The 1153433-nt window shown below is 39.5% G+C and overlaps 7 protein-coding genes and 3 non-coding genes across 16 annotated transcripts; 6 read left to right on the top strand and 4 right to left on the bottom strand.

Annotated features, from left to right (window-relative positions):
- The first annotated feature begins 559 nt into the window (after positions 1-559).
- On the top strand, positions 560-36204 carry LOC132542059 (elongin-B-like). Its single transcript, XM_060204347.1, has 2 exons — positions 560-806; positions 35708-36204. Exons 1-2 carry the CDS (start codon positions 803-805, stop codon positions 36043-36045), a joined length of 342 nt encoding a protein of 113 aa, XP_060060330.1. The 5' UTR covers positions 560-802; the 3' UTR covers positions 36046-36204.
- An 18914-nt stretch (positions 36205-55118) lies between these two features.
- Positions 55119-87324, bottom strand: RDH10 (retinol dehydrogenase 10). The gene is made up of 6 exons (XM_007538864.2): positions 87035-87324; positions 85034-85269; positions 62431-62529; positions 61047-61192; positions 56726-56857; positions 55119-56636 (listed from the first exon to the last, which is right to left on the bottom strand). The coding sequence occupies exons 1-6, from the start codon at positions 87321-87323 to the stop codon at positions 56513-56515; spliced, it is 1026 nt and encodes a 341-aa protein (XP_007538926.1). The 5' UTR covers position 87324; the 3' UTR covers positions 55119-56512.
- LOC132542695 (U6 spliceosomal RNA) lies at positions 64296-64402 on the top strand. The gene has a single exon (XR_009553662.1). It is a non-coding gene; the product is annotated as a U6 spliceosomal RNA (small nuclear RNA).
- A 1549-nt stretch (positions 87325-88873) lies between the features above and the next one.
- On the top strand, positions 88874-92025 carry RPL7 (ribosomal protein L7). The gene is made up of 7 exons (XM_016195125.2): positions 88874-89012; positions 89644-89797; positions 89944-90110; positions 90549-90686; positions 90792-90901; positions 91400-91609; positions 91964-92025. The coding sequence occupies exons 1-6, from the start codon at positions 88999-89001 to the stop codon at positions 91606-91608; spliced, it is 792 nt and encodes a 263-aa protein (XP_016050611.2). The 5' UTR covers positions 88874-88998; the 3' UTR covers position 91609; positions 91964-92025.
- Positions 92026-96449: 4424 nt separating this feature from the next.
- Positions 96450-123464, top strand: C1H8orf89 (chromosome 1 C8orf89 homolog). The gene is made up of 5 exons (XM_060204352.1): positions 96450-96713; positions 105392-105561; positions 108682-108835; positions 113535-113590; positions 123077-123464. Exons 2-5 carry the CDS (start codon positions 105435-105437, stop codon positions 123223-123225), a joined length of 486 nt encoding a protein of 161 aa, XP_060060335.1. The 5' UTR covers positions 96450-96713; positions 105392-105434; the 3' UTR covers positions 123226-123464.
- A 183768-nt stretch (positions 123465-307232) lies between these two features.
- SBSPON (somatomedin B and thrombospondin type 1 domain containing) lies at positions 307233-346212 on the top strand. The gene is made up of 6 exons (XM_007527299.3): positions 307233-307688; positions 322049-322243; positions 334777-334867; positions 339806-339982; positions 343906-344064; positions 344944-346212. The coding sequence occupies exons 1-5, from the start codon at positions 307475-307477 to the stop codon at positions 344021-344023; spliced, it is 795 nt and encodes a 264-aa protein (XP_007527361.1). The 5' UTR covers positions 307233-307474; the 3' UTR covers positions 344024-344064; positions 344944-346212.
- Positions 346213-350964: 4752 nt separating this feature from the next.
- TERF1 (telomeric repeat binding factor 1) lies at positions 350965-382152 on the bottom strand. 6 transcript variants are annotated; one of them, XM_060200216.1, is made up of 11 exons: positions 381812-382151; positions 378345-378440; positions 375328-375449; positions 370570-370656; positions 369071-369220; positions 368052-368164; positions 358958-359011; positions 357861-357914; positions 356897-356985; positions 354484-354590; positions 350965-352089 (listed from the first exon to the last, which is right to left on the bottom strand). In XM_060200216.1, the coding sequence occupies exons 1-11, from the start codon at positions 382116-382118 to the stop codon at positions 351913-351915; spliced, it is 1356 nt and encodes a 451-aa protein (XP_060056199.1). In that variant the 5' UTR covers positions 382119-382151; the 3' UTR covers positions 350965-351912. The 6 variants fall into 6 exon arrangements, with proteins under 6 accessions (XP_060056199.1, XP_060056212.1, XP_060056205.1 ...); XM_060200229.1 differs by lacking the exon at positions 378345-378440 and having other exon boundaries at positions 381812-382152; XM_060200222.1 differs by lacking the exon at positions 357861-357914 and having other exon boundaries at positions 381812-382150.
- Positions 382153-433167: 51015 nt separating this feature from the next.
- On the bottom strand, positions 433168-948500 carry KCNB2 (potassium voltage-gated channel subfamily B member 2). Of its 2 annotated transcripts, none has more exons than XM_007527275.3 (3): positions 947914-948500; positions 910717-911399; positions 433168-435588 (listed from the first exon to the last, which is right to left on the bottom strand). In XM_007527275.3, exons 2-3 carry the CDS (start codon positions 911293-911295, stop codon positions 433432-433434), a joined length of 2736 nt encoding a protein of 911 aa, XP_007527337.1. In that variant the 5' UTR covers positions 911296-911399; positions 947914-948500; the 3' UTR covers positions 433168-433431. The 2 variants fall into 2 exon arrangements, with proteins under 2 accessions (XP_007527337.1, XP_060056255.1); XM_060200272.1 differs by lacking the exon at positions 947914-948500 and adding an exon at positions 920374-920493.
- An 8879-nt stretch (positions 948501-957379) lies between these two features.
- Positions 957380-957491, bottom strand: LOC132542779 (U6 spliceosomal RNA). Its single transcript, XR_009553757.1, has one exon. It is a non-coding gene; the product is annotated as a U6 spliceosomal RNA (small nuclear RNA).
- A 113326-nt stretch (positions 957492-1070817) lies between these two features.
- LOC132542926 (small nucleolar RNA SNORA33) lies at positions 1070818-1070947 on the top strand. Its single transcript, XR_009553896.1, has one exon. It is a non-coding gene; the product is annotated as a small nucleolar RNA SNORA33 (small nucleolar RNA).
- Positions 1070948-1153433: the final 82486 nt, after the last annotated feature.

Raw genomic sequence — 1153433 nt, forward strand, 5'->3', positions numbered from 1 at the left:
ACAACAATAAAACAACAAGGGCAACAAAAGGGAATAAATAAATAAAATAAATATTTTAAAAAAAGGACTTTTATTTTTTATTACATCTGAGAGAGGGAGAATATCACATGAGATACAGAGAAGGAGAGAGAAAAGACAAGCTGAAGCACTATTCTGGCACATGTGACAGCAGGGCTCAAACCAGTACCCTCCCACCTGCAAGTTCAGTTCTCTACCAGGTGAGCCATGTCCCCAGCCACACATGCCCTCTGCTAAATAAGTACATAAGCTGTGACTCATGGCAAGGACCAATGAGAAAGGGGAGTAGCAAAGAATGTGGACTGGGAAACCAGAATCTGGGTGTCCTGGCCCTGATTCTACCTCTGTGTGACCTTGGGCTAAATGACTCAGTGTCTCTGAAGCTCCCTTTCTTGTCTGTAACTGAGTTAAGAATAGCAACTGCCTCACAGGGTTGTTGTGAAGACAAGTTAACATATGAAAGCCAGCACTCAGGAAGCATCTGCTGTTATTGCCCTTGGCATTCTGTATTTCAGATTCAGCTAGACCTGGGCTGTCCACTTCGTGTTGGTTCTGCTCTGCTTGCCACCTCCTTTGAGTTCTGTATGGACTGTCATTCATTTTGACTACAGAAGAATTCTCTTATCTCCTAGTTGTATCACTCTTCGATGAAAGAATTTGATGAAACTTTAAAAAAAAAAATGTGCACCTCTGATCAACCAGACATGAGGCCAGGAAGATAAAACGGAAGCAGTGGGATTTGAAAGGTTGCTTTAGTTCCTCAGATCACAGCTGCCTGAATACTATGGGTAGGAAGGAAAAGCGGCCTCTCTTTCCTCTTATAAAAAATATTTTATATTTAGGTGATAGAGTGTTATGCAGAAAACTGAGAAATGTTACACATGTACCAACAACTGTATTTTACTGTTGACTGCAAACCATTAATCCCCCCCCAATAAGGGGGGAAATAAACTGTTAAGGGGGGGGGGGAACTGACTTAGGGACATGCAAGAAATCACTTTGACTTCTGCTCTAATCAGCTTGTCATCTTTTTTCTAACTCCAATAAGCAAACATTGTTTTAAATGGTGGAAAATGGTACTGAATATAAAGTGAGGTGGAAGGCAACCTTCTACCTCCCAATCACAGACATTTTGCCAGTTTGGGTCTCATGGGCACATCAGGAGTGCTTCATTGAAGCCACTCAAGTCATGCCAGGATAGTTAACCACTGAGGAACAATCCTTTCATCCAACTGCAAGAATTCTGAGCAAGGCCTGAGAACAAGGGCCTTGCCCAAGTCTTGGCTCTGTTGTCTTTTCCTCTCAGAAACTCCCCCCCCCACCCCTTCTTTTTAATAGAAGATGGAAGACAGAGTGGTCTGGGAGGTGGCACAGTGGATAAAGCACTGGACTCTCAACCATGAGGTGCTGAGTTTAGTTCCCAGAAGCACATGTACCAGAGTCATGTCTGGTTCTTTCTTTCTCCTCCTCCTATCTTTCTCATTAATAAATAAGTAAAATCTTTAAAAGAAAAATAATAGAAGATAGAAACAGAGAGGTACGTGTAGCACTGCTACAGACAGACTATGACCCACATAGTCAACGACTGCCACCTCTCCAGATTCAAAGGAGGTCTCGAAACTTTACATCAGGCTCAACCTGACGCTGTTAACTGGCTACGGAAGAAGGGCAAACGCTAGAAGAAGAACTGCTCATGAAGTTTTCTGCCTACAAGTGAGGACTGGGCCCTTGAACCCAGGCTGTCCTGCATGTTAATGTGTGTACTCAACCAGGGGAGCCACCTCCCAGCTTCTACTTGTTTATTTAGACTAATGGATTGTTGTGTCTGTTAATCACTGCTGTCTTCTTACTGTCTATTAAGAAATACCAGTAAGAGGTTACAGGCTGAGTTGGAGCACATAAACACCACTGCCCAAGGTAGATTCATGGAGGCCTAAAAGTCTCAGAGAGGGACAGAGAGATAAGAGCTCAGCTCCCATACATTCCAGAGACTTCAAAGCTCAGACCTTTCAACCCTCAGATCTGTGCCCACCTCCTGTCCCTTTGCAGACGCAGTGTTTCCTTTCTTCTTTGACCATTATGTGGGAGAATCATACACTTTCATTGGGCACAGTCCACCTCTGTGAAAAATGCTGTTTGGGTTTGTTGGAAAAAGGAATACACAAACAAATGCATTGCTGGTGTTTTTTAAGTGAGAACTTAAACTAAGATGGAATTAATAATAGACAATATTTTTTGTTTGTTTGTTTTGTTTTGTTATCTCTGGGACTTCACCATGTGGGTAACTTTTCAGATAGAGACAGAGATACAGAGAGAGAGAACAGTATAGAACCTTTCTTCAATGCTGTCAGGTATGAGCTCAAGCCCAGGTCAAGCAAATAAATGACAAAGCAGCACACTATCCATCCAAGTGAGCTATTTGGGATGTGAGGGCGATCTGGCTGCGACACCTGTCACCCCATTCATCGCCAGGGTTGATTTGGCTGATCTGGCTGGCTAGGCGAGTGTCCCCTTCCTCCCTCACCACTCCATGTGTGTCCTTCCCGAAGCTGCCTTCCCCAAATAGAGACAGACCAGTCTTCGGTTGAGGGTATTCCAGTAGCTATGCTCCCCTGCTAGAACCTCCAAACAAGCTCTCAAGGTCCAAATGAGCTATTTTGTGGCACAACAAAGTAGCTTGTTTTGTGTTTGTTGTGTTTTAGGCACTTTACAACATGAAGTGTCATTTACTGAGTTATAGTAGGATAACTTGATATTACAAGTTTTCTGACAGAATTCAATATTCAGTAGATTGCACCATCCATAAAGTGGTCTTACGGGACTGCCCCACTCTCCAAAGGGAGGCTGGATCACCCTACTCTGCCACTCAAGGAAGACTGGTCCTGTAATGAGAGCAGCCTAGAAGACTCCCAGCTGTGACCATAAACTGTGACCTCAGACTGACAAGGACTCAGAGGTTTTACAGGTTCCTGTGCTAAATATGAATATGCTTGGGTCCTGAGTCAGAGCAATGTGTTTAACAGTGACTTGTGTCTATATATTTTTCAAGTTTTGAAGCTACTCTCTGAACAGATCTAGCTTTCAAGTTCTATTCTCAACTCTGACACCATTGTTCCAGACAATATTTCTAATCCACCTTCGTGTTTCTCCCTTCTTCTCAATCTCCCTCTCTCTCTTCTACCACAGTACTGCTCAGCTTTGGTTTATAGTGGTGCAGGGGATTAAACCTGGGACTTTGGAGCCTCAAGCCTGACACTCTCTTTGCATAACCATTATGCTACTACCCTCACGCATACACCTCCATTTTAGCTATCAAGCTCAAGCAAAGATTATTAAAGTCATGGGCCCCTAGGAACATACCTGAAATAATCATCCTAGCTTTTTCCCCACCCCATGGGTTTCTATTTTCACCTACTCTATTCCTACTTTTTGATTCCCATTTACTACACATTTTGTTGTGCTTAATATCTTACCATTTTTCAACCATTGTTGTTTTCGACGGGTTATGTTGTTTTCGCTGGGCTGGCTTCACGGGCAGGTAACAGACGACCAGGGACTCATGGCTGGGTTGTACGCAGTATCTCTTTATTCATGCAGGACGCAGCACAATCTAAGACGAGCTAAGCTAAACTCAAGTACCCTAAAACTCACAATGCTGTCTTTATATATACTTGCCAAGTAGGGTGGAAACAGGATGTGACATAGAGAGGGTGGAGAGAAAAGTGACTGGTGAAAATCAGAGTGTGACAAGGAGGGGGCAGAGCAGGCGAGAATCCTATCACTGAACCACCAATGCCTTGGAGTACTTTATGTAAATGTAAAAGTGATTTATGTAAATAGACCAAAGCTTTGAATGGGGTTAAATCTATCCCTATATAGGCATATGGTTAAGCAGAAACCAGGGGGTGCTGGCATACTATCCAACAAACCATCAAGTTACAGATGCTACTACAATGCCAGTCTCACCCTCCTAGCCAGATGACCTCAGCAACATGTCCTAGGACCTCATCTCTCCAGACCCTTATCCCCTAGGGAAAGATAGAAACAGAATGGGGGTATGGATCGAACTGTCAATGTCCATGTCCAGCAGAGAAGTACTTACAGAAGCCAGAACTCCTTCCTTCTACATTCCAAAAAGAAATTTTGTCTATGCCCCCAGAGGGGGGAAATAATAGGGGAAGATTACCAGAGGTCTCTTCTTCTTCTAGCGTTTGCCCTTCTTCCGTAGCCAGTCAACAGCGTCAGGTTGAGCCTGATGTAAAGTTTTGAGACCTCCTTTGAATCTGGAGAGGTGGCAGTCATTGACTATGTGGGTCATAGTCTGTCTGTAGCCGCAGGGGCAGTTCGGGTCGTCTCTGGCTCCCCAGCGATGGAACATAGCGGCGCACTGGCCATGGCCTGTTGGATAGCGATTGAGGAGGGCCCAATCATAACGTGCTAGGTCAAAGCCGGGTTGACACTTGCAGGGGTCTGTGATGAGGTGTTTGTTCTTTACCTCAGCTGACTGCCAACTCTGTTTCCAAGAGTCTGGAACAGAGAAGTTCAGTGTAGGCGTAGGGGACCAGATTGGGTGACGAGACGTCAAGCGTTGGACAGGGTGGGCGAAGATATCCGCATAAATTGGCAGGTCCGGTCGAGTGTAGACATGGGAAATGAACTTAGATGATGCCGCATCCCGACGAATATCTGGCGGGGCGATGTTGCTAAGAACTGGCAGCCATGGAACCGGGGTGGAACGGATGGTTCCAGAAATTATCCTCATGGAGGAATATAATTTGGAATTGACCAAGTGGACATGGGGGCTACGGAACCATACTGGGGCACAGTATTCTGCAGTGGAATAGCATAATGCCAGAGATGATGATCGTAGTGTGGAAGCGCTCGCGCCCCATGAGGAGCTGGCCAGTCTTGCAATGATGTTATTCCTCGCGCCCACCTTTGCTGCAGTTTTTATGAGATGTTTGTGAAATGACAGAGTGCAATGGAGAGTAACGCCAAGATAGACTGGCTGGACTTCATGCCGGATTCTCGCATCGTCAAGCTGCACATTAAGCTCACGTGAGGCCGAGGCATAGTGTAGATGGAAAACAGATGATACCGTTTTTGCAGTGCTAGGGATTAGTCGCCATTTTTTACAGTAATCAGATATCAGAGACATGTCTTTCGTGAGTGTTTCCTCGAGGATGTCAAACTTGGATGCCTGAGTTGCACAGTAGATGTCATCAGCGTAGATGAACTTCCTTGAAGAAGTTTCTGGAAGGTCATTGATGTAAATATTAAATAGCATAGGAGCCAGAACAGAGCCCAGAGGTCTCTGAACCTCAATTCCACTGGGACCAGAAACTTCTGTCACTAAGAATCTTTGTTTTTATACTATCACTTCTTCTTCTAGCATTTGCTCTTCTTCCGTAGCCAGTCAACAGCGTCAGGTTGAGCCTGATGTAAAGTTTCGAGACTTCCTTTGAATCTGGAGAGGTGGCAGTCATTGACTATGTGGGTCATAGTCTGTCTGTAGCCGCAGGGGCAGTTCGGGTCGTCTCTGGCTTCCCAGCGATGGAACATAGCGGCGCACTGGCCATGGCCTGTTCGATAGCGATTGAGGAGGGCCCAATCATAATGTGCTAGGTCAAAGCCGGGTTGACGCTTGCAGGGGTCTGTGATGAGGTGTTTGTTCTTTACCTCAGCTGACTGCCAGCTCTGTTTCCAAGAGTCTGGAACAGAGAAGTTCAGTGTAGGTGTAGGGGACCAGATTGGATGAAAAGGAGCCATTCAAGAAAACACCACAAGAAGTCACAAACTTTTCCACTTATCTTACAGAGAAGAGGAAAAAGGAAGGACATTCAGAAGTTGTAATAGGTATAGGTATGACTTAGAAAGGAAGTGAAGGCGGGACCTGTGACTTTGGGAGAACTATTGCAGTTTCCACTGGAGGGGGATATGGAGTTAGAACTCTGGTGGTGGAAACTGGAATTATACCCCTATTATAATTTTGTAAATCACCATTAAATCACTAATATAAAAAAAAATTTAAAGAAACAGGTTAAAAAAAAAGTGATCTTAGCAACAACAACAAAAATTTAACCTGAACCTAAATAACTTGTTTGCTAACCTCTAGTTTGTGAGAAAACTAGAAGTGTAGAAATAGGTTAAATTAAAGGGCGGGGATAGATAGCATAATATTTATGCAAAGAGACTCTCATGCCTGAGGCTCTAAAATCCCAGGTTCAGTCTCCTGCATCACCATAAACCAGAGCTGATCTGGTTAAAAAAAAAAAAAGAAAAAAAAATCCAATGAAGATAAAATAGACAAACTCTAAACTTGGGATGTTCTTTGATGTTCTTTGAGACAAAGGTCTAGCTGTTGCAAACATATCAGCTTAGTGAAAGTAACACAGTGATATACTGCAGGACATTCCTGTCAACCATGGACCATGCATATAATGGTGATCCTTATATAAGCTTATATAAGTAGGCTAAGCCATCTTAGCTTATATAGTTATCTTCTATGATGTCACCTGACAATATATTTCTCAGAATGTATTCCCATCATAAGCAGTGCATGACTAATAAAGGTGAAGGTCTATTTTAAGCTAAAATGATACACAGAGATCATGATTCCTTCTTGGAGTATAGGTGCTTTTGTTTTATTTTGCTTGGTTTTTGCTTGGTTTTTGCTTGGATATAGATTATTTATTTTAAAGATGTAAGTATCTCTTTATTTAGTTGTGAGTGAAAGAGAGAACTAAAACTGCACCCTGGAACATGTAGGGTTATAACTCAAGACCTGGGAGGCCTAGTGGTTGCACAGGAGGTTAGGTGCACATGGCACAAAGCTAACGGACTGGCATAGGATCTTGGTTCAATCCTGGCTCCTCACCTGCAGGGGGGTTGCTTCAGTGAAGCCATGAAGCAGGTCTGCAGGTTTCTATCTTTTTCTTCCTGTCTCTGTCTTCCCCTCCTCTTGATTTCTCTCTGTCCTATCCAACAGCAGTAACAACCACACTAATAATAACAAAGGCAACAACAAAAAGAACTGAAGACCTGATCCTTGAGAGTCCAACACCTTACCCACTGTGCCACTTCCCAGGCCATTGGAAATGTAGTTTTTTAAAAAAAAGTAATCTGGACACTGTCATGGAAAAACTGTGCCCATGTGTCAATAACTATCCAATGAGCCATTATTTGGGTGAAAAGCATCATTTGAATAGCCCAGAAGGTGGTAAAGTAGTGGTAAAGTTTTAAATTTGCAAGCATGAGGTCATGAGTTTGGTCCCCAGCACTACATATGTTAGAGTGTTGCTCTGGTCTCTCTCTCCTCCCTCCAGCTTTTTTTCTCTCTGTAGCTGTTGGAGTAAATAATATGTATTTATTGGATTGGAGCCATAGCATAATTGTTATTCAGAAAGACTTCAGTGCTTGAGGCTATGATGTTGCAGAATCAACCCCCAGCACCATCATAGGTCAGAGCTGAGCAGTCCTCCATTAAAAAAAAAAACAAAATAACTGATATATATATATATATATATATATATATATATATATATATATACACACAATTTGATGCAACACTAAGAGGTAGCACAATGAATAAAATATTAGACTCTCAAGACTGGTTCCCAACTTGATCCCTTTGATCTCATGTGCCAGAGTAATAGTCTTATTCTTGCTCATTAATAAAAATAATAAAATAAATTTTTAATTTTTTTCATTTGACTAGCTAAAAACTAATACCAACCACAATGCATATATAAAGTCAAGATGGGATCTTGAGATCTTGACTAGGAGACCAAGGTGCCAGACAGTGTCATAGGCTGCTGTGAGATCAACAAAGACAGCACCCGTCTTTAAATTCTTCTGGAATCCATTTTCAATCTCCACTTCACTTATCATTAGAGAAGTGAAATTAAAACTACACTGAAGAGATCGCTTTCTCTCCTCTCCTCTCCTCTCCTCTCCCGGATCAACTAGGAATACCAAAGGAGACCACTAGGACCGAAACAAGACAGGACTAGAATTACCACAGAAACCCAGTAAATCACCCGTGAGTACAAACACGCGTGGCTGGTGACAGAGAGGAGAGAGGGGCCTAAGGAGAGACTAAGTGACTGCTAACAGTTCAACAGTTTGTCAGTGGAGACACCACCTCCAGTCTGCTCCACCAACAAGGGGACAGCTGAAGGGAGGAAAGGATTCCCCAGAGACTCACCAAGTGCAACTCTGAGTCTCTATTGCTACTACCCTCAGAATCTGGAGCAGCAACAGGGAGGGACACCAGAGTACAGAGATCTAACAGGGAAACTCAGCAGAAGACCTATACCTTGGTGGCATAGCTGAGGGGCTGTGAAAGTCTCTTTGCATAACCACTGGATTATCTCTGCCACACCCTGCTTTATCTCTTGGTCAGGAGTCAGTGATTAAGCTAAGAAGCCTATTGATAGTTTAAAAGCCCTCAGGCTCCCATAGCCTACAGGGGGAAAAAAAAAGGCTTTTACACCACTGAACTCCAACTCAGGGATTGAAAAAACTGTTAACTTATATAAAATGGTTAAAACAACAAGAAAAAATATTGGAGACTCGAACCAGGACAAGAGTCCAGCTAAAAGTCCTCCAGAGGGTGAAGCACAAAACGAGTTCAACATCCAAACATTAGCTAAGGAAATAATAACAGGAGTGAGTAAAGAATTTGAAAAAATTGTAATCAGAAATGCAGGAACAACAAATGAGAATATGGAAGAAAATACTAATTATCTCATGGTTATTAGAGAGCTGAAAGCTGAAATCGCTGAGCTAAGAAGGCAACTAGCTGAACAAGCTAAAACAGTATCAGAGCAGGGCAACAAAATAGATGAACTCCAGAAAGCAGTAGAGGGCAGAGAAAATAGAATCAATGAGGCTGAAGACAGAATTAGCAAGATTGAGGATGAATTAGAGACAACTCAAAAAGAAGTAAGAGATCTCAAAAAGAGATTAAGAGATGCTGAAAACAACAACAGAGTCCTATGGGATGACTTCAAAAGAAACAATATACGCATTATTGGCTTACCAGAGGAAGAAAGAGAAGGGGAGGAAGAAAGCGTTCTCCAGGCCATAATAGCTGAAAATTTCTCTAGTCTAGACAACACCAAAGACATAAAGATTCAAGAAGCCCAGAGGGTCCCAAACAGAATTAACCCAGACCTAAAGACACCAAGACATGTCATACTTAGATTGGAAAGGAATAAGGATAAAGAAAGGATCCTCAAGGCTGCAAGAGAAAAACAAAGAGTCACCTACAAAGGAAAACCCATAAGATTAGCAGCAGACTTCTCTATACAAACACTACAGGCCAGAAGAGAATGGCAAGATATCTATCGAGTGCTCAATGAGAAAGGCTTTCAGCCAAGAATACTATATCCTGCTAGATTGTCATTCAGACTAGATGGAAGCATCAAAACCTTCTCAGACAAGCAACAGTTGAAGGAAGCAACCGTCACCAAGCCTGTCCTGAAAGAAGTTCTGAAAGGTCTCCTATAAACAACCAGACCACCACAAATAGGACATATATCAAAACACTCTAAAACTCTACAAGAATGGCGTTAAAATATCTTCAATCTTTGATATCAATAAATGTCAATGGCCTGAATTCACCTATTAAAAGACACAGAGAAGGAAGATGGATCAGAAAACACAACCCAACAATATGTTGTCTACAGGAAACTCACCTAATGCAACAAGACAAACACAGACTTAAAGTGAAAGGATGGAAAACTATCATTCAAGCCAATGGCCCACAAAAAAGGGCAGGAACAGCTATTCTCATATCTGACATGATAGACTTGAAAATAGATAAGATTGGAGGCGAAGCTACGAGCAGCAGATCGCTTTCTCTCCTCTCCTCTCCTCTCCTGGATCAACTAGGAATACCAAAGGAGACCACCCGGACCGAAACAAGACAGGACTAGAATGACCACAGAAACCCAGTAAATCACCCGTGAGTACAAACACGCGTGGCTGGTGACAGAGAGGAGAGAGGGGCCTAAGGAGAGATTAAGTGACTGCTAACAGTTCGACAGTTTGTCAGTGGAGACACCACCTCCAGTCTGCTCCACCAACAAGGGGACAGCTGAAGGGAGGAAAGGACTCCCCAGAGACTCACCAAGTACAACTCTGAGTCTCCATTGCTACTACCCTCAGAATCTGGAGCAGCAACAGGGAGGGACACCAGGGCACAGAGATCTAACCGGGAAACTCAGGAGAAGACCTATACCTCGGTGGCATAGCTGAAGGGCTGTGAAAGTCTCTTTGCATAACCACTGGATTATCTCTGCCACACCCTGCTTTATCTCTTGGTCAGGAGTCATTGATTAAGCCAAGAAGCCTATTGATAGTTTAAAAGCCCTCAGGCTACCATAGCCTACAGGGGAAAAAAAAAAAGGCTTTTACACCACTGAACTCCAACTCAGGGATTGAAAAAACTGTTAACTTATATAAAATGGTTAAAACAACAAGAAAAAATAATGGAGACTTGAACCAGGACAAGAGTCCAGCTAAAAGTCCTCCAGAGGGCGAAGCACAAAACAACGAGTTCAACATCCAAACATTAGCTAAGGAAATAATAACAGGAGTGAGTAAAGAATTTGAAAAAATTGTAATCAGAACTGCAGGAACAACAAATGAGAATATGGAAGAAAATTCTAATAATCTCATGGTTATTAGAGAGCTGAAAGTTGAAATCGCTGAGCTAAGAAGGCAACTAGCTGAACAAGCTAAAACAGTATCAGAGCAGGGCAACAAAATAGATGAACTCCAGAAAGCAGTAGAGGGCAGAGAGAATAGAATCAATGAGGCTGAAGACAGAATTAGCAAGATTGAGGATGAATTAGAGACAACTCAAAAAGAAGTAAGAGATCTCAAAAAGAGATTAAGAGATGCTGAAAACAACAACAGAGTCCTATGGGATGACTTCAAAAGAAACAATATACGCATTATTGGCTTACCAGAGGAAGAAAGAGAAGGGGAGGAAGAAAGCGTTCTCCAGGCCATAATAGCTGAAAATTTCTCTAGTCTAGACAACACCAAAGACATAAAGATTCAAGAAGCCCAGAGGGTCCCAAACAGAATTAACCCAGACCTAAAGACACCAAGACATGTCATACTTAGATTGGAAAGAAATAAGGATAAAGAAAGGATCCTGAAGGCTGCAAGAGAAAAACAAAGAGTCACCTACAAAGGAAAAACCATAAGATTAGCAGCAGACTTCTCCATACAAACACTACAGGCCAGAAGAGAATGGCAAGATATCTATCGAGTGCTCAATGAGAAAGGCTTTCAGCCAAGAATACTATATCCTGCTAGATTGTCATTCAGACTAGATGGAAGCATCAAAACCTTCTCAGACAAGCAACAGTTGAAGGAAGCAACCATCACCAAGCCTGCCTTGAAAGAAGTTCTGAAAGGTTTCCTATAAACAACCAGACCACCACAAATAGAACATATATCAAAACACTCTAAAACTCTACAAGAATGGCGTTAAAATATCTTCAATCTTTGATATCAATAAATGTCAATGGCCTGAATTCACCTATTAAAAGACACAGAGTAGGAAGATGGATCAGAAAACACAACCCAACAATATGTTGTCTACAGGAAACTCACCTAACTCAACAAGACAAACACAGACTTAAAGTGAAAGGATGGAAAACTATCATTCAAGCCAATGGCCCACAAAAAAGGGCAGGAACAGCTATTCTCATATCTGACATGATAGACTTTAAAATAGATAAGATTTAAAAAGATAGGAATGGACACTACTTAATGCTCAGAGGATCAGTCAATCAAGAGGACTTAACAATTATTAATATCTATGCACCCAATGAGAAGCCATCTAAATACATCAAACTTCTACTGAAAGAGCTACAGCAATATATTAACAGTAACACAATCATAGTAGGGGACTTCAACACCCCACTCTCTCAACTTGACAGATCATCCAGGAAGAAAATCAGTAAAGACATAAGGGAGCTAAATGAAGAGATAGATAAACTAGAACTATTGGACATTTTCAGAGTCATTCATCCCAGGAAACTGGAATACACATTTTACTCAAATCCACATGGATCATTCTCAAGGATAGACCATATGTTAGGCCACAAAGACAGCATCAGCCTATTCAAGAGCACTGAAATCATCCCAAGCATCTTCTCAGACCACAGTGGAATTAAAATAGCACTTAACAATCAACAAAAGAATAGTAACTACCAAAATGTGGAAGCTCAACAGTACACTTCTTAACAACTTCTGGGTCAAAGAGGAAATCAAGGAAGAAATCAAAATGTTTCGAGAGTTCAATGAAAATGAAGACACAAGCTATCAAAATATTTGGGACACAGTTAAAGCAGTCCTAAGAGGGAAGTTCATAGCTATACAAGCACACATCAGGAAACAAGAAAAGGCACAAATAAACAGCCTGATTGCACATCTTAAAGACCTAGAAGAAGAACAACAAAGGAACCCTAAAGCAACCAGAAGGACAGAAATTACTAAAGTTAGGGCAGAAATAAATAACATTGAGAATAGGAAAACCATACAAAAGATCAATGAAAGTAAATGTTGGTTCTTCGAAAGAGTAAACAAAATCGACAAACCTTTAGCCAGACTCACAAAACAAAAAAGGGAGAAGACCCAAATAAATCGGATAGTAAATGAAAGAGGAGATATCACAACAGACACTGCAGAAATTCAACATATCATGCGAGGCTTCTATGAACAACTATATGCCACCAAGTTAGAGAACCTGGAAGAAATGAATGATTTCCTAGATACCTACCAACTTCCAAAACTAAGTAAAGAGGAAGTGGAAAACATGAACAGGCCCATCACAGCTAATGAAATTGAAACAGTTATCAAAAATCTTCCCAAAAATAAAAGTCCTGGACCAGATGGTTTTACAAATGAATTCTACAAAACTTTCAAAGAAGAACTAATACCTCTACTTTTAAAAGTCTTCCAGAAGATTGAAGACACTGGAATACTCCCTGCCAGCTTCTATGAAGCCAACATCACCCTGATACCAAAAGCAGACAGGGACACAACCAAAAAAGAAAACTACAGACCAATATCTCTGATGAACATAGATGCGAAAATATTGAACAAAATTCTAGCCAACCGGATACAGCAGTATATCAAAAAAATTGTTCATCATGACCAAGTGGGGTTTATCCCAGGCATGCAAGGTTGGTTTAATATACGTAAATCAATCAATGTGATCCACCACATCAACAAAAGCAAGACCAAAAACCACATGGTCATATCAATAGATGCAGAGAAAGCCTTTGACAAAATACAACATCCCTTTATGATCAAAACACTACAAAAAATAGGAATAGATGGAAAATTCCTGAAGATAGTGGAGTCTATATATAGCAAACCTACAGCCAACATCATACTCAATGGTGAAAAACTGGAAGCATTTCCCCTCAGATCAGGTACTAGACAGGGCTGCCCACTATCACCATTACTATTCAACATAGTGTTGGAAGTTCTTGCCATAGCAATCAGGCAGGAGCAAGGAATTAAAGGCATACAGATTGGAAGAGAAGAAGTCAAACTCTCCTTATTTGCAGATGACATGATAGTATACATGGAAAAACCTAAGGAATCTAGCAAGAAGCTTTTGGAAATCATCAGGCAATACAGTAATGTGTCAGGCTATAAAATTAACATTCAAAAGTCAGTGGCATTCCTCTATGCAAACACTAAGTTAGAAGAAATTGAAATCCAGAAATCAGTTCCTTTTTCTATAGCAACAAAAACTATAAAATATCTAGGAATAAACCTAACCAAAGAAGTGAAAGACTTGTATACTGAAAATTATGAGTCACTACTCAAAGAAATTGAAAAAGACACAAAGAAGTGGAAAGATATTCCATGCTCATGGGTTGGAAGAACTAACATCATCAAAATGAATATATTACCCAGAGCCATCTACAAATTTAATGCTATCCCCATCAAGATCCCAAGCACATTTTTTAGGAGAATAGAAGAAATGCTACAAATGTTTATCTGGAACCAGAAAAGACCTAGAATTTCCAAAACAATCTTGAGAAAAAAGAACAGAACCGGAGGCATCACACTGCCAGATCTCAAACTATATTATAGGGCCATTGTCATCAAAACTGCTTGGTACTGGAACATGAACAGACACACTGACCAGTGGAATAGAATTGAGAGCCCAGAAATGAGGCCCCACACCTATGGACATCTAATCTTTGACAAAGGGGCCCAGACTATTATATGGGGGAAACAGAGTCTCTTCAACAAATGGTGTTGGAAACAATGGGTTGAAACATGCAGAAGAATGAAGCTGAATCACTGTATTTCGCCAAATACAAAAATAAATTCCAAGTGGATCAAGGACTTGGATGTTAGACCAGAAACTATCAGATACTTAGAGGAAAATATTGGAAGAACTTTTTTCCGCATAAATTTTAAAGACATTTTCAATGAAACGAATCCAATTACAAGGAAGACTAAGGCAAGTATAAACCTATGGGCCTACATCAAATTAAAAAGCTTCTTCACAGCAAAAGAAACCACTACCCAAATCAAGAGACCCCTCACAGAATGGGAGAATATCTTTACATGCCATACATCAGATAAGAGTTTAATAACCAACATATATAAAGAGCTTACCAGACTCAACAACAAGACAACAAATAACCCCATCCAAAAATGGGGGGAGGAATTGGACAGAATATTCATCACAGAAGAGATCCAAAAGGCTGAGAAACACATGAAAAAATGCTCCAAGTCTCTGATTGTCAGAGAAATGCAAATCAAGACAACAATGAGATATCACTTCACTCCTGTGAGAATGTCACACATCAGAAAAGGTAACAGCAGCAAATGCTGGAGAGGGTGTGGGGTCAAAGGAACCCTCCTGCACTGCTGGTGGGATTGTCAATTGGTCCAACCTCTGTGGAGAACAGTCTGGAGAACTCTCAGAAGGCTAGAAATGGACCTACCCTATGACCCTGCAATTTCCCTCCTGGGGATATATCCTAAGGAACCCAACACATGCATCCAAAAAGATCTGTGTACACATATGTTCTTGGCAGCACAATTTGTAATAGCCAAAACATGGAAGCAACCCAGGTGTCCAACAACAGATGAGTGGCTGAGCAAGTTGTGGTATATATACACAATGGAATACTACTCAGCTGTAAAAAATGGTGACTTCACCGTTTTCAGCCGATCTTGGATGGACCTTGAAAAAATCATGTTGAGTGAAATAAGTCAGAAACAGAAGGATGAATATGGGATGATCTCACTCTCAGGCCGAAGTTGAAAAACAAGATTAGAAAAGAAAACACAAGTCGAACCTGAAATGGAATTGGAGTATTACACCAAAGTAAAAGACTCTGGGGTGGGTGGGTGGGTGGGGAGAATACAGGTCCATGAAAAATGATGAATGAAATAGTGGGGGTTGTATTGCTAAATGGGAATCTGGGGAATGTTATGCATGTAAAAAAAAAAAAAAAAAGAAGTAGAAACGCAAAGCAGAAATTGACTGAGTTTGGAGTATGGCACCAAAGTAAGAGTTTGCAGTGAGTACCTCCCTAATACTTCCTCTCCACTTTTCCAAGCTTTGGGTCCATGATTGCTCAACAATTTGTTTGGCTTTGTATGTTAACTCTCTTTTCAGTCACCAGGTTCCAGGTGTCATCAGGATGCCGGCCAGACTTCCCTGGATTGAAGACACCACCAATGTGTCCTGGAGCTCAGCTTCCCTAGAGACCCATCCTACTAGGGAAAGAGAGAGGCAGACTGGGAGTATAGACCGACCAGTCAACGCCCATGTTCAGCGAGGAAGCAATTACAGAAGCCAGACCTTCTACCTTCTGCAACCCTCAATGACCCTGGGTCCATGCTCCCAGAGAGATAGAGAATGGGAAAGCTATCAGGGGAGGGGGTGGGTTATGGAGATTGGGTGGTGGGAATTGTGTGGAGTTGTACCCCTCCTACCCTATGGTTTTGTTAATTAATCCTTTCTTTAATAAAAAAAAAAAAAGAGAAAAAAAAAAAAAGAAAATAGATAAGATTAAAAAAGATAGGAATGGACACTACTTAATGCTCAGAGGATCAGTCAATCAAGAGGACTTAACAATTATTAATATCTATGCACCCAATGAGAAGCCATCTAAATACATCAAACTTCTACTGAAAGAGCTACAGCAATATATTAACAGTAACACAATCATAGTAGGGGACTTCAACACCCCACTATCTCAACTTGACAGATCATCCAGGAAGAAAATCAGTAAAGACATAAGGGAGCTAAATGAAGAGATAGATAAACTAGAACTATTGGACATTTTCAGAGTCATTCATCCCAGGAAACTGGAATACACATTTTACTCAAATCCACATGGATCATTCTCAAGGATAGACCATATGTTAGGCCACAAAGACAGCATCAGCCTATTCAAGAGCACTGAAGTCATCCCAAGCATCTTCTCAGACGACAGTGGAATTAAACTAACACTTAACAATCAACAAAAGATTAGTAACAGTGCCAAAATGTGGAAGCTCAACAGTACACTTCTTAACAACTTCTGGGTCAAAGAGGAAATCAAGGAAGAAATCAAAATGTTTCGAGAGTTCAATGAAAATGAAGACACAAGCTATCAAAATATTTGGGACACAGCTAAAGCAGTCCTAAGAGGGAAGTTCATAGCTATACAAGCACACATTAGGAAACAAGAAAAGGCACAAATAAACAGCTCGATTGCACATCTCAAAGACCTAGAAGAAGAACAACAAAGGAATCCTAAAGCAACCAGAAGGACAGAAATTACTAAAGTTAGGGCAGAAATAAATAACATTGAGAATAGGAAAACCATACAAAAGATCAATGAAAGTAAATGTTGGTTCTTCGAAAGAGTAAACAAAGTCGACAAGCCTTTAGCCAGACTCACAAAACAAAAAAGGGAGAAGACCCAAATAAATCGGATAGTAAATGAAAGAGGAGATATCACAACAGACACGGCAGAAATTCAACATATCATGCGAGGCTTCTATGAACAACTATATGCCACCAAGCTAGAGAACCTGGAAGAAATGAATGATTTCCTAGATACCTACCAACTTCCAAAACTAAGTAAAGAGGAAGTGGATAACATGAGCAGGCCCATCACAGCTAATGAAATTGAAACAGTTATCAAAAATCTTCCCAAAAATAAAAGTCCTGGACCAGATGGTTTTACAAATGAATTCTACAAAACTTTCAAAGAAGAACTAATACCTCTACTTTTAAAAGTCTTCCAGGAGATTGAAGACACTGGAATACTCCCTGCCAGTTTCTATGAAGCTAACATCACCCTGATACCAAAAGCAGACAGGGACACAACCAAAAAAGAACACTACAGACCAATATCTCTGATGAACATAGATGCGAAAATATTGAACAAAATTCTAGCCAACCGGATACAGCAGTATATCAAAAAAATTGTTCATCATGACCAAGTGGGGTTTATCCCAGGCATGCAAGGTTGGTTTAATATACGTAAATCAATCAATGTGATCCACCACATCAACAAAAGCAAGACCAAAAACCACATGGTCATATCAATAGATGCAGAGAAAGCCTTTGACAAAATACAACATCCCTTTATGATCAAAACACTACAAAAAATGGGAATAGATGGAAAATTCCTGAAGATAGTGGAGTCTATATATAGCAAACCTACAGCCAACATCATACTCAATGGTGAAAAACTGGAAGCATTTCCCCTCAGATCAGGTACTAGACAGGGCTGCCCACTATCACCATTACTATTCAACATAGTGTTGGAAGTTCTTGCCATAGCAATCAGGCAGGAGCAAGGAATTAAAGGCATACAGATTGGAAGAGAAGAAGTCAAACTCTCCTTATTTGCAGATGACATGATAGTATACATGGAAAAACCTAAGGAATCTAGCAAGAAGCTTTTGGAAATCATCAGGCAATACAGTAATGTGTCAGGCTATAAAATTAACATTCAAAAGTCAGTGGCATTCCTCTATGCAAACACTAAGTTAGAAGAAATTGAAATCCAGAAATCAGTTCCTTTTTCTATAGCAACAAAAACAATAAAATATCTAGGAGTAAACCTAGCCAAAGAAGTGAAAGACTTGTATACTGAAAATTATGAGTCACTACTCAAAGAAATTGAAAAAGACACAAAGAAGTGGAAAGATATTCCATGTTCATGGGTTGGAAGAATTAACATCATCAAAATGAATATATTACCCAGAGCCATCTACAAATTTAATGCTATCCCCATCAAGATCCCAAGCACATTTTTTAGGAGAATAGAACAAATGCTACAAATGTTTATCTGGAACCAGAAAAGACCTAGAATTGCCAAAACAATCTTGAGAAAAAAGAACAGAACTGGAGGCATCACACTGCCAGATCTCAAACTGTATTATAGGGCCATTGTCATCAAAACTGCTTGGTACTGGAACATGAACAGACACACTGACCAGTGGAATAGAATTGAGAGCCCAGAAATGAGGCCCCACACATATGGACATCTAATCTTTGACAAAGGGGCCCAGACTATTACATGGGGAAAGCAGAGTCTCTTCAACAAATGGTGTTGGAAACAATGGGTTGAAACATGCAGAAGAATGAAACTGAATCACTGTATTTCACCAAATACAAAAGTAAATTCCAAGTGGATCAAGGACTTGGATGTTAAACCAGAAACTATCAGACACTTAGAGGAAAATATTGGCAGAACTTTTTTCCGCATAAATTTTAAAGACATTTTCAATGAAACGAATCCAATTACAAGGAAGACTAAGGCAAGTATAAACCTATGGGACTACATCAAATTAAAAAGCTTCTTCACAGCAAAAGAAACCACTACCCAAATCAAGAGACCCCTCACAGAATGGGAGAAGATCTTTACATGCCATACATCAGATAAGAGTTTAATAACCAACATATATAAAGAGCTTGCCAGACTCAACAACAAGACAACAAATAACCCCATCCAAAAATGGGGGGAGGACTTGGACAGAATATTCACCACAGAAGAGATCCAAAAGGCCGAGAAACACATGAAAAAATGCTCCAAGTCTCTAATTGTCAGAGAAATGCAAATCAAGACAATGAGATATCACTTCACTCCTGTGAGAATGTCACACATCAGAAAAGGTAACAGCAACAAATGCTGGAGAGGGTGTGGGGTCAAAGGAACCCTCCTGCACTGCTGGTGGGAATGTCAATTGGTCCAACCTCTGTGGAGAACAGTCTGGAGAACTCTCAGAAGGCTAGAAATGGACCTACCCTATGACCCTGCAATTCCCCTCCTGGGGATATATCCTAAGGAACCCAACACATCCATCCAAAAAGATCTGTGTACACATATGTTCTTGGCAGCACAATTTGTAATAGCCAAAACATGGAAGCAACCCAGGTGTCCAACAACAGATGAGTGGCTGAACAAGTTGTGGTATATCTACACAATGGAATACTACTCAGCTGTAAAAAATGGTGACTTCACCGTTTTCAGCCGATCTTGGATGGACCTTGAAAAAATCATGTTGAGTGAAATAAGTCAGAGACAGAAGGATGAATATGGGATGATCTCACTCTCAGGCCGAAGTTGAAAAACAAGTTTAGAAAAGAAAACACAAGTCGAACCTGAAATGGAATTGGAGTATTACACCAAAGTAAAAGACTCTGGGGTGGGTGGGTGGGTGGGGAGAATACAGGTCCATGAAAAATGATGAATGAAATAGTGGGGGTTGTATTGTTAAATGGGAATCTGGGGAATGTTATGCATGTAAAAAAAAAAAAGAAGAAGAAGTAGAAACGCAAAGCAGAAATTGACTGAGTTTGGAGTATGGCACCAAAGTAAGAAAGCAGAAGTACACTAGAGTTTGCAGTGAGTACCCTCCCTAATACTTCCTCTCCACTATTCCAAGCTTTGGGTCCATGATTGCTCAACAATTTGTTTGGCTTTGTATGTTAACTGTCTTTTCAGTCACCAGGTTCCAGATGCCATCAGGATGCTAGCCAGGCTTCCCTGGATTGAAGACCCCACCAATGTGTCCTGGAGCTCAGCTTTCCCAGAGACCCACCCTACTAGGGAAAGAGAGAGGCAGACTGGGAGTATGGACCGACCAGTCAACGCCCATGTTCAGCGAGGAAGCAATTACAGAAGCCAGACCTTCCAACTTCTGCAACCCTCAATGACCCTGGGTCCATGATCCCAGAGGGATAGAGAATGGGAAAGCTATCAGGGGAGGGGGTGGGATATGGAGATTGGGCGGTGGGAATTGTGTGGAGTTGTACCCCAACTACCCTATGGTTTTGTTAATTAATCCTTTCTTAAATAAAAAAAAATAAAAATAAATGTTTTCTGAGGTCACAGGTTCAATCCTCCACACTACCACAAGTGAAATTCCAGGGAGCATCTGTATTTATGCAATAGCAGGTAGGATCAGGAAGGGGAACATCTGGCTCTTGCCAATAGCAGAGGCTGGTGCCCCCACAGGTTCTCCTCATCCTGTGAGGCTTTGGCCAGCTCTTCTGCCACTTCTGTGAGATGTTGTAACTAACACATGTGAGATGAGTGAATTTTACCTGATTTGCCTCACCTCCAAGAGTGTTAAGGGAAGGGGTGGGGGTAGATAGCATAGTGACTATGCAAAGAGACTCTCATGCCTGAGGCTCCAAAGTCCCAGGTTCAATCCCCTGTACCACCATACAACCATAAACCAGAGATGAGCTATACTCTGGGGGGTGGGGGGGAGTTAAGGAAAGGCTTGGATACCTTCACAATCTCACCACACCTAGCAGACTTTTTCCTTCTTCAATTTCCATACAGATTTTGAGAGACAGAGGGAAAGAGAAACCACAGCACCGTTCCATCACATGTGGGTACTTCCTCCTTTGTGTGATGCTTCCATGTGGTGGCCAGAGGCTTGAACCTCGGTCCTCATGCATAATAAAGTGTGTGTTCTGGATTAGCTCTTTCCTGCCTCCTATTCAAGCTGGTTTTTTTTTTTAATGGCCTTGAAAGAAGCTTTGTGTGTTGAACAGATACAATTTGCAATTACTTTTTAAAAACATACTTAATCTAAGTAAAACATTAAATAAAAACCCTGATTTTCTTTAACTGACATTCTCATTATTTTATCTACAAATCTAGTACATTCCAGCAATCACTCTTAAGATTTTTTACATTTTGCTAATTAAGTCTCCTTAAATGCCTTAAAGTGAAATTGTAAAAAAAAATTCAATTTAATATATTTGGTTTTACTTATAAGCTCTTCAATACCTAACAACTGGAACATTCCTGAATGCTAAAACAATTCTAATAAGTGTAATAAATTAAACTTAAAAACATAGTGTATCTCCAGTTCCCATAAACATCCTAAATTTGTTTACAAATCTAATAAAATCACAAATCTAAACAGTTACTCAACTACACACTTAAAATTGGATCATGAGGTTAATGTATTAGATTCTTTAATGCCAGCTCCTCTTAAATATTACAAACACTCAACATGCCCAATATACACAAATTGTTGCAAAATTTAATAGAAAAATTGTAACACTTAATTTGAACTCTTCCTGAGATCTAGAGACGTACTCATGAAGAAAACAGTAAAGCTAAACTAAGCAAGTTGTAGTTTTATCTTAGCAGAGTGGGGTAATATAGCTTTCATTGTGGGGGTTCAGCGAGAAATCCCCCTACCTTCACTGGGTTCTCAGGGAAACCACAATGACTATGTCACTCTTGATATCAGTGGGGGAGAGAAAAAAAATAAATTCAGAACTAAGGGATGGGGAGAAGGACCTACACTGAAGAGAAGGAAAAGAAACTTCCTTTGGTGAGAGATGGCTTCATCTTTACTCTGGAAATAAGATGGGTTTCTAGGCTGACAAAATAGCTCACTTATAACGGACTGCTTTCTCATGTGTGCAAGAGTTTGGGGTCTGGCCCTCACTTCACTGAGGGAAACTTCAGTGCTATGGTCTCTTTCACCCTCTCTGCATCTTTGTTTCTGTCTCTCTCTGAGCAGGAAGGACATAAGGAAGGATGGGAGGAAGGGAATGAGGAAGGGAGGGAAAGGAAAAAGGGTTTTTTGGACAGAGAGAACAGATAACCTACACCATCCAAAATTATTTCTTCTAAAGCAGAGTGATAATGTTTGCTTCCAGTAGTGACTAAAGAAAGGGCAAGACCTTTTCATTTGCCTCCAGGGCCTTTTTGTTCAGCTCCAATTCTGCTTGCCATAGTAGGCTTCTTGAAGAGACCAACTCGAGAGAATCTTGTGGTGGTCTGATCTGAGCACCTTCTCTGAAGAGAAATTTTGCTGTCAACACAGGGTCCCATTTTTTTTCTTGAAATTCACAGACAACTTGAACTCTCTTGATAGGAAACTTTTGCCTATACAGAGGGTTAGAATTTCCAGGTTTTTTTCCCCAGGTAGAAAAAGGAAAAATAAAAAATAAAAATAAAAAGGAAAGAAAGAAAAGAAAAAGGAGAAAGAGACAGAGACAAATAAAAAAGGAAAAGATCTGGCAGGGGTTGATAGCATAATGTTTATGCAAAGAGACTCTCAAGTCTAAGACTCCAAAATTCCAGGTTCAATCCCCCACACCACCATAAATCAGAGCTGAGCAGTGCGCCGGTAAAACAAAAAAACAAAAGAAAAAGGAAAGGATCACAGCACAGATGCTTCCCCGAGTGTAGTGGGGGCCAGGTTCGAACCTGACTCGATTAACATGGCAAAGCAGCACGTTAACCACATAAGTTTTGTGTTGGTGCCTTCCCCACTTTCTCTTCTCTTTTATCCAGAGCACTGCATGCCTCTGGCTTTTGGTGGTGCCATTAATTATACATACAATCTCTTGAGTTCCAAGCATGGAAATGTCATGCATAGCCACTGTGCTATCTCCATAGGACCACTACTCTTGCAACTATTTAATTATACCCAGTCAGATTCTTTGTTTTTCGGGGAGTGGGGGGGGGGAAGGGGGGAGGCTTTGTCTGGCTCCACAAATCACAGAAGTCATTCTAGAGACTGACCAGGACCCTTAGAGCACTAATGGCCTCGGTGCCAGGCTCAGATAGTAGAGAGCCAATCATCTCCCTGGGATAGAAACTGGAGGCTCACAGGCTTCTTCACCATTTGAAGCCCCCAAATTGTCTTAGATGTTGCCATTTTCCCAAGACTAATGGAGAGGAATAGGGGATCTGATGCAGAGCCACAGAATCCACATTCTCCCTCATGGTTTCTTTTCCATTTCGGGCAGTTCCTCCAAACATGGAAACATTTGCATTATGTAAAGATGAGCAGAGTCACTGCACTGTCTTTATACCCCCAGTTAAAAAGAAAAAGGTGAAAGTGGATGAGGCGATAGCATAATGGTTAGACAAAAGCCTTCACGTCTGAGGCTCTGAGGTCCCAGGTTCAGTCTCCTGCACCATCAAAAGCTAAAGTTGAGTAGTGCTTTGGGGTAGGGGGAGAAGAAAAAATGCTGTGGGGGGAGGTTGAGCATGAGTTACCTTGCGCAAGGACCTGGGTTCAAGGCCCCAGTTCTCCACCCACAGTGGTGAAGCAGGTCTGCTGGTGTCTCTCCTCCTATCTCTCCCTTCCCTCTCAATCTCTCTATCCATTAAAATTTTTTTAAATATTAAAAATAAATTCTAAATAAATAAATAAGTAAAAGGAAAAAGCATCAGATCCCAAATTAAGTTGTTCACTTGGGATCAGCAATATTTAATATCTAATCTACTTGCAGGTTTTTTTTTTTTAGCTTTTTTTAAATCTTTATTTATTGGATAGAGACAGCCAGAAATTAAGAGGGAATGGGTTGATAGAGAGGGAGAGAGACACCTGCAGCCCTGTTTCACCACTCACAAAGCTTTCTCCCTGCAGGTAGGGACCCAGGGCTCGAACCCGGGTCCTTGCGCATTGTAATACATGCGCTCAACCAGGTGTGACACCACCCGGCCCCTTCTACTTTCAGTTTTAATCTCTTCTAGAAATTGATTTTTATTTTATTTTATTGTCACCAGGTTATTGTTGGGATTTCATGAGAAGGGAGATTTTTTTAAAAATTTATTTCTTTATTGGGGAATTAATGTTTTACATTCAACAGTAAATACAATAGTTCGTACATGCATAACATTCCCCAGTTTCCCATTTAACAATACAACCCCCACTATGTCATTTATCATCCTTCATGGACCTGTATTCTCCCCACCCACCCAGAGAAGGGAGATTTTTAAGTCAGTTTATCTGGAGTGCTTTTGTTTTGTTTGTTTTTTAGTATGGGGCCTCATTCATATGTTAAGTCCACTGCTTTTTCCTTCTTTTCATTTCAGAGAGGAAGAGACACCGTAGAACTACCCTGTCATTGTTTGGGGGTTGTTGGAGTTCAAACCTCAGGCCTTGTACTTGGTAAATCACATACTCTACCAGGTTTGTGTTTCTGGGCCCAGCAGTTTACTCTAAAATAATCTGCTAGAGACCCTCCCTTCCTGCCCTGAAGGTAGGCAGTTTTCCTTGGTTAACACCTTTATCCTGTCCACACCCTCTTTTAGACTATAAAAGTGTTTCATGTAACACACCTTTCAGTGTCTTTCTACTAGTCTAGTTGGAGGTGAGTTCTTTGGTAAAGCCAACTAGACTTCTATGTGTAATGAGATGACTTGCCTTTGAACCCTTTGTGGCAGCAACCAGATCTGCAGGGAACTTTTCTGAGTTCTTTTCCTCAACGTTTCCAAGGACTAAAGGATGACAGGTAGGTTCCTCTGGGAGAGAGCTCCGCAGTTTTATTTAACCCAGGTTATTTCTAGTAAGGTATAAAGCCCTAACTTTTGGTAGAGTCCTGGTTTCCATATGGAGAACTGGTGGTGGCAGATGATAAATTTTGTTTGCAAGCAGTCTTCATTCTTTTTAAAAAAAAACATTTATTTATTTATCCCCTTTTGTTGCCTTTGTTTTATTGTTATTGATGTCATTGTTGTTGGATAAGACAGAGAGAAATGGAGAGAGGAGGGGAAGACAGAGGGGGGAGAAAGATAGACACCTGCAGACCGGCTTCACCGCCTGTGAAGCGGCTCCCCGCCCGCCGGGGGATGGAACCAAAATCCTTACTCTGGTCTTTGCGCTTTGCACCATGTGCGCTTAACCCGCTGTGCTACTGCCTGACTGTTGTCCTCTTCATTCTTTGAGGCATTGGTACTGCTGCTGTCAGCTCTTCACATTCTTGCTGGTTTCTGTAAATGTCCACACACGGGATCAAAAGTGAAAGCATTTATGTATTAGTTTAGCTTAACGGTTTAGCTCAAAGAAATGGAATTCTTTGTATCTAAGGAGTTGAACATACCTTGTTACGTTAAAACTTTATTTATTTATTTATTTAAACCAGAATGCTTCTCAACTCTGGTTTATAATGGCGCTGGGGATTAAATCTGGGACTTTAGAGCCTCAGGCATGAGAGTCCGAGGCTCTAAAGTAAATGTTTATGTTAAATGTTTATGTTAAATGTTAAATGTTTACATTACCATTATGCTATCTACTCCCGCCCTTAAAACTATATTTAAAACTTTAATTAATTTTCCTTTTTTGTTGCCCTTGTTGATTTTATCACTGTTGTGGTTATTATTGTTGTTGTTATTGATGTTGTTGTTGCCAGATAGGACAGAGAGAATTGGAGAAAGGAGGGGAAGACAGAGATGGGGAGAGAAAGTTAGACACCTGCAGACCTGCTTCACCACCTGTGAAGCGACCCCCCTGCAGGTGGGGAGCCGGGGGGGGGGGGGGGGGGGGGGCTCGAACTGGGATCCTTACCGCCGGTCCTCCAGTTTCGCGCCATGTACGCTTAACCCACTGCGCTACAGCCCGACCTCCCTATTTAAAACTTTAAAACTAGTTCCAAAGCTGCTGAAGTAGTTCACTTGGACAGTATACTGCTTTGCCATCTGTGCAACCCAGGTTCAAGCCTGATCCCTACAGTGAAGGAAGCTCTGTTGTTGTCTGTCTCTTTCTACCTCTCCGTCTCTACTTAAAAAAAAGGAAACTGGGGAATGTTATACATGTACAAACTATTGTACTTACTGTTGAATGTAAAACATTAATTCCCCAATAAAAAAAAAAATCAGGAAAAAAAAGGTAATAACAACTATAGTTTCAGGATCTATGAGCTAGTTTGAGCACCCTGTATACCACATGGGAACAGTATTGCTTATTGGGGTGGGGGAGATAACAAGATGGTTTTGCAACTGGATTTCTTGCCTGAGGCTCTGAGCTCCCAGTTTCAGTAGCACTATAACCATAAACCAAAAGCAGAGCTGAGCAGTGCCCTGGTATCTCTAATGATGATGATGATGATGATGATGATGATGCTTACGTAAGAAGTGGACTTGAAAGACTTTTTTTGGCAAAAGTATTGAAATTTTAGAGGTATAAGAATCACCTAAGGGTTCTGGGTGGTGGCACACCTGGCTGAGCGCACATGTTACAGTGCACACGGATCTAGGTTCGACCCCCTGGTCCCCACCTGCAGAGGGAAAGCTTCACAAGTGGTGAAGCAGGGCTGCAGGTGTCTCTCTGTCTCTCCCTCTCTATCACCCCCTTCCCTCTCAATTTCTACCTGTTTCTATCCAACAAATAAATAAAGAAAATTTTAAAAAGTGGTCCGGGAGATGGCACAGTGATAGAGCTTTGGACTCTCAAGCATGAGGTCCCGAGTTCGATCCCTGGCAGCACATGTGCCAGAGTGATGTCTGGTTCTTTCTCTCTCCTCCTATCTTTCTCATAAATAAATAAAATCTTTAAAAAAAATTTTTTTTTAAAGAATCACCTAATTAGGATGTAATTCCAACTGCTTCCCCTCTTATCCTCTGGTTCTTGGGTACTCACATTTTACAAGTTCCGAGCTGTGTTTCCAGTCTGGAAGCATCATGTGGCAGAAAACTAGAGCCCACCAAGTTAGTCCTTATGTGCATGGGTCTTCCCAGGTTTGGTGGGACTCTAAGGGATTTTTCTTGTTAATTTCTGCCAGCAATTTGCTCAGACAGCCAAGGGGCCACTAAAATTTAAGAAAAAAAAAATAGAAAAAATTTGGCAAATCCTAGTGGATGTCGTGCTACACTTTGAATTGTCTTTGCCCATGAGGCCTCACACAGGATCAGTGCCCCAGCTTCTGGCAGAGTTCTCTCAGATCTCTGCCTTTAATACGTAGAGAAAGATGAAACTTGACTCTGTTCCTTTCCAAATCCACACCAGTTACTTTCCCAAGAACTGCTTTTGTCTTTTTTCGTTTCTCTAATGTCTTAAACTTGGTTTAGTTAAGCATCAACCAAGTTGAGAGACCCAAATATGGCCAGATTAAAAACAAACAAACAAAACAACTGCACTTTTTTCTTTTTTTTTTTTTTACAGTGCTTTTTCCCTTCATCCTTTTGTCTTAAATTCCACCTATGAGTGAGGTCATCCATTTGTGTTCATCTTTCTTATTTTGGCTCATCTTATTTAACAGGATTCCTTCCAACTTTAGGAAGGGGGCGTGGAGGCACTTTTTGAGGGGATAAGGAGCCATGCATAGTGATGGAAAAGGACCTAAACTTGGGATGAGAGTATTTTGCAGACACCTATCATGGGGAGACTGAGAATTCATACCCATGTGCCAAAGAAAGGAAAAGTATCCAACATGGGTAGAATGACATTTGCCAGTTAGAGCTCATTACCCATTTAAAGTAATTAAGTTTTCTCTTTTGACTGCCTCGAATAGCTCTGACTCTCAGGTAAAAAAAAAAAAAAAAAAAAAAAAGGAGTGGAGGGCCTCTTTTTGGGAATGTCCTCTGAGTCCGAATACTGTTAGAAATATTGTTTTGTTTTTGCCAGAGCAATGATCAGCTCTGGCTTGTGGTGTCAGAGATTGAAACTGGGACTTCAGGGCCTCACGCATGGGTCTTTTTTTTTTAAATAATTTATTTCTTTATTGGGGAACTAATGTTTTACATTCAACAGTAAACACAATAGTTTGTACATGCATAACATTCCCCAGTTTCCCATTTAACAATACAACCCCCACTAGGTCCTCTGAATCCTTCTTGGACCTGTATTCTCCCCACCCACCCACCCCAGAGTCTTTTACTTGGGTGTAATACTCCAATTCCATTTGAGGTTCTACTTGTGTTTTCTTTTCTAATCTTGTTTTTCAACTTCAACCTGAGAGTGAGATCATACCATATTCATCCTTCTGTTTCTTTTTTTTTTCTTTCTTTTTTCTTTTTTTAACTTTTTTTATTTAAGAAAGGATTAATTAACAAAACCATAGGGTAGGAGGGGTACAACTCCACACAATTCCCACCGCCCAATCTCTATATCCCACCCCTCCCCCGATAGCTTTCCCATTCTCTATCCCTCTGGGAGCATGGATCCAGGGTCATTGTGGGTTGCAGAAGGTAGAAGGTCTGGCTTCTGTCATTGCTTCCCGCTGAACATGGGCGTTGACTAGTCGGTCCATACTCCCAGTCTGCCTCTCTCTTTCCCTAGTAGGGTGGGTCTCTGGGGAAGCTGAGCTCCAGGACATATTGGTAGGGTCTTCAATCCAGGGAAGTCTGGCCGGCATCCTGATGACACCTGGAACCTGGTGACTGAAAAGAGAGTTAACATACAAAGCCAAACAAATTGTTGAGCAATCATGGACCCAAAGCTTGGAAAGGTGGAGAGGAAGTATTAGGGAGGTACTCACTGCAAACTCTAGTGTACTTCTGCTTTCTTACTTTGGTGCCATACTCCAAACTCAGTCAATTTCTGCTTTGCATTTCTACTTCTTCTTTTTTTTTTTTTACATGCATAACATTCCCCAGATTCCCATTTAACAATACAACCCCCTCTATTTCATTCATCATTTTTCATGGACCTATATTCTCCCCACCCACCCACCCACCCCAGAGTCTTTTACTTTGGTGTAATACTCCAATTCCATTTCAGGTTCGACTTGTGTTTTCTTTTCTAATCTTGTTTTTCAACTTCGGCCTGAGAGTGAGATCATCCCGTATTCATCCTTCTGTTTCTGACTTAGTTCACTCAACATGATTTTTTCAAGGTCCATCCAAGATCGGCTGAAAACGGTGAAGTCACCATTTTTTACAGCTGAGTAGTATTCCATTGTGTATATAGACCACAACTTGCTCAGCCACTCATCTGTTGTTGGACACCTGGGTTGCTTCCACGTTTTGGCTATTACAAATTGTGCTGCCAAGAACATATGTGTACACAGATCTTTTTGGATGGATGTGTTGGGTTCCTTAGGATATATCCCCAGGAGAGAAATTGCAGGGTCATAGGGAAGGTCCATGTCTAGCCTTCGGAGAGTTCTCCAGACTGTTCTCCACAGAGGTTGGACCAATTGACATTCCCACCAGCAGTGCAGGAGGGTTCCTTTGACCCCACACCCTCTCTAGCATTTGCTGCTGTTACCTTTTCTGATGTATGACATTCTCACAGGAGTGAAGTGATATCTCATTGTTGTCTTGATTTGCATTTCTCTGACAGTCAGAGACTTGGAGCATTTTTTCATGTGTTTCTTGGCCTTTTGGATCTCTTCTGTGGTGAATATTCTGTCCAAGTCCTCCCCCCATTCTTGGATGGGGTTATTTGTTGTCTTGTTGTTGAGTCTGGCAAGCTCTTTATATATGTTGGTTATTAAACTCTTATCTGATGTATGGCATGTAAAGATCTTCTCCCATTCTGTGAGGGGTCTCTTGGTTTGGGTAGTGGTTTCTTTTGCTGTGAAGAAGCTTTTTAATTTGATGTAGTCCCATAGGTTTATACTTGCCTTAGTCTTCTTTGTAATTGGATTCGTTTCATTGAAAATGTCTTTAATATTTATGCAAAAATAAGTTCTGCCAATATTTTCCTCTAAGTATTTGATAGTTTGTGGTCTAACATCCAAGTCCTTGATCCACTTGGAATTTACTTTTGTATTTGGTGAAATACAGTGATTCAGTTTCATTCTTCTGCATGTTTCAACCCATTGTTTCCAACACCATTTGTTGAAGAGACTCTGCTTTCCCCATGTAATAGTCTGGGCCCCTTTGTCAAAGATTAGATGTCCATAGGTGTGGGGCCTCATTTCTGGGCTCTCAATTCTATTCCACTGGTCAGTGTGTCTGTTCATGTTCCAGTACCAAGCAGTTTTGATGACAATGGCTCTATAATACAGTTTGAGATCTGGGAGTGTGATGCCTCCGGTTCTGTTCTTTTTTCTCAAGATTGTTTTGGCAATTCTAGGTCTTTTCTGGTTCCAGATAAACATTTGTAGCATTTGTTCTATTCTCCTAAAAAATGTGCTTGGGATCTTGATGGGGATAGCATTAAATTTGTAGATGGCTCTGGGTAATATATTCATTTTGATGATATTAATTCTTCCAACCCATGAACATGGAATATCTTTCCACTTCTTTGTGTCTTTTTCAATTTCTTTGAGTAGTGACTCATAATTTTCAGTATACAAGTCTTTCACTTCTTTGGCTAGGTTTACTCCTAGATATTTTATTGTTTTTGTTGCTATAGAAAAAGGAACTGATTTCTGGATTTCAATTTCTTCTAACTTAGTGTTTGCATAGAGGAATGCCACTGACTTTTGAATGTTAATTTTATAGCCTGACACATTACTGTATTGCCTGATGATTTCCAAAAGCTTCTTGCTGGATTCCTGAGGTTTTTCCATGTATACTATCATGTCATCTGCAAATAAGGAGAGTTTGACTTCTTCTCTTCCAATCTGTATGCCTTTAATTCCTTGCTCCTGCCTGATTGCTATGGCAAGAACTTCCAACACTATGTTGAATAGTAATGGTGATAGTGGGCAGCCCTGTCTAGTACCTGATCTGAGGGGAAATGCTTCCAGTTTTTCACCATTGAGTATGATGTTGGCTGTGGGTTTGCTATATATAGACTCCACTATCTTCAGGAATTTTCCATCTATTCCCATTTTTTGTAGTGTTTTGATCATAAAGGGATGTTGTATTTTGTCAAAGGCTTTCTCTGCATCTATTGATATGACCATGTGGTTTTTGGTCTTGCTTTTGTTGATGTGGTGGATCACATTGATTGATTTACGTATATTAAACCAACCTTGCATGCCTGGGATAAACCCCACTTGGTCATGATGAACAATCATTTTGATATACTGCTGTATCCGGTTGGCTAGAATTTTGTTCAATATTTTCACATCTATGTTCATCAGAGATATTGGTCTGTAGTTTTCTTTTTTGGTTGTGTCCCTGTCTGCTTTTGGTATCGGGGTGATGTTGGCTTCATAGAAGCTGGCAGGGAGTATTCCAGTGTCTTCAATCTTCTGGAAGACTTTTAAAAGTAGAGGTATTAGTTCTTCTTTGAAGGTTTTATAGAATTCATTTGTAAAACCATCTGGTCCAGGACTTTTATTTTTGGGGAGATTTTTGATAACTGTTTCAATTTCATTAGCTGTGATGGACCTGTTCATGTCATCCACTTCCTCTTTACTTAGATTTGGAAATTGGTAGGTATCTAGGAAATCATCCATTTCTTCCAGGTTCTCAGGCTTGGTGGCATATAGTTATTCATAGAAACCTCGCATGATATGTTGAATTTCTGCAGTGTCTGTTGTGATATCTCCTCTTTCATTTACTATCCGATTTATTTGGGTCTTCTCCCTTTTTTGTTTTGTGAGTCTGGCTAAAGGCTTGTCGACTTTGTTTACTCTTTCGAAGAACCAACATTTACTTTCATTGATCTTTTGTATGGTTTTGCTATTCTCAATGTTATTTATTTCTGCCCTAACTTTAGTGATTTCTGTCCTTCTGGTTGCTTTAGGATTCCTTTGTTGTTCTTCCTCTAGGTCTTTAAAATGTGCAATCAGGCTGTTTATTTGTGCTTTTTCTTGTTTCCTAATGTGTGCTTGTATAGCTATGAACTTCCCTCTTAGGACTGCTTTAGCTGTGTCCCAAATATTTTGATAGCTTGTGTCTTCATTTTCATTGAACTCTTGAAACATTTTGATTTCTTCCTTGATTTCCTCTTTGACCCAGAAGTTGTTAGGAAGTGTACTGTTGAGCTTCCACATTCTGAGACTGTTACTAATCTTTTGTTGATTGTTAAGTGTTAGTTTAATTCCACTGTGGTCTGAGAAGATGCTTGGGATGATTTCAGTGTTCTTGAATAGGCTGATGCTGTCTTTGTGGCCTAATATATGGTCTATCCTTGAGAATGATCCATGTGGATTTGAGTAAAATGTGTATTCCAGTTTCTTGGGATGAATGACTCTGAAAATGTCCAATAGTTCTAGTTTATCTATCTCTTCATTTAGCTCCCTTATGTCTTTACTGATTTTCTTCCTGGATGATCTGTCAAGTTGAGAGAGTGGGGTGTTGAAGTCCCCTACTATGACTGTGTTACTATTATTATATTGCTGTAGCTCTTTCAGTAGAAGTTTGATGTATTTAGATGGCTTCTCATTGGGTGCATAGATATTAATAATTGTTAAGTCCTCTTGATTGACTGATCCTCTGAGCATTAAGTAGTGTCCATTCCTATCTTTTTTAATCTTATCTATTTTAAAGTCTATCATGGCATATATGAGAATAGCTGTTCCTGCCCTTTTTTGTGGGCCATTGGCTTGTATGATAGTTTTCCATCCTTTCCCTTTTAAGACTGTGTTTGTCTTGTTGAGTTAGGTGAGTTTCCTGTAGACAACATATTGTTGGTTTGTGTTTTCTGATCCATCTTCCTACTCTGTGTCTTTTAATAGATGAATTCAGGCCATTGACATTTATTGATATCAAAGATTGAAGATATTTTAACGCCATTCTTGTAGAGTTTTAGAGTGTTTTGATATATGTTATTTGTGGTGGTCTGGTCGTTTATAGGAGACCTTTCAGAATTTCTTTCAGGACAGGCTTGGTGATGGTTGCTTCCTTCAACTGTTGCTTGTCTGAGAAGGTTTTGATGCTTCCATCTAGTCTGAATGACAGTCTAGCAGGATATAGTATTCTTGGCTGAAAGCCTTTCTCATTGAGCACTCAATAGATATCTTGCCATTCTCTTCTGGCCTGTAGTGTTTGTATGGAGAAGTTTGCTGCTAATCTTATGGGTTTTCCTTTGTAGGTGACTCTTTGTTTTTCTCTTGCAGCCTTGAGGATCCTTTCTTTATCCTTATTCCTTTCCAATCTAAGTATGACATGTCTTGGTGTCTTTAGGTCTGGGTTAATTCTGTTTGGGACCCTCTGGGCTTCTTGAATCTTTATGTCTTTGGTGTTGTCTAGACCAGAGAAGTTTTCAACTATTATGGCCTGGAGAATGCTTTCTTCCTCCCCTTCTCTTTCTTCCTCTGGTAAGCCAATAATGCGTATATTGTTTCTTTTGAAGTCATCCCATAAGACTCTGTTGTTGTTTTCAGCATCTCTTAATCTCTTTTTGAGATCTCTTACTTCTTTTTGAGTTGTCTCTAATTCATCCTCAATCTTGCTAATTTTGTTTTCAGCCTCATAGATTCTATTCTCTCTGCCCTCTACTGCTTTCTGGAGTTCATTTATTTTGTTGCCCTGCTCTGATACTGTTTTAGCTTGTTCAGCTAGTTGCCTTCTTAGCTCAGTGATTTCAACTTTCAGCTCTCTAATAACCATGAGATAATTAGAATTTTCTTCCATTTTCTCATTTGTTGTTCCTGCATTTCTGATTACAATTTTTTCAAATTCTTTACTCACTCCTGTTATTATTTCCTTAGCTAATGTTTGGATGTTGAACTCGTTGTTTTGTGCTTCACCCTCTGGAGGACTTTTAGCTGGACTCTTGTCCTGGTTCAAGTCTCCAATATTTTTTCTTGTTGTTTTAACCATTTTATATATTATGAGTTCCCTTTATCAGTACTTTTTAAATTATTGATCACTATTGCCTGGATTGACTTGTGTCTAAGTAAGTTAATTAAAGGGTTTACAGTGGTGGAAGTTATTTCAATCCCTGAGTTGGAGCTCAGTGGTTTAAAAGCCTCTTTTTTTTTTTTCTTCCCTGTAGGCTATGGGAGCCTGAGGGCTTTTAAACTATCAATAGGCTTCTTATCTTAGTCACTTACTCCTGACCAAGGGATAAAGCAGAGTGTGGCAGAGATAATCCAGTGGTTATGCAAAGAGACTTTCACAGCCCCTCAGCTATGCCACCGAGGTATAGGTCTTCTCCTGAGTTTCCTGGTTAGATCTCTGTCCCCTGGTGTCCCTCCCTGCCGCTGCTCCAGATTCTGAGGGTAGTAGCAATGGAGACTCAGAGTTGCACTCAATGGATGCATGCCCTAGAGTGGTATTGCTGGATCATAAATTAATTCCATTTTTATTTAAGGACTGTCCATACATTTTTTTTTGTTTCATTTTGTTTTTGGTGCTTTAATAATGATCCACAAGATTATAGGATAAGAGAGGTATAATTCCCACCACCAGAGTATCCCATCTCCTCCATTGGAAGTTTCCCTATTCTTTATCCGGCTGGGAGTATGGACCAAAGATCTTTATGGGGTGCAGAAGGTGGGAGGTCTGCTTCTGTAATTGCTTCTCCCAACTGTCCTTACAGTCTTAGAGTTATACCAGTTTGCATTCTCACCAGCAATGGAGCAGAGTTCAGCAGACAAGATTTTTAAAGATGCATATATTTTTCCAAAATACATTGTAAAATAAAGCCATCCCAACACAGGTGAATGTCTATACCTTGATGAGATTTAAGCAGGATCCTTACTCTTTGGTGGAATTAAAACAGCTCTGGGAGTAAGCAAGACAGGGCAGGGGCCTCTCATCATTACACTATCTCCAGCCCAATTCACAAAAGACCCTGGAGGAGCTCAAATACTTTCCTCATGCATCTGTTTGTTTTTATTGGTGCACTGCTCAACTCTGGTTTACATTGGTGCTATCACCCCAGCACTAGCCCTATTTTTTTTTTCCAAATTAATGTAGTTTAGGATAAGTACTGATAAATGCAAGCTAGTGTAAGTCTATCGATTTAATAAGTAGTCATGCCTTTCAGAGTTGTGCAATACTAGTTAAAGAATTCTAAATTCATGTTAGTTCTATTACAACATTTATGAGCAAGAAAACTCCTCTAAAGCTATAATAGCAACTGGGAAAATGAATGGCTCAACTGATAAAGCACCAGACTTTCATGCCTGAGCTTCCTGGTTTGATCCCCAGCACCACATGTACTGGAGCAGTGCTCTGATTTGTCTCTCCTTCTTTCTCCCTCACATGAAGTCTTATATGTAATAAATTAAATATGTATTTATAAAATATATTTATACTTAACATTTAGGGGGTGGAAAGACAAATCAGCTAGGGCACCTGCACTGCCATACAACCCAGCTTTGATGCCTCCTCCATGGTGGGGCCATAGCAATGGAAGACACTTAGGTGTATGGTGTGCTAGCTTCTCTATCTGAAGTAACTCTTTTTTTTTTTTTTTTTACAAGATGGGAGTGGGAAATGGAAAATTGCTCTAGTAGGTGGGATGCTGAGAGTTGAGGTTAGGACCTCGTGCTTTGAAGTCCATTGGGCCACAAAAAAAAAAAAAAGGTAACTAGTATTTAAATAGAATAAATGGGCCAAGTTATCTTGGTAAACTCATAAAACATTTATATTTTTATGGTCTTAAAAATGGTTTCCAGGTGGAGTCACTACGGAGAAGAGACAACTCTCAAGTTCAACAGTGAGCCTCCCTGGCACAGACCATCAAATGGATGTTTTCCTCATGATCCAGCGCAGGAAGACCACCATCTTCACAGATGCCAAGGAAAACAGCACCGTGTTTGAGCTGAAGTGCATCATTGAGAGCATCCTTAAGCAGCCACCCAGAGAACAGAAACTATTTAAGAATGACCAGCTCCTTAAGGACAGTATGACACTGTTAGAGTGTGGCTTCACCGGTGAAAATACCCCAGCAGAAGCCCCAGCCCTACTAAGACTGGCCTTTCTGGCAGATGAAATATCAGCCCATAGAAGCTGATCAGAAAGCCATACCAATAAATAAGCTGAGTAGTGCAGTGCGAGGGCCAGCATGCTGCCCTCATGCTCCAGCAGTACAAGATTCGTGTGTGTGTGTGTGGGGGGGGGAGTTACCTGGACGTGGCTCAGTGGGTGGATGCTCTGGTTCATTATCCCATGTGTTAATTGGTAAATAAAAATTGCAGTCTGGGAGCAGGCACAGTCAGTGGCTACAGTATCATACTTAACCCAAGAGGTCATGAGTCTTACTGCAGGCAGTACATGTACCAGAGTAATACTGTGGTATTTTCTCCCTCTCCTCTCTGTTTGCTAATAAACAGATTTTTTTTTTTTTTAAATCAACACTGCTCAGTTCTGGTTTATGTTGGTGCCAGGGATTGAAGCTGGGATTTTGGCGACTAAGACATGAGAGTCTCTTATTGTCATAATCAGAACAAAGGAGTAGACAATAAGAGGCAGTTCTGAATAGATATTTATTTATTTATTTATTTATTATTTTTATAAACTTTCCACTGTCACTTTAAACCAGATGAAAATTGGCCTCCATGTTCATATTTATTTATTTATTATTGGATAGAGACAGACAAAAACTGAGAGGTGAGAGGAGGCAGAGAGACAGAGAGACACCTGCAGCCCTGCTTTACCAATCCTGAAACTTACCTCCTTGTAGAGAAATTGTTAGGATGTGGTACATCCTGGCAGGGTTTGACCTGAAGAGTGCGTCTATCCTGTCAGTCTCTCTCTCTCTACCAAGAGGTTGAGCAAGGAGGGACAGGAGTAACCCCAAAGGTTTACCCCATCTTATCAGACCCCCTGTCTCACAAAGCACCCCACATTCCTGATACTATGGCCATTAGATAGAAAGAAAAGGGGAGATGTGGGGAAATTGTGAGGAGCTCACAAAGCACCCTGCATTTTTCTGCCTCCAGGAGCCTGGCATTCCTTAAAATATTAAGCCAGTTCCCCCTTCTCCACCCTGCATTCCTGATACTATGGCCTATCTACATAATCATTGTTTTGCCTGAAAGACCCCCACCCATTCCATTCCTCTGATCTATCTTCAGGACCCTCCCTGCCTGCAGGGTATCATTAATCCTACCAGTTAAAACCCTCGCAACAGTTGCTAAGGAAGTTCCTATCTTTCCAGACCCTTTTGCCTTTCTCTGCCCCTTTCCTAGCCATTTCCGTTTCTGACTTGCTACTTCGGGGTCTGCCCTCTAAAAGCCTTTGCTCTCTGATCAATCAATCAATCAATAAATTGCCTCACCGTGCCATAAGCTTGGTTCATGAGTCGCTGTAAGAGTCACCCCCACGCTAGCCCAGCACCTCCTGCAGGTGGGAGACCAGGGGTTTGAAACCAGGTCTTTGTGCACTGTAGTGTGTGGCTTAACTAGGTGCACCACTGACTGGCCCTTGTTCATCTTTTTTTACATGAGTAACTTGCCTTTCTGTCATTCCCTCCCTCACCCCCAAGAATTAAATGAAGGGCTTCATACCTTGGAAGCATATACTCCTCCACTGAGAGTCTCTTTGCAGAACCATTATGCTATCTACCCCTGCCCTCAAACAGATCTTTTTAATAAATAATAAATAATAAATGAATGAAAATATGTGCGTGTGTCTGCCTAGAGAGTTTCTAAAAGTTTGTGTGGAACCATGCAGTGCCACATCTGGTTGAGCACATATGTTACCATATTCAAGGGCTTGGGTTCAAAATCCCAAATCCCACCTGCAGTGGGAGAAGCTTTGAGCTTCACAAGTGATAAAGTAGTACTGCAAGTGTTTTCTTTCTTTTTTTTCCCCCCAGGTTTATCTCTGGGGTTCTATGCCAGCACTACAAATCTACTGCTACTGCAGGCCATTTTTCCCCATTTTTTAATAAGGTAGGACAGAAATTGAGAGAGGAGAAAAGACCTGCTTCACTGCTTGTGAAGTGATTCACGCCACCCTCCCCACAGATGGGGAGCTGAGGGCTTGAACTGGAATTCTTTCACGGGGCTACGTGCTATGTATGCTTAACCCTGTCCCCCCCCCCCCGCAAGTGTGTTTCTCCCTATCTTCTCCTTTCCTATAAATTTCTCTCTGGATCTATCCAATAAATAAATTATATTAAAAAAGTAAGTTTGTGTGGATGTTATTTGTACTCTGTCTTGTTAAATGAAAATGCATCGGGAGTCCAGCAGTAGCACAGCAGGTTAAGTGCACATGGTGTAAACCGTAAGGATCCCGGTTGGAACTCCCAGCTTCCCACCTACAAGGAAGTCACTTCACAAGCAGTGAAGCAGGTCTGTAGGTGTCTATCTTTCTCTCCCTCTCTCTGTCTTCCTCTCCTCTCTCTATTTCTCTCTGTCCTGTCCAACAATGACGACATCAATAACAACAATAACTACAACAAGAAAACAAAAAGGGCAACAAAAGGGAACAAATAAATAAATAAAACAATTTTTTAAAAATTGAAGATGCAGCAAACTTTCAGATTATTTCCAAGTAAAAGCTTTAATTACTGAGCACAAGTTAACCTGTCTTGGCTTCTGAATATAGTATAACCACAGATATGTTGGGGTTTTTGCTGATGGAATGAAGGCTGGTGTGGGTTAGTGACAGAGCATATGTTCTACATGTACATGTATAAGTCCCTGGTTTTGATCCCTAGCTACAGGAAAGTGCTGCTGTAACAGACAGTTCATAATTGTTCACTTTATTTTCACCAGATGAGAAATAACACAGGAGTGGGGCCAGGTGGTGGCGCACCTGGTTGAGCACACATGTTACAATACGCAAGGACCTGGGTTGAAGTCCCCAACTCCACCTGCAGGAGGAAAGCTTGGCAAGTGGTGAAGCAGTGTTACTTGTGTCTCTCTGTCTCTCTCCTTCTCTATCACCTCCTCTCCTCTCAATTTCTGACTCTCTCTATTCAATAAATAAAGATAATACAAAAAATTTTTAAAAGAAATGATACAGGAAACGTCTGTATTCAGAGAGTTAGATGTGTTTTTAGTAAGAGAAAAAATACAAAAGGAACATTTGAATATCATATGCCTACCTTTTTGTAAATTTTTTTAAAAAATTATTTATTGCAACCAATAGCACAGCTATATACAAGATACAGCAAACCCTAACAAAAGGATTTTTCAAAGTTAACCCAATTACCAAATAATGTGATGATAACATTAACTATCCATTGTCTTTTTGAACCCTAAGACAGCAGGAACCTCACATCTCCACTATAGAGCCTCTACTTCCCCCAGTCCTGGAACCCTTGGATAGGGCCCACTTTCTTGTATGCCTCTCCCAATCCATATCAAATAATATTGCATCTGCCGATCACAACCTAATCAACGCAACGATGGCCACCTCAACATGCTTCACTTCAGACTGTGTCCAGAGACTTCACGTGTGGAATGACAACCCTTCAGCTTCATTACTCGGGTGAGACCTTTCCTTTCATGGTATATTCTAATTCCATCTCAGGTGGTTCACTTTCTAACAAAGTCCCATAACCTAGATATACACCAGTTTCTGTGAGAGAGAGCATATGTTCACACGTATCCATAAACTACTGCAAGATATATACCTGAAAGCAGAAGTACACTAGAGTTTACAGTGAGTACCCCCCTAACACTTCCTCTCCACTATTCTAAGCTTTGGGTCCATGATTGCTCAACAATTTGTTTGGCTTTGTATGTTAACTCTCTTTTCAGTCACCAGGTTCCAGATGCCATCAGGATGCTGGCCAGGCTTCCCTGGACTGAAGACCCCACCAATGTGTCCTGGAGCTCAGCTTCCCCAGAGACCCACCCTACTAGGGAAAGAGAGAGGCAGACTGGGAGTATGGACCGACCAGTCAACGCCCATGTTCAGCAGGGAAGCAATTACAGAAGCCAGACCTTCCACCTTCTGCAACCCACAATGACCCTGGGTCCATGCTCCCAGAGGGATAGAGAATGGGAAAGCTATCAGGGGAGGGGGTGGGATATGGAGATTGGGTGGTGGGAATTGTGTGGAGTTGTACCCCTCTCACCCTATGGTTTTGTTAATTTATCCTTTCTTAAATAAAAAAATTTAAAAAAATTTATTTATTTATTGGATAGAGACAGCCAGAAGTTCAGAGGGAAGGGGCAGATAGAGGGAGAAAGGGAGACACCTGTCCCACTGCTTTGCCACTCACAAAGCTTTCCCCCCTGCAGGTGGGGACCAGGGGCTTGAAAGTGGGTTCTTGTGCACATTGTAAAGTGTGCTTAGCCAGGTGTGCCACCACCCTACCTACCTTTTTATAGAGGAAAAATGAGGTAATTTTGTCCCTAAGTAAGGTTGGTTATCAAAAGGCTACAAAATGTGAATACAGGCGTAGATAGCATAATGGTGATGCAAACAGACTCTCATGCCTGAGGCTCCAAAGTTCCAGGTTCAATCCCCTGCACTACCATAAGCCAGAGTTGAGCAGTGCTCTGGTAAAAAGAAGAAGAAGAAGAAGAAGAAGAAGAAGAAGAAGAAGAAGAAGAAGAAGAAGAAGAAGAAGAAGAAGAAGAAGAAGAAGGAGAAAAAAGAATATTTGGAGAGTTTTTTCTGGGACAATATAATGCCAGCCATGCCACTGCTGACAGTTTGAGAAGCAGAAAGACGACATAGTATGGGCCACTGTGTAGTGGTCCAAGGGGCATATCCGATTTCAAAAGAATGTGAACCTCTGGGTCAGCAAGATAGTTCGCTTGGATAGTGTGCCCGCATCATTGTGCACACTTGACCTGGGTTTGAACCAGGCCTCCACCACCACACTGAAGAAAACTTCTGTGTTATGGTGTCTTTATCTGGAAAAGTCATTCCAGAGTGATGAAACCCTGTGATGAAGGGGAAAAAAGAAAGAGTGACAAGTGCCTGAGACTTCAATGACAACCTGGCAGGAACTGATCCTAGATGAAGCAACAGGGGTCATTGAACCAAACTGTGGTCTGGCTGCTATTACTCACGTGTATGAGTGTGGCTGAGAAAAGGTAGCAGAAGGCCCAGGATTTTCTTGTTCCTGTGAGAATACGTGCATTAACACTGGGCAGATTGCTAACTGTGTGCGGGGCCCGTGACTACTGGCAGTGTGCTCTTGGTCCCCAGGTCTCCGCTAAGCTTGTCTGAGTCACATACTCTGCAAACTCTGTGCTGTTGGTTCCCTAGCAGGGTCTCAACCTGCTGGCTGTTTAGCAAACTACAGATCATCTAAGACTCTTGGGAAAGTCATTCTGACTTTCATTACTTTCAGAGAGCGGATGCCAACTGGGTAAACCCCTTGCTTAGCTTTGGCGGGGAGAGCAGTGTGCTATGCAATGCCTGCTGTGCCCTTGAGTGCCAGTGGGATTCCTAGCACCCCAGGTGGAGGAGGGGAGCCAAAATTCAATCTTGCATCAGAATTGTACTTGGTCCAATTGGGCTCAGACTCTGGGAGTCACAAATAGCTGCTGTATTCCCAGGGTCACTCAGCACTGAGGGGTATTTGTGGTTTTTCTGGGAACTTCTGGCCAAGAAACACCTTTGTAGTAGCATCTCATGAGTGCTCCAGTGGGAAGGGCCACCATCTTTCCTTGCCTCCTTGATGGACATCATGAGTAAGGTGTGGGCTGGGAGCTCGGAAAGCTGAGGTGAGCTAGAGCAAGCACTGCTAGGCCTTGACATCGTCCATGTGGAAGTATTCTTTGTCCTGTTCACAGAAAAATGATCCCACCCTTTTCTCCCTGACTAAAAAAGAACATGGGTCCTTACAGTTGGTAATGTACACTCAACTGTGTGTGCCACTGCATGACCACTAATTCTATTTTATTTTATTATTATTATTTGCATTAATGAGAGAGGAAGAAAACCAGATTATCACTCTGGTGGTACATGCAATGCTGAGGATTTAACTTTGGGACCTCATGCTTGACAGTTCAATGTCCTATCCACTGAGCCACTTCCCAGGCCACAGTACTTATCCCTTCATGGTTGTTTTACTTAGCCTAGTGACCTCAGAGTTTATCCACATGGCAACATGCCTCAGAATTTTCCTCTTTTTAAAGCTTGAACATTTCCTTTTATGCTTGTATCAGATTTTATTTATCCATTGTTCCATCTAAATATAGGCTAATTTCATCTTTTGAATATTATGACTACTACTGCTATGAAGGTTGGTGTATGGATATTTCTTCAGACACTTTTGAATGCATGACCCAAAGTGGACTTGCTGGATCCTGTGGTGATTCTATTTTTAACTTTCTGAGGGACCTCTGTTTTTTCATAATGACTGCAGCATTTTGCATTCCCATTAGGACTCTAGTCGTTTAAATAACTGTTGTTTAAGGGACTGGGTGGTAACATACCTGGTAAAGTAAACATGTTAAATAGCTGTTGTTTAAAACTGAGTGTGTTGTCTAAACAGATTTGAGTTAGGGTGGGGGAGACAGCCTGGTAGTTATGCAAACAGGATACATGCCTGAGGCTCTGAGGTCCCAGGTTCAATACCCTGAACCACTGTAATCCAGAAGAGTGCTCTGGTAAGAAAAAGAAGGAAAAAAATATATGGCTTGAAGTTGAAAATAAAGAACCATTTTCTTCTTTCTGTTTTTTTTAAATAATTTATTTCTTTATTGGGGAATTAATGTTTTACATTCAACAGTAAATACAATAGTTTGTACATGTATAACATTCCCCAGATTCCCATTTAACAATACAACCCCCACTATGTCATTCTTTCGGTTTTTATCTTCCTGCCTCCCCAGTTTTCCAGTTCGATTGAAATAAATCTGATTTTGGGGGGCTGATACAGAAAGAGAATAATAGAAACCTCAAGACTGATTAAGACTTTAGGGCTGAGGAGATAACATGATTATGCAAAAAACCTTTCTTGCCTGAGGCACCAAAAGTGCCAGGTTCAGTCTGGAGAACATGAACTGAACAGTGCTCTGGTAAAATAAATAAATAAATAAAATGAAATAAATATAGACTGTTTACTCCTGCATTTTTCTCCAGCCCATCATAACCTCATTCTTTCCTCTATAACCAAAGGTTAGCTCATTTTCGAAGTTAACTAGATATCTCTTTCCCCCATTACCACCCCCCACATCTCCATGCATAAAATACTTTATTTCCTTCTAAAATGAATCATTGAAAACTGACATATCTTCATTAAAAACTTACTTTATAGCTCACTGTGTTGTTTTTTTTTTAAAAGCAGAAATAAAATGTGTTCCCAAAAGCTCAGTCACAGAGTGAAATCTGACCAATCCTTCTCCCCGTTGCCTCTGTAGCAGGTAAGGAGCAATGGTTCCAGGGCTTTCCGCTGGCTGCGGGAATGTCTACAGGGACAGACTCCAGGCGATGGTGGAGCAGGAAGTCAGAGCAGCTGGAGGAACTGTGGTTAGGGAAGCTCCCCTGGGGCTGCAGCCTTTGCTCCATCTAGTTCCTTCCATGACAGCCTTGTTCACTTCTTCACTCGCTGGCCAGGGTCTGCATTTTTCAGCTCTCAATCCATGAGGGCTTCCTTCTGCTTCAGGAATGCTAAGGGCAGAGAACTGGGCTCCAGAGATTGTCGTGAGAAAAGCATCTCAGGTCCACTTCCAGGGCTATTGCAAAGACCTCCTAGCATCCTGCACCTCCCACCCCCACCTCCCATGACAATGTTATTGTCATAGAATAGAGGAGTAGACAGTAAGAGGCAGTTCTGGATAGAAATTTATGTATTTATTTTTTATAAACTTTTCACTGTCACTTTAAACCAGATGAAAATTGGTCTCCATGTTCTTATTTATTTATTTATTTATTACTGGATAGAGACAGACAGACACTGAGAGGTGAGGGGAGATAGAAAGGTAGAGAGAAAAAAAAATAAAAAATAAAAATAAATAAATAAAAAGAAAGGTAGAGAGACAGAACGACACCTGCAGCCCTGTTTTACCACTCCTAAAACTTACCCCCTACAGGTGGGGGACCAGGGATTTGAACCCAGGCCCTTGTGCACTGTAGTGTGAGGCTTAAATAGGTGTGCCACCACCTGGCCCTTGTTCATCTTTTTTTACATGACCAACTTGCCTTTCTGTCATTCCCTCCCTCACTCCCAGGAATTAAATAAAGGGCTTTATACCTTAGAAGCATATACTCTTCTACTGAGCTATATTCCCACTCTCCCTTGCCCCTGTTCCCCCCTCTGTTTCTCTGGTGACTTTGCAAAACTGGCCAGATATTCTGAAGGCTGGGAGGACCAACATCTGGCAAGCAAAATCTGTCGAGATCTAGAGTTTAGAAACGTTTCTGGCCTTCAGTAACTATTGCATACAGGTGAAGTTGATTGAGAGAATAGTCCCACATGAAAAGAAAATCTCTTTGTCCTCATAGTTTTATGCCTGAGGCTCTGAGGTTTCATGGTCAATCTCCAGCATTACCATAAACCAGAGCTGAGAAGCTAATTTGGGTGGAGGGGTTGGGGTGGGATAGTGCACCAAGACTCCCATGCCCGAGGCTCTGAAATCTCAGGTTCAGTCCCCTCCCATCACCATAAAATAAACCAGAATTGAACAGTGTTCTAGTAACAGACAAATAAACCAGAAGTAACAAGGCAAGAAAAAAACTTGAGTGCACAGAAGAATTGGGGAAATTCTCTACTTCTAACTTCTAGGTGACATTTAAAGATTGCAATGGTCTATCGTTAGTTGATCATCTGTTGTGTGCTTGGCTCTATATGAGATGCTGGGATTAGGACTATTAAAATGAAGCAAACAGGACTCTTGTCCTCAGATGTACAAATCAAGAGCTGAAATACAGAGGTATTTGTGGGGTAACAAAGCAAAATACGTATGGTATTTTATTTTAATTATCTTTATTTATTTCTTGGATAGAGATAACCAGAAATCGAGAAGGACAGAGACACCTTAGCACTGCTTCACCATTTGCAACAGGTGGGGATCGGGAGCTCAAATGGGTCCTTGCACATTGAATCATGTGTGCTCAATCCAGTGCACCACCTCCAGGCCCCCATGTGATCTTTTAAAATGTTTACTTATTTTTTAAAAAATATTTTTATTTCATAAATTTAAGTGTAAAGACAGAAAACCAGAGACAGAGACTAGAGTACTGCTCAAGTCTTCCTTATGCTAGTGCTGGAGATTAAATTTGGCATGTCAGAGCCTTAAGCATGAAAGTCTTTTGCATAAGCATTATGCTGTCTCCTCAGCATTTTTAAAATTTAAATATATAGTTATATTGCATTTGTTTTCTGGTTTTTTATATGTTTTCTAGCTTTATTTGTCTATTATTGGATAGAGACAGAAAAATTGAGAAGGGGAGGGGAAATAGAGAGGGAAAGAGACAGAGAGACACCTGCCGCCCTGCCTCACCATTTATGAAGCTTTCCCCCTGCCGGTGGGGACCAGGGACTTGAACCTGTGTCCTTGCACACTATAATGCATGTCCTTAACTAGGTGCATCACTGTCTGCCCACCCCCCATTTTTATGAGAGAGGTAAAGTGTGAGAGACACCAGAGCACTGCTTATCTTTGACTTATGGTGGTAGGGATAGAATCTGGGGTCTGTGGGACCTTAGCATGTAAATCCTGTGCTCTGACATGTGAGTGAGGTACTGGTCAAGCCCGAGGCACCACCCAAATACAATCCTACGCACCACCATAAACCAGAGCTCAGTGCTCAGGTTAAAATCAGCATCATTACCACCTGACATTCTATAATAAAGACATTCCACTGTCTTCTTCTGGCTTAAATGACAATGGAAATTTTATCCAAAAAAAAGTCAGTCCCTGGTGCCACCTTAGCCAGAGTTGAGCAGTGCTCTGGTGTCTCTTTCTCTCTTTCACTTTCTCTGTCTCACTAATAAATCTCTAAAAAGAAAAAAAAAAAGTACAAATCTCTTTATCCAAACTGCTGTTCATTTTCTGTTCCTTGGCTCTGACTGTGGTAATGATATTGCCAAGTCTTCTGGGGATTGCTACATTCTAAATTGTTCCAGTGAATTATCAACTCTGAGGAGGGTTTTGGGAATTCCCAAGTATGTAGTCAGTCATTCGCACTATCTGCAGAGTCCATTTGCAAATGGAGTCTTAAATAGGGATTAAGCCCTTAACCTGGAGGGTTTTTGTTGTGTTGGAACTGAATTGTAGGGCATCTAATGAGGTGTTGAAGAACTAGCATGCTGTTGAGAAAGCCTAACAGTATTATAAATACAGACTGATAGTGACACTGTTATCACCACGTCCATCTGAACTATTAGACTGAATCACATAAAAACTGCCCTCTTTTACATTCATTCATTGCTGGAGCTATAGCTTAGTGGTTATGCAAAAGACTTTCCATACCTGGGGCTTTGAGGTCAATCCCCCCCACTCCCCATGCTCTGGATCAAAAACAAGCAAATTGGGTGGAGAGTAGATAGCATAATGGTTATGCAGACAGATTCTCATGCCTGAGGCTCCAAAATCCTAGGTTCAATCCCCTGCACCACCATAAACCAGAGCTGAACAGTGTTCTGGTTAAAAAAAAAAACAAAAACAAGCAAATGGGTGGGGGGGTGGGGAGCATAATGGTTATGCAAATAGACTCTCCTGTCTGAGGCTCTGAGGTCCTGGGTTCAATCCCCAATCACCCAGAGGCAGAACTGAGCAGTGCTTTGGTGGTGGTGGGGGGACATAAAAAAAAAGTCAAAAAACAAAACAAGTAAACAACAAAACTCCCCCAACAATTGCCTCTTTTTTATTATTATTATTATTTGTTTTATAGGATAAAAATAGTTGAGAAACAGCAGGTTCAAACATGTAGGTCCCAGATTCAATCCTTGGCACTGCCAGTCTTCTCCCTCTCTCTCTCTTTTTTTTTTTTGAGCAGAGTACTGCTTAGCTCTAGTTTATGGTGGATCCAGGGGTTGAACCTGGGACATTAGAGCCTCAGGCCGGAAACTCTGTTTGCAGACTTTCTATGCTATCTACCTCCATCTCTGCCAGTCTTCTTTATGTGCAGCCTCTCATAGGCTGCTTGCTGTATTCTTGGGCTGCATGCTACCATTGTGTCCAATTTTCACATGAGAAGACTGCGCTCTATGGAGGCTAAGAAAAAGTCCCAGACCACAGGGTCATTGTGGGTCAGAGCTGGGTTTGAGCTCAGGCTGTCTGAAATGAGAACTATAGGAACAAAGTATCACAAACAGAGTGGCTATAATAGCAGAATTGTATTCTGTCATTGTTCCAGAGTCTGGAAGTCTGAAATTAGTGTTGACCAGACTGATTCTTGTTGGAGGATAAGGGGGAAAATATGAAGGCGTCAGGCCATGACACACCTGGTTAAGCACACACACTGCAGAGCTCAAGGTTGCATGTTCAAGTCCCTGGTCCCCACCTACAGGGGGAAAGCTTCGTAAGCGGTGGAGCAGGGCTGCAGATATCTCTGTCCCTCTCCCTTTCTGTCTCCCCTCTCAGTCTCTAGCCAATAATAAATAAAAACATAAAAAAAAAAAAGAAAGAAAGAAAGAAAGAAAGAAAGAAAGAAAGAAAGAAAGAAAAGAAATATGGCCCTAACTGCTGTCCTTGCAGTTTGTGGTATTCCTTGGTTTGTACCTCACATCTATTTTTTATTGTCCTTACTAAATATTTTTCTCTTTTTAAAGGTTATTCTCCCTTTCTTTTTTGCTTTTCCTCCTTCTTCCCTCCCTCTTTCCTTCTTTTCTTCCTCGATTTCTCGTTTTTTTTCCCCTCCTCACACACTACTCAGTTCTGGTTTATGGTGGTGCTGAGACTTGAACTTGGAAACTCAAAATCTTAGATATGAAGTTTTTTGTTTGTTTTGTTTTTGCTTCCAGGGTTATTGCTGGGGCTCGGTGCCTGCACTAGGAATCCACTGCTCCTGGAGGGCATTTTTTTCTCATTCTGTTGCCCTTGTTGTTACCCTTGTTGTTGTCATTATTGTTGTCGTTGTTGTTGGATAGGACAGAGAGAAATGGAGAGAGGAGGGGAAGACAGAGAGGGGGAGAGAAAGACAGACACTTGCAGACCTGCTTCACCCCCTGGAGGTGAGGAGCTGGGGGGACTGGAACTGCGGTCCTCACACCGGTCCTTGTGCTTTGTGCCACGTGCACTTAACCCGCTGCATTACTGCCTGACCCCCCTGAGAGTAGAGTCATTTTGTATAATCTCTCTGGCTCTCTTTCAAATACATATATATATATGAGGAGAGATGCCACGATACTACTCTACCATCCATACAGCTTCCTCTGGTGATTTGGTGTTCCATGTGGTTCTAAAGTTTGAACCCAGGCTTTATGCATAGTAAGGTATATGTCTTACCAGGTTATTTATCTTCTAGTCCCTTTGCTTTTCTTTTAAGAATGTCAGTGAGGGTTGGTGAAATATTTCACATGGATAATGTGTTGCTTTGGTATGTGTGTGATCCGGGTTTGAGCCTGGCCCCTACTGTACTGAAGGAAACGTCAATGCCATCTGTCATCTTTTATCCCCCCTCCCCCCCTTTATTTAAAAGCGGAAAAAAAATACCAGTGAGTGGTCTGGGAAGTAGTGCAGTGGGTAAAGCCATCAATCATGAGGTCCTAAGTTCTATCCCCAGCACTGCATGTGCCAGCATGATGCTCTGGTGTCTTCTCTAATTTTTTAAAAAATATTTTATGTATTAATGGGAAAGGAGGAGGGAGAGAGAGAGAAAACCAGACATCACTCTGGTACATGTGCTGCCAAGGACTGAACTCAGGACCTCATGCTTGGGAGTCCAATGCTTTATCTACTGTGTCACCTCCCAGACCACTCTCTCTCTCTCTCTCTAATTAATAGTAAGAATTTCAGTGATTTGACTTCTTGTCCACCTAATCCAATACGACCTTATCCTGATTATGTGTGCAAAGAGCTGGATGGCAAGATCATCTTTATTTGTTTACTTTTGTGGCAAGCAGCAGACACAGTTCTATCTACAATGTTGGGTTCTACAGTTGCAGGATGCTGTGTGCTGTAGACATATTATGTGTACCTTCAGCAGGATTAGAGAGTCCCCGATCGACCTCCCATCCCAACCTTTGCATGCTGGCCTCTTGGGTCACAAAGACTTTCCAGAAAAGCAATCTGACCCAGGAGATGACAGAGGACAAAAGTGGAGAGTTGTATTCAGGCTCCTCTCATTCAGGGAGAGGCACCCAAGTGGACCACCCAGGAAGTGTGGGCATGGCGGGGGAGCGCTTTTTCATGGTTGCAGTGAACACATGCTCCTCCCTGCAGCATGGCTTAAATCACCTTGACAGGAAAACCTCAGACTGAGAATCTGGGCTGCCGAGGCTTTGTTTTTCTTGCTAATCAATGCTCTTGCATTTGACTAGTGGTAGGAAAAAAAAAAAAAAAAAAGGTTTGGAAAGTCACAGCTAAAAAGCTTCTTAGAAAGTCTTGAAAGATATAATGAAAGTTGTGTTTTTAGTTTTCCAGAAAAGGAGCATGTGAAATGAGAAATAACTGCTTGGGGAGTAGGCCTCAGGATGGTGTGACCAAACTTTCCCACTGAATTCTTGAAGAGACAGACGTTAAAGCCTTTTGTAGCTATTGTAATGTAGGGACTGTAAGCCCCAGGAAGAATAATAAAAAATAATGCTTTAGTTAGACTCTGCTTTGCCTAGATGTTATCTGGGAGAGTACAATGGGTATCCATCCCTGGGGAACCTTTCCAGAGCTGATTTCTCTCTCTCTCTTTTTAAACAGAGAACTTGAGAGGGAAGGGGGAGATAGAGAGGGAAATAAAGTAAGACACCTGCAGCACTGTTTCATCACGCATGAAGTGCACAAGTGTACACACACACGTGGGGACCAGAAGTTTGAACAAGGTAACAGGTATACTTTATCTGATGTATCACTGCCCCTCCCCTTCCAACCTTGACCCTCTGGGTTTAGTACTTGAGAGACACAGACAGGAAGGAGTTTGTCTCCCTGTGCAAATCGATAGAAGCTGGTTAGGTTCCATCTTTTTAAAACACAAAATGGTTCATTTGCACTAGTATGTATCCCATTTGGTGATACTTGAAATGCATTTTGTTTTCCCCTTGGGGCCTCATGAAACATTGCCTGCACATTTAAGCAGGTCATGCTTCTAAGGCCAACCAAACAAAATAGCCAAAAAAGAACAGTTTCCAGATTTCACTTAGGAAGAACATTTCTTTTGGTTGTTTTAACAATGGATTCAGTTACTAGAAACCAAGTGCACAGTTAAAGACCTCATGTGCTATCTGTTAACACTGCCCTTCACCTTTTGGGTTTCTGCCCCAGGGCTGGCCACACAGACTCTTTTTCTTGGGCCAGACTGAGGTTTCTTTAAGTGTGACTCAGACTGGAGATTAGGTTCAGGCAGAGGAGATAATTGTTTCTAGTCTGGTTTCTTCTTGGGAGGAGGAAGTTCCCCTCTAACTATATTCCAATGTCCAAAGTTCCTCTGGCCAGCCCCCACCCCCACCTCCTACCCCTACCTTTTTTGCTGCTGTTGTTGTCTCAGGGTTTCACTGCTCCAGGCTGAATTTTTCACACACACATACACACACACACAGATTGAGAGAGAGAGAGAGAGAGAGGCAAAGGAGGAGAGAACACAGTACTGGAGCCTCTTCCAATTCGATGGGCACCAGGCTCAGAACCTGGTTTGCACACATGACCAAGCAACACACTAAGTGAGCTCTTTTGCTGGCCCTTCAATGCAATGTCAATTTTTATTTAGTTATTCCTTTTTGCTGCCCTTTTTTTTATTGTTGTAGTTATTATTGTTGTTATTGATATCATCGTTGTTTGATAGGACAGAGAGAAATAGAGAGAAGAGGGGAAGACAGAGAGGGGGAGAGAAAGACACCTGCAGACCTGCTTCACCGCTTGTGAAGCGACCCAGTGTCACTTTTTATGACTCTTCCTCTGACTGCTCCCTCAGGCTCTTCAAAATTTTCATTCTGTGCTATTTTTTTTCTCCCAGATTTATTCACTTAACAACTTCCCCTACTTCCTTTTATTATTTCATTCTTTTAACAAAGAGACGGAAAGACAGAAGCAGAGACTGACTACATCACTGCTCAGCTTTCCTTTATGATGGTGCTGGGGATTGAACCTGGGACCTTGGAGTCTAAGGCATGAAAGATTATTTGCATAACCATTATGCTTTCTTCCCAGCCCCATTTAACAACTTCTATGTGTATGACTACAGAATCCTATCCCCTAACTTCTTTTCTAGGGACCAAATGGAGAGGACCCCTGCCTGTCATAGTTCCCAGGCTTCTCAAATGTAACTTTTTTTTTAAAAAAATTATTTTATTCCCTTTTGTTGCCCTTGTTGTTTTATAGTAGTTATTGATGTCATTGTTGGGTAGGACAGAGAGAAATGGAGAGAGGAGGGGAAGACAGAGAGGGTGAGAGAAAGGTAGACACCTGCAGACCTGCTTCACCACCTGTGAAGCGACCCCCCTACAGGTGGGGAACCAGACGCTTGAACTGGGATCCTGATGCCAGTCCTTGCGCTTTATGCTACCTGTGCTTAACCCGCTGCGCTACCGCCCAAAACTCATCTAAAGTCAGATTCATTGATGGCTCTACTGCTCCCACTGAAAAAGAACCTGGCTCTTGATGAGCCATTCTTCAGTCACTCAAATTTAAAGGCTAAAAGTCTTGCTGGATCAGGCAAGCCTTACAATGCTCTCTCCACAAACTCTCAGTCACTTTATCCATTCTTTTAAAAAGTTATTTAATCAGAGCACAGCTCAGCTCTGGCTGGTGGTGCTGGGGATTGAATCTGGAAACTCAGAGCCTCAGGCATGAGAATCTGTTTGCATAACCATTATGCTGCCTCCCCTGCCCTAACCCTTCGCTTTTCATTGCTGTTGCTCTTTTGCAGATCCTATCTCTTAGCTGGACTACCTCAAATTTCTCTCTTAACTGCCTTCCTGGATTCTTGAGTCTCCAAATTATTCTTTCCCTCTCTCCCTTCCTTCTTTCTCTTTCCTTCTTTCCTTTCTTTCTTTCTTTCTTTCTTTCTTTCTTTCTTTCTTTCTTTCTTTCTTTCTTTCTTTCTTTCTTTCTTTCTTTCTTTCCTTTTGCCTGTAGGGTTTTCTCTGGAGCTCCCTGCCAGCACTGCTCTTGGTACCCACTTAGAGAAAGTGAGAGGAGGAGATAGAGAGGGAGAGAAACAGAGAAACACCTGCAGACCTGCTTTACCGCTTGTGAAGCAACCTTCCCCTGCAGATGGGGAGCCGGGGGCTGAACAGTGATTCTTGAGTGGGTACTTGGGCTTCGTACTATGTTGGTTTAACAAGGTGCACCACCACCCGGCCCCTAGTCTCTAAATTCTTTATAGTAGCTTCATTGATATAAATAAATAAATAACTTCACAACTCTGCTTAAGTATTTTCCTGTTTAAAGTTCTAGAGTGGGTGGAGGGATAGTATAACGGTTATGCAAACAGACTCTTATTGCCTAGGACCCTAGGGTCCCAGGTTCAATCCCTCACAACCGTCAAAAACTAGAGCTGAGCAATGTTCTAGAAAAATAATAAATGGATGATTGAATGAATGGATAAAGTTCTAGGGCTTTTCACTTCTCTACCAAGTGAGGTAATCATACATCATTTAAGTTATTCTCTAATTGGGGCCTTCCTGGGGAATGCATGCTACTCTTTTACTGCTCTTTTAATAGGCACAATGAATACCATTTTCTCCTTTTTTTTTCAGCTTCCAGGTCTTTCCTGATTATCTAGGAGACTTTCATTTTAATTTTCATCTGTTATGTTATCAACCTTCAAGGTTTAACTCAGCCTGTCCTCACTTTACTGAGACCTTATCACACTCTAAGGCATCATCTGTGGCATATGCAAATAAAGGCACGACTGAGAAGTGATTTTGTGAGTTAGCAGCAAGGTATTTGAGTTTCTGGGCTAGGTGGTTTCTTGGATCTATGGAGAGTAGCTGTCTGGAGTATTTGAGCTGACTGCGTAGATGCTTTGTGCTCCCTGGCCATGGCCCAGGTGCTTCTGGCTCATGATAGCCTTACTTTTTTTTTGTTGTTGTTGGAGATAAAAGCAAATTTTCAAGATTCAGGTCAACATCAACTTAAGAATTATTTCCTCCAGTTGGAAAACTTTGAAAAAGAAACTTGAATTTTTTTAACCTGGGAAAAATTTAAAAGCTATAGCCTTTCAAGGAAACAAGATACTTACACACACACACATACACACACACACACACACGCCTGGCTTTATTGTAGTTCAATCCTTTCAAGCTAATCTAATCTTTCGTGACAGAGCATCAGATCTGGTAAATCAAAAGGGAAAACAATAGTTGGAATTTATCTTTGCTGGCTTTGGAACTTCTGATTCCTGGGTTCCACTCAATATGATTATCATTAAACTGGTTGAAAGGTTAAAAAAGAACAAGCTAGCTGTAGTTGGGAGATAGGAGTGGGGGCTCCCAAAGGGATCAGCTTTGAGTCCTGTGGTTGGCTAAATGGATCAGATGACTGAAAACATTCAGTGTTGGTATTAATGGCAAGATGGGATGGGAAAGGATCAGTAAGGAAAGTAAACTTGAGAACTGACAAAATAGCTCACTTGGATAGTGCTGCTTTGTCATGTATGTGACCTTTGGCTTGGGCCCAGCCCCCACCACTCTGAAGAGAGCTTTGAAACTGTGGGTTTTTTTTTTTTTTTTTTTTTTTTTAGAGCACTGTTTAGCTGGTGCGGGGGATTGAACCTGGGACTTTAGAGCCTTAGAACCCAGACCTTCTTTGCATAACCATTATGCTATCTACCCTCTGCCCACTGTGGTCTTTTTCATTCTCTGCATCTCCCTCTCTCAAAAAAAAAAAAAAAAAAGAAGTAGGGAGTCAGGCAGTAGCACAGCGGGTTAAGTGCAGGTGGTGCAAAACACAAGGACAGGCATAAGGATCCTGGTTTGAGCCCCCGGCTCCCCGCCTGCAGGGGAGTCACTTCACGAGTGGTGAAGCAGGTCTGCAGGTGTCTGTCTTTCTCTCCCCCTCCTCTCTCCATTTCTCTCTGTCCTATCGAACAACTGACGACATCAATAACAAGGGCAACAAAAGGGAATAAATAAATAATAATAACTTTAAATTAAAAAAAGTAACACTCTGATTCTCTCTCATACATGTAAAAAAAAAAAAGTTAAATGAAGAAGTTTTACCGACTCGGGTACAAACCCACTGAACCCACTGGCATAATAAAGTATACTCCTTGCCCTCAAAAAATTTTTTTATTGAAATTAGAGCTAGGCAACCTTGTAAGGGCAGTAACAACAACAACAAAAAAGGCTTAATTGATAACACATAAGAACAAAGTTTACAGTGATTTCATACAATTAAGCAACACTGCTTTAGCACATGTATGAATTTATTTGTAAAATGTTTGTCAGCTAAGATATAATTTATAGGACCAGGGAGATGCATAATGGTTATGCATAAGACCTTCATGCTTGAAGTTCTGAAAGAGACAAAAGTACCTAAGCTTCCTTCAACGTAGTGAGGACCAGGTTCAGATCTGGGCCAAGCACATGGCAAAGAAGCACACTATCCACGAATGGTAGTTACAGTAGAATAGATTTCTCTAGGATGCTTTCAGTGTGCTCAGAGATTACTGGGAGACAGGCCTGGATAAGCCCTGGAAACAGTATTTCCTTCCGTTCAAAACTGAAAATTAAAATAATGGACTCAGGGTTGATTATCATTTAAAATAAATTCAAACACAGAATGAAACTATTCCATAACACTGGTCTTGGGGCTACAAGCAGGGAGTTAGGGCTCTCTTGTATGGAGCTACTGTGCAGATTTGATCTGAGGTACAGCCAAACTAGTACACAGGTAGTGGGACTCTATTTTCCCATTTTTCAGTAGTAATAAGTTCCTGATAAAGTACAGAATTTAAGCAGATGGTAACACTGGAAATGTGAGCACACATGGCACACTAAGTTATTAATTTTGTTCTTGACTACTATTCCATTTTCAACTTTCTTCTTTTAAACTAAGGCAGAATATAATACAGAAAAGTGTTTTTCTCTACAACATTGTTGATAACTAATAATCACACAGTCAAGGTGTATGTAAGTTAATTCTTTAAATTTAATCAGTCCTTTATAAAACTTTCCAATTAATTAGTAAAAGATGGCTTATTTTAATAGCCCAAGACATTCAAAAAAAAAAGGCAATCACATAATAGTTTATAGTAATTTACAAGTAGATGGTATACATTTAGACACAGAGGTAGAAGTTCACTTTTACAACATTTCACTAATACACATTTACCAAATTCAAGGCACAAAATAGTTTGCTTTACAAAAAATACTGTAAAAATGTCATTTGCTGTTCTACAATGTGAACGAAATTTCTAAAAGAATCTTCACACCCTTCCATAAGTACTCCACTGAATAAGATTTTTTTCTCTCACTAATCAGTTGGCACAAAAAAAAAAAAAGGAGACTTTTTGTTTTTAAATGCAGAAGTTCTTATTTTAAAAAACGGTTTCTTTGCATAGCTGCTATGTATTCAAAACAAGGCTCATCCAAAGAAACAAAACACAGCAGCTTCCTGAGGAAAGGGCACTTTCTGTATGCAGCAAAATTCATAGGTAGAAAATGTACAATTTTTGGGGGGGATAAATAGGTCTCTCGCATAATAGATAAAAATATTTCAGGGCTGGGAGCTAGCATAGTGGTTATGCAAAAAGACTTTCATGCCTGAGGCATCAAAGGTCCCAGGTTCAATCCCCAGCACCACCATAAACCAGAACTCAGCATTGCTCTGATTAAAAAAAAAAAAAAATTTCAGAGATAAAGTTGAAAGTTCAGCCAACAATAGTTGGTATGACTTTAAAAGAAAGAGACCTGCTCACCTTTACTGTAACAATAAAAAAATCACTTACTTCAAATTAAAGGAGATCTCAAAACTTTTTTTTGTTTGTTTAAAGAACAGTACATATAAACACCATGAAAAAGCCACAGAGGCTTTGCAAAGCTAACTTAGAAAATATGAGAAAATACACCACTATCAGTCCTTGAAGTTGCAAGGGTGTCAGTTGGCTAGTTTAATTTCAAGAATAAACTCTATGAGAATTAAGAAAAACCACATGTGTGAAACATGCTGTTGTTCTAATCTCTAGATTTCCTGCTCACTAAAAAAAAAATAATGGGAGCCTGGAGATATCACACAGTGCTCGTCTAAAACGTTGATTTTAGGGTTCTGCCTAAGAGAACTCCATTGGCAACAACCTAAACTCACTTTTGCTTATTACATTTTCCAAGTATTCTACTCAGTTCATTAACACTTCATTTGTTTTATTATTATTATTATCATTTTTTTTTTTTACAAAGTCGATTTTAGAAACACGTCAACGTGAATTTAGAATCCAGAGAACTGTGAGTGATGCTACAGTGGATTTGGACTGAAACATCGTGATCATCTTCTGATAGAAATGGTATTCCATACCAAAAAAGATTCTTAGATTCCATTTTTTGCTTCATTGTTATTTGTGGCTTGTTTCCTTTGAGCAATAAAGGGGTACATACACTTGTCTGCTCCTAGGAACCGGTACATGCACACCACTGCTTCAAAGGGAAGGATGCTGAAAAAGGAAAGCCACGAAGGTTAGTAAACGTGGAAGATGTTGTGTGGGTCAGTGCACAGCATGGGCCCGGGTCACTCTTCAGTTACCTTTTCATGAAAGTCACGATGTACATGAGGCGGGGGGTGCAGATCATGGGCTGGTCAGTGAGGATGGCCTTCATGGCCTGCTTCACGCAGTAATCAGGCTTCAGAGGGGGCAGAAAAGGCTCAATTTCTTTCCTGAAAGTTACAGATTCAAAGAAGTACAATTAAGAATGAGCACAAAATAGGAAAGAAATGCTAAGGATACCTATCAAAACTCGTAGTGAGATTATCTAACAGGCAAGCATTTTGGGCTTGTTCTGTTTTGTTCATGATGCATTTCTGTAGTTTCCTAATACAAGGACATCTTTTATTTGCACGATCTGGAAAACAATTTTCGTAAGCTGTTTTGTCAGAGAAATAGATTTACAATATAGTCGTGACCTAAGTCCAAGTCCTCATCCCCCTATCTCCACACCACTCCCATCAGCAACTGAAGTCCTCCAGACCTCCAGACCTCTGAGCCCAAACCTCCGAGCCCCTCTAGACTCCCGCCCACCCTCCAGTGTCCTTGGTTTTGCTTCAACAAACCACACCTTGGAAAACAGGGTTGATTTTTGGGGGTGGAGGGGTGTTTTGTTTTGTTAAGTCAAATCTGCGATTGGGGAGATGATTCAACTGGTAGCATGTCAAACTATTACGCCCTAGGCCCCTTGCAGTCCCCAGTGCTGCATTTGCTGGAGTGGTGCTCCGGCTTTTCTTCCTCACCTCATGTGAAACTGATATGTAACAATAATAAATAATAAATAAAGGGTGTGTAGAACTTATCTGTAAAGTATGAAAATGAAGCTTAATTTAAAAATGCTTCAGGGGTCAGGCAGTGGCGCACCTGGTTAAGCGCACACATTACAGCGCACAAGGACCTGGGTTCAAGCTCCTGGTCCCCACCTGCAGGGGGAAAGCTCCATGAGTGGTGAAGCAGGGCTGCAAGTGTCTCTGTTTCTTTCCCTATCTCTCCTCCCCTCTCAATTTCTAGATATTCAATAACAAATACATGAAGACTAAAAGAACACTTCAAAATGGGTTTCAGATTTTTTTTTCAACCAGAAAATGGAGCGGGTGTCAGGCAGAACAAGTCAAAACCCAAATAAGATGCCAATCTTTTGCTGTTAGATATATTCAAATGATGGTGTGTAAAAACTGGCACAAGTTTTCTAAGTGAACAACAGTAGATACTCCCAGATGCCTGAATAGGGGTTTTTGGAATTAAGAATATATAGACATATTTCTCAGCTAAATTCATTAAGTTATACATTGAAGTAATATAATTCACTCCTTTTACTTTTTTCAGTCCTATCATAGCTTTGGGTATCTACTGTGATGATAAGTAAGAAGTGGGGCTCTTCAGACCATTAACAATAGTTTCTAAGTATTTAAGAGGAAAGAGCCAAATTAAAGAGTAACTCCCCCTCCCCCTACATACACACACACAAAGAGACAGAACTCAGCTTCATTTCTAACTCAGACTGGGGAGTCAGTTTGACCTGAGATAGAGTGACCAGTCACCCTTCACCTACTTCACATCTTGCTCAGGATCAGGATGTGCTAAGAATGCCCACAGCCAACAGAGAACTGGTTGAGCTATTTTCCTTTGCCTTTCAAATTTATTCAAGCAAAAGTCTCAAAGTAAGCAGCTCTTTACACACAGAGCCTCTTAGCCATTTATGATTTTGTTCCTTTTACTCAGTTCAAATCAGATATGACTTTCCTATTATCATCTAACTCCTCTCAAAGCATATGGGTGTTTAACTGCATTTAAATTTTTTTAATTGTCTTTATTTACTGGATACAGACAGTCAGAAATTGAGAGGGAAGGAGGAGATAGAGAGGGAGAGAGACAGAGAAACACCTGTAGCCCTTCTTCACCACTCATGAAGCTTCCCCCTGCAGGTGGGGACTGGGGGCTCAAACCCAGGTCCTTACGCATTATAACTTGTTCTCAATCAGGTGCCCTACCACCTAGCCCCATTTAACTGCATTTTTAGTAAATCTAAACAGTTCGCCTAATTTTGTAGGAGTGAATCTAGCTACATACCTTGCAAACAAAACAAAACAAACAAACTCCTAAGCCTGAGGAGTAACATTCAAAGGTCTTGCTATTAGAAGAAAGTGTTAGAGCCAGGTGGTGGCACACCTGGTTAAGTGCACATGTTACAGTGCTTAAGGATCTGGGTTCAGGCCCCTAGTCCCCACCTGCATGGGGAAAGCTTTGCGAGTGGTAAAGGAGTACTGCAGGTGTCTCTGTCTCTATCCAATAAATAAATAAAAATAATAATTTTTTGGTTCTTTATGACCGTGATCGTAGACCTTGGGATATGCATGGGGATTTCCACTGGGACTTTCTGGACTTCTTCTCGAATGTTTCCCATGGAGAAGGACTACTCTAGTTTGAGGAGTATTCTCCAGTACCCTGGCAGTTCCCAAGTATGGAGACACGTGGTTAGTTCTACTCTCCTGATTGGATTCTTTCTTCGATGGGAAGACGCTTTTAAAAGTAGATGCCTGAAGCAATCCAGCAGGAACAGTCAGAAGCACCCTAAATGGAATTTCGAGGAGCTTTTTGGACTAGGACGCCCTCCAGGGACTCTTAATGGTACATGGTGAGATCTGTTTCATAAGAGAGTGATTTGAATGACTGAATTTTTGTTTGACATTGACTTAAAAAAAAAAATGCTAGATGCAGCCATGATTTCTAGAGACATCCAGAAACAATTTAAAAAATTGTTTTTTTCCTCCTTTGATTTCTCTTTTACGTCTTGACATGAATCTGAAACGTTTAATCCTGAAAACTGTATGAGTTATGGGTGGGGCAGATAGTGCAATGAATATGTTAATTATTCTCATGCCTGAGGCTTTTAACTGTGGTTCTTCTGTTTACCTTTCCACATTTTATTGAGTTTAAACTGTTTAAACAACCTTAAAATCATACTAGAAAGGACTTCCAATTATAATGGAGTTATCAATTATAGTAAACTTCTAATCTGCTACAAGTTTTGTTTGACAAGTAAGTGAATTTCAGCTGTCAAGTCTTCACATGAAAAAGCATCTACTCAAATGAAAATTTCTGGAAATCCATTTGGACCCCTGTTCTCTGACATCGCCCACAAGATGGAATGATTACAACACACCCCCGGAAACCAATGATGTGACCTGGCACAACCTGAAGAAACAGATTCACAGACTCCAAAGCTCACTCTCTACAGAAAAGCAGAATTCTGGTGGCCGACATTCCCCATCGAGACAGACGTGCAGCATTTCATCCTCTGGCATTTTCTTCTGTGGTCAGCTACTTTGGACTGACACCTCCATCGGACTTACTGGTACACGCTGCTGTGTTTCTCAAAGACTAACTTCAGCCAATTGCCTTGAGACTTTATAGACCATGTCCCCTCGCCTGCAGGCTCTGTCCCAGAGGCAGAAAACTCCCCCTCCTTATTAGGTTATGTCCACAGAGGCAGGAAACGCCCTTTGAGGCAAGAGATGCCCCCAGAGGCATGAAGCACTCCCAGAGGCAAGAAATGCCCTTTCGCCTGCTAGGCCTTGCCCTTTGAGGCAAGAAAAGCTCCCCTTGGCATCACACTGGTTATTGCTGCTCGCCTATTTTGTTTTCCATGTATTATGCCAGTTCTTTTGAAAACGCCTGTACGATATAGGTTTCTGTTCACCCCACAATGGCCATTAGTTAAAAAGAAAGGGGGAATTGTTGGTATGCATGAGACCCCTTCTGTTTCACTTGGTTTAAATCCCCCCTGCTTAACACTATTCTATTTTCATAACCACTGTTAACAAGTACCACCCTCCCTCCAGGGCATTGGTGGTTCAGTGATAGGATTCTCCCTGCTCTGCCCCCTCCTTGTCACACTCTGATTTTCACCAGTCACTTTTCTCTCCACCCTCTCTATGTCACATCCTGTTTCCACCCTACTTGGTAAGTATATATAAAGACAGCATTGTGAGTTTTAGGGTACCTTGAGTTTAGCTTAGCTCGTCTTAGATTGTGCTGCGTCCTGCATGAATAAAGAGATACTGCCTACAGCTCAAAAAAAATAATAATTTTTTTTAAGTTACTCAATGAAAGTGACACGTTTTAGTATCAAAACCAAAGTCAACATTATTTACCAACATTATTATTAAATTAGTATTGTGCATCACTTGACAATCTTTACTCCAAAAATTCTGTAAACCTTGTCCTGTGAAATTAACTATCAAATAATAAAATACAAAGCTATGAAGATCCAACTTCACATATTGTCCCACCACAAGGAGATCATATTTTTTAAAGTTTTTTTTTTTTTTTAAATCCTTAATAAGATATGCTTTCACTTACCTGATTCGGCAGCCTCTGAACATGCCTGTGTCTACAAGGTAAGGGCAAACCAATGTTGTTTTAATCCCATCCTTTTCAGCAGCCTTTAACTCATGACTTAGGGATTCATGAAAACCCACAACTCCAAATTTACTGGCACAGTAATCCTGAGTGAGAAGGGTGAGAGAGTAGAAATTTTAGGTGTGTGTACGAACCCTGACCAAACCTGAGATTCATTCCCTTGCTCAGTTACTTTGGTTGTTATGTTTGACACAAAACATTACAGGTGACTAAGCAAAGAAAAGGAAAGCACTTTAGAAGATGGGGATCTGATGTGGTTCAGTTCAGAGATAATGTATTTTCAAAGTGACAGCAGAAACAGATCAACACTTTTTTGCCACATCAACCAAGTATCATATTACTTTGGGGAAGTCACCACACAAAGGAGTCTATGAAAGCTAACAAGCTGAAGTGAAAAATGGGAAAAGGCTCACTTTGAAGTGTCTGGAAAATTTACAAATGGTCTCTTGTTCAATAAAGGAGACTAAAAAGCCAGTCTGTTTAAATTAATGCTAGAAGAACAAAGGCAAGTCTAGTTCAGGTTGTATGTATGCTATTCTATGACCCTTTTTTCCTTTACGGCTAAGCAAAACTGAAATGGTAACTGTACCTTGTAAACGTAAATGAGAATTTAACCCAGGGACAGATGGTATAAAAAGAAAGTTCTTTCCCATTACCCAGCTTTTAAATTCAGGAATGTAAATGCAGAAGCTACCTTTTCTGCATTCTTTTGCATATTTGCACAGAGTGACATTTTCTTTTTCATGCTATGGGTACCCATGGGACAAACAGCACAGAATAATATACATACACAATTTAGAATTTTATTAAGCATTCTTAAATTCTAGTTTTGAATACTGTGGAGTGGGGGGGGGTTAAGTTTAGCTCTACAAATTTACAATGCAGGACACCTCACATCTGCCTGAATTATCTCATCTGACAAGTTAATACAAGATAGTTCACTTTTGACAAGTTGACCAAAACAGAATGTCAACCTTTGGCCTCATTTATCTGCTCCCTGTGGCACTGCCACTGCTCTCTTATCATTTCATTCTTGACCTTGTGCCTCTCCACCATCATCAGGCAGAACTGCTGGTGAAAAGGTGGCATTCTGAGGACTGGCCCACCTACTTTTGCTGTTGTTGCTTTGTCAAAGTAGTATAAATGATTTTATGGTAGAAGGTGTGGATTCACATATCAGCAATTGGCCCCGAGTTACTTGTGAACATGCCACAAGCAACACACAGGTAGAATGTTTTCATGAAGTGCAGTAGGCGCTCTTCAGATTTTAGTGTGATTTTCTACAAGATTGGGTAAAGAAGGAAATGCTTTGAATCTGACAAACCTCAACTCCAGCAGTACTGAATAATCCCAAGGAACTTGCAACTGTCACAATATGACCATGATTAATCTCCAACATTGTAGGAAGAAATGCCTTAGTGGTCTGAAAGAAAAGTAAGATTCAAGTTTTAGAACTGACATGAGTTTCATCTAAAACCCAATCGAAGATCACAAAACAAACTTTTACCTACATAATACTACATTTTTTATGTCATTCAAAAGTAGTTTACATTTATCAAACAGAGTTGTTTCTTTAAGTGTCTGGCTAAGCTGCTACTGTGTCAATGCATGCTAGACTATTATAAGCCATGAGCAACAGGACTGTAACACAAGAGCTTTCGGAGACAGTACCCAGAGATGAAAATAAAACTACTCTAAACTGCTACCTGCTAGAGACTTTCTTTTTAATGTACAACTATCCTTATCCACAAGTAGCTGCCTTGTATTATAAAGCTTGTCTTATAGCTGTGTCTAAATACTGACAGGTCCATGAATGAAGAGATATTCCAGCATCCTCCTCTAGGATACAAAGCTTTATCACCAAAGTATACTAAATGAAGGTAAATATTTTAGGGTACAAAAACAAAACCCCACTAAAAAAAACACACCAGGGTAATAGTACAGAACCATTCTAGTAAAACTTGTGGCATAATCTTAAGTCTGTCTTGACAATGGAGCATTCTGAACAGATAGACTCCACTACAGGGCTGACTGGGGAGTGAAGGCAGACGACTCGCCACTCTAGGAGAACGCAGAGCAGCCATTCCAGAGCAATGGGACCACCTATTCCTTATTTACTTTTCTCTCTGGTTCTCTTCAAGATATAAAGCCATATTTACAAAACAATCGCTTCAAATTACTCAGATGATCTATTCACTACATTTCACTGTAAAATAAACTCTGTGTTAATGGTGTTTTGGTTTTGCTTTATATTTATTTATTTGTCTGGTAGCTTATAGACTGAGCTTTAAGATAAAGATGTTTCTTTTACATATTAAAGGGAGAACTACTGCACTGTTATAAAGTAAATAATTCTCCTGAACTCACAGGCCTGGCAAACTACTAAATGAAAGACATGTCTCAGCTTGTTTTCATTTCAAGTTTTTTATAGTAAGTGAGAATGGTTAAGGTAGTAATTATGTTATTATTTTGTCTATCTGACAACTAAAAACAACTTGGTAATTCAGGTTCACTACTAGGTTCTAGTTGATAGTCACTGTATCACAGAATTACAATAAAGTAATACCACAAAGAAACTTATCTAGTCCAACCTGAAAACACATCCTTAAGTAATCAAGACTATCAAGCCCTTTTTAAAGTATCTGTTATGATGAGCTATTCCTAGAGTGGCTAAAATGTTAAAAACTGATTCCTGAGGAGGGGGGTGGAGTGGGTGGCACAGAGGAGGTCCTAAGCTTGATCTCTAGCACTGCATGTGCCAGAGTGATGCTCTATTCTTTCTCTCTCATAAATATATTTATTAAAACATAAAATTTATCCTTAAAAAAATTTTTTTTTTTTTTGCCTCCAGGGTTATTGCTGGGGCTCAGTGCCTGCACCATGAATCCACTGCTCCTGGAGGCCATTTTTCCCCCTTTTGTTGCCCTTGTTGTTGTAGCCTTGCTGTAGTTATTATTGTTGTTGATGTTGTTGTTGGACAGGACAGAGAGAAATGGAGAGAGGAGGGGAAGACAGAGAGGGGGAAAGATAAGACACCTGCAGACCTGCTTCACCACCTGTGGAGTGACTCCCCTGCAGGTGAGGAGCCTGGGCTCGAACCGGGATCCTTACGCAGGTCCTTGCGCTTGTCACCACATGTGCTTAACCTGCTGCGCCACTGCCCGACCCCCATAAAATTTATTCTTGACTGTGCTCGCTTCAGCAGTGCATATACTAAAATTGGAATGATACAGAGAAGATTAGCATGGCCCCCGCACAAGGATGACATGCATATTCGTGAAGCGTTCCATATTTTTAAACTACAAACTGGAAAAAAAATTCATTCTTGAAGTTACCTAGAGGTCACTTCTGAATAACTATTAAGAATTTGCTTAGGGGCCAGGTGGTGACGCACCTCGTTGAGCACATGTTACAATGTGCAAGGAGCTGGGTTTGAGCCCCTGGTCCCCACCTGCATGGGGAAAGCTTTGCAAGTGGTGAAGCAGGGCTGCAGGTGTCTCTCTCCCTCTCTATCACCCACTTCTCTCTTGCTTTCTGGCTGGCTCTATCCAATAAATAAATGAATATGATTTTAAAAATTAAAAAAAAGTGTATTAAAACAAGTTTGCCTAGTCTTGGAAGACAAGAACAGATTTAGTATGAAGGGTCTGGAGATTTAAGTTCTTAAATTCTTAAGTGTAAGAACACATGTAGTACATGCTAAGAAACTGTACACAGTATGAGACAGCAGTAAGGATTCACTATATGGTTATGTGTCTGTGAGCTTTCACAAAAGCAGTGTTCACTGCCTTTAAGCTAGCAGCTGGCTCTGACTAGCAACACAACCACTGAGTGGGGACTCTAATGACTTCACATGCTACATTGTTGCCTGTAGGTATTAAATGACTAATTCAGAGCACCAGAACCATATAAAGGTAGATGACCAAAGTTTAACAAGTCTCTAGCTGTTTAAATTGCTGCAAGGTTCTAAAACTGATTATTGCCCTTTCCCCATAAAACTATTGTGAAGACTTTAATATAATTCATTTAACAAGTATTCCTTGACCATCTATGACATGCAAACTGTCTTATGATTTGTCCAAACAATGACAGGTCAATGCGGGCTGGTCTCATTTCAGTCCCACTGCAATAATTTGATAAATTTGTAGACAGAATATGAAACAGATCTAACACACCCTTCACAAAGTCACAAAAGCAGGATACTCTAGCTATATATTACAAAAATATGAGCTGGAGGGTCTACTTATCTGTCTCCTTTAGCAGTTTTAAAGGGACATTTAAGTAACTGGTTTTATATTTGAAAACAATAATATGAAGAAATAGAGAAAAATAAAGGATCAAAATATGGTAACTAAAATTTCCTCAAGTTGTGGCTTGTAATATTTTTTTTTTCAGAGAAATATGATACATTTAAGTAATTAGTAAAGCGATCTGGGAGGCTACACAGTGGCTAGTATGAGAGTTGAAATATGGAGTTCAACCCTCAGCACTGTATGTGTCAGGGTTATGCTCTGATTCTCTCTTTCATGTTAATAAATATATTTTTAAGTAAATGGAAAAATATGGCACACAGTCATTTAATACGAAACTTTCCTTATTTAAGAGGCAAGGGTCAGTTCATTTTTTTTTCCAAAGCTACATGTTGGTCATTCTTTTAAAAAATATATACAGATATTATGAGGAAATGTGTGAGACTAGAACATTGCGCAGACCTGGCATATGGCAACGACAGGAAGGAACCTGGGGCCTTTGGGGGCCCCAACATGTTAAGTACTATGATTTAAAGCTGAGCTATCTCCCCAGTCATCTTTGTTAGCAAGTCAGTCTGTGGTTTTGAATGTTGTTTCTTTGCCTAATACAGGGGCACACTTGGCTTTCTGAATAAATGAAAATTTATGTGCCACTTCATTACTGACATTTCAGAATTAAATGTTTTCTTTAGAAAGGTTTATCATAGAAAGGTTTATTATAGACCTAATACTACAACAACTACAATGATGAGAACAGAAAAGTTGTAGAGGAAACTGGGAGTGATCTGAGGTTACAAATGTCCACAGACTCCAGATGGTGCCTTCCCAAATTTGTACCACATACACCCCTACTATGTTATCAGGCCAAGACAAACCTGGGATAAAAGCATTCCTACCAGAATAACTCAAGTTTCTCTCTAAACCCAAGTTTCCAGGGTTCAAGCTGGAGTCTGATCCACGTGACTGAGCACTAAGGCTGTTAATCATTTCCTTTGCTGCCTGAATGGAGGCGAGTAATTACTGCTCATGTGTTATTTCCACAACCATACTCCTGCCTTATGTCTGGGGTGCATTACCAAATAAACTTTGATCAACACTAATTCTGTTCCATACTTTATAAGAAAAATGCTCTAACTGGGTGACTAGAAAGCATCACATTTTTTCAGGAATTTCCCCAAGTAACCTGACTAGTTTTCTTTTCTAATTACTTTTGCCCTCAACAGTCTAGCAGATGACATCTGAGATAACACAGCATATTCTGTCCTTGACACAGTTTGACAGCACAAAGAAATCTGGCACTTTGTAATGAATTATTAATGGGCACAAATATTGTAGTATGTATGAGATGGGGACCAGCAAAAGGTGAAATGCTAGTTGCCATGACACCAGTCAGTTCAAGCTAAGGTTTGTGATCTTTAACTTTGTCTCAAAAAGCTTTTGGAAGAACATAAAGGGCAAACTTGAAGCGTATACACTACCAGCTCAAGTATAAATTCATATATGCACGGATCCTGGTGAATCTGAGAGCAGTAACAAAGGTAACTCAGAGAACCCCAGGACTGTTGTATTGTTTCCACAATAAAGAGAGATGATCTAGATCAAAAGTTACTAACTGGCAAAGGGATTCCTACAGAAGTTCAGAGCTGGTACAAATGGTGGTTGGTAAAGTTGACTAGATGCTCAACCTAACTCAGAGAAATGCACCCCAGTCCATTGCTGCATCTTCCTGTTGAGGCATCTAGGAAAAAGAGCAAGACATCTAGATCATCAGGGAAATATGGGGGACTCTTGATTTAAGGGGTCTCAAAGGTAGTAACTAATAATACTATGTGTGCTTAACCAAGTGTGTCACCACCTGGCCCCCAGAAACCTTTAATTTATCAACTGGTATATTTAGTGAAAGCACACAAGAGTTGGAAGGACTCTAGGAAAATCTTCTTTTTTTTTTAAATGCTAAAGACTCATGCCTGAAGCTTTGAGGCCCAAGGTTTAGTCCCCAGCACAACCATAAGCCAAACCTAAGCAGTGCTCTAGTTGGTCTCTCTAAAATATAACAAAATACATTGAAAAAAACAAAAACAGCAAAATAAAAGTAATAATGAACTCTGACTAAAACTATAGAGGTAGACCTTCAGCTATCATGATTAATTTTACATCAAGACTCCAATTTCATATTCTACCACAGTTGACAGGGTTAGCATGTGACTGAAAACTAGGGGAAAAGAGAGAAAGAAAAAAAATTTAAATGGATACTAACATTTTGATGGTGCTTAAAAAGTCTAATATCACCATAAGTCCTCAGGGTTCCTCTTCAAAGGACTGGGCACTTTAAAAGATAACTGTAAAGGTCGTATTTATAATATAAACAAGAACTTCTTAAACAGAAGTGTGAGTGGACAGAGACGTGACATGTCATATCTCGAGCAACCTTTGGAAGTTAGGTTTACGCCAAATTAACTGCCAACAGCTCTAACCCTCCGGATCATTCCTGGTGCTCCTAATGACAGACTGTAATGCAAAGCCTGCAGCTGCACTGTCAGGACAAATTAGTCTAAAGTTAAACAAAAGAGAATGTGAAAAAATGTGGTATCCAGTAAAGTCTGACTTGAAATTTTGAGATTGATAACATTTTAAAGGTACAGGTAAAAACACCCAGAACATTTTTTTTCATACTTGTTAGTAATTCCAGGTTATAGACAATGAAAGGAAATGTAACATTAATTTTTCATAGAAGGGGTGGGGGAGGGAGTCGGGCTGTAGCGCAGCGGGTTAAGCGCAGGTGGCGCAAAGCACCAGGACCGGTTCGAACCCGGGCTCCCCACCTGCAGGGGAGTCGCTTCACAGGTGGTGAAGCAGGTCTGCAGGTGTCTATCTTTCTCTCCTCCTCTCTGTCTTCCCCTCCTCTCTCCATTTCTCTCTGTCCTATCCAACAACGACAACAACAATAATAACTACAACAATAAAACAACAAGGGCAACAAAAGGGAATAAATAAATAAAATAAATATTTTTTTTTAAAAAAAAGAAGGGGTGGGGGAGATAGCATAACAGAAATACAAAAAAAGGCTCTCAAGTTTGAGGCTCTGAGGTCCCAGGTTCAATCCCTCATACCATAGTAAGCCAAAGCTGAGCAGTACTCAGGTAAAATAAATGAATCATAGAAAATAATAAAATAAAACTCTCAGAGAGGGAAAGTGTCCAATACTGAATGTCTATGCATTCACAGAACGGTTTCTTGGTCAACTAAATTTGGTACTCTCCAAACCATCCCAAAACTCTCTTTGCTGTTTTAAAAGTTTCTTCTGCCTGTGCTGCTACCAGAGTAACTTATCTTTATCTGAATTACAAAGTAACATACTGTCTATTTACGAGGCTAAAATGACATCTGGTGGCACTCTTGTCTGGGAATTCAGTCACCACTCCTGGGAAATGATGATTTAACTATTGACAGTGCTGAAAGTGTAGTGAACTGAATTAAAATGGCTAATAGGATAAGGCATTAATGTGTTCAAAGGTTTAAAATGGTGATACCTCTAAGCTAAGCTGCTAAAGACACACATGACTAAAAAGTTCTCTTAGTTCTGTAGATTTAGAGGCATAGGCTTAATAAATATACCAACCACTAAACTTTAGAAATTTCACTTTGACCACAGAAATTTGTACTTGAAAATGGGCACTATCCAATTATATTTCATTAGGAAGTAAAGCCTAATCTGTATTTGCTCATAATATGCTGTGTCTAAATATTTTAGTTGCAGTTGACAGCATAAATTCTGAAATTTATACAACTAAATGATAGCTTTCTTTCCCTTTTCTATTTGGGTGTGTCTGCAGAGACAAAAAGGTCTTCTGATGAATTATGCAAGAGTCCCACGATACTGAAGCCTAGAACTACTTTCTCAGAGTTAACAAAACGTTCAGCAGAATATCAGACTGAGACAAGATGTTCCAACTATAGATGAGGTGAAAGAATATGTGACATAGTTAAATTAGTATCACTACTATATCCACAACCCCTTTAATTATTGTTTCAAGGCTACCAGGATTAGTTCAACATTTGAAGGCATCAGCAGTTAATACTTAACACACATGCACAATATACTCCTACAGTTGCCCTGCAACCGAGAAGCTAATAAAAGAGCTAGGCTTTTCAAATGAACACCTAGATGATGACACCATGTTATTCAGCAAAAATAGATGCTTCATTACCTTAACTTCCTACTGTTAAAGCTTTGGCTAAATCTACCCTGAGGCATCAACTCAGGTATCAATATTCCTTTACATTTCAGGTCTTGCTATGCAGAAACATCAGAAATGAAGCGCCTTTAAAATCTATCTGGAAGGGGCCAAGTGGTGGTGCACCTGGTTAAGCACACACACTACAGTGAGCAAGGAACCAGGTTCAAGCTCCTGGTCCCCACTTGCAGGGGGAAAGCTTCACGAGTGGTGAAGCAGGGCTGCAGGTATCTCTCTGTCTCTCTCCATCTCTATCTCCCCTTCCCCTCAATTTTTGTCTTTATAAAAAATCTATCTGGGGAAGTCGGGCAGTAGCACAGCGGGTTAAGCGCACGTGGTACAAAGTGCGAGGACAGGAGTGAGTATCCCGGTTCAAGTCCCCAGCTCTCCATCTGCAGATGAGTCACTTCACAGGTGGTGAAGCAGGTCTGCAGGTGTCTGTCTTTCTCTCTCCCTGTCTTCCTCTCCTCTCTCCATTTCTCTCTGTTCTATTTAACAATGATGACATGAACAACAATAAGTACAACAACAATAAAAACAACAAGGGCAACAAAAAGAAAATAAATATTTAAAAAAAAATCTATCTGGAAAAAACATTGGTCTCTGGAGTCTAAAAACCAATCACTTACCCTTCTGTGTTACCTGACCTTTTTTTTCAATACTTAAACTGACTCCCGAGGCAAAAAAATTTCCTATGTTTTTTAATATAAAAATGTTACATCTTATGTGCAGTAATTCTTTGATTTCTACCGCATGTTGTAACTCTTGCATGAGACTCTAGTAAATGACTCAACAAGGTATCAACTAGTACTAGCTCCATTAGTGTAGTTGCCAGCATCTGGTAAGCAGTAAAAATATCTATTCATTAAACATTTATAAGCTGTTGTGGTTATGCCTTTTAAAATAATGTAACTGGAATTCATGCCTCTCATATATTACAAAATTATCACTCATTTGACAAAACAATTCTTGTTTTTCAGGTTTTACTAAGTTCATATAAAAGCTCAGTGTGTGAAAAACAACTATCCATGATGAACACTATTTCAGAAATGCCATTTCCTCTGGTCCTCCCCATGGCTGAGTCCTATATGATCAAAGGAGTAGTCCATGATCTCTTTCAAGTTCAGGCCCCTTCCCCTACTTAATAACTCTTTATGGAATAATGAAAATAACCTGCAAAATTATAGCCAAATAGCCTGATGAACAATAGGCTGTCATTAATCCCTTTGCTTAACCCCCAACTCAAATCACACCAGAGAAACGGTTGTAAAGACTGGTCTTCCAAAGAGCAGAGGCTGAGGTACTGTGTTGGCTGGCTAGAAACTACTGCCATGAAGCCACATGCCTGGCTCAGCTTCTCTCTCGCAGGCCATCTTTAGTGGCAGGGTTCCTCTGCCCCTTGCTCTGGTAACACTCTTCATCATTCTTTGTATTTCGTATGTGGATAGTTCACATTCTTCCTTGATTTTTAGTTTACTGTAGTATTTAAAAATTAAAATTTCAGGGGAGGAGGCAGGAGCTATAGTTCACCTAGTTGAGTATATACACTTCACTAAGAGCCATGATATGGGTTTGAGCCTTCATTGATATGACTGATATCCTTATAACAGAGGCCTCAGGAGACATTCCTTCACCCCTCGAATAATTGAGGTTACAGCAGACAACTACCTGCGAACCTGGAAGTGAGTGTTCATCAGACACAGAGTCTGCCATTATTTTGATTTGGGCCTTGCCAGTCTTCAGAGCTATAAGCAACTGATTTCTGTTGCTTATAAGTCACCCAGACTATAATATTCTGCTATAGTAGCTCAAGTGGACTAACTCCCACCCTCATCAGAAAAAAAGTCTCAAAAAAGGGATCTATAGGGTTTCAAAATTAGTTTCCTTTATCCACAGAGTGTCGGAAGGCTTGGAGTTCATTACAGGGAATATTTTTAGATTCAGGATTTACCATTTTCATTTTTTCCCCCTTTAGGTTTATCACTGGGGCTCGGTGCCTGCACTATGAATCCATTGCTCCTGGTGGCTATTTTTCCCATTTTTGTTTTTATTGTTGTTGGATAGGACAGAGAGAAATGGAGAGAGGAGGGGAAGACAGAGAGGGGAAGAGAAAAATAGACACCTGCAGACCTGCTTCACCGCCTGTGAAATGATCCCCCCTGCAGGTGGGGAGCCGGGTGCTTGAACTGGGATCCTTATTCTGGTCCTTGCACTTCGCACCATGCGCTCTTAACCTGCTGTGCTACCTCCTGCCTCCCCCCCATTTTTATTTTTCACCTCTTTTTTTGTAAGTTTTCATGTCTTGATAAGCTTCTAAGAAGAGTCTACCAATATAAAAATACTTTAAAAATTATAGGTGTGGGCACCAAAAACTAGAAATACACAAATCTGAAGATTCATGACTAGCATTCCCAAAGGCAAAGCTTACAGTTATCTAGAATTATAATCCCATTACATATAATTATGTAACAGGATAAAGATTTTACATTTTCTAGAAGCTTAAAAAAAAACTGCACTGATACTGACATTTTGAAACTATGCATTTATAGAGCTTTGTATTCACTTATTTTTCCATGTCCTGTCTTGGAGGGGAGAGAAGCTGAGTGACTATGCTACTCTTAGGAAAGTGACTACCTCAGATATGGACTATAGAAAATTACAAAGAAGGTGCGCACGCGCGCGCGCGCGCACACACACACACACACACACACACACTGACTGGGCAGTGGCAATAAATTATAATGTGGTATTGGTTCTGTAGCCTACTTTATGGAGAAAATTTTCTGGGGGTATTTGGCAAAGGTTGCTAAACTAACCATGCTAATAAAATGTATCAACACTCAAAGGTGAGTTCTTGCATTATATCTCAGAGCAAAGTGTAAGTAACTCATAAGAAAATCTACTAGGAGTTCTGAATACAGGTTCTAAACTAAAGTTTTTCCTTCCCCAGTGGTGACCTTAGGCAAATTCCATATTTTCTCAGATTTGCTTCCATCCATAAAAATGAAAATGGGGATAATCATTCTATTTAATTCAGAGTTGCTGCGAGGCTCAAATAAGAAGACTGTTTATGAAAGGTCTTTGTAAAATTTAGTGATGTACTGAAGTACAGTAAATGCACACAAGGCTTATTAAATATATATTTATAGGTTATTTTGGTTATAAGTGCTATCTATTTTTAGTTATGTTGTTTCTTCTGGTTCTTGCCATTCCGAGCTCTTACTATGTATGGCTCCCTAGACCTCCCTACCCTTTATACAGCGCCAAGTTACACTTCCTGCAGAAAGTAATAGATGACCACTAGAAGCAGCCTCAGAAACATACTGCTAGGTCAAAAGACAGCTCACCTAGGCAGTGGGTATGCTTTGTCATACGCATGACTCAGGTTCAAGCCAGGTCCCCATTGCTCTAGAAGACACCCTGGTGCTAAGGTGTCTTTCCCTGATTCTATTTGAAAAAGCTTGGATGTGAAGCTCCCGTGGGTTGAAAGGAAAAAAAAAAGTGCTACTAAGCAGTCTTCCCAACAGCCTAATTTCTCTCAGAAGTGTCTATGATGCTAGGAAACATCAGATTCACTTTTTTCATTTTTTTAATTATCTGTATTGATAGAGACAGCCAGAAATCGAGAGGAAAGGGGGCTACAGAGAGGGAGAGATAAAGGCACACCTGCAGCCCTGTTTTACCACATGCAAAGCTTTCCCCCTGCAGGTGGGGGTTGGGGGCTGGGGCTTGAACCTGGGTCCTTGAGCACTGTGACATGTGTCCTCAAGTACGTGCGCCACCACCCAGCTTCTCAAACTCATTTTTCAATAATGCCTTTTATAACCATTATTTTACCAGAAGCAGAAAACAACTGTTTAAAAAATAATAAACTATAAAAAAATTAAAAATAAACTATAATGCTTGAGGAAAATAATACAACAAATAAAATACTAAAAATTAGTGCAGTTTATTTTTTTTTTATACCTTATGTTTCTCTTTCCCATGTGATTGTAGAACTACCCTGTTAAAAGTAATCTTGAGAGATCAGTAGGGGGCAGTATGTTAATTACAATTTGCAGGTGGGAAAATTCAGGCTTTGAATTTTAAATTTCACTTGTCCTCAAAATACCCATGTGCTTTCATAAGTTACACCACAAATATTTTCCCAGTTACCCTGATTTGGTAAGTGTTGAGTCCCATTGTTTAGAATAACACCAAGAAACTGAGTCATGTTAATATGAAAAAAAAAAAAATCCAGCTCCAAACTATTTGAAAGGAAAGGCAAAAAAACAGACAAAAAAAAAAAAAAAAAACCTTTTATGCAAGCAGTAACTGAGAAATGCTGTGGTCTCACTGAACCCAGAAAGCCTGAGCAGACACGCAGTGTTAATACCACTGATGCCTTTCACAGATCACTGTGTGATCTTTCAAAGTTTCACAGACCAAGAAATGTTGTTTCCAAATGTGAATTCATTGTAAGTGGCTTGTCAGTTGGGCTAATTTGACAGCACTCAAGGTTGTAGCAGTAATTGCCCTTACTTGTTAAATATTCTAGAAGCATTTGCTGCAGTGTTGAAAGTTTCATGATCACTATGAGAGGATATTCCCCCTCCCAACCTTCTCACCCCCTGTAGCTCACTTAAATTTTAATTTCAGAGCATTTAGGAAAATGGTCCCTGACAGGTGTGAATTTGAATTTTAAGAGAATTGACAAATAAAGTAAAAAAGAAAAGGAAAGTCAAGAATGGGCCATGCTAGTTAAGAACATCAAGTAAAAGAGGTTAGTAAGCTTGTGTAAGTTAGTAAGCCCAGTGTGATCCAGGTGACTGCAACTGGCTGACCAAGTCTGGCAGGGTAAACCTGATCAAATCCCAAAACCATGCTCTGACAACTTGACTCTGAACAACGGTGTCTTAATAGTATTTGGTTACTGGGAAGCTCCCTGAGACTGTCCTATTCTGAGGACCAGCCATAGGCCTCACCTATCTAGTATACATTTTCAAAGAAAAGACAAGACTCCATTCCAGGTCTGTGTTTAAAAAAAATCTAAATCCAGAAGTAGTTTTTAGGTCAGTTAATAGAAACTATATGATTATATGCCTCAGTTATTCCTAAGGTAGGAAATTACTAACTGAATCAAGGGAAATTAAGATATTTTACTCTCATCTGTAGAGTCACAGGCTCAAAACATTGAATTAAAACCATTCATCTGAGACAGGGCTAAGCTCCCTATTTCTTAAGGACCAACAGAGGTTTGTCATACTCCAAAGATTATCTACAAAAGGCCCTTTATCTTAGGAAATACTGGTTGGAGGAAATAAGATACAAAAATCCACCCTGCCAGTACACCCCCTAGTGGAATTTCAGCAAAGTACAATTTGGGGGCTCAAAAATACCCTGAGTATTTAGAACTTAAAACAGGCTTCAATGAATTCTTCTGGAGAGCAGGGGCTTTAAATACACTTTAATTATAAGGCATCTACTTATCATTCCTTGAGCATGTTACGATAAGCAAACAACAACACTTAAAGCCTATACATTTTCCCATAAAGGCAGATATCTAGATTAGAGAGGAAAATTGGCCACTTACCATAATTGAAATAGGTTTAATTTTAGTGTCTGAAAAAGCTAGAGAAGAAATTTTAGATGAATGTGCTATTAATACTCCTTAACTCAAGAAAAAATGTCCTTAAATAAAAGGGTTTTCCCCTACTTAAAATTTTTTATTCTAACTCTCAAGTGAGGTTATTAAATTGCTTAAAAGGAACTCTTTGATTGCCATATCTTAGATATACTCAAGTGACTATAGTAAAATTCATTAGAATTTGCCAAATATCTTGAAAAAAAAAAAAAGCTTACAAACTTAAAGGAAGAAAATAGAGTGTGAATGCCAAGCATTTAGCCACAGGGCTTTTTGGCTCTCCTCTAAGCCCAAGTGACCTGAACCTGCAGCAAATGGACAAGGAGGACTTTGCCTTTCAGCCATTCTGAAAAAGCTCTTCAGTCAGTGTAGGTAATAGTACAGGTTAGACAATGTCTCTACTTTAACATGTTCTCTGGATTCATTTCTACTCGGGCAGATAATGGATGAAACTTTAGATGTAGGAAAAATGAACAAGAAGGGGGGGGGGACTATCTTCCAGGAATAGAAAGAAGTAGCTTATTATCAAGCAAGAGTCATTTCCTGGTCGAGGAATTTAACATTACTCTACAAACGTTGCCACCTTAATGCACAAAGATACTGTTAAGTCTACATGAAGATACTCTGAATGTGTTTGTTTTTCTTTCTTAGTAGTGGTGTTGTCTCACATTAAGACGGGATTCAAGTGATCTGTGAGGGGCGGTGTATTCAACAGATGGAAAGTGTTGGGACTCTCAAGCATGGGATCCTGCATGTGCTTTTCTCTCCCTCATTAATAAGTGAAACCATCTTTTAAAAAATCATAAAAAAGGGAAATGGTAGAACACTGGAGTAAGTAGGGTTCCTTCCAAGCATGATGACTTGGCTTGCTGGAGTTTAGGATATACTAGAGGATGCAATAGGGATAAGCTTGGAATTCCAGGCAGGTGGAAATCAGCTTTGGAGGCCTTCGATTCCATGCTAATGAGTCTGGACTTCACACTGTGAACAATATATGCTCATGCAAGGGTTCAGGGCAGGGTCCAGTCACAGTTAACTGTAGGCAAGCATGTAACAAACAAATCTGTTTAAACAACTGAATTTGGGGAATAAAGACTGGAAAGTCCAGAGCCTCCTCCTTGTCCAGGCAAATGATAGAAGCACACAAAAGGTAGCCGGAATAGAAAGAAAGGCAGGAACCAAAGTACACAGTGGTAACAGAGCAGTCAGGATTCAGTAACATAGGAAGTGTGAGCGCAAAGAACACAAAGTTACTGTGGATGCTTCTAAACCTGTTAATGACCATACCATGGAATTCAAGAAGAAACAAAAAGTAGTTCAGGTTTTTTGTTCTGTTTTTGTCATCTCTGGGGTTTCACTGCTTCAGGATGAGTTTTTAAGATAGAAACAGAGGGAGAGGGAAAGGGACAGATATGTGGGGAATATTCCACAGCACTGAAGTTTCCTCCAGTGTGATGGAAGGCCAGGCTTAAGTCTGTGTTGTGAACATGGCAAAGCTGACAGACGTACTTTCCAAGTGAGCTATTTTGCTGGCCTGTTAGTTCAGTTTTGAGGGGATTCATAGAACAGCCAACATAGGTGCATTAATTTGAGAAGTGAAGTTGAAACAAATATACTCCCCAGTCAAAGACAGGTTGAAAATGGGCTTGAGAACCTAATACCAATGAGTCAGGAAGCTCAGAGGATTGGGAAGGCAGAAAGAAGTAGGTTTATCACAGAAGCTAAAGCAATGAAGTTTCAAAGAGATGGGGAAATAGAGGATTTGACAATTAAGTGAATACTATGCTTTATATGACATTGGTTATCAGCAATATTTTCTAAACAACTGGGATAGCCTGACACATGGTAGATGTATCAAAGATACTGGGAAATTAGATTGATTCGCTCACATCAGTAATATAATGTTAACATTTTATCATGCCATAGGTCAATATCTATGTAACATGTAATTCATCAAATGCAGAAATTCAAAGCTCAATGAACATGTGTTAGGAAAGAAAACTATGGTGCTGGGTGGGGACTGAACTTAGGACTTCTGTGCCTCAGGCATAAGGGTCTTTAGCAGAACCACTGTGCTTTCTCCCCAGCACTCTTTCACTCTCTCTCTTTCACATACACACTCTTATGTATCCAAGAAACATATGTGCAATGCTAAGAGCTGAACTCAGGATCTCACATATGTAAGACACACTTTCTACAACTGAGCCATCTCCCTAGTCTCACAATTGCTATTAAAGAAATGTTTTAGGTTTTATCTTTTACCACAAAAATTAATAAAATAAACTAATCCAGTCCCATTATCAGCTTACAATTTACTTTAAAACATAAAAGCCTTATTAAAACTCAAAGATTTATTATACATTACATATCTGATAACAGATGCCAGCTCTAGTACTAAGGTAGAGAAGTAGTACTCTATGTGAAATAGTCTTGGCTAAACAGTTTCATGTACCTTAGAAAAAATTTTTCTAGAAAAACCTCAAAATCTAAGCAGCCTTAGACAAGTCAAAGAAACCTTGAGTAGGTTCCCCTAGTCAGAGAACAGAGGCGCACAGTATTTGAGATTAAAAACCAGTAAATCACATAAGGACTTCAACATTAATGATTACGGACCATTCATGAGATATTAGGTACAACCGTAGCACTAATGCCTTTAAGTGCTGCATTACTCAGATTTAGCTTGTGGGCTTTTACTTCTCCTGGATGGATTTTAACTAAATAGACTTTAGACATCTGGATATAGATAAATGCCTAAGTCAGTAATTAGTATTTTAAAACTGTGAAACCTTTTAAGTTAAGTGGTCTATTAATTAACTACCAACTATCTTGTCTGACTACCATACCAATAGAAGTAAATTATCAACTAGCTATTTGACAGATTTAGTCCTTTACCATGTAAAATTTCTTTAGAACATAAAAGACCTGAAGTTAAATGCTTTTGTTCCCCTTTTTGGCTAATTTGGGATAAATTTTGCTGTTCATGTATGGAGATCAATCACAACAACTTGGTCAAAGAGAATCTATAGATAACCTTTGTCTTTTAGAAATGGCAAGCCCTGTCAAGGAAACAGCTCACCAGGTGGGGTGTGTGCAATGTTGGCACTACATGGGGGCACCAGGACACAGGGGAAGCGCTCCAGGACTGTGATGTCTCTCCCTCTCTACAAAATGAAAGTCAGGCCAAGAGTGGTGAACGAATCGTGTGTGCGAGGCTCCAATTATGCAAAATAATAATAGAAATAAGTAAATGGCAAGCTAAGATGATTAAAACATAATGATTGAAGTAATATTAATATTTTGTGGAAGGCTTGTGTCTGCAGTACCTGTAGAGGTCAACTTCCCGTATTTCAAAGGAGAACTGGAGAAATATTTTCAAGCTGTGCATGTCGCCGATAGTGATACTAAGCAAATGATTTCTAAGATGATCCTTATGTGAAAAATGCGCTGTATCACACACATTCACTACAGTCCTGTTCTAACACTGACTATCACCCAACAGTCTACGCTGACTAGAACCCTGCCCAAATCTGTCAGTTTCTCACAGGTGACCAAGAGAAAGTTCTTGGGTAGCAGTTGCTAAGACTACTAGAAAATGAACTACCAAAAGAGATCACAGGACTGCACAGAATACTGCCAAGTTCTGTAAAGACTTTCAAAGTATATGGAGATAGTAAGTGGTTAAGAAGGAAGAAATTGTGGTGAATCCTCCCCTGAAGCCCAGTCGTAGGGAAGTATGAAAGATTTGAGTTTGATTCAAAGTTGCTAGCCTCATACCAATGAGCAGCGTTAATGTATGACAGAAAAAAACAAGCATACACATGGGGGAGGGAGAATGGAAAAAGTTGTCAGAAAACAAGACAAATAATAAATGTAAGGCAGCTTCATTTTGAAATATCATTCCTACTTAGTTTGAAGTAGGCTGACATAATGTTTACCTTTTGGAACCTTGAAGGCAGAAAGGCATGAAGACAAAAATCCATGAATCAATATAAACCTCTGAATAGATTATCTTCTAAATATTTAAACATAAGTCTAGCCTTTATTTTCAAACATTATGGAGTGAACTTGTAATTAAAACCCTATCCCAGGCAGGGGAAAACAAACAGACATACATAACAAGGTGTCTTCAGACAGCTTGCCATCTACTTTGGAATTTCAGGGCATAATATATGAAAAGTTACAACAAAGAGCACATGCTATACACCAAAAGATGGGAATGAGTCAACAAACAACGCAAAGAGATTACAGGAAACAAAAGCAGCCCTAAACAAATCGTTTAACTGCAGCTTCATCAGAAAACAGTGGGCTAGGCAAACAAGGAATTCTGCAGCTCTAACATGCAAACATGCCAAGAGGTGAAGTGAAGAGGGCAGGTTATGTTAAGAAGCCGAAGTGAGGGGCCAGGTGGTAGTGCACCTGCTTGAATACAAATATTACCAGGAGAGAGTCGGGCGGTAGCGCAGTGGGCTAAGTGCACATGGCTCGAAGCACAAGGACTGGTAAGGATCCCGGTTCGAGTCCCCGGCTCCCCACCTGCAGGAAGCAGGTGAAGCACCACAAGCGGTGAAGCAGGTCTGCAGGTGTCTATCTTTCTCTCCCCTTCTGTCTTCCTCTCCTCTCTCCATTTCTGTCTGTCCTACCCAACAGTGATGACATCAATAACTACAACAATAAAACAAGGGCAGCAAAAGGAAATAAATAAAAATAATTTTAAAAATTTAAAAAACAAAAAACAAATATTACCAGGAGAAAGGACCCAGATTCGAGCCACTCCCTACCTATAGAACGGACAGTTCCTGCGCAAGCAGTGAAGTAGCTCTGAAGGTGTCTCTTTTTCTCTCCCTATGGATCTCCATCACCCCCCTTGATTTCTGTCCTATCAAATAAAAGATAGGGAAAAAGGGGGGGAAAATGGTGGCCAGGAACGGTGGATTCACAGTGCTGGCGCAGAGTCCCCAACAATACCCCTGGTGGCAAGAAAATAAATAATCCGAGGTAAGCCATGCAAGCTTATGAAGGGGCTGGCAAAACAGCTCACCTAGACACTGCATTGCTTGGCCATGCACACAGGCTTGAGCCCAGCTCCCACTGCACTGGAGAAAGTTTCAGTGCCATGGTGTCTTTGTCTCATTCGGAAAAAGTTGGCTCAGCGCAATAACAAGAAAAAAAAGGTCAAAGTATTCAGGAATGTAGTATGTGTGCTTAGGGCCACCACCGGGCCCCTAAGTAGTCAGGAGTGCAAGAGGACTAGCATAAGGAATGGCTTAGTAGTAGGAAGACCTGAAACTTCTCAGGCTCTATTTCATTGTATATGGCTTTAATTCTGATATGCTTATGTTATCAGAGCACTGCTGGCAAACGCTAGAAGAAGAAGAGCACTGCTCAATTCTGGCTTATGGCGGTACATGATTTGATTGAATTTAGTTGCTGGTGGTTCAGGCATGGAATTGTTATGTAAAACACTCTGCTACCTCCCCTTGGCCCCTATTTACCATTTTATGAAAACACATGTTTTGGCCTGGGAAGTGACATAGTGGGTAGAGTGCTGGATTTACAAGCATGAGTTTCTGAGTTGATCCCTGGCATTGCATGTGCCAGAGTGATGTTCTGGGTCACTTTCTCATTAATAAATGAATAAATCTTAAAAAGAAAAGGAAGGGAGTTGGGCTGGGCAGTAGCACAGTGGGTCGGTTAAGTGCACCTGGTGCAAAGCGCAAGGACCGACATGAGGATCCCGGTTTGAGACCCCAACTCCCCACCTGCAGGGGAATCGGCTTCACAAGGGGTGAAGCAGGTCTGCAGGTGTCAATCTTTCTCTCTCCCTGTCTTCCCCTCCTTTCTCCATTTCTCTCTGTCCTATCCAACAATGATGACATCAACAGCAATAACAACTACAACAACAATAAAAACAAGGGCAACAAAAAGGAAATAAATATTAAAAAAAAAAAAAGGAAAATGTGTCAACTGGTTCAGACATTCTGTTCAAAGACTGAGGTTTTTTTTCCCTGCCTTCAAGGGTTATTGCTAGGGCTCAGTGCTAGCACTATGAATCCACTGAGCGTAGTGGTCACTTTTCTCTCATTTAATTGGATAGCAGAGAGAGAAATTGAAGGAGGGGGAGATGGAGACACTTGCAGACCTGCTTCACCACTTGTGAAGCGACCCCCTTTAGGTGGGGAGCTGGGGGCTTGAAACAGGGTCCTTGTGCTTCAAACTATGGGTGCTTAACCCGGTGCACCACCGTCAGGCCCCTCTAAATGTTTTACTATGTTAATTTAATAGAGGCAGGCAGAAACTGAGAGGAAGGGGGTATAGAGATGCAGAGAGACACTTACAGCCCTGCTTCAGCACTCCTGAAGCTTTCCTCCTGTAGGGACTGGGGACGTGAACATGGGTCCTTGCACACTGTAATACGTGTGCTCAACCAGCTTCGCCACCACCCAGCCCTTGAAAAAAAATCTTTACTCCATTGATTTAGATATTTAAATGTATGGAACAACTTCCTTTCCCCACCCAGACGTAGTAATAAGATGTTGGTTGTTTCTTTTTCTGATTATTTTAGAATGATTATTTTACTGATTTTATTTATAAAATTTCAAAAGTAACCAAATTTTTGAAGAAATTCCATATGGTCTGAAGTTAAATACTTTTAGTAGGAAAGCAGTTTCAGGCAGTAGTTAGCACAATGGTTATGCAAATAGACTCTCATGCCTGCGGCTCTAAAGTTCCAGGTTCAGTCCCTTGCACCATCATAAGCCAGAGCTGAACAGTGCTCTGGTTAAAATAATAATAATAATAAGTAAATAAAAGTAGTTTCAGTTACTGGGCTTTCTATAAAAAGAGTGTTAGAGTATAATAGACTATGCCTCTAACATTAGGGTCTTTCCTAGAGAAATCAAATCCTCCGGGAGTCACAATGGGTTAAGCGCACATGGCACAAAGCACAAGCATCCTGGTTCGAGCCCCCGGCTCCCCACCTGCAGGGGAGTCGATTCACAGGCGGTGAAGCAGGTCTGCAAGTGTCTGTCTTTCTCTCCCCCGTCTCTGTCTTCCCCTCCTCTCTCCATTTCTCTGTCCTATCCAACAACGACATCAATAACAACAGTAAAAAACAAGGCAACAAAAGGGAATAAATAAAAAGAAATAAAAGAAATCCCCAGTAGAAAAATTCTTGTGGGGTTAGATCTATATGTCATAGAGGAACATACCACCTTTCTAGAGTCCTTACTTTGCTTTGAGATGTTGCTTAACTACACAATTTAGGGAGTTCTTGGAAGCCTTGGTAGTAATGACGCCACTTATTAAAATATGGGAGGCTCCTGAATTCTCCAGCTGTTTTTCTCTTAAGCATCTAAACTTAAGAATTTATTTTCAGTATTGAGTCAGAAAATGCATTTTAGAGTTGGAATCTCTTGACTTCTTGCTGAGATTTACAAACCTTTTGGTAAGCTGAGATCAAGAAAGTAAAATTTAAAGATTTACAATGATTTTTACAGATTTTTTTTCTTTTTCAGATAGTGGGGGATGTGTGTTAAATGGTGTCAGGGCTGCCAAAATTAATCTTTCTTTCCAACTAGTTCCTTTAGGTGAAAAAGTTTGTGGTAACTGTTCAAAGATATATTGGTACCGGCTGTGGTGTTTTCCAGAAAAACATTGTGTAGGTAAAAGTTTAAGTTTCAAGTCTATACAACATCTCAAAAGTTGCTGGGATGGTGTACTGCACCCAAGTAAAAGACTCTGTTGTGGGTAGGGGGGAAGAGTACAGGTCCAAAAAGGATGACAGAGGACCTAGTGGGGGATTATATTGTTATGTGGAAAACTAAGAAATATTATACATGCACAAACATTGTATTTACTGTTGAGCGTAAAACATTAATTCTCCAATAAAGAAATAAAAGTTTCTGGTAAAGAATAAATAAACAAGCAAGCCCAGTATATGGCTGTTTAACTGTTTAAGATGGCTAGTTCACTGAAAACAGCTGGAGTTTCTACAGCAACTTCATCTTTTACCATTCGTCAAGTGCAAATTGTCTCAGTTTCTTAATTTCAAATGATCACTGTTTATTTTATTCAGAATTATAAACAGGAGATTCTTGATAAACTGTATTTCAAATTTATTCAGCTGCATTCCCATTCACTCACCTGATCCACACTTTTGTTACTTGCTACCTTTTTTCAGCAGTAAGAACTTTAATTTTTTAAATTATTTATTTATTATTGGATATAGAGAGAAATTGAGGGGAAGAAAGAGACAGAGAAACACCTGCAGCCCTGCTTTACCACTCGTAAAGCTTTCCCCCTGCAGGTGGGGACCAGGGTGGGCTTGAGCCCGGGGCCTTGTGTACTGTAATGTGTGTTCTTTCCCCTGTTTTGTTGCTCTTGTTTATTATTGTTGTTACTTTCACCAAATGTATTTGCTAATCTTCTTGTTTAAAACATAGATATGAGAATAAAGGGCATGTTTAAATAAGCTTCTTTCATGACCAGAGAAAAGGTTTGATGTTTGAAGAACAGTATTTGAATAAGTACTTCTAAAGCCAGATTAAGTTTTTAATCAGTTGCTAAGAATTTAATGAGGTTTAACGTGACCTATTTAGGAGAAACAGTTCTTTGTTGTAGTGTCATAGAAGAGTGATTCACCTATGAGGGTGGGGGGACCCCAAACCTTCTTTACTCTTTCTTCACCGGATCCGACCTGTTCACAAATACAATGGGAAATGCTATGGAGGAAGAGAAGCATAAAGTGGGTCAGCAGTATGGTTATGGGGAAAGCATTACACCTACCATTACTGAAGACAGGTCAGCCAAAAAGCTGCCTGCTGGTTAGTTTTGTTCCTCCTTCTGAGAGAAACAGGAGGCCCACTCCTCTCAATCTTAGATTAGTAGCTGATGATTAGAAGTTGATATAAATACCTGACTCACCAGGTCACGAAATGTCCCTGCCCCTGTATGGTGACTCTGTAGAGTGATTTGTGTTCTCACAGGAAAGGCATCTTCTAAGTTGAGAAAGTTTAGAGGCATATTCCAACAGGACAATTTCACAGACCTTGTGAATTGTCAATGGATGTTAAGTGGCTGCCAGGGTGGGCTGACCACTCCCTATGGACCACAAATGCTGATCTCAGAATTTCTGGCACTTTTTAAAATGTGGCTGAGCAATAATTTGGAAGTCTAAACTTTGACTTTAGGAATTCGTAAGAACAACCAATGTTTTACAAACTCAACAGAAAGTAAAACAAACAAACCTAGGGTTTAATGCTCCCTCTTGTTATTTTTATGGCAATCTTTCAAACTTGTTCAGAAATGTTCAGTCCTTTACCCTCTCAAGAAATACTGAATGGGGGGGGGGGTTTGCTGGGAATAACTATTTAATAATAAATGGCTTATGCTGTGATTCACCATGGGGGAGCTGAGTTAGAAGAATGTTCTGTGGTGAAAGAGCACAGGTGGCTGTCCCTCCTTCCTAACCTTTTTTTTTTTAAAATTTATTTATTTTCCCTTTTGTTACCCTTGTTGTTTTTTATTGTTGTTGTAGTTATTATTATTGTTATTGATGTCATGGTTGCTAGATAGGACAGAGAGAAATGGAGAGAGGAGAAGACAGAGAGGGGGGAGAAAAAGATAGACACCTGCAGACCAGCTTCACCGCCTGTGAAGGGACTCCCCTGCAGGTGGAGAGCCGGGACTCGAACCGGGATCCTTGCTGGTCCTTGCGCTTTGCACCACCTGGGCTTAACCCACTGCGCTACCGCCCGACTCCCCTTCCTAACCTTCTTACGAGGAGCACCCAGTCATAAAAACAAGGATGTTTATATTTACCCAGAAGTGTGCATGGCAATTGACCATCATGGTTCTCTCAATGAGTTCATCAGGACATTCCAGAAGGTGATGCCCAGAGACCACACCGGCATTATTGACCAGGACCGAGACCTCGCCAACCTCCTTCCGAACCCTTTCAGCTGTCAGGTAGACATTCTCCCTCTTTCCCACATCACAGGTGTAGGTAAAAACCTGCAAGTTACAGTGGGGCAGAATTTCTTCCTCACCGTTCCCAGCTGTCCTCAGAAGTCCAGATGAGGGGGGAAATGAAACAGAGAAGGGGGGGGGGGTGCAAAATATGAGTCACATGGCAATCAGTAGGACAAAGATCACACAAAACAAAAATACTACAGTGAGCTTCACATTTCTAACACTACAAGGCTTGCCAATGACTGAACTTACAGCTGCCGTCCTTTCCCCAAAGTCTTTGGGAATTGCATCAACTTACTGGATAACTTTGCTTAGGGGAAAAATCATGCAATTGTGACAAGTCCAATACAAGACTCACAGGATCTGCTTGCTGGAGCTACAGACACCTGGAAAGAATCGATCTCTGGCCAGAGTGGAACACCCCTCTCCTCCCAAACACACATTACACACTCCTCTTATTTGGGGGGAACAATAGCCAGAAGCAGTCCTTACTCTTTAGTATGAGCACTTTCAAAATGGAAATTCAACTAAGGGCTCACACATCAGAGCTTTAAGAATTTGAATTCATCTAAAGTCAAGCAGTGAATCTAGAATTTCTCATGAAAAGTGGAGAGTATTTGGCTTGCTCTAATTGGATTAGTTGAACTCTCCCTCTTACAAATAAATCAAATTTACAGTTGTGCAATTTACCTTAAAATAATTCTATTAAACAAACAATCTGTATTGACTACCTCTCCATATCATCCATGAAAGTGTATCATTCTGGACCTGTGGTTTTCTGACCAAAAAGGTAGGTGTCAGTAATTCTGATGACAGGTGATCAATGGTAAGGGGGGGGGTGTGTGTGTGTGCCCAAGTTAACTAGGCAGAGTTCAACCTTTTCCCTAAAAAATGAAAGTTTTTGTCAAAAACGTTAAGAATCACTTGTCAAATTTTCCAGGCCACTATTTATTAAGGTTGGTTATCATCTCCCACCTCCTCTCAGGCTTTTCTGAAAAAATAAAAACTTAGATTTAAGTGAGCTCATAAATAACAAAAAATTCTTGGGGTTACTAAAAACATGGGACAAAATTGACCAAAGGTTTAAAACCTTCAAGTGCTTTCCCCTTCAGGGACAGGGCATCTTTCAAACAGGCTGAGTCCGGTAACTAAAGTACTTACTTATCTCGGCTGAGACACATGTAATTATTTTCCCATGGCTAAAGTTAAAAAGAGAGAAAGGAGAGGAGAGGAGAGGAGAGGAGAGGAGAGGAGAGGAGAGGAGAGGAGAGGAGAGGAGAGGAGAGGAACTAAAGAATAAAAGAAAGGAAAGAAATCCTCAATGCTGCCCCAGTCTAAGCGGTGCAGAGCTCAGTAACTAACGCAGAGTTAGTTACTGCACCACCACCAGTCGCGTCCCAGGACAAACTTCCCCAGGCACCGCGCACATGCGACTCAAGCATGTCTGGGGGGGGGGGGAGTTCTGTGATAATAACTAGTTCCCCTCCTTCTTACTTTTTTTTTTTCCTTCCCCTTTCCCTTCTTTCTTTCTCGGAGGGGTGCTGAAACCCTCCAAGTCCTGCAAGAGACAGGACACCTCCGTACAGACAAGGGAGGGAGGGTCTGGCGCACTTCCCACCTTCTAATACCCAGGCGATCGTGTTCCTCGATCGTGTTCCTCTACCCGGGGGCAGAGTCTGCTCGCCAAGAGTGTGGAAGGGGCTGGCGGGAGGGGCCCCTCTTCCCCGACCGCAGGGCTGCGGGTGACAGCGGGGGTTTCGGGTGGAGGGCGGGGGCGGGCGTGACCCTGCGGGGTGAGCGGGGAGAGTCTTGACCCAACAATGCTCCATCCAGGGCTCGGGTCGCGGTTACCTTGCAGCGCCGCGGCGTCGGCCGCCTCCAGGTCGCGGTAGATGTGGCGCACCATGCCGGCCGTCTCCTCGTTGCTCTGGGTGTTGATGTCCCAGAGCACCAGCAGCGCCCGGCGCCGGGCGAACTCCAGGGCGAAGAGGCGGCCCAGGCCGCTGCCCGCGCCGGTGATGAGACACACCTGGCCGGCCACGCTCTTCTCCTTGGGCCGCACCAGCCAGCGCGCCGCGGCCAGCACGAACGCCCAGAGCACTTTGAAAGTGACCACGAAGAACTCCACCACGATGTTCATCGCGCCGCCCGGGGCCCCGCACGAGCCCGGCGCCCCGCGTCCCGCGTCCCGTCCGCGCCCACCCCGCGCCCGGCGGCTCAGCTGCGGGCCCTCGGGCGCTCGGCTTGTCAAGAGCCGCCGGGACCGGGAGGTTGCGCCCCGCGCCCGCCCCGGAGGTGCCCGCCGGGCTGGAGTGCGCGGTGCCGCTCCCCTGCTTGCGTGGAGCCACTCCCGCCCCGAGCTCCGCGCGGTGGCCCCCGGGCTGCGCCCCGCGAGGCGCCTCCTGCCGGCGACCGCTCGCCCGTCCCGGAGCGCCCGGCCGGCCGGTCCCGCCGCGGCGGCGCTGACAGCCGCGACTCAGGCGGCGCGCGCCGCCCTCATGGCCGAGCCGCCGCACCCGCGCGTCCCCGCAGCCGGTGCCCCGCTCCCTCGCGTCCCGGGAGGGGGACGGGGGGACGCGCCGCCCAGAGGGCACGGGGCGCCGCGGGACTTGTCAACTTGACCCAAGTTACGGGAGGGCGCGAGAGCCGGGTGCGGGGCAGAGGCGGCGCCGGCCAGGGGCGACTCGCGGGGCGCGGGCGAGCGCTGCCAGGCGGCTCGCAACTGTCCCCGCGCGCTCGGGGCCCCCTGCCCCGCGGACCCCGCGGCTGTCACTCGGGCACCCGGCTCCGCTGCGCCGCTTGCAAGTCGCAGCGCTCCCGGCCGCCTGGAAGCGGGCTCCACGCTCAGCGCTATATAACCCGCGACCGGGAAGAGCCGGTGGCGGCATCGGCCCTCCCTCCGCTCGGCCTTCCCCGCCCCCGGGCGCACTCCGCCCCCGGCCCAGCCCCCCGCCCGCCGTCCGCCCAGCCGCGGCGGGGCAGCCCCTCTCACATGGCCGTGGCCGCAGCCTCCAGCCCGCCGCGCGCCTCTCTTTGCGGCTCACGCCCCCTGCCGTGGGGTGTCCCGGCCTCCGCCTGCCCGACCCAGCGGCCGGAGGGGCCCCGGCCATTCCTTCTCCGGCCGCCCGGCCCTCGCAGTTGCAGTATCGTCACTTTGGTGAATCAGGGAACTCTCGACTGGCCGCTCCGTAGTCAGGCGCTGCGGAGGGCAGCCCTTCAGACAGAAGGAGCGAAGAGGAGGACCTCGGCTGCGCGGCGACCGGGCCGCCTGAGTGTGTCTAGGGTTGGCTCAGAGAGACTGGACGGCCAAAAGCCGACGTTTCTGGACCTACTTAGCTCTTGACAGTATGGACCAGAAAGGGTGCTTCCTGGCTAGAGCCAGTACCCTGGGGACTGCCTATCGCCCAGTAAAAGGTTACCCACCCGCCGGGCAAGCTTGAGTGGTGCATGCTGGGATTTGTAGTTCGCGCCCGTGGGCGTGTCACTGGCTGCGTGGAATTCCAAGTCGTACCCTGTCAACGCAGTCTAGGGAATAGGACCCCGCGCAGTCAAGGTGTCAGCGCTCTTCACTCTAGTTATACTGATTCAAGACTTTAGACAATGCTTGCATTTTCACCCATACAGCCTACACTCGAAAGTTGTTTGTAATAAAGACAGAATCGGGTAGTTGTTAACTTTTTGTCTGTAAAGCGAGTTCTCGCTTCTGGGTTCCTTTCCGGCTTATCCGGAGACACCTATGATTCTTGGGGCTTCGCCCTCGCCGTCTTTAAGTGCACAGCGCGCATGCGCTAGCTTCCTCTTTTCCGGCCGGAACCATGGAGGGCGTAGAGTAAGTTGCTCGTTCTTTCGCGAATCCTTCTCCATCCCCCAAACCAGAGACCCTTCGTCTCGCTTCCCCCTGCTCCTACCTTGGGCAATACTTTTGCCCACCTAACTGTGTGTTTATGACGCTGTCTGACACTAGTGGTGGTCCCGTTATGGTGGGATGCAGGTTCTTTCGGGGCGGGGGGGGGGTGTCTCGGCTTTGAAGGTAACCGGGATTATTGAGACGTGAGGGCTGAGTGTGTGGAGTTCGCGGGCCGGACAGAGGCTCGGACCTCGGTTTTTGGAGGCTCAGAGTCTGAGAGTTGGGTTCATTTGTGGCCGGCAGCAGGCCCAGGCGCCCTTAACGTTCAGGCCCTTCAGCATGTGGAGTCTGACTGGAGCCGGGGTTGGCACAGTGGAGAAAGCGCTGGGCTCTCGAGCTTGAAGGCCCGAGTTTAGTCCCCGGCAGCACATGTACCAGAGTCATGGCTCCGATTCTGATTCCCTGTCTGCTTCTATAGCAAAATACTTTATAAAGAAAGAGTTTTGACCGAGACTGGATTGGCTGAGGGAGTCGGTGTGTTGCAATGATCCCTTCACAGTTTCATTAGAAACACTGTAATGTGAAGATCACTCCCGTTCTTTGCTCATGTCAGAGAGAAGAAGGTTCCTGCCAAGAAGGCAGAAGTCCGAGAGAAGAAGAAGAAGAAGAAGATGGTTCCTGGTGTGCCAGAAACCCTGAAGAAAAAGCGAAGGAGTTTCGCCGAGTTGAAAATCAAGCGTATGAGAAAGAAGTTTGCCCAGAAGATGGTAACTGGAAAAAAAAAAAAAAAAAAGAATTTTCCTGAGGGATTGTCGAAAGCTCCCACTTTCGGGGCCGGGCTAGGACGTGGCCATGTCTGAATCCGCGGGGAGCTTGATGGCTCTGCTAATGTGTTTGGGGGCTTTGTTTTCAGCTTCGCAAGGCAAGGAGGAAGCTTATCTACGAAAAAGCCAAGTACTACCACAAGGAATACAGTCAGATGTACAGGACCGAGATTCGCATGGCTCGGATGGCAAGGAAAGCCGGCAACTTCTACGTCCCCGCAGAGCCCAAGCTGGCCTTCGTTATCAGGATCAGAGGGTGAGTGGAGTTGCCCTGCATCCTTGGGGTGCGGGGGAAGGTGCGGCGTCCACCTTGCTTGTGGGAGTCGGGGGGACTTGTGTGTATCTCTGTGGACATTTTCTGCAGAGCTTAAAAGCCATCGATGTGGTTAAAGCTGCCAGCGTTGTATTTCCAAAGCCTCTGAGATCCTTTACACCTGATGAGTTGAGTCTACTGGGGCGTAGCTTTCAAAAGTGGCTTGCCAAGGGTTGTACGAGGATGTAAATGGCAACTAAGTTTTTAAGGGTCGAAGGTGTTTGCTTGGGAAGAAGGGCAAGTTTGGGAGTTGAATGGAATGGTCGCGCTCACTAAAGGGGAAAAAAGGTTGCCTTACCTACAGGCTAGAGGGGCTTACCTGGTGTCTGAAGTGTCCAGTTTACCATCCTTACTAACAACTGGTTTTTCCCCCCACTGTAGTATCAATGGTGTGAGCCCAAAGGTCCGGAAGGTGTTGCAGCTTCTTCGCCTTCGACAGATCTTTAATGGCACCTTTGTTAAGCTCAATAAGGCTTCAATTAACATGTTGAGAATTGTGGAGCCCTATATTGCTTGGGGGTAAGTCTTCTATGGTTTTATTTGATAAAGTGACTTTGCAGAGTGAATTCTTGGTTTTGACAGTAATAAATTCTTTGGCTACTGATTTGTCTGTTACCATTTTAGGTACCCAAATCTGAAGTCAGTAAACGAACTGATCTACAAGCGAGGTTATGGCAAAATCCACAAGAAACGGATTGCTCTGACAGATAACTCCTTGATTGCTCGATCCCTTGGTAAATTAAGAGGAAAAAAAGCATACAAAAGCTGATGTTTTCTGGCATCTTGTAACTGATTACTATTCTGACCCTTTCCATATTCTTAGTACTAGACTTTTTTTTTTTTAACCAGAGCACTGCTCAACTCTGGCTGGTGGTACTGGGGGTTGATTGAGCCTGGGACTTTGGAGCCTCAGGCGTGAGAGTCTCTTTGTATAACCATTATGCTATCTACCCCTGCCCAATACTTGAATACGTCAACACCTCTGCTTTGAGTGTGCTTTTTTTTTTTTTTCTTCATAGCACTGCTTAGCTGTGGCTTCTGGTACTGCAAGAGATTGAACCTGGGCCTCAGTCTCTTTGTATAACCATTAAATGCTATCTCCTCGACCCCATATTTGTTGATTTGCTCTTAACTTTTATACCAGAATCTAATCTGGATTGATGACTTTCTGAATGCTCTAGTAATCTTGAAAAGCCATTTACAATTTTGATAAATTCTTTAAATCTTTATAGGTAAATATGGCATCATCTGCATGGAGGATCTGATCCATGAGATCTACACTGTTGGAAAACGCTTTAAAGAGGCAAACAACTTCCTCTGGCCATTCAAATTATCCTCTCCACGGGGTGGTATGAAGAAAAAGACCACACACTTCGTAGAAGGTGGAGATGCTGGTAACAGGGAAGACCAGATCAACAGGCTTATTAGAAGAATGAACTAAGGTGAGCAGTTGTATTATCTTTATTGGGTAGAGACAGCCAGGAGTGATGGGAGTTAGAGACACCTGTAGCTCTGCTTCACCCATGCTTCACATGCAAAGTTTTCCCCCATGCAGTTGGGGAGTGGGGACTTGAACCTGTGTCCTTGTACATTGTGATGTGCACTCAACCAGGTGTGCCACCACCTGGCCCCGGGTCTGGTTGAGTTTTAATCTATGTTCTTGGTAAAGTAATCAATTACTGCAAAGTACTAGTTGATTATTTCCTTTTGAGGACATGGAGAAAGATCTGAGGGGCTGGAGAGGTAGCATAATGGTTATGCGAAAAGACTCATCTGTTTTTCTTTTTCCCTTTCAGGTGTCTGCTGTGATTATTTTATTAATCTGGTCAGTTAATAAACCATGCCTACTTTCAAACTGTATGTTGTGATTTTTTTGTTGTTGTTGCCAATCTTTTGGTTATATAATCTTTCCAATAAAACAGCCAAAACAATAGCTTAGCCCTTTGCAAGTAGATGTCATTTAAATTGGACTGTTATCCCAAAATAGGTCCATCTTAAGGGTGGGGGAAAGCCCAGTTAGGTAAGTTGATAAAAGTTGGGCTTATAAAAATTATTTTTTTAACCAGAGCATCACTCTGGGACCTTGAAACTCTGGGTGTGAAAGTCGTACTGTAGGTTAGTTACTTTTAAAATGCTAAAAGCCTTCATTATAGAAACTGCAGCAAAGACTTGACATTGGAAGTTTCGATACATTATCTTAGGCCAAGAAGTGAAAGTTAAAAAAGCTTTTTTAGGGGAGTCGGGCTGTAGCTCAGCGGGTTAAGTGCAGGTGGCACAAAGCACAAGGACTGGCATAAGGATCCCGGTTTGAACCCCGGCTCCCCACCTGCAGGGGAGTCGCTTCACAGGCGGTGAAGCAGGTCTGCAGGTGTCTTTCTCACCCCCTCTGTCTTACCCTCCTCTCCATTTCTCTGTCCTATCCAACAACGACGACATCAATAACTACAATAAAATAACAAGGGCAACAAAAGGGAATACATATAAAATAAAATTAAAAATAAAAAAAAAGCTTTTTAGTCCTTATTGATTGTGCCCAGGGCTGTGTATGGTGTAGTATAAAACTTTGTAAATACTGATGCACTGGAACCATTACATTTTATTTGAATCATTGAACTAAACTTGGGTTGCTGATTTTTGGATTGAAATTAAGATTCTTCAGTTTATAAATTAGTTACATGTCCAAATGTGTCAGTTTACTCCTACAATCAAGTGCCCCTCTCATCTTTCAGACCAGTTTTGATTCATAGAATTGAATGCAGTGTTGTGTATTTAATGATCCCCAAACTATACTCATCCACACTCGACAGCAAGTGTGGTAAACTTGCTAGTAATGAACCTGCGATACTCAAAGTAGAAAACCTTTTTAAAAGGAAAAGCGGGGATTTCTGAGAATGAGAAGATGCAGACACTTAGCAAAATGGGAAGATATACATAGTTTCATGGGTTAGATGTGTCAGTGAAATGTTTAGTAGTGCCTGGAGGCTACCTTTCTTGCCTTTTCCATATTCTAGAAACATTTTGACTTGTGCACTTTTACTCAAATTTAATGTTTACTGAAGGCCATCTTACGGGAGCTGCGGTGAGAACTGTACAGGAGCAGGCAGCCCAGGGCCCGGTCGAGGTCCCGCCAGCAGGGCTGCGGGCACTCGCAGCTCCAGCAGTAGTGTCCAGTAGTAGATTCTGAGCCCTTTCGACTGTTGCTGAGACCGGACACCTCCATGGGAGTTTGGTGTTTGGCTTGGTTTTCTTTGTTAATAAAATATTTCTTTAAAAAAAAATTTCATGTTTACATGGGGCTACCCAGAGGGTTACTTTCCCCATCTCAAAGTTCTTAATTTTTTCCTTGCCATAAGGGTTATTGCTGGTGCCTGCACTGCTCCTGGAGGCTATTTTCCCCCCTTTTGTTGCCCTTGCTGTTGTAGTTATTGTTAATGATGTTGGATAGGACAGAGGAGAGAAAGACCTCTGCAGACCTGCTTCACTGCTTGTGAAGCGACCCCCCTGCAGCAGGGGACCCAGGGGCTCGAATCTGGATTTTCACCTGATCCTTGTTGGCTTTGCACCATGTTTGTTTAACCTGCTGCGCTACCGCCTGACCCCCAAAGTCCTTAATTTTTAAGCACATACACAAAGTTAACACAGATTTCCTTAAAGTAGACTCTTGGGAACATCCCTCAAAGTCAAAGGTCTATTGCAGATAGCTTTATCCCCTCCTTGACAGGCAGAATGAAAGACCTCAGCACTGAAGCTTCTGTTAATGCAGTACATGGCCAGGCTTGAACCTGGGTCCTGCACATGGGAAAGCAGCACACTATACAAGTGAGCTATTTTCCTGGTCCCCATATTCTCTACCTGGAATATTTTTACTTGGTTTCTTAGCCACAAAAGTTCGAATTTCAGCCTTTATTCCAGTATGCTTAGAGTTGTGTTGCACTGCAGACCCTCTTACTGCAAGAAGCAAGGGTAGCTGCCACACATACTGCAATCTGGCTGCTGACAATTGTCCTGGATTATCTGGTGATAAGGGAATGGTGGGAGGAGTGAGTAGGGGCTGAAGTGTGGATTTATGGATATATTTTACTCCAGATGACTCAGGTACATGGTTTATGGGTAGCTAGTCTGCCTTCTACATCGGAGGACTTGTTTTTTATTGTGTGAAGAAATAAAACAATATAGTTCATATAAGGGTAAGTTTCATAAAGGTAGAATTTGTACACCCAGTGGTAAGGGCATGAGCATAGAGTTGAGAAAGTTTCAGTGGGAGGTGTTGAGTCATGAGGATGTGACAGCAAAACATTTTGGGAGAAGCAAATACTCAAGCAGGCATTATTTTAACCGCTCTGGGCCTGACCCTAGGTGGGTGGAGCGTGCAGAGCAGGCGCCCTAACATAACCTTAGATCACACATTGACTGCTAGTCTAAACACAAGGTGGATGGATTCTCTCATTGCAGTTTCAAGTCTGGTGGATTCATAGTTGGTTTAGGAGTGGGCCCTAGACTTTTCTCTTTTTAAATCTCTTCAATGTTTTGTTTTTTCTTAATATGCTGTCTATTTTAGATATAACCTTGCCTCTAATTTTAGATGATCATTTTTCCCTTTAGGATCACATAAGTGAGTGCTGGGGTGCATACTTGGTCCCATGTTTGAGTTGGTTTTAATCAAAGGAGCTAGAGAAGGTATCCAGCTTACTAAAAAGTGGGTGTTTAAACAGTCTTACAAGTTTTGTGGGATCTGACTCATCACCAGGTCTAAATTTGTGGTGGGCCAGGGGTGGCACATGTTCACAGTGTGCAAGGACTCTGGTTCAAGCCCTTGGTCTGTCTCCACCTTCTGGGAGGGAAGCTTCACAAATGAAACAGGCCTGCGGGTGTCTCTTTCCCTCTGTATCTCCCTCTTCGTTTCAGTTTCTCTCCATCTGTATCCAATAAACCAGTAATTTTTAAAATTTGTGGGATTAAGTGATAATTTTGGTTAGAGTATAGATGCTAAGGACCTAATGTACTACTCAGGGTGTTTGCATTAGAGAAGAAGGCACTGAGATAGGGAATCAAGGCGGAATAGAGTTTAGGGTAGAGGAGAGGGGCATGGTGCCTCCAGCAGAGAGCACTCTAGCATGCACGGGTCTGCGTGGGTCTGTGTATTTCATATCAGCAGTGCCGTAGTGTCTTGGTCACTGCCTCACCAAGCCCACAGGCCCAGAGAAGAGGCCCAAGGCACCAGAGCTCTGAACAGCCCAGTTTGATTTCTTTTTGGTTACTATTTAGCTCTGGCTGGTGGTGGTGGGGGAGTTTGAACCTGGAACTTTGGAGCCTTAGGTATGAGAGCTGTTTGCATAACCATTGTGCTATCTACCCTCCAGCTTTTTTTTTTTTCTTTACCAGAGCAGGTATGGGTGCAGGGGATTAATTTTGGGACTTTGAGGCCTCAGGCATGAGAATCTCTTTGTATAACCATTATGCTATCAATCCCCCACCCTGGATTACGTATTTACTTATAGAGAAAGGCCCCAGCACTGCTCAGCTCTGGTTTAGGGTGGTGCTGGGGACCTCTGGGGCCTCAGGCGTGAATATCATAACCATTATGGTGCCCCCAGCCCCGGTGTGAATTTCTTAATGGTAACCCAGAGAACTGAACATCCACCTCGACGGACTGAGTGCCCCAGGCCTTCAGTATAGAGCCACCTTGGCGTCCCAGTCCATCTAGCACGCTTCAGCACCCTCCCACGCTGCCGTACCTGTAGCAACGACCTCCCGGAGCCCAGCAGCCTCCAGCCTCCTCGCCGCGCCGGGGGCACCTTCCGGGCCGCAGCGCTGCGCGGGCTCCGGGCGCCTAGCAACGGGTGGGCGTCGGCCGGGCCAGGCAGCTGCGGGAGCCGCCTAGGGGCCAAGGGGCCGGGCCACCAGCGCTCCGGGCTCCCGAGCGTCGCCGGGCTGCCGGCAACCGAGCATGCTCGCCCGCACAGCGGCGCCAGTGCGAGCGCACCGTCGCCCGCCCCGCCCCGCTGCGGCAGGCAACCCCGCGAAGCTGCAGAGCTGGGCCGGGGCTTCGCTGTGGCGCGGGACGGCCTCTGGCTTCACCGCAGTGTGCTCCCTCCGCTGCCGCAGGAGACTCAGACCTGGCCGCCGCCACCACGGACCAGGCGCTCAAAGAAGCCCCTCCGTTCTTCCGTGGAACTGCGGGGACAGTGAGTGCAGGCGTCGGGCTGGTCTCCAAGGAGCACCTGCGGGGGGTGGGGTGGGGGGTCGGGGGTGCAGCAGGTCCAGCACAGAGCTGCAGGGGAGGTCAGCAGACCTGTCCTTAATTAAGAAGAGGAAACTTCTCTCATAGGATTCTCTTGCATGTCCAGTGGAGCTGACAGGAAGGTCAAGTGGAAGCTGACCATAAAAATAAATCTGCTTGGTAGGATCTGAAGGAACAAGAGCAAGAAGTCCTGCCGGCCAGATCTGTCTTATCTCCTCTGGTACTAGCAAGCTCACAGGTCCATCCTTCCAGCGATCACACCTTTACGGGCTTCTCTCTAGCCATCCTAGAGGACTGAAGAGGGGGTAATGTGCTCACTTTTTCTTTGCCTCTTGACTGCCACAATATCTCTCACTCACACACCAATCATGTGGCCCTGGATGCTAATGCTCCTGTTCATTAGATAGATAGCTCTAGCCCCCTTTTATTTTTCTCTTAAAAAACCTTCACTCATTCATTCATTCATTCATTCATCTATTTTTAGGTAGAGACAGGCAAAGAGAAAGAGATCGCAGCCCCAAATCTTTAAAAAAAATTTTTTTGTTATCTTTATTTATTTATTGGCTAGAGACAGTCAGAAATCGAGAGGGAAGGGAGGGCTAGAGAGGGTGAGAGACAGGGTGACACCTGCAGCCCTGCTTCACCACTTGAGAAGCTTTCCTCCTGCAAGTGGGGACCGAGGCCTCGAACCTGGGTCCTTGCACATTGTAACGAGTGTGCTCTCAACCAGCTGCGCCACCACCCAGCCCCAGCACCAAGTCTTAATGCAGTGAGGGCCAGACTCAAACCTGGGTCACGCACATGGCAAAACAGTGCACTGTCAAAGTGAGCTATTGCACTAGCCATCTGACCCCCTTTTTATAGTTAACTTTATTTTGTGCCGTTTCTAATTTACCTACAATTTGTATGTTTATTACTTTTATTTATTTATTTATTTATTTTTTACCAGAGCACTGTCCAGCTCTGGCTTACATTGGTATGGGGGATTGAACCTGGGACCTTGGACCCTCAGGCAGGAGAGCCTCTTTGGATAACCATTATGCCATTACCCCTGCCCTTTATTACTTTCTTTACAAGAGGTTAAACTACTAGAAAAGATTTGTGTAATGCAGTTCTGTTGTACATTTCCCCCCACACACACACACATGCACGTACACACATGCACATGGGGTCATATACATGAAAAGTGTGGAACTGCTCTCCAGGGTGAGACACACCAGCCAATTTCAAGGTATTGTATTCTGTAGCATGAGAACCCCTGCTCTTCATTGATTTCATCTGCAAGACTAAATGACTTAATCTGCCATTACAATGGTGTTTCTTGAGAAATACGTTTTCCTTTTCAAGGTTTTACATTTCTGAAATTACATCCAATTGGGACTTCTCACTTAAATAGTTCAGAAGTGTATCTTTTATGTCAGTTTACATAACTCTGCACTGAGCATTTCATGGATGTAGCCTATAGATGCATGATCTCAAGTGTTATATATAGATCCATCATAACCTATGTAACCATTCCTCCTTGAAACTAGTTCCAGTTTTTCCTAATTAGACACAATGAAACAATGAACATTTAGGGAGCCGGGCGGTGGCGCAGTGGGTTAAGCAAACAATGAACATTCTTACACATGGAAACAGTTCTATAAAATGAATGTCTCAAAGCTGGGTTCACTAGACTCTCGCCTTCCAAAAATGCAATTGATTTACACTTTTATGACCAGGGTATGATGAGAAAAACCTGTGTATAATATTTAAAACGGTGGGCCGACGGATGGCTCATTCTGTTAGAGCACAGAAATTTTATGCCAGGGTGATGGTGCACCTGGTTGAGTGCACATGTTACAATGTATAAGGACCTGAGTTCCAGTTCCCCAGCCTCCACCTGTAGAGGGAAAGCTTTGGGAATGGTGAAGCCTGTCTCTGAACTTAATTCATGGTTCCATAATTCTCTTTGACATAATTCTCTTTTGATCCTAATTCATAGTATCAGGTGTCTCTCTGTCTCTCTTCCTCTCCATCCCTTCCCTCTTGATTTCTGACTTTCTCTAGCCAATAAATAAATAAAAGTAATAATAAAAAAAAATTTAAAAGTAAGTTTTATGTCCAAGACTGCAGGTTCAGTCCCCAGCATGAGCTTATGCCAGAGCTGAGCATCTTTAGGATCTTCCATAATTAATTAATGAAAAGAAAATGAAAACAGCAGTGGGGGAAATGACTCAGGGTAGAATGCTGGACTTAGATGTGTGAGGCCCTGGGTTGGATCCCCTGACACCACATAGGCTGGAATGATGTCCTGATATATTTTTTAATAAATTTAAACATACATGCACACACACAATTAAAATGGCAGCCTGGAAGGTAGTACAATGACTGAAATGTCAGTCTTGGATGTATAAGGTGCCAAGTTCAATCCTCACTGTCACATATACCAGAGTGATGCTCTGGGTCTCTCTCTCCCCCTCCCTCCCTCTAATTTTAAGTCTTTTTTTTTTTTTTTTTTTTTAGCTTCCATTTATTGAGTGCTTACTACATGTCCGGCACAGTGCTGAAAACTTCACATGCCTTTTAAAGTTTAATCTTCAATAACCCTAAGCTGGGTTATATTATTTCCTTTGACCCTGTGGTTATGCAGAGCAGAATCAAGATTAGAAAAAAGATTCATTTTACTCCAATGCTATGTTCTTCCTAGGGTGTGAGTCACTGGACAGTTGTGTTTTATGGGATTGTTTGAAAAGAAAGTGGGATTGTTTTTGGTGGTGGCATTAACAACAAACAGACATTTACTTTAATGGGAGAGATACAGGGAGAAAGACAGAGAGGTCAGAACTCTGATATATGGGGTAGTTGGGACCTCAGTCTTAGGCATGAAAGTCATTTTGTATAAAAGTGCTATCTCTCCAACCAAATAAATAAATCTTTAATGAAAAAAATACTTCTGCCTCACATAGATTTTCAGGAAATCCCTGACTTTCTTTTTTTTCCTGTCACATCATCTTTGGCAACTATAATCTAGTCCCTGACCTTAAATCTCACCACTTAAATAGGTAACTCTTCACATTTTTTAGAATCCTAACCAATCTCAATTCTTACAGCTGAGATCCAGGTTATGTATCTCTACCTGGTTGTTCTATTTGCATGCTATCAAACACGTTATGCTCCTCCTTAAGCCAAGCAGCCTGTCTTTGAACTTAATTCATGGTTCCATAATTCTCTTTGATAGTCATCCGAATTCATTGCCTCAGTCATAATTTGACTCATTTTCTTTGCTTGACTTCTGAAATTCAATAAATAATTCATTAGTTTTGCATCCTCACTGTTACTATTTTTGTTTCTTTTTTTTCAACTTTTTAAAAATTTTTTTCCCATTTTTTTTCTTTTTTTAATTGGGGAATTAATGTTTTACATTTGACAGTAAGTACAATAGTTTGTACATGCATAACATTCCCCAGTTTCCCATATAACAATACAACCCCCACTAGGTCCTCTGAATCCTTCTTGGACCTGTATTCTCCTCATCCACCCACCCCAGTGTTTTACTTTGGTGCGATACGCCAATTCCATTTCAGGTTCTACTTGTGTTTTCTGATCTTGTTTTTCAACTTGAGAGTGAGATCATCCCATATTCATCTTTCTGTTTCTGACTTATTTCACTCAACATGATTTTTTCAAGGTCCATCCAAGATCGGCTGAAAACGGTAAAGTACTATTTTTGTTTCTGTTATTATTCTAATTTACTTATTTATTTTGCCTCCAGGGTTACCGCCTGGGCTCGGTGGCTGCATTAGGAATCCACTGCTCCTGCAGCCTTTTTTTTTTTTTTTTTTTATGGAACAGAGAAATTGAGAGAGGGGAAGATAGGAAGAGAGAAAGACATCTGCAGACCTGCTTAACAGTTTGTGAAGTGACACCACCCCAGCCCCCCACCTCCCCCACCTCAAGTGGGGAGCTGGCTCAAACCGGATTCTTGTGCTGGGTAGGGATGGGGGGGTTCCTTGCGCTTGATACCTTGAGTCACCGCCCTCTACAATACTCTTAATTTAAGCACTTTGTACCGTGATAGTAGTCTCTTAATTTAGCTCTAGTCTCCGAGTGATTAGTCTCCCTAAATCGTAGCTGTGAAAATGCCACACCTCTGTTTAAAAATCATCAGTGATTTCCCAATGCTCAGAGAAGAAAGTACAAATCAGTTTGGTTAGCATTTGAATTTGTCTGTGGTCATGACCCACCTAACTTTTCATTATTTCTCACAGTGCCCCCTGAACTCCTGTCTCCAAACAAATCGGAAAAGCCGTATTCCATTCCTCATGACATCTTTTACATCTGTGCTTTCCCCTTGAATGCCTTTATCCACATTTCTGTCAATGTGAAATTGATCTCTCCATGTAACTCTTCTCATATGATGTGCATATGAATACATAACAGTGTGATATACACGCATCTGTTCATATATGTGTATATATTACTGGCTTTCTTTTTGGTGTGGAAAGTCAGTGAATGTCTAGTTAGCTCAGCTTCGTATTTGTCATACATGTGGCACATTGACCTTCACTTGGTACATTCTTAGTGAGCTAATATAGTCACATCTGGAGACACAGAACTGCATGCATGAATTAGAGTCTTGCTAGACCTAATGGCTAGCATTAATATCTTAATGATTTAACTTACAGAAGCTTATTTCTTGTGGCTGGGTGGTGGTGCTTCCTGTAGGGCGCACACTACCATGTGTGAGGACCTGGGTTCAAGCTCCCAGTCCCCACCTGGGGGGGGGGGGGGAGAGCTTTACAAGGGATGAAGCTGTGCTGCAGGTGTCTCCCTCTCCCTTCCTGTCTCCTCCTTCCCTCTTAAGTTCTGTTGTCTCTCAAAAAAAAAGTAATAATTTGTGATCTGGGAGGTGGAGCAGTGGATAAAACATTATAAAACATTAGACGTTCAAGCATGAGGTCCTGAGTTCAATCTCTGGTAGCACATGTACCAGAGTGATATCTGGTTCGTGTTCTCTCTCTCTCTCCTCCTATCTTTCTCATCAATAAACAAATAAAATATTTAAAAATAATTTTGAAAATATTCATTCATTATATAGTAATATAATGAATAAAATGAATTTATTTCAATATTTAAAAATAATTTAAAAAAATTATTTATTCATTCATGAGAAAGATAGGAGGAGAGAGAGAAAGAACCAGACATCACTCTGGCATATGTGCTGCTGGGGATTGAATTCAGGATCTCATGTTTGAAAGTCCAGTGCTTTATCCACTGTACCACCTCCTGGACCTAAAAATAACTTTAAAAGCTCATTCTGTTTGTGAGTGGTGAAGCAGGTCTGCAAGTGCCTCTCTGTCTCTCTTCCTCCCCTCTCAATATCTGGCTCTCTCTCTCTCTTTTTAATGTTTTATTTATTTTATTTTTGAGAGAGATGCAGAGGGAGAGAGAGAGACAGAGAGAGAGAGAAAAACACCAGAACTCTGCTCAGCTCTGGCTTATGGTAGTGCGGGGGATTGAACCTGAGACTTTGGAGCCTCAGGCATGAGAGTCTATTTGCATAACCATTATGCTATCCCCTGCCCAATATCTAGCTCTCTCTATCAAATTTTTTTTTTAAGTGTATTATCTCACACTAGCAGTTGCAAGGAGGTGTTTCTGGTAAGCAGGTAGCATTGTTCCACTTGTTAGTAAAATCCAGATTTTGCCACTCATTAGCAACTCACTGTTATTTAACTACAGCCAGTAGAAGAGGAAGAAGAAAGTTTTAGGCAAAGAAAACAAGCTTATTCTAAACTTTTTTTTGCAGAAAGTTATACATAATATTCCTTCGGATCCCTATCATTAGTAAGTAGCCACTTCCTACAAACAACTTTGTACTCAGGAGGAGCAAGAATTAGTGCATATCCAGCCTTCTCTTCTACAGTTAATTCCTATTTAGCCAAACCTATGACATGTACCTTGAAACTTCTTGTTCACAAACTATAGTTACACCCCCTCCCCAGTTTAGTTATGTTAACAAAACCCTTGTTACACAGCAGCATTTAACATAACTTTAGCATTAATATTTTCACCATGTGCTGTAATTATTTCCTCCAGTAGACTATGCCTTTTTTTGTTTAAGCTTGATTATTTTTGTATTTTAACTCCTACAATAGTCACTGCCATTGTGGAAAAATAAGTACCTTCCCCAGTTAATCTATAACTTACCTTTCTTTGTATTAACATGCTCATTTGGTTTAAACAAAGCTAACAATAAAGATAATCATACCATCTGTTACCTGATGTGAGTTATTTTCTGTCATTTTTCTTCTCTATTATAGAAATATAGGATTTGACATCCTTAAAGATAAATATTGGTATGTATCAATGATTATTCCTTTTGGGACCGATTCTGGAAATGGGCTTATTGGGTCAAAGTATAAGATATATATTTATATATATATATTTCTAAATTGTTCTCTGGAAATATATTGACATACACTGAAATCTTATTGAACATGCTTAATTCCAGGGGCCAGACAGTAACACACCTGGTTAAGTGCTCACATTACAGTGCACAAGGACCCAGGTTCAAGCCCCTGATCCTCACCTGCAGGGGGAAAAGCTCACAAATAGTGAACCAGTGCTGCAGGTGTCTCTCTGTCTCTCTCTCTGTGTTTCCCTCCTCCCCTCTCAATTTCTCTCTGTCTCTATCTAATAATATGTTAGAGATATTTAAAAATAAAAAATACTTAAGTCCTATTTCCTTGAAACCTACCTTAGACTATGTAATATTAAAGAACTTAAAATTACTGCCATTTTGATTGGTGAAAGTTGTGCTTCATCACCTAATTTTGCTTTTATTTGAGTACTGGTGAGGATGAACTTTTTCAGTTTTTTTTCCAGAGCACTGTTCAGCTCTGCCTTTTGGTGGTACAGGGGATTGAACCTACAGCTTCAGAGCCTCAGGCATGAAAGTCTCTTTGCAAAATCATTATGCTATCTAGCCCCACCCTAATTCAGTCTTTATAGGGTCTGTTTTGTTTTAAATATCTATGTGTAAAATAAATTAACTTACTCAGTTCTTTCCAAATATTTGTTATTGCTCCTGGAATGTTTCATATGAGACAGAGGAGAGAGGTAAGTCCAGGCACTACTCCAGGACATATGGTGCTGGGAACTGAACTGGGACCCTCAGGCACAAGAGTCTGCTGCTCTACCAGTTGAACTATTTTCCCAGCCACTACTCCTTTAGTTCTTTATAACATTGTTTTGAGTAGTAGTGAGCGTGATCTGAAATAGAAGCAACTCCATTCTGCTTCAGTGAATCTCAAATGCTGGATAAAATATTATTAAAGTAGTTGATGGATATGTAACTGAACTAGGAACCAAGAGAAGAAAATCCCCAGGCACCAGACATTAAGGAACGTTCACAAAGGAAGTTATTGTCAATCATCAATTAACAACTAAGAATCACAAAAGGGATGCTCTTTCAGTAACTGCAAGAAAAATATTCTCCAGAAGGAAATTGTACCAAACAAGTCATGGTTGTGAATCCTATGGGTCAGGAATACATATACTGTACAACAGGGACAGTTTGGCTCTGTTTCACATATATCTGGGGCCTGAGAAGAAAGATTTGAAGAGGATGGAATCACTTGTAAACTCATTCAACGCCATGTCTGGTGGTTAATGCTGGCTGTGGATAGAGATCTTAGCTCAGATGTGAGCTAAAACCTTAATGTGGTGACCTTTCCCTGTCACCTGGGTTCCTCACCCAAAATAGTAGCCTGCTTTAAAAGGTGAGTGTCCTTGGAGAGTCAGTGGTAGTCATATCACCTTTTACAACCTACCCTTGGAAATTATTCAATCATTTCTGCACTTTATTGACTGGGGAGCTTAGTTTCAGAGAAGGAAGCACAGACCTTTCCTCTAGGTGGAATGTGAACATCATATGGGAGGAAGATTAGAACATCCTTCTTTGAAAAATTCAACCTGTCACTAGTGCCTTGATACAGAGAAGAGAAGTAGAAAACTACCCTCTGAGAAGGCTGTCAGGAAGCTTGCCATCTACTTGGACCATGGGAAGAAAAGATCCAACTATTAGGCATTAGATCTTCATGAGCTGGGGTCAGAATTCATATTACTAATTGGTGCAGAGATGACAATCCAAGCAATTAATGTGTGAATTGGTTTCATACCTCTGACATCCAGAACCAGAGGCCAGTGCAAAGTATATATAAAGATGAATGTAAAAGTTTCCAGAAGCTCCAACAGACTTATTAGAAGAACCAGATTATTAGTTCCAAGTCAGAACTCTACAAGCTGATTTTGATGATGACTTTCTCGTGATGACATTTACTATGTTCCTTTGTCCTCTGTATTTTCTTTTTAAAAATTTATTTATTTAGTGGACAGACACAGAGAAATCTATAGGGGAGGGGAAGCAGGGAGAAAGACACCTGTAGTACTGCTTCATTGCTTGTAAAGCTTCCCCCCCCTGCAGGTAGGGAGGGGCACTGGTATCATTCTCTCTTAATTGCTCATAAAAATGGGGCCAGGTGGTGGCACACCTGGTTGAGCGTACATGTTGTAATGTGCAAGGACTGTGTTCTAGCCTCGGGTCCCCACCAACAAAGGCAAGCCTTGCAAGTGGTGGAGCAGTTCAGCAGGTGTCTTTCTTTCTCTCTCTCTGTCTCCCCCTACCTTCTCAGTTTCTGGTTATCTTTATGTAATAAATAAAGCGAATAAGAATTCAGAAGAATAACATCTTGATGCATAGTTTAGTTATGGTCTTACAGACCTTTTGCTTTACTTCTATTTATTTATTAAATTTATTTCTAAGAAGAGGTACTTAACATGTTATAAGCAAACTTTTAGTTTTAATCTAGATTAGCACTTAACCTAAAAATGATCTAGATTAGCACCTAACCCTAAAACCTGATGGGAGACAAAAGTGAGAACATTTATTTATTCCTTTTACACTTTGTTTTTCATTTGTTGTGTTTGGAATCTGTAGCAGAATCTCACTTCCAGCAGCACTGTTGAAAAAAGAAGAAAAAATGTCAGTGCTGTCACCTGAAATCGAATTTGAGACTCGTGCTGTCGCCAGGAGTTCCCTTGGCAGTTGTTTTTTTTTTGAGAGTAGCTGGAGGAAGGCAGCTTTAAAAACACAGAAAATGAAGAAAGGTATGTTCATTTCTGGTTTTCTGAAGAAAATATAGAAATAGTCCATTACATGAGACATCTGTGGTTTATTAAGGATAATATCTGTACATTGTGGGAAGGAAAAGTGGAAACACATTAAAATTAATTAAGATGATCCTGTAGTTGGTGATGGAAACTAATTATAAAGACTTATTATCAGTGTCATCCATCTCTGATGGATCAAAGTACTTTTAACAAATGATTTATGTTTTTAAAACCTCAAGTTGATTTTCATATTGAGTTTTATTTATTTGTTGAGAGAGAGAGAGAGAGACAGAAGTGGAGAGAGAAACCTGAGGAAACCTCTGGTATGCTTGGGGTTGAACTAGAGATCTTATGCTTGAAAGTCCCAAGTTATCCAAACATTTAATAATAGGATTTATTTATTTATTTATTGCCTCCAGGGTTATCGATGGGGCTCTGTGCTGGCACTATGAGTCTACTATTCCTGGCAGCCATTTTTTTTCCATTTAATTGAATAGGAGAAAGAGAATTTGAAAGAGGAGTGTAAGGTAGAGAGAGAGAGAGAGAGAAAGATATCTGCAGACCTGCTTCACCACTTGTGAAATGTTCCCTCCCTGCAGGTGGGGAACTGGGGCTTGAACCCGGATCCTTGTAGCAGGTCCTTGTGCTTTGTATTATGTACACTTAATGCAGTGCACCACTGCCTGCCCCCCTAACAGCAGCTTTCTGTATTAATAATTATAATCAGATTTTTTAAGTGATATATATGGAAAGAATCTTTCATAATTGGCTGCTCAGTAAAGACTAAGAACTTTTAACATGTATGTGAGTGTATTAATCACTTTCCCATACAATTTCAGATTATAATTATATTTCTTGTTTATTAGTGAGGCTACACTTCTAGAAATTAACAAAATCTAACCTGTTCAACAGTTTCATCACATCTGGTTTTAAGTGTTTTAATTAGTTTTTCAACTTTTTCAGTAGATTCTCATTAAAGTTATCAGAAGACACTGTTTTACTCTCAGATCTAACTGCAAGAACAGACACTCTGTTTTTTTGACCAAGAGAAGCCATTTTCCAAAGACAGAAACCCCCCCAAAAAAACCCAAAGTGACAAAATAATATTTTGAGCATTTAATATAACTCTGGCCACATTAAATAATATTTTTATTTGTTGTGCTAGTCTTATGTAGTAGAGAAAGTTAAAATTTCTCTATTTTAATTTAAAGATCATACAATTCTTTTTTTTAAAAAAATTTATTTATTAATGAGAAAGATAGGAGAGAAAGAACCACAGACATCACTCAGTTACATGTGCTGCGGGGGGTTGAACTCAGGACCTCATGGTTGAGAATTCAATGCTTTATCCATTGCTCCACCTCCATTTATCCATTTATTGCTCCACCTCCTTTATCCATTTATCCACCTCCCAGACCACATGGTCATCCAATTATTTTTAACCTGTTCTTTCTTTTCACTGCCTTTATTTTTGAAGTTTTTTTTTCTTTTAATTTTACTGTCTCTTTATTCAATAATACATGAGGTTACTAGCAGAAGCAATCTCAAAGTGTTACTGTTTGAAAGGTGAAAATATTATTGTTTTAGAAAATTATTATTGGATAGAGACAGAAATTGAGAGGGGAAGGGAGATAGAGAGGGAGAGAGACAGAGAGACACCTGCAGCCCTGCTTCACCACTCATGAAGCTTTCCCCTTGCCGGTGGGGGCCAGGGGCTGGTGCACTATAATGTGAGTGCTTAATCAGGTGCACCACTGCCTGGCCCCAAAGGTAAAGATATTTATAAAGTAGCAGATAATATGAAAATTTTCAAAGTGTCATTTAATCAATTTTCTTGTGGAAATGTCTAATACTCTAGAATTCCTGTTAAAGTAAAATAAAGATGACATAGGATAATGTTGGAGATGTGTGAAGCTGCCCCATTTTATTTTATTTTATTTTATTTTATTTTATTTTCACAAGGATCTCACTTCTCCTGGCTGACTTTTTCAGATAGAGACAGCAGAGGCTGGGGATGGGAAAGGGAGGCGGTATGGGAAGATACCACAGCACTAAAGGTTTATTCAGTTCTGTGGAGCCCTGGCTCCAATTTGGGTCACACACCTGGCAAAATAGCGCTCCAGCCAGGCAAGCTATTTTGCTAGTCTCCTTTACCCTAATTCTTTATCAGTCCCTAGATCAACTTCTCACTAAAGAGTTGATACTAGAAACCGAAAGGGATTTTCTTGACAAAATGCTAGATAAATTAGAGTAGCTTATTTCTTTACTTTTTTAAAAAATTTTTTATTTATAAAAAAGAAACATTGACAAAACCATAGGATAAGAGGGGTACAGCTTCCCACAGTTCCCACCACCAGAACTCTGTATCCCATCCCCTCCCCTGATAGCTTTCCTATTCTTTAACACTCTGGGAGTATGGACCCAAGATCATTGTGGGATGCAGAAGGTGGAAGGTCTGGCTTCTGTAATTGCTTCCCCGCTGAACATGGGCGTTGACAGATCGATCCATACTCCCAGCCTGTCTCTCTCTTTCCCTAGTGGGGAAGGGCTCTGGGGAAGTGGAGCTCCAGGACGTATTGGTGGGGTTGTCTATCCAGGGAAGTCTGGTTGGCATCCTGCTAGCATCTGGAACCTGGTGGTTGACAAGAGAGTTAACATACAAAGCCAAACAAATTGTTGACCAATCATGGACCTAAAGGCTGGAATAGTGCAGATGAAGAGTTGGGGGAGTCCTCCATTTTGTAGCTACCTAGTAGGCCTATTTTAGTTAAATTCCAAAGAGCCTGTGGCTATACTAGTTTTTTTTTTTTTTCCTTTTTCTTTTTTCCCTTGAGCCTGAAATCTGATATGCTGGTGAATACAAGTTATTGTCTGGGGAGATGATATCATGGCTGGAAAAAGGACCAGAAAACTGGATCTGGGAAGAGAGTAGCTCCCAAATATGGGAAAGGGGTATAAATATTATTGACTGCAAACCCCATCGATCCAGATCACATATTTACTGTTTTTTTTATGACTAAGCATATTGCATTTAGACATTGTAGTATATAATAAAAGAAGTCATCTACATTTATTCAAGAAATAATGTAGACTATTATGACAATACTCTTTAACTAGAATACACCACAACATTTGGCTTAGAAGAGTTCAAAGAATCTGTCAAAATACCACATTTACCAAAATTGCAAAGTTGCAAAAAAAGTGTAAATTCAACTTCACTAGAGGGTCAGAAAAGGCTGCAGCATGCTGACTCGGTGATGTCTTCTATCAGGTAGTGCATTTTGATTTCATTCTCTCTTTGAAAAAACAAGTCTTTTTTGTGCTAACCATTTATTTGTAGACATGGTATTGAATGTGGAGGCTTTTTCTGACCGGTGAATCTAGTCCTCGACTATTAAACTTTTCCAGAAATGATTACATTATCTAAAATCTAAGTGGGGGATTTTATTCTGTTTGCCAAGTAGGCACTTTTCTGTTTTTTTTTTTAATTTTATTGTATTTTTATTAGTGATTTACAAAATTATAATAGGGGTATAATTCCACACCATTTTTACCCCCATATACATATATATATATGCATATACATATTTATTTATTTATTTATTTCGGGGAGAGGAGCTGTTCTTTAGTCACTTCTATAACCCTGCCTCCTTCACTTCTTTTCTCTCTCTTTTTTTTTTCACTTGCCATTCTTTTCTTTTCTTTCTTTCTTTTTTTTATAAAAAGGAAACACTGACAAAAACCATAGGATGAGAAGGGTACAATTCCACACAATCCCCACTACCAGAACTCTGTATCCTGTCCCCTCCCCTTCCCTCATAGCTTTCCTATTCTTTTTTTTTTTTTTTAATTTTTTATTTAAGAAAGGATTAGTGAACAAAAGCATAAGGTAGGAGGGGTACAACTCCACACAATTCCCAACACCCAATCCCCATAACCCACCCCCTCCCATGGTAGCTTTCCTATTCTCTATCCCTCTGGGAGCATGGACCCAGGGTCGTTGAGGGTTGCAGAAGGTAGAAGGTCTGGCTTCTGTAATTGCTTCCCCGCTGAACAAGGGCGTTGACTGGTCGGTCCATACCCCCAGTCTGCCTCTCTCTTTCCCTAGTAGGGTGTGACTCTGGGGAAGCTGAGCTCCAGGACATATTGGTGGGGTCTTCAATCCAGGGAAGCCTAGCCAGCATCCTGGTGGCATCTGGAACCTGGTGATTGAAAAGAGAGTTAACATATGAAGCCAAACAATTTGTTGAGCAATCATGGATCCCAAGCTTGGAATAGTGGAGAGGAAGTGTTAGGGAGGTACTCACTGCAAACTCTAGTGTAGTCCTGCTTTCAGGTATATATTTTATATATATATAAATGGATACGTGTGCACATAAGCTCTCTCTCACAGAAACTGGTGTATATCTAGGTTATGGGACTTTGTTAGAAAGTGAACTACCTGAGATGAAATTAGAGTGTACTATTAAAGGAAAGGTCTCACCCGAGTAATGAAGCTGAAGGGTTGTCATTCCACACGTGAAGTCTCTGGATACATTCTGAGGTAAAGCATGTTGAGGTAGCAATCGTTGCTTTGGTTAGGTTGTAATCGGCAGATGCAATGTTATTTGGTTTGGATTGGGAGATGCATACGGGAAAGTGGGCCCTATCCAAGGGTTCCAGGACTGGGGGAAGTAGGGGCTCTATAGTGAAGATGTGAGGTTCCTGCTGTCTTAGGGTTCAAAAAGACAATCAATAGTTAATATTATCATCACATTATTTGTTAATTGGGTTAACTTTGAAAAGTCCCTTTGTTATGGTTTGCTGGACAGTACCCAGTATCTTGTATATAGCTGTGCTATTGGAAGCTTCTAATCTACTTGGTCTAGGCTTTTGAGAGAGTCCGCATATCAAATACATAGCCTATATATTAAAAAGATTCAGTTTGTCTTTTGAGAAACTTTGAGACATACAATTGATTTCCCCCTCTCATATTAATTAGCTACTGATTTATATGTCTACGTCATATGTTTATGTACACTCCTAGCAAAATGTAGCTTTCCTATTCTTTTCCTTTCTAAGCCTCACCTACACCCATTACTACTTCTGGCGTCCTTCCTTTTTAGATAAGAGAATCAGGCATTTTTCTGTTTTCACATGAGATTGCCAAAAAAATCTTTGTTGCCCTCCTATAGATAATGTGTGAGAATACTAGAACTTTCAGCAGTAGATAGAAGGGAATTCTTTGAAATCCTAATAGATTTCTATACCCCGAATACAGAACATTATGCTTCATTTTTTTCCCTTTGACTAAAGTAGTGTGGAGGCAAATTATGAATGAGATGCTAACCTAATGAATATTCAGAATTGAGTTTATCTGTCAGAATAGGTCCACTCTTGTTTTCTGAGGTGAGATTGTAATGAAACAAGGCAGACTCAGAGCTGGTAGGAGACAATAATTAAGTCGCAGGTGTTAAAGAGAAGGTATAGTCACAAAACAGAAAGAGGAGAGAAACTTGGCTATGAAACAAGCTACTGAGGATGGTGAATTTTTATTTTTACCAAGACCTGTTTCTCTTACACTAATACGATCTGTGCTATTTTCATAAAGATTCACAGTGTTCTGTGGAGACTAAGGGAATAAGAGTCTGTAGAACTGTCTCCGGCAGTGGATTTTACATAAGTCTAAGCCAGTTTGTTTCCCTCTTAAGGAACCTGGAAGCACAGGTAGCACATTCTGCCCCTTGAATTTGTTCTCATTTTGCTTCCTAGTGTTTGACCCTCTTTTAGTTTACGTTTTATTTATTTTTTTAATTTGCATTTTGGTTGCTTGGAGATGATCCTACATCTTACATTTTCTTGTTTGTGTGACTTGAGTGTGAGTTTTCCTTAAGCTAATGAAGGAGAATTGAATTACATTATATTCATGTTATGACGAATGTTCTTCATATACAAAGTGGAGGAGCTTGGCAAACAGAAATGTTACTTCTTTTCTCTGTCCCTGAAACAAGTGTCTCTATTTCAGCCACTCTGGTGAGAACACGTCAAGTTGCCTTCAAGTGTTTTACTCTCCTCTACACACTGCACAGCGCCCTTTGAAAGAACAGTCTTGGCAAAGCAGGGAAGTACTCCTTTTGTTCATCTGTGTACACTCATTACCCTCTTCCCTCCCTCCACAGATGAAATTTTATTTTAAATTTCTGATAAAAAAATGTGCTCTTCAGGTTTGTTTAATGATAACAACCAATTTTCAGTGACTCTTAAGGCACCCATTGGTGATATAATTGAAGATGGCAATCCTAGAGGTGGAGAATATTAAGAAGTTTTAACTGACTTGTGAAGTTTAATAGAATTATGAGAGATTTGGTGTTCTTGCAGATGATTTCATCAACTGGAGATTCGGTCATGATATATTTTCTCTAATAACCTACTTATCATCTAGGCCTAGGGTAAATCTGTTTTGTTTTGGGACCGAAGTTAATTATGACAAAATTCAGATTGTGCTGACTAACAGGTAAAAAGTACAAAGTGCCTGAGGCTCCAAAGCACCACGTTCAATCCCTTGTACCACCATAAGCCAGAGCTGAGCAGTGCTCTGGTAAAAATAATTTTAAAAAATTATAAAAAAGTACACATTGATAGAAGTCACCTTGCACACACTATTTAGCATATCTGGAGTCCCCCTCCCTTAGCCTCAATCATAATTAGTGAGAATTAAGTTGAAAATAAAATGAAGATGAGGTGGTCTGGGAGGTGGCGCAGTGATAAAGCTTTGGACTCTCAAGCATGAGATCCTGAGTTCGATCCCCAGCAGCATGTGTGCCAGAGTGATGTCTGGTTCATTCTCTCTATCTTTCTCATTAATAAATAAATAAACAAATAAATAAAATCTTTTAAAAAATGAAGATGAGAATGGCTAGACACAGCATTCATCTAATGGTGATATATATTAGTAAAGAACAAGATATTGATTTGTCTCTTATCCACTTCTGATTGGTAGAAGAAACTTCATAATTTGCAAATGATTTCCTTCAAGAAAATATCACTGACAGTATACTTCTTTGTCTCCTTGCATTCTTAGAAGAAAATCGATGTGTCCTACATTTATATAAAAGCACTTTATGATAGATACATTTTTTTACAGGTACTCCTAAATATTTTTTCTTTCACATTTTAGTATGTTTAAATGTAAATGTACAGTGCATATTCATTTTGCTGAAGATGCACTACATTACAGAGTCAAAAGTAGCATGAAAGTTAGGGGTAGGTCAGTGGTGCACCTGGTTAAGCATGCATGTTACCATACATAAAGACTGGCTACGGAAGAAGGGCAAACGCTAGAAGAAGAATAAGGACTGAAGTTTGAGCCTCCACCCTCCATCTGCAAGGGGGAAGCTTCATAAGCAGTGAATGAAGCAAGTACTGCAGGTGTCTCTCTGACTCCCTCTCTTATCTCCCTCTTCCTTCTTAATTTCTCACTGTCCTGTCAAATAAAGGGGAAAAAAATTGGCTGCCAGATTCATCATACAAGCACTGAACCCCAGCAATAAAAATGGTGGCAAAAAGTATGATAATTATAAACATTACAGTTACGTTTGTAGGGAGTCAGGTGGTTGTGCACCTGGCTAAGTGCACATGTTACAATGTGCAAGGACCTTGGTTTGAGTCCCTGGTTCCCACCACCTGGTCCCTGCCGGGGAAAAGCTTTGTGAGTGGTGAAGCAGTGTTTTATCTCTCTTTCTCTCTCTCTATTTCCCCCTTCCCTCTCAATTTCTGGATGTCCTTCTCTATCCTATAAATAATAATAATAATAATAAAAAGAGTCAGATTTATGTTTCTTTACAAAATCAAAGATGGCTAGGCAACTCAACTGCAAAAACAAAATAATTTGAGCCAATTTAAAAAAATATTGCCTTAAGTAGGTATAACTTTCTCTTTAATTGTATTAGTATGTGATTATCTTTAAAATTTATTTATTTATTTATTTTTAGGATAAAGATAAATAAGGAGCCATGCACTGTGGTACCTCTTCAGGAGAAATCAAAAGGTAAATTGTTTCATAGTGGATGTATATGCAATATATACAAACCTTTATTACTTTAGGATCATCAGTATCATCTCTTAGTAGTCTGGAATGACCTTTCTTCTCAATATGTATTTCTTCAATTTTCTTTTTAAAAGATTTTTAAAATATTTATTTCCTTTTTGTTGTATTTGTTGTTTTATTGTTGTAGTTGTTTTTGTTGATGATGTCGTGGTTGGATGGGACAGAGAGAAATGGAAAGAGCAGGAGAAGACAGAGGGGGAAGAGAAAGATAGACACCTGCAGACCTGCTTCACCGCCTGTGAAGCGACCCCCCCTGCAGGTGGGGAGCTGGGAGCTGGAATCCGGATCCTTCCACTGGTCCTTGCACTTTGCACCACGTGTGCTTAACCCGCTGCACTACTGCCGGACTCCGTATTTCTTCAATCTTATGAGAGAAAGAACTTCTCAGCTCTGGCATATGCTGTGACAGGAATCAAGTCTGGGCCCATATACAATCAAGTCCTCCTGTGCTGTAGTACTGAGCTATCTCCCTGGCCCCAAACTGTTTTTCTTGAAAGTCTGACATTCTTAGTGCTTCAACATTGTAAGAAGACCCTAAAACTTTAGATTCTAATCCATCACTATTTTTCTTCAAAAAAAAAAAAATGATTCCTGGATTGGGGAGACTGCATAATGATTATACAAACAGACTTCAGTGCCTGAAGCTCCAAGTTTCCAGGTAATCCCCCACACACCATGTGTCAGAGCTGAACAGTGCTCTGGTAAAACAACCTCTTAAAAAAGATTCCTTATGACCTATAGGTTCAAGTATTATATAACAACTTGGTACTGAAACTTTTATTAGGTTCCCCTTACTTTGCTTTCTAGACTTACCTTTTTGACTTTGTTATTTTTCCTCCAGCACTATGAATCCACTGCTCCTGGTGGTCATTTTTTTTTTTCCATTTTCTGGATAGGACAGAGAGAAATTAAGAGACGAGGGGCAGATAGAGAGGAAGAGAGAAATATACCTGCAGACCTGCTTCAGCACTTGTGAAGCAAATCCCCTGCATGTGGGGAGCCAGAGATGGAACTAGGATCCTTGCTCGGGTCCTTGCACTTGGTACTATGTGCACTTTATCCTGTGCACCACAACCCGGCCCCCACCTCTTTTTTCTTTCATATTAATATGTACTATTGAAATTAATCAATTAGTTAAATCAAGTGATTCACATCCTTATAAAGAAAAAACCAATTACAAAATAAATGACTATTATTTGTAATTTAAATAATATTAAACTTATGACTATCATAATTATTAGTTTTTTCTTTCTATATTATTTCTGTATTTTATTTGACAAGACAGAGAAACTGAGAGGGAAGGGTAGACAGAAAGAGAGGAAGAGGGAGTCAGGCGGTAGCGCAGTGGTTAAGTGCACATGGTACAAAGCACAAGGACTGGAGTAAGGATCCTGGTTCGAGCCCCCGGCTCCCCACCTTCAGGGGAGTCACATCACAGGTGGTGAAGCAGGTCTGCAGGTGTCTATTTTTCTCTTCCCCTCTTCTCTCCATTTCTCTCTGTCCTATCCAACAACGACCTCATCAACAACAATAAAAACAACAAGGGCGACAAAAGGGAAAATAAATATAATAAAAAAATTTAAAAAAAAAAGGGAGAAAGACACCTGCAGACCTGCTTCACCACTCATGAAGCTTCCTCCCTGCAGGTGAGAGCTGGGACTGGAACCCAGAACCTTACAGTGATATGTGTGCTGAATAGAGTGTGCCACTGTCTGTCCCCATTTAACAAATTTAGCTGGAGTGTTGCTCAGCTCTGGCTTTGAGTGGTGCTGTATTGAAATTAGGACCCTGGAGCTTCAGGCATGAAAGTATTTTGTGTAATCATTGTGCTATTTCCTCTAATGAAAGTTTACAGTTATTTATAATTGCACAGAGCAATCTCAGTTATTTATGAATAAATACAATGGGTATTGTGTTTGGGTCTTTAAACAGAAATTGTTAAAACAAAGAGAAATGAAATGAGACCTAAATAAATAGAATTTGTTCATGAATAGGAAACATCCTTCTCCTCTAAATTATCTCTCTATTCTTACAATTCCTGTTAAAACAAAGGTGTGTGTGTGTGTGTGTGTGTGTGTGTAAACTGACATGAAAGTCCCAAAGTGTATGTGTGTATGTATTGTCACTTTCAGATGACTTTTTTTTTCAGAGAAAGAGAGGCAGAGACAGAGACAAATGGGCAGAGAGAGTGAAAGAGACCACAGCAAGAATCAAAACGGTACAAAGATGCTTGCAATACATAAGTTCAACATGTGAGCAAAAAAGTGAATAAAGAAAACTTTAGCATCCCCACCTGCAAGGGAAAGGCTTCACGAGTAGTAAAGCTACAGGTGTCTTTATTCCTTTTCACCTCCCCCTTGCCTATAAATTTGTGTCTCTATCTAACAAATACATAAATATTTTTAAAAACTTGGTCAGTTTACAAAAGATGATGTTCACATGAACAACATGCATATTGACATATGTTCAACACATGTAATAGGCAGGGAGGGGCTCAGGTGGTAGAGTATAAGAGGTCCTGGGTTTGATTTCTGACACCACCTATGTCAAGAATGGAGTGGTGCTCGGGTGTTTCTCTCTTTTATGAAAAACAGACCTTTAAAAATAGTGTTCGAGTCGCTTCACAGGCGGTGAAGCAGGTCTACAGGTGTTTATCTTTCCTCCTCTCTGTCTTCTCCTCCTCTCTCGATTTCTCTCTGTCCTGTCCAACAACAACAGCAGTAACAACAACAATGACGATAAACAACAAGGACAACAAAAGGGAAAATAAATAAATAAGGTTTAAAAAAAATTAGTGTTTGGGCCCAGGAGGTGGCACAATGACTCAGTGCTGGTCCCCAGTTCTGAATGTGTGGAGTGGGGGCTGGGGGACGATGCTCTTGGTCTATCATAAATAAATATTAAAAAAATAGTAGTGAACCCAGTTTACTGTCAAGAATCTTAAATCTCAGTGCCGTATCATTTATACATATACCAGGCAAAACAAAACAAAATGAAACTGACAAATAGCACCAAGCACAAGGAAAGATAGGGAGCAACTGGAATGCTCGCCAACTGGTGATATAAGTGTAAATTGATAGGATTTTTAAAAACTCTGGCAGTCTACACTATAATGCAAGCAGTAGGACTCAGCAATGCTGCTCCTACTTATAAAAAAAGAAGCAGCAGCACAGGAGTGTGTGTATGTGTGGAGTTTAATTGCTCCAGGATGATTTTTTTTTTTTTAAGATAGAGAGATGAATAGGCAGAAAGATAATGAAAGAGACCACGGAACTGAAGCTTCCTTCAATATAATGGGGGTCAGGCTCAAACCTGTGTGGAGCACATGGCAAAATAGCACACTGTCTAAGTGTACTAATTTTGCCAAACTACACAGCTATGTTAATAGCAGCAAGAGGCTGCTAAATGGAAAGACTAATGAACTGTAGTAACTTAGATAATTCCTCAAAGTGAGTAGTTCAGGCTTGTGGGATGATTCGTTGGGGTCACTTGGTTTCCGTGGAGGAGTATTTTAATATTGATCAGTCATTTTCATTTTAGGACTCTTGAGGCATTCTGTGTCTTCAGTCAATTTTGGTAAGTTATATTTTCTGGGAATTTTTGCATTTTGTCTAAATTTTAAAATTTCAGGGCATATTTTTTTTCTTTTTCTTTTTGATATGTATTTATTCCCTTTTGTTGCCCTTGTTTTATTATTGTAATTATTGTTGTTGTTGTAATTGGTGTTGTTGTTGTTGGATAGGACAGAAAGAAATGGAGAGAGGAGGAGAAGATGGGGGAGAGAAAGATAGACACCTGCAGACCTGCTTCGATGCTTGTGAAGTGACTCCCCTGCAGGTGGGGAGCCAGTTGCTCCAACCGGGATGCTTCTGTCGGTCCTTGCGCTTTGCACGATGTGCACTTAACCCACTGCGCTACCGCCCAACTCCCGGACATAAAATTGAGTCCTTTCTTTATCCATACACTAATTCCCCATTCATTCATTTATTTTATTTATTTATTCATTTACTTTTCTTTTTGGTTGTGGAACTTTACTGATCTAGGGTGACTTTTTCAGGTAGAAAGAGAGAGACATACACAGAGACAGGGAGGAGAGACCCCACAGCACTGAAGCTTCCTCCAATGCGGTGGGGCCGGGCTCGACCCTGGGTCATGCACATGGCAAAGCAGACGCACTATCCAGGTGAGCTATCTTTTCGCTCTTTTTTTTGTCCCCATTTTTTCTGATTTTATCTTTGCCTTTTGTATTTCTTTTTGGTTAGTCTCACCAGATACTTGCTTTTACTATTATTCTTTTCGTCAAAGAACTTTTGTCTTTAAAGGCGTTTGCAGTGTAAGTTTTCTACTTCATCTCTTTTCTTTCCTTTGTTATATTTTTAGTTCTGTATTCTTTGGGTTTATTCTTCTCCTAATGTATATGATGTCTATTATTAACAAGCCTTGTTTTCTAAATAGGAATTTTAAGACATAAACATCTTTATGTACAGCACTTTCTGCATTGTATAGCTTTTGTAATATTTTATTTCTTTATCACCTAGTGATAAGAATTTTTACGTTTATTATGATTTCCTTTTAGATTGATGACTAATTTAAAATCCGGGCCCTTGGTTTGATTTTGCTTATTACATGATTTGTTTCTTTATGAGTGAATTTGCCTGGTATTTTGATTTTTTTCTTTTTCATTTATTTTGCTTGGCATCATCCCCTCTTGTTCATCTATGTTCTTGACTTTGATTTGCTAAGATTTTGTATCAGTGCTAATTAGGAAAATTGGTCTGTAGTTTTCTATTTATGTATTTATTGGATAAGACAGAAAGAAATTGAGAAGGGAGGGGGAGATAGAGAGGGAGAGAGCTAGAGAGACACCTGTAGCCCTATTTCACCACTCCTGAACTTTTCCCCCAGCAGGTGGGGACCAGGAGCTAGAATGCAGGTCCTTGAGCACGGTAATGTGTGTGCGTAACCAGGTGCACCACTGCCTAGCCCCTGTAGTTTTCTTTTTTTGTTATGTCTATATGCTTTTGATGTCACAGAAAATTTGCCTCTTCATTTTTTTTTCTTTATGAGTTTCAGTAGAATAAATGCTTGGTCATTTCTAACATTTTTGAAAAACTATTTATTTACTTACTAATGGAGGGAAGAAAGAATAAGATTCAGAGCATCACTCTGGCACATGTGATGCCAGGGGTTAAACTTGGAGAGTCATGTTTGAGAGTACAAAGTATTATCCATTACACCACCACGCAGGTCACAATATTAGGTCATAGTTGAAGGTTGGCAAAGCTCACTAGTAAGATTATCTGGTTCTCAGCTTATTTATTTATTTATTTTTGAGACTTAAAATTGTTTATTTATAGAAGCGATAGCACTGCTTCCCTCTGGTATATGTGGTCCCAGGGATCAAACTGGAGGCCTCATGCATACAAATTCTGGATTTTTTTTTTTTTTTTTTTTTTTACCAGAGCTGATCAGCTCTGGCTTATGGTGGTATGGGTGATTGAACTTCGGACTTCAAAGCCTCAGGCATGAAAGTCTTTTTGCATAACCATTATGCTGTCTTCTACCCCCACCCATATATACAAGTCCTGTCCTCCGCTGTTGGTTGTATCACCTCCTAGGCTTCTAGAAGACTCAAAAATTTTTTTTAATTTATTATTAATAGTATGTTACAAGATTGTAAGGTCACAATGTATAATTCCACAACACACCCACCACCAAATTTCTGTATCCCCACCCTCTCTGGGAGACTTTTGATTAATCTTTCACCTTCCTTGCTTGTTATTGGTCTGTTCATGTTTTCTGTTTCCTTCTGATGAATTCTTGGAGGATTGTATCATTTTAAGGATTTCTCCATTTCTTCTAGATTATCCAATTTATTGGTGTAAACATGTTCCTAATACTTCTCTCTTACTTCTGATACTGTTTGTTAGAGTTTTCTAGGAACCAGGAGGTAGCCTGCCTGTTGGAGCATATGATTTATTATATGGATTCCCAAATCACATAGGAGCACCTACATTGTTGGAAGCTCTAGTATTTCTTAAATTTTTTATTTATTACTTATAAAATGGAATATTGGCAAGACCATAGGACAAGAGGGGTACATTTCCATACAGTTCCCACCACCAGAACTCTGTATCCCATCCCCTCCCTTCATAGCTTTCCTATTCTTTTTTTTTTTAAGTGAATTTAAAAATATATATTTATTCCCTTTTGTTGCCCTTGTTGTTTTTATTGTTGTAATTGATGTCATCGTTGTTGGATAGGACAGAGAGAAATGGAGAGAGGAGAGGAAGACACAGAGGGGGAAAGAAAGACATCTGCAAACCTGCTTCACCTGCTTGTGAAATGACTCCCCTGCATCTGGGGAACCGGGGGCTCAAACCAGTATCTTTATGCTGGTCCCTGCTCTTAACCCATTGTGCTACCACCCAACTCCCAGCTTTCCTATTCTTTTTTTTTTTTTTTAAATATTTTTATTTATTTATTGTTAGATAGAGAGAAATTGAGAGGGATGAGGAGATAGAGAGGGAAAGAGACAGAGAGAGACACCTGCAGCCCTGCTTCACCACTCATGAAGCTTTCCCCTTGCAGGTGGGGACCAGGGGTTTGATCCTGGGTCCTTGTATACTGTAATGTGTGCACTTAACCAGGTACGCCACCACCTGGTCCCAGCTTTCCTATTCTTTATCCCTCTGGGAGTATGGACCCAGGATCATTATGGGGTGCAGAAGGGGGGTGGTCTGACTTCTGTAATTGGGAATCTCCAGTTTTATGATGTCTATCTCTGTCTCAAGATGAAAATAATGAAAAAGATGTCCCAGGACTAGAGGAATAGCAAATGCATGAGGCCTCAGCATGGCAAAAAAAAAAAAAAAAAAAAAAGTTTTCTCTTTCTTTCTTACTTCCTTTTTTCCCCCCCCTAATGTGAGGCTATATGTTAATGAGGTATTATAGCAAAATATTTGTCAATTTTATCTTTTTAAAGAAATCACACCTTGGTTTCATTGATTTTTTATATTGTATTCTTTACATTTATTTATTTATACTATAATTTTTTATTATTTTCTGCCTTTGAATTTTTCCAGCTTTGCTGAATTCCTAGAATCTTGTTAATTTGTAGTCAGAGGTCTAAGGGTCAGGTTCATTGTTCTCATGAGAACAGGAAACCTATTCATATTCTTTCTCTTTATTCTCTCTACAAAATTCCTACTCATATTACACACTCAAATGAAGCAACATAAAGGATAGTAACCACATTGAAGAAAGCTTTAAAAAAAAAATCACTGGAAACTCTTTGACAATAAGTAAGAATATTTTAAAGCCACTGTAACATTATGTTATTTTTAAAATGTTATATGTTTCTAAGTAGAATAGTTATATATTTGGAGCAATATGTAGTGTTACGGGAATTTGATACTTGTGAGTTCAAATCTGGCTTTAATAAGTAATAGGTATCTGCCCTTGGACAGTTTTTTAGGCTTGACAAACTCTTTTAACAACTATAATCCAAACTAGTACTAACTACCTACTTTATAGTGTTCTGGGGGTGAAATAAATATAAAATAGTTGACATAGATTATTCAAAAGCATTACCAACTATTAATTATCAACACTCTATAACAGAAGCTTTCTTAATGCAGTTTCAGTTAATTACTAGCTTTACAGTTTACTTCTAAAATATTTTATTTTATTTAACTTACTGCATGGAGACAGAGACATTGAGAGGGAAGGGGAAGATGGAGAAGGAGAAGGAAAATACCTGCATAACAGTTTTACTGTTTGTGATGAAGCCCCCACCCGCAGGTGGGGACCATGGGCTTGAATCTGGGTCTTTGCACATGGTAATACTTGTGCTCAAATGGTTGCATCATCACCCACCCCCTATAGTTCACGTCTTTTAAAAATTTATTTTATTTTTTTTATTTATAAAAAGGAAACATTAACAAAACCATAGGATAAGAGAGGTACAACTCCACACAATTCCCACTGCCAGATCTCCGTATCCCATCCCCTCCCTTGATAGCTTTCCTATTCTTTAACCCTCTGGGAGTCCATACGTCATTATGGGATGCAGAAGGTGGAAGGTCTGGCTTCTGTAATTGCTTCCCCATTGAACATGGGCATTGACAGGTCGATCCATACTCCCAGCCTGCCTCTCTCTTTCCCTAGAGGGGCGAGGTTCTGGGGAATCGGAGCTACAGGACACACTGTTGTCTGTCCAGGGAAGTCTGGTCAGCATCATGCTAGCATCTGGAACCTGGGATAGTTTACTTCTTAACATTAGTGAGAAATTGTATTTGGAGAGTATAGTTTGTTTAACCCTGTAAGGTATAGGACAAGTTATTTATGGAGTTGTCCTGTTCACTTTGGAATAAATTCCACAGCCATCCCATATTTTAAGCATGTTGCAAGCATATATTTATTTTTATATTATTTATTACAGACATGATAGGTTTCTTTAAGTAGAAAAAAAATCCAAGATAATTTCTTAGTACAGCCAGTTTATATACTAAGTAGTGGCATTTCTACTTCAAGAATGTGTTTAGGAAAACAAGCAATGTTTTATTCCTCTTGAGGAATAGATATCCTTGCACTGTATTTTAAAAGCTTCCATTTGTATCGATTAACATAATTTTTATTCTCTTAAAATATTTATTTATGAAAGCAGGAGGAAGCAGAATGAACTAGAGCACCCCACCAAACATATTCAGTGCCAGGGACTGAACTCAGAACCAGTTTTTTTTTTTTTTAATTATCTTTATTTATTTGGATAGAGACAGCCAGAAATCAAGAGGGAAGGGGGTGATAGAGAGGGAGAGAGACAGAGAGACACCTGCAGCACTGCTTCACCACTTGTGAAGCTTTCCCCCTTCAAGTGGGGGCCGGGGGCTCAAACCCAGGTCCTTGTGCACTGTAACATGTGCACTCAACCAGGTGCACCACCACCTGGTCCTTTCATAACAATTAAAAAAATTTTTTTTTTAATTTAAGAAAGGAGACATTAACAAAACCATAGGATAAGAGGGGTACAGTTCTTTATCACCTCACAACCTCCTGTGCCACTACTTAATTTAACTCTTTGTGGAGCTAGGAGCTTGAACATGCAGTTTTTTTTTTTCTTTTTTTAAAAAAATTATTTCTTTATTGGGGAATTAATGTTTTACATTCAACAGTAAATACAATAGTTTGTACAAGCATAACATTCCCCAGTTTCCCAGAACATGCAGTTTTATTCATCTTAGGTGACCTTTTCATTCAGATAGAAACAGAGAGAGGGAGAGACACCACACCAGCAGCACTTCCTGTGTTAAGTGGTTCTTCCATGTGGCCTGGGGCTGTACCTGGCAAGGTATGCTCCTGCCCAGTGAACTATCTCTCCAGCTGCCTTAACTTAAGTTTAATAGCAGACTTTATTTTTCTTCAAAGGTTCTGGTTTCAGCAATCCTCTCTTTGGAGCACCATCTCAGTACTTAGAGAGACTTTCTGAAATGGCCATATTGGAACATGATACAATCCGGCAAGAAATAAACAGGAAATCAAAAAAGGGCAAGAAACAAGGGCTACAAGACTGCTGATCTGTCTGTCAGTGTGATGCTCTTTTTAAACTGAGTTTTAAGGTTTATATATATTTTTTCTTTTCCCTTTTTTTGGGGGGGTATAATGTGCAATGATTTACATAAATGTGGAAATGTAAATAGAAAATATATATTTTATGTTATAAGTGAAATACTTTATTGCTTACATCTACAAAAGACATGTAAATCATGGTTTATGAGGACATAGACATGAGAAAAATTAAACTTCATTAATTTTACTGATTATGTCTTTTGACTGAATCTGATAGTTTTTTTTTTTTTTTGTTATATAATTGGTTTATATCGCCGCATATGTTTTAGGAGCACAGGTTCGTATTTCCTGAATTTTTTGTTATCATGCTACACATAACACCAAAGAACCAATAGCCATTTTAAAAAGTGTTTTTGGGTGGGGGGCATAGCATAATGGTTATGCAAAGAGACTTTCATGCTTGAGGCTCTCAAGTCCCAGGTTCAGTCCCCCACACCGCCATAAGCCAGAGCTGTGCAGTGCTCTGGTTAAAAAAAAAGTTTTTATTTTTTGCTATACAATAATTTTTGCTAGAAGTTGCAGAACATTCATGAAAGCATGCTTATTATTGAGATTACAAAACACTCAATAAGAATCCCTTCATTTCCCTATCTGAATTTGAAGACAGCTGATAAATAAGCTAATAAAAATGAAAACATTACCTTTGTTTACTAACAAAACTTGGAAGGGAGATCCTGGCTTAGCTGTGCAGCATAAATGGACTCTTAACCATGAACTTCAGGACTGTGCAAATGCTCATACCTAGACAGTTCTGACAACCCTGGGCCTTCATTGCCAAGGTGAACAAGGCCTCTCTACTGAGTAGGCAGATCTCTGTGGAGAAAGGATGGGAGAAACTCATTCAATCTCCACAACTTCTTTAGCCCAGTGATCTGTTGATGGATATATAGGTTACTTCCTCTCTTTGGCTTTTGTGCATAAAGCAGCTATGAACATAAGGGTGCATATGTCCCTTTGAATTGGTGCTTGAGTGTCCAGTGGATAAATGCCCCAAAGTGGTATTGCTGGATCATAAAGTACTGCATTTCTGTTTGTCTAAGGACTCTCCATACAGTCTTCAAAGGAGCTGTACCAGTTTGCATTCCTACCAGCAGTACCAACCCCTTTTTTCCCACAACCTCTCCAACACCTGTCATTTCCTGGTTTGTTGATGTAAGGCATTCTCTCAGGTGTGAGATGGTATTTTAGTGTAGTTTTAATTTGCATTTCTCTAATGATAAGTGTAGTGGATCATTTCTTCCTGTATTTGTGGGCAGCATGTATCCTTTAGAAAACTGTTTAGTTCTTTGGTCCATTTTTTCACTGGGTTATTTTTGCTTCTTTTGTATATCTGTACTAATTCTGAATAGATGTTTGATATCAGTTGTTTGTCTGATGTGTGATGTGTAAAATATCTCTCCCATTTACTCGTTGCTTGGTTATCCTTGTGTAGTTTGCTTTTGAGCTGTAGGAGCTTTTTAGTTTCATGTAGTCCCATTTACTCTTGTTTTCCTTTCCCATGCCCAGAGGGTTGAGTTTCCAAATACATCTTTAGTAAAGTTCCTACAAAGTCTCACATTTTCTTCTATAAATTTTAGAATTTCTGGTCTAATATCTAGATCTTTAATCCATTTTGGTTTGACTTTGGTGTATGGTGTTAGGTGGTGGCCTAGTTTCACTTTTCCACATGTGGCATTGTCCTACATGTCTGATTTTCCCAGCACCATCTGCTGAAGAGATCTTCTTTACCCCACTGAATGGTTTTGGCCCTTATGTCGTAGATTAGGTGGTGGTACATGTGTGGGCTCTTTTCTGGGCTTTTGATTCTGTTCCATTGATTCAAGTGTCCATTCTTATTCCAGTACCATGCTGACTTGATTACTATTGTTTTGTGTAGTATAAGCTGAAGTTGGGGAGCGTGATATGTCCATATTTTTCCTTTTTTCTCAGAAGTGCTTTGACAACTGGTCACCTTTTGTGGTTCCACACAATTTTTGTATAAGTTGTTCAGTTTGCTTGAGAAATGCCATTGGAATTTTGATAGGGATTGCACCGAAATTATAGATTGTTTTTGGTAAAATGGCCATTTAAATAATGTTTATTCTTCCTATCCAAGAACAAGGAATGCTCTTCCCTTTGTGTGTGTCCTCTACTTCTTTTAGCAATGTCCTGTAGTTTTCCTTGTAAAGATCTTTCACTTCCTTCATGATACTCACCCCAGATAATACCCAGGTATTTTATCTTTTTAGGTTCAGTTATAAATGGGATTGAGTCTTTTATTTACCTTTCCTCTGACTCCTGGTTTGTATACAGAAATACCACAGATTTATGTGTATTGATTTTGTATTCTGCTACCTTATTTAATTTACTAGTTATTCCTAGTAGTTTTTTGGTGGTCTTTGGGGTTCTCTAAAGTATAATACCATGCCATCAGAAAATAGTGAGAGTTTGGTTTCTTCTTTTCCAATATGTATACCTTTGATATCTCTTTCTTGTCTGATTGAAGTGGCAAAGAGAACTATCTTGAGTAGCAGTGGAGATAGTGGACATCCTTGTCTGCTCCCTGGTTTTAGAGAATGATGTTAGCTGTTGGTTTGTTATAAATGGTCTTTATTACATTGAGGAATGGTCCTTCTATTCAATTTTTTTTTAGAAACACTTGTTTCTTTTAACTCAAACCTGGAAGTGCTGTACCTCAACTGCCAAATTTCCAGTCTAGTGCCAGCCGCCCTCCAGTACAATCTTTCAGTTCCAGGAGCCCCTCCCTTACCCCTGGCCTGCCCCTGAGCCACACATGTCTGTATTCACCTGTGGCTTGGTAAGTTTCTAAAGGAATCCTGGTCATATTCTTTTTTAGTTTTCAGGTGTTTTTTATTGCTTTTCCTAATTGATCTGAGAAAGTGAAGCGACTCTGCTGTTAATGCATAGCCACATCTCTGGGATTTTAGAGCCTCAGGCATGAGAGTCCCTTTAACCAATATGCTATCTCCTTCACACAGATAAGTTTTTCTATTTTAGAAGGAACCTACTGTCTAACTTCAATCCTTGTGTCATATGAGCATAGACCCAGAGATTACAGGTGCATATTTTACCTGGGTTTTTATGTGAAATTGTCCATTGTGTAAATGATAGCAATTGATCAGAAACAGTCAGCTAATTAAAACTTTATAGAATCACAGTATAGGCTAAAGGAAATTACATGTGCAAATAGATTTGTTCTTGTGGGCCATTTACTTGTGCAACCTCAGTGTCAAAGGAAAAGAGATGAAGGGTGTCCTAGCTTGCTGATATCTGACAGAAAACTTCAGATGCCAAGTGTGGGTTTATGTATCTTGTTTCACAATGGGAAACTTTGAGGAAGTACATTATTGCTAATGTGGACATAGGTAGATTCATTCAGGTATAACTTGTAAACTAGAGGCAATGGGATTAGAAGTAGGGAAACCAGCTGGGTTATTTATTTTTTTAAAGAAAAGACTAGGTAGCTAGGGCTCAAAATAAAGTTCTGATTATAGGGAGGGTGTCAGTAAGTTTTAAACTCACTTTATTTCTAATTTATTTCCTTCCTTCCTTCTCTCCCTCCCTCTATTTTTCTCCCTTCCATCAAAGTCTCACTCCCCCACTTTTTTTTTTTTTAATTCAGATAGAGACATAGAAGAGAGAGAGGAGAATCACCATAGCAACAGTCTACCATTTGTAAAATGCCTCATGGTTCTGTGCATGACACTCCCTTGTGATGCAATGGCCTTGAGTCCTGGTCCTTGTACAGAATGATTTCTACTGGGTACTCACTTTTAGTTTCCTTACTCCAAATCTTATGAACAAGTTTTTTGAGGAGTTGGGTGGTAGTGCAGTGGGTTGAGCGCATATGGCACAGAGCACAGGGACTGGAGGAAGGATCCTGGTTGGAGCTTCCGGCTCCCCACTTGCGGGAGAGTCGCTTCACAGGCAGTGAAGTAGGTCTGTGGGTTTCTATCTTTCTCTCCCCTTCTCTGTCTTCCCCCTCCTCTCTCCATTTCTCTCTGTCCTATCCAACAATGAGGACAACAATAATAACTACAACAATAAAATAGGGCAACAAATAAATAAATATTTGTAAATAAATAAAAATTTACCAAAATATTAAAAAAAAAAGTTTTGGGAGGAGATGCTAATTTTGTGCAGTGGGAGGGTGAGTGAGACCTTGGGTATATTCACTTTCAGATGTCATCAGAATGTCCACAGTGAGATGCTAAGCAGACATTTGAAAACTGATAGGTGTCTGTACACCACTTCTACCCTCAACTAAAGTCCTCTTCCACCATGTACACTGGGTCCTCAGTGCCCTCTCCCTCCTTCCCCCACCCTGCACACTTTGGTGCAACAGACCACACCCAGTGCAAGTTTCACCCCTTAGTCCCTTTCCTTCCTTGTTCCTTAAGTTCCATCATGAGTGAAGTCATCCAGTATTCATCCTTCTCCTTCTGGCTTCTATCACTTCACATGATTCCTTCAAGTTCCATCCAAGATGTGGCCAAGGAGATTTAGTCTTATAGCTGAGTACTATTCTGATTTATAAACCATTATGCAAATATCCTACAACTCTCTTTACCAATCATCTGCCACCCCAACCTTTTTTTTTTTAATGTGGTGCCAGAATATAAATCATGCACGCTATCACCACCCTAAGTAATTTTTCATTCTTTATTTTAGAGTAAGAGGAGAGAGGAGGAGACAGAGACAATCAGAGAAGAGAGACAGCACTGCTTTACTATCCACTGAGCTCCTCCGTGCTGTCCAAAGTATTCCTTTGTGGTGCCTGGGCTCAGATCTGGGGCTGGACACATGGTAAGGCCTACACTTTACTGGGCGAGCTATCTTATGCCCCCCTGATTAAAAAAATAAAAGCCTTTTATTGATGGGTCATTTATTTACAAGAATATAAATGATCTTAGATCCAGCATGCTCTCTCTCTCCCTTCCTCTTTCTCTGTAAGCCTAGCGGCAGACACCTAATGCCATGTCACTTGAAATGACCTCCTTTACCCATTCCTCTCAGCTTCCACCTTGCCCTTCTCCTTTTGCTCGCTGCCATATTTTTCAGAGTCTAAAAACAATTTTTGTCTTCCATTAGTACTTTGGCTTTGACTCCTTTTGCTTTGTTCCACATATGGGTACAACCACCCAGTGACTATTTTTCTCTTCCTGACTTACTTCTCTTAGCATAATTACCTCAAATTCTATCAGTCCCAACTTCTGTTTACCCCTCCACTCCACTTTCCCTAGGCTTCCCATTGACAAGCCCCAGTAGCAAGGTGATATGGATTCTAGGTGATGTTCTGTAAGAATCAGCTTCTTGGGAGTCGGTCAGTAGTGCAGTGGGTTAAGTGCAGGTGGCGCAATGCACAAGGACCAGCGTAAGGATCTCGGTTTGAGCCCCCGGCCCACCACCTGCAAGAGAGTCGCTTCACAGGTGGTGAAGCAGGTCTGCAGGTATCTATCTTTCTCTCCCCCTCTCTGTCTTCCTTTTTTCTCTTCATTTCTCTCTGTCCTATCCAACAACAATGGCATCAATAACAACAACAATAAAACAAGGGCAACAAAAGGGAATAAATAAATAAATAAATATTAAAAAAAAAAAAGAATCTGCTTCCTGGGGACAGTGAGGAGGGTGAACAGAAAGTGAGGATGTAGGGTAACTATATAGAGAATTACCAGCCAGGATAATAAAAAATAATCTAAGGATTAGAACTATGGGCAATAGATGATATATTGTTCTGTTTTGCTTCCCACCATTCTTACTGACCAAGATGGAGACTGAACTAGTCTAGGGATGGGATGGACTTTGAATGGGCTGCCTGTGGTGAAGATTGGCCCTGATGTATGAGGACAAAGGTGAATAGAAGGGATCAAATGGGAGGACTGGGAAAACTCTGAGGAAGGGAGCCAAAGAGGACAAAACAAAGTCCAAGAAAGAAAGAAATCCATAACTGCCGAATAATTCAGAGGCCACCTGACCTTGTCAACTCTATCAATCCTATCTGGTCCTATCACGTCACACTGTTTTATTTATTTTTTATTATTTTCCAAAGATATATATATATATATATATGCATATGTATAGTATATATAAACTATATATATATAGTTTCTTAAAAAATTAGTGATTTACTACTGATTTACAAAATTATAAGACAACAGGGCATAATTCTACACCTTTCTCACCACCGGTGTCCTGTGTCCCCATTCCCTCTATTGGAAAATGCAGTAGTTCTCTAAAGATCACAGATATGGGTTGACTATTATTTCTGTAACAGTCTGTCTATCCTTTTTTCTATGGTCCTACCTTCTCTTCCTTTCTAAGTCACACCTATACCTATTATTACTTCTGAGTGTCCTTCCTTTTTCCTTCTTCTCATTATATTTTTAGAGATTTTTTTATCTTTCAATATTTTATTTATTTTAATGACCTATATCTATATACATAGGGAGAGAGAGAATAGAACACTACTCATCTGGGAGTCAGGCGGTAGCGCAGTGGGTTAAGCACATGTGGACCAGCTAAAGATCCTGGTTCAAGCCCCGGCTCCCCACTTGCAGGGGAGTCGTTTCACAAGCGGTGAAGCAGGTCTGCAGGTGTCTTATCTTTCTCTCCCCCTCTCTGTCTTTCCCTCCTCTCTCCATTTCTCTCTGTCCTATTCAACAATGACAACATCAATAACAACAACAATAAAAAAGCAACAAAAGAAAATAAATATAAAATAATAATAATAATAATAATAAAGAACACTACTCATCTCTGGTTTATGGTAATGTTGGGAATTAACCCTGGGACCCTGAAGACTCAAGCATGAAAGTTGTTTGCATAACCATTAAGCTATCTCCCCAGCCTGTCTGTTTACAGCCTATTTACATTTGGTCCCATCTGAGGTCTCCAATACAGAGTTCCTGCAAAGGACCAGATCTTCAGTGGCATTTGATCAAATAAGTGGTGCAGAGTTTGAATACACCATAGCCCCAAACATCTGTGTGAGAGGACTTGGAGAGAGCAGAAAGACTTAAAATGAGGGAGTTACTGCATCTCAGAGGTGGTGCAGTGGCTAAAATATTGAACTCACAAACATGATTCTTCAGGTCAGTCCCCAGTATCTAACTTAGCAGAGTGATGCTCCGTTTCTTTCTCCCCTTTCTTTCATTAATAAGTAAATATATCTTTTAAGAAGTAGTGAGGAAGCTGAGTTGGATGGGAATGGTGCAGAGTTGTGTGGTCTTCATTAATCATACACACACACACACACACACCACTTAGCAGATTGTAATGAACACACACAGAGTCCAAGTGCTGGAAGAAAATGTTTATTCTCGCTCTACAGTTGGCTTAAATCGGGCCTCCTGGAATCTCTGTCTCCTCTCTCTTTGTTTTGAATTCTTCTATCCTATCCCTGACTTATTTTCCTCTTGGAACTAAGGGATCAAGGTTCTGGAGATGATTTTTCTTGAGAGGATGAGAAGCCGATAGCTTGTAAACAGTCCTGCTCTTTTGAGGTGGGCTTGGTCCTTCAATTTTTCACAGTGGAGCATTTGTAAGACAAATACACATCCCTCTTGGCCAACGTAGCCACTCCCATGGCACTGCTTTGATGTGCTTTTCAAGTAAATCTCCCTGCCCACCCGGAGTGAGCCAAGAAGAGAAGAACAAAGAGGCAAGGGAGATGAAAAAAATGTCCTCTTCCCACACAAAGAGCAGTAATAATAACTATTATTGTAGTGGCTCATTACTGAGCTGTAAGTAGCTCAGATACTGAGAGGGTGCCCTGTGCCAGACAAGTATTAATTGCCGTGGAAGGCTGAGTGGTGACCATCTCTCTCTGCAAAGGTGTGATCCTGTCCTAATCCCTGTAACTTGTGAGTGTAATCTTATTTGGGAAAAGGATCAGTGTAGCTGTATTAAGTGAAGGTTCTCAAAAGAGGATTATCCTAGATGAACCAGGTAAACCTTAATCCCAATGACAAGTGTATTTATAAAAAGACACACAGAGAGACACAGGAGAGAAGAGGATCTTGTGAATATGGGAGCAGAGATTAGAGTTATGTGATCCAAAGCCAAGGATGGCTTGGAGCCACTTGAGGCTAGAAGAAGCAAGAAAGGAAAGGTACCCCCTACCCACCCCCACCCCACACCCACAGTGCCTTTGGGGGAAGGCACCTGGATTCATTCTTCTGGCCTTTGGAACTGTGATTAAATTCCTGCTGTTTAAAGCCACCCATTTTGTGGTATCTTGTGGGTACCTTGGGATTTTAAACAAATGTATTGCTTGCATTATTTCTGATCCTCATTATGACTGGCAAGGTAAGGATTACATCTCCATTTCATAGACAAAGAACATGAGACTTAATATTTATTCATTTCCCATGGGCAGTAAGCCTCAGAGCCTGAGTCTGATCCTGGGTTTGTCTGAATCTAGTGCCTGCTGTCTCCACCACAGGGCATTCCTCTTTCAATATTTCATCTCCAATGCACAGTCCCTGAGCTCCTGAATTGAGGCAGTCCCTCTCCAACTCAGCCACCTGTGACATTTAATTGCTAATCGATTTTTGTTGACCAGTAGGTTCAGGCTGTGGATACAGAGTGGATAGTCACTAATTCCTCATTCCTGATATGTAGCATATGGGAGCTGAAGGGATGAAGAGGCTAGTTTCCCCATCTTAGAAAATTAATAGGATTATTGTAAAAATATATAGTTAAGTTTTTTTTTTTTTTCCTTTTGGAGCCAGGACTTTGTGCATGCATTTCCTTACTCTCTGGTTGACTTTTCCAAAAATCTTTATTTATTAATTTATTTATTGCATAGAGACAGCTAGAAATTGATAGGGGAGGGGGGAAATAGGGAGAGAGACAGAGAGACACCTGCAGCACTGCTTCACCACTCACAGACCTTTTCCCGTGCAGGTGGGGATGGGGGCTTGAAGCTGGATCCTTGCACATTGTAACATGTGTGCTCAACTAGGTGCACTGCCACCCAGCTTCTCAAACTTTTAATTTTATGTAGAGACAGTGACAGTGAGAAAGGGTGAAACACCACTGAGCCAGAGCTTCCCCTTGTATAGTGGTACTCCCACATGGTACTGGGACTCACACATGGGCTGCATATGCAGCCTGACAAGCTATCATCTGGTCTTTATGTATTTATTTTTTAAAATTCATTTTACTTATTACTTATAAAGTAATACAAAGAGAAAGAAGTCAGGGCATCACTGGCATATGCAGTCCCTGGAACCAAACCAGGAGCCTCAGGCATGTAAACCATGTGCTTAGCCCATGGAGCTGGTTTTCAGGAGATACAGAAGAGAGGATAGATATAAATACCAGAGCACAGTTTAGTTCGGATTTATAGTAGTGCTGGGGATTGTACCTTGGACTTCAGCATCTCAGCATGAAAGTCTTTTGCAGGGCAGGGAAGATACCATAATGGTTATGCAAAAAGACTTTCATGCCTTAGGCTCCAAAGCCCCAGGTCCATTTACCCCACCCTACACCGCCCCCCCCATAAGCTTGATAGTGTGTCCTCTCTCTCACTTTCTTTCTGCATCTCATGAAAATAAAACAAATAATATAAAGTCTTTTGCATAACCAGTATGCTATCTTCCAGCCTTAACATTTTAAAGTATTTTATTTATTTATTTATTGGATAGAAACAGAAATCAAGAAAGATGGGGGGGTGTTAGAAAGAGACACTCATAGCATTGCTTCACTGCTTGTGAAGCTTTCCTCTTGTGGGTGTGGATTGGGGGCTTGAACCTGGGTCCTTGCACATGACAACATGTGTGCTTAACAGGGCGTGACACCATCTGGCCCCCCAGCCATAATTTTTAATAATTGCCAAGATCCACATAATGATTTGTAGGTCCCAAAGACCTGCCAGTCACACAATTTCATTTATGCCTTGGAAGATGAAGTTGCATGGATACATCATACGTGGGTGATTTTGTGGATGAGGATGATGGAGTCTCTCAAGTCCAGTGACTTCCTCAGTGTCTTGTGGTTACTGACAGGCAGCTCCTCGCTACATCCCATCTTCAGGAAGCACTTCAGTTTTTCCACACTGGAGTCCTGTGCATGACTGGAGTCAATTACAATTGCACTACTCCTGGGTTAACTTTTTCATCTTTTTTATTGGGTGAGGGGTGGGGGAAGAGTTAGAGAGGGAGAGACTCCAAAGAGCTACCCCCATGCCACCATGCTCCAGTTGTGATCCTGGGGCCTGAACCTCGGCTGTCTATGTAACAGGCCAGGCATCCTACTGGGTGAGCTATCTTCTAGCCCTTCAGGAGCCCTATATAAACCTTTAGTTCCACCACACACTCAGCTACTCAGTCACACAATTTCAAGAGCTTAACTTGTGTTTGGTTTTTCTCTCCTGTTTTCTTCTTTGAAAATAAAGGAGGACTTCCAGCTGCATTATGAAGAGCTGGCTTCTATCTGAACAGGTTTGAGGAGTGGTGTGGGGGGTGGAATCAGTGACTGATGTCAGCACACAGACCAAGTCAGAAGAGAGCCGGACCAAGGTCTACTTTAGAATAAATATTTGTGATTCCTTGAGCAGTTCTTGCCTTTTAATGTAAGGCGATTACTTATTATTATTATTATTTTCAAAATGTTTATGATATGGATCCTGACAGATGCATGTATTTAAAGACATAGACATTGCCACCAGAACTTGGTCCCCTCTCTCCCCCCATCCCCAGAGTGTTTAGCTAAATACAGGAGATGTAGGAGCCCACAATAACAGTAACGATTTGCTTTCCTTGGGTTACAAAGCTGCTCAAAAGGGACATGTGTGGAAGGGACTGTTTCCAATTCACTAAAAATGAGTTCCTGGTGCCATAAAAATAAAACAAAATAAACAAACAAGCAAAAACCCCTGAAGTAAAAACAGTGTCAGATTGTAAGTTTCTACAACTCTATAAACTTAAATGTAACCTGAAATAATGGGTACCTGGAGAAATATTGGAAACCTACCTTCAAAAAACAAAACTACTTCTGGTGAAATAACAACAGGAATCTTACTTTAAAACTGACAGTTTCTCAGGAAATGGGCACACATGAAGTCTATATTTACTGACTGTTGCTTTGACAATGACAACAAAAGTTAAGAGAAATAAATAGTCTCACTCAAGACAAATTCATTTAACTGAATGCAAATAAATTTAATTTACTTGAACAGATTAAATATATTCAATTTATTTACACATTAGAAGATTGGACATGTGTCCTTGAGACAATTTCTTCAATCATCCCTGGTACTGGTCTTGATTATATATTTTCTTGTGTGTGGTAAAATACAAAGTAAAATTTACCATGTTCTGGGAGGTGGCACAGTGGATCAGGTATTGGACTCTTAAACTCAAGGTTCAGCATTCAATCTCTAGCATTGTATGTGCTAAAGTAATACTCTCTCTCTCCTCTCTCTCTCTCTCTTTTTCTCTCTCTAACCAGAGCACTGCTCAGCTCTGGTTTATGGTGGTGCAGGGGACTGGCTACAGAAGAAAGGCAAACGCTAGAAGAAGAAGAAGGGAACTGACCCTGGGATTTTGGAGCCTCAGGCATGAGAGTCTCTTTGCATAACCATTATGCTATCTACCCCGCCCCTTTGTTTCTCTAATACACTCTCTCATAAATAAATAAATCTTTAAAATGTTTTTAAAACTCTGAGTTTTAAAAACATAAAATTTACCACTTTAACCATTTTGGGGTATACAGTTCAGAGGCACTAGATAAGGTCTCGCTGGCAATCTCTGAGTCCTCTGCATATTTGTTTAGGACTGACATTTGAATTTATTTTCTATTTGACTTCTATTCCCTGGTTTCATTCTCACCATCTCAACACATGGGCAAAAATTCTGGAACTGTAAAAATGTTAACAGTATATTTACCATACAGTCGTGTAATTCCTCTCCTAAATATATATCTGAAGAATGAAAAAACACTTATCCAAAGAGACAGAGTCACAACCCTTTTCACTGCAGTGCTCCATGTAATTGCCAAGGTTTGGAAAAAAAAACACAATGTTATATGAGTGGTGAAGGAAGTCGAGGTGCAAATACATAATGGAATACTGCTAAGCGGTGAGACAAGATGAGACCTTGCCCTTTGCTACAGCAAGCCTTGACCTGGAGAAGATGATGCTAAGTGAAATAAGCCAGAAGGAGAAAGATAAATTCTGGATGAACTCATTCGTGTGGGATTTAAGAAACAAAGTGAGAGAAAAGACAGACTAAAATGTGAGTGGGCCCTTTCAGTAGTTTTGAGGTTGTTAAAGGAGGAAGGTGGGAGGCAATTGGAAGGGGGTTGAGGTAAGGTGTCCTACCCTGGGCAGACAGAGTTGAGCTGAGGTGGTATATATTTTGTACCTGGAGATGACACCAGTATTATAAAACACCATATCTTTACTATTTCACAACATTTTTTTTTGAAGTGCATAAGTGGAATTTAAGAAACAAGGATGGAAAGGGAAAACACAAAGTGAAACTTGGACTGAGTGTACTGCACCTAAGCAAGGGACTCTGGGAAAGGAGAGGAAGAGAGGGGACTGGGAGCTTTGGGGGTCCTGCTGCATGATGGTGGGAAAAGGACCTGAGCTGGGTGTGAGAGTGTTTTGCAAACATAGGGAGATGAGAGATTGTATCTATATGCCAACAACTAACTGTACTGTAAGCAGTAACCCCCCAATAAAGAAAGAGAGAGAGAGAGAAATAGAAAGACCTGAAACATTGTACAAAAGGGGAAAAAGCATGATCCACTTGGACCCTGTGGCAGAGTCTCTCACAGAAAGCTTGGACAAGGGAGCTGGGTGGTGGTGCACTTGGTTGAGTACACATGTTACCATGAGCAAGGACCTGGTTCAAGTCCCCACTCTCTACTTGCAAAGGGAAGCTTCACAAATAGTGAAGTAGTGCTACAGGTGACTCTCTGTCTCTCTCCCTCTCTATTCCCTTTCCTCTCTCAATTTTGATATGTCCCAACTATATATATATGTGTGTGTGTGTTTGTGAAAAAGGAAGAAAGAGAGAGAGAGAGAGAGAAAGGAAGAAAGAAAGAGAATAAAAAAGAAAAAATACAAGAAGAAAGCTTGGATGCTACAGTGAACTTGTGTTTTGTTCATGGTTGCAGTAAGAGGTTCTCTCTGGATTGGGGGAGAGTAAAGAGTGAAGGTTGGGATAAATATTGAGGTCTTAGAAAGTAGTGGAAGGGCTTGTTTTGTTTTTATTTGTTTGTTTCCAAGGTCAGGTCTTCCTTAACCTTATGAGGGCTCAACAGAACTTTTTTTGTATTTTTTTAAAATTTCTTTATTGGGGAATTAATGTTTTACATTCAACAGTGAATATAATAGTTTGTACATGTATAACATTCCCCAGTTTCCCATATAACAATACAACCCCCACTAGCTCCTCTGTCATCCTTCATGGACCTGTATTCTCCCCACCCACCCACCCCAGAGTCTTTTACTTTGGTGCGATACACCAATTCCATTTCAAGTTCTGTTTTTTTTTTTTTTTTTTTTCTGATCTTGTTTTTCAAATTCTGCCTGAGAGTGAGATCATCCCATATTCATCCTTCTGTTTCTGACTCATTTCACTTAACATGAATTTTTCAAGGTCCATCCAAGATCTGCTGAAAACGGTGAAGTCATCAAATTTTACAGTTGAGTAGTATTCCATTGTGTATATATACCACAACTTGCTCAGCCACTCATCTGTTGTTGGACACCTGGGTTGCTTCCAGGTTTTGGCTATTACAAATTGTGTTGCCAAGAACAAATGTGTACACAGATCTTTTTGGATGGATGTGTTGGGTTCCTTAGGATATATCCCCAGGAGAGGAATTGCAGGATCATAGGGTAGGTCCATTTCTAGCCTTCTGAGAGTTCTCCAGACTGTTCTCCATAGAGGTTGGACCAATTTACATTCCCACCAGCAGTGTAGAAGGGTTCCTTTGTAGGGCACCAAAGTAAAAACCCTGTGGTGAGGGGTAGACATGCAGCTTCCTGGGCCAGTGGGGGGTGGGAGTGGGTAGGAGGGATGGGTCACAGTCTTTTGGTGGTGGGAATGGTGTTTATGTACACTCCTAGTAAAATGTAGTCATATAAATCACTAGATAATTAATATGAGAGGGGGAAAATTAATTGTATGTCTCAAAGTTTTTAAAAAAGACTGAGTCTTTTTAATATATAGGCTGTGTATTTGATATGCGGACTCTCTCAAAAACCTAGACCAAGTAGATCAGAGGCAACCAGTGGCACAGCTATATACAAGATACTGGGTACTATACAGCAAACCTTAGCAAAAGGACTTTTCAAAGTTAACCCAATTACCAAATAATATGATGAGAATATTAACTATCCATTGTCTTTTTGAACCCTAAGACAGCAGGAACCTCACATCTCCACTATAGAGCCTCTACTTCCCCCAGTCCTGGAACCTTTGGATAGGGCCCACTTTCCCGTTTGCCTCTCTCAATCCATATCAAATAATATTGCATCAGCCAATCACAACCTAATCAACACAACGATTGCCACCTTAACATGCTTTAGCTCAGACTGTGTCCAGAGACTTCACGTGTGGAATGACAACCCTTCAGCTTCATCACTCGGGTGAGACCTTTCCTTTCATAGTATTCTCTAATACTATGGTTCACTTTCTAACAAAGTCCCAAAACCTAGATATACACCAGTTTCTGTGAGAGAGAGCATATGTTCACACGTATCCATAAACTACTGCAAGATATATACCTGAAAGCAGAAGTACACTAGAGTTTGCAGTGAGTACCCCCCTAACACTTCCTCTCCACTATTCCAACCTTTGGGTCCATGATTGCTCAACAATTTGTTTGGCTTTGTATGTTAACTCTCTTTTCAGTCACCAGGTTCCAGATGTCATCAGGATGCCGGCCAGGCTTCCCTGGACTGAAGACCCCACCAATGTGTCCTGGAGCTCCGCTTCCCCAGTGACCCACCCTACTAGGGAAAGAGAGAGGCAGACTGGGAGTATGGACCGACCAGTCAATGCCCATGTGTTGGTATGCTTCTAAAAACCCCTTCTGTTTCATTAGTTTAATACCCCCTGCTTAACACTATTCTATTTACATAACCACTTCATTCTATTTACATAACCTCTGTTAACAAGCACCACCTTCCCTCCAGGGCATTGGTGGTTTAGTGGTAGAATTCTCACCTGCTCCGCCCCCTCTCCTTGTCACACTCTGATTTTCACTAGTCACTTTTCTCTCCACCCTCTCTATGTCACATCCTGTTCATGCCCTACTTGGGAAGTGTATATAAAGACAACATTGTTCGTTTTAGTTTGAGTTTAGCTTAGCTTGGTATAGATTGCGCTGCGTCCTGCATGTCCTGTATGAATAAAGAGATACTGCGTACAACCCAGCCATGAGTCCCGGGTTGTCTGTTACCCGCCCGTGAAGCCAGCCAGGCGGAAACAACATAATGGCGCCTACAACGTGGGACCGGACCTGCGCAACTCCCAGATAAGTGAAGACTTTGCCTACCTATGCACTATGGTCTTCTCTTCTACTTATGAAGACGTTTGCCAAAGCCTCTACTGTTTCATCATGACACAGTTACTCTCTCTGGAACATTTTGCTCTGGGCCACACTTTGGTTCCCTGACCAGGAACTTTGGTTTCTTGTGACACTAATCATAGAGCTTGGGAGATGCACTGAGATTTCTCCTTGGACTTTCTGGATTCCCCCTCCCGTGTTTCCTGAGGAAAAGGACTACATTTTGCTCCGGGCCACAATTTGGTTCTTTATGACCATGATCATAGACCTTGGGATATGCAAGGGGATTTCCACTGGGACTTTCTGGACTTCTTCTCGCATGTTTTCCATGGAGAAGGACTACTCTAATTTGAGGAGCGTTCTCCAGTACCCTGGAAGTCCCCAAGAATGGAGACACGTGGTTAGTTCTACTCTCCTGATTGGATTCTTTCTTCGATGCGAAGACACTTTTAAAAGTAGATGCCTGAAGCAATACAGCAGGAACAGTCAGAAGCACCCTAAATGGAATTTTGAAGAGCTTTTTGGACTAGGACGCCCTCCAGGGACTCTTGATGCTACATGGTGAGATCTGTTTCATAAGAGAGTGATTTGAATGACTGAATGTTTGTTTGACATTGACTTAAAAAAAAAAAGCTAGACGCAGCCATGATTTCTAGAGACATCAAGAAACAATCCAAAAATTGTTTTTTCCTCCTTTGATTTCTTTTTTTATGTCCTGGCATAAATCTGAAACGTTTAATCCTGAAAAGGTATGAGTTATGGGAGGGGCAGATAGTGCAATGATTATGTTCATTATTCTCATGCCTGAGGCTTCTGCCGTGGTTCTTCTGTTTACCTTTCCACATTTTATTGAGTTTAAACTGTTTAAACAACCTTAAAATCATACTAGAAAGGACTTCCAATTATAATGGAGTTACCAATTATAGTAAACTTCTACAAGTTTTGTTTGACAAGTAAGTGAATTTCAGCTGTCAAGTCTTCACATGAAAAAGCATCTACTCAAATGGAATTCCCGGAAATCCATTTGGATCCTGTTCTCTGACATCGCCCACAAGGTGGAATGACTACAACACACCCCCGGAAACCAATGATGTGACCTGGCACGACCTGAAGAAACAGATTCACAGACTCCAAAGATCACTCTCTACAGAAAAGCAGAATTCTGGTGGCCGACATTCCCCATCGAGACAGACATGCAGTGTTTCATCCCTTGGCATTTTCTTCTGTGGTCAGCTACTTTGGACTGACACTTCCATCGGACTTACTGGTACATGCTACTGTGTTTCTCAAAGACTAACTTCAGCCAATTGCCTTGAGACTTTATAGACCATGTTCCCTCGCCTGCAGGCTCTTCCCCAGAGGCAGAAAACTCCCCCTCCTTATTAGATTATGCCCACAGAGGCAGGAAATGCCCTTTGAGGCAAGAGATGCCCCCAGAGGCATGAAGCGCTCCCAGAGGCAAGAAATGCCCTTTTGCCTGCTAGGCCTTTCCCTTTGAGGCAAGAAACGTTCCCCTTGGCATCACACTGGTAATTGCTGCTTGCCTATTTTGTTTTCCATGTCTTATGCCAGTTCTTTTGAAAACGCCTGTATGATATAGGTTTCTGTTCACCCCACAATCCTGATACTATGGCCATTAGTTAAAAAGAAAGGGGGAATTGTTGGTATGCTTCTAAAAACCCCTTCTGTTTCATTAGTTTAATACCCCCTGCTTAACACTATTCTATTTACATAACCACTTCATTCTATTTACATAACTTCTGTTAACAAGCATCACCTTCCCTCCAGGGCATTGGTGGTTTAGTGGTAGAAGTCTCACCTGCTCCGCCCCCTCTCCTTGTCACACTCTGATTTTCACTACTCACTTTTCTCTCCACCTTCTCTATGTCATATCCTGTTCACGCCCTACTTGGGAAGTGTATATAAAGACAACATTGTTCGTTTTAGTTTGAGTTTAGCTTAGCTTGGTATAGATTGCGCTGCGTCCTGCATGTCCTGCATGAATAAAAAGATACTGCGTACAGCTCAACCGTGAGTCCCTGGTCGTCTGTCTCCCATCAATGAAGCTCAGCACGACACTCATGTTCAGTGGGGAAGCAATTACAGAAGCCAGACCTCCCACCTTCTGCAGATAGAAGAGTGGGAAAGCTATCAGGGGAGGGGTGGGATATGGAGATTGGGTGGTGGAAATGTGTGGAGTTGTACCCCTCCTACCCTATAGTTTTGTTAATTTATCCTTTCTTAAATAAAAAAAAAAGAAAAAAAGAAGGGTTCCTTTGACCCCACAACCTCTCCAGCATTTGCTGCTATTACCTTTTCTTTCTTTTTTTAAATTTCTTTATTGAGGAATTAATGTTTTACATTCAACAGTAAATACAATAATTTGTACATGCATAACATTCCCCAGTTTCCCATATAACAATACAACCCCCACTAGGTCCTCTGTCATCCTTCATGGACCTGTGTTCTTCCCACGAACCCACCCCAGAGTCTTTTACTTTGGTGCGATACACCAATTCCATTTCAGGTTCTACTTCTGTTTTTTTTTGTTGTTGTTAATTTCTTTATTGGGGAATTAATGCTTTACATTCAACAGTAAATACAATAGTTTGTACATGCATAACATTCCCCAGATTCCCAATTAACAATACAACCCCCACTATGTCATTCATCATCTTTCATGGACCTGTATTCTCCCCACCCACCCACCCCAGAGTCTTTTACTTTGGTGCAATACGCCAATTCCATTTCAGGTTCTACTTGTGTTTTCTTTTCTGGTCTTGTTTTTCAACTTCGGCCTGAGAGTGAGATCATCCCATATTCATCCTTCTGTTTCTGACTTATTTCACTCAACATGATTTTTTCAAGGTCCATCCAAGATCGGCTGAAAACGGTGAAGTGACCATTTTTTACAGCTGAGTAGTATTCCATTGTGTAGATATACCACAACTTGCTCAGCCACTCATCTGTTGTTGGACACCTGGGTTGCTTCCACGTTTTGGCTATTACAAATTGTGCTGCCAAGAACATATGTGTACACAGATCTTTTTTGGATGGATGTGTTGGGTTCCTTAGGATATATCCCCAGGAGGGGAATTGCAGGGTTATAGGGTAGGTCCATTTCTAGCCTTCTGAGAGTTCTCCAGACTGTTCTCCACAGAGGTTGAACCAACTGACAGTCCCACCAGCAGTGCAGGAGGGTTCCTTTGACCCCACACCCTCTCCAGCATTTGCTGCTGTTACCTTTTCTGATGTATGACATTCTCACAGGAGTGAAGTGATATCTCATTGTTGTCTTGATTTGCATTTCTCTGACAATCAGAGACTTGGAGCATTTTTCCATGTGTTTCTCAGCTTTTTGGATCTCTTCTGTGGTGAATATTCTGTCCAAGTCCTCCCCCCATTCTTGGATGGGGTTATTTGTTGTCTTGTTGTTGAGTCTGGCAAGCTCTTTATATATGTTGGTTATTAAACTCTTATCTGATGTATGGCATGTAAAAATCTTCTCCCATTCTGTGAGGGGTCTCTTGGTTTGGGTAGTGGTCTCTTTAGCTGTGAAGAAACTTTTTAATTTGATGTAGTCCTATAGGTTTATACTTGCCTTAGTCTTCTTTGTAATTGGATTCATTTCATTGAAAATGTCTTTAAAATTTATGTGGAAAAAAGTTCTGCCAATATTTTCCTCTAAGTATTTGATAGTTTGTGGTCTAACATCCAAGTCCTTGATCCACTTGGAATTTACTTTTGTATTTGGTGAAATACAGTAGTTCAGTTTCATTCTTCTGCATGTTTCAACCCATTATTTCCAACACCATTTGTTGGAGAGACTCTGCTTTCCCCATGTAATAGTCTGGGCCCCTTTGTCAAAGAGTAGATGTCCATACGTGTGGGGCCTCATTTCTGGGCTCTCAATTCTATTCCACTGGTCAGTGTGTCTATTCATGTTCCAGTACCAAGCAGTTTTGATGACAATGGCCCTATAATACAGTTTGAGATCTGGGAGTGTGATGCCTCCAGTTCTGTTCTTTTTTCTCAAGATTGTTTTGGCAATTCTAGGTCTTTTCTGGTTCCAGATAAACATTTGTAGCATTTGTTCTATTCTCCTAAAAAATGTGCTTGGGATCTTGATGGGGATAGCATTAAATTTGTAGATGGCTCTGGGTAATATATTCATTTTGATGATGTTAATTCTTCCAACCCATGAACATGGAATATCTTTCCACTTCTTTGTGTCTTTTTCAATTTCTTTGAGTAGTGACTCATAATTTTCAGTATACAAGTCTTTCACTTCTTTGGCTAGGTTTACTCCTAGATATTTTATTGTTTTTGTTGCTATAGTAAAAGGAACTGATTTCTGGATTTCAATTTCTTCTAACTTAGTGTTTGCATAGATGCATGCCATTGACTTTTGAATGTTAATTTTATAGCCTGACACATTACTGTATTGCCTGATGATTTCCAAAAGCTTCTTGCTGGATTCCTGAGGTTTTTCCATGTATACTATCATGTCATCTGCAAATAAGGAGAGTTTGACTTCTTCTCTTCCAATCTGTATGCCTTTAATTCCTTGCTCCTGCCTGACTGCTATGGCAAGAACTTCCAACACTATGTTGAATAGTAATGGTGATAGTGGGCAGCCCTGTCTAGTACCTGATCTGAGGGGAAATGCTTCCAGTTTTTCACCATTGAGTATGATGTTGGCTGTAGGTTTGCTATATATAGACTCCACTATCTTCAGGAATTTTCCATCTATTCCCATTTTTTGTAGTGTTTTGATCATAAAGGGATGTTGTATTTTGTCAAAGGCTTTCTCTGCATCTATTGATATGACCATGTGGTCTTTGGTCTTGCTTTTGTTGATGTGATGGATCACATTGATTGATTTACGTATATTAAACCAACCTTGCATGCCTGGGATAAACCCCACTTGGTCGTGATGAACAATCTTTTGATATACTGCTGTATCCGGTTGGCTAGAATTTGTTCAATATTTTTGCATCTGTGTTCATCAGAGATATTGGTCTGTAGTTTTCTTTTTTGGTTGTGTCCCTGTCTGCTTTTGGTATCAGGGTGATGTTGGCTTCATAGAAGCTGGCAGGGAGTATTCCAGTGTCTTCAATCTTCTGGAAGACTTTTAAAAGTAGAGGTATTAGTTTTTCTTTGAAGGTTTTGTAGAATTCATTTGTAAAACCATCTAGTCCAGGACTTTTATTTTTGGGGAGATTTTTGAGAACTGTTTCAATTTCATTAGCTGTGATGGGCCTGTTCATGTTATCCACTTCCTCTTTACTTAGTTTTGGAAGTTGGTAGGTATCTAGGGAATCATCCATTTCTTCCAGGTTCTCTAGCTTGGTGGCATATAGTTGTTCATAGAAGCCTTGCATGATATGTTGAATTTCTGCAGTGTCTGTTGTGATATCTCCTCTTTCTTTTACTATCTGATTTATTTGGGTCTTCTCCCTTTTTTGTTTTGTGAGTCTGGCTAAATGTTTGTCGATTTTTTTACTCTTTCAAAGAACCAACATTTACTTTCGTTGATCTTTTGTATGGTTTTCCTATTCTCAATGTTATTTATTTCTGCCCTATCTTTAGTGATTTCTGTCCTTCTGGTTGCTTTAGGATTCCTTTGTTGTTCTTCTTCTAGGTCTTTGAGATGTGCAATCAAGCTGTTTATTTGTGCCTTTTCTTGTTTCCTAATGTGTGCTTGTATAGCTATGAACTTCCCTCTTAGGACTGCTTTAGCTGTGTCCCAAATATTTTGATATCTTGTATCTTCATTTTCATTGAACTCTCGAAACATTGTGATTTCTTCCTTGATTTCCTCTTTGACCCAGAAGTTGTTAAGAAGTGTACTGTTGAGCTTCCACATTTTGGGACTGTTACTAATCTTTTGTTGATTGTTAAGTGTTAGTTTAATTCCACTGTGGTCTGAGAAGATGCTTGGGATGATTTCAGTGCTCTTGAATTGGCTGATGCTGTCTTTGTGGCCTAACATATGGTCTATCCTTGAGAATGATCCATGTGGATTTGAGTAAAATGTGTATTCCAGTTTCTTGGGATGAATGACTCTGAAAATGTCCAATAGTTCTAGTTTATCTATCTCTTCATTTACCTCCCTTATGTCTTTACTGATTTTCTGCCTGGATGATCGGTCAAGTTGAGAGAGTGGGGTGTTGAAGTCCCCTACTATGATTGTGTTACTGTTAATATATTGCTGTAGCTCTTTCAGTAGAAGTTTGATGTATTTAGATGGCTTCTCATTGGGTGCATAGATATTAATAACTGTTAAGTCCTCTTGATTGACTGATCCTCTGAGCATTAAGTAGTGTCCATTCCTATCTTTTTTAATCTTATGTATTTTAAAGTCTATCATGTCAGATATGAGAATAGCTGTTCCTGCCCTTTTTTGTGGACCATTGGCTTGTATGATAGTTTTCCATCCTTTCACTTTAAGTCTGTGTTTGTCTTGTTGAGTTAGGTGAGTTTCCTGTAGACAACATATTGTTGGGTTGTGTTTTCTGATCCATCTTCCTACTCTGTGTCTTTTAATAGGTGAATTCAGGCCATTGACATTTATTGATATCAAAGATTGAAGATATTTTAACGCCATTCTTGTAGAGTTTTAGAGTGTTTTGATATATGTCCTATTTGTGGTGGTCTGGTTGTTTATAGGAGACCTTTCAGAACTTCTTTCAGGGCAGGCTTGGTGATGGTTGCTTCCTTCAACTGTTGCTTGTCTGAGAAGGTTTTGATGCTTCCATCTAGTCTGAATGACAGTCTAGCAGGATATAGTATTCTTGGCTGAAAGCCTTTCTCATTGAGCACTCGATAGATATCTTGCCATTCTCTTCTGGCCTGTAGTGTTTGCATGGAGAAGTCTGCTCCTAATCTTATGGGTTTTCCTTTGTAGGTGACTCTTTGTTTTTCTCTTGCAGCCTTGAGGATCCTTTCTTTATCCTCATTCCTTTCCATTCTAAGTATGACATGTCTTGGTGTCTTTAGGTCTGGGTTAAATCTGTTTGGGACCCTCTGGGCTTCTTGAATCTTTATGCCTTTGCTGTCTAGACTAGAGAAATTTTCAGCTATTATGGCCTGGAGAATGCTTTCTTCCTCTCCTTCTCTTTCTCCCTCTGGAAAGCCAATAATGCGTATATTGTTTCTTTTGAAGTCATCCCATAGGACTCTGTGGTTGTTTTCAGCATCTCTTAATCTCTTTTTGAGATCTCTTACTTCTTTTTTAGTTGTCTCTAATTCATCCTCAGTCTTGCTAATTCTGTCTTCAGCCTCATAGATTCTATTCTCTCTGCCCTCTACTGCTTTCTGGAGTTCATCTGTTTTGTTGCCCTGCTCTGATACTGTTTTAGCTTGTTCATCTAGTTGCCTTCTTAGCTCAGTGATTTCAGCTTTCAGCTCTCTAATAACCATGAGATAATTAGAATTTTCTTCCATATTCTCATTTGTTGTTCCTGCATTTCTGATTACAATTTTTTCAAATTCTTTACTCACTCCTGTTATTATTTCCTTAGATAATGTTTGGATGTTGAACTCGTTGTTTTGTGCTTCACCCTCTGGAGGACTTTTAGCTGGACTCTTGTCCTGGTTCGAGTCTCCAATATTTTTTCTTGTTGTTTTAACCATTTTATATGTTATGAGTTCCCTTTATCAGTACTTTTCAAATTATTGATCACTATTGCCTGGATTGACTTCTGTCTAAGTAAGTTAATTAAAGGGTTTACAGTGGTGGAAGTTAACAGTTATTTCAATCCCTGAGTTGGAGCTCAGTGGTTTAAAAGTCTTTTTTTTTTCTTCCCTGTAGGCTATGGGAGCCTGAGGGCTTTTAAACTATCAATAGGCGTCTTAGCTTAATCACTGACTCCTGACCAAGGGATAAAGCAGGGTTTGACAGAGATAATCCAGTGGTTATGCAAAGAGACTTTCACAGCCCCTCAGCTATGCCACCGAGGTATAGGTCTTCTCCTGAGTTTCCTGGTTAGATCTCTGTCCCCTGGTGTCCCTCCCTGTTGCTGCTCCAGATTATGAGGGTAGTAGCAATGGAGACTCAGAGTTGCACTTGGTGAGTCTCTGGGGGTCCTCTCCTCCCTTAATCTGTCCCCTTGTTGGTGGAGCAGACTAGAGGTGGTGTCTCAACTGATAAACTGCTGAACTGTTAGCAGTCACTTAATCTCTCCTTAGGCTCCTCTCTCCTCTCTGTCACCAGCCACACGTGTTTGTACTTACGGGTGATTTACTGGGTTCCTGTGATCATTCTAGTCCTGTCTTGTTTTGTCCTGGGTGGTCTCCTTTGGTATTCCTAGTTGATCCGGGAGAGGAGAGGAGAGGAGTGAAAGCGATCTGCTGCTCGTAGCTCCGCCTCCAGAAGTTGAATATGTTTTTTTTTTTTCTTAATTTATTTTTTATTTAAGAAAGGATAAATTAACAAAACCATAGGGGTACAACTCCACTCAATTCCCACCACCCAATCTCCATATCCCATCCCCCCCCCCCATAGCTTTCCCATTCTCTATCCCTCTGGGAGCATGGACCCAGGGTCGTGTATTGCAGAAGGTGGAAGGTCTGTCTTCTGTAATTGCTTCCCTGCTGAACATGGACGTTGACTGGTTGGTCCATACTCCCAGTCTGCCTCTCTCTTTCCCTATTAGTGTGGGTCTCTGGGGAAGCGGAGCTCCAGGACACATTTGTGGGGTCTTCAGTCTATGGAAGCCTGGCAGGCATCCTGATGGCATCTGGAACCTGGTGGCTGAAAAGAGAGTTAACATACAAAGCCAAACAAATTGTTGAGCAATCATGGACCCAAAGGTTAGAATAGTGGAGAGGAAGTGTTGGGGGGGTGTACTCACTGCAAACTCTAGTGTACTTCTGCTTTCAGGTATATATTTTGCACGTGTTTATGGATATGTGTGAACATATGCTCTCTCTCACAGAACCTGGTGTATATCTAGGTTTTGGGACTTTGTTAGAAAGTAATCCACCTGGGATGGAATTAGAGAATGCTATGAAAGGAAAGGTCTCACCCGAGTAATGAAGCTGAAGGGTTGTCATTCCACAACTGAAGTCTCTGAACACAGTCTGAGCTCAAGCACATTCAGGTGGCAATTGTTGCGTTGATTAGGTTGCGATCGGCTGATGCAATATTATTTGATATGGATTGGGAGAGGCCTGTGGGTAATTGGCCCTATCCTAAGGTTCCAGGACTGGGAGAAATATAGGCTCTATAGTGGAGATGTGAGGTTCCTGCTGTCTTAGGGTTCAAAAAGACAATGGATAGTTAATGTTATCATCACATTATTTGGTAATTGGGTTAACTTTGAAAAGTCCTTTTGCTAGGGTTTGCTGTGTAGTACCCAGTATCTTGTATATAGCTGTGCCACTGGTTGCCTCTGATCTACTTGGTCTAGGCTTTTGAGAAGTCCACATATTAAATACACAGCCTATATATTAAAAATCCTCAGTCTGTGTTTTAAAAACTTTGAGACTTACAATTAGTGTTCCCTCTCTCATATTAATTAACTAGTGATTTATATGACTACACTTTACTAGGAGTGTACATAAACACCATTCCCACCACCAAAAGACTGTGTCCCATCCACCCACCCACCCCCACCTCCCACCGGCCCAGGAAGCCGCATATCTACCCCTCTCCACAGGGTTTTTACGTTGGTGCCCTACTTCAATTTTAGTCAGGTCCTGCTTTTAGTTTCCCTTTCACATCTTCTTCCTCAACTTCTGGTGATGAATGGGATCATTCCATACTCATCTTTATCTTTCTGACTTAGCTCACTTAACATAATTCCTTCTAGCTCTGTCCAAGATGGGTCAGAGAAGGTGGTTTCATTGTTCTTGATAGCTGCATAGTATTCCATTGTGTGTATATACCACAGCTTTCTCAGCCACTCATCTGGTGTTGGGCACCTGGGTTGTTTCCAGGTTTTAGCTATTATGAATTGTGCTGCTATGACCATAGGAGTACACAACTCTTTTTGGTTGGGTGTTATGGAGTCCTTAGGGTATAAGCCCAGGAGAATTACTGGATAATATGGAAGGTCCATGTCTATCCTTCTGAGAGTTTTCCAGACTGCTTTCCACAGAGGCTGGACCAATTTACATTCCCACCAGCAATGCAAAAGGGTTCCTCTGTCCCCACAGCCTCTCCAGCATTTGTTGCTGCTGTCCTTTTTGATGTATGCCATTCTTACAGGAGTGAGGTGGTATCTCAATGTTGTCTTAATTTGCATTTCTCTGACAATCAGTGACCTAGAGCAGTTTTTCATATGTTTGTTAGCCTTTTGGATCTCCTCTGAGGTGAATGTTTTGTTCATATCCTCTGTCCATTTTTGGATGGGGTCATTTACTTTTTTGGTGCTAAGTTTGCTGAGCTCTTTATATATTTTGGTGATTAATTTCTTGTCTGATGTATGGCATGTGAAGATCTTCTCCCATTCTGAGAGAGGTCTCTTTGTTTGTTTAATAGTTTCTTTGGATGTGCAGAAGCTTTTCAATTTGATGTAGTCCCATTGGCTTGTTTTTGTTTTAGTCTTTTTGCAATAGGGTTTATTTCATCAAAGATGTCCTTGAGGTTTAGGTGGGAAAGTGTTTTACCAATGTTTTCCTCTAAGTATTTGATTGTTTCTGGTCTGATATTCAGGTCTTTGATCCATTTGGAGTTGATTTTTGTTTCTGGCAAGATAAAGTGGTTCAATTTCATTCTTCTTCATGTTACAACCCAGTTTTTCCAGCACCATTTATTGAAGAGAGCCTCCTTCCACTTAATGCTTTGGGCCCCCTTATCAAAGATTAGATGTCCATAGGTGTGGGGATTGTTTTCTTTTCTGATCTTGTTTTTCAACTTCTGCCTGAGAGTGAGATCATCCCATATTCATCCTTCTGTTTCTGACTTATTTCACTTAACATGAATTTTTCAAAGTCCATCCAAGATCGGCTGAAAATGGTGAAGTCCCTGTTTTTTACAGCTGAGTAGTATTCCATTGTGTATATATACCACAGCTTGCTCAGTCACTCATCTGTTGTTGGACACCTGGGTTGCTTCCACGTTTTGGCTATTACAAATTGTGCTGCCAAGAATATATGTGTACACAGATCTTTTTGGATGGATGTGTCGGGTTCCTTAGGATATATCCCCAGGAGAGGAATTGCAGGGTCATAGGGTAGGTCCATTTCTAGCCTTCTGAGAGTTCTCCAGACTGTTCTCCACAGAGGTTGGACCAATTGACATTCCCACCAGCAGTGCAGGAGGGTTCCTTTGACCCCACACCCTCTCCAGCATTTGCTGCTGTTACCTTTTCTGATATATGACATTCTCACAGGAGTGAAGTGGTATCTCGTTGTTGTCTTGATTTGCATTTCTCTGACAATCAGAGACTTGGAGCATTTTTTCATGTGTTTCTCAGCATTTTGGATCTCTTCTGTGGTGAATATTCTGTCCAAGTCCTCCCCCCATTTTTGGATGGGGTTATTTGTTGTCTTGTTGTTGAGTTTGACAAGCTCTTTATATATTGTGGTTATTAAACTCTTATCTGATGTATGGCATGTAAAGATCTTCTCCCATTCTGTAGGGGGTCTCTTGGTTTGGGTATTGGTTTCTTTTGCTGTGAAGAAGCTTTTTAATTTGATGTAGTCTCATAGGTTTATACTTGCCTTAGTCTTCTTTGTAATTGAATTCGTTTCATTGAAGATGTCTTTAAAATTTATGAGGAAAAGAGTTCTGCCAATATTTTCCTCTAAGTATCTGATAGTTTGTGGTCTAACATCCAAGTCCTTGATCCACTTGGAATTTACTTTTGTATTTGGTGAAATACAGTGGTTCAGTTTCATTCTTCTGCATGTTTCAATCCATTGTTTCCAACACCATTTGTTGAAGAGACTCTGCTTTCCCCATTTAATAGTCCGGCCCCCCTTATCAAAGATTAGATGTCCATAGGTGTGGGAGACAACAGAACTTTAAAAGCATTGGGACTCTTCTATCAGCAGACTGATGATGGTTCTTTGGTAGGAGAGCGGGAAGGTGTGTGTTTATCTGAGTCCTGTGTATGCATAATTTTACTGCTTTGAGCCACTCTTTCTTTCTCTTCCTTCCTTCCTTCCTTCCTTCCTTCCTTCCTTTCTCTCTCTCTCTCTCTCTCTCTCTCTCTTTCTTTGTTCTTTTTTAGGAGGTTAATGGTTTATACTATAGTTGTTAACACATAGATAAAATTTCTTACCTCATCATGATAGCTGTCTACAAAACAGTCTCATTTCCACCATCCAACAGATGCCAAAGCCCACCCTCAGCCTGCCCTCCTTACCTGGAGTCCTTTGCATTAGTGCAATACATTAAACCCAGTCCAATATTTACTTTGTGCTTCCTCTCTCTGTTTTTATTTCTTAAGTTTTGTCCATGTGTGCGTCTCTTCCTGGCTTGTCTCATATAACATGATTCCTTCAAGGTCTATCAAAGATGAGGTAAAGAAGGTGCTATCATTCTTTATGGCTAAATAGTACTCCACTGTGCGCATATACCATAGTTTTCTTAGCTACTCAGGTGTTGTTGGATGCCCGGATTGTTTCCAAATTTGGGATATTACAAATTGTGCTGCTATAAACATCTTTTTGGATGTTTATTTCCTTAGGATATATTCCTGGGAGAGGAATTGCTGGGTCATAGACTAGGTCCATTTCTAGCATTCTGAGAGTTGTTCAGACTTCTCTTCATAGGGGTTGGATCAATTTACCTCCCCACCAGCACTGCAGAAGGGTTTCTTTACTCTCTTCACCTCTCCAACATTTGGTGTTAACTGTCCTCTCTAATGTAGTACATTCTCACAGGAGTGAAGTGTTATCTCATTGTTTTCTTCATTTGATTTATCTGATAATCAATGACTATACATTTTTGTATGTTTATTTTATTTTAATTAGAAAGATATGGAGAAAGACAGAAAGATCAGTGCACTGCTCAGCTCTGGTTTATGGTGTTGCTGGGGATTGAACCTGTGATCTCAGAGTCTCAGGCATGAAAGTTTTTTGCATAACCATTATGGTGTCTTTTCAGCCCTTTGTGCATTTTATTTAATGTTATTTATTTATTTATTATTTATGTATAAAAAGGAAACACTGTGGTCCAGGAGGTGGCACAGTGGATAAAGCATTGAATTCTCAAGCATGAGGTCCTGAGTTCGATTCCTGGCAGCACATGTACCAGAGTGATGTCTTGTTCTTTCTCTCTCCTCCTATCTTTCTCATAAATAAAATCTTAAACAATAAAAAAGGAAACACTGAAAAAAACCATAGGAAAGGGGTACAGCTCCACAAAATTCCCACCACCAGAACTCCGTATCCTATCTTCTCCCTTGATAGCTTTCCTATTCTTTAACCCTCTCGGAGTATGGACCCAATGTCATTGTGGTATGCAGAAGCTGGAAGGTCTGGCTTCTGTAACTGCTTCCCCACTGAACATGGGCATTGACAGGTCAATCCATACTCCCAGCCTGCCTCTTTCCCTAGAGGGGCGAGGTTCTGGGGAATCAGAGCTCCAGGACACATTGTCCCAAAGGCAGCTGGCTGCAGTCAGTGTTTGAGACCAGTGAATCCAATAGGAGTGCCAGTCGAAAGCAGATGTCCATGGAAGAATGCTAGGGGGTGGAGCGTTGTATGAGGAAGGTCCGCTGCCAGAATTCTGCTTTTCTGTAGAGAACTTGACAGCTGCAATTTACTTACTATGAAACAAACTTGTAGCACTCCTATTGGACTTACTGGTCTCAAACACTGACTGCAGCCAGCTGCCTTTGGGACTCTAGGCCGTTCCCCGCCCTCATGCTAGAAAATGCATGTCAGGCAAGTACGCCCCCCAGAGACAGGAAATGTTTTTTTTAAGCTGATAAAGTTTTGCCCACAGAGACAAAAAATGGCCCCCTCAGGCCTTCCCTTGGCAGCACACTGGTTCTTGTTACTCGCTTACATGTTTCTCCATGTTTGTGCCAGTTTCTTTTTTGAAAATGCCTGTACGATATAGGTTTCTGTTCACCCCACACCCCTGATACTGTAGTCATTTAGTTAAAAAGAAAAGGGGGAATTGTTGTATGCTTTACATTGGTTTGGTCTAGCTCTCCCCCTGCCAGGAAAATTGGTTTAGTCCTGCTAGTTTTGCGGATCCGCTTGTCCCCGCCCCAAAAGAACCCTGACAGAGTTTGAGACTTCTTGGCACCGCCATGTAAGAAGGATGCAGGAGAGTTCTGTTTGGTATTAGTTTGGGTTAGTTTATGAATCATTGTTCGTGAATAAAGAAATACAGCTTCCCGGCCCAGCTGCGTGTCTCTGGTCGTCTCTGTTACCCGCCCGTGAAGCCAGCCTGGATAAAACAACATAAAGTCAAACAAGTTGTTGACTAATCATGGACCTAAAGGCTGGAGTAATACAGATGAAGAGCTGGGGGGGGGGGTGTCTCTGTTCTGTAGATAGCTAGTAGGCATATTTTAGTTATATTCCAAAGGGCCTGTGGCTGTACTAGTTTTTTTTTCCCCCCTGAGCCAGAAATCTGAAATGTAGGTGGATCCTAGTTATTGTCTGGGGAGATGATGTCATGGTTGGAAAAAGGACCAGAAAACTGGATCTGAGAAGAGAGTAGCTCCTAAATATAGGAAAGGTATATAAATATTGTTGACTGTAAACCCCGTTGATTTGATCTGATCTGTGGCCCATATTCAGCTTAGGAGGCTATGTGACCTCTGCATCCCTATAGATCTGACCTCACATTTTATGGTTATCAGTAGGAGCATTCAAGCTGCCCCAATATCAGAACCCATCTTTCTCAGGTGTAAGAGTATGTTGTCCAGCCTCTCTTCAGAGGATGGACATTCTTTACCGTTGTTGATCCAAGTTGAGGGCAAGGTTATGGGGGCCCACAAAGGGGTCTGTTTTGTTGTTCCTGATATAGATGACTGGTAACAATGGAGAGAGGGATTTAATCGAGGTCTAGGCCCATCATGTCTGTTTGGGAATCTCGGGACTCCCCAACTAGGGCCCCACTGGATGGGGTGACCTGATAGTGACTAAAGAGTCATCGTTAAAGTATGCCAGTCTCATGCCCTTATTCAGCTTTTGCAGTCCTTTCTTTGATGAGGTTAGTTTTGGAGTGAGTGAGAGAACTGTAATAGGAAATAGGTGAGGAGGGTATCTAAGTCTAAGTAGACACTATTTCATTATGAACTTCATACTGACTCACTGTAGACTATTGTGTAATTTTGCTTTCAGGTATATATTTTGCCCTAATTTATGGATACATGTGAACATATGCCCTATCTCATGGGACCCGGTCTATATCTAGGTTTTGAGACTTTGTTAGGAAGTGAACTACCTGGAATGGAATTAGAGAATCCTATGAGAAAGGAAAGGTCTCACTCGAATAATGCAGGTGAAGGGTTGACATTCCATGCCTGACGTCTCTGGACGCGGTCTGAAGTGAAGCATACTGAGGTTGTACTCGCTGTGTTGATTAGGTTGGGATCAGCAGATGTGATATCATTTGGTATGAATGGAGAGAAGCATGCAGGAAACTGAGGTTCCAGGACTGGGAAACATAGGCTTTATAGAGGAAGTGGGAGATTTCTGCTGTCTTAGAGTTAAAGAAGGCAATAGGTAGTTATTGCTATAATCATATTATTTGGCAATTGGGTTAACTTTGAAAAATCCCTTTGATAGTATTTGCTGTATCATATACAACATCACCATAATTTATGTCCTTTGATATTATTTGTATATAGCTGTGCCACCGGTTGCTTCTGTTCTCCCTGGTCTAAGCATTTAACAGAGTCAACATATCATATCAGCCTGTGGTCTGTGCATTAAAAAGTCTGAGACATTCAATCAATTTTTCCTCTCTCATATTAATTAAATAATGATTTATGGGAGTCGGGTGGTAGCACAGTGGGTTAAACACAGGTGGCACAAAGTGCAAGGACCCGTAGGGATCCCGGTTTGAGACCCTGGCTCCCCACATGCAGGGAGGTCGCTTCACAAGTGGTGAAGCAGGTCTGCAGGTATCTATCTTTCTCTCCCCTTCTCTGCCTTCCCCTCCTCTCTCCATTTCTCTCTGTCCTATCCAACAATGACAACATCAAGAACAACAATAATAACTACAACAATAAAACAAGGGCAACAAAAGGGAATAAATAAATAATTTAAAAATAGTGATTTATATGACTACAGATTAATAGGAGTGTACATAAACACCATTCCCACCACTAAAAGACTGTGTCCCATCTCCCCCACCCACCCCTCCTGCCGAACATACATCCTCACCCTTAACCCAGGGTTTTTTCTTTGGTGTCCTACTCCAAATTTAGTCAAATCCTACTTTGAGTTTCCCTCTCTGTTTTCTTTCTCAACTTCTGTTTATGAGTGGAATCATCCCATACTCATCTTTATCTTTCTGACTTAATTCACTTAACATAATTCATTCTAGCTCCATTCAAGATGGGTCAGAGAAAGTGGGTTCATTGTTTTTAATAGCTGCATGGTATTCCATTGTGTATATATACCACAACTTTCTCAGCCACTCATCTGTTGTTGAGCACCTGGGTTGCTTCCAAGTTTTAGCTATTACAAATTGTGCTGCTATGAACATAGGCGTACACAGATCTTTTTGGTTGGGTGTTATGTTGTCCTGAGAGTATATCCCTAGGAGAGGAATTACTGGGCCATATGGAAGGTCCATGTCTAGCCTTGTGAGAGTTCTCCAGACTGCTCTCCACAGAGGTTGGGCCAATTTACATTCCCACCAGCAGTGCAGAAGCGTTCCTCTGTCCCCACAGCCTCTCTGGCATTTGTTGCTGCTGTCCTTTTTTTTTTTTTTTTTTTTTTTATTTAAGAAAGGATTAATTAACAAAACCATAGGGTAGGAGGGGTACATATGCCCTTCTTACAGGAGTGATATGGTATCTCATTGTTGTCTTTATTTGCATTTCTTTGACAATCAGCGACCTGGAGCAATTTTTCATGTGTTTGTTAGCCTTTTGGATCTCTTCTGTAGTGAATGTTCTGTTCATATCCTCTGCCCATTTTTGGATGAGGTCAAAGTTTGCTAAGCTCTTTGTATATTTTGGTGATTAGTTTCTTGTCTGATGTATGGCATATGAAGATCTTCTCCTATTCTGTGAGGGGTCTCTTTGTGTGGTAGTTTCTTTGGCTGAGCAGAAGCTTTTAAAAATTACTAAAAATTATTAAAAATTATTTTTATTTTAAAATAAAGCTTTTAAAAATCATTTTTATTTAAAAATTATTTTTACTTTAAAAATAATTTGATGTAGTCCCATTGGTTTGTTTCTGTTTTAGTCTTCCTTGCAGTTAGGTTTATTTCATCAAACATGTCCTTGTGGTTTAGGTGGGAAAGTGTTCCACCAATGTTTTCCTCTAAATATTTGATAGCTTCTGGTCTAAAATCCATTGGTAGTTTCTGGTCTAACAACCTTGATCCATTTGGCGTTATTTTTTGTTTCTGGTGAGATAAAATGGCTCAGTCTCATTCTTCTGTGTTTCAACCGAGTTTTCCCAACACCATTTACTGAAGAGAGGTTCCTTCCTCCATTTAATATTTTGGGCTCCTTTATCAAAGTTTAGGGGTCCATAGGTGTGGAGGTTTAGTTCTGGGCTTTCAATTCTGTTCCATTGGTCTGTGTGCCTAGTTTTTGTTCCAGTACCAGGCTGTTTTGATGATGATGGCCTTTATAAATATAGTTTGAGATCTGGGAGTGTGATGCCTCCATTTCTGTTTCTTTTCCTCAAGATTGTTTTGGCGATTCTAGGTGTTTTCTGGTTCCAGATAAATGATTGTAGTTTTTGTTCTAGTTTCGTAAAGAAGCTTGGTAGAACTTTGATGGGTCCTTTGTGCATTTTTTATATCTCTGTTGGCTCTTTGGGTCTACTCTTTGATTAATATTCTGTCCATATACTCTCCCTACTTTTGGATATTTTGTTTCTTTTCTGTTGCTGAATTTGGTGAGCTCTTTCTATATTTTAACTATTAGCCTTTTGTCTGATGTATGGCATGGAAAGATCTCCCATTCTGTAAGGAGTCTCTCTGTCTGGGTTGTGGTTTCTTTTCTTGTGCAGAAGCTTTTCAGCTTGATGTAGTCCTATCGGCTTATTTTTGTTTTGTTTTCCTTGTGATTGGACATTGAGTCATTGAAGATACCTCTAAAACATACATTGAAAAGAGTTTTCCTCTAAATATTTGATAGTTTCTGGTCTAACATCCAAATCCTTGGTCCGTTTGGAGATTACTTTTGTTGGTGGTAAAATGTAGTGGTTCCACTTCATTCTTCTTTTTCAATTCAGTTTTCTCACTACTTGTTGAAGAGACTCTCTTTTCTCCATTTAATAGTTTTTACCCCCTTGACAATAATTATATAACCATAGATGTGGGCGGCTTCCTTCTAGTCAAGCCACTTTTTCATTCACACAGATAGAGAGTGAACATCAGAATGTTCTCCACTGCCATAGTATCTCTTATGTGGTGCTAGACTCCAACCTGGGCCATGTTTATGGTAGTGTAAATACCCTTCCTGGTAACCTATCTCTCCAGTACAGGTTTTTTTTTTTTTTTTTTAATGTTGGAGACATTTTTAATGATTTTAATTTTAAAAAATGTTAAAATGTTTTAAAAACATTAATTTTTGTTTAAATGTTGGAGAACTAAAGTTTAAATCAGTGGGAAAAGAAAAAGGGCTTTTGTGTTCTGAGGATCAGATATTTGATCCAACAGTACTGAGGGTCAATATAGGTGGATGCTTGTGTTGTTATCTAGAAGAATAGCTACATTAAAATATCCCCCAGTGGTTTGGGAGGTGGTGCACTGATAAAGCTTTGGACTCTCAAGTGTGAGGTCCTGAGTTCGATCCCTGGCAGCACACATGCCAGGGTGATGTCTGTTTCTTTCTCTTTGTCCTGTCTTTCTCATAAATAAATAAAATTAAAAGTAAATCCTCTTATCTCACTCTAGAGCCTGAGGAAGATTAGAGTTATAAGACTTCACCACTAACAGAAATAGTCTTAGATTACAAGTCTAAGTTTGGCCTTGGTTTGCAATTGCATACTCTCAAGGAAATACAGAGACCCTAGAATTGCTTGCAGAGACTAGATATGGCTAAAGGCAAATAGAGTTTTAGTCCTAGACATACATGAAACTTTACCAAAGAAATAGCTAAACTTTGTTTTGGGAATGTTACTTGTTTCTTTCTTTGTCAAAGTTCAGCAGACATATTTCTGGGTAGACCAACAGAGTGTGACAGTGGCCTGAAGTGATTTATGGTTCCTCCTAAAACACGGCCCAAGATCAGGACACCCACTAAGTAGCATCTCTTACTTTTTTTTTTTTTTGACTCCAGGGTTATTGTTGGAGCTTGGTGTTGGCATTACGGCAATGTTCTTGGCAGCCATTTTTCTATTTCATTGGATAGGACAGAGAGACACTAAGAGAGGAGGGGGAGGAAGAGAGGGAGAGAGAAAGATAGACACTTGCAGACTGGCTTCACCACTTGTGAAATCAAGAGAGGAGGGGGAGACAGAGAGGGGGAGAGAAAGACGGACACCTGCAGACCTGCTTCATTGCTTGTGGAGCGACTCCCCCTGCAGGTGAGGAGCTGGGGACTCGAACCGGGATCCTTACTCTGGTCCTTGCACTTTGCGCCATGTGCACTTCACCTGCTGCGTTACTGCCAACCCCCACAACTTTCTATTTTTAAAATGCATTTTCATTTTTAAAAATTGTCTTTTTTTTTAATAACAAAAGTGAATTTTATTTGATAAATAATGATTATTTAGAACAGGTCCTGGAAAAGGATGACAGAGAACCTAGTGGTAGTTGTATTGTGTCCATACAACTCCCACCACCAGAGTACGATATCCCATCACCTCCATTGGAAGTTTGCCTATTCTTTATCCCTCTGGAAGTATGGACCAAAGATCTTTATGGGGAGCAGAAGGTGGAAGGTCTGGCTTCTATAATTGCTTCTCTGCTGGGCATAGGCATTGACAGGTTGATCCATACACCCAGCCTATTTCTTTTTTTCTTTTTTTTTTTTTTTAATAATTTATTTCTTTATTGGGGAATTAATGTTTTACATTCAACAGTAAATACAATAGTTTGTACATGCATAACATTCCCCAGATTCCCATTTAACAATACAACCCCCACTATGTCATTCATCATCTTTCATGGACCTGTATTCTCCCCACCCACCCACACACCCCAGAGTCTTTTACTTTGGTGTAATACTCCAATTCCATTTCAGGTTCGACTTGTGTTTTCTTTTCTAATCTTGTTTTTCAACTTTGGCCTGAGAGTGAGATCATCCCATATTCATCCTTCTGTTTCTGACTTATTTCACTCAACATGATTTTTTCAAGGTCCATCCAAGATCGGCTGAAAAACGGTGAAGTCACCATTTTTTACAGCTGAGTAGTATTCCATTGTGTAGATATACCACAACTTGCTCACCCACTCATCTGTTGTTGGACACCTGGGTTGCTTCCAGGTTTTGGCTATTACAAATTGTGCTGCCAAGAACATATGTGTACACAGATCTTTTTGGATGGATGTGTTGGGTTCCTTAGGATATATCCCCAGGAGGGGAATTGCAGGGTCATAGGGTAGGTCCATTTCTAGTCTTCTGAGAGTTCTCCAGACTGTTCTCCATAGAGGCTGGACCAATTTACATTCCCACCAGCAGTGCAGGAGGGTTCCTTTGACCCCACACCCTCTCCAGCATTTGCTGCTGTTACCTTTTCTGATGTATGATTTATTAATTGAATAGAGACAGCCAGAAATTGAGAGGACAGTGGGTGATAGAGAGGTAGAGAGAGAGGTACTTGTAAGACTGCTTCACCCTTTGTGAAGTTTTCCTCCTGCGGGTGAGGACTGGGTGCTCAAACACAGGTCCTTGCGCACTGTAATGTGTGAACTCAGCCAGGCACGCCACCATCCAGTCCCCACAATAACTGTCTTATAAATCATTTCTCTTAACAAAGTCATTAAAGAAGTTAAATTAGGACTAGAGAGATGACTCGCAGTGTGCCCACCTTACCATGAGAGCACTCTGGGTTTAAACCCTGCCACCACACTACTGTGTTGTCTTTCTCTTTTCCTCTTTTTTTTTTCTTCTGTCTATCTGAATAGGAAAGTCTGCCCTGGAGCAGTGAAATCTTGCATGCATAAGATTCTGACTCATGGGGGGAAAAAATAGTAAGATAGAAAAAAAAATTAAAAGGAAATGAAAGAAACATGCAAGCTGCTTAATTCTGGCCAGGTTTTTTTTTGCCTTACGGAATGTCATCTGGAAATTAGAGGCATAAGAATACTAAAATAATAGCACCTACTTCTTGGGTGTGTCAAGAGAGTTAAGTAAAATAATGTAGGTAAAGCTCTTAACAGTGCCTGCCACATGGTGGTTAATTAGGTAGCTTTAATCCTTCAGAATGGTTCCCACCTCCCAGGGCTGAGCACAGTCCAGAGTGTTGGGGGTGGTGTGGGAAGAAGAGCCACAGGAATAGTTCTGAAACCTGAGAAGGGCTGAGCAGCCACCTTCCCCCAGTTTGGACAGGGGATGAGTGGGATACAATTACCAATTCCTGGTTTTCTCTTCACTCTTAGTCGAAAGGGTATAATTTTGATAAGATGAAAGGAGACTTGCGGCTTCGTGATAACAAAGAAAATCACAGGCCACCGTTGTGTGTCTGCATTTCTCTGGATCATCTTCAGGAATCCGGATTAACAGAATGTACAAGAAGGGTAGGGAGGCTGTGGTACACGCCACCCAGACTTGGCCGCCCATCTGGGGGCCACAAGGTGGGAGAGAAACTCCACTCAAGTCTCCTTTGATAAGTGCTGACATTACATGGGGTTCGGAGGGTGGGTGCAAGTGTGATTAGAAAGACTTTCCTGAGCATTGCTGATTTCTGGTGGCTCTGATTTCTGATATTACTTAGTGACAAGGTGAGTTAGGAAAATCAGTTATGCTCCTAGCTCCTTTCTGGAAAAAATCATCAATGCTCATTCAGAGTTTAAATGCTGATATATATTCTTGGACATAGACCTTTACATTGGCCTCTTTCTTTCCCCTTCAAGTCCAGTTACAGTAAAACCAAAGTGGAAATGTCTTCCAAAATTATTTGTGTGTGTTAAACAAAACATATCAACAACACTGGGCAGTGTGGTCTGAGTGGAAAGAGTCTCTTACAGGGGGCTGGGTGGAAGTAAGGCGGGTTAAGTGCACATGGCTGAAGTGCAAGAACCTGTGTAAGGATCCAGTTCGAGCCCTAGGCTCCCCACCTACAGGGGGGTTGTTTCACAAGTGATGAAGTAGGTCTGCAGGTGTCTATCTTTCTCTTCCCCCTCTTTTTTCCCCTCCTTTCTATATTTCTCTCTGTCCTATCCAACAACAATGACAGCAATAACAACAATAATAATAACAACAATGAGAGGCATCAAAAGGGAAAAAATTGCCTCCAGCCATGGACACCTAATCTTTGATAAAGGTGCCCAGACTATTAAATGAGGGAAGGGGAGTCTCTTCGCAGATGGTGTTGGAAATAAATGGGTGAAACATGCAGAAGAATGAAACTGAACCACTATATTTCATCAAACACAAAAGTAAAGTCCAAGTGGATCAAGGACTTGGATGTTAGACCAGAAACTATCAAATACTTAGAGAAAAATATTGGTAAACTCTTTTCTACATAAATTTTAAGGATAACTTCAATGAAACAAATCCAATTACAAAGGAAACTAAGTCAAGAATAAACCAATGAGACTACATCAAATTAAAAAGCTTCTGCACAGCAAAAACCCAAACAAACAAATAAAAAACCACTATCCAAACAAAGAGACCCCTCACAGCATGGGAGAAGATCTTTACATGCCATACATCAGACAAGAGGTTATTAACCAAAATAAATAAAGAGCTTGTCAGACTCAACAACAAGAAAAAATGGCCCCATCCAAAGATAGGAAAAGGACATGGACAGAATATTCACCACAGAAAAGATCTGGAAGGTGAAGAAACATATAAAAAAATGCTCCAAGTTATTGATTGCCAGAGAAATGCAAATAAAGACAACAATGAGAAACCACTTCACTCCTGTGAGAATTTCATACATCAGAAAAGATAGCAGCAACAAATGCTGGAGAGGTTGTGGGGCAAAGAAACCCTCCTGCACTGCTGGTGGGAATGTAACCTGGCCCAACCTCTGTGGAGAACAGTCTGGAGAACTCTCAGAAAGCTAGAAATGGACCTACCCTACCATCCTGCAATTCCTGTCCTGGGGATATATCCTAAGGAACCCAACACACTCATCCAAAAAGATCTGTGTACACATATGTTCTTAGCAGCACAATTTATAATAGTCAAAACCTGGAAGCAACCCAGGTGTCCAACAACGGATGAGTGACTGAGCAAGTTGTGGTACATCTACACAGTGGAATACTACTCAGCTATTAAAAATGGTGATTTCACTGTTTTCAGCCAATCTTGGATGGAGCTTGAAGAAATCATGTTAAGTGAGATAAGTCAGAAACAGAAGGATGAATATGGGATGATTTCACTCATAGGCAGAAGTTGCAAAACAAAATCAGAAAGGAAAACACTAAGCAGAATCTGGATTGGAGTTGGTGTATTGCACCAAAGTAAAAGACTCTGGGGTGGGTGGGTAGAGGGGAGAGTACAGATCCTGTAAAAGGATGACAGAGGACCTAGTGGGGGTTTTATTGTTATGTGGAAAACTGAGAAATGTTTTGTATGTACAAACTAATGTATTTACTGTCTACTGTAAAACATTAATCTACCAATAAAGGGGAAAAATAGAAAGATAGAAAAAATGACTGTGAGAAGCAGTGGATTCATAGTGCATGCACTGAACCCCAGCAATAACCCTGGAGGAAAAAAAAAAGAGTTCTTTACATATTGTATTGAGGTGGCCTTGGAGGGCGGAGCCAAGATGGTGACTTGGAAACAGCAGCTTTCATTAGTTATAAACAGAAGCAGCTTACAACCTGGGATTCTCTGGATAAGGTAGGATACTGGGATTTCTGTAAGAGGGTGAACACGGGCTGGTCAGAGTGACACCAAAATAGAGTTCCATAACTCACTCTTGGGCTGACAGAGGCCAAAAGGACAAGCAAAGGAAAATCTTTTTGGCCTGATTATTTCTGAACTCACCCCTCCCCCCACCCCAGAAACAGCCCCCAGGGGCTGGGCAACTGCTTGTAGCAGGCTTCCCACTGAGCTATTTTCTTTACCAAGATTCCTGGCTCACCAGGAGTGTTATTCCAAGCCTTTATTTTCCTCCTCTTTATTTTTTAGGTGCCTGGAGCTCTATTTGAGTGACAAAATACCTGACCAATCAGAGCCTCAGCCCTGTCTGGGAAAGTCTATCTGGAGGTGTTTTGTTTTGTTTTTAATATTTCTTATAATTGGCTGTCTTTTCTCTGGCTACCTGCAGCCAATCTGGAGCAGTCCAAGCAGCAGACTGACTATTAAGGTCTTTTACTCTATTTTATTTTATTATTATTACTATTATTATATATGCATGTCCCTTTTCCTGCCTCCTTCCTCAGGTTGGCCAAAATTAATTGTTGCTATTTTTCAATTGATAGGTAACTGGGTGTCCTATCCATTGTGAGAGGAACTTATTTCTCTCCCTCTTCCCTCCACTTTCCTTTTTCTATCCTCCTAGCTAATTCAAAATAAATAAATAATTTTTTCCTTTCACTGCTCCTTTTTTTTTCTTTTTCTTTTCTTTTTCTTTTCTTTTCCTTCTTTTGCATGCTGAATTCACTGATACTCATTTGGGAATTATTTTATGGAAGAAATCTGACTCAGAGTGGACTCTCTCTGTGTGTGCATGTCTCTCTTTTCTACTTCCCTTTTTCCTCTTGCTATCCCTAGAATTTACAGTGGACAGGAGATTTGCATAGTTGTCTATTCTTGATCTCCCTTTTTTCCTTTGTCTTTTCCCTTCTTTTTCTTTTGGTTTTGGTTGTTATTTTTTTCTTGGACTGGTGGTACTGTTTTGCTATTGTTGTAATTTCTGAGGTTTCTGACTGCATTAGTGAAAGGGCTTTAGTATAGCATGGCTTGTACTCAAAACACAACAACTAAAGAACTACAGAACAGAAAAATAAAAGCCACATCAATAAAAAAAATGGTTAAATCAAGAACAAATAAAACTGCTACCACAATGAATCAAGACAGGAGCCCAGAAGAAACTCCAAATCAGTCAGAAGTAACCATAGATAAGAAAAGTATGCAAGCAATAATAAACCTAATAATCACAGAAATGAAGACAACTATGGAGGAAAGGGTTATCAGAATTAGGGAAACAACAAGTGAGACCCTCAAGGAAAATACTAGCTACTTTGAGGTAATTAGAGCACTGAAAGCTGAAATAGCTGAGCTAAAAGGCCAGTTAGCAGAACAAGCTAATACTATAACTGAACTGAAAAAAGAAGCTGAGGGAAGGGAAAGCAGAATAACAGAAGCAGAAAATAGAATTAGCCAGACAGAGGATGAGCTAGAGAAAACAAAGAAAGAGGTAAAAGAGCTCAAAAAGAGATTGAGAGATACTGAAAACAACAACGGAGACGTATGGGATGATCTCAAAAGAAGTAACATTCATATAATTGGCCTACCAGAGGAAGAAAGAGAGGAAGGGGAAGTAAACATTCTAGAGAAAATAATAGAAGAAAACTTCTCAGACCTAAACAACAGAAAGGACATTAAGATTCAAGAGGCCCAGAGAGTCCCAAACAGAATCAACCCAGACCTGAAGACACCAAGACACATCATAGTTACAATGAAAAGAAGTAAGGATAAAGAAAGGATCCTAAAGGCTGCAAGAGAAAAACAAAAAGTCACATACAGGGGAAAACCCATAAGACCATCAGCATACTTCTCTACTCAAACTATAAAAGCCAGAAGAGAATGGCAAGATATCTATTGAGCCCTCAATGAAAAAGGGTTCTAACCAAGGGTAATATATCCTGCTAGACTTTCATTCAAACTAGTTGGAGGGATCAAAAGCTTCTCAGACAGGCAACAGTTAAAGGAGGCAACCATCACCAAACCTGCCCTGAAAGAGGTTCTAAAAGACCTCTTACAAACAAGAACATCACCATACTACTTGCCATATATCAGAGAAAATAAAAAAATTATCAAATAATGGCACTACTGTTGTTAAAATTCGGCGGCTCCAGCTGGCCGGGCTAGCTTCACAGGCGGGTAACAGAGACGACCAGAGACATACGGCTGGGCAGGGAAGCTGTATTTCTTTATTCAGGAACAATGATTCATAAACTAAACCAAACTAATCACCAAACAGAACTCTGCTGCCTCTTTGCCCCGCGACGGCGCCAAGCACTCTCAAACTCTGCAACTCTCCAACTCTCGAACTCTGGAACTCTGGAACCCTCTCGGGGTTCCTTGGGGCGGGGCCAAGCGGGCCCGCAAAATTAGCAGGACTGATCCAATTTTCTTGGCGGGGGAGAGCTAGAACAACCCAATGTAAAGCATACAACACACTACAATACATTAAATCCATAATATCAATAAATGTCAATGGCTTAAATTCACCCATTAAAAGGCACAGAGTGGGAGGACGGATTAGAAAACACAACCCAACCATATGCTGCTTGCAAGAATCCCACCTGACCCAACAAGACAAACACAGACTTAAGGTGAAAGGATGGAAAACTATCATACAGGCTAATGTACCACAGAAAAAGGCAGGAACAGCCATTCTTATCTCTGACACCATAGACTTTAAATTAAATAAAGTAATAAAAGATAGGAAAGACCATTACATAATGATTAGAGGATCAATCAACCAATAAGATTTAACAATTATTAACATCTGTGCACCCAATGAGGGACCTTCTAAATACATCAAACACCTAGTGAAAGAACTACAAAAATACATCAATAGTAATACAATAATAGTGAGGTGGCCTTAAACCTAGCTTTCTCTCAATAGTGAAGGGGTGGTTGGGTGGTAGAGCACTTGGCACAAAGCGCAAGGACCAACCCTGGCTCCCCACCTGCAGGGGAGTGTCTTCACAGGCAGTGAAGCAGGTCTGCAGGTGTCTCCCTTTTTCTCCCTCCTCTGTCTTCCCCTCCTCTCTCCATTTCTCTTTGTCCTATTCAACAACGGTGACATAAACAACTACAACAATTATAACTACAACAATAAAACAATAAGGGCAACAAAAGGGAAAATAAACCATAAAAATTAAAAACAGTGAATTAATTAAGGGAATTACTTCTTTCTAAGCTTTCTCTCACCTGTCAGAGAACATTTGGAGAAGAAAGTAGCACTTGCAAGCAGACCCAGGGCATAGTTCAGTGGTAGACCATTGGGCTGTCAGTAGAGAAAATAGAGAGTAGAGAGTATTTTTGTTTGTTTGTTTTTTACCAGAGCATTGCTCAGCTATGGCTGATGGTGGTATGGAGGATTGAACCTGAGACCTGAGAACCTCAGGCATGAGAGTCTGTTTGCATAACCATTATGATATCATTCCTACCCAGTAGTTGATTAGAGCAGAATTTGTATGATTTTGAGTTTTAAATAAATATTGGGATTTCTTATTACTCAGAATATGGCCTATTTTGACAAATGTTTCAAAAGCACATCAATCAAATGTGTACCCAGCTGTTGCTTAAATTGTTCTCTCTCTCTTTTTCTTAATATATTTTTATTATCTTTATTTATTTGGTAGGGACAGCCAGTGTTAGTATTATGTATGTCCACTAATAGCTGTTTTGTGTATTTATATTGCTTAGAAATGTTTACCATTGCTTTCAATTTGGAAGTATGATATACTGTATTCATATTTTCCTTCTCCTATTTTAGGAGATTTTGTACATTGCGTATAGATTATATTCTTAGCAGAAATAAATTTGAAACCATGATAAAAAAAAAGAAAGAAAACTACTGATGAGGCTAGCAAGGTAGTTTAAGTGAGAGGACAGTCGTGAGGACTAACATGATGTTAGAAGAGAGGGAGGATATTTCATTTTATTACTATTCTTCTTTTATTTGATAGGACAGAAAGAAGTTGAAAGGGAAGGGGGAGACAGAGAGGGAGAAAGACAAACACCTGAAGCACTGCTTCGTCACTCATAGCAGACATTTCTCCCTGCTGGTGAGAACTGAGGCCTTGAGTCCCGGTCCTGGTGCATAGTAATGTCTGTGCTCAACCAGGTGCACGACCACCTGTCCCCCAGGTCCATGTTTTAGAAGTAAAATGAGGGAACCTGCAGGTGGACTAAATGAGGAGGAAGAAGACTCCAGGGTAACTAACTCCTAGGCTTATTTTGAGTGATGAATGTTGGTGCCAATTAATAATAGGAAACCAGCTGGGTGGTGGTGGAAGGTAGGTGTAAGGCAGAGAGTCAGAAGTTCTTTTCTTTTTTTTTCCTTTTAAGCAGACCACTGCTCAGCTCTGGCTTATGGTGATGTGGGGGACTGAATGTAGGATTTTGCATCCTCAAGCATGAGAGTCTTTTTGCATAACCATTATGCTATCTATCCCCTAAGAGTCAAAAGTTCTCTATCAGCTGTTTGAAATCAAGTGATCAAGTGTTTTGGTGGGTTGATTTTTTTTGGAGGTCTCTAGTCCACAGGTGGCTGATCAGTTCCAGACCTCAGAGTAGAGTTTGATATGACAACCTCCCTGTGAGAGTTAACAGTGTGGAGAGGATATGTGAAGCCTTCATACTGGGTGCGATTATGTAGGAAGATAATGCAGCTGGGGGGAGGAGGGCAGGAAATGGAGCACCTAGTTGAAAGCATGCACTGCCATGTTGAAGCCTCCAGTCCCCACCTGTTGGGGAAGCTTTATGAGTGGTGAAGCTGTGCTGCAGGTGTCTCTCTACCTCCCTTCCACCTCACAATTTTCCCCTTTCCTATCAAATAAAAATATTAGAAATATAATACAGTTAGGAAAGTTTGCCCATTTTACATAGGATATAGGAGGATGGAACATAAAGGAAGCAGATAAGCCGTGACCAAGGACACAGAGGAAAGACTTTAGCAATCTCTGAAAGGAAGGTTTTAATCTAGTCTCAGTAGGAAGGGATTTATGGAAGTCACAAAAACACTGTCTTTCAGTCAAGTGATATCTGCAGTAATAAAAGTCTACTAACTCTTTTGGCTAGTAGGTGAGTAAGATTGCCAGTTTCTGGAATTGTGTGTTCAAAATCTACTTTTGATATCAGGTAGAGATTGGTCATTGCAGGAGTACAGGCATGAACCTTTCTCCTTTCAAGAATAACTACAGAAAAAAGTCTAAGAGATCTTCAAAAGGAACTCTGTTCCAAATCCTATAAAGTTGGAGCCGAGTAACAAGTTTTTGCATGCAGGGGCATTTTACTAGGTCTTATTGAGCTTTGCAGGTATTTGCACACGCTCCTATTTAAATATTTGTCTCTCCTCCCTCGGAAGCAGATGATCCTGTTCTGATGGGTCTTGGCCACCTCACACAGATTCTTTCTTTGGTCTGTGCATGTTATTGTGAAATTGACGTGTTCCTTGGAGGAGACATGCTCTGTTGAGTAAGAGAAATGTGGCTAAAGAAACATTCTAATGAGGCTGATTAGATGCTTTTATTGGCTGTGACCTTCCTACTTAACTCTGAGAATGACTTCCTTCGGTTTTAAAAGTAAATCATAAATCTAGCATTGTTTTCATTTGGTCTCTGAATTAAATACACACTTACAATGTCACAAGGGTTAGACAGAAAAAAAAAATACCATGAATTTGATTTTTCTCCCCCAGGAAACTAAGAGCAATAAGTTCCTTTAAAATTTCCAGAGGGGGACCCAGGCGATGGTGCACATGGTTAAGTGCATACACTACAGTGTGCAAGGACCTGGGTTCAAGCCCCTGGTCCCTATTTGCAGGGAGAAAGCTTCATGAGTGGTGAAATAGAGCTGCAGATGTTTCTCTGTCTCCCTCTCTATCGCTCTTCCACTCTCAATTTCTGTCTGTCTCTAGTAAAAAATAAATAAATAAAATTAGGGAGTTGGGCAGTAGCACAGCAGGTTAAGTGCACATGGCGCGAAGCGCAAGGATCAGTGTAAGGATCCTGGTTTGAAACCCAGCTCCCTACCTGCAGGGGAGTCGCTTCACAAGTGGTGAAGCAGGTCTGCAGGTGTCTATCTTTCTCTTCCCTCTCTGTCTTCCCTTCCTCTTTCCATTTCTCTCTGTCCTATCCAACAACAATGACAATAATAGCTACAACAAGGGCAACAAAAGGGAATAAATATTTTTAAAAACTTTAAATAAAAAAACTTAATAAATAAATAAAATTAAAAAATATATTAAAAAATTTCCTGATGAAAAGACTGGTGAGAGGAGCTGCATGGAGGAGGGTGAGTCTTTGTTGGAGAGCACTAAACACCAAATCAATTTAACTTTGGTTCTTAGCAACTCTAAAACACCATAATCGTTTGTATATGCCCTAGGAGACCATAATATAATCAAAGCACCTGTCAAGAAATGCTTTGGAAAGGGATTCTTTTGGGCTACAAGGTACTGATTAGTTATCAGATGATCTTTCTTATTTTTTCCTTCCATAAAAATCATAAACTTGAAATCCATCTTCATCTTTATCCTTCCTCTTGATACCTGAAGTATCTTTGCAGTTGTTAGTTTAGACACCTCCGCCATATTGTGCCACCTTAACAGTAACTAAAGGAAAAGAGCTTTTCTTTTGTGATTTTTATTTATCATTATTACCATTTTTTTTAAAAAAATGTATTTATAAATGGAAATATTAACAAGACCATAGGATAAGAGGGGTACAATTCCACACAGTTCCCAACATCAGAACTCCCTATCCCATCCCCTCCCCTGATAGCTTTCCTATTCTTTATCCTTCTGTGAGTACGGACCCATTTTCCATTAAGGGATACAGAAGGTGGAAGGTCTGGCTTCTGTAATTGCTTCCCCGATGAACATGGGCATTGGCAGATTGATCCATACCCCCATTCTTTCTCTCTCTTTGTCTAGTGGGGCAGGGGTCTGAGGAGGTGGGGCTCTAGGACACATTGGTGCGGTTGTCTGCCCAGGGAAGTCCGGTTGGCATCATGTTTGCATCTGGAACCTGGTAGATGAAAAAGAGTTAAGATATAAAGTAGAACAAATTGTTGACTAATCATGAACCTAAAGACAAGAACATTGCGGATGCACCTTTTTTTTTTTTTTTTTTGAGAAAGCTAGTAGGTCTATTTTAGACATATTCCAGGGGGCCCATGAGTTTACTAGTTTTTGCTTGAGTCTGACAGCTAACATGCAGGTGGACCCAAGGTATTGCCTGGGGAGATAGTGTAAAAGTTGGGAAAAGGCCTAGAAAGCTGGATCAGGAAAGAGAGTAGCTGCCAAACATGGGAAAAGTATATAAATATTGTTAACTATAAACTCCTTGATTTGATCTGGGACCCATATTTAGCACAGGAGCCTGTGTAATCTCTGTATCCCTGTAGGTCTAAGCTGGCATTCTGTGTTAATGGCTAGGAACATTCCAGAATGCACTAATTTCAGGACCCATCTTCCTCAAATGGTAGAGGATTTTGGTCCAACCTCCCTTCAGAGAATGGAACATTCCCTACCATTGTTGATCTTCATTTAGGGCAAGGTCCTATAGGGGCCTACAAAGGGGTCCATTATGTTGTTCCTGATGGAGATGACCAGTGACAGTGGAGAGAGAGAGAGACCTGTTAGAGGTCTAGGCCCATCATGTCTATGTGGGCATCCCAGGATTCCCTGACTAGGGCCCCAGGTGATGGGGTGGCCTGGTAGTGACTAAAGAGTCATCATTAAAGTATGCCGGGGCCAGGTGGTGGTGCACCTAGTTGAGCACACATGTTACAGTGTAAGGACCCAGGTTCAAGTCCCTGGTTCCACCTGCAAGGGGAAAGCTTCATGAGTGGTGAAGCAGGGCTGCAGGTGTCTCTCTGTCTCTCTTCCTCTCTATCCAACCCTTCCCTCTCGATTTCTGGCTGTCTCTATCCAATAAATAATAAAGATAATAATAATAAAAAAGTTTGCCTGTCTCTTGCCCTTATCCAGCTTTTGTAGTCCTTACTTTGTCTGACAAGGTTAGCTTTGGAGTGATTGAGGGAAGTGAAATAGGAAGTAGGTGAGGAAGGTATCTAGGTTTAAGTAGAAACTATTTGATTAGGTACTTTATACTATCTTTTTTTTAGGTCTTTCTATTTGCTTACTGTACTTATTGACTCACTGCACACTATTACACACTTTTGCTTTAAGGTATATATTTCCCCCTAACTTAAGGATACATGTGTACATATGCCCTATCTCATGGACCTTGGCCGATATCTAGGTTTTGAGGCTTTGTTAGGAAGGGTACCACCTGAAATATAATTAAGGAGTCCTATGAGCTACGAGAGGTCTCACCAGAGTAATGAAGCTGGAGGGTTAACATTCTGTGCCTGACATCTCTGGATACAAAAAAAGTGAAACATGTCGGTGTGTTGCATTGATTAGGTTGGATTCAGCAGATGCAGTATCAATTGATATGAATTGAGAGAAGCATGCAGGAAAGTGATCCCCACCCCAGGGGTTCCAGGACTGGGAAAAATATGGGTTTTGTAGAGAATGGGGGAGGTTCCTGCTGTCTTAGGGTTTAAGAAAGCAATAGATAGTTATTGCTATAACCAAATCATTTGGCAAGTGGGTTCATTTTGAAAATCCCATTATTAGGATTTGTTGTATCATACAACATAATTTATATAATTTAATGCTATTTATATATAGCTGTATCTTAGAAAGTGATGCCACCAGTTGCTTCTGTTCTCCCTGGTCTAAGCTTATAGGTGATTTAATATTTCAAAGAACAAGTAATTATTATAGATGTATTAACAATTTGAGCCCACTGTTAAAATTCAATCTGATTACCAATTTGAAGTCTTAAGTACTTAGAGTGAAGGAACATATACTCAGAGCTATGGTCTATGCATCAAAAAGTTTGAGACATTCAACCCATTTCCCCCTCTCATATTAATGAAATAGTGATTTGTGAAACTATGAGTTAATAGGAGTGTATATTAACACCATTCCCACCACTGTTTATTTTTAAACAGCTAACATTTAAAAATATACTTTATGGGGCCTGGGTGGTAGCACAGCGGGTTAAGCACATACAGTGTGAAGCACAAGGACCAGCATAATGATCTGGGTTCCAGCCCCATCTCCCCTCCTGCAGGGGGATCACCTCGCAGGTGGTGAAGCAGGTCTGCAGGTGTCTATCTTTCTCTCCCACTCTCTGTCTTCCCTTCCTCTCTCCATTTCTCTCTCTGTCCTATCCAAGAGTGACAAGAATAATAATAACCACAGCAACGATAAAAAAACAACAAGGGTAACAAAAGGGAAAAAATAGCCTGCAGGAGCAGTGGATTTTTGGTGCAGGCACCAAGCCCCAGCAATAACCTTGGAGGAAAAAAAAATATAGATATACTTTATGAGACAGAGAGAGAGAGAGGGAGAGACAGGGAGAGAGAGAGAGAGAGAAGGGAGAGAGATTGAGAGAGAGAGAGGAGCACTATTCAGCTCTGGCTTCTGGTGATTCAGGGGATTGAACCTGGGACTTTGAAGCCTCAGGCATGAAAATCTTGCATAACCAGTAGGCTTTCTCCCCTGCCCCATGACGGTTAACAGTTTTTATTTATTTATTTATTTATTTATTTATTTATTTTTTTATTATTTTTTTTATTTAAGAAAGGATTACTTAACAAAACCATAGGGTAGGAGGGGTACAACTCCACACAATTCCCACCGCCCAATCTCCATATCCCACCCCCTCCCCCGATAGCTTTCCCATTCTCTATCCCTCTGGGAGCATGGACCCAGGGTCATTGAGGGTTGCAGAAGGTAGAAGGTCTGGCTTCTGTAATTGCTTCCCTGCTGAACATGGGCGTTGACTGGTCGGTCCATACTCCCAGTCTGCCTCTCTCTTTCCCTAGTAGGATGGGTCTCTGGGGAAGCTGAGCTCCAGGACACATTGGTGGTGTCTTCAATCCAGGGAAGTCTGGCCGGCATCCTGATGACACCTGGAACCTGGTGACTGAAAGGAGAGTTAACATACAAAGCCAAACAAATTGTTGAGCAATCATGGACCCAAAGCTTGGAAAAGTGGAGAGGAAGTATTAGGGAGGTACTCACTGCAAACTCGAGTATACTTCTGCTTTCTTACTTTGGTGCCATACTCCAAACTCAGTCAATTTCTGCTTTGCGTTTCTACTTCTTCTTTCTTTTTTTACATGCATAACATTCCCCAGATTCCCATTTAGCAATAAAACCCCCACTATTTCATTCATCATTTTTCATGGACCTGTATTCTCCCCACCCACCCACCCACCCCAGAGTCTTTTACTTTGGTGTAATACTCCAATTCCATTTCAGGTTCGACTTGTGTTTTCTTTTCTAATCTTGTTTTTCAACTTTGGCCTGAGAGTGAGATCATCCCATATTCATCCTTCTGTTTCTGACTTATTTCACTCAACATGATTTTTTCAAGGTCCATCCAAGATCGGCTGAAAACAGTGAAGTCACCATTTTTTACAGCTGAGTAGTATTCCATTGTGTATATATACCACAACTTGCTCTGAATGACTCTGAAAATGTCCAATAGTTCTAGGTTATCTATCTCTTCATTTAGCTCCCTTATATCTTTACTGATTTTCTTCCTGGATGATCTGTCAAGTTGAGATAGTGGGGTGTTGAAGTCCCCTACTATGATTGTGTTACTGTTAATATATTGCTGTAGCTCTTTCAGTAGAAGTTTGATGTATTTAGATGGCTTCTCATTGGGTGCATAGATATTAATAATTGTTAAGTCCTCTTGATTGATTGATCCTCTGAGCATTAAGTAGTGTCCATTCCTATCTTTTTTAATCTTATCTATTTTCAAATCTATCATGTCAGATATGAGAATAGCTGTTCCTGCCCTTTTTTGTGGGCCATTGGCTTGAATGATAGTTTTCCATCCTTTCACTTTAAGTCTGTGTTTGTCTTGTTGCGTTAGGTGAGTTTCCTGTAGACAACATATTGTTGGGTTGTGTTTTCTGATCCATCTTCCTACTCTGTGTCTTTTAATAGGTGAATTCAGGCCATTCACATTTATTGATATCAAAGATTGAAGATATTTTAACGCCATTCTTGTAGAGTTTTAGAGTGTTTTGATATACGTTCTATTTGTGGTGGTCTGGTTGTTTATAGGAAACCTTTCAGAACTTCTTTCAAGGCAGGCTTGGTGATGGTTGCTTCCTTCAACTGTTGCTTGTCTGAGAAGGTTTTGATGCTTCCATCTAGTCTGAATGACAGTCTAACAGGATATAGTATTCTTGGCTGAAAGCCTTTCTCATTGAGCACTCGATAGATATCTTGCCATTCTCTTCTGGCCTGTAGTGTTTGTATGGAGAAGTCTGCTGCTAATCTTATGGGTTTTCCTTTGTAGGTGACTCTTTGTTTTTCTCTTGCAGCCTTGAGGATCCTTTCTTTATCCTTATTCCTTTCCAATCTAAGTATGACATGTCTTGGTGTCTTTAGGTCTGGGTTAATTCTGTTTGGGACCCTCTGGGCTTCTTGAATCTTTATGTCTTTGGTGTTGTCTAGACTAGAGAAATTTTCAGCTATTATGGCCTGGAGAACGCTTTCTTCCTCCCCTTCTCTTTCTTCCTCTGGTAAGCCAATAATGCGTATATTGTTTCTTTTGAAGTCATCCCATAGGACTCTGTTGTTGTTTTCAGCATCTCTTAATCTCTTTTTGAGATCTCTTACTTCTTCTTTAGTTGTCTCTAATTCATCCTCAATCTTGCTAATTCTGTCTTCAGCCTCATTGATTCTATTCTCTCTGCCCTCTACTGCTTTCTGGAGTTCATCTATTTTGTTGCCCTGCTCTGATACTGTTTTAGCTTGTTCATCTAGTTGCCTTCTTAGCTCAGCAATTTCAGCTTTCAGCTCTCTAATAACCATGAGATTATTAGAATTTTCTTCCATATTCTCATTTGTTGTTCCTGCAGTTCTGATTATAATTTTTTCAAATTCTTTACTCACTCCTGTTATTATTTCCTTAGCTAATGTTTGGATGTTGAACTCGTTGTTTTGTGCTTTGCCCTCTGGAGGACTTTTAGCTGGACTCTTGTCCTGGTTCGAGTCTCCATTATTTTTTCTTGTTGTTTTAACCATTTTATATAAGTTAAGAGGTTTTTCAATCCCTGACTTGGAGTTCAGTGGTGTAAAAGCCTTTTTTTTTTTTCCCTGTAGGCTATGGTAGCCTGAGGGCTTTTAAACTATCAATAGGCTTCTTGGCTTAATCAATGACTCCTGACCAAGAGATAAAGCAGGGTGTGGCAGAGATAATCCAGTGGTTATGCAAAGAGACTTTCACAGCCCTTCAGCTATGCCACCGAGGTATAGGTCTTCTCCTGAGTTTCCCGGTTAGATCTCTGTGCCCTGGTGTCCCTCCCTGTTGCTGCTCCAGATTCTGAGGGTAGTAGCAATGGAGACTCAGAGTTGTACTTGGTGAGTCTCTGGGGAGTCCTTTCCTCCCTTCAGCTGTCCCCTTGTTGGTGGAGCAGACTGGAGGTGGTGTCTCCACTGACAAACTGTCGAACTGTTAGCAGTCACTTAATCTCTCCTTAGGCCCCTCTCTCCTCTTTGTCACCAGCCACGCGTGTTTGTACTCACGGGTGATTTACTGGGTTTCTGTGGTCATTCTAGTCCTGTCTTGTTTCGGTCCGGGTGGTCTCCTTTGGTATTCCTCGTTGATCCGGGAGAGGAGAGGAGAGGAGAGAAAGCGATCTGCTGCTCGTAGCTCCGCCTCCGGAAGTCTCTCCGTTAACAGTTTTTTAAAGTGCTTGTTATGTGCTTGGAATGAGTTAAACAGAGTTCATGCTGTATTTCTCTTTTTTAAAATTATTTATTTATTTATTTATTATTTTGGGTAGAGATAGAAATTAACACAGAAGGGGGAGATAGAGAGAGAAAGAGAAAGACATCTGTAGCACTGTTTCACAGCTTCTCCCCTACAGGTGAGATCCAGCTGCTTGAACCTGAGTCCTTGTGTACTGTAATGGGTGTCCTATCAGGTGTACCATGATGCAGGGCCTTATTTATAAATCACTTAACCTTTTTTAGGTACTCTTAACCAGTTTCATCACAGGATGTCTGGCCTTTCCCAAGGCCATGCAGTGTTTCATCCTGAAGAGAGGTTTTTCACCAAGGAGACTGGATTCCAAACTACCGACTCTTAGTCAACGCCCCAGGCTCTTTCTGATCATGCTCTTCCTGATATAGCAAACCTATCAGTTCTGTGAAATCTTGGGAATCCAGTTATATTACCACTTAGCCATATGGTAGTGATTTAAAATAGAATTGAGAGGTCCAGCAAAATAGCTCACCTGGAGATCTGCTTAGCTGTGCACTTGACTCTGGTTCAAGCCTGACTCTATTGTACTAGAGAAAGCTTTGGTACTTTCTGGTCTTTTTCTTCTTCTCCTTCTCCTTCTCCTCCTTTCTCTCTCTCTCTCTCTCTCTCTCTCTCTCTCTCTCTCTCTCTCTGTTTTTCTACCTATAAAACCCAGCCCAGAACAGTGAAGTTCTGGTGATGACAAAACAACAACAACAAAGAAACTAATAGAAAAGAGAACTTCTTTTCTCAAGCTCATCTGGAAAATCAATTTTTAGTGTGTAGGGAGGTGTAGTAGGCATTTAAAAAATTTTTTTATTTATAAAAAGGAAACATTGAATAAACCCTAGGATAAGAGAGTGACAACTCCACACAATTCCCATCACCAGAACTCTGTATCCCATCCCTTTCCCTGATAGCTTTCCTATTCTTTAACTCTCTGGGAGTATAGACTCAAGGTCATTGTGGGTTGCAGAAGGTTGAAGGTCTGGCTTCTATAATTGCTTTCCCGCTGAACATGGGCATTGACAGATCAATCCATACTCCCAGCCTGTCTCTCTCTTTCCCTAGTGGGGAAAGGCTCTGGGGAAGTGGAGCTCCAGGACATATTGGTGGGGTTGTCTGTCCAGGGAAGTCTGGTCGGCAGCATGCTAGCATCTGGAACATGGTGGTTGAAAAGAGTTAACATACAACACCGGACAAGTTGTTGACCAATCATGGACCTAAGGGCTATAATAGTGCAGATGAAGAGTTGGGGGTCCTCCATTTTGTAGATAGCTAGTAGGCATATTTTAGTTAAATTCCAAAGGGCCTGTGGCTATACTAGTTTTTCTTTCTTTCTTTCTTTCTTTTTTTCTTTTTTCCCCTGAGCCTGAAATATGATATGCTGGTGGATCCAAGTTATTATCTGGGGAGATGATGTCATAGCTGGGAAAAGGACCAGAAAGCTGGATCAGGGAAGAGAATAGCTCCCTAATATGGGAAAGGTATATAAATATTGTTGACTCTAAACCCCATTGCTTTGATCTGATCTGGGGTCCATAATCAGCTTAGGAGCCTATGTGACCTCTGCATCCCTGTAGATCTGAGCTCACATTCTGTGGTCATGAGTAGGAACATTCCAGGCTGCCCCAATATCAGAACCCATCTTTCTCAGGTGTAGCATAGAGTATGTTGTCCAGCGTCCCTTCACAGGATGGAACATTCTCTACTAGTGTTGATCCAAGTTAAGGGCAAGGTCCTATGGGGGCCCACAAAATGATCTATTGTATTGTTCCTGATAGAAATGACCAGTAACAATGGAGAGAGGGATTTATTCGAGGTCTACGCCCATCATGTCTGTTCGGGAATCTCAGAACTCCCTGAATAGGGCCCCAGATGATGGGGTGGCCTGATAGTGACTAAAATGTCATCGTTAAAGTATGCCAGTCTCTTGCCCTTATTCAGCTTTTGCAGTCCTTGCTTTGATGAGGTTAGCTTTGGAGTGAGTAATAACTGTAATAAGAAATAGGAAATAGGTGAGGAGGATATCTAAGTCTAAGTAGACACTATTTCATTATGAACTTTTTACAGACTCACTACAAACTATTGTGTAATTTTGCCCTAATTTATGGATACATGTAAACATATGCTCTATCTTACAGAACATGGTCTATATCTAGGTTTTGGGACTTTTTTAGGAAGTGAACCTCCTGGAATGGAATTAGAGAATACCATGAAAGGAAAGGTCTCACCCAAGTAATGAGGGTGAAGGGTTGACGTTCCATGCCTGACGTCTCAGGACACAGTTTGAAGTGAAGCATACTGAGGTGGTACTCACTGTGTTGATTAAATTGGGATTGGTGGATGCAATATCATTTGGTATGAATTGAGTGAAGCAAGCAAGAAAGTGAGCCCCACCCTAGAAGTTCCAGGATTGGGGGAAACATAGGCTCTATAGAGGAAGCGGGAGGTTCTTGCTGTCTTAGGGTTTAAGAAGACAATTGTTATTGCTATAATCACATTATTTGGCAATTGGGTTAACTTTGAAAAATCCCTTTGTTAGGATTTGCTGTAGGAAAGGAAGAGAGAAACTGTGAACTGGTGACAACAGTCTTGACAATCAATATTTTCTCCAAAAGTGATCTTAAAAAAGAAGAGTAAGGGTAAGTAGGGCACCAAAGTAAAAACCCTGTGGTGAGGGGTAGACATGCAGCTTCCTGGGCCAGTGGGGGGTGGGAGTGGGTGGGAGGGATGGGTCACAGTCTTTTGGTGGTGGGAATGGTGTTTATGTGCACTCCTAGCAAAATGTAGACATATAAATCAGTAGTTAATTAATATGAGAGGGGGAAAATCAATTGTATGTCTCAAAGTTTTTCAAAACACAAACTGAATCTTTTTAATATATAGGCTGTGTATTTGATATGCGGACTCTCTCAAAAGCCTAGACCAAGTAGATCAGAAGCATCCAATAGCACAGCTATATACAATATACTGGGTACTGTACAGCAAATCCTAACAAAAGGACTTTTCAAAGTTAACCCAATGACCAAACAATGTGATGATAACATTAACTATCGATTGTCTTTTTGAACCCTAAGACAGCAGGAACCTCACATCTCCACTATAGAGCCCCTACTTCCCCCAGTCCTGGAACCCTTGGATAGGGCCCACTTTCCCGTATGCCTCTCCCAATCCATACCAAATAATATTGCATCTGCCGATCACAACCTAACCAACACAACGATTGCCACCTCAACATGCTTCACTTCAGACCGTGTCCAGAGACTTCACATGTGGAATGACAACCCTTCAACTTCATTACTCGGGTGAGACCTTTCCTTTCATAGTATACTCTAATTTCATCTCAGGTGGTTCACTTTCTAACAAAGTCCCAAAACCTAGATATACACCAGTTCTGTGAGAGAGAGCATATGTTCACACGTATCTGTAAACTACTGCAAAATATATGCCTGAAAGCAGAAGTGCACTAGAGTTTGCAGTGAGTATCCCCCTAACATTTCCTCTCCACTATTCCAAGCTTTGGGTCCATGATTGCTCAACAATTTGTTTGGCTTTGTATGTTAACTCTCTTTTCAGTCACCAGGTTCCAGATGTCATCAGGATGCCGGCCAGGCTTCCCTAGACTGAAGACCCCATCAATATGTCCTGGAGCTCAGCTTCCCCAGAGACCCACCCTACTAGGGAAAGAGAGAGGCAGACTGGGAGTATGGACCGACCAGTCAACGCCCATGTTCAGCAGGGAAGCAACTACAGAAGCCAGACCTTCTACCTTCTGCAACCCGCGATGATCCTGGGTCCATGCTCCCAGAGGGATATCAGGGGAGGGGGTGGGAAATGGAGATTGGGTGGTGGGAATTGTATGGAATTGTACCCCTCCTACCATATGGTTTTGTTAATTAATCCTTTCTTAAATAAAAAATAAACAATAAAAAAAAAGAAGAGTAAGGAAGAGGAGGAGAGGGAGGCTATTAATATGATCCCACAGCATTATGTTTATTATTATTATTATTTTACTGCCACCAGGCTTATCACTAGGGCTTGGTACTGGCAGTACAAATCTACCACTCCTGGAGGCCATCCCCCCACCCCCATTGTTTTTCCTTTCTATTTTATTTTGATAGGACACAGAGATAACTGAAAGGGAAGGGGAGGAGAGAAAAATAGACACTTGTTAATCTGCTTCATCACTGGTGAAGCAGCCACCCTGTAATAGGGAGCAGGGGCTCAGACTGAGTCCTTGAGCACTGTAACATGAGCACTTAACTGGGTGCACCACCACCTGCCCCCAAGATGCTGGTTTTTCAATCATCCTTTACTCACTACTCTGGTGACAGAACATAACCACTGAGATGCAGACTTGGACTCTTGGGACTGAGAAATGCAGCAAGACAAGCAGTAGCAAGATATCAACTCCTACCCAGGAGTGTAGGCAGCCAAAAGAAACTCAGAAGACTGATACTCCAGGAGTCGGGTGGTAACACAGTGGGTTAAGTGCATGTGGCGCAAAGCACAAGGACATCTGCTGATCTCAGCCTAATCAATGCAATGAATACCATCTCAGCGTGCTTCACTTCGGACTGTATCCAGAGACGTCAAGCGTGGAATGTCAACCCTTCAACCTCATTACTTGGCTACCAGGTTCCAGATGCTACCATGATACCAGCCGTACTTCTCTGGGCAGACGACCCCACTAATATGTCCTGGAGCCCTGCTTCCCCAGAAACCCACCCCACTAGGGAAAAAGAGAGGCAGGCTGGAAGTATGGATCGACCTGCCAGTGCCCGTGTTCAGTGGGGAAGCAATTACAGAAGCCAAACCTTCCACCTTCTGCACCTCATAATGACCCTGGGTGCATGCTCCCAGAGGGTTAAAGGATAGGAAATCTATCAGGGGAGGGGATGGGATGGGATAGGGAGTCCTGGTACTGAATATTATGTGGAATTGTACCCCTCTTATCCTATGGTTTTGGCAGTGTTTTCTTTTTATAAATAAAAATTAAAAAAAAAGAAAGGCCAGCAAAATGAAGGGAGTACTATTGAGGGGAGGCATTGGGCAAAATAAAGGGACAGAGGACACCTTTATCAATTTTACAACTTTCTCTGCTTTTATAATTATTGCAAAATAAGATCAAAGGGAGGGGACATTTCACCTCACCGAGATTGCCACCATTAATATTGCAGCATGCTTTTTTTCATCATGTGTATACGTGTCTACAATTTGTTGTAATTAGCAAGGCATAATAAATTGAATGAGAGCTAATTGGAGTTAGTCATTCTCATGAAATGGTTTCCATCTTTATGAAAGTTCCACAATTCATTATCTTTATATCTATAGACTTGGAAAGAAAAATAAGATGGGACCATAGGAAAAAAAAAAAGGGGGCAAATATATACAAATATAGACAGATAGTTGTAGAAATAATACTTAACCCATATCTGCAACCTTAAGAGAACTGCTGTAGTTTGCAATGAGTGGACTGGGGGTTCAGAACTCTGGTGGTGGGAGCAGTGAAAATTATTATCAATAATAATTATTAAATCCTATTATCTTGTAATTTTGTAAATAAATATTAAATCACTAATCAAATTTTTTCAAAGTGCTTCTTAATTTTATTTATTTATTTTGGATAGAGAGACAGAGAGAAAGTGAAAAGGAAGGGGGAGACAGACACACAGAGAGAAAGAATGGTCCAGGAGGTGGCTCAGTGGATAAAGCACTGAATTTTCAAGCATGAGGTCCCAAGTTCAATCCCTGGCAGCACATGTACCAGAGTGATGTCTGGTTCTTTATCTCTCTGCCAATCTTTCCCATGAATAAATAAATAAATTTCTAAAAGAGAGAGAGAGCTGCATCACTGCTTCATTGCTTCTGAAGTTTACCCCCTGAGAGTGAGGACGGGTGGCTTAAACACAGGTGTCCTTGTGCATGGTAGCGTGCAGTAATGGGTGTGCCACCAGCCAGCCCCAAAGTCCTTATTTCCAGTTCTTCCAGAAAGTCTCTCTGCACTGAGGGTTTCAGAAGCTTGCCATTTTGGTAGGAAACAGTCCTTACATAAAATTGACTAAGAAGGCTGATAAATGGAATGAGAAAAATCATGGGGTATAGAAGAATAGCTATGAGTAATCCATATGCTGGACACAGATGAAAAGGAAGGAGGTGTGGTGAAGTGTATGGGATACAGGCCTACACTTAAGCTCAATATTCCGTGCCGCCTTCACAGCTGAAACCAAAGTGCCTAGAACAAATCCACCACAAATGCCCCTCCCCCCTTTGCTTTGGTGGATGACATGCCTTTGCCAAACAATCCTCCTCATCACAAAGACCAGGCAGAGTGATTGCTTATTCCTGAACACCAATTTTCAATTCCCTGCCAGTCCAAGAATTCATTCAAACAAGCCAGTGGCATACTTTTTTTTTTTTTTTTTGCTTCCAGGGTTATTGCTGGGGCTTGGTGCCTGCACTATGAATCCATTGCTCCTGGTGGCCATTTCCCTCCCTTTTATTGGCAAGGACAGAGAGAAATTGAGAGGGGTGGGGGAGACAGAGAGAAGGAGAGAAAGATAGACACCGGCAGATCAGCTTCGCTGCTTATGAAGTGACCCCCCCCCCAGCAGGTGGGGAACCGGGGGCTTGAACCAGGATCCTATGAGCTGGTCCTTGTACTTTATATCATGTGCACTTAACCCAGTGCCATGTCCTGGCCCTTGGCATACTCTTTGGGGAACCAAAAGGCACCCTGCCCTAGTGATGCTACAAAACTGATCCCCGCAATTCCTGGTTTACTCTGCTCTGAAGGGCGGCTCCTGTGTGGCTGTGGCCGCAGTGTTCTCCTCCTGGTTGTGAGGATATGATTAAAAAGAGCTGCCCACGACCTCACCAATGCGTCCCAAAGTCTCACCTCTCCCGAGCTCCACCCTATGAGGGAAAGATAGAAACAGGCTGAGAGTATGGATTGACCTGCCAACATCCATTCTAGTGAAGAAGCACTGACAGAAGCCAGACCTTCTACCTTCTGCACCCCATAAAGAATTTTGGTCTGTAGTCCCAGAGGGACAAAGAATAAGAAAGTTTTGAGTGAAGAGGATGGGAGATGAAACTCTGGTGATGGGAATTGTATGGAATTGTACCCCTGTTATCTTACAATCTTGCTAACCATTATTAAAATTACTAATAACAAATAAAAAGAGAGAGAGAGAGAGAGAGGTCCACTTCATCTATCTGGTGCCCCTAGTGAATATTTGGCCAACCCTGGGGTGGGACTCCTTTCTTCACCCATGGGAGTCAGTGGAGGGGAGGGCAGATGGTAATTAATTCAGTGAAATACTGGTCCAGTGTAGTCAAGGGGCCCTATAGCCTGGGGCAAGGGCTATGTTTCCTTGTCTTCATGCATAAGATAGAAGTTGCTGGAACTGGGTGCGTCACTGCTATTTGCTTTACTGACTTGCATCCCCTCCCTCTGTGGAGTGAGTGTCAATAAATCCTGGGTTTGCTTCTCAGGGCTGGCACCACCAGTGTGGGAAGAATAGCCTGACCATGACATGCCACAGGTTGGAGGGTGTCCATTTCCAAAGGGTTGCACAAGAATTGGGGTTCAGAGCCAGGAGTATGGAGTATGTAACCGACTGGCTACATAGAGGCCACAAGAGGAAGGAAGATCATTATCTTGGAGCGTTCCTATTTTCTTGTTAGTGAGGTTTTTCCACATTAAATGTGCAAAAGGCCATAATCACCAGCATGCATTCGCGTTCTAGGCATATTTGAGTAATTCGGAACAGACGCTTTATATCCAAAGGGGCAAATAAAAGGAAAGGCTAGGAAAACAAGCTACTGAGATTATCTTTCCTTCAAGAGCCAAAGGAATGAGAGTAAATAACTTCATTAAAGAAGAAAGTATCCACAGCTCTGTTCGGGGATCATTATTCGTATGTGTCCTTTCAAAGACCCCCCTTTTTTTCTTTGTAATTATAACACTTCCTATTTGGGGAGGAGAGGATTGAACCCCATAAAGTATAGCTCCAGCTTAATATTTATTGAAGATGAGAGGAGGCAACGTGGACATTATTGTTTCCAAATACTTGCTAAGTTAGTGGGCATTTCTTGCCAGAAATGGGATGTGACATCAAGTTCCTTGTTATGCCTTTGTTACAAGGTAACACCCCTTTCTGCCCCTGGGACCGATGTGGATAATGCAGGTGATGGTCACCTCACACAGCTGGTGGAGGTGGCAATAGGAGAAAACACTGCTTTTCCTCAGCAGGATCTCACAGACTGGTGGTTTCTTAGAAAGGGCCACCTTAGGGGCCTGGAAGTGGCGCACTGGTTGAATGTACTCTACCATGCATAAGGATCCAGGTTCAAGCCTCCAGTCCCCACCTGCAGGGGGCAAGCTTTAGAAGCAGTGCTGCAGGTATCTCTCTTCATCTGCCTCTCGATTTCCCCTTTCTCTCTCAATTTCTCTGCCCTAATAAATAAGTAAAATAAACAAATCTTTTTTTAAAGGACCACACTGTCTGAGAAATAAATCATATATGTAATTCCAGAAAGCAAGGGTCAGACAAGAAGTAACTCTTGCTCAGTGAAGTTCAAGAAGGTTGCCATGTGAACCAGACCTCCAACATCTGGGTCCATCACTGACAGATGCTGTGAAGTGTGTGCTGATGCCCCTCCATTTTAAATTTGATTTATTTATTAATAAAAGAGATAGGAGGAGAGAGAGAAGAGAACTAGAGCATCATATTGGCACATGTCACCGGGGATTGAATTTGGGACCTCCTGCTTGAAAGTCAATTACACTGTGTCATCTTCTGGACCACACCACCTTTCTTTTTTTTAATATTTTTATTTCTTTATTATTGGACAGAGAAAAGGAGAAACTGAGAGGGGAAGGGGTAATAGAGATGGGGGAAGAGACAGAGAAATACCTGCAGCCCCGCTTCATCACTCATGAAGCTTTCCCTCTGCAGGTGAGGACCAGGGTCTTAAACCTGGGCCCTTGTGCTCTGTAATGTGTGGGCTTAACCAGGTGTGCCACTGCTTGGTCCCCATACTCTCTTTAAGGGAAAGATGTTACAGCACCAAAGCACCAAAGCTCTCCTCAGTGCTGTAGTACTGTATGGGGGCTTGAACCTGGGCCTTGCTCAGGCAAAGCAGGCAGCATGCCAGGTGAGCTATCTTTCCAGCCCCTGTGGTTACCTTCTTTTTCTGAGTAGCTATAATTACTTGAAGTTTGTTTTTATGCCACATGCATCAGATGCTTCTCAGCCGCCTCTAGTTGGGAATACTTTCGCTTTACTGACTGTAAACAAAAGGAAGCGGTGCCATTTGTATGCAATGTCATCGGCATATGACAGACTATAGAATAGCATGTAAACATGCCAGAAATTGTGGGAACTGGAGCTTATTTAAAGGAAAGTCTGGAAGAAATAGTTCCTTTTGCTTTTTTTCCTGTTCTCCTACTTGCTGCCTTTGGTGCCTGATCTCTTGCACCTGATGCTCCTGGGACCCAAGTGTCATGGAAACTGAATGCTGGTGAACAAAGTCTAAGGACTCGCAACTCATGCTGCATGGATGGCTAGTCTTTTCTCTCTTGCTGTTTTCCTTAGCATGGTTTTTAAGAGCCTAATAAATCTGCTGATTTTATAAACCCTGCAAAAAGAGCCCTTTAACATATATATATTACAAAAGCCTCTGTTTTTCCAACTTTCCCAGCTGGTTAACCATAGGTATTTTGAGTTTATTTTTCCCTGTCCTGCTCTTGATGGGCAAATATATTTTTAAATTTTTGTTTTATTATTATATTTTATTATTATTATTTTTTGAGAGTACTGCTCAGCTCTGGCTTATGCTGGTGATGGGGACTGAACCTGGGACGTCAGCCTCAGGCATGAAAGTCTGTGGCAGAACATCTATGTTTTCTCCTAGGCCCTAGATTTCTGTTTTATAGACTCACCTTCACTATAACTTTCTCACTCAATAGTGGCTGGAAGTACTTATTAGCCCAGTTTCCCTGGATCCCGCTTTGTGCAGTGAGGGCTGGGCAAGTCAGTAACGCCACTCCAGTGTGTCCAGCACACAGGAAGCCTAAACTGGTGTCATTGGCCTTCTTTCTAGAGGACATTTTAAGATGGTGAAGTTTGACTTTGAAATTTTCTCATCTCTCACCTATAAGTGATGTTTTATTCTCTTCTATAGAAGCTTCAAATGCCCTGAATTCCGTTTACTCAAATCATTTTATTGAGGAAATAATGTTTTACAGGATAGTTGACACATGAGTATGGCTTCTCTTTCCCTCTCTTTCTTTCCTTCCTCCCTCCCTTTCTTCTTTTCTTTCTTTCTTTCTCTCTTTCTTTCTTTCCTTTTCTCTTTTCCTTTTCATCCAGGGTTATCACTGGGGCTTGGTGCCTGCATTAGAACCTACTGCTTCTGTGACCATGTTTTCAATAAGACAGAGAGAAATGGAGAGAGGAGGGGAAGATAGAGAGTGAGAGAGAAAGAGAGACACCTGCAGACCTGCTTCATCACTTGTGAAGCAACCCTCCTGCAGGTGGGGAGCCAGGGACTCTTACCAGGATCCTTGAGTTGGTCCTTATGCTTCGTACTATGTGAGCTTAACCTGGTACACCACTGCCTGCCCCCCTCACATGGGTACAGTTTCTTACCACCCTGTGCTAGGTATCTGTAAACCACTCCCACCACCAATGAGAATCCCTCTGCACTGTGGTATTCTGGGTACCTCACACCTCCTCCTACCCCACTCCCACTCCCACTCCAGGGTCCTTTGATTTGCCACAATACACCCCACCCAAGCTTCACTCTATGCTTCCTTTTTCTTTTTCTTCCTTTAAAAAAATTTTTTTTTTGGATAGAGACAGAAATTGAGAGGGAATGGGGAGTTAGGGAGAAAGAGAGACACTTGGAGCTCTGGTTCTCTGCTTGTTAAGCTTTCCCCCTGCAGATGGGGACTGGAAGCTCGAACCTGGGTCCTTGTGCATTGTTTCCCTTCTCTTGCCTTGTTTATGAATGATTCCCTTTTGTCAGTGATTTGGGGGCAGAGTCTCTCAAGAAAGGAGAGGAAGGACGATTTTGGCTTATAGAGAATATGCAAGCCCTAGAAATCTCTGCCAGAGGAGTGTGAACATCTCCTTATTCAATAGTGAGAACTTTAGCAGGACCTTGGCAGCTATGGGGCCAAACCTCACCATTGGAGGTTAAGAAATTCTTGCTTCCACCAAGCAGAGTAATATTTAGTAAAGTCAAGTAACTGAAACAAATGTGTGAACAACTGTAGAGAGTAATGTGTTTTGGTTTTCATAAAGGTGCGGGCAAGCTAGTTTGGGTCAGTTCAACTGGAGAATTCGTCTCTGAGCCTTGAGCTGGCTGGGGCTAATCAGCCATCCCATGACCATCAGCCAAGTTGGGAGAAAAACTCTCCTGTGTGATGCAGGTCTGGATTTGACAGCAATGTCTTACTTCCCTTGCTTTTCTTCAGGATAAGAGCAAGCGCAGAGAGAAAGAGGGAGGTCTGGTAGGGATGGATGTCTTTGAAATCTGAATTCTACAGAAGCTCCTCTTTTGATACTATGAACCACATCCCATCTCAGCTTCTGAAATCCCACTTTTAGTTGGGTTCTGTCACTCGCAATCAAGAACATTCTAGTTAAGGCAGTAATGGTGCCATCCACCAAGTTTTGCACTGTATGGAGCATTTGGCTGAACCTTGCATTTGATCATAACACTGAACTTTACCTCTTGTTTCCCAATGATTTTACTCACAAAAAAATATATTTTTATACAACTGAAAAGACAAAGGAATTCTGTTCCTAGTCACTACTTCTTCTGCTTTTAAAAATATTTATTATTTGTTTATTTTGAGTAGAGATTGAGAGGGGAGAGAGAGGGAGAAGGAGACGGGGGCGGGGAGAGAGAGAGAGATCGAGAAGTCATAGCACTGAAGCTACTTCCAGTGGGGGTGAGGCCACACACACACACACACACACACACACACACGGAGGTGCAGAGAGGCAGAGAAACAGACAAAAAGAGAGAACTTCTCAGCTTTAACATAAGTTAATGCCATGAAAAACAAGATTAGAAAAGAAAACACAAGTAGAACCTGAAATGGAATTGGCATATTGCACCAAAGTAAAAGACTCTGGGGTGGGTGGGTGGGGAGAATACAGGTCCATGAAGGATGATGAATGACATAGTGGGGGTTGTATCGTTAAATGGGAATCTGGGGAATGTTATGCATGTACAAACTATTGTATTTACTGTTGAATGTAAAACATTAATTCCCCAATAAAGAAATAAACTATAAAAAATAAAAAAAAAATAAGTTGATGCCAGATTGAAGTGTGGCCTGTGGGGCCTCAGGCATGAATGTTTTGTGCTTTACCAGGCTGTGCTGTTGTCCTGGATGAGGGAGGTCCTATGATGCCTTCCACAGACTTATCATCCCAGGACAGTGATATGTGTGTGTGTATATATATATTGTCTTCTTCTCCAAGACAGGACTAGGAACTGCAAGGTGGGAGGTTAAATAGCTGTTAGTTAAAAAAAATAATCTGACTTTGCATCAACAAATCTCAACCACCATCTGGCTCCCTAGAGACCAGTGTGTGTGTTCTTTGCTCCTCTCTGTTACCAGAAGCAGAAGCTCATGCAGTTGACTTAACAGAGCATTGTTGTTTGGAAACCATGGGAATAAGGACAAAGGCATCTTCCCCATAGGGCATAGCTGTATAAGCACCCACAGAGATCTGGGTTTATGTGCAGTGTATCTGGTTGAGGCATAAAAAGATCTAGTAGCTAGATTATTCTGGTGTCCCCTCAGCAGCACAAACACCCTATTGCCATGTCCAGATAGGGTCTGTCTGTTTTTGTATTTATTTATTTATTGCTTATTTATTTATTATTGGATAGAGACAGAAACTGAGAGGGGCTGGGGAGATAGAGAAGGAGAGAGAAAGAGAGAGACCTGTAGCTTTATTTCACCATTTGTGAAGCTATTCCCCCTGTGGGTGGGGATGAGGGGCTTTAACTGGGGTCCTTGTGCATTGTAGTGTGTGCACATAACCAGATGCACCACTGCCTGGCCCCTGTTTTTCCAAACAGCTTCTTCACCTTCTGCTCCTTCTCCCTTTATAATACCTTCATTCCTCACCACACTCCACAGAGCAGGATCTGACTAATTTACAAAGTCATTGTCAGTCCAGATGGGCAGCTATGCCCCCAAACCACACCCAGGTGACAAGATGATACCCTAAGTCAGGGGCAGGGAAAGTATTTTCCGCTGAGGACTATTTGGATATTTTATTTCTATTTATATTTTTAAGTATTAATTTTTTTATTGTCTCTATTTATTGATTGGATAGAGACAGCCAGAAGTCAAGAGGGAAGGGGGGTGATAAAAAGACAGAGACACCTGCAACACTGTTTCATCACTCACAAAGCTTCCTCTCTGCAGGTGGAGACCAGGGGCTTGAACCCAGGTCCTTGAACATTGTAACTTGTGCACTCAATCAGGTGCACCACCACATGGCCCCATATTTGGATATTTTAAAAATTTTATCTATTTATTATTTATCGGATAGAGACAGAGAAATTGAAAGAGAAAGAAAGAGAGAGAGAGAGAGAGAGAGAGGGAGAGAGAGGAGGGAGGAGAGAGCGTTAGCTGCAGCATTGCTTCACACTAGTGAAGCTTCCCTTCTTCAGGTGGGGATCAGGGGCTTGAACCCGGGTCCTTGTACATGTGTGCTCAATCAGATGCACCACCACTTAGCCTTTATAACATCATTCACAGGCCATACAGAAGTATCAGCCTAAACATTAGCTCTTAATGTTGCTATGAAAAAAAATTGTCTAGATTTATTGAATTTCTAGTCCTACCTGTGGCTGCTTTGGTAGGGCCCTACCAAATAATTTCACAGGTAGGTTGGCTCTTATGCTGGACTTTCCCTACCTCTGCTTCTGGATAGGTTGCCTCAGATCAGTTCGTCACCCTGGCCAGACAAGAGATGACCAGGGTATAGGGGTCATGGGGGCTGTGGTTGGTTCCTAGGAGAAAGTTCCTGGGAGCCTCTGTATGTGTGTAGGTCGCAGAAGGAGGGTTTGCTGACTCAATACACCATGGTTCTACTAATAATAGTCAACACATACAAAAACAAGTTTAGTTGGGGATATAAGCTGTCTCTTTCCTGAAAGTATCTTAAGTTTCACTCCTTCTGCCAATTCAAACTCCATACGACTGTTCGTGTAATACCTATTAAATCACATCAAGGTAACATTGCTCAGTGGTTTTTCTATTCCTGTCAGGCTGACATCTTAACTCTTTAGTACGGTAGCCAAGACTCTGAAGATCTATTTGCTGCCTTTCTCACTGATCTCCTTCACTTCCAAGGCACATTTATCTTTCTCTCACACATGCGCACACTTCCACACTGAGCACACAGATCGCACACACCGAGAATGGACACACAGAGTGCACATACAGAAAGAGCACAGACATGGCACAGGCACATGCAGACAGTACAGACACAGACTACATAGACATATCACATACTAACGAGTAAACGAACACACATAGCAGTCGATGCACACACACGGGGCACGGACAGCACATGTGCTACAGGAATATAGACACAGACACTCCAGACACATCAGTTTTGCAGAACTCTGAATTGGTCAGAGTCTCCTATGTTTGGGTATCTTTCCTTTTTCTATTAATAATTTAATAATGATTAACAAGACTGTAAGGTTAACAGAGATACAATTCCATAGAGTTCCTTGGAGATCTTTCTAGAATGCCTTTCTCTTTTCTCTTTTTTTTTTTTAAATTTCTTTATTGGGGAATTAATGTTATACATTCAACAGTAAATACAATAGTTTGTACATGCATAACATTTCCCAGTTTTCCATTATCAGTACAACCCCCACTAGGTCCACTGTCATCCTTCTTGGACCTGTATTCTCCCCACCCACCCACCCCAGAATCTTTTACTTTTGTGCAATGTGCCAATTCCAGTTGCCTTTCTCTTTTTCTTTCCCAATGAGTTTCTATCTATTATTTAGGATTCAGTGTTAAGTCTCTCAACAAAATCTTCCACTCTTCACCAGAACTGGCCTTTTGCCATGCACCTACAGCTACAGCATGTGGCTCCAGCCGGAGCCCCTCTCCACTGTTGTTAAAATTTCGGAAGGCTCTGGTCGGGCTGGCTTGCTTCACGGCGGGTAACAGAGAAGCATACGACACTCCACACTGCCGGGGAAGTGAAGATGTGCTGGTTTACTTTGTCTACTGGATAGCAAACTCAGGAGAGTAGGGTCTCTCTCTTTTTTTAAAATTATCTTTATTTATTTATTTGGATAGAGACAGTCAGAAATCAAGAGGGAAGAGGGTGATAGAGAGGGTGAGAGACAGAGAGACACCTGTAGCACTGCTTCACCACTTGTGAAGCTTTCCCCCTGCAGGTCGGGGCTGGGGGCACAAACCCAGGTCTTTGCGCACTGTAACATGTGCGCTCAACCAGGTGCGCCACCACTTGGCCCCATAGAGTAGGGTCTCTTATTGTTGGTGGAATCTTCATATTTTTGTGGAAGTGTAAACATTTTCAACTAAGCAGAAAATAAACGTCATTCTTCCATTACGTGTTCCTGTTGCAGAAGCAATGAAATGAAGTTAAGCGCATGGCCTTTAGCATCTTGAATCCTAGTTCTGTCACTCACTGAGTATCACTGATTTCTCTGGCGCTGACATTGTTTATTGGGTGAGGCAAGGGGTTGGGTATTACCAGAAGTCACTCCCCACTCCATGCATTGTGAAGGACTTGTGTCCACACAAGGCCATCAGAGAACTCAGACTGAGCTTCCTACTTAGTCACTAAAGAGTTAGGGGGCCGGGCAGTAGCGCAGCGGGTTAACATAGTGCAAAGCCCAAGGACCGACATCAGGATCTCGGTTCGAGCTCCCCACTTTCGGGGGGGGGGGTGTCATTTCACAAGTGTTGTCTATCTTTCTCTTCCCCTCTCTGTCTTCCCCTCCTCTCTCCATTTCTCTCTGTCCTATCCAACAACAATGACAGCAATAATAATAACAACAACAACAAACAACAAGGACTACAAAAGGGAAAAATGGCTTCCAGGAGCAGTGGATTCCTAGTGCAAGCACCAAGACCCAGCAATAACCCTGGAGACACAAACCAAACCAAACCAATCAAACCGAAAGAGTTGGGGCCAGGTTCTCCTTTGGTTTCCAGATCTCTGTGGTTTAGACTGAACAGTTTAGTAGCACGTTCTCCTTTAGTGTCTTTACTTCATTTATAGTTTTTCTTTTACTTTATTTATTGCCATCAGGGTTATCACTGGGGTGATCACAGTGCCTAAATAATAAATCCATTTTTCCTGGTGACATTTTTTTCCTTTTATTTTTATTTTTATTTATTTATTTATTTTTATTAAAGAAAGGATTAATTAACAAAACCATAGGGTAGGAGGGGTACAACTCCACACAATTCCCACCGCCCAATCTCCATATCCCACCCCCTCCGCCGATAGCTTTCCCATTCTCTATCCCTCTGGGAGCATGGACCCAGGGTCATTGAGGGTTGCAGAAGGTAGAAGGTCTGGCTTCTGTAATTGCTTCCTCGCTGAACATGGGCGTTGACTGGTCGGTCCATACTCCCAGTCTGCCTCTCTCTTTCCCTAGTAGGATGGGTCTCTGGGGAAGCTGAGCTCCAGGACACATTGGTGGTGTCTCTCTCTTTTTTTTTTTTGATAGAGAAAAATTGAGAGAGAAGGAGGAGGGTAGAGAGGCATAGAGAGGCACACCTGTAGCACTGCTCCACTGCCTATGAAGCTTCCCTTCTGCAGGTGAGGACCCAGCTTTTAAGCCTGGGTCTTCGTGCATTGTACACCATCACACTCTGCTGGGCGTGTTACTTTCCAGCCCCCTCTTACATTCTTTAGTTGGCCTCTAAAAAGCACAGTCTTGAGCCCCATGGTTTGAAGACCAGTAAAAAGGGAAAGAAATAAGGACTTGCTCAGATGTCTAGACTTTCTCCTTGTACTTTAACTTATTCTTTTTTTTTTTAACTTTATATTGAAGTATTTTTAGAGCTTTCCTACTTGAACCTTCTTCTTGTTTGGGAATTTACCTTTCCATCAAATTTTAAGTGCTCCAGGGCAAATACTATCTCAGTGAATTTATTCATTCTAATTCTAGTATGACATTTTTGATAATAAACAGATTAGAGAATTTGTATTCTGTAGTCAAGTGCTCAAGCACTGAGCACTATCCCCACAGAATCTGTGTCCTGAGCAAAACTCAGTGAAAACTAACCTACCGTCTTATTGGCTAATACATCTGTTGCCAGAATGAGCTGAACTCATGGCCAAGCAACTGATTTCAGTTAGTTGATTTCAAATCAGTTGTCTTTCAAGTTTAATAAGGGTCCGCCTATTAGCTGTGGCCAAAAAACTTGAATAGAAAATAAAGATGAAGTGGATTTTTGGCCTCCAAGTGCCCCTTCAAGGCAGACCTTTCCTTTGATTGGATTTTTTTTTATGTGGATACCCTCTCACTGTTATGGTGCTCAGTACCTCTTGCCCTGCATGCCAGAGCTGAATTGCTAGTGGGGAAAATTTTACTTGCCTTTTGGGGATAAGCTTTTAATCACTTACAAAGAGAAGTTGGCTTCCTCTACGAACACCTCAATAAAGTGGGGTTCAGCTCTGATTTGGCTTATCCCTCATCAACCTTGGGCTTCCTTGTGCCAACAGGCACTGGATGCAGAAACACAGGTCAAACTGTTACTCGGTATTGGCAGGTCTCGCTGCCCCATTTGTTTGGTGTGTCTTTATTAAAAGATAGGTGTTTGGCTAGCTTCTTTGTAGCATTAACAGATACCAGCTTGCCAATTTTCACTTGTTCTCTGCCTACTTGTGCAAGTGGACAGGCTGAATTCATCAGTGGAGTTATCAGTTTAGAGGAGGATATTTCTGGTGTCCCAGATTCATGCTTACAATGAACATTAAAAACATGACATGCAAACCCTAGATATACACCAGGGTCTGTGAGAGAGAGCATATGTTCACACATATCCATAAACTACTGCAAAATATATACCTGCAGAAGTACACTAGAGTTTGCAGTGAGTACCCCCCAACACTTCCTCTCCACTACTCCAAGCTTTGGGTCCATGATTGCTCAACAGTTTGTTTGGCTTTGTATGTTAACTCTCTTTTCAGCCCCCAGGTTCCAGATGCCATCAGGATGCCGGCCAGGCTTCCCTGGACTGAAGACCCCACCAATATGTCCTGGAGCTCCACTTCCCCAGACACCCACCCTACTAGGGAAAGAGAGAGGCAGACTGGGAGTATGGACTGACCAGTCAATGCCCATGTTCAGCGGGGAAGCAATTACAGAAGCCAGACCTTCCACCTTCTGCAACCCACAATGACCCTGGGTCCATGCTCCCAGAGGGATAGAGAATGGGAAAGCTATCAGGGGAGGGGGTGGGATATGGAGATTGGGTGGTGGGAATTGTGTGGAGTTGTACCCCTTCTGCCCTATGGTTTTGTTAATTTATCCTTTCTTAAATAAATAAAAAAAAAGGTGACATGCACTGGTCACCTCCATCAGGAACAACATAATGGACTCCTTTGAGGGCCCCTATAGGACCTTGCCTTCACTGTGGATCAACAATGGTAGGGAATGTTCCATTCTCTGAAGGAAGGCTGGGCAACATACTCTACCACTCGAGGAAGATGAGTCCTGAAATTAGTGCATCCTGGAATGTCCCTAGCTGTGACCACAGAATGCCAGCTCAGACCCACAGGGATTCAGAGGTTACACAGGCTCCTATGCTGAATATGGGCCCCAGATCAAATCGATGGGGTTTACAGTTAACAATATTTATATACTTTTCCCATATTTGGGAGCTACTCTCTGATCCAGCTTTCTAGCCCCTTTTCCAACTGTGACACCATCTCCCCAGGCAATACTTTGGGTCCACCTGCATATTAACTGTTAGACTCAGGCAAAAACTAGTAGAGACATGGGCCCCTTGGAATATACCTAAAATAGACCTACTAGCTTTTTCCAAAATGGAGACCCCAAATCTTCATCTGCAATATTCTTGTCTTTAGGTTCATGATTAGCCAACAATTTGTTCTGCTTTATATTTTGACTCTTTTTCATCTACCAGGTTCCAGATGCTACCATAATGCCAACCAGATTTCCCTGGGCGGACAACCCCACCAATGTGTCCTAGAGCCTGCCTCCCCAGACATAAGGTTCAGGAAAAAAAAAAAAAAACTAGTATAGCCACAGGCCCCTTGGAATATAACTAAAATATGCCTACTTGTTATCTACAAAATAGAGACCTCGCCCAACTTTTCTTCTCCACTATCCCAGCCTTTAGGTTCATGATTGCTCAACAATTTGTTTGGCTTTGTATGTTAACTCTCTTTTCAACCACCAGGTTCCAAATGCTAGCATGCTGCCGACCAGACTTCCCTGGACAGACAACCCCATCAATGTGTTGGAGCTCTGATTCCCCAGAACCCTGCCCCACTAGGGAAAGAGAGAGGCAGGCTGGGAGTATGGATCAAACTGTCAATGCCCATGTTCAGCGGGGAAGCAGTTACAGAAGCCAGACCTTCAACCTTCTGCATCCTACAATGACCTTGAATCCATACTCCCACAGGGTTAAAGAATAGGAAAACTATCAAGGGAGGGGATGGGATATGGGGTTATGGTGGTGGGAACTGTGTGGAGTTGTACCCCTCTTATCCTATGGTTTTGTCAGTGTTTCCTTTTTATAAATAAAATAAAAAAATAATAGGAAAGCTTTCAAGGGAGATGATTGGGACACAGAGTTCTGGTGGTGGGAATTGTACCCCTCTTATCCTATGATCTTGTCAATATTTCCATTTTATTTAAAAAAAAAAAAGGTGACTCTTGGGAGCTGACAAGTCTGGCGAGAACAATGAATGATTAAACCTTTCTCTGGAATTCGGCGCCTCAGAGATGACTTTAGATAGTGATTGAGCTCTATGTCCACTAGATGGCGCAGTGACACTGGGCAGTGACATCGCAAGCGTCCAGGACTCTTGCACTCTGCCTGAACAACATAGAGTTTAGTCGGGGAGCTTGGAAAAACTCCACGACGCCCTGTTTCTTGCATTTTTTTCTCTCTAAACTTTCATATTCATATTGTGAAAAATATGAGAATTTTATAAAGTTCTGGACAATCACTAATGAAGAAGAAACAAGTAAAAGAATATCTGAGATCAGAACATAGCTCCCGTGGTAGAACGCCTAGCTGACTACGCACTCATACTGAATTCTAACTCAGGCACCACTGGGGGAAACTCTTATCTCTGAAATAAAATTAATGGCAAAAAAAAGTTGTTCTAGCCTGGTTTGGTGAAATTGAACACGGGGCACTGTGCTCCCCACCCACCCTGTCCTTCCATACACCAAAGTTTTATTGCACCCATCAAGAATTTTGGTCCATATTCCCAGAGAGGGAGAAATGTTAGGTGAAGGTGACCAGAGGACTTTGAACTCCAATTCCTTCAGGACCCAGAGAGAGAAGAGGAAAAAAAGAAGCATATTTGGATGTAGTAATAGGTATAGGTGTGACTTAGAAAGGAAGTGAGGGTGTGACCATAGGAAAAAATGGGCACATATATAAAAATATAGATAGATAGTTGTAGAAATAATAGTCAACCGTTGTCTGCGATCTTGGGAGAGCCACTGCAATTTCCAGTGGAGGGAATGGGGACACTGAACTCGGGTGGTGGGAATGCTGTCTCATAATTTTGTAAATCAATATTAAATCACTAATAGAAACAAAATTTTATTATATAAGAGAAGTTCCATGTAAAGTGAATCAGGAGTCAGGTGGTGGCACACTTGTTTAAGTGCACATAGTACAAAGGTGAGGGTCCTGGTTCCAGCCCTCAGCTCCTTCACCTGCAGGAAGATCACTTCACAAGCCAGATAGAAGGTCTGCAGGTGTGTATCTTTCTCTTCCCTTCTCTTCCCCTCCTTTCTCAATTACTCTCTGTCCTATGCAACAATAACAAAATGGAAAAAATGGCCAACAGGAGCAGTGGATGGTAGTGCAGGCACTAAGCCCCAGTGATAACCCTGGAGGCTAAATGAATAGATAAATAAAAAATAAAGTAAATCTCTTTCAGCTATGTTACTTAGAAAATACATCCCCAGGGTCGGGCTGTGGTGCAGCGGGTTAAGTGCACGTGACGCAAAGCGCCAAGATCGACTCAAGGATCCCCGTTTGAGCCCCTGGCTCCCCACCTGCAGGGGAGTCGCTTCACAGGCAGTGAAGCAGGTCTGCAGGTGTCTGGCTTTCTCTCCTCCCTCTGTCTTCCCCTCCTCTCTCCATTTCTCTCTGTCCTATCCAACAATGAATGACATCAACAATAACAATAATGGCCACAACAAGGCTATAACAACAAGGGCAACAAAAGGGGGAAAAATGGCCTCCAGGAGCAATAGATTCATGGTGCAGGCATGAATAATGTCTTTCTTTTTTTTTTTTTTTTCCTCTTCTCTCTCTGGGTCCTGATGGAATTGGGTTTCAGAGCCCTCTAATCATCTTCCCCCTATTATGTCTCCCCCTCTGGGAATATGGATGAAAATTCTTTATGGGGTACAGAAGGTGGGAATTCTGGCTTCTGTTAACTGCTACTCCACAGGACATGGGTGTTACCAATAAACAAATTGAAAAAGGATGTGAGCTGTTTAGTTGCTTTCACATGTCAGGCTATTTAGTAGCTAATAGATCTGTCTGCATGTTTTTTGCCTTCCATCGGAAGTGTCACTGTCTCTAAACAGACTCAGGAGTGACAGCAGAACTGAATGCAGTGTTTCCAGGATTTTCTCTGAACCCCCCCATTTTCTTGTGCACACCCCCCAATTTCTTCAGAGTTCTCCCCAAAGTCCATCAAATTCACGTGCAGAGAGAGAAGACATTGAGCTTTCACACAGGCCATTTGCAGCATTTAGATAACTCCCAACCTTCAGTGACTGCCTAAAACCCCGGTGTTTTGAAACACTTTGAAGGACATGCTTCCTTGGCAGGTGAAGAAAGAGAGGGAGCTGCTAGAGCTGGCTTTAGGTGGGTATTTATTTTAAGGCTGTGTAAATGTTTAGAATATGACATATAAACTTGCTTTCAGGACATTTCTCACTGGAAGCAGCCTTGACACTTAATGACTAGGCTCTGTGTGTTATTTTGGGGATGACAGCAGCAAGGCAACTGGCTACATGGTACAGGGACAGAGAGAAGTTGAAAGGGCAAGGCAAGATCAAGAAAGAGAGTACTTGCTTTATCACTCATGAAGTGTCCACTCTGCAGGTGAGGAACAGGGTCTTCGTACATGCTGTGCACTCAGTCCAGTGGACCACTGCCCTCCCTCCTTCTCAGCTGCCCTGCCAACTTTCATTCAGATAGTTACAGAGAGACAGAAGCACCCCACTAGAAGACTTCCCCCCTTAGGTCATGTTACTCGTGTGTAATGCTGGGGCTAGAGCCTATGCTGCAAATGGCAAGGCTTGTGCCCTTCCAGGTGAGCTTGCTTTCAGCTCCACCATGCATTCTTGTGATGCAAAGTAGAAACACAAGGGGTTTGGCCTTGCTGTGCTATCTCACTTCAACCTGTTGCACAGAAAAGGCTTGTGCCATGCCCACAGGCATTCCACGGGCCAGACAATTGCATGGCCAAGCCCAAAGGTGTTGGGAACAGCTCACAGTGTGAATAATGCACTTTGGGACGTAATTAGCATGCAGCTGATGAATGTAATTAGCATACAGCTGACTTTAGCCTGCAAGCATACTACAGACTTGTGCAAACTCACAAGGGATTATGGGTGTGTTGGAAGCTTTGTAAGTGCGTGTCTGTCAGAAATGACTCTGTTCCAGTTCCTGCATGTGTGGTTCCTGCACCACTCTCCTTCTCCCTCAGCCCTCGATGCTGCCTCCCCCTGGAACCTGAACATATCTAGCCAAGATCTGGTAAACTTAGCTTAAAAGACTCTTGGCTCAGGGGCTGGCAGTGGTGCACCAGGTTAAGGGCACATAGCACAAGTGCAAGGACTCATGGGAGGATCCCAGTTTGAGCCCCTGGCTCCTCACCTGCAGAAGGTCACCCCACAAGCGGTGAAGCAGATCTGCAAGTGTCTTTCTCTCTCCCTCTCTATATCCCCCTCCTCTCTCAATTTCTTGTCTTGTCGGTTGTGGCCAGGTGTCGGGCTGCGCTGCGGAGAAGAGAGAGAGGAGGTCCAGAGCAAGTGGGGTGCACAAATCTTTATTATTGGATGGGGGGGTGGCTCAGGCCACTTGGAGTCAGCCAATAATGGCTGTCCCCACTACCTCACCACCGGGCAAGACAGAGAGGGCGCTGAGAGAGAGAGAGAGCCGAGAAAGAGAGCGCAGGGTGGGAGGGGGGAGTGAGAGAGCTTTTATTGGGCAACAACCAGGGGTGACATGAGGGGGCAGGATTGGTTGAAGGGGGCACTGCTAGGATTTCGCGGGGCGTGGTAAAACCTGGGGGCAGAGACTGCATCAGAATAATTCCTCGGCATCATTGTCTTAGCCAATAAAATGGAAAAAAATAACCTCCAGGAGCAGTGTATTCATAGTGCAGGCACTGAGCCCCAACGGTAACCCTGGAGGCAAAAATGAAATGAAACGAAACAAACAAACACCCCTCATGGCTCTTCGCCCATCATGACTAGCTGATCTTTGCCCCCTGGCCTATTTTGCTGTTCCTAAATAACTGCGATGTAATAAACTCCCCATTTGTTTAAACTCAGACTGTTGGTATGCTTCTAGTTCTGCTTCTGAGATCCCTTCTGTTACATTGCTTGACGTTGTGGTCTATTTACATGGTCATTCTGGTACATTGGTTTGGTCTCACTCCCCCTGCCTCCGGGAGATTTTGGTTTAGTCCTTGCTAATTTTGCGCTTCTTCCTTCTCCTTGCCCCTTATCCTACGTACTTCCTTGGTTCCTGACTCTGCAGCCGGAGGAGAGAGATGGAGGAGCACATTGTGTGGTGACTAGGTTGTTGGACTGCTTGCCCGCTTGTGAATAAAGATTAAACTGCGTTCTCAGCTCAGCCATGTGTCCCTGGTCGTCTGTTACCCACCCGTGAAGCCAGCCCAGTGAAAACAACATCAGACCAAGTGAAAACCAAGTGAAGTTTTATTTTTAAAATTACTATACAAAGGGATCTGTCACAGGGAAGGATGAAGAAAGTACATGTATAGGGAGTATCACACTACTTTTTTTTTTTGCCACAGTCACTCTTTAATTCAATACATACTTACTGGGAGCTAACAGTATTGTGCTGGAACTAGAACTAGTTCTCCTTCCTACTCTCATGGAGTTTACAGTGTGGGACATGAGTGACAAAACCAGCAATTACAATGAAGATGGAGTCCAGGGCTGGGAAAATAGCTCACCTGGGGATCAGGAGGTGGCACACCTGGTTAAGTGCTCACATTACAGTGCACAAGGACCCAGGTTCAAGCCCCTGGTCCCCACCTGCAGAGGGAAAGCTTCATGAGTGGTGAAGCAGGGTTGCAGGTGTCTTTCTGTCTCTCTCCCTCTCTATCTCCCATCCCCTCTCAATTTCTCTCTGTCTCTATCCAATAATAAATAAATATATTTTAAAAAAAGAAAAATAGCTTACCTGGATAGTGTACCTGCTTTGTCAGGAGACTCAGGTTCCAGTGCAGTCCCTACCTCACGGAGGAGCTTTGGTGCTGCAGCCTCCATCTCTCTCTCTTTCTCTCTCTCCCTCTCTCTCTCTCTCTTTGTGTGTGTGTGTATGTGTTTGTGTGTATGTGTATATGTCTTTCTATCTGAAAAAAATCAGCCAGGAACAGTGAAATCTCAATGACAGTAGCAATAATAAAAACCAAGGATAAGACCAAATAAAAAGACCATATCTAGCCCAGATTTCGGAGCCCTCATAATAAGATGATCACAATTATCTTGTTTCATATTGAAGGGATTAATGTTTTACAGTCAACAGTAAATATGGTTGTTGGTACACATGTAAAATTTCTGGGTTTTTTTTTTGGCAAAACCCTTTAAGCCTCCACCTAGCTCCTCCTTCACCACTGTGCACCAGGACCTGAACCCCCCACCCCCCAGGGTCCTTTTCTTTGGTGCAATGCACCAAAACCGAGTGCAAGTTCTGCTTTGTGTTTCTCCTTCTGCTCTTTTCTCAACTTGTTTTTATGAGTGAGATCATACCTACTCCTTCTCTTTCTAGCTTACCTCATATAACATGATTCATTCAAACTCCATCTAAGATGAGGTGAAGAAGGTGAATTCATCTTGAACTTTTAGGGATAAGTGTATTCCAGAATATTTCCAAACCAAGGTCAGAACAATTTTTTTCCCATTGATGGCATGGGAGCTGGTGGAGAGGGATTCTGTTTTCTCTTTTAAGTCAAAAGCTCTAAACCACCACACCATCTTCTTGCCTAGATTCTGTTCTTGAAAATACTATTCATGTGAGCAACCCACTGGAAATCTCTACAACCTTCTTTTCTTGACATAGTGTGTGATTTAGCAAAATTTTTTTTTTTTTTTTGCCTTAACTGGCTTGTCCCACCTGCCACCGACTTCTCAATCTGTCCATGTTCTAATCACTAAGAACTAAACAGATGCAGCTCTGTTTTGAGGAGCTGAGGGTTTAATCCCTCTGATCCCAACTGATCCCCTTTTGAAAACTGGGTTCTTGTTAAAGTTTCAAACTTTCTCTATATCCGTATAAAGTCTTCCATACTTTCAGGCTCATATTGCTCTCCCCAACCTCCCAAGGTGTCGCCACCCCCCCCCCCCCAGTGATTCCCTTTATATATGTTGGACTCCCACATCTAGGATTATCCTCTTCAAGTAATCCTCAATGTCCTCACAGAAGGCTCCTTTTCAGAAGACTTTCTTATGGGTGTCATTTTTCTAGCATTCTTTTACTAAGAACCAAGTAAGGAAATAGTTTCCTTCTCACTGAGGCTTCCTACACCCTGATGGGACTTCCTGTTCCTCCTTTGAAAGGAAACATTCTAGCTTATACTTGTGGGGGTAAGTGACGAGTTCAGGGAAGGCCCTGGCAGAGGATGAATAGAGCTCTTCTCCACACTCACTGCTTGGTGTGGCCAAAATAAATGGAAGTAAGCATGGAGGTGACACCCAGGGAGGGGATTATTTTGAGCTATGGCAGACAGACCAAGACTCTTTCAGATTGACCTTTTCTTGGCAATCAAGAATAGTGACTCTTGGCCATTGGTGTCCAAGCTCACAGGTACATATAAATACACCCAGAGGTTTGCACAGGATTGGGTAAGGTTAAAAGTAAGCTAGCCAAGTGGGGAAATAGTTCAAGTGCCCTGTCTGCAAAGCTTTACTAAGATTTATTTGGAAAGTTATGGTCTCTCCTAAAATGAATGCATAGCTTGCCCTGCTCTGATTACAAGAAAAAAGCTGAAGTCTTTATTAACAGACATCACTGGGTTCCTTCTCTCTTTAAGGAGATTAATTAGGTAAACTTCTTTACAGTAACACCAACTTTCTTGGAAAGAAACCATCCGACTTGAGAATGACTTTCAGTTTATATCTGGAAACTCAGCCATGTTAATGTTTACAGTTGAGAATGTGAAACGGGGGATTTTAAAAGATGTTGATGTCATTCTTGGCATCCTGCGATGATATAAACTACTCTGAGAAGAGGTTAACACATTGTTAAATGTAACCAAAATGCAAAGAAAGGAGATGAAATGTACACATACACTGTTCAACTCTGCCTCCCACTTACCCCCCTGCATCTGCCAACTGAGCTGAGCCAGAAAATGATAGTTGGCATGCCCCCATCTATCACAAATGTCTAGAGAGAGAAAGAGAGAGATGAAAGAGTTTCTCCCGTTTTATTTCATAGTTTGGTATTCTTATATTTCTCAAGAGAGTCAAGCCAACCAAGGAAAATGACATCAATTTCAGTCTTGGTTCTGCCACTACTTGTCATCTGACTTTGGACACTTTCCCCATTTGCAAAGTAAGACATGTACACTCACAGTCTTGCACAGATCAGCATGAAACTCAGGTTAGAGAAAAATCTTACCACATTTGGGTAGGTTGTTCAATAGGTAGCCATTTGATAACTCTCCCTTCAACTCCTGAGGGCATCTGGGAAATTTGGGGTTACCTCCTTAAGGCTACTTGGTCCTTAACTGGCTGAATGGTTGTCTGAGGTGATAACATTTCTGAGACCACCCCAGACATATTGCTGTGTAAAAAGTCACTCTATCCCCACCTCCCTCTTGCCTCTCAGTTTTTACAGTTCTCAAAGAGTATAAGATGGGTAGGGAAAGTTTCTGACATAGAATTACCAAAATAATAATAATAACAAAAATCTCAGTACATTAAAGTGAAATCTTAGACATAGTGCAGAAATTCTCTTGTAATAAACAAGATGAGGGGCATTGCTCTGTGATGTTTAGTGTTTTCTAAAACCACTGCATGTGGTGACCTTGGATAGGTAGGTCAGCTACTTCAGTAGGAGTTTGACAAGTTTAAAATGACTCAGATGCCTCAGTTTCCCTACTAGTTAATTTGGTTATGGGGGAGGGACATTTTAAAATTTGATCATGCCTTTAGTAGTTATTTAGATTATTAAGTAAGCTAGTGCAAAATTGAACTTCTAAGTCACAGAGTTATAGGGTGCATCTCTTAGGGTCCCTCCAAGGCTACCTCCTGCCTAAAATGGTGTGTGGATAGAAACTGAACAGCTGAAGACATGTTTAGGACCTCAAGCATCCCAGAAAAGATTTTCTCAGGTTTGGAGGGTCTAGAGTATTAGGGACCAGTTAGGGTAGGAAAAAGTTACTGGTAAAAGGGTTTCCTGAACAAGATGTCCACATTGGGATCAGGACAAAAATAACAGTGATGGGATGGCATATGGGATATGCAAATGAGACATCTTGGAATGACCAACTGCCACTAGCCAACTGTGGGAAACCATAAAAGAAGGAGTTGTCCTGCTCCCGTTTAGGTCAACAATAGCTTATTAAAATACTAAGCCCCAGAAAGCATGGGGTCACTGTCTGTGGTGTCCTATGCATCTCAGCACTTCTCCTGCTACTTTTCTTTAGAATGAAGTTCATTTTGCCTGACTCACAGGTTTCTAGTGATTTTTCATGAAAATAACTATGATGGACCCTATGCTGAGAAGCCCATGGAGCTTCTTTAAGAGCTGTAACACTCCACTGTTCCTGAGAACCTACTTTCCCCCATAACAAGAGGGTTTTCTGACATAACCTTGGGAGATTTGCATCTTTTGAGGCAGTGGGAATGCTGGGTGTTTCTGCAGTGCCTACATGTGTCCTCAAAGTACTACACCCTGATTTGACTTTCACTTTAGAGTGATTGGAAGAAGCAATGTGAAAACACCAGCCTTGAAGATAAGGAATAGATCGGAAAATGTTACCTTAAGCATGAACACAGGAGAGCTGGGGTGAATTCATTTGAAGGGAGAAATTGTCAAGGCGGATACTGGCGGTCATCTTCAAATCCATATTTTTTGAAGACCAGAGCCATTTGTTCTGCCTGCAGGAGGCAACAGGGAGACACGCTACTCTATTCAAGGTGGATTTGGTCAGTGAGAGGGAGCTTTTTCTTGGGTCAGTGGTAGCATCTGGAATGAGTCGAAGGAAGTAGGAAACTGCTGTTTCCCAGCTCCCTGTCAGCAGAAGGACTTCTCTTGTTACTAAGGTCACATTCCCTTGGCAGTGGAGGAAGGACTAGACTGGACACACTGTGTTAGCACTGACTCTGACAGTTTACTCACTGAGAGTTAAGTCTACTACAAACTCATGGTAAACAGCATTGGGTGAGAGCAAAAATGTCAGATGACAAGGAAAATACTTCAGAGCTGGCAAGATAGTTCACCTAAGAGGTTGCGTAGTTTATCATGGATACAACCCAAATTTAGCTGGCCCCCACTGTACTGGGGGAAGCTTTGCTTCTGTGGTGTTTTTTTTAAAAAATATTTATTTATTACCTTTTTGTTGCCCTTGTTGTTTTAATGCTATAGTTATTATTGTTGTTGTTATTGATGTCATTGTTGTTCGATAAGACAGAGAGAAGTGGAGAGAGGAGGGGAAGACCGAGAGGGGGAGAGAATGATAGACACCTGCAGACTGTGAAGCGACTCCCTGCAGGTGGGGAGCTGGGGGCTCGAACCAGGATCCTTATGTGGGTCCTTGAACTTGTGCCACCTGCACTTAACCTGCTGCACTACTGCCCAACTCCCGCTTCTGTAGTATTTTTTACCTCTCTGCTTCTGTCTTTCTCATTTTTAGTTGCCACCATTGTTATCACTAGAGCTCAGTGCCAGCACTATAAATCTACCACTCCCTGTGGCCATTCCCCCTGCTCCTTTTTTTTTCTTTCTATTTTTTATTAGATAGCACAGAGAGAAATTAAGAGAGGAGGGAGAGATATAGAGGGAGATAGATACCTGCAGATGTGCTTACTGCGTGTGAAGCAGACTCCCTGCAGGTGGGGAGTGAGATCTCCAACCTGGGTCCTTGCACTTGGTAATATGTGTCTTTGACTCTCTTTCTTTGAAAAAGTTGATCAAGGGTAGTGATGTTCTAGAGAGGATAAAGAAAGATGAAAAATATTTTAATAGTAACACTAGGAATCCTAAGACTGAGAGCTAGCATACAGAGCCAGAACACATGAATACCCAGCTTCACTTCCCTCAACTATTTCTGCAACTATTTATAAGACTGAACTAGCTTTATTCTTGTTTTAATTACCACTAGGATTATCACTGAGGCATGATGCCTGCACAATAAATCCACAACTCTTGGCAATAGTCTTTTTTCTTTCTTTTATTTCATAGACCAGAGAGAAATTGAGAGGGAAGGGAAATATAGGAAAGGAAAGAGGAGCAGAGACACCTGTAGTGCTACTTCACAACTCATGAAGTCTCCTCACTGCAGGGGGGGGGACTTGGTGCTTAAACTGGGTCCCTGTGCATGGTAATGTGTATGCTCTACCAGGTGTGCCACTGCTCAGCCCCTACTAGTTGTTTCTTCAAGCTTTCAGGATTCTAGAATTTTATTTGTGCTGTAAAAAAAAAAAGGAATGTTTTGAATTTGTCTATAGACTATACCGAATCAACTTACTCTGTTCCACTGACAGCCTGGGAATTAAAAGAAGAAGAAACAAGACTATTGAAATGTCAAGTGTCTACGCTATTATCATTGAGGGGTGCTTCTGCAAAGTGGATGAATAGTTGGCATATGTGTGCATGTGCCTGAATGTATGTATTTGTGTGCACGCACATTTGTGTAATTTATAGACAATGCTTATATGAACTGTATTTGCTTGTAACAGGGTCAACTCTTTGTCCATCTGTCTCCTGAGTCAGATGGCAAAAGGCTTTAGGGGCAGTGCCAGGAAAGCTCGCTCCTTCTGCTGCATTCCTGTGAGTCGTCATCAATGGGAACCCTTGACCCTAGGCAAGCTACTCAGCTTTCACAGTTCCACTTCCCTTTCCAGTGAAATGAGACCATTAGAATAGACCAGTGTTTCCTAAATGTCAGGCAATTTGATTAAAGGTCAAAATTCAACTCACATTTATATATTAATATATATTTTAATGATTTATTTATTTATTAGAAATATAGGAGGAAAGAGAGAAAGAACCAGACATCACTTTGGCACATGTGCTGCCAGGGATTGAATTCGAGACCTCATGCCTGAGAATCCAATACTTTATCCACTGTGCCACCTCCTGGACCACAATATATTAATATTTTAATCTACCTTGATTCATATAAATGTATTTAAAAGACAATTCTATGCCTTCCCATACAAGAAACCCTACTCCACTTGCCAAAAATAAAAATTAAGTTTTTTTTAAAGTATTCCAGTTACAATTCTAGTGTGTGTGTGTGTGTGTGTGTGTGTATATGTGTGTGTGTGTGGCAGAAGAGAGGGGAGGGTTAGCAGGTATCTTCACACCAGCAATCCTACAACACTAGCTGAGTGTCTTACAGTTTAGCTCACTTCTGCCACTGTCGACTCAGACCCCATAAGTGAAGGGTGTAGCAAGACTGACCCTTTCCCACTTCACAACCCAGTTACTAGTCTCAGGCTGTCACCTGGGCTTCTGACTAATAGGTGGATTATAGATCAGATGTTCCAGTGATCCCTTTCTTGAGTTTGTTTAATTTTCTAGAAAAGTTGGCAGAACTCAGAGAAATACTTTTCTTACTATATAAATCATTGGTTGATTGTAAAAGAGTTATAACTCAAGAACAGTCAGATACATAAGGCAAGGAAGCATGGATGGGGGAATGGGGCAAAGTTTCCATGCCTTCTCCGGGTCACCACTGTCCCAAACTTCTATATGGTCCCAATCCAGAAATTGTCTAACCTCTGTGTGTGTGTGTGTGTGTGTGTGTGTGTGTGTGTATCAGCATAAGTGATGAAACCGTTGGCCCTTGGCAATTTTTAAAAAAATTAAACATTTTGTTTTATTTTAATGAGAAAGAGATACAAGAAGGAAGATACAGAGAAACTAGATCACTGCTTATGATGGCATAGGGCATTCAACCTGGGACTTTGGAGCCTTAGGCATGAAGGTCTTTTTTTTGCATAACCATTATACTGTCTCCCCCACCTGGCCCTTGACAATTGACTCAACCTCCAGCAACTAATCCCCAGTCTTAGGTGAGATCCAAAAGTCACCTCCTTAACATACCAAAAGGCATCCTACCCCAGTCACTTCAGAAATTCTTAGGGTTTTAGGAGTTCTGTGCCAGGACTAGGACAAAGGTGGACACTCTCCAACTTCTGTTTACTTTTTTTAAATTTATTTTTAAACTTTATTTATTTATTTATTTATTTTAGAGAAAGATAGGAAGAGAGAGAGAAAGCACCAGACATCACTCTGGTATATGTGCTGCTGGGGATTGAACTCTGGACTTCATGGTTGAGATTCCAGCGCTTTATCCACTGTGCTACTTCACGGACCACAACTTATTTTTTCTTAATTGAACAGAGACAGATAGAAATCAAAAGGGAAGGGGGAGGGGAGATAAAGAGTAAGACAGGCATCTGCAATACTGCTTCACCATTCGAAAAGCTTCCCTCTGCAGGTGGAGACTGGGTGGGGGTTGGAACCTGGGTCCTTGCACATTGTAATATGTGTGATCAACCAGGTGTATCATTGTCTACCCCCCCAACTTTATATTACAAAGCAATCGTAATTAAAACAGCATGGAATAAAAGTGAGCACTTGCATCAATGGAACAGAGTTGCGAGCACATACATAAGCCCACTTAAAAAAAAAAAATTTATAAAAAGGAAACACTGACAAAACCATAGGATAAGTGGGGTACAATTCTACACAGTTCCCACCACCAGAACTCCTTATCCCACCCCCTCCCCTGTTAGCTTTCCTATTCTTCAACCCTCTGGGAATATGGACCCAGGGTCGTTATGGGGTACAGAAGGTGGAAAGTCAGGCTTCTATAATTGCTTCCCCACTGAACATGGGCGTTGACAGGTCGATACATACTCCTAGCCTGCCTCTCTCTTTCTCTAGTAGGGTGGGGCTCTGAGGAAGTGGAGCTCTAGGACACATTGGTGGGGTTGTCTGTCCAGGGAAGTCTGGTCGGCATCATGCTAGCATCTGGAACCTGGTGGCTGAAAAGAGAGTTAACATATAAAGCCAAACAAATTGTTGATTAATCATGAACCTAGAAGCTGGAGTAGTGCAGATGGGTCTCAGTTTTATAGATAGCTAGTAGGCATATTTTAGTTACATTCCAAAGAGTCTGTGGCTATACTAGTTTTTTTCTTTTTTCTTTCCCTGAGTCTGAAATTTGATATGCAGGTGGATCCTAGTTATTGTCTGGGGAGATGAAGTCATGGCTGGAAAAAAAGACCAGAAAGCTGAATCAGGGAAGAGAGTTGCTCCCAAATATGGGAAAGGTGTATACATATTGTTGACTGTAAACTCCATCAATTTGATCTGATCTGGGGCCCATAATTAACTTAGGAGCCTATGTGACCTCTGAATCCCTGTAGATCCTACCTCAGTAGTATCCCTGTGGTCATCAGTAGGAACATTCCAAGCTGCCCCAATATTGACCCATCTTCCTCAGGTGTAGCATAGAGTATGTTGTCCAGCCTCACTTCAGAGGATGGAACATTCTTTACCATTGTTGATCCAAGTTGAGGGCAAGGTTATGGGGGCTCACTAAGAGGTTTGTTTTGTTGTTCCTTATATAGATGACTGGTAACAATGGAGAGAGGGATTTATTCGAGGTCTAGGCCTATCGTGTCTGTTTGGGAATCTCAGGACTCCCCAACTAGGGCCCCAGCAGATGGGGTGGCCTGATAGTGACTAAAGAGTCATTGTTAAAGTATGCCAGTCTCTTGCCCTTATTCAGCTATCCTTATCAAAGCAGTCCTTGCTTTGATAAGGATAGCTTGGGAGTGAGTGAGGGAAATATAATAGGAAATAGGTGAGGAGGATATCTAAGTCTAAGTAAACACTATTTCATTATGAACTTCATAATGTAATTTTGCTTTCAGGTATATATTTTGCAAAATATATACCTGAAAGCAAAATTACACAATAGTCTACAGTGAGTCAGTATGAAGTTCATAATGAAATAGTGTCTACTTAGACTTAGATACCCTCCTCACCTATTTATGGATACATGTGAACATATGCTCTATCTCATGGGACCTGGTCTATATCTAGGTTTTGAGACTTTGTTGGGAAGTGAACTACCTGGAATGGAATTAGAGAATCCTATGAGAAAGGAAAGGTCTCAGTCAGGTAATGAGGCTGAAGGGTTGACATTCCATGCCTGACGTATCTGGACACAATTTGAAGTGAAGCATTCCGAGGTGGTACTTGTTGCAATTATTGGGTTGGGATCAGCACATGCGATATCATTTGGTATGAATTGAGAGAAGCATACAGGAAAGTAAGCCCCACCATTGGGGTTCCAGGACTGGGGAAATATAGGCTCTATAGAGGCAGAGGGAGGTTCCTGCTGTCTCAGGGTTTAAGAAGGCAATAGGTAGTTATTGCTATAATCATATTACTTGGCAATTGGGTTAACTTTGAAAAATCTTTTTGTTATGATTTGCTGTATCATACACAACTTCACCATAATTTATGTCCTTTGACATTATTTGAATATATCTGTGCCACCAGTTACTTCTGTTCTCCCTGGTCTAAGCTTTTAGGAGAGTCAACATATCAAAGACTCAGCCTATGGTCTGTGCATTAAAAAGTTTGAGACATTCAATCAATTTTTCCCCTCTCATATTAATTAAATAGTGATTGATATGACTACAGATTAATATGAGTGTACATAAACACCATTCCCACCACCAAAAGATTATGTCACATCCCCCCCTCCCCAGTGAATGCTCCTGAATTTGTTGATACTCTCTTTGTGTCCTAATATGTGGTCTATCCTTGAGGATATGTTGTGTGGATTTGAAAAGAATGTGTATTCCTGTTTTTTGGGGTGAAGAACTCTCAAAATGTCCAGGAGGTCTAGTCTGTCCATCTCATCATTTACTTCTGTGGTTTCTTTGTTGATTCTCTGCTTTGCTGATCTGTTTAAGTGTGAGAGTGGGGTGTTAAAATATTCCACTATTATTGTATTACTATTGATGTATTTTTTTGTTCTTTCACTAGGTGTTTGATGTATTTAGAAGGTCCCTCATTGGGTGCACAGATGTTAATAATTGTTAAATCTTATTGGTTGATTGATCCTCTAATCATTATGTAATGGCCTTGCCTATCTTTTATTACTTTATTTAATTTAAAGTCTATGGTGTCAGAGATGAGAATGGCTGTTCCTGCCTTTTTTTGTGGTCCATTAGCTTGTATGATAGTTTACCATCCTTTTACTGTAAGTCTGTGTTTGTTTTGTTGGGTCAAGTGGGATTCTTGCAAGCAGCATATGGTTGGGTTGTGTTTTCTGATCCATCCTCCCACTCTGTGCCTTTTAATGGGTGAATTTAAGCCACTGACATTTATTGATATTATGGATTTAATGTATTGTAGTGCCATTATTCAATAATTTCTTATTTTCTCTGATATATGGCAAGTAGTATGGTGATGTTCTTGTTTGTAAGAGGTCTTTTAGAACCTCTTTCAGGGCAGGTTTGGTGATGGTTGCCTCCTTTAATTGTTTCCTGTCTGAGAAGGTTTTGATTTCTCCATCTAGTTTAAATGAAAGTCTAGCAGGATATATTATCCTTGGTTGGATCCCTTTTTCATTGAGGGCTCAATAGATATCTTGCCATTCTCTTCTGGCTCTTATAGTTTGAGTGGAGAAGTCTGCTGATGGTCTTATGGGTTTTCCCCTGTATGTGACTTTTTGTTTTTCTCTTGCAGCCTTTAGGATCCTTTCTTTATCCTTACTTCTTTTCATTGTAACTATGATGTGTCTTGGTGTCTTCAGGTCTGGGTTGATTCTGTTTGGGACTCTCTGGGCCTCTTGAATCTTAATGTCCTTTCTGTTGTTTAGGTCTGAGAAGTTTTCTTCTATTATTTTCTCTAGAATGTTTACTTCCCCTTCCTCTCTTTCTTCCTCTGGTAGGCCAATTATATGAATGTTACTTCTTTTGAGATCATCCCATATGTCTCTGTTGTTGTTTTCAGTGTCTCTCAATCTCTTTTTGAGCTCTTTTACCTCTTTCTTTGTTTTTCTCTAGCTCATCCTCTGTCTGGCTAATTCTATTTTCTGCTTCTGTTATTCTGCTTTCCCTTCCCTCAGCTTCTTTTTTCAGTTCAGTTATAGTATTAGCTTGTTCTGCTAACTGGCCTTTTAGCTCAGCTATTTCAGCTTTCAGTTCTCTAATTACCTCAAAGTAGCTAGTATTTTCCTTGAGGGTCTCACTTGTTGTTTCCCTAATTCTGATAGCCCTTTCCTCCATAGTCGTCTTCATTTCTGTGATTATTAGGTTTATTATTGCTTGCATACTTTTCTTATCTATGGTTACTTCTGACTGATTTGGAGTTTCTTCTGGGCTCCTGTCTTGATTCATTGTGGTAGCAATTTTATTTGCTCTTGATTTAATCATTTTTTATGTGTTTATTGATGTGGTTTTTATTTGTCTGTTCTGTTGTTCTTCAGTTGTTGTGTTTTGAGTATAAGCCATACTATACAAAAGCCCTTTCACAAATGCAGTCAGAAACCTCAGAAATTACAACAATAGCAAAACAGCACCACCAGTCCAAGAAAAAAATAGCAACTAAAACAAAAAGAAAAATAAAGACAAAGGAAAAAAGGGAGAGCAAGAATAGACAATTATGCAAATCTACCATCCACTGTAAATTCTAGGGATAGCAAGAGGAGAAAGGAAAGTAGAAAAGAAAGACATGCACCCACACAGAGAGTCCACTCTGAGTCAGATTTCTTCCACAAAATAATTCCCAAATGAGTATCAGTGAATTCAGAATGCAAAAGGAAGAAGAATAGGAAAATTAAAAAAAGGAGGAGAGACACAAAAGAGTTATTTATTTATTTTGAATTAGCTAGGAGGATCAAAACAGGAAAGTGGAGGGAAGAGGGAGAGAAATAAGTTCCCCTCACAATGGATAGGGTACCCAGTCATCTATCAATTGAAAAAAACAACAAAAACAATGAATTTTGGTCAACCTGAGGATGGAGGGAAAAGGGACACATGTATATAATAATATTAATAATAATAAAATAAAATAGAGTAAAAAGCCTTAATAGTCAGTCTGCTGCTTAGACTGCTCCAGATTGGCTACAGGTAGCTTGAGCAAAGACAGCCAATTATAAGAAATATCCAAAAAAATGCTCCAGGTAGACATTCCCAGACAGGGCTGAGGCTCTGATTGGTCAGGTATTTTGTCACTCAAATAGAGCTCCAGCCACCTAAAAAAAAAAAAAAAGAGGTGGAACACAAAGAGAAAAATGCTTGGAATGACATCCCTGGTGAGCCAGGAATCTTGGTAAAGAAAATAGCTCAGAGGGAAGCCTGCTATAAGTTGCTGCCCAGCCCCTGGGGCTGTTTCTGGTGTGGGCAGGAAGGGTGAGTTCAGAAATAATCAAGACAAAAAATTTTTCCTTTGTTTGTCCTTTTGGCCTCCATTTGTCAGCTCAAGAGTGAGTCATGGGACTCTATTTTGGTGTCACCCTGACCAGCCCATGCTCACCCTCCTACAGACAGCCTAGTATCCTACCCTATGCAGAGAATCCCAGGTTGTAAGCTGCTTCTGTTTAGAGTTCATGGAAGCTGCTGCTTCCAAGTCACCATCTTGGCTCCGCCCCCTATTTTATTACTTTCTTTTTTCAGGAATTAGTGTTTTACATTCGACAGTAGACACAATAGTTTGTACATACTTAACATTTTCCAGTTTTCCACATAACAATAAAACTCCCTCTAGGTCCTCTGTCGTGCTTTTTGTATTCTTCCCCCCACCCATCCCAGAGTCTTTTACTTTGGTGCAATACGTCAATTCCAGTTCAGGTTCTACTTGTGTTTTCTCTTCTGATCTTATTTTCAACTTCTGCCTGAGAGTGAGATCATCCCATATTCATCCTTCTGTTTCTGACTTATTTCACTTAACATGATTTCTTCAAGCTCCATCCAAGATTGGCTGACAATGGTGAACTCAGCAGAGGAGTATTCCATTGTGTATATATAACACAACTTGCTCAGCCACTCATCTGTTGCTGGACACCTGGGTTGCTTCTAGGTTTTGGCTTTTACAAACTGTGCTGCTAGGAACATATGTGTACACATATCTTTTTGGATGGGTATGTTGGGTTCCTTAGGATCTATCCCCAGGACAGGAATTGTAGGATCATTGGGTAGGTCTATTTCTAACCTGAGAGTTCTCCAGACTGTTCTCCCAGAGGTTGGACCAATTTACATTCCCACCAGCAGTGAAAGAGGGTTCTTTTCACCCCACAATCTCTCTAGAATTTGTTGCTGGTACCTTTTCTGATGTATGACATTCTCACAGGAGTGAAGTGATATCTCATTGTTGTCTTTCTTTGCATTTCACTGACAATCAAAGACTTGCAGCATTTTTTCATGTGTTTCTCGGCCTTTTGGATCTCTTCTGTGATGAATATTCTGTCCATGTTTTCTTGTTGTTGAGTTTATATATATATAAAAATATATATATATATATATTTGTTGTTAAACTCTTGTCTGATGTATGGCATGTAAGGATCTTCTCCCATTCTATGAGGGGTCTCTTTGGGTAGTGGTTTATTTTGGTGTGCAGAAGCTTTTTAACTTGATATAGTCCCATCGATTTATACTTGCCTTAGTCTTCTTTGTAATTGGATTCGTTTCATTGAAGATGTCTTTAAAATTTATGTGGAAAAGATCGAACAGAGATTCTTATCCCCATCTTGTGCTTCGTGCCATGTGCGCTTAACCTGCTATGCTACTGCCTGCCCCCCCAACTTTGTTTTCTATCTATAACCATTAAAAGCAAAACAAGGGAGTCTGGTGGCAGCGCAGTGGGTTAAGCACATGCGGCACAAAGCGCAAGGACCAGTGTGAGGATCCTGGATGGAGCCCCCGGCTCCCCACCTGCAGGGGAGTTGCTGCACAGGTGGTGAAGCAGTTCTGCAGGTTCTCTCTCTGTCTCCCCTTCTTCTCTTCATTTCTCTCTGTCTTATACAACAAAGATGACATCAACAATAATAACTACAACAACAATAAAAAAGAAGGGGAACAAAAAGGAAAATAAATATTATAAAAAAAAAGCAAAGCAAAACAAAACCTTACAAGGATACTTCATATTGTAAATGGGACAATTATTTGAATTACACTTAGTGGCCACCCTTTGCCTCCAGCCTCTGTAGCTGTTTGTGAAGACTTCTACTCTGATCCAAATAGATCCTCAGCAGGTATTTTATCTTTTCTGTTCACACTGACAGTCATACTCTACATCAATTAATGCTCAAGTATTCATATTTTGTATCATTCATATATCCTTTATTTTCTCTCCTTGGCCATGATGGAGTCTCATGTGAAAAGACTTCAACTTTTGTCAGAGACCAAGAGTGTTCCTTGAGTGGGGGAGATATCATAAAGGTTATGCAAAGAGACCCTGATGCTTGAGGCTTCAAAATCCTAAGTTCAGAAGCCAGAGTTGAGCAGTGCTCTGATAAAAATAATAAATACTTTTAAAAAATGTCTCTTTTATCCCCACACCCATGGACATCTGATCTTTGATAAGGGGGCCCAAAGTATTAAATGGAAAAAGGAGGCTCTCTTTAATAAATGGTGCTAGGAAAACTGGGTTGTAACATGCAGAAGAATGAAACTGAACCACTTTATCTCACAAGAAACAAACAAAAAAAAACTCCAAATGGATCAAAGACCTAGATTTCAGACCAGAAACAATCAAATACTTAGAGGAAAACATTGGTAAAACACTTTCCCACCTACACCTCAAGGACATCTTTGATGAATCAAACCCAATTGCAAGGAAGACTAAAGCAGAAACAAACCAATGGGACTACATCAAATTGAAAAGCTTCTGCACATCCAAAGAAACTATTAAACAAACAAAGAGACCCCTCTCAGAATGGGAGAAGATCTTCACATGCCATACATCAGACAAGAAACTAATCACCAAAATATATAAAGAGCTCAGCAAACTTAATATCAAAAAAGCAAATGACCCCATCCAAAAATGGGCAGAGGATATGAACAAAACATTCACCTCAGAGGAGATCCAAAAGGCTAACAAACATATGAAAAACTGCTCTAGGTCACTGATTGTCAGAGAAATGCAAATTAAGACAACATTGAGATACCACCTCACTCCTGTAAGAATGGCATACATCAAAAAGGACAGCAGCAACAAATGCTGGAGAGGCTGTGGGGACAGAGGAACCCTTTTGCATTGCTGGTGGGAATGTAAATTGGTCCAGCCTCTGTGGAAAGCAGTCTGGAAAACTCTCAGAAGGCTAGACATGGACCTTCCATATTATCCAGTAATTCCTCTCCTGGGGTTATACCCCAAGGACTCCATAACACCCAACCAAAAAGAGTTGTGTACTCCTATGTTCATAGCAGCACAGTTCATAATAGCTAAAACCTGGAAGCAACCCAGGTGCCCAACAACAGATGAGTGGCTGAGAAAGCTGTGGTATATATACACAATGGAATACTATGCAGCTATCAAGAGCAATGAACCCACCTTCGCTGACCCATCTTGGACAGAGCTAGAAGGAATTATGTTAAGTGAGCTAAGTCAGAAAGATAAAGATGAGTATGGGATGATCCCACTCATCAACAGAAGTTGAGTAAGAAGATCTGAAACGGAAACTAAAAGCAGGACCTGACCAAATTGTAAGTAGGGCACCAAAGTAAAAACCCTGTGGTGAGGGGTAGATATGCAGCTTCCTGGGACAGTGTGGGGTGGGAGTGGGTGGGAGGGATGGGTCACAGTCTTTTGGTGGTGGGAATGGTGTTTATGTACACTCCTAGTAAAATGTAGTCATATAAATCACTAGTTAATTAATATGAGAGGGGGAAAATTAATTGTATGTCTCAAAGTTTTTCAAAACACTATCTGTAGGCTGTATAATTGATATGCAGACTCTCTCAAAAGCCTAGACCAAGTAGATCAGAAGCAACCAATAGCACAGCTATATACAAGATACTGGGTACTGTACAACAAACCCTAATAAAAGGACTTTTCAAAGTTAACCCAATGACCAAACAATGTGATGATAACATTAACTATCGATTGTCTTTTTGAACCCTAAGACAGCAGGAACCTCACATCTCCACTATAGAGCCTCTCCTTCCCCCAGTCCTGGAACCCTTGGATAGGGCCCACTTTCCCGTATGCCTCTCCCAATCCATATCAAATAATATTGCACCTGCCGATCACAACCTAACCAACACAACGATTGCCACCTCAACATGCTTCACTTCAGACTGTGTCCAGAGACTTCACGTGTGGAATGACAACCCTTCAACTTCATTACTCGGGTGAGACCTTTCCTTTCATAGTATACTCTAATTTCATCTCAGGTGGTTCACTTTCTAACAAAGTCCCATAACCTAGATATACACCAGTTTCTGTGAGAGAGAGCATATGTTCACACATATCCATAAACACGTGCAAAATATATGCCTGAAAGCAGAAGTACACTAGAGTTTGCAGTGAGTACCCCCCTAACATTTCCTCTCCACTATTCCAAGCTTTGGGTCCATGATTGCTCAACAATTTGTTTGGCTTTGTATGTTAACTCTCTTTTCAGTCACCAGGTTCCAGATGTCATCAGGATGCCGGCCAGGCTTCCCTAGACTGAAGACCCCACCAATATGTCCTAGAGCTCCGCTTCCCCAGAGACCCACCCTACTAGGGAAAGAGAGAGGCAGACTGGGAGTATGGACCGACCAGTCAACGCCCATGTTCAGCGGGGAAGCAATTACAGAAGCCAGACCTTCTACCTTCTGCAACCCACAAGGACCCTGGGTCCATGCTCCCAGAGGGATAGATAATGGGAAAGCTATCAGGGGAGGGGGTGGGATATGGAGATTGGGTGGTGGGAATTGTATGGAATTGTACCCCTCCTACCCTATGGTTTTGTTAATTAATCCTTTCTTAAATAAAAAAAAGAAAAAAAATGTCTCTTTTAATCTGGATACCATACAACATTTGGTAGTTCCAGAAATAACATGAAAGATTATGTGATAGTGTAATTCTTATTGAAACATATGCAAAATGATTTTAGGTTTGGGGTTGTCTGTCACAGCCCTCAAATTAGGGAGTACTTGAATTTCCTACTCCCTCCTGCATCTCCTCCTTGTATCTCAGTTTCTCTGTCTTATCCAAAAATTTCTTGGAAACCCTCTAGTGTCAAATGGACAAGAATTGATGCAGCATGTGGTTTGGGAGGTGGCTCAGTAGATAAAGCATCAGACTCTCAAGCATGAGGTCCTGAGTTCAATCCCCGGCAGCACATGTACCAGAGTGATGTCTGGCTCTTTCTCTCTCCTCCTATGTTTCTCATAAATAAATAAATAAATAAATAAATAAATAAAATCTAAAAAAAACTTATATAGAAGGGGGCAATATTTAAAAAAGAAAAAGAACTGATGCAGCAAAGTAGTAAAGAACCCAGGTCTTGGATCTGAATACCTATTTTCATAGTTTATTCATGAGTCTTATGTCTATAGGAAAATTTCAACCCAAGTTTTTTCATCTGTAAAATGGAGAAAATATTTGCTGTACATATTATCAGGGCAACTTGGAAATAAGAAGCCACTTGACTTAAAGAGATTAATGAAGAGATAAAATAGTTGATGGTTCAAGATACTAGAGGATATAAAGAAATGAAAAATGGACTGGGCAGACAGCATAATGGTTATGCAAAAACCTTTTATGCCTGAGGCTTCAAGGCTCCAGGTTCAATCCACAGCACCACCATAAATCAGAACTAAACAATTCTACCTCCTTGACTCACTACATAGTATCTTATGGGCAAATGAACCCAGGCCATTTCTTTTCTTTTTAAAAGTTATTTATTTATTGGATAGAGACAGAGAAATTTAGAGGCTAGTGGGAGATAGAGAAGGAAAGAGACAGACACTGCAGCCCTGCTTTACCACTCATGAAGCTTTCATTTGGGGAGGGGGGAGAGGGGCTTGAACCTGGCAGGTCTTTGCACATTATAATGGCACTTAACCAGGTGCACCACTGCCTGGTCCCACTATGTTATTTCTTTAGTCTTCAGATTTCTTTTTTTTCTTTTTTATTTAAGAAAGGATTAATTAACAAAACCATAGGGTAGGAGGGGTACAACTCCACACAATTCCCACCGCCCAATCTCCATATCCCACCCCCTCCCCCGATAGCTTTCCCATTCTCTATCCCTCTGGGAGCATGGACCCAGGGTCCTTGTGGGTTGCAGAAGGTAGAAGGTCTGGCTTCTGTAATTGCTTCCCCGCTGAACATGGGCGTTGACTGGTCGGTCCATACTCCCAGTCTGCCTCTCTCTTTCCCTAGTAGGGTGGGTCTCTGGGGAAGCTGAGCTCCAGGACACATTGGTGGGGTCTTCAATCCAGGGAAGTCTGGCCGGCATCTAGTCTTCAGATTTCTTACTTGTCAGAGGCAGGGAGAATTTTAGCAATAACTTCATAGGGATTTTACAAAGATTAAATAAACTTATTTCCTCAGTGCACTTGGAGTGATGTCTGGATATTTGTGAGTACTCCTTAAGTGTGTACTATTACTGCACCAGGTAGTGAATATATGTTTATATGAACATATACTATTGTTTCTGGTTTTTACAAGAATCCCAATGCAGGAAATCATCTAGTTCATTACCCTCTTGATGAATTTTTCATTTTATTAAACATCTTTTTTTCTGGTAGTACAATGTGAACTTTGGAGAATATGGAAATATATCTACTTAAAGTGGCCACTAGAATCATCTTACTGAGAGCCCTTCTCTTTTTCCTCTCAAATATTGGGTGTATACACAAAGAAACTGGGAACATGCCTCTTTGTCTTTTTAATATATCATTAATTATAAGCATTTTAAAAATGTCATTAAAATATATGGAAAGATGTTTGGGGCCTGCCTAGTAGTCTGCTTTTGTTGGAAATTTAGGTTGTTTCCTATTTTTCAGTTGTTATAAATAGCCCTGCAAGGAAAGTTTTTGCACATAAATCTATGTCTGCCTCACTGATTATTTCCTTAGGGAAGATTCCTGGAAGGGGAATTACTAAGAGCTTGGGCCTCATAAACAAGAGAATTATGAAAAATGGAAGGGGAAAATGCAATAAATTAAGTGACCAGGTTTGTTTGACTCATTTTAGCTGAGAAAATAAGAAACACCTGATCTCCTCCGGGGTAGAACTGATCATTGACATTACTTGTGGGGCCAGGAGGTAGGGGAGAAAGAGAACTAGGATAGGAGTAAGAACTTGGATTTGGAGCCCACTCCATTTCTCTCTACAGTCAGGAACTCCTAGGCAAGTCTCTGACAGTTTTTTAGCTTACAGTTTTTCATGTGAAGTGGAGATATAAAAGCTGCCTTGCTTGCTTTGCAAGAAGTAGTGAGAAATCTTGATGGAATGTGTGTGAATGTGTGTGAATACCTCCCTCATGCACCTAGTTTCTCCTTCCTGAAGAGCTAGGCAGAACATTGCTTTTCCTACTAAGACTGTTCTGACTTCCCAGGGGTAAATTCTTCACACTTTTTCCAGGCTCTTTCCTAGCATACATAGTGTTGAGTTATAACGATTTACTTACACTTCTCTCTCTCCAGCTGGACTGTGAATTCATATCTTATTCATCTTTTCTCCCCACTAGCACTTGGTATAGTTCAAGGCATGCAAGTGATATCCAATTAATGCAGACGAAAATAAAATGTGAAGTACTCAATGAACTCTGTATCATCCACCAGCATCTATTAAGCTTTTGTGAACGTGTCTCTGAACTCAAGGCACTCACCTTTCAGTGAAACAAGCTTTTAAAAAGACTGAAGGCGGGAGTCAGGTGGTAGTGGAGTAGGTTAAGCGTAGGACCGGCATAAGGATCCCAGTTTGAGCCCCCGGCTCTCCACCTGCAGGGGAGTTGCTTCACAAGTGGTTAAGCAGGTGTCTATCTTTCTCTCCCCCCTCTCTGTCTTCTCCTCCTCTCTCCATTTCTCTCTGTCCTATCCATCAAAGTCATCAATAACAACAACAATAACTACAACAATAAAACCAGGGCAACAAAAAGGAATAAATAAATATAAAAAAAAAAAAAGACTGAAGGTTGTCTGAGCTAAGCGCTCAGCTAATTGACTATGAAAATGCAAAAGGCTGCAGGAGCTCAGAGCAATGCAGAGAACCACCATGGTAAAGGGCTGAAGTGGTGAGGGAAGACACTCTGAAGCTGAACTAGGTCTTTAAGAAACTTTGACCTTAAGATGAAGGAGAGCAAAGAGCTGCTACTCAGAAAGGGCAACTTTGTGAGCAAGTGTGTGTGGTTCAGTGTCATAATATGCAGTCTGGTGTGCAGTAGTGAACTCAATGAATGCTTGCTGGGTGGAAGGATAAAGAAGACAGTGCAACACCACATATTCAGAAAATAAGATCGCTGGGTCATGTCTTCCCAAAGGGACTATTTAGTCAGTGCAATAATAGCATGTGGTCCAATACATATTAACGGAGTGCCTAATCACCTCTTCAGTTTCCAAATATAAGTACAAATTCTGTCTAGCAACATTTTCCCAGGACTGTGCATAAAATTCCAGACCCACGTATTCACCTGAGCTTGTTCCCCTCCCTCCACATGCTGATCCTGGGTCTTCAACAGATCAGTCACCTGACATTTGGATGCTGCTATGCCAGATAATGCCCATAAGCAAGTGACAGGAAATGCCAAACTCACTGGTCTAGCAAACTTTTAAAAAATCTATTATTTCCGTTTTGTTGTCACTGGCATGTTGTAACATTTCACTGGTGAAAAAGTCATTGGTAAAAAAAAGAAAAATTCATTGCTTACCATTAATCCCCCAATAAGGAAATTAAGAAAAAGTAGAAAAGAGAAAGTCATTGCTTGCCAAAGACCAAGAATCAGGAGCTGTAAGAACTCATCACAAAATCATCAATAAATTGCCAAATAAACATGACAGACAGTATATTCTGCTTCTCATCATCTGTGGGGGAAAAAAAAAATTGGTGAAACTGATGAGCCATAAAATGCCATTTTCCTGGAAGTTGGGCTGTAGTGCAGCAGGTTAAGCACAGGTGGCGCAAAGCACAAGGACCAGCATAAGGATCCCAGTTTGAGCCCCCGGCTCCCCACCTGCAGGGGAGTCGCTTCATAGGTGTTGAAGCAGGTCTGCAGGTGTCTATCTTTCTCTCCCCCTATCTGTCTTCCCCTCCTCTCTCCATTTCTTTCTGTTCTATCCAGCATTGATGACATAAGTAACAATAATAATAACCACAATAATAAAACAATAAGGGCAACAAAAGGGAATAAATAAATTTTTTTTAATGCCATTTTTCCGAAATGTAAGTTAAAGAAAATAGTAGCTTTGATTAAGGGCAAGAGACTGGCATACTTTAATGATGGCTCTTTAATCACTATCAGGCCACACCATCATCTGAGGCCCTAGCTGGGGAGTCCTGGGATTCCCACACAGACATGATGGGCCTAGATCTCTCTCCATTACCACCGGTCATGTCTATCAGGAATAACATAATAGACCCCTTTGTGGACCCCCATACGACCTTGCCCTTAATGTGGATCAACAACGGTAGAGAATGTTCTATCCTCTGAAGGGAGGATGAACAACATACTCTATGTTCCACCTGAGGAAGATGGGTCCTGAAACTGGGGCAGCTTGGAACGTTCCTGCTTGTGACCACAGAATGCGAGCTCAGATCTACAGGGATTCAGAGGTCACATAGGCTCCTAAGCTGAACATGGGCCCCAGATCAGATTGATGGGATTTATAGTCAACAATATTTATTTCTCATATTTGGGAGCTACTCTCTTCCTTGATCCAGCTTTCTGGTCCTTTTTTCCAGCCATGACATCATCTCCCCAGATAATAACTTGGGTCCACTTACTTGCATATCAGATGTCAGGCTCAGAAAACAAAACAAAACAAAACAAAATAAAACAAAAACTAGTATAGTCATGGGCCCTTTGCAATATAATGAAAATAGGCCTACTAACTATCTACAAAATGAATACCCCAACTCTTCATCTGCACTATTCCAGCCTTTAGGTTCATGATTAGTCAACAATGTATGGCTTTATATGTTAACTCTTCTTTCAGATGCTACTATGATGCCAGCTGAACTTCCCTGGGCAGATGACCCCACCAATGTGTCCTGGAACTCTACTTCCCCAGAGCCCTGCCCCATTAGGGAAAGAGAGAGACAGGCTGGGAGTATGGATCGACCTGTCAACTCCCATGTTCAGCGGGGAAGCAATTATAGAAGCCAGACCTTCCACCTTCTGCGTCCCACAATGGCCCCGGGTCTATACTCCCAGGGGGTTAAAAAATAGGAAAGCTATCAAGGGAGGGATGGGATATGGAGTTTGGTGGTGAGAATTGTATCTCTCTTATCCTATGGTTTTATCAGGGTTTCCTTTTTATAAATAAAAATTTAAAAAGTAGCTTATTTATTTATTCATTTATTTTTGGCTTTTGCTGGGGCTTTATCACTCTGGTATAATTTTTTCAGATAAGACAGAAGAGACAGAAGGAGAGAGATAGAAAGATACCATAGCACAGAAGCTTTCTTCATTATGGTGAGGGATAGCAAAACAGTAAATATATATGTAAGTCATTTTTTCTGGACCACAAATAGTACTTTTAATTCCTTTTCACTTATAAGTTATCTAAAGTAAGATAATCTAGGGTTTTTTTTTTTGTCAGCTATGTTTCACTAGAGATACAAATCCCTTCTTGACTGATTTTCCTTCCTTTCTAGGTGTGGCCTGTTTCTTCATATCCAAGATTCTTATTGCGAATTCAGTCACCTAAGCCACTTTTCAAACAATAGGATGAAAGATGGCAATAGGAAGAAAGAGGGGTAGCCTCTGCCCTTTACAGAACTTTCTAGAAATCCCACACAATAATCCTACTATAACTTACTGAACAGATTTTTTTTTCCTATGCTATCTCCTTGGTCCTTGTCATTCATTTCTAAAGAATGACAGGGGAGTGGGGAGTGGTCTAGGAGGTGACACAGTCGATAAAAGTATTGTACTCTCAAGCATGAGTCTCGAGCTCAGTTCCTGGTAGCACAATTCCTGGTACTGACCAGAATTTTTTTTTTTAATTTATTTCATATTGGGGAATTAATGTTTTACATTCAACGGTAAATACAATAGTTTGTACATGCATAACATTCCCCAGTTTCCCATTTAACAATACAACCCCCACTATGTCATTTATCATCCTTCATGGATCTGTATTCTCCCCACCCACCTACCCCAGAGTCTTTTACTTTGGTGCAATATGCCAATTCCATTTCAGGTTCTACTTGTGTTTTCTTTTCTGATCTTGTTTTTCAACTTCTTCTTGAGAATGAGATCATCCCATATTCATCCTTCTGTTTCTGACTTATTTCACTCAACATGATTTTTTCAAGGTCCATCCAAGATCAGCTGAAAACGGTGAAGTCACCATTTTTTACAGCTGAGTAGTATTCCATTGTGTATATATACCACAACTTGCTCAGCCACTCATCTGTTGTTGGACACCTGGGTTGCTTCCAGGCTTTGGCTATTACAAAGTGTGCTGCCAAGAACATACGTGTACACAGATCTTTTTGGATGGATGTGTTGGGTTCCTTAGGATATATCCCCAGGAGAGGAATTGCAGGGTCCTAGGGTAGGTCCATGTCTAGCCTTCAGAGAATTCTCCAGACTGTTCTCCACAGAGGTTGGACTAATTGACATTCCCACCAGCAGTGTAGGACGGTTCCTTTGACCCCACACCCTCTCCAGCATTTGCTGCTGTTACCTTTTCTGATATGACATTCTCACAGGAGTGAAGTGATATCTCATTGTTGTCTTGATTTGCATTTCTCTGACAATCAGAGACTTGGAGCATTTTTTCATGTGTTTTTCGGCCTTTTGGATCTCTTCTGTGGTGAATATTCTATCCAAGTCCTTCCCCCATTTTTGGATGGGGTTATTTGTTTTCTTATTGTTGAGTCTGGCAAGCTCTTTATATATGTTGGTTATTAAACTCTTATCTGATGTATGGCATGTAAAGATCTTCTCCCATTCTGTGAGGGGTCTCTTGGTTTGGGTAGTGGTTTCTTTTGCTGTGAAGAAGCTTTTTAATTTGATGTAGTCCCATAGATTTATACTTGCCTTAGTCTTCTTTGTAATTGGATTCGTTTCATTGAAAATGTCTTTAAAATTTATGCGGAAAAGAGTTCTGCCAATATTTTCCTCTAGGTATTTGATAGTTTGTGGTCTAACATCCAAGTCCTTGATCCACTTGGAATTTACTTTTGTATTTGGTGAAATACAGTGATTCAGTTTCATTCTTCTGCATGTTTCAACCCATTGTTTCCAACACCATTTGTTGAAGAGACTCTGCTTTCCCCATATAATAGTCTGGGCCCCTTTGTCAAAGGTTAGCTCTCTATAGGTGTGGGGCCTCATTTCTGGGCTCTCAATTTTATTCCACTGGTCAGTGTGTCTGTTCATGTTCCAGTACCAAGCAGTTTTGATGACAATGGCCCTATAATACAGTTTGAGATCTGGGAGTGTGATGCCTCCGGTTCTGTTCTTTTTTCTCAAGATTGTTTTGGCAATTCTAGGTCTTTTCTGGTTCCAGATAAACATTTGTAGCATTTTTTCTATTCTCCTAAAAAATGTGCTTGGGATCTTGATGGGGATAGCATTAAATTTGTAGATGGCTCTGGGTAATATATTCATTTTGATGATATTAATTCTTCCAACCCATGAACATGGAATATCTTTCCACTTCTTTGTGTCTTTTTCAGTTTCTTTGAGTAGTGACTCATAATTTTCAGTATACAAGTCTTTCACTTCTTTGGTTAGATTTACTCCTAGATATTTTATTGTTTTTGTTGCTATAGTAAAAGGAATTGATTTCTGGATTTCAATTTCTTCTAGCTTAGTGTTTGCATAGAGGAATGCCACTGACTTTTGAGTGTTAATATTATAGCCTGACACCTTACTGTATTGCCTGATGATTTCCAAAAGCTTCTTGCTGGATTCCTGAGGTTTTTCCATGTATACTATCATGTCATCTGCAAATAAGGAGAGTTTGATTTCTTCTCTTCCAATCTGTATCCCTTTAATTCCTTGCTCCTGCCTGATTGCTATGGCAAGAACTTCCAACACTATGCTGAATAGTAATGGTGATAGTGGGCAGCCCTGTCTAGTACCTGATCTGAGGGGAAATGCTTCCAGTTTTTCACCATTGAGTATGATGTTGGCTGTAGGTTTGCTATATATAGACTCCACTATCTTCAGGAATTTTCCATCTATTCCCATTTTTTGTAGTGTTTTGATCATAAAGGGATGTTGTATTTTGTCAAAGGCTTTCTCTGCATCTATTGATATGACCATGTGGTTTTTGGTCTTGCTTTTGTTGATGTGGTGGATCACATTGATTGATTTACTTATATTAAACCAACCTTGCAAGCCTGGGATAAACTCCACTTGGTCATGATGAACAATCTTTTTGATATACTGCTGTATCCGGTTGGCTAGAATTTTGTTCAATATTTTGGCATCTATGTTCATCAGAGATATTGGTCTGTAGTTTTCTTTTTTGGTTGTGTCCCTGTCTGCTTTTGGTATCAGGGTGATGTTGGCTTCATAGAAGCTGGCAGGGAGTATTCCAGTGTCTTCAATATTCTGGAAGACTTTTAAAAGTAGAGGTATTAGTTTTTCTTTGAAGGTTTTGTAGAATTCATTTGTAAAACCATCTGGTCCAGGACTTTTATTTTTGGGGAGATTTTTGATAACTGATTCAATTTCATTAGCTGTGATGGGCCTGTTCATGTTATACACTTCCTCTTTACTTAGTTTTGGAAGTTGGTAGGTATCTAGGAAATCGTCCATTTCTTCCAGGTTCTCTAGCTTGGTGGCATATAGTTGTTCATAGAAGCCTCGCATGATATGTTGAATTTCTGTGGTGTCTGTTGTGATATCTCCTCTTTCATTTACTATCCAATTTATTTGGGTCTTCTCCCTTTTTTTTTTGTGAGTCTGGCTAAAGGTTTGTCGATTTTGTTTACTCTTTTGAAAAACCAACATTTACTTTCGTTGATCTTTTGTATGGTTTTCCTATTCTCAATTTTATTTATTTCTGCCCTAAATTTAGTGATTTCTGACCTTCTTGTTGCTTTAGGGTTTCTTTGTTGTTCTTCTTCCAGGTTTTTAAGATGTGCAATCAGGCTGTTTATTTGTGCTTTTTCTTGTTTCCTAATGTGTGCTTGTATAGCTATGAACTTCCCTCTTAGGACTGCTTTAGCTGTGTCCCAAATATTTTGATACCTTGTGTCTTCATTTTCATTGAACTCTCGAAACATTTTGATTTCTTCCTTGATTTCCCCTTTGACCCAGAAGTTGTTAAGAAGTGTACTGTTGAGCTTCCACATTTTGGGACTGTTACTAATCTTTTATTGATTGTTAAGTGTTAGTTTCATTCCACTGTGGTCTGAGAAGATGCTTGGGATGACTTTTATGCTCTTGAATTGGCTGATGCTGTCTTTGTGGCCTAACATATGGTCTATCCTTGAGAATGACCCATGTGGATTTGAGTAAAATGTGTATTCCAGTTTCTTGATATGAATGACTCTGAAAATGTCCAATAGTTCTAGTTTATCTATCTCTTCATTTAGCTCCCTTATGTCTTTATTGACTTTCTGCCTGGATGATCTGTCAAGTTGAGAGAGTGGGGTGTTGAAGTCCCCTACTATGATTGTGTTACTGTTAATATATTGCTGTAGCTCTTTCAGTAGAAGTTTGATGTATTTAGATGGCTTCTCATTGGGTGCATAGATGTTAATAATTGTTAAGTCCTCTTGATTGACTGATCCTCTGAGCATTAAGTAGTGTCCATTCCTATCTTTTTAAATTTTATCTATTTTAAAGTCTATCATGACTGACCATAATTTAAATAAAATATTTGGTCAAGTCTAACTGTAAGGGGAAAAGGCAAAAAATTTGGGACAAAAAATTCCTGTGGTTTAATATTGGTGACCAATTACAAATCAGGGAAGAAGGGGAAGATATCTGGCTTGTGGCTGATGGGCAATTTATAATCTGCTTTGAATTTCATTGCTTCTATTGTTTTAAAACATTCTTAATTATCTTTATTTATTTATTGGATACAGATAGTGAGAAAGTGAGAGGGAAGAGGGAGATAGGGAATCTCATGAAACGTGGCGGAGACAAAAGTGATGAGTGTACGTTCCTGGAAAACTGTTGGTAAATGAAATGGATAGAAACAAGCAGTAATCACTGCAGATGCTTAGACATAAGCTATCCTCAGAGCTGTGAAGTCAATGCAGTGTAAGCTGACATTTGCAACAGACAATGTGTTGTGGGAGGGACGTGCAAAGCCACTCTCAAAAGATTTCAGATCATACTAGAGATGAAATTAAGGGGGTAAGGAAAAGGACACATATTTGGCAGGGCTTTCTTCTTGTCACTATTTTTGGTTCTCTGAGGAAAGTTTTGAAGATTTCCTTCTAAGGACAAAAGAAGAAAAAAAAAAAAACCTTCACTGTGATTCTTCATGACGTTAGTGAAAGCAGCCAGTAGTGACTGACTATTCCTCTTCTCCAGCAGCTGGAAAGAATTGGGAGCTGACTGTGAAATCTCCCCACTGACCCTCAGATGAAATCAACAACTGCAAAGAGTAATCCTTGAGACTCACTGCCCACTGTACCTCAGATATGAATTGTCCTTGCAGGGTGTGGATGAAGGGCATACTCAAGAAAGGAGGCAGACTTTGCTTCCTTAAGCAGACACTGAATTCCAGCCTAGTCAAAGATGATTGGTAAAGTGCATTTGATTCTGAGAAGCTCTTTCACTTTTGGAATTTAATCTAACTGGTAGAAAGAAGCGAAGTAATTCTAAAGTGAACATCTCACTCTCAGGTACTTGGAGATTAGTCAGTGATTTGGTGAACCAGCTGTTGAGCAAATAAAATAAAATAAAATAAAATAAAAATAAAGACCAGTTCTCTCACAAGGAGATGCTGAGCAAATCCCATTCACTTATCAAAGTCAAATAATATTGATGAGTATCAGGAATCTTACAAATACAACCTGGTTTAATACTCCAAATAACCTTCTTATAAGCAGTTTTTACTAGCGGGAACACCAAGGCACAACAAAGTAGATGCTCTTACAAATACTTTGACCTTGGGCCAGTTAATTAAACTTTTAAAATAAAGATTTTCTTCCTTTTTCTGTTTTCTTCCTTCTTTCCTCCTTCCTTCCTTTCTCCCTTCCTCCCTCCCTTCCTTCCTTCCATCATTCCTTCCTTCTATATGAGAGCATGAAAGGGAGAGAAATCAGAACCTCGCTCTGACATATGCTATGCTAGAGACTAAACTGAACTCAGGACCTCATGGCTGCAAGTCCAGATCTCTACCCACTGCACTACCTCCTGCACTGATTTTTGCTTTTTAATAGTAGTGTCATTACCTGAGCATGATTGATTAAACACTTGACTCTTAATAGTTAGTTTAAATTTCCTCTTTCCTTCCTGGGGGTGGGGGTATGGGGATACCGAAATTTCTAACCTTCTAATCTCACAGCTGAGTCTACTGAAACTATCACCCGTCTTTTAAAAAATATTTATTTATTTATTTATTTATTGGATAGAGACAGAGAGAAATTGAGAGGGGGAGACAGAAAGGGAAAGAATCAGAAAGACACTTGCAGCCCTGCTTCACCACTTGTGAAGATTTCCACCTGCAGGTGGGGGACCAGGGGCTTGAACCCTGGTCCTTGTGTACTATAATGTATGCATTCAACCAGGTGTTCCGCCACCTGGTCCCAAGCCATCCCCATCTTCAGGGACTCTTTTAAAGTCTTACTAGCATATGTCTGAAAGCAAATTGTGATGAATAGCAAAAGACATTCCTTTCGTCTTCATCTTTCCAGATCATTTCAGGAACTGGAGACAAAACACAAATCTTGACTATAAACCCTATCAATTTGATCTGATCTGTGGCACATAAGCTCCTAAGCTGAATGTGGGCCCCAAATCAGATCAAATCGATGGGGTTTACAATCAACGATATTTATACACCTTTCCCATATTTGGGAGCTACTCTTCTCCCTGATCCAGCTTTCTGGTTCTTTTTCCAGCCATGACATCATCTCCCCAGACAATAACAATAACTTGGGTCCACTTGCATATCAGATGTCAGGCTCAGAAAACAAAAAACAAAACAAAACAAAATAAAACAAAAACTAGTATAGTCATGGGCCCTTTGGAATATAACGAAAATAGGCCTACTAACTATCTACAAGATGGAGACCCCCAACTCTTCATCTGCACTATTCCAGCCTTTAGGTTCATGATCAGTCAACAATTTGTGTGGTTTATATGTTAACTCTTATTTCAGCCACCAGGTTCCAGATGCTACCATGATGCCAACCAGACTTCCTTGGGCAGATGACCCCACCAATGTGTCCTGGAGCTCCACTTCCCCAGAGCCCTGCCCCACTAGGGAAAGAGAAAACAGGCTGGGAGTATGGATCAACCTGTCAACGCTCACATTCAGCGAGGAAGCAATTAACGAAGCCAGATCTTCCACCTTCTGCACCCCATAGTGACCCTGGGTCCATACTCCCAGAAGGTTAAAGAATAGGAAAGCTATCAGTTACTTATCCTTGGTCCATAACAATAAAACAAAATTTCCCTGGACAGATGATCCCACCAATGTGTCCTGGAGTTCCGATTCCCCAGAACCCTGTTCCACTAGGGAAAGAGAGAGGCAGGCTGGGAGTATGGATTGACCTGTCAATGCCCATGTTCAGCGGGGAAGCAATTACAGAAGCCAGACCTTCCACCCAGACCACCTGGGCTGGTTGGCACCAAACTGGGGGAGTGACAGCTGAGGTACACTGCTTCTGAGTGTGAGGCACTGAAACAACTGTTTTAAAAAAAGGAAAGACAAAAGAAAACCATCTAAGTCATAGGCAAGTACAGACATGTGTGGCTTGTGGATAGAAAGAGGGCAAGGAAGTGATTCCCAGAACTAAAAACTGGTGCTCAGGGTGGCTGGTGCCAAACTGGGAGATTGGCAGCTGAGCCACACCAGTTCTGGGTCCGAGTTTAAGCAACAAAAATGTTAAAAAGGAAAATATCTCCTAAAAACTCACTAGTTTACAACTGTGACCTCTCAAGTTTCTAAAACTGTTGCCCTACAGAGGCTGAAACAGGAGCAGGGAGACCCTATACAGACATCAAGGATATTTATCTGGACTAGTGATTCAGGGTAAAATCTCCCCTCCTGTGATTGGGGAGGTGGTGCAGTGGATAAAGCACTGGACTCTCAAGTTTGAGCCCCAGCAGTACATGTACCAGAGTGATGTTGGCTCTTTCTTTCTCTCTCCTCCTATCCTTCTCATTAATAAATAAAATATTTAAGGGAGTCGGGCGGTAGCGCAGCGGATTAAGCGCAGGTGGCGCTAAGCACAAGGACCAGAGGAAGGATCCCAGTTCGAGCCCCCAGCTCCCCACCTGCAGGGGACTCACTTCACAGGCGGTGAAGCAGGTCTGCAGGTGTCTGTCTTTCTCTCCCCCTCTCTGTCTTCCCCTCCTCTCTCCATTTCTCTCTGTCCTATCCAACAACAATGACATCAATAATAACTACAACAATAAAACAACAAGGGCAACAAAAAGAATAAATTAAAAAAAATTTTAAAAAAGAAACAAAATTTAAAAAAATAAATAAATAAAATAAAATATTTGAACAGGAAAATGAAACACTTTAGCCACAGCGTCTCCTGCTGAAACACTAACAAAAGCCACACTAAATTTGGAAACTGAGAGATACATGGGCAGTGAGGAAATAAAACCCAATCAGACAGACAGACACATCTAGGAAAAAAAAAATGACAGTGTTCAGAAAACTCATTATGAAATCACTTGGAGAAACTAAAGATTCAAGAATTCAGTGATCATTTTACAAAAGAATTACAAAGTATAGGAAAAATAAAACAACACCTCCAAACATGAATCTTATAATAAAAGATGTTTCTTTGGGGCTGGGAAATAACTTATCTGGTAGAAGTAGAATGCACTCTTTACCATGCATGAAGATATGGTTTCAAGTCCATCCACCATCACATGGGAGCATCAGTCAAACAAGAGGCTTCCTGAGCAGAGAGCACTGCTGTGGTGGTCAGTGTTCTTTCTGTTTGACTCACTCTCTAACTGGAAAAAAAAAGGGGGGGGATCATTGGGAATGGTGGAATCATGCAGGCCTGAAACTTAAACCAAGCTCTGGTGGACACACACACACACACACACACACACACACGACAGAGACACCTTTTACCCTTATTGTTATATCATCTTGTCAATGATTTTCTGCAAAAAAGGAAGTAAATAAATGAGAGAACATGAAAAGGAGAAAAAGTTATCTAAAGAGGGTAGGAGGTTTGTTTGAAAATTTTCTCAAAAGTGTGGTTCTGCTGAGGTTCAACTTGTATCTTAACCTATATTCTCATATTTTTCATGGGGATTCCCACAGCTAAATTTACTTAATTATACTTTATTTGATCACAAGTATATATGAAATATCAAATCAGTTCATGTCAAAGTCCATAAAAGTAAACTGATACAGACATGAAGTATTTTTGCAATTATTGTGCACGCCAACTCACTTCTTTTGTTTTTGTTTTTAATCTTTTTCTCTCTCCCTTTCTTCCATTTGTTTATTTATTTATTTATTTATTTTGTTGCCACCAGGGTTATTTCTGGGACTTAGGGCAGGGCTGACACTATGAATTCACTGCTCCTGGAGGCCATTTTTCCCTTTTATTTACTTTATTGGATAGGACAGAGAGAAACTGAGAGAGGAGAGGGAGAAAGAGAGGGAGAAAGAGAGAGACACACCTGCAGACCTGTTTCACTCCTGCAGACCTGTTTCACTCCTTGTGACGCATGCCCTCTGCAGATAGAGAGTGGGGACTCGAACCCAGATGATAATATAAGTGCTGAACCAGGTATACCACTGTCAAGGCCTTCCTTCCTTCCTTCTTTTTATTTTACTTTATTTTATTGCCACCGGAGCCCAGCACTACAAATCCACTGCTCCTGGTAGGTATCCCCCTCTTTTCCCGCTTAACTTTATTTATTTTATTTGCTAGAACAGAAATTGAGAGATTGAGAAAGAGGGAGAGAAGGAAAGGGAAATAGAGAGACACCAGCAGCACTGTTTCATCATTCTTGAGGCTTTCCTCCTGCATGTGGGGAGCAGGGGCTTGAACTTGGGTCCTTGCACATGGTTATATGTGCACCTGCACATCTGCTTCACTACTTGTGAAGCTTCCCCCTTGCAGGTGGGGTGAAAGAGTCTCAAAACTGTCGTCCTTGAGCATGGTAATGTGGGCGCTCATCACTGCCTGTTCCCATTTTCAATTTTTCTTTGCCCTTCATCTGACTTTGGGGTGGAAAAAAAAAAGACTCAAGAAACTGAAACTCTCATACCCTACAGAAGTCATTCAAACAAACTACTAATCTTTTCTCTTTGACTGAACATGACACCACTTCCCCAGTGCAAACACTCATTATTATAATGACACCTTTATAAAGGAAATACTTTCTGAATGGCATTCATCCAAAATCTTTAAGTATACTAATCTTCAAGGCTTGAAAATATTTTATTGGTTTGAAAACATTTGGACCTTTTGTTTATCATGAAAATAGGGATGATCCACTGTAGATTACCTGTTATCTAGAGTAGCAGAGTTTTATTCGGATGACACTTTATTTTCTAGGGCCCCTTTAATAGTAGTCAGTTCTCACTTAATCACAGTGCAAGGGCTCACTACCTTTGAGATACCTACTTTTTCCTTTTTGGGGAAAAGTTTCAACTGCAGACATCAAGAAAATATCAGAGAACGATTTAAGCTGGTGGAAGGCTGGTGTCATGGAAATATACAAGTTCTCTATGGAGTCTGTGTTTAAAGTCAAATATAATTTTTTAGCTGATCTCTCATTTATTTTACCCACATTTCTTCCCCCCTCACTTTGGATCACTAAGATTTAATCAAAATTTAAATTTCTCCTAAGTCATCCATTCATTCTTCAAACTATTCTGACCAGAATACTGCACCAACTGCTTCAGTGAAATTGTTCCTCAGTTGTACAAGCCAATGGATATAGTTCAGATGCTGGAAACAGAGAGATAAACATGGCTGCAACAGTACTCTACTCCTGATTTATAAGCCATGAATCACCTCATTAAAGAAAAAAAAAAAGTGGGCCAAAGAACTAAACAGGTGGCTTTCTGGAAAAAAAACAAAAACAAACATGGACTTGAAGTTCTTGTTAATCCATGGCTAAGAGTTAAGGGCAATCAAATAACATGGGACATTGTAAAAACTTTGGCAGGGGTCTAGCAAAGTGAGGGCATCAACTAATCCACTGGAAATGTTTGAGATGGGTGGGAAAGTTCTTCTGACATTTCCTCTTCTTTTGGGTTTTAGATTAAGCTCTGATTTCCGGTGGTGTATGGGATTGAACTTGGAATTTTGGAATCTCAGTCATGAGTCTTTTTGCATAACCACTATGCTAACTCCCCCATCTATTTTTTTTTCTTCTGTCTCTCATTCTCTCTCTCTGGTTATTCCCTGTTTAATCTCTTTTCAGAGATCCACTTCTTCTGTTCATCCACTACATACTGGTATTACTCAAGAGCCCAAACAAGGGTTTTGTTCTTATTCTTGTACGGTAGAGAATAGTTCTATCATCATTTTTTCCTTTTACATTAAAATGTTAAAAGTTAAGTTTATAAAATTTTGAAAGAAATATCTATCCAGAAACCTAATTTGAACCTCCAGTAGTGCTTTATTATTATTATTATTATTATTATCTTTAGAAACCAGGATCCATGGTAATAGTCTGTGTTAGTTAGAAGAAAGGGTAGTATATTTTCAAAGATACTAGACTTTTTATTGTGTTTGAGTTGGCTACAAGGCAATTGTATTTTTTATTATGTAGTACAAAATTGTCATAGAGACAAAATAAACCAAAGACCTGAATACTTTTCTCTGAAGAACAAATAATTCCACACAATTTATATAACAGTGAACCAGATCAACTGTTCATTTACTGTTTAGGTGAGTAATGCCAGTTGCTAAGACAAATGCATTCTACAAATTAAATAAATAATTCGCTGCTTTACATGTGTTTAGATTGAAGCTTACATTCTAGAAAATTTGTATTTAATTTTCCAGGAAGAGGAATCCATGAAGAGTATGTGAATATCTGAGGAAACTTCTTGTTTCTCATTAGGTAACATACCAATGGTCATGATTCATATAAGTAAAATATAAATCATTTCTCCCCCCTCCTAAGCCTAGTTTCTTTGTTCTCTGTACTACTGAGCTTCCTGGAATAAAAATGTTTTCCAGTTTACTTCTCTATTATTAACTAGTACTTGATATAATAGGATTTTGCCTCCAAGATAAACTTATTCTGACATATTATTTCTTTTAATTTAACTTGAGACAGAATTAAAACGTTTATAGCTCTATTTTCCTGTCACCTTATTTAAACAAACCTATACTAGAAAGTTACTTTTTTCTACTACAGAAATTGTTCTTCCTCCCTGTTCTTTCCTTTTTTCTGTCTGTCCCTTTGACCCTCTTTTCCTCAGTTTCTTCCTTTCCTTATATATATGTAAGTATCACTTGAGCACCTACCATGTCATATAATGGATCAGATACTGCAAATTAAAGGAATTCACAGTTGCTCATGGAAGAGTCAAGTGTAGTAGGGAAAATAGATAGGTGAACAGAAAGTCACAGAACATTGTAAATGCTGTGAGGGTGACCCAGGGAACTCAGGTAGAAGGTACAAATCTAGAATAAATGGATACTGAAAATCAAATAGGGATGACTTCCTAGCAAAGTAAAGCCCTACCCCAACAGGCTATGGCAGGTGTGTGGAGGAGGGAAAGGTGCTCAAGGCTTGCCTGTCAGCCTGGAAAAGTGAAAACAAGAAGTCTGAATAGCAGCCTAAGGTTGGGAAATAGCAGCAGGGCAATAGGCCTTGAGTCTAAAGTGTAAACCAGGGAAGAGCAAATCTGTTAGGGAATGTGTCAGGTGTCAGATCATATTATGGCGAACTCTCCACAGCATACTAAAGAGCTTGCATTTATATTCAGAAGAAAAGAGCAAGAGTCATTTCGGCGGAGGTAAAACAAACAAACAAAAAAGCCCAAACAAACAAAAAACCCTCAAGCAAGGGTGGTAAGGATTGAAGGCTAGAAATGTTTGGATGGTAAAATTAGCAAGTATAAATGATTGCTTGGACATAAAGGGTAGATGGGTAGTGAGAAGAATCTAAGATACCTGCCAGGTTCCCAGTGTGTGTGGTTAAATAAAAGAAGTGCTGTTAACTGAGAGAGTAAAAATAGGCAGATTGAGTTGGCATAGAAAGAAGTATGGTGAATCGAATTTTGGAACACACAATGTTTTTTCAACTACTGGAAACTCTTGACATCAGGGAAGGAAGCTTCGTGTCCCCAGCAAAGGAAGAAATCTAGGAGGAGGACCTTAAGGCTATTTGTATCTGCATGTTGTAATCCTTCAATATGAAATATATACAAGCGATACACATTTTCATGTTCATTTTTTAAAATGAACATTAACATTAACATGAAAAAAAGATTTCAGTATTTATTTATTTTTACTTCTAGAGAGAGAAAACCAAACTCTGGCACTTGCAAATCATGGACCTTCCTACATGCAAGTCCTGTGCCTACTGCTGAGGTGCCCAGTTCATTCACTTAATCAAATGTTACCAGAACCCAGCTCAGCTCTGGCTTATGGTGGTCCTTGGGATTGAATTTGGGACTTTGGAGCTTCAGGCAAGAGGCTTTCTTTGCATAACCACTATGTTGTCTCTCCCTTCCTACCCTCAGTTTCTAGAAGCTGTTCATTTCCCTTCTCTGAGGATTCCTTCTCCCCTCCACATTCTGCCACTTTAAGATGAGGAATCAGAGTCATTATGATGATAAGTCATGAACAATGTCAGAAAAAGAATACTAAATTTCTGTCTCATTCTGTGATACTAGATAGTAATATTACCTGTGATTTGGCAATTTCATTCACCCTTATCTCTACCCACTACCTTCATTGGTGGATGTACAGAATTCTGTTAACAAGAAGTTCACATTAGTTATTTGTTAAGTGAAGAGAGCAGTCTTGCTTACACACTGGATAATAGATTAAATTCATTTTTTAAAATACACACTGGATAATAGATTAAATTCATTTTTTAAAAAGATTTATCTTTCTTTTTTTTAATACTTATTTTATTTATTCCCTTTTGTTGCCCTTGTTGTTTTATTGCTGTAGTTATTGACATCGTTGTTGTTGGATAGGACAGAGAGAAATGGAGAGAGGAGGGGAAGAGAAAGACAGATACCTGCAGACCTGCTTCACCACCTGTGAAACAACTCCCCTGCAGGAGGGGAGCCGGGGGCTCGAACCTGGATCCTTATGCCAGTTCTTGTGCTTTGCGCTGCCTGTGCTTAACCCGCTGCACTACCGCCCAACTCCCTCTTTCTTTCTTTCTTTCTTTCTTTCTTTCTTTCTTTCTTTCTTTCTTTCTTTCTTTCTTTTTTTTCCTCCAGGGTTATTGCTGGGCTCGGTGCTTGCACTACGAATCCACGGCTCCTGGAGGCTATTTTTTCCCCTTTGTTGTTTTTCATTGTTGTTATTATCATTGTTGTTACTGCTGTCATTGTTGTTAGACAGGAAAGAGAGAAATGGAGAGAGGATGGGAAGACAAAGAGGGGGAGAGAAAGATAGACACCTGCAGACCTGCTTCACTGATTGTGAAGCAACCCACCTGCAGGAGGTGGGGAGCCGGGGGCTTGAATTGCGATCCTTAAGCTGGTCCTTTGCGTTATGTGTGCTTAACCCGCTGTCCTACTGCCTGGCCCCGATTAAATTCATTTAAATATTTATTTATTGAGTGTGTTGTCTCATATTGGACTAAGCTCTTAATAAATGAATTTTTGTGACTATATCAAATCTATGTATACATTTCTGTGGTTTTTCAGAAGTAGAGCAAAAGTAAGATGCACATACAAACAAGGAACAGAGTCCTACAGATTTTTTAATTTATTTGAATTTTGTATATATCATCGGCCAGAGGATACCATCTTCTGGAATAGACTGACAACTATTTAGAGAATAAGTAGGGATAAGCATTAGATCATACCTTCACCTTAGTTCCTACATGACTGAACCCACTATTAATATGAACACATTTACTTTACTATTATATAATTGTATTCCCTTATCTACCACTTATAAAGCATGTTCATATTTATTTAAAGTCTATTCTTCTTTGAAAAGTCTATGCTTATACATGTCCATTTTATGCAACCAACATGAATTAAACAAATATTTCTTGAAATAAGGAAGATAAAAGAGTGAAAACTCAATGAAGAACAAGTTCTCTACTCTCATAGGACTTGAATTTTTGCAGGAGTTGACTGTAAACAGAACTAAGCAGAAGGTATGGTAAAGGTTATTAAGGTGGTAATTTGTCAGAGAGGGGATAGATGAGAATAAAGCTTCTCTGAGTTGACATTTGAACCTTTATGAAGAGTAGAAGTTAGTTTTGGGGGAGGTACCAGGGAATAGCATTTCAGATTGAGGGAGAAGCAAATTCAAGGACTCTGAGGTGCGATCTATTGGGTATGTCCAAGGGACACAAATAAGAGTAGTGTGCCCAGAACTCAGTGAAGATGGATGACATTAAGTTGAAAGAGCAGATAAGGAGCAGCTGAAGCAGGGCCTCCATGGGCATGACAAGGCCCTACCTGTCATTTTAATTACTTAGGGAAACCAGCCAGGACTTTAAACAAGCAAGTGACTTCAGGAAGACATTTACCTGTGGACACTTCCTATTTCTACTTGATTCACATCATTTTAAACAAGTATTTTTTGAAGTAACAGTGGTTTAGATAACATTATAAAGGTATTAGATGTAAAGCGTTATAGTTTGACATCTATACATACTATCTTATTATCACCACCAAAAGACTGGTTTCTATCCCCCACTGTACAAATTGACCTCTTAAAATTTTTTTTTTTGCTAGTTATTTGATGCTGATTTACAAATTATAAGATAACAGGTGTTTGGGAGATACTCTCTTCCCTGATCCACCTTTTTAGTCCTATTTCCAACTCTGACACCATTTCCTTTAGCCCACATGCATGTTAGCTGTTGGGATCTGGCAAAAATTAGTAAAGTCATGAGCCCCTTGGAATATATCAACAATAGACCTACTAGCCTTTTCCAAAATGGAGACCCCCAAATCTCATCTGCTATAGTTTTACCTTTAGATTCCTGATTATTGAACAATTGGTCTGCTTTATATCTTAATACTTTCTCAGCCACCAAGTTGCAGATGCTACCATAATGCCAACCTGACTTCACTGGACAGACGACCTCATCATTGTACCCTGGAACTCCACCTCTCCAGAGCTCTGTCCGATTAGGGAAAGATAGAAACAGGCTGGGAGTATTGTTACCAGTCATTCCTATCAGGAACAACATGATAGACCCCTTGTGGGCCCCCATAGGACCTTGCCCATTCAACAATGGTAGAATGTTCCATCCTCCGAAGGGAGGTTGGACAATATACTCTATGCTACACCTGAGGAAGATGGGTCCTGATATTGGGCAGCTTGGAATGTGCCTACTCATGACCACAGAATGTGAGCTCAGATCTACAGGGATGCAGAGGTCACATAGGTTCCTAAGCTGAATATGGGCCCCAGAACACATCAGATTGATGGGGTTTACAGTCAACAATATTTATACACCTTTCCCATATTTGGGAGCTAGATACTCTCTTCCCTGATCCAGCTTTCTGGTCCTTTTTTCCAGCCATGACATCATCTCCCCCAGATAATAACTTGGATCCACCTGCATATCAGATTTCTGGCTCAGGAAAAAAAGAAAAAGAAAAAAAACTAGTATAGCCACAGGCCCTTTGGAATATAACTAAAATAAGACTACTAGCTATCGACAAAACTGAGACCCCCCCCCAACTCTTTATCTGCACTATTCCAGCCTTTAGGTGCATGATTGGTCAACAATTTGTTTGGCTTTGTATGTTAACTCGCTTTTCAACAACCAGGTTCCAAATGCTAGCATGATGCTGACCAGATTTCCCTGGACAGACAACCCCACCAATATATCCTAGAGTTCTGCTTCCCCAGAGCCCTTCCCCACTGAGGAAAGAGAGAGATAGGCTGGGAGTATGGATCTACCTGTCAATGCCCATGTTTATCGAGGAAGCAATTACATAAGCCAGACCTTCAACCTTCTGCATCCCACAATGACCTTGGATCCATACTCCCAGAGGGATAAAGAATAGGAAAGCTATCAGGGGAGGGGATGGGATACAGAGTTCTGGTGGTGGGAATTATGTGTAGTTGTACCCCGCTTATCCTATGGTTTGGCCAAAGTTTCCTTTTTATAAATAAAAAATTTAAAAAAGAAAGAAAGAAAAGAAACAGGCTTTGAGTGTGGATAGACCTGCTCATGCTCATATCCAGGACTGAAGCAATTATAGAAGCCAGACCTTCCACCTTCTGCACCCCATGATGATCCTGAATCCATTCTCCCAGAGGGATAAAGAATAGGAAAGCTTTCAATGGAGGGGATGAGATGTGGAACTCTGGTGGTGAGACTTGTGAGGAATTGTATCCCTCTTGTCCTATGGTCTTGTTGATCATTATTAAATCAAGAAAAAAAAATTCCACACCTTTCCCACCACTAGAGTTCTGTGTCCATTTCCCTCCACTGGAAATTGCATTAGTTCTCCCAAGATCACAGATATGAGTTGACTATTATTTCTCTATCTATCTCTCTATATAGTTGCCATTTTTTCCTTTTTAAAAAAATTTTACTAGTGACATAATATTGATTTACAAAATTATGAGATAACAGGAATATAACTCCAAACCATCTCCACCACAGTGTTCTGTGTCTTCCATTGGAAGCTACAGTAGTTCTCCCAAGGTTTCAGATATGGAGTGAATATTATTCTGTAACTATCTGTCTATATTTATATGCATATGCCCCCTTTTTTCCTATGGATCTGCTTTCTCTTCCTTTTTAAGTTACCTACACCTACTGCTACTTCCAAATGTCCTTCCTTTCTCCTCTTCTCTTTCTGGATCCTGATGGAGTTGGAGTTCAGAGCCTTCTTGTCATCATCCCCTTTTCACTTCTCCCCTGCTGGGAGTAGGGACAAAAAACGTTTTTGGGGGTGCAAAAGGTGGGAGTTCTGGTTCCTGTAATTGCTTCTCCACTGGACATGGGTATTGGCAGGTTCATCCACACACCCAGCCTACTTCTTAATTAATTAATTAATTAATTAATTAATTAATTAAATGGAAACACCGACAAGACCATAGGATAAGAGGGGTACAATTCCTACCACCAGAACTCCGTATCCCATCTCCTCTCCTGATAGCTTTCTTATTCTTTTTTTTTTTTTTTGAATTTGTGAATGAACTTTATTTTCCTTGTGTTTGATGGATTATGGCACATGGTTAAATGCACACGTTATAGTGCAGAAGGAGGCAGGTTCAAGCCCCTGGTCCTCACCTGCAATGGGAAAGCTTCAGGAATAGTGAGGCAGTGTTGCAGGTGTCCCTGTCTTTCTCTCTCTCTCAATATCCTCACCTCACAATTTCTCTCTGTTTCTATCCACTAATAAATAAATGAATAAAAATATTAAAAACAGTATTTCTATTCATTCTATGATGCTGATTAATGAAATCATATTTTTCAAAATTGCAGATATCAGCATTTTATTATTATCCAAAAATGTTCATGGTGGTAATGAATAAAATAGGCTAAACATCAAAGAAATTTTATTCCAACTCCAGGTGAAGTCTTCCCAATCCCACCCACCCCCAATTTTTGTTCTTGAAAGGAGTTCACCTCCCTCTAAGATTTTACCGTTAGGCAGAAATGAATACTGAGGTATATCACTGATGGTGATTTTCAAGTTCTGTTTAGATTCTAAGCTAAATGAGTGCCTTAATTCTATGATGCTGTAAATACGTAAATAAAACAATCTACCGATAATTTATTTGATAGTCCACCTAGACATGCGAGAGAGTTTTCAACAGCTTTCTATTCAGAAACAACAGATTTTATTGTTATGGACAAAAGATAAGTAATTGATAGCTTTCCTATTCTTTAACCCCCTGGGAGTATGGACCCAGGGTCATTATGGGTTGCAGAAGGTGAAAGGTCTGGCTTCTTTAATTGCTTCCCCACTGAATGTGGGCGTTGACTGGTCGATCCATACTTCCAGCCTGTCTTTTTCTCTTTCCCTAGTGGGGCAGGGCTCTAGGGAAGCAGAGCTCCAGAACACATTGGTGGAGTCATCTGCCCAAGGAAGTCTGGTTGGAATCATGGTAGCATCTGGAACCTGGTGGCTGAAAATAAGTTAACATATAAAGCCATATAAATTATCGACTAATCATGAACCTAAACTCAGCCTATTTCTATCTTTTTAGTGGGACAGGGCTCTGGAGAGGCAAGGTTCTAGGACACATTAGTGAGGTCATCTGCCCAGGGAAGTCAGAATGGAATCATAATAGCATCTGAAAGCTGGTGGCTGAAAGACAGTAAGATATAAAACAAGGTTAAATGGTTAACCAAAAAGTAGGAATAGAGCAGATGAGAAAAATTATCTAAGTCCCCCAGTCCTGGAACCTTAGGGCAGGACCCACTTTCCTGCATGCCTCTCTCAATTCATATAAAATAATATTGCAGCACAGATTGCAACCTAATCAATGCAACGAGTGCCACCCCAGCATGCTTCACTTCAGACTGTGTCCAGAAACTTCAGGTGTGGAAGGACAACACTTCAGCTTCATTACTCGGGTGAGAACTTTCCTTTCATAGACTTCTCTAATTCCATTCCATGTGGTCCACTTCCTAATAAAGTCCCCAAACCTAGGTCCCCTGAGATAGAGCATATGTTCACACGTGTCCATAAACCAGGGCAAAATATATATCTGAAAGCAGAAGTACAAAAGAGTCTGCAGTGAGTACCCTCTCCCCCAACACTTCATCTGCACTATTCCAGCCTTTAGGTCCATTATTGTTCAACAATTTGTTTGGCTTTGTATGTTAACTCTCTTTTCAGCCACCAGGTTCCGGATGCCAGCAAGATGCTGACCAGACTTCCCTGGACAGACAACCCCACCAGTGTGTCCTGGAGCTCCACTTCCCCAGAGACACACCCTACCAGGGAAAGAGAGAGGCAGACTGGGAGTATGGATTGACCATACTCAACACCCATGTTCATTGGAGATGCAATTACAGAAGCCAGACCTTCCATCTTCTGCAACCCACAAGGATCCTGGGTCCATACTCCCAGAGGGATAGAGAATGGGAAAGCAGTCAGGGGAGGGGATGGGATATGGAGATCAGGTGGTGGGAATTGTGTAGAGTTGTACCCCTCCTATCCTAGGGTTTTTTTAGTGTCTCCTTTCTTAAATAAATAAAAAAAAAAAAAAGACCACCAAAAAAAAAAAAAAAAAGAAGAAGAAAAGAAAAATTATCTAATGGTGGAAAGAATTGAGGAAGTCTGTTTTAGGTAAGTTCCTAGGGACTTATGACTTTTTTTTTTCTTTCCTCCAGAGTTATTGCTGGGCTCGGTGCCTGCACCATGAATCCACCGCTCCTGGAGGCCATTTTCCCCCCTTTTTTGTTGCCCTAGTTGTTGCAGCCTCCTTGCAGTTATTATTGCCATTGTTGACGTTGCTTTGTTGTTGGATAGGACAGAGAGAAATGGAGAGAGGAGGGGAAGACAGAGAGAGAGGGGGAGAGAAAGATAGACACCTGCAGACCCGCTTCACCGCCTGTGAAGCGACTTCCCTGCAGGTGGGGAGCCGGGGGCTTGAACTGGTCCTTACGCCGGTCCCTGCGCTTTGCGCCACGTGCGCTTAACCCACTACGCCACCACCCGACCTATGACTTTTTTTGCTTGAGTTTGCTAGTTACATGGAATTGGACAAAAATACAGTCTGGGAAGAAAGATAGTGTCAGAGTTGAGAAAAGTATTAGCCCATTTTTTTCTATAGTTCTGCCATCTCTTCATTTCTAAATCACACCTACTACTTCTGAGTGTCTCCCCTACCGGGCATCTCCCACCCCCTACCCTCACACTTTCTCCCCCCCCACTTCTATCTCTGGGCCCTGATGGAATTGGAGTTCAGATACCTCTGGGCAATTGACCTCTTTTACTGGCTTTACTGGACCCCACATTCCCTTTCTTTTGTAATAGGGACCATTTTATTCCTATAGCCTAAGAGTTTATTTTTGTTGTGTTTGAACAAAGGCACTTATAGTCAGTGTTTTTATAAGGTAATATTCTAGGGTGGTAAAGCTCAATGGTGTTTGTCTCTGGAGACATCCCAAGAAAATAAAGATAAAAGTCTTTTCTTCCTGCCCACCAAGCCTGGCTTTCATTCCAAGGTAATGGAATAAGATGTTTTAGAGGGGAGGATGAATAGTTGCCAACAGCCCTATATAAAAATCACATTTTCCTAATTCCAGAGTTCCTCTCCTCTGCTACACCCTACCGCATATGCAGGTCACATCTGGCCCTCATCACACCGGGGGAGGTTTCTCTGGCTGCTGCCTTTTCTGTGAGTAATAAATGGACTTTGTCTCTGGTCCAGAGGTCTTGTCTTCTATCAGTATAAGTAGATAAATCTGTGCAGGCTCACTTGTTAGCTTGTAAGTAGAGTAAAATCTCAGACCCTCCACAGTTTCTGACTTATCGACGACCTAGTCCAATTCTGAAAAGTATTTCATAATAAGAAGACTGGGAGCTGGAGAATCAAGATATTTGCCTGCACTGTGATGGGGCAAGGCTTTCTTTTGCCCTTCTAACTCTAGAGGGCTTTCAGGTGCTTTTTTTAAATTTTATTTTTTATTTAAGAAAGGATAAATTAACAAAACCATAGGGTATGAGGGGTACAACTCCACACAATTCCCACCACCCAATCTCCATATCCCATTCCCTCCCCTGATAGCTTTCCCATTCTCTATCCCTCTGGGAGCATGGACCCAGGGTCCTTGTGGGTTGCAGAAGGTAGAAGGTCTGGTTTCTGTAATTGCTTCCCCGCTGAACATGGGCGTTGACTGGTCAGTCCATATTCCCAGTCTGCCTCTCTCTTTCCCTAGTAGGATGGATCTCTGGGGAAGCTGAGCTCCAGGACACATTGGTGGGCTATTCAGTCCAAGGAAGCCTGGCCGGCATCCTGATGGCATCTGGAACCTGGGGGCTGAAAAGAGAGTTAACATACAAAGCCAAACAAATTGTTAAGCAATCATGGACCCAAAGCTTGCAATAGTGGAGAGGAAGTGTTAGGGGGGGTACTCACTGCAAACTCTAGTGTACTTCTGCTTTCAGGTATATATTTTGCACTAGTTTATGGATACGTGTGAACATAGGCTCACTCTCACAGAACCTGGTGTATATCTAGGTTTTGGGACTTTGTTAGAAAGTGAACCACCTGGGATGGAATTAGAGAATACTATGAAAGGAAAGGTCTCACCCGAGTAATGAAGCTGAAGGGTTGTCATTCCACGCCAGAAGTCTCTGGACACAGTCTGAACTGAAGCATGTTGAGGTGGCAATCATTGCATTGATTAGGTTGCGATCAGCAGATGCAATATAATTTGATATGGATTGGGAGAGGCATGTGGGAAAGTGGGCCCTATCCTAAGGTTCCAGGACTGGGGGAAATATAGGCTCTATAGTGGAAATGTGAGGTTCCTGCTGTCTTAGGGTTCAAAAAGACAATGGATAGTTAATGTTATCATCACATTATTTGGCAATTGGGTTAACTTTGAAAAGTCCTTTTGCTAGGGTTTGCTGTATAGTACCCAGTATCTTGTATATAGCTGTGCTATTGGATGCTTCTAATCTACTTTGTCTAGGCTTTTGAGAGAGTCCGCATATCAAATACACAGCCTATATATTAAAAAGACTCAGTCTGTGTTTTAAAAACTTTGAGACATACAATTAGTTTTCCCCCTCTCATATTAATTAACTAGTGACTTATATGACTACACTTTACTAGGACTGTACATAAACACCATTCCCACCACCAAAAGACTGTGTCCCATCCCTCCCACCCACCCCCACCCCCCACTGTCCCAGGAAGCTGCATGTCTACCCCTCACCACAGGGTTTTTAGGTGCTTTTTTCTTTTTAGCATTTCTCAGAACAAACAATCCAGCCAGTCCTTGTTTCTCTGTGTTTTTACAACAAAATTCTTGTTAATGGTTATTAACTCACACCTGCTTTCTGAAGGTGGGTTATACACTTAAAAGGCAAAAAGAGTAATAAATAGTCCAGGGGACCGGAGCCACATCTCACTGGGTAGGGCATGAGCCTTGCCAAGCACAAAACCCTGATTCTAGGCCTAGCACCACAAAGGAGTATCACAACACTGGAGGGAAGACCCAATACTGTGATGTTTCTTCCTTTCTCTGTGTCTCTCTGAGTGAAAAAAGTCAGGAAGTGGTAAAATCACATGTGTTTGAAGTCCTGGTTCCACAAAAAAGAAAGAAAGATTAAGTCCAGGGCTGGAGAAATAGCTTATTTGGACAGTGTGTTAATTTGCCATGTGTACAACCAAAGTTCAAGCCTGGCTTCCACCACATTACAGGAAGTGGCAGTGCTGTGTTCTATTTCACTCTTTCGATGCCCTTCTCATTCTAAAAACAAATAAGTAAACAAATCCTTGGGGAAAAAAAAATCAGTTCAGTGAAGAAACACACAGAAAAATAGCAACTTTCATCAACTCTTTTGTAGAAAATAAGGTAAATAGACAGATGTCTATCTCCTCCTCCTTTTCTACCTCCTCCTCCTCCTCCTTTTCCTTCTCCTTTTCCTTCTCCTGCTCCTTTTCTTCCTCCTCCTTCTTTTTCTAATTATCACCAGGGTGGTGGCTGGGGCTCAATGCCTGATCCAGGAATCCACCACTCCCCACTCCTAGGGGATCATTTTCTTTCTTTCTTTTTTTCTTTTCTTCCTTTCTTTCCACAGAGAGAAATTGAGGGGAAGGGAGAAATAGAGAGGGAAAGAGAGAGATAGCTGCAGCAGCACTGCTTCACCACTTGTGAAGCTTTCCCCTTTCAGGTGGGCATTGGGGATTTGAACTTGGTTCACTGCACACAGTAATGTGCGTACTCTATCAGGTGCACCACCACTGTCCCCCTAAATAAGTTTCGTATATAACTCTATTTAAAGAGCAGTTTGGTCTGGCTGAGGGTATAGATCAACCTACTAATGTCCATGTCCAGCCGAGAAACAATTACAGGAGCCAGAACTCCTTCCTTCTGCACCCCACAAAGAAGTTTGCTCCATACCCCGGGGGCAGGGGGAGATAAGGAAAGATGACTGGAGGGCTCTGGACCCCAATTCCACCAGGATCTGAAATATTATTTGCCACCATGAATCTTTGTTTTTAATACCATTACTGAAAAGGAAGTGAATCTGGAAACACCAGAGGAAGTTAGGCACTGCTTTGCTTGGCTGACAAAGAAGAGGAAAAAGGAAGGACATAAAGAAGCAAGACTAGGTATAGGTGTGACTTAGAAAGGAAGTAAACACAGGGCCGTATGAAAAATGGGCGAACATACACAAAGGTGTATATAACTATGTGTATATATAGATATAATCAGATAGATATAAAGTCATCCTATATCTGTGACTTTGGGAGAACTAGTGCAGTTTCTGTCGGAAGATGGGGACACGGAACTCTGGTGGTGGGAACTGTGTGGAATTATATCCCTATTATTTTGTAGTTTTGTACATCACTAATTAAAAAAATTTAAAAAACAAAACCAAAAAAGTTTGGGGACTGATCCAGATAACTCGACTAGGAGGGTGCCTACTTTGCCGTGTCTACAACCCAGGCTCGAACCTCTGGTACAGCACATGGTAGCCACGCAGCACATAGCTCCAGTGCTACGGTAACTCTGTCTGAAAAGGTCAGTCCAGAGCAGTGAAGCCCATGAGACAACAAACAACAATGACAATGATGAAAGCAAACACCCGACTGAAGCTTGACAGATACCCACCTGTACTGAGTTTATTGATCAAGGAATTGCATCTAAGGAGGACCTCTCATTTTGTGTAGCAATATCTATGGCTGCAATCCAACACACCCACCACCCTTCTCTCTGGGATCGTGTCTGGTGGATGGAGGCTGGGAGCTTCCTGCCCACGCAGTACAGAACTGCCTGTAACCACTTCCCAGGAGCTGCAGCTCTCAGTCTGTGGGAGGCTGTCATGTCTAATCACTAAGGGATGGCTCTGGAAGGCCTTTGTATTTGTTTGTTTTGACTATGTGTGTTGAACAAAAAGCAAGTGACGCCCTTGGTTGAACTAATGATTCCCAGGTCCTCCCAAACATCTGCTTTCCAGTAAAGCAGACTCTTTGACCCCTCAATCAAATCAAAACAATACAAAAAGCCACATTAAAGGGGAGGGGGATGATCCTATTCTTGGCTTCTGCAGTGTCCTGTGTCCACCCTGTTGATCTCTCTTTCTCCTCCTCCTCCTCTTCTCCTCCTGCTTCTTCTCCCCTCCTCTTCCTCCTCTCCCTCCTCCTTTCTTCCTTTCTTTTCTTTTGTTTCTTTCTTCTTTTTTTTTTTTTTTTAACCAGAGCACTGCTTAGTTCTGGTTTATGGTGGAATGGGGGATTAAACCTAGGACTCTGGAGCCTCAGGCTTGAGAGTCTTTTTGCATAACCATTATGCTATCTACCTCTGCCCCCAGGGGAAGACAAGGAAATGCTCACCTCAAAATTTATTTCTGCATTAAGCTACCACTTACACCTCAAAATTTATTTCTGCATTAAGCTACCACTTACACGCTACTTCAGAAATGGTAACATTCGCATGAACTGATCATTTGGATCAATTACAATATTCTTTCAGTGGTCATTAAGGCTGAGTTTGTCAGCATAAATGGTACTTATAATCTAGTCAACTGCTTGATACAAAAGAAATAAACAAACAAATCTTTGTTGCTATCATTATAAAAACAAAAATACCGTTTTCAAAAGAGCATTCCCACACTGACATGCACGCTGTCAGTAACTTAGAACTTAACAAGAAACTATTATTTCTTGCTTCCCTAAGATGCTGGCCTTATCTTCACAAATCCTCACAGTAGGGGGGCACAGCCTTCAGGCATTATCAAGTGTGCACTCTACAGGGGGTGCCAAAAAAGAAAAAAAAAGGAAGAAAGAAAGAAATTACTGTTACTGTCCTACCTTATAAAACATTTACTACTGTTTGTTCCCAGACTTGGAGTAATTGCAACTTGGGACTCAGTGTTTGGTAATTGTTGCTTTAAAGGAGTGAGAGCAAATCTGAACAAGTTGGTGAAAATACTAATCTTCATTATGATGTGTTTCTCACTTAGTATTATCCTACTCGTAAATGTGTGCAGGCTACTAAGTGCTATGACCTTATAAGTGTGGCATTTTTTTTTTTAATTTGTCTCTATCACACTGTACTGGTTTAAGATGTGGAGCACGCTTATTTGATGTGTCTGTACTGTATTAGGATAACCACAACTAGTTTGATTACCATCTAACATCATATGGTTACATTTTTAAAATATATTTTTAAATTACAGAATTACATGTTGACAGGGGTTTGAATCCACACCATTCCCACCACTAGTTACATTTTTATCTTGCAGTAAGAATCTTTAAGATCTACCCTCTTCGTTACTTTCATTGATTCAATATAGTACTGTTAGCTATCGTCATCACACGTTCTTAAGAGAATTTAAAACTAGTTTCTCTTCTATCCCATCCAAATAGTTCTAGATTCACCTTTGGCTTATTAGGAATATTTCCATGCATACTGAGTCCTTATTTTCACTCCCTCCTGCTCACTGAGGCTCAATGCCAGCACTATGAATCCTCTATTCCTGGGAGGCATTCCTCCCCTCCCCCATTTTTATTTGATAGAACAGAGAGAAAGAGAGAAAATGGAGGTTGGAGAAATGGAGATGGTCCCTGCTTCAATGCTCATGAAGGTTTCCCCCCTACAGGTGGGGAGCTGGGCCTTAAACCAAGGTCCTTGAGCATGTTAACATGTGTGCTCAAGCCAGCATGCTACATTATGGCCCCTTCTCACTTTTTTTTTTTTTTTTTTTTGTCTCCAAGGTTATTGCTGGAGCTCAGTGCCTGCACCATGAATCCACTGCTCCTGGAGGCCATTTTTTCACCCTTTTGTTGCCCTTGTTGTTGTAACCTTGTTGTGGTTATTAATGTTGCTGTTGATGTTGTTGGATCGTTGGATAGGACAGAGAGAGAGAAATGGAGAGAGGAGAGGAAGACAAAGAGGGGGAGAGAAAGATAGACACCCACAGACCTGCTTCACCGCCTGTGAAACGACTCCCCTACAGGTGGGGAGCCCAGGGCTTGAACCGGGATCCTTACTCCAGTCCTTGTGCTCTGCGCTAAGTGCGCTTAACTCACTGCGCTACTGCCGGACCCCCATCCTTGTCACTCTTTTTTTCCTACTCCAAATAGAATGCTTTGGCCTGCCTGTCAAGGGTGCCCCATTCTTTCCACACTTTAAATCCCACTTCACACCCTTCTCCTCCCTCACCTCAAAGACTCTCCTAAAGTCCAGCTCCTATTACTCTCCCCTAGACCCTGCTTGTTTTCTGGCCTTGCCTAGCACACATTTTTCGCCAAAGTGCAATGCTTAATTTCATCTGATGTCATTCTACATTCTACATGTTATGGATGTTTCCCAGACTGATTTTGTCTCTCATTGAGAATGGAGAATCTTTGCTTCTGCTTCTTTGTCTCACACAGAATGCTCACATGTTCTGAATACACAATTAATGTTCAAGAAATATTTGGTTGTATGGTATAGCCCTTTATGAATTTTTATTAGTGCATATACTATTGAAATTTTTTTCTAGTGATTTAATATTGATTCACAAAATTATAAGATAGCAGGGTATAATTCCACACCTTTCCCATTCCGTCCATCAGAAACTGCATTAGTTCTCCCAAGAGCACAGATATGGCTTGACTGTTATTTCTATAATTATCTATCTACATTTATATATATTCGGTCACTTTTTGTATGGTCCTGCCTTTTCTTCTAAGCTGCACCTACTACTTCTGAGAGTCTCCCCTCCCCCCCTACACTAGCTTTTTGCCCCCCTCTTCTCTCTCTGGTTCCTAATGGATTTGGAGTTCAGATCCCTTTCAATACCTGGATTTCATCAAAAATATATTTTTTTTAGAGAAAGAATCATAAAAATAATGTTACCTGTGGTATTTCATGTTGAGATTGTCCCTCATATGTATCCTCTTTTAAAATGTTTGTAGATGTAATTGACATATAATATTATATTAGATTCAAAATAGCAATTCTATGATATTAGCTTTAATATAATGATTTAGCATCTGTATATATTACAGAGGGAGCATTGCAATATGTTTAGCTAATATCCATTGGCACACATATTACATAGTTTTTTTCTTGTGATGTGAACTTTTATGGATTAAATCTATAAAATATTTTCTTAAATATAGCTACATTTATTTCCTCTTTAAATTTTTATTATTTTATTTTAAAAGTAGACATAATATTCTTGAGTTATGTTTATCCCAGAAATTCAGATATTTTTTCATTATCTTTTACTGTTGGGTGTTGTCTAAAGAAACTTGTAATTTATCTACAGTTTTCCTTATAAGTTGTTTATTTTTTTCTTGATATTTAGCATTTGAGATGTATAGCACTTTATTGTTGGTTATAAAATTTACTTGCTACATAGTTTATCCAGGTTATATTGAAAGAGAGAGAGAGAAAGGGAGAGAGAGAGACAGAGAGAGAGAGAGAGCCTATAAAATGAAATAAATGCTGTCTGGGAGGTGGTATATTGGCAGAGTTCTGAACTTAGATGCACACGGTCCTAAGTTCAATGTCCAGAATCGCATGAGCAGGGTGCTGCCTTGACCTATCTCTCTACTCCCTTTCTATGTACCTTATGAAAAAAAATAGTTAAAAATAATTTTTAAATGTATTTATTGGATAGAAACAGAAATTGCAAGTGAAGAGGGAGAGAGAAAAGAAGAGAGAGAGCCATCTGCTTGTAAACACTGGGACACACTCTAACACATATACTCTACCAGGTGTACCTTTGCCTGGCCCCAGTGAAATCAGATTAAGATGAGTAAGATTAGGCCATTGGGGGCTGGGTGCTGGCACACTGGATTGAGTGCACACATCACAAGGACCTGGGTCCAAACCCCCACTCCTCACCAGCAGGGGAGATACTTCATGTGTGGTGAAGCAGGTCTGCATGTGTCTATTTTTCTCTCTCCCTCTCTATCACTCTTCCCTCTCTCTGTTTCTCTTTGTCCTATCAAATACAGGAGAAAAAAAAGGAAAGAAAAAGGAAAAAATAGTTGCTGGGAATGGTGATTTCATATTGCTGGCACTGAGCTCCTGGAGTAACCCTGGTGGCAATACAATAAGTAAATAAATAAACACAGTCACAGGAAAGAAGGAAATGAAGGAATGTGATCAGTCTCCCTAAATGTAGGGAACAGGCTAACAAACTTCTCAGCTGCAAACACATGTTCCCCTTATAAGAAAAAGGAAAAATGGCCCCCAAACTGCATTAATTCTCCCAAGATCACAGTTATGGGCTTACTATAATATGTATGTATGTGTGTTTACTATTATATGTATGTGTGTGTATTTTGCTCATTTCTTTCTATGATCCTGCCTTCTTTTCCTTTCTAAGTAACACCTACTACTTCGGAGTGTCTCCCCCTCTTTTTGTTGCCCTTGTTTATCATTGTTGTTATTGCTGTAGTTGCTGTGGACTGTGGATAGGACAGAGAGAACTCGAGAGAAGAGGGGAAGACAGAGAGGAAGAGAGAAAAATAGACACCTGCAGACCTACTTCACCACCTGTGAGGCGACTCTCCTGCAGGTGGGGAGCCAGGGGCTCAAGTCAGAATCCTTAAGTCCTTGGGCTTTGCACCATGTGTGCTTAACCCACTGCACTACCAACGCCCCCCCCCCTTTTTTTTTTTTTTACCAGAGCACTGCTTAGCTCTGGCTTATGGTGATGGGGCAGGAGGGGTTGAACCTGGCAAAGTCTTTTGCATAACCATTATGCTATCTCCCTCACTCAGCCATTGTTTTTTGGTATTACCTTTATTTATTTATTGGACAGAGATAGCCAGAAATTGAGAGGGAAAGGGTTGACAGAGACAGAGAGAGACAGAGAGACACCTGCAACACTGCTTCACCACTCGCAAAGCTTTCCCTCTGCAGGTGGGAGCTGGGGGCTTGAACCTGGGTCCTTGCGCACTGTAGCATGTGCACTCAATCAGACGTGCCACCATATGGCCCTGCCATTTATATTTTAATGACACTATCTTTATCTGTTCTCCTATGATCCTCTCCACTGTATTCTAGGAGAAAATATACTCTTTCCTTATACATTCACTGGTTTCCAGATGAAAGGGAATTATGTCCTATGATGGATCATACCCAGAGGCTCAGCAATTTATTTAGCTGATTTAGTTCAGGAAATTTGGGACTGCACTGATGATGTGATATAGATGAGAGTTCTAATGTATTTGACTTTGGGGAATCTATGGCATAGATGCTTGGAGGCCACAGGGTAGACTGGAGGGACTGTCCCTACCTGCTAGTTTGAAATAGAGAAGACTTTTGTTCATCACCTCCCAAGGCTTCTGGGTCTTGGAGGGAGCCTGAAAATGTACATTTCTAACAAGTTCCTGGGACAGGCTGGGAACCACACTTTGTGACCCTCTGCCCCTGTCCTGCATTGAAATTCTAATCTGCAACAAGTCACTTGACTTCTAAAATACCCCGTTCTCATCTCTTTGTATCCTTGAGTTTGAGACATCTAATAATGAAGTGAGGGCTGGAGTGTACAGATATGATGAAGCAATTTCCACCCCCGAGCACACACACAATGGTTTGTAATATGTGCTTTTAACCGGGTGCACCACCACACAGCAGTTTGTCAAAGTCACTTTCATCCTCTGCCACATGTGTTTAGGGACAGACCCCTATCAGAGAGCTCAGCAGTGGCTCATTCAGGAATGTAATTAGAGATAACAGCATCTGTCTGTGTTAGGCTTTTCATGGTACAGAGCTGGATCCAATGGCTTCATCACTCAGCCTGGCAGTAATCCTTGGCAGGGAGCTAAACGGAACAGTGACTTCAGAATGACAACATTGATCTTGATTCTAGACTGAGCTCAGGAATGACGTGTTCTCAGGTTTCACTGTATGTCTGGTGTTGCACAAATTCTTCAGGTTTTCTTGTTCTAAGTGCACTTTTTTTTTTTTAAATTTAAGAATGGCTTAATATGCTGATGGAACTTCTGACCCAATGCCAGGCACAACAGGATGTCTTCTTGTGTCTGGGCAGACTCAACCTCCCTTTGAGAGCAGTAACATGGGAAGAATAGACAATTGTGCTTCGAATTATTTTTCAAAGTATATTCACATCATTCATCTCAGCTTGTCTGTCACAGATGTTAATGGCAAGCCAGGGAGAGAATCCAGGTTTCCTGAATCTTCCCCCAGTATTCTGTCCTCTTCATGATGCTATGACACTTTCACTTTAGTGTCTGGACTAGTGCCCAGAATGCCCTTCTGTGTACAGGGGAAATATAGCTAGAGAAAAAAAGTGGCGACAAAGAGACTGATACACTGAGCTAGAGAGAGGGAGAGAGAGAGAGAGGGAGAGAAGTAAGAGGGATAGTCACAGGGAGAAACAAACAGAGAGAATGAGAAAGAGGAGGGAAGCAGAAAACAGTGAAGGATAAGGAAAGTAAGAGAAAGGAAATAGATCCTGGAACTTTCAAAGAATGATTGGGAACCACTATCTTCCCTACCAGTGACCAGGAATAATAACCAAATTCCTTTCAGACAAGAACATCATGATTTTGATGTTTTGATTATGATAAGTAGTTAAGAAAGTTGTGACATATATGCACAAAGGAATACTTTTCAACTGTAAGAAATAATGAGATCTTCAGGAGCCGGGTGGTGGCGCACCTGGTTGGGCATATATGTTACAATGCACAAGGACCCAGGCTTGAACACACGGTCCCACTTGCAGGGGGAAAGTTTTGCAAGTGGTGAAGCAATGCTTCAGGTATCTCTTTCCTTCTCTCTCCCTCTCTCTCCCTCTCTATCTCACCGCCCTCACAATTTATGGCTGTCTCTATCCAATAAATAAATAAAAATAGTAAAAAAAAAAAAAGAAAAGAAAGAAAGAAAGAAAGAAAGAAAGAAAGAAAGAAAGAAAGAAAGAAAGAAAGAAAGAAACCGGGAGTCGGGCTGTAGCGCAGCAGGTTAAGCGCAGGTGGCGCAAAGCACAAGGACCGGCATAAGGATCCCGGTTCGAACCCCGGCTCCCCACCTGCAGGGGAGTCGCTTCACAGGCGGCGAAGCAGGTCTGCAGGTGTCTATCTTTCTCTCCCCCTCTCTGTCTTCCCCTCCTCTCTCCATTTCTCTCTGTCCTATCCAACAACGACAGCAACAATAATAACTACAACAATAAAACAACAAGGGCAACAAAAGGGAATAAATAAATAAAATAAATATTAAAAAAGAAAGAAAGAAAGAAAGAAAGAAAGAATCCACATCTTGGATAGAACTTGAAGAAATTGTGTTAAGCGAGATAATAGCCATGACAAATACCTTAAGATCCCACTTTTAGGTAGTATTTGAAAAGCAAGGCAAGAAAACTGAAACATGGAATGAAACTTAGACTGAGTGAGATTTACTTCAGCAAGGCAGAAGACTCCAACTTACAGGGAGATGTAACTTGCAGGGTGGGGTGGGAGGACATCAGATACCCAGGACGTGATGGTGAAGAGAGACTTGGGTTGGTGATGGGAGTGGTGTGCAGACACTTATCACAGGGACATTAAAGAGGCTGCACTCATGTACTGACAAATGCCCTATAGACCATTATTCCTCCACTTCTTCAATAAAATGATTTAGAATAACAAGAAGATCAACACACCACCCTGTCTGAGAGAAGTCTGGGTGTACAGGAATGATTGTCTTTATGGATAGCAGTCTTCAACTCCCTGGAGTCATGGTATTGTGCTGAGCGTCTCTGGCAAACAGGACCCAGGATAGTCACACTTCCATGTTACTTTGTGCTATTCATAGGAAGAAAGTGCCTAGAACATGCCACAGGCATGTAGACTAGCACTTGGCTCTCAGAAGTCCCATAAAGTTCCCAGAATTATTCTCAGTAAGACCAGATTGGGGCATAAGAGATCAGAAAGTGGGCAGACAGTCCTTCCCAATTCCTTTTTAGTGTTACCATGACTTTTGTGGGTTCAAATCATTAGATTTTTCCATAGGGAATATAGGCTAAGAGAATACTATTTGAGTGATGAACTTGTGATTAAAAAAAAAAACAACTCAGAACACAGAATCAACCTATCACGTAACATGCTGTAACTATCAACCTGGTCAGGTCTGAGGGAGGAGAGGGCAATTTGGAAATTCCTGCTGTGTTTTATATGAGGTGCACTGGCTGGTGTTGACTCTCAGTGTCCAGAACCAGCCCATTTTACACAAGGGTCTCCTCCTACTCTTCATGTTTGTTTCGCCTTCATTTTATTGAGGGATTAATTGTTTACAGTACAGCTGTACAGAAAGAAGTACAGCTCCTCATCTCCCTGTGACAAGTGTCTGTTAAATACTCTCATAGTCTTTCTATGTTGTCCTGCTACTCTCTATACCCACAAAGGTGACTTTTAAAGCCATCATGGTTGACACAGTAGTTGCTGCATTGAAGATGCTTAATAAATGAGTAATGGAATATCTGAGACAGGGAGGTCCTGATACTGAAAAGAGGCAGATTAGAAGTTGTTTTGATTCTCTTCTTCTTCTTCTTCTTCTTCTTCTTCTTCTTCTTCTTCTTCTTCTTCTTCTTCTTCTTCTTCTTCTCCTCCTCCTCCTCCTCCTCCTCCTCCTCCTCCTCCTCCTCCTCCTCCTCCTCCTCCTCCTCCTCCTCCTTCTTCTTCTTCTTCTTCTTTTGCCTCCAGAGTTATTGTTAAGGCTCAGTGCCTATACTATGAATCCACCTCTTCTGTCCCCCCCATCTTATGTTGGCTAAGTCAGACAGAAATTGAGAGAGGAGGGGGATAGAAAGATAGACACATGCAGACCTGTTTCACCACTTGTGAAGCACCCTTCCCCTCCCACCCCTCTACCCTCGGAAGGTGGGGAGCCAGGGGCTTAAACCGGGATTTTTTAACAGCTCAGCAATTTATTACCCTTTGATTTTTTTTTGTCAATTTACAAAACGGGAATATCAATAGGACTATAGCATAAGAGGGGTACAATTCCACACAATTCCCAACACCAGAGCTTGTATTCCACCCCCTCCCTTGAAAGCTTTCCTATTCCTTATCCCTCTGGGAGCATGGACCCAGGATCATCATGGGGTGCAGAAAGTGGAGGATCTGGCTTCTGTAATTGCTTCTGCGCTGAACATGGGCATTGGCAGGTCGATCCATACTCCCAGCCTTTTTCTCTTTCCCTAGTGAGACAGGGCTCCCGAGAAGTGGAGTTCTAGGGTACATTGGTGAGGTCATCTGTCCAGTGAAGTCAGGTTGGCATTATGGTAGCGTCCGCAACTTGGTGGCTGAAAAAGCATTAACATATAAAGCAGAACAAATTGTTAAATAATCAGGAACCTAAAGGCAAAAATATACCAGATGAGATTTGGAGTCTCCATTTTGGACAAAGCTAGGAAGTTTATTTTAGATATATTCCAAGGAGCTCATGACTTTACTAATTTTTGTCTGAGCCCAACAGTTAGCTTGCAGAAAGACCAAAGGTATTGTCGGCAGGTCTTTTCACTTCCTACTATGTGCACTTAACCCAGTGTACCAGGGCCCGGCCCCTGTTTGATTCTTTATTTGGTAAGATATGAGAACCATGGCTAAGCTACATGGATAGGCTTCATGATCTTAAGGTACTGCAAAAACTTTGACATTTTATCATTCCTATGTATCTAGGAACCTTCTTAAAGTTGCTGATGTCTGCATTTGCAAGGGTGTTTATTGGGAATTTTTGGTAAACTTGTCAACGGTTCATAAGTATCACTGCTATTTGTCTTTACCTCAGTCCCAATTTTCTAATATTCTTCTTCCCATAAATTTTACTTCTGTGACACCATTGGAAATCATATCTTTTAAGTACTTATACTATTGTCAGTTTTCACTTTTATAACATTGAAAGGGCATGATTTTTAGAATTAACAAAAAACAAACAAAAACAGTAAGCTATTTCAAAATGGAGGAAGCACCAGCAAAACAGAAGTAACTTACGATCAAAGTATCAGTAAACAAGAGGAGATGTGGGACTTTCAGATCTTTCCCCAACACCATCAGTCAATCTGTAAGCTCTAAGGAAGCATGTAAAATGTAACAGGTGTTGGTGATAGTTGTTTGTAAGTAAAGGGATAAAGTAGTTTTAAATTCCTCAGGTGAGTAAAAGAACAAGAAATTAAATGGAGCAATATTATAACTATGAAGTAAAAGAAAACTTGAAAAATATTCAACTTCTAGCAACTGCTATGATTTAGCAATAATAAAAGAAAACCAAACATCCAGTGTCACCAACTTTGTAATATTTTCTAGGTTCAGTGTTTGTGATGAATAGAACTGGAGGTTTGATAAGAAGCATTTCTAGTATACTGCAGAAACTTAATTCACAGTAAAGCAAAACTAATTCTAGCTTGTGAAAGAATTTCCATATTTGTCACATTTCTTGAGGGATGAAGGCTGGGATCTTAAGAAATGTGTTGCATGTGTTTGGGAAAGAAAATTAAACAAAATAGCATTTACACATAAGTAATTATACACAGTGGGGTTTCCATCAGTCACTGTAAAGATAATCTTCTTTGATACTTGATAAAATTTGGAATTAGCCCATGAGTGATTTATTGGTAATGCACAAGGAATTGTATCTTTAATAAGAAAGGAAAAGGTTGTTATCCCTGAACTGACTGGTCAATTATTATCTCACTGAAAGTGAGAGAATAGAACATTATGTTTTCCTTGTCAGGCATTAGGAATATGTTATATAATTATCAAGTATGCTTACCAAAAAGCTTTAATTTGGTTTTTAGCCTGAATGCAATCAAATCTTTAGATCAGATTTCCAGCTGATAAGAAATATAAGGGACAGAAGGACTGATTAAATAAAATCATGAAGAAGCCAGAGGAATGTGACTCCTTCTCCAGAGTAGCTGGCTAGGGCTGGTAAAGTAGCTCACTCGGATAGTGTACTGCTTGGTCATGTGCATGGCCCAAGTTTGAACCTATTTCCTACCACACTGAAGGAAGCTTTATTGATGAGGTCTCTCTGTGTGTGTGTGTGTGTCTGTCTGTCTGTCTGTCTGTCTCTCTCTCTCTCTTTCTCCCTCCCTCCCTCTCCTTTCCCCCTCTGTCTCATTGTCTTTATACAAAATCAAACCAAAGAAAGAGCACCCAACTCATTTTTTGTTTATTAGAGAGAGACAGAGAGAAGGAGAGACACCATAGTACCAGAACTTCCTTCAGTGCCATGAGATTCATGTAGTGCTGAGGTTCAAACCAGAGCTGCCTTCTGACAAGGCACTTGTTCTGGTAGGTGATCGATCTTCTGCCTCCTTCGACCATCTTAAGTCAATGACATGGGGGGAATGTGTGGTGATGGTGGTGGTGGTGGTGGTGTAAAAATACAGAACAAACAAGTGGAATGTGAGTACATCATTTGGATCTGAACTGAAACAAACTTAACAGTAAACAAGCATTGGAAAATGGTTGGGGGATATTAGAGTAATATATGATTCATTAATTAGATGTTACTTTTTCTTATATGTAATACTTGCATAGTTACTTTGTAGGAAACTGACATTAATTTCTAGAAAGATGCTGAACTATGTAAGGATAAAATTGCTTTTCATGTATTTCAAGTTATAGGGTAAAACTGGAAGTGGCAAATCAAGAATGGAGATGCCTGGGAAAGGGAGTGGAGAAAAGAAAGAGCAGGAAGGTAGAAAGCTGCCATAGCAATGGATACTAGGGTTTTAACTGGTGAGATTAATGTACCCTACAGGCAGGGCGGGTCTTGAGGTAGAATGTAGATCAAAGGAATGGGTGGGGAATCTTTCAGGCAAAACAATGATTATGTAAATAGGCCATGGTGTCAGCAATGGAGCAGGGGGGGAACAGGGGGCTGGATTAATGTCCAACACTTCCTATTCTGAATTTGAATTTCAGACTTTGAACTCAGTTACATTTCCTCAACTGTATACTTGAATGGTGATGGTATTGAATAACGATTGAGGAGAGATTATTGGAAGAATTTGGGGAATGATGTTCCTCAGAAGGCAAGAAGACCTGTGGTCTAGCAGTGGATTAGCCACTTAGAGTGACGCAGTAATCTAAGTCTCGTTACTAACCCTTGTTACTAGGGCTTGTTACTAGCCCTTAACAATGACAGAAGTTGAGAGTACACATGTTGAAACATTTATAACAAATTGTAAGGGTAATTTTATACCTTTGAAGCCTAATAATGAGAATAGGGCTTGTAAAAAAAAAGAGATTCAGTATTTCTTCTAACAGAAAGTTTAATATATGGCATGTTTTTATGAAGATTTGTTTATTGTTAATAAAATAACTAGAACTCTACTCTGGCATATCAGATGCCAGGGATCAAACTAGAACAGCAAACTTCCCAAACCCCACGATTCTTACTATTTACCATCAATGTTTCCAGGGCTTCTGAACCTGGGTCCTTAAACATACCCCATAAGGTCTGTGCATATCTTTTAATTCTTTTTTTTAAAAAAAATTTTCATATATTTCAATTCTTTGCTGGATGGAATTGCTTACAAATGCACACTCATAAGCAAAAATATTCACTTGCCATGTGTTGCAATATGTCTGCTGCTTTTATCAGACTCTTATTGAAGTTTGCCATGCAGGTAAATGTTGACTAACACTTGCCTCAGAGTTGTCTTGCATTAATCACCCTCCTCTGCTTATAGGTGCCTATTTGTGCATTTACTCTCTCAAGATTTCTATTTCTCAAGTGTTTATTCCTAACTCTACATGTTTCTGTGGCTCCAGCACCTATCATCACTGGAGTACAAGTATCTTTGGGTGTCTGTTCTCTTAATGACTCTTGCCAAAAGGGAGCTCTTAAAACAAAACATGGGAGTCAGGCAGTAGTGCAGTGGGTTAAGCGCAGTTGACGCAAAGCGCGAGGACATAAGGATCCCGGTTCGATCCCCCGGCTCCCCACCTGTAGGGGAGTTGCTTCACAGGTGGTGAAGCAGGTCTGCAGGTGTTTATCTTTCTCTCCCCCTCTCTGTCTTCTCCTCCTCTCTCTATTTCTCTCTGTCCTATCCAACAATGAAGACATCAACAATAATAATAACTACAACAATAAAAAAAACAAGGGCAACAAAAGGGAATAAATAAATAAATATTTAAAAAAAAACGCTAGCAGGAAACTATGCTTCTCCCATGATACACATGCTCCCTCACACCCAAGCTGGGTAAGAAGCAGGACTGTAGCTGCTTTCTAAAACCTTAGGCACTGGGCACACTCAGTTTGTGGCCAGTTCACTTCTACCAGGTTGGCAGACTCCATCTGCATGATCCCTTTTGACTTATCTTCTCACCACACGATTAACTGTTTAAACAAATTCCAGAAAGCACATCAATTATTACTAATGAATTCCAAATCAAATCATCCAGAACTACAAAGGACTGCCAGATGTTTGAGGCAAGGAGAAAAGAGGAGGTGGGTAGCGTGGGGAGAGGGAAGGATTCTTTCCCACTGCTTTATTAGCTTGCATCTGAAAGCTATAATTTATCAGGCACCTGACCTAAAGAGGCATCACATACATTTCCAAATCCTTTGTGGGGATTGTTTTCACATTGATTCCATGAGGCTAGAGATTGTTTTTTTAACATGAATTTCACTGTGGACTTTTACTTCATATTGAACTCATACATAACAAAAAGCTTTTTAGACTTACAGTATATAATCAAGAAAGCAAAAGTTGTGGTTTATACCATGTTTCCAGATGATTAAGTTAAGGCAAAATGAATCACGCAGAATTTTCTTTTATAATGCTAAGACTTTCATTAGGACTTTCTTTTGAATATTAGAAACATGATGTTCTGAGATTGTTGACACTGCCATATTCAAACAACCAGAAACTTAATATACATAAAAAAACCTTTCAGAGGAATATTGTTATAAGTGCCCCCCCCAAAAAAGAAGCTGACCGATGTGTTTTAAGCTATGTATTTGATAACTAGTTCAAGAAACCAAATCCACAGTGTGAGCCTGATGTTCGTAGTGAGAAAATGGGATGGCCATGCCCAGCTGAAGGTCTCTGGTGGCTGCATTCCCAGCCAGGAGTGGGGTGGGTGGAGGGGAACAAAACTCAGATTCTTTAGGCATTGGGATGCCATCAGCAGAGACATGGGAAAGTATCTAATGTCAATTCATCAACAGGAACATGTAGCACAGCTGGTCCTTAAGCTCAGTTTTCCCCATAAGCTGGTTCTTCCATTCAACAGATTTAAAGTTCCCACTGAAATCACGTCTAAAACGAAATCCCTTCAAATGACTATGGGACCAGCTTTGTGAAAATGTGGATGGTTTCTGAGATGGTGAAAAGGTGTTGTAGTGAGAAACAGGGAATTGTGGCATGCAAGACCAGAAAAAGACCTCCATGCAAAGTGGTTCAACTAGTTCATCTCTTAGATATGTGCCAGGAGTTAGATTTCTGAGATGAGATAGTCCCTGACTTCCAGGAGGCCCCAGTCCCAGAGAGAACTGGTCACTGGGATGAAGCATCTGTCAGGAGGACATGATTTCTATTAGATATGGAGGCTATTGTAACTAATAAATTTCCTCCTGCTTATTTTCGTTTTTAGAATAGTTTAACTTTTTTATATTTATTTTTTACAAGATTTTATTTATTTATTAATGAGAAAAATAGGAGGAGAGAGCGAAAGAACCAGACATCACTCTGGTACATGTGCTGCTGGGGACTGAATCTAGGACCTCATGCTTGAGAGTCCGATGTTTCACCCACTACACCACCTCCAGGACCTTTATTTATTTATTTATTTATTTATTTATTTATTTAATTGATAGAGACAGCAAGAAATGGAGAGGAAAAGGGAGATAGAGAGTGTGACAGAGAGACACCTGCAGCTCTAATTCACCACACATGAAGCTTCTTGCCTGCAAATAGGGACCAGAGGTTTGAACCCAGGACCTTGTGCACTATCATGTGTGCACTTAGCCAGGGGCACCACTGCCTGGTCCCTAAATTTTTTAAAAAAATATTTATATACTTATTTATCTTCCCTTTTGTTAACCTTGTTGTTTTATTGTTTTTCCTGATGTCATCGTTGTTGGATAGGACAGAGAGAAATGGAGAGAGGAGGGGAAGACAGAGAGGGGGAGAGAAAGACAGACACCTGCAGACCTGCTTCACCGCTTGTGAAACGACGCCCCTGCAGGTGGGGAGCTGAAGGCTCGAACATGGATCTTTACTCCGGTCCTTGTGCTTTGTGCCACGTGCACTTACCCATTGCACCACCACCCGACTCCCGACCCCTAAAATTTTTACATAACTAAGTATTTAAAGCTTTTGTCTCAGATGTTGGAGTGATTAGTTATTTATTTTTTTAACCGGAGTACTGATCAGCTTTGTCTTATGGTGGTATAGGGGACTGGATGTGGGACTTTGGAGCCCAAGGCATGGGAGTCTCTTTGCAGAACCTTTACACTATCTACCCCCAACCATTTTTTAGTTTTTTATTTTTACTCAAGTAACAAACTTGTCTTTAAAGGTAAAACTTTCCCTTCCTTCTTTCCTTTCTTTCTTTTTTTCTTAAGCAAAAATTCATATTAAATATCTCAGAAAGAGGCCAAAGTTAAAGCCTCATGAAAAGGAAAGTCTTAGTGGCTACACTTTTGTTTCTGCTGTGTAAGGACAGCTGACTAAAGTGGAATTTTTGTTTGTGTGAGCATTTCATGCCACATTCCATCTCTACAATGCATTTGATTTATCAACTCTAAAAATAAGACACTTTAGAGGAAGGAGTGGGCCTGCTCAGAGTGAAAGTAATGGAACAAACAATTTCATGCCGTTGCTAACATTCCAAACTCATTTTCCAGGGTGGTTATCAAGCCAAGAGATACAAAAGCCATTTTCTTTAATTTGCACTGTATGGATCAAAAAATAAAATAAAATAAAAAATACTCCCCTCCCAAAAAAAAAACCCAGAAGCAAACAAATTGTCTCTAAGACTTTGTGAGAACAGTGCTGGGTAAGGGTAAGAACTGTGAGAGGGTAAGGGCATAGAAGTTTGATGACAGGAGCAGTGTAGAACTATACCCTGTAATCTTTTTTTAAAAGATTACTGGAGAGGGTGTGGGGTGTGGGGTCAAAGGAACCCTCCTGCACTGCTGGTGGGAATGTCAATTGGTCCAACCTCTGTGGAGAACAGTCTGGAGAACTCTCAGAAGGCTAGAAATGGACCTACCCTATGACCCTACAATTCCCCTCCTGGGGATATATCCTAAGGAACCCAATACATCCATCCAAAAAGATCTGTGTACACATATGTTCTTGGCAGCACAATTTGTAATAGCCAAAACCTGGAAGCAACCCAGGTGTCCAACAACAGATGAGTGGCTGAGCAAGCTGTGGTATATATACACAATGGAATACTACTCAGCTGTAAAAAATGATGACTTCACCGTTTTCAGCCGATCTTGGATGGACCTTGAAAAAATCATGTTGAGTGAAATAAGTCAGAAACAGAAGGATGAATATGGGATGATCTCACTCTCAAGCCAAAGTTAAAAAACAAGATTAGAAAAGAAAACACAAGTCGAACCTGAAATGGAATTAGAGTATTACTCCAAAGTAAAAGACTCTGGGGTGGGTGGGTGGGTGGGGAGAATACAGGTCCATGAAAAATGATGAATGAAATAGTGGGGGTTGTATTGTTAAATGGGAATCTGGGGAATGTTATGCATGTTAAAAAAAAAAAAGAAGTAGAAACGCAAAGCAGAAATTGACTGAGTTTGGAGTATGGCACCAAAGTAAGAAAGCAGAAGTACACTAGAGTTTGCAGTGAGTACCTCCCTAATACTTCCTCTTCACTTTTCCAAGCTTTGGGTCCATGATTGCTCAACAATTTGTTTGGCTTTGTATGTTAACTCTCTTTTCAGTCACCAGGTTCCAGGTGTCATCAGGATGCCGGCCAGACTTCCCTGGATTGAAGACCCCACCAATATGTCCTGGAGCTCAGCTTCCCCAGAGACCCACCCTACTAGGGAAAGAGAGAGGCAGACTGGGAGTATGGACCGACCAGTCAACGCCCATGTTCAGCGGGGAAGCAATTACAGAAGCCAGACCTTTTACCTTCTGCAACCCACAATGACCCTGGGTCCATGCTCCCAGAGGGATAGAGAATGGGAAAGCTATCGGGGGAGGGGGTGGGATATGGAGATTGGGCGGTGGGAATTGTGTGGAGTTGTACCCCTCCTACCCTATAAAAAAAAAAATTTTTTTTTAAATCCATCAATAAAAAAAAATAAATAAAAAATAAAAAAAACCACAAATTATTTATTTTATTTTACTTACTCCCTTTTGTTGCCCTTGTTATTGTTATTAATGTCATTGTTGTTGGATAGGACAGAGAGAAATGGAGAGAAGAGGGGAAGACAGAGAGGAGGAGAGACGGATAGACACCTGCAGACCTGCTTCACTGCCTGTGACGCGACTCCCCTGCAAGTGGGAAATCAGGGCTCAAAACGGGATCCTTATGCAGGTCCTTGTGCTTTGCGCCACCTGCACTTAACCCGCTGCGCTACAGCCCGACTCCCCTATACCCTGTAATCTTACAATCTTGTAAATCATTGTCGAACAAAAGTTAAAAAAAAAAAAAGGCTAAAAAAAACCCTACTGATTCAAGGGCTTTATTTTTTTCATCTAGGGTTATTGTTGGGACTGGGTGCCTGCACTTCGAATCCACTGCTCCTGGAGGCCATTTCCCCCATTTTTGTTGCCCTTGCTGTTGTTGTTATTTTTATTGTTGCCATTGTTGTTGTTGTTGCTGGATAGGACAGAGGGAAATGGAGAGAGGAGGGGAAGACAGAGGAGTAGAGAAAGATACTCACCTGCTTCACTGCTTGTGAAGCGACTCCCCTGTAGGTGGGGAGCTGGGGGCTCGAACCGGGATTCTTAAGCTGGTCCTTGTGCTTTGAGCCACATGCATTTAACCTGCTGTGCTACTGCCTGCCTCTACTTTTTATAAACTCCAGAATCAACTCACTGAGAAGGTACCACTTTCAGAAATAATAGGATGATAGTTTGGTTAAAATAGCACCTTGCTTCTTTCTTTTTTCCTCTTATTTATTAAATTTTGAATTAACTTCTCTTTTAATATTATAAATATGTAAACATGTACACCAAAATGTACACCCAAATGTTCCATTTTTAACATTTAGGTTGTTGTTTTAAATTTTAAGAATTAAAAAATATATAAGTATACAAAGATGCAGAGGAAAGAAAAGTGTTTTTCCGCCAAGCTTTGTTTCAACAGACACCACTACTCTCTTCATCTCTCTAGCATGCTTTTTCTGTAGAGTTATGGCTTTGAAGGATTATGCTAACAGTTGCTTTATGAAAATCTTGAGAGCACTATTCCAGCCTTTAGGTTCATGACTGCTCAACAATTTCTTTGGCTTTGTATGTGAACTCTCTTTTCAGCCACAGCTTCCAGATGCTAGCAGGATGCCGACCAGACTTCCATGAACAGACAACGCCACCAATGTGTCCTGGAGCTCCAATTCTCCAGAACCCTGCCCCACTAGGGAAAGAGAGAGGCAGGCTGGGAGTATGGATCGACCTGTCAATACCCATGTTCAGCAGGGAAGTAATTACAGAAGCCAGACCTTCCACCTTCTGCATCCCACAATGACCTTGGGTCCATACTCCCAGATGGTTAAAGAATAGGAAATCTATCAGGGAATGGGATGGGATATGGAGTTCTGGTGGTGGGAGTTGTGTGAAGTTGTACCCCTCTTATCCTATGGTTTTGTCAGTGTTTCCTTTTTATAAATAAAATAAAAAAAATACAAAAGAAAGAAAATCTTGTGAGAACAAATGTTACAACAAAACATCTCAATGAATTTCATCAGCTGGGATTTGTGGTAAAGAAAGAAATATAACTATCTGAAGGTTAGTAATAGTGCATGGCAGGAGGGAAGGGAGGGAAGGACTTAAGTGGAAGCTGCACTACTGGTGTGCATCATATTTAGAATCGTCTTAAGTTCATGCAGCAGACTTAAAGAGTCCGTGTGAACCACTCAAGAATGAAGTGACTTAAAAAAGGAGATCAGTAACTGTAAACCCCATAAACTGGATCTGGGGCTCATTTCTATTCATATTCAGTATAGGAGCCTGTGTAACCTCTGCATCCCTATAGGTCTGAGCTCACATTCATGGTCATAGCTAGGAAAATTCTAGACTGCACTTATTTCAGGAGCCATCTTCCTTGAGTGGCAGAGCATGCTGACCCAACCTTCCTTCAGAGAATGATGTAGTTTCTACCATTGTTGTTCCATATTGAGGGCAAGGTCCTGTAGAGACCTTTATGATGTTGTGACTGATGGAGATGGCCAGTGATGGTGGAGAGAGGGATCTGTTAGAGGTCTAGGACCATCATATCTATGTAGGAATCCCAGGATTCCCTGACTAGGGCTCTGGTCAATGACCATATCCACAATAACAGAAGTAATCACAGAAGCCAGATCTCCCACTTTCTGCACCCCATAATGATTCTGGGTCCATACTACCAGAGGGATAAAGAATAGGAAATCAGATGTCAGGCTCAGGCAAAAACTAACAAAGTCATGGGCTCTTTGGAATATACTCAAAATAGACCTACTAGCTATTTCCGAAACAGAGACCTCAAATCTTCATCTGCAATATTCCAGCCTTTACTTTCATGATTAATCAACAATTCGTTTGGCTTTATATGTTAACTCTTTTTCAGCCACCACACCAGGTTCCAGATGCTATCATGACGCCAACCAGACTTCCCTGGACAGATAACCCCACCAATGTGTCCTGGAGCTCTGTTTCCTCAAAGCCCTGCCCCACTAGGGAAAGAGAGAGACAGGCTGGGAGTATGGATCAACCTGTCAATACCCATGTTCATTGGGGAAACAATTACAGAAGCCAGACCTTCTATCTTCTGAACTCCATAATTACCCTGGGTCCATACTCCCAGAGGGTTAAAGAATAGGAAAGCTATCAGGGGAGGGGATGAGATATGGAGCTCTGGCAGTGGGAATTATACCCCTCTTATCCTATGGTCTTGTCAGTGTTTCTATTTTATAAAATAAAAAAAAAAGAATAGGAAATATCCCAATTAAGGAATTGGATATGGAACTCTGGTGGTAGGAATTATACCCCTCTTATCCTACAAGCTTGTCAATCATTATTAAATCAATACAAATAACTAAATAAAACAATTTTAAAAAGAGAGAAAAGAAAAGAAGATAGGAACTGCTGTTTAAAGATCTAAGAGCAACAGGCTCTTGAGTCAACTCCAGGGGGCTATCTGTGGGAACCAGGACCTGTCCACTGAATGTACCCTTGCAGCGACAAGGTATCCTATTGAACTCCAAGTTGTCCCAACTCCCATAGTAACCCTCGTGAATGGGTAGATTTTCCCTATAGATGAGAAAAGTGACTTTGAGCTCACAGTAGAGTTTCCACTTTCAGGAATTGGTCTGGGAAGAGAAGGTCTGAGGTTTGGTATCTCCCTGCTACTCCTCCCCTCCCCACTAGAGTTCTGTTTAAGGGACATCAGGACATCAGACATCATAATGAAATTACAGCATTTATTCAAAACTCCTCCCCCTACCAGTGCAATTCACATACAAAGCAGAACACAGTGCCACCTTCTGACCAGCAACAGAAACAAAAGCAAATGGGTAAAGCTAGGAAGGTGCTGAATTTGGATTGTCAAGATCAGGGTCAGACACTTGATGACACAGATTCACTGAAACTGTCAGAGAAAGATTTTAGGAACTACATTGTCTGTAAATTTGAAGAAATACAAGGCTCTCAACTTTATATGAAGAGTCTGGGTGATGGTGCACCTAGTTGAATGCTCAAGGATCCAAGTTCACGGTCTGGAATCCACCTGCAAGGAGGGAAACTTCATCAGTGGTGAAGTAGTGTTGCAGGTTTTTTTTTTCCTCTCTATCTCCTCCTTCCCTCTTGATTTCTCTTTATCTCTATCCAAAAAATATATAATAAATTGAATATGGAGAAATTGGTTAAGAAAGAAATCTATGACTTCCAAGAGTCATTTGATAAGAAAATGGAGAACTTGAAACAGAGTTCCAGAGTGTGTATTCCATTCTCAAATATCAAGTTAAGAAACATAGACCTACCCATGCAGAAGAAAGGACATCAGAAATAGAAGACAAAATGACCACACTCTCTGACTTCAAAATAGGAAAACATAGTTTTAGAAAAAAATGAGGCAAGTCTTCAAGAGATCAAAGACTCTATCAGATTTATAGGGGTATCAGAAAGAGAGAAAAGCAGAAGTAATATTCAAAGAAATAACAGAGGAAAAAATTCCAAATCCAAAATCCAAAATCCAAATCGACCATCTGATCAGTCTGCAGATGTTCAGGAAGCAGAGAGAACTCCCAAACTCCTAAGTTCTAGTAGGCCAACACCAAGACATATCAATGTGAAATTATTAACAGTCAAGGACAAAGAAAAAATTTACAAGGTTCCAGGGAAAAGAAGAATGTGACATATAGAGACAGTATAGTCAGACTTTTCTGCAAGAACCATAGAATCAAGGAGAGTGTGAAGTGTTATATTCAAGATTTTAAAAGACAGCAACTAGTGACCATACATACTTTATGCCACAAGACTATCATTCAGATATGGAGAAGCAACCAAAATAGTATCAGACATAAAAAGACTAAGGGAGTTTTTCATTGCCCAACCTACCTTGCAGGAGTTGCTGAAAGGAATACCACAGAGCAAGAAACAAGGAACATTGAACTCTCAGCAAGGTTATACACTGTAAAACAGACCCAGAAACACAAGCCATAGAAATACAAGGGAACTTTAAAGCATGAAAGGGGAGGAAGAAATGAATAGAGGATGTTCAGGCAAAGAACAGTGAGACAAGAACAGTTTTAAAAAGACTTTCTTAGATGTATTTGTATATAATACACTTATATGTGAGTTATCTGTATACTTTTATGTTTAACACATTTAAATGCATACAGTCCTCTGTGCCTTGTTAAATAATGTAATTTTCTCTCTTGTACTTTTAAAATCTTCCCTAAATCGTTTTTTATTTTCTTGTCCTTCTTATCATATAAAACCTTGAGGCTCTTTAATTTGATATCTGTGTTCATTGACTCTTGTTACAGTTTATACCAGTTACCAATGACCTGCATATCTCTGAAGGATAACTACTGTGGGGTTTAACTCATACATGCAATATAAATAACTTAAACATATAGACTTGTTAAAAAGGAAAAAAAAGAAGTAAAACTTTTGCTAAGACAATGTGAAAACTATGGTGGTTATACTGGGAGTGAGGGGAGGAAGTGGAGAGCCAGGGTTTGGAAAAGGGAATGCATAGAACTGTGGTGATGGGTGTGGTGTGAGACTTTTCCCGTGTAACACTGTGATATTGTAAGCCCTAATTAAATCACTAATAAAAATAATTTTTAGAAAATAAGGTCTTGTTATTTGAATGGTTCTGGGCTAGTAATGTCCATGGTACTGAGAGAATATGGAAAAGAGGCCAAGAGATTTAAGAAAGTAGAAGACTTACTGTGTAACTTATTATTACAAAGCAAAAATAGACTGTCCATCATCCCACAGCAAAAGAAAGAAAAAGTAATGTATGGTGGTAGAATATTGTGTGAGGTAAAAGTGAAAAGGCCAAAGTTTACCTAAATTAATATTGCTTTAATGTAGTTAATACTTAAGTGCAGATATTTTTGAGTCTCATCCAGTTTCACCTTCACTCAGACTGGTAAAAAAAAATAAACCTGAACCAGACCAAAATGTCTTTTAAAAAAATTAAATTATTATTATTACTTTTTCCCACCAGGGTTATCACTGGGTCTTGGTTCCTGCATAACAATTCCACCTATCTCATATGCTTTTTTCCCCCCTTTTTACTTGATAAAGGGTGAGATACAGACAGAGATAGAGAGGGAGGAAGAGGGAGGGAGACAGAGGGAGAGAAACTTGTAGTACTTCACCACTTGTGAAGCATTCCTCTTGCAGGTGGGGACCTGGGGTATGAACACAGGGCTTGAACAGCCTGACAGCATGTGCATCCAACCAGGAATCCCAGCACCTGGACCCTCAAAATATCTTTAGTTAAATAAAACAGCTGAGACTTTAATGGCTTTTTTCCCTTCACTGCAAAATGTTAGAAATCAACATATTTCTGTCATCACAGTAGCTGTTGAAACCATCTCATCAGGAAAACATGGATGTAGAGGCTACTGAACTGAGCTCTGCATCCTAGCTAAGCCTCTTCATGGCTGGCTATGTACCCTGGATACATTTTCTAATTCTCAATCTCTTCTTCTGTGAAAGCCTTCTGATAATATATAACTTGCAGTACTGCTGTAGGTATTAAATAAGAACTTAATATAGTACCCAGCACACAGTACTCACAGTAAGTAGCTATTAGTATTGTTCTGTCTTTTTCTCCCTTCCTTCTTTCCTCCCTTCCTTCCCTTTTTCTCCTCCTTTTTTTTTTTTTTTTTTTTTTTTTTGCGCCAAAGGAGTATTCAGGTTTGTATACTGGTGATTCTAAGGACTGAATTTAGAATTTATTGTAAATCCTATGAACTACTACTATCCCCTTAGTCCAACATTTTTGCTGTTTGGTTCATGTTTAGACTCCAGAGCACCACCCAATCAATGGCTTGATGACTGGAGCCCAGACTTGGATTCATGGTGTATGTATGTGTCCATGTGTGTGTGTGTGTGTGTGTGTGTGTGTGACACAGGCATGAAGCACAAGGTAAGGGAGATAATATTTCAGTCTACATTGGGTTGTTTCAATATATGGTATTCTTAGCCTTTTGGACTGGATAATTCTCTGTGGGTGGGAGCAGAGGTGGTCAGTAGCATTCCTATCCTCTCATACTAGATTTCAGTAGTATCCTCTTCTCCTGTTTTTACAATCTAAAGCATCTCCAGACATTGTCAGGTGTCTCCTGAGGAATAACATAATTCCACACCCCACCTTGTTGAAAATCACTGCTCTACACATCGGTCTTTTACTATTACCAAGCAAATACCTTGAGGGCGAGAGTGATATATTACTGAGCCTGTATAGATCAATGCTGTCTTAAGTGTTCCAACATATACTGAGTCAAAACAAAACTATGCTTCAAAGGACAGATCTGGCCAACATTAGGTGCAGGCTTTGATCCACTTTTTTCAAAGTACAGAATGCTTGCTTACTGAGGCCAAAATGCTGCTTCCTGGACAATTTCCAAGCTTTCTGACCCAATCACAATTTTCTCTCTCACAAATCATTTTCCTTTTCTGCACTTAGATACAACGATATAACATTGCCATCCACTCACCTCACTGGGCTCCTCTTCTCTTTCTCTACAAGCAAACACACAGTTTTGACCTCTATCCTATTCTTCAGGGTATGTCTGTTCTCCACCCCCTACTCTAGTTGAAAGGGCCTCCTACATCTTTCCTGCTACATCACCCCCTTCTCTTCCTCACAGAACCTGTTCCAAACCATATTCCATAGGGACATCTATCCTTTTCATCTAGCAATCTCTCTTCCCTCCATCAACATTCCCAGTGCCTGTATCTATCCACCCCTGAATGGAATATATTGTGAAAAGCACATGACTTGCTAGCATGGCCAGTGAAGTAATAAGCAATTCCTCAGATACACAGAAACAGTCTGCTCTCTGCTTCTTTCACTAAGCTGTGCTGGCATAGTACTTCTGCTGAATTTCATAGGCATCTCTGGTATTCGTCTTGATCAGAAACCCCCCTGTCTACATCTATAGATCTTTAAAAAACGAATGTGTATACATTAGATGATTATTTGCAAAATCCCTTATTATCAGACCAGAACCACAGAATCAAAACCATGGCCAGGGTAGTGGTTGCTCTCCCACCCTATCATCTGTCTGTCTGTCTGTCTGTCTGTCTATCTATCTATCTATCTATCTATCCAGTTTGGCTCTTTCCTTTTTGCAAATTAATTTCTTTTCAGATCCCTCAATTTCCCTACCATTCATCTCTCCATTTTATCATAATTGTTTATTGATCTCAATTCTTGCCTTAAAGGTATAAGAATTATATATATTATGTTATAAGCATTTTATAGTGAGGGGGGAAGATCTAAAAGAAAGATGAAATAAAGGGAACAAAAGTGGGTATGAAATGGGTGTCTCATCCTCTTGACTGACTTATTTTAAAACGCATTCATGTTTTTAGGTTTGTTAATGCATTTCATTGAACCAATAACATTTTCAGAAACCACTTAAAATACTTTTAGGAAGAAGTTTGGGCATAGCCCCTGCTTAATAAAGGCACTTGCAATAAAATGTTACATTATGTAACTAAACTGATCATTCATCTGTGTTAAACTATAGGGCAAACCTCAGAATTTTGATTTTTTTTCCTCCCTGGTAAGCAAACTTTGGCATTTTGAATTCATTAAGTCTACACATAATGATGTGTCTTTGAGCAATTCAGTATGTCCGCCATATCCTTTATGAAATGGAGACTATTTAGAAGTTCATCCTTTATTGAACTGTTGGTCTTGGCACTTGTAAAATTTGTCCCCTACCATTAATTTCATTCCTTAGTGGAAATTCATACAGTTTTATACAGAAATGTTTTCATTTTATCCCCTAGGCATGCTTATTTTTGTCCATACTTTTTCTATTTGCAGAGGTAAAATTTTTAACAGGGTGAGTATACTTGCTACTCTCTTGAGGGTGTTTTAAGTTTTGAACATAGTGGGCCATCTTCCTGTGCTTCTAGCTTATAGGACTCTGGAGTATAAACTGACCTGAAAACCAGCTTCAAGAGACAATTAGCAGGGCAAACATTCGTGGTGAGGATTAACTTAATTTAGTCTTCTTTTGCTTCTGCCGATTCCTATCTGAACTAGGTTCAAGTCTTAACTTCACTAAGTTCTGGGTGTGTGATATGGAATAGGTTCTTTAGTGCCTTTGTATATTTTCCCCCCTCCATAAATTATTTTCAAGAGGATTAGATGAGTTAACACATGTAAAGCACTTAAAAGAATGTCTAGCACATAATACTCAATAAATGTTAGCTCAGTTATTATCTGAGCTTGTGATCAGAGAAGAGCATCTTCTGGCATGAAGTCATGATAAAAGGTGTGACAAAAATGATTCAGGCTTCTGACACTCATTAAACACCCTGCCTCCCAACAAGAAAATGTCAACAATGAATGGGTCTGTGAAGCTGTGAATAACACTTTTTCATGTAAATTATTCATGAACAGCCCAATTAAACCATGGATAAAGGATTTGAACAGACATTTCTCCAGACCAGATAAGAGAAGTTGAGATATGGTGAGAATGTAAAATGGTACATGCTCTGTGGAAAATAGTTTGGCAATACCTCAAAAAGTTAAGCATAGAACTACCATATGACCCCATAATTTCACAACCCAAAGAATTGAAAGCAGGTACTCAAAAACAAAAGCATGTGCATCTGTGCTAATAACCATGCTATTAACAATAGCCAGATGACAAAAACAACCAAAATGTTTATTAACAGATGAATGGATAAACACAAAGTGACATATACAAACAGTGGACTATTAGTCAGACATTAAAAAGGAATTAACTACTGGTACATAAAACCCCCTGGATGAAGCTTGAACAGTAGGATAATTGAAGGACAACAGACACAAGAAGTCACATACTGTAGGATTCCATTTATGTGAAATAACCAGAGTTATTCACAATATGGAAGAGTGAGTGATTCCAGGAGCTATCAAGGGAGAGAGAATTAAGCTTAACTGCTGGATACGTACAAACTTGCCATCTGGAGGTGGCAAAAAAATGTTTCAGAACTGAATAGATAAGATGGTTTCACAATATTGTAAATGTGCTGAATATCACGGCTGTCTAGCTTTTGTTATCCCCTCTTTTAAATTATTATTATCTACCCAGTTCACCAAAATTAATTGCGACAAGTCTAGTTTTTATTTATTTATTTTTTTGACAAGTCTTGTTTTGACAACACTTGGCTGAATTGTCGATATGAAAATGGTTGATTTTATATTGTATGGATTCCTAATTAAGAAAAAAACCTGAGATACTCACTTGCCAGTGAGAGTGCTTTGTCAGGGAATTTAATACTTCACTAACAATGAAAGATTTATTTTCTTTTCTACTATAGTTCAATAAATCTAAGAAAAATCTGAGGAAATATTTTCTTTAATAAACTCTGGACCTTGTTACTTATATTTATTTATTTGATAGGACAGAAGGAAATTGAGAGGGGAAAGGGTGGTAGAGAGGGAGAGAGATAAAGAGACACCTCCATGTTCCCAGAGAGATAGAGAATAGGAAAGCTTTCGAGGGAAAAGATGGGATATGGAACTCTGGTGGTGGGAACTGTGTGGAATCATGCCCTTCTCATCCTATGGCCTTGCTATATTTTTAATTTTATAAGTTTTTTTTTTTTTTTTTAAGTGAGACACCTGTGGTGCTGTGAGTCTTCCCAACTGTAGGTGGGGATGGAGGGATTGACTGGCTCCTTGTGCATGGCAATGCATTTACTCTACCAGGTGCGCCACCACCCAGCCCCTTAAGCTCTGAACTTTAAATTGTGTTTCAAAGGGGCCAGTTGGTGTCATACCTGATTGAGTACGCACACTACCGTAACTAGGTTTAATGTATACCCACCTACCTGGTCTGGGATTTTAGATCAGCCTGTTAGTGCTACATCAACTCTAAGAACAAGTTCTACTTTATGTTTCCCCTTTCTGTTCTTGTTTCTCAGCTTCTGCCCATGAGTGAGATCATCCCATACTCAGCCTTCTCTTTTGAGTTTATTTCACTTAACAAGATTCCTTCTAGCTCCATTCAAGATGAGGTGAAGAAGGTGACTTCATTCCCAGGATAGCAACCTCTCGTGCTTGGTGATTGCTAGGCAGAGTATGAAGCTCCGCAGGTGGGCAATAAGAAAGAGGCAGCTATGGTAAGTGTAGGTCCTTTCACCCATTTCCCACTAATTTTATCATGGTCAAGCCTACAGCTAGTTTCAATGCATGAAATCTGATTTCAGAACAACTGATTAGCTAGCCCCAGTGCCCTCTTTGCATTGCCACTCGAGAGCTGTGGTTCCAACCATGGAAAGCCCTTGGAGGACCTGTGTCCGTGGGCCACCTAACACTTTCATTGTGTCCCATCTCTAGCCACATGCCACCTTAGTTTAGCTGTCCCTATTCATGGTGCTATGCTGTGCTGCTGTCGATTTCCTGTCTCCTCTTTTTGGTTGTTGTCCAATTTTCACTGCTCCACTAGAGCCCAAATACTCAGATAGAGATGAAGTGTTTTTTCCTTCATTATTCATCCAGCTTGATGAAACCAAATCACATTAAGTTTGGCTTTGATGACACCTGGCGGGCTCCTTTCCAGGTGTTAATTATCGAGGAACTTATCTTACTATTTGACACTAATTACACTGTGGGACTGATGAAAAAAAAAAAAAAAGTCCAGAAATAGAATGTGATCCTAGAAGCAAACCCAAATTCTGAGTATCTTGCTCATCAGATCAGGTGTTTTTTGTTTGTTTGTTTGTTTTTTGGTTTTTGGTTTTTTTTTTTTTTTTTTAATTTTTTATTAAAGAAAGGATTAATTAACAAAACCATAGGGTAGGAGGGGTACAACTCCACACAATTCCCACCGCCCAATCTCCATATCCCACCCCCTCCCCCGATAGCTTTCCCATTCTCTATCCTTCTGGGAGCATGGACCCAGGGTCATTGAGGATTGCAGAAGGTAGAAGGTCTGGCTTCTGTAATTGCTTCCTCGCTGAACATGGGTGTTGACTGGTCGGTCCATACTCCCAGTCTGCCTCTCTCTTTCCCTAGTAGGATGGGTCTCTGGGGAAGCTGAGCTCCAGGACACATTGGTGGTGTCTTCAATCCAGGGAAGTCTGGCCGGCATCCTGATGACACCTGGAACCTGGTGACTGAAAAGAGAGTTAACATACAAAGCCAAACAAATTGTTGAGCAATCCTGGTCCCAAAGCTTGGAAAAGTGGAGAGGAAGTATTAGGGAGGTACTCACTGCAAACTCTAGTGTACTTCTGCTTTCTTACTTTGGTGCCATACTCCAAACTCAGTCAATTTCTGCTTTGCGTTTCTACTTCTTTTTTTTTTTTTTTTTTTTACATGCATAACATTCCCCAGATTCCCATTCAACAATACAACCCCCACTATTTCATTCATCATTTTTCATGGACCTATATTCTCCCCACCCACCCACCCACCCACCCCAGAGTCTTTTACTTTGGTGTAATACTCCAATTCCATTTCAGGTTCGACTTGTGTTTTCTTTTCTAATCTTGTTTTTCAACTTTGGCCTGAGAGTGAGATCATCCCATATTCATCCTTCTGTTTCTGACTTATTTCACTCAACATGATTTTTTCAAGGTCCATCCAAGATTGGCTGAAAACGGTGAAGTCACCATTTTTTACAGCTGAGTAGTATTCCATTGTGTATATATACCACAACTTGCTCAGCCACTCATCTGTTGTTGGACACCTGGGTTGCTTCCAGGTTTTGACTATTACAAATTGTGCTGCCAAGAACATATGTGTACACAGATTTTTTTTTTGGATAGATATGTTGTGTTCCTTAGGATATATCCCCAGGAGAGGAATTGCAGGATCATAGGGTAGTCTATCATGTCAGATATGAGAATAGCTGTTCCTGCCCTTTTTTGTGGGCCATTGGCTTGAATGATAGTTTTCCATCCTTTCACTTTAAGTCTGTGTTTGTCTTGTTGCGTTAGGTGAGTTTTCTGTAGACAACATATTGTTGGGTTGTGTTTTCTGATCCATCTTCCTACTCTGTGTCTTTTAATAGGTGAATTCAGGCCATTGACATTTATTGATATCAAAGATTGAAGATATTTTAACGCCATTCTTGTAGAGTTTTAGAGTGTTTTGATATGTGTTCTATTTGTGGTGGTCTGGTTGTTTATAGGAAACCTTTCAGAACTTCTTTCAAGGCAGGCTTGGTGATGGTTGCTTCCTTCAACTGTTGCTTGTCTGAGAAGGTTTTGATGCTTCCATCTAGTCTGAATGACAATCTAGCAGGATATAGTATTCTTGGCTGAAAGCCTTTCTCATTGAGCACTCGATAGATATCTTGCCATTCTCTTCTGGCCTGTAGTGTTTGTATGGAGAAGTCTGCTGCTAATCTTATGGGTTTTCCTTTGTAGGTGACTCTTTGTTTTTCTCTTGCAGCCTTGAGGATCCTTTCTTTATCCTTATTCCTTTCCAATCTAAGTATGACATGTCTTGGTGTCTTTAGGTCTGGGTTAATTCTGTTTGGGACCCTCTGGGCTTCTTGAATCTTTATGTCTTTGGTGTTGTCTAGACTAGAGAAATTTTCAGCTATTATGGCCTGGAGAACGCTTTCTTCCTCCCCTTCTCTTTCTTCCTCTGGTAAGCCAATAATGCGTATATTGTTTCTTTTGAAGTCATCCCATAGGACTCTGTTGTTGTTTTCAGCATCTCTTAATCTCTTTTTGAGATCTCTTACTTCTTCTTTAGTTGTCTCTAATTCATCCTCAATCTTGCTAATTCTGTCTTCAGCCTCATTGATTCTATTCTCTCTGCCCTCTACTGCTTTCTGGAGTTCATCTATTTTGTTGCCCTGCTCTGATACTGTTTTAGCTTGTTCAGCTAGTTGCCTTCTTAGCTCAGCAATTTCAGCTTTCAGCTCTCTAATAACCATGAGATTATTAGAATTTTCTTCCATATTCTCATTTGTTGTTCCTGCAGTTCTGATTACAATTTTTTCAAATTCTTTACTCACTCCTGTTATTATTTCCTTAGCTAATGTTTGGATGTTGAACTCGTTGTTTTGTGCTTCGCCCTCTGGAGGAGTTTTAGCTGGACTCTTGTCCTGGTTCGAGTCTCCATTATTTTTTCTTGTTGTTTTAACCATTTTATATAAGTTAACAGTTTTTTCAATCCCTGAGTTGGAGTTCAGTGGTGTAAAAGCCTTTTTTTTTTTTCCCCTGTAGGCTATGGTAGCCTGAGGGCTTTTAAACTATCAATAGGCTTCTTGGCTTAATCAATGACTCCTGACCAAGAGATAAAGCAGGGTGTGGCAGAGATAATCCAGTGGTTATGCAAAGAGACTTTCACAGCCCTTCAGCTATGCCACCGAGGTATAGGTCTTCTCCTGAGTTTCCCGGTTAGATCTCTGTGCCCTGGTGTCCCTCCCTGTTGCTGCTCCAGATTCTGAGGGTAGTAGCAATGGAGACTCAGAGTTGTACTTGGTGAGTCTCTGGGGAGTCCTTTCCTCCCTTCAGCTGTCCCCTTGTTGGTGGAGCAGACTGGAGGTGGTGTCTCCACTGACAGACTGTCGAACTGTTAGCAGTCACTTAATCTCTCCTTAGGCCCCTCTCTTCTCTCTGTCACCAGCCACGCGTGTTTGTACTCACGGGTGATTTACTGGGTTTCTGTGGTCATTCTAGTCCTGTCGTGTTTCGGTCCGGGTGGTCTCCTTTGGTATTCCTAGTTGATCCGGGAGAGGAGAGGAGAGGAGAGAAAGCGATCTGCTGCTCGTAGCTCCGCCTCCGGAAGTCGAATCTCGGTTTTTGGTTTTTTTTCTGGGAGGAATGCTACAGTACCTTGAGAAAACTTAAGACATCATTATATTCAAGGACGATGCAAAGGAGAAAATAAAGATCGAGGAGGATAGATAGGTATGAAGGACAGGGGCAAATAAAGGCAACAGAAGAATTGTGACTGGAGCATTATCATCGGTCACCCAGAACATTAATATGCACTGTAGATGGCTATTCCTAACGTATTTACTGCTAGAGACCAGGAACTCCAGGATCTCAAAGTGTGGGTGCTTATTCAGGCTTTATCGGTTACCGCTTGTATAGGCAGGTTATCTAACCTTCCAGAACCTCCACCCTCCAGCCCCAACTCATTTCTTCATTTGTAAATTGAGGATAATCTTGATCACAGAATATAGATTTTTTAATATCCTTATTTATTTGTTATTGGATAGAGACAGGGGAATTGAGAGGCTAGAGGGCGATAAAGAGGGAGAGGGAGAGGGAGAGGGAGAGGGAGAGGGAGGGACAAGGGGGAGAGAGAGAGGGAGGGAGAGGGAGGAGAGGGAGAAGGAGAGGGTTAGGGAGAGGGAGAGGCAGAAGGAGAGAGAGAGGGAGAGGGAGAGGGTGAGGGAGAGGGAGAGGGAGAGGGAGAGGGAGAGGGAGAGGGAGAGGGAGAGACAGAGAGACAGAGAGAGAATTACTTTAGCACCACGTGGCCCCATCACAGAATATCTTTATCATGAGGAAAGTCACATTAATATATGGATGTCTTTAGACATACAATAGGCATTTAATAACTGATTTTTTGTTACCAAAACTATTAAAGTAACTTTCATATGTATTTACCTTTTACCTCTTCTCCCCATTCTAGCTAACTTGATAGAAAAGGATCCTTGCTGTAGTTCTTGAGGTGACCTGGTACCTAGGACTTGTTACTTAGTGTGGAGCCAGTAATGCTGAGTTACTAAAATACTCTTAACACAAATGTCTACATTTTGTTTGTCTTGTACTATATTTGAGTGGAGTTTTAACATGCTTGTCTAGAAGATAGGAATGGGATGGGACAAACTTTCAGAAAAATCACTGTGGAGCCAAAAAAAAAAAAAATCACATACAGCTTTATCAGTGCCAGGAAAAGTGACATGGAACTAAACAGGAGCTCAGAGGACCAGGAAGTAGGAGTGATATAGAGACCTCCCTTCTCCTTTATCCTAAAATTAAAAAAAAAAAAAGAAAAGAAAAGAAAAGAAAAGACAAGTGGGCTGGGGGGATGGGCTCAGCAGTAGCGTGCATTGGATAAGGCCTTGGGTGCAGTCTTGGGTGTGAGTATGGGTGTGGGTGCTCGCACACGTGTTATTTTAAAACCACTGTCCCCAAATTGTCTAGGTGAATGGAATCTAATCTTACAGGTTCTATGGATTTAGGAAAATAACTCCCTTCCCCCCACTTCACCTTCTAGTTCCTGGGCTCTTGGGCCACCTTCATTTACAGGCAACCTCACTTGGGCTCTCCTTAGCCCATTCCTGCCACTCATTTGAATCATCAAAATTAAATTATACTCTATCAACCATCCATCCCACAACTCTTTGAACTCTCTGGTTACTTCGGGCTTTAAAAATTCAGATTGGTTCTAGGTGGTAGCACAGGTGGTTGAGTGGATATGTTACCATGTGGAGGGACCTGGTTCAAACCCCTGGTCCTATCTGAAGGGGAGACGATTTGGGAGTGGTAAAGCAGTGCTGAATGCCTCTCTCTCTCTCTCTCTCTCATTCCAACTCCCCTTCTCTCAATTTCTTTCTGACTTATCACATTAAAAACTATAAATAGATATTTTTAATCAAGATTTAGTTAAGTATAAAAAGTGAAACCTTATGTCCAAATAGATGATTTACTTCTATTATTTCATTGAGAGTTATTTTTCTCATTAAATATATGGTTCATTAAGACAAATACAAGGCCAGAGAAATATGACTCCCAGGTCCATGACAATTGGCTCCTAGTTCTGAAAATAATGAGTTAACAACATAGATGGAAAAATAATAAAGTGGTATTTTTTGACTTCATGTATACAAAACACAGAGTATTGGGTCCTGGCAGTGGCACACTTGATTAAGTGCACCTATAACCAAGTGCCAGGACCTGGGTTTGAGCTCCCCTCTCTACACAGGCAACAGGATACTTCATGAGTGAAGTAGGACTTGGGTCTCTTTCTCTCTCTCTCTTCCCTTCTAAATTTCTTTCTGTCCTATCTAATTTAAATAAAAGTAGAAAAAAAGGAAAAATTGGTTGCCAGGAGCAGTATATTTGTTTTATTTATTTATTTATTTATTTATTTTATCTTTTTTTTTATTTAAGAAAGTATTAATTAACAAAACCATAGGGTAGGAGGGGTACAGTTCCACACAATTCCCACCACCTATTCTCCAAATCCCACCCCCTCCCCTGATAGCTTTCCCACTCTCTATCCCTCTGGGAGCATGGACCCAGGGTCATTGTGGGTTGCAGAAGGTGGAAGGTCTGGCTTCTGTAATTGCTTCCCCGCTGAACATGGGCGTTGACTGGTCGGTCCATACTCCCAGTCTGCCTCTCTCTTTCCCTAGTAGGGTGGGGCTCTGGGGAAGCGGAGAGGAGCAGTATATTTGTAGTGACAGAACCCAGCCCCAGGAATAACCCTGATGGCAATAAAAAACAAAACAAAAACATCCCCAAGTCTTGAAAAGTTATTAACTGGGCAGCAGACAGTGCCAAACCTAGTAGAGCATACATGTTATAATGCACAAGGACCCAGGTTCAAGCCTCTCCCCTCACCCCCAGTCCCCACCTGGAGGGGGTGAAGCTTCACGAGTAGTGAAGGAGTACTGTAGGTATATCCCTCCATCTCTATTTCTCCCTTCTTTGTCAATTTCTTTCTGTCTCTATCCAACAAATAAATATTTTTAAAGAAAAGTTACTAACTGTAACTGTGCTGTAGAATTCCTTAGGTAGTAGTTATAATATTTCAGATGTATACAATCTCATTATAGAACTCAAGCTTGGATAAGTTCTCTCAAAGCAATGTAAGAATGATGGGCTCCAGTTCTCATTTTGACTCTTAAATAGACTCTTGTACAAATCTAAGCTAGTTTGTGTTTTCATTAACAGTACTTAAAATAGCACAATGATATTATTGTTTTAAATATATTCACTGAACTGCAAATCCCATGCTTATTTTAGAATAACTCATCCCTTTATAAGACATGGAAAAAAAATTCTTCGCAGATGGGAAATTTTTGCAATGTTCTTTTGCTTTCTTGAACTTGTATTTCTGGCCCACTTCTTTCATGGAATTGTATCATAGTATTTTGTTTGCCTGAAAAATTTGCTAACCACTCTGTTATAATGTTTGTTAATAAATGGATATGTGTAAATCATACATTTTATTTATTTTGCTTCCAGGGTTATCGCTGGGACTCTATGAATCCACTGCTCTAGGAGGCTGTTTTTTCCTTTTGTTGCCATTGTTGTTTATCATTATTGTTGTTATTATTGCTGTCATCATTGTTGGATAGGACAGAAAGAAATTGAGAGAGGAGGGGAAGACAGAGAGGGAGAGAAAGATAGATACCGCCTGTGAAGTACTCCTCCCACACAGGTGGGGAGCCAGGTGCTCAAACCAGGATCCTTAAGCTGGTCCCTGCGCTTCACGCCATGTGTGCTCAACCTACTGCGTTACCACCCAGACCCTCCTCATTTTAGATTTTCTTTGTGTTAAATACTGTATTCTGGAGGGAGTTATCAAACATTATTAACATTCATCTTATCAAACCAGCGTGTAGACTTTTATTTGTTCTTGTCTCCAAGGCTTCACAGCTCTAAGGTGACTTTTTCAGATGGGGGTGGGGGTAAAAGAGAAATCATAGCACCAACACTTCCTCAAGTGCAACATGGGCTGGACTTGAACTGTGTCAAGTGTATGACAAAGCAGGTGCACTCAGCAAAAGAAACCACTACCCAAACCAAAATATTCCTCACAGAATGGGAGAAGATCTTTACATGCCATACGTCAGACAAGAGGTTAATAACCAAAATATATAAAGAGCTTGCCAAACTCAAGAATAAGAAAACAAATAAACACATCCAAAAATGGGGAGAGGACATGGACAGAATATTCACCACAGAAGAGATCCAAAAGGCCGAGAAACACATGAAAAAGTGCTCCAAGTCTTTGATTGTCAGAGAAATGCAAATAAAGACAACAATGAGATACCACTTCACTCCTGTGAGAATGTCAGACATCAGAAAAGGTAACAACAAAAAATGCTGGCGAGGGTGTGGGGTCAAAGGAACCCTCCTGCACTGCTGGAGGGAATGCCAATTGGTCCAGCCTCTGTGGAGAGTTGTCTGGAGAACTCTCAGAAGGCTAGAAATGGACCTACCCTATGATCCTGCAATTCCTCTCCTGGGGATATATCCTAAGGAACCCAACACACCCATTCAAAAAGATTTGTGTATACTTATGTTCTTAGCAGCACAATTTGTAATAGCCAAAACCTTGAAGCAACCCAGGTGTCCAACAACAGATGAGTGGCTGAGCAAGTTGTGGTATATATATATACACAATGGAATACTACTCAGCTATAAAAAATGGTGACGTCACCATTTTCAGCCTATCTTGGATGGAGCTTGAAGAAATCATATTAAGTGAAATAAGTCAGAAACAGAAGGATGAATATGGGATGATCTCACTCTCAGGCGGAAGTTGAAAAACAAGACCAGAAGAGACAACACTGAGCAGAACCTGGACTGGAGTTGGTGTACTGCACCAAAGTAAAAGACTCTGGAGTGGATGGGGGGGTGCAGAGAACAGGTCCAAAAAGGATGACAGAGGACTTAGAGGGGGTTGTATTGTTATGTGGAAAACTGAGAAATGCTATGTACAAACTATTGTATTTACTGTCGAATGTAAAACATTAATCCCCCAATAAAGAAATTTTTTAAAAAGCAGGTTCACTATCCAGATGAGTTATATTGGTAGCCCAACATATAGATACTTCAAATAATTATAAGGCAAAAGAAATAAGATTTTATTGGAAATATATTCAAAGAACCTCCAACTTCTTCCCCAGTACCATCTTACTAAAATGCCTGCAGGTGATAAGGTAAATTTCAGGAAAGAGCATTTTTTCTCTTCAGGAACGGGACTGGCTGTTGCCAATATAGAATGAAGCCCTGGAGTTGGACCAAGAAACCTGTCACAGCTGCTACCTGCTTGTAAATGTCACTTGATTTCCTTTCATCTCTATTTCCCATCTTTGTGCACTGAAGATAATACAATACATGCCCCATTTCCTGTGCAGTGTTGTAGAAAGGCTCGCTTAAGATCTTGTAAAAGTACTTTGTAGGTATTATAAACAAAATGCAACTGCTAATTACTGTTATCAGTAAAGGGGGGAAATGCCCTGCCTGAAATTCTGGCCTCTGAGGCCAGGAGTTTAAACCACAGTTTGATAATTACATGCTTGCTTAATCTGACTTACCTGGAATCACTTGAGGTGTATCAGCATCTATAATGACAAAGTTATGATAATTTTCCAAAGAAAGATAGGAAAGGGGTTAGGTAGCATAATGATTATACAAACAAATTCTTGTGCCTGAGCCTCCAAAGTTCTAGAGTCAATTCCCTGCACCACCATAAGCCAGAGCTGAGCAGTGCTCTGGTAAAAAGAAAGAAAGAAAGAAAGAAAGAAAGAAAGAAAGAAAGAAAGGAAGGAAGGAAGGAAGAAAGAAAGAAAGAAAATAAAAAGGAAAGGAAGAAAGAAAGATAGGAGAATCAGTGATCATTGTGGAGGGAGGAGTTTGTATCTTACAATAAAATAGATTTCCCATTGGGCTAAATGATTCCAATTCACTGTTATTTAGCTTGCACTGAACCCTGAGGCCTAAGGAAAGAAGCCAGGAATGAATGTGTGAGGCATATAATCAAAGCTTCTAAAGAACCTTTCTTTCTTTTTTGTAATATTTTATTTTATTTTGGATACAGACAAAAATTGAGAAGGAAGGCAGAGACAGAGAGGGAGAGCGACACCTACAGCACTACTCCACAGCTTGTAAAACTTCCCCCTCACAGGTAGGGACTGGGGGCTTGAACTCTGGCCCTTGATCACTATAACATATGCACTCTACTGGGTGTGCCACTGCATGCCCCCCCAAAGGACCTTTCACCCCAGATTATTACATTAAAAACAACAAAAAGGGGAGAGATATAAAGATGAAACAGACACAGGAAAATAAGCCAATGAAGAAGGGAAAAGTGCAACGTATTTGGAATCTCCCCATCTTTATCCCATCATCTTGATTCCATCAGTTGGTCCCCTGGAGAACACTCAAGCGTGCGAGCGAGGATGTCTGTCCTTCTGGGCAGGAGGCTGCGTGGAAGCGGAGGTGGAGGTGACACGGGGCTCGCTCTCTGTCTCTCCCTCCGCTCAGCTTTGAAGTTGACCTGGGCAATGCTTCCATCGAGTTTTCAATATCGCGGTGGCTATAATTTAAACTTGAAACAGCAACAAAGTGTTTCTACAGTTGAATAAATTCTCTGTTAGAAGCAGATTTTCTTCATGCAGATGTTCTGTCTTTTGTTATTGGTGGTGCTTTTAGGCTCCAGCTTTATACAGAGCTTGGAGGCAGATGGGCATTCCCTGTAGTGTCGTTAACAGCATTTCATACATACTAGGACGGGCCATGGCGTCTAAACAACAATAGCACCATTCCTCAAGTCTGTCTTCCTTCCTTCCTTCCTTGTTTCCTTCCTTCCTTCCTTCCTTCCTTCCTTCCTTCCTTCCTTCCTTCCTTCTTTCCTTCACCTTTTCTTCCCTTCATTCCTTTTGTTATCCTTTAGTTCTCCTCCCCTTCTTCCCTTCCTCGTGTTCTCTTCCCCTTTCCCCTCCCTTTGGTTCTCCCCCCTTCCCTCTCTTTTCCTCATTTCTGTTTACTTTTCTCTGAAAATGAGTTTTATGGGGCCAGGAACTGGCATACTGGGTTGAGTGCACATGATACAATGTTCAAGGACCCAGATTCAAGCCCCTGACACCCACCTGCAGAAAGCAAACTTCACAAGTGGCAGAATAGTGTTGCAGGTGTGTGTCTCTCTCTCCCTCTTTATCTCCCCCTGCCCTCTCAATCTCTCTGTTTCTTTTTATCTATCTATCTATCTATCTATCTATCTATCTATCTATATCTATTTATTTTCCCTCCAGGGTTATTGCTGGGCTTGGTGCCTGCACCATGAATCCACCGCTCCTGGAGGCCATTTTTCCCCCTTTTTGTTGCCCTAGTTGTTGCAGCCTCGTTGCGGTTATTATTGCCATTGTTGACGTTGCTTTGTTGTTGGATAGGACAGAGAGAAATGGAGAGAGGAGGGGAAGACAGAGAGAGGGGGGGGGAGAAAGATAGACACCTGCAGACCTGCTTCACCGCCCGTGAAGCGACTCCACTGCAGGTGGGGAGCCGGGGGCTCGAACCGGGATCCTTACGCCGGTCCCTGCGCTTTGCGCCACGTGCGCTTAACCCACTGCGCCACCGCCCGACCCCCCCCTCTCTGTTTCTAATAAATAAAATGAACAAATTACAAAACACCAAAATATTTGTTAAATGAGTTTTATTCTTTTGTTCTCTTTATTATTATTATATATATTTTAATATTTATTTTTTCACTTTTGTTGCCCTTTTTTATTGTTGTAGTTATTATTGTTGTTGTTATTGATGTCGTCCTTGTTAGATGGGACAGAGAGAAATGGAGAGAGGAGGGGAAGACAGAGAGGGTGAGAGAAAGATAGACACCTGCAGACAGACCTGCTTCACAGCCTGTGAAGCTACTCCCCTGCAAGTGGGGAGACTGGGGCTCCAACCAGGATCCTTAAGCTGGTCCTTGTGCTTTGCGTGGCCACGTGTGCTTAACCTGCTGTGCTACCGCCCGACTCCCATTTACTTATATTTTTACACAGATAGAAATGGAGAGGGAAGGGAGATAGAGAGTCAGAAAGACAGAGAGACACTGCAGCTCTGCATCACTGCTCATGAAGCTTCCTTTCTGCAGGTGGGGACCAGGGACTTGAAGCTTATCCCCTGCAGATCTAGATCAGGGACTTCAATTTATTTTTTTATTTTATCTTATTTATGTATTTATTTATTTATTTATTTATTTACCAGAGCACCGCTCAGCTCTGGTTTATGGTGGTTCGGGGGATTGAACCTGGGACTTCAGAGCCTCAGGCATGAGAGTCTCTTTGCATAACCATTATGCTATCTACCCCTACCTTCAATTCTCATTCTTATATATGGTAACATGTGTACTCTACCAGATGTGCTAACTCCCAGTCTCTATTCTTTTATTTTCTTATACACCTAATTAAAATTTTTATTATTATTTTTTTATTGCCACCAGGATTATCACTGAGACTCAAGGTAAGCACTACAAATCCATTGCTCCCAGTGGCCATTTTCCTCTTTTTTTTTTTTCTTTCTTTCTGATTTTTATTAGCTAGAACAGATAGAAATTGAGAGAGATGGGAAGATAGAAATAGAGAGAGAAATATAGACACCTGCAGACTTGCTTCACTGCTCCTGAAGCAGACCCCTGCAGGTGGGGAGTGGGGGCTCAAACCTGGGTCCTTACACATGGTACATGTGACTTCACTGGGTGCTCCACCACCTGGCCCCCTTGAAAAATGTTTTTTAAAACACAGATAAACAGTCATAATCGTTAAAACAAAAACACATGAATCATTTTGTCCAAAAATAATCTTAACATACTGTCGTATGCGTTACATTGGTTTGTTCTAGCCCTCCCCAAACCAAGAGAATTGGATCAGTCCAATTAATTTCGCGGGCCTAGGAACCCTGAGGGAGGGTTCCTGAGTTCATGAGTCCGAGAGTTCCTGAGTTCCAGAGTTCGAGAGTTTGAGGGTTACAGAGTAAGAGAGAGTTCCAGTGTGCCAGAGTTTCAGAGGGTTCCCGAGTACGAGAGTTCATGAGTTCGAGAGTAAGGGAGAGGGTTCCTGAGTTCGAGAGTGCCAGAGTTCCTGAGTTCCTGAGTTCGAGAGTTTCAGGGTTACAGAGTAAGAGAGAGTGCCAGAGAGACAGAGTTCCTGAGTTCCGGAGTTCGAGAGTGCGAGAGTGCGAGAGTTTCTGAGTTCGAGAGTAAGGGAGAGGGTTCCTGAGTTCCAGAGTAAAAGAGAGAGTGCTTGCGCCGCCGCAAAGAGACAGCAGAGTTCTGTTTGGTGATTAGTTTGTCTTAGTTTGTGAATCGTTGTTCCTGAATAAAGAAATACAGCTGCCCTGCCCAGCCGTTGTCTCCGCGTCTCTGTTCACCACCGTGAAGCTAGCCGGCCCGGCAAGAGCCTCAGAAATTTTAACAACAACATACTGGGAATCGGGCTGTAGCGCAGCGGGTTAAGCGCAGGTGGCGCCAGCCAAAGCGTAAGAATCCTAGTGCAGCCCTGGCCCCCCACCTGCAGGGAGTCACTTGACAAGTGGTGAAACAGGTCTGCAGGTCTTTCTCTCCCTCTCTCTGTCTTCCCCCTCCTCTCTCAATTTCTCTGTGTCCTATCTAACAACAACGACAACAATAATAACTACAACAAGAACAACAAAAGGGAATAAATAAATATTTTAAAAATAATCTTAACATATTAATGGAAATTCTATTTAACTAGTATTTATCTATCAGCTTCTCCGCTTTTCTTTCTTCCTATCTATCATTTATATATCACCCCTATTTCTCATTTTGTCTTTCAACCTCTAGCAAAAAAAAAAAAAAGCACATGGTTAGATAAGATAACCTCTAACTCTTCTAGGTATAACATTCTGAGGTTATGTGGGTTTGCACTGGGGAGACAGGAAGCTATTTTCAGGATTTGGTTGAAGCATCGTGGGTCCTGAATAGATCCCCCTCCTATTAACTAACTGATCAGCAGTGAAATGGGAAAACAGTGCTAACAGAGGAATCTGTGTGCCAGGTTCTGCCCAAATCCTAGTATCATGGACAATTTTTAAAAAGTATTTTTTAAAAATATTTTTTTAAAAATATTTTCTAGTCTGTGAGAACACAATCAAATGAGACTGTCCTTTCAAAAGAATAAAGCTAAAGTCTGATTATGACTCTGTTCCCAAATTTGAACTCAGTAATTATATGATAAGTGCTGAAATGATTCAATCCCAAGCAAATTATGAGAACTGTTACAAGTGGAAATGAGGTGAAACTAACTACCAAGAGAAAATTAAAAGTTGTTATGGGTGACTGGTCACATTACAGCTCATAAGTCATAGGGAGAGTAGATGAAATAGTGTGTCAACAATTCTTTGGTTGGATGATTATAATGACCCTAGTAAGCTGATGAAGAGGTTGGGACTGCATTTATTAAAGCAGGCTCAGAAATACTTCTTTCATTTCCACGGGGCAATGTGCATGCCCTGAGGTCAAACATGGCATCCGTTACTTTTGCACTGGACCTTTCACTATTCAAACTCAGCCATAGAAGTAGACCACTGAGGCTCATGGGTGGGTGAAAGATGGCTCAGACTCTTTCATCTACTATTGCACTCACGCCAGTCATCTAACTCTAGCTCACCCCCGGTGGGCTGGAATGTCCCTCTTTTCTCAGGCCAGCTTTCCTCTCTCATCATTCAACTTGCTCTGAAAATTTACCTTTGCCAAGAAGGCTGTCCTTTAGCGGATAGTTAGGAGCTGATGACTTACAATTAATCACTCTATCGTCCGTGCTGCCATACCATCTTATAACTAGCACAATTAGGGAGATGGGTGGTGGTGCACCTGGTTGAGCACACGTGTTAAAATGTGCAAGGAACTGGGTTCAAACCCCCAGTCCCCACCTGCAGGGGGAAAGCTTTATGAGTGGGGAGGTAAGTCTGCAGGAACATAAACTGGCTTAAAGAATGGAAGAAAGTGAGGGTGTTTTGAGGAGAGCTCCTGAGTGGTGATTCACATCTCTGCCCAGCTCAGGTTACATTGCAAAGCACATGACCTTTCCTTCTCCCAGACATGCCCATCCTAATGTGTCCTCATCACACATAGGATAACTTACAGACTGACAAAGGAGGTAGGAGGGAGAGTTGGAAAAGAGAATACAAGATAGCTTTGAGTTATGCATATGCAAATTATTGTATTTACTGTCAACTGCACAACATTAATCCCCTAGTAAAGGAAAAAAAAAAAAGATGGTTTTGAGTTGAACAACTAAACAAGTTGGAAGAAATAGAACAGGGAGGGAGGTATAGGTCGAGTTGTGACCTTCCCCTAATTCTTGTGTTCGAATCATAACCCCCAAACTTCAGGATGTGACTTTATTTGTATATAGTCCAACTGTCATTGCTGAGGCTAGGATCAACAGAGCCAGGCTCTACTAATCCAACAAGACTAGTGAGTGTCCTTATAAAAGGGGAAAATAGAGGGGCTGGGCACACATACCCTCAGTAGAGCACACATGTTGTAATGTGCAAGGACTCAGGCTCAAGCCCCTGGTCCCCCCCTGTAGAAGGGAAGCTTCATGAGCAGCGGATCAGTGCTGCAGGTGTCTCTCTTCCTCCCTTTCTATCTCTCCCTTACCTCTTGGTTTCTCTCTGTCTCTATCCAGTAAATACAACATTTAAAAAAGAAAGAGAGAGCCAGCAGGATACCAACCAGACTTCCCTGGACAGATGACCCCACCAATGTGCCCTGGAGCTCTGCTTCCTCAGTGCCCCACCCTACTAGGGGAAGAGAGAGGCAGGCTGGGAGTATGGACCGACCTGTCAATGCCCATGTGCAGCGAGGAAGCAATTACAGAAGCCAGACCTTCTACCTCTGTAACCCACAATGACCTTGGGTCCATAGTCCCAGAGGGTTAAAGAATAGGAAAGCTGGGGCAGGGGTAGATAGCATAATGGTTATGCAAGCAGACTCTCATGCCTGAGGCTCCAAAGTCCCAAGTTCAGTCCCCTGCACCACTATAAGCCAGAGCTGAGCAGTACTCTGGTTAAAAAAATAATAATAAAAAAAAAGAATAGGAAAGCTATCAGGGGAGGGGATGGGATATGGAGTTCTGGTGGTGGGAATTGTGTGGAGTTGTACCCCTCTTATCCTACAGTTTTGTTAATGTCTCCTTTTTTAAAATAAATAAATAAATAAAAGAGAGAGCATAAAATACAGAAACACTTTCAGGAAGGATATCAGCTGAACATAATGACAGTTTTCTCCAAGCCAAGGAAAGAACCTTGCCTCACAGCCCTCAGAAGGAAGTGAACTGTTGGCACCTTGATTTCAGACTTTCAGCTTCCAGTGACATAGAGACATGATTCCAGACTGACTTATTTTTTATTTATTTATTTTTTTTTTTACAAAAAACAAAAAGTAGAGAAAGAGAAAGCAAAGGAAAGGAACAAAAAAAGAGAATTGCTTTACAACCAGTGGAGTTTCCTCTGGGGGCTCCCTTGGTGCTGTGATGCTCCATGTGGAGTAAGGGTTCAAGCCTGACTTTCTGGTATATACTCTACTAGTGAGCTATCTTTGGACCCGAGGTATCTGTCGCTTCAGCCACACACTTTTGTAGTGTTTTATCATGACAGTCTTAGAAAATTAATCTGGAGAAGAAAGCTGGTGATTTCCTGTGCTGGCACAAAATCTGAATTATGATGTATAGAGAGAGGTGTTACAAGGACAAGCAGCTGGCTGTGAGAAGGGGAGCGCATTGACTCAATTCCAGAATCCAACCAGCAGGTGGCGATATTGATCGGCTCAGATCTCCAGTGGGAAGGGAAACGCTGTGACTTGTTTTGTCAGATCCCTTACAAAGGAGCAGCCAGGATGTGGGAGTTGCTGGAAATAAAGACTGAAAGGGAAGGCCCTGTGCCTATCAGTGTAGACATGTGAATGATCCCTGCAGTCACTCAGGAAGTCTCTTCAGAAGGTCCTGACCTCCTCACCTTTCTCCATTTAAATCTGGATCTAAGCTGTGTCCAGCAACTTCTGTGTGTCTCCTAAAGCTGTGAGCAGTCTTACAGGAACTATTTCTGGTAGTTGTAATACAGATGGGTGTGCACTGTAGTAGGTAGACATGGAATTGAAACTCCCTTCCTTTGCATATATACTAGTGATTTACAAAATTACAAAATAACAGGGGTACAATTCCACATCTTCCCCACCACAAGAGTTCTGTGTCCCTGTTCCCTCCGTTGGAAACTGCAATAGTTCTCCCAAAGTCACAGATATGGGTTGAATATTATTACTATACCCATCTATCTATCTGTCAGCCTATCCATCTATCTATCTATCTATCTATCTACCTACCTACCTACCTACCTACCTACTTACTTATCTTTTGCCCATTTTTCCTATGGGTTTCCATTTAAAGTCACAGCTACATCTATTATTACTTCAAAACGTCTTTCCTTTTTTCCTCTTCTCTCTCAGGGTCCTGATGGAATTGGGTTTCACGGCCCTCTAGTCATTTTCTCCTAACATTTCTACCTCTCAGGGGGTATGGGTCACAATCGTTTCTGGGGTGCAAAAGGTAGAAGGTCTGGCTTCTGTAATTGTTTCTCTACTTGACATGGGCATTGGCAGGTCGATCCATACTCCCAGCCCGTTTCTATCTAGCTTTCCCTAGTGGGGTAGAGCTTTGGAGAGGTGAGGTTCCAGGGCACACTGATGAGGTTGTCTGCCCAGGGAAGTCAGGATGAAATCATAGTAGCATCTGTAACTTGGTGGCTGAAAGGTGACAATATATAAAAGCAAAACAAAATAAATTCCCAGAAGGTTTGTCACTGTGCTTTTTTTTTTTTTTTTTTCTTTTCTTAATTTTGGTTGCTAGTGAGACTTGATGGTCCCTGGCTGACTTTTTCAAGTAAATAGAGGAAATTCTTATTTCCTAATTTGTTTAGATTTATTTATTAAGACACAGACCGAGAGAAAGAGAGAACAAAAAGACTACAGCACTGGAAGGCTCCATCAGTGTGGTGGGGGCCAGGCTCAAACATGGGTCACCCCATGGCAAAGCAAGTACACTATCCTAGGACATTAGACGACACTATGCCATTTTCTTATACAACATTTTACAAAGTTAGAACATGAGTGTTCTTTGTAATAGCAGTGTCCTTTACTGAAATAAGACACATCTTTTTTTTTTTGCTTCCAAGATGATTTTTTTCATATTTATTTTATTTATTTATTCCCTTTTGTTGTTCTTGTTGTTTTATTGTTGTAGTTATTGTTGTTGTCTTTGTTGTTGGATAGGACAGAGAGAAATGGAGAGAGGAGGGGAAGACAGAGAGGGGGAGAGAAAGACAGACACCTGCAGACCTGCTTCACCGCTTGTGAAGCGACGCCCCTGCAGGTGGGGAGCCAGGGCTCAAACCGGGATCCTTACAACGGTCCTCCTTTCTCTTTGCGCCACATGCACTTAACCCGCTGGGCTACAGCCACATGCGCTTAACCCGCTGGGCTACAGCCCGACTCTCACCTTTATTAAAAAAAATTAATTTTCAAGCTACTAGCCTTTACAAAAGCTGGATTTACATCTACTCAACATTTTAAAACTAATTTTGTTTTATTTCTTAACATTGATTAATTAATTTATCAGATAGAGACAGAGAGAAACTGAGCTAGAAGGGGGAGAGAGGGAGAGAAAAAGAAAAACACTTGCAATATGAATTCACTGTTCCACAAGCTTCTCCCTGCAGGTAAGGGCTAGGGGCTTGAACTCGGGTCCTTGTGCATGGTAATGTGCATGCTCAACCAGGTGCACCATCACCTAGCCCTCGGCTTAACACTTTTAGGCTTCTTCCTATTTACTTATATGGCCAAAAAAATAACAAATTTTTACAAAGCCCCTAGAGTGCTATGGTGCTATAAAGACAGAACTCTCTACCCCTATTTTCAGGTGAGGAAAACCAAGACTACTAGAGTTTAAGGATAAGAAAAATGTAGCAGGAAGAAAACTAGAGCCCTGCTCTATTGGTTTTTTTGTTTGTTTTGTTTTGCCTTCAGGGATATTGCTGGGGCTCAGTGCCTGCACTATGAATCCACTGCTCCTGGAGGCTTCCCCCCCCCCATGTTTTATTGGATAGGACAGAGAGAAATTGAGGGTGGAGGGGGAGAGAGAGGGGGAAAAATAGACACCTGCAGACCTGCTTCACCCTTTGTAAAACGTCCCTGCTGTAGGTGGGGACTGAGGGCTGGGACTGGGGGCTTAAACCTGGATCCTTGTGTGGGTCCTTACGCTTAGTTCTGTGTGCTTAATCAGGTGCGTCACCGCCCAACCCCCTACACTGTTCTTTATCATCCATTGTATGTTTAATAATTTAAGGAACTACTAGTAGAAAGCAATAACATGTGGCTTAATGTCTTTGATTTTGGGTAGATGAGAGAAATAGTTCACATGAATAGTACACTGCTTTGTCCTGGTCACAATCCAGGTTCAAGCCCAGTCTCCACTGCATTGAAAGAAGCATAGTACTATGTTCTCTTTTTCTTTCTTTAGCTCTGTGTCTCTATCTAAAAAGAAAAATAATAATAAATCTTTTGCTTCTTAATGGCCTATTCCCAGTTTGCTAAGGTAATTATCATAAGAAACCTATGGTTTTCAAGGACATTTCATTGTAATTAATTTCCTAGTAAAGAAAACTGCAGATTCCTGAAATTGCACAAAACAGGTTTCAACATTTCAAGTGTGGGTGTTATTTAATATTGTCAAATTTCAATTTCCTTAACTACCAAAAATATATAGTAATGCTTTACTCATAAATTTCAGCAAAAGAAGGTACATAGAGTATTTTTAAATAAATATTTTAAATTAGTGATTTATAAGGTTGTAAGATAACAGGGGTATAATTCCACATGACTCCCACCACCAAAGTTCTGTGCCCCCTCAATCCTTCCAAGTTCATAGATAAGGAGAGAGAGAGAGAGTGTGTGTGTGTCTTTTTTTTTCAAGTTCGGATACATTGAGTATTTAAAATGGTTCTTGGTACCAAATAAGATTTTACATGGTAGTTTCATTATTCCTTATAAATAAGAGACTATTTGGAGGCATAGCGTGCAAAGAACATGCTTTCTCTCAACAAATGTCTAAGATCAAGGTCAAAGTCATAATATGCATTGTGGACTGCCTTCACACCCACCCAGGGCTGCTGGACACATCAGCAAGTAACTCACTTCCCACTTGCTTCTTAGAACTAAATAGAATTGGAACATTCCTCCACTGAAGGGATGCATTTCTTTCCAGCTTGCCTTGCGGAGGCACTTCTTAGAACTTTGTGCCCTTCACTATCTTAGTGAGAATTTTGCATGTAGGAAGAAAGAACAGTTTGCTATAAAGATCCCTGCTGTGGACCACAGAATGCAATTTTACCCTAAAAGGAACAAGTGACATGACTTTTCTAATGTCATCCAGATGATTTTCTTCTTTTTAGTTTTCAAGTTTTGCTTACAATTCCACACGATTTCCTAGCAGCAGAAATTGAACTTGGCACTGTCCATAGCTTTACCCATCATAGACAATTTTTTTTGCAGAGCACGAGTGTTGTGCCTTTTAGATTTCAGAGTTCCAGTGTTTTATAAGCTCTGTACATATGGATAAATTCTACATGGTTTACTAAGTGTTTACTGGATATTATTTCACAGAATTCTAGAGCTGGGGTCAGCCAGACGTTTTCTGTAAAGGTTTGGGTAGTAAATACTGTAGGTTTTACAGGTTGTCTAATATGTGTCTGTTGTCTGCCCTGGAAGCATGAAAGAAGAAGCCATGGACCATAAGTCAGTGGGCACATCTATGTTCCAACAGAAGTTTATTTATGAATATAGAACTCATAAAACTCGGGGGCAGGGCAGTGGCGCACTGCCCTGAACACACATGGTGCAAAGCTCAAGGATCCCAGTTTGAGTCCCCGGCTCCCCACCTGCAGGGGGAAAGCTTCACAGGCAGTGAAGTAGGTCTGCAGGTGCCTTTCTCCTCTTTGTCTCCCCCTCCTCTCTCAGTTTCTCTGTCTTATCTAATAAAATGGAAAAAATTGCCACCGGGATATTACTTATAAAAAAAATTCAACAACAAAAACCAAACAACTCCATTAAAAATAGGGAGCGGATATGAACAGATGTCCAGGTGATCAGTAGACATATAAAAAATGCTTCTTAGGGCATGGGGAAAGTTTCAAGAGGGTGAAGCAGGTCTACAGGTGTCTCTCTCTTACCCTATCTCCCCCCTCTTCTCGTCTTCTCGGTTTCTCTCTGTTCTACCCAACAAAATGAAAAAAAAAATCTGCCAGGATCAGTACAAATAAATAGATAAATAAATAAATAAATAAATGCTCCAAGCCACTGATTACCAGAGAAATGCAGTGAAGAGAACAACGTGATAGCACTTTACACCAGTGAGGGTGTCATGCATTAACATAACAGAAACAAGTGCTGGCAAGGATGTGGGAAAAGAGGGCCACTTCTACACTGTTGGTGGGGATGTAAATTGGTTCAACTGCCATGGAGGAGAGATTCCACAGAACACTAGAATTGGATCTACCCTATGATTCAGCAGTCCTCCTAGGGAACCATTCAAAGAACACAAAAATACCTATCAGGAGAGATCTGTACACACCTACGTCCATAGCCGCACTGTCTGTAATATCCCAAACCTGGAAGCAACCAGATGTTGGACAGATAAGATGTTAAGAAAGTTGTGATATAGACACACAGTGAAATACTACTCAGCTGTGAGGAACACCACATCCTGGATATAACCTGAAGGAATCGTGTTAAGTGAGATAAGCCAGGAGGAGGGCTAATACCAGATGATCTCACTTATAGGTGGAACTTAAGACATAAGGAGGGGGAGGGGCTGGGCAGTAACACAGTGGGTTAAGTGCACATGGCGTGAAGCACAAGGACCAGGTGCAAGGATCCCAGTTTGAGACCCTGGACCCCACATACAGGGGGGCTGCCTCACAAGCAATGAAGCAGGCCTGCAGGTGGCTGTCCCTTCCTCCCCCTCTCTCAATCTCTGTCCTATTCAACAACAGTAGCAAAAACAAGGGCAACAAAAATGGTGGGTGGGGGGGTTAAATGGCCTCCAGGAGCAGCGGATTCAGAGTGCAGTGCAGGCACTGAGCCCCAGTGATAACCCTGGAGGTAGGACTTCTGAAGGCAGGCCTACCAAGCAGCAGCAGCTGTGTTTCTCTCCTCTCCTCTCCTCTCCTCTCCTCTCCTCTCCTCTCCTCTCCTCTCCTCTCCTCTCCTCTTCTCTCCTCTCCCGGGTCAACTAGGAAAACCAAAGGAGACCACCTGGGATTGCAACAAGACAGGACTACAAATGACTTCAGGAACCCACCAAATCACTGGTGAGTGAAAACACATGTGGCTTGTGGACAGAGAGGAGCCTAGGTAGAGATTAAGTGGCATTAAGAAGGCAGTTTACCAGTTGAGACACAACCTCTGGTCTGTTTCAGCAACAAGGGGATTGCTGAAGGGAGGAGAAGACTCCCCTAAAACTCATCAAATGCAACTGTGAGTCTTCATTGCTATTGCCCTCTGAATCTGGAGCAGCAGGGAAGAGAGAATAGAATAAATGAGGCTGAAGACAGAATTAGCAAGATTGAGGATGAATTAGAGACAACTAAAAAAGAAGAGATCTCAAAAAGAGATTAAGAGATACTGAAAGCAACAAAAGAGACCTATGGATAACTTCAAAAGAAATAATATATGCATTATTGGCTTACTAGAGGAAGAAAGAGAGGGAGGGGAAGAAAGCATTCTTCAGGACATAATAGCTGAGAACTTCTCTAGTCTAGACAACATAAAAGACATAAAGACATAAAGGTGCAAGAAGCCCAGAGGGTTGCAAACAGAATTAACCAAGACTTAAAGACACCAAGATACATCATATTTAAAATGGAAAGGAATGAGGGTAAAGAAAGGATCCTGAAGGCTACAAGAGAAAAACAAAATGTCAGCTACAGAGGAACACCCATAAGGTTAGCAGCAGACTTCTCCACACAAACACTACAGGCCAGAAAAGAATGGCAAGTTATCTATTGAGTGCTCAATGAGAAAGGCTTTCAACCTAGACTATTGTATCCTGCTATACTATCATTCAGACTAGATGGAGGCATAAAAACCTTCTCAGACAGGCAACAGTTAAGAAATCAACCATCACTAAGCCTGCCCTGAAGAAGTTCTGAAAGGATAACCCTGGAGGCAAAAAAAAAAAGAAGCAAGGAGAAATAAAGAGTGAATTTTGCACTGGATGTGGTGCATTGCAGCAAAGAGATCTGGTCTAGAGGGAAGATTAGAAGGTTAGAGGAGGCATTGGATATCCAGTGTTCAATGGTGAAGTGGAACTCACTTTGGTGGTTGAAGTGGTGTGCTGCTTGGCTAGCTTCACTGGAGAGAGAGACAAGGAACTCATGGCAGTGTGGTAATACAATTCTTTATTGATGCAGATGCCGCAGAGTCGGGTGTGAGCGCCGTGGGTTTAAGCCACTTAAAGCTAGCAAAATGGCCGCCTTCAGCTATGCATACAAGCCCTTCTCCAGGTCTTCTCCAGGTCGGGATGCTGAAGAGAAAAAGATAGCAAAACCGGAACAGCAGTGGAAGTGGCAAGTTGGAAATGGAAATGGCTAGGAAAGGGGGTGGAGAGTGGCAAAAGGCATTCTGGGAAGGTGGAAGCATCCTTAGCAACTGTTGTGATGATTTTAACTAAATTAGCAATACCCTGAGGGAATAACGTGGTGGGATCTTTCAGGCAAAACAATGATTATGTAAATGGACCATAGTGTCAGCAATGGAGCATGGAGCAGAGCAGGGGGGTGCTGGCTTTAAGGCCCGACAGTGTGCGGACACCCATTTTGGGGAAATAAGAAATTGTACCTATGTGTTAACAACTGTAAGCCATGATTTCCACAATAAAGTGATTTGGGAGAAAACATTTATTTATGGACACTGAAATTTGAAATTCATTTAAATTTTCACATAACACAAAATTATTTTTAAAACAATACTCCTTAAAGTAGGTGTACAAAAATAGGTGTAATTTGGGGGACTGGTCATTAGCACACCTGTTTGAAGGCACACATTACTATGCACAAGGACCCAGAGTCCAACCCTTGCTCCCTACCTACAGAGAGGACACTTCACAAGTGCTGAAGCAGGTCTGTATGTGTCTTTTTCTCTTTCTATCTCCACCTCCTCTCTTAATTTTTAAATAAAATTTATAATTTTATTTATCAAATAAAAGTATAAAGGGAAAAACAGATGCTGGGATCAGTGAATTTGTAGTGTGCTGAGCCCCAGTGATAACCCTGGTGGCAAAAAAAAAAAAGAAAGAAAAGAAGAAATTAGGTCTGCTAGAGACCTCACAGAGCTTCACTTCTCATGGTCCTTCCTTATAATAGCTGAAATCTCAGGACGAAAAGTACTTAAATTCTTTTTCTCATAAGTATTTCAGTGTCTGAGTTATGAAGACATAATCCACTAATTCCTAAATCAGATTATTTTGTTATAATTTTTACTAGTGATTTAATAATGGTTTACAAAACTAAAAGATTCTGGGGTATGGTTTCACACCATATCTATTGCCACAATTCAGATTATTGTAAACTATGTCATTCTTCAATAATTTCCATGGCTTTTGCATCTCCACAGAAGCATCTATGATAAACTTGTAACTAATGTGCAGACATAGTTATCTATCTCCAAATTAGTTCTCCTGACATCAACTTAGAAAGACTTGAACTCTGCAAATTACCGTCCTTAGCTGTGCTGTTTGCAGTCTATTATTAGAGTCAAAGCAAGTGAGAAGCCCAGGGGTGGCACAGTGGGTAAAGCACTGAACTTTTGAGCATGAGGCCAAAATTACTCACATTGTCTGGGTCATAATGATGCTCTGGTTCTAACTCTTTCCCTTGTTTTAATAAGTAAATAAATAAATGGTTAAAAAAAAGTATGTGAGACGTCTCATGATTTAATATGATACTTAAGTTGAATACTATCATTTATGTATTTTTATTTTTGTTTTTTTTTTAGGCAGAGCACCACTCAGCTCTGCTTTATGGTGGTGCTGGGTATTGAATCTGGGACCTTTGTTGCCTCACACATGCAAGTCTCTGCATATTCATTATGCTTCCTCCCCAGCTGAATAATAGTATATTTCAGCTAACGGGATCCTTGCATATTTTTTTTTGCCCATGGCATCAAATTATTTGTGTAAAATTGAGGGTCCAAAGAGCCTAAATATATGGCCCAAGATCACTCATTTGCAGGATCTGAAAACCACGTCTATGGACTAGAATAGCTTTACAAAGCTATTTGAATTGCATCATAGTCTGAAACAATGGCTTATGAAGAAGACTCTCATTACTGATAAAGCATTTTACTGATTGTCACAAATTAGAAAGCCATTCTTATATATCAAGAAATATTCTGGTCACACTTAATTCTTTCCTTATTTACTTTATTTTTGTATGTCAGGAACTTGAGTCCTGAAAGCTGATAATAATTTATTTCAGGTTGCATAGCTAGTAAATAATAGAGTCACAGTTCCAATCTACTTTTCTCCTTAAAACCCAAGTTCATCACTTTCTTTGCCACCTAACTTGGGTGACACTGTGTTAAACCACAGAAATTACTACTGGAACTGGCATAAATTATAAGAACTTACCGGGGTAGGAGACTGAAAAGAGGGTTGTGACTTCAGGTATCATTCAATCAAATTCCTATGATGTCTGGCTCTGCCTTGTTTGGCTTGATGTCTAAGAGCTCAGGCTGGCTTCTCAATGGCTATATGCATTTCCCCTGCATAGCCAGTAAGGAAAAAGGTGAAACTAAGAGATTTTTGGAGAAAATATTCTGATGTTGTGAGCTCTGCAGAGTATAAACTTCACAAAGGGGAAATAGTGCTGCAGGTGTCTCCCTCTCTTCCTTTTTATCTCTTCCTCATTCTGTATTGATTTCTCTCTGTCTCTACCCAATAAATGACATAAAATAAAATAAAGGATAAATAGGTGTCAGCCTATCCTAAAAGTTTTATCAGTTTTTCTTTTGACTAAATCTATAGGAAGAAAGTAAAGGAACTAAAATGGCCCAATCTGAGTTCCTCTCTTTTCTGTTAATGTGATGCCAAGAATAAATTGGGGGCCTCATATGCCTAATGCCATCAAGCAGCTTCCCTGACCCAGTGTTGTTCTAGACTTAGAGAGGCATCAAAGCACAGCCCCACCACCCACGGAATTCCTTCTGCACAGTGCTTCCATGTGGTCCTGGAAACTGAATCCAGACCCTCACAAATATTAGGGCTAGTTCTCCATATCCTGAGTCGTCTCCTCTCCCTGAAACTCTAGTCTTTCTTCCCCCCCTTTATTGGGAGATTAATGTTTTACATTCAACAGTAAATACAATAGTTCGTACATGCATAGCATTTCTCAGTTTTCTACATAATAATACAACCCCCCCCCCAAGGTCCTCTGTCATTCTTTTCCAGGACCTGTACAGAAACTCTAGTCTTTATGACCTACACTTAATCTCCTGCTTGACTCCCAGTTCAGCACCTCAGGTAGCCTCCAGCCCCCTTTTTGAACAACACTCATCACCACAGTGTTATATACCTCACATCTCCACAAAATCTCAGTCTTTTTAGGAAAGCACCGTTTTCTGCCCCTTCTTTGATCTTTAGCCTGAAGTAGGATCTCACCCACAGGAAGCAAAAGACCGCAAGCATACTGGCAGCACTAGCTCTGAAGACAAGACTGGGCTTGAGCCCATGGGACACTGGGAAGGCATTTAGCTCCTCTGCATTTTCCTTTTAACAGAGTGAGAAAATGAGCACTATCTCTGCCTCATATGATTACTCAAAATGCAAACTATAAAAATGTAAAGCAAGAAATATGCTATCTTCCAATATTTCCTTAGTTCTAAGATACACATTTTCCGTATTTTGTATCTCTGCAAGTGCAATACATTCTACAGTGAACTGAATGTTTATCTCCCATATTCATATGTTGAACTCTAACGCCCAAGTTGATGGTATCATAATCGGGTTTTTCAGAAGTACTTAGGTCAGGAGGACAGAACCCTCCTGAAGGAGATCAGTGCTTATAGAAAAGAAAAAAACTCAAAACCTTCCTTGTAAGGTAATAGCTTGAAGGGACTAAGAACCAGACAATAGACCTCCCCCAGCATACATCAAATCTGTCAGCACCTTGATCCTGGACTTTCTAGTCTCCAAAACTGTGAAAAGAAAAACTGTCATTTATATGTATTTTGTTTCATAGTGATCAGAAAATCTGAGGAAGTCTTACAAGTCATGTGCAAATATGCATCACACTTTATTTTTTTTTTTTAATATTTATTTGAAAGAGAAAGGGGATAGAGAACTAGAGCATCACTTTGGCCTGGCATATGCAATGCCAGGGATTAAACTCAGAACCTCATGTTTATGAGTCCAATATTTTACCCATTGTGACAACTGCCAGTCGTTGCATTACATTTTAGTCAACAGTGTTTTCTCTTATACTGTATTTCAGTATCACTAACAGTGAATCTTACCAAGGTGTCTTCTTCTTCTTCTAGCGTTTGCCACCAAGGTGTCTTATAGTCCACAAAATGTTATATTGGGGACCAGGTAGTAGCACACCAGGTTAAGCGCACGTAGTTCAAAGCACAAAGACCAGTGCAAGGATCCTGGTTCGAGTCTCCAGCTCCCCTGAAGGGGATTGCTTTACAAGTGGTGAAGCAGGTTTTACAGTGTCTATTTTCCTCTCTCCCTCTCTGTCTTCCCCACCTCTCTCAATTTCTCTCTGTCCTATCCAGTAAAATGGGAAAAACATGTCCACCAGGAGCAGTGGGTTTATACTGAGCCCCCGTAATAACTCTGGAAGAATAAAGAAGTTATATAATGTTATTGATATTCTGTCACTAACAAGTATCCCAAACCACCTAAGAATCAACTGCTCAATTTGTCAATCTCAAGAGGATCTCTTTACACCCTACCCTGAATGACTATTCATCTTGCATTGTAAAGATGTGCCAATCTTTTTGGACATTATTTATATTTTCATTTCTACACATACCAGTTAAAGTAGCTAGCTTTGCCCTTGACATTATTTGTCTTTACTTTCCATTACCACCAAGATTGAGTCATGGAAAGAACTCTGTGGGGGTTTGGAAAAAACAGTTTGAGTTCTAGTTTTGTCACTAATTAGCTACATGTCTAATTGTTGTCATCTGCAAAATGGAGATGCCAATACCCCCACCCCCAGGTATGCAAAGCCAAATGAGATCACAGACAGGGACGTTCTTTAACATTGCTGCACTCTGGAATCTGATGAACAAAAAGGACTCTCTTTTCCTCTCTGTAATTTTACCAGTCTTGGACAGTTTCCAAAGACAACACTTTAGGAAAAAAAAAAAAAAGTGTGTCTCCTAAGATACATTTGATTACTTTCCATATCCTCCCACAAGATCACTGGAGTGATTTCTCTCCTCAAGACATGGAAAACAAAGTGACTATTATATGTCTAATATAGAAATTTAATAATAGAAATGTAACATGTATTATTATACTTGACGGCACCCAGTTCACTAAGAATGCGAATCCCTTTATTTTAAGTGTCAGTGCCCCCGACTTTGCCTAGTTCTGCAGGAATTGTGTTTCATTCACTAGGGCCTGCTAGAGGAGCTTTATCTTGATGTTTTCAAGACAGTGCAAGCTTTAACTTGAGGGTGAGTTCTGTCAGTGTTACTTGCCAGGAGACAAGCTTCCCCTTTAAGGCTAAAATAATAATCATTTGCTTCTGTCTTCTCCTCCTCCTCCTTCTTTACTCTTTCTCTCTTCTGACTTTTTCTTTCTCCTCTCCTCCTCCTCTCCCATCTCACATCTTCCCCCGCTTCTATATTTGTTCCCTCCCCTTACTCTTCCTCTCTGTTTCTTCATTTTTACTTTTCTTCTTCTGCCCCCTTATTTTTCACACTGCCAAATACCAGCTTATCTTTCTCTTGGTTTTAGGTTTACACTATGGAATGGGGGAGGGGTACCCAGGACATGGTCAGGTATGAAGCACCAGCTTTTGCTCAATTTGCATACATGAGCTTTTTTTCTGTAGGCATCACACAGCACTCAGAAAAGGTTCTATATACTGGTTAAGATAGGGGCTATGAGGAAATGAGTTAGAAATCAAAGAATTAGAACTGGACCCAAACTTTTTGAGCGCAGTACAGAACTCATAAGCTTTGGCTTTTTTATTTTACTTTTGTCTGAGTATGCAGAGAAGAGGAGTGAGGTGAAAAATGGGACTTAAGTAGACAATTGGAATCATACTTTTAATTTATCACAAACTAGGCTCTTCCCCTTTCTGTAAAATTTTATTTCGTGTTTTATTCCTAAAAATGAACTTGCCTGGTTATCGTTGTCCTTTACATTTTTCTGGAATGTGTCCAGATTCTTATGACACTGCAGAATAAGTTTCTAGTTGAAGGCATGAAGAGACAGCCATAGGGGAAAAGTGGAGGATAAAATACACAAATGAGTTAGTAAAAAACAGATAATAAAACCTACAACACAGGGAGAAGGCATAAGGGTGTAATTTGCTGATAAAGCTATTTAGTGCAAATTGCCAAAAACTAAAGATATAAAAAAATACATATTCAGGGAGTTGGGCGGTGGCGCAGTGGGTTAAGCGCACGTGGCGCAAAGCGCAGGGACCGGCATAAGGATCCCGGTTCGAGCCCCCGGCTCCCCACCTGCAGGGGAGTCGCTTCACAAGCGGTGAAGCAGGTCTGCAGGTGTCTATCTTTCTCTCCCCTCTCTCTCTGTCTTCGTCTTCCCCTCCTCTCTCCATTTCTCTCTGTCCTATCCAACAACAAAGCAACGTCAACAATGGCAATAATAACCACTATGAGGCTGCAACAACTAGGGCAACAAAAAGGGGGAAAAATGGCCTCCAGGAGCGGTGGATTCATGGTGCAGGCACCGAGCCCAGCAATAACCCTGGAGGAAAAAAAAAAAAAAAAAAAAAAAAAACAAGGGCAACAAAATGGAAAACAAATAAATACTAAAAAAAAAAAAAAATACATATTTAGCTAGGTTGCAAAAGTGATACTTATCTAAATAGAAAAAAAAATCCAACAGCAAGGATTATTTGTATGAATAATCACAATGAAACACTATTTTTGGCTTTACGGTGTCTTTTCTTTGGACAATGAGAATACCACATTTTGTGAGACTGTATCTGTAACTAGAGTTCGAAACACAATTCTTACAATGTATTACTTTTTTTTTCATTTCACAGGTTTTCGGTTTAGTTTTTATGTTTGATCATTGCATTGCTTTACTACTTTTATTATCTTTTTGTTAAAATCAAATTTCACACTGTTTGATTTATAACTATTGAGCCATCTACTTTTATTATTGTTTTCTCTCTTACAAGAAAATTCCTCTATGAGTAGTTTGAATGAGAAAAGAGAAGACACAGTCAGCAATTAATTAGGTTTCTTAGATTGATAGATACAGAAAAACCTTATCTATATAATTTAAATAACTATAAGTAAGTAATTTAATTTAAGGGCATAAAGTAAAATTAAACATCCAAGATAATTTTTGCTTAACAGGTACAATGAGATACAGAAAGCAAGTCTGGAGACAGCCATGGTGAAGGAAATGGAGACAAAAAATTAGGCAAACTTGCTGTCTGGGAAGTGCTGTATGCACAGTGGTGAGAACTTTTGGTTTGGTGCCCTGCATTGCATGAACAAGACTGATGTTCTGATGTTCTGGTGTCTTCTCCTTCTCTCTCTCTCTCTCTCTCTCCTCTGTGAGTGATTGAATGAATCAAAGTATATGTATATACATACATATTAGTGAAGGAGGACAGGGGGGTTTAGAATGTTATGAGAAAACTAGGAAATGTTACACATGTACCAACTACTGCATTCTACAGTTGACTGTAAACTATTAATCCCCCAATAAAGGAGAAAAATAAACAAATAGGCGAACTTTTTATTAAAATGAAAGCTATCTCTACAATACATTGATTGTTTGTTTGTTTTGGGGGGGGTCAGACTTAACAGAAAGCAGAGCACCGACAATATTTTAGCTAGCCTTTCCTTCACATTTTTAGGAGGCTCTTGAGCGAAACCTGTGGCATTTCCGAGGCGCGGAGAGGGGCAAACCCTGTAGCCTAGGCACGCCGTGCTGCTGAGACCCTTTCCTGCGCACCCCACGCTCCTAGTTTTTTTAAATAACTTTTTCTCTTTTCTTTTCTTTTCTTTTCTTTTCTCTTTTCTTTTCTCTTTTTTTTAGTGCAAACTCACCCCCCCCCCAATAATGTGTCCTTTAGGAAACCAGGAAATGTGTGGGTCGCGGCCGGGCTGCCGGCGCCCCGGGATTCCCCCTGTGCCACGAGGACGCGCAAACACCTGCTCCTCAGCGCGCTCCGCGGGCCGTGCGACGGGCCCCCTGCTGCCACCCGGCTCCGTGAGGCTGAAAGGCAGGAGAGGCCGGTGTCCCGAGCGGTGGCCGCTGGGGACCCCCCGACCCGCGGGGAGGAGGCGCCTCCCCACCCGAGCTGCTGAGCGCCGCGCCCTCTGGGCTCCCCGACCGGCGCGCCCCGGGGCTGGGGAGGGGCCGCGCGGGAGGGCGGGGGCACGCGGGGTGCGCGGCTGGGGCCGGGCCGGGCGGGTCAGGCTGCTCGTCCGCGGCCTCTCCCGGAGGAGCCCAGCGCTCATCGCGAAGGGCTGTGGAGTCGCAGGCGCGAACATGAGGCTCCTGTGGATGGCGCTGTGCGCCCTGGCGCGCCTGGGGCCCGGGGTCCTGGCCGGCTGCACCGAGGCCGGGCGCTGCTGTCCCGGCCGGGACCCCACCTGCTTCGCCCAGGGCTGGCGGCTGGACAGAGTCTACGGGACGTGCTTCTGCGACCAAGCCTGCCGCCTCGCCGGCGACTGCTGCTTCGACTACGCCAGGGCGTGCCCAGGTGGGTGGCGGGACCCAGGGTGGGGCGCCCGCCTTTGGCTGCCGGCTTAAGCGCACTGGGTACACGCGCCGAGGACCCTGGCCGCAGACTCTGACATTCTTGTGTCCCTTCAGACCAGTCATTCTGTCCTGGCCCATCCAGGCCCGCATCCAAGTACATTCATGGGGATCTTTCTAGAGTCTCTCGGCCCCTTCCATCCTGATCCAGCCAACCTCATCTGTCCTTTGTCCTTTTGTCTCCAGTTTATCTGTCTACTACAGATGCACCCTCAAAGTGCGGGCACAGAACTTTGGTGATGGGTGTAGTGTGGAACTGTGCCCTGCAATTGTATGATCTTGTAAACCACAATTAAAGCATTTATTCTAAAAAATGAAAACGATAGATGTACCCCAGATTTTCTACTCTAGGATCCTCTGGCACCCTTCATACCTAAAGGTACGGTTCCAAATCACCCTTCTCCTCAGAGCCTAATGGAAGGGCCTGCAGCCTTCTGTTCTGAGAGTGAGCAGGGCCACTTCTGCTCTAGGATATTTTCAACTCACAACTCCAGCCACTAAGGGCAGCCTCCCTCCTAGGCCAGGCTGTACCACTTGCATTCTGTTAGTCCTTAGTCCTTAAGAATCTTGGTGAGGGATGGTGAGGGAAGAATGTGGAACTATCCCACTTTATGCCCACGGATGCCTCTGGGAGGGTGATTTCTTCTGGAGAAGCAGCTCTTTCTGAAAGGCTACAGTAACCCTCATCTCTGGACTCCAATGTCCAACACAACCCCTTTCTCATGGAGGTGTTTTATATATTTGAATTCAGTTATTATCTATGTAGCATGATAAAAATCACCTCAGGTCCCCATTATAATTTACATCAATTATGTTTTTTGAAGGGTTCTCAGATGACACATGTGTTCTGTCACTGAGCTACAGTTCTTGGCACCTATTGTGTGTGTGTTCAATCTTGCAGGGTCTTCCATAGGTTCAGTGCTTTATTTATTTATTTATTTATTTATTATATTAATGAGAAAGACAGGAAGAGAGAGCAAACCAGACATCACTCCAGTACAAGTGCTGCGGGTGATTGAACTCCTTCAAGAGAGTCCAATGCTTTATCCGCTGTGCTATCTGCCGGCCACTGGCTCAGTGTTTTTCAGCCTTATATTTCCTGCTCAATCACAGCTCCCAGCTCAGTAAATGTTGATATAACTAAATCAAAAGGTGAAGGAGGAAATGGTGAATATGGTGCTAAAGAACAGTGTGTCTGAGAGAAGTCAATTTGAGAGAGAAAATAACTCAGCTTTCTGTTGGCCAACCCAAGCCCCCACACATGTTCAGTTTCAACCTTAGGCACCAGCATTGTCAGGGTGCTTGGCATCAGCCCCTGGAGAGTACCCACGGCAGAAGGCTGCCCTTGCCAGAGTGGAAACGGGACCTTTCCTGTGCCTCTGTGCAGGCAGAGGCTTCCATCCCAGGGCAGGGTGCCACCCAGGCTTGCTGATGCTGAAAAGAACACCATTAAAAAGCATGAAGTTTTTTTTTTTTTTTTAAATGCAGGTCAAAAGCTAATAATTCACTTATGGATAATGATCTTTTTCTTTCCCACTCCTAGACCCAGGTCTTTTCTTTCTTTCTTTCTTTTTCTTTTCTTTTCTTTTCTTTTTTTTTTTTTTTTTGCCTCCAGGGTTATCCTTGGGGCTTGGTGCCTCCACTATGAATCAACTGCTCCTAGCAGCCAATTTCCCTGATTTTATTGGATAGGACAGAGAGAAATTGAGAGTGGAGGGGGAGATAGAAAGTGAAAAAGAGAAAGACACCTGCAGACCTGCTTCAGGTGAAGCATTCCCCCTGCAGGTGGGGAGCCGGGGACTCGAACCCGGATCCTTGAGCAGGTCCTAGAGCTTAGTACTGTGTGCGCTTAACCAGGTATGGTACTGTCCAGCCCCCCCCCCCCCCCGCCCAAGTATTTTTCTACTATCATTAGGAGAAGGAGTGGTTATTTAGGAAATGCAGGGTCCTTTGAGTGGGTGACCCAGCCCCTCCAGCAGCATCCCACCTAAACCCGTTTTCCTTGGGTACCCAAAGCCTTTCAGAAAGCCTCACTATGTCAGATTTACTCTCTGCTTCAGGGCTGCCTACATGTTAGAAGTAAACACAGAATCCCTGTGCTCCAGATACTGTGGTGAGCACAGGGATGGGAAGATGATGAAGATGCTGTCTCTGATCTCTAGAGATTCACAGTTGAGATAAATGCACATGCAATATACTTAAGTGCCTAAATAAGGGCTCCCGGAAGCTAGAGAGGGAAATACTCAGAGGAGCAGGAATTTCAATCAAAGACAACTTCCCAGAGAAAGTACTGGGCATGCTCAGTTTTGGAGAATGAAAAGAGAGGTCTTTGAAAGGGGAAATGAGGGTCCGAGCCTGGTTGAGTGCACACATTACAGTGAGCAAGGACCCTGGTTCAAGCCCCCAGTCTCCACCTGCAGTGGCCAAGCTTCTTCTCTGTCTCCCCTTTGCCTCTACATTTCTATCTCTATCCAGAATTACAAAAAGAAATAGAGCCTGACAGTATTTTAAAAAGAACATATTTAGGGACCTTGAATGCCCATTTCCATAGAGTTAACAGGGACCAAGCAGGCCTGCACAGAATTAGTTGCAGGTTGGGGGGGGGGGTCGGTTTGTTGGTTAGTTTCTGTACCCAGTTTCTCAGGTATGGAGAGCGAATGGGAAGTTGGCGGCTTGATGGGACTGAGCCTCCTGGTCTAAGAAGAAAGAGCATGATGGAGTAAAGGCCTGTCTCCTCACCTGGGGACAGACGCCACCTTGTGCTGACTCTGGGGCTTGGCAAAGGCTTGGTTGGCCTGTATTAGGGTTGTATAGCTGTCGGAACTGAGACATTCAGAGAGGCCTCACCTTATTCAAGTTAACAGGAGTGGGTAGCAGAGAGAGCTGATTCCATGGCCGTCTCATTCCAAGCTGTCATCAGCCACATTTCTCTGGACCAGTTCATAGTTATTTTTAATTCCTTGATAAGTTGAAAGTTCAACTCAGATACCCAGGTTAATATATATAGACTCATTCTGCCTCATGGAGTCTTTTCTTACCCAATGCTAAGATACTGATGTTGCCCAAAACCTTCTTGACTGAAAGCATATTAACACAATGAAAAAAATGTACCTGGGTAAAACGAAACCTACATTCAACACTTCCTGATTTTTTTTTTCTTTCGTATTTTTCTCTTTTAGCCAAAGCACTGCCTAGCTTTACCTATGGTGGTGCTGAGGATTGAATCTGGGACTTCAGAGTCTCAGGCATGAAAATCTTTTGCATATTTTCTGATTCAGTTTTTCACTTTGATAAATGCACTATGTTTGTATGACTAAAACATAAAATAGTGGAATTTATTTTATTTATTTTTTAAATAGGAAGGGCTTCTTTTTACTCAGTAACAATACAAATTAGTTATTGAGTCTTTATTTTTTATTTATTTTTGTTAAATATTTTATTTATTATTTATTGGATAGAGATAGAGAGAAACTGAGAAGGAAAGGGGAGATACAGAGAGAGAGAAAGCTAGACACCCGCAGACCTGCCTCACCATTTATGAAGCTCATTCCTGCCCCTGCAGGTCGGGAGTGAGGAATTGAACCCATGCATGTGCAGGGACCCATCCTTGTGCATGGACATATGTGCACTTAACCAAGTGCACTACCTCTCAGCCCTCCTTGAATCTTTCTAACTATTAAAGTTTTCCCAGAAGATCTGTTCTGAAAATTTTCTCAGAAATCTTAATATGATAATGGCATGGATTTCACTACCAGTAATACATTTCTGCAAACCCTCTGTGTCCCATCCTCCAAATAGGAATAGAAAATTATCCATTTGCCATGCCTAACTTGATCATGGATAGAGTGAGAGAGAATTGGGAGATAGATCCAAGTTATCCTGTCCTGGAAGAACTTCTTAGGTTTGTTTAGTGGATTTATCACACCAGTCTCTAATTTCTCAGCTCGTTCCTGCAATATGCCATCTAAGAGCTTACAAACATTGTATTAGATCTTTGACAAGCAATGCAAGGAGAGACTATTATTTAACCCAAATGGAACAAGACAAAAACAAAGTAGCCTATGTAAGCCAGTTTTATTATAGACTCATACTAAATCTAGGAAACCAGCTGTTTGAATCTTGGTGATATCAAGTCTAGAAGGCTTGGTGTTTGAAAATACTTTTTCCTGAGGAAATATGTCACAGTCAGTGATGATTTAGAAAGTTGATGTTTGACCAGAACCAGAGTGCCTGAGAGACAGCGTGTGGCTTACCCTGCCTTTGTCTCAGCAGAAAAATACTAGTCAGGCCTTGTGCCAACATGGATTTGGCTATAACCCTGAGGAGTGCAGTCAAGGAAGGTAATGCTGGCATGGCTTACCCAGCATTCACTTGGTGCCAGGCCCTCTCCCATGGCACAAGTGTAACCTTTCTTTAGTTGCATAATCCCACAAGGTTATTCTTCATTTTGCTCTTGTTAAACAGATGCAGTAACTGGGGGTAGTGAAAGTTAGACAATTTGTTCACAGTCACACTGCTCATAAATGATGGCGTGAGATTGCAACCCAGATGCTCTGGATCCTGAACCCACACGGTTTACTGCCTTAGATCAAACAAACAAACCAACAACAAAAAAGAACATTCTGAGAAGCTGTGTAATTAGCAGGGTAGATTCTGAATACTGGTAAAATGAGTCTTCTCTCTTTATTCATTTGTGTTCTCTTTAAAATTTTTAAAATTTATTACTAGATAGAAACAGAGAGAACTTGAAAGGGGAGAATAGAGAGATAGATAGGTAGATAGATAGAGAGAGACAGAGACAGAGAGAGAGAGAGACCTGCAGCCCTGCTTCGCCGTTCATGAAGCTTTCCCCCTACAGGTGGATATCAGGAGTTTGAAGTGGGTTCTTGCGTACTGTAGTATGAGTACTTAACCAGGTCACCACCACCTGGACTTCCACTGTGTACTCTTCAAGGGAAGCAAAAGCATGCTGCTCCTCTCTGCCATCGGCTGATGGCTGCCTTGGTGCCACTTGTATGTATGGTAGTACCCATGAGCATTATTCTTCCACTAGACGTCACCTGTGGCTTCAGAAGGCCCTGCCATTTGAGTGTAGCCACATTTCCATTTATAAGGAACATTTTACTTCCAAAACTAATACTGACTTCAAAACTATATATTTGCAGTAGGAAGTTTGGAAAGTGTAGAATTGTACAGAATAAGAAAACATTTTACCTGAACTCTCTCTCACTACCTAGAAAATGCTGTTGTCTTTTTTGATAAAACATCCCTATTTATCCTGGTTTTATATGGTCCAGAGACACCGTTTTTCTAATAAAGCAGCCCATACCATTGTCTTGCTAACACTTCACAAATTCCCAGTTAACAGGACAAACAGCTTGTCTAGTTAATGTATCAAAAGAAAATACCCAACAGGGGAATAGAGATCATGGTTTCTGGAAGAGGAATAAATGATACGATCATCTCATTGGAGTGTTGCGAGGGGGTTAGCAGGCACTTGGATAATGTGGTCGCATTCAATTTCTGGAGAAGTTTTACCCAGCTTCCTTCACCAAAGGGCATGCTTCTGAAGACAGATGACATACAGTTAAAAGTGTGTCACCATGAGCTAGGTGTCTGTGTTTGTGTATACAGGGGTTGCTTTCTTTTTCTTCCACAAGATGTCAAGAAATAAAATCTGTGTGTGAATGGTTCTGTTGCAGGTCAGTAGTCAAAAAGAACAAACCCTTAAGAATGATTAGGGTTATTTGACTTTAACAGTATGAGAGAGAAGGCTCTTGATCGTGGGTGGCCTTAAACTTTTAGGTGGCAGGAAGCCAAGCAGGGAAGGCCAGATTGCAGAGAGAAATACTTGACTCAGATGAACCCAGGAGATACTACTTCATGGGACTAAGGGCAAGGTCTTAAATTAAGAAGAAATAATTCAGGCATCAGGAGAAAGCTCAGCTGGTAGCGTGTACACATTCCCAGCTATGATATGAGTGGGCCTCTGGCCACTGTATGAGAACTCCATGCACACAGGAAGCTTTACAGGCAGCGGGGTAGTGTTGTGTTTCTCCTTCTCTGTGTCCCTCTCTGTAGCTCATCCTGTATCTGAAAAAAAAGGGAGGACTAAAAGGTGGGCACCTTTCAAGGCATGGCGCTTGCTTAAATGGGCTACGCTTGTGCAGGGATTCATTATTAAAGAATGCAGTATACTTTTCTGATCTTGGTCATTTTCCTTGTGACTGTGGTAGGGAAATCACCAAAAAGTCTCTTGAGGAAGGGGCCAGACTAGTTCAGGGAAGAAATGATAATTCCTTGCTCTTTGGATCTATCCATTATCTTAACTTCCTAGTGAACTGAGAGCCTGAAGGGGGCACCTAGGTTTTTTCTCTAGCTCTCTAATAAGAAAATAGGAAAATCGCTCAGCTTCTTGGCACACATTAACACCCCCCCCCAAAAAAAAGTGGGCTGATCACATTAAATTAAGACATCTATGACAATCTTGAGGTCAAAGGAAATCAGGCTGCTTACTAGGTGACAGTCTTTTGACCTCCAGTAATAACGATTGAAGTGTAAAGATTGAGAAAATCAGGTTGTAAGAATGAGTATTTGGATCTGCCAAAGACAGATGTGAATTAAGTGAACTTTAGTGGGAAGAGGACAGACTAATGGAATAATCCAAGGAAGCTTGTCATATAGCTTAATATATGACATTTACTAAATCAGAATTTTCTGTGCTTCCTGTAACCTCCATAACCAAAGGTCTCTTGTGATCTGTGATGACTTACAGTCCAGATATAATCAAAAGCTCATAGGTTAATTAAGAATAGAATCTCTCGTTCAGAATAGAAATAAATATCTTCAGATAAAAAAACAAGAAAAAATTAAAAACCTTCAAATTCAACTTAAAATATTTTGTATAACAGTTTTTCTCATATAATTCACAATTCTCTCTCTCTCTCTCTCTCTCTCTCTCTCTCTGTGTGTGTGTGTGTGTGTGTGTGTGTGTGTGTGTGTGTGTATTTTCATATTTTCTCTTGCAGTGAAGCCATTGGGGCTATTCAAGGACCCATCACTTCCTGACTTTTTTTTTTAAGACAGAAATCGAGAGAGGAGGGGAAGACAGGGAGGGGGAAAGAAAGATAGATACCTGTAGACCTATTTCACTACCTGTGAAGCGACTCCCCTGCAGGTGGGGAGCCAGGGGGCTCAAACCAGAATCCCCATGCCTTTATTTATTTATTATTGGCTAGGGAAGAGAGAAATCGAGAGTGGGTGGGAGAGACAGAAGAAACAGAGAGACACCTGCAGCTCTGCTTCACCACTCGCGTGAAGCTTTCCCCCTGCAGGTGGGGACCAGGGGCTTGAACCTGAGTCCTTGTTCACTGTAATGTGTGCGCTTAACCAGGTGCACCACAGCCTGGCCCCTTCTCTCTTTCTTCCTTTCTTTCTTTCTTTCTTTCTTTCTTCCTTCCTTCCTTCCTTCCTTCCTTCCTTCCTTCCTTCCTTTCTTTCTTTTTTTTTCTAATTTATTTATTGGGGAATTAGTGTTTTACATTCGACAATAAATAAAATAGTTTGTACATGCGTAACATTTCCCAGTTTTCCATATAACAGTACAACCCCCACTAGGTCCTCTGTCATCTTTCTTGGATCTATATTCTCCCCACCACCACCCCGAGTCTTTTCATTTGGTACAATATGCCAATTCCAGTTTAGGTTCTACTTGTGTTTTCTCTTCTGATCTTGTTTTTCAACTTCTGCCTGAGAGTGAGATCATCCCATTTTCATCCTTCTGTTTCTGACTTATTTCACTTAATATGATTTCTTCAAGCTCCATCCAAGATAAGCTGAAAACGGTGAAGTCACCATTTTTTATAGCTGAGTAGTATTCCATTATGTCTATATACCACAACTTGTTCACACTCATCTGTTGTTGGACACCTGTGTTGCTTTCAGGTTTTGGCTATTACAAATTGTGTTGCTAAGAACATATGTGTACACACATCTTTTTGGATGGGTGTGTTGGGTTCCTTAGGATATATCCCCAGGAGGCGAATTGCAGGATCATAGGGTAGATCCATTTATAGCCTTCTGAGAGTTCTCCAGACTGTTTTCCACAGAGGTTGGACTAATTACATTCCATCCAGCAGGGAATTGGTTGGACCAGTTACATTCCCTTTGACCCCATAACCTCTCCAGCATTTGCTGCTGCTGCCTTTTCTGGTGTCTGACATTCTCACAGGAGTGAAGTGGTATCTCATTTTTGTCTTTCTTTGCATTTTTCTGACAATCAAAGACTCGGAGTATTTTTTCATGTGTTTCTTGGCCTTTTGGATCTCTTCTGTGGTGAGTATTCTGTCCATGTCCTCTCCCTATTTTTGTTTTCTTGTTGTTGAGTTTGTCAAGCTCTTTATATATTTTGGTTATTAGCCCTTGTCCTGACTCTTTTTATAGGGCTAATAAAATCATGGGTTAAAAAATAGGAAAGGGCCAAGAAGTGGTGCATATGGTAGAGTGCACAAGGTATAAGGCATAAGGATCCGGTTCAAGGCCCCCAGTACTCACCTGCAAGGAGAAAGCTTCATTAATGGTGAAGCAGTGCTGCAAGTGTCTCTCTCCCTATCTATCCAATTCCTCTAGATTTCTCTGTCTCTAACCAACAGATTTAAATAAAATAAAGACGTAATATTTTACCAGTGAGAAGCCTTAGCCATTAGGGACAACAAATGATTCAGTAGTTAATTCTGAGATTTGAGGACTCAAACTACAAAATAAACCAGATAAAATAAATAAACCTGGACATGAAATACTAATATTGTAGAAATACTGGAAGATAGAATTCAGTCAAAAAATTCTCCCACTACTGCAGTTTCCAATGGAGGGGGATGGCGATGCAAAAGTCTAGTGGGAACAGTATGGAATTACAGCCTTATCATCTTATAATTTTATACATCACTAACAAAAAGAAAGAGTGAAAGAAAGAAAGAGTGGAGGAAGGAAAGAAAGAAAATTCTCCCTAGTGTGACCTTTTGCCAGGAGTATAATCCAATACCATATTACAAACTTCGGAGTCGATGGCATAGCAAAATTTATTTTATAATGATGTCCATATGTTAATCTTTGAAAAAGCATATATGTATATATTTTTTCAAGTGTACTAGTACATGTTATTCAACGTATCAGGGCAGGACTGCTAGATTCAGGGATAAAGAGATTTGGGACAGTAAAGGAGTTACTGAAAAAAATTACAGGCAGGAGAGGGGAGATATGGTGGTTATGCCTCATGTGTGAGGCCCTGAGGTCCCAGGTGCAGTCCCTGGCACCACCATAAAAAACCAGAGCTGAACAGTGTTTGCATTAAAAACAACAACAACAACAAAATTAAAGATAGAAGGAATATTTTTCTAGATAGTTCCTAGGCTGTTTCTTTAAATGCTTTTTGCTTTAATGGAACAAGTAAATCATGAAATCATGAAAACAGAAGGGAAAGGCCTAAAAAGGATGATAAATAGGGCAAGATATATAAAGACTTTCCAAAGGATATGCACATTATGGAAAATGACAGTGGACTCTAACATGACTCACTCTTGCTTGTTTAGGTGGTTGACATGATGACTGAGTTTTCAGATGACTGATAAAATGATTTTTGTATGAGTGTATGTGGCCTTAGTGCCTCAAGTATGCACAATACCTCTGGGATAATCCCAGAGCTATTTTCCCCATTATTTTATTTATTCAAAAGAGATAGAAAGGTGTATATGAAAGAGAGACAGAAAGGAAAGAGAAAGGAGAGACACCATAGCACCTCTCTCCCGCCACCATTGGTGGAATTCTCCTGGTGCTCAGGAACAAGACTCTGGAGTATGGCAAGGCACATATTCTGGCAAGTTAGCTATCTTCCAGTCCTTTGCTGGAAGGTTTTTTTTTTTTTTCTTTTTAAGTTGGTGATTTTTAAATTATGATTATATGTTTATGTTTATGTTGAATTTGACCCTTTTCATGTCAGAAATAGTTTTGGCTGGGGAGTGGTGCATATAGAGCACACACATAACTAGAGACAGCTTGGTGAGGCCAGCCACTACGTATTTCAAAAGCTGGCAACCTTAAATGAGAGTGTTCTGGGAGACAAAATGAATTTCCAAGTCAAGCTAGGAATTTCAAGTCAAGACTTGAGAGAAGTTCAGATGCTTTGTTGGTGAAAGCAGTAAAATAGAAAGTGTGAGAGGGTGGTAAGGAAAGAAAAAAATAACTAGGCAGGGGGAGGGTTCAGGTCCTGGAACATGATGGCAGAGGAGTACCTACAGGGGGCTGAATTGTTATGTGGAAAACTGAGAAATGTTACACATGTACAAACTACTCTACTTTACTATTGACTGGAAACCACTAGTCCCTCTAATAAAGAAAAAAAAAATAACTATCCTTATTCTATTTCTTATACGAATAGGGTGTACTCTTGGTATGAGAGAAAGAGGTTTGATTTCTGCTACAAAGGAGTATCTTAGAGTACTGTTCTGCTCTGGCTTATGCTGGTGTGGGGATTTAACCTGGCCCTTTGGAGCCTCAGACAAGAGAGGAGTCTCTGCATAATCATTATGATATCTCCTCTTTATTCTTTTCTTTTTTTTAAATTTTTATTTATAAAAATGAAACACTGACAAAACCATAGGATAAGAGGGGTACAACTCCACACATTTCCCACCACCAGAACTCCGTATCCCATCTCACCCTGATAGCTTTCCTATTCTTTATCCCTCTGGGAGTATGGACCAAGGGACATTGTGGGGTGCAGAAGGTGGAAGGTCTGGCTTCTGTATTTGCTTCCCGGCTGAACATGGGCATTGACAGGTCGATCCATACTCCTAGCCTGTCTCTTTCCCTAGTGGGGCGGGGCTCTGGGGAAGTGGGGCTCTAGGACACATTGGTGGGGTCGTCTGCCCCCAACTGGACTTCCCCAAGAGGACACATTGGTGGGGAAGTCCAGTTGGCATCATGGTAGCATCTGGAACCTGGTGGCTGAAAGAATAGTTAACATATAAAGCCAAACAAATTGCTGACTAATCATGAACCTAAAGGTTGAAATAGTGCAGATAAAGAGTTGCGGGGGGGAAGGTGTCTCCGTTTTGTAGATAGTTAGTAGGCCTATTTTTGTTGTATTCCAAAGGGCCCGTGACTATATTTGTGGTTTTTTTTTTTTCTGAGTCTGACATCTGATATGCAGGTGGACCCAAGTTATTGTCTGGGGAGATGATGTCATGGCTGGAAAAAGGACCAGAAAGCTGGATCAGGGAAGAGAGTAGCTCCCAAATATGGGTAAGGTGCATAAATATTGTTGACTGTAAACCCCATCGATTTGATGTGATCTGGGGCCCATATTCAGCTTAAGAGCCTATGTGACCTCTGCATCCCTGTAGATCTGAGCTCACATTCTGTGGTCATGAGTAGGAACATTACAGCCTGCCTTAATTTCAGGACCCATCTTCCTCAGGTGGAATACAGAGTATATTGTTCAGCCTCCCTTCAGAGGATGGAACATTCTCTACTGTTGTTGATCCATGTTGAGGGTAAGGTCCTATGGGGGCCTACAAAGGGGTCTATTGTGTTGTTCCTGATAGAGATGACCGGTAACAATGGAGAGAGGGATTTATTCAAGATCTAGGCCCATCAAGTCTGTTTGGGAATCTCAGAACTCCCTGACTAGGGTCACAACGGATGGGATGGCCTGATAGTGACTAAAGAGTCATCGTTAAAGTATGCCTGTCTCTTGCCCTTATTCAGCTTTTGCAGTCCTAGTCCTTACTTTGATAAGGTTAGCTTCAGAGTGACTGAGGGAAGTTAATAGAAAGTAGGTGAGGGAAATGTTATGCATGTACAAACTATTGTATTTACTGTTGAATGTAAAACATTAATTCCCCAATAAAGAAATTTAAAAAAAGAAGAAGAAAAAAGAAAGTAGGTGAGGAGGGTATCTAAGTCTAAGTAGAAACTATTTCATTAGGAGCTTTATAGTGTCCTTTTAGGTCTTTCTACTTGCTTGCTGTATATATTGACTCACTGCAGACTATTGTGTACTTTTGCCTTAAGGTATATATTTTGCCCTAATTTGTGGATACATGTGAACATATGCCCTATCTCATCGGACCTGGTCTATACCTAGGTTTTGGGACTTTGTTAGGAAGTGAACCATCTGAAATGGAATTAGGGAACCTTATGAGAAAGGAAAGGTCTCACCCAAGTAATGAGGCTAAAGGGCTGACATTCCATACCTGACATCTCTGTACACAGTGAAGCTTACCGAGGTGGAACTCATTGCATTGGTTAGGTTGGGGTCAGCAAATGCAATATCATTTGGTATGAATTGAGAGAAGCATGCAGGAAAGTGGGCCCCACTCTAGAGGTTCCAAGACTGGGGAAATATAGGCTCTATAGAGGAAGCAGTCAGTTACTGCTGTCTTAGAGTTTAAGAAGGCAATAGATAGCTGTATCATGCACAGCATCACCATAATTTATGTGCTTTGACATTGTTTATATAAAGCTGTGTCTTTTTTTTTTTTTTTTTGCCTCCGGGGTTATTGCTGGGGCTCGGTGCCTGCACCGTAAATCCACTGCTCCTGGAGGCCATTTTTTTCCCATTTTGTTGCCCCTGTTGCTGTGCTTGTTGTAGTTGTTATTGTTGTCATAGCTGTTGTTGTTGGATAGGACAGAGAGAAATGGAGAGAGGAGGGGAAGACAGAGAGGAGGAGAGAAAGATAGACACCTGCAGACCTGCTTCACCGCCTGGAAGCAACTCCCCTGCAGGTGGGGAGCTAGGGGATTGAACCAGGATCCTTAGCCAGCCCTTGCACATTGCACCACATGTGCTTAACCCACTGCGCTACCGCCCGACTCCCAAAGCTGTGTCTTATAGAGTAATGCCACTGGTTGCTTTTGTTCTCCCTGGTCTAAGCTTTTCTCCTTATTCTTTTCTTTCTTTTTTTTTTTTCTCCTTGTTCTTTCCTTATACCCCAGTTTGAGTTATGAAATAGTCCAATTTTAAAATATTCACTATAGTCCCCTTTTTTTTCTTATTAGGATTTTCATGGGAAAGTTAAATGTTAAATTACATCAGGTATAGGTGTGTGTGTGTGTGTGTTTGTGTATGTGTGTGTGCGTGTGTGTGTGTGTGTGTGGTGCGCACGCGTGCGCCATTTCCTGTTGTTGCCACAGTTTCAATGCTCCGGGTGACTTTTTCAGATATAAAGAGACAGAGACGGGAAAACACCATACCACCAAAGCTTCCTCCAGTAGAGTGGAAGCCAGACTTAAACCTGGGTAGTGTGCATGACAAAGCAGCTGCACTATCTAGGTGAGCCTTGCTGGCCCTACCACAGTGATTTTATAGTCATGGCCAGGGAATTGACACCAGTCAAAACCCTGCCCTGACTGCTGCCCTTTTGTTGTTTGTTTGTGACTTACAAGATTGTAAGACAATAGGGGCATAGTTTCACACCATCCCCATCTTCGAAGTTCTTTGCCTTCCCCTCTTCCTTCAAGGATAGTTTTCAACCAAAGTTCTCCCACAGTCTTAGAGATGCTTGACTGCACCTTTGCACATGACCATGAACAGTCTCTAACACTATGGGCATCTTCTCAGCTACAATTCTCATAGTTAAGAATACTTGCTTGATCTGTCTGGATGAGACTGGAGCTCTCTGGGAGAAGCCTAGAACAGAGAAGACCCAAGGTGTGGTCTTAAGTCATATCTTAATTTTTTTTTTTTTTTACCAGGGCATTGATAAGTGTGGGAGACTGAACCTGGGACTTTGGAGTCTCAGGTATGAGAGTCTCTTTCCATACCATTATGCTATCCACCCCCTTGCCCCTTAAGTCATATCTTAAGGAGACACATTTGCTGAGACTTGACTTGGGCAGGTGACGGGATTTTTTGAATGGGGAAGATAACATTTTCCTTTTTAATATTTTCCCCCTGTACATATTATACAATACAAATGTTCTGGGTAGGGCAGAACAAAGTTAAAAACAAGAGTAAAGATCTAATCTAAGTCTACGGTATGAGGAAGTACTGGAAGGTCTCTTTGACTGAGGTGTGTCCCTGGCTCAGATCCACCATCAGCGGCCTGGAACCCAGTGTCAGGTAATGATGTGGGCTAGTGAAGTCAATGCCAACTGGGACATGGAGAGATTTTGTGCAGCCAGCCCAACACTAAGACAAATCAAAACCATGCTCAATGGTTTTGACTCCTTCATGTTGGTGGGGCAGCCTGCCTGGCTGGCTGGCTGAGCTTACTCAGGTGAGCGTCTCTTGTTTTTATTTTCCAGCCCGCCCATGCATTGTGGGGGAGTGGAGCTCCTGGAGCGGCTGTGCTGACCAGTGCAGGCCAACTACCCGCGTGCGGAGGCGCTCAGTGAAGCAGGAGCCCCAAAATGGTGGGGAGCCCTGTCCGCCCCTGGAAGAGAGAGCCGGCTGCTTGGAGTATTCCACGCCTCAAGGCCAGGACTGCGCACATTCCTTTGGTACTGAGGTTTTAACATTTCTGCCTTCCTTGTCTCTGATGACTTTCCATCTGTCTGCCCCATGAAAGGCCATGTGCTGGGCAGGGAAAGTTCCATGTGTTGCAGGGAGTGGCCTGAGCCAGTCTGCTGAGCTCAGATAGGAAGCTCAGGAAATGTTTGATACAGGAATCAGCAGTCAGCTGCAACAACGCGTCCCTTCCCTTGACCCCTTCACTGGATGTGTATGTGTTTTAACTTTTATTTGTCCTTTGTGAGTTTCACATGAGACAGAAAGAGAGAGATAAGCCAAAGCACCAGTCTAGTCCATGTGGCCCAAGCTGGGCTGTCTCCCCAGACATCCCTGGGTGTGTTTTAGACCCCAGAGCCACTTTCTTTGCGCATGGACTCCGGACAAAGGACAAAGGACATGTGCATTGCAGATTTTCGTCAACTCAGTTAAGTGGGATTTTAGGTAGGATCACAATATTTCACACTGAAAAGTAAATGCTCAGCAAACTCTGTATCTGCTGCAGTTCATGTTGACCCATGCTCACTCATCACACACAGGTAAAATATCAGAAAGAAATTTTAAAGAGTCTAAATAATTATTGTTATTTCAAAACGCTTGCTGCTCCAGCTGGCGGAACTGAGGTCGATGTGATCAGATTTGTGCTTTCAAAAGCTCTTCCTGGTTATGAAGTGGCCAGTAGAAGGGCCAGGCTTATGGATAAGAAGGGATCCACATGAAAGCGATGGGCCACAAAGCCAATGCCAGGTGCTGCCCTGGGTGGAACCCGAGACCTCAAATTATGACATTTTAAGAAAGCTAAGCTGTATGCTTTTCTGAGGAACACAGAAATTTCCATGCTAACATAGCTTGCCATTGAGTTTCCTTTTTTTCATTTCACACACAAATATTTCTTGAAACTCTTCTTGATGTCAGGCATCATCCTACGAAATTAATCCTGGGAAAGTACAGCTGCAAGTTGATGCTACTGATCTCAAATAAGTGAGAGATATATGAAATTATGAGTGTGTGTAATAAGAAGATTTCCTCAGTCTTGGGGGATATAAGGGACTGGGGAGATTTCGGTGAGGGTGCAGAGGTGAAGCTGAGAAACTCGAAGCTTCTTCCCAAGTAGAAACATCAGCAAGGTTAACCTGAGGAAGCTTTGTCAAGGTGTAGGGAACTTGAAGGATTTGGTGGCTGCTCTAGGGAAATAATATGTCCAGGAGAAGCACAACATTTATTGACTGGTACATGAACAAGAGCATGAGATGATCTAGAAGCTTATGGATTATGTAGACAGGCACAGCCACCCAAAAAAAGGGGTGTGGATTGGGGGAGGGGTGACAAGGCAAAGGAGGTTTGTGGAAAAGACACAGGGAAGAAGTCACTATAGGAACTTCTTTTTAAAAATATTTATTTATTTATTTTCCCTTTTTTTGCTCTTGTTTTATTGTTGTAGTTATTGTTGTTGTTGTTGATGTCATCGTTGTTGGATAGGACAGAGAGAAATGGAGAGAGGAGGGGAAGACAGAGAGGGGGAGAGAAAGATAGACACCTGCAGACCAGCTTCACTGCCTGTGAATCAACTCCCCTGCAGGTGGGGAGCTGGGGGCTCGAACTGGGATCTTTACACTTTGTACCATGTGCGCTTAACCCGTTGCCCTACCGCCTGACACCCTCTTTTTTTAAATTAATTTTTTTTTTTTTTTACATTGCTTAGCTCTGATTTATGGTGGTATCAATGACTAAACCTGGGACCTCAGACATGAAAGTCTTTTGAATAACCCTTATGCTATCTCCCCTTATTCCTCCACACCCTTTGTAGGATATTTATTTTTGCAGGATTTTTTTTGGGGGGGGAATAACTCTTAAAACATACAGTCTATTGGGAGAGCATCTTTTTTGCTTATTTATGGACTTCAATGGTAGAATATCTGTCTTCAACACTTTTGATCCTCTGGGCTGTCACTGACTCCTTTTCAGTTCAAGTTCTCTAAAACAGGCGAAAGCGGGTCACAGGAAAAAGAACAGGAAGGTCAGAGAAGAGATTGCTATGGAATAAGGACCTAGGATAGCAGAGGGCACTGGGCTCACATTCTACCCCTGGGGCTCTCAGGCTCCCTGGAAATATCCACTAGTCTGTCCTCATGCTGAGCCCAACCTACAGGCCTGCCCTACTTCTAATGTTTCCTCATCACCTCTCTAGCCACCCCTCACACCAAAAAGAGGATTTCGGTCCATAGAAGGTGTTAGTGAGGGGCCAAGCCATGGTGCACCTGGTTAAGAAAAGTGCAAGGATCTGGGTCCGAACCCTCGATCCCCACCAGCAGGGGACGCTTTACAAGTGGTGGAGTAGTGAGTCAGGCAGTAACACAGTGGGTTAAGCACAGGTGGCGCAAAGCACAAGGACCAGCATAAGGATCCCAGTTCGAGCCCCCGGCTCCCCACCTGCAGGGGAGTCGCTTCACAGGCGGTGAAGCAGGTCTGCAGGTGTCTATCTTTCTCTCCCCCTCTCTGTCTTCCCCTCCTCTCTCGATTTCTCTCTGTCCTATCCAACAACAATGACATCAATAACAACAGCAATAATAACTATAACAATAAAACAAGAAGGACAATAAAAGGGAATGAATAAATAAATGTTAAAGAAAAAACACAAGTGGTGGATCAGGTCTGCAGGTGTCTTTCTCTCGCTTTCCCTCTATCTCCCCTTCCACTCTCAATTTCTCTTTGTCATATCTGATAAAATGGAAAAAATGGCCTCCAGGAGCAGTAGATTTGTAGTGCTGCCACCATCCCAGCAATAACTCTGGAGAAAAAAAAAATGTGAGTGACTTTGGTTTATCAGCCACAACACTTCATAAGTCTGTTTTCTAGTAAGACTGGCTAAAATCTCCTAGTTTGGAAAAAGAGAAGAATTATCTGTTTGGGGTAGGACCACTCACATTTGCAACCTTATCTTTCATTCCCCCAAGATTTACCTTCCTGTTGAAGTATCTTGGAAATGATGACTTCTGTCACAGGGTGGTTACAGAAGACAAGTCTTCCTTGAATGTCCCCGTTAGGTCATTTTTTTAAGTGGCATGTGGCAGACCAGTACCGTTGGGTCCCATGGGAAATTGTAGACATGCAAATTTCTCAGACCTACACTGCCTCCTGCATCATAAACAATGGGGGTGGGACCAGTGGTGAGAGTTGCTAAAAGACTTTTGGGAGATTCTGCTGTTCAAGTTCCACAGCTTAGATACAACTGAGCAGGACTCTTCCCTCAGTCCCCCTGCACCATGGCTAGATCACAGAGGTCACCACTGACCCAGAGGTACAGCCCAGAGTACAAATGAATGGCTTTAGTCAGAAAAATGAGGGGTAATGAGAGAGAATTACCTAGTTCCCTCTCCCTGTTCTAGATAAAGAAGTAGATACATGTGGGGGGGGGGAGGGAGAGGGAGGAGAATGAGAGGGAGAGGGGGAGGGAAAGGGAGAGGGAGAGGGAGAAGGAGAGGGAGAGGGAGAGGGGGAGAGAGAGAGGCCTGACAGACAGTCACACCATACATCAAAGCTTTCTCCAACCTGGTGGGAGCCAGGCTTAAACCTGGGCTATGCACATAGCAGTATACTATCCAAATGAGCTATTTTGCCAGCCTGCAGTTCTTCTTCTTCTAGCGTTTGCCTCAGCCTGCAGTTTTCCCCACCAATGAATTTCCAAGAGGCTTCAGTATGCAAATGTGCATTTTCATTTGACAGGAAGGAGGTACAGTAGTTTCCCGCTTGAATCATCATGGAATAATATCCCTGGAAAATGATGGATCACTAGGGGAAAACAAAAAGGAAAGGAGAGCGACATGAAACCGGTTTGATAGATTCTCTAGGCCCCCAGGCTCATTTCCACGGACACATCCCTGTGTTTAATTAGTTTACGACTCCCTGAGCATTTTCTTTTTTTTTCCCTATAGTTTTTTTTTTTTAATTTTTTATTTAAGAAAGGATTAGTGAACAAAAACATAAGGTAGGAGGGGTACAACTCCACACAATTCCCACCACCCAATCCCCATAACCCACCCCCTCCCATGGTAGCTTTCCCATTCTCTAGCCCTCTGGGAGCATGGACCCAGGGTCATTGAGGGTTGCAGAAGGTAGAAGGTCTGGCTTCTGTAATTGCTTCCCTGCTGAACATGGGCGTTGACTGGTCGGTCCATACTCCCAGTCTGCCTCTCTCTTTCCCTAGTAAGGTGTGTCTCTGGGGAAGCTGAGCTCCAGGACACATTGGTGGGGTCCCTGAGCATTTTCTAAGCGCCAGCACTGTGCTAGGCTTTGGGGATAGAAACCTGCATGGCAGACAACACTGCATCTCGCTGTGTCTTTTCTGTATCCATATATAAGAGCAGAAAGCTTAGGAGAATTGTGCCCTGAGTGATGTGGAAGTAAAACTTATAAAGGATGGACTTGCCTGCTTGGCTGAGATCACCAAGCAAAGTGCTAAAGGCTGATCGGATTTTTTGCTGCTTATACTAAAATAGGAAAACAAAGAGTTAGGTAAAGGAAGAATTTTTACTCTTGATGAATCCAGGACTTGATAAACTAGGAAATTCTCAGCCTTGCAAATTGGTAAAAGATGCTAAAATGAGGAGATCTAGTCTCAGGAAATTATGCTTTAGAGAAGTTCACCTCAGGCGTGGCTATACACCCTTTTGTCCAGAGTCCAGGAAATCAGAGGTGAAACATTACTACAATCTTAACAATTTAATGCGTTATATTCAGTTTTGTAGTCAGAAATCAATCGAGGGTCTCAGGAAGCTAAAATCAAGATGTTGACAAGGTTGCATTCTACACCAAGGCTCTGGAAGAAACCTTGTATATTTCCTTGTAAGAACCTTTGCAAGTTTCTTTGCATTTTCCACCATCCTGGGCTGTCCTAATTCCTTTTCTCATTTCTTCTTCTTCCATTTTCAAAAGTAACAACATTGCATGTGTGTCTTCCCTTCCCTCCTTTTCATCCTCTTCCCCACTGGCTTTCCACTGCTCAGCTCTAGCTCATGGTGGTGCTAGGAGTTGAACCTGAGATCTCTGGGGCCTCAAGCACGAATCTCTGAAGTGCTATCAGCAGTTACCTATCTCCCCAGCCCTCTCGGTAACTTTCTGCTATATCCACATCATTCTTTGAACAACTCTTTGAATAGTCCTTTTGATTATATTCTGCGTACCTGGATAAGCCAAGACTATCTTCATATTTCAAGGTCCACTAATTAGAACATCAGTTCCATTTTGCCATGTAGCATGGTCATCAGACATGGTCACCACTTAGCCTCTCATGGACGTAGGACAATGTCATTATCTTTGCTTACACGTGAGGCTGTTGGAGTTTCATGAAGTGACACTTGTGAAGGGTTACCAGAACTGACACCTGGGCCTCATGGCTCTCAATCCTGTGATACTCTCCCCTCCCACCACGCTTAATACATATACTCTTGCTCTTGTCATGACAACTGAAATTGTAACATAATAGAAATTCAGAGGACCTTGTAGGGTCAGTGAAGGAAACATACTCCGTGAGGTGCTCTTACTAATGCTGAAGTGGTGATCGCATCTTTTCTATTTCGCCGAATTCATATCAAGACTAAATTTTCACCTTCAAGAAGCCACACCATTGAGTGTTTCAAGAGTGCAGCAAATGGTTTTTGTGGGTTTTTCTCCTGGAAGGAGATCAGCATACATTATAAACTCTATGTTTTTTAAAATTTTTGTATTATCTTTATTTATTTATTGGATAGAGTCAGCCAAGAAATTGAGAGTGTAGGGGGAGATAGCGGGGGAGAGATAGAGAGACATCTGCAGCACTGCTTCACCACTCGTGAAGCTTTCCCCTCTGCAGGTGGGGACTGGGAACTTGAACCTGGGTCCTTGTGCACTGTAACATGTGTGCTCGACCAGGTGCGCCAACCACCCAGCCCCTAAACTGTGTTGTCAGGCCTGTGCTATTTATCAGCCTGGCATTCTTTTTTCTTTTTTTTTAAATTTGTTGTTATTATTATTATTATTACTTTTATTTTTTTATTGTTTACTAAGGCACTGTTCAGCTCTGGTTTATGGTGGTGCGAGGGATTGAACCTGGGACTATGGAGCCTCAGGCATGAGAGTCTCTTTGCATAAACTACCTATGCTAATTACCCCTGCCCGCTAGTCTTATCTACACTGTATCTACAGACCATGTTTCTCAACCTGATTTTGTGGCCATTCTATTGTGTGTGAGAACTTAATGAAATTCCCAAAACAAATCCATTTGCTTTCATGTTCAAAGAAAGTGTGTGTGGTACCACACTTTTAAAAGTGGAAGCTTTGCAAAACTGAACAATGGTGGACTGAGGATGCCAGGAAAGTTGGCAAATTGTTAACAAAGAATCTACTACATGTGAATATTGCAGCCAGGAAGGGGGAAGGAAGTGGCCAGCCTGCATGGAGAGCCTTTGTCCTGGGGCACCTGGCTGTGTTCTTGCACACGTAGCGGAATGGGGCGGCAATCATTTCTAAACTGTTTACCACTCTGAAGTCATGAACACTTCAAATTTCAGAGATATTAAAAACTGGTGCTGGTTCAGGGATCTCTGGGTATTCTGGCTCCTGGCTTAGTTACTGAAGGCTCTTTTGAAGGGTAAAGGGTGAAAAGAGTGTGGAAGCCTTCTTGATAGAAGCTGCCACCAAAGCAAGCCAGGGCCTCGGAGGGCAGGACACTAGGGTGACAGGATCCAAGGAGCCTGGCTTACTTTCATGATGGGTTGTGACTTCAGGAACTATCTTCTGTGATGGGGCTTATGCTTAGTCACTGACTATTGATTTTCTCTTCATTGAACTTGCGAAAGCCCAAGTTTGATGAGTAAAGTGAGCAGACTTCCACTTTATCCAGCATTGTGGAGGTTGGTGACCTATGGTGAGAAAATTCTTTGTTAATGAGCAGACAGTAAACAGGTAAGGGGCTAGGTCCTGTGTCCACTGTGACCCCTCCCCCCTAGCTCCCAGGCCACAGCACTGCCCTCCTCCCCACCCTTCTCTCACAGTCTGTGGGGACTCGAGATGCAAAGCGCTGACATCTTCCTCTGTCCTCGGACTCATTTCACATTCAAGTTAGTGGTTAGAGACAAAAAGAGGAAATAAAGCAGAATGTTAGAATGTAAGAAATACACTGTGTATGATACTGAAACCTTTGCTGTCTGCATTGTTATTTAGTGGCAGTAAAACTTGGCAGGTTTGGGCTCTGCTACATTTATACATGGTTCTTGAATATATATATATATATTCTTCAGGGTTATTGCTGGGGCTTGGTGCCTGCACTACAAATCCACTGCTCCTGGAGGCTATTTTTCCCCTTTTGTTGCCCTTGTTGTTTATTGTCATTGTTGTTGTTGGATAGGACAGAGAGAAATTGAGAAAGGACAGGAGGACAGAGGGAGAAGAAAGATAGACACCTGCAGACCTGCTTCACCACTTGTGAACCAACCCCCTGCAGGTGGGGAGCTGGGGGCTCGAACCGGGATCCTTACTTTAGCCCTTGTGCTTCACACCATGTAAACTTAACCCACTGCGTTATTGCCTGCCCCCCCCATATATTTTTTTTATTTGAATGATTTTACTCAATATCTTTGAAACTATCTCAATATGCAACCAATCAAGAAAATTATTAATGACACATTTAATGGTCTTTCATGTGAAAACTTAACATAATCTGGTATTTTATACTTTAAGCACATCTCTGCTTAGATGCTAAATCTTTCTCTTGTTTAAAAAATATTATAGAAATACTGGTTTATTATACATGGAGACTTTTCTTTTTCTTCAGTGGAACTGGGGCCTTTCTTTCTTTCTTTCTTTTTTTTTTGTTTTGTCTCCAGGGTTATTGCTGGGGCTCAGTGCCTGCACTACGAATCCACTGCTCCTGGAGGCTATGTTTTCCCCCTCTGTTGCCCTTGTTGTTTATCGGTGCTGTTGTTATTATTATTGTTGTTGTTATTGCTGTCATTATTGTTGGTTAGGACAGAGAGAAATGGAGAGAGGAGGGGAAAACAGAGAAGGAGAGAGAAAGATAGACACCTGCAGATCTGCTTCACCACCTGTGAAGCGACCCCCCCTATAGGGGGGGAGCCGGGGGCTCAAACCGGGATCCTTAATCCGGTCCTTGTGCTTTGCACCATGTGCACTTAACCCGCTGCACTACTGCCTAACCCCCAGGCCTCACTTTTTTAAGACACTTTTTTTTTTTATCCATAGAGAGAAAGAGAGACAGAGAGAGAGTCACACTCCATTGACCGCGGGTGCCTCTGTTGCCATAGCGTCTCTCTGTGGTGCCAGGATGTGACCCCATGCCAAGTGCAGAATGATGCAGGTGCCTCCCTAGTGAGCTCTCTCTCCTGCCTTCTTCCCCTCCCCCAGCACTTTTCATAGTCTCTGTGTTTCACAATTTCCTCATCTGAGTCCTGGAGAGAACAATAGAGTCTATCTCAGCAGAGGGTGATTGTGAGAATTAAATGAGTTAGCACATGAAAAATGCTTAGATTGTGCCTGGGAAGTTAGAAGCACACAATTGTTAGCATTTATTCTTATTGTTGGAGAACTCTCTGTACGGGTGTTACATTGCAAACTACAGTCATGTATTTGCTTGCTATTTCCTTATTCATCCCCCCCCCCAAGACGCAATACAAATTAGGTGATTGAAAATGTCCTTTTTTTTTGTATGTTTTATTATCTTTGTTGTTTTTTAAAAATTTATTAGATAGAGACAGCCAGAGAAATCGAGAAGGAAGGGGATGATAGAGAGACAGAGAGACAGAGAGACAGAGAGACAGAGAGACACCTGCAGCACACTTCACCACTTGCAAAGGTTTCCTCCTGCAGTTGGAGATGGGGGCTCGAAGTCAGATCGTTGCACATTGGAATCTATAATATGGCACTCAACTACCTGGCCCTGAAAAATGTTTTAAGCTAAATAAACACACCCTGAAAATTTTATAGCTTGGCATAGTGCTTTATAAATTTGGCAGTAAATATATTCTTTACTTACTGAATAAATACACAAACATATCAGAAGAACAGAAATGAAAATAATACATGGCAAAACTAACTTTAGATATTTGTGTTTCCAGCAACTGGAGCTAAGAGACACAGAAAACGATCCTAACAGCAGTGCCCTCACGTGTTCATTTTTCATATTTTCCTTAGGAACAGCTGAAATGTTAGTGCAGAAAGAGCTACACAGCTGAGCCTCTACTTTGTACTCTAAATGCAGATGATTTTCTGCTAGAGAGAGTAGGCACCTAACCACCCAAGACAAGAACAGTCCCTGTGATTCTCAGGAGCAAGTGATTACAAGATGCTTGGCCACTCCCGTTTTAGATTTCTCAGTGACATGAAAAAGCTCACTACTAAGAACATTTACAAAAGAATTGGGGATGCCATCTTGTGGCCATAAGGAGCCTGGTCAAATGAACAGGTTGGCTTGAAGCGTCTGTCTTGCCACTGGTACCCTCACATTGTTTTCCTCGTGCTGGCTACTTAAGCATCCCACAAGCCTTTGTCCCTGTCCTTTCTGTAATCATCCAGTTTGAGAAACAAAAGATAAAAGGTTTATTGAGCCCTCTCAACTGCAAAATTCAGTATAAGAACAGAAGACCACAGAGAGTGAGACCTTTGTGCTTGGTGGCATTTCGTGACTTCATTCCTTCAATCCTTCACAGACCCATTCATTCACTGTACACATACTCACTGAGGGTGTTGAAATGTGAGGGCTGCAGTGACAACAGGATAAAATTCTGTCTTCCTTGAGTGGCGGCAGAGTATGATCTCGAGGTTAGCTCCAGTTTCTACACAGAACAACAGACAATACCCTAAATTTAGAGATGGATTACGAAGAAGACACATATACAAAACACAAAACAAAAGCAGAGAGGGGCTGGGAGGTGGCTCAGACAGAGTACAGGACTTACATGCATGAAGGCCTAGTGTCGGCTCCTGACATTGCACAGGGTGTGTAAGGAGGATTCCACAGGTGGTGAGGTATTGTTCCCCCCCCCCCCGTCTGTCTCTCACTCTGAAAACAAAAATCATTTGGGATAAGAAGGTGACTCAGGGAGTGGGGTGGTAGCGCAGCGGGTTAAGCGCACGTGGCGCAAAGCGCAAGGACCGGTGTAAGGATCCCAGTTTGAGCCCCTGGCTCCCCATCTGCAGGGGAGTCGCTTCACAGGCAGTGAAGCTGGTCTGCAGGTGTCTATCTTTCTCTCTCCCTCTCTGTCCTATCTAACAATGACAACATCAATAACAACAACAATAACTACAACAATAAAAAAATAACAAGGGCAACAAAAGGGAAAATAAATAAATATTAAAAAAAGGTGACTCAGTGATAATGAATATGCATGAGAGCTAGGTGTACTGTTTGTTTTTTAATTTTAAAAAAGAACTGAGGAGCTAGCTCAGCCTATGAGCCCAGCAGTTTGCAGGCCTGGGCTCCCAGAGGCTACAGGTTCAATCCCTACCACCATCAGATGCCAGAGCTGAACAGTGCTCTGATCTTTTTCTTGCTTCATTTTCCCTCATAATAAATAAAAATTTTTCTGAAATGACATAAAAAAAAAAAAAACAAGCAGAGCAGTAGCAGAAGGAGAAAATTGCTGGCCCTTTTCTTTTCCCAAGGACATCAGAGTTGAGGTAGAGTGAGAGGAGGAGAGGGAATAGGAAAGGACCACTTCTGACTTTCCTTTACTCGAAGTGATACAGGGAGTAGTAAGCTGGCTGGTCTGCTGGGCTGTCCGGGTTACCTGGAAGCTTCTAGGGAGTCAGAATACCAGGAGATCTGGGAGCACTCATTTCCTTTGAGTTTCTCTTGCTTGTTCTCGTTCTCTCTCTCTCTTTCTTCCTTTTCTTCTCTCTGCTCATTTTTTTTTCTTTCCTCCTTCCATATCCTTTTCTCTTCCATCTTCTTTCTCATGCCTTTCCTTGTTTTAAAGGGGAACCAGGACCTTTTGCATGCATAATAGCACTGCTGAGTGGCCTCCTTGGGCTACTATTTTCATTCTTCATTTTAGAGAGAGGGGAGAGGTAGTACAATACTGCTCCATCATCCATGGAGCTTCCCTTGATGCTTTTATGTGCTCCCCTGTGGTGCTAGGACTCGCCCAGAGTCCTGAGCACTGTAAGGCTTGCACTCTGCCAGGTGACTTTCCCTTCCTTCCTTCCTTCCTTCCTTCCTTCCTTCCTTCCTTCTTTCTTTCTTTCTTTCTTTCTTTCTTTCTTTCTTTCTTTCTTTCTTTCTTTCTTTCTTTCTTTCTTTCTTTTTTCTTCCAGGGTTATTGCTGGGGCTCCGTGCCAGCACTGTGAATCCACTGCTCCTGGCAGAATTTTTCCCCCATCTTTTATTGTATAGGACAGAGAGAAATTGAGGGGGGGAGGGGAAGATAGAGAGGAGGAGAGATGATACCTGCAGACTTGCTTCACCACCTGTGAAGCGATTCCCCTGAAGGTAGGAAGCCGGGGGCTCAAACCGGGATCCTTGTGTGGGTCCTTGCACTTAGCACTATGAATGTTTAACCCAGTTCCCCACAGCCCAGCCCTTGGTCTCTCTCTTTTTATTTATTTTTATTTATTTAAAAAAGAAGACATTAACAAAACCATAGGATAAGAGGGGTACAACTTCACACAGTTCCCACCACCAGAACTCCATATCCCATCCCCTCCCCTGATAGCTTTCCTATTCTTTATCCCTCTGGGAGTATGGACCCAAGGTCATTGTGGGATGCAGAAGGTGGAAGGTCTGGCTTCTGTAATTGCTTCCCCGCTGAACTTGGGCATTGACTGGTTGATCCATACTCCCAGCCTGTCTCTCTTTCCCTAGTGGGGAAGGGCTCTGGGGAATCAGAGATTCAGGACGCACTGGTGAGGTTGTCTGTCCAGGGAAGTCTGATTGACATCATGCTGGCATCTGGAACCTGGTGGTTGAAAAGAGAGTTAACATACAAAGCCAAACAAATTGTTGAACATCTCTCTCTGTTTTTAAGAGTCTCTATCACCTCACTTTTAAATTTCAGACAGAGAGGTGGTGAGAGAAACAGAGACAGAGAGAGAGACCATAACACTTCTCCACTATCCATGGAGTTTCTCTTGGTGCCGCGGTGCCTCAGTCTGGTACCTGAACTTGAACCTGGACCTCTCATACAGTAAGGTCCAAGCTCTATCAATTTAACTACCCCCCCAGCACCTACCTTACATTTTATTCCCCACCTTTGCCCCTAATTAAAAAAAAATTCCTCCAGGATGTTCTTTTCTGCTCACACAGTGTTGTTTATTATTATAGACAAATGTGCTGTCAAAGGCATGCAGGTCCCCGCCCCATAATCTGCACTGGCTTCTGAGGACATGGTAACAGTCTTCGTTCATTCCTCCTCGTGTGCTGTAGAGATCTGGACTGAGAGATGGAACGTGCTAGACAAATCTGAAACCAAGTTTGGGAAATACTGTTTTGAGTGCTTGAGGTTGCCCTTGCTCAATGCCATTCACTCTCCTGTTCTAGTTCCTGCCTTCATAACTACCTCTGCCTTCAACAAGGAGAGGACGAGACAAGCTGCATCTCCACATTGGTCTACAGACACAGAGGATACCGGGTAACTTTTCCTTTTCTTTTCTCTCTTTCCCTTCCTTCCATTTTTCCTTCCTTTCTTTCCTCCTTCTTTATCTTTCTTTCATTCTCTCTTTCTTCTTTCCTTCCTTCCTTCCTTTCATTCTCTCTTTCTTATGCAATAAAGGGAAAATGGGAGTTGAGTGGTTGTGCACGTGGTTGGGCACACATTACCACTCACAAGGACCCAGGTTCAAGCCCCAGGTACCCAGCTGTAGGAAGACGCTTCATCTGTATTGAAGTAGTATTATAGGTGTCTGTCTTTCCCCCTCTGCCTCCCCTTCCTCTTTCAACTTCTCTCTGTTCTGAAATTAAAAAGTGAGGTGATAGAGATAGAGTGAAATCAAGAGGGAAAGGAGACAGAGAAGGAGAGAGAAAGAGAAACACCTCCAGCAAACAGTAGTGTCCCTGTTACCATGTTCGAAGATCCAGGCTTGAGCCCCCAGTCACCACCTGCAAGGCGGAAGCTGTATGAGTGGTGAGGCAGTGACCAAGGAACTTATTTCATCAGCCAAACTGTGATGCCCCTCTTACATCTGTACGAGGCTGAGGACTTCAGCACCACCACTCTTTGGTATGTTTGAAATTGCCCCCCCCACCTCAGCTCAGAGAATTTTTTAGTCAGGAATCTGGACTCAATCAAATTCCACTCTTTTGGCATCAGAAATGGGACACCAGGACCAGGTGGTAGTGTACCTGGTATAGCACACATGTGATAATGCACAAGGACCTGAGTCCAAGCACCAGGTCTTCACCTGCAAGGGAAAAGCTTTTTTTTTTCTTTCCTCCTTCCATATCCCTTTCTCCTTTGGCTTCATTCCTTCACCTTTCCTTATTTTGAAATGAGACCGGGTCTTGTGCATGCATAATACTGAGTGGCCTCCTTGGGCCAATATTTTCATTCTTCAGAAAGAGAGGGGAGAGGTAGTACAATACTGCTCCATTATCCATGGAGCTTCCCTTGGTGCTTTCATGTGCTACGATGTGGTGCCAGGACTCACCCAGAGTCTTGAGCATTGTGAGGCTTGCACTCTGCCAGGTGAGCTATCTCCTTTTACTTGTAGTCTTTATCACTGCACTTTTTTTTTTTTTAACTTCTTCACTGCACACAAAGATTCCCTCCTGCAAGTAGGGAACAGGGGCTCAAACCCTGGTCTTTACACATGTTACCATGTGTGCTTAATTGGGTGCACCACTGCCCAGCCTCATTACCTCACTTTTTTTTTTTACTAGTGATTTAATATTGATATACAACATTGTAAGATAATAGGGGTGGGTATAACTTCCTACAGTTCCCACCACCAGAGTTCTGTGACCCATCCCCATCCATTGAAAACTGTAGTAGTTCTCTCAAGGTCACTGATAATGGCTGTTTCTATAACTATATCTCTGTGTGTATATATTGTCCCTATTTTTCAATGGTCCTGCCTTCACTTCCTTTCTAGATCACCCTTACACCTATTCCTACTTCTTCTTCTTTTTTTTAAAAAAATATTTATTTTATTTATTTATTCCCTTTGTTGCCCTTGTTGTTTTATTGTTGTAGTTATTATTGTTGTTGTCATTGTTGGATAGGACAGAGAGAAATGGAGAGAGGAGGGGAAGACAGAGAGGAGGAGAGAAAGATAGACACCTGCAGACCTGCTTCACCGCCTGTGAAGCGACTCCCCTGCAGGTGGGGAGCTGGGGTTCGAACCGGGATCCTTATGCCAGTCCTTGTACTTTGCGCCACCTGCGCTTAACCTGCTGTGCTACAGCCCGACTCCCACCTATTCCTACTTCTAAGTGTCTTTCCTTTTCCCCTCTTCTCTCTCAGATAACCGAAACCCTGCCTGGCGTTTTTTTCAGATTCTCTTCCTTTTCATTGGTCATCATCTCACTTTTTAATTTCACACAGAGAGACCGGGGGGTGGGTGAGTGAGAGAAACAGATCAAGATACCATGAAACTTCATTTTTTACTTCTTGAATAATGGAACTACTCAGACTGACCACAGGAAGTTGTTATGAGAACTAGAGGAGAGAATGTCATTGAAGAGATGTCTGGGTTGAGCTGGCTCATCAAGGCTGACTACAGCTGCCTCAGAGAACCTTGTTTCAGTGCCTCATAAATGGTACCTACCATTGTTAAAGTTCTTCTTTTTCTTTCTTTTAATTTTTTTGGGAGCACAGTTTCACACTTCTTTTTATATTTATTTATTTATTTATTATTGGGTAGAGACAGAGAAATTGAGCGGTGGAGGGGGGAGATAAAGAAAGAGACAGCCTTGCTTCACCACTTGTGAAGATTTCCCCCTGCAGGTGGAGACCAGGAGCTTGAACCCAGGTCCTTGTGCGCTGCAATGTGTGCGCTGCAATGTGTGCGCTTAACCAGGTGCGCCACCGTCTGGCCCCTTTCTTTTTTTTTTTTTATTTTATTTTTATTTTTATTTTTTTTTCTTTTTTATTTAAGAAAGGATTAATTAACAAAACCATGGGGTAGGAGGGGTACAACCCCACACAATTCCCACCGCCCAATCTCCATATCCCACCCCCTCCCCCGATAGCTTTCCCATTCTCTATCCCTCTGGGAGCATGGACCCAGCCAGGATCATTGTGGGTTTCAGAAGGTAGAAGGTCTGGCTTCTGTAATTGCTTCCCTGCTGAACATGGGCGTTGACTGGTCGGTCCATACTCCCAGTCTGCCTCTCTCTTTCCCTAGTAGGGTGGGTCTCTGGGGAAGCTGAGCTCCAGGACACATTGGTGGTGTCTTCAATCCAGGGAAGTCTGGCTGGCATCCTGATGACACCTGGAACCTGGTGACTGAAAAGAGAGTTAACATACAAAGCCAAACAAATTGTTGAGCAATCATGGACCCAAAGCTTGGAAAAGTGGAGAGGAAGTATTAGGGAGGTACTCACTGCAGCCCCTTTCTTTTTTTAATTGGTTCACAATACACAAGAATTTCAGGGGTACAGATTTGCATCTCTGTCAGGCTCATCATATCCAACATCCTGCTGTCAAAAAAGAGCCTTCTACCCATTTCTTCTCCACCTTCCCTTACTCTCTGATAGCCACGATCGTTTTCAGAGTCTAGAAGTTAGGTCTTCCTTTTTCTCTCTATCCTCTCTTCTTTCTTTCTTTCTTTCTTTTTTTTTTTTTAACTTTTTTTAAAAGATTTTTTTTATCTTTATTTATTTATTGTATAGAGACAGTCAGAAATTGAGATCAGGAAGGAAGATAGAGAGGGAGGGAGACAGAGAGACACCTACAAACCTGCTTCACCACTTGCAAAGCTTTCTCCCTGTAGGTGGGGACCGCAGGCTTGAACCTGGGTCCTTGGACACTGTAATATGTGCACTCAACAGGTGTGCCACCATCTGGCCCCTCTCTTTCCTCTTTTCTTTCCTTCCTACCTTCTGTCCTTCTTTCTTTTTTTATTTTTCTTTCTTTCTTTCCTTCTTTCTAATTTCTCAGTTTGTTTTCATTATTTATATCCTATAGATGCATGAAACCATCTGGCAATAATTGTCTTTTACTTCCTTATTTGCTTCACCTGGCACAGTCTCCACAAGCTCTGTCTACTCTACCCCCAAAGACACTATTTGATTTTTTTAATGCAGAGTAGCGTAAGTCTCTGTCTCACTCTCATTCTCTACCAGGGTTACCCCTGCTGCATGGTGCCTGCACGAAGGCTCTATCACTCCCAGGGACCACGCGCCTTTTCTTTCTTTTCTGATAGAGTCAGAGAGAAATAGAAGGAGGAGGAGAGGGAAATAGATACCTGCAGCACTGCTCATGGAACTTCGCCCCCTGCAGGTGGAGACCGAGGACTTGAACTTTGGTTCATGTGCTGTACCTGTTCTCCATTATTTTGTAGAGTATATATCCTATAACTTCTTTATCCACTCCCAACTTATCCATGTCCTAAATGCCCCAGAAAGGTGTCGATGAACATTAAGGTTGAGTCCTTTTGTTAGCTAGTGTGAATAATGCTGCTGTGAACACAGGTACAGGGGTGCATGTACCCAAGGCCTTTCTTTGAAGCAAAATGTCTAAACATTTTTACATCTAGCCTACCTAACAATTCTGTGGATAACAACTAGTTCTTAGGTTTATTTCGACTAACAATTCTGTGTATAACAACTAGTTCACTGTAACCTAGAAGCAAAAAAAAAAAAAAGCAACATTCAAGAGTTTTACTGTGCTTGGTTTCCTGAAGAATGTTAAAATACTTTTAAGTACAAGATTCTAAAATATTTGCCCATGTCTCAATGTTCCTCCGGAATCTGCACTCTAGTTACGTAGAGTGCCACCTTCCCCCCACTGCTCTGCAGGGGTGAAGAGTCTAGCTTCTGCCACAGAAAACCACATTCTGGCTTCTCATTTCCTTTCATCTATGATGCCCTGCATAATATTGATGCTTGACTTCAAGTCAAATTAAATCTCATTCTGTCCGGCCATGCTGGTAAGGTAGGTGGGGACATGGGGAACATGTCTGGGGCAGGAAAGCATGGCTGCTAGTCTGACTACTGAGGACAGGCACTATGGACATTTGTAACTTCCCAGGTTCAAACAAGTATCTGTTCAGTTTATGATTCTTTAAAATGTCAGCAACATTATCAAGGGATATTTTCCTACAGAAATGTGCTTTTAATATAGACTCTAGCAGTCTGCTTAGAAACAGGCTATTCAATTGTTTGCAAATTTACATCAACACATGGTCAATTATGGATTGCAAAACAGCAAAACGTCTCACTGAAGTTGCCAGATACCATCGTAGTTCAGTGACTTCACAGAGATTTTGTGACCAGCCCCATAACTTTACTTCCTTATGCAGTCTGTCAGACATCCTTTTGGGGGAATGTAATCATCCCAAGACCTTCTGCAATGTTAGACCACCTCTCAAAACAGCAGTTGAGATTTTTTTTTTCTTCTTTTTCCTAGCTACTGTATGGAGTTCAAGACAGAGTCATTGACTCACCACTGTGCAGTGGCAAACCGACCCCTGACTCAGTGGATGCAGTATCTACGTGAGGGGTACACCGTGTGTGTCGACTGTCAGCCTCCTGCTATGAATTCTGTGAGCCTTCGCTGTTCTGGAGATGGCCTGGACTCTGATGGGTAAGGGAGGGAGAGTGGCTGAGGGCCTGGTTTTACAGTTAAGTTCAGAGAACCATCCTCGCCGCATCCCAAATGGTTGCTCAGTACCTACCGTAGGTGTGGGAGTTAGATCATAAGTGAGGATAACTTTCCATCTAGCAATTCCAGAGCCCAGTGCCCCATTTACATGATGGGACTCAGAGGTCCTATATCAGGACTCAATGAATAACTCTGAAATTGAGGTCTAGATGAAGCTCCCAAGTAGCCATTGAGAACCTAAGCACTCCAAAGTAGTGTGCTGAATGATAACATCTTGGATCAGAATCACTTAGGATGGTGCTTTGAAAGATGCAAGTTTCAGAGCACCACATGAAACCAAGTGAATTAGAACCTCTGGGGGTCAGGCGGTGGCAAACCTTAAGTGCACACATTACAGCACACAAGGACTCAGGTTCCAGCCCCTGGTCCTCACCTGCAGGGGGAAAGCTTCATGAGTGGTGAAGCAGGACTGCAGGTATCTCTCTGTCTCTCTCCTTCTGTTTCTCCCTCTCTCTTCTCAATTTTTCTGTCTTTATCTAATAATAAAGAAAGAAAAAATATAAAACAAACAAACAAAAGAATCACAGGAGGTATATATTTTTTGCTTATTTTATTTCTCTTTAAGTAGTCACAGAGATAAGAACACAGTATAGAAACATCTTTCAATGTGGTAGGAGCTGGACTCGAACCTGGGGCACACACATGGCAATGCAGCACACTATCCATGTGAGCGATTTTGCTGGCCCTCTAGGGGTGACAATCTTCTTTTTTAAAAAAATTTTTAAAAATATTTATTTTATTTATTTATTCCCTTTGTTGCCCTTGTTGTTTTATTGTTGTAGTTATTATTGTTGTTGTTATTGATGTCGTCATGGAGAGAGGAGGGGAAGACAGAGAGGGGAAGAGAAAGACAGACACCTGCACACCTGCTTCACCACTTGTGAAGCGACTCCCCTGCAGGTGGGGAGCCGGGGTTCGAACCGGGATCCTTATGCCGGTCCTTGTGCTTTGCGCCACCTGCGCTTAACCCGCTGCGCTACAGCCCGACTCCCGGGTGACAATCTTCTAGGTCAAGTGTCTGAAGGTCGTAGATACTCTTGGCTTTGTAGACCACGTGGTCTAACAACAACAACATAAAAACTCTGCCACCACGGCACGAAAACTGTCACATACACATTAGAACCAAGTGAGTTTGGCTTTGCTTCAGTAAAATTGTGTTTATGGGCACTCAAATAGGAATTTAATAGATTTCTCATGTCATGAAACTTTAAAAAAATTTTTTCAACTGTTCAGAAATGTGAAAAGCGCTAAAACAGGACTGGCACAATAATCTTAGAAGGCGGCTTTCATGTGTAGCACTAGGTTTGAGTCCAGCCTCTGTAGCACTGAAAGACGTTTTAGTGCTGTGGTTTCTTTCTGCCTGTATTACTCTGGGGGGGGGTGGTGGTGGTGGTGTCAGAACAATGGAGTGGGCCGGATTTAGCCCATGGGCTTCACTGTTCTAACCAATTATGTCCATATGATTTATAGCCTTGGCAAAGTTCCAGAATCATCACTCAGAGGCATACTCTTAAAACTCTTAAATACTCTTATGGTTGAGATAGTGGAGGGCTCAGCCTTGCAGGCTCATTAAAATCTACAGAAATCTATAGATTGTCCTAAAGAATTGACCCTGAACCTATTTTATCATTCGGAATATCTGTCCCAATCTTGCACTTGTTTGTCAGTTAAGTCAGCTAACATTTTTCAGAACTAAGTAAATAAAAGACTTCATGCTGGGTGGCCATTGGACACAAGCCAGTTTAGGTTATAGCTGGATTATAGTTTCAAGTGTGTCGTAATAGAGAGTAAAATATGAACCCTTCCAGTTAATCATGATTCCCACAGTATATTGCAGTATTTAGTAACTTTAATTTATTTATTCCTCTTGGGCCTGATAACCTCTGTATTGAGTACATTGTGTGAAAAGTACAGTGAGTAAGGAATTGATGTCAAGTAGAAACCTAATAACTGGGGCTGAGTGGTGGTGGTGCACTGGGTTGAGTGCACACATTGCAGTGTGCAAAGGGCCCAGGTTCAAGGCCCTGGTCCCCACCTGTTAAAGGCAGGGGGTTTAGCTTCAAGAGCTGTGAAACAGCGCTTCAGGTCTGTGTCTCTCTCTCTCTCACTGTCCTCTCCATCCCACCTCCCCCCTTACCTCTCTCAATGTCTGTCTCTATCCAAAATAAATAGAATAAAAATTGAAAAAGAAATGGAATAACCAGACTTGATATTTTCTTGAATATCTCAATAATATTTTGAGTTTAAATGAACTTATAATTTAATATGCACCTAGATATTATATTAAGCCCTAGCTAAGGTAGCAGTGACTTAAAAATAAGACTTTTTTTTTTTGCCTCCAAGCTTATCACTGGGGCTCCATGCTGGCACTATGAATCCACTGCTCCTGGTAGACATTTTTTTTTTTGGATAGGAAAGAGAAAAATTGAGAGAAGAGGGGAAGCTAGAGAGGGGGAGAGAAAGATCGACTCCTGAAGACCTGCTTCACCGCCTGTGAAGTGACTGCCCTGCAGGTGGAAAGCTGGGAGGTTCGAACCAGGATCCTTGAGCTTCGTACTATCTGCACTACTGTTCAGCCCCCCAAATAAGACATTCAACAACCTGAGTTTGCCCTTGTGTTTCTCACTGTGGATTTAAAGTTTTGACAATGATTATAGAGGACTGGCAAAATAGCCCTATCGGAACAATGTGCCTGATTTGCCGTCACGTGACCCTGGCTCAAGCCCCATCACCCACAGCACTAGAGGAAGCTTCAGTGTTGTGTTTTCTTTCCCTCCTCCCCTCTGTATGTTTTTCTACCTGAAAAATATCAGAGCAGTAAAGCCCTAGTGATAGGGGAGAGAGAGAGAGAGACAGAGAGAGAGAGAAGAAGAGAGGCAAGAGGAAGAAGAGGAGGAAGAGGAGAAAACAAAAGGATGAATGGATGCTAGAGATGGTGCAGACCCCTCTGACTTAAAAATTCATGAGCCTAGAAGCCATTTTCCATGATGTGGTGCTTCATATATTCAGGTCACGAGCAGTATGAATATTGTAAGCCAAAACTACTCTTTCCTTTATTTTTATTGATTTAATATAGGTTTATAACTTTGTAATATTTTAGTTTATATATAGTTTTGCACCTATATAGCTGTGTATACAACTCACCAGTAAAACTACTGTCAGCATATGGGCATCCTCACGCAGGAATTCATTGGTAACTTGCTGTGACAGAACCCAAAGAAGGGAAACTGTCTGTGATCATTTTTTAAAAATATTTTTCTATTTATTTTATTTTGATAGGAAAGAGAGAAATTAAGAGGGGGAGGGGGAGGGGGAATAGGGAAGGAGAAAGACACCAGCAGCCCTGATTCACCACTCAAGAAGCTTTCCCCTTTCACGTGGGGACCAGGGACTCAAAGCACGATAACGTGTGCTTGCTTGACCAGGTGCACCACTGCCCCGCCTCTGATCATTTTTTTTTTAAATTCAATTTGTAACTTTTTTTAACTAAAAAAATCGTTTTATCTTTGTTTATTATTGAATAGAGACAGCCAGAAATTGGGAGGAGAGTGGGAGATAGAGAGGGAGGGAGATAGAGAGACACCTGCCGCCCTGCTTCACCACTTGCAAAGCTTGCCTCCTGCATGTGGGGGTGGGGGGCTCGAACCCGGGCTCTTGCGCATTGTAATGTGTGCGCATAACCAGGTGCGCCACCACCCTGCGCCCCTTTTAATTTCAATTTGTAATGTAGTGCTGGATTCCATGCGCAATCACCAGTTTTTAACTTCAGTTTGTTGTTTTGTAAATTAAAGTTTTCTTTGTTTTGCTGTCAGTGTAATTTCTAAAGCCTTCAAAATTCATTCCAGAAATCAGACTCTCCATTGGCAAGCAATTGGCAACCCTCGATGTCAAGGAACTTGGAAAAAAGTTCGGCGAGTAGACCAGTGCTCTTGTCCAGCTGTTCATAGTTTTATCTTTATATAGACAAATGTAAATATTTCCAGATGTGCTTGGAAACCTGCAAGGTAGGACCAGATCATGTTCAAAACTTCATTAACTTTCAAAAACTGACCAGAGCGCTGTTGAATGCATGCCACTGACCCCCTCAGAAACAGAGAAAGAAAATTTAGGGAGTGGTTCTCAAGAAGCACGGTCTGGGCAGGGGTAGATAGCACAATGGTTATGGTAAGAGACTCTCATGCCTGAGGCTCCAAACTCCCAGAGTCAATCTTCTGCACCACCATCAGCCAAAGCTGAGCAGTGCTCTGGTAGACAAAATTAAAAAAAGAAGCACCGTCCCTTCACTTTCACGTTCATGTTTATCAAAACATGAACTTTGAAGACTCTGGTGACTTCCACTTGGGGCCTGTCATTCAGCAAGTGGCCCTTTAGGACCGAGAATAGTTGTCTGTCTGCTCTAAAAATTGCCACAGCATGGCTTGTGTGTTCTTGAGTTGTCATCTGACAGTGTCCATGCTTTGATTATACATCCTTTCTTAGTGTTCTCCAGTCTCTTAAAAAATGTCTCTTTAAAATAGCGTTTGCGTGTACCTGCACACTTTCACATACTTCCTGCTATCACTGGTTTGGGAATTTTCTGTAGGAGAGGTTTAGCTATAATAAGCACTTTAGTTAAAATGAAAAGTCTGGCTAGTGAGCTAGTACACTGGGATACAAAGCTCCTGCTTTACCCACACACACATCACCCACTGCACTGGGGAAAGCTTCGGTCCTGTGGTATCTTTCCCTGTCTTTCTCCTTCACTCTGTCACCCTTTAATCAGAAAATTCCACTAGGAGCAGTGAAACTCTGGTGACAGTAACAACGAAAAGTCAATTAAGCTAAAAATACTATTTTGAATAGTCAACAACTTTCTTGGCTTTATATGTTAACTCTTCTTTCAGCCACCAGCATCCAGATGCTAACATGATGCCAACCGGACTTCCCTGGGCAGACGACCCCACCAATGTGTCCTGGAGCTCCGCTTCCCCCAGAGCCCTTCCCCACTAGGGAAAGAGAGAGGCAGGCTGGGAGTATGGATCGACCTGTGAACACCCATGTTCCGCGGGGAAGCAATTACAGAAGCCAGACCTTCCACCTTCTGCACCCCACAATGACCCTGGGTTCATACTCCCAGAGGGATAAAGAATAGGAAAGCTATCAGGGGAGGGGATGGGATACAGAGTTCTGGTGGTGGGAATTGTGTGAAGTTGTACCCCTCTTATCCTATGTGTTGTTTTTTTTTGAATTTCTTTATTGGGGAATTAATGTTTTACATTCGACAGTAAATACAATAGTTTGTACATGCATAAAATTTCCCAGTTTTCCATATAACAATACAACCCCCACTATTATCGTATGTTTTTTGTCAGTGTTTCTTTTTTATAAATAAAAATTTTAAAAATTTAAAAAAAAATACTATTTTGAAGAAGATACATTTAGTAAATTGGCAAGAATAATCCAGTATTGATTCTTGGTCAACACAAGTGCACTTGACTCTTCTAATTTTCATGAAGTAAAATCTTGTGAGGCATCTGGCCTGAGGAGCGCAGGGTTAAGCGCACATAGTAAGAAGTGTAAGGACCTATGCAAGGATCCCAGTTCGAGCCCCCAGATCCCTACCTGCAGGTGGGTCGCTTCACAAATGGTGAAGCAGGTCTGCAGATGTCTATCTTTCTCTCCCTCTCCATCTTCCTATCCCCTCTCAATTTCTCTATGTCCTACCCCTCCCCTCCAAAAAAAAGGCCACAGGAGCAGTGGGTTCATAGTGATAACTCTGGAGGCAAAAAAAAAAGTGTGAATAATGAATGAGATAATTGTTTAAATTATGAACATTCTACCATCAGTAACAGTTGAAATATTTTCCAAAGATGAAAGCCTGAAACTGACTCCAGTTAACTTCCAGAGTCCAATTTCAAGGTCAGATGAAGCAAATACACCACTTCCCAGCCTCTTACAGAATACATTTTCTGGGGGCCCAGGCAGTGGTGCACCTGGTTAAGCGCACACATTATCGTGTGCAAGGACCCAGGCTCAAGGACCCTTGGTCCCCACCTGCAAGGGGAAAGCATCACTAGTGGTGACGTAAAGATGCAGGTATTTGTCTCTCTTCCTCTCTATCTCCCCCCTCTCAATTTCCCTCTGTCTCTAACAATAAAATAAAATAAAATAAATTTTAAAAAAAACCTATAGAATACATTTTCTTATGTTTGGAGTAGAAGGCAGAGGCATCGATTATAAAAGATGTAGTTTTACTGCAAAAATTAGTATCTCACTAAGCACATAAACACACGTGTATACGGGCACGCGGAACAAAGTGGCTTAAGGAGGCAGATTACAAGTCAGCCTGTGGGGCCAGTCACAGAACCAGTCTCAGCTCCTCACCCAGGACTCAGCTGTGATGACAAGCTTAACAGTGTCATAGACTAGGCTGTAAAAACTAAGCCTTTCTCAGTTTTAAAACAAATTTTATTTTCTTTGGAGAATTGAGTACCAAGTTTTAAAACATGAAATTCCTCCAGTTTATTTGTATAAAATGCCATTTACTAACAGATAATCTACTAAAATATGTATTTCTTGGGTAGTTATCAACCCTAAATGACAGAATGACGACAATATCAAGCTTACCAGCAAAAGTCCCTGATACTGATACGTGTTGCTGAGAGTGGCAATGTTTCTTACTATGTATTCATGGAATTGCCAAGTTGTTTTTTTGTGATAAATTTTTTGGTGGCTAATAGTGACTTTTTATTCTCATCAGTGTCAAGAACTTCAATTACAAGTCCAGTGTTAATAGTTGGTAGACCGTTTCTAACATTTATAAAGCAAGCTATTTGAAGCTATATCTGGGCAATTTCCAATGTTGCTTAATGTTTTTATATCAGTAAATAAACTTTATGTTCACCTATTTTATTTCTTGATTTGTTTGACTAGAAAATATCTAAATTTTGGGGGGTGGGGGTATAGCATAATCATTATGCAAAGAGACTTTTGTGCCTGAGGCTCTCAAGTCCCAGGTTCAATCCCCACCCTGCCATAAGCCAGAGCTGAGCAGTGCTCTGGTCAAAATAAATAAATAAATAAATAAAATCTAAATTTTCCAGACTGGCCAGAGAATGAATACAAATTTACCAAAAACAAAACAAACAAAGCCTTTAGAATTGATAGGCATAGGTAAGATAACTAGCAGCAATGAAGTTTCAATGGATTTTTATGGCTCCAAAATGTGTTATAATATTTAACATACTTGTATAAAATGAATTTTCACTTTCTCTCTCTGCTATTAGTGTATGGCCATAAGTTACTTTAATATTGGAGTCTATTTTTCTTGAGAAGAAATACATTGGCTTTAAGTCTTAACTATTAAGTAATGGTTTTGGAAAGACATTATTTCTAGCAAAACATGAGGAAACAGTTCAGAACTGAAACATGTAGTCCCGCTGATTAATGAAGATTCAAAGGTTATTTTATTTCAAAGTTAAAGAATTTAAGACAATTTTGTGTTCTTTCCTAAGAGATATGGTTCTTTTCATAGGCACTCTACAGTAATTCACAGATATTAGAATTACCAAATAGATTTTTTTAAAAGGGCATACAGAAAGTAACTTAAGAAATAAATAAATACTCAGGATAGAAGAGAATGGAACTAGGATGGTGACCATTTAGAAGAGAAAGTGAAAAAAAAGAGGGAAAGAAAGTAGAACAAGGATCAAGATGGACTCTCTATATTCAGACTATTCCCCTTTGGGGATTTTCTTGTGACATTTGTATTTAAGAACATTACAGTTAGGTATAGTTATGGTCATTTTAACGTTGCTTCAATTCTAACAAACAAGCTTTAATCAGTTATCTTTTTTTATAGTTATGCACAAAATGGTGTGAAATCCAACTAGTTCTGTCCTCCAAGAATATTCTAGTGGAAGTTCAAACAACTACAAGATGACTTAGAAAGCAAAGATCTGGCACTCTTTAGTCTAAGCAATTGGACAATGAGATACTGAAAAAGAAATGAAATTTCTAGGTCAAGGTTGCAAGACATGCATGTTTATTCCCTTCCTTCCCCCAAAGTTCCATGAGGATCACAGATTTCATAACAGAGGTGAGAGCAGTAGGTAGAAAATAACCCAGAGATTAGAAAAAAAAAATTTTTTTTTTTGAAGACTGGAAGCAAATGGACTACTGAAAGATAAACCAGAATGAAAGGATCACAACCTTCAGAACATGAAGGAAAAAAGTGAGATCAGAGAACCATTCTTCCTTCCATGAGGAAGTTCCCACTGAACAGATAAATTTTAAAATTCCCAACCCTAGAGACTAATTCGTGAAATTTAAGATCAAGGACAAAGAAAAACAAAACCCAAAGCCTTTTAGAGAGTAAAAGATTACATTCCAAGGAATACAACTTCCTTGAGAAAACAGTTTCCTCATCAACATTAGAGGAAGCTTTACATTTAGTAGAATAAATTCAAAGTCTGAGGGAAAAATAACCTTGAAGTTAGCATTCTATATAAGCCGAACTACTAGTAAAGTGTGACAAGATATAATCATTCAGAGTATAGCAATCCAGCTTTATTAGGATCCTAGTGAGGGACTTTATGGTCTTTTTTTTTAGTTAAACATGGGAGTTCGAACATGTTTGTTCCCCAATCCCAATAGAACTACACTATGTATATTGCTATCAGAGCTCTTGGAGCTAGGTGCCTGCACAAGGAATCCACCGCTTACCCCCTCAGGTGGGGACAAAGACTTGAAGTTGGATTCCAATGCATGGTAACACGTGCACTCAAACAGGTGTGCCAACCCCCCTCCCCCAGGGCCAGTTAAAGGATTTTATGACTCTCTCTCTCTCTATATATATATATATATATATATGAGAGAGAAAGCAGAAAAGGGATGGTCACAAAACTGGGAACATCAGAAAACTAGATGGCTGTCCAAATGCTTGCAAGGGTGAAATGTGAGCCTCCCTTGGAAGTGAATTCACAGCCTACTGGAAAGGTTCAGGAACAGACCACCTCAGATACTCCTTCAGTGCAATGACTGACAGTAAAAGCAGCAGCCTTCAATTCCTGGCCCTGTGGTGAAGCCATACAATAGCCTGATAGAAGATTTGAACTCTTCACATTAGAAACTGGAGAACCATGCAAGAATGGAGAATGAGGAAGTCTCATTTCTGAATGGAGTCCCTTTTCCACATGCTTCTATACTGCAAGCTAGGATTTATGCTTCCCTCTTCCTCCCTCATAGCTACTTTCATTCATTCCTAATAGTTTGTTGAATTTTTGAGGAAATGGATCATAATTTCAGGTAATAACAGTTGAAGTAAGTCTTTGCCTCATCTCTGTATAGAACTTTTTTCTTCATTTTCTTTCTTTTTTCTGTATAGAATATATAACTTTTGGGAGTCGGGCGGTAGCGCAGTGGGCTAAGCGCAGGTGGGGCAAAGCGCAAGGACCGGCACAAAGATCCCGGTTCGAGCCCCCGGCTCCCTACCTGCAGAGGAGTCGCTTCACAGGTGGTGAAGCAGGTCTATGGGTGTCTGTCTTTCTCTCCCTCCGTCTTCCCCTCCTCTCTCCATTCTGTCCTGTCCAACAACGAACAACATCAATATGAATGATAATAACTACAACAATAAAAAAACCAAGGGCAACAAAAGGGGAAAAAAGTATATATATATGAACTAATATCTTAGAAGTTTGTGTTCCAGACAGATTAGTACTAAGAAACAAGGAATAAAATAGTACAATGTTATTTTTCAGAATTTAACACATGAACTTCCAAAGCCACTATGTATTTGGCTCATAGATATAAAACGAAAGAGGGGGGAAAACGATTAACATGAGAAGCACATTATAGATCATGAAATAGATCATCCCACAGTGAAGAATTCGAAAGCTTTTAGAGAGAATTAAAGAGGCTATATGTAAAGGATCAATAATCAAAATGGTGTTCGAGCTGGTAAGTCAGCTCACCTGGACAGTGTGCCTGCTTTCTGTGCGTGTGACCCAGGTTCAAGGCTGGCCCCCATCACATTGTAGGAGGCTTCTGTGCTATGGTATCTTTTCCTACTGAAAAAGCTGGTCAACGGTCCAGAGCAGTGACATCCCAGTGACATTTATTAAGTAAATAATTAAACATTAAGTATTATTTATGTAAGAAAATATTAAATAAAACTACTGACATTAAGTAAATACATAAATTCATAAATGAATCAGTCTTCTCAAAACAGACACTGAAGAGAACAATGGCTTTGAGAGCTAATGTTTTCCAAATTATAAGTCCATATCTAATACTATAATTAATTAAATGTGGGCATAGAAAAAGGATATTTTTGGTAGTTGGGCAGTGGAGCACCAAGTTAAGTGCACATAGTACAAAGTAGCGCAAGGATCCTGGTTCAAGCCACTGGGTGGGTCACTTCACAAGGTGAAGCAGGTCTGCAGGTGTCTTATCTTTCTCCTTTAGGTCCTCCTCCCCGTTTCTCTGTTCTATCCAATAAAAAGGAAAAAATGACTGCCTGAAGCATTGGATTTGTAGTGCCAGCACCAAGCCCCAGCAATGACCTTGGAAGCAAAAAAAAAAAAAAAAAAAAAAAAAAAAGACGGTGGGGGTAGATAGCATAATAGTTACAAAGAGACTCTCATGCCTGAGGCTCCAAAGTCCCAGGTTCAATCCCCTGCACCACTATCAGCCAGTGCTGAGCAGTGCTCTGGTTAAAATAAAATAAAATAAAAAAATGAAAAATGATTATTTTTTCAGATGTGCAACATAGAAACCAACTTTATTTTGTGCATCTTTTCTCGAAAAAGGAGATGCTCTAGTTAAATGAGTATAACCCAAGAAAGAGGACCCAGGAAAAAAGGAATTTAATCAAGGAAAGAAAATTGGGACCATTATATGTATAAAACAAACAAAAGTAGACACAGTGAGAAAGCAATGTATAAAGCTTTAATGGGAAATTAAATACAGACTGATAAATATTACCATTTCATTTCATGTCCAAGTATTCAGTGTGACAAAATTTTTATTCCTTAAATAAAGTACATGTAACTTGAAATGCTGAAATTCCATTAGATGTTGACTAAATCCTTAAAGCATAAATACTGGTGGGAAGTCAAAATTATCTAGTAAAGGATCTCTTGACCTAATAATTATTATATCACAGATATCAAAGTGATATGGCCAGCACCAACATAAGCATTTACAGAATACTACTTAGGCTTAATGTTGATATGTAAAGGAAAATATCAGAAGCTGATATTTATGGCACGAGATTATATGACATTTTATTTAAAACATCTGTCAAAGAGTTTAAGAAAAGTCAAATGTGCCTACCAGAGACAAGAAACGATTCTTACTAGCAGGGCAAATTTTGTCCTATGTTGTATTATTTTTAAAGATGTTTCCTTTAGAAGAAGCTATTAAAGAAAAATTAACTCATATATCTTAATGCATAGGCATTACCATGCTATAAATAACTACCTTGGTAATATTTAAGATCACAAATCAAGTCATAACAGTTCATGTCAAAAACCACTGATTTTCACAGACTTCACTTTCTGTGCATATTGAAGTCAGCCTATAGACTAGGTCAACAGAAATACTTTCTTTTTTTCTCTCTTACCAGGTTTTCATTAGGATTTGGGGATATAGATGGGCTTTAAGAACACCACAGCAGGACATATTTACATTTTACCAAAGTAAAAAGATTCACAAGAAATACAATGGTGGCAGATAGCCTTACATTACACATCCTCTTGTTAACTGTTATGGAAAAATATTGTAATACTCTGAAAAAATTTCAGATACATCACCTTGCAAGTTACAGTGATCAAAATATTAACTGTCCTCTTATCAAGCTTTCATAAACATCTTCAGTCTTCACTGTCTGAGCAAATCAGCTTGAGTTTCTTCATAGTTCTCCATCTGTCTTTTAACATGACACTTGTTCGGTTGTTGAATTTATAATGTGACAGTATTTTAGACCAGTTTCCCTCTCCATATTTCCTGACACCAGATCGCAGATTCTTGTCTTCCTCCCAAAGCCAGACCTTTTTGATAAAAAGTAGAAGTTACTCACAATTGCAGACTGCTATCTTAAGATGTTTTTCTAAAAGTGGAGTTCATTATCCCTCCATGTCTCTAAACAGAACTTTTGAGTATTTAATACTTCATTAACTTAGTGAATCCTTTGTTCTGCTTTTGCTGGCTGAAATATACATATAAAAATTAAATATTCCCTATAGGTTTTTTTTTGCAAATTAAAACAGGCAATTTAATTTTGGTAAAATGACTAAAAATGTAAAAAAAAAAAATCTGTATCATACAGAGAAAATTACTGACACTTTGCATTTATTACAGGTGATCAGCTTATTATTTTTTTCTGCTGACATGCTGAAGGAACAACAAACCAGCTAAGTGATTACTATGTCTACACTGAGTAATTTCTCTGGCAGTCTTTTGTATTTTCTTTAAAAGATACAGTCATCCTCAGTCACAAACACAAAGACATAGGATTGGTTGTACAACAATGGGAATAAACCTAGTACTAATGAACTGTAAATTTTAAAAACTGTTCTAGTATAAAAATATTTTAAATGAGCAAAGGACTTATTACATAGACATTTATTTTAAAAAAGATAAATAGCTGCTAGACACATAAAAAGATGCTCATCATTACTAAACAATTAGGAAAGTGCAAACCTGATCTACATAGAAAACTAATTCACACCCATTAGGATGCCTATGACTAAAACAGTCCATCAGCTGGGTGGTGGTGCACACGTTGAGCTGTACATGCTACCACGTACAAGGACCCAGTTTCAAGCCCTTGGTTAGAGGGAAGCTTCAGCAACAAACAAATAAAAAATAAGCATACCTCAACAATCCTTTATAGAAGGAGTATCAATTCCTGAACTAGAGGAAAGTTAAAACTGTGTCATGTTGAACTAGACAACCATACTGTTGGTGTGCTGTGTTTCCCTCTCTGTCTGAAAAATCTGGCCTGGAGAGGTGAAGCTTTAGTAAGAAATCAACAATAACAACAATAACCCCCACAAAACCACAACAATGACAAAATTAAGAGACCCCTAGAGCCCTAGGTATGGAAGGAATACATCACTAGTGGAAATTGCAAAAGGTTTGTGAAAAAGCAAGCCACTCTGGCAAATAATCCCAGAAAGCCTGTGAAAATATAATTCTCCAGTGTTACGAAAACACTCCAAATCTCTGATCTGAAAGAGCAGGAGGCTCCCTTTGTTAGCATAATTACAAAAAGTAGAGGTGGTGGGGCTAAAAAAGGAATTACACAGATAAGTAGTCTTTGTAGTCAGAGCTGCTTTCTATGTTAACTGTTGGAGAAAGTCAAAATAAGTCTAAGTCACAGAAGATACCCGTAGTAGCCTAAGTGTGGCCCTTGCCCCAACACCTCAACATAACTGTCTGCACAAACCTTTAAGGAAAAAAAAAGTCATCTTAAATAAAAAACATGAAGGAAAAAAAGTACAGACCCACCTTCTAATTCCAATCATGACAAATAACAAGATTTAGTCACTACCAAGGGTTAACTTGAGGGCTTCACTCGGAAGTTTTGCTATGAACTGTAGCCCGCCTGACACCTGCATGAACTCACTTTTGTATTTATGCTGAGGCACAGCTAACCTGACAGAATATCAGCACACCACCATAAGTATGTCACCATGTTTGCACAGATTTAATTTAATAGGATGCAAAGGATGAAACCCATTATCCTAGGAAAACAGTAAGAAGTACAGCAATGGGACCAATAACTGCCCAGGTTAATTAGAAATGGAGAAACACAAGACAGGAAATAGAAAAATTCTATTCTAAAGCTGTAATCCCCTTTTCAAAGCTGTAAGTTCCCTGATGAGCGCCAGTTCCTATACTCCTGGCACAGCTGACTTTTCTCCCTGTCACTGCACCCTTAATCTCTGTCTCAGAGTGCTCCTTGTAATAAACTTTGCTTCCTTCACCACCTTTGATTCTGTGAATCCCTTCCCAAGACCTTGATACAGTACCACTGGCAATTCACCTGCTATATGCAAAAAGAAAGCCAGGTAAAATACAAAACAAGGGTTTCAGACACTGAGACGTGGCTGAGAACTGTAATGATGGAGAGAGGAAACAAATGAAGTGAGTCTTAAAATCGATTCAGCTTTACTTTTTGAATAGAAAAATCCTACAATACATGAATGGTGCTTTTTAAGCATAAAGACATTTTATTTCATTAGACCCCTGAAATATACTAATAAAATTATTTTCTTGGAACTCTGAATAGGAGGTTGGTTAATTAATCTAAAATGACAAAAAAAAGATGACAAATATTTTATGAGATTTTAGAGCTGTCCAAAAGTGTGATATAATCAAATATAATCAAAATCATTCTAATATCCACAAAGTATTATGTAAATATAAAAAACAAATACCTGTTTTTTTCTAGGACGATTTTTCTCAGGAGCCACTGGGTGAGAGTTTAAAGTACACATTCTTTTGCCTTCAATGGTTTTTGTTGCTCGTTTACTCCTTCTTTCACCTAAAAGTAGATATGCTGTCATCAAAGACTTTTCACATTTAAAAACAGACCTTAAGAGGCTGGCAAAAACTTTGAATTATATTTTACCTTTGAGTCTGGAATTGCAAGGTACAGTACAAAGTTCACTCTGAAAATCAGAGGGGGAATTTTTTTTTTAAATCAGAACACAACTTGGTTTATGTTGGTGTGAGTATTTCACCTGGGTCCTCTGGTGCCTCAGGCATGAAAGTCCATAGTACTGCCACTGTTGCTATCTCCCTGGCCCTAGAGTGTGTTTTAGATCTTATAGGTAGGATACATAATTTAATCTGTTTAAGAATTGTAAGCATATACAAACACATCGTATGAAAACATATGTAAAACAACTTAAGCAGAAACATAGTTCTCTTTATGATTTGTTGTTAGAATGCAATCTCAAATAAAAATTTCAACAGTGTTCTTAGTAGAACAAGGGAATTGTAGAATTATGTGTGAGAAGAGGCAGTCCATTGATGGGATTAACAGTTAATGCTATTTATATACTTTCCAATATCTGGGAGCTACTCTCTGCCCTAATCTAGCTTTCTAGTCCTATTTTCAACTCTTGACACCATCTTCCCAGACAATACTTTAACTACTTATTTTATTGATTTAATAATGATCGACAAGACTGTAGAATAAGAGGGGTACATAATTCCACATAATTCCCACCACCAGAGTTCCGCATCCCATCCCCTCCATTGGAAGCTTTACTCTTCTTTATCCCTCTAGGAGTATGGACCCAGGATCATTATGGGGTGCAGAAAGTGGAAGGTCTGGCTTCTATAGTTGCTTCCCCGCTGGACATGGGCACTGGCAGGTCAATCCATATTCCCAGCCCGTTTCTCTTTTCCTAGTGGTGCAGGGCCAGATAATACCTTTTAGTCCATACACATTAACTATCACATTAACTATCAGGCTCAAGCAAAGATTACTAAAGGCATGGGCCATATGAAACATACCCAAAATAGACTTCCTAGCTTCTTTCTACAATGAAGACCCCTAGTTTCATTTGCTCTACTCCTACCTTGGGTTCCTTTTTATTAAACATTTTGTCCTGTTTTATATCTTACCACCTTTCAGCCACCAAGTTGCAGACACTACCATGACTTCATCCTGACCTCCCTGGGTAGATAACCTCACCAATGCATCCCAGAACCTCACCTTTCCCACTAGGGAAAGACAGAAACAGGCTGGAGGCATGGATCAACCTGACTATATCTAAGTCCAGCAGGGAAGCAATTACAGAAGCCAGATTTTCCACCTTCTGTGCCCTACTGTTGGTCCATACACCCAGAGAGGGGTAAAGGATATGGAAGCTTTTAATGGATGGGATAGGATGCAGAACTCTGATGGTAGGAACTGTAGCCCTGTTATCTTACAATCTTGTTAATTACTATCAAATAACTAATAATATAAAAAAATAGGTAGTCCAATGATTTTCCCTAAAGTTTTGATGATTTAAAAAAATATATTTTACTTATTATGGACAGAGAGAAATTGAGAGGGAAGGGGAAGACAGAAAGAGAGAATGAGACCTGCAGTTCTGCTTACCTACTTAAAAAGCTTCTCTCCTGCAGGTGGGGGCCAGGGGCTTGATCCCAGATCATTGCACACTGTAATGTGTGCGCTCAACCTGCTGCGCCACCACCTGGCCCCATGAAACATGGTTTTTAGTCAGACAAGCACCTTACACAGACTGAAGGAACCAGAGTTTGACTACCATGTAACTACTTTCTATTGGGGAAGGGAACTACTTGTATGCTATGAACTATATCTTTCTGGAGTCATTTTGCTGTTTAAAATAGTCCCCAAGCAAATACTTAGGTGTTGTTCAGTTCCTAAGTGTAAGAAGGCTATATAAAAAAAAAAAATGTATGCAGAGCCTGAAAGGAACTGAATACTGTATTCCTCTAGGAGCAATGGATGAGTATTTACAGCAACTTTATAGAACACAACTATCATGAATAATAAGATGAGATTGGGCGTGTTCAGGGTGGTATGGCCATAGACCCATGAATAAGAAGAATCAACTGTTAATTCTGCTTTAGGTAACTATTTATGATTATTGAATAAAATATACCATCACAGCAAAAGTATTTTAAGTCAGAATAGCTAACTTAAAAAAAAAAATTCTCCCTCTAGCTGTGAAGTCATGGATATTTCATCTTTTTGTGCTTCATTTTCTGAAATGTGTATCTGTCTGCTGTGGTGGTGAGGTCAATGGTTGGATCACTTTCAAGGGTACATCAATTCTCTTCTAAAATTGTGAGAAGAGCACTACTTACTCTGACAAGTTATCACTGTTTCCTTTTTCTTATTAAGCTCTTCTAATTGGGCTCCATTCTTCAAACTAGACAAGAGTTTCCTGTGAGACCTGAATAAAACATGACAGATGCACTTGGTTCCACAGACTCGGAAGGCTATGGAAAAAGGTTAATACCTAGTTGAAGTGCTGTACTAGGACTTTCTGCCTGGTCTGCTTTCCTAACTGAACGTTCCACTGTCTTCTTTTTTTAAAGATATATTTATCTATTTATTTATGGGGGGGGGAGGTAGAGACCCAGAGCATTACTCTGGCACTTACAATGTAGGGGATGGAACTCAGGACCTCATGTCAGAGAATCCTACACCTTTATCCACTGTGTCACCTACCAGGTTGCTGTACCATCATAACCTTTATTTGGTCTTTCAGATTTTTGTCCAGCTGTCTCTATCCTATCATTTAGTATGCCTATTTAAACTACTCAGAAATACAGTCTTTTAGCATTCCAATAAGGCATGTTAAGGAAAAAAAAATCCTCAAACTATGAAATATTTACTTTTGTTCTCTCCTATAGCATATTTACCAAAAGGGAAAAAAAAAGCCAAGTTCCATTATACATAATGGCATATATTATTTGGTGATGTTTATAGCTTCCAAAAGGGTCTTTAAATTATGTAAGGCTGTTTTACAACTCTGCAATACTGGTATCATTTCAATTATAAGAACAAACCAAGATGAAGAAAAGTAGCTATGAAAACTCAGGCAATAATTTTATCATCACCTAAAATACATATTTACAAATTCTTTTTATCCCCATCAATGCTCTTTGCAACCCCTTCCCTCCTTCTCTCTAAAATTTTCTAATATTCCTTCTGAAATGACATCCTAAACTTTTCAGCTTTCTACCTCTTTGCCTTGTCTATAATCTAGCCTTTCTATGAGGGCATTATTTTTCTCCTTTGTGGTCTAAAGTAGGGATTGCTTACTCTTCTATCTTCCATAAACCACATGGTCGCGGAGACGGGTTTCCATATGTTTCACTGTGTGAAGAATGTCACATTCAGGGTCTTGTTTCCATTATGCTATCTCGACACCCCAGGATATCCTTTTCACAGAAAGCCAACCCTTGAGAATGTATGACACTGAAGTAAATTCATGATCTAGCATTCTAAGGGCTTGTCAACACTGAGAAATCTTCCTCTATACCCAAGCACTCCTGCTGTCATGAGTTATCTCACCGTTCTTTTAAGTAATTCATCTAACATCTCAGCTTTTTTATATTTATTTTTGTTTTCTTTTATTGCTGCCGGTTACCGCTGAGACTCAGAGTCTGCAGTAGGAAACCACTACTCCTGGTGGCCATTTTTTCCTTTAATGTGTGTGTTTAACCAGGTGGGTGCACCATCACCAGGTCCCTCTCAGCTTCTAAAGTCTCTATTTCCAATGACCATAACAAACCAGACATCATCTCTTTATCCAGTTTCATTCAGTACTTCTGCTGCTGAAAATGTAGTAAGTGTGATGCCACAGTATTGTAGATTAAATACAATTTTCAAGGAATCTCATAAAATAACAATTTGGGTGTCATCACAAATATAACTTCCATTCGTTCCCTACTCCACATTATACCCTTGTTCCTATAAGAGAATAAGAATTTAATAAAAATCTGCTTCAAGTTCAATATGTGCACTCCAATAGTGGCCTTGTAGAGACAATGTGAAATATAAAATAACCCAGGACCACAGAGGTTATTAGATTTGGAATTTCAAAACACCTCAGGGTCTTGAATATCTGTTGAGGTAAGTAGGACACTGAGATAATTCTTTATCTTTTAAGAGATTTATTTATTACTGAGAAGGAAAGAGAGAAAAGAGAAAGAAACAGAGCACCACTCCAGCACTTGTGATGGTAGGGATTGAACACAGGATCACATGCTTTATCCACTGCTCCACCTCCCAGGTTGTGAGATAATACTTTAAATCATACCATTTACATGGCAATTAACTATAAAGTATCTAAGTCTACATGGATAGATTTATTCAAAGATTTCAAAGACAGAGAAAAAAATGTCAATTTACTTCACCTCAATAAAGTAACCCCTGAGGATTCAGTTACTGCAGTCTGTTTGCCACTAACACTTTAAGAAAAGAAAAAACTGTTAAAAATGTGAATAAGAAAGTTTTCATGAGGACAGTACTTTCCACATAGTCACATCACATTTGATTTATAAGAACTATATATGTATATATATTTTAGCACATACTCTGACAATCTTATGATATAAATTGTCCATGATAACATAGCTAGCTAACTTTTGCTCAGCTATACTTAACAGAAACATTCAATAAAGCTTCTTCAAACATAACTTAAGCAAAGTTAATGTACAACTGAGATTTTATAATGTTACACTTTCAAACTCTTCCATGGACCTTTATTTCCATGAATTCAAGCTGTTTTCTGACGTCCCTACCAGTCTCCAAATGAATTTTTTAAACAATTTCTTTCCATTTATTGTAGTTAAAAATAGCTCCCACCAACATAACATGGGCATTTACACTTTCATGCCTTCACTGAAACTATTATTTCCAGAAATGCTATTTGTCTATTCTGTCAACTTTTCTATTTTTTTTCTCTGTCACCATTCTGGGCTAACTTTTTCAGGTAGAGGGACAGATAGATATATAGATAGGTAGGTAGATACATAGATAGGGTGGAGAAACAGCACAGTACTAAAGTTTCCTTCAATGTAGGCACACCCAGGTTCAAACCTGGGCTGGACATGGTAAAGGAGGCAAACTAATCCAGGTTTTTTGCTGGCCTAGTCATTCAAATTTTCAAGGTCCTGCTCATTACTCATACCTTTGTGAAACTATCCATCTCAAACCCATCAGCATTTAAGTCTACTTATAAGCCTGAACAACAAATTATGTTAAATCTACTGCTGAACATGTAATATTTGAAGAGGAGGGAGAAATTCTGTGTTCTAGAGATTCCAGAAGTATGTATGTGGGCAGGGAGGAATTAATACTGAGATGAGGTTGTTCATGAGAAGAAATTAGGGGGTTTATAAAAGGTTTCTCAAGTCAGGCCTAAATTCTGAGCTCATTTAGTAGAACAGAAAAATCAACATAAGTTACTAAGTTGGGAAATGATTAACCAGACTTGTTTTTATGGGGAACTAAGTCATGTATAGGATGGATCTAAGTAATAATGCAGGATATAAATGATATAAGTGGATTAGACATTTCTAAGATGGCATATATAATACTTAGAGAGGAACTATGCAGTAAAAGTAGAGACAGGGGGTAAAGAAATGAAAACAAAAGTTGGTTTTAAGCACATTCGAGTATGTATGTGTCTAGCAAAGTATAACACAGTGAATAGTGCCATAAGCCAAATATTTCAATAACTGTACTCAACAGCTGCAAGAACCAATGTGGTTTTTTATTTCATTTTAAAATAGCACTTATGAGACAGAGAGAGAGACAGAGAGATTGGGTCACAAAAAAAATGTACTGAATCATAGTTTCTAAACTTTGATTTCTGGAACAAAACAAAGTTGAGTCAGAGATAGAAATGAAATTTCAACTTTCTAAATGGGTCAGAGAAGAAAAAGAAAGCTAATGAGAAATAAGATTTAATAGACTTGGGGGGAGAAGGTGAGCCAATGGGGATCATGTTTTGACAAGTAGGGAAAAGGAGAGACTACAAACAGAACTCAGTCCTAAGGTGTGAGCGAAGATACGCTCATTTAAATGGAAACTAGTCTCTAATAAATAGAGGAAAATAAGAGGAAAAACCTGCGTGCAACACGCAAATCATGATCCCAATAAAAAACAGTAATATTACACCAACTGCAAAATAAATCTATCCAGGATTTGATTGTCTGGTCTTCAATTAGGGTGGAAGAACAGAGCAAAAGACAATGGAGTCAACAGAAAAGATAATAAACTTGGCTTCCAAAGTCAAGACAAATAGTAAAGATCAGTTATCTGAAAAATCACCCTTGAAAATTCATGAAGGAGAAATAAATTTGGAGACTGAACTCTTGTTTCTTGATATGCAGAACTCACACTGCCTATTTCCACAATTTTGGAACAAATCACTATTTCTTCAGCTAAGCGTCAGATGAACCAGTAAGCTCATCTTTTAAAAGTAGGAAACAACTTATAGTACAGTAGAACAGTCAGTTGTGAGGGTACACAGGATATCAGAAATAAGAGGCAGAAATTATTCAGGTTTCCAACCTCAACATTATTCCAGAGGACTTGTTTCTTGAGAATGGTGAATGAAATTATCCAGATAACACGGCACCACATTTCCCTCTTTTTTGTTTACCTTATACAAAAGAATTTACATAACTACAGAAGAATGATGGTTCTCTAAATATCCAAACGATAATCAGTAAGACAATATACCTACTATTCAGTTATTTTTATTAATAATGGCTCACCAGTGTCATTTTCATACAAAGACAGTGCTTTTAACAGTTAAAAGCTGGGCTGGCTAAACAGTTACTCGGATAGTCTGTCTGCTTTGCTATGTGTGCAGCCTAGATTAGATTCTGGTCCCCACAACTCGTCACCCCGTCTTTCAAAATGAGAAAGTTAGCCCAGAGCAGTGAAGACCCAGTGATAATAAATAAAAAAATAAAATAATAATAATAATAAAAAAACAGGGACTTTTGGAGGCGGGGCTACGGAGTAGCAACAGCTGTGTTTCTCTCCTCTCCTCTCACTGGTCAACTAGGAATACCAAAGGAGACCACCTGGGACCGCAACAAGACAGGACTAGAATGACTTCAGCATCCCACCAAATCACCTGTTAGTGCAAACACGTATGGCTTGTGGACAGAGAGGAGCCTAGGGAGAGATTAAGTGGCTGATAACAGTCCTGCAGTTTACCAGTTGAGACACCACCTCCAGTCTGTTTCCCTAGCAAAAAGATGTCTGAAGGGAGGTGAGGACTTCCCTAAAACTCATCACATGCAACTATGAGTCTCCATTGCTACTGCCATCAGAATCAGGAGCAGCAGGGGGGAGACCCTGTGCACTGACACCAGGGGACAGAGAACTAACAAGGAAACTCAGGAGAAGATCTAGACCTCAGTGGTCTAGCTGTGGGGCTGTGAAAGTCTCTTTACATAACCACTGTATTATCTCTGCCCCACCCTGCTTTATCTCTTAAGTCAGGACTCAGTAATTAAGCTAAGAAGCCTACTTATAATTTAAAAGCCTTCAGGCTCCCATAGCCTACATGGAAGAAAAAGAACAAGAGGCTTTTAAGCCACTGAGCTCCAACTCAGGGATTAAAATAATATTGAAACAACTGTCAATTTCCACAACTGTGAACCCTCTGCTTACCTTACTTAGACACAAGTCAATCCAGGCAAGAGTGATCAGTAATTTGAAAAGTACTGAGAGAGGGTCCTCATAACATACTATATAGAATGGTTAAACCAACAAGAAGAAATATTGGAGACATGAACCAGGGCAAGAGTCCAGCTAAAAGCCCCCCAAAGTTTGAGTACAAAATAATGAGGTCAACATCCAAACACTAGTTAAGGAAATAATCACAGAAGTGAGTAAAGAGTTTGAAAGAATTGTCATCAGAAATGCAGAAACAACAAATGAGACCCTGGAAGAAAACACTAATTACCTCAAGGTTATTAGAGAGCTGAAAGCTGAAATAGCTGAGCTAAGAACTCAACTAGCTGAACAAGCTAAAACAGTATCAGAACAAAGTAACAAAATAGATGAACTCCAGAAAACAGTAGAGGGAAGAGAGAATAGACTAAATGAGGCTGAAGACAGAATTAGCAAGATCGAGGACAAATTAGAGACAACTAAAAAAGAAGTAAGAGATATCAAAAAGAGATTAAGTGATACTGAAAACAACAATAGAGACCTATGGGATGACTTCAAAAGAAATAATATATGCATTATTGGCTTACCAGAGGAAGAAAGAGAGGGAGGGGAAGAAAGTATTCTTCAGAACATAACAGCTGAGAACTTCACTAGTCTAGACAACATAAAAGACATAAAGAAAGATTCAAGAAGCCCGGAGGGTCGCAAACAGAATTAACCCAGACTTAAAGACACCAAGACTCATCATATTTAAAATGGAAAGGAATAAGGATAAAGAAAGGATCCTGAAGGCTGCAAGAGATAAACAGTCACCTACAAAGGAGCACCCATAAGATTAGCAGCAGACTTCTCCACACAAACACTATAGGCCAGAAGAGAATGGCAAGTTATCTATTGAGTGCTCAATGAGAAAGGCTTTCAACCAAGACTACTGTATCCTGCTAGACTGTCATTCAGACTAGATAGAGGCATTAAAAAGCTTCTCAGACAAGCAACAGTTGAAAGAATCAACTATCACCAAGCCTGCCCTGAAAGAAGTTCTGAAAGGTCTCCTATAAACAGTCAAACCACCATAAATATGCCATATATCAGAACACTCTAAAAATCTACAAGGATGGTGTTGAAATATCTTCAATCTGTCTTCAATCTTTGATATCAATAAGTGCCAATGGCCTGAAGGAAGAAGGATCAGAAAATACAACCCAATATGCTGTCTACAGGAAACCCACCTAACTCAACAAGACAAACACAGACTCAAAGTGAAAGGATGGAAAAGTATCAAAAAAGCCAATGGCCCACAAAATAGGACAAGAACAGCTATTCTCATATCTGACAAGATAGACTTTAAAATAAATATAATTAAAAAAAGATAGGAATGGACACTACTTAATGCTCAGGGATCAAGAGGACTTAATTATTAACATATGAACCCAGTGAGAACCCATCTAAATACATCAAACATCTACTGAAAGAGCTATAGCAATATATTAACAGAAACACAGACATAGTAGGGGACTTCAACACCTCACTCTCTCCTCTTGACAGATCATTCAGGCATGAGTGAGCTAAAAGAGGAGATAGATAACTTAGACATGAGTGAGCTAAATGAGGAGATAGATAACCTAGAAGTATAGGACATTTTCAGAGTCATTCATCCCAAGAAACTGGAATACACATTCTACTCAAGTCCACATGGGTCATTCTCAAGGATAGACAATATGTTAGGCCACAAAGATAGCACCAGCAAATTCAAGAGCATTGAAATTATCCCAAGCATCTTCTCAGACCACAGTGGAATAAAACTAACACTTAAAAATCAACAAAAGATTAGTAATAGTCCCAAAATGTGGAAGCTCAACAGTACACTACTCAACAACTACTGGGTCTAAGAGGAAATAAAGGAAGAAATCAAAATGTTTTGAGAGTTCAATGAAAATGAAGGCACAAGCTATCAAAATATTTGGGACAGAGCTAAGGGAGTACTGAGAGGGAAGTATATAGCCATACAAGCACACATTAGGAAACAAGAAAAAGCACAAATAAACAGCCTTATTGCACATCTTAAAGACCTAGAAGGACAAAGGAACCCTAAAGCAACCAGAAGGACAGAAATAACTAAAGGTAGGGCAGAAATAAATAACATTGACAATAAGAAAGGTAAACGAAAGATCAATGAAAGTAAATGTAGATTCTTCAAAAGAGTGAACCAAATTGGCAAACCTTTAGATAGACTCACAAAACAAAAAAGGGAGAAGACCCAAATAAATCAGATCATAAATGAAAGAGGAAACATCACAACAGACATTGCAGAAATTCAACATATCATGACAGACTTCTATGAACAACTATATACCATCAAGATAGAGAACCTGGAAGAAATGGATGATTTCCTAGATACCTACGAATTTCCAAAACTAAATAAAGAGAAACTAGATAATATGAGCAGGCCTATCACAGCCAACAAAACTGAAATAGTTATCAACAACCTTTCCAAGAATAAAAGCCCTGGACCAGATGGTTTTACAAATGAATTCTATAAAACCTTCAAAGAAGAACAAATACCTCTACTTTTAAAAGTCTTCCAGAAGACTGAAGACACCAGAATACTCCCTTCCAGCTTCTATAAAGCCAACATTACTCTGATACCAAAAACAGACAGGGACACAACTGAAAAAAAAAAACCTACTGACCAATATCTCTGATGAATATAGATACTATAATATTGAACAAATTCCAGCCAACCGGATACAGCAGTATATTAAAAAGTCTGTTCATCATGACCAAGTGGGGTTTATCCCAGGGATGCAAGGTTGGTTTAACATACATAAATCAATCAACGTGATCCACCATATCAACAAAAGCAACACCAAAAGCCACATGGTCATATCAATAGATGCAGAGAAAGCCTTTGACAAAATCCAAACATGATCAAAACACTACAAAAAATGGAAATAGATGGAAAATTCCTGAAGATAGTGGAGTCTATATATAGCAAGCAAACCTAAAGCCAACATCATACTCAATGGTGAAAAACTGGAAGCATTGCTCCTCAGATCAGGTACTAGACAATGCTGCCCACCATCACCATTACTATCCAACACAGTGTTGGAAATTCTTGCCATAGCAATCAGGCAGGAACAAGGAATTAAAGGAATTAATTAACAAGGCATACAGATTGACTGGAAGAGAAGAAGTCCAACTCTCCCTACTTACAGATGACATGATAATATACATAGGAAATCCAGCAAGAAGCTTTTGGAAATCATCACACAATACAGTAAGGTGTCAGGCTACAAAATTAACATTCAAAAGTCAGTGGCCCCATAACCTAGATATACACCAGTTTCTGTGAGAGAGAGCTTATGTGCACACGTATCCATAAACTACTGCAAAATATATACCTGAAAGCAGGACTACACTAGAGTTTGCAGTGAGTACCTCCCTAACACTTCCTCTCCACTATTCCAAGCTTGGGATCCATGATTGCTCAACAAATTGTTTGGCTTCATATGTTAACTCTCTTTTCAATCACCAGGTTCCAGATGCCACCAGGATGCTGGCTAGGCTTCCCTGGATTGAAGACCCCACCAATGTGTCCTGGAGCTCTGCTTACCCAGAGACACACCCTACTAGGGAAAGAGAGAGGCAGACTGGGGGTATGGACCGACCAGTCAACGCCCATGTTCAGCGGGGAAGCAATTACAGAAGCCAGACCTTCTACCTTCTGCAACCCTCAATGACCCTGGGTCCATGCTCCCAGAGGGATAGAGAATGGGAAAGCTACCATGGGAGGGGGTGGGTTATGGGGATTGGGTGTTGGGAATTGTGTGGAGTTGTACCCCTCCTACCTTATGCTTTTGTTCACTAATCCTTTCTTAAATAAAAAAATTAAAAAAAAAAAAAAGAAAAAAAAAAGTCAGTGGCATTCCTCTATGCAAACACTAAGGTAGAAGAAGTTGAAACCCAGAAGTCAATTCCTTTGACTATAGCAACAAAAACAATAAAATATCTAGGAATAAACCTAACCAAAGAAGTGAAAGACCTGTATACAGAACATTATGAGTCACTACTCAAGGAAACTGAAAAAGACACAAACAAGTGGGAAGATATTTCATGTTCATGGGTTGGAAGAATTAACATCATCAAAATGAATATACTACCCAGAGCCACATACAAATTTAATGGTATCCCCATCAAGATCCCAACCCCATTTTTTAGGAGACTAGAACAAATGCTACAAATGTTTATCTGGAACCAGAAAGACCTAGAATTGCCAAAACAATCTTGAGAAAAAAGAACAGAACTGGAGGTATCATACTCCCAGATCTCAGACTGTATTACAGAGCCATTGTTATCAAAACTGCTTGGTAATGGAACGTGAATAGACATACTGACCAGTGGAATAGAATTGAGAGCCCAGAAGTAAGCCCCCACATCTATGGACATCTAATCTTTGACAAAGGTGCCCAGACCATTAAATGGGGAAAGCAGAGACTCTTCAACAAATGGTGTTGGAAACAATGGGTTGAAACATGCAGAAGAATGAAACTGAACCACTATATTTCACCAAACACAAAAGTAAATTCCAAGTGGATCAAGGACTTGGATGTTAGATTAGAAACTATCAGATACTTAGAGGAAAATATTGGCAGAATTCTTTTCTGCATAAATTTTAAAGACATCTTCAAAGAAACAAATCCAATTACAAAGAAGACTAAGGCAAGCATAAACCCGTGGGACTCCATCAAATTAAAAAGCTTCTGCACAGCAAAAGAAACCACTACCCAAACCAAGAGACCCCTCACAGAATTGGAGAAGATCTTTACATGCTATACATCAGACAAGAGGCTAATAACCAAAATAAATAAAGAGCTTCCCAAAGTCAACAAGAAAACAAGTAACCCCATCCAAAAATGGGGAGAGGACATGGACAGAATACTCACCACAGAAGAGATCCAAAAGGCCGAGAAACACATGAAAAAATGTTCCAAGTCTTTGATTGTCAGAGAAATGCAAATAAAGAGAACAATGAGATACCATTTTACTCCAGTGAGAATGCCATACATCAGAAAAGGTAACAGCAGCAAATGCAGGAGAGATTGTGGGATCAAAGGAACCTTCCTACACTGCTGGAGGGAATGGAAATTGGTCCAGCATCTGTGGAGAACAGTCTGGAGAACTCTCAGAAGGCTAGAAATGGACCTACCCCATGATCCTGCAATTCTTCTCCTGGGGATATATCCTAAGGATCCCAACACACCCAACCAAAAAGATTTGTGTGCACCTATGTTCTTAGCAGCACAATTTGTAATAGCCAAAACCTAGAAGCAACCCATGGGTCCAACAATGAGTGGCTGAGCAAGTTGTGATATATATATATGTGTGTGTGTGTGTGTGTGTGTGTGTATACACACACACACACACACACACACACTGGAATGGTGACTTCACCGTTTTCAGCTGATTTTTGATGGACCTTGAAAAATTCATGTTAAGTGAAATAAGTTAGTAGCAGGATGAATATGAGATGATCTCACTCTCTGGCAGAAGTTGAAAAACAAGATCAGAAGAGAAAACACAAGTAGAACCTAAACTGGAATTGGCATATTGTACCAAAGTAAGAGACTGGGGGTGGGGGTGGGGGTGAGAATACAGGTCCAAAAAGGATGACAGAGGACTAGTGGCAGTTATATTGTTATATGGAAAACTCAGAAATGTTATGTATCTACAACTATTGTATTTACTATTGAATGTAAAACAATTCCCCAATAAAGAAATTTAAAAAAAAGCTTTTTGAATGAATTTACAAACCTTTTTTGCATATCCACACTAGATTCAGTTTCCATTTCAATACTATTACCATTAGTTTGATCTTGAGAAGGAGATGCTCTTGTTCTTCTACTTTCCACTACCTTTACTGCTGCCTTCATTAAAAAAAAAAAAAAAAAAAAAAAGTGGAGAGTAACATAGTAAGTCACTTAAACAAACAATATTAAATCATCGAATTCTTTAATAGTTACTGTCTACACTGTATGTGTTCACAGATTTTAATCAAGAGTACTGTACTATTGTTTTTACCAGTAACCAGCTACTACTTTATGTACCTGCTTGGTTTATCAATAGTATCGAGGTCTTTCCTTGTCAATAGATATCCACAATGTTCTTTAAGCAACTTTAAGGTAAAGTATTAGTTTAACGGAAACAAAATTACTTCAAATTAATTAAGATGTTCCACAATACTGTTATTTAATCAAAACTGAGGTCAAAATACCATAAATATTTATTTTAACTTAATTCTTCATTTTTAGTTTCCCCTTTAACTTTCTTCTTTTGTTTTTCAAAATTAACTGAAAGTTTCAGATGAGATATAAAAGAAAAGAAGTCAGAAGACCACGCGGAAGCATGCAGCACCAGGGATCAAACTCCAAGCCTCAGGTATGCATGTCCAATAGTCTACCAGCTGAGCTGTCTCCCCAGATGTCACTAAACTTTCTATTTTGAAAATATGTCAAGTCTTATTTAGAAAATTGCAAAAACATTTATGATAACTAGCAAACCCAATACATTCACTAGTTATTTACATTTTCCCACATTCTTCTACAAAGTCATATAGAAAAGTTCTGACCAGTTTTTTTTTAAAAATCTAAAATTTATTTTATTTTAGTGAGAGAAAGAGATAGAAGCAAACAAACTAACAAACAAAATCTGACCACTGCTCAGTTTGGTCTTTTAATTGTCCTGACTAGCTTTTAAGGACTTCTATTTCATGTATTTTTTTAATAAAGCAATTGTACTGAAGTCTACTGTTCGAGTCTCTGAAATATGAATACCTTCATTAGAAAGGTTGATGATTTTTCATTTAGCACACAATTCACATAACTCTTAATTTTCTCCATCATGTGGTTGTAGCTGAAGTGTTGAAAAATGGAATGAAATGTATTTTTCTGTGAGATTATTGTAAGAAGCTTTCCTTTTAAAGACTAAAGGAAACAAGAAAAATGTATTTTAATGTCATTAATTACAAATAAGATGCAAGAAATTCTAAATTATCGAACTGAAAAGTATAAGTTCTAGGAGATACAATTAAGAAATTTAAAAAACTGAAAAATGAGAAATGTTACACATGTATAAACAACTGTATTTTACTGTTGACTGTAAACAATCCCAAGAAATTTTTTAAAAATTTTAAAAACTGCTTTAAATAGTCTTAAAAAAAAAAGTTTTACACATAAACGATAAAAAATTACAGTTCTGACCTTAACATACTTCCCCCTCCATAAAAGTCATAATGATCATTTAAGAAAAATCTAGAAGAATAAACAAGTTATAATGTTCTCTTCCAAACCTCAACTACCTAATATGATGACAACTTGTCATATCTGGTTACTGACTTCTTGAAATGTGTAAGACCTGAATTTAGATAAATGTTTAAAATACACACCATCAGACATTTTAGATATCAAAGATTTAGTACTAAAGAGGATGTGCAAGTCTCACTAGCATCTTAAATGTTAGCTATGTTTAATTAATTAAAATGTTACTAAAAATAGTTCTTGATGCTTTGCCATGGTGTGACCTCCACTGCACCAGAGGAAGCTTTAATGCTAAGGTTTAAGTTTATTCCTCAGCACCATATTGGTTTCATTTGTCTGACTTTATGTGGCTAAAAAAGTCAGAATCACTTGTGACTTGCATTCTATTTCTATTGGACAATACTGTTGAGATAAAACATTTACTTTTTTCCTCCAATTTCTTTTTTCCCTTCATGGTTATTCCTGGGGCTCATTGCCAACACTGCTACTGGAGGCCTTTTTTTCCCATTTTATTCGATAGGACAGAAAGAAAGTGAGAGGGGAGGGGAAGACAGAGGGAGAAAGACACCTGCATAGCTGATTTACTGCTTGTGAAGTGACCCCCCCTGCAAGTGGGGATCAGGGGCTTGAACTGGGATCCTTACATTTCGTACTATGTATGCTTAAGCTGCTGTGCCACTGCCTGGCCACTCTCCCCCAATTTTTAAATAATTTTTTAAAATTATATGATTTTTTAAAAAATCTGGTGCTAGAAACCAAACACTTATGGCTCCATCTCACACCGTGTGCTCTACCACACATCTGTCTCCCTAGCCCACCTATACCTTTTTAATGAATGAGACAGATACAAAAAGTGAACACACAAAGTACTGTTCCACTATCCATGAAGTTCTGACACATTTAGTTTTTGGTTTTACAGTTTTGGTGATCAAACCCAGGGCCTCATTCTTGATGCAAGAGATACCTTATCCCTGAGTCACCTACTGAGCTCCCCAAGTTATAGGACTTTAATTTACCGTGTGAGAATTTGGGTCATCAAATATTCTTTCAAAGACTTCCTTTGCTTCCTTAAAATTGCCATTTTCCATACAAACAGCTATAGCCTAAAAAGGAAGAAGATAATATATAAACTTAGATTGCTTTCTAGAATATCTACTTGCTGTTTAATATTAGAACAGGTCAGTATATGTCTAAACTATTTCATTAAAGATTTTAGAGTTAAATAATACTATATAATATTTTTTCAAAGATGAAAACTGATTTGAAAAGACTACTTTCTTTAGCCATATGCATATTATAAAATACCAACCATTCTAATTTAGGCCAAATTAAAAAAAAAACAAATTCAAACATCAGCTAGGAAATTATGATCATTTAGGACCCACTTAAACATTAATTTTGAGCAAAAAGGATATGAAAGAGGATAAAGATACTATCTGTGACTGATTATTAAGATGTATACAATTTGGTACCTAGAACTCTGGAAAATCTCTAACAGAAACCAGTATTTAAACGCATCTAGGAAGTCGTGGTCCAGGAGGTGGTGCAGTGGGTAAAGTATTGGGTTCTCAAGCATGAGGTCTGGAGTTTGATCCCTGGCAGCACATGTACCAGAGTGATGTCTGGTTCTTTCTCTGCTCCTATCTTTCTCATCAATCAATAATTAAAATATTTAAAAAAATGAAAAAAAAACATCTAGGAAGACATCTTCAAATAGTCATTTTACATAGTGAACTTTTCATATTTTAGTTTGTAAAATTCAGCATCACCATTATCATTTGGGTAGCTATGTAAACTTGGACAAGCTACTTACTTAACCTTCTAGTTAAAACTATCTTAGTTCTCTTGTATGTAAAATGGTAGAAATAACTGTACCTTATTTTATAGGGTTATTATAAAGATTAAAGAACATATATATATATATATATGTATATACAATTCATATAAATATATACCTAAGAGTTTTTTTTAAAAACTGTTTTTGTCTTGCAATTCTTTGCTTGGACATCTATTCGTTTCTTCCTCCCCTTTCATGCTTTAAAGTTGTTCTATGGCTTGTGTTTCTTGGGTCTTTTTACTGTGTACTGCTTTATTGAGAATTAAATATTCTTTTGTTTCTTTCTCTGTAGTGCTCTCTTTGCAAGGCAGGTCTGGTATGGCAAGCTCCTTTATTTTTTGTATGTTTGGTACTGTTTTGATTGTTCCATCGTATTTGAATGATAATCTTGCAAAGTAAAGTTATGTGTGGCCAGTAGTTGTTGTCTTTTAAAATCTTGAATAAATCTCTTCACTCTCTTTTGGTCTCCATGGTTTCTGCAGAAAAGTCTGGTGCAAGTATGACTATATTGCCTTTATAAGTCACTTTCTTCCTTTTCCTAGCAGCTTGTAAAATTGTCTGTCTGATTTCAAATAAGTTCAATGATGTGTTTTGGTGTATTGTTAAGAATTCAGGGACTCTGTTTCCTGAACAACTACATCCTGACCATATCCCAGATTTGGAATTTTTTTTTCTTTCCTTGAATATAGCTTCTGTTCCCTTCTTTTTCTCCTCTCTTTTTGAGACCCCAATAATTCTGATATTGGGCTGGGGAGCAAGCATAATGGTTATGCAAATCACTTTTCATGCCTGAGACTCTTGACTCATAAGCCAGAGCTGAGCAGTCCTGTCTCTCCTTTCACTCTCTATAATTCTCTCATTAAAATAAAAAACTTTATTCTGATATTTACTTTTCTGATGGCGCCTTCAATCTCTTTAAGAGTTGCCTTATTTTTTCTAAGACTTTTTTCTCTTAATTTGAAGTCAAGAGTGTGGTCATTTTTGTCTTGATCTCTCTTTTACACAGGAAAGTCTATTTCTGTGATTTGCTATTTGAGATAGGGATGCATTCCAAGTGTCCTTCACGCCCACTAACTGTTTTTAGGCTTTCATTTCCTATCAAGTAATTCTTTTGAAGTCATGGATTTCTTTCTTAATCACATTATCCCATATTAAATTGAGAGCTTTGCATTTCTTTAAGTTTCCTGACAATGTAGTTCCTGCATTCTCTTTCTGACAGCTCCACTGAATATGCATTATCAGGTGTCTGACCCTCATTTTTGCTGTCCACAACCAGAGCCTTTCTAATTTCACCCATCTGTTTTGGTCTCTGTTGCTGGCCAGCAGGTGGCACTGGGTTCTGCTTTGTATGTGAGTTGCAAAAGGGAAGAGTTTTGAAAAAAAAAAATGTTTTTTTTTAAAAAAGAGGAGGTAGTATTATAGTACCTGATGTTCCTTAAACAGAGCCCTGATGGGGGACAGGGAGAGGGAAAATATCCTAGATCTCCTTATCTTTCCAGATCCCAGAAAATGAGAACTTTCCTGTGAACTCATTTTTTCCCTGTCTGCAGGGCAGTCTGATCCTTCACCAAGTTCTCCATGGCAGCTGGGACAACATAAGAGTCAGACTGACTTCCATGTTGCCACAAGATTCCAATTTTGTTTCCTGGCTACCCCAGATGGCCCCTTGGGGTCCACTCAAAAGCTTGTGGCTCCTACAGATTTTAACAGTAGTCCCAAGCAACTTTTCTTTTTCTTTTTTTTTTAACCAGAGTACAGTTTAACTCTGGCTTCTGGTGGTGCAGGGGATTGAACCTGGAACTTTGGAGCCTCAGGTGTAAGAGTCTCTTTGCATAACCATTAAGCTATCTACCAACAACCCCAAGCAACTTTTCTTAAGCTGCTCAGTTCCTGGGTGGTTTATGTGGATCTGTTAAAAAAGGAACTACAAATATGGAGCATGCTGGTTGCTGTGCTTCTGCTTCCTACACCTTGCTATCCATGTGTAATCACCAACTTTGAGACAGCAATATTCCTTTCATCAGAAAACCCAGCTGTTAGTTGATGAAATTTGCTGAAATGTCATTTTTTTAATTGAAGAAAGGTTTTAATTATGAAAATCTTTGTCTATTAGCAAATATTTCTCCTGTCACTATCTCTGATTGGCTCCTAAGTCTTCTCATTCTTTTTTTATTTTTTATTTTAATGTATTTATAAAATGGAAACACTGACAAGACCATAGGATAAGAGGGGTACAATTCCCACCACCAGAGCTCTGTATCCTATCCCCTCCCCTGAAAGCTTTCCTATTCTTTAACCCAATGGGAGTATGGACCCAGGGTCATTATGGGGTGCAGAAGGTGGAAGGTCTGGCTTCTGTAATTGCTTCCCTGCTGAACATGGGTGTTGACAGGTTAATCCATACTCCCAGCCTGCCACTCTCTTTCCCTAGTGGGGTGGGGCTCTGGGGAAGCAGAGCTCCAGGACACATTGGTGGGGTCATCTGTCCAGGGAAGTCCAGTTGGCATCATGGTAGCATCTGGAACCTGGTGGCACAGGCAAGACCGAGGGCCTGATTTGTCCTCTCATTCTTTAACAGGATAAACTAATTTTTTTTTCCTACATTGCTAAAATTTTACATTCTCTGTTCTTAGCTATGACTACAGAATGTGAGCTCCGATCTACATGGATGCAGAGGTTACACAGGCTCCTATGCTGAATATGGACCCCAGATCAAATTGATGGGGTTTACAGTTAATAATATTTATGTATTTTTCCCATATTTGGGAGCTGCTTTTTTCCCTGATCCAGCTTTCTAGCCCTGTTTCCAATTCTAACTCCATCTCCCCAGACAATACCTGTAGCCTATCTGCATGTTAGCTATTGGGCTCAGGCAAAATTTACTAAAGTCATGGGCCCCTTGGAATATACCTAAAACAGACCTACTAGCCTTTTCCAAAATGGGGACCCCAAATCTCATCTGCTATAATCTTGCCTTTAGATTCCTGATTATTAAACAATTTTTTCTGCTTTCTATCAAGACTTTTTTCAGCAACCAAGTTGCTGATGCTACCATGACACCAACCTGACTTCACTGTACCCTGGAACTCCACCTCTCCAGAGCCCTGCCCCTCTAGAGAAAGAGAGAGGCAGGCTGGGAGTGTGGATTGACCTGCCAACACCCATGGCCAGGGGATAAGCAATTACAGAAGCCAGACTTCCCACCTTCTGCACCCCAGGATGATCCTGAGTCCATACTCTCAGAGGGGTAAAGAATAGGAAAGTTTCCAATGGACACGATGGGATGTGGAACTCTGGTGAACTGTACCCCTCTTATCCTATGGTCTTGTTGATTATTATCAAAACAAACAAACAAAAAAACCCTACATTCTCTTGATTACAAAAATCCATTAATTCCCTATTAATGATTTTATTTTGCCTTTATTTATAATTTTAAATACAAATTGGCAGAACAGAAACCATTATGTTCTTTATAGTTACTTAGTGATATGACCTTTAAATAAATAGATATGGTGTATTTTCTAAAGTAGAGGCAACAGGCATTTAGGTAGCAAAGACTAAAGTCCAAGCCCTTTGTACTTACAACAAAATTTATATACTAAAAGTCAACATTTTTTTTTTTTTTTTGGTAAAAGATTTACTATTTTTGAGAAAGAGAGAGAAGCACAGAAGAGGCATAGAGTGAGAAAAAACCACTGCACTGCTCAGCACCCCTATCTGGTGTGCCAAGGATTGAACCTGGGGCTCCTAGAGCCTCATGCATACAAGTCTAGTGTGTCACTGTGATATCTCCCTGGCACCAAAGTTTATATTTCTAGAGGATAACCATATTAAAGTTTACTGGATATGCTGTCCAACTTATACTTGTTGGGTCATAATTTCTTTAGATGTTATATGTTTACAAATAATAACCATAAGTACAAAGTAATACTTATACCTGAATTTTAATTAAATTTTGTATTTCTTCATGAAGTTTGTCATGTTCTTTTTCAATAGAAGACCAGATCATCAGAGCTGATTCCAAAGGTGTAATTCGCTCATCACTTTCAAACTGTGCATCTTTTAAAAACAAAACGAAAAAAAGTAACTTAGAAAACTAAGTAGACTTCACATTGTCAGGTTTTATAAATTATTTTTTAAAAAATATTTACTGAGTGTATCCTATGTGGTAAGCACTGCTCTTACATATATCACCTTAGACAAAATATTTTAATTTCGAGCTAATTTCTTCAATACAATCATCATTAAAAGCAGAAACAGATGAGTGTGCTCCTTTTGCCATGTGTGTGACCTAGGTCCAAACTTTGTGTTTACTGCATTGAAGGAAGCTTTGGTGCTATGGTCTTTTAGTCTCTCCTTTAAAAAAAGTGGAAAAAACCTCCTGAGTTTTCATGAGGTTTTAAATAAAAGAATCATTAAAGACTTTGTAAGTTGAATTATATTAAAACAAATCTTATCATTTCCTAATCCTTAATCTATCTTCTTATGACTGAGATAAAGGAAAAAAATGTGTATGTTACATCTTAATAAAATTAGTTTAGAGGGGGCCAGGTGCTGGTGCACTGGGTTAAGCGCATAATTGTACACAGTGCAAGGAACCACACGAAGATACCAATTTGAGCCCCTGGGTCCCTACCTGCAGGGCTATCACTTCACAAGCGGTGAAGTAGGTCTGCAGATGTCTACCCTCTTCTCTCCCTCTCTTATCTTCCCCTTCCCTCTCAATTTCTCTTCTGTCCTATCCAAAAAAGCATTGAAAAAATGGCCACAGAACAGTGGATCTGTAGTACAGGCACTGAGCCCCAGCAATAACCCTGGAGGCAGTTAAGTAAATAGAAATAGTTGTGGAAATAATGTATGCTGGACAAACAAGAGAGAAAAGCCTCATCTGAGTTAAGCTGATGATCTGCAGTTAAACTCATTTGTCAAGGCCAAGGAGCTACTGTACCCCAGTTAGGAAGACTTCACTGGCAGAAAGCAAAATGAGAAAAGCTCCTGATAGTTTTATTGAAGTTGTACCGTGAACTGCAATTTAGAAAAAATAAGAAAAATATGGTTTTTCTTTTTTTTAATTTTATTTATTGATTCATGAGAAATGATAGGAGAGAAAGAACCAGACATCACTCTGGTACATGTGCTGTCGGGGACTGAACTCAGGACCACATGCTTGAGAGTCCAATGCCTCTTCCACTGTGCCACCTCCCAGACCACTGGTCTGTTTTTCTACTGAAAAAATTTGCTGAGTTCAAGAGTGGCATAGGAAGTTAAGGAGGAAAAGTAAGGAAACAAAAGGTCTTAAACAACAGTCCTGTAAGAGGAAGGAATCTGGGAGTCCGGCAGTAGTGCAGTGGGTTAAGCGCAGGTGGCACAAAGCTCAAGGACTGGCGTAAGGATCCAGGTTTGAGCCCCCGGCTCCCCTCTTGCAGGGGAGTCGCTTCACAGGTGGTGAAGCAGGTCTGCAAGTGTCAATCTTTCTCTCCCCCCTCTCCATTTCTCTCTGTCCTATCCAACAACGACAAGGGCAACAAAAAGGAATAAATAAATATTTTTTTAAAAAAAGAGGAAGGAATCTGCTGCAAACATTTTCTCAAGCTATGTGCTATATTTACTTGCTATCTTTTAAACTATATGGGGCAGGGAACCAAGATAACACGACAACTACTACCTATGTATACCGACTCAGCCATCCAAATATGACTAGCTAAAGTCAGGTGTGATTTCTGTATAAAATACTCTTGAACTACTTGCTATGAACTGCAGGCAATATTGATATAAGGACCAATACACAATGTACACTTACACTGTCAAGTACAGTGTCTGCTCATCCTTATACTTTTCTTAGTCATATTTCTTTCCAACTTGGCATATCACACAAAATATACACTATGTGATTAAGTTATCTGGTAGGGCTTATGGTAAAAGCAAGCTCTAATTAAGTATTAGAGAGTCAAAAGTTACATGCAGATTTTCTACTGCACAGGTGGATGGCTGCAACTAAAATCTAGATGAAATGAAATGTAAAAAGAGTGTGTGTGTGTGTGTGTGTGATGAGGAATTAACTAGTAAAAGAAGTAACAGTAAAAAGATTTAGATTTATTTAGGAAATAGTATACCTCCTATCCCAAAGGGGAGTGTGAGTTCCCTGGAAACGGACAAAGGAAAAGCTAAAATCAAACTTCAAATATTTTTTTTCTTTTTCCTCCAGGGTTATTGCTGGGCTCGGTGCCTGCACCATGAATCCACCGCTCCTGGAGGCCACTTTCTTCCCCCTTTTTGTTGCCTTTGTTGTTGTAGCCTAGCTGTGGCCATCATTACTGCCATTGTTGACGTTGTTCGTTGCTGGACAGGACAGAGAGAAATGGAGACAGGAGGGGAAGACAGAGAGGGGGAGAGAAAGATAGCCACCTGCAGACCTGCTTCACCGCCTGTGAAGTGACACCCCTGCAGGTGGGGAGCCAGGGGCTAGAACCGGGATCCCTATGCCAGTCCCTGCGCCACATGCGCTTGACCCACTGCACCACCGCCCGACCCAAATATATGGTTTCTTAGTAACTGACCCTGGCCTATTATATTTAAGATATACTGATGAGGGGATCCCGGTGAATTTCATGATTAAAGCATGGGTCACACACAAAATCTGGCCTTTTCCCACCTCAACATTTTTTTAGGGATGGTAGCCATAGGAAGAAAGTTAAATATATTGAAAAACTGCATTCTGTTTAATAAGCGTTGTAACAATGCTGAAGCAGGCCAGTGTTTGAAAACTAGTTCTACAAAGAGGAATGATTTTCTTGAATTCTTTGGAAATGCTAGTATGTAGATTTATATGCCAAATACATGTGGACAACCCCTTAAGAACAAAGGAAAACTCCTATATCTTCTCATTCTTTCATCTTTAGTTATAGATTAAAATATTTCTAACAGAAGATAAAAAAAAAAAAAAAAAACACTTACCAAGAGTTTTTCCTGCTGCAATTCTTGTCAAAAACTGACATATGTATATAGTCTTCAACTGATAAGCTGTTAGACTGGACATACCATGAATAATGGCTGAAAAAATTTTTTAAATGAATATTTTAATAAAACAACAATGATTCAACCATACCTCTGCTTTATGAAACTACAAACATCACAAAAATTTACTATAAATAAGGATCACATGTTATTTATAGACAACTAAAAAAAAATCAAAACAGTAGCAATGACGACCTTTCTTGCAAAAAAAACTGATTCTTAGTGTGTAGAATATTAAAAAAAAAAACTTTCATAGTGTCATTCCATATTAATGGAAAGGAAATTTTATCCAAACTACAAGATATATGAAAACCACAAACTTGAGGCTTATTTTACATTATAAAAATCCTAAATACTACAGGAAATATTTTATGTTACTTGTCAAGGTTTAAATTATAAGTTTTAGCTGGAGGTGATTATGCTCAATGAAATAAAGAGGCGAAAGACAACTAATGGATGGTTTTACTTATATGTAAAGTCTAGAGAACTAGAATACAGGACCCTAAAAAACAAACAAACAAACAAAACGCAGAAACAAACTGTAAGACTGAAAATTTTTGTAAGACTTTTGAAAACTATGGTGGTTACCATTGGGAGGGTGAGTGCAATGAATGTTGGTGGTGGGTGTGGTGTGGAACTGTGTCCTGTAATCCTCCAACTTATAACCTACTATAAATCATAATCATAATATTAAGAAGAAATAACTTTGCACCTATAAAGCTTTATTTATGAAAATGAGTTTTTAGAGGCAGTCTGGGAGGTGGTGCAGTGGGTGTTGTACTCACACGAGAAAATGAACTTCTGACATAGTTTCTGCTCTAAACTGCAGTTTTACTCTGTCTTTTCTTTTTTTTTTTTATTCCCTTTTGTTGCCCTTGTTTTATTGTTGTAGTTATTATTGTTGTTGTTGTTGTTGTTGTTGGATAGGACAGAGAGAAATGGAGAGAGGAGGGGAAGACAGAGGGGAGGAGAGAAAGACAGACACCTGCAGACCTGCTTCACCGCCTGTGAAGCGACTCCCCTGCAGGTGGGGAGCCGGGGTTCGAACCGGGATCCTTATGCCGGTCCTTGTGCTTTGTGCCACCTGCACTTAACCCGCTGCGCTACAGCCCGACTCCCTTACTCTGTCTTTTCTATCATCTTTCTGTCACATACTCTTTTCCACGAGTGACCTTCTTGCAATGTATGCATCTAACACGAACATTGTTTTTATTTTCTCTGCCTTTGCTTATGAAGTTAAAAAGTGCCACACCAGGTTTTGCAAGAAGGGAAAGTTTCTACATTGTAGTCTAGAAAGCACTGGAGGTAGGGGCAATGCTCAGACCTACCCCCTTTGTAATCCTGTTTGAGGAAACACTTCTATAAGCAGAAGGGGTTGGAAGCTTCTACCTTGACTAATTCTTAAACAAATAACCAAACAAATAACTACAGTTTTTCAGTTTACAAAATTTTATTTTAGGGCTGGTGAGACGGTATAATGGCTATTCAAAAAAGACTTTAATGATTGCTGAGGTCCCAGGCTGAATCTTGGACCCCACCATTAGCCAGAGCTGAGCAGTGGTCTGGTCTCTGTGTATCTCTCTCATTAAAATAACTAAAAAAAGGTAATTTTTAAAATTTTCTCTCCAAAATTTAACTTTATAAACATATTATCTCCCAAAAATCTGAATGTCTATCTTGAAGCTATGCTAAACAAAGAGTACACACAATAACAAGTAAGCCATTAATCCTCAGTGAGTTACCAAGTAGGAATGGAAGACAAAGGAGAAAACAAAAACATGCTAGAAATACAAAGAGGAGGACACAATGTAATGGAATTATATAATAAATCTCACAGGGTCAAGAATATAGCTCAGCAGTAGTTCATGATAGATCTTGAACACAAGGGGTTCCAGGGGTCACCCCTGGCTCCACATAAGCCAGAGCTGAGCAGGGCTCTGGCCCCTCTCATAAAATAAGTAAATATGCTTTCTCCACATCTTTGTTAATGTCTGTAAACAGATCAAGCTAACTTGCAGCTCAATAAGGCAGTCATGCTGTCACCAAGCAGATAAAATGCTAAGAATATTGACTTCTATTATTAACTGACAAGAATTCAAGATTTGGAATTAAAGGTTAAAAGCCTAAAGTTTGGTGATGTGGCATCTAAAACAGAGGAAATCAATATTGGAGCAGTCCCAGAAATTCTATTATTTTATAAATTACATTGGATTATAGAATCCAATGAAGTACTATGTATTTGCAAAACAAGTCTCTGTTAAAATAAGTCTCAGAGACTAGTGTTCTGCCTCATTCATTTTCCACTGGTTGATGACACTGAGACTTCTGAGACTTGCCCACCTTAATTGTAGACACCTCTTAAATGTGTGTGAGCATCAGTTATATCCATCAAAAGGGAGAAAGAGACTGAATACTTCATTGCCATCATTCATAAAGCTAGGAAACTTGCTTTAACATCTGTTTGCTCTGTTAGGAAATATAAAGAAGGCCACTGCGTGTATAATCAATCACCAGACACTTTGGATCACTACCTCACCAATAATTAATACTCAGTATGACAGGTCAATGAAAGGGATACATATTCATATTTTTTTTCTTACTGGGGGTCCAAGGTTAATTATGAAGAGGAAAGGTTACTGTAGCCAAGTCATGGATCTGAAGCAGCCCTTTTCACCTAATAAATAATATGTCCAGTTGCCTAAGATTCCTGTATGAATTTAAGATTATCTAACAAACTCAAGCGTTTATCATTAAAAAACAAAAAAGAAATACACCCACAGAAGTTTTTTTTTTTTTTTTTGAGAACTTTCTATTAAATATCACCTTGCATGAGGAAGGTTTGCATGCAGCTGCAATAAGTTGAGGGCTAATTCTGAAACAAATACCAGAGCAACTTTCTGCTATTCAAAGGGGGGGGGAGTGGATTCACAGCATGATGGTTATGCAAAGAGGCTCTCAAGCCTGAGGCTCCACAAGTCCCAGGTTCAATCCCCCCGCACCACCATATGCCAGAGCTGATCAGCGCTCTGGGAAAAAAACTAAAATAAAATAAAATAAAATAAAACCAGGCCAGTGTTCCGTAACCTGTCTTGTTTGTCTAGGAGGCCAATAGCCAACACAAAGGCTGGATGCTCACAGGTCACAGTGACTGAATGAATGCCACTACAGGAAGATCCGTGTGGCTTTCGATGTCCGTCTCTTTCTCTCTCTCTGAAAAGCTGCGAGGCGCTGGAGACAATACAACAAAGAAAACAAAAATAGGGGTGTGTGTGTGGGGGGGACTGATAATTGGCAAAAGCAGGACGCCAACCCAAGTTCAGCTCCGAGCCTCGGCCGCTCAGCTCTGGGGTTCCCGCCCCCCCGGCCCCGCGCAGCTCCCGGCGCAGCTCCCGGTGCAGCTCACTCGCCTTCGGCGCTGTCGCGCGTCCTGTGAAAATCCTCCGAGCGGCCGTCGCGGAAGGCGCGGCAGAGAGACAGGCAGAGGAAGTCGAGCATCCAGCCGGCAGCCACGGCCTCCACCTCAGCCAGCAGGCCCACTTCCTTTTCTTCCTCCGGGATGTCCACCTGCACCTGGCAGTCGAGCAGCTCTTGCCACTCGTACTGCATCTGGTCATCTCCCGCAGTGTCCACCAACTGCTCTTCCAGAGGGCCCGCGGCCTCCCCGTCCGCACAACCCCGTGGGCCCGAAGGCGTAACAGCCGCGTCCGCCGCCATGTTAAATCGCTCCCGCGAATTGCGCGGCTGTGAGCGCCGGGCGATGATTGGCTCCCGCTGGTTAGCGCGCGGTGACGCTACCCAGGGCCTCTTCCGCCGCTGGAAACCACCAATCACACTGCCGGATTGGGCCTGCCGCTCGAATCTGACTTCTGATTGGTCAAAATTTTCTACTTGCTCTGGATACTGAATTCCCAGCTGGCCTGGGATCGCGGCTTTGTTGTTAAAATTGCGGACTGGTCCTAGAGAGAGGTCAAAGAATTATCTGGGCACTAAAACTGCAAGATTGATGGAAAGGAGCAGTAACACGGTTAGATAAAACAGGAAATCATTCTACCTACAACCTACTTCAAAAAAGAAATAGGCGATTTGAATTTATTACCATTAATATAGCATTGATACTGAAGATCCCATTATTTATTTAACGTAGCTTAGCAGGAGATCACTCACCAAAACTGCTGCAACAGACTTAGCATTGTGCTGCTTCAACTTTAAAGTATCATAGGGAGTCGGGCGGTATTACAGCGGGTTAAGCGCAGGTGGCGCAAAGCGCAAGGACTGGCATAAGGATCCCGGTTCGAGGCCCCGGCTCCCCACCTGCAGGGGAGTCGCTTCACAAGCGGTGAAGCAGGTCTGCAGGTGTCTTTCTTTCCCCCTCTCTGTCTTCCCCTCCTCTCTCCATTTCTCTCTGTCCTATCCAACAACAACGACATTATTCATAACTACAACAATAAAACAACCAGGGCAACAAAAGGGAATAAATAATAAATAAAAAAAATAAAGTGCATCATAATCCCCAAGCTGGTTAATTCCAGCCCTGGAATTTATGTTCTGTATATCTGGATTGCAAGTCTAAATTTACAGATGATGTTGAAGCAATGTTTGGGGGCCACGTTTTGAAAAAGCCATTCTAGAAAGAGTATATTCTATGCAAATGAATGATGATACAATGATAGCTGCTGAATGCTGGAAAGACAAGCCATTTGCTCTACTTGAAAACATGGTGGGGGGCTAGGTCGTTGATCACCTGGCAGAGCACACACATTACAATGCAGGAGCACCCGGGTTCAAGCCTCCATGCCCACCTGCGGAGGCAGAAGCGGGCTTTCACAAGCTTGAAATAGTGCTGTAGGTATCTCACCCTGTCACTTATGAACCTAGCAAACAAACTGAAAAGTTGTTTTTTTCTTGAAGGAATCTAGAATAAGTTCTCCTTTTTCTCCAAGCTTTTTTGTCTTATCTAAGCTGGAACTTAAGAGTCATTCTTAGGTGTGTTAACCAATTTATTCAAAGTCATAATGTAAGCAGATCTTATTTTCCTGTGGCATCAAATGTATGGGTTCCAGTGGCAGTGCATTTGGCTGAGTTCACACATTGCCATCCACAAAGACTCTAGTTCAAGCCTCCTTTCCCTACCTGAGGGGGGAAGCTTCCGGACAGAGTGTTGAAGCAGTCATGCAAGTGTCTTTTTTTCTCTCTCCTTACTTCTCCTTCCCCTCTCAATTACTCTCTGTCCTATCAAAACAAACAAACAAACAAACAAAACAAATATATATAATAAAGTGGGATGAATAAAATTATCACTTTTACTGGGGTAATATGGTGATCATTAACAAAAATTTGGGGTGATTTCCAGCTGCTCAGTTCATTTTCCAACCTTTCCTCTTTCATTTCACTGAAATAAAATTAAGCACTAACTTAATAGGGTGAATCAAATGGGAATAGAATCTATTTAAAAATCCTATGCCAGAAGAAATCCATTGTTGGAACGCCCTCATCCTCATCTATTCTGAATTTTTCACTGTATTCATTCTCTAGTTCACCTTATTAATAGAGTCTTGTTGGGTATATGGGCTGTAAATCAATCCTGGAAGAGGAGATCTCTCATAAAAGAACAAAACAATAATAATGATAATAATAGCAATTGTTGTTATCATTATTACTATTATTAGTAGTAATAGTAGTAGTACTACTGCTACTAGTAGTAGTAGTTACAGAGTACTCACTACTGCTTCATAAACTCCATTAACACATTGTATTGTGGTTCAGAACAGAGTCAGTCTAAGCTTGTCTGCTTGCTAAACTGGTTGATAGCTGTTTGAGCTAAGGCAAACCAGGTAACCTCAGTAGTATATATATTTTTAATAAAATAGAACTTGTCTCATAGATATTTATGTATTTGTTTATTTAACCGGAGCACTGTTCAGCTCTGGTTTATGGTAATGCAGGGAACTGAGCCTGGGACTTTGGAGCCTCAGGCATGAGAGTTTCTTTGCATAAGCATTATGCCATCTACTCCACCCCCTCATTGAGTTGTAGTGATAATATGAGCTTGAAGAAGTCACTTCAAAATGTTTGGCACTGGGAATGGGTGGTGGCACATCCAGATGAACCCACATCTTACTATGAGCAAGGACCTGAATTCAAACTCTCATTCTCCGTGGTGTGTGTGTGTGTGTGTGTGTGTGTGTGTGTGTGTGTCTGTCTGTTTGTCTTGTGGGGGGAGCTTCATGGGCAGTGAGGCAGTGCTACAGTTATTATCTCTCTTTCTCCATCTCTATCTTCTCCAACCTTTTCAATTTCTCTCAGCTATATCAAAAATAAAAATTAAAGGAAAAAAAGGGGAGAGGGATAAAGTGGCCACTGGCAGTGGTGGGTTTGTTATGCAAGCACTGAGCCCTAATTGTAACCCTAGTGTCAATAAAAATGTATTTGGTATATTACATGTGTACTACAATAAAAATGCTACCAGCTTTCTCTTTTTTTATTGCAGATTTTCAAACATTTATTGTACACAATCCCTTTAGTAACTATCTTTCCTACTTCTATTATGAAGAATCATATTTTTCCACTTATTAAATTCTATTATCTACCTCTCAACGTTTTGCTTTAGCTTTCAAGGGGTCATGGTCTTAATAATATGCCAGCTCAAATAACTAGGAAGTGTAAATTTCATGTATGTGTATGTATTTCACACCTTCTTTTATGGGAGGTCCTGGGTTCAAACCCTGATAGCACATAAATTGGATCATGGATAGCACCAAGGAAAATTCAAGGATGATGGAGTGCTGCTAGGGTCTCTCTCTCTCTCTCTGCCTGTTTCTCTTTCTTTCTTCTTTTCAAGGAATAAAGAATAAAGTACTGGGCAAGAGAGGATGCTCAGTGGGATCAGACCTACAAAAAACTCTGACCCTCTCAATTTCACATTAAAAGCATTCCAAAAAAACTTAAAACTTGTAGCAAAGTGTTCTATATACAAATATATTTATTTAATACAAAATGTGAGTATTAATGAGATAGATTAAAACCAAAAAGTACCCTTTTGAGAGGGATGAAAATAATGGTATGGAGGGGGAAGGGGGAAAAAGAAGAGTTTCACTCATATATGATTGTCTTGATAAAGAATGGGCTGAGGCAAATACAGAAAAAAGTTGAGATTTGACTAAGTGTGGGGCAGGTGTGCTCTTATTACATTGTTGTCTGTACATTATAAAATCCTTTGAAGAATGTTTAGATTACAATTAGACCTTGACAATTCTAAGTAACAAATTCGACCAGCATTGCCTTTCCAAATTAGCCATTTTCCTTACTCTTACTCAGTAGACTGAAACTAGCCACTTATTTTGTCAGTCATGGTAATTTGCTTATACTTCCCAGTTCTTCTTCTTCTAGCATTTGCCCTTCTTCCGTAGCCAGTCAACAGCGTCAGGTTGAGCCTGATGTAAAGTTTCGAGACCTCCTTTGAATCTGGAGAGGTGGCAGTCATTGACTATGTGGGTCATAGTCTGTCTGTAGCCACAGGGGCAATTCGGGTCGTCTCTGGCTCCTCAGCGATGGAACATAGCAGCTCATGGCCTGTTCAATAGCGATTGAGGAGGGCCCAATCATAATGTGCTAGGTCAAAGCCGGGTTGATGCTTGCAGGGGTCTGTGATGAGGTGTTTGTTCTTTACCTCAGCTGACTGCCAACTCTGTTTCCAAGAGACTGGAACAGAGAAGTTCAGTGTAGGCATAGGGGACCAGATTGGGTGACGAGACGTCAAGCGTTGGACAGGGTGGGCGAAGATATCCACGTATATTGGCAGGTCCGGTCGAGCGTAGACGTGGGAAATGAACTTAGATGATGCTGCATCCCGACGAATATCTGATGTTGCTAAGAACTGGCAGCCATGGAACCGGGGTGGAACGGATGGTTCCAGAAATGATCCTCATGGAGGAATATAATTTGGAATCGACCAAGTGGACATGGGGGCTACGGAACCATACTGGGGCACAATATTCTGCCGTGGAATAGCATAATGCCAGAGATGATGATCGTAGTGTGGAAGTGCTTGCACCCCATGAGGAGCTGGCCAGTCTTGCAATGATGTTATTCCTCGCGCCCACCTTTGCTGCAGTTTTTATGAGATGTTTGTGAAATGACAGAGTGCGATCGAGAGTAACGCCAAAATAGACTGGCTGGGCTTCATGCCGGATTCTCGTACCGCCAGGCTGCATGCACATTAAGCTCACGCGAGGCCGAAGCATGGTGTAGATGGAAAGCAGATGATACCGTTTTCCCAGTAGAACTCACTATCTAATAACCTTTGGGATAAAAAATAGCATATGTATGGCCTGGGACATAGGGCAATGGATAAAGCCTTGAACTTTTAAGCATGTGATCTGAGTTTGATCTATGACATCACACATGCCAAAAGTGATATTTTGGTATTCTCTCCCTGCCACCCTTCTTTTTCTTCTAGCGTTTGCCCTTCTTCCGTAGCCAGTTAAATGGCTTTGAAAGTGACTGGGATCCATGTGGATTCAGTCGGCTAGGAAGGATCGTCAGTTTCCCCAATGAATGGGTACTCACGGGGTGCACCACGGGAAGGTCGATCCAATGCACCCCTGCCCCCCTTCTCTGAGTAATAAATAAGTAGATTTTCAAAAATAAAGTGGACCATAGAGCATATAGTATAGTTGCCCTCTGCCAAGACTAAGATATTAAAAAAAGTTATTTTTAGCTCACTTCTAAGTTATTGCAGGATCATATGATAGGTCTAGATTTAGTATTTTTGAACAGTCTTCAGGCTGTTTTCCACAGGGACTAGGCAACTTACAATTTTCAGCAATAGTGGGAAATCACATCTTTATTAGCACTTTTTTTGGAACTGCTTAAGAACATGTAACTTTGTGATCCAGGAGGTGACACAGTGGATATAGCATTGGATTCTCAACCATGAGGTAACAGATTCAATCCCTGGCAACATATACCAGAGTGATGTCTGGTTCTTTCTCTCTCTCTGCCTATATTTCTCTTGAATAAATAAATAAATGATTTTAAAAAAAGAACATGCAACATTCTCACAGATATAATGTGATAGTTCATTGTTGCAAAAAGATAATTCTTCTAGCATAGTAATCACGAGTACATTATTGCATCAATTCTCCCTCTCTGCCTGAGTCCTACTGGTAACCCGGAGAAGGTCAGGTAAGCTCTCTGCACGCAGTGAACTGTGTCATACTGAAAAACATTGAGTTTATTGACTCCATTGCTTTTATTTATTTATCATTATTATTTTTTTACATAAGGACAGCCAGAAATTGAGAGGGGAGTAGAAGATAGAGAGTTACAGAGAGACACCTGCAGCCCTGCTTCACCACTGGCAAAGTTTTCCCCCAGCAGGTGGGGACTGGGAACTGGAACCCAGGTCCTTGTGCACTGTAATGTGGGCACTCAGCTAGTTACGCCAAGGCCTGGCCCCCTCCGTTGTTTTTATAATGTGAGGTAAGCATGTCTTCTCATTGCTTAAGGGAGATATTGCCTCATTCATCAAGATGATTTATTACACATGCATCCCTGAGATATTGTCCAGATAAAAGAGCTAACAGGTCCTTGCTTTCTTGTTAAAATAGCGGGGACATAGAAGGACATTCAGAGACTATGGTGATTGCCTCTCCAAACAACAACATTCATAGACAGGCTATATGTATGGACTTGGGCAAGCAAAACAAGTCAGCCAAACATATGAATGAGCTGATCTAAGAAGCATGGAGTGAAATATCTGATTTCAGTTTTCAGTAGTTTGGCTAAGCTACCCAAACTAATGTGGAACTATCAGTATTTTTCCCCAGACTATTTTATGCATTCATTCATTCTTCATTTTTGCTTTTTAGATGATAAATGAGCTACACAGACAGAATTTGGAATGACTCTGAAAGCAGAAAGACATCTACATGCAAAATTTGTATTTGTTCAGTGGGACCAACTCTGGAGACTTATCTTTGTGGTTTAGGATAAAAAATAATAAGTCTCTAATGTTTTCCAGTCACATTCATTAAACTGTCCTCGATACAGATCTTCACAGATGTCCTCAATGTAATTATTTACTTTTCATGAGATATGCTTGAATTCCATAAATTCCTCCTGGCCATTTATTACAGAAAATAATTCTAAAATATGTAGTTTCTGGGTTATTACTCATTATGAAGATAAACATTGACTGCATTTCAGGAGACTTGTAAGCATTTAATTTTTCTATTCAATGAATTTTCAATTTATCTATTTTAAATAGAGATAGAGAAACATTGAGAATGGGAGATAAATAGAGAGGGGGATATCTGTGGCACTGTTTCACTGCTTGTGAAGCTCCCCTCTCCTACCCCTCACAGGTTGGGACCTGGGGCTTGAATCTCAAGTCCCTGCACACTGTGTGTGTTCAACCTGATGCCTCATTGCCTGACCTGCATTGTCAATAACTTTTTTTTTAAACCTTAGAGGAAAATATAGTGTTATAGAAGTCTTACTGAAAGAAAAGGAAATGCCAAGAAATCAAAGACAATTCCAATTATGAGGCACCCTTATTTATTTTTTTATTGGGGGATTAATTTTTTACATTTGACAGTAAATATAATAGTTTGTACATGCATAACATTTCCCAGTTTTCCACATAAAAATACAAACCCCACTAGGTCCTCTGTCATCCTTTATGGACCTGTATTCTCCCTCCACCCCACCCCAGAGTCTTTTACTTTGGTGCAATACACCAACTCCAGTTTAGGTTCTACTTGTGTTTTCTCTTCTGATCTTGTTTTTCAACTTCTGCCTAGAGTGAGATCATCCCATATTCATCCTTCTGTTTCTGACTTATTTCATTCAACATGATTTCTTCAAGTTCTTTCCAAGATGGGCTGAAAACGGTGAAGTCACCATTTTTAATAGCTGAGTAGTATTCCATTGTGTATATATACCACAACTTGCTCAGCCACTCCTCTGTTGTTGGACACCTGGGTTGCTTCTAGGTTTTGGCTATTACAAATTGTGCTGCTAAGAACATAGGTATATACAAATCTTTTTGGATGGGTGTGTTGGGTTCCTTAGGATATATCCCCAGGAGAGGAATTGCAGGATCATAGGGTAGGTCCACTTCTAGCCTTCTGAGAGTTCTCCAGACTGCTCTCCAGGGGTTGGACAATTGACAAATTTTCCACCAGCAGTGCAAGAGGGTTCCCTGGTCCCCATAATCTCTCCAGCATTTGCTGCTGCTATCATTTCTGAAGTATGACATTCTCACAGGAGTGAAGTGGTATCTCATTGTTGTCTTTATTTGCGTTTCTCTGACAGTTAATTACTTGGAGCACTTTTTCGTATGTTACTTGGCCTTTCGGATCTCTTCTGCAGTGAATGTTCTGTCCATGTCCTCTCCCCATTTTTGGATGGGGTTGTTTGTTTTCTTGTTGTTGACTTTGGCAAGCTCTTTATGTATTTTGATTATTGAACTTGTCTGATTATAGCATGTAAAGATCTTCTTCCACTCGGTGTGGGGTGTCTTTGTTTGCATATTGGTTTCTTTTGCTGTGCAGAAGATTTTTAATTTTATGAAGTCCCATTGGTATATACTTGCCTTAGTCTTCTTTGTAATTGGATTCATTTCATATAAGATGTCTTTGAAATTTATGCAGAAAGAGTTCTGCCAATATTTTCCTCTAAGTATCTGATAGTTTCTTTCTTTATTTTTTTTTCCTCCAGGGTTATTGCTGGGCTCGGTGCCTGCGCCATGAATCCACTGCTTCTGGAGGCCATTTTTTCCCCCTTTTGTTGCCCTTGTTGTCGTAGCCTCGTTGTGGTTATTATTATTGCCATTGTTGATGTTGTTCGTTGTTGGATAGGACAGAGAGAAATGGAGAGAGGAAGGGAAGACAGAGAGGGGGAGAGAAAGATAGACACCTGCAGAGCTGCTTCACTGCCTGTTAAGCGACTCCCCTGCAGGTGGGGAGCAGGGGGCTCGAACTGGGATCCTTATGCCGGTCCTTGCGCTTTGCGCCACCTGCGCTTAAACCACTGCGCCACCCCCCGACCCCAGTATCTCATAGCTTCTAATCTAACATCCAAGTCCTTGATCCACTTGGAATTTACTTTTGTGTTGGGTGAAATATAGTAGTTCGGTTTCATTCTTCTGTATGTTTCAAGACTCTGTTTTCCCCATTTAATAGTCTGGGCACCTTTGTCAAAGATTAGATGTCCATAGGTGTGGAGGCTTACTTCTGGGCTCTCAATTCTTTTTATTTGATTTTATTTATTTATTTTCCCTTTTGCTGCCCTTGTTGTTTTATTGTTGTAGTTATTATTATTGTTCTTGGTGGTGTCATCGTTGTTGGATAGGACAGAGAGAAATGGAGAGAGGAGGGGAAGACAGAGAGAAGGAGAGAAAGATAAGACACCTGCAGACCTGCTTCACCACTTGTGAAGTGCAGGTGGAGCACCAGGGCCTTGAACCGGTCCCTGTGCTTTGCACCACGTGTGCTTAACCCTTTGCACTACTGCCTGACTCCCGTGGGCTCTCAATTCTATTCCACTTGTCAGTGTGCCTATTCATGTTCCATTACCAAGAAGTTTTGATGACAATGGCCCTATAATACAATTTGAGATCTTGGAGTGTGTTGGCTGTAGTTCTGTTCTTTCTTCTCAAGATTGCTTTGGCAATTCTAGGTCTTTTCTGGTTCCAGATAAACATTTGTAGTATTTGTTCGATTGTTCTAAAAATATGGTTGGGATCTTGATGGGGACAACATTGAATTTGTATATGACTCTGAGTAGTATATTCATTTTGGTAATGTTAATTATTCCAACCCATGAACATGAAATATCTTTCCACCTGTTTGTGTCTTTTTCAATTTCCTTGAGTAGTGACTCATAATGTTCTGTATACAGGTCTTTCACTACTTTGGTTAGGTTTATTCCTAGATATTTTATTGTTTTTGTTGCTATAGTCAGAGGAATTGATTTCTGGATTTCAACTTCTTCTACCTTAGTGTTTGCATAGAGGAATGCCACTGACTTTTGAATGTTAATTTTGTAGCCTGACACCTTACTGTGTGATGATTTCCAAAAGCTTCTTGCTGGATTCCTTAGGTTTTTCTATGTATACTATCATGTCATCTGCAAATAGGGAGAGTTGGACTTCTTCTCTTTCAATCAATCTGTATGCCTTTAATTCCTTGCTCCTGCCTGATTGCTATGGCAAGAGCTTCCAACATTATGTTGAATAGTAATGGTGATAGTGGGCAGCCTTATCTAGTACATGATCTGAGGAGAAATCCTTCCAGTTTTTCACCATTGAGTATGATGTTGGCTTTAGGTTTGCTTGCCATATATAGGCTCCACTGTCTTTAGGAATTTTCCATCTATTCCCATTTTTTGTAGTGTTTTGATCAGAAAGGGATGTTGGATTTTGTCAAAGGCTTTCTCTGCATCTATTGATATGACCATGTGCTTTTGGTCTTGCATTTATTGATGTGGTGGGTCATGTATATTGATTTACGTATATTAAACCAACCTTGCATCCCTGGGATAAACCCCACTTGGTCATGATGAACAGTCTTTTTAATATACTGCTGTGTCTGGTTGGCTGGAATTTGTTCAATATTTTAGCATCTATGTTCATCAGAGATATTGGTCTGCAGTTTTTTTTTTTGGTTGTGTCCCTGTCTGTTTTTGGTATCAGAGTAATGCTGGCTTCATAGAAGCTGGAATGGAGTATTCTGGTGTCTTCAATCTTCTGGAAGACTTTTAAAAGTAGAGGTATTAGTTCTTCTTTGAAGGTTTTGTAGAATTCATTTGTAAAACTATCTGGTCCAGGGCTTTTATTCTTGGAAAGGTTGTTGATAACTATTTCAATTTTGTTGGCTGTGATGGGCCTGCTCATATTATCTAGTTTCTCTTTATTTAGTTTTGGAAATTCGTAGGTATCTAGGAAATCATCCATTTCTTCCAGGTTCTCTATCTTGATGGTATATAGTTGTTCATAGAAGTCTGTCATGATATGTTGAATTTCTGCGATGTCTGTTGTGATGTTTCCTCTTTCATTTATGATCTGATTTATTTGGGTCTTCTCCCTTTTTTGTTTTGTGAGTCTAACTAAAGGTTTGCCAATTTTGTTCACTCTTTCGAAGAACCTACATTTACTTTCATTGATCTTTCGTTTACTTTTCTTATTGTCAATGTTATTTATTTCTGCCCTACCTTTAGTTATTTCTGTCCTTCTGGTTGCTTTAGGGTTCCTTTGTCCTTCTTCTTCTAGGTCTTTAAGATATGCAATAAGGCTGTTTATTTGTGCTTTTTCTTGTTTCCTAATGTGTGCTTGTATGGCTATGAACTTCCCTCTCAGTACTGCTTTAGCTCTGTCCCAAATATTTTGATAGCTTGTGTCTTCATTTTCATTGAACTCTCAAAACATTTTGATTTCTTCCTTTATTTCCTCTTAGACCCAGTAGTTGTTGAGTAGTGTACTGTTGAGCTTCCACATTTTGGGACTATTACTAATCTTTTGTTGATTGTTAAGTGTTAGTTTCATTCCACTGTGGTCTGAGAAGATGCTTGGGATAATTTCAATGCTCTTGAATTTTCTGGTGCTATCTTTGTGGCCTAACATATTGTCTATCCTTGAGAATGACCCATGTGGACTTGAGTAAAATGTGTATTCCAGTTTCTTGGGATGAATGACTCTGAAAATGTCCTATAGTTCTAGCTTATCTATCTCCTCATTTAGGTCCCTCATGTCTTTATTGATTTTCTGCCTGGATGATCTGTCAAGAGGAGAGAGTGAGGTGTTGAAGTCTCCTACTATGACTGTGTTGCTGTGTTAATATGTTAATATGTTGCTGTGTTAATATATTAACACAGTCATAGTCTCCTACTATGACTGTGTTAATATATTGCTGTAGCTCTTTCAGTAGATGTTTGATGTATTTAGATGGGTCCTCATTGGGTACATAGATGTTGATAATTGTTAAGTTCTCTTGATCGACTGATCCTCTTAGCATTAAGTAATGTCCATACCTATCTTTTAAAAGCATATTTATTTTAAAGTCTATCTTGTCAGATATGAGAATAGTTGTTCCTGTCCTTTTTTGTGGGCCATTGGCTTGTATGATAGTTTTCCAACTTTTCACTTTGAGTCTGTGTTTGCCTTGTTGAGTTAGGTGGGTTTCCTATAGACAGCATATTGTTGGGTTGTGTTTTCTGATCTATCTTCCTACTCTGTGCTGTTTAGTAGGTGAATTCAGGCCATTGACATTTACTAATATCATAGATTGAAGATATTTTAACGCCATTCTTGTAGCTTTTTCTGAGTGTTCTGGTATATGGCATATTTATAGTGGTTTGACTGTTTATAGGAGACCTTTCAGAACTTCTTTCAGGGCAGGCTTGGTGATAGTTGATTATTTCAACTGTTGCTTGTCTGAGAAGCTTTTTTGTCTCTATCTAGTCTGAATGACAGTCTAGCAGGATTCATTAGCCTTGGTTGAAAGCGTTTTTCATTGAGTACTCGATAGATAACTTGCCATTCTCTTCTGGCCTGTAGTGTTTGTGTGGAGAAGTCTGTTGCTAATCTTACGGGTTTTCCTCTATAGGTGACTGTTTCTTTTTCTTTTGCAGCCTTCAGGATTCTTTCTTTATCTTTACTCCTTTCCATTCTAAATATGATGTGCCTTGGTTTCTTTAAGTATGGGTTAATTCTGTTTGGGGCCCTCTGTGCTTCCTCAACATTTATGTTGTGTATACTAGAGAAGTTCTTAGCTATTATGTCCTGAAGAATGCTTTCTTCCTCTGGTAAGCCAATAATGCATATATTATTTCTTTTGAAGTCATCCCATATGTCTCTGTTGTTGTTTTCAGTATCTCTTAATCTCTCTCTCTTTTTAAAAATATTTATTTATTTATTCCCTTTTGTTGTCCTTGTTGTTTTATTGTTGTAGTTTTTATGGCCATTGTTGTTAGATAGGACAGAGAGAAATGGAGAGAGGAAGGGATGACAGAGAGGGAGAGAGAAAGATAGACACCTGCAGACCTGCTTCACCACCTGTGATGTGACTTCCCTGTAGGTGGGTAGCCAGGGGCTCAAACCAGGATCCTAAAGCGGTCTTTGTGCTTTGAGCCATGTGCACTTAACTCTACACTACTGCTGAACTCCCATCTCTTAATCTCTTTTTGAGATCTCTTACTTCTTTTGTAGTTGTTTCTAATTTGTCCTCGATATTGCTAATTCTGTCTGCAGCCTATTCTATTCTATTTTCTCTCCCCTGTTTTCTGTGGAGGGAGTCAGGTGGTAGTGCAGTGGGTTAAGTGCTCATGGCGTGAAGCACAAGGACCAGCTTAAGCATCCTGATTGGAGCCCCTGGCTCCCTAACAGCAAGGGAGTCACTTCATAGGCTGTGAAACATGTTGAAAGGTGTCTTTCTTTCCCCCTCTCTGTCTTCCCCTTCTCTCTCCATTTCTCTCTGTCCTATCTGAAAAAAGAAAACGAAATCTGATATGCAGGTGGATCCAAGTTATTGTCTGGGGAGATGATGTCATGGCTTGGAAAAGGACCAGAAAGCTGGATCAGGGAAGAGAGTAAGGGGTATAAATATTGCTGACTGTAAACCCCATTGATTTGATGTGATCTGGGGCCCATAATTAGCTTAGAAGCCTGTGTGACCTTTGCCTCCCTCTAGATCTGAGCTAACATATGGTTTTGTCAGTGTTTCCTTTTTATAAATAAAAAATTTAAAGAAATAGAAAAAAGAAAAAAATGAATTCTGGATGTGGAAAAAGTGTGAAATTGTGCCACTGTTATCTTTTAATTTTGTAAACCAATATTAAATCACTAATAAAAATAGTTATTAAATAAAAAAGAAAAAATAGACAAAAATATGTAGGTATAGATAGATATAGACAGATAGCTATAGATACAAAGTCAACCCATGTTTGTGACATTGGGAGAACTATTGGATGGGGGCATAGAACTCTGGTGGTGGGAATGGTGTTGAATTATACCCCTATTTTCTTGTAATTTTATAGACTGCTATTAAATCACTAATAAAAAAGTGTTCTAAAAATTCCAGTTTCCATCATTATTTTATGTAGTATGTCAATGACCTGTGAACGTTTCTTAATTTAATATTGATATATAATATAGAAGTTCTGAGTAGAAATAAAAGCCATTACCTAAACTTTTCCTAGTAATGACCCTGTGGCAATTTTTATTGAATAAATGTTCATATAAGGTATTATGTCTACACATATTTTGATTTAAAAAAAAAACAATATTATCATCCAGCTGAGTGTATATGAACGTTAACATTTGCTTCAAATTGTGATAAGATCAATAATTACGCACTTTCATATTCTTGCTATACACTCTTAGAATTCCAATTTATGTTTACTTTTTTTTTAAGTGATGAAGACCTAAGTTAGATTCATTGGTAATGCTGTAGTTTTCCATGAATGCATTGCAAGTAGAAGGGGCTTCTGAAAAGGACACACTCCATCTCAAAGGTCTCCCAATATACTTACTTTTCCACATAGTCTGTGGTATCTTTATATGACAGCCTGAACTGAGACAACTAAAAAGCATAATTTTCGTTCCTTTTTTTTTTTTAATTGCCTCCAGGGTTATCGCTGGGGCTCAGGGCCTGCACTATGAATCCATAGCTCCTGGAGACCATTTTCCCCATTTTTGTTGCCCTTGTTGCCTTTGTTGTTGTTGTGGTTAGACAGAACAGAGAGAAATGAAGAGAGGAGGAGAAGACAGAGAGGGGAGAGAAAGATAGACACCTGCAGACCTGCTTCACCACTTGCAAGGCGACCCCTCTGCAGGTGGGGAGTCGGGGCCTCAAACTTGGGATCCTTACTCCAGTCCTTGTGCTTAGAGCCATGTGCTCTTAATGCAATGCAGCTACTGCCCAGCCCCATTATTTTCTTATTATGTGTATACTTAAGATATCTCAGGAGAAAAAAAATCTCAGAGTTGTGGTGTGACATCTGGTTCTAGAGTATTTTCATTTTGATTTTTCTAATAAAAAATAATGCTTTCCTCTGGGGAGTCGGGCGGTAATGTAGCAGTTAAGCACATGTGGAGCAAAGCGCAAGGGCCAGTGTAAGGATCCCGTTAGAGCCCCCAGCTCCCCACCTGCAGGGGAGTCGCTTCACAGGCGTGAAGTGAAGCAGGCCTGCAGGTGTCTTTTTCTCCCCCTCTGTCTTCCCCTCCTCTCTCCATTTCTTTCTGTCCTATCCAACAAGGACAACAGCAACAATAAAAACAGTAAGGGCAGCAGAAAGGAAAATAAATAAATAAAAAAATAATGCTTTACTCTGAATGTATCATCTTGACAATTTTGTTGATATCTTACTGAATGAAGCCATACTTAAAAATGAAAATCCTCAATTCAAATAAAAATATTTGTATTATAGGAGCAACAAACAATCTATTTGTATAATGTGTTGCTTTGCCAATTGCATAACCTGGGTTTGAACCTGGTCCCTACTGCACTGAAGGAAGATCTGGTGCTGTGATTTCTTTGCTTTCTTTTTTAAATTTTATTTTATTACTGATTTAATATAGATTTACAAAATTACTTGTCACCAGGGTTATAATTCCATACCATTCCCACCACTAAGGTTCTCAATCCCCAGTCCCTTCATTGCAAGTCACAGCAGTTCTCCTAAGGTTGCAGACATGGGTTGGCTATCATCTCAACAACTATCTTGTCTACAACTGTGCATAATTCCCCCCTTTTTCTTCTAGGTCCAGTCCTCTCTTCCCCTCCAAGCCACTCATGAGCCTATTACTACATCATATCCAAATGTCCCTCCTATTTTCAGCCTCTCTCTCTGGATCCTGATGGAGCTGGAGTTCAGAATCCTCTAGTCCCCTTCCTCCTATCATTTCTCCCCCACTGGGAGTATGGATCAAAACTGGTAAGAAGTTAGGAGTTCTGGCTTCTGTAATTGCTTCTTCACTGGATATGGGCATTGACAGTTCAATCTATACCTTGTGCTGTGATTTCTTTCTTTTAATTTTTTTTTTTACTAAAGAAAAAAATTCTTTATTTTGAATAACAACTAATTGTTATTTGATGTTAATTACTCAATGCTCCATTTTGCTTCCATTCTCAGATTATCAGTAATTCATTGTTTGAAATATTTTTTTTCTCCTTTTTTTTTTTAGACCAGAGCAGTGTTCAGCTCTGGTTTATGGTGGTGTGGAGGATTGAACCTGGGACTCTGGAACCTCAGGCATGAGAGTCTGTTTGCATAACCATTATGCTATCTACCCACCGCCCTGTTTGAAATATTTTAATTGTTGGGGCTGGGTGATGGCGCATCTGGTTGTGCCCACATGTTACAGTGCACAAGGACCTTTCTAGCCCCCAGTCCCTCCCCACAGGAGAAAGCTTTGCAAGTGGTGAGGTAGTGTTGCTTTGTCTCTCTTCTTCTCTTTCACACCCCCCCCCCCCCGTTTTCTGGCTATTTCTATCCAATATATAAAGATAATACAAAAATTTAAATATTTTAATTATCTTGAACTTTAAAGTATAAATTTAATTAGTCAGTTACCTTCAAATAACATATCATTTCATCTATAAATGTCTTAAAGCAGTGTACTCTCAATTCTTCCTACCTATTCTTTTTTGTCATTACTTCTACACCTTATTCTTCTAAACATGTCAAAACACAATAAATTCTTATTTTTCATTAAGAATTAAGAAATTTGGGGAGTTGGGCGGTAGTAGCGGGTTAAGCGCACGTGGCGTAAAACACAGGACCTGCTAAGGATCCTGGTTGGAGCCCCAGCTCCCCACCTGCAGGGGAGTCACTTCACAGGCGGTGAAGCAAGTCTGCAGGTGTCTATTTTCTCTCCCCCTCTGTCTTCCCCTCCTCTCTCCATTTCTCTTTATCCTATCTAACAAAGACAACGATAATAACTACAACAATATAAATAACAAGGGCAACAAAAGGGAAAGTAAATTTAAAAATTAAGACATTTGGGGGCGGAGCCAAGATGGCTACTCTGAGACAGCACCTGGCGTGAGCTCTGCAAGGAGGCTGCTTCAAAACTGGAAAGTATGGCCACCAGGTTCCAGATGCTCCCATGATGCCAACTTGACTTCCCTGGGCAGACCACGCCATCAACATGTCTGTGTTTCCATTTTATAAATAAAAATTATAAAAAAGAATTAAGAAATTTTCTAGAGCCATTAAAATAAGAAACATGTAATTTATTCCTTTAAAAATGAATTCCTTTTCTAATGTTCTTTGTTTTCTGTTGTAGATTAAAGGTTTTTTGTAATCATACTTCCTCTGTCTAAAGACCTTCTCTTAACATCTCATGTGTATTTTTTTTTCTAAATTGTTGATACATATGTAAAATTTCTCAATTTTCTGCAAACACCCCCCCCACTAGGTCCACCTCCACTATTATAGGTGTTGTGGTTTCTTTCACTTTGTCTCTTTGCCCTATTGTCTCTTTCTAAAACAGTATTTACTTTATAATCCAAGAAATTAGACAGTTAACCTACATTCTTGCAATTATTCTTAGATGCAAATTATGAATATTAATGATATACTTTATCACATTTTTTATCTTCAATGATTCCTTTCTTTCCTTTTTTTTCCTCCAGGGTTATTGCTGGGGTTTGGTGCCTGCACTACGAATCCACTGCTCCTGGAGGCCATTTTCCCCATATTGTTGCTCTTTTGTTGTTATTATTATTGCTGTCATTGCTGTTGTTGTTGGATAGGACAGAGATAAATTGAGAGAGAAGGGGAGAAAGAAAGGGGGAGAGAAAGACAGATACCTGCAGACCTGCTTCACCACCCATGAAGCGACCCCCTGTCCCCCTCCCCCGCAGAGACCTAGGGGCCTGAACCAGGATCCTTATGCCGGTCCTTGTGCTTTGCATCATGTGCGCTTAACCCACTGTGCTATCACCTGTCTCCCCTCAATGATTATTTTCTATTTTTAAAAATTTTCTTAATGCCCCTTCTATGTTCAGCTACCATATTAACTCAGTGGAATTTATCACTCAATTTTATGGTTCTCAACAGTAGAATAGCTTTCATACAATTTCCCTAGCATATCAATGTTTCTGTTGTGCAGAACTGGAATAAATCAAGCATTTTAGATACCTATATTCATATTGACAGGAAGTCTGAAATTTTAAGAATCTTAGTTTTAGAAATGACTGGGAGTAGCAATTTTCTTTTTTAAACCAGCGTGTAAAGTTTGGTTCTAAAATATGTTCAATTATCAGTTAGAAGCATTCCCTCCTACAGACTTACCCCATAAAAAAATACCCTATAGCATCTCCTTTATAATTCTTCCAGTACTACCATGACAACTCCCTGAAGAAGGTTTGGAGGGCTATGGGATGTGGGCTTTTCATTCTCAGTTTCATTTTTATCAAAAGCTTTTAAAAGGATATGACTTCATCTAAAAACTTGTGAAGTCTTTCCATAACAACCCATCTCACGCCTTTGTAAAACAAGGCTAACATTGACTGGACGTATTCTCTGTAGATTATCTCATTGAATGGTCACAACAACTTAGCGAGGAATTTATTATTATTATTATCCATATTTAACAAAAGCAGTATTTGCCTTAGCTGCTCATCTTTCTAGTGTCAGAACCTTAATACATTCCAGACAGTAGCATTCTGGAGTCTGTACTCTTAACCTTTGTGTTACATTTCTGGCCATCAAGTAGAATCAGAAACTTGGCTACACTGTCAAGCTATGTCATGTACTTGGACTTATTGTTGGTGCTGGTCCATTAGGGAGGTCAAGACTAAATGAGCCAGTCTGGACTCAGGTGAATGATATCCCCCCCCCATCATCCTTTGTTATGAAGGATAACAAAGGATAACTCCTACCCTAAAATTTAGTGGGTTTAAACAACAGATCATATCTTTGGATTCCACGAGTTAGTCGTGCATGAAATGACTCACGTGCTCACAGTAATCAGCTGGATGAGGGTTCTAGATAGCCTCACATATTTTCCGTGTAACTATTATCATCCAGGTAGGTTTATTCCAGCAACTGGAGTCGAGATTCCAAAAGTGAAAACTGAAGTTGTAGACCTGGAACAGCAAAGTGACTCTTTTCCTAAGCCCTTTCTTTCAAAGCATGTTACGAAGTTGTCCTAGATTCAGTGGTAGGCAGGTAGACTTAATAGGGAGAACATCACAGGGAGGGATGAAAGGAACTCTTGAAGACAATCTTTGTGAACTATGTCCTATGTCCTAGAATCTTTACATATGAAAAAATGAGGAGTTGGAGTCCATGGGTTAGTCTGTGTATTTTTAGAAACAGAGTTTCACTTACCACCCAAAATGACTAAAGGTAAGATAAATCACTTTTGGAGGAGGAAAACACAATATTTCTACTGAGTGGAAGATCACATAGAAGGAGATCATGTAAAGTCACTGGTTGAGAAAGTAGACAGTAACTGTTTTGCATATGGCATTTCCAGGCTAGCTGGTGGTATGATGCAACCCCTGCATCCAAGGGGGGAAAGTTCACCTATTACCTATGAAATGCCAAGGGGTCTACGTGTCTTACCCATAGGCACTTGTCCTGATCAGACTAATGTGGAATTTATCCTCCCACTAAAAGGATGAGATCATAAGATTCTACTTCCATCAGCACAACATGGACAGAACCCAGAAGCAGATGGCCAGACAATATGGAGACTCTAATTAGGGAGAGAAAGCTGCAGACCCACCAAAATAGAAGAAGACATCTTCTCACAGTAGTAACTAAACCGTTGTAGGCATTTTTGCAGTGATTTAGAGGAAAATAAAGGCTTATTTTTATCTGAATATGCTATCAGAGATGCAGGTGAAATTCTTTTTCTCAAAGTGCCTTAAAAATCCTCCATTCCACATGGAAGTATTTTTGGTTTTGATTTTCTAAAGGTTTTGAGCAACTTCAGCTATTCCTGACTCTGGTAGAACTGAAGGCAATAAACATCTTCAGTTTTTGCATTTAATAGTCTGTGGTACGTATAGACTCTGTCTCTAATTCTAAGGGGTAGTAATACCACAACAGCAACATCAATAATAATAAGCAACTAATATGTAAGAGAAACTACATTTTTTCCAAAGTACATTCACATTTATAATTTATTTTTATCTTCTTGTGTTTTGCTGGTGAATCAGGGTTTCTTTTTTTTTTTGTCTTTTTTTTTTTATTTAAGAAAGGATTAATTAACAAAACCATAAGGTAGGAGGGGTACAACTCCACACAATTCCCACCACCCAATCTCCATAACCCACCACCTCCCCTGATAGCTTTCCCATTCTCTATCCCTCTGGGAGCATGGACCCAGGGTCATTGAGGGTTGCAGAAGGTAGAAGGTCTGGCTTCTGTAATTGCTTCCCCGCTGAACATGGGCATTGACTGATCGGTCCATACTCCCAGTCTGCCTCTCTCTTTCCCTAGTAGGGTGTGTCTCTGGGGAGGCTGAGCTCCAGGACACATTGGTGGGGTCTTCAATCCAGGGAAGCCTGGCCAGCATCCTGGTGGCATCTGGAACCTGGTGATTGAAAAGAGAGTTAACATAAAAAGCCAAACAAATTGTTGAGCAATCATGGATCCAAAGCTTGGAATAGTGGAGAGGAAGTGTTAGGGAGGTACTCACTGCAAACTCTAGTGTACTTCTGCTTTCAAGTATATATTTTGCAGTAGTTTATGGATACGTGTGAACATAAGCTCTCTCTCACAGAAACTGGTGTATATCTAGGTTATGGGACTTTGTTAGAAAGTGAACTACCTGAGATGAAATTAGAGTGTACTATAAAAGGAAAGGCCTCACCCGAGTAATGAAGCTGAAGGGTTGTCATTCCACACGTGAAGTCTTTGGACACAGTCTGAGGTGAGGCATGTTGAGGTGGTAATCGTTGCGTTGGTTAGGTTGTGATCAGCGGATGCAATATTATTTGGTATGGATTGGGAGACGCATACGGGAAAGTGGGCCCTATCCAAGGGTTCCAGGACTGGGGGATGTAGGGGCTCTATAGTGGAGATGTGAGGTTCCTGCTGTCTTAGGGTTCAAAAAGACAATCGATAGTTAATGTTATCATCACATTATTTGGTAATTGGGTTAACTTTGAAAAGTCCTTTTGTTATGGTTTGCTGTACAGTATCCAGTATCTTGTATATAGCTGTGCTATTGGATGCTTCTACAGGGTTTCTTATAGTTTATAGAACTCGGGTTAGACTGAAGAGTCAGGAGTTGATTTTCCATACTAAGGAGAAAATAGTGCTACTTTTACATCGATTTCCTATAAAATACTTATTTGTCTTAAATTATTTTGTGTGTATGAATAAATGAGAGAGAGAGAGAGAGAGAGAACATCAGAGCACTGGGGACCAAACCGGGAACTTAGCCCTGAGTTCTGTCACTGAGATAGCTTCTGGACCTATTTGATACTTTTAAAATTTAGAAATTCACTATCTTTAGTGACAAACAAAATACATCATATTTGGAAGGCAAACTCTAATTTTAACACATAAATGCTAATTTTGCTCATTTTCTAATGAAAAGCATTAATGTAGCTCTTGTGTGTTCCCATTAACACATAAAATGAAAGATAACTGTCACTAACTAGTTTAAATAGACTTAACATTTAAGTTTGTGTGTTCCTAGATTTTCAAGGCCTGTTAGGAGCTAATGAGTACAGAGCTCATCAGTAGCTGAACTCTAAGACAGAAAGAAAGGGTTGGATGTCTCCTCCTGACTCCCTCTGGGTAATTGTGGGAGCCGCAGCAGAGACTGGCTGTCTAGAGAAGTCTCCAGCTTAGTGAATGTTGGACTTAGGAGATAGCAACTCTAGGCAGGTCCAGATTCTGTGAAGCCTGAAGCTGTTGCTCCTTCAGGGTCTTGAGTGTGGTCTATGTAGTGAGGTGATCTGAAGCTAAAGCTACTCACGGTTCAGAGACAATAAACCTGCCTGGACTGGAGATGCTTCAAGGGCTGGGCTTTGTGAGCAGAGAAAGAAGGGAAGTAGGGAAAGAGGCCTGCAGCACAGAGTATTTTAAAAGGAAAACTGAACTAAGGTTTTGTTTTAAATTTCTCAGTGTTTAGCGGTTGTACATATCTCAATATTTAGAAAATAGCAATAATTATAACCATATAACACACTTTATGTCTGGATAAGGAACTTGAACAGAGTGAAGTAGTCTGAGTTTTCTTTCTATCCATTAATATTTTTCCACATAAGTTTTTTTTTCTTCTTGACTGGCTCACTTTTGGCCACTATCTGGCTTTTTTGGCCACTATCAGGCCACCCCATAACCCAGGTCCTAGATAGGGAATCATTGGACTCCCCCCTAGATAATATGGGCCTAGACCTCTAATAGATCCCTCTCTCTATTGTCACTGATCACATCCACTAGTAATGTCATCATAAGCCCTTTTGTAGCCTTCTTCCAGACCATACTCTCAGTATAAACCAGCAAAGTAGGGACTGTCCCACTCTCTGAAGGGAGGCTAGGTCATCATACTCTGCCACCTGAGGAAGACTGGTTCTCAAATGTGTGCAGCCTAGAATGTTCCCAGCTGTGACTATGGACTGTGAGCTCAGTCTGACAGGGACTCAGAGGTTGTCCAGGCTCCAGTGCTAAATATGAATATGGGACCTGGGTTAGATTATTATGGTAAACAGTTAATATATTTTCTTTAAGTTTGTGAGCAACTCTCTGCTCTAATTCTGCTTCCTAGTTGTACTTTCAACTCTTGACACCATCTTCCCAGGCAGTGTTTCTAGTCTACCCTCATGTTAGTTATCAAGTTCAAACAGATTAAGACATACGTTCCTAGGAACACTCCTAAAATGGACTTCCTAGCTTCCTTCCATCCAAAGTTATCTGTTTTCACCTGCCCTATTTGTACTTTCTAGTTCCTGTCTATTAAACATTTTGTCCAGCTTTCCATCTTCCTGCATTTCAGCCACCAAGTTGCAGAAGCTACAATAATTCTTTCCTGACTTACCTGGGCAAATGAGCTCACCAATGCTTCCTGGAACCTCATTTTTCCAGAGCCCCAGCCCACTAGGGAAAGACAGAAACATGCTGGGGGTATGGATTGACCTACCAATGACCATGTCCAGTAGAGAAGCAATCACAGAAGGCAGAAATCCCACCTTTTGCACCCCAAAAAGAATTTTGGTCCATACTCCGCAATGGGGTAAATAATAGGGAAGTTTCCAGTGAAGAGGAGGGAATACAGAGCTCTAGTGGTGGGAATGGTATGGAATTCTACCCCTATTATCTCATAGTCTTGTGAATCAATATTAAATCACTAATAATTTTTTAAATGTAAAAAGAAAAAAAAGATTTTGTTCTTGAAAAAGAAATCAAAATCATGCTAAGACACAAACTCAAATTTCACTATATTCTGAACATTTATAGTTTCAAATTTAAGGGGAAAGGAGTTACAAAGTCTAAACCAAACAATACTCAGTCTGGTTGTATATCCAGACTATCAAGAACATATCAGAACCTATTTTATGTCAAAAGAGAAAGGATTGGCTATTCTGGTAAATTGTCCATGACACATGGATTTATATAATAGCAATGGGAGACAACAGCACAAAATGTAAACAGAAATACATCTTAGGGCCAGGCAGTAGTGCGCCCAATTGAGTGAACATGTTACAATGCGTAAGGACCAGGTTCAAGACTCCAGTTCCCACCAGCAAGGAGAAAGCTTTTTTTCCCCCTTTTGTTGCTCTTGTTGTGGTTATTATTGTTCTTGTTGACATTGTTTGTTGTTGGATAGGACAGAGAGAAATGGATAGAGGAGGGGAAGACAGAGGGGGAGAGAAAGATAGACACCTGCAGACCTGCTTCACCACTTGTGAAGCTTCCCCTCTGCAGGTAGGGACCAGAGGCTTGAACCTGGGACTTTGAACACTGTAATGTTTGCGTTCAACCAGATATACTAACCACCCAGCTCCTAACCCTCTTTTTGTTTTAAATTATAAGGTCTTCACTTGGTAACTAATTCATTCATGAGTTGTTTTATAATTTGCAAAGCTGACAGTTGCTTTCATTTTAATTCTTTGCATCTTGGTGTAGCTGAGCAAACAGAGTTTTTATCTTGAAGCAATACTTTCACGTGCTAAAAGCCACAAAAATAATTTTCTTGACTTTTCAGTGTGAAAATTTGGTGGAGGCAAAAATCAAGAGAAACGTAAGGCCCCTCTTTGACTAAAGCTCCTGGGAATTTCTTACACATACGTTGTCCATAGTAAGCTGAAGCTTAGACCACACTCTGTCTCCAACAACTTCTTAGTATTAACATTCATGTGTTCCTGTCATTTTATAGTTCCAGTGGCTTTCTACCCCAACCCTTTCCCCCTCCCCACTTCCAGCTCTCCATTAATGACATTTTCTTTAAAGCTGGGGTTTCATTTTTTCCACTGTCAATAGCTCTTATAAATCTTACTACAACAGTGGGTTATAGAAATCCTGAAACAGCACATTAAAACATGTAACCTTACTATTTCCAGTTTGCTCTGTGAAATTGGATTTCTTTTGGGAATATACTAACTTTAAATATGAAAACTGTGTCTCTCCTACTTTCTCTCTTTGCTTCTTTTTCTGGATGTAAAAGTGACCCCAGAGTTGTGAAACCACACATCTGTGAGGTCCCAAATTCAATAAAAGAAAAAAAAAGTACATCTGTGTATGAAAACCATAAAATAAAACATTATGATGTTGTAAAAGGAATAATAATTTTTCTATAAAAGAGAGATAGGGAAAGAAAGAGCGAGAAAGCTATAGATAGTCTCTTTCGTTTCCCCCTCACAGTTGAAGAGGTGTTTGCCTTAAAACAAAGGGGATTAACCTAGGGCAGGAGGGTATCTTTTATTTTTCCTGTCCTGTTTCCATATAGTCTTAGTAATGACATCTTGATTTTTCTCCAGTGAATTGGCCCTCCCAATTCACTGACTACCTTTGTACTTGCATGATGATGATCTGTCCTATCCTAACTGACTCAAGGCCAGCCAATCAGAGGCTTATATTCCACTGGGCACAGTGATTGGTTCAGGTTGGGTACTGCATAGGCACAATGAGACTCAAATCTGGAAATATATTTTATTTATTTTTGGATAGAGACAGAGAAATTGAGAGAAAAGGGAGAGAGACAATCATTACTAATATATATACTTTTAACAGGATATCTTCCAGAAGATTTCTAGTTGTACCTGTAATTCTTTTTTTTTGTCTTGTAAATCATTACCTCTTTAATAAGACAGAAAGAATTTTCAAAATGGTTTCCATCTTTCAGTCTTCTGTTTCTCTCTTTTTCTTTTCTTTTTTTTTGTAGTCAACAGTAAATACAATAATTTGTATGTGCATAACATTTCCCAGTTTTCCACATAACAATACAACCCCCACTAGGTCCTCTGTCATCATGTTTCTCTTAAAGCATCACTTGTATCTATTCATGCTTGTATTATCTATAAGATTATTTATGCTTGTACTTCCATAACTATAATTCCTTCATGTGTTGTTTTATATATTGCTTTATATATTGCAAAGCTGACAGCTGATTTTATTTTAATGCTTTTCATCTTGATGTAGCTGGGAAAAGACAGAGCTTTAATCTTGAAGAAATACTTTCATGAGAGATTTCAGCTTGACTTTTTTTTCAGCTTGACTTTTCCAATAACACTTTGAATTTTGAAATTGGTTGGCCTTCTTTTAAAGATTGTGGTCTGTAAAACAATAATTTCCCCAATAAAGGAAAAGAATGTTTTTTTTTTAAAGGACAACTACAGAAAGGTTTCACTAGTGGCGCAAAGCACAAGGACCGGCATAAGGATTCCGGTTCGAACCCCGGCTCCCCACCTGCAGGGGAGTTGCTTCACAGGCGGTGAAGCAGGTCTGCAGGTGTCTATCTTTCTCTCCTCCTCTCTGTCTTCCCCTCCTCTCTCCATCCTATCCAACAACAACACCAACAACAATAATAACTACAACAATAAAACAACAAGGGCAACAAAAGGGAATAAATAAATAAAATAAATATTAAAAAAAAGGTTTCACTAAAAAAAAAAGACCCTCAAAACTAAAGGAATTGTCCTACAACTGTTAGAGCCTTATTTCTTGGCTTGTTGATTCCATATTTAATGGTGGAGTGGTCCATCTGATAGCACATTTATAAAATAGTTACATTTATGAGGGCTCTTAAATGGCTTTGGTGCTCACAAAGAAGAAATGGCTCTTTGGAGAATAATGGTTGATTACTTGTTCAGTGAGAGCAAAGTCCTTCCATTTCTGCAAAGAAGAGTTCCTAGGCTATTAATGAAATTTCTTTTCTCAATATCTGGAAACTTTTCAGGTAAGTTTCAAGAAAATTTAACAGAAATCACAGCCTCAAAAATGTACACAGGAAGTGCTTTTGGAAGCATATCTGGAGAATTCAAGGTCAGGATCTGTAGGCTTCTCTTTCTTTCCTATATTGTGATAATTTCCCCAGAGGTCTCATTCTCCAACCCTGAAACAGCAGTAAGTAGCAGGATGGGCTATAGGATTAGGACTAAAGTTAAGGAAGGAAAGATGAACCCAGATGTGGATCTCCACTCCTTGTTACTCTTTTGAAGTACAGACATGGTCCCTGCCTCCTATCTGATAATGCCGTTAACTGTCCTTTTATTTTTGTCTCAACTTTTTCTTAATTAAGAATATACAAGAATGTGGAACAATCCAGACAACACAACAATATTCAGTGAAAGTGCTATAGCTTTTCTCTATCCAGCCTTCACACTCCCAACCTCTTTCCCTAGAAGCAGCTGTGGTTACCAGGTTACCACTTTTCTTTCCTTTTCTTTTCTTTTCTTTTCTTTTCTTTCCTCTTTTCTTTCTTTTCTTTTCTTTCTTTCTTTCTTTCTTTTTTTTTTCAGCTAAAGTCTTGTCTTAAAGGTATTAAGCTATTCAAAAATGATCTCGACAACTTCTTGGAATTCCATTATCTGCGCTAGGACTGTGTAACTGCTTCACATTGAGGGCATGGAGGACAAAAAAAAAAAAAAAGCTTTCTTCTGTCCTCCTAGTTCCATTGTACAATTGTATGGGGAACAAAAATCTGTCAATTTATAAAATATGTCCTTGGCCACAGATTAATTTCATAGGAGAGGCTCTGGAGGCAGAGCATGATGACCTTTGAGATCCAGATCCTCTGCAGAGGACCTAGTCTGTGGAGAGAATGAAATTTAAATCTATACACCCAGGCTATTTGTGTCACTCACTTTTTTTTTAAAGTTTTTATTTATAAAATGGAAAACACTGACAAGACAATAGGATAAGAGAGATACAATTCCACACAATTCCCTTTTTAGTCAAACTTACTCTCCCTTTCTTCTTAACACATCAGAAATTGCATTGCATATCTTTTTGCTTGTATGGGGACATTTCTTTAAGACAAATCTCAAGATGTTGAATTACTAGGACATATATTCATCTATTAGAAGATGAACTAAACATTCCCCCAAAGAAGTTATATCAGTTTATTCTCTCATGGCATGTAAGAATTATAGATTTCTACATATTGGTCAAATACTTTTTATTGTTATTGATCATACATATTTAAGTAAGATATAGATGTTAGGTTTCTATTTAACAAATTCACTTAGAATAGATATGGATAGGAAGTAGCAATAGTAATCTTAATTTCTTCATATTTTAACTAAGCTATGCACATGAGGTTCATACACTCATTGGCTATTTATATCTTTGAACTATAACTAATTCAAGAGAAATCTCAATCAAGAGAAAAATTACATGCAAAATTTGCTTAATAAAATGCTGAAGTATTTAATTCCACTTGAGAATAATGCTATAATTTTAATTAATTTTTTTTAACCAAAGCACTATTAAACTCTGGCTTCTGATGGCATGGGGGATTAAACTGGAACCTTTGTTGCCCAGGTTTGAAGGTCTTTCTGCACAGCTATTTTCTTTTTAATTAATCATAAACAATCTATTTACTTTTATATGATGCTAGGAACATAATGCAAGCATAGTAACACTGAGACAATTCCCTAGTACAAATTTTGCTATGTATGTAATATTATGTATCAATATATTATATATAAATATATATACCACTATCTCCTCTAATTCAACAGATATATGATTTGTTTTTTTCTTTTCTTTTCTTTTTGATTTTTTTTTTTCTAAAGTGAGTGAATAGAAATAGGAATTCTAATTTTGTTGGAAGGTAAATGCTATCTATCTATCTACCTATGTATCTATATATGAATGGCAGGGATGAGGACTAAGAATCTAATAGACTGGAATTTGCCAGATGGCCTTATATACAGATGTGGAAATGTCTTTACTTAAAGCTGTAATACATAGAGTGGGCTTTTTTTTTCTTTTTTTTTTGCGTCTGGGGCTATCGCTGGGGCTCAGTGCCTACACTATGAATCCACTGCTCCTGGATGCCATTTTTTTCAATTTTTGTTGTTATTGTTGTATAGGACAGAGAAATTGAGAGAGGAAGGCAGGCTAGAGAGGGAGAGAGAAATACATCTGCAGACCTGCTTCACCACTTGCAAAGCAACGCCCCTGCAGGTGGGGAGCCAAGGGCTCAAACTCGGGATCCTTGTGTGGGTCCTTGAGCTTCCTACTATGTGTGCTTAACCTAGTGGGCTACTGCTCTGGCCCCTTTATTAGCGATTTAATATTGATTTACAAAAAAGGTAACAGGGGTACAACTCCACGTCATTCCCAAGACCAGAGTTCTGGATCAATCCACTGTAAACTTAGGCAGTTCTTCCAAGGTTGCTGATATGGATTAAGTATTATGTCTACGACTATCTGTCTATATTTGTATGTATTTGGCTATATATATCCAATTTTCTTTTCCTTTTCAAGTCATACATACACTTATTGTTACATCCAAATGTCACTCTCATTTTTTTCTTCTTTTTTATTTTTTTATTTATAAAAAGGAAATATTGACTAAACCATAGGATAAGAGGGGTACAACTCCACACAATTCCCACCACCAGAACTGTGTATCCCATCTCCTCCCCTGATAGCTTTCCTATTCTTTAACCCTCAGGGAGTATGGACCCAAGGTCATTGTGAGATGCAGAAGGTGGAAGGTCTGGCTTCTGTAATTGCTTCCCTGCTAAACATGGATGTTGACAGGTTGATCCATTCTCCCAGCCAGTCTTTCTCTTTCCCTAGTGGGGAAGGGCTCAGGGAAAGTGGAGTTCCAGGACACATTGGTGCGGTTGTCTGACCAGGGAAGTCTGGTCAGCATCATGCTGGCATCTGGAACTTGGTGGTTGAAAAGAGAGTTAACATACAAAATCAAACAAATTGTTGAACAATCATGAACCTAAAGGCTGAAGTACTGCAGCTGAAGAGTTGGGGGGCCCTCTATTTTGTAGATGGCTAGTAGGCATATTTTAGTTATATTCCAAAGGTCCTGTGGCTATCTATACTAGTGTGTTTTTTGTTTTTTTTTTTGCCTGAGCCTGAAATCTGATATGTAGGTGGATCCTAATTATTGTCTGGGGAGGTGATGTTATGGCTGGCAGAAGGACCAGAAAGCTGGGATCAGGGTAGCTCCCAAATATGGAAAAGGTGTATAAATATTGTTGCTTGTAAACCCCATCGATTTGATGTGATCTGGAGCCCATATTCAGCTTAGGAGCCCGTGTGACTTCTGCATCCCTGTAGATCTGAGCTCACATTCTTTGGTCATAAGTAGGGACATTCCAAGCTGCCCCAATATCAGGATCCATCTTCCTCAGGTGTAGCATAGAGTATGTTGTCCAACCTCCCTTCAGAAGATGGAACATTCTCTACTGTTGTTGATCCAAGTTGAGGACAAGGTCCTATGGGGTCTCTTGTGTTGTTCCTGATAGAGATGACTGATAACAATGGTGAGAGGGATTTATTCTAGGCTCATCATGTTTCTTTGGGAGTCTCAGGACTCTCCAAGTAGGGCCGCAACTGATGGGGTGGCCTGATAGTGACTAAAGAGTCATTGTTAAAGTATGCCAGTCTCTTGCCTTTATTCAGCTTTTGCAGTCCTTGCTTTGATGAGGTTAGCTTTGGAGTGAGTGAGAGAACCGTAAAAGGAAGTAGGTTAGGAGGGTATCTAAGTCTAAGTAGACACTATTTCATTATGAACTTTTTACAGACTCACTACAGACTATTGTGTATTTTTGTTTTCAGGTATATAGTTTGCCCTAATTTATGGATACATGTGAACATATGCTCTATCTTAGGGGGCTTGGTCTATATCTAGGTTTTGGGACTTTGTTAGGAAGTGAACCTCCTGGAATGGAATTAGAGAATCCTATGAAAGGAAAGGTCTCACCCAAGTAATGAAGCTGAAGGGTTGACATTCCATGCTTGACGTCTCTGGACACAGCCTGAAGTGAAGCATGCTGAGGTGGTACTCACTGCATTGATTAGGTTGGGCGGATGGAATACCATTTGGTATGAATTGAGAGAAGCATGCAGTAAAGTGAGTACCACCCTAGAGGTTCCAGGACTGGGGGAAATACAGATTCTAAAAAGGAAATGGGAGGATCCTTCTGTCTTAGGGTTTAAGAAGACAATAGATAGTTATTACTATAATCACATTATTTGGCAGTTGGGTTAACTTTGAAATATCCCTTTATTAGGATTCGCTGCATCATACACAACATCACCATAATTTCTGTCCTTTGACATTATTTGCACATAGCTGTGCCACCAGTTGCTTCTGTTCTTCCTGGTCTAAGCTTTTAAGAGAGTCAACATATCAAAGACTCAGCCTATGTGTTAAACATATCAAAGACTCAGCCTATGTATTAAAAAGACTCAGTCTATGCTTTAAAAAGTTTGACCCCTCCTACCTTATGCTTTTGTTCACTAATCCTTTCTTAAATTAAAAATTTAAATAAAAAAAAAAAGTTTGAGACATTCAACTGATTTTTCCCCTCTCATTAATTAAATAGTGATTTATATGATTTATATGACTACAAATTAATAGGAGTGTACATAAACACCATTTCTACCACCAAAAGACTGTGTCCCATCCCCCACCTCTCCCCTCACCCTCACCCTCAACCTAGGGTTTTGACTTTGGTGCACTACTCCAAATTCAGTCAAATCCTGCCTTTCAGTTTCTCTTTTTGTTCTTCTTTCTCAACTTCTGTTGATGAGTGGGATTGTCCCATACTCATCTTTATCTTTCTGACTTAGCTCACTTAATGTAATTCCTTCTAGCTCCATCCAAGATGGGTCAGAGAAGGTGGGTTCATTGTTCTTAATAGCTGCATAATATTCCATTGTGTATATATACCACAGCTTTCTCAGCCACTCATCTGTTGTTGGGCACCGGGATTGCTTCTAGGTTTTAGCTATTACGAATTGTGCTGCTATGAACATAGGTGTAACACATTTCTTTTTGGTTGGGTATTATGGAGTCCTTGTGGTATATCCCTAGGAGAGAGATTACTGGGTCATATGGAACAATGACATCAATAACAACAACAATAATAACTACAACAATAATAACTACAACAATAAAACAAGGACAACAAAAAGGGAATAAATATTTTTTTAAAAATTTATGACTAAAATTAACTGCCTCACCTACTTGATCCAGGGTGTATAAAATATATATATATGTATATATATACACATATATGTATATATATATTTAGGCCTAAATATAAATGTATTTATATTTATCATAAGAGCCTGTGTAAAATATGAATCCCTATTGGTCTGAGCTTGCAGCTCATGGCCATAGCTGGGAACATTGCAGGCTGCACTCATTTCATGACCAGTCTTCCTTGAGTGGCAGGGCAGGATGACTCAGCCTTCATTTGGAGACTGGGGCAGTTCAAGTGGGATTTTCTTATATAAAGTTCTAGCTTCTTTGGAAACTAGAAGTTTGTAGTAACATTATAAGAAGTTTCCTTGCTAAAAATACAGTGCAAAATAAATTCTATTTTTATAAATTATAGTTAGGAAAAATATTGAATCATTGGTATAGAAAATTGTTCTAATATTATTGTTTTCATTTTTCTTTCAGGCATTAGAATTCCAGGATCAGGTTTTTTTTCTACAAGTAATAAATGTTCATGTAAAGATACCATCTTAAAATAAGGCATTTCAGCACGAATACTCATGGCAAATTACTATGATTCATTTGTTTGTGTTTCTAGGACTTTGCTTTTACATCATGTCTAGTGCTTGCTTTGAGATATTTTTGAGAGTAATGCTCTAAATTCAGCACATAATGTAGATATGTGCTTAATAGAAGTTTAAAAATATGTTTTTTGCAAATTGCCTGCCTCTCCGCCTTTCCTAATTTGTCATCTGTGTTAAGTGGATGTGGAGACAATTTAATGAATACAATTTACCATAGGCTTTAGCGAAAAAATAAATTTGATCTCAGGGGACCACAAATTATAGAATCTCGGAAATGAAAAGGACACTGAAAGGTCATCTGGCTTGTCCTTCATTTAGGCAGGCTTGCACTTCTCATTACAGCTGTGAAAGAATCCATCCTAATTCTGAAGAAATTCTGGGAAGAAAATCTTACCAACTCTCTCTTTATCATTAATGCGAACCATCCATCACTTGTGGGAAATTCATCCCTAGGATATCTAATTTCCTCATGCTTGCATTTATTCTCATTTCCTTTCTACGAGTTTTTAATAACATCTGAATAAAGATTCTGTTAACTAACCATTTTAGACAAATTAGCTTGGAGGGAGGTAGCTCATCGAAAACTCCTAAGACTGGGTCTGGCCCATAATAGTTTCTCTAAGCTATTAGCTGCCATAATATAACTATCATGACTATCAGTACAGAGGAGAAGATTGAGATCTAAGTCTGTTTCACCAAATATTTTTGGGATTAGTAGTTTGCCTGCTTAGTGATGCTGAACTGGGTGTTGTATCTTAAGTATACATGCTGGTGCAGTGGAAAGGAATGCACGATCAATCATTGATATGGGAATAGGCAAGAGACATGTAAGAAATGGAAATACATTCCTCTAGTTATTGCTGCAAACTTTTTGAGGGCTGGGGAACCCATATTATGAGTATTAGGCCCCCTAGAATTTTGCACAATACCCAACACAGAAAGACACAGTATGGATTGAACACTAAATGTTGACTATTTTAAACTACTCAAAAATATTTATGTTATACTTTGCATGTTATGACTATCTTCCAGTTCAATGCTTTGATTAAAAAACATATTCTTGTAGGATGATCTCACTTTCTGGCAGAAATTGAAAAACAAGATCAGAAGAGAAAACACAAGTAGAACCTGAACTGGAATTGGCGTATTGCACCAAAGTAAAAGACTCAGAGGTGGGATGGGGAGGAGAATACAGGTCCAAAAAGGATGACAGAGGACCTAGTAGGGGTTGTATTATTATATGGAAAACTGGGAAATGTTATGTATATACAAACTTTTGTATTTACCATCAAATGTAAAATATTAATTCCCCAATAAAGAAATAAAAAAGTATATTCTTGACACCTGGTTGAGGGTATATTACCATGACCAAGGAGTGATTCAAGCCATTCCCCCCACATTTGGGGGGTGGGGGGGGGCTTTACAAGTGGTGCAGCAGTGCTGCAGGTACCTCTCTTTATCTATTCCTCTTTCTCTCCATCTCCCCTATCAATTTCTTTCTGTTGTATCAAATAAAAATCAGAAAGAAAAAAAAGAAAAGAAACATAATGGCTACAGAGAGTATTGAATTTGTCCTGTAGGCACTGAATTCCAATGAGAATCCTGGTGGCAATTAACCAAAATGTCCTTGAATAAAATGTTTCTCAGGTCATGCCTCTCTTTTTCATCTTCCCAGTTTTTCCTTATTTGGCCACAGACTTCATTATATCATTGAGACTCTCCTCTGAAGGTGCTTTAAGCTATAGAGGTTGGATTCAAATCTGGTATCTTATTACAACCATGAGCTTTTTGATGTGTTCTGATATTTCATGTACTGTTCTGATGCTTTTTGACTTTGAATGTGAGGAATAATACATTCAAAGAGATGTCACAATGTTTTAGTCAATCAGAGGCCTCCACGAAAAATTTTCCCCTGATCAGGATTGCTGGCCACTTTGCAAATTGGGCTCTAAAAATTTGCTTGGGCACTTTAGAATCTTTAGTTCCTGGAAGGCTGTTGGAGGAGTCATAAAGATTGAGAAGTGGAACCCCTGGTACAAAATCAAGGGATGTGCTCAGTTTGGACTCCAACAAACAGTATATGCTGTTCTGCAGCTACTGAGTCACCCTGTTAAATCCATCTCCTTACACGAAGCTGACTATAGGAAAAGATAGAGAATGGAGGGAGTCGGGCTGTAGCGCAGCGGGTTAAGCGCAGGTGGCGCAAAGCACAAGGACCGGCATAAGGATCCCGGTTCGAACCCGGCTCCCCACCTGCAGGGGAGTCAAGGACCGGCATAAGGATCCCGGTTCGAACCCGGCTCCCCACCTGCAGGGGAGTCGCTTCACAGGTGGTGAAGCAGGTCTGCAGGTGTCTATCTTTCTCTCCTCCTCTCTGTCTTCCCCTCCTCTCTCCATTTCTCTCTGTCCTATCCAACAACGACAACAACAATAATAACTACAACAATAAAACAACAAGGGCAACAAAAGGGAATAAATAAATAAAATAAATATTAAAAAAAAAAAGATAGAGAATGGAGCAAAGAAAAGTGTTCCCCTTCCATCCTAGTTTTCCCAGAGTGGATAGATGGCTTTATCCCTCTCTTGCCTTCATCTTTTTTCCTGGTGTAAATTGTGCGCTGTAGGGTTTATTTTTCTCAGGATAAGGGAAGAACTGGGATAGAGAAACACAAAGAAAGGGCCATATAAAAGGGATAAGAATGTTGCATTCAGCTAGGTGAACAAGGGTAAATTAAGTTCAGTGCAAATGTTTCTAAGTGTCTGCCCCTCTGTGAAACTACACAGACTACAGAGCCATGGAGCTTGTTTCATGGTTACATGTTACCATGCGACTAACCAAACAAGGACTGTTGTGAATTAGTCTCAGGAACGGTAGTGGAAAACTATCTTCCATCTTTTTTTCAATTTATTATTATTCTGCCTCCAGGGTTATCACTGGTGTTTGGTGCCTGCACTATGAATCCACTGCTTCTGTGACCATCTTTTCGATTTTTTTGATAGGACAGAGAGAAATTGCGGGGGGCGGTGAGACAGGGAGGGAGAAAGACACCTGCAGACCTGCTTCCCCCACTTGCAAAGCGACACCCCTGCAGATAGGGAGCCAATGGCTGGAACCAGGATCCCTACACAGGTCCCTGCACTTGGTACCATGTGCGCTTAACCTGGTTCCCTGCACCCCCATCTTTTTGCCTCTAGGATTATCACTGGGGCTTGGTGCTGGCACTATGAATCCACTGCTCCTGGTGGCCATCTCCCCCCCCCCCCCCTATTGGATAGGACAGGAAGAATTTGAGAGGGGAAAGAAGGCAGAGAAGGGGAGAGAAAAGCACCTGCAGGCCTGTTTCACCGCTTGTGAAGCAACTCTCCTGCAAGTGGGGAACGGGAGACTTGAACCCCGATCCTTGCGTGGGTCCTTGTGCTTGTACTATGTGCGCTTAACCCTATGTGCTACCGCCCGACCCCTCAATCTATTTTTTTATCTTACTATAGTGTACTAGCTAGTGGTCTACTTTCTTCTTTTTCTTCCTTTCTTTCTTCCTTTCTGTCTTTCTTTCTTTCTTTCTCTCTCTCTCTCTCTTTCTTTCTTTCTTTTTTTGGTTTTTTTTTTTTTTTTTTTTTTACAAAATAAACCAAGAGTTATACTTCTATAGGCTGTCAAAAACAACTCACTTGTTTCCTCCAACAGATGAGTGGCTAAGAAAGTTGTGATATATATACACAATGAAATACTACTCAGCTGTTACGAATGATGAAGCCATCTTCACCTCATCTTGGATAGAGCTCGAAGGAGTCATGTTAAGTGAGATAAGTCAAAAAGAGAAGGATAGATTCAGGGTGATCTCACTGGTAGGCAGAACTTAAACTAGAGCAGAAAGGGAAAACTGAAAATAAAATTTGGACTGGGTATGGTGTATTGAACCAAAATAAAAGACTTTAAGGAAGAAGGACAAGAAGGTTACTGGGGTTGGGGGGTGGGGCGGGTCTGTAGTCCCTGTGAAAGAAGGAGGAAAAGGACCTAAGTTGAGGGTGAGAGTGTATTGCAGACACCTATCATGATAAGATGAGAAACTGCACTGGAAACCATTCACCTTCCAATAAAATGATTTGAAAATATCGCTTGAAAAGGAGAGTACTTTGAATGGTAATGGGGCCAACTTCTTATTTCCCCCAGACACAGCAGTTATATCCTACACTTCTTCACAAACCTAGATGCCTCAGTGGCCGGTGATGAGGTGTCAGGAAACCATGGTTTGCTGGGTGGTAGGCATGTATGCCATGCTTAATGTACAGTGGCTACATGCAGAGAACTGAAATGACACAGATGATTCATTTACACATTTATTTTCTATCTTTCTTTTTCTACTAGACTGAAATGGAGAACAATGCTAAATTTATAGACATTTTGATATAAACAAGTGCTTTGATGTTGAACAGTTGTCCACAATACTACATGCATCTCAGTATGCTGATTGGTGTAGAGATATTGAGTTGATCAGCAAAACTACTAATATGAAATCACATTTTTGTTTTATGGAGTTAAAATGCGGCAGATATGGAGACATTGATACACACACCATTAAATGGGAGAGAAAGGCATTGTGTTAATGGTGCACAATGGACAGCTGAATAGATACAAGTATGCTAAATGGTATCTTCTTTGCAAAATTGAAAGAAAACATTTTGTTTGCAAATACAATGATATAAAGCATGTTGAGGCAGATGAATGAGACTTGACAGAACTTTACTACATATGCATATGATTTAGCTTCTATTGAAAGTTTGTACTGAAAATATTTCAACATAGTTTAGGATGAAATGCCAATTCTGTTATGCATTCAGACAGGACAGGGGCCATCTGATAAATCATAAAACATAAAATATTGTGCTTCTCTTCTTTTGCAGCATTCAGAGCATTCATAGAAGAGCATGAAAACCTTCCAACCCACTGGACTTAATGAAGGTGATGATGTTCCATGCAATTGTACCTATAAACCTAGTACCACATGTAACTCAGAGACATGAAATTGCACTACTTAATATATGCAGTGATTTTAAGAGCTTTAATTTAACTTTCTGCTATTCTATATTCCTTAAATTTTAAAATAATTTTGAATGCTTTTAATGGAGACATTAGGGACTTAATAGAAACTATTAAAATATCTACAACTTGAGAAAAATATTTGCATGTTATATATCAATCTTTTTTTATATAGGGAAATCACTCATGATTACTCTCAGTGAGATTGTTTAAGTGCATTCTATAATGATATTTTCAGTGGTCTGGGAGGTGGCACAGTGGATAAAGTGTTGGACACTCAAGCATGAGGTCTGGAGTTCAATACCCAGCAGTACATGTACCAGAGTGATATCTGGTTCTTTCTCTCTCTCTGCCTATTATTCTTCATGAATAAATAAATAAAAATTTATTAAAAACTGATAGTCATGGTGTTTTCATTAAATTACTTTGTGAATATTTATAGCGTTGACCTGAGTTTAACAAGAGTATAATTACAACATTGAACATTGCATTAATGAGTTTGGGGGAGTTAAGTTTGTTTTTAATGACTAGTTAACCAAAAAAAATTTTTTTAAAGGAAGAAAGAAAGAAAAAGGAGAAGTGAAGGAGGAGGATGAAAATAATTCAGGCTCCCCTTCCTGATCCTATACACGTTAGGTTCACATAAAAGCCAGTTATAAAAATACATAAATTATATATTTCATTTTCTCCTATTTAACTCATTTGGAGATTTTCTTTCTCTATTTTTTTTCTTTCTCACCTCTCTTCTTTCATTTAAAAAAAATCTTTTCTCCCCATTTCTGCAACCACAGCCCTCTAATGGTATGTACTCTTGAGTGCTAGATGCTAGTAGACAGGTCACATCTTAGGAATATATATTCCTTAAGTAGTGATGAGCTAATGTTAGACAAGTAGGAATTCACAGAAGTATTCTCTTTTTATTTCATATGCAATAGTGGTCAAGGAAAGTGTTTAAGGCAGATTTACAAAGACAATGGGAAATAACTGAAGCAATTATCTGGGAAAGCCAATAGCTATTTCTCTTTAGCTTGTTCTGAGACAACACATTTTAAACTGAATTGCTCGACATATTTAGACTACATGGATGCAATGTAGAGATTTTATTACAAGCCTGAAAAGACAGTTTAAAAATTGAATATTATGGTAAAGAATACATAGATCAGAATGGTTCAAATGGTGAACCATTTTAACTAAAGGCATTGTTGTACTACCTCAGACATTTTGGGGGTTATATGTCTAGTAAGCACTTCATAGTTACTTTTTTAAAATTTAAACCACGGCCTATGTACATGGTATCATTACATAGGACTCTGACATGCCATAACTATGTTGGAAGCTTTTAAATGCAACAGACTTAGACAGTGGATGTTGAGTTTTTACATGAACTACATAGAGGTAGGTAATAAATACCCCTACTGAACTGTCTGGGCAGCAAAATGCTTTATCTGAATATTATTTACTTATTTATTTTTAATATTTATTTATTCCCTTTTGTTGCCCTTGTTTATTGTTGTAGTTATTGTTGTTGTATTGATGTCCTTGTTGTGTTGGATAGGACAGAGAGAAATGGAGAGAGGAAGGAAAGGCAGAGAGACACCTGCAGATCTGCTTCACTGCCTGTGAAGCGACTTCCCTGCAGGTGGGGAGCCAGGGCCTTGAACCAGGATCCTTATGCTGGTCCTTGCACTTCGCACCATGTGCACTTAACCTGCTGTGCTACCACCGGACTCCCTATCTGAATATTATTTAGTAAGCTAGGAACTTCAGTCTTTTGAGCAAAAAGGTAGGAATACAGTATTTTTATGCTATAATTAAATAATAATAAGATCTAAACTGCCATGCAATTACACTTTGAATGTAGATTTTTTAAAGGTGTCATTAGCTCACTGAAACAAACTAAGTAATGTGTTATAGTAAAGTTTGCATAAAATTACTGAGCAAAACAAAATAGAACAATACAAAACAAACTCAGTAAAATCAAAACACTATTTTCAGTTTAATACTGGGAGATACCAGATATTTTAAGGCTGAAATCTTAGCACATGTAGGAATTATTTATTTCTTACTTATTGGATAGAGACAGAGTAAAATTAAAAGAGAAGAAGACAGAGAGGAAGAGAAAGAGACAACTGTAGTGCTGTTTCATGTGAAGCTTTCCCCTCCAGATGGGGGTTGGGGGCTTGAACTGGGTCCTTGCATATTATAACATGCACTCAACCCAATAAGCCAGTGCCTAGCCCCATCAGTCATTCTGTCTTTAATATTGAGTTAGCTATCATCTTCCCCTTCCTCCAGGAATCACTCAGATTTGTCTGGGACACTTGCCTCTAGACAAATGTGTTTATTGTCACCCAACTCTCACACTCTCATAGGAAGTAAGAACTCTAAATTTTCATGACCTGACATTTCAAATACATTGAAATAGAAAATGAGCCTCTTTTTCATGATTAATGAGATCTCAACATGAAATGAGATTAATTAGATTTTAGCATTAAACAAAAGTAAAAAAAAAAGTGTGGTGGAATCTGATGACAATCTACAATCTAGATTTTAAAAAACAAAATTAAATAAAGATTGTTTTTCTTTTGCCAACAAGGTTATCACTAGGATTCTGTCTGAATGACTCCACCACTCTTGGTGTCTGTCCTTCTCCTCCTCTTCCTTCACTCCTAAGTAGAGTGCAAAATAGTCTTCAAAAAAACTTAAGGTTGGAGTAATTCTATGAAATAGATATATTTAATTTATAATATTATAAACTCATGGTCTAGTAACATGATAAATATTAAATTCAAATGAGTCCCTAAAATGTTTTCACGAGTTTTGAAAAAATTCAAACCCAAACACAAATTACTTATTATCAGAGGTATAACAAAATATTATTTTCATTATGGTTTTCTTTCTGCTGTTGACATTTTTTGCTAATTTTTAAAAGTTGCTATTAAAATTTTGATCAAGAAAAATATAAAAACTACCAGAATAATATCAGTTTTCCCTGTCTGAAATATTTATTATCGAAAATGATGAGAAAGGTCATATTGGTCTTTTTTATTTGTATAATGCCCTGAAAACAGACACACTAATTAATTATGAATCCAAAAGTTTGATGGAAATTTTGTGATTAGGATGATATCATGTGACTAACCACTAATGTATCACTTTTATCCTCAAATTAGTTTTTACTTTTGAAGTTAACAGAATTAAAAAAAAAACCCACAAAAATATTCTTAAGTGAAAACAATGGAGGTTCCCAGAAGATCAGAAAGAGGAGAGGTTGGATCAAGAGGAATTAACTACATGATGTCAGATGGAAACTAGACTTATGGTAGAATCAGAATTTAGTATATATTGATGTTGGAATATAAGGCTGTACACTAAAACTTAATTTTATAAAACAATGTTACTTCAGTATAAAATATTTGAAAAGAAAACTTCTAGAAAGAAAAAAAAGTGTTCTTTCATTAATAGTGGGGGAAAACATCAATGTTTTATTGCTGAAACTATATACACCCCATACACTGTATGAAGCAAACTATTCTTTTGTACTTAGGTTTCTCTAGGTTTTTGATCACTGGACACCCTTTTGTTATTCTTGATATTGAGCTTCAAGTTATTATTCCAAGTCTTGCTCTTGATGTGATACTTGAAGCACTCTAATCAGGCAGAACCTAGGGAAGCATTGTTGGTGTACCACAGACAAGAGAGGAATGAGTTATCTCCATAAACAGGATATGAATTTTATTTTTTACAACAATATCAACTGACGCAATTCAACCAATACCACTTAGCCAAACAACACCAATTCAACCAATACCAGTTAGCCAGTCCAAAACAAACAAACAAACAAACAAACAAACAAAAAACAAGAAAAAGAAGAGAAAGGAAAAAAAGGCAAAGCAAAAACAGACAATAATGCAAATCTACTGTCCACTATAAATTCTAGAGATAGCAAGAGGAGAAAGGAAAGTAGAAAAGAGAGAGAGAGAGGGAGAGACAACTCCAAGTTAGATTTCTTCCACAAAATAATTTCATAAACGAGTGTCAGTGAACTTAGAAAGCAGAAGATGGAAGAAGAAAGAAGAAAAAAGAGCAGTGGAGGGAAAGAGTTGTTTTTGTTTTTTTTTTTTTTTTTTAAATTATCTAGGAAAAGAGAAAAAGGATGGTGGAAGGAAGAGGGAGAGAGAAACAAATTCCTCCCACAATGGATAGGATAGTCAGTCACCTATCAATGGAAAAAGCAACAACAGTTAATTTTGGTCAACCTGAAGAGGAGGGAAAAGGGACATGTGTATATAATAATAGTAATAATAAAATAAAACAGAGTAAAAAACCCTAACAGTCAGTCTGCAGCTTGGACCAGTCCAGACTGGCTGCATACATCCTGGTCCCCTTCCTTTTTTTATTTTATTTTATTTTTTTACAATTTTTTTATTATCTTTATTTTGTTTGATAGAACAGTCAGAAATCAAGAGAGAATGAGGTGATAGAGAAGGAGAGAGGCAAAGAGACACCTGCAACACTACTTCACCACTTGCAAAGCTTTCCCTCTGCAGGTGGGGACCAGGGACTTGAACCCAAGTCCTTGCACACCGCAATGATTGCACTCAACCGGGTATGCCACCACCTGGCCCCCCTGGTCCCCTTCCTAAACCAAGCAAAGACAACCAATTATGAGAAGTATATATATATAAAAAAACCCTCCAGCTAGTCTTTCCTAGGAAGGGCTGAGGCCCTGATTGGTCAGGTATTCTGTCACTCAAATAGAGCTCCAGCCCTTTCAAAAAGAAAAGAAAAAAAGGACTTGGAATGACACCTCTGCTGAGCCAGAAATTTTGGTAAAGAAAATAGCTCCACAGGAAGCCTGCTAGGAGCAGCTGGCCAGCCCATGGGGGCTGGTTTTAGGGATGGGGTGGGTGGGGGGGATGGTGAGTTCAGGAATAGTCAAGTCAAAGATTTTCCTTTCTTTGTCCTTTTGGCCTCTGTTTGCCAGCCCAAGAGTGGGTTATAGGACTCTTTTTTTGTGTGTCACCCTGACCACCTGTTGTTCTCCCTTTCCAATGATGTTCCAGATATCTTACTCTCTCGGGAGAATCCCAGGTTGAAAGCTGCTTCTTTTTGGGGATCACACCAGGTATTGTCTCCAAGTCTCCATCTTGGCTCCGGCCTCAGAATTTTATTTATTAATTGCCACCAAGGTTATGACTGGGGCTTGGTGCAGGCACTACGAATGCACCATTTCTGGTGGGCTAGCCCCCCCGCCACTTTTATTTGATAGGACAAAGAGAAATTGAGAGGTGATGGGGGATAGAAGGGAAAGAGAAAGAGTGACACATGCAGACCTGCTTCACCACTTGTGAACTGTCTCCTTTGCTGGTGGGGAACAGGGACTTGAGTCTGGGTTCTTGTGCACGATATTATGTGTGTTCAACCATATGTACTACTGCTTGCCTTGGATATGAGATTTAATCCAACATATCTGCTTCCAAACCAGAGTCATGAAATTTGAAAAGATGGTGGAAGAAGTGAAAAGGTCAGGGTCAGGTCACTTCCACAGAAGATTTCCATTGTAGTCCAGAGCAGAACAGGTATTGTTAATAAGTTGTCCAATGACCTTCCTCCTTAGATATGTCTTCTCACTTACTCTCTATTCTTTGATCAAAACAAAGTAAGCAAAAACTCAAGTGATGATATAAAACAGAAAAGAACTTCCAACTGAAAGCAAGGCACTAAAAGAAGACATATATAGATATTGTGTAGTTAAATGAAAGATTATTAAAATGCTTCAGAATGCTAATGATATCTTACATTTTCTTAATACGTAGTTTTATACATTTATCCTTGAATTTGTATCACATATGTTTGAAACTTGGCTATTATGTGACATTGTTTTGAAAATTGCAGGATTTAATTTTTTCTTTAGCTTCAAATTAAGTAGGAAGATTTTTTTTTTTTTACTGATTACCCAGTGATAGTTTCACATTACACATACATTGCATTAATCTGATGATAAGATTTTCCTGGATAAGTAATTTGATTAATATTAGTACACATTACTTTCTGTTTTCTTTACAAAAATTCTAATTTTAATTAGAGATTATGATGTGAGCCTAATTTTCTTTAAGTTTTTTTTTTAGTTTTACTTATTTAATTTGATGGGACACAGAGAAGTTGAAAGAAAGAAAGAGAGAGAGAGGGAGAGACAGAGAGACACACACACGCCTGCAGTACTGTTTAACTGCTCATGAAGCTTTCCTCCTGCAGGTGGGGAGCAGGGGCTTGAACACAGGCCCTTATGCATGGTAATACATGCACTTAGCCAGGTGTGCCACTACCTGCCCTCCTGAGTCTAATTTTCATGCAGACATTGTAGTCTAGTCCATAGCCTTACAAGGCTTAGAGAAGCACCTTGATTTCAAGGTAACAGTTATCTGTAATAGAATTTCTTTTTTTTTTTTTATGTTTTCTTGTTTTTAAAAATTCTTTTTTGGGAATTAATGTTTTACATTTAACAGTAAGTACAATAGTTTGTACATGCATAACATTTCCCAGTTTGTAATAGAATTTCTAACCAGTATCCACAGATGTCTTTTGGGGGTTTTTAGAAACCACTTCCTCCTTTCCATCTACAGATCAATTCAGAGGTGTTTCATGTTCTATTTATAATGTTCAGTTAGAACCGGGAATATGAATTTTGTAGTTCGTCAACTCAGTACAGTTAGTCTTCACAGGCTCATGATTCTTCAAAAATAACCACTTTGAGTTTTCCTTCAACGTCCTGCTCTTACTAGCAAGTGAAGGTAGCACTACACTGCATCCATAATACAGACTATGGGACTGCTGAATATTTATTACATTTGTGATTTTGTTTTGATTTAGAGGCAGGGGGTAAGAATATTATGAATGTTTTGTGCAGAAGGTAGCAGCAGTTGATATAAAGTATTTCAGAATAAAAAGAAGAATCAATGAAAAATTGTTGGGGATGTAGTTGTGAAGTTGTGATTCTATTGTGAGTAGGTAACAAAATGGAAAATGGTAGAGAACTTGCTTGGCAAATAAAACTACACTTTTCTCAGATTGACCATTAGAGGGCACTCAACACTGAGAATAACAAATTGATAGGCAAACGCTAGAAGAAGAACAAATTCATAGGCATGGTTCAAGTCATGCTGAATCCTGCTACTATTGTTTCCTTGAGAGTTCCTGACTTTTCCTTCCTTCCTTCCTTCCTTCCTTCCTTCCTTCCTTCCTTCCTTCCTTCCTTCCTTCCTTCCTTCCTTCCTTCCCCTTTTCCTTCCCTCCCTCCCTTTCCTTCTCTCTCCCTCCCTCCCCCTCCTTCCTTCCTTCTATGCTTCCTTCCTTTCTCCCCCCACCCCCTCTCCCCACCAGAATTATAGCTGGGGCTTGGTGCCTACATGACAATTCCACCACTCCTTGAAGCCTTTTTTTTCTTTCTTATGGAGACAGAGAAATGGAGGAGAGAGGGGAGAAGAGACATACCTGATCATTGATCCATTGTTCTTGAAGCTTCCTCCTTGTAGATAGGGACCAGAGGCTTGAACTAGGGCCCTTGCACATGGTATAATATATGTGCGTTCTACTAGGTGAACTACTGCAAGAGCCCTGTTTCTTTGAGCTTTGAATTTGAAAGCCTGTTTTATTTTATTTTTTGTATGCCATATAAACTCTTAAAAGGTTGAAATGGGGGCAAAAGTAACTAAAAGAAAAAATTTTCAGTTATATCTCTTGCCAGCATGTTCACTGTGGAAAGGAGATAAACTTCATTGCATTAAACTTTCATCAGGTCATCAGGTTGTGATGGTTTTTATCACAGTATACAGACTAGAATTAAGAGATCAGAACAGCTATGGGAGTGTAAAAGCAATTATCTTCAGCATCATTTCTTTTCTAAAATCAAATTTTCATCACTGAATTGGTTCAATATGCACACTGTAGATAGAACTCGCAATATCTACATTGAAATAAATTACCATTAGATTTAAGACAGCTACTATAATTTTAAGTGTGAATGTTTAGAAAGCATATGTAGTAGATACTGAAAGTCTAGGTTAAGAAATGAAAATAACTAATTTGAGTCTGAGGGGAAACAAAAATGTATTATAGAAATTCTCAAACCACAAATTAAAATACATTGCTGTGGTCTGGGAGGTGGCGCAGTGGATAAAGCATCGAACTCTCAAACATGAGGTCCTGAGTTCAATCCCCGGCAGCACATGCACCAGAGTGATATCTGGCTCTTTCTCTCTCCTCCTATGTTTCTCATTAATAATTAAATAAAGAATTTAAAAAAATACATTGCCTTACTATTTCATCCTGTGGAATTGAATTTCACTTGGGAATATAATATCTTTAAATATGCAAGTTCTGGTAAACTGAAACATTGAGGAAATAAACTATAGATACTTTAATGTCAGGAAATAATATATAATAAATGCCTGTTGAGTGAGATATTTTATCAATCTGGAAATACCTATTAGATGAAAAATAATTACAAATATTCCTTATTGAGGTAACATTGGTATACAACATTGCATATGGTTTGGAAGAATACTAAATGACATTTAAAAGAATACTTACTAAATGACATTTAGGAGAAAAGGAAAATGGAAATTATAGTCTCAGTTGTAAATTTCATGTCAATAATAAGTATTTAGCCAAATTTTTATATAAATATATACATATACATAATGTAAAGTTTGTTGCTTAGAAATATCTTTAATTTGCTTACATATTTCTTAGTGTGTCTTCATTTACTTTGTACTTATATATTATTGCTATTAAGTTATATTATTTAAGAGAATTCTCTATTTTCCTTTATTTATATGTATATTTGTAAGTTAGGATTTTATATTAAATACAGGCATTATGCATTAATTAAAATGGTAAAGAAAAATGTTCACAAAAATTTTAGAGTCAGGACCTTTTTCTTTCTTATTAGGAATGGGAGGGTAAATATTTTCATTTTCTTTTATCTTAGATTTTGTAGAGTTTTCTTTGAGTTCAGTTTGGGTGGTCAGAGTGGTGGTGAAAACATTATTCAATATATTTTCAAATTCACATGGGTCTTGTAAATTCTTTGTGTCAGGCAAGTGATTTTTGAAGATGGAATTTTAAATATTTTCCATTTTGAAATTCAGAGGACTAGACAGAGAATAGTGATACATGTTAAAAATGTTGTTTACAGTTAAAAGAAAGTAAGAAAAACCATTTGAATGTTTCATTCTTAGGTCATATAACCATCAACACTCTATTAAAATATACCTTTTTATATATACCTTTCTTGGTTCTACTTTGCAGTGATAGACTGTCACTATTTTTGACAGGTAAACTATCTATTGAAAGATATTTTTCAACTTATCAGACACTAAGGCAAGAAATCTCATGTCAGTCAATCAGATTTAACAGTTTGCTATCTCAAGTATTAAGCTAAGGTGTAATTTAAAAATAATTGTGCACCAGGCTTTCATTCATACAGTAACGTCTATATGCTAGGAAAACAGTTTGTTGGAAAAACATGTCACTTACTCTTACTGCGTTTCTCAGGTTTGACAATTGGATATTTGTACTCTCAGGAGAGATATTTTTCAAATAAAAATGATATGTAGTCTGACTTTAAATGTGCCAGAATGTAAGTCCCATGAGGTTGAACACTGAACCCTAACAGCAAGCATAGTGCTATCTAGAATACAGAGGTGTTCGGCTAGTATTTGCTGAATAAAAAAAGATGTGATGACTAGCTCAATCAGGCAGTATTTTTGACCTTGGATTAGAAATAGTTCTAAAATTCTATATGTTTTGTTGCAGAGAACCAAGTGGCTTCCTTTAGTCTTCTGCTAATGTGTATGCCTTATTACACTCTGAATAATGAATTCTCTTTAACCCAGGGATGTGTGTCCGATAATCATAATCAAAATTAGAAAATGTGGGGAGTTGGGCAGTAGTGCAGCGGGTTAAGCGCAGGTGGTGCAAAGTGCAAGAACTGGGGCCTGGCTCCCCACCTGCAGGGGAGTCGCTTCACAGGCGGTGAAGCAGGTCTGCAGGTGTCTATCTTTCTCTCCCCCTCTCTGTCTTCCCCTTCTCTCTCCATTTCTCTCTGTCCTATCTAACAACAACGACATCAAGAACAACAACAACAATAACTACAACAATAAAACAACAAGGGCAACAAAAGGGAATGAAAAAAATTAGAAAATGTATGTGCTAAAGGTGGTCAGTCTCATTTGTCTTTAATCACTATCATTTGCATAATTCATGGTTGCTTTTAACAAGCTGCATGACTGTAGCTACACCTCCAGTTTCTGAAAGAAATTTTTAAAAATATTTATTTATTTTCCCTTTTGTTGCCCTTGTTTTTTCATTGTTGTTGTAGTTATTATTGTTGTTGTTATTGTACAGGACAGAGAGAAATGTAGTGAGGAGGGGAAGACAGAAAGTGGGAGAGAAATATAGACACCCACAGACCTGCTTCACCGCCTGTGAAGCGACTCCCCTGCAGACCGGGGTCCTTGTGCTTTGCGCCACATGTGCTTAACCTGCTGCACCACTGCCCAACTCCCTACACCTCCAGTTTTATTTACATCATTTCAGACATTAATGTAGCTGAACACTGCAGTATACCTAAGTGGAATCCAGATGACATGGACAAGGTCAGGTTCTATTAGTCAGCAGTGACGTGAATTTGAGCTAAATACAGACTCTTTCTAGTCTCTTATTGATACATAAATAACATGTTGTTTAGGAGACTATTGTGAGACTTAAGTGCAATCAGAAAATATAAAATTACTGTATATTCATAAAGCTCTTTTTCCCCAAGAGAAAATAGCTGACTTTCCTGTGTCTATAAGACAGTGAGACTGTTTTGACAAGAAGTAAATGAGAAAAATCAGAACAGACACTTGGCACAAGTCTACCATATCAGGATAGTGCTTGATCTAAATATTTACTTCAAAATAAGTTGGTTGTTCCAGAATAGAGAGATTTCTAATGAAAATGTTGAGAAACTAATTAGGTCAACTCCAAAAATTCACTCAATATATCACTCTTGTATTTGTCATCCAACACAAGATATTATATTCATGACCCAGTTTTTTCTTTATGACGAATTTCAGTCTTTGAGCTAAAATAATCTTATGGCAACCTTTTTAAAGAAATATTTTTAATCTTTGTTTTTAAAATTAAAAAATGTTTTTTTTAAATTTATTATCTTTATTTATTTGTTGGATAGAGACAGCCAGAAATCAAGAGGGAAGAAGAAGATATAGAGGAAGAGAGGCAGAGAGACACCTGCAGCATGGCCTTACCACTCACAAAGCTTTTCCTCTGCAGGTGGGGACAGGGGACTCAAACCCAGCTCCTTGTGCATTTTAACATGTTCACTGAACCAGTTACACCACCACTTAGCCCCTAAATATTTAAAAAATTATTTATATATTATTGGATAGAGACAGGGAGAGAAATTTAGAGGGATGGGGAGATAGGGAAAAAGACAAATACTTGCAGCCCTGCTTCACCACTTGTAAAGCTTTCCCCCTGTAGGTAGGGACCAGGGACTTGAGCCCGGGTCTTTGTGCATTGTACTGTGAGACCTTAACCAGGTGCACCACCACCTGGCCCTTCTTATGGCATTTTTTTTTATTGGCTTATAAGAGAGCCAGAAACAAATTAATGATTTCTGGGACTGCTGTACTTTGAGTTAATTCAAATAGTCTTTACTCACTGATATCAGTGAACTAGGTAATGATGGGAGCATTCTCCCGGCCACAAAAACTTCCAGTGCCCCTCAGAGAACTGTTCTCTGTTCTCTCCATTCATGCAGTGCTTTTCAAATTGAGAATATGTTTTCTAGGCAGCATAAGGTATTCAAACACAGGCTGTGGAATAAAATGCAGCATTTACATAAATTATTAATGTAAAACACAAGACTTCAAAAGAACTGTTTGGTGTATACTAGACCATGTTAGGCACATAAATTCACTGCCACATTAGGTGAAGCTCATTGAAAAAGGTTAGGAAACTCTGCACAAATGCATTCTGGGAGCGCCTAGTTACCAAAGAACTTCCAAGTGAATTCAATTTCACATTCAGTTTCCATGTGAAACAACAAAGTTCAAATAATTTTTTAAGGAGCACTTCATTTTTTTCTTAGCTGAAGACCTTTGGCTCAGACTGGCTAAAAAAGAACTGAAGGTTAGACTTCCCATGCAGCAGTCTTAAATTCTTGAAAAGTTAAGAAGTATTACAAGTGCAAACTTTTGAGGAAAATGCTTGGAGGGTGTGTCTAGGATTAATTACTCAGACAAGACTTGTAATATGCAACTTTTTGGTGCAGAGTTCTCAGAAGGAGGCTTAATAAAAGCATGAAAAGTGGGCAATAATGAACAGTTAACACAATAAAACAACACCACTTGTATAGAAAGATAAATTAAAAAAAAAAAAAACCAAGCTTCACAGTGCAAAGGAAATAACTGCTTCTGAAATGATGTAAAGAAAATTATTTTCATAAGTCATTTGCTATTTACCCAACTGAATATATGAATATATACCTGTTTGACTTGGAAGATTACATATGAAAATTCAAGCACTCTACATTTACAAAAACTATAAACCAAAAAATTTAGCTTTAGACACTGAAATAAGTATGAGTAATACAAATAATAATGGCTGATGACCATATGTCATAAAGTTATGTTATGAGACAAACATAGTAACCATTAAAAAATTCTAAGCACACTGAACAAGAAATGTTTACAATTATTTTTAGTACTATTGGTTGGATTTCAACTAAGATCAAAATTTGTCTTATCTGAGATATAATGACCAGATTCTATTAGAAAAGAGATGCTATTCCTTAAAGATTTAAGCTAGATTTTAAATACTTGGAAAGTCTCAAAAAAATTTTTTCCCCTTTTAAGAACAGAATAAGATTCAGAATATTCCTTTAAACAAAAATTGAGCTTTACATTGACCCAAAGTTTTCCTAGGTATTTCCCTAACACCCTGCTCTACCATGGAGTTACTTTAATTTGAAGATTTAAAAAAGCTTAGAAATATTTTTGTTAATATAGACTCTTATTAACTTATAGTTTATAAATCACTAATAAATAAGAGAGGGTAAAAATAGATTGATTGTCTCAAGCTTTTTGATGTATAGACCCCAATTCTGAGTATATATTCTTTCAATCTAAGCATTTAAATGTTTTGAAATTGGTAATGTAATATATATATATATGTATATGTATTTGTGTATATATATATATATATATATATATGTTTCTGTAGGGATAAAACTTATTAAAAGAAGATGTCAACGCTCATCCAGGATTGATACATCTGATAGTTCCATATCAGCAACCAGATTTCTCATTTCTTGTCAAGTAAAGTGGATTCAGAAAACTTGGGTTTTAGCACAGATTTCATCAACAGGACTGTCATATGAGCCTTAAGTGCCTTAACACCTCAGGGTTGCGCTGTCTTCAGTAGAAAAATGCATGAAGTAGCATTCACAAGGGTGGTCCTGACAGCCTTTTGGGAACTTTGGAAGTGTAAGAATGTGTTTCTAGTTGATGCAGTTACTTGAGAGGCCTATTGATATCTGCGGCTTTCCCAAATGCAATATTCCCTTTCATCATTAGGAAAGACTGGGTGACACATTACAGGATGATGGCTCTTTTTGGTGGAAATTTGTGCCCAGACCTAACTCGCTCCATGACAGGGGTGTCAGTCTCATATAGTTCTGCTTTTCTTTTGTCATAAGTCACCTTTTGGATTTTGGTTTAGCTGCATTCTAGCTTTATATCTTTAGATAGAAAGAGTTTATATTGAACGTAAGTGGGAAATAAAGATATCTTTAGAAGACCAACATACCATTGAAAAATATTATTTCCAAATGTAGTGTGCCATTTTGAAAATAAAATGAAATCTCTAACATATGTTCAGTTTTTTTTTAAAGGACATTTCTGGTAGAGCTGTGATACATTTAATGAAATTCTGAGCTTAAGTTTCTATTTTCTTGGTATCTGGTCATTAAATCTTGCGTATTCTTATGACCTATAAGTAAAACCACAAATGCCTCCGCTAAGCAGAAACAAAATAGACAAGTGTACCACATGGGTTATATCACAAGTAAATAAAAATACTGTATTCCTTTAAACAAATATACTGACAAGAGCTTTATAACTCAAAGCAAGAGAGGTGAAGATAGTTTAAGAAGAGGTTGCAATGTTGCAACAAGAAGTCTGTACAACTCCTCCAGGCAGTAGCTGTGAAGGAAGTACCAGTGTTTCAGAAACTTTGTTCCATGTGTTCTTGACACTTTGCATCCCAGGCCTCATTATTTACAAAGTTATGCATTTTTCAAGTTCAAAGCACCTTGCTCCTCATAATTATGAATGCATGCAATGACATTTTATCCTTTCATGTGCAAATTCTAAAATTCATTGTAACAGAAAAGTTAACAGTTGAAAATCTGTCTACAATTTGAAATGAAAGGATCAAAAATGTCAGACATTGCAGAATACTGGTTCCTAACAGAGCTCTCTTTATTTGTTCACTGTTCTTCAGCCATTTTTGTTTGTTACAAAATGCAGTCTTGACTCTTTATTTAAACAGTATTTAGACTAAACTGCTCATGCCATGCAAAAATAACATTTTATGCACTTTATTTTGAGGGGAGGGGTGGACTTCCTGTTATTTATTTTTTTTTAAGTTCACAGGCATCATTAACCACATTTTTAAGAAACAAGTTTTTTTGCTTGTTTGTTTGTTTATTGCTTTAGTATCTAGTCACATGCTGGTTTCTCGTGTAGGACAATAACCTGTGTCTCCTGGGCTGGAATGAATTTCTGGGGCAAATAAATGGTTTTCCATCTTGCACCCTTCTTGACTATCGTCCTTTTTCACTTCAGCCACAGCATGGTAAATGTCTTGCCTACAGTTGTGACTGGTGTCCTGGGGGGAGGAGGGGCCCACACAGGTCTCTTCTCTTAAAGGGTCTCTTTCGTCACTAGGTTGATTTGCAAAGCAGTTTGGGCTGGAGTCTGCCTGCTTCTCCTGACTTGTCCCTTGAAGCTCTAAGAAGTCATCCTCTTCACCAGTGTCTATTTCAGTGAAGCTCCTCCTCTCTCTCAAAGAGAAAGGGAACAGTTTCTGCTTGGGAAACCGAGGGGTCAGTCCCTTGGAAGGTCCCTGACAATGAGCTGAACCCTCAGTGCCCAACCTGGGCCTGTCTCCCTGGGCGGGCTTTTCTTCTAAGAGGATGGTGCTGATGAGCTGTGGGGTGGTAAGTGAAAAGTCAGTTGTGGTGACTGGCAGTGGTCTGGCTGTGCTGGGTGGGGTCTGGGGTGCACTGCCTCTGTTTTCCTTAAAGTTCACTTTGAGTGATCTGGACTTGAGTGGGTTACTGCCTTTCAGTGAGCTCTTTGGGCTTTCAGAGGCACTATCAGCCTGCACTGGGCCCTGTGCTCCGCTCTGGGCACCACTGGCATTGCGGTTCACTGTTACGTCTATTGGGGCATAGTCCAGGGTGGCATCCCTGGCTACTGGCCCTTTCTCTCTGGCTCGTGTCAGAAATGGGGGGGCCCTGGTTCGTTGGTGCTCTTCTATCCCTGGGAGGTCAGGAGGGAACTTCATCTGTAGGTGAGAAGCTGAGGGTGGTGGTAGGGGAGATCGATCAGTCTCTGTGAAGTCAGTGGCACAGCTGGTGAAGCTGTCGATGCTAGAGGTGCTTTTCATGTCCACAATGACCTCAGTCTGCACTACGGCCAGCTGTTCCTGTGGGCAGACCACCTCTTCCATTTCTATCTCTTCTTCATAGGCAGATGGCCTCTCGGACTGTTCTTGGCAGTCCAGATTGGGGTGAGCATGAGGCTGTGCTTTAGTGATTTCATTGTACAACATCTCCAGTTTCTGGGCGCTCAGATGCTGTGGGCTGGAGGAAGAAGTGTTGTTCAGCTGCTCGTGGGAGTCTTTTTGGCTAACCTCCTGGTACTTATTCTCAAAAGACTTGTTGGAGCTTGTTTCTGACAGTGCCTTCCTGGCCCACTTCCACCGGCTTGGAGAGAGGTGATTATCATCTGTGGAGTCCTTGGTGTTGGCTGATTCTCCTCCCTTCTCCACAGCCACATCTATTAGTTCTATACTTCGGGCAAAGGCATCTTTTAAGTTCATAGAAACAATGCTTCCATTCCTTTTGGCCCGCTCAAGGGCCTCTCTCCTTTTAATTGCTTTCTCCTGGCGTTTCTGCTCCTTGTAAAACTCAGAGAAATTATTGACAATGATCGGGATGGGAAGGGCAATCACCAGAACCCCAGCAATGCAGCAGAGGCCTCCGACGATTTTCCCTAGTAATGTTTTTGGGTAAATGTCACCATAGCCTACAGTGGTCATGGTGATGGTGGCCCACCAAAACGATGCTGGGATGCTAGTGAACTTGGTAGCATCTTCATCCTTCTCAGCAAAAAATACCAGGCTGGAAAATATCATTATCCCCATGGCCAAAAATAGTATCAGCAAGCCCAATTCATTGTAACTTCGCCTAAGGGTGAAACCCAGAGACTGCAGGCCTGTGGAATGTCTGGCAAGTTTCAGGATTCTCAGGATGCGCATGATTCGGAAGATCTGGACCACACGCCTCACATTTTGGAACTGTAGTACGCTCTTGTTGGACTCTGTGAGGAAAATGGTGACGTAGTAGGGCAGGATGGCCAGCAAATCAATGACATTTAGCGGGCCTTTAAAGAACTTCCACTTGTTTGGTGAGGATAGGAAGCGTAAAAGGTACTCCATAGTAAACCATGCAATGCACACCGCCTCCACGTGCGCTAACTGCCGGTTGTCATTGAGCGTCCCAAATTCATCCATTTCCTGCAGCTCAGGGAGAGTGTTGAGAGACAGAGCGATGGTGGAGAGTACAATAAACAGGATGGATACAATGGCCAAGATCTGGAAAAGAGAAACAAAGAAGAAAGTCCAAGTCAGCAAATCTTCTTAGTTTCTTAGGCAGCAGACAGACTGACTAGAAATTCCTTAAGTGGTATGAACTGCCCAAAGGTATTCTAAAAAGGAACCTTTACAATCTAAACTTCTTTAACAAATACATGAAATTTTTATTAGTTCGTTTCACTTATAAGTTTAATGTAGTTTATATTACAGAGCCTATACTATCTGAAAAATATTTATGCCCCCCATATCTTCACTCATTCTTAAGCATTTTTTTGGCTCATTTCTGTGAGTAAGCACCATTTGGAATAGGGTAATGCAGTTATCATCTTTCCTCTTCTAGCTATTTGTAATTTTCCCTTTCTTTATCACTCATAAATAAAACCATGAATGCATATTAAGTGAAGAAATACAAATCACTTGGTAGAACACAGATTATTATAGTATAAGTGATGCTTATGTGGTAAGCACTCATGGCAGAACCAAACCAGAGTAGCCGCCATCTTAGATGTGTGGACTTCTGGCAAGCAAATGTGCGATAAAGGAGGATCATGATCAAACTTTATACAGTCAAGGCATGTTTCATGAAGACATGCTTGAAGACTGTCTGTGATGGTCTCAGTGCAAGGAAGATGTTTAGGAGAAGAAAAAAAACATGATGTGGAAGGGAAGAGGAAGAAGATTCAGTGATTTGATTTTAGTCAGACAGTCTGAGCTACTTATATTATTAAAGGACTGAAATGAACAGAACTTCAGTCTGAAAATACAAAGCTAAAGAATAAGTATATAAAACCTGAAAAGCCTTGCAAGATAAAGACAGCTTAAGTAGGGATTTTCTTACTGCAGCTAGTGTTCTACATTGCTAAGGCAAACTGTACAGATTAAAATTCTAGGACAATGAAAGGAGCACTTCTTTTAGCAAAGATTGTACATGTGGGTCATAGGATTGTTGGTGAAGTAGGGAACCTCTCTTACCTACATTAGGTCTGACAGCTCCACCAGAACTTTAACAATGACCTTGAGTGGGTCCATTGGCTTCAATTACTAAGTGTAGTTCTAAGAAAAATTTCCTGTTTGACTAGAGACTTAGTATTTAGTAAACATTTTAAAAGATAATGATTAACTGTCTAGAAGTCACACAACTCAGCAGACAGATTGTGAAAAAATTACTTTATCTCTAGCTGGCCTCAGAACTTCTAAATTCACTTGCTCTTTCTTTTCTGATTTTCCTCTTTAAGTTTCTCTACTCTTGGGTTATTCTTTATCTTTTATGGAAGAGAAAGGTTTTTTTTTTTTTTCTGTTCTTCTAGTCTCATTTGTCCTCTTAAATGGATCAAGTAAAACCACACTATTTTAGAATTTGTTAAATTATTAGATAAAAAAAATAAGGTTCCTGCAACACAGGAGATGATAGTGTACAGAGTGATGGATTTACAGGCTGGAGGTTCTATTCCCAGCATCCCATGTTCCCATGTGCTAGAATGATGTTCTAGTTTTCTCTCTCTCTCAGTAACAAACAAATCTTACAAATTATATATGGTTTCTTAACATAAAGAACATAATTTAATTATTAATTTCTATATTTTCTTAAATAAAGTCAAGTGCTTTTTATTTAAATATACTTATTTCCCATTAAAAACACAGGTCAATTAATTCAAAGAGAGAATTAATTCAAAACTCTAGCTTCAGTGAATGGCAGAGTAACACTTATAATAATCTGTCACTAACCCTTAGGAAGCACTAGCTAGATACTATGCACTCTTATAATATGGAACTAGATTCTATAAATTTTCTAGGAGGTGATAAAGTATTATATGCCTTGTGGCATTTTAAATACTGGTGTTACCAATATCGTTCTAGCATGGATAGTACTTAGTCTAGATTTTCATTATCTGCTTATCTGTTCATTTGCTCATTTGCAATTTATATTATTGATGTTAATCACCTCAGAGATCAAGGAGAAAAGCAGAAATGCAAATGGAGTAATTTTCCACCCTTTCGGACAAAGAAAAAAAGAGGTGAGTCTTTAGTTTTTGTGGGTTTCATAATCAACTAAATCATGGGTCATATTTACTGTGGTAGCTATTTTTGGGAACTAATGAAATAATGTATAGTTTTAATGCATTCCGTAGTCTAGTTGAGCACAACATGAAAATATGGCTGCTTTAAAAATTATTTATCACACAAAATATATGATTGGGAGTACATTCTTGAAGAATAAATACCATTAAAGAAAGAAGGAACAAAACAAACACTCTAGTCCTCATCAAATGCACATTCATATTGAAGAAAGCATATTAAAGATATTAAAATACATTATTTTTTGTTTCCAGTTCAAATTCAATTTGAAATAAAGAGAAAAAAACTACTCTCAATGTAGAGGCACAGCTCATTCTAAATATCTAGTTAAACTTGGAGCTCTACCAGGAAGGCAACACTTTAGGCAAATTAGTCAATATATACCGAAGATGATGAGTGGTGCAATAAACTAAATGCAAGCTTATTGTAGAATTAAACACACACACACACACACACACACGTATAATAAGTGTAAAATTGTCCCTGAGACTACAGAAAACACTTTTAGACATGAATATTTCCTTTAGAACAGCAAACCCTGTGGCATAGGTACTGCTTCTGCTTATCCTAACTAAATATGTGTGAGTTAGGTTTTTAATTCTGTCACCTGGCTATTTCTCTCAGCTCTAGCAAATAGGCTTATTTTATATATGAAAAGTGAATCAGAAACTCTCCACAGTTATCTGTGTGATAATGGTCAACCCTCTTGAAGATTTGGATTAGATTATCTCCAAGGTTTCTTTCATTTCTGTTATTTGGTGCCTCTCTTTCTAAACAGAAACATTTTGCTGATTCCAGTCATGTCTGCACATCAAACCAAGGACAAGTCATAACTGATCTTTCATTTTGCTTGAATTACCAAAATAAAATTTTGTTGCTTAAGAATAAAGTATTCAGATGGGAAAGATCTGAAACATACCACAGCACTATATGTTCTATACATTTAGTCACTAGAGATAATCTTTCTGGGGTAGATATCATTTTTTTTTATCCCTGAACTGACTGTCTAATGATTTCAATTCTCACACAAGATACTGACAGGAACACATGATGTTTAGAATAGAGCTCCTAGCCCTTACATTAATAGATAAATTCTGGCTGCATTGATTTTGTTTGTGAGAGGAAGGAAAATGATCAGAGGCTTGACTCAATTTACAAATCTGTCTATATTATATCCTGTGAAGGTAATGGGTGTTTAGTGGTAGAAAGTATACAGGCACAAGAAACCAAAAGCTATGCCTCTAGCAGGACTGAGTAGACAAATTCCATCTTTGAGCCTCAGTTCCTGGTCTGCAAAATACGATGTCTCATATTTGCCTCACTTGCCACACAAACTAAGGTGGCTGGGTGGTGGTACACCCGGTAAAGTGCAAATGTTACCATGAAGAAAGACCTAGAAGCAATCCTCTTCTGCTCTCCGCCCCCACTACCCCTCCCCCACACACACCTGGTTTCCACTGCAACAGGGGGAGGGGGGAGCTTCACAGTTGGTGGAGCAGTGCTACACATGTCTCTTCTCTTTCTGCCTCTCAACTTCTATTAAAACATGACTACCAGGTACTATGTAAGTACTGAGCCCAAGAGATAACCCTAGTGGGGAAAAAAAGGATACAATTCTTACATGAAAACAACTAAAACTAAAAAAACAAACAAACAAACAAACAAAAAAAACACTTCAAACTGGACCATTCACATGAGGCATTCTGTAAAATGTAAAGTGGGATAAGTGTAAGAAATGCTGAGTTTAGGAGGCTGGGCTGGGCACTGGCATACCCAGTTAGGCATATCTATGACCAGGCACAAGAACCCTGGTCTGAGTCCTCTTCTCCACCTGTAGGAGAGACAGACACTTCACCAGTGCTGAAGCAGGTCTGCAGGTGTCTATCTTTCCCTATCTATCTCCCCTCCCTTTCAATCTCTTTCTGTCCTGTCAAAAGAGAAAGAAAAAAAATTGAAATGGTGGATTATTCTGGAAAAACATGTTGGTCACCATGGGGAGGGACCAAAAACATTCAAACTGTTTACCCTACCATTTAAATTCAAGTCTAGAGCTATTATATTTTGTCTTTCTTTCTTTCTTTCTTTCTTTTCTTTCTTTCTTTCTTTCTTTCTTTCTTTCTTTCCTTCTATCTTTTTTTCTTTCTACTAGCGAGGGTAGAGGAGAGAGGGGACAGGCTTTGTTGCTTTTCATTTTAAATTATTTCTGTGGCACCAAATATAATTGAAGGGGTAATCTGGTCTCATTCTTTCACTGTCATTAAATAAACTCACAGATTTTTTTTTTAATGATTGCTTTGATAAGTCAGAGGTAGCTCACCAGGTAGGCTGCATGCCTTGCTTTATGCACAGCTTAGGTTCCAGCCCCTGCACTACATGGGAGTTTCCCATCATTGGGGGCCTCCACTCAGGAGGCTCCAGCTCTGCAGTAAACAGGCAATTTTGTTCAAAACAAAGGCCTGGAATATTTTGTTCAACAGATAAAAGGTAGACTTAAAGGAACAAACTCAAGGAGAGAGGAAGTTGTTGATAGAATTTGGTCTGTGAGAAAGCAGGCACTCCAGAGCACAGAGACTGCTGTTCCGTGGCCACCTGGGGGAGAAGGGTGCCCAGCAGTAGGAATCCTGAGAGATTGGGAAGTCACAGTGGAAGCCACTGCCGTCTGCTCTCTGGATCTGTGGGCCAGTGTCTCATAGGGTTGGTGTGACGCTGACCATTTCAGCTCTTGAATGATGCCAGTAGTATTTCCTCACAGCATTTTGAAGATGGGATCCCACTGGTTACTGCTGGTGAGATGCTTGTGTTTCTCCTCTTTGCTAGCTCATCTGAGGCCAGTCAGGCGGGGGTTGGTTCCCACACCTCCTGTTTTGGCAGCTATGTGACTTTTCCACTGGAGGGCTCAGCCCTGGGCTCTGGAAGCACCAGGGCAGGATGATTCCTGGGGGCCTGTGGGCACCTGGTTTCTGGGCTAATTTCTCACATTCAAGCCCTATGATGGTGCGTTAGAATTTCAAACCCCTTTGCATCTCCTCCTCTTTCCCCCTCCCCATCTGCCCCCCTTCTTCCTTCTCCTCCTTTCCAGCAGGGGAAAAGCTTCATGAGAGGTAAAGTAGTGCTTCAGGTGTGTCTCTTCCTCTCTGTCTCCCTCTTTCCTTTCAATTTTTCCTCTGTCTCTATCAAAAAATAAATAAATACAAACTGGTAATCTCTTAAAATGCCATCTATTCCACTTAACCTGAGTTGAAGAAAACCCAGGGAACACAAGGAAAGGACAGTTTTAAGATTAGCACATTTGAATCATATGCAAATGACTTCTTATTTTATTTGAAAGCTGGTTACTTATTATGAGAGAGAATGAGGAGAGAAAGAGAATATTTATGAGAAAGAGGCCAGAGCGCTGATTAGCTTTGGCTAAGGTTAAGCCTGTAACCTCTGTGAGCTCCAATATGCAAGTTCTCTAACAGGCTGAGATAGCTTCAAGGTCCCATGTAAATAGTCCCTTAATTACATTAACTCAAATAGTTCCACCTGTATTTATTCTCAATCTGTTGTGGGGGAACCAGCAATTGATTCTGATTTTGAGACCCTTCTTCAAAAAGTATTATTTGTTTGCCTAGAGATAGAATTGAAAGGGAAGGGGAGGCAGAGGGAGAGAGACTGAGACACCTGCAAAACTACTTCACCACTTGTTAAGCTCAATACCCAACCTGCAGGTGGGGACTGGGAACTTGAATGTGGGTCCTTGTGCACTGCAATGTGTGTATTCAACCAAGTATGCTACCATATGACCCCTTTGACCTTTCTAAAGACTGTTCTACTTTCATGGATTTATCAGTTACTTTTATATCTTTAACTCTTATTAATCATCCTTGGCAAATAAATTGACTTCTATCTACCTTTTTTAGTCAGTTTGTAGCCCTGAGTACTTCCTAGGCATGCCATTCTTCTTTAAAAATTATTTTTAAAAGTTCATTATTTTAATGAAAGAGAGGGTGGGGCAGAGAGGGAAACTAAAGCACTACTCACCTACTCACTTCCTCTGATTTATGGTGGTGCTGGGGATTGAACTTGGGACCTTAGAGCCACAGGTATGAAAGTCTTTTTGCATAACTATTATGCTGTCTCCCTATCCCCATGTCATTCTTCTTGATCCCACCAGGTACTACTGTCCCCCACTGTCCACCCTATGCCTAAAGCTACTATTTTCTAGGAAGTCCACTGGCACTGCAGATAACAGTGACCTACTGAATTCATTTCCTGGGTTTGCCAAATATACTTATGGTACAATGGAAATTTTTGGAGGTAAATGAATTCACTTGCTCAGTGTTTGCTGTCTTGCTTGTATTAAGAGAGCTATATAGTTGCATGATTGCCAGATTTAGGAAATAAAAAAATATACAGGATGACCAGCTGTATTTGAATGGTGTTGTGTGTGTATGGGATACAACTGTACGAAAAAGTATTTGTTCTTAGGCATTCTGCATTTGCTCTGGTAACCTTACCTCCTTGCTATGTTGATGTAAGGACCAACCCTTGCTCCAGGATGGCTCAATAGGATTTTCTCCCTCTTGAAAAAGCTGACATTTGAACTGAGAGACTCAGAGATTAGGAATTGCTGGGATGTAGCCACATTGTACTAGTGTTCCAGGGGGAGAAGTGATAAACTTTCTTGGTGGGGAGTTTCAGCTTCAGCAGTGAAACTGTCTTTTAGTAAGTTGTCTGTCCTATGTCTTTACCATTTGAGTTGGCCAGCATTTAGATCAGGTCTGGCTACATCTATAAAACTATATAATGTCTTAAGAAAACCATTTGGGATTTTCATAACAGACAGTTTCACTTCTCAAGCAAGACTTTAGAACTACAAAAGTTTGGGTTGCTAGAGGCACTCCTGTGGAGTAGCAGCAGCTACATTTTGCTATCCCTGATCAAATAGGAAAATCAACGAGAATCACCTGAAGGTTCAACAATTTATGGTTGGTGTCTCTTCAAGAACTCACCAAGTCACAGGTGACCACAAACACATGTGGCTCATGGACAAAACAAGGCTGAGGGAACGATTCCTGAGACTAAAAGACTGTACTCAGGAGCTGCCAGTCCAGGTGTTTGCTAGCTGAGAACACACCACTTCTGGGTCTGAGTTTTAGCAACAACAACAACAACAACAACAACAACAACAACAACAAAACTTTTTTAAAAAGGAAAAAAAAATCACCTAAAACTCACCAATTTACAACAGTGGGTCCTCAAGTCTCCATTGCTGTTGCCCCTCAGGGGCTGGAACAGCAGCAGAAAAAAGCCTATGTTGATATGAAGGGCATAGAACTGGCTGGGTGAGTCAGGTTAAAATCTACCCTCCTGGTGATCCAGATGTGGGGCTGTGGAGTAGGAGCCGTTTTGCATTACTCTCCTGAAGAACTGTGAACAATCACTTGAGGACTCAACAGAGTACAACTGGGGTTTCTTTGGGGACTCATTAGGTCACACAACACTGCTCAGCTCTGGCTGGAAGTGGAATGGGGGGATTGGGCCTGGGACTTTGGACCCACAGGCTTGAGAGTCTCTTTGCATAGCCACTGTGCTACCTGTCCTCTGCCCTACTTTATCTGTTGGTCATGAGTGAGTGAGTAAGCTAAAAGAAAAAAATCTACTTAAAAATGTCTTCTGATTGGCTCAGGCTCACAGAGCCCACAGGGAAGATAAATCACTGCCAACATAGCAAGGGTTTAACAGCCACTGTGCTTCACCTCAGGGATTGAGATAAAACAAAAGCAACTGTTAAGATTAGCAACTGTGAACGCTTAAGTACCTTACTTAGACAGAAGTCAATCTAGGAAAGTGTGATGAATGGATTGAAAAGTATACTGTAGAAGCTGTACTAAGCATAAGAAGGTACTATTCTCCTGCTCCAAACACCCACTTCTCTCTTCAATTTGAACACAAGAGACCCTACCTCCTATCTTCCAAAACCAGCAGTGTCAATATTAGACTAATAGCTCCACCCATTCCTGAAACACACTAAAGGCCAAAGGCAACCAGCTTCAGGGATCCAGAAACCAAATGACCAGAAACCACCCCACACCATATATAAACAGCAACACCCAGGAAATTTGTGTAAATTTCTTAAGACATCAAATATAATGGTCAAACAAAAAAGAAACAATGGAGAAATGAACAATGACAAAAGCCCAGAAAAAATCCCAAACAGCTAGAAGCAAATAAGAATGAGGACCACATCCAAACACTAATTGATGCAATAATCACAGGAGTGAGGAGAGCTTTTGAAGGTAATATCATCAGAAATGGGGAAACAACAAATGAGACTCTGAAAGCAGACACTATCTTGAAGTAATTAGAGAATTAAAAGCTAAAATAGCTGATTTAAGAGCACAACTAGCTAGTACAGCTAATACAATATCTGAACAGGGTAACAAAATAGTTGAGCTAAAGAAAACAGTGGAGGGGAGCACAAACAAATAACTGAGGCAGAAAACAGCAAGATTGAGGATGGATTACAGAAAACTAAAGAAAGAAGTAAGACAACTAAAAAAGAGATTAAGAGATACTGAAAATAACAAGAGACATATTGGATGACCACAAAAGAAGCAACATACGCATTATTGGCTTGCCAGAAGAAGAAAGAGAAGAAGAAAAAAAAGCATTCTACAGGAGATAATAGCTGAGAACTCTAAACAACATAAAGGACATAAAGATTCAAGAAGTCCAGAGAGTTCCAAACAGAAGATTTTAGAACTACAGAAGGTAATGATTATTTATTTCCTGTAGAATTTCATAAGGTGCCTCACACAGAGATCGTATACAAATCTATTCCAAATATATGAACAACAAAAGGAGAAAGTAGAGGTGCACAGAACTGGAGAGAATGAAAGAAATAAAATAATTTCTAGTCATTTTCTGTTTCTTCTACATGGCCCAAAGATAGCCTAAAAGCTCTAATCAACAATATAAACTTCAAAAAGAAATTGTGCATTGCAAATAAACTGTTTTGCCACAACAGAACAGTTTTTCCAAGTACAGGACTAATCTTTCCTAGGTTTAAGTTCTAAATTTTGTATTGAGTGCTTCTTTTTACCCATTATACTGAGAAGATTGACTTTGCTTTTTAACCTTATTCTTTGAGAAGCCTGCTTTTGATTATTAACTTTGAGCTCTCACCTTCAAAGAAGTATACACTTTAAGTGCTGTATCCCTTCTACAACACATTTTTTTTTCCTGAGTGTGATTTAGAGTCTACAGTTTATCTAAGCAGTTAATAAAGGGATAGTTCTGTCTATAGATTTTTGTAGTCTTAGGTTTGATCAATACAATTTTAAGGCACTGAGATTTAACAATATCGCTATATACTAAAATATGTAATGTACACAAATAAATATTTAAAGGCATATATTGCTTTCCCATATTGTTAAAAATAAAGTATCACAGAAAAACAATGAAAAACTTTAAAGAGTATAAAGTTCAGAATGCTATATATTCTGTATTTTTTATTTTTCTTGTTATGAATATTTTTATTAACTTTATTTATTGGATAGAGACAGCCAGAAATTGAGAGAAAGGGGAATATAGAGAGGGTGAAAGACAGAGAGACATCATTAGTACTGCTTCACCACTTGTGAAGCTTTTCCCCTGCAGGTAGGTACCAGGGGCTTGAACCCAGGTTCTTGTGCATTGTAACATATGTGCTCAACCAGGTGCACTACCACCCAGCCCCCACATATTCTGTTTAATGAGTGCTTATTTACAAGTATAATTTGTCAAATTCTGTAAAAGTATCTTAGATATGTACAGACCTAGGAAAAATAAGGAAATCAAAGGAAGCCACTTTTCCTTTTAAGTAATCTTCCAGTTAACTGAATAGATAATTCATGAAACCTTGTTGGACACTTAAAGTGTTTTGAATATGAGTATAATCATAACTCAGTCTAGTTTCTATAACATTTTTACTTCTCCTGTTGGGGAAATATTTGTTTCAAGGACCATTCTAATGATAAATCTTCTTGTTGAGATAAGAGGTCCAGATGTGGGGAGAAAGAAGGGGAATGGAGGATAAAGTCAGTGCAGGGCAATAGGAGTGGGTAGGGAAAAGGCATTGACATCCCAAAGGTTCTGGATTTCTCAGAAAGCCTCCAGATAATTCTGCAGGGCCTGGTGATTTCAGAGTTGTTGCATTTAGGTTATAGGGTCTGCACTGGTCAACTCCAGTGGGTGCCAATGAAGTGATTGGAATATGGATGCTGTATCCACTGACAGTGAAGTGAACAATTTTTACAATCTCATGACAGTATCATTTTCATGGAACTCAACATGGTGTGATTGGATGCAGGTAGATTTGCTGGGGTGATTCAGAGTGGAGTTCTTCTGGGAATTTAGACCCCAAACAAGTTCTAAAGGACTTTGATATACTAATATAATGCTTTGTCAGCTTCTTTCTGAAGAGTAGTTTTCTTCAAAATGTCCCCAGACCAGTGGAGCTGAGATTGTGTCACAGTTTGTTAGAAAGGCAAATTTTCAGGCTCTAATCAACATAAACTGAGTCAGAAGCTTGGGGGAGAAGCATAAGCACACAGGACCCTCATCTTTTTTTCTTTTTTTTTGAAAGCTACCTTATTTTATTTTATTTTTTATGATTTAACAATGATCAACAAGACCATAGTATAAGAGGGATACAATTCCACACAATTCCCACTACCAGAGTTCCGGTATCCCATCCCCTCCATTAGATGCTTCCTGTTCTCCAGCAGCATGGACCCAGGATCATTACCGGGTACAGAAGGTAAAAAGTCTGGCTACAGTAATTGCTTCTCCACTGGACAGGGGCATTGACAGGTCAATCCATATTCCCAGCCTGTCCCTATCTTTCCCTAGTGTGTCAGGGGTCATCTGCAAGACTAACTTCTTTTTTTTTTTCTTTTTTATTTAAGAAAGGATTAACAAAACCATAGGGTAGGAGGTGTACAATTCCACACAATTCCCACCACCCAATCTCCATATCCCATCCCCTCCCTTGATAGCTTTCCCATTCTCTATCCCTCTGGGAGCATGGACCCAGAGTCATTGTGGGTTGCAGAAGGTAGAAGGTCTGGCTTCTGTAATTGCTTCCCCGCTGAACATGGGCGTTGACTGGTCGGTCCATACTCCCAGTCTGCCTCTCTCTTTCCCTAGTAGGGTGGGTCTCCGGGGAAGCGGAGCTCCAGGACACATTGGTGGGGTCTTCAGTCCAGGGAAGCCTGGCTGGCATCCTGATGACATCTGGAACCTGGTGACTGAAAAGAGAGTTAACATACAAAGCCAAACAAATCTTTAACATATCTTTCAGGTGATACTGATAGTGATGCTTAATTTTATGGGGGGTGGGTAGTGGTTTATAGTATAGCTGTTGGCACATGGATACAACTTCTCTCCTTGCCATGAGGTGTCTGCAAAACACTCTCACCTCAAGCTTAGATCCTTTTCCATAACCATGTACTAGGATCTGAAGCCCCACCTGCTCCACCTCTCCTTCCCTGTCCTCCTTTCCCAGAGTCCTTTGCACTGGTGCAATAAAGCAAACCAGTCCCAGTTTTTCTTTATATATATATATATTTATATATTTATTTATTTATTTTAAGAAAGGATTAATTAACAAAACCATAGGGTAGGAGGGGTACAATTCCACACAATTCCTGCCACCCAATCTCCATATCCCACCCCCTTCCCTGATAGCTTTCCCATTCTCTATCCCTCTGGGAGCATGGACCCAGGGTCATTGTGGGTTGCAGAAGGTAGAAGGTCTGGCTTCTGTAATTGCTTCCCCGTTGAACATGGGCGTTGACTGGTCGGTCCATACTCTCAGTCTGCCTCTCTCTTTCCCTAGTAGGATAGGTCTCTGGGGAAGCGGAGCTCCAGGACACATTGGTGGGGTCTTCAGTTCAGGGAAGCCTGGCCGGCATCCTGATGACATCTGGAACCTGGTGCCAGTCCCAGTTTTATTCTTTTTTTTTTTTTTTTCCCTTTCTGATTTTGTTTCTTAAGTTCTTCTCATGAGTGACATCATCCCATCTTTATCCTTCTCTTTCTGGCTTATCTCACTTAATATGATTTATTCAAGCTTCATCTAAGATGAGATGAAGAAGATGACTTCATCATTTTTAATAGCTGTGTGGTATAGTAGTCCCTTATATAAATATACCATAACTTTCTTAGTCACTCATCTGGTGTTGGACACCTACCTTGTTTACATGTTTATGATATTACAAATTGTGCTGCTGGGAACATAAGTATACACATAAGTCATAAAGCAGGTCCATTTCTAGTCTTCTAAGAGTTCTCCAGTCTTTTGAGGACACTGCTGAGAGGAGTGAGTTCCATTGATGGGTGTTAAACTGGTGAAGCATACACTTAGATTTAAATTTTAGAAAGGACTAACTGAAATGCATTGGACTGATTGCAACAGTGATTAAAGATAAGATGACAAGTTTCAAAGAAGAGGGAAAGTTATAAAAATATTTTATTTATTTATTTTTTTAACCAGAGCTCTGCTCAACTCTGACTGATAGTGGTGTGGGGATTGAACCTGGGACTTTGAAGCCTCAGGCATGAGAGTCTCTTTGCATAACCATTATGCTATCTATACACTACTCATAAGAATCTTTATGATTAGAAATTTCAATCTTTTTTTTTTCTTTCCCCTGAACCTGAACTCTGATATGCAGGTAGATCCAAGTTATTGTCTGGGGAGATGCTGTCATGACTGGAAAAAGGACCAGAAAGCTGGATCAGGGAAGAGAGTAGCTCCCTAATATGGGAAAGGTGTATAAATACTGTTGACTGTAAACCCCATTGATTTGAAAAACAAGCAAACAAACAAACAAAAAAACCCATATAGCCACAGACCCTTTGGAATATAACTAAAATAGGCCTACTAGCTATCTCCACAATGAAGGACCCCCCCCCCCCCAACTCTTCATCTGCACTATTCCAGCCTTTAGGTTCATGACTAGTCAACAATTTGTTTGGCTTTATATGTTAACTCTTTTCAGCTACCAGGTTCCAGATGCTAGCATGATGCAGACCAGACTTCCCTGGACAGATGACCCCACCAATGTGTTCTGGAGCTCTTATTTCCGAGAACCCCGCCCACTAGGGAAAGAGAGAGACAGGTTGGGAGTATGGATCGACCTGTCAACGCCATGTTCAGCGGGGAAGCAATTACAGAAGCCAGACCTTCCACCTTCTGCATCCCACAATGACCCTGGGTCCATTCTCCCAGAGGGCTAGAGAATGGGAAAGCTATCAGGGGAGGGGGTGGGATACAGAGTTCTGGTGGTGGGAATTGTGTGGAGTTTTACCCCTCTTATCCTATGGTTTTGTCAGTGTTTTCTTTTTATAAATAAAATTAAAAAAGAAAATCATAGAAAAATCGAGAAAAGACAGGAAAAAAAAAAAAGAAATTTCAATCTTATTTGCTACGGAGATGGAGAATTTAGACTCTAGGACTTGCTTATGTTTTTTACCCCATAGTAGTCACTAAGGCTTCACAGCTTGTTGCTGACTTTTTTCACACAGGGGAGAAAAAAGGTGCAAGCAAGAGTGTGAGAGAGAAACCATAATACTGAAAATCCTTTCAGTGCAGTTGGTGGGGACTGGGCTTGAACCTGGGTCATGTGCATTACAAGTAGATACACTATTCAAATGAGCTATTTTGCTGGTCTGTCTCTCCCATGTTTATGACCAATATTCTGAGCATGACTGAGTAGCCCTTACAAGTATTGATTAATATTTTATATGAGTACAACACTAGGAGTGATCCTTGGCTTAAATAATCATTTATCTTTGAAAATATTATCATTATTATTTTTAAAAACTTCATTTATTGGATAGAAACAGCCAGAAATTTAGAGAAACGGGGAGATAGAGAGGGAGAGAGACACACACACCTGCAGCCCTGCTTCACCACTCTCAAAGCTTTCCCCATGCAGGTGGGGACTGGGGGCTCAAACCCAGGTCCTTGTGCATTGTAACATGTGCGCTCAACCAGGTGCGCCACCATCCAGCCCCTTCTTTTTAAAAATTTTCTGACATAGTCACAGATATGAGTTGACTATTATTCCTTAAGTATATATATATATATATATATTTATCTATATACACACACACACACACACATATATATATATATATATATATACCCTTTTTTCTTATGGTCTTGCCTTCTCTTTTAATGGAAGGAATGGGGGTACAGAACTCTGGTGGTGGGGACAGTGCAGAATTATATCCTTGTTAACTCATAGTTTTGTAAATCAATATAAAATCAATAAAAAAGAAAAAAATTCTAGGTTTTAAAACAGAAGAAGATGAATATCTGTCTTAGAATTATACATCAGTTTATTGGTACATGAAAACATTATGAGATACACACTACATTATGATTTTCTTTTATAAATTTTTGCCTCAAGTGTATGTTCTGAAATCTTATAGGACAAAGGCTAGTTTAAGAGCCCATTTACACTAGCTGTTCCCTGAAAAAATGCTCATTTGTTGAATTATTTCTTGCTCCAACTTCTAACTTTTCTGTAAGGAAGCCTTCTAAATTTCTAGAATTGAAGTGCCATGAAAAGCTGGCTTTGTTCCTTGGACACCTAGTTGGCCTCATCAGCTCATCAATCACCATTAACAGAGATTGGCAAGGATTTATTTCCACCATTAGCCCCACATCCAAAGAGTGCATCCCATAAGCCTCAAAGAAAGGAAGAAGCAAAAGCTGTAATGCAATCATTTTTTTCCTTTTAATGAACCTCTGCAGTAAACCTCTTCTGAAAAGTGCTTTTTTTTTTTTTTAGGTTCAACAACATTAAGACCACATTATAGAATGTTGGAAAGCAGGAGACATGTAAGGGTCACACTGAAATGCAGTAGCTTTGTCAAGGCAAAAAGGAGCTGGAAGTCAAATCCAGTTTCAGGTGTAGAAAACTTGTAATATTCCCTTTGCCTCTACTCCAGAGGACAGCTGTGCTGCTGGCCTAGGGTCACTGATGCTTTTGCTGCAAGGAGGGCAGGTGCTGTTACAGAGGCAATTCAGCCTCACAAACAAGGGCCTTTAATTTAATCCTGTTTGGCTCATGTTGACAATGATACTTGGGGACACATGATTTAAATAGATTCCTAGACTCCTGTAGTTATTACAGATCAAGGAGATAGTTATTGGGTGGCTGTCTTGTGTGGTTATTTTCTAAATCACATGGACACATTCCACTAACTGTATACGCTCTATCTGGAGGGTTATGTATGGTCTCGTCAATCGAAATGCGATTCTCCAACCAGTAACAACACCTGGACCTTAGCAAAAATGCAGAATCTCAAGCATCATTCCAAACCTACTAAAGCAGAACTTCTTTTTCACAAGATTCTCAAGTGATTCATATGCACTTTAAATTCTGACCTCAGATATAAATGCATGCCATTAAAAATTAATCAGTCTTGGAAGTTCTTCCATAGATTTTAAGCAACGATTTCAGTTCTGAAGTAAGGGTGGACCAGGAAGAAAGACTCTACTGGGATTTTTTTTTTTTAAACACTGTTCTGATGTTCTGGGATGGGTAGGGATAGCTGGCTAGGAAAAAAAATCCATAGATGGTACTGAAATCAATTCCAGTCCCACCCTGATCTCCTCTCTCAGCCTGTGATTGATAGTCCTTGTTTTAAACACTTTGACATAATATAACTGTACTTGGTAGTAGAAAGAATAATGCTAGATTTAGAAGTAGATGACTTGACCTTATGAGGTCTGTATTATTAAATTAACTACATGACCTCAAATGTTGAGCCTCAAACTTTCATGTATAAATCAGGGAGAGTCACAACAATTTCATTCACACTCTAGATTGTAATGATGGTGAAAGTACATAGTGCATGTGAAAGTGTTTTAGAAGCTATACAATTCTTTGTAAGTTCAAATGTCCAGTATACTTAATTTCATGTGGACTATAGAGGTTGGGTCAGGATTACTAGCCAGTATATAATGTTACAGGTAGAAGAACTTTATTATTATGGCTTCCTGTTTGAAGTTAGTGCATTCCATCCTCTGAATTTTCCCTTTAGCCCAATTTCTATGGATATTGCTGACTAATTTCAACAATTTGGTAGAGAGAAATGTTTGGTCTTTTAGGAAAGTCTAGGTTGAATAATGTCAGCCCTCTTTTCCTCCTATCTCCAATTCATGTACATCTAGAACCTCAGAATGTGATCTCATTTGAAAATAGTCATTAGATGAAGCCAAATTTACTAAGGTGGGTCCAATGACTGGTGTCCTGATAAGAAGTCTGGGAGAGACAGATAGGTGTGGTGGCCATATAAACATGGAGGCTGAGGTCAGGTCAGACTGGTGTGAGTCTAAGAAATTCTAAGAATGAACAGCAACCACCAGAATCTATAAAGTGAAGAATTCTTTTTTCTGAGACTTCAGAAGGAGTTAGCAAGTAGCCCAGCTGACTCCTTAATTTCAGACAGCTAGCCTCCAGAACACAAGAGAGTAATTTTTTAAAAATTGTTTTCTAAGCTCCTCTGTGGTACTTTGTTACTGAACTCCTAAGAAAGTAATGCAGCCAGGTTGAATGAGAAGTAGAACCAACAAATACACAAAGAAGCATTACATGCATTCTCTTCAACAGCCAATTTAGTGCTATTTGAATGGAAATGAATGTCAAAGAGGTTTGGAACCCTAGTCAGCAGGAAATATAGTTTCACTGGGACAAACTAAATTGCATTTACTGTTAGAAGTAAACACTAGGATTTGTTAAGTAGGTAATTAACACCTGCATCCCAAACAGCAGCTCCGCACAAGTTGGAACATGCGGCTCCAGCAACTTATTCTAGTAGGCTGCAGCAACTTATTCTAGTGGGCTGCAGCAACTTATTCTAGTGGGCTGCAGCAACTTATTCTAGTGGGTTGCAGCAGGAAGGTGAACAAAGAACTACGACAAAGTAGCAGATCCAAATGGCAAGAAGACATTTCTCTGAGTTTTTGGAAATTAAAAAAAAATCAGTTTTAGGGAGTCAGGCGGTAGCGCAGCAGGTTAAGCACAGGTGGCGCAAAGCACAAGGACCGGCATAAGGATCCCGGTTCGAACCCCTGCTCCCCACCTGCAGGGGAGTCGCTTCACAGGCGGTGAAGCAGGTCTGCAGGTGTCTATCTTTCTCTCCTCCTCTCTGTCTTCCCCTCCTCTCTCCATTTCTCTCTGTCCTATCCAACAACGACGACAACAATAATAACTACAACAATAAAACAACAAGGACAACAAAAGGGAATAAATAAATAAAATAAATATTTAAAAAAATCAGTTCTAAAAAACTTCCTCTTGTGGTGCTTTATAAGCTAAAGTGCTGGAAACTTCTTAGACTGCCATATATATATTACATATATTATATATATTTTACATGTAAGGAGCACCAGTCAATGTACTGTGTACCTTTCTCTTAGTCTTTCTTTCATTTTTTGGGGGGGTGAGGGAGGAGGGGACATGAATGTTTTCTTTATTTAGTTCTAAAATTTACATATTTATTTATTACTTGATTTTTGAAATTTTGATTAGTGATTTAATAGTGTTTTAAAAATTATAAGATAATGGGAGCTGGGCGGTGGCATACTGTGTGAAGTGCACATAGTGTGAAGTACAAGGACTGGTGCAAGAATCCTGGTTCGAGTCCTCAGCTCCCCACTTGCAGGGGGGTCAATTCACAAGCAGTGAAGCAGGTCTGTGGGTGTTTCTCTGTCTCTCTCTATATATATATATCTATCCCTCCTTTCTCAGTTTCTCTCTGTCCTATTCAAAAGAATCGAAAAAAAATAGCCACAGGAGCAGTGGATTTGTAGTGCAGGCACCGAGCCCCAGCAATAAGCCTGGAGGCAAATAATAGTAATAAAATAATTATGTAAATTATAGTTCAGTTATAAGAATTATTGGGTTATAATTCCACACCATTCCCACTGTCAGTTCTGTGTTGCCATCCCTCACCAGTGAAAACTGTAATAATTCTCCCAAGGATATAGATATGAGCAGACTTTATATGTATATCTTATCTGTCTTTCTTTCTATTTTTTGCCCATTTTTTTTCTTTTAATTCTCCCCCTCCCTTATTATTTTTTTTATGACACTGCCCTCCCTTCCTTTCTAAGTCACACCTACACCTATTACTACATCTAGTGTCTTTCCTTTTTCCTCTTTTCTCTCAGTTAAGGCTGACTTCCTCTGATGTCTTCCAAATTTGTTTCCTTTCCAGTCATGGTATAAAAACAAAGATTCCTGGTGACAAGCATTTTGGGTCCTGGTGGAATTTGGGCTTTCTAGTCACTTTCCCCTAACATTTCCCTCTTTTTTTTTGGGGGGGGGGGTGCAGAAGGTAGGAGTTCTGGCTTCTGTAATTGCTTCTCTGCTAGACATGGATGTTGGCAGGTCAATCCATACCCACAGCAGAACTGGTTATTGAGTACAACTTTGTGGTTTAGACTTGTATGACTTTACAGTGTGAGGTTAGTTTTGTACATGCCTGAAACCTGAAATTCAACCTCCTCAAATAGGCAGAGGGCAAAACTGAACATATTTTTATCAAGGTAGGACATAAGACTACAGTCCAATGACGCCTGGTTGCTGCTGGTCAGTTTACTATACTAAACGATCTTTGGGAGTCTGGAAGGTTTGTGCACAAAAGAGACTGAATTATCTGCTTCCTCATAGAGCCGGAGTAACATTTTATGGCTTGGGAACATTTAGAGAAAAAAAAATAAAACGTAAAAAATTCATTTTGTCATATTATATACCAATTGGTTTAAAATTCCTTACAAGGCTTTTTCTAGGATTCTGTCTAAATCTGAATGCTCAGTCCAAAGAAAGTCCCTTTAATAAGATGTCATTCCCATTAAATTCTTATTTATGCAAATACAAACCCAACATATATCATCTGTGACCCTTAGAGCAACTAAATATTATTTCTTAAGACATTAATCTGAGGAAAACAACCTCTGAGTTTTCTAGGCAAATAAAAAAGCCAGCATAATAATGAAAAAACCCAGTGTTTTTCTAATGGTTGCACCCTCCCATTGCATAAATAGTAGGTATTTGCTTCTGAAAGTCTGAGAAGACACGAGAACAAAGCAGAGGCAGACGATGACTTAGCATTGCTGCAAAAGACACAACTTTTATGCCGCTTGATCTTTTTACTTTACAGTTCTCATCCTAATGATACGGTTGGGAGATTGTCAGGTACCATATATTTGGCAGATAAACAAAGAACACCAATTTTCACAATAGAAATAGGCTGAAAAGAACTAATTTGTGCTCTTCAAAAAACATGACTAGGTAGGTTGAAAATGAGAACATAATTGCCCAATTGCATTTCAGCATTCCAGGCCAGGCTGAGAAACACTGTGGAGAAAGTTTTTTTTTTTTTTACTGGGTCCTCCTCAGCAGACTTCCTCTTTTCTCTCTGAACCTTTTGTGCTCCTGCTATCTCTTCCTTCCCTTGTAGGGCCAATTTCTCAGCCTCTTGTGTGTCTCTGGGGACCTCCAACACAGTTCACTTTATGCATGATGGTCCCCATCAAAATATCTGTCCAGCAAGTTGGCCTGTGGCGTCTGCCCTATCAACACGATGACAGTATGAGAATGAGAATGAGCTATATCCTCATCAGCAGAACATTCAGGCAGTGGAGATGTCTTTGGTTACTGGCATTTTTTTCTTTCACCAGAATTATGACTGGGGCTCAGTGCTTGTGTGATTTTTGAAGCTACCAGAGGACTTTTCTCCCCTTTTAGATAGAGGATGAGAAACAGAGAAATAGAAAGGGAGAGAGAAAGATAAGAGAGGAGAGATACTACAGTGCCACTCCATCACTTGTGAAGCTTCTCCCCTACTAGTGCTCTGATATAGTGGTGGGGGGAGACTGGTATGCACGAGCACTCTATTGGGTGAGTCATCTCCTGGGGTCACTGGCTAGTGGAAGATTTTTAATTATATCACAAAATACTCATTTATTATGCCTAATTATAAGGCTACTATTACTAGAGAAATAAGTTTTGTCACAGGAAACCACCAGTATTTAACATTTTCTACCACTTAAATAGTGTATAATCATTTTTCCCTCTGCTAAGCTCAACCCAATCGGCAGAATAAAGATTCTGGTTGAATGCAAACCTAAGTGCTTGGCTTTATTCCTGTGATACATAACTTCCAATTAAAGACATTTCAAATAGAGTGAATTTAAATCTCTGGCTTGTGTATTTTGGAATTTATTTTCAGTAAAATGACTATATGCTCATTTAAGGATAGCAGAAATAAATTCCTTCTCATTTATATTTTGATTTTTAGCTTTAATTTATTTATCTGGACATTATAGTAAGGGTGATACCTCACAAGTTAATGGCTGCTTTTAAGTGATTGTAGTATTTACTCACTCCCATTCCATCACAAATATACTTAGTGTGAGACTCAACCTTTTGATTCTTGATTTCTCTCAGCCAAAGGTGGGTTTATTTCACTCTGATTACTCATTGAAAACAATAAATTGTTTTCCTTCTTAGCAGAACAACTTGCCATCCTTCACGTCTAGAGAATTTCTTTAAAATAAACATCTTATACTCAACTAACCTGCAGACACATATGAGGTAAAAGTGATTCCAAACTAGTTCCTCACAGAAGCAAGTTATTATCATATCTATGTACAAGGTCACTGGGTGTTCAACACATCTCATGAATTCTGTCTGTGGGTCTCCTGATTTAGGAATATTTCCTCTGACCAATTCTGTATTTCTAGTCTCCTTTGTGATATTTCCACCTATTTTATCTTGGTCTCTCTAGCCTTATAGATTATTCAAAAAGGAAATTCATAACATATGTCACCCTCAATCCTATCTCCCTGCAAGTCTTTCTTGATTTTTCTATTTCTATTGATAGTACCTTTATTTCATTTTCAACTGGTGAACTTAATTTCACCTAGTTCTGCCAAGTTCTAATGTTCTATGTCTATACCCATGTTTATGTATAAGCTTATCCATTAAATTCCACATCCAAGTTTGTAAACCATATTCATTAATTTTTTAAATGATTTAAAAAAAATAAAATGATTTTTCTAATCTTTTCTTCCATCCATGAATACATGCCCTTAATTTTTCACTCTTAAACAATTTCATTAATTGGTTGAACTTTTTTTTTTTTTGGTCCATTTTCTTTCTGGGGATGAAACATGTAAAATAAGAAGGAATTTAAGGAATAAAGGATGCATTTGTGGTCCTTATCTATCATACATTTCCAGCAGCATTGTATTACTTATTGTTTTAGAGATTAGTCAATTGTTTCATTTCTCTTTTTGGATTATAATTTCCTGATGGCCTGGGAAAGTCTGATTAAGACCTTTCTTTCTTTCTTTCTTTCTTTCTTCCTTCCTTCCTTCTTTTCTTTCTTTCTTTCTTTCTTTCTTTCTTTCTTTCTTTCTTTCTGCTTCCAGGGTTATCGTTAGGGCTCGGTGTCTGCACTGCTCCTGGAAGCCATTTTTTCCCATTTTGTTGCCCTTGTTGTTGTTATTGTTATTGTTGCCATTGATGTTGTTGTTGGGATAGGACAGAGAGAAATCGAGAGAGGTGGGGAAGACAATGAGGGGGAGAGAAAGACAGACACCTACAGATGTGCTTCACCACCTGTGAAGCGACCCCCCTGCAGGTGGGGAGCCTGGGGCTCGAACCGGGATCCTTATGCCGGTCCTTGTGCTTTGTGCCATATGTGCTTAACCCACTGTACTGCCGCCAGACCCCTAATTATTTTATTATTAAAAGACTTATTTTCGTTAGAGAAAGAGATAGACAGATAGAGAGACAGAGGTAGAGAGAAAGAGAGAGAAGAGAACAAGACCAGAGCACTGCTTAGCTCTGGCATATGGCGGTGCAGGGGACTGGACCTGGGACCTCTGGTGCCTCAAGCATGCATGTCTGTCTGGTGCTCTACTGCTTTGATACCTTTCCAGCTCTAAAGCCAATTCTCCTTAGAACTCCAAATACCATACTCAAGGCCCATGTTCAGCGGGGAAGCAGTTACAAAAGACAGACCTTCCACCTTCTGCACAAGGACCCTGGGCCCATACTCCCAGAGGGATAGAGAATGGGAAAGCTATCCGGAAGGGGATGGGTTATGGAGATCGGGTGGTGGGAACTGTGTGGAGCTGTAGCCCTCTTATCCTATGGTTTTGTTAGTGTCTCCTTTCTTAAATAAAAAAAAAATTATATGTTGCATTTATGAATCCATTTAAAATATTTAGTGGCACATTTCAACAGCTGGCTAAGTTCTGAACCCAATATATACATTTCTTCTTGACTTGCTCAGAGTTTTCTCATCCTGCCCCATTCTATCACTGGATGCCTTTGTCACTTTTATCTATTTCAAGCGCACTTTATTTTCTCATTTTAACTCCAAATTCCTCATCCAAGTAAAACCAAACAAAATAGACCATAGTATCCCAACAACCCAACTGAGAACCATTTCTTCTTAAGTCATCAGACTTTTTAATTACACACAGTAATGAGTAGGATGTTTAGGAGGTTTAAACAGGAAATCCAAAATGTTTAACCAGCGGAACAAAAGCAATATGGTGATATTGTTCTCTCTTTATAAAAGCTCTCATTTCTCCTAAACTTTATTATCCTTTATCCATGTATCCTTTTCTCTTTTTCTTCTTTCTTTCTTTCTTTCTTTCTTTCTTTCTTTCTTTCTTTCTTTCTTTCTTTCTTTCCTTTCTCTCTTTCTTTCTTTTTTGCCTTCAGGGTTATTGCTGAGGCTCAGTGCCTGCACCATGAATCCACTGCTCCTGGAGGCCATTTTTCCCATTTTTTTTTTGCCCTTGCTGTTGTGCTTGTTGTAGTTGTTATCCTTGTCATAGCTGCTGTTGTTGTTGGATAGGACAGAGTGAAATGGAGAGAAGAGGGGAAGGCAAAGAGGAGGAGAGAAAGACACTTGCAGACCTGCTTCACTGCTTGTGAAGCGACCTCCTGCAGGTGGGGAGCCTGGGCCTGGAATCGGGATCCTTACGCAGGCCCTTGCGCTTTGCACCATGTGCGCTTAACCCTCTGCGCTACCGCCCGACTCCTCCCTTTCTCTTCTTCTTTCTTTTTTCTTTAATATTTATTTTCTTTTTTTTTCTTTTTTTTTTTTTCCTCCTCCAGGGTTATTGCTGGGCTTGGTGCCTGCACCATGAATCCACCGCTCCTGGAGGCCATTTTTTTCCCCCTTTTGTTGCCCTTGTTGTAGCTTCGTTGTGGTTATTATTATTGCCCTTGTTGACACAATTCGTTGTTGGATAGGACAGAGAGAAATGGAGAGATGAGGGGAAGAGATGGGGAGAGAAAAACAAGACACCTGCAGACCTGCTTCACCGCCTGTGAAGCGACTCCCCTGCAGGTGGGGAGCCGGGGGCTCGAAGCGGGATCCTAACTGGTCCCTGCACTTTGCGCCACCTGCGCTTAACCCGCTGCGCTACCGCCCGACTCCCCATCCTTTCTCTTTTTCTTTTTTTTTTGTGTTTTTTTATATTTATTTTATTTATTCCCTTTTGTTGCCCTTGTTGTTTTATTCTTGTAGTTATTATTGTTGTCGTTGTTGGATAGGACAGAGAGAAATGGAGAGAGGAGGGGAAGACAGAGAGGGGGAGAGAAATTTGGACACCTGCAGACCTGCTTCACCGCCTGTGAAGCGACTCCCCTGCAGGTGGGGAGCCGGGGTTCGAACCGGAATCCTTATGCCGGTCCTTGTGCTTTGCGCCACCTGCGCTTAACCCACTGCACTACAGCCCGACTCCCCATTTCTCTTTTTCTAAGGTCTTTTTCCTAAAAACTTTGAAAATACAGTTTATGAAGCACATTCCAACTGAGGTAAACTCTCCAATTCTTCTTCTTTTCTTTTACCAGAGTACTATTCAGCTCTGGCAACTGAACCTGGGATGTTGAAGTCTAAGGCATTAAAATTATTTGTATAATTACTATGTTATCTCCCTAACCCTCAACTGAGATAACATAAAAGAAAATTCATGAGATTATACATTCATGAAAAAAATTGTATTGGGGCACTGAGGAATGAATTCATATAATACACGAAGAGGCCTCCCTTGAAAAATGTTCTACTTTTTCTTTCTTTTTTCTTTTCTTTTTTTTTTTTTTTTTTTGAGGGTGGGAGTGAAAATAAAGAGAATTAGACACAATAGCTGCACTCCACCATCCTTGGAGTTTCCACAATGGTACCGGGATTGGTACTTTGGACTTCACTTAACATAAAGCATGAGCTTTACTGGGTAAGCTAAATTCCAGCTCTTATTCATGAAATTTTTAGTGTAATAATACTACTCATAGAAAGTTCTAGTAACATTTGAGTGTCCCAGCAGAGACAATGGCAAGTATGATATTACCTGAATAGATCTGATTTATGGAGTCACAGACTAATGGGAAGCACTTGCTTGGGGGGTCATCTTGCAACACCTTTACAGATGATAACATCATTGCAGAATGATAAGCTTCTTGGTTCCTGATTTTTGAGCTAAGAGTTTCTTGTGGGAGATGTTTCTCTCTTATATATCCTTGCAATGCAAATACTCAGTCAAGGTCTGCTCACTCAAACTGAAAGTACTGAAGGGAACCAGGACATGATGCAGCCAGTGGAGCTCACACGTTACCATGCACAAGGATGTCTTCAGTCCCTGCTTGCAGGAGGGCAGCTTCAGGAGTGGTGAAGCAGTGGTGCAGGTGCCTGCGTTCTCCCTGTCACCCCCTTCCCTCTCAATTTCTGTCTTTATAAAAAAAAGCAACAGGAGTGGCGGATTCTTCATACAGGCACCAAGCTTCAGTGATAACCCTTGTGGCAGAGAGAGAGAGAGCGAGAGTGAGAGAGAGAGAGAGAGAGAAAGAAAACAAACAAATGAAGAACTCCAGAGACCTTAACATCCAGCTTGGTGTTTGTTTCATCCAAGCAAAACAGATTGATGCAGGATCCTGAAAAGCAGCTCATTGTCACATAATTAAATCATAGTTTTCCCCTTTAAAATGTAATATACTGAAAAGAAATTTCTGTATATTGCTATCATACTGCCCATAGGTAATATATTTTAAATAATATTTAAAATGGGCATTATTCTTTTTTTCTGTTAAAAAATCCATCTTTATTGAATAAGCAATCGACGAATATAAGTCAACTTTCATAAATCAGTATTATCTTTCTCTACCACCTACTGTTTCACTTGATGCTTGAAAATAATTATTATGCCTTCAGACACAGTCTGCTTACTTTTCACTTGCCTGAATGAAGCATGAGACTTTTTTTTTTTTGCCTCCTGGGTTATCGCTGGGGCTCAGTGCCTGCAATATGAATCCATTGTTCCTGAAGGCCATCTTTTTTCCATTGTTGTTGTTGCTGCTATTATTGTTGTTGGATAGGACACAGTGAATTTGAGAGGAGGGGGAAGACAGACACCTGCAGACCTGCTTCACCGCTTTCAGAGTGACCCTCCTGCAGTTGGGGAGCCGGGGGCTCAAACCAGGATTATAGAGCTGGTCTTTGCACTTCACATTATGTGCTCTAAATTGGTGCACTGCCGCCAAACCCCCAAGACATTGTGCTTTATAACTACAGGAAGAGACTAGGAGATAGCTCACAGATCTAGTGTTCCCTTCACCATGCTCTGTATTTGGATTCATGTCTCTCCACCTGCAGTGGGTTTCATTTTTTTTTCTTTTTGCCTCCAGGGCTATTGCTGGGGCTCAGTGCCTGCACCACGAACCCACTGCTCCTGGAGGCCACTTCCCCCCCACCTTTTGTTGCCCTTGTTGTTGTGGTTACTATTGTTATTGTTGATGTCTCTCGTTGTTGGATAGGACGGAGAGAAATGGAGGAGGCGAAGACAGAGAGGGGGAGAGAAAGACACCTGCAGACCTGCTTCACCGCTGGTGAAGCGACTCCCCTTGTAGGTGGGGAGCCAGGGGCTGAACCGGGATCCCTACATTGGTCCTTTAGCTTGGTGCCACATGCGCTTAACCCGCTGAGTTACCCACCAGACCCCTGGGTTTCATTCTTAAACTCTGATATAAACCTATAATGCAACTTCTTGCCAGTAGATGTCTCTGTTCCATCATGCTCCCCACTATGCTGGTCCAGGTTTCTCTTGGATCTGTGGATGTTACATAAAAGACATCATTTCTCTAGAAATGGTATATATCAAAAAGAATATATAAAATGACTTCTATTTTTTATCTATAGTCACTTTAAGTCTGAATTTGGCCTTGCTTTGCAGCACTGGCGCTGATAATGTTTTCAAGATAAACTGCTTTTTACTTTTTGGTACTTAAATTAGCTTTGTTGCTAGGCTTCATCTCACTCAGATCTGTGGTGCATTTCTGAGAAAAATAGCAACAACTAAGTTTTTAGGTATGTATGATTGTTTAAAAGGTTAGTTATCTCTCTCCTAAACATTTCTTCCTTTGCCCACAAAAATAAAGGCCTGGATTAAATAACTTCTAAAGTTATCCCAGTTTTTGTTTTTTTTTTTAAACTATTTATTTATTCTCTTTCGCTGCCCTTGTAGTTTTATTGTTGTAGTTATTCTTGTTGTCGTCGTTGTTGGATAGGACAGAGAGAAATGGAGAGAGGAGGGGAAGACAGAGTGGGGGAAGAGAAAGACACCTGCAGACCTGCTTCACTGCTTGTGAAGCAACTCCCCTGCAGGTGGGGAGCTGGGGGCTCGAACCAGAATCCTTACCAGGTTTTAATCATTGGAAGATGGGAGAGCATAATGATTCAGTACGTAGCTCCTGGTGCTGGATCATCAAGTCCTAGATTTTCCTCTTCCTACTGGGTTGATCCATGAACTACTGATTCATTTTGTGTTTCTTTTGATATTTGTCATAATAAGAGGGAGACTACAGTAATACTAATGCTGCATGATAAGGCCGTTATAGAGAATAACTACGTGATAAAGTGGTCAGTTAGTTAGAACACTGCTATTTGCCTGCTATTTGATACGTCACATGCATTATATGTATGCATTCACACACACATTTACATACGTATGAACAAATAAGTTGTTATCACTGGCATATTTGCACTGAGTTAATAAGGGTACTGTGGGCATATGTGCACTTTCTTTGTGACTTATATCTTAAAGGTATGGATATTAGAGAATGAAACTAAATATTGTGGAGAGTTTTCCTAAATTTATTTTGACCATCTTAAGTATTTTTACAAGGGGAGAAACACCAACCACATTACTTGAAAGAAGATTCAGTTTTCTATTTTAAATTATTTGAGAGACAGAAGTCCAGCTACTACCACCCCAGTACATGAGGAATAGGGGATCAAACCAGGTGCCTGAAGTGTGCAAATCCTGTGTTCTACCCGATGAGCTATTTCCCGAGCCACTCAACCCCTCCCCCCTGCCCCCGAACACTTTGTACCCATCATAACCCAGAAAACTCCTTCCCATATGGGGTAAGGTCTCATGCTTCATTATAAACACAACTTGGAAAATGATGAAAGTAAAATAGGAAAATACACACAAATTTTTATGAAGCAGCCCCAGTTTTTTTTTTTTTTACTTCCAGGTTTATCGCTGGGGCTCAGTGCTGGCACTATAAAACCACTGCTCCTGGAGGCCATCTTTCCCATTTTTTTTAATTGGATAGGACAGAGAGAAATTGAGAAAGGAGGGAAAGATAGAGAGGGGTAAGGAAAGACAGACACCTTCAGGCCTGTTTCACCGCTTGTGAAGCGACCCCTGTGCAGGTGGGAAGCTGGGGGGGGGAGGTCAAACCCGGATCCTTGCACGGGTCCTTGAGCTGAATACTATGTGCATTTAACCTGGTGTGCTACTGCCCAGCACCCTCACCCTGATTTTTTCATACAAACTTTGATGAGGATGTAAATTAAATGTGAGATACTTAACAGTGGCAACTAAGCAGTTAAGTGTATCAGCTCACGCCAGCCTGTTACACACATCTGAAGGCAAGTGAAATTATTATCCTTTGTTTGGAGAGTGGAAGAATTAAGACAAAGTGCTGAAGGGCCCTGCATAGTACTAAACACCTGCCACATGTTAATTCATACTGTCCTCACCACTACATAGTCAGTGATGCTATTCTTTGTCCTACTATACTGGGAAATTTAAGGAACAGAAAAATTAATTTTCCCATAGTTTATAAGTGACAGGTAATAAGTGGCAGATAACACAGGAATAACAAGGAATCAGTTCTCAAACTTGAGATTGTGCAATAAAGCTCACCTGTGGCAGGTCATCATGCTATTAATAAGATGCTGAAAATTGGAGACTATTCTGACTGCCTAGAGAATTCTGGCTAAAGAGACTGTGTTTGATAATGCAAAGAGATCCAGTTCTGAATTAATAAAAAATACTTGTGCTAAAAGGAACCACTTAGTGCCTCTGTCCCTTTGTTTAATATTCTTTCCAGGTGAAAACTCTGAACGGTGTGCACCTGTATATGAGTGTGTGCACATGTGCGCGTGCATGTGTGTGTGTGTGTGTGTGTATGTGTATGTGTGTCTGTCTTGTGGGAACACAGCTTGCTTGATTTGAAGGTAAAGCCTGTCATATAGGTCTTGTACAATGTTCACACAAGGATAAAGAAATTCCAAGTGACATTCCCAAAGCTGGGTGTTATCTCTGTTGGTGTCACTGTGAGGGCAACACTGATTTCTAATCCACAGAAATCATTGAGAAGAATTGAAATGGGGTCTAGAACATTGGTTATTGTCAGAGTTTCTGCTCAGTAGAGACTTAAAGTGCTCTAAATGGGAAAAATTCTCCAAGTGAATGCACACACAATGTAGAGCGTTGCTACTGATGCTTTGAAGAGCTTAATTCCTTTTCAGAAAAGCTTTGAGAATGCGATCAACACATTATGCTTGCAGTGCATATTCAAGAAGCTTCCTTTATAGGAAATTACTTTAGAATCATGACTTTTCCTTTACCAGGCCAGGACCTGAATAAAGAGTGAGAGTGGGACATCCACGTTCAGCCCCTGAAAGTGTTTTTGTTACACGTTAAACCAGAGCATTAGGCAAAATCAGTTTTTATAGTTAGGACACAACTTGGGCTTTGCACACATGCCCTTGATCTGCACCCTTAATAACAAGAGCTTGCGTGCTAAAGCATGATTCCTCTCCAGCAACTTCTCTTATCCTGCCGGCATCTTACTCCTGTCCCTGCCCTACCACTAAGACTGCTCTCAGGGGTCAGTGACCTTCCTGTCCCTGATTTCAGTGTCCCTTCATACGCTTTACTTTTCTTTGAGTAAAACCATACTGACCACTTCTTGGAACCTCCTCTTTCTTGGTGACTGGGATGTTTCAGCACTCTTCATTTCTAACTTCTCTGATTGTTTCTTGATATTCACTGTTTGCCCTTCTCATATCATCTCTGCAGTGTTGCTACTCTTTATACTCCACTTTTGTTTTCTCTAGTGGTTCAAAATTTTTTAAATTTTTAAAAATATTTATTTATTTTACCTTTTTTTGCCCTTGTTTTTTATTGTTATTGTTGTTGATGTCATTGTTGTTAGATAGGACAGAGAGAAATGGAGAGAGGAGGGGAAGACAAGTGAGGGAGAGAAAAAGATAGACACCTGCAGACCTGCTTCACTGCCCGTGAAGCAACTCCCCTGCAGGTGGGGAGGCCGGGGGCTCAAACCAGGATCCTTAAGCCAGGCCTTGCACTTTGCACCATGTGTGCTTAACCCGTTATGCTACTGCCTGACTCCCCAAGCATCATTTCACTTAATTCTTCCAATACTATATTCTATGAAGTAGGCAGTGTTATTACTCCAGCTTATGAAGTAAAGCTTGAATAGGTTTACTAATACTTGGGTTCAAACAACACAGAAGTGACTTGAAATTGAACCTAAGTCTTCCTGACTTGAAAAGTTCTTGTTACCTACAGTTCTGTGTGTCAATATGTTTATTATTATTACTATTATTATTTTTTTTGCCCCCAGGGTTATTGCTAGGGCTCAGTGCCAGCACTATGAATCCACCGCTCTGGAAGGGCATTTTTTCCCTCCATTTTTTATTGGCTAGGACAGAGAGAAATTGAGAGAGGCTGAGAAGATAGAGGGGGAGAGAAAGAGAGACATCTGCAGACCTGTTTCACTGCTCATGAAGACCCCCCCCCCCAACCTGGCACTGGTAGTGAGCCAGAGACTTGAACACGGATCTTTGTTTGGGCCCTTGTGCTTTGTACTCTGTATGCTTAATCAGGTACACTACTGCCCAACCCCCTGTTGTTTATTATTTTGTATTAGTGACTTAATAGTGATTTACAAGAGTATAAGGTTGTAGGGGTATAGTTCCTCACCACTCCCACCACCAAAATTATGTTTTCCCATGCTCCCAAGGATAACCATGATAGTTCTCCTGAGGTGTCAGAGACAACTTTGTATGATAATATGTTAATGATGAACAATGTGAGGAATCCCAGACTGCCAAACTCTCTCACCTTAATTGCCGATCTGTCAACTCATCATGTTAACTGAGCATTTCCCAGAGGTACTTTTTATACAAATATACCTTAGGTTGAATCTACCATTTCTTCTTTCTTACCAAAATCTATTATCCTCGGGTTACCACAGACAATGGAAGCCTAGCCTACAGCAATACCAGCTTCCTCAACACCTTTTCTCTCTTTTCTATTTACCTTGTTTTTATTATTGTTGTTGTTACTGATGTCATCGAGGTTAGATAGGACAGAGAGAAATGGAGAGAAGAGGGGAAGACAAAAGAGGCGGAGAGAAAGATAGACACCTGCAGACCTGCTTCACCGCCCATGAAGCGACCCCCCTGCAGGTGGGGAGCAGGGGACTCGAACTGGGATCCTTACCCTGGTCATTGCGCTTCACGCCATGTGTGCTTAATCCGCTGCACTACCGCCCGACTCCCCTTTTCTCTCTAACCCAACCCAACCAACCTCCAAAACATGATGAGTCTACCTCTTCAACATCTTTCACAACTATTCATATTTCTTAACTGTCTGTTTAAACTCTGAGATTGGACTTCTCTGAAGCATTGATATAACCAGGGAGAAACACAGCCAAATTGTCAATCTGTTGATAGTGCCACATTTGTCAAGTCTAAGTCAGGATCAGCCCCTGGTTCAAGGATATTCTTGCTGTTCCTGTTCTAGGTGTGAGAGTTCTTACCAGCTATGACCCATTCTCTCTGATGAAGTGGATGTTCCTGCAGAAGGTATTCCCTGAAAACCTTTTTAAGCTAAGAGCACAAGAGATGCTTGAGATGGTAGGATTCATCTTTCTGCTCCTGATGCTCTGCAGCTGTTGCCTTTGCACAAACCTTACCTTCTGTGACCTGGCCATAGCAGAACCTCCCTGCTCTTCCTGCCTATAAATTCCATGTTCTCAGGCTGCCTTCTAGCCTGCTATCTTGAGGAGCTTCCTAAAATACTACTACTGTTGTTTCAACACCTATATTGGCTTCTTATTGTCTACAATACAATGTTGAAATACCTTAGCAAGGCCGTCTATAACATTATTTTACATCAGCATTTCCATTCTCAGCAATGCTTATTTCCTTATAATAGGCCATGAAGTTTTCGAGGGAAAAAGCTGTGCTCCATTCTATCAATACATTGAGTCATCATCCATCAGTCCATTAACTGAGTGATACTGTGCACCGGGTACTAGTATACATTATATTGGTGAGTCAATCAGATACGGTTCCTGTTTTTGGGTTGGGGAGGCAGGTAGTAGTAAGATAACTGATACACGAGCTTATTTACAAGAAGTTAAGTCCTAGGAACAAAAGACTGAGAGTTGATACCATACAAAGAAGATTGAGCCAACCTGGGGCTCAGGGTTGCTTCTCTGATACAGTGGTGTTTCATGAGGAGGGTAGTGGGGTAATAAGTAGGTTTGGAACTGAGAAGCCAAGTTTATTCTTTCACTCTTTAAAACATTTCCTCCTTGCATAGCATAGAAGAGGTGCTGACTCAATGCTTGCTGAGTGAATTAGGAATGGTTAAAGAAAAGGACCAAGGAAAACTTAGTTTAAACTTTGCCTTAGAGAAAGACTATGAACCAAATGATACAAGTAGAGAATTAAGGCTTGCAGTTTCCATACTTTGGCAAAAAATGAGATGACTATGGTCTTTGTTCAAGTGAAGAATGACAGATCCTTTAGACAGGTGTACATTCAGCCTTAGGAGACTGGAAAACAGCTTCTCTACTTCAGCTCAAATGACGAAGAGAAACACGAATTAGAAGTAAAGAAACTATCACACAAACAAAGAGACCCCTTCACAGAATGGGAGAAGATCTTCACATGCCATACATCAGACAACAGACTAATCACCAAAATATACAAAGAGCTCAGCAAACTTAGCACCAAAAAAGCAAATGACCCCATCCAAAAATGGGCAGAGGATATGAACAAGACATTCACTTCAGAGGAGATCCAAAAGGCTAACAAACATATGAAAAACTGCTCCAGGTCGCAGATTGTCAGAGAAATGCAAATAAAGGCAACACTGAGATACCACCTCACTCCTGTGAGAATGGCATACATCAAAAAGGACAGCAGCAACAAATGCTGGAGAGGCTGTGGGGACAGAGGAACCCTTCTGCACTGCTGGTGGGAATGTAAATTGGTCCAGCCTCTCTGAAGAGCAGTCTGGAGAACTCTCACAAGGCTAGACATAGACCTTCCGTATGACCCAGTAATTCCTCTCCTGGGGATATACCCCAAGGATTCCATAATGCTCAATCAAAAAGATATGTGTATACCTATGTTCATAGCAGCACAATTCATAATAGCTAAAACCTGGAAGGAACCCAGGTGCCCAACAACAGATGAGTGGCTGAGAAAGCTGTGGTATATATACACAATGGAATAATATGCAGCTATTAAGAACAATGAACCCACCTTATCTGACCCATCTTGGAAGGAGCTAGAAGGAATTATGTTAAGTGAGCTAAGTCAGAAAGATAAAGATGAGTATGGGATGATCTCACTCATCAACAGAAGTTGAGAAAGAAGAACAGAAAGGGAAACTAAAAGCAGGATCTGATTAAATCGAGAGTAGGGCACCAAAGTAAAAACCCTGTGGTGAGGGAGAGGGTGGACATTCGGCTTCCCGGGGCGGGGGGGAGGGAGGGGGGGTAGGATGGGACACAGTCTTTTGGTGGTGGGAATGGCGTTTATGTATACTCCTATTAAAGTGTAGTCATATGAACCACTATTTAATTAATATGAAAGGGGAAATATTGATCATATGTCTTGAACTTTTTAAAACACAGACTGAGGCTTTGCAATACATAAGCTGAGTCTTTGATATGTTGACTCTCTCTAAAGTTTAGACCAGGTAGAACAGAAGCAACCGGTGGCACCGTTATATACAAGATGCTGGGTATTATACAGCAAACCCTAACAAAGGGACTTTTCAAAGTTAACCCAATTACCAAATAATGTGATGATAACAATAACTATCCATTGTCTTCTTGAACCCAAAGGCAGCAGGAACCTCATATTTCCATATAGAGCTTATATTCCCCGTCCTGGAATCTTAGGGTAGGGCCCACATTCCTGCATGCTTCTTTCAATTCATATCAAATAATATTGCATCTGCCAATCACAACCTAATCAACGCAACAAGTGCCATCCCAGCATGCTTCACTTCAGACTGTGTCCAGAGACTTCAGGTGTGGAAGGACAACCCTTCAGCTTCATCACTCGGGTGAGACCTTTCCTTTCATAGTATTCTTTAATTCCATTCCAGGTGGTCCACTCCCCAATGAAGTCCCAAACCTAGATATAGACCAGGTCCCCTGAGGTAGAGCATAGGTTCACATGCGTCCATAAACCAGGGCAAAATATACACCTGAAAGCAGAAGTACAAAAGAGTCTGCAGTGAGTACCCCCCAACACTTCATCTGCACTATTCCAGCTTTTAGATCCATGATCAACAATTTGTTTGGATTTGTATGTTAACTCTCTTTTCAGCCACCAGGTTCCGATGCTAGCATGATGCCAACCAGACTTCCCTGGACAAACAACCCCACCAATGTGTCCTAGAGCTCCGCTTCCCCAGAGACCCACCCTACTAGGGAAAGAGAGAGGCAGGCTGGGAGTATGGATCGACCATACTCAACGCCCATGTTCAGCAGGGAAATAATTACAGAAGCCAGACCTTCTACCTTCTGCAACCCACAATGACCTTGGGTCCGTAGTCCCAGAGGGATAGAGAATGGGAAAGCTATCAGGGGGAGGGGATAGGATATGGTAATTGGGTGGTGGGAATTGTGTGGAGTTGTACCCCTCGTATCCTATGGTTTTGTTAATTTCTCCTTTCTTAAATAAAAAAAGAGTGAAATGTAATAGTTTATGACTAATTTAGGTTGCAAACCTTGCCATATAAACATTCAGTGAATAGCAAGTTAAACATTTAAATTTGTCCATTGGAGTCACAGACAGGCAGTAGTGAGGTCACCTTAGGCAAGCCCTGCATCCAAATGACTAAATATAGTGGTGTGCAGGCAAAGAGTTACTGATGCTTTCAGGCCTTTCCTTTGGCACACTCTGACTTTGGAACCTTCTAAACACAGCTTTGATTTTTCTATTTGCAAACATTTTTGTGTTCAGAGAATCTAAATGGGTTCCTGTATTCCTCCAGGTCAAATTCTTCTTTTAGTTTCCATGAAGCTTTAGGCAGGGACTTCAAACATTGTACTGGGCATGCTGTGTGCCTTGGATAGACTTTATCTGCTCTACCCATCTTCTCCTTTGCACACAGTATATCTTCCTTCCTTCCTCCCCCTTTTAAATACACTTTTAAATAGTTTATTAAGATTGCAACTCATTTTTATTTTTTGAAGATACTTTATGGTTGATTAGTTCTTTGTAAATAAAAGTATCAGGGAACACATACTTATCAAGGACCTATTTTTATTTCCAAGCAAACAAACCTTGAATTGCTTTTCTGCTATTAATAGAAGCATTCTTATAGCAGGACTGATTGCACCACATCTAGGGTTAGGACAGGAGGGTGAAGAGAGACATCTTTGTAATCATAGAAACCCGTAGTCATAAATACTTGGTCATCCTTCAAGGACAGGTAATACAAGGTCACAACTGGTAGCACTGGTGGAAAAAGTGTGATTATTTATAATGGAAAACTTAACATTAATTAGAAAGCAATCAAATGACAAGGCAGTCTTTTCTGTTGGGAAAGATACATTTTAAAAAGTCAAAACATTGTGAGTCACTCTCATTCTCTGACAGTGCAACTCTCTATTTTGGCTCCACTTCATTAATTTGCAAACCAGCTTCTACTCTAAGAGAGAAAATGCTTCTGACATAAAATCACCACCACAGTTTTCTTTCACTATATAATGCAATTCTTCTCTCTTTAAATTTTTGAATAATTTGATTGTAAAGAATGGAAACAAATACTTCCCCCTAAATTTGAAATTATCATGTTTACTTTGATCTAAGCCTAGCACTAATGAAGATGACCCCAGAGTCTTCTGAAATTGTTTTAGATACTAGCCAGAGTCATGAAAACTGCAGGGGAATAAAAAGCAGAAGATTCACTGCCTTCATAGAATAGGATAAGGTTTAGAAATACAAAAGGTTTAAGAAGTTAAGGCATCAGAAATGTATTTTATTTTAGTGGAAAAGAAAGAGCAAAGGATACAATGGCAAGTTCTCACTTTGTAGTCTCTCCCTTCAAGCATTTTTAAATATAGACAACAGTTTTTTTTTGCCTCCAGGGTTATTGGTGGGGCTCGGTGCCTGCACCACAAATCCACTGCTCCTGGAGGCCATTTTTTCCCTTTTGTTACCCTGGCTGTGTTACCATTGTTGTGGTTATTATTAGTGTTGCCATTGATGTTGTCGTTGTTGGACAGGAGAGAGAGAAATGGAGAGAGGAGGGGAAGACACAGAGGGGGAGAGAAAGACACCTGCAGACCTGTTTCACCACCTGTGAAGCTACTCCCCTGCAGGTGGGGAGCCAAGCACTCCAACTGGGATCCTTCTGCAGGTCCTTGCACTTTGCGCCACGTACGCCTAACCCACTGCGCTACGCCCGACCCACTAACAGTTTTACTTATATGTAGAAACGAAGCCAAGGTTATTTATATGAAATTGAATGGCAGGTCTAGGGCTAGTTGACAACTTAAAGGCATCAAGGGGAAGAAGAAAGTTGAACAGTGGGCTCAGTGGAGTGGTAGCAGTAGCACACAAGACTTGCATATAAAAAGGTTCAAGTTTGATCTCCAGCACCACCATTAGCTATAGCTGAGCGGTATTCAGGGGGAAAAAATGAGGGGGCTGGAGAGATAATATAATGGTTATGCAAAAGACTGTCATATCTGAGGCTACAAAGTCCCAGATCTTATATCCAACACCACCACAAACCTGTACCTGAACAGTGCTCTGGTGCGAGGGAAGGAAGGAAGGAAGGAAAGAAGGAAAGAAAGAAGGGAGATTGCATAGTACCTTAACTTGTTTTAGATGACAGACGAGAAGGGTCTCCTTCACTGTGAATCTCATGAGTTTGGCATGGAGTTATCTCTTCTTTGGGGAGTGATCCTGAGAAATTTCTCATTTCTTAATAGTCACCCTTCATTTGCATCTCAAATATCTTGGTGGGCTAGTTACTTCTGGTTAGCAGAGTACATTTACTTATTTATTTATTTATTTATCTATTTATTTATAAAAAGGAAACACTGACAAAACCATAGGATAAGAAGGGTACAATTCCCACCACCAGAACTCCATATCTCATCCCCTCCCTTGATAGCTTTCTTATTCTTTATCCCTCTGGAAGTATGGACCCAAGATCATTGTGGGATTCAGAAGGTGCAAGGTCTGACTTCTGTAATTGCTTCCCTGCTGAACATGGGTGTTGACAGGTCGATCCATACTCCCAGCCTGCCTCTCTCTTTCCCTAGTGGGGTGGGCTACTTTTTATGAGTTCTGAACTGATCTATTACAGTTTGCCAAATCGCTTGTACCTGTTGGGGTCAAGGATAAAGTGGTAGTACTAGAACAGACTTAGATGCAGCAAATCTGCTCACACAGAGAGCCAATACCCATAGCAGAGGACGGCAGGTATCTGCCCTGAAAGCCTCTCTGTTGGGGTGAGTGGGCTTCATAGTATAATGATTATGCAAAGAAACTCTCAAGCCTGAGGGTCTGAAGTCCTAGGTTCAGTCCCTTAGTACCACCATAAACTAGAGCTGAGCAGTGCTCTGGAAAAAAAAAAAAAAAAAAAAACAAGATTAGAAAAGAAAACACAAGTCGAACCTGAAATGGAATTGGAGTATTACACCAAAGTAAAAGACTCTGGGGTGGGTGGGTGGGTGGGGAGAATACAGGTCCATGAAAGATGATGAATGACATAGTGGGGATTGTATTGTTAAATGGGAATCTGGAGAATGTTATGCATGTACAAACTGTTGTATTTACTGTTGAATGTAAAACATTAATTCCCCAATAAAGAAATAAATTAAAAAAAAATAAAAACAAATATACAAAACCCCTGCTCTGTCACTCTTCATTTGCTGACAATTCTCTTCCTTATAAAGATGTTTCACATTGGGCAGGGGGGAGATTGCATAATGATTATGCAAACAAACTCTCATGCCTTAGGATCCCAGGTCCCAGGTTCAATCTCCCACACCACCCTAAGCCAGAGTTGAGCAGTGCACTGGTAAAACCAAACCAAAACCAAACCAACCAACCAATAAACAAAAGCCCCAAAAGTTTCACAATGACTTTGACATTTAATCATTTAATAATTTTAGCATTTAAATATTTCACGTAGGTCATGAATTTTATCTTAATTTTCTGTAAGTATATCTACCAGTGACTTTTCTTAACTTTCATCTGAATGATTGAAGTGGGAAGTTGTAGTATGCTGTTGACAGGAAGCCTCTACTAACTAGCCTAGAGGGAGGAGAGGACAGAATCCTTGATAGGGCTTTGCCAGGATGATCATGAAGGAATGCAAAATTCTTTAGGTTGCTGTCCAGGGTCAGAACAATTCCAATCTGCAGTGAACTTTAAAACTATTTGATTGTCTTCACTCTTAGAGACCAAGCTCAAACTCCAAGAGTTTCTGAGAAACTTCTGAAGACTATAGTTAGTAGAACTTTTAAATAAACCATCTGATAGGGTTGTGAATAAGCAAACCATTGAAAATTAGGTCAATATTTGGCAGGTGTTTTAGGGTTGGAAAATAACCATAAGTGGTTTTCCAAATTTTTCAGAACAGTTTGGGCATAACTGCCTTCCATTTACCCATCCACACACCTGCCTGCACATTCATATATCCACCCAGCATTTATTTCTGTGCAAGATACCGGGGTGGTGGCAGTGAATAAGCACTGTTCCTGTCTCCAGATGCGATATATTCAGGTAAGAAAGAAGGGGGGAGGAAGGAAAAGATGAAAAACAAAAATACCTAAAGAGAGGAGTCACTTAAGTGTAAAAAATGTGATGAGTTTTCAAGTAATAAGTCAACATAAAATGCTATGAGAATGCCAATGAAGAAGTCTACTTAAAAACAAAGCTCAAGTATAAAAAGCAGAATGGTTGTTGCCACTGAGAAGAAATGTTGAGGTTGACCAATACATGAGTTAAGGGGGACCAAGAGGTACAAGCTTCCAATTATAAATAAATAAATCCAGAGTATGGGATATACAACACTGATAACTATACACAACAATACTGAAGTGAGTAAATTCTGAAGTTAGCTTTGTACAGTGACATATGATAGATTATGTTAGTCACTTTGCAATGCATAGAGAGATCAAAACTTTATATTGTATACCTGCAACCAATATAATGTCTATCAGACCTCAATATCTTCTAACTAAAGGACTTCTTGACCAAACAAACAACAACCACCACAACAACAAAAATCAAGACTGGGTGTGGTGTATTGTACCAAAGCAAAGGACTCTGGAGAAGAAGGGATGGGATGGAGGGGTTCTGGGGTCCTAATGCATGATGGTGGAAAAGGACCTAGGCTTGTGGGGAGAAACATGCAGACACTTAGCAGAGGGAGATTAGAGGTTGCACCTATGTGTCAACAACTGTATTGTAACCACCACAACACAGTGGAAAATAAAAAGAGCACCAATGCTATTTGTAGGCAATCAGCTAAGCTAGCAATTTTTTTTTTTACCTTTGCTTCTTTTCTGTTGTCTATTGTTAAATGCATTTGAAATATCCAACATCTTCTCAGGCATAGAAGGAAAATAAGGATAAGTTAGTAGTATACAGAATATGAACAATCCACTTTGTATAGCTGAATTGGAAGGAATCTAAAAACTATCTGTACACACTTAAAAATAGCATTGGAGTTGTATCTCTTAGTAATGCCATGTTTACTTGCAAGCACATCAATATTGAATAAAAATAATTGGTAATATAGCCAACTTCTTATACAAAAGCAACTTACTTAGATAAAAATAAAGCTGGAAATGGGAAAAAATAACCTGAAATGGAAATATTTGAACTACTTTCTGCTTTGTAATACTCTTTAAAAATATCCTAGAAATCTATTTTTACTTATACTATTCATATGGGACTTATCTTGCTCTGGGTTGTAGTTATTTGTCTATACTTTCACGTGGTTTTATCTCTACTATCGTGTATAATCTCTGAAAGGGCATACAGCTGTATCTAATTTACCTTAGTACCACAAACACTAAGTTTTTGTTGAACAGAAAAATAAACTTTTCATTTTGAAACCTAGAATATGTAGGAAGGGAAACATATATTTACCTTATCAAGATTAAGTTACTTGGCTTCTTAGATGTCTAATTTTCTCCCTCTATATTTTTTTTTTAATCACCACTACGGTTATTACTAGGGCCCTTTGACTGCCTGACAATTCCACCATTCCTAGAAAATTTTTTTAAATTATTGTTTGATGCGACAGAGAGGAGGGGAGGTAGAGAGGGAGAGAGACACCTGCAGGACTATTACTTATAAAGCTTCCCCCCTGCAGGTGAGGAGCAGGAGATTTAACCTAGGTCTTTGGCCTTGGTACTCACCCAGATGTGCACTCAATCAGGTGTGTGACCACCACCTGGACCCCAGATATCTAGGTTTTTGCAAGGAAGATCACTTTTCAGAATTAACCTTTGACAGTTTGCCTGTTTGCTGTGCATCTGACGCTGCTTTGACTCCAGCTGCTACTACACTGAAGGAAGCTTTGGTGATGTGGTCTCCTGCTCTTTGCCTTCTCTCTCTATCTGAAAGGGCCATCCTGGAGTTTTGAAACTCTATTCATGAGAAAGAAAAAAAAAAAAGGAAGAAAGAGAAAATAACCTTTGATTTAGGGTCATAGGCTATTTGAGAGATATTTCCATAATTTTGAAACTTACTCTGTGGCAAAGAACTGGCATAATTCCCCCTAAATAGTTTTAAAGGGTCAACTAAAGAGTTTTTAGCAAGCGTCTTCAAAATAGTTTGAAACCAACTTCAAATATTAAAGTTAGAAACCTGAAATTTAGAGTAGGAATGAATGAAGAAATTATCCAGTGCCATCCTTATCTCTTAAAATGAAGGATAAGGAACTTTGTCCAATATCATACATAATTATTAGAAAGACTGAGACCCTCAACTTTCCCTTTATACTTTTCCTGATTGTATATTTCTTCATAAACAGAGAAAAATAATATGTAAGGAAATAAGATAATTTCCCTTACTTGTCAGCCAGTAGAGAAAAAAAAAGATCACAGAGCAAGTCAGTGATTATATCCCAGTAATGAGGGTATATAAATATTCTCTATATCATATTTATATCTTAAAAGCTGAGGGAGTCTTTTTCCATGAAAGTGGGTTATTCATTCATTTGTTCACTTAAAATTTATTTTATAAGGTTTACTTATCCGTTAGATACTAGGCTATCAGGAATTTCTTTTATTAATTTGATCAACTTCAGTCTTGTGTCAGGAGAATATTCATTCTAATAATATATGCTCTGAACTTTCTCACCATCTTAATTGAAATTCTTTTCTAATTTGTCAACTTCCATTGCCTCACCAGGTCCTTGCTTTCAAATACCACAATTTCATATCTGAAACCTCAAATTCCAAAATTCTACTCTCTGATCATAGGTTTATATATAAGAAGACTATAGTCTCACCTTTTGCTTTTTAACTCTTCGTCATATTGTTCTATGACATTTTCCCTTTCTGTTAGAACTGTAGCTTCAATTCCATTCCCATTCTGCCTAGACTCCTTTCTCTCATCAACACTTTCAATGCAACTAAGCCTAGATTATCTGGCAGCCATAACTTGCTTTGATTAACCCAACCATATGTCTTTTTCATTTTTTTTAAAAAAAATATTTATTTATAAGAAAGATAGGAGGAGAGAGAGAACCAGACATCACTCTGTCACATGTGCTGCCGAGGATCGAACTCGAGACCTCATACTTGAGAGTCCAAAGCTTTATCATTACGCCAACTCTGGGACCACTATCTGTCTTTTTCAAAGTCCCATTATTTGTCCGTAGCCCACTGACATAGAAATTTGTACTACTCTGCTGACTGAAAGTAGGGGAACTCAAAGACCAGAGACTAGCATTATTCCTCACTACTTCTGGCTAATTCTTCCTTATCTACTTGTTGCTCAGCTCCCTCTTCAGTTATTCAAAAAGTCCCTGGTTCCTTGAAGTCATGCATAGCAGCCTACCTTCTCTCTATTCAATGGTGATTTGTTTCAACACAGAATAGAAGTACCAGGTGTACCCTCCTCACCTACTTCCTATTACAGTTCTCTCACTCACTCCAAAGCTAACCTTAGCAAAGCAATGACTGCAAAAGCTGAATAAGGGCAAAAGACTGGCATACTTTAACAATGACTCTTTAGTCACTATTAGGTCATTCATCCAGCTGGGGCCCTAATTGGGGAGTCCTGAGTCTCCCAAACAGACTTGACGGCCTAGACCTCAACTAAATCCCTCTCTCCATTGTTTCTGGTAATCTCTATCAGGAACAACAAAATAGACCCCTTTGTGGGCCCCCATAGGACCTTCCCTCAACCTGGATCAACAATGGTAAAGAAGGTTCCATCCTCCAAAGGGAGGATGGACAACATACTCTATGCTACACCTGAGGAAAATGGGTCGATACTGGGGCAGCATGGAATGTTCCTACTCATGACCACAGAATGTGAGATCTAGAGGGATGTAGAGGTCACATAGGCTTCTATGCTTCTAATTATGGGCCCCAGATCACATCAAATTGATGGGGTTTATAGTAATATTTATACCCCTTTGCCATATGAGGGAGCTACTCTCTTCCTTGATGCAGCTTTCTGGTCCTTTTCCCAGCTATGACATCATCTCCCCGGACAATAATTAGGATTCACCTGCATATCAGATTTCAGGCTCAGGCAACAAACAAACAAACAAAAACCACACTAGTATAGCTACAGCCCTTTGAAATATAACTAAAATATGCCTACTAGCTAACTACAAAATGGAGGAACCCCCAATGCTTCACCTGCACTATTCTAGCCTTTAGGTCCATAATTGTCCAACAGTTTGTTTGGCTTTGTACATTAACTCTCTTTTCAGCCACCAGGTTCCAGATGCTAGCAGTATGTGACCAGACATCTCTGGACAGACAACCCTGCCAATGTGCCTTGGAGCTCCACTTCCCCAGAGCCCTTACCTACTAGGGAAAGAGAGGGACAGGATAGGAGTATGGATCAACCTGTCAATGCCCATGTTCAGCAGGGAAGCAATTACAGAAGCCAGACCTTCAACCTTCTGCATCCCACAATGATCTTGGGTCCATAGTCCCAGAGGGTTAAAGAATAGGAAAGCTATCAGGGGAGGGTTTGGTGTACTGAGGTCTGGTGGTGGGAATTGTGTGAAGCTGTACCCCTCTTGTCCTATGGTTTTGTCAATATTTCCTTTTAATAAATAAAAAATTAAAAAAAGAAGTACCAGGTGTGAGGTAACTTAAATTCTTACCCTGTTTCCCCCACATTATCTTCACTTGATATTAACTGATAATGAAAATGTAAAATGGTACTACCTTTCTGGGAGGGAGCTTAGCAGTACTAACAAAGGTATATGACTTGAATCAGTAAACCTATAGCCTGACTTCTAGGAATCTGAGAGATAAAGTGGCAGAAACACAAAATGATCTATGTACAAATCTATTAATTCTAGCACTGTTTTTTTTTCTTTTTTCTTTCTTTCTTTTTTTATTCCCTTTTGTTGCCCTTTTTGTTTTATTGTTGTAGTTATTGATGTCGTCATTGTTGGATAGGACAGAGAGAAATGGAGAGATGAGGGAGACAGAGAGGGGGAGAGAGAGACAGACATCTGCAGACCTGCTTCACCACCTGTGAAATGACTCCCCTGCAGGTGGGGAGCCGGGGGCTCTAACCAGGGTCCTTCCGCTGGTCCTTGTGCTTTGCCACGTGTACTTAACTCGCTTCGCTACTGCCCGATTCCCCTCTAGCACTGTCTTTAAGAATGTAAGACTGGAAATAGCCCAAATGTCCTTCAATAGCACAAACTATGAGGCATTCACAGTGGAGCACTATGTAGTTGTAAAAAAGAACTCAGGAAGCTTTCTGGCCCTCCCCCACTTGTTCCTCCAGGGTTATGAGCCTATAGTGCCTGCTCTATGGATTCATGGCTCCTGGTGGCCATTTTTTTAAATTTATACTTTATTTTTATTTCTTAGGACAGAGATAAATTAAGAGAAAGTAGAGTGGAAGAAAGATAGACACCTGCAGACCTGCTTCACCGCTCATGAAGCATCCTCTTTATAGTTGGGGAGTAGGGGTTTGAACCCACATCCTTGCACAAGGTGCTATGTGAACTTATTGAGTGCGCCACTTCCCATCCCCCAGGAAGCTTTACAGAGACTTTAAATGGAGTGGTCTTCAGTAGTGACTTAACAAGAAGAAGAAGGTTTAAAAGAAAGCTGAAACAGAAAACTATAAGCTACAGATAGTCCTCGGTTTACAGATGAGATTATATCCCAATAATCGGTATAAACTGAAAATATTTTAAGTCAAAAATGCTTTTTTAATACACCTAAACTAACAACCATCAACACCTATCTCAAAATTGCTCAAAACAACTATATTAGCCTACAGTTTGGAAAAAGCATCTATCACAACATTTATAAGAAAGGGCTTAACATATTTTGTAATTCATTGAATACTGTACTGAAAATGACAAACTGAATGACTGTGTGGGTTCTCACCCCAAATACACATAATTGTGAAAGCACACTGGGCTTGAAGAATGGGTGGAATACTGGACAAAAAGTAAAGCTGGGTAATGGAACTGTTTTAGCAACAGCAATATCACCTGATGAAGCTCAAGAATAGTTGGGAAGAGGCGGCTTGTCTCTGTGACCACATGGCTGACAGGAGCTGTAGCTCACTGCCACTGCCTGGCACCAGAAAAGAGTGCTAGCCCACATTGCACTTGCCTAGGGAAGAGTCAGGGTTCAAGATTTGAAGTACAGTGTCACTGAATCTGTATGACTTTCATACCATCATAAAGTTAGAAAAAGTGAAAGTCAGCAGCTAGGGACTCAACTAGCAGAAGGCTGGCCTTGCATGCCTGAGGTTCGATCCCTGGCACGGCATGGAGTGGCTTCTCTCTCTATCTCCCCCTCTTTGTGTGCATCTACTGTGGAACTATCTTATAGGAGATAAATAAAAGACACCTTAACTTAACTCACCTGTGAAACTCTCTTACATGTAATCACTAAAATAAATCTTAAAAGACTAAGTAAGATTCAAGGAGGTTACCAGCAACATACTAACATGGACTTGAGATTATCATTTCTCTTGATTATGCTGTAACATCCACTTCATTAAATTGTACACTGTGAGAGTTGTCCTTAGTAGCAGAAGTCGAAGCTTCTTGTTGGGCTCCAACTCCTGTTGCTTGTCCGATTCTCTGTATTTCCCACAACCCTCTCCCACCCACAGCTTCCAAATGAAAGCAGAGGGCCAAAATAACGCAGTAAATGGTGGTTTCCTAAGCAATCTACAGGCATTCAAGAGGAATAAAACTACTACTTAAAAATGGAACTTATAAAAAATGAGACATATATGCTATTTTCTATATTTAAGTACAAAAGCTCTCAACTAAAATAACTGCCCTTCAGTCTGGCAAAGTAAGTTCCTGGAGGAAAAAAGAAAAGATAAAGTAAGCTCTCAGTCTTTCACTTGGAGAAGGGTTACCTTAAAGAAAGCCTGGAGGAAATTTATCAGAACTCAACCTCATTACTGTATGTCAGAAAGGACCCTGAGGACTCTATTGTTTGGGTGGCATAGTCCTGGACGCGTAGCTAACATTCAGGAAACAGTTATTGAATATTTGTTGAATTTAAACAGCTTTTGTGAGTTTATCTGAAAAGTTATGTTCACAAGTCTGTGAAGAAACAGGCTTTCAAAATATATTTCTAGCAAATCAGCGAAATTGGAAAGGAACGTGAATGAACAAGGGAAACTTCTGGCTTTGTTGATAAGGACCTTGGCTTAATTCCAATACATTTGGGAGTATAGTTTAAGCTAATACTGTGCTGGCCTCCAAAATACAGTTAAGGAATAACTATTCCAGACGAAGTAAGTGGTCTCTTCAATGACAATAGCCTTTTCTGCTTATGGTAGTAGTCTGTGAGACGTCTCAGTTGTTACAAAAGAATCTTCTTCAGTGCCCTTTCAATACATTAGTTCTTGTTAGACATGTGAGCCTTGAATTCTGAACAGAAGTAAATCTCCATTAGAAGAAAGAACCTAAAGTATGAAATCAAAGAAGACAAAACAGTTCATTGAGTTCAAGGGCTGCTTTTCCAAAGTCTATGCTATTCGTTCAAATCTAGAGCTATCAGAGGTGAGTGCCTTAGAAGGACACAAGCTCTGAAATTGTCTTTCTCTCAGGGTTGCTATCATCATCTCCAAGACACACCAAGTGCTCCACTATTTGAGAATAAGGCACATTCAAGAAGTCCACATTGCAAATGAAAAATAATGTCTGGGTGAGGATTTCCTTTATTTCTTTCTTTATTGGGGGATTAATGGTTTACAGTTGACAGTAAAGTACACTAGTTTGTACAAGTATAACATTTCCACATAACAATACAGCCCCCACTAGGTCCTCCTCTGCCATCATGTTCCAGGACCTGAACCCTCCCCTCTACCCCATCGTCTTTTACTTTGGTGCAATACACCAATTATTTATTTATTTTTATTTTGTTACTGGAGAGAGACAGAGAGAAATTGAGGGGGGCAGATACAGAGGGAAAGAGACAGAGAAACACTTGCAACCCTACTTCACCACTTGTGGTGGACCAGTGACTTGAACCTGGGTCTTTGTGCACTATTTTGTGAGCACTTAACCAGGAACGCCACCACCTGGCTCCCTACGATTTCTTTTATGAATGGTATTTTACATTATTTCTTCCATTTAAGATTTATTTAAAACAATCATCCTGTGCCAGCAAGATAGCTCACCTGGTTAGTGCATCAGACTTGTTATGCACATGACCCAGCTACTAGGTCCTCACTGCACTGGAGGTAGTGTCATTATGTTGTGTATTTCTCTCCCTCTCTCTCTCTCTATTTATCTGTCTAGCTGAAAAAAAAAAGTTGGCTTGGATGGTTGAAGCCCCAGTGAAAACAAAAACAAATAAATTAACAAATAAAACAGTCACCCTTCCTCCTCAAATAATAATATTTTACAAGAGATTAAGACTGACTATATGTGGAGGAGATGCAAGAAACAAGAACTATGAATTAATGAATTTGAGACTAATAGATAATCAATCTAAATAATTAGGATCAAGTCCCACACTTTGGTTTTGTATGAATGCACAGTTCCAGTCAAGGAGTTAATTTTAAATGATTAGCTGCTACTGTCTTTTAAATTGCTTATTAAATGAAACACTTAATCTTTATCTATGATTATGCATGCAAAGCAAGGAGGGGAACTGGAGCATTCTGTGGACAATTCAAGATGAAACTGGCTTGTACTTTAAATATCTTGACAGATAATTTTTTTTTCTTTCCAAATTTGAAATTCAGAAAATGTCTTTATTTCCTGATAAAACAGTGAATTTGGTTCTGGAGATTTTAATAATTTGTAATGATAATAATAATATTCATAACAATTATTATCATTATTTTATTAGACAGTAAAGCTAACTAGATAACCAGGTTATTGCTAAGGCTTGATGTCTGCAGGACAACTTCCAGTGACCATTTATTCCCTTTTTTCTTTCTTTTTGATACAGATAGCAAGGAATAGAGAGAGAAAGGGAAATAAAAGAAAGAAAAAAGAGACACCCATTGAACTGTTCTACCACTCATGAAGCTTCCCCCCGCAGGTGGGGAACGGAGGCTTTAACCCGGGTCCTCAAGCACAGTAACATGCCATCTACTGCTTGCATCACGGCCAGGTCCCGAGAATGTTCTTTTTATTTTATTTTATTTTTCATTTTATTTATTTATTTATTTTTAATTATTATTATTATTTTTTGCCTCCAGGGCTATTGCTGGGGCTCGGTACTTGCACTATGAATCCACTGCTCCTGGAGGTCATTTTTCCCATTTTGCTGCCCTTGTTGCGCTTGTTGTAGTTGTTATTTTTGTTAGACAGGACAGAGAGAAATGGAGACAGGAGGGGAAAACAGAGAGGAGGAGAAAAAGAGAGACACCTGGAGACCTGCTTCACCACTTGCAAAGTGACCCCCTGCAGGTGGGAAGCTGGCGGCTTGAACTGGCATCCTTAAGCTGGCCCTTGCGCTTTGTGCCATGTGCACTTAACTTGCTGCACTACTGCCCAGCTCCCAGAGAATATTCTTATTCTCATTTGATTTTGAATTATTTTATTAGTATTCTAATATCTACAGAGTGGAATTCAAGATTAGGTAAAATCAATTAAGTTTGATCTGTCACATGTATATATAGAAAAGATCAAGGTTTTGTATTTATATGGTGAAAAAGTTCGATTTGAAATGATTTAGTATTTAGATAATGTATATATCTTACTTAAATATAAGGTTTGTATACACAAACACAGTGTGCATTTTCTGTAAGGCTATTTCAATTTCCTAGCAGTTCAGAGCAACAACAAAAGAATGACTTAAAAATTCTCACCAGTGGCTGAGCAAATTGTGGTATACATACACAATGGAATACTACTCAGCTATAAAAAAACAGTGACTTCACGGTTTTCAGCCAACCTTGGATGGACCTTGAAAAAATCGTGTTTAGTGAAGTAAATCAGAAACAGAAGGATGAATATGGGATGATCTCACTCTCAGGCAGAAGTTGAAAAAAAGATCAGAAAAGAAAACACAAGTAGAACCTGAACTGGAATTGGTGTATTGCACCAAAGTAAAAGACTGTGGGGTGGGTGCGGGGAAGAATACAGGTCCAAGAAGGATGACAGAGGACCTAGTGTGGGTGTACTGTTATATGTAAAACTGGGAAATGTTATGAATAAAAAAATTCTCACCATAGATAAATATTGATAATAAAAGGTAAAAGGGAATTTCTTGTCTTGATATCTGTATCAGGCAAACAATATATAGAATTTGTCTGAGTAACACAGCTTCTCTTTTTTCTTTTGAGTGACAAAATCTAGACCTAGAAGCACTCTCAGTTTAGGGGCTGTGTCAAAATTAGTCATTTTTAAAATTATGTTTATTTATTTATTGGATAGAGACAGGTAGGAATCAAGAGGGAAAGGGGTGATAGAGAGGGAGACAGAGAGACACCTGCAGCCCTGCTTCACCACTTGTGAAGCTTTCCCCCTGCAGGTGGGGACCATGGGGTCGAACCTGGGTCCTTGCGCATTGTAACATGTGCGCTCAACCAGGTGCGCCACCCCCTGGTCCCCAAAATCAGTCATTTTGAAAAGAAATGCCTCAAGAAAAATAATTGCTTACTCTTAAATACAGTGTCTTCTTTTGATATATTTTCTGCATCACTGGAATTAGTATATTTGATATGATTTAAGACCCAATAGTCTGATATTTTGCAACTGAGAAAATTAAATATACAGTTAATCTATGAAAAACGTGGATTTAAGCTGAATCACTCACATAACAAATCAAAATGATCTAAGTGAGCTATTTCATTGATCCTCTTACTTACAGACTCTTCTTTTTAAATTTTTTATTAATCTATGAACAAGTCTACTGTATAAGAGGGGTACAATTCCACACAATTTCTACCACCACAGTTCTGCATCCCATCCCCTCCACTGGAAACTTCCCTATTCTTTATCCCTCTGGGAGTATGGACCCAAGATCATTATGGGGTGCAGAAGGTGGAAGGTCTGGCTTCTGTAATTGCTTCCCTGCTCAACATGGGAGTTGGCAGGCCAATCCATACTCTCAGCATTATACACTCTTTTTATCAACAGATGATGCAAATTTATGGCATAAATACAGGATATTATTATAAAGGAATTTTTCTTCCTTATGACTTTCTTTTCATTTTTTTTCTGTTTTATGGTTTAATTAGTATAAAACAATGCACACATGAACAGTCTTGCTTTCTTTGCTGCCCAACCTGTCATAGGGATTGGTGACTCTGAAAACTGGCTTTCTTTCCTGCTTGCTTGCTTTCTTTTCTTTCTTTCTTTCTTTCTTTCTTTCTTTCTTTCTTTCTTTCTTTCTTTCTTTCTTCTCTCTCTCTCTCTTTCTTCCCTTTTTTGCCTCCAGGGTTATTGCTGAGGCTCAGTGTCTGCACTACAAATCCACTGCTCCTGGAGGTCATTTTTTAATTTTGTTGTTGTTGCTCTTGTTATTATCGTCATCAATGCCATTGTTGTTGGATAGGACTGAGAGAAATAGACAGAGGAGGGGAAGACAGAGAGGGAGAAAGATAGACACTTGCTGATCTGCTTCACTGCTTGTGAAGCAACCCCCCTCCCTTCCACCTCGCTCCCCCTGCCCCTCCCCCCGGAGGTGGGGAGCTGGGCTCCAACTGGGATGCTTAATCTGGTTCTTTATGCACTTAACCCACTGTGCTACTGCCCACCCCTCCGGGCTGCTCTTTTAAAAATTTTTTTAAATATTTATTTATTTATTCCCTTTCGTTGGCCTTGTTGTTTTTATTGTTGGTGTTATTGTTATTGTTGCCATCGTTGCTGGATAGGACAGAGAGAAATGGAGAGAGGAGGGGAAGACAGAGAGGGGGAGAGAAAGATAGACACCTGCAGACCTGCTTCACCACCTGTGAAGAGACTCCCCTACAGGTGGGGAGCCAGGGGCTCGAACTGGGATCTTTACACCGGTCCTTGAGTTTTGCGCCACCTGTGCTTAGCCTGCTGCACTACAGCCTGACTTCCTGGGCTGCTCTTTCTACAGTGGTTCTGTGCTTCCTCTAGGAAACATGAGCATCTCAATCTCGGTACAGTAAAATTTGCCGCACATCAGCAGGACCTTGAGCGCCTTCCTGGTAGAAACTTTTTAGGCTGATGTAGCCTCATTTATTTAATCTTGTGTTCATTTCACATGCCCATGCAGTGTCTTCAAATGAATCTTTGATGTTAAGATCTTGTAATGCTTCACTGATCTTTATTTTCCTATATATTTTATAATTTCTGGTCTAATATTCAGGTCTTTGATCCATTCTGATGTGATTTTGGTGTGTGGCGTTAAGTGGTGTTCTAGTTTCATTTGTTTTACATGTGGCTGACCAGTTAATTTTGACACATTAGTATGACTGGTACTGGATGAAGGTTTTGGTTTGTTTTTTGATGATACTGGGCTTCGTGACAGGGTGGTAAGGACAGCTATAATGTTAACTAGAGGTGGCTACCACCTCTGTAGACAGCACTAAGAGAAACTAATTTCTTTCCTTCTCTCCTCCCTTCCATTCTTATCAGGGACCTTATGCAGATGCAATTTCATCTCCCCTGGCTGTTTCCTTATCTAGATAGAGGAACACATAAAGAGACACAGAAAGACAGAGGATAGAAGAGATGCCATAGCACTGGAACTCACCCCAGTGCCATGGTACTTCTAAAGAGGTGAAAGGCTCAAACCTGGGTCATGCAAATGGAAAGGCAGGCACTCTACTACCAAATGTCTTTCTGTGGCCCGAGATTGGTTTTATCAGCAACATTTATTTTTGCTCATTTGTGTTATTGTAAAACAACATACAGTACACACAAAGTAGAATATAGGTGCTCCTTGACTGTTTATGCTACCAGTAAGGCTTCCGGTCAATAATAAGGTATTGGTATTTATATTGGGGCATGGGTCAAAAATTCCTCTTTGTGGGGTTCAGTGCTCCTACTTCCAGTGTAGTTCAAGGGTACATGAATACACATCCCATAAATGCTGTCTCAAATGTAAGTATGGAGGGTCATACATAATTATGAATCTGAAAAGGTCACTTTGTTGAATGTTCTGGTTTTAATGTGAATGCTTCATAATTTCATAATTACTGAAGTATCATTCATGTTTATCTTGTAAAAAGTAATGGACTTTGGGTTGTGTGGTAATGTGACTTTGGATAATGTACTTTGTAATGTAAACGGTAATCTACTTTGGGTCATAAAGTGAAAGATACATGTTACATTCATCTTAATAGCAGTCAATATAGAAAGAGCTGTCAAATTGACAAGAATTCCTCAAGAAGGCAAGGAATGTCAGTAATTATATCCATCCCCAACTTGGCTTATCTAGCAGACAAACAGAAACAGTGCTGGTTTTGTGAACAAGTCAACCTTATTATATATCAATAGCTACTCAGGAAGACTTCATGTTAACTATCAGGCTCTGGCAAAAATTACTAAAGTCATGGGCCCCATGGAACATACCTAAAATAGACTTCCTAGCTGCTTGTTACCCGATGACCCCTAATTTCATCTGCTGTATCCCTACCTTCCTGTATACTAAGCAATTTTTCCTGCCTTATATCTTACTACCTTTCATATACCAACTTGCAGATGCTACTAAGATCTCATCCTGACTTCCCTGGGCAGATGACTTCACCTCTCCAGAACCCTATCCAACTAGGGAAAGACAGAAATAGGCTGGGAGAATGGATAGACCTGACAATAACCATATCCAGCAGAGAAACAACTACAGAAGGTAGACCTTCCACCTTCTGCATCCCATGAAGAATTTTGGTCCATACTCCCAGAGGGATAAAGAATAGTGAGGTTTCCAATGGAGGGGATGGGACACGGAACTCTGGTCATGGTAACTGTGTGGAATTGTACCCCTATTATATTATAATCTTGTTAATTTTTATCAAATTACTATTAAAAAGAAAAAGATTTCCTGAACTAAGCTCTCTTGGTCTGGAACATTCAAGCAAACAAAATTCTGACAATATATATTATTTATCATCGTAAGTCCTTTCAAAGATCTGAAGATGTTTACAGAAACTTATTTTGGAAACTTGATAAAAAGAGCTCAAGGGTATTATGCCCTGCTAATTTTATGAGCTGTAAATGACAACTTAAATGATTATGAAATATACACTTTTAAATTTGGAACAAAATCTATCCCCTAATCAGCAGCCATATTAATTAGCACAAATATTTTTAAATTTATACATAAAACATTCAAAACTATTTTGTATCCTGTACTTATTTAGGTAGGCTGCTGGTTATGTGAATTGGTCTAAAAAATGCTATGAGATTTGCTTTCTCTTATATTTGGCAGGAGGTTATCTGTCATAGGGACACACTAAAACATAAAAGGCCCTTAGTTCAATGGGATAGAATATAGAGACCAACTGAACACAGTCTGGAGAATTCTCACAATGCTAGAAATAGACTTACCCAATGACCAGGCAATTTTTCTCCTTGGGATACAGCAAAGGAAACAATCACACCCACCCAAACAGATATATGTACACCTATGTTCATACCAACACAATTTGCAATATTCCAAACTTGGAAGCAACCCAGGTGTCCAATGACAGATTAGTGGCTAACGAAGTTGTGGTATATATACATAATGAAATATCACTCAGCTGCTCAGAATAATGAGGTCATTCCCTGCCTCATCTTGGATAGAGATTGAAGGAATCACGTTAAGTGAGATAAGCTAAAATAAGAAGAAATAAAACTGGATGATCTCATTCATAGGTGGAACTTAAGAAATAAAGACAGAAAGGAAAAACAAAGTAAAACTTGGACAGGGTTTGGTATACTGCACCAAAGCAAAGGACACTGGGTGGGGAAAGAGGGTGGAAGGAGCTTCGGGGAGACTGGGATTCTGGTGCACATTGGTAGGAAATGACCTAAGTTGGGGATAAGTGTTTTGCAAATACCTATCATGGGGAGATCAGAAATTGTGAGAAATTGTACTCACATGTCAACAAATGTGCTGTAAACCATTAATTACTTTCCTGAAAAAATGATAAAAAGCACATAGCCCAGAAGCAAGCCTACACCTCCATGGACTAATAAATGACAATGGAGCCCAGATCATATAATGGGGAAAACAAATTCTTTTCAACAAATGATGTTGTGAGAACTGACAGTGACAAGAAAGGAAATGAACACGAGCTTTTTATACATTGAAAGAAACTAAAACAGAAGTTAAAAGAAAACTTAGCAGCTGGGAGAATATATTTGTTATGTGCACAGCAAAGGATTAATATCTAAAATAAATGAAATCATGCAACTTGGCTGGTCCAGTGGGAGTGGGTTCTCAGAAAATTTATTAGTGTTTGTGTCACTGAAGTTTGTAAACCCCTGTCCACACTGCTGAGTTTGACTGGTTTAAAAAATAATGAAATCATGCAACTCAACAAAAAAACAAGCAACACATTAAAAGCATAAAGAAAAATCCCAGGGGATCGGGCAGTAGTGCAGTGGGTTAGGTGCACATGGTGCAAAGTGCAGGGAAGGGAGTAAGGATCCCGGTTGGAGCCCCTGGCCACCCACCTGCAGGGGGGTTTCTTTGCAAGCGGTGGAGCAGGTCTGCAGGTGTCTGTCTTTCTCTCCCCTTCCTCTCTCCATTTCTTTCTGTCCTATCCAACAACACCAATGGCAACGATAACAATAGCGACAACAAAAGGGCAACAAAAAGGGAAAAGATAGCCTCCAGGAGCAGTGGATTCATAGTGCAGGCACCGAGCCCCAGCAATAACCCTGAGGCAAAAAAAGTAAAAAAAAAAAAAAAAAAGGAAGAAAAAGAAAAATCCCAATAGACATTTCCCCAAAGACATACCTATATCCCACAACATATGAAAAATGTTCAACATCATTTACTATTAGGGAAAACACAACTCAACCATATGTTGTCTGCAGGAACCCCACCTAACTCAACAAGACAAACATAGACTCAAAGTGAAAGGATGGAAAACTACCATACAAGCCAATGAACCACAAAAAAGGGCAGGAACAGCTATTCTCAATCTGACATAACAGGTCTTAGAAAAAGTAAAATGTTCAGAGGATCAGTCAATCAAGAGATATTAATGATTATTAATATCTCTGCACACAAGGAGAGGCCATCTAAATATGTTAAACATCTACTGAAAGAGCTACAGCAATAGATTAACAGCAACATAGTAATAGTAGGGGATTTCAACACCCCTTGGATGTTAGACCAGAAACCATCAAATACTTAGAGGACAATATTGGCAGAACTCTTTTCCATATAAATTTTAAAGGTATCTTCAATGAAATCAATGCAATTACAAAAAATAAAAATAGTTGAATGCTGGGCTGAGCTTCACAGACGGGAGATAGATGACCAGGGACTCATGGCTGAGCTGTACGCAGTATCTCTTCATTCATGTAGAATGCAGTGCAATCTAAGCCAAACCAGGCTAAACTAAACTAAAACTCTAATCACAATCCTGTCCATATATATATATATATATATATATACACTTGCCAAGTAGGGTGTAAACAGGATGTGACGTAGAGAGGGTGGAGCAAAAAGAGACTGGTGAAAATCAGGGTGTGACAAGGAGAGGGGGCGGAGCAGGCGAGAATTCTACCACTGAACCACCAATGCCCTGGAAGGAAGGTGGTGCTTAGTTAACAGTGGTTTATGTCAATAGACCACAGGCATTCCAGTGCTTAGTTAACAGTGGTTATGTAAATAGAATACAGTGTTAAGCAGGGGAGGTTAAACCAAATGAAACAGAAGGGGTTTTTAGAAGCAGAATTAGAAGCATACCAACAGTTGAACAATAAACACAAAGTAGAACTTGGAACTGGGTCTGGTATATTGCACCAAAGTAAAGGACTCTGGGGCTAGGAAAGGAGGTTTCAGGTCCTGAAATATAATGGCAGTGGAAGATCTAGAGGGGGGTTGAATTGTTATGTGAAAAACTGAGAAATGTGAACAGGGGTAGATGGCATAATGGTTATGCAAAGAGACTCTTATTCCTGAGGCTCCAAAGTCTCAGGTTCATGGTGAATTCACCTTCTTTACCCCATCTTGGATGGAGCTCAAAGATATCATGGTAAGTGAGATAAGGCAGAAGAAAAAAGGTGAATATGGGATGATCTCATTCAAAAACAGAACTTGAAAAACAAGATCAGAAGGAAAAACTAAACAGAACTTGAACTGGAGCTGGTGTACTGCACCAAAGTAAAATACTTTGGGGTGTGTGGTGGGTGGGGGCGGTTCAGGTCCTGAAACATGATGGCAGGAGAGGACCTAGTGGAGGTTGTATTGTTATGTGGAAATGTTATGCATATACAAACTATTATATTTTACTATTGACTGTAAATGATTAATCCTCCAATAAAGAAATTAGAAAAGTAAAAGAAAGGACACACACACACACTCACACACACACCTGCAACACTGCTTCACCATTCACAAATCTTTCCCCCCTGCAGGTGGGGACCTGGGGCTTGAACCCAGCTTCTTGTACATTGTAATATGTGCACTCAACCTGGTGCGCCACCACCCAGCCCCAAGATTTTTCTTTTTAAGTAGCCAACTTTCTCTAAGAGAGCAAGAACAGTGTAAATCTTCAGTGCCCAGTTTAGAGCCTGACAAAGCATATTGGTATCATTTCAATTTTATTTATTCTTCATTATTTTACCTAAACACTGCTTAGCTCTGCCTATGGTGGTGCTAAGAATTGAACCTGGTATCTCAGAGCACATGAAAGTCATGTGCAAAACCACTATAATATCTCTCCAGTCCCCTCAAATTATTTGGTTTAAAATCTATACGGTATCAAACATCTAAATTTAAAACAAACTGAGTAGACACTTTGGTGTTTCCTAGATACTGCCTCAACCTCAATCTTTGTTCTGTCACTTATCAGAATAAAGTATGAAATGAATATAACAAACTGATTTAATCTTGATGGTGTCAACCAATTTTGATAAGTAATATACACAAAGATAGAGTAATTGTATATAAAAATTTTGCATAGCTAATTTAGCACTATTATTATTTTGTGAAAGGATAAGGATTAAATTTTAGGCCTGAATTGTGCTTAATAGTAAAGTGGATTTCACATATTAAAATAGGTAGAGTTCCTGGAAAATGTGAGTAAACTATCTAAAAACATGGTATGCATAAAATCACATGGTGAAGCACTCAACAGTCAGAAAAAAACAAATCAAAGATACACTTTCTGCCCCATGCTGAAGTAGAAAATAAATTTAATGTAATTGAGCTTGGGACATGGAATACATTTATCATGTTCTGATAGTGAACTGATGAGTGTAATTTTTTAATAAACAGAATAAATGTCATGGCAGATGAATCTATCACAAAAACAAATAGGATCTTTTCGTAAATAGAAAGTCCCACTGAGCCATGGCCATCTTTTTTTTTTTTTAAACTTTTTCTTCTTCTTTTTAATATTTATTTATTTATTTTCCCTTTTGTTGCTCTTGTTGTTTAACATTGTTGTGGTTATTGATGTCGTCGTTGTTGGATAGGACAGAGAGGAATGGAGAGAGGAGGGGCAGACAGCGAGGGGGAGAGAAAGACAGACACCTGCAGACATGCTTCACAGCTTGTGAAGCGACTCCCCTACAGGTGGGGAGCGGAGGTTCGAACCATGATCCTTATGCCGGTCCTTGCACTTTGCACCACATGCATTTAACCTGCTGCACCACGGCCCGACTCCCGGCCATCTTTCTTTTTCTTTTTTTTAGTTTTTTTATTTTTTGTCAACTTGCATAAACCTCCTTCTTTTTATCAGTCCTCAGATTAAAATCACACACATTTATCACCCTAAGGTCAAACCAAATTTTCTGGTTGTGCAGTAGTCCAGGACAAAATCATTAAACATTCCCGAGGGTTGATCAGATGTTACTGCAAAGCTTATCATTTCAGAAGTAAAATGCTATCACAGGTATTTCTTTAAGCATATTTGCTTCTTAAAAAGAGTATTTTGGTTAAGCACATGTGACGCGAAGCACAAGGACCAGTGTAAGGATCCTGGTTCGAGCCCCTGGCTCCCTACCTACAGGGGGGTCGCTTCACAAGCAGTGAAGCAGGTCTGCAGGTGTCTCTCTTTCTCTCCCCCTCTCTGTCTTCCTCTCCCCTTGTGACCCCATCAGGAGTTTGGGACTATTAGCATACAAATGACATCACCCTGAGGTGGGACAGACAGAGAAGGAAATGTATAAAAAGCACAGGACTTTCAGGACTTTGAGCAGGTCACTCTCTTTGGCTGCTGCTTCTTCTCCTGGTCAGAAGCATCTCGGTAGAGATGCGCCAGGTATCTGCCATGGCTGCTTCTCCTGGGAACTGAACACATGTGACTCTGCTAGGCAGTAAACTTTTAGACCCCTCTACACCCATGAGCAACCTTTACCAGAGCTGATAATTATTTATCTTATGGGACTAAACTTTTGATAACTATACTGAGACTTTATGGACCTAGCGTACTCTTAACCCTTGATGGTAAGTGCTTATTTTGCCTTTTACCTGTTTCACCCTAATAAACCTTGTATTGTTTAAACCAGTTCCCAGCTTCCTGCTGTGAATCCTTTTATGCACCGCAGCAGCCCCACAAACCCTTTTTAAGTTAAATTACAACATCCTGTCTCCATTTCTCTCTGTCTTATTTAACAATGATGACATCAATAACAACAATAATAATAACTACAACAACAATAAAAAACAACAAGGGCAATAAAATGGAAAATAAATAAATAAATATAAAAATTTAAAAAAGAGTATTTTGTATACTTGTTTGAACACTAATTTAACTTATAGCATAATAGCTGCATGTTTAGAGATATGACAGCAGGAAAATTTTCATAGACAATTTCCATAGGGATTTAGAAAAAAGAATCAAGCTTTAGATTAAACCAAATTGCATAAAACATGGTAAGCAGACTGTCTCTTGGACTTTATGAAAACTTTGGTGAGTATGGGTGGGGAGACAGAACTTTGGTGGAGGGCATGGTGACTGACACTATGTCTGAGTTTGAAATTATATTTCTGAAACTTTCAAAATTTGTTTTAATTTTTAAAAAATATCTTTATTTGTTGGGTAGAGACAGCCAGAAATTGAGATGGAAGGGGGTGATAGAGAGGGTGATAGAGAGACACCTGCAACACTGCTTTACCACTCACAAAGCTTTCCCGCTGTAGGAGGGGGCTGGAGAATTGAACCTGGGTCCTTGATCATTGTAACATGTGCGTTCAACCAGGTGCACCATCATCCAGCCCCAACTTTCTAATTTTGTAAAACACTGTAAGGAATTGATCTTAGTCAGAAACCCAATAAAATTTATATTTAAATGTTTTCCCCCATTATATTGGATAGGACAGAGATACATTGAGGGGGGAGGGGAAAAAGGAAGCTAGACACCTGTAAATCGGCTTCACTCCCTGTGGTGGAAGATATGGGCAGAGATGTGGGTTGGAGACCCAGGTCCCCACCTGCAGGGGAAAAGCTTCACCAGTGGTGAAGTAGGCCTACAGGTATCTCTCTGTCTCTTTCCCTCTTGATCTCCCCCATCTCAATTTTTCTCTGTCTCTACCCAAGAATGAATAAATTAAAAAAAATAAAAGGAAAAGGAGTAAGTAATTTTTAACTTTCCATGGTTGGTAATTTGGCAAAAAGATTTTTGTTTTCTTGCATGTGAAAGATGTGGGGACTTGTCCTGTGGTCCTTACTTCCAGAAAGCCCTTCCATGCACACAGCCATTGTTTTCCCTCCCTTCTCGACAAGAACAGTGAGCATCCAGTCGCAGGGTCAGAAGTTAGCATCTGGCAGTACAAAAGAGCAATTTTAAATGATCCTTAGTGAAGGAAGAGCTTAAAATATATGATTTCAAAGCTTGGGGAGCAACTGCAGATTTTCTCTCTCACTGTTTTCCACCAGTACTGACAAAGGAATGGAGCAAAAGTAAGGGTGTGAAAATGATGTCTTTGGCTTCTGCCATTTTCTCCTCTACCTCCTGTTCCAAGCTGCTCTGACTTCTCAGATCTGTGACCACACCAAACTCACCTACCAGGCTCCCACAATCTCTACTCAAAGTCCATCCAAACTCCCAAGAGGTAAGATAGCTTACCTGGGAATGTGCCTGCTTTGCCATGCACGTGACCCTGGTTCAAGCCTGGGTCTCACAGCACTGGGGGAGCTCTTGCCTCCTTCCCCCGCATCCCACACTTTTTTTTTTATCTGAAAAAGTTAGCCTAGAGCTGAGTAGTATTCCATTGTGTATATATACCACAACTTGCTCAGCCACTCATCTGTTGTTGGACACCTGGGTTGCTTCCAGGTTTTGGCTATTACAAATTGTGCTGCCAAGAACATATGTGTACACAGATCTTTTTGGATGGGTGTGTTGGGTTCCTTAGGATATATCCCCAGGAGGGGAATTGCAGGGTCATAGGGTAGGTCCATTTCTAGCCTTCTGAGAGTTCTCCAGACTGTTCTCCACAGAGGTTGGACCAATTGACATTCCCACCAGCAGTGCAGGAGGGTTCCTTTGACCCCCACACCCTCTCCAGCATTTGCTGCTGTTACCTTTTCTGATGTGTGACATTCTCACAGGAGTGAAGTGATATCTCATTGTTGTCTTGATTTGCATTTCTCTGACAATCAGAGACTTGGAGCATTTTTTTCATGTGTTTCTCGGCCTTTTGGATCTCTTCTGTGGTGAATATTCTGTCCAAGTCCTCCCCCCATTTTTGGATGGGGTTATTTGTTGTCTTGTTGTTGAGTCTGGCAAGCTCTTTATATATGTTGGTTATTAAACTCTTTTCTGATGTATGGCATGTAAAGATCTTCTCCCATTCTGTGAGGGGTCTCTTGATTTGGGTAGTAAAAAATGGTGACTGCACCGTTTTCAGCCGATCTTGGATGGACCTTGAAAAAATCATGTTGAGTGAAATAAGTCAGAAACAGAAGGATGAATACGGGATGATCTCACTCTCAGGCCGAAGTTGAAAAACAAGATTAGAAAAGAAAACACAAGTCGAACCTGAAATGGAATTGGAGTATTACACCAAAGTAAAAGACTCTGGGGTGGGTGGGTGGTTGGTTGGGGAGAATACAGGTCCATGAAAGATGATGAATGAAATAGTGGGGGTTGTATTGTTAAATGGGAATCTGGGGAATGTTATGCATTTAAAAAAAAAAAAGAAGTAGAAATGCAAAGCAGAAATTGACTGAGTTTGGAGTATGGCACCAAAGTAAGAAAGCAGAAGTACACTAGAGTTTGCAGTGAGTACCTCCTTAATACTTCCTCTCCACTTTTCCAAGCTTTGGGTCCATGATTGCTCAACAATTTGTTTGGCTTTGTATGTTAACTCTCTTTTCAGTCACCAGGTTCCAGGTGTCATCAGGATGCTGGCCAGACTTCCCTGGATTGAAGACCCCACCAATGTGTCCTGGAGCTCAGCTTCCCCAGAGACCCACCCTACTAGGGAAAGAGAGAGGCAGACTGGGAGTATGGACCGACCAGTCAACGCCCATGTTCAGCGGGGAAGCAATTACAGAAGCCAGACCTTCTACCTTCTGCAACCCACAATGACCCTGGGTCCATGCTCCCAGAGGGATAGAGAATGGGAAAGCTATCGGGGGAGGGGGTGGGATATGGAGATTGGGTGGTGGGAATTGTGTGGAGTTGTACCCCTCCTACCCTATGGTTTTGTTAATTAATCCTTTCTTAAATAAAAAAAATTAATAAAAAAATCATGGAACTACTGATACTAAACTATAGCCCTAAAATTATTTGCTTCAGAGATTAAATATGAGTGTTCTAAAAAAAAAAAAACTTAGCCTAGAGTGTTAGAGCCCCAGTGGCAATAACACAAACAAATAATAATAATATACTTTCCATTTGCTCAGTTGTCCCTTACAAGGATAATACATGATTAAATTACTTAGCTAGAAGAACAATGGTAAACATTGTGTGTGATGCTTTAATTTATGAGACCTTATAGTTCTTTCAAAAGGAAGACAAAATCCATTGTTCATTCATATTCACCTTTTCCTAAATGAGTTTGGTGCTATGACTCCTGTAGTGACTGGCAGTATCTGGTATGGCAGGTGGTTTTTAGAGTGCTGTGCTGTGATTGGAGAAGGTACCTGAGCTTCAAGGTATGGAAATGGCTGGATTAGTGGGTTCAGACGTACAGGTACTGAGCTTGGTATCTGCCCCTTTAGACTCTACATTTCCTCCATGAAACATAAGTTTTGCCTAATGAGAATGTGTTTTTGTCTCCCCACTAGACGTAAAGCTCCTTCAGTACTTTTCATTTCTGCAGTTGCACGGTGCCTAACATTGCTGGTAGAATGAACGGGATGACTGACTCTTAACTATATAGTTGGGTAGAATGAACATCTGTGGTGACTCAGTTACAGAGAATGTTCTAAGACTGTAGACTCTATGATCCTTTGAGAGATCATTAGAAAGCCAGTTCTTCATTCCTCACTTTCCCCTCTCCTTTTTAAACCTTAGAAGGATGCATATTAAAGAACACTAAAATTATCTGGGGTGCTGAGACTTTGTACTTATCACTTCACTTTACTTATTGTTGCATGCACCCTATCTTTTCCTTGTTGACCGGGAGATGTCCTTTTTCTCAACGAGAGAGGCTTTGTGAAAACATACTTTTTAATCCCTTAGTGTCCTTTTATCCTATGCTTTTTAGCCTTTGTGACTGTGCTTTTTTAGCTGGGTAATGAGGTTCTCCACATGCAGAAATGTGGGTGGAGTGACTATGAAGTGTTATGAAAGATGTTTCAAACATGAAATGTGGCTCGGTACCACATTCATCATCTTTCCTCTCCCCCGATGAGAGCAGATAGCTGCCTGTCAGATGTTGGGGAAGCCCTACAGAAAGCATGTGCCTTATTGTGCTGTGCGGCTTTCAGAAGTAATCCAGAACATTTCCCTCAGGCTGCAGATCCTGAGTTCCACGTCCCAGCCCTAGTGTTATACAAACTGCAACTTGTGAATCCCAAATTTCGTAAGAGCAGTAGCAGCAGCAGATGGCAAAAAATACATTTCTAATTTACTTAAAACCTGCTCCCACAATGAGTTCTCCCTGTACTCTTCATACTGCTATTCTTCTATATGTCTCTTCTATGCCTTCTAAATAAAATAATTGTGAGGGGGAGACTGGCTTGAGCTCCCCTCTGCTGAGAGGCAGCAGCAGTTTATGTTCCATGGTCCTACTGGGGAATCATAATACAAGCCTCTATTACTGAGGAACAAGGAGCTTAATTTTGTTGTTTTTCAAATCTGTGGCATTAGTGATGGCAAGGGGTTAGGTATAATTTACATTTATGTACGTGGAATGTTTTCTTATTTTAAAATGCACAGCTGTGTCAAAAGCAAGAGTCAGCTTGAATCAAAGGATTAAGGAATTACTTTAGCCTTGGTTCGCTATGCATTTTATGTACTGAAAGAGTTTTAGTAGCTGCTTAAAATATATGTATATGTGATCAGGACAGTGATTATAGTTAGATTACAAAACTGACTAAAATCATTGATGAAATCTTTATTAGACCACTGCTATGAATAAAACACTTGATTAACATTAAATCCCTTCCTTAAAATAATTTACAAACTTGGGAAACAAGACACACAAGTGAAGAGATGCAGTTTGTTTACTGGGTATGCCTTTCAGATACTGCACTTTAGAGAAGCAAAGGACAGGTTGGAGGATTATAATGGGGTGTTATCTCACCTCAGACTGTTCAGAGTTAAGGACCCCTTCTGGGAAGACAGGAAATCAATAGTCTTGGCCAAGATCTGGGTTACAGAGCTAGACTTGACTATCTGAGGTGAGTTGTGGCAGAGTTAGCTTGGATTCTGCTTGAGGTAATGAGGCAGAGGTGAGGTAAAACTAAGAGTAACGATCTACTAAGTGATCATTAAAGCACTGAGAAAAACAGAACTGGAAGCATCCTTAGGAGCAATAGATTGCCCTGGAAGAAAACTTTTTGCCAGGGGACTATAGTTCTGTCAGGGGATAAAGGTAAAGCCACAGAACCATTCTAGGAGTGACTCAATGTGGAGTCCTTCCCTGTGCTTGGCTACAGACTTCTGATATGCTCTTACAGTGGGGTGTAATGGTTAGGCCTCCAAAACATACTAAGAACAGCCCTTCCCAAGAGGTGTTACCTTGGTATTTAGATTAATAATCAAGATGAGGTCATGGCATACAGACTCTGGAAAAACTTTTACCAATCCATTAGTTACTCAGAAGAATGGAAATTGAAAGAAGTAGTCAGAATTAGGATTTTTAGCAGAAATACTATTTCTGTTAGAGAAAAACCTAACTATATTTAAGGGCAAATATTTAATTTTTGAGCATTTGGTTTTCTTTTTTCTTTGTCTTTTTAAAATTTTTTTTATTTATAAAAAGGAAACATTGACAAAACCATAGGACAAGAGGAGTACAGCTTCACACAATTCCCACCACCAGACTTCCATATACCATCCCCTCCTCTGATAGCTTTCCTATTCTTTAACCCTCTGGGACTATGGACCCAAGATCATTGTGGGATGAAGAAGGTTGAAGGTCTGGCTTCTGTAATTTCTTCCCTGCTGAACATGGGCATTGACAGGTCGATCCATACTCCTATCCTGTCCCTCTCTTTCCCTAGTGGGTAAGGGCTCTGGGGAAGCGGAGCTCCAAGGCACATTGATGGGGTTGTCTGTCTAGGGAAGTCTGGTCACATCCTGCTAGCATCTGGAACCTGGTGGCTGAAAAGAGAGTTAATGTACAAAGCCAAACAAACTGTTGGACAATTATGGACCTAAAGGCTGGAATAGTGCAGGTGAGGCGTTGGGGGTTCCTCCATTTTGTAGTTAGCTAGTAGGCATATTTTAGTTATATTTCAAAGGGCCTGTAGCTATACTAGTGTGGTTTTTGTTTGTTTGTTTGTTTTTTGCCTGAGCCTGAAATCTGATATGCAGGTGAATCCTAATTATTGTCTGGGGAGATGATGTCATGGCTGGAAAAAGGACCAGAAAGCTGGATCAGGGAAGAGAGTAGCTCCCTAATATGGGAAACGGGTATAAATATTATTGTAAACCCCATCAATTTGATGTGATCTGGGGTCATAATTAGCTTAGGAGCCTGTGTGACCTCTACATCCCTCTAGATCTGAGCTCACATTCTGTGGTCATGAGTAGGAACATCCTATGCTGCCCCAGTATCGAGACCCATCTTCCTCAGGTGTATTATAGAGAATGTTGTCCGTCCAGGTTGAGGGCAAGGTCCTATGTGGGCCCAGAGCATTTGGTTTTCATCATGTGTCCTCCTCTCTTTACCTCTTTTTATCACTTGCATCCTTCTCTATTCTTGAAGGTCCAGGCTCCTCTTCCATTCTCTAGCTGAGGACATGCCCTTCATTTTTCACCCTTGATTATCTTTGGAACCACATCTACATAGACTCTCCAAAAGTATGTAATTATTATTTTTCATCTTACCAACCCATTTACAGTTAATTTAATAGCTTGGCCATCCCAAGAAGAACCTACAGGTGCAGGGGTGAGATGTCTGTATGAAATAGACCCATCCAAGAAACTTAGGGACCTCACCAGGCCTCCATCCATGCAACCAACAGACTAGATCTCTTATGTATTTTGGCTAAGTTCCCTCTCACTGTGTCTTTAAATAATATTTTATATCTTACTTTAGTTCTTGGAAGGTTTCTTAAATCAAGATGCACTGCCAATATGACCAATCTTAGACATAGAGAGCTGTGTAAGAGGTAATGTGGTACTTGTTTTAGACAAACAGGTCATTCTGGGATGTAATGAGGCATTTTTTAAATGCCTGGCTTCATTTTTAAGCCCACAGTCATTATCTAATTCAGCCCACTCACAGAAAACAATTACAGAAAATTCTCACGAGGTTGGCTGAGTATCCTTATTAATCTCCTTTCACTAATACAGATCAAACATAAACAGAATATGCCCTTTGTCCTGGAGGTCGTGCATGCAGAGGTAAAATGCTTTGACATTGGACAGATTCTCTTGGCCCAAGCAGCTTAAGCTGGTAAACCATATGCCTTCTCTTGAATTTGAGGGCCCCAGGTCTGTTTAGTGTGACCTTGGTTAAGCCAACTGATTATTCTTTTGTCTCTCTTCAGTGCCACGATCTATTGATTAATATTTACTGAATGTTCACAATATGCCAGACGCCACTGTGATGAAAGTCATTGATTATCTGTTGAAATTGCTGCTATTTTGTTTGGCTGAAAGAGTCTGAATAACTCAAATCTGTCTGAGACAGTCTGGGGATATCATTTCTGGGGTAATTCCAAGGACAATTACTCCAACAGGTTTGAGGGAAGCTCTAGGTCTTGTGGGGACAAAACAAGTGAGCTCAGAAGTGCTGTTGGTTCCACTGCCTTCTGGAAAGAATCTGCTTTAAAGAAAATGTGTTTTAATGACTGGACAATGGCAGATGGTAGAGATTTATGTTTCCCAGATAGGGAGTTTAGTTATACCTACCTAACTCCTTGGAGTAAATAGTCTATGGGGGGGGTGGGGAGAGAGAGAGAGAGAGAGAGAGAGAGAGAGAGAGAGAGAGAGAGAGGAGAGAGAGAGAGAGAGAGAGAGAGAGAGATGGAAACTTTTGAAACATAACTCTTGATCAGAAGCCAGAAATCCCTTTGAAGAAAGTTGTACAACCCAGCCCCCTGGTTGCCTTTTCTGTTAGATTCAGTCTTTCTCGTGGATATCTGGGAAAGAGAAAAGGAGACCTGGCATAGGAAAGTGTCAGGGACTTTGATTTGCAACAGATACATGGACTCCACGAGGTGATAACACACAGATGGGAACAAGGGATGTGGCATGGAAGGCAAGATACAAAGTTTACAGGCAAAGAAACTAGCCTATAGGATACTTTATTTTATTTTTTAATATTTTATTTGTTGACTACAGACCGACAGAGAAATCAATAGAGAAGTGGGAGACAGAGACAGAGAGAGATTCCTATAGCACTGCTTCACTGCTCCTGAAGCTTTCCCTCTGCAGGTGGGAACAGGGGACTTGAAACCATGTCCTTTTGCATAGTAATGTGTATGTGTGTGTCCTATCAGGTGCTCCACCATCTGGCCCAGCTACTATTAATAATAATAGTAAGAAACGTTTGTTTCTTGCTATTATTATTATTACTATTAATTTTACCAGGGCACTGCTAACCTCTGGCTTCTGCTGGCTCTGGGGTCTGAACCTGGAACCTTCAGTGCCTCAGGCATGAAGGCTTTTATCCATAATCATTATGTTTTCTCCCCATTTTTCCTACAGACTTTCTTTCAAATTAAGCATGAGATTAAGTACATGAATGGATAGCTGAAAAGGAATATGTTTCTTTTTCTTTTTCTTTTTTTACATTTTTAAATATTTATTTTTTGTTGCCCTTGTTTTCATTGTTGTAGCTATTGTTGTTGATGTCGTCATTGTTGGGTAGGAGACATATGGAGAGAGGAGGGGAAGACAGAGAGGAGGAGAAAAAGCTAGACACCTGCAGACCTGCTTCGCCGCCTGTGAAGCGAACCCTCTGTAGGTGGGTAGCCGGGGGCTTGAACCGGGATCCTTACATCAGTCTTTGCTTTGCGCCATGTGCGCTTAACCAGTTGCGCTACTGCCCGACTCCCCAAATGGAGAGAGGAGGGTAAGACAGAGAAGGGGACCTTCTTCATAGCCTGTGAAGAGACTCCACTGCAGGTGGGGAGCCGGGGGCTCGAAGCTATGCCGGTTCTTGTGCTTTGCGCCACATGTGCTTAACCCACCGCACTACTACTCGGTTTCTTTTTAATAGGTTCACTTTAAACAGCATTTGTATATATATAACGTTTAACAATGAAGATTATTTCTGACACAAGGACCATTAATTTGTGTGACATGTAAAATAATAAAAAAAATTTGTTCTTATTCCAAAGCAGAACTAGTGTTGGGGTTGGGGTTTGATTTTACTCAAAGCAAGCACTGATGCTGTAGTTAGAATTTTAAAAAAAAAAACGTGGGTAATAAGAGATTAAAATACCAGGAATTTTTTTTTTGGCAGAGCATTCTACCTAAAATCATGAGTACTTAAAAATAGAAAACATATCATCTCAGAAATCAATTATACTTTCAAAATTGGAATTATAATTCAGAGTTGAGATTTGTTATGATACGTGTAAATGGAAATGCAAAAAAAAAAGAAGAAGAAGGATGGAGAAAGAGGGTAAAAGGGAGAGAAATAAAAGGAGGAATAGCAAAACAGAAACTACAAAGGAGATATACTACTGTTAGTGCAGAAATTTCAGAGCTCTCAAGCATTATTATGTAAATCTTTATGCCACTAACAATGAGCATTGTGATGAAATGGATAATTAAAAAAACAATAAATCGGGAGTCGGGCTGTAGCGCAGCGGGTTAAGCGCAGGTGGCGCAAAGCACAAGGACCGGCAGAAGGATCCCGGTTCGAACCCGGCTCCCCACCTGCAGGGGAGTCGCTTCATAGGCGGTGAGGCAGGTCTGCAGGTGTCTATCTTTCTCTCCTCCTCTCTGTCTTCCCCTCCTCTCTCCATTTCTCTCTGTCCTATCCAACAACGACAACAACAATAATAACTAGAACAATAAAACAACAAGGGCAACAAAAGGGAATAAATAAATAAAATAAATATTAAACAAACAAACAATAAATCACCTAAATGACTCAAGAAGTTGAGATTCTAAATATACCAACAACTGTTTAAAAAAAAAAAAAGATCCAGAGGGGGCTGGGCGACATTGCAGATTGTGTGAAGCGCAGAGACCTGCTTAAGGATCCCGGTTCTAGCCCCCAGCTCCTCCCTCACCTGCATGGGAGTTTCTGCAGGTGTCTGTCTTTCTCTCTCCATGTCTGTCTTCTCCTCCTCTCTCAATTTCTCTCTGTCCTATCCAGCAACAAAAATCATAACAGCAGTAATAATAACAACAGAAAAAAAAAGATGGCTTTTAGGAGCAGTGGATTTGTAGTGTAGGTACTGAGCCTCAGCAATAACCCTGGAGGCAAGAAAAAAAACACAAGACAAACAAACAAAAAAAACCCCCAGTAATCAAAAATTTAATCTTTTTGAAAAGCCACAAAGAAGGAAAGAAGGGATAGTTTTATGTGTTGAGCTAAATCTCAAAGGAACAAATAATATCTTTATTATATTAATATAAGCCATTTTAGAAAACAGGAAAAGAGAAAATTACTCAACTCATTTGACTAGTAACTGAAAGTGAGTAAATATTACAAGAAAATTACAGAATAATTTTACAAATGAATATAAGTGAATATTACTAAATAAAATATTAGCTCATTAGTTTGGTGATGTGTATAACCAAAGAGAATTTATTTAAGGAATGCAAGCTAGTTAATATTTTAAAATATATTAATGAAACATTAATGAAGTATAACAAACACATTAAAAGAGCTATGTCATAAACCCTATTCTGTCAGTAAAGAAAAGAAAAATGGACAGAATTTATCACTTAGGAAAATGTATATATTATATCAAAGGGAAGCTGTTTTTAAGACACAAAAAGCGGGAGTCGAGCGGTAGCGGAGCGGGTTAAGCGCATGTTGCGCAGAGTGCAAGGACCGGCATAAGGATCCCGGTTCAAGCCTCCGGTTCCCCACCTGCAGGGGAGTCGCTTCACAAGCAGTGAAGCAGGTCTGCAGGTGTCTGTATTTCTCTCCCCCTCTCTGTTCTCCATTTCTCTCAGTGCTATCTAACAACGACGACAGTAACAACAATACAACAACAAGGACAACAAATAAGTAATAATAAAAAACTTATTAAAAAAAGACACAAAAAGCATAAAATACAAAAGCAAAAAAAAAAAAAAGAAAAGAAAATTGAACTGGATTAGACTTCAGTTTCTGAATCCTCCCCCCCTCATACTGGGAAGAGACATTTATGAAGCACCCGACCTTCAGATAGTCTGTTATGGAAGTAAAGCACATATGAAAAACAAAAAAGACAATTTAATAGAAAAGAAAAGTGCAAAACTAGTGATAAAGCAATTTCCAGTATGGGAAACAGCTATAGTCTCTAAACAATTGAAAAGATGTGTAACCTCTGTAGCAGTTAGAGAAAGGAAGGAAAAAAACCCCACAAAAACTGACAAGATGTCCTCTGAGCTCCATACTGGTCCAAATTAAAAGCCTCAGTAATGACAAGGGATGGAAAACAATGTCAAAAATGGCTGCAGAGAGCTAACACAAAACAGTTCTTTTGAAGGAGAATTTGGCAATAAAAAATGTTAAAAAAAAACCCCCAAAATTATGGCTTGCAACTCATAATTCTGTGTCCAGGTGTATAAAGAGAAGTGTACATATGTGTGTTGGAGACAAATATAGGAACATTCATGCCAGTGTGAGTGAACAAAAAATCGGGAACGATTTATATGTCCATCAAGAAGAGATGAAAATCAATCACGATGCTTTTTTTTTTTTTTTTATAGTGTAACACTACACAGCACTTAAATATGAATGTGTATCCAATGGTTCAATCTTAAAAATGTACTTTCAATAATACAAAAGAAAGATAACTTAGGCTGTTGGTGAGCTTTGGTAAGAGAGGAGAAGGGGATCAGGGAGGGATATCCAAGGAATTCCAGATACACCCAGACTGATTCTTTAAGAGAAATATACATATATTTGGAGCTGTGCAACAAGGTGTGAGGTTGCAATAAATGTGGCAGGTGGATAGGCTATGTTATTTTTTTTCTATAGCTCTAAAATAACTGATAAAAGAAACAAAGGGATAACAACAAATGAGTTGCTCTTACACAGTTACAGCAGCAACAAGAACAATGGGTAAATGGAGGAACTGAGAGCCTTTCTAGTCAGGTGAGTGAGGACCCAGATAACACAGAGCATGGACAGCAGAATGATCTACAGAAGCAGTTAGAAACAGGGAGATGTTCAAAGCACGACTGATAGCAGTCAGAATCTGCCAGTCAAACTGCTACAAAATGCTTGTGGGTGGCTGGCACCCCATTAAATCACTGTTAAGTCACTTCACAAGCCAGTTGCTTCATTTTCTTCTAGGTGCATTCCTTTAAAAACATTTCTTTTGCTTTGAAAATATGATGTTCCTAGGTAAAAAAAAAAAAAAAAAAAAAAAGCACTGTGGTGCTTTTTAAACTGAATGAAGTAAACCTTTTACCAGCTGTCCTTTTATAGACTAGCCTGATTAGGAACCTAGCTTCTTATCAGGCTGTAACTGGATGATCTCACTTACAGGTGCAGTTTAGGAAACAAGGACATAAAGGGAAAGCACAGGGTGAAAATGTGGACAGGATGAGGTTTGCTGCAGCAGAGACAAGTACTCTGGGAAGTGGAGAGGTGGGGGAGACAAGACAGGGCTGAGGACACAGTGCATAATGGTGAGAAAGGACTCAAGTGGTTGGTGGGGGGGGGATGAGACACCTGTTATTGGGAGATTAAGAAATTGTATCCATGTACCAATAACTGTCCTGGACATCATTATTTGTCTAGTTAAAATGACTTTTTAAAAAAGGGGTTGAAAATAGAAATGCCTTCAGGTAGGCAATATTCAGGTATATAGCAAGGAAAGCATAAGACCAGAGACCAGAAGGACATGAGGGACAGAAAAAAGAAGTCTAGAGAATGAAGTGGCTGCAACTGTAAATGATTATTAACAGATAGAAATGAGAGGAGGGTGCATTAAGCATTCCAAATTCAAAGGAAGCCAAAGATTTTATTTATTTATTTATTAATGAGAAAGATAGGAAAGAGAAAGAACCAGACATCACTCTGGCACATGTGCTGCTTGGGGATCGAATTCTGGACCTCATGCTTGAAAGTCCAAAGCTTTATCACTGCACCACCTCCCGGACCACCAGAAATACGTATTTTAAAAAGGTCTAAAATTTCCTGATTTTCAAATGTCTCATGTAGTTAAAAAACATTCAGTCAAACACCATGCAGGAGAAAATAGCAACAAAGCACAAAGAGAGACTTTCTTTTTTTTGTATCTTGACAAACAGATCTTGTTTGAAATCTCCAATTCCATCCACTTCATCCCGAAGGACACAATATCAACTTTTCTATTGCTGAATAATACTGTATTGAGTATATATCCCATAACTTTTTTATCCAGTCATCTGTTGGAGGGCATTTTGATTATTTCCAAGTTTTTGTTATTGTGAATAAAGCTGCTATGAATATGGAGATGCATATATCCCTTCGGATCAGTGTTGTTATATCTTTGGGGTGTATGCCTAGGAGAGGCATTGCTGGATCATATGGCATTTCCATCTGTATTTGCTTAAGGATTCTCTATGTAGTGCACATACATAGCTGCTTTGTAGAATTTCAGTGTGAAGTCAGGTAGGGTTCTTCATCTACTGCCTATAACCTTGTAACTGTCAGTTACTACAATTACCTTCTGTATGTCAGCTTTCGTTTGGGGAGAAGACCAAATTGATCAGGCAAATCCCCTGCTACTGTGGTGTTGTTATCCCTGCCACCAGTTCAGCAGACTCTCACCCCAAGGCCATGGGCCAAAGCTCACAGGTTACCCACTCTCACAGTGAGCACCCTGTGCAGCTCTGACTGCTGTTGCTCAGAGTCTAAATGGTGTACTTTGCTGCCAGAGCTCCCAACCTCTGGGTGCTTGGCTTCAATCCTGTGCCCCCTCTCACCGCATCTACGCACACCAGCACCCACCTGAGGCCTCATTGTCTATGGGTGTCCCAGCTACAGTTTAGTGAGGTTTGTGGATTTGATGGTTGTCAACATGTGTTATTTTAGGGATAGAATCTTAGCTGTTTGATGTTAGTTCATAGCCACATCTCCCGGAAGTCCACATTTCTGTAGAAATGTTCTTATTCACAGCTATAAAAAGGAATTGTACATTTTCCTAACCTACTGAAATGATAACTCTGGGTTTTATTTTTGGCAAAAAACTCTCGTCTTGTAAAAATTTAATAGCCTTTGAGTGACAGGGAAGTTCCAGGTGGTTTTTACTGGCTCTTCCCTGGCTGTTGCAAGAGGCAGAAGTAGGACTGGGGCCTCCCCTGATTTGGACCACGGAAGGCAGTCAGAGGAAACACGCCCTCTCCATTGTCTAACTCCATTGTCTAAGTGCTTCTACTGAACAGACAGCCAGAGCTCTTTTTGCAAGAATCTCCTAGTCAGTAGTCAAGCAAAGGCAGCCTGACCTCTGGGCAATTTTGTTAATAATAAGTTTTTTGTTTTTGTTTTTTTAAATAAAAGCTTAAGTTGATGGCAGGAATGAACATGACAACTTGGAGTCTTAAATATGAAACTCTGTTTGCATAACTATGACACTATTTCCCTGGCCTTAAACTTGGAGATATCTTCCACATTCATTCATCCTCTCTCTCTCTCTCTCTCTCTCTTATTATCAGTGTTATTGCTAGGGTTTGGTACCTGCACTATGAACCCACTGCTCCCAGTTGAGAGGGGAGGGAGGGAGGGAAGGAGGAAGGGAGAGAGAAAGAGAGACTTGTTAACCCTTTTCACGACTACTGAAGCTCCCCCACCCTATAGGTAGGGACTGGGGCTTGAACCCATCCTTGTGCATGATAATGTGTGTGTACAATTGGGTGCACCACTGTCTAGCCCCTCTCCCTCTCTCTCACCTCATTCTTTCATTTTCCCCATTGCACTCTCAATTCTGACTTGTGGTGGTGCCAAAAGGATTGATGTTAAATCTCAGAGATTCAGACATGGAAGTCTTATATGACCACTATGCTATTTCTCCTACCTAATACTGCTATTCTCTGAGTAGCTGTGATTTGAAGTCTACAGATGTTTGAGCGCTTCACTACTTTTTCTACTAAGATTTGCTTTGAGCAGAGACTTCCTTCAACCTGGCATTCACATGAAATGTTTATACATCTTATCATTAACATTTCCTCACATAGGAATCATCCAGGGATCTTTCTCCTCTCTCTCTCCTTCTCCCTCCCCCCTCTCTCTTCTTTCCTTTCTTACTTCCTTCCTTTCATTCATTATTTCTTTTTTAACTTTAGAGCTTTTTTGAGTGATGGCTTACAGCATAGTCTTTTTTTTTTCACCACTCCTATCACCAAAGGTCTGTGTCCCCATCCCCACCTCCATAGAGAACCACTATAGTTCTCTCTATTCTGCACATGAGCGAAACCATTCTACAGTTGTCCTTCACCTCCTTACTTGCCACACTAAGCATAATATTCTCCAGTTCCATCTGCTTTATTCCAGAGGACACAATATCATCTTTTTGTTGCTGAATAATACTCTGTTGAGTATACATCCCGTAACTTTTTTATCCAGCCATCTGTCGAAGGGCATTTTGGTTGTTTCCAAGTTTTGCTATTGTGAATAAAGCTGCTATGAACATGGGGGTGCATATATCCATTTTAATCAGTGTTATTTTATATTTTGGGAAGTTCCTTTGAGTGGAATTGCTCAGTAATAAGGTATTTCCATTCGTATTTGTTTAAGGATTCTCCATACTATTCTCCATAATGGTTTCACCAATTTTTACTCTAACTAGTAGAAGAATTCCTTTTTTTTTCCCCACATCCTCTCCAACACTTATTTTATCTTGTTTTATTTATTGATTAAACCCATTTTCACAGGTGTGAGATGTAATCTCAATATGGTTTTAATTTGCATTTCTCTAATGATGAGTGAACTGGAGTATTTCTGCATATATTTGTGTGCTATGTGTCTCTCTTCTTTACCGAATTTTCTATATCTGTCCATTTCCAAGGAAGGTTTCTAAATGCCTGTTTCACTTCTGTGAGTGTAGGTGGGTCAGAGATGCAGCAGAGCTGTGGAGAACCCAGGTTATAATCTGTCACCTGGCCTAGGAGACTATCCCTAACTTGGCTATGACTGATGATGCAGTTCAACCCCAGAAGGAGTGTCACTCTTCTTTATGGAAGAAAGGGACAAAGCAGCAGCCATTGTTCACAAAGCAGTAGATGTGGAAGAGGTACTGTTAGAGAGCATCTGTAGGAAGAAGCTCCCTGGACTCATGAAGTTGGCAAATTAGCAGTTGTGTGTTTTCTTGATGTTGTGACAGGTTACATAAGTAAGAGAAAGAATGAGAAGGCTGCAAGTCTATTCCAAAATGTTTCTGCGCTGCAGAATGGGCAGTGGAGTGAAAGTGAGCCCTTGATTAACCCAGTTGCCAAATAGTTTGATTATAGCAACAACTATCTATTGCCTTCTTAAACCCTCAGACAGCAGGAACCTCCTGCTTCCTCTATAAAGCCCATATTTCCCCAAGCCCTGGAGCCTCTAGGGTGGGGCTCACTTTCTTGCATGGTTCTCTCAGTTCATACCAAATGATACTGCATCTGCTGATCCCAATCTAATCAATACAATGTGTACCACGTCAGCATGCTTCACTTCAGACTATGCCCAGAGATGTCAGGTGTCGAATGTCAACCCTTCAGCTTCATTATTTGGGTGAGACCTTTCCTTTCTCATAGGATTCTCTAATTCCATTTTGGGTGGTTCACTTCCTAACAAAGCCCTAAAATCTAGATATAGACCAGGTCCCATGAGATAGGGCATATGTTCACATGTATCCATAAATTAGGGCAAAATATATATATACCTGAAAGCAAAAGTGCACAATAGTCTGCAGTGAGTCAATATATGCAGCAAGCAAGTAGAAAGACCTAAAAAGACACCATAAAGTTCCTAATGGAACTCTCTACTTAGACCTAGATACCCTCCTCACCTACTTCCTATTAAACTTCTCTTAGTCACTCCAAAGCTAACCTTATCAAAGTAAGGACTACAAAAGCTGAATAAGGGCAAAAGACTGGCATACTTTCACGATGACTTTCTAGTCACTATCAGGCCACCCCATCATCTGGGGCCCTAGTCAGGGAGTCCTGAGATTCCCAAACAGACATGACAGACTTAGACCTCAAATAGATCCCTTTCTCCATTGTCACTGGTCATCTCCATCAGGAACAACATAATGGACCCCTTTATGGGTCCTTATAGGACCTTGCCCTCAACATGGATCAACAACGGTAGAGAATGTTCCATCCTCCGAAGGGAGACTGGACAACACATTCTATCTACCACCTGAGAAAGATGGGTCCTGAAATTGGGGAAGGCTGGAACGTTCCTACTGTTGACCACAAAATGTGAGCTCAGATCTACAGGGATGCAGAGGTTACATAGGCTCCTAAGCTGAATATGGGTCCAGATAAGATCAAATCAATGGGTTTTACAGTCAACAATATGTATACACCTATCCCATATTTGGGAGCTACTCTCTTCCCTGATTCAGCTTTCTGGTCCTTTTTCCAGCCATGGCATTATCTCCCCAGACAATAACCTAGGTCCACCAGCATATCAGATGTCAGGCTCAGGAAAAAACTAGTATAGTCATGCGCCCTATGGAATATAACTAAAATAGGCCTACTAGCTATCTCTATAATGGAGACTCCAAATGTTCATCTGCACTATTCCAGCCTTTAGGTTCATGAATAGTCAACAAATTGTTTGGCTTTATATGTTAACTTTTTATTTCAGCCATCAGATTCCATATGCTAACATGATGCTAATCAGATTCCCTGAGTTCTGGTGGTGGGAATTGTGTGGAGTTGTACTCCTCTTATCCTATGGTTTTTGTCAGTGTTTCTTTTTTACAAGTTAAAAAAAAAAAAGTGAGCCCTTGAATGCTAGGCCTTTTGGCAGGCATCCCTTGCACACAGATGGTGTCACAGCAGGACTTGCCCCCTCCTGTTTCTGACAGAGGTGACAAGGGCCTCTGGGCTACAGGGCTGCCACAGATGTTTGTTCCAGTGGCTGAACAAGACACTGCCCACACTTTTAACATTTCATATGCTCTTGTTGCCCTGCTTCTGAATAGTTATTTCTTTTGAAAGTTATGCGTCCACCTTCCTACACTTCTGATGATGAGCTATTGAGGAATAGTGGCTGTTGTGTACTCCCAGAACGGATTGGTCCTCTCTAGTACTTGGGGAACAGACACATAACTGGATGGAAATGTAACTCACAAACAGGCTGTCAGGATGCCTCCAGCTGGTGAATCTTACTCAATGGACGCAGCTGAGTTGTCTAGAAAGAGGACATGAGTTGACTTTGTCCTGGGCCATGTGTGGGTTTTGCTGATTACACAAACACAGTTAAGTCTCTGTGATTCACTTAGCCAATGAAGACTTACTAAGTGCTTACAGCATATGAGAGAGGCAGTAAGGGATCAAGAGAATCATGTAGATGCAGTCTTCATTTGAAGGAGACAGGATTCCTCAAACATTCAGAAGAGAATTGGTCTAACTAGAATACATGAACACTGTGATGGAAAGAGTCCCAGGAGATTTGAGAAGGTTCTGTACCAGACAACTTTGGTGGTAGGTGTAGAATGGAATTACACCCCTGTAATCTTACAATCTTATAAACCATTATTAAATAACAAAAATGACAAAAAGATTCTGTGCTAAGACTTAACTTTTCTTCTTGATAGTTGAATTGCTTTATGCTAGTAAAATGAGGTTAGACACAAGATGAAGATCACATTTGTATATGTATACTCCTCTCTCATGTAAAGATAAGAGCTTCCTTTTGGAAAAAGCTGTTCTATTCCATGTGGGACACTTTGCTACAACTATTATACACCACTCACAACAATTTACTAGTAACAATCTTTTCAGGACAGGGATAAAATCATCGTGATCTACACAGATCATTTGAAGATTTTCTTTCATTGTTTCCTCTTGACTAAAGTTCACTTACATACAAACTATCCAGGGACTCCCACATTGCACACACCACCGCTGCCATACTAGATCTGACAGGAAAAGGATGACACTATATAGACAATGCATATCAAAGAAAGCCAGTTAGTGAGTCAGACCTTTTAAGATTATTGGGAGATGTTTGGAATGGGACTCTTCTGACAGAGCTACGTGTCTGAGAAATAGGGCCAGCACCCTTTCTGCTGAGAAAGTCAGTCAGTTATAATCACAGCTGCACAAATGAGATGCAAACTTATATACAGACACTACAGAAAGGAGCAGTTTCACAAAACATATCACACACTACTCTCCAGGTGTAATCGGCCTTTCTTTTCTTTTCTTTTCTTTTCTTTTCTTTTCTTTTTTCTTTTTTCTCTATAATACTGAGCAGCTCTGGTTTATGGTGGTGCAAGGGATTGAACCTGGGACTTTTTAGCCTCTGCTATGAGAGTCTCTTTGTATAACCAGTATGCTATCTATCCCTGCTCCCAATATAATCTGTAATGTAACAGGCAAATGGTCATAACTTCAAGAGTTCAATGGTCTGTGTGATGCTGGCAAGCCAATGTTAAAGTGCTCTACACAAGGTTTTTGAAAATTGAGAAGCCACATCCTAAAGCTGAGAAAAGAACATGCAGGACTAATTTCATTAACAAGAAACCATAGATTTGATCATGACTCTACTCCATGGAGCCATATATAATGACTCATACTAGCAAGACTGGTGGAATTCTGAAGTCTGATTTCACACTATGAGAGTTTAAACTACTGTGTTGTTTCTCCTGTTATGCAAAAGTTTATTTTTTGGGGACTGGGTGGTGGTGCACCTGGCTAAGTGCTCACATTATAGTACACAAGGACCCAGGTTCAAGCCTCTAGTCCCTACCTGCAGGGGGAAAGGTTCACAAGTGGTGAAGCAGGGCTGCAGGTATCTCTGTCTCCCTCTCTATCTCTCACTCTCATCTCAATTTCTCTCTCTATATATTAAATAAATAAATAATTTAAAGAAAAAGATAAAAAAGCAAGTTTATTCTCTTAAGCATTCATTAGTTGTATGGTCAACACCACAAATTTAAAATGAAAGTACAATAGGCAGCTTATTGATTTGTTCATTCAGATACTATACAATCAAACTTTTTTTTTTTTTTTGCCTCCAGAATTATTGCTGGTGCTTGGTGCCTGTATTACAAATCCACTGCTCCTGGAGGTCATTTTTTCCATTTTGTTTGTTGTTGTTGTTATTGTTATTATATTTGTTATTGTTATTGGATAGGACACAGAGAAATGGAGAGAGGAGGGGAAAACAGAGAGAGGGAGAGAAAGATAGATACCTGCAGACCTGCTTCATCTCTTGTGAAGTGACCCCCTTGCAGGTGGGGAGCCGGGGAGTCAAACTGGGATTCTTATGCCGGTCCTTGTGCTTCATTCCATGTGTGCTTAACCCACTGCGCTACTGCCTGACGTCCTTCGAACCCTTCTTAGTTAGATAGTCTTAACAGACACACATAGTAAAGGAAGAACATAGGGGTACACACTGGAATTCAGAGTGTTTAAAGATGAAGAGAAATCAAGAGTGATTACAAGAGCAAGTCCTACTGGATAGACCCAACTAAATCTAAGTTCTAAGCAATTTTTGAGTGATTACTATAAGTCAACATTGGCATGAGAAATGTTGGCAAATATAAAGGTACAAGAAGTATGTACCTCCCAGAAACCTGCAGTCTATGGCACTTACATGTTGATGAAAGTTAATAATTATAAATTACAACATCTCTCTTGTGAAATATTTGCTATTTATATTGCGGGAAGCCTCTGTAGTGCTGTTCACCATTACATGCAGTGGGAATTTTAGTAGTTCACATGTTCAAAGATTTGTGAAGCATTCATTCACTTATTCAGTAAATATCTTCTCAACAGTTCCTGTGTGTCAGGCACTGTATTTACACTCCCTTGTCTATAATTTTAAAGAACTTTTAAAAATATTTATTTGTTCAAAAAGACAATGGATAGTTAATGTTATCACCACATTATTTGGTAATTGGGTTAACTTTGAAAATTCCTTTTGTTAGGGTTTGCTGTACAGTACCCAGTATCTTGTATATAGCTGTGCCATTGGATGCTTCTGATCTACTTGGTCTAGGTTTTTGAGAGAGTCTGCATATCAAATACACAGCCTATATATTAAAAAGATTCAGTTTGTGTTTTGAAAAACTTTGAGACATACAATTGATTTTCCCCCTCTCAAATTAATTAACTAGTGATTTATATGTCTACATTTTGCAGGAACCTCACATCTCCACTATAGAGCCCCTACTTCTCCCAGTCCTGGAACCCTTGGATAGGGCCCACTTTCCGGTATGCCTCTCCCAATCCATATCAAATAATATTGCCGATCACAACCTAACCAACACAACGATTGCCACCTCAACATGCTTCACTTCAGACTGTGTCCAGAGACTTCACATGTGGAATGACAACCCTTCAGCTTCATTACTCGGGTGAGACCTTTCCTTTCATAGTATACTCTAATTTCATCTCAGGTGGTTCACTTTCTAACAAAGTCCCAAAACCTAGATATACATCAGTTTCTGTGAGAGAGAGCATATCTTCACACGTATCTATAAACTACTGCAAAATATATACCTGAAAGCAGAAGTACACTAGAGTTTGCAGTGAGTACCTCCCTAACACTTCCTCTCCACTATTCCAAGCTTTGGGTCCATGATTGCTCAACAATTTGTTTGGCTTCGTATGTTAACTCTCTTTTCAGTCACCAGGTTCCAGATACCATCAGGATGCTGACCAGGCTTCCCTGGACTCAAGACCCCACCAATGTGTCCTGGAGCTCAGTTTCCCCAGAGACCCACCCTACTAGAGAAAGAGAGAGGCAGACTGGGAGTATGGACCGACCAGTCAACGCCCATGTTCAGCGGGGAGGCAAGAAGCCAGACCTTCCACCTTCTGCAACCCACAATGATCCTGGTCCATGCTCCCAGAGGGATGGAGAATGGGAAAGCTATCAGGGGAGGGGGTGGGATGTGGAGATTGGGTGGTGGGAATTGTGTGGAGTTGTACCCCTCCTACCCTATGGTTTTGTTAATTAATCCTTTCTTAAATAAAAAAATAAATAAAAATTAAAAAAATATATATTTTTTTATTCCCTTTTGCTGCCCTTGTTTTTTATTGTTGTAGTTATTACTGTTGTTGTTGGATAGGACAGAGAGAAATGGAGAGAGGAGGGGAAGACAGAGAGGGGGAGAGAAAGACACCTGCAGACCTGCTTCACTGCTTGTGAAGTGACTTATGTATAATTTTTGACATCATTGGAAGCTGTAGTTATTTTTGTTTATGATGCTTTTTAGTACAACAGTATGTATCTACATCTATTATCTCAATTCCCTTTTCTCTTTTCAGTCATCCTGTGAGGCTGGTAGGGAAGATGTTATTACAGAGGGTGAAACTAAGACTCAGAAAGGCTATTTGCTTTGCTCAAGGTGACACAGCTAGAGTGCTTAAAAACAGAAACCAGAGGCCACTTTTCTTGACTTTACTTGATTTTTTCTATGTATCACAGAACTGACTACTTTGAATAGATATCATTTACTTCGTGCTTTGAAGAAGTATTTTGATATACTTTATGTTCTCATAATTAAAATTTGTGAGATCAAATCAGCTGAATTAACTTGTTCAAGATCATATTGTTTGTGATAGAAGAGACACTTGAATTATATTGTTCCCGATTTTGTGACACCCAGTCTACTTTCATTGAATTATGTTTGGTTTAACCTTGATGTGACCAACTTGTCCCTTAGGCATAGTGCCTAGGGCTGTTTTTTTCCCCCTTATTTTTTCTTCTCATTGTCACCAGGGTTATCACTGAGGTTCAGTGCCTGCACAATAAATCCACCCACTACTCCTGGTGGCCATCCCTACCCTTCCCCCCTTTTCTTTGATAGGACAAAGAAATTGAAAGAGGAGGAGAGGATAGAGAGGGAGAGAAACACTTGCCAGTCTGCTTCACCACACATGAAGCTTTCTTCCCTCCCCCCATAGGTGAAGACTGGGGATTTGATCCTGGGTCCTTGTGCATGGTAATGTGTATGTTCTATATGGTGCATCACTGCCGGGCAGCTCTCCTCCTACTAAATGTTTTCATTTTAAGTTAATTAAAATAAGAAGAAAAATTAATAAAACCCATGCTATTTAGTTGGTTCTAGCAAGGTTTATATTCATCTCCACATCTTCATTCCATTATAATTGTAAGTATAATTTTAAATATGCTAATGGAAGAAGGGGAGAGAAAAAAAATGCACCCCTCTTTCTTATCTCTTCTCTATTATATACAAACCCTTGAAAAGGGTCTGTGGGCTTTCGTTGTATCTGTTTCTTCTTTCAAAGTCCATAATTGATGTTACTTCACAAGCTCCCTCCTCCCTGCCCAGAAATGGGTATAAGCAACCTGGAGAAGCAGGGAGGAGACAGCTTAGTATGTATAACTTAGTAAGTATAACTTAGTCATACTCTAGTTTTTATCTCTGGGAAGTTTTACTTTTCTATGGAAGTGAGAATACTGGTATTAGCTTGGACTGGAGTGTCCACTTCCTGGGTAAACAATAATTTCTATCCTGTATTCTGCCCGCTCCACCCCATTCCGGCTACTTGCTAGTTCTGATTTTGACAAATGAGGACTTTAGAGAAAGATAAAGGATATTGGTTGACTGGGGGACAGCATAGTGGCTTAAGGCACTAACTCTCATGTCTGTGGTATCAGAGGTCTCAGGTTCAATCCACAAAACAAAAACCTCATTTTTTTTTTTTTTGCCTCCAGTGTTATTGGTGGGGCTCAGTGCCTGCTAACACTTAGCAGAGTTCTGCTCAAAAGGATAAAAGTATGCCTTTGCCATATTTTTGTACAGAACTTGAAGGAACCATGTTGAGTGATATAAGCTATAAAGATACGAACAAGTACTAATAACCTCACTCATAAGTGGAACTTAAGAAGCAAGGTCAGTGAGGGAAAACATAAGGCAAAACTCGGGCTGAGTGTGTCATATTGCACCAAAGCAAGGGATTATGAGGAAGGAGGGGAGTGGGTGGGATGCAGGAGCTCTGAGGTCCTAGTGATAGATGGTGGAAGGTGACCTAGGCTGGGGGAGAAAGATTGTTCCTATGTGTCAAAAGTGGTGCTGTAAACCCTTTTGCCTCAAAGTAAAAAAGAAATATCCCTGTCTTGAGACTATACTATTGGAAGGTGCTTTGGTTAGTGATGGGTTGTAGCGATATTGGGACGTGGAAAGAAGTCATATTCCAAACTTCAAGTACCTGTAGACAATGTTCCACAGGCACAGGTGTGCACCTTTGACCCAAGCAAATTCTTTATTTTTTTTCTCACTATCCACCACTATATTTTATTTCATTTTGAGTGCTTTTTAACTTTGTTCACAAGGTCAACTCAAACCAATGCATTTTATGTTGTTTCTTTTTTTTTTTTTTGTCTGAATTGTAACTCAGATATCTAAGGGATGTCTTTTTTTTAGCTCGTTAAAATATTCATGCTTCAACAGTGTTTGTTTTTCTTTCTTTCTTTTTTTTTTTTACTTTTTTGTTTTGTTTTGTTTTGTTGCCTCTGAGGTTATTGCTGGGGCTCGGTGCCTGCACTCCGAATCCGCTGCTCCTGGAGGCCATTTTCCCCATTTTGTTGCCTCTGTTGTAGTTGTTATTGTTATTGTTGTTGTTGGATAAGACAGAGAGAAATGGAAAGAGGAGGGGAAGACAGAGAGGGGGAGAGAAAGATAGACACCTGCAGACCTGCTTCACCGCCTGTGAAGAGACTCCCCTGTAGGTGGGGAGCTGGGGGCTTGAACCAGGATCTTTACCCGGTCCTTGTGCTTTGCACCATGTGCACTTAACTTGCTGTGCTACTGCCAGACTCCCTTAACAGTGTTTTTTAGGGAGTTGGGCTGTAGCGCAGCGGGTTAAGCGCAGGTGGCGCAAAGCACAAGGACCGGCATAAGGATCCTGGTGCAAACCCCGGCTCCTCACCTGCAGAGGAGTCGTTTCACAGGCGGTGAAGCAGGTCTGCAGGTGTCTATCTTTCTCTCCCCCTCTCTGTCTTACCCTCCTCTCTCCCTTTCTCTCTGTCCTATCCAACAATGACAACAACAATAATAACTACAACAATAAAACAACAAGGGCAACAAAAGGGAATAAATAAATAAAATAAATATTAAAAAAATAAAAAAACAGTGTTTTTTAATAGCAAGTCCTCAATGAATGTGAAATAATTTAAACCTAGAAAGCTAGAATGAAACAAAAACAACTTTATAGATCTATAGACTGTCATTTTGTTGACATGGATATCAACCATGTCTATGTTATTCATTTAAAAGAACTGAGCAGAATTTCTCCTGTGATTTCCTCATGCCTTTCACACAAGGTAAAAAATAAAAGATAGAATGAATGTAACAGTCAGTGTTGAAACATACTTAGAGCAAGTACCTATTCTCTGTTCCAGCCTGGAAGCCAACATGTGGCTTCATCTGATGCACACAAAATTGTCATTGAAAAGCAATGGTGATTGGATGGTTTAGAGCATAAGTGTCAGCTATGGGCTAATAGCTCACTTTGGATGGGTACAGATTTGCTGGGCTTGCATTAATGAAATCTCAACAAGCAGGAGCAAAAAAATGTCAGATAATTAGTTATGTTCATGATAAATGAAGTCTGTAACATTGTGGACTATTTTTTACAAAGACTGTTCTAGAAAGACTAACTTGACTAATTTGCGTTAAAACAAGAGCCATTATTTGCTACCAAGAAGAAAATCTCTAGCAAGAAGCTTTGAGATTTGGTTATCCAACATTTATTACCTAGAACAAAGGAATAGTTTCCTACAAACTAAGTCAATATTCACATCTAAGCCTCACACCTGCTCATGTTAAGCCATATGTTTCTATTGTACTTAATATGTTAATTAGTTTCTATAGTGTAGATACAATGTTACCTAAAATAAAGGGAAACAGAGTGGACACTTAACTCGTCTCCAAGTCATAGGTTAACTCATTCATTCACCATCATTTATCAAGTTTTTACTGTATGTCAGGAAATATGCTAGATATAGGCCAGGTTATAGAGAGTATTTTGTATTCAAAGCTGGAAAACACTCTACTTGTTACCAAGGAACACATCCTTAGTGATAGTGTGCCATAGAGGTGTATAGAGGAGACTGTGAGAGCACAGGAAAAGGCATTGAACATACACTTGATTGTATCCTAGAAAAAAGGTGACACTTGATTTGAACCAGTTTCAAAGACTGCAATTGAGAGTCCTTACTTTGAAAAATAATACTTTCTGGGGCTAGGTGGTGGTGTACTCAGTTGAGGTCATATATCTCTCTCTCTCTGTTTCTAAAAAAAATAATAATAAAGATTTCTTGATTATAAGAGAGACCCATTGCACTGCATATGGTGGTGCTGGAGATTAAGACTATGGGAGTGGTGGTGGTGCACCAATTGAGTGCACAAGTTGCCATATGTTAAGGACCTAGGTTCAAGACCCTGGTCTCCATCTACAGGGAAGAAGCTTCACAGGTAGTGAAATGGTACTGCATGTATCTCTCTTTCTCTCTCCCTCTCTGCCTTCCCCTTCCATTTTAGTTTCTCTCTGTCTTTATCCAATACATGAACATATAAACAAAATATTTCTAAAAAAATATAACAAGACTTCCCTTGAGACAACAGACTTGGAAAACAACATTTTCATCATCATCATAGTAATAATACTTGTATTAAACATTAGAATGAGGTGAGCATATTGTTTTTCTTTTAAAGAAATCAATTCATAGAGTAGAAGGTGTTAGTCTCAGCAGATATGCTTGCTTGTAAGAAGCATACTGATTATACCTGGAAGAGGATTCTGAGAGTTCAAGAATGTTATGTGCATAAAAGTGTATTCAGATAGCATTGTCTCTGTGAAATGTGAAATGTGTCCAAATAGAACAACTGTATTGACAAGAATATTCCAAGTCTTCCTTTTAAGTTTTTAATTCTCAATGACAAGCAGTTCTGCGATAGAGAACCTGATAATTTCAGGATCATGTAGACGCTTGTATTATACTTGCTATGCAAGAGCATTCCACAGAAATCTAAGTGGGGTAATTGAAACTACGGTAGAAACAAATCTGTATAGTGCATTTTGAAGGATAGTTTGCCTTCTAATGTTTGCTCTAGTGATGCTTCTTACAGGAGACTTCACTGTGGATTCCTTCAATGTTGAATCAGATACGATTTCTGTTTTCCAGCAGAATGATTTTAGTATTAACTGAAATAAAAACTTGTCATGTATGGCAAGAGTGATGGGAGTGTGTTCCAAGAATAGTATATAGTACACGTTTCACAATGGAAAACAATTTTGAAGTCTTAATCCTCAAACACCCAGACTTATTTGTTGACTTTTCAATTACTGATAGGTTTTTGCAGTTTTCATTTTCACTTATGCATGTAAATAATAAATTCTGTAATTTGGTTCTGGTTGAACTTGAAAATGAATCCAACAAATACTGGTTGAATGAACACAGTGGGATATGTCTTGTGCAGACAAGTGGTGAATTGGTGGTGAAGAAAATAGCATGGGATTGGGGAAGAAGCTCAACTGGTAGAGCACAGGACTTGCATGCATGAGGCTCTGCTATTGATCACTGGTATCACAAGTATTAGACTCATGCTCTGGCTTCTCTCTCTGTCTCTTTCTCTGTCATGAAAAGCTCTCTTTCTTTGTCATATGAAATAAAAGGAATAGTAAAGGAAACATGGTGGTCCCTGTCTTCATGAGCCTGAAGGGCATAGGTACCTGAGAGGCAGAGGGCAACATTCAAATGATTGCACTGAGATGAGTACAAGCAACAATGAGCACCAGGGGGGAAAAGATGGTCAAAGTGAAGTTAGGGAGGCTAACATGGGGAAGGGGGTTACTTAGAGAGATTAAGGACTTTTGTTGAGGAAGTGACATTTTCGAAGAGGGTATAAGTAAGGGGGGAGGGCGGCAAACACACAAGTTAAGTGCACATATTACAATAAGCAATCACACTTCACACTTCATGAGCGGTGAAGCAGTGCTGCAGGTGTCTATCTTTCTCTTTCTCCCTTTCTGTCTGTTTCCCCTTCCTCTCTCAATTTCTCTCTGTCTATTCAGAAATAAAGAGGGGAGGGGAGAAAACATGGCTGCCAGGAGTAGAATTCATAGTGCTGGCACTGAGCCCCAGCAATAACCCTGGTGGCAATTAAAATAATAGGTAAGAGGTACTGTGTTAAAGAGCAGAAAGACAAGCACTTCATAAAAACACATGGAAGTTTACGGTGTTGTTAATACTTAAAGTCAAAAGTGCTTAAGAAGAACTGTTTATAATTTGGGGAGTCTGTAGGTGCCTCCTCTATGTAAGCAATGCAGAAGGGAGGTCAGTGCATTGATTAAGCAATGATTGCAGGCCAAAGTCTATCCTAGGGATTTAATGGTGATAATCATAGTAATCATAATTATTTTACTTTATTAATTATTTAGTGGGGAAAAACACTAAGCTACAGGCACTCAATGTACACCTTCTCACAGACTATAAATAGAAAAATATGTTCTTGGGGTATGCGGGGCATTCCAGTATTTTTCAAAGAGGCTTGAGAAAATCTGAGGGCCAGGGGTGGGAGTGGGGTGGGGCAGATAGCTTAATGGTTATGCAAAAAGGCTTTTCATGCCTAAGGCTCCAAAGTCCTAACTTCAGTTCTTTTTTTCTGCCACCATAAACCAGAGCTGAGCAGTGTTGTGGTTAAAAATAAATAAATCTAGAGTAGGGCACCAAAGTAAAAACCCTATGGTGAGGGTGAGGGTGGACATTCAGCTTCCCCGGGGTGGTGGGGGTAGGGGTGAGGGGTGGGATGCCACACAGACTTTTGGTGGTGGGAATGGTGTTTATGTACACTCCTATTAATTTGTAGTTATATAAATCACTATTTAATTAATATTAGAGGGGAAAAATTGATTGTATATCTCAAACTTTTTAAAGCACAGACTGAGTCTTTTTAATACATAGGCTGAGTCTTTGATATGTTGACTCTCTCAGAAGCCTAGATCAGGGAGAACAGAAGCAACCAGTGGCACAGCTATATACAAATAATGTCAAAGGACATAATTATGGTGATGTTGGGTATTATACAGCAAATCCTAACAAAGGGATTTTTCAAAGTTAACCCAATTACCAAATAATGTAATTATAACAATAACTATCTATTGTCTTGAACCCTAAGACAGCAGGAACCTCACATTTCCAAAATAGAGCCTCTATTTTCCCCAGTCCTGGAACCTTAGGGTGGGGCCCACTTTTCTGCATGCTTCTCTCAATTCATACCAAATAATATTGCATCCACCGATCTCAACCTAATCAACACAATGAGTACCAATTCAGCATGCTTCACTTCAGACTCCATCCAGAGACTTCAGGTGTGGAATGACAACCTTTAAGCTTCATTACTTAGGTGAGACCTATCCTTTCATGGTATTCTCTAATTCCATTCTAGGTGGTTCACTTCCTAACAAAGTCCCAAAACCTAGATATAGACCAGGTCCCATGAGATAGGGCATATGTTCACATGTATCTATAATTAGGGCAAAATATATACCTGAAAGTAAAAGTACACAATAGTCTGTAGTGAATACCCCCCAATACTTAATCTGTACTATTCCAGCCTTTAGGTCCATGATTGTTCAACAATTTGTTTGGTTTTGTATGTTAACTCTCTTTTCAGCCACCAGGTTCTGGATGCCAGCATGATGTTGACCAGACTTCCCTGGACAGATGACCCCACCAATGTATGCTGGAGTTCCACTACCCCAGAGACCCACCGTACGAGGAAAAGAGAAAGGCAGACTGAGGATGGATTGAATAGTCAACACCTATGTTCAGCGGGGAAGCAATTACAGAAGCCAGACCTTCCACCTTCTGCAACCCACAGTGACCTTGGGTGCATACTCCCAGAGGGATAAAGAATGGGAAGGCTATCAGGAAAGGGGATGAGATATGGAGACTAGGTGGTGGGAATTGTGTGGAGTTGTACCCCTCCTATCCTACAGTTTTGTTAATGTCTCCTTTTTTAAATAAATAAAAAAGAAAGAAAGAAAGAAAACTGAAGCACAGGCCTAAAAAACTGAATGTCTTAAGGCAAAGTAAAAAAAAAATGAGAAAGAGGAGGAGAAAGTATGTATGTATGTGTGTGTAGTACTAGAATACATAGCAGAGGGGTAGGATTGGAAATAGAATTTACAACCATTAGATGTTAAGCTATGGTTAACCAAACTGGCTGAAAGATGTGAGAATATATTCTAAGATATCTTGAATGTAGATAAGATCAACTTAGATAGTTTTGTGGTCATTACTTTTAATAGTAGGGTGAAATAAAAAGAGAGAGTCAGAGTCATCTTCAGAGGGCAGCTAGTGGCCAGCTGCAGTGGTTTTGGGAAGAGAATTGAAGGGTTTTGTTTGTCCAAAGAGTGGCCTTGGATGAAGGGTGAGGTTGGTGGAGGTGAACTTGACAATGCAGGAAATCAGGGTGGGGTCCAGTTGCAGAGATTTTGATTTAAGATGTTAGCACATTTCCTAAGTATTTAATCCTGGTTCAGATTCCTTCCCACCTTCATTTTATTAAAACTAAACAGAATCCCTTCTGAGAGACTTAATTGAGCAGGGTTCTAACAGAACTCAGCCAGCAGCCATTCTTACTGCTTCACAAGTGCTCTTACAGAATCCTCAGATGGTTAGTCAAGTCAGACAACGAAAGAAGAGTAAGAGCTGGGGATTGCTTGACATAAGATGCTATATATAGAATCCCATTATAGTTACCTCCTGTCTTTCTGTTATTTTCCACATTTGTATTGGCACATTACAAGCCAGGACACATCTGTATGAATCGAAAGCAACAGAACTTTCCCTATCTTGTACCGTGATCATTAGCACAGAGCTCACACTCTCCTGACACATGCACACCATACGTAATATACACGCTGGTTGATCTTAATGGAAACTCATAAATTATTTATACCTCCTCTACAGCTGGCAGAAAGGTGTCTACTAAAGGAGCTCACAGAGGGATTTTTTTTCTTTTTCTTTTTTTTCTGTTGTTGGAATTTTTCCCCTCAAAATTTGCTTAAAAGCTCAATTTTTAATAAATATTTTTATTGAGAGAAATCAGTAAATACAGTTGTTGGTACATGTGTAACATTTCTCAGTTTTCTGCAAAGCGCTCTCACCCCAGCCTAGGTCTTTCTTCATCATCATGCACAAGGACCCGGAAGTCCATCCTCCCTGATGCCCCTTGCCCCCCTCACCCCCTGACAACTTTACTTTGGTGCAACACACCAAGTCCAGTCCAAGTTCTTTATGTTTTCCTTTTCTGTTCTTATTTCTCAACTTCTTTTTTTTTGAAATATTAATTTATTCCCTCTTGTTGCCCTTGTTGTTTTATTGTTGTAGTTATTATTGTTGTCGTCATTGTTGGATAGGACAGAAAGAAATGGAGAGAGGAGGGGAAGACAGAGAGGGGGAGAGAAAGAGAGACACCTGCATACCTGCTTCACTGCTTGTGAAAAACCGGGATCCTTATGCCAGTCCTTGTGCTTTGCGCCACCTGCGCTTAACCCGCTGCGCTACCACCCGACTCCCAATAATTTGTTTTTAAGTGCTGAGTTCTTTTTACATATATTCATTTATTTATTGGACAGAGAAAGAAAGTGAGAGGGGGTGGGGAGATAGGGAGAAAGAGAGACGCCTACAGCACTGCTTCACTGTTCATAAAGCTTTCTTTCTGCAAGTGGGGGCCAGGGGTTTAAACCATGGTCCTGAACCATCGTAACATGTGTGCTGTACCAGAGGCACCACCTTCAGGCACGTTTTTATTCTTTATGAACGTTTGTTAGATCGAGCCACATTTTCTCAAGTGTGATACTGTCATGTAGGCTCTGTCTGTTTGAGAAGCCAGAACCCCTGAAAAAGACATAACCCCCATTATTCTTCCAGTGGAAAAAAGTTCACTCTGTGTACAGATGTCAACTCTTAGAATGTTGACTGCTAATATTGACGTGACCAGGAGCATCCAGGCGGGATGACATTTTAAGGATACTGTGCTGATACAGAAGCCAATTATTTATTTATTTTTGGATTTATACTTGATTTGAGTTTGGATAATAATCTGATATAAAATTTCCAACCCATTAAAATATACAAAAGCCTAATACAATCCTACCAATTCAAAATTTATTATCATTTTGACAGGCTCAAGCTGGGCTGGCTTAATTTTGCTTGGTAAAACACTTTCTTAATAGTGTAAAATTAATAGTGCAAGCCAGATTGCAGAAGGAATGTTTAAAATACTTAAAGGACAAATTGTTTTCAGCACTGACAAGCCATGTAGGAGTACTGTTTACACAGAAACAAATGGCATGCTGCTTATAAAGCATTAGGCTGTATTAATTAAATCAGACCTTTCCTAATAGGCAACACTGACTTTGTCAAATTTGAATTATTTTAAGTTTTTTTAAAAGAATAAAACTATACTTCTTTATATTTTATGATAATTAAAAATAAAGCTACTTGGAACCATGCTTTCAAAAGTAATGATATTTAAAATCAGAAAATACCTGAATTTATACCACCGTCTTTTCCTAGCATGACCTTTGTGGCTTTGGTGGGTGGTAGGATTTTGCTGAATCTTAATTTTTTCCCTCCTATATACTGATTTTTTGTTATTATGAAGATAACAAAAGGTAAAATTGTTAGAAACACTGGAATCACATAACAAATGTACATCTGTGTTTCTATCTGCAGAACTTCTGGGTCTGGAATAAAAATGTAACAGCGAAAATACAATACGATTCAGAAACTGGAGAGCAAGTGGGTAGCTACAGAATGATGGTAGTAGTAAAGTAACAGCTTTCATTTAGCAAGTCCCTCTTTTACAGATGACATAAACTATGCAGACTTTCGTCTTTTACAACATTTGTGGTAAATCCAAAGACTTAGACTAACTCTGGGGGACCAGGTGGTGGCGCACCCTGCTGAGCACACACACTGCCATGCCATGCACAAGGACCTGGCTTCAAGTCCCTAGCTTCCACCTGCAGGGAGAAAGCTTCATGAGTGGTGAGGCAGTTCTGCAAGTGTCTTTCTTTCTCTCTCCCATCTTAATTTCACTCTGTTCTATCAAATAAAATGACTTTAAAAAAAAGGCCATGGATAGCAGTGGATTTATTGAACAGGCATTGAACCGCAGTAATAGCCCTGGTGGTGGTAATAATAATAATAATAATGTAAATAAATAAAATATAAAAATTAATTCTCATTTATTTATGTATTATTCATTCAAACAACTATCTCAAAACTCATAAAATCTCTTCAATGTAAACATTTTGGAAAATTTCACATGAAAATGAACAGTGACTAAAATTCATTTACTTATTTTTAATTAAAAAAATCTTTTTTCTCCTCCAGGGTTATTACTGGGGTTTAGTGCCAGCATAATGAATTCACTACTCCTGGCAGACTTTTTTTTTTCTATTTTTATTGGGTAGGAAAGAGAGACATTGAGAGAGGAGGGGGATATAGATAGAGAAAAAAAAGATAGACACCTGCAGACCTGCTTTCCTGCTAGTGAAGTGACGCCCTTGCGGGTGAAGAGCTAGGACTCTAATCTGGATCTGTGAGCAGGTGTTAGAGTTTAGAAGTATGCGCACTCAACCGGGTGTGCCACTGCTTGGCCCCCATAATTAAAATTCTTTTTACAGGTTTAAGGTTTCATTTTCAAAATTACTAGGAAAATAATTTATGGTTAAAGTCCACTTAAAAAGGTTTGCTAGTGAGAGAAACAGAACATCACCCTGGCACATAGAATGCCAGCGGAAGAAATCAGGACCTCATACTTGAGAGTGCAGGGCTTTATCAGCTGTACCACCTCCAGGGTCCCTAAAGGTCATTTTGATCCAAAGGTCACAATTAGCAAAAGCACTGTTAAATTCATGACCTTAATTTCTCTTTACATCTCTATTTATACCTGAAAACTAATAATTCGCTTAACTAATTAAATGAAAAACCAAATTGGTCTTGTCCTTAGAATAAAGAGATTCAAATGGTGGCTATTTCATAATTCTTTGAGTTTCAAATTTCAAGTGTTTTTTAATGGAATTAAAAGCTAACTATACATTTTAACTTGGAAACAATGCAGATATGAACAGTGTTTGGCCACAAGAGACTTAGACTATGCTTATTTTTACAGAACGTTCATGGAACAACCTAAAGCCATTTTAAATATCAAAAGATTATATGGATATAGTTCCACACTGGGCCTGTGCATCTTCTCCCCAAACTTTCTCCCCAAAACTTTTCATAGTTTTCACAAAGTCTTATAGTTTGGTGACTTCCTCTTTCTCTCTTTCTCTTAGAAATTCATGTGTTTGGGGCCAGGAGGTGGCACATCTGTTTAATTGCTCACATTACAGTGCTCAAGGACCCAGGCTCAAACCTCCGGTAAGTGTTTCTGGGAGTTAGGTGGTAGTGCAGCAGGTTAAGCTCACCTGGTGGGATGCATTGGATGGACCTTCTTGTGGTGCATCCCGTGAGTACCCATTCATTGGGGAAACTGAAGATCCTTCCTAGCCGACTGAATCCACATGGATCCCAGTCACTTTCAAAGCCAGCAACAAGCAGCTCCTGACAGCTTTCAACCTGACGCTGTTGACTGGCTACGGAAGAAGGGCAAACACTAGAAGAAGAAGCTCACCTGGTGCAAAAGCACAAAGACTGGCATTAAGGATCCTAGCTTGAGCCCCTGACTCCCCACCTGCAGGAGAGTTGCTTCACAAGTGGTGAAGCAGGTCTGTAGGTGTCTATCTTTCTCTCCCCCCATCTGTCTTCCCCTCCTCTCTCCAATTTCTCTCCTATCCAACAATGACGACAACAATAATAACTATAACAATAAAATAACAAGGGCAACAAGGGAATACATAAATAAATATTAAAAAATAATAAAGATTAAGTTTTTCTTGGCTTTCAGTTTCATGGCTCTGATCAAATTCTTACTTTTACCCCAAATTGTATTATGACAAGAGACATAATGGTTTTGAGGTTATAAATATACAGAAAACTCACAATTTGTGAATTTGATCATTTTGATTTGTTTCCACTGGGAACATTAGCAAATATGCAGGAGCTCAACATTTATAAATGGTCTCTGTTCAGACTAGACAAGCACTTAAGCTGAAAAGAAAGAAAAAACATTCTCCTAATTATGGATCACACTATTCTGAGAACAAATAAATGAATTCAGATAGAAAAAAGAAACAGGTTTTCTTTTCTTTCTTTCTTTCTTTCTTTCTTTCTTTTTTCTTTCTTTTCTTTACCCCTTCCTCCTGTCCATCCTTCTCCCTTCCTTCATTCCCTCCCTTCCTTCATTCCCTCCCTTCCTTTATTCCCTCCGTTCCTTCATTTCCTCCCTCCCTTCCTCCCTTCCTTCCTTCCTTCCTTCCTTCCTTCCTTCCTTCCTTCCTGAGGACCAGGGGCTTAAACCTGGTTTCTTACATGTGGTAATGGATGTACCTTAATGACTATGCCACCACCCAGTACCCCTTCTAGTTTATTGAGATGGGTTTAATATGTGGATTCTTCTAAACTTAACAATGCACATGGTATCATATTTATACTGTATTCTTAACATTTTGTAAAATACTTATGTGTCAATTAACATAGGACATAGTCCTTATTTGGAATGTTCTGCAATATAGTTTATAAGACAAAATAACCTAGGTGTAAGTATAGACAATATGGATAAACTAATATCACAGGACAATGACATGTTAAGAAACATAAAATTGATCCACTGATCCATTTCCTACCTTGACTGAGAATGACTAAAAAATAATGAAATGAAATAAAAAATCCAAAATCACCACCCACAAAAAATCAAATAGCAATTGAATACTTTGACAGAGAATCAAATAGTTATTCTTCTTCTTCTAGCGTTTGCCCTTCTTCCGTAGCCAGTCAACAGCGTCAGGTTGAGCCTGATGTAAAGTTTCTAGACCTCCTTTGAATCTGGAGAGGTGGCAGTTGTTGACTATGTGGGTCATAGTCTGTCTGTAGCAGCAGGGGCAGTTCGGGTCGTCTCTGTCTCCCCAGCGATGGAACATAGCAGCGCACCAGCCATGGCCTGTTCAATAGCCCAATCATAACGTGCTAGGTCAAAGCCGGGTTGACGCTTGCAGGGGTCTGTGATTAGGTGTTTGTTCTTTACCTCAGCTGACTGCCAACTCTGTTTCCAAGAGTCTGGAACAGAGAAGTTCAGTGTAGGCGTAGAAGACCAGATTGGATGACAAGACGTCAAGCGTTGGACAGGGTGGGTGAAGATATTCCGCGTATATTGGTAGGTCCGGTCGAGCATAGACGTGGGAAATGAACTTAGATGATGCCGCATCCCGACGAATATCTGGCGAGGCGATGTTGCTAAGAACTGGCAGCCATGGAACCGGGGTGGAACGGATGGTTCCAGAAATTATCCTCATGGAGGAATATAATTTGGAATCGACCAAGTGGACATGGGGGCTACGGAACCATACTGGGGCACAGTATTCTGCAGTGGAATAGCATAATGCCAGAGATGATGATCGTAGTGTGGAAGCGCTTGCGCCCCATGAGGAGCTGGCCAGTCTTGCAATGATGTTATTCCTCGCGCCCACCTTTGCTGCAGTTTTCATGAGATGTTCGTGAAATGACAGAGTGTGATCGAGAGTAACGCCAAGATAGACTGGCTGGGCTTCATGCCGGATTCTCAAGCTGCACATTAATCAGATATCAGAGACATGTCTTTCATGAGTGTTTCCTCGAGGATGTCAAACTTGGATGCCTGAGTTGCACAGCAGATGTCATTGGCGTAAATGAACTTCCTTGAAGAAGTTTCTGGGAGGTCATTGATGTAAATATTAAATAGTGTAGGAGCCAGAACAGAGCCCTGGGGGAGGCCACTTGAGACTAGTTATTAATGACATTCAATACTATGCATTGAGAATCTATAATAAAATAGATTTATGATGATATATGTAAATGGAAAATACTCTCAAGCTCTTACTAAACTAAATATATAATCTTTTAGTTGGACGCTAACCAGTTACAAAGGATCATTTAGAATATTAATAGAGGCTAAAAATTCTAAGCATCTTCTAACAAAGTTAATGTTAGTGTGTTTTCAAATAGTGATACATGTTTTATATAGAGCTGGGTGAGAGGGAACACAGTGATGGAGGTGAGTAAAATCAAAGGAAGCTCCTCAAAGGAGGAGGAAATTAGTAGCTACTTTTTACTGGCCATGAAGCAGGAGAAGCACTTTTGTAAATAAAAATGATACGATCAATGACTTAGAGAAAACAGAGTGAAGTTGGGAAGACAAAACCAGTCTGGAGAATTCCTAAGCCTTTTGTCACGTTCCTCTCATAAAGAGAAAATGAGTTGTTGCACTGATTTTGCAGGGAAGATGTGGACTAAACAACTTCAGTCCTCTGCCTTTACAGAATGTATTAGTGCAAATCAGAATTACACCAGAGCCTACAAGGAATACTACTTATAGGTTTTATCAAGGGACTGTGTGCTGTTGGCAACATGACTTCAGGGACAACCATGTTTGCTATCAGAATTATGCTTGTGTGCGAAGAGGAGCATCCATTTGCTCAGTGGGCACCATATCATCTCGGGTACTTTGTACATGGAGATTTTCATTTTGCCTTTCAATTTTGGCTCTGTATGACCTGGAATTAAATAGTATTGATTTGAAAACCCAGTAGAAGCATGGGTTGTAAGAGAACAAGTCACTAGTAAGCACAGAGAACATAACTAGCCATCAGGGGAGTGCATACTTTGTATGTTAACTCTCTTTTCAGCCACCAGGTTCCAGATGTCATCAGGATGCCGGCCAGGCTTCCCTGGACTGAAGACCCCACCAATGTGTCCTGGAGTTCTGATTCCCCAGAGACCCACCCCACGAGGAAAAGAGAGAGGCAGACTGGGAGTATGGACCGACCAGTCAACGTTCATATTCAGCAGGGAAGCAATTACAGAAGCCAGACCTTCCATGTTCTGCAACCCACAATGACCCTGGGTCCATACTCCACTCCCAGAGAGACAGAAAATGGGAAAGCTATTGGGGAGGGGATGAGATATGGAGATTGGGTGGCGGGAATTGTGTGGAGTTGTACCCCTTTTACCCTATGGTTTTGTTAATTTATCCTTTCTTAAATAAAAAATAAATTAAAAAAAAACACGAGATACCCCTTGATATTCACCGAGACAGGTAACTTAATAAGACAGTTAACAACAACAGTTGGTGACAATTTGGAGAAATTGGAACCCTCATTTATTGCTGATGAAATTCCAAGTGATGAGAAACAGTTAATTCTCTAATATGGCTAAACAGTTACTATATGACACAGCAATTCTACATTTAGGTACATATCCAAAAGCATTGGAAACATATAATTGCATGAACATTTATATACAAATATTCATTGCAGCATTATTATTAATAACAAAAGTTTGGGAACAACACACATCTCCATTAGTTAATATATAAATAAAAGGAATATCTATGTAAACAAATATTATTTGCAATGAGAAGAAGTATTGATATGTGTCACAGTGTGCACACATCTTGAAATCATTATACTATGTGAACAAAGTTAGTCACAAAAGACCATATACTGTACAAATCCATTGTCGGGCTAGAGACCTGTGAGAGAGAGATGATCCAGGAACCAAGCTCACGGCAGCAGGACAATTCAAATATTTATTCATTTGAACGTCCCAGAGTCGGGTGGTAGCACATCTGGTTAAGCCATGTGGTACAAACTACAATGGCCAGCGTCAGCCTCTCTGCATGCCTGCCCTCCCCCAGGTCGGGACACGGAAGAGACAAGACATAAACGGAAGTGGCTCGACAATAGCAATTAAAAATCACTTAATTGTACATTGTAAATAAAATAATTGTTTGGAATATGAATCATATCCCAATAAATTAAAAAAAATAATGAGAGTATAGAAGAAAACCCTGAAACTTTTTATTTTTTTAAAGACTCATGCTTTAAAAATTGGAGGCATTACAATGAGAGCTAAATATTTTAAGGTCCACATTTGAGGACATTTTGCAGGAGCAATAATATTCATTTTTGTGTAATCCAGTAGTTGTGATGGAGGAAAACAAGATTAAAAGCTCCATTCATGAAGATAAGAGTAATCTGCATAAGACATAGGGTGCAGAAAACAAAGAAGATTATTTCCCCTTGAGAGTTGCATTTATCAGCTACCCGTCAGGGAGAGCAGTAAGTCATCAATGTAAGACAATGTGTACTTAGGAGGTAAAGCAGCCTCAGTAGAAGCCAGATTCCCAAGAGGTCCCATTTTGTAGAAATATTGCAAGGCTTCCTCCTACCATAGAAAGACTTTGAACACACTAGTCTCTGTATTGATAATGCTCTTTCTTCTTCTACCTCCTCTTGCTTTTGCTCCAATTTCAGTTTAGTGATCAATTTTTGCTAAGTCTTTTCTGAGAACTTGGAGTTGTGAGGAGCAGGAAGTGGTGCACCTGTTTAAGCACATAAATTTCAGTGTGCAAGGACCTGGGTGCAGGCCCCTGGTCATCATCTGCAGGGGGATAGCTTCACGGGTGCTGAAGCAGGGCTGCAGGTGTCTCCTTCCCTCTATTTTCTCCTCCCATCTCAATTTCTGTCTGTCTCTATCCAATAATGTAAATGTTAAAAAAAAAGATAAAATAACTTGGAATTGCTCAAATGCTACTGTTTTCAGGGCAGTTATATTACTCATTCTCTCATTAAAGTCGGTTGTGTTTTGTACAATGCATTTGGAGAGGGTATTTATTATCTTTTTTGTTCACCAGGCTCTTAGTGCAGTGTTTGGCACCTACCAGACACTTGATAAACATTAAGTGAATAAATAAATTCCAACTCTTTAATTTTTTTATATTTATTTATTTATTGCTTCCAGGGTTATTGCTGGGTCTTGGTGCCGGCAGTATGAGGCCATTGTTCCTAGAGGCCATTTTTTTCCATTTTATTGGATAGGACAGAGAAAAATTGAGAGAAGAAAGGGAGATAGAGAGTGGGAGAGAAAGATAGACACCTGCAGACCTGCTTTGCCACTTGTGAAGCTTCTTCCCTGCAGGCTGGAACCCGGATACTTGTTCATATCCGGTAGCACAGTGGGTTAAGCACACGTGGTGCAAAGTGCAAGGACTGGCATAAGGATCCTGGTTGAAACCCCGGCTCCCCACCTGCAGGGGAGTCGCTTCACAGGCGGTGAAGCAGGTCTGCGGGTGTCTATCTTTCTCTCCCCCTCTCTGTCTTCCCCTCCTCTCTCCATTTCTTTCTGTCCTAAAAACGATGACATCATCAACAACAACAACAACAAAAAATGAAAAACAACAAGGACAACAAAAAGGGAAAATAAATATTAAAAAAAGAAAAAAAGAAACTACCATATTAGTTTTCCCAATTAACATTAGCCAGTTCAGAAATCAATTAGATGGTCTAAATAAACGAGCAAATAAATATACCATAAGCATGTAGATATTTTACTGGAATTGAATCAAATTTTCACTTAATGTTTCTAATTTAATTGAGAGGAAATGGCTGAGACTCAGTAGCTCAGATGGATTGTATTTTCTTTTGTTTACACTAACAAGAGAATACTAGTTCAGAGCTATTAAGGAATGCAAGGCAAAGAAGCCTGATATTGTAGAATTATCTATTTTCATGGAAAAACACTGGCTAGAATTTTGAAGTAAAGTAGATCTGGGTAGCAGCTGATATATATTTGATGTACCTCATAAAGATCCTACAGTACATCTAGGAAAAGCAGAAACAGTCCCAGAGAATTATGAAAACAAGCTTGTGACCATATTTATTTGTTTGTTTTTTATCAAAACAGTGCTCAGCGCTGGCTTCTGGTGGTGTTGGGAATTGAACCTGAGGCCTTTAGTGCCTCCAGACTGAAGAGTCTTTTTGCATAACCCTTATGCTATCACCTCAGCCATATTACTATTAGTTTTAATAATAACATTAGAGATGGCAAAACTTAATATTTACACACTTCTTTCTAGGCTACAAAACACTTTCGATATGGTGCCATCAGTTAATTCTCACAATAATTCTCTATGTCAGTTATCACTTTCACTTCACAGATACAGAAACGGATGCTCAAAGGTTAAGTAGCATCACAGGTCAGGTTTCCTAGAGGCACAGCCTGAGATGGGTTTTGTTTAATGAAGAGAGTTGGAAGACAGAAAAGAGATTCTGTAGTATGGTGTCAACATGAGACCCATCAGCCTGACTGCACAGGGATTTTTGGAGCATCTTATCTACCCAGTAAAAGGGAGCTGGCTAAGTAAGAGACAGACCATTCTAGGTGGACTGCATACTTAAAACATGACTACATATCAACTGGACTTTGAATCCCAACCCACTGATTCCAAATTTAGTGGTCTTTTTCAATAGGCTTGAATAGGAAATAATAATTTCATCTTATGAAAAAAAAAGAGCTTATTGCTGTATATTGTGGTGAAATTCATCAATCATGTGTCAGTGCATACATTATTCAAGTAGTATTTATATGTTGCAGATGGTTATAGATTTATTTTATGAATTCTATACACGTGAAATACATGGCTGAGTGATCTATGTTGTTTACCTGAAATAGGAGATATGCCAAATTTTTATCTTTAGGCAACTTTTTTTTTCCTACAGGATTATCCATGGGGCTACATGTTGGCACTACGAATCCACTGTTCCTAGTGGCCAATTTTTCTATTTTATTGGATAGGACAGAGAGAAGTTTAGAGAGGAGGGGGAGGCAGAGAGGGAGAGAGAAATAGTCACCTGCAGACCTGCTTCCCCACTTGTGAAGCTTCCCCTTGCAAATGGGGAACTGGGGTTTCAAACCCAGATCCTTGTGTAGGTCCTTGCACTTCATACTATGTGCACTTAACTGGGTGCTCCACCACTAGGCCCCTGCATATTTTATTTTATTTTATTTTAATATTTTATTTTATTTTGATTTTATTTTGCCTCCAGGGATATTGCTGGGGCTCGATGCCTGCACTATGAATCCATTGCTTCTAAAAGCAATTTCCCCCCCATTTTTGTTGCACTTGTTGTTCTTGTTGTTGTTATTGTTCTCATTGCTGCCATTGTTGTTGGATAGGACAGAGAGAAATCCAGAGAGGATGTGAAGACAGAGACAGGGAGAGAGATAGACACCTGCAGACCTGCTTCACCGCTTATGAAACAACTCTCCTACAGGTGGGGAGCCATGGTTTGAACCCAGCATCTTTATGCCGGTCCTTGTGCTTGGTGCCTTGTGCACTTACCCCACTGTATTAACGCCTGGCCCCATTATTATTTTTTTTTTAAAGATCTAATTTTACTTAGTTTTTGTTTCTTTCAATTTGACTAGATAAGACAGAGAGAAGCAGAGAGGAAGGAGAGGCAGAGAGGGAGCAGACACCTGCAGACCTTTACCGCTTGAGAAGTTTTCCCCTGCAGTTGGGGTGTGGTGACTTGAACCCAGTTCCCTGTGCATGGCATAGGCAGTTTCTTGACTGTTGATTTGCCAAAGTTTTACAAAATTATAAGATTTGAGGGGGTATAGTTTTGCTTCCATACAAAGTGTGTACTAGTCAGTGTGCCTTCTACCATGGCCCTGTGGTCTCCCCAGCCCAGCCACCATAGTTCTCACAGAGCTCACAGAAACAGTCTGGTCACCACTTTGTAAGGTATCAACTTGAAAAATGACCAAACTTCACAAACCACTGGGTGACTAAATAAATTGTTAGCACTTGCTCACTGTCAATGCATATTCATTTATAGACTACTCTGACACAGAGAAGTAAGGGAGAAATTAATCATCGAATTCTTTTGCAGCACATACAGTATCCTGTGCAAAGAATGATTACAGATGAACCTATTCCTTTGTAGATTATCCACTGCAGAATATGACTATTGATTGCTTTTGCATTCCACATAAATATTTAATAATATATTCTGCTATAAAGCTAAGATTAATGTAACAGAATTATAGGTCCTGCAATATTTCAACTGCATTTTGTATCAGAACAGCAGAATGAGAAACAAAGTATAAATATAATGAAATGTATAATTCTGCTGATAAATAACATACGTATCTTTTTTCCTTCTTTTTCCTCACCAGGGTTATTACTGGATCTCAGGGTCTGTATGATGAATTCATTGTTTCTGAATCCCCCCATTTCTTCCTTTTTCAGTAGAGGCAGAGAGAAATTGAGAGGAAAAGAAGAGATAAAAGGAGAGAGATAGAGAAGGGGGGTTTGCTGGAAGCATTGCTCTACTGTTCAGCCCAATATAAACCTAGTACCAATACTAGATATTTAACTGGGTCTCAGAGCTGGGTAGGATGGGATGGCAGATAACTTGTTTTGGAAGAATTCATGGAAGTCCCTAAAAAGGAGAGGAAATTATGTTAAGATGACCACTGAGTTTACTTTTTGGGAGGAAATACATGGTGTGGGGAGCTGGGTGGTGGCATACCTGGTTGAGCACACATGTTACAATACACAAGCACCCAGTTCAAGCCCCTGGTTCCTACCAACAAGGGAAAAGCTTCACAAGTGGTGAAACAGTGCTTCAGGTCTCTCTCTCTCTCTTTCTCTCTCTCTGTATCTCCCCCTTCATTTCAATTTATGGCTGTCTGTCTCTATCCAATAAATAAATAAATAAATAAATAAATAAATAAAAGATATTAAAAAATTTAAAAAGGAAATACATGGTTCTTATATCCGTGTTCAATTTTTAAAAAATATTTAAAGTTGTTTCTAATCCTCACATCAAAATTTATTTTGAACCTCATATCATAAGAACAATGCAAAATATACATGAAAAAGTAATGGTGTCCTGATATAGTACAGACACCTTGTTATTTATTGTCCTACCACTCATTTCTGCCCCTCTTAGCTGGTTTACATAGTTACACACCCTGCTCAGGTAGCCGAGCTAAGGGCAGGTGAGAAACACCTTAAGTACTTGAGAATGGAAAGCTGCAGTGTTGAGAATTTATTATGTTTAGATGTTAGTAGAAAAGAGGGAGGTGGAATTTTCTGAAGTTCATTTTTAGAGATGTTCTCTTTCTTGGCATGGGAAAACTATGTTCATATAAATTCTTTATAAAGGCTTTATAAAGTTTGTTACATTCAATTCAACTTTCAAAAGATAGTCAAGTTTGGAGATCATTAATTTTCTTTTCCCTTTCTTTTTCCCCTTCCCTCTCTTTCTCCCTCCCTCCCTTTATTTCTATTTCTTTTTTTTTTTCTACCAGAATCTCATGCCTATATGGTTCCTCTGCTCCAGCACACTCTCCATGTACCACTCCAACATCAATTAGACAGAAGGGAGAGAGAGAAATAAAGAGAGAGCGAGAGAGACAACAGTATTTTCCCCACTGTTGGTGGAGTTCCTGCTTGGTGGTATACATGGTGCCCTCATGCAGTTCTGGAGGTTCAAACCTGGGTTTTCATGCATGGCAGAGTCTGTGCTCTAGTGAATGAACTATCTGCTGGCCACAATGGCTGACTTTTATGTGATGTACTCTCCAGTCTGTGTTTGGGGAATAGCTTAGGTAATACTAATCATAGTGGGAGATTATTATTTGGAGGATGATGAGAAGAACTGTATGGGAGGCAGAATGATATGCACGCACAAATACTGTATTCCTAAACAAAGAACACCCAATACCACTCTATCGAGATCAAATGACAATTTTAACAAAATATTTTATTTTATTTTTATTATTATTTGCCTCCAGGGTTATCAATGCCTACACTATGAATCCACTGCTACTAGAGGCTATTTTTTTCCATTTCATTGCCCTTGTTATTGCTGTTGTTGTTGGATAGGAAAGAGAGAAATCGAGAGAGGAGAGGTGACTGAGGGGGAGAGAAAGACACCTGCAGACTTGCTTCACCATTTGTGAAGTGATCCCCTGCAGGTGGGGAGTTGGGGGCTCAAAACATGATCACTGCACCAATCCTTGTGCTTCTCACCATATGCGCTTAACCTGCTGCACTATTGCCTGGCACCCATTTATTTTATTTTTGAGAGAGAGAGAGAGAGAGAGAGAGGGAGAGGAAGAGGGAGAGGGAGAGGGAGAGGGAGAGGGAGAGGGAGAGGGAGAGAGGGAGACTTGCAGACATTGCACACTTACTTCAATGCTTGTGAATTTTTCCCCCTGCAGGTGGAGACTGGGGGCTTGAACCTCAGCTTTTGCACATTATAACATGTGGGCTCAACCAGTGTGCCACTACCCTGCCCATTATGTTAGCTTTTTAATTTATAAAGATTTGGATATTCCAGTAAACATATAAGTTCTTGAGGACAGAGACAGGGTTCCTTTTATTACTGTTTCCCCAACATTTAGCATAGTGTCAACTCTTAATTAGTTCTCGATCAACAATCACCGAATGAATAGATAGCTGAATAAATTAATGATGTTTTTGGTGGTGTCAAGTATCATGCATGTAATATTTCACTGCTCCCGGGGTGATGTTTTCATTCTATTTAGCTCAAACAGAAATAGAGTTAAGGGGGACTTGTCAGTGGTGCACAAGGTTAAGTGCCTATAGTACAAAGCTCAAGGACCTGTGGAAGGATTCCGGTTCAAGCCCCCAGGTCCCCACCTGCAAGGGTGGGGGGGTCACTTCACAAGCAATGAAACATATCTCAAGGTCTCTCCCTTTCTCTATTCCTCTCTCTCTCTCTCTATCTCTCTCCCTCTCCTCTATCTCCTCTCCCCTCTCCCCATCTTCCCTTCTCTCTCTACCTCCTCTCTCTCCTCTCTCAATTTCTGTCCTATACAAAGGGAAAGAAAAATTAGCCATTAGGAGCCATGGGTTTGTAGTGCTGGCACTGAGCCCCATCGATAACCCTGAAGAAAAACAAAACAGAGGGAGAGATACCAAGCTCCCCTCCCTCCCCTGGCTTGTAACCTGCTAAACACATGACTAGCTATGTGCCATACTGAGTGATCTTCTGGTTCTTAGTGATTTAAATAATGAACTTGTGTCAAAAGGAAATGAAAATAGCATAATTTGACTTACTGTGTGCTATTTCTTACCTTGTTTTTAGGTGTTTTAAGTCACAGATCAAGTCTCTAAGGCAGTATTACTTTGGCTCTGTGCCCATGTGAAAATTGTGTCCCAAAATGAAAAGAAAAATGACAGGATAAGTCCAGAAGCCGAGAATAAACATTGAGATTACCTACTTGATTTTATTTATTAATTTATTATTATTATGTTTTGCTACCAGCATTGTTACTGAAGTTTGATGCCTGTAGAGTGATAACCACCATTCATGGTGACCTTTTTTTTTTTTTTAGAGAGATTTCCAGTATCAAGTTGACTTCACCCCTCTGGCTAATTTTTTCAGATAGAGAGAGACAGAGTCAGAGGGAGAAAGGTCTAGATAGCACCGTACGGAAGCTTCCCCCAGTGCAGTGAGGGGCAGGCTACAGCCCGAGTTGTGCACATTGCTATCCGGGTGAGCTATTCTGCTAGCACTTAGAACAATTTGATGTTGCCTCAATAACCAAGAATATTATCATGTTTATTCTGACTTACTTCTCATTCTTGTTTACAAAAGTATTGGTCTGCAGCAGGTTAAGGCCACATGGCATAAAGTGCAAGGACCAGTTCCAGCCCCTGGCCCCCGGCTCCCCACCTGCGGGGGTGGGTCCCTTCATGGGTAGTGAAACAGATCTGCAGGTGTCTACCTTTCTTTCCTCCTCTCTGTCTTCCCCTCCTCTCTCCATTTCTCTCTGTCTTATCCAACAACAACTACAGCAATAACAACAATAATAATAACAACGATAAACAACAAGGGCAACAAAAAGGAAAAAATAGCCTCCAGGAGCAGTGTGTATTCTTAGTGCAGGCACCAAGCCCTGGAGGTAAAAAAAGGTCTATAACAAACCAGAAACTACACCTCAATCAATGAATCAGTCAGAAATTGTTCTGATCCCTGCTTTACTGACAACATAACTGAGGTTGAACAGTCAAGTAACTATTAAGGACTGGAATCCCTGGAGCCAAGAGCTCCAAACCCCTTCATATTTGAAAACCAGATAGATCTTTTAGGTAAGGGATTGATTTTATGACCTATTTTCTATTCATGAGATGAAAATATAAAGCATTTGACTATTTTTCTATATTCTAAATGCAAATTGAGCCCCACTGACGTAAGTAACAGCTTCTCTAACAGCGGCAGTATTTGGGATTCATCCCAGAAAAAAAAAATGGAATGCTGGAAGAAACATATTCATGAGATAAATGGGAAAAGGAAGCTTTATGCAGAGGGGCAGGCCTGGCTTGTGATACACAAGGAAGCAAATGAATGTTGGAGAATTTAATCTACTTTCCACGGAGAATTGCTCTCTCCTAGCTCTTTTGTTGAAGTGAATTCCAGGAGTGTCTATTTATAGTGAGTTTGGGGACTGAGAAAACTAGCTGGCTCTTGTTGGGAAACATCCATTTCCCGGCTTCCTTAACCAGCTACTTACTTGGATCATCCAAATACTGCGATAAACAAGTTTGTTGCCCTACCTTGCCTTATTGGGTCAATCACATGTATTTTGCGTTTTCTCCACTGTCAAGGTAGAAAATTCCTAGTGACTCCCAGGGAAACCAGGAACTCTTACATCAGTAGTAACAGAAGATCCTATCATAGGAAGGAATATTTTATATATTTTTACATATTCCAAGTGATTTCTCACTCTTAACTATATAAATGCAAAAAGAAATTCATAATTTTGATGCAAAAATAAGTAATTTATCAAACATGTTGATAAAACACCTACGAAACTAGACAGCTACAGTAGCAACCAAGGGCTGGACACTGGAATAACTTGTTTGCAGAAACATGAGACTGAAAGATAGCAGAGGAGGTTGGTCCCATGGGAGGTCTCATGCTCCAGAAGAGGCAGAAAGGCCACTGGGGGGCGACATTGTAAAGGACACTGGGGGATAGGCCACTTGGTCATTTCAACCGAACACTACAGTTTCAGTTCTTGCTTCTAACTTCAGTCTCTTCCTGAGAAAAGCTGATCTTTAATCAATTTCCTGGATGCAGTTTCTTTGGTGTAATCTTAACGCACATTATCATTTCAAAGTTTAATGTGGGACCCTTTCACAACCCAGTTCAAGAATCACTTTTCTGTAGCTTTCCCAACGTTTTCCTCACATAATGAAATGAACATTTCTTGGAGTGTTTTTGCTATATCCTAGAGTACAGTTGCCTCAAAGACACAATGTTTTGTATATCTTTCTCTTATAATGTCCAGTAAGCAAAAAGTCAAGACATACAATTGGTATTTGAAGTAATATTTGTTATTGGGAAGATCTGAGATTTTGCAAAGGCTATAGTGACAACTCTTATAAAATTGCTTTCAGCCACTGCAATGATACCTACCACTTAATATTAAAAGTGAAATGACTGTGTAGACATATGGAAAATACAGAATTTTGGGCCAGCTAATGGCACACTTGGTTGAGTGCACTTGTTGCACAAGGACTCAGGTTCGAGTCCCCAGTCCCCAAGTGCAGAGGGAAAGCTTTGCAAGTGGTAAAGCAGGGCTGCAGGTATCTCTCTGTCTCTCTTCCTTTCTATCACATCCTTTCCTCTTGATTTCTTACTGTCCCTATTCAATAAATGAATAAAGATATAAAAAATTTATAAAAAGAAAATACAGAATTCAAAAAGTTTATTTATGTATTTATTTGGGTAGAGACAGAGAGAAATCAAGAGGGGGAATAGAGAGAGGCAGAGAGACACCTGCAGCACTGTTTCACCACTTGTGAAGCTTCCCCCCTGCAAGTGGAGGCTGGGGGCTTGAACCCAGCTCCTTGTGCACTGTAGCATATGCGTTCACTCAGGTGCACCACCCCCATGGCCCCTGGAAAATACAGAATTCAAAATAGAACAAAATGTTATGATTTATTTAGGAAATATGTACATTTGACAATGAAAAACACAGAAAGAATCATGTAACATGGAAAATAATTATATTTGAATGATGAGCATCTTATTGGAGAGGGTAATTTTATTACCTGTATATTGTATAGTATATATAAATACATAGTATATACTATTATGATTCTAAGTAATATTTACATGTAACTACATCTATAGATATATATGTATTATTGCGATATAATATAATTTTATATACACAGAAAAGATAAATTTATGTGAAAATATTGTTTACTAAGTTTAGCTACCTTAATGAAAGAAAAACTTCTAAATGATATCCAGCATAAGTTCAACTACTTTGAAAATTAATTTTGATTGCTTTTTAAACTATCAAATATTAGAGCTGACACCAATATGCAAGAAAGTTTTCTAAAATCTTAGAAAAATTACATGCATGAAATTTTCCTCATTTTCCTATATATGTAGAGTTATAGAATATATGATTACAATTTAGAACAAAAATTTTTTAAATTAAAAAAAATATTTATTAGATAGATACAGCCAGAAATGGAGAGGGAAGGGGCTGACAGAGAGGGAGAGAGACAAAGAGACACCTGCAGCCCTGCTTCACCACTTGTGAAGTTTTCCCCCTGCAGGTGGGGACCTAGGGCTCAAACCTGGGTCCTTGCGCATTGTAACATGTGCGCTCAACCAGGTGCACCACCACCCGGCCCCTCTAAAACAAAGTGTTAATGTGAAGTGTCCATACCAGAAAATAGCTGTAGTATTTATAGCACTTACTCTAAAGTACCTAGTTAATGAAGTGACAGCTTATTTATGTAAAGGATGTAGTTCCAGCATGGCATTGGTGGCCTAGGGGTGCACAAAGCTGCTTTCCAAGGATGTAGTTCCAGTGAAGACCCACACACTTCAGAGGACCGACTCTTCTGATTGTGAGCAAAGGTGGTTACTGTGTGTATTTCTTGGGAGCTGAAGTTCAGTCATTAGTAATCAGTAAAGAGTTTTGAAGTACTATGTAGATATGTATGATTATTTTTTTCTTAATTTTCATTGAAGTAACACATTGGTTTACAATATCATATATGTTTGAAGTGGGGTTAGTGGGAGAGTTCACTTGGGATAGTGCCTGCTTTGTCATGTGGCAGACCCAAGTTCAAGCTCTTGGTACACCAAATGGAATTACAAAGGCACAGGGGGAAGTTTCAGTGCTGTGGAGTCTCTGCTCTCTTCCTCTATCTTACAAAGTCAGTATAGAGTAAAGAAAAGAAAAAGAGGCATACAGTATTTTTAGTCTACATATGCATGTGCTTCATTATGAAGTCTACTAAAAGTTCCTTCCTCCAACACAAAATTGATTTGATTTTAACCACTCCCCTCCCCCCCCATACAAATTGAATACATCAAACTGACAGAGTGGTGTTAATATTCATTTTTATAGAATTAGAAGCCACCATCTGGAGAAGTGTTCTGATCTCAAGTGGTAATGCTTATCATGCGCATCATCTTAATCTCTTATTAAGATCTACCCAGAGGGAGTCCGGTGGTAGCCCAGTACATGTGGCTAGTTAAGCACATGTGGCGCGAAGCTCAAGGACCCGCATCCCGGTTAGAGCCCCTGGCTCCCCACCTACAGGGGAGTCGCTTCACAGGCAGTGAAGCAGGTCTGCAGGTATCTCTCTCTGTCCCTGTCTTCTCCTCCTCTCTCCACTTCTCTCTGTCCTATCTAACAATGACAACATCATCATCATCAACAACAATAATAATAACTACAACAATGGCAACAAAAGGGACAATAAATAAGTATAAAAATAATAAAAAAAGATCTACCTTGAATTTGAAGAACCAAAAGGAGAAAAATGCTGATAATGTTTTGGATGTTCAAAGTAGAAAACAGGTAGCAAACAGGGAGTGGCCTTCATATTCCTTGGTGCAAGGTAGCCATCTGTGAAAGGGGCACCCTTATAAATTTCCTAGAAAAAAATATGGTAATTCCAAGACAAAAGGGGTAACTGAAGATGTCACTCACTTTTCACCGAGCACCACCCTCCTACTGGACTGTGAAACAGGCATGCTACAACTACTGCAAGTATATCTCCATTGTTGTATTTACTTTTTCCAGAAAAACATGCTTGGTATTTCCACTGTTATTGTTATTATATTTACTATAACTTTATGAAAAATACTTTCTTGAAATTTACTTTGCAAACTGTAATCAATTGAATAAAAAACAGCAATATTATAGCTGTAATATGATGGTTTTGTTTTATTTCATTTTATTTTTCTACCATAGATAGTACTGCTCAGCTCTAGTTTATGGTGTTGTGGGGAATTGAGCCTGGGATTTTAGTGCCTCAAGCATGGGAGTCTCTTTGCATAATTGTAATGCTATCTACTACCTGCCCAATGTGATGACTTTAAATGGTGTTCCGATAGTGAATTTTTAAAAACTCTAGTCTCTGCTACCTCTTTCTTAGGCATTTGGAAGCTTCAAGAGCAGAGAAACAATGGCTGGCAAACAGAAATGAAATACATTCAGTGCTGACATTTTAACTTATGATCTAAAGAATTATTTGAGCAAAACATTCCAATTGTAAAAAAATGCTTCTGTACTTCAACATTAATAAAGGACAGGATGTAAAGTATGTATTGTTATAAAGAGACAAATAAAAAAGACAGGTTGACATACACCAGGAAAGTCAAATGTCAATACCTGAGTCCGTGGAACTCTATTAATGTTCCCAGGTAGCACCGTTGAGTTTTGGATATGGAGACTAATCCACAGGATTGTCAAAGGAGTGAATGAGTTTGTGAATGAGAGAACATTTCCAGAAGTGAAATTGAAGTGGTTCAGACAGGAGACTGCTTTTTCATTTGATTTATCTAGTTTGACTATCTAATCCTACAAAAACAATAACTGTGAGATACATATTAGTGCCATGGCCAAGCGTGAGCTCTACTTGTTAGCTGTGATTGATACTTTCTGGTTTGCTTACATCTTCCGGGTCTTTGGAAGTCACACATTTGGGAACTCTTTGCATGAGAAACTTCAGAATAAGTGCAGGTTTTTATTTAGAAGTACTATAAGTACCATTAAGTCTGACCCCCATAACTTTCAGTGCCAACCATGAGTAGGCTAATCATTTATAGGTTATCTTGCCAGAGTTGCAATAAAGAAAACACGATTCTCAGAACTGTCTGCCATGGGCACTGTCTTTTTCTCGGCATCTTCAACATAAGTTTAGCTTCTTTTATTTTCCATTGCTTTCTCTACCCTGAAAAGGCAAGTGAGCACAGCCCCGAAAGCCATGTCTAGCTTTAGCTTAATTTTGAGAGTAGTGATTATTCTTTTTAAAATATCTGATTTGTAAATTAAATGAAAATGCTTGAAAGCATCATTACACTCAGCATTAATGTGAGATCATAGTATATTTACAGTATGAAATATCACCATTAAGTGACATTGGTTAGCATTCATTCCTTGTAAACTTCTGCCCAGCATAAATGTTTCATACACCCCCAGCCCCAGAGTAACTGAGTGAATTCAAGATAATCTTCAAAGATATATCTAGTCTTGGAACATCTGAAGCATGAACAGCACTAGTGAATTAGCATGATCCTCTTTGTCCTGCCATTTTTCTATTCATTAACACTGGTACAATTTGAAGCTATCAACTGTCCTATATGCTTAGCTTGATACAGAAGGCAAGTCTACACTCATTTCTGGCATGACTCTCTACATTGAAAGATGGCTTTTTGTTTTTGTTTTTCCTGCAAAACTGATTTCCCTGAAATACCCCAGGGAGCAACTCACCTCATTTTTTTTTTTTTTTTATAGATCAGCATACTTAGGTTAGAGATATGATTTACATCAACTGGTATGCTGGGCACTGAACTCACTGTCTGAGGACTTCAGTGAGAACTTGTGGCTTTAAATGAAACACAAGATTTTAATCCAAAATATATTTTCTTTTGTACCAGAGTTCAGTTGTGGCTTTGGTGGACAGAGATCAAGCCTGGACGCTCTCACATGCAAGTCTTGTGTACTACCTCACTGTTATCTCCCTGGACAATATAAAAGATTTAAAATTACTGTTGAGCTCTTGTCAGTGGGTGAGATAAGAAATCCTTTATAATAGCATTTCCCTGAAGGTCAAGTCAACAGTGTTCCTCAATATTTCTAGGCCTGACCCAAATGTAAGCCCTTCCTACTTACCAAATTATTTTCTCCTATGAATTGTTTTTCTGGTATCACTGTTTCTCAAAACATGAAATTCTAGAATTAGGTCCTAATCTGCACTGTTTGATGTCTTCTCTTGCCATATTTCTTTATCAATATAAAATTTTTGACACTTAGAAACGGGATTGAGGGACATCAAGATTCAAGAGGCCCAGAGAGTACCAAACAGAATCAACCCAGAACTGAAGACACCAAGACACATCATAGTCACAATGAGAAGAAGTAAGGATAAAGAAAGGATCCTAAAGGCTGCAAGAAAGAAACAAAAAGTCACATACAAGGGAAAACCCATAAGATTATCTGCAGACTTCTCCACTCAAACTCTAAAAGCCAGAAGGGACTGGCAAGATATCTATGGAGCCCTGAATGAAAAAGGGTTTCAACCAAGGATAATATATCCTGCTAGACTTTCATTCAAACTAGATAGAGGGATCAAAACCTTCTTATACAAACAACAGTTAAAGGAGGCAACCATCACTAAACCGGCCCTGAAAGAGGTTCTAAAAGACCTCTTATAAACAAGAACATCACTGAAATACTGGCAATATATCAGAGCAAACAAACACAAAATTTTTTTTGAACAATGGCACTACATTAAATCCATAATATCAATAAATGTCAATGGCTTAAACTCACCCATCAAAAGGCACAGGGTGGGGGGATGGATCAGAAAACATAACCCAACCATATGCTGCTTGCAAGAATCCCATCTGTCACAACAAGATAAACACAGACTCAAAGTGAAAGGATGGAAAACTGTCATACAGGCTAATGGACCACAAAAAAGGGCAGGAACAACCATTCTCATCTCAGACATGATAGATTTTAAATTAAATAAAGTAATAAAAGATAGGCAAGGACATTACATAATGATTAGAGGATCAATCAGCCAAGAAGACTTAACAATCATTAACATCTATGCACCTAATGAGGGACCATCTAAATACGTCAAGCACTTATTGAAAGAATTTGAAAAATACATCAATAGTAATACAATAATAGTGGGAGACTTCAATAACCCACTCTCACACTTAGACAGATCAACAAAGCAGAGAACCAACAAAGATACAAGAGAATTGAATGAAGAGATTGACAGACTAGACCTCTTAGGCATTTTCAGAGTCCCTCACCCCAAAAAACTGGAATACACCTTCTTTTCAAATCCACATAACACATACTCAAGGATAGACCACATGTTAGGCCACAAAGACAGCATCAATAAATTCAAGAACATTGAAATCATCCCAAGTATCTTCTCAGACCACAGTGGAGTAAAACTAACATTTAACAACAAACAGACAATTATTAAAAGTCACAGAATTTGGAAACTAAACAACATACTCCTTAAGAACCACTGGGTCAGAGATTCACTCAAGCAGGAAATTCCAATGTTCCTGGAAACAAATGAAAATGAAGACACACCTATCAAAATATTTGGGACACAGCTAAAGCAGTACTGAGAGGGAAACTTATAGCCATACAATCACATATTAAACACCAAGAAGAAGCTCAAATGAACGACCTTACTGCACACCTCAAGGACTTAGAGGAAGAGGAACAAAGGAACCCTAAAGCATCCAGAAGGACAAAAATCACTAAAGTTCAAGAAGAAATAAACAACATCGAAAATAAAAGAACCATACAAAAGATCAATGAAGCCAAATGTTGGTTCTTTGAAAGATTAAACAAAATTGACAAACCCCTAGCCAGACTCACCAAAGAAAAAGAGAGAAGACTCAAATTAATAGAATTGTAAACTATGGAGGAGATATCACAACTGACACCACAGAAATACAGAGAATCCTGCGAAACTTCTATAAAGAACTATACGCCACCAAGCTAGAGAATCTGGAAGAAATGGAACAATTCCTAGAAGCATATGCCCTTCCAAAACTGAACCAAGAAGAACTACAAAATCTAAATGCACCAATCACAGACAAAGAAATTGAAACAGTTATTAAGAACCTCCCTAACAACAAAAGTCCTGGACCAGATGGCTTCACAAATGAATTCTACAAAACTTTCAGGAAAAAGTTAGTACCCATACTTCTTAAGCTTTTCCATAAGATTTAAGAAACAGGAATACTCCCACCTTCTATGAAGCCAACATCACCCTGATACCAAAAGCTAATAGGGACAGAACAAAAAAGGAAAACTACAGACCAATATCTCTGATAAACATAGATGCCAAATTATTAAACAAGATCTTGGCCAACCGGATACAACAACATATCAAAAAGATTGTTCATCACGACCAAGTGGGATTCATCTCAGGAATGCAAGGCTGGTTCAACATCCGGAAGTCAATCAATGTCAATCACCACTTCAATAAAAGCAAAGCCAAAAACCACATGATTATCTCAATAGATGCAGAGAAAGCCTTTGACAAAATCCAACACCCATTCATGCTCAAAACTCTACAAAAAATGGGAATAGATAGGAAATTCCTCAAGATAGTGGAGTCTATATATAGCAAACCTACAGCCAACATCATACTCAATGGACAGAAGCTGAAAGCATTTCCCCTCGGATTGGGGACTAGACAGGGCTGTCCACTGTCACCGTTACTCTTCAACATAGTATTGGAAGTTCTTGCCATAGCAATCAGGCAAGAGAAAGAAATCAAAGGAATACAGATTGGAAGGGAAGAAGTCAAGCTCTCACTATTTGCAGATGATATGATAGTATAAACAGAAAGACCTAAAGAATCCAGTAGAAAATTACTGGAAGTTATTAGGCAATATAGCAAGGTATCAGGGTACAAAATCAATGTACAAAAATCAGTGGCATTTCTTTATGCAAACACTAAATCTGAAGAAGAAGACATCCAGAAATCACTCCCATTTACTGTTTCAGCAAAATCAATCAAATACCTAGGAATAAAGTTGACCAAAGAAGTGAAAGACTTGTATGCTGAAAACTATGAGTCGCTACTCAAGGAGATAGAAACTGATACCAAGAAATGGAAAGATATCCCATGCTCATGGATTGGAAGAATAAATATCATCAAAATGAATATTCTCCCCAGAGCCATATACAAGGATGAAAGAAACAAAGAAAAAAGAAGTAGGAAATATTTTTTTAAAAAGTACTAGAGACGGGAGTCGGGCGGTAGCGCAGCGGTTAAGCGCAGGTGGCGCAAAGCACAAGGACCGACATAAGGATCTCGGTTCAAGCCCCCGGCTCCCCACCTGCAGGGGAGTCGCTTCACAAGCGGTGAAGCAGGTCTGCAGGTGTCTATCTTTCTCTCTCCCTGTCTCCCCCTCCTCTCTTCATTTCTCTCTGTCCTATCCAACAACGAAGGCATCAATAACAACAACAATAACAACAACAATAAAACAACAAGGGCAAAAACAAAGGGAAAATAAATAAATAAATATTAAAAAATTAAAATAAAAAAAGTACTAGAGACAAAAATGACATTAAAATATAGAGGGCTGTATATGTGTGAATATGTTAAAATTATAAGTATGTACTTTAATATATGGATATATTATATATAAATATACCTAAGAGAATATTTTAAAAAATTGCTCTGGTCTCACTGTTCTTTGATTCAACAGCATTTATACACTTCTCCCTCCTCTTTCACACTTTAAAGTTATCTTATATTTTTATGGCTTGTGCTCCTAGATCTGTTTCACTGAGACTCACCTGGATGAGAGTTAAAGGTTCCTTGTTTGTTTCTCTGCGGCATTTTTTTTCAGTCACTCTTGCAAGACAGGTCTGATAATGGGAAATTGTTTTAGTTTTTGTATGTCTAGTACTGTTTTGATTGCTCCTTAGTACTTTTTTAAATTTATTTTGTTCCTTCATATTTTAATGGAAGAAGTATGCATGGCTGGTAGTTGTTATCTTTTTAAAGCCTTGAATATGCCACTCCACTCTCTCCTGGCCTCCATGATTCCTGCAGAAAAGTATGATGCAAGTCTGACTACATTGCCTTTATAGATCACTTTCTTCTTTTCCCTGGCAACATTTAAAATATTCTCTTTTGTCCTTGACTTTTGATAGTTTCACAATGGTTTGTGTCTTGATTTAGGCATTTGGGAATTCTCTCTGTTTTATGAACATTGATATTTTAACCATACCCCAGATTTGGAGATTTTTCTATTATTATTTATTTGAATATGGTTTCTGCTCCTTTTCTCCCCTCTCTTCTCCTTATGAAACTCCTATAATTGTGATATTTGCTTTTCTGATGGAGTGTTCAATATCTTGAATACCTGCCTCATTTTTCCTAAAGCCTTTTATCCTTTTACTTTGAAGACAAAGAATGTGGCCAATTTGTCTTCTATTGCTGATGATCTCTTTTCTACAATGGTGAGTCTACTTCCTTGACTTGTTATTTGAGACTGGAATGTGGTCAAAGTATCCCTCAATCCTTGCAGTTCTGTTTTCAAGTTTTCTATTTTCCTATCAAGTGACTCTTTGAAGTAATGGATTTCTTTTTTTTTTTTATTTCTTTTTTCTTTTTTCTTTTTTTCTTTATTGGGGAAGATTAATGGTTTACAGTCAACAGTAAGATACAATAGTTTGTATATGTATAATATATCTCAGTTTTCCACATAACAATTCAACTCTCACTAGGTCCTCCTCTGCCATCATGTTCCAGGACCTGAACCCTCCTCCCACTCCAGAGTCTTTTACTTTGGTGCAATACACCAAACCCAGTCCAAGTTCTGATTTGTGTTTTCTTATTTTTCAACTTCTTTTTTTAGTTATTATTTAATAATGGTCAACAGGATTAAGAAATAAGAGAGGTACAATTCTTACAATTCCTACCACTAGAGTGCCATATCTCATCCCCTCCACTGAAAGCTTCCTTATTCTTTATCCCTCTGGGAATAGGGACCAAAGATCTCTATGGGATGCAGAACTTCAGCGGTCTGGCTTCTGTAATTGCTTCTCTGCTGGATATGTGCATTGGCAGGTCAATCCATATCCCCAGTCTGTTTCTATCATTCCCTAGTGAGGCAGGCTCTGGAGAGGTTGGGGCTCCAGGACACATTGGCGAGGTCATCTGCCCAGGGAAGTCAGGTAGGCATCATGGTGGCAAATGCAAATATGGTATTTGCTAGCAAAGTACTGCTGTGTTTCTGCTTAATTCCTTCTCTCCCTTCCTTCATGCTCCCACTGTCCATGCACAATCACCAACTTCATCTAGTGATGTTCTTTTATTTACCAGAGATCTCAGCTGTTCTTTGATGAAATTCATTATGTTATTTTGTTGCAATATTTGTTTGTGGAAAGGGAGTCAGATTTCTGTGACTAGGTTGCATAGCTCTACCTTGGAAGTAATTCCATATACTCTTTACAGTGTCTATTTTATCACCACATCTAAGAAGAAAATTCTGAAAATATTAGTAAGTCTCGGTTTACTTATGCCCAATTCAATTGGGGCATGTCTTTGCCAATCATTTGCTAATAAAGTCACTAATTTTGATAATATATTTGTGTGTGTAAGTGAAAGAAATGAAAGAGAGAGGGAGAGAGAGAAAAAAAGAACTAGAGCATCGTTCTGATATATACAGTGCCTCTGACTGAACTTGAGACTTCATGTTAAAGTCCAATGGGTGGGTAAAACCAATGCCCTATGCACTATCTCACTTTCTGGACCACTAAATCTATTTCTTCAATCTAGATTATCTCTTGAAAATAATGAAGAGTTGGATGCTTTCAACATTGAGTGAACTATAATGTACTTTTTCTTCTTCTTCTAGCGTTTGCCCTTCTTCCATAGCCAGTCAACAGCGTCAGGTTGAAAGCTGTCAGGAGTTGCTTGTTGCTGGCTTTGAAAGTGACTGGGATCCATGTGGATTCAGTCGGCTAGGAAGGATCGTCAGTTTCCCCAATGAATGGGTACTCACGGGACGCACCACGAGAAGGTCGATCCAATGCATGTACTTTTTAAAAAATATATTTATTTATTTATTCACTTTTGTTGCTCTCATTTTATTGTTGTAGTTATTATTGATGTTGTTGTTGTTGGATAGGACAGAGAGAAATGGAGAGAGGAAGACAGAGGGGGGGAGAGAAAGTTAGGCATCTGCAGATCTTCTTCACCACCTGTGAAGTGACTCCCCTGCAGGTGGGAAGCTGGGGGCTTGAACCCCGATCCTTCTGCTGGTCCTTGAGCTTTGAGGCACCTGTGCTTAACCCACTGTGCTACCGCCTGACTCCCTATACTGTACTTTTGTGAGCATTGCTTATGACTGTATGTGTGGTAAGGCTATTTCAGTGGCAATTCAGATCCCCCTATAGCCCTAGAAACTACCTATAATAAATCATAAAACTATCAAAAATAAATTACAGACCCAAATTTTTATGTATCTTTTTAACAGATACATTTTAGTTTTGGGGGACAGATATCTTGCAGCTTCTCTGGGCAGAACTATGACAAGGTCAATGAAATGACAATGAATCATGGAAGGAAGGTTGTTGAAGGGGCCTCAGAGATGGAGTTGAACAGAGAACTGTTAAGGTCAGCTTGGAGATAATGAAGATGTGCAGATACAGCACCCCTGCATTCCCATCTAGTAACTTTTGTTGTTGTGATCTGAATGGGGCAGAATAAGAAAATATAATAGGTGCTTTCTCTTTTTAAAAATATTTATTTATTATTTATTTCCTTTTGTTGTCCCTGTTGTATAGGTGCTTTCTAAAGTAACTTCAATCTTAAGGCTTTTCCGAGTGCTAGAAAGGAAAAGGATGCAACATAATTATTAGTCGATGTTATACTTTGAGAGCTTTGCTTCAGCAGTATCATGGACTTTCTAGGCTTCAAGTGTTAAACAATGGGAGGATCTAGCATCGTCATTCTTTGCGGGCTTGGAAAATGAATGATCTTAGCTTGGTTTGAAAAACTATAGACTAGAATATATTTTTAGCATAATGAATCTTTTCAACCCTTTCAGAAAATAGATCCATAGAAAGAGCAAACAGATGGAAGCCCATGTGTTGTTTTGTAACATGTCCAGAGTTTTAAGACTGGGTAAACACTGAAACCCTGCAGGCACAAATCTGTCCTTTCCCAAGCAAAATCCTGTGAGATAAGAACTGTTCTAGTCAAATACGCACATTCAAAAAAGTCCAGGAACCTCTGCCAACTTCTGTGCTAGGGCCATATGATAAATAGCCTCAGTGCATAGACATTAATCCATTTCTTACTGATGAAAACATGCATACATACTTCTAGGATGCTTATTATTGTAATAACCCAAGCACTCAGGATATTACACCAAACAGAAAATCACACTGACATACTGTAAAAACTAGCCTATTTTCCCACATGCTCACATCAAATTATTTAACAAGGCACTATAATAATTTAAGGTCACAAACACTATGTAATTGTATTGTCAACAATTAATACTTAATCTGAGTCCTCATGAGAGGTCTGGTCTGAAATAAACTTGCATTTTTGGATTGAATATATTTCATATTATTCTTTTAAAAATCTTTATTTAAATGGTGAATTCATCTTCTTTTTTAAAAATTTATTCCCTTTTGTTGCCCTTGTTTTTTATTGTTGTAGTTATGATTGATGTCATTGTTGTTGGATAGGACAGAGAGAAATGGAGAGAGGAGGGGAAGACAGAGAGGGGGAGAGAAAGACACCTGCAGACCTGCTTCACCACTTGTAAAGCGACTTCCCCGCAGGTAGGGAACGGGGGGCTCAAACTGGGATCCTTAAGCTGGTCCTTGCACTTTGCGCCACCTGCGCTTAACCCGCTGTGCTACCACCCGACTCCGGAATTCACCTTCTTTACACCATCTTGGATAGAACTTAAAGGAATCATGTTAAGTGAGATAAGTCAGGAGCAAAAAGAATATGGGATGATGTCACTTATAGACAGAAGTTGAAAAACAAGATCAGAAGGGAAAACATTAAGAACTTGGACTAGAGTTGGTGTATTTCACCAAAGTAAAAGACCCTGGGGTGGGGGGAGGGTTCAGCTCCTAGAACATGATGGCAGATGAGGACCTAGTAAGGGTTGTATTGTTAGGTGAAAATGTTATGCATGTACAGACTATTGTATTTCACTGTCCACTGTAAACCACTAATCCCCCAATAAAAATCTTATTTATCTATTTATAATCTGATAAAGACTGAGAGATATTGAGAGGGTAGGGGTGAGATAGGTAAAAAGACAGAGAGATACCATCTGTGAAGTTTTCCCTCTGCAGGTGGAGACCAGGGGCTTGAACTCAGGTCCCTGTACACTGTAATGTATGCACTTAACTAGGTATGCCAATGCCTGGCCCCTTTCATATTATTCTTTATACTAGTCTTTCTCTGTTGGAGCAAGAACAATAATCATTGAAATTTGAATGCACAGATCAGAAAATAAACTTGCCTAGGGAGTAAAAGAGGACTTTTTAAGACTTGTATTCTAATATTTGACACTGAAACCCATCTATAACATCATCAAGGTATTAATGTTTTCTGATAGAAATTAAGATCTCTTAGTAACTCCTGGGTGCTTGCTAGTATAACTTCTTTCTCACTGATCCTTAAATCACTCATTCCTTTTATGGTTCTGGCTATGGAAGTGCATGATTGGTATTTTTCTTAAAATGGCAGAGTACATAGTTTCAAATGAACTTAGTGATATACTGAAAAGGTAGATTTGTCCACATGCTAGCATGATGCCAACCAGACTTCTTGGATAGACAACCCCACCAATGTGTCCTGGAGCTCCGATTCCCCAGAACCCCGCTCCACTAGGGAAAGAGAAAGACAGGCTGGGAGTATGGATCAACCTGTTAACGCCCATGTTCAGCAGGGAAGCAATTACAGAAGCCAAACCTTCCACCTTCTGCATCCCACAATGACCTTGGGTCCATACTCCCAGAGGGTTAAAGAATAGGAAAGCTATCAAGGGAGGGGATGGGATATGGAGTTTTGGTGGTGGGAATTGTGTGGAGTTGTATCCCTCTTATCCTATGGTTTTGTCAATGTTTCCTTTTTATAAATAAATTAAAATTTTAAAAAGATAGATTTGGTTCCATGGCTTTAAAAAAACCCACTAACTACTAAAATCCAGTATTTACTAAAATGCTTAAGGGATGTTAGTTACAGTTGGAATGATAATTTATTAATGTAATCATCACAAATGTTTATATATGAGAAACAAGGGTTTCAAGAATGGAGAAATCTATATATTTTTTCTCACCAAGAGACTCAGAGACTGGAGAACACTGGTCCTCACACATGCAGACAATGAGAAGATGTTGAGTTCCACGATGGGTATCATGGAAAAAACAAAAAGTCACTCTGATTTTGTTTAATATGAGAATCAGGAGGGATTCAAAAAGGCCTGACGGGTAAAACACTGTGTTTAGAGTAAAAAAAAAAAATTGTGGTATAAGAGACCACAACATGTCCAGAAAGGAGACAGGAGATGTGGACTGCAGTGTGGGTAGCATACAGGACTTCTATCCTGGGCAGGGGCTTGGGGATGCCACAGAAGATGTATACACTGAAGACAGACAAGCCCAGGTAAGGAGGATGATACTATTGGGAAAAAGTGTTACTTTGTAACCTCTGAATGATGACTTTTTCTGCATTAGTAAGGAAGTGGCAAACGCTAGAAGAAATAAGGAAGTAATAACAATATAGTGATTTTTCAAAAATATGATTTCTTTATTTTGGATAGAAACAGAAATTCACCCACCTCCACTTAGTCTACCTTCTATTTTCTTTAAAAAGAAAATTCTCTAAAGAAAGAGATTTATCATCCTTGGTAACCTAGATACACATTCTCAGGAAATATCTAAATTAATCCTTTATGCTGCATTTTAAACTTATTTCCTTTTATTCTTTCCTCAGTAAAGTGAGGGAACAGCTGGCTGCAACACTTGTCATATGCTTACAAACTATTCTTACCACCTCTTAGCCTTCTCTGTTTCAATTTGAATATATTTTTTTACCTTTCTTTATTTACAGACATAAGCAATTTTACTCTTAATTCACTTTTGTTAGGGTGGAAACTCTAATGTGTGGACCTGTTAACCACGCAGGATTTGTGCTACATGTAATTTAATTAAAGAGCAATCGATAATTTGCATTTTCTGCTTCTTGTGATCCTAGCATACAGATGTTAGAATTAGACTTTTCCTGACTTAACTTTTGACTGATATATTACTAAGAAAAAGACTAGATACTAAATCAAGTGTGAGAAAAATTGTCAATGGGGGCTGGGCGGTGGTGTACCCACTTGAGCACACGTTATAATGTGTAAGGATCCCGGGTCTAGTACCCATCTGCAGAGGAAAGCTTTGAGAGTGGTGAAGCAGTATTGCGGGTACCTCTCTCTTTCTTGCTTCCTTATCTCCCCCTTACCTAATAATTTCTCCCTGTATGTATCCAAAATAAATAAATACATACATAGAATAAATAAAATTATCTTAAAAAAAACCAAACTGGCGTGGTCCGGGAGGTGGTGCAGTGGATAAAGCACTGGACTCTCAAGCATGACGTCCCAAGTACAATCCCTGTCAGTATATGTACCAGAGTGATGTCTGGTTCTTTCTCTCTTTCCTGTCATTTCTCATGAATCAATAAAATCTTAAAATAATAAAATAAGAAGTAAAAAAAAGAAAAACGGGCAATAAGATCACCAAAGAAAATGTATGTAGGCTAGGGAGACAGCATAATGGTTATACAGAAGTCTTTCCTCTGAGAAGGGTTATTTCCCAATACCAACATAACCCAGAGTTGAGTAGTACTCTGCTCTCTCCATCTTTCTCTGTCTTTCTGTCTCTCTTTCTAACTATTTCATTAAAAGCAAACAAATATTTTTTAAAAGATAAAATTTATGATGCTGCAATCCACAGCATATCCAAACTTTAAAAAGAAAGTCAGATACAGCTTACAACATATATAAAAATGAACTCAAAATGAGTCAAGACCTCAAAAAGCTAAAAGCACGAATATCTTAGAAGAAAACTCAGGAAAACATTTGTGTCACTGTATTTGATAATGATTTTCACATCAAAGCATAGGCAACAAAAGAAAAAATAATGCTGGACTACACAAATATTATAAACTTTCTGTGTGGGGGAAGGTGGATAGAACACACATTCCACCATGCTCAAAGACCTGGGTTTAAGCTCCCAGTCCCCACTAGCAGAGGGGAAGCTTCATGAATTGTGAAGGAGTGCTGCAAGTATCTTTCTTTCTCTCTCCTTTTGTCTCTCCTTCTCCTCTCGATTTCTCTCTGTTTTACCAAATATAACTACACAAATAAAATCAGAAATAATAAAAAAATAACATTCTGTGTTGGTGTATTGCACCAAAGTAAAAGACTCTGGGGGTGGGAGGAAGGGCTCAGGTCCTGGAACAGAATGGCAGAGGAGGACCTAGTAGGTGTTGAATTATTATGTGGAAAACTGGAAAATACTATGCATGTACAAACTATTATATTTTACTGATAACTATTAATCCCCTAATAAAGAAATTAAAAAAATTGTGTCTTCAAGGGTACCATCTACAAAATGGTGTCTTTCTCCCTCTGTCTCTTTCTATCTGAAAAAGTTGGTTCAGAGCAGTGAAGACCAAGAAGTAACAACAAACAAACAAACAACAACAAAAATCCTGCATTGTTCCTTTACTACCTTTTGGAACTGACACAGGTACAAATGGGATCACTGTGGTCCAAAGAAAGACGAGCTCAGAGTGAGATTCAAGCAACTTCTGAGCTTTGACTAATTCTTTGGATTGTACAATCTAATGCCCTAATTCAAGACTACCACATAAAGTGGTGTCTTTGAGTGAACAGAAAGGTCATGGAATTCACAGAAGAAATATATAGAGTTTAAAGGGTCAATGGGAGACAAAAATCAAACTGAATGTTGTGGGGTTCATGTGGGCCTTGAAGAACTGGTTAGGCTTTCATGAAAAACCACTAAAGATGAAAGTAAAAACAGTGACCTCCCAGTCAAGGCCTGGATTTTGGTTTGGTCTCATTTTTTCCACTTCTGTTTGTATCCCCTGTAACAGTTTATATAGCCTCGTTGAGCCTCAGTTCCTTCATTTCCAAAATGGATCTAATTATAGAATCTGGCATTTTCCCCCCTTTATTGGGGATTAATGTTTTACAGTCTCCAGTAAATACAATAGTTTGTACATGCATCATGCATAACATTTCTCAGTTTTCCACATAACAATACAACCCCCACTAGGTCCTCTATCATCCTTTTCCAATAAAATAAAATAAAATGTTTTCAATAAGAAAAAGAAAGAATCTGGGGGAGTCAGGAGGTAGTGCAGGGGGGTAAAGTGCAGGTGGCGCAAAGCGCAAGGATCATAAAGATCCCAGTTTGAGCCTCTGGCTCCCCACCTGCAGGGGAGTCACTTCACAGGTGGTGAGGCAGGTCTGCAGCTGTCTATCTTTCTCTGCCCCTCTCTGTCTTCCCATCCTCTCTCTCTATTTCTTTCTGTTTTATCCAACAATGACAATAATAACTACAACAATAAAATAGTAAGGGCAACAAAAGGAAATAAATAAATAAATATTTAAAGAAAAAGAAAAAGAAAGAATCTGGCATTTTGATGGTATTAGAATTAAGTGAGACAATACATGTGAGTTGCAATTATTATTATGGGTAGAAAAAATTACAGGGGTTGCCTCTTAATAATGTATTTTCCAAAAAATAATATCATGAATCTTTTATCTGAACTTATCCAAGAAACTTGTATTTAAAGAAGGAAGGTGGAAGTAGGATACTGTAATTATCAAGGTCCCAATTCAATTTAATACATAGCAAGAGTAACGGGTCCTGCTATGATCAAGGCCCTTTACTGGGTTCACTTGGGGAGCAGTGTTTGTGCCTAGACTCTGGAAGCAGTGGAGAATCTCCTCTTTGACTAGGTTTTATAAAGCCTTTACCATGGCAACAGGGAAGCACTTGGCAAAGAACTGCAGCTGACACTGTGAAAAATGTCACCTGTTCTCAAGGTACTCAAAATTGTACAGCATGACTCATCATGGCTTTCTCTTTCTGGCTATCTGCTAGATCATAAATGCTGAGCAAACAGAGGCCACTAAAGAGGTTTCTGAATTCCAGAGATGATTTATGAAGGAGAGAGCATGTTCATGAAAGCAGAAGCAAAGGATTTGCAAAATGATTTACTCAGGATCTAAAAGAGTGCATATGGGTCCAGCCAGTATCTCCCACCCGCTTCTTAGGAGTCAGGTACTGGTTGAGGAACAGGGAAACCAGCTGGTGAATAAAGGGATGGGATGCCATAGGTCAGTGAGTTTATAAGGAGACAGATGATAAAGGATCACAATGGGAGGTAGATGATACAACCATATATAAATAACTAGGAATTATGTTAGAGTGATAACTGTCAGGAAGCTAAGTCTTTGGGTTGTTAAGAAAATGAAGAGTGTAGATCCTGGCAAAGAACATTCCCACCAGCCCAAAGAGGTCAGACAACTGCAATGGTGTCAGAGTCTGGAGCAACATATTCTAGGTTCAGATTTCAGTCCAAGTCTGGTAGAAAATCATTAAGTAGGTAAAAGCAGGGAAGTAACGTCATCCAATTTATTGTCACTGTGGCTGCTATTGGAGATTTAACTAAGTAGAAGGTAGGGGGCAGAGTGGTGAGTGCTAAGCAGATGGAGATGAAAATGTCCAAATGACAAATGAGGGTGCCTGAACTAGGGCAGGAGAGGTGGAAAGATGGTAATTGAAAGGCACTAACTGAACTTGCTTCCTTCCAACCAAGATAAGAACTCCCACAAAACACTTCAGTATATAGCCTATAGCACATAATTAGTAGATACTGTCTCAAACTCACTCTCTGCTTCTTATGTCTGTGTTTTGTCTCTGAAACTTGATTGTCATGACATTCAATATAAAGATATCAAGCACTGCCATGTGTGTGGCACTGGTCTTCCCCCACTAAGGAACTTACCAGAAAGAAGGGAAGATAAGGCAATACACAATTACCTAGCAAACAATCCAGAATATCACAAATGCCACAAAAGCAAAGGTATCAGTTTTGATAAGGGAGAAAGGACAGTAGTCATAGAAACACACAGCTATTCATTTTTTAAATTTTTTATTTATAAAATGGAAATATCTACAAAACTATAGGATAAGAGGGGTACAATTCCCCACAGTTTCCATCCCCAGAGTTCTATATCCTATCCCTTCTCTTGATAATTTCCCTATTCTTTAACCCTCTGGGAGTATGGGCCCAGGATCATTGTGGGGTGCATAAGGTGGAAGGTCAGGCTTCTGTAATTGCTTCTCCACCGAACATGGGCATTGGCTACTCTTTGGAGAAAAGTCCTTTACAATAACCTGGAATCTTGCCAGAGGGCTTCAGGAAGCTGGTTCCTTGATCAGATTATCAAGTGAACTGAATGAGGAAAAAAAAAAAAAAAAGAAATGGTGTAGAGTGACTGGTTAGCAGGCAGGTAGGTGTATTCGTGTAGGATGACAGGTTGATGGGGGGAGTGATGATGAAGATGAAAGAAGGAAGGCCTGTGTGGGATGCATCTAGGAGGCTGAAGTCATGGACTTGACAACTGATTGGACTAGGGAGAAGTGCTAAACAAGAAACAAGAGGAAAATATATGATGTAGGTTTTTTTTTTCCTCTCACACTATTTTTCTTCATCTAATTTTTGTTATAAAGAAAAAAGCTTTTGTTGTAAAGAAACATCAATGTATGCTTATGAAAAATAACTGAATAGCACTATATTTTATTAATCACTGTCTAGTTTTTCCAGTTCCCTGCACTGTGATGGTGTGTGTTTGTAAGCAGTTTAGTGGACTGTGCAGCAGAAATAAGGATATCAGAAAGCATGGATCACTAGCTTCAAATTCTTTGATAAATTCTAGTATTTCATATTAATATAGAATTTATAACAGCTGCATGATATTGTTACTATTTATAATCTTTATAATAGAAGTTGAGATTCGAAGCACTTGAATGTTACCATGGTCATTCTTAAAAAATGTTGGAGTCAATATTTGCACTTAGGCTGTTAGATCTGAATTTGTTTTTGGTTATTATTGTTTCTCTCTCACAAGCGTTGCACTGGCCTTCTTTAACTGCCTGACAGAATATGAAATCAGCCACAATAAGACTAATAATCAGTTATATTTATAATAACTATTAGACATATGCTGAGGTTTTTGAAAGTCAATCAAAAAACTTCACGAATAAGCTCAGCAACTCTTATAGCATTCTACATGAACACAAGGGTCAGAATCATGGCTCTTTGCACAGGATGAGAATATGAATTAGAAAGTCCAATGGATATTCATGATTAAAAACAAAATATACAGGAAAAAAATAACCAGTTTCTTCTCTGCTTTGTCTATCATAGAATGTTAAATTTTGAGAAATAAAAATTTGGGGAGAAAATATATTCTTCAACTCAGTAGATAAGGATATTTAAAGCTCTACGAAAATAATGCTAGAGCATGGTCTGAGGAACGCCCCATTACAGTTTAGTATATTATAGTGATTTCAAGGAGATCATGAAAATATATGTACTTGACATGTATGAAAAGTATGAAAAAGACTGGAAATGTGCCCTGGACCTTGTAGGAAGAGAGCATGAACAGAAAGTGATAAAGTTATGAAGAAACTAGTAAAACCAATGAATTTAAGGAAAATAGGATGGTCCTACCTGAATAAATCAGAAAAAGATTATTATAAATTACATTACAAGAAGAATACAAACGGGGTCTGAGATTCAAGTTTTCAGAGGGAAGTTTTGCAGTGGCTGAAGGGTGAGCAGTATTTGGAGAGCTGTAAATGAGTTTGGATAGGAGGGCAATGCAACATGAATTTGTCTTGAACAAATGTGTACTGACCACGTACATGCAATACTTTGGTGATCAGGGAAAGTTAGTTGGAATGGAGGTCCCTTGTAGCAGAGTGTAAAGACAAAAGTCAGTGGAGTCCATATAGCACATTAAACTGAATTTGAACTTTATTCACAGCAATAGAGAATCACTAGGAATTTCAAATAGGGGTAGAGATAGATGAAAATAATTTAGTGTCTCATATAACATGCTGAAGAAGGAAGAAACTGTTGGCGGACATCTATAAGAACGATGATGATAAGAACAAGAGCCACTAGCTTTTACTGAGTGCATACTATTATCTCTATTAAGTGCTTTTTATACACTATCTCATTTAATTCTTTCCACTTCCTTAGGGGAATGTTATTGTTTCCACTCATAAGTCCCACTCAAGAGATAAAAATTAGAAACACAGAAATCAGCCCCACAAAAGTAGGAATATTCAATTTGTTTAGGTAAGGCAGAATTCATACCATGGTAAATCCTAGAGTGTCTTACGGAAAAGTAATCAGATAGGAGCAGGGGATCATTTCTGGATTGAAAGTCCTGGAATGGGCTCAGTTCTGTGTTACTGCTGACAGGAAGTGAGGAGAGTTTCACAACTGGGTATTTTAGTAATCTCTGCTGAAGAACTAGGGAGTAATTCAAAAGAAAGACTGAAAAATCATTCAAAAGAAAGAGGTATGGTATTTTGTGGTGTGACTTTGGGAGAATTGGTTTTGTGTTTCACTTTATATGTCCCTTATCACAGTCTGATTACTACCAGGCTGAATTTTCTTTTCTCAGCCCTGGATCTTACTGTTATTATTCTTCAAATGGTGACTGAAACACAGAATGGTTTCACATAAATGGTAAGTAGTAGAGATTGGATTCAACCTTACAAATTGTCTAGGTGTGAAGTTGAGAGAATTTAAAGTGGGAGGTGGGAAAGAGAGAAGTCTGTAAAGAAAAGGCTGAAAAGCTTAGCAATTAATTAAATATGAAGAAAGAGAGAGAAGTCAATTGAATACAATATAGGTGTACCAAGGCGTGTGTCAGGATGGGTAGAAAAGGAAAGATTTTATTTTTGGTGACAGAGGGAAAGGTACAGCTTGATGATTAACACAAGATCAATCATGTAAGACAACAAATACATATCTAAAGTATCATCATAAAATATACTCAATCAGTATCAATTTATTAGAAAAATGACATCATTATTACCTAAAAGATTTTTCCTACCTACCTACCTATCTACAATGGAACTAAATTAGTTCATATCAGTTTGTTCTTAAAATAGGATGTGTGAAGGAGGTATGACTATGCATTTTCTAGGTGAGTTTTAAGAAGTTAACGTGACTTTCGCAAGGTCATTGAGCAAATTATAAGTGGAGTTAGGATTGCATTGGTTTTATTTGCTACTCATTGTATAGTTATTCCAAACTGAATATTCCCCTAAGGTACAAAGGTTATTGAATTTGATGAGCTTTGATGCACCTGAAAAGGAATAATAGATTTAAATTTAGCAATGTTACTCAAATGCCAGAAGAAAATCTTGACATTACTGAAGAAATTATATAATATTTCTACCACATTCCAGAGCCATGGGCCCTGATATTTGAATTATTTCCTCACTTTTACTAGCGAATACATTCTATGTGTTTAGCCTACACATTGAATGGCTACAGGAATTATTCCTACTTTGAATTACTGTGGGTAGGTAGCATATTTTAAGAATGAAATTCAAGGCTATGAATCTAATATTAAATCATGAGCCATTAACTCTCCTAGATAAAGCTGTCCATACCTAGAATACGCCTTCTTCTACACTTTTCTTAATTTGTAAAACATTAATATTGTTACCAAAAAATTCCTTATCTCAAATTCCTGGGTTGATGACAGGAGAAATCCATGAAGATATTTATAAAATACTGTATTGGCTACATAAAGATTCTGTAGTATACATAATCTTAGAGATAGAATGTTAAGTGAAAAAAATACTGTATTGGTAGACAGTTTAGTATGACACATCATATATATATATATTTGGTTGCAAGGCATCTCACTTGAGAAATGTCTGTTCTATAGACACTTTTTGCAGGCTCATGCCTGATCCTCACCACATTAGAGGAAGTGTTATGATGTTTTTCCATCTCTTCTTCTGTCTCTGAGTTAGTATGGAGTACCAAAGCCCCTGTGACAATATATTATTTTTATTTATACTAAACAGGATTTAAAAATGTAACAGTGATTGAAGATACAGCTTATCCTGGAGAGTATAAACTTTATTCTGTAAGTGAAGATCTGATCCCAGGCACTGCATATGCTAAGTAGTTCTCTGGTATTTCTTTCCTATTAAGCAAACAAACAAAATTATAAAAACAAAACAAAACATGGAGACCATGTAGAAAAACAAGTCTATCCAAGACTGGGTGGTGGTGCACCTGGCTGAGCACACATTATAATGCACACGGACCCAGTTTTGAGACCACGGTTCCCACCTGCAGGGGAAAAGCGTTGCAAGTGGTGAAGCAGTGCTGCAGGTGTCTGTCTGTTTCTCTTCCTCTCTATCTCCCCTTTACCTCTTAATTTCTGTCTCTATCCTATAAATACATAAAATAATTTAAAAAAATAATAAAAAACAAGTATACTCATACTGCTTGAGAAAATGGACTTTGATGAATGGAGAGTTACAAGGCACTTATCAGTCCTTGAGGGATCCCAAATAAAATTTATTGGTGGTGCTCATTAACAAGAGGGCGACATATTTGCAAAGTTACACATTAGGCCTATGAGAAACAATTCCTCAGCTTTTTGTTGGGATACTTACTAAAATAAGTGTTAAATGCTCTTGATCTGGACTGGATATTGCAGCTCAGTGAGGAAAGATGAAAAGCAACGGATTTAGAAATCTGACCACTCACCATAAAAGAAGTTGAGAAATAATGACAGTTTGGTTCTCCTAAGAACAGACACTCTTCACACTCAGATCTTAGATATTATTAATGCAAACGTTTGATGACTGCTAGCTTTAAAGACATTACAGAAAAATCAATGACTACATGGGATATTCTGCCACATCTTTTAAATAGCAGTTATAGTAGTCACTGCTTGCTCTTCACTTTCTAAGGGCTAGGCCTTGAATGAACCTCCTTGATGAGGGGGAGTATTGGGAGAGAAGAGGGCAAAGCTATTTTAAACACAACTTGCCACAGCACTAACCAAGGTTTTGCCCTATGAATCACAATTTCCTCCTTCAGAAATATAAAACCATTGAGAAGCTGTCATAAGCAGAAACTCTCTTGTTCATTCAAAACCTTTAAAAAGTCTTTTCCAGAGACAATGCTTTTCTTTCTCTTCAAACAATTATTTTTCTATTGGCTGTGTTTTCTTTCAGGACTCAGCACACTGGGAGGTAAAAATTTGAGTCCCAACATTCTCTACTTTGAAAACTTGTTACACTTACTGACTTATCACTGCAGCTATGGTTTGAGGGTGGGGTAGAGCAATCCTCTACAGACATACAAAGACTAGGATCTTTTCTGGAACATCAAAATACTGTTTCTTCTGCTTCATCTTGGAGAATCTACAGCTGGAGGCCTCATGGGGAGAGTCACAGTATGAAAGCAACAGTACTACAGGCCCACGTGCATCTATTGTGTTTCAGTGGGGAAAGGAGCAAGTGTTGCATTTCATTTCTTCTTTAGCAGAAGTCTCAGAAAGAAAATCGCTCCTAGAGGCCCCAGATCTCATCTGCTATGTTCTTTCTTTAAGTTCCTGATTATTAAACAATTTGTTCTGCTTTACATATGAATGCTTTTCAGCCACCAAGTTGCAGATGCTACCATGATGCCAACCTGACTTCCCTGACCAGATGACCTCACCAGTGTGTCCTACAACCCCTCTTCTCCAGAGTCCTATTCTACTAAAAGACAGGAAGAAGCTGGGAGTATGGGTCGACCTGCCAATGTTCAGTGGAGATGCAATTACAGAAGTCAGACCTTCCACCTTCTGCACTCCATAATGATTCTGGGTACATATTCCCAGAGGGATAAAGAATAGGAAAGCTTGCATTGGACAGGTAGGATGCAGAACTCTGATGGTGGGAAATGTGTGGAATTGTACCCCTTTTATCCAACGGGCTTGTTGATCATAATTAAATCAATTAAAAAAAAGCTGCTCCTAGAATTTTTAATGGAAGAATCCCACTAATAATTATTAGGGCTAAGAATTGTGGCCTTAGAGGAAACTTGGTAGGGTATTCTTTAAAGAAAAGACATTATGCATGAATTTGTATCACAGAGATATCAAAATGTTCAGCACATCGATATAGTCTGATTAAACTGTTTCAAAGCACATTTTCATTTAATTCACCCGCTGCCAGGCTACTTGAGAAATTGCTGTATTTTTGTGCATATTTTGGATGAACTGCCTCAAAACCTTGACAATATGTTTAGTTTGCATAAAGCAGGCAAAACATATTTTGTTTTGTTCATCATGCTCTGAACTTTCACAGTTATTTCATTATCTGTTCATATGGTCCCTCAGCCTTGCTTCCACTGAAAGGGAAATGGTAAATGTTGTTAAAATAAAACTTGGCTGGTGCACTGGCAGTGGTTTCAAAGGACCTGGGTTCAGCGATCTAGCTTAAATCCAAGAAAATTGTTATTCACATTTCCCAGAATTCCCCACCCCAATTTTCCCTCTTTTAGGAAATCTATTTTTCATTTTAGAATGATCCATATTAGCCCTCTTTCTTTCTTGGTCTCAATTATTAATGGTTTTAATTTTTTTTCTCCTTGTAAAATATTGAATTCTGCCATACTTGTGATAATATGAGATTGAGTCAATTAGGACAATTTTATTTATTTCTTTTTCTCAACTCTTATTATGCTGTTACATTTCATTAAAATACCTGTATTCAAGTATTTTTTTTTAAATTTTTTATTTAAGAAAGGATTAATGGACAAAAACATAAGGTAGGAGGGGTACAACTCCACACAATTCCCACCACCCAATCTCCATAACCCACCCCCTCCCATGATAGCTTTCCCATTCTCTAGCCCTCAGGGAGCATGGACCCAGGGTCATTGAGGGTTTCACTCATTCCCCCCTCAAACTTTTAAGGTGTGAATTTGGGAGTTTGTCCTCAAGGTTCTCTATTTCTCTTGCCCTTTCCTGAGGTTCCTCAAGAACAGAATTGGCCTCCTCACTCTCCCTCCTGTCCTGGGGAATCTTTCCTGTAAAATGTTCCTTTGGGCAAGCAACTTAGTATAATGTTGGTATAAAGTTGACTAGAGCTCAATACTTTCATCTTTATTTGAAAACACAAGGTAAGAAAGATAAAATTTGAGGATAAGTCATAAAAGACAAAGGGAAGTGTTAACCTAGATTCAGTCCCTACTCAATTGCTTATTCATTCATGCATTTAGTAAATGTTTATTGAGTGACTCAGACACTATGCTCAGCAATGGAGGCATAGTAGTCTTCTTGTCAAACGTTGATGCTTTCTTTGAGTGAATTGTCAATGAGGGATAAAGATAAATAAGCAATTACAACACTGATAAGGACCACTGAGAAGAAAGTACACGTTCTTATGTTCTTTGTAATACTTTGAGAATTAGCAACAAGGGATAAAATGTTATCTCCTTATCTACTCAGCACTTTTGTCTACAAAAATTCAGGAGTTTGTACAGAGAAATTAAAATATCCTTCAGAAATCATTTCAGATTATTCCAACCACTCTCCTTCTCTTTCTTTTATATTTATTTGTCTTTTGGCATAGGAGGAAGTAGTATTTGCTTTAATGGAGAGAGTTGATTGTCATGTCTATCAAGGGAGAGTTTGTTGAAGAATTTCTGAATCATGGATGAAAACATTCCATAATTTGAAGTGCAATTTCTTTTTTTTTTTAAATTTATTTTTTCCTTTATTGGGGGATTAATGTTTTACATTCAACAGTACATACAATAGTTTGTACATGCATAACATTTCTTAGTTTTCCACATACCAATACAACTCCCACTAGGTCCTCTGTCATTCTGTACTCTCCCCCCTACCCACCCCAGAGTCTTTTGCTTTGGTGCAATACACCAACTCCAGTCCAGGTACTTCTTAGTGTTTTCTCTTTTGGTTGTTTTTCAACTTCTGCCTGTGAATGAGATCATCCTATATTCATCCTTCTGTTTCTGATTTATTGCACTTAACATGTTTTCTTCAAACTTGATCCAAGATGGGCTGAAAATGCTGAAATCACCATTTTTTAATAGCTGAGTAACATATATATATATATACTGTGGTATATAGTATATATACACCAAAACTTGCTCAAGTGCAATTTATTCATAGCTTTTAAATTATCAGTTTGTACGAAATTCTCTTATTACTTTATTTAATTTAAAATCTATTGTGTCTGAGATGAGAATGGCTGTTCCTGCCTTTTTTTGTGGTCCGTTAGCCTGTATGCTAGTTTTCCATCCTTTCACTTTAAGTCTGTGTTTATCTTGTTGTGACAGATGGGATTCTTGCAAGCAGCATATGGTTGGGTTATGTTTTCTGATCCATCCCCCCCACTCTGTGCCTTTTGATGGGTGGGTTTAAGCCATTGACATTTATTGATATTATGGATTTAATATATTGTAGTGCCATTGTTCAACAAATTTTTGTTTGCTCTGATATATTGCAAGTATTATAGTGATGTTCTTGTTTATAAGAGGTCTTTTAGAACCTCTTTCAGTGCCAGTTTGGCGATGGTTGCCTCCTTTAACTGTTGTTTGTCTAAGAAGATTTTGATCCCTCCATCTAGTTTGAATGAAAGTCTAGCAGGATATATTATCCATGGTTGAAACCCTTTTTCATTCAGGGATCGATAGATATCTTGCCATTCCCTTCTGGCTTTTAGAGTTTGAGTGGAGAAGTCTGCAGATAATCTTATGGGTTTTCCCTTGTATGTGACTTTTTGTTTCTCTCTTGCAGCCTTTAGGATCCTTTCTTTATCCTTACTTCTTCTCATTGTGACTATGATGTGTTTTGGTGTCTTCAGGTCTGGGTTGATTCTGTTTGGAACTCTCTGGGCCTCTTGAATCTTAATGTCCTTTATGTTATTCAGGTTTGGGAAGTTTTCTTCTATTATTTCCTCTAGAATGTTTGCTTCCCCTTCCTCTCTTTCTTCCTCTGGCAGGCCAATTATACGAATGTTACTTCTTTTGACATCATCCCATATGTCTCTGTTGTTGTTTTCAGTGTCTCTCAATCTCTTTTTGAGCTCTTTCACCTCTTTCTTAGTTTTCTTTACTCATTTTCTGTCTGAATAATTATGTTTTCTGCTTCTGTTAGTCTGCTTTCCCTTGCCTCAGCTTCTTTCTTCATTACAGCTATTTCAGCTTTCAGTTATCTAATTGCCTCAAGATAATCAGTATTTTTCTTGGGGGTCTCAACTGTTGTTTCCCCAATACTGCCATTCCTTTCCTCCAATGTTGTTTTCATTTCTGTGATTAATAAGTTTATTATTGCTTGCATACTTTTCTTATCTATGGTTACTTCTGGCTGATTTGTAGTTTCTTCTAGGCTCTTGTCTTCATTCATTGGAGTAGCAGTTTTATTTGTTTTTGATCTACCCATTTTTTGATTTATGTGTTTCTTATTTTTATGTTCTGTTGTTCCTCAGTTGTTGTGTTTTGAGTACAAGCAACACTGTACTAAATACCTTTATGACAAATGTAATCACCAACCTCAGGAATTACAATAGCAACTGAAACAGGGATTGAAGCAGTTTAATCACTACCAGTTAGCCAAACAATGTCTACAGTCCATGAAAAAATAGAAACCAAGTCCAAGTGAAGAAGAAAGAGAAAAGAAAGAAGGGATAGCAAGAATAGACAATTATGCAAATCTACTATCCACTGTATATTCTAGGGGTAGCAAGAGGAGAAAGGGAAGTAGAGCAGAGATACACACATATAGAGTCCACTCTGAATCAGATTTCTTCCCCAGAATAATTCACAAATGAATATCAGTGAATTCAGAAAGACAAAGAAGAAGGAAGTAAGAAATGGAAGACAAGATAAAAAAAAAGAGAAACAAGAGAGAGAAAAAGATAAGAAAAAGAGCTGTAATAAAAGAGCAGTGAAAGGAAAGTTTTTTAATTGATTAATTTATTTTTATTTGATTTTATTTTTTTAATTATCTAGGAGGAGGGAGAAGGGGAGAGTCTGTAGAAGGGGTAGGAGTAATGAAACAAGTTCCTCTCACAATGGATAAGATGCCCACTACCCTAGCAATGAAAGATACCCTAATAGTTAATTCTGGTCAACCTAAAGGAGGGGGGGGGGAAGAGATACATCTTTATATAATATTAATAATAAAATAGAGCAGGGTAAAAAATCTGTCTTAGTTTGCCTCAAGCCTCCTGAGCAGAGGCAGCTGATTGTTAAGAAAGAAAAATAAAAAGAGAAAAAAGAAACCTCAGGACTAGACAAGAGTAGCAGGAATAGACAGTTATGCAAATCTACTATCCACTGTATTTCTAGGGGTAGCTAAAGGAGAAAGGGAAGTAGAGCAGATATACATGCAGAGAGAGTCCACTCTGAGTCAGATTTCTTCCCCCAAATAATTCCCAAATTTGTATCAGTGAATTCAGAAAGCTGAAGGAGGAAGGAAGAAAGGATGACAAGAATGAGAAAAAGAAGAAAAAAAGAGAGAGAGAAAAAAAAGATAAGAAAAAGAACAGTAATAAAAGAGCAGTGAAAGGAAAGAGTTATTTATTTATTTATTATTTAATTAGCTATGTGGGGGGGGAGAGAATGGGTAGGGGCGGTAGGAAAAGTGAAAAAAGTTATTTTAGCAGTGAATAAGACACCCAGTCCCCTAGCAATGGAAAATACACTAAGAGTTAATTCTGGTCAACCTGAAGGAGAGGGATAAAGGGATACGCGTTTATCTTGTATTGGTAATAAAATAGAACAGAATGAAAAACCTGTCCTGTCTTCAGCTTGGATGGCTCCAGATTGCCTCAGGCCCCCTGAGCAGAGGCAGCTGGTTGGCTACTTAGAAAGAAAAAAGGCCAAAGGTTTCAGAAGGGAATAGAATTAGAATGAATGACATCCCCTAGTGGGACAGGAATCTTGGTAAAGAAGGAAGCTCAGCAGGGGAGTCTTCTAGGAGCAGATCTCTGGTCCCCAGGGACTGGTTATGGGGGGGAGGGGGTGTGCTTTGGGAATAATAATTTAAAATAAAATTTTTTCCCTTTTTTTTTTTTACTGTATTTTCTAATCCAAATTGAGTTATAGTCATCTCCTTGATGTTACCGCTAGGACCTCTTATTGACTGGGCTACTAAAGGCAAAAAAATCCTACCGTTTCCAGTAGATGTGGTATTTTCATTTAAAAAATTAATTCCTTAATCAAAATTTGCTAAACGATTACTAAGCACTCAAACAAACTTTCATTTACAGTTTACACACAATGGCTAAACTGACCCTGATGAGAATTAACAAGTAAAGATGTATGTACCCAATAAGAGGGCAATAAGAAATTATGGACAAGGATGCCTATAGCAGTATAGAAATTCACAGTAACTCCAAACTGGAAGCTATTGATTGTTAAATACTTATCAGTGTTAAAATGGCTCAATAATTTGTGACTTCTTAATATCCTATAATGCTATACAGAAATGAATTGAAAACTGAATTAACATGTATCAACATGACTGAATTTTAGAAATGTAACATTGAACAAAAGAAACTAGATATAGGAAAGAAAGCACAAAGTAGTCGATTTCATTTACATTAAGCTCAGAACAAGCAAATAGTCAGGAGTATCCCCTATGGGATTGTGGGAAGTGAGGGTTATATGTGTCTGCTCAGTTTTTGAAACTTAATCAAGCTATCCACTCTGTAATTTTGCATATGCATACTTTTTTCAATAAAAATTTACAAGGGGAAAAAGAAACAGGTGAAGAAACAAGGTAATCTCATTAACTCATGGGGAGACTGACAATGAATACATTTGAAGAAGTTTACTTGTGCCAACCTCTCCTTTCCCTTTTGTAGTCAGTATTAACCCCATTATCATGGAGCTGGAGACCATACTGTCTTTATTATTATTTTTTCCTGTACCAAAATTACCATTAGGAACAGTCACTGAATAATAGTATCTTTTTGCATGTAAACTTAAGTGGGTGCTTCTACAGTGAAATCAAAAGTCTTTAGTCACATATTAAGGGAATTTCAGCAGCTGGAGGCAGTTTTGGGGAAAACAGTTTTTTTGAATTATACTGATTAGGTTTTAGCTTTCCCTTCTCATGAGTAAGGCCAATGTTCATTATTTTTAAGAAATCATTCTTTATAGTCTCCTAGCATTTCATATATAAACTTGTATTATAGAAACAGATACTAGTAAGATATTTAGTAAGATATTGTTGAATATCTTTTAGTAAGATACTGTTGAATGCTTATCACTTCCAACAATATCATTTAGTAAGATATTATTGAATGCTTATCACTTTCTTCAGACTATGAGTTTCTTTAAAACTAGAACCCTCTTCACTCACCTCTTTATCTCCAGTGACCAAGCATAATGCTTGACACTGAGTAGCAATCAGTGAAGCCTGCTGGGAATTTTACCATATCATTAAAGATCATTTATTTCCCACACAATTTAAACTTCTCCAAAACATAGACAAGTGAATAACATTTCTAAGTTCAGAATGATAACTTTAAAATGCTAATGTCAAAATAAAACAAATAGTAGAGGAGAAATACAAAGACAAAAGCTATAATTAATGAAACTTGTGCATATTGCAATTTTTTTCTGTTAAACAATAGCAACTAGATTCTAGTATCACATTAAAATAAAAATAAAACACCATAACTAAGTAGAGAGTAATATAGAAATAAAATGATGAATTGCTACTAGGAAATGAACCTATGTAATTTGCCATATTTATAGAGTTAAGGAAAAATACATGATCATTTTTATAGACCCAGAAATTATAGAGTATAAGTTCAGCGACTATTTCTTACTTAAAAGTCAAACCAACACCGATTTGATAGAGACTTTGTTGACAAAATAGATATTTTCATCCACCCACATTCATCTATCCAGACATTTATTATATATGTCAGTTAAAAACTGGCATCAAATGAATTGAAAAACACAGCATTTCTACTAATGCCCTAGATGAAACAGGATGTCCACTATTATAGTTGCTCTTTGACAAAATTAAAAATAACTAAAAAGTATAAAAATTGAAAAGGAGGAGCAAATCTATTACTATATTTAGATGAGAATATTTTCAAGAGAACTCAAGAAAATCAAGAGAAAAAACAATAAGAGAATTTATTAAGACAAACAAAAGGAAAAAGATTAAAAAACATAGATTCCATCACTTATAAGTCTTTATACTTGATAAATGTGAAAACATTGCAATACAAAGTTAGTTATGAGAAACAAGAGTTGGATCCACTTTTCATTGTAGCAAAAATTTCAGTTGGATCAAATGTTTAAAATGTACTAAAAAGAAATGAGACCATGAGAGCTCTAGAAGAACGGAACAGAATGATTTTAAAACTTTTGATTGAGAAATGCCATTTTAAACTCTGCCCTAAAATCAGGAAGGTACAAAAACCATAAGGAATAAATATAAAAATATGGAAATCACTTCTCTATCTGGACTTGTGTGTGACTTGCTCCAACCATCTGAATTTTACTAGCCCCTGTCCCACCCTTATGAATATCTATTGATTGACTGATTTTGTGATTAATAGTGGGTTATAAGATAATAAGATTACAATAGGATGATCTCACTCTCTGGCAGAAGTTGAAAAACAAGATCAGAGGAGTAAACACAAGTAGAACCTGAACTGGAATTGGCCTATTGCACCAAAGTAAAAGACTCTGGGGTGGGTGTTGGGGAGAATACAGGTTCAAAAAAGATCACAGAGGACCTAGTGTGGATTGTCTTGTTATATGGAAAACTGGGAAATGTTATGCATGTACAAACTATTGTATTTACTGTTGAATGTAAAACATTAATTCCCCAATAAAGAAATTTAAAAAAAGATTCTAAGATTACAGAGTGTCGTTCCACACCATACCCACCACTAAAGTTCTGTGTCCCTACCCTCCCACCTCCTAGTGATAACCACTATAGTTCTCACAGTCTTAGAGACAGGTTGTTTATCAAGTTTTCTCTTCTTTTCTCTCTCTCTCTCTCTTTTTCTTTCCCTCCCTCCCTCCCATCCTTCCTTCCTTCCATCTGTCCTCCCTTCCTTCCTTCCTTCCTTCCTTCCTTCCTTCCTTCCTTCCTTCCTTCCTTCCTTCCTTCCTCCTTCCTTTCCCAAAGCACTGATCAGCTTTGGTTTATGGTGGTACAGGGGATTGAACCTGGGACTTTGGAGCCTCTGACATAAGAATCTCTGTGCACAACTATTATTCTATCTATCCCCTTGAAGCTTTCTTTTTTAAAGTAAGATGCCAACTGAAAAAGTGGCTGAAAAGGTAGGCTGTTGGGTATAAATATGGTTTGGACAGGTCTCTCTTTATCAGATGGTGATGCTCATCATTTTTCTTTGCCTTTATAGTCTAACTTGACAATTGCACAATAAATTGGGCCAAAATTTATATATCACAACTTACACAGGTGATGCAAGGCTCTTCTGACAGACTTCATCACACTTTGAATACTTAACAGTATCCACCTAGAGATATACAGATTCTAAGTTGAGACTTTAAAAGGGCACTCTGCTTTCCTTCTCCTAAGAACCACACTGCTTTATGTTAAATGCCAAAATTTTGAAAAAATAGAATCTCTCTCTCTCTCTTTTTCCTAATGGAGGTCATTCTAATAAATTCAGGGAAAAAGTGATGTATTAGATTACATTCCTTAAAAACTTGAAAAGAGAGCATATATGTCTGTTCTCCTCTCATAGTTATGCTATAGATTTGACACTGTTCCCACCAGGGATATTCTTGAGTAATCACTTCAAAGACAGTGAGCAGTACAAAGATAAGACTTGATTAAACCTGATTAAAGGCAGTTTTTTTTATCTGAACAACAGAAGAATAATAAATGTCAAGCAGAAGGGAGTAGGTTTATAATGGACATTTGGACAAAGAAGGACACATAAAGTAAATACCTTATTATTTATTAATACTGGGCTACAAAATTGTAAGGTTACAGGGGGTAGCTCTACACCTCTCCTGCCACAAAAGCTCTGGGTGTCTCCACCCTCCCATTCCACCTCCCAACGATAATCATCATAATTCTCACAAAGTCTTAAAAATAGTTTGTTCACTTCTGTTTCTCTCTTTCTTTTTTCTTTTTTCCTCCCTCTCTTCCTTTCTTTCTTTTTCTTTTTTCAAGTTCATGTGTATCAGTTCTCTCAGTTCTAAATATGAATGTAACCATCAGGTAGTTATCTTTCATCTCTTCATGTGTTTTGCTTAGCATAAGCACCTCTAGTTTCATCCATTTTGTCCTAAAATGACATAAGTCATCTTTTTATTGCAGAGTAGTATTCTATGGAGTAAATATGCAATAACTTATTTATTCAGTTCATCTGCCACTGGGCATTTAGGCTGTTTCCATTTTTGGCCGATTGTGAATAATGCAGCTATGAACATAGGCATGCATATTTCTTTAGATATGTGTTTGAGAGCCCCAAGCGTGGTACTGGTGGCTCATAAGGTAATTCCACTTTTATTTTTATTTGTTTATGGAGTATTTATATAGTCTTCCAAAGGAATACATCACCTTAAGTGCACATGGTGCAAAGCTCAACAACCGGCATCAGGATCCCGGTTCAAGCCCCTGGCTCCCCAACTGCAGGGGGTTGCTTCACAGGTGGTGAAGCAGGTCTGCAGGTGTCTTTCTCTCTCCTTCTCTGTCTTCCCCTTCTCTCTTGATTTCTCTCTGTCTTATACAACAACAACAACTGTAACAACAACAACAATAAACAACAAGGGTAACAAAAGGGGAAAACTAAAGTTTCTTAAAAAAAAAAAAAGGAATACACCACCAATCTCTTTTACTCTACAATTTCTCCAACATCTTTTATTTACTGTTTTGTTAATGTAGGCTATTCTCACAGGTCTGAAATGGAATCTCAGTGTAGTTTAATCTGCATTTCTCTAATGATAAAGCAGAGCACTTCTTGTGTTATGTGGGCCATGTGTATCTTTTTTTTAGAAAACTGCTTAGTTATTTGGTCTATTTTTTGTTGGTTTATTATTATTAATTAAAGTCACTACTTTAGTGGAAACAATATTACTTTGAATTCCTTTCCCTCTCTTAACCTTAATCCTGAGCTCTGATTTGTCAAGGACAGTCAGTTTTATGCCTCTTATTCTGGTTTAATTATATATAGTGTACATTCTTTCAATTTCAATTGAAATGGATGATAAATTGTGTGAGTACTCTGGATCTGAACCCTCTGCCTTCTTAGTCTTACTAGTCTTATCATATCTATCCTTCTACTGATGAATCCTCTGTGCTAAACTCTTTCAAGCTGTTTGGATAATCTGCTCCGGGTTTTGATTGCTGTCTTCCCAAGATATCCCTCCTCTCCCATGGCATCTTAAGTGTAAATGCTATATCCATTCCACACCTACAAAGACTTGGACTTGGACATGGATAGTTTGATTGCATAACTAGATACCATCTGAGTTAGAGTCAGGGTGAGAGGGATATAGTGGATTTTAGTGCTCTAGTCCCATTGACAGTAATTGAAAGAGTGAGGTAATTGTAACTAAAGTAAGCCTGACAATACAAGATATAAAATAATAAGAAACAATGGAAACTCCCCATGGAAACATCATTAGGCAGTTCCTTTTTAAAAGGAAGAGTGGGTACAATTTAAGACATTTATAATGTTTTGCCTCCAGGGTTATAGCTGGGGCTCAGAGCCAGCACTATGAATCTACTGCTCCTGGAAGCCATTTCTTTCCTTTATTTTTCTGTTTTGTTTGATAGAACAGAAAGAATTTGAAAGGGGGGTAGATAGAGAGGGGGAGAAAGACAGACACCTGTAGAACTGCTTCACTGCTCGTGAAGTGTCCGCACAGCAGGTGGGGAGCAGGGACTCAAACCTGGGTCCTTTCATGAGTCTTGTACATGGTACTCTGTGCACTTAACTGGGTGAACCACACCAGGCCCACGAATGACATTTAATTTTAAATCTGAAGGTAGAAAACCACATTTTAGCCAATGGTAAACATTTATAATACTGGAGAATCCAGTATATTTGATCATTTAGGGTTCTCTGAGTTTCTTGATGGAAAAAAGTGCATGTTCACTGTGACATATAAACATTTGTGGTGGCTACCTGAGTAACCTATCAGCAATTTAAGCTTAAAACACATGATTATAGTCTCCGAGATTTAAAAATTACCTCAGGTAACTAATGGGCCACACACAAGTTCTAGATATAAAATCCACTTCATGCAACACTTATTTAACCAGTACTCACTAAACATTCAGTTTTGGTTGGGAACTGTACTAGAACTTCAAACCATATCTGCTATGATCCTGTCCTAAAGAACCCTAGAGTCTATGTGAAAAAGAGTCATTAGTTAAATACTAAGCCAAATAGATACAAAATTACAATTATGAGAACAATTATGGAGACACTACCTTTGTGATATTCTGAACAGGACCCTCACTAAAGTTGCTATTATGAGGCTTATGTACTTAGTGATATGAATGCAAAGAGATAATCAAATTCAGAGTTAAGGTCACTGCAATCCAGTCCCCATATTAATTGTGAATATAGTCTGCTGCCCATAACCTTCACTTGTATAACAAGAAACAAACTCAGGAGGATGTTAATCAGAAAACATTAGTCAAGGCTGGGAAATCCCTCCTGGTAGAACACACAGTTTATTATGTGAGGATCTGGGTTTGAGCCCCCAACCACCATATGGGAGAATCTGCACAGGATGGAGCAGTGCTGCCATGTCTCTCTTTCTGTGTCTTTCTCCACCTTTCTAATTCTCACCCTGTACCTAGACAAATAAGTCTACTGGAGAAGAAGAGTCTGTAGACATGGATTCTGGTGATAACCTTGGTGGAAAAATAAATAAATAGGGAGTCAGGTGATGGTGCACTCAGTTAAGCTCACATAGTACAAAATGCAGATACCTGAGCAAGTATCTGGGTTCAAGCCCCAGCTCCCCACCTGCAGGGGGGGATGCTTCACAAGCAGCAAAGTAGGTCTGTAGGTATCTCTCTGTCTCTTTTGAGTAGTACTATGTGCACTTAACTGGGTGAGCCATCGGCCAGCCTTTTCTCTGTCTCCTCCTCCCCTCTCAATTTCTTTCTGTCCTATCAAATAAAATGGAAAATAAATGGCCACCAAGAGCAGTTGATTTGTAGTGCTGGCACCAAGGCCCAGCGATAACACTGGAGGCAAATAAATAATTTGGTATGGCACTATGCTTTATCTTATGCTTGAAAAAAAAGTTAAACATTAGTCACAGTGTCTTTAGTCTTTTGGGAGAAACAACTTCGAATACCATTGAGGACTAATTTGTTGAAAATAAACACAGAAACCCCCATGTACTTGATTTATATTTCAACCTCATTCTGAAGGAAGCTATTCACCCTAATAACACCTACTGTTCTCCAAGCTTAGATAGTCACCTGCAGACCTGCCTCACCGCTTGGGAAGTGACCCCCTACAGGTGGGGAGCCAGGGGCTCGAACCAGGATCCTTATGCCAGTCCTTGCGTTTTATGCAATGCGTTCTTAACCCACTTCACTACCACCCAGCCTCCAGTTCAAATTTTTTAAAAAGAAACGTACAGTGAGTTTCCCACTATATGCCAAGCACTATACCAGGCAATTTTAAAACACATGACATGAAACTGTTTATTTGATAGTTTAATCATTTGTTGTCACCTGTAGATTCTTATAGAACACTACAAAATTTCCAAATATGAAATTATTGTAACAATTTAGATACATCTTTGGTAAAGCCATAATCTTGAAATATAGCAAAGATATGAAGAAATTGTTAATAGAATAACCCTGTTACATGCTATTAAAGCTCATGTTAGAAGACTATTTCAGAGTAGAAATGTTGCCAATTAGTTGATATGTGCAAAAGATGACAGAAAGAGAAAAGCATAGTTACCCACAAATACAAGTTGAACAGCTAGAAGTGAATGGTGTTTGCAGAGGTCTATGTCAGCTGGAACAATAATAATAACTCAAGTGCTGGGGGGTTCAAGTTTATAAAAGTTTACTCACTTAAGAATATGCCACATAATTCTCATAACAACCTCATTTCCCAAGAAATCAGCTTGCTTGTGTCGGCTTGCATGTAGTAGATGGTTCCTATACTTCATTTCAAGAGCACTTCTCGGAGCAGTTATGTTTTGAGAGACTGAACATAACCTGCATGGTTGCCATGGTGTAAAACCACATCTCTACAGTTTCCAAAAAAAAGAGCCACGAATTTCCCAATGGCTGTTAGTGTGTGTATATTTTCATCTGGTAGTTGTACTAAAAACACCCAATATTTTCCCCTCCTTAGGGCTCATGGCAGTAGGCTACACCTCCTCTTAGAAAGTTTTTCTCATTTTTGGCAAACTGTCTATTCTGTCACAAGGATGGGACCAGGATGGGGCCAGGGGGCATATAGGGTCAAAGCTCTCTATGAGTTTTCTCTTTAGATCTTTAGATGTATGAGTCTCAATAGATTATTCTGTCTTTCAGTACTCAATTATTTCCTTCATAGCACAATAGTTTTTATTTTATTTTATTCTATTTTATTAATTTATTTTTTTTCTTTTCACTTTTTTAATTGGGAAATTAATGTTTTATATTAAACAGTAAGTACAATAATTTGTACATGCATAACATTCCCCAATTTCCCATAGTACAATAGTTTTTATATAGAAAAAAGAGGTAGATAGAGGGAGGTTGGAGAGAGAAAGAGGGAGGTTAGAAAGAGAAAGAGGTTGGAGAGAGATAGAGGGAGGAAGAGAGAGAGAGAAAGAGAGAGAGGGAAAGAGAGAGACAGAGGGAGAGAGAGGGGAGGAGAGGGAGAAGGAGGGAGAGAGAGAGAGAGGAAGAGAAAGAGAGACTCTAGCACTGAAACTTCCTTCAGTGTGGTGGGGGCAGGGCTCAAACGCAGGCTGCGCACATGGGCAAAGCAGCGTACTACCCAAGTGAGCCATTTTGCCGGTCAAATTATTACATCTCAAATTATTCTCTGGGTTTTGCTGTTTGTTCTCTGGCTCCTCGACTGGAATGAATACTCTATGATGGCAGAGTCCTATTCTCACCCACTACTGTCCCCCTAGCATTGTATCTAGCACAGGAAGTACTAGGCATTCAACAAACAACTGTCAAACGAATGAATGAAATAATCTTAGCTTTCTCTATTAAAGTTTCAAACAGTTTTATCTTTGACTAAACTAGTCATCAATTTTCATTAGTTGGAAACCTGAAATAAAACGAGACTGCAGAGTTCGCATAGTCTACCTCTGCAGTTTCACAAATGAGGAATTTGATGTTGCAGAAGTTGTGGTTTTTCTAAGGTCAGAGCAAGGTCTTTGCTCATCCAGACTAGTGTACTTTCTCCCTTATTATGACTGCTTATAGAGAATTACAATACTTATAAAGGAGCTCATTCATGTCCTCTCAAAGTGTTGCCTCAATGGGTAGGGTACAGGGCTTGCATGTGTGAGGCTCCAGGCTCTATTCTCTATTCTTGGCACTGCATGCACTGAAGTGATGCTCTGGCTTTCTCTCCCTCTCCCTCTCCCTCTCCCTCTCCCTCTCCCTCTCCCTCTCCCTCTCCCTCTCCCTCTCTCTGTCTCTCTCTCTCTCTCCTTCCCTCCCTCTCCCTCTCTCTGTCTCTCTCTCTCCTTCCCTCCCTCTCCCTCTCTCTGTCTCTCTCTCTTTCCCTCCTTCCCTCCCTCTCCCTTACCCCTCCTTTGTTTCATATAAAATAAATCCTAAAAAAGGATTTATTAGTTCATCAGTTCTCTTTTGTACAACTCTTACCCTTGTAAACCGTGTGCATGTGTACTGAAGTGTTTTGTTCAGTGACTTGCAAAATCAACATAACTTAGTGATGCTGATTAAGTTCATACCTAGAAAGCAAGAGTCAACATTTTGATTGGTTTTAGCCAATATTACTGAAAGAACTAGAGTGAAAATAGGCTTGAGGCTGATGGGACCATGAATAAACCTAGTGAATGAGGTCTAAATAAAGGTGAATTAGCCACTGGGTCAATAGACCAGGCTAACACTGTATATGGCCCTTTTCTAAGATTTTTATTTGTACCAGGAATAATTCATAAAATATATATATAGATTGAATTTTAATATAATATCAAATACCATCTTATAGTTTTCAATGGGGGGGGCAACTCTACCATATTACACTTTCAGCAGAAGAAGGCAGGACAGAATTCTGGAAAGTGAAAAATAATAGTGACAACAGTAATAATAACAACAACAATAATTTTTTGTGATTGTCTATTTTTGGAGATACAAACTCAATTAGAAGCACAGACTAACAAAGTCCACCTCTGTAGAGGGAAGCTAGATATTTTGGGGAGATATTTTGCTTTCACTGTACTTTTTCCTTCTTGAATTTTATATTTGCACTTTGTTTTTTAAAAACATTTAAAATTTTATTTATTTATTTATTTGTTTATTTATTTTTTTGGCAGAGACAGCCAGAAGTCAAGAGGGAAGAGAGTGATAGAGAGGAAGACAGACAGAGAGACACCTGCAGCCCTGCTTCACCACTCCTGAAACTTGCCCTCAAATCCAGGTCCTTGCACATTGTAACGTGTGCTCATTGAGGTGTGTCACCACCATCCAGCCCCTCCACTTTGTTATTTTAAGTTGTTTGTTAAATTGATTTTGATGATAATGATTAGAAAATAATGGATAACAACTACTGAGTAGCTACAATATTTGAAGCATTGCTCTGATACGTTAAGAGCTTCATACATTCTAACCCTTCTGATTCTCACAGTTACCCTTATAAGGTGAAAGCTCCTTGCCAGACATCCATAGACCGAGTACTCAGGCTCTCATGTTCCTTACAGCATTGTTTCTGCCTGTTCTTACACCAAGATTAATTTTGAAACTTTTGAGTTCTGGTGTCATCTACAATAGGTATTCAGCATATGCACCCTCTCTTCCAGACCTACAAGCTCATTAGGTTATATAAAGGAATTGAGAGTGGACTGTGGTATTCAGTGCTAGTCTTTAGATGCCAGTAGTTTTCTAAAATCATGATGTGCCTTTTAGTTTTCACAGGTGTTGTAAAAGGATTGCTATGCCCAGCCTATAGAGTTGTGATACCAAATGGCAAACCTGAGCAGGTGAGCTGAAATTTGAACTCAGCCAATCTAGCAGTATCCAGAAACATAGTTTCTTCACCTTCTTACTTTATCATAATGATTTTTTTCTTCCTATTAGGGTTATTGCTGGGGCTCAGTGCTTGAACTTACTGCTCCTGACAATCATTTTATTTTCTTTCTTTTATTTGACAGGGCAGAGAAAAACTGAGAGAAGAGGAGGAGATAGAGGGGGAAAGAGAGGGCACCTGCAGCACTGCTTTACTGCTCATTAAACTCCCTGCCACACCTGCCACCTTTTCACATTAACCTAATAATGGGAGATCAATATTTTACTCTAACTTTGACTACGAAGCACTCCTAGACTGTTCTAAAACTTCACATAAAAGTTCCACTATTACATGTAGCTTTTAGATCCAGTATAGTATCTCTCAATATTCTCACTTGATGGGATATTCATTTACTGCTCCCTGGCTTTGGATCTGACAAGCAGGGGATTTTTTTTTCTTCTTGTAGGTATTGTTAATCACTAGCATAGTAGCTGACAAATAGAGATAACAGATATTCAAATAGTGTTGTTTCAGTGGGTGAATAAATGTTCCAAATTGACTAATTCTTTTAATTTTATTAGTAAAGCCTCATAAATCTTTCTCAAATGTTGAATATTAGTTAGTAGGTAATTTGGTTTAACCTGTGTGTGGGCTGGGGTGTGGAGAGCAAGGAAATAGAAAGGAAGAGACAATATTGATTAAAACCCTTCATGGGGGTACGAGTACTAACTTTTATCACTAGAAGAATCTATTTTCAAATGTTGAAGGTTAGTTAGTAGGCAATTTGGTTTAACCTCTGTGTGGGCTGGGGTGTGGAGAGCAAGGAAATAGAAAGGGAAGAGACAATATTGATGAAAACCTTTCATGGGGGTACGAGTACTAACTTTTATCACTAGAAGAATCTATTTTACTTTAGTTTTGTTGTCCTAAGGCACTCAATTATCCACATAATGGTTCTCCTTTCAAATGACCATTAGAAGTTTCTATATCCTGATAATAATCTATAACTCAAAACAGACTACATATTTAAGACTACATATTTCACCACATTGGTGAGTAAAACACTAGGCAGTGATAGATAGTTTCATAGCTCCAAGCTGTCTTTTTTAACTATGTAGGGGGGAGGAGGGAGGAAGAGGAAAAGATACAACAGCACGAAATTTCCTTCAGTGCAGTGGAATCTGGTCTGGAATCCGAGTCATGTCCATCACAAAGCAGGTGCACTATCCAAGTGAGTGATTTGCTGGCCCAGTAAAAAATTCGGTCTTTACAAAAACAAAAACAAACAAAAAGACGATGGCGAGGAAGGCGGGTATACTTATCTGCTGCCTTGGTCTACTGAGAAAATACACTAAAACTTTTTTGTCTCCCTAAAAATCTCTTCCTACCTCAACATATGTAGTCACAGCTCTACTAATAGAAATTTGATGATATCACCCTTCTATTTAAAGTCCTCTGACAGTTGCCCACTGCATGAGAATGAGAGTGAACCCATAAAGGGGGTACAAATCCTCACAACTATAGGGGTCCAGGCAGTGGCACACTGAGTTAGGCACACATACTATGAAGTCCAAGGATCCTGGTTTGAGCCCCTGGCTTCCCACTCCCCACCTGCAGGGGGGTTGCTTCACAAGTAGTGAAGCAGGTCTGCAGGTGTCTATCTTTTTCTCCCCATCTCTATCTTCCCCATATCTCTCAATTTCTCTCTGTCCTACCCAATAAAGTTGAAAAAATGGCTACCAGAAGCAGTGGCTTTATAGTGCAGATACTGAGGCCCAGCGATAACCGCTGAGGAAAAAAAAAGAAAATCTTCACAACTAGACTCAATTTCCTTTTCAGGCTCTGCTCCCTTTCCCCTAAATAAGTCCCATTCATTTGCCTTATGTGGGCCATAAGGAGCCACTGTTTGCTTGTTTTCTGGAGCATAGCACTCTCATATGCCTCTGTAGAGTTATAACTCTCAAAATTCCTTTCTTCTTTCATACACATCTGACTCCACCTAGAATGCAAAGATAAGCTATAGATTAAAGTCAGACCTACTTAGCTTTTGCTGTTATTGAACCATTATAGAAACATCTTGGCAGAAACACATTTTGAGAATCCCTCATTCATGTTTTTTTGCTTCTTTCTGCCTTTGCCTAACTTCCCCATCAGCCCTTAGTACTCTGGTTCTCATTCACTTCTTTTTACCTTCACTATCACTCATATGTCTTACAGCATTAATTCACTTGTTCATGCACCAAAACTATTTAACATTTTTATTATCTTTATTTATTGGATAGAGACAATGAGAAATCAAGAGGGAGGGGTGATAGAGAGGGAGAGAAACAGAGAGACACCCACAACACTGCTTCACCACTTGCAAAGCTTTCCCCCTGCAGGTGGGGGGGGCAGGGGCTTGAGCCTGGGTCCTTGCGCATTGTGACATGTGCACTCAACCAGGTGCGCCACAACTCAGTCCCCACCAAAACTGTTTTTGAGACATTGAATAATCTTTTACAAGTTTCAACATTTTCTTCCTCTTTTCCAAACCTAGGAATTCACAGGGTTATAGAGAGGAGTCAGGAGACAGAACTATCTAGTAGGTAGTCCTAGGTTCCAGGATTTCTCTGCTAGCTTGATACGTTTTATTGTTAAGTATTTTTATATGGAAGTACCATTATGCCAAATTTACACAGCCATGATGTTTGTGGCTAGGGCATCAGTTAGGGTACTCTCTTGGACACACAGTTTCTAATTATCTAGAGTAGTTGTTACAGCTTCTAGGATTCTTCAGTTATTAAAGAAGTTTGGAAAAATTTTGATGAGATACTTTAGGCACAGGACTAACCATAAGTATCTGATGCAGGTTGGTGTAGGTGATTCAGGCAATATAATAAATGTTATATGGGGTGGAATGTTCATAATAAATAAAGATCATGGAGTGGACAGGTTCTTGCTGCCTTGGTTTGGTCTGTAACCATCACTCTGGCCAACATGCTCTTGGAGGTGGTTACTCTGTGCTGTACTTGCTTGTTATATGTTCTCTCAAGTGAACAAAGAATCCCCTTCATTATTTCCTTGCATAAGGTGAGGCCACTGACACTGAGGTAGGATTGTCAGTACTGATCTTGTGAATCTTGGTGGGGACCTCACTTCTAGGTTACAAGACTTTTCAAGATCTGGGTGATCATGTTTAAGAACACCTGGGTTGAAATAAATGTCTTAGAGAACATCACTTCTTAGTGGCTTATATTTCAAATGTGTTACAATGTCCATCAAAAGAGCAAAGAAAACTTATTTTAACATGAAGAAGATGGAGACAGAAATCTGCTTACATTTCTACTAATTAGGTCAGTATTAATTCCCTCCAGGGTTGGCACTAACCAAAAGTACAAACCATCATGGACGGCAGACACAACTCATCTCCATTAGGGGTGTCAAGCATGGTGCTTAACAACAGCGATGGCAATAACATGGCCCCTAAGAGAATGCCCAAATTCATTAACACACTGAAGTCAGACTTCAGAGTAGCTTTTAGTTGCAGACTTTAAATCTTCATCATCCCCAGTCAGATATAAACAAACAAGTAATAGAGGATAGAATGGCTACATAACACATTGCCAAAACCATAAATGACCCAACAAACTTCCTCTAAGTCGATTAAGAAACAAAATGAACATCTGTTCTTAAGTGAACTGCAGTATATATTTAATTAAAACCAATATGATCCCAGAAAAGTAGAAGAATAATATCAACACTTTTGAGTATGTCAACTCAGGGACAAGATCTAAAGAAACAAGAATTTTTTAAAATGCACTTATGACTTTGTAGACCAACAGCAGTGAACTGTGTTATTCTAAAAGCAGTGATTCTATGGGTAGCAACACCTGCTATCAATAATTAATGCCACTCATCTATGCATTTAGAGATTATTGTCAACTCAAAAGACTTTGCACATTGTTTTATTTGCCCTCCAGGACTGAAATCAGTGCATTAGTTGCTGAGAAATATTCAGCTTTGTGGTAGAACATAACAGCTGTTTGGTACCTAATAACACTACACAACTAGGAAGGTGAAATTAAACTACTAAACCAATTAAAAATATAGAAAAAAATAGGTAGGAGGAATGAAATTAGCCAAATTGAGATTTGAGCAGGCTAACAGGACTAATAATAAACTCATCTTTTATATATATTTAATAAGGAAATCAGCTACTTCATTTTTAATTTAACTTTTAAGGCTTTCCCTCCTAAGAGACTGGAGGAAGTGGCTTAAATGAGTCACCATTTCCTTCAGTAAGTATGTAGAATGAGAAAACACATGTATCTGTACCATAGCTCTCATTTGATCCATCTGGAAATTTTTCCTTCTCTTCAAAGCCTAAATATAAGCCACCTCTTTTTAAATATCTTCTATGAAGTCACTAGATAAAGAGTTTCTTTCCTTGTCCTACAGCCTTGGCCCTGCCTCTGTTATAGCCCTTGCTGTACCATAGTGTAGTGGAGGGTTTACTCAATTAGTTTTCCACTCTAAATTTGATGAAAGGGGTGACATAATCCATTTTCATATATCCACACTTCAATTAATTAATATTAAACATAGTTTAAAATAAATACTCCAGAAAAAAATGAGTCCTGGAAAATATAATAGAAAGATGCCTTCCTAGCTGACCTCCAAGGCTGCAATTCTGAAAACTAAAGCATGGTTGGTACAATTCTTCCCAAGGGATCTCACCAAAACTGGGTTTGAGGAGATGAGTGAATATAATCCATTTTACAGAAATATATGAGATATTGCTTCCAATATATGTTGTATCTGAGGGTTAAGTATCTAGAAATACTTTTTAAAAATACAGAGACATTTGTTAAAAAATGTGTATGTGACACATTGTGCTGTTTAACACTAGAAATTTTATTTATTTATTTATTTATTTATGAGAGAGAGATAATAGAGGACCAGTCAACTTTGGCATATGGTGCCAGGAATATAGATCTCAGGATTCAAATCAGAAATTTTCCCTTCATGTTTTGAGCCACTGGTCGACCACTTTACACAGGAAATAGAATGAGTGTAGTATGAGGGAAACTTTACAAAGAACTTGTTATGTAACTCTCAGCTTATATAAGAATTCTACCCTCTTAGGAATATTCTGAACTAGTAAGAAAGTTTTCATCTCAGAGAGTACCAAACAGCTGAATATTAAAGGACTTTTTTTTTTTATTATTATCAGTAACTGTGAAAAAAAACACCTTATAGAAATCACCAGGATATTCAAAAGTTCTGTTATAATAATAAACACACCTATAGTCAATTACATCCTGGCCTTGGGGTTTGGAAGACAAAAAGTATTTCAAGTAAAGTAGTAGAAGACTGTAGCATTAGTAAGACTTAATATTGAATCCCAAAAGGCAAATAAGGTATTGGACCTTTAACAGATTGTAGAGTAATAAGCACATTTTTTTTTTTTTTAAAGAAATGGTGCCTTAGAAAATGAGGACCATTGGCTCAAGCAGGCTATAGGTCTCATTGAGATTTCTTTACAGTCATACACAGGCTTTTGCTCGAGAATAAATCAACTGCCTCTGGAATCTTTATTATAAAAAAAAAAATAAACTAATTCAATTCAACCAAAAATTGCTGACCAAGCAACATCATTCTATATTTAGGGGATGAACTCAGTAAACATTCACAAATCACAGTTGAATAAAATATTGAAATGCAACATTTTGTATTTTGCCTATGGATAAATTGAACTATTGGGTTGTTGGAAAAGTCATGATGCCTTTTTTGCATAGAAATACATAGAAAATACACTGAAGTAAAGGACTCTGGCAGGGGGGTGCTTTCACTTTCACTGTCTGGGGGTCAGGAAGGGGAACAGTCCTAGGGTGGTAGGAGCAGTGTGAAACTGTACTCTTATTAAGGTCTTATAAATCACTATTAATTCAATAAGCCAGGGGGATACTTTTGGAGGCAGGGCTATAGAGCAGAGCAGCTGTTTCTCTCTTCTCCTCTCCAAGGTCAACTAGGAATACCAAAGGAGACCACCTGAGACCGAAAAAAGACAGGACTAGAATGACTTCAGCATCCCACCACATCACCTGTTAGTGCAAACACGTGTGGCTTGTGGACAGAGAGGAGCCTAGGGAGAGATTAAGTGGCTGATAACAGTCCTGCAGTTTACCAGTTGAGACACCACCTCCAGTCTGCTTCACTAGCAAAAAGACGTCTGAAGGGAGGTGAGGACTTCCCTAAAACTCATCAAATGCAACTGTGAGTCTCCATTGCTACTGCCATCAGAATCAGGAGCAGCAGGGGGGAGGCCCTGTGCCTACACCAGGGGACAGAGAACTAACAAGGAAATTCAGGAGAAGATCTAGACCTCCATGGCCTAGTGGTGGGGCTGTGAAAGTCTCTTTGCATAACCACTGGATTATGCCCCACTGTGCTTTATCTCTTGGTCAGGAGTCAGTGACTAAGCTAAGAAGCCTACTTATAGTTTAAAAGCCCTCAGGCTCCCATAGCCTACAAGGAAGAAAAAGAACAAAAGAGGCTTTTAAACCACTGTGCTCCAACTCAGGGATTAAAATACTATTGAAACAACTGTCAACTCTTCCACAACTGTGAACCCTTTAATTACCTTACTTAGACACAAGTCAATCCAGGCAAGAGTGATCAGTAATTTGAAAAGTACTGAGAGAGGGACCTCATAACATAATATATAAAATGGTTAAACCAACAAGAAGAAATATTGGAGAAATGAACCAGGACAAGAGTCCAACTAAAAGCCTCCAAAGTTTGATGCACAAAATAATGAAGTCAACATCCAAACACTAGTTAAGGAAATAATCACAAGAGTGAGTAATTCAATAAGCCAGGGGAAAATACATGGAATACTTTAAGTTCTATAACTGCCTACATTTTAATCTGAGTATGTATTTTTTTAGTCTAAGTATTTAGTGTATCAAGTTTGTTAATTGATTGAATTGAGATTCTGGACTTAAATCATTTAAGCAGTTTGAAATGTTTTTTTTTTTGTTTTGTTTTGTTATTGTTGTTATTATTGTTTTTTAATACCTACAACCTTAGACCAGATGGATCAGAATCATTTGGCCCTGTCACTATCTAAGATATTGTCATTAGTAGATATCATTAAACGACATAAAGCATGTTGAAGTCAAGTATAGTAAGATAAATCCCAACCATATGATTTTCAAAGAAAAACAAGTTTTCCACTAACTTGGTTATACTACTAATAATTATCTATTGCCTTTTTAAAATCCTAAGACTACAAGGAACTTTTCCCACTCTTTTTAAAATCCATTTCTCCAAGTTCTGGAACCTCTGGGACTTTGCTTATTGCCGGGATAGCCTGAGGGTACTTCTTCCCGAGCTAGTGCTCTCTGGGTTGGAGAGAACTCAACTGGAGCTGATCTAGGCTGCTGTGTGGGAGAGGGATCAGGAACGCGTGCTGCACCAACTTCCGCAGGAGATACACTCTGGAACTCTCGGAGCCGGAAAGCAATTTCCAAGTGTCTTTAATCAGAAGAGCAGCTGTTTTTATACTCTCCAAGTAGGGTGGAAACAGGATGTGATATAGAGAGGGTGGAGAGAAAAGTGACTGGTGAAAATCAGAGTGTGACAAGGAGGGGGCGGAACAGGCGAGAATCCTATAACTGAACCACCAATGCCCTGGAGTGCTTTATGTAAAAGTGATTTATGTAAATAGACCAAACCTTTGGATCAGTAAATCCCTATATAGCCATATGGATAAGAAGAAGCCAGGGGGAGATGGCAACTACCCAACATCTCCCCCTTTCTTTTTAACTTTTTGCCATAGTATCAGGAGTGTGGGGCACTTTGTGAGGCAGGGAGACTGATAAGAGGCACACCTTTTTTGGGGTTCTACTGTCCCTCCTTGCTCAACCTCTCCGTGGAGAGAGAGACTAACAGGATTGACACACCCCTCAGGCTCAAGCCCTTCCAAGCTCAACCATATCCTCACAATTCCCCAACATCTTCCTCTTACTTAATGGCCATATATAACTGGGTCAATGTCTGTAAAAGGCTTCATCTCTGTCAGGGGAATAGCAGTGTAGGGGTGAACGGAAACCTGTTGGGAAGAAAGCAGAATGATAGTGTGTAAGTGTCTTCAAAAATAACTAGCACAAGACAGGGAGGGATAAGTAAGAGTAGCAAGAGACAGAGTGAGCCTGATGGGTGGAGGAGTGGGGGCCTGATAAGCCGAGGGGCTAGAGGGGTGATCTGGCATTGCAAAATCCCGAGTCAGCCTGCTACAGTCATTCTTCAAGAAGTCCAGGAGTATAAAAGGAGTGTCCAGCAAGTTCTATAGAAGCATCAGTCCAATGTCAACGGCCAGGAAATAAATGCCACACGTCTATCTTGATGGAGGAGGACGGCCACCGGAACTTTTCTTCTCTGTAGAGAGTGACCTGGAACCGCCAAAACATGATGGGTGAAACAGAAGCAGGAAGAGCAGACACCGATGGTTGAGAGAAAGGCAGTAGGAAAGTCTTGTCCTTCGGAGTCTGTGAATCAGGTTCTCCAGATCGTGTCAGGTCACATCATGGGTTTCTGGGGATGGCTGTAATTGTGGGTGATGTCAGAGGTCAGGGGTCCAAGATGGATTTCTGGGGATTCTATATGAGCAGATGCTTCTTTATGCGAAGGCTTGTCATAGCTGTAGTCAATTACTTATGAAAAAACTTTGTAACAAATTAGAAGTTTACTACAATTGATAACTCAATGATTATAACTGGTTTAGGTATCTTTATAATTTTGTGTAAAGGTCATCTTACGTGACCTCATGTAGCAGTCTTTATATAGCAAAGTTTTCATACCGAGTTTAAGTTACATATATTGATTCTTGACTATTTTTACATTGGGTTTTTAAGCAAACTCAGGTTACTAGAGTTAACACATTTTAGTGACAAATTTTTTTTTTTTTGGTACATTTACAATATCAGATTGATGCCAAATTTGTTGTGGATTAATTTCCACAAGATAGCTTACAGGACATTTTTGGGGGCCCTCCAAAAATGTCCTGTATAGAGAATTTGTATTTTAACTTAGGAGATGATGAATTGTCACATTGAATATTTAGAGTTTTACCTTAAACACTCAGTTACTTAAATGAATTGATTTTACCTCTTCTCGTAAAAATGTAACTTCGAAGTTACGATTTAACTGTCAAGTTAATGTTTACCAAACTTGAAACACGCATATTAAACATATAGTTTATAACACACAGGAGGATAAAAACTTGTAAATAAGATATATCATTTCAAATGTGAATTTAGAACTACTGTCATAGTTGAACCATCTTTACTCACACAGTTTAAGACTAAACATTTCATATTGATATCAAGACTTAAAAAAGAAATCAAAAGGGGGAATGAACAATTTTTGGACTGTTTCTGGACGTCTCCAGAAACCATGGTTGCGTCCAGCCGTTTGATATAAAGTCAGTTAACTTTCAGAGTACTCTGAGCACAATGGGTCATACAAAAATTTTGGTCACTCAACTCACTCAATTTTTTTTTTTTTTTTTTTTCACTCACTCACTCACAAAACACAACTGGCCAGTCATAGCATAAGACATTCATTCGGGGGGGGGGAGAGTTCTGTGAATCAGATTTTTTTTTTTTTTGATTCTGCCATGCTGTATTATGGATCCTGGGGTGCATCCTGTAGCCAGTCCTCTTGCAGCCAGTCTTCTTGCAGTGTTTCTTGTTCTTCAGGGATATCAGCACCATCATGTGGGTATTGCCGGACATGGCGGGCAGGAACCCAAACAGGCTTGGAGTAATTTTGTGGAAAAATACATGCGAAACCCCTCCCCATAGTCAACAGGGGGTCAGGTCCTTTCCAAATTTTATCAAGTGGGTCTTTCCATTTGACTTTAATAGCTGGGAGGGTGGGTGGTGTTTGCCAATGAAGAATTATAGGAGGTTGGTCGGAGTTTTTGTAAATATTAAAGAGATTTAATGTAGTTAAGGCTTTTGCCAGCTGGATATTAGGGGGGTACATTTCCCCTTTTTCTTTATTTAATTGAGCCTTAAGAGTTTGATGGGCCCTCTCAACAATGCCTTGTCCCTGTGGATTATACGGAATGCCTGTAGTATGAGTAATGTTCCAGAGGGAACAAAAATCTTTAAATTGTTTGCTGGTAAAAGCAGGTCCATTATCCGTTTTAAGTTGAAGAGGTAAGCCCATTACAGCAAAACAGGAGAGCATATGGCTTATAAGCTTTTTTGAGTTTTCTCCAGTCTGAGCTGTAGCCCACATAAACTTAGAGAAGGTATCAATTGAGACGAACACATATTTTTGTTTGCCAAAGTTAGGTATGTGGGTAACATCAATTTGCCAAAGAGCGTTGGCTTTTAAACCTCGAGGATTAACCCCTAGAGTCTGAATAGCAGGTGTTTTGATTAGACCTGCACAGGAGGAACATGTAGCAAGAATACGTTTTAACTGTGGCAGAGGAATATCAGGAAATCGAGCTCGAAGACCTTTAAGATTAACATGGGTTAGGGAATGAAAGTCAGCAGGATTAGAGACAGAGGCTAGGAGAATTCCTGTGGAGGCAAGGCGGTCAGCTGCAGCATTCCCTTCGGACAGGGGACCAGGAAGAGGGCTGTGGGAACGTAGGTGCTGAACATACAGTGGATGGGTTCGAGAACAGAGCATAGAGGCAATTTGAATTAAAAGAGGAGAAAGTGGGTTGTCATCAATTCTTACATAAGATCGAGCAAGCCATGGAAGTAAGTTAACAGTATACACACTGTCAGAAAAAAGGTTGAAGGATTCTGGTACAGCTTTTAATGCAAGGAAAACAGCATAAAGTTCTTTGTACTGAGGGGAATTATCAGGAAGTTCAGTAAAGAGAGGTTTGGGGTATTGCTGGTCTGGATAATATATAAGGGCAGCAGCTCCCTTTTTTCCACCATCAGTGAACACTGTAGGAGCAGAGGGGATGGGATCTCGAGAGAAAAGTTTAGGTACTAGTAGAGGCAACAGAGGTAAAGAAGCTATCAAATTATTAGAGGGAAAATGATTATCTAATTGTCCTGGAAAACCCATTAAACTTATGGCAAAACGAGAATGGTGGCGTATGAGCCATTCTGTATCAGTGAGAGAAAAGGGAAGAATGATTGAATCTGGTTCCCTTCCTAAGACCTGAACTGATCTGTTTCTTCCTTGGCGAACCATAAATGCTAAGGCATCAATCTCGGTAAGGAGTCTTGGAGCTCCGCCTACTGGCGTATGAAGCCATTCGAGAACGCCATGTTTCTGCCACAATGCCCCCACTACCGTGGGGGTGGAGTTAAAGATTAGAAGATTTACTGGAGAGGAGGGGGAGAATCGAACGAGGTGCATGTCCTGGAGAGCCTGGTTAACTTTTTCCAGAGCCAAGGATGCTTCGGGGGTTAACATACGCTTTGAGGAGGGCTGTTTGTTTCCTTTTAACAGATCGAACAGTGGTTGCAGGCAGCTCGTAGGCAGATAAAGATACTGCCTAAGCCAATTCAAATTTCCAAGAAAACTTTGTAAAGAAGCAAGAGTGAGATTAGAAGGAAAAGTAACACAAGGTTTTAAAGGACGAATCTGCGTTAGGGAAATCTCTGAGCCTAAGAAAGATATTGGAGGGATTAGCTGTATCTTCTCAGGAGCTACATTAAGTCCACTTCTCTTTAAGGCAGGGATTAGAAAATCACGTAGGGCGGAGAGATCTGTATCTAATTCTCCCCATATTAACACGTCATCCATATAATGAAAAACCTTAAGGCCCTTATGAATATATGGAAAAAGGGCAGATTTAACAACCTCTTGACAAATAGTAGGACTATTAGCCATGCCCTGGGGCAGTACCACCCATTCAAATCTATCGGCAGGGCTGGCATTATTAATAGAAGGAACAGAGAAAGCAAAACGTTTACAATCTTGTGGGTGTAAGGGAATAGAGAAAAAACAATCCTGTATATCAATAGCTATGATTGGAATTCCTGTGGGAATTGCAGAAGCAAGAGGCAAACCCCTTTGGGGGGAGCCCCAAACCTGCATGGTTTTATTAACTGCACGAAGATCTTGGAGGAGGCGCCATTTTCCTGAGCGCTTTTTAATTACAAAGACTGGAGTATTCCATGGGCTCCGAGAATGACGAATGTGTCCCAACGATAACTGCTCTTGGACGAGTTTTTTTAAAATTTCTAGCTTCTCCCTAGGCAAAGGCCACTGTTCCACCCAGACAGGCTCATTAGAAAGCCAATCTAAGCGGGGAGTTCTGTTACGAACAGTGGCAGTTAGTATTGGGGGTGCTGGTTGGGTCTAGCAGTCTCACAGGAGTGAGTGTGGTGTCCTGCAGAGGTGTCTGAGGATATCACTACATCTAAAGATTCCAGCAAGTCTCTTCCCAATAAATTGGTGCTTATATCAGCTATTAAAGGCTGAAAGCGTCCGGTAGTCCCTTCTGGGTCTTCCCACACAAGGGAATCTCGTGTGCGGAATGCCTGAGTCAATCCTCCAACACCATGTAAGCGTGGTCCTGGGAGGAGTTCCCAACTCTGGGGAACCTCTGCTTGTCTTAATATTGTCTTATCTGCTCCCGTGTCAATCAAACACTTAAAAGGAATATTACCAATCTTTACTGTCATAGTTGGGTGACCCCTTTCTAAAACAGGGGTGGTCCATAAAATCTCAGGCTCTGAATTCGAGCTGTTCTCTTGCTCCAGCCGGTTATTTCTATGCTGGAAGTTCCCACATACCACGGGTTCCTCCTTCTGCTCACCCTCTGTTATTGTTACTTGGCGTGGTGGGTATAGCGACGGATTGGGTCCCAAGCTGGGCTTCTGTTTGTGGAAGAAGGGCACAGCACCAAGCGGGCGACCTGCTTCCTTCCCTCTTGGGGGCGGGGCTAAGGGAAGCCCCATACCTAGTTTAAATCCCTGTTTACATTTGGCAGAGGCGTGCCGTTCCTATGGAACCTTGACCAACAATCTCTCCTCCAGTGAAATCCTTTCTGGCATCTGGGACAAGGCATTCGTGGTCTCTGATTCCCTGTCTGGAGGCGGGGTTGCCCTGACTGGAGGTGGGGTCGCCCTGACTGGAGGCGGGGTCGCGGTCTATTTTCTGGACATTGGTTACGCCAATGCCCTTGGCGACCGCACTGAAAGCAAGCTCCTTTTTGCTTATGTAAGGTAGCTGCATAGGCCTGTAACATAGGTCCTTGAAAAGAGCTTGATCTGAGATCCTGTGTAGCTAGAATCCAAGTATCTGGGTGTTCATTTTTAAGAGTGATACAGGCCTGTCGAAAATGCGGAAGCATTCCATCCCAGACTATGGATCGCAGAAGGAGAAAACGAGCGTCAGGATTATAAATCTTCCTTTCCAAACTCGACTGGACCCTGGCAATGAATTTAGCGAGGGATTCATCAGGTTCTTGTTGCAGGGAGAGAATGGGGGCTGAGGCTGCTCCCATGGGTGGTGTTAATCGCTCCCATGCTTTTAATGCACACAGGCGTACTTGATCAAAATACCCCGCTGGAAACTTGGCTTCCGCCTGTTGAATCCCTGTTTCTAATTGGCCTGTTCCAAACAATGCATCAAAATTACCCTCTGGCTGATTTTGAATATTTTTCCGCGATTGTTGTAAACATTCATCGCGAAAGAATGCCTCCCATTGCAGGAAGAGGGGGCCTGGGAGCGTAGCACGAGTCACATCTCTCCAATCTTGAGGGGTATTAAGGTTCTGAAGCAGGCCTTGTAAAATGGACCTGGTCCATGGGGCATGAACACCGTCATCTTTGATAGCCTGGCGTAGTTCCTTCAGGTCTGTGGCGGAATATGGATACCAGGCCTGAGGTTTTTGTCTATTGGGGGCAACATTGACCGGAAATGTGTGGACTTCCTCTGATAAGTGTGTAGTGGTAGGAGGAGTCACTGAAGTGGAAGCTTCTGGACAAGTGGCCGAAGAAGTGGTTTTGGAGGCTACAGGAGAATTCGGACATGTGTCTATCAAAACAGGGTGGGGTGAAGAAGCAGCCGTGGAGGCAGCAGGAGGTTCCGGACACGTTTCTGCCAAAATGGGGGTGGCCGAAGAAGTGGCTGTGGAGTCCAAAGGAGAATTCGGACACGTGTCTGCCAAAATAGGGGCCTCAGGGCAAGATGCCAAAATAGGGGCCTCAGGGCAAGATGCAGAGGAATTAGGGTGGGTCAAGATCACAACAGGCCTTTGCTTCTTCTTGTTTTTAAGGTGCTGGTTAAGTTCTATGATTACTTCCTTTATCTCTTGGACCTCAGCCTCTAGTTTCTTAAGCCTTTTGAGAGGTTGCCCTATATATCCCTTAAAAGCTGCTATGATGATCAACAGGATATAAGGTGAAGCCCGAGAAAAATGTCCCAGATATATAAAAATTGTATACTGGAAAAAGAATGCAGGATTTGGAAAAGATTTTCCATGGTGGAAAGATCTCCGGAAAACAATAAAAAAGAAAAAAAATCACAGTGCCTTAACACAATATTGCAGATACCCAAAAGGTGTGTACTTATCTAAGATGTCTTCTTGTAAATCTGCTGCTTACGGGTCCCTGTTCGGGCGCCAGATGCCGGGATAGCCTGAGGGTACTTCTTCCCGAGCTAGTGCTCTCTGGGTTGGAGAGAACTCAACTGGAGCTGATCTAGGCTGCTGTGTGGGAGAGGGATCAGGAACGCGTGCTGCACCAACTTCCGCAGGAGATACACTCTGGAACTCTCGGAGCCGGAAAGCAATTTCCAAGTGTCTTTAATCAGAAGAGCAGCTGTTTTTATACTCTCCAAGTAGGGTGGAAACAGGATGTGATATAGAGAGGGTGGAGAGAAAAGTGACTGGTGAAAATCAGAGTGTGACAAGGAGGGGGCGGAACAGGCGAGAATCCTATAACTGAACCACCAATGCCCTGGAGTGCTTTATGTAAAAGTGATTTATGTAAATAGACCAAACCTTTGGATCAGTAAATCCCTATATAGCCATATGGATAAGAAGAAGCCAGGGGGAGATGGCAACTACCCAACAGCTTATATTTTTTGATGCCTCTTCTTTTGATTCTTTACCTTGTTATGATGTCTCTGTTGACCTCAACTAAATCAATGCGATCAGTGCCACCGTGTTATGTTATGCTGCCACTGCCTTTTTTGCTTCTAAATGTATCCACAGATGTTAAGATGGATATATCAACCTTCCAACCCCAATAACCTGATGAGACATTTCTTAATGTCTCATTGTCTCTTAATGTCTCATTTCTTAATTTCTTACCTAGTTCTACTTCAGATGGTATTTTCTCTAGTAAAGTTATAGTTCAAAGCCATTAGTTCCTAATTGCAGGGGAAAGTTTCACGAGTGAAGTAGAGATGCAAATGTCTCTCTGTTTCTTTCCATATCTGTCTCCCCTTTCCCTTCTTGGTTTCAGTCTCCATCCAATAATAAATAATTTTAAAAAGTTTTTATTATTTTTATTTTATTTACTGTATAGAGACAGCTAGAAATCAAAAGGGAAGGAGGTGATAGAGGAGAAACATCTGCAACACTGCTTCACCACTTGCAAAGCATTCCCCCTGCAGGAGGAGACTGGGGATCAAACCTGGGTCCTTGTGCACTGTAACATGTGTGCTCAACCAGGTGCGCCATCACCCAGCCCCAATAAATAATTAAAAAAAAATTATGAATTATCTTCTTCACTTTAACATAAGTGACAGAAGCCAGAAAGAAAAGGATCAATATGGGATAATCTAACTCATAGACATACACTGAGAAATAAGAACAGCAGGGGAAACACAAAGCAGAACTTGGACTGGGTGGGTTTGGTGTATTGCACCAAAGTAAAGAGCTGTGGGGTAAGCAGGGTAAGGGTGGCGGGGTTGGAGGGTGGCAGTGTGATGTTCTGGTACATGATGATAGAGAAGGATCTAGTCTTGAAATGACAGTGTTTTACAGAAAGCTGAGAAAATTTACACATATACCAACAACAACTTTACTTACTGCAAACCAACCATCAATCCCCCAATTAAAAATAAAAAAGGGGGAGTCGGGCTGTAGTACAGCAGGCTAAGCGCAGGTGGCACAAAGCACAAAGACTGGCATAAGGATCCCGGTTCGAACCCTGGCTCCCCACCTGCAGGGGAGTCGCTTCACAGGCTGTGAAGCAGGTCTGCAGGTGTCTATCTTTCTCTCCTCCTCTCTGTCTTCCCCTCCCTCTCTCCATTTCTCTCTGTCCTATCCAACAACAACAACAATAATAACTACAACAATAAAACAACAAGGGAAACAAAAGGCAAAAAATAAATAAAATAAATAAAAAAATAAAAATAAATAAATAAATAAAAAAGAAGGGGAAAGTGGGGCTGGGTTGGAGGGGAGGTGATCAAGGAAACAATACTACAGATGACACATGGAATAGGAAAAGAAACCTAAAATAAATGGCTAAATGCAGACAAAAATTTTCCACATTTTGACCTAAAAACCAATTAAAAAAAAAAGAAGACAATCTTTTAGCTGTTTGCTTACCTATTCTTCCCCAACTCTTGGAAAGATAGCCATACACACGCTGTAATAACAATACAAACAATCCCTTGGGAGTTGTCATGTACGCACAGCAGTTGGGATAATCATAATTGAGTTCAGGCCGTATTACTGTAAGCCATGTGGATAATTGGTTTCGCAGAGCTAAGCTTTGTCAGCATGGGTTATCCCAGCCAGATGAAAAATGCTCTAAACGTGGCAGGTGCTAGATGTTGAATCCCACAGACTTCATTTCACTTGACTAAGCCACTCCCATTTGTAGCACATTTTCTTGGCATTAAAGTTAAAAATATAACTGGAAGAATAAACTGATAGAAGTCAAAAGCTAAACATTCATGATCTCTGCTGAACATAGTTGCTGTTTGAAAGCCTTCCTTCACGCGCACAGTCTGGAGAAGTGTTGCTGCTGATGCACTCACTGCAATTGCAATTTTATTTTTATAACACTCACAGTTTTTGGGGGGTTAAATTACTGTTACATTTACTGTATAGGCATGAAAGCCATAACTCTTGGTTTATGAGGTGATAAAAGTGGAAAGTTCATTCCACATTTAAAAAAATTATTAATTTTATTTGAGTGAGAACAAGATCAAAGAAAGAGAAAGAGAGAGAATCAGAGCATCACTTTGATATATGTGGTACTGCAATCAAACTCAGGACCTAAAATTCAAGTCTGACAAACGAGCTATGTGGTATCACTTGGAACATGGATCATTCTACCTCTTCAAGTGCTTTTTTGGAAGTCTTAGTGGAGATTGCAGTGACAGAGAGGGAGACACTCCCCAGCATTAGAGCTCCCGCCCTGTGCCATGGCATTCCCATTTCTTGCTAGGAATTGAGTGAGACACACACCCTACTTGGTGAGCTATCATCACTAGGTCTCCCTTATCTTTTAAGACACTTTTCATAGGGCTGAGGAGATTGCAAAATGGCTATGGAAAATTCTTTCATGCTTGAGTTTCTAAGGTCCCAGCTTGAATTCCTACCTCCATCATAGCAACACTCTGGCAAACGCTAGAAGAAGAAAGCAACACTCTGCGCCCGCTCATTAAAATAATGTATTAAAAAGACACTGAGGGAGTCGGGCGGTGGCGCAGTGGGTTAAGTGCACGTGGCGCAAAGCGCAGGGACCGGGGTAAGAATCCCGGTTTGAGCCCCCGGATCCCCACCTGCAGGGGAATCGCTTCACGGGTGGTGAAGCAGGTCTACAGGTGTCTATCTTTCTCTCCCCTCTCTCTCTCTGTCTTCCCCTCCTCTCTCCATTTCTCTCTGTCCTATCCAACAACAAAGCAATGTCAACAATGGCAATAATAACCGCAACGAGGCTGCAACAACTAGGGCAACAAAAAGGGGAAAAAATGGCCTCCAGGAGCGGTGGATTCATGGTGCAGGCACCGAGCCCAGCAATAACCCTGGAGGAAAAAATAAATAAATAAAATAAATAAAATAATAAATAAAAAGACACTGAATAAATTCCTTGCAAATTCTAAGGAATTATTTAGAGATTACAAATCTCATGTGTCAGGAAATCAAGAGCATAGGAGGATCTGAAATTCTCCTTATTGTCATATTAGGAGGATCTGAAATTCTCCTTGTTGTCATATTACATCATATACATATCATCACTAACCTAGAGAGATCATGGTATTCATAGTAAATAGAAATATTATGGGGTTGTATTGTTATGTGGAAAACTGAGAGATGTTATGCCTGTAAAAACTATTGTATTTACTGGTGACTATAAAACATTAATCCCCCAAATAGAGAAATATAAAAAAAAAAGAAAGAAAAATACTTCTAGATTAGATAAAATTTTATACCCTTGACCCCAGATGAGCATTAGAGTCACCCAAAACATTTCCAAGAATGTCTAGTAAGTTCTTTGCTCAGGAATTATCAGACAAAATCTATGGATGTTACCAGGTATGACTGTAATTCTAGGTAAGACACATGCACTCAGGAGCATATTTTTCAATACACAGTTGAAAAGAATTTGGTGACAAATGAAAGTTCTCAATAAATGCTTTAGCTACAATAAGACCTAGAGTATCCCTGTTTATGATTTATTATCTTTTACATATAAAAATTATTTCCAGGGGAGTTTAATAGGGTACTTTGATGTAATTCTTAATAAACCAGACTAGGTAAAATAAACACATAAATCCCAAACTCATTCTCTCAACAAGTGCCCTGAATACTTACAAACTCTCCTATAGCACCATAGGAAGAGAATACTAGAATCTATTATAACGTTGACATGAATAAATTTTCTGAAAAGGTCCTAAAGTCTCAGAGAAATTGATTTAAAAAATCTGTTTTCTATATTTTTTTAAAGTTACCAAGTAGCTGAATGCATAATTAATATTAGTCTCTTGTTTGCCCCAATAATAAAGGAGCAAATATGTTTATTTATATATCCTCTTATACATTATATCTTTTTTTTAAAAAAAGCCTTTATATATTTATGAGAAAAAAACAAATGAAAGATTTTAAATTCCAGTTTTAAGTAGCAAATGTGAAGCTGAGATAATTCAAACATTAATTTTGCCAATAGCTCCAAACAGGTGGTCACCCCATGACAAACAAACCTGAATAAATATTTCCCTCAGCAAACATTTCCTGGTGATCTGAAAGCTTATGTGGCTGCTTAATGTGAGGCATGCCAGATGGAGCCTTAAAAGGCTGAGTTTTATGATCTATTTGTTACTGCAAAAAGGAAGCTGAACTTTTGGAGTGTAATTTTCACTGATGTTACAAACTAGAATGCAATTTGAACATATTTTAGGGCTACATATTCACATTTAAGTCATCTGGAACATCTTCAGTTATACACTTTAAAGTATAGGAGGTACTGTATGGCGGGCTCACCTCATAGAGCTCACATATCACTATGTAGATGGATCTGTGTTCAAGTCCCCAGTTCCCACCAGTAGGGGAGAGGGAGCTTTATAAGCAGTGGGGCCGTGCTGAAGATCTCTCTTTTTCCTTATCTTCTTCCTGTTCCTCTTCTTTCTGCGCCTTCTTCTCTCTCTCCCTCTCTCCCTCCCTCTCTCTCCCTCCCCCTCTCTCTCTCTTCCTCTCTCCCTCCCTATCTTTCAGCCTCTATAAAAAGAAAAAAAAATTTACTGGTGGGTGTGGTGTGGAACTATATATAGCAATCTTATAAGATTTTGTAAACCACTATTAATTGCCAGGCTAGCGTGGGGGTGCCTCTTCCCAGGCGCATACTCTCTGGGTTGGAGAGAACTCAACTGGAGCCAGCCAAGGCTGCTACTCACTCAGTGACTTGGGAGACAGATGACTCAGGAACCAAACACATGGTGCGAGGTAATGCAGCCTTTATTGATCAGAGACAACACTTTTTTAGGATAGAAAGTGGCAAGTCGGAAACGGAAATGGCTAGGAAAGGGGGTGGAGAAAGGCAAAAGTGGGCTGGGAAGGTATAAACTTCCTTAGCAACTGTTGCCTTGGTTTTAACTGGTGGGATTAATGTTACCCTGCAGATCATGCAGGTCTCGGAAGATGATAGATCAAAGGAATGGAATGGGTGAGGATCTTTCAGGCAAAACAATGATTATGTAAATAGGCCATAGTATCAGCAATGCAGGGTGGAACATGGGGAGCTGGCTTAATGCCCAACAACTAATCACAATTTTTAAAATAATATTTGGGGCAAAAATGGCCACTGGGAATAATGAGATCATAGAAGCAGAGAACCTCAGAGACTAACTCTTGACTCAAACACATTTCTTGTGATATATGCTTGCTTACTATATTAAGAATTAAAAAATTTTCTTTATAATTAATATGAATAACTGTCACATAAATAATTTTCACTTTGGAACATGTTTAACATTTTTTCAGGTACTTTGTATTAGCTTCATTTTTCACAGTTCACTTAAATAAGAAGTATTTTTAGGATACTGAAAGATTATCATTCTAGGGCCAGCTTTTTTGTTTGCTTGCTTGCTTGCTTGCTTGCTTACTTACGGAAACGAAGCCCTCTAAAAAATAAACTAGTATGCTAAAAGAATCTCTAATTTGTAGACACAAATTTTTAGCTGTCATTGAAATAGCTGGCCCTTTTCTTAACTTATGAACTACTTCATGGATTCAAAAACAACAAATGAAGGTTGTTTTTGAATTAGGTTAGTATCCTGTCCACAAGATACAATTTTTTGTGAAAAATATCAAGTTGTTTGTACAAAACAAGTAGTTTGAGGGGACATTTGCAAAGTTGCTACTCCTGTTTAGAGATTATTTAGCTGATGGAAATGTCTAGCTGAGACTACAATTGTTGTTTCTTATATTCCTTACTCTCCCAGGTGCTACTAAATTTTTCAAGTTAAGAACAGAAGTAAATTTATCTGGTCACCATTTCTCTACTTTGGCATACATCTGCTTACTTTACTTTAGAAGGAAATTGAATTCATATGTTTTTTTTTCCATACTGTGGTGATAATAAAACTAACTTTTATGTCTTACTTAATTCTTTCATTTATTCAGTACCCATAATATTAACATTCATAATATATTTACCTATATATTCTTAGTCTCTATTTTGCCAAATAGGCCCATTAACTTGTAGTAAGAATATGAATGTCACTAACAGTGGTACTCTACGTTTTGTAATCTTATTTCCCAAACCACAAATTGGGCTAAAGTTTTTTTTTCCCCCTGGTGATTTTTACTCTATTTGACCATCAGCAGCATTTGAACCAGCTGGGTCACTCCTTTCATCTTTAAACTTTCTTCTGTTGTTTTCGACGGGTTATGTTGTTTTCGCCGGGCTGGCTTCACGGGCGGGTAACAGACCACCAGGGACTCATGGTTGAGCTGTAGGCAGTATCTCTTTATTCATGCAGGATGCAGCACAATCTAAGACGAGCTAAGCTAAACTCAAGTACTGTAAAACTCACAATGCTGTCTTTATATATACTTGCCAAGTAGGGTAGAAACAGGGTGTGACATAGAGAGGGTGGAGAGAAAAGTGACTGGTGACAATCAGTGTGACAAGGAGAGGATCAGGGTGTGACAAGGAGAGGGGGTGGAGCAAAAACATATCATGAAACAGTGGGGATTGAACCAATGCACTGGAGGGAGGGTGGTGCTTGTTAACAGCGGTTATGTAAATAGAATGAAGTGGTTATGTAAATAGAATAGTGTTAAGCAGGGGGGATTTAAACCAAATGAAACCGAAGGGGTCTCATGCATACCAACATTCTACTGCAGCTCTTTTCTCTCTAGATACTCCCAAATAATCTTGATGATTTTGAATAGCTTCTAAATAATGGTGACTTCTCAATGCACAATTCTAACCTTCATCTTGAGTTGAGTTCCAAAATTATATATTTCTCTGTCTATTAGACATCATCATCATATAACTTTCTAAAAGGCAACAGATTCTTAGGGTCTACTTATTCAATATTTCAGTCACCCCACCTTAACTTGCTTCTCCTCAGAGTTCTGTATCTTGGCAAAGAATATCTCTGTCCACACTAGTTTTCAACCTCAGATTTAAGAGTCATCCTAAATCCAATACAGCAAGTGTGGCTGATTCTATAGCATGTGTCCATAACATACTACACAGAAACATGTTCACCTAGTTGCTCCATACTATCAACATCAACTCTTGTCTGGAATACTGCAGTTGCCTCTTGACTGATTTTCCTCTTTCTTATCTGGCAGAACTCATCACACTCAATCCATTTGCCACCACGTGAGGTCACTTCTTTGCTAAAACCCATTCACTCACTGACTTATGTAAAATAAAGTGCCACCCTCCTCCTTCATGGGCTTTAATGCTTTAGAGAGTGGACCCATTGGGAACATGTATCCTGGTGGCAGAGTAGCTCTGATAGATAATTCGCTGCTTTACCATATGGGCCACCAAGGCTCAAGCCCAGCCTCCACTTCATTGGGAGAAACTTTAGTGATATGGTGTCTTTCTGTCTCTTCCTGATTCTCTCTCTCTTCCTACCTGAAAACAAGTCAGTCTGCAGTGGTTGAATCTGGGTGATGACAGAAAATTACAAATGTCATTAGTGATTATAAGAAAATATGTACTTTTGAGGAGAGTGTATTTTCAAAGTGGTCATTAAGCCAGAGGAGTATGTAGTCTATTATGAGAAGGATAATAGGGTTAGATGGCTGGGCTATCAGTCAGAAAGACAGTTTGGGGCAGCGTGGAGCTCAGCCCCCAGGTGAGAGCTTAGAGTGTGGATCTTTGCAGTTCACCAGCTCTCATGTGGACAAGCCAATGAGCTTTTCTTAGTCTCATTTACTTCCACCGCAAAACAGGATAATAACATTTTCCTTACTGGACAGTTAACTGCCGGTCCCTGTTCGGGCACCAGATGCCGGGCTAGCTGCGCAGGCAGGAGATAGATGACCAGGGACTCATGGCTGAACTGGGAAGCAGTGCAATCAATCAAAAATCTAATCTAATCTCTCTTCATTAGAAAATCCTGTCCTTTATATCTCCTGAGGTGGAAGTGTCAGGAAGAGGAAGTACGTAGGATAGGGGGTGGGAGAAGGAAAAAGTACTCGAACCAGTGGGGATTAAATAGTAGAAAACAGGGTGTGACTAGGAGAGGGGGCGAAGCAAAAAGAGAGTATGAACCAGTGGGATTAAACCTGTGCCCTGCAGGCAGGGTGGGTCTCAGGTAAAACAGTGATTATGTAAATAGACCACAGAGTTAAGCAATGCAAGCAGAAACAGAATTAGAAGCATACCAACAGTTAACAAACAGTCACAGGCTGTGTGAGTAAGGTGCCAGTTCCTCCTGGTAACGTTGTTCCCCATTTCTATTTCTTTGAATGACAAGTACTGTAAACTCTCTGCATACAGTAAATGCAACAGAAGCATTTGAAATGTTTAATATTACTGATGGATTTTTGATACAGACAAGTTTTACTTCAAATTTGATGACAGTTGGGAAGCCAGAGAAGGCATGGCCATGGAGGATGGACAGACAATTCCGACTCTCCCTGAAAATAACAAATATCTACAACTATTGATCTTAACAGACTTCACCAACTGCAGTTGAGATATCCACAGAAGCACTGCATTTCAGCCACCAAGTTCTGGATGTTACTATGATTTCATCCTAGCTTCCCTGGGCAGATGACCTGACAGTACTTCCTGGAAACTCACCTCCCTGGAGCCCCACCCCACTAGGGAAAAATAGAAATAAGCTTGGAGTATGAATCTACCTGTCAATGCCCATGTCCAGTGTAGAAGTAATTACAGAAGTCATAATTCCCACCTTCTGTACCCCATAAAGTATTTTGGTTCATATACCTAGGGATAAACAATAGGGATGTTTCCAATGGAGGGAATGGGGACACAGAACTTTGGTGGAGGGAACAGTTTGGAATTATATCCTTATTATAATTATACCTCATTACAATCTTGTAAATCAATGTTTATTAGTGATTACTAATAAAAGAAGAATTTACCTAAAGTTGCTATATCTCCAGCTTATTCTGTTACACCTTTTCCCTCCCTTCTCAGGGGAGCAAGTATCCAAATCTCAAAAACTGGCAAAGTGACAATGCGATAATATGCTGGATGCTCACAAATGATCACTTACTAGCATTTCAAGAAGAGAGGAGGCTTTGCAGCTTTATCTGCTGGAGGTGTGTGAGTTGAGGGAAGATTGTCACCCCACTGAGGATGAGTTCTCCATCCAGTGTGTTGTGTTTCCTCTGGATCTCAGTGCTCTAGGCAACTGATTAGCACCCTAGAATGATGCCTAGAATGGCATGGGTAGGGGAATATGCTATACAGAAAGGGCTGGGCTGCTTTTTCTCTTAGAAATGTAGACCTTTCTTGTCTGAAGTTTAGAAAAGGGGCCTCTAATATTTTAGCTCATCTTAGCCCTTGTGAAGATTTTAGTCTATTTTCTTTTTTGCCTCCAGGGTTATTGCTGGGGTTTAGTATCTGTATTGTGAATCTACTGCTTCTGGAGGCCATTTTTTTCCATTTTGTTGCCTTTGCCCATGTTATTGTTGTTATTGCTATTGTTGGTGGACAGGACAGAGAGAAATGGAGAGAGGAGGGGAAGACAGACAGGGGGAGAGAAAGATAGACACCTGCAGACCTGCTTCACTGCTTGGGAAGCAACCCCCCACCCCCACCGGAAGGTGGGGAGCCAGGGTCTCTAACCAGGATCCTTTACGCTGGTCCTTGATGATTTGCACCGTTTGCACTTCAGCTGCTTCTAGTAATACATCTGCCTTTCTGATCCCTCAGAGGCCTCTTTATTTACTCTGGGCTCCTTTGGGGGCTGCTGGTCTTGGTAGGTTTTCTTTTCCCTAAGCATCTTTCCTTGGGGCTTTCATTTACCACATTGCCTTGAACTGCTAATTATGTATAACTTCCCAAACACCACTTTGAATTGTGGGGACTGGGTGGTGGTGCACCTGGTTGAGCACACAGTTGCCGTGCACAAAGACAGGGCTTGGGCCCTGCTCCCCACCTGAGGGGAGGATGCTTCCTGAGCAGCAAAGCAGGTCATTAGATGTCTTTCTCTCTCCTTCTCTGTCTCCCTCTCTCCTCTCAATTTTTCTCTACCCTATTAAATAAAATACATTAGAAAGAAAAATAAAAAGGAAAAATGGCTGGCAGGAGCAGTGTTTTCATAGTGCTATCACTGAGTCCCAGCAATAACTCTGGTGGCAATAAATAAATAAATAAATAAATTAATTAATTAATTAAATAGAAAGTTCAGAATTGTATTTCTAATTGGGTCCTGGTAACAATTACTGAGAGATGTCACAGCTAAGTAAGGCATCTATAATGGAAGTCCCATGCACTTTGAGTCAAAATTTCTTCCCGCTGCCCCCTTTCACCTCAAAGTATCATATTATACCCAGTTCTTTGATCTGGGAACCCAGGAGTTAGTCTTGCTTTTTTCATTCAGCCTTATTTCCCATAGCTGACTAACTTCCTATTTTATAACTTTAATTTTACTTCTTCTTTTTTTTTTTTTTTTTAAGCTGGAGCTCTGCTCAGTTCTTGCTTAAGGTGGTGCCAGAGACTGAACCTGGGACTTGGAGCTTCAGGCATGAATTTTTTTTTTTTGCATAATTACTATATTATCTGTCCTGTGGCCCTTGAGTAACTTCTATGTAACTACTGACAAGTCTTCTCTTAAGTACTTCTTTTTTTAAAAAAAATATTTATTTATTCATTTTCCCTTTGTTTTTGCCCTTGTTTTATTGTTGTAGTTATTATTGTTGTTATTGATGTCTTTGTTGTTGGATAGGACAGAGAGAAATGGAGAGAGGAGGGGGAGACGAAGAGGGGGAGAGAAAGATAGACACCTGAAGACCTGCTTCACCGCCTGTGAAACGACTCCTCTGCAGGTGAGGAGATGAGGGCTTGAACCGGGATCCTTACACCGGTCCTTGTGCTTTGTGCCACCTGCGCTTAACTGCTGCACTACCACCCAACTCCCCCTCTTAAGTACTTCTTTTCAAAAGTCTTCTCCCCAGTCCTACTCTCCTTCCTTCCTTCCTTCCTTCCTTCCTTCCTTCCTTCCTTCCTTCCTTCCTTCCTTTCTTCTTCCTTCCTTCCTTTTCTTTTCTTTTCTTTTTTTTTTTGCCTTCAGGGTTATTGCTGGGGCTCAGTGCCTGCACTATGAATCCACTGCTCTGGAGGCCATTTTTCCCCCTTTTTTGCCCTTTTTTTAGCCTTGTTGTGGTTATTATTGTTATTGTTGATGTCGTTTGTTGTTGGACAGGACAGAGAGAAGTGGAGAGAGGAGGGGAAGACAGAGAGGGGGAGAGAAAGACAAACACCTGCAGACCTGCTTCACTGCCTGTGAAGCAACTTCCCTGCATGTGAGGAGCCGGGGGCTCAACCAGGATTCTTATGCCGGTCTTTACACTTTGTGCCACATGTGCTTAACCCGCTGCCCTACTGCCCAACCTCCCTACCCTCCTTTCTTAAGTTCAGATATTAATAGGACCTTTGTAGTAGTAAACTAGTCTTCTGTCTAAATGCTGCAAGTCTTTGATATCCCATCCTTGCTAAAAATACCTGAAATAGTATCTTATTTTGTTACTTTGTTGTTAAAAAATAAAGGCCCGTGAGGGCTTCTTGACAAGAGAAACCCCACTTTGTGGACTAACCCTCCCTTTTGAGAGTGAAGCATGGAGCGAGAGCATGGAAAGAAGCAGCAGCATAGTGTTGGGGTAAACCAACTCGGCTGATTGTCAGACCAAGCCGGCTAATTTTCTGTGACGATCTGTTCATATCTGCACTATCTCTAGGTCATGAGTTGCGATTTTTAGCCCCCAGTGCTAAAAGTTTCCTCTCTGCTGAAGAAAGCCTTGGAGAAGCCTTTGAATCCAGGTTTGTCTGAATTGGGTCTACTGATGCATCCTTTTCATTACTTTTAGGTATACAACTAGCTCCCAAAATGGAGCTAATTTAGTCCACAAGAGAGGCTTTCTCTTGACAAGAGTATACATCAGTCCATCCCTTGCTATCTTTAGGAGTAATCAATCAAGGGAGGAATCTTCCTAGATCCTCAGTATTCATCCTCAAAATTGTCTCACATGGGCCCATTCTTTGATCATGTTCTACTCTCCATCCCTGAGTAAGCTGTGTCCACTAATGTATGTCAGCCTTCTGACATTCCTGCTTCTTCTTACTCTGCCTGGACAATTTCTATTCATCCTTCAAGATCCAACTCAATAGCGGCATCCTCTATTAAATCTTCTGTGACTCAGATTTCAACTCTCTTTTGCTCCTGGATCAAAAAGGCAGTATGGAATGTGGTTACAAAAGCAAAGTGCTCTCTGGAACTAGACGTTCTAGTATTCTCAGTGTAGCCTTATCACTTCACAACTGTGAATCAATGGACACTTTGGTGCTAAGCAATATGATAGTTCCATTCCTCCTACTTCCTTTACAAGTAGACTATAATTATACCTGGTCTTGATGGCCCACAGATATATTTAAAAAATGCTCCACTTCACTTATCATTAGCGACATGCAATTAAAACTACAATGAGATAGCACCATACACACTTGTGAAAATTGCCCACATTAAGAAGGCGGGAAGTGACAATGTTGGAAAGGATATGAAGAAAAAGAGACTATGCTATACTATTGGTAAGAAAGCAAACTGAGGGCCGGTGTGGTGGTGCATCTGGTTAAGCACACATAATATGCACAAGGGCCCATGCAAGGATCTGCACTGGAGCCTCTGGCTACCCTCCTGCAGAGCAGATGCTTCACAAGAGGCAAAGAAGGTCTGCAGGTGTCTATCTTTCTTTCTTCCTATCTCCCTCTCCTCTCTCAACTTCTCTCTGTTCTATCTAATAAAATTGAAAACAAAATGGATGTCAGGAGTAATGAATTTGTAGTGCTGGCACTGAGCCCCAGTGATAAGTCTGGAGCAAAAAAAAAAAAATGCAAATGGTTTAGTTCCCATGGGAAACAGTATAGAGACTGCTTTAATTAATACTGCAGACTGGATGACTTGCTCTGTAGAAATCTAATTCCTCATTGTTTTCTAGATGTAAGGAAATCCAAGTTGAAAATACTAGCAGAGTTGGTCTTTAATGAGACCTCTCTCCTTACTTTACAGATGGGACCTTCTTGCCTTTTCTCTGTGTGTAAGGGTATGAAATGAGAGAAAGAGAGAAGACAGATTTTCTTATATGGAACCAGTCCTATGATCTTGTTTAACCATAATACTATCTCATCAGGTTATGGGAGCAAAAGAGAATTTAAATATAAGTCACAGAAGATTTAATAGAGGATGTTATTGTTGAGTTGGATCTTGAAGGATGAATAGAAGTTGTCCAGACAGAGTAAGAGGAAGCAGGAATGTCGGAAGGTTGACACACATTAGGGAACACAGCTTATTCATAAATGGAGAGTAGGGCATGTTCAAAGAATGGCCCCATGTGAGACCATTTTGAGAATGAATACTTATGATGGCTATTTTGAATATTAACTACACAGGAAAGGGGGAATAAAGCATCTCTTTTATTTATAGAAGTTAAAAGGTGTTGAACAGATTCCGTGTGTGTGTGTTTGTGTGTGTGTGTTTGTGTGTGTGTGTGTGTATACTCTATTTTCACTCCTGTATGACTGCACTCTTCCCACATGGACTTTTCATTCTTTTTATTCAGTTGTTTTGGATAGAGAAAGAAACTGAGAGGGGTGGGGAAGACACACACAACCACACAGAAGTGGGGCGGGAAATACAACTTTACATACTTGTGAGGCTTTCTCCCTTTGCATCTGGGTCCTTGAGCACTATAGCTTATGCACTCACTGCTTGCCTCTTCCCACTTGACTTGTATTTATTCATTTATTTAATGTATTGGATTGTAGGAAAAGTCACGATGTATTTTTTTCTGTGTTTATGAAAAAAATGCCTCATGACTTTTCAGACAACCCAATATGTAGATGAAGGGAGGGAGAGAGAAAGAAAGAAAGAGAGAGAAGAGACGAGAAGAGAAGAGAAGAGGGAGAAAGAGAGAAAGAGATTTTCATGAGATTATATGGTTCAAACATGGGTCCTAACTTCATGTCTATGTTATATAACAGTGTGCTATTCCTGAGCCCTCAGAAGATTCTGACATAGGTATACTCTTTTTGAGAGTATCTCAATTTACTGAGAAATCCTGATAAATCATGTATTATATATTGTTCATTCTAAAACTGTAGCTAAAAGTAGATTTGTCATAAAATCTTAAAGATTAAGGATTACATGTATATATGAGCAAAATGAACTCTCTTTTTTTATAAAATGTCTAAATAGAGAATTGTTAGTAATACATACAAAATAAAATGTATGCATACTGCCAAACAGATATTCATATACATAGGATTTTCATCTATATAACACATAATATAGTTTTCAACTGTAGTTTGTGTATCATCGGTGGTAAGCACATGTATTTTAAATAATACAGTCATGATTAATTGTACTGTGATATTATTTTCATGCTTGTAATAGTTAAGATGAAAATCTCTCATGATCAATGATTTTCTAACAGCTAAACAACGAGCATATTAAATGTCAGGTTAGGAGCTGACCTGTCTTGCTTTTATCATTCTTAGGTCCCTCTTCCCTTCACAATTAATTATGAGCAACTTTATTTCTGCAGAAAGTAGTGACCTTTTCGCAACTGCAAGCCACATTTCAATATGCAAATACTTATGAACTTGAAACTGGTAATAGGCTTTTTCTTCAATGCTCATTATGGAGAAAAGGTCTCATTAAATCTCAGTCCCAAGATATGTCTCCTCTCACACCTAAAGTCCAGGCTGACACAGAATAGATGATCAATAGTTACTGGAAGACTGAATCACATTTTCTACATTGTTTCTGAAGTTGTTTAAATCACTGCCAAAGGAAAACATGGAGATACAATTACTTTGCCTGAGAAGAGGATCTATCCAAAATTTTGGAGCTACACCAAGAAAACAAATAACTTATTATTCACAGCAGGTTTCTCTAGGCATAAAACATAATGTCATAAAAATACTTTATTAAATGGCATTATCTTCCTCTAGGGGAAAAAAGTTCTTTCAGTTAAACAACATTGTTAATCCAGAGCCATTTTCCTTTCTTGTTATAACTGAATTGTTAACTGAAATAAGGCCATTTTCTTCCCAGTACACGGAGAAAGAGAGGCCATGCATGTGTACTATTTCCTCACTGTCTCTCATCACCCCCCAGGATGGACTTGACAGTCCTAGAGAATAGCAAGAAATTATTAACACAAATTAAGGCAGTTCTCAATTATTCAAGAGCTCATTACACAGCATGTGGGTTGGTGGGTTGTTTATAATTCCTTTTTATTACTTCTTTTCATATATATATGTATATATACATTTGTTAAAAAGGGAAACATATTGAAGTTAGACTCATATCAATGTAGTCCCTTATAGGTTAGTAGTTTTAATAAATTATTTAAAAATATTATTATAATTATTATTCATTGAATAGTGACAGAGAATTCAATAGGGAAAGGGGAGAGAGAGAGGAGAGAGAGAGCTACAATACTGCTGGTGGGGACCAGAGGATTGAACCCAGGTCTTAGAGCATTGTAACATGTGTGCCTAACCAGGTGCACTACTACACAACCCCTTAATACATTTCTTTCTGCAATAAATTTCTACAATAAGGTTTGGGGACCGTCTGTGGATTTAATTATCATTAGGAACTACTCAGATTATTTAAGAATTATAGGAACAAGTCACAACTCCTTTATGCTGAAAAGAGTAAAATGAGATACATTGGGTCTCCTCTCCCTGGTCAACTAGGAATACCAAAGGAGACCACCTGGGATTGCAACCAGACAGGACTAGAATGACTTCAGCAACCTACCAAATCATAGGTGAGTGCAAATGTGTGGCTCCTGGACAGAGAGGAGCCTAGGGAGAGATTAAGTGGCTGGTAATAGTCTAGTAGTTTACCAGTTGAGACACCACCTCTAGTCTGTTTCACTAGCAAAAAGATGGCTGAAGGGAGGAGAGGACTCCCCTAAGATTTACCAAATGCAACTGTGTCTCCATTGCTACTACCCTCAGAATCTGGAACAGTGGCTGGGAGGCCCTGTGCTCACCAGGGGACAGAGAACTAATAAGGAAACTCAGGAGAAGATCTAGACCTCAGTGGCCTAGTGGTGAGGCTGTGAAAGTCTCTTGGCATAACCACTGGAATATCTCTTCCCCACTCTGCTTTATCTCTTGGTCAGGAGTCAATGATTAAGCTAAGAAGCCTACTTATAGTTTAAAAGCCTCAGGCTCCCACAGCCTACAGGGAAGAAAAAGAACAAAAGAGGCTTTTAAGCACTGTGGTCCAACTCAGGAATTAAAATAATATTGAAGCAATTGTCAATTTCTACAACCTTGAACGCTTTAATTACCTCACTTAGACACAAGTCAATCCAGGCAAGAGTGATCAGTAATTTGAAAAATACTGAGAGAGGGCCTTCATAACATACTATAAAAAATGGTTAAATCAACAAGAAGATATATTGGTGAAGTGAACCAGGACAAGAGTCTAGCTAAAAGCCTCCCAAAGGTTGAACCACAAAATAATGAGGTCAACATTCAAATACTAGTTAAGGAAATAATCACAGGAGTGAGTAAAGAGTTTGAAAGAATTGTCATCAGAAATGCAGAAACAACCAATGAGACTCTGGAAGCAAAGACTAATTATCTCAAGGTTTTTAGAGAGCTGAAAGCTGAAATGGCTGAGCTAAGAACACAGCTAGCTGAACAAGTTAAGACAGTATCAGAACAGGGCAACAAAATAGATGAAGTCCAGAAAACAGCAGAGGGGAGAGAGAATAGAATAAATGAAGCTGAGAACAGAATTAGCAAGATTGAGGATGAACTAGAGATAACTAAAAAAGAAGTAAGAGATATCAAAAAGAGACTGAGAGATACTGAAAACAACAAGAGATGTATGGGATGACTTCAAAAGAAATAATATATACATTATTGGCTTACCAGAGGAAGAAAGAGAGGGAGGGGAAGAAAGCATTTTTAGGGACATCATAGCTGAGAACTTCTCTAGTCTAGACAACATAAAAGACATAAAAGTAGAAGCCCAGAGGGTCCCAAAGAGAATTAACCCAGACTTAAAGACACCATGACACATCATGTTTAGAATGGAAAGGAATAAGTATAAAGAAAGGATCCTCATGGTTGCAAGAGAAAAACAAATAGTCATCACCAGACGAAAACCCATAAGATTAGCAGCAGACTTCTCCACACAAACACTACAGGCCAGAAGAGAATGGCAAGATATATATCGAGTGCTTAATGAGAAAGGCTTTCAACCAAGACTACTTTATCCTGCCAGACTGTCATTCAGATTAGATGGAGGCAAAAACCTTCTCAGACAAGCAACAGTTGAAAGAATCAACTATCACCAAGCCTGCCCTGAAAGAAGTTCTGAGAAGTCTCCTATAAACAGTCAGACGACCATAAATAAGCCATAGACCAGAACACTCTAAAAATCTACAAGAATGGTGTTAAAATTTTTCAGTCTTTGATATCAATAAATTTCAATGGCCTGAATTCACCTATTAAAAGACACAGAGTAGGAAGATGGATCAGAAAACACAACCCAACAATATGCTGTTGACAGGAAACCCACCTAACTCAACAAGACAAACACAGACTTAAAGTGAAAGGAGAGAAAACAAGCCAATGGCCCACAAAAAAGGGCAGGAACAGCTATTCTCATATCTGACATGATAGACTTTAAAATAGATTAAATTAAAAAAGATAGGGATGGACACTACTTAATGCTCAGAGGATCAGTCATAAAGAGGACTTAGCAATTATTAACATCTTTGCACCCAATGAGAAGCCATCGAAATACGTCAAACATCTATTGAAAGAGCTACAGCAATATATTAACAGCAACACAGTCATAGTAGGGGACTTCAACACCCCACTCTCTCAACTTGACAGATCATCCAGGCAGAAAATCAATAAAAACATGAGGGAGCCAAATGAGGAGATAGATACTAGAACTTTTGGACATTTTCAGAATCCTTACCCCAAGAAACTGGAATACACATTCTACTCAAGTCCACATGGGTCATTCTCAATGATAGACCATATGTTAGGCCACAAAGACAGCATTAGAAAATTCAAGAGCATTGAAATTATCCCAAGCATCTTCTCAGTCCACAGTGGGATTAAACTAACACTTAACAATCAACAAAAGATTAGTCATAGTTCGAAAATATGGAAGCTCAACAGTACACTACTTAACAACTACTGGGTCAAATAAAAAATCAAGGAAAAAATCAAAATGTTTTGAGAGTTCAATGAAAATGAAGACACAAGCTATCAAAATATTTGGGACACAGCTAAGGCAGTACTGAGAGGGAAGTTCATAGCCATACAAGCACACATTAGGAAACAAGAAAAAGCACAAATAAACAGCCTGACTACACATATTGAAGACCTAGAAGAACAAAAGAACCCTAAAGCAACCAGAAGGATAGAAATCACTATAGCGAGGATAGAAATAAATAACATTGAAAATAAGAAAACCATACTAAAGATCAATGAAAGTAAATGTTGTTTCTTCAAAAGAGTGAGCAAAATTGACAAACATTTAGCCAGACTCACAAAACAAAAAAGGGAGAAGACCCAAATAAATCGCATCATAAATGAAAGAGGAGATATCACAACAGACACCGTGGAAATTTAGCATATCATGTGAGACTTCTATGAATGACTGTATGCCACCAAGCTAGAGAACTTGGAAGAAATGGACAATTTCCTAGATACCTATGAACTTCCAAAATTATGTAAAGAGGAAGTAGATAACATGAAGCGGCCCATCACAGCTAATGAAATTGAGACAGTTATCAAAAAACTTCCCAAAAATAAAAGTCCTGGACCGGATGGTATTAAAAATGAGTTCTACAAAACCTTCAAAAAAGAACTAGTGGGAGTCGGGCTGTAGTGCAGCGAGTTAAGCGCAGGTGGCGCAAAGCACAATGACCGGCATAAGGATCTCAGTTCGAACCCGGCTCCCCACCTGAAGGGGAGTCGCTTCACAGGCGGTAAAGCAGGTCTGCAGGTGTCTATCTTTCTCTCCTCCTCTCTGTCTTCCCCTCCTCTCTCCATTTCTCTCTATCCTATCCAACAACGACAACAACAATAATAACTACAACAATAAAACAACAAGGGCAACAAAAGGGAATAAATAAAATAAATAAATATTAAAAAAAAATATATAAAAAAAAGAACTAGTACATCTACTTTTAAAAGAATTCCAGAAGATTGAAGACACTGGAATACTCCCAGCTTCAATGAAGCCAACATCACTTTGATACCAAAAACAGACAGGGCACAACCAAAAAAGAAAACTACAGACCTATATCTCTGATGAACATTGCTGCTAAAATACTGAACAAAATTCTATCTAACTGGATACAGCAGTATATTAAAAAGATTGTTCATCATGACCAAGTGGGGTTTATCCCTGGCACAAAGTTGGTTTAATATATGTAAATCAATCAACATGATCCACCACATTAACAAAAGCAAGACCAAAAACCAAATGGTTATATCAATAGATGTAGAGAAAGCCTTTGACAAAATACAACATCCCTTTATGATCAAAACAGTATAAAAATGGGAATAGACAGAAAATTCCTGAAATAGTGGAATCTATATATAGCAAACCTATAGTCAACAATATACTCAATGGTGAAAAACTGGAAGCATTTCCCCTCAGATCAGGTAGTAGACAAGGATGATCTCTACCCCATTGGTATTCAACAAACATTGTGTTGGAGGTTCTTGCCATAGAAATCAGGCAGGAGCAAATAAAGACAACAATGAGATACCACTTCACTCCTCTGAGAATGTCATACATCAGGAAAAAGTAGCAGGAGCAAATGCTGGAGAGGTTATGGGGTCAAAGGAACCCTCCTGCACTGCTGGTGGGAAGGTAAATTGGTCCAGCTTCTGTGGAGAACAGTCTGGAGAACTCTCAGAAAACTAAATATGGACCTACTCTATGATCCTGCAATTCCTCTCCTAAGGAACCCAACATCTCCATTCAAAAATATCTGTGTACATATATGTTCTTAGCGGCACGATTTGTAATAGCCAAAACCTGGAAGCAAGCCAGGTGTCCAACACCAGATGAGTGGCTGAGCAAGTTGTGGTCTGTGTACACAATGGAATACTACTCAGCTGTAAAATATGGTAACTTCACCATTTTCAGCCGATCTTGGATGGACCTTGAAAAGTCCATCCAAGTTAAGTGAAATAAGTCAAAAACAAAAGGATGCATATGGGATGATCTCACTCTCAGGTAGAAGTTGAAAAACAAGATCATAAGAGAAAACAGAAGTAGAACTTGAACTGGAGTTGGCATACTGCACCTAAGGAAAAGACTGGGATGGGTGGGGGAGGAGAATATAGGTCCAAAAAGGATGACAGAGAACCTAGTGGGGGTTGTATTATTATATGGAAAACTGGGAAATGTTATGCATGTACAAACTATTGTATTTACTGTCAAATGTAAAACATTAATTCCCCAATAAAGAAATTTTTTAAAAAGATACATTAGATTATAGACTTTAAAATAGATAAAATTTAAAAAGATAGGGATGGACACTACTTAATGCTCAGAGGATCAGTCATAAAGAGAACTTAGCAATTATCAACATCTTTGTACCCTTTCTTCTTTTTTTTTTTTTTTTTTAAAACTCTGAAGGTCTATCTAAATCTAAGAATTAAATGTGGACTAAAGTATTAATAGCCTCTACTTGTAGAACATAGTGTACTTTGGTAATTCATGTAACCACAGTAGAAGTTTATGATTCTTGTTTCCTTCAACAAATGTGTACAGTGCATGTACTGAGTGGTATCCTCTGGAAAATAAAAATGAATTAAATCATCTCTTCCATGTATTAATTCTTGGTTGTCTGGAAGAGCCTGGTAACCAAATTAACAATTATAAAATATCTGTTAAATACCGTGATGTATACTTCTGATATAGTATTACAGTGCTTAGAATTGGCTACTCATTCTTGCCTTAGAAGAGAGAAAATAAATATTAAAAAATTATAAATAATAAATAAATGTAGAAAAAAAACACCAAAAACTTAATTTCTCATTCAGCCAAACTATGTGGATGTCTACTGCAGTGAACAAGAATTGGGTGTCCCTTTTCCAGCCATGACATCATCTCCCCAGACAATAACTTGGATCAATGTTCCCTTCTTATGAGTAAAAAATAAATAAATTAAAAAAGAGTGAAAGTAACTTTTGATAGTGACTGATTTCATAAAGAAAGTTTAAAAATCATGAATAGGATAGAAAGTCAGGAGATAGGACTTGGCAAGCATCTTTAGATATTAAGTCAGAAGAAGTGGATGGGAGGAACCACTTCAGATGAATAGCCTGTTAGAAGAGCCATCTCCTCAAACAATGGGTCTAAATAAAGCAGTCCAGGATTGGGGTATTCGCAGAAGCTTTCATAACTAAAACAAAACAACAATTATGTGGATTTTCCCTGGAATTCTTAGTAATACATGTGGAACAGATCTTGAGGCTATGTAGTTAATAAACCTTGTTTTCTTCTACCAATATTTCGTTTGGATATGGTGGACTTTTTTTTTTTTGCCTCTAGTCTCTGGGGCTGGGTGCCAGCACTAGGAATCCACTGCTTTAGGTGGCCTTTCTCTCTCTCTATCTCTCTTTCTTTTCAGTTGACAGGACAGAGAGAAATTGAGAAAGCAGGGCAAGACAGAGAGGAAAAGAGGAAGACAGACACCTGCAGATCTATTTCACTGCTTGTGAACTGTCCCCTGCCCCCTGCAGGTAGAGAGCAGAGGGCCAAACCCCTGTCTTTGTGCCCAGTACTATGTGTGCCCAACTTAGTGCACCACCGCTCAACCCCTCGAGTGTGCATGTAGCACCACCAATCATTTAAAACAAACAAACAAAAACAGTGGGCTGAGGATAGAAAACAAAGTTTCCCTAGTGATTTGGGGTTTATACAGTTAAGACACTGAAACAGACTTAAAATCTGGTTCTGAGTTTGAGAAATTATTTGGTTTTGAGTGTTTAACATTTACAAATACTTTTTTTTAATTTTTAAAAAGATTTTATTTATTTATTAATAAGAAAGATAGGAGGAAGAGAGAAAGAACCAGACATCACTCTGGTACATGTGCTGCCAGGGATTGAACTCAGGACCCCATGCTTGAGAGTCTGATGCTTTCTCCACTGTGCCACCTCCCGGACCACACAAATACTTTTCTTAAGAATATTAACATTCTTTAATAGCTAAATGGTATTCTTAGTCATGTGAAAGAAACAGATGAGGAAAAGCTGGGCAGAGGCACATCCAATTGAACACATGGGTTCAAGTCCCAGAGCTTCACATTCAGGAGGGTGGGGAAACTTCTTAGGCAGTGAAGCAATGTTGCCGTCTCTTTCCCGTTCTACCTTCCCCTTCCTTCTAAATTTCTCTCTGTATCTACCAAGTAGATAAATAGATAAAATATTTTTTTAAAGAAATAGACAAGGAGCAGTGCAGAATGAAGTAGGAAGTGAAATGATTTCAATATCTGGACCACACAAAATATTTTGGTCTTTGTCAAATTGATCTCAGGTTTTCAAATTCCCTCTCCATGTAGAATTGATTGGATGTCACACAGTGAGGTAAAACTGTCTGAGCTGAGTGAGGAATGTGAAGTATTTGGCTTCTAGCTTCAAGTCTGAACCACTACATCCCACTTACAGCTTTGAACAGTATTAAATACATTTCGAATACAGAGGTTTTGATTTGTAGTGAAAAGGCAGCTTTACACCCCAGCTTTATCCATAGCAACTGCTCAGAACAGATGGGTAGGTCCTCCTTCTCTCTCAAGTATTGAGCATACTAAATAAGAAGAAGGGTACTAGCTACATTTCAATAACAAGACCCAGATAAATGCACAATTCTGAAACATAGTGAAAGATACTGAACTAACTGGGTCACTAGGAAGCAAGCGTTCATTTCTATATTGCTTTTATATATTCTGTCTTGTGCTTGCCTCACCCTCTATATCATTTGGTCATCACAGCTTTGTCTGTACTGATCAGGCACTTTTGCTTTATGTATCTGTAATTTTATATCCCAAAACTGTCTAGTTGCTTTGAAAAGAAGAGCTCTACAGCCATATATATATATATATATATATATATATATTTCCTTTTTTTTTTCCTTTTCTGATTTTTTTAAAATTGGGGAATTAATGTTTTACATTCAACAGTAAGTACAATAGTTTGTACATGCATAACATTCCCCAGTTTCCCATATAACAATACAACCCCCACTAGGTCCTCTGAATCCTTCTTGGACCTGTATTCTCCCCACCCCCCACACCAGAGTCTTTTACTTTGGTGCGATATACCACTTCCATTACAGGTTGTACTTGTGTTTTCTTTTCTGATCTTGTTTTTCAATTTCGGCCTGAGAGTGAGATCGTCCCATATTCATCCTTCTGTTTCTGACTTATTTCACTCAACATGATTTTTTTCAAGGTCCATCCAAGATTGGCTGAAAACGGTGAAGTCACCATTTTTTTTTTTACAGCTGAGTAGTATTCCATTGTGTATATATACCACAACTTGCTCAGCCACTCATCTGTTGTTGGACACCTGGGATGCTTCCAGGTTCTGGCTATTACAAATTTTGCTGCCAAGAACATTTGTGTACACAGATCTTTTTGGATGGATATGTTGGGTTCTTTAGGATATATCCCCAGGAGAAGAATTGCAAGATCATAGGGTAGGTCCATTTCTAGCCTTCTCATATATTTTTTTTTGAGTCATAAAGTAGAACTAAGGTGTACTTTCAAATAGAAGGTGTGAAATGAATTCTGCAAAAGGGGAAGTACAAACTAACAGGATTAAAAATTAAGCAGCATCTCAAACATTTTGAAACTTTTTTTTTCATGTCCTCACTGGGGCCCTGAGTCTTCAAGTGGTTTGTACCTTGGTTAGAGAGACTACTGGTAAGAAGGCATCTGGTTTGAAATCAATCTGATTTAAAGATGCCTGGCCATTTGCAACAAGAAACCAGAATTTAGTGTTCAACCTGTCTTGCATGAAAATCTATGTAGCTGGAATTTATTTGTTTATTTTTCATTTGTCAGCAGGGTTATCACTGGGACTCAGTGCCTGCACTACAAATTTCTACTCCTGATAGCCATTTTTTCCTTTTTTTTTCTTTTCCTTCTTTCTATTTTTATTGGATAGGACATAGAAAGAGAGAGAGGATAGGGATCTAGAAAGGGAGAGAAAAAGATAGATACCTGCAAACCTACTTCACAGCTCCTGAACTGTCTCCTCAGCAGGTGGGGCACTGGGGCTTGAACCTTGAACCCAGGTCACTGTGTATGGTATTATGTGAACTCAACTGAGTGCAACACTGCCCAGCTTCCATTGCTGGCAGTTTGTTCTTTGTTCTTATGATCACATGGGGTAAGTAAAAGGGCGTCTCTCAAATAGAGACTATGACTGTCAATCAATGGATGCAAAATTGATTCTAGGAGGACTATAGAATAGAGAAAAGACTTTTGTGAAAGGAAGTGCTGAAAACACTGCCTTATTATTTGCTTTGCAACCAGAGGGCAAAGTCCATCTTTGTCTTCATTATCCTTGTATGTCACTGCCACCATCAGCTTCTACCCAGAAAGCAACAAGCTGTGAGAGGGCCACAAACAAGCAGGCGTCAGAGACTTTCCAGTAGTTAGTAAACTTGTTGATGAGTGGGTGGGAGTGCTATGTAGGGAAAGTTGCTTGAGCTAAGAAATATAACCAGGTACACCTGACCACTTACCTGGTTTCTTACCATTACCTCCGCTCTTTTAAACTTCACCGACTCTGAATGATTTCAAGAGAGAAGGATATTGCATCGAGTCACAATATGATATACCCTCAAACAAAGAGATGTGCTTTCTCACTCTCCTTCCAGTTAAATGAAGTAACTAGCACAACTAAACCTAAAGGATTGGTAGGAAGCCAGAGACCAGTGGAAATTAGCTTCTCTTCATAAATCGTCATTTTTCCAGGGCAGTAAAAACAATAATACCTCTGTGTGAAAACTCATTCTTTGTGTCCTTAATTAGAAAACTAGGCAGCATAACTGTTGGCTAGAAAGGAAAGAGTATTAATTATAAATATCATACAGCAAGTCGTGGTAGAGTTCTCATATGGCCCACCCACAAGAGCTATTAACTCTCACAGATGCTATTTAAAAAAAATTCGTTTTTAGTCTAACGTTAGTTTATAAGTACAAAGCATGGAAACAGTCGCACTTCTGATACTGTGTGCTGAAGAAAAAAGCGTGGGGGAGAAAAAGACCAACTTTATTTTAGATTTCAAGAATAACAGATTTTTCAGTATAGGAGAAGATTTTAAATTGAAGTCCAACAATGAAGTTTTTTTTTTCCTGGAAGAAGTAACATATTTTGTGCTCAATAATAAATGAACAGATATATGGATTTCAAAAGTATTTAAAAAAGTATTATAACAAACCAATGTTTTGAAGAATTGTATAGATGATATTTTGCCTTAAAATCAGTATTATACTTTCCCCCTTTTCTTCTCTGGCCACTGAATTTAAGAAAGAAGTCAGATACTGTATGCATACCTGCACAAATAGGATGCACTATTTTCTAAAACTATAATAAAATAAATAAAATCTTACCTAGCACTTAAAATCTGCAATTCTGGAGATTCTGAAAAGCATATCGTAGCAACAATTAGCTAGCGAAATAACTTTCATAGGGTTATCGCTGGGGCTCAGTGCCAACACTAGTAATCCACTGTTCCTGGTAGCCATTCCCCCCATACCCCCCATTTTATTCGATAGGACACAGAAAAATCAAGAGGGGAAGGGAAGACTGAGAGGAAGAGAGAAAGACAGGCACTTGCAGATCTGCTTGAAGTATCCATGCCCTAGCACAAATTTTATCGACAGAAGTGAAAGTAGTACACGTGAATGACTTTTCTAAGAACACATTGAATGAATGAGTCTTTGGCTTCCTAACCTTGGGGGCTGCCCCAGGTGACTCAGCCTGCTGCAACACCCTATTCTCATCATCTTCATAGTTTCCAATTCCATAGAGGGAAGAAGGCACAGAACTTCTTTTTTTTAAAAAAATTATTTTATAAAATGGAAATATTGACAAGACTATAGGATAAGAGGGGTACATTTCCACACCATGCTCACACCCAGAGTTCCATATCCAATCCACTTCCTTGAAAGCTTTCTTATTTTCTTTATCCCTCTGGGAGCATGGACCCAGGATCATTATGGGGTGCAGAAGGTGGAAAGTCTGGCTTCTGTAATTGCTTCTCTGCTGAACATGGGTGTTGGCAAGTCGATCCATACTCCTAGCCTGTCTCTCTTTTTTCCTAGTGGGATAGGGATCTGGGGAGGCAGGGCTCTAAGACATATGGCAAAGAACTTCTTTTTTAAACTTTAAAAAATATTTATTTATTTTCCCTTTTGTTGCCCTTGCTGTTTTATTGTTGTAGTTATTATCGTTGTTACTGATGTTGTAGTTGGATAGGACAGGGAGAAATGGAGAGAGGAGGGGAAGACAGAAAGGGGGAGAGAAAGATAGACACCTTCAGACCTGCTTCATGGCCTGTGAAGTGACTCCCCTGCAGGTGGAGAGCTGCGGGCTCGAATCCGGATCCTTATGCCGGTCCTTGTGCTTTGCGCCATGTACGCTTAACCCACTGCGCTACTGCCCGACTCTTGGCAAAGAACTTCTATCCTCCCCCTGCTGCTGGTCCCCTGTCCACCAACTGCACTCACATCTGAGGTTTGTTAATCTCATCTAGTCAAGTGCCACTTGGTTCATAAAATGACTTTATAGCACTATACAAATATTCCAGGCTAAAATAACAACAAATACAGTATTATTCAGTAGTCTGTTGAGTTTATATAGCACTAACTATTTTGCCTCAAGGCTCTTGATTCATTGATCTAACAGAGTACTATGAAAAGGGAAAAAAAGAAGATGCTAAATGAATAAACTAACATGAGAATTCATTGATGCCTTCATACAATATAGATTTAATTAAATCAAAATATGTATCTCCCTTAAGATTACTGCAACATTTCCTGCAAATTTTCTGGTCTATTCCATAAAATCACAATCATCATCAAAGAATGTTAAACTGGGAAGGAATCTCAGAAATCATCAACCCCCTACTCATCTCCCAGTTAAAGATGTAGAATTCAGGTTCAAGGTCACTCAGCTCCCTTAGGAAAGAGCCGGCTCTGCTCTTTAGCTGGTTGTGCTCTACAAGTTCTTAAAGTTAAGCCATGATCTGGAACTGAGTTGTGCATGCTTATTTCTGAGCTAGAAGCCTCCATCCCTTTGGCTTGGCTGTGTTAGATTCATCTCGCTCAGGCTCAGCTCTGCAATCCCCAACCCACAGATGTTTGTAAAGGATGCTGGTGAGCAGCAATTACAGAAACACAGATACGATGCTGTGAACTAAGAGTCCTACACTGCAAAAGCCAAAAATATTAACCAGTCGACTTGATAACATCCTCCTGAGATCCCAGTGCCCACACAAACCAAACCTATGTAAAGTAGGACATGGGGAGGGTGGATAAAGAGCAATGTGTTTTTGAAAACATTGGAAATAATGAGATGGGACTGAAAGAAAGGCAAAGACTGAAATTTTTGTCTTCTAAAAAGCGTAACCTGTTGACTCTTCTCACCTGTAGGTCCCTTTATCAAAAGCTCATTTATATAATCACTTAATTGCTGCTACACCCCCACCCCCCCCATTTATTAGCAAAGGCTAAGGGGTGGAATGAGGGGAGAAGAAGGTAAAGTGCTTTTTTTTTTTTTTTTTGCTTTTGCTCTAAGGCTGAGGGGCGTTGCCATTAGATTGTTTACTGTGAGTCACAAAGTCAAGTCACGCCATCTACTTTTAAATATCTATTTACTTAAAGGGAGAATAAAGAACTTGCTTTTAAAAATACATGTACACATCTGGTGATTGAAGGACTGGGTTGTGTGGTTCCTCTTGGTTCAAACTGTTTTTATTTGGAAAAAATGCCTTCTCATTATGGGAGGTTTTAGTTGGGGCAAAAATTAGCAGCTGGAGTTCACAATTTGACTGACCTCACGGGGTTCTGCTCTCTATGCACAGTTTTTTAACAATTGGAATTTGCATGGCAGTAAACACTGCCTATATCCCTCTTATCCCCAGATGTCAGGTGGGCCCAGTCCCTGAAGGACAGAGTTTCCAGAAGCAATGTGTTCTGGGGAAGAAGGGGATGGTGCAAGGGCTTGGTCTTACAAAGAAAAGATGACCTTCCCTGTCCTTTCTCTTCCTCAGGGCATGGTGGGCAGGGAAGCAGATGAAGAACTCCTCCCCGTTCTCCTCTTTTCAGGGGTTAAGCTTGGTTAAGCTCAAGGCAGGAAGTGAAATGTGATCTGTATCAAGAATTCCCTACCTTAGCTTCAGCATCAGGGATGAGCTGTGACTTCACTGGTCCCTTGACATCTCTCCTACCAGGAGACTTCTGTTGCTAAATGCTTCTGCTCAGTCAATGGTTTACTTCCCTTCCTCTTTCCAATGAAAACCAGGTTTGGGCTGCTCTTAACTGTTAGAGCCCAGTAGAGAGTGGATTCCTTGAGCCACAGATGAAGAATTTCAACAGGTTTCTACACAGGAAGGCATTAGAATGAATTAATACTAGACATTCTTATTCACATCTCACACTATTACATTTGCAGTTTGTTGTTCTGATCCTATTGCCAAGCATAACTTAGGGACACAGGAATTTATAAGAGGGCCTGGGGATTTTTTTCATTTCTATGTTGCCATCAATATGATTATTTTAATATACAATTATAATGACAGAAGATGAGACAAATCTGGAAAATGAAAAGGTAGAAATAATTTCCTTTGGTCTGTGAACAAGAAAAATGGGCAGGCAGAACAGTGGAGTCATGAGTTCAGACTTGCTATTCAGGCAGCCTCACCTAATAGGCTCTCATAAACATCTATGGAACCTGTCACTCACAACAGTTAGGTTACTTTCAGAGCTGCAGTTTCCAAACCCCTGGTCACCATTGTGGGGGAAGCTTTGTGAACAGTGGAGCACTTTTGCAGGTGTTTCTTCTCTCTGTCTCTCCTTTCCTCCCTCCCTCTGTCTCTCTCCCTCTATCAAAAAGACAAAGAAGGGGGGCAGGTGGTGGTGCACCCAGTTAAGCACACATAATACAAAGAGCAAGGGCACTTGCATGGATCTGAGTTTGAGCCTCTGGCTCCCCACCTGTGGGGGGGAGGGGATGCTTTACAGCAGTGAAGCAGTTTGCAGGTGTCTATCCTCTCTCTCTCTCTCTCTTTCTCTCTCTCTCACCTTCTTCCTCAATTTCTCTCTGTCCTATAAAAAAAATTGCCATCATAAGCAGTGAATTTGTAGTGTCAGTACTGAGCCCCGATATCCCTAGAGGCAAATAATAATAATAAAAATAATAATAAAAATAAAATTAAAAAACTAGCCATAGGGAACAATGAAGTCAAGTAGATACTGAGCCTGAGTGATAATTCTAGTAGAAAAAAAAAAAAGAAAAAGAAAAAGAAAAAGAAAGAAAGAAAGAGGAAACCTATGAAAAAGATTTTGGAATAGTAGCACTTTGTTATTGTTATTATTCCTACTATTTAGTGTAATTAACAATATGACTTAAATAATACTCATTTTAAGAATTTCAGAAGAGGGTCAAGAAATAACTAATCACATAGAAAGTATGCCTTACATTGCGTCAGGTCTTGGGTTCAAGCCTCAGCATCATGTGGGAATACTACGGCTGGCACTAGGGGAGCTCCATGGATGGTGGAATAGTGTTGTGGTAGTTCTTTACCCTCTACCACTTCTCTCTCTCTCTCTCTCTCCATCTCTCTCTCTCTCTTCATCTCTCTCTCTCTCTCTCTCTCTCTCAACAGAAAATTAAAAAATAAGGCTGGAGAGGCTATTTGTAAGTCCCTATGTTGTTACTGACTTTGTGCTAAAAAGTAAGATAAATTTTAAAAAGTGAATTTCAGAAATTAAGCCTGCTAATGAAGCTTAGTTAGGAGAATAGTTGATTAAAGAATTTCAGAAGCCTTACAAAACTGCCTTTTCAGATTTTTAAGTCTTCACCTGCATATCAGATTTCAGGCAAAACAAATAAACAAACAAAAAACCCACTAGTATAGCTATAGGCCCTTTGAAATATAACTAAAATATGCCTACTAGCTATCTACAAAATGGAGGACCCCCAAACACTTCATCTGCACTATTCCAGCCTTTAGGTTCATGACTGTTCAAAAGTTTGTTTGGCGGGGGTTCCCGGAAGATGGTGGACTAAGAAGCTGCTAGTGGTTTGAGCTCTGACCACATCTTCTGGAAATGGTAGGATTTTCTGCCTTTAGTAGGCCAGTCAATAAGGGGTCCTAGCAGTGACACCAAGGAGGTGACTATAACTTAATTTGGGTTAAAAAATAGAGTAGAAAAAAAGGGAAAAATTTTTTTCTTTTAAATTATTAAGCACATCTCCTCCCCCTTCCCCCCCACCCCATAACCAGTCCCTGGGGACCAGCTCCTAGCAGGCTCCCCTGCTGAGCTTATTTCTTTACCAAGATTCCTGTCCCACCAGGGAGTATCATTCATTCTAAGTCTATACCCTTCTGTAATCTCTGGCCTTTTTTCTTTCTAAGTAGCCAACCCCCCCACCTCACCCCACATAGCTAATTAAATAATTAAAAATAAATAAATAAATAACTCTTTCCTTTCACTGCTCTTTTATGACTGTTCTTTTTCTAATATTTTTCTTTTCTCTCTCTCTCTTCTTTTTTCTTTTTCTCATTCTTGTCATCCTTTCTTCCTTAACCCTACAGCTTCCAAAGCCACAGGCCCCATCCCCCACACCACCAAACAGTGTGCTTTTTTGAATTCACTGATACACATTTGGGAATTATTTTGGGGAAGAATTCTGACTCAGAGTAGACTCTCACTGCGAGTATCTCTGCTCAACTTCCCTTCCTCCTTTAGCTACCCCTAGAATATACAGTGGATAGTAGATTTGTATAACTGTCTATTTCAGCTATCCTTGTCTAGTCCTGAGGTTTTTTTTTTTTTTTTTTTTTCTCTTTCTTAACAATCAGCTGCCTCTGATCACGAGGTTTGAGGTAATGGGGGACAGGGTTTTTTTTTTTACCCTGCTCTATTTTATTATTAATATTATATAAAGGTATATATCTTCCCCCCCCTTTAGGTTGATCAGAATTAACTCTTAGGGTATCTTTCATTGCTAGGGTAGTGGGCATCTTATCTATTGTGGGAGAAACTTGTCTCCTTACTCCTACCTCCTCTACAGACTCTCCCCTCCCTCCTCTTCCTAGCTACTTAAAAAAATTAAATTAAATTAAAAATAAAGTAATCAAAAAAATCCTTTCCTTTCACTGCTCTTTAATTACAGCTCTTTTTCTTATCTTTTCTCTCTCTTGTCTCTTTTTTCTTTTTTATCTTGTCATACACTTCTTCCTTCCTTCTTCTTTGCCTTTCTGTATTTGTGAATTATTTTGGGGAAGAAATCTGACTAAGAGTGGACTCTCTCTGTGTGTGTATCTCTGCTCTACTTCCCTTTCCCCTCTTGTTACCCCTAGAATATAGAATAGATACTAGTATAGAATATAGAATAGATAGTAGATTTGCATAACTATCTATTCTTGCTGTCCCTTCTTTTCTCTTTCTTCTTCACTGGGATTTGGTTACTATTTTTTCACAGACTGGAGAAATTGTTTGGCTAACTGGTAGTGATTAAACTGCTTCAATACTTGCTTCAGCTGCTACTGCAATTCCTGAGGTTGGTGAGTGCAATTGTCATAAAGGTATTTAGTACAGTGTTGCTTGTACTCAAGACACAACAACTGAGGAACAACAGAGCATAAAAAAAGAAACACATAAATGAAAAGTTTGTTTGGCTTTGTATGTTAACTCTCTTTTCAGCCACCAGGTTCCAGATGCAAGCAGGATGAGACCAGACTTCCCTGGACAGACAACCCCACCGATGTGTCCTGGAGCTCTGCTTCCCCAGAGCCCTTCCCCACTAGGGAAAGAGAGAGGCAGGCTGGGAGTATGGATCGACCTGTCAACGCCTATGTTCAGTGGGGAAGAAATTACAGAAGCCAGACCTTCCTCCTTCTGCACCCCATAATGACCTTGGGTCCATACTCCCAGAGGGTTAAAGAATAGGAAAGCTATCAGGGGAGGGTATGGGATACGGAGGCCTGGTGGTGGGAATTGTGTGAAGCTGTACCCCTCTTATCCTATGGTTTTGTCAATGTTTCCTTTTTACAAATAAAAAATTTAAAAAAAATAAATAAATGAAAGAATTTCAGAAGCCTTACACAACTGCCTTTTCAGATTTTTAAGTCTTCACTGATTATTATATCACATACTAATTATAGATTGGACCTTAAATTGAATGATTGCTTTATTTTATATATATCATGGATTGGACCTTAAATTAAATGAATGACTGCTTTATGATATATATATATATATATATATATATATATACATATATATATATATTCACATAAAATTCATTTTAAATGATGTCCTAGGTACGAAACTGTGAAGGTCAGTAAACTCTGGAAAAGTAAAGCAAAAAGTGACCATCTCAAATTCTTGAGAAACTGACAGATTTTAACCTTACTTTCTAAATAACACCTTTGTTTTAAGATTTAATACTGAGAAGAATGACTTGAATATGCTTTAGGCTCCTCTTGCCAATTTCCCTCAGAGCTCTGAAAACCATGCCACATTAAAAAAAAAAAATCAATCTCAAAGGAGAAATTTAGAAATGAGCACAGAGAGGGAAAACAAAGTGGAACTCGGACTAGGTTTGGGTGGACTGCATCAATGTGAAGGACTCTGCTGAAGGAGGGCGGGGAGGTGGTACTTTGGAAGCTTAGTATACGATGGTGGAAAAGGTCCTTAATTTGAGGGTAACAGTGTTTTACAGACACTTATCACAGAGAGATAAAGGTGAAAATAGAACTCTGTAGCTCAATTAGAAAAATAAAGATAGGGAATAACTTTGTCTATAGGCAGGTTCATTAAATATTGATGATGAAACCACAACACAACTGAATGCTCTTTCAAATGAACAGTTTATGAAAAGACTCTTAGCTAGATGCTGCTATTAATTGTTGGGGAGGATAATACATATCAGATTCCTCCTTTGTATCGTCATAACTTTTGAGTAATGCATCCTTTTCTTAATTATACTGCTTATGCCCATCTCCCATGTTGTAAATGTAACCTCAGATGACTTCTCTTGAGATACCATGAACTTCAGCTAACTCTTGTTCTGGTCATGTGGTCTCATTCAGTAGCTGAGAGCTCTTTCCTTCAGCCAGACACAGATCATTTTAAATAAATGTAGCTGAATTCCTGTCACAATGGAATGTCTTAAAAATATTTCACCCTAAAAACATGACTAGATATAAAAACAGCATAGTTTCTTCAGATGTGAATGCCCAGTGTGAGCTCCAAGGAAGAAAGTCCACATACAGCTGAGCACTGCAAGTGGCCAAATCCTCAAAAGTGGTGAAAGGAAAAGTAAAATAAGCAGTTGAGTAGTATTGGAATAGAGTCATACTGTTGAATATAACTTCTGTATCTGTCACTAATTCACTATGTAACCTTGGACAAGTTACTTCTTAAATGTTTAGTGACTTGATCTGTAGAATAATAATAATAATAATAATAATAATAATAATAATAATAATATCTGACTCACAAAACCACTGTGGGGATTCAGTGGAGTAATCCATGGAAAGGTTGTTCTAGTTGAGTGCTTAATTTGTTCTAGATGCCACAAATTAAGCACTCAATCAATGATCTCTGTTATTATTACTGAGGCCAGAGAGATCACTATTTCACTTTAGAGGTCAATAAAGATGTAGTACAATGCAAATAATATGTATTTGGATATAATGGAAATAATATGTATTGGGGTGTGTGTGAAGGCTTCCAAGGAGTGTGGCCAGACCACAGAGATATGATGTTTACTTTAAACACATGCATTCACTGCTCACTTGAAAGAGCATTCAGTTGTGTTGTGGTATCATCATCAATATTTAATTCACCTGCCTATAGACAAGGTTATTCCCTATCTTTATTTTTCTAACTGAGCTACAGAGTTCTATTTTCACCTTTTTCTCTCTGTGATAAGTGTCTGTAAAACACTATTACCCTCAAGTTCAGGACCTTTTCCACCATCATGTCCTAAGCTTCCAAAGCTGTTCCCTAAGGATCCTTTGCATGTAAATCACTATTAAAGTAATATTAAACATATTTTTTAAAATACCAATTACTTATACAAAAAATAACTTTTTTAAAAATTAGAACAAAAACACATAAGTTTCAATCCCTGAACTGCCTGAGGCAACTACTGAGCTATGACCTGGTCAAAACCCAAACACACACACTCTCTCTCTCTCCAGTCTATATCTTAATGATAGTAATCATCAATACCTTTTAGATCTAGATGGCATATTTATACACATATGGAATACAGAGAGAGTTATAGGTGTTTTTATTAAAGGAAAAATGATTTTTTAAAACAGTTTTCTGGGTTGTGTCAGAACTGTTAATGGAGAAATGGAGAAATATTTTTTGAGGTATAGTAGCCACAAGAAAAAGTTCTGTTTTCAAAGTTACACACCTTACAACTTCAATTTTTTCTAGTTGACTTGGTTGTGATGTTAGGAAGCTTTCTTAAGATCTTTGCTATTTGTTAATATGGGCCTATACTGTTATAAACTTTGTTACTTGTTAATATGGGCCTATATTGTTATTTTTCTCTGAAGACAGCTTTTGCTGTATCCCACAGGGTCTGGTAGTTGGCGTTTTTATTTTCATTGTTCTCCAAATTATTTTTAATATTTGTTTTGATTTCTTCAGTGACCCAGGTGTTATTCAGAAGTGAATTGTTCAATCTCCGTAGTTTGGGTGTGTTTCTTTGCTTCTTTTTGTAGTTGATTTCTAACCTTACTGCCTTAGGGTTAGAAAAATCTATATTTTTTATGATTTAAATATTTACATGTTTATTAAATCTGTCTTTGTGTCCCAACACATGGTCAATCCTTGAATGTCTCCACATGCACTTGAAGCAAATGTATATTCTTTTTTTGGCGGGGGGAATGAAAGGTTCTGAATATATCTGTTAAGTTCATCTCATCTATGACTTTATTTAAAGCCTTTACTTCCTTGATTTTTTGAAGGACTAATAGTATTTAGTATATGAATCTACCTTACTTGGTCCAGAGTGAACCTTTCAGTTGATACTCTTAATATAATATCTTAGGCTATTATATTTTAATGTTAATGTTCAAAAAAATCAGAAAGATGTTAGGAAAATTCAATGTGGGTGAGAATGCCTTTTTCAGTGGTAAAAAATGATCCACATGAAATTTGAGGAATTTGGTTTATTCCTAATACTATACACACTAAAAAATGTATCATAGACCTAAATATAAAAACACAAACTACAAAACTGTTAGAAGAAAACAACCACAAAACTTTGTAATTTTATTAGGCCAGGATTTCTAAGCTGTAAAGCCAAAAAGCCCAAGTCACAATAGGAAAAAACAAATAGATACATTGAACTACATCAATGTTAAAAGACTGTGCTGAACACAATGCAGCACAAAATATAAGTAATTATATAAATAGTAAAAAGACAACACATGGAACGATTTCAAAATCATAGAACAGACAAGGAGTTTATAGCCAGAATGCATAAATAATTATTACAATGCAATAAGTCTAAATAAGGCAATCAGAACTTGGGCAAAAGATCTAAACAGATATTTCTCCAAAAAGATACATAGATCACCACCAAGCATATGAAATCATACTCAATATAAATAATCAATAGAGAACTTTGAATCTAAACCACAAGATAACCATTTCAAAACCACTGGATAGGACAGTAGTGATGGCTAAGTAAATAAATAATAATAATTATAGGTAAGGATGCATATAATTTAAAGCCCTCATTCTTTGCTAGAGGGAGGGTCGGGTGGTGGTGCACAAGTTTTAACGCACATAGCACAAAGAGCAAGGACCCACGCAAGGATCCTGGTTTGAGCCCGCACCAGGATGTGCAGGGGTGTGACTTCACAAGCAAACGGTGAATCAGGCCTGCAGGTGTCTATCTATCTCTCCCTCTCCTCTCATAATTCTCTGTCCTATCCAATAAAACAGGAAAATAAAAAAATAAAAATAAAAAAGGCTGCCAGGAGCAAGGAGCAGTGGATTCCTAGTGCAGGCATCAAGCCCCAGCCCTGGAGAAAAAAAAAAAAGTTTGGAAATTTCTCAAAATGTGAACTACACGTGTTAGCAATCACATTAAGCACCTAATAAAATGATTTTTAAAAATGTTAACTATGAAAAAGTTACGGGAGCCAGGCGGTGGAGCAGCCGGTTAACCGCACATGGTGGAAATTGAACAGACCTGCATCAGGAGCCCTGTTTGAGCCCTGGCTCCCCACCTGCAGGGGTTTTGCTTCACAGGCAGTGAAGCAGGTCTGCAGGTGTCTATTTTTCTCCCCCCTCCCCCGTCTTCCCCTCCTCTCTCCATTTCTCTCTGTCCTATCCAATAACAACAACAACAATAACAGCAACGACGACGACGATAAACAACAAGGGCAACAAAAAGGAAAAAATAAAATAAAGTAAATAAATTTTAAAAAAGAATTAAAAGAAAAGAAGTTAACATGTGACCAAGTAATTCCACTTTTTTTTTTAGCAATGAAAGCACATGTCCTTAAAATTCCTTTATATATTCATAGCAGTAATTTTTACTCATACTCATTTATTCCAAAGTGTGAACAATTCAAATATCTATCAAAGGATGAATGTATAAAAATAATGTGGCATGCACATGGAATTTTTGACAATAAAAATTAATGATAAATAAATCTTGGAGTGGGAGACAGTATGAAGAACTACAAACCTAGAAAACACTATGTCAATTAAATGATACAAAGCACTAAAGATTATGCATTGTATGATTCTATTTGTTGGAAATGGAGATCCAAATGTTTGCCTAGTGCTGGATGAGAGATTGCACTATTTTTAGTGGGTAAGGTATTTCTTTATGAGATGATGAAAATATGGGAAATTTAGATTGTGTTGATTGTTACACAATGTTGTGACTATGCTAAAAACGTCAAATTACACACTTAATTTGTTTTCACTAAGGTAACATGGGGGCGGGCAGTAGGCAGTGGATAAAGCACACTTGCCGCAAAGAAGAAGGACGGGCAGAAGGATCCAGGTTCGAGCCTCTGGCTCCCCACGTGCAGGGGAGTCGCTTCACAGGCGGTGAAGCAGGTCTGCAGGTGTCTATCTTTCTCTCCTCCTCTCTGTCTTCCCCTCCGCTCTCCATTTTTCTCTGTCCTATCCAATAATAATGACAACAATAATAGTAACAACAACACCGATAAACAACAAGGGCAACAAAAGGGAGAAAATGGCCTCCAGGAGCAGTGGATTCTTAGTGTAGGCACTGAGCCCCAGCAATAACCCTGGAGGGAAAATAAATAAATAAATAAATAAATCATAAAGTAACGCCACATTATAGCACTATGTATGTCTCAGGTATCCATCATTAAAAGTAAATATGTTAAGTTCATAACTATAAGTCTAATCAAATCTTTCAACAATTGTTTGGTGAGGATGGAAATTGGATTTCTGGTAATGAACATGGTGTAGGGTATACAGATATGAGTAACAGACTTGCAAACAGTATAAGTAAATGTTAATGCCATAAACTGTAGTTTAAAAAAGAGAGAGCTTGATGGATATTCTCATTTTCAGATCATGAAGAGTCAATGTTCTATTTCTTTCTTTTTTAATTTAAATTAGTTTTTTTTTTTTTTTTTTTTTGTCTCCAGGGTTATCAAGAGGCTTGGTACTTGCCAGTACTACTTATTTACCACTCCTGGCAGCCTTTTTTTTCCTTTTTTTTTTTTTCATTTTATTTAGTAGGACATAGAGGATTGAGGTGGGGGATAGAGAAGGAGAAAGAAAGATTGATACCTGTAGACCTGCATCACCACTCATGAAGCAACCCAACTGCAAGTGGGGATCAGGGGCTTAAACTAGGGTTCTTGCACTATGGTCAGGTCCAAGTACTGTGTGCTCCACTGTCCAGCCCTCATTGGATAGCCTTCTTTATTTTATTATTTTATGGGTCTTCTTAGCACCCCAGAGTGGATCTGACACTCTAGAAGAGTACTATTTAACAATCTATGTGATCACACTGGTTGAAATATCTGATGAATTTGTGGGAATTCTCTCCAGAAGACATTAAAACAGCACATGAATCTGGTGACATAATCCATCCATCCACAATTTAACTGTTTGTTGAAGCCCAAGGTCCATTTATATCACTTTAGGAAAAAAAAGTGTTTCTTAGTGAAATACTTTGGAAAATATAAAGTTGAAAAGTTCTGACACACACACACACACACACACACACAATAACTCTGAGGTATCTTGGGGTAACTTTATTTAATTCAGCAATCTCTGGCAAAATTGGGTCAAAAACTCTGACAACATCTTCTCAGATAATATTTTTAGTCCATCTGCATGCTAGCTATCAAGCTTAGGCAAAAACTACTAAAGTCATTTGCCCCTTGGGACATACCTAAAATAGACTTCCTAGCTTCTTTCTACCCCAAGTTCCCTAATCTCATCTGCTCTATTACTACTTGTTGGTTCCTATTTATTTAAATATTTACTCTGTTTTATATCTTACCACCTTTCAGCTGCTGCTATGATTCCATCCTGACCTCTCAGAGTAGACAACCTTATCAATGCATCCTAGAACCTCACCTCTCCAGAGCCCTACCCCACCAGGGAAAGAGAGAAACAGGCTGGGGGTATGAATCAACCTGCAAATGCTCATGTCTAGAGAAGCAATTATAGAAGTTATATCCTCCACCTTCTGAATCCCATAAAGTTTTTTGGTCCAGAGGGTCCAGGTGGTGGCACATTTGGTTGAGCACACGTTATAACGCACAAGGACCCAGGTTCAATTTTGGGTCTTCACCTGCAGCTTTGTAAGTGGTGAAGCAATGCTGTAGGTTTCTCTCTTTCCCCCTTCCTTCTCCACCTCTATCTCCATTTCTGATATCTCTATCCAGTAAATAAATAAAGATAATTAAAAATTACTTAAAGAAGAACTTAGGTCCGTACTCCCAGAGGGTGAGAAGTGTTAGGGAAACATGACCCGAGGGCTCTGAAAGTCCAGTTCCATCAGGACCCAGAAAAAGAAGAATAAAGGGCATCTGGAAGTAGTAATAAATATAGGTATGTCTTATAAAGGCAGAAAATTCAGTTACCATAGAAAAAATAGGCAAATATATATAAATATAGAGAGATAATTATGGAAGTAATAGTCAACCCACATCTGTGACCTTGGGAGAACTACTGCAGTTTCAATGGAGAGAATAAGGACACAGAAGTCTGGTGGTGGGAATGGCATAAAATTATATCCCGTTAGTCATAATTTTGTAAATCAATATTAAATCATTAAGTAAAAAAACAACAAAAAACTTATAAACATCTGATGGATCACAAATCCTGTTGAGAAATAGTTTAAAAAATAACAAATTGTGGAGGAGACTTCTGGGAGGCACATCTATGGAACAACTGATATTGGATTGTCTCTCCCCTAAAAACAACAAATAAGTACAACAAGAGACACATTTGAATTAATTAATCTACAGCTGAAAGATCTGCAGCCTCAGATGGATGCTCACATATGCAGTTGGGGCAAAAAGGGGCACAGAAGGTCGAAAGGACTACATAATCAAACCAGAGCTCCAGGCAGCACTGTGCTGAACTGCACCACACTGTTCTGGCCACTTTGCTTTAAGTGCAGCAAGCAGTGAAGGTGATTCCTAGTGCCAGAAGAAAAGAGAAAGGGGCCTAAAACTTTTCAATCTCTGACTCAGAGGACTTTTAGCCTTCTGAATTTAAGGCAAGGACACAACAATAAAGCAGAGAGCATTTGTGATCACAAGACAGCCCAAAGTTACCAACTCTCCACACCCTATCCCACCTGCTATGGATCATATAAACAAGAGAAACCTAGAGATAACAACAGCACAACTTTATGGACAGTAATAATAAGTTCAATAAATGTGCAAGCAGACAAATAGAACTAAACAGTTAACCATGCCATGTTGATCAGAAATAAATGAAACAAAAGAACTCCAAGGAATTAAAAATTTAGAAAGACTCTCAGAGACAAACTACAGAAAGTTCATTATGAGGACTCTTCAAGAATATAAGCAATATTTTAAAGGGCATTTTACTATTCAACTCTTCAATGATTGAAAGAACATCAATCAGAATTCACTAAGGAGTTAGGAAGCATGAAAGAAAAATTTCAAATGGAACTCTAAGGACTAAAAGACACTCTAAATGCAAGGAAGTAGACTCACACATGTAGAAGAAAGAATTTCCAATCTACAAAATACTAGTCCACTCTTTCAATTTAAAGATGAGGAATGGTTCAGAAAGACTGAAACTATTCTCTATGAAATTGCAGACTCCATCAAAAGGTTGAATATTAGAGTGAGAGGTATATTTGAGGAGGAGGACAAGGCCAAAGAACCAGCATCCATTTTCAGAGCAATTTTAGCTGAGAATTTCCCTTACTTAGGAAACTCTAAGAACATTCTCATTCAAGAGGCAGAACATTTATCCAGATTTACAAATACAGAAAGACCAACACCAAAGCACATTATTATGACTGTCAAAGCTCAATGGCAAGGAAAAAAATTTTGCAGGCTGCTAGGGAAATGAAAGAAGTTACATACAAAGGTAGAGCTATCAGACTTTCATCAGATTTTTCTTCACAAACCCTAGAGACAAGGAGTGGAATGACATATTCAAAGTTCTAAAAAAAAAAAAAAAAAAAGAGGGAATTCCAGCCATGAATCTTATAGCTTGCAAAATTATCCTTTAAATATGAGGGAGAAATAAAGATTTTCTCAAATATTCAAAAACTAAAGGAATTTGCCATAATCAATTCCACCTTACAAGAACTACTGAATGAAGTCCCAAAAGAAAGGAAGCAGCAAAGGAATATATGTTCTAAGTGAGGTGAACAGCAGTAGACTAAACCTAAGAACACAATAAAAGTGGGAAAGAACAAGCAAATAGGGGAGGGAATTAAAGATTAAAGCAGTTCTATCAAATGTTTGTTAGTCAAGATCAACTTATAAAAGACTTTTCTTGATAGACAATGCATTATTATACTCATGGAAACCACAAAACAAAGCAGGGAACAAAGAATTTAGACTGTGGAAAACTATAGTGGTTACAAAGGGGAATGGGGGAGGAGCACAAACTTTCAGTGGCAGAAAAGGTGTGAAACTATAATCCTATTGATATATAATCTCATAAATCACTATTAATGTGCCATGTTAGAGGGGAAATATATGTAATACTTCAAGTTCTCTAACTGGCTAGCTCATAGTACAAACATTTGCTTTAGTCGAAGTAATCATACCTCAGACTTGTAAAATGATCAAACTCTGAAACTGAGCTTTGACTGTTCAAGAGTGCTAAAAATATATGTGCATATATAGCTTTTAAAACATCTAAATCAACTACAACTTTAGGCCAGACAGATCAAGACCATTTGGCATGTCAGTATTTAAAATGTGAAGATGTTCAGATACCACTAAAGGGCACAAAGCAAAGTGAGATTACTATAGATGCAAACCATTGGATTAACATAAAAAAACAAACCCCAACTAACCTGGTTTTAATAATAATTAATAATTCCTATCCTAAGCTCTTTCTAAGACTACAAGAAACCCCTTGCATTTTCTTTAAGATCTTCATTTCTCCTAGAACCTCTAGGACTATGTCCATATTTCTTGATATTTCTTCTCTCTGATTCTTTGCCATACAATCTATGGTGACCTCAATAAAATCACTAATAGTGCTGCCGTCCCACATTATGCTGCTACTGAATAATTATGGTGGACTGCCACCAGAGATACTGAGCCTGAGAGGTCAATCTCACAACTATTGAAACCTGGTGAGATCTTTCCTAATGCATGGAACTACCTACATCCACTTCAGATGGAACATCATCTAACAAAGTTACAGATACTAGGTATGGGGAACTGCATACAGGTGTACATGTAGCCATAAGCTAGAAACAATTATATAACTCAAAGTAATAGCATTCAATAGTCCTTGATGATTAGACTTAAATCTAATAAACCTGGAATCCTAGTTGTAGTGCCTAAAGAAAGCATCATAAGTGCTCTAATTGATTAGACTTAGACCAAATTAGCTTAGCAATATAACAGAAAGGTGCATGGAAGATAGATCCCAAATTACAGAATCCCAGATTCTGGTTGGTCTGAACAAATGACACCCAATACTTAAACAACTGGGAGAAAGTCTAAGGTCATCAGACAAAGAGAGGACTACAAAAGTTGGATAAGGGCAAGAGAAGGCTCACTTAATAATGGACCTTTTGATCAATATCACATCACCTCACCATCTGGGGCCCTAGTTAGGGAATCCTTAGATTCCCACACAAATACGATAGGACTAGACATCTAATGGATCCCTCTCTGCAGCACCACTGGTTACTTCTATCAAGAACATCATCAAAAGCACTCTTGTGGACCCTCTCAGGACTTTGCCTTCATCACAGAGCAGCTGTGGTAGGGATTGCCCCAGACTGAAGGGAGGGTGGAGAAACCTGCCCTGCCACTCAAGTAAGACTGGTACTGAAATGAGTGCACCCTGCAATGTTCCCAGCTGTGACGAACAACTTCAAGCTCAGACCAATAGGGTCTTAGAAGTTACACAACATCATACTCAATGGACAGAAGCTGAAAGCATTCCCCCTCAGATCAGGGACTAGACAGGGCTGTCCACTGTCACCGTTACTCTTCAACATAGTATTGGAAGTTCTTGCCATAGCAATCAGGCAAGAGAAAGGAATCAAAGAAATACAGATTGGAAGGGAAGAAGTCAAGCTCTCACTATTTGCAGATGATATGATAGTATACATAGAAAAACCTAAAGAATCCAGCAGAAAATTACTGGAAGTCATTAGGCAATATAGCAAGGTATCAGGCTACAAAATCAATGTACAAAAATCAGTGGCATTTCTTTATGCAAACACTAAATCTGAAGAAGAAGACATCCAGAAATCACTCCCATTTACTGTTTCAGCAAAATCAATCAAATACCTAGGAATAAAGTTGACCAAAGAAGTGAAAGACTTGTATGCTGAAAACTATGAGTCACTACTCAAGGAAATAGAAACTGATACCAAGAAATGGAAAGATATCCCATGCTTATGGACTGGAAGAATAAATATAATCAAAATGAATATTCTCCCCAGAGCCATATACAGATTTAATGCAATACCAATCAAAGTTCCACCAAGCTTCTTTAAGAGAATAGAACAAACACTACAATCATTTATCTGGAACCTGAAAACACCTAGAATTGCCAAAACCATCTTGAAGAAAAGAAAAGTAACAGAAATGGAGGCATCACACTCCCAGACCTTAAACTATATTATAAAGCCATCATCATCAAAACAACATGGTACTGGAACAAAAATAGGCACACATACCAGTGGAACAGAATTGAAAGCCCAGAAATAAATTCCCACACCTATGGATATCTAATCTTTGATAAGGGGCCCGAAGGATTAAATGGAAAAAGAAGGCTCTCTTCAGTAAATGGTGCTGGGAAAACTGGGTTGAAACATGCAGAAGAATGAAATTGAACCACTTTCTCTCATCAGAAACAAAAATCAACTCCAAATGGATCAAAGATCTAGATGTCAGACCAGAAACAATCAAATATTTATTTTTAATGGCTTTCTTTATATCATTTATTTATTTAATAGGACAGGGAGAAATTGAGAGGGAAGGGAAAGATATAGGTAGAGAGACAACCACAATACTATTTAATTGCTCATTAAGCTTTCCCCTTACAGTTGGAGACTAGGGACTTGAACCCAGGACCTTATGTACTTGATAATTATAGTTTCACTATACACAGTAGTCAAAATATAGACTCAAACTAAATGTATATTGACAGACAATTGGAAAACAGTGTTATAGGAATGTATACTCAATGAAAAACTACTCTGCAATTAAAATGACACTGTATCATTCTTGACAAAATAAACGGAACTGGAAGTGATTATGCTAGTGAAAAAAGTAAAGAGGTAAAAGATGACTGCATAATATTGCTTATATATAGACTGTGGATAGCTAAAGAAAATGAACCTGCAAAAATTAGTAAATGTAAGAAGCAAAATGTTTCCTAGACTTTGTAAAATTACAGTGGCTATTAGAGATCAGTTGAGGAGCACAAGAACGTTGGTGGTGGGTGCAGTAAGTCACACATACAAACAGATGGGTTTGAAACTATAGCCCCCCCTATTTTATACTTTTGTCAACTAAATCCAAATCACTAGTGATATATATATATTTTTTTTATGGAGCTGGAAGATAGAGCTTATACTACCATACACTTGAATCTGGTTTGAGCTTCCAGTCAACATAGAAGAGCATCCTGCAAGGTGGAAACTTCATATAAGGTGGGGCAGGGCTATGGTGTCTCTCTCCCTTTCTGTCTCTCATCCTTTATCTGGAAAAAGGGAAAAAGAGTGAAAAGAGGAAAGCACTCACATAAGTCAGCTAAATCGCAGTCTCTATACCTGAAGCCAAGGGATCCATATTTATAATTTGGATTATTAATCCATTTTATAATTTGTTTCATTTTCCTTCTTTTTTGGAACTTCATGTGTACATCTTTATATTTTGAAGTCTGTACATACTATGACTTCATACCATGTTCCATCTGTATACACCTATAGATAATGTCTGTATATACCATATTCCATCTATTCTATACCTTCTATCCCCTTTGTCCATTTGTTCCCTGCCCTGGATGACTTCAACATAGAGCCAAGACCTGACCTATCATTGCAGGAAAGCAGTTCATCAATATCCCCAAGGAAGCTTGTTTTTCGCACAGGCCTAGAGATTTGGTACTCATTCACTTACTGTTCACAGCCATCCTGAGCAGTTCCAAAATATGTCCTTAGACCAGACTTAAAAAAACAGTGTTCAAAAGGACTTTTTAAAGTTAACCCAATTACCAAATAATGTGATGATAACATTAACTATCAATTGTCTTTTTGAACCCTAAGACAGCATGAACCTCACATCTCCACTATAGAGCCCCTACTTCCCCAGTCCTGGAACCCTTGGATAGGGCCCACTTTCTCATATGCGTCTCCCAATCCATACCAAATAATATTGCATCCACCGATCACAACCTAACCAACGCAACGATTGCCACCTCAACATGCTTCACCTCAGACTGTGTCCAGAGACTTCACGTGTGGAATGACAACCCTTCAGCTTCATTACTCGGGTGAGACCTTTCCTTTTATAGTACACTCTAATTTCATCTCAGGTGGTTCACTTTCTAACAAAGTCCCATAACCTAGATATACACCAGTTTCTGTGAGAGAGAGCTTAAGTTCACACGTATCCATAAACTACTGCAAAATATATACCTGAAAGCAGTAGTACACTAGAGTTTGCAGTGAGTACCTCCCTAACACTTCCTCTCCACTATTCCAATCTTGGGATCCATGATTGCTCAACAAATTGTTTGGCTTCGTATGTTAACTCTCTTTTCAATCACCAGGTTCCAGATGCCACCAGGATGCTGGCCAGGCTTCCCTGGATTGAAGACCCCACCAATGTGTCCTGGAGCTCAGCTTCCCCAGAGACACACCTTACTAGGGAAAGAGAGAGGCAGACTGGGAGTATGGACCGACCAGTCAACGCCCATGTTCAGCGGGGAAGCAATTACAGAAGCCAGACCTTCTACCTTCTGCAACCCTCAATGACCCTGGGTCCATGCTCCCAGAGGGCTAGAGAATGGGAAAGCTATCATGGGAGGGGGTGGGTTATGGAGATTGGGCGGTGGGAATTGTGTGGAGTTGTACCCCTCCTACCTTATGGTTTTGTTCATTAATCCTTTCTTAAATAAAAAATTTTTTAAAAAGCAGTGTTAAGAACAAAAGAGGAAAACATCTGGCTCAACTGGATTATCACCATAAAAAGAAATGCTAAAATGATTCTTGTAGTATTAATTTCAGATGAGCAGCAACCAGCATTGATTCTGATTCACTCTCAAGTGTGAGACCCACTAGGATAAAGGGTAGCTTTAATCACATATACATTAAAAATTAGTTTATTGATAACATAATAATCAGCTAGTCTGTGCTTATCTCATCTCTACAGATAGAGGTTACATTGAATTAATTTTGACTCTCAAAATTGCTAATAATATACAAAATAATAACTGATATTTTTGAGGGAGCAGTAAGCTAAAGTTGAATAAAGATTTGGGTTTGAATATCATTAAAGAGTTTTTTGGGGGAATTGCTTCTAATTAAATGTGGGCACAAAGCATATCAGCTGAAATCAATAGAAAAATTTCTATTACAGCTGCTCTAAAAATCTGCAAGTACAGGAAAGTGGTTTCTAAACTAATGGCATACTTAGTTCAACACACAAATGGACGGCATATAATTCTATTTGAAGGCTTCACAAGTTTAGGTATCATTCCCTGCAATTATCCCCTCAATGGAACACAACTGCCAACCAACAATCTGAATGAGAGTCTTTCCTGATGGCTGGGGCTGGACTCTGCTGTCAGGGGAAAAATGAGTGGACATTTAGGGCATCATTTCCTGCTGTATGCCTTAGTTGATGGAGAGTCAGAGTAATGCCAATGGCTAGATATTTATTTCCCCTCAATCATACAGTTATGTGGATCTCCTTCTAATTCATGGATTCCTGGGATATCCTCTAACTGGGAGTCATTAACTTAATAAACTGAACACATTGCTATATCAAAGAGTAAAATTGTTAGTCACTTAGGTTATTTGCAGTAGCCAGTTTGAATTCTGTGCTGACTTGAGAGGGGGTACCATATCAATCTTGTCTCTATATTTAAAAAATTATTATATTTATTTATTTATTGGATAGAGACAGAAATTGAGAGGGTCTGGGGAGATTGAGAGGAAGAGAGAGAGACTCCTGTAACATTGCCTCACCACTTATGAAGCAAGCCCCCAGGTGACCCCAGGGGCTTGAACCTGCGTCCTTGAGCATTGTAATGTGCACACTAAACTAGGTGTGCTACCACTTATCTCCCTGTATCTATCTCTCTTTCACTCTGTTTCTCTCTCCCACCAGAGCACTCCCACCACTTCAACTCTGGCTTATGGTGGTGCTGGGCACTGAATCTGGTACCTTCAAGTTTCAGACATGAAAGTCTATTGTGTCTCACCCTGTCATTTCTTATTAAAAATTATTCTGATTATTCTTATAGGCTTATCCCCCCCAAAAAAATACACACTCTGTTCTACTCTTTTGCTCACTAGGAAAGTACCCCCAAAGTAGTACTAGCTTTTCCTCGACAAATTTGAGATCATACTTGCCTAATATGTGGTGTATAAAAAGGAAATTTCTTGGAGACTCTCTGACTTCTTGATGGTGTAAAATTATAATGCCTATTACTTATTGATGTATTGATGATTTGTCTGCTGAACTAGCTTACTAATTACTGGGAAGATATGTGTAGAACAAAAGGAATGTTGACCACCTGCAGTCTCTCATGTTCCCCCTCTAGCTATGAGTCTTATTCTCTGACAGACAGGCATCTGGGAAATGTCTTAAGTTGATGAGCAGTTTGGGTCAGCAGACCCCAAGACAAAAGGTTCAAGGCCGCATAGTGGACACATAACTGCTGCCCTTCACAGACCACAGAATACATGATGTGGACATAACGAATCCCTAATACGTAGCCAGAGGATTAAATGGCAATGCCATGGTGGCTTAGCATCAACTGTCATAATTTGTGTATCCCTGCAAAGATGCTTTCGATGCTTCCCCTTTCATACTCTGGTGTAATACAAACTTCTGTCAATAATGCTCTATCGGGGTCCTAGCTGGGGACACAAACTCAACACAGACCAGTGTGGAATTTGGGCGTGTCCATCTCCAGACCTCTTCAGTTCACTGGCAAGAGTGTCTGAGGTTTACCTCTCAACCCTGAGTTCCAACTTCTGGTCCCTGATATCTAAAATCTCTTTGGAAACTGAAATTAAGAGAAAGATGAGTATGGGTGATTCTACTCATAAACAGAAATTGAGAAAGAGGGACAGACAGGGAAAAACAAAGTAAAATTTGACTGTGTTTGGAGTATCTCACCAAAGTAAAAAAACTCTGGGTAAGGGGAGAGGGTAGGTTTTTAGCTTCACTATTGGGGGTGGGAAAATAGACCTTTGGTGGCAGGAAAGGTGTTAATATACACTTCTATTAACTTATACTCATATAAGTCACTATTTAATAAATATGCAATGGGGAAATAGGATGAAACTCTCAAACTTTTTTTATGCATAGACCCCAGTTCTGAGTATTCCTTCAATCTAAGCACTTAAGGTTTCAAATTGGTAACTTGATTGAATTTTAACTGTGGGCTTAAATTTTTAATACATTTATAATAATGAATGATTAATTGAAATATTAAATCACCTATAGTTTTGGACCAGGGAGACCAGAAGCAACTGCTTGTGTCACTATATAAGATACAGCTACATGTAGATGGCACTACATGGCATAAATCATGGAAAGGTGTTGTATGATACAGCAAATCCTAATCATGGAATTTTCAAAGTAAACCAAATTCCCTAATAACTTGGTTACCATAATAACTATCTATTGCCCTCTTAAACTCCAAGACAACAGGAACCCTCCCCATTCTCTATAAAACCCATATTTCTCCCAGTCCTGGAAACTCCAGGACATGACTTGAATTCCTGCACACTTCACTGGATCCGTACCATTGGATACTACATCTGCTGAGCTCAACCAAATCAATGCAACCAGGACCACCTTGACACATTTCACTTCAGATTGTGTCCAGAGACACCAGGTGTGGAATGCCAACCTTTCAGCTCCAGCACTCTGGTGAGACCTTTCCTAGCTCATAGGACTCCTCAATTCCATCTCGGGTGGTGCATCTCCTAACAAAGCCACAGAACCTAGATACAGATCAGGGCTCATGAGACAGAACACATGTGCACATGCGCCCATAAGTTAGGGGAAAATATACAACTCAAAGCAAAAGTGCACAATAGTTTGCAGTGACCCAAAACAACAAGCAAGCAGAAACACCTAAAAAAAAAACACACTATAAATGATATTTATATACCTTAACCATAATTGGGAGCTACTCTCTACCCCGATCCAGCTTTCTAGTCCTATTTCTAACTCTGACACCATCTCCCCAGACAATCTAGGGTCCACCTACATGTTAGCTGTCATGGTCAGGCAACAATCAGTAAAGTCATGGGCCCCTTGGAATATACCTAAAATAGGCCTACTAGCTTTTTTCCAAAGCAGAGATCCTAAAATTTATCTGTTATATTCTTGCTTTTAGGTTCCTGATTATTAAACAATTTGTTCTGCTTTATATCTTTTTTTTTAATTTTTTTTTATTTAAGAGAGGATTAATTAACAAAACCATAGGGTAGGAGGGGTACAACTCCACACAATTCCCACCGCCCAATCTCCATATCCTACCCCCTCCCCCGATAGCTTTCCCATTCTCTATCCCTCTGGGAGCATGGACCCAGGGTCATTGAGGGTTGCAGAAGGTAGAAGGTCTGGCTTCTGTAATTGCTTCCCCGCTGAACATGGGCGTTGACTGGTCGGTCCTTACTCCCAGTCTGCCTCTCTCTTTCCCTAGTAGGGTGGGTCTCTGGGGAAGCTGAGCTCCAGGACATATTGGTGGGGTCTTCAACCCAGGGAAGTCTGGCCGGCATCCTGATGACACCTGGAATCTGGTGACTGAAAAGAGAGTTAACATACAAAGCCAAACAAATTGTTGAGCAATCATGGACCCAAAGCTTGGAAAAGTGGAGAGGAAGTATTAGGGAGGTACTCACTGCAAACTCTAGTGTACTTCTGCTTTCTTACTTTGGTGCCATACTCCAAACTCAGTCAATTTCTGCTTTGCATTTCTACTTTTTTTTTTTTTAAATGCATAACATTCCCCAGATTCCCATTTAACAATACAACCCCCACTATTTCATTCATCATCTTTCATGGACCTGTATTCTCCCCAACCAACCACCCACCCACCCCAGAGTCTTTTTGGTGTAATACTCCAATTCCAGCTTGTTAAGCTGTTCTGCTTTATATCTTAATGATATTTCAGTCACTAAGTTGCAGATGCTATCATGATGCCAACCTGACTTCCCAGGACAGAGAACCTCACCAATGTACCCTGGACCCCTACTTCTCCAGAGCCCTGTTCCACTAGGGAAATATAGGGACAGGCTGGGAGTATGGATTGACTTGCCAATGCCCATGTTCAGCAGAGAAGCAATTACAGAAGCCAGACTTTCCACCTTTTGCACCCCATAATGCTGGGTCCATGTTCTCAGAGGGGTAAAGAGTAGGAAAGCTTCCAATGGAGGGGAGGGGATAGGATATGGAACATTGGCGGTGGACATTGTGTGGAACTGTATCCCTCTTATCCTACGATCTTGTTGATATATTTTATTTTATAATTAAATTAATAACAATAAAAAAATGGGATTAGGAGCTTGGATAGTTTTTTCTCTCCTTTCCAGCTCTTTCTACCCCTACAGTCCTCATGATCACTGTTGCTCCTTTCCTTGTGAATATAATGCCTCCATACCTTAAACCTCTTTCGAAAAATAATGTCTCCACCTTCCCGGCCTTTTTGTGTGCTTATCAGCTGACAAGCAGGCAGCAACTTGGAATGGATTCTTAATGCAATTGTGGTGACACGATGACACTTGTTTGTTCAGGGAAGGGGGCTGTCATGACTCAGATGGTTCATTTTATGAAGAACCCACAGAAATATGAATAGCTATAATCCCAGAAAGTAATGTCAACTAACAAAAAATGTTTTAGATGTTTCATTATATATAACTGCTGATAATTTTATGGACTATAGTAGATTGCTGATTGAGATAGACAAGTTATTTATGCTTTACAAGGAGAGAGACTTTTGCAAATAGTTCTCTCCTGAGGCTTGCACAGACTGTCAGCAGCAGAGATATTCGAATATGATTTCCTTCTTTTGCAACAGCATTTTATTCTAAAATCAATGTTACAACTTTCATAGCTAATGGATTTTGCTGGTTTGCATCCATCAGCTGAAGAGAACTTCATTGCTTAAATCAGGTTGCTCTGAACAGGACTGAATGAAGTAAACAAGATAGTGTGTTTGTCAAAGCTACCTCATAGTCCAATTGACATATTGTATTCTATTGCTGACAGCTGAAGGCTAGAGTTTTGATTAATCCATTTTCCTTTCATTATAAACACAATCTCTCTTCCCTGAAGGTTCCAGCCATCACTCTAGCAAGTGATAGACCTTGATAAAACAATACTTATCCTTTGGTAGCCACTGTTATGTGCAAGAGAAAAGGAGCTGGCTTTGTTTCCAAATCCCTTTTAGCACATTTGAAAAGGGATCTTTGTGTATGTGTGTATGTGTTCCCACAAGCTCAAGGCTGTATTTTGTTTCTCTTTTCCATGAAAATAGGCAGTGAGGGAGAGGAAGCAGGTATGTAGTTTATTCAAAACGACAGACGGCTGCCAAGAAGTCATTACAATGTCTGCAGTGAGGCAGCACATAGCCTACATGGTTGGGCACAGGGGAGGGGGGAGGGGGAGGGGGAGGGGGAGGGGGAGAGGGAGAGGGGTAGGGGAAAGGGAGGGGGAGAGGGAGGGGGAGGGGAAGAGGGAGAGGAGTAGGGGAAGGGGAGGGGGAGGGGGAGAGGGAGAGGGAGAGGGAGATATATTGCAGATGATAGAGATATTGCAGAGATAGGTAGATAGATAGGTAGATAGGTAGATAGGTAGATAGGTAGATAGGTAGATAGATAGATAGATAGATAGATAGATAGATAGATAGATAGGGCCTTCCGGCAAGTCTGACACAACACTGGACTGAGGGAACAGGTTGGTCCTTATCTCCATGGATCTTTCAGCTGAACTGTCAAGACCACTTGGAAGATGGGCTGCTTTTACTGGTGCTCTCGCCTATTTTTGAGATTCTGGGGTTTTGCAATCATTGAAAGTATTCAAACTTATCCAGTGACCAGTTTTATATATTCTCTCACCAAATGCTGAATTTGTTTCATGTTATTGAACATAATGACAACAGTTAACACTACCATACTATATATTTGAAAGTCAGAGAAACAATTTGTGACTGTGTAAGCTGATGGGATGTTAAATAAATTTACTGTGGCAATCTCTTTCTTTCTTTCTTTCTTTCTTTCTTTCTTTCTTTCTTTCTTTCTTCTGTCTCTCTTTCTTTCTTTTCTCTTACTTGCCTCTAAAGTTACCACTGGGGCTCAGTGGTGGAACTACAAGTCCCCTGCTCCAAGTGGCCATTTTTATATTCCATTTTATGTTGAATAGGACAGAGAGAAATTGAGAGGGCAGGGGAAGACAGAGTGGGAGAGAGAAAGACACCTGCAAACCTGCTTCACTGCTTGAGAAATGTTCCCCCTTGAAGATGGGGAGACAAGGGCTCGAACCTGGATCCCTGTTCAGGTCCTTGCACTTAGTACTATGTGTGTCTAACTGGGTGTACTGCCACCTAGCCCCTATCATTTTGCAATATACACATATATCAAGTCATTTTGTTGTACACTTGAAACTTGGGTAGTGTTGCATGCCAATTATCAAGAAAACTGAGAAAACTCTTTCTGTTTATGAAAGGAAATTATTTCACACAAGAGGAAGTGATGAATTCTTTGATTCCAAAACACAAGATACGTGATTAGACATATGATCTGACAGACTTGGGAAATTATGGATCTCCCCAAGTCTTGGACTGAGTATAGTATCATAATGTGGATGCCAAAGTACTTCCCAAATCAGCGGCAACTGGGAAGATAAAGATAATACTAATCTTAGTGTAAATTGTTTATCTGAGATCTGTGAGCCCTACACCGGCTGTAAACTGTGAATTACCAACTCAGTTCATCCGGAAATAATAGTTTTCAAACTCTAGCCTGCATAACAATCAGTGTGTTGGTGTAGTAAGACACTGGTTACCAAATTTCTGATTTACAACCATGAATTTCTGACTCAGTAGATCTGGTATGAAGCCCCAGGTCTCAGGTCCCAGCTGATGTTGCTGTTGCTGGTGGTGGTGGTGGTCCAGAAACCTAGTTTAAGTATTGTACCCTGAGATCTCAGACAAAGGAAAGCCTACTTTGCTTTATCTTAAAAATGGGGATTTCAGTATAGGAAATATCTTACGTCTCATCAGACCCTCCCTATTCTTGCCTCTTTAAAAAAATAAGATCACTTTCAATAAATGGTATTACTGATCACAGCATTTCAGAGAACTCAGTCATGTTATAATTTGACTAATTCACTCCACACAAAAACAAATACATGTTATATTCAGTCCCTAAGACCATAATTGTCTAACTTTGTGTCTATATTTTGTGATAGAAGAAGGCAGTCCACAGAATCAAGCAGAGAGCTAAACTTAAATTCTGACAATAAACTATTAATATTTATTGAGTGACTTTAGGAGGAATACTCCATTGCAGGATTTGTTCAAGATTTTCCAGGTTTCTTATTTTTTTAATTTCTACTAAGATATTTGTATCTTGACTTTAAATAAAAATATAAAAAGTTGGCATCCTTTACTCTTCAGAGTGTGTCATTTTCATATATTACAATGCAATATAATATTATAAGATATAATAAATGAGGGCCAGGTGGTGGCACACCTGGTGGAGCAAATGTTTAACCATGCACAAGGACACAGGTTCAAGCCCCTGTTCCCCGCCTGAAGGTCATGAGGCTTCAGGAGTAGTGAAGCAGTGCTGTAGGTGTCTCTCTTCACCTCTCCTTCTCCCCTCTTGACTTCTTTCTGTCTCTATACAGTACGTACATTTAAAAAATATAGAATAAATGAGCCAACAATGAAAAAAATTCTATTAATATTGAACAGATTCTTATCCTCCCTCCCCTTGGCACTACCACCTTTTCTTACTTACCAGAACAAACAAGATTCTTTCTAAAAACAAGAGGGAAAGTAAACTTTCCTCTTTGCTCCTACTGTATTCCCCCAGTCCCAACGTAATAGTTGCATGAGTTAAGATCAAGTTCATTAGGCAAAGGAGAGAGAGCCCTAAAAGTTCTTCTGGTAAAATACTGGCCTGATTTCATTCTCACTCTCCAGCTGCCCTTTAATTACCTGGCAGAGCTTGAATATGTAATAAGGTAATCCAGATAAATAGCACTTGGCATATTTTAAGTAAATACCAAACCAAGTTAGTTTGTGGAGTGTTCTTTCTCTATCTCTCTCTTTCTCTCTCTCTCTCCCTCCCTCCATTAATAGAATTGGGAAATACCCAATTTTTTTTCTTTAAAAATTATGGAATTGCATACCCTGAGTTTATAGTGACTGCCAATTCAATCACTGTTTAAATTTATGCCCTCATTGCACAAGTACCACTGGATCATCGGCTGACTCTCTAGTCTATATGATAACATGCAACCATGAGATAAGAGTTTTAAGACATCTTCCTTTCAAGGAAGAGAGGGAAACAGAGAGATATGTATAATGAATATATATTATTTGGGGGGGGAGCTTATCCCTGAATTTTCTGTTATACTTAGTGTTAAACCAGTGCATTTTTTAGCTCTAGTTTATAGTAATGCTAGTGCTTGAGCCCGAGATCTCTGAGTCTCAGGCATGAAAACCTATTGTGTAACCATTATGCTGTCTCCTCAGCCTACAAGATATCTTACTGAGTGAAAAAATATCAGGGATCTGACTACTTTTAAAAAATTAGTGCCATCAGGGTTATCACTAGGGTTCTCCACCATTCCCAGTAGCAATTTTTTTCTTTATCTTTTTCATTTTTTCTTTTTATTTAATAGGAGGGAAATAGAGATAGATAGGGAGGGAGGGAGGGAGGGAGGGAGAGAGAGAGAGAGAGAGAGAGAGAGAGAGAGAGAGAGAGACCAGCAGCCTGATTTTACTACTTGTGAAGCTTCCCACTGCAGCTGGGAACTGGAGGCATGAACTTAGGTCCCTCGAGGATCATGGTAACATGTGTGCTCAACTGAGTATGCCACTGCCTGGTCCATGGTATTTGACTCTTAAATCAATAGAAACATTCCCATCTGAAAATAGGCTTGGGTTAATTTTCATAGTTATGACTTATTCATAAACTATATAAGTAGGTAGTTGTGTTTATATCTAGGTTTATAAACATAGCTTAGATACCTCTGGAGAATTCTCTTCCTAGTCCCTTCAAGCACCTGGACCCTGGACTTTTGCTACAGCTGCCCTGTGGTTTCTGTTTCACAGGGCTGTTTGTTTTCTATTATCTGTGAACTACTAAACACAAATGGGAACACTAACTCAGCCATAAAGATGATGCCACACAGTTGTCTAATCCTGAACAGCTCTTTCATTTGCCCTTCACTAGTTTCCTTTTCTGTCATCTTCAGTGGCCATTTCAAAAGCTTATTGTTCCCCTTCAGTCTTTTAAACAAATTTCTTCTCCCTTTCTCTCAATAGACAGACATGAGACTTGCTTAGTTGAGTGAACTGCTGCAGTGACATGTTCAGCTTTCAGACTGACCCAGGTGATGGTTAAGGCAGATTTAGGCTCCAGAGACCCATTTATTATATCTTTGATTTTCTTTTCCTACCACACACATTGCATAGAGCAGCTGACCTTGAATTTAACATTTTTAATATTATTTATTTATTTATTATTGGATAGAGACAGAGAGAAGTTGAGGTGAGAGGGGAAGACAGAGAAGGAGAGAGACAAAGAGACACCTGCAGTCCTACTTCACCACTCATGAAGGTTTCCGCCTGCAAGTGGGGACCAGGGACATGAACCCAGGTCCTTGTGCATTGTAGTGTGTGCTTAACCAGGTGTGCCAATGCCTGGCCCTCCAACCTTGACTTAATATAGTAAGTAGTCTTGGCCCCATTTGTTGCATCTGAACTTGGAGGCCATTCTGACTTCATTTCCTCTGAAGCTCAGCATTTCTTGGGATTCAACTCATACTCTCTGTTTGGCTCTTTTGGGCTCATTCTGTTCCTGAAGTCTCACTTTTCCAGATGTTTAAACATCAGAATCAATCTCTACTGTACTAAGTTGGGCCTCCACTAAGTAAAAGTTCAAGTTAAATATTTTTGATTCTATACTTTTCTTTGGAGAAACCATCCTAGTGTCTTGGAAAATTAAGTAAATAAACAAATAAAATAAAGGTGTTGCTTAAGGCTCAAAGCTCCACCATTTCTATTTCTTCTTTTACTACTCTAGATAAGCTTCTTTTATTACTCTAGATAAGCTGGGAAATTCTCAGAGTTTTAGTCTCTTCCTTAGTATTGATGCCATCTTTATAACACACACACACACACACACACACACACACACACACACACACACCCTTTTCTGAGTTCCACATACTCTTCCAGCCACCTATGAAGAACTTGAGGAGGTTCCTTTCCATTCACAGCCTTTCTTCTTCAGAACTTAATCTAAATTTGCTGCCTCTTATTTCCTCATTTCATTCTTCAATTCCATTGTGATCAGGATAATATTACTACTCATTTAGAATGGTCTGGTCTAAGTCACCATTGACCTCTATATTGCTAAATTCAATAAATATGATCATTGACGTAGATTATTATCTGACCTGCCAATTACTTCACTTCCTAAAATGGACTGTGCCTTTGTCTTTCAAGAGACCCTTTTTGGTTCTTCTTCTATCCTTCTGACTCCTTAGTCTGCTTTCCTGGATCCTCTTCCTCTACTTACCATGGCTCTATTCTTCCTAATCTATCTACTCTCCCAAGAGAATCTCATTGACTGCCAGGGCTTTATGTATCATTTTTGCCAATGACTTCCAAACAATCTCTCTGATCCAATTCTTCTGAGTATGCAATATCACTATCTGGAGAGCTTCAGAAACACATGGCATTCAACATGTCCAAACAAGATAATTTTTTTCTTCTTTCTGTGTTCCTTATGCTTATTTAATAAAAACTGAAACTGAGACTATCTGGACTCCTACTCTTTCGTTCCTTATTCAATTTCCCCAAGTTCTGTTGATTTAAACTATTGTGATTGCTTGAAGTTGCCTCGCTTCTGTATCCTTGTCTTTTTTGGAACTAGGTGTATTGCTCAAACATTCAAACCTCTCCTGACCCCTATTTTTCACTTGCAATCTTTGAAATATCAGTTAGCTTCCTATCCCACCAAAGGTCTCTTTAGTACTATGAGGTACAGTTTTAAAGGTTTGTTAGTCCCCATCTGCAGATAGGTCTGTCGGCTTATGAATGACTCTCATCTGACTTTCATGACTAGGCCTCAGGTGCATTATAACCATGAATTGTCTAGTTAATCCATACCATAGATAAAATTATCTCCATTTTAGGATACATAATCTGATTTACAGAAGTGTAAAGGACAGGCCTTGGACTCTAGTCAAGCAAGCGTGAACTATGAGCTTGCCAGATTTACTGTAACATATCATACCTCCTGTTATGATCGCCTCTTCAGACCTTTGACAACACATACTTTGCATGAGACATTAGCAACAAAGAATTTGTGGGCATCTCTCTGCTAACTAATCAGTGACTATAGCTTTTTAAAAATATATTTTTCCCAAGTTGGGGTCCCTATAAAATTATTCTACCTGATGAATTACCCATGATGACACACTGTCTTATAAAGCATTCAACATAGGGTTTAGTCATTAATATGACCAATACTCTGCTCTCTCCTCCTACTGATCCTCCTCCCTTCTTCCTCCTTCTCTTCTTCCTCTTCTTCTTTCTTTCTTTCTTTCTTTTTTTCCCTTTTTGTTGCTCCCCCTTTTTATTGTTGTAGTTCTTAATGTCGTCATTGTTGGATAGGATAGAGAGAAATGGACAGAGGAGGGGAAGACAGAGAGGGAGAGAGAAAGATATACACCTACAGACCTGCTTCACTGCTTATGAAGCGACTCCCCTGCAGGTGGGGAGCTGGACACTTGCACCAGGATCCTTCTGCCAGTCCTTGAGCTTTGCGCCACCTGCGCTTAACCTGCTGCACTACCACCTGATTCCCCTCCTTCTCTTTCTAATATCATCTTGATTCCGGCTTTGTTCCTTCTGTTCCTACTGCTGGGGCCTCAGCACTCTTTGCTAAGGGATCCTGCAAGCATAGAGCTACCTACCACCCCTCACATTATTCAATGAAATCTTGTGACTATTAGGCAGCGTGAGGATACCAAATTTCCAAGAAATCACAAAGCTTACTGAAAACCACCCCCAGACACTTTAAAATTTAGCTCCTATTCAGATGCCTCCACAATTAGTTAAGATACTAGCTTAAATAATAGCTTAAATAATTCAAATAACATGGAAAAAAAATCTTGCTGTATACAATTCTCAGGTCACTTTCATGGGGAATACTTGCAATAGTCATATGTCCATTCTTCCCTTTATTGTATTTTGTTTGTTTCTGTATTTATTTATTGCCAGAACACTGCTCTGCTCAAGTTTATGGTGGTATGGGAGCTTGAACCTGGGTCCTTGGAACCTCACACATGAAAGTCTCTTTGCATAGCCATTATGCTATTTACCTTCCTTCTCCCCCTTTTATTGTATTTTATACAATGCAAGTACTAAATCCCAAAGCATCCACACACTTTCTATACCAATCCAGGATAGAGATTAGGGTGGTACACCATTAGTTTCAGGGTTTTAGGTTATAGGTCTGTGAGTTGGCTATGGGTGTTAGGTTTTCTATTGTGTAGACTGAAACTTCATCACCAATTAGGGTGACTGTAACTAAAGACACAGTGTGGGGTGTTGTGCTGAGATCTCAGCCTACAAAAGAACAAGTTTTAAATCAAGGCTCATTCAATATCTAGTACAGGTGCTCCTAAAACAGCGGTTTGTTTTGTTTTCTATAGAAGTTGAATGAATATAAAACTTTCCTACAAGTATTAAAACACATTAAACAACTTTGAAAAATAAACTATCATATTTTTGAACTTTGATTTATTAGCTGAGAATGAATTCATAAAAATCATGTTAGCATAAGGTTACATACTTTTCAGTTTATATCTTAATGTTGAGATTTTCTTTTCTTTTGGAATTTCAATTACCTAAGTATCTCCAAAAGGAAAAATCAGCCCTGAGGATGTCATTTGCAATTACTGAGCAGTGGCAGCTTCTTCTAGAAAGAAATGCCTTTGCACTGGGCCACCAATGACTCTCTGATTTTTGTAAGAGAACCTCAGGCTTGCCTGCTTTCAGATAGGCTATTTTTCTATATTTAAAAACCCCCGGGGGGTCGGGCGGTGGCGCAGTGGGTTAAGCCCATGTGGCACAAAGCGCAAGGACAGGCATAAGGATCCTGGTTCGAGCTCCCGGCTCCCCACCTGCAGGGGAGTCGCTTCACAGGCGGTGAAGCAGGTCTGCAGGTGTCTATCTTTCTCTCCCCTTCTCTATCTTCCCCTCCTCTCTCCATTTCTCTCTGTCCTATCCAACAACGAATTGCGTCAACAAGGGCAATAATAATAACCACAACGAAGCTACAACAAGGGCAACAAAAGGGGGAAAAAATGGCCTCCAGGAGCGGTGGATTCATGGTGCAGGCACCGAGCCCAGCAATAACCCTGGAGGAGGAAAAAGAAAAAAAAAAACCCCACATTTTATAGAGATAGACCCCAGGGTGACTTTCTTTTTATTTGAGGGTAAATTAAGGACTATGAGTTTTGTTGCAAAAAACTATAGCATTTGGCATGTGTAGACTCAATTAAGTACATGTTCAGGAAACAGAACAGGCCCACTGTCCCCTTAGATACTATCCCTTTATAATTATGCTGTCCCTTCATCCTAATCCCTGCCAAAACTGATCTCATCTCAGTCACGAGAGTTTTGTCTTTTGAGTGCTACATAAATAGAACCATACAGTATCCAATTTGTGATTCTGACCGCTTTCATTCAATCGCACACTACTATTGATATCCTCCAAATCATATCAATAGATACATTAATATTATATTTCACTCAGTAGCACACTACTATTGATATTCCTCCAAGTTATATCAATAGATACATTACTATTATATAGAGGAAGAACATTTATGAGATCTACCCAATGAACACACTTTTATTATACTGTAAAATACTGTATAACTGTTGACTACAGATACTGGACTTATTCATATTGTTTGACTGAAACTTTTTATGGTCAAGATTAGTAAATATCCATTTCTCTCCTCTCCTATAGTCCTTGGCAACCACTCCGCACCTTGAACCTATGAATCTGATACATCAGATATCTCATATAGGTGAACCATGCAGTATTTCTCTTTCCTTTGACAGAGCAAGTTTTATTTCGTTGAGTGTGCTATCCTCTGGGCTAACTTAGTTTATGTCATATTATAGAATTTTCTTATTTTTAAGGCTAACTATATGCACACCAGTCTTTTTTTATCCATTCATCTGCCCATGGTAATTTAGGTGATGACATCATGGTAATTGTAAGTAGTGCTTCAATAAAATCAAGATGCTAATATACATTTAAGATCCTGATTCCCATTCTTTTGGGCAAACATCTAGCAATGGAATTGCTGGATCACATGATCTAGTTCTATTTTTTAAACAAATAAAAATGGAAATGCCTTATAATATAGCAATACCATTCCTAAGCACATATCCAAAAGGCATGAAAACACTAATTCAAAGGAACATATGCACCCATATATTCATAGCTGTTTTATTCACAATTTCTAAATAGTAGGAGCAACATAAATGCCTATCCAGCTGACTAGCTGGATAAAGAAGTTATGGGATATATATTCAATAAATTCTGCTCTGCAATTTTTAAAAAGCTGATATTGCTAGATCATAAGGTACTTGCATTTTATTTATTTATTTATTTGTTTTAGGCCTCTCCATACTGTTTTCCAAAGTTACTGCACCAGCTTGCATTCCCACCAACAGTTTAAAAGGGTTTCTTTTTCTATATATCCTTGCCAACACTTGCTACTTTTTGGTTTATTGGTGTGGTGCAGGAATGGCACAGCAGCAGGTAGAGCTGGAGAATTGTACACATGAGGTCCTGAGTACCTTCCATCCTTCAGTCTCTGGTGTCCCATAGACCAGAGTGACAAACTCCACAACTTGTCAGTAAACTACAAGCCTAGGGCTGGTGAAACAGCTTGGATAGTGTGTTGCTTGGTCATGAGTTCCACCCAGGCTCTAATCTAGTCCCCAATACACTGAAAGTAGCTTCAGTGCTGTGGTCTCTTTCACACTCTCTAACTCTCTGTTTCTATATAAAAATAAAAACAACCTACCAAACAAACAAACAAACAACCTACAAGCAAAAAAAGATCTTAAGATATGTGGATGGGGCAGGACTCTGGTCTGGTGAGCAGCAGTAGTCCCTACAATTCTGATAACACCACCAAATAGGAATTTGGAACTGTAGGTATGGAGAGAGGAACCATGGTAAGCGCCTTATCTGCACAAGTTAGTTCACAATGGCCCTTAGGAAGTTAAAAACCATATTGGAATTCAGTTTCCACAGATCCTGGGGGGGGGGTTCAATTTGGAGTAGCCTATAGGATACTGTTCCCTAGATTCGCAGCCATACAAAAGCAGTACATTGATACAAGAAAAGAAAGGAAGCTGAGAATGTAATTCCTCAGAAAGGGCAGATTTCTTTGGGAGCTACTAAACTGAAATCCAGTCTCCAGAGCAACAGGCCCCAAGAGTAAATTCATCTCTCACTGATCACTGACCTTGTTCCAGGCTATCCCCAGGGACTCCCAGAGCTTTTATAATCTAGACTGAGGGCCCACTCACAGCAACCTAGGGATCACTGAGAACTCACAACTGTTAAGCATCAGAACTAACACAGGGTCAAATACAGATTCCTGGCTCCAGGTTCTCACACAGCATCAAGCAAAATGAGACCCATAAAGTTACCTGTGGTGTTAGAACAAGGCAGAAACTGGGAAAAGCAAACAGCCCAGCAAAAGCCCCACCAAATTCAAGTTATGGAAACCTCCTAAAGAAGACCACAGAACCAGGATCCCAAAGCTACAGAGATAAGATGTTCAATGGAAGAACAATTAATATTTATAAAAAGTGTAAGAGAAATTACAGCAGAAATTGGCAAGATAAAGAATACTGTAGTTGAGTCAAAAGTAAGTCAGTAGAGGGCCTGGAGATGGTGCACCTAGTTAAGTGCGCATAGTACCATGTGCAAGGACTCACCAAGGACCTGGGTTTGAGTCTCTGTTTCCCACTTGCAAGGAGGATGCTTCATGAGTAGTGAAGCAAGTCTACAGGTGTCTTTTTTTTTTTTTTTTTTATCTACCCACCTCAATTTCTTTCTGTCCTATCGAATAATATAGGAAAAAAAAAAAGAGGACAAAATGGCTGCTGGGAGTGGTGGATTCATAGTGCAGGCACCAAGCCCCAGCAATAACCCTAGAGGCAATACATTAAATAGATAAATAAATAAATAAACAAATCTGTAGAGAGGCCCACCAGGAGAGAAACAATGCCAAGGACCAAAGTAGAGAAGGCAGAGGAAATCATTAAGCACAACCCAGCAAAAAAGGAAAAGGGAGATAACAAATGTATAGACTATAAGAAAATTATGGGACATGTTATGAATGTACAAACTATTGTATTTACTGTCAACTGCAAAACAATCCACCAATAAAGAAATTTAAAAAACATTATGGGGAAATGCCAAGAGAAACAGCATTTATATCATCAGGATGCCAGAAGGAGATGAATAGAGTAACATCCTTTTTTCCCCCTGTGTGATGGGGGAGGTTAATGGTTTGGCACATGGGTACAATTTCTCTTCTTGTCATGCTAGGCATCTGCAAAACATTCTCATCCCCAGCTTAGGTCCTTTTCCATTATCATGTACCAGGTTCTGAAGCCCCCCTCCCCCACTGCTCTCCTTGTCCTCCTTCCACAGAGTCCTTTGCTTTGATGTAATATACTCAAGCAGCCCAAGTTTTACTTTGTGTTTCCTATTTCTGTCCTTATTTCTGAAGTTCCGCCCATGTGTAAAAATCATCCCATATTCATCCTTCTCTTTATGGATTATGTTACTTAACATGATCCCTTCAAGTGCATTCAAGATCAGGTGAAAAAATAACTTCATTTTAAATAGCTGAGTAGTATTCCATTGTGTACATATACTACAGCTTTCTTAGCTACTCATCTGTTCTTTGACACATAGGTGGCTTCCAGGTTTGGGGTATTACAAAATGTGCTGCCATAAACATAGGTATACACAGATATCTTTGGATGGGTGTGTTTGTTTCCTTAGGATATATCCCTAGGAGAGGAATTGCAGGGTAAAAGGGTAGGTCCATTTCTAGTCTTCTGAGGGTTCTCCAGAGAGTTCTCTATAGGGGGTGGACTAATTTACATTCCTACCAGTAGTGTAAATGTTCCATTATCCCCACAGCCTCTCTAACATTTGTTGTTGCTAACTTTTCTGATGTATGACATTCTCACAAGAGTGAAGTAGTATGCCATTGTTATCTTTATTTGCATTTCTCTGATTATCAGTGACTTTGAGCATTTTTTCATATGTGAATTGGTCTTTTGAATCTCTTCTTTGGTGAATATTATGTCCATATCCTCTCTCTACTTTTTGCTGCTGAATTTGGTAAGCTCTTTGTGATTTTGTCTGATATATGTATGGCTTAAAAAGGTATTCTCCAATTCCATAAGGACCTCTCTCTGGGTAGTGGCTTCTTTTGCCGTGGCTTTCAATTTGATATAGTTCCATTAGTTTATTTTTTGTTTTCCTTGCAAATAGAGACACCTTTAAAACAAGAGCTCTGCTAATGTTTTCCCCTAAATATTTGATGGTTTCTGGTTTAGCATCCTAATCTCTTATCCATTTGAAGATTACTTTTGAGTGTGGTGAGATGAAGTGGCTCAGTTTCATTCTTCTGCATGTTTCACCCCAATTTTTCCAACACCATTTGATGAAGACTCTCCTTTGTCCATCTAATATGTTGTACTCCACTGTCACAAATCAGATGTCCATAGCTGTGGAGACTTATTTCTGGTTTCTCAGTTCTATTCCACTGGTCACTGTGTCTATTTTTGTTCCAATCTCAGGAAGTTTTGATAAAGATAGCTTTATCATATAATTGGAGATATTTGAGATGTGGGAGTGTGATGCTTTTGGTCATGTTAATTTTTCTCAAGATTGCTTTAACAAGACCCAACACCCTTTCATGATCAAAGCATTGCAAAAAATGGAATAAATAAAAAATTCCTAAATCTAGTTGAATCTATATTCAGCAAACCTCCAGCCAGCATCATACTCGTTTATAAGAAACTGAAAGCATTTCCACTTACATCAGGTACTAGACAGGGCTGTCCAGTATTATCATTACTATTCAACATAGTGTTGGAAGACCCAACCATAGTAATTAGGCAAGAGAAAGGAATTAAAGCAATAAAAGTTGGAAAAGAAGAGAAGAAATCAAACTGTCATTATTCATGGGTGATATGCTAATATACATGGAAATTCCTAAAGTCGGGCTAGGTGGTAGTGTATCTGGTTGAATGCACATGTTACAGTGCTCAAGGACCCAGGTTTAAGCCCCCAGTCTCCACCTGCAGGGTGAAAGCTTCACAACTGGTGAAGTAGTGCTGCTACAGAAGTCTCTCTGTCTCTCTCTCTCTCTATCACCCCCTTCCCTCTCAACTTCTGACTGCATCTATCCAATAAATAAATAAAGATATTTAAAAAAATTTAAAACTAGAAATTCCTAAAGAATTCATCAGGAAGTTCCTGGAAACTGTTAACCAAAATAGTAAGCTGACAGGCCACAGACTTAATATATAAAAATCTGTGGTATTTCTCTTCACAAATATTAAGCCAGAAGAAGAAATTCAGAAGTGGGGGATCGGGCTGTGGCACACAGGGTTAAGCACACAGAATGAAGCACAAGGACCTGTGCAAGAATCCCAGTTCGAGCCTCTAGCTGCCTGCCTGCAGGGGGGTAGCTTCACAAAGTGGTGAAGCAGGTCTGCAGGTGTCTATCTTTCTCTCTTCCTCTTTATCTCCCTCTCCTCTCTCAATTTCTCTGTCTTACCCAATAAAATGGGAAAAAATGGCCACCAGGAGCAGTGGATTCGTAATACAGGCAACGGGTCCCAGCAGAGGCAAAATAAAATAAAATACAATAAATAAAATACAAAATAAATATAAAGAAATCGATTCAGAAATCAATCCCATTTACTATGGCAGCAAAAATAAGTATCGAGGAATCAACTTAACAAAAGAAGTGAAATACATGTATATTGAAAACCATGAGTCACTATTAAATGAAATAGAAAATTGTACAAAATAAAAATAGAGACTCCCATGTTCATGGAGTTGAAGAATTAACATAATGAAAATGACTATTTTTATCTAGCGCCATATACAGATTTAATGCAATCCCTATCAAGGTTTAGTCAAGTTTCTTTAAGAACATATAGCAAAAACTACAAATGGAGGAGAATTCTTATTCAAATATAATTTTCCCAAATTGAAGGAACTTGACCTTCAGATGCAGGAATTACTAAGAGAAAGAAACACCCAAAGGTATATAGTAACTAAAATGACAAAAAGAAATCAATAAAGTGAAATTCAGCTATATGCAACAGAGTAGATGACTACTAGATTAACAACGTTAAAAGATAGTGCAAGTAACGTGTTGAAGGCCATGTGATGATCGTATGCTACAAAAATAATTAAGCAAAGTAAGCAACTTAGGGATGTGGCTGTACAAGAGAAAACTTGTGAGAAATGCAAAATTTACTTGTGGAATCAGTGAATGTAGGGAGGCAGGCCTGAGGCACTCAGGTAATTGGTAACAGTATATTCTAGAAGCCAAATGGGGTGGTGAGTTCATGAACTGTTCTTGAGATGCTTTCAAAAAGTGGAATATATGTCACTTTTTATATGCAAAATATACATAGTCAAAACAATTTTAAAGCTGTATCATAGATTTTTCTCTCTAAAAGTTTACTTTGGCATCTGACTAGTTTATAGCCAACAAGAAATAGTTTGGTTTTAAAGTGCATTTAAAACCAGTTTTTGGTTCCTGTGATAGAGAAAATAATATATTAGTTGGAAAGTCTGTAAGAGTACAGTGATATTACTTACTGTTCCTATAAAGTAGACACACCCAATAGCTAAAACAAAGCCACATTACCACAATATGTGAGAGAGAATGGCAGGTGTGGATCTAGAAAAGGCTTAATAGGCCATTTTGGCCTCTGTAGAATTAAGCATAATTTATGCAACAAAATAAACTATTATAAGTAAACATATTTCTTTAGCTTCTAGTTTCTAATGTAATCAATGCGAGTTGGGTTTTCTATAAATGCAGTATACACCACACACACACACACACACACACACACATACACACAACACACACATCTATTTTAGTACAGTGGCTCTTTCAAGATTCATCTCAAAAGTCTACAACAATTTCAAATAAAAATAACATGAAATATACTATGGTGTTATAAAATACAATGAGCCTAATCAATAAAAGTTTGCTCCTCTAATGGATTTGGTGTACAAGGACCTAGCTTAGGGGAAAATAGTAAGCATGTGTTGAAGCTTGTCTAATAAAATAATATTGAGAAAGATAAAATCATTTTACTGGCAGGAGCTATCATTAGAGCTTTCTTAATAAAAATATACAACATTTCTAATGTATAAGTTGATAAGACAAACTGTTGAAATTAATATTTAAAAAAGTTAAGGAAGTTATGGCTATAAAAAACTCAGTCTTTAAAATTGCAATGATCTATGTGCATGTCTCACCAAGACTGTTTATTTGTCCTAATAGCCTTATTTACTCCTTCCTTAAGTTTAAAAATAATTTTTTTATCTATTTTAAAAAGTAGGCATTAACAAAACCATAGGATAAGAGGGGTACAACTCCACGCAGTTCCCACCACCAGATCTCCATATCCCATCCTCTCCCCTGATAGCTTTCCTATTCTTTAGCCCTCTGGGAGTATGGACCCAAGGTCATTGTGGGATGCAGAAGGTGGAAGGTCTGGCTTCTGTAATTGCTTCCCCACTGAACATGGGCACTGAAAGTTTGATCCATACTCCCAGCCTGCCTCTCTCTTTCCCTAGTAGGGTGGGGCTCTGGGGAAGCAGAGCTCCAGGACATATTGGTGGGGTCGTCTGTCCAGGGAAGTTTGGTCAGCATCATGGTAGTATCTGGAACCTGGTGGCTGAAAAGAGAGTTAATATACAAAGACAAACAAATTGTTGACCAATCATGGACCTAAAGGCTAGAATAGTGCAGATGAGGTGTTGGGGGTTCTCCATTTTGTAGATAGCCAGTAGGCATATTTTAGTTATATTTCAAAGGGCCTGTAGCTATACTAGTTATTTTTTTTTCCTCTGAGCCTGAAATTTGATATGCAAGTGGATCCAAGTTATTGTCTGGGTGTTGGTCTGCTTCTAATTCTGCTTCTAAGACCCTTTCTGTTGCATTGCTTAACGCTGTGGTCTGTTTACATAATCACTGCTTTACCTGAGACCCACCCTGCCTACAGGGCATTGGTTTAATTCCCACTGGTTAGATGCAAGCTTGATATGCGCACTTTTTTCTTCTCCCCACCCCCTATCCTACGTATTTTCTCTTCTGATCTGACACTTCTGTCTCAGGAGATATAAAAGACAGGATTTTCTAATGAAGAGAGATTAGATTGATTGCATTGCATCCCCACTCATCAATAAAGACTGAACTGCATTCCCAGCTCAGCCATGAGTCCCTGGTCATTTGTCTCCAGCCCGCGAAGCTAGACCGGCATCTGGGGAGGTGATGGTAACTATCAGGCCACCCTATCAGCTGGGGCCCTATTCGGGAAGTCCTGAGATTCCCAAACAGACATGATGTGCCTAGACCTCAAATAAATCCCTCTCTCCATTGTTACTGGTCATCTCTATCAGAAACAACAAAAAAGACCCTTTTGTGGGCCCCCATAGTACCTTGCCTTCAACTTGGATCAACAACGGTAGAGAATGTTTCATCCTCCAAAGGAAGGATGGACAGCATACTCTATTGCTACACCTGAGGAAGATGGGTCAATAGTGACTTTCTTTTTAATCTTACTATCTGTGGGTGCTACCCTGTTCTCTACTTTTCATAGCAATTTCACACATGACCAAAGAACAGGGGAGTCGAACAAAGCTGTTGATATGTAAATAACAGCTTTGGAAATGGAAGTATCAGATTGTTCCTAAACAGAGAAAAAAATTGCAGTTACTTTAGTTGAATTTCTCAATATATAATTTCAAAGGTTTCCTAAAAAAGAATACCATCTAGAGATGAGCTTTAAATTGAGCATAAAAATAGTATATTAAACTGACAATCATCTTGATCATTTCCTCGGCTTTATGAATATTCTATTTTTCTACATATACACATACATATATTTTCAACTTTAGTTATCACCTTATTGAAGGAATGCTGATTTTTACAATATTTTTTAAGAGTATCTGAATTTCTTACTGAGGTTTCAAATTCCTAACGAATATTCAAAGTATTTTATTTATAAGTTAGAACCTAAGCAATTTCTGTGTTTAAAAAACTACACACACACACACACACACACACACACACACACACACACACTTTTTTTTTTCTTTTAGATAGAGGAAGAGTGGCAGAGAGAGTAAAAGAGACCAAAGCACTGAAGCTTTCAGTGTGGTGAGAGCTAGGTTCAAACCTGACTGGAACATATGACAAAGCAGCACAGTATCATTTCACCAGCCCAGAACCTGAGTAATTTCTAACTTGGGAAATAAGTTAGGTTCTTTGTGAAAAGGCAGGGAGGTAAATATCTTAATAATAATGAAGTAGTGTCCTTCAGAAAATCAATTTATTTGCACTATAGAATTTACCTGGTTAAATTCCATTTCTTTAGTCAGCAGCATTTGTGAACCACCTTCTACTATGAACCAATGAGACCAGTCACAAGATATCCAACAGAGCTTTGCAACTTAAAATATGGTTCAAAGAACAATATTGACAAAACTTCAAGGCTTGGAAGCATAGATACCTAGGCCCTTCCCAGACCCAGATCTACTTGACAAGCTCCCCAGACAACAAGGATTGCCAGCTACAGCAAATAAAAATATATCATCCCCTACTAAGTTAGAATTTTAGATAAGCAGTGATGCTTTTATATGTCAAGTGCACCTCAGATATTACAGGCTTTTGTCATAGATAAATAATTTTTGTTTATTTGAAATTAAAATTTAACTGGACATCCTGAATTTTATCAGGAATCTAACAGGTGGCATACGTGGACATTAGAGTTTGAAAAATAAGCCCAGAAAACAGTGACTTTCAGGCTGTAGTGACACTAATACAGCATTGCCTTAACAGGGCTGTTTAAGTACCTACTGCAGGACCCCATCCCCAGAATTTCTGATTCACTGATACTTGGAATGTCTCTCAATCTGCATTTCTAAGCAAGTTCTTAGATGACGCTAGCGTGTTGCTGCTATAGTGAATGCATTTTGAGGAGTACTTTGATAGCATACTCACTCTCTAATATAGTTCCTAGCTAACAACTGTAAGCAGCTGGAACTCCAATAAAATACTGACGTCTAACTACAAAGATTCTGATTTCATTGCTATGTGGTGCAGCCTGGGGACAAGGAGTTTCCCACGTCCCCATGGTGATTTTCTATATGCTGCAAAGTTTGAGAACTATTATTCAGGAAGACAATAAGATCTGCCCCTCCCTCAAGAAACATGTCTACCTGTGTTCATTCTGGAGCTTTAGAAAAATTACATTTTATATTGATGTTAAATTAAATTTAAAAAATAATCCTGATGCTAGGGTCAGAGGATAACTCATTGGGGCCTGGCTGTGGCACAACCAGTTAAATGCACATAGTACAAAGCACAAGGACATGCACAAGAATACAGGTTTGAGACCACCCCACTCCCCACCTGTAGGGGGGCACTTCATGAGCAGTGAAGCAGGTCTGCAGATGTCTGTTTTTTTTCTCTCTCTATCTATCTCTCCCCCTCTCTCAATTTCTCTCTGTCTTATCCAATAAAAATGGAAAAAATGGACAGAAGGAATAGTAGATTTATAGTTCACTGAACACTGAGCCCCAGAAATAACCTTGGAGGGAAACAAACATCATCCAGCAGAATGCACTGGCTTTAATGATGTGAGACCTTGGGCTTGAATCTCCATATCACATGGGAGAACCATGGTAGGCCGGTGGGTGGAATTCCATGGATGGTGGGTTGGTACTGTGGTGTCTTTCCTGTCTCTCTCTCTCTCTCAAAAAATTAAAGAATAGAAAACTGGGTCAAGAAGGTTGTTCAGTCTGATCTTTCATGTGCCAGGGTGTGATTTAATTCCCATATTTTGTTAAAAAAATTTCATGGGTTGGTGAAATATTTTACATGGATAGGATGCTGTATTGCCATTTGTATAGCAACCTAGGTTTGAACCTAGCCCCCATCACATTGAAGGAAGTTTCAGACTCTTTCTAACTCTGCCTCTCTATAAATAAATAAATAAAATAAAATAAAATATTGAAACTAAAGGTCACAAGAAACTATGACTAAGAGATCCCCCTCTCTTTTTTTGACACCTGCAAACCTGCTTCACCGCCTGTGAAGCTACTCCCCTGCAGGTGGAGAGCCGGGGGCTTGAACTGGGATCCTTACGCCGGTCCTTGCGCTATGCCCCACATGCGTTTAACCAGCTTTACTACTGCCCGACTTCCTTCCTAAATTGATCTATTTACCACGTTTCCATTTCCTTCTTCCTTTCTTTCTCTCCTTTTGTTTTAATTTCTTTACTGGGGGATTAATGGTTTACAGTCGACAGTAAACACAATGGTTTGTACGTGCATAACATTTCTCAGTTTCCACTTAGCAATACAGCCCCCACTAGGTCCTCTGTCATCCTTTTCCAGGACCTGTACTCTCTCCCCCACCCACCCCAGAGTCTTTTACTTTGGTGCAACACACCAACTCCTGTCCAGGTTCTGCTTAGTGTTTTCTATTCTGATCTTGTTTTTCAGCTTCTGCCAGTGAGTGAGATCATCGAATATTATCCTTCTATTTCAGGCTTATTTCACTTAATATTATTTCTTCAAGCTCCATCCAAGATGGGCTGAAAACGGCGAAATCACCATTTTTAATATCCATTGTGTGTATAGACCACAACTTACTCAACCACTCAACCGTTGTTGGACACCTGGGTTGCTTCCAGGTTTTGGCTATTACAAATTGTGCTGTGAAGAACATATGTGTACACAGATCTTTTTGGATGGGTGTGTTTTGTTCCTTACGATATATCCCCAGGAGAGGAATTGCAGGATCATATGGTAGGTCCATTTCTAGCCTTCTGAGAGTTCTCCAGACTGTTCTCCACAGAGGTTGTACTAATTGACTTTCCAATAGTGCAGGAGGGTTCTTTTGTCCCCCAAACCTCTCCAGCATTTGCTCCTGCTATCTTTTCTGATGTATGATATTCTCAAAGGAGTGAAGTGGTATCTCACTGTTGTCTTTATTTGCATTTCTCTGACAATCAATGCCTTGGAGCATTTTTTCATGTGTTTCTCGGCTTTTTGGATCTCTTCTGTGGTGAATACTCTGTCAATGTCCTCCCTCCAATTTTGGGTGGGGTTATTTGTTGTCTTGTGGTTGAGTTTGGCAAGCTCTTTATATATTTTGGTTACTAAACTCTTGTCTGATGTATGGCATGTAAAGATCTTCTTCCATTCTGTGAGGGGTCTCTTGGTTTGGGTAGTGGTTTCTTTTGCTGTGAAGAAGCTTTTTAATTTGATGTATACCCATAGCTTTATGCTTGCCTTAGTCTTCTTTGTAATTGGATTTATTTCATTGAAGATGTCTTTAAAATTTATGCAGAAAAGAGTTCTGCCAATATTTTCCTCTATGTATCTGATAGTTTCTGGTCTACCATTCAAGTCCTTGATCCACATGGAATTTACTTTTGTATTTGGTGAAATATAGTGGTTCAGTTTCATTCTTCTGCATGTTTCAACCCATTGTTTCCAACACCATTTGTTGAAGAGACTTCTTTTTTAAACAATACACTGAGCAGCTCTGGAGTATGGTGGTGCAGGGGATTAAACCTGGGGTTTTGGAGCCTCAGTCAAGAGAGTTTCTTTTCCTAACCATTAAGCTATCTACTCTTGCTTGCCTTACTAACCACATCTTTTAGTTTTATTTCTTTGATGTTTTGACATTAGGACCTTACAGATCCTGGAGAAAGGCCAGATAATCCCAAGACAACACACTTGCAAGTGAGTGCACCTGTCACATACAAAATAACTGGTGTAGAGACCATGCTCCAACTCCACGCTGCCTCATCTGGCAGAGATCACACTTCATCATGTGCAAAGACCTAGGCTTGAGCTCTCGGCCACCACATGGGAGCATGATTACAAAGGGAAGCATCATGAGCAGAGCCTTGGTATCTCCTATTCTTTCTATGTTGTTTTCTTTGCCTTTATTTTACTTTCTATTTGAAAAAAAAGAAAATAAGACAGAAAAAGTCCACCAGTAGCACACAGTCATGCAGGTGTGAAGCCTTAGAGAAACCCCGGTGGCATAAAAAACAAGCAAAAAATTTCTATCTTCACGGCAATAATTTCCCTGCCCAAGTGTCTTATGCTCTATTTAAAATAAATCCTAGGTACTAGTTTTATCCCACTAGTCTATTAAAATAATATCATTTTTTTCTGGAATTGTGAACAAATACACCTTCATTTGGAATAGACTGGGATAATGGGGAGGGGCATTAAACTGAGGTTCTGATAATAAAATTAAGTGAGAAGAAAAGTCAGTTTTCTCTATGATTCATCTACACCATGTTTGGTATCATTCAGGTTGATTCAATTTTGTTATTCTCTATCCAGGAGTCAGCTGCAATGTAGCCATCATCTTATACAGAGTCCCTCCCCCCCCCCCCGATTTTTATTACTGATGAATAATGGTTTATAAAATTATAAGATTATGGCAGTCGGGCGGTAGCACAATGGGTTAAGCGCACATGGTCTGAAATGCAAAGACCAGTGGAAGGATCCCAGTTGGAGCCCCTGGCTCCCCACCTGCAGGGAAGTCACTTCACAGGCGGTGAAGCAGGTCTGCAGGTGTCTATCTTTCTCTCCCCCTCTCTGTCTTCCCCTCCTCTTTCCATTTCTTTTTGTCCTATCTAACAACAATGAAATCAATAACAATAACAGTAATAACTACAACAATAAAAAAACAAGGGCAACAAAAGGGAAAATAAATACATATAAAAATTTTTTAAAAAGATTATAAGATTATGGGGGTAATTTTACCCAGCACCCGCCATCAAACCACAGAGTTCTTCAGGTCAATGCAGACCCAGCAATCAAAGAAAGATGGACCACTTCTATTTCAAAGAAAGGTGTCTTCCTTTTTTTAAGATGACATTTTACAGCTGCTACACATGTTAGGAGTATATAAGAAAGTTTCTGTTAATTCTTCAAAGTTATCCAAAAAACTAGTAAAAAGAAAAAAAAGCAAACATCTTGTATCCCATTGTGAAAATTTTTATATCTTTAGCTATCCAGATATATTTCGTATCCTGGTATTTTATTTTTTTTACTAGTATACAAAGAAATTTAAAAAAACTCAGCAGCACTATTTGATTTTAAACATTAAGGACACTGAGGTTCTACTTAAGATCACTCTCAATTAGACAAAAGGATGAGCTATGGTTGGCTGTTTCTCCCTATTATTAAAAACATTTGTGTAATTTTCCCAGTGGAACATTTGTCACACATAGAAAAACAGCCAACTAGCACTCAATAGAGGAGCCATCTACGACTGTTAGTGAAGAAGGAAGTACTGCTTGGAAAAAGAGTGTTGCGTAGTGGACTCCATAAATATGTGATACAACTATAACAATGCCTTAAATTTCATGTTTCGCATGTGCTAGGAGATTTGAGCAATAAGCATTGCTTCTTCCTCATGCAGGTGATCTGAACTGAACTCAAGCTTGGCACACTGATAAGAAACCTCTGAAAAATTCCAGCATGTAATACAGAATCTGAGTGAACTTTGTAGCATTTATTTCAAAAGGTATTGTTCTAGTTATTTATTTGGTAACAATCTTGTTTGTTATTTTTACCTCTCTCACTTAGACAACTCTAAAAACACCTGATGATAGGGACTTTGCCTATCGTGTTTATATCATAACCTTGGCACACAAACAGTAACTGACAGCACCAAATGGAGGGCTGTATGCAACATATGTACCCATTTGCTCCCCACTGTGGTAAGTGGTCTAAGACCTACAAGAAATGCCAAAGATGTAAGTCCTTTTACAGGGAGCTGTGGAAACTAAGTTTAATGTGCATTTATGTTTTATGTTTAATGTCTAATGTTTAAAGAGAACTTCTACAATCATTTCTGTGGCTCCTTTGCTTTCTTTTTTTTTAAATTTCTTTATTGGGGAATTAATGTTTTACATTCGTACAGTAAATACAATAGTTTGTACATGCATAACATTTCTCAGTTTTCCACATAACAATACAAACCACACTAGGTCCTCTGTCATCCTTTTTGAACGTGTATTCTCCCCCACCCCCCACACCAGAGTCTTTTACTTTGGTGCGATATGCCAATTCCATTTCAGGTTCTACCTGTGTTTTCTTTTCTGATCTTGTTTTTCATCTTCTGTCTGAGAGTGAGATCATCCCATATTCATCCTTCTGTTTCTGACTTATTTCACTCAACATGATTATTTCAAGGTCCATCCAAGATCGACTGAAAATGGTGAAGTCACCATTTTTTACAGCTGAGTAGTATTCCATTGTGTATATATACCACGACTTGCTCAGCCACTCATCTGTTGTTGGACACCTGGGTTGGTTCCAGGTTTTGGCTATTACAAATTGTGCTGTGAAGAACATATGTGTACACAGATCTTTTTGGATGGGTGTGTTGGGTTCCTTAGGATATATCCCCAGGAGAGGAATTACAGGATTATAGGGTAGGTCCATTTCTAGCCTTCTGAGAGTTCTCCAGTGTTCTCCACAGAGTTTGTACCAATTTACATTCCCACCAGCAGTGCAGGAGGGTTCCTTTGACCCTACAACCTCTCCAGCATTTGCTCCTGCTATTTTTTCTGATGTATGACATTCTCAGAGGAGTGAAGTGGTACCTCATCATTGTCTTTATTTGCATTTCTCTGACAATCGAAGACTTGGAGCACTTTTTCATGGGTTTCTCGGCCTTTGTGGTGAATATTCTGTCAATGTCCTCCCTCCAATTTTGGATGGGTTTATTTGTTGTCTTGTGGTTGAGTTTGGCAAGCTCTTTATATATTTTGGTTACTAAACTCTTGTCTGATGTATGGCATGTAAAGATCTTCTCCCATTCTGTGAGGGGTCTCTTGGTTTGGGTAGTGGTTTCTTTTGCTGTGAAGAAGCTTTTTAATTTGATGTATACCCATAGCTTTATGCTTGCCTTAGTCTTCTTTGTAATTGGATTTATTTCATTGAAGATGTCTTTAAATTTATGTCTTTAAAATTTATTTAACAAAGTCCCATAACCTAGATATACACCAGTTTCTGTGAGAGAGAGCTTATGTGCACACGTATCCATAAACTACTGCAAATATATACCTGAAAGCAGAAGTACACTAGAGTTTGCAGTGAGTACCTCCCTAACACTTCCTCTCCACTATTCCAATCTTGGGATCCATGATTGCTCAACAAATTGTTTGGCTTCGTATGTTAACTCTCTTTTCAAAAATCACCAGGTTCCAGATGCCACCAGGATGCTGGCCAGGCTTCCTTGGATTGAAGACCCCACCAATGTGTACTGGAGCTCAGCTTCCCCAGAGACACACCTTACCAGGGAAAGAGAGAGGCAGACTGGGAGTATGGACCGACCAGTCAACGCCCATGTTCAGCGGGGAAGCAATTACAGAAGCCAGACCTTCTACCTTCTGCAACCCTCAACGACCCTGGGTCCATGCTCCCAGAGGGCTAGAGAATGGGAAAGCTATCATGGGAGGGGGTGGGTTATGGAGATTGGGTGGTGGGAATTGTTTGGAGTTGAACCCCTCCTACCTTATGTTTTTGTTCATTAATCCTTTCTTAAATGTTGGTATGCATGAGACCCCTTCTGTTTCATTTGGTTTAAATCCCCCCTGCTTAACACTATTCTATTTACATAACCACTTCATTCTATTTACATAACCACTGTTAACAAGTTCCACCCTCCCTCCAGGGCATTTGTCGTTCAGTGATAGGAATCTCGCCTGCTCCACCCCCTCCTTGTCACACCCTGATCCCTTTTTTGTCACACCCTGATTTTCACCAGTCACTTTTCTCTCCACCCTCTCTATGTCACATCCTGTTTCCACCCTACTTGGGAAGTATATATAAAGACAGCATTGTGAGTTTTACAGTACTGTACTTTGAGTTTAACTTAGCTCATCTTAGATTGTGCTGCGTCCTGCATTAATAAAGAGATACTGCCTACAGCTCAACCTTGAGTCCCTGGTCATCTGTTACCCGCCCGTGAAGCCAGCCCGGAGAAAACAACATAACCCATCGAAAACAACATATGGCACCTACAACGTGGGACCAGACCTGTGCAACTCCCAGATAAGTGAAGACTTTGCCTACCTATGCACTATGGTCTTCTCTTCTACTTATGAAGAGGTTTGCCAAAGCCTCTACTGTTTCATCATGAGACAGTTACTCTGTCTCTGGAACATTTTACTCTGGGCCACACTTCAGTTCCCTCACCGGGAACTTTGGTTTCTTATGACCGGGATCATAGAGCTTGGGAGATGCATGGAGATTTCTCCTTGGACTTTCTGGATTCCCTCTCCCATGTTTCCTGAGGAAAAGGACTACATTTTGCTCCGGGCCACAGTTTGGTTCTTTATGACTGTGATCGTAGACCTTGGGATATGCATGGGGATTTCCCCTGGGAGTTTCTGGACTTCTTCTCGAATGTTTCCTGTGGAGAAGGACTACTCTAATTTGAAGAACATTCTCGAGTACCCTGGCAGTTCCCAAGTATGGAGACACGTGGTTAGTTCTACTCTCCTGATTGGATTCTTTCTTCGATGGGAAGACACTTTTAAAAATGGGTGCCTGAAGCAATCCAGCAGGAACAGTCAGAAGCACCCTAAATGGAATTCCGAGGACCTTTTTGGACTAGGACGCCCTCCGGGGATTCTTAATCCTACATGGTGAGATCTTGATAATCTGGTTCAAGTTGCGTTTCATAAGAGAATGATTTGAATGACTGAATTTTTGTTTGACATTGACTTAAAAAAAAAAAGCTACACACAGCCATGATTTCTAGAGACATCCAGAAACAATCCAAAAAATTGTTTTTTCCCTCCTTTGATTTCTCTTTTACATCTTGACATGAATCTGAAACATTTAATCCTGAAAACTGTATGAGTTATGGGTGGGGCAGATAGTGCAATGATTATGTTAATTGTTCTCATGCCTGAGGCTTTTAACCGTGGTTCTTCTGTTTACCTTTCCACATTTTATTGAGTTTAAACTGTTTAAACAACCTTGAAATGATACTAGAAAGGACTTCCAATTATAATGGAGTTATCAATTATAGTAAACTTCTAATCTGCTACAAGTTTTGTTTGACAAGTAAGTGAATTTCAGCTGTCGTCTTCACATGAAAAAGCATCTACTCAAATAGAATTTCTGGAAATCCATTTGGACCCTGTTCTCTGACATCGCCCCCGGAAACCAATGATGTGACCTGGCACAACCTGAAGAAACAGATTCACAGACTCCAAAGCTCACTCTCTACAGAAAAGCAGAATTCTGGTGGCCGACATTCCCCATCGAGACAGACGTACAGCGTTTCATCCCTTGGCATTTTCTTCTGTGATCAGCTACTTTGGACTGACACCTCCATCAGACTTACTGGTACATGCTGCTGTGTTTCTCAAAGACTAACTTCAGCCAATTGCCTTGAGACTTTATAGACCATGTCCCCTCGCCTGCAGGCTCTGCCCCAGAGTCAGAAAACTCCCCCTCCTTATTAGGTTATGCCCACAGAGGCATGAAGTGCCCCAAGAGGCAAGAGATGCCCACAGAGGCAGGAAACGCCCTTTGAGGCAAGAGATGCCCCCAGAGGCATGAAGTGTTCCCAGAGGCAAGAAATGCCCTTTCGCCTGCTAGGCCTTGCCCTTTGAGGCAAGAAACGTTCCCCTTGGCATCACACTAGTTATTGCTGCTCGCCTATTTTGTTTTCCATGTCATATGCCAGTTCTTTAGGTTTCTGTTCACCCCACAATGGCCATTAGTTAAAAAGAAAGGGGGAATTGTTGGTATGCATGAGACCCCTTCTGTTTCATTTGGTTTAAATCCCCCCTGCTTAACACTATTCTATTTACATAACCACTTCATTCTATTTACATAACCACTGTTAACAAGTTCCACCCTCCCTCCAGGGCATTTGTGGTTCAGTGATAGGAGTCTCGCCTGCTCCACCCCCTCCTTGTCACACCCTGATCCCTTTTTTGTCACACCCTGATTTTCACCAGTCACTTTTCTCTCCACCCTCTCTATGTCACATCCTGTTTCCACCCTACTTGGGAAGTATATATAAAGACAGCATTGTGAGTTTTACAGTACTGTACTTTGAGTTTAACTTAGCTCATCTTAGATTGTGCTGCGTCCTGCATGAATAAAGAGATACTGCCTACAGCTCAACCATGAGTCCCTGGTCATCTGTTACCTGCCCGTGAAGCCAACCTGTTGAAAACAACACTTAAATAAAAAATTAAAAAAAATTTATGTGAAAAAGAGTTCTGCCAATATTTTCCTCTAATTATCTGATAGTGTCTGGTCTAACATCCAAGTCCTTGATCCACTTAGAATTTACTTTTGTATTTGGTGAAATATAGTGGTTCAGTTTCATTCTTCTGCCTGTTTCAACCCATATTTTCCAACACCATTTGTTGAAGACACTCTGCTTCCCCCTCTAATAATCTGAGAACCATTGTCAGGGATTAGATGTCCATAGGTATGGGGGCTTACTTCTGGGTTCTCAGTACTATTCTACTGGTCAGCATGTTTATTCATGTTCCAGTACCAAGCAGTTTTGATGACAACAGCCTTATAATACAATTTGAGATCTGGGAGTGTGAAGCATTCAGTTCTGTTATTTCTTCTTAAGAATGTTTTGACAATTCTAGGTCTTTTCTGGTTCCAGATCAACATTTGTAGCATTTGTTCTATTCTCCTAAAAAATATGGTTGAGATCTTGATGGGGATAGCACTAAATTTCTATAAGGCTCTGGGTAGTATATTCATTTTGATGATGTTAATTCTTCCAACCCATGAACATGGAATATCTTCCCACTTCTTTGTGCCTTTTTCAATTTCCTTGAGTAGTGACTCATAATTTTCAGTATACAAGTCTTTAACTTCTTTGGTTAGGTTTACTCTTTGATATTTTATTGTTTTTGTTGTTATAGTAAAAGGAATTGATTTCCAGAGTTCAACTTCTTCTAACTTAGTTTTTGCATAGAGTAATGCCACTGACTTTTGAACGTTAATTTTGTAGCCTGGCACCTTACTGTATTGCGTGACGATTTCCAAAAGGTTCTTGCTGGATTCCTTTGGTTTTTCTATGTATACTATCATGTCATCTGCAAATAGGGAGAGTTTGACTTCTCTTCTTCCAGTCTGTATCCCTTTAATTCCTTGCTCCTGCCTGATTTCTATGGCAAGAATTTCCAACACTATACTGAACATTAATGGTAACAGAGGGCAGCCCTGTCTACTACCTGATCTGAGGGGAAATGCTTCCAGTTTTTCACCACTGAGTATGATGTTGGCTATAGGTTTGCTATATATAGACTCTACTATCTCCAGGAATTTTCCATCTAGTCCCATTTTTGTAGTATTTTGATCCTAAAGGGATGTTGTATTTTGTCAAAGGCTTTCTCTGCAGCTATTCATATGACCATGTGTTTTTTGGTCTTGCTTTTGTTGATGTGGTGGATTACATTGATTGATTTACATATATTAAGCCAACCTTGCATTCCTGGGATAAACCCCACTTGGTCATGATGAACAATCTTTTTAATATAATGCTGTATCCAGTTGGCTAGAATTTTGTTCAATATTTTAGCAGCTATTTTCATCAGAGAAATTGGTCTGTGGTTTCTTTTTTGGTTGTGCCCTGTTTGTTTTTGGTATCAGGGTGATGTTGGCTTCATAGAAGCTGGAAGGGAGTATTCCGGTGTCTTCATCTTCTGAAATTCTTTTAAAAGTAGAAGTACTATTTCTTCTTCGAAGATTTTGTGGAATTCAGAAAAAAATCAGAAAGTGATGTATAAGAAAGTAAGATCCACTACAAAATTTACTAAAATTATACCACACAATGTAAAACTATATTCAGTATGGGGAAGGGATCAGCCAATAGTTGATTGCTTGTCTCATAAAAAGAAAAATAAATTTAAAAAGCAAATGATTTCAAGTGAATTAATTTTTATCTATTTTTAAAGTCAAGTAAAAATACTATAGGCCCAGAGCCAAGGAATATTCTTAAATTGGAATTTGTTCAATATGCTAAATTTAACTAGTTGCAATATTTTATTAAGAATCATTCAATACAACATTTTAAAATAAAGGGTATGCTTTAAAGAGAATTTGGAACTCATTCTGAAATATTAAAATAAACCTCACTGGAATTCTCTGGATAAATAGAGGTATTTTACACCAATATGTTCAGCTATGTTCTTACTAGGATAAGAAGGATAAAATAGGAACCAGGACAGAGAAACCTACATACGCCTTTGTAATAGCTTCTTTCCATGCAAAGAAGGGGATTTTATTCCCATACAATTATAAAAGAGGGCACTTAGAAGAAGGTTGTATGCAAAATTATGTGTGGTGTGGAAAGGTAAATGGAAGCTTGTTCCTGGGAGCAGCGATCAGCCAGCCAGAGGCTAGAGTGGCAACAGGCCAGATGATTTCTGCCCCTGGCTCTGGAACATGCTAGAGTGGATGGGAGGTAACTCTCATGGCAAATAAAAGTTCTACTAAAGCTATATCAAACTTGCCTATAAAGTCTTAATTTATATAATATTTATACTATTAGGGATTCTAAGCAAAAACTATGCTTACTGAAACTACTTATCAAGCATTAGAGCAAAATACATATTTAGAAAAAATTATTTAAAATTTGTACATGGAGAACTACTAAGAGATGCATAGCAAGAAAAAGATACCAGCACTTACAAGGGAAGAATAGGATTCAAGAACTAATTGTGGAAAAAAATACATTTTTAATCTGTCTGAAAATTTAAAGGAACCATAATTGAACAGATTATCTATTGCAATCCAATGTAAAAACAGGACAGCAAAAAAAAAAAAAAAAAAACAGTTTGAAATGTAAGTACATACAAGAGTAATAAATTCTACCTGGTGAGTTAAGAAAAATTTAATTTTTGATTATTATTATTATTATTTAGGATCCAATAATGAAGAAAAATTTGGCAGGAAACAACAGAATGAAGAGGGCTTTCCAAGGTGAATATTCTAATTATAGTGGGATGTGAGTAGTTTGTCCTAGAAAGTACAGAGTGGTACACAAGACAGAATAAGGTGTTGTTTGGGAAGTGGTAGTGTGAAGCCTAGGAAGGCAAATGCAAACCATGGTCTCCTTCCTATCAAACCAACATCTTCTTAGATTTAGCTCACATGGAATGCCAGATCACAACCACAGCTTTTAGGAAAATACATGAAATTTAAACACAATGTAAGAAATAATAATACCAAATTTCATTATTTGAGGGCTTTATTACCAAGATTATTTTAAATAGTCATTTTACTATTTTCTAAAGACCTTAGCTTATTTCCTTCTCTCTTAATCCTATGGAATATTATTATCCTTAAAACTCCACTTAATACGGAAGAAACTTCTTTTTCTTGAGGAAAAAATTTTCCCTCCATTTTAGGAATCAACAACATTTCAATTCACAGTTAAAAGTAGGTTTGAAATGTGAATATCCCTTGAGAAAAATACGGTAATTACAAATAGTGAGAGAGCTAAAATGAGATTTAGAATAAAGTCATAATACACACATGTACCAGCCCATGCAGCAATTTACAATTCATTTCTTTTTGCTACAAATGCTACCTATCTGAATTTAAAAATACTGATGTCACATAAATTGCAAAATGCTTTATGTAGTTGAAAGCATGACAAAAATGAATTCTTATGAGAATAAGTCAAGCATTTAGGTCTAGTGATATTCACACACACAGACACACACAGACACACACAGACACACACACACACACACACACACACATTCTTTACTTGTAATTCAAATGAAAGTAGAATGGAAGCTGGTAAAGTACATTGTAAAAGTGGTCAGGTTTGTATTTCTCCATCTGAACTTTTGTCTCCAAATTCTGACAGTAATTAGTTCATGAGTCTTTCATTTTTTCCCATTTGGGGAAAAATTTATAAATATATTCACATTAAAACTGAATGGCTACTTAGGCTTAACTGGGTATCTTTTCCTGCCATAATCACTTCATAGTGGAGGACGGTAGTCTGCAGTTCTTATCAAAGAACTTGGTGAATCTTGATAAGTGGTATTTCAAGAGTCTTTATTTTCAAGACAGAGATCCTACATACATTTTCTCCTAGCCATAAATATGGTTCTAAAGCTATGTTTCCAGTAATGACACTCTACCTGCTGACTCAGGTTAGCAGAATCTGTCTCCTGTGACATATTTCCAAACATCAAAGGGATGTGTTGATTTTACCTTGGTCTTAATTAAAATATCATTAAATGTTATCCATTTTCAAAAAAGTGTCAAATATCAAGCAACCCTTAATAAAATGAAAATGAAAAGAGTTTTTGAAGAAGGCATTTTGTTATTTTATTCTTCATCTTCTAAAATTAGTGTTTGAAATCTTCAAAAGATGAGTATTTGCTAAAGGTTAATCATTGAATTTACTAAATTGGGTCTGAAGTAAAGTTACCTAGTAACAACTGGTTATTCTAATCAGTCAGTCAGTTGCATGTATGTTTTGCATGTGCTGTCTTACACAGTGCAGCTGAAAGTGGTGCCTCTGCTCTACTGGAAAATAAAATTCTTATGAAACAATCAGAGAAAATGCTGAAGAGTAAACTATGTGGCATTTGTAAATATGATGACCAATTAATTATCTTTTCTGTTTCTTTCACCAAGGCTCTCTGTGTCTTCAAAGCAAAGTCCAAATCTATCACCTGTTTTAAGGTATCTTTTTAAAAAAAAATTTTTTTAAACTTTATTTTACTAGTGGTCTAATAATGATCAACAATATTATGGGATAACAGGGGTACAATTCCTTATAGCCATTTTTAAAGGAATCTTTTTATTTGGTGCTTGCTTATTTTTCTTGTTTGTTTTTCCATCACTCTATTCCATGAATGTAAAACCCCAGTTCTATGAAACAGGGTAATTATCAATATTTATCATCTTTTTCCCTACCACTGAGCCATTTCTTCTGTTTGAAATGCACAACCTGCTCTAATCCACTTAATTTCTACTCTTATGTTGAATATTGTGAATATCGTGCCTCTAAGCTAGTGTCTCAACTTGTTTCCATTATATCTTTGTACTTAACAATATATAGACATTTTATATTTAGACCAGTCTCATATAATGTTCTAAATCTTTTGTTATCTTAGCTTTTAGTAAGTACTTCATTTACATTCGTGTACCTAGTAACTAATGTCCCTAGTGCCTAATGTGAACTTGGGTATACAACAGATGTTCTACAAATATTTGTTGAACAGATTCAACACATGTGGTGGTGGAAAAATGTCAGGTGATTTTCTAGCTGTAGGATGAAAGATCTGACCATAAGAAACGGTATTACTCAACACAATATAGCAGAGTTATTACAAGTTGGTAACTATGCAATCACACAGGAAACAAATTTATCCAGTGAATTTCACATTAGGTTGTAAGTCAGGACCTATCATTTGACGAATGACAGGCTTAAAGAAAAGGGGGAAATATACCATCTGAACCTAATAAATGGGATAAATAGAATAGGAACTCTACGTAGCTACCAGAGTTAGGGATTATAATCCATAAATAATACTTTAAAGTTATGCCCTCTACTTTATAAGCACAAAATCAAGGTGAGAAAAACCACATCCTACGCTGAAATGCTCTTTCACACATACACCCTATTAAAAAAATAATCTATGTAGGCTTAGGGAATGGGTCTAATAAAACACAACAAAACTATCTTTAGCTTAATTTTTGGTTCAGTGTGCTATTCATTTGCCAGAGATGTCTGGACTTGACTCTCTTTGTTCTGGTACTAAATTGAAAGATGATGCCAGAGTAATTACTTTTCAGCACCATATGCCAGCTGTGTATAATCATAGCAAGACAGCAAGGGGCAGGCTGGAGTGGAATGCTTTTCTCCCAGAGACAATGTGTTTGTGTCTCCTCACCACAGTCTATATCAAATGACCAGGGGTGGACTCTGAAATGGAAAAGTAAATACGAGGGAGAGCTGATAATGGAGAGAACAGATTTGAGGGTGGCAGGTGCTGCCTTAGAAGAAAACTTACACAATTGTTCTTTAAGTGACAGGAAGCAATCTTAGTATGAGCAATTCAGCTTGAGTTTGATGCTCAAAGTGCAGAGGGGTCAACCTGCCCATATTCAGAGTTCAGAGTGGGTTTCACAAGGCAGTGGAAATCTTTAACAACAAAAGCAGAAAAATAGCTTTTTTTCCCCTTCTTCTTTTTTTGCAGTTCAGGAACTACTGTAGGAAGCAATCTCCTTGAAAACGAGGACTTGACCTTTTTGGAGGGCTCATAATGCCTCTGAGAAGTTGTTGGGCATTATGGAATCCTTTCCAGAAACACACACACACACACACACACACACACACACACACACACACACTTCCCACCTATACAGAAAAGTGAATACTCTTTTTGAAGACTGTGGAGGCCTGAAGGTAGAATGAGAGAGAGCTAAGTAGAGTACATGCCTTCCATTCATGAAACCCTGGGTTCTGTCCCTGGCACCATAAGGGCATATCAGTGACAAAAATGGGTGGAACTTAATACATGGTGGAGTAGTGTTCTGATATCTTCTAAAACTATTTAATGTTTAATTTCAACTATTAAAACTGCTGCTTTTTTAACAGAGTTAAAGTTATAGAGATCTTACTAATGAATCATGGATTAGGTTCTCTGCAGTAGAATGGGAAGATTACTGAATGAATTACTACTAAAAATTAGTCTCAGAGGTATCACATACACATAAGGCCCTGGGTTCAATCACTGGAACCACATTAACAACAAAAAGTAGAATCATTAAAGATTATATATTTGTTTAGAGTTTATCAACTTTAAAAAGTAACATATATTTCTGGTTTAGAAGTCTCAAGATTCAATTCTATACAGGTGATGCATGTCTGCAGTGGGTATAAAGCAGTCATTTAAAAGTCAGGAAAATTCTTTATCTCATTCAGATTTTTTAGAGGTACCTGATAAAGGTGTTTCTAGATTTCAGGCTGAATGCCAGCAAAAGCAAGGAACCTGGAAAACAACTGCTATGAGTTGACAATATGTAACAACTAAGTACTGAGTTTTCGACATTCTCTGAAGGAGAATCCATATTCCTTTCTATTCTTCAACTTATAGCAGGGTAATTCTCCTTAACTATGCTCACATATCAACCCCAACTACTAGTCAGTAGTAATTCATTCAGTAATCTTCCCATTCTACTGCAGAGAACCTAATCCATGATTCACTAGTAAGATCTCTATAGCTTTAACCCTGTTAAAAAAGAGCAGCAGTTTTAATAGTTGCAATTAAACATTAAGTATGGAAAACATAGGAGAGAGGACCTATATTCTCTTTAATTACTACGTTGAGAGCATTTGTCTTCAACTAATTGTCATAAGTGAACACTGGCTAAGTAAGCATGTTTACAAGCTGTGAAGGTGTAAGTAACCTCATTCTGTAGAACTCTGACTTGGAGCCAAAATATAATGCAGAAAAGGCAATTGATTTTGCCCATAAGGAACATTCTTTATTTAATATAGTTGGCAAAATCCAAGCAGTCTCATTTGTAACTAACTGTCTGAACTTAGAAAGCAAGCACAATTCTTGTTTATTTTCTCTAAAAATTCATAGCAAGCTAGGTTTTAACCCAAACTTATGTGTGCAATCAGCCAGAAATGCCGTAACATTCTTTTTAAAAAGTGTATATTGTGCTTTTAAAAGCATATACTATTTTCACTGATCATAAAGTATATCACAATAGCCTTGTTTTTGGCAAATACAATCATACAGGTAGATATAACAACAAAGAATAGATACTACAATTAAATAATATAAGGCAGTTGGGATTAATAAGTAAAATTTAAATGTATATATTAGAACACAGATAATAGTATATACATATATGTAAATAAACATATGTAAGTACATATGTATAGATGTACTTTCAAAAGGATCTTATCTTCCAAGCAACTGCTCATACATTTACTATAGCAGGAATGATACTGAGTTCTACTATAGCAAAGAAATCTGACACTAGCCAGAAATCACAAATCACATGTAACATGCTAATTCACCTCAACTTTACCACCTTTTCAAACTACTTACCTCCATTTCATACTTCACTCATAAACTTGCTTTATTTTCAAAACATCTATCCCTATATGTTGACAGAGACTGAAAAGTTGATTGGTAGGGGAAGGATGGTAGGATATATCTAAATACCAAATAAATTAAGAAAAACCTCTTTCTTTTTTTCTTTTTAATTTTTATCTTTATTTAGTTGTTTCTTTTTTGGACAGAGACATCCAGAAATCAAGAGGGAAAGGGGAGATAGAGATGAAAAGAGACAGAGAAACATCTGCAGCACTGTTTCACCACTCACAAAGCTTTTCCCCTGCAGGTGGGGGCTCAAACTTGCATCCTTGTACACTGTAATATGTGCTCTCAATCAGAGTGCTCCATCTGGCCCTTAAAAGCTTTTCTCCAAGTAGATCAGAAGCAACCAATAACACAACTATATACAAGATACTGGGTACTGTACAGCAAACCCTAACAAAAGGACTTTTCAAAGTTAACCCAATCACCAAATAATGTGATGATAACATTAACTATCGACTGTCTTTTGAACCCTAAGACAGCAGGAACCTCACATCTCCACTATAGAGCCCCTACTTCCCCCAGTCCTGGAACCCTTGGATAGGACCCACTTTCCCGTATGCCTCTCCCAATCCATATCAAATAATATTGCATCTGCCGATCACAACATAATCAACACAACGATTGCCACCTCAACATGCTTCACCTCAGACTGTGTCCAGAGACTTCACGTGTGGAATGACAACCCTTCAGCTTCATTACTCGGGTGACACCTTTCCTTTCATAGTATACTCTAATTCCACCTCAGGTGGTTCACTTTCTAACAAAGTCCCAAAACCTAGATATACACCAGTTTCTGTGAGAGAGCATATGTTCACACATATCCATAAACTACTGCAAAATATATACCTGAAAGCATAAGTACACTAGAGTTTGCAGTGAGTACCTCCCTAACACTTCCTCTCCACTATTTCAAGCTTTGGGTCCATGATTGCTCAACAATTTGTTTGGCTTCGTATGTTAACTCTCTTTTCAGTCACCAGGAGCCAGATGTCATCAGGATGCCGGCCAGGCTTCCCTGGACTGAAGACCCCACCAATGTGTCCTGGAGCTCAGCTTCCCCAGAGACCCACCCTACGAGGGAAAGAGAGAGGCAGACTGGGAGTATGGACCGACCAGTCAACGCCCATGTTCAGCGGGGAAGAAATTACAGAAGCCAGACCTTCCACCTTCTGCAACCCTCAATGACCCTGGGTCCATGCTCCCAGAGGGATAGAGAATGGGAAAGCTATCAGGGGAGGGGGTGCGATATGGAGATTGGGTGGTGGGAATTGTGTGGAGTTGTACCCCTCCTACCCTATGGTTTTGTTAATTAATCCTTTCTTAAATTAAAAAAAAAAAGGAAAAAAAAAGCTTTTCTCTTTGGGGGAGTCGGGTGGTAGCGCAGCGGGTTAAGCACACGTGGCGCAAAGCACAAGGTCCAGTGTAAGGATCCTGGTTCAAGCCCCTGTCTCCCCACCTGCAGGGGAGTCACTTCAAAGGCGGTAAATCAGGTCTGCAGGTGTCTATCTTTCTCTCCCCCTCTCTATCTTCCCCTCCTCTCATTTCTCTCTGTCCTATCCAACAATGATGACATCAATAACAACAATAATAACTACAACAACAATAAAAAAAGGGCAACAAAAAGAGGGAAAATAAATATTTTTTAAAAAAGCTTTTCTCTTCTATGTTTCAAAAAGGAACTTTATCAGCAAAATGTAAGAAGAGAGTTTTAGTAAATTAATCTTATCTTGATAATTTTTATTAATAACAACTCTTGGGACTGAGTCCACAGTAGGCACAAGTCCTTAGTTCTTCATCATCAATGTGGAATAATATAATTTTGGTTCCAAATTCCACACGCAAATATCACCAGAAATTTTTCTTAATTTATAAACAGGGTAAACACACTGAATAATGAACACCTTGAACAGAGGATATTCTAAATCAATAATATTTCTTGGATGAAATTTTAAATATTAACAATAAATTGTATAGTTACCTAATAAGTAAAACCTCTTAAATTACATTGATTCAGGTCAGATTTTACTGTCAAATGAGTTTTGGTGCAAAACCTGGGAGATCATTGAAACTGGAGATGAACAACTTGACAGTGTGTGAATGCACAGGGATTAATTCTATAGCATATAAACTCTCTAAGTGGAAGCAGTAACCAAACAACTTGTCTATCAACTTGGGAGTATGATTTATTGGGGAGTTAATTTCTGTGACGTTTGTGCTTTAGTCAATCCTGATCAATTTCTGAAAAGAAAAATCTTGACATCATTCAATAAGAATCTTATTAGCATCAGAGCAAGCCGGATTAGGAATGGACAATCCGCTTAGTCAATTATTCAATTACTACAATGTATAACATGCATAATGAATGAAGGGTCTAGTCTAGTGGGTATAAGCACTAGGAAAGATCAGAAAAATAGACAATTGCCAGCTTCACTGAAATAGGAATGAAGCCTCTGTCTCTTAATGTTTACCAAACACCCTGGACAATTGTGATATGCAGTAATTTTTAGAAGTACTGATCCACACAATTACCTTGTTACATTATGACATGCTTTTCATAAGTGAGAGACTTCTATTGAGTACTACTCAGGTTAATGTAAAAAAAATTATTGTAGGAAATAGGAAATTATTTCTTTTCTTTTCCTGGTAAAATACACAGTAACTTTCATGAGTACAATAATAACTTGCTGGGAAATGGTGTGATTCGACTGCTTCTAATCAATGTACTTATAAAAATCTCAATACTTATCTATAGCAAAGTACAAGACATAATCAAAAAGTCACTTCCTGGTGACTGATTCTTATTTTCACAAATTCAAAATACTGTGTTACAAAATGGAACTACACTCCTGGATGGCATTTAAAATTGTGAGGATCTTAGATTTGGAAGTCTGCAATTTAAATAGCTGGGGTGGTAGAAAGTGACTATAATTTGACTATGAATCATGGTGATGCTCACAGAAAGACTGTGACAAGGAGACAAAAGGGCCCTGCTGTCCATTAGAAACCACTGAATTGCCTTCAGATAAATGCATCTTGTCCTTTGAGTTGAAGCCACCTATCAAATTTCCCCCACAGCCTGCTTTGTTCACAGTAATGAGAATGCCCTTTGTACATTACGAGCTCGTTAATTCATTAGCACAAGCCACATGGACCACCTGCCTGGCTTGGGGGGTGAGGGGGCAAGAGAGAAAGGGTCCATATTTTTCTAAAATGACTGAATTTTATGAAAAATGTTGAAAATCTTACTTGTTACTATTAAGAGTCTATGTACACCATGCAGGCAGGACCCAGAAGACTGGCACTGATCTTCTCTTTAAATAGGTAGCCACCTCAGTTTGATGCTAGTGACTGAAAATTTAGAGGCAATTACACTGAACCTCATTCAGCTGTTTTCTTCCAGAGTATTGACACTGCATTATGGATGTTGCCGTTCAAATATCAGGATGTTAATAGGTATAGACAGATTGTTACAAATAACTTTTCCAGTCTAGCCACCCAGACCATGTTCAGACAATTCTTTAGAAAAAGTATTTTTAAAAAACCCCAAATGACACAGATATCTTACCTTCTACTGGACTGGAAATGTTGTATAAATAAATGATCTGTGGAAGCAAAGAGACTCTAATTGAACTTTTCTGAGTAATAGTAATGAGAAGATATATTTGAAATAGTTCAAGTCAAAGTTTCTGTATGAGAATAAAGACAACAGGTTGCTGTGCTGTACAGCTGCTGGCTCTTATTTTCGCCAATGCCTGCATGTCTGAAGTACTTTTGAAATGGTAATGCTGTGTTTGCAGTCTAGTTGGATGAGGTCTCTTTATGCTGAATCTATGGTAGAGTTGAGAATAAGACTGTTTTTACATCTTAAAGGAGTATCTAATTACTAATGTGAATGTTGTCTATCCAGATTATAGATGATAAATACCTTGTAAACAGCTTTCCAAATCATCCCAGCAGCCTGGGAAAGGATGGAGGAGAGTCCTTTGAAAAAAGAAAAGCCAGCATCTATAAAAAAAAGCTGGATGAAAAGTAGAGGCCAGATCACACAACCACTGTGGTTGGGCTGACAAAAATAGCCACTGACACAAATTTAGTTCATTTCAATGTCAGGCTTCCCCCTTTGCTCTCTGTTCCTGTCCCCTCCCCCCAGATCTTTAAAAGAATTTCTCTGGTACTTTCAGTATTCTAGTTCCTTAAAATCATAAATACCAAAGGAAGAACTACATCAGCTCACACTGCCACTTCAGGACAGAACTGCTCTCCCTGGGCATTCTAAAACACACCTACCTGAGAAAAGATGGTTTTTGTGCTAACATATAATATATATGTTAAGCTGCTTTTTTGTGCTAACATTTCATAGAGATGTAACAGTGGTAGGCACTCTGCCGAAGGCTTTAGTACTGAGTTTCATCAAGTTCTTCAGCAGCCTTCTGAGGAAATGATGGTTCAGTTAAATAGCCTCTCTTCAGGAGCACATTCAGTGAGTGGCAGAACAGATTCTAAACCCAGATCAGATCTCAGAGCCTCGCTTCCAACCATTATCATTTGCTGTCTCCTATAACTCTTCTTTCAGCTACCGGGTTCCAGATGTTACCGTGACGCCAACCGGAATTCCCTGGGCAGATGACCCTATCAATGTGTCCTGGAGCCCCGCTTTCCCAGAGCCCCGCCCCACCAGGGAATGACAGAAACAGGCTGGGAGCATGGATCGACCTGTCAATACCCATGTTTAGTGGGGAAGCAAATACAGAAGCCAGACCTTCCACCTTCTGCACCCCATAATGTCCCTTGGTCCATGCTCTCAGAGGGATAAAGAATAGGAAAGCTATCAGGGGAGGGGATGGGATACAGAGTTCTGGTGGTGGGAATTGTGTGGAGTTGTACCCCTCTTATCCTATGGTTTTTGTCAGTGTTTATTTTTTATAAATAAAAATTATATATATAAAAGAATGGAAAAGTGTCTCAGACATACTGGTCTACTGAGCTCTTGTATAACAATTAGCCATATCTTACCTAGCTTAAAGCCAAAATAAAAAATGTTGAGTCCAGTTTAGTCTGTCTCATAATTTAAGTGAAAATTGAGGAACTAAAGGCATACAATTTTTCTAAGACTTAAATCTAAATTGAAAATTAAAATACATGGAATAGAGGTAATGAATGGAACTGTAGCTTTTACTGTAACATCTGGCCCTGCTAACTAATAATTGTAGAAGCATTTTCAAAGCCTCCCCTTTCTTTTCTTCTTTCATCCATCTATTTCTCTTTAGTTACTATTTCATATTGTTTCCCTTAAATATATATTTATTCATGCATTTATACTTTTTATTATTTCCTTAGTACCTCCAACACACTAAGCACAGTATCTGTGTTGGTAGAGGTACAGAGAGAAACATTATAGCTTTCAAAATACTTACTTTTTAGTTAAGGAGATCAGTCAGAGATACTAGTAGGTGGTAGTGCTGGGTGATAAATCTTATGGGACAGCCGTTGATTACTATTACAACACCTAGGTTGAATAGCCAGCCCGGTACTAGACAGATGTCAAATACTATTACATATATCTTTTAATAGCATGTCTTCTGTTCAATATTAATCTCACATATAGTTGAGTCAACAGATTAATGGACATCACACTTACATAACCTATTTCTTCACCCGATTTCAGTTGTTAATAGCTTTAATATCTCAATGACTGTAGAGAACCTTACGTTAGTACATGTAGTCAAATGTTTTTTTTGGGAAAAAATATAACTATCTAGTAGGCATCTCAGTTTTATTAGTCATACTGTAATATCCTAATGTGTCAGGCTAGCATCGCAAGGGAGAGAGATGACCCAGGAACCAAGCTCTTGGAGGCAAAGCAATACAAATCTTTATTCTTTCAAGAGCCCCAGAGTCAGGTGGTAGCACATCTGGTTAAGCCACATGGTGCCAACTCCAATGGCTGGCGTCAGCCTTTCGGTCTGCACGCCCGCCCTCCCCCAGGTTGGGACCCAGAAAAGTCAAAACAGAAATGTAGGTGGCTTGACAATATCATACATAGTTAGGAAAGGGGTGGAGAAAGGCAAAGGGGGCTGGGAATGGTATGGACCGCCCCAGCAACTGTTGCTAGGGATTCAACTGGTAGGATTAGCAATATCCTGTGGGGAATTAGGAAGGAGAGCTTTAGTCATTTGTAAGACAAAGCAGAAGATTGATATGTAGATAATAAAAGGACAAGCCATAGTATCAGGGAATGCAGGGTGCTTTGTGAAGTGTAGGGAGCCACATGTGCCCTCAAGGTTGCTATTGGCATGGCCACAGAGTCTCTGTTCACAGAAGGCCTTGCTTAAAAGATAAGTCCCTGCTTCTCTACTCCTTAGAGTCTTTGTTCACAGCTGGCCTTGCTCAAGAGATAAAGTTTCTGTCTCCCAACTCCACTTCCCCATGAATCACCCAGGACCTTCCAGATAATGCTGATCACCACGGTAACACACCACTTCAATCAGTGGCCCTGACTGCTAACTCCCCCCTTGCCCTAGCCTTAAAAGCAGCACCTTTGGTGCTAATAAACAGACTTGATCAGAATCTTGACTTGTCTCATTTCTCTCGCATGTCTTGTTCCCTTCCCTCTCCCTTCTTTCCTTGTCCTCACTCCCTCTCCTAGGTTAACCCACGTTGAAGGTCCCGCGGGACAGGACAGTGAAGCTCCTCACAATTTCCTGACACAAATGCCTGAACATAATACAGTGAGAATCCTGATTCTGCCAAATGTTTTCTAGAAGTCTATGGGCTGTTTCCAGCAGTGGAGTCAAGTAAGTGTCAAGACTGGTTGTATGATCATAGCTTGAAACATAAAGCTAGCTCTGGATCAAAGCATCACTTGCAAAAGCTGGAGTCCCAAGAACCTGTCTGGGGGCCAGGCAGTTGTGCACCCCATTAAGTACACATATCACCATGAGCAAGGACCCAGGTTCAAACCTCTCCTCCCCACCTGCAGAGGGGGAGCTTCATGAGTGGTGAAGCACATATGCAGGTCTTTATCTTCCTTCTCTCCCTCTCTCTGTCTCCTCCCCTCTCAATTTCTCTTTGTCCTGTCAAATAAGAGTAAAAGGAAGAAAAAATGGGCACTGAAAGCCCTGGATTCATAGTGTTGGTACCGAGCCTCAGCGATAACTTTGGTGGCAAAACAAAACAAAACAAAAAACAGACAAACAAAAAACCTTGTTCGTATGTTGAGACTTTTATATGCTCTTTGGGAATTTATGTTGTAAAAAATTCTCTCTTTTTTTTTTTTTTTGCCTCCAGGGTTATCACTGGGGCTGAGTGCCTGCACCATGAATCCACTACTCCTAGAGGCCATCTTTTCCATTTTGTGGCCCTTGTTGTGATTTTTTTTTTCTCTCATGTGCTCATTTTTCAGAGTTGTCTTGGTCATACATTGCCAGAGAGGGAATGGAGGCACAGAAAGGTTAAACCATGCTTCCACACTCCCATGGAGCATGCCTCTCACTTGTGACAAAGAAATGTACAATATTACAATATCTAGTCTTGAGCAAGAGGCCTCATTTTAACCTGTTCCCAAACTGGTACCTTTTTATGAAGCTTCTGTCTTCTTTTTTATGAAGTATTTTTTAAATGATAGTAGCATTTGAATAAATGGATAAATTCTCTTGGCAGATACTTCCATATTTAACATACAATGATGATTGATGTTCAAAATGAGGATTGAAAAATTATGAAATACCCTCTTAATCATTAAGAGGAAAATTAAATTCATCCCAATATGAGTCTATGTCTTCAGTCTATTTTGTATTTTATTGTATGCCAATTCCTAACATGTATGCTCAGCAAGGTGTGTTACCACCTGGCCCCCTATTGTATGCTAATTCTTAAGTGAATACATATGTGATATGTTTTACTAAGATAAAATTAAGATAATATGTGACTTTCTTTTTTAAAAATTACTATTATCTTTATTTACTTATTGGATAGAGACAGTCTGAAATTGAGAGGGAAGGGAGAGATAGAGATGAAGAGAGACAAAGAGATACCTGCAGCACTGCTTCACCACTCTCAAAGCTTTACCCCTGTAGTTGGGGACTAGGGGCTTAAACCTGGGTCCTTGTGTATCATAACATGTGAGCTCAGCTAGGTTCACCACCACCCAGCTCCAATATGTGACTTTCTGCAAATGAAACATAATTCTTTAAACGTGCAAGATTACAGATGTACAAGTTGTCCTCCTCTTAATCTCCCCTTTCTCACTCACCTACCCACTGTCTAATCCATTTTGACAGTCCTAATTTTCAAAATCAGAAGTAAGATATAGATTACTTTTGGTGCCAATTTTCTAGAGGGGGAAGATGTGGACAAAAGGTTTCCTGGAGAGGAAATACAACTGAAATTTTTGCTTTCCGATGAGAAAGACACAGCTGACATTATTTTTTTTTTAAATATTGAGCTCAATTACACTCAGGATTTTGGTATTTGAAAAGAGATACTATATTCATTCTCGTTACATATAGTATATTTTATGTAGATGATTTAACTGTGCTTTATCTCTGGGGATTCAGTACTGAAAGTAAAAGATACTTAAAGTTAGGGAGTTGGGCAGTGGCACAGCGGGGTAAATGTCCATGGCACAAAGCTCAAGGACCAGCATTAGGATCCTGGTTCGAGTCCCGGGCTCCCCACCTGCAGGGGAGTCGTTTCACAAGCGGTGAAGCAGGTCTGCTGGTGTCTGTCTTTCTCTCCCCGCTCTGTCTTCCCCACCCCTCTCCATTTCTCTCTGTCTTATCCAACAATGACAACATCAGTAACAACAACAATAATAACTACAACAATGAAAAAACATGGGCAACAAAAGGGAATAAATAAATAAATATAAAAAAATTAACTTAATTGCATACCCCCCTAAAATTTCACTGTTCACTGGAAGGAAAAACTGCAAAAGCGGCATTGATTCATAAGAAATCAGGGCAAATGAAACAAGTTAGTTCAGGAGTTATTGCTATTTTATACACTCAGTAAGGTTTCCTGTATTAAAAAAGGGCATTTGGCAACAGCTAAAATTTAACCAATAATTTAGATAAACATTATACACTTTGTTCTTTCTTAATGTGGCTGTAGTATTCGATTGATATTTCACTTGAAATTAATATAAATTAATCTAGATTTCATCAAAAGCTATTTTAGACATCCAATTTAAAATTTGTGGATATAAATCAGAAATGGTAGTTAAATGTCTGCAAGTGAGGACAACCTAAAGGAGAGATGTGTTAGAAATAAACTGATGAGTGTACTTTGGAGTTCAGCCAGCCCTAGAAAAGTTCAACTCTTTTCTCTCCCTCCATTATGCCAATTTGAAAGTTTTGCTACTGAAAAATAGCATACTCTCTTAGCAGTAGACAATCTGGGCTGGATAATCTCTTATGTGGGCTGATGCCTGGGGGCTTCATAAACACATTAAGAACAGCAGCAATTATAGCAGTAAGAGAGCAAAGTCTCTCTCCCCACCTTCTTTGTTGCTCTAGTGAAATTATCATATTACAAGTTTGTTCTTTGTCCTTCACTAAGATTCAATATTTTAAGGAGACAGGGTCATTGAAGGCCTGTGAAAATTTTCCTTCCTGAGAAATTTGAAAATGGGGTTTGGAGTGTAATTCTAGAATATCCTGCTATCAAGTGAAACTTTGTAGGAGGGCATTCACTTGCAAATGTGAAGAGAAACACCTGACTTTGGCTAGCCTGGATAATTGTTTCCTTGTCAGTATGCATTTGAGTCATTTTTTTCACCTTCAGGTTCCTCAACATCTAGAATATCATGCCAGACTTGAAACCACAAGCAATGTTTGTAAATTAAAAATAGAAACAAAGTGGACATATAGAATGTTATTCCATACATAGTCTTTGAAGAGTAATACCAGGTACAAATAGAAAGTTTGTTATTCTTCCTGCAACCTTCTTTGTTGCCTTCTTTATCTGGAAAATTCCTTGTGATACTTCTAAGTCCATGTTAGTTATTTTCTATAACTTTTATCTTGTATTACCCTCTATTCCTTCCCCACTGAGCCTACAGCTAAAAAATCAATGAGTAATTAATTAAGGTATTAAAGGTAAAGTGAGGCTAGTTTTTTTATAGTATTCTGTGATACCTCTATTACACTATAGATATTTAATCTAGTTTATACTGGTGGTTGAAAGATAGTTCAGTGAGTTGAGTGCACACCTTTTCTTAAAACCCTGGGTTCAAACTATGGCACCATATTGTAGCAATATGTAAACATCAAATGGAACTCCTATGAATGATGGGAAGTAAATCTTTCCTCCTAGGGACCAGGGGCTTGATTCTGGGTCCTTGTTCACTGTGTGTGTTTAACCAGGTGCACCACTGTTTGGCCCCTCTCCGCTTCTCTCTATGTCTGTACCTTTTCCTTCTGTTACCTCTCTATAATCACATATGAAAAAAAAAAAAAACTTGGCCAGGGAGGTTACAGTGATTCTGTATCTATTCCTTGGTGCCTCATAAAAATCATCTAGATTATTTCATAAATATTTACCCTTATATTCTACTAGTGGATGGAGACCCCAAGATGTTTACTCATCTTTATTCCAGAAAAGTATAGTGCCTGAAACACACTTGTAGGTTTTCATCGAGGGATTGTTCAATCAAGTGTATGTCCATCTCTAAAGTAATCTGAATAGTTCATCCATTTAGTTCTTAAAACTTAGTACATTATTTACATAGTATGGGACTGAACTAACAAAGCAAAATCAGAAACCAGTATTAACAGTCTCAGGGAGCCACCAACATTTCAGTTAGCCTCTCTGAAAATAGTTATACACCATAATACCAAGGTTTTATAAATTTATAGATTTATTATATACTTACTTTTATATTTATAATTTATAAATTATATTCTGTAATCAATACATAGGGTTAATATTTACAGAAATATCAGTAAACAGAGTCAAACTGAGAAGAGGAGACACACACACACAAGTATATATTTCTGAAACACTGTAATTCCTTCTGTTATTTTTCATGGTTCCTCAGCTGAAACATGGTTCAGGTAAAAGGATGATCATAACTGCTCCAGGGAAGAACTCTGTGTTCCTGGTTTTTTTTTAAGTCTACTTTTTATTAGTGATTTAATGCTGATTTACATAATTATGGGGTAACAGGGGATAATTCTATACCATTCCCACCACCAGAGTTCCTACTTTCCACACCCTCCATTGGAAACTGCAATAGTTTTTACAAGGTCACAGATGTGGGTTGACTATTATTTCTATGACTATCTGTCTATATAAAAATATACATGTTCTTCCCCCTCAGATGGGGGACTAGACAGGGCTGTCCACTGTCACCGTTACTCTTCAACATAGTATTGGAAGTTCTTGCCATAGCAAACAGGCAAGAGAAAGAAATCAAAGGAATACAGATAGGAAGGGAAGAAGTCAAGCTCTCACTATTTGCAGATGACATGATAGTATACATAGAAAAACCTAAAGAATCCAGCAGAAAACTACTGGAAGTCATTAGGCAATATAGCAAGGTATCAGGCTACAAAATCAATGTACAAAAATCAGTGGAATTTCTTTATGCAAACACTAAATCTGAAGAAGAAGACATCCAGAAACCACTCCCATTTACTGTTTCGGCAAAATCAATCAAATACCTAGGAAGTGAAAGACTTGTATGCTGAAAACTATGAGTCACTACTCAAGGAAATAGAAACTGATAACGAAGAAATGGAAAGATATCCCATGCTCATGGATTGGAAGAATAAATATCATCAAAGTGAATATTCTCCCCAGAGCCATATACAAATGTAATGCAATACCCATCAAAGTTCCACCAAGCTTCTTTAAGAGAATAGAACAAACACTACAATCATTTATCTGGAACCTGAAAACACCTAGAATTGCCAAAACCATCTTGAAGAAAAGAAAAGAAACAGAAATGGAGGCATCACACTCCCAGACCTTAAACTATATTATAAAGCCATCATCATCAAAACAGCATGGTACAGGAACAAAAATAGGCACACATACCAGAGGAACAGAATTGAAAACCCAGAAATAAATCCCCACACCTATTGACATCTAATCTTTGATAAGGGGACCCAAAGGATTAAATGGAAAAAGGAGGCTCTCTGCAATAAATGGTGCTGGGAAAACCGGGTAATAACATGCAGAAGAATGAAATTGAACCACTTTATCTCACCAGAAACAAAAATCAACTCCAAATGGATCAAAGACCTGGATGTCAGACCAGAAACAATCAAATACTTGGAGGAAAACATTGGTAAAACAGTTTCCCACCTATACCTCAAGGACATCTTTGATGAATCAAACCCAATTGCAAGGAAGACTAAAGCAGAAACAAATCAATAGGACTACATCAAATTGAGAAGCTTCTGCTCATTCAAAGAAACTATTAAACAAACAAAGAGACCCTTCACAGAATGGGAGAAGATCTTCACATGCCATACATCAGATAAGAAACTAATCACCAAAATATATAAAGAGCTCAGCAAACTTAACATCAAAAAAGCAAATGACCCCATCCAAAAATGGGCAGAGGATATGAACAAAACATTCACTACAGAGGAGATCCAAAAGGCTAACAAACATATGAAAAACTGCTCTAGGTCACTGATTGTCAGAGAAATGCAAATTAAGACAACACTAAGATACCACCTCACTCCTGTAAGAATGGCATACATCAAAAAGGACAGCAGCAACAAATGCTGGAGAGGTTGTGGGGACAGAGGAACCCTTTTACATTGCTGGTGGGAATGTAAATTGGTCCAGCCTCTGTGGAGAGCAGTCTGGAAAACTCTCAGAAGGCTAGACATGGACCTTCCATATGATCCAGTAATTCCTCTCCTGGGGTTATACCCCAAGGACTCCATAACACCCAACCAAAAAGAGGTGTGTACTCCTATGTTCATAGCAGCACAATTCATAATAGCTAAAACCTGGAAGCAACCCAGGTGCCCAACAACAGATGAGTGGCTGAGAAAGCTGTGGTATATATACACAATGGAATACTATGCAGCTATCAAGAACAATGAACCCACCTAGTCTGACCCATCTTGGACAGAGGTAGAAGGAATTATGTTAAGTGAGCTAAGTCAGAAAGATAAAGATGAGTATGGGATGATCCCACTCATCAACAGAAGTTGACTAAGAAGATCTGAAAGGGAAACTAAAAGCAGGACCTGACAAATTTGTAAGTAGGGCACCAAAGTAAAAACCCTGTGGTGAGGGGTAGACATGCAGCTTCCTGGGCCAGTGGGGGGCGGGAGTGGGTGGGAGGGATGGGTCACAGTCTTTTGGTGGTGGGAATGGTGTTTATGTACACTCCTAGTAAAATGTAGTCATATAAATCACTAGTTAATTAATGTGAGAGGGGGAAAATTAATTGTATGTCTCGAAGTTTTTTAAAACACAGACTGAATCTTTTTAATATATAGGCTGTGTAATTGATATGCAGACTCTTTCAAGCCTAGACCAAGTAGATCAGAAGCAACCAATAGCACAGCTATATACAAGATACTGGGTACTGTACAGCAAACCATAACAAAAGGACTTTTCAAAGTTAACCCAATCACCAAATAATGTGATGATAACATTAACTATCGACTGTCTTTTTGAACCCTAAGACAGCAGGAACCTCATATCTCCACTATAGTGCCTCTACTTCCCCCAGTCCTGGAACCCTTGGATAGGGCCCACTTTCCCGTATGCCTCTCCCAATCCATATCAAATAATATTGCATCTGCCGATCACAACATAATCAACACAACGATTGCCACCCCAACATGCTTCACTTCAGACTGTGTCCAGAGACTTCACGTGTGGAATGACAACCCTTCAGCTTCATTACTTGGGTGACACCTTTCCTTTCATAGTATACTCTAATTCCATCTCAGGTGGTTCACTTTCTAACAAAGTCCCAAAACCTAGATATAGACCAGGTTCTGTGAGAGAGAGCATATGTTCACACGTATCCATAAACTACTGCAAAATATATGCCTGAAAGCAGAAGTACACTAGAGTATGCAGTGAGTATCCCCCTAACACTTCCTCTCCACTATTCCCAGTTTTGGGTCCATGATTGCTCAACAATTTGTTTGGCTTTGTATGTTAACTCTCTTTTCAGTCACCAGGTTCCAGATGCCACCAGGATGCTGGCCAGACTTCCCTGGATTGAAGATCCCACCAATGTGTCCTGGAGCTCAGCTTCCCCAGAGACCCACCCTACTAGGGAAAGAGAGAGGCAGACTGGGAGTATGGACCGACCAGTCAACGCCCATGTTCAGCGGGGAAGCAATTACAGAAGCCAGACCTTCTACCTTCTGCAACCCTCAATGACCCTGGGTCCATGCTCCCAGAGGGATAGAGAATGGGAAAGCTATCAGGGGAGGGGGTGGGATATGGAGATTGGGTGGTGGGAATTGTATGGAGTTGTACCCCTCCTACCCTATGGTTTTGTTAATTAATCCTTTCTTAAACAAAAGAAATAAAAAGAAAAAATATATGCTCATTTTTTTCCATGGTTCTATGGTTCTGTGTTTTCTTCCTTTCTAAGTCACACCTATACCTATTACTACTTCTAAACGCTCTTTTTTCCTTTTCTCTGTCCATGTCCTGATGGACTCGGAGTTCAGAGCCCTCTGATTATCTTTCCCTAACATTTCTCTCCCTCTGGGAGTATGGACCAAAATTCTTTATGGGGTGCAGAAGGTGGGAACTCTGGCTTTTGTAATTGCTTCTCTGCTGGACATGGGCACTGGTAGGTTGGTCCATACCCCCAACCTGTTTCCATCCTTCCCTAGTGGGATAGGGCTCTGCAGAGGTGAGGTTCTCAGCAACATCAGTGAGGTCCTTCCTCTGTCCAGAGAGGTCAGGATGGAATCATAGTAGCAATGCAACTTGGTGGCTGAAAGTCAATAAGGTATAAAGCAGGGAAAAGTTTTCAAGCTTTAAACTGGTTTCCATGCTTCTCAACTTATTTTAATTTTTCTCCATTTTGCAGTAAATAATTACGTTATTTAAATGAAGCCTAGAAATGAAAAGTATGCCTAAGATTATTATGCATGTGCATGCCATAAAACTCTGGGTTTTTGTTTTTGTTTTCCTACCAGGATTATTGCTGGGGCTCAGTGTCTGCACTACAAATCCACTGCTTTTGGCAGCCAGGAGTTTTGCTTTTCCTTTTTTTTTTTTTTAATTTGATACAGACAGTGATTGTGTGTGTGTGTGTGGGGGGGGTTGAGTTTAGGGAGGAAAAGAGACACCTGCATCACTGCTTTACCACCTATGAGGCTTCTTTCTCTTGTAGGTAGGGACTTGGGGCTCGAACCCTAGTCCTAGAGCATGGTAATATGTGTTCTCTACTGGTTACACCCGTGTCCAGCCCTCAAAACTTTGCTTGATAATAGCTATTTAAATACTCTGTTGTTAGTTCTTAGGACTGATAGCATGCTTGCTTCTTTTTTATGGAATTATTCTAACATATCAGTACTGTTCAGTTGTATTTTTTCAGTCATGGCCTGTTCTCTTTCTTATTATACCTTGTGACAATGCTATTAATTTGTGTATCACCATCCATTTTACACTAAATTTATGCAGTTTAGGCATTTATCTTTTCCCCCCATTTTACAGGATAGTACAGAGAGAAATTGAGAGAGGAGGGGGATACAGGGGTAAGAGAGAAAGACAGACACCGGCAGACCTGCTTCACCTCTTGTGAAGCTACCCCCCTGCAGGTGGGGAGCTGATAGCTTGAACCAGGATCCTTGTACCAGTCCTTGCACTTCAGACTATGTGCTCTTAACCCAGTGCACCACCGTCTGGCCCCAGGCATTTATCCAAATTCACTGTCACTCTACTTAGCTTGTGAAAATACAAGGGAATGACAGAATACTGCCCACAGATTCATTCTTTCACCCAAAACCTTGCTAACTTGCTACAGACCTTTCCACTATTTCTAATAAGATGTCAGGATATAAGGACTTCATTTATGCTAAGGGTTGAAAGTTACTGCACAATGAAAAGAATGGCAGCTATACCTGGCTTTTGAAAGTAAGCTATAAAAAATGCTTCTGTTTTTATGAGAGCACAGCAACTATAGAAATATACGGTTACCACAAGCTCTAACAAAAAATAAATAAATAAAAGACATAGCAGATGAAAAAGTCAGTTAGTTTACAGTAATAGCCAAAGGTAAATAAGGCTCACAACCCATTTCTGAAGTTAGAGTATAAGTATTAAACCATCCAATAGCTACACATATTTTCAAATTGTGCATGGAGTAAGTAAATGGGTGTGTGCACTGGGAATTTTAAATAGGTCTAGGGGGAGGTGCAGAGAAGTAAAGTCATTCCTTTGAAACAACTTGCATTCTATTTGAAATATTTCTCTTCATTTTGCTCAAGTTCTAAAGGTTTCCCGAGCTCATTAAAAATTTGGACTGCTTCTACTTGTTAAAAATTCTCTGGCTTTTTTTAAATTTTTTTTTTAGCTTACTAGTCTTTTTATCCAATGAGTAAAACTATCAGAAAAATTGGCAAGTGAACAGTGATGAGATAAAAACTAGAAAAAGAAGAAAGCAAAGAGCTTTTCCATTAGATGGGGTTCATGCTGTTAGTGGAATTTTGAATTTTGTTTCATATGTCATTAAGAGGCTGCTGGTATAGTTGATAGCTCTTAGCCATGAGATAAAGATTTCTAATCTGATATGGGCCCTGAGTTATCTTTGTGGCTAACAGTTAATTGCATTTATATATTTTCTTCAAGTTTGCAAATAACTCTCCAATCCTGCTTCCTAGTTCTCAACTTTGACACCATATTCCTAGACAAACCATGTTAGCTATTGTTGTTTTCGATGGGTTATGTTGTTTTCTCCGGGCTGGCTTCACGGGCGGGTAACAGACGACCAGGGACTCATAGTTGAGCTGTAGGCAGTATCTCTTTATTCATGCAGGACGCAGCACAATCTAAGCCGAGCTAAGCTAAACTCAAGGTAAAGTACTCTAAAACTCACAATGCTGTCTTTATATATACTTGCCAAGTAGGGTGGAAACAGGGTGTGACATAGAGAGGGTGGAGAGAAAAGTGACTGATGACAATCAGAGTGTGACAAGGAGAGGATCAGGGTGTGACAAGGATGGGGGGTGGAGCAAAAACATATCATGAAACAGTGGGGATTGAACCAATGCCCTGGAGGGAGGTGCTTGTTAACAGCGGTTATATAAATAGAATGAAGTGGTTATGTAAATAGAATAGTGTTAAGCAGGGGGGATTTAAACCAAATGAAACAGAAGGGGTCTCATGCATACCAACAAGCTATCAAGCTCAAGCAAAGATTACTAAGACATAGGCTCCTAGGAACATTCCTAAAATAGACTTGCTAATGTCCTTCCACTGTAAGGTCGCTATTTTCATCGGCTATATTCCTACTTTATGGTTGCTATTTAAACATTTTGTCCTACTTTCTATCTTACTGCTTTTCGGCAACCAAGTTCCAGATGTTACAATGAATTCCTTGGGCAGATGACCTCACCAATGTGTCCCAGAATCTCACCTCTTCAGAGCCCTATCCCACTAGGGAAAGACAGAAACAGACTGGGGGTATGAAATGACCTGCCAATGCCCATGTCCAGCAAAGAAGCAGTTACAGAAGCCAGAACTCTCACTTTCTGTACTCCATAAATAATATTGGCCCATACTTCCAGAAAGGTAAATGACAGAGGAAGTAAAGCAGAGGGCTCTGGACAACTATCCTACCAACCTGAAATGTTTGTCACCATGAATCTTGTTTAACTATGAAAGGGAAATGAATTTGGAAAACAACAGAGGAAGCCAGGTACTGTTTCTCTTATTTGAGAGAGAAAAAAAATAAAAGAAAAGGAAAGATACTGGAAGTAGTAGTAGGGGTGACTTAGAAAGGAAGTGAAGGCAGGGCTGTTGAAAACATGGGGGGAAAATATATATAATATATAGCATGCAATTAAACCACTTAGAGATAACTGCTTGTTTACATTGTAATTAAAAAAATTAGATATATAATTATAGAATCAGCCCATATTGGTGACCTTGGGAGAACTATTGCAATTTCCAGCTAAGGGGACACAGAACTCTGTTGGTGGGAAGCGTATGGAATTATACCCCTATTATCTTACAATTTGAAAATCAATATTAAATCAATAATAAAATAAATTTTAAAAACGAAAGAAGTCTCCAGCGAAGGGGTGCCTCTGTCTTGGGTGTGAGAGGCTCCTGTTCGGCCTGGGTGGGCCCAGAGTCACCTCTCCCCTCCTCAGACTGTGGCCCCTGTGGAACAGAGGCCTGAGTCTGCGTCCCCTCCACTCACTGCCTGCCGCCTCTGCCGCAGCTCCTTCAGGCTCCTCAGGGAGTATGGATCGACCTGTCAACGCCCATGTTCAGCGGGGAAGCAATTACAGAAGACAGACCTTCCACCTTCTGCAGCCCACAAAGATCTTGGGTCCATATTCCCAGAGGGTTAAAGAGTAGGAAAGCTTTCAGGGGAGGGGTTGGTATACGGAGGTCTGGTGGTGGGAATCGTGTGAAGCTGTACCCCTGTTATCCTATGGTTTTGTCAATGTTTCCCTTTTTATAAATAAAAAATTTTTAAAAATTAAGAGCTTTTGGTGAATAAAAGCAAATTTCTGATCTCAAAAAAAAAAAAAAAGAAAGAAAGAAAAGGTAGGAGCAGGTAGTAATAAATAAATGTACAAGTAACAAATGAACAAAATATTTAAAAGGAAGGGGTTCTAATTTGACAAACTATCTCCTGGACTACATCTTCATTTTTAATATTGCACCTCTGAATGAGTCTCAGTTCATTAACAACAACAAAGACCTCTTCAATTTCCTGATTACATAAACAAAATATACTGAAAACTAGATAGAACTTGCAAGATACGGTAAATTTCAAAGAGAAACTAGAGAAAAATAACATGCAATTCAGCCACTCAGAGATATTTGCTTGTTTACACTGTAATTTAAAAAATTCCTTAAACCATTATTACCTCCCATAAAGTGATAAAGGGGGAAATTATGTATGTACATCAAAAAATTTTAATAAAAACAGTAAATACATAATACTGCTTGTTAATCTGTTTTTCATTCAAATATAATGATATTTCTTTCTCATTCCAGAAGTATTTTAAAGAATTTTTATGACTATAAAAGAATCTACATATGGATTGTCATTATTATTTGACCTTTATACTATTCTCGAGTATTGTCTTCATTATATCAGATTGTTACCATACATATCATTGACTCATTGGCTTAGAAAATAAAAATTTGTTTGTCCTGAATCTGGTAGTTGGAAGTTTGAAGTCAAATGTTAGCCTGGTCATGTTCTGGAGAAGGCTTCTTTTCTGGCATGTAGATAGACACTGCTGTATTCTCACATGATAGGGAGACTGAAAAGGAGTGACCTCTCGCGAGTTTTTTTTTTTTTTTCTTTAATGACGACTAAGGTATATAATAAGAGCCCTATCCTCTTAATCTTATCTGGACCTAATTATTTTCCAAAGGCCCTACCACCACATTGAGAGTTAGAACTTCCACATAGGAATTTGGCTTTGGGGACACAATTCAGCAATAATCAGGAATTGAGGTGTGCTCAATTAGTCCTACTATAATAAAGTTACCAAAGACATCTTGGACAAATATCCCTGAGGATACAAAAATCTTTTCTTGGCATGAATTGATAGAATTGTTGATGTAGAAGATGATGTGTTTGAAGAGGCTTTTTTTTCCAAATTTTATTCTCAGTTTTTTTTTTTCAAATTTAGCTGAATTCACAAGTAATCCACTAACTGCTTACTTCCTACGTATAAGTTACTCTGAGTACAAAAACAAAAAAAGCAATGACTCTTGCCCTCAAGAAGATGCCAGTCTGAACAGAAGGGTAAGGGATAGAGTCGGGGTCACGTAAATAATGGTAAGAGAAGCATGGTTTTCTTTCTGCTTGCTATGGAGCAAGTTCATTTCAGTGGAATGCATATATTTATGATTTTATTCATACTGGCAACCTGCCTTCTCAAAAGCTTGTCAAGCTCCTATGAGCAGCAGAGAGATTGCACTTCAGTAAATGTCAGTTCAGTTTTAAATATTTACTGAACTGAACTTAATTTCCAATTGGTCCTCTCACCAGAACCCCTGTTCTTTTCTTCCAGTTGTTAGCAATCAATTTGCTGGCTCACTTCCTGGAACTATTCCAAATCACAACAGAAATACTTACTATTAGACATGGCAAGTAGGTGAAATGCAAGCACCCTGTTCTGAGATATGGCTTAGAAATCAAACCTGTAAAATATTTCTTGAATATAGTCTAAATTTGAAATATTATGGTGGTGGAAGGTAAAACAACTGATGCAGCCAACCATTTGATTTTCTTTTCTGAAATATGATTACTTTTTTAATGCACAAGGGGAATGATGATTTTATAGACTCTAAGAGGATCTTAGCGTCTTTTTCTCCTCCTCCTCTTCCGTTTTTCCCTTTCTATTTTATTTGATAGGACAGAGGGAATTTGAGAGGGGAGAAGGCAGTAGAGAGGAAGAGTTAAAGGGAGACAGACACCTACAGACCTGCTTCATGACTTGTGACGAGTCCCCCTGCAAATGGGGAACAGGAGCTCGAACCCAGGCCCCAGAGCATGGTAATGTGTGTACTCAAGCCTTTCCTTTTCTCCTTTCCCTTTCTTTTCTTTCCTCCCTTTTCTTTTCTTTTCCTTTCCTTGTTTGTTTGTTTGTTTATTTATTTTATTACAAATAAAAAATCCCTTATACAAGCAATTTTTGCATTATTTCAAGAGTATCTTTTACTTAATAGTTTTATGTTTCTAAAATCACTGCTAGGCTACAATTAATACTGAAGACTATTATGGATAATATTACTATATATCCTTTTTGTTTTACGACTCCCATCACCAAAAGTCTGTGTCCTCATCCCCACAGCTGTAGATAACCTCATAGTTCCCTCTCACAGTTTTAGATATAGGTTGCCATTTTTTCCCCACATTCATATGCTCAATTGTATTCTATCCACTTCATCACAAAGGACACAGTTTCATATTTTTAAATGTTGAGTAACATTCCATTGAGTATCCCATAATTTTTTTTTCTTTGTTTGCCTCCAGGGTTATCACTGGGGCTCAGTGCCAGCACTATGGATCCACTGCTCCTAGAGGTCATTTTTTCCATTTTGTTGCCCTTGTTGTGGTTGTTATTGTTGTTACTGCTGGATAGGACAGAGAGAAATCCAGAGAGGAGGGGAAGACAGAAAGGATAGAAAGATAGACACCTGCAGACCTGCGTCACCGCTTGCGAAGCGACGCCCCCTGCAGGTAGGGAGCCGGGGCTCGAACCAGGATCCTTATGCTGGTTCTTTGTGCTTTGTAACATGTGCACTTAACCCACTACTCTACCACCCAGTCCCTGAGTATCACGTAACTTTTTTATCTAGTCATCTGTCCTTTCTTATCCTTTCCTCTCCTTCCCTTTCCTTCTCTTTCTCTTGTTGTCTCTCTCCTCTTCCTTTGTTCTTTTCTTCCTTCCTCCTTCCTTCCTTCTTTCTTTCCTTCCTGCCAGGGCTTCTCTTCTTGAGCAATTCCACCATTCCTGATGGATATTTTATTTCTTTTTTTCTTTTTTCAGAGAGAAGATGTAAGAAAGGAGGACAGAGAGACAAAAGGAGAGATGCCACAGTGCTTACTGCTCTACAACTCATAAAAAGCTTACTCCTCTTTACATGGTGCTCTCAGATGGTAGTCAGGGAAGGAATTTGGGATTCTTACGCATGCTGAAGTATGCATTCAGCTGTATGAACTAGAGAGAATCTAATCTTAACAATTTTCTGGGGACAACTGTGACCTCTCCTAGATGGCGGGGGGAGGGGAAGTAACATGTCTTTCCACTAAAGGCCTCAAACTGTAGCTGCTTCTCCAAATACTAAAAATTTTCATCATGATGATAAACTAATAAAGTGACTTTCTTATAAAGAGAAGAGAAAGTAATAAATTTATGGCATGCTTGGCATTGTGCTAGGGTTTTTTCATGTATAGTATTTAAGGAAATTGCTTTTATTTCCCGTAATTGCCTAATGAGGTAGGGCTACAAGATTTAGCAAGTGAAAATATAAAATGCCCAGTTTAGTTTGAATTTTAGCTAAATAACAAATAGCTGTTGATATAAATATTTCCCATGCAATATCTGAGACACACTTATACTAAGCTAGAAATTGTAATTTATCTGAAATGCAAGCTTAACTTGGTATCCACAGACAGTTATAGTGACTGACGTACTATGGAAATGACGAGGCCAAGAAAGAAATCAAAACAAGATTCCAGTCTCTTAAAAGACCTGGACTCGACAGATAACGGCATTAGCACTCCAACATTTAGTTTCAAAATCTTATGTTTCCTATGGGTTGTTGCTTTGTTATACTTTAAGTTTTTCCAAAAGAACACATTCATTGCTTTCCATTCCTAAGCCAAAGCACACAATAAAAGGAGAAAAAGCTATACAACCAACACTGAAATATTAATTTGTGTAAAGATTGATCTTCCTGGCCATAACCACTCACTCATATTTAATTTATGGAACTGCGATACACAATTAAAAAAAAACAGATAGTGACACACAGTCTCCTCAAGTAAGATAGTGAAATACGATCATAACACTATGACAAGAAGGCAGAGCAAATAAAAGGGAAGATATTATTGGGAGCAGAAAAGAGGCTCTACCTCCTAAGGGAAAGGAACTTAGTGCCTGCATAAAGGAAGTCGAATGGGAGTAGACGCAAGATACAGGAAATGAGAAGTTACTCCTGATCTGCCCAACTAAGTGGATACAGGTATAAATAATTATAATATAATTATAATTATAACATAATTATAATTATAAATAATTATGCATATTTATACATGGTATAAATAAATGAACACAGAAAGCTCTATGACATATAAAAGCCAAATGTTTTATAAGTATTTGTTTGTTCTTATGATAGAGATCTAAAGATGGAGTCAGTATTTGAGGCTTAGTGTGTACTGTGACCCACAGATTAAGCAGAGGATGGATGGACCCCTGAAAGCCAAGTCTCATCTGATTTCTAGGCACTGGACCACAGAACTTGAGCTCCATGGAGGCCATGATGTTGATAATTGTTCCCTGATAGGGCACTTTTGCAGGTTTGTGAGGAAGGCTTAAAAACTGATACTTTTAGAGGCTAGTTGGTGGCACACCAGATTATGTACACATAGTACAAAGACCTGTACAAGGACCCAGGTTTATGCCCCTGCTCCCCACCTGCAGTGGGGACATTTCACAAGCCATGAAGCAGGTCTGCAGGTGTCTATCTTTCTCTCTCCCTCTCAACCCACCCCCCCCTCAATTTCTTTCTGTCATGTCCAATTTATGGAAATGGCGGCCAAAAGCAGTGAATTCACAGTACTGGCACTAAGCCCCAATGATAACACTGGAGGCAAACAAAACGTCGAACAAACAAAAAAGTCCTGATGCCTTTAAAGAGGTTGCATGTATCTGCACATGTGTACAATGCGTGCTGAGTTAGGAATGATGATCAATTCATTTGGAACAGTAGGACTGATTTTTAAATGAATATAATGACTTTGAGTTTCTTCAGCTCCAGTTTTACTCTATTTTAAATATGTTTTAGTTCAAATAAATCATTCAAGGCATGCCCTTAGCATGGATTAAAGCAATCACTCAAAGGCTTCTTCTACAGCAAGGCACAGAGGATGAATAACTGACGAGGTATTTCGCTTCTGTGCAAATCCCAGTCCAATTGCCAATTTAATTAACTAATCATTTCTTAATCAAACAGTATAAAAAGCAAAACCTGCAAATTAGTAGGCATATTGAAATCAAAATATTTCTCAGCCCTCTCAGGAAAATGTAAATGCTCCATGAAATGATATGTGCTTTTTACAATGTCACTAGTATCAAAAGAAGAAATGAAGCTGGTGTGTCAAAAAGCCTGGGGCAGTTTAATTTTGAAGTGACTTGTGAGAAAAAAGACAGAGCTTTCTAATAAATGAGGTCTTGCAGACAACTAGAGTAAGAGGTTGTGGGGAGGGCTGAGCACATACACTATATTGTCCGTTTTCTCCAAGATGTAGAAAATGAGCTCGTTGAATTTGTTAATGAATGATACTGTATTTAATTAAGCTGACTTTGTCATCAAATGTTTGTTTTAATTTGACTTCCTAATTAACCTAAAACAACAAAAATCTTTCTTGAGTGTATATTTCCAGAAAAAAAGTCTGCTTTAATGTGCCTATTCCTAGATAATGTGTCCATTTATTCAGTCTCTCTGGTGTATCAGAGACTGAGTTGGGAACAAACAGAAGGAGATACAGATCCTAAAATTATGAAGTTTATAGTCTAACAGTAAGGGAGACATGCACTTAACGGCCCCATAAACCACTTTAACAATACTACACAAGTTTGACTTGCTGAAAAATATGTTGGTGTTAGATAGGCAAAGATTTGAGGTGGGGCAGTGAGAAGAGAATTCTAAGTAGATGGCACATTGTGGGGGGAAAGTCTTGGGGCATAGGTGAGCATCAAATACCCCAGAAATGGAAGGAAATACCTGAAATCAATGCAGAGAGGGCTGCAGGAAAGGGTGGCAGACAGCATGTCCAGTAAGACTTATGAAGATTTGTCTTAAATTACATCAGTGGTGAGAAGCTACTTGACTGTTTTAAGAAGACATTTGGTGGGGGCAGATGCATAGGTTTGAACATCAGTCTGCCTGCAGGATGGAGAACAAACTGGAAGGATGCCAGAGCGATTGCACATAAGCTCCTGAGGAAGGAAGCACTGACAACAGGGGCAGCTGCCAGGGAAGAGTGGTAAGTTATGGTTACCTTTGAGGAACGCTGAGGAAATACATGAACAGGAGTGGAGGATAGTTGCCATGGCTTTAGTAAGAGGACTTTCAAGGTCCTGGGTTTTCTTGCTAGCACAACTGTGAAAACTAGAGTATTTATCACTAAGATAGCAAGCACAAACACTGAAAGTAGTCCGAGAGAGTTCTTTGGTCTTGAAAAGGGTGCCTTTGAACATCTTAGAGGAATATTTTCAGCAGATCATCATTAAGATGGGTCCAGAGTTCAGAGAAGGAGCACAGAAACCATTGACTCAAGTTTTTGCAAACCAAAGCATGTTAGAGAGGAAGGTACCAATTTGTTCTACGGGATAGGATAAGAGCATCAGTTATTGAGTATAGGGTTTTTTTTTTTTTATCATTTTATTGAAAGGCTAATGGTTTATGGTACAGTTGTTGATATATGGATAAAAATTCTAATCTCCCTGTGATAGATATCTGCAAAAACACACCTACCCCTAACTTAGGCCATTTTCCATCACCATGTACCAGGGCAGTTTCAATCTAGTGATGCTATATGATAGCTCAAGTCTTCATCCATTACATAAGAAAAACAATGCAATGTGGAATCTGAGCTATATTATTTCACGTGTATGAAGCTAGACAGTAAACCATGGAGATCTCTACTGAGGTTGAATGACTGTACTGATCACTGAGTCAGTGTTGGCCTCCCGTTTTCCCCTGCTCCTGACATTTTATTTTTCCTTTTGTTTCTGACATTTAACCTATCCTTTAACTTATTCATAGCCTCTTCCACCTAGCAGGATGTAACAATATAATTAATTGTCAGATCTCACGCTAGATAGTGACAATATGGCTAAGACAAAGAATAAGTTCTTGCCCTCGTGACATTTCTCTTTTAAAGGTGAAAAGATTATAACAGACTCACTCTCATAACTCATCATAAGAGTTCACCAGCAAAGACAGCAGCCTCCCTGTTATGTAGTGTAGACTAGACTTGAAAGAGACCTCAATGAAGAAATGCTAAATTTAGGGTTACAATACCTTTATTTGTATAGAGGGATTAGCAGAAAGTTTAATTATTTATTTTATTTTTCTATCATATCTTATTTGTGCTATAATATATATTTGTGTAATAGTATTCAGATATAGTAAAATATATGAACTGCATATATTTCATAAAGTTTTAGTATAAGGTATAAAATAAAAACATATATGTCTGCCAGATAAGAAAAACCCAGTGCATTTGTTTTTGTTGTTGTTGTTAACTGAAATAAAATTCCTAACAGAAAAAAAAGTATTATGTATACCAGGGGCTGTATAGGACAAGAATGGGATAAATGGTTTTAAGTTAGATGATGAAAGTCCACTTCTTGCAGTCACTTCAGTCTCATAAATATAGACATAACTTCAACTGGAGATAATAACAAAGTGAATTTGAGACTAAGGTCAAAGCTATCTTTGCCTCTCTCTTCCTCTTCTGTGGTATGCTCCACTTAAATGGTTTCATTGTATCTATAGTACAAAGCAATATACCAAGATTCACAGAAAGAAAAGAAAAATTCTTCAGGAAATCCATAATATAAATATTTGGAAAGTTATGAGACAGTTTTCATGAATGATTATTTAGATTAGTTGATGAGATATACTATTTATAGAGAATTATATAATATACTATCGAGGCTATTTTCATCACATAGTTGGTGTTCAGTAAGTATTTGCCAGGTAGTTGGATCCCACTTATGTTTCTACACACAGTCAGTTAATTTTTATGAAGCAGCAACTGAGTGCCATTTGTTGTGCTTGTTCCTAAGGATATCAAGATAAATGGGTCTCTTGACTGAGTGAAAGAGAAACACAATGCACACAGGCAACTAAATACAGTGAAAACATGAAAGTTTTAAGTGTAAAAGGTGATGAGTACACAGCATGAAAAGTGAATATGAATAAGAAAGGGTATATGTAGGAAGGAGTTTTGAAAAGGTATAAACTTGACCATGAAAAATCCATAGCATAATGGTTATGCAAAGAAACTGTCATGCCTGAGGCTCCAAAGTCCCAGGCTCAATCCCCCACACCACCATAAGCCAGAGCTGAGCAGTGCTCTGGTGTTTCTCACTGTGTCTTTCTCTCTCTGCGTCTCTCTAAAAATGGAAATAAATAAATAAAATACAAAAAAGTAAAAAGAAAAAGAAAAATCTTTGGGAAAAGATTTCTTTGGAAGACCAGTTTACAAATGTTGGAAAAGATATGTTCTAATAGAAATTGAAATAAATGACTATCAGATGAAGAATTACAGAAAAATAGAAATAGCTAAGGTTCTAAAGAAACTTATTTCACAATATATGAGAAAAATGAAAAGAGGACTTTATACATGATAGTTATTTCCTACTCTTTAACACCTCCCAACTCAGTATCCATAAACGTGTCAACTAATATGGCTCCTTTCAAGTACCACAATATTGATATACCTTGAGAGACATAGAATATATTTGTGTACAGTTTAGTATATTATATAAATATCCAATATATATATATAATAATATATATGATTTAATAATAGTTTGCAAGTTCATAAGATTACAAGGGTATAGTTCCATACTGTACCAACTACCACAGTTCTGTGTCCTCGCCACTACCCACCCTAGCTCTGCCCTGTCCCACCAAGGATAACCAACATAATTTCCACAGTCTCAGTAACAGTTTCACTACTTTGTTTTTTCAAAAATCTCATGTGTTTTGGTTCTTTATATTGCACATATGAGAAAAAACACCCAGTAATTGTCATTTGATGACAGATATAAACTATAGCAATAAGAGTCCTTAAGCACAAACAAGAAAATAAAGAACCTCAAGGTATTATTATATATAATAAGACGGATGGGGAAACTGATATAAGAAATATTAAAAAGTACTGGAAAAATATTACAACATTTAAAAAGACAGAGGACTGTAAGCATGTATAAATGATCTATTCATATAAGTACTGAGAGTAGAGTCTCAGCTTCACTGTGGGGGTAGGGAAACAGACTGTTGATGGTGGGAATGGTGTTAATATTCACTTCTATTAAATTAAAATTATTTAAAGTACTACATATATATGCTATATAAAATATATCTAAGTCTTGTCTCAATATTCTTTCGAGTATCCTCTCTGTCCATTTCTTCTGTCCCTTTCATACTTTTAAGTTGTCTCATAACTCTAGGGCTGTGTTTCAAGGACTATTTTACTGTGCATCATCTTATTGAGAGTTAAATGATTCTTGGGGCTGGGTGGTGGCACACCTGGTTGAGCGCACAAGTTACAGGACCTGCAGGGGGAAAGCTTCACAAATGGTGAAGCAATGCTGTAGGTGTTTTTCTGTCTCTCTCCCTCTCTATCACTCCCTCCCCTCCCAATTTCTGGCTGTCTCTAGCCAATGAATAAATAAAGAAAATTAAAAAATGTAAAAAAGAAACAAAGTTAAAAAAAAGAAAAGAAAGTTAAATGATACTTGATTCTTTTTCTGTTGCATTCTTTCAAGGCAGGCTTGATAATGGCAAATGCCTTTAGTTCTTGTATATCTGTACTGTTTTGATAGCTTCTTCATATTTGAATCATAATTTTGCAAAGTAAATTATGTATGACTAATTGCTGACTTTTAAAACCTTGAATATACCATCCAGTCTCTCCTAGCCTTAATGGTCCTGCAGAAAAATCTGATGCAAGTCTTACTTAAGTGTATAAAAAGTGAGTCACTTTTTAATTTTCTTTGATAGCTTGCAAATTTTCTTCTTTATCCTTGAAAAAGGATATCTTTGCAATGATAGGTCTTAGTGTAAGTCTATTTGAGTTTAGAAATTTGGGAGTCCTCTCTGCTTTTTGAACATTTACATCCTTATCATATATCAAATTTGGTAAACTTTCTGTTATTATTTATTTGAATATGGTTTCTGCTCTCTTATTCTTCTGATACTCCTGTAATTATAATATTTGATTTTCTGATGGAGTATTCAAGCTCTTGAAGTGTTCTCTCATGTTTCCTAAACAAATTTTTCCTTATATTTTGAATTCAAAGAGTATGGCCAATTTATCTTCTATTTCTGTTGTTATCTTTTCTACATAGGTAAATCTACTCCCTTAATTTGCTATTTGAGACCAAAATGCATTCAAAGTGTCCTTCATACCCTGTAACTCTGAGTCTGTTTTTAAGTTTTCCATTTTCCTATCAAGTGAAGCTTTGAAGTCATGAATTTATTTCTTAATCCATTTCTCCATATTAAATTAAGAGCTTTGTATTTCTTCCAGTTGCCTGACAATGCATTTTTTCTAAATTCTTTCTCTGATAACTCTCCTGGATTTGCATCATTAAGTTTCTGGCCTTCATCTTGGTTTTGCAGTACCAGCACTTTCCTAATTTTACCCATTTGTCTTATCTACTGTTATTGGCCAGAAAGTGGTGCTGGATTCTGCTTTGTATGTGAGTCACAGAGGGAGGGGTGGAGCTCTGAAGACCTGATGTAGTACTGTGACCCTGATGTCCCTTAAATAAAGCCATAGTTTGAGGTCTAGGGTGTGGGGGAAGCAATCTCAGACTTATTTCTCTCCTCAGATTGGTTCCTAAAAGTAGGAACTCTATTGTAAGATCAAAATCTTGCTTTCAGAGGAGTGTTACCTCAATCACCAGACTCTATATGGCAGCTGAGAAATCCTAAAGTTTGTTAGGCTTGTCTGATGCTACAGGGGCACAGTGCTCAGTTACCTGATTCCTCTAAACATTCCCCTGGGGTTTTCTTGTGAGTATGTGGTGTCTACAACTATAAATGACAGTCAGATGGTCCCTTTTTATGCCACTCTGTCCTTGAGTGAAGCCCTTTAAATTCACCACATAAATTTGACGGGGTTACAGGTATGGTACCCTCCAGCAATGCAGTGCCGTGTTTCTGCTTGAGTTCTTCTCTATGTCCCGTTCTGTTCCTACTGTCCATGTACCATAACCAACCTTCTGATAGTGGTGTTCCTTTCTTTTCCAGAAATCCCACTTTCACTCTGATGAAATTCACTGAATTATTTTAATTTTTGTTTTATGGAGGAGAGTCAACTTTCTGTGACTAGGTCACTATAGGTCTATCCTAGAACTGGTCCAGAGAGACTTATCTTTATCTGGATGTTTAAGAACAACAACAACAACAAAAAAAAAATCACATCAGAAGAAAAGGAACTAAATGAAAAAAAGAAAAAAAAACCTACTTAAAACTTGAATATGACATTCAGGTTATAATTTTCAAATTCAAACTGGAAAGTATAGGAAAATGAAATGAATTAGTAGCCTAGTCTTGGTCACTTAGTGGACTCTAATTTTTTTTTTCCAATTTCTAATTTTGGACTCTACATTTTTTCCCCAGCATCAAGGACCATCACCTTGAATTCTTTTTTCTTTTTCTTTTCTTTTCTTTTTTTTGCCTCCAAGAGTTATTGCTGGGGCTGGGTCCCTACACTACAAATCCACTGCTCCTGGATGCTATTTTTCTTCCCATTTCATTGTCCTTACTCTTAATGTTATTGTTGCCATTGCTGTTGTTGGATAGGACAGAGAGAAATTGTGAGAGTAGGGGGAGATAGAAAAGAGGAGAGGAAGACAGACACCTGCAGACCTGCTTCACCGCCTGTGAAGTGACACCCGCACCACAATCCCCCCTCCCCCGCAGGTGGGGAGCCCAGACTGGAACCAGGATCTTTAGGCCAGTCCATGCACTTTGCACCATATGCACTTAACCTGCTGTGCTACTGCCCAGCCCCCACCTTGAATTCTTCATAGTCTATTAATTCCATTAACATACTCACGAACACTTACTGCATTTAATAATACCATAGTGAAGGCCTCATTGAACATTGTTTACTTTCAGCAATTTTATAGATACTTTTAAAATTAAGAAACATACCCATTATATATTATTGCTAATTTTTTACTTTTTTTTTAAAAAAAACTTCCTATAGTTGGAATTCTATACATTCTATGTAATTACAAATGGTAAAAATTTGAATAAAATATTTTAAAACTTAAAAAAGAGTCTATAAATACTTCAGAATATAGACTAGAAAGACTGGTCATAGTCTCACTATTTTTTAGAACTATTTTTCCTGTTACACTTTTTAGTGTTGTTTATCTAGGACTTTGTTTGTCTATTTGACCCACTTTGCTTCTCCAGTAGACTTGATTTTTTTTTATTTAAATATTTATTTTATTTTATTTATTCCCTTTTGTTGCCCTTGCTGTTTTTTTATTTTTATTGTTGTAGTTATTATTGTTGTTGTCGTTGTTGGATAGGACAGAGAGAAATGGAGAGAGGAGGGGAAGACAGAAAGGAGGAGAGAAAGATAGACACCTGCAGACCTGCTTCACTGCCTGTGAAGCGACTCCCCTGCAGGTGGGGAGTAGACTTGATTTTTTCCCCAATCTTTCATTCTTTTTCTTTGCATCTTTTCTTCCTTCCTCCTGCCCTCTTATTTGTCAAAGTACCATAAATGCCAGCTGCTACTGCCTACTCATGACTTACCCCAGATATATATCACTGAGTTAAAGAAAAAGCGGCAAGAAGCAAGTATGTAACCCTCAAGTGCCAAAATGTTTTTCTACTTCTTTCTTTCCCTCCTTCACTCTTTTGCTTCTTTCCTCCCTCCTTCTTTTTCCTCACTTCCTCCTTCCTCCCCTCCCTCACCTCCTTTTCCTTCCTGAGACAGAGAAGCAGAGAAAATATGTGTGTGAAAGAGACCGTAGCACTGAAGCTTCCCTCCGAATGATTGGACTGGGCTCTAACCTGGGTCATACACATGAAAAAGCCACATACTATCTAAGTGAGCTACTTTGCAGGTCCTTTTTCTATTTTTTTCTACTAAAACAAAATCTGTGGAAGAATATTTGTAATGAGTTAGGCAGACAGAAAATTAAGGCTATATATACATATGCACTCTCCGGCAGTGCAATGGCCTCTGTATGTCAAACTAATAAATGTTCATTAAATATACAACAACATACTTTTCAGTAGAAGAGATCTGTGAAGAAAGGGAAGAATATCACTATCATCTGTGCTTTTGAAGTTTGGTAAATTAATGGCTAGCAAGGACTATGTGTCTCTAAAACTCATTATTTTCACAAGAATATCAGTATATATTGTGAATTCAATTATTTCTTATGGATATAGCTGATACAAATGGGTAAAAAAAAAGCCAACCATTTTCAAAATGAAATACATATGTAAAGCACAGGACAAATGAAGATAAGAAAACTGCCTAACAGTAGAAATAAGGGACTGAAACAATATCACACATATCATACACAGGAGAGACCATATGAAGGAAAGTATTTGTCTTGTTTTTAAAAAAATTTACTATTGAGGTCAGTTGGAGGTACACTTCCTATCATAAGCAAGGACCTGGCTTCAAGCCTTTGGTCCCCACCAGCAGGTTGGAAGGTTCACAAACTATGGAGCAATACTTCAAGTGTCTCTGTCTCTCTTTCTCTACTCCTCTCTATTTGTGTTTCTACCAGGGATGAAAGAGAAAGGAAATTAAAAAAAAAAAAAGAGTGATGATCTTGTGTCAAAAACATATAAACATCAATAAAAATATTCTCCTTTTTCAGGCCCAGTCCCTGCTACACTGGAAGAAACTGTGGTATCTTTCTCTTTTTCCCTCTATCTCTCTCTCTCCTTCCGAGAAAAGTCTGCTTGGAGCAGTAAAGCTTCACTGCCCTCATGACTCTAACATTCTCAGGAGCCATTGAGCCATTTTTTATAAGGAGGGAGGAGAGGAGGGAGGGAAAGAGAGAGGGATAAAGAGAGGGAGAGGGAGTGGAAAAGAAAAAGAGAGAGAGAGAGAGAGATGGACCCCACAGCACTGAAGCCTCCTTCAATGTGGTGGGAGCAGGCTCAAACCTAGGTCATACACATGGCAAAGCACATACTGTCGTTTTCGACGGGTTAGGTTGTTTTCGCCAGGCTGGCTTCACGGGCATGGGCGGGTAACAGACGACCAGGGACTCATAGTTGAGCTGTAGGCAGTATCTCTTTATTCATGCAGGACGCAGCACAATCTAAGACGAGCTAAGCTGAACTCAAGGTACAGTACTCTAAAACTCACAATGCTGTCTTTATATATACTTGCCAAGTAGGGTGAAAACAGGGTGTGACATAGAGAGGGTGGAGAGAAAAGTGACTGGTGACAATCAGAGTGTGACAAGGAGAGGATCAGGGTGTGACAAGGATGGGGGGTGGAGCAAAAACATATCATGAAACAGTGGGGATTGAACCAATGCCCTGGAGGGAGGTACTTGTTAACAGCGGTTATATAAATAGAATGAAGTGGTTATGTAAATAGAATAGTGTTAAGCAGGGGGGATTTAAACCAAATGAAACAGAAGGGGTCTCATGCATACCAACAATTCCCCCTTTCTTTTTAACTAATGGCCATTGCGGGGTGAACAGAAATGTATATTGTACAGGCGTTTTCAAAAGAACTGGCATAAGACATGGAAAATAAAATAGGCGAACAGCAATAACCAGTGTGATGCCAAGTGGAGCTTTTCTTGCCTCAAAGGGCAAGGCCTAGCAGGCGAAAGGGCATTTCTTGCCTCTGGGAACGCTTCATGCCTCTGGGGGCATCTCTTGCCTCAAAGGGCGTTTCTTGCCTCTGTGGGCATCTCTTGCCTCTTGGGGCGCTTCATGCCTCTGTGGGCATAACCTAATAAGGAGGGGGAGTTTTCTGCCTCTGGGACAGAGCCTGCAGGCGAGGGGACATGGTCTATAAAGTCTCAAGGCAATTGGCTGAAGTTAGTCTTTGAGAAACACAGCTGTGTGTACCAGTAAGTCCGATGGAGGTGTCAGTCCAAAGTAGCTGACCACAGAAGAAAATGCTGGAGGATGAAACGCTGCACGTCTGTCTCGATGGGGAATGTCGGCCACCAGAATTCTTCTTTTCTGTAGAGAGTGAGCTTTCGAGTCTGTGAATCTGTTTCTTCAGGTCGTGCCAGGTCACATCATTGGTTTCCGGGGGCGATGTCAGAGAACATGGGTCCAAATGGATTTCCGGGATTTCCATTTGAGTAGATGCTTTTTCATGTGAAGACTTGACAGCTGAAATTCACTTACTTGTCAAACAAAACTTGTAGCAGATTAGAAGTTTACTATAATTGATAACTCCATTATAATTGGAAGTCCTTTCTAGTATCATTTCAAGGTTGTTAAAACAGTTTAAACTCAATAAAATGTGGAAAGGTAAACAGAAGAACCACGGTTAAAAGCCTTAGGCATGAGAATAATTAACATAATCATTGCACTATCTGCCCCACCCATAACTCATACAGTTTTCAGGATTAAACGTTTCAGATTCATGTCAAGACGTAAAAGAGAAATCATAGGAGGGAAAAAACAATTTTTGAATTGTTTCTGGATGTCTCTAGAAATCATGGCTGCGTCCAGCATTTTTTTTTTTTTTAAGTCAATGTCAAACAAAAATTCAGTCATTCAAATCATTCTCTTATGAAACGCAACTTGAACCAGATTATCAAGATCTCACCATGTAGGATTAAGAATCCCCGGAGGGCGACCTAGTCCAAAAAGGTCCTCGAAATTCCATTTAGGGTGTTTCTGACTGTTCCTGCTGGATTGCTTCAGGCACCCATTTTTAAAAGCGTCTTCCCATCGAAGAAAGAATCCAATCAGGAGAGTAGAACTAACCACGTGTCTCCATACCTGGGAACTGCCAGGGTACTTGAGAATGTTCTTCAAATTAGAGTAGTCCTTCTCCATGGGAAACATTCGAGAAGAAGTCCAGAAAGTTCCAGGGGAAATCCCCATGCATATCCCAAGGTCTACGATCACGGTCATAAAGAACCAAACTGTGGCCCGGAGCAAAATGTAGTCCTTTTCCTCAGGAAACATGGGAGAGGGAATCCAGAAAGTCCAAGGAGAAATCTCCGTGCATCTCCCAAGCTCTATGATCCCGGTCATAAGAAACCAAAGTTCCCCGTGAGGGAACCGAAGTGTGGCCCAGAGTAAAATGTTCCAGAGACAGAGAAACTGTCTCATAATGAAACAGTAGAGGCTTTGGCAAACCTCTTCGTAAGTAGAAGAGAAGACCATAGTGCATAGGTAGGCAAAGTCTTCACTTATCTGGGAGTTGCGCAGGTCTGGCCCCACGTTGTTGCGCCATATGTCGTTTTCGACGGGTTAGGCTGTTTTCGCCAGGCTGGCTTCACGGGCACGGGCGGGTAACAGATGACCAGGGACTCATAGTTGAGCTGTAGGCAGTATCTCTTTATTCATGCAGGACGCAGCACAATCTAAGACGAGCTAAGCTGAACTCAAGGTACAGTACTCTAAAACTCACAATGCTGTCTTTATATATACTTGCCAAGTAGGGTGAAAACAGGGTGTGACATAGAGAGGGTGGAGAGAAAAGTGACTGGTGACAATCAGAGTGTGACAAGGAGAGGATCAGGGTGTGACAAGGATGGGGGGTGGAGCAAAAACATATCATGAAACAGTGGGGATTGAACCAATACCCTGGAGGGAGGTACTTGTTAACAGCGGTTATATAAATAGAATGAAGTGGTTATGTAAATAGAATAGTGTTAAGCAGGGGGGATTTAAACCAAATGAAACAGAAGGGGTCTCATGCATACCAACAACATACTATCCAAGAGAGCTCTTTAACTGATGCCCTATCTTTCTTTAAGTCTCTCTCTCACCTCACACACAAGCACACATGCTCCTCTTTGTGTACAGTCTAAATTATGAAGCTCCTGAACAGTAATTAAAACTACATCCCCCATATCAGTTAATTATTGACTCTAATTATCTGTGCTGGGTAAATCATTTATCATTTCATAGCTCTGCCTTATTATTTAGGAGTTATTATAGAACTTGAGGAGATAATATATGAGAAACAAAGTAGAACCACAAAGTATTAGCCACACTATGAGGCATGTGATCTAAAGGGAGCCAGAAGGCATAACAAGTCTCAAATTGCCAACTTTCCTTTGTGTTTACGTCCCCGAGGAGCCTTTATAAAACTTAAGCAAGTCAATTGAGCATGAATTACAACTAATTCATTACTTCTCTAAATAAAGTTACTACCAGCTGATGTGGTCCTGGATGCATTTGGATCCGAGATAAAATGCTGCGATGATACAGATGGGCTACCACAGACGCCCTATACAAGAAGCACAGACTGATGACCATGAACACTTAGGAGTTGGGTAACCAACAGGGTAATAGGTGGCTAGGTCATAAACTCCATTCTTTAGCTTCATCCAATGTCAGTGCATCTTGGTACTATGACTGAGAAAACACTGGACTACTCAAGATGCACATATGGGAGAAATAGTAGACCATTTCAAGTCCATAGAGATTTATTAAATGGTTGCATTATCATCAAATCCAACCATACAGGGCAACAGATATCATAGAATGAAAGGAAAAAAATATTTTACTTAAGAAGGCTAGACAAATGTCAATTTTTTAAAAAAATTATCAAACAATTGAAAAATAAGTTTCAGGAATTTTCTTTTGTACCTATCACATACTAATGAACAAAAAATAAAGTGTTATATTGAAAGTGATATACATATTTTCCTTCCTCTTTTTTTAACTTTATGCTTTCAGTAGAAACACAGCATATTTATTTTTTGATATATTTAATCAGAGGTTAGGCTCAAACTACCTGCTGTTGAATGAACATGTAGAAAGGCACAGTAAATAATGTCAGTATTTAGAATGATGCTACCAAAAGATAAATGATGAGCCAGTTTTTCTCAGTGGCAGCTTTTCCTCCTCTTACTGTTCCTTAGAAACCTAGTGGGGGAAAAATCCAAGTTTCATATTGGGCTATAGATGTCCCCCAGGTAAAAAGATAATCCTGGGAAAAAGTCTGGTTTCTAAAGTCCTCTATGTCATGAAAATAAAGACAGGGATAAGAATAACCATATGTCAGATTCTCATTCTTTAAACTATGTCAGACTTTCAGAAATACAGTGTTTCCATTTATGAAATACCAAACAGAAAGACATTATTATGAAGTTGAAAGGCATGAACCAGGAAGACCTTTGCCCACATGTCTCCAATAGAAAATATATCTGTATTTGCTTCACAAGTGCAGGGAGAGAGGGATGAGCCAATCCATGAAGATTCTGAAATCGAAGACTAAGAGATAACCACTCTTCCTACTATTAAAGGGTTAATATGTTTGAATAATTAACACTCATGAAAAAATAAATAAAGACGGTGATGAAGAAGAAGCTTGCAGGGAGATTTGAGGCTTGTTCTAATCCTGGATAATAGAAACATTAACCCAAGATAATGTACCAGAAAATGGTGTTCCACCAAATCAATGACAACTTCCAGCCCTACTCAACTATTATTTCTTTGCTGTATCAGTATAAAGCCCTTTTAATAACCTTAACACATCAGAATACGACTGTAGCTTCACTTCCACCAGCAGTCAGCTATTTCCTCTGTATTCACACTGTCACACTGCTGAAACAATGTATTTGTCAAAGAATGGAGAAACTAAGTCGAAGACATAACCCAAATTCCACTTGTCTCATAAGTCAGATTAATTTTTAGCATCTGTGCTGGAAGCCTTTCATTTGTCTTCTCAAGTCCACTGTCCACCAACCCCAATTTTACTTGGGACCCTGGGAGGGTGACTGAAATGGACTATGGCAATAAGTTCCTGTTCTGATTCCTGCTGGAATTGGTCAGTGGGGTACAGAGGCAGGAGGTGGTGGGGGGATGGCTGTGGAGTCACACTGATCTGACTGCACCCCTTATACAGGGATACTGTTGAGGCCTCAATTTACACAGTTCTCCTGCTGTCTGCATTCTGGCTTCTTCAGGTCTTATTCAAATTCTCAATATGGAGTACAGCTCCACCATTAGCACCTGTGGGGGGCTCCCTTCATCTTATGCTAGCACTGTTACATCCTCAAATCATCTGAGTATGTATGTGCTATGTTGTCTGTTGCCTATTGGTTGACTCCAAATTGACAGTTTATTTGAAAGTTAAAAAAAAAAAAAGGTATTTTCCAAACCTCAGATGGATTGACTGCAAAATGGGAGGAAAAAAAAAAAAGCCTTAATGAGAAAAAAAATAAAATAACAACAAAATGGTATCTTACTGAGCTCTATCTTTTTTATTTTGAAAATGTGCCTTTTTTTTTAACTGATATATTCTAGATAATCTCTGTATGGGACATGTAGTATTAATGTGACTTCTACGTGTGTGACAGTTGCTGTGTCCATGTAGCAATGCAGCATGGGCTTGCAGGACTGGGATGAGGTCTCTGACAAGCTCTTGCTTATCCCAACAACACACCATGCTTCCCTTTGTTTCATTTAACACACCATGATAGAAAGATACAAAACAAAAACTTGGGGGCTGGGCGGTAGTATAGTGGGTTAAGCACACAGGGTGCAAAGTGCAAGGACTGGCCTAAGGATTCTAGTTTGAGCCCCCAGCTCCCCAGCTGCAGGGTTGGGGGGGTGCTTCACAAGCGGTGAAGCAGGTCTGCAGGTGTCTATCTCGTTCTCCCTGTCTTCCTCTACTCTCTATATTTCTCTCTGTCCTAACAACAACAACAGAAATGGCAACAGCAACAAGGGCAACAACAAGGGCAACAAAAATGAAAAAAAAAAAAAAAAAAAGGCCTCCAGGAGCAGTGTATTCATAGTACAGGCACCCAGCCCCAGCCGTAACCCTGGAGGCAAAAAACAAAAAACAAAAAACAGAAAACAAAAAACTCAAGTAACTAAAGGAAACCAAATAAATAAATGCAATGCTTAAAAATCAAGTAGCTGGGGCCAGGAAATGGCACACCTGTTTAAACACACACATCACAGTGTGCAAGGATCCCGGTTCAAGCCCCTGGTCTCCACCTGCAGGGGGAAATCATCATGGGCAATGAAGGAATGCTGCATGTGACTCTATCTCCCACTTTCCTCTCAGTTTCTCTCTGTCTCTATCTAAAAGAAAAAGAAAAGAGAAAAAAATGGCCACTGGGCATGGTGGAATTGTCATGCAGGCACTGAACCCCAGGGATAATCCTGGTGACAATAAAAAAAATTAAAATATTTGAAAAATAAATCCATGGAACTAAATTAAATTAAAAAGCTTTTATGGGAGCTGGGCAGTAACGCAGCAGGTTAAGCACAGGAGGTGCAAAGAGCAAGGACCAGCATAAGGATCCCAGTTCGAACCCCCAGCTCCCCACCTGCAGGGGAGTAGCTTCACAGTCAGTGATGCAGGTCTGCAGGTGTCTAACTTTCTCTCCCCCTCTCTGTCTTCCCCTCTTCTCTCCATTTCTCTCTGTCCTTTGCAACAATGATGACATCAACAACAACAACAATAATAACGACACCAATAAAACAACAATGGCAACAAAGGGGGATAAATAAATATTTTAGAAAAGCTTTTATATAGCAAAAGAAACCACTACCCAAACAAAGAGACTCCTTACAGAATGGGAGAAGATCTTTACATGCCGTATATCAGGCAAAGGACTAATAAACAAAACAGACACAGAGTCCACAAAATTCAGCAATAACAACAACCTCTGAGGAAAGCAGTCTGGAGAACTGTCAGGATAGAAATAGATTTACCCTATGACCCAGCAATTCCTCTTCTGGGGGTGTATCCTAAGGAATCAAACATACCCATTCAAAAAGATTTGTGTATTCCTATGTTTATAGCAGCACAATTTGCATTATCAAAAAACTTGAAGCTACATAGATATCCAACAACAGATGAGTGGCTGTGTAAGTGTGGTATATTTATACAAGGGAATACTACTCAGCTATTTAAAACAGTGAACTAACACCTTCTTCATCCCATTTTGGGTGGAGCTTGATGGAATCATGTTGAATGAGACAAGTCAGAAACAAAATGATGGATATGGGATTATCTCACTTGTGGGGCAGCTTGATCCAGGTTCCCCACCTCACTGGCCCTTGGGTGATGGAGGGTCAGAGTGGCACCCCCCGCCAGGGGTCCCGAGACAGCTCAGCGTGTTGAAGATGAAGTGTGCAGGGAGCCATGCACTCAGTCAGCCCTGGGAAAAGCCTCAGAGGGCAATACATTTATTGAGAGAAAGAAAGTACATATACCCATTGCCCAGGTAGAAGGTCAAGGTAATCATTAACCCAAGCACAGAGCAACACAATGAATAGCTGCATATTGACCTATAAACTATTTGATCACAAATGAAGAATTACCACACAAGGTTTGATCACAAGCTTCATAATGCATACTCCCCCGGGGGTAAATTACAGGCACCTCAGGGTAAATTACAGGCACTTCAGAAGAAGGGGGAGGAGGAGGGGCTTACTGAGCAAGAACGTTATGTGGTAGCTTTCATGTTAGGCCAAACACAATGTACAGTAATTCATGGCCTTTGTTTTAAGGGGAGAGGAGAGGCATGTGCAGAAAGGTAGCCCCCATTCCAGAGAAGCCATCCATCATTAGTTCAAAAGGTCAGGGACCTGCCCTCTCTAGAAGTGAAGGGAGAGTTGGGGGTCAACCCGCTTTGACCTCATGGAAACAATGGCCTGGACTTCCTGGGACAGTGGACCTCACTTTCCAACACTCACTCAAAGACAGAAGTTGAAAAACAAGATCAGAAGGGAAAACGCAAAACAGAACTTGGGCTAGAGTTGGTGTATTGCACCAAATTAGACTCTGGGTTGGGGAGGAGGGTTCAGGTCCTGGAATATGACGGCAGAGAAGGACCTAATGGGGACTGAATTGTTCTGTGGAAAACTGAGAAATGTTACACATGTACAAACTATTATATTTTACTGTCGACTGTAAACCATTAATCTCCCAATAGAGGAAAAAAGCCAAACAAACAAACAAAAACCCAATGGTGAATTCACCTTCTTCATCTCATCGTGGATGAAGCTTGAAGGAGTCATGTGAAGTGAAATAACACGGAAAGAAGATGGATATGGGATGATCTCATTTACAGACAGAAACTGAGAAATAAGAACAGAAAGGGGAGACACAATGTGTGCTTGGACTGGGTTTAATGTATTGCACTAAGTAAAGGACTCTTAGAGAAGGGGGCTTTCAGGTTCACTGTTTGGGGGTCGTGGTGGGAAACAGCTCTTAGGTAGTGAGAGCCATGACTTACAGTCTTTTATTTATTAATTCAATAAGCCGCGGGAAAAGTAAATTGAGTATTTCAAGTTCTATAACTGCCTACAATTTAATCTGAGTATATATGTTTTTTGTCTAAGTGTTAAATGTATCAAATTTGTAAATTGATTGCATTCAGACCTTGGACTTAAAAACAAAAGATTTTAGGGGTACAGTTTCACACTGCATCTACCACCAATCTGTTCTCCCATGGTCTCCCTCCCCATAATCACCACAGTTCTCATAAGTTTAGAAAAAAACAGATTTTCTTTTTTGCCTTTTTGGGGTCAGGGACTCACATATACATAATTCCATTGCTCCCAGGCCAATTATTTTATTCTTTTTATTTGGATGAGAGGATGAGGAAGAAGTCACCAAAACTCCAGTCCTCATTCATAAGGCTATAGAGTTTCCCTAAGTATTGCTCCCACTTTGTGCTGGAGGTTGGTCAGGTGAGCTATCTCTGCCTCTCTCCAGAAACTACTATCTTTTAAAACACTTCAGTGAGATAGAAGAAGGCTTTGAAATTGCTTTCTCTGGAAGCCTGTGAAATTTAGGTTATTCTGAACCCTGGGATGGTTTAGTTCTAACTCACTTAGAAGATCAGGTTTGAGATGAAATCACCTTTCATCTGTAGTCAATCAGCTTTCATAAGTAGGTAAGTTCCTACTTACCTCATAAAGATACTAATCAGAAAGTATCAACATTTAGAACATAGTGACAGAAAGGGGTGCGCACTGCTGTTAAACAGAGAAGCCCTCGAGCCATCCTGGGAGGCACCGTGGAAACATGAGTCAGTAGGGAAGCAGATGGGCAATGTACAACACACATCTAAACAAACACAACTTCCTGAGAAGGGGCATGGACAATCTTATGGTAAAGGAAGATCACATGTTTTGGAAAAAAGAAATTGAGATACAAATAATTATAAAGTCAATGTGTGCTGACTCTGCTTCTCATTCTTCTTCAAAAGGAGTTTTATATTATGCAAAAGCTAACACATGCATTTTATTGGCATGAGACAAAAGACAGGTCGTGTTTATTTTCCTAACTCATGGATTGTTTAACACAGCATTGTGTATATATGGAAGCAAGATGACTCAGGGTAAAAGAGACAATAACAACAACTATAAACCTCTGTTTCTATATGCATGGTGCCATGGCATTAACTAGTAATGTATCTCTCTCGGGTTGGGTTACTGGGGAAATTTAGCAGTAAAGTCACCTTAAAGGAAGCGCATTTTATTCAATATGGGTTGCAAAATTATCCAGTTCTCTACTATTAGTAAAAAAGTGGTTGGTGGTTTTGAAATCCACAGTTGAACAAAAATCCTCATTCCACTTCCATCTGCAGATCTATAATCAAGCATTAGTATTTAGCTATTAGAGCAGTGCTACATATTAGTTTTGATGGCGGAAACCCAGGATTTCAGGGAGTGACAAATAGAAGGATAAGAGTCTTCAGGTGATTTTTTTTTTTTTCTGGTTCATTTCAAAGAATCCTCCATTCAGGTGGAAGTCCATGGAAGTTCCTATGAGTCTACTTTTGAACACTATGGAGGCACTGTGTCCATCTTTTCCCACGACCTTTCCTCAGACTCTTTTCTTTCATGATTCCCAAAAGTCCAGTAACCAATTGTGAGCTCCATGTCTCCTCAATCCCTTGTCGCTCCCTAGTCAACCCTTCCTTCAGCTTCTTCTGGATGAATCTGACAGTCTTTGCTCCAGGATTACCCTGGCCTTAGAAGGTTATGCTACAGTAGTCTCCAGTTAGCATCCTCCCTTCTCACAGCTAGACCTACTTTTGGCTCTCCTAAGTGGGGAGTCGGGTTCTAGGAGAGGATTTTCTTCCCTTAGTTCTTGAAAGAAGTTTTCAAAATGTACACTAGTGAGGCCTTGTCCCTCTGAGTATGAATCTGCCTAGGTAACCTCTTCTTTGCTCTCTCATTTCTACCAGTGAGATTATTTGGAGACCAATATCAGTTACCCACGGTCCTGTAATATTCATTCATTCCCAGGCTCCAGATGAACAAATTATGGGGCCTCTTAAGATCCCTTCTACACATTTATCTGGATATTTCATTGTCTATGTCCACCCATGGGTGCTTTGTCCTACTGGACTTGACTGTTATCCTGCATATTTAAATAAATAGTACTTTAGAGACCTTTCATTATCCACTTGGCTACCCTAACACCACCACACCTAGTGTTAACAGTAGATAAAATAAATAAGTCCACTAAGTTCGTCTTTGTAGAAACTCTAATGTCTTAGTAGTCAGATGCATTTCTCTGCAGATATAGTGTGTACCATCTTTTGTCCCAATTCACTAAGTAGAATAGTAAGATGTAGATCAAAGTTCTTCTAACATCACAACTTACTATATCTTTATATTTTACTAGAAAAACTGGATTGAATCCTGTGTAAGAATCCCTTGATAGAATTGATAGATAGCAGAAGGTTCCTACTTACAAAATCTTATGAGACGTTAACCTAGTGGAACTTAGAGAACCTTCTAAGTCTACATACAACAGAGAGAGGCTATCTCAGGAAACAGGTTCCTGAGGTAATAAAGCTTTACTCTATGGTAAACAAGTCCAACTTCAGTCTTCAGATGATGATTGGGGGAAGAACAAGTGGAGGAATTAAGAAAAGATGTCAAAGGGCTTCACTAGTATAGGAGTGAAGTACATAGTATATAGTATATACGATCCTTCTGAGTTAAGATTTAAATCACCTTTGGCTTTCTTATTGCTCACATTTTGTTATCAATTCTAGATTCCTAGCCTCTTGAGAGATTACTCAAAGAATTAACTCTTGGGCATATAGGCAGAATTCCCTGGGTAGCTTGTGTGCCTTGACACATGCGTGGCCTAGTTTGAAGCCACAGCACCACGCAGGAATGCCATGGGCCAAGGGTAAACCTCTGGTGCTATGATCTCTCTCTCCCCTTCTCTATCTTTCTCTCTGCCCCTCTCTTCATCTATCTGATTGAAGAAATTGGACCAGGAGTGTTAATATCATACATGCACATGGCCCTAGTTTTACAAAAAAATAAACTAGGAAATTTCCACTGAAGACTGTGGTCTAAATAGACTCAGAGGCTCACTTAAAAAATATTTATTTACTTATTTATTCCCTTTTGATGCCCTTGTTGTTTTATTGTTGTAGTTATTATTGATGTCATTGTTGTTGGATAGGACAGAGAGAAATCGAGAGGAGGGGAAGACAGAGAGGGAGAGAAAAAGATAGACACCTGCAGACCTGCTTCACTGCCTTTGAAGTGACTCCCCTGCAGGTGGGGAGCCGGGGGCTCGAACTGGGATCCTTATGCCGGTCCTTGTGCTTTATGCCATGTGCACCTAACCCATTGAGAAGCTCAGTTTTTCTTCAGGTATGCTCAGAAATTTTTTTTCACCTATATCTACAACTTGGAAGTTTAAGGGAGCGTTATAAGTGAACAGGAGACAAATTCAATAAGGCATTATATATATATGCACTCTTAAGATTGATGGGCAGGCTTCATTGTTTTAAGGGCAAAAATTACTATCAGACTCATGTATGTAATTGTTGACATGAGTTATATTCTTTTCCTCTTTCCTTTCTATTTGACCTTAAGCAAAGTCTCAGTAACATTTGTTCTGTATATAGTCTCAAGGCTTATTGTATACTTTTCTGATTGTTGGCACATGTAGTAGGTGAATTGTTTTAAATTTTTAACTATAATTTTTAATCTATTTATTGAATAAATGTTGATGTACAGGATTGTTGTTATCACAGGGGTACATCTCTACATCTCCCCAAGATCTCTACATTATCCTTAAGACTTAAGTATTCCATCTTTAGGTATATCATAACTTATGAGTGAATGTACATTGTTATTTAGTCTATGACCGCTTGTATTATAAATAACATACAAAGAGTTGGAAAAAGAAGAAGAGGAGGAGGAGAGAGAGGAGGAAGAGGAAGAGGAAGAGGAAGGAAGAAGGCAGAAGAAGGAGAAGGAAAAGGCAAAGGAGAAGACAACGATGATGATGACTGTGGTCTTTACAGGAATTCCAAGCTACACTCTAGGTTCAGGATTCTTAGCTGTTTTACATGTACACATCCAGGAGCACACATATACACCAGATTTCTCTCATTCTTTCTGAGAAAAAAGAATTGTAATAGTTGTGACATTTCTGTAACTCCATTTAGACTATAGAATTCTAGTAAGTTTTTTTGTTTGTTTGCAGAGCTGGAGTCTCATGCATGTGAGATTTCACTACTCCTGAAAAAAATGTTTTTCACTTAAAAAGAGAAACAGAGAGAGACAACCATATTGGAGTTCCCTCCACCCCAGCGCCATGGCACCCCTACATGATGCTGAAGTTTAAACTGGAGCGCTGAATATGGTAAGTCATAGGTCTTATCTGCTAAACTATCTCCTCATCCCCAAAACTTTTAAGGCAATAATGCCACCTATTAAAAATTCCTTGGTTTTGCTTTTCTAAACTTTTATAAACATAATTCCTTACATAAGAAGCTATTATGCTGATATTCTATGGAGAATGATGACTAAGAAAAATGTTAGTAGTCATTATCTTCATTCCACTCTGGGAGTGCCCTACAACCTTTATATAAAAGTTTCATTGCTCAATAAATGCCATTGACTAAATGACTAATAAAGCAATTTGGATCTGGGCTTTCTCAATTACCTCTTGTAGCAGAAGTCTGTTTTTCAAAGTCATTGACAAGATCAAAGAATAGATTTTTTGGGCTACAAGGTTTGTAAGTGGGATGATTATTCTCTGGTAGGTATACATTGAAAATTCAATTGCAGACATCAACTGTTGGACTACTTCTAGAAACTTGTCTACTATACTTAAATTCTTAGGCATAACATCAAAGACCATGTACTTCTTAGAGAGACATTAATAGGATAATGTATGGAAGCATTGGCACACTCCATGAGTGACAAATCTGTCAACTCAATTCTTCTTCCTTGATGTAACCCCATTTTCATGGATTGTTTTCAGAGATTTCAATGACATTTTATCTTTTGGACTAGAACTATATCTATAAGCTATTTCAGTTATCTATTCTAGTCAGATTGTTTTTTTGTTATTCTCTGCAGGAGCACTGGAAATGGCCTAGCTTCTCCCCTACTGTAGTCTCAATACAGTATTTATCTTTTCAGCTGGAAGTACTGATAGGCAGTATGTCTCAAATAGTCTCCTTTCTGAAATTGTCCAAGATCTGTCTTTCTTGCAAGCAAGCTGTACTCATGGACTGGGTAACACTGAGATGTATCCTCAAGTCTGAAGAGCTGACCCAGCTCCATGGCAGTGACGTTTGCATTCTGCCTCTGCACAATACTACTCTCTACATTACAACACATGTGCTAAGCCCAGGGACACCTTCTTCATCATAGAGATGCTTCCCAGGAACTGGCCTTTGCTCCTTTCATATTCTTTATTATTATGTTACTAATTTATTTATTTTGGATAGACAAAGGAGAGACAGAGAGACACCTACAGCACTTCTGCATCACTCATGAAGCTTTATCTCTGTAGGTAGGAATCTGGGACTTGAACTGGTGTTTTCCTGTGCATTGTACCAGGTGCACTCTACTAGATGCACCACCACCCGGCCCTCTCCTTAAAATATATATAGAAATAGAGCAAAAGAAGGAAACAGAGAGTAAAAGGGGGGGGGGGAGAAAGAGACGCTACAGCACCAAAGTTTCCTTCAGTGCTTTGGAGGGCAGGTTCAAATCTAGTTTGTACACGTGGAAAAGTAGCACACTATGCAAGGGAGCTACTTCACTGCTCTGATCCCTTATCTCCGAAGACGAGGAAGAATATCTATTCTTCTCAAGCAAGATGATGACTAAGCTTGCCCCCCACCCACCAATTAGATTGTAACTGAGAGTAGGAATGGAGATAAAATAATACAACTAGGAAAATAAAAAGCTTTTAATTTCAGACCTGAAAAACAGCTCACCTGGAATGCTTTGCTATGCATGCATTCTAAGTTCGAGCCTGGTCCACACCACACTGAAGGAAGCTTTGGTGTTGCGTTCTCTATCTCTATCTTTATCTCTATCTCTTCTCCTGCCCCAGTTCCAGTCTCCCATTATCACTCCCTCTACCTGAAAAAGTCTGGAGCAGAGAAGCCCTGATGGCAACAACAACAACAAAGCCTTTAATATCCATGCCTTTTTCTCAAGTAAAACCTAAAACTTCCTTGGTAGAAGCAGATTAGTGAAGTGGTTCCTTAATGCTCCCCACTGGCCTGGAGAGGGAACTAGGTCATCTCGAGGGAGGATAGTCCAAACACAGGGCACCAGTGCTATGGTGAACTGATGCCTAGAAACCTATATGCCCACAGGACCCCAACATTACCCCAACAAAGTCAATGATGCAAGCCCCCTCCAATCACTGCCTGAGCCACTCAGAGTGTCAAAACAGCTCTACTTTATGTATCTCATACAAGGTTTGTCTACTAGCCAGACAGATCTTGCACAACAGAACACATTTTACAGTTCAAGCTCACTATTTCTCTAACATATTCTTGGCAAAAGCTAGCTGGCTTTCAAATTAAATGAACAGCACATCACAGTTCAATGTCTTCAGATCATTTCTTTTCCTCGCCCGAGACAGTGAGGGCCTGCTAAGGTCAGCCATTGCCTTCTTTCTAGTGCAGGGAGTTGGGGGTTTCCTAATGGACATTAGCAAAGTAATTGATGGAGTACCCCATTTCCAGGCTCTAGGGGGAGGAAACACAAAATAAAAGCAAGATCATAGTGTCCCTGAGACAAATTAGGCCGCATACATACAATGTTTAAAATTTTAGGACAGCAATAATAAGAACAGTACAGGCTCAACACTGAGACATGATTCTATGTTATTTGAAAATGTATATTTGTGTGCATATCCAGAAAATACTATGTATCTTAGTCTCAATGGGGTTTTCCCAGGAAAAAGGACAAACTCACGGATGGGAAAGAAACTGATTTATCTGGAAATGAGAACAGTGTTGACAGAGTTTCTCCACACACAGAAAAATGTTCACACAAGACTTGAAGCCAGGAAGCTGCCTAGTATTTTGGCTGTATATTCCCACTGATTAAATCAGGCTCCGGCACAGTGCTGGGGTGAGTTTCAGACTGCACCGTCCAATACAAACTGAAGATAAAAATGTCCCTAATGCTTTGAGTTTAGTAGGTATTTCACACTCAGTGAGGATGCCACTGTAGAAGACTTAGAAAACAGAGGGACTGGGAGATAACTGGACTTCGAGTTTTTGGCTACCACATGGTAGTGTTTGCAAAGAAAGAGTTTCACAAGTGGTGGACTTATGCTATAATGTCTCTTCTCTCTCACTCTGTCTCTCCCCCCATATGAAAAAAAAAAAAAAAGGCCACTGGGAGCTGTGGAGTCATGCATGTGTAGAGGCTCAGAAATAATGTTGGTAGAAAAATGAACACATAAATAAAAGGAAAAAAGTTAAAATTAACTACACATTTCCAGAAATAACTATTGCTAATATCTTGGATAACCTGTAATGTGCTTGTATCCACCATATTATGTGTCTACCCTATTAGAAAAATTATTGCCTTACATGTGTTTTTTTTTCAACTAAGAATCTGTCCATATCACTTTAAATGAGTTCTTCGGTTTTTTTTTTCCTTTTTCACATGTCCCACAAATTAACTGTTCTCCTTAAAATTGGAAAGGTAGGTGTCTTTTCTTACCAATTTTCTCTGATAAGCAAATTTGGTTAACAAGGTCATGAGAACAAATGAACGTTTCTTAGGAGCCACCAATCTAGGATATTTGGTCATGGCAGGATGAAGAGATTGAAAATTGGCAAATATCTTGTAAGATTGATTTAAAAAAAATAGTATGATTTTATAAGAAGTTGGGGCTAACTACTTTCCCATACACACATCTCAGGTGGTCCCATAAACTTCAAAATAATATGCTAAAAAGGTACATTTTCCTGGTACATGGCCTATGGTCTTTATCAGGTTCCTGAAATGATTGCTGTTTTCTTTAATTCCCAAAATGAAAATCTTCCCTGTGAGTTTTCTTATTACTTGAACAACATTCATGTCCCCTGAGTATTTGTGCACTCTAGCTATTGTCATTATGTCCTGTTAGATTATAAACCCTTTCAGGGCAGACTCTATGTCTGATTATCCCCTGGTTTCCTGCCAAAGTACTAAGTACAGAGAAATCTCTTAATAAATATTTATTGAAGGAAAGAATAGAGAAAAGAAAGCTGGGAAGGGAAACTCCAAAACCCTTCAGATTTATTCAGGTCCTCTGACAAGGTTACACCAAGCTGCCTCCAAGAGATGATTCTGCAAAGTGCCAGCTAATAAATCACTTCAATAAAAACACTTTTCTCCAGTGTGGTTAACTGCTTACAGCTTAGGGTCACAATTCAATCCAATATATATTCTGTCTCCTCCACTAATTTGATGTATCACCTTGTACAGCTAACACTTAATTTGCAAGGGGTCTTGGAAAATACAAAACAGATTCAGAAGTATTAAGCAATTAGGACAAAGAAATTACTGGAATGATTTAACTTCCCAGTTTAGTAGTGACTGCCTAAGTTCTATGTAATTCATTTGAGGGCTATACATTGAAAATAAGTTCTAGTAGAATACTAGATGAGCTGAATTAATGGAATAAAATAAGTATATTAGAAAAAAGTAAATATTGGGTAATACTCTTAGTTTTCTGCTGATTCTTCTGCCTTTGCCATTTATAGGAAACTTATCCCCTACACATAAATTTTTGCATGGATGAATTAAAGAAATTTAAAAGGTTCTATTTTCAATCACTAGTTAAATTTCTTGATTGTGTTTTTCATTTTACATTAGGAAGATAGAGAGGGATATATACAAAGAGAAGTGCCAGTACTATAATGTTCTTGTGTCCATGTAGTGCCAGGGTCTGAACCTAGGCCTTCCCACATAGTAAGGCGTGTGCTTGCTCTACTGGGTAAGCCATCTCCCAGCCTCTTCTTGATTTATCTTAAAAATTCATCACCTTGGATAGCAAGTATCAAAGTCTCATAATAATCTACTATTCCACTTTATATAGTTAAATTCTTGAGGCAACTGGCAGAACAATGTATTCGTCTGCTCTTAGAGGAGAAATTTCAATTTAAGATCCTGAAATGTTGAATCCAGTAAGTTGAATAAATTAAATATTTTTAAATCTTGCTTCCCCAAATTGAAAAATTATTTTATGTTTTTAATGAGGATAAATGGTCATACAAATGCTGTCACTTTTTATTAGAGACAGTTACTACTAATAATTATTACTTGATCCTGATTGCCAATGTAGGCAACACACTGTACTCAATATCTATAAAAATACATTTATTAAAGATGCATGCTGATGAATAAACATATAGTATCTTCTTCTTTGTTAAATGTTCAAAATATGAAACACTACTTTTCAGTGTCTAGATATACATAGATTTTGCACATTCTAGGACATTTTAGTCAATTTATCCATTTACAAATTTTGTTGTCATTAAAAATGGGTATTACTTGATGGATATCTTTTTGTTCTTTAGAATGATTGTTTAAGGCAGGTTTGTCTTTAGAATACAGGAATACACAGCCTATAAACTTGAGTTTATGAATCCTTTCTGCCCATTGGTACAAATTCTGACATATCTGAACAGTACAGAAGGCATTCTATTGGACATACAAAAGAAAACTCAAATATATGTGTGTGTGAACAGATGTGAGTCTGTGACACATGCAAACTTGCCAATTTGACTCTTAAACCCATTCCACTTCCTGTCAACTTATGCAAAGTAAAGGGCTTTGCATGTCTATGGGAGGATATTTTAAGAAATTATTTTTTGCAGAGTAAACAAATAAAAATTTAACTTAGACCTATAGTAGTATTTCCCTATCCTTTAATAGTTCATAATTCAGTTATATTATAATTATTTTTTCTCTCATAAGGACAACAGATGGCATAAGTTGAGCATATTTACAACTTTTCGATTTTCTTTCTTGATATACATTTATCATTCGATTCACAAGATGAACATTTTACATTATATTTGGAAAAAGGATCATTTGGAATATGAGTTTTCTTGCTGAAGAAAAAAACAGAATGCTGAGCTATAAATCTCAACAGAGTGTCAGGGAAAAATTCATCTAGGGCAATTTGCTGATTTGTTGATAAACAAACTTGATGTTTTTTGTATGCAGAGATATATTTGTTTTACTTCCTCATGTCATATATGTCTTTTCTGCTTCTCTTTTCTCTTCCTTCTGGGGACATTCAGTATAAGCTAAAATCCCTTTACTACTAGGAGAAGTAGGTGTCTTCAGGTAAGGCTGAAGTGGCTATATGTGAGAACATTCTGAATGTATTTCTTGTATATTATGAACTGTTATATATTTCTTTTCTTTTTTTATTTATAAAAAGAAAACACTGACAAAAACCATAGGACAAGTGGGGCACAACTTCAAACAATTCCCACCACCAGAACTCCGTATCCCATCCCCTCCCTTGATAGTGCTCCTATTCTTTAACCCTCTGGGAATATGGACCTAGGGTCATTATGGGTGCAGAAGGTGGAAGGTCTGGCTTCTGTAATTGCTTCCCCGCTGAACATGGGCATTGACAGGTTGATCCATACTCCCAGCCTGTCTCTCCCTTTGCCTAGTGGGATGGGGTTCTGGGGAAGAGGGCTCCAGGACACATTAGAGGGGTAATCTGCCCAGGGAAATTTGTTTGGCATCATGCTAGAATCTGGAACCTGGTGGCTAAAAAAAAATTGTTGACTAATCATGAATCTAAAGGCTGGAATACTGCAGATGAAGATTTGGGGGTCTCCGTTTTGTAGATATTTAGTAGGCCTATTTTAGTTATATTCCAAAGGGCCCATGAGTATACTAGTTTTTTGTTTGTTTGTTTGTTTTTCTAAGCCTGACATCTGATATGCAGATAGACCCAAGTTATTGTCTGGGGAGATGTTGTCATGTCTGGAAAAAGGACCAGAAAGCTGGTTCAGGGAAAAGAGTAGCTCCCAAATATGGGAAAGGTGTATAAATATTGTTGACTGTAAACTCCATTGATTTGATCTGATCTAGGCCCCATACTCAGCTTAGGAGCCTATGTGACCTCTGCATCCCTATAGATCTTAGCTCACATTCTGTGGTAATGAGTAGGAACTTTACAAGCTGCCCCAATTTCAGGACCCATCTTCCTCAGGTGTAGTATAGAGTATGTTGTCCAGCCTCCCTTCAGAGGAAGATAATTCTCTACTGTTGTTCATCTATGTTGAGAGAAAGGTACCTATGGGGGCCCACAAAGGAGTCTATTGTGTTGTTCCTGATAGAGATGACCAGTAACAATGAAGAGAGGGATTTATTCCAGTTCTAGGCACATAATGTCTGTTTGGGAATCTCAGGACTCCTCGAATAGGGCCGCAGCTGAATGGGTGTCCTGATAGTGACTAAAGAGTCATCGTTAAAGTATGCCAGTCACTTGCCCTTATTCAGTTTTTGCAGTCCTTACTTTGATAAGGTTAGCTTTTCAGTGAGTGAGGATCTATCTATTGCCTTCTTAAACCCTATGACAGTAGGAACCTCCCAATTCCTCTATAATACCTCTATTTCCCCCAGTCCTGAAACCTTAAGGTGGCGCTCACTTTCTTGCATGCTTATCTCAATTCATACCAAATGATATTGCAACTGCTGACCCCAGCCTATTCAGTGCAACCAGTAACACCTCAGCATGCTTCACTCCAGACTGTGTCCAGAAACATCAGGTGTGGAATATCAACCCCTCAGCCTCATTACTCAGGTGAGACCTTTCCTTTCATAGGATTCTCTAATTCCATTTCAGGTGGTTCACCTCCTAACAAAGTCCCAAAACCTAGATATAGAGCAGGTCCCATGAGATAGGGCATATGTTCCCATGTAAATTAAGGAAAAATATATACCTGAAAGCAAAAGTGCACAATAGCCTGCAGAGAGCCCATATATGCAGCAAGCAAGTAGAAGGACCTAAGAGTTCCTAATGGTGTCTACTTATACTTAGATACCCTCCTCCTCACCTACTTTCTATTAACCTATATATTTCTGAACATGGGTCCAGTCAGAGGCAGAATGAGTGACTTTTTTTTTTTTTTACAAGGAGTTACTGGGGTTTTTTTTTTGTTTGTTTTTTGTTTTTTAGATCACAGCTCTCTTTGGCTGTGGTATGGGAATGGACTTCATGGACTTGTGAGTTGACAGTAGGATTTATACTTACATTTTTTTGTGTGACACAGTCTCTCAACAAGTTCCAGAAACCCATACAATGGCACAGGAAATACAAATTTCACAAAAGCAAATGTACTTTCAGACATCACAATGGGTCTTAGAATAAGCAACTGTGTGTGTGTGTGTGTGTGTGTGCGTATGTGCACGCGTGTGCACCCGCACACGCGTGCTTGTGAAAGACTACCCAGATTCAGAAGGACTGATCCCCACTACATGCAGAGAATAAGCAGAAATCAGAAAGGAAAATGCTGGGGTAAAACGAGAAAGAAAGGAAAGTGCTGGGGTAGATGGCCTTTCTAAGTAAATACAGGGAGGCTTCTCAAGGGTGTACTATAATGGAAACCTAGGCAGCCACAAAGGGAAGGATCTCATAGTACAAAAAGTACTTCATCACTCTTCATTTGTTCACATGAGACAAGACAGCTAAAGCAGAGCCTAAAGCCTAAAGCAGAGCTGTCAGCAATGATGCTATCATAATATTACAATAATTATAACATTCTCCTTTAAAATTTTTTTTTACTATCTTTATTTTATTTATTAGATAGAGACAGCCAGAAATCTAAAGTGAAGGGGGTGATAGAGAGGGAGAAACAGAGAGACACCTGCAATCTTGCTTCACCACTCGCAAAGCTTTCCTCCTGCAGGTGGGGACTGGGGGCTTGAACCTGGGCCCTTGCATATTGTCACATGTGTGCTCAACAAGATGCACCACCACCCGGTCCCAAATTCTACTTTTTCATTATCAAAAGCAAGTTACATAATTTCACCACTAATAATAGATGAATAAATATGGAAAGAAATAAAGCAAAACTCTGAGATAGACTGCAAGCAGTACTATTAGATATAGTATTTTTCATAGACCTAGTTTCTTAATAATAATAAAATAAAAATAATAAAAATAATAAATAAAAATAAATAATAAAAATAAAAATAATAAAAATAATCCAAAATATAAACAGAATAAAAATAATCCCAAATATAAACAGATTTCAATATTTTATAATTTAGTATCTAATACAATACTTATTGTAGTAATTCCAAAATTTAAAGAAAAACTGGATAGGGTATATAGTTTTGAAATAAAACAAAACTGTCATACAATTTGTGAGATTTATATGTTGAATGAGATGACATGTACTCATAGGGAGTATATCAGTAGGTATAAGCATGGCATTAAAGATCTAAATGACATGTTGTCTAAAAATACAGTCCATGGGGGGAGGGAGGGGGAGGGAGGGGGAAGAAGGGGGCAGGGCGGTGGTGCATCTGGTTAAGTGCACACACTACAGTGCACAAGGACCCGGGTTCAAGCCCCTGGTCCCCACCTGCAGGAGGAAAAGCTTCATGAGTGGTGAAGCAGGGCTGCAGGTATATCTCTGTCTCTCTCCATCTCTATCTCCCCTTCCCCTCAATTTCTCTCTGTCTCTATCCGATAATAAATAAAGTTTAAAAAAAAAGAATTAGGTCCAACAACAACAACAACATTAATAATAGCAACAACAATAAAACAAGGGCAGCAAAAGGGAATAAATAAATATTTTTTAAAAATTTTTAAAAAGAATTAGGGAGTTGGGAGGTAGTGCAGTGGGTTAAGTGCACATGGCGTGAAGTGCAAGGACAGCATTAAGGACCCAATTTGAGCACCCAGCTCTCCACATGCAGTGAGGTCACTTCATGGGCAGTGAAGCAGATCTGCAGGTGTCTTTCTCTCCCCCTCTCTATCTTCCCCTCCTCTCTCCATTTCCCTCTGTCCTAACAACGACAACATCAATAACAACAATAATAACTACAACAACAATAAAACAACAAGGGCAACAAAAGGGAAAATAAATAATTTTTAAAAATTAAAAATATATTTTAAAAAATACAGTCCACGGAAGTTAACAGGTTAGACAGAAGATATAGATCTCTGAGGGTGAAGAACTCACAAATAATAACAAACCATATCACTATATGAAAACTTGGAGACCTGCCCCTTTCTTCTCTCACCAACAAGATGTTACTAGGATAGGATAGTGTTTCTTTAAAACAAAATTTTTAATTGTTAATTTTATGGGAGAGAACACAAGTGACCAGGAGAAAGAGAAGACAACTATTCTTTCACAGGCAGTGCCAAGGATACACACACACACATACACACACACACACACACACACACACACACACTTGCAAAGTTCTACCCACTGAATAACCTCTCTATTCTTAAACTTTTTATTTTTACTATTTTATTTATTTATTGGGTAGATATAAAGAGATAAATTGAGAGGGAGGGGGAGATATAAAGGGAGAAAGAGAGACACCTGCAGACCTGTTTCATCACTTGTGAAAATTCCTCACTGCATAGGGAATGAGGGCTTGAAACTGGGCCCTTGTATACTTTAATGTATGCTCTCAACCAAGTGTTCCACTCTCTGCTCCGATCCCCAAGATTGACTTATTTTTTAAATGTAATAAAAATCAATCAATATTAACATGAACATAAAACTAAAGATATAAAAAAACCCACAAATTCTTAAACTCATAATTTTAAGTGAGATTCAGTAGACTTGTTATATACCAATGCCCAGTCTTCCTTTCTATATTTAACTCATTACAGACTGCTGATATCTAACTCATTTTATTTCTTATTCATTTGAATTTATTTTAACCAGAGAACTGCTTAGCTCCGGTTTATGGCAGTGCTAGAGATTGACAGGCATCTCAAGCATGCAAGTCTTTTTCATAGTCACTATGTTAAACCAAAACAACTCTTTTTAGATGGCACCAAAGCAGAAAATAATAGAATTCTAATCATTTCGGGAGTTGGGCGGTAGCGCAGTGGGTTAAGCGCATGTGGTGCAAAGCGCAAGGACCACCATAAGGATCCCGGTTCGAGCCCCTGGCTCCCCACCTGCAGGGGAGTCGCTTCAAGGGCAGTGAAGCAGGTCTGCAGGTGTCTATCTTTCTCTCCCCCTCTCTGTCTTCCCCTCCTCTCTCTATTTCTCTCTGACCTATCCAGCAACAATGACCTGGGTCCTTGCACCCCATAACATGTGCACTCAACCAGGTGCGCCACCTGCCCAAGGCAGACCACTTCTGGGCCTCCCTGACATGGGATATGAAGGTATCATATATCTGAAGGATACTCAAGTGAAAGGATGTGAATAAGGACGTTCTAAGGCTATTACAACCTTCTGGAAGAGGCTGGTTTATATAGAAAAATCGAAGGGAATTATTGAAATAAAATTTTAGCTTGAAAGAATCAGCAAGCTTTTAGATGATTTGGTACAATGTGTATTTCTACCTTTGGCTTAATGGACTAACACTTCGATGGTTATTTTCTTTTGTAATTTTATTACAACTATCTTACATTGAATGAGTTCCACTGGCACAGTACCTGACATATAGAGAAAAATTACATGATCACTCTTAGGCAGTTCAAATGCTGAAAATGGCAAATAAAAACTCCTTAAACAGTTTTATCATCACTTACTGGGACCAAAAGATGGCAGGTCCAACTTGAAAACAAACAAACAAAAACATGACATATACACAAAATAAAATTAAGTTTTACTCAGGAAATTTTGGTGTTATTGTTATATTGTCTAGAATTTCTTTTTTTTCTAATTAGTGGTTTACTATTGATTTACAAAATTATGAGACAATGGGAGAATAATTCCATACCATTCCCACCACCATAGTTCTGTGTCCCCATTCTTTCTGTTGGAAGCTGCATTAGTTCTCCTAAGATCACAGATATGGGTTGATTATTTTTTTTATAGCTGTCTGTCTATCTATCTATCTATCTATCTATCTAACAATCAATCTATATTTGCCCACTTTTTCCATGGTCCTGCTTCCCCTTCTTTTCTATGTCCCACCTACATCTATTGCTATTTCCAAATGTCTTTTTTTTTTTCCTTCTCTCTGTAGGTCTTGGGGTCTTGATGGAATTAGAGTTCAGAGCCTTCTAGTCATCTTCCCCTAACATTGCTCCCCCTCTGGGTATATGGACCAGAATTCTTTGGGGGTACAGAAGGTTGAAGTTCTTGCTTCTGTAGTTGATTCTCCACTGGACATGAACACTGGCAGGTCAATCCCTAGCGCCAGTCTGTTCCTATCTTTCCCTAGAAGGGTAGGGCTCTAGAGAGGTAAGGCTCCAGGACAGACTGGTGTGGTTGACTGCTCAGGGAAGTCAAGATGGAATCTTAGTAGCATCTGCAACTTCATGGATGAAGGTGGCAAGATACAAAGCAAGACAATAGAATAAATTGAACAATAAGTAGGAACCAAAAATTAGTAATAGTGCAGATGAGAATAAAGATATTAGGGTGGACAGAAGCTAGGAAGTCTACTTTAGGTATGTTTCTAGGGGCCCGTGACTTTAGTAATTTTTGCCTAAGCTTGCTAGCTAATATGCAGGTGGACTGCAAACATTGAGAAGATGTAGAGTTGATAATAGAGTTAGTCAGAGTTGTGAAGAGAGCTAAAAAGCTGAATAGGGCAAAGAGTAGCTCCTAAACTTAAAGAAATTGAATACAAATAACTATTTACCCCATGGATCTCACTCAAGAACCACATATATTAACATTTAGCACAGGAGCCTGTGTAACCTCTGATTCTTTGTCAGTCTGAACTCGCAGTTCATAGTCACACTGGGAACATTCTATGCTGCACATTGGTTGGTGACAAATAAGAGCTGAGAGAAAAAACTCTAATGTTTGAAAAAGTGCTAGAAAAGTCAAGAGAAAATGTCATAAAAGCACACTCTTTAGTCACTACCAGGACACCCCATGACGTGGGTCGCTAGACAGGGAGTCCTGGGATTCCCACACAAACATGATGGCCTAGACTTCTAACAGATCCCTCTTATCACTGCCACTAGTCAGCTCCATCAGGAACCTCCGTGGGTGCCTACAGGACCTGGACCTCAATGTGGATCAATAAGGGTGGGGAGTGTTCCATCCTCCAAAGGGAAGTTGATAGCATACTCTGCATATCACCTGAGGATGCTGGGTCCTGAAACTGGAACAGCCTGGAATAATCCTAGCCGTGATCACAGGATGTGAGCTCAGATGTACAGGGATGCAAAGGTTACATAGGCTCCTGTGCTGACTATGGGCCCCAGATCAAATCAATGGGGTTTAAAATTAACAATATTTACATACTTTTCCTGTTGGTATGCTTTAAAAAACCCCTTCTGTTTCATTTGGTTTAATCCCCCCTGCTATTTACATAACACTGTATTTATTTACATAACCTCTATTAACAAGCACCACCCTCCCTCCGGGGCATTGGTAGTTCAGTGATAGAATTCTCGCCTGCTCCGCCCCCTCTCCTTGGCATACCCTGATTTTCACCAGTCACTTTTCTCTCCACCCTCTCTGCGTCGCATCTTGTTTCCACCCTACTGGGCTAGTATATTTATAAGGACAAGATTGTTTGTAGTTTTTAGTTTAGTTTAGCTTAGCTTGGTATAGATTGCGCTGCGTCCTGCATGAATAAAGAGATACTGCGTACAGCTCGACCATGAGTCCCTGGTCGTCTGTTACCTGCCCGTGAAGCCAGCCCGGCAAAAACAACATTTTCCCATATTTGTGAGCTACTCTCTTCTCTGATCCAGCTTTCTGGTCCTTTTTCCAACAATGACACCATCCCCGCCTCAGACAATAGCTTAGGTCACCTGCATATTTGATGTCAGGCACAGGCAAAAACTATTTGGGTCATGGGCCCCTTGGAACATACCTAAAATAGACCTACTAGCTTTATTAAAAATGAAGACCCCAAATCTTCATCTGCAATATTCCAGTGTTTAGGTTCATGATTAGTTGACAATTTGTTCTGCTTTCTATCTTAACTCTTTTGTAGCTACCATGTTCTAGACATTATCATGATGCCAACCTGACTTTGCTGGGAAGACGACCCCACCAATGTGTCCTGGAGCCCTACCTCCCCAGATGCCACCTTATTAGGGAAAGAGAGAGGCTGGAAGTATGGATTGACCTTCTAATGCCCATGTTTAGTGGTGAAGCAATTAAAGATGCCAGACCTTCCACCTTTTGCACCTCATAATGACTCTGGATCCATACTCCCAGAGGGATAAAGAATGGGAAAGCTTTCAAGGGAGGGGATTGGATACATAGTTCTGGTGGTGGGAATTGTGTGGAGTTGTGCCCTTCTTATCCTATAGTCTTGTCAATGTTTGCATTTTATAAGTAATAAAGAAAAAAAGCACACACTGATGAATCAGTTGTAAGAACTGCTTTGTTTTCAGGAGCAGATATCCCACTATGTTACTTTCAAGGAACATCAGTATCAAAGAGTGAATTGAATCACATTCATTCACTTCAAAGATTTACAAAGACATCAACCAATTTCTGTGCTTTTTATTATTATTCTCCATGGTTCCCAAGTGACTTCACACATAACTTCCTAGATAATTGGTGCTATCAGGTGAGCGAGCACTCACATGAGTGAGATTCTCCAGAGAACTTCATAGGAATCTCACAGATATCTCATCCTTGTTATTCTATGCTGTCAAACTGGGAAGAAGACCATTGTTCTGGAGAGTAAGATAATTTAAAATAGCTATTTAAGACATACATTTAATTTTAAATATTGGGTAAATCTGATAGGGACTTAATCTCTGAGTTCAGTGACTCAAGTTCTGTTTCTAAACAAAATCTCTAAGGATGTGTAATTCTATCATGGGGTAAACAATAATTTTCAGCTTCAGAAAACTACTGTATCACCCAGTGACAAGAAACAATTTCTTTGAGGTCATTCATTGATGTATGTTGCTAAAGATTAAGTCTGTTCTGGGCTGTAACGCAGCAGGTTAAGCGCAGGTGGCGCAAAGCACAAGGACCGGCATAAGGATCCCGGTTCAAACCCGGGCTCCCCACCTGCAGGGGCGTCGCTTCACAGGCGGTGAAGCAGGTCTGCAGGTGTCTATCTTTCTCTCCTCCTCTCTGTCTTCCCCTCCTCTCTCCATTTCTCTCTGTCCTATCCAACAACGACAACAACAATGATAACTACAACAATAAAACAACAAGGGCAACAAAAGGGAATAAATAAAATTAAAAAAAAAAGATTAAGTCTGTTCTTAGGTCGCTTACTATGCTGCCAAGGTAATTTATTTACTGATATTTTTCCAATACCAATTTACTGCCACATAAATTGAATTGTTATTCTTTTTCATGTTTCTTAGGTCTTAATCTTCAAAAATAGACAAAAAAATATCTGGAAATCCCATTCAAATGTTTGTAAGACTATAAGGACATTTGAGGAAAATGCTATAACACAACAGTTTCATACTACCCAGTCCATCTGGGTGAGAGGGCAAGGTCTTGAAAAAACCTGGCATTGTTCTTGTACTGTAATTTTCATTCTTAAATCATTTCCACAAATGTGCCCAGGTACCCTACTTCTGGCATTTGGATCATCTACTTTCTTGATTGCAGTCAAATGCTCTGCCCCTGAGCTTCGCCCCCTCACCTCAGATCATCCACTCTCTCTGACTCCTCTGCCACTCATCTTTAGATGTCAGCTTGAACAATTTTCCTTCTGGGTTATCTTCTTTGATGCTTATATTTTCATTGGTGCTCCACGGTCACATGGATTTCTTAGCATCAGAGTAGGTGCTATACTACTCTGAAGAGGATGGGAGCTGGGTGTTAGTGAAGGGGATTAAGCGCACATGGCACAAAGTGCAAGGACCGGCATAAGGATCCCGGTTCCAGCCCCCAGCTCCCCACCTGCTGGGGTGGGGGGGTCACTTCACAGGCGGTGAAGCAGGTCTGCAGGTGTCTGTCTTTCTCTCCCCCTCTCTGTCTTCCCTTCCTCTCTCCATTTCTCTGTCCCATCCAACAACAACGACAGCAATAACAACAATGACAATAAACAACAAGGGCAACAAAAAGGAAAAAAAATTAAAAATAACATTTAAAAATAAAAATAAAATAATAATTTAAGAGGACAGGAGTCACAAAGGGCCCATTCTATACAATACCTCCACTTTTTTTTTTAACTTTATTTATTTGGTAGAGACATGGAGAAATTGAGGGGAGAAAGAGACAGAAAGGGAAATAGAAAGAAACAACTGCAGCTCTACTTTATCACTTGTGACACTTCCCCTTTGCTGGTAGGGACTGGGGGGCTTGAACCTGGGCTTTTGTGCATAGCATGTGCATGCACCCAAATATCTGTGCTCCAATGCCTCCATTTTCTTTTTCCTTGTTTTTTTTTTTTTTTTTTTTCTATCAAGGTTGTCACTGGGGCTTGTTTCCTGCACTGTGAATCCACTACTCTGAGCACCCATTTTTTTTCTTTCTATTTTTATTTGATAGGACAGAAAGACATTGAGAAAAGATGGAGGGGCCAGGTGGTAGCACAGCGGGTTAAGCACACATGGGAAGAAGGGATGGAGAGATAGAGAGGGAGAGAGAAAGACAGACACCTGCAGAACTGCTTCACTGCTGTCTAAGCTTCCCCCTGCAGGTGGGAATGGGGACTCCTTTTTCTATGATAAGATATAACACATTGCAGAAACCCAAATCAGGACCTACTAATCACTTCATTAAAAAACTTCTCTAGTCCAAGGCCAGGAAAATAGCTCACCTGAACAGTTTCCCTTTATGTCTCTTTCTCCCTTCAATTTCTCCATGTCTCTACCAAATACATGAAGTTTTTAAAAAAGTGGAGGTATTGTATAGAATGGGCCCTTTGTGACTTCTGTCCTCTTGACTTATTTTTTTATTTTTATTTTTAAATGTTATGTTTTACCAAGCACTAAGCTCAGGCTAGATTCTGGGCCTCCACTGAATTGGTGGAATTTTTCATGCTGTGGTGTTTTTCCCTTTCTGCCTCTGTCTCTCTATCTTAAAAAGTTTGTCTGGAGTAAGAAGTCTTGTCAATTACAAAAACAACACAAGACAAGACAAAAGAAAACAAATTCTTCCAGTTGTTACATATGTGTACTGTGTATATATTGCTTTTAGAATTTAGAAGACGAGTTTGTAAAAAAAAAAAATACCATAATAAAAAAATACTAAGAATATGGTGTGTTAGTCATTAGAGTGAAGTTTCACAATCTTAAATAATTTTTCCTGATATATATATAGATACTGATATATATATACATATATATATGATATGCCATACTGATATAGATATATATCTATATCAGTATGGCATATCACAGTAGGGTCTAGATCAGAAGACATTTCTTTCTTATTTGAAAAAGGGCGTGTTTTGCATTGATTCCAACATATGTACTTTAGAATAGTAGTGGATTTCTGTCATACTTCTGAGAAATGTTTCTCACCTTCCTTGACCTTAGTGATACTGTAATTTTTTTCATTGCCTTGAAACCTTCTGAATTTGTTTTGACATTAGTTACAATAAAGGATTCAGTGTATAAAGGAACAAAGGTGACTGTGTTCATTCATAGAATACAATCATAATAAAGGTGATATTTAAATTATGTACAGTGGATCTCATAAAATAAAATAATATATTTGTGTAACTGTTTCATTGTAGAAATACATGCCTCAGAAATGCCCTCAATGACTCTTCAGTCACACACTCTAAACACAACTCTGCCAGTCCAGTTCTTAAAATTCTAGGTATTCTAGTGATGATTGTTTTCAGCTATTGGTCACTGAAGAAATATTCTTTCTTTTTTTCTTAATTTTTTTTACTTATTCTCTTTTGTTGCCCTTGCTCTTTTATCATTGTTGTGGCTATTGTCGTCATCGTTGTTGGTTGGATAGGACAGAGAGAAATGGAGAGAGGAGGGGAAGACAGAGAGGGAGAGAGAAAGATAGACACTTACAGACCTGCTGCACCACTTGTGAAGCGACTTCCCTGCAGGTGGGGGATGGGGGGCTTGAACCAGGATCCTTATGCCGGTCCTTGCGCTTTGCGCCATATGTGCTTAACCTGCAGCCTTACTGCCCAACTCCCCAGAAATATTCTTTCTAAATTTCATATATTCAAATGTTCCTCGTTATACTAGACACTACTATACTAGGGATAAGTTCTTTTTTGTAGAAAAAAAAGAGTTTACTTATATTTCTACAGATTTACTGAATCTAACCTTTAGTTTGAGAGTAGGCAGGGGTCAGTCAGGGACAGATGACATTCCTTTTGTCCTCCTGTCTCTTAGTTATTGTGATTCATAGGGATCTTAATTTGCCTCTTTCATTGTCTCCCTAGGAAATCTTGTCAGCATGAAGGGCCTCAATTACCACCTACATGTTCTGCAGATTGCTGACTCTCCATCACTGCCCACTTAGCTGGTCTCTAAATCTTTCTATACCACAGTCTCTTGGGTGCACTCCAGTTGGATGTCCCAGGGATTGATCATGCCAAAGTATCAAAAGTGTAGCATCTTACTTCATTCCCTTTCTCACTGAACACTTACCCAGGTAAATGCAGAAACATCAATACCACCCTGAATCCTACCTCTTCTTCAAGTCTTGTGATCAGTCAGTCATGAATTCCTTTATATCCACTTGTCTCTAAAGTCTCTACCTTTCTAAAAACACTGATGATGCTCTTAGGCAAGGATTTGCCATGGATTTTATTTTTTTATTTTTTTATTTTCCCCCTTTTGTTGCCCTTGTTGTTGTAGCCTCATTGTGGTTATTATTATTGCCATTGTTGATGTTATTCGTTGTTGGATAGGACAGAGAGAAATGGAGAGAGGAGGGGAAGACAGAGAGGGGGAGAGACAGACACCTGCAGACCTGCTTCACCGCCTGTGAAGCGACTCCCCTGCAGGTGGGGAGCCGGGGGCTCAAACCGGGATCCTTACACCGGTCTCTGCACCTTGCACCACATGCGCTTAACCCACTGCGCCACTGCCCGACCCCTGGATTTTATTTTTAAAGAGATGGAGAGAGAGAGAGAGAGAGAGAGAGAGACCAAGACCATAGCACCTAGGGTTCCTTTAATATGCTAGGAGCTGTGTTCAAACCTGGATTATGCTTTTTGGTAAAGCAGCATATTATCCAAATGAGCTATTTCTAAGGCCCTTGCCACAGCTTTTAAGTAATGCTCTTGGATAATATGCAACTCACAAATATGCCATATGACGTTCTTTGTCATTTAGACCTTGTCAGATCTGTCAAGTCATAACGTTGCTGTTCTTTTTCTCTAAACTACCCCGTCTCTGCTTCTTTAGCAATCTGTCCATATTTCCAATAAAATGTGTCTCACATCGTATGATGAATTGCACCACCACCCCCACTCCCGCCTGTGCAGTGATTGTTCTCTGTTCTTGCATTAGCAGAACTTTAGTTACTTGGGCCCCAATGGGGGATCTGTCAGTCAAAATCTGAAGCCCTTCCTGCCCAGAGAATAGACTCCTGACCTAAGCAAGGCCCGTCCAAACTCTTCTCAAAATTTGAATGGCTACAAATAAATAAGAGGTGAAGCTGATTCACTTGGGTAGCAATGCCATGATGGGGCTACTCATTACTCTTCTATCTATATTGAGGGATTTTTCCTATATTTATTCCTCTCTCTCTCTCTTTCTCTCTCTCTCTCTCTCATTCTCTCTCTCTTTTGCTTTTGCCTCCAGGGCCATCTTTGGGCTTGATGCCTGCATTACTAATCCACTGCTCCTGGTGGCTATTTTTTCAATTTTATTGGATGGGACAGAGAAAAATTGAGCGATGAGGGGGAAACAGGGAGAGAGAGAGGAAGATAGAGACCTGTAGACCTGGTCCACAGCTTGTGAAGTATCCCTCCTGCAGGTGGGGAGCGGGGGCTCAAACCCAGACCCTTACATGGATCCTTGTGTTTAGTACTATGTGCACTTAGCTGAGTGCGCCACTGCATGGCTCCTATTCTCATTTTCTGTATGCCTAAAATTAGTTTCTCTTCGATCCTGTGTTTACCAAGTAGTCTTCAATTCTCCATACACACCCAAAAATGGATTCCAGAAGAATTTAAAGACGGTTGCTGTCTTTGTTGATCTCACAGCAGCCTATGACATGGTCTGGCACCGTGGTCTCCTAGTCAAGATCTCAAGATGCCTGCCTCCATGGGTGGCCAACACTATATCGTTTCTTCTCCAAAACAGAAGATTCTGGGTGCATCTGGGTGACAAGTCTAGCAGATGGAGACTTGTCTCAAGTGGCCTCCCCCAGGGCTCTGTTCTGGCTCCTACGCTATTTAATATTTACATCAATGACCTTCCAGAAACTTCTTCAAGGAAGTTCATCTACGCCGATGACATCTGCTGTGCAACTCAGGCATCCAAGTTTGACATCCTCGAGGAAACACTCACGAAAGACATGTCTCTGATATCTGATTACTGTAAAAAATGGCAACTAATCCCTAGCACTGCAAAAACGGTATCATCTGTTTTCCATCTACACCATGCCTCGGCCTCGCGTGAGCTTAATGTGCAGCTTGGCGATACGAGAATCCGGCATGAAGCCCAGCCAGTCTATCTTGGCGTTACTCTCAATCGCACTCTGTCATTTCACGAACATCTCATAAAAACTGCAGCAAAGGTGGGCGCGAGGAATAACATCATTGCAAGATTGGCCAGCTCCTCATGGGGCGCGAGCGCTTCCACACTACGATCATCATCTCTGGCATTATGCTATTCCACTGCAGAATACTGTGCCACAGGATGGTTCCGTAGCCCCCATGTCCACTTGGTCGATTCCAAATTATATTCCTCCATGAGGATCATTTCTGGAACCATCCGTTCCACCCCGGTTCCATGGCTGCCAGTTCTTAGCAACATCGCCCCGCCAGATATTCGTCGGGATGCGGCATCATCTAAGTTCATTTCCACGTCTACGCTCGACCGGACCTGCCAATATACGCAGATATCTTCGCCCACCCTGTCCAACGCTTGATGTCTCGTCACCCAATCTGGTCCCCTACGCCTACACTGAACTTCTCTGTTCCAGACTCTTGGAAACAGAGTTGGCAGTCAGCTGAGGTAAAGAACAAACACCTCGTCATAGACCCCTGCAAGCATCAACCCGGCTTTGACCTAGCACGTTATGATTGGGCCCTCCTCAATCGCTATCGAACAGGCCATGGCCGGTGCGCCGCTATGTTCCATTGCTGGGGAGCCAGAGACGACCTGAACTGCCCCTGCGGCTACAGACAGACTATGACCCACATAGTCAACGACTGCCCCCTCTCCAGATTCAAAGGAGGCCTCGAAACTTTACATCAGGCTCAAACCTGACGCTGTTGACTGGTTACGGAAGAAGGGCAAATGCTAGAAGAAGAAGAACACGCCCAAAAATGATAATGGAAAGATAAACAGTCAACTTTATTGTTTTATTCCTCTTTCTATTTGGTCCTAGAATAGTGTCCAGATAACAACAGTTGTTTATTGAATTAATCAGACATTGCTGACATATATGAATAGTCAAAATCCTTGTGAGGTAACAGGAAAAAATGTGTCAAAAGTAACAGGAAGGGAGTCGGGTGGTAGCGCAGCGGGTTAAGCACAGGTGGCGCAAAGTGCAAGGACCGGCATAAGGATCCCGGTTCGAGCCCCCGGCTCCCCACCTGTAGGGGAGTCGCTTCACAGGCGGTGAAGCAGGTCTGCAGGTGTCTGTCTTTCTCTCCCCCTCTCTGTCTTCCCCTCCTCTCTCCATTTCTCTCTGTCCTATCCAACAATGACAACAACAATAATAACTACAACAAAAAAACAATAAGGGCAACAAAAGGGCATAAATAAATAAATATTTTTTTAAATCTTAAAAAAAAAGTAACAGGAAAAGCTTATGAACAGAGCTGTCATTGTTCATGATGATAACAGACTACTTGAAATATTTGTCTCTTCATGCTCCTAATGTTTACTTCATATTTTCTTGTATTATGAAATGTGTTTTTTTTTCATTAGATCAGAAGAATTATTGTTCACAAAGATTCAATTTCTTTCATCAAACTAGCTCATGTTTAGCATTTGACTCTCTACCTAGCACTATTGATGCAAAACAAATATGAGGTAGTTATAACTTTCAGTGTATACAAACAACTTTATCTTAGTGAGGGCATTTTGTCAAATTTACCTAAGTGACAATTAGAACTCAGTTTAGGACTAAGAACCTATATGGCCTGGGGTCTGGGAAGATAGCTCACCGAACAGAGCATACAATATACTATGTGCGAGGATCTGGATTCGAACCACCAATAACCACATAGGTGCATCTGCAAAGAAGTCTCGTGAACAGTGTCTCTCCTTCTCTCTGTGTTATCTCTCTCTCTCTCTCTTTGTGTCTTTTTCCCTCTTACAATTTACTAAAATCATAAAACAGTGGTTAGATGGTGGTTCACTTGGTAGAGCATACATGTTACCATGAGCAAGGACCCAGGTTCAAGTTCACCTGGTCCTCAATTGTAGGGAGAAGCTTCGTGAAAGGTAGAACAATGCTTCAGGAGTCTCTTTATATCTTTGTCTCTTTATCTCTCTCCCTATATGCCTCTCACCTTTTATGAAATAAACAAGTAAATAAATCTAAAAATTAAACAAGCAAACAAAACAGCATGATCTAGGAGAGGTGGAATTTTGAAGGAGCAGAGCCCCAGGGATAACTGCTGGGCAGCTGCGAGTTGTGAAAGATCCTGAGTCTGTGTCAACTACACAGTAGTGATGTGAGGCACAATTAAATGTAAGAATTTTTTCATTTCTGGAATTTACAAGAATTAAAATTAGCTAGTGGGAGTTGGGCAGTAGCGCAGTGGGTTAAGCGCACATGGTGCAAAGCGCAAGGACCGGCATAAGGATCCTGGATTGAGCCCCCCAGCACCCCACCTGCAGGGGAGTTGCTTCACAGGCAGTGAAGCAGGTCTACAGTTGTCTGTCTTTCTCTCCCCCTCTCTGTCTTCCCCTCCTCTCTCCATTTCTCTCTGTCCAATCCAACAACAATGACATCAATAACCATAACAATGTTAAACAAGGGCAACAAAAGGGAAAATAAATAAATGAAAATTTAGCTAGTACAGTAACCACAGTGATATTAGCATTACAACTGGAAATTCCTTGATAAAATTAGTCATCAGCACTCCTAAACCCCAGAGGGTACAACAGAGTAATTAGTACATATGATTTAGGAAAGCCTAAGGCATTCTGTTGCCTTGGTCTACAGCCCACATTAGGCCCCGGTGTGCTTTTCAGGAGATATTTGGCAGGGTAGAGACACTCTGGAAGGCATCTATCATGTCTTAAAATGCAATGTCATGTGAGTTTAAAGTTGATTGCACTACTACTGTCACTGTCTCCCTGGCCCCCCAAATGTAATTTTGTTTTGATTAGTGAACTTTGAATATCTTAGTCTTTTAAAAACATTTTTATTGGGCCAAGTGGTAGCACACCAATTAAGTACACATGCTACCATGCACAACTCGGGTTCAAGTCCCACTTCCTACTTGCATAGGGGACACTTTGTGAGCAGTGAAGCAGGTCTCCAAGTGTCTGTTTTACTTTCTTCCTCTCTATTTCCCCATAATCTTGCAATTCCTCTCTCACTTATCAAATAAAAAACAAATAGGAAAAAAGTAGGGTGATTGTCACCAGGAGTGGTGTATTTGTGTGCCTGCACTGAGCCCCAGCAATAAATCAGGTGGCAATAAAACTTTTTTTTTCTAAATTTTTTTAAATTTATTTTTTTATATTATTTTATTTTATTTATTTATTCCCTTTTGTTGCCCTTGTTGTTTTATTGTTGTAGTTATTATTGATGTCGTTGTTGTTGGATAGGACAGAGAGAAATGGAGAGAGGAGGGGAAGACAGAGAGGGGGAGAGAAAGACAGACACCTGCAGACCTGCTTCACAGCCTGTGAAGGGACCTGCCTGCAGGTGGGGAGCCAGGGCCTTGAACTGGGATCCTGACGCCAGTCCTTGAGCTTAGCGCCACCTGCGCTTAACCCGTTGTGCTACAGCCCGACTCCCGGCAATAAAACATTTTTAAAAACCCGTTTTTATTGAAGTAAGATTGGTTTTTAAAGCTTGAATATGTTTCAGGTGAATAGCACTATAGTTCTACATCTGTATATATGACATTCTGATCACTTTCAAAAGTCTATTTGCATCCACTACCATACAGATTTTATCCTTTACCTCAATAAGAAATATGTTGTTCTTAGAATTTGATGTAAATTAGCAAGGTTTTAGGGACTCCTCTTGCTCTCCAATACATACTTTTTATATCCTTTCATTTTCTCTTTGTCTTTTGTCTTGTCTCTTCATACTAAAGAACGTTATGCTAGAAGCTAGTCACAATGATCTCCAGAAGAAGATGATGTTAGCTCAGAGTTACACCTGTAAACATCTCATTTCTGACAAGAAAGCCCAAAATATTAAATGGAGAAAGGAGAGTGGAGAGTCTTTTTGACAGATGGTGTTGGAAAAATTGTGTGAAAAAGTACAGAAGAATGAAACTGAACTACTGCATTTCACCACACACAAAAGTAAACTCCAAATAGATCTACTTGAGAAGACTAGAAACTTAGAGGAAAATATTGGTAGAACTCTTTTCCATTTATGTTTTATAGGCATCTTCAGTGACTTACGTTTAATTGTAAGGAAGAACAAAGACCAGGAGACAACATCAAATTAAAAAGCTCCTACACAGCAGGAGAAATCACTACCCTAACAAAAAGACTCCTTAGAGAATGGAGGGAGAACTTTACATGCCAAGTATGATTCTCAGCTCTTAGATGCAGATGGTTTTCCAAAAAGCACTAATGAAATGATCAGGATCTTAAGTCACTAAGTTCTCGTCTCGGTCTTCTCCTCAGTTAAAATTTTGAGTTTTCTGGGGCCGAGTGTTGGAGCACTTGGTTGAGCACCCACATTACAAAAATTTGACCTTCCTTGTAGCACAGGAATATTATTTTTCACTATACCAAATGTACAATCCAGCTCATGCTTTGGAGACAGATGCAATCCTATGAGAATGCAATTGGTAGCTTCGCACTGGGAGCGCCAGGTGAAACTATTAACTAACTCCAACACTTGGCAAACGAAAGAAAAATAAACTGTACTATCCCAAAACTAAATTTTTCATTTGAATTTGGTTTTGACCTAACAACAACAAAAAGCTCTTCTAATATTCCTAGTGCCAAGTAATGTTACTTCAGTTATCACCAAGTTATCCCATTTCCCCTGTCAAACTCTCCATTTCCTGATTTCCATTTCTCTATTCATCTAACTGGTTTGAGGGTCATCTATGAATTACATATTACATCATATTTTCCTATAAATTTAGATATCAGTTCTTCTCAACCTTTGGCATACGTATCTTCCTCTACTTATTTATTTTCTGGCTCCCTGTCTAGATGTTACTAGTGAAGGTTAGAAGGGATACTGCAGAGAGTAGATATCAGGAGTTTGATTTACTCAGTCTTAACAAGTACCTTTGGGAGTAGGTTGTACAATGATTTCCATCTTCTGGATGGGGGAGTGAGACTTACAAATATTAAGGATTGTGCAGCAGGACCCATTTAGTACATAGTAGCTAAGTCAGAATTTAAAGGCAGGCAGTCAATCAGTCAGTCAGCTCCAAGAGTTTAAGCTACACTGTCTGCCTCTTTTGATGGCCTAGCATGACACTGCTAAATGAAGTTACAGTTTATCTAATTTGTCATCAGTATGACCTTATGAGCTCAGTCACATCCTTACATTATAGATGAGGTCTTCTAGGCAGGAAACAGCTCCAAAATCAATGCCCCTTTCTACTGTGCAAAGGTTTCCTGCCTCGTGTCTGGACTATGGGACAGCCTCAGTCTGCTTTGGCCACTGTTCCCACATAGAGCCCGTATAAGCTCACCAATTAATTATGTTGGTTCAATCATCATTAGCACTTGATATTGGCCTAACAACAACAACAACAAGCTCTTTAATATTTCTAGTATGCTGTTATTTCAAGTTCATAAATTTGAGTATGTCACCTCATCCCCCAAATCATAAAATACTACTCAGTAAAATGCTGCTTTATTGAGTCATTTTTTGGATCAAAAACTTCCAAATGCTCACCTACATGATTGCTTCTACCTAATAAATCCCAAATTTGTGAGTGTCATATCAAGCCAAATGAGAAGGTCAGACAAGGTACTCCTCCTGTCTCTGACCTCTTTATCTTTGTGACTTAACTTCCCACGTCTTTTCCTACACTGAGATCCTCCATCCCCTAACCCTAATCAGGCCTCCATGTCCTTCATCTGTGAGCCCTTCTTCTAGGTGTCCTCCATGGCTTCATTTCTTTGACAACAGACCTGAGTAAACCTCCAATACACAAGAGCTGAAACTACATTACAGGGCTTGCAAAATAGAACTAACTAAAATCTTACTAAATAGTATCATTCAGATAACTTTTGGGATAATGTGGACACCACAGCAAAACTTGGATGTAATATGTGCTTTCAGGATGTTAGCTGCATTATTGATCTTGGCTTGATGGAGCAGGATGAATAAAACAGGACCCATTACAGCGTGATGCATCATTCCTTTAGAGATGAGAATTGGATCAGACAGGAAGTTATTTACTGCCAAAAGCAGCCACCTGATCAGAGTTGTCCTAGGCACTGGACCAGTCTCAGAGCTGCCAGAGCCATGTCTAACAAGGATGGTGAGTTTCGCTGATCTTCAGAGAGCAAGTGAGCCTCTGCTAAGCATTTAAACTGATGCCAGGGCAGTGGTGCACCCAGTTGAGTGTACATACTACAATGTGCAAGGACTCAGGTTCAAGCCTCCAGTCACCACTTGCAAAAGGGAAGCTTTGCAAGTGGTAAGCCAATGCTGGAAGTGTCTCTTTCTCTCTATCCTCTCTGTGAATTCCCTATAGATTTCTCTGTCTCTATTAAATAAATAAATAAAATATTTTAAAAAATAAACTGATGCCAGGTTGCAAGAGCTACTCAAAGGGCAAACATGATTCATCTTAAATTTATTTTTGAGGGCTTGGGAAAATGCAAATAGTGAAACTAAAATATTTCATAATAGTTTAAATCCAAACATGAAAACTCCCTGGGCTTATTGTAGAGTAGAATGGAAAAGTCTATGTTTTCTTATACTGCAACATGAATCATAGGGTGGGGGAAGATACTATAATGGCTATGCAAAGAAACTCTCATTCCTGAGGTCCCTAAATCCCAGGTTCAACCCCCTACATAAACCATAAGTCAGAGCTGAGCAGTGCTCTGGTAAACACACACACACACACACACACACACACACACACACACACACACACACACACACACACTTGAACTTGATGTGTATTTCTTTGGTTTCTGAGCCAGACCCTTGGGAGTATACATTGTTACCTTTGATACTAGAATTATTTTGGGGGTGGGGGAACTTGCAAAATGATGTGATCTACCTAGAATTGTTTTTTTTTTTTTCCTGTTGTTGCCCTTGTTGTAGCCTTGTTGTGGTTATTATTGTTGTTGTTGATGCTGTTCATTGTTGGATAGGACAGAGAGAAATGGAAAGAGGAGGGGAAGACAGAGATGGGGAGAGAAAGACAGATACCTGCAAACCTGCTTCACCACTTGTCAAGCGACTTCCCTGCAGGTGGGGAGCTGGGGCTTGAACTGGGATCCTTACTCCAGTCCTTGAGCTTTACGCCACGTGCACTTAACTTGCTGCGCTACCGCCCGATCACCTCTAAAATTGTTATTAATGTGATTAAGAAGGCTCTTTAAAACATGTTAAAAAAAACAAAACATGTCCCATTAGTAAATATGAAAAGTGCAATCAGGTTAGACTTCTAATGGTCCCTGTTTCCACCACCACTGGTCACTTCCATCAGGAATATCATTATAAGCCCTCTTGTGGGCTTTCCCAGGACCTTGCCCTAACAATAAAACAGTGATGTTAGGGACTGTCCCAGTTTCCAAAGGGAGGCTCAGGTATCCTGCCCTGCCACTGGAGGAAGACTGGCTACAACTTGCCATATTCCCAGCTGTGACCATGAGCAGTGAGCTGAAACCAAGAGGGACTCAGGGGTTACACAGGCTCTGGTGCTAAATATATATATATGCCCTAGGTTGGGTGAATGGGAGCAAATAGTTAATTTTATCCATAGAATGTTTAAGAATGAAAGCTACTCTCTGCCTAAATCCAACTTTCTAGCCCTTTTGTCTACTCTGAAACCCTTTTCTCAGACAACAGTTTTATCCAACTCCATGTTAGCTATCAAACTCAAGTAAAACAACCATAGTTGGGGGCCCTAGAAATAGGCCTAAAACAGTATTCCTAGCTCTCTTTGACCCTATGATCCCTATTCTCATTTGCTCTGTTCCTACTTTTTAGTTCCTATTCATTAACTGTTTTCTCTCACTTTATGCCCTGACATCTTCCAGACACCAAGTTGCAGATGTTATCAGGATTCCATCTTGACTTCTCTGGGCAGAAGACCTCACTGATGTGTCCTGGAATCTTGCCTCTCCAAAATTCTACTATTTTTCCCCACTAGGGAAAGATAGAAATAGGCTGAAGATATGGATTGACCTGCCAACACCCATATTCAGCAGAGAAGCAACTATAGAAGCCAGAACTCCTACTTTCTGCACCCCAAAGACAATTTTAATCCATACTCCCGATGAGGGAGAAATGATAGGAGGAGGAGTGCTCTCACCTTCAGCTTCATCATGACCCAGAGAGAGGAAGAAAAAGGGAGGGACATTTAGATGTACTAATAGGGATTTTTGTGGCTTGGAGGGTAAGAGAGGAAGAACAATGAGGCAATTATGTACAAACGTAGACAGATAGTTGTAGAGATGATAGTTAACACATGTCTGCAACCTTAGGAGAACTGCTGTGGCTTGCGACGGAAAGACTGGTGGTGGGAATAGTGTGGAATTATATCCCTATTGACATGTAATTTTGTAAATGAATATTAAATCACTAATGAAAAACTTTTAAAAAGTGCAGCCAGGGAGGTTTCTTGGTGGACAGAGCACAGAACTTGCATATGTGAGGCTCCAGGTTCTGATCCTATCTATCTATCTATCTATCTATCTATCTATCTATCTATCTATCTATCTATCTATCTATCTATCTATCTCTTTATCCCCTTAATCAGAAAAATGAATCCTTTAAAAAATAAATAAAAGAGCAAAGTTTATACTAGTTTTGTATATACCTGTGTAAAAAGAACATACTATTCTTAGAAATTTGGAAGTTCTAACTTTTACTGCCCTGCTAATTTAACTGAGATTTCACAATACGCTTTCTAAAATATGATGTAGCTATCACACTAGGAAGGTGCAGTACAAATCCCTTAAAGCAAATATTCCGTGGAACAAGGGTATAGTAGAAGCAATCTGAGTCAGGGTTTTAGCTCAAGACTAAAGGAAAAAAACACTGTCTCATAATATATATGCTACCAGGAGAGATGGAGTAGAGCTAAGAGGAGTCAGTCTTATGGTTAAGGGTGGAAAAAATACCTTTTTGGTGGTGATTATAATGTAGTGTGCATAGATACTGATTGTAATGCTGTACACATGAAATATTTCTAATTAATCAATTTTATTTGGGCAGTTATTAATCCAAAGACATATATTTAACTAGTTAAAGCCACTGCCAGGCAGTGAACATACATCCTAGATAATAACAAAAAATTATAATAAAATTAAATAAATAAATAAATAAATAAAGTTGAGATGACTATTATCCAAATGACATCACAATAAGAATCCACACAGACCTTTTTCCAACCATGACATTATCTCCCCAGACAATAACTTGGATCCACTGGCATATCAGATCCACTGAGCATATCAGCTCAGGGGAAAAAAAGAAAGACAAAAAAAAAAAAAAAACACCAAAAACTAGTCTAGCCATAGGCGCTTTGGAATATAACTAAAATATGCCTAGTAGCTATGTAGAAAATGGAACCCCCCCCCCCAACTCCATCTGCACTATTACAGCCTTTAGGTTCATGATTGGTCAACAATTTGTTTGGCTTTGTATGCTAACTCTCTTTTCAGCCACCAAGTTCCACATGCTACCATGATGCCAACCAGACTTCCCTGGACAGACAACCCCACCAATGTGTCCTGGAGCTCCAATTCCCCAGAACCCTCCCCCACTAGGGAAAGAGAGAGACAGGCTGGGAGTATGGATGGACCTGTCAATGCCCATGTTCAGCAGGGAAGCAATTACAGAATCCAGACCTTAAACCTTCTGCATCCCACAATGATCTTGGGTCCATATTCCCAGAGGGCTAAAGAGTGGGAAAGCTATCATGGGAGAAGATGGGAATCAGAGTTCTAGTGGTGGGAACTGTGTGGAGTTGTACCTCTCTTATCCTATAGTTTAGTCAAAGTTTCCTTTTTTTAATTTAAAACAATTTTTTTTTTACTTATTCCCTTTTGTTGTCCTTGTTTTATTGTAGTTATTGTTGTCATAGCTGTTGGATAGGACAGAGAGAAATAGAGAGAGGAGGGGAAGACAGAGAGGGGGAGAGAAAGACACCTGCAGACTTGATTCACCACTTGTGAAGCGACTCCCGTGCAGGTGGGGTGCCGGGGGCTTCAACCGGGATCCTAAAACCGGTCCTTGCGCTTTGTGCCACGTACGCTTAACCTGCTGTGCTACTGCCTGACTCCCCTATGTTTCCTTTCTGTAAATAAAAAATTAAAAAACAAGAATCCACACAGGGGCATATGATACTATGTCATGATACTAGGTAAATATACCATAGCATTAAATGAAATATAAAATTCCATGTTATAATTGGTAGTGTTTTACCAGGTTAACTCTAGATCACTGAGTAATTCATCCCACATATTTGTGTGCCAGGATCTATTATTTTTTTTAAAAACTTACATATTTATAAAATGGAAACACTGACAAGACCATAGGATAAGAGGGGTACAATTCCCACCACCAAATCTCCATATCCCATCCCCTCCCCTGATAGCTTTCCTATCCTTTCTTGTGTCGTTGTTGTTGGATAGGACAGAGAGAAATCGAGAGAGGTAGGGAAGACAAAGAAGGGAAGAGAAAGAGAACTGCTTCACCACTAGTGAAGCTTATGAAGGTCCTTGCGGGATCCTTATGAGGGTCCTTGCTCTTCCTACCATGTGCGCTTAATCTGCTGTGCTGCGCCTGACCCCGCCCTCACCACCCCCCACCCCAGCATTTGTTCTTAGGGACCATGATATACAATGAAGTGCCTGACTTCATGACACTTCCAGTAATTTTTTTTTCTTTTTGTTATTTTAGCAGAGCACTGCTTATCTCTGACCTATGGTGGTGCTGGGGACTTTTGGTGTCTCAGGCATGATAAACCTTTTATATAGCCATTATGGTATTTTCCAATCACCATTTCAGTAATTTAAAAAATGAAATAAGGCAAAGGGATGGAGAGTGATGAGGAAAAACTAGGTCACAAAAGTTTCTTCTAGATGACACTTGAGGAAAGACTTTAAAAAGTGAAGATAGTAAGAATACAAGAAACAAAAAGAATAGGCCATGCACATAAAGGCTCCTGGAGCCAGAAGAATATAGGCAAGTGTTTCCAGAATGCTATGGAAGAGAAAAATATTCAAGTAGATCTTAATAACCCCTTAACAGAGGTACAGCAATTCTATTACTCATGAGAATTAAGGTGAATGCTTATTACTCACTGGCCTGAATAACTTTATGATTTAAATGAACTGCTTTTTCAAGCTCTTTGTATTTAGGAATTAGTTGTATTTCATTTTGCAATGGAGATCTTAGAAAAAGAAGTATTGCCATTTTCTCACAATTTTCACCTCCATGCATATATGAAAACACATTTCAGGGAGGTGGAAGAGATAGGTGATATAAACAAATACACTACATCCAGTTGGAATGTTTTTACTGAAAATGTCCCTGCTTTAAAAGAATGTTTTCAACAATGCACTTTTGCAAGGCTTAATACTCTTGTGCACTCACGTAATTGCTATTAGCATTCTTTTTGTCTTGAGTAGTATAATGAGGGGCAATGGAGCTCTTATACCAAACAGAATGATCTCATACCATAAATAACAATAACACCGCAGATTGCTTAATTTCTACAACGAATCTCCACTAATGTCAGTGAAAATGGTGGGAGAAGACCAAGGGTAATATATGGCCTGCAACCACCTAGAATTCTAGACACAGGAAAACGGAAAACATCTATTATATTGTCAGCCTGTTCTTTCTCTAGGGACTGGCACTGAATTTTTCTTAATGCATATTTTGTTCAATTTCCTTCAGTATTGCTCTGAAACAAATTGAGCAAAGATTGTGTTCATTGTTTCCATCAGGAAACTCATAAACATAAAAGCTTTGATTAAAAAGTCTTGGTAAAGACATTTGAACACTTTTTATTAAGTCTCTCCACCACCCACCCCCCCCTCGTGCCATGTACCTACATATACTACTACCTTGTTCTGTGATTAAAACAATCCTTTTCATTCATATCGTTTGTTTGTGAAATGTATTGACTAATATTGCAGCCCTCATTAGTCACTTGCTTACATACCACCAAAAGTAAAGAAAACGAAAAACTATAAGAACAAATAGAAGTCAACCCTTTCAGTAAAGTAAAACCACAGCAGTAACTTTGGGGTTGTTTTATGAACATGCTTGATTTCCCACACACATATAATACCACTGTTTTTACTTTATACAAGAAAAGAAATCCTCATTCATTCTTTGACATTTTTCCAGTTCTCTATATAGTATCAACAAATATTTTTCTAGCCATTCTTTCAACTAATCAATCTTTCTGTTTTCCTTTTGTGTTACCAGCACTATCTTATAGTTGTATTTTCATCATTTCTAATCTACAAATATCCTTCTCAGAAGTTAGCTTTTTTTTCTTTTCCCTCAAAACATGCTTTAAATACTTCACACATACCAACACTTTTTGGACTATAAAAACAAATGGCATATCTTCTGTTTCCCAAGTTTTAAGCCAGAAAGTTTCATATTGTTCTATTAATGTTTATACTTTTATCATAATTATATTTTAAAATTTTATTTGATAATCAAATGTTGTTGTTAATATCAACTCTATGTTTGGGAAGTCTAATTACTACACACTGTTTATTTCCTCAAGAACTTAATGTGCAAATGGGAAATAACTAGATTCATTATGTCATTATACTCCTACACTCAAGCAAACCTTGATATGTCCTTGATGTTTGATGAGGTTAATATAGTGGTGTACGGCAAACCAAAGAAGGAAATTTTGAAACCTTAGTAAAAATTGATAACATTTTTAATTTTAAGATGTTTAATCCTTTAAAATTAAATTAGAACCCCTTTAAGATATATACTGACACCACCATTTACATAAGAGTAAATTAAGGGTAAAGAAAGGTTAACTAAATAGCTCTATAGCAGTAAGAGGTACACTTGCAATCTGGACTCAGGTGTCTGATTTTCTAGAGTAGAGCCTTAATCTTATCTTTATGAAATGTCATGATAATTTTTTTCAGCAGAGATGGATAATTCAGAGGTTAAGGGGAAAATGCCCACAGACTGATCATAGAATATGCCTAATGTCACTTAAGCTACTAAAATTTTATTTACTTTCATTTTTTTTTAATTCTGGAAAAACATAGCTTAAGAAGTTACTCATTTAACCATTTTAGTTCACTATCATGAAGAGATTCATATTGTACTGAAACTTTCACCGCCATCCAACTCCAGAGCTTTATCATCAGCCCAAACTAAAACTCTATACCACTAAATAATAACTCCTCATCTTTCTTTTGCCCAAGGGCCTAGTAACTACTACTTTACTGTCTATGAATTTGATTATTCTATGTATCTTATATATGATAATTCATTCAGTATTTGTTCTGTGTCTGGGTAATTTTGCTCTAGACACTTTCAAGTATCACATATTATACCATTTATAAGAATTTCATACCTCATGACTTTTAAAGACTAAATAATATTCCACTCTATGAACATAAAATATTTTGCTTATCTACTCATTCATCAGTGAACATTAGGGTTTTTTTTTTCCACCAAAAGGTTATACTGCAAATAATGTGGCTATCAGCTTTGGAGTGAAAACTTGTTTGAGTCCCTGCTTTCAGTCCTTGGGGGTATATATCCGAAGGTGGAATGGTTAGAGGCTATGGTGGTTTTAGAATGGTTGTACCATTTTAATTTCCATCAGTTGTGCATGTTTCTCTACATTCTTGCTGACATTTTCTTTTTTTTTTTTTTTTTTCCTTAACAATGGTAATTAACCATTAAAATTACAGTCTACTGGTCATGGTATGTTTAAATGTTATAAGAATTGAAGAATTTTAATGGACATGAGATCTCTTTTGTAATTAGGAGTTAGGAGGGTTGTACTAGAGACTGAATTTTATACTCCTAAACTGTTACTACCTTCGAGTCAGACTTTTTCATCAAATAGAATTTATAAACACAGGAATCAGTTTTTACTAAACAAAAAAAGAAAGATACAGAAAGCCACAACATAAATAAATCTTCCCTTAGAGAGAGTATTAGAGAGTAGGGACAACTGCAACAAAAATACAGATATCTTAATATATTAAAATTGCTCATAGTCTTATAGTGGTCCCAGAGTCATCTCCCAAAGAGCAATTGTGTCATGGCTGAATTTTATTAAATAATCCTTAATTCTGGATATGTTCACATACTGATAATTGTTGGTGTGAAAAACAGCACAAGTTAATTTGCTATTACTGTAGTGGAATTTATGTAGTGGAATGCTAATGAACTTGAAGGAAATGAGTTAGTTGAATATTATCTCTTTTGTGGTTCTAAGTAGAGAGACTCCATTATTTTTCCAATTCATTTAATACAACTGAGAACAATAAGAATTTAGGAGAATTAGCTTTCCAGAATACCAGTGATTATTCAATGAGTATTGAATCCAGCTGTGATTAGATATTTAAGCAAATAGGAACAAATTTCACTTGAAGTCCCTGTCATCTCTTTGTGAGGGCATGTAAGAGACTATATAAAGGTTTGCCCTCATTTTCACTGTATCAGTTATCTACTGACACAATTTACTGAATAACAAATAACCACTAAACCCTAGTGGAATGAAATAACCACTTGTGTAGCCCATGAATCTGTAGGGGATGATGTGTTCAGGGCTAAGTTGGTAGGGGCTGGACTTGCTCACATGTCAAGGAGCAACTGATTGTTGGTTGACCCAGCAGGGACACACTCCAAAGATATGGGGATTTAGTCCTGTATTATCCTCTAGAAAGCTAGTCATGTTCTTGTGATGATGGCAAAAAGTAAGGAAGGAAACAAGGTAGAAAAGTTTATTTTTATGGACCTGCCTCAGTTAAAAGTGTTAACATTATATTGTCCAAGACAATTCTACATGGGTAAACTAAAAACCAAGGTGCAGTTTGCCTTTTAAAGGGATGAATTATAAGGTTACAGTCTCAAAGAAACTGGTTTCTACCCTTTAAACAAAAGGTGAGAAATCCACTACACTTATTAATGCTAATGGTCCATCACATTCATCACTCATCTTCATGTACTCAGGATATAACAGAATTTTTCTTACTGCTTTTCTGGGACAGAGCTCCTTCTCTTCTTGACCAAACACAAGATTCATAACAAGTAATCTGCTGAATTATAAGTTCAGGCACTGCAGCACAGTGCCTAACACAGAGCAAAACACAAACTGAATCTTTTTAATATATAGGCTGTGTAATTGATATGCAGACTCTCTCAAAAGCCTAGACCAAATAGATCAGAAGCAACCAATAGCACAGCTATATACAAGATACTGGGTACTGTACAGCAAACCATAACAAAAGGACTTTTCAAAGTTAACCCAATTACCAAATAATGTGATGATAACATTAACTATCGATTGTCTTTTTGAACCCTAAGACAGCAGGAACCTCACATCTCCACTATAGAGCCTCTACTTCCCCCAGTCCTAGAACCATTGTATAGGGCCCACTTTCCCGTATGCCTCTCCCAATCCATATCAAATAATACTGCATCTGCCGATCACAACCTAACCAACATAACAACTGCCACCTCAACATGTTTCACTTCAGACTGTGTCCAGAGACTTCACGTGTGGAATGACAACCCTTCAGCTTCATTACTCAGGTGAGACCTTTCCTTTCATAGTATACTCTAATTCCATCTCAGGTGGTTCACTTTCTAACAAAGTCCCAAAACCTAGATATACACCAGTTTCTGTGAGAGAGAGCATATGTTCACACGTATCCATAAACTACTGCAAAATATATACCTGAAAGCAGAAGTACACTAGAGTTTGCAGTGAGTACCCCCCAACACTCCCTCTCCACTATTCCAAGCTTTGGGTCCATGATTGCTCAACAATTTGTTTGGCGGGCCAGGTTTCCCTGGACTGAAGACCCCACCAGTGTGTCCTGGAGTTCAGCTTCCCCAGAGACCCACCCTACTAGGGAAAGAGAGAGGCAGACTGAGAGTATGGACCGACCAGTCAACGCCCATGTTCAGCGGGGAAGCAATTACAGAAGCCAGACCTTCCACCTTCTGCAACCCACAATGACCCTGGGTCCATACTCCCAGAGGGATAGAGAATGGGAAAGCTATCAGGGGAGGGGGTGGGATATGGAGATTGGGTGTTGGGAATTGTGTGGAATTGTACCCCTCCTACCCTATGGTTTTGTTAATTAATCCTTTCTTAAATAAAAAGGAAAAAAAAGAGTTTGTAGTCATTTCTGCAGACATCCACATTTTATAAAGATTAATCTGACAAGCACCATACGGAACTGCCTTATGTGAGAGAAGAGAGGTGGGCAGACAAGTTTGTAAGTCACTGAAACTGCCTAGGTGAAACAGAATAAGGATCTAAATTGGGAAGATAGCAGTGAGAATGGGGAGGCTCTGAAACAGAGAGGGCTAGCTCTGGAGAATAGAGAAATAGGACAGTATTTCACCCAGTAAACCTTTTTGTGTAGTAAGCCTATAAATTTATAAGCAAGTATGTAAATTCTTTAATAAATGGTAGTTCTTAAAATTTCCTAAAATCTTCTATCACAAATAACTTATTCTATGCTTTTGAATTTTATTAGTGTTTTAATATTTATTTACAAAATTACATGTCAGCAGGGGTATAAATCCACTCCATTCCCACCACCAGGGTTCTGAATCTTCTGTCTCCCCACTGCAAGCCACCACAGTACCCTTAAGGTTGTAGACATGGGCCAGCTATCATCTCTACAACTATCTGTCTACATTTATACATCTTTGTCCCATTCCTCTCTTCCCCTTCAAGCCACTCATGACAACATAACTACCTCCATGTGTCTCTCTCCTTTTCCTCCTTTCTCTCTGGGTGCTGATGGAGCTGGAGTTCAAAGCCCTCTTATTTTCTTCCCCCTATCACTTCTCCCCCACTGGGAGTATGGATCACGGTGGTTTTTGAGTCTTTGCGATTCATAGTTCTTCTAGCATTTGCCCTTCTTCCGTAGCCAGTCAACAGCGTCAGGTTGAGCCTGATGTAAAGTTTCGAGACCTCCTTTGAATCTGTAGAGGTGGCAGTCGTTGACTATGTGGGTCATAGTCTGTCTGTAGCCGCAGGGGAAGTTTGGGTCGTCTCTGGCTCCCCAGCGATGGAACATAGCGGCTAGAACATAGCGGCGAACCGGCCATGGCCTGTTCGATAGCGAGTCATCACCGCCCAGTTATCATCCACATTAGTCTCCAGCTCCCACTGATTCTGTGCTCGGAGAAACTAAGATGGAACTTTCGGAAAGCAAACTGGCATCTGTTCAGTGATCTTACCAACAAATCTATTCCTGCAATTCCAATTAACTCTATCCCCTCTGAAGATTCCTACAGGCGCTTCCGCCAAGCCACCTTCAAAGCAGCTTCCCAAACCATTCCTCATGGGAGACGTGCTAACTATACGCCTTGTCTTGATGCTGAATGCGAGCAGCTACTAAAGCAGTATGATGAGTCGGGCGACCCAGATGTGGCTGACCATCTCATTGCCTCCCTGGATGCAGCACATAAAGCCCGCTGGCAACAACTCACGGAAAGTCTGAACTTCACTCACTCAAGTAGGAAGGCCTGGAAGCTTCTTCAAAGACTGGGTGCTGGTAGCCAACCCTCTCCCGTCTCCCATCCTCCCGTATCTCCAAACTCAGTGGCCAGTCACCTAACTCAAGTTGGACGTGCTAAGATCGACCCAGTCTGGAAAAGAGAAACTTCCCATGAGTGGTCATCCCACTTCCGTTTATCTTGTCCATCTCCAAAACTCTCTCCCTTTACACTGTCTGAACTGGAAGACGCTTTGAAGAGGGTTAAACCGGGAACAGCTGCTGGCTATGATAACATCACCCCAGAACTCATTCTTAACCTGGGCCCCGCGGCAAAGAAGTGGCTCGCTTCATTCCTGTCCCACATCTTGGAATCTGAGTCTATGCCCAAAGTTTGGCGTTGTGCGAAGGTAATAGCGGTTTTGAAACCAAAGAAAGACCCAACACTGGCCGCCAGCTATAGACCAATTTCTCTCCTCTCCGTGTGTTACAAACTCCTTGAGAGGCTGCTTCTGTCACGTATTTCTCCTCTTACAGAGAAATTCCTATCACCTGCCCAAGCTGGTTTACGCCCAGGAAGATCTACCTGCGAACAAGCCCTGGCCCTCTCAACTTACATTGAAAATGGATTCCAGAAGAATTTAAAGACGGGTGATCTCACAGCAGCCTATGACATGGTCTGGCACCGTGGTCTCCTAGTCAAGATCTCAAGATGCCTGCCTCCATGGGTGGCCAACACTATATCATTTCTTCTCCAAAACAGAAGATTCCGGGTGCATCTGGGTGACAAGTCTAGCAGATGGAGACTTGTCTCAAGTGGCCTCCCCCAGGGCTCTGTTCTGGCTCCTACGCTATTTAATATTTACATCAATGACCTCCCAGAAACTTCTTCAAGGAAGTTCATCTACGCCGATGACATCTGCTGTGCAACTCAGGCATCCAAGTTCGACATCCTCGAGGAAACACTCATGAAAGCGATTCATACTGTGGGTGCTTAACTCAGTATGTCACCTCCAGGCCCCTCAATGTTGTTTTTGGGGTGCAGAAGGTAGGAGTTCTGGCTTCTGGAATTACTTCTTCACTGGAATTGGGCATTGGCAGGTCATTCCATACCCTGAGGCTTGATTTATTCTAATTAAGGGTGGGGGTAGATAGTTTAATGGTTCTTCTTCTAGCGTTTGCCCTTCTTCCATAGCCAGTCAACAGTGTCAGGTTGAGCCTGATGTAAAGTTTCGAGACTTCCTTTGAATCTGGAGAGGTGGCAGTCGTTGACCTATGTGGGTCATAGTCTGTCTGTAGCTGCAGTTTAATGGTTATGCAAAGAGACTCTCTTGCCTGTGGTTCCAAAGTCCCAGGCTCAACCTCCCACCACACCACTATAAGCCAGAGCTGAGCAGTGCTCTGGTAAAAAAAAAAAAAAAAAAAAGGAAGAAAGGAAGAAAAAAAGAAAGAAATCTGTAAACACTGTACACCACAGCTTTTCCCTCCAATATATTCTAATTACAGGTTCTACCAAAATCATAGACCCCTGTCATAATAATTGCTCTGACAATATTAGTAGAATAAGAAGTTCAAACTGATTTATTACTTAAAGCAGGAATGACCCAAGAGAAGCAATTAACTATTTGCTCATTCACCTTTTAACAGGCTGTACTGTTCACCTGGCTGACTGAACACAATCTATATTTTAATAACTAAGTCCTCAGATCATCAATACAGGGAAAACAGACTGCAGACTTTTACAGCTAGAAAGAATTGAGAGATCACTTTGTTCAGTGATTGTTCAATGACTGAGAAATTTGAGGCCCAGTGAGTTTTAGTGAATTGATCTAATGAATCAATGGTAAGACTCACACCAGAAAACAATTTTCCTCATCATGTTCATCTAGTCCATTTTGCATAAAACCAGTTATCATGTAAATGCATTAATTTCTGTCCACAGAAATGTATGTATTCTTAACTCTAGGATTTTTGACTTTACTAAATAATACTTGGCAGAAAACAGAAGGTAGGATAGTAACACTGATATGGTATAAGTCTACCTGATGAGAAGATATCATTGTAAATATAACTGGATTCTAGTTCTGTAGGATCATGAATCTCAAACTTTGAAATTTCTTGGAGTAAAAAATTTAAAAAATCATAATCAGGGCCAAGCGGTGTGTACTAAATAGAGTGCACACAGCACCATGTACCAAGATGTCAGCGACTGCAAGCTCCTGGTCCTCACTCCTGTGGGGAAACTTCACAAGCAGTGAAGCAGTGCTGTAGATGTCTCTCTTCTTTGTCTCTCTTCCTTCTTATCTCTCTGTTTCTCCCACTCTATTAAAACTAAAAGAGGGGAAGGAAAGATGGGAGGGAGAAAGAAAAAAGGAAAGAAAGGAAGTGGGAAAATGGGAACTGAGAACAGTGAAGCAATGTAGGAAGCAAGTCCTGGAATTAAGAAAGTAAACTCATGGAATCATGGAATCATGACGTGTCTTTTCAAATAAGATCTAATAATGACAGTGGGGTATGAGGTACAAAGACTCAATGAGGGGATGTGTTTTGCCTGTTAAAGGAACTTCCAGAGGTCAGTATGTAAAAAAGGAATTGACTCCACAAGCCTAGATTGCCCCAAGCTGTATAATTTACAAAACAATCCTGCTCTCTGTTTACCAGGGGCAATGGTTCCCAGACAATTTATGTTATTCAGTGCAATTTATGGAGAGACTGAGAATAGAGAGTCACATTAGGTCTTCATTTTTATATGACTAAATCCAAAAATATGCCCTGGGTACCAGGACTAAGCTAAATTTCCTCGGTTAGCAGTTCTCCAAATGTGTTGTTAAATGCACACCTTCGCTAAGAAAATCAAGCGCTATTCATATCACTCCATTAAGAGAGAGCCAGAAGTGCAAGGCTGATGTCTTCTGAACGTTCTGACATATGCGCCCTTTTCCTTTGGAGGCTTTAATCTATACTCTTCGGTTGAAATAGAATATAGGCCAAGGGAAATAGCATAGTTTATGCAACAGACTTTTCTTCTGGGGCAAGGAGGTTCCAGGCTCAGTCTCTGGTGCCACCATAAGCCAGAGTTGAACAGTGCTCTGGTAAAAATAAAGAAATACAAAGGAGAAGCAGAAGCAAAAGGAGGAGGGGAAGGAGGAGAAGAGGAAGAGCAAAAAAGAGGAGGAGGGGAAGAAAAAGGAGGAGGAGGACTGGGAGTATGGACCGACCAGTCAATGCCCATGTTCAGTGGTGAAGCAATTACAGAAGCCAGACCTTCCACCTTCTGCAACCCACAATGACTTTGGGTCCATACTCCCAGAGGGATAAAGAATGGAAAAGCTAGCAAGGGAGGGAGAGGAGGGGATATGGAGATCTGGTGGTGGGAATTGTGTGGAGTTATACCCTTCCTATCCTATGGTTTTGTTAATATCTCCTTTTTAAAATAAATAAAGAAAAGAAAAAGGAGGAGGAGAAAGGACAATAAATTGTAAGCAGAAGCATAAGGGCCAGGCACACCTGGTTAAGTGCACACACTACAATACTTAAGGACCCAGGCTCAAACCCCTGGTCCCCACCTATAGAGGGAAAAACTTCATGAGTGGTAAAGCAGGGCTTCAGGTGTCTCTCTGTCTCTCTCCCTATATCCCCCACCCCTCTAAATTTCTCTGTCCCTATTTAATAAATAAATAATACTAAAAAAAATTGAAGGGGTCGAGCAGTAGTGCAGCAGGTTAAGCGCATATGGTGCAGAGCACAAAGACTGGCGTAAGGATCCAGGTTTGAGCCCCCGGGCTCTCCACCTGCCGGGGGAGTCGCTTCACAGGCGGTGAAGCAGATCTTCAGATGTCTACCTTTCTCTCCCTCTCTCTGTCTTCCCCTCCTCTCTCCATTTCTCTCTGTCCTATTCAACAACAACGACATCAACAACAACAATAATAACCCCAACAATGATAAAACAAGGAGGGCATCAAAAGGGAAAAAAGTAGCCTTCAAGGAGCAGTGGATTTGTGGTGCAGGCACCGAGCCCCAGCAGTAACCTTGGAGGCAAAAAAAAAAAAAATTGAGTGTTCACTGGTCGTCTCCATCAGGGACCTTGCCCTCAATGTAGGACAGCAATGCTTGAAACTGCCCCACTCTCCAAAGGTAGGGTGGGTCAACACACGCTGTCCTTCATGGAAGATGGGTCCTGAAACGAGTCCAACCTAGAATGTTCCTAACTATGACCATAGAATGTGAGCTCAGACCGACAGGGATGCATAAGTTACACAGGTTCCTGTGCTAAATATGACTAGACATGGACCCTAGGTCAGATATATGGGGTTAACTATAATTGTAAACCCCATCAATCTGACCTAGGGCCCATGTCTAATTATACTTAGGAGCTACTGTCTACCCTGATCCAGATTTCTAGTAATATTCCCAGTTCTGAGATCATCTTTGATCACATATTCGTGTAAGCTGTTGGGTTCATGCAAAAATTAGTAAAGTTATGACCCCCTTGGAATATACCTAGACTTCCTAGCTTCTTCCAACATGAACACCCCAAATCTCATCTGCTACATTCTTACCTTTAGTTTCCTGATTATTAAACGATTTGTTCTGCTTTATATCTTAATGCTTTTCATCCAACAAGTTGCAGATGCTACCATGATGCCACCTTGACTTCCCTGGGCAGACAACCTTGCCCATGTGTCCTGGAATCCCACCTTCCCAGAGCCCTATCTCACTGGGGAAAGACAGAAACAGGTTGGAGGTATGGATCAACTTGTCAACACCCATGTCAAGCGGAGAAGCATTTACAGAAGTCAGACCTTCCATCTTCTGCACCCCATGAAGATCTCTGGTCCAGACTCCCAGAGGGATAAAGAATAGGAAAACTTCCAATGGAGGGGACGGGATACAGAACTCTGGTAGTGGGAATTGTATGGAATTGTACCCCTCTTATTCATAGTTTTGTCGATCATTATCAAATCACTAGCAAAAAATTTTTAAAATTGAGTGTTTACAATTTCTAGTATAGGAAAATTACACACAAAAATTATTCCTGCTGCAAATCTTTCCACCTCTTACTTGAAATGCACACACATAAAATGAAATTATTCACTTTTTAGACAACTTAATAAAACATAACTCCAAAGAGTTTTTTAACTTCTTTTTTTAGATTTTATACTTTTTAAATCTTTATTTATTGGATAGAAACAGAAATCAAGAGGGAGGGGGTGATAGAGAGAGAGAGAGAGAGACAGAAAGACACCTACGGCCCTGCTTCACCACTTGCAAAGATTTCTCCCTGCAGGTGGGGACTGAGGGCTCAAACCCAGGTCCTTGCGCATTGTAATACATGCGCTCAACCAGGTGTGCCACCACCCAGCCCCTCTCCAAAAAGTTTTGAGCCTTGACTTTTCATTCAAATCTTTTTCTTTCATTTTCTCATCAACAAAATCAATATAGTATTGTGAAAATTATACTTGAAAATGTACCCTGCAGTGCTTTGCAAATTATTGCAGCTATTGGCCATATTATTCTCTTAAGGCCTTGAGAGAATGAGCAGAATCATATTTCCTCTGGGTGCAAGTTATATGAAATAAAAGCGAAGGGTTCCCCCCCCCCACCTTTTTAAGCAATAGAAAGAAGTATAAGAAGTGGTACCAAATGCAATTTTCTAATGTACGGAGATGGTATCAGGAGTGTATTTCTGGAGAGAAAATGAGGTCTGTTAGATGAATTGCTTGTTTTCTTTGTGTTAAATGTATTATTACTTTTTGTGTATAAAGAAAAGTTAAATATGTCTAAAACAGGTTTTCCTTGAAGTGCTATTGAAAAGAAATACATGTTTATGCTTCTATTTAAGTACTAGTGAGAAGGTCTTAGTAGTGAACTTGTGGTAAATCAGAAATGGAGAAGGGTTCTGAAGTCTCCCCACATGGACACAGTGAGCCAGCTTCCTTCTCTCCAAGTGCACTCAACTCCACCCTCCTGATGTGCTGTGGTAACCAATTTATTTTCACAGTAAGGAAGCTGATTAGAAGGGGGAAGATTCAATGTGTGTAATGATTAGCTTGATGGGAGGCTGCTAGTCTTGTTTTGGCTAGGTCTATGGTTGCTTTTATAGCTGAATAAAAAATAATAATTTAGATGGAACTAAGTTTTGGGTTGGGACAAACCCAATCTTACAATTTCTAAACATCCATAAAAAACGGGAGTGATTTAAGGAAAAACTTAACTACTTGACTTCCATAGTAGTAAATGTGACTGAATTCTGTGAATAGTCATTGAGCACTAATTATGTGGCCTAACATCCTGGGTTCTGAGGTTACAATATTGAATACGAGATTTCTCTCCCAAATAGTCTGATGATCTGCTTCTAGAATGTCATTTATAATACCAACTAAAAATAGCTATTTGACCACAGAGGGCACTGGTTCAATCTCCACCATCACCTACACTAGAGCAGACTCCTCTCTGACTCCTCTCTCATTCCGCCTTCACTTACATTCTTTCTCATAATAAATAAATAGGTAAATAAAGTCTGTTAAAAAAGCTCTTTGGAAATTACATGTGCAAATCATCTTTTAATTATGAAAAAGTTACCCCCTGATAAACCATTTGTAAGTTGAGAACACTGTTAAGTAAAAATGCATTTAGGACACCTAACTTACAGAATATCACAGCTTAACCTACCCTATCTTAAGGATGCGCTGAGTCTATACATTAGCCTATAGTTATGGAAAACTCAAATAATACAAAGCCCATTTTGCAATAAAGCTTTGAATTAACTGAAATCCATACTAAAAGAGAGCAATGAAATGATTGAGTTCTAACCATTAAGATATATAGCTTAAATCACAATGAGCCTGAACAATGTTTGAAGCAATGAACTAAAATTATTAATAACTGCTAGATGACAGAGATACTAACTATAAGAGTGTCATCGATTGCTCTCCCTCCTGATGAGGCAGAAGAATGGTTTGTAGATGGGTGTTTATTCCTTCATTTACATGGCTGGCTGAGAGTTGCAGATCACTGCCACTGCCCAGCAACAAGAGAATATAATACCACAGCACCTGTTTCCACTCCAGGAAAAGACCAAAGTTCAAAGCAAAATTTCTACTGAATAACTACTGCTTTCACACCATCAGAAAGTCTAAACATTATAAGCTGTACCATCATAAGCAAGAGACTGCCTATCTCTGTTTTTCTCACAAAAATATTTTATATCTTTTCTTTAACCTTAAAAAATATGATATGTGGGGGGGGGCTGGGTGGTAGCACAGTGGGTTAAGCGCACAAGGCACAAAGCACAAGGACTGGCATAAGGATCTGGGCTTGAGCCCCCAGCTCCCCACTTGCAAGGGTCGCTTCACAAATGGTGAAGCAGGTCTGCAGGTGTCTATCTTACTCTCTGTCTTCCTTTCCTCTCTTAATTTCTCTCTGTCCTATCCAACAACAGCATTAACAATAACAACTACAACAAGAATAGCAATGGGAAAAATGGCTTCCAGGAGCAGTGGATTCATAGTACAGCCACTGAGCCCCAGAAATAACACTGGAGGCAAATATACCTATGATATGGACAACCAGCAACAGGTATTTTACAAGTTTCCTCTGTTCTTTCCTATGTAGTTTTCTTCTTCACAGTTAATGACAATTCTGCTGGGAAATTGTGCAGATGCATTTACATCTGCCATGTTTTCCCCTCAGGCTACTAGTTCCCATGAGAGTTGGGACATTCTGGGAGTGCCTGTTCCGCCATGTTGTGCCCTCAGGACATTGTCTATATCCCCGTGATAGTTGGAGTGCTTTGGTTACTCCTTCCCCCTCCCATTCTCACGAGAGTTATCATCCTATCCTGGAGTGCTGTGGTTACTCCTCCCCCTTCCCATTCTCACAAAAGCTGCTCCTATAAAAGCCTTTCTTCTTTCGCACCTCACTCTCTTGCTAGCGCTTCACTCCAGTGTTCAGACGCAGGAAAGGCTACTGCGTGAAGCGGCCATTTTCGCTACCTCCATGTGGCCCAACCTGCTTCTCTAGCACCCAACTCTGAGGTGCCAGCGCAAATAAAGATTTGTGTTTCCTCTTCGCTCCGGACCCCCTCTCTCTCATCTCCGCAGCCCGCGCACAACAACATCTGGCTCAACAACATCCATACCCCCACCCCTGCCCCTGCATGAACTGCTCCAACTAAAAGCTTTGAAAACATCCTGTCTTTTCACAGTCAGGTCCACACCAGCATTGATCTACATCTTACCAGTTCTCCTGAGACTACTCTGGTTGCTTATTTGGATTATAAATGACAATAGTCATGGAAGGGCCGTCTCTGACCCCTCCCTTCCCCTTCACTTTATTCTCAGCATAGCAGCTCAAGCAGCTGCATTCAAAAGCCAGTAAGACCATGGCAACATCATGGTCATACCCTCCAGAGGCTTTCCAGACAGGTGGAGTGAATCAAAGCCATGCACATTTCTTCCAGATTTATTCCTCTGCCCCGACTCTCTTCTCTTTCCCTTCATTCTAGGCACTTCGGACTTTCATGTCTCCAGGGTACACTGAATCCTGATGACACTCTCCGAGCCAGGTTTTTGTCTTTACTATAGCTCTGTCCATGCTAGCTGGTTTGTTTCCACAGCCTGCCCTTGTCAGCCTATCTAAATTTACAATTCCCCAGACACTCTGCAGGAGTTAGCATTTTCTGGTATATTACAATTTTACTTATTGTCTAGTTCTCCTTCAAAGAAGGCAATGCCAAGTGAGCAGGAAGTTTTGTTCTGCTTATTGTGGTAACCCCCAGTAACCAGAATATTATCTGGCACATAGTAGGTATGTAATAAGATCTGTTACATAAGTGACCGTTAGAAAGACAGAAATGCTGTCTATATTTACAATCATGAAGCAAAGTCTGTTCTTAGTTATAACAAATTCTACTCAACTGGTCCCTTTGACAGAAGGAGGGATTATGCAAGGCAGGCAAGCTTATGTTGACTCCTGGCCAAAAAAAAAAAAAAAAAAAATCCACTAACCAACAAAAATGAAGTGTTACTGCTGGGATGGGAGAAGGAAAAAGTTTCTAAAATATGCTCTCTAGGGATCTACTTGTGGCTCCTTATCTTTAATCCCCAAAACAAAGGAATTTGTTGTTGTTCTCAAGTTCGCAAAACGAGAAAAACTTTCATTCTTCAGGTGCTGCCTTTGAGCCAAGTCCTACCTATAATCCCATAAACCCACTGTCCCTGGGAGGAAGGTGCAGAGAAGCAGAACTGGAAGGCAATGCTAGAACAGGGTATTGAAACCAGCAGATGCTAGAAGGAGAGGCTAGCAAATCTCATTCGTATCTCCTGGGAACTTACAGTTTTGAAAGTCCAGGTGAGTCATGTAATTCCTACAGTGAAAATGAATTCCCCTTTTTAACTTTATCTAAATCAGAAAACTGGATCATAGAAAAAAAAAAAAGCCAAAATGGCCAACTTTTGCATTCAAAGAGAATCTCATTTAAGGCAAAAGCTCCATTTGAAGCAGCACAAAGGAGGCCCATTTATTTATAGAGAGAAATCCACAAGAAGGCAACGGTCTCACCTCAACAAACAGCAGTTGCTCAGTGGAATTAGTATTTTAAGATGTTTAAAGCCTTTGTTTATTAAAAAAAAAAAGAGCTATAAGTGGGGAGACAGAATAATGCTTACACAACATACTCAAATACCTGAGGCTCTGAAGTCCCAGGTTCTATCCCCTGCACTAAGCAGTGCTCTGGTCGGTCTCTCTCTCTCTCTCTCTCTCTCTGTCTGTCTCTCTCTCCCCCTCCCTCCCTCCCTCTTCCCCTTTTCATAAATCAGTAAAATTTATTTAAAAATAAATAAAAATAATGCCTTCCCTCATGCTATTCAGAGCAGGCCAGATTCAGATCAAAGTGGAGCTGAAAGCACATTTTCTGTGACTCCTATGGGCATAATGAGGTCTCCAGTCACATAACAACATGCTTATTCAAGAAAATGAGGAGCACTGGTAAGGGTTGAAGGTCTGCAAATCCTTCACAGCAAAGTTGCACAGTGCGTGACGCTGAATGAGTTGCAGGATAGCGCTGATTCCCTTTGTTCTCAGTAATCTGATAGGACCTGAGGTAGCAAGTCTCTGGACACCATCCTCATTCTTCTGTGGCCGCCATTGAGATCTCCCAGCCTCTTGTCAAGTTATCATTATCTATGTGTCTCTGAACTGTGGAAGATTTGAAGGAAGTGACTTCTCATTCCCACCTCCACTGAGATCTAAACTGGCAGCTATGCACTGACTTGGTTCTTTGGAATGCTCACCAGAGAGAGTTCTCCGAAGTTTGCTGTGGCCACCAGGGTTCTGAAGATGTGGGTCAGGTCAACAGTGATCATAGGGGCCATGCAGGACCCATGGATGGTAATGATGCTGGTGATGGAGACACTGTGCCAGGGAGTAAAATGCTTCCAGGGCCGAAGCACACTATCTAATTATTGGCCACTGAGTTGTGGTACTGACAATGATGGTAAGATTTTTCATTATTTAAAAAAAGAGGGGGGAGAGTTAGGCGTAGCACAGTGGGTTAAGCACAGGTGGCACAAAGCAAAAGGACCAGCATAAGGATCCCTGTGCAAGCCCGTGGCTCCCCACCTGCAGGGGCATCGCTTCACAAGCAGTGAAGCAGGTCTGCAGGTGTCTATCTTTCTCTCCCCCTCTCTGTCTTCCCCTCCTCTCTCCACTTCTCTTTGTCCTATCCAACAATGATGACATCAATAACTACAACAATAAAACAACAAGGGCAACAAAAGGGAATAAGTAAAGAAATGAATATTTAAAAAAACTACTCTATTTCATTTATTTATCAAACCTATTATGTTCTATTAAACAAGACACATAGCTAGCTACTGGAGTTTCTTTTTTTGTGAGGAGGGACTTGAAACCCTTGAGAATCTCAGCATCACTGAAAAACAAAAGGACAGAACTGAATGGTCCAGTTCTTTATTTGGGTTTAAAATACTGTTATGAAAGGTCTCCAAGAAAGATATCTAAAGTATCTAAAGTTTAGAAAAGTTGAGCTGATGCTTGATATGAGAGATTTAGTCTTTACAAAGTACATCAACACACATCCAACTTCAAGTAGCTGTTACTAAAAAAGCCTTCAAAACACATCGGAAATATAAAGAATGATTTCATAAAGCACTAAAAGATGGTTTGGCTGAAAGTATACTTCTCAGGAAAGAAGAATAATCTGCTTTCCAAAGAAATGAGAAATGGAAAAAAAAAAAAAAGACTGACCTAATGTATTAAATAGAACACAATAGCAGGACATTCTAAAGTCACATTTTTGGCCAAGTTTAAATGACAAAGTCATATGAAGCACCCGGATGATTTTTTGCTGAAGGAGAGAGACTGCACTGCTATTCTTGAAGAAGAAATGTGGATTGCGGGAACTTGGAATTGGAGATGACAAGTACATCAGACTTTGCTAAAAAATAAATCAAAAGTAGTTTGGAAAAAAACCAATTCATATGGATAGGTCAAGTGCTTATTGCAAAAAGAAAAATGAATCCAAGGTATATCAAATAAAATAAAACAAAATAACCAATGGATTTTTTGACCATCTTAGAAGTCTCCACATAGAAAAACTGCCTTTAAAATTAGGAAAAAGACAAAAAGAGAAATGCAGAAAGGTTGGTAGAAACTTTCTAAACAGTATAGAAATGAACTTTTCCCCAACGGATCCATTTAGAAATAACCTGACTTATAAAAATGGAAGTGAGTCTGTCCACAGTTAACACAGGATCATACATGTATGCAGAGCGCTGGATATATGTGAAATAGAAGCTAAAATGCTTCTCAGAACTTTGAATGAATCACTAATATCAAAGTCACTTTTTTTTTTCCATAAAAGAAAAGACTATGATAATAGTTAGAATGTCAGATTGGTTAAGAAAAATGTTTGTCAAGGTTCATTATATAAAGATGAATGTTGAATAAATTATCTTATTTTGCTCTGGTCTAATATTTTCATTTTAAATATCTGAAATGTCTATTGACACAATTTTTTATTTGCTAAAGTAATTTGATTATCCTCTCATTTGGTTTCACTGCTATACTCTAGTGATTATACAATGTTCTATGGAAGTGAGAATTCCTCTCTCTCTCTCTCTCTCTCTACACATATATAAATTTATTGGGGAGTTAATGATTTACAGTACAGATGTTGAAGTATGGGTATGATTTCTCAAATACCCAAGTTATTCTTACCCTCAACTAAGTCCTATTTCACCATCATATACCAGGACTCCCAACCCCTCTCTTCTCTTTCCTTCTTTCTCAGAGTCCTTTGATTTGATACTTTAAAATAAGAACTTTTAAGAGACTATGAATAAATGTAGTCCAAAAGTGAATTTAATGAGTAAGTTTCTTTTTCTTTATTTCCTACATAATTTAAGGATACTTTTCAACTATTATTTTTAACAAACCCTCCATACCATAAGTTGTAGTTAGAATTTTATATGAACAACCTTAAAGGTGGAAAAATTTGGCAATCAAAATTTTTTTTCTGCTGAATGAGCTGGAATTTACTTTAAATATATAAATTTGGGTTAAAAATTTCTGTCCAGGAGGGTCGCACATGTTACCATATGTAAGGAACTAAGTTCAATTGCTCTCCACCTTCATGGGGCAGGGGTGCCGGGGGCTTTCTTAGCAGTTAAATAGGTCTGCAGGTGTCTGTCCTTCTCTTTCCCTATCTATCTCCCCCTCTCCTCTCAATTTCCCTCTGTCCTATCAAATAAAAACAGAAGAAAATAAAGGGAAAAAAATTCTATCAGGAGCAGTGAATTCATGATGCAGCCTTAGCAACAACTGTGACAGCAAAAAAAAAAAAAAAAAAAAAATCCCTGTACATCTATAAAATTTTAAGTTTCGTGGTTACTTTCCCAGTAACTTCTCTCTTGTAATTTCCCCCTAAAAATGCTCAGAGTACTATGCATTTCTTTAATACATTCTCTTGTTAAGTGTTTATGTGATTAGGGAATATATTTCTATGTATTCTGTACTGTACCTCATATGGGTTTTGAATACAGAAACATTAAGGGATCAATAAATGTGAAGCTGAATTAAACTCACCTTGGTTTTAGTTAAGTGGACTTGAAATCATACCAACTGATTTTTCTACCATAATGCAATCTAATCTGGGGCCAGTGATCAACTAGAGGCTGGAAGTTCTGTCTCACATGTATGTTTACATGGATGGACAACCAGCAAATCTCAAATCTTCTTTCAAAAATCCCTGGGAAAAAATGAACTGCTCCTCTCAAGATGCATTTCATGAGAAAGCACAAAAGTAATCAAGGAAATCTATACATCAACTGAAAAGCATGTGTTTCTATAAGAGTAGGAGGTTATTTATAAATACAGAGGAGTATAGGCTTTTATTCTTTTGTATGAAATTTCCTGCTAGTGAAATGTGATGGTGTATAAGCCACAATGCTTAGCAAAGGGCCAAATTGGGAAAAATTTAACCTTCTTTTCAAAATGGTAAATTAATCACTTTTTCTTATTATAAAGCAACCCAAGAAATTTTACCCAGATATTATAAAATGCTATCTATGAGTAACTTGGTTAAAATTTCAGTGAAAGTCTTTTTTTTAAATTTTTAATATTCATTTATGTATTCCCTTTTGTTTCCCTTGTTTTTTTAAAAATTTTTTTAAATTTCTTTATTGGGGAATTAATGTTTTACATTTGACAGTAAATACAATAGTTTGTACATGCATAACATTTCCCAGTTATCCATATAACAAGACAACCCCCACTAGGTCCTCTGTCATCCTTTTTGAACCTGTATCCCCCCCCCTCCACCCACCCTCGAGTCTTTTACTTTGGTGCAATATGCCAATTCCAGTTCATGTTCTACTTGTGTTTGCTCTTTTGATCTTGTTTTTCAGCTTCTGCCTGAGAGTGAGATCATCCCATATTCATCCTTCTGTTTCTTACTTATTTCACTTAACATGATTTTTTTCAAGCTCCACCCAAGATCGGCTCAAAACAGTGAAGTCACCTTTTTTAATAGCTGAGTAGTATTCCATTGTATTTATATATAACAACTTGCTCAGACACTCATCTGTTGTTGGACAGCTGGGTTTCTTCCAGGTTTTGGATATTACAAATTGTGCTGCTAAGAACATATGTATACATGTTGGTATGTTCCCTTCCCCCTGACCTCTGCGAAGAATTGGTTTGCCCCTTGCTAGTTTCGTGTCCCGCTTTCTCCCCACCCCCTATGCTAAGGATGCCCCCTATGCTAAGGACGGGCAGAGTCCCAGCAGCAGCAGCGGAGAGGGTATGATGGAGAAAAGCACATGGTGTGGTGATTTGCCCATTCGTGAATAAAGATTAAACTGTGTTCTCAGCCCAGCCATGTGTCTCTGTTACCCGCCCATGAAGCCAGCCCGGATAAAACAACATATGGCGCCTACAACGTGGGACCGGACCTGCGCATCTCTCAGATAAGTGAAGACAATTTGGCCACCTATGCACTATGGCTTTCTCTTCTGCTTGTGAAGAGATCTCCAAAGGCGTCTGCCCTTTCTTCACGAGACTTGCTGTTTCTGGAACATTTATCTCTGGACCACTCTGTGGTTTCTGCCCAATGCCAGCCCGCAGGAACCCAATGCCAGCCCGCATGAGTCGGCTTTCCACCACATGGCATGGGGCACTGGGCATGGGCTCCCTCCACACTGCTTGGCCACTGTAAACAGGGCAGCAGACATGGCAGGGCCATGGGGCAGGGCCGCGGCAGCCTATCATGGCCACCACCCCGGGGCACCTCGGCCCTCTGCACGGCTGGCCTGCCCGCCCTCGTGCTATGAAGTCTGGACAGATCCCGGACCACCTGGAGACCGCGGGCTCCCTACTGAAACTGGGCCCCATGGCCGAGATCTCCAGCTTGGGTCTGAAAGCAGATGAGCTAAAATACGCAGAGATTCGTCCAGAGATCGCAACCTGCAATTCCTAGAAGTGAAGTTGCCCAAGAGGCCACCGCTGGACAATGCACTCCCAGAACGGCTAAGACAGTATAGATCTAAATTCGTGTTTAAAATGACATGTCTTCGTAACAAAAGTTTCTCTCCTTGTATATTGAAGACCATGTGTATGTGTGTGTTTAAAGTTTGGTAACATTAACTTTCAGGTTAACAATGTAACTTTAAGGCTATATTCTTACCAGACAGAGTTAAATGAAAAAGGTTTTCAACGTAATTATCATAAAGATAAAATTAACTTACATTTAAAGTCTGAGGTAAAAATTAGTTAACAATCAATATATTTTAACTAAGTTGGTCTAAACAAAACCTGCGCACACCTAGGGTGTGCCTCCATCTTAATTGGGTGTAACAAAAGGTTAAATAGACTTGTTGATATGTAAAACTCTCGATTACCTTCCCTATTAGAAATGGTAGATTACACAATGGCTATGCTAATGATACTCATGCCTGAGGTTTTCTTTCCTTGATTCTCATGTTTACCTTTTCACATTCTATTGTTTAAACTTTAACCAACCTTAAAATCATTCTTAAAAAGACTTTTAATTGTAATAGTTATCAATTGTGATAAACTTCTAACCTGCTACAAGTTTGTTTCATAGTAAGTAAATTGCAGCTGTCAAGTTCTCTACAGAAAAGCAGAATTCCGGCAGCGGACCTTCCTCATACAACGCTCCACCCCCTGGCATTCTTCCATGGACATCTGCTTTTGACTGGCACTCCTATTGGACTCACTGGTACACCCTTAGACACTTTGCACAAAAATGCAAAAGTGCTGCTATATTTCTCAAACACTGACTGCAGCCAGCTGCCTTTGGGACTCTAGGCCGTTTCCCGCCCCCATGCTATAAAATGTCCATCGAGGCAAGTACGCCCCCCAGAGGCAGGAAATGTTTTTATTTTAAGCTGATAAAGTTTTGCCCACAGAGGCAAATAAATGGCCCCCTCAGGCCCTCCCTTGGCAGCACACTGGTTCTTGTTACTTGCTTACATGTTTCTCTATGTTTGTGCCAGTTTCTTTTTTGAAAATGCCTGTACGATATAGGTTTCTGTTCACCCCACACCCCTGATACTGTGGTCATTTAGTTAAAAACAGAAGGGGGAATTGTTGGTATGTTCCCTTCCCCCCGACCTCTGAGAAGAATTGGTTTGCCCCTTGCTAGTTTCATGCCCCACTTTCTCCCCACCCCCTATGCTAAGGATGCCCCCTATGCTAAGGACGGGCAGAGTCCCAGCAGCAGCGGCAGAGAGAGTATGATGGAGAAAAGCACGTGGTGTGGCGATTTGCCCATTTGTGAATAAAGATTAAATTGTGTTCTCAGCCCAGCCGTGTGTCTCTGGTCATCTCTGTTACCCACCCATGAAGCCAGCCCGGATAAAACAACATATACACGTATCTTTTTGGATGGTTATATTGGGGTCCTTAGGATATATTCCCAGGAGAAGAATTGCAGGATTATAGGGTAGGTCCATTTCTAGCCTTCTGAGAGTTCTCCAGACTGTTCTCCAGTGAGGTTGAACCAATTTATATTCCCACCAGCAGTGCAGGAGGGTTCCTTTGACCCCACAACCTCTCCAGCATTTGCTGCTGTTACCATTTCTGATGTATGACATTCTCAAAGGAATTAAGTGGTATCTCATTGTTGTCTTTATTTGCATTTCTCTGACAATCAAAGACTTGGAACATTTTTTCATGTGTTTCTCAGCCTTTTGGATCTCTTCTGTGGTGAATATTCTGCCTGTTGCCCTTGTTTTTTTATTGTTGTAGTTATTATTGTTGTTGTTATTGATGTCATCCTTGTTGGATAGGACAGAGATAAATGGAGAGGAGGGGAAGACAGAGAGGGGGAGAGGAAGATAGACACCTACAGACCTGCTTCCACCTGTGAAGTGACTCCCCTACAGACGGGAGTCAAAGGCTCGAACCAGGATCCTTCCGCAGGTCCTTGCGCTCTGCGCCTTGTGCACTTAATCCGTTGCTCCACCATCTCACTCCCTAACATTGCTGTGAAAGTCTTTACTTTTGTATCTCCTCAGTGTTGTGTACTATTGTTCATTATGGCTTTAGTGCTGACAGGGAATTTGGAATTGCATAAGCCATAAAGTTAGCATGGTTTCTGCCTTGAGGCTTATTAAATGAATTGGACAGGCAAAATGTTTCATATTAATCTCTTAACTGTAGCAATGGCTAATTCTCAGAAGTGCAGTTGATTTGAGCTTTTGACACTTGTCCTTTTGTTTATTCTATCATTTCTCTTAATGCTTTAAAGCCATTATTTAGAAAACACCATTGCAACAGTAAATGAAAATGTTAGTTTTCCTTAGAAAATGCTTGCTATTATACTTTTATGTTGTAAATTGAAAGCATGAGAGTAATAAGGTAGAAGGAAGATAATTACTAAAAGAATTAAATAAAAATTCATTTGTCATGTGCTTTGGCATATGCTAGCTTTTCTTCTATAATACCTTTCTCTTTGATTGCCAACTAGTTTTTCCTTTTGAGAAGCTTTCCTTGATTTTATAACCTTGTAAGTCACAATTAACTGAAATTGTTTTACACTGAGTATATATACATATGTCTCATCCTGTTGTTACTATCATTAGCACTTAACACTGACTGCTTAATAACTATGGGCAGCGGATTAAAAAAATTAAGAAGAGATTGAGTGTTTGGAAGATATATCTTTTTTTTGTTTGTTTTCTGGCCACTACAGGATATCACTAGGGCTTGGTACCTGCAGTACAAACCCACCACTCCCTAAGGTTATATTTTCCTTTTTTTTTTCTTTTCTATTTTGTTTTCATAGGACAGAGATAAATAGATAGATAGATAGATAGATAGATAGATAGATAGATAGATAGATAGATAGGACTGCAAACGTGTTTCACTGCTTATGAGCTTTCCCCCCTGCAGTTGGGGAATGGTATAGGGATTCAAACCCCACTCACTGAGCACACAATATGTGTGCTTAACAGAGTGTTCCACTACTCAGCCCCATCCTATCTTTTATAGAATATGACTAATGATGTTTCCATTATTCTAAAAGTATTAAAAACAGTTATGAGTGTTTTTTTGATTTTATAAATTATTTATAAATAAATTCATATACATTTTTGTTACATATATAAATATATTTTTTTATTTCATCAATCTTATCTATTTTAAATAAATTCCTTAATCTTTTGTATGGTTCTCTTATTTTCTATGTTGTTTATTTCTGCTCTAATTTTAGTGATTTCTGTTCTTCTGGTTGCTTTAGGGTTCCTTTGTTCCTCTTCCTCTAAGTCCTTAAGGTGTGCAGTAAGTTCATTTATTTGAGCTTTTACTTGTTGTTTAATACGTGATTGTATGGCTATGAGTTTCCCTCTCAATACTGCTTTAGCTGTGTCCCAAATATTTTGGTAGCTTGTGTCTTCATTTTCATTTATTTCCAAGAACATGTGAATTTCTTGCCTTAGTGTCGCTATGACCCAGTGGTTCTTAAAGAGCATATTGTATAGTTTCCAAATTCTGTGTCTTTTAATAATTTTCTGTTTGTTGTTAAATGTTAGTTTTTTTGGGTGAAGAATTTTGAAAATGTCCAAGAGGTCTAATCTGTCCATCTCTTCATTTAATACTCTTGTTTCTTTGTTGATTCTCTGCTTTGTTGATCTATCTAGGTGTGAGAGTGGGGTGTTAAAGTCTCCCACTATTATTGGATTACTATTGATTTATTTGTGAAGTTCTTTGAGTAGGTCATTGATGTATTTAGATGGTCCCTCATTGGATGCATAGATGTTAATAATTGTTAAGTCTTCTTGGATGACTGATCCTCTAGTCATTATGTAATGACCTTGCCTATCGCTTATTACTTTATTTAATATAAAATCTATTGTGTCAGAGATGTGAATGGCTGTTCCTGCCTTTTTTTGTGGTCCATTAGCCTGTATGATAGTTTCCCACCCTTTCATTTTAAGTGTGTGTTTATCTTGTTGGGTCAAGTGGGATTCTTGCAAGCAGCATATGGTTGGGTTATGTTTTCTGATCCATCCTCCCACTCTGTGCCTTTTGATGGGTGAGTTTAAGCCATTGACATTTACTGATATTATGGTTTTAATTCAACAATTAATTTATTTTCTCTGATATATTGCAAGTATTATAGTGATGTCCTTGTTTATAAGAGGTCTTTTAGAACCTCTTTCAGGGCCAGTTTGGTGATCGTTGCTTCCTTTAACTGTTGTTTGTCTAAGAAGGTTTTGATCCCTCCATCTAGTTTGAATGAAAGTCTAGCAGGATATATTCTCCTTGGTTGAAACCCTTTTTCATTCAGGGCTCGATAGATATCTTGCCATTCTCTTCTGGCTTTTAGAGTGGAGAAGTCTGCTTTTTGAGTGGAGAAGTCTGCTGATAGTCTTATGGGTTTACCCCTGTATGTGATTTTTTGTTTTTCTCTTGCAGCCTTTAGGATCCTTTCTTTATCCTTACTTCTTTTCACTGCAACTATGATGTGTCTTGGTGTCTTCAGGTCTGGATTGATTCTGTTTGGGACACTCTGGGCCTCTTGAATCTTAATGTCCTTTCTGTTGTTAAGGTCTGGGAAGTTTTCTTCTATAATTTCCTCTAGGATGTTTACATCCCCTTCCTCTCTTTCTTCCTCTGGCAGGCCAATTATACGAATGTTACTCTTTTTAAGATCATCCCATATGTCTCTGTTGTTGTTTTCAGTGTCTCTCAATCTCTTTTTGAGCTCTTTCACCTCTTTCTTAGTTTTCTCTAGCTCATCCTCTGTCTGGATAATTCTGTTTTCTGCTCCTGTTAGTCTGCTTTCCCTTCCCTCAGCTTCTTTGTTCAGTTCAGCTATTTCAGCTTTCAGTTCTCTAACTGCCTCAAGGTAGTTAGTATTTTCCTTGAGGGTCTCATCTGTTGTTTCCCTAATACTGCTATTCCTTTCCTCCAAAGTTGTTTTCATTTCCATTATTAATAAGTTTATTATTACTTGCATAGTTTTCTTATCTATGGTTACTTCTGGCTGATTTTAGTTTCTTCTGGTCTTTTGTCTTCATTAGTTGTAATAGCAATTTTATTTGCTCTTGATCTACCCATTTTTTTATTAATGTGTTTCTTATTTTTATGTTATGTTGTTCCTCAGTTGTTGTGTTTTGAGTACAAGCCACGCTATATTAAATACCTTTATTACAAATGCAGTCGCCAACCTCATAAATTACAACAATAGTAACTGAAGTAAGGATTGAAGCAGTTTAACCAATAACAGTTAGCCCAACAACGTCTCCAGTCCAAGAAAAAATAGAAACCAAATCCAAATGAAAAAGAAAGAGAAAGGAAAACAGGGGTAGCAGAATAAACAATTATGCAAATCTACTGTCCACTGTAAATTCTAGGGGTAGCAAGAGGAGAAAGGGAAGTAGAGCAGACACACACACAAAAAGAGTCCACTCTGAGTCAGATTTCTTTCCTGAAATAATACATAAACAAGTACCCATGAATTCAGAAAGCAGAGGAAGGAGGAAGGAAGAAAGGAAAATGGGGGAAAGAAAGAGAGAAAAGAAAAAAGAAAAGAAAGAAAAAAACAGTAAAAAAAAAAAGCAGTGAAAGGAGAGGTTTTTTTTTTTTTTAATTAGCTAGGAGAAGGGAGAAGGGGGAGAGTGGATAGAGGAGGTATGAAGAGTGAGACAAGTTCCTCTCACAATGGATAAGATACCTAGTCACCTAGCAATGGAAAGTATACTAAGAATTAATTTTGGTCAACCTGAGGTGGGGGGCAAAGGAATATGCATATATAAGATAGTAATAATAAAACAGAACAGAGTAAAAAGCCCTGGAAGTGAGTCTGCAGCTTGGGCAGCTCTTTGTTAGCTCAAGCACATTGAGTCTAGACAACTGATAGAAAAAGGAAAAAAAAAAATCTTCCAGGCAGTCTTTCCCAATCAGATATTTGTCACTGCTATTGGGCCTAAGTCCCTTACTGAGAGAAAAAAAAAAAAAGATAGCTAAAGTATTCAGAAAGGAACAGGGTTGGAATGGCACCCCTGGTGAGCCATGAATCTTGGTAAACAAAAAAGGTCAGTGGGAAGCCTTCTAGCAGCAGCTCCCTACTCCTGGGGTCTGGCTATAGGGGGAGGGGGAAGAGAAATAATACAAAAATTTCCTTTCTTTTTGCTCTAATTTCTAACCCAAATTGAGCTATAGTCACCTCCTTGGTGTCACGCTTAGAATGTTTTGTTTTCACAGACCTGCTGATGGTCAGGATCTGATGCTTTGTAGCAGTTGTCAGAGCTCAAGCCAGCAGCTGGTTCAGAGTTGTCATCTTGGGTCTGCTCCTGATTACTTTAAATAAATTCCTACATATATTCCATAAGTATATAGTGTTGTCATGCTTTGAGATGCTCTTTTATTTTTCACTTGCTAGATCACTTATACATTACAAAGATAATATCAGGAAGAGCCAGTTGAAAGAGATGAGTAAGGCAAAGTGTAAGGGAAGGGTGTGAAACTTTTCAGTCTTCTCCAAGTTTGGCATTTTTCAGAAACTCTTGCATGCTCATCCACACAGAAGTTCCCCAAAAAAATCTTTAAATTTTATGATAAAGTACAGGATAATAATTATGACTGGAAAGTCTGAATTATACTTCTTGGAAAAATATGCATGCATGGGAATGGTTGAGGGCATGAAGTTACCCCCCATGAAGTTTCTAGAGTTGCTGTCATTAGAAGACAACATTGTGGAGGAGAAGCAAAGAGAAGACATCTGAACCTAACATAGAGCCAAGTTGGAGTCCTAACTTAGCTTCTTACTGGCTGGGTGACCTCATTTTATCTGTCTATGAATTGGAGAGCATAATATTGACCTTATTGGGTTATTATAAAAATTAAGCAAAATGGCACACTTTAAAATAATTTGTTATCTAAGAAGTGCATTCTGTAATCTTATGCTGATACATTTTATTCTTCCTCCAACCACACAAGTAACCATTTATGAATTATTCAATATGAGAAATAGAAAAACAATTAGCCCACACATCTTATTCTTTAAAGTGTCAACTCTATGACAAAATTAAAAATTTCTGGTTAGAAATAACTTCTTACTATACAAACAAAAAATACATACTATAAGCCATATATACATATGGTTTTCTTTGAAGGGTCCAAGGATGTAGATTTTAGATTTTGCAGCTAATAAAGAATCTGTAATTGCTATTAATCAATGTGTTTTAGCACAGAAACATCCATAGACAATATATAAACATATGGGTCCGATTGTGCTTGAATAAAACTTGATTTAAAAAAACAGGTCCCCAGCTCCCCACCTGCCAGGGAGTCCTTCACAGGTGGTGAAGCAGGCCTACAGGTGTCTTTCTATCCCCCTCTGTTTTCCCCTCCTCTCTCCATTTCTCTCTGTCCTAGATGACATCATTAACAACAACAATAATAACTACAACAATAAAAAACAACAGGGGTAGCAAAAGGGAAAATAAATAAATAAATAAATAAATAAATAAATAAATAAATAAATAAATAGGTGAGGGTAGATAGCATAATGTTTATGCAAGTAGATTCTCATGCCTGAGACTCCAAAGACCCAGGTTCAAACCTGCCCCTCCACCACCACACACACACACCACCATAAATCAGAGCTGAGTAGTGCTCTGGTAAAAATAATGATAGTAAATAAAATAAAAATTAAAAAACAGGTTGGAGGTCAGGCGGTAGCACAGCAAGTTAAGCACACATGGCACAAAGCACAAGAACCAGTGTAAGGATCCAGGTTGGAGCGCCAACTCCCCACCTGCAGGGGGGTCATTTCAGGAGCAGTGAAGCAGGTCTGCATATGTCTATCTCTTTCTCACCCTCTCTGTCTTCCCCTCCTCTCTCTATTTCTCTCTGTCTTATCCAACAACAATGACATCATTAACAACAAAAATAACCACAACAACAAAACAACAATAAAAAACAATAAAACAACAAGGGCAACACAAAGGGAAAAAAATAGCCTCCAGGAGCAGTGGATTCATGGCGCAGGCACTGAGCCCCAGAAATAACCCTGGAGGCAAAACAAAAATAAAACAAAACAAACATAAAAAGGTAACAGGCCAGATATAACCAATGGGTCACTGTTTATGAACTCTTGCTCCATGAGAGACTAAGGCAAACAAAGTGGATGAGGATTATCCTATTTGTCTCACTTTGGTAAATTATATCACCCAAGTGATTTAAATTTAAAAAGTAATATGCCATTCTCTAAGATCTTGAGAGAACTATGGTGATTCTCATTGGAGGGGAGTGGCACAGAACTTTAATGGTGGGAGTGATGTGGAACTATATACCCCTATTATTATATAATCCTGTAAACCACTATTAAATCACTAATTTAAAAAATGGCCATCAACACACACACACACACACACACACACACACACACACACACACACACACACACACACATAAATGCCCTCATTGACCTTCTGCTCTATTTCACTTCCAATAGCAAAATGTCATCAATTACACATCAATAGCCCATTACCACTGGCTTGAGAGCCAAACATTACTGGCCCACATGGAATGCCCTGGTGAAATTTCTCAAAAGGCATTCCTTTCTCAAGACATTACCTGTTCTATTGGAGTATTGTTATTCTATACTATTTTGTCTTCAAAGAAGGCATAGCAATGCATAACTGTAGGAAACTACTGTAACCATAAACAAATTATGTGATAAGGGTACAATGCTTAAAATTCAGAAAGGCAATGTGAATTTACCTCTTCCAATTTATTCTAGTTGGGACAAGAAAATGAATGAAAAATCAATACTACACAGTGAAATAGCAAGTGGTATTAAAGTACCATGAGAAAGAGGAAAAATAAAAAAGACAGATCAATAGAATCAAAGGTAACGATGGGGGGAAAGTAGGGTACTTGGTTAAGTGCACATATCACCAAGCACAAGGGCCCAGGTTCTAGCCCCTGCATCCCACCTTGCAGAGGGGATGCATCACAAGTGGTTAAGCAGGTCTGCAGGTGTTTATATTTCTCTCTCCCTCTCTTCGTCTCTCCTCTCCAATTTTCTCTGTTTTGTCAAATAGAAAAAAAAAGGCTTATAAAGAAGGAGAGTGGGTCCCTACACACAAAGCCTTGCAAATCTTATGTGTGAACTCCCGGGGAGACCAGAACATTAGGAAACAAACCACAAATAAGAAAGAAGGAAAGGAAAGGAAAGGAAAGGAAAGGAAAGGAAAGGAAAGAAAAGAAAAGAAAAGAAAAGAAAAGAAAAGAAAAGAAAAGAAAAGAAATGGCTACTAGGATTGAAGGATTCATAGTGCTGGTACCAAGTCACAGCAATAGCCTTGGTGGCAAATAAATAAATAAATAAATAGAATAATGATGGGGAGAGAGAAGCTCCTTTAGATATGCAAGTCAGGGAAGGCTGGTTTTATTAAGTACTAATAGGATTTAGTACTTGAGAAGAATCTGAGATGAATGAGTAATGTCATAACTCCTCAGTGGAAAAAAAAACCTTCTGGAAAGAAATTGCAAGTGTGAATTTGTTATACTGTGTCGTAGACTGAATAGTGACCCTACAAACAATATGTCTACTATGACCTGTGAAATAAAAGGCTTTTCAGATAAAATTAAGAATCTTGAGGCTTCTTCATAATATCACCAATTAGAGTGAGTCTATGTCCAACAATAAACTCTTATGAGAGAACAAAAGGAAACTAAGTAGAAAAGGGAGAAGTCCATGTGATGGTAGAGGCAAAGACTGGACATATGCAGGTACAAGCGAAGGAGCACCAAGAGTTGCCAAGAAGTTTGAGGATGTGGAGTGGGAGGAATAGTATGGAAATAAACCTTGTTCATTGCTGTCAGGAGTTCTCCTTTGTTCATTTCCAGAGAAATGTCTATGGTCCAAGAAATCGCACTTTTTTTTTTTGCTTTTTATCATTTTATTGAGGGTGTTAGCGGTTTTATAATATAGTTGTTGATGTCCAATTTTAATAACATCATTGTTAATATTCTATTAGAACAAATGACTACAGCTAGAAAGCAAGACAAGAGGGAGAGTAGCTAATAGCTCTTGTAGTAGTCCTCAACAGCAAATGATGGGTGCCTGAGTTAACTAATACACAAGAATTTATATTGTTATGTGGAAATCTGGGAAATGTTATGCATATACAAACTATTGTGTTTACTGTCGACTGTGAAACATTAACCCCCCCAATAAAAAAATAGAATTTATTTGCAGGTTTTGCATAGCAGTCCAAGAGTGTCATTCACAGCATAAAAATTATGTATTTATATCTTGACATATATTGGTTACAACTACTTGCCAGCAGATAGTGTGTCTTCTTTATAGGACAACTATATACAACTGTAAGAATATTTGTCTTTTGAGAAAGGGCCTGCTTTGAGGATTTTCACAAGGACACTCTAGATGGGATTATTAATAATGCTTTGGGCTTAGACTAGAGACTGTTCACTATGAAAACTGAGTTCATGGATACTTTTGTTGGCATTGTTATTGGAATACAAGAAAGTCGAAGATGATATAATACATTATTTTTAATTTGAATCACTAAGTGATACAATTTGCCACAATGGGGCAAGAAGATAGTTAATGTTCACCTGGTATATTTGTGTGGGGGAAAGACTTGACCCAAAGAATGGTTACTTCTGTTTAATCTTAAAATACCTATTATACATCCAAGCAAAGAGATGGAGCAGAAAATTGCATATACTAAATTAAGGATTCATTTCTGAAAAGCTTTTCCTATCATTCTTGTATCTTGAAATAACAAGGGGATGTTACCATTCCTCATAATAATGTAGGTTGATTGGATGAACTAGATGCAGATCTAATGCTCAAGATACAAACAAACAAACAACAACAGCAACAACAAAAACCCAGGACCTCTGGTGTGGCCATGGAGTAAAAGCAAATGGAATAGACTCTTACCCAAAACATCAAATATGTACAACTATAAAACTTAACAAAACTCACCAACTACAGCTTAGTCATCCTCAGAAGCACCACAGCCTCAGTGGGTATATGTGCATGTGATTGGAGAGATGGGGTGTGGGACTAAAAACAAACACAAAGAATTTGTGCAAAGCATAGCACTATTTTCCCCTCTATACTCAACAGCAGTCAAAGCAACAATGCTGACAGTGAGAGAAGGGAACCTATGATGTTTTAATACATGACATCAGGGGTGTTAGCCTACTGGATTACAGGAAAATTCACACCATAAAAACATGAGCATTTGTGACCAAAAGAAGTATGATCTGTTGCCAAAACATAAAGGTAGTCTGCAGCAGTTGGCAGTGGCTAAACTATAAAGTGAACCCTACTTCTATGAACACAGCAGCAGCCCAGAAGCAAACCTCTGATGCTTGGTTTCAGACTAAAATCATAGAGAGAAGCCTTATATGCACACCATGTGGAGTTCAAAACAACTCAAGGAAACAAGAAAACTAACCCCAACCCCCACCCCTCCACCACCCAACATATAAACAAAGCAAAGGACAGAGACCACAACAATACCACCACCTGCTAGCCAGAAATAACCAGCACACTAAATGCATAAAGAGGAGAAAAAAAGCAGAAACAAACAACCAAATATATTAAACCAAACAGATACAACTGAAACAGAATGACCCCATAGATATAGAGGGACTATCAGACAAAGACTACTGACAGCTCAATATAAGGACTCTCCAAGAATCGAAGCATAGAAGCATATTCAACAGTTAAAGAATATTTCACTAAGGAGTTAGTAAACACAAAAGAAGGTCTCTGAATAACCTTATCTCAGAAACTAGAAAACATGAAAGAAAAATTTCAATCAGAGTTCACTAAGCAATTAGGAAGAACAAAAGAAAACTTAAAACAAAATTGCAGGTAGTGAAAGAAACTGATCACAGTAGTCTCAGGTAGAAGTCTTTAGAAGTAGACTCACTCATGCAATAAAAAGAACATCTAAGCTAGAAGATATAATTAGCCCACTCTTTCAATTTAAAGATGAGGGAGATAAAGATTTAGAAAGAAGCAATCCTCTATGAAATTGCAGACTCCATTTAAGGTTGAATGTAAAAGTGATCGGAATTTCTGAGGAAGAGGACAGGGTGAGAGTAACAGAGACTATATTCAAGGAAATTATAGCTGAGAATTTCCCTCACTTAGGCAATCCTCAGAACATATGTATCCAAGAGAAAGGGTGTATACCCAGGTACATGAATGCAAAATGACCAACACCAAGGCGCATTATTGTAAAACTATCAAACTCAAAGACAAAAAAAAATCGTAGGCTTCTAGGGAAAGGAAAGAAGTTACATACAATGGTAGAGATAACAGGCTTTCATTACACTTCTCTTCAAAAGCCCAACAGGCAAGGAAAGAATGGAACGACATATTCAAAGTACTAAAAGAGAGGGCATTCCACCTATGAATCTTGTATTCTTCAAAATTATCCTTCAAATATGATAGAGAAATAAAGTTCATCTCAAATATCCAAAAACTAAAGGAATTTGCCATCATCAACTCCACCTTAAAGAATTACTGAAAGGAATCCCTCATGAAAAGAAGCAGCAACAAAATACATGTTCTAAGTGATGTGAACAGAAGTAGACTAGAACTAAGGACATAATAAAAATAGAAAAGAACAATAAAACATGAAAAGGGAGGGAATTAGTGGACAAAATCATACTATCAAATGTTAATTAGTTGAGACCAACTTGAAAAAGGCTTTTTTAGATAATTATGCTAGTTATTATACTTATGGTAATCACAATACCATAAGTAAATTAATAGAGATAATAGAGATTTACAGAATAAATAGAGATTTACAGAAATAATAGATTATTTAATACTATTATTATTTAATGATATTATTATTTAATAATAAATAAAGAGATAAATAAATAAATAATAAACAGAGATTTACAGAAAGTATAAAAGAAATGAGTGAGGATCTCATCACAGAGATCCATCCACACAAAATGGCAGATAGAAAGAAATGGGCAAAGAATCAACAGTTTAAAAAATACTCAAACAAAAATCGGAATGGACATTAAGTAAACCACATATATTAAAAATCACCTAAATTCACCTGTCAAAAGACTCAGAGTAGCTAAATGGATTAAAGAATAGGATCCATCCATTATAGGTCTTTAGGAAACACACATCCAAAGAAAAGGCAGACAGAATCTTAATGTAAGAGGTTGGAGCAGTATGTTCCAAGCTAATAATTCAGAAAAAAGAGCAGGGACAGCTATTTTGTTCTCAGATAAAGTAGACTTTCAGGTACAGAAAGTAAGCAGAGCTAGAGAGGGACTTTGTATAATGGTCAAAGGATTAATCTAACAAGAAGACATAACTATTATAAATATGTATACCCCAAACTCAGCTGTACACAAATATATACAACAAATACTTACTGAACTAAAGGAAGACACAAAAAAATAATTGTAGGTGATCTTAACACACCACTCACACAAGCGACAGATCATACAGACAAAAAAATCAATAGAAAAGTAGCAGTCTTAAATGAAATCACGGATGAAATGGGCCTAAAAGATGTATACACAACTTTTCATCCCAGAAGAAATGAATACACATTCTTCTCAAGTGCACATGGAACATTCACATGGGTTGACAATACACTGGATCACAAAGACAGCCTAAAGAAATGTATAAATATTAAAATTTTAAATTACAACTTCTCAGCCCATGATGGTACGATGCTAGAAATCAATCTCAAAATGAAACTCCCCCCAAAGTCTGTAGATTAGTCAATACATGTTTTATTAAAGATAAAAAATTAATATCTATCTTGATAGCAACAAAAATGAAGAAACCAGCTATGAGAGCTAATTGGTATGCAGAAAAAGCAGTCCTGTGAGGGAAGCTCATAGCAATACAGGCCCACCTTAATAAAGAAGAGAAATCACTACAAAACTATTTAACAAACCAACTGAGCCAACTAGAAAAGGAGCAACAAAGAGACCCAGTAGTCAGCAGGAGACAGAAAATAGTTAAAATTAGAGCAGAAATCAGTAAAATAGAAAACAAAAAACCATTAGGAAGATTAATAAAACTAAGAACTTGTTCTTTGAAAGAATAAATAAAATAGATATAGATAAGCTACTAGCTATACGCACTAAGAGAAAAATATTACAGTAAACAAGGTAGAGTTACAAAGGATCACACAAGACTATTATGAACATCTATAAAGAAATAAATCTGACAACTTAGAGTAAATGGACACATTCTTAGAGTCATTATCAACTGCCATCACTGACATAAGAGGAAGTAGGTAAACTTAATAGGCCAATCACTAGTAAAGCAATTGAAACAACAATGAAGAACCTCCCACTAACAACAGCCCAGGTTGAGATGGCTATACTAATGAATTCTATTCATTCAAAGGAGAACTAACATCCGCCCTCCTCAAACTCTCCCAAAAATAGAAGAAAAAGAAACACACACACAAACACATTCTATAAAGGTAACATCACTGATCCCCCAAAGCAGGAAAGGATTCCACCATAAAAGAAAACTATAGACCTATTTCCCTAATGAACACTGATGCAAATATAGTCAACAACATCTTGGATAATCAAATCCAACAACATATTAAGAGAATAATCACTCAAGACCAAGTAGGATTCATTCTCGGGAAAGAGGGACCATTCAACATTTGCAAGTCAATAAATGAACAAAAGTAAAAATCACATGATTTTATTAATCGACACAGAACAAGCATTTGACAAGGTCCAACACTCATTTAAGATAAAGGCCCTCATGAAAATGGTAGTGGAAGAAAAATTCCTCAACATAATAAAGGCTATATATGATAAACCCATGGCTAACATCAAACTCATCAGGGAAAAATTGAAAGCATTCCCCCTAAAATCAGGAACTAGACAAGGATGCCCACTCTCATCACTTTTACTCAACATAATCCTAGAAGTCCTTGCTATTGCAATGAGGCAAGAAAGAGATATCACAGGAATCCAAATTGGGAAGGATGATTATCACTTATTTGCAGATGATATGTTGATATGCCCAGATGATCCCAGAAACTCTACCAAAAAAAACTATTGGAAATCATCAGTAAATTCAGCAAAGTATCAGATTAAATAATCAATAACCAGAAATCTGTGGCATTTCTCTAAACAAGACATGGGCCAAAGGAAAGAGAACTGAAGGAAGCAATCCCATATACAGTCAAACCAAAAAAGATAAAATACCTAGGCATAAATCTAGCAAAGGAGGTGAAGGAACTTTTCAATGAAAACTATAAGATGTTGTTACAAGAAATAGAGGATGATGCAAAGAAATGGAAAGAAATATGCTGTTCATGGACTGGAAGTATAAATATCATTTAAATGAAAATTCTGCTAAGAATGATCTACAAATTCAATATAATCCCTATTAAAGTCCCTATGACATATTACAAGGAATTGAAGAACTTAATAAAAAATTTATGTATAACTATGAAAAAAAGCATGACTAGCAAAAGTACTCCTGAGGAAAAGGAAACAAAATGGAGGCATCACAATTCTAGACTTCAGATTATACTAAAAATCAATAGTAGATAAAACAGTGTGGTGATGGATCAAAAATGGACATATGGACCAAAGGAACATGATAGAGACCCTAGAACTAAACCTTCACAAGTATAGTCACCTTATATATGCCAAAGGGGTCAAAAGTGTCCAGTGGGAAAAGAAGGTCTAATTAACACATGGTACTGAGAAGAACTAGATAGCCACATGTACAGAAATGAAACTAGACCACAAATTAACATCATACACAAAAATGAGCTCTAAGTGGGTCAAAGATCTGGATATTAAACCTGAACCTATAAAATACATAGGAGAATATGTTGGTGAAACATATCATAACACTGGCACTAAAAATGTATTTGGAGACTCCACCCCATGGGCAAGGGAAAAAAATACAAGATTTAACAAATGGGACTATATCAAATTAAAAAGCTTCTACACATTAAAAGAAAATTCCATTAGGATAAATAGGAAACCTAGCAACCAGGAGAACATAGTTGCATACCATACTACAGACATTGTGGTTGATATCAAATATCTCTAAAGAGGTCACACCTCAACAAAAAAGAAAAAGAACAACCCAATAAAAAGGCATAAGATGTGAGTAGATAGTTCTCTAAAGAAGAGATAAACAATGCCTCACAAACATATGCAGAATGCTCCAATTCACTCATCACAAAAGAAATGAAAATTAAAACCACATTGAGATACCACCTCACACCTGTGAGAATGGCTCCATCCACAAAACAGGAGAGGATAAGTGTTGGAGAGAATATGGAGAGACAAAAACTCTTTTACACTGTTTGTTGGTGGGAATAAAAACTGGTGCAACCACTATGAAGAATCTTTAAACAAAGACAAATGGAAATAACTTATGATCCAGTAATGCTACTCCTAGGCATTTATCCAAAAGAAATAATAACACCAATTCAAGTGATATGTGTACCCCCATGTTCATAGCTGCATTATTCATAATAGCTAAAAATGGAAGCAACCAAAATGCCCTTCAACAGATGACTGGATAAAAAAGCTATGGGGCATATACTCAATAGAGTATTATTCAGTAATAGAAAAAGGTGATATTACATCTTCTGGGGTAAAATAAATAGAACTGGAGATTATGCATAGTGAAGTAAGTAAGGAGATAAAAGGCAAACACAGGATAGGTTCATATGTCAAATTCTGAGAACTGAACACAGGAACTTGAATACAAACATACAAGTCAACCCATATCCAAGACTGTGGAAAACTATAATGATTATCTAAAAGTTGATGGGTAGGGTGGACACAGACCTTTAGTGGTGGGAAAGGTGGGAAATTATATTCCCATTAATTTATATTCTCATGAATCACTATTAATTTAACATGCCAGGGAGAAAAATAGATTTACAGAAGCAAGAACTCCCACTTTTTGCACGCCATAAAGAATTTTGGTCCATATTCCCAGAGAAGGAAAAATAATAGGGGAAGATGACTAGAATGCCCTGAACTCCATCAGGACCCAGAGAGAGAAGGGTGCGCGGCGGGGGGGGGGGGGGAGGTAGGACATTAGGAAGTAGTAGTAGGTATAGGTGTGATTTAGAAAAGATGAGAAAGACCATAGGGGAAAAAAGGGGGGGGGGTAAATATATATATATATATATATAATATATACACAAATAGTTATAGATATAATAGTCTACCTGTATCTGCAATCTTCAGAGAACTGCTGTAGTTTTCAGTGGAAGAAGTGGGGATACAGAACTCTGGTGGTGGGAACGGTGTGGAATTATAGCCCTGCTATCTTATAATTTTGTGGATCAATATTAAGCCACTAATAATCTTCTAAAAGGAACATTTTACAAAATTTTTGGAATTGGCTATGATTACCTAGTAAAATTTATAGAGGATGAACCACATGTGGGCCTGTAGCCAAATCACAGCTGAATCTTTTATCATTGGTTTGTGAGGCTCAATGCTACCTTCATTGACTTTGTGGGGCAGAAAGTCTCTGTGGATGTTAATGTTAAGTAATCTTTAACAGTAGGGGTTTAATGAGTTGTTTTAGCATTGGATGGTAAGTACTTGAAATCCATAATTCCATTTCACACTGCTTTTGTCTTCCAACACCATCTTAATTGAAATGAAGCTTTTGAAAAACTTCCCAAGAGAAAATTGTTTATTATTCTTTGGCCCAAATAGCCTCCCTTGACCTTTACAGGACAATTGTTTACTGATGGAAATAATGACTTTAATCCACTGTTTATCAATCTGGATATTAATAGAAAGAGAGACTTTTTTTTTCCCTCCAGGGTTATCACTGGGGCTTGGTGCCTACACTATGAATCCACTGATCCTGTGATCATTTTATTTTCAAATTTATTGGATAGGACAGAGAGAAGCTGAGAGGGGAAGGGGTGACAGAGAGGGAGAGAAAGAGAGACACCTGCAGACCTGCTTCAGGACTTGTAGCAACACCTCTGTAGGTGAGGAACCCAGGGCTTGAACTGAGATCTTTACGTGGATCCTTGTGCTTTACACTATGTCGCTTAACCTGGTGCACCAACGCCCAACCCCAGAGAATCTCTTTAATAGCATTATTTTACAAGGCTTGAGAAAAAAGTGAAGGGAGATATATGTCTAGATGATATGTCTCATGCATATCATCTAAACATGCTTATGTTGAATGAAAGGCATTAGACTGATGCTTTATTCTCTCATTACCAATATTGTCTTCATGGAAGTATTCTTAGTGAATGCTGCAGAGAACGAAAAAGGCATTTTTCCAAAGCTCTCCACAGGCTCATGACAGTAATTCTAGGGTGTGGAAAATGAATGTCAGTTTTTGACATCCAATGCTATGTGGAAGTTCCCAAATGTATCAGTAGACTAAATAGGTCTTGGCAGCCATATAGTAAACACAAAGGAGTCTTTGGGAAGACTGAAAGTCATTTTTTACCTGGCAGGGTATAACTACTTATTTCCATATCTTCATCAGAGTTTAGAGATGGAAAATAAGTTCTTTAGAAAGCATCATAAATGTTGAAAATAAATTATATGGTCTATTTCGACATTTAATACTAATTAACATTTAACTTATTTAGAGCAATAAGCAACAAATGTACCTTAGAACTTTCCCACAATATTCTTTTCTGTAGGTATACTGTTGCAAATATGCTTGATCAGTGACTCCACAGGATAGAAGATACTGAAATAGTGAATGCACAGCCAGAGGGTCCTGATCAGTGGTGGCCCTTGACTCAGGAAAAGGCTGTTGATATGATTTTAAACAAGTCCCTTAACTCCTCTGAACCTTACTTTTCCTCAACAATAAAATGGAGAGTATCATCAAATTTGTGAGACTAAGTAATGCAAGAACCTAACTCAAGTTCTTCCAGTGCCATATCTCATCTGTCTTTTGTTGTACGAACAAGTGAGCAAAGCAGAGCTATAGGCAGAATGTAAGAAACAAGGACAGAGAAAGAAACACAAGCTGACACTTGGACTAGGTGTGGTGTATTGCACAAAGCAAAGGACTCTGGGGAAGGAGGGAGGGAAGAAGTGGGGTGGGATGGTGGGCTTTGAAATCCTGAAGCATGCTGGTGAAAAGGAACTAAGGTGGAGGGGAAAGTGTTCTGCATACACCTCTCACAGGGAGATGAGAAATTGTACCTGTGGGTCTACAGCTATATGGCAAACTATTAACTCTCCTCAATAAAATGAAATGATTAAAAAACAAAGAGAGGAAGAAAGAGAGAAAGAAAGGAAGAGAAAAAGGGACAGTTACTACATGGGAGCTAGAGGACAATATGAAAGCATCCAGAGTATTGAAACACCTCCCAGGTTTGAATTTTACATTTTAGAGAAGTATGTAAGATAGCTGAGGTATTTACTCATTGGTTTAACAGACTGGTAGGGGGTACAGGTCAGTGTAGCCTATTTATAAGCTCATTCTTCTTTCCCCCAACAGCTTACATGAACAAATATACTGGAAAAGGTAAAACAAAATGTATAGAATGATATGGACAATGTTGGTGAACCAAGGCCAGATATCAAAAGGCCAGATAGTAGACCAAAAACTCTAAAATTCCCATCTTTGCCCCACCTTGGTAGCAATCTGAAGGACAGTGTTGGATAGGATGCATCAGGGAAAGAGGAAAGAACATTGGTTGATCTCACAGGTAGGTAAAACTCAGGAGACAGAGTTAGAATGGGAGAACACAGGGTGAAACTTGGACTGGGAGCAGGTTACTTCACAGAAGCAAGGAATTTGGGGGAAGGAGTAGAAGAGGAGGGATTAAAAGGAGGTATTGGGGTCCTAGGTTGGAGGTAAGAGAGTTTTGTGCACTCTAGATGTGGGGCTGGGAAATTCAGTCTATGTGTAGACAACTGTGTGGTAAACCATTAACCTCCTAACAAACTGGGGAAAAAAGTGATTTCTTACCCAGCTTACAAATAACACACATTCTCTAGCTTTATGCATTTTTCTATATTGTATATGTAAGGACATTTAAAAGCTATTTATTATGTTCAGAGAGAGAGTTCATCAGGTAAGGAATAATTGACTTGCAATGTATATGGCACAGGTTTGAACTTGACACACATAGAAGATGCCATGGCAATGGAGGGAGATCCAGCTGCTGTAGTGTCTCTCCTCTATGTGCGTGTCTTTCTGTATGAATGAAAAAGCAGCCCTGGACCATAGAAGTTTGCATGAAAGAGACCCTAACTGTGCAAATAAACAACAACAACAACAAAAATACCCTGCAGGAATCAATTGGAGTTCCTAAAGCATTTGATAAATATCCAATCTTACCCCTTTCTTCCTAAAGTAAACCACCATTACTTTCTCTCAAACACACCTGTCATTAGCAAGGTGCTTATCAATGTCAGGTTAAACATTACTCAATAATGAGACATGAATATCATCAAGTTTTTGTTGTTGTTGTTGCTTCCTAGAAGCAGCTACTACAAATCTTTTTCTATGGAGACATCAGAGCTTTTCTAGAGAGACAAAATATTATGAAAACTTAGATCAGCAAAATCTCTCTACATTCACACCTCTACACTGAGACTCTTGGCCAAACTTCTGCTTGACTTTCAGTCTAAGTTGGCACCCATGGGATAATCCAATCTCCCTTTGAGTTATTGATCATTAAAGGCTAAATGTTCTTAAATGAATATTAGTCAACCCATATCTGTGATCTTGGGGGAACTCGTGCAGTTACCAGTGGAGGTAATGAGGACACAGAACCCTGGTGGTGAGAAAGGTGTGGAATTATACCACTGTTGTCTTATAATTTTGTAAATCAGTATTAAATCACTAATAAATAAACAGAGAAATATATATATCCATATATGTTTTTATTATTATTTTTTGCTTCCAGGGTTATCACTTCATGGGTTGTGCAGTGACCCCCTCCCTGCAGGTGGAGGATCCAGGGGCTCGAACCAGCATCTTTGCACAAGTCCCTATTTCTTCAGTATGACGGGGAGATAGATTGAATGTCTTGAGTTCTTTAAATGCATAGATTTCAGTTCAGAGTACATATTCCTTTAGTCTAAGCACTTAATGTTTCAAATTTGTATACTGAATGAATTCAGAAATTGGGCTTAAATTGTTAAAGCAATTTCCAATAACTTTTTTTGTTGAAATAATAAATTACCTATAAGGACAACTGGTCCTATTTATCTATAGTTATTTATAAATAGCACTAAATGACATAAATCATGGTGAAGTCTTATATGGTATAGTAAATCCTAACCATGAGGTTTTGAAAGTAAACCAAGCCCTTAAATAATTTGATTATAATAAAAATTATCTGTTGCCTTCTTAAACTCTAAGATAGCAAGGAACCATTCTCTTTAAAATTCTTATTCATCCCAGTCCTGGAACTTCTGGGACATTGCTTGTATTTCTTTATGCTTCTGATCTTGATACCCTACCATATGATACTGCCTCTTCTGACCTCAGCTGGGCCAATGCAACGTGTACAACCATGCCACCTTTTTACTTTGGACTGTATCCAGAGTTACCAAGCCTGAAATGTCAGCCCTCCAACTTCAAAACTCTGGTGAGACCTTTCTTAACACATGGGACTCTCTAGCTCCATTTCAAATGGCACACTTCCTAACAAAGTCACAGACCCTAGATATAGACCTATATACAGGGCTTAAGGAACAGGGTACACGTGCACATGTATCCATAGGTTAGGAGAAACTATATACCTCAAAGTAAAAGTGCTCAGGTAAAGTGAACTCAGATTGACAGGGACTCAGAGGCTACACAGGATCGTGTGATAAATATGAATTTATATGAACCCTAGGTCAGACTGGTGGGGTTAACAGCTAATGGTATTTATACACTTTCCTCATATTTGTGAGCTACTCTCTGCCTTAATCCAGCTTTCTAGTACCATTAGCAACTCTGACACCATTTTCCCAGACAATATTTTGAGTCCACCTGCATGTTAGCTATCAGGCTCTGACAAAAATTACAAAAGTCATAGGCCACATGGAATATATCTAAAATAGACTTCCTAGCTTCTTCCCACACGAAGACCCCACGTTTCATTTGCTCTATTCATATTTTTGGATTCCTGTTTATTGGCCAGTCTTGCTTTATATCTTATAGCCTTTCGGCCACCAAAGTTCAGATGCTACTATGATTCCATACTGACCTCTCTGGGCTGACAACCTCAAAATGAATACTGAAACCTCATTTCTCCAGAGCACTACACCATTAGGGAAAGACAGAAACAGGCTGGAGATATAGATCAACCTGTCAACACCCATGTCCAGCAGAAAAGCAATTACAGAAGCCAGACTTTCTACCTTCTGCACTCCATAAAGAATTTTGTTCCATACTCTTAGAAGGATAAAGAATAGGAAACTTCCAATGGAGGAGATGGGAAATGGAATTCTGATGGTGTGAACTGTGTGGAATTGTATCCCTGTTAACATACAATCTTGTTAATCATTATTAAATCACTAATAAGAAAGCTATTAAAATAAATAAATGCTGTATACCTGAAACTGATACAGTGTTTTAAAACCATTTACTTCAGTAACTTAAATACTACTTTGTTCCTTGGCCAGTCTATATTAAAAAGGTTAGCAATCTCATTAGAAATAAACAAATACATAAATAAATATATTTTAATATATATTTAGGGATGAGGGAACAGGATATCAATTATGCAAGCCTGAGGCTCTGGCATCCCAAGTTCAGTCCTCAGAATCATTACAATCCAGAGCTGAGCAGTATTTTGGAGTTTCTGTCTTTCTTTAAAAACAAAAAAATAAATAAAATATTTTTAAAACTTTAGAAACAACAAATGCTAGTGAGGATGAATAGAGAATGTACCTTTCTATACTGTTGGTAGGGATGTAAACTGATCTAGTCTCTGTAGAAAATAGTATGTGTATCATTCAAAAACTTAAAAACAGATCTGTCATATGGTCCAGCAATTCTTTAATGATTTGCCTATTTGAAGAAACATACACACCTAATCCACAAACATATATATATACAAAAATATTCATTGCAACACATAATATTTACAATAGGCAAGATATATAAATAATCCATGTGTCCAAGGACAGGTGGACAGTTTAGGAACTTATGTTACATATACATTGTAAAATACAACTCCACAATAAGTAAAGATGAAATCGTGTCTTTTGTTACAGTGTGGATGGAACAGGAGGTGATTGTGTTAAGTGAAAGGAGTTAGGAGAAGAAAAACAAATAATGGATTATCTCACTCATATGATGAATTTAATAAAAAAAAAAAAGAAGAGGGATAAAATATCAACAAACGCTCAGATTATGCCTTCAGGTCTAAGGTTAATAAAGGAACATGGATGGCTGCATCTAGTGCCCTGTGGTGGGAGATTAGCAGTTTGTTGGGGATAACATGCATTAAGGCCCATTTTACCAAGTGTGAGCTGTATCCCTATGACAACTACAGAATTATAAAGAAACATTTTGTTAATAAAAAGTTAAATAAAGAAAGATTTGAATATTAAAAACAAGAGTAAAGCCCTGCATGATTTAGGAGTACAGCATGTTCCCTGCTGTCAGTAGCTAGCTAATGAATAAAATGTATTTTTTTTCTTTTCTTTTCTTTTTTCTTTTATTTCTTTTCTTTTCGTTCTTTCTTTCTTCCTCCCTCCCTCCCTCCCTCCCTCCCTCCCTCCCTCCCTCTCCTTCCTTCCTTCCTTCCTTCCTTCCTTCCTTCCTTCCTTCCTTTCTTTTTGTCTCCCAGGTTATCACTGAGGCTCGGTGCCTCCACTAAGAATTCACTGCCCCTGAAGGCTATGTTTTCCTTTTTGTTGCCCTTGTTGTTTATCATTGTTGTTGATATTGTTTTCATTGCTGCCATTGTTGTTGGATAGGTCAGAGAGAAATAGAGAGATGAGGGGAAGCCGGGGGGGGGGGGTGGAAGATAGATAACTGCAGGCTTGCTTCACCACTTGTGAAGCAACTCCTCTGCAGGTGGGGATCCAGGGGCCTAAGCTAGGATCCTTACTTACCCTAGTCCTTGTGCTTCACACCATGTGTGCTTAACAGGCTACTGTGCTACTGCCCACCCTTCAGTACTACTTTCAACACTAACTAGCAAGCTTTTGCATTTTCAATGCAACATAATTATTGTGCTTACATCTCTAGGTGTCTAAAGACTTTTAATAAATGTATGTGATTTTTCCATATATTTTCTTTTATTTTTTAATAACAGACATAGAGGGAGGGAAGGAGGGAGGAAGGTCCAGAAAGAGAGAGAAATGAGAGGCCAGAGCACTATTCAGTTCTGACTTATGGCGGTGCTGAAAATGTATGTACTTTTAAAAACAAATTAAAGGGGGTCAGGTGGTAGCACAAAGGGTTAAAAGCACACAAGGCACAAAGCACAAGAACCAGCGTAAGGATCCCGGTTCAAGCCCCCAGTTCCCCACCTTCAGGGGTTTGTTTCATAGGCTGTGAAGCAGGTATCTATCTTTCTCTCCTCCTCTCTGTCTTCCCCTCCTCTCTCGATTTCTCTCTGTCCTATCCAACAACAATAACATCAGTAACAACAACAGTAAAAATCAGAACAATGATAAACAACAAGGGCAACAAAAGGGAAAAAATATCCTCCAGGAGCAGTGGATTCCTGGTTCCGGCACTGAACCCCAGCAATAACCCTGGAGGAAAAAATTAAAAATACAAACAAATTAAAGTGTAATATGTTTGCTGAAGCTGAATTGATTTTTTAATTTATATTAATCTCCTTGACACCAAATAAAATTCTAGCAACTTGAGAGATGTCATCCTTTAATAAGAGAAAATCACTGTTAAAAATTGCCCAAACAATTAAGTGTCCAAATAGGGGGACTTCATCAAGGATGACAGGGCTATTAAAAAGAAAGCTATTTTTTAAAAGCTCCTTTCCCAGAGCAGATACTGCTGGGCTGGGATGTGAAGTCAGCATTTGTAACAGTTTGCTTGCCATGATAGGTTTTTAGAACACAAAGACTATTTTAAGACTTGGAAGATTCTCTTCAGGCTGCCAGCCCCTCATACAGCCTGCCAACCTTGATGCTGTGGGGAAGGATGTGAGTGTGTTTATCAAGAGGCAGGGCTAGCATCAGCATCGGGGAATCCTCGGTTCCATTTTTAGCTCTTCCATTTATTTACTGAGTGATCTTGAGGTTATTTAACCTCCTTTTACTTTGGAACTTCGGCCAAGAAAATGGAATCATAAGTTTCCTTAGAAGAATTGAATAATAAATGCTTTCTTATAAAAATGTGTCCTCACACTGACATGGACTCAGATTATACAGACTCATGTACTAAATGTGAATAGATATGAGCTCCAAGTCAGATCGATGGGTAAACAGTAAACTGTATCTATGTATTTTCTTCAAGTTTGGGAGCTACTCTCTGCCCTGGTCCAGCTTTCTAGTCCTATTCTCAATTGTGACACCATCTTCCTAGACAACATTTTTAGTTCACTTGCAAGTTACCTATCAAGCTCCAGCAAAAATTATCAGTCATGGGCCCCTAGGAACATACCTAAAATATTCTTCCTAGTTTCTATCTATCCTAAAATCCCTATTCCCATTTGCTCTATTCTTATTTTATGGTTCCTGTTCACTAAAAATTTTCTTGTGCTTTATGTCTTACTGCATTTTAGCCACCAAGCTGAAGATAAAATACTTCATTACGACTACTAGTACTCTCTGGGTAGATGACCTTCCTTGGTAGATGACCTCACCAATATGTCTTGGAACCTCACCTCTCCAGAGCCCTACCTTACTAGAGAAAGACAGAAACAAGCTGGGAATATGAATCAACCTGCCAATGCCTGTCTCCATTGCAGAAGCCAGACCTTCCAAATTCTGCACCCCAGAAAGAATTTTGGTCCATACTCCCAGAGAGGTAAATGTTAGGGGAAGCTAACCAGAGGGCTCTGAATTCTAACTCAGTCAGGACCTGGAGAGGTGGGGAGACAAAAAATTAATAATGATTTATTATTTAAAGGAAGAATACTGGTAAGTAGTAGGTGTGACTTAGAAAGGAAGAAAAGGCAGAATCACAGAAAATGGGGAAATATATATACATATAAAAATAATAGTCAACCCATGTCTGTGATCTTCAGAGAACTGATACAGTTTCCAATGGAGGTAATGGGGACACAGAACTCTGGTGGTGGGAAAGTTGTGGAATTATAACCCTGTTATCTTATAATTCTGTAAATCAATATTAAATCTAAAAAAAAAAGGAAAAAATATATGTCCTAATTTTGTGTTTCTTCACTCTTTCTCAGAAGTGCAGAGCCTCTGTCAGATCATCTTCAGAGTTGTAGTCAAGAGGTATCATTTTCAACACTTTCAATTCTTGCACTGACTTTTTGAAAAGTTTTATTTTAAAAATATTTATTTTATAAAAAAGAGAAAGAGAAAGGTACCAGAGTACTGCTCAGTTCTGGTTTATGGTGATGCTGAGATTAAACCTGGGATCTCTGAGGCTCAGGCGAGAGAGTCTTTAGCATAACCATTATATTGTCTCCCTAGCCTTTGCACTAACTTTTAGAGTAAGAAGTAGACAGGGCCATCCATCTCTGGCTCAGCTGGTATCATGTGGGATTGACGTAAGTAAGGTCCCAGGTTTGACCCCAATACTACATATGCTGTAACAGAATGGGGTTCTAGACTCCCTTTCATCTTCCTTCCCTCTTTCTTGCTCTCTTGAACCTTTTTCTTTATTTTATGTTAACAACTGAGCAGCAGGATTCCATTGAGTATACATACCACAACTCCCATAGCCACTGATCTGTTGGTGAATACCAGGGCTGCTTCCAAATTTGGGCTATTACAAATTGTGCTGCTATAAACATAGGTATACACAGATCTTTTTGGATGGGTGTGTGTTTCCCTTAGGATATATTTCCGGGAGAGAATTTCTGGATCGTAGGGTAGGTTCATTTCTAGCCTTCTGAGAATCCTCCAGACTGAGAATTCTCCACAGAGATTGGATGGATTAACATTCCCACCAGCAGAGTAGAAAGATTCCTTTACCTCTGCGACTTCTCTGGCATTTGTTGTTAGTTTTCTTTCTCATTTATGACATTCTCACAGGACTTAAGTAGTATGTCACTGATGGAGCTTAAAGGAATAATGTTAAATGAGATAACCCAAGAAGTGAAGGGTGAGTGGGTGAGTAAGAGCTGATCTCACTTGCAAGCGGAACTTAAGAAACAAGAACAAAAAAGGGGAAACAGAATAAAGCTTGGACTGGGTTTGGTGCATTGCACCAAAGCAAAAATTCTGAGGGAGGGGGTTGGGAGGTGGTCTGGAGCCTTGGGTAATGATGGTGGAAAAGGACCTGGGGTCCTTTTGGTGGTGAAAGTTTTTGCAGACACTTGTGGTGAGATGAAAAATTTTACCCATGTGTCAACAACTCTGCTGTAAACCATTAACTCCCCAGTAAGAAGATAAAAAATAGTTTAAAAATCTTCAAAGAGTAAGGGAAAGTATATCCCCCAAATTACAGATGATTTTGTCTTTGGTCCCTTCCTTAAATTTCCTTCCTGAGTCTGCCTTTTCTTCTGGACTTCGGAAACTACACTCTCAAGCCAAATGGAAACTCTGTTGAAATAACTTAAAAAAAAAAAACTGTAGTGATTCTTCATCACATAAAATTTACTACTTTAAACATTTTTAAAATGTGGTGTCAGGAAATTAATCTAGAGCCTCATGAATGCTCAATAACTCTGAGCTTCCCCCCTTGCCCACTTTTTATTCTGTATATTTAGGAGGGAGACCCAAGAACACTTTCACCACCCAAAGGGTTTATTTGGTGTCATCCACAGTGCTTCATGGGGTGCTGGTGACTGAATTCATTACCATACACATTAAGTAAGGTGTGGGCTTTACCCAGAGATTCATTTAAAAGTGTGCAATTTAGTGGCATTAAATACATCCACATTGTTATACAACCATCACCTCTATGCCTCTCCACAGCTTTGTATCAGCTGACTGAAACTCCATATCCATTAAACACTATCTTCCACTTGCATTTCCTTCTCCTTGTCCATATTAGTTACTGTTCTTCACTCTTTCCTTATGAATTTGTCTACTCATGGTACTTCATATAAATGGAATGGAATCAACACCATTTTTCATCTTGTGCCAATTTACTTCTTTTTAGAGGTTGAATACAGAATAACTGTTTGGTCTAATTTTTTAACGTATGACCCTTGTCTGAATATTACCTTTCCAATTTTCGTCATGTAACCAGAGAGATGCTGGAGGATTTGTGAAATGATTCTTCAGTTATTTGAAAGGTTTTATTTCTGATGCTTTGTATTCTTTCAGCATATGAGTGTATGCACTAAGTTACATGTATATATTTACTAGTTGTATACATAGATTACATGTGCATGTATATAATAATATTTACCACAAGATACTAGAAAATGTATCTTTTTTTAAAATCCCAATTTTCTTTCTTTAACAGTCTTTGTCATTATTATTTATTTCCATTTATTTATTTATTATTTATTGCCTTTTGTTGCCCTGGTTGTTTTATTGTTGTAGTCATTACTATTGTTATTGTAGTTGGATAGGACAGAGAGAAATGGAGAAAGGAAGACAGAGAGGGGGAGAGAAAGACAGACACCTGCTTTACAGCCTGTGAAGCGACTCCCCTGCAGGGGACATGGGGGCTCAAACCGGGATCCTCATGCTGATCCTTGTGCTTTGCACCACATGTGCTTAACCCCCTGCGCTACGCCTGACTCCCTACCTTTTATTTTATTTTATTATTGTATAGGGACAAAGATAAATTGAGAGGAGGGGAAGAGAGACAGAGAGACACCTGCAGCCCTGCTTCACCACTTGTGAAGCTTTCCCCCTGCAGGTGGGGACCAGAGGATTGAACCGGGTACTTACGCACTGTAATGTGTGCCCTTAATCAGGTGTGCTACCTCCTGGCCCCAAAAATGTATCTCTTAATTATATTTATAATATATTGATGAAAAAGCACTTAATATGTGTATTAGAAAGCATTCAGCACTATAGTCAACAAGTGAAAATGTAAGCACTTAAAACATGTAACTCAAAAGTCAATATTAATGATTATATAATCTACTTAACATACAAATCTTAATATAGTGCATAATTTAAGTACATCAAGTGTTTCTAAAATATATACAATTATATTAAATGTAATTGTATATTAAAATACAATTGATTTATACCTTTAAAGTATACCCTTACTAAACCTGCTGGACTAGTCATCTGTGTTTTAAGATAGAGATTAAAAGTTCTACCAACATTATTAATAAAAAGCTGAACAAGAAAAAAGTGGTACTTTCCTTGGCAAGTGGTCCTTTGTACCAATATGTAATATGTAAAATAAAATATGTACTGAATACTAACAGAGATAGTTGGAAAGACTTGCAAATGTTCTGCCATCTACTAATCAAGAAGGTGTCATTGTTGATAAACTGTCATCTAAAAGTAGTAAAGGCAGGAGAGTCATCAGTGTTTCTGTTTGGGATGACAATGAAATGTGCTAATTCTAAGCACAGAGCTGGCACATGTTATGGCTAAGCAGGTATAGTACAACTCATGAGTGCTTAAGGCTAACAAATGGAAGAGTAATTTGGTTTCATTTTGACACCACCAGACCAAATAAATACCAAGATGTATAATTAAAAAAAAAAAGATAAACCAAACAAAATAAAACAAAAGCTTCATTTCCAAATAGTATTCATCTAAAGAGAAAAGGGTTTGGAGTTTTTAAAAATCAGGCTTTACTGGTTGGCATAGTTACACTGAACATGGCTAATTAAATTTCTAGTATGAATTGTTTTTAGAGTGCAAAAACCATTGGCTCATGTACAGCACAAAATTCACTTTCAAAGACTATGGCATTTTACATACAAATTTAGATCACTGATCATGATATTACCATCACATACTCATAGCATATACATTTCAATGAATGGAGGGGCATCTTTCCACAGATGTTGAAAGCAATTTAACTTACTGACAAACAAGGGTTATCTTATCTGATTTGTGCCATATAATCCAATATCAAATCTGCCATGTAATCCAATATCAAATTTCTGGGGATAAGAGAGGAATTTTTATTTAAATTCCCTTTCTGCAAGTTATTTAAGGTTTATTATTTTCACTGAATTTTGTTAGTGTTGTTGTAACAAGTTTTCTCTATAGGCCTTTGTCAAGAGGAAAGGTAAATTTATTCATGAGAAATATTTTAATTTACTCATATACAGGTTCACCAAGTCTTCAAAAATCAATTCTCTACAGGAATTATACACTGTCTCTATTTGACATTAGGGATTTATGACATTAAAGATATATTCCAGATCAGAAAAGTCTTGCAGTAGTCAAAAGTAGTAGAAGTTCAGAAGGAAATGATTGATAGGTAGGTATCAAAAATGTGTACTGAATTTTCATCACAACACTGCATTCTTACCAACAGTGCTCACTAAAGTGAATGACTTCTACACTGTGTAAAATTTTTTCTTTTTGTTTTTTTTATTAATTTAAAAATAATTGATAATATTGTGGGATAAGAAGGGTAAATTCCATACAATTCCCACCTCTAGAGTTCCATATCCCATCACCTCCATTGAAAGCTTCCCTATTCTTCATCCCTCTGGGGGTATGGACCCAGGACCATTATGGGGTGCAGAAGGTAGGAGATCTTGCTTCTGTAATAGCTTCTCTGCTCAACACTAATCTAGACAGAGGCCATTTTGTGTCTATCTTAAAGTTCCTTTTTGTCCATTTTGTACATCTGACTCATGAGAAGTTCTCAAACCCTAGGTAGACCACTGAGAGAGAAATTTCTTCCCAGCTTTTTCCAAAATGGCATTTTTCTCTCAGTGGTCTCCCTAGGTAGATGGTGAAACCTTCTCATGAGCCAGATGTGCAAAATGGACAAAAAGGAACTTTAAGGAAAACACGAAATGGCCTCAGTCTAGATTAGCATTGATGAATATTCTGAGAGATGCTATACTGTCATGGTTGTGTCTGAATGACCAAGAAGCTTCTAGTTCCACACTTTAAACTAATTTCCAGAGATGTCTTGCCCATCAGAGTCTTTCTCAATTAGACATGATAATGCCTAGCATAGCACACAACAGATAAAAGAAGTTCTGTAAAATGTCTGCCCTTCTTTCCATTTATTTGTCTTTCCTTTTTTTTTTTTTTATTTACTTCCTAAACAGAAGGTAGCATATATTAGTATTCACTGGCTGTGTTTGGGAAAGATAGCTGTACTGTACCCACTGAGTGGTACTGGACAAACCAACACAATGAAATCATGTTCTTGTACTAGAAGACAGAACAGCTACTTGAAATTTGGCAAATGGTAAAGGGAAAATAAAATTCTGGTAGGCTAGTTAAAATTTTGTTCCTTTTTCTTGGCAGCCTCAAAAGCCATGTATCTAAAAGTCAAAACAGCTATTTCTTAAAGATGGCTAAAATGTGCTTTTCCTGTCTGGTTTCATTTCCTCTATTTTTAACGTTTATTTCACATCTTATAATATTTTAACTAAGTACTCCAAAATATGTCTCAATTTTATTAGCCAACATAGTACATGAGCCAATGCAGAGAAAAAATGTTTTCTGAACAAAGAGACTATGGAGACTCAATCAGCAATATTTTGCTATTTTTTTAACCAACAAAATTATATTGATAAGGGAGTCGGGCTGTAGCGCAGCGGGTTAAGCGCAGGTGGCGCAAAGCACAAGGACTGGCATAAGGATCCCGGTTCGAACCCCGGCTCCCCACCTGCAGGGGAGTCCCTTCACAGGCGGTGAAGCAGGTCTGCAGGTGTCTATCTTTCTCTCCTCCTCTCTGTCTTCCCCTCCTCTCTCCATTTCTCTCTGTCCTATCCAACAATGACAACAACAATGATAACTACAAGAATAAAACAACAAGGCAACAAAAGGGAATAAATAAATAAAATAAATATTAAAAAAAATTATTGATAAATAAGCAAAGGTCTGTATGTACTGCATCTCTTAATGAGATGTAAGTACATGGGAACAAATTCTTTTACAAGTATGATACTTCATTTTTTTAAACTTCTACTTAATTACTAAAATTACACAATAAAATTATTTTAATGCTCTAGTATTTAATAAACAGCTTTACTAGACTCACTTTTAATGTTTTGCTATTTGATTTTACAGAAGACAAGTGGGTACTGCTATTAAATTAGTTAGAAAAATTTCTCTGTTGCTTGATGGATTACTAGGGTTGCAACAATACTTTCACCACCAACGTCACTAAGCACAGGAGCACTGGTAATGAGAAAACAGTTAAGCAAGCAAGAAAGTGTGGCGTTTGCACAACAAAAATGTCTATTTCTTTTGCCAGTCATAGAATATCCTAAATACAGCTCTTCCGTGGAAAGTGGAGAACTAATTGGTTTAGCCAGCTTGGAGAGATACAGAAAAATAAATAGATTTTTCAGGTACTTTGGAAAGTGGAACTTTGGAATGTGGAAAAAAATGAAAGTTTTTAAAATAGGGAGTAATAAAAATAAACCTATTATCACTAGTGGAATTATTACTATCAAAATAACACCTGATAGCTTCTCACATATGCAAAATATAGGTAACTAAGACAAACAAACTGTGCAAAAATGATATTTTTGTCTCATATTTTATGAAAATTTTGCTGACTATGGTGGGGGGGGTCAGTAGAGAGAGCTCTGACTTACACCATAAATGAATGTGAAACTATGTCTCTGAAATCCTAAAATTTTGCAAAGCACAGTTAAATCACTAATAATAGATATACCTTAACAGTAGAAAATTTTCAAAATAAAAAACAGTTGTCTTCAAATTAAAGCATACAAAGGTAATTTGATCTACTTTAATCTTTATTAAATAGGAAAATTCTGTTGAATCAGAAAGAAGGAGTTTGGGCAGTTTTATCAAGGGCTTAGTTTTAGAGGTAGCTATTGCTTTGCTTTACACTCTTCTGCATCCACTTTGGTGAAATAAGGCAATAAGAGAAGGACAAATACTAGATAATCTGTAAGTGGAACTTAAGAAACAAGCCTGAAAAAGAAAAAAAAAAAAGTGAACATTGGAATAGACAAGAACTGGGCAGGGTGTACAGCACCAAAGCAGAAGACTCAGGGGAGGGAGTGAAAAGGATCATGGGGCACTGACATGTTCATATATCAACAACCATATTGTAAACCATTAATCCAATCAAAATAAAAAAATTATCGTTTTGGAAGAACAAGGCAGTGGCATACTCAGTAGCACAAAGACGCTAGCTCAGATCCCAGATCCCCACCTGCATGAGGGAAGGTTCCGAAGTGGTGAAGCAGTGCTGCGGGTGTACCTCTCTCTCTCTCTCTCCTTCTCTTTTTCTCTTTTCTGTTTCCCCTTTCCCTCTCAGTTTCTCTCTGTGCTAACAAAGGAAAAGAAAAAAATAGTCACCAGGAGCAGTGGATTGGTCATGCTGAAACTGAACCCCAGCGATAACCCTGGTGACAACAAAATAAAAAATAATAAAACAATAAAATTAGTTTATCCTTTTACCACTGTCTTTTTACCTACTGTCCTTTACCACTCTCCTGTAGTTCTTACACACACACACACACACACACACACACACACACACATCACACACACCACACACTTTCTCTTCTTTATTTTTCAATACTGGTATAGGCATAGAATAAGCACTTAATATAGAAACATGCACAGAACCACATATTGTAAGTCTCCAAGACTGAAAATGGGGAGGTGTTTGTTTTTGGTTTAGTTTGGGTTGGGTTGGTGAGAGTGTGTGTGTGTGTGTGTGTGTGTGTGTGTGTGTGTACGTACACACCTGGGGGCCTTGCATTTGTATCATTTTAGTGTTACAGGTCAATTTTTTTAGAGAAAGGAAGGAAGGAAGGAAGGGAGGGAGGGAGGGAGGGAGGGAGGGAGGAAGGAAGGAAGGAAGGAAGGAAGGAAGGAAGGGAGGGAGGCAAGAAGAAAGGGAAGGGAGGGAGGGAGAGGAGAGAGAGAGAGAGAGAGAGAGAGAGAGAGAGAGAGAGAGAGACCACACTGACATTTTCTCCAGTGCCAATGTTATCTGTTGGGATGGGGACTCAAGCCTGGGGCCATGTGCTTGACAAGGCAAACACTACCAGATGAGCTATTTCTCCATCAGTGATGGTAAAGATTAAAAAAAAAAAAGTAGCTTGAATAAAGTCAAAGACTCCCTTGATCCCTTGGTATCCCTGCATAGTACTCTAGAGAAAAGAGTACCTTGCTTTGGGGACACTTATTGAGTGGTACATCTGTGTAGGAGGCAGAAGAAGAGAACAGAGAGAACAGATGACAGAGGCTCTATTCCTCAGATAAAACGCACAGTGGGAGATGGAGAAATCTAAAACCAAAGAAAATTACATTAAGAAGGTTTAAAACCAAGGGTCCAAGGAAGATGAAAAAAAAAAAGTGTTTCTATGCCTGCTGGTTGAGCAGGTAATGTGTAACATAACCTGTGAAGCTCTAGGAAATAACAATAGATGGAAGTTTAAATTACTTAAATATTTGTGCTGTAGGTTGTAAGCAGAAGCAGATGTTTGTCCCAGGGTTTTTCTCAGATGCAATAAAGACCAAGCTGATTAAGGACAAGAATGGGATGTGTTCTACAGCCTCAGAGATTAGTGACATAATCTGAAAAATAATTTATTTCTTCATTCATTCCTCCCTTTCTTTCTCTCTTTCTTCTTTCCTTCTTATTTTCTTTCTTCCTTTCTTCTTTCTTTCTTTTTTTCCCCTCTCTCCCTCTCTCCTTGTTTCTTTCAATGTTCTCTAATGTAATCATTTTGTGTGTCAATTCACTTGAAAAAAAAAAATAGCCAGAAGCTCAAGAATCCTGAAATCCCAAGAACAAGATGAAGTCCAAGGAGGACAATTAGTCAATCCCAGAGCTCCCAAAGCCATAGATGAGTCACTTTTAATTTTTTACTTTGTGATTAACAGTGGTTTACAAGATTATAAGACTAGACAGTGTATTTCCACACCACATCCACTACCAAAGTTCTGTGCTCCTAGGCACTCAATAATAATCACAATAATTCTCACAAAGTCTTGGAGACAGTTTAATCACTTTTTTTTTCAATTTTATGTGCTTCAGTTATCTAAATTCCATGTATTAGTGAAACCATCTGGCAATTTTCTTTCACTTCATGGGTTTTGCTGTGCATAATCACTTCCACTTCCAGTCATTTCATTCCAAAGAGCACAAGATTTTTTTTTTTATTGCAGAGTAGTATTCCATATAGTACATATCTCATAACTTCTTTATCCAGTCATATCTGACGGGCATTTAGACTGGTTCAACTTACTGGTTATTGTGACTAGTGTAGGTATGAAAATAAGGGTTCATGTGTCCCTTCAAATTTGTGTTTTCATGATCTATGGATATATGACTAAAAGTGGTATTGCTCAATCATAGTATTTGCACTTCTAGATTTCTTTAACATAATAACAGATTTTTTAAACATAAAATTATCTAAAATTGTTCTTAAACCAGTTTATATTTCCAGCATATGCCATCACTGGAGGTATAAAGAAAGAACTTTCTAGGATATGATTTGGGCACACATAGATATGCCTAGAGCCAACTGTTAAGAATCAAAAGAAGTCACAATGAGTCACAATAAGTTGGGTGATGTATTTAATATTGTCTAAAGTTTGCACTGGAAATATTTCCTACAGTTGTTTATACTCTATAGTTACAAAGGGTGTTTGAATTAGGAGGTTTCTTTCTTTTTTTTTTTCATTTTGAGATAAAAAAACGAACAACAAATCAGTGTAGTGGGAAGACTCAGGCTCTATCAGAATAACCATATGTTCTGACAGGTCATCTCACTGTGCCAATGTAATTTCTTCAACTATGCAGTGGGGAAAAATGGCCTCAGATGGCTTCTGAATTCCTTGCAGCTATAAAAGATAGTGAAGTGGTTAAAACCAGATTTTTCAAGAACTTGGGAGCACTACTAGCTTGTGTGTGTGTGTGTGTGTGTGTGTGTGTGTGTGTGTGTGTGTTGTTTGTTTTAGAGTCAGAAATTAGAAAGAAGTTGAAATTTTAAGGTTGACCTGAAAATGATTACCTTATGCAAGTAAACTGCACACTAAAAAACACAAAAAGAAGTCAAATTCCAAATGAGAGGTTTTATAGAGCTGTTAAAGAGATAGTCACGTAGTTATTTTGCAGAGAGCCCACTGAATTAGTGACACTTATAAAGCTTGGTGGTGTTCAATGCAGAAATAGAGGTCAATGAAGAAATAGTTTCTGGGTACTAAAGAACATAAAGGATTAACTTTAAAATGGTTTGCTAATATTTTGTTAAATTACCACATATCTACAGAGGAAGACTTCAGGGTGTTTTAGTATGATGCAAAGAAAAAAAAATAGAACCATTTCAGAGTTCAAAGAATCATAAATGAACTGTTACAGAGTTTTGAATGGCTGAGAAAGGACTCTACTGAAGAAAAAGTCAAAAGTCTAACAATGAAGAATAAATTTGTGTTAAAATATACTGGGGTCAGGTGGTAACGGTAGTGCACAGGGTTAAGGGTGCTTAGTATGAAGCTCAAGGACCCACACAAAGATTCCAGTTCAAGCCCCTGGCTCCCCACATGCAAAGGGGTCACTTCTCAAGTGGTGGAGCAGGTCTGCAGGTGTCTATCTTTCTCTCCTCTTCTCTGTCTTCCTCTCCTCTCTCAATTTCTCTCTTTCCTAGCAAATCAACAACAGCAGCAGCAACAAAAACAATGGCAAAATGATGGCTGCCAGGCACAGTGGATTCGTAGTGCAGACACCAGTCCCAACAATAACCCTGGGGGGGAATATATATATATTACTGCCCTATCTCAGTTTGATCTTCATTACTATGTAAGTAGAGAAGCATAATTATTTTATTCTTATCCCGTTTAGCAGAAGAGCACATAAAAGCTGTGCTGGTGGAAGTCTTAGAGCTATTAAGAGGAGAATTATGGACAACACCTTCCCACAACTTTTAATGATAATCCCTTTTTCTTTTACTTATAAAAAGGAAATACTGACAAAACCATAGGTTAAGAGGGTTACAACTCCACACAATTCCAACCACCAGAACTCCATATCCCATCCCCTCCCTTGATAGCTTTCTTATTTTTTAACCCTCTGGGAGTATGGACTCATGGTCATTGTGGGATGGAGAAGGTGGAAGGTCTGGCTTCTGTAATTGCTTCCCCGCTGAACATGGGCATTGACAGGTCAATCCATACTCCCAGCTTGTCTATCTCTTTCCCTACTAGGATGGGGTTCTGGGGAATCAGAGTTCCAGGACACAATGGTGAGGTTCTCTGTCCAGGAAAGTCCGGTTGGCATCATTTTAGCATCTGGAACCTAGTGGCTTAAAAGAGAGTTAACATATAAAGCTAAAAAACATTGTTGACTAATCATGAACCTAAAGCCTGGAATAGAGCAGATGAAGAGTTGGGGGGGTCTCCATTTTATAGATAGCTAGTAGGCATATTTTAGTTATATTTGAAAGGGCCTGTAGCTATACTAGGTTTTTTTTTTTTTTTCTTTCTCCTGAGCCTGAAATCTGATATGCAGGTGGATCCAAGTTATTGCCTGGGAAAACGAAGTCATGGTTGGAAAAAGGACCAGAAAGCTGGATCAGGGAAGAGAATCGCTCCCAAATATGGGAAAGGTGTATAAAGATTGTTGATTGTAAACCCCATCAATTTTATGTGATCTGGGGCCCATATTCAGCTTAGGAGACTTTGTGACCTCTGCATCCCTGTAGATCTGAGTTCACATTCTGTGGTCATGAGTAGGAACGTTCCAAGCTACCCAAATATCAGGACCCATCTTTCTCAGGTGGAACATAGAGTATGTTGTCCAGCCTCCCTTCAGAGGATAGGACATTCTCTACTGTTGTTGATCCAAGTTGAGGGCAAGGTCTTCTGGGGGCCCACAAATGGGGATGACCCCCTTTTCTTACTCTGCATTGCATAACCCTTTACTTTCTCTTCCCCCTGCCACCTATCCCCCTTTCTGCATATCTGTCTGTCTGTATTTTCTGTTTCCTGTTCATTTACCTTCAAATCTTATTTCTGACAGAGGTAGCTTTCAGTGCCTGTTCTACTGTTTTTCATATGAGGTCATGTAATTCCCTGATGGCAAGTCTTTGATAACTTGTAGGTTTAACAGTGTTTTAGTCAAGTGTACAAGAGTGCAACTCATGTGTTAAGTGGGATTTACCTGAAAGGAAATGTGAGAAGAGGGACTTGGGGACATCTGGCAAGGCTTCCAAAAGTAAACATTTTAAAAAGAAAAGAGAAGAAAAGAATGGATTTAGCAATGACAAAACACAGTGGGCATTTCTTTGCTACATTAACATCACTAGCATTTAAGTATCCATGTCCTATTATACATCCTTTTCTGCTTCTCCCAGACTACACATGGGATTACAACTAACTAGTGGGATCATATAATGGAAGAAGTGAAGTGACTGTACCACTCCAGATGAATTCAATAGCTCTCATTTCCCTATCAAAAAGTCCTCTTTAGAGGAAGAAACATCCAAAAGTGAGGAGAGGATATGGACAGAATATTCACCTAGATTATTAAGCAATTCGTTCTGCTTTATATCTTAACGCTTTTCAGTGACCAAGTTGCAGATGCTACCATGATGCCAACCTGACTTTTTTTTTTTAAATTGGGGATTAATGTTTTACAGTCGACAGTAAATACAATAGTTGTACATGCATCATGCATAACATTTCTCAGTTTTCAACAAAACATTACAACCTCCACTAGGTCCTTCAACCTGACTTCTCTGGCAGATGACCTTACCAATGTGCCCTGAAACCCCACTTCCCCAGAGCTCTGCCCCACTAGGTAGGGAAAGATAGAAATAGTCGGGGAGTACGGATTGACCTGCCAACACCCATGTCCAGTGGAGAAGCAATTACAGAAGTTAGACCTTCCACCTTCTGTACCCCATAATGATCCTGGGTCCATGATCCCAGAGGGATAAAGAATAGGGAACCCTGCAATAAAGGGGGTGGGGTGTGGAACTCTGGTGGTGGGAATTATAGGGAATTGCACCCCTCTTATCCTACAGTCTTGCCAATTATTATTAAATCAATAAAAAAAGAGAAAAGAAGATTCAAAGGGACAACAGACGTATGAAAAAAATGCTCCAAATCATTAATAGTCAGATAAACGTAAATAAAGACAACAATGAGATACCACTTCACTCCTATGAGAATGTCATAGACCAGAAAGGATAGTAACAACAAATATTGACAGGGTTGAGGGTGTTTTAAAGGAGCACTGCTGGTGGGACCAACCCCTGGAGAGTAGTCCAACCCCTGCAGAGAATTCTCAGAATGCTATAAAAGGACCTAACGTGACTCTACAATTCCTCTCTGGGGGATATATGCAAAGGAAATATGCTCACCCAATGTGATCTGTGTATACTTATGTTTATAGTAGCATAATTTGTGATAGCCCAAACTTAGAAGCAGGTGTCCAGGCGCAAAGCACAAGGACCGGCACAAGGACCGGCATAAGGATCCCGGTTCGAACCCCGGCTCCCCACCTGCAGGGGAGTCGCTTCACAGGCGGTGAAGCAGGTCTGCAGGTGTCTATCTTTCTCTCCTCCTCTCTGTCTTCCCCTCCTCTCTCCATTTCTCTCTGTCCTATCCAACAATGACAACAACAATAATAACTACAACAATAAAACAACAAGGGCAACAAAAGGGAATAAATAAATAAAAATAAAATATTAAAAAAAAACAAAACAAAACAAAAAGAAGCCGGTGTCCAACAAAAAAGATATGAGTAGCTAAGAAAGTTGTATTACATATATATGGTGGAATACTACTCAGCTGTGAAGAATAACAGGGTGGAGAAGAGAGCATAATGGATATGCAAACAGACTCTCACTCCTGAAGCTCCCAGGTTCCAGATTCAACCCCCTGTATCACCATAAGCCAAAACTGAGCAGTGCAATGGTAAAAAAAAAAAAATCATGAACTCACCTTCTTCGCCTCATCTTAGATGGAGTTTGAAGAAGTCATATTAAGTGAGATAACCAGAAAAAGAAAAACAAGAACATAAAGTGGAAGCACAAAGTAAAATTTGGACTGATGGCATATTGCACCAAAGCAAAGGACTCTGGGGAAGGAGGGCAGAGAGGGCATTGGGGTAGAGGGGGTGGGGTGCGGGGGAGTCAACTACTAGTACATGATGATAGACCTAATCTAGAAGAGAACTTTGCAGATACCTGTCTTGGTGAGATGAAAGACTGTATCCATGTGCCAACAACTGCACTGTAAACCATTAGTCTTCCAATAAAAGAAAGAAAGACATAAAGAAAGCAAGAAAGAAAGAAAAAAAAAAGAGTGAATTCCCTGAATTCAAGCCACAGAGGGGATTGAACCAGCAGATCTATCATTTACATAGGTCTATATATGGGACACTGTTAACAAGTTCCTTCTTAATCTGTGGAAGGCAGCCTTATGTAATATTCAAATTAAAAAGTATAAATAATAACAATAAAGCAATGAATAAATCATGAAACTCGTTGGTACAATTTTCAGATGACCACATATGAATTCTTTTCAAATGGGCCATTGTCGAGGTGGGTTGTTATTTACAAAGTGATTTGATCCAGTAGCATTACTAAATAGTGGGTTAAAGCAGGTCAGACACTTCTGTAAGCCATTTCTCCGTTGTACACTTTTGGTTATGACAGCAGGATTGAACCAAAGTCTTTATCCTTGAGTCACCTACTGATAGTGGCAGGAACACTATAGCTCCAGAACCACAAATCAAGTCATCTCAAGAGGCTCACCATCTTAGTACAAACTCTGCGGTGACTTGGCAAGTTCACCTTTAAGGTAAGATCATCAACCACCTCTCCCATCCTAGCACAACATTGCCCATAAATTCTTCTCATAAGGGAACTGAAGAGCTATTTCTGCTCCAAGACATAGATGTGCAAAACTTAAACATACATTATATGCAGCTTTATGTCACGTCAGAGTGTACCTGCTGGTGACAAAAATGGGTCAAAAGTTGGATTTTGTTTTCAACATTTTATGGATTTTGTTCTTTCTTCTCATTTGACTACTTTGCTTCTTATTTTTATTTAAATTAAGGTCGAATTTAAACCATCATGACAAAATTTGCTTTGAGGGATTTGAGTTGATTTTTGGAAGGAAGCCCATCATAGTTGAAGAGAGCACTACCTTAAGAATCAAAGAGCATTAAGTAAGTCTCACCTCTTATTCATAGTTGCCCTGTAACCTTGTCATGTTACTTAACCACTCTGAGATGCAGGTTTCTAATATGTTGCCTGCTTTTAGGGAGATCTGACAAAATAAAACCACTGTCACGATCATGATCATGAATTAATCTAATCAAAATGAAAGAATTAGAGCTAATGAGAGAAAAAGCAATACCCTTTCCATCATTCAAAATGGATATTGTCTGCAAATAGATTTCTGATTTAGGTAAAAGCTACTTTTTGTTGCTGTTGTTCAGCGAGTAAGCAATTACAGAGGCCAGACCTTCCACCTTCTGCACCCCACAATGACCTTGGGTCCATACTGCTAGAGGGTTAAAGAACAGGAAAGCTATCAAGGGAGGGGATGGGATATGGAATTCTGGTGGTGGGAACTGTGTGGAGTTGTATCCCTCTTATCCTATGGTTTTGTTAGTGTTTCCTTAATAGATAGATAGATAGATAGATAGATAGATAGATAGATAGATAGATAGATAGACAGATAGATAAATAAATTAATAAGATAAAGAAGTTTGGGAGTAGCGCAGCAGGTTAAATGGAGGTGGTGTGAAGCACAAGGGCCAGCGTAAGGATCCCGGTTCGAGCCCCCGGCCCCACCAGCAGGGGAGTCACTTCACAGGTGATGAAGCAGGTCTAAAAAATGAGAAAAGCTTCTTTGTTTGCTATCAGTTAATTTAATACCCTTCAATAGTGCATCTTTGCTATGATTTGAAGCCAACCGCCTCTTCCTCATTGTTAGGTTAAAGCCAAATGGATGAGCAGTTATCATAAGAAATAAGCACAACCTTAACTATTTTACAGAGAAGGAATTTTAGAAGTATGATGTGATAGGATGAAATTTTTGTAAAGTGTTAGGACTTGAACTCAGGTTTTCTGATTTTACAGTGTCTACTTCAGGTTCTTTGAATGTAATAACATTTTCAACAAGAAGATATATATATATACATATATATATATATATATATATATCAGTCTCTATTTTATAACCCCCATGTATAAATTTATAATACAAACCATGATGAACTAAGTACTACTATTTCTATTTGACAGAAGAAGAGACTGTTATCTCATAATTTTATAAATCAACATTAAATCACTAATAAAAATCCTGGTGGCAATCAAAACATAAATAAATTTAAAAGTCATAACTTGTCTTACCAACAAACAAAGTCAGTTCCCCTGAAGTGCCCAGCCCTCTCATCAACATCCAGTTATCTCAAAATACTGTGAGATTAAGCTTAACCCTTACTTCTAAAATATAGCTTGTTATATCCAAAACAGAGCTAGACACAACTCTACAGGTGCTAATATTTAGACTCACTCTGAAATACAACAGAAGTTAGCCTGTTTCTGGACTTCCCAAAGAACTCCAGATGACTTAGAAAAGAGCCAGGCAGTGGCACACCTGGTAGAGTAAACATGCTGCAATAAACAGGGACCCAAGCTCAAGCCCGAGTTCCCACCTGCAGAGGGGAAGTTTCGTGAGCAGTGAAGTAGTGTCTCTTTTTCTCTCTCATGCTATCTCTCCCATCTCTACTGATTTCTCTATATTTTATCCAGTAAATAAATAAAATATTGAGGGAAACGAAGCTCTGTAGAGAAGATAGTGGAGGAAAAGAGTATTTGAATCCAGCTCAAGTTGTTTCCCCATTAACACAAGTGATTAGACCACATTGCCTCATTCTCCAATTACTCACAAAACATCCTTGCCTTTAGGTTACAGATAATTAAACAATTTCTTCTTCTTCTTCTATCTTAATACTTTTTCAGACACCAAGTTGCATATGCTACCATGACACTCAACTGGACAGACAACCTCACCTGGAACCCTATCTCTCCATAGCCCTGGCCCACTAGGGAAAGATAGAAATAGGCTGGGGGTATGGATCAACCTGCCAACACCCATGTTCAGTGGAGAAGCAATCACAAAAGCCAGACCTCCAACCTTCTGCACTCCATAATGATTCTGGGTCCATATTCCCAGAGACATAAAAAATAGAAAAGCTTCCAGTGGAGGGGATGTGATATGGAACTGGTGGTGGGAAATGTATGGAATTTTACTCCTCTTATTTTATGGTTTTATCAATACATTCTATTTTTTATTTTATAAGTAAATTAAATTAAAAAAAATAACAGGGAACTTTCAAGTGGAGAGGACAGGATACGGAATGCTGGTGGTGGGAACTGCATGGAATTGTACTCCTCTTATCCCACAATCTTGTCAATCATTATTAAATCACTATTAATTTAAAAAAATAAAAAAATAAGAAAAAACAAAGCAGAACTTGGACTGGGTTTGGAGTATTGCACCAAAGTAAAAGACTGGGGCTAGGAAGAGTGTTTAGGTCCTGGAACATGATGGCAGAGGAGGACCTAGAGGGGGTTAGATTGTTATATGAAAAGCTGAGAAATGTCACACATGTACAAACTACTGTATCTTACTTTTAACTATAAACCCTTAATCCTCCCCAATAAAGAAAAATTATTAAAAAGAAGGAAGAACACAAACTAAAAAGAAAGGTTGGGAGTCGGGCGGTAGCGCAGCGGGTTAAGCACATGTGACACAATGTGCAAGGACCAGCCTAAGGATCCTGGTCCAAGCCCCTGGCTCCCCAGGGGGTTCAATTCACAGGCAGTGAAGCAGGTCTGCAGATGACTATCTTTCTCTCCTCCTCTCTGTCTTTCCCTCCTCTCTCCATTTCTCTCTGTCCTATCCAACAACGACAACATCAACAACAATAGCTACAACAACAATAAAAACAACAAGGGCAACAAAAAGTAAATAAACAAATAAATATTAAAAAAATAAAGGTCACTGATAAATTTGATTGCTTTGTCACCCTGTTACCTATGTAAGAAAATAATAAAAACAGTGAAACTGAGTTTATTTGATTTTTCCCAGAAGTATGAATATATTTAACCTATAAATCACAACTATATTGGGAAGGGATATAACTGTTTGGAAATGAATTTTTCCATTTTTTTTTCATAATCTAAACTCTTGCCATACAAAGTATAAGCTATGGACTTTCAGAAGCTTCCTTCCTCTTTCCTTCTTTCTTTCTTTCTTTCTTTCTTTCTTTCTTTCTTTCTTTCTTTCTTTCTTTCTTTCTCTTGCCGCCAGGGTTACTACTGGGGCTAGGTGCTAATACTACGAATCCACTGCTCCTGGCAACCATCTCCTCCCCATTTTATTGGATAGAACAGAGAAATTAGAGGGGAGTGGAAGCAAGAGAATGAAAGAGAAAGAAATTTTCTGCTTCGCCTGCTTTGTGAAGCTGAAGCTTCCCTTCAGCTGATGGGGAGCCAGGGTCTCAAACCCAGATCCTCATGTGGGTCCTTGCACTTAGTACTATGTGCTTAACTGGGTGCTCCACAACCCATACCTCCATGTTATTCCAGTCTCTTGGAAACAGAGTTGGTAGTCAGCTGAGGTAAAGAACAAACACCTCATCACAGACCCCTGCAAGCGTCAACCCAGCTTTGACCTAGCACGTTATGATTGGGCCCTCCTCAATCGCTATCGAACAGGAACAGGCCATGGCCGGTGCGTCGCTATGTTCCATCGCTGGGGAGCCAGAGACGACCCGAACTGCCCCTGCGGCTATAGACAGACTATGACCCACATAGTCAACGACTGCCACCTCTCCAGATTCAAAGGAGGTCTTGAAACTTTACATCAGGTTCAACCTGACACTGTTGACTGGCTACGGAAGAAGGGCAAACGCTAGAAGAAGAAGGAGAAGGAGAAGGAGAAGGAGAAGGAGAAGGAGAAGGAGAAGGAGAAGGAGAAGGAGAAGGAGAAGGAGAAGGAGAAGGAGAAGGAGAAGGAGAAGGAGAAGGAGAAGAAGAAGAAGAAGAAGAAGAAGAAGTAATAAATGTGAAGATGTAGGCCATACTCCAGACCTAAATTATCATAACTTGTCTCATCACAAGACCCTGGTATATGGGGACAGTTGAGTACATCAGTGTATAAGGAGCTCTGACCTATACTCCTTGTTAGTCAATATAAAGATCAAACCATCATCGTTTCCTCTTCCATCTGGGAATTTGCTTTATTTAATTATCTACCATTTCCTAAAAGAACTTATAACTGATTCAGGTCTTCCAGACTTGAAACAAACCCAAGAACCCTTCTAAAACTGGACATCAACCATATTCACCTGAGTAATCAAAGACACTAATGAATACATCAAGAATAAACTTTGAATTTTCTGAATACATTCAAACTTCAGGAAGTATCCATGCTTTTCAGGTAGACTCACTGACCTTGCATCCATACTCCCAGAGGGATAAAGATTAGGGAAGCTATCAGGGGAGGGGAGAGGATACAGAGTTCTGGTGGTGGGAATTATATGGAATTGTACCACTCTTATCCTATGGTTTTGTCAGTGTTTCCTTTTTACAAATAAAAAAATAAAATAAAAATAAAATTAATCACAAAAAATAAAGACTTAAGAGAGAAGGTGGGAAATTAGACTGTACTGAACTTCTGTTCTAAATGTAGACTCAGGTTGTTCAGACTTTACATTGTACAAGTCTAGGATGTCATATGGTTCATGAATAAAGTGAAGCCTCTACTGTTTGTTAATGGAAGTAGAAACACAAGGAGGAATGCAAGTACCTTTCAAAAAAAGTTTCCTTCTGAAAGCCAGCAAGAAAGAAGGCAGTCATCCCCGAAGCTACAAGAAACCAATTCATATCTACAGACTACAAGAGAAGGGACACAGATTCTTCCAGAGTCTCTAAAAGGAACATACTTTTGATGTTTGAATTTCAGTCTTGAGGTCTAGAACAGATAAATCAGAAAAATCACTGCACTTCTGACCTACAAGACTCAGAGATAATAACATTTACACTGCTTTAAGCTGTTAGGTTTGCGGTAATCAGTTTTGGAAGTGGTAGACAACTAATAGCAAAAAGACTGATATTGATTGTAATTGAATTGATTTCAAGAGGAAAGTTGCACATGGAGGCTACATTTAACAAAATACTTCCACACTGGGGGCTGAATGGAGATGGTAACGAGCACACTTTTGAGCTCCAGCAGTGAATTTTTGTCAATGGAATATTAAGCATCCCCATCCCAGTACTGATTCAGTTTTCTAGTCAGATGCATCCTAATCAAATGGATGATTCTTCTCATAGTGACAGACTAGGCCAAATCATGATGATATTATCATTGATGAATGAAAACATCCCCTTACAGCACAAAGTTTAGCACCATCATATTATCTGTCATGGTAACTGAGCTGTGTCATTCAGAGTGGCAAGAATTAGTCATAAATGAAATATACTTCACAAGATTAGCATGCCAAAGCAAGAATCATTAAATTTTTCCTTATACATGGCCACATGTATTTTATATTTAACAAATACTTTAAACTGAAAAGATGAAATGGTCTCTTTTGCAACACTTCAACTTTGCCAAAGAGTATAAAACCAGACATAGAAAATATGCAAGTGAATGAGTGTGGCTGTGCTCCAATAAAACTTCCCTGATATAGATACATAAATTTTAAATAATTTTCATGAATAGTAATGTCCTGACTTCCCTTTATGCTTATGTGGCACAAGGAAATAAAGTTAGGGAATTGCGCATGTATGAATGGCTTTCTTGGCCTTATTTTCCACTTTAATTTTGGGGAGACAGAGACCACTGCTCTGTTCCCATTTCCATGATAAACCCCACATGATGCTGGGGTATGAATACAAGGTTGTGAATACAAGGCATCATGTACAGCAATGAGCATCCTGTAGCAGGTGAACTACTTCCCAGTCTCAAGATTATTTTCCTTTGGATTTCTTCTTTTATTGGAACTATTCTCAGCTTAGAACTCATATAAAAAGAGGCAGTAGGGTTGGAGTTACCTGTTTGCTCTCCAAAAACTAGAGCTATATTTACCTAAAAAAGGTACTGGAGCAAGTCTGTTGATGAGAATGGATCAAGAACTACTTCAAGGAATTAACTCAGCGGAGATATCTTTTTAAAATGTTTAATTAGATAAGACAGATAGAAATTGAGAAGGGATAGTGACATAGAGACGGAGTGACAAAGAGAGACACCTGCAGACCTGCTTCACCACTCATGAAGCTTTCATGAAGTTGGGGCCTGAACCTAGGTCTATCTGCATGGTAGGTAGTACGTGTGTTCAGCCAGGTGTGCCACCCCCTGCCCACCTTCTGAATATCTTTTTTTTATAAAAGGAATGAAATATTTATTTGTAAGAACTCTATATTGACAAAAAATATTTCTTCAAATATTGATATGAAAATCTGACAATAATTTATCTTGCTCTTATGGTTGAATTATGTTTCTCCCACAAAAGATATGCTGAAGTCTTAATCTCAGTATCTCGGGATGGAACCTTCTTTGGAAATAAGGCTTTTACAGATGTAATCAAGTTAAAATGCAGTCATTACCATGGATGCTAATTTAATATGACTCAAGTTTTCATTGCCAGGAAGAAATTGTTACACAAATATTCATATAGGATGATTGCCGTGTAAAAATGAAGGCAGAACTGGAGGTGATATAAGAGAAGCCAAGGAATGTCAAGAATTGTCAGCAAAACAGAAACTGAGAGGCAGAGAATAACTTTCTCCTTTAAAACCTCAGAATAAAACTAACAATGCCAACATCTCGATCTAGGGCTTTTAGCATCCAAAACAGTAAGACAATAAATTTCTACTGAGTAAGTCATTCAATTGGCTTTGTTTTGTTCAGGTAGCCTTAAGAAACTGATATGAGCACCATTATCCCTTTTGGAACTAGAATGTGGAAGAATATAGAATGAGACTTCTTTGCTCTTTTTAAAATTATTTATTTATTTATAAAAAGGAGACACTGACAAAACCATAGGATAAGAGGGATACAACTCCACACAATTCCCACTACCAGATCTCCGTAACCCCTCACCTCCCCTGACAGCTTTCCTATTCTTTAACCCTATGGTAGTATGGGCCCAAGGTCATTGTGGGATGCAGAAGGTGGAAGGTCTGACTTCTATAATTGCTTCCCCACAATTAAAGCTATTAGTTTGCACTGTTATAAACATTCCTTTTTATATACTTATTAAAATTTATATTATAAAGGGAGAGAGAGAGAGAGAGAAAGGCAGAGTACCACACATACAGTGCCAAGCCTGGACCCAGTGCCTCACACATGAACTGCATGCACATTACCTAATGCATTAACTCGTCAACTACACATATGACTTTTCATTTATTATATTTAAAATTGAACCTAAGTGCAAGTCAGTCACAAAAAATTCAAAATTCACACACATACCAAAAGAGAGTCTTAGTTTGACCCATAGGCACTAAGTAAAAAATAACATACAAATTGCACTGGATATAGTGTAGAACTAAGAAAAGAAAAGAAAAAAATTAAAAAGAGGTGGAGTCGAATTTTCTGCCTAAAGAAAATACCTATGCTGACTTTCCTCAAGTAATCTTCAGACCCTGGCATTTTCGAGTGGAAACATGATTTATTTTACTTATGGAGTCATAGAGAAATTGAGATGGAATTGGGAGAAAATGAGAAGGGAGACAGATAGACACCTGAAGTCCTGCTTTACCATTTGTGAAGATTTGCCCCTGCAGATGGGGACCAGGGTCTTGAACCTGAGTCCTTGTGCACTGTAGTGTGTGCACTTAATAAGGTGCACCACAGCCTGGCCCCTGGAAGTGGAATTTCCAGGCCAGTACAAGACAGACTTTAGAGGAGGGGACAAAGGGAAATAACAGTGGAAAAGAATAACACATTTATGAACTTACAAAAGGGTGCTGGAAAAAACAAAAGTTAGCTGAGCACCTTTAAACTTTTCTATTTCTTTTTTTAGAATGAACAAAAGAGACCCTACCTCTCATTTTCTAAAGGATGTTGGTCACCTCTAGAAAACCACCTCATAAAAATGGCAACAAATTTTAATATGTTAAATTGTTCAGAAATACCTAAATATGATAAAAACAACACATTATTTTGAGGTGCTGGGAGTTTGTTTTTGGAAGTGGTCTTTGGACAGAGTGTAGTTTCAGTGCTTGTGTGAAGTCGTAGGAGAATAGTTAACTGAGACCAAAAAGTAAACTGGAGATCCAACTTCCAGAGGTGGGGCTACGGAGCAGCAGCAGCTGTGTTTCTCTCCTCTCCTCTCCTCTCCTCTCCTCTCCTCTCCTCTCCTCTCCTCTCCTCTCCTCTCCTCTCCTCTCCTCTCCTCTCCTCTCCTCTCCTCTCCTCTCCTCTCCTCTCCTCTCCTGGGTCAACTAGGAAGGAGACCACCTGGGACCACAACAAGACAGGACTAGAACCACTTCAGGAACCCACCAAATCACAAGTGAGTATAAACACCTGTGGTTCATGGACAGAGAGGAGCCTAGGGAGAGATTAAGTGGTTGGTAATGGTCCTGCAGTTCATCAGTTGAGACACCACCTCAGTCTGTGTCACCAGCAAAAAGATGGCTGAAGGGAGAAGAGGAATCCCCTAAGACTCACCAAATGCAACTGTGAATCTCCATTGCTACTGCCCCCAGAATCTTGAGCACTTGTGGGGAGGTCCGGTGGCTGACACCAGGGGACAGAGAACTAAGGAGCAAACTCAGGAGAAGATCTATACCTCAGTGGCCTAGCTGTGGGGCTGTGAGAGTCTCTTTGAATAACCACTGGATTATCTCTGCCACACACTTCTTTATCTCCTGGTCAGGAGTCAGTGATTAAGCTAAGAAGCCTACTTATAGTTTAAAAGCCCTCACGCTCCCATAGCCTACAAGGAAGAAAAAGAACAAAAGAGGCTTTTAAGCCACTGTGCTCCAACTCAGGGATTAAAATACCATTAAAACAACTATCAACTTCCACAACTGTGAACCCTTTAATTACCTTACTTAGACACAAGTCAATCCAGGCAAGAGTGATCAGTAATTTGAAAAGTACTGAGAGAGGGACCTCATAACATAATTTATAAAATGGTTAAACCAACAAGAAGAAATATTGGAGAAATGAACCAGGACAATAGTCCAGCTAAAACCCCCCCCAAAGAGTGAAGCACAAAACAATGAAGTCAACATCCAAATACTAGTTAAAGAAATAATAACAGGAGTAAGTAAAGAGATTAAAAGAACTGTCATCAGAAATGCAGAAACAACCAATGAGACTCTGGAAGAAAATACTAATTATCTCAAGGTTATTAGAGAGCTGAAAGCTGAAATAGCTGAGCTAAGAACACAACTAGCTGAACAATCTAAAACAGTATCAGAACAGGGTCACAAAATAGATGATCTCCAGAAAACAGTAGAGGGGAGAGAGAATAGAATAAATGAGGTTGAAGACAGAATTAACAAGATTCAGGACAAATAAGAGACTACTAAAAAAAGAAGTAAGAGATCTCAAAAAGAGGTTAAGAGATACTGAAAACAACAACAGAGACCTATGGGATGACTTCAAAAGAAACAATATATGCATTATTGGCTTATTAGAAGAAGAAAGAGAGGTAGGAGGAAAGCATTCTTCAGGACATAATAGCTGAGAACTTCTCTAGTCTAGACAACATAAAAGACATAAAAGTACAAGTCCAGAGGGTCCCAAAGAGAATTAATCCAGACTTAAAGACACTAAGACACATCATACTTATAATGGAAATGAATAAGGATAAAGAAAGGATCCTGAAGGCTGCAAGAGAAAAATAAAGTCACCTACAGAGGAAAACCCATAAGGTTAGCATCAGACTTCTCCACACAAACACTACAGGCCAGAAGAGAATGGCAAGATACACTGTCTACAGGAAACCCACCTAACTCAACAATACAAACACAGACTCAAGATTAAAGGATGGAAAACTATCATACAAGCCAATGGCCCACAAAAAAGGGCAGGAACAGCTATTCTTACATCTGACACAATAGATTTAAAAATAAATAAAATTTAAAAAGATAGGGATGGACACTGCTTAATGCTCAGGGATTAGTCAATCAAGAGGACTTAGCAATTATTAACATCTATGCACCCAATGAGAAGCCATCTAAATACATCAAACATCTACTGAAAGAGCTACAGCAATATATTAACAACAACACAGTCAGAGTAGGGGACTTCAACACCCCACTCTCTCAACTTGACAGATCATCCAGGCAGAAAATCAATAAAGAACAGAGGGAGCTAAATGAGGAGACAAATAAACTAGAACTATTTTCAGACATTTTCAGAGTCATTCATTCCAAGAAACTGGAATACACATTTTACTCAAGTCCACATGGGTCATTCTCAAGGATAGACCATATTATGTTAGGCCACAAAGAGAGCATCAGCAAATTCAAGAGCATTGAAAACATCCCAAGCATCTTCTCAGACCACAGTGGAATGAAACTGACACTTATCAATCAACAAAAGATTAGTAATAGTCCCAAAAAGTAGAAGCTCAACAGTACACTACTTAACAACTACTACGTCAAAGAGGAAATTAAGGAAGAAATCAAAATGTTTTGAGAGTTCAATGAAAATGAAAACACAAGCTATCAAAATATTTGGGACACAGATAAGGCATTACTGATTGGGAAGTTCACAGCCATACAAGCACACATTATGAAACAATTCAAAGCACAAATAAACAGCCTGATTGCACATCTTAAAGACCTAGTAGAAGAACAATGGAACCCTAAAGCAACCAGAAGAACAGAAATCACTGAAGTTAGGGCAGAAATAAATAACATTGAAAATAAGAAAACCATGCAAAAGATCAACAAAAGTAAATGCTGGTTCTTCGAAAGAGTGAACAAAATCAACAAACCTTTAGCCAGACTCACAAAACAAAAAAGGGAAAAGACCCAAATAAATCGGATCATAAATGAAAGAGGAGATATCACAACAGACACCACAGAAATTCAATATAGCATGCGAGACTTCTATGAACAACTATATGTCACCAAGCTAGAGAACCTGGAAGAAATGAGTGATTTCCTAGGTACCTATAAACTTCCAGTAGATAACATGAACAAGCCTATCACAGCTAATGAAATTAAAACAGTTATCAATAACCTTCCAAAAAATAAAAGTCCTGGACCAGATGGTTTTCCAAATAAATTCTATAAAACCTTCAAAGAAGAACTAATACCTCTACTTTTAAAAATCTTCCAGAAGTTTGAAGACACTTGAAGTACTCCCTTCCAGTTTCTATGATGACAACATCACTCTGATACCAAAAGCAGACAGGGCACAACCAAAAAAGAAAACTACAAACCAATATCTCTGATGAACATAGATGCCAAAATATTAAACAAAATTCTGGCCAACCGGATACAGCAGTATATTAAAAAGATTGTTCATCATAACCAAGTGGGGTTTATCCCACCCAAGCAGAGTTGGTTTAATATACATAAATCAATCAACGTGATCCACCACATCAATAAAAGCAAGACCAAAAACCACATGGTCATATCAATAGATGCAGAGAGCCTTTCACAAAATACAATATCCCTTTAATCAAAACACTACTAAAAATGGGAATAGATGGAAAATTCCTCAAGATAGTGGAGTCTATCTATAGCAAACCTGCAGCCAATATCATACTCAATGGAGAAAAACTGGAAGCATTTCCCCTCAGGTCAGGTACTAGACAAGGCTGCCCACTATCACCATTACTATTCAACATAATGTTGGAAGTTCTTGCCATAGCAATCAGGCAGAGAAGCAAGGAATTAAGGGATACAGATTGGACAAGAAGAAGTCCAACTTTCCCTATTTGCAGATGACATGATAGTATACAGAGAAAAACCTAAGGAATCCAGCAAGAAGCTTTTGGAAATTGTCAGGCAATACAGTAAGGTATCAGGTTACAAAATCAACATTCAAAAGTCAGTGGCATTCCTCTATCCAAACACTAAGTTAGAAGAAGTTGAACTCCAGAAATCAATTCCTTTTACTATAGCAACAAAAACAATAAAATATCTAGGGATAAACCTAACCAAAGCAGTGAAAGACTTGTATACTGAAAATTATGAGTCACTATTCAAGGAAATTGAAAAAGACACAAAGAAGTGGAGAGATATTCCATGTTCATGGGTTGGAAGAATTAACATCATCAAAATAAATATACTACCCAAAGCCATCTACAAATTGAATGCTGTCCCCATCAAGATCCCAACCACGTTTTTTAGGAGAATAGAACAAATGCTACAAACATTTATCTGGAACCAGAAAAGACCTAGAATTGCCAAAACAATCTTGAGAAGAAAGAACAGAACTAGAGGCATCACACTCCCAGATCTCAAATTGTATTATAGGACCATTGTTATCAAAACTGCTTGGTACTGTAACATGAACAGACACACTGATTAGTAGAATACAATTGAGAGCCTAGAAGTAAGCCCCCATACCTATGGATATCTAATCTTTGACAAAGGTTCCCAGATTATTAAATGGGGAAAGCAGTGTCTATTCAACAAATAGTATTGGAAAAAATGGGTTGAAACATGCAGAAGAATGAAAATGAACCAATATATTTCACCAAATACAAAAGTAAATTCCAAGTGGATCAAAGACTTAGATGTTAGACTAGAAACTTTCAGATAATTAGAGGAAAATATTGGCAGAACTCTTTTTTGCATAATGTTTAAAAACATCTTCAATGAAATGAATCCAATTACAGAGAAGACTAAGGCAAGCATAAACCTATGGGACTACATCAAATTAAAGAGCTTCTGCACAGCAAAATAGACCACTACCCAAAGCAAGAGACCCCTCACAGAATAGGAGAAAATCTTTACATGCCATATATCAGACAAGAGGCTAGTAACCAAAATAAAGAGCTTGCCAAACTCAACCACAATGAAACAATTAACCCCATCCAAAAGTGGGAGAGAACATGGACAGAATTTTCACCACGGAAGAGATCCAAGGGTGAGAAACATATGAAAAAGTGCTCCAAGTCTTTGATTGTTAGAGAAATGCAAATAAAGACAACATTGAGATACTACTTCATTCCTCTGAGAATGTCAAACATCACAAAAGGTAACAGCAGCAAATGCTGGAGAGGTTGTATGTTCAAAGGAACCCTCCTGCACTGCTGGTGGGAATGTAAACTGGTTCAGCCTCTGTGGAGTACAGTCTGAATACCTCTCAGAAGGCTAGAAATGGACCTACCCTATAATCCTGCAATTCCTCTCTTGGGGATACATCTTAAGGACACCAACACACCCATTCAAAAAGATATGTGTACATATATGTTCTTAGCAGTACAATTTATAATACCCAAAACCTGGAAGCAACCCAAGTGTCCAACAACAGATGAGTGGCTGAGCAAGTTGTGGTATATATACACAATGGAATACTATTCAGCTATTAAAAATGGTGACTTCACCATTTTCAGCCAATCTTGGATGGACCTTGAAAAATTCATGTTAAGTGAAATAAGTCAGAAACAGAAGGATGAATATGGGATGATCTCACTCTCAGGCAGAAGTTGAAAAACAAGATCAGAAAAGAAAATACAAATAGAACCTGAACTGGAATTGGCATATTGCACCAAAGTAAAAGACTCTGGGGTGGGTGGGGGAGAGAGTACAGGTGGGGTGGGTGAGGGGAGAGTACAGGTCCAAAAAAGGTGATAGACAACCTACTGGGGGTTGTATTGTTATATGGAAAACCGGGAAATGTTATGCATGTACAAACTATTGTATTTACTGTCGAATGTAAAACATTAATTCCTCAATAGAGAAATTAAAAAAAAAATTAAAATAAATTAAATTAAAAAAAAAGTTAACTGGAAGAGTCGGGTGGTGCACAGCAAGTTAAGTGTACACTGGTGCCAAGGGCTAGGACCAGCATAAGGATCCTGGTTCAAACCCTCAGCTCCCCATCTGCAGGGGAGTTCCTTCACAGGTGCTGAAGCAGGTCTGCAGGTGTCTTATCTTTCTCTCACCCTCTCTGTCTTCCCCTCCTCTCTCCAGTTCTCTCCTTCCTATCTAACAACTACATCAATAACAACAACAACAATAAAAAACTAGGGCAACAAAAGGGAAAATAAATAAATATTAAAATAAAAATTTTTAAAAAGTAACCTGGAACCCCTGATGTGGATGAATGTGACTAATAACACCCAATGAATTGAAGTAGCTGGTAGACATTTGAGATGTTTGGATGTGTGTGATTTATATGCTCCTGGCAACCTTTTTGCCAGTTTTAGTTTTCTGTATTCACCCAGTATTTGTCATGAAAAAATATGAATAAGAAGCCAAAAAATTCCTTCTAGGCTCAAACTGTTCTCTAGTGTATCAACTGCATTTTCAAAATAAGTCTATACCAGTACTGACTGTACTCTGCTTTTTGATTATATACTTTCTACTGTTTCTAGCTCATAAACAATGATAGAAAACATAATAAGATGTGCAGAAAAAATTCAAACTTAATGCATCCTGAAAATGTGCTTAATAACTCACAGACATTCTGTTAACTTTTTTTTTTTGCAAGCTTCTTTACTAGATTCAATACCTGGACTCTTCATATTTTGTCATCCTATTCGGCATAAAAAAACTAGACTTCCTAGCATGTTCCAAATAGAGACCCCAAATCTCATCTGCTATATTCTTACCTTTAAGTTCATGATTATTAAATAATTTTTCTTGCTTTTTATCTTAATGCTTTTCAGCCACCAAGTTGCAGATGCTACTATGACACCAACCTGACTTCCCTGGGCAGACAACCTCACCAATGTATCTTGGAACCTCACCTTTACAGAGCCCTGCCCCACTAGGGAAAGATAAAAAACAGGCAGGGAGTATGGATCAACCTGCCAATCAATGTCCCTGTCCAGTGGAGAAGCAATTACAGAAGCCAGACCTTCCATCTTCTGCACCCCATAATGATCCTGGGTCCATACTCCCAGAGGGACAAAGAATAGGAAAGCTTCCAGTGAAAGAGATGGGATAACACCCCCACTCCCACTCCCACTCGTGCATGCACACATGCTCATTGCTCACCTGCTCAGAGCAGTGAGTCTTCAAAGCCCCCTACTTATCCTGGTTGTGTAAGGAGTAGCTGTGACATGGGAAGACATGTCTTATTTCTTCCTTACACTATTCCAGCAGCCTAGTAGTCATTTGAAAGAGTTGTTTAACCATCATATCACTCTCACATAGTTTTTCTCAAGGCTTTTATGAGAAACAAATGAAAAAACACAGTGTAAAGTACATACTGATCATGTCAACAGGAGATCACATTCATTATGGTGTGGCTGCCAACTGTACAACAAATTACCTGGATTAAAACTTGACCCCATCACATACTCTTTGTGAGAATTTGCATATGTTTCTAAGAATTTCTAAGGTTCTGTTTCTTCTTTCATGAAGTGGGGAAGATTGATGTTTAAGAAAATAAAATTAAATAAAACCAATGTGTTTAGTATATTGTCTAGGCAGAGTTAGCACTTAACTTGTGTTATTCATAACAATTAGAGGGAAGACTACTAATAGCAAGTTTCACAAGCACTTTTTATATAGAAAAATGCATAAAAGTACTTAATTGCGTTCAACATATCATACATATAAGCTGCCTAACTATATCCTGAATGTGACAGATTATTTATCAATTCAAAGGCCACCTAAATTTATTCCATGTGATATTACCTCAGATATTTGCTGGATTAAAGCAGTTTCCTAATCTTCCAAAAAACTAATAGCAAAAACTGCTCGACAGGTAACCCAGAGTGAGCTGCAGCCTTCATGCCAGGCATTTTGGGCTTGTACATAAAGACAGGTATTTTGTATAGAGAATCAAGAAAGACCTCGTCCTCCTTAACTCTCCAGATGGGAACCCAGACTAATGTGAGTACAGTGTGAATAAGTGTGATATAAAAGACATATTTGATAGATAAAGAACATATGAAAACTATTCAGTATCAGCTATCATTAGAAAGGGGAAGGTGACCAGAGTGTTCTGAACACAGTTCCATCAAGACCCAAAGAGAGAAGAGGAAAAAAGGAAGGACATTCAAAACTAGCAACATGTATAAGTGTTACTCAGAAAGGAAGAGATAGCAGGACCATAGAAAAAAAATGGGAAAAAAATATATAAATATAAATAGTTATAGAAATAATTACAAACCTATATCTGTGACCTTGGGAGAACTTATTCAGTTTCCAACGGAGAGAGAATGGGGACACAGGACTCTGGTAGTGGGAATGGTTTCCCTGTTATCTCATAATTTTGTAAATCAATATTAAATCACTAACAAACAGAAAAAATAAAATGCTAATTTAAATCATGATGAGATACCAACTCACACTGGTGAGAATGACTTACATTAAAAATTGAGAACAGCACATGCTGGTGAAGCTGTGGAGAAAATGGAACTGTGGTAAACTGCTGATGGGAATGCAAACTAGTGAAGCCCCTATGGGAAAAAGTATGGAAAATCTGTAAATAAAAAGGAAAATACCCTATGATCCTGTGATAAAACTCCTAGGTTGAAAACACTAATCGGAAACTACGTACTCACCCATAACCGCACTATTCACAGTTGCCAAAGTATAGAATCTGCCTACATGTCTATTGACAAGTGATTAAATAAAGTATGGGGCATAGTCACTATGAAACACTATTTAGGCATCTAAAATTATGGTATCATGTCATTCAGGACAAGGTAAATGAAAAGGGAAATGATTACATTAACTAAGTGAAGAAATAAAAGACAACTAATAGTGATTTAACTCATGTGAAATAAAGATAGCCAAAACACACTTGCAAAAAAATGTAGATCAAACAGACTCTTGGACTCTGAAAATTATGATGGTTATCATCAATCATAGGGAAGTAGGCATGACAGCAGAGCAGGAAGATGTCAGGAGTATTTGGTGTGATGACATAGGAAATTTGATGGTGAATGCTTTGAGTTGTACACATACACATACACACACACACACACACACAAACACACACACACACACAAACACATACACACACACAGACACACACACACACGTATACAATTATGCTCCTGAAATTATGTAGTATTGCAAACCAGTGTCAGATCAATAAATAACATCAAAACATAAAATAAGCTTTAAGGGCACTGGGTGGTAGTGTACCAGGTTAAGCACAAATAGTATCAAGTGCAAGGACCCACACAAGGAAATAGACCAAGTCCTATGAGCTAGGGCATATATTCAAATTAGGGCAAAATATATAACTGAAAGCAAAAGTACACACTACTCTGCGGTGAGTCAATATGAAGTTCATAATAGAATAGTGTCTACTTAAACTTAGATACCCTCCTCACCTATTTCCTATTACACTTCCCTCACTGACTCCCAAGCTATCCTTATCAAAGCAAAGACTGCAAAAGCCAAATAAGGGCAAAGAGACTGGCACACTTTAATGATGACTCTTTAGTCACCCCATCAGCTGGGGCTCTATTTGGTAAGTCCTGAGATTCCCAAACAGACATGATGGGCCTAGATCTCGAATAAATCCCTCTCTCCATTGTTACCAGTCATCTCTATCAGGAACAGCAAAACAGACCCCTTTGTGGCCTTGCCCTAAACTTGGATCAACAGTGGTAGAGAATGTTCCACCCTTCGAAGGGAGACAGGACAACATACTCTATGATACACCTGAGGAAGAGTTCTGATATTGGGGCGACTTGGAATGTTCCTATTCATGACCACAGACTACGAGCTCAGATCTACAGGGATCCATAGGCTCATAAGCTGAATATGGGTACCAGATCACATCAAGTCAATGGGGTTTACAGTTAACAATATTTATATGCCTTTCCCATATTTGTAGGCTACTCTCTTCCCTGATCCAGCTTTCTAGTCCTTTTTCCAGCCATGACATCATCTCCTCAGACAATAACTAGGATCCACCTGATGTCATTTCAGGCTCAGGGGAAAAAAAACAACCTAGTATAGTCATAGGCCCTTTGGAATATGATTAAAATATGCCTACTAGCTATCTATATAATGGAGACCCCCACTCTAACTCTTCATCTGCACTATTCCAGCCTTTAGGTTCATGATTAGTCAACAACTTGTTTGGCTTTATATGCTAACTCTCTTTTCAGCCACCAGGTTCCAGATGCTAGCATGATTCTGACCAGACCTCCCTGGGCAGTAGACCCCACCAATGTGTCCTGGAACTCTGATTCCCCAGAGCCCTGCTCCAGTAGGGAAAGAAAGAGGCAGGCTGGGAATATGGATCGACCTGTCAATGCTCATGTCCATTGGGGAAGCAATTACAGAAGCCAGACCTTCCTTCCACCTTCTGCACCCCATAATGACCTTGGGTCCATACTCCGAGAGGGTTAAAGAATAGGAAAGCTATCAAGGGAGAAGGTGGGATGCAGAGTTCTGGTGGTGGGAATTGTGTGGAGTTGTACCCTTCTTATCCTATGGTATTGTCAGTGTTTCTTTTTATAAATAAAATAATAATAATAATAATAATAAGCCTCCAGGAGCAGTGGATTCATAGTGCAGGCACCGAGCCCCAGTCATAACCCTGGAGGCAAATTAAGTAAGTAAGTAAATAAATAAATAAATAAATAAAATAAACTTTAAAATGTAAGTTACTGGACTGTGAAACAGATGTGATTCAATTGCCTTCTTTTAAATCCCTTTTTTATTATTAGTTATGCAATAATGATTAACAAGATTGTGGTATAAGAGGGGCACAATTCCCACCACCAAAGTTCCATATCCTCCCCTTCCATTGGAGGTTACCTTATTCTTTATCCCTCTGGGAGTGTGGACCAAAGATCTTTATGAGGTACAGAAGGTGGAAGGTCTGGCTTCTGTAATTGCTTCTCCACTGGACATAGGCATTGATAGGTCGATTCGTACTCCCAGCGTGTTTTTATCTTTCCCTAGAGGGGCAGAGCTCTGGGGAGATGAGGTTCCAGGACACATTGGTGAGGTCAATTATAAGTAAGTTCTAAGTTTTCTTTAAAGCAGTAGTTTTCTTTCTCTGTGTTGATTTTTATTATTCTTTAATTCTGGTGACTTTTAACAGTTTTGCACTAAGGCTTTAAGTATATGTATTTTTTAAAATAGCTCCATGTCTTATGTGGACACATTATCCCAGCACTGCAAATCCTGCAGAGAACTCTCCCTAGCTGACAATGCCATCCTCATACTCTCTTGTGACAAGTATCTCCTGGTAATTCACTGCTAGCATGTGTTCAGCATAATTTCTTTTCTCTCTTGGATTAAAAATAAAATCTTCAAATGTGTAATAGCTGCAACACTGGAAATAAATATCTTAGGCAATTTGAGATTTTGTTTCCATCTAGCTTAGGCTATAAAACTTTTTACTTAAAAATTATTTAGAGTAACTAAAGCTTATACTATCAGTATGGTTTAAATTTATTTGAAGGCAGAATTTTCAGGAAAAATGACTTTTGGAAATTATGTGTTAAGTTTTTTTTTTTTTTCTACCAGTATAAATTCACTCTGGTATCCTTAGGAGAAAAAAAAAACTTAACACATAATTTCCAAAAGTCATTTTTCCTTTTCTTTAAAAAAAAAAGTAGGCTTCATATTCTAGAATGTTAAAAATATGAAATCTATAATTTGGTCTAATCATCAGAAGTATTGGAAGCCTTCATCCTTTCAATGACACCAAGACTCATAGCTTCCCTTTAACTATCTATTCCCTTTAACTACCTTCCATTCATCTGTAAAAACCCTTTTTGTTATTTTAACTGTCCCCTAAAATGTGCCCCAGATGGCTTAAGTTACAAAGTATTCCATTAGTGTTTTTAAATCAGTTGCACATTACAGCCTTTATTTTGCTGTTCTATTTCAGTAAACAACACCTCAGTTATCTTCCCCACTTCTTCCTCATTGTCTGCTTCCTCTAACCCAGAGAAGTCTCTACTGCTCCTGCCCAGACTTCCTCAAAGCCACGGAGACCCTGTATTACAAAGGCCACAAGGCCACGTAAACTTCAGAAGGGCAAATGATGAGAAATGCCACTACATCATGACAAGCGTCTTTATGATCTAAATTGGTAAAAGGAATTTATTTCCTGCCTCCAGCTTTGAGGATAACTATTTCACCCGTTCAATACAGCCAGAGAAAGGTAACCTCAACATTGATTGATGCTGGCTGACTGGAATAGAACTCTTCGTAGAAGAAATGAATGCTGCAATGAAATGGCATCGTGATTAACAGAGCTATCAATGAAGACACAGCATAAATAACATTTGCAAACCTCCAGTTTCCTTCTTTTCTTCTGACATTATTCTGATTTTGTAAAAATCTGAACACTGACCCTGCTCCTTATTTGTAGATAAGAAAATTAAAATTCAGGGAGATTAAAGTGTCTCACACAAATTTACATGTTCGGCTGAAGTAGGAGTTGGAACTGATCCCAGGTGCAGAAGTGCTGGAATAGTAGGCTCTTAAAGCAGAGCCATGGAATTCTTACAGGTTACTGTGACTCCACATAAGATATGCTGAACATTTATGTAGATAGGGGTCTAAAATGAAGCCACTTTAAATCAAATTCTGCAGATTCTGAATTATGTCTGAGTGCACATTCTCGTACAGACCAGGAGAATTAAACATCAAGGCTCTCTTAGCAGATTCTTATGTATAGCCCTTATGATAATAATTATAAGTGAATTTTTTAAACGTTTATTTATTCCCTTTTGTTGCCCTTGTTGTTTTATTGTTGTAGTTATTATTGATGTTGTTGTTGTTGGATAGGACAGAGAGAAATGGAGAGAGATGGGGAAGACAGAGAGGGGAAGTGAAAGACACCTGCAGACCTACTTCACCACCTGTGAAGCGACTCCCCTGCAGGTGGGGAGCTGGGGGCTTGAACTAGGATCCTTATGCCTGTCTTTGCACTTTGCACCACATGCGCTTAACAACGCTGTGCTACTGCCCAACTCCCATTATAAGTAAATTTTTAGAGAATACTGCACCAAGGACTTAATTGGATTATTCATACCCCTCTGCATTAGACATTTTTTTTCTAAATTCACTTGAAGCAATCCAACTAGTAAACAGCATTTTTTTTTTTTTTAGGTTTTGCACAACAAGAAATGATCCTTATCCAAAATTCACTTTGCACATGTAGAAAGATGCTTAGTCAGTCTCTTGTCAATAAGGTATTTTTTTTCTTAGACTTTCTTATAGATCATGATTTTACTATTACATCATTTCAGATGTTGTAAATGACGGCATAATATCTAATTAATATGACTGTGTCATATTGTTTATCATATCAAGAAATGCTACAAATAGTCTCAATACTTTTGGATAATAAAAAGAGAGTGTGCATATTACTCATATGGCCAATTACAAAGGTTGAAGGCTTTTCACCTTTTGGTCATTGACCAATAAATTACTTTTGGTTTTAATAAATTTAGTACTGGTAACTTAATGTTGGTTTACAAAACAATAAGATTTCAGGGTTACAGTTTCACATCCATATTTGTGTGCATAAGTCAGTACACCACTACCAAAGTCCTGTGCTGTCTGCCCTTTGATAATTATAATGGTTCTCACAAAGTATGAGACACAGTTTGACAAGTATTTTTTACACGTTTTTCTTTGCTATTCATCTATACTCCACATATGAGCAAAACCATTCAGCAGTTATCTTTCATTTCTTCACTAATTTCATTTAGCAAAAATCACTTCCAATTCTACCCATTTGTCCTGAATCATACCATATGCACGTAATTTATAAATGTTTATAATCTGCTGAAAGCAAGTAAATATTTCATCCCTTTAACTGTCAACAAACCCATAATAAATGTCAACATATGTCTATTTTCTTGGTATACTCCCTGAGAACATGGAATTATTTAACAATATATTCAGGTCATATCACATAGGACCTGGCATATCACAGTATTTATTAAATATGTACTGAGAGACAGAATAAGATAGATACTAATTAATATAAATATAAGTTGTAATGGAAAAATATTAATTATAAACAACATGCCTAAGGGTTAAACAATGCAGATAAGATATTAAAATGTTAAAAAAGAAAAAAAATGTCTTGGTTTATGCTTGGATTTACATGAACAATTACCAGTCTTCCTGGGAGTCAGGCGGTAGCTCAGCGGGTTAAGCGAATGTGGTGCAAAGTGCAGGGATTGGTGTAAGGAACCCGGTTTGAGCCCCAGGCTCCCCACCTGTAGGGCAGTTGCTTCACAGGTGGTGAAGCAGGTCTGCAAGTGTCTATCTTTCTCTCCTCCTCTCTGTCGTCCCCTCCTCTCTCCATTTCTCTCTGTCCTATCTAACAATGACGACATCAATAACAAGAACAATAACTACAACAACAATTAAAAAAAAACAAAAATAAGGGCAACAAAAGGAAAAATAAATATAAAAAGAAAACCAGTCTTCCGCATTTAGCTAGATGGTAATGCTTCAAAATGAACTGAGAGAATCACTACATTATGCTACAAATTTCATTTTGATTTTATTAATGTTTTTATTTGAATTACAAATTTTATTAATACTATAGATTTATACATATATATATGTTCCACAAATAATTAAAATGAGCAAATGGATATAGTTGAGCTAAATAGTTACTGCTACTATGATATAGAAATTTAAGACATGAACATCTTGGGAAGCAACAAACAGCTACTAGCTGAACTGCTGATTCATTTCCATCTTTATAGTTTTGTTAGTAGAAAAACCTGGGAACTGGGAAGTAAATTAGGGAATGAGATAATGTTTGGGATCTAGAATGCATGTCACCTATGTGTACCTCCAGCTGGTAGAAGGCCGTTGGTATATATGGGAGGTCTATGAACAGGCTAGGTTTAAATCATTTGGATCAAATCAAAAATTAGATCGGAAAGGGTTAAGAGATGCTATTGTACAGGGACTCCTTTGAAAAAGGGTATTGATATAAATCTTCAGTCATCAAAGAAGTCCCAGATGCTACAGAATCACTTATGGTAATCAGAATAAAATATTTCTTATTCTTGACTACTCACAAGCAATAAGTTGACATGTTTCAGGAAAACAGAAATTTCAAAAAGACAGAAGTCCAGATGCCACGTGAGCAGTAAGAAATGGGCATTTATTGCTTAACTGGTATAAAATTTCAGTTTGGGAAGATAAAACTGGGTTCTAGGAATTGGTTGAGTTATCACTGATATATAGGTGATACATGGTATGCTATATGTATTTTTTAAGACAAAGAGGCAAAGAATAAAAGAAATGTTGGGACCAAAGCTTCCTTCAAGGTGGTAGGGGCTTGACTTACCTAGGCCACCTACAGTAACACAGAGCACTTTCCAAGTGAGTTATTTTACCAGTCCATTATATGTATGTTACTCCAATGAAAATATAAAAGTCCAGGGCAAGGTAATGCAAAAGACTCTTATGCCTTTGGCTCAGATGTCCCAGGCTTAATCCCTGTCACCACCATAAGCCTGAACTGAATAGCACTACGGTGAAAAATAAAGAAAGAAAAGAAAGTGAAACATATATTTACATCTGTAAGTAAGGACATAGCAGATAATTCACTGAATTAATATAACTAAAATAGAGTAGTGGATGATCTTATTTTCTTGGTAATAATAGTTCTCAGAGATGCTTTAGTTAGAAAGGAACATTGGGATTTATCACACGCAGGCATGCATGCACTGACATGCCTGCCTCTACAGCAGGTGTTAGTTCATTTGAATTCCTTTCTTGCATAAAGTTCAAGATTTGGGGCCAGGAGATTCCTTCACACACCAGTAGGGTGTGGTCCTTAATAAAAGCTTGAGCCTTGGTACCATGTGGGAGAATCAAATTAAAAGCACCAGAAGAAGCTCCACAGCACTGAAGCAGCATTGTGGTGTCTTTCCCTTTCTCTTGTCTCTCTTCTTCTCTTTTCTGTCTGTATGTCTCTCACTTAAATCTTTTTAAAGGGAGAAAAGAAAGTTTTAAGACCCACAAACACCCTCTATTAATAGTTAACAATAATTGGGACTGTTGTATATTGTAGAAAGGGGGTTCAGGAATGAAGCAGCACATAAGATAAGTTTGTATCTTTCCAGAGGTGACTTTCCAGCTTCTACTGGACCAGAACTGGTCAGCTATTTTGTTATATTTCCTTTATATTTCTTATCAATGAACAAATATTTATGTATTTCTACTTGTTATGCTTTCTCTTAAGTAGCAATAGAGTTTTAATGGTCTCCAGGTAGAATAAGAAAAGCTGAGCTGTGCTCTGGCCAGAAAAGGAATTACAAATGAAATAAAACAACCAGAAAAACAAACAAACAAAAACAAACAGACAACAACAGCAAAAACACTTTATCTATGGCTAGAGAGGCAGCATAATGCTTATGCAAAATGATTTTCATGACGGAGGCACCAAAGGCCCAACCAATAGATCAATTCCCAGCACTTTGGTGCAATACATCAACTTCAATCTGAATCTGGGACTTTGGAGCCTCAGGCATGAGAGTCTGTTTGCATAGCAATTATGCTATCTACCCCTGACCTACATTGCCATTTAAAAGGAAAATCTGATCCCAACCTAATTAGCATACTTCACCTCAGCATGCTTCACTTCAGACTGTGTCCAGAAACATCAGGTGTGGAATGCCAGCCCTTCAGCCTCACTACTCCAGTGAGATCTTTCCTTTCATAGGATTCTCTAATTCCATCCCAGGTGGTTCACTTCCTAACAAAGTTCCAAAACCTAGATATAGACCAGGTCCCATGAGATAGGGCAATGTTCACATGTATCCATAAATTAAGACAAAATATATAACTAAAAGCACAAGTACACAATAGTCTGCAGTGAGTCAGTATATGCAGCAAACAAGTAGAAAGACCTAAAAAGACACCATAAAGTTCATAATGAAATAGTCTCTACTTAGACTTAGATATTGTACTTCCCTCATTCACTCCAAAGCTAACCTTAACAAAGCAAGGACTGCAAAAACTGAATAGGGACAAGAGACTCAGTCACTATGAGGCCATCCCATCAGCTGGGGCCCTAGCTGGGGCCCTAGCTGGGGAGTCGTGAGATTCCCAAACAGACATGATGGGCCTAGACCTCAAATAAATTTCTCTCTCCATTGTTACTGGTCATCTCTATCAGGAACAATACAATAGACCATTTGTGGGCCCCCATAGGACCTTGCCCTCAATGTGGGTGAACAAGGCAGAGAATGTTCCATCCTCCGAAGGGACGCTGGACAACGTACTCTATATTCCACCTGAGGAAGATGGGTCCTGAAGCTTGGAACATTCCTACTCATGACCACAGAATGTGAGCTCAGATATACAGGGATGCAGAGGTCACATAGACTTGTAAGCTGAATATGGGCCTCAGATCACATCAAATCAATGGGGTTTACAGTCAACAGTATTTATACACCTTTCCCATATTTGGGAGTTACTCTCTTCCCTGATCTAGCTTTCTGGTCCTTTTTCCAGCCATGACGTTATTTCCCCAGACAATAACATAAATCCACCTACATATCAGGCTCAGAAAAAAAAAAAAAAAACTAGTATAGTCATGGGCCCTTTGGAATATAACCAAAATAGGATTACTAACTATCTACAAAATGGAGACCCCAAACTCATCATCTGAACTATTCCAGCTTTTAGATTCATGATTAGTCAACAATTTATTTGGCTTGATATGTTAACTATTTTTTCAGCCACTAGGTTCCAGATGCTAAGATGATGTCAACTGGACTTCCCTGGGCAGACAACCCCACTAATGTGTCCTGGAGCTCTGATTCCCCAGAGCTCTGCCCCACTAGGGCAGAGAGAGACAGGCTGGGAGTATGGATCAACCGGTCAATGCCCATGTTCAGCGGGGAAGCAATTACAGAAGCCAGACCTTCCACCTTCTGCAGCCCATAATGACCCTGGGTCCACACTCCCAGAGGGATAAAGAATAGGAAAGCTATCAGGAGGGGATGGGATACAGAGTTCTGGTTGTGGGAATTGTGTGAAGTTGTACCCCTCTTATCCTATGGTTTTTGTCAGTGTTTCCTTTTTATAAATAAAAATTACAAAAAGAAAACATTTTATCTATGGCTAGAGAGACAGCATTATGCTTATGCAAAATGATTTCCATGCCTGAAGCACCAAAGACCCAACCAATAGTTCAATCCCCAGTACCATTATACGCCAGAGTATAGCAATACTTTAGTAAAAACAAACAAACAGAAACATAGTTTTAATATGTCATTGTTCTAGGAGGGAGAGAACAAAGTAAAATGTAAAGTGGACATCATGTATTGAATCAAAACAAAAGATTCTGGGGAAAGATTGAGAACAAGGGGCAAAATAGATCTTTGGAGTCCTGGTGTCTAATGAAACTGTACCCATGTGTTAATGAATGCACTGTAAATCATTAACCCCTCAGTTAAAAAAAACAACAAAAAAAAAACATTGTCTCATAGACATGCATGCCATTTAAATTGTGTGTGACAGGAATTGAAGATGATTGTGCTAAGTGAATTCAGTAAGACAGCGAATGATGGATGACTGCCCAGTTATCATGGGGTTTTGCTCACCTGCAAAAAAAAACTTGCAATCAAAATGTCCCTTAGACCTGGTGAGAATTATGGTGGTTATCAGACGGAAGGAAGGTACAGGACCTTGGTGGTGGCTGGTGGTGACTTACACACATATACATGTAGATGTGACACCCTGCCTTTAAATCTTATAATTTTGTAAATCACTGCTTAGTCACTAATAATAAAAGTTAACAGAATTAAATAAAAATAAAATCCTTATGTATAATTAAAGACGTCACTATAAATAGGTGCTGTTAGTCTTATACTTTAATTAACACAGTATACTAAAATAGTATGTCAGTAGGTAATCAGTATATTAAAAACTTGAATTATATAAATTTTCATTATTTTTGTGTACTACACTGTAACTTTACACTTAATAGCACATCTTTAATTCGGGTCAGCTACATTTGAAATATTCAGTAGTTAGTATATTGAGCAGAACATATCTAAAGTATTAACACATTAAGTGAAAATATAATCACATCTCTAATGTACCATGAAAATAAAATACTTCTCTGCTTTGTTTATACCTCAATTTTACTGTTACGAGTTTTTAGATTATTCTGTTCCCTAAATTGTCTGTATCTTATGAAAACAAAGCTTTTTTTATAACTTAAAATGTATTGTAAGTGAGGATGTATAATGAGGATGAGTAAAGGTTTTTCAGTATGATTTTCTGTTTCCACTGAAAAACAATAATCATGTATCTTTATTGAATCATATTTTGTTAAAACATAACTTTCACAGTGAGACAGATAACATGACAACACAGGGACAGTCCCACTTTTAAATTAATATTTAGAGTAAACTAGTTTGCCCTGGTGATAGAGGGGATTTCTCCAAATCTAGGGTAGGAGACAACAATAATTCAGGGGTACTATTTGGCTTTGACCTCAGACCTACTCCTCTGTTTCTAGGTTCTACAGGAAGTTGAATACACCAGGATGCTAGTGCTTTGGGATCATTTTCTTACACAAATTATGCAGCTTGCAAGGCTTGTGGGATCACATCAGTTTGCATTGCCATCCTGACAGGTGTTTCAGCTTCTCTGTCACACAGATGTAGAAACACAATGGACTGTATGAGAAGCAGCAGTGTGTGCAGGTATCACCCAGTGGGAGGCTGCAAAACAACTGCAGAATGAAAGACTCCCAATGTCTCTGCTGAGGTTCTCCCATCATTCCCCCACATATCTCCATTGCTAACCAAAGAGCCCAAGAAGCTTAGGTACTATTATTTTCTGTGTTTTCTGAAAAAAAGGCTGTAGACAGCAGTTGCCAATAAAATAACTACTCCATTTGTAATTGGCTGTTTATTTCACTTTTTTTTTTCCTGAAGGATGTGAGGGAATTCAGTCTCCAGGTGGAGAGAATTTAGAAAGGAGAGTTAAGATGTGAAACCTGGGTGACGGACTGAGACAAACACTGTCAGTTCATCCATTTCCTAGTGTGTCATTTTCTTTCCTTGTCTTGGCTCCAGGTTTTTTTGTTTGTTTGTTTGTTTTGTTTTGTTTTTTGTTTTAGTTAGGAAGATCTGCCTGCTGCATGCGTAACTTATTTTTTACCTATTCTGCTGCTGATAGTACATTGTTTCCCCAACTTTTCCAAACCTTTCATCTCCCTGGCTAATCAAATCTTATCTTAAAGCTCCAACCACTGCCAGGCAAACTGGCCAAAAAGCAATTTAATGATCTAAGGCTGCTCTAACCCTCTAGTCTTCCTGAGATGATAATTTCTCTCCTGACATCTGAGCAATCTTTCCAAAGAAAAACACCCTTATCTCTGATGCTTAAAGCAAAGCTATGCACTCATTGATATATGATTCAAATGGAAGAGGCAGAGAGGAAAGGCAGGGTTTTCAGCAAGGCAGGGCATGAGGCCTAAATCAGACTAAGCTGCTCCCTCCAACCAGGGGAGACTAACAGGACTCTTTTATTTGAAGGGCAGGATTGATCATCTTCCAAACATGAAGTCTTCCATTTGTTCCTTCCTTAGTACAAAGGAGAATCCAGTGCAATAGATAAGTTAGTATAAATTAGTAAGGTTGAAACATAAAAATGGGCATCAAAACTCCTCTTGATTAGTGGACATTTGAAAAATGCACTATTACTGGCTACTTGGTATAAGACTTAGCCCAGGTGTAAAATCACAGGACTTTAGGAGAAGAGATTCTGGAAGTTAACATGCTATGCCTTAGAGCTGAGAGAGTTCTTTAAGCCCCTCTAAGTCTCCTTCATTAATCAGTGTAAGCTCAAATTAGAATGCAGAGCCCAGTGATCATATCAACGTTCCTCCTCCATACCTTAGCAAGTATTTATGAAGCTTCTCTCTGGGTGCCAGGTGCAACTGTATGGACTGCTCACCTAGACATGCAAGCCTCTTGCTCTCCTAAACCTTATTCTAATGGGAAATAAAAGAGAGTAAACAAATACAAAAAAAAAAAAAAGCACAATTCTAGATAGTGTTTCTGCTCTAAAAATAAAACCAAATGCTGTGTAAGAGTATAGAATGATTTCTTTATGAGAAGTATTATGTACCAAACTCTTAGGACATCTTAGATCTCAATCAAATTAGAAAAGCCTAAAAGATGGAGCTCTAGAGCAATGTAACAGGTATGCTTTACAACGCATGCTACCAACTGACCCTTCCAGATGCCAGTGCTTTAAATAGAGTTTTGTGCTTCATTCTGAACCTATCATGAAACTCTGTTTATGAGGGTTTATTTTTATGGTTTCAGAACCATAAATATAAATGAAGCGAACCCCTGCAGGTGGGGAGCCTGGAGCTCAAACCCGGATCCTGATGCAGGTCCCTGTGCTTTCTGCATTTGCACTTAACCTGCTGCACAACTGCCAGGCTCCCCTTTATTTCTTAACTTTTTTTGTTTGTTTGTTTGTTTTTAACTTGTGTTATTTTTTAAATATTTATTTCCTTTTGGTTGCCCTTGTTTATATTGTTGTAGTAGTTATTATTGTTGTTGATGTCATTGTTGTTGGATAGGACAGAGAGAAATGGAGACAGGAGGGGAAGACAGAGGAGGGAGAGAAAAACAGACACCTGCAGACCTGCTTCACCGCCTGTGAAGCGACTCCCCTGCAGGCAGGAGGATTGGGATCCTCACACCAGTCCTTGAGCTTTGTGCTATTTCTTAACTCTTTTTCAGCCACCAGGTACCTGATGCTACCATGATGCCAACATGACTTCCCTGGGAAGACTACCTCACCAATGTGTCCTGGAGTCCCACTTTCCCAGAGCCCTACCTTACTAGGAAAAGAGTGAGACCATCTGGGAGTATGGATCGACCTGCCAGTGCCCATGTTCAGCAGGGAAGCAATTACAGAAGCCAGACCTTTCACCTTCTGAACTCCATAATGATCCTGGGTCCATACTTCCAGAGGGATAAAGAATAGTTAAGCTTTCAAGGGGAGAGGGCAGGTGAGACAGGGAGTTCTGGTGGTGGGAATTGTGTGGAACTATACCCCTCTTATTCTATACTCTTGTCAATATCTCCATTTTATAAATAAAAAAAAGTTTAAAAACTACCCCCTTCCCCCAAAATCTATGTATTTGAACTTCTCTGATTCCACAATTAATCTTACACAATCACTCTTTAAAACAACCACAAAAATTCTTCAATGGTACAAACTAATTTAAAGATATGTATTAGAAAACATTTGACATAAAACATAATTGATGTATTTGAAATAAATTAGATGTTTAGTTAGGCTGTTTCTTTCTTCCTATATGACATTTAATCAGCATCTAATAATAACTGTTTTCATCTAATTCACAGCACTGGCATAATAAGTTGTAATAGTATCAAAATGAAGAATCTTTTAGTGCAGATTGTACATTACCCACTCTTACAAGAGCAAAACTAGTTTGCACCAATGAAGTATTAAGGTACCTTTCTCTATTATTCCTAGAAATACTTCCTATGGAAGAATTCTTGCCACCTGACTAAAATTAGATTGTCCACATGTAAGCTTTAAGTGGGTGTCATTATCTCAGCGGCAATGTGGAAGTTAAAACCCATAATCTGTCTATAATGAGAGTGTATAGATCTGAACTACCACAAGATCTCAACTACTTCCTTATATTACTTCATTCTGGTGATGAATTTTTAAACATAAATATTTCATAATTTGTCAGGAATTAAAAGGGAATATCACTAATTGTATGTTCAGTGTGCCAACTGACCAATGAACATGTTCGCTATTTTACCACATCAGTATTACAAAGTGACTACATTAGACATGTAAGTATGGTTCAAATATTCTGGAATACTTGAGACAAATCATACTGGGTTGACCTTTACTCCCTGTAGCACAGGTTAAACTGAAATATGGTGTGTATAACCAGATGAGGAACCTCCACAGGTGGCCACATCTAGATGCATAGCAAAATACTGGTTTGATGTAAAAACAAAAAACAAACAAACAAAAAAAACCACATATATTTTTTCTTCCAAGTCAAATGCCACAGACATGGAGCTAATTGGAAATTATTTCTATAGCTACATAACACAAATCATGAGTCTGTTAGGAATCCAGTTATATTAAATAACAATATGAAGGGTATTTAACACATTTTCAAGCTATATTAAACCTCACAATTATCATACATATATGAGTATGATAAGGATTTGCAGAGGGAAAATGTGACAGCCTGTTTTTTTTGCCTGCTATGAATGACTTCAAACGGAACATTCAAAATGTACCGTTTTTGCATTTACTTTTAGATTATCTTTAAACTCAGTTTTACTTGATCTGACCAAGTATAGAAAATACTATATAGATAGGAAGAGAAGCACGTGTGCGCCTGTGTACGTGTGTGTATGTGTGTGTAACTGCATAGATGCAATTTCAACTAGAGGCCAATACCACTATGTTGAATTTTCTAAATATATATATATGGAGATTCTAGCTCAGACATCTATTGAAAAAGAACAACTCATCTTGTTTTCATATTTTAAAAACATTTAGTAAGTCAAAACTTGAAAAAGAGTAACAGCTCTAAAAACTAAATTAATAACTTGCCTTGGGAAAAAATCAATTACTTCATCCATCAGAATTCAGACTCCCATTTTATCTCTGCAAAACCCAAGCAACTGTTTCCATTTTTCTCTTTCTAGATTCTGATCCTGGTGTCTAGGGTTTGGGCACTGCCTGCTTCAATGTGTTGAACTATACTAAAGAAACTTAGAATCAGATTTTTTTTCAAAGTACTTGTTTCTAACTCCTGGGACCCATTAAAAACATAAAGCAGGAAGAAAGCATCAATCTGAAATGAGAGGAAATAACTAATGTTCGTATCTAAAAGTTTTACCACCAGATTTTCAACAGTTTTCATTTCTCTTAATTTCAAGGATTATATTGCCTATGTGTCCAAGTACTAAAAGTTAAAAATGGGCAATCTTTAATCATTACAGGCAGGTTAAGTATCACTTATAACACAGACTTAGAGTTGCTGAATCCTTCCATTTGAGAACAATAAATACATTTATATTAGTGAATTATGTTGGGCTAGAACAATAATGAAGTAATATTGGACATTGTTGGAACTGCTATAAATTGAGAAGTTATTTTTCTCTTCTTATTTTTTGTGGAGTTGAGGTCTTACATGCACTGAATTCACTACTCTCAGGTCACTTTTTTCCTTAGAGGAGGGAGGGAGGGAGAGACAGAGAGAAAGAGAGAGACCTCCTATATTGCCATAGCATATCTCCTATATGGTACCATGGCTTAAAACTGGATTGTATGCATGACAATGCAGGAAGCCTACTCAGTGAGTTATCTCTATGACCCTAATTATCAGTTTTAAGAAAATCATGTAATTGACAACACTTTGCAGAGTGCATTATTTAAGAGTATTTGGGGAGTTGGGCGGTAGCGCTGCGGGTTAAGTGCACGTGGCGCAAAGTGCAAGGACCCGCAGAAGGATCCAGGTTCCAGCCCCAGCTCCCCAGCTGCAGGGGAGTCGCTTCAGAAGCGGTGAAGCGAGTCTGCAGGTGTCTATCTTTCTCTCCCCCTCTCTGTCTTCCCCTCCTCTCTCCATTTCTCTCTGTCCTATCCAACAACAACAACATCAATAACAATAACAATAATAACTACAACAACAATAAAAGACAACAAAGGTAACAAAAGGAAAAATAAATAAGTATAAAAAAATAAAAAAAGAGTATCTGAATTCATGCATAACATTTGTAAGAGTTATATGCACTAGTGTATCTAACTAAATAATAGGTGCATTGTCTCTCTTCTTTTCCTTCCTTCCTTCCATCCCTCCATTCCTTTCTTTCTAGTCTACCTGCCTGCTTTTCTCTCCTTCATCTTTATTTTTTACCGGAGCACTATTCAGCTCTAGCATATGGTTCTTCTTCTAGCGCTTGGTAATAGCTGGAGATTGAATCTGGGACCTTGGAGCCTTAGGTATGAAAGTCTTCCAGATGACTATTATGCTATCTTCCCCATTTTTACTAAATATACTTGTGAAGTGTGTAGAAATGATGACTCATCTTCAGGAAGTGCATAGTTGTGGGTTGTTATTAGCATAGCTATGAGTAAATATATAATAAGAAATCATATTCTTGCCCTTTTGCTAGGCATGACTTAATGTGAAAATCTCAAGAAGAGACAAATTCATGTCTGGGCTTTTAAAATTTAATGTTTGATAAACACTAAAAGAAACCTTAGCATCATCATATATTTAAATATTTACAGTCTTGACTTTATTTAAAAATTTGTTCTGAGTTTAGAGACCAGTTTGCCTGTACCAGTTAGGGGAAAAGATCCCACTGGTTTAAGTAGGATGACTAGGGTGTCAAATTCAGCACAACATCTACTTTTCCAGTGAAGTGATTTAAAGTGCCTTAAATGTCCTTATCTTTTCCTTTCAGAACTCCCCTCTGATCTTTTATCTTTTAATTGTGTGTAGATTTTCTCCTGTTGTCTTATGATAGTACTGTGTTCAGAAAAGTCACCAGACTCTTTTCAAACATTATTAATCGATTTTCCTTTAATAGGGGACAGAGAAAGCTACTTTAGGTTTTCGTGATCTTTTATATAAGAAGCTGTCCAGAGGCTATCTTCAACAGCTCCTGGAGAAGCCATGACCACAGTCCATGTGCATAGCTACTCTTGGGTCACACAGTTCCAGGTGCTAGGCGCTCTGAAGCTGTATGAGAAGTAGCACTTAAAATGTCAGAATGATAAGGCTTTATCCAATTGGGAGACAGAATGACAAATGATCTAGACAAATGCACACTTGAGAATGATGTTAGATGGTCTAAAAATATTTCATAGACATTATAAGAACAAATAAAATTATATCTCATTGACATTAAAGCATAAAATATTAACCATTTCTCTTGATCTTTTTGCCTAATACCATGTTTTGCAGAATATTCATAATGTGATTTTATTTATGTCTGCTCTATTTTATGTTCAAGCACAAATAAAACAGCACTAAGAAAAACTAATAACATTTATTCTGGTTAAAATCTTTGGATATGATGATAAAAATAGTAAAATATCAAAAATTAGAAATTAAAGTTAACCTTTTTTTATTCTGAAGGAATATAGGTCATACAATCTCCTATGCTAAATATGAATATACATGAGTCACTGGACGGATCAGTATGGTAAACAGTTAGTTGCATTTACCTGTCTTTTCAAGTTTGGGAGCCACTCTCGGCTCTAACATGGTGTTCTATTCTGCACTCTAACACCATCCTCCCAGACAGTATTTCTAGTTAACTTTCATGTTAGCTGTCAAGCTCAAGGAAAGATTACTAAAGTCCTGGAGTCCAAGGAACATGCTTAAAATAGGTATCTAGTCACTTTCCACCTTAGCTAGCATCCCTATTCTCACTGGCTCTATTCCTACTTCTTGATTTCTACTTATTAAATATATATATTTTTATGATTTATATTTTACTGCCTTTCAGTCACCAAGTTCCAGATGCTACTATGGTCCCATCGTGACATTCCTAACCACATGACCTTGCCAACAGGTTCCAGAACCTCACCTTTCTGAATCCCAACTCTACTAAGGAAAGATAGAGATAGGCTGGGGATATGTATAGACTGGCCACTGTCCAATTCCAGCAGAGAACAGAAGCCAGAAATCCTTCCTTCTGGACCTCAGAAAGAATTGGGGGAGGGGGGTTGCGGTGCAGGCAGTAGTGCAGTAGGTTAAGCACACATAGCCAGAAGCATAAGGACTAGTGTAAGAATTCCAGTTCGAGCCCCTGGCTCCCCACCTGCACAAGGGGTATGGGGGTGGGGGGGGTGTCACTTCATGGATGGTGAAGCAGATCTGCAGGTATCTGTTTCTCCTCCTTCTGTATTTCTCTCTGTCCTATCCAACAGCAATGGCAACAAGGGCAACAAAATCAGAAAAAAATGGTCTCAAGGGACAGTGGATTCATAGTGCAGGCACAGAACCCCAGCAATAACCTGGTGGCAAAAAAAAATAGTCATTATTTACAGAGGGAAAAATGTTATCAGAAGATGACCAGAGAACTTGATGGCTCTAAACCCTAGTTCATATTTTTTTCTGAAATTGCAGGATTTTTGTGACTAGGAACATTTGTTTTTGCCCTGTCACTGAGAGGAAAGAGATTATGGAGAACACTGGAAGAAATCAGACACTGTTTTGCTTATCTAAGGGGGAAGAGGAAAAAGTAAGGACAACTAAGGAATGGCTTCATGCATAAGTAGAATATTGATAATAGGAACATATGGACTTGAATATGCATTTATAGAAACCATATCTATGGCCTTGGGAGAACAATGGTGGGCACTGATTGGGATAGAGGAACACAGTATTTTGGTGGTGAAGTGATATAGAATTATACCCTTATCTCCTAAGCTGAATATGCACCCCAGATCACATCAAATCCATAGGGTTTACAATCAACAATATTTATACCCCTTTCCCATATTAGGGAGCTACTCTCTTCCCTGATCCAGTTTTCTGTTCCTTTTCCAGCCATGACATCATCTCCCAAGACAATAACTTGGATCCACCTGCATATCAGATTTCAGGCTCAGAAAGAAAAAAAAAAACTAGTATAGCCACAGGCCCTTTGGAATATAACTAAAATATGCCTACTAGCTATCTACAAAATGGAGGACCCCCTAACTCTTCATCTGCACTATTCCAGCTTTTAGGTACATGATTGTTCAACAATTTGTTTGGCTTTGTATGTTAACTCTCTTTTCAGACACAAGGTTCCAGATGCTAGCATGATGCTGACTAGACTTCCATGGACAGACGACCCCACCAATGTGTCCTGGAGCTCCACTTCCCTAGAGTCCCACCCTACTAGGGAAAGAGAGAAGCAGGCTGGGAGTATGGATCAACCAGTCAACACCCAAGCCCATGTTCAGCGGGGAAACAATTACAGAGCCAGACCTTCCACCTTCTGCAACCCACAATGACCCTGGGTCCATACTCCCAGAGGGATAGAGAATGGGGAAGCTATCAGGGGAGGGGAGGGGATACAGAGATCTGGTGGTGGGAATTGTCTGGAGTTGTACTCCTCTTATCCTATGGTTTTGTCAATGTTTCCTTTTTATAAATAAATTAAAAAAAAGAATTATACACTTATTATCTCATAATCATGTAAATATTTATTAAATCACTAATAAAAATCTTTTCAATTTTATAAATTTCTTTTTCTAATATTAATTTTTTAGTAAGTAGTAAAATATTCAGAGACCAAAGGAAGCAAACTTTCCATAGCTATATCTGAGAGGTGAAAAATAATTTGATTATTTTTGAATAGACCATAAAATATAAATTATAAAATTATATTATCTTGTTCATTGTATTACTGCTAGACATAGAGACACCAAAATGTTGAATTCTCATTTTTCTTCATATATTTCAATATTTTCTTATTTACCACAACACATCAGCCTGGGAAAGCAGTAGTGAAGAAAGCAGTTACTATAGCAGCAATACAATCAACTTCTTCAGATCAGTCTCTAACAAACACATTGCAAAAAATTCTCACCTCTCTTATCCCAAATTCCTGCATTTAGAAACAACTGGTCCTTGGAGTAACAGGCAAATTCTTGAGAAAGACAAAGACATAGCCCCTTTTTTCTTTCTAGCAATGCCTCTCTCGTGCCTCCAATCCTCTGGTATTGACGCCCCCTCCCCCCCACCCCCCACCCCCCGCCATGTTCCTCCAACCCCCAGCCTCCCATTCCAGTGTTTTCTATCCCTCTGGTTCTCTTTGACATGTTGAAAATAATCCAAAGCAAAGCTCAGAAAAATACCAGTCAGTGTGGGGGGCACTTACCTAGTCCTTTTCTTTCCTTCCCTGTGACATAACAAACCCAGTTCATTGCTCTAGAATTAGTTTTGTAATACTCAACCCCAGTCCTCAAAACCTTAGGCCTTAGGCCTTTCCCCCCAGATACCTATATAAGCTTTTCCTTAGCATGTAATCCATTGACCCCCTATTCAATGTGCCCAATTCCTTTCTCCTTTCCTCTCACGTAACCACTGTCCTGTTCTCGGAACAGTTCATCTTTTTTGTTTTGTTTGTTCATCTGCTTTGCTTCTTTGTCTTCCACTGAGTGGATGAGTATAATCATATGGTAGTTGTCTTTTTCCATCTAAGACCCTGAAAATCCAACCATGTTTCAAATGACAAGATTTCATTTTTTTTCTTTTAGCTATGTAGAGTCTTCTAAAAGGTAGCTTGTTATTGCAATTTACATTTTTAAAAATATTCTGGTTAATTTGTAAATTCCCTTTAAGTTCTTTGTCTCACTTTTCAAATTTTTAGGGTAGTGCTCCTCTTGTTGCTCTGAAATATTAATGATATGGCATTTTTGTAGTTTCTATTGAAAGGCTAGTCTACAATTATGTTATCTATATTCCTATAAAATAAATTCTATTTAATTGCCACCTTGTAGATAATTTTATGCTCCCTGGCTATCATTAGCATATTTATTGAATCACACATCTCAATACAGAGAGCTTAGAAAACTGTTGTAAAAAGATCACATGGCTTTCCCAAAATTCTGTTCCCTTCTTCTAAGAAAATCCTTTAAGACCATGAAAAAGATTTCCCCGTAACTAAAAGTCTGTATGTCTCTGGCATGTATTAGTGATAAACATGGTTCCAGCCAAAAAATTAAATAAAAAGCTGCAACATCACAAGCCTCTAATGATGTCTTGTATTGAGCCCACAGCAGAGCTGCAAGTGTGGACCAACTGCCTTGGAGAGATGACAGTATGGGCACTGTTGCTGTGCTGTGTCCCAGCTGTGCTGTGTCAGGCTCACAACGAGCACAGCAGCAGTGTGATAGGGCATTGCATTTCTTCCTGCCGTTTCCCCCCAAGAGACTTTTTATAATTCTCCCTTTATTAATTAACTCTGTCTTCTAGTCTTATGCTGCCAGTACTTTATTATTGCATATCTGAGTGTTATGCACCATGTAAACCACACTTAGGTTGATTGGCTGTTTTAAAAATGACAGCACAACAGGAACAAAATAAAATATTCTAAGCCAGACTGCTGATAAAGTTATGAGAACAAGAGAAAATCAGCTTGGCATCCAGATGTAGTCACAGAAAGCTTGTCAAGAATGTTAAAATAACTTTGTTCCTCCTTCACAAAACACAGGGAAAAGGTGTGATTGATGGTTAGCTCATAAAATAATGAAAGATACATTTTATAAAATCATGTGCTTCTCTTCAGCATTCTAATCCAAAGTAGAAATGATCCTTTATTTGAAAGGGTACATAATTAAAAACTACACAGCACTTGGGGTGGAGATATAGAATTGTCAGTAATGTTCACTTAAACAAGTACTCAGGGATTGATTAATACACCCAAATGAAAAGGATTTTTTGAGCAATTAATATGTTCATGGATAACTGCTAGGTGATTTTGGTGAAAAGCTTATAGTCTTCTCATTTTGGGGGGGAGGACTTACTTTATTTTAAATATATATTTTAATTCTAACTTAAAAAACAACTTTGCAAAAGTGCTGTTATTTTCCCCCATCTACAGATGAGGACATTGAAGGTCAAATTCACATAGTATTTGATAAATGCATCATCCTAAACACATGGTTATTATTTCAGTGAGCTCTATCATGCCACAATGCTTCTTAAAATAAGGTATAAAACCAAAGAATCCAAGTCATTGATTGTCAGAAAAGTGCAAATGAAGACAACAGGAAGATATCACTTCACCCCTATGAGAATGTCACACATCAGAACAACAAATGCTGGAGAGGTTGTAGGGATAAAGGAACCCTCCCACACTGGTGGTGAGAATATAAATTGGTCCAGAGTAACCTGGAGAAAGAACTCTTAGAAGGCTAGAAATGGACCTACCCTATAACTTTGCAATGCTTCTCCTGGAGATATAGCCTAAGGAATCAAACAAACCCATGCAAAAAGATCTGTATATTCATAGCAGCACAATTTGTAATAGCTTAAATCTGGAAGTAACATCACTGTCCAGTAACAGATGAGTGGCTGAGAAACATACACTACGAATTCATCTTCTTCCTCTTATCTTGGCTGGAGTTTGAAGGAATCATGTTAAGTGAGATAAGCCAGAAAGAAAAGAATGAACATGGAATGAACTCAGTCCTGGACAGAATTTCAGAAATAAGAACAGAAAGAAAAAACACACAAAGTTGAAACTGGGCTGGGTTTGGCATATTGCATGATAGTATTCTAGGGGTGGTACTTGCTTTTAATGCCTGATGCATAATGGTTGAAGAGAAGCCACCTAGGCTTAATGTTCTCCAGAAAACTAAGAAATTTTACACATGTATCAACAACTGTATTTGCTGTAAAACTATTAATTCCCTCAATAAAAAAGAAAACATATACTCCATTCTAATGGAAGATATAAACACAAACAGTCAAATAGCACTTATTGTGAGACAGATGGTATTTTGAGCAGTAGTGACATTTGACCCACTTAATTCTCACAAAATACTGGTAAGCAAGTTTGATCATTGTCACCACTTTAAACATGAGAAGCCTGAAGTATAGAGAATGAACAAGAAGCATGTTTACTGTCACATAGCTGGTGTAGTAATTTATCTTGGGCTGCCAAAATAACATTTGTGGTCAAGTAACTTAAAAACAAGAAATGTTTATTTTCTCACTGATTGAATGCTAACCATCTGAAATCAAGGTGTTGATAGGGCCAAATTCTAGGGGTGAGTCTATTCTTCATCTTTCTCTGGTGCTGCCACTATCTTTGGCAGGTACATTACTCAAATTTCTAATGTCATCACTGTATGTTATATAGGGCTCTCTCTGTTTCTCTGCATAAAATTTGTACATGGCTGTCTTGGTTTACTTTTTTTTTTTCAGTTTACTTTTGTTATTAGGGTCCACTGGATTAATGGCACCTGCTTCAGTATGACCTAATCTTAACTAATCACACCTGGAACAACTTTATTTCAAAATATGGTCACATTTTGAGATTCCAGTAGGACAGGAAGAGTCTTTGGTCCTAACCACTGTGCCAGGGTACCTAAACCCAAGAAATGATCAAGAAATATACAGTCTACATCTACTTCATTAGTACAAGCACGATGTTATAAAAGTACAGGGCAGGTTACATTTGAGTGGAAACATGAAAAATAGAAGTTCATTTTCAGTAGGCAGAGATTAGAAGGGAACTACTAAATAAGGTACATAGTCATGCAAGGATGTCTGTTTGAAAAATGATAGCAGGCCAGAGTATACTGGAACATGGTGGATAGGTAGCTCAAGGGTGGGGAATAATTGAGAAGGAAATATGGGTATTATGGTTAAAAAAAAAAAGATTGGCTGATTTTTTTTTCCCAAGGATGAAATTTCCACATTTATTTATCTTTCATGTGCATAGAAAATGGCAGTGAAGTGTCCTGTGAAGAGTTGGGGATGGACATGAGCTGCTATGCCAGATCAGACTTTGTGATTCAAAGGTACACTATTCACCTTGAAAACAAAAGATGTTGTAGTTTTTTTGAATTGTTAACAATTTCGTGGGCCTCCCATATATATTTTTAAGCTGTCAGCTTCTTCTTCAGTCTCCTTTCAAATGACACACTGCATTACAAATGATGGCACTTGACCAAGGTGGCATTTCTATGTTTACACCAACAAAAGAAATTTACAAGACACAACAGCATACAATATTGACATTTAGTAATAGCAATAAAACATGAAGGTCATCCATTTTATTTTTCTCTGTACAAACTATCAGAATATAATTTCATTCACATTAAAAAATCATCTTTAATTTGACCTACATATCTCCATCTATTCTACCCATTTCTCCAACCTCTCATCACCTCGCCCCTATCAGCTGGGGCCCTATTCGGGGAGTCCTGAGATTCCCAAACAGACATGATGGGACTAGACCTCCAATAAATTCCTCTCTCCATTGTTACCAGTCATCTCTACCAGGAACAACACAAAAGACTCCTTTGTGGGCCCCTATAGGACCTTGCCCTCAACATGGATCAACAATGGTAGAGAACGTTCCATCCTCCAAAGGGAGGCTGGACAACATACTCTATGCTACACCTGAGGAAGACGGGTCCTGAAATTGGAGCAGCTTGGAAAGTTCCTACTCATGACCACAGAATGTGAGCTTAGATCTGCAGGAATACAGAGGTCACATAGTCTCCTAAGCTGAATATGGGCCCCAGGTCACATCAAGTCGATGGGTTTTACAGTCAACAATATTTATACACCTTTCCCATATTTGGGAGCTACTTTCTTCCCTGAACCAGCTTTCTGGTCCTTTTTCCAGCCATGACATCATCTCCTCAGACAATAACTTGGATCCACTTGCATATCAGATTTCAGGCTTAGGAAAACAACAACAACAACAAAAACTAGTATAGCCACAGGCCCTTTGGACGATAACTAAAATAGGCCTACTAGAAATCTACAAAATGGAGACCCCCCCACAACTCTTCATCTGTACTATTCCAGCCTTTAGGTTCGTGATTAATCAACAATTTGTTTGGCTTTGTATGTTAACTCTCTTTTCAGCCACCAGGTTCCAGATGCTAAGATGATGCCAACCAGACTTCCCTGGACAGACAACCCCACCAATGTGTCCTGGAGCTCTGATTCCCCAGAACCCCACCCCCCCTAGGGAAAGAGAGGGCAGGGTGGGAGTATGGATTGACCTGTCAACGCCCATGTTCAGTGGGGAAGCAATTACAGAAGCCAGATTTTCCACTTTCTGTATCCCACAATGACGTTGGGTCCATACTCCTAGAGGGTTAAAGAATAGGAAAGTTATCAGGGAGGGGATGGGATACATAGTTCTGTATTTGTGAGAATTGTGTGGAGTTGTACCCCTCTTACCCTAGGGTTTTTGTCAGTGTTTCCTTTTAATAAATAAATAAAATAAATAAATAAGAAGAGAAAATAATGAAAAAAAAAGATTGGAAATAAATTGCGTAAACTATGTGTCACAGTAAGGCATTTGAACTTTGCCTTAGGCTTTAGGAGGGATAGTTCAGTCTGCTAGAGCACTAACATATTCTTGAGGCTTTGGAGGGCACTGGTTTGATTCCCTGAACTTTGCCTTATAGAGCACTTAGAGTAATTAATGAAAAGTGACAGATCACATGTCTTCGACATTACTACAAACATTTTGATAATGAAGGAGATGACCGAGAAAGGGATACCATGCAGGAGGCTCTGCAAAAAGTGCCCAGAGGCTCAGTTTCAGAGATAAAAGTTAGAATTAATGATCTGACTGACTATAGGGGATAAAGAAAGGATAGGCTATTTAGCAAGTTTGCAGGAGTTAAGGCCTCAAGACCAGTGATTAGTAAGATAACTTTATTTGGTGGACTTAATTTCAGGGAAATGGAGCTAATTCACCTATAGTATATTAAAGATGCCGATGAATTATTTGATACCCTTCCATTTAGAGTAAGACAACACCTACTTCTCATTTCCTTGGTTATGAGTGGGCTCCATAATATTCTGGGAAGCCTTGGGCTAGATAACCTAGATGAGCAGCCCCATCTGGACTTCTTAGAAAGGCAAAATTTCAGGGGGTGCCCGGAAGATGGCGGACTGAGAAGCTGCTAGTGGCTTGAGCTCTGACCACATCCTCTGGAAACGGTAGGATTTTCTGCCTTTAGTAGGCCAGTCAATAAGGGGTCCTAACGGTGACACCAGGAGGTGACTATAACTTAACTTGGGTTAAAAAACAGAGTAGAAAAAAAGAGAAAAAATTTTTTTCTTTTAAATTATTATCTCCAAAGCGTACATCCTCCCCCTTGGCCTCCCCCATAACCAGTCCCTGGGGACCAGCTCCTAGCAGGCTCCCCTACTGAGCTTCTTTCTTTACCAGGATTCCCTTCCCACCAGGGAGTATCATTCATTATAAGTCTAGTCCCTTCTGAAACCTCTGGCCTTTTTTCTTTCTAAGTAGCCAACCCCCCCATACATAGCTAATTAAATAATTTTATAACTTTTTTAATAAAAACTCTTTCCTTCCACCACTCTTTTATTACTGTTCTTTTTCTTATCTTTTTCTTTTTTCTCTCTCTTTCTTTTTTTTTCTTTTTCTCGTTCTTGTCATCCTTTCTTCCTTAATCCTACAGCTTCCAAAGCCACAGGCCCCATCCCCCATACCACCAAACAGTGTGCTTTCACTGATACACGTTTGGGAATTATTTTGGTGAAGAATTCTGACTCAGAGTGGGTTCTCACTGCGAGTATCTCTGCTCAAATTCCCTTCCTCCTTTAGCTACCCCTAGATTATACAGTGGATAGTAGATTTGCATAACTGTCTATTTCAGCTATCCTTGTCTAGTCCTGAGGGTTTTCTTTGTTTGTTTGTTTTACTTTCTTAATAATCAGCTGCCACTGCTCACGAGGTTTGAGGTAATCTGAGACAGGGTTTTTTTTGTACCCTGCTCTATTTTATTATTAATATTATATAAAGGCATATATCTTACCCCCCCCCTTTAGGTTGATCAGAATTAACTCTTAAGGTATCTTTCATTGCTAGGGTAGTGGGCATCTTATCTATTGTGGGAGGAACTTGTCTCGTTACTCCTACCTCCTCTACAGACTCTTCCCTTCCTCCTCCTCCTAGCTAATTAAAAAAACATAAAATACAATTAAATTAAATTAAAAATAAACTAATCAAAAAAAACTTCCCTTCCACTGCTTTTTAATTACAGCTCTTGTTCTTATCTTTTCTCTTTTCTCTCTCGTTTTTTTTTTTTTTTATGTTGTCATACACTTCTTCCTTCCTTCTTCTTTGTCTTTCTGAATGTAGGAATTATTTTGGGGAAGAAATCTGACTCAGAGTGGACTCTCTATGTGTGTATCTCTGCTCTACTTCCCTTTCCCCTATAGTTACCCCTAGAATATACAGTGGATAGTAGATTTTCATAACTGTCTATTCTTGCTATCTCTTCTTTCTTTTCTCTTTCTTCTTCACTGGGATTTGGTTCCTATTTTTTCAAGGACTGGAGACCTTGTTTGGCTAACTGGTAGTGATGAAACTGCTTCAATACTTGCTTCAGTTGCTATTGTAATTCCTGAGGTTGGTGAGTGCAATTGTCATAAAGATATTTAGTACAGTGTTGCTTGTACTCAAGACGCAACAATTGAGGAACAACAGAGCATAAAAATAAGAAACACATAAATCAAAAAAATAGGTAGATAAAAAAAAATAAAACTGCTACTCCAATGAATGAAGACAAGAGCCCAGAAGAAACTACAAATCAGCCAGAAGTAACCAGAGATAAGAAAAGTATGAAAGCAATAATAAACTTATTAATCACAGAAATGAAAACAACATTGGAGGAAAGGAATGGCAGTATTAGGGAAACAACAGTTGAGACCCCCCAAAGAAAATACTGATTATCTTGAGGCAATTAGAGAACTGAAAGCTGAAATAGCTGTAATGAAGAAAGACGCTGAGAGAAGGGAAAGCAGACTAACAGAAGCAGAAAACAGAATTAGTCAGACAGAAGATGAGTTAGAGAAAACTAAGAAAGAGGTGAAAGAGCTCAAAAAGAGATTGAGAGACACTGAAAACAACAACAGAGACATATGGGATGATCTCAAAAGAAGTAACATTCGTATAATTGGCTTGCCAGAGGAAGAAAGAGAGGATGGGGAAGCAAACATTCTAGAGGAAATAATAGAAGAAAAATTCCCAGACCTGAATAACAGAAAGGACATCAAGATTCAAGAGGCCCAGAGAGTTCCAAACAAAATCAACCCAGACCTGAAGACACCAAGACACATCATAGTCACAATGAAAAGGAGTAAGGATAAAGAAAGGATCCTAAAGGCTACAAGAGAGAAACAAAAAGTCCCATACAGGGGAAAACCTATAAGATTATCTGCAGATTTCTCCACTCAAACTCTAAAAGCCAGAAGAGAATGGCAAGATATCTATCGAGCCCTGAATGAAAAAGGGTTTCAACCATGGATGATATATCCTACTAAACTTTCATTTAAACTAGACGGAGGGGTCAAAACCTTCTTAGACAAACAACAGTTAAAGGAGGCAACCATCACCAAACCGGCCCTGAAAGAGGTTCTAAAAGACCTCTTATAAACAAGAACATCACTATAATACTGGCAATATATCAGAGCAAACAAAATTTTTTTGAACAATGACACTACAATACATTAAATCCATAATATCAATAAATGTCAATGGCTTGAACTCACCCATCAAAAGGCACAGAGTGGGGGAATGGATCAGAAAACATAACCCAACCATATGCTACTTGCAAGAATCCCATCTGTCACAACAAGATAAACACAGACTCAAAGTGAAAGGATGGAAAACTGTCATACAGGCTAATGTACCACCAAAAAAGGGCAGGAACAGCCATTCTCATCTCAGACACAATAGATTTTAAATTAAATAAAGTAATAAAAGATAGGCAAGGACATTACATAATGATTAGAGGATCAATCAGCCAAGAAGACTTAACAATTATTAACATCTATGCACACAATGAGGGACCATCTAAATACGTGAAGCACGTACTGAAAGAATTTCAAAAATACATCAACAGTAATACAATAATAGTGGGCGACTTCAATACCTGTTCTCACACTTAGACAGATCAACAAAGCAGAGAACCAACAAAGATACAAGAGAACTGAATGAAGAGATTGACAGACTCACCTCTTGGACATTTTCAGAGTCCTTCACCCCCAAAAACTGGAATACACCTTCTTTTCAAATCCACATAACACATACTCAAAGATAGACCACATGTTAGGCCACAAAGACAGCATCAATAAATTCAAGAGCATCGAAATCATCCCAAGTATCTTCTCAGACCACAGTGGAGTAAAACTAACATTTAACAACAAACAGACAATTATTAAAAGTCACAGAATTTGGAAACTAAATAACATACTCCTTAAGAACAACTGGGTCAGAGATTCACTCAAGCAGGAAATTCAAATGTTCCTGGAAACAAATGAAAATGAAGACACAACCTATCAAAATATTTGGGACACAGCTAAAGCAGTACTGAGAGGGAAACTTATAGCCATACAATCACATATTAAAACCAAGAAAAAGCTCAAAAGAACGACCTTACTGCACACCTTCAAGGACTTAGAGGAAGAGGAACAAACGAACCCTAAAGCAACCAGAAGGACAGAAATCACTAAAGTTAGAGCAGAAATAAACAACATCAAAAATAAAAGAACCATACAAAAGATCAATGAAGCCAAATGTTGGTTCTTTGAAAGATTAAACAAAATTGACAAACCCCTAGCCAGACTCACCAAACAAAAAAGAGAGAAGACTTAAATTAATAGAATTGTAAATGATGGAGGAGATATCACAACTGACACCACAGAAATCCAGAGAATCCTGCGAAACTTCTATAAAGAACTATAAGCCACCAAGCTAGAGAATCTGGAAGAAATGGAACAATTTCTAGAAGCATATGCCCTTCCAAAACTGAACCAAGAAGAACTACAAAATCTAAATGCACCAATCACAGACAAAGAAATTGAAACAGTTATTAAGAACCTCCCCAACAACAAAAGTCCTGGACCTGATCGCTTCACAAACGAATTCTACAAAACTTTCAGGAAACAGTTAGTACCCATACATCTTAAGCTTTTCCATAAGATTGAAGAAACAGGAATACTCCCTTCCACCTTCTATGAAGCCAACATCACCCTGATACCAAAAGCTGATAGGGACAGAACAAAAAAGGAAAACTATAGACCAATATCTCTGATGAACATAGATGCCAAAATATTAAACAAGATCTTGGCCAACCGGATACAGCAACATATCAAAAAGATTGTTCATCACGACCAAGTGGGAATGCAAGGCTGGTTCAACATACATAAGTCAATCAATGTCAATCACCACTTCAATAAAAGCAAAGCCAAAAACCACATGATAGATGCAGAGAAAGCCTTTGACAAAATGCAACACCCATTCATGCTCAAAACTCTACAAAAAATGGGAACAGATGGGGAATTCCTCAAGATAGTGGAGTCTATATATAGCAAACCTACAGCCAACATCATACTCAATGGACAGAAGCTGAAAGCATTCCTCCTCAGATCAGGGACTAGACAGGGACGTCCACCATCACCGTTACTCTCCAACATAGTATTGGAAATTCTTGCCATAGCAATCAGGCAAGAGAAAGGAATCAAAGGAATACAGATTGGAAGGGAAGAAGTCAAGCTCTCACTATCTGCAGATGATATGATAGTATACATAGAAAAACCCAAAGAATCCAGCAGAAAACTACTGGAAGTTATTAGGCAATATAGCAAGGTATCAGGCTACAAAATCAATGTACAAAAATCAGTGGCATTTCTTTATGCAAACACTAAATCTGAAGAAGAAGACATCCAGAAATCACTCCCATTTACTGTTTCAGCAAAATCAATCAAATACCTAGGAATAAAGTTGACCAAAGAAATGAAAGACTTGTATGCTGAAAACTATGAGTCGCTACTCAAGGAAATAGAAACTGATACCAAGAAATGGAAAGATATCCCATGCTCATGAATTGGAAGAATAAATATGAATATTCTCCCCAAAATATTCAAAATGAATATTCTCCCCAGAGCCATATACAAATTGAATGCAATACTCATCAGAGTTCCAACAAGCTTCTTTAAGAGAATAGAACAAACACTACAGTCATTTATCTGGAACCTGAAAACATGTAGAATTGCCAAAACCATCTTGAGGAAAAGAAGCAGAAATGGAGGCATCACACTCCCAGACCTTAAACTATATTATAAAGCCATCATCATCAAAACATCATGGTACTGGAACAAAAATAGGCACACAGACCAGTGGAACAGAATTGAAAGCCCAGAAATAAATCCCCACACCTATGGACATCTAATATTTGATACAGGGGCCCAAAGGATTAAATGGAAGAAGGAGGCTCTCTACAATAAATGGTGCTGGGAAAACTGGGTTGTAACATGCAGAAGAATGAAATTGAACCACTTTATCTCACCAGAAACAAAAATCAACTCCAAATGGATCAAAGACCTGGATGTCAGATCAGAAACTATCAAATACTTAGAGGAAAACATTGGTAAAACATTTCCCACCTTAACCTCAAGAATATCTTTGATGAATCAAACCCAATTGCAAGGAAGACTAAAACAGAAACAAACCATTGGGACTACATCAAATTGAAAAGCTTCTGCACATTCAAAGAAACTATTAAACGAACAAAGAGACCCCTCACAGAATGGGAGAAGATCTTCACATGCCATACATCAGACAAGAAACTAATCTCCAAAATATATAAAGAGCTCAGCAAACTTAGCACCAAAAAAGCAAATGACCCCATCCAAAAATGGGCAGAGGATATGAACAAAACATTCACTACAGAGGAGATCCAAAAGGCTAACAAACATATGAAAAACTGCTCTAGGTAACTGATTGTCAGAGAAATGCAAATTAAGACAACACTAAGATACCACCTCACTCCTGTAAGAATGGCATACATCAAAAAGGACAGCAGCAACAAATGCTGGAGAGGATGTGGGGACAGAGGAACCCTTTTACATTGCTGGTGGGAATGTAAATTGGTACAGCCTCTGTGGAGAGCAGTCTGGAAAACTCTCAGAAGGCTAGACATGGACCTTCCATATGATCCAGTAATTCCTCTCCTGGAGTTATACCCCAAGGACTCCATAACACCCAACCAAAAAGAGGTGTGTACTCCTATGTTCATAGCAGCACAATTCATAATAGCTAAAACCTGGAAGCAACACCAGATGAGTGGCTGAGAAAGCTGTGGTATATATACACAATGGAATACTATGCAGCTATCAAAAACAATGAACCCACCTTCTCTGACCTATCTTGGACAGAGCTAGAAGGAATTATGTTAAGTGAGCTAAGTCAGAAAGATAAAGATGAGTATGGGTTGATCCCACTCATCAACAGAAGTTGAGGAAGAAGATCTGATAGGGAAACTAAAAGCAGGACCTGACCAAATTGTAAGTAGGGCACCAAAGTAAAAGCCCTGTGGTGAAGGGGTAGACATGCAGCTTCCTGGGCCAGTGGGGGGTGGGAGTGGGTGGGAGGGATGGGTCACAGTCTTTTGGTGGTGGGAATGGTGTTTATGTACACTCCTAGTAAAATGTAGTCATATAAATCACTAGTTAATTAATGTGAGAGGGGGAAAATTAATTGTATGTCTCGAAGTTTTTTAAAACACAGACTGAATCTTTTTAATATATAGGCTGTGTATTTGATAGGCGGACTCTCTCAAAAGCCTAGACCGAATAGATCAGAAGCAACCAATAGCACAGCTATGTACAAGATACTGGGTACCATATAGCAAACCCTAACAAAAGGACTTTTCAAAGTTAACCCAATTACCAAATAATGTGATAACATTAACTAACGATTGTCTTTTTGAACCCTAAGACAGCAGAAACCTCACATCTCCACTATAGAGCCTCTACTTCCCCCAGTCCTGGAACCCATGGATAGAGCCCACTTTCCCGTATGCCTCTCCCAATCCATATCAAATAATACTGCATCTGCCGATCACAACCTAATCAACGCAATGTTGGCCACCTCAACATGCTTCACTTCAGACTGTGTCCAGAGACTTCACGTGTGGAATGACAACCCTTCAGCTTCATTACTCGGGTGAGACCTTTCCTTTCATAGTATACTCTAATTCCATCTCAGGTGGTTCACTTTCTAACAAAGTCCCAAAACCTAGATATACACCAGTTTCTGTGAGAGAGAGCATATGTTCACACGTATCCATAAACTACTGCAAAATATATACCTGAAAGCAGAAGTACACTAGAGTTTGCAGTGAGTATCCCCCTAACACTTCCTCTCCACTATTCCAAGCTTTGGGTCCATGATTGCTCAACAATTTGTTTGGCTTCGTATGTTAACTCTCTTTTGAGTCACCAGGTTCCAGATGTCATCAGGATGCCGGCCAGGCTTCCCTGGACTGAAAACCCCACCAATGTGTCCTGGAGCTCAGCTTCCCCAGAGACACACCCTACTAGGGAAAGAGAGAGGCAGACTGGGAGTATGGACCGACCAGTCAATGCCCATGCTCAGCGGGGAAGCAATTACAGAAGCCAGACCTTCCACCTTCTACAACCCACAATGAACCTGGGTCCATGCTCCCAGAGGGATAGAGAGTGGGAAAGCTGTCAGTGGAGGGAGTGGGATGTAGAGATTTTGTGGTGGGAATTGTGTGGAGTTGTACCCCTCCTACCCTATGGTTTTGTTAATTTATCCTTTCTTAAATTAAAAAAAAAAGAAATAAAAAGTAAAAAAAAAAAAGGTAAAATTTCCACATAAGAAGTCAGATGGGAGTCGGGCGGTCGTTCAGGGCATTAAGCACACGTGGCGCAAAGCACAAGGACAGGCGTGAGGATCCCCGTTCGAGCCCCTGGCTCCCCACCTGCAGGGGAGTCGCTTCACAGGCAGTGAAGCAGGTCTGTAGGTATCTATCTCTCACTTCCCCTCTCTGTCTTCCCCTCCTCTCTCCATTTCTCTGTGTCCTATCCAACAATGATAACAACAATAATAACTACAACATAAAAAATAACAAGGGCAACAACAGGGAATAAATAAATAAATATTTTTTTAAAAAGATACAATTAAAAAAAACAAAGTCTGATAAGACTAGTGGAGAGACCATATAGCAATATTTGGAGATAACATTAAAAAAGAGAGGAGCCTTTTGAGACCATTCTTCCAGCTGCTCCCATGTAAACAAAGAGTAGTCAACTGCCAGCCAATTTCTACTACCTAACCATAGTTGATGCTACCTAACACTGAAGAATTACCCAGTTATGCCCTGCCTAAATTCCTCACTCACAAAACTGAGAATTCAGAATAAAAAGGTAGTTGCTAATGTCATTAGATTTTAGAACTGTTTGGTCATATGAAAGCCACCTTATCGTGATTCTTTTAATTTTAAACACAAATATTATCAATATAGCCAAATGAGAAAATACTGATTAAAAATAATACAAATTAAAGAATTTTAAATACTGATTCATCCTTTGATTAAGATTCAGAAGGAGGTGGCTATCAGTGGAGAAATATTCTAGTAGTGGCTATCAGTGAAGAAAATGCTACTTACTGTGCTATGCAACTAAAGGTAGGGGTGGGGAATTAAGATTGAGTCCACCTCCTCAAATTTAGTTGGGTACAATCATGACAAACCAGTTACCAATTCAGATGTTCTGAGACTTAAATGCCATGGTTCATTCTCCCCTAATAGTTTTTAAGATGGCTGGAGTTGCCTAATATCAGTTATTAGCACAAAGAATAGAGCTTCTAAGCTAAATAGAACACTTTGCATTTCAGGAATGATAACAAAGCCTTCCCAGGGCTTCTGCCCACACACATAGAGTGAACAGAAATAGAGCAAGTCTGGAAAAGCACAAATCTTCAACTACATGATTGTTGATTAAACTTGAGTTGCAATTCTAAGAACCGAGCAAGCTAAAATACAGCCACAAAATTGAGCAGGCCTGTGGAACTACAGTCCGTGACTTCTTGTCCTCATTAGTTGCCTGCCAACATCATTTATGTTACTGGAGTAGTGCTTTAGTGATACTTTCCACAAATTGTTTTGTGTTATAGTTCCTTGCACTGAAGGGGCATTTCAAGTTAATAAAGCCAAGAAATCATATCAGTATCTATTTCAAGAATAAAGGTCTACCTTGCTAGGTTAACAGTAACAGTTTCAATATTCAGGAAGCTGCCTGAGTATTTGCCTTTAATCACTTGACAGTGGGAGTTAAGTCATCAATCAAATTATAATGGGTCAAATAATTATCCAGCAGTTAATGTAAGATTTAATCTACAGTTCCACATAAAAGTGGTTAGATATTCAGTCTATGGATTTTAATATGTCCTGCAGATACTACTACTAAAAAGAAGTCAATGAATCTCAAAGCCAGAATATTCTAGCTTATTTTTTGGTAAAAGTTCAGTGTGTCCAATTTTTTATTTTCTAAATTCGTATGGCATACAATTTTATCCTTCACCTAAATCACAGGGGAGAAATGCTTATTGGTAGATATCTACTGAGAGCATTTTCTTTATTTCTTTTACTATCTTTCTTTACCTTTATCCTTTTATTGAAGGTTAATGCTTTATAGTGCAGATGTTGGTAAATGAACCCAATTTCTCATCTCCTCATGATAAATGTTTAAAAACACTTTCACCCTCACCTTAGGTCCATACCTCCCAAAACACACACACACACACACACACACACACACACACACACACACACACACACACACAGTCCCTTCCTCTCCTTCCCTAGAGTGCTTTTCTTTGGTGCAGAGAATATTTTATATACTTTTCCATCAGAATGCTTATCAACTTAATTTTCAGAATTTTTCTTTGGAATGACTTTGTTTCACTATTAGAGTTTTATCTTTGGAATCAGCTTGTGAGAAATGTTGCTTATTAAGTATAATCCTTGGTGTTAAATACCAGGCCAATGGAACTGAAACAAATAGCAAAGTTCAAGTGCATCAGCTTCTCCCAAGAACTTAAATTATGACTAATTATGAGAACATTAAGTTAAATGCTCTTAATTTGGCAACTATAACACACACATAACTGACAAACAGTGCTAGTAGGTATTTGTAGATACCGATGTAATCTTAAGACTAATAACTGGGGATTTGTTGTGACTAGAACAAATTACATCTTTTAAGTGTTTATGAGATGGACCTACTAGCTGACAAATTTAGGAATTGATTCTAGAAACCTAGGTTAGTACAACTTCATACTCATATATAAGCCTAGAACAAATGATAATATTACCTGTATTATTAGGGTTGAACTCTACCTATTTATCCAATAAAGGTAACTCATTTTTAATAATACTTTGATAAGGAAAGTAGTCTAGCTCTCCATTATGCTTAACTTTCAAGAAGATAGATTTGAAACAAGACTCCAAGTCATTTTCATATTGTATAGTCAAAGTGATTTCTCTGTTTAACTTTTTGTCTTTCAACAAAAGGTTCATGAAACTTTCCAACAGCATGCTGGTGCTTTAACTACAAATGAAACAAAATAGAACAAAAAGCCCAAAATTGCAAGCAGATTTTATACTTCTTTTTTCCCCCCTTATGCTGTGGCTGGATATTGTAATTTTTTTTAAAAAAAGAAACATAAGCCAGCACCAGGCTACATGAAATGGAAACAAGTTGGCTACATCACAGAGCTCCTGTAATGTTAGGGCCAATAGCGCAGGCAATAACATCAGCATAAAATCTATAGGATGTAAACCACATGCCGATGGAGGCATTAGATTCTGACATCATGTATCTGGTATTTGGAAAATTCCAAAAAGTAGCTGCAGTTAATAGCAATAGCGACAATAGATGATTTCTTTAGTACAACACAGAAAATAGATATAGTATTTTATGTTGCTTTTAAAGAATGATTATCTGGAACCACTTCCTTACCATTTCAAATATAGTTTACAAAAACACAAGGCAAAATAGCACTGAAAATCCCTCTTGAAAACACAATATAAATAGAATGGAAATTTTGAGAATTCTAGATACTAGCAATGATTTTCAGGTGTTTTATATAATAACAAATAGTAACATGTTTCGAATGTTTCTCAGCATCTCATTTAAATTTTACATCTCATTTAATTCATTTAAACTTTACAACTCATTTAGACTTTAGCATCTCATTTAAACGTTACAACTTTCAAATGTGATGTTAAAATCATTATACTTGGCATCTACAGAGATAAAAGTCAAAGAAGCTAGATAACCTGCTAGAGTTGTGAGTTGTAGAAAATCAGGCAGAGAATAGCTCAGTTACTTTCTCTATAATATCAGGAAAGTAAGGATCACATGGTGGCACACCCAGTAGAGTGCAGACATTCCCATGAGGGAGATCACAGGGTCAAATCACTGATCCCCATCTGCAGAAGGGAAGCTTTATTAGCAGTGCTGAAGATGTCTCTTTCTTTTATTCTCTCTCTCTCCCTCCTCCCCCCTCCCTTTTTATCTGTATTTCTCTCAGTCTCAATCAGAAAGGAAAACTAAAAACCACTAAGAGTGGTGAAGCCATCACATGGACACTGAATCTCAGCAATAACCCTCGTGGCAAATAAATGAATAAATAAATAAGTAACAAACAAACAAACTCATGAAAGTATTAAATGGCAAAGCCTAGACTTAAATTAAACATTCTTATGCCAGATCTTGCTCTTAACCCCCATGGAATACTGTATAGTTTCTCCATGTTAGATAGAATGCCTTATTAAAAGATATGTTATTTGCTGCTTTATAGCCCTTAAGAATGTGACTTTGCTTTATCTTTAGAATCTCAATGGGGTATTATGAAAATTAAACATACATGTGTGTGAGTTGGTAGCAGTACAAAAACAATGCCTAAAGTAACTAGCTCATGGGAAATGCTAAGTAATGACCTTAATATTTCCTTGGAAAATTTCCTTCTATTTCTTCTTAATTAATAAATGTATATGGTGACTCTACTTTGTGTCAAATATTAGAGGCTCAGTGGTGAATAAAGCAGACATTCTCCTTGTTCTTAAGACCAAGAATCATCAACTTCTTTCTGCAAAAATTCCAGGTAACATATATATATATTTTGGTTTTATGGGACATAGTTTCTGCCTGAACTACTTGACTGAGCCATTATAATGTGAGAGGATCCCGTAGAAATAAACATAGCTGTGTCCCACAAAACTGTACAGAATTAGGAAGGAGTTCGATTAGTTCTACAGATCACAGTCAGCCAACCCCTGCTCAATAAGCAGTTATGATACAATATGATGCAGAATGGGCCAAATACTGGAGACAAAAGATGCTACAGCAACACAATATGGCAAGACCACTTTCACCCTCAGAGAGGACCAGTGAAAGCTTCTCAGATTTCATGATAGAGAAAGTGAGAATCAAAGTCTGAATAGAAATTATCAAAGACTTCAGGAAGAATAAAAAAAATCCTAGAAACCAGAGTGGTAATGATTTGTTTGAGGACAATCGTTCAAAGAAGTTCAAAGGTTGAAGCACAATGTGAAAAGATGCTGGACAGGGTAAGTCAGGAACAACACAGGGAGAGCTCAGTTAAGAAGTCTGGAGTTGAAACTAATAGAAAGTTGTTGGTATGTTACCTAAAACAGCAAAATGATCAGACTATTTTACTGTCTTGTAAAATAGCAGCACTCTCAGAGACTATTAATCAATGAACAATTCCTTTCCACTAAATGTCCCAGACTACTGAACTTTTTGTTCTTGTATTGTTCCCTCAAAGTTCTATATTTCCCCTTGTGTCTATGTGTTTGTCAATGATTACTTTAGAGTTATGCTAAAGAAAAAATTTTCTTTTATACATTAGCAGGAAGTGGACTCAGGTCCTCAGACCTGGTCAATTTTCTATTATCTATTTTTTTTTTCCTCCAGGGTTATTGCTGGGTTCGGTGCCTGTACCATGACTCCACCGCTCCTGAAGGCCATTTTTCCCCCTTTTTGTTGCCCTAGTTGTTGCAGCCTCGTTGCAGTTATTATTGCCATTGTTGATGTTGCTTTGTTGTTGGATAGGACAGAGAGAAATGGAGAGAGGAGGGGAAGACAGAGAGAGAGGGGAGAGAAAGATAGACACCTGCAGACCTGCTTCACCACCCGTGAAGCGACTCCCCTGCAGGTGGGGAGCCGGGGGCTCCAACCGGGATCCTTACGCCGGTCCCTGCGCTCTATTATCTATTTTTAAAAAGGAGTGAGAGAAAGAGGGAGAAGAGAGATGCCATAGTGCCACTCTATGATCCACAGAACTCCCCTGGTATCACCCATAGTACTCCTATGTGGTGACAAAGCTTGAGCCCAGAGTGCCACTCTCAGCAGGGAGTGGGATCTCTCAAAGAGCTATCTCTTGGCCCCTAGAAACTGTTTCTTCATCTTCCAATTTGTTGCTTTAAGTCTTCTATAGTGTTCAAAACTATTTAAATTCTTTAAACAATTTTTAAAATTCATGTATTTAATTTAGGTAGAGATAGAAATTGAGAGGGAAGAGAGAGACGGAGAGGGAGAGGAAGAGGCCTCAGGAACATTGCTTCACTGTAAGTGAAGACCACATCCTTAGGTGGGGACAGGAGATTGATCCCAGATCCTTGCGCTTTGTAACATGTGCACTCAACTAGGTATGCCATCATATTTTTTATTGCCACCAGGATTATCACTGGGGCTCAGTGCCTGCACAACAAATCCACCACTACCAGCAGCCATCTTTTTCTTTACTTTGTCAATAGAGAGAAATTAAGAGGGGAGATAGAGAGGGAGAGGTGCTTACAACACTGCTTCACCACTCGTGAAGTTTCCCCACTGTTTAGGAACCAGGGACTTGAACCTGGGTCCTTGTACATGATAACATGATCAACCAGACACACCACCACGTGGTGCCTAAACATTTTTTCTTTAAGAATAAATTAGCTGAGATGGAGAGAAGACTTTTATACTCTGTTACTACCTGTGTTTCCTTAGCTGGAAGTGCTGAGTCACTGATCACTAGGTAAAGGAAAATATTGCCACATCAAGATCATAAAGTTTGCTTAAATTTGTACAGTTTTCTACTAACACATTGTCTAGATATCTTTGCCATAAGAAGTATAGGTTACAGCCATTCAAATCTAATAGTGTACTTCTTTATTCCATAACCATCAAAGTATACCTGAAATATTAACTCTCCTTTTCCTCATTATCTACCACTCCAAGAATATTCATCACAAGTCAAATCATTTAAATTCTTCTGTCTGATTAGAGTTGGTTTGCAAATGAGCAAACAATATAGACACCATCTTGCTCTCCACATATATACGTCTCCTAAAACTACAGAAAGTTAAGACCAGAAGCCTGTCACACAGACCACCAGGAAGAGATAAACTTGTTATACAGACCTCAGAAAAAAGACATTGCTTAATGAATCTATCTCGAAGTTTTACAGACCACTAGGCTGTGGTGATTCATTCCTGGTGATAGATTCCCTTCCAGACAGATAAACAACCTTGTGACAAGATCTTTTGTGTCAGTCAGATGGCTACATGACTAGGTCCTTTCTCTTCCATTGACAACTACCCTGTATAAATCCTGAATCTACAAAGGTAAAATAGCACAAATAGTGTGTTGTTTTGCCACGCACGCCAGTCAGATTAGAGCAGGCCCTCACCGAATGAGAGGAAACTACTGTGCTGTGGTGCCTTTCTCTCTCTCCCTCTTTGTCTTTGTGTATCTATATCTGTCTGTGGGGGGTGGGGAGGAAGCCTTGAATCCTAGCTTAATAATAAAGTTTTTTTGAGAAACAAGTCTACCATTTATCAGGTTTGGCTAGCACCCAGTTAAATCTGCTTTTCTCTTGCCCGGTGGCTTTCTGAGAAGTAATCAATAAGCCTTTGATTTGGTATCAATTTGAAAAAAAGAATTCTCAGTGACTTGACCAGAGAATGCATTTGAATAATGAAGAGTAACCAGAGTGAGGAGTCCCAAACTATATTACTTCTTGTGGGAAAATTTAAAATTTAACTTTTATTTTCCAAATTGAAATTTCTTTATATTTTAGTCACAAGGAACTAATTTTGTCTTCAGGTTTTTGCTTTCAGGATCTTGAAGGCTATCATAAATGTCAACAGAGTTGAGTCATATTAAATATCAAGATGAGATATACAACTAATTATAATTTTCTTAGTCTCTAAATTCCTAGAAAGTGAGGCCAACTTGCTCATCTTTCTATCTTCTACACAATGTAGTATAGCTAGTATATTTTTCAATTAATTACTGTTGAATATACACAAGTGACACAGCCCTCACTGAAAGTTAGTGAGAAATTTGTATTAACTAACATTCTGTATAGAGGTTTTCTTTCCCAGATATATATAAAAGGAACAAGTTCTTATTTTCTCCCTTTGAGACCAACAAACAAAGCAAAGCCATTTGGCAGACTATAGCTCATTCAATATTTATGAAATTAACCATAACCTAGCAGATTCAATAATTTCAGATGCCGTAACAATGGTTTTTACAATTGATCACCACATAATCAATTCAGCCTTAGGAATCAGATTGTGCTCTAGATCAGGAAGGTGTTACTGGAAATTCGCTCAGACCTTGAGTGAATTCACTCAGACCCTGAGCCCTGTGATTCCATATTTCACATCAAACAAAATGATTTTGCAAGGCAAAGGGAACCATCACCAAAACAGAAAGAGATCCTACAGAGTGGGAGAAGATCTTTACATACCACTTATCAGAAAAAGGACTAGTAGCCAAAACATATGAAGAAATCACTAAACTCAAAAGCAAATAACAAACTACCCCACTAAAAATAGGGTAAGGAATGGGCAGAGTCTCCATCAAAGGAAAGATACAGAGGGCCAACAGAAAAATGAAAAAATACTCAAAGTTGCTCATGACCAGAAAAATGTAAATAAGGAAGAAATATATCATCTCACACCTGTCGGAATGTCACATTTTAGAGAGGACAGAAACAGTAAGTGTTGATGACTCAGAGGTGATGGCAGGGAACATTTCTACACTGCTGGTGGGAATGTAAATTGGTCCAACCCTTCTGGAAGATAATCTGGAGATTTCAAAGAACACTAGGATTGGGCATACGCTATGGCTCATCTTCTCTCTTGGGGATCTATCTAGAGGAAGCCAAGACATCTAGCCAAAGAGACTTTTGAAAGAATAATGTTAAGTGATCTCATTTAAAGATAGAATTTAAGAAAACAAGGAAAGAAAATGAAAACCCAAGGTGAATCTTGGACTGATTGTAGTGTATTACACCCAAACAAAAGACTCTGGGGGAGGAGGGGAAGCTGTAGGGAAAAGTTGTTGAGGTCCTGGTACATGACTGTGGGAAAGGACATAAGTTGGGCATGGGAGTATTTTACAAGACACCTATCATGGAAAGATGAGAAATCCTACCCATGTCACAAATACAGTATCAATGACTACCCATCCACTCCCAATAGGATGATCTAAGAAGAAATAGAAGAGAAGGAGGAGGAGAAGGAGGAGGACGAAGAAGAGGAGGAGGAGATCATAAAGATGAAAACATATTCAGAACATAGTTTCCAACTATCATCAGTTTTCAACAGGGATTTCCAGGAATTAAACAGAAATAAAAGAGGATATGTTACTCTAGCTTTCCTAACAGCCACCTCAGAAATGATATATTCTTTAAAAGCCCATCTTTTCTCTCATAAAACTGAATTTTGAAGACCCTAGAGTACATTTCTCTCTGCCTTTTCCATGATCAAAAAGAAGATCAAAGCAATCTTAAAGTAATGTTCTGGTACTCCCTTATGATTATTTTTTATCCTTGAGGATAGAATCAAAGTATTTAATGAAATTCTTTCCTAAGTTACTTTTCTTTTATAGTATTTTGTACTTTACAGAACTTTTCTCCAGACAGACATTCAGGGCTCAGCATATCTTTCTAAATGTAAATATTATACTAATTTAAAAGATGTCTACAAACAACCATGAATACTAAATACAGTAGTTGCTTTTATTCATTTAAATTACAACCATCTTGCATGCCAAAATATTCAATGTAATCAAAGAAACCTTTCTTTCACATGTTGTCTTATCTTCTGACAACTTAACAAAAGAAACTGAAAAATGAAAGTCTATATATCCAACATAGTCTAAATTAAAAAAAATATATATTTTCCCAGCTTCTCTTATAAATATTTATACCAGACACAAACTTGCATTTTTTTCCTTCAAGAATACAAAACAAAAATGACCTGTATGGATATTTGAGATTTTTGCCTCCTTATGATAGGTTATGCTGCTATAACAAACAAAACAAATCATTACTAAAATCTCAGAAGCTGGGAGTCAGGCGGTTAGTGCAGCGGGTTAAGCGCAGGTGGCGCCAAGTGCAATGACCAGCATAAGAATCCCGGTTCGAGCCCCCGGCTCCCCACCTGCAGGGAAGTCACTTCACAGGCGGTGAAGCAGGTCTGCAGGTGTCTATCTTTCTCTCCCCCTCTCTGTCTTCCCCTCCTCTCTCCATTTCTCTCTGTCCAATCCAACAATGACATCAACAACAAAAAAACAACAAGGGCAACAAGAGGGAATAAATAAACATTTAAAAATATTTTTTAAAATCTCAGAAACTTGGACATGTTTTTTTTCCCTTTTTCATTGTACAGGACTAATATAAAATAAACCTTTAGATACTCTACTCAACAAAGTCACGGAGAGACTGTGGCTACTAAATGAGTTATTTCATCATGAATTCCCACATTCACCCATTTAGAAAAAAAGAGGGGGGGAGTGCAAGCTGTACATTGAAACTTAAACTATCTTCTAGAAGAGGACATCTACTTAAATATTTTCATTTCATTAGGCAGAATCACAAAATCATGTCTTACTTGAAGGAAATATTTGTAAATTGTCTGAATGAATAGCCCAATTTTTAGTTAGACCGTGCATCTGGGAGTGTTCTATTTTTTATAATTCTTTTTCCCTTACATCACTCTTCTATTTTGTATCGATTCTTAGTTGTTTTCAGTCAATTCCCCACCAAAATAGGGTATACAGATATATACTCTTTGCAATATTAGTGTAGGGGAGAGAAAAATCATTCTCAATTATATTCTCAGTAAACAAAAACTCATTCTATTCCACTCAAGTTCATTTTCTCTCTTTTTCAGAATGAAGAAAAAATATCACAGCATCATTCTTAACCCGATTACATTATTTCATAATTGCCTTATAAGAAGACAAAGAAGATGGACTGAGTTCAGTTCACAAACCAGAGGTTTCCATGTAGTCGATGAATAATCCTTTAGCTATTACATTTTGGGTCACTGGAGCTTGAATATACTCCAGACTTGAGCAGATGGACAAAGAATAATTCAATAATAATGCAAATCCCTGAAAGCTAAAGTGTAAATTTCCTGTGGTTTGAGTTTTAATGTATACTTTGATGTAGTCTAATATTCATTTCAACAGATTATTGGGTTGTTAGTTACATATACTTACATAAGATTATTCTTAGATATTCTATTCTTATAATTCAAAAGGCTAACATTATAATTGGAAAAAAGTTTACAGAAAATAGACTTCCAGACTAGCCAGCTAGCCCACTCAGGTAGTGGGCTTGCTTGTGCATCACCCAGGTTTAAGCCTGCTCCCACTACTCCTTCTCTTTCTCATTGTCTCTGCTCTTTCTCACTAACAAATACTTTTCTTCAGTCTAACCCTCTCCCAACTGAGCCATTTCAGCACACAAATACTTTTTAAAAAATATTTTTACATTTTATGTATTCATTTATTCATTTATTTATTCCCTTTTGTTGCCCTTGTTGTTTTACTATTGTTATTGTTGTTATTGATGTCGTCATGGTTGGATAGGACAGAGAGAAATGGAGAGAGGAGGGGAAGACAGAGAGGGGGAGAGAAAGATAGACACCTGCAGACCTGCTTCACCGCCTGTGAAGCAACTCCCCTGCAGGTGGGGAGCCGGGGGATCCTTACACTGGTCCTTGTGCTTTGCGCTACTTGCGCTTAGCCTGCTGTGTTACAGTCTGACTCCCTCTAAACACTATTTTTCCTCCTCCTTTTCTGTACTACATCTTTGTCAAACATCATACATTTAAGCCATAGTGAAGGCTTTAGCCACTATTACTAAAACTAAGGGTCACAGTTATGGGTATATCATGCTCAGTTTCAAAATTTGACTTTTGATTTTGTTTTCACTCATGTACATAAGAAGCTACAAATACACCTCTTGAAAAATAGAATGGAGATGAGTTGTCAGGAGTTTTTTTCTTGGTCCTAGCACTCACAGCAAATGGGATGGTTACCATTTCTAAGACTGAATAGGATGCATTTATCCTATGTTCACAGCAGGTAATTCACTTTTATTATGTGTTTTTTTCAATGAAATTCTAGTATCATCTCTGACAAGTTACAAGGAAAACACTCAAAGGTAACAAAGGACTCACTTGACCCAAATCAACCAAAAATGTCACTTTACGCTAGTCCATTCTACATAAACATGAAAACTTATTATACTCTTATAGAAATTTATTTCTGAGAGAGTTCATCTTTCATGGGCCATGTGATACATATGCCATATGAGATGTCTGTTACCATAGTGAAAAAATAACTTTTCTTTTAAAAAAAGTAACTTTGCCCTTTTTCTTAGTGGTAATAGTTTTAATTTTAATTAAATGTTAATTCCATTTTTTTCCTGAAAACCTTTTTAACAATGAATGATTTGGGGTGGGTATCAGATAGCATAATAGTTATGTAAAGAGACTGGAGGCTCTGAAGTCCCAAGTTCAGTCTCCCATTATCATAAGTCAGAGCTCAGCAGTGCTCTGGTACAAACAAACAAACAAAAAAAACCCAATTTTAAAATCAAGCAGGTTTTATATATATTACATATATATATATATATATATATATATATATATATATATATGACAGTAAAATACACTAATACAGTAGTTGTTACATGTGTAACATTTCTTAGTTTTCCACATAATACTCTCACCACCCACCCTTCCACCTAGATCCTCCTCCACCATCATGTTTCAGGACCTCAACGCCCCACCTCATCCGTGCCCCAGAGTCTTTTACTTTGCAATAAACCAAATCTATAGACAGGCTTTTTAACTTAGCATTCTGTCTCTAGTAGTTCTCCTTTATGTAGGATGGTTGTGAGCAGGGGGCAGAGGGTACAGGAACCCAGGCCCTGTCGATTAAGCGTCTCACTGTACTTGGGACAACCTCCCATCTATCTACATACACTGCTGGCTTAGGAAGAGAGGTCACCACTACTGACAATCACAGTTTTAATTTTTATACTAAATTTATACTAAATTTTATACTAAATTATATTAAATTTTTATACTAAATTTATACTAAATGTATACTAAATTACAGAAAATTTTATGTTGGATAATTTTATCTTTTAAAAATTTTTTTAAATTCTCCATACTGCACAAGCTTTGACTCATAGCAGACAACAGTCATTCACATGGTCCAAAAACTACAAATAAACCTCCTAGGTGAATCAAAGAAATGGCTCTACTTCCATTGGCCATCTCATGCTTCCTGAAGAAGTAGTGATATACATTGAGGAGTCACTCAAGACTATTATAGCCTGAAGGTAATAAACTGAAGATCTTGGTCATGATTATAAATTCTGTTTAGCTACCTGTCCTTTCCAATGTCTTCTCCTTGTTGGTTTATTTTCTCCCATTTTAAAAATTTCCCTCTAAACAGAGTAGAATGAATCGTGACTTGGACCAGAGAATCTGGAATCAGATCATAGGTTCAGACCACAGAAAGACCACTAAACCAGCATGTGAGTCAGGGCATGTTTCTTATTTTGCTTCTAAGAAACAGGGTAATAGAAATGTCAGTCTCTTACTTGATTTTATGAAGACTGGGTCATTCTGTAAAAATATGTAGAAATGCCTAATAGGCTCACTAAGCACTGGCTGTAATCATAGGACCTATGGTCATAGTTGACATGTAAAAAACAAAATTCAGGAAATCCAAGGAGTTTCAGAAACTTTACACAGGAAAAATACTTGAAGATTTATAAACTAAAGTGTGTCATTTTGAAAATCTACAAGAAAAAAAAAAGATTTACAAGAAAGAATTCTCAGATATGAACTAGGTGGTCAAGTTTCAAGTTGCTAGTTCTGTTCTAAAACAATAAATGTGTTCCACAAAACCAGTGCACAGGAATCATAGCATTAATCTTTGTCTTGAAAGCAAATGGATGTTTAAATCTTTTCTTTTCATGCTCTAAATTAGTAAAGTTAATTCCCACTGTAGTTCATAAAAATGGGCTCACTAAAAAACAATACTTACAAGAGGGCTGGACAGTGGCGCACTGGATTAAGCACACATAGTATGAAGTGCAAGCACCCCAGCAAGTATCTAAGTTCGAGTCCCCGGCTCCCCACCTGCAGGGGAGTTGCTTCACAGGTAGTGGAGCAGGTCTGCAGGTGTCTATCTTTCTCTCCCCCCTCTGTCTTCCCCTCGCCTCTCAATTTCTCTCTGTCCTATCCAAAAAAATTAAAAATAGCTACAGGAGCAGTGGATTCACAATGCCAGCACCGAGCCCTAGTGATAACCCTGGAGGCTAATAATAATAATAATAATAATAATTAATAATAATAATAATTAGTAGTAGTAGTAGTATTTTTCCTGATGCAACAATATCATAAAAAATTAACAAAAGAAAATCATCAGTTCAAGTCTAGTCCTAACTGCACTGGAGGAAACTTTAGGGCTCTAGCATCCTTCCCCTTCCCTCTCTCCTTTAGTCTCTCTATCTCTGTCTCTAGCTGAGGAAATAGTCATCTTGGAGTTGGACAACCTTGGTGGGGGGGTAGGGGTGAGTGGTGGAAATGACTTAAAGTTTAGCCTGTTCCAGAGTTTACATTTTCAGTACTTACACTGTGCTATAGAGTATATTTGACTCAACAAATTGATTGTGCCACTGTGCCACCATTTACAGATACCTATCATGTCCTTTCCTCCGCAGCAGGAGCTGGAAATAAGGAGTTAAAAGATATGACCCCTACCTTCAAGAAGCTCTGTTTTCATTAGGTATATAGACTGACACACATTGGCTACCACTCAATATGAAAAATGATATAATCGATAAAGCACAGTGTTAAAGTCTCCTCGCTTAAGCTGAGCTGATAAACCATTTTTCAGGTGACAAAGTCATATCTTTTTATTTCTTCATTATTTAGTCTATTCATATTGATCGAATTCTGGGGCGGGGAGGACCTCTCTTAGGGACAGGCAGTGGTATACCTGGTTGAGTGTATTTGTTACAGTGCAAAAGGACCCAGATTCTAAAAAAAATAAAAAGACCCAGGTTCAAACCTTTAGTTATCACCTGCAAGGGAAGCTTCTTTATCTGTGAAACAGTAATGTAGGTGTCTATCTTTCTCTCTTTTTCCCTGTCTCTTCCTCTCCCCTCAATTTCTCTCTGTCCTATGAAAATAAATTAATTCAATAAATTAAATTTTAAAAAAGAAAATAAAACTTTATCTTTGCTTTCCATAGGTCATGTTTTAATACAGAAATCAGGGGTGTTAACTCTAGGATAAAGAGAACTTAACAACCTCTAAAAAGATAATATGTGTTACCTGCTCAGTAGAGCTTAAGGGATAGGCAGAGAATTAAATGACCACTGGAAGTAACCCCAGTCCTGAAAATTAAGGGAACACTTTAATATATGGGATGTGATTGGACTGTTGACTACAGCTTGCCTTCTTTGTTCAGAGATTATTTATCCTGTCTTGAGAACATTGAGGATGCTCTCACTCAAACCAGGAGTTGAAGTTGGAAATGTTCCTGGTCTTTCTTGCTCCCTTGTCCCTCTGAACTTTTAATTGTTCTCCCTCAAAAAACAAACAAACAAACAAAAATTCAACATTCAACTCATAGGATTGGTGTGTGACTAAAATTAGATAACATGAATAGTATTGTGGTGGACAACTGTTGTTTATCTCTTTCCCAGCCATCTGAACTTCCTTATCATACTCTCCTTCTCCTCCTCAACCCTTTTAATTCTTTACTACAAAGAGCTCCACCCTCTAAGTAACCAAATCCAAATTTACAATGTATTTATCACCTTTATTTCAAAATTTTATTATCAGCTGATAATAATAATAATAGTTATTATTATTGTTGTTATTTTTGTTGCTACCAGAGTTATTATCAGTAGGGCTCAGTAACTGCAAATGAATCCACTATACCCAGTAGCCACTTTTTAAAATTTTCCTTTTAGATAGGGTAGAGAGAGATCCTAAGGGGTGATGGAGATAGAGAGGAAGAGAAAAAAACAAACACCTGTAGAATTCCCTCACCCTCATGAAGTTTCCCTCACGCAAGTGGGGACCTGGGACTTAATCCTTGGTCTTTTTGCTTGGTAATATATGTGCTCTATCAGGCTTGCTACTATCTGGCCCCCCAAAATAACAATAACAGCAACAACAATGGCAATGAATACATTTTGGGTAAGTTTGTTAAATTATCTTAGAGTTTATGTAGAAGAGAGTAATTCTACTTTATGTACCCATAGGCATAATATCTAAAGCCTCAACAATAAAAAAATTTTAAAAAAAACTACAAAAGGAATCTTGTCATTCCACAAAGATAATTATTTTTTAATATTTATTTTGCTAGGACAGAGAGAATTTGAAGGGGGGGGACAGAGAGAAAGAGAGACATCACCTGCAGAATTTCTTTATTGCTCCTGAAGCTTCCCTTATATAGGTGAAGAGTAGGGCCTTGAACCTGGACCCTTGAGTGTGGTCATTTGTGAACTTAATCTGGTATACCACTCACCACCTGGCCCCCTCACAGAGACAATTTTTTGAAAGTAAAGTTAAGCTCTAGTAATGCGTTTTGCATTGGTCACAAGTTCTACATAATTCCAAACAGTTTATTTGGGAAAAAAAAAAAATCTTTCTGTTCTGCAGCAAGGAGATGGAAGGAAAGTATAGATGTTCTTTCTGCTTGGCTGAAGGCATCTGGCTCTGTGGACATTTCTTCTGTTCTACATGGAGAAACATCACTATGTTACTTTCAGGAATGTTAGTGGGTTAATGAGAGTCTCCTTAAAATGGGTGAGAACATAAGAGGTATCAATTAATTTTGGAAGAGCTCTGACTTGACCAAATTGCCATACCATTTAAAATGTTTCAAACTACAGCTTTTTCTTTTTTTTAAAATATAGATTTAAAAATACATAAAAAGTCAAATAAATCTTAGCTGCTATTATTTGTCTGAAATAAAGTATTTTCTTAACTTGTTTGGAAACAGCTTACAGACCTCTGTTAGTTGACAGAATAAATAATATTCTATCAAATTCATTTATATACTTCTAAATCTTGGTTTCTTCATCATTGATATAATCAGTCTCTACGTGATATCCAGAGTTAAGAGACAGCTGCCCTGTTAAAGTGCACATGCTACCATGAGCAAGGACCTGGCCTGGAGCCCCAGCAGCACACAGGAATATTGTGCAACCCACGGAGAGAAGCTCCATGAATGGTGGAGCAGTGCTGCAGTGTCTCTCCTTCATTTCCTATCTCTATCTCTCTCCACCTGAGGTTTGAAGGGGAAATTCTGTAGGAGCAGTGGAATTGTTCAAGTGTAAGGCCCCACAGGCAAACAATGAATACATTAAATAATAATATAAGCATTTACTGACCATACTTAATGCTTTGTACCAAGTGATGACGTAAATTTGAATCAAAAGTAGAGGGAAATCTGCAATGATTCTCAAACAATTTAAAAAAAAATCTAGAAGGATAAAACAAAACATACACTGATTTCTTAAAAAAAAACCTTTACCAACTGAAGATTATGAACACATCAAAAAGGTCCACTTTCAACTTTTTTAAAGCATACACACACACACACACACACACACACACATATCTAGCATTCCACTGATATGCACCTTATAGCTTTATTAGCCCTATGTTGATAGGAATGAAACAGGGTTATTATACAAAGTGATAGAAGGAAGTGTAAGATAATCACAGAGAAGTTTCACTCATACATCGAATATAAACAATCAAAGCAAATATACTGGCAACAAAACAAATTCTTTAACTCTGAAAAGTATCACAATTATCTGAACAAAAGCATAAGTAGAGGGGTCATTTGATAGTGGAATGATTACTCCTGAAATTCTGTAGTATCGGAAATAAATAGTATATAGCTGAAATACTATGAACAATTTCCTACAAGTGACTTGCTAATTTCCTACAGGGTACCTAGAAGTGTTTTTGGAAAACTTGGTGGCACCCACTTGACCAAGGACAAGAGCTAATGTGGATAACTGCAAATTCTAATTTAACATTGCTATTTGACAGCTACTGTGTGAAGCTAGGTGACCCATATGAAGCTTTTCATTCTTCAGTAAAACCCTGAAGCATGAGATCATTACGATCTAGAAAGTCAGTGCTGACTTACATGAAGGCCCAGTGACTTAAGGCTCTAGGGTATAAGGGAGAGGCTCCAGAGGCCCCTCTTCACTTTATGTTCCTAGTTCTTCTAGTGTTTGTTCCTAGTAATAATCAGGAAAGAGGAAGCCCAGAGAGACAGACAGAGGGTTGGTTTCTGTTTTATCTTTAATGACCCCAAATCAGAGCTCCTGGTGGCAGCTTTTGTCAGTGCAAATACTAAATTAGGCCCCATGGTTTTAAATAATTCTAAATCGGGAAGGCCATGATCTCACAGTAGGAATAGCAATATTTCACTTGCCTAGTGAACAATACTATACATATAAGCTGAGCTTTCTTGAGATACAGTCCTTGCTCCCTTATAGGAGTTAGGTGGTGGCATTTTTTGTGTGTCACTAGGTACACCTTGGCAATATAGCTCAATGTGATATGAATTTTTAAAATATATTTTCACTTGCTGTAAATCACTACTGCTACTTGTAACCAGAGAGATGTTATAAACAAAAAAGCCATAAATATGTTTATTTATATGTGTACTATTTATAGTACCTCCCTGTGAGAGAAGACCTTTATTTTATTTGTCTATTTTTAACTTTAGTCTAATTATATTGTTGTTATCTCCAGGGTTGTTTCAAGCACTACAAATCCATGACTCCTGGCAGCCATTTTTCATTTTATTGGATAAGACAGAGAAAAACTGAGAGGGGAGGGGAAGATAGAGAGGGGAAGCTAAAGATAAACACCTGAAGACCTGCTTCACCGCTTGTGAAGCGACCCCTTGCAGGTGGGGATCCAGGGGCTCAAACCAGTATCCTTGAGCCCGTCCTCGGTCTGCATACTATGTATGCTTAAACAGGTGTGCCATGCCTGGCATAGCCTTAATATTTTTAATGATTTAACATTGATTTTTAAGATTATGTAAGTTTCAGGTGACTGTAAACTGGTGTATCCACTTTATTAAACAGTATGCAGATTCCTTAGAAAACCATTAGAAATAAAATTATGATCTGGCTATTCTACTGTGTATATATATCCAAGGAATACAGAAGCTCACGTGACAGAGTGATGTCTGGTTCTTTCTCTCTCCTCTTATCTTTCTCATAAGTAAATAAAATCTTAAAAAAAAAAAGAATAGGAAAACGTCCAATGGAAGGGATAGGATATGGAAATCTGGTGATGGGAATTATATGGAATTGTACCCCTGTTATCCTACACTCTTGTTAATCATTATTAAATCACTAACAATTTTTTTAAAAGTGGTTCTCCATGAAAATTTAGTTATTCAAAATTGGTCATTCCCTATGTGTCCTTCTAACTATTCTGAACCTACAGCATATCTAGCAAATTGAGGTTCAGCATGGAAAATTGTATGACTCCAACGACATTTATTTTGACTGTAGTTATTCCTGAACCAAATAATTATTTATAATAGAACATACTACGGTTAATGTATCATAATGACAAAGCTTTAAGTTAATGATCTATGTACAATTTCACACCCTACTAACAGATACTTAGATAACAAATATGAGCCAATCAGCCCAACTGGGAGGTAAAAGGTGATAGTCTGATCACTTCCCTCTCTCAAGTCAAAAGCACTGTGAACAAAAACTAGAGATGTTTATAGCTCTCAACTTCCAGGCAGTTATTTTAATTTTGGTGATTACTATAATGGCAACCATCAGGAAAACAGCAATGAACACAAATGCTATCCTGTGGTCAGACTTTGGAAGGATCCATTCTCTTGATTTGTATTGTTTCTATTACTAGGATTCATTTCCCAAAAAATAGACTTTTTTATAATTTCATTTTGCATTTCAGAGTCCATTCGTCTAGAGTATCATTTGTACAAACCAAAAAAGTATTCATTTAACTAGCTTCTTTTACAGTATTTGATTCTAATATTAAATGAAAATAGTTTATTACCTATCTATAGATGTTATCTTTACAGTCTGATAAAATCACTCATACTGCAAAACATGTTTGGGGATAAATCCTCTTTGCTCTGATAGTTTGGAATGAACTATTCTAACTAATAGTGGTAATAATAAGTCATCTCTAATATGTATCATATGTTAGGTATATCTATATACCAGAGATTAAACTGAGTAGCTCATTTAATCCTCACAGTATCTGAAATACACCACTCAGAATACAAGGCTCAGCTAGGCTGCTAGTTTGCGTAAGCAGCGAAGAGCGAAGTTAACCCTCCATCTCAAATTGCCCTACTCCTGAGCCACGGTTCCTCACTATTAGGAAGGTGGTATTGCCCCACCATTCTAACAGTTCCTATAAGTAGCCAAGATACACAGGTCCTATGACCTTCTGTGAGGATAAGGGCTCTCAAAGGTTTGCTTAAGCTAAGGAAGTACATTGACCTTCATGACTCTTACATTCCAAGGAAGTTCAACAGCTGAGAGTTTCCTGACACCTCATGTATGCATCCAGCCCTTTAACCCCTTCCATTATGCTTCCTTTATGCTTTTTTTCCTTCTTCAAAATTTGTTTCTGTTCCTCAACTGAATTCCTTCTCATTAAAATAGCTTTTGATTCCTATTAAATTTGTATGTATCTTAGAGATGGAAAAATAAAAAACAAAACTCAACCTGAGAAGATCTTTACATGCCACACATCAGACAAGAAGTTAATAACCAAAACATATAAAGAGCTCACCAAATTCAGCAACAACAAAACAAATGACCCTATCCAAAAATGGGGAGAGGATATGAACTGAATATTCTCCATAGAAGAGATCGAAAAGACCAATAAACATATTTTAAAAAATGCTCCAAGTCATTGATTGTCAGAGAAATACAAATAAAGACAAAAATGAGATGCCACTTCACTCCTGTGAGAATGTCATACATCAGAAAAGATAGCAGCAACAAATGCTGGAGAGCTTGTGGGGACAAAGGAACCCTCCTGCTGGTGGGAATGCCAATTGGCCTAATCCCTCTATAGAGCAGTCTAGAGAACTCTAAGAAGGCTAGAAGTGGACCCACCCTATGACCCTGCGATTCGATTCCTCTTCTGGGCAAATATCCTAAGAAACCAAATCCACCCATCCACCTATGTTCATAGCAGCACAATTTGGAATAGTCAAAACCTGGAAGCAACCCAGGTATCCAACAACAGATGAGTGGCTGAGTAAGTTGTGGTCTATATACACAATGAAATACTACTCAACTATTAAAAATGGTGAATTTACCTTCTTTACCCCATCTTGGATGGAACTTGAAGGAATCATGTTAAGTGAGATAAGTCATAAACAGAAAGATGAATGTGGGATGATCTCATAGGCATAAGTTGAAAAACAAGATCAGGAGACAAAACACTAAGCAGAACTTGGACTGGATTTGCACCAAAGTAAAAGACTCTGGGGTGGTGCTTGGGAGTGTTCAGGTCCTGGAACATGATGACAGAGGAGGACTTAGTGGTGGTTGTTTTGTTATGTGGAAATGTTATGCATGTACAGACTATTGTATTTTACTGTTGACAGTTAACCATTAATCCCTCAATAAAGAAATTTAAAAAATAATAAAGATAATAAAAAAGATCATTAACTCTGCTATATAAGCTAGCTTTATATCACTTAGTAAAAAAAAAGAAAAGAAAAAAGAAAAACTCAACCAATGGAGTGTGTGTTGTACAATGTATGAGGTCTTGCGCTCAAGGCTCTCTGCCACATGGAGTACCATGAAGAGTACCAAGTGATCTCTGTAGATAGAAGAGCAATACTGTGATGTCTTTCCTTGCTCGCCCTCTCTCTCTCTCCTCTAATCACTCTCTGAAATATAGTGAATAAAATATACATGCATGAGACAGCAGAGTCACATTAAAAAAAAATCAGCGAAGATCCCTCCACTGTTATTCTAAATGCCAAGCAAACTGAAGTTTATGCAAAATCATGGTTGTGTAGGGAAAGTTTTCTGATCTCTCTATATCTATTCTGCCATAAATCTTGTGATCCATTATAAATATTTCTTTTCCTTTGGTCAGTGCACAAGTAACACTAGATATAAAAACAAAATTTAACATGAAAGTTTCCTTTTATAGTAGAATGAATACATTAAATGCAATGTTACTACAGATTCTTAGAAACTTAACTTAAATAATTGTGTCAAAGGATTCAGCAAATAAAAGCAATTTTATTCTTAGCAGCTATCTCATTAAAATTCTTAGAAGTCTTACAATTACTTATATAGAAAGTAGTTCTTCAAACATTAACTTTATGAATTATTTAATTGAAACAAGACAATATTACTACCTAAGATATTATGAATTCAAAGAGGGTTTACTTGAAAGAGCAAGGCTCTCTCTGAAAAACATTATGTCATTAAGAATTTATTGTGTGGACCCTCTTTGTATTCTTACAAACAGATATCAGACTGGAGACTGGTCTTGATTCAAACCCTGCACTTATCCACGTGTGTGTGTGTGTGTGTGTGTGTGTGTTTCATCTGAATAATAGGTAACCCCCACTTGGGTCAAAAGTCCTATGATGAGTGGAAGGTTGAATGTAAACAAGTGATCTATCCACCCTCTAGAGTTCAAGGAAGAACTGAGTGCATGATCCTGGAAGCCAGATCTAGTATTCTTTCCTCTATGTGCACAAGACAACATTTTACCTATAATGATAATCCCCAGAACCTGCAGGTCAGTTAGAGCAATCTTAGCAAAGCAACACATCTGAAAGCTTGCCTTTCAGAAGCACCTCATGTCTTCTTTGCATAAACTGTGTGACATACAGAACAGCCCACACACTATTCTAGATGAAGAATTTATACAATGTAAAAAATGAAAAACCCACATCTAAGGCTTTCAGCCTATTTTAAAAAACATAAAGCAATTTAAAATAGATAAGCTATCCAGATTCCCTAAAATATCTTTAAAAAAAAAAACAAACACCTAGCATTACTCAGGTCCAATCTCTGAGAAATGATATTCAATCACTGTCTGTTATTTAACCTTCACACAGAAATACAGAAATTGTGAAACACTAGGTGTAGTTTGTATTTCTCTATTGTTATAGCATCCTCAGTTAGCACTCAGTGGCAAGTTCTGAGCGTTTAGTATGTGTCAGAACTGTGGCATTTGTCAGGAATGGAAGATTAAGAGAAGCAGTCTGATCTCTCAAGTGTGACAACTTAGCTGAGGAAGTGAGCATAGCACAGATAGATTATTTAGGCTATAACATGAAGAAAGAGAATCAGGGGGACACAGAAGAGGAGCATATAAACTAAGACATGAGGAAAACAAAGACATTCTAGGTCAGGAAGCAGTGTTGGCCATGAAGCCATGAATATGCCAGGTATGTGCACATATGGCTTCAGCCAGTATACAGGGCACTCTTAGGAAAAACAGGGGGAGGCGGAAGTGACCTCAGAGTGGATGTATCATGGAAGAGTATTACTTGTTGGGTGCAATGAAAAACTAGTTCAGATCTGAGGTGTCTCCAAGAACAGCTGAAAGTCTGGAATAACTGTAGATTAACCACCAAGAATGACTGGTAAGGAATATGATAGGGTTGGAAGGTTGTGAAGAATCTAATACAGTGCTAGGAGTTTGAACTGGACTCTTTGCAATATAAAATCACTGCCCAAATTAGAGTCACAGTTTTGATGGATAATCCTGTTGACTGCATGAAAACAGAGTTGATGGAGAAATGAAATAAAGTTCAGTTAGTGACTATATGGTCATACTTCGACTATGAGATGATCAAGATGTACAGTACAGCAATGGATTCAGTGATCACAGTTGAACAAAAAAAAGAATGGGATAAGTCAAGGTGGGAAAGCTCATAATAAGGAGAAAGTATAACTAAGGAGAAACAGAAGACTCAGTGATTGTGACCAGTGTATGATTCATAAGGTAGAATTTTTTATACATGTGCTAATATTTCAAAACGAGAAACACATAGACGTGAATTCATGACTGATAATTGTCCTGCATGTCACCAACATGGGTTTAGTAGGACATTAATTGTCAACCATAAATTAAAGTCTTCATTAAATAGTAGGGGGGTGACAGGAATATTGAATATTGACAATAAAATAATGATAAATAAAAATGGCACAGGGGGAAAAAACTGGGGAAGCCAGGTTTCAGATAGACTGAATATGATTCTCAATATGTCACTTAGTGAGAGACAACAGACAGCAATTTGGCATTTCTGAATCTAATCTGTGTAACAGAGTTAGTGATATTTTCCCATAGTTTGCAGCAGGCAAACTAATTTCCATGGGCTAAATCCAGCCTTCTGACAAGCTTTATTAGAACCCTGATGCACCTTTTTCTTTCTTTCCTTCCTTCTTTCTTTCTTTCTTCCTTCCTTCCTTCCTTCCTTCCTTCCTTCCTTCCTTCCTTCCTTCCTTCCTTTCTTTCTTTTATTTTATTTTTTGCCACTAGGGTTAACTAGGGTTATCGCTTGTGCTTGGTTAAGGCATTATGAATCAGCAAGAAGCCATTTTTTCTCCTTTTGTTTTTTCTTTCTATATTTTATTGCACAAAACAGATAAAAATTGAGGGGGGGTAGAGAGAGAAAGGAGACACCTGCAGATCCACTCCTCTGCTTGTGAGGCACCCCCCTACCACCCCCTCCCCCCGCCCCTGCCCCTCACCCTTCCACCAGCAGCTGGGAGCAGGGGCTCAAACCCTGGTCTTTGTGCATGGTAATGTGTGTGCTCAACCAAGTGTGCCACTGCCTGGCCTGCACTCATTTTTTTTCATTGATTATGGCTATCGGCACACCACACAAGCAGAGGTCAGATGCACAGGAAGCTGAAAATATTTACTATCTAACCTTCTATGCAAAAAGTTTATAAAATCAATATAAAAATCCCCAGGTTAAATATATGACACACAAAGATCCCCAATATAATTCTTCCTCTACTACAAAGAAAGGAAGACAATGTAAACTTCACTTCGTGACTCTGGGATTGAGGAAAAAATGTTGACTTTGGCAAGGTCATAACTGAAGAAATAGTTGAAAAAGAACTGGGCTCAAAATACTAAGACAGAGTGTCACCAGAACACTCTAATGTTAATATGAAGGTTTACCTTATACTTCACTTGAGAACTTTAAAAACAGAAGCTAATACGCCCTTGTGAGAAGCATCTATTACTGTGTCAGGTATCAATTTAACCACAGTATTTTCCCCAAGAGTAAAATCTCTGCTCAAAACAGGCTCTGGGAATAGTGACAGCTATTATAAAAAAGCAAATAGAAAAATCAACTTAATTTGCACAGCCAGAGCCGAGAGATTAAGGGAGGGCTTAGGATGGACGAAAAATCAGATCTCTCAGAGATCTGAGATGGAGAGAAAAAGAATTATTAAGACACTCACTTTCAAGAGTTGAGAAGAAAAAAAATCTATCTACTCTCAGATTCTGATGCTTTAGGACAATGTCAGACAAATATCAGTTAAAGAGCAAGTGAAACCTGGATTTTTAATGTCTATTTGCCTTCTAAAATTAGGACTCTTCAAGGCATTCAGTTTCACTGACATGTAGTTACATATCATCTCATTAAAAGATTTAGAACCAAGCTAAAAATAAATGTAAAATTAAAATGGAGTCAAAGAAATTCAATGGAAACGCAAGTTGTTCAATGAAGCTTATCCAAAACAACCCCTGATAAGGAAGGTTTTTGTGATGCCCAGCAGGCAGGGCTGCTGAAAGAGCAGTGAGACAGGATTTCCTCTGAATTTGTCTGGAAGGGCTTCCCCAAGTGAAGGAGCCAAAAGTAGGTGTGGAGAAAAGATGAGGAGGCAGTGAGCCTTCTCAGACTGAGAGAATGTAAGAGTTTACATAAAATAACAAAGGCATTTCTTCATTTGACTGAACAGCAACATGAAAGGTTTTCAGACATTTTCAAAGTAACCAGAGGTCATAGTATGATTGCTTGGCTCTTTGCTGCACTAAAAGTACATCAGGAGACCATCCATCATAGACAGTCAGAATGTCTGATAACTTTCATCTTCAATGAATTGTCATCTAATCTTCAGACTCAATCTTAGATGTATGCAGCAGGGCAGGACAGTTCATCAAAGGTTGACATATGCCATGTAACAAAGGAAGGCAAACCAGAACCCAAAACAATGTTTTACAATTGTAACATAGCATATATTTCTGTGAGCACATAAATGTACCTGCTACATTGTTAAAATATGCCTCTTAAAACAGTTCATTCCCCTTTAAGCTACTTCATGAATAATCTATACATAAAGGTTTGAGGAAGAAAGTGCGTGTGATTAGCACTTTGTAAATACTCCATGCAATTTAAAAATATTTATAATGACTCATGAGTTAAAAGAATGAAAAACAAAGACTGGTGCTTAAAACAGCGTTTTGATTTGAATTTTAATATTCCTCATAATGCAATTACTTTACTTATATAATGCAATAATTTTCACACCTGCAGAATTCATTTAAGAAATATAATAAAATGTGCTACCTTTTTTTAACATAGCAAATGTATAATGGCAAATTCATGTTATCCTAGATTTTAGCCTACTATTTTACATTTTCTTTCATTGAAGTTGTATTTCATGCCATCTGCAGTATAGCAAATAATCGCCTTTTAAATACCACCATTGCCTATCTATGTTTTTCTACCTTAAAATTAAAAACTACACTGAAGTAAAACAGGCTATTCACATAATGATATGAGCTTGTTGCAAGCTTTCTAAAGTGAAATTGATGAGATACATCTAATTTATCACAGAACGTATCTGTTGCCATTCTTCATACAATAGCACTAAGCTGGTTTTCAACTTGACCAATGTCTTGTTGACACTGTATGCTCAAATACAAATCTGCAAGTTAGACAGCCCCATGTAAAATGTTATTAAAGGCAGATGTAACTCTAAGATATGTAATGAAATGTGAATTTTATCAAAAACTTAATTTGAAAAAAACCTTACTTTTAGATAAGGGTAATTTAGATGGTACCAAATAACACAACTGTAGTACAATATTCACCATATTTGAACTGTACTTTAAATGTTGCATTATTCAAGGAGGAAAAAACAAAACATGATGGGAAACCCAGAGTTAGTTTGCTCAAACTCAGAGTTAGCTTGCTCAGGTTCTCTGCAACAAAGGATGTTCCAAGCAAGCCAACCCATTCGGGAGTTCAGAGAGGATTACTTGGCTGTCCTTGGCACTGTTGTGGTGTAGGCTTGAGAAGCTATTTAAAGTGGCATTCAACATTTGTGGTTGTGTCAAGAGTGACTCAACCAGACAGACATAAGTAAAAGCATAAAATCCAGGGTGACAATGACCTCTAACATACTGAAACAAAATCCTGGGAGAAAAATGAAAATACTTCTTCCTACTATTCTTGGACTATGAAAACACTTGCCAAGGACTTCATGGATAATCAGGTTATCACAAGTTAGTATTCTGAATGAGTTATTCAGATAACAAAGTTGCATAAACCCTAAATTACTGAAACATACTATAATTCCTTGCATTTTCTTGTCTAGGTATTACTTTAAAATGCAATAAGCACTAACAGATAGGTGGCAGTGGGTATAATATGAGTAACATACATAACACAAACAAATACACACACACAGAGACACACACACACAATTCAAGTACCATCCAGTAATGACTATAGTCACCTGGATTACTCTCATTAAAAATATCAGGCCTACACAGAGGAATCCTCCTGCACTGCTGACTGGTCTACCCCCTGTGCAGAGCAGTCTGGAGAACTCTCAGAAGGCTAGAAATGGACCTTCCCTATGGCCTTGCAATCCCTCTCCTGGGGATATATCCTAAGGAACCAAAAACACCCATCCCCAAAGATCTGTATATACCCATGTTCATAGCAGCACAATTTGTAATAGCCAAAACCTGGAAGCAACCTAGGTGTCCAACAACAAATGAGTGTCTGAGAAGGTTATGGTATATATACACAATGGAATACTACTACGTTGTGAAAAATGATGAAGTCAATTTCTTCACCTCATCATATAGTATATATATTTAGCACAAATATTTATGATGAGCTATTTTTGTGGAACAATGTGGAAGTATAGAGAAATTTAAAATTATTAGAGTTTTCAAAACATTTTATTGTTGATAAATAACTTCAGTAATATATTTTAATATTTTATAAGAAGCATTTAATATTATATTTATTATATAGTATTTAATTAAATGGCTAGTTCAACATTCCTCAACAATTTCATATTAACAGTTTCTCTGGTAATATATTCTTTCATTTCATAGTATATGCTAGACATTTCTGTAAAACTTAAGTGTCTAGGAAAAGATCAGCGACATTCAAAACAGCACCTTAATATTCCTTTCCAATTCAACTAAATGCTGGATCTGTACCATATCTTAATCCTGACAGACAGAAAAATGACTGAGGTATCTCCAACATGCTGGGGAAAGATAGATAGGGACATAAACAAATATGGATGAAGCAATAGGTAACTAGCTCCTTTAGGAAACCAAGCAGTTTTATGATTGTGTTTTCATATAACTACCAGATAAAATGGAAATTTCAACTTAACAGCATAGAAGTTTAAAAACAATGATATGAGCAAGCTATCTGAGGTCAAGACATCTGCACTATGATTTGGAAAGTTATTTTTTTCTTCTCTCTCTCTTTAAATTTATTTATCTATTCCCTTTTGTTGCCCTTATTGTTTTATTGTTGTCGTTACTATTGTTGTTTATGGATTGCATTTTTGTTGGATAGGACAGAGAGGAATGGAGAGAGGAGGGGAAGACAGAGAGGGGGAGAAAGATAGACACCTGCAATCCTGCTTCACCACCTGTGAATTGACTCCCCTGCAGGTGGGGATCAGGGGCTCGAACTGGGATCCTTATGTCAGTCCTTGTGCTTTGCACCACCTGCACTTAACCTGCAGTGCTACCACCCAATTACCTTCTCTCTCTTTTAATGAAGGATAAACTCAGAGAGGACTATTTAATGTAAAACAGTACTCAATCACTTTTAAAGCCTTTCAAGTGGAGAGTATTAAATATTGTGACCATTCCTTCATCATGCTTATGCTTACTTAAAATAGCACATCAGTCACTTTAGAAAGTCTCTCACTTAAAATAAATCAAACAAATCTGCTAATAACCAAAGTAGTGTACATGGATTTTTCAAAGTCAGAATATTTACATAATGACAATGTGTTCTGTTTTGTGATAACATTAAATAATGTGGAAAGAGCGCCTAGTACATTTTTTCTTTGAAAATGATAATTACTTAGTGAGATTTAAAAATAAAACCAGAAAAGAAATTGAATGTTTTCTTTTCATATTAATGGTAGACATTGATTATTAAAAAGAGATTGAAAACTGTTTAAGACTAGTTTCTTTGAATGGTTCAGAACCAAAAAAAAAGCATAAGTTTTAATCATTTTTTTCTTTCAGTAATATTCATATATAGTTAATTGTCCAAACTAGGACACTTAAAAAAAGAAAAGAAATGCTATTAATATTTAGCCTTGGACAAAAGGCACTAAGCAGGCTTTCTCAGTACATCATGAATATTATAGTACCCTAGGTAAGAGGACATGAGATGTGAACACCTCACCAATTTCTATCTTTTTAAATTTTTTCCCTTCTCTTCCTGGACAAATGAGGCCAAGTGTGCAAAATAAAGAGTTTATTTTCAGAGTAGCCTTTGGGAGAAAAGAGAGAAACATACATCTAAAACTAGAATAAAAAGGATTGAATTCAAACAATAGTTATTCTAGAGACTTATGTGACAGATACTTCAAGTGCTCTGAAATATAATTCATGCTCTTAAAGGGTTTGTTTTAAAGAAGAAATAATCAGAGTAGTAATATGAACTCTTAACTAATGTGTAGGAATGGAACTCTAACAAAAACACTTAGAGATTTTCATTTCAAAGTTAAATGTGTAAAATCACCTCATTTTGCCATATCTAAAAGGAAGATGTGCTGTTAGAAAAAAAGGACTGAATTATGAAATAGTTGAGATATTTCATTTAAGACCCAATATCTGTTTCTGTCGTATTCATTTTATATATTTAATACAAGCACTCAACCAGATTTGCCGCCACCTGACCCCTTCATTTTATATATTTATACCCAACTTTTCTCAGACCTTTAACCTGAACATATTTTTGAAAAGAAAACCCCTTATCTCCAAACTAGTCTTCACAGGATTGTCAAATTCTCTTAGGCTGTCACCCATAAGTACCTCTGAACTCTGGTTCCATGTGATCTGAATAAAACACACTTAATCTGCACAGATGAGAGGTGGAAAGGAAAGGAGAGGAAAGGTAATCAGTGAGCAATGAACACCACTAAAGCATGACTGGAAAAAAATAAACAACACTGTCATATTCATTAGACCTCTGTTAGAACCAAGTACTGCCTAGTCCACAGAGGTGCCCTGATATAAAGAGAGAACTATGTCTGCATTCCCTGTGTCAGTTCAGTTAGGGGACTCGTTCATGTTTTTATTGTTCATTATTAAGAAAGTCACCAGAAAAACATATTGAGAGTTTTATTTGGGAATAGTTGTTCATCTGCATATATATGGTTGTCATGTGAAAATTCTGCGCCTAAAAGGATCTCACTTATGGTTGACTTAAACTATTTTTCTTTTTTCATTAAAATATTAGAGTAACTGGTCCACATACTATAATAGAATTAGATTTTCTCAAAGAGCAAACAAGTTGTGTTATATCTGGATTTGAAAGGGCCACACCTGAATTCATTTTGAAGAGAAAATATGATTCTCAAGGAGTTTTCACCAATAGGGTAGCAAACAGACTTGATTATTTTTGGTCAGTGACATTTTTTCAGAAAGAGATAGATGATAGATAGATAGATAGATAGACAGACAGACAGACAGACAGACAGACAAACAGACAGACAGACACAGACAGATAGATACAGACAGACAGAAAGACAGGCAACAGCACCAAAATGCCTCACAGTGCCTTAGTATTATTACCTTGCGGTTTACCTCGGACATGAACCTGGGTTACAAGCATGGGAAAACAGCAACTCTCAGTTGAGCTCACTCTCTAGCTTTAACTTTGACCTCATTCTCCAGAGATCTAGAATTCCAGGATGCAACCCTGATAACCAGAGCAGGCCACTACAAGGTCCTCTCTTGATCCAAGGATGACTAAGGTCTCTCAACCCCTCTCATACTTGTTTCAGGAGCTGTGTGAGTCATGCTACTGAGATGCACACAGTATCTCCTCCTCACCTCTCTATGCATTTCCAGTTGGGGCAATATTACTACTAAGGGGAGAAATTTATTTATTGTGCATGTGTATACACATATATAAAAATACATATATTTCAGATATTAAAACAATGTGTATCTCCACCAAACCTCACCCTACCTGACACAACTTTACTAATTAATATTTATTTTCTATATTTGAAGAAATTTGAAGTTTTACTTATTTTCCTGAGGGTTATCATTAATTATAATTTTTTTTAAAAGTTTGAAACTAATTTCCTAGCCAATATCGTGTTTTTCCTTTAAACTAAAGTAAAACCATATTTTGAGGAAGAGAGATAAGTAACAAGAAAAATAGGACAGAATGGGGGAGAATATAAGAAGGTGATAAGGGAGGAATTCTTAGGTAAATAAGTGATAGTTGTAGATAAGTGGACAAACGGAAGAGAATGAAAACTAATAAACAATGCTCCTTCAGTCCCTACGCAACTCTGGACCCTGCCCAACAAGGCTGTTGGTTGGTATTCATTGTATTGGGTCTAGTGAGCAGAACTATCTTTCTACAGATTTCGCTTTTCTTAGCAAATAAGGGCTGTTTGCATTTAGCTTCTTGGTCTGACATGGAGGTTGATCTGTTGATCTCCATTGTCTGGCATAACACTTCTACATATATTCCTAGGTTGAGGCTTGCCCATCAGGGACTCAGAATGTCTACCTGGGTTTACCTGAAGATCCAGTTGACTTCCTTTGTTCTTGTTCTTGCTCAGAAATTCAAACTGAGGGGTCTGGTGGTAGAGCAGCGGGTTAAGCACACGTGGAGCAAAGCACAAGGACTAGACATAAGGATCCTGGTTCGAGCCCCCAGCTCCCCACCTGCAAGGGAGTTGCTTCACAGGTGGTGAAGCAGGTCTGCAGGTGTCTATCTTTCTCTCCCCCTCTCTGTCTACTCCTCCTCTCTCCATTTCTCTCTGTCCTAACAACGACAACATTAATAACATATAAATTCAGGCTGAAGATGCTATGCAATACTTAAGAGTCTAGTTTCTGGTAGATCTCACATAGACTGAGTTACTGCCTGGTGCATGCTTCATCCCAAAGGCTGATAATATAGTTTCCCTTAGTCCCCATTCCTCTTAAATGCTCTCAAACACCTCTTAGATTTAAGTCACCATATGCACTATTTAAAAGGAAATAGCTACTGCAGTTCCTTTGGGAAGAAGCCAAAGAAAGAGAGAAAAATGCTTCTTATTCAGAGGTGGATGAAATGTCTCAGGCTAGAAGAGGGACAGGATCAAGTTTAATTCCAAATTACTGCCCAGGAACCTGGAAGCAAGTTAAGCGTGTCTTCTCCTCTCACACATAACTATGAAAGGCAAACCAGAGCTAGCAATTTCAACACTTGGTAATGTAGAGGTTCACTCCAGATGTTCCTCAGGCTATGTAGCTGGGCCCTGCCTTTATACATAGCCTAAATTATGTCTACATAATTATATATATACATCTATATGTATATATATAATCACCAAGATACACTAACAAGTCCATCATACACTTGTGTTGCATTTCTATACGATACCACAGAAAACTATGAAACAATAAAATTGTATTAGTGTTGTTAATATTTTGTGAAACGTACCATTCTGTTTCAAGTCATTCTCTGCTGTGTATAAAAAGTTAATTTAATAAATATAGACATTTCAAATAAACCACACTTCAAAAATGTGTTTTGGTATTTTTCTCCACTATTAGTATATTTAAAAGTTTATTTAATAGAAGTGGCACCAAGGAGCATATTATACATAAGCCAAATTATTACTTCAAATCCAAAGGCAAATTATGAGAGATCAGTGGACTTGGAATATCTGTATATATCATAGTATATGACAGTAGCATAGGCTAAACAATTATTACTTAATTGATTATTGAACATTTACTCCATGTTGGTGAGGAGATATTTTAAAGCTTTTGTGTTTCTCTTATGCTATGGATTTGAAAAGTAATTCTCATTTTTATATTGTGCTGTGCAAAATATTCTAAATTATAAAAGACAAGAAAAGCAAAAAGAAAAATATCTTCAAGGATACAAATCCCTATTTAACTAATAAAAAATCACTTAAAATTTGCAGAGAAAATACTTTTATATGTCTACATTAATGTGTGTATTACACAGAAAACATCATATGCACAACTGAATCACCGCACTGACTGAACAATAATTGAAAAGGTAATACAAACAGACATTCTTCTCTAAAATACCTCAATTCCCACACAAGTTAGAAAAAACTTACAAGTACCATGTAGTCTACACAAGAACTTCATAGCATAAGTAGGCACTGATAGATCCATACAAGAAATAGTGATGGCGACAGTGTCATCTTAGCACAGCATTGACAAAACGAACTGCTCTTACAGTGCAAAAGTACAATTCACACATGCCTCGTATTATCACTCCCTTCACCAAACATAATTTCAGAAAAATAACAAATTACATGTCACAATAAGGTAGAGGCTTATAGAAAACACCATGGCAGAGCTATTTTAAATGGCTCCACAATATTAATAATCAATAATGTTTTCACTAAACTACTACTTATGTAATAAAATAGAAATAATTTCTATAATACTTTTCAATTCAAACAGGAAGGAAAATGTAGGTATGTAAGTACATACAAATCCTTTGTGAAATTCAGTAATGAATTTACTCGTTAGCAAATAGTTGCTTAGTTTGATTACTAATTTGGAAAAAAATTTCCAAAAAAGTAAAATTTTCCAAAACTAATGTCTTGACTTCTGCATATGACTGGGATGTAAACAATTTCCCTACATACAGACACAAATTGACTTCAGTTTAAATAGTATGTCTTATACACATGACAATATGATATGTTGTAACAGCCCATTATCACATCACCTTCTTAGAGATCAAGAGATGGCTGCTTCCACTAGAACGCAGACATTAAATAAACTCCACTGTATGGCAAATATGATTATTTACCCTAATAAAATTAATTAGAATGTTAATCATGTTGTTATGACCATATAATTCACATTGCCCTTTCAAATTTTCTTTGATCTACCTACTTATTTTTATACAGTTGACTAACTTCTTCTGAGACAGTAAACAGAACATTGACTTGCTCCTCTGTGCCCTAAAGATTTGAAAGAGTTGATTTACCACCCCAAAATCCCCTTAAGTCTAGTGTCTAGTACATTCACTTTCAAAATTCATGCCATAAATTTTGTAATAAGTCAAGTATGTAACTAAACACTCAGCACCGGGTAAAGCAATAACCTTTCCAACTGAAAATCACAAGTCATCACATCTATTCCTTCCAGGTAAAACAAAAGTAAACAAATTATTCATTACAATAAAAAAGAAGCCTAGATGATATCTTCCTTCTTATTAAATATTCACTCCCTCATTATGTACAACAAAGATTTTATTTCATTTGATTTAGTTCCATGCCTTGTTTGGAAAGCACATTGCCTTTAAGAAGTCAACAAGACACAAAACTGGATATAAGAAAAACTGCAAGGAACAATTTTAGGGTCATCTGCATTCATCTGGTAATTTAAAGTATTTACATGTTTCAGATTATTATGGAGAACCTTAATTTCCAATTAAAAGGCATGTATAATATATTAATTTAGTCTTTACTTCCTAGGAGAAAAGATTGGAAATATATAAGTAATCAAAAGAATATATATGACAAACTTTTCCCTATTCTATACTACATATTCAGCTCAAATGCACAAAATAGCAATACTACCCTTCTGCAGGAAAGGACTTGTTTGTTAGACCAGAAACTATCAAATAATTAAGAGAAAAACATTGGTGGAACACTTCCACACCTAAACCTCAAGGACATCTTTGATGATACAAACCCAGTTCGCTTTCTACAAGACTCCATTTCTGATGACTCTGAGTCAGCACTTTCTCCTCAACCTCCAAGTCACCAGGAAAACCAAGGCACTATATACTATTTATGAAAAAGTAATGCCATTTTTATGACACGAGACAAGAAGAATAATACTCTTGAACTAAATAAAAGCTTGGGAAATATTTCCACTGCCATTTTTGTGTGTGTGTGTGTGTGGTTAAGTTCTATGCCTAAAACATCTTAATGAAGATAATTGTGCTCTTTCATACCTTTGCAGCTACTGAGGAGTTGGGTTTCTCCAGCAAGTCCCAGAGTTTCTTCCTTTTCTCAGGGCAGCATGTATTATCAAACTCTTCTCCTTCCCGTTCTCGCATAGTCTCTGCCTCTCGCCTCAGTTCTTCATTCATTTGCTCTTTCTTTTGATGATATCTGGCCTGACAGCAAGACTCTAAATAGATCTCATCAATCCCCCAGTAATCAAGCTCCTGACCAAAAGAGAGAGCACACATTTCTTCCATCATGTGGAGTTTCCCTGTCCGATAGAAATTTAATATGGAGGTGAAGGCTCCTGGGTGCCGATCAAAAAAATACTCGTTCTCGTTCAGGTTGTAGTCATCGCACACCTCCAGGAGACTCTCATGCGTGTTGCAGTCTCGGAGCTTCCCCAGGCGCGTCCTGGGCAGCCTATCCAGTGTTCTCCACAGTACTTCGTGGTTGAGGCCCCCTACGTTGATTTTAACTCTGCGTGAGCATGATTTGCTCCTAATAATGTCAACAGGTTCTGGTGGAAGAGAAAGTGTTGACCTTGATGTCTTTCTGTTTAAGCCAGGAGGAAGCTTTTCTGCCATTTTGAGTGGGGCAAAGATGTAGAGTCTGAGTCCTCAAAAGAACAAGCTGTGGGAAGGTCAACTGAAGGGATATCCCTCTGAGGCAGGCATTACTAATGGCACATCTGAAAGAAAAAACACCAACAACCATTTGGTTACTTGCTTTATTCCCTAAAGCACTGTTATAAGATTCCATTAGACCACACTGCCATTCAGTCAGGAGGGACAGTATTAATTTATAAAGACACACACATTTGTTTTTAGAAATAATAAAGAAGGAAATAATAATAATAATACTTAAGAAGCTAAGCCTAAATGAATTTCTGGGATGCTCCTTTATCACCCTCTTTTTTCCCTTTTTCAAATTATTTTAAAAACATTATTATTGGGTAGAGACAGAGAGGAACTGAGAAGGGAGGGGGAGATAAAGAGGGAGAGACACAGACACCTGCACAATGTACTACACAGAAGAAAATGTGTATCCATGTTTTATATACATATAGGTTGATGGCCTCCAATAAGCTGTAAACTGAAATAATCCATGAATTGACTCTTCCTCGATAAGCCACAAAAACCTTAATCAAAATTGACCATATTTCCAACCTACCCAACCAACCAAGTTCCTCTTCTACCTGGTGTTTATGATCTTCCTCACCATTATACTCAGCCCCAAAAGATCTATCCACAACTGCATAATCACCGGTTCTTACCAACTGTACCCTGGAGACTTTGCTTATGCTCTGCACCATTATCCATTTCACATTTCCCTTCAACCATGACGTCAGATCAAATTGTTAGCATCCCTTGCTTAAATTTCTACCACACTTCTGAAAAAATACATATAAAATATATAAATATACATATGTATTTTCAGAGAGAGAACATGAGCCATAATATCATTCTTAACATCTTCAGTACCAAAGATCTGAACCATGCTTGGGACCTAGCAGATATAAGTTCTGTACTTGTACTGAAAACTACTAACTCCCAATAAACTGATGTAAAAATATATTTATTGCATTATAGTCAGCAAGAATATCCCAAACTTGCATGGCTTATAACAGCTTCTTAAACTAAAGTCAGACTTCAGAATTGAATTGATCCACTAAAAACCATTCTCCGTGCAGCTACTAGATGATCTGCAATGATATAAATTTGACCGTACCACACTTTCTACCCTACAAAGTCTCATCATTACCGGCAACATTAAACCCAGTTACCCTACAAAATCTGACCTAGTGCTGTTAATCTCTCCCTCATTACCATATTTCAACAATCTACCTTGTGTTCCAGTTTCTGCATACTAAGTTCTAGAAGAGTTCTCCTTTTGACTAATGTCTGATATTCAAGATTTAGCCTTTAGTGGAATGTATTACTAGATTAAAATGCATCTATGTTTACAGTGTATGTGTGTGTGATGCATGTGTGTATGCACATATCTGTATTGTTTGACTTTACAGCTTTTTTTTCTTTTGTGTACTAACACTTTACAACATCACCATTCAAGTATTCCTTCTTACTGACCTATTATCCTGATCTGTGGTAGCAAGCACTGTCTTCCTTGATCTTTCTCTTGTTTGTGCAGCAATCACAGAACTTGAAGCAATTCGTTCAAAACACTCCTTTTAATGTAAAACACCATGTTTCACAGGCAATAGCTTATACCAAAGGGACAGGCTTTTAGATTTAAGAGGGTCTTATAATTAGAGCTATTTCTGAAATTGTAGATCAATTCCTGTATCCCTCTTGTTTCTCTACTTCTGTTAAATGTATTTCTCCATTCGGGAATCCAAGTATTCCCTCAAATGTAAATAAGACAAATTTTTGAAAACAATGTAGACAGGAAATATAAAAAACTATTTCAAATATTCAAACATACATGAATTGGAAATTTTTCACAGAATATTTGTCAAAGAATTTGAAATGTATATACATATACATGTTGCAGATAACAAAATTATGTTTTACAAAAATAGAGTTAAAATAATTAGGTAGGTAACTTAAATACTCTGTTTCAATTTATTAATCTATAAAATGAGGACAATAGTTTCTATTTCACAGTATTATGATGATTGAACGAGGGAGTTTATGTGAGATGCTCATACATGATGCTATAGCTGAATAAAATAAGATTCACATTCTGTCTATAAGTTTGGTTTCCAAACCTTGAAAGAAAACTAAAATTAAAATCTATAAAGGTGGGGCCAGTGAAATAACATAATGCAAAAGGTTTTCATGCTCTGGAGACCCAGGTTCAATCCCCAGCACTACCATAAGCCAGAACTGAGAAGTGCTCTGGTCTCTATCTCTCTGTCTCTTGTGCCTCTCTTTCTCTCCCTCCCTCCCTCCATCCCTTTCTCCTTTTTTATCTTTATCTAATTAAAATAGAATAAAACCACTTGAAAAGAAAAAAAAACATTTTAAAAGACCTATACTAGGATTTACAAACTGACTGCTAGCATTAAATTTTTACGAATGCATGAGTCTTCTCTTCTCAAGTGGACTATCAACCTATAAAGCCAGGAATTGTGAGCTCCAACTTCTCTCTACTGAGGACTGCCCCTACATGTAATAGGAATATCACAGCATGAATATTTAATACTCATATCCAAATCTTGTATTCAGGTTAAAATACACTCTATGTGCTTAAATAACTGAGCAACAATGTTAGGGTCAGGGAAAACAATTGAAAATATTAAAGATGGGGCAATTCCACTGGTAAATATGAATGTTCTCTATGAAATAACTTGGTTGTAGGTTCAATGACATCTCAGCAATCCATATGGATTAGGTGATCAGTTCATGGCTAATTAATTTTGAATTTGACTATAAATAAACATGAAATGTACTTATTTTTTGGAATATAATTTTACACAAATGTAAAAAATACAATATTTTGATGCAGTTGTAAAGTGAGATAAGAGATTTTCCAGAAAGAGTGACAGCAAATGCCAAACATCTCCTATTTTTTGGTCAAGGGTTTTGATCTTTGTGTGACTTTCTTTTTTAAAAACAATTGTTTTAATTATCTTTATTTATTGTATAGCGACAATCAGAAATATCAAGAGGGTCATAGAGAGGGAGAGAGAGACACCTGCCAGAGAGACACCTGTAATACTGCTTCATCACTCGCACAGCTTTCCCCCTGCAGGTGGAAACCAGGGGCTCAAACCTGGGTCCTTGCGCATTGTAATACGTTTGCTCAACCAGGTGTGGCACCAACCGGCCCCTGACTAACTTTCCTATAAAAGTAATAATTTTAATAATTAAATAAGTAAAATGTTATGCTGTTAGGCCATCATTTGCCTTAAGTAATTTCTCATGTATGATTGTTAGAATTTTTTTTTGGCATGTATGTCTCAAGAGGAGAGGGCTCACAACAACTAAATTTCAAGATAGTCTTTAGTGATCAAGAACTTCCTATTATAACAAATCTAGTACTGACGGAAAATCTTACAATGAAAGACAAATAAATTCAACACCCTTTCTCCAGACAATGGGAAGAAAAACTAAAAATGAGAGAAAGTGGCCTGTTGGTTTGATTTTTCAAGACCTAAATAAGATCCCTCTGATTATTGCTATTGTAGCTAAAATATTTTATTTTTCTCCCTTGGAAGAATATTAGGCTTCTCACTTGTAAAGAGTAGAGACTCAAAGGCATAATTCTTGAGTAGTGTATGAGCTGTGGGTAGGGTTCAGAGCTGATCAACCTTTCTGAGTAGTAGTAAGAAACAATGGTCAAACTAGAATCTCACGTATATATTATACTTGTTTGATGGGTGAGGAAACAAACGTCTGATTTTACCCCCTATTTCACTACCTTCAATCATTTTAAGGCTACCTTTGTTAGAGAAAGTTAGGATTCTGTGACTTTTATTACCTTCCCCTCCAATCACCATTATTACTTTAGATAGAAATAAGCTTTATTTGCTTATAAACATTTCCTCACAGTGAAAATATTTTTTCATGTATCATTTCTTAAGATCTAAAAGATGGTTTCCACATTTTATTTCAAGATCCCTTTAATATTTATCATGACTTGAAATAAGCTACCTTCAAAATAACATAAATTTTTCATTCATCTTATTTAGTATTTAGCTGTATTTCTATAGTTTTTCATATGTAATGTGTTCCTTTCTGTCATATTAATTTTACTTTCAACAATGAATCTGTTGAGTTGCTCTAGGTTAGGTACTGTTCCTTGCCACTTCAGATAGCTTACAAAATTTATGTTTTTAATTCTAGTGATTTAAAGTGTCTATAATTTTATGTTTTCTCACATTCAGTTTTATTAGTGCAATCATAATAATTTTGTCCTATAAGAATTAATCATGTAATTCAAGTCAGTATGTAAGTTTGATATAAAATGCAGTAATGTAATGTTTAAACTGAGTAGATCTTACACAGTATAGTTTATACACATAAGTCATAAATTGAACACACATATTTTATGTCAGGTACAAAAATCTCAGTTAATTATTTTTTTAGCTGTTTGTTGATTTATTTCACCTCATTTGATCAACTGAAAGTCAAGCTTGCAACAATCATTCAACCAGTGCAAATGTACTAAACATCTTTTCATTAGTCTGTTAGAGAAAAAAGCAACTCTTGAAACAATAAACAACAACAAACATTCTCATTTTGCACAGCTGCACTGTGCTTCTCCCAGCAGCGTGGAATTATGTTGCCACCAGTTCAGGGCCAAACCTGACAAAACACAAATGTCTGATCATGGCATCATAATTACAGCTTAAGGCTCCAGGTTTGGGGGTGGGGGTAGGGATTTCTGTTTTGCCCTGTTGTTTTGGAGGATTTTTTTGTTTGTTTGTTTACTGTGGTCCCAATAATGCTTCTATTATGTCATAGACACTTCCGTAGAGTATCAAGGCAGAATAAGGCTTCTGCATCATTCTGTGAAGATGTACAGGAAATCTTTCTAAATATCTAAGTGATGTTTAACATTTTATTTCTGTGTTGGTAGTTACACGCTGAGAAGGCATTTACAAACAAGCAGCTCTGAGACCTTTAAGTCTACAACATTCTATGTATAGCTCTAAAGCAGTTTCTAAAATTTTATGTATTAAATAGTAAATGTATCTCTTTGGTAACTGCTATTTCTGTTCCATAAAAGATTATTTGCAACAAATATCTGAAAAGAAAGGCACCATATCTGTGCACTGAAAATAGAGGGGAAGCCAGGAGGTGGTGGGGGCACTGGGATCCTGGTGCCTATTGATGGAAATGGATCTATGTTGAGCCTCTCGTGAGAGTGTTTTGCAGACACCTATCACAGGAAGGTGAGAAACTGTACCCATACATAAACAACTACACTGTAAACAATTATCCCCTCATAAGATGATTAAAAAATGGTTTTTATAGCATTTTGACACTTGCTGAAATCTGAAAGAATCACCTTAAAATTTACTAATCAAATAAATAAAACTAGAAATTTGGAGATAGTGCACTGGGTGGAACATGCACATTACTATACACAAGGATACAGGTTTGAACCCCTGGTACTTGGATGAGGGAAGCCTTACGACGAGTGGGGCAGTGCCGCAAATGTCTCTCTCTCTCACTCATACCCCTCTCATATCTCTATTTCAGTCTCTATAAGTAAAGGAAAGAAAGGAAGAGAAAAGAGAAAATGGCCACCAGGAGCAGTAGAATTACTGTGCAGACACTGAATTCTAGTGATAGACCTCTGGCAAAAAATAACAATAAATAAGAAAAAAAAGGAACTTAAAAATAATATTATGTGGGAATAAGAAAAATTTTAAAGGTCTTAGAAATTTTCATCCTGAGAAAGTCAACAAAACTGCTCAATTCTGTGAGACTTGGTCAGAATATCAATGAATTATACAGCTTACTTTTAATTTTAAGCTTGGAAATGATGGAAAGATTGTCCTTATGCTCAGAAAGGTGGAAGGTGGCATTTCCTTTCCACAGTTAAAGAGTGCTAATATCAATATGTTCCTTGACTTGAGTACAACTATTTACTCTGTAGGTTAAAAAAAAAAAATCCAGGACTTGTATCCTTGATATAACCCATGCTTTTTATAGACACACTCAAACAAAATCCTAAAAGCTTTGCTTTCCGTGGTCAAAGGAAGCATTGTGTTTCAGTAAGAAAAGGAAAAGGCAATAAGTGACAATGTGTAATATGAGCATCTTTCAATATCACAGATGTCTCTGAATAATCAAATGTATAAATAAACTTATTTAGGTACATACTAAGATTTTATTCATCAGAATGGATATTTAAAGAATTGTATAAAACCATATGTACATATGAATGGCTACATATAAATAAATGTATTAGAGGAAAATGCTAGGTTTGATTTTAGAACAGTGGTCTATTACAAAACATCATTAAAAAAAATCCCTCCCTACTTTGAAAAATATAATATTGGTGTTAAAATGCATCTCTAACATTTTTTAGATTACAAGGTATAGCCATGGCTTGAGATTTTCAGTCTGCTTCAAAACACAAACACATCCGCACACACATAAAAACTTGAACTTCCGTATGAAGCTCATCCATTCACTAAATGAAAGCTTTTCTATTATGACGGTCAAAATGCCCTTTAAAATGGGACCAAAGATGTGTTCTTTTAAATGTCTCAGCAAAAGTTTTTACAAAGTTACAATAAGTAAAGGAAACAATAAAGATGAAAGGAGATAAGAAAATATTTTAAAGAATTCCAGGGAGCCAGGCTGTGGTGCACCAGTTAAGTGCACATCGTATTATGCAAGGACTGGGTTCAAGCCCCCACGCCCCACTTGCAGCCTGGATGTTTGACAAATGATGAAGAGTGTCTGCAGGTGTCTCTCTGTCTCTCTTCATATCTCTCCTCTCAATTTCTCTCTGTCCTACAGAATAAAATGGGGGGTGTCTACGGCTGCCAGGAGTGCTGGATTCATGGTGCCAGCACTGAGCCCCAGTAACTGGAGGCAAAAAAAAAAAAAGAATTACAACAGAGAAACTACTGGAACTACTAAAGTAAGCTGGAATAAAGACTGAGCTTTCTGTTATATCTTAAGTGCAAAAATCACAAACTTCAGTAACTATCTGTTGATATGTATAAATGATACAACCTCTTATTATTAAGATTGATTTAAATTTCAGATACCATCTGGGCATTTGGCAGAAATCAGACTTACTCTCTATGGAACAAATTAACACATACTCTTGATATTTGGATATGATTTGTATAGTTTTTCAAGTTCCCTCCAATAAAACTAGCTTTTAGGTGATAAAATGATTTATCTGGAATGTTCTATAGTAATATTCTTATACAAGGGATGTTTCTCAATTGGGCCATGGTTAGTAGTAAAAATGCATTTTCCAATTACATTATGACTCCTTTTGTCTCCATTATTAAATATATAATATGCAAAGTGGATATTTTATTAAAAGCTTGAATACTGAGTCTGATTTGAGATTAGTTTCTGTAACTTAAGGGTAATACATTTCTTTAAATATGCCAATGTTTGTAAGCTACAAAAAGAGTACTTGTATATTTTCCAGTCCAAATTTATGATTTGAAACTTTGAAAGCTGAGATCTACTAAAGTCATATATCTTGGGTGACCTCTTTTTGATAGTTTCAATGAACATGGAACAGAACTCAGATCTGTAGAGACCTACAGAGGTCTCTTTACATTATACACCACTTCCTTGTTCTGAGGCTTTCACCTTCTAGTTGAAGTTTGACAAAGCTTTTATTTCTTTGTCAAAATATTGATTCAAACTACACTAAATTGAGATCCTCCTACATATTGTTCATTTATTTTAAGAAAGGAGGTGGCTGCATACAGGCAACTTGATTGCGTTCTGAAGAGAAGGGAAGGACGTTTCACAGAGTCACTCTTTCATTACTTTTGCTTCTGGCTTTATAATCACCTAATCCTCTTCCACTCTGGACCTCATCAATCCATTCTAGTCTCTACTTATTTATGTAGTAAAACTGTATACTCTGTTTCCTTGCACTTCCATTCTTGTTTGTTCTTTTATTTATTTTTAGTAGATATATTTTTAATTTTTATTAGTGATTTAATATTGATTTACAAAATTATAAGAGAACAGTGGTATAATTCCATACCTTTCCCGCCACCAGAGTTCTGTGTCCCCATTCCCTCCATTGGAAACTGCAGTAGTTCTCCCTAGATCACAGATATGGTTAACTATTATTTTTATAACTATCTGTCTATATTTTTATATACCTGCCCATTTTTTCTATAGTCCTGCCTCTCTTCCTTTCTAAGTCACACCTGCTATTTCTGAGTGTCCTTTATTTTGTTCCCCTCTTCTCTCTCCCTGGGTCCTGGACTTCAAAGCCTTCTAGTCATCGTCTCCTAACATTCACCCCTCTGAGAGTATGAACCAAAATTATTTTATTTATTTTACTTATTTATTTCAGATAATTACTTTTATTTGTGATTTAATAATGATTAACAAGATTATAAATTAATAGGGGTACAATTCCACATAGTTCCCCACCATCAGAGTTTCATGTCCCATCCACTCCATTGGAAGCTTTCCTATTCTTTAGCCCTCTCTGGGAGTATGAACCAAAATTCTTTATGAGGTGCAGAAAGTGGAAGGTCTGGCTTCTGTAATTGCTTCTCTGCTAGACATGCATTTGGCAGGTTGATCCATACACCCTGCCTGTTTCTGTCTTTCCTTAGTACTTTCTTCCATTTCTTTTTTAGGTATCACTCCTCCCATCACAGAAGATTTTCATATCTCCTTTTCTCTCCTCCATTTCCAATTATCAGCCTTTGCTATCTAATCCTCTTGCCTCTTGAGCAATACAATAATCCTATTTTAGGAACTCAGAACCAAGTGCTATTTAACACTAGTCATAACAGTAATTTTACACATACTGGGATGAACATTTTGATTATTAAATTAATATCCACCCTCTCCACTAGTCTTTAAGTTCTTTAAGGGCTGGGGTAATATTTGATCTGATTCATCACTGTATCCTAAGTGCCTGGCATAAAATAACATATAAAAAGCATTAGTTGAATAAAAAAAGGAGATGATGAATGTAAGCTTTTTAACATGAAGACCCCAAATCTGCTATACTCATACCTTTAAGTTTCTGATTATTAAACAATTTGTTCTCCTTTATATTTTAATGCTTTTCAGCCAACAAGTTGCAGATGCTATCATGACTTCCCTGGGCAGATGACGTCACCAATGTGTCCTGGAACATCATCTCCCCAGAGCCCTGCCCCACTAGGAAAAGATAGAAACATAATGGGGTTATGAATCCACCTTCCAATACCCATGACCACTGGAGAAGCAATTATAGAAGCCAGGCCTTCTACCTTCTGCACCCCATAATGATTCTGGGTCTATGATCCCAAAGAGATTAAGAATAGGAAAACATCCTGTGGAGGGGATGGGATGTGCAATTCTGGTGGCGGGAATTATGGAATTGTACCCCTCTAATCCTACAATCTTGTTAATAGTTATTAAATCACTAATAAAGCAAAAAGAAATCTCCTCTCCAATTATCTCATATTACCTGACATGTCCTAAATTCAACAACTCCTGTGTATGAAATTCTCTTTTATACAATCTCTACTGATCAACTCTTAGTACTTATTCAAAGTGAAGAACAAATATCTTGTCTATAAGGAATATTTTCTAACACAATGGATTAAATTTTTGTTTTACATTAATGCTTTTCTCATTACATCATAATTTTTCATATATTATTCTTTCTTATTCAAATAGAAACATTTATACATTATAAATTTATACATTACATTTATAACCCCTTACACCTTGCAGCTTACATTCTGGTAGTGGATGTCATTCAACAATAGACATAAAGTAATTAACTATAATAAAAAAAATAGCTAAAACAGAGATGGTATATTGTGAAGCTTAACTGAAAATGTCTTTCTTGACTCTTGGTACTCCTCTCTTTCATTTTTATCAGATAGGACAGAGAAATTAACAGGGGAGGGAGAGAAAGAGTGATACCTGCATCCTTGCAATAGCACTCATGTATCCTCCCCCTGCAGGTGGGGAGCAGGGGCTTAAACTTTTGTCCTTGCACATGAAAAAGTGTATACTGAACCCAGTGCACCACCACCTGCCCCTCTTGGCTACTAGTTTTTAAAAGACTCAAACATATTCATATGTGTTCCTTTGGCACACAAGTGCTTAGCAAATGTTTCTGAACTACCTGACAGATCAAAGTAATGAGTTGAGTAAATTATGAATTTTAAAGCCCTATAGTCATGAAAACACAAGTAGAGCAATATTTGGGTTGGGAAAATAACTAAGATGAAAGACAGAAATCTTTCCCAATGTGTTAAGATCATAGTAGAACACATTTGGCCACATCTTCATACTCAGTGAAGACTACTGCCAAATTCACCTTAGGATAATCTACAGTGATACCCATAGGTATCTTTCTGTCCCTTCTTGACTGCGAATATTCAAAACAATATATTCTAGATTCTAGTTTGAATGAATTCATTTCTAATAAATCAATGGTGTCCTTATCATTAATAGACCTAATTTTTAAATTCACAGTGCCATATTTTTTTTCTTCTCTGCATTAGTAGATAGAAAAGGGAAGAGATTTGCTGAACTATAGATATCCAACTTTATATCGCTTAAGAATAATGTTTTTCACCCATCCTTATTATCAGTAAGATTCATTAAATAGAATCTATTAAGCATCCATCTGTGTGTGGCACTTTGTAAATATTCCTCCCCTCACCCCTGCCCCTTTTTTTCAATCTACCATGTGTCTCTGTTGTGTAAAATGCAAGAGAGCTTCAGTAATAATAAATAATTAATGGTAAGAATGTAAGGCAGATGGTCTAGATGACCTACTAACCTCTATGCTTCCTTAGGATATTAAAATTACCACTACTAATGTAAGTTAGTACAATTTGATAAGAAAAAAATATCAAAGCATTTGATGAGGAAAATGAGCTCATCATATTCCATCAACATTTTCTAAAATAAAAATGTGAAAATTAGGGACCACAGATGGGATGACTGAAGCCCTGAGTTCATGTGACTTGTACCAGATGATACAGTCTTGAAATAAATAATTTGAAAAACAGTGATGGGAAAAAATATGGTTGCAATAGTCTAACAAAAAAATGTTACTTTGGATGAGTAGAGAAATTTGGAGATAAAAGACAGTTATTGTTTTCATTGAAATGAGCAGCATGAACAGGGCTAGTTAAATTAATGGATTTTGCCTGAAATTATGGATTTTGACTTTAAAAAAAATAAAAATGTCCTTATTATCTTTATTTACTTACTGGATAGAGACAGCCAGAAGTCAAGAGGGAAGGGGATAGTAGAAAGGGAGAGAGACAGAGAGACACCTGCAACACTGCTTCACCACTCACAGAGCATTCCCACTGCAGGTGGGGACCAAGGGCTTGAACCTGGGTCCTTATGCATTATAACATGTGCACTGAACTAGGTGCGCCACTAACTGGCCTCTTGATTTTTTGTTGCAGTTCTCCTCTAATGTCATATTTTATTTGGGTTCTTTAAGAAAAATAACAAATTATATTGGATTTAGAGATGATGATATAAAAAGCACTCTGTTTTCACCTTTATAAACCTCACATAGTCAGGGTTATAATAGAAGAGCACACTAGTATGAAATAAGATCTGTCGATGCCCATGTTCAGCGGGGAAGTAATTACAGAAGCCAGACCTCCCACCTTCTGCATCCCACAATGACCTTGGGTCCATACTCCCAGAGGGTTAAAGACTAGGAGAGCTATCAGGGGAGGGGATGGGGTACAGAGTTCTGGTGATGGCAGTTGTGTGGAGTTGTACCCATCTTATCCTATGGTTTCCTTTTTATAAATAAATAAATACTGAATAAAGTATCGCTACAGGACTCAGATATGCAATTGGAATTTATTTCAGTTTAAGATCAAAATGTCAATAAGTACAAAATGTATATACTAGAAATTAAGGATATTCTTGGAAGTATATTTGAAGGAAAACCAAAGTTACAATCTCATTTGCTTTGTGAATGTTATTCATAGTTACCATTTTCAACCTTTACCACATAATGATTATTTTATGCATTCACTATGCTTATGCCATTTAATTTTCATGGGAATTCTTATTAGTTCTCAACATACCTTGGGGTAGGTGTTATTAATTTATATTTACATTAAAGGAAACTGAGGGTCAGGAAAGTAAGTTTCAGCATCAAGAAGATATAATAGTAATGTTGTCCCCAAAGTTTCAATCCAGAATTATGTTAATCCAAAGTCCATGTTCTTTTTTTTTAAATTTTTTGTTAGTGATTTAATAATGATTAACAAAATTGTAAGATAACAGGGGTCTAATTCCACAAAGTTCCCACCACTCGATTTCCATATCCCATCCCCTCCATTGGAAGCTTCCCTACTTTTTATCCCTCTCTGGGAGTATAGACCAAATTCTTTATGAGGCACAGAAGGTGGAGGGTCTGGTTTCTATAATTGCTTCTCTGCTGGACATGGATGTTGGCAGGTAGATCCATACCAAAGCCTGTCTCTATCTTCCCCTAGTGCAGTACAAAGCCCATGTACTTAATTTCAGAAGACACAGGGGAGTTTCCTTAAATAGCTGAAAATATGGAACAATACGCAGCAATCATTTTAGCAAGATACAAGAGAAAAGAATAAGCCTCAAGTAATCCCTGTGATATTTTGTCTATTCCTTGGGTTAAGTGACATGCACATAACATATAAAATGTTATAATTTTCTGATGACTAGTAAAAGTAGAGTTGACAAATATTTGCAGACATAATTTTTTAACTAATCATCAAACTTAGTGTGCAGTTTTCAAAAGAATACTGCTAGGTGTACTATTTGTAATTTATGGGAAAGATAGATGATAACATTTGCTTTTTGTTTTTATATTTTTTTAATTTCTTAATTTTATTTATTTTTATGGAGACAGAGAGAAATTGACAGGGAAGTGGGTTAAGTGAGTTAGAAAGAGAGGCAACGGCCAAATAATTTGGTTATAGCAATGACTATCTATTACCTTCTTAAACATTAAGACAGCAGGAAACTTCCCCTTTCTCTATAAAGCCCATACATCTCCCAGTCCTGGAACCTCCGGGTGGGGCTCACTTTCCTGTATGCTTCTCTCAAGTTATACCAACTGATATTGCATCTACGAATCCCAACTTAGTCAATGCAACCAGTACCACCTCAGCATGCTTCACTTCAGACTGTGTCCAGAGGTGTCAGGAATAGAATGTCAGCTCTTCAGCTTCATTACTGTGGTGAGACCTTTCCTAGCTCATAGGATTCCTTAACTCCATTTCCAGTGGTGCACTTCTTAACAAAACCTCAAAACCTACCTATAGACCAGGGCCCATGAGATAGGGAATATATACATGTATCCATAAGTTAGGGGAAATATATATATATATACCTTAAAGCAAAAGTGGTATAGATCTAGATTTAGATCTAGATAGCCTCCTCACTTACTTCCTATTACACTTCCCTCAGTCACTCCAAAGCTAACCTTATCAAAGTAAGGACTACAAAAGCTGAATAAGGGCAACAGACTGGCATGCTTTAATGATGACTCTTTAGTCAATATTAGGCCACCCCATCACATGGGGCCCTAGTCAGGGAGTCCTGAGGTTCCCACACAGACATGATGGGCCTAGACCTCTAACAGATCCCTTTTGCCACTCTCACTGGTCATCTCCATCAGGAACAACACAATGAACCTCTCTGTAGTTTCCCATAGGACCTTACCCTCAGTGTGGATCAATAATGGTAGGGAATGTTCCATTCTCCAAAGGGAGGTTGGACAACATACTCTACCTACTACCTAGAGAAGATGGGTTCTGAAATTAGTGCAGCCTGGAATGCTCCTAGCCGTGGCCACAGAATGTGAGCTCAGACCTACAGGGATGCAGAGGTTACATAGGCTCCTATGCTGAATATGGATCCCAGATCAAACTGGTGGGGTTTACAGTTAACAATATTTATATACTTTCCCCATATTTGGGAGCTACTCTCTCCCCTGATCCAGCTTTCTAGACCTTTTTCCAACTATGACACCATATACACACACAATAACCTGGGCCCACCTACATATTTGATGTCAAGCTCAGGCAAAAATTAGTAAAGTCATGGGACCTCTGTAATATACCTAAAACAGACCTACTAGTTTTTTCTAAAATGGAGACCTCAAATCTTCATCTTCAATATTCTTATCTTTAGGTTCATGATTAATCAACAATTTGTTCTGCTTTATTTCTTAAATCTTTTTCAGCCACAAGGTTCCAGATGCTATCATGATGCCAACCTGAGTTCCTTGGGCAAAGGACCCCACCAGTGTCTCTTAGAAACCACCTCCCCAGATCCCTGCCCCACTAGGGAAAGAGAGGGACAGTCTTGGAGTATGGATCGACCAGTCAACACCCATGTTCAGCAGGGAAGCAATTACAGAAGCCAGAGTTTCCACCTTCTGCACCCTATAATGACCCTGGGTCCATACTCCCAGAGGGATAAAGAATAGGAAAGCTATCAGAAGAGGGGATTGGATATGGAACTCTGGGGGTGGGCATTTTGTTGAAATGTACTCCTCTTATCCTTAGTCTTGTCACTATTTCCATTTTATAAATAAATTAATTGAGAGGCAACTAGAGCACTGCTTCACCACTCATGAAACCTCACCCATGAAGTTGGAGATGGGAGGCTGTTATCTAGGTTCTTGAACATGGTAATGTGCACACTCTACCAGATTAACCACTACCTGGCCCCTAAAAATTGTTTTTTACTATTAAAAATACAAAATTCAGGGTCCGGAGGTGACTCAGTGAGTAAAAAGCACTGTATTTCCCTCTGTGAGTCCCTAGATTTGATCATTGTTACCCACACAAGCACAAAGAAGACTCCCTGGATGGCAGAAGGGTGCTGTTACATTTTTCCTTCTCTATTTTACTGAATAAGCAGAGAATAAATACTAGGCTGGGATACAACAAATGACATCCAAGGCTTCAACAACTGGGAGAAAACAGAAGCTTGTCAGACGAAGAAGGGACTACAGAAACTGGTAAGAAGAGACTGGCTCGCTTAATGGTGGCCATTTTGGCCAATACCAGACCACCTCAGCACCTGGAGTCCTAATCAGGGAATCCTGGATTCCCCCATAGATAGCATGGACCTAGACTTCTAATAGATCCCTCTCTTTACCATCTCTAATCAGTTCCTTCAGGAATGTTCTCATTAATCCTTTTGAAGGCCTCTTCAGGACCCTAACCCTCACTATAAAGTAGCAATGGTAGGGGCTACCCCACTCTCTGAAGATGGGCTGGGTCATCTTATTCTGCCACTTGAGAAAGACTGGTCCTGTAATAATTGCTGCATAGAAGTTTTGACTATGGACTGTGAGATCAAACTGACAGGGACTCAGACGTTGTACAGGCTCCTGTGATATATATATATCCACCCAGGTCAGATAGATGTGGTAAACATATTAACTGTATTTATATGGGTTTTTTTTTCAAGTTTGGAAATTACTCTCTGCCTTAATCTGGCTTTCAAGTTCCATTCTCAACTCTGATACCATCCTCCCAGACAAATATTTCTAGTAAACCTTCATATTAACTATCAAGCTCAAATAAAAAATTACTAAAGTCATGGTCCCCTAGGAACATAAATAAACAGACATCCTAGCTTCTCTCTACCCCCGCATACCTAGTCTCATCTATTCCTACTCTTTGGTTCTTGTTTATTAAATATTTTGCCCTGCCTGATTTAGTTCCTTTCATCCACCAAGTTGCAGATGGTACTACAATTCCACCCTGGCTTCCTAGGCAGATGACTTTACCAATGTGCCCCAGGATCTCATCTCCCAAAGCCCAACCCCACTAGGGAAAATCAGAAACAGACTGGGGGTATGGATCAACTTATCAATGTCCTTGTCTAGTGGAGAAGCAACCCAAGGCCAGAACTCTATCCTTCTGTAACCCAGAAAGAATTTTTGTCCATACTCCAAGAGATAGAAAATAATAGGAAGGGAGTCGGGCGGTAGCGCAGCTGGTTAAACGCACGTGGCGCAAAGCACAAGGACCAGCATAAGGATCCCTGTTCGAGCCCCCGGCTCCCCCACCTGCAGGAGCGTCACTCCACAGGCAGTGAAGCAAGTCTGCAGATGTCTATCTTTCTCTCCCCTTCTCTGTCTTCCCCTCCTCTCTCCATTTCTCTCTGTCCTATCTAATGACATCAATAACAACAATAATTACAACAACAATAAAAAGGGGCAACAAAAGGAAAAATAAATATAAAAAAAGAAAATAATAGGAAAAGATGCCCAGAGGGCTCTGAACCCCAATTAAACCAAGCCCCAAAACATTTGTCACTAGGATTCTTTGTTTGTATACCATCAATGAAAAGGAAGCAAATCTGTAAAACACAAGATGAAACCAGGCACCATTTCACTTACATGTGAGGGAAGAGGAAAAAAGGAAAGACACTTACGAAGCAATAGGTGTAGGTGTAAACTAGAGATGTAAAGGCAGGACCATACAAAATGGGCAAAATAAAAAAAGATAGCTATATAGATAGATATAAATATAAAGTCAACCCATATCTGTGACCTGGAAGAACTAATGCAGTTTCCACTGAAAGGGGGTGGGAACACAGAAGTCTAGTGGCGGGAATGGTGTGGAATTAATTACCCCAGTTATCTTAATTTTGAAAATAACTAATAAAAATTATATATATATATATATATATATATATATATATATATATATACATACATACATCTGGCTGGAGAAGTATTCAGCAGTATCACAATATATATTAAACCCTGAGTTCATTCCCTGACACCACATAAACAAAAAATCAGAGTTTTTGAAAAGGGTTCACTTAAGTGTCCAATTAGTGGTGAATCTAAATGATCTCAGAATCCATTCAATATCAGCAAATCCCAAGTCTCTTATTCTTGAACCCATGCTCTTTCCATGAGATTTTGCTACCTTAGAACACCAAAAATATAATTGGAATGAAGATAAAACATGTGAGAATGAAGTAATTTATCTCATATCCAGTTGGACCTGTGAATACTGATGAGTCAAACCAAATTATTAATGATTACTGGCTACAACAAAAGTCTGTAATTTCTACCACTCCAATAACAGAACGGGAAAAGATCATAAACTATACTGATTTATACAGAAAATACTGATTTAGACGTAGTATCTATTTCTCATTCCCTCCTCTCCTACCAAAACACTGTGTTGCTAGGCTATCATTACATACTGTGTGTAGTGGATACAAAATTGGGTCTAGTAGACCTTGAAGTTAAGGAACCCAACTGAATTAATGCAAAGAATATTATGGAAATGTGCTTTTGGTGTGTGCCTTGCAGGCTTGGATAATATTGCATCTGACTGGAAATTTACTACCCGATGTAAACATAGTGGGACAAAGGAAGAAAGAGGGATATGAAGCACTGGCAAATAATACGTAGGTCTTACTCACGGAAGCTTATAGGCAGCAATTTTCATTTACGGCAGCCATATCATCTTAATTGCCATTTGGAATTATAAAGGCTCTTTGAGGTTGTAAATGTGCCAATAATCTAAATGAATAAATAATTATTTTAATACATTCAGGAGATATTTATTGAGCATCTTAGAAATACCAAGCACTGTGTTCCAAGTGTTACAACATGCCTGGAAGAAAATGGTTTCTGTAAACTGGGAGATGGCTCAGTGGTAGAGCACAGAACCAAGTTAGATGTCTGGGACCATCTGGGCCAAAGTGATGAACTGGTTTTCTCCCAGACATGAAACATAGACAAGTCTTAAAAAGGAAATGGCTCATCAGATATTTTTAAACACAAACCCATCCTGAATATGTTTATTATGATAAAAACCAAGTATTTTGCTCACCCTGAAAGAAAGCAGAAGCCTAGTTTTCAAATGAGCTTTTTAATAGCTCCTAAGCTTTCTATGAGCACTCTTCCTATAAAGCCTAATGAAAATGCTCTCCTTGAATTCAAAAAAAGTAGGATTCCAAATTTAAAATGACATTTATCCCAAAAGTGAATTAATATTTAATGATAGTCTGATTAATAATTGTGATTTTATGAACTGGAGACATTTAGCATGAAAGCCCCGAGACACATTTGTTCTCAGTTATAAAGACTAGGCAAAAAAGGACTAAAAGCAGACCATCTTTTCCAAATGCTACTTTACTGTTATGTTTCAGAATTTTGTCTCCTAGACACCACTTTCCCATTCTGGTATTCTTACTAGAAAGCTTTTTTATTTTTGAAAAGAAGGACAAAGATCTCAAGAAATTTAGTGATATAGGAACTTTCAAAGGGTGGAAAACAACTATAAATGCTTCTAGGTAACAACTGAAAAAAAAAAAAAAAGAAATCCTTTGCCTTACACTTTTATGTAGCAAACATTAACATTACTACAGCTCATAAACCCCCCGAAATGTATCAGTTGCCATGCTAAAAAATACCATTTCACAATCTCTTTTTGCTAGCTATTGTAACTGGATTTGGGCTGTTTCTGTTTTGCTTTTTGTTAATGGTCTAAACTGATAAAACTGCTTTTGTAAATAGGCAAAAAAGAAAGAAACCAATATACAAAAGACAAGGAACTTGCTGGAGCATACAGTGTTGTGTCTGTTATTTTTGAGGTTAGTAAAGAACCAAAGACAGAGACAGGGAGGAAAATAAAAAACAAATAACAAGTCAAAGCACATAGATGCCTAAGAAGATAATGTTCTATATTTTCATAATGTTATATATTGTGTATATATAAAGAAGAAATGCCTTCAATAAAGAATAATTCTTATTATGGATAGAAAATAGACCTTGTGCATTTAAATCTCCTCACTAGGAGGTAAATAGAAGGTACTCATCAGAGTTGAAATACACACTGAAGTCTAGAAATGGCTTACATATTTACATACCACATGCCAGAGTCCAACACTGGTTTTAAGTTAATATTTCTAGAATTTAAACCATCCTGGTTTTACATTTAGGGTTCCTAAAATAGCTCATGTTGTTAACAGCCCAGACCTGCATTGGCTAAGATGGTAGTCACTAGCTATGTATGACCACTTAAATTTAACAAATAGTCTCTCTGTTGCCTCGGAGGCAACTCAGCTGGTAGAGTGCAGACTTGCATGTGTGGAGACCTGGGTTTAAGCCCCACACAGATATGCCAGAGCAATGCTCTGGCCATTCTCTCTCTCACTTGTGAAATATTTTAAATTAATAAAAAATAAAATGTTATTTGTCAATCACATATGACATATTTCAAACGCTTAATACTATATGTGGCCAGTGCTTAGTGTACTGGAAAGAACAGATAAAGGAAATTTCCATCACCACATCAGGTTCTGTTGGAAAGCAGTGGTCTAAACAACCTTCTCCATGAAGTTATGAGTCAGAGTACTCCTTTAAAATAGGGGTGAGAAGAAAAACTGTGGTGGAAGCATCACATTTTGTCTTGCTTATATCTCTATCTACCAGCCATTTCTATTTCTACCAGTGGCAGCCCCTAAGCCCTTACCACACTTACCACATCTTTATTGACCCATATTTTTGGATTATCCTTACAGTTGTCAAGGAGGATGTATGAAGTGTGTGAGAGTACAACAGTGTGCACTTGAGGTTTGGCCTTTCATCGGTAGGAAAATGCACCGTGGACCTTCTCTGTACTACACTGGGCAACAGTTCCTGCACTTGGTTTTGTCTTAGGACCCAGAATCTGCTTTTAAACTTGAGTTCTAGCTTCACTCATTTCTTTGTTCATTCATTCAACAAATAAAGAGTGAGCACCTACTATGTACATGGACTTGTACATAGATGATATGACTGAGAAAGTGAATAAGAAAATGACCTGTCTTCTCCATCAGAACAACATAATGGACCACTTTGGGGGTCCCATAGAACCTTGCCCTCAGTGTGGATCAACAATGGTAGAAAATGTTCCATCCTCCAAAGGAAGGCTGGATAACATATTCCATCTACCACCTGAAGAAGATGGGTCCTAAAATGGTTGCAACTCAGAATGTTCCTACTGATGACCATAAAATGCAAGTTCAGACCTACTGGGATGTAGAGGTAGGCTCCTATGCTGAATATGGGCCCCAGATCAAATCGATGGGTTTACAGTCAACAATATTATATACTTTTCCCACATTTGGGAGCTATTCTCTCCCCTGATCCAGCTTTCTAGCCCTTTTTCCAGCCATGATATCATCTCCCCAGACAATAATCTGGGTCCACCTGCATAACTAATAAAGCCATGGGCCCTTTGGAATATAACTAAAATAGACCTACTACTAGCTTTTTCCAAAACAGAGACACCAAATCTTCATCTGCAATATTCCAGCCTTTAGGTTAATGATTAGTCAACAATTTTTATGGCTTTATATGTTAACTCTTTTTCAGCCACCAGGCTCCAGATGCTACCATGATGCCAACAGGACTTCCATGGACAGATGACCCCACCAATGTGTACTGGAGCTCTGCTTCCTCAGAGGCCCACCCCACTAGGGGAAGAGAGAGGCAGGCTGGGAGTATGGATCAACCTGCCAATGCCCATGTTCAGCGGGGAAGCAATTACAGAAGCCAGACCTTCCACTTTCTGCATCCCACACTGACCTTGGGTCCATAATCCCATGGGGTTTAAGAACAGGAAAGGTATCAAGGGAGAGGGTGGGATACAGAAGCTCTGGTGGTGAGACTTGTACCCCTCTTATCCTATGGTCTTGTCAGTGTTTCCATTTATAAATAAATAAAATTTAAAAAAACAATTAAAAAAAAGAAGAAACAAAAAGAAAAGAAAAGGACTCACATGGGGCCAGGCTGTGGTGCACCCCGCTGAGCACACATAGTACTAAGCACAAAGACCTACAGGAGAATCCACATTTGAGCCCACACCACCCTCACCCTCTTCCTTTCCTCTCTCAATTTCTTTCTGTCCTATCCAAAAAATGGGAAAAAAATAGCCACCAGGAGCAGTGGATTCTTAGTGCCCACACAAAACTTCAGTGATAACTCTCGAGGCATAAAAAAAAAAAAAAAAAAAAGCAAACAAAAAGAAAGAAAGAAAGCAAAACAGAATGAAAAGACCCTGCCTTTATTGAGCTCACGTCCTCGCACAAGAAAAGGTCACTAAATAAGTCATTACCAACAGTTTGAAATTAGAATTGCTTAACTCTGACAAAGGAGACTAGAGATTAGCAGGAGAAAGTATAGTGGAGAGAACTCCCTAGACTTCTCTGAGAAAGTATTTTCTGACCTGAGACTAAGAAAGAAATAAGTAAAAATAGACAGGGTTCAGAGCAGTCTTAATGTGAAGACATGAAGACAGTACATCCCAGGCACCTTAGTTGAAGGAAGGGAAAACCAGAAACTGTAGCAAAACATGAAGGCACCTATGCATTAGATGAAGCTGGAGGGTAGGGGGCAGACTGCTCATATCCTGTTATAACCAACAGACAGGCCCTAAACATAGTGCTTCAGCAAATGAAGAAGGAAGTCCTAAGTTAAAGATTTTAGGCCTTTGTCATAAGAAAAGCAGGACATTTTTAGGGGTTTTTAGGTACATGAGCGATAAAACCAGGTCTGTATTTTTTTTTAAAAAGTAAAAAATGTATTGGAAGATAAATTAAGGAAGCCGATTCCAACAGGACCAACAAGAAAAAAATTAGTGAAATCCCAGACAGAAAATGGTACTGGTTTGGACCAGAAAGTGACAACCCCAACATAGTGCACATGCTATAATGCAAAAGGATGTGAGTTCAAGCCCTCAGACCCATCTGCAGGTTAGAGGGGGTGTGTGCGGGATAGGTGGTGCTTCACAAGCAGCAGGTAGTGCTACTGGTGTCTCCCCCTCTCTCTTATATCTAAAAGTTTTTTTTTTTTTTAATTTTTAAATTAAAATAAAAGAACACAGTTCTAGTAGTTTGGAAGTCACATAGGAAAAAGTCTCCTATCCATGCCTGAATCCCGTACTGAAGCAACCATCACATGATTTTCCTGACAACAGATACTGGTCTGGACCCCTGCTAGCTATTAATAAGAATTCCACCTAACCTCTAAGTCCCCTCAGATCATCGCAGCTGAGCCTATGAAGGCAAATCATCCTAGTCCTGTCTGTGTGTGCCACTGGAAATCTCCAAATATTGCCTGCTTTCATATCCCTTTTTCCCATACTTGGTCAGAACTTTCCCCAATGCTCTTCATCTCTAACTCTCTGCCTATGTGGAGTGCCATCAGCCACCTGTTTCCAGTCTCTCCAGATGCCATGTTTGTCTACCTGGCTGAACTACTTTTTGGACTAGCTTACCCTGACATGACTGAGTACACAGTATTATAAAAGAAGAAAAGAGGAGAAAATATACAAATAGCTCCAGTCCAGAAGCCTACAAAGAAGAAGCTAAATGGAGTAGCAGCAGAATATGAAAGTATCTCTGGACAAAAATGATGGCAGAGTGGTCTGGAGTTTTCATAGTAATTAAAGAACCATATCTGTGCGTATGAGATCCTAGGGGTGACCCCTGGTAGCATATGCACCAGTGTGATGAAGCAATGCTCTGGCACTTGCTCAATCTCTATTTAACTGGTTTCTTATTCTTCCTCCCTCTTTCTCTCTCACTGTCAAATAAATAAACCTTATACAGAATTACGGCATCAGGGTATGGGTGGTGGCACATTTGGTTAAGTGCACGTAGTACAAAGTGGGTTCGAGCCCCTGCTCCCCACCTGCAGAGGGGAAGCTTCACTATTGGTGAAAGAGGTCTGCAGGTATCTATCTTTCCTTTTTCCCTTTCCACCTCTTCTTCCCTCCTAATTTCTCTCTGTCCCATCCAAGACAACTAGAAAAAATGACCATTAGGAACAGTAGATTTATACTGCTGGCACCAAGATAATTAAATAAATAAATAAATAAATAATTTAAAAATATGGCATCATAAAGTCTCAATTCCCCCAGTTTAGCTCATCACAAACTAATGTGGTACTCCTCACTCCAGAATCATCACCCTCATCCTTCATTTACAGAAATCTCCCTTCTTCCCATCACCTTTCCTTTTCAAATAGTTAATAAAGAGTTTAGATATAAGGAATAATCACTATTGGGAACTAGAGAAGATTCACATCATATAGAGTTAGCCCTCTAAAGATAAATGTCAATTTTGCTTAACCTGACAATCTTAAAGCACCATATAAAAACATATATTTCAATCGAGACAGGGAGTCAGAGAGAGTGAGTAAATGAGACCACAGCACCACAGCTTTCTTCAGTGTGGTGGGAGTCAGGTTCAAACCTGGGTTGTGCAAGGGCAAAGCAACACATAATCCATATATAAAAAATTTGTAATTAATACTGACTAAGTGCATAATTTTAAGAAACTGGCTACAGTTTTTACCCAGTGGGACTAGAAAGTAGTTAGCCTCCTTAGAAAAATAAGTGTTGCTTTGTTTGGAGAATAACATAATTTACTATTTGGCTATTACAGGCAAGACCCTTTGGGGGACCCAAACACTGCAAAGGAACAAAGAGAAAATTCTACTAAAAGATGTCAAGAAGAAAATAAATGTCTAGTGTTTGAATTCCATAAAGAGAGAGGCTGGTGAGAAAACTCTGTGATGTAAAATAATAAATTCACTCCTAAGAATAGTGACAACTAACCTTTAATTAGAACTAGTTTCTTATCTATAGTATGAATTATCATCCATTATTCCAAAAACAGTCAGCCTCAGTTTGTTATATTCAAGAAGTTGTACCAGTGATGCTTGAAAGAATGAATGTAGGTAAGTACTAATCCTAGAGGTCTTGCTAAGGAGTAAAAGAAGACAGGATCAAGGTTTGGGAGATGCAGAGAGATGTCATGTATAGTAGAGGACTGAGTAATGAGTGAATGTAATTCATAACTCTCTTTTGTTATTTTTCTTTCTTTCTATTTCTTTTTCTCTTCTTTTTCTTATTTTTTTTTATTAGACTACAGTGATTAATAGTGGTGCAGAGGGTTGAATATGGGACCTGAGAGCCTAAGGCATGAGTTTCTTTGCATAACCATTGTGCTCTCTACCTCCACTAATTCATATCTTTTCTTTCCCCTACGTTATTCTGGAGGAAGACAGTATAATAGGGATGCCTAGCTAAAATCATCTACCTATATTCATACTGCATATTTGTAAAATGAGAATTATCACTGAAAAGCTCCTATTATCCCAGGAATTATGTCACCTGATCTCTCTACATCGAAGAGAGCCACTTGACTAGAATTTGTCAGCAGAATATAGGCAAAAGTGGTATTATGGTCAATTCTAAATCAAATGTTTAATAATTGCGTGTGTCTTTTCAGTTCTCCTTCTTGGTCCCTACCTAAATGTTATGTGGTTGAGAAATAAACTTTTATTATGTTAATCCATTAATCTTCTGGTTTGTTACAGTAGTTAACATCATCTTGTTATAAAACTAACAACATGAAGTAGATATTTACGTTATAAATGCATGGCATTGGTCATTGGTAAGGGAACAGATACAAAAACAGGAGCCCTGGAGCCCTGGAAAGTGCCAGTAAAACTGCATTTATTCAGGGAAGATCTACCACTTTCATGAAAATAACCTGGAAAGAGCCAGAATGCTATTGTGTCTGACAGTTGCTCTTTATTGTCTATATAATCAAACATTATAAGATTATGGAGTTTAGGAAAGAAGTGGCTCATTTGGGAACAGAGATAAGAGTAAATAAACAAAAAAAAAAATAAGGAAAGAAACAAAAAAAAAAGAGTAAATAAACACTATAATTCTAGAAATTTAAGTCTGGAAAACTATTTTTTTCTGGTCCACTATTTCCCATATTACACTAGTGAAGAAAAACAGTGAAGTGGTTTTGAGTAGAAGATATTCACTAAGGCTTTGAAGGTCAACAAATTAAGTCCAGTCTTGCAACAAAGACTGACTCATGAGGTTATAAAACCATCCGAGATTTTTGTTTCAGATAATCTGAAAGTAACCACTTAAGAGATGGGGAGTTGAGATATGAGCAAAGAAATAATACAGGGAAAGGTTATTCAATAAAGAGAGATGGAATTAAGAGAGGAAGAAGACTTAGCATCACCGATAAAGCCAGGACTCTGAAATGGATGCAGTGGCCAAGGAGGATACCAGTAATATCTTGGGCTTCAGGTAACCAGGGAGTCACCAGCATTTGACTAGAGAGACCGAATATGATAGGAATAGGTGTTGAGAAAAATGTTTACTTCTTTAAAAATTTTTTTATTATCTTTATTTTTATTTATTGGATAGAGACAGCCAGAAATAAAGAGGGAAGGGGGTGGTAGACAGGGAGAGAGAGAGAGAGAGAGAGAGACACCTGCAACACTGCTTTACCACTCACAAAGTTTTCCCACTGCAGGTGGGGACCAGGGCTTGAAGCTGAGTCCTTGCACATTATAACATGTGTGCTCAACCAGGTGCACCACCACTCAGCCCCAGTGTTTACTTCTTCATGAAGAAGACAGAAATGAGGCTTGGTGAGATGTTACCCAATGAGGGGTTACACTGCTCCATCTGTATACAGATTGGAAAGAGATGATTCCTGAAATGAGGCTTTTCTCCTCTTAACATTCACCATTCAGATATCACCACCACCACCACCTCCCTAATAAAAGAATACTATATTACTTAATTTAAATCTTGTAGGGCCATTCTTTGTACTTGCTTTGTCATGCAGACCATCCAGGTTTGAGCCTAGCTCCAGCGCACTGGAGGAAGCTTTGATGCCTTCTCCCCATACACCTTCCCTCTGTCTTTTTATATCTGAAAAAATCATCCCAGAGTGGTCAAGCCCCAGTGATGACAAAATTAATTAAATAGTTAATTATTTAACCCCCCCAATCTTCCATACAGAATAAAGTCCATATGATTTAACGTAGTATATGCAACACCTTTCACATTTAATCCTCAACCTTCCTCTTCAGTCTTCTTTTTTTTTTTTCAAATATAACATTCCATTTTTTTTTTTAATTTAAGAAAGGATAAATTAACAAAACCATAGGGTTATGGAATCCTTCCTCTTCAGTCTTATCTCCCATCACTTCCTCTTTGGCTGCCAATGTGAAGTCCCAAATCATTTTATTTATTTATTTATTTATTTTTATTTAAGAAAGTATTAATTAACTAGGGTAGGAGGGGTACAATTCCACACAATTCCCAACACCCAATCTCCATATCCCACCTCCTCCCCTGATAGCTTTCCCACTCTCTATCCCTCTGGGAGCATGGACCCAGGGTCATCGTGGGTTGCAGAAGGTAGAAGGTCTGGCTTCTGTAATTGCTTCCCCGCTGAACAATTCATTTTTAACACTGCTTGGCAAATACTGTTCCCTCTGCCTCATTTGTTATCCATCTGCCTCATCTTTAGTCTGGAAAATGCTTACTCATCTCTTAAAAATTAGCTAAGATGTCACTGTTTCTATGAAATCTTGTTTGATACTCCCATGAAAAAATGAAACTCTCATACTTATACTCAGATTAGTCAGCCTCACACAGTGTGCCAACTATGGCAATGTTTTTGGACTAGAGGAAATCCTGGAGCTGTGGTGTCTTGTCCTTTCCCGGTCTCTCTCTTTCTATCTTAAAATCTGAATGAAAAAAAAAGATAAATAAAGCAGCCCAGGAATGTTAAAATTGTGTATGCACTAGCATGAAGCCAAGGCTCCACAGCAGGAAGGGAAAGCTTCTTTTTCTTTTTTCTTCCCACTTTATTGAGAGGGATGGGGAAGAGAGACAGGGGCAGACAGAAAGAGAGAGAGAGACACCTGCAGACCTACTTCCATACTTGTGAAGCATCCCCCCAGCAGGTGGGGGGCAAGGGCTTATCCCCCTGCATTTCGTACAATGTGTACTTAACCAAGTGTGCCACTGCTGGCCCCAAAAGATGTTTCTATCAATATGATTTCTGTGGTTTAACTGTGTTGCTGGATAACTGATTTGTTATACAGTCAGTCTCTAAACTCACCTTACTAAATTTGGAGAACTCTACCTTTCCAAAATAGTTTAATTAGGCATATGAATTGGACTGGCTTTCTTCACTGGGAGAATATAGCCATAACAGCATTGCTGAATGGGATTAGCATAAGTTTTCTTTTTTTTTTTTTTCCTCCAGGGTTATTGCTGGGGCTCGGTGCCTGCACCACAAATCCACTGCTCATGGAGGTTTCCCCCCATTTTGTTGCCCTTGTTGTTTTATCGTTGTTGGAGTTATTATTGTTGTTGTTATTGATGTCGTCATTATTGGATAGGGCAGAGAGAAATGGAGAGAGGAGGGGAAGACAGAGAGGGAGAGAGAAAGACAGACACTTGCAGACCTGCTTCACTGCCTGTGAAGTACTCCCCTTTAGGTGGGGAGCCGGGGGCTCCAACCGAGATCCTCACTCCAGTCCCTGCACTTCAAGCCACCTGTGCTTAGCCCTCTGCGCTACGGCCTGACCCTCTCTTGCATAAATTTTCTAAAATTATGAAGTATTTGGAAGGAAAGGCCTAAGAATGCAAGAAACATACAATGTGAGTGTGAGTCCTCAACCTTTGGTAATTCTTTTTATTATTATTATTATTTTTTGACTGGGACATTTTTTTTCTTTATTTCCTTTTGTTGCCCTTGTTGTCTTATTGTTGTAGTTATTATTGATGTTGTTGGATAGGACAGAGAGAAATGGAGAGAGGAAGGGAAGACAGAGAGGGGGAGAGAAAGACAGACACCTGCAGACCTGCTTCACCACTTGTGAAGTGACTCCCCTACAGGTGGGGAGCCGGGGGGCTTGAACCGGGATCCTTATGCGGGTCCTTGAGCTTAGCGTCACGTGCGCTTAACCCGCTGCGCTAACGCCCTACTCCAGGTAATTCCATTTTTTAAATATTTATTTATTTATTCCCTTTTGTTGTCCTTGTTTTATTGTTGTGGTTATTATTGTTGTTGTTGTTGATGACGTCATTGTTGGATAGGACAGAGAGAAATGGAGAGAGGAGGGGAAGACAGAAGGGGAGAGAAAGATAGACACCTGCAGACCTGCTTCACTGCCTGTGAAGCGACTCCCCTGCAGGTGGGGAGCCGGGGCTCTAACCGGGATCTTTATGCAGTTCCTTGCACTTTGCTCCACATGCGCTTAGCTAGTGCACCACCGCCCAACTCCCTTGATAATTCTTATACTTCTCGTCAGTCATATATGCAAATGAGAGATCTTATCCCTATTTGTGGATAAAATACTTGTACACTAAATGTTCTGGGAATATGACATATATGTGAAACCTCATCAAGATTTGCTTATCATATGGAAAGTCAAGTCACCAACTAAAACCCTGCATGTGTTAATGATTCACTGATACAACACATGTACATCTTTTTGTAATTGCACCTTGTCACACTCAGTGAAATGTATTTACTTTGTTCTTATTTCAAGATACCAAATGTACAAAAATGTCACCATTATTCAGCTGAATATTTTCTCTTAAGTTCAAACTTGTGCATTTTAAGTAGCAAGCATATGCCCACTTTATGATATCTAGTATAGTTATGCCTGGGTATATACTTATTTATATACATACTGTTTTATCATAATCCACTTTTCCTTTCTTTCTCCCTTATATTATAGATACAGAATACATATTAATACTTAAAATAGTATATATTTTGTATATATATAATTTGAGGGAAGAAAATGAAACATTAGAAATACTGCTTATAGAAGGGAGCACGGGGTGTGAGCAAGTATAGAATCATCTTTTTTCCTCTTGGGATCCTTCTGTTAAGTAACTACTCAGCAGGATAGGCATCCTGCTCTACCAATAACATTTAAAACATATTTTTCATTTGTGATTCACTGGTCTGTATATGTAGACTCTGAGTCTATGTCTTATTCATATTTCTATCAGACCCAGCTTAGGGTTCGACACAGAGAAGGAGCTCAGCAGATACCTTTAGGATGAAATAACAAATGAGAATTCTAAGGAGATATGCAGTGCCCAGCTCTTACAATAGAACACTGAATCAATTATTAAACATCGTTCCTATACCAATATCATAAAGCTTTCTTCACTCTGCCTAATGTAGAGGCAGTACAAACTCTCAATTTTCTCTCCTACTTGTGATCCCAGGCAGTTCTGTGCTCACCTCTTTACCAAAGAGGAAATAGTCAATAAATGCTATTTAAATGAAATTATCACTCTGGCATATTGGTATACATAATGGTTGTATCTTTTGTACTAACAGTGCTGTACTTCCGGCATATTATTGATTAAAAGGGCATTTGCGGATTGGTCTGGAGACCTAAACATCACAATGTTGTGTTTCTATAAATGTATAAACTTCCAAAAGAACGAATTTGGAAAGTCAGCTCTTGTGTCATAGTCCATTGTAGGCTGAGGGCTGTCTACACAATGTGACTGAACCTATGAGACTGTATATCTGTGAAAAAAATATATATCAGTCACGAGAATGTATCTAAATGATTGTATAGTGTGCATCAGGAAATAATTTACTATTTTCCAATTTTAATCCAGGTAGTAGTATTCACATAAACAGAAACAGTGGCTATTTAGAAAGAAAATTATTTCAAATATTATTTTTAAATGTTCTGCATCCCACACTGACCTTGGGCCCATACTCCTAGAGGGTTAAAGAATAGGAAAGCTATCAAGGGAGGGAATGGAATACAGAGTTCTGGTGGTGGGAATTGCATGGAGTTGTTCCCCTCTTATCCTATGGTTTTGTTAGTGTTTCCTTTTTATAAATAAATAAACAAATAATCAAATAAAATTTTTTATACAATAACAATATGAGAGGGGGGAAATTAATTGTATGTCTCGAAGTTTTTCAAAACACAAACTGAATCTTTTCTCAATATATGCAGTGTAATTGATATGCAGACTCTTCTCAAAAGCCTACACCAAGTAGATCAGAAGCAACCAATAGCACAGCTATATACAAGATATTGGATACTGTACAGCAAACCATAACAAAAGGGCTTTTCAAAGTTAACCCAATTACCAAATAATGTGATGATAACATTAACTATCGATTGTCTTTTTGAACCCTAAGACAGCAGGAACTTCACATCTCCACTATAGAGCCTCTACTTCCCCCAGTCCTGGAACCATTGGATAGGGCCCACTTGACCGTATGCCTCTCCCAATCCATATCAAATAATATTGCATCTGCCGATCACAACCTAACCAACACAATGATTGCCACCTCAACATGTTTCACTTCAGACTGTGTTCAGAGACTTCACGTGTGGAATGACAACCCTTCAGCTTCATTACTCGGGTGAGGCCTTTCCTTTCATAGTATACTCTAATTCCGTCTCAGGTGGTTCACTTTCTAACAAAGTCCCAAAACCTAGATATACACCAGTTTCTGTGAGAGAGAGCATATGTTCACACGTATCTGTAAACTACTGCAAAATATATACCTGAAAGCAGAAGTACACTAGAGTTTGCAGTGAGTATCCCCCTAATACTTCCTCTCCACTATTCTAAGCTTTGGGTCTATGATTGCTCAACAACTTGTTTGGCTTCATATGTTAACTCTCTTTTCAGTCACCAGGTTCCAGATGTCATCAGGATGCCGGCCAGGCTTCCCTGGATTGAAGACCCCACCAATGTGTCCTGGAGCTCCGCTTCCCCAGAGACCCACCCTACTAGGGAAAGAGAGAGGCAGACTGGGAGTATGGACTGACCAGTCAACTCCCATGTTCAGCGGGGAAGCAATTACAGAAGCCAGACCTTCTACCTTCTGCAACCCTCAATGACCCTGGGTCCATGCTCCCAGAGGGATAGAGAATGGGAAAACTATCAGGGGAGAGGGTGGGATATGGAGAATGGGTGGTGGGAATTGTGTGGAATTGTACCCCTCCTACCCTATGGTTTTGTTAATTAATACTTTCTTAAATTAAAAAAAAAACAAATAACAATAAATATTTTATTTATATCTTCATTATTTTACTATAGTTATTTGTCACTTAACAAAATAAATGCACCTTAGAAAACATATTAGAAAGTAATCTGCTGTGGCTGTTCAGTGGTATCCAGTAGAGTGCATATGTTTCCACAAGTAAGGACCTGGGTTCAAATCCCTCTAACCCCCCATGTGGGAGGTGGTCTTTAGGAATGGTAAAGCAGTGCTGCAGGTATCTCTCTATCTCTTTCCCTTTCTACTCTTCTCTTCTGTTTCTCTATGTCTCTATATAAGAAAAGAAAACAAAAAGATAAAAGAATAAAGTAATATGTTATTTATATTCCAACTTCTGTTAGTATATTGAAGATATATTTTACAGCAAAACCATGGGAATATGGGTAAAAATTTTTACATAGTAAAATTGATGTTTCTTTTAAAAATGAATATATAATTTAAAAAATAATAGATCTTAAAAGTTGTATTATGCCTTGCCCAAATTACTGCAAACATTTTTTTAAACTGAAAATAAAGTTAACTATCATTAAAAAATGGATCCATCTGGCTGTTTGTCCCATTTTCTGTCATTACTATAAAGATAGCACTCCCTAATATTTTAACCTTTTCATACTTAGCTTCTACGTAAACCGCCTTCTTTTTAAAAACATTTTATTTATTTATTAATGAGAGAAATCGGAAGAGAGAGAAAGAACAAGATATCACTCTGGTACATGTGCTGCCAGGGTTCAAACTCAGTGCCTCAAGCTTGAGAGTCCAGCACCTTATTCACTGCACCACCTCCCGGACCACAAAGTAAACTGTCTTCTGGGGGCGGGTGGTGGTGCACCTGGTTGAGCATACATGTTACAATGTGCAAGGGACCGGGTTCAAGCCCTCCCAGTCCCCACCTGCAGGAGGAAAGCTTCACAGGTGGGGAAGCAGGGTTGCAGATGTCTCTCTTCTCCCTCCCTCTCTATCACTCCCTTAACTCTTGACTTCTGATTGTATCCAATAAATAAAGATAATTTTTAAAAGAATAGTAAACTGTCTTCTTTCAAATTTTTACAGGAAAACTGGGACTATTCCCTCCTTTTGGTCTTTTCCAACCATTCTTGTAACAGATATGTATCTTTTAATAGAAAGATACAGCTTCAAATAAATCTCAAGCAGCAAACAGCTTTTAATATTCTGCCTAAAATTGTGCTTCTGAATACTCTTTTTCTGCACTAGAGTCATCACTGAGACTCAGTACCTGTATGAATCCACCACCATTCCCAGTTACCATTTATTCCTCTTTATATTTTTTTATAAAGGGTGAGAGACAGGGGGGTAGAGAATGACAGAGGGAGACACTTGCAGCACTGATCCACTGCTACAGAAGACACCCCACCCTTGCAACTGGATCAAGGTCTTGAACCCATTCTTAACACTTTTGTTCCCAGAATACTACTCAACTCTAGCTTCAGGTGGTGCCAGGGATTACACCTTCGACTTAGGCATGAGAGTCATTTGTACAACCATTATGCTATCTTACTACCTTCAATACTTCTTAGTATCGTAGTGGTTAGTCGTTAGGGAGATTCTTTTTTGCTTCCAGGGTTATCACTGGGGCTTGATGCCAGCACTACAAATCCACTGGTCCTGGAGGCTATTTTTCCCATTTTGTTACCCTTGTTGTGATTGTTATTGTTGTTATAGCTGTTGTTGTTTGACAGGACAGAGAGAAATCGAGAGAGATGGGGAAGACAGAGAGGAGGAGAGAAAGATAGACATCTGCAGACTTGCTTCACCACTTGCGAAGCGACAACCTCCCTTCAGGTGCGGAGCTGGAGGCTGGAACCAGGATCCTTTTGCCAGTCTTTGTGCTTTGCACTGTGTGCTTAACCCACTGCACTGCCACTCAGCCGCCCCCCCCCCCCACTTCAAGGAAATTCTAAACGCTGCAGTTCAAGCATGCCAATTTTTTTTCCTATGTGTCTTTGACAAGAAATATCTTCCTACATTAACTTTTACATCAAATTAATAGAGTGCTACTGATAGCTATGTCTTAGGATAATTATGAGAATTAAAATATTCAGCATTTTAAAAAATGTCTCTAGTTCAGGTGTTTACAATGATGATAGTAGTACACTTATTTTGTTTATATAAATGACATAATAGATATTATTTATGTAATCTTACTTTATTTAATCTTACAATGAAATATTTTAACAAATGTCATTACATTTTCTCCTAATTCCTCATTGCATATACTGTGACAAATTTTCATAACTATCTTCATGAATTTGTTATAGTTAACTAAAAATTATTAAATGCATTTATGTATGTAAACGATATCTAATTTTGAATTTTTTTTTATTTAAGAAAGGATTAATTAACAAAGCCATAGGGTAGGAGGGGTACAACTCCACACAACTCCCACCCCCCAATCTCCATATCCCACCCCCTCCCCTGATAGCTTTCCCATTCTTTATCCCTCTGGGAGCATGGACCCAGGGTCATTGAGGGTTGCAGAAGGTAGAAGGTCTGGCTTCTGTAATTGCTTCCCCGCTGAACATGGGTGTTGACTGGTCGGTCCAGTCTGCCTCTCTCTTTCCCTAGTAGGGTGTGTCTCTGGGGAAGCTGAGCTCCAGGACACATTGGTGGGGTCTTCAATCCAGGCTAATTTTGAATTATATGTGATTCTCCAATTACTTGTTCAAGTTCTACTCTACTTGGTAAAAGTCTCGAGAGACAAAAATTGTATCTTCTGTCTCTTTTGCATCTCTTACAGTCAAATTCAGCACTCTTTTTCTTATGCATACATAGAGGTTAACAAATGAATTAATGAATGAAGTAGTGCCTGGAAATATGATATTAAGTCGAACAGTATAGATAGGTACAATTCATCCTACAGGAATAAACATTTTTCCCTTAAAGAAAATACCATAGGGTTTGTTTTACATAGTTCAAGGAGATCCTGGCCTCACACATCTGAATTTCTGCCTAACAATTTAGGCTTGTGGAGAGAAATTCTGGAATTACTTATTTTAAAACCACAATGGGAGGAAACAAGCAGTGAATAGGAATGGACTACTGATGGAGAGAATGAAGCTACTTGTAATGGATGAAAATTTTGAGTCAGCACTGCTCTGTAAAGCTTATTTTACCACTTCAGGAGTAAAAAGGCTATGAACGCTAACCTTAAAAAAGTCCTCTGAACTTAAGTCAATATCATATAATTGCCTGTGTATTCTCAAATCCTCTGAGGCCCTTGTGAAAATGACAGTCATTATAATTTGTGCAAAATCCATTTAACAAACACAAGTAAATCTCAAATATTATATTCAAGTCAACAGAGTGTCTTCTTATATATTTACCTTAAAATGTACATGAGGAAGTGTCCTATCAGCTTTAAAGATGTTCTTTGGAAATTATCCTCAAATTTCAAGAAACTAATTACTTATAGTTTGTCAAGTTAAAAAGAAAAAAGCTGAAATGTTGAATCAGAGTGAAATGTATCATGTGGGTTTCTAAGATACCACAATAGTTTGTTCTAGTTTTACATACTTATACCATCTCTCTAAAACAACATTTTAAATACCAGATATAAATTTGTAAAAAACTAGTGCTTAATGAAGATTTTACACTGGCATGCAGGCAGATATGCAAAAAAGTCTGGAGAGACATCCCTTTAAGTTACCAAGAAATGCGACTAATGCCATTTCACTTTTCTAGCCCCATTTTTCTTACTTTACTGGAAATTGGAAGGGATCATACTGAGCATCAACTTTAACCCAGATTGAATATTCAGTTAGCACAATGTTTCAAACAGTGAGCTGTAGAATTTGGAAAAAAAAAAAAAGTGGGGGGACTGGAAATAATATCAACTGATGGAATAGACTGATTCTATTTGGAAAAAAAGGAGAAAAAATAAAGTGACAGTAGAATTCTCAAAATGTTGGGCAATACCATTATTTTCTGGAGTGGGTATGTGTGTGCTTGTGTATGCATGAGATTTGGGAATACTAACATGGAGAGTGAAAAGGTGAAGGTTAAAAGGAGAAAGAAAGCAAAGAGAATGCCAAGCAATTCACACCTCTCTCCAAGTGTCTGAGTTGCGCCAGAAAAGGGGGAAAAAGAGTACATTAGACAGAACTCTACTCATGATAAACAATTAGGCTGAATCTGTCAGCAAGAGGGAGGGGATAATGCTGTTTTCTTTGAGAAGATATATGTGTTTAGGTATAGGAATAATTTTCACACAGTGGGGGGTATAGTAACTTATACTTTGGACCTTCAATATTCTCAATGTATCTATGCAGTAACATAATTAATCACATTAATTGTGCCTTCCAATAATAAACACCAGCTCCAGCATCAGCTAAAAGTACAGACTGAACACATTACAGTGTTTTAAATTACTGAACTGCTTAAGTTTCAGTGGAGAACCCAAAACTCTTTAGTTGAGACATCTGTCAATATTATTGAAGAATGGCGCCTAAGCTTTGCATAACTTTATATTTACTGGTGTGCGCACACACAAGCATATAAACACACTTCTAAAGAGTGAGAAACTACAAATATATACATGTAAATGCTTCATTGTTTGATCCTCCTTTTCAAAATCTCCCCTGTAAGTTACTGATTATACATAATAAACACTTTAGATTTTTAACTGGAATGAAATGTACCATTTTGACTAATGTATATTGGAAAATAAAACTACACAATACTCCACATTTAAAGCTGATAACAAAACATTTTCCTTTTGGGTTGAGTTTAAGAAATCAAATTCGAACAAAATTGAAAAAAAGAATCAATGCAAAAACAGAAATATGAGAAGATATTTGAAACACTGATATTATTGCATAACTTGATTAGGTTACTAAACCTTCATGAAATTAATGCAATGTACATATGTGGATCCTAATTGTTCTCAGCGTGGTCTTGTACTTGTTATTATAACATTTGTGCAGTGATAAATAATGCACAAATGAAATATCCATGCATATTGCACGCTGACAATTTTTATGAATGAATACACAAAACGCTCATAATCCGAGAAAATGGATGGCAGCATGTTATTTTGAAAATGGTTTGGGAAGCATTAGAAGCAAATGAGGAGGCGAGAGGTCTCTGTTTTTGGTGCCATTCAGGGAAACTGTATTCCCAAGTCCCCTAGCAGAGTGTGTTGGAAACAGCCATGAAGCTCTTTCCTTAGAGACTCGTCCTCCCTCTCAGGAACTGTGCACCAGAATAGAGACCGCGCACCGTTTGAAGAATAAAATGCAGGTATGTTCCTGTGTTCTGAGCTCTGTTCACATATCAGAGACATCACACTCCCTAAATCCGTTCCCACAAGTGTGTGCATGTTGAGCACGGCATTTACCAACAAATGAACAGAAGGCAACAAGAGCTCCTCTTCTAGAAATAACATTTCCAGTCCCTTCCTAGGCAGGCTGCTCTAAGCTTTTCAGGGGCTAACACTTAAGTGCCTTCCCCACAAGGAAGAAACCTTTCATTAAGAACCCTCTCAAGGCTAAGTCAGCTTTGTGTGTAAGTCCACTCAACGCCATATGACAGTTTCCAATTCCTTTAGCAACTCCAGTCTGGCTAGGCTGCCCCGAAAAGATTAATTCTAAAGGAAGACCCTTCCAGGAAGCAGCAATGCCCCCCTGCACTTACCTAGCTCCCACAGAACCCGCTCAGCAGGCTGCACGGGCTCGGGCGCCACAAAGGGTTGTGGGATTCCCCACTCCCTCGGGGCTTCTCTCTCTGCGACGATCCCCTTCGCCAATGATCTGTCGCTGGAAATCCCCCTCCCCTCCACTGAGAGGAGGGTCTCCCCTGCTGGCGAGAGCTCCTGACGGCTTTCCCCCGCCACCACCCTCGCCTTACATCCCTGACTCTGGTGCAAGGTCTCTAGTAGCAAGGCTCAGAGGCGAGACGGCAGGAGGAAGCTAAGGCATCCTTTAAAAAGAACAATAATCTTCTTCGCTCTTCACCCTTTTCCCTACGAGTGCCCCCATCCTCCTGCCTCCGCGGTCGCCCAGACTGGAGAGAGGGCTGGGATAGAAGAGGAGGAAAACCCAGCGGGGCTGAGCTCGCCCTGCACGAGTCCGGAAGGCGAGGGGCTGGGGCCGAGAGTTGCCGCCCGTTCCAGCCGCGGCCAGCGGGGACAGAGGGTGGTGGGTGCTTGGTGGGTGTGTGTCTGTGGCAAAGCTGGGGAGAGGCTGGGCGCGGAAGGCGAGGCGGGGCGCTCGGGGGCGCCGGCAGGGCGCGCACACCCGCCCGCGGCCACTCCACCTCGCGCTCCGCCTCCTCCCGCGCTCCGCGCACTCGCGGGCTGGAGCGGCCGCCGCCGCCTCCTCCTCCTGCTCCACCTCCTCCTTCTCTCCTTCCTCCTCCTCCTCCTCCTCGGAGCTCTGTGCTATGGAGGTGGGTGGCGGGAGGTAGCTCTGGGAACGGGGTGGCTAGGCAGACCCCGCTGTGGATGTCCAGGCTCGCCAGAAGGCGCGGGAGCCGAGCGGAGCCGAACCGAGCCGAGCCGAGCCTCGGCTGGAGACAGCGCCCTGGGCGCGGCCGGGGAGCCTGCAGGCGGGAGCCGCCCACACCTCCACTGGCACCTCCCTCTTCTCCCGGGGGTCCGCGGCTCCCCGGAGCTCAGCTCGCCGCTTCACACACACCTGCCTCCTTTGGCGGGTCCCGCCTGCTGAACCCAGCAGGAGCCGAGCGTCTGCAGCCCCCAGAGCGCGACGCGCCGGGTGGTCGGGAAAGCCCGGGAGCCCCGTGGAGACGCGCCTGGACTGCTGCGCGGGACTCCCGGGCCCTCCCGCTCCCGGCTGCTGGGCTTCCCCAGCCCGCCCCTAAAAGCCCCTGGACCAGGGGCCACTGCTGGACTCCCGGGGTCTGGGACTAGAAAGAATCGCTCTGGAGTGATAGGACTCCCAGGGTTTTTCCGGAAAATTAGTGCCGGGGTATCTAGCATCGCAGAGATGATCAGACTTTCCTCTGAGCACCTCCATCTCCTTGCAGGGGGCCTTCGCCGGCCCCAGAAACCGCTCTTTCCTGGGTTTGAGGGAAATGCGGTCTGTGGCAGTTTTAACTCTCGCTTCCCACGGGGGCGCTGTTCATAAGCAAGCTTTCTTAGCTTAGCCCGCTCTCCAGCCATCTGGAGAACTGTGCGAACTTCCTCCTACAGGAGGTCGCACCCAGACCCTTCCCTCAAGTCAGGGCTTGGAAAAGACTGGGTGAACTTCTGCCTAACATCTCTGGTCTCACCAGCGGCCTGCCCGCAGTGCTCCTTAACAGGCACAGATAGTCAGCAGACACAGGTACAGGGGCTTTCAGGAAAACAAACTCACTCGAAATCTCCTTTTATAAAGCATGTTGAACATGATGTATTTATAACGGCTCAAATGCATTCGTTATATGAACATCACATTTATTCCTTGCTGTTCTACATGTATTGTCATGCAAGGTTCACTACACACTGACTGACGTTTTCCTATAGTCCTCACCTGTACTCCTTGTGTTTTCAATGTGTCATACTTTGTACCAGAGGTTGAGTAGGGACTTTGCCCCTTCAGATGTCATAACCATTATGCAGAAACTTCCCTGTTCCTCTGCTTCCCCTTCCACCACTTCTCCATCTTGTTTCTGCCTTCCCCACCCCACCCCCCTTCTGAATTATGAAAACTAAGGAGATAATTTCCAGATCTCACATCTTTGACATTAAATATCCACAAGCTTCACCTTTCCAGGGACCTCCAATCTTGCCATCTTCCCATGCATTCACATACTTTCTGTGGGCTGCTTTTCCTTAGTCACAGGGAAATTTCCCTGTCTACAAATACTCCCTAGTTTCTCATCCCTTGTAGAGTGTGTACATCTCTATTCCACTGAACATGAGTCTCTCCAGCCATGCCCCTCTCTAGGACTTACTTCTACCAGCGGTTCTGGGTAACACATCAAACTCTCTTTCATGACTCCCTTAGAACTCCTCAACACTTTTTCCCTGAGCTATCTTTTTTTTTTTTTTTTTTTACTGTATACTTGCTTTTATTCTTTTATTTTATTTTTTAAATTTCTTTATTGGGGAATTAATGTTTTACATTCAACAGTAAATACAACAGTTTGTACATGCATAACATTTCTCAGTTTTCCATATAACAATACAACCCCCACTAGGTCCTCTGAAGGACCTGTAATCTGCCCCCACCCACTCCAGAGTCTTTTACTTTGGTGCAATACCCCAAAGTAAAAGTGAGGATCCAGGTTAATACTTATAGCTATCACAAGATAGTACCTGCACAGGGAAAGTTTCACCAGCCCTGAAACAGTGCTGTAGGTTTTATTCTTCTGTTTACTCTCTCTTCCTCTCTCCCTCTTTCTCTCTCTCCCTCATACTTGAAAAAAAAAAAAGAAAAAAGAAAATGAATGGAAAGTGTATGCTGGAAATGGGGAATCATGCTGGCTCAGAGCCCCAGTAATAACCTGGGTGGCAAAAATTAACAAGAGACTGGAGGGTGATGTACCCAGTACAACACACATGTTACCCACCATGCACAAGAACTGAGATTCAAGTCCCTGTCCCTGTCTGCAGGGGGGAAATTTCATAAGTGGTCAAACAGAGGGGTCTCACTGTCTTTCTCCATCTCTATCTCTCTGTTCTTCAGTTTCTCTATCCATGTGAACCTGAAATGATATAGAAAAATAGAAAAATGGCTTTGGAAATAAATATGTATCTTTGCTTATTAAAGTACTCATAATATATTGTTTTATTGAGAATACTTCCTAGTAGACAAATTGTTTGGGATAGCTGAGTTTTCCATATGCACAGCTTGAATTTTGAATGTCTAAAAAGACTCTTGTGTTAATACCATATGGTTCCTTAGTATATAGAGTTTTATATTTTTACATGTTTTTAAAACATATATTAAAATGGAGTATTTGGAAACTCAGACATGTTTTCATTACCCTTAAGTCATTTTTTTCAATTATTAATATATCTGGAACTATCATTTTTACTTATATTTGAACTTATCAGATTTATTTTTGATGTTTGATGAAATTATATTAGTGATAAAAGGGAGAAATTTCTATCTAGTATGGTAAAATACTTCCCTCATAATGCTTGGTGAAATTAATAACTGTAAGATAAATTTGACCTGATGTATTCATATGTATTCATATATTTCTTGCTACAGTGTTTATAATTATGGTACACTGGAATATATATATATGTATATATATGAACATACATATAAGATCAAGTATAATATGTTTTGATACATTAGTTGTTGAGTAAACTATTTGAAAAAAATAGTATATTCTGAATAATATCACTAATAATTATCAATTTGAAATATTTTTAATTTTTATTATCTTTATTTATTTACTGGATAGAGACAGCCAGAAATCGAGAGAAAGGGAGAAAGAGAGAAAGAGAGAGAGAGACTCCTGCAGCCCCACCTTACCACTTGCAAAGCCTCCAAGGCAAAAAAAAGGAAGTAGCAGTTATTTCAGGCAATGAAGGTGATAGGAGACATAGATGAACACTACATATTGGTCAAAGGATCAATCCAACAGGAAGAAATAACTATTGTCAATATATATGCTCCTGATATAAGTGTACCCATCTATATAAAGCAAGCAGTTACTGACCTCAAGAGAGACATCAACAGCAATACAATAACAGTGGGAGAACTTAACACACCACTCACACCAAGAGTACAAAAAATTAACAAGGAAATAGATGCCTTAATGAAGTTATAGATGAGATGAACTTAAAAGATTTATTCAGAACTTTTCATCCCAAAAGAAAAGAATATACACTCTTTTCAAGTGCACATAGAACATCTTCAAAGATTAGCCACGTGTTGAGACACAAAGACAGCATTAATAAATATGTCGATCGTAAATTATAAAAAGTATCTTTTCTGACCATGCGGCGGTGCGGTTAAATATCAACCACAAAAAGAAACACAGATATATGCCCAAATAAAGAAGACTAAACAATATGCTCCTGAATAATAATACTTGGGTCACTAATAAAATTAAAGAGAACTAAAAAATTACTTGGAGAACAACAAAAATGAAGAGACCTGTGGGATGTGGCAAAAACTGTCCTAAGAGGGAACTTTATAGCAATGCAGGGTCCCTCATTAACAAACAGTGACGATCTCAAGAAATCTATCTAACATTGCAACTGAGCTACTAGAAAGGGAATAACCAAGAGACCCAAAAGTCACTGTGAGGAAGGAAATCGTCAAAATCAAGCAGAAATCAATGAAATAGAAACCAGAAAGACAATTCAAAAGATTAAGGAAACCAAGAACTGGTTCTTTGAAAGGATGAATAAAATAGAGAAACCACTGACTAGACTCACCAAAAAGTGACAGAGGGGGTGGTGATTAAAAGTCAGGAGTGAGAGAGATGAAATTACATCCAAAGACGAGGACATGCAAAGATTAATACATGAATATTATGAGCATCTCTATGCAAATAAATTGGATAGCTGAGATGAAGCAGATGCATCCCTAGAATCATACCACCTGCTAAGCTTACCTAACAGGAAGTAGATAGCTTGAAAAGGGCAATGACTAGTACAGAAATTGAGTCAATAATAAAAATCTTCGCAAGAATTAAAGCCGACGTTTAGATGGCTTTAATAATGAAAGTCTATAAGACTTTCAAAGGATGAACAGCAATTCTCTTCAAAATCTGCTAGAAAAATGAAGAGGAGAAAATCACTCCTGTTTCCCAAAGCAGGAAAGGACTCTACAAAAAAAGAAAACTGTCGGACTGAGCTTCACTGAAGGGAGACAGACGACCAGGGACTCATGGCTGAGCTGTAGGCAGTATCTCTTTATTCACGCAGGATGCAGCACAATCTAAGCCGAGCTAAACTAAAACTAAACTAAACTAAAACGAACAATGCTGTCCTTATGTATACTTTCCAAGTAGGGTGTGAACAGGATGTGACATAGAGAGGGTGGAGCGAAAAGGGAGTGATGAAAATCAGGGTGCGACAAGGAGAGGGGGCGGAGCAGGCGAGAATTCTACCACTGAACCACCAATGCCCTGGAGGGAGGGTGGTGCTTTATGTAAATATAAAAGTGATTTATGTAAATAGACCGCATCTTTGAGTGGGATCATACCAATCCCACACAGGCATACCGGTGCTAGGATGGGGGGGGGGGGCTGGCATACTACCCAACAGAAAACTATAGACTTATTATTCCTGATGAATAATATACATATATAGGTATGGAGTGTAAAGGTTTTCTCCCATTCTGTAAAGAACCTCTTTGTTTGGGTGATAGTTTCTCTTACTGTGCAGAAGCTTTTCGATTTGATGATGACTAGTTTCTTTTCACAGAGACAAATGCCACTGTGGTGCTTTACTGTCATAGTAGAAAGCAATTAGTGAAAAGTGATGGAAAGTTACCATATCTTCAACTGAATATCCACTCTTCGGCTCTTCTACATGAAAATATAAGCAACCTGGGATAATTTAAAGCAACTCACAGAACTTTAGCAGCCACTGAAATCCTACACTCCCACATTGCAGTGAAAGCTTGAAAAATAAATGAGCTGTCTATGTGTTCTTCATTGAAGAGATAAGTACTATCTCATTGGTTCTTTTGGATTTAGTTAAGACAGATTTGGCTGTCTTTAGAAGATTGAAAGTAAGAGATAAGCCCTAGACTGGCTCCATTTTTTAACAGTTCATATACGGAACGTGAACCTTGTGAAAAAAATCCAGATGCAAAAACACAACATTTTTCTGCCATGTCGTAGTAGCATCAATGTAAGTTTTGGTTTTTGTTTGTTTGTTTGTTTCTAGAGACAGAGTCAGGCAGAGAGAGAAAGGGAGAGAGAGAGAGAGAGAGTCTACAGCACAGGTGATTCCTTTAATACAGTGAAAGCAGGCTCAAACCTAGGTTACGTACATGGCAAATCAGTGCACTACCCAAGTGAGCCATTTTATCAGTAGAATATGAAAGTTTTCACTAAACTGAAAGGAGTCTAAAGCAAAAAAAAGAGAAAAAAACTATTAAAGTAAATGGAAATACTTCTCATCATTTCAACATTGCCAGAACAACTCACTTTTCTATATATATTTTCTATATATTTTTTCTATTATATTATATAAATAATATACAAAGCCTAAAGTAAGGGAGTTGGGTGGTGGCGCAAAGTGCAAGGACCCATGTAAGGATCCCGGTCTGAGCACCGGCTCCCCACCTGCAAGGGAGTCACTTCACAGGCGGTGAAGCAGGTCTGCAGGTGTCTATCTTTCTCTCCCCTTCTTTGTCTTTCCCTCCTCTCTCTATTTCTCTCTGTCCTATCCAACAATGACGACACCAATAACAACAACAATAATAACTACAACAATAAAACAACAAGGGCAACAAAAGGGGAAATAAATAACAAAAAGAAAGCTTAAAAAAACCGAAAGTAGGGGAGATAGCATAATTGTTATACACATAAAGATTTTGGTGCCTAAGGCACCCAAAGTTCCAAATTTAGTCCTCAGCACCACCAGATACCAGTGTTTAACAGTGATTTCAAAAATAAATGAATAAATAAATAAACTTTGAGTTGGGGAAAACAGCCTATTAGAACACCAACTTGTCTGCATGAAGTGTCCAAAGTCCCAGGTTCAATCTCCCGCACCACTATAAGCCAGAGCTGATCAGTGCTCTGGTAAAAATAAAGGAAGAAAAATAAAGAAAAGAAAAACAGCAAGTTTTAAAAGTAAAGAGTTGTGATACAGACTTTACAAAGTGGAGGATACCAGTACTGTGTTTTAATCCACACTATGAGCTAATTACAGACACCACTAGTATCCACTCTCATCTGATTTCAGGAATCTCTGAGATTGAGGGTTTGGGGTTCCTAGGACCAGTCAACTGGAAATTTCAAGACTATGCTATTGGATATGAAATGTAACTATGTTATTCTGAGACATGGTTTAACAAAGATTGAATTACTAGTCGTTCCTGGGCAGAGGAACGACTAGGAATTCAATCTTGTGTTCTGGAACCCCCCCACCCCCCAGAGCCCTGCCACTAGGAAAAGATAGAAACAGGCTGGGCATATGGATTGACTGGCCAAAGCCTGTGTCCATCAGAGAAGCAATTACAGAAGCCAGACCTTCCACCTTCTGTACCCATAATGATCCTGGGTCCATGCTCCAAGAGAGATAAAGAATAAGAAAGCTTTCAATGGAGGGGATGGGATACAGAACCCTGGTGGTGGGAACTGTGTGAAATTGTATCCCTCTTATCCTATGGTCATGTTGATACAATAAAATAAAAATTACTAATCAGATCTGAGTCCTTTCTCTGTGATGTATTGTTTTGTGTACTAACATATAAATTTTATCTAGATAGTTCTGCATGTTGGGTGATGGATTACATTCTTTATATCTGTATAATAGTTATTTCAAGTAGATACTACTACTATTATTATTACAGTTAATAAAGGGAGTAGCTAAACTACAATTAAGTTGTTTATCCAAGATCACTCTATCAGAATTAGATTTTAAAATTTTAGGCTATGATACCTCTACCTCTCTTCATATTGATAACATTTTTCTACCTTATCACTTGGTTGATTGAAGTTCATTTGGGAAATATTGTGTAAGATAATATTTTTAATTGCTTAAAAGGAAAACTGGTTAAGATCAATTCAGGATATAAAAAACATAATATACCTCCTACAGACAAGAAATGTTGACTGGTTCTAAAGGGGGAGGGAGGGCAGATATGAACCTTTTGTTTTTCCAATAGATACACTGATGCTTACCAACTCACACCCCTTTCACTCATCTGAGAGTTGATCTGATAAAGCTGAGCACATATAGGGTGGGGCATTTTAATGTGAAGCAGGGTGAAGACATTCAAAATTACATAGAGAAGGTGACTTGGTGCTTCATGATCTACTCAGAAAGACAAGATATGCCCCAGCAAAATATACCAAAGATTATGGGGCTCAGAATAAGCATACTCTGGGACTCTTAAAATAATCTGAACTTTGGAGAAGTAGAACGGGAATGGCACTTGTAACAATTGAGATACCTTTTTTTTCTTTTCTTTTCTTTTCTTTTTTTCTTTCTCTTTCTTTTTTGTTTTCTTTTTAAATAAATGTAAGGACACCATTCTCATCCTAGGATGTCAGTAAAAGTGGATCTAATGATGTAACCTATCCCAACTGACCAGGCACTGGTTTTCTCTAACAGAAACAAGTGTTATGTATATAGAACAGTTTCCTTAGTCATTCAGCTATTATTGTATATTTGGTTGTTTCCAGATTTGGTATACTACAACCAGTGCTGACATGGATATAAGTGTGCATAGAATTTTTTGTATGTGTGTTTTTATGGTTTTTGGACATATACCTATGAGTGGAATTTTTGGATCATATGACAGGTCCATTATTAATATTTTCAGGAATCTTCAGACTGTTTTTCATAGGGACTGGACCAATTTATATTCTCACCAACAGTATTGATGGAGTTTCTTTTTACATCCTAGCACTTGTGGTTTCTGTCCTTTTCAAGGTATGACATTCTCTTAGTTGTGAGGTATTATTTTTTTAGTTTTTTGAGGTGGGAGGTAGTATTTGCTGGAGCTTCAGAATCCAGGCCCTTTTTTTTTTTTTCACATAGAAAGAGAGAGTCAGAGGCAAAGATACAAAAAGAGAGGGGAAAGCTTTACCAGTGTAATGGGAGCCTGGTTTGATCCTGAGACACACACATGGCAAAGGAGACTTCCCAAGTGAGTTATATTACCATGTCTTGTGTTGCCTTAACTTGCATTTCTCTAATAATCAGTGACTTGAAGCATTTTAAGAGTCTGTTCAGTACCTCTGCACATTTTTCTAAGAGTTTTTATAATAGATTCATAGGGATTTTCTACGTGTACTATCATGCCATCCGCACATAGTGATAGTTTATCTTCTCCTTTTCGAATTTGGATTCCTTTTATTTCTTTTCCTTGCTAATTACTATGGATAGAACTTCTAAGAGTATGTTGAATAATAACAATGAGAATAAACAACCTTGCCTTGTTCCTGATCTAAGAGGAGAAGCTTTTGGTTTCATGATATCCTCTGTGGGTTTGTTGCAAATAGCCTTTACTAAATTGGGGTATGTTTCTTTAATCCTCGACTTTTTTTTCCCTTGTGCAGGGTCCATGCTAATCTTCTCTATATCATTCCTGTTTTAGTATATATGCTGCTAAAGTGAGCACAAATCCCCATCATTTTTAGAATTGTAATCATAAAAGGATGATGAATCTTGTTGAAAGCTTTCTTGGCATCTGTTGAAATAATTATGTGATTTTTCATTTTCTCGTTTATATGGTGAATTACATTATTTGATATAAACTGACTGGTGCACATGGAACTTTCCTTACTTTCCTAGAATAAACCCCATGAGGAAGAACAGAGTTCTTAATTGAGGAGTATCAGGCAAGAATTTAACCCAACCTAAAAATGGGATAAGTCTTCAGATCTAAGAAGCTCTAAGAACTCCAAAATAAGAAAATAAATATATACAAACATAAACTCACCAAGGTTCATAATAATTATGTTGACAAAGATTAAAGGCAAAGTATTAGAAAGATCTAGAAAAGGGAAAAGTGCCACCTATTAGTAAACTCCCATAAGACTGTCAGATACTTTCTCAACTGAAACTAAAAATTAGCAAGGAGTGGCAGGATATATTCAACATTTTGAATGAAAAACACACCCACCCAAGAATATTTTATCCTACTATATTAACAGTCAAGTGTGAAGGAATGATGAGTTTTTCAAAAAGACTTAAATGAATATTACTACTAAACCTTTGCTACAAAAATACAAAAGAAACATTTAAAATGAAAGTACAGAATTAAGTCACAAATAGGGGCTAAAGAAACAGAGCAAAGAAAACATACCAAGTCTAATGAAGACAAAAATTTGCATAACTGAGATGACAGAAGAGGATAGAAGGGAGGACTGAGTCAAGATGGTGGAAAGAGGGCAATGGGATTTGGTGGATGGACAGTGGTACTTTGTTTTTGTGTGATGTGATAACATATTTTGAAGAAGTGGGAAACTATACTTCTAAAACATGTATATTCTTGTAAACCAAGGTTACCTCAAATAAACTTTAAAGAAATTTGAAAAAAAAATTAAAATGACTCCCCCCTTTTCTCTATGCATAGCTAGATCACATCCAACAAGATTTTAGAAACTGTGAAATTTTAAACTTGATTGAATTGCTCGTAGAGACACTTCTGTATAGAAAAGGGGAACCAAACATGGAAATTCTGCCTGCTAAATGAATCAAACTGTCATTAATGCATCCAATTGGACATTGTCCCTACTACCTAAAGTCTATAAACTGCCCCAGATACCAATCACTTTATGTGGCACTGCATTAAAGGTCACTAAGTTAAGTTTCCATTAAGTAACTTTTTAGATTAGTCATCTCTCATTATTTTTTTATTTTTTATTAATTTAATAATGATAAACAAGACTGTAGAACATAAGGGGTACAATTCCCACCACCAGAGTTCCGTAACTCATGCCCTACATTTGAAGTTTCCCTATTCTTTATCCCTCTGGAGTATGGACCCAGGATCATTATGGGGTGCAGAAGGTGGGAGGTTTGGTTCCTGTAATTGCTTCTCCACAGGACAGGGATGTTGATAGGTTCATCCATACTCCTAATCTGTTTCTATTTTACTCTAGTTGAGCAGGACTCTGGAGAGGTGGGGTTCCAGGACACATTAGTGAGTTTGTCTGCCCAGGGAAGTCAGGTTGGTGTCATGGTAGCAACTGCAACTTGGTGGCTGAAGACCATTAAGATATAAAACAGAACAATTTGTTTAATATTCAGAAACCTAAAGGTAAAAGTATAGCAGATGAAATTTGGGGTCTCCATTTCAGAAAAAAACTAGGGAATCTATTTTAGGTATATCTCAAGGGGCTCATAACCTTAATAATTTTTGCCTGATCTCTAACATGCAGGTGGGCTAAAGGTATTATCTGGGGAGATGGTGTGAGAGTTGGAACTAAGACTAGAAAGCTGGATCAGGGCAGAGAGTAGCTTCAAAATATAGGAAAAGTATATAAATACCATTAACATACTATAGAAATGATCCCTGAAAGTATAGTCTTACAGGTCCATGAAAGATGATGAATGACATAGTGGGGGTTGTATTGTTAAATGGGAATCTGGGGAATGTTATGCATGTACAAACTATTGTATTTACTGTTGAATGTAAAACATTAATTCCCCAATAAAGAAATAAATTATAAAAAAAAATAAAAATAAATACCATTAACTATAGACCTCATCGATCTGATCTGGGGCCCTTGTGTATTCAGATTCAGCACAGGAGCCTGTATAACCTCTCCATCCCTGTAGGTCTGAGTTTGCATTTCATGGTCATAGCAAGGAACATTCTAGGCTGCACCCACTTTAGGACTTGTCTTCCTCAAGTGGCAGAGTATGTTGAAACAGCCTCCCTTTGGAGAGGAGGGGAGTCCCTACCATTGCTGTTATACATTGAGAGTAAGGTCCTGTTGAGGCCCACAGGAGGGTTTATGATGATGTTCCTGATGGAGATGACCAGTGATGGTGGAGAAAGGGATCTGTTAGAGGCCTAGACCCTTCATATGTGGGAAGCCCAGGATTCCCTGACTATGACCCCAGATGATGAGTCATCCCTCATTCTATCATATTCCTACCTACTATCTAAGAGAAAGAGTGCAATAGAAAAAGTTTTTGTCCCGAAAACAGCAACAAAATTTGAATCCACATTCTTTCTGTGGCAAATGCTTATAATAATAAAGGGAATAAACACTTATTTTTTTTAACAGAGAATATTTCTTGCTCCCTCTTTTGCAACTCATGTTTTCCTCCAAAACTGGCTCCTAATTTTAGCTGTGAATATGTATTACTGGTACCAAGTTAGAGCACACAAAAAGAAATATATATTTTTCTTATATTTTTTGAACTCATAGATTTCAATAGTTGTGACTTTTAATAACAGCTGATAAAAAAATTAAATCTAGTGTAGGTCCCATCATTGTCTCCATTATACATTGTATTAATTTAACATATTTTTAATGTTAAGCATTTTTGAGCAAATTGTATTTGAAAAGTTGAAGGTCATAGTATAGGATATATGACATTATTATTTGCAGAAGATTGTGCTTATGTATAATACATAAATGAAATCTAGCTTTTAAGAGCTACAATATCAAGAGTATTCCCAGGCACAAGACTTTCACTCTAGTGCCAGGTTATTGGCTTATATAATTTTGTATATAGCCCATAGCAATTACCAATAGTTACAGAGCTGGAAACAAATGTGAAAGTAAAAGTTAACAAAGTCATAGAGCGGATAAATTGAATTAGCTAAGTAGTAAATGCTGAGGAAGGAAGAAACACTTTTCTGTCTCTTTATACACTCCCAAGTTGATTCCCTGAAGCATGAGATTTAAGTGCCCATAGAAAATATTGTCATTCGGCTTGCAAAGCTACAAAATACATCTGGCATGCCCATTTCCAAAAATGTGACTGTAGACATTTAAATGACTCTGTTAAGATTTGACCTGGAAAAATCACAGCATAGTCTTTGTACTTTATTACCAAAAGAAGTTTGCCAGAATAAAAGGGATTAGAAAAGTAGCACAACTGATTCGAGAGGGAAATAGGAAGAGGAACATTACAATTGTACTATCAGAAAGAATGACGAGGAAAGAGAGATATAGAACACCTGTGCCCATAGAATGATGCTGTAAGTTTCCATGCAGGTCATGATAAGATTACATTTGCTTCAAAATAAGTATGGTAACAGAATTAAGGAAACTCAAACTATCTTTTAGACATTTGTTTTATGAGATATGAAAAGCTAAAGTATCAAGATTTGTTTTCCTGCTCCACCACGAGTTCCTGGTCTCTTCTCTCTCCCCCTGTGATGCAACCCGACATCTAAGTACAATGTCTTTTTTATTAAAAAAAAATCTTTGTTTAACAAAAATGTATAATAAAAAATGAGAGAAGCATAGGTGCTCTAAGATAAGTACACCGAGATAAAAGCATAGGGCCTTACGCATGCAAGTTCTGTGCTCTGCCACTGACCAACCTCCCCAGCTCCATATAACTCCTCTTCAAAAGAAAACAAAAAAGCAGAAAAGAGAAGCTACTTTCCCCATACTCTCAAGAAAACAAGATGTAAATTATAAACTTTTCCTGATAGCAGATGTTAGTGCAATAAACACCTTAAATGTGATCATCTTGATGATTTACATTAAAAGGCACATTATATATCTTGAGGTCTCATATTTTATTGAAATATTTAATTATAACAAGAAATAAACATTAACATTATTAAATGCTCTACTATTTGCTATATCTTATAATTATGTTTAAAGAATTACAATTCTAATGTCTTATGTTCAAATAAAAAATTACTTGATTAGCTTGGAGTAAAATACTTCTATACGAGGTGCTCCAATATTTCCTTTATAAATGTGTGAGTTTGGCAATGTTTTCAAGTGTTTCTATTTGATTTTATTTCCTATTCTAATCAAGCTATCAAACATTACGAATACTGTTATATACAGTGCAGCTATAGTAGCAGTTCAGTAACTAAAAAGATGTAATCATTTTTACCAAGAGTTGAGTTGCCCTTTCGAAAGTGACTTGGAAAGGAGAAAACTAGGCAAACTAGAATCAAGTATTTGGCAACATTCTTAACTCATTGCTTGTTCTGTCCCACATTCAGTTAATAAGATCTGCTGAGGTAGGTTCCCAGAAGATGGCGGACTGAGAAGCTGCTAGTGGCTTGAGCTCTGACCACACCTTGTGGAAACGGTAGGATTTTCTGCCTTTAGTAGGCCAGTCAATAAGGAATCCTAGCGGTGAAACCAAGGAGGTGACTATAACTTAATTTGGGTTAAGAAATAGAGTAGAAAAAAAGGGGGAAAATTTTTTTTCCATTTAATTATAAAGCACACCTCCTCCCCCTACCCACCCCCCCATAACCAGTCCCTGGGGACCAGCTCCTAGCAGGCTCCCTTGCTGAGCTTCTGTCTTTACCAAATTCCTGTCCCACCAGGGAGTATCATTCATCCTAAGTCTATACCTTTCTGAAACCTCTGGCCTTTTTTTTCTTTCTAAGTAGCCAACCCCCCCCACCTCACCCCGCATAGCTAATTAAATAATTAAAAATAAATAAATAAATAAATCTTTCCTTTCACCAATCTTTTTTTAATATTTATTTTTATTATTTATTCCCTTTTGTTGCCCTTGTTGTTTTATTGTTGTAGTTATTATTGATGTCGTTGTTGTTGGATAGGACAGAGAGAAATGGAGAGAGGAGGGAAAGACAGAGAGGGGGAGAGAAAGAGACACCTGCAGACCTGCTTCACAGCTTGTGAAGCGATTCCCCTGCAGGTGGGGAGCCAGGGGCTCAAACCGGGATCCTTACGCAGGTCCTTGCGCTTTGCGCCACGTGCGCTTAACCCGCTGCTCTACCGCCTGACTCCCCCTTTCACCGATCTTTTATGACTGTTCTTTTTCTTATCTTTTTCTTTTTTTTCTCTCTTTTTTTCTTCTTTTTCTCATTCTTGTCATCCTTTCTTCCTTAATCCTACAGCTTCCAAAGCCACAGGCCCCAGCCCCCACACCTCCAAACAGTGTGCTTTTTTGAATTCACTGATACACATTTGGGAATTATTTTGGGGAAGAATTCTGACTCAGTGTGGAGTCTCACTGCGAGTGTCTCTGCTCAACTTCCCTTCCTCCTTTAGCCACCCCTAGAATATACAGTGGATAGTAGATTTGCATAACTGTCTATTTCAGCCATCCTTGTCTAGTCCTGAGGGTTTTTTTCTTTTCACTGCTCTTTAATTACAGCTCTTTTCCTTCTCTTTTCCTTTTTCTCTCACTTGTCTCTTTTTTCTTTTTTTTCTTTTTCTTTTTTTTTTTTTTATCTTGTCATACACTTCTTCCTTCTTCTTTGCCTTTCTGAATTTGTGAATTATTTTGGGGAAGAAATCTGACTCAGAGTGGACTCTCTATGTGTGTATCTCTGCTCTAGTTCCCTTTCCCCTCTTGTTAACCCTAGAATATACAGTGGATAGCAGATTTGCATAACTGTCTATTCTTGCTATCCCTTCTTTCTTTTCTCTTTCTTCTTCACTGGGATTTGGTTACTATTTTTTCACAGAATAGAGAAATTGTTTGGCTAACTGATAGTGATTAAACTGCTTCAATACTTGCTTCAGTTGCTACTGTAATTCCTGAGGTTGGTGAGTGCAATTGTCAAAAAAGTATTTAGTACAGTGTTGCTTGTGCTCAAAACACAACAACTGAGGAACAACAGAGCATAAAAATAAGAAACACATAAATAAAAAAAATGGGTAGATCAAAAACAAATAAAACTGCTACTCCAATGAATGAAGATCCCAGAAGAAACTACAAATCAGCCAGAAGTAACCATAGATAAGAAAAGTATACAAGCAATAATAAACTTATTAATCACAGAAATGAAAACAACATTGGAGGAAAGGAATGGCAGTATTAGGGAAACAACAGTTGAGACCCCCAAGGAAAATACTGATTATCTTGAGGCAATTAGAGAACTGAAAGCTGAAATAGCTGTAATGAAGAAAGAAGCTGAGGCAAGGGAAAGCAGACTAACAGAAGCAGAAAACATAATTAGTCGGACAGAGGATGAGTTAGAGAAAACTAAGGAAGAGGTCAAAGAGCTTAAAAAGAGATTGAGAGACACTGAAAACAACAACAGAGACATATGGGGTGATCTCAAAAGAAGTAACATTTGCATATTTGGCCTGCCAGAGGAAGAAAGAGAGGAAGGGGAAGCAAGCATCCTAGAGGAAATAATAGAAGAAAACTTCCCAACCTGAATAACAGAAAGGACATCAAGATTCAAGAGACCCAGAGAGTACCAAACAGAATCAACCCAGACCTGAAGACACCAAGACACATCATAGTCACAATGAGAAGAAGTAAGGATAAAGAAAGGATCCTAAAGGCTGCAAGAGAGAAACAAAAAGTCGCATACAAGGGAAAACCCATAAGATTATCTGCAGATTTCTCCACTCAAACTCTAAAAGCTAGAAGAGAATGGCAAGATATCTATTGAGCCCTGAAGGAAAAAGGGTTTCAACCAAGGATAATATATCCTGCTAGACTTTCATTCAAACTAGATGGAGGGATCAAAACCTTCTTAGACAAACAACAGTTAAAGGAGGCAACCATCACCAAACCGGCCCTGAAAGAGGTTCTAAAAGACCTCTTATAAACAAGAACATCACTATAATACTGGCAATATATCAGAGCAAACAAAAAAAATTTTTTTTAGAACAATTGCACGACAATACGTTAAATCCATAATATCAATAAATGTCAATGGCTTAAACTCACCCATCAAAAGGCACAGAGTTGGGGGATGGATCAGAAAACATAACCCAACCATATGCTGCTTGCAAGAATCCCATCTGTCACAACAAGATAAACACAGACTTAAAGTGAAAGGATGGAAAACTATCATACAGGCTAACAGACCACAACAAAGGGCAGAAACAGCCATTCTCATCTCAGACACGATAGATTTTAAATTAAATAAAGTAATAAAAGATAGGCAAGGACATTACATAATGATCAATCAGCCAAGATAAATCAGCCAAGAAGACTTAAGGAGGATCAATCAGCCAAGAAGACTTAACAATCATTAACATCTATGCACCCAATGAGGGACCATCTAAATATGTCAAGCACTTACTGAAAGAATTTCAAAAATACATCAGTAGTAATACAGTAATAGTGGGAAACTTCAATACCCCACTTTCACACTTAGATCAACAAAGCAGAGAACCAACAAAGATACAAGAGAATTGAATGAAGAGATTGACAGACTAGACCTCTTGGACATTTTCAGAGTCCTTCACCCCAAAAAACTGGAATACACCTTCTTTTCAAATCCACATAACACATACTCAAGGATATGTTAGGCCACAAAGACAGCATCAATAAATTCAAGAACATTGAAATCATCCCTAGTATCTTCTCAGACCACAGTGGAGTAAAACTAACATTTAACAACAGACAGACAATTATTATAAGTCACAGAATTTGGAAACTAAACAACATACTCCTTAAGAACCACTGGGTCAGAGATTCACTCAAGCAGGAAATTCAAATGTTCCTGGAAAGAAAAGAAAATGAAGACACAACCTATCAAAATATTTGGGACACAGCTAAAGCAGTACTAAGAGGGAAACTTATAGCCACACAATCACATATTAAACACCAAGAAGAAGCTCAAATGAACGACCTTACTGCACACCTCAAGGACTTAGGGGAAGAGGAACAAAGGAACCCTAAAGCATCCAGAAGGACAGAAATCACTAAAGTTAGAGCAGAAATAAAGAACATCGAAAATAAAAGAACCATACAAAAGATCAATGAAGCCAAATGTTGGTTCTTTGAAAGATTAAACAAAATTGACAAACCCCTAGCCAGACTCACCAAACAAAAAAGAGAGAAGACTCAATAAGATCTGTTGATTTTTTATAGCATTCTCTAGCACAACATTACACACACACACACACACACACACACACACACACACACCATTCTTCATTCTCTTCATTATGAATACTCTTTCTTCTCTCACCTTCCCAAAACTTTATGATAATCCCATGCAATATATGCTTTTAAATGATTTCTGTCTACCTAGAATATAAATGCCCAATCCCTTAACCCAAGATCCAGAATATTCCATTTTTTAAATTTTTTACTGTTATTTATTTATTGCATAGAGACAGCTGGAAATCCAGAGAAAGGGGGAGATAGAGAGGGAGAGAGATGCCTGCAGCATTGATTCACCAGTTGTAAAGATTTCCTCCCTGCAGGTAGGGTATTCCATTATTTTATAGTTCTACTTCTCACCCATCAGTAACTACACATTCTATGTTCATCATTCCTTAAAGAGACTTGGCCCTTTCTAATGCCATACTTCCAACTGCACCATATTCTTATTTTGAAATACCCTCTCTGTCCTTCTCTAACATTGAAGAATCTGAAATCCCACTCACTATCTAAACTTAGTTCTGTTTATTCTAAGAAGAGTTTTTGTTCATTCCTAAACTGTCATACAATATCTTCACTCATCCTACAAAACACAATCATTTAGAAGTGCTATGCATTCTGTCACTGTTTTAGACTTCTATCATAATACCTTGCCTGCACTAAATTATAGCTTATAAATACATTTTACAGAGAGTTTCAAAGGTCATCTGTATCTTTAAACACATTACTGGAAACTAGACATGAATTTGGTGAAGACAAAACTGAAAACATGCATTGAAGGTATAATCATCTATGAAGTTCAAATAACCTTGAAGCATTGCCATGAGAATGGGCAAGTTACTTCTCTAGGCCTCAGGCTCATGCTTATAAAAAATAAGAGGATATATCAATGTAAAAAAGATGTTATGAAGATGAGTAAAAGCAGTGTATATACAGATATCTACTACTGAAAGCACTCAATAAATATGAGTTATTTTTTGCTCTGTATACTGTAAGCGTTTGACTCATAGTGGGGACTTGACTAAAAGTAACTACAAAAATGTTTGCAATAATTTACATTTCTAACACCTACAAGAAAATAAGTTGCTCAGAATTATTAGAGCCAAAAAACACATAATAGGGTTGACAGTACAGGTTGCTGCAAAACTGAGGAAAATCTTGATTTTGTGACTATGGACTGTATTTCTGATTTATTCTGAAATGAGATGTGCTGAATCACTTGCCAAGAGTCATGTGAACTGTGGCTCTCTTTAATTTTTCCCTACTGTATTATGTGTGTGTGTTGGGAAGGGCACAGGAAGAAGACTAAGTGCTAGATGACTGCAAATGCCTGGACTTTGCTGAAGACAGTGGGGCCAATGTCCTGACCATGACAATAAACAGCTGTGTGACCAAAGGCAAAGCATTTGTCTCCCTGAGCTCTGTTTACTCATTACCAAAGCAGAAGGGCTGATTTCTTTCCCTTAAAATGTCTTTGAGGTCTAAATGAAATTAAATATATAAGACATAGTTGTAAATTTACCTCGTAAATGTAAAATATTAAAATTAACATATTTCATATCTCTTAAGATTATAACAGTACTAGAATTAGAACTGGCAAGCTATGTCAGGAGGTTTATAACATGCAACAAAATAAATTACTATACCTGTGGTGGAATGAGAGTCTAATAATACACTAATAAAATAATTGTGAGACTGATTCCCATTTTAGAGGATGGTACAAATACAAAGAAACTAGGTGTATTGAAGGAAGTGATCCCTGCAAAGATGGATTCAGTCAACTGTGTTATTTGTCCACTTCTTCCTTGGTGCTGCAGAATTCAAGAGCAGGTTAAAAGTCCATAAAACTGAATGATGTAATCTATTTACTAGATGTATGTGTATATATATATATATATAAGACAACATTGACTACTGGAAAGAAATTAATTGCATTACATCAAGTCAAACTAAATCCAATAGGCAAGAGATTCAATAGAATGTTGCAAAACACATGCATAAATCTTACTTTGAGCTCTTAGGACCAACAAGGAAATGGTTGCAAGGAAGCCCCCAGATAGAAATACTAGTTTGTGTTTCAATATTCAGGTGTGGAAAATAGTTGACAATAGCACTCCAGCTGGCAGGGCTCCAGGATGTTGGATGCAAAGGTAATTAGGCCCCAAATCTTCTATGACTTTAAGGAACAAGGATAATTCAATTCACATTCAGAAATCAGCCATCTGAATTACCCAGTTGTAAACAGAATTAAGGAATTAGTAATAATCAGTAATATTGTTTACATTTCTTGAAATCATTTGAGGTGGAAAAGAGAATGTCAAGGCAAAGAGTTAAGACTAACCAAACTGTAAGAAGGAGAGAAGCCCCAGATAACAAAGGGCCTTGAGAAAGATACCCACCCACCCCCTAACCCCACAGTGGTGTATCTTATGCTGAGGCTAAACTTTCCCAGACACAGCTGTGCAGGAAAAGATAACAGTAACCATAACAGTAACTAAGGCAAGCAGACCCAGAGCAATGGGTACAAGTCCTGCCCCTTGACCTTGCAACCTCTCCTTCTGTAATGATCCTTTTTGCTCTCAGCCTGCACCCCCTGTACAAACTTGTACCGTCCCTTTGTACAGCATGAGCTCTTTCTGTGGCCTGTTAACATGAACAAAGTTCCTTCTTATATGAAATAATCTCACTCATAGACAGAAGTTGAAACACAAGATCAGAATGGAAAGCACTAAGCAGAACTTGGACTGGAGTTGGTGTATTGCACCAAAGTGAAAAATGGGGGGGGGGGGTTGGAGGAGCTTAAGTCCTAGAACATGATGGCAGAGGAAGTCCTGGTGGGGGTTGTATTGTTACATGGAAACTGGGAATGTTATGCATGTACAAACTATTGTATTTGCTGTTGACTGTAAACCATTAATTCCCCAATAAAGAAATTTTAAAAAAGGAGAAAAGAAAAAAAGTTCCTCTTTGTTGACTCAATCTGTTGGCTCTGACTCTCTAAACTGCAACATATTCAGGGGTACTCATCATTGACTACCTGGCTGCAAACCTATGGACATCCAATCTATGATATGGGGGGCCGAAACTATTAAATGGAAGAAGGAGGGTCTCTTTAATAAATAATGCTGGGGGGAGTCAGGTGGTAGCACAGAAGTTAAGTGCAGGTGGTGCAAAGCGCAAGGACCCATGTAAGGATCCCGGTTTGAGCATCGGCTCCCCACCTGCAGGGCATTCGCTTCAAAAGTAGTGAAGCAGGTCTGCAGGTGTCTATCTTTCTCTCCCCCCTCTGTCTTCCACTTCTCTCTCCATTTCTCTCTGTCCTATCTAACAACGATGACATCAATAACAACAACAATAATAACTACAACAATAAAACAAGGGTAACAAAAGGGAATCAATAAATAAAATAAAATAAATACTTATAATAATAAATAATTATTATTAATAAATAATAATAATAAATAAATAAATACTGCTGGGAAAATTGGGTTGAAATGTGCAGAAGAATGAAATTGAACCACATTATCTTACCAGAAACAAAAGTCAACACCAGATGGATCAAGGACCTGGATGTTAAATCACAAACTATCAAATACTTAATGAAAAATATTGGCAGAACACTTTCCCATCTAAACCTCAAGGGCATCTTTGATGACACAAACCCAATTGCAAGGAAGACTAAATCAAAAACAAAGAGACCAAAACAAAGAGACCCCTCACAGAATGGGAGACATGCCATACATCATACATACATACATACATGCCATATGCCAGGCAAGAGACTAATAAACAAAATACGTAGAGTTCACCAAATTTATCAAGAAAAAAGCAAATGGCGCAATCCAAAAGTAAAGAGAGGATATGAACAAGATATTCACTACAGAAGAGATACAAAAGGCCAACAGACATATGAAAAAAAAATGCTCCAAGTCATTGATTGTCAGAGAAATGCAAATAAAGACAACAATGAAATACCACCTCACCCCTATGAGAATATCATACATCAAAAATGACAGCAGCAACAAATGCTGGAGAAGCTGTGGGGACAAAGGAACCCTCCTACACTGCGGATAGGAATGTAAGCTAGTCAAACCCTTGTGGAGGGCAGTCTTGTCAATCCTCATAAGGCTTGAAATGAACCTTCCACATGATCCAGTAATTCCTCTCCTAGGGCTATATCCTAAGGACTCAATCACACCCATTCAAACAGATATGTGCACAACTATGTTCACAGAAGCACAATTTGTAGTAGCCGAAACCTGGAAACAATCCAGGTGCCCAACAACAGCTGAATGGCTGAGAATGTTGTGGTATACACACGGTGGAATATTACTCAGCTATTAAGAATAACGAACCTGGGACCAGGCGTTAGCGCAGCGGGTTAAGCCCAGCTGGTGCAAAGTACAAAGACCGGAGTAAGGATCCTGGTTCGAGCCAGACCTTCCACCTTCTGTACCCCATAATGACCCTGGGTCCATGCTCTCAGAGGGATAAAGAATAGAGAAGCTTTCAATGGAGGGGATGGGATGTTGAATTCTGTTGGTGGGAATTTTATAGAATTGTATGCCTCTTATCCTATGGTCTTTTGGATCATCATTAAATGAATAAAAAAAAAAAAAACTGTGGTTCTTAAAGAAAGTCTGAGTTGACAGTTCTTATGCACCATTGTCCTTTTAGCCCAAGAAACAAAAGTGAATTTTGTTTTCTATCATTGCTGAGGCTTCACTATTCTAGACCAATTTCATTTCTTTTTTCTATTAGAAAAACACAGCACCGGGAGTTGGGCGGTGGCGCAACGGGTTAAGCAAACGTGGCTTGAAGTGTAAGGATTGGTGTAAGGATCCAGGTTTGAGCCCCAGGCTCCCCACCTGCAGCAGAGTAGCTTTACAGGCGGTAAAGCAGGTCTGTTTCTCTCCCCCTCTCTATCTTCCCCTCCTCTCTCCATTTCTCTCTGTCCTATCTAACAATGACATAAATAACAACAATAATAACTACAACAACAATAAAAACAACAAGGGCAACAAAAGGGAAAATAAATATAAAAAAATAAAAAAAAAAGAAAAACAGTAGTAAGGATTGGACAGGCTCAAAACTGGCTTGCTTGCATCACAAGAGGTGAATTGTTTAAGGTGCTATTAAAAACAGTACTGGAACATGATGGCAGAGGATTTTGTGGAAAACTGGAAAATGTTATGCATGTACAAATTATTGTATTTTACTGTCAACAGCAAACCATTAATCATCCAATAAAGAAATAAAAACACTACTTAATTTATTCATGGGTGCTAATTTCTTTCCCTTAAAATGAAATTAAATATATAAGACATAATTGTAAATTTACCTCATAAATGTAAAATATTAAAATTAACATATTTTATATCTCTTAAAATTATAATAGTACTAGAATTAGAACTGGCAAGCTATGTCAGGAGGTTTGTAACATACAACAAAATAAATTACTATACCTGTGGTGGAATGAGAGTCTAATAATACATTAATAAAATAATTACGAGACTGATTCCCATTTTAGAGGATGGTACAAATACAAAGAAACTAAGAGTAGTGAAGGCAGTGATCCCTGCAAAGATGGACTCAGTCAACTATGTTATTTGTCCACTTCTTGGTGCTGCAGAATAACAAAGTGGGCCCTCTTGTGGGCCTGCCTTTACAGGACCTTGCCCTCAATGTGAGTCAACAATAGTGGGGACTACCCCACTCTCAGAAGGGAGGTTGGGTCAACATACTCTGCCACTCGAGGAAGACAGGTCCGGCAATTAGTACAGAATGTCCCTAGCTTTGACCACAAAATGTGAGCTCAGACCTACAGGGATGCAGAGGTTACACAGGCTCCTGTGCTGAATATGGGCAGGCCCCAGATCAAATTGATGGGGTTTACAGTTAATATATTTTTTAAATTTTTTATTTAAGAAAGGATTAACGAACAAAAACATAAAGTAGGAGGGGTACAACTCCACACAATTCCCACCACCCAATCCCCATAACCCACCCCCTCCCATGATAGCTTTCCCATTCTCTAGCCCTCTGGGAGCATGGACCCAGGGTCATTGAGGGTTGCAGAAGGTAGAAGGTCTGGCTTCTGTAATTGCTTCCCCGCTGAACATGGGCGTTGACTGGCCGGTCCATACTCCCAGTCTGCCTCTCTCTTTCCCTAGTAAGGTGTGTCTCTGGGGAAGCTGAGCTCCAGGACACATTGGTGGGGTCTTCAATCCAGGGAAGCCTGGCCAGCATCCTGGTGACATCTGGAACCTGGTGATTGAAAAGAGAATTAACATATGAAGCCAAACAATTTGTTGAGCAATCATGGATCCCAAGCTTGGAATAGTGGAGAGGAAGTGTTAGGGAGGTACTCACTGCAAACTCTAGTGTACTTCTGCTTTCAGGTATATATTTTGCAGTAGTTTATGGATACGTGTGCACATAAGCTCTCTCTCACGGAAACTGGTGTATATCTAGGTTATGGGACTTTGTTAGAAAGTGAACTACCTGAGATGAAATTAGAGTGTACTATAAAAGGAAAGGTCTCACCCACAGTTAATATTTTTTATACTTTTCCCATATTTTATGAGCTACTCTCTTCCATGATCCAGCTTTTTAGTCCTATTTATGACTCTGACACCATTTCCCCAGACAATACCTTTAGCCCACCTGCATGTTAGCTGTCAGGCTCAGGTAAAAATTAGTAAAGTCATGGGCCCCTAGGAATATGCCTGAAATAGACCTACTAGATTTTTCTAAAATGGAGACCCCAAATCTCATTTGCTATATTTTTGCCTTTAGGTTCCTGATTACTAAACAATTTGCTCTGTTTTATTGCTTTTTTAGACACCAAATTGCAGATGCTACCATGACACCAACTTGACTTCCCTGGGCAGACAGCCTCACCAATATGTCCTGGAAGCACCACCTCTCCAGAACCCTACCCCACTACCATTAGGAAAAGATAGAAATAGACCCCGGGTATGAATCCACCTGCCAATGTACATGTCCAGTGGGGAAGTAACTATAGAAGCCTAATTTATTATTAAGCTTCTGTAATTAATTATAATTATTTATATAATTATTAATTAACAATGTATCATTATTACTTAATTTATTCATGGATGCTGATATTTCTCAGAAAATAATTCTATAAATTATTTTTCATTTGTCCAAAAATGACAGGAATTTCAAAGATAACTTAATAAGACATTGATGAAAAAAATAAGATGATTCTTTTTCAATGCTTGGAAAAGGTCCAGATGGGAGACTCTATGCAGCCAAAGGCTGATCTCACTATTTCTCTGATAACAGACTCACTACATGCAGGCTTTCCCTCTAAGAGAGTAAACAATCTCAAGCGGACTGGATTGCATTTGCAGCAAGACCAGCACTGTTATAAACAAAAACATATTTTAGACACTGATGAGCTGAATGCTATCCTGTGTGTTTAACAAACATCAGTCACTGAGTCTCTCAACAGGTGAAGTAGGAACTCCGTCACAAATAGTGTGGCTGGGATGTCAGACTTCTGAATTCTCTTCACCTCCCTAACAGCATGAAACACTGAAGAAAACCTCACCAACTTTGCATTGATTTTCTTCAACAGAATGGTTTTGCTACTCCTAGGCTTCTTCTCTTCCTATCCCCATGTAAATTTCCCCCTCTCCCCTCCTTCCCCTTGGTTCTCTTCCTCCTCCTCCTTCTTCACCTGAACACCGCTCAGCTCTGGCTTATGGTGGTGCATAAGTTTGAAGCTGGGACTTTTTCAGTCATGAGAGTCTCTTTGCATAACCACTATGTAACCCTGCTGTAATGCTTCTTGATACAAATCCATCAAATCCAACAGAATTAGACCTTTTGCTTAACCCTTCCTTAATGTTGGGTGTAGTTTGTCTTGGCATATTCATTTGCTTATCCTCCTGTCTCCATCTCTCAGTACATGGAAGTAGACTACAGGTGATCAAGGATTTTTGAAAAGTCATATGACCAGAACTCCTTTGAAATATAAGGCTGAGCAGGCTGTGAGTGGTGCAGTGGACAAAGTATTGGATTCTCAAGCATGATGTCCCCAGTTTGATCTCTAGTATTGATGGTACCAGATTATACCTTGGTGTGTTCATATTTTCTCTCTCTCTCTCTCTCTTCCTGGAAAGCATTTTTAAAAGAAATATGCGAACATAATTTGGGGTAATTTGTTACCAAGATTGTAACAGAAGCAATTTAGCAGCTACATGTTTTAGTTATTTTATAAGAACAGTGGTTACCTTCTGCAACCCACAATGACCCTGGGTCCATGCTCCCAGATGGATAGAGAATGGGAAAGCTATCAGGGGAGGGGGTGGGATATGGAGAATGGGTGGTGGGAATTGTGTGGAGTTGTACCCTATGGTTTTGTTAATTAATCCTTTCTTATATAAAAAAAAATAAATAAAAATTTAAAAAATTAAAAAAAGAACAGTGGTTTAAAATTTTTTTTTTTTTACATCTTTATCTCTGAGCTTACTACTGTAGAAGCAAAGAACACTAGAATCATGTCATCAACTTGCCTATAGGGATTTTTTTAGTTTAACATAACAAAGGTTTCGAGTATATACATACATACAATAAAAGTATATACTACATTATACTCACCAAAGACTCATTTTCTACCCATTAGTAGTGATATAATTGACATCTTTTGTTCAATTTATTCATGCCTTTTCTATTTCACTTCTGAAGAAATAAATTTTGTAGTCTTGAATTTCTTTTTTTAAATTTTTTATTAGTGATTTAATATTGATTTACAAAATTATGAGATAATAGAATTATAGTTCCTCACCATTTCCACCCCAGAGTTCTGTGTCCCCATTCCCTTCACTGGAAACTGCAGTAGTTCTCCCAAGGTGACAGATATGGGTCAATTATTATTTCTATAACTATCTATCTATATATTTATTTGTCATTTTTTCTATGGTATTGCCTTTTCTTCCTTCCTATGTCACAACTACCCCTGTTACTACTCCTGAATGTGCTTCCTTTTTTCCTCTTCTCTCTGGCTCCTGACGGGATTGAAGTTCTGAGCCCTCTGGTCATCTTCCCCTAATATTTACCCCTCTGGAAATATGGACCAAAAAATCTTATGGGGTTCAGAAGGTGGTAATTCTGCAACTTGGTGGCTTAAAGGTGGTAAGATATAAAGCAGGATACAATGTTTAATAAACAAGAACCAAAAAGTAGGAATAAGCAGCTAAGAATATGGATCTTAAGGTAGTGAGTATGTAGGAAGTCTATATGTTCCTAGGGGCCCATGACTTTTAGTAATTTTTGCTTGAGTTTTATAGTTGACATGGAGGTGACCTAAAAATATAGCCTTGGACGGTGGTGCCAGAGTTGAGAATAGCGGTAGAAAACTGGATTTGAGTTTCTTTTTGTTATTATTGCTTTATTTGCTTAACTACCACATATGAAGAGGGAAAGTCACATGACATTTGTTTTAGCATAATATTCCCTAGCTCTATCCAGTGTTGCAATTTGTAGGATATCGGATATCATCATTTTGTACCACATCTTCTTTATCAACTATTTATGAGAACTTAGGTTAGTTCTTACTCTTGGCAACTGCGAATAATGCTGCCAAGTTTTTTTCCAGTAACGAACATAGGAGTTATTATGTCTCTTTGAATCAGTGCATTTCTTGTATAATAAGTACATAAGAATTGGATAACTGTGTCATGTTGTATTTCTTGATTTTTATGAAGAGTCTCCATGCTGTTTTATTATATTGGTTACATCAATTTGCATTCCCATCAACAGTATATGAGGGTTTCCTTTTCCCTGCTTTTTGTCATTCAGACAAGATAGTTTCACAGGTATATCACCCCAATGTTGTTTTCATGTGCATTTGACAATGAGAAATGATGGATGACTGTCATATGCTTGTTAACCAGCTAAATGTCTTTTTTTTTTTTTTGAGAATTGTCTGTTCAGTTCCTCTGTCCATTTTTAACTGAGTGATTTTTTTTTGTAATAGTTGTTATTACTCTTTTCCACATCTGTAACTCTGTGTTTTACAAAAATCAAGAGTTTTCTTTGTCGCTACTTTGCCTGAGGAGATGTTTGTATTCTGTTGAAATGAGAGATAGAAAATTAAAATAAAGGGACCAACTTCTAAATAGACTATAAAATATATAATTGCTTACATACTTTTACTTTTGTATTTATAGCTACTATATGTATTTGGATAAGGAACTTAATGTAAGAAAGGGTTATTCACTTCCCCTCATTTATCTAAGACATGTTAAATACTCTATGTTCTAGCACATACTCTATGTTCTGGTTTTGCTCTTTACATTATGTACTTGGAGGTTTGCTAAAAGAAATTATCTAAAGTCCATAATTTATTCAGGTGTCTTTTATTTTCACATAATGTTCCTTTTCCATTCCAGGATTGCTTCCAGGATATCACATTACTTTAAAATAGTTTCCCAAGTTCATCTAGACTGTGATAGTTTTTCAGACTGCCCTTTTATTTTATGGTCTTGAAAGTTTTGAGAATTACTTACCAGGTACTTGGTACAGTATGTCTCTATAGGGATTTTTCTTCTGATGAGACTTGAGGAAGAAGATCTCAGGAGAGATGAAAGAAAACCCATAAAATTAAGTGTCATTCTCATTACATGACACTGTTGTCATAATGTATCACCACTGGTGTTAATCTGGAACACCTGAATTTAGTAGTGTTGTCAGGTTTCTTGACTATACAATCCCTCTTTTCCTCACCTTTCCCTGGTGTAGTCTCTGGAAGACAGCCACTATGCATGACCACTTAAGGAATGACAAACTGTGTTCCACCTCCTTGAAGCTGAAGAACTTAAAATATTGGAGTTACTGTTATATACTTAAGATAGTGAATTTATTACTTCCTTGTTTGTTTATTTATTTATGAGAAAGAGAACCAGAAAACCACTCTGACACATGTGATGCTGGGGACTGAAATTCAGATGGAGAGTTTCTTTGTTTCTTCTTTTGATCTGTTGGTAGAGATTCACAGGTGCTTATTTTATTCTTTTAGTTATGATCTAATATTACTTTATATTTTGTTATTCAAATAATTGCATGTTGACTACTGGGAACAGTTTCAGTTATCTCTATTGCTTTTCTGATGCATCAGTCTCCTTGTCTTTTGTTTTTTGGGTACTTTGTCATTTTCTGGTCATTTAACATTCTTCAGGATAATGGTGTATAGTTTTACTTCCAGTTTTATAATGAGTCATTTTTCAAGTAGTCCTTTTTATAAGTGAGTGGTATTTGAAATTAAGTAAGGCTATTGCTACTGGGGTGTTGTCAATTCTAGGTCCTCTTGTTGAGCAAAGAAATATGTATGTACATGCAATGACTTTCATGTATACATATGAATCTGTATTTACATTAAGCTAAGTTCAAGTTCATACTTACCTCTCCAGTTCTAATAGATTCTATCCCGTTCCTCATGCTTCTCTCTCAGGCCAACTCCAGTAGTGAGAAACCTGACTGCCCCATTTTAACATTCCTTTTAATTACTTGTGCAATTACAGAATACATATATAATGTTTTTAATTTATAAACTTTTATAAAAGAAAATGTGAAATCAATTTCATTCCTAAGTGCTATTGTCAATTGCAATAGCAAAGACATTAAGTATTGATATATTATTATTAATGCCACTTGGAAAGTATTATGAAGATTAAAATTATAATCTAATATTTATCTTATAGGCAAATGGATTCATTCCATTGTATAAGCATTTGCAAAGAGGTATCCATATTGATAGGTACTGATGATGGAAGCAGGGATGAAGTGGTCCTTTTAGAAAATATCAATTCATGGTATAGACATTCAATATGCATAGTATATGCCAAGTATTCTTCTAGTTATTGGGGAAACAGAGAGGAGAACAACACTTTTCTTAGAGCTCAAAAGCTGAGCTGAAGAGCTCAGTCACTTGAGATGGTTCCTGGGTTTGAGCTCAGCTCCCAACAATATAACGTGTTACTGGGAGAAGCTTCAGTGACATATTTTCTGTTAACACACACACACAAACTTTTAATGGTTTCTTTTACTTTTTATTTTTATTTATTAGATAGAGAGAGAATTTGAGAGGGAAGCGGGAGGAAGAGAGATAACTGCAGTGAATTGTGAAGCTTTCCTCTGCAGGTGGCAACCTGAGGCTTAAATTTCAGTCTTTGTATATTGTAACATGTATGCTCTGCAGGTTGAGACTTTACCTGACCTCTCTCTCGCTCACTGTTACTTTCTTTCTTTTTTTTTTTTTTAATTTTTTATTTAAGAAAGGATTAGTGAACAAAAGCATAAGGTAGGAGGGGTACAACTCCACACAATTCCCAACACCCAATCCCCATAACCCACCCCCTCCCCTGATAGCTTTCCCATTCTCTATCCCTCTGGGAGCATGGACCCAGGGTCGTTGAGGGTTGCAGAAGGTAGAAGGTCTGGCTTCTGTAATTGCTTCCCCGCTGAACATGGGCGTTGACTGGTCGGTCCATACCCGCAGTCTGCCTCTCTCTTTCCCTAGTAGGGTGTGACTCTGGGGAAGCTGAGCTCCAGGACACATTGGTGGGGTCTTCAATCCAGGGAAGCCTAGCCAGCATCCTGGTGGCATCTGGAACCTGGTGATTGAAAACAGAGTTAACATATGAAGCCAAACAATTTGTTGAGCAATCATGGATCCCAAGCTTGGAATAGTGGAGAGGAAGTGTTAGGGAGGTACTCACTGCAAACTCTAGTGTAGTCCTGCTTTCAGGTATATATTTTGCAGTAGTTTATGGATACGTGTGCACATAAGCTCTCTCTCACAGAAACTGGTGTATATCTATGTTATGGGACTTTGTTAGAAAGTGAACTACCTGAGATGAAATTAGAGTGTACTATTAAAGGAAAGGTCTCACCCGAGTAATGAAGCTGAAGGGTTGTCATTCCACACGTGAAGTCTCTGGATACATTCTGAGGTAAAGCATGTTGAGGTAGCAATCGTTGCCTTGGTTAGGTTGTGATCGGCAGATGCAATGTTATTTGGTTTGGATTGGGAGATGCATACGGGAAAGTGGGCCCTGTCACTTTCTATCAGAAAAAATTGCTGTGAAATGGTGAAGCCCTAATGATGACAAAAAGTAAAAGAGTTAGAAATGTAATTGGGGCTGATTCTGGAGTGAGGGGGAAGGGGTGAGCTTCAGAAATAATTAAAAGATTTCCTTTCTTTTTCCTCCTGGCCTCCATTGTTTTCTAACCCAAAAGTGAGCTATAGTACCCCTCCTTCGCATCACACTTAGTGCCCCTTATTATCTCTCCTGCTGATGGCCCAGTATCCTACCCTATCCAGAGAATCCTAAGTCACAAGCCACTGCTTGTTGTAGCTCAAGCCAGAAGCTGCCTCCAACCCTACTATAATGATATAGCCACATGTTTCTTCTCATCACAATTTTCATTAGTACAAATAGTTTCTATTATGCCAACTAGATACCCATTAGCAATAAAACAAGAGACTTATATCATATATTGTAGATACCAAGACTTCTTTATAGCATTATCCATAAGCAAAAATTACTTTGGTGAAAATAGCACCAGTAATTTCAATTTTACAACACAACACTGGGTTTAAAAATTAGAAAATGCAGTGACATGCAACCTATAGTGTGTGGTAATAATGCTAGTACACAAACGTTGTCTGTTCTATTAGAATAAAGAAAGCTGCATATCAGATGTCAGGCTCAGGCAAAAACTAATAAAGCCATGGGCCCTTTGGAATATACCTAAAATAGACCTACTAGCTATTTCTAAAAGGAAGAACCCAAATCTACATCTGCAGCATTCCAGACATTAGGTTCATGATTAATCTACAATTTGTATGGCTTTATATGTTAACTCTTTTTCAGCCACCAGGTTCCAGATGCTACCATGATACCAATTGGACTTCCCTGGAATGATGATCCCACCAATGTGTCCTGGATCTCCACTTCCTCAGAGCCCTGCCCCACTAGGGAAAGAGAGAGAGAGGGGGGGGCTGGATCTGTAAATGCCCATGTTCAGTGGGGAAGCAATTACAGAAGCCAGTCCTTCAATTTTCTGCACCTCATAATGACCCTGGCTCCATACTCCCATGGGGCTAAAGAATAGGAAAACTATCCGGGAATGGGATGGGATACGGAGCTCTGATGGTGGGAATTGTACCCCTCTTATCCTATGGTCTTGTCAGTGTTTCCATTTTATTTAAAAACAAACAAACAAACAAAAAAACACCTGGATTGGAGCCCTGCTCCACACTTGCAGGGGGAACACTTCACAAGTGGTGAAGCATTTGTGCAAGTGTCTGTCTCTCCCCCTTTCTGTGTCTCCCCCTTGCCCTCTCAATTTCTCTCTGATGTGTCAAATAAAAATAGAAAGGAAAAAAAAAGAATAAAGAAACCTGATTCAAAAAATTACAAGGAGTGAAGTTAGAATATAGATAATTCCTTTTAAAAAAAAAAGTGAGAATGAAAAGTATAAAAACAGGAATTCACATATACACTCATCCTGTACAAAATAATTTAACTTGGAAAATAAGATTTGTGGGTTTAAGATGTTATTCCTGGTATCAAGGATTGGTTTGGATTAGATGTATTTTCTGTGTTGTCTCTTACTGGGTCTCTTGGTCCATCTCCCCATGCCATTAGCAAACACAAGGTTGGGCTGTTGTAATAGATGAGACGGGATTAGGTATCTCAAAAAAAATTCCATACTTCTACCTAAGAGTCTTTCATACCTACAAGCATGCTCCTAAAATTTTCTTTAAAATCTCTCAGTGAAGCAGGTCTGCAGATATCTTTCTCTCCCCCTCTCTGTCTTCCCCTCCTCTCTCCATTTCTCTCTGTCCTATCCAACAAGATAAAATCAGCAATAGTAATACCTACAACAACAATAAAAACAAGGGCAACAAAAAGGAAGTAAGTAAATTAAAAAAAAAAAAAGAAATGGTCACACAACAAAAGCTGTAACCTGACATAGAGGAATACCATTATTACCAAACTTTCACATAACAAGGGGCAAATCAGTAGTTTAAACACCTTCAGCATCCTCACTTCAACCTCTTCGTCACCTGCAGACGGCTCCCACTGACCAAATCAATTGGGTTGCAAGACGCCAAGGGAGCCAAATTGACACAGTCTATAGAGGTCTGTTTCTATCAGAGCACAAAGCAGGATGGGAAAAGGTAGAGTGGAACTAGAGAGGCAAACAGTGAATATCCAAACATCATGAGTGAGTATCAAGAAAAGACTTATAGAAAAGATATAACAGAACATGTGATTGATAAATTCAACTATCACCTACTTGAAGACTTGTATGATAATCCATTTTAAGAAGCACGTAACAAATTAAAGGAAAATGCTGAATCATACAGTCTTAACTCATATATCAGAACATATGTGCCTGTGTATGTATAAATGTATGGGTATATTGATTATATATAACAAATACTGGCTGGCATGTGAAAAAAAGAACTTTCATGCACTCCTGGTTGTGATAGGAATTGGTATAAATGTTATAGGGAGAGTAGTTTGGCATTCTCAAGTAAACTTGAAATTATGTATATCTTATGATTTTCTCCTCTAAAAACATTAACTGTGTTCCAGGAAGTCATATTTTATAAACATCCATTATTGTATTCTTTAAATACAGGAAGAAAAATGGAAAGCAAATGTTATTGAGAAAGAACAAATAAATTGTGGTCTACTCATATGAAATATCTAACAGTTAAAATTCATGAGCAATACATTTAATACAGTCTATTTTTAAAATAAGGATAGGTCACAGAATTAGGTAGAATTAAATCTGAGTCAAAAGCTTTTGCACAGTATGGCAGCAATTTATGAAAATAATAAAACCATGAAAATCATATAATATAAATGCCAATATAAGTAAAATATAAAAGAATAACTTGAAGGATATCTGTCATATTTTTAAAGTGGTTGTCTCCAGAAAAAAAGGAAAATAGATATGAAAGGGAGAATTAAAAGTACTTAAATTTTATTTATAATGTTTATTTATAATGGTCAACCCCCACAAAAGTGAATTGTGCAGAGAAACTAAAATATTAATAGGCAGTGACTTCCATTTATTTGTCTGACTTTTAGCAAATGTGGCTTGATAGAAATCCTACACCTCGGGGCTGCGTGGTGGTGCACCTGGTTGAGCTCACATGTTACAGTGCACAAGGACCCAGGTCCGAGCCTCCGGCCCTCACCTGCAGGGAGAAAGCTTCATAAGTGGTAAAGCAGGGCTTCAGGTCTCTCTCTGTGTCTCTCCATCTCTACCACCCCCTTCCTTCTTGATTTCTAGCTGTCTCTACTCAAATAGATAAATAAAGATAATCTAAAAAAAAAAAAAGAAAAGAAAGGAAAAAAGAAGTCCTACACCTTTAATCACAAATTTGTTTCCATCTCTTGGAAGGTAGGGAATACCAAAAGCACCACTATTATTAGTCCAAGGTGGTAACACCATACATAAAATTCAAATCAAAATGGTTTATAGGTCTAGATATAAGACTGGGTGGTGACACACTTGGTTGAATGCACATGTTACAATGTGAAGAGACCCAGGTTCGAGCCCCCATCTCCCACTTGCAGGGGAAAAGCTTTGCAAGTAGTGAAGTAGTGCTGCAGGTGTCTCTCTCTATATATCTTCCCCTTCTCCTCTCATCTCTGACTGTCTCTAACCAATAAATAAAGACACAAAAATAATATTTTTAAAAAGATATAGATACAAATCTTAGACTAGAAACTTCAAAATTTATAGAAGAAAATGTTGGTGAGACTTTTTAGGACCTTCATATCAAAGGTGTATTTGGAGACTCAATCCTCTGGGCATGGGAAATGAAAACAAGACTATATAAATGGAACTAAATGAAAGTAAACAATTGTACACATCAAAAGCAAACTACACAAGGATAACCAGGCAACTGAGTAAATGAAAGAAGATATTGGCACATCACACATTAGAGAAGCAACTGATATTAGACATCTCTACAGAATTAGTAAAGATCTACAAAAGAAGCAAAAATAACTCAATAAAAGAGTGAGCCAAAGAAATCAATAGGTATTTAAATTATTTATTTATTTACTATTGGATAGAAATTAGATATTAGAGAGAAACTGAGAGCAGAGGGGGAGACAGAAAGGGAAAGAGACAGAGAGACACCTGCAGCCATGCTTCACCATTCGTGAAGCTCCCCCTGAAGGTGGGGACCAGGGGTTTGAACTCAGGTCCTTGAGCATTGCAATGTGTACACCACCACCTGGCCGCACCAGATAGTTTTCTAAAGAAGAGATGCAGATGGCCCACAGATACATGAAAAATGCAAATTAAAACTACACTGAGACACCATCTCACACCTGAGAGAATGGCTTACACCAACAAACCAAAAAAAAAAAAAAAGACAGATCTTGGAGAGGCTGTGGAAAAAAGGGAACACAGCTTCACTGGTGATGGGGCTGCCCCTGTGGAAGACTGTATGGAATGATCTTTAAACAAAAAAAAAATGAAATTACCTTATGTTTCAGCAATACCACCCTTAGATATTTATCTAAAGGGCACTCAAGCACTAATTAGAAGGGACATACACACCCCTATGTTCATAGCTGCATTATTCATAGTAGCCGAAGATTGGAAGCAGCCTAGATTCCCATCATCAGATGACTGTTTAAAGAAGTTATGGGATATGACTATCTTTCTCTCCCCCTCTCTGTTTTCCCCTCCTCTCTCCATTTCTCTCTGTCCTATCCAACAACAATGACATCATCAACAACAACCATAATAATAACAATAAAAACATAAGTTATGGGATGTATATTCTATGGAGTAATGTTCTGTAATTAAAAAAGATGATATTGTGTCTTTTTGGATCAAAATGGATGGAACTGGAAGTGATTATGCTTATTGAAATACGTAAAGAGATAAAAAAAAAAAACAACTACCAGATGGTTTCACTCATATGTGGAATCTAGAGATCTGATCTACATGAATTTGAAAAAAAAAAAAAACCCAGAAGCAAGTAAACTGTAAGAATTATGTGAACTGGAGAAGGGGGAAGATGGCGGACTGAGAAACTGTCAACAGCGTGTTCTCTAATCACATCTTCTAGAAACGGTAGGATTTTCTGCCTTTAGCAGGCCTGTCAATAAGGGGTGACACCAAAGAGGTGATTATAATTTAATTTGGGTTAAGAATTAGAGTAAAGGTTACACGGACTAGCGGGGCTCCAGACTTCCCAGGCTGCGCCGGGCAAGGCAAGTGCGCCCGGCATTGTCCTCCGCCCAGGAAGGCGGCTCCTCCGCCGGTTGCAGAGCGCTGCTGGGCGGCCAGCAGAGGACCCGGAGAGAGCACTTTAGCTCGGGGGCTTTCTCTTGGGAGTCTCCAGGGACCACCACGACCCTGAGGGCAGATCCGAACTGAAAGCTGAAATAGCTGTAATGAAGAAAGAAGCTGAGGCAAGGGAAAGCAGACTAACAGAAGCAGAAAACAGAATTAGTCAGACAGAGGATGAGTTAGAGAAAATGAAGACAGAGGTGAAAGAGCTTAAAAGGAGATTGAGAGACACTGAATACAACAACAGAGACTTATGAAATGATCTCAAAAGAAGTAACATTCATATAATTGGCCTGCCAGAGGAAGAAAGAGAGGAAGGGGAAGCAAACATCCTAGAGGAAATAATACAAGAAAACTTCCCAGACCTGAATAACAGAAAGGATATCAAGGTTCAAGAGGCCCAGAGAGTATCAAACAGAATCAACCCAGACCTGAAGACACCAAGACACATCATAGTCACAATGAGAAGAAGTAAGGATAAAGAAAGGATCCTAAAGGCTGCAAGAGAGAAACAAAAAGTCACATACAAGGGAAAACCCATAAGATTATCTGCAGACTTCTCCACTCAAACTCTAAAAGCCAGAAGGGAATGGCAAGATATCTATCGAGCCCTGAATGAAAAAGGGTTTCAACCAAGGATAATATATCATGCTAGACTTTCATTCAAGCTAGATGGAGGGATAAAACCTTCTTAGACAAACAACAGTTAAAGGAGGCAACCATCACCAAGCCGGCCCTGAAAGAGGTACTAAAAGACCTCTTATAAACAAGAACATCACTATAATACTGGCAATATATCAGAGTAAACAAATTGTTTTTTAGAACAATGGTACTACAATACATTAAATCCATAATATCAATAAATGTCAATGGCTTAAACTCACCCATCAAAAGGCACAGGGTGGGGGGATGGATCAGAAAACATAACCCAACCATATGCTGCTTGCAAGAATCCCATCTATCACAACAAGATAAACACAGACTTAAAGTGAAAGGATGGAAAACTATCATACAGGCTAACGGTCCACAAAAAAGGGCAGGAACAGCCATTCTCATCTCAGACACGATAGATTTTAAATTAAATAAAGTAATAAAAGATAGGCAAGGACATTACATAATGATTAGAGGATCAATCAGCCAAGAAGACTTAACAATTATTAACATCTATGCACCCAACGAGGGACCATCTAAATACATTAAGCATCTACTGAAAGAATTTAAAAAATACATCAATAGTAATACAATAATAGTGGGAGACTTCAATACCCCACTCTCACACTTAGACAGATCAACAAAGCAGAGAACCAATAAAGATACAAGAGAATTTAATGAAGAGATTAACAGACTAGACCTCTTGGACATTTTCAGACTCCTCCACACCAAAAAACTGGAATACACCTTCTTTTCAAATCCACATAACACATACTCAAGGATAGACCACATGTTAGGTCACAAAGACAGCATCAATAAATTCAAGAGCATTGAAATCATCCCAAGTGTCTTCTCAGACCACAGTGGAGTAAAACTAACTTTTAACAACAAACGGAAAATTATTAAAAGACATAGAATTTGGAAACTAAACAACATGCTCCTTAAGAACCACTGGGTCAGAGGCTCACTCTAACAGGAAATTCAAATGTTCCTGGAAACCAATGAAAATGAAGACACAACCGATCAAAATATTTGGGACACAGCGAAAGCAGTACTGAGAGGGAAACTTATAGCCATACAATCACATATTAAACACCAAGAAGAAGCCCAAATGAACGACCTTACTGCGCACCTCAAGGACTTAGAGGAAGAGGAACAAAGGAACCCCAAAGCAACCAGAAGGACAGAAATCACTAAAGTTCGAGCAGAAATAAACAACATCTAAAATAAAAGAACCATACAAAAGATCAATGAAGCCAAATGTTGGTTCTTTGAAAGATTAAACAAAATTGACAAACCCCTAGCCAGACTCACCAAACAAAAAAGAGAGAAGACTCAAATTAATAGAATTGTAAACGATGGAGGAGATATCACAACTGACACCACAGAAATCCAGAGAATCCTGCGAAACTTCTATAAAGAACTATATGCCACCAAGCTAGAGAATCTGGAAGAAATGGAACAATTCCTAGAAACCTATGCACTTCCAAAACTGAACCAAGAAGAACTACAAAATCTAAATGCACCAGTCACAGACAATGAAATTGAAACCGTTATTAAGAATCTCCCCAACAACAAAAGTCCTGGACCAGATGGCTTCACAAACGAATTCTACAAAACTTTCAGAAAACAGTTAGTACCCATACTTCTGTAGCTATTCCATAAGATTGAAGAAACAGGAATATTCCCTTCCACCTTTTATGAAGCCAACATCACCCTGATACAAAAAGCTGATAGGGACAGAACAAAAAAGGAAAACTATAGACCAATATCTCTGATGAACATAGATGCCAAAATATTAAACAAGATCTTGGCCAACCGGATATAGCAACACATCAAAAAGATTGTTTATCATGACCAAGTGGGATTCATCCCAGGAATGCAAGGCTGGTTCAACATCCGTAAGTCAATCAATGTCATTCACCACATCAATAAAAGCAAAGCCAAAAACCACATGATTATCTCAATAGATGCAGAGAAAGCCTTTGACAAAATCCAACACCCATTCATGCTCAAAACTCTACAAAAAATGGGAATAGATGGGAAATTCCTCAAGATAGTGGAGTCTATATATAGCAAACCTACAGCCAACATCATACTCAATGGACAGAAGCTGAAAGCATTCCCCCTCAGATCGGGGACTAGACAGGGCTGTCCACTGTCACCGTTACTCTTCAACATAGTATTGGAAGTTCTTGCCATAGCAATCAGGCAAGAGAAAGAAATCAAAGGGATACAGATTGGAAGAGAAGAAGTCAAGCTCTCACTATTTGCAGATGATATGATAGTATACATAGAAAGACCTAAAGAATCCAGTAGGAAATTACTGGAAGTTATTAGGCAATATAGCAAGGTATCAGGCTACAAAATCAATGTACAAAAATCAGTGACATTTCTTTATGAAAACACTAAATCTGAAGAAGACATCCAGAAATCACTCCCATTTTCTGTTTCAGCAAAATCAATCAAATACCTAGGAATAAAGTTGACCAAAGAAGTGAAAGACTTGTGTACTGAAAACTATGAGTCGCTACTCAAGGAGATAGAAACTGATACCAAGAAATGGAAAGATATCCCATGCTCATGGATTGGAAGAATAAATATCATCAAAATGAATATTCTCCCCAGAGCCATATACAAATTTAATGCAATACCCATCAAAGTTCCACCAAGCTTCTTTAAGAGAATAGAACCAACACTACAATCATTTATCTGGAACCTGAAAACACCTGAATTGCCAAAACCATCTTAAGGAAAAGTAACAGAAATGGAGGCATCACACTCCCAGACCTTAAACTATATTATAAGGCCATCATCATCAAAACAGCATGGTACTGGAACAAAACTAGGCACACAGACCAGTGGAACAGAATTGAAAGCCCAGAAGTAAATCCCAACACCTATGGGCATCTAATCTTTGATAAGGGGGCCCAAAGGATTAAATGGAAAAAGGAGGCTCTCTTCAATAAATGGTGTTGGGAAAACTGGGTTGAAACATGCAGAAGAATGAAATTGAACCACTTTATCTCACCAGAAACAAAAATCAACTCCAAATGGATCAAAGACCTAGATGTCAGACCAGAAACAATCAAATACTTAGAGGAAAACATTGGTAAAACAGTTTCCCACCTACACCTCAAGGACATCTTTGATGAATCAAACCCAATTGCGAGGAAGACTAAAGCAGAAACAAACCAATGGGACTACATCAAATTGAAAAGCTTCTGCACATCCAAAGAAACTATTAAACAAACAGACCCCTCACAGAATGGGAGAAGATCTTCACATGCCAGACATCAGACAAGAAACTAATCACCAAAATATATAAAGAGCTCAGCAAACTTAGCACCAAAAAAGCAAATGACCCCATCCAAAAATGGGCAGAGGAAATGAACAAAACATTCACCACAGAGGAGATCCAAAAGGCTAACAAACATATGAAAAACTGCTCTAGGTCACTGATTGCCAGAGAAATGCAAATTAAGACAACACTAAGATACCACCTCACTCCTATAAGAATGGCATACATCAAAAAGGACAGCAGCAACAAATGCTGGAGAGGATGTGGGGACAGAGGAACCCTTTTACATTGCTGGTGGGAATGTAAATTGGTACAGCCTCTGTGGAGAGCAGTCTGGAAAACTCACAGAAGGCTAGACATGGACCTTCCATATGACCCAGTAATTCCTCTCCTGGGGTTATACCCCAAGGACTCCATAACACCCAACCAAAAAGAGGTGTGTACTCCTATGTTCATAGCAGCACAATTCATAATAGCTAAAACCTGGAAGCAACCCAGGTTCCCAACAACAGATGAGTGGCTGAGAAAGCTGTGGTATATATACACAATGGAATACTATGCAGCTATCAAGAACAATGAACCCACCTTCTCTGACCCATCTTGGACAGAGCTAGAAGGAATTATGTTAAGTGAACTAAGTCAGAAAGATAAAGATGAGTATGGGATGATCCCACTCATCAACAGAAGCTGACTAAAAAGATCTGAAAGGAAAACTAAAAGCAGGACCTGATCAAATTGTAAGTAGGGCACCAAAGTAAAAACCGTGTGGTGAGGGGTAGATATGCAGCTTCCTGGGCCAGTGGGGGGTGGGAGTGGGCGGGAGGGAGGGGTCACAGTCCTTTGGGGGTGGGAATGGTGTTTATGTACACTCCTAGCAGAATGTAGACATATAAATCAGTAGTTAATTAATATGAGAGGGGGAAATCAATTGTATGTCTCAAAGTTTCTCAAAAGACAAACTGAATCTTTTTAATATATAGTCTATGTATTTGATATGCGGACTCTCTCAAAAGCCTAGACCAAGTAGATTAGAAGCATCCAATAGCACAGCTATATACAAGATACTGGATACTGTACAGCAAACCATAACAATGGGACTTTTCAAAGTTAACCCAATTAACAAATAATGTGATGATAATATTAACTATTGATTGTCTTTTTGAACCCTAAGACAGCAGGAACCTCACATCTCCACTATAGAGCCCCTACTTCCCCCAGTCCTGGAACCCTTGGATAGGGCCCACTTTCCCGTATGCATCTCCCAATCCAAACCAAATAATATCGCATCCGCCAATCACAACCTAACCAACACAACGATTGCCACCTCAACATGTTTCACCTCAGACTTTATCCAGAGACTTCACGTGTGGAATGACAACCCTTCAGCTTCATTACTCGGGTGAGACCTTTCCTTTTATAGTACACTCTAATTTCATCTCAGGTAGTTCACTTTCTAACAAAGTCCCATAACATAGATATACACCAGTTTCTGTGAGAGAGAGCTTATGTGCACACGTATCCATAAACTACTGCAAAATATATACCTGAAAGCAGAAGTACACTAGAGTTTGCAGTGAGTACCTCCCTAACACTTCCTCTCCACTATTCCAAGCTTGGGATCCATGATTGCTCAACAAATTGTTTGGCTTCATATGTTAACTCCCTTTTCAATCACCAGGTTCCAGATGCCACCAGGATGCTGGCTAGGCTTCCCTGGATTGAAGACCCCACCAATGTGTCCTAGAGCTCAGCTTCCCCAGAGACACACCTTACTAGGGAAAGAGAGAGGCAGACTGGGAGTATGGACCGACCAGTCAACGCCCGTTTTCAGCGGGGAAGCAATTACAGAAGCCAGACCTTCTACCTTCTGCAACCCTCAACGACTCTGGTTCCATGCTCCCAGAGGGCTAGAGAATGGGAAAGCTATCATGGGAGGGGGTGGGTTATGGGGATTGTGTGGTGGGAATTGTGTGGTGTTGTACCCCTCCTACTTTATATTTTTGTTCATTAATCCTTTCTTAAATAAAAAATTTTTTAAAAAAAGAATTATGGGAACTATGGTGATTATCTTTGGGAGGTGGGAGGGTGGGTATCACAACTTTGGTGTTGGGTGTGGTATGGAACTTTATACATTGAAATCTTGTAACAAACTATTATATAATCTTGTAAGAAATGATTAATAACAAAGAAAAATTTAAAGAAAGAAATAGGCAGGTGGTAGGATGGGTATCTGGACCAAGGTCACTTACAGCCCAGCAATAGGTAGAGAGGACTGTGCTTCTGGGTGATGCTATGGTGTGTGGGACAGATAACATATGTCAAGGAACTGACCAAACAAGGTACTTTTAGTAGAAATTGGACCCTTTTGTTTGAAGCTGTGTAGTGAGAAATCCTGTTTCAGTCATCTGGGAGCACCCATTCAGAAATCTTGGAGCACCCATTTTAATGCAGGCAGAAGCGCTATGACCAGAAAGCAAGCTCCTCTTTAGGATACTTAGTTCCACTCAGGACTACATGCTGACTTCTCTAGAATCATGGGGTACCAGTAGTAGTTGTTGTTGTTATATGAGTGGTCTGGTCTCCTGGACTAGATAGACCCAAGAAATGGGCTAAGGTTTTGTCCCTACTGGTGATTGGTCCAAGTTCAGGAGTACATAATGGTAATGGGAGCTAATGTTTGGGGCCCATGGGTGAGCTTCAACAGTATCATAAAAGATACACTATATATGGAATTTATGAGTAATATAGTGACTGAAGACAGAGTTTGACTGACACCTATAGAATAAATTATACAGTGCATTGCATTCATAGATGTATACTCTGTGAAGTAATCTTTAGCTAACGCATAAAGAAAGAAACCTTCTCAGTATATGCCAATGACAGTTCCAGTTATAAGTTTTATCCCTCTAAGTCTTTACTCCTTACCTCCATTATTCAAATATTCTAGGTGCTTGATCATCCAACCAAGTCATTAAAATTTGTTAATCCTATTATCCTAAGACATTTCCTCCTTAATAGATATTTCATTATTTGGAGTGCTTGTAGTTCTACCCATGAATGGATTTCCCCTTATCAGCATTCCTTAGGGCCAATTCTGAATGGTGTTGTTACATAGCATCCATCTGTGTTTGCACTGATATATGGAGCCAATCTATTAAGTGATGTCTCAGTATTTTCCTCCCTCATCATCTAGTCATGGGGAGATTCCCATGAGACCATAAGTAGGAAGTGAGAGAACAATGTTAGGTCAATGGTAGTAGTTAAATGAATTTGAGCCACACTAGGTATGAGCTCCAGTTTATCATTGCCAGTGTACAAGGGGACTGCTTTTGTATATTCAAACTTATAATTGTGAGATTATGACAGTCATAATGTCTGCTCTATTGCACTATCATTGATATTACAGTTAGGCTCTTATCCTTGACTATGGCTCAGAAGCAATCAGAAACTATTACATTTTTCAAGTAATAGTTTAAAGATGGAGGCTTGCTCTGGAACCCAACAACCTTTATGTTGAGACTTTCCAGATTGTGGGTACCTTGACTCTATTTCACCACTGGATCTACAAGATCATGTGAATGAAGTGATAGGTAAGGTTGAACCACAGCCTGGATTTGCTGCTGTGGCCTTTACAGATGCTTCCTGGAAATTCATATAGTCCCAATAATGAATAAACTTCTTAATTACAAAGGAGAGACATAGAGCAATAATTTATTCTTAGTATCAAAGAATTTGTCTTAGAATGTCTAATATTGATAGGTAAATGTAAATTTTGCTAATGTGATACATCTTCAAAAATTTGTAAAATAAATGTAAGTATTTCATATTTTCAGCGTACAAATATATCTGTAGAGACTATATTTATTTGCCACTTTCTGTTTAACATGAAGTTATCAATATGTTTGACAACTGTATCATTCTGCAGGATTTCAATGTGGTATTTTGTTGAATACATTGTGACATAAAGCATGAGAGCTAGCAAAACCCTTGGGTAAGCCACTCAATATGAACTGTTAATTTCCCCACATAAAAGCAAACTATAGACAAATGTCTTAACTAATTGGGATTTGATATGAATTCATTATTAGAGCAAAAATGCATGCAAAAGTACTGTGGGAATATGGCAGGTCGAGCAGGGTTGACAACCCAATCATCTCTCTGAGACCAGTAGGAGTTCACCCAAAAAACCCTCCCTTCCCTTTTTCCCTTTCATCAAACAGCCTTGTTGCCAGCATTCTGCACCTGGCCCAAGGGCAGGAGCTGTTAACGGAAACTGCTGCACAGATTATAGTTAAGTTTCCATTTCCCACAGACAAAAGGCTGCAGAGGTTCCTCAATAGCTTAACTGCTGAGATTGCATCAGCCTTTGCCCCAGCGTGTTCCTGATAAGAACACAACTTCCCTGTCCCCAGCTTGTTCCTGCTTCACGATACTGACCTTTAAAATGACTGGTCCAACAATACTTGCTCTTTTTTGCCTGCTTGCTCGAATATAAGAATACCTCTGTGTAACGCAATAAATGCACTATCCTCTGCCATAGTGTCCAGAGTCATCACTCTGTGTGCTCACCCCACTGCTCCTGTTCTTCTCCTCCTCTATAACATCTCTCTGGTGGCCAATGGAGTTGTGGGTGTGGGTGGTCAAGGTAGTTTTAAAGGGCTTCTTTAACCCCACAATTTGGAGAATAATCTTCTAATCTGGTACTATTATCATCTTTACTCTGTGTGTGTGTGTGTGTGTGTAACTCATGTAGATTAGCTCATGATACAGAGAAAATATTATATAAATGACAGCTGGTGTTATTACATGTTCTTGCCACAGACAGCATGGTTAGAATGTTGTGAATCTAGGGTGGGACTCAGGTCTAATTTAAGGTCTATATCTTCTCCCAGGATATTTTCCTGCATGAATACTTGAGCACAAAGGAATAAAATATCCTCAGAAATTAAATTCAGCTTTAATAGCCTGTATCATAAAATGTACTATGTTTTACAGACATAATTAAAATAACAACATGATAAAAATACATTGTACATTATATGCAATAAAATAATTGCCATCTGGGAGATTTGTTTTTGCTTTTATTTCTATGTACATGTGTATAATGATGTAAACTAAAATATGTAATACTTTTTTTTTCCCAAAAGGGTTAGTTGTTGTAGTTTGGCATCTATATGATTCAACCATTCCTGATAGACATTTTTTAATAGAGGAGAAGACACAGCCAGAGAGAGAGAGAGAGAGGAAGAGAGGAGAGAGAAAGAAGCTTGTAGCCCTGCTCCACCACTTGTGAAGCTTGTAGGGTCCAGGGCTTGAACCTGAGTCATCATGAGGGTAAAATGTGCACTCCACAGGGTGTGCCACACCTGGCTCCCAAAAATACAGCTCTTATTGTATGTATTAGAAAATGTTTAGAAATGATTTAATTGTACTTTTGACTAGTCTAAAATATATGAAGTTAATAAAGAGGATTGTTGTTTGCTTCATTGTTCTGGTGATAATATTTTTTTCCTCCAGGGTTATTGTTGGGGCTCAGTGCCAACAATAAGAATCCACTGCTTATGAAGCTTCTCCCCTCCTGTGAGGGCATTGAACCAGGTCCTTGAGCAGGTCTTTGTACTCAGTACTTTGTGCATTTAAGTGGATGTTCCACCACCCAGCCCCTGGTAATATTGATTTTTAAAGTTCCCCAACCTTACTTCATGGACCCTTCCCAGTGTTCCCAGACTTGTGAATGGCACAACCAATCTACACACTTTTATTCTATTTGTCTCTCTTTTTTAAAAGTGTATTTCCATTTTTATTTTTTTTATTATCTTTACTTACTTATTGGATAGAGACAGCCAGACATAAGAGAGAAGGGGGTGATAGAATGGGAGAGGGAAGGAAAGACCCCTGCAGCTCTGCTTCACCACTCACAAAGCCTTTCCCCTGCAGGTGGAGAGCAGGGACTCAAACTTGGGTCCTTGCACACTGTAGCATGTGTACTCAACCAGGTGTGCCACCACCTGGCCTCTCTATTTTCTCCATTTATATTACTGTTATTATTATTTTACCATTATTTTACAGTCTACCACCACTATCGACTGTCTTCAAGTAACAACTGTGAAAAAAGGACTCCTGGATTTCAGGGTTTATTTCCCAGACAATACTTTTAGCTGCATGTTAGCTATTGAGCTTAGGCAAAAATTACTAAAGTCCTGGGCCCCCTGGAATATACCTAAAATAGACGTCCTAGCTTCTTCTCACTTCTTCTTCTAGCGTTTGCCCTTCTTCCGTAGCCAGTCAACAGCATCAGGTTGAGCCTGATGTAAAGTTTCAAGACCTCCTTTGAATCTGGAGAGGTGGCAGTCGTTGACTATGTGGGTCATTGTCTATAGCCGCAGGGGCAGTTCGAGTTGTCTCTGGCTCCCCAGCGATGGAACATAGCAGCGCACCATCATGGCCTGTTCCATAGCGATTGAGGAGGGCCCAATCATAACGTGCTAGGTCAAAGCTGGGTTGACGCTTGCAGGGGTCTGTGATGAGGTGTTTGTTCTTTACCTCAGCTGACTGCCAACTCTGTTTCCAAGAGACTGGAACAGAGAAGTTCAGTGTAGGCATAGGGGACCAGATTGGATGACGAGACGTCAAGCGTTGGACAGGGTGGGAGAAGATATCCGCGTATATTGACAGGTCCGGTCGAGCGTAGACGTGGGAAATGAACTTAGATGTTGCTGCATCCTGACGAATATCTGGCGGGGCGATGTTGCTAAGAACTGGCAGCCATGGAACCGGGGTGGAACGGATGGTTCCAGAAATGATCCTCATGGAGGAATATAATTTGGAATCGACCAAGTGGACATGGGGGCTACGGAACCATACTGGGGCACAGTATTCTGCAGTGGAATAGCATAATGCCAGAGATGATGATCGTAGTGTGGAAGCGCTCGCGCCCCATGAGGAGCTGGCCAGTCTTGCAATGATGTTATTCCTCGCGCCCACCTTTGCTGCAGTTTTTATGAGATGTTTGTGAAATGACAGAGTGCGATCGAGAGTAACGCCAAGATAGACTGGCTGGGCTTCATGCCGGATTCTCATATCGTCAAGCTGCACATTAAGCTCACGCGAGGCCGAGGCATGGTGTAGATGGAAAACAGATGATATCGTTTTTGCAGTGCTAGGGATTAGTTGCCATTTTTTACAGTAATCAGATATCAGAGACATGTCTTTCGTGAGTCTTTCCTCGAGGATGTCGAACTTGGATGCCTGAGTTGCACAGCAGATGTCATCGGTGTAGATGAACTTCTTTGAAGAAGTTTCTGGAAGGTCATTGATGTAAATATTAAATAGCGTAGGAGCCAGAACAGAGCCCTGGGGGAGGCCACTTGAGACAAGTCTCCATCTGCTAGACTTGTCACCCAGATGCACCCGGAATCTTCTGTTTTGGAGAAGAAACGATATAGTGTTCTCACTTAAAGATCCTTAGTTCTATCTGCTCTATTCTTACATTTAGGTTCCTGGTTATTAAGCAATTTGTTCTGCTTTATAGCTTAATGCTTTTCGGCCACCAAGTTGCAGATGCTACCATGATTCTATCCTGAATTACTTGGGTAGACAACCTCACCAACGTGTCCTGGAACATCACCTCTCCAGAGCCCTATCTCACTAGGAAAGATAGAAACAGACTGGGGGTTGGGATCAACCTACCAATGCCCATGTCCATTGGGGAAGCAATTACAGAAGCCAGACCTTCCACCTTCTGTACCCCATAAAGAATTCTGGCTCATACTCCCAGAGGGATAAAGAATAGGGAACCTTCTGATAGAGGGGTTGGGATACAGAACTCTGATAGGGGTTATTGTATGGAATTTTTTTCATCTTGTCCTACAATCTTTTTAATCATTATTAAATCACTGATTTAAAAAATCCTCCATCTTGCCACAGAAGAGTGAACTTTCTAGAGGACAGTTTTGATAGTATTACCACTCTACTTAGAACCTTTAGTGACTTTTCTTATGTTCCACTAGGATTCAGGGTCCTATGTACGATAGAATCCTACGTAGCAAAATCAGTCTCTTCCACTGTAGTCAATCTTCTTCACTGCCTCTCCCACAACTCCCACTGCATTGCTTGTCCTGTCCCTATAACACCAGACTCACCATCAGCTTGACAACTTGCCATCATTATATTTTTGATGGCAAACAAAACCTATTAAAGTATTCAGTATTTCTTCCTATATACTATATAAAAATACTGAACTATATACTCCTGCTAATTCATCTCTGTCTCACCACTCGTCTGAAAGCTTTCACAGGTCACTCTCCAAACACAGTTACATTGAATTTTGGATTTCAGTATATGAACTTGGGAGGACTGAATCCATTCCACAATAGTGAACCCCACATCTAGCCCAGATCCTGGTGTTTTGCTTATGTTTAGGTTGATCAAAAAGTCCACAGGCAAATAAAAATAGATAATGAGGAGGCCGGGTGGTAGTGCAGTGGGTTAAGCGAATGGCGCGAAGCACAAGGACCTAGGTAAGAATCCCCATTCCAGCTCCCAGCTCCCCACAAGTGGGTGGTGGGGGGGAAGGGGGTGTCGCTTCACAGGCGGTGAAGCAGGTCTGCAGGTGTCCATCTTTGTCTCCTCCTCTTTGTCTTCCCCACCTCTCTCCATTTCTCTCTGTCCTATCCAACAATGACAACAATACTAATAACCACAATGATTAAGAAAAAAAAATCCAGGGTAACAAAAGGGGGAAAAAAGCCTCCAGGAACAGTGGATTCATGGTGCAGGACCTGAGCTCCAGCAATAACCCTGGAGACAAAAAAAAAAAAGATAATGAATTATTAATTCTGATAGATTATCCATAACTAAACAAATTTAATTAGGTAACTTGTCTGAGTATGCAGCCTCAAAGATAATAGCTGATCTGAAACCATTCTCAGAGTTATCTGTATAAATAAACACTGGAATTACATAGTGGTGACTTGCTTAATCTTATCCAGAATCACACTGATCATATCAGTGGATTGAGGACTTTCTCCATGGTAACATTCCCTTGAATATAAAAGCTTCATGTGCTCTGAAAGCAATCACTCAGGGATGATATTCTTGCCAAATTCAAATCCTGACTAGCTGAAATCTTGGACCAGAAAGAGGGACTATGAAACAGAGATACCTTGTCTCTGTTTGCTGTAAGTAAGGCATGAACAGTGATCTCTGTATCAGTGATCTCTGTATTACAATTATTTCCCTGAAAGACTGCTACACAATCCCTGCTCCAAGCAAGAAGACAAATGTTATAAATGTTCTTTGCTTTTGGAAATAGCAGAAGAGCCCCTTAACTCTATTGTCCTTTTACCTTGCTTAAAGCTGTTATATTGCCAACTAGAAGAATCTGCAATTTACGAAGGTAACTATTGCATACCTTTCTAATACTCTTTGAAGAGCTCAGAATTACCTAGACATAGTCACTGAGAAAGCAGACAGAAGCAGGGTTGGAGTGCTAATAGTAAGCTATTTATGCAAATTTAATGTTGTAGTATTTAAAGATTTGGAAATTAATTTGAAGGACAGAGAAATCTAGTCAACAGTGAGGTGTTCACAAAAGTTGAGACACTGGCAGACTTAAAGATTTGACTAAACATATTTAATTTAATTACTTACTTATTTTTGTCATCACTGGGATTTTGCCACCCTGGGCCAACTTTTTCAGCTAGAAAGAGAGAGAGGAAGATGAAAGAAAAGATAGCACAGCAATGAAGCTTCTTCCAGTGTGGTGGAAGCCTGGCTTTAACCTGGGTTCTGCCCATGGCAAAGAATGCCCAATATTCACACTATTTTGTCCATATATTCAATTTAGATTCCCTGTTTTGGAGAAGTAATGATGCATACCAGTAGCAGAGTTTATTATGGAATATCAAATACTGTAACTATTATGTATTATTTCTCAGTCATAAGACTATTCTGGAAATGCTTGGAAATAATCTTTTTGAAGCTTTGTAAAGTGTTACTTTTGGGGGCTGGGTGGTGGCTCACATAGTACTAAGTGCAAGGACCTGTGCAAGCAATCGGATTCTAGCCCTTGGCTCCTTTCATACTGGGGGTGAGAGGAAGCTTCACAAATGGCAAAGCAGGTCTGCAGGTTTCTATCTTTTTTCCCTCCCTCTCTCCCCTTCCTCCCTCCCTATCTCCCCTTCCTCTCTTAGTTTCTCTCTGTTCTATTGAATAAAATGGGGAAAAATATGGCCTCCAGGAACAGAAATTTGGTATTACAGGCACTGAGCTCTAGCAATAACCTTGGAGGGAGAAGAGAAAGAATGGAAGGAAGCAAGGAAGGAAGGAAGGAAGGAAGGAAGGAAGGAAGGAAGAAGAGGGAGGGAGAGAGAGAGAGAGAGAGAGAGAAAGAAAGATAAAAAAATAAAGTGTTGGGAGTCTGGCGGTAGTGCAGCCAGTTAAGTGCAGGTGGTGCAAAGCACAGGGACCAGCGTAAGGATCCCAGTTCGAGCCCCAGCCCTCCACCTGCAAGGGAGTCGCTTCACAGGTGGTGAAGCAGGTCTGCACGTATCTATCTTTCTCTCCCCCTCTCTGTCTTCCCCTCCTCTCTCCATTACTCTCTGTCCTATCCAACAATGACAACATCAATAACAACAACAATAATGACTACAACAATAAAACAACAAGGCAACAAAAGGGAATAAATAAATATAAAAAACTGAAAAAAGAAAACAAGACTTAGAATGAGTGGAGTTGAGGAAGTTGGCTATGCAGATGTCTGGAAAGGAGCAGTTTGAGCAGAGTTAAAGCTAGTGCCTGCTTATTTTGCTTTGGACAGGAATCAAGCCAGAACCAACAGTGTGGTGATTCATTTCTTGCTCAAGCTAATGCAAAGAAATCTTCATGGTTTTTCAGTAAAGAAATCTTAACTCTTAGACTCTGCAACAAAAATGATTGCTGCTATATAGAGAGGAAGGTGGAAAGAGGTCAGTGAAATAAGGGGATTGACATTCCATTCGATACTTGTGTGTGGGTGCAGTGAGGTTATGCAGATGTAGCAGTAAGAAACTGTAGTCCTTTGTGTATATATACCACAACTTATATACACAATGGAATACTACTCAGCTGTAAAAAATGGTGACTTCATCGTTTTTAGCTGATCTTGGATGGACCTTGAAAAATTCATGTTAAGTGAAATAAGTCAGAAACAGAAGGATGAATATGGGATGATCTCACTCTCAGGCAGAATTTAAAAAACAAGATCAGAAAAGAAAAAAAAAAACAAGTAGAACCTGAACTGGAATTTCCGTATTACACCAAAATAAAAGACTCTGGGGTGGATGGGTGGGGAGAATATAGGTCCAAGAAGGATGACAGAGGACCTAGTGGGGGTTGTATTGTTATATGGGAAACTGGTGAATGTTATGCATGTACAAACTATTGTATTTACTGTTGAATGTGAAACATTAATTCCCCAATAAAGAAATAAAAAAGAAACTGTACTCCTGAGATTTAGATAGTATTTTAAACCAATGATAAATAGATACTGTTTTAATTGACAATAAATTTATTTTAAAATTTAGTTTTGCTCACATAATGTTTAGTGGGAGGAAAGGGAATATATGCTTCATTACGTAGCCCGGACTGATGGTGAAAATGTCTTAATATGTGACTTTCAAGGTCACCTCTGGACATTAAGTGGAAAGTAGAAGAGAATATGAAGATTTATAAAAGGCTTTTAGAGACCAAAGTGAGGGTGACTAACTGTTCCTGTTTTTTTTTGGGGGGGGGTATGATAGGGACTTTAAGTGCTAAAACAGAGGCATACCTGAACAAATCAGAATACATGGTGACTGCCTGATGTAGAAGTGTAACATGACCAACAAATGCCATGGACGGAAGTTCACAGCACACCCTTACGCAATCAAAAGGACAAAGACAATACAATCTAGTCAAACCCTAGACCTGAAGAAATGAAGTCAGATCATATCAGGGACAGATCACATTGGACTAACCAGTGGGAGACACTCTGAGAAATGAGAAGATTTAAAGCATTTAGAGAACAGTATTCTATTCACTGTACTTTTTAACTTAATAAAATGCATTTGATTTTAAACAAACTATTAAGTGACCTTAAAAACATATACAATACATACATAATTGAATCTTCATAGCAACCTTGCAGCATGATCACCCGGTGGTCAGTCATCTCACTTCCTACTTTTTGGGGAGGGGAAGAATTTGACACACTGAGAAATTTGGGTGACTCAGTTTGTTAAATGATGTCACTAGCATTCTAATTCAGGTAAGTTATTAAAGTCTACATGCTTTGAACATTTATAATACTTAACACTAAGGTCATTTTTGAATTTTGCAGAGTACTCAAGAAAAAGGTAATGCGTGTGGTTGTCTGTTACTGTCCTCAGATGTCCAGAGGTGGCTTTCTCCCTCCTGCAGGTAGACTTGTGCATCTCTACTTAGGCTTCCTACCCTCCAGATCATGGGAGAAAAATAATATCTATACTGTATTTATATTTTTATTAATTGCTACTGTGGAGCCATGGCTTCACAGGTGTGTGAGTGCACTGCTCCCAACAATGCTTTCATTCAAAAAGAGGCAGAAGAAGTAGGAAGAGACACCATGTCTCCAGAGCATCTCCTGGTGCCCAGGTTTATATATTGCCTGTGTATTTCCGAGGCTTAGACCTAAACTGCATGCATGGCATGTCTTACTTGGTGAATGACCTCTTCATCACCTAGGAAACCAGTTTTTACAAAGGCAAAGGTTACTTTAATAATACAAATTCTAGCCAGCTCTGTTCTCATCTGACTCTGTTCTCATCTGACTCCCTAATAACACCTTCCTTAGCTAGCCTTCTTGTCTCATAATGTCCAACTAATTTCTCTTGTGTAGCAATATGGAAATTTTGCTTTAAATCTACATAAATATTGTTTAGTCACTATCAACTTAGAATGATTTCATAAGTTAAGGCCATGCTTTTGTGAAGGATTTAAATGCTGGTATATCCTTCCCTCTGCTAATATTGAATACTAGCTTAACACAAAGGGAGATAAACCTTATGACTTTGCTTCAGACAAATTCCATAATAGATGCAGTAAATGTTAATTGTCTTTCATAATCAAAATGTGCCGAAGATACCAAAGGGTAATCTTTAGAAATGAGATGTCAGAATGAGATGCGGATCCTATGTTGAATACCAGCAGAGATCTTTTTTTTCTATAACTTTATGTGTGTGCAGTTTCACTGCTCCCAGGTTGATTTGCTTTTTGCATTCTTTTATTTTAGATAGAGAGAGGAGGAGAGTCCATAGCCCTGGAGCTTCCCCTGGTACCGCAGCATTTCCATATGCTACCAGGTCTCAAAGTCAGGCCCAGACATAACACGTGTCCTGTTTTTCTGTCTCTTTGAGGTTTAAAAATAAATAGATAAATAAATATATCAGTTTAGAATAAAACAACAAAACTCAATATGAAAAATGAAGACAGAGAACAAGTAACCCTGAGATTAAAGACATGACATGAAAAAGTTTTCTATAAAATGACTAACCAGGTCAGATTATACACTCCTCAGCTCTCCATTAGGTAAGGTTATGCTTTAGAGTTGATGTCTACAAAGTAATTTTTATTGCTAGACATAGTTTGATAGAGAAAATAATTCATATCCCATCATTTATTTTTCAAAAAACACGGTAATTTACTTTTGTAAACTTCAATATTTGTGACTATTTCTAGTGTTTAAAATTGCTAAAGCTTCCTTGTGAGACCTAAAATGAGTATTTAATTACTTATATACATTGGCAGCATTGCAAGGATGAAATTAATGCACTTTCATTTCATTGATAAAATAAGGAGAGAATGACTTATCCAAGCCTGATTACTGGCTTATATCCTAGCTTCAGAGCAGACAGTAAATCTAATGGGTACAAGTACATTTTTCTTTAAATAACATGTTGTGAAAGGGCTAAAACAGAGACTATATTCATGTACAACATTCATGTTTATACAAAATGATGATTGGTGACATTTAATAACAAGACAACTTTTAAGCAGGACTTAGACAACACAACCTCATTTTTCCTGTTTCAAATTTGAATTATAGAAAAATCAAAAGATAAATACAAAGTTATGCATTTCCCACCACCAGCAACATATTCTAAACAATGAACCATTAGGCGATTCTATCATAGTGGGAATACAACATTAGCAGGAGATTTTGGATGCTTAGGAGCCATGGTGAAAGAAATTACCTGATATGAAACCAAAACACAGGGGAATGATGCTATCAAGCGAGAGATAAGCATGCAATGTATCAGTTAACTGAATAAAGTACTACATTTTTATGATGACTATGGCAGTATTAGGTAACGGGAATTTGGAGAATATGAGTGCATAGATGGCCAGTCGTTGACTAAAGCATCCCTATGCAGTTTATGTGCAAGGCTGCATAAATATTGAAGACAGAAGCAAGTTAAATAATACATTGAGACTACAAAAGAAATGACTCATATTTCTATTTATACTGGCTTAAATTTAATATTCATAATATATAATATAAATTGCACTGTTCATTTAGTTAATTAGTATCACAAACATGAACACAGTCTACATATATTTTAATTAAATTATTTTTTAAAATTTTTGTATTATCTTTATTTATTTATTGGACAGAGACAGTCAGAAATCAAGAGGGAAGGAGGTGATTGGGAGAGAGACAGCAAGACACATGCAGCACTGCTTCACCACTCTCAGTTCTTTCTGGGGTGCAGAAGGTGGGAGTTCTGACTTCTCTAATTGCTTCTCCACTAAACATGGACATTGGCAAGTCTATCTATAGGTACAGCCTGTTTCTATCTTTCCATAGTGGGGTAGGGCTCTTCAGAGGTGAGGTTCCAAGAAGCATTGGTAAAGTTATCTGCCCAGGGAAGTCAGGATGGAATTATAGTAGCATCTGGAACATGGTGGCTGAAATGTAGTAAGATGGAAAGCAGGACAAAATGTCAAATAAACAGGAACCTTAAAGTAGGAATAGATGATAGTAGGGAGCTTTGGGTAAAAGGAAGCTAGAAAGTCTATTGTAGGAATGTTCCTAAGAACCTATGTCTAAATAATTTTTGCTTGAGCTTGGTAGCTAACATGAAGGTGAACCAGAGATAATGTTTGGGGAGATGATGTCAGAGTTGAGAGTAGAACTAAGAAACAGGATAGGGCAAAAAGTTGCTCCCAAACTTGAAGAAAGTATAAAAATACAATTAACTGTTTGCCCCATCTATCTGGCCCAGGACGAGTATCTGTTCACTTTTAGCACAGGAGCATCTGTAACTTCCAAGTCAAAATTAGGTTTATGGGAGTCTGGTCTTAAGTTAGAATAATTGTAGGTAAGTGTTGTTTTGGAGGACAGCCTGGACTATCCACCCTTACTCCATGACCACACCTCCCGAAGTCTGTCTATTTTTTTGTCTCAGCCATGCTGTAACTGACTGCAGGAAAATGACAAGGAGATACAAAACCTCTTCTAAGAGATTTTTGTTTCTCATCTACCAGAGGCAAAGGAGTTCTATTTCTTATCAACCCGCAGCCTGTCACAAAATCTCTCTCAACCATGGGCACTGATGCCATACTTAGAAGCACGGGCAAGATATTCGTCCACTAAAACTTGGACCTTAGATTAGAGTCTGCTGTCCAGTGGATTTCTCTGCTATCCACCAGGTTTCTCTAACTTAACTTGCAAAAGGGATGTTGTATGAGGCATCTGTCTTATCTGCTCTTATTTTTCATCTTCTGTGGTTATATTTTAATCTTCTCTATATCTTTGGCTCTTTCCATTTGCATGCTGCTGAGTGGGAGATGGTTCTATCTATTCTAGAAAGACAAGATTTCGTTTTTATCTTTAGTAAGCTGTGCTTGGACTGTCTTCATTGGTACTAGGCTGAATTTCCAAGTACTCCTCTAGCTCCTGAACTGTACACACTGATCTTCTATTTGGCGATGCATTTTTTCTTTTCTTTATTTTTACAGAAGTCTCAGGCCCTCCTAATCATTAAAGGATCTGCAGAATCGTAACTTCAATGGCAGTAATTTTTTCTCATACCTACTGGTCAATTTGACCAACCTAGTCATTTTGGTCTCAAAGCTCAATTTCCATTTATTCTAAATGAGACTCCATCTCAGGGTTTTATAGAGAGATTAAATTTTTAGAATATGAATTTATTAGGACTTATATTTGAAAAAAACTGGTTACTATTATTAACAATAATAACTGCATTTTTCCAAATGTTTACAAAAAATATTAATGTGTACTGTCTCATTTAAATTCTCACAAGGTAGAATCTCCAAAGGTAATCTCCAAAGGTAGAAGTGGATATTTTTTGTCTTTTACATATAAAGCTTAAATATTCTTAATGGTATTTAATTTAAATCTAACTCTAGTACAGAGGAGGTGGTTTACAAGTCTTACTTTTTAGTGAATTACAATGACCACTACCTTAATTATATTCTTTTATATTTGGATATTCTTAGCTACACCATCACCTTAAAAAGAAAAAGTATACTGGGATTAAACAAATAAGTATATGAACTGTGAAAAGTGTGAACTAGTTTTTCCAATGTAAAATAGAGAAGTTACAGATAAGCAAGAATGTGGGTGAGACTGGAATAAATCTTGTGCTGGATTAGAATGCAACATCAAAAAACTCATGCTTATCTTAAATATATGTATATATATATAAATGGATATAGAAATAACCAAAATATTATTTCTAGCTGTGACAGCTCAAAGGGCAGTGGATGTCAGTTCATATCTAATACCTAGATATTGGTTTCTGTTTATCATTATACACAAAGGACGTGGCCTTCTTATAGAAATGACTAGTTCTAAGGAAGGTACAAGGTAGATATCACGTGATGGTGGAGTATCCTTACAGTGTTAAAGAGTAAAGAAGTGTTCATGAAACAAGCAGAAAGGATATGTCAAAATTGACACAGGAACCAACACAAACAAGCTTCCAAAGGTCAAAATTTAAATCTTTAGAGTAAAAAGAAAATGAATGTATATTCTAAAATATAATATGAGTCCATAATGGTTTCAAATCCTCCAGGAGGTGAAGTTTACTCCTTCCCACCCTAAAATATTGACTGGATTTTGTGACTTGTTTTGAAATAATCATATATGGAAAGGGAATAGTAGTAAAAATTGTAGAAACCTGGCACATGCTCACACTATCACGGAGTGACTGTGGTTGACACCACCATCTTCTATCAAAATACCTCTTCAAATTCCCTGATATAGTATGATAAGGGCAGTTCACCCTGAAACATCCCTTCTCAAATTCAATAATCTCAGCTTTATCATAAGAAAATACATTCAGACAAATCCAGATTGAAAGACGTTCCACAAAATGCCTAAATAGTACTTCTTAAAGCTGTCAAATTCATGAAATACGTAAAGACTGGAAACCTGTCAGACACCAGAAACTAAGGAGACATGAATACTAAATGCAACATGATACCTGGATTGAGTTCTAGAACAGAACAAAGAATATTAATGGAAAGACAAGTGAAAAAAAAAAGTTCAGAGTTTGGTTAAAAATATGGATCAAGACTGGGTTCTTGGTTTTGACAAATATAACATAGTAATTTAAAATGATAATATTTAGGGGAAAGTGAGTGAAAGCTATTAGAAACTTGTCCATTACCTTTATGTCTTTTGTGTTAATATATTTCCAAAATATTTTTTAATCAAAGGCAAGAATATAGATAATTGTTACTTCGCAATACCCCTTACCCTTTAGGAACAGTTACAAGTTCTTCAGTTCCCTGGGCAGGGTAAGAGTAAGTACATTTCAAATCATTGTTTTTGAAATACCTACCATGCCCAGGACATGGTATGTTCTCTCCTAACATTTTATCTGATAACTTTTTTAAAATAAAGACTTATTTTTAATGTACTAATTTTTATTGGATAGCGACAGAGAAAAATTGAGAGGGGAGAGGGAGATAAAGAGGAAAAGAGACAGCGACACCTGCAGCTCTGCTTGACCATTCGTGAAGCTTTCCCCCTGCAGGTGGGGACCAGGGGCTTGAACCTGGGGCCTTGTGTACTATAATGTGTGTGCTTAACCAGGTGCGCCACTGCCTGGTCCCAAGACTTTTAATAAGGGGGTAGAATCATAGGAAAGTAACCTATCCTTTTTTTCCTTCTTCTTTTTTAACATTCTCTACTGTCCAAACCTCCAAGTAGATACCAGTACAGAGAAGTATTTTAAGCTCACCTTTCATGAAGAGGTTCCCAAAAAGCACATTTGAAGTCATTAACAAGGGGAGTAATTTACAAGGCCCCTTTCTTCCACAGACTGTTCATTGCTACAATTTAATGCTGAAAACCATGACTTAGAGTACTGGCTTAAGATCATGCCTAAGGGAAAGAGTCTTCCTCTATTCACAGCCAAGTTTAAATATTACCTCAGGTGCCAGAAACAAACAGAAGTAGACCGTTAAAATGTGTAGTGTTTGTGTATTTATATTTGTACCCCAAATATCCCTAGTTTAACAATTAGTTTATTTCTTTATTAAAATATATATTTATTTACCTTCATGGGAGAGAGAAAGTAAGAACAGAACACAGTTCAACTCTGACAAATGGTTATGCTGGAGACTGAACATTGGAACTTGGGACTCCTACCTGGCCTATATCTTTATCTCTCTTGGCAAGAGTGATTTTTATGGGGGCTGGGTGATGGTACACCTGGTTGAGTGCACATGTTACAATGTGCAAGGACCTGGGTTCAAGTCCCTGCAGGGGGAATACTTCGCACATGGTGAAGTAGGATTGTAGGTGATTCTCTGTCTCTCTCCCTCTCTATCTCCCCCTTCCCTCTCTATTTATGGCTGTCTCTATCCAATAAATAAAGATAATTTAATTTTTTTTAGAAAAGAATGATATTAGGTAAAAATTTACCTCACTTCAAGTACGTTCATACATTGCAGAGTGTGGCAAAAGTTACCCAGCATCTGGCTTATACAGAACCTTCTGATCTGTTTCTTGAGGAAGATTAGAAATTGAGGATCCTGGAGAAACTGGCTTTCCAACCACTTTCAGAGCAATTTTAAAGAGTGAATATTGGAACCTGTTGAACAGTTTCATTTTGCCTGTCCCACATCTAAATTCTGTGCTTCTACCTAATTCCTCAATGTCAAAGTATTGGCTCATTTCCTGACATACTGAAATTTTCGTGCTTTCATTAATTAGCAATTAATGCCAGAACTGAAGAGCAGTCATTTTCAAAGAGGCCAATTAAAGACGACATATTGTCAAAATGCCTAAAAGTCAGTAATCCAGCAGGCAGGAGAGTTGAGGCAAGCAGTGCCCCACTGAATGATTGTTCTTGTTCAGATCTTCTACCTTGTGAACACCTGTCAAACTGCCTTGAAAATACTTGTTCCTAGGTTGCTAGTAGTGGAGTTCATATAGTGAAGTGACTTTTTAAAAACAAAGCATTTAAAATATACATATGTATGTCAGTTTCGATCAATGCCAATGAAGTTCCTCTTCTATAATAAAAAAACCCCTAAACACAATAATCCAAATAAATAATATATTCATATGTACATATGTATATAGGCACATACATTTATAATCTGTGGGACTTTGCTGCTCTGGGTGAACTTTTTCAGATAGAGTGAGTCAGAGAAATAGAGAAAGAGAGAAAATGAAAGAAATCACAGCACTAAAGCTTTCTCCAGTGTAGTGAGGGCTGCACTTGAATCTGTGTCACTCACATGACAAAGCAGTACACTAGTCAAGTGAGTAATTTTGCTGGCTCAATAAATCATATTCTTGTAATATTGTTTATTTAATAATAATTCCAAATTTTTAAAAACATTTTTGGCATTATTTGGACCTAGAATTGCATTCCCAAAGGGTTAGTAGCTATAAAATGGGAAAATATTTTATATAGAAATTTTGTGTGTGTGTGACTGAAATAAAACCTGATATCGTATCATACTCTCACTGAGCCACCTACCTGGACCATTACAAAAAAAATTTAGAGTAAGATACAGAACATGGAGTTCCTGATACTGTTATATGAGGGACTGATTGAATCTGGAGGGAGCCTTACGTATGCAAAGTGGAGGGTCAACTCCTCAACTCCTCTTAGAACTACCTCCTACCTAGTGATCTTTAACCACATTGATTTTTCAGTTTTCCTACTTATAATATTGAAGTAGCAATACATGCCTCAAGGGGTTATAGTTAAACTTGCTCTGGACTGGTGTGGAGGAAGGAATAAAACATAAGTAGACACTGGACCCTGCAACTTCTTTTCTTCACTTCACTTCACTTTTATTTTCTTCTTCTTTTTCCTTTTCTTTCTTTTTTTTCTTTTCTTTTTTTTTCTGCCTCCAGAGTTATCACTGGGGCTCATTGCCAGCACTATAAATCCACTCCTCCCGGTAGCCAAGTAGTTTTGTTTGTTTGTTTATTAGATAACACAGAGCGAAATTGAATGAAAGGGAAGGGAAACATAGAGAAAAGGAGAGAGTAAGAAAAACACCTGCAAACCTGCTTTACTACTTATAAAGTGTTTCCTCTGCAGGTGGCGAACAGGGGCTCGAATCTGGATCTTTGCTTGAGTCCTTGTGCTTAGTATTATGGATGCTTAACCAGGTGTACCACCACCCAGCCCCTGGATTTTTCCAAAAGTGTAGTGTAATTTCATGGGAAAACCTAGAGGAGGAGAAGAGAGAAAATGAATGTGTGGAAGAGGAAAGAGCTAGAGCAACTCAGGGGAAAGAAGATTGCTCTCCATCTGATTAAGTAACCTTCTCTACACCAGAAACTATGACAGAAGTCTTTGGAGTCAGATCATGTTAGTTTCTAGGATCTTTATTGGAGCAGTAAAACTCTAGAGAATAATGGTAGTTGGTCCTGGCTAATGAGGCCTGAGGTAGCCTTACAATGACTCTCTATGGCCTAAAAGTCTCTTGGAAACAATTCAGTAATACCTTAACTATGTGGGTAGGAAAACTTCACAGCCAGCAGCAAACTGAAAATATATGATCAAGAAACAAGGGCTTCCTACAGTTTCCTTGTTGCTCTGTATGACTTTAGAACAGTATCACAATTGTGGGGTTAGTGGCAGGTTGGCAGCCTGAGAATGACAAACATTAAACTTCCAGTTAGCCAGAGGGATAGAGATTACAAGAAAAAATAAGGACAGAGGAAATAGCATAGTGAAAATGTAAATGACTTTCCTACCTGAGGCTTGGAGGTCCCAGGTTTAATCCTTGGCACCCCCATAAACCAGAGCGGAAAAGTGCTCCAATATGAATAAATAAACAAATAAATAAAATTTAGATTGAGTTATTTAAAGTTGAGGAATATTTCTTGATTACCTGAATATATGAAATGAAATTTATAGCAATATCATTTGGAAAACTAACAGAGTCATCTCAGGTTTGTGTCCAAGGTGCTCAGTTAACATTAGCTATCATTATTTACCAAAGGATATTGATATCCATAAAAAGGATAACTCAAACTTGCAATTTCCTTAGCTTTCAGTATGAAATCATATCTTATGAGAGAGAAGCATGGCCATACTGGCACTATTTTTTTTTAGAAACCTAAGCTTGAGATTCTTTTCCCATTATAATATTTAACTAATTAACAGAATGGTTGAGACATGCTTTACCACACTAGAAAAGGGCATGATGAGCAGTGAAGAGTAATACTGTAGCATGTATTCAACACACCCAGCATTCTCACTTTCTTTAGGGATAGATCTATATTCCCGGGGTACTCAAATACTGTCTCAATCTCTAGAGTATACATATACTATGTATGTTATAGTGATAAATGTATATGTATTTCTTCCAGGGTTCTTGCAGTTTTTGTTTCATTTGAGTGTTTAACTTTTCATAATGGAAAATTCAGGTGGGGTAAATATAATGTTTTTGAGCTAACTACCTTCTGTGAATTACAGTTCAATGGGATTTTGGTTCTTGGCTATGAACTTTGAACTCTGTAACCTGTAGTGCGTATATGGGGTGACGTGGAGAATGAAGACACCGGAGAAACCTTTCGTGTGACACAGGCTGCCTAACATTAGAAGCAGTAGTACCAAGATGTCACCCCACTGCAGTTTGCAAATATAAGGTTAGAGATACTGGATAGAACAGTGTATTACTCGCACAGAGAAGAGACAGTAAAGGGTTAACTTCCATAGTGAGTTGCAGTCTCCCATGGCCAATGGGTCATGCCCCAGATACAACTCTGGCTGATGGTTTGTGCTGCAGGCAAAGTACCTCCTTTTCTCCATGCCAATAACAAATATAGCAGTGGGGTTGGCTAAGTGCCGTAGGATGCACATGCTTAAGTAGAACAAAGAAGTACACATCAAGCCTGCAACAGGGAAAGATATTTCCAAACAAAGAGATATGCCTAGCACAGGCTGTGAGAACTCTTTATCTCTTTGTAAGGAAATGTTTCAGGCCCAGGACACATTCTTATGGAACCAGGGAGGAACTGAAAGACAGCATGCCTAAGACTGCTTTCCCTTACACTATGTCCGGCGATGGCTGGTCTGAAGTTTACCTCATTTTCATTAATCTCCTTGCTAGTAGCCTCTTGCCTGGTTTTATCATTTCCCTTCTCAATCTTCAGGATTCTCAGAATCTGAAGTCTTGTTGGAGAATAGCTATTAGGATACGAAAATAACTTTGGTTTTTCACTCAGGCAGATAAGAAATTAGAGTTTTTCTATTTGAGTTCTTCCAACTTTTACCTAGTTCTAGTAGCCTGGGCAAGGACATGTCCTTGTGCGTTGAGCAAGGAAAGTTGAGGCAAAAAGGTCCTATTTGGCTTCCTATAGAACTTATTTCTACACCCAGTCCTAGCCTCTTAGCAGCCTCACGATGCCTTCAGCAGTCCTGGGTCCTTCAATGACACTCTTCTACTGCATCCCTAATGTGACCTGGAACATCATTTTTCTGAGTATCAGCTGTTTCCTTGCAATAGAAATGTATACACTTTATAGTGTTAATTTCTCTTTCACTCTTCAAGAGTACAATTAGCTAACCTGACCAAATCATAATTATTATTGCTGCTATAATAAAGAAAGTTGGGAGCTAGATGATAGTGCACCTGGTTAGGCACACATAGTGTGAAGTGCAAGGATTTGTATTAAGGATCCTGGTTCAAGCCCTCAGCTCCCCACCTGCAGGGAGGTCGCTTCACAAGCAGTGAAGCAGGTCTGCGAGTATCTAATCTTTCTCCTTCTCTATCTACTCTCCCCCCCTCAACTTCCCTCTGTCCTACCTCCCTCCTCTCAAAAATTGAAAAAAAAAGTGGCCATCAGGAGCAGTGGCTTCATAGGACAAGCTCCAAGCCCCAGTGATAACCCTAGAGGCAAAAAATAAAATAAAATAAAGACAAAGTTATAGATGATAAACATATGGTCTCTATAACAAATGGATTGTCCCTACATTTCTGCCTATCTCAGTGAAGGGAGAAGTGCTACTTAAAGAATACCAGAATCCAGGATTCACATGGCCTGTTAATCATTTCACATTGAGAAGTACTGGCACTTCAAATCCAAAATGTGGCTCTGACAAGAAAGCCTTAGGGTCAGGTGGTGGTGCACCTGGTTAAGCACATACACTATCGTGCACAAGGACGCAGGTTCAAGCCCCTAGTCCCCACCTGCAGGGGGAGAGCTTCATGAATGGTGAAGCAGGGCTACAGGTGTCTCTCTGTCTCTCTCCCTTTCTCTATCCCCCTCTCCTCTCAATTTCTCTCTGTCTCTATCATGTAATAAGTAAATAAATAAAATTTAAAAAATAAATTTTTTTTAAAAAAGAAAGCCTCAGTATACACATCAAAACTTTCTTAGACACCAATCTGTTGTTGCGTATCTGGGTAGCTTCTAAATTTGGACTATTACAGATTACGTTGCTATAGACATAGGTATGCATAGATCTCTTTGGAGGAACAAGAAGAATAAATACTAGATGATCGCACTTAAAGGTAGAACTGAAGAACTAAGTAGAGAAAGGGAGACCACAAAGTAAAACTTTAATTGGGCGTGATGTATTACACCGGAGGGAAGGACTCTGTAGAAGAGGGGAGATGGGGGAAACTTGGGGTGCTGGCCTATGTATGAGGAAAATGACCTCAATCACTCTATCTACTCAATTAACTACAAAAAAAGAGAAAGTAAGAAATATTCTTGCATCTTTTTGAATCTCCTCTACCATCACTGGTCACTGGGAATGCCATTATAAGCCTGTTGGTAGGCTTCTTCAGGACCATACTCTCACTGTGAAATAGCAATGGTAGGGGTTGACCCACTCTCCAAAGAAAGGCTGGGTTATCTTACTCTACCCGTTAAGGAAGACTGGTTCTGAAGTGAGTCAACCTAGAATTTTCCTGGTTATGACTATGGGCAGTGAGCTCAGTCTGATAGGGACTCAGAAGTCATACAGGATCCTGTGCTAAATGTGAATGAATATAGGCCCAGTTTAGATCACTGTGGTAAAATAATTAATTGCATTTATATATCTTCTTAAAGCTTGTGAGTAACTCTTTGCCCTAATCCTGCTTCTTAGTTCTACTCTAAACTCTGACACCATCTCCCCAAACATTATCTCTGGTTCACCCTCATGTTGGCTACCAAGCTCAAACAAAGACTATTAAGACATAGATTCTTGGGAACATTCCTACAATAGACTTCCTAGCTTCCTTCTACCCAAAGCTCCCTACTATCATCTGCTCTATTCCTACTTTATGGTTCCTGTTTATTTGTCCTGCTTTCCATCTTACTGCATTTCAGCCACCATGTTCCAGATGCTACTATAATTGCATCCTGACTTCCCTGGGCAGATAACTTTACCAATGCTTCTTAGAACCTCACCTCTGCAGAGCCCTACCCCACTAGGGAAAGATAGAAACAGGCTGTGCCTATAGATAGACTTGCCAACGCCATTGTTCATGTGCGCTTAAACCGCTGTGCTACCGCCCAACACAAGGAGAGGTTTTTTTTATGGCCTTTCTCCTGATATTTTTGCTCTATGAATGTATGTGCAGTCTAAAAATTTATAACATCAAAAATAATTTTGTTTCTGAGTCAATGATTTTTGAGTTAGCAAGGCTTTAAAACTGAATTACACTTTCCCCCCATTTTAATCAGTAGTCCTAATTCTGATTTCAGAATTTGTCCAAGTGGAAGAGATTTCTAATTTAACGTGAAGATAGGGTTCTTTAGGCATCTATGTGGTAAGAGGTGCTTCTGTGAAGTCACAGTATAACTAGCAAGGAAATGTAGTTGCTTCTGATGAAACCTGACATCTGGAATCTATTATAGTGTCCAAATAATGCTGATTCTGCCTCTTCTTCTCCTTCCCCTCCCTCCCAGTCTTCTTCCTCTCGCTTTCTCTGAGTCTTTTTTTTTTTTTTGTAATTTCCTTTCTGTATTGCTTTGTTCTCAAGATTCTCTTGCTAATGGGAATGATGACTTTTAGCTTCAGATTCACACAGTTCTCATAGCTCACACTCTCAAAGGAAACCTAAGTATTTATTTGCTGGACATAGGGTTTGCTTCCAGGTTTCAGCTATTACGAATTGTGCTGCTATGAACATAGGTGTGTACACATACCTTTTTGGTTGGTTGTTATGGGGTCCTTGGAGTATATCCCAAGGAGAGGAATTACTGGGTCATATGGAAGGTTCATGTGTAACCTTGTGAGAGTTCTTCAGACTGCTCTCCACAGAGGTTGGACCAATTTACATTCCCACCAGAAGTGCAGAAGGGTTCCTCTGTCCCCACAGCCTCCCCAGCATTTGTTGCTGCTGTCCTTTTAGACATATGCCATTCTCACAGAGGTGAGGTGGTATCTCATGTTGTTTTTATTTGCATTTCTCTGACAATCAGTGACCTGGAGCAATTTTTCATGTGTTTGTTTGCCTTTTGTATCTCTTCTGCAGTGAATGTTCTGTTCATATCCTCTGCCCATTTTTAGATGGGGTCATTTGCTTTTTTGTTGCTAAGTTTGCTGAGCTCTTTGTATATTTTGGTGATTAGTCTCCTGTCTGATGTATGGCATGTGAAGATCTTCTCCCATTTTGTGAGGGGTCTTGTTTGTGTGATAGTTTCTCTGGCTGTGAAGAAGCTTTTCAATTTGATGTAGTACCATTGGTTTGTTTCTGCTTTAGTCTTCCTTGCAACTGGGTTCGTTTCATCAAAGATGTCCTTGCGGTTTAGGTGGGAAAGTGTTCCACCAATGTTTTTCTCTAAGTATTTGACAGTTTCTGGTCTAACATCCAGGTCCTTGATCCATTTGGAGTTGATTTTTGTTTCTGGTGAGATAAGGTGGTTCAGTTTCATTCTTCTGCATGTTTAAACCCACTATTCCCAGCACCATTTATCGAAGAGAACCTCCTTCTTCCATTTAATATTTTGGGCCCCTTTATCAAAGATTAGATATTCATAGGTGTGGGAGTTTAGTTTTGGGCTTTCAATTCTGTTCCGTTGTCTGTGTGCCAATTTTTGTTCCAGTACCAGGCTGTTTTGATGATGATGGCCTTATAATATAATTTGAGATCTGGGAGTGTGATGCCTCCATTTCTATTTCTTTTCCTCAAGATTGTTTCGGTGATTCTAGGTGTTTTCTGGTTCCAGATAAATTATTGTAGTTTTTATTCTATTCTCTTAAAGAACCTTGGTGTAACTTTGATGGGTATCACCACGATGGCTCTGGGGAGAATATTCATTTTGATAATATTAATTCTTCCAACCCATGAGCATGGGATTCCTTTCCATTTCTTGGTATCATTTTCTATTTCCTTGAGTAGTGACTCACAGTTTTCAGTATAAAAGTCTTTCACTTATTTGATCAGGTTTATTCCTAGATATTTAATTGCTTTTGCTGCAACAGTGAATGGGAGTGATCAGTGGCTGAAAAAGCTGTGGTATATATACACAATGGAATACTACTCAGCTATTAAGAACAATGAACCTACCTTCTCTGACCCATCTTGGATGGAGTTAGAAGGAATTATGTTAAGTGATGTAAGTTAGAAAGATAAAGACTAGTATGGGATGATCCCATTCATAAACAGAAGTTGAGAAAGAAGAACAGAAAGGGAAACTCAAAGCAGGATTTGACTGAATTTGGAGTAGGGCACCAAAGTAAAAACCCTGGGTTTATGGTGAGGGTGTATGTTTGGCTTCATAGGGCTGGGTGGGGGAGGATGGGATGGGACAGATTTTTTGGTGGTGGGAATGGTGTTTATGTACACTCCTATTAATTTGTAGTCATATAAATTACTATTATATTAATATGAGAGAGAAAAAATTGATTTAATGTCTCAAACTTTAATGCACAGACTACAGGCTGAGTATTTGATATGTTGACTCTCTTTTAAAAGCTTAGACGTGGGGAGTTGGGCAGTAGCACAGTGGGTTAAGTGCACCTGGCGCAAAGTGCAAGGGCAGGCATAAGGATCCCAGTTTGAGCCCCTGGCTCCCCACCTGCTGAGGAGTTTTTTTACAGGCAGTGAAGCAGGTCTGTAGGGGTCTCTCTTTCTCTCCCCCTCTCTGTCTTCTCCTCCTCTCTCCATTTCTCTCTGTCCTATCCAACAACAACAATAATAATAAACACAACAACAATAAAAAGGGCAATAAAAGGGAAAATAAATTTAAAAAAAAAGTGCCTACCAGGGAGAACAGAAGCAACTGGTGGCACAGATATATAGAAATAGTGTCAAAGGACATAAATTATGGTGATGTTGTGTATGACACAGAAAATCCTAACAAAGGGATTTTTCAAAGTAAACCCAATTGCCAAACAATGTAATTATAGCAATAACTATCTATTACCTTCTTAAGCCTTAAGACAACAGGAATCTCCCTCTTCCTTATAGAGCCGATATTTCCCCCAGTCCTGGAACCTCTAGAGTGGGACTCACTTTTTTATGTTTCTCTCAATTCATACCAAATGATATCTGCTAATCCCAACCCAGTCTATGCAATGAGTACCACCTCAGCATGCTTCACTTCAGATTGTGTCCAGAGACGTCAGGCATGGAATGTCAACCCTTCAGCCACATTGCTCGGGTGAGTCCTTTCCTTTCATAGGATTCTCTAATTCCACTCCAGGTGGTTCACTTCCTAACAAAGCCCCCAAACCTAGATATAGACCAGGTTCCATGAGATAGGGCATATGTTGACAGGTACCCATAAATTAGAGCAAAATATATACCTGAAAGCAAAAGTACACAATAGTCTGCAGTGAGTCAGTATGAAGTGCATAATGAAATAGTGTCTACTTAGACTTAAATACCCTCCTCAGCTATTTCCTATTATACTTCCCTCACTCACTCTCAAGCTATCCTTATCAAAGCAAGGACTGCAAAAGGTGAATAAGGGCAAAGAGAATGAAATACTTTAATGATGACTCTTTAGTCATTATCAGGCCACCCCATCAGCTGGGGTCCTCAGATTACCAAAAAGACATGATGGGACTAGACCTCAAATAAATCCCTCTCTCCATTGTTATCAGTCATCTATATCAGGAGCAACACTATAGACCCCTTTGTGGGCTCCTATAGGACCTTGCCCTCAACTTGGATCAACAGTGGTAGAGAATGTTCCATCCTCCAAAGGAAGGCTGGACAACATACTCTATGCTACACCTGAGGAAGATGGGTCATGATTTTGGGGCAGCTTGGAATGTTCCTATTCATGACCACAGAATGTGAGCTCAGATCTACAGGGATGCAGAGATCACATAGGCACCTAAGCTGAATATAGGCCCCAGATCACATCAAATAGATGGGGTTTACAGTTAACAATATTTATACCTTTCCCATATTTGGGAGCTACTCTCTTCCCTGATCCAGATTTATGGTCCTTTTTCTAGCAATGACATCATCTCCCTAGCCAATAACTTGGATCCACCCACATATCAGTTTTCAGACTCAGCGGAAAAAAAAAAAAAACTAGTACAACCACAGGCCCTTTGGAATATAATTAAAAAATGTCTACTAGCTATCTACAAAATGGAGACCCCCTCAACCCTTCATCTGCACTATTCTAGCCTTTAGGTTCATGATTAGTCAACAATTTGTTTGGCTTTATATGTTAACTCTCTTTTCAATCACCAGGTACAGATGTTAGCATGGTGCCAAAGAGACCTCCCTGGACAGAAAACCCCACCAATGTGTCCTGGAGCTCTGATTCCCCAGTACCCCACCCCACTAGGGAAAGAAAGAGGCAGGCTGGGAGTATGTAGCGACCTGTCAACACCTATGTTCAGCAGGGAAGCAATTACAGAAGCCAGACCTTCCACCTTCTGCATCCCACAATTACCTTGGGTCCATACTCCCAGAGGGTTAAAGAAAAGTAAAGCTATCATGGGAAGGGACAGGATATGGAGTTCTGGTGGTGGGAACTGTGTGGAGCTGTACCCCTCTTATGGTTTTTGTCAGTGTTTTCTTTTTATAAATAAATTAAAAATTTTTTAAAGTATTTTTATTTGCCCATCACTTCTAATGACCACATGAACTGAGATTCCTGGAATGAATGGGTCATATGCTTACTCTTCTGAAGGGCAGAAGTACCTCCACTAGAACCAGAAAAAACAGTTTGTTCAAAGAAGAAAGTGGCTGTGTTAAATAAGGGGCAAGGAAGGTTGGACAATTATAAGATTCAATTATTTATTTTTGGATTTATTGTATGTAGTCCTTCTCACTCAAAGAATAGCATTGTTAGATCTATTCAATCTGTCTACTAAATCTACTAAACATTTACAAAGTGAAAAATCCATGAACACTCTATACAAAAATGCATCCAATTCTATTTATGATGTGTGTGCTTAACCAAGCGTGCTACCGCTTGACCCCCTCTCCTTCTCCAATTCTATTTATATCATAAGGGATGTATCCCCATCATAAGAGATAGTTATAAATTAATTAAGTTATAGAGCAAAAAGAATATTGGCATAAAAGATGCTAAAATTAGTAAGTCATGGATTACTATAAGAGTAGGTTGAGGAATATGAGGAAATAAGAAGGTAGAAAGTTGAGAATTTTTTATTCTGTGCAATGCATACCTATTTGTATTTATACATAAAAAAGGTAAAACAGTTTAAATTACATTTTAGTGGCAACTGGAAACTACTGTATTGTGTTTCAGGATGTCATTCTCCTCAAATTCCTGGATTAGCATTGTATTGTGGACTTGGTGTAATCAAATGGAAATCAGATGGGAATCTGCACAAAATCAAACAGCCATAGTCCATACTTAACCAATTACCTGAGTCAAAGGATAACATTTTAAAAGAAGAAGAAGAAAATTGCTAATAATACTATATTTCTGAAATAGCAATGCTTATGTTTTTCTGAAATGAGGGACTTTTCCCAAGCCACTTAATGTCGTTTAAATCCTTTCTAAATTATGAGCAAACAATAACCAGATGTACTAAAGAGCTCTGTATAGTTCAAGCCTCTTGACTTTGGCTTATAGAACTGAGTAAATAAACTTAATGGATTAATCAAGAATAATCCAAGTTTCTATCTCATCTTAGTCACCTACTTTATACCTTACACATATGATTTATTTTATTGTATTAAGTAGTCCAATTCAGGTCCTCTGAGATGATCTTTTTATTTATTTATTTTTTTTAATTTTTTTTTAACTGAAAAGAATTCAGGGGTGGGAACAATTAACATATCTCATTTTTAAATGCTTACTGGTAACTCCTTTTCATTTTCATTTTGTGTCTTATCACTAACTCGGCTATGACATATGAGACTGTGATATGTAAATGTGTATGCAATGTGACTCTGTGTGTGTGTGTGTGTGTGTGTGTGTGTGTGTTGTGGGGTGTAACTAAAAGAGAATTCAAAAATAACCATAGGGTAAAATATGCTTATTATAACTTACTAGAGTTATCAACACATGGTCTCATTTATTAAAACCACTTTTCTTTAGTGAATGCTTCTGCTGATCTGATTTCATCTATACATAAATATTACAGAAAATGGAAGCACCAAGCATCATTTGCCTCCACTGCTCCACTGATTACATAAATCCAACAAGAAAAATGAAAACCAGGAAGCACCTCCTGAGGCAGTTTTGTGCTGACAGTTAATTTCCATAGTCATCCTTACTTTTTGCATAACTTGTCAGTTGTCCACCTGCACCTTATGCCTGCATAATTCCACTGCTCCCGGTGGAGTATGTTTTTCCTTTTAATTTCAGACAAGAGAAAGAAAAAAGGGGAAACCTGACAGCTCTACTCTACTATTCACAAAGCTGCCCTTGGTGGCATGCACAGTATTCCCTGTGGTGTTAAGGGCTTGAATCCAGGTCCTTGTACATGGTTAAGTTTGTTCTCTACCAAGAGAGTTATCGATGGGCATTTATTTCTACCACATTGTCTGGAAGTGGCCTATTGAAGGAAGATCTATGGCACTTTTCTTATTCTATTTTATTTTGTTTGTCCTTTGTTTTTACACATTAACTGATATGGTTGTTATATCCAGAGGAAAAAAATTTAAGCCCTGAGCAGAGATTTTACATGCAAAAAAAGAAAATGAAGAGGTTCCAGCCAGTTCCACTGAGAAGGGATGCTCAGTCCAGTACAGTGTGACACAGCCATTCAAGTGGCATGTGTTAAGTTGATAAATGTGTCCATGTACTGGTGCATTTGCTTCTGTGCTACATTTGGCACAAAATTCAACCTCTTTTCAACTTAGCAATTTCAGTCCCTTCCATTAAACTCTACATGTTCCTCTGTTTTGCTTTTCTGACCATCTGTGCTCAGTATCCTAAATTCATAAATATCTTTGTTACACTAAAACAAATCAGTTTTTCCATAAATCGAAGGGATCTTTCTCAAACCCTTCATGTCTTATATAACAAGAGTAGAGAGCTTAGTTTCTGTCTCCCTTTGGACTTGGATTAATTTTCAGGGGCCAGGTATTTTTGGGACATCATTTCTTTTAAAATTTATAAACATATAGTTGCTCCTCAGTTCTTTAAAACATGTTAAAAACATTATGTTTCATTTTTCTCCTCACAATATTTGATATTCTTACTGACACCCACTATCAAGTATCCTAAGTCCCTAATATAACCTTTCTAAAAACCCTTTTGGGGGTTAAATGGTTTACAGTACAGTTTTTGACCACGGGTACAATTTCTCATCTCCCCATGACATGTGTCTACAGAACACTCTCACCTCCAATTTAGTTTTTTTGTCACCATCAGGCACCAAGATGCCAAAGCTCCCCAGTGCTAGCACTTCCTCTATTTTCCCTGAAGTCCTTTGCTTTGGTGTAACACACCACACATGGTCCAAGTTTTACTTGGTGTTTTTACTTTCTGTCCTTGTTAAGTTCTACCTATGAATGAGATCATCTGATATTGAGTCTTCCTTGTTTGGCTTATTTCACTTAACATGATTCCTTCAAATTCTATCCAAGATGTAAATGGAGGTGACTTCATAATTTTTAACAGCTGAGAAGTATACCAAGATGTAGATATACCACAGCTTTCTTAACATCTAGCACTGGGCAACTGGGCTGCTTCTAACTATGGCTTATTATGAATTGTGCTGCTATGAACAGACCTCTTCAATAGGTTTACTTGCTTCCTTTGACCATATCCCCAGAAGAAAAATTCTCAGGTCATAGGTTATGCCCATTTCTGGAGTCCTGGAAAATCTCCAGGTTGTTTTCCACAGGGTTTGGACACATTTGCATTCTCACCTGTAGTGCAGAAGAGCTCATTTTCCCCCACATCCTGGCCAACACTTTATGATCTCATCGTCTAATGTACGACATCCTCTCAGGTATAAAGTAGTGTCTGATTTTTTATTTCCATTTCCCTGACTATCATTGACCTTGAGCATTTTCTCATATGTCTGTTGGCCTTTTTAATCTCTTCTCTAATAAAGATTCTGTACATGACCTCTCCCTGTTTTTAATGAGGTTCTTTGTTTTGCAGAATTTGGTGAGTTCTTTGTAAATTTTTATTAGCCCTTTGATTGATGTATGGCAAGTGAAAATCTTTCATGCCACAAGTAGTTCCTCTGTAACTTGTTATACTGGAAGAACTCAAATACAATTTGTCTAATGATTTAACTGGCACAAGCATTCCATATATCATCAAATTATACCTAACTTTCAATGTCTAGTATGTAGCAGACACCTAGTGAATGCAGATAAAAAATAGCATGAAGATTTGGACAAAGAAGATACAAATCAATGACTTAACTTACAAATGTCAGTACAGACATTCAATAACTAATTGCTAGAAACTATTCTGAAGGATAGTGCTGATATCGATTGAAAAAAGAGATTCAGTCTGTGATGCAGTAGTCTGTACAATATAACACCTATAAATCTAATGATGGGGGAAGTACCTTGAGAGAGAAATCCCTTTGTATGAAAAAGAACAACAAAGAAAAGTATTGTATACTGGAGGGGACAAAAGCTCAGGAAGGGCTTTCCAGAAGCAGTGATAGTTATTCCCAAACCTAAAACATGAGCAGGAATGATCTGTGGAAACAAGGTATCACTGATGTACTGTTCTTGACAAAATGTTCAGTCCTTATTTAATCCTGAAGAAGACATCAATTAAATCATTGTATGAGTTTTTCAAAACAGAATGATATGGGAAGAAGTGGGTGGATATAGTAGGATGTGAACAGCTAATGATTAAAGTAAATTGGTGATTATGCTAAGATGCACTAAGCATCTATTTCTGTATAGCAACCCCTTCCCAATAGCAGTAGGCACTTAACAGAATAAAACATTTATTATACCATCCAGTTTTGAAGGTCAAGAAATCAGGAAACCTTTTTTTCTTTGAAAAATCAACAGTTACTTTCAAAATTATTTCTTGAATAACCCAAAGATCTCTTCTTTCATGAGTTTATCATAGCTAAAGGCATTAATCGCACCATTTCTTATATTTAATTTTCTAAGGTTTCTGAAAAGATCAGAAGTATGGAACAACCCTTTTGATACAATGTATTTTATGTGAGTCTTTGTGTGTGTGTTTATCACTGGTGAAGCACTATGAATCAATCCACTGCTCCTGGCAGCCATTTTTTCCTTTTTTTTTTTTCTTTCTTTTTGTTTGATAGAAAAGAGAGAAATAGATAGTTGTGGGGTGGGGAGATAGTGAGGGAGAGATAGACATCTGGAGACATGCTTGACTACAGGATGTATTGCCCAGCACCTGACTTGAGATATTTTTAAGGAATCACAATATACTTTTAAGAGACTCGAAATTTATAATGTTTCTCAAGGATACAGATGACTAGAATGACATGGTAAAAGTAAGTGCAGCTGAAATATATATAATAAATTAAAACAAAGTACTGTTTTGCTCTTAAAGTAACAAGCAATATGGTCATTGACTTAAAATCTTCAAGTAAGAGTTAATACCTGTACTTTAAAAAAATTACTTACTTATTTATTTATTTTCCCTTTTATTGCCCTTGTTGTTTTAGTTATTATTGTTGTTGATGTCGCCATTGTTAGACAGGACAGAAAGAAATGGAGAGAGGAGGGGAAGACAGAGAGGGAGAGAAAGATAAACACCTGCAGACTTGCTTCACCACCTGTGAAGTGACTCCCTTGCAGGTGGGGAGCCGGGGTTCGAACCGGAATCCTTACGCAGGTCTTTGCGCTTTGCGCCATGTGTGCTTAACCCGCTGCGCTACCGCCCGACTCCCAATATCTGTACTTTTTAAGCTCTTCCAAAATATTGAACAAGCAGGGATACTCCTTTCCACTTTCTATGAAGCCAAAATAACCCTGATATCAAAAGCCAACAGGGACTCAGCAAAATAGCTCCAGTGAACATAGATGCCAAAATATTGGATCTGTCCTTGGCCATTTTTATCCCTCTAAGGTGCATACACTTCAAGAACTACAGATTTCAAAATTTTTGTGTATCCTTAAGTCCTAGACTCATACCTAGCATAGAAACAATTCATAAATGTGTTAAATAGAAAGCTGAACTCATAATTCTAAAGAAGATGGAAAAAACCTAGATTATTTTCAATTCCATAAGACATTAGCCCACATTTATGTAGTATTTATTATATAACAGATACTAACCCAAGTACTTTAAATCCTGAAACACTAACATGAGGTAGTCCTTTTCATTATCCTAAGCACAGATAAGTGGGATAAAGAGTCATTCAGAACTAGAACAATATCATTATCATTATTGCTATATACTAGTATCATTTCTGCTATGATTTTCTGCTTTTATTTTATTTATCTTATCAGAAAGAAAAATAGAGAAAGAGAACTAGACAATTATGCTGATATATGTGATGCTGATGGGTTAAATGTGGGACCTCATTTTTGTAAATCCAATGCTCTATCTACTTTGTTACTTCCCAGGCTACTATGCTATAATTTTCATCCAGTAATGTTTTAGGTCCAACTAATTTATTACAAGGTTTATATTTTAGTTATATATAATTTTGGATTATGAAAATTATGCTTAATGGTTATATAGCATTTCATTAATTTAAGGAACCATAATTTTTCTGTAATTTGACCATTTACATTTCTCTTTCTCTCTCTTTTTTGACTAATGGTCTTATAGAAATCTTTCTCTATAATTTTCTTAGATTTGAAACCTTTCTTTTGAGTAGTTTCCCAGATAAATAATAACTGGATAAAGCTGTATGAATTTAGAATCCATGCATTAGAGTTCTTAAAATAATTTGATAAATTTCTGTCCAAAAAGGTGATAACAATTTCCTCATATATGCACTGTTTATAAAGAGTACTTGGTCTGGAAGGCATGGCCATGGAGTAACAGACACCAGACCAGAATTTTCACCAGAAAAACAAATATCTACAATTATCAAACTTAATAAAATTTACCAACTTCACCTGAGACATCTGCAGAAATACCAAAGCCTTAGGTGGGTATTTGTGCATGTAGTTGTTATGGGAAGGGCCATGGGACTGAAGCCAAACACCAAAATTTAGAGTTCCAGCCTGGTACAGCACCATTTTTCCTTCTACAGACAGCAGTCGTCAACACAAACACAATGCTTGTTGTGAGAGAAGGGAATTTATGACCTTTTAATCCATGACCTCAGGAGCAATAGTCTTCTGAATTATAGGCAAAGACATGCCAAGAAAGCAGGGAACATTTATGACCAAAAGAAGTCTGGTCTGTCAGAAAAACATAAAGGTAATTTGCAGCAGCTAAACTGTAGAACTCTGCTTCTATTAACACAGCTGCAGCCCAGCAACAAACCCTGAGGCTCAGTTTCAGATTGAAATCATACAGAGATACAATTTACATGTACCACATGGAGCACAAAACAGCTCAAGGAAACAACAATAACAAAAAACCTAGCCCTAGCCCCTACCCTCTGCCATACAACATGTAAATAAAGCAAAGCCCAGAGATAACCAACAATAGTATCATCCACTGGCCAGCAATAACCAGCACAATAAATGCATAAACAGAAATATAGCAGAAACAAACTACCAAACATGCCATATCAGACAAATGAAACATGATTCCAAGAAAATAAATATGTAGAGGAACTATTAGAGAAAGACTACAGAAAGCGCATTATGAGGACTCTTGGGTGTTCAGGTGGTGATGAACCTGGTTGAGCACACATGTTACAGTGAGCAAGGACCCAGGTTCGAGCCCCCTGTACCCACCTGCAGGGGGGAAGCTTCACAGATGATGAAGTAGGACTGCAGGTGTATTTCTTTCTCTCTCCATCTTTCCCTCTCTCTCACCTTTCCCTCTCAATTTCTGGCTGTCTCTATCCAATAAATAAATAAAGATAATTAAAATTTTTAAAAGGACTCTCCAAAAATGTAAGCATAGTCTGAAGAAGCATACACAAGAGTTGAAAGATTATTTAAAAAGGAGTTAGGTAACAAAAAAGGAGACCTTCAAGCAGAGTTCTCTAAGAAACTAGAAAACATGAAAGAAGAACTTTAATCAAAGTTCACTAAGTGACTAGGAAGCATGAAAGAACAACTTCTAACAGAATTACAAGAAGTGACAGACACTTGGCGTATAGTAAAAGCTCAGGTAGAAGGTCTAGGAAGTAGACTGGTTCACACAGAAGAAAGATTATCTAACCCAGAGATACAATTATCCCACTCTTTCAATTTAAAAATAAGGCAGAGGAAAGGTTTAGAAAGAATGAAGTGATTCTTTCTGAAAATGCAGACTCCTTCTAAATTGACCTGTCAAAAGACTCAGAGTAGTTAAGTGCATTAAGAACAGGATCCATCGGCGTATGTCTTCAGGAAACACACATAGAAAGAAAAAGACAAATGGAAGCTTAATGTAAGAGGCTAGAGAAAGAGGTTATAAGCTAATAATTCAAAAAAGGGAGAAGGGACAGCTATTCTGTTCTCAGATAAAATTGACTTTCAGGTAAAGAAAGTAAGTAGAGGGAGTCGGGCGGTAGCGCAGCGGGTTGGGTTAAGCGCACATGGTGCAAAGCACAAGGACCAGTGTGATGATCCTGGGCCAAGCCCCCAGCTCTCCACCTGCAGGGGAGTTGCTTCACAGGTGGTGAAGCAGGTTTTCAGGTGTCCATCTTTCTCTTCCCCTCTCTGTCTTCCCCTCCTCTCTCATTTTTCTCTGTCCTATCTAATGGCAACAACATCAATAACAACAGCAATGATAACTACAACAACAATGGAAAGCAATGAGGGCAACAAAAGGGCAAATAAAAAAATATTTAAAAAATTTTAAAAATTAAAAAAAAAGAAATTAAGTAGAGATAAGAGAGGGACACTACATATTGGTCAAAGGATTAATCCAACAAGAAGACACAGCCATTATAAGCCATTATATGCCCCATACTCAGGTGCACTCAAATATATAAAAAAAATGTTTACTGAACTTAAGGGAGACAATGACAGCAACAAATAATAGCATGAGACCTTAATATACCACTCACAATAAGAAATAGATTAACTGGACAAAAAACCAATAGGGAAATAGTAGCTTTAAATGAAACCATAGAGAAAATGTACATAACAGATATATACAGAACTTTGCATCCCAAAGGAAATGAATACACATTCTTTTCAAGTACATATGGAACATTCAAAAGAATTGACCATATGCTGGGTCACAAAGACATCCTAAACAAATATGTAAATATTTAAATTATCAAATGTATCTTCTCAGACCATGATGACATGAAGCTAGAAATCAACCACAAAAAGAAACTATCTCAAAGACTAAACAACATGCTTCTGAACCATTGGTCATTGAAGAAATCAAAAAAGAAGTTAAAAATTGCCTTAATAGCAATAAAAATGAAGAAACCTAATTGAAGCCAAAAGTGGATAAATAAAACTAAAGGAGAGAAGAGTATAAAATGAAGGGAAAAACTAAAAGTAGTAGGATTAGAAGCAGTAGTTATGTCTTTGATAGTATGTGAAAGTGAAAAGAATGATGGCTCTGTAGTTGAAAGTAAATCTCCTAAATGTTAAGCTTCAATTAGAAGAAAGACACAATAGGACATATTCTTTTTTTTAAAATTTAAGAAAGGATTAATTAACAAAACCATAGGGTAGGAGGGGTACAACTCCACACAATTCCCACCACCCAATCTCCATATCCCACCCCCTCCCCTGATAGCTTTCCCACTCTATCCCTCTGGGAGCATGGACCCAGGGTCATTGTGGGTTGCAGAAGGTAGAAGGTCTGGCTTCTGTAATTGCTTCCCCGCTGAACATGGGCGTTGACTGGTCGGTCCATACTCCCAGTCTGCCTCTCTCTTTCCCTAGTAGGGTGTGTCTCTGGGGAAGCTGAGCTCCAGGACACATTGGTGGGGTCTTCAGTCCAGGGAAGTCTGGCCAGCATCCTGGTGGCATCTGGAACCTGGTGATTGAAAAGAGAGTTAACATACGAAGCCAAATAAATTGTTGAGCAATCATGGACCCAAAGCTTGGAATAGTGGAGAGGAAGTTTTAGGGAGGTACTCACTGTAAACTCTAGTGTACTTCTGCTTTCAGGTATATATTTTTCAGTAGTTTATAGATACGTGTGAAGATATGCTCTCTCTCACAGAAACTGGTGTATATCTAGGTTTTGGGACTTTGTTAGAAAGTGAACCACCTGAGATGAAATTAGAGTATACTATGAAAGGAAATGTCTCACCCAAGTAATGAAGCTGAAGGGTTGTCATTCCACATGTGAAGTCTCTGGACACAGTCTGAAGTGAAGCATGTTGAGGTGGCAATCGTTGCGTTGGTTAGGTTGTGATCAGTGGATGCAATGTTATTTGATATGGATTGGGAGAGGCATACGGGAAAGTGGGCCCTATCCAAGGGTTCCAGGACTGGGGGAAGTAGGGGCTCTATAGTGGAGATGTGAGGTTCCTGCTGTCTTAGGGTTCAAAAAGACAGTCGATAGTTAATGTTATCATCACATTATTTGGTAATTGGGTTAACTTTGAAAAGTCCTTTTGTTATGGTTTGCTGTACAGTACCCAGTATCTTGTATATAGCTGTGCTATTGGATGCTTCTGATCTACTTGGTCTAGGCTTTTGAGAGTCCGCATATCAAATACACAGCCAATAGGACATATTCTTTTCAAACTAGGGGATAACTGACAATCAGATCATTTTGAGCAGGTAGATGTAGGAGTCGCAGAGAAATAGAACTGATGGGGCCAAGTGATGCCACACTTGATTTAGTGCACACATCACAATGTACAAGGACCCAATTCACTGGTTCCCGTATGCAGGGGGAAGCCTTCACAAGCACTGAAACACTGCTTCAGTTCTTTGTCTCATCCTATAGCTATAAGACTCTATATTATGCAATAAGAAGTGGTCCTAAGAAGGAAGTTCATAATACAAGTCCATATTAATAAAGAAGAAAAATTACTAGTAGAATGTCTAACAACTCAACGGGACCAACTATTAATATTATTCATAGATTTTCTTCAAGTTTGGGAGCTGCTCTCTGCCCTAACCCAATTTTCTACTTTCATTCTCAATTCTGATATCATCTTCCCAGATAATATTTTTTTCTACTTCCATGTTAGCTATCAATCTCAAGCAAAAAAAAAAAAAAAAAGTCATCAGTCCCTAGAAAGATACCTGAAACATCACTTCTTTCTGCCTTATGATCCCTATTCTCATCTGTCCTATTCCTGTTTTTTGGTTCCTGCACATTAATAATTTTTTCCTGCTTTATATCTTGCTACCTTTCAGCCACCATGTTGAAGATGCTATCATGATTCCATCCTGACTTCTCTGGGCAGATGACCTCACCTATGTGTCCTGGAGTGACACTATTCCAGAGCCCTATCCCTCTATGGAAAGAAGAAACAGGCTGGGGGTATGGATCAACCTGCCAATGTAACCAGAGTAACCAGACCTCCCAACTTCTTCACCCCAAAAATATTTTGGTCCATATTCACAGTGTGGGAGAAATGATAGGAGAACATGATCAGAGGGCTATGAACTTTATCAGTACCCAGAGAAAGAAGGTGAAAAGAGGAAAGACACTCAGAAGAATAGGTGTGGGAGTGACTTAGAAGGGAAGAGAGTACAGGACCATAAAGAAAAAAGTGGGTATATATATATATATATATATATATATATAATATATATATTATATATATATATTTATATATATATATATAATATATATATAATATATATATAGAGAGAGAGACAATTGTGGAAATGTTAGTCAATCCATATCTGCAACCTTGGAGTAACTGACTACTGTGGCTTCCAGTGGAGGGAATGGGGATACAAAACTCTGGAAGTTGGAGTGGTGCCTCTTTTATGATTTTGTAGATCAATATGAAGTCACTGGTAAAATTAAAAAATAAAAATAATACTTGGTGATAAATAATTAGCAGCAGTCATAGTATTAATTTCATGAAATATCTCTGAAAATATTTCCTATCCTAGGTAAAATATAATACTTCTTTTTTTGACTTGAGCCTTTATAAAATATTTATAAAATGGAAATAGAAATATTTTTTCTACTTGAGCTATTTTCTATCTGTAGTTGAAAACTACTGAGTTCCAAGGTTTTCAGCATGAACCCTAGATCAGGTGAATTCAAACACCATCAGGGAAGAGAGTCAAATGGAGGTGGGAGACACTGGTCTATGTGCCTTGAGATTTTAGGCCTTTCCCTCTTCTTATTGAGCATATGCATATACATGAAAACATTTATATAAATTATAAATATTTTAGGGGAGTACACATTCAAATAATCTTTCTCCTAGTATGTAAATCACTCTATATTAGTCTGGTTATCTTCAATTCTAATGATTATACCAAATTCTATGTTTACTCTGCAACTCTTGACCTTACCCCAAGGATGTAGGCATAGTTAAGGGGTACTAGGTAAGGTTTATTTTGCCTGCAGGGCCTTTTGACTTGTTATCTGTGTTTACATTGATGTTGGCCAAACATCCCTGGAGGGTGAAAACAGGAATAGCAAGAGAAGGCAAAGAATTTCTAACATGACTAATCAGGCATTTTAGTTCTTGTACATAACTCTTAATAATTAGGGAAATGGATCAGCAGAAAAACAGCATTGTAAACACATATCCATTAGAAACAGGCATTATGAATCACAGGATCCCCAGCAGAAAATGTTACAAAGGGCAGAAATGGGTACCTAATCACTAAATGCTCATCTTATCACCTGTGTCTACTTACTTAAGTGAATTGCCTACTGAACAAGTGAAAAGTTAAAAGAAATTAAAATGGTAGAAATTTCTTTTCATTTATCACTATAGGGCAGAACACTTTTCTATATTTTTATAAGTCGTTGTTCTTTCTCTTTTGTTAATGAAAAGTATACTTTGACCATTTTCTTATCATATCTAAATCCTCTTATTGAAATAGGTTTATACTTTATATGAAACATTAATATTTCCATACTAATAAAATGCTTTTCTAATGTGTTGTTTAACTTTTAATTTCCATTACACTTTTCACAAAGAGGTATGAAGTTATTTGATGTAATCTTTCAATCATTTCTTTTGCAAATTCTCCTGTTGCTTCTCCTTACTATTTATTTCCCTAACATTTTGATGAATATTTGCTTATAATTTTCTGTATTACTAAATGTATACTTATAATCTTCAATTACTATAGAACTTGAACTGTTTGAGGAAGTGAGATAAGCTTTTTAATTGTTTCCAATAAATGGTTGATTAGTTTAACCCTACTAGGACTCCCAGAATCTCAAGGGATACTAAGTGAAGTTATCTTCTAAAATGGATAGGCACTGTGAAGTTACATGTTACTAAATTATTATTTTAACCTACTTTAAAATCTTATACTTCTTCTAGCGTTTGCCCTTCTTCCATAGCCAGTCAACAACATCAGGTTGAGCCTGATGTAAAGTTTCGAGACCTCCTTTGAATCTGGAGAGGTGGCAGTTGTTGACTATGTGGGTCATAGTCTGTCTGTAGCTGCAGGGGCAGTTCGGGTCGTCTCTGGCTCCCCAGCGATGGAACATAGCGGCGCACTGGCCATGGCCTGTTCGATAGAGATTGAGGAGGGCCCAATCATAACGTGCTAGGTCAAAGTCGGGTTGACGCTTGCAGGGGTCTGTGATGAGGTGTTTGTTCTTTACCTCAGCTGACTGCCAACTCTGTTTCCAAGAGTCTGGAACAGAGAAGTTCAGTGTAGGCGTAGGAGACCAGATTGGATGACCAGACGTCAAGCGTTGGACAGGGTGGGCGAAGATATCCACGTATATTGGCAGGTCCGGTCGAGCGTAGACGTGGGAAATGAACATAGATGATGCCGCATCCCGACGAATATCTGGCGGGGCGATGTTGCTAAGAACTGGCAGCCATGGAACCAGGGTGGAACGGATGGTTCCAGAAATTATCCTCATGGAGGAATATAATTTGGAATCAACCAAGTGGGCATGGGGGCTACGGAACCATACTGGGGCACAGTATTCTGCAGTGGAATAGCATAATGCCAGAGATGATGATCGTAGTGTGGAAGCGCTTGCGCCCCATGAGGAGCTGCCCAGTCTTGCAATGATGTGATTCCTCGCGCCCACCTTTGCTGCAGTTTTTATGAGATATTCGTGAAATGACAGAGTGCGATTGAGAGTAACGCCAAGATAGACTGGCTGGGCTTCATGCCGGATTCTCGTATCGCCAAGCTGCACATTAAGCTCACGCGAGGCCAAGGCATGGTATAGATGGAAAACAGATGATACCGTTTTTGCAGTGCTAGGAATTAGTTGCCATTTTTTACAGTAATCAGATATCAGAGACATGTCTTTCGTGAGTGTTTCCTCGAGGATGTCAAACTTGGATGCCTGAGTTGCACAGCAGATGTCATCGGCGTAGATGAACTTCCTATTGCAGGTTAAATCTCTAAAGATTGACCTACTCTTAATACTTTTATTTTTTTATTTTATGTTTTTTGTTTTTGTTTTATTTTATTTTATTTTTTATTTAAGAAAGGATTAATTAACAAAACCATAGGGTAGGAGGGGTACAATTCCACACAATTCCCACCACCCAATCTCCATTTCCCACCTCCTCCCCTGATAGCTTTTCCATTCTCTATCCCTCTGGGAGCATGGACCCAGGGTCGTTGAGGGTTGCAGAAGGTAGAAGGTCTGGCTTCTGTAATTGCTTCCCCGCTGAACATGGGCGTTGACTGGTCGGTCCATACTCCCAGTCTGCCTCTCTCTTTCCCTAGTAGGGTGTGTCTCTGGGGAAGCTGAGCTCCAGGACACATTGGTGGGGTCTTCAGTCTAGGGAAGCCTGGCCGGCATCCTGATGACATCTGGAACCTGGCGACTGAAAAGAGAGTTAACATATGAAGCCATATAAATTGTTGAGCAATCATGGACCCAAAACTTGGAATAGAGGAGAGGAAGTTTTAGGGGGGTACTCACTGCAAACTCTAGTGCACTTCTGCTTTCAGGCATATATTTTGCAGTAGTTTACGGATAGGTGTGAACGTATGCTCTCTCTCACAGAAACTGGTGTATTTCTAGGTTTGGGGACTTTTAATACTTTTGATGATCAAAGTCTTATTCCTGCCTATATCCTTGGTCTGACTAAATTTCCTGATAAACACAAAAAGAACTGAGCAGATCAATAGCAATCTATCATTCAAATAGAAAAACAACCCTTAGGTCCTCATCTCAGTGAGTCAGCAGGGCCAGCTTCCTGTCTGAAGAAAATATGTTGCTTAGAATTACGTAATCAAGCCCACTGTAGTATGAATTGTGAGGGTCATGGTCAGATTGAACAGTGTGACTGGAATTTAATATGAGGTAATGGCTGCTGTTGATTAAACATTGCTCCCTAGAGCCTCCTTAGAGTTAGGACAGGCCCATTCTTCTAGTATGACTTCACTCAGTGGGTGATATTAGAAAGCTTGGGGACAGGCAACTGCTTCAGAAATGTTGCAGTGGCCACCACAGGGTTTATGGGTCAATTATGGACTTCAAAGGAGAAAAATATTACTTTTTGAGAAATCACCATGAAATCTGCTGTACAACACGATGCCTATTGTTAACAATATTGTGCTGTACATTTAAAAGTATACTAAGTGAGTAGAGCTTATATTAAATGTTCTTATGAAAATAAAAACAAGTATCAAAACTCAGTGGGGCAGAGGGATATTTTGGAAATTATGGATCTGGTTATTACCCAAATTAGGGGTGGGTACCCATGTGAAAACTCATCAAATAGTATGATTTTATAGTATGCTTTAAGTATGTACAGTGGGGGGCCAGAAGATAGCTCACTTGGTAGAATCTTTGCTGTACACAAGGTCCTGGGTTCAAGTCTCCAGTACCACACAGGAACAACACATACAGCATTAGACTAAACTATGTGAACAGAGGAGCTGTGCTGCAGTGTCTCTCCTTCTCTTTCCCTGTCTCATTCTATCTGAATATTAAAAATAGTTTACCCAGATGCAAAAAATAGAAATGAAGCACAATAAAGACTTGTGGCAAGTATTTCTAAAGACCGTATGTTTTGAATAATCTCTTGTCTCAAGGTACGCTTTGAAGAGCATTTTCACCTCCTTTTTCCGGATTAGGGAAATCAAGGGTTTCAATAGGCAGGGTCCTAAGATGAAGATGAGGAGTAGGGTAACCAGGGGTCCAGCCAATGAGCTGACTAGTGACGTCAACCAAGGGGACCAAGAGAGTAAGTTTGTAAACCAATTGCCCTGGGCACTTTTTAGGTTCTGCAGGAGGTCGTCTCTTTCTCCTATCTTTTTTTAAACTTCACTTAAAGTCTTCTTTATTAACCCAGAGTGGTTGGCATAGAAGCAACAGGCTTCATTTAATGCCACACATAATCTTCTCTCTTTTATAAACAGCAAATCAAGTCCCCTACTATTTTGCAGGACCACCCCAGCCAAGGAGGATAAGGACCCTTCCAGGGACTCGATAGTGCCCTCTAATGTCGCCATATCCTGATTGATCTGCCGATCTAATTGCACTAGAGTGGTCTCTTTGGCCAGGGCCGTAGCTCTTATTGCCACTGATCTTGTTATGACTGCTCCTGCGAGCAGGGGAACCACTATAGGGCTGTGCTTCTCTCTTCTTGTCCCGAGGCGGTCCGTCCTCTGCCGTTTAAGGTGCGCCCACCCTGCTTTACCCTGGGAGTAGTATACATGTGGCAGAATATGGGCTAGGACACAAAGATCCTCCTTAGCCATTCCATAAGGGGTCATACAAGGAGTCATGCCTGAAGTACAGGCCCACCAGGTTCCTTTGGGGGCCTTGAGGAGAGTAGCCCATTCCTGAGTTTTACTAACTCTGATACTCTGATTGCAATTTTCCCTGTAAAGGGAGAAGTCCAATTTGTAACTGGCCGTGACCACACAAGTCCCTTTTCTCTGGATTTCCCCCAGGGTAATGTGGGGCTGTCCCCCCCACTTGCACTCAGGGCCCCTAGAATTGTCAGAGGATAAAGTCAGCTTTCTAATGTCCCCCTTCTGGCTACTTATTTCTGCAGAGGCGGTCACACCTATATAATAGGGAGGCTCAGGGTGCAGACACTGCCAGCAATCTCTCGCTGCCTGGGAGTCAGACTCATTCAGGAGGTGATACATTAACTCCACGGTTCTTACCAGTGATTTTACCCTAGGATGCAAAAGTTCTATGTCTGGCGGGTTGGTACCACCCGGTACAATGCCAGTCTGGCTCCCATTAGTATCATTTTTTCCCTCACCTCCAAGGTTGGGGAGGAGGTGGGATGGGGGACCTCGCCTAAAATAAAAGGCCTTAAGGGCCCAATAGGATTCTGGGTCCATGGTAGCACTCACAACTGAATGGTAAACAACGCTTCCGGATCTTTCTCTGTGAATAGAATCCGGATCCCACGTTCTTCCCCCGTCCATGAATCAAGTTCATGCCAAGTCTTAATCTTCACTTTCACCGGGTTGCAGTCTCTTATATTACAAGTACCTTGTTTAGTTGGGGCGCCGGGGCGTGCCACCCTTGCAAACGCCAAGTGTTCATCAGCGTCCTTCAATGGTGAGGCTGTCAAGCATTCCCCCCACTGTCCACAGAAAAAAATAGGTCTTTTCCTTACACTTGGTAGGGCTGCCTTCCTTGGGGCAAACATAGTAGGGTCTGTCCAGAAGGCGACCTTCTCCATCAAGTGTGCCACATCTCCCATCTGTAGTGATCCGGCTGGTTCAGTTCTTTCCATCCCAATTTGCACCAAACAAGTCACACAAATCAAAGGTGAATGTAGGCTGCCCGGCTGTTGGCTGGCTGGCGATCACCTTCCCTTCCTGATTTCTGAGTTCCCACATGAGCAGTGAGGACACTCGGGGATAGGCGGTATGAAGCCCCGAGCCGGAACAAAGTAGGAGCACAAAGGTCAGCAGGAGACCAGCCGGACCTTCATTGGGTCTCCGGTGGGCATGGCACGCCATCCTCTCGGGTCCTCCACTTCCGGTGTGTCCGTGGCAATCCTCTTCAGACAGGTGTGATGAATCCAGTGGCGTTTTCCTGCGACCTTCGCGGCAGTCGGGGTACTCAGGATCACGGTGTATGGTCCTTCCCACGGGGCCTCGAGGTGGTCGGGGTGCAGCTTCTTTACCAGTACAGAATCACCAGGCTCGAACAGGGGGGCGCAGCCTTGGCTCTCCTCCCTCCGGGTTCCTGACTTCACGTCTCGGACAGCAGCTCTGGCCTTTCCATGCACCACCTGCAGGGCCTGTAGGGACTTGAGAAGGCTGCTATGTGACACCTCTGCCAATTTCACCGCCTCAATCCGAGGCACCAGGGTTGGCAACTTGCCATACACAATTTCAAAAGGGGTGAAACCAGACACATATGGGGTATTCCTACTTTTAAGCAAAGCAAAGGGTAAGAGAGTAACCCAGTCCCTGCCAGTCTCTATTCTTGGTTAGACTCTTTTATAGTCCTGTTCATCCTCTCTATCTGTCCCAAACTCTGGGGGCGATAAATACAATGTAATTGTACTTAATTTCTAAGGTTTCTGCCAATTGTTGGGTGACCTTGGCAATGAATGCTGGGCCATTGTCAGACCCCAGTGAATGAGGAAGCCCAAACCTGGGCATAATTTCAAAGACCAATTGTTTCACCACTACCTGGGAAGTCTCTTTTTTAGTTGGGAAGGCTTCAGCCCATCCTGAAAAGGTATCTATCATAACTAAGAGATACTTATGTCTTCCTTGAGCTCTGGGCATTTCAGTGAAGTCTAGTTCCCAGTGTTCTCCAGGTTCTTTTCTTCGCCACCGGATTTCAGGCTCCCTCATCTTCACAGGATTGGCATTGACTCTAGCACAAGTGACACACCGGCTAGCCACGCTCTGGGAAATCCTGTGTAGACCAACTATCAAATAGAATTTACTAATCAGCTAGGCCATTTTTGCTTCCCCCCAAGTGGGTACCTTTATGTGTCTGAGTGACCACCTGTCTTCCCAGTGACTGGGGTAGTAGAATTCTCTCATCCGGCAGGATAATCTATCCTTCTTTGTTGGGCTCTCCCCCCAAGCTTCTGACTCAGTGTCTTTTCCTGTTCAGAGTATTCAGGCTTCTCTTTTTTGTTGATTTCTTCGGGTGTAGCCACTACCAACTGGACCGGGGTCCCCACTAGTCTTTGGGCCGCCTTCCGGGCTGTCTGGTCCGCCAGCTGGTTGCCCCATGAGACTTCTGAGTCATCTTTTTGGTGTCCTTTACAGTGGATGACAGCAACCTTTTCTGGCCCCCAAACAGCCGCCAGCAGAGCCAATATTTCTTGGGCATGCTTGATAGCTTTCCCTCCAGCTGTCAGTAATCCTCTCTCTTGGTACAGAGCCCCATGGACATGGACAGTGGCAAAGGCATACCTGCTGTCGGTATAAATGTTCACCTTCTTCCCTACTCCCCACTTGAGTGCCTGAGTGAGGACGATCAGCACTCAAGTGCCGAGGTGCCTCATGGCAAGGTGCCTCGTGGCAAGGATGCTGCCCACAGGACCTCCTGGTTTGTGACCACCACGGCTCCCGCATATCATACACCGTCCTCCACAAAGCTGCTTCCATCCATGTAGAGGGTTTCCTGTGCCTCCGGCAGCGGTACATCTGTCAGGTCTGCTCTCAACGAGGTCAGGGCTTCCAAGACTTCTCCACAGTCATGGTTGACATTCTCCTCTGAGTTGGGGAGCAGGGTGGCTGGATTCAAAGCTTCAGTCTGCTTAAAAGTAATACAGGGTGGGTCCAGCAACAGTACCTGATAATGGGTGACTCGAGAGTTGGTCATCCACCGGTCCGGAGGGGAGTGAAGTAGGCTGGCCAGGTTGTGGGCCGTGGTGATCTCTAAGGTCTGCCCAAAGGTCAGCTTGGTAGTTTATTTCACTAGCAGGGCAGCTGCTGCCACTGTTTTCAAGCACCCTGGCCATCCTGCTGCTACTGGGTCCAATCGTTTAGACAGGTAGGCAACAGGCTTCTTCCAGGGTCCCAGGGTTTGAGTAAGTACCCCCTTGGCCACACCAGCATTTTCTGCTACAAACAGCTGGAATGGTTTGTTGAGGTCAGGGAGACTAAGGGCGGGAGCACTCACCAGAGATTTCTTCAGTGCCTGGAAAGCCCTTTCTTCCGTCTCAGTCCATTTCAGAGGTGCGTCCCCTCCGCCCGTGGCAGTGTAGAGGGGTTTTGCTAGCTCTGCGAACCCTGGGATCTATACCCTACAGTAGCCTACTGCCCCCAGGAACTCTCGGACCTGTCTCTTTGAAGTGGGAGTCGGGATCTTCAGTACGGCCTGTATCCTGCCTTCAGACAGGGCCCGTTGTCCTCCTTAATCTGATAGCCCAGGTAGGTCACTGTCTGGGTGCACAACTGGGCCTTTCTAGCAGATACCCTGTACCCCAAGTTCCCCAATACCTCGAGCAGGTCCTTGGTTGCTATTTCGCAGTCTCTCCTGGAGGGGGCAGCAATCAGTAAGTCATCCACGTATTGCAGAATGCTGCACCCCAGGTGCTCCCCTCAGAATGTCAGCAAATCTTTGCTAAGAGCTTCATTGAACAAGGTAGGGGAGTTCTTGAAGCCCTGGGGCAGTCGGGTCCAAATCAGCTGTCCTGACTCACCTTCTTCGGGGTCTGTCCATTCGAAAACGAAGATGGGTTGACTCTGCGGGGCTAAGGGGAGGCTAAAGAAAGCATCCTTCAAGTCCAAGACACTGTACCAGGTTCGATCAGGAGGCAAGAGACTGAGGAAGGTGTAGGGGTTAGGGACTGTAGGATGAATAGTCTCTACCCTCTTGTTTACCTCTCGTAGGTCCTGCACTGGTCTGAAGTCATTTGTCCCAGGCTTCTGAACCGGAAGGAGGGGCGTGTTCCATGCTGACTTGCAGGGTACCAAGATGCCAGCCTCCCTCAGGAGTCGAATATGGCCCCGGATGCCATCCTGGGCCTCTCGGCTCATGGGGTACTGCTGGACATGAACTGGGGCAGCTGAACTGATTAGTTGAACTACTATGGGAGTCACATGCTTGGCCAGCCCTGGGGGGTTGGTCTCGGCCCAAACTCTCGGGATTTCCTGCTTCCACAGGGCTAACAAGTCCCAGTTACCTGTGTCCCTCCGGTCTCACAAAGGCGGTATTCTTCCCTCACAGGCATAGTGAGCAAGATCCGCCCACCTGCCTGTACTGTTGGCCCATCGCTGGTATCAAAGGAAATGGTGGCTTGCATCTTCTGGAGGAGATCCCTCCCTATCAGTGGCTCAGGACATTCGGGAATAACCAGGAAGGAGTGAGTAATAGTCTCTAGGCCGGGGCCAGCAATCCTTCTTATAGACTTGGGGTAGCTCCTTGCTTCCCCAGTGGCCCCTATAATTTTAACCTTGTCCTTCCCAATGGGTCCAATTGGTTGCTGAAGCACTGAATGGATGGCCCCGGTATCCACCAAAAAGTCAATTAGTTTTCCCCCTACTGAGAGTTTTACCCTAGGCTCCCAGGGGTTGGAGGAGCCTTGGCTTCCTCAGTCCGATTTAAGCAACAGAGGTGCTTCTTCCTTTCTCTTTCTTTCCTCTTCTCTCAACTTTGAACAGTCCTTCTTCCAATGCCCCTCTTCTTTACATATCGCACACTGATCCTTTCTGAGGGGCCTGCCTCGGCCTTTTAACGGCCCTCTATCTCTGTGTGGTCCCCTTTGTTCTTCTCTTCGTCCTGCCTCTCTAGTCAAAAGGACCTTTGCCATCTTCTTGTTTAATTCCAGTGTAGCCTTTGTTGGGTCTTCTCTGTTCTCGAACACTTTCTGGGCTACTGCCAGCAGCTCAGAGAGAGACTTCCCTCAAAACCTTCTAACTTCTGCAATTTCTTTCTAATGTCTGGGGCTGACTGGGCCACGAATTGGAGAGTGACTGCTGCCCCGTTCTCAGGGGCCCTAGGGTCTATGGGTGTCCAGGTACGGTATACCTGACACAGCCTTTCTAAAAAGGCAGTCAGGCTTTCATCCGTGCCCTGTCTACATTCGGTCACCTTAGACAAATCAGTGGGTTTCCAGGCGGCGGCTCGGATACCCTGTAATAGAGTCTGGTGGTACCGGGTGAGGGCCTTGTCCTCGGTGCTAGTATTAGGGTCCCACTTTGGTCGAGATTAGGGAAATCTTCTATCTTGCCCTGATCAGTGACCTCTTTCCCAGTATGGTCCCGTACTTGTTTCTTCTCTTCTAATTTTATTCTCTCCCTTTCTTCTAGGGTGAATAAGGTACTCAGCAGCTGCTGACAATCATCCCAAGCAGGTTGATGAGTGTAAAAGACTGATTCGAGTAGGGTTGCCACCCCCTCTGGGTTGACAGAAAAAGGAGGGTTCTGATTCTCCAGTTATACAAATCGGAAGTGCTGAAAGGAATGTAAGCCCTAAGGGGTCATCTTCCTGCCTCTGATTCCCCCACCTCCTGCAGAGGGAAAGTCCTGGCAGATGCATGCTCTGACCCAAAAGCAGTCCCTGCTCTAGTATGGGACAGCTCAGGACTCCTGATGGGGACCCAGAGGTGGAATCGGGCACCTGGATGGTCCCCTCAGGGGTGGTGACTCTTGGGGTGTCGGCATAAGGGGGGAGTCTCCTTCCTCTACCTCCTTACCTGCAGAGGGGAATTGGGGGCCTCAGGGAGGACCGGAGCAGTAGGTCTTCTGGGAAACCTGTTTCTTTGTTCGCTCCGGCCACAAACACACCTGACCTACTCTTAGCCTTCTTCCTCCCACTGGAACTACCTTTGCACTCCCGCAAATACTTCGGCTGGTCCTGAACAATGCCTATCCAGACCTCAATGTATGGCATCTGATCAGGGTACCCGGGGTTACCAAAGACCACATTGTGCACTGCCGCGCACTTCCCTAGGTCGAGACTCCCTACCCCCGGCCAGCCAACCCCCAAAGGTTGGCCATTCCTTTTCACAGAACTTCCTCAGGGTGAAAGCGTCCACTCGGGATCCGTACCCGGCAGCTCTCTTCGAGAAATCTAAAAAATTCTTGGTTAAACATTCAAGGGGGCTGAGCGGGCAGTCTTTGTACTGGCTCTGTCCCATTTTATCAAAATGAAACAAGCAGCACGACAGTGACACCAGCAACCAATCCCAGGATTCCCTTTACCCTTGTTTTCGTAGGCCTTCCAGCGCACCACACACCTTCATAATCCCTCTTACTTTCCCGCACTTCCCCAACTACCCCAAAGGGTATTCACCTAGGACCTTCTCCCCCACTGGGTTTACACAGAGCCGCGGATGGTGAGGACTCCAGTTTACCACACACACAGATTCAGAAAAACTTCATTAAAGATTGAGATTTGGAACGAGAACTGCCCCCCTTATGGGGGACAGGCAAACAGCGGTGCTCGCCTGGCCAGGCCCCTTGTGGAGCCTTAAGGAGTCTTCGCTGAGCTGAAACGACTCCACGGACATGCAGGTTAGAGCCCAATCAAGCCCCGTAGTCTATTGACCATGAGGCACACAACACACACACAAACGTTTGCCACAGACCATTCATTCAGTCAAGAGGTGGGCGATTACCTGACCAGCCGCTGCTACTAGGATGTCAGAAGTCAGGCCTTCAGGGAACACCGGAGGGTAGCTCCCGCCAGAACCCGTCAGTTGCACTGGCAATGTCAATCTTTCACGAATCGCCAAAGGAGAGAGAGGAAAACAAACAGTAGAGAGAGACACAGAGGAGAGGAGCTGGTCCTGTCACGAGAGCTCCCCTCTTAGGGCACTGCCAGCAGTGGGGCCAGAGAGTAGAAGCTAATCCCGCCATGAGAAGCTCCTAGGCTCCCTGGGTGGTGCTTGTCAGTCCACAGTCTCACAGTCTGTCAAACTACAGTACTAGGTCTCACCCAGCTAATTCAGGAGCTAGACCGCTGGCCAGCTGGTCCCTTTCTGCTCCCCCAGGATCTCAACCTACGTCCCCCTGAAGCGGTTGGCAACCTGGCTGCCACCGAAAGGCCGTCGACTCTGGTGCTGAGGTTGAGATTAATGTGGCGTCCCGCAATCTGCAAGCCTCTCCCCAATCCGCGGAAACAAAACACAAAATGGTACCGTGCACTAAAATCAGGCCTGACTTACCAGCACCGGGCAGAGCCTCCAAGGCCTTCTGGGGTCCGGACCCAGGATGGGGTGTCCTCAGGAATCCCCATCTGAGGAGATCTTGCTGGAGCCTCCAAATGTTACAGAGCAAAATCAAACCACCATCTACTGCAAGGAAGCAAAAGATATTTATTCACGAATTGCAGTCCGGGCCGAGTGGTGACTGATGTTAGTCTATGAAGCTCGACCCTGAACAGGGCTCAAACCATACAATTTATAGGATTTTTGAATACATTCAGGGAGGGGGGACACATCACCTATATCTAATAACAGGCTATAGAGAACACAAAAACCCAATCATTTCAAACTTAGCAAAAGCATGATCCATTTAAAGCAAAGCACGGGCTAATTTCAAACATTGCAAAGTCACACAACCAATAGAATCTAGCCAGGTAGGGTCACCACATCACCCTGCCATCAGCGGCCCCTTTTTAGAAAATAATTTTTTTAGTGTAAAGGCCCTGATAAGCTTTGTCTGTTTGCAGGGTCTCGGTAAACAACCGGTGGCTTACTGATTCTTGGTAAACAACTGGTAGCTTACTGATTCTTGGTAAACAACCGGTGGCTTACTAATTAGGTCCTGTTCCTAAAGGGACAAAGGGAAAGGAATTTTTTATCTCACACCACCAACAGCTTATACTAAAAGCACTTAACAAATAACTGTATGAAAGAGAACTTTTAAAACTACTTCTAACATTCTTTAAAACTACTGCTTCAAACACATATGTTATCGTAAGAAATTATTATTTTGCAGTGGGTGAGGACGGTAGCTCACCTGTCAGGGAGCACTATATACCATATGTAAATGCCATGGTCCAAGAGAAGTTTCATAACTTTAATGACTCTCCCTCTCATAACATCTCTTTCTGTATCTTAAAAGTTCGCCTGGAGCAGTAAAACTGTGCTTGCACAAGAAAGACTGAGGCAAGAAAAAAGATAAAAAGAAAGGAAGAAAGAAAGGAAGGAAGGAAGAATGAAAGAAAGAAAAGCAGAAAAAAGAGAAATAAATGCTTATGTTAATTGGAAAAAAAGTATATAAAACTTTTTAAAACTATGAAAAATGCATTAGTTTAATGGACAAACAATATGCCTGTCATTGCAATTATATATACTTCATATTTGTATGTATATGAAACAATGTACATAGTTTGACCTAAATTTATGAAAAATAAACATAAAGTAGAAAAGACAAAAAAAAATAATAGTTTGCCCAGAGTAGTGATGTTAGGTAGGCATGAGGACTTTGAGAGCAAAATAATAATAATGATAATAATAATAATAATAATAATAATTTCCAGCCATGACATCATCTCCTTAGACAATAACTTGGGTCCACATACATATCAGACATCAGGCTCAGAAAAAAAAAAGAAAAGAAAAAAACCCCACTATTATATCTTGGACCCTTTGGAACATAATTAAAATAGGCCTACTAAATATGTATAAAATGGAGACCCCCAAATTTTCATCTGCACTATTCTAGCCTTTAGGTTCAATTTGTTTGGCTTTATATGTTAAGTCTTCTTTCAGCAACCAGGTTTCAGATGCTACCCTGATGCCAACCAGACTTCCCTGGGCAGACAACCCCACCAATATGTCCTAGAGCCCCGCTTTCCCAGAGCCCTCCCCCACTAGGGAAAAAGAGAGACAGGCTGGAAGTATGGATCGACCTGTCAACACCCATGTTCAGCGGGGAAGCAATTACAGAAGCCAGACCTTCCACCTTCTGCACCCCATAATGTCCCTTGGTCCATTCTCCCAGAGGGATAAAGAATAGGAAAGCTATCAGGAGAGGGGATAGGACAGGGAGTTCTGGTGGTGGAAATTGTGTGGAGTTGTACCCCTCTTATCCTATAATTTTGCCAGTGTTTCCTTTTTATAAATAAAAATTTTAAATAAAATAAGTGAAATATTAAAATAATAATAATAATAATAAATGGTGGTTATTTGAGATATCAATTATATCTGTTTTGGACTAGCAAAATAGCTCACCTAGATAGTGCACCTACTATATTATGCGTAGAATCCAGGTTTGAAACTAGCCACCACCACATTAGCAGAAGCTTAGGTATATGGTATCTTTGCCTCTTTCTCCTTTATTTCTACCTCTCTTTCTATCTGAAAAAGTCAAGACCCAGAGACAATAAAACAAATAAACACACAAATATCTCTGTCTTGGACACTGAATTACTACTCAGTTATAAGAAATAATGAGGGAGTCAGGCGGTAGCGCAGTGGGTTAAGCGCAGGTGGCGCCAAGCGCAAAGACTGGCGTAAGGATCCCGGTTTGAGCCCCGGCTCCCCACCTGCAGGGGAGTCGCTTCACAGGCAGTGAAGCAGGTCTGCAGGTGTCTGTCCTCTCCCCCTCTCTGTCTTCCCTTCCTCACTCCATTTCTCTCTGTCCTATCCAATGACGACTTCAAGAACAATAATAACTACAACAATAAAACAACAAGGGCAACTAAAAGGGAATAAATAAATATTAAAAAAAGAAATAATGAGATCTTCTATATTACTACATCTTTATTGGAACTTGCAGAAATCATGTTAAATGAGATAAGCCAGTAGAAGGAAGCATACTAGACAGTCTCAGTCACATGTGGGATCTATAAACCAAAGAATGGGAAAATACAGGGTAAAATTTTGATTACCTGTGGTCTATTATAGCAAGTCCAAGGACTCTAAAGGGGAGGCAGGGAGGAAATAAAGGAGGTTAGAAACCCAGTGTATGACAGTGGAAGAAGATATCAGTTGATAGTGGCTGTGGTATGTATGGTGTCATGAGGAGATAAGAATCTACTCATATGACAACAATAACTCTCCCTGATAAAGTGATTTTAAAATATTTGGTGTCTTAGGTCAAAGAGATAGGTCACTGGGCAGGGCCTGTACTTTGCATATTAGTGACCCAGATTCAAGACCTGAAACTAGATGGGAATTCTGTAGCATAGGGGACAGATCTAGCTACTATGTTGTGTCTCTCTCTCTACTTCTTTCTGAATGTAAAAGTTGATAAAATGGAGACAAGAGTGATAAAATGAGACAAGAGTCAGTATTTAAAAAACACAATCAAACAAAAAATCTGTATTGTGGTCAAGATAGTAGACAACTTGAGAAGAGTCAAAAGTCTAGGAACTAGAGTCAGTGAGACAGAGGAGAGAATGTCAGCTCTAGAGGATAAAATGAATATACTCTGTGAATTCAAATATGACTGAGAACACAGGTTTAGGCAAATTTAAGGCATTCTCAATCAAATGAAAACTGAATGGTAGAGTTATAGGGTGATCAAAGAGAGATGAGAGGGAGAAGTGAGCACAGACTATGCTCAAAGAAATCATAGCAGAAAATTTTCTACACATGGGCAATGTTCAGAATATTAGACATACAGGAATCTGAGAAAATATGCAAATTTCTGAAATTCAGATGACCTATACCGTGACACACAATGATGAATCTATCAAAACTCAAGGTCAAAGAAAAAAATATTGCAGGATGCTAGAGAGAAAAAAAGAAAAAGAAAAAATAAAATAACATAAATGTAAGGCTATCGGGCTTTCATCAGATATCTCATGACAAACTCAAATCAAGGGCAGAGTAGAACAAAAAACTTAAAGTGTTAAAAGATAAGAATTGTGAGACAGTAATGGAAGCTCACTTTCAACAGCATTTATGTGGCCAGGAGTATGTACAGTGTGTAGAGTACAGGATGTATATGTGTGAGGTCTTGAGTTTAATCCCTGATCACACAGTTACCAGAGTATTCTGATTTTTCTCTCTTTTTCTATCATAAGTAAGCCAGTACATCTTTTAAAAGCAAATTTGTTCTTCATTCCAATGATTATTCAATATACTCTTCTTTCCACTCCTTCCAAATAGTGTTATTCTATGTTTGTCACCAAATAATAAGTAGTTTTGTAACACAATAACAGGTAAAGAGAGCACACAGCCCTAAACACACTGCACCAGAAAGCAGAGTGGAGGTGAGCAGATAGGTGTAGCAATAGGGCAAGAGACGTTCTCATCAATGCATATCCAGTTTTGTAACCGAGTTGGTTCCATCTTTGGCCCTCAGTTTCACCATCTGTTGCTCTTTGATGTATAAAAGAAGGCCTCCTCAACAAAAATGAACACCAATGTAGAATGTTCCTTTATGGATATCTCTAGGAATATTTCCAAGAAAGCCAGTTCAGCAAGAGTCCAGCATGGCAAGGAAGGTTGGATTGCATTACTGCCAAAGACCTTTCAACTCTACTTTATTATGAATCCAAATTACTCTTCTTTCCAAGATTCTTGAGATACCATTGATGCATTAGGTTATTTAAGTACCCTCAATATTATGCAAAATATACAATTCTCTGAAAGATCTAATCTAAATCAATTCAAAAGGGTTGATGAGTCATCTCAGAGATAGTCCATTTGATGGATACAATTTTGCTAGTGAGTTAAAGGAATCTTCTAAGTCATCCAATAAGAGTCATCCAATATAAAATGAGTGTAAAGAATAAAATAAAATGAGTGTAAACAAATTAAACATAATTATTTCTAAAATCTATTTTTTGTTTATAGAAGCAACTTTAACTATATATTCACTTGTATGGCAAATCCAGACATTACAAAAATACATAGAATTAGCAACTAGATGTCTCATATTCTCTTAGAGATAACCTGATAACAGATTGGTGTAAATTTATCCATAATTTTAAATTTACATGCCAGCACATCATGCTAATTAATTTCAAAATGTCCCCAAGACAGAAGAGTATCCTATTGCATAACATCTTGGAAAAGAAACATCTTGGACTAGAATTGTCAATTCTGCATTCTTGAGTAGTTTGGAGAAAGTAGCTTGCTCAATCAGTGGAAATATTTCCAAAGTCATTCATTCTTCTAATATTTATTAGGCACCTGCTCACAGATATGGGTCTTATAAGGCACTGATTATGTAAGTTATTCAACTTGGAATGCAACAACAACTAAGATATTGTCCTTGACAATAAGGAGTTAATAGATTGATGAGAGAGAAATACTTCAGATTTATGTTTTATTCTTGTTCACTTTCATGGCTTTCATTACCAAGGTATCTACAGTGTGTCCTATCAAAAGCCAGAACTAAAGGCAAAAGAATCTGAGCTAAGGGTATTTATAATCAGAAGCAGTAAGAGCAACCCTTATTGGACCACGATGGAATATTGTATAAGAAAAGGAGATTAAATAGTATAGTATCTATTGTCTTTTTTATCTGGCTTTCTACGTTTTCAACTTTTTATATTGACTACTTAATTCAACAATTTGCTAACCTTCTGATCTGATGATAATTTTAACTGTTTATGGGCTTTAGTTCATGCTAACCTCAAAGAGTATAGTATCCTTGACAGAAATTATCTTCCCTTGCTTTTGTTCAGAGCTAAGGAAATCAGAGGAAAAATTATGAACTAGATCATTACATATAATATGTTAAAGAATCTTTTTTAAATTTTTTAATATTTACTTATTGGATAGAGACAGCCAGAAGTCAAGAGGGAAGGGTGTAATAAAGAGGGGCAGAGACAGAGAGATACCTGCAACACTGCTTCACCAGTCGCAAAGCTTTTCCTCTGAAAGTGGGGACCTGGGGTTTGAATCCCAGGTACCTGTGCATTGTAACATGTTCACTCAACCAGGTGTGCCACTGCCCAGCCCTTAAATATAATATCTTATAACTCGGCTGTGCATGTACTGCAATCATCACTTATATAAGGGAGAAGCCTGAGACTAGAGAGGGAGTACCGTAAACACTTAGAGGCATGAATCACGGCACCAAACACACGGTTCAGAATGCCAACTCTGCCACCTCCCACTCATGCTCCTGAGCTAGAAACTTAAGCGGTTTTATCTCAGTTTCCCAAATGTACCACAAAGGTACAGCAATATCAATCTCATAGGAGTGAAATAAGTACTTTATAATGTTTTCTCTTATAACTAGCAGAAGTATGAATTTGGCACAGGAAAGATTATTATTATCTTTATTGGGGATGTTAATGGTTTACAGTCAACAGTAAAATACAGTGGTTTATACATGAATAATATTTCTCAGTTTTCCACATAATAATTCAACTCCCTCTAGATTCTCCTCTGTCATCACATTCCAGGACCTGAAACCTATACCCCCCTCCCACCTGCAGAGTCTTTTACTTCGGTGCAATACAACAAACCCAGCCAAAGTTCTGTTTTGTGTTTTCTTATTTTTCAACTTCTTTTTATTATTACTATTATTGATTTAATAATGATCGACAAGATTGTGGTATAAGAGGGATATAATTCATACAATTCCCACCGCCAGAGTTCTGTATCCCATTCCCTCTTCTGGAAGCTTCCCTATTCTTTATCTCTCTGGGAGTGTGGACCAGAGGTCTCTATAGGGGGCAGAAGGTGGGAGGTCTCACTTCTGTAATTACTTCTCCACTGGACTTGAGCATTGGAAGGTTGATCCACACCCCAGCCTATTTCTATCTTTCCATAATGGGGTTGGGCTCCAGGGAGGTGGGGTTCTAGGACACATTGGTGAGGTCAACTGCCCAGGGAAGGCAGGTTGGTATCATGGTAGTATTTTTCAACTTCTGTCTGTGAGTAAGATCATCCCATATTCATCCATATCTTTTTGATTATATCATTAAATTCATAACTTGAATATAAAACCTCTATATACTACAGGCAATTAAATCAGTGCAAAAGGACACCATTTCTCAGCACACTCGTTCCATATTTGGTCCTTATTTTATTCATTCTAAAACATTTTCCATCTTTGACATTTTTAAAACTTTTTGGTCCTGGATGAAATATATGTTTAAATACAAATAAAGTAGAGAAGAAAAATGAAAATTAGATCTTGAAGTGAAAAGCAGTTTGATTCCATTTTTACCTTCCTACAGTCTATAAGCCAGAGCTGAGAAGTGCTCTGATATTTAAAATTTTAAAAAATGCTGATATTTGTTGGTGACTTACCCAGTAGAATACTTGTGTCACCACACCTGAGGACCCAGGTTCATGTCCCCAGTCCCCACCTGTACCAAAGAAGTTTCACAAGTTCTCTCTCTCTCTTTTCTTCTCCCTTTTTGTGTTTCTGCTGTCAATCAAAAGGAAGGAATAAATGGCTAATGGGAACAACAGAGCTATGCAGGATCTACATACCAATGATAACCCTGGAGGGGGGGAAAAAGAAGAGAAAACAGAAAAAGAAATTTAGCTGCATTTGTTGCCATCTTAAGAAAAATTATGCTTCAGTAGGCTGGACACCAAAGTCATCTACATAGTCACTAGCAGCCCAGTGATTGTAGATCAAGGGCTGTATTGAATATCCACATATTGATAACATAAAGATAAAGAACATATATTTACTTGGCATGTAAATGGGTACCACTGCAGTTAAAAGCAGATAAATGAAATTCAAATCATAGTAGTTATATAAAGTACTCACTGACAGATGAGTAGATAAATAAAATGTATATATCCACAATGGATTCCTAGCTAAATTTAAGAAAAGATGAACTCTTGCCATTTTGCAACAACATGTATAAAGCTTGAGGGGTTTGTGTATAGTGAAATAAAGTCAGAAAAGGAAAGACAAATACCAGGTGATTCTACTCAGGGTAAAACATACAGTAACAAAGCAAATGAACAGACAGAACAAAACAAAAGAAAATCCTTGGATTCTGACAGCAGAACTGAGATGACCAGAGGAGGAAGGAAGTAGGGTGTATAGGGAGTAGCATAGGTTTATTTCCACTTTGGTGATGGTTGCAGGGTGCTAACGTACATTTGAAGAAATATGAACCTTACTCTTAAAATATAAATCAGTGTTACATTACCACCTTGTAGTTCTGTGATAGTGAACCATTTCAACAAAGTATGTTTCCTCTTCTTCCCATACTTAGTCATAATAAATAGTAGTTAATATTTATGAGACTTTGTCATGTGTCAAACACTGAACTAAGCCCATTACTAGACTGATCTCACATAATTTCATTAATTCTATAGCAATGCCCATGTCCAGCAGAAATGCAGTTACGGAAGCCAGAACTTCCACTTTCTGAACCCCATAAAGAATTTTGGTCCATATTCCCAGATGGGGAGAAACATTAGGGGAAGACAACCAGAAGGCTCTGAAGTCCAATTTCATCAAGACCCAGAGAGAGAAGAGGACAAAAGGAGGGACATTTGGAAATATTAACAGATGTAGATGTGACTTAGAAAGGAAGAGAAGACAGGACCATAGGAAAAAATGGATAAATATAGATAGCTATAGAAATAACAGTCAACCCATTTATGTGACCTTGCGAGAATTGCTGCAGTTTCCAATAGAGGGAATGAGGACACAGAACTACGGTGGTGGGAACAGTATGGAATTAAACGTCTGTTATATGATAATTTTATAAATCAGTATCAAACCATTAATAAAGAAAAAAATAATTCTAATGCTGTTATTATTTTGCCTATTTCACAGATGTAAACTCTCAAGAACAGAGTGGTAAACTGTCTACTCTCATGAAGTTAATAATATGTATGTGTCAGGATTTGTACCCAAGAAATCTAATTCCAGAAACCTTCTATTTAACTGTTAGGCTATTTGCTCCAAGACTCACACAGAATTTAACTAAGAAAATACATATAAAGCTTGGCACAGTGTATGAGTTCAATAAATGTCTAATTTTGTGATTTGTATTTCATCAGATATTTCATGCATATTGAGCATTCTTATAACTAGGACCACTCAGTAAACTCTCATATGAGACTTTAAAGATAAAGGCATTAATAGTTTATGTCGGTAATGGAATTCTCTATGAAAGACACTTAATCCCTTAATTGTGAAAACCCTGCTTTTAGGATTTCCTCTAGAACTCATCAACACTGCTCACAAAAGGGAACAACAAAGTGTGTGAGCTCATCTTCAAAAGTATTTTCACACAGGTTTCTCTCCTCTGCCAGGGATAGACTGCAAACAGGCATTGATCTGAGGGCTAAATGGAGAGATCATTCACTAATGTTGGTGATTCAGGAATTAAGGCGAAGAGGGCTTTGCTATTCTACACTTATGGAATGAAAGCCCAGTGGAGAGTTACGAATCCAGAGGCTACATATACAATGCACCACACTGTTAAGATAGGAGTAGCTGCTGTTTGCCAAGGGGAGAAGCCAATCAAAATAGGCACGTTTGCCAATCTTCAACACAAAATCAGTTTTCCTTCCTAGATATAGGCTGTTGTTCATGTAATCCGATTTATGGTGATCCTAGGAACTTGGCTGACAGCAAAATGAAAAGAAAATTGAATCTAAAGGGCAGTGTTGACTAGGCGGTGGCTTTATTTTTAGATCTGAGCATCACAAATTTGATGTCTTATCTGGAAATCATCAACATGTTGAAGTGATACATTATGAAACAATCACTGAATCTCCTGCCGGTGTTAGTCAGTAAAACCAATTACCTGCATGCATTATTGCAAATGCTCATTCATTTACAGAGATACACTCTGCTTGGGAATGTGACAACACCCACCTTTTCTAGAAGTGTAAATTTAGCAGAAGTAAAACTGCCTTTTCTGCTAGAACGGGGGGGGGGGGGGTGTCAGTCCATTTCCTTGTTCTTTCTAAGGGGTTTACTAGTTACAGACATGAACATTTCCTACATAAAACTATCAATGAGCTCCATATTTGTGTAATTTTTTTTTAATTTATTTTTTATTTAAGAAAGGATAAATTAATAAAACCATAGGGTAGGAGGGGTACAACTCCACACAATTCCCACCACCCAATCTCCATATCCCACCCCCTCCCCTAATAGCTTTCCCATTCTCTATCCCTCTGGGAGCATGGACCCAGGGTCGTTGAGGGTTGCAGAAGTTAGAAGGTCTGGCTTCTGTAATTGCTTCCCCGCTGAACATGGGTGTTGACTGGTCGGCCCATACTCCCAGTCTGCCTCTCTCTTTCCCTAGTAGGGTGGGTCTCTTTTAAACTGTCTTTTCTAAATGTTCCTAGTCATATTGTCTTTGGTCACAAACAAAACAAAAACACAAGTACAAAAAGAAAATACAACATCAGGTGACATTTACTTTCTTATTCATTAGTTCATTTCAGAGATCAAAGGCTTGTGTCAGTATCTAGATCACAGATGTTTGTCTAACATACGTTGATTGTCTATCTACCTATCATCTATCTATCTATCATCTATCTATCTACACATACATACATACATCTTACTTATTTGTTGCCACCATGATTATCATTGGGGCTCAATGACTATAAAACAAATCCACTGCTCCTGGTGGTCATTTTCCCCCTTTCATTTGTTATTTTTTTTTATTTGATAGGACAAAGAGAACATGAGGTTAGGGGGAGCTAATGAGGAAGAGAGGAAAAGAAAAAAGAGAAACCTGAAATACTGTTTCACTACTTGTAAAGCTCCCCTTCGCATCCCCACCAAACAGGTGGGAACTGGGACTAGTCCCTTGTAAATGGTACCATATAAAGCACACATTGCTTACTTCTTGGCCCTTGTTTGCTTTGTTTTTGTTTTATGTCCTCCTCACTGGAGTTGCACAGCTCTGGGCTGACTTTTTCAGACAGAAAGAGAGAGACAGATAAAAGCAGAGACATACACTACAACACTGAAGCTCCCTCCACTGTTGTGTGTCTGAAGCTTAAACTTCGACTGTATGCATATCAGAGCAGGCACAACATCCAAGTAAGCTATTTTGCTTATTCACACTGTATTAATTGCAACAGTATTTTAAATTAGTTTTTTATAAAAAGCCGTATTTCGGGAGCTGGATGATGGCGCAGTGGGTTAAGCACATGTGACTTGAAGCACAAGGACCAGAGTAAGGATCCTGGTTGGAGCCCCCAGCTCTCCACCTGCAGGGGAGGCTGCTTCACAAAGGTCAAACAGGTCCTCAAGTGTCTATATTTCTCCCACCCTCTCTATCTTCCCCTCCTCTCTCATTTCTTTCTGTCCTGTCCAACAACGATGACATCAATAACAATAACAATAATTGTTGGGAACATGTGTGAGCCTGATAGAGCTTAGGGAGAACCACCCCCATCTTTGGATGGAGGTCTGAGAAGATAACCTCTTGGTAAGTCTCTCTCAACCGAGGTGAGCATAAGGGGGGAAACTCAGACTTGGTTCTTTCCTTCTTGACTCTCAGGCCCACAGATACCCCAGTACTTCCCTCCATTAACTGCAGGCCACATGGCCGCAGATTCACTCATTCAAAGTCACCTTCTGATCACAGAAGAACACACCTTATCACACACTTCATCACACACCTCAGACCCCAGACAAGAGAAATGCCAAACTATATGGCCTTTTGATATTCATCTTCTCTCTGTCTCACCCTACGGGTTTAACCCCTATGCTTCTCTCAAATACCTTTGGATAATTAAGTTGCTTGTATTATGGAGAATAACTGTCTTGTATCTCATCAATTCCTGTCATACCAGCCCCCTACCTTAGGGGCATGCTGACTGTTAAGAAGCCTGTAATTTCTGTCATATTGCAACAATAATTACCTCCATTGCTTTTCTATTTAACTCATGTCCACGTTGCCAATAAACGGACTCTAGGATTCTGGGATTCAAGGACTCAGTTTCTAGATTCACGCTAAGAGTCCCCTGGTGTCTTTTACTTCGTGCTACCCCTGTCGTGAGCGAGAAAGAACCAGCCTGTTACCTTTCCCCTGGAGGACACCCTGCCGGAGAAGGAGAGAGACACCCCGAAAAATAATAACAATAATGATGATAAACAACAAGGACAACAAAAAGGGGGAAAACATGTAAATAAATGTAAGTACAGGAACTTTTAAATTTTAACTGTCACATGGACATTACTTTGCATTATCATCATTCTTGCAGGCTTAAACTAGTCATCTATAGCTGCCCAGATGGCCTGGGCGTTAGTGGGGAGAGGTCAGCTTGCTTCTCAACTTTTACTGTCTTTTAACTGAAAAACAAGCCTCTAAAATGGAGGAACTCTCAAAATGGGGAGCTCTTGCTCTCAGGAAAGATCTAACATTCATTCTCCAACTAAGTTTCAGTACACCTAAGTTATAGTATATTCATTACTGAGAATGGTGTTTTAAAAGCAATTATAATCAAATTATAACAAAGATATATTTGTATTAGAATCCATGCCAGGGGTTTATTTTTACATTTTTTATAAGTGATTTAATAGTATTTTCCAAAATTATAGGATTTCAGAGTTTTTGTTTCACTTCATATCTGTGGGAAGGCTTTATTTTTTAAGGGTAGGTTATGTATCCTCACATGTATCTCAATGTTATTTATGTTTTTGTAGGTAGCATTTGTTTTTTTTTTTTTTTTACTCTGTATTAGTAATACTACTACTAGTAGTAAAAACAGCAGTAATAGTTGTGGTAGCAGCCACCACGGGAGTGTCACAGTGAACTGTGGAGACATTAGATTATGGGACAAGGGTGCTTTCTCTGTCAAATGTTGAGTGAATTCTCAGGAACCATGTTTTCTATGTGAGGGCTCTCTCACCACAGCTGATTGGACCAAGGGCAGACTCTTGGCACAACTTAGAGAAAGTGTAGCAATTCTCCCAAGAACTCTGACATGTTCTTAACAACTGAGAGAAAGAATAAAGTGCAGTATTGGGTCCTAGGTTTGACTATTTATATAGGCTATGTTTGACTATTTGTATGACAAGGCCAAGGAAACCAGTCTATGAAAACAGAGAAGACTGGAGCCTCTTCTCCCCAAATCCCCACTTACTTCCTAATTTCCTGAGATAATTCTATATATGGTTCTGCTATTTGCTTCCCTGGAATGTCTCTAGTGTAATTAACATAAATTCTCATTTAAATCAATTTGGAATGGGCTTCTGCCATTAACTACCAATAGACTACGGGTTAAAAAAATATGCATAAGAAATAGTAGCAAGAGCTTTACAGAATGCTAATGATGGTGAGAAATCACATATACTTCTTATGTTCTTTATACTTTTTTGTATTTATAATTTTCTAAATAATGTACTATGATTTATTTCCAGAATAAAAAAACTAACATACTTTATAAAGGAAGGAAAATTCTATTTCTAAAGACAACTTTGTTTTGTTCCTTTCACAATAGTAAAAGCTTTTCTACAAAATGTGCAACTATTCTCAAGTATAATTCTAGATTTAGCAGTGACTCAGCAGTTTGTTGTGGGCTAGGTGGCAGAGTTTTCATACAGGCCCAGTGAGACCTCAAGCTAAGCAAACACTACTTGAGAGATAACCCTAAAGAGGAAATGTCATCTCTTTTGCCAGTAATTGGTGTGTGACTAAGCATGCAACCCAGTATGAACCAGTATGACTAAAGACTCCAAATGGGTAATCAGATTGTATTATATAACAGTGGGTTCAAGTTGTTAATACATCTTTAATAATGACTTGTGCTTTGAAATACTAAGTCACCTATAAACTTAGACCAGGGAGAATAGAAGCAACTGCTGTTGTTACTTTATAAGAACCAGCTATATGTAAAAAACATTAAAGGACATAAGTTATGGTGAGGTCTTGTATTACATAGAAAATCCTAACAATGGGATTTTCAAAGTTAACTCAACTGCCAAATAATCTGGTTATAGCAATAACTGTCTATTGTCTTCTTAAACCCTTAGACAGCAGGAACCTTCCCCATTCTCTACAAAACCCATATTTCTCCCAGTCCTGGAATTCCTGGGGTCGGGCTCACTTTCCTTCAGGCTTCTCCCAATTCATATCAATAGATACTGCATCTGCTGATCTCAGCCTATTCAATGCAACCAGTTCCACTTCGACATGTTTCACTTCTGATTGTGTCCAGAGATGTCAGACATGGAATGTCAACCCTCCAGCTACATTCCTCTGATGGGATCTTTCCTAGCTCATAAGACTCCTTAAACTCATTTCGGGTGGTGGACTTCCTAACAAAGCCTCAAAACCTAGATATAGACCCAGGGCCCATGAGATAGGACAGATGTACATATGTATCCACAAGTTGGGAGAAAAATAACCTGAAAGCAATAACACACAATAGTTTGCAGTGAGTCAATAAATGAAGCAAGCAAGTAAAAGACCTAAAAAAGACACTATAAAGTACCTAATCAAAAGGTTTCTCCTTAGACCAGACACTACTCACCTACTTCCTATTCCACTTCCCTCAATCACTCCAAAGCTAACCTTGTCAGACAAAGTAAGGACTACAAAAGCTGGATAAGGGCAAGAGACTGGCATAGTTTAATGATGACTCTTTGGTCACTACCAGGCCACCCCATCATATGGGGCCCAAGTCAAGAAGTCCTGGGATTCCCACATAGACATGATGGGTCTAGACTTCTAACAGATCCCTCTCTCCCAGGTCACTGGTCATCTCCATCAGGAACAACATAATGGACCCCTTTGTGGGCCCTTATTGGACCTAGCCATCAATGTGGATCAGCAACGGTAGAGAATGTTCCACCCTCCAAAGGGAGGTTGAACAACATACTCTATCTACCACCCAAGGAAGGTGGGTCCTGAAATTAGTGCAGCCTACAATGTTCCTAGCCGTGACCACAGAATTCATGCTAAGACCTACAGGGATACAAAGACTACAAAGGCTCTTGTGATGAATATGGGCCCAAGATCAAATTGATGGGGTTTACAGTTAACCTACTCTACGGTTTTGTTAATTAATCCTTTCTTAAATAAAAAAGAAAAAAAACAATATTGATATACTTTCCCCATATTTGGAAGCAACTCTCTTCCCTGATCCAGCTTTCTAGTCCCTTTTCCAACTATGATACCATCTCCCCAGACAATACCTTGGGTCTACCTGCATGTAAGCTGTCAGACTCAGGCAAAAACTAGTAAAGTCGTGGGCTCCTTGGAATACACCTAAACTGGACCTACTAGTTACAGAATGGAGACCCCAAATCTCATCTGCAATATTCTTGCCTTTAGTTTAACATTTAGTCAACAATTTGTTCTGCTTTATATCTTAACTGTTTTTCAGCCACCAGCTTCCAGATGCTACCATGATGCCAACCTGACTTCCCTGGGCAGATGATCCCACCAATGTGTCCTAAAGCCCTGCCTCCTCAGGCCCCTATCTCACTAGGTAAAGAGAGAGAGACAGCCTGGGAGTATGGATAGACCTGTCAATGCCCATGTTCAGTGGAGAAGCAATTATAGAGGCGAGACCTTCCACTTTATATATCCCATAATGATCCTAGGTTCATACTCTCAGAGGGATAAAGAATAGGAAAGCTATCAAGGAGGGGATAAGATATGAAGTTCTGGTGGTGAGAACTGTGTGGAATTGTACCACTCTTATCCTTTGGTCTTGTCAATATCTCCTTTTTTATATTAAAAATTATTTAAAAAATAGAAAAGACTTCTAGGAATGGTCTTTTATACTCTTCTCCAAGAACTTCAAGAAATGACTCTCCTTTGCAGGAAAGTTGTCATGCATTGATAAGAGGACCCAAAGGCTAAATCTGACACCTAGGAGAGAAGGAAAATTGAGATATGTGAACAAGTGGAGCTAAAGTTGCCTACTAAATCCATCTGATTTTGTACCTGATTTAAATTATCCACTAGTCTCTCCTAAGACTTAACCATTTTTGTTTTTTCCATGCAGAAATAAAGAAAGCACCCAGGATCTAGTTCTCTTGTTCATGTGTGATTCTACTGCTCTCCCCGGCCAATTCCTTCATTCTTTAATTTTTAGAGAAACAGAGAAAGAGGATAAAGGGAGCTATACCATGCAAGGAGCTCCATGACTAATGTTCATGGAACTCCATGTGGTACTGGGGTTCATGCCCAGGGTCTCACATACAAGCAGGGGTCCTGATTTCACCTGTTTAAATTGAAACTTCCATCTTACGGATCAAAAGTTTCTTAGCTGACATGACTTTGAATTTAGAGATATTACTATCATATAATCTCATCCAATTAATAAGATCTAATTTAGTGTCTCTATACTTCTCTATCTTTATCCCATTATCTTTATCTCTATGTCTTTTCTCCTTATATTCAGCACATTTTAATTAGTCCATCTAGCAAACAGCACATTTGTGGAAAACCATTCTAAAGTATTTTTAAAGGCCCAGGAAATGGCCCACTGAGTAAAGTACATGCCTTTCTATTTGTGAAGCCCAAGGTTTGATCCCTTGGTGCCATGTGGAAGAAGCATGGGCAGCCTTAGGGGAACTCCATGGATGGTGGAACAGCACTTTGGTGTCTGCCCTACTCCTTCTTTCTCTTTCTTTCCTCTTTTTCTTCCTCTTCTTCTCCTCCTCCTCCTCCTCCTTCTCTTCCTCCTCCTCCTCCTTCTCTTCCTCCTCCTCCTCTTCCTCCTTCTCCCTCTCCCCCCCCTCCTCCTCCTTCTTCTTTTTCTTCTCCTCCTCCTTCTCCTCCTTCTTCTTTTTATTTATTGGATGGAGACAGCCAGCAATAGAGAAGTAGGGAGAGGTAGAGAGTGAGAGAGAAAAGAGTGACACCTGAAGCACTGCTTTATCCCTCACAAAGTTTTCCCCCTGCAGGTGGGGACCAGGATCTCGAACCCGGGTCCTTCCACATATTGTAATGTGTGCTCAACCAGGTGCAGCACACCCAGCCCCTCTCCCTCTTTCTCTATAAAATTAAAGGATAAAAACTGGCTGAAGAGGCGCTGGGTGATATCATACTTGGCTGAGAGCACACATCACCATGCATAAGAACCCAGATTTAAGCCTCCAGTCCCTACCTGCAAGGCAGCAGCTTCGTAAGTGGTGAAGCAGTGCTGCAGGTCTCTCGGTCTCTCGGTCTCTTGGTCTCTCTCTCTCCCTGTGTGTGTGTGTCTCCCTCCCTCTATGTCTCTTCTGTACCTCTCAATTTCTATTTCCATCCTAAATAAATAAATAAATGAATAAAATTTTTAAAAATTGGCTGAGAGGACAGGGGTAGATAGCATAATGGTTATGCAAAAAGATTCTCATGCCTGAGGCTCCAAAGTCCTAGGTTCAACTCCCTGCACCAACATAAGGTAAATATGAGCAGTGCTCTGGTAAAAAAAAAAAAAAATGGCTGAGGAAGCTCACCGTGTTGTTCTTGTATGAGAAACTAGGTTCAATTCACAATACCACACACACAAAAGAGGGGTTAAGCTGCTATTTCCTCCATTCTTGCAGAACACACACATCTATATTCTGCTTATCCTTTGCCAGCACTGCCCTGAACCACATATCAGCAAGAAACAGTTATATTTTTCTATTGAAGAAGATACCGCAACTCCTCCAAGAAATCAGTCAATCTAGCTTTTATCTAGTGTCTCCCCAGCTTGCCTTAGTGAAATGAAACACACTATGTGTCAGTTGTTACCTTGAGATGATTTTTAAAAATCAACTGGAAAGACAAATGAATGCACTCTATAGTTATATGTCTTGGTTTACGCTGGTTTATTTCAGACAACTTGTAGAGAAACAGGTATAATTTAAATAAAATTTAACCAAAAGTCTTTTTTTTTTAATTTAAGAAAGGATTAATTAACAAAACCATAGGGTAGGAGGGGTACAATTCCACACAATTCCCACCACCAAATCTCCATATCCCACCCCTTCCCCTGATAGCTTTCCCATTCTCTATCCCTCTGGGAGCATGGACCCAGGGTCATTGTGGATTGCAGAAGGTAGACGGTCTGGCTTCTGTAATTGCTTCCCCGCTGAACATGGGCATTGACTGGTCGGTCCATACTCCCAGCCTGCTTCTCTCTTTCCCTAGTTGGGTGGGTCTCTGGGGAAACTGAGCTCCAGGACACATTGGTGGGGTCTTCAGTCCAGGGAAGCCTGGCCGGCATCCTGATGACATCTGGAACCTGGTGACTGAAAAGAGAGTTAACATATGAAGCCAAACAAATTGTTGAGCAATCATGGACCCAAAGCTTGGAATAGTGGAGAAGAAGTGTTAGGGAGGTACTCACTGCAAACTCTAGTGTACTTCTGCTTTCAGGTATATATTTTGCAGTAGTTTATGGATACGTGTGAACATATGCTCTATCTCCTGGAACGTGGTCTATATTTAGGTTTTGGGACTTTGTTAGAAAGTGAACCACCTGAGATAGAATTAGAGTACACTATGAAAGGAAAGGTCTCACCCGAGTAATGAAGCTGAAGGATTGTCATTCCACATGTGAAGTCTCTGGACACAGTCTGAAGTAAAGCATGTTGAGGTGGCAATCATTGTGTTGGTTAGGTTGTGATCGGCAGATGCAATAATATTTGATATGGATTGGGAGAAGTATATGGGAAAGTGGGCCCTATCCAAGGGTTCTAGGACTGGGGGAAGTAGAGGCTCTATAGTGGAGATGTGAGGTTCCTGCTGTAATTTGGTGAGGTCCTGCTTTTAGTTTCCCTTTCAGATCTTCTTACTCAACTTCTGTTGATGAGTGGGATCATCCCATACTCACCTTTATCTTTCTGACTTAGCTCACTTAATATAATTCCTTCTAGCTCTGTCCAATATGGGTCAGAGAAGGTGGGTTCATTGTTCTTGATAGCTGCATAGTATTCCATTGTGTATATATACCACAGCTTTCTCAGCCCCTCATCTAGTGTTGGGCACCTGGGTTGCTTCCAGGTTTTAGCTATTATGAATTGTGCTGCTAGGAACACAGGAGTACACACCTCTTTTTGGTTGGGTGTTATGGAGTCCTTGGGGTATAACCCCAGGAGAGGAATTACTGGATCATATGGAAGGTCCATGTCTAACCTTGTGAGAGTTTTCCAGACTGCTCTCCACAGAGGCTGTACCAATTTACATTCCCACCAGCAATGTAAAAGGGTTCCTCTGTCCCCACAACCTCTCCAGCATTTGTTGCTGCTGTCCTTTTTGATGTATGCCATTCTTACAGGAGTGAGGTGGTATCTTAGTGTTGTCTTAATTTGCATTTCTCTGACAATCAGTGACCTAGAGCAGTTTTTCATATGTTTGTTAGCCTTTTGGATCTCCTCTGTAGTGAATGTTTTGTTCATATCCTCTGCCCATTTTTGGACGGGGTCATTTGCTTTTATGGTGCTAAATTTGCTAAGCTCTTTATATATTTTGGTGATTAGTTTTGTGTCTGATGTAGGGAATGTGAAGATCTTCTCCCATTCTGTGAGGGGCCTCTTTGTTTCTTTGATAGTTTCTTTGGATGTGCAGAAGCTTTTCAATTTAATGTAGTCCCATTGGTTTGTTTCTGTTTTAGTCTTCCTTGCAATTGGGTTTGTTTCATCAAAGATGTCCTTGAGGTGTATGTGGGAAAGTGTTAAGCAATGTTTTCCTCTCAGTATTTGATTGTTTCTGGCCTGACATCCAGGTCTTTGATCCATTTGGAGTTGATTTTTGTTTCTGGTGGGATGATTTCAATGTTCTTGAATTTATTGATGTTGTCTTTGTGGCCTAACATATGGTCTATCCTTGAGTATGTGTTATGTGGATTTGAAAAGAAGGTGTATTCCAGTTTTTTGGGGTGAAGGACTCTGAAAATGTCCAAGAGGTCTAGTCTGTCAATCTCTTCATTCAATTCTCTTGTATCTTTGTTGGTTCTCTTCTTTGTTGATCTGTCTAAGGGATGCATTGGATCGACCTTCCCGTGGTGCATCCCGTGAGTACCCATTCACTGGGGAAACTGACAATCCTTCCTAGCTGACTGAATCCACATGGATCCCAGTCACTTTCAAAGCCAGCAACAAGCAGACATCGGGCTCAACCTGACGCTGTTGACTGGCTATAGAAGAAGGGCAAACGCTAGAAGAAGAAGTGTGAGAGTGGGGTATTGAAGTATCCCACTATTATTGTATTACTATTGATGTATTTTTGAAATTCTTTCAGTAGATGCTTAATGTATTTAGATGGTCCCTCGTTGGGTGCATAGATGTTAATAATTGTTAAATCTTCTTGGCTGATTGATCCTCTAATCATTATGTAATGCCCTTGCCAATCTTTTATTACTTTATTTAATTTAAAATCTATCGTGTCTGAGATGAGAATGGTTGTTCCTGCCCTTTGTTGTGGTCTGTTAGCCTGTATGATAGTTTTCCATCCTTTCACTTTAAGTCTGTGTTTATCTTGTTGTGACAGATGGGATTCTTGCAAGCAGCATGTGGTTGGGTTATGTTTTCTGATCCATCCCCCAACTCTGTGCCTTTTGATGGGTGAGTTTAAGCCATTGACATTTATTGATATTATGGATTTAATGTATTGTAGTGCCATTGTTCTAAAAAAAATTTTTTTGTTTGCTCTGTTATATTGCCAGTATTATAGTGATGTTCTTGTTTATAAGAGGTCTTTTAGAACCTCTTTCAGGGCTGGTTTGGTGATGGTTGCCTCCTTTAACTGTTGTTTGTCTAAGAAAGTTTTGATCCCTCCATCTAGTTTGAATGAAAGTCTAGCAGGATATATTATCCTTGGTTGAAACCCTTTTTCATTCAGGGCTCGATAGATATCTTGTCATTCTCTTTTGGCTTTTAGAGTTTGAGTGGAGAAGTCTGCAGATAATCTTATGGGTTTTCCCTTGTATGTGACTTTTTGTTTCTCTCTTGCAGCCTTTAGGATCCTTTCTTTATCCTTTCTTCTTCTCATTGTGACTATGATGTGTCTTGGTGTCTTCAGGTCTGGGTTGATTCTGTTTGGTACTCTTTGGACCTCTTAATCTTGATGTCCTTTCTGTTATTCAGGTCTGGGAAGTTTTCTTGTATTATTTCCTCTATAATGTTTGCTTGCCCTTCCTCTCTTTCTTCCTCTGGCAGGCCAATTATACGAATGTTATTTCTTTTGAGATCATCCCATATGTCTCTGTTGTTGTTTTCAGTGTCTCTCAATCTCTTTTTAAGCTCTTTCACCTCTTTCTTAGTTTTTTCTAATCATCCTCTGTCTGACTAATTCTGTTTTCTGCTTCTGTTAGCTTTCCCTTGCCTCAGCTTCTTCATTCATTACAGCTATTTCAGCTTTCAGTTCTCTAATTGCCTCAAGATAATCAGTATTTTCCTTGGGGATCTCAACTGTTGTTTCCCTAATACTTCCATTCCTTTCCTCCAGTGTTGTTTTCATTTCTGTGATTAATAAGTTTATTATTGCTTGCATACTTTTCTTATCTATGATTACTCCCAGCTGATTTGTAGTTTCTTCTGGGCTCTTGTCTTCATTCATTGGAGTAGCAGTTTTATTTGTTTTTGATCTACCCATTTTTTTGATTTATGTGTTTCTTTTTTTATGCTCTGTTGTTCCTCAGTTGTTGTGTCTTGAGCACAAGCAACATTGTACTAAATACCTTTATGACAATTGCACTCACCAACCTCAGGAATTACAGTAGCAACTGAAACAAATATTGAAGGAGTTTAATCACTACCAGTTAGCCAAACAATTTCTCTAGTCTGTGAAAAAATATAAACCAAATCCCAGTTAAGAAGAAAGAGAAAAGAAAGAAGGGATAGCAAGAATAGACAGTTATGAGAATCTACTATCCACTGTATATTCTAGGGGTAACAAGAGGGGAAAGGGAAGTAGAGCAGAGATATACACATAGAGATTCCACTCTGAGTCAGATTTCTTCCCCAAAATAATTCACAAATTCAGAAAGGCCAAAAAGATGGAAGGAAGAAGTGTATGACAAGATTTAAAAAAAAAAGAAAAAAAGAAAAAAGAGACAAGAGAGAGAAAAGTGAAAAGATAAGAAAAAGAGCTGTAATTAAAGAGCAGTGAAAGTTTTTTTTGATTACTTTATTTTCAATTTAATTTAATTTAATTTTTTAAGTAGCTAGGAGGAGGAGGGAGGGGAGAGTCTGTAGAGGTAGGAGTAACGAGACAAGTTCCTCCCACAATAGATAAGATGCCTACTACCCTAGCAATGAAAGATACCCTAAGAGTTAATTCTAATCAACCTAAAGGGGGGGGAAGATATATGCCTTTATATAATATTAATAATAAAATAGAGCAGGGTTAAAAAAAAAAACTCTGTCCCAGATTACCTCAAACCTTGTGATCAGAGGCAGCTGATTATTAAGAAAGAGAAAAAAAAAAAACCTCAGGACTAGACAAGAATAGCTGAAATAGACAGTTATGCAAATCTGCTATCCACTGTATATTCTAGGTGTAGCAATAGGAGGAAGGGAAGTTGAGCAGAGATACTTGCAGTGAGAGTCCAACTCTGAGTCAGAATTCTTCCCCAAAATAATTCCCAAATGTGTATCAGTGAATTCAAAAAAGCACACTGTTTGGTGATGTGGGTGATGGGGCCTGTGGCTTTGGAAGCTGTAGGATTAAGGAAGAAAGGATGACAAGAATGAGATAAAGAAAAAAAAAGAGAGAGAGAGAAAAGAAAAAGATAAGAAAAATAACAGTCATAAAAGAGCAGTGAAAGGAAAGAGTTTATTTATTTATTAATTATTTTTAATTATTTAATTAGCTATGTGGGGTGAGGTGGGGGGGTTGGCTATATAGAAAGAAAAAAGGCCAGAGGTTTCAGAAGGGTATAGACTTAGAATGAATGATACTCCCTGGTGGGACAGGAATCTTGGTAAAGAAAGAGGCTCAGCAGGGGAGCCTGCTAGGAGCTGGTCCCCAGGGACTGGTTATGGAGGGGGGGGGTAAGGAGGAGGAGGTGTGCTTAATAATTTAAAAGAAAGAAAAAAAATTTTCCCCTTTTTTTCTATTCTTTTTTAACCCAAATTAAGTTATAGTCACCTCCTTGGTGTCACCGCTAGGACCCCTTATTGACTGGCCTACTAAAGGCAGAAAATCCTACCGTTTCCAAAAGATGTGGTCAGAGCTCAAGCCACTAGCAGCTTCTCAGTCCGCCATCTTCTGGGAACCCTTCTTAACCAAAAGTCTTATGTGCTATAGATTTCAGGCTGAAGTGTTATAATCAACATCACTGATGATGCTTCTGAAGAAAATTTAGTTGTGAGAGCCCTTAGGCAACTTGATTTTACGAAGTCCTGGGAAATCAGTCCTATTGATGTATGAAATATGTATTCAGGGGCTTTCTATCAGACTTATCTGCTGATCAGTTGAAAGAAGAAATGCAAATGATAGAGAATGATTGAAGCCTAGAGGCCACAGGAGTTTATCACCTTATATTTTCCAGAAACAAATGAAGAAAACTGTATCACAGACTTCAACTACGTATGTACCCTACCCCACACTATACACAGTTGTGTTGCATTTTGCCCAAAAGCAATTTATGTGATGTCTACATTTCCAGTAGCCTTACTGTACACTTTAAGTTTGATTTGATCACTCATATTTTTCAGTTGTAATATGTTAAATACCATGAATATAATAAGAATTCATTTTATCTGCCCAGATATTTCAGAGGATGAAGGCATATGTGTTTAGCATAGAGCCTGGCCTATCACAGGCACTGAGTAAAATGAGTCAATACGTGTGAGCTGGGTTGTGGTTATCACTGAAAGAAAGAAAACAGCAGACTATACTAAGTTTCCAGTACTTGAGAAATGCTACGAAAGCAAAGCCAATTTTTTCAGAGCTGATTTGACAGGATTCAGACTATAATCAGATTAAGCCACACATGGTAGAACAACTGAGTTGATGAGAGGAATACCCAAAACAGAACCTGGTTCCCGAATTGTGCATGGGAAACTCTCAGCATTCACTGGTTTCTGCCAAGGGAGCAGAACAATTCAGTGAACTGAGTGGGGCTGGAGTGAAGCATCTGCAGGTAACAAATTGGCTTTCCAGGATCTTCCACAAGACAGAAAAATGTCATTTTCTTTTGCTTTGTAGATAGCACTTGACAGACGGGACTGAGGTGTAGAGAAGATAGTATAGTGGTTATGCAAAAAGACTTTCAGACTCAAGGCTTCAAAGTTCAAGGTTTACTCTCCCATCCCACCATAAACCAGAGCTGAGCAGTGCTCTGCTCTAGGTCTCTGTCTCTCTCTGTGTGTATGTGTATCTTTCTCTCTGTAACTCTCTTGTAAAAATAAAACAAATGAATAATATTTAAAAAAGAAAGGTGGGAATGAGGTGTATTTAGCATCATTAGAGTTTACCATGAAATGCAGTATGTGAACTTTTTGTTCACTGAAGGAAGTTTTAGATTATAGCTCACGGATAAGATATATATGCACATACTTGAGTGCATATTATGTAGTTCATTTGTTTTTGTCATACCTTCTTTATATTTACCACCACCCAGCAGTGCCAATGAAACTTCTATCAAGATGAAGGGTATGTGCATTTTTGCCACTAAACTAATAAGTCAGTAGTTTACTACAGGCTGCTTAAGATACTAAGTGGTCCTTATGTGTCCTAAGTGGAGGCTCCTTCCAACATAAAAGTCCAATTTACTTTCTTCTTTTTTTTTTACATGTTTTAAAAATTTTTTTATATATATTTATTTTTTATGTTCCCGTTTGTTGCCCTTGTTGTTTTTATTATTGCTGTTGTTATTGATGTTGTCGTTCTTGGATAGGACAGAGAGAAATGGAGAGAGGAGGGGAAGACAGAGAGCAGAGAGGGGGAGAGAAAGATAGATACCTGCAGACCTGCTTCACTGCCTGTGAAGCAACTTCCCTGCAGGTGGGGAGCCGGGGCTCGAACTGGGATCCTTACACTTCACCCATGCACTTCATCGCCATGTGTGCTTAACCCACTGCGCTACCACCAGCCCCCCCCAACCCCAATTTACTTTCTAGAGTTTGGAGTTTATTTTCTTGTGGTGATACACTGTCACCAATCCATCTACAACTGTCTTTATTCTCCTTTCTAAGCAACTATAAGATGTTTGTGTGAACTGCATCTTAGGGTTACCAACAAATTTGATTTCAGTCAATTCCTTTCCTGTTTTATCTCAGTTCACAGGTAAATACTTGCCTCTCTACCCAGTAACTTTAAAAAAAGAAAAAAGCGAAATATAACAAAGAGCCTGGCATCTTCTGGGTATAATGGTGCCAGGGCACATGCCTATTACTATACTTTCAATTGTCCATCTACTTATTTATTACTGGATTCAACTAAGAAACATCCATTGATAAACACTTATTATGGAAGAACTTAAGGCTCAAGAGCAAATGAGAAGATGGTGTCTCTATACTTAATGGTTCACATTCTTATACTTAATGGTTCACATTCTAACCAAGGAGCCTAATATATGGTGCAAGCAAGACAATGTAATGCAATAAAGTATTACAGAATGCTAATTAGTGGAATGTCAAAGCATCATTCTTATTTTAAAATCCTTAACAGTTACTCTAGCATTATTCATTCACTGTGATTGACTCTCTCCATAAGGCTCTCCAAACTTACTGAATAAGTTCAAATAAAGCACAGTAGAATAACTGAACAGTGAAGGGTAAGACACCACCTTTTGTTAAATGGGGCACATAAAAAATGTCTAGTGGTTGGTAACCAGGTTACTGGTTCTAAGTGCACTATGTGTGGATGGAAAAGGGAGGATTTAGTTCCAGTACATGGGTCTTCTTTTACAAGGATCTAGAAGACAGCAGGGGGTTTGCATTGTAATGTGTAGCAACTTACTTTGGAGTAGTCTGACTTTTGCATGAAATTTTCCTCTGCACTAATGGAAATGACTGGAGTGAGATATAAACTCATGAGATTGGCTCCATTAGTAGAGACAAAAACCATCTAAGAAATTGAATTAGCAAAAAAGTACCCAGTAGTAAATAGCTCTCAATACAAATGTGATTTATCTGTTGGCACCATTTTATCTGACAAATGTTCATTGTGTAATTCAATTACTGTACATCCTTTAGAATTATAATTTAACTTAATTTTCCAGTTCTCAGTTTAAAACCTTACAGGTTCTATTTCATCTATAGTAAGAAGCCCAATGTCTTCTACCTTCTAAAGCAGGCCTAAACACACACAAATAGATACACTCAAATGGACATAGATACTGACTCTAAGAATCTTTAGGGCCACCTTGCTCCTGTCAGTTCTTACTTTAACTTGAGATTTTATTTATTTATTTTTTCTTATAAAAGTCTGAATATTTCCCTCTTTCTGTCCCTGTAGATTATCTCTTTTGTGCTCCAAGAGGACCTCAAAGTGCATTACACTCCTCTTAAATTCCTCAGCAACCGCAAATATAAGATGCTTCTACATGTAGTTGCCTTTTGTTGAATACTTGTGGTATCTAAAGCTATTACACTACAATATGAATGAAAACCTCAAAGTACATGATGGGCCTAGATCTTGAATAAATCACTCTCTCCATTGTTACCAGTCATTTCCATCAGGAACAACACAATAGACCCCTTTGTGGGCTCCCATAACCTTGCCCTCAACTTGGATCAACAGTGGTAGAGAATGTTCCATCCTCCAAAGGGAGGCTGGACAACATACTCTATGCTACACCTGAGGAAGATGGGTCCTGATATTGGGGCAGCTTGGAATGTTCCTATTCATGACCACAGAATATGAGCTCAGATCTATAGGGATACAGAGATCACATAGGCTCCTAAGCTGAATATGAGCCCCAGATCACATCAAATAAATGGGGTTTACAGTCCACAATATTTATACACCTTTCCCATATTAGGGAGCTACTCTCTTCCCTGATCCAGATTTATGGTCCTTTTGCCAGTCATGACATCATCTCCCCAGAAAATAAATAATTAGGATCCACCTGCATATCAGATTTCAGGCTCAGGTGCAAAAAGAAAAAGAAAAAAAAAAAAAAACCAAAAACTAGTATAGCCACAGGCCCTTTGGAATTTAACTAAAATATGCCTACTAGCTATCTACAAAATGGAGTACCCCCCAACTCTTCATCTGCACTATTCTAGCCCTTAGGTCCATGATTGGTCAACAAATTTGTTTGCTTTATATGTTAACTCTCTTTACAATCACCAGGTTCCAGATGCTAGCATGATGCTGACCAGGCTTCCCTGGACAGTAGACCCCACCAATATGTCCTATAACTCTGCTTCCCCAGAGCCCTTCCCCCACTAGGGAAAGAGAGAGGCAGGCTGGAAGTATGGATCAACCTGTCAACACCCATGTTCAGTGGGGAAGCAATTACAGAAGCCAGACCTTCCACCTTCTGCACCCCATAATCCTTGGGTCCATAATCCCATAGGGTTAAAGAATAGGAAAGGTATCAGGGGAGGGAATGGGATACAGAGTTCTGGTGGTGGGAATTGTGTGAAGTTGTACCACTCTTATCCTATGGTTTAGTCAGTGTTTCCTTTTTATAAATAAAAAATTAAAAAAAAGAAAATATCAAAGTATATGTATGGCATCCTTGTAGTGGAACATCTTTTGTGAAATCCATCATTGTTTATTTTTAGTGACTGTTTTTAAGCCTACTGTCTATACTAGTTTTTTTTTTTCCTATTCTTTTTCTATGTTGGTTTCTCCTCCTCTTCTGGGAAGCATTGAAAATTTCAAGTCTTTGGAGTTGACCCTTGATCAGTGTGGGAGTTATAGTCAGCAAATTCTAAGCAATTAAAAGTCAAAGCACAATTTCTGACATCTACTTCAATGAAAAGAGACCAGTGTTCAGTGAAAGCCTTTGCCATAAGAGAAAACTAACAGAAGATGGGGCCAGGTGGCAGCAAATCTGAATAAATGCACACATTAAAGAGAGCAAGAACCCTTCTTCAAGCCCCTGGCCCCCACCTGCAGGGGAAAGCTTCAAAGTGGTGAAGCAGGGCTGCGGGAGTCTCTTTGTTTCCTTCCCTCCCCCATCTCCCTTTTCAGTTTCTCTTTGTCTCTGTCCAAGAATAAGTAAATAAAAGTATTAAAAAAGAAACCTAACACAATACTTCCTGTGCTATATGTAGTATAAACTGTAACTTTACACAAAATAAGATTCAAAAACTATATGGAAATATTGCATAGTATTTACTGATACCATAAGTTTACATCATCTGTTTACAAGGAAACCTCTGTATAAGTGGATCTGAGCAGTTCAAACTTGAATTGATCAAAGGTCTGTTGTCCTTGACTACACGAACACACACACACACACACACACACACACACACACTGACATAACTGTATACTGTATACATCTGAAGACAATATAAAATTAAGGAAGCCTGCTAGGCAACTCTGCCAAGTATTGAAATTTCTTTTCTATCTCCTCTGCCAATCTTCCATAAGTAAAATGGATATATATTTATTTTCTAGTGATATAATTCATACTTCCTCCTGACAGAGGGCTTTAAGAAGCTTATAAGCTCAGCACAGGCTGACCCCATCACAAAGATGGCTAACATTGTTATACTGTGCTACACAAGGTTAAACTAGAATTAGCCTGTACCTCTAGAGGTTTAGTTTTCTTTAATTTTTATTTATTTGTGAAGCCAGGCCTATACATGTGCAATTTCACCTCTCCTAGGGTCAAATCTGAGAAATGGAAAGACACAGAGGGACAGAGAGATAACATAGCACTGGAGGTTCCCCTCGTTTCCTGACATACTCATGTGGTATTTGTACTTGAACCTGAGCTCTGAGACATGGTATGACAAGTTAGATGCCTACCCAGTAAGCTATCTCTTTTGGTCCCTTTTGTAGTGTTAAGATCTGACTTGTTTTCCAACTAATAATAATGACAGACATTCATAAAAACAATATTGGATCATGAAAAATATCAGGCAGATAGACAACAGATGTTCTAAATAAGTAAGTATAAATAAAAACTGAAAATTTGATAGGGAGTTTGGAAGAGGAAGAAATAAATCTATTGTGATGCAGAAGAACTGAAGATAAAAAAGTTTATTAAAAATTGGCCAATAAAAACTAAAAATAGGGGACTGAGTAGTAGCACACCAGGTTAAACACACAGAGAGCAAAGTGCAGGGACCGGCTCAAGGATCCTGGTTCGAGCTCCGAGCTTCCCACATGCAGGAGGTGTTGTTTCATAAGTGGTGAAGCAGGTATGCAGGTGTCTTTCTCTCCCCCTTTAAGTCTTCCCCTCCTCTCCCAATTTCTCTCTGTTCTATCCAATAACAACAGCAGCAGTAACAACAACAATAACAACAATGGGGGAAAATGGCGACTAGGAGCTGTGGATTCATAGTGTATGCACCCAGCCCCAGTGATGACCCTGGAGGCAATAATAATAATAATAATAATAGTAATAATAATAACCCACGAAATAGTTTCCTACCCTGTATGCATTTTTAGTCATAATTAGTGGGGACTTCTAAAATTCTGTTGAAATTAAGGTGGCATGAATATATACATTGCTTACTTTGATGTTTTCTACACTATAGTGTGACAGCTTCTATTCTGGATTTGCTTTCATATGCACACTGTAATGTGTGTGCTTAGCCAGGCGCTCCATAGCTTGGCCTTAAAATGGTATATCTCAACCACGGTGTTTCAGATAAATTAAAAAGGATATTAAAATTTCTTCCTGGCAGAAAATAGGTATTCAATAAATACATATATATGTACATACTAGAATTTCATTAAAAATTTATGTAAGTGATATCAAACTACTACTATATATATATATTTTAATTCTTAGCATATTCAGTTACCATACTTGTTGCCACATGTGATATTTCTCCACAAAATATAACTAAGTTAGGAAGTCACTCAAGCTTACCTAACTGTGTTTCTACAGAAATTTTTTATAACTGGCAATAGAAATTCCATGTTATGAGCCTTAATGATCTTGGAGTCATTAAGGTCCCTGAAAATAACTATATGAAACAAAAAATTTAAAAAAAATTTTAAAGGGCAGGGAGAGATAGCATAATGGTTATGCAAAGAGACTCTCATGTCTGAGACTTTGAAGTCCCAGATTCAATTCCCTGCACCACCATAAACTACAGCTGAGCAGGACTCTGGTTTAAAAAAAAAAGCCATTCAAATAAAATACAAAGAAAGTCTCTAATCGAGAACTGCTCTCCCATTTCCCAAATCAGTAAGAATGTGAACAAGTCATTTACATCTTCCAAATTCTAGTTTCTTTGCCAATTTAAAGAAGATGTTGTTTACCTCGAAATATTGTTGGTAGTTTAACTGAATGAAATTACAGATCAGTAAGTGTTAAGCATATGTGAAGATTATTATAAATATTTATTCAATGGATGAGCTTTGCATTGAATGATAAAGAGTTGGATAAAAATATTATGCCCTGTCTTTAGCTTTCAGATTAATTTGTTGCAGCTTAGCAGGCACCCCTGATGAGATTTATTGAGAGTAATGCATTTATTGGATGTAAAGAGGCAGTCTATGACTTCTCATTCATAAATCTTTAGAAAGCTCACTAGGATATTTTTTATAGCTAAGTATATTAATTCATCTTACAAATATCTGTTTACTGCCTACTATGTTCCAGACACAGTTCTAAGTAGCTTGATGTACACTACTGAATATTACTTTTGTGGAGCTAACATTCACTGGGAAGAGAGGCAACACATTTTAATCATAAGTGGTCAGTAAATTACATGGTCTCTGTAGTAAATATTTGTGGAAAACTGGGGGGGGGTAGAAAAGGGCAGGACTCAAGTTGTAGCTTTATTTTATTGGTACTCAGTGTGGTATGCAGAGGGCTCAAACCTGAGGATCTTGGTCATACGCATGGCAAAGCAGTTCCTCCTCCCAAAGGAGCTATCTTGTGGTCAAAGTTGCAGTCTTAAATTTAAGTCTTCAGGATGGGCCTCATTGAGAAGGTGAGCAAATACTTGAAGGAAAAATGGGGAGTGAAATCAGAGCTTCTTTGAGATGAATGTCCTAGTCAGAGGTGAAGACTAGAGAAAATGCCGTATGACAGAAGTGTCCCGAGAAAATGCCGTGTGACAGAAGTGTCCCAAGAAAAGTCAAATGTTCTAGAATGGAATGAATGGGTAAGAGAGAGGGCAGAAGACTATAGATACAATGGAAATCCAGACAACCAAGCAGGTTCTTTCATAACATTATAAACATTTTGATTTTTCTACTAGGACTTCACAATGAGGCACATAGCAGGGTTTGGGGCAAGGAAGTGACTTGATCTATGTTTTAAAAGGCATACTGTGAATGCTGTTTTGAGAACACGCCTTAGGTCAGTGCAGAACAGAAGCAGGGAGCCTCTTAAGGGATGACTTCAGTCATGCAGATTAATGATAACCTGGATCAGGCTGGTGACAACGGAGGGGAGGTGATGGGTGGCACTAAGATTCCACTTTTTTTTTCCTCCCACCTTCTTTTCCAAATCCAGTAATTAGAAAAGTACTGAATTCTCTCAAAAATCACTGTTCCAACAGTTCCCCCACCTTTTACAAAAATAAATTTATTAGGGAAATGTTGATGTACAGAATTGTTGTCACAAGTGTACAGTTCCACATCTCCCCAAGATAAAATGTTAGCACTTCTCACCCTCCACCAAATCCTTCCTTCTCTATTACAGGACACTGGTCCCCTGTCTCCCAGTAATGCCTTTCACCACTCTCTCCTTAACCCTTCACCCCCCCCCTCCTCAAAGTATGGATCTGCTAATAAATAAATAAGTAATGTCCATTGAAGCTTCATCCTGTATTATTGCTTTCTTTGTTTCTTAGGTTCCACCTATGAGTGACAACATTTTGTTTTCATCCTTCTGGTTTATTTCACTTAACATGACTCTCTTCAGTTCTATTCACACTGTAGCAAATAAAGAGATTTCCACTGCGTGTCTATATCACAACTTCCTTAACCACACATCTCTCACTGGCCACTTTCTTCCCTTACTTTTCAATACCACATGCTCTTGCTATGCATAATCATTCACATTAACATATCAAAACATTGTTATTCTTGCAACTTAATAATAGTCACTAGGCCCCATATATAACCACCAACCAGCTGCTGCCACATTGACTTTGTTCCTCTTTACAGTAAAATGTCTCAAAATGCTTTCTGTGGGCTACTTTCCAGCCTGGAAGATTCTTGTGTGGTCTTCCATGCCATCAAGAATGTCACTATGGGAGGAAGCCTGGGGCCGTTTATAGTATCTATGTCATCAGAGCATTGAACACATGGAGCCTCCTTTAGAGTTTGGGACTAATTTAGATGAGGGGCTTTATCAGCATTGACACAGGCCTCCTTGGATGAGCAGAAAGGCATAAAAATGTTGTAGCAGCACCTCAGTCACTGATAATGCTCCCTTGAATCCCTGTTTTCTAAACACCAGAAATCCAGACTGGGGGATTTTTTTTGGGGGGGGGGTCTCATGGTCTCCTGAAACACCATACCTACTACTTGCCTCCTCCAATTTGAAATAATGAGTTGTCCAAAAAAGCACGTTGACAGTATTCAGGAGAAAAGTAATTCACCCATAAATTGAAAGGATATGAAACATCTAAAAGTCCATTAAGAATCCTGAGTCACTCACCTCCCCTCCTACTTCTTTTAGTCTACAATGTGCAGCTTTAGTTTAGTGGATTTTCTACATTGACCTGTTAATTTTAGCTGTTTCTAGATAGATAACCATATTCTGAAAAAATCATCAGGAAAACTGAGGATAAGAACAAATAACACATTGCTCTATTGTGAACCACTTAATCAGCTGTTTAAAGGCAGGTAAGGTACCTCTTTAGCACAAAGGTGCTTCTGAATAGTATCGGGAACATACATTGTGTGTATATGTGTGTATATATAATATAGAACATATATGTGTATAGAGAGGTTATACATGTATATGCATGTGTACATTTACATATGTGTGGGCATACACACAAGCTTGCATAACATACATATGACATATGCACAGCAATGATTAATGATAGAAAATGGTGACTTTTGGTGGTATCTATTTAGTATTTAGTTTTTTTGTAACTATTTTCTCAGTCAAAGAACACCAGTATTTTTTAAATTTATTTATTGGGGAATTAATGTTTTACATTCGACAGTAAATACAATAGTTTGTACATGCACAACGTTTTCCAGTTTTCCATATAACAATACAACCTCCATTAGATCCTCTGTCATCCTTCTTGGATCTATATTCTCCCCGTCCACCCACTCCAGTCTTTTACTTTAGTGCAATACACCAATTCCAGTTCAGATTCTCCTTGTGTTTTCTCTTCTGATCTTGTTTTTCAACTTCTGCCTGAAAGTGAGATCATCCCATATTCATCCTTCTGTTTCTGACTCATTTCATTTAACATGATTTTTTCAAGCTCCACCCAAGATTGGTCAAGTCACCATTTTTTATAGCTGAGTAGTATTCCATTGTGTATATAGACCACAACTTGCTCAGCCACTCATCTGTTGTTTAACACCTGGGTTGCTGCCAGGTGTTGGCTATTACAAATTGTGCTGCCAAGAACATATGTGTACACAGATCTTTTGGGATGGGTGTATTGGGTTCCTTTAGGATATATCCCCAGGAGAGGAATTGCAGGATCATGGGGTAGGTCCATTTCTAACCTTCTGGGAGTTCTCCAGACTGTTATCCACAGAGGCTGGACTAATTGACATTCCCACCAGCAGTGCAGGAGGGTCCTTTTGACCCCACAACCTCTCCAGTATTTGTTGCTGTTACCTTTTCTGATGTATGACATTCTCACAGGAGTGAAGTGGTATCTCACTGTTGTCTTTATTTGCATTTCTCTGACAGAGACTTGGAACATTTTTTCATGTGTTTCTCGGTCTTTTGGATCGCTTGTGGTGAATATTGTGTCCATGTCCTCCCCCCATTTTTGGATGGGGTTATTTGTTTTCTTGTTGTTGAGATTGGCAAGCTCTTTATATATTCTGATTATTAGTCTCTTGTGTGATGTATGGCATGTAAAGATCTTCTCTCATTCTGTGAAGGGTCTGTTAGTTTGGATAGTGGTTTCTTTTGCTGTGCAGAGGCTTTTTAATTTGATGTAGTCCTATAGGATTATGCTTGCCTTAGTAGAACACCAACATTTTAACTATATTTGGATATATATATATATATATATATATATATATATATATATATATATTCCAATAGGGATTTATCACACCACTCTGATGCTTTCCTGTTTGTTTGTTTAAGCCAAAAACAGAGACTAAATGAATGAGACCACATCACCATTGCTGCCTTCATAGGGGTGAGCTGGGCTAGAACCTTTGTTGGATACATGTTAAAGTGATACATTATCCAAGTGAGCTATTTCACTGGCCTAGTTGTGATGTTCTTTTCTTTTTTTTAGTTGAGTCATTACCATTTTTGCTGTAATGAAGAGGCTCTATGCATTAACAAAGTGTAAATGTGACTAGTTGTATATAAGAAAGGGTTACTTGTCTTAGGGTAAACAATGCAAATAATTATTGCCTTATTTGTTCATGATCTGAAATATCAGCATGCCCTATCTAGAAGGTTTTAGTGTTTTAGATTAAGAAATCTATTTTGTAACCTATTATTACAGCAAACATTTCCCTTACATTATGATTACAAAGGGTCGTATTTTCCTGTCCTTCTCACCCCCACATTTCTGCCTTTGATGAAATTTGAACAATAGAATTGCATTTTTATCTTCCAAGGAATTCAGAGCCAGACTTCTACCCTACAAAATGGTATTCAACTCAAGGCAGCGAGAATGAAATGAGCAGATACACAAAAGGTGTCCTAGAATCATCACCCAAAGGTATGTTTTAATTGATCACTCTTTCTTTTCAGAAAGCCAGATGATTCTCCAGTTAGATATAAGGCAAGTTCTTATAATTATATGTCAATTAGGGACCAGATACCCTATTTTGTGCATCTTTGTATCCCACACAATATCTAAACAATAGTTTTTAGAGGAGTAGAAATAAATGAATGGTTGGATGAAACAATGGAGCTTTTTTTTTTAAATGAAATGTGAAGGTAGAGAAAAGTAAGATGTGAAGAGGATAATCTCTTGACACTGTTGACAATTTAGGCAGAAACTCTCTCTTTACATTTCAGGAGGAGTTCTGCACAGTATATTGTAGGATTTTTATTTTAGTCTTTTTGCAGCACCAGAACCTTGTACATGTGAAATTTTCACACTTATAGACTGACTTCTTCATTATTTTTTATTTCTGATAAAAATAAAAGCAAGGAAAAGACCCCACAGTACTGGAGTTTTGCCAGGTGTTGTGGTACTCCTATGGGGTAACAGGGTGCAAACTTGGGCTGTGTGAATGAGAAAACACAGCCTACCTACCATGTAAATTATCCTTTGGTATATATCAGTTGTTTAGTAGAATACCTATTGTCTACCCTCCAGATGCCAGCTGTAACAACCAAATATGTCTCTAGGCATTGCTAAATCTCTCTGTGTGGTGAGAGGTTATGAACTGAGAAACAAGGAGTAAAATTGAATCATCCCTGGTAATAACCACTCAACTACATAATCAAATTCCTCTAATCACAGTAGCTGGGAATGATTAGAGTTCTTATATATAGTGTAGGAAATACATGTAGAGTCATGTTACAAACAATAGCATAGACATTAAGAAATGTAAGATCTGGTGATGCTCCTTTATAAGATACAGCTATAGGGAGTCGGGCGGTAGTCCAGTGGGTTAAGCGCAGGTGGCATGAAGTCCAAGGGCAGGCATAAGTATCCTGGTTTGAGCCCCAGGCTCCCCACCTGCTGGGAGTCGCTTCACAAGCAGTGAAGCAGGTCTGCAGGTGTCTGTCTTTCTCTCTCTCTCTCTGTCTTCCCTTCCTCTCTCTATTTCTTTCTGTACTATCTAACAACGATGACATTAATAACAACAACAACTACAACAATGAAAAACAACAAGGGCAACAAAAGGGAAAATAAATATAATTAAAAAAAGATACAGCTATAAGTAAATAGCACAAAAGGACATAAATTATGGTGAGGTCTTATATGATACAGAAAATTCTAACAATGGGATTTTCAAAGTTAACCCAATTGGCAAGTGATTTGGTTTTGGCTAAAACTGTCTATTGCTTTCTTAAACCCTAAGATAGCAGGAGCCTTCCCCTTTCTCTATAAAGCCCATATTTCTCCCAATCCTGAAACCTCTAGGGCGAGGCTCACCTTTCTGCGTGCTTCTCCCAATTCATACCAACTGATACTGCACCTGCTGATGCCAACCTAATCAATGCAATCAATACCACCTCAGTTCGTTTCACTTTGGACTGCATCCAGAGATGTAAGTCATGGAATGTGAACCCATCAGCTTCATTATTCTGGTGAGACCTTTCCTAGCTGATAGGACTCCTTAAATTCATTTCGGGTGGTACACTTCTTAACACAACCCAAAACCTAAATATAGACCAGGGTCCATGAGATGGGGTATAAGTACAAATCATATTCTGAAAATGTTAGGAACAAAATATTCTTGAAAAAGTGAATATATCTCAGCATCAAAACAAGTAAATTACAAAAGATATCTTAAAGAATTGCCCTCTAATTAAAAACTGTTACTGCTAATGACTGATTAATAATTATGATATCACATTCCACTTTTCTCGCAGTGCTACACTGAATCACTGAATGCTCTTTCTACATATCAATACTCAATTCTATATATATATATATATATATTTGCCTCCAGGGTTATCACAGGGTTATCTACTGCTCCTATGACCTTTTTCCCCTCCCAGCTTTTTTATATATGACAGAGAGAAATTGAGAGGGGAGTGGCAGGTACAGAGAGAGAGAGAGAAATATAGACACCTGCAATTCTGCTTTCCACTGTGAAGTGACCTTCCTGCAGGTGGGGAGCAGGACTTGAACTGGGAACCTTGCATGGGTCCTTGTGCTTCGTACTATGTGCGCTTAACCTGATGCACCACCACTCAGCCCAGCCCTCTCAATACTCAATTTGTCATGCCCTATATTACTCTTTAAGAAAAGAGACAGATCCCCTCTCAGATAGTGCTATATGTCTCTCAAGAAAACTAGGATAACACTGAAGAACTAATACAGAATCTGTAATTACCTGAAACTTCTACTTGATAAAGTTACATAACCTTCAGAATTCAAAGACCAACTTCACTTACCCAACTGCAGTTCCTGTGTTCCATTTATATTGGAAATAGATTTGAGTTATGCTTCTCAAAATATGGCCCCCAAATCAGCAGCAGCAGCAGTATAACCTAGAAATTTGTTAAAAATACAAATTATTGGACATCCCTAAAGACTTAAAATTTAGCGGGCCGGGCAGTTAAGTGGAACATGCAGTTAAGCACAGATATTACCAAGAACAAGCACCATGGTTCAAGCTCCCTCTTCCCCACCTGCAGGAGGTCTACTTCATGAGCAGTGGTGAAGCAGGTCTCCAGGTATCTATTTTTCTCTCCTTCTCGCTATCTCCCCAACCTCTCTCAATTTCTCTCTGTTATACCTAATAAAAAATTTAGAAAAAAAAAGGAAAAAGAAAAAAAGATCAGCGGGGTCAATGGATTCATAGTGCCAGCATGAATCCCCAGCTACTAACCCTATTGGCCAAAAAAAAAAAAAAAAAGAATTAAAATTTAGAGTTGGCATTTTGCACTCTGTATTTTATTAATAAGTCCTCCGAGCGACTCGGGTATTCATAATCATTTAAGATTCACTATATTGGAAAGATGTCATAGGAAAATATTTTTTTCCTCTTGCGCTAAAGATTTGTTTATGAATAAGTGAATAATGATTTTCCTATTCATTAACTATATTCTATTAAGACATCTGATTGATTAGAGTAGAAGGATAGGAGGACTGAAATCTGTAGGAGACCACAGTGGTTAGTCCAAATGCAGATTTGATTCAGCAAGTACATTTTTCATCGTCACGTAGGGGGCATTTTGGAGTCCTTGAGAACTTTAATGAGAAAAGTGTGTGTTCCCCAGCCGAAACAAGCACAGGAAACACCTTGTCCAGCAGTTCTGTCCATGAACTTCTTTATGCCTCAAATTCCAAATAATTCATTGAGCTTTATTGTAAACACAGTAACTGTGTGATGTTTATTGGTCATGTAAATGTGTTGTCAGGGAGTTGGACCCTGAAATGCAGGGCCACTTCTTGTTTACATCTCAGAAGGGTTTCCGGATGTAAACTCCATCAGTGGTAAAAAGAAGTTTATTGGGTACATACCTGAGTTGGTGTTGAGGGGTGGGGAGGAATCATGAGGAAAGCTGGGAGTAAAAGCAAGCAGATATTCAGCCAGTAGCTGGCAGGCCTCATTGCTGTCATATGGCCTTCTCCATCTTGGGGTTGTATTTGCTATTACCTACTGTAACAAAGAAAGAATGAGAAATAAAGAATTGTTTTGTTTCTAAAATAAGCTTACTAAGCTATTTAGCTTAGCAGCAGACCTTAGGGAGTGAATAAATTTAAAAAATGAATGATTGGAACAAAAAAACCACTTCAATTCATTACATAAGAAAAAAAAAAAAATATATATATATATATATATATATATATATATATATATATATATATATATATATATTAGCAATAGTCCAAAAAGAAAAGGCAAGGCTCAGTGAGCAGAGAGCTCAAAACCTAGCTATAGGGAGTTAGGCGGTAGCACAGCAGGTTAAGCACACATGGTGCAAAGCGGAAGGACCAGCTTAAGGATCCCAGTTCAAGCCTCCAGCTCCCCACCTGTAGGAGAGTCGCTTCACAGACGGTGAAGCCAGTCTGCAGGTGTCTATCTTTCTCACCCCCTCTGTCTTCCCCTCTTCTCTCCATCTCTCTCTGTCCTATCCAACAACAACGACATCAATAACAACAACAATTATAACTACAGCAATTTTAAAAAAGGGGGCAACAAAAGGAAATAAATTAAAAAAAAAACCTAGCTATAGTCTGCATCCCACAATGACCTTGGGTCCATACTCCTAGAGGGTTAAAGAATAGGGAAACTATTAGGGGAGGGGATGGGATTCAGAGTTCTGGTGGTGAGAATTGTGTGAAGTTGTACCACTCTTATCCTATGATTTAGTCAATGTTTCCTTTTTATAAATAAAAAAAATTAAATAATTAAAAAAAACGCTAGGGGCCAGGTATTGGTACTCTTGGCAGAGTAGGCTTGTGCAATGCTTAAAGATCCAGGTTCAAGCCCCTGTTGGAGGAGAGTCACATTGGTGAAGCAGTGCTACAGGCATCTCTGTTCTTTCTCTCCAACACTCACACCTCTCTTGATTTCTGTCTCTATATAATAAATAAATAATAGAGCAATAAAAAAACTAGCTAGAAAGGGATAAATGAATGTCAAGGAGAGAAGAGGCACCCAGTTACAAGTCTGACCAAAGAATAGGTATATCTAGTATATATATATATATATAACTGTGAATTACCTGCTAAGTTCTGCTTTATTGTAATCCCCTCTAGGACTCAAACCCTGAAATAGATGGTAAGTTGGCCCTCATGTTAACCCCAGCTTTTGATATTCATGTGCATGCATAGTCCTCATAGATGAGAAAACTATGACTTGCTTTTTAACTAACAGGGTATGTGGAGAAGGGGAATGGACACTGTTTATTCCCAGCAACATAGTGTATAGGGGCAGGGGCGGCAGGAGCTGGAAGGACACAGGGAGGCACTGAGGACAATGCAGAACAGGTCTACCATTATTCTGGTGGGGAACCAGCTCAATCTAGCCCTGGTCAGCTCCCCGGCCTCTTATATCTGCAGCTCTCACCCAGGCAGCTCCCGCAGACTTCAGCTGCAGAGACTTCTCAGCTGCATCAGGTCAGAGTCCCTGCATCTCAGCTGCAGCAGCACCTCTTCAGTATCCTCTTTACAAGGCCCTGTGGTGCAGCATTCTTCTTCTAGCGTTTGCCCTTCTTCCGTAGCCAGTCGACAGCATCAGGTTGAGCCTGATGTAAAGTTTCGAGACCTCCTTTGAATCTGGAGAGGTGGCAGTCGTTGACTATGTGGGTCATAGTCTGTCTGTAGCTGCAGGGGCAGTTCGGGTCATCTCTGGCTCCCCAGCGATGGAACATAGCGGCGCACTGGCCATGGCCTGCATTAGTTGAATACACACTTTAAAGAGCTCAAAGACCTGGGTCTGAGCCCCATGGCCCACCTGTAGGGGAGAAGCTTCACAAACAAGTAAAGTAGGTGTTTCTTTTTCTCTCTCCCTATCACCTTCTCCCCTTTCAATTTCTCTCTGTCCTATCTTATTAAAAAAAAAAAAAAAGGAAAAGGAAAAATGGTAACAGGAGTGGTGGATTTGTTGAGCAGGCACAGAGCCCCTGTAATAACCCTGGTGTCAAAAATAGATAAATAAATAAAGTCATCTAGCCTCCACTAACCCCCCCAAATCTCCTCAGATCTTCTCAGTTTCTCTAGGGTCTTTTAGTTGCCCTTTTACGTATAGAGGGGACAACAAACATTGCAATGGACCAGAAACTACAATCCTAGGGCTACAAGTACGTAGATGTGTAATATCAGATATGGCCCCAGGGCCACAGAATATGTTTACTGCCTGGTCATCTATCCAGGCACCTGCTTTCCCAGACAGGAAAGTCTGATGACTAAAGCCTAATCATGTCAATTTGCCCCACAGGATATAATGAAGGCGATAGGATGTACCTGGTTATGTGTACACAATTATGAACCGAACACTGCAGGATAGTCAGGCAAACAGCCTACTAGGGGTCCAGGCATGTATTACTAAATTTAATTATCTCGTGTAAGGGTGAAACCAAAACCTAGCGCTTTCATGATTAAGTGCAATTGAATCTGAGACACATGGTTCCAGTTTCTCTGCAATTACACAGTTTTAAAAAATTAAATGTGGGGTCTGTGTGTGTGGGGGGGGGGACGTATTTTCTGTTATCCCCAAAATATCTATAGAAAACAAACACAGACAGTGGGGCACACAAAAATATCAGTACTTCGATCAATGAAGTCTGAGGCCTCTCTACAGAATCCAGATGAGCCTTCCCTTTCTTAGTATGGAAGACTGCTTCTTTCTTTCTCATCAGCTAGTGTTCTGTGCTGAAAACTATATGAAACTCTGCCTGCTGGTGCATACTACTAAAGTCTAGTGGGTTAAAAAAAATCTTTATTCATTGATCAGTATAGTCTATGATTGGAGAGTTAATAGGACTCTGGATATGGAATTACTTTGAAACTTCTTCATCCACATATCGAGTTTCTATATTGGAATGGCTGTAATCATTCAGGTAATCATGGCTGGAATCCTTCTGCCACTGAAATGCACTACAATTTTAAAGAGTGAAACAGGGCAGTCTGCTTCTTGTCGGTTAAACCTATTACTGATGTTCACCTTTCTGAATACTTTAAGATTTGGGCCTTATCATATGTAACTTTAAATAAGTAGTAATTTCTTTCAAGTAAATTCTTCAATGATTTGTTGGCTCCTGATATAACTTCTTGACCTGTGATTTGTTGGCTTCTCATGTAACCTCTTCACCTGTTAAAGTTGATCCAACTTAAAGAAAAAAAGCTACTAATACTAAGAAACTGTGAGTGCTTTGGTTTTTTAGCAAAGAAAAGTAGACTGGCTAGCGTATTTTGTTTCCCTGTTTTAAGACATCCATATCCTTAAATGCTTCAATATCTTTTATCATCTAACTTAACATTTTACAACATATTATGTTATTAAAAACTTTGAAATTATGTTTGATGGTGAATACTACTAAATTCTAGTGGGTTAAAGAATCTTTATTCATTTTATCAGTATAGTCGATGATTTGGGAGTTAATAGGACTCTGGAGATGGAATTACTTTGAAATTTCTTCACCCACATATTGAGTTTCTGTGTTGAAATGGCTGTAATCATTCATGATGGATAATTATTTTACTATCCCTTTATGGTGGTTGGCACAGACTTCTTTAAAATATGGTGGTCTCATGATAGTTGTAATTCTTAGTGGCAGCTAATCTCTCTTGCAATAAGAATTCCAAGAAAACCAAATAGAAACTATGAATTCGGTATATCCATGATAAAACTTCTCTCTTCTGCAGTTTGGTGAAAGTCACTATCAGCCTGATTCAGAAGAATATAAGAATAAACTACCTTTTTCTGACATCATGGTATCTTTTTATACGAAGAGAGGGAACCAGTGGTGGCCATATTGGTACATACCTTTATAGGAATCACCTGTTATCTATGTTCCTTGGGTCAAGTCTGAATTGTACATTCAAAAACAAAACAAAACAAAAACACTCTTAGGAATTCTGAAGGACACTATAATATGGAAACACTCTAGTAAATATCTCTAGTGCTTGGATCTCTAATTTTAAAATGACCATGCACTTAAAGAAAAATGTCCAAAACAGGCTATTATAACAATAATATAAACAGGCATTACTGAAGAGAAAATGTAACCATTCTCTATGAAGATAATTGACTTTGGGGGCTATTTACTATATACTTGTGCTGTTTATAGAGGTGAAAGGGCCTCCAGTTATATAATAGTAAACTTTAGATAGTATATGAATGAAGGTATATTTTCCAGGAGACAATATAGGAAAGTAGAGCTTTATAGGGAGCTAACCTGTTCTTGTGTTTCAATATAATACATAATGAAGGTGGAGGGTCAGTCAACTCACAGATCCAAAGTCAGGATAAGTTGGCGTCAAACCTTCCATCCAATGTTTCCAAAAAAAGGACATGAGTCCTGACAGATGACCCAACTTATCCACACCCTACAGCTCGGAGACAGAAAGTCAAGTCACATGTCTCTAGGACTTAAATTGCAATCTCCAAAGGATATGCAAGAAAGGGGCAAAGAATCTAGAGACAGCCTTTGTTTGATTGTATGTCTAACAAAAGGACTTTTCAAAGTTAACCCAACTACCAAATAATGTGATGATAACAGTAATTATCCATTGTCTTCTTGAACCCTAAGAGAGCAGGAACCTCACATTTCCACTATAGAGCCTAAACTTCCCCCAGTCCTGGGACCCTAGAGTACGGCCCACTTTCCCATATGCTTCTCCCAATTCTTATCAAATAATATTGCATCCGCTGATTGCAAACTAATTAAAGCAACGAGTGCCACCCCAGCATGCTTCACTTCAGACTGTTCCAGAGACTTCAGGTGTGGAACGACAACCTTTCAGCTTCATCACTCGGGTGAGACCTTTCCTTTCATAGTATTCTCTAATTCCATCCCAGGTGGTTCACTTCCTAACAAAACAAAGTCCCAAAACCTAGATATACACCACGTTCCAGGAGATAGAGCATATGTTCACATGTATCCATAAACTAGGGCAAATATATACCTGAAAGCAGTAGTACACTAGAGTTTGCAGTGAGTACCCCCCAACATTTCATCTCCACTATTCTAACCTTTGGGTCCATGATTCTTCAACAATTTGTTTGGCTTTGTATGTTAGCTCTCTTTTCAGCCACCAGGTTCCAGATGCCATCAGGATGCCAGCCAGGCTTCCCAGGACTGAAGACCCCACCAATGCGTCCTGGAGCTCCGCTTCCCCAGAGACTAAACCCTACTAGGGAAAGAGAGAGGCAGGCTGGGAGTATGGATTGACCAGTCAAGACCCATGTTCAGCAGGGAAGCAATTACAGAAGCCAGACCTCCCACCTTCTGCAACCCACAACTACCCTGGGTCCATGCTCCCAGAGGGATAGAGAATGGGAAAGCTATTGGGGAAGGGATGGGATATGGAGATTGGGTGGTGGGAATTGTGTGGAGTTGTACCCCCCATCCTATGATTTTTTTAATGTCTCCTTTTTTAAATAAATAAAATAATAATGAAAAAAATCTAGAGACTGCCTTTAGTCAACAGGAAGTATGGGGACTCAACAGGCTCATCCTGGGCCTATCTATCACTAAGTTAAAGTTTGTGCTGCTCTTCCCTCCACTACAAAGGATGATGCACCGTGTTGAGTGCACATACTACAGTGCACAAGGACAAGACTCAAGCTCCTCTGATCCCCACTTGCAGGGGGGAAGCTTCACGAGCGGCGAAGCAGTACTACAGGTATCTGTCTCATTCCTTCTTTCTGTTTCTCTCTACCGTTATCCAATTAATGAAATTAAGACCACAGCCTGCCCATTATTAATCATAAATAAAAATAGAAATAAATGTAAAAATTCAAAGGGCAAGTTTTATAGCCTCTTTCCTCTGTTTTCTAGAAGACATCAGCTAGACTTAATATTTTCATATCAAAGTCCTGGATCTCAGGTCATTGAAAGAGAAATCAACCAATAGTATTTCTATATCCATTAGTAAATAAAGTGGATTAGTCAATAAAAAACAGTCTGGGTGCTTCAATGCAATAAAGCAGCAGTTCTCAACTAGGGCACAGAATGAAACAGCAGTGAGCAAAGCAGTCATAAAATGAAATAACAAAAGAATATGATTTATACCTTCCATTATCTGGGAAAGATCTGGATGGGCCAATTTTTATACTTTGAAGGAAAACAATTTTAAGCCATATAAATTAGAATGTGAAGTGAATTCTAATGACGTACGCTCTTCCCCAAATAACAATACCTGCCAAGCTCAAGCACAGAAGGCAACTCAGTTACTCTAAACAGAGTTTGACTGTAGCTTTTGGAAGTATAATAGATTATGACTTAGGACCATGATTAAAAAAAAATTCTTGAGACTGATATGTGTCTAGATGTTAATATGAATTAATCAGAGCCTAAACTTCTCTCTCTGGTCCATAAGAGTCATTCTTTTTTTTAACTTTAACATTTATCCTTACAATTCCCAAGGGTTTTTCAATTCAACATTACAGGACATTCTGTAAACTAAATCAATATTATTTAATGGAGGTACAAAAGATTAAATGACTTTGTCCCAAGTTCCACAGGAAGCCACTGCCAAGAGGCAGTATTAAAATGTAAAAGGTTAATCTAATGTATCATTTCCTCTCTCTGGGTGCAGGTAACTTTGTTGTTTCTTTGTAAAGACTCCTCAAGAGTTGTAAACTGATAAATGCATTTTGAAGGTAACTTTGCCTTCTCAAAGAATAAAGTAATGAATAATATAAAACTTTTTGGGTAAGCATTATTTCCTCAAAAAGAAAGAAAGAAAGAAAGAAAGAAAGAAAGAAAGAAAGAAAGAAAGAAAAGAAAGAAGGAAAGAAAGAAAGAAAGAAAGAAAGAAAAAAGGTGGAGGAAGAGAGAGAAAGAGTATCATGTTATGACTTAGAATTGGAATACATTCAGGTACAAAGAGATACAGTTGAATACTTCCTAAACTTTGCCAGTGATGAATTAGAATAATCAGTAAGTGGACTGATGATATTATGCTCAGAAAAAGGTGTAGTTATTATCTAAGCTCCTTCAGATCTGAGGATGAAGGGGGAAAGGTGTGGAGAAGTTCTAAAACTGCTTTGTTTATTTGTTTATTTGTTTGTTTATTTACCTCCAGGCTTATTGCAGTAGCTTGCTGCTAGCACTACAAATCCACTGCTCCTGGAGGCCATTTTTTCATTTTTATTAAATAGAACAGAGAGAAATTGAGAGAGCTGAGAGAGATAGAGAGGGAGACAGTCAGAGACACCTGCAGACCTGCTTCCCTGTAGACTCGAACTGGGATCCTTGCACAAGTCCTTGCACTTTATACTATGTGCGCTTAACCTGGTATACCACTGCCCGGCCCCTTAATATAATATATAGTTATATATACATTTATATATAGTTATATATTTGTGATCATAGATTTTCTAGGTTTTTTTTAACATAAGACTAGAGGATCCCTAGCTTATTTCTAAAAAGTAAACATTGCATTGTTCATTCCACTATAAAAATTCTCTTTTTCCATCTTTGCATGTTTTGATTTATAGAAGGACTAATACTCAAAGGACTGCAAAAAAAGTAAAGCATGAAAAAAAGTAAAATAAAAAGATAATACTCCAAGATACTCTCTTAAAATAATAGTAAATAGTAATACACTGCGGTATTTCATAATTCACATTTTAAGGACATCATTTTCATTCCATGTCTTTTCTTGGGCTTTACATATATATTTCCCAAGCTTAGATACCTTGTACTAACATTATTTACATGATATCATGTCATCTACATCTGATACTGTTTTTTATTATGTACTCCATAACTTCAGATACCTGGAGACACAAACACACACACACACACACACACACACACACACACACACACACACACACACACACACACAATAAAGCAGGAAAGAAAAATACTTTTTACAAGATATTTCATTCCCTAGCCCATGATCTCACATAATAAATTCAAAATTAATGATCTGTATTTGTTCTTATCATCATTCATAAGGATACCACCACTACCAAAACTTTAAGATGTTAATGAAAAGATCAGTAAACAGTTTACCTCTACAAAGTATGGCATTTAAAATGAGCTTAATGTTTTAGTGTTTGATTCTTAAGAAAAGGAATTACAGTTAGAATACCACTGGATCTATTTTTAGTATCAAGAAAAGAAAGGTGATTGAAATTATTGGAAAGAAAAGGATATTGTTGGGAAAATGATTAAAAAGCTTTGTAATAGAATTTGTGGGCTTTTTCTTATCTTGGTGAAGAATATGATTTATAATAGAAGAGTTATGTTTTTATTGGAGAAATTTCCTTAATTCAGACATATATTCTGCTCTCTGCCTAGAAACGTCATAATTACTATTGAAAAGACTTCTACAACTAAAAGTTTGTTCTTTGAAGAGGGTAAGAGTAGAAATGAGGGCAAGACCTGAACTAGCTACACAGGTGAAAAAACAAAGTTAATTTTAGGAAAAATTTTTACTTGGGACATTTTTCACTGGAATCTTTGACTGCTGAGTTTAGGGAAGTCTAATTTGTATTAGCTCAAAGTCTTCACTAACATGAGAATTTATTGTTTATTTTCCTTGTGAATTTTAAATTTCTCTGTTCAATAATAGTAATGGCTATTCTGTTACATAAAATATACACTAGAATGTATACATTATTTTATGGAAGAGTAGAGAAGCAATATAGGAAAGAACAAAATGTACCAAAACTAGGAACAGCACTAATGGTACTTTTCTCACAGTTTTGCACACTTTCATTCAAGCATTTTAACAAATTAGATACAAGAAACAACCTGTTCTGGGAAATGAGGACTATGTAGTGCAAGTGTTACAAAACTTGCATTGAGTGCTCAGCAGCTTTCTGCTTAACCTTTGGCTACCTCTGGTATCAGCCTCTTCTTTATCACTGTCTTAATATCACTACTCTTTCCATCACATCATCATCATCTTCACAGTAAATATGAGCTTTGTAGAGAGGTCTTTCCTGAACACATTATCTATACTTCTACTACTTATCTTTTCATAGTTTTATCTCTTCCCCCACTTAAGTTTCTTGATGATATACTTAGATGTTGTTCTAACTATATACTTGCACTGTATTTGACTAGACATGTTCATTTAGTATAATTACATTTCTCAGTGAACCCTAGTTTAATGAACAAATCACTATAGTATTTATATAACTCATAGTTCCTCAATCATATATCATTTATACTTTTAACATATTTTGGAGTGGTGTTTTCTGTGTCAGCTTCTTTTCTATGCATAACAGAAGCAGTACACGTAATAGAGGTAAACCCTGCCCTCACAGAGCTCACATTCTAGTGAAAGAGAATAGTAAGCAAAGCAAAAAAAAAAAAAAGTAAATGACAGAGTATGATGTTTTTTTGTTTGTTTTTATCATCAAAACTAACTTAAGCCTTCTGGTTCTGCTTGCTACCACCAGGCACAACTGAATCAGTATCTATCCACTACATAAAACTCGTTTACTCACAAATATTACTGAATTCTTGTTAAACTTTGTTTGTTTAACCTTTGAGTTATTTGGAAAACATCTACTAGGATTGAAACACAGGAGGGCGATCAGTATTCATTCTTATCATAAGATTATCTAAAATTCTCATTTTAAAATAAAACATTGTAAAAAAATCAAAGATGTAGAAAAGTAAGCCCCATAAATAGGGAAAGAAGGCAGGCAGTAGAAATTGCTTTTGGAAAAGACTAGATTTCAAACTTAACAAAGACTTTAAAGAAATTATTATAAATATGTTCAAAGAACTAAAAGAAACCATGTCTAGGGGCCAAGTGGTGGCATACTTGGTAAAGCACACACATTACAGTCAGCAAGAACCCAGGTTCAAGCCCCTGGTCTCCACCTGCAAGAAGGAAGCTTCACAAGTGGTGAAGCAGTTCTGCAGGTGTCTCTCCTTCTTTTCCCCAACTTTACTCCCCTCTCAACTTTTCTCTGTTTCCATCCAAAATAAATAAATAAATAAATAGTCTTTTTAAAAGAAAGTATGATAAAAGCAGAATAAAATTAAAGACACCATCTCATCAAATACAGAATATCAGTAAAAATACAGAGTTCATTACAAAGTAATGAAAAATTAGGAGTTGCAAAATGCAATCATTAAAATGAAAACTTCACTACATGGGGTTAACAGATTTGAATGAACAGAAAGAATAATAAATTAACTTGAGCAGATCAATAGAGGTTATGCATTCAAAAAATCTGAGAGAAAAAAGAATGAAGAAAAAGGGAAAAAAAACTCAGAACAGTGAGTGGGACATGTGTCACCACAACAATATTTACATAATCAGAGTTGTAGAGGGCAAAGAATAAAGAAGATATGAAAAATATTAGATAAATTAGTGACTAAAAAGTCTTTAGATTTGTTGAAAGCCATGATCTACACATCAAAGATACCCCAATGGGGGAGTGCGGGTGGCAGCAGGGTGGTGCAAAGCACAAGGGCCAGCATAAAGATCCCTATTCCAGCTCCCAAACCCCCACCTGCAGGGGTGTCGCTTCATAGGCAGTAAAGCAGGTCTGCAGGTGTCTATCTTTCTTTCCCCTTCTCTGTCTTCCCCTCCTATCTCCATTTCTCTCTGTCCTATCTAACAAAGATGACATCATCAACAACAATAAAAAACAAAATGCTGGGAAATTGTGCTGAAGCAGTCACATCTGCCATGTTGTCCCCTCAGGCTACTGCTAGTTCCCACGAGAGTTGGGACATTCTCAGAGTGCCTGTTCAGCCATGTTGTGCCCTCAGGGCATTGTCTATATCACCACGATATTTGGAGTGCTTTGGTTACTCCTCCCCCCTCCCATTCTCACAAGAGTTATTATCCTATCCTGGAGTGCTATGGTTACTCCTCCTCCTTCCCATTCTCGCGAAAGCTACTCCTATAAAAGCCCTTCTTCTTCCGCACCTCGTTCTCTTGCCAGCGCTCCACTCCGGTGTTCAGACACAGGAAAGGTTACTGCATGAGGCAGCCATTTTCGCTACCTCCACGTGACCCAACCTGCCTCTCTAGCACCCAACTCTGAGGTGCCAGTGCTAATAAAGATTTGTGTTTCCTCTTCGCTCTGGACCCCCTCTCTCTCTTCTCTGCGGCCTGCGCACAACAACAACAAAACAAGGGCAACAAAAGGGAAAATAAATAAATAAATAAATAAATAAATAAATAATTTTTTTTAAAAAAAGATACCCCAATGGATACGATAAGGCACACTGGTGGTGGGTATTGTATGAGTTGTACCCCTCTTCTCCCACAATCTTGTCCATCATTATTAAATCAATAGTAATAATATTTTAAAAAATAAGTTGAAAAATAAGAAAACACAAAGGAAAAATTGGACTGTGTTTGGTGTATTGCACCAAAGTAAAGGACTCTGGGGTGTGAGGAAGGGTTCAGTTCCTGTAACACGATGTCAGTGGATGTAGAGGGAGTTGAATTGTTATGTGGAAAACTGGAAAATGTTATATGTGTACAAACTACTATATTTTGGTCTTTTGTTACTGTATTATTGTTGATTATAAATCATCAATCCATGCTCCCCTCCAAAAAGATACTCCACCCCAACTATGATGAGAAAAAAGAGAATCACACCTCTAGATAATGTAGTAAAAATGTTGAGGGCCAAAAATAAGGAGAAATTTTAAGAATGTTAGAGAAAATTCCATTACACAAAAGAAATTCCAGTAATATTAACAACTGACTTCTTATCAGAATTAATGGAAAGCAGAAGGCAATGGGATGGCATATTTAAATGTTCAAAGTAAAAACAAAACAAACAAACAAAAAGACACGTAGTGAAAGGAGAATCTTAAAGGCAACTAAAGTAGCTTTCAAAGATGACAGCAAAACATAAACATTCCCAGACAAACAAAATCTGGAAGGTTTTACAGCTAGCAGAACCACCATTTGAGATACACTAAAATTCTTCAGGCTGAAACCAAGTGAGGTGACAGTAAATTACATAAACAAGAGAAAGAAGCACTAGAAAAATCACTAAACAACTAACTATAAAAGATAGCCTAGCTGCATATATTCTCATTTTAAGCAGTGTTGTGAGAATGAACTCAAAGTCACATGAATGCATGTCAATGACCTTCTTTGTCTAAAGATTTTTCAATTTTTATTTTTTTATTTTTGAGAGAGATTGAAAGACAAGAGCATCAGCTTTACAGCTTCACTATTTCTGGAGCTCGCCCTGGTACTTTCCATATTATTTTCACAGCCCAGGTTCAATTAATATGGGTACTACCCCATAGTATTTCCAGTTGCTAGGACTTAAACCTAGAGTTATATGCTTACTTTACCAAATGAATTATCTCCTGGATCTTTTAATTGATTTGTAAAAGCAATTGATCAATATGTTTTTACAAATAATACTCTCTAGGGGACCTGGTGGTACTGTACTGGGTTAAACACATATAATACGAAATGCAAGGACTGACCTGCATAAGCATCCCAGTTCAAGCCCCAGCTCCCCACCAACAGAGAAAGTGGGGGTTGCTTCAAAAGCAGGTCTTCAGATGTCATTGTTTCTCTATCTTCCCCTTTCCTCCCCTCTCAATTTATCTCTGCCCTGTAAAAAAAAAAAATTGAATAAATGGCCGTAGTAGCAGTGGATTCCTAGTATAGGCACTGAACCCCAGCGATAACCTTGGAGAAAAAAAAAACAAAAAAACTCTATATTTTGTAGATGTGTATTAATATAATTATAGTAGATGATATGTTTTTGTTGGTATGCTTCTAATTCTGCTTTTAAAAACTCCTTCTATTTCATTTAGTTTAATCCCCCCTGCATTCTATTTACATAACACTGTATTCTATTTACATAACCTCTGTTAACAAGCACCACCCTCCCTCCAGGGCATTGGTGGTTCAGTGGTAGAATTCTTTCCTGCTCCGCCCCCTCTCCTTGTCATACCCTGATTTTCACCAGTCACTTTTCTCTCCACCCTCTCTGCATCGTCACATCCTGTTCCCACCCTACTGGGCTAGTATATTTATAAGGACAAGATTGTTTGTAGTTTTTAGTTTAGCTTAGCTTGGCAGCTGTGTTCCTCAGCACTATAACAGGCGACTTCCTAATACCATAATATGAAGTGAGCTTGGTTTCTGCCTTTCTTATTGAATTAATAAAATGAGGAGTAAATTATATATATATGTATTCCATGGTTAACGTGTGGGCAAGTATCCTTGCATGCAAGCACCCATGTGTGATTTAATGTTTGGTCTTGGCATTGATAATCCCTTGTTATATCTCACATAGTTCACTGATAAAAATTAATTATAGTGTCAGAATTAATTAAAAAATTGATTGTTGCTGTATTGATTCTTTAGTAACAAACTATAGAAATGATGCCTGAAAGTACTTAAAAGTATTGATTCTTAAGAAAAGTAGGATCCAACTGTTAAAAGTGATTACAAAATGTAAATGATTATTTTTAACCTCTAATTTTGTTTATGCATCATTAAAGAAATTTTAATGAGGCACCAAATATGGCTTATGATAAAAGAATAGCACAAATATGTATATACTTTGATAATCAAGGATACTTCGTTTATTAAAAACAGCCAATATTAAGTTGAAAGACCTCCTTTCTTTTCAAATTCTAATTCAGTTGCACTGCAAAATTCAAGTATTATGTGAATAAGATGACCACTGGAAATATCACTATATTAAAATTTAATTAATAGCTTACTTAAAAAAATATTACAACAAATCACCATTGAATTTTGACAATGAGCATTTTCTCATTTGTTATGAAATTGGTCATTTACTTGTTCTTGTTTTGTTCTTTAACTTAAAAATGAAGTAGCAGTCTGATTACATTTATTTATTTTTGTTTGAATTCAGATATACATTTTTTTTCATTCACAGCTTTTGCAAGATTCTCTGATTAATATCTATTTACTAAAGCTTTTAAGTATGAACATTTATAGGTCAATTCCATTAGAGCAATAATCAGATTCTTTGCCAACATCAGAACACAATAAGTGATTGTAAATCAGCCTTTTGAGCAAGTATAAATATAAGAGAAAGTGTCTATTGTTGGAAAAAAATATTTACATTTGTTTATAGGCTTCTCTCCCAGCAAGAGGGAAAAAAAAATAAATCAAAGACTGCATTAAGTTCCTTTAGGGTTTTGGAACATAACTTAAGACACTGACTTGGCTTTACAACAATTTGGGACAGAATGAAAATATTTGGATTAATAATTCTCCCTGGAGTAAGGTGGATAATAAAACCAAAAATACATTTATAATAAGTAAATACCCTATCTTGCTTACTCTATAATAATTACATATGCTTTTGTCTCATTTAATTCTTATAATTACATTGTGAGTGTTCCATTATTGTTTGAGTTTTTCAGATGAAGAAAATAGAACTTGAGAATCTAAGTAACATATATATGGTCATAATAGTATACTCTCACCCAGGAATACACATAAGAATTATAAAATTATGTACACTTTTCATTTGTACATTGAATGCCATTTTTATTAAATAACTTTGTTCTATGCATGGTTGATAAACTGTACAAGACCAGAGAATCCTAAAAAAAATTGAGGTCATATAACCCAGTCCCAAATCAGTGTTGATTTTTTTTAATACTGAATGTGTATATAATTGACTGACATTTTAGTTATAGTTATTTGCTAAAATTAGACAAGGATATAGTTTTGTCTTAAAAGAATGAAGCAGACAGTACAATTCATTCAGATTTTACCTTTGGATACATTTCTTTGTCATAATATGAGTGAACTACAGCATGTGATAGGACCTGTAAATGTAATTATAATATCACATTAAACATCTATTATAGTTCTGAACCGTAAATGGTATTAAACTATGTAAGATATTTCTGTTTTCAGTAGAATCTAATGTGAAGATACTATGCACACAACCAACACAAGCATCATCATTACCTAAACTGTACTTGAAAGTAATTCATTATTTGTGAATATTGTAGCTGATTCATTCCACTCAGGTGACCAGCTAGGAGACAGAAAGCAAATAAACAATAAACAGAGGACTGCAGGGGCTTCCAGGAAGCATTGTCCTGATTCCAAAGCAAGCTACGTTTTATTTTGTTCTTGTTGCTGTTGTTTTGTTTTTGTTTATTGTTTATTTGTTTTTGTCTTTCTAGATATTGTGTCAGGATAGATAAACTAGAATTGTTGCATCTACATACCTACTTGTCCAGAGATTGAATCAAACCTGAGAATGATGGAGAAGAAATGAATTGGATCACTAATGACGTCAATCTTGGTATCCAGAATTTTATTATTTGTAGCAAAAACTTTTTTTACCTGATACTATGAACATTTTAATTAACTAACTAATTAATTAATTTTAATTTATTTATTAAAAGGAACATTAACAAAACCATAGGATAAGAGGGGTACAACTCCACACAATTCTCACTACCAGATCTCTGTATCCCATCCCCTCCCCTGATACCTTTCCTATTCTTTAACCCTCTGGGAGTATGGACCCAGGGTCATTATAGTTATGCAGAAGGTGGAAGGTCTGGCTTCTGTAATTGCTTCCCTGCTGAACATGGGCATTGACTGGTCGATCTATACTCCTAGTCTGCCTCTCTCTTTCCCTAGTAGGGTGGGGCTCCCGGGAAACAGAGCTCCAGGACATATTGGTGGGGTTGTCTGTCAAGGGAAGTCTGGTCAGCATCATGCTAGCATTTGGAACCTGGTGGTTGAAAAGAGAGTTATCATACAAAGCCAAACAAATTGTTGACCAATCATGGACCTAAAGGCTGGAATAGTGCACATGAAGAGTTGGGGGGGTACTCCATTTTATAGATAGCTAGTAGGCATATATTAGTTATATTCCAAAGGGCCTCTGGCTAAACTAGTTTTTTTTTGTTTGTTTGTTTTGCTTGAGCCTGAAATCTGATATGCAGGTGGATCCAAGTTATTATCTGGGGACTATGAACACTTTTAAACACTTTTGAACACTAATGACACACAGACACCAGAATTATATGTAAATTTACACCAGTATACAAAAGGGAAAACTTGGAGGATTGAAGACAAAGGTGTCAGAAGTGTGCAATGGAGAACAAGACCTACTTTAGGTTTACAAAAGGACAACTCCAGTGCCAGAATCTGGGTATCAGATGAGCTAACACAGAAACAAAGACTCAAACAAACACAAATACAGTCAGAATTTGAAGGTGCCAGGTACTTCTTGTTTGCATCTCAAAGGATGACTTCAAGCTATAACAAAGCCCACACAAAGGGATAGAATGATAACAAAATCTTGAAGACTACACAGAGAAGCTGTTGAAACAGAAAAGATCTGGTATGCTCAGTCTTCCCCTATGAAAAATAAAAGCCATTGTCCATATACTAGATTAGTAGATAAGTTTTAAAAAAAAGTTAATAATTAACATGGGGCTAGAGTGGTAGCATAATGGTTATGCAAAAAGTCTTTCAAGTCTGAGGTACCATAGATTCCAGGTTCAATCCCCAGCATGAGCAGTGCTCTGGTAAAGAAAAAAAGAAAGGAAGAAAGAAAGAAAAAAAAAGAAAGATAGAAAGAAAGGAAACAAACCTATCCTTGGCATGCACTGTCTTTTAAAGAACTGTAACTCCCCCTTCCCATTGGTTTTAGAATAAGCGTGCAACACCAGGCAGATTCAAACACACATTAAATCTAAAGGATATATTATCAGTTCTTACTTTAACACTTTTCTCCAAAATTTGAACTGGAGGAAATAATCTACTATTCCATATATCTGTGAAGAACAGAAAAAAAAATTCACAAATCAAGAAGTTGAGCCTTAAAATCAGACTATATCCCTGGCTCTAATCCCAGTAGTGACATTTTTCTAGCTATGAGATCTTTGAAATGTCATTGAACCCCATGAGTCTGATTTTTTTTTCCCCAAGGAAAATGACAATAATAATGTCTCCCTCTGAGTTTTATTTAATAAGACCTTTAGATGTGTGGAATTGCTTATCAGACAGCCATAATATAGCAGAGACCAAACAGTTCTAGTTGTTTTTTTTTTTTTTTTCCTAAAAGGAACTTAGACCAGGGAGGGGAACATCATCAAGGGAGTGAGAGAATCCTGTTGGCTAATAAAATGTGTTCTTCATTAGAGAAGAGTCATGTTCAAAGTACAGTACTGATACATCAATGAGTTCATCTCTGTAAAGACTATTTATCAAATGATACCATTAAAAAAGTGGGATTTTTTGCTTAGATGAGAATTCCAAGATATATATTAAACCATAACACTAATTTTAGCTAGAATATATTTAATTGCAAAAATAAGTGCTTAGACCTCATTTTTGAATTTTTAGAATTAAGGCAGAGAGATGCTATTTAAATGTCAGTGTTTGTTTAAAGCCCTGCAAGTGCCTCTTATTTTTAAATTCTAGCAGATGACAGTTCTACCTCTGGGGGATGACCATAAGAGTGTGTTTGGCAAACTGAATCTTTTAAATACATAGGCTGTGTATTTGATATGCGGACTCTCTCAAAAGCCTAGACCAAGTAGATTAGAAGCATCCAATAGCATAGCTATATACAAGATACTGGATACTGTACAGAAAACCATAACAAAAGGACTTTTCGAAGTTAACCCAATTAACAAATAATGTGATGATAACATTAACTATCGATTGTCTTTTTGAACCCTAAGACAGCAGGAACCTCACATCTCCACTATAGAGCCCCTACTTCCCCCAGTCTTGGAACCCTTGGATAGGGCCCATTTTCCCGTATGCCTCTCCCAATCCATACCAAATAATATTGCATCTGCCGATCACAACCTAACCAATGCAACGATTGCCACCTCAACATGCTTCACCTCAGACTGTGTCCAGAGACTTCACGTGTGGAATGACAACCCTTCAGCTTCATTACTCAGGTGAAACCTTTCCTTTTATAGTACACTCTAATTTCATCTCAGGTGGTTCACTTTCTAACAAAGTCCCAAAACCTAGATATACACCAGTTTCTGTGAGAGAGAGCTTATGTTCACACATATCCATAAACTACTGCAAAATATATATCTGAGGAAGATGGCGGACTGAGAAGCTGCTAGCAGCGTGTGCTCGGATCACATCTGGAAACGGTAGGATTTTCTGCCTTTAGCAGGCCAGTCAATAATTATAGTCACCAAAGAGGTGACTATAATTTAATTTGGATTAAGAATTAGAATAAAGGTGGCACGGACTAGCGGGTGGGCTGCTCCAGACTTCCCAGGCGGCGCCGGGCAAGACGGGTGCTCCGGGCATTGTCCTCCGCCCTGGAAGGCGGCTCCTCCGCCAGTTGCAGAGCGCTGCTGGGCAGCCGGCAGAGGACCCAGAGGGAGAACTATAGCTCAGGGGCTTTCTCTTGGGAGTCTCCAGGGACCACCGTGACCCTGAGGGCGGATCCAAAGACTTCTTAAGTATAGCACTCATTGGATTAAAGGACTTGGAGCTAGTTTTCATTTTCGAGAAATCCTTTAAAAAAGTCTGGAGGGGGGGGTTTCCCGGAAGATGGTGAACTGAGAAACTGCTAGCCTCTGAGCTCCGAACACATTCCCTGGAAAAAATAGGATTTTCTGCCTTTAGCAGGCCAGCCAATAAGGTGTCATAGCGGTGACAAGGAGATGACTATAACTTAATTTGGGTTAAGAATTAGAGTAGGGGAAAAAAATTCTTTTTTCTTCCTTTTAATTTTCAAGTATACCTCCTCCCCCCACCCAAGCATAAGCAGTCCCTGGGGACCAGCTCCTAGCAGGATACCCCACACCTCCAAGCAGGGTGCTTTTTTGAATTCACTGATACACATTTGGGAAATTCCTTGCACTGCTCTTTAATTACAACTCTTTTTCTTATCTTCTCCCTTTTCTCTCTCTTCTCTCTCTCTCTCTCTCTCTCTCTCTCTCTCTTTTTAATCTTGTCATACACTTCTTCCTTCTTCTTTGCCTTTCTGAATTTGTGAATTACTTTGGGGAAGAAATCTGACTCAGAGCGGACTCTCTATGTGTGTATCTCTGCTCTCGTTCCCTTTCCCCACTTGTTACCCCTAGAATATACGGTGGATAGTAGATTTGCATAACTGTCTATTCTTGCTATCCTCTCTTTCTTCTCTGAGATTTGGTTACTATTTTTTCACGGACTGGAGAAATTGTTTGGCTAACTGGTAACGATTAAACTAATTCAATACTTACTTCAGTTGCTACTGTAATTCCGGAGGTTGGTGAGTGCAATTGTCATAAAGGTATTTAGTACAGTGTTACTTGTACTCAAGACACAACAACTGAGGAACAACAGAGCATAAAAAAAAAGGAGAAAGAAACACATAAATAAAAAAATGGGTAGATCAAAAACAAATAAAACTGCTACTCCAATGAATGAAGACAAGAGCCCAGAAGAAACTATAAATCAGCCAGAAGTAACCATAGATAAGAAAAGTATGCACGCAATAATAAACTTATTAATCATAGAAATGAAAACAACATTGGAGGAAAGGAATGGCAGTATTAGGGAAACAACAGTTGAGACCCCCAAGGAAAATACTGATTATCTTGAGGCAATTAGAGAACTGAAAGCTGAAATAGCTGTAATGAAGAAAGAAGCTGAGGCAAGGGAAAGCAGACTAACAGAATCAGAAAACAGAATTAGTCAGACAGAGGATGGGTTAGAGAAAACAAAGAAAGAGGTGAAAGAGCTTAAAAAGAGATTGAGAGACACTGAAAACAACAACAGAGACATATGGGGTGATCTCAAAAGAAGTAACATTCGTATAATTGGCCTGCCAGAGGAAGAAAGAGAGGAAGGGGAAGCAAACATTCTAGAGGAAATAATAGAAGAAAACTTCCCAGACCTGAATAACAGAAAGGATATCAAGGTTCAAGAGGCCCAGAGAGTACCAAACAGAATCAACCCAGACCTGAAGACACCAAGACACATCATAGTCACAATGAGAAGAAGTAAGGATAAAGAAAGGATCCTAAAGGCTGCAAGAAAGAAACAAAAAGTCACATACAAGGGAAAACCCATAAGATTATCTGAAGACTTCTCCACTCAAACTCTAAAAGCCAGAAGGAAGTGGCAAGATATCTATCGAGCCCTGAAGGAAAAAGGGTTTCAACCAAGGATAATATATCCTGCTAGACTTTCTTTCAAACTAGATGGAAGGATCAAAACCTTCTTAGACAAACAACAGTTAAAGGAGGCAACCATCACCAAGCTGGCCCTGAAAGAGGTACTAAAAGACCTCTTATAAACAAGAACATCACTATAATACTTGCAATATATCAGAGCAAACAATTTTTTTAGAACAATGGCACTACAATACATTAAATCCATAATATCAATAAATGTCAATGGCTTAAACTCACCCATCAAAAGGCACAGGGTGGGGGGATGGATCAGAAAACAAAACCCAACCATATGCTACTTGCAAGAATCCCATCTGTCACAACAAGATAAACACAGACTTAAAGTGAAAGGATGGAAAACTATCATACAGGCTAACAGACCACAACAAAGGGCAGGAACAACCATTCTCATCTCAGACACGATAGATTTTAAATTAAATAAAGTAATAAAAGATTGGCAAGGACATTACATAATGATTAGAGGATCAATCAGCCAAGAAGATTTAACAATTATTAACATCTATGCACCCAACGAGGGACCATCTGAATACATTAAGCATCTACTGAAAGAATTTCAAAAATACATCAATAGTAATACAATAATAGTGGGATACTTCAATACCCCACTCTCACACTTCTTCTTCTAGCGTTTGCCCTTCTTCTATAGCCAGTCAACAGCGTCAGGTTGAGCCCGATGTCTGCTTGTTGCTGGCTTTGAAAGTGACTGGGATCCATGTGGATTCAGTCAGCTAGGAAGGATTGTCAGTTTCCCCAGTGAATGGGTACTCATGGGATGCACCACGGGAAGGTCGATCCAATGCATCCCTTAGACAGATCAACAAAGAAGAGAACCAACAAAGATACAAGAGAATTGAATGAAGAGATTGACAGACTAGACCTCTTGGACATTTTCAGAGTCCTTCACCCCAAAAAACTGGAATACACCTTCTTTTCAAATCCACATAACACATACTCAAGGATAGACCACATGGTAGGCCACAAAGACAGCATCAATAAATTCAAGAGCATTGAAATCATCCCAAGTATCTTCTCAGACCACAGTGGAGTAAAGCTAACATTTAACAACAAATGGAAAATTATTAAAAGACACAGAATTTGGAAACTAAACAACATGCTCCTTAAGAACCACTGGTTCAGAGACTCACTCAAACAGGAAATTCAAATGTTCCTGGAAACTAATGAAAATGAAGACACAACCTATCAAAATATTTGGGACACAGCTAAAGCAGTACTGAGAGGGAAACTTATAGCCATACAATCACATATTAAACACCAAGAAGAAACTCAAATGAACGACCTTACTGCACACCTCAAGGACTTAGAGGAAGAGGAACAAAGAAACCCTAAATCAACCAGAAGGACACAAATCACTAAAGTTCGAGCAGAAATAAACAACATCTAAAATAAAAGAACCATACAAAAGATCAATGAAGCCAAATGTTGGTTCTTTGAAAGATTAAACAAAATTGACAAACCACTAGCCAGTCTCACCAAACAAAAAAGAGAGAAGACTCAAATTAATAGAATTGTAAACGATGCAGGAGATATCACAACTGACACCACAGAAATCCAGAGAATCATGCGAAACTTCTATAAAGAACTATATGCCACCAAGCTAGAGAATCTGGAAGAAATGGAACAATTCCTAGAAACCTATGCACTTCCAAAACTGAACCAAGAAGAACTACAAAATCTAAATGCACCAATCACAGACAATGAAATTGAAACCGTTATTAAGAATCTCCCCAACAACAAAAGTCCTGGACCAGATGGCTTCACAAACGAATTCTACAAAACTTTCAGGAAACAGTTAATACCCATACTTCTTAAGCTATTCCATAAGATTGAAGAAACAGGAATATTCCCTTCCACCTTCTATGAAGCCAACATCACGCTGATACCAAAAGCTAATAGAGACAGAACAAAACAGGAAAACTACAGACCAATATCTCTGATGAACATAGATGCCAAAATATTAAACAAGATCTTGGCCAACCGGATACAGCAACACATCAAAAAGATTGTTCATCATGACCAAGTGGGATTCATCCCAGGAATTCAAGTCTGCTTCAACATCTGTAAATCAATCAATGTCATTCACCACATCAATAAAAGCAAAGCCAAAAACCACATGATTATCTCAATAGATGCAGAGAAAGCCTCTGACAAAATCCAACACCCATTCATGCTCAAAACTCTACAAAAAATGGGAATAGATGGGAAATTCCTCAAGATAGTGGAGTCTATATATAGCAAACCTACAGCCAACATCATACTCAATGGACAGAAGCTGAAAGCATTCCCCCTCAGATCGGGGACTAGACAGGGCTGTCCACTGTCACCGTTACTCTTCAACATAGTATTGGAAGTTCTTGCCATAGCAATCAGGCAAGAGAAAGAAATCAAAGGGATACAGATTGGAAGGGAAGAAGTCAAGCTCTCACTATGTGCAGATGATAGGATAGTATACAGTAGAAAGACCTAAAGAATCCAGTAGAAAATTACTGGAAGTTATTAGGCTATATAGCAAGGTATCAGGCTACAAAGTCAATGTACAAAAATCAGTGGCATTTCTTTATGCAAACACTAAATCTGAAGAAGAAGACATCCAGAAATCACTCTGCTTTACTTTTTCAGCAAAATCAATCAAATACCTAGGAATAAAGTTGACCAAAGAAGTGAAAGACTTGTATGCTGGAAACTATGAGTCGCTACTCAAGGAAATAGAAACTGATACCAAGAAATGGAAAGATATCCCATGCTTATGGATTGGAAGAATAAATATCATCAAAATGAATATTCTCCCCAGAGCCATATACAAATTTAATGCAATACCCATCAAAGTTCCACCAAGCTTCTTTAAGAGAATAGAACAAATACTACAATCATTTATCTGGAACCTGAAAACACCTAGAAGTACCAAAACCATCTTAAGGAAAAGAAACAGAAATGGAGGCATCACACTCCCAGACCTTAAACTATATTATAAAGCCATCATCATCAAAACAGCATGGTACTGGAACAAAAATAGGCACATAGACCAGTGGACCAGAATTGAAAGCCCAGAAGTAAATCCCAACACCTATGGGTATCTAATCTTTGATAAGGGGGCCCAAAGGATTAAATGGAAAAAGGAGGCTCTCTTCAATAAATGGTGCTGGGAAAACTGGGTTGAAACATGCAGAAGAATGAAATTGAACCACTTTATCTCACCAGAAACAAAAATCAACTCCAAATGGATCAAAGACCTAGATGTCAGACCAGAAACAATCAAATACTTAGAGGAAAACATTGGTAAAACACTTTCCCACTTACACCTCAAGGACATCTTTGATGAATCAGACCCAATTGCAAGGAAGACTAAAGCAGAAACAAACCAATGGGACTACATCAAATTGAAAAGCTTCTGCACATCCAAAGAAACTATTAAACAAACAGAGAGACCCCTCACAGAATGGGAGAAGATCTTCACATGCCAGACACCAAAATATATAAAGAGCTCAGCAAACTTAGCACCAAAAAAGCAAATGACCCCATCCAAAAATGGGCAGAGGATATGAACAAAACATTCACCTCAGAGGAGATCTAAAAGGTTAACAAACATATGAAAAACTTCTCTAGGTCACTGATTGTCAGAGAAATGCAAATTATGACAACACTAAGATACCACCTCACTCCTGTAAGAATGGCATACATCAAAAAGGACAGCAGCAACAAATGCTGGAGAGGTTGTGGGGACAGAGGAACCCTTTTACATTGCTGGTGGGAATGTAAATTGGTACAGCCTCTGTGGAGAGCAGTCTGGAAATCTCTCACAAGGCTAGACATGGACCTTCCATATGATCCAGTAATTGCTCTCCTGGGGTTATACCCCAAGGACTCCATAACACCCAACCAAAAAGAGGTGTGTACTCCTATGTTCCTAGCAGCACAATTCATAATAGCTAAAACCTGGAAGCAACCCAGGTGCCCAACAACAGATGAGTGGTTGAGAAAGCTGTGGTATATATACACAATGGAATACTATGCAGCTATCAAAAAAATGAACCCACCTTTGCTGACCCATCTTGGACAGAGCTAGAAGGAATTATGTTAAGTGAACTAAGTCAGAAAGATAAAGGTGAGTATGGGATGATCCCACTCATCAACAGAAGTTGATTAAGAAGATCTGAAAGGGAAACTAAAAGCAGGACCTGATCAAATTGTAAGTAGGGCACCAAAGTAAAAACCCAATGGTGAGGGGTAGACATGCAGCTTCCCGGGCCAGTGGGGTGTGGGAGTGGGCAGGAGGGATGGGTCACAGTCCTTTGGTGGTGGGAATGGTGTTTATGTACACTCCTAGCAGAATGTAGACATATAAATCAGTAGTTAATTAATATGAGAGGGGGAAAATCAATTGTATGTCTCAAAGTTTCTCAAAACACAAACTGAATCCTTTTAATATATAGGCTGTGTATTTGATATGCAGACTCTCTCAAAAGCCTAGACCAAGTAGATTAGAAGCATCTAATAGCACAGCTATATACAAGATACTGGATACTGTACAGTAAACCACAACAAAAGGACTTTTCAAAGTTAACCCAATTAACAAATAATGTGATGATAACATTAATTATCCATTGTCTTTTTGAACCCTAAGACAGCAGGAACCTCATATCTCCACTATAGAGCCCCTACTTCCCCCAGTCCTGGAACCCTTGGATAGGGCCCACTTTCCCGTATGCATCTCCCAATCCAAACCAAATAATATTGCATCTGCCGATCATAACGTAACCAACGCAACGATTGCCACCTCAACATGCTTCACCTCAGACTGTGTCCAGAGACTTCACGTGTGGAATGACAACCCTTCAGCTTCATTACTCGGGTGAGACCTTTCCTTTTATAGTACACTCTAATTTCATCTCAGGTAGTTCACTTTCTAACAAAGTCCCATAACCTAGATAAACACCAGTTTCTGTGAGAGAGAGCTTATGTTCACACGTATCCATAAACTACTGCAAAATATATACCTGAAAGCAGTAGTACACTAGAGTTTGCAGTGAGTACCTCCCTAACACTTCCTCTCCACTATTCCAAGCTTGGGATCCATGATTGCTCAACAATTTGTTTGGCTTTGTATGTTAACTCTCTTTTCAATCACCAGGTTCCAGATGCCACCAGGATGCTGGCCAGGCTTCCCTGGATTGAAGACCCCACCAAAGTGTCCTGGAGCTCAGCTTCCCCAGAGACACACCTTACTAGGGAAAGAGAGAGGCAGACTGGGAGTATGGACTGACCAGTCAATGCCCATGTTCAGCAGGGAAGCAATTACAGAAGCCAGACCTTCTACCTTCTGCAACCCTCAATGACCCTGGGTCCATGCTCCCAGAGGGATAGAGAATGGGAAAGCTATCAGGGGAGGGGGTGGGTTATGGAGATTGGGTGGTGGGAATTGTGTGGAGTTGTACACCTCCTACCTCATGTTTTTGTTCATTAATCCTTTCTTAAATAAAAATTTAAATATATATATTTATATATACCTGAAAGCAGAAGTACACTAGCGTTTGCAGTGAGTACCTCCCTAACACTTCCTCTCCACTATTCCAAGCTTTGGATCCATGATTGCTCAACAATTTGTTTGGCTTCGTATGTTAACTCTCTTTTCAATCACCAGGTTCCAGATGCCACCAGGATGCTGGCCAGGCTTCCCTGGATTGAAGACCCCACCAATGTGTCCTGGAGCTCAGCTTCCCCAGAGACACACCCTACTAGGGAAAGAGAGAGGCAGACTGGGAGTATGGACCGACCAGTCAACGCCCATGTTCAGCGGGCAAGCAATTACAGAAGCCAGACCTTCTACCTTCTGCAACCCTCAATGACCCTGGGTCCATGCTTCCAGAGGGATAGAGAATGGGAAAGCTATCAGGGGAGGGGGTGGGTTATGGAGATTGGGTGGTGGGAATTGTGTGGAGTTGTACCCCTCCTACTCTATGGTTTTGTTAATTAATCCTTTCTTAAATAAAAAAAATTTAAAAAAGAGAATAAAAAAATTAAATTAAAAAAAAGAATAGGAAAGCTATCAGGGGAAAGGATGGGTTACAGAGTTCTGGTGGTGGGAATTTTGTGGAGTTGTACCCCTCTTATCCTATGGTTTCATCAATGTATCTTTTTTATAAATAAAAAATGTGGGTTTTTTTTAGTAAAAAAAAGAGTGTGTTTGGGTATTTATCAACACAAATAAACAAACAAAATAAGTGTCTGACAGAAAACTGTATTTACAGAAGTGATGACAAGATGCTAGTCTTCTGTAAGGGCTTTTAAGAAGAAACCTAGAGTGGGGGTGTGGATCAACATGCTAACGCCCTGTCCAGCAGAGAAGCAATTACCAAAGCCAGAACTCCCACATACTCCATTCCCAAAAAAGAATTTTGGTCCATACTCCCAGAGGGGTACAAATGATAGGAAATGATGATCAAATGACTCTGAACTCCAGTTCCATCAGGATTCAGAAAAAGAAGAGGTTAATGGAAGGACATTCCAAAATAGTAATAGGTGACTTAGAAAGGAAGAGAAGGCAACACCATAAAACAAAAGCAAACAAAAATGGGCAAATGTACACAAATATAGACAGATAATTATAGAAATAATAGTCAACCCATCCCTGCAACTTTAGGAAAACTACTGTAGCTTCCAGTGGAGGGATACAGAGCTCTGGTTGTGGGAATGGTGCAGAATTATACCACTGTTATCACACACACACACACACACACACAATTTTTTGGCCTCTAGGGTCATCATTGGGGCTCAGTGCCTGCACTATGATTCTACTGCTCCTGCAGCCATTTGTTTGATTTTATTGGATAGGATAGAGAGAAAATGAGAGGGGAGGGGGAGATAGAAAGCAAGAAATAAAGATAGACACCTGCAGACCTGCCCCTTGCAGGTGGGGAGCCAGGGACTGGAACTGGGATCCTTGTGAGGGTCATTAACTCTTCATACTATGCGTGCCTAACTTGGTATGCCACCTCCTGTCCCCCATTTGTTACCTTATAATTCTGTAAAATAATATTAATTCACTAATAAAAAAAATTTAAAAAGAAGTCTAGACTCAGGAGGGGAATGGAGGAGCAATCAGAAGGAGAGTATGTCCGAGGTGGAGCGGCTTCCACGAGAGCTCTGTGTGGATGAAGGGGGCTTTATTCATATGGCTCTTTACCACAATTTTGAGGGCTGTGAGATGAGAGAAACATATTCTATATCTGGTCCAAACCTGGTTTGTTTTCTAGACAAGTAAGCACATAATATATTCCAAGTAGTTAGATCTCGTCTTTGAATCTCTCTTACCAACCTTAAATGTAATAAGAACTAGATGACTTCAATTTATTGTTTTCCCTAGTGAGTGTCACAGTCCTGATACTTTTATTGTTTTTGTTGCTAACCAATGAGATTCATAGATTTTGAAAGTTAGGTGAAGAGGTTACTAAATACCTCAGTGGTATTTCTTTTTTTCAATACTTTTAAAACCTGCCTCACCTTGTTTTTCTTTCTTCTGTTAGGAGTATAGATTTGACAGAAACCTAGATGACAGATAATATGAACAATGATTCCACAAGGAGACCAAATAGCAGATACCTACCCGATAGAAGACTGCTTGCCTGTGGCCCTACAAAGTAAAGTAATCATTCCCTTTATCCATGGGAACCACAAAGACTGAGTCAGGCTTGACAAACATGACTTGACCAACCACAGAAAGTGGGGTGTGGGATTTAGAAAATGTTTATAAACCTGGAAGCCTCCATCTGGAGTATGGGCAAAGGGGTATATTTACTCCTAATAATCTTGACATTTATCCTGCTCTAGCAACTTCTCTCAACATGCTGACCATTCCTGTTCTCTGGAGAATTCCAGTTCTGGGTGTCTTTCCCCTAGCTGAGAACTTGGAAGACCTAAAAAGACCTAAAGACAGCCTTCTAAAATTGTGTCAGTTTCTATCCCACAAGAGCAGTATTCCCTGAGAACAGAGTTCTAATATCATTCACATTTATATTCTCAGCACCTACCTAGTGGCAACTTCTTAATACTTTTGATAAATAAATAAATGCTGATTTTTTCTTTACAACAATAGCAAAAACAAAGGAAGGCAGGGGTGACTGGGAGAGGAGCTGATGTAACTTGCATACCCATATACAACTGAATGTATCTTCAATGAATATTTACTACCAGTAAATATTAGCCAATGTTTGGGGCACAGTGAATACTAAGATTATAATAACATTTAAAATTACATAACAATTTTGTTTTAGAGAAACTAAATAATTTACCTTATTTGTACATCTAATTCCAGTTAACGTATTTCTATAACATTTAAATGGATTTTCCTATTCTAACTTGTGAAATATTAATTTCTATATACTATAGAGTTTTATGAATTACAAATTTCATATCATAAATTACTAGATAATTTGTAGTTTGGTGGTTAACTGCCCCTGTATTAAGCTTTGTTCTTTTTTATGAATAATGAAATCTTTATTTTTTTTTTTAGTGATTTAATATTGATTTACAAAACTTGACTCATTTTCCACACTGTAAAACAAGTCACCAACTCCTTTGGTTTATAATGCATTGTTGCCATCTAGTGGAGGAATATATTTCATTAAATTGAAGGCAGCCCATTCCTCCAGATAGCTACTAAAATATTATTTGTATAACAAAGTACCAAATTTAAATCTTATAGAATACTTAATTATAGTAAAAGCTAATAAAATTAATACCTTTAAAAATTAACCATTCTAATAAACTTTTACCAAATACAGATATTATTGTTTGACATGTTTCCTGTTTGCATTACTGTATTCATTGTATATTTGTGGTTTCTGTATTTATTTTATAGTCTTGCACGTTTATTGCAGTTTTATGATAGTTATTATCTGATAATTATATAATTAGCTTTATTCTGTTTCCAAGGTTTTTTTTTTTCTTTTCTTTTACTCATCCTTTGGTATCTAGGCTGACTTATTCAAAATGACAGGGACAGAAAGAGAGAGAAAAGGAATAGATGGAAAGATACCACAGCCCCCCCCCAACACCCCGAGGGTATCGGTATGAGCCTGGGTTGTGTTAATGGCAAAGCAGTCACCCTCCCAGGTGAGCTATCTTGCTGAGACTCATTTCCAATTTTCACTCTGTTTTTCAGAGCTTTCTTTGGAAGATTCAAAGAAGTTAATACAGAACTATTTTTGGTCCTATGTTAACATATCAATAGTCTTTCTTATATGTTTGTAAAAATACTTTATTAATTTTGTCAGAGACAAAGGAAAATTGAGAGTGAAGGAGGGAGGATAGAGAGGGAGAGAGAAATAGAGATACCTGCAGCACTGCTTCAACATTCATGAAGTCTCTCCCCGCACCTCCGCTGATGGGGACTAGGGACTTGAGTCCAGATCCTTGTGCATGAGAAAGTGTGTGCTCTACAAGGTGCACCACAGCCTGGCCTGTCTTATATGTTTTCTAATAACTCAGGTTTAGTGTTCAACCATTTCTACTGTTCATAAAATTCAGTTCAGATAAATAAATGATTAGGTTCTTGTCAATTCATGTAAAGCTATTTTGGGTGTGTATGTTTGTTTATGCTTGATTTTGTTGCTGTATTATAGGACTTTGAACTTCATTTCTCAAAGATTAAGTAAATGAATGCTTAAAATACATACAATTCCTATACATAGTCATCAACTATCTAGCACGTTACATGGTTGAGATTTATAAATGAAAAAAAAAAAATCACGGTTATAAACATTGTGTGTGTGCTCAAGACACACAATCTAGTTAGAAATACACCTTTAAATGTTACAGAGTCACTGCCCTAATCCCTAGTCAGAAGTACAATGATCAATATCCTTGCTATGAATTCTTCAAAGTGCTTCTCAGTTTGGTTAGTTCTCACCAAATCACATGCTGAACTCTACTTGCAAATAAAATCCCAGTTTTCTGCGGGGGTGAGACATAAAAGAGAACTCTCCCATGACCAGATAGGAGGAAGGATAACCTTCTAATTTCATTTTGTTATCCCTTTCAGGATAGGTTTATTCTTCTTGTGTTATGTTATTTTTGTTGTTGTTGTTGTTGGGGACACCACAGGGTTATAGTGAGACCCTAGAGACACAGGCACTTTCTTGAACTGAGTTTGTGCACGTGGGAATTGGGCCACAAAGATACAGCAAAAGCTCATGGAAAGCCGAAACTTGAGCACAAAAAGATGCACGCTGTGGGAGGAGCTTAGGGTAAGGTAACTACACCTGGCACTGCCAGTTGGCCAATAGGAGGCTGGCCCAGGTGGGCTGTGTGTAAGGTGTTAAGAGAAGAGAGTTTATATATGAAAGGGCCTTCTGGGAACTTCTCCAGAGCCTTTAAATATCTGTCCCTGAATTTTTTTCTTCTCTCTAATTTCACTTCTGCACGAATCCTACCTCATAACTTAATAAAGGAAGATTTGGAAATCGCATACCTACTGTGTATGTTTCCCTGTAATTCTTTCAAGAGAATTTCACATTGGACCTGAGTGAAGGAAACTTAGCCTCCCACCTCCTTCCTTCCTTCCTTTCCTTCTTTTTCTTTTGAAAGAACACATTTTTGTAAACTACTTTGGAAGGGGGGGTGTTGAAATGCCATATAATCTCTCTCTCTTTTTTTTTTAAAAAAAGATTTTATTTATTTATTAATGAGAAAGATAGGAGGAGCACTCTGGTACATGTGCTGCTGTAGATTGAACTCAGGACCTTATGCTTGAGAGTCCAATGCTTTATCCACTGAGCCACCCCCCGGACCACCATACAATATCTCTTATAAACCCCTTTCCTTCTAATTTCAAAATTGTTTTTACCAAATAACATTTGATTATTTTTCTGTCTATATTAAAACTGTTAGTGGGGAAACTTCTAGTTCTGACCTCTTGTCTGTTGGTAGACTGCGGTCTGAAACTGCTGAAGTGAACATTTCATCTGTTTGACAGAACTTCTGACTCATCTAAATTAGCCAGAAAGTTTGAAGTATTTTGGCATTTGTTCTCAGCATGACTTCCCTACACTGGATAATGATTATGCTAATAACTTCTTTATGCTGGCTCTTGACGTGTTTTCTTCCGCATTGTAACTTCCATGGCCCTTTTTTTTTTTAATCAGTAGGACCTTGTTCTCAAATGTGTATGCTCTGTGATCTTTAATTTGTTACAGTACCTAGCAGGAGAGTCTTTTGATACTAATCAGAAATTTTTTACAATGATAAAAGTAGTCACGTGCACACAGACCTAACTGCACTTGGGAAAGCTGGTGTTTGTCCTTCCCTCTCTCCTTCTGTCTCCATTTGGATCTGAAAAAAGTGGGGACAGAGTGGGGAAGCCCCAATGACAACAACAAAAAGTTATCAACGCAAATCTTTGTTTTTTTTAACTTTTTATCCTTCAGGTTTATTGTTGTTGCTCAGTGCCTACACAGCTCCACTGTTCCCACAGCACACCCAATTCTTTAATTCTTTATTATCCCCCCCCCCAAACTATATAAACAGAACATGGTCATCTTGCCAAGTCAAACTGCTCTCCTGACTCAACGTTAGGGACCAGTTCAGGCCTCCTTTGAACCCTACACTCAGACTTAAAAATCTTTGATGCTAGAAGAAGAGTACATGATGTTAGCGAGCATAAATCAAACCACCATCCACTGTAAGGAAGCAAAGATGTTTATTGACGAATTGCAATCTGGGCCGAGATGGTGACTGGTGTTAGTCTACCAAACTCGACCCCGAACAGGGCTCAAACCATACAATTTATAGGAATTCAGACTACACTCAGGGAGGGGGAGCACATCACCTTATCAACCTACATCTAATAACAGGCTATAGCAAACACAAGATCTAATCATTTCAAACTTAGCAAAAGCATGATCCATTCAAAGCAAAGCGCGGGCTAGTTTCAAATATAGTAAGATCACACAACCAATAGAATTCAACCAGGCAGATCCTCCTGCCATCGGCTATGACCACCCATCCGGTATACAGCACACCACAAAGTCTGTTCAAAGGTCCTGATAAGGCTTGTCCCCATGTAGGGTCCTTCGAACAATGGGTGGCCTTCACTGATGAGGTCCTGATAAGGCTTGTCCCCAGGCAGGGTCCTTCGAACAATGGGTGGCCTTCACTGATTAGGTCCTGCTTATTCAAGGGGGAAGGGGCAAGGAATTTTCCACCTCATACTACAAGCAACTCATACTAAAAGCACTTAACAAACAACTGCATAAAAAGAGAATTTCAAGGCTACTGCCTTTTACACATGACAGGCCCAAGGTTGAGAAGTGGAAACAGTTTTTTTTTAGAGAGCTGATTCAAGATGGATAAGAGAATTTAGAGATTTGGAAAGGAGTCAAAATAAATAATGAAGAAATATTTGGCCTTCTGGCTAAATCCTAGAGACAATAAGGCAGCAGGAAGCAAAGATTACAGAAAGTTTTTCTTCTTTTTTATTTATTTTTTTTATTTTCCCTTTTGTTGCCCTTGTTGTGGTTAGTGATGTCATTGTTGTTGGATAGGACAGAGAGAAATGGAGAGAGGAAGGGAAAACAGAGAGGAGGAGAGAAAGATAGACACCTGCAGACCTGCTTCACCGCTTGTGAAGTGACTCCCCTGCAGGTGGGGAGCCAGGAGCTCGAACCGGGATCCTTACTTCGGTCCTTGAGCTTTGCACCATGTGTGCTTAATTTTTTTTTTAAATAAATAAGTTAAGAAATTGTCACCAAGAGAAGAGAAGGAGCCATTACTTCACAGGTGAGACAGAGGGAGAAATGTCAGCAAAGAGCTGGAGCCAAATCCTGCTAGGCAGGAGTTCTTTGCTGATACACCTTTTACAATGAAATTTGGTTTCCTGGGAAAACAGAAGCATTGTCTAGCCACCCTCACACCAGGGGCAGATTTCTATTCTATTCAATTGCCTCCCACACTTGTCAGATGTTTCAGTCTTTTCTTTTGATATTCAGAAAGACTAGAAACTGATGGCTCCTTTTTGCACTTGTAAATATCTGAAGCCTGGGAGTTTGCACTGGCCTAGCTCTCAACTGTTGCTATTCTTACAGCCTGGAAAAAGCCTTACTTAGAATTTTATGCCACAGCAGGTAGGTTTGTTTCAAATTTGATTAGAAAACAGAACAACCTGCTTTATCATTTTCTGTAGGGGGTTTCATTTAGCTAAATCCACACATAGGCAAATAAAATAGATTCCTCCGCATAAAATAGGAATGTAGGTTAAAAAAAAAACAAAAAAAAAAAACCAAGCATCGAGGTGGCTTGGGAAATCTCAGTGAACATGCAGATAAAACCCCGGTGCGGCCAGGATGGTCAAATAGGGAGAACCTGTGTTCTCTTTCTCCAACAGAAGCAGAACTGGAAAAATCTACATAGAAATGGACCTGGGACTCAAAAAATCTTCCAGAACCATAGGCAAAATAGTGAGCATCCAGATGGTGAGGAGACAGAGATACCCTCCCCCAGGGATAGAAAATAACCCTTCTAGAAAATAACCTTTATGCACAACAAGCTATGATCAGAAAAACAATCTATAAAACACAGAATTGCATCCTGTAGAGAAGGAGGCAAATTGTATCAAACTCTTGGCAATGCAATTGTAAAGGCAAGAGGACACAGATAACTGGGGCCATTCCCCAGTTCCCTCCTGTGAGGAGTTCCCACAAGAGAGCCAGTTATGGTTCAGGGAGATGAGCATTTACTGGGAGAAAGTAAAGACAGAAAAGAATGGGGGCCGGGTGGTGGCACACCTGGTTGAGTGCATATGTTACAATGCTCAAGGACCCGAGTTCAAGCCCCCAGTCCCCACCTGCCAGGGGAAAACTTTGCAGTGGTAAAGCACAGCTGCGAGTGTCTTTCTATCTCTCCTTCTCCATCTCCCATTTATTTTCAATTTCTGGCTGTCTCTATCCAATAAATAAATGTATTAAAAAAAGAAGAAAAGGAGAAGTATATACAAGCCATGTAGTCTTGAGAAAGATAGACAAAGACCCAGGGCTTCCTGGTCTTCCCAGTTCTCTAGTCCCTTCAGAGGAAGGGCGAGGAAGGGCGGGGCCCTCAGGGGATGCTGCAGCCTTTGTCTTCAGGTGCTGCATCTGCATTTTATGGCCTTTGCAGCCAGGGAGGGAGGAAGTGCTGGTGCAGGATGCAGACACACTGGGGCTTCCTCTGGTCCCTTCTCCTGGCTTCCAGCAGGGTTCAGGGGGAGAGGTCCTGCTTTCCCTAAGCTGCCCTCAAACATAACTCCATTATGATTTTATAATTATATCATTACAACAGCAGATGAGTCAACAAGAAACTAAAAACTATATACTGGGTGTGGATTATGATATCAGCCTTTCTGCCAGCACTGCAACCTTGCAGAGAACTGGGCTGGTGGATGCCATCTTGAAATTAATTCTCCATGGTAACAGAATTGGAGGCAGATTCCAGGAGGAGCTCTATACCCTTAGCTAGCAGCCCATTGAACCAGAGGTAGAGAGAAACCTCTATTATTAGTGTTTGCTAGTGGCACACAGACAGACCCAGTCCTTCCCAGATCATACTTGACTGCTAGTAAAATCAATCATACCCTTAAAGCTAGAACACAAGTATAGCAGGACAAGCAGTGGAGTCCCCTTGCTGACTGGTTATGCTGTGGGGAGTCTGCAAGGCATTTGCTTACATAAAATCAGAGCTGCCCGAAGTCACCCATGGAAGATAGTGGAGGCAGTAGTGAGCAATTTACCATAGAGAGACGTGGTTTTCCTGGCTCATACAATCTGAGGGGAATCCAGAATTCATTCTGTGAAGACATTCAGACAGTGCTGTGGAGAAGCCTCCTGCTCCTGCTAAAGCCATGCCATCTCTGAATGTGGCTTCTCCAGTCTCGGCCAGACTTGCAGTGGACCATACAATCGCTGATACCTGCCTGCAGCTCCAGCAGCAACCTGAGTAACACCACACAGCCATGTACACTGAATTCATAGCACACCTATAAATTTTGGCACGATTTGCTATTCAGTATTAGACTATATATATGTCACCAGGGAAAGAGATAAGGTCGGAGGTGCACTGACTGTGGAAAAGGACCCAGACTGGCCATGGAAGTGGGGAGCATACCTTGAAGACACCTGTCATGGGGAGATGAGAGGTTGGACCTAAATGTCAATTACTGTACTGTAGATCATTAACTCTTTTTTTATTATCTTTATTTATTTATTTTATTTATTTATTTAGAGACAGCCAGATATCAAGAGGGAAGGGTTGAATAGAGAGGAAGAGAGACAGAGAGACACCTGCAGCACTGCTTCACCACTCGTGAAGCTTTCCCCCTGCAGGTGGGGATCAAGGACTTCAACCTAGGTCCTTGTGCATTGTAACATGTGTGATCAACCAGGTGCACCACCACCCAGCCCCTAAACCATTAACTCTTTAATAAACTGGAGAAAAAAAAACTGCCAGCAAATGAAGTAAGGATCTATGAGTTGCCCCATCCCCAATTGGAGGGGGGTTGAGGAAAGGACTCTTATTTACAATACTCACATAATGTGTGAAAAGGTGATGGGGAGTTAGAAAATTGCCACTTTCAACCATCACAATAATGACTCACTTGGCAAAAACAACTGTGGGGCGGGGGGGGGGGGACCACAAGATAGCTCACCAAGGAAGATACCTGCTTTGTCACATGTGGGACCCAGGCTTAAGCCCCACCCCCACCACTTTGATACTGTGGTGTCTTTCCATCTCTGTATGTCTGAAATTAAAAGGGAAAAAAAAGTTTGGTGGATACCACACGTGGGAAGCCTGGTAGGACAGCCTGTTGATGTCATCTAAAACCAATGGATGACAGTAGAATGCAAGACAGGCTATTATGCGGTCTTAAAGTATCTCTTTACAAGTCGTTTATTAAATTGGAAGGAAAAAAATAGTGATTTTCCAGAGGATAAAACTGGCAGATGCCAGCTTAAACGAAGTCAAAGTTCTTCTCCTCTGTAAGGGACCATCACACATCACAAGCATCTGTGGTCATAATGCCCTGAGAACTTTACAACTAACTCTTCCCTTAGTATTCCTGCCAAAAATGTGTAATTGGGATCATATCATAAGGGAACATCAGATAAAGTCCAAACTGAGAGTTTTTTTTTTTTTATCAAGTCAAAGAAAGATCAGAACTGTTCCACTTCAAAACAGTCTAGAGAGACTTGATTATATACGTCACGTGAGCTTTCCGACAGATGTGAAGCTTTGCGTGTAGCACCCAAGAACTAACATTTCCAGATTTTTGTATTATTTGCATATGAGCAGAATGTGCACAAAAGGATCTGTAACTCTAGGCAAGACCTTTGAGTGTAGTTTGGCTCTGACACCTGAAAGGACATAAATGCACTTTAATTTTATCCTTCTGTCTTCTATCCTTCCTACTGTACTGTACAAATGGAATTCGATTTTAGGATCTGGAGATGTTATCACTGAAAGTGCCTATGTGAAACCTTAGCTTCTACAAAAGTAGGGCTAAAAATGTCAGCCAACCTTTTGGAAATTGGTTTTAGCAATGCAGCTAAGGTTCTTGCTAAAAAAAAAAAATTTGAAGAAAGACATTGTATATATTAATATCTTTAAATGGAATAGAAAAAAATTGTAATAGGAAAATATTTACTCTCCAAAGGGTGGGTATTCTTGACAGAACACAAAATTCTAATGAGTGATGACACCTGGTTTTGAAGTAGAATGAGGAACAGGTAAGCTGCCTGAGAATAGTGCAATGGGAAATAAAGACTGCAAGAGAGCTGGTCTTCATCCCCTGGAAGGTGGACTCAGATAGAATGCAGGCACTCACACAAGTGAGGAATGAAGGAAAAAAGAGTTCTAAGGGGAATTATAGCACTTTGCAGTGGGATTCACAGATCTCACAAAATGTTTACTATGTTAGGAACTGTGTTGGAGCTGATAAGGAGGCATAGCTCTCTGTGTTGATTGACTAGGGCTGAAATCTTCAATCCTTGTAGATGATATCACTGCAGACAACCGAGTTATATAAGCAAAACTGGTCAAGACCAGGCTTAGGAAGAAGTTCTTTCAAGGGTTTTCATTTGATAAGTGCATATTTCTCTTTCTAGAAAGCCTGGCCAACAGTGATTTTCTGAACGCTTTTGTACTGTCATTTTTACAATGGGATGATTTAATAAGTTACATTTCTTAGGTTAGTTCACAGGAAGACAAATTCATAAGAGGATGGTTTGTTAAAACAGTCTGTTCACTGGTTTTCTCTAAATAGATATGTGAGTCATCTCTTCCCCTTAGTTTACCATCTGCTATGCTTTAGATATTTTGATTTACTTTTTGCTCTCCTCTCTTACCTTTGATATTCTTGCATGTATTAAGTATTGGCCTAGGAATCATACATTTATTTCTTGTTGTTATCATAAATTACAAAAAGTTCAGAAAGCTTCACACTTTAGTAAGCCAAGCAAGCTAGCGAGATGCTATACTTTTTGCAAATTGAAAGGGTGAAGACTAGAATGAAAATGTTCTGTGTGACTGAATATTCTGTTTGTCAGACAAAAAAAAAAAAGCACTAAAGAACTTTAAATAATTCACCCAATAAAGTGCATACTTTATCATGTTCTGGGACCCTGGTTCTAAACATGATGTCACATGGTAGCATCATGGGTGGCACCAAGGGAAATTTCACAAATGGCAGTGCTGTGGAGTCTCTCCTTTTCTCTCTGTCTCTCAAACTTTCTGCTCTCTTTACCTGAAATAAAAAGAATACAGAATTTGACCCAGGAATGGGAACAATAGAACTGCACAAGTATGGGACTCCCAGTTCTGCAGAAAAATAAAAATAATTTTCAAAAAGCTTCAGATTACTGATGGAATGTAATGTTATCAGACCAACTAAAGAACAATTTTTATCCAGTCTAGAAACTCATAGGTATGTCCCACATGGAGCTCTGGTTTATACTGAAGCTGTAGGTCTCTCTCAAGCATTCTCTTCCATTCACTGCCTTTGAACTATGTAGCAAATATAAACTAAATATGGCAACATGCAGAAGATAAAGCCTCATTAATAAATCAAGACTCATCTGTACTAGAAGTGAGCTAGGTCGAAACTTGCCAAAACTGTTAATGGTGACTGACAGAAGTAATTTACATGCTGTGCCTGTAATCTCTAACTTTCTTCCAACTGCCTGGCATTTAGGTGGAATTGAGCTAACTATTTGAAGAGTGCTCCCTAAGTGCATAAATACTAAAGGAGCTTTGCTTCATGGTTCAAAGGGTGAAAATCTGTGAAGATTTCCACTGATTTTATTGTCCTCAGGAACAGGGCATGGAGTCAAAACACATATAAAATTCAAGGGTTTGTAGACAAGGTGAGGGGGCGGCTACCAATTCATAGGAGACAGGAGACAGAAGTGGAAAGTGCGGCAGTGGTCTCTTGTCTGATTCCTAGTACTGTGAGATCTCCACACACCTTTGGACTTTTTATTTATTTATTGGCGAAGTCTGTTTCTCCAGATCTATTGGATACAATGAAAAGCTAAAATGATACGTTGTTCTGAGCTTTTGGAATATCCCGACCCTGACTCACCGCAGCTATTCTTGCTCTCTTCTCCACCCAGGCACTCTGCTAAACACCACAAGTTGATTCCTTCTAAATCTAAAACAATAGTCAGTTCTGTGGGATAGAACATTTTGCCAGCACTGCCATATCTAAAGATAAATATAGAGGCCTGAGGATTTGAATAATTCTTCAGGATAAGTGGTGAAGAACTGAACCTAAGCAGTAATTACCAGATTAAAAAAAAAAAAAGACAACAAACTCATCTGTTGAACACTGAATGCTAGTTAAACCGATGAATATAACCACCAAACACTTTATTTTTTTCTCCCCTTTATTGGGGAGATTAATGGTTTACAGTTGACAGTAATACCAAAGAGTTTTAAGGAATTTTTTTGGAGTAAAATCTTAGTTTATAGGTTGGTTTATGAAACTGTAAATAAGAAAATGGGGGAACTTAGGTTTAAAAGAGTTGAGTTCCAATGAATGAGAGAACTGGATCAGGTAGAAAGAAGTTCTGTGCTCCTAACTGGAGCACAGAAATGAGACTATAATTAAGGGATTGATTCTACCTCCTGCCTCTTTCTCTCTCATTTCTAGCAAGATTCATGGATGTAACAATAGTGCATGGAAGAAGTTATCCTCTCTTTAAAAAGAACAACTTTACTGAAAATTTATGCTGAGTAACTTGTTCTTCTTGGTGATCAAGTTTTAAAATGAACATTAATAATGCAAATGCACCCACTGTGGCCCATCTGTTTTAAATATATACTATATTGGAAAAGAATGATTTCACGCAAGTTCTGCTTTATAGTATCCCAATTTTGCAGAACTACAATTCAAGTTCCCTGCTGTGGGTAATAAGAAAACTGACAGATTTCAAAATGAGATTTTAAAGAAGCTTATTTTTTTCTATTAACATATCAAACCATAACTTTGGAAATTGAATCATAACACTTCTGGACAAGCTTGCTGATTCAAGGAAATCTTGAAGCTCTTTATTTTTTATGTGTGTGTAAGAGATGGGTAAATCTTTTCTTCAAAAGAACATGAATACAACAATTGTCTGGTATTAAAAACTTGTTATCTATAACCACCCGTGTCCACTAGCTCTGTATTATTTAGGTTCAGATAATATTTACTTGTAGTGCTTGCTAATCCTCCAATAGAGACCCTCAGATTCTCTTCCTTTCCTTATTTAGATAGCAGGGAGGTTGTGAGCTCTGAAGCCCAGCCCAGAAGTGGAGCAGACAGTTCTGCAACTGGTATAAAAGAAGGGAGCTGGGAGAGGGGGGTACATTGCTGCCTGACTGCCACTGTTGGCTACATGCCTTTGTGCAAAAGTATAAACGCTTTGCTTCAACTCCTTATCTTTTGCCTTGACAATTATTTTTAATTGGACTTTATTTACAACATCTGAATATGCCACTCACATATATGGAAGGACTTTTTTAAATGTCAGCAATTTCCCTCAAACTTCACCTGAGTCAGTGCCTATAAAGAAATGATAGAGGGACATCATGAAGCTAAGGAGAAATTCATAGCTGTAATGTGATTTTTAAAATCTGAATTTTTTATTTCCTTTAATGAATTGACTTACACCTTTGAAATTTAGATATATTTAAGAGTTTCTATATTTGAAAGTTCATGACTGAAGAAAAACTAAGTTTCAGGAAATCACATCCCTCTTTCAATAAGAATCTTTCCACAAGCAAGGAAGTGATCTCTAAATATAGTACTTTGGATTGGCAAAGTTCTAACTGATTTGACTTCTGAGACTGCTGAGTAGTTAGCCAGTAGTTAGTAGTTAGTGATTTCTGAATCATGAAAGTGGTCTGTGGAGACGGAGATCTCTTTTTTTTTTTTTATTGTATTTCATTTTTCTTTTTTTTTTTTTATTTAAGAAAGGATTAGTGAACAAAAGCATAAGGTAGGAGGGGTACAACTCCACACAATTCCCAACACCCAATCCCCATAACCCACCCCCTCCTATGGTAGCTTTCCCATTCTCTATCCCTCTGGGAGCATGGACCCAGGGTCTTTGAGGGTTGCAGAAGGTAGAAGGTCTGGCTTCTGTAATTGTTTCCCCGCTGAACATGGGCATTGACTGGTCGGTCCATACCCCCAGTCTGCCTCTCTCTTTCCCTAGTAGGGTGTGACTCTGGGGAAGCTGAGCTCCAGGACACATTGGTGGGGTCTTCAATCCAGGGAAGCTTAGCCAGCATCCTGGTGGCATCTGGAATCTGGTGATTGAAAAGAGAGTTAACATATGAAGCCAAACAATTTGTTGAGCAATCATGGATCCCAAGCTTGGAATAGTGGAGAGGAAGTGTTAGGGAGGTACTCACTGTGAACTCTAGTGTACTTCTGCTTTCAGGTATATATTCTGCAGTAGTTTATGGATATGTGTGCACATAAGCTCTCTCTCACAGAAACTGGTGTATATCTAGGTTAAGGGACTTTGTTAGAAAGTGAACTACCTGAGATGAAATTAGAGTGTACTATTAAAGGAAAGGTCTCACCCGAGTAATGAAGCTGAAGGGTTGTCATTCCACACGTGAAGGGAGACGGAGATCTCTAAGCACACTGTGAAGTTGAGACTCAGATGTGATGCTTAGCACTGAGGGTGCCGAGTAAAGCACAAGTCAGAAGCAGTTCAGGACACCCTGCTAACTCAACAATCCATATACTGGCTTGTATCTGGAATGATTTGGAATCCATCTATTATGAATGGCCAAGCCTGGCAAGGTACAGCTGAGGTCAAGATGAAGGCTCATAAGTAAGCTGCAAACAACCATTGTAAGAGCAAACTTTGCATACTCATCCCCTTTAAGGACTGTCTTCATTGTCCCTCACTAGCACTGTTTGGTTGAATTCACTTTGAGAGAGCTCACGTTCATAGAGCATATTTGAGACTAAGTACAGGTCACTTTTATTTATTTATTTTGGTAAAGGAATATCTTAACTAGATAGAGGAGAAGTGTTGGGACCAATTGGTTATAAGATAGTGCCCTCCAGAGCAAAACTTTCTTCCATATAAATTTGCCATGCACTAGACAATCTCACCTCTCCAGAGCCCCACTCCACTAGGGAAAGCCAGAAACAGGCTAGGGGTATGAATTGACCTGTCAATATCCCTATCCAGTGTAGAAGCAATTACAGAAGCCAGAACTCCCACCTTCTGCACCGTAAAAAGAATTTTGATCCGTACTCCCAGTGAGGGATAAGTGATGGGGGAAAATGACCAGAGGGCTCTGATCTCTAACTCCATCAGTACCCAGAGAGAGAAGAGGAAAAAGGGAGGGATGTAGTAATATGTTTATATGTGACTTGGTAAGGAAGAGAAGATAGAACCTTAAAAAAAAAATACATGGTTTGGGAGGTGGCGCAGTGATAAAGCTTTGGACTCTCAAGCATAAGGTCCTAAGTTCAATCCCCAGCAGCACATGTGCCAGAGTGATGTCTGGTTCTTTCTCTCTCCTCCTATCTTTCTCATAAATAAATAAAATATTTTTTAAAAAGGAAAACATACACAAATATAGATGGATGGTTGTAAAATAATAGTTAACCCTTATCTGCAACCTTAGGAGAACTGCTGTAGCTTACAATGGTGGGAATGGGATTCAGAACTCTGGCAGTGGGAAAAGTGTGGAGTAGTATACATGTTATCTTATAATTTTGTAAATCAGTGTTAAATCACCAATAATAATAGCTCAACAAATTCTCCATGCATTTTCCTATAAGCTTACTACAATGGGAAATGGGCTTTTACAACTGAATTTTGAGTTTCATGCAAAAGTTTAGTAACATGTTTAAGTGTAGCCACCGATTAAGATAAAAGTCTTGCTTCCAAGCTACTTCCAAACCAAGATTATAACTGCAATGGTAAGATATGCAAATAGACTGGAGAGAGTGATCTGACAGAGCCTAGGAAGTGGAATGAAGAAGCTCTAGAAGCAATGTCATTTGAAATGTGCTAGAACTAGGAGGAGTTAGTGGGGAAACACAGTGGAGGAGCAGACAATGTTTCCAGTGGAAGAAGCAGATGAATAAAGCCTTGAGGGTAGAGGGCTGGACAGTGGTGCACCAGGTAGAGCGCTCAGGTTTTTTTTCCCTCCAGGGTTATTGCTGGGCTCAGTGCCTGCACCATGAATCTACTGCTCCTGGAGACCATTTTTTCCCCCTTTTGTTGTCCTTGTTGTTGTAGCCTTGTTGCGGTTATTATTGTTGTTGTTGTTATTGATGTCATTGTTGTTGGATAGGACAGAGAGAAATGGAGAGAGGAGGGGAAGACAGAGGGGGCAGAGAAAGATAGACACCTGCAGACTTGCTTCACCGCCTATGAAGCGACTCCCCTGCAGATGGGGAGCTGGGGGCTCAAACTGGAATCTTTATGCTGGTCGTTGCGCTTTGAGCCATGTGCATTTAACCTGCTGCGCTACTGCCCGACCCCCTAGAGTGTTCATGTTACAATGCACAAGGATCCAGGTTCAAGCCCCCAGTCCCCACCTACAGCAGGAAAGCTTCAATAGGAGTGAAGCACTGTTGCAGGTGTCTCTCTTTCTCTCTTGCACTCAATTTCCCCCTTCTCTCTCTCTCCATTTTTCTCTGTCTCTGGAAATAAATAATAAAATAAAAAATGTATTTTTTAAAAAACAACAGCCACAAGGGTATAGAAATCATCCTCAACCAGGCACACAGTGGCGGATGTGTCCAGAGAGCTACGTGTAGTTGAAAGCATGAAAGGACAAAAGCTGAAATCAGCAGAATCAGAAAAGAGGCTAGAAAGTTACACCAGTGAGGTCATGGGGTCACAGTAGATCCTTAGGCAAAGTGGGAACCATCAGAAAGTGTGGAGGTAGGGGCTGGAAGGTAGCACAGTGGGTTAGCGCACATGGAAAAGTGTAAGGACCCCAGTTTCAGGCCCTGACTCCCCACCTGCAGGGGGGTGGCTTCACAAGTGGTGAGGCAGGTCTGCAGGTGTCTATCTTTCTCTCCCCCTCTCTGTCTTCCTCTCCTCTCTCAATTTCTCTCTGTCCTCTCCAACAACAATGACAGCAATAACAATAACAACATCAACAACAATAAACAACAAGGGTAACAGGGGGGAAAGGATGGCCTCCAGGAGCGCTAGATTCATAGTGCAGGAACTGGGACCCAGCAATAACCCTGGAGGCAAAAAAAAAAAGTGTGGAGGTGTCTTTAGAAAGAAATGGCTGTGTGGAGGAGTGAGTGATCTGAGGCAGATAAAAGAAAATTTTTAAAAGTCACTGAGATGGTCATTGTAACAGGAAAGAGACAGAGATTGAACTGGGCAGTATTCATAAGGACAGAGAAAAGGGAAACCCTTCTGAGAACAATCAGTAACTTAAGTCAGTAGAGCACAGTGATTGATTCTATGAGGGAGGAGGAAGCAAAAAATCTCGAGATGAGAAACTCTCGGCTATGGTCACTGACTGACTGTAATGGAAATACTGTTTGCACGAGGAGCAGACTTTGAGGTGTTCTTTGGGTGTTGGAGCTCTCAGGTGGAGATCTCCCCTGGCATTTGTGCTGAGATATCTCAGCCCAGGTCAGGGCTACTACTCTTGATTATGATAGCAGCAACAAAGTGACAGGAATTAGAACCATGAAGTGGATGGGATAATTTAGGGAGAATGTAAAGAATGCAGAGGTCAACGGCCAGGGGCAGTGAATGAAGCAGAGGTGGGGGGGGGGGAATAGCAGAAAGGAAAAATAGAAAGTTGTGGGTTGTGGGTTGTGGGTTGGGGTTGGGGTTGGGGTTGGGGGAGTGAAAGTGCTGGTGGGTGAACTTCAGCAAGAGCCAGTGAGATTAGAGAGAATCTGGGAGAGCTGCATTTAGAATGAAGATGAAGACTTCCATTAAGTGTAATTCAGAGACAGCCTTCTCTGAGTAAACGTACTTAAAATACTTGAGCAAGCATCAATCAACAAAGAAACTATTCGGTTTGACAGTGGAGACATTTTGGCCTGTCAGCTAAGTCATTTGTATCAACTATAACTGTGTCCTCCAGGATGATGACTACTATCACAACTGACTACATGCATTAGAATTAATTTTTTTATCTTTATTTATTGATTGGATAGAGACGGCTAGAAATCAAGAGAAAGGGTGAGAGAGGGGGAGAGAAACAGAGAGACACCTGCAGCACTGCTCCACAACTTATAAAATTCCCCTCCTGCAGGTGGGGATTGGGAGGCTTGAACCCAGGTCCTTGTGTACTGTAACATGTGCGCTGAAACAAGTGCACCACTATGTGGCCCCTTGATTTAATTCCAACTAAAGGAACTGGGATCCTTGCGTGTCCTTGCACTTTGAACCACGTGTGTGCTACCACCTGCTGTGCTACTACCCGACTCCCATTTACTACTACTTCTACAACTACTACTACTACCATCACCACCACCATCACCATATTTCAAGTCCTCAATAACCCCATGGAGCTAGAGGTTACTGTGCTGGATAGTCTCTCCCACTACGGTAAAGAGTTCTTTCAACAATACTGACCTAGAGAACAATTACTTGGTCAGATATTGTCAAAGAAAGGTGCCATATGCCAATCAAAATGTAGTTTGCCAGTAGGAAAATTAGAGATGTAGGCTGAGTGATTATGCAGTGGGATGCTCAGAATATACAACATTACAGTATCAGTATTATAAAACTTTGGAAATTGAATTACATAGAGCAACTTACAGGAAATCAGTCTTGCAATGCTGAATGAAGAGTAAAATAGTTGTTTCTTCTAATGTGCTGAGATGTAGTATTATTTGAGTATGCTGCCATCATCTGGGTGATTAGGGAAACTAAAGTCCATCTAGATATTTAAAGTTTGTATTTGCTTTCTCCAAATATGCCAAAGAGCCAAACAGCCTAAAACAGTAGATGCCTTTTGTGCACGAAGAGATACTTTTCTTTTAGTAAAAAAGTAAAAAAAAGAAAAGAAAACCTTTTGGGGTCGGGTGGTAGTGCAGTGGGTTAGGAGCAGGTGGCGCAAAGCACAAGGACCAGCATTAAGGATTCCAGTTCCAGCCCCCGGCTCCCCACCTGCAGGGGGTGGGGGTCGCTTCACAAGTGGTGAAGAAGGTCTGCAGGTGTCTATCTTTCTCTCCCCCCCTCTGTCTTCCCCTCCTCTCTCCATTTCTCTTTGTCCTATCCAACAACAATGACATCATCAACAATAACAATAAAACAACAATGGCAACAAAAGGGGGGAAAAAGAAAAACAAACAAACAAAAAAACCTTTTGTCCCCTCTAATCTAAACCAAGGATTTCAATGGTTTAAATTATGAACGTTCTGAAGTGAGACAGAGAGAAATAAAACACTATTTAACTGGAAAGAACATAGGTTAAAAAAAAAAAAAAAGAAACCTGGGAGTTGGGTGGTAGCGCAGTGGGTTAAGCACACATGGTGCAAAGCGCAAGGACGGGCATAAGGATCCCAGTTTGATCCCCGGGCTCCGCACCTGCAGGGGAGTCACTTCACAAGCAGTGAGGCAGGTCTGCAGGTGTCTATCTTTCTCTTCCCCTCTCTGTCTTCCCCTCCTCTCTCCATTTCTCTCTGTTCTATTCAATAACTATGACATCAATAACAACAACAATAAAACAACAAGGGCAACAAAAGCGAATAAATAAATATAAAAAAAATTTTAAAAGAAAAAAAACCTCCTTGATGTATAAATTTGTGTTTATTTGTATTATCTTATTTATTGGATAGAGAGGTGACCAGAAATCGAGAGTGAAGGAGGTGATAGGGAGAGAGACAGAGAGCCACTCACAACAACACTGCTTCACCACCTGCAAAGCTTTCCCCCTGCAGGCAGGAACTGGGGACTCAAACCCAGATCCTTATGCATTTTTTTAAATCTCCAAGGTTGTTGCTGGTACTTGATGCCAGCACTACAGATTCACTACTCCTGGAGGCTTCTCCCCCCTTTTGTTGCCCTTGTTGTTCATTGTTGAGGTCTCGAAACTTTACATCAGGCTCAACCTGACGCTGTTGACTGGCTATGGAAGAAGGGCAAACGCTAGAAGAAGAAGAAGAACTATTATTGTTGGATAGGACAGAGAGAAATCTAGAGAGGGGGAGAAGACATAGAGGGGAAGAGAAAGACAGACATTTGCAGACCTGCTTCACTGCTTGTTAAGTGACCCCTGCAAGTGGGGATCCGGGGACTTGAACCGAGAACCTTATGCGGGTCCTTGCGCTTTGCGCCATGTGCGCTTAATCCACTGTGCTACCATCCAGCCTCCCCCGCCCCATACATTGTAATATGTGTGCTCAAACAGGTGTGCACCACCCAGATTCTAACTTATTCTTCATAATGGAAAATATTAAAATGATAGCCCCTTAGTGATTAGCAAACATTAATAATAATACTAAGATGAAATTCTCTAGAGAATGAAGCTAAGAATTCACCAAATAGCTCATTTTACAATATTAATAGACTATAATAATCAGACCGTGGTTACCCAGAAGATGTTGGCTTGTCTGACTGACCTGTAGATTCTGGCAGGATGATTAATATACAGGGGAGTACAAATGGTTATTTAGCTTGTGTGTGTGCATTTGTGTGTGTGTGTGTGTGTGTGTGTGTGTGTGTGTGTGTGTGTGTATGAGTGTCTAGTGAGAGAAAAATATCCCTAAAAAGCTATTATTCTATTGGGGAAAAAAAATCTATGTACACCTATGTTCCTGGAAACAGTACTTGTTATGGTCAACATTTGGAAACAATCTATGTGCCCAACAATAGATGCATAAAGAAGTTGTGGTATAGATAGTAGACTATTACACAACTTTAAGAAATGATGACATGTTTTCCTTTGATATAATATGGATGAACCTACAGAAAATCTAGTTGAACAGAAGCCAGAGGGCCAGGCAGTGGTGCACATGTTTGTATGCACATGTTATCAAGTGCAAGGACCTAGGTTCAAACTCCTATTTCCCACCTGCAGGGAGAAAGCTTCACAAGCAGTGAAGCAGGGTTGCAGGTGTTTCTCCCTCTCTATCTCCCCTTCCCATCATAACTTCTCTCTCTCTCCTATCAGATAAAAAAGATAATAAAACAAGTAATTCTCTTCAAGGAAGAGAACAGGTTGGAGGAGGAAGAGATGCCACTGCCAAAATTAGGAGGAGGAGAATACTGGCTGATCTCACTTGAAGGCGCTAAGAAACCAGGGAAAGGACAATACAGGGAGAATCCTCAATGGACTGTCGTCTGCTGCAGCAGATTCGAAAGCTCACAAGATGGGAGGGCTAATAACAGAGGTTGGAGATCTAATCCTTTATGGTTGAATAAGGTGATTGACTGATGGTGAAGTGTACTTACATGTATCTTGAGGGAATGTGGAAATGTACCCTTCTGACAACAAAGAGTCTTATAAATCAACATTTCCTCAAAAAGTGATATTGGGAGTTGGGGACACAGCATAATGGCTATGCAAATGGCCTTCATGTCTGAGGGTCTGAGCTCCCAGGCTCAATCCCCAGAACTACTTAAAGTCAGAGCTGAGCAAAACTCTAGTAAAAAAAAAAAAAGGGAGTCAGGCAGTAGTGCAGCGGGTTAAGCGCAGGTGGCGCAAAGCTCAAGGACTGTAGTAAGGATCCTGGTTCGAGCCCCCGGCTCCCCACCTGCAGGAGAGTTGCTTCACAGGCAGTGAAGCAGGTCTGCAGGTGTCTATCTTTCTCTCCCCTCTCTTCCCCTCCTCTCTCCATTTCTCTCTGTCCTATCTAACAATAATGACATCAACAACAACAACAATAATATCTACAACAATGAAAGAACAAGGGCAACAAAAGGGAATAAATAAATAAATATTAAAAATTTTAAAAACTTAATCTGGTTAGTGGTTATGCATATTATGCATAAAGACCCTCATACCTAAGGCATCAAAGGTTTTGGGTTCAAAATCCATTCCCACCAGAAGCCAGAGCAACATTTGAGGTTTGATGGCTGTTCTAGGGGGGGAAATTATATTATTAAAAAAAAAAAATCCATCACTGAAGTATTCCAGTCATTTGCACTCATCCAGCTTTTGTAGTCCTTACTTTATCTGACAAGGTTAACCTCGGAGTGATTGAGGAAAGCAAAATAGGAAGTGGGTAAGGAGGGTATCTAAGGTCTAAATAGAAACTACTGACTAAGTACTTTATGGTGTCTTTTTAGGTCTTTCTACTTATTTGCTGCATTTTAAAAAAATATTTATTTATTTATTCCCTTTTTGTTGCCCTTGTTTTATTATTGTTGTTGTTATTGATGTTGCTTTTGTTGGATAAGACAGAAAGAAATGGAGAGAGGAGGGGAAGACAGAGAGGGGAAGAGAAAGATAGACACCTGCAGACCTGCTTCACAGCTTGTGAAGTGACTCCCCTGCAGGGGCTTGAACCTGGATTCTTCACGCCGGTCCTTGTGCTTGGTGCCACACGCACTTTACCTGATGCACTACCGCCCGACTCCCCGTATTTGCTGCATTTTTTGAGTCATTGCAAACTACTGTACACTTTTACTTTAAGGTATACATTCCCCTCTAACTTATGGGTACATGTGCACATGTGCTCTACCTCACGGGAACTGTCTATATCTAGGATCTGAGGTTTGTTAGGAAGAGTGCCACCCAAAGTGGAGTTACGGAGTCCTACGAGCTAGGAAAGGTATCACCAGAGTAATGGAGCTCAAAGGTTGACATCCAAGCCTGGTGTCTCTGGACACAATCTGAAGTGGTACTGGTTGCAGTGATTTAGTTGAGATGAGTAGTAACAAATGTTATGGATCGAGAGAAGTGTGAAGAAAAACAAGTCATGCCCACTGGGAGAAATATGGGTTTTATAGAGAATGGTGGAGGTTCCTGATATCTTAGAATTTTAATTAAAGATAGTTATAACAATAACTATCTTAGATAGTTATTGTTATAACCAAGTTATTTGGAAGTTTGGTTTACTATGAACATCCCATGGTTAGAATCTAGGGAATCCTGGGATTTCCACATAGATATGATGGACCTAGAACTCTGGCAGATGCTGCTGGTCATCTCTATCAGAAACAGCACCCTGGACCCACATGTGGGTCTCTCCAGGATCTTGCCCTCAAGGTGGAACAACAATGGTAGAGACAACCCCATTCTCTGAATGGAGGTCGGGTCAACATACTCAGCCACTCGAGGAAGACGGGTCCTAAAATGAGTGCAGCCTAGAATGTTCCTAGCTATGGCCACAGAATGCAAGCTCAAACCTACAGGAATGCAGAGGTTACATAGGCTCTTATGCTTAATATGGGTCCCAGGTCAAATCGAGGGGAGTTACAGTTAATGGCATTTATATACTTTTCCCATATTTGGGAGCTACTCTCCTCCCTGACCCAGATATACAGACTTATTTTCAACTCTGACACCATCTCCCCAGACAGTACCTTTAGCCCATGTGCATGTTAAGTGTTGGGCTCAGGCCAAAATTAGTAGTCATGGGCCTCTTGGAATATACCTAAAATTGAACTCCTAGCTTTTTCCAAAATGGAGACCCCAAATCTCATCTGTTCTACTCTTACCTGTTTATTAAACATTTGTTCTGCTTTATATCTTAGTGCTTTTCAGCCTCCAAGTTGCATATGCTACCATGATGCCAACCTGACTTCCCTGGGAAGATGACCTCACCAATATACCTTGGAACCTCACCTCTCCAGAGCCCAACCCCAGTAGGGAAAGACAGTAACAGTCTGGGAGTGTGGATAGACCTCCCAATACCCATGTACAGTGGAAAAGCATTTACAGAAGCCAGACCTTCCACCTTCTGCATCCCATAATGATCCTGGGTTCATATTCACAAAGGGTTAAAGAATAGGAAAGCTTCCAGTGTAGGGCATGGGATATGGAACTATGGTGGTCGAAATTGTGTGGAATTGTATTCTTCTTCTTCTAGCATTTGCCCCTCTTCCGTAGCCAGTCAACAGCGTCAGGTTGAGCCTGATGTAAAGTTTTGAGACCTCCTTTGAATCTGGAGAGGTGGCAGTCATTGACTATGTGGGTCATAGTCTGTCTGGAGCCACAGGGACAGTTTGGGTCGTCTCTGGCTCCCCAGCGATGGAACATAGCTGTGCACCGGCCATGGCCTGTTCGATAGCGATTGAGGAGGGCCCAATCATAACGAGCTAGGTCAAAGCCGGGTTGACGCTTGTAGCGGTCTGTGATGAGGTGTTTGTTCTTTACCTCAGCTGACTGCCAACTCTGTTTCCAAGAGTCTGGAACAGAGAAGTTCAGTGTAGGTGTAGGGGACCAGATTGGGTGACGAGACGTCAAGCGTTGGACAGGGTGGGCGAAGATATCCACGTATATTGGCAGGTGTGGTCGAGCATAGACGTGGGAAATGAACTTAGATGATGCCACATCCCGACGAATATCTGGTGGGGCGATGTTGCTAAGAACTGGCAGCCATGGAACTGGGGTGGAACGGATGGTTCCAGAAATTATCCTCATGGAGGAATATAATTTGGAATCGACCAAGTGGACATGGGGGCTACGGAACCATACTGGGGCACAGTATTCTGCAGTGGAATAGCATAATGCCAGAGAGGATGATCATAGTGTGGAAGCGCTCGCGCCCCATGAGGAGCTGGCCAGTCTTGCAATGATGTTATTCCTCGAGCCCACCTTTGCTGCAGTTTTTATGAGATGTTTGTGAAATAACAGAGTTCGATCGAGAGTAATGCCAAGATAGACTGGCTGGGCTTCATGCCGGATTCTCTTATCGCCAAGCTGCACATAAAGCTCACGTGAGGCCGAGGCATAGTGTAGATGGAAAACAGATGATACCGTTTTTGCAGTGCTAGGGATTAGTCGCCATTTTTTACAGTAATCAGATATCAGAGACATGTCTTTCGTGAGTGTTTCCTAAAGGATGTCGAACTTGGATGCCTGAGTTGCACAGCAGATGTCATCGGCGTAGATGAACTTCCTTGAAGAAGTTTCTGGGAGGTCACTGTTGTAAATATTAAATAGTGTAGGATCCAGAACAGAGCCCTGGGGGAGGCCACTTGAGACAAGTCTCCATCTGCTAGACTTGTCACCCAGATGCACCCGGAATCTTCTGTTTTGGAGAAGAAACGATATAGTGTTGGCCACCCATGGAGGCAGGCATCTTGAGATCTTGACTAGGAGACCATGGTGCCATACCGTGTCATAGGCTGCTGTGAGATCAACAAAGACAGCACCCGTCTTTAAATTCTTCTGGAATCCATTTTCAATGTAAGTTGAGAGGGCCAGGACTTGTTCGCAGGTAGATCTTCCTAGGCGGAAACCAGCTTGGGCGGGTGATAGGAATTTCTCTGTAAGAGGAGAAATACGTGACAGAAGCAGCCTCTCAAGGAGTTTGTGACACACGGAAAGGAGAGAAATTGGTCTATAGCTGGCGGCCAGCGTTGGGTCTTTCTTTGGTTTCAAAACCGCTATAATCTTCGCACGACGCCAAATTTTGGGCATAGACTCAGATTCCAAGATGTGGGACAGGAATGAAGCGAGCCACTTCTTTGCCGCGGGGCCCAGGTTAAGAATGAGTTCTGGGGTGATGTTATCATAGCCAGCAGATGTTCCCGGTTTAACCCTCTTCAAAGCGTCTTCCAGTTCAGACAGTGTAAAGGGAGAGAGTTTTGGAGATGGACAAGATAACCGGAAGTGGGATGACCACTCATGGGAAATTTCTCTTTTCCAGAGTGGGTCGATCTTAGCACGTCCAACTTGAGTTAGGTGACTGGCCACTGAGTTTGGAGATACGAGAGGATGGGAGACGGGAGGGGGTTGGCTACCGGCACCCAGTCTGTGAAGAAGCTTCCAGGCCTTCCTACTTGAGTGGGTGAAGTTCAGACTTTCCTTGTGTTGTTGCCAGCGGGCTTGGCGTGCTGCATCCAGGGAGGCAATGAGATGGTCAGCCACATCTGGGTCGCCCGACTCATCATACTGCCTTAGTAGTTGCTCACATTCAGCATCAAAATTGTGTGGAATTGTATTCATTTTATGCAACAGAATTGTTGATCATAATTAAATCAATTAAAAAATTTAAAGGCTGGTATTATTTTTTTAATTTATTTATTTATTGGGGAATTAATGTTTTACATTCAACAGTAAATACAATAGTTTGTACATGCATAACATTCCCCAGTTTCCCATTTAACAATACAACCCCCACTATGTCATTTATCATCCTTCATGGACCTGAAGGCTGGTATTCTAAAGATGCCCTATAGGTGGCAGAATTGCTACAGTTAACATGAGCAAACTTTCTAAACCTAAAGTTATTTGTGATCACCCCTAACCATTTCTCTTTATGTCACAAAGACAGAAACACAATCTAAATAACTATCCTCAGGAGAAATATTCCTTTATCCTCAAAATGACTGATTTTCAACATGATTTAGATAGAGCTGTCATATAGTATCAGCTTCAAAGACCAGAGTGTGGTGGTATACAGAATTAGGATAAGAACAATCTAAACATGAGATAAGTGGATGAACTACTTTCCATCTAGGAAAGGCTCTCTAGAAAGAACAAATCCCTCTTTCTTGTGGCCTTATGAAACCTTTACAGGTGGCTCTTATGCACGGGAGGAAGGGAGGAAGGAGTTTGGAGTCAGTACCTCAGGCATTTGGAATGAGGGGAGTAAGCCCTTGCTGCTGGCAGATTGTCACTAATGTACACATAGGCTGCTTGTTTTAGACTTTGAGGCCAGAGTGACTAGCTCCTGTCATGTGCTTGAGGACTATAAAGATGAAGAGCAGGTGTGATGCAGGGGTGCAAGTTCCCTTCCTTTCTCTCTTCGTCTCTTTCTATCTGAAAAAGTAAGCCTGGAGAGGTGAAGCCCTGGTGATGACAAAGTAATAATAATCTTAATCACTTATTTATTTAATTGCTTGCTGGTTTCACTGTAGTATGTATAGTCTTTTATTAACATTAAATATATGCAGGTAGATAAGAACTGGACATGATCTCAAAGGGGGCACAGTTCAGGCCTTATAACTTTTAAAAAAATTTTTTTATTTATAAAGAGGAAACACTAACAAAACCATAGGATAAGAGGGGTACAACTCCACACAATTCCCACCACCATAATTCTGTATCCCCTCCCCTCCCCTGATAGCTTTCCTATTCTTTATCCCTCTTGCAGTATGGACCAAGGGTCATTATGGGGTGCAGAAGGTGGAATGCCTGGCTTCTGTAACTGCTTCCCGACTGAACATTGATATTGGTAGGTCGATCCATACTCCCAGCCTCTCTCTTTCTTTAGTGGGGCAGGGTTCTGGATAAATGGGGTTCCAGGACACACTGGTGGGTCGTCTGCCCAGGGAAGTCCCATTGGCATCATGTTAGCATCTGGAATCTGGTGGATGAAAAAAGAATTAATATGAGAATTGGGAGGTAACACAGTGCATTAAGCCCAAGTGGCTCAAAGCACAAGGACCATGTGAGCATCCAGTTTGAGCCCTTGACTCCCCACCTGCAGGGGAGTCGCTTCACAGGAACAGGTGGTGAAGCAGGTCTGCAGATGTCTATCTTTCTCTCCCCCTCTCTGTCTTCCCCTCCTCTCTCCATTTCTTTCTGTCCTATCCAAAAAAAAAAAAAAGAAAAGAAAAGAAAGAAAGAATTAACATATGTTGATATGCATGAGACCCTTTCTGTTTCATTTGGTTTAAATCCCCCAGGCTTAACACTATTCTATTTACATAACCACTTCATTCTATTTACATAACCACTGTTAACAAGTTCCACCCTCCCTCCAGGGCAGTGATAGGATTCTTACCTAATCTGCCCCCTCCTTGTCACACTCTGATTTTTACCAGTCACTTTTCTCTCCACCCTCTCTATGTCACATCCTGTTTCCACCCTACTTGGCAAGTATATATAAAGACAGCATTGTGAGTTTTAGGGTACTGTACTTTGAATTTAACTTAGCTCGTCTTAGATTGTGCTGCGTCCTGCATGAATAAAGAGATACTGCCTACAGCTCAACCATGAGTCCCTGGTCATCTGTTACCTGCCCGTGAAGCCAGCCCGGCGAAAACAACCTAACCTGTCGAAAACAACAAACATATAAAGCCAAACAAAATGTTGACTAATCATGAACCTAAAGGCTGGAATGGTTCAGATGAAGAGTTTGGGGGGGTCTCTGTTTTGTAGATAGACAGTAGTCCTATTATAGGTGCATTCCAAAAAGCCGATGACGATACTAGATTTTCTTTTTTTTTTTATTTAAATTTTTAATTTAAGAAAGGATTAGTGAACAAAAGCATAAGGTAGGAGGGGTACAACTCCACACAATTCCCACCACCCAATCCCCATAACCCACCCTCTCCCATGATAGCCTTCCCATTCTCTAGCCCTCTGGGAGCATGGACCCAGGGTCGTTGAGGGTTGCAGAAGGTAGAGGGTCTGGCTTCTGTAATTGCTTCCCCGCTGAACATGGGCGTTGACTGGTCGGTCCATACTCCCAGTCTGCCTCTCTCTTTCCCTAGTAAGGTGTGTCTCTGGGGAAGCTGAGCTCCAGGACACATTGGTGGGGTCTTCAATCCAGGGAAGCCTAGCCAGCATCCTGGTGGCATCTGGAACCTGGTGATTGAAAAGAGAGTTAACATACAAAGCCAAACAATTTGTTGAGCAATCATGGATCCCAAGATTGGAATAGTGGAGAGGAAGTGTTAGGGAGATACTCACTGCAAACTCTAGTGTAATCCTGCTTTCAGGTATATATTTTGCAGTAGTTTATGGATACGTGTGCACATACTCTCTCTCTCACAGAAACTGGTGTATGTCTAGGTTATGGGACTTTGTTAGAAAGTGAACTACCTGAGATGAAATTAGAGTGTACTATAAAAGGAAAGGTCTCACCCGAGTAATGAAGCTGAAGGGTTGTCATTCCACACGTGAAGTCTCTGGATACACACTGAGGTGAAGCATGTTGAGATGGCAATCGTTGCTTTGGTTAGGTTGTGATCGGCGGATGCAATATTATTTGGTATGGAATGGGAGAAGCATACGGGAAAGTGAGCCCTATCCAAGGGTGCCAGGACTGGGGGAAGTAGGGGCTCTATAGTGAAGATGTGAGGTTCCTGCTGTCTTAGGGTTCAAAAAGACAATCAATAGTTAATATTATCATCACATTATTTGTTAATTGGGTTAACTTTGAAAAGTCCCTTTGTTATGGTTTGCTGTACAACGATACTAGATTTTCTTCTGTTCTTTCTTTCTCTTCTTTCTTTCTCTTCTTTCTCTCTTTCCTTCTTTCTTTCCTTTCTTTCTTTCTTTCTTTCTTTCTCTCTTTCTTTCTTTCTTTTTCCTGAGCCTGACATCTGATATGCAGATGTTATTGTCCAAGTCATTGTGTGGGGAGATGACGTCATGGCTGAAAAAAGGACCAGAAAGCTGGATCGGGGAAGTAACTCCCAAATATGGGAAAGATATGTAAATATTGTTGACTGTAAACCCCATCAATTTGATCTGATCTGGGGACCATACTCAATTTAGGAGCCTATGTGACCTCTGTATCCCTGTAGATCTGATTTCACATGCTGTGGCCCTTATAACATTTATAAAAATTTTATTTACTATTGGATAGAAACAGAAAGAAATTGAGAGGAGAGGGGATGAGAGAGAGAGAGAGAGAGAGAGAGACACCAAGACCTATAGCCCTATGAAGCTTTCCCTGTGCAGGTGGGGACCAGGGGCTTCAACCCAGGTCTCTGTGCACTGCAGCCTGTGTGCATAAGCAAGTATGCCACTGCGTGACACCCAGGCCTTGTGATTTCATAAAAGACCACACTACTGAAGGCCGGGAAACCATTGATGTACAGTGAAATGGCTGAATATGTATAAAGGCCAGAGCTGAGAATTTCAATTTGGGTTAAAATGATATTAATGCCATCTAGACAGGGGAGAAGTTGTTTAGGATTTCATGAGTAGTCCTAACTTGAGGCTTTATCAGCTGGTCTAATTAAAATATTTTTTTAAATTCTTAATGATAAAAACGACTTTGTGATCCTCTAGAGTGAAATTTTCTTTGAGGACACTCCATAGTGTTTATAAAATGGTTGGGCCAATTTTCATTACCACTAGTAGTGTATGGATGACCCCCTTTTTTTCCCACACCCTCACCAACACTGTGGTACTAGTATTTTCTCTATTTAGATTTTTCAATATATTTCTGTTTTTGGGTGCAATTATTCTACAAGACTACAAATGTATTAGAAGTATGATTTAAAACCTCTTTGATAGGGGCTGGGCAGTGATGCACCCAGTTGAGTGCAGACATTACAACGCACAAGGATGCAGGTTTGAGCCCTGGCCCCCATCTGCTGGGGGAAAGCTTCATGAGTGGTGAAGCAGGTCTTCAGGTGTTTTTCTGTCTCTCTTTTCCTCTCAGTCACCCCCTTCCCTCACAATTTCTGGCTGTCTCTATTCAATAAATAAATAAAGATAATAAAAAAATTTGAGTCTCTCTAATATATGATAGTACACCACAGCCATCAACAAAAGCTACCGCATCCACTCACCAAAGTTCACTGAACCCCTCAGGGTGCCCTTGGTCTGGTTTTTCTATCATGCCTGGCCCTCTCTGGCAACCTCAGCTCTGTAGTCTGAGTCCATCGGTTTATCTTCATTGGACTTTGACTGTTTTTATTGCTTTGTTTGTTTGCACCACCCCCTCACAGGTGAGGTCACTCTGTATTTTCATTTTATGTAAGTCATTTTATGTAGTATTTCTTGTTCAGTTGGTTTGGTGGTTATGAATTCCTTTATCTGATGTTTGCCTGGAAAATTTTTTTCATCATTTCTTTAAACCTGATTGATAACGTAGCAGGACAGAGTATTCTTAGATATATGTTGTAAGTGAATTAAAAGGTCTTAGCTGTGGCATGAAAAAGACTGGCTGTGGTGTGGCTGGAGCAGGTTTAAACAATCGAAGCTTTATTATGGCGGTACAATAGTATGAGACGTAAAATATTAGTTACCACAAAATAAGCAATTATGGGCAGGGATGAATAAGCTAGTCCCATAAGCCCATGAATTAGTTACCAAAAGTTCAGCTCCACAAGATAAACAATTATCAGCAGAAGTATAGGTTACTCATATGGCTGTACAGAAGTCTTCAAGTTTACCAGCTAGCTGAGTCAGTTAGTTCAGATCCCAGGAAAGGCAGCCATAACTGGCACCTTGAGCAACTCAGCTGATATCTGTCTGAGCAGGAGAAGAATCAGGGACCAAAAATCCTGGACTTCCGGCTGTCTGTGCTTAAGTCCCTTTGATCCATCCACAATCCCTGTGTGCTTGTGCAGATTGCTGTATGCTCTGCTGCCAGGCTAATGTCAGCCATGTGCTTTGTCCAACTTCCTTCTGTTGGCTGGTATACTGGGTCACAACAGATACATACATTTTCCATTCAAAACTTGATGTTGTTTTTTTCCATTGAACTTCTCATATTAGTGAACATATTGAGGACCATGTTTCTGATATCCTCTTTAGATTTATAAAGTTTCACTGAATTTGGTGTTTTTTATTTTGTTTTGTTTTGTTTCAGTTGCTGCCTTGGTTCAACAGTGTAGGTTATATTGTCTGTGTTCTTTATCTCTCTCTCTCTTTCTCTCTCTCTCCCTCCACTCTGCTCTGTGAGAACATGAACCTGGCATGTGAGGGTGGCAACCAGAAGCTCAGAGTTGTTGGTGCTGAAGGGTTATGAGACTGCTGTGGGCAGGACCTGTTTAGGTTGTAATAGCTTTCTGTGTACTCTGGAACTGATCTCCAACAGGATCTGTGAGCTGTGAGTCAGGAATCCACCCTCAGGATTTGTTGTATAGAAACTGAGTTGTTGAGTTATATCTTCTTTTTTTTTTAATTTATAAGAAGAAAACATTGAATAAACCATAGGATAAGAGGGGTACAACTTCACATAATTCCCACCACTAGAACTCTGTATTCCCCTCTGCTGATAGTTTTCCTATTCTTTAACCCTCTGGGAGTATGGGCACAAGGTCATTGTGGGATGCAGAAGGTTGAAGGTCTGGCTTCTATAATTGCTTCCCCACTGAACATGGAAGTTGACAGGTTGATCTATATTCCCAGCCTGTCTTCCACTTTCCATAGTGGGGAAGGGCTCTGTGGAAGTGGAGCTCCAGGACACATTGGTGGGGTTGTCTGTCCAGAGAAGTCTGGTTGGCATCATGGAATGTTCCTACTCATGACCACTGAATGTGAGCTCAGATCTACAGGTATGCAGAGGTCAAATAGGCTCCTAAGCTGATTATTGGCCCTAGATAACATCAAATTGATGGGGTTTACAGTCAACAATATTTATACCCCTTTCCCATCTTAGGGAGCTACTCTACCCTGATCCAGCTTTCTGGTCCTTTTTCCAACCATGAAGCTTTCCTTCTGCAGGTGGGGATCAGGGACTCGAACCTGGGTCCTTGCATATTGTAACATGTGTACACTAAACCAGGTGTGCCGCCACCCGGCCCCCCAAAATATTTTCTTTATTATTTATTGGGTAGAGACATAGAGAAATTGAGAGGAAAAGGAGAAATAGAGAGGGAAAAAAGAGAGACACCTGCTTCCCAGTGTGTGAAGCTTTCCTCTTTAAGTAGGGACTGAGGGTTTGAACTCAGATCCCTGCACATTGTAACATGTGTGCTCAACCATATGTGCCATCACCTGGCCCTCATTCCTATGGCTCCGATATTCCCATGTTGAGTTGTTGCAGAGTTCAACAGGGTTGTGGTACCAGGAATTTAACACAAATTTCATCAGATCAGAGCTCCCTATCTTATAGATCCCTTCCATTTTTGGTTTGTTGTTACATCTTTTGTGTAACGAAAGTTGGACGTTTCTGTCTTCTTGGGAGAAACCATTTTTCTGTATCTTTCATTCCTTATCTGACTGTTGACCTTTCTGTCACTTGTAATGGAAAGAATGTTTATTTATTTAATATTTATTTCCTTTTTTGTTGCCCTTGCTGTTATAGTTATTATTGTTGTTGATGTTGTCATTGTTGGGTAGGATAGAGAGAAATGGAGAGAGGAGGGGAATACAGAGACAAGCAGAGAAAGACAGACACCTGCAGACCTGCTTCACTGCTTGTGAAGTGACTCCCCTGCAGGTGGAAAAATGGCCAGAGGGCTCTGAACTCCAATTCCATCAGGACCCAGAGAGAGAAGAGGAAAAAATAAAAAGTAGTAGGTGTGACTTATAAAGGAAGAGAAGGCAAGACCATAGGAAAAAAAATGGATGGGGACACACACACACACACACACACACACAGAGTTCTTGGAAGAACTAATGCAGTTTCCAATGGAGGGAATGAGGACAGAGAAGTCTGGTGGCAGGAAAGGTTTGACAATATACCCCTTATAATTTAGTAAATCAGTATTAAATCACTAGTAAAAAAAATCAAAAAAAGAAAATAACACTTTTTCTAGATGTGCTCTCATTAAATTATATCAAGATATATGTTGCAGCTGTCCACTGTTGTTACTGCACATGACCAAGAGAGTATCACTTGTTTGTCTAATCTGTAAACACCATATTCTTTCCATGGAAGTCTCATTTGAGTCACCAAGTTTCAGTATCTGGTTTCACAACTCACACCTATCAGTCACTTTTGATTACTTATTGTTTTGAGAAATTAGTTAGCTAATGTGAGTTCCCAGAAAGTATGATTCCCGTGAAATTCTGTGAAAAGGAGGACACATACAGAAAGGTTAGCATCACGTGGTTGCTGGCCCTTCACGGGCTGTGGTCCTAATGATCACTCAGTACTCTAAATGCTGATCATTCTTGCTTTTTCCATTTCTCAACCTTTCACTCAGTGGAAACATGTATTAATTCATTGGGCTGCAACCTGCTTTACATGTACATGACACAGGTTTGAGTCCAGACCCTGCAGCACTGGGGGAAGTATTAGTGCTGTAGTATCTCTCCCTCTTTCTGTCTCTCTCTGTCTGAAAAAAAGTCAGCTTGAAGCAACGAAGTCCTAGTGAACACACACACACACACACACACACACACACGCTGTGGGGGAGGAAACTTAGATATTAGTTTCTCTTTCTCCACAAACTAGTAAATATGTCACTGAATATGCTAAACAAAACTCAGAAGAATGGATTAGGTTACTTGTAATCTTATTTCCAGCTCAAAACTGTATGATTTTAAGTTGTTTTGAGAAAGCATTGCTTGTACTGTATCTAAGAGGAAGCTTTCCAACATTTCTACATTTAGGTAATCTTTGCTTTGGTGGAAACAGATGTAGCATTACATGCAACATGGGCTCCATTAATCCTGTGTGTAAATCTCCATTAAGTAAGATCCGCTGTTTGCTGACTTTCAAGTTAGCAAAAGCTTTTTTCATAGTACATGTTGAAATGGTGTGTTCTCCAAGAAAAAAAAAATCTTGTGCAAAGGATTTCTTAAGCACACAGCTGAAGAAATATAGCAATTAATTGTCTGGCTTCCTCAGTTTTATAAACATTGAAGCCCTTGCTATTACAACATTGGGGGCCTACTAGAGGCAAAGAAAAATGTGCAATTATTGAGAAAGAAAAAGGCAAGGATTTTTTTTCAAGAATAAATCTGATAAACTTGGAATAAGGTTGAAAAAACATGGTATTGTATAACATCTTCACCATGAACTATTTCTTCGTTAAGGGCCAAGAGTAAAAAAAGTAAGAACACAAATACTAGACTGACTTTATGAAGAATACTGTAGGTCAAAAGTGGCTAGATATTGGTACATCTGATTTGGTTAATTCAAATAGTACTGCTTCCTACATATGGGTATCAAGTGTGGATTTTTTCAGAATATGAAGCCAGGTAGCCCAGAAAAGAGATACACCATTATTATCATTATCCCTATTATTATTTTTAGGCTGGACCCTTGTGGGAGAGGACCCTCAACAATTACAAGGTTTCCAGGGAACTAGAAGCCATAGTAGTGAGGCTGGAGAAGAAAAGTGAGTTGGGAATTTAGGGCATGGCCTAATTTGTAACCAGCTTAACAAAATCCAATGCTGTCCTCACCTTAACACGTCGATGTGCAAAAAGGACAATGGTATCATCACTGTGTTTGGGAACTAATACCTTTGTATCCTATCCCCAGGAGAAAGGAGTACAAAATGCAGTTTAGGGATTGAGAGACAGTTAATTCATAATTCCCTTGTATAACTAACTAGCCACTGCGCATTCCTTTAGACTTAGTCGGGGGTGGGGGGGAGTTCAGGTCCTGGATCATGATGGCAGAGGAGGACCTAGTGGGGGTTGAACTGGTGTGTGGAAAACTGGGAAATGTTATGCATGGACAAACTATTGTATTTTACTGTCGACTGTGAACCATTAATCCCCCAAAGAAACTAAAAAATAAAAAAGACTTAGTCTCCAGCCCTCTGATACCATTCTTCCTCTCTTGGTTCTGAGAGATTTTTATATGTACACCATTTTATCTGACTCCCTAGTTTCCAGAGAGTCCTTTCATCTTGACTTCCCTTCAGCTCCACTTCTTCCCCTAATAAATTTCTCTCTTTCCTTCCTTCCTTCCTTCCTTCCTTCCTTCCTTCCTTCCTTCCTTCCCTCCAGGAGGGAGTAAGATCGACGTGTCAATGCCCATGTTCAGCAGGGAAGCAATTACAGAAGCCAGACCTTCCACCTTCTGCATCCTATAGTGACCTTGGGTCCATATTCCCAGAGGGATAAAGAATAGGAAAGCTATCAGGGGAGGGGATGGGATATGAAGTTCTGGTGGTGGGAATTGTGTGGAGTTGTACCCCTCTTCTCCTATGGTTTTGTCAGTGTTTCCTTTTTACAAATAATAAAAAATATTTTAAAATATTTGTATTTATTTATTGGATGGAAATATCTGGAAATTGAGAGGGAAGGGGGTGATAGGAAGAGAGAGAGAGAGACAGGAAGAGAGAGAAAGAGAGAGGCAGAGTGACACCAGCAGCACTGCTTCACCATTTGTGAAGCTTTCCCCCTCCAGGTGGGGACTGGGGGCTCAAATCTGGGTCCTTGAGCACTGTAATGTGTGCACTTAACTAGGTATGCCACTACCTGGCCCCTTAAAAAAGATTTTTTAAACATTTTCTCCTCTGTAAATATTTTAAGTCATCCTCATTTGAATGACTTTTATAGTGTACACCCTTTGAAATTTAAAAATTAAGTGCAGGGAAGAAGAGATGGTGTATGTTATGATAAATCAGTAGAACAGTGGGATGCATTGGATCGACCTTCCCGTGGTGCATCCCGTGAGTACCCATTTGTTGGGTAGTATGCCACCTCCCCCTGGCTTCTGCTTAACCATATGCCTATATAGGGATTTACTGATCCAAAGCTTTGGTCTATTTACATAAATCACTTTTACATTTACATAAAGCACTCCCTCCAGGGCATTGGTGGTTCAGTGATAGGATTCTCGCCTGTTCCGCCCCCTCCTTGTCACACTCTGATTTTCACCAGTCACTTTTCTCTCCACCCTCTCTATATCACATCCTGTTTCCACCCTACTTGGAGAGTATAAAAACATCTGCTCTTCTGATTAAAGACACTTGGAAATTGCTTTCCGGCTCCGAGAGTTCCAGAGTGTATCTCCTGCGGAAGTTAGTGCGGCACGAGTTCCTGATCCCTCTCCCACACAGCAGCCTAGATCAGCTCCAGTTGAGTTCTCTCCAAGCCAGAGAGCACTAGCTCGGGAAGAAGTACCCTCAGGCTATCCCAGCACCCATTTATTGGGGAAACTGACGATCCTTCCTAGCTGACTGAATCCACATGGATCCCAGTCACTTTCAAAGCCAGCAACAAGCTCCTGACAGCTTTCAAGCTGTTGGTCCTGCTCTTCGAGTCCACCCTGTTCATCACTTGGCGTCTCAGTCATCCAATCTGGTCTCCTGCGCCAACACTGATCTTCTCTGTTCCAGACTCTTGGAGGCAGAGTTGGTAGTCAGCTGAGGTGGAGAACAGGCACCTCATCACAGACCCCTGCGGGCGTCGGCCCAGCTTTGACCTAGCGCCTTGTGATTGGGCCCTCCTCGGTCTCTGTCGAGCAGGCCATGGCCAGTGCACCGCTATGTTCCATCGCTGGGGAGCCAGAGACGACCCGGGCTGCCCCTGCGGATGCGGATGGACTATGACTGCTGCCTCTCCAGATTCAAGGGAGGTCTCAAAGCTTTACATTGGGCTCAACCTGACACTGTTGACTGGCTACGGAAGAAGGGCAAACGATAGAAGAAGAAGAAGTGCATCAGTAGGGCTTGCCACTGTTGGCTCTCTCTCCTCTGCCTCTCTGTTTCTAAAACATTTAAAGACTTATTGATTATGAGAAAATTCAGACTTCGGAGGGTACAACTAATAGAAAATTATCTGAGAAAATGTGTTGAGAGAACATGAGAAATCCAAGCATCACAGCATCCAAATACTAAAGCTCATGAATGTTTCACAAAGGTACCTCACCTGAACTCATTTCTGCTTGCTTTACATAGATATCTGACAAGTTTTGAGAACCTGGACTCCATGAAAGATTGGAAGAATACTGTATGTAGAACAGAGACTAAAGCATTAGTATAGCTATATACGAAATACCCAACAGTTCAAGAAAGAACAGAAAAACAAATCCGCCACCTTCAGGGGGGAATCTTCAGGAGCAGTGAAATAGTGCTGCAGGTCTCTCTGTTTCTCTAGCTCCTCATCCTATCTGAATTTCTTGCTGTCTCTATCTGATAAATAAATACATTAAACATCTATTAAAAAGTAAGATAATCCAAGATCTGAGATTTTCTAAGAGTAATTTGAGTGATTGATTGTTGGGACAGATAGTTGTGTTTCTTGTTGACTCTGGGATAATTGCTACAATGAATTTCAGAAAAGTAATTCATATTTACAACTAATGCATATATCCAACACAAGTTAAATGTAAATAGATTTAAAGGTAAGTAGCAAAAAAAAATTTAGACAAGAAAAAAATCTATCTAGAGGTTCTCTAAGTTTTATGGTTGAAAATGTTCAGCCACACAGAAATTTAGACCTTTAGATTGATTTCTTTCCCCCAGAGAATTCTAGATAAGTGAAATTCTGCTGTTTAATCATTAACCTACACAATGTGAGCTAAGTAAATGCTACTGCTTATTGCCTAAATGACTAATGCAAAATAAACTTTCATTTTATCTAGTAGGTCTAAGCTCTGGGGAGGAATGCATTACATGAAAATTTTCATTTTTCACTGTGATAGAGTCACTGGTGACATACACAAAGAGAAACTCAATGCTATATTTTAACCTAGTTCTGTTAGATTTCCTGTTTTCCAAGAGATGTGCTGTTTAGTATGGTGCCTCTGTAGAGTCATAAACCCTTTCAATCCTTTTCTTTCTTCTATTTTAGATAGAGACAGAGAGAGGGGGAAACAAATCACAGCACTGAAATTAGTGAGGGCCAGGCTCAAACTTGACAAGTGTACATGGCAAAGCAGCATACTATCCAAGGGAGCTATTTTGCTAGACCCAAAACTCATTTATTTATGATACACACACACACACAGGATAGACAGACAGATAGATAGATAGATAGATAGATAGATAGATAGATAGATAGATAGATAGATAGACTATATATAGATATGATCAGAGCATCAACCTTGGCAGAGGCTGGGGATGAGTTGGGTCCTTAAGTATGCAAGCTCTGTGTTCTCCCACTGCACCATTTCCCCAGCTGCATGGGAAACTGGTAGCTGAAGGTCTAATTTTAAGGGAAGTGTTTAGTCTAGTGGTTTTACTATAACATTTGTGGAGACAATGTGGTTTCAGGTGAAACGTACCCTATCTAGTATCTTATATTAAGGCAGAGGAGGACCTAGAGGAGGTTAGACTGTTATGTGGAAAACTGAGAAATGTTACAAATGTAAAAACAACTGTATTTTACTGTCAACTGTAAGTCATTAATGCGCCCAATAGAGGGGGGGAAAAAGCTATTTAGTGATAGCAGAGAAGAGGTCCAATGTTGCATGGAAGATACCAGTCAGAGGAATGTCTGGGCAGTGAAGGAGACATTCCGGTTCAATCTGATAACTGCTCTCTGTGCAGAGCCACTGTCCTATAGGGCAGTAAGCGCTAGTGTAGACACAAACAGTGAGCAAGGTTTTCAGGTGGCAAAGTCACCAGGAGAAGTCATCTGAATTAGCATAGGATCCCAGACATCACAGTCAAATGGCAACTTCCTTTACCAGAATCTATGAACACAGCTCATTAAAGCTCGTTTTTGCCTGGCCCAATAATTACCACTTGCAATCAAGTCTGTGGTACAAAACAGCAACCCAGGACACTCTGTCACAAGACAAAACCAGAATGAAATGTACTGAGAGGGTCACTGTAATCAGGGAAGAGTAGGATGGTGAACACTGACACTAATCTTTAGCATCCTCAGTGCTATGGGTTGAATTGTGTTCCTCAGTTCTCTCCACCCCAAAATAAAAGTCTCATATGTTGTTACTCTGGCTCTAGTATTGCAGAAGACTTTTAGGGCCTTACAGATGTTATTGGTTAAGACAAAGTCATATTTGAGGAGGGCAGGCCTGTAGTTCAACCTGACTATATCCTTATGAAAAAGTGAGGAGTTTACAGTTAGTGCTAGGTTGACACAGAGATGTCATGTAAAGAATAGGACAGAAATCAGGTAAGCCAAGGAATGCCAGAGATGGCCAGTAAAGCACAAGAAGCAGGAGAAAGAAGCATAGGAAGAATTCTCCCCATAACCTTTAGAGGGAATCAATTCAGTTGACACATAGACCTTAAGCTTTTAGCCTGTAGAACTCTGAGACAATAAATGTCTGTTCAAGTCACCCCATTTACGCAGTTTTATTATCGTCACAATTGGAGCAAACTAATATGCATGTTTAGTTAGTTGTGCAGTGATATTTAAAAATTGCCAGTACACAGTTGTAGAGGATTTGTAATCATAGTCATAGAATGGATGAGTACGAGGAGAGAAGAAAAAGAAACAGAGATCTAAACTTTAATTTGTTCTAGTTGTTTTATTTCTTGAAAATCTATTTTTTATTTTTCATTTATAAAAAGGAAACACTGACAAAAAACATAGGATAAGAGGGGTACAACTCCACACAATTCCGATCACTAGAGTTCTGTATACCCTCCCCTCCCGATAGCTTCCCTGTTCTTTAACCCTCTGGAAGAATGGACACAGGGTCATTATGGGGTGCAGAAGGTGGAAGGTCTGGCTTCTGTAATTGCTTCTCTGTTGAACATGGGTGTTGGCAGGTCGATCCGTACACCCAGCCTGTCTCTCTCCTTCCCTAGTGGAGGGGGTGGTTCTAGGGAAGTGGGGCTCCAGGACACACTGGTGGGGTCTTGAGGAAGATGGGTGCTGAAATTGGGGCAGCTTAGAAAGTTCCTACTTATGACCACAGAATGTGAGCTTCACATATCTCTTTACTTAACCATCCTATATAGTTCTGTGAACTACATAGAACAAGATTCTCTATTAATATTGTTCCATGAGGAAGTCGGTCCGTAATGCAGCAGGTTAAGCGCATGTGACGCGAAGCGCAAGGACGGGCATAAGGATCCTGGTTCAAGCTCCTGGCTCCCCACCTGCAGGGGAGTCGCTTCACAGGTGGTGAAGCAGGTCTGCAGGTGTCTATCTTTCTCTCCCCTTCTCTGTCTTCCCCTCCTCTCTCCATTTCTCTCTGTCCTATCCAACAGCAACATCAACAACAACAACAATAATAACTACAACAATAATTCAAGGGCAACAAAAGGGAATAATAAATATATAAAAAAGAAAATATCATTCCATGCATCTGGCCCAGTCCTGCTGAGCTTCTTGCTGACCATGAGAAGCAACATGAGAGGAACGTATTTAAATTCATAATTATGCTGAACAGAACATCAGATAATTAAATCATGCCTCTCCCTGAGCCACACCCCACCCCCTAGTAAGGATGCCACTAGTCAGATCCAGGAAATTAAACAACTCTCTTTGAGCAACTCTTATGTTCAGGGCTCCTCAGCATGAGACATTTGGGGACAATAATACATTAATAACCAACTATAAGACTAGACAACTATCAGGAAACTATATGTGTAATTTTTGCAGGTTTTCATTACTGATATCCTGAAAAGAAAATGGTCATGGACTGAGTGGTCAAATCCTAAGATTCTGAGATTTATAGTAGGTTTTATGTCTCCAAGTCCTGGCAAAATCTGTATGCAGTACTTTCTCTTAACGAAGGGGTTCATTTTCTGGACATTCAAGAAATGCAGTGTTAAATAAAGTCAAAGACATCTTACTATTATAGAGAGTTATTTGGAAACATTTTTAAAAACCAGAGTGAAATTTAGACTAGCTTAATCTAGTTGTGCTGGACTGCATTTGATTGAAGGACTATAAAGGAGGAGTCAGAAGTGGGCTGAAAGGAGATTAGGGATCCAGTGCACAATGGTGGAGGAAGATGTCAGCTGGCAGTGGGCAGACACCATGGGGAAATAAGAAATAGTACACATTTACATTTACATCCACTCTTAAAGGGAAATATTTTCATAATCTCTAAAATGTACATTACATATTTATCTCCATGCACATTATGGAAGAATATTTACTGTGTGTTTAGTGATAATTAAATTTTGAAAGACAGAATTTCCCCTTTACTTATCTGATTCTATTTTTTAAATGACTTTCTAAAAGGTGATTTATTGGATGCTTTGTATGCTCTATTAACCCTCCTGTGTTTAAAAGGCCAGGAGTAATAAAAGCTTCCCACATCTACTTCTTTGACCTTATCAAATAAAAGGGACTTATCTCTCTATTCTAGGATAGTCGTATGAATATTGTGGCTTTCTGCACAGCACTATTTAACGACAATTAGAAGCGGCTTTCTGCTTTACATAGCAACAAAAGTACTATAGGAAATAATTTGCTTTACTGATAGGATCACAAGAGATATCAAATAGCAGTCGTAGGGGCAGTGCAGAAATATCACAAATATTCTGAAGGAAAGATGAATATTAAATCTGAATTTTTTCATAAAAAATTCACTATTTTGTTATAAATTGATTATCAAAGAATATTTTCAGACTGGTGAGGACCTCTCCATTGGATGTATGTGGAACTATCTCTATAAACTGAAAGCATAAACTGTAGTACCTTTATGCTATATTTCTGTATTTCTTCAAAAAAACCAAATCTAGCATACCATATATTTTTAATACATAAATGAGATGGGCAGAGGGTAGCTCATATAAACACATTATCTACTTTGTCCTTGAAAAATGGGAGAAGCCATTTGGAGATATTTAAAATTGGGGTGAAATGTAGACTAGCTATGGTCGATTGTAGTAGATTCAAAGACTCTAAATGGGGGGGTGGCGGGAAGCAAGAGTGGGCTGAAATGGGTTTGAGGACCCGGTGAACAATGGCTGCGGAAGATGTACAAACACCTATCTGGGGGAATAAGAAAATGTACACGGGACAAACGATCTTGTAAATCAATATTTATATTTTAAAATTTTTCATTATCTTTATTTATTTATGTATTGAATAGAGACAGCCAGAAGTTGAAAGGGGATGGAGAAACAGAGAGGGAGAAAGACAAAGACACACTTGTAGCCCTACTTCACCACTCGTGAAGCTTTCCCTCTGAAGGTGGGGACCAGAGGCTTCAACCTGAGTTCTTGCACATTGTAGCATGTGTGGTGATTAGGTTGCAACCACCTGGCCCCTGAATCAGTATTTCTTCCAATTAAAAATCATAATGTGAATGAGATATATATTATGATATAACAGAATTTTAAAAAGAATTTACCCCTACTTACTCTCTTCCTATAAAAGGCACATAGTCTCTCTTCTTTTGAAAAGTCTTTTCTTCTACTCATTTATTGTAATCTACTGATTTTTTTTTTATCTATTCCAAGATATTTATTGCTCACCTGAAGTGAATCCATGGCCAAATGTACAGGCACATAAATTTCACATCCAGAGAATGTGATAGACAAGTAAAAGGGATGGCTGAACTGAACAATTTGTGAGAAGAATGAAATGGTAAGGAATGTGGCGAGCTGAAGATTCTGTAAGTTAGATTTTAACTCTAGATCACTACCATTTAGACACTTATTTTAAATATCCCTGCTGTTATGTGTCATGGGAGGTGTTCTGGTTTTAATGTAAAAAGTTTATAAACACAGTGAAAGTTTAACAAAACACTTTTATGGACCCAGGCCCTGGTTTATGTTCTACTGTCTGGTTTGGTGTTTTTATTTTTAACAGTAGTATTTGAAATGTAATATTATATGAAATCATAATGTAGGGGGCTTGAACCTGGAACCTTAGGTATACAAGTCCTGTGCTCTAACACTGGACTATCTCCAACCACTATCAAAGTATTTTAATGCCAATTATCTCTGCTATGTTGGCCAATTTCTGAACTATAATGAAATCTACTTTACAAAACACATGGATTTCTTCCATCCCCTTTCTCCTAAGAAACACACAGTTGTTATCCAAATTCTTTTGCTTGTATTTACTGTGACCTAACTCTCCATTACTGGAAGGCATGGAGCCCATTTCCTCTCTCTGTCCAGGGATTCTCCCTCTTCCTGCAACTGGGTCCTGACAGGCGTGGAGGCAGAATGAAAGCTTGCTTGTGGCTTTATAGATATTCAGTAAATTGGGCCCTCCTCAATTGCTATCGAACAGGCCATGGCCGGTGCGCCACTATGTTCCATCGCTGGGGAGCCAGAGACGACCCGAACTGCCCCTGCAGCTACAGACAGACTATGACCCACATAGTCAACGACTGCCACCTCTCCAGATTCAAAGGAGGTCTCGAAACTTTACATCAGGCTCGACCTGACGCTGTTGACTGGCTACAGAAGAAGGGCAAACGCTAGAAGAAGAAGAATGTGTTTAGCAATAATAAATGCACTTCATTTTAAAATTAGAGTTGCATCAATCAATACAGGTCAGGCCACTCATTACTTTAGATTTTAGAATTCGTCCATGGGGATATGATATTGAGCAGTTTTTTTGGTTCTTTCTTTGTAATTCAGTATCTCCCCTATCTCTAAGTTTTAATTTATAACTCAGAGCTGCTTTACCCTATTATCACTCCTCCAAAGCAATGCAAATATGGTAAGGGAAATTACACAGGATTATTTGTATTAATTGAGTTTTTTTTATTAGTCAAGACATAACATGTGATGTGAGTTCTTACGTTTTTAAGTTTCTCAGGAACTTTCAGTTGGCTCAGTGTTATTGTCATCCTTATAAACAGCTCATTATAGATTTTTTATTCTGAACTACCTGTGCTTACTAGTCCCTGTCTTCTTTTTTAACTCTTTATTTATTGGATAGAGACAGCCAGAATGGGAGAGATAAAGAGGGAGATAAGGATGGGAGATAAGGAGGGTGAAAGAGAGACACCTGCAACACGGAGCATGCCCCCTGCAGGTGGGGACTGGGGGCTTGAACCAAATCCTTGCACACTGTAATTGCCCAGTGCCCCCAACCACCACTCTCATCTTCTTATATAGAGAAAATTTGCTGTGAGTAGAAACGATTTGGTAGTGACTGTCTGCTGATACCTGACTTGGATGGAAAATTTTGCCTTTCAAAATGAAGAGAGAGAATGACTTAATTTCTCTGAGAGGGTTTCCATTTTGATAGCATTCAGTAGTGTTAAGTTGTATTTGATTTTTAATTTTTTAAATTTATTTTATCTTAGAAAGAGAACAATACAGAAGGAAAGATAGAGATAGAAATTAAGATGGGGGGGGCCAGGTGGTGGCTCACCTGGCTGGGCGTACATGCTACAGTGCACAAGGGCCCAGGTTCGAGCTCCTAGTCCCCACCTGCAGGGGGAAAACTTCACGAGTGGTGAAGCAGGGCTGCAGGTGTCTCTCTCTCCCTTTCTACCTTACCTCCTCCTCTTAATTTCTGGCTGTATCTATCCAATAAATAAATAAAGATAATTTTAAAAAAATTTTAAAAAAAGAAATTAAGATAGGAAAGAAAAATAGAGGGGTCCAGGTGGTGGCACACCTAGCTAAATGTACACAATACATTGCACAAGGACCCAGGTTCAAGCCCATGGTCCCCACCTGCAGGGGGAAAACTTCAGGAATGGTGAAGCAGGGCTGTAGGAGTCTCTCTACCTCTTTCACTATCTTATCTCAATTTCTCTCTGTCTATATCCAATAATAAATAAATTTAAATAGAGAAGAAAAATAGAGGCATCACTATTATCAACTTCAGTTTATAATATAAAGCAATGGTAGTTAAAACAGCATGGTACTGGAACAATAATGGATATATGGACCAATGGAACATGACAGAGAGCCCAGAATTAAACTCACACACATATAGACACCATATATATGACAAAGAGGCCAAAATTGCCCAACGGGGAAAAGAAGGTCCATTTAATAAATGGTGCCAGGAGAACTGGAGAGCCACGTGTAGAAAAAAATGACCCTGGCCACCAGTTAACACCATGCACCAAACTTAGCTCAAAATGGATCAAAGAACTGGATATTAGACCTGAATCTATAAAATATATAAAATATATTGCTGAAACATTTCATGACATTAACATTAAAGATGTATTTGGAGACTTCATCCCATGGGCAAGAGAAACAAAAATAAAATTAAGCAAATGGACTATTAAAAGATTCTACACACATCAAAAGAAAATTCCATAAGGATAAACAGGAAAGCCCACAACTGGGAGAAGATACTTGCACACCACACTTCAGAGAAGCAGTTGATCTCAAACATGTGTAAAGAACTCATACAGCTCAACAAAAAGAAAAAGAAAAGCCCAATAAAAAAGTGGGCAGATGATATGAATAGATAGTTCTCTTAAAGAAGAGATACACATGGTCCACAGACATGCAGAAATGCTGCATTCATTCATTCATCACCAGAGAAATTCAAATTAAAAACACATTGAGATTCTACCTCACACTTGTAAGAATGGGCCCCATCAATAAAACAAGAGAAGTTAAGTGTTGGAGAGGATGTGAAGAGATAGGAATTCTTTTTTTTTTTTAAATTTATTTTCCCTTTTGTTGCCCCCTTTTCATTGTTGTCGTAGTTATTATTGTTGTTGCTGATGTCATCATTGTTGGATAGGACAGAGAGAAATGGAGAGAGGAGGGGAAGACAGAGAGGGGGAGAGAAAGAGAGACAGCTACAGACCTGCTTCACAGTTTGTGAAGTGACTCTCCTGCAGGTGAGAAGCCAGGGGCTGGAACTGGGATTCTTACTCTAGCCTTGCACTTCATGTCATGTGTGCTTAACCCGCTGTGCTACTGCATGACCCCCAAAAGATACTAATTCTACTACACTGCTGGTGGGAATGCAAACTGGTGCAACCATTATGAAGAACAGTGTGTCTTTAAAGAAAGACAAATGGAAATAGCTTATGATCCAGCAATTTCACTTATTGTTTTTTATCCAAAAGAGATACTAGCACTAATTTGAAGGGATAGATGTTCATAGCTACATTATTCACAATAGCCAAAACATGGATACAAATGTTATGGGAATAATCCTCAATGGAGTACTACTCAACAACAGCAACAAATACTATCATGTCTTTTGGGATAAAATTGATGGAGTTGGAGAAGATTATACTTCGTGAGGTAAGTAAGGAGGTAAAGGACAACTATAGAGTGGTTTAATTTCATATGTAGAATATAGAGAATGGAACACTCAAGCTTAAAAAATAAGTAAGCCCATATCTAAGATTTGTGGGAGAACTATGGTGGTTATCTTAGGGGAGTAAGAATGAAGGCATAGACCTTTGGTGGTGGGAGCAGTGTGAAACTATGCTCTTGATTTATAATCTTACACATAACTACTAATTCAACATGTCAGGGAAAAATCGATTTAATATTTCAAGTTTGTAACAGCCTATGTATTTGTCAATCTAAGTATATATCTTTAATATATAATTTAATAAATATAAATATATATTCTTTTTCTATTTATTTATCTATTTATTCCCTTTTGTTGCACTTATTATTTTATTGTTGTAGTTGTTATTGTTGTTGGATAGGACAGAGAGAAATGGAGAAAGGAGGGGAAAACAGAGAGGGGGAGAGAAAGATAGACACCTGCAGACCTGCTTCACCACCTGTGAAGTGACTTCCCTGCAGGTGGGGAGCTGGGGCTTGAACCGGGATCCTTAGGCCACCTGTGCTTAACCCGCTGCGCTACCGCCCACTCCCTAATACATACATATATATATATATATATATATATA

The sequence above is a fragment of the Erinaceus europaeus genome, chromosome 1 (assembly GCF_950295315.1).
Source record: "Erinaceus europaeus chromosome 1, mEriEur2.1, whole genome shotgun sequence".
In the NCBI taxonomy this organism is placed as follows: domain Eukaryota; kingdom Metazoa; phylum Chordata; class Mammalia; order Eulipotyphla; family Erinaceidae; genus Erinaceus; species Erinaceus europaeus.

Bases quoted from the DNA above. Each gene is read 5' to 3' on its own strand.
- RPL7 (XM_016195125.2), top strand. The intron at 89,798-89,943 runs GTAACTGGAAAA...CTTTGTTTTCAG, and splicing joins AGAAGTTTGCCCAGAAGATG to CTTCGCAAGGCAAGGAGGAA. The intron at 90,687-90,791 runs GTAAGTCTTCTA...TTACCATTTTAG, and splicing joins GAGCCCTATATTGCTTGGGG to GTACCCAAATCTGAAGTCAG.
- C1H8orf89 (XM_060204352.1), top strand. From the start codon at position 105,435: ATGTCAGTGCTGTCACCTGAAATCGAATTTGAGACTCGTGCTGTCGCC. The intron at 105,562-108,681 runs GTATGTTCATTT...CTCTTTAACTAG, and splicing joins AACACAGAAAATGAAGAAAG to AATACACCACAACATTTGGC. The intron at 108,836-113,534 runs GTAGTGCATTTT...ATTTATTTTTAG, and splicing joins TCGGTGATGTCTTCTATCAG to GATAAAGATAAATAAGGAGC.
- RDH10 (XM_007538864.2), bottom strand. From the start codon at position 87,323: ATGAACATCGTGGTGGAGTTCTTCGTGGTCACTTTCAAAGTGCTCTGG. The intron at 61,193-62,430 runs GTTTGTCAGATT...CTTCTCACTCAG, and splicing joins TCAGTACTGCTGGAGTTGAG to GATTACTGTGCCAGTAAATT. The intron at 56,858-61,046 runs GTAAGTGAAAGC...TGTAACTTTCAG, and splicing joins TTCAGAGGCTGCCGAATCAG to GAAAGAAATTGAGCCTTTTC.
- SBSPON (XM_007527299.3), top strand. From the start codon at position 307,475: ATGAGGCTCCTGTGGATGGCGCTGTGCGCCCTGGCGCGCCTGGGGCCC. The intron at 307,689-322,048 runs GTGGGTGGCGGG...TTTATTTTCCAG, and splicing joins CTACGCCAGGGCGTGCCCAG to CCCGCCCATGCATTGTGGGG. The intron at 334,868-339,805 runs GTAACTTTTCCT...TCTTTTTCCTAG, and splicing joins ACAGACACAGAGGATACCGG to CTACTGTATGGAGTTCAAGA.
- KCNB2 (XM_007527275.3), bottom strand. From the start codon at position 911,295: ATGGCAGAAAAGCTTCCTCCTGGCTTAAACAGAAAGACATCAAGGTCA. The intron at 435,589-910,716 runs GTATGAAAGAGC...TCTCTTTTCCAG, and splicing joins ACTCCTCAGTAGCTGCAAAG to ATCTTGGCCATTGTATCCAT.
- TERF1 (XM_060200216.1), bottom strand. From the start codon at position 382,118: ATGGCGGCGGACGCGGCTGTTACGCCTTCGGGCCCACGGGGTTGTGCG. The intron at 368,165-369,070 runs GTATTCATATTT...TTTTTAATGAAG, and splicing joins CATCAACCTTTCTAATGAAG to GCAGCAGTAAAGGTAGTGGA. The intron at 354,591-356,896 runs GTAAGTAGTGCT...ATCTACTTTTAG, and splicing joins AACAGTGATAACTTGTCAGA to GTGAAAGAAGGAGTAAACGA.